Source organism: Podarcis cretensis (genome assembly GCF_951804945.1).
Source record: "Podarcis cretensis genome assembly, chromosome: Z".
Taxonomy (NCBI): Eukaryota; Metazoa; Chordata; class Lepidosauria; order Squamata; family Lacertidae; genus Podarcis; species Podarcis cretensis.
The window spans coordinates 22,982,258-24,049,995 of record NC_137184.1 but is presented as its reverse complement, the minus strand read 5'-3'; the positions used below and the strand labels follow the sequence as shown (position 1 = coordinate 24,049,995).

General features: G+C 44.0%; 9 protein-coding genes and 7 long non-coding RNA genes across 33 annotated transcripts; 11 read left to right on the top strand and 5 right to left on the bottom strand.

Moving 5' to 3' along the window:
- Window positions 1-2,680: 2,680 nt before the first annotated feature.
- Window positions 2,681-16,855, top strand: ZC4H2 (zinc finger C4H2-type containing). Its single transcript, XM_079962987.1, has 5 exons — window positions 2,681-2,941; window positions 10,642-10,813; window positions 11,792-11,964; window positions 14,882-15,044; window positions 16,236-16,855. The coding sequence occupies exons 1-5, from the start codon at window positions 2,889-2,891 to the stop codon at window positions 16,347-16,349; spliced, it is 675 nt and encodes a 224-aa protein (XP_079819113.1). The 5' UTR covers window positions 2,681-2,888; the 3' UTR covers window positions 16,350-16,855.
- A 144-nt stretch (window positions 16,856-16,999) lies between these two features.
- LOC307208352 lies at window positions 17,000-20,753 on the bottom strand. Its single transcript, XR_013835119.1, has 3 exons — window positions 18,475-20,753; window positions 18,185-18,229; window positions 17,000-17,997 (listed from the first exon to the last, which is right to left on the bottom strand). It is a non-coding gene; the product is annotated as an uncharacterized lncRNA (long non-coding RNA).
- An 11,151-nt stretch (window positions 20,754-31,904) lies between these two features.
- Window positions 31,905-51,539, top strand: LOC307207738. The gene is made up of 3 exons (XR_013834814.1): window positions 31,905-32,046; window positions 44,312-44,412; window positions 51,095-51,539. It is a non-coding gene; the product is annotated as an uncharacterized lncRNA (long non-coding RNA).
- Window positions 51,540-112,790: 61,251 nt separating this feature from the next.
- On the top strand, window positions 112,791-125,213 carry LOC307207707. Its single transcript, XR_013834775.1, has 2 exons — window positions 112,791-113,149; window positions 121,851-125,213. It is a non-coding gene; the product is annotated as an uncharacterized lncRNA (long non-coding RNA).
- Window positions 125,214-128,653: 3,440 nt separating this feature from the next.
- On the bottom strand, window positions 128,654-520,261 carry LOC307207675 (uncharacterized protein C8orf48). 4 transcript variants are annotated; one of them, XR_013834761.1, is made up of 7 exons: window positions 144,578-144,728; window positions 140,456-140,717; window positions 139,307-139,432; window positions 133,671-133,903; window positions 132,172-132,324; window positions 129,158-129,386; window positions 128,654-129,087 (listed from the first exon to the last, which is right to left on the bottom strand). XR_013834761.1 is itself a non-coding variant. In XM_079961769.1 (7 exons), exons 3-7 carry the CDS (start codon window positions 140,658-140,660, stop codon window positions 129,282-129,284), a joined length of 822 nt encoding a protein of 273 aa, XP_079817895.1. In that variant the 5' UTR covers window positions 140,661-140,717; window positions 144,578-144,616; window positions 520,252-520,261; the 3' UTR covers window positions 128,654-129,281. The 4 variants fall into 4 exon arrangements, 3 of the variants coding, with proteins under 3 accessions (XP_079817895.1, XP_079817894.1, XP_079817896.1); XM_079961769.1 differs by adding an exon at window positions 520,252-520,261 and having other exon boundaries at window positions 128,654-129,386; window positions 144,578-144,616; XM_079961768.1 differs by having other exon boundaries at window positions 128,654-129,386.
- LOC307207741 lies at window positions 173,569-455,535 on the top strand. Its single transcript, XR_013834817.1, has 2 exons — window positions 173,569-173,685; window positions 450,513-455,535. It is a non-coding gene; the product is annotated as an uncharacterized lncRNA (long non-coding RNA).
- LOC307207781 (uncharacterized protein) lies at window positions 334,864-336,344 on the top strand (the record flags this gene model as incomplete). Its single annotated transcript, XM_079961843.1, has 2 exons — window positions 334,864-335,237; window positions 335,932-336,344. Exons 1-2 carry the CDS (start codon window positions 334,901-334,903, stop codon window positions 336,342-336,344), a joined length of 750 nt encoding a protein of 249 aa, XP_079817969.1. The 5' UTR covers window positions 334,864-334,900.
- MTMR8 (myotubularin related protein 8) lies at window positions 377,323-422,042 on the top strand. The gene is made up of 14 exons (XM_079961700.1): window positions 377,323-377,587; window positions 385,947-386,069; window positions 387,113-387,275; window positions 394,486-394,643; window positions 396,686-396,814; window positions 398,564-398,698; window positions 399,558-399,690; window positions 400,960-401,069; window positions 401,784-401,909; window positions 407,197-407,246; window positions 408,795-408,995; window positions 410,209-410,337; window positions 411,235-411,361; window positions 411,856-422,042. The coding sequence occupies exons 1-14, from the start codon at window positions 377,564-377,566 to the stop codon at window positions 412,156-412,158; spliced, it is 1,911 nt and encodes a 636-aa protein (XP_079817826.1). The 5' UTR covers window positions 377,323-377,563; the 3' UTR covers window positions 412,159-422,042.
- Window positions 442,551-455,535, top strand: ASB12 (ankyrin repeat and SOCS box containing 12). Its single transcript, XM_079961760.1, has 3 exons — window positions 442,551-443,001; window positions 447,870-448,713; window positions 449,748-455,535. The coding sequence occupies exons 2-3, from the start codon at window positions 447,891-447,893 to the stop codon at window positions 449,879-449,881; spliced, it is 957 nt and encodes a 318-aa protein (XP_079817886.1). The 5' UTR covers window positions 442,551-443,001; window positions 447,870-447,890; the 3' UTR covers window positions 449,882-455,535.
- On the top strand, window positions 472,915-484,488 carry AMER1 (APC membrane recruitment protein 1). The gene is made up of 2 exons (XM_079961619.1): window positions 472,915-473,073; window positions 479,087-484,488. The coding sequence occupies exon 2, from the start codon at window positions 479,171-479,173 to the stop codon at window positions 482,486-482,488; it is 3,318 nt and encodes a 1,105-aa protein (XP_079817745.1). The 5' UTR covers window positions 472,915-473,073; window positions 479,087-479,170; the 3' UTR covers window positions 482,489-484,488.
- ARHGEF9 (Cdc42 guanine nucleotide exchange factor 9) lies at window positions 516,073-806,037 on the top strand. 10 transcript variants are annotated; one of them, XM_079961599.1, is made up of 14 exons: window positions 516,073-516,164; window positions 580,866-583,156; window positions 592,201-592,348; window positions 599,144-599,253; window positions 725,549-725,728; window positions 744,029-744,223; window positions 748,513-748,692; window positions 762,805-763,037; window positions 767,590-767,719; window positions 779,231-779,362; window positions 791,061-791,304; window positions 792,553-792,621; window positions 800,518-800,707; window positions 805,332-806,037. In XM_079961599.1, the coding sequence occupies exons 2-13, from the start codon at window positions 580,937-580,939 to the stop codon at window positions 800,697-800,699; spliced, it is 4,023 nt and encodes a 1,340-aa protein (XP_079817725.1). In that variant the 5' UTR covers window positions 516,073-516,164; window positions 580,866-580,936; the 3' UTR covers window positions 800,700-800,707; window positions 805,332-806,037. The 10 variants fall into 10 exon arrangements, with proteins under 10 accessions (XP_079817725.1, XP_079817723.1, XP_079817726.1 ...); XM_079961597.1 differs by lacking the exon at window positions 516,073-516,164 and adding an exon at window positions 547,539-547,683; XM_079961600.1 differs by lacking the exon at window positions 516,073-516,164 and adding an exon at window positions 547,540-547,683 and having other exon boundaries at window positions 800,518-800,677.
- On the top strand, window positions 671,970-725,646 carry LOC307207700 (uncharacterized protein). Of its 2 annotated transcripts, XR_013834767.1 has the most exons (3): window positions 671,970-673,308; window positions 678,102-678,163; window positions 725,549-725,569. XR_013834767.1 is itself a non-coding variant. In XM_079961808.1 (2 exons), the coding sequence occupies exon 1, from the start codon at window positions 673,117-673,119 to the stop codon at window positions 673,294-673,296; it is 180 nt and encodes a 59-aa protein (XP_079817934.1). In that variant the 5' UTR covers window positions 671,970-673,116; the 3' UTR covers window positions 673,297-673,308; window positions 725,549-725,646. The 2 variants fall into 2 exon arrangements, 1 of the variants encoding a protein (XP_079817934.1); XM_079961808.1 differs by lacking the exon at window positions 678,102-678,163 and having other exon boundaries at window positions 725,549-725,646.
- Window positions 806,038-870,533: 64,496 nt separating the features above from the next.
- LOC307207618 (vascular endothelial growth factor receptor kdr-like) lies at window positions 870,534-1,067,527 on the top strand. Of its 5 annotated transcripts, none has more exons than XM_079961607.1 (30): window positions 870,534-870,868; window positions 924,937-925,033; window positions 928,099-928,319; window positions 946,930-947,054; window positions 952,459-952,621; window positions 953,459-953,595; window positions 955,987-956,152; window positions 958,711-958,828; window positions 959,186-959,364; window positions 971,218-971,368; window positions 979,728-979,848; window positions 991,958-992,066; window positions 999,272-999,565; window positions 1,003,347-1,003,493; window positions 1,008,704-1,008,829; window positions 1,009,943-1,010,049; window positions 1,011,287-1,011,422; window positions 1,013,546-1,013,650; window positions 1,018,326-1,018,442; window positions 1,020,501-1,020,589; window positions 1,023,347-1,023,512; window positions 1,024,680-1,024,777; window positions 1,026,083-1,026,205; window positions 1,027,069-1,027,180; window positions 1,037,957-1,038,056; window positions 1,042,577-1,042,682; window positions 1,045,063-1,045,187; window positions 1,046,590-1,046,668; window positions 1,054,047-1,054,147; window positions 1,063,206-1,067,527. In XM_079961607.1, the coding sequence occupies exons 1-30, from the start codon at window positions 870,805-870,807 to the stop codon at window positions 1,063,402-1,063,404; spliced, it is 3,981 nt and encodes a 1,326-aa protein (XP_079817733.1). In that variant the 5' UTR covers window positions 870,534-870,804; the 3' UTR covers window positions 1,063,405-1,067,527. The 5 variants fall into 5 exon arrangements, with proteins under 5 accessions (XP_079817733.1, XP_079817736.1, XP_079817737.1 ...); XM_079961608.1 differs by having other exon boundaries at window positions 870,538-870,868; window positions 1,018,329-1,018,442; XM_079961609.1 differs by lacking the exon at window positions 870,534-870,868 and adding an exon at window positions 924,114-924,302.
- On the bottom strand, window positions 876,454-877,456 carry LOC307207719. The gene is made up of 2 exons (XR_013834793.1): window positions 877,337-877,456; window positions 876,454-876,572 (listed from the first exon to the last, which is right to left on the bottom strand). It is a non-coding gene; the product is annotated as an uncharacterized lncRNA (long non-coding RNA).
- Window positions 877,620-880,418, bottom strand: LOC307207705. The gene is made up of 2 exons (XR_013834771.1): window positions 879,323-880,418; window positions 877,620-877,967 (listed from the first exon to the last, which is right to left on the bottom strand). It is a non-coding gene; the product is annotated as an uncharacterized lncRNA (long non-coding RNA).
- On the bottom strand, window positions 1,018,408-1,032,409 carry LOC307207731. The gene is made up of 3 exons (XR_013834806.1): window positions 1,031,932-1,032,409; window positions 1,019,304-1,019,493; window positions 1,018,408-1,018,482 (listed from the first exon to the last, which is right to left on the bottom strand). It is a non-coding gene; the product is annotated as an uncharacterized lncRNA (long non-coding RNA).
- Window positions 1,067,528-1,067,738: the final 211 nt, after the last annotated feature.

The following is a 1,067,738-nucleotide window of genomic DNA, read 5'->3' as shown; positions in this document are numbered from 1 at the left end:
CATGTTTTGTGCATTCTCTGTGGAATCTTAATTTCCTCTCCCTCCTCATCTCCTCAACCTGCCAGCTCTCGTTCCCTCAGTGTCTTAGCAACCAGAGGAGACTCACTGGCCCACTGCAGCTAATGTCCCTCAACCCCCTCAAAGCAATCACATTTAATTTCTCTAATTAAATCACACATCAAAGGATCCTGAATCCTCCAAACATATAGCCCTAAGCTGACCTGGGTTTTTAAAGTGTTCTCCTGAAACCAAGGATTATATTACAGTGGTACCTCAGGTTACGGACACTTCAGGTTACAGACGCTTCATGTACAGACTCCGCTAACCCATAATAGTACCTCAAGTTAAGAACTTTGCTTCAGGATGAGAACAGAAATTGCACGATGGCGGCAGTGGGAGGCCCCATTAGCTAAAGTGGTACCTCAGGTTAAGAACAGTTACAGGTTAAGAACGGACCTCCAGAATGAATTACGGGGGCCATAACAGTTTCCTCAGAAAATGCAGCAGAATATTTAATCTCACAATAGATCTGGTTGTTGTTGTTGTTGCTGTTGTTGTTGTTGTTGTTGTTGTTGTTGTAGAATAACAGAATCATAGAAGTTTAGAGCTGGAAGGGACCCCCTGCAATGCAGGAATCTCAGCTAAAGCATCCATGACAGATGGTCATCCAACCTCTGCTTAAAAACTTCCAAGGAAGAAGAGTCCACCACCTCTTGTGGAAGTCTGTTCCACTGTCAAAGTCAAACAGCTCTTACCATCAAGGTAGCTTCCTATGGTCCTGACCTAAAGGTAAAGGTAAAGGGACCCCTGACCATTAGGTCGAGTCGTGGCCGACTCTGGAGTTGCGGCGCTCATCTCGCTTTATTGGCCGAGGGAGCTGGCGTACAGCTTCCGGGTCATGTGGCCAGCATGACTAAGCCGCTTCTGGCGAACCAGAGCAGCACACGGAAACGCCGTTTACCTTCCCGCCAGAACAGTACCTATTTATCTACTTGCACTGGCGTGCTTTTGAACTGCTAGATTGGCAGGAGCAGGGACCGAGCAACGGGAGCTCACCCCGTCGCGGGGATTCGACTGCCGACCTTCTGATCAGCAAGCCCTAGGCTCTGTGGTTTAACCTACAGCGCCACCCGCGTTCCATGGTCCTGACCTAGTGTCCTCTATATGTTTTGGGCTACAATTCCCATCAGCCCCAGGCAGCATGGCTATTGTGTGTTATGTTCACTAATATATGTATTTTTAATGCACACTTAACTCCAGTATATGCCTTATTGAATACATTATTTGGCTGCAGAATTGCAATGCAGAATTCAGAACAGGGTGACTTTCAAGGGGTTTTTGTTTTTCACTCTGCATATTGTTTCAGAGACTATGGATTAGGTAGGGTCATTGAATCAATATTTCTCCCACATATGTATGTGCAGCTAGCTTTTTAAAAGAATGTGACATGATATTGTGAGATGAATATAAGGTGACAGTGTTGCCTTATTGGAAGTCCTGATGCAAAAATTTTAATCGTTCCATCTCTTTCTGTTCACAACTACAGTTACAGGCCTCTAGACCACTAGGGTAATGGGCTTTTACCTTAATTCCCTCTGTCTTGGAGTGGAATAATCTGCTGCACTACATTAATACGTGGTGCATTTTATCATAAAAAGGAACAACTAAAAGGGAATGCTTTGTGTGAACCGATAGTTGGTGGAGGGAAGAACCACAAATTGCGAAGGAGGCAGGAGCCCCTCTTTTTTTCTTTCCAAAAAGGAGGCAGGGGCTGAAGAGAGAGAGTGGGGGAAGGGAGTAAAACACCCATCGCTTTGGTTCAGTAAGTACAAGGAAAGGGCGTGTTGAGCAGGGCTGCCAAGAGGTGAGAATGGGGGTATGAATGTACAGAGCCCACAGTGAGCAGCAGCCCCCGAACCTACAGCTTTCTTTTTAAAAAGTAAGTCTGTAACTAAGTCTGAAAGTTACGGAACAAAAGGTACAGATATCCTTCAAAGTGATTGGAAACATTAGTTTATATAGTGGTACCTCTGGATGCAAACGGGATCTGTTCTGCAGCCCTGTTCACATCCCGAGTGGAATGCAGCCCGCGACTGCACGTCTGTGCGGGTCACGATTCACCGCTTCTGCGCATGCGCATGACGTCATTTTGAGTGTCTGCACATGCGCGAGCGGCGAAACCCAGAAGTAATGCGTTCCGTTACTTCCGGGTTGCCGTATAGGGTAACCTGAAAATGCTCAACCTGAAGCATATTTAACCCGAGGTATGACTGTATTTCGCAAAGGGGGGCTGTCTATGTTGCACAAAGCTCACACAAAACAATACTCTCTCACACACACATAGCTTTGTCCAACTTGCTCTCCTTTCGTACAATATACATTACTCTATTCTACCGTCTATTGACTATATATAGCACAAAGTAACTATGGCATTTTATTCAAATTTTGTCAAATAGAGGTTGTAGTTTTTAATTCATTTGATGAATTAAATGGAAAGATCCATAATCTCCACTCTCCAATCTCCACTAAAAAAACCAAAAAACACTCTAGGAAAACGCATCTCACTCATTTGCACTCCTAATGACCACTGGACATAATTAGCTGTGACAAATGCAAAGAGAGGTTGCCGGAAGAAAGAGAGCAGTAGCTCCGCGCTTTGCATTGTGGGCCTTGTAGTCTTGGCCGCCTAAGTGAGCCTGGACCGCTATTACAATCTGAACTCGAAGTCCCGAGAGGTCTCGCTCTCCCCTACCGCAGTCTTTGCGTTCAGAAGCACGGTCGGGGCGGCTACATTGTGTCTATTGTATTGGATTTTCCTTTCTCCCTCCTCTTTGACTGCTGTTATTTTGTTCATTTCCACGGGAGGTTAAAATCGCGAATGAGAAAGCATGGCTGATGAACAGGAAATCATGTGCAAACTTGAAAGCATCAAAGAGATCAGGTAAGGCTTTCGTTGTTTGTGTTCCGTTTTTAGAAAGGATGGTGATATACAGCCCGATTCCACGCATGTTTACTCCGAATGCAGCCCTTCTGTGTCTGTCGTGGTTTACTTCCAGGAAAATGCGTGCGTCGGATTGCAGCTTAATTTCTCCTCGCGCCCGTTTTCCTTTTCCACTGTGAAAGAGTGGCTAATTTATGCTAGTGTAAAAGTAGCTACTATAAATGTCACACAAAAGGTCCATTGGATTTTAAATGGAGCTTCTTTTGAGAGCAACAGACGGGGGGAGGGAGAAGCGGCCCCAGACTGACTTATGATGAATGCACATAAAATATGCACAGCGGAATTATGGACCATACATTTGCAGAAAATCGTCCATTATTATCATTATAGTTGCTTTGTATCAGCCTCTACCAACCTAGTCCCCTCCAGATGTTAAACTATAACTCCCACCAGCCTCAGCCAGCATAGCGAGTGAGAGTTGTAGTCCAATAACATCTGGAGGGCACCTGGTTGTCAAAAGCTGTTCTGTGTTAAAGTCTGCCTTGCTACATTCTTTATGGAAGGATGCCTCAGGAAACAAATTAATAAGCCTGATGCTGTGCATACTTACTCAGAAAGAAGTCCCACTGGGATCAGTAAAGCTTGCTCCCTTGTAACTGGGTATTGGAAACAGTAATTTTTTTAGCAACATAAAGCAGTTTTGATGGATGAGCAGCTCTGACAATGAACAAAGTTGGAAGATAGATTTCTAAGTTGAAGATGTGATTCCTCCTAAGCTGAAACACTTTCCGAAATAGTCAAGGTAGAAGACAGGTGAATTTGGGTATTTCCTTGCCAAGAGAGGATGAGGCAGAATTTGTATTGGGGAAATCTTCATTACAAGTTTTTATCTGCCTAACACAGATAACCTTCCAGATGACCTGTTTGTTGAACATTCATCCTGATTTGTTTGCACAAGTTTGTAGGGAGGTTTAGACACCAGATATTTATTGAGCATTTATTCTGATTTGTTTACAGAGAGGTTATTTGACATTGTGCCTGTCCCACACATTCCAGTGCAAAAAAGTTTGATTTGGGGGAGGAAGCGGTTTTGTTGTGCATGAGTTCCAAATCAACTTTAATTTCACAACCCATGCAATTTGCCTGTATGTGACTGAATATCACCAGAAAATAGTGTCATTCTAGACGCACACTGTGTTTCCCTTCTCTTGTGGAAAAGAGAAGGGCCTTGGTAAATAGAGGGATGCAAAGCATAGTCAGTTTTCTTTCCTTTCTCTTATTTGCAGGGGGATCAACTCCCCTGCTTATTAAGGGAGTAGATTGGAGACACACAAAAGAAAGGAATAATGGACTGAGCACAGCTGCTGCAGTTTTCTAAAGCCTCCCTCCAACACACACAAACACACACAATGAGCTGGGAATGCCCACCCTTCCATGCAATGGAACCTTTTACATTTTTATAAAGTGGACAGTAGTGCATGTTACTGGGACACATGTAGTTTGCAAAGCACCATTCCTCTTTCACTTTTAATGTGGTGTTTTAAATAATATGAACATTATGCTCTTCTTATTGTTTCATTTACCTTGTCTAAGTCTTTTTGTGAAGGCAGAGTCACATTTTGAAATGGACCATAGGAAGCTGCCTCATACCGAATCAGACCAGAATGCCAACACAGTTGCCAACACTGATTGGCAGCAAGTCCCCAGGATTTCAGGCAGGGAGTCTCTCCAACACCTACCTGGAGATGCCAGGGGATGAACTTCTGGCTTTCTGTATGCAAGGAAGATGCTCTAGCACTTATGCTCTAGCTCTGTTGTATTAACCTATTAGCAGTTTGGGCCAGGCTCCTTGAAGGATTGCTTTCTCCAATGCATACATGTTTGGATCTTGAGATCTTCTGCACAGGGGTAGCCAACGTGGTGCCCTCCCAGTTTTGGACTACAACTCCCATAATTCATAAATATTAGCTGTGCTGGCCAGTGCTGATTATGTTGTAGTCGACAACTTACAGATAGCTGCCTCTGTTCTACAGAGATCCAATTAGTTTATTTGTATCTAGTCATCAGACCATGAAAAAACAAAAGTCTGTTCTACAGAGTGCCTTTTCCAGGGTCTCCTGTCCTCAGTCTCTAACAAAGTGAGGCAGGTGGTTACTGGAGAGAGGACCTTTTCAATGGTAGCACCCTCTTTAATAGAAAGTACTCCCCAGACACTTGCCTTTTAAGGTGCCATGTGAGGCCATTTCATTTTCCAGGGGTGTTGTTTATTGAGATTTCATCCTGATTTCCTTGTTGTGTACATATAAGATTTTCTCCTATTCACCCCACTCTTTCCAGTGCAATTTCCCATCACTTTTCAACCTGCAGAAAGACCATTTCTTTGTTGTGCTACGGTGGCAGATCTCTTTAATCCAATTTAACTGCATAAATCCCTCACACAAAAAATTGACAGTCTGGAGGCACTCTGTATCTTTTATTTACAGTAGGCACATTTGTCTAGTGGGTTAGATTCTGACACCACGCCTCCCTCATGCTGGATTAAAAAAAAATGCTGTTGTGTTGATGATTTCAGATGGATTTTATTGTTCTATAATTAACTTCAGTGTTTTCATTGTGTCAAATTTGAATTGTGCTTTGGGTTTCTAATGCAAAATACCCAGAGAATCTAGTTATACAGCCAGCACATGAATGCCCAAAATAAAAGTGAAACACCATAGGAGTGAGTTTTGAGACATGATTTCCAAGAGGAGTGTGTGTATTAGATTGATGAATGAAGGAGGAGATACTGATCGTTCTATAGCTTTTTCATTATTATTATTTTGAAGACTATTCTGGCTTCTAATGTCCAACGCTCTCCTCTCCTTATTTAAGGGTGGGTTTTTATAACCCACTGGTTACAGATTTGCTTGTAGGGATAAGACAGGGCATTACAAGTAGCCTTGAATGAAAAGTTGACCCAGGAACAGAGAAGGGCATAGGGGAAAATCAAAACTGATAAATTAATGGCAAATTGTTATTATTTTATTCAATTTCTAACAACGCGACTTGACTGAAAGCTCCCCCCTTCTCAGGTTTCCTTCTCTCTTAGTTATGATGCTCTGTTGTACCTTAATTCCTCCTCTGACATCCTAGTTCTGCTAGAGGTAGCCTAAACTTTTCTCTCTTTTTCCATTTCTTCTATCATTGTAAAGAACGCTTTTTCCCCCAAAGAGATGAACCCTGTGAATATATAGGGCTGGCTTATCCTGAGTCAGACATGTAACCTACTTAAGGAAATATGGTCTACTCTGAATGGCAGGAATCGCCCCCCCCCCAATGTCTCATGTAGACTCCTGCCCTGCTGTGTGAAGGTGTTGGTGGAGATGATGCAATAAATTGAACTTGGGACTCTTCTGAAGAGAAACCAGTCATTTTGTTAGTGAGCTCAGGGTTTTCTCTCCTTCTGCCACTGTGCTATGTGTTCCATTCTGAACAAAAAGATGGCATCGCTGCAAGTCTTCATCCTCCCATTTGTTCTGAGCTGCGGCAAAATGTGCTGAGGAGACCAGGAAAAGTGTGTGCAAAAGTGTGCTCTTTTGTTCAATGTGTTCTTGGAAGTGTGAGTGCATGAGGCTTGAGAGAAGGGGGCGACAGAGCTGGTGGCAGAGCTGTTACGGCATTGTAGGCTGCAGGTGAGGCCGTAATGAGAACAGGGATGGCGTCTTTCTGATCATTTCCACTGCAGCTGAGGAGGCCCATGCAGAGCTAGGTGGCAAAAGATATGATACGACTCCATTTTCTCCTGTTGTTGAAGCCTTGGTGCTAACGATGTGCTGTAATGGGAAAGAGAGGGGCAACAGAAGCGGTGCAGAAAATGGCAATCTAGAAGTTAAGGTGTATAGAAGAGGTTTCACCAGGCAGAGGCTACAAAGAAGAGTTGGCTGCCTTAGATGTGGTGGTACTGGGGACTGAGATCCAACAGGGTAGGGCTAGAGCTAAGTGGTGAAGCACCTGCTTTACATGCAGAAAGTCCCGGGTTCAATCCCTGGCATTTCCAGGCAGGGCTAGTGAAAACTCCTGTTTATAAAAGTGGAGAGCCACTGCCAGTCAGTGCAGACAGCTCTGAGCTAGATGGTCCCAACTCGGTATAGGCAACTTCCTATGCTCATAAGTAAGGTAAAGGGTAAAGGCGCTCCTGACCATTAGGTCCAGACATGGCCGACTCTGGGGTTGCGGCGCTCATCTCGCTCTATAGGCCGAGGGAGCCGGCGTTTGTCCGCAGACAGCTTCCAGGTCATGTGGCCAGCATAACTAAGCCACTTCTGGTGAACCACATCAGTGCATGGAAACGCCGTTTACCTTCCCGCCGGGGTGGTACCTATTTATCTACTTGCACTTTGATGTGCTTTCGAACTGACTTCCGGGTTAGCGCCTCCAGTAATGGCTGAATTCCTCTGATCGGGAGGAATTTGCCTCGTGGAAATCTGGGTCTGGCTGCCACGGCAAAGGCGGAGACCCACTAGAAATCACAGGCGGGTGAAGCCTGTGAACGTGGGATTCGGCTGGCACCTTTTGCGCCTCCCCTACTCGCGGGGAAACCCGGTTTCGGGGATCCGGAGCGACGTGGGGTGAGCGGCGCGGTGCTTCGAATTGACTGCTTCTTCCACGGAGCGAAGCCGCATAGCTGTTGCTGGAGAGCGCTGGCTTTTTCCTGTGGACAATTTGATTTTAAAGCAACGACCCATGAGTAGAGCGGAGAATTGGATTTTTAAACGTCTTAATTTGGTGCCGAAATGGGGAGGTCTAAAACAGGAAGTCCACCTTCCCCTTTTGTAAATAGATTGAAGCAATGAGGATGCAAGCTGAAGTCTCGGAAAGCCTATTGTAAACGACTAAATTTTCATCAGTAAAAAATACTAAACCCCCCCTTGGTGGCAGGAGAAGAGGGGGGAAAGTTTTGGACTGAGTATACCTGCAGGAGAGAGCGAACAGAGTTAATATACCACCGCTCTGATTCTGGAAACGGGCTGCCAACAGGACTGACCGTGATTAGAACGTTCACTGACAGTTTAAATAAGAGGAATACATTGTTTCCATTGTCTCCGTCTGCGTTTAAAAAGGAGTAAAAGTAACAGAAAATTGAAACTAACTTTATTGTTTGAATTGAGTTTAAAAGGACTAATTCAAATAGAAACTGTTTCCCTCTAGAGGAACTGTTTCCCTCTAGAGGAAGCCTTTGAAACTGTCACAAGAGTTGAGCTGGGGGAATTTCCAGCTGCAAGATAAAAACCTGTGAGATTCTGGGGACCTTGAATCGGTTAAGAATGTTGACAGAAGAGGCCTTAGTGGTTGTATTATGTAAGATAAGTGACTCACTGGAACAACTTCATAAAAAGGTGGATGTGGTAACTACCAAAATTGACAATTTGGGACAAAAAGTGAACACCAATATAGAAACTATTCAGAAACTGACACAGGAATCTATTTTGACATGGCAAACTTTGGAGAAGGCTAGGGAGAAAGTTATTGCCGTTGAACCTAAAGTAACACAATTGGAGAGAGAGAGAGTCCCAGCCTTACAGATGCAATTTGATGACCATAAGTTGATGCCTGCTATGATTGAATTTAAAGAAAATCAGATTTCGAGGATCAGAGCCCTACCTGAACTGGAGAAGGAAAGTTTGATAGATTTCCTCACACAGGAATTTGATGACTTTTGGGACCAGGACTTGGGTCAAGAAGAGATTAAAACTGTGAGGGCTTTTGGACTTGGAAGAGGAGGGAAAAAAGAGAAGAACAAAATAAGAGACTGTTGGAACTACCAGAGGAACTTAGAAGAACAACAGTCAAGAGTGGAAATTTTGAAAGACGTCCTGAAATACCTTTTGGATCTTAGATTTAATTACGGAGATTTGGTTGCCCTGTTGAGAAGGAATAAAATCATTTTTAGGTGGGAGTTTCCCCGAGATCTACTCTTTAGCCTCAAAGGAAGGAAAAGGAAAATAAGATCAGTGGAAGACATAGTAAAGTTCATGTATAAATATGAAGAAGACTCGCAGAAGGGACTTGGAAAAGAGTTAAGAGCATCGGACAGAAGATCACCGGGTTGATGGACTATAGGGAATTGGCGGATATGACTGGCAGAATCCGGGACCAGGGAGAAGAGTCGGTGGAAGAAGATTGGAAAAAGTTTAAAGACTATTTATAAAAATATTGTAAAATTAATGAGTGTTAGAAAAATGTTGGAAAGGAGCTATATGGCTTTAGTAGAAATGTTACAAGGAATTAAGTACAAATAGATTATTAGATTATTAAAGGGAAAATAAGGTTAAAATATGTTAAGACAATTATATATTAAAGGGAAAAATAAGGTTAGAATATGTTAAGATAAATTACAGGACAGAAAACAGAGGAAGATGGAAAGGAATTGCTGAAACAGTTAATTAAAGTGGAATACAAAAAGGGAGGTGTGAGGAGGTCGTTGAAACAAGTAAATGAAAGTTAAGATATTGAACTTATTAGATGTGTTTTAAATTGTGTTTGTTTGGTTTTGTTAATTTAATGTTTTGGGGTTTGCGTTGTGTGGTGTTTTTATTTTTGTATTGTATTGTTTTGTTTTGTTTAACTCTTTTTTTTTTCTTTTGTAGTCTTTAAAATGTTAATAAATATTATTTTTTTTTAAAAAAAAAAATGATGTGCTTTCGAACTGCTAGGTTGGCAGGAGCTGGAACGGGAGCTCACCCCGTTGCAGGGATTCGAGCTGCCGACCTTCTGAACAGCAAGTCCTAGGTTCTGTGGTTTAACCCACAGCGCCACTCACGTCCTTTTATGCTCATAAGTAAAGCCCTGTTATTCCAAAGGCCCAGCTAGTCCAGCATTCTTTTCCCACAGTGGCCAACAAGATGCCTACAGGAAGCTCATAAGGATATCAGCACAATAGCACTCTCCCATTCATGTTCCCCTAAAACTGGTACTGCCTCTGATACTGGAAGCACCAGTGCTTTTTCTTCCCTGCTAAGTCACTGAGTTGTGCCCAAATACCTTGCATTAAGTAATCAGTTAAGCAAGAAATGAACCATGTGCCAGTTGTACAAATGTGCCAAATGTACAAATGTTGATTGTACATTTGACATGCCAGTCAGCTGACTGGTCAAAAATTGTCAAATTGCATTTGAAGCTAAAAATGGCACATATGTGGCATCTGCTCTTTAAATTTTATTATTTAAAAATGAGCAAGTGGAAAAGCTAGGAAGTGACAGCTAACCATAACCTGTAGTGTTAGAACCAGGAAACTATGGCTTCGGAACAAGTCAAGATTTTAAAGCCAACTTTAACCCTTTATATCCAGACTTGATTAGAAATGGTTAACCATTGTTTCCCAGTTGGGTGTAACAGGAAGCTATGGTTGACTGTAGATTTGGGGGTTGTTTTGTATGAAGTAAGGAATGACGCAGGAGCAAAGCGGCTGCAGGTGTGACGGTTGTGCATCTCTCGGCTTATGACGCCCAGATTTGAACATAGCCAAAGCTTCAAAACATGGCCATTCTATGTCCCTGCTGCCAAAACCCACTTTCTTTGGAGCTCAGCCTCATCACCTGACATTTATGACTGTGGTTGGAATGATTTAAATGCCTCTTGGCAAACAGGAAATGCCACCTCAGCTTTACTTTGATATTTTCTGTGCATTTGTGCCTGTGTGTATCCCCTCCCCCCTTCCCCAGAAACAAGACTTTGCAAATGGAGAAGATCAAGGCCCGCTTGAAGGCTGAATTCGAGGCTCTGGAATCTGAGGAAAGGCACCTCAAGGAATACAAACAGGAGATGGACCTCCTGCTGCAGGAGAAAATGGCTCATGTGGAGGAACTGAGACTCATCCATGCTGACATCAATGTTGTAAGTGACAGCTAGGCATGGTGGTAATGAGTTTTCATGATCATTCGAGTTGCAGTCTTATGCATACTTACCTGGGAGTAAGCATGACTTTTGCATTTGTTGGGTGTACTCCTGAGTAACCTAGCATAGTGTGAAGGCTTATCTACTACTAATGTTGTGCTTTCCCTCTTAGATGCTACTCCTCAGAAATGTGTGCTGAATTCATTTGCCTCCCAGACCTGGTTGCAAAAAATGTTGTCTGTCCAAGATTTGTTATTTCACTTTCCCCCCTGACAGGCTAGGCAGAAGGGAACTCAGAGCAACTTTTATGTGAACAAAACATTCAGCTATTGAACTTTATGTCACTGTGCAAAAAGGTGGTAGAAAAGAAGATGTTATGTTCATTATTTATGATCTTGCTACAATGCTTGATGGGGGGCGGGGGGTGGGAAGCAGAGAGAGGGACAAAGAATGAGTGAGTGAGAAAGGTCTAGATTCCCGCCCAATACGAATATTATTGTTAATATTTTATGGCACCATCAATGTATTTTATGTAGTCACTAAGAGAGGTTAGCTCAGCACTGGGAAATTCAGCACTGGGAAAGTGACAGAAGAAGGGGAAACAGGAATAAACAGGAAATGAATTTGTACAGGGAATCTTATTCAGCCACCTCTCTGGTTCCTGATACTGCAGCAGTCCACAAACATCTCTTCACAACCATAAGACCTAGAAACTTGATTTTTAAAACTGAGGTTCTCAGGGCATTGACTTCAGCTTCTGTTCCCACAACCTGTGCTGTTTCTGGCCTCCTGCAGAATCTAGCATGGACTTTCTGTATCCCAGATGACTCTCTTTATCACGGTTTCATTGGTCTCTTTTAAATATTCACCTGAATGTAAAAACCTCAACATTGTGTGGGCCCCCTGGTGCTTTTGTTGCAGCTGCATTTCAGGCGGGGCTGGACAAACCTAATGAATGCTGCCTTGTTCCTTCTCCAGATGGAGAACACAATCAAGCAGTCGGAGAATGACCTCAATAAGCTCTTGGAGTCTACCCGCCGTTTGCATGAGGAGTACAAGCCTCTGAAGGAGCATGTGGATGCCTTGAGGATGACTCTGGGCTTGCAGAGGCTGCCAGATTTGTGTGAGGAGGAAGAGAAGCTCTCCCTTGAGTAAGCTGACACATTGCTTGTTAAAAGCTTGTTGTTGTTTAGTCATTTAGTCATGTCCGACTCTTTGTGACCCCATGGACCAGAGCACACCAGGCACTCCTGTCTTCCACTGCCTCCCGCAGTTTGGTCACACTCATGCTGGTAGCTTCACGAACACTATCCAACCATCTCGTCCTCTGTCGTCTCCTTCTCCTTATGCCCTCCATCTTTCCCAACATCAGGGTCTTTTCCAGGGAGTCTTCTCTTCTCATGAGGTGGCCAAAGTATTGGAGCCTCAGCTTCAGGATCTGTCCTTCCAGTGAGCACTCAGGGCTGATTTCCTTAAGAATAGAGAGGTTTGATCTTCTTGAAGTCCATGGGACTCTCAAGAGTCTCCTCCAGCACCATAATTCAAAAGCATCAATTCTTCGGCGATCAGTTAAAAGCTTAAAGGTAAAGGTAAAGGTACCCCTGCCCGTACGGGCCAGTCTTGACAGACTCTGGGGTTGTGCGCCCATCTCACTTAAGAGGCCAGGGGCCAGCGCTGTCCGGAGACACTTCCGGGTCACGTGGCCAGCGTGACATCGCTGCTCTGGCGAGCCAGAGCCGCACACGGAAACGCCGTTTACCTTCCCGCTGGTAAGCGGTCCCTATTTATCTACTTGCACCCGGAGGTGCTTTCGAACTGCTAGGTTGGCAGGCGCTGGGACCGAGCAGCGGGAGCGCACCCCGCCGCAGGGATTCGAACCGCCGACCTTTCGATCGGCAAGCCCTAGGCGCTGAGGCTTTAACCCACAGCGCCACCTGCGTCCCAGTTAAAAGCTTAGGCACCTGCTTTCAGGTCCTGAGAGGCAAACAGCTTCTCAAGCACAATGAAGAGGGGATGTGTATGCAGGGTGCTGTGATGGACTATGTCCAGTATTCTGAAGGCCCTTTGGATCTCTCTTTACTTGAGGATCATGCTTTTGGAGGTTTTGTTTATTGTTCTCTAAGGCTTAAAAACAGAAATTGTAAATTCTTATAGTAAAACATTCTGGCTTCTGCATTCATCAATTGCTGTGGCAAAAATGATACTATTCCCAAGCCAGCAATTATAGAGCTTTGAGAATGGAATGCTCAGAAGACCCTCCTTCGCTGAAGCCTAGTGATGGTTGAGGTCATGCTGTGTTAATGTGTCCAGCATATGCATGCAGAAGTTCTCCCTTTTTGCAACGCTATTGGATCTGCTGACATCTCTAAAGCAATTATTGAGAAGTCTGTCTGGCTGTGCTTCTCAGAACTGAAGTGTTTAGTAACAGCAAGGTGGTCCAATATGCAGCCCTTGGGGCCTTGTCATGGCCCTTGGCAACATTTGACACCCACCCCCTTGCAGCCCTCACACCGCCTTCCCAAAGCCCAGTTAGCACTTCCCTAGCCTTGGCAAGGAGGTGGGAGGGATTGAAGACCCTGCCAGAGCCTTGAGCATTCTTCCCAAAACTCAGTACCTCACTTAGCCAGGTTTGGGAAGGCAGTGAGAGGACTTCACTTCCCCTAAATACTCTTGTGGCCCATTTGGTATGGAAAGTTGGACCACCCTGAGTCACAGGTTGCTCCACATGTGTGTGTAAAAATTGCTTATTTGTGGTTTCTAAAATGTCGGTGTAGGTTGGTTGTAGTTTTACCTATGTATTGGACATGACATATTGCAGTTCTGCATTCGATGCTATGGATTGAATTACCCAGTACCTGCAGGTGATGTCCTGTTTGATGCAATATGTCCTAGCCATCCTGCTGCTTTTGAAAATAGCTGTCTGAAGGAGACACACACAGGTGATGGAATGACAAGGAGGAGATCCTGGATTGTGGATAGATGGCTTAAGTACAGCTCTCACTAATACTTTGCATAGATTGGGAAGCTTGCTGATCGCAAGCAGTTTAGAGTTTGCTAACTATGAGTAGCTTTCTCTGATTGCCAGGTGTTAGTTTGGAGATGCTGGATGGAAATCTACCACAAATGGGATACACTGTTCTTTGTTAGCTGACACCTCACTTTGAGAGAGAGATTTCCATCCAGCATTCTAACATCAATAGTCTTCCTACTGATATCAAAGATATAGGGAAGCACCTGTAGGGATGAAAGGAGAAGCAGTCTATTCAATACCTGAACCATACACTTTATACTTCACATGATATATTTTGAAGATAGTAGTTCAAAAACGTTAGGAACAGGTACTCAGGATGGAACATGACACCTGACACATGGCAGGTGTTCAAAATGGCAGCTCTGAGTTGACTACTCCTAGAAGTTGAATATTCCCCATAATATTTTGGAAGAGTCATCTTTGGCCTCAACTGCCCTATACATTTAAAGCAGTATCATACAACTTTAAAATGTCACGGCTTCCCCCCCCCAAGAATCCTGGGAGATGTAGTTTGTTAAGGGGACTGAGAGTTTTTAGACTCTCTATCCTCTATCCCCAGTGCTGTAACTCCCAGAGTTCCCTGGGAAGAGTCATTGAATGTCAAACCACTCTAGGAATTGCATCTCTGGGAGAGGAAGTGTGTATGTGTGTGTCTCTTAACAACTCTCAGTGTTCTTAACAAACTACAGTTCCCAGGATTCTTTGGGGGAAGCTGTGCCTGTTTAAACTGTTATAAAACTGCTTTAAATGTGTATTGCAGATGAGGCTTGTCTTGTTTCCCCGTGTCTGTCAGTGAGTGGCAGCATAAGAACACAAGGAAAACACTACTGGATAAAAGCAAAGGCCTGCCCCAGCCTTGTGCCCTCCAGATGTTTCAGACTACAGCTCCCATCAGCTGTGCTAGCTGGGGCTGGTGGGAATTGTGGTCAAAAACATCTGGATTGCACCAGGTCAGTGAAGGCTAATGTAAGCTCCCTGAAAGAATCAGAGTGGCAGCAATTCTGCATAGCCTGTATTAGTTTTTCTTCTTTATTTAGCTACTTCGAAAAGCAGAAAGCTGAATGGCAAACAGAACCACAGGAACCTCCTATCCCAGAATCTTTGGCTGCGGCTGCAGCTGCTGCTCAACAGCTACAGGTGGCCAGGAAACAGGACACCAGACAGACAGCAACATTCAGACAGCAACCCCCACCCATGAAGGTAAGGACACACCTTTTGGGTCACTGGTGTTCAGGCAATCCAGCAGCCAAACAACACTTTGTGGCACCCTTCACCCTCCAGAAATTTTGGAGCACAATTCCTGATATATAGTTCATTCACGTAAATCATGGATCATGCGTCAGTTCACAGAATAAATTCTAAGTGTAAAACTCTAGGTTATTAGTCAGCATTTCCTCTCCAAAGGCCCTCTTGAGATGTGAGAGGGGAAACTTTTCCCTTTATTCACAAATGCAAAAAAGAAAAAAAGAAAAAAGATTTTCAGTTCACCAGAATTATCCATTTTTGTAACCCCTTTCACTGCTCTTCTGTGTCTCATGAGATGGTCTAAGAAAAGCACTTCCCATAATTATTGATCCAGTTGTAAGAAGGGATCCCCTCTTTCCATGACCGATGTTGCGCAATTTCAAGCTGGGCTGCAGTTAATAAAAGACATACTAATTCCTCATGCTGAAGAGATTTCTAATGTTAATGTTAAGAGAATGCAGCACAAGTGTTGGGTCTGGCTCTACAGGTTGGCTATTGCTTCAAATACAGTGGTACCTCAGGTTACATACACTTCAGGTTACATACGCTTCAGGTTTCAGACTCCGCTAACCCAGAAATAGTACCTTGGGTTAAGAACTTCAGGATGAGAACAGAAATTGTGCTCCGGCGGCACAGCAGCAGCAGGAGGCCCCATTAGCTAAAGTGGTGCTTCAGGATAAGAACAGTTTCAGGTTAAGAACAGACCTCCAGAACGAATTAAGTTCTTAACCCGAGGTACCACTGTACCTTATGCCAGAATGCTTGTGCTTCCTCATGCCCCAACCGTATATGGAAATATGAGCCCATGTTACCACACTCTCTCCAGCTTTGTTTATTTTTGCAAGCTTAGACATGGTCCTGGGCCATCTTAGAATAAACTTAAGGGATGTTTCTTGCAAGTGATTGTGCTTTGTGTGATGAGGAAGTCTTTCAGCTGTCCTGTAACCTCCTGCTGCCAGTTGTTTTTATCAGGTGGCTCTTGAGTTCTAGTGTTATGAGAGAGTTTCTCCCAGCTGGTATGTGTTTGTTGTCTTCTGAGGAAACTTGGCCAGGCTGTGTCTGGAACCATCAAGGTGAAGAAGCTGCTCCCCCTGGCTTTCCAGGGAAAAACCACTTTCCTAATGGGATGGTTTTATTGTATTTCAGGCTTGCTTGTCATGCCATCAGCAGATCCATCGGAATGCACCAATCTGCCCTCTCTGCAAAGCCAAAAGCCGCTCTCGGAATCCAAAGAAGCCCAAGAGGAAGCAAGACGAATGAAAGCCTGCCAAGGAAGTTTGTGACCCAACCAGACCCCAACCATGCCCCATTTTTCAGTAGAACCATAAATGTGACCAGCGTCCACCTGAGTGCAAAATTACAAGCCTGCCTTTAGCTTTTGTTTCTATTTATCATGATGTTAAGCACAACTGTTTCATTTTGGACCTTATTTTCATCTTTTGATTTTCTGCTTTATAGGAAGTTATTAAGAGGCAATGGTGCTACAGTTTGTGACATGTTGGTCATTCCACCATTTGGACTCCTACGCACAAGTAGAACCTGTACCACCCTCAGGCTGAAGTACACCTGGTACAGAGAAAACAAAGGCTTTTATCCGATCAGTGATAACATGCTTAATGTTTTAGAAAAACAAACTGAATGATTTTCTACTCAGCTTGCTAAAACATCTTCGTTTTCCATTCCAAGTTTCATTCCATTCCTCCACTAATTTTGTATCAAGCCTTTATGCTAGTTTCCAGAGCTAAAGAGTCTTTAAGTGGGCAAAACTGTGTATGTCTGATTTTATGGGAAGTGTGTCTTTACTCACCCATTTCTCTTCCAGTTATAATCAGGGGTATGTGTTAAGGGAATCAGTATTCTGCACTACCTGGAAACACTGATCAATTATCTTATCTGTTCATGCAAACTTGCATTCGACTGTGCTATTATTTGCAATTTTTACTATTTGGACAATGCAACCCATTTTTGCTAATCATGGGGAGGGCCAAGGAGCCTGTACACAGGCTTGCCTTCTGGCTTAGAGAAATACTATTTGACCACTATTTTGGCATCCAATGCTATAGCAAGTATCACCCACACAAAGAAAAACATTTTTATGTTTGCAATGTTAAGGAAGTAGGCACTTGCTGAAAAGAAGCTGAAACTTCTGCAAGACTGTTTGTGCTCCTGCAGAGACATAGGAAGTTGCTTTTCACCAGGTGGCTATGGTCCCCCTCCACTGTTGGAGGCAGTATGCCTGTGAATACCTGTTGCTGGGAACGGCAAGTGGGGAGAGTGCTGTTGTGCTCAAGTTCTCCTTGTGGGCTCCTGCTGGGCATCTGGTTGGCCACTGTGAGAACAGAGTGCTGGCCTTAGATGGACCAGCCACCAGGCTCTTATTTTCAGGTTATACTATTTGCTTCCTTAGCCCAGAATTGTGACTGACAGCCTGTGACAAACAGGGTCCCCAACAGAGAAAGGCCTTTTCCCTGTTTCCTTTTAATTTAGGGGGTGAAGAATCTCCCATCTGCAGGCCAAACATGCCCCCCTCTGTCCAGCCTACAGGACTCTTCACCCCAGGCTGAACCCTCACCAGCCTTGATCTGTGCACTCCTCGAGTGCTTTTGCCTGACTGGAACCTGCCCCTGATCCATGAGAATGCCTCTTGTTTGCCTGGTTGGTAGATGAAGAAATGTAGCTTACTGTACATATGTAAAAGGCTCCTTTATTATTCTACCCATTTTGTCTGGCATGCAGTCCCAGGAAAGGTGCCCAGAAGGGAGTACAGCCTTATGGGTGAAAAGGTTCCATACCCTTCTTTTAACTGCAGATATCAGGGTTTGAACCTAGTGTCTTCTGCACTGGTGGTTTGCGGTCTACTACTGTGCTTGATTATGGCACACACATGAAGAGCCCTGGTGGCTACCACCTGAGTGCCTAGCTGTCAACCTTCCCTTTTTTTTGCGGGAAATTCCCTTATTTCAGCGCTGTTTCCTGCTGCTATCCCGGATTGTTAGATATCCCGTAGACTGTCCCCGGGACAGGTGAGGCTGCTGATCCCTTATTTTCGAGGATGCTGATCCCTTATTTTCAAATCCAAAAGTTGACAGCTATGCCTGAGTGATGCAAAATGAAGAAAAGAAAAGCATCCATTCATTTTGCTCAAGGAAGGAGTGCAGGAAACTGCCTTTTACTGAGCCAGACCACTTTTACATCTAGCTCAATATTGTCTACACTGATTGACAGCAGCTGTCCAGGATTTAAGACAGCCCTCCCTGGAGATAGAACATGGGATCTTCTGCATGCAAAACAGATGCTCTACCAATGAGCTGCAGCCTTTCCTCAGTAGTCTCCCCCCCCCCCACTTTTGCTCAGTAGTGTAGCTGTTACTTATCCCCTTCTGAACTATCAACAGACAAGACTGAGTCAGCATCGAGACATTTATTCAGAGTGGTGATGCCATGATGGCCAAATTAGTTCTCTGGCATGGACAAGCGTCTGAGTTATTTTAACACAGTGAAGAGATAACTTTTGTTGTTCTTGGTAATGTCAGCTACAAAGGAAGCAATATAACTAGGCTATGTGATTGAATATTAACATTTGGGCTTACACTGCCCATGCACAGTCCAGTGATTTATATAAAAGGCTATTCAGCATAAATGTAGGATGATAAATGTCTGTTTGCTTTACATTTGTGCAGTATTTTTTTAAAGTGTGAATCTTTCAGATGCTTTTCATATTTCTAGTCCTTAGATGTAATGGGGGGGTGGGATGTGGCCTTCCAGATGTTGCTGAACTACAACTCCCATCATCCCTAACCATTGGGCATGCTTGCTGGGGCTGATGGGAGCTGGCGTCCAACAACATCTGGAGGGCCACCGATTCCCCACCTCTGATATAATGGGATCTATTATTAGCCCTTTTGTAGCCTAGAAAGAGTCTGATTTAGGAACAAGTGAGAGTGCATCCTTTTTGGGGACCAACTAATATTGTAAACATTGGAAAAATGTTATTTTCTGTTGCTACAGAGATGTCAAGAATAGCTATTAAAGGGACAGTGTATTAAAATACCATTTTTGTTTACCTATCCTGTTTCACATGCTGCTAGTGTTGGGATTTTTGCATTTTTTAAATTATTTAACCAGAAACATATAGTGCAATAACATTAAAATAAAACTAAGGAGAAAACAATACAATTGCATGAAAATCAAAATTAACCCCCCCACCCCCAATGTTGGTTGCATTCACAATTCCTGGAAAAAATAATTGTTGATTTGGATGGTAGTAACAAGTCCTTTAAAAAAAGATTTCCTTTGTTCATAAATATTGGGATGTTGTCCTCACGTTCTTTTTTCAGAGTTCAGTTTAAGCTGAAAAGTTTCTAAGAATTCAAGATAGTAGCATATTTCAAAAAAACATTTGAACATTGTTATCGCTTATATATAAAATAAATTCTTGCTATATAGTTGAAAATGAATCTTTTTGCTTGCCCTTAATTTCTGAGCTTATTTTTCAGCAATAACTATGGGCCTGATTTGACTATACCATAAATCCTTATTTAATCTCTAAGTATTCCTATTTATTTTTTGATAATCATCCTGGCAGCAAACAAAAAATAGTAATTCATTTCTTTTTCCAAACTATTTTGATTTGGCCCATCCCATATCCCCAGTAATGTTAAAGATAGGATTGGTATAAATTCTTGTTTGTTTATTTAAAAAAAACATTAAATTAATTTCTAGGAGCGGCATTTCATGAAAAACTTCCACTGAATGACATTCCCTCCATAATTGTAAATATGCACTCATTTGGGGGAGAGGTTGGGGATTATCACCAGTGGCACCTAAAATTGATCATAAGGGTCATTTCGTGAATTCTTGCTGAAATTGATTTCATATGCCCCCTGCTGCAGTTTCTTTTCCATTTTATGGGATCAGTATCATAACCTAAACCATTTCCCCTGCATTTTTATAATTCCATTAGATCACCTGTGCCTCATTTTGTTAATATTTTATAAATTCATTTTGTTAACATTTTATAAATTGGGGTCATGCATCTTTTGGCATTGAAATTATGTGCCAATATCAGGTTTTTGAATGGTTGCAATTCTCTTTTTACTTGCTGTTTAATAATATATTTTACTATAAAGGAACTAACTCACCTAAGCTCAAACCAAGAGTACTCTTACTCATTATTATTGCAGAAATTCGTAATTCTATAATATCCCTTTATTAACCATTTTAAAAAATATCTGGGTTCTATTATTATAGAACAGTGGATGATGCCAATGGAAGTAAGCAAGGTCTTAATTGAAACTGGATGCTTCCATCTAGACTGCAAAATTGTAACTCGTTTTTATGAAAGGCTTTCAACCCAATTCTACATCCTTAAAGTTTTTTATTAAGTAAAAAAGCTGCCACTACCAGGAATACATCTTGACTATCATTCACATTCCATACTTTAACATCTTCTTTCTTTACTAATAGCAGAATTTGTCTTAATTGGTTTGCCTCATGATGTTAAATGATAATTGGGGATACCCCCCATCTCTTTTCCTCTTTTGACTTTTAAATTTGTGGTCTTCTCCCCCAAATATATAGCCTTCGATTAACTTTTGCCAAGAGTGTATTGTTTTATTGGAAATAAAAATTTGTAAAGCCTGGAAAAGATACAGCAGACTTGAATGCATTTTATTTGCTGCCATTTTCTCTAATAGATTTAGGCTTCATCAGTTGATGCTGATTTTTTTGATAGACTCCCAGCTTTGAGTTCAAATTATGCTAGGCTTTAGGTTGGATTCTGAAACCCAGTGACTTCTGAAGTGAGTCCCCTATGCTCTGAAATGAAGTCTTGAATAGCCATTCAAATGTACTATATAGAAAGAGCTCAGCGTATTGTACTCTCTGGACCACTATTGTCACATATTGCAATGCAGTGATGCAAATTAATGATGCGATCAACCCATGTGATGTTTTAGCAGCCTCCATGTATGTGCGGCATTGTTAAAGGGCATCCTAGAGGCAAACAAGACTTCCCACCAAATTCTGGTGGCCTTGGCTTTGATTCCCCTCTGGGTTCTGATCAAGTGTAACCTTAAATCCCCTAAGAAAATATGGCCTTGACAAAAGGCATCCATTGTTTTGTGTTACCCACATTTTAGAAACATCCTTTTTGAACTGATGTGAGGCTTCAGATGCGGTGGCAGAGCAGGGCAAGCAGTGGACAGTGTGCAATCAGGGCAGTGCCTTCCCATTTTTCCTCTAAATGGGATGGGCTGCTCTTGCTGCCTATGAAGATTCAGTGGTCAGTCTGGGTGGGCAAGGTCCATTCAGAAGGTTTCCTTGATGAAGTCTGCCACCTGCAGTTTAGTGACTTACCACATGGGACAGCAGCCACGCCAAAGTGCCTGCAGCTCCTGAGATGTGCCCTCCTATGTTCAGAGTAAAGTTAAACGCCTTTGGGCAGAGAAAGTGGGGAGGTGACGGTACTAGCAAGTCCTCCTGCTCTCCCCAGTATTGCTCATAAACATTTAAGCAGGGAGCGCCCCTGCTCAGGTGCGTGTGACATCCCAGCTTAAAAACCACAAGTTAGTACAATGGGGTCAGGGATGCTGGTGAACCAGAAAAGGCATAAAGGCATCCTAATTATTTATATTACACACCATTATTTATTTAGAGCATTTGAAGAAGAAGAAGATTTTGGATTTGATATCCCGCTTTATCACTACCCTAAGGAGTCTCAAAGCGGCTAACATTCTCCTTTCCCTTCCTCCCCCACAACAAACACTGTGAGGTGAGTGGGGCTGAGAAGTGTGACTAGCCCAAGGTCACCCAGCAGCTGCATGTGGAGGAGCGGAGACGCGAACCCGGTTCCCCAGATTACGAGACTACCGCTCTTAACCACTACACCACCACACTGGCTCTTTGCACACCACTCTTCAGCCAAAAGGTCTCCCAGAGTGGCTTACATGCAGTCAATTAAGACAAGACTGGATAGCTCCATTGGTCAGAGCATGGTGCTCTAAAGTTTCGTTTAATCCGCACATGGGACAGCTGCATATTCCTGCACTGGATTAGATGATCCTCAGGGTCCCTTCCAACTCTACAATTCTATGATTCTAAGACAGCCCTCCCCTGCAGGTTTACTATCTAAACAAACAAAAACAAACAAAAACACAACACACAAGGGGCCAGGAGGGCAGAGGGGGGGAATCAAACCCAGGCTTAAACAATCTTTATAGTGACCATTTCAGGGAAGGAGTTGCCTGATGGAGCTGGGCCTCTAGCAAAGCTGATGAAAAGAGCCCTGTTTCCCAGCTCTCCCACTGAGGGAGTCTTATACCCTCAGGTGACAGCGGAGGAGGGTGAAGAGGCCTGATGGGGTTTGTCCGTTGCAAGAGAGCTGATGGAGAGAGATGCTTTCTGAAAAATATTCTGATAATAGAGCAAATTCTTGACTCTTTGAGGGTAGCTCAAAATAAAAGAAAGCATCCAAAGTTGTGTATGGAAATAAATTGTTTTTCTCCTATTTCCTTTTCAGTGTGCCTTGCTTCCCTCCCGTCCGCCTCCCAAAAGATTATAAAGCAGTTGTCTTGTTTCCATTATGAATATGAGTATAGAAACACAACCTGAAAAAGAGACCAGAACTAATGTTTGCTATCAATCTGAGGACAAGGCCGACTGTTTCAAGTCACAGACCATTTGACAGCAAGCTTTAAGTGGATTCGTCCAATCTTTAACTCAATTATACTTAATACATCAAAGCCAGCCACAGCACTGACAAAATTAGACCTGTTTAATTCAGTGAAACACAATTGTCTTCAGACCTGGAAATTTTGTCTTTGTAAATAGTAAGGAAGACAGACTGCTTCAATTATCTCTCCATTGCCACCTCCCTTGCTCAAGAAAGAAATCATTTTTCTGCAAGCTTTTCTATTCGACCAGAGCAGAATTTAAGTGGCTTATACTCAAAAGCCACCAAATGGCTTCACTTAATAATAAGCTTACACATATATATAACCTAAGCATAGGGTGGAAGGGCTCACAGCATTAACACTATAGCAGATCTTATTAGACCATTCCCCAAAGATCTTGTCTCCCCATTAGGTTTCCAGGGAGATCCCCAAGCCACAGCTTTGGGTCCAGCACAGAGCAAGATAAGCCTCTGTGTCTCCAGCTTCCAGCATTAGCCAAAACTGATACATACACAGCCCCCCTTGGCCTACTGTTCTCCATCATAGGATGATGTAGCATTCAGCCAGGTGAAGTGCGAATATTTGAGTTTATATCACACTAATCAACTCTGAACTGGCCATCTACTGAAGGTAAAAATATTTACTGAAAATAGTGATAGTGATCTACCAATGACCAGGAATTTGTAATTAATTAGCATGAAGGGCTGCAATCTAGCCACAGTTAAGCACTTAAAAAATAAAAATAAATATGTCCCAGTTATTCCAGTGGAAAAGTTCAGCAGGTGCTGAAATCCAGTTGAATTCAATGGGACTTAACTGAAGAGCAAAGCAACAATTTTGCCATTTGCCATTTCCATAAAGTAAAAGCAGAACAAAAACCTTCTTATAAAATACAGTTCTCTCTTTCTGGGATATTAAGCTGAACATGTTCCATTACTATGTTGATTTTTGGGGGTCTTTGTTTGAAAAAGCAATTTAGATTAAGCTGTATGAGAAATCTGACTTTTCTACGATGTTAATTAATTCTTGGTGTGGTTGAAAATCATAAGCCACAAAGTATATTAATATTCTACCTGTCTGGAGAAGGAAAGAAGTCTGCACATTGTCATATAATAATTAATCATTCATTTCCATATTTGTAAAAGAAGTCATTGGCAAAGAAGAACATTTGGCAGATGGCCTGACTCCTTGTTCCATCTGACTAATGCAAGCACTTTAGCTGACAGAGCAATTAGTACTACAGCAAGAAACTCTCGCTGTTTCCTCCATGCTAACTATCAGGTTTTCATTAATGGAGCGTATAGCTTATGCTGTTAGGTAAAAGAAATGAGATCATGTTCTAGGAACAAGACAATGAATAAGAAAGTCAACCATACATTAAACACTAGACAGAGGTTTTCAAGTGGAAATAGTATATGTGAACTGATGGTACCTTTAATGACTGATAGTACAACCCTACACATGTTTCTTCAGAAGAAAGTCCCATTACTTCTTATCTCTTACTGGGATGAGCCTTTGGACAAACAAATCTGTCCGTGGGTTAAACCACAGAGCCTAGGACTTGCTTATCAGGTCGGCGGTTCGAATCCCCGTGACAGGGTGAGCTGCCATTGCTCAGTCCCTGCTCCTGCCAACCTAGCAGTTCGAAAGCACGTCAAAGTGCAAGTAGATAAATAGGTACCGCTCCAGCGGGAAGGTAAACGGCGTTTCCGTGAGCTGCTCTGGTTTGCCAGAAGCGGCTTAGTCATGCTGGCCACATGACCCAGAAGCTGTACGCCAGCTCCCTCGGCCAGTAAAGCGAGATGAGTGCCGCAACCCCAGAGTCGGCCACGACTGGACCTCATGGTCAGGGGTCCCTTTACCTTTACCTTAGCATGGTCTGCTCCATTTCTGCACCACTTTGTAGGTGGTGGTGGTTGTTTTATTAATAATACAAAAATGTGTATTTATTATCATGTGGATTTCTCCCAATACACACATATTTGTATACATTTTTGCATGTCATTTTCATCAATATGCACTTTCCCTCATACATTTTTAGGGGTGCATGTCAGAGAACTGCACTGTAAAAGTTTCTGTTTGTGTTTGCTTGTTCAGGATGTGAGAATTAGGTATATTTGCATTAAAATGTGAACTGAACTCCATCCCCAGAGCAGCCCTAGTTCAGTGGGAGAGTATATGCTTTGCATGCAGAAGGCCTATCAGGTTCAACTTGTGACTCAGTCAGTTAAAAGGATCAGGAAGCAGGTGACGGGGAAGACCTTGGCCTGAGACAATCTGTCTGGCTATGAGCCAGCTCCCTACACTCCGTACTAAGTGCAGTAGTGCTTACTCCCAAGTGAATGTGCTGTAGGAGCCCAGCACTGAATTCGTAAACATACTTATAGTGCGCAAGCCCCATGTAGAAGTGTTACTTCTGACTGAAATACGTATGATTGCCAGGGCAGGCCCACCTATGAAGCAAGGTGAGGCAAGTGCCTCAGGAAACAGGATCCGCAAGGGCAGTGAATCCTGATATAGACCTTTATCCCACCACCACCACTTTGTTCCTGCTGTCAATCTTCACTCACCCTTCTTCCCTCGTGGGCAGTGAAGCACCATTTTGTAGTTTGCCTCAGGTGGCAAAATGCTTTGGGCAGGCCTTGAGGATTGTATTGCACGGCTGCAATCCTAAAACATATATAACAGCAGTGGAGGCTGGTCCATTAGAGTGAATGGAGCACTGCCTATCACCCCCAACCTGCCCTCAGCCACTCCCCACTTGCCTGCTTCTTTTTAGTGACACCGCCTTTCCTGATTGCTTCCTCCTGATTGTTGCTCCTTAGAAAACTCAGCAGGGAGGACAAGGAAGGGGACAAAACTAGAATTAGTTGGCTCCACCTATTTTGGTTCTGGCTGTACCTACTGTTTGGACTCCCTGCCTTCTGCCCCACTAGCGACCAATGCATATAAAGTCTAATTAAACACAAGTGCTGCATACCCTCAACTGCCATGAACTCAGCTTGGTGACCACAACCCCACACACTCCACAAAGTGGGGTTAAATTTGACCCTCTTACTGCACAGGGTTATTGTAAGGATGTCCAGAGCCTCTTCAGAAGCATCTGAGGTTCTGAAGAAGGCATTCCTTTCCAGCGGCTCCACTCTGCTAGGAGAGCTGACTGCAATCTTTAAAGAGTCATTAGCTGCTCCGTGACTGTGGAAGAGGAGGAGAGTCACCCCAAGCGTATGAAGATGATTGCAGAATACCCCCTCAGGTGGAGATGGTGTAGAAGGGGCTATTGAGAGCATGCTCCCTAAGTATTTGTAATCCTTCTTGGGGTGGCATGGGGACTATGCTTGCAGGGAACATGGCAGACATGAAGAGTCTTGTGGCATCTTAAAGACTACCCCACTAATAACGGCATATAAGCCTTATTTAGATGTGTGAAGGGCAGCCTGACAACTGAAGAAAGCCTTCATGCATGCGCTTATGCCATAATAAATTTGTCAGTCTTTAAAGCAAGGGTTGGGAACTTGAGGCCTGTGGGTAGAGGGCAAATGCACCCGTCCAAGGCTCTCCATTTGGCCCTCAGGAGTCACCCCACATCCTCTCCCAAGGCCACACTCCTCACTTGCCCTGATTCGCACCCTCCCTTTTTGCTCGACTGAAATGTGTCCTGGAACTCTGTTCGTGCATTTTCCTTGGCTGGATAAGAGAGGTGTGTGCATATGTGTGTGTCAAAGGTAGTCTACTGTACAAAGGTGAGTTTTTAAATTTTTTGCTCCACCCACTTCTGCTTCTACCCCACCCACCACTAGCATGTGCCCCCAGAAAGTTTCCCAGAAGGAAATGTGTGGTCTTAGGCTGAGAAAGAGAGAGCTTTTTAGATGGCAATGTGCATTATTTCACCTGCTTCTGTGTCTGGGAATTCTTTTCTTCCTCATTCTGCTCGTGCAGTTCCTTGCCTTCAGCTCCTGAGACCGGCCGTGACAGCACCACTGCATCGCCCTATTTCTTTCTGCATCAGGGAATAAGAAAGAAAAGCCTTTCCTTCTCATTTTGTTCACAGCAGTCCATTTATTTCTTTGATAGTATCTGCATTAAGACAGAAAATGAGGAATTGCGTTTTTTTTTAAAAAAAAGGATGGGTGACTGAGAAATCTAGGACACATCTATTCAATCATTCACATTGATTAATTATTTAATAAAGCTCAGCATGAAAATGAGGCAGTGAAGAACACTGGAAGGTTACGCATACCATAGAGGAATAACTTTTCACTTTGGTGTCTAAATGGGATCTAAATGCAAAAAATAAAAATAAAAATAAAATAAAATAAGAATCTTTTGGTCAGCTGAATCTCCTGTCCACATCTTCAATCACTCCCTAGTTTCCCAATATGCAAGTGGGCAGCTGTAGAAAAAGTCATGCAAATTGTCAGGTCATCTCAATCAGAGGTTTTCTTTTGCATTTGCCCATAGTTTCGGTTACTTTGTGAGTAGGGTGGCGTATCTATGTTGTGTAGGGGTAAAAGGAAAGCACATCATGAAGAAGCAGGAGCAGGCCTCTCACACATAACTGTCCTTTATTGCTACATAAGAAGAATGGAATAGAAAAACTAACTCTGGATTTCTACAGCATGCAAACTGCAAGAGCGCAAGAGGTTTAAAAAGTATTGCAGTGAAGCACAGCATCCCTTGGCATACGTAACACCTACATTTATTTATTTGGTGTTTGTTGCATCACACCAGGGGCAGACTTTGGTTATATTGTGCCATGAGCGAGGACAAAATTTGGCACCTCTCCCTAAATATTTAGCGTTTTCATGGAGGACACGGCTATTGATGGCTACTAGCCACCATGGCTATGGTCTGGCTCCACAGTTAGAGGCAATACTAGTTGCAGGAAACCACAGGAGGGGAGAGTGTTCTTGTGCTCAAATCCTGCTTGTGGGTTTTCTATTTGGATCATCTAGTTGGCCACTGTGAGAACAGGGTGCTAGAACAGATGGGCCATTGGCTTGATCAAGCATGCTGCTCATATGCTCTTAAACCTATTCCTATGCATGTTTTGTTTTTTACAACACAAATGTGCCCCATTTTTTTCTCTTGAAATCAGTTTATCTTGAGGCCAAATGCGATTGGAGAGGGACAGGACTGCCCTTTTAAATCCTGAGTTCACCACAGATGTCTATAATGCAATGGCTGTATGTATGTATGTATGTATGTATGTATGTATGTATGTATGTAGTCCAGAGATAGCCAATGGGATGCCCTCCAGCCACTGCCATCATCCTTGCACAATAGCTATGCTGGGCATGGCTGATGGGAGTCCAACAGCTGGTGGCCATCATGTTGTCTGGGTTAGCAAATGCTGATGAGCATGCTTAAGAGTGTGGGGGTGGAGGGAGAGAGGGGAGAAAAACCATTTCTAAAAGAAAAGAGTTAATATCATTATTAGTGAGAAGCACTTGAAAAGGGAACTTGGAAAGAAGGAAGCAAATCTTTTAAAAAGCACTTCTCTTTCAATTAAAGTGTCTGCAGAGCTTAGATACTTCAAGGAAGAAACTGCCGTTTGAATTGCCTTCTCCCTAGGTCCGTTCCCTCTCTGATTCTTCACCTTGAAGATGAAAGAAGCGAAGATGTTCTCCTTCCAAGTTCCAACAATTCATTCTTTTCATGAATTGTGCTTGATCCAAACCGTTTTACTAAGTCAAAGGGCGCGCACTATGAAACCATGTTTCTGGCCGTCAATCACCCCCCCCCCCCAAGGAAGAATACTTTAAGTTGGTGTCTCTAGTGTCTACCATGTTAGTTTGAAAGGGAAATTACTACGAAAGGTCTATTGCGTGTCGAGGTCCCAAGCCACTCCCAAATGAATTCACACTTCACACAGGAATTTTTGTTTAAGGTTTTTGGCATAATTTTGGCCACAACTTTATTTTTTTAAAAAATGTGAGTGGTTGCTTAGGCATTGGTTGCGACAGAACTAACATCCGCAAATCTGCAAAGTCAGTAAAGGAAAATATTTTTGGGGAGAAAATGGAGCTGGGTGCCAGACCCTCACCTCTCCCCAAATGCTCCCAGGGGCTCTTGCATGGCCCTAGTCTCCTTGACAGGGGTGCAGACAAAAGCATGGTGGGCCCCTGGATTCCTTTAACGGAATATCCTTGCAGCAGCAGCATTGGAGGGGCAGGCACAGCCAATCCATACCCCTCCACCAACCAATTTCCTAAAACCAATGCCTAACTGCAACCCTACAAGTTGTGACGATTTGCTACGCAGTAGGCAAAAAAACCAAATGGCACCAGCCAATCAGCCAAATGGACAAAATTCCTACCAGGCCCCTGCCCCAAAAGCAGATGACCCCATGAAAGGCATAGCAAGATCAAACGCAAAAGCCCTAAAATTAGGGAGGGTGGGCGGGTGATCCGATATGTGCAGCGAAAAGAGGAAGCTCAACACTGTGCGCAGAGAATATATAACCTAAGGCTGTCAGTCAATAACTGGCAACATCAAACTCTCCCCAACAACAAGAGGAGCCCAATCACAATGGTGGACATCCAAACTAACCCACCCGGCGACAGTGAGGTGTCTTGTTAACCCCACTGCAACCCGTGCTCTCCATGAAGGAGAAAACACTTTGGGGGAATAGATGAATCCCCAGAGCAAGAAATCTTAGTGAATCAAAGAAAAGAAACCAGGAGCCTGATTTTTATAAATAAATAAATAAATAAATAAATAAATAAATAAATGTATTTGCTCTGGGAGGAAAACAAAACAATGCATTACATCATAAACATCTATATGAATGCTGAGTGGGGTTATCCAGAGATTTGGAATACACTGTCAGCAATATGCTGCTGACATATAGCTCTACTTCTCCTTTGCATCTGCAGGTGTCACAGTGGATGTGCCGAACCTTTGTCTTGCCTTGGTAATTGACTGGATGAGAGTCAATAAACCAGGGCTCAATCTAGGTAAGACTGAGGCATTGTCAGTGAGTGGTTCCTTAGACCAGATGGATGGGAGGTGGCCTGCTCTTGATGGGATTACATTGCTCTTGATGGGTACATAGCTTGGTGGTGCTTCTGGGTCCTTTGCTGTTGCCTGAGACTCAGGATGCCTCAGTGGCATGGAGTGCCTTCCATCAGCTTTGGCAGGTGGCTCAGCTTCACCCCTGTCTGGGCAGAGATAACCTGACTTCAGTTGTCTATGATCTGGCAACCTCTAGGCTAGATTACTGCCTCTGAAGACACTCTGGAAACTTTAGCTGATGTAGAATTCAGTGGCCAGGCTACTCACCAGGCACTCAGTTGCACAGGTCAATTTATAACGTTAAAAATGTGTTACATAAATGTGGCACCAGATGGCACTGTACAGCAGAATCCAAATTCAATGGCAGATTGCCTAGGGAGCTCCCCCCCCCCATTGTGTTTTTTAAATAGCATTTTTTATATCTGTGTAGATACAGCCCAGGTCACGAGGGTTACACATCTTTAGCCACCAGGTGAAAAGGTTTCTTTATAACCCAGCCTTTGACTGTTTAACATTCTATGGCCTATTAAATATGTTTGCGGGAGAAGCAGTTACTGGTTTTTGTTTATTTTGTGTTCTCATTTTTTATTTTTTGTTTTGAATCACCCTGTGACTTTTGGATGAAAGGCGGCATATAAGTTGATTAAATAAATACTATATAAATAATATATGGTTAACCACATTGGTTGAATCTCTGGTGTACTGTAAAACATTTGTTCTTCTTTACACCAGGGCAGTGTAATTCACACTTTTAACCGCTAAGTGGAGATCAAGTATCATTTATGCTACTTACACAGCCAAGAAATACAGTTTATTTCAATTTATCACTCCCAACAGGCCTTGGCAGGCCTGCTGCCAGCAAGTGACATCCTTTGACAACTGCTCTCTCCTGTGCTGGTGTGGATGCACATATATATAAATTTTGGGACCATGTTTTACAGGGAATCAAGGATATAGTGAGTGCACCAGTTTATTCAGATCCTCAGCCTTGTTTGCTGTCCATCTTCACCATTGCTGCTATTATGTGCAAAATCCCTTGTAATTTATTTTCTTATCAGTGATTGACTAACCATTGCACAGACTGCCCCAAGACATTTTTGTATCTGAGGAGAACCACAAAACAGTGACCCTCACACTGCCAGGGAAGGAGTGACGAACTACCACAGGAACAAGGAAGGAATAAAGATCTACATCAGGATCTGCTGACCCTCTGGATCTGCTGCCTGAGGTAGCCACCTCACCTTGCCTCATGGTTGGACTGGCTCTGCCCAGGGATGGAGGGCTAACTTAGCCTTTTTCCCAGTTTAAGAAAGTCGTCTTCATTGCACTATCTGAAAAAAGTTCCCGGGTTCATTATGAGTTTCCAGGGGTAAAGCCAAACCTATGAACTACGCAGTTACATGGTGGTCATTCATGACTTATGTTAAAAGACAAACTCATGTCTGTAACTGCCTAAAAAGTATGATTTTATCTGGATTTGATCTTATTCCAGGATTTATTATTGACCAGTCCACTGTGCTTCTGTAGAATGATGCTCTCATTATTTGCAGCATGTTTTAAAATAAAAAAACCGCTCTGCATTTCTCTGCCTGCAGTATTTTCTTTCCTAAGTTGTTGACCATACAATATCAAACAGGCAAGCCATTGTTCATTTCTGTACAGTCATACCTCGGGATAAATACGCTTCAGGTTGAGCGCTTTCGGGTTGCGCTCCGCTGTGACCCGGAAGTAACGGAGCGAGTTATTTTTGGGTTTCGCCGCTCGCGCATGCGCAGACGGTAAAAATAACGTCATGCGCATGGACGGAAGTGGCGAAACGCGACCCGCGCACGCACAGACGTGCTGTCGTGTCTGTTCAGGATGCGAATGAGCTCCAGAACGGATCCCATTTGCATCCCGAGGTACCACTGTATCTTGCAAACATTTTTACAGGAATGTTTTTTTTTAAGGGAAAAAGCAGCAGCACTTTTGCCAGCACAGTGTAATTCACAGCTTTAACCAGTAGGTGCTGATAAAACATTATATATGTAATAATAAAAAAGGAAAGGGACCTCTGGACGGTAAAATCCAGTCAAATCCATCAGCATGTGACACCCTCTGACAACTCCTCGGCTCTCAGTCCCCTGGCCAGATCCATAGCAGCTGCCTGTATGTATATAGAACTGGCAAAAAGCACTGTAGTGTAGTAAGCATGTTGGAACTGGGCCTGTGGGATCCAGGTTCACATCCCTGGTCAGCTGTGTCGCATGACTTCCAATCTGTGAGCAGGTATGCTCTGTTGATCTTAGAGGTTGCTTACATGTCCAGCTTGAAAAACACTGGGGGGGGGAGGGGGGAGAGAGAGCTTGATCCAGCCTAAATGCCCCTTTCAGCCCAAGGGCCATATTGCTTTTTGGGCAACCTTCTGAGGGCCATATGCTTGTGGTGGGTGGGGCCAGAACCAGAAATGAGAGGAGCAACACATGCAAATTTTAATCTTTGTACAGTTAGTCTAGTTTCTATGCACAGGCGCAGACACTTCTCTGTACTCCATCCAGGCAAACAAAAGGCACATTCCCAGCCAGGCAAAAAACACTAAGGATGTGAAGCAGAGCCTGTGATGGGTGTGGCCTGGAGAGAATTCTGAGGGCCACACAGAGATGCCTGGAGGGCCACTTTCGGGCCCTAGGACTGAGATTACCCAGCCCTGTTTGAGCTCTTAACCAGAAATGCAAACGATCTTGCAAAGAAGGTCTGCTAGGGTGAAGTAAATAAGCCTCAGCCTCTGTCTGATATTTCCCCCCTCTTTCCCAAACTTCTGTTATGTTAACAAACAATCGCAACACTTGGAAGCTGCATTATCTCCTCATTATCAACTTACCAGGGCAAGGAGGGTCTCTCAATTAATGGGCTGTTCTGACAGAGGGCACAATAAGTCCCTGAGCCCCCTCAAATTCCTGCTCCAGTATCTCAGAGTTTTAGTTTCAATATGAGTAGGAAAATGAGAGTAGCCCTAAACATTTTTTTTTAGAAAAAAGCACTGCTTTAAACCATGTGTTACTTTAAATGCAAACCAAAAGAGGGCACTGTTTGTTCAGAAAACTGGCCAGCACTTGTTTGGAAACCTCTTAAAATTAACTCCACCCCTAAATGCTGAACCAAGATACCTGCTATTTTCTCTCTCTCATCACTATTCATCCTGTAAATACTTCACAAGCTGCTTCATAAGAAGGTAATATATAAATTTTGGCTGTGCACAGAACCCCCATCTGTTCAGTGGTTTCAATCTGAGGGACCAGTTCCAAAGTACTTTGGGAGATGGAGCTTATGTTTCGTGACCTGGGTTTTTTTTTTTTTTAAAAAAAAATCATTAAACATACACCTGGAAGCTGGAGAAAGATGTTGCTCTCCTCATCATCTCCAGCTGAAAGCAGGCGTGGGCGGGTTGTCAATTCTGCCAGCTGAGCCCTTGCAAGCATATTGTCTGATAATTTGTTTGCAAAGGAGCCCCTTGCGCCAGACAGGATTGGCCACTCTGCTGAGCAGTGGAGTTTCTGCTCCTGCTCCTTTGCACCATGCAGGAAGAAGTGTCAGGCAGTAGGCGGCTACCTTCTCCCGGTGGTTATGGTAGCTCTCAGTCTCTCTGTGGGGTTTTCCCAGCTGATGCCTGCCTCTACACCACGATAGCAGCAAATTGCTCTTGGCCATGGGTAGGCAACCTAAGGCCCGGGTGCCGGATCCGGCCCAATCGCCTTCTAAATCTGGCCCACGGATGGTCCGGGAATGAGTGTGTTTTTACATGAGTCGAATGTGTCCCTTTATTTAAAATGCATCTCTGGGTTATTTGTGGGGCCTGCCTGGTGTTTTTACATGAGTCGAATGTGTCCTTTTATTTAAAATGCATCCCTGGGTTATTTGTGGGGCATAGGAATTTGTTCATCCCCCCCCCCAAAAAAAATATAGTCCGGCCCCCCACAAGGTCTGAGGGACAGTGGACCGGCCCCCTGCTGAAAAAGTTTGCAGACCCCTGCTCTTGGCCATCCAAGCTGATCTGTAGCCATCTGCATCTGTCTGTACCTGACTCATGCAACACCCAAATCCTTCTGAATAGGCCCAGTTTGGCTCAGAACTCAGCTGGATTTGGTGCACAGCCTAAAATAAAATATAATATTCGTCCTTATCCAACCTCCATTTTCTGTTTGGTGGGAGAAAGATGGGGGTGGTGGTGAGGGAATTACATTTAAACCAGAGCCTAAAGATTTGTCATGTCCCTGTACTCATCCCTAATAAAACATCTGGTATAGTGGTTAGAGTGTTGGACTAGGACTGGAGAGTTCACCAAGGTTTGAATTCTACCTCAGCCATGAAGTCCACTGGGTAGTCTTCACTGGCTCTCATGCACATAGCCAGGATTTATGTTGGTGGGGACAGGCTTTATGTTGGGGTGGGGGCAGAACCTCAGTTAATTAAGTATTTGTATTGATTTACTTGATATGGGGGGCAGCTGCCCCCCTGCCTCCCCCTTGACTATAACCATGTAGCCTCTCTCAGCCTAATCTACTTCACAGGGTAGTTGTGCTAAATGAGGAGACGGAGAAGCATGAATTTGGGGGGCTTGTCGCTTGCGTGTGACGTCACAATTGCAACAAATGCATATGATGTCACATGCTTTGGCATAGCTGTCAACCGCCCCTTATTTGGCGGGAAACTCCCTTATCCCAGCGCCGTGTCCCGCTGCTGTCCCTTATTGATGATGTCCCTTAAATTTCCCGGGTTTCAAAGGAAGCAGCTCCTCTCCCTCCCTCCCTGCCGGCCAGGGAGGAGGGAGGCTCCTACTGTGTTTCTTGGCTGCCCGCCCCGCCCCCCTCCGGCCTCCTCTCACCAGCCTCAGCCCCCGGGAGCCCCTCCCTGCCAGGACTGGCAGGAGCCTCGGGCCCTTCCGCCGCCATCCTCCTCGCGGCCGCCAAACTGAGCATCTTTGCCTGGGATCTTCCGTCTGTTTGCCCCTGCTGCCGCTAGGCCATACTGCGGCTGTGCCGCTGAAGGACCCGGATGAGATGGGCAGCCTGGCACGGCCTATGAATTGCTGAGGAGCCTTGAGAGGAGAGTGAGGGCAACCATAGAGAAAGCAGTTCAGAGAGAGGAGGAATAGGAGGTGGCGGAGGTGGAGGAAGAGGAATGGGCAGGTGTTCCAAGGGCTACAAGGGAAGGACCGCAAGTGCTTCTCCCATAGATTTGTAGTGGTAGACCAGCATAGATGGTCTGATCTGCGGGTTTACTTCGGGCGCTATTCCCCCCCCCCTCTTCCTCCTGCCCCGCCTGATGGAACTGAAAGGTGCAGATGGAGCACGAGAGAAAAGATACAGAACTGCAGCAGCATCTTTGTAGCTTGGACTTCGTTTTGCGTGAAAAGTGGTTGCTGCTTGTAGTTATTTAATTGCAGTGTTTCATTGGCTGGTGTCTTGAGCAGCAACCTCGAAATGAAGGGCTAAAAACCGGCGCTGCTCTCAAAAATTATCTGGTCCCTTTTAACTTTGTATTTCAGTTGGTTGACTAAAATCCTTTATTTTGGCTGCTGATCCCTTATTTTCGAGGCTGCTGACCCCTTATTTTCAAATCTGTAAGTTGACAGCTATGTGTTTTGGTAGGAGGCTGCAAGGCCTGACAAGGCCCTTGGTCACTGCAGGTAGGCCAGATGGGGCCTTCTGGTGCCAATGAGGAGGCCCAGCAGGGCCCTCCACTACTGCCACAGGGAGGCCCAGTGGGACCCAGCTCCTCATGACTGTGGGTGACGGACTCAGACCAGGCCATCCCTGCATACTTGGGGGGGGGGGGAGCTGAGCTGTCTTCAGCCCCATAGATTTGGTGTCTATGAGAGGGACAAACCCCTCACAGTATTGACCTCATTACAGTCCCTGGACACCCCAAGTTTGTACACCCCAGGGGTGAATGGCAAGAGAGGGCACTCAGCTTTTTACAGTCTGTTGCTGTATTTCTCTGTTGCCCTGAAGCCCTATTCAGCTGTTTACATTCCAGCATGCTGCTAGAACATTCTCATGGTTAGGCACCAGCTTATCTGTAAGACAGAGACAACAATTCAGAATTGCATCAAAATGTTACTGTGCAGAGTAGTTTCAGCTAGCCATGTCCCGTGACACATGGTGTGCGTGAGTGCAAGGTCTTCTTGTGTGTAAGTGCTGATGCATCACGTGCTTTTCAAGGCTCGGATTATTGACTGGATCCAATTTTTACCCAGATCTCTTGGAAAAGTGAAGTCCATGAGAGCATGCCCATCTGCATGGGTCCAAGGATCTAAATTGGCTGATGACACCCTGCTCTATCCTAGTCCACCTTTCCTAATTGTTCATCTTCTTCCCAAGTCACTTGACATTCTGCGGTTACTGATCTTGCTCAGTTCCTACCAAACAATTTCCTTTCCCCTTTATGTTTTTTCTTTACTCCCTAAACATTATTTGTACTTCTGCAAAGCTTAGGGCTTCTTCAAGGCTGCTGATATCTCCCTTCCTGCTCTTGGATTGCATTGTTAGTGCTGGGAAAGAGAACGCTATCTGATGCCCCAGAAAGCCCAGAGACAATGTGAAAGGCTTTGAATTTTATACTTTGTAAATAATGTGAAAGAGATTATGCGTTGAAATATTTTAGTTGATATTTTAGATTGTAAAATGCTATTTTATCTATTGATTTGTTTTACCTTGTGGGCTTATAGCCGAATAAAGTATTATATATCTATACTTTATAAAGTCTGAATATAATGATTCTAGGCTAGCTGAAGCATCTAAATGTTCTTTGGGGCAGCCCCAACCCACCCAGCCCCAACCCACCCACAAACATGTTCCAGTAATCCTCTCAAGAGGTTACTAAAGCATGTGGCAAGATCTGATTGCTCCCAGAAAAAGAAACTTAAACCTGCAGCACACACATACAGGAGGTGCGGGTGTGTGGGTGCGCGCGCATGTGTGTATGTAATCTTATCCGTCTGTACCCAGAATAAAGTCCCACAACTTTCCATATACAGGCTAAGAACTTTCCATATACGGTTTAATAACTTAATTGGTTCTGGAGGTCCGTTCTTAACCTGAAACTGTTCTTAACCTGAGGTACCACTTTAGCTAATGGGGCCTCCCGCTGCCGCCGTGCGATTTGTGTTCTCATCCTGAAGCAAAGTTCTTAACCTGAGGTACTATTTCTGGGTTAGCGGAGTCTGTAACCTGAAGCGTCTGTAACCTGAAGCATCTGTAACCCGAGGTACCACTGTATATCTCTCCATCTCCTACTGCTTCCCTGCCCACCAATACATTTTTGGTCAAACTGTCTTGTTTTTCACCACTCTTTGCTGTTCAGTAGTGCCCAGGGGTGAGTAATCTCCACTGATCACTTATGAGTTCCTGGGCCATTTTCACTCTCATTGAGACACATCAGAGTATGGTCCTAGGGCAGGGGTCAGCATTCTTTTTCAGCCGTGGGCCGGTCCACCACCCCTCAGACCATGTGGTGGGCCAGACTATATTTTTTGGGGGGGAATTGAACAAATTCCTATGCCCCACAAATAACCCAGAGATGCATTTTGAATAAAAGGACACATTCTATTCATGTAAAAACACGCTGATTCCCGGACTGTTTGCAGGCCAGATTGAGAAGGCGATTGGGCCGCATCTGGCCCCCAGGCCTTAGGTTGCCTACCCCTGACCTAGGGTGTAGTCTGAAGGTGAAAGGGACCGTTACATTGTTATAGAGCAGCAGATCTAGGCCTGCTCAGAGCCTGGATAGCTGATTACCTGGGGTACCTTGCCTTGATACCCATGAATAATGGTAGGATATAAATATAAGGAATAAAACAAATTAAATATAATTGGCCAAATGTCACAGGCTATCAATAGTAATCTGCCAGGCTTTCAGAGATCTTCCTTCAGGGTAAGCCACACTAACAGCTGTAGGAGACATGAAATGAGTGTTATCAAATTATGCAAGGTTTGGAGAAGTCGTTTGGGAAATGTTTTGATTGCTCTCAGAATGTGGGGACAGTGAAGTGAAATGCTGCAAGATTCTGGACAGACCAAAGGAGGTACATAGTTGTAGTAAAGGTCATAAACTTGAAAGGATTTACAAGAGGGTTGGAACAATCCATTTAGGATAAGGCAACCTGTGGCTGGTAGCCATGATGTTCTTTCCCCAGTTGCTAGGAATCTCAAGTGGGGAGAATAAGCTGTTGCACTCAGGTCCTGCTTGTGAGATTCCCTTTGGAGCATCTGGTCCACCACTGTGAGAACAGAGTGCTGGGCTAGGTGAGCCCTTGGGCTCTTTTTATGCACTCACCAGAATAATAGTTAAGAATCACAGGATTGGAAGGCACCCTGAAGGACCATTGCAGACCCACTCCCAAACCTACAGCAATATCAAAACAGCAAAAACTTCAGTTTGCTCTAAGAAAAATAGTAAACACAGACTTCTAAAAAGACAATGGGGTTTTCTCTCGACACACATAGAGTTGAACGTTGATTTCAAGAAAGCAAAGAGGCAAAGGAAAAGAAGTAACTTTCATGGTCTTACTCAGTTCCTTACTCAGTGCAGCTGGTACTGGAGAATTTATCACTGGATTATGCTCAATTCATTTTGAGAGTACCAAAGGCAGATGTCAGAGGGGATCCAACATAACTTAGCTATTGTTGTTCTCCTTTTCCTTTATTGCAACACTGATTACCTGCTGGCCATGAACCTTGCTTTTTTAAAGAGAAAAACAAATAAAGCTTCAGTGTTCTGTCCCACCTCACAGAAATTTTCTGATTAAAAAAAAACAGAGCAACTGGCTTGACCTTGATGGCAGTACAGACTAATACTTTGGTATTATGGGATACTTGGAAGCTTGAATTAATCAGTGTGAATGGCTGCAACATGATTTTCTTCTGTGGGATAATAAAAGGGAATGTAAGAAGGCATATTTATTGGAATATTTCTTCGCCAATACAAACTTGGTTGTAACAGACACAGTGGCGAAGTTCCTCTTCTCTGTTAAAGTTCTCACAAGAGGATAGTCCCATTTTAATTGTATTTTTTGTTAACACAGTTTTTATTCATTTTATCTTTAAACTGTTTAACACGGTTGCATTGAAACATACCGGTATCTTCGCTTACATTAGACCATATAAAGGTAAAGGGACCCCTGACCATTAGGTCCAGTCGTGGACGAGTCTGGGGTTGCGGCGCTCATCTCGCTTTATTGGCTGAGGGAGCCGGCGTACAGATAATGTAGCCAGCATGACTAAGCCGCTTCTGGCAAACCAGAGCAGTGAACGAAAATGTCATTTACCTTCCCGCCAGAGCGGTACCTATTTATCTACTTGCACTTTGACGTGCTTTCGAAATGCTAGGTTGGCAGGAGCTGGGATCGAGCAACAGGAGCTTACCCCGTCATGGGGATTTGAACCGCTGACCTTCTGATCAGCAAGTCCTAGGCTCTGTGGTTTAGACCACAGCGTCACCTGTGTCCCAGACATACATCCTCTCTATTTTCACACCATAAAGTCATTTCTACATATCAGATGAAGTCAAGATTGGAAAAATGAGAAGCTGAACAAATCTGAAACTCAGTGGTGTGCAGTGAAAATTTTCATAGGTTTGTGAGGGCGATTGGGGTCGTGCATGAGCATTGCATCTCTCTCCCTAAGCCAGGCAGAAGCTTCCTTGATGGCAGAAAGTGAGGAGGAATTAAAGAACCTTTTAATGAGGGTGAAAGAGGAGAGCACAAAATATGGTCTGAAGTTCAACATCAAAAAAACTTAGATCATAGCCACTGGTCCCATCACCTCCTGGCAAATAGAAGGGGAAGAAATGGAGGCAGTGAGAGATTTTACTTTCTTGGGTTCTATGATAACTGCAGATGGTGATAGCAGTCACGAAATTAAAAGACGCCTGCTTCTTGGGAGAAGAGCAATGACAAACCTAGACAGCATTTGAAAACCAGAGACATCACCTTGCCAACAAAGGTCTGTATAGTTAAATAATAATACTGGTTCCCTGTAGCCTCACTTCTCACAGCGAGGGAACGAGTGCTGAACCTCAGTGTTGGATGCTGAACCTCAGGGCTGGAGGTGGAGATGCTCCTTCAGGTATACAGGACCGAGGCCGTTTAGGGCTTTAAAGGTCAGCACCAACAATTTGAATTGTGCTTGGAAGTGTATTGGGAGCCAATGAAGATCTTTCAGGACTGGTGTTATATGGTCTCGGCAGCCACTCCCAGTCACCAGTCTAGCTGCCGCATTCTGGATTAATTGCAGTTTCTGAGTCACCTTCAAAGGTAGCCCCACGTAGAGCGCATTGCAGTAGTCCAAGCGGGAGATAACTAGGGCATGCACCACTCTGGCGAGACAGTCTGTGGGCAGGTAGGGCCTCAGCCTGCGTACCAGATGGAGCTGGTAAACAGCTGCCCTGGACACAGAATTAACCTGTGCCTCCATGGACAGCTGTGAGTCCAAAATGACTCCCCGGCTGCTCACCTGGTTCTTCAGGGGCACAGTTACCCCATTCAGGATCAGGGAGTCCTCCACACCAGCCTGCCCCCTGTCTCCCAAGAACAGTACTTCTGTCTTGTCAGGATTCAACCTCAATCCAATAGTTTCCATCCATCCTCCAACTGCCTCCAGTCACTCACACAGGACCTTCACCGCCTTCACTGGTTCTGATTTAAAAGAGAGGTAGAGCTGGGTATCATCTGCATATTGATGAACACCCAACTCAAACCCCCTGATGATCTCTCCCAGCAGCTGCATGTAGATGTTAAAAAGCATGGGGGAGAGGACAGAATGCTGAGAGCCCACAGGTGAGAGCCCAGGGGTCTGAACACTCATCCCCCACCACCACTTTCTGGACACCGCCCAGGAGGAAGGAGCAGAACCACTGTATAGCAGTGCTCCCAGCTCCCAGCCCCTCAAGAATTTTGTTATGGTTGATGGTATCAAAGGCCGCTGAGAGATCCAGCAGAACTAGGAAACAGCTCTCACCTTTGTCCCTAGCCCGCCGGAGATCATCGACCAGTGCGACCAAGGCAGTTTCAGTCCTGTGATGAGGCCTGAATCCTGATTGGAAGGGATCCAAATGGTCTGCATCCTCCAGGCGTGCTTGGAGTTGTTCAGCAACCACCCGCTCAATCACCCTGTCCAAGAATGGAAGATTTGAGACTGGACGATAGTTAAAGCTATGGTTTTCCTAGTAGTGATGTATGGAAGTGAGAGCTGGACCATAAAGAAGGCTGATCGCCAAAGAATTGATGCTTTTGAATTATGGTGCTGGAGGAGACTCTTGAGAGTCCTATGGACTGCAAAAAGATCAAACCTATCCATTCTGAAGGAAATCAACCCTGAGTGCTCACTGGAAGGACAGATCCTGAAGCTGAGGCTCCAATACTTTGGCCACCTCATTAGAAGAGAAGACTACCTGGAAAAGACCCTGATGTTGGGAAAGACTGAGGGCACAAGGAGAAGGGGACGACAGAGGATGAGATCGTTGGACAGTGTTCTTAAAGCTACCAACCTGAGTCTGACCAAACTGCGGGAGGCAGTGGAAGACAGGGGTGCCTGGCGTGCTCTGGTCCATGGGGTCATGAAGACTTGGACACGACTAAACGACTAAACAACAACAACAACAACAATTGTCTTATAGGGCCACCATCTATTTCCAAATTCTCTAATGTGCTTCATTGAGTTCCCTTACTGCCAGACATTAGATCTGTCATGTTGCTGAGTCAACATGCTTTGTAACAGCTACTTAGATCTGGGAGTCTGCATCCTGCAACAGTTGGGTGAAGGTATAGCAAAGATTGTTTCTTTAATGTCTGGTCTGTCTGATTGAACTATGAATTTCTGAAACTTTGAAATAAAAACAATAATTCTGAAACAAGCATACTTTCGGTTGCAGCTGGTAGCTCCATAATCATAGCATCATAGAAACATAGATTTGGAAAGGGAGCACAAGGGTCATCTAGTCCAACCCCCTGCAATGCAGGAATCTTTTGCCCAATGTGGGGCTCAAACCCATGACACTGAGATTAAGAGTCTCATGCTCTACTGACTGAACTGTCCAGCAGCTCAAAAGTTTCATTTTATGTCCTTATTTATTGTTTTCCATACTTTGCTATAATTTGTCTGATACAATTTGTTTAAATTAAATTATCTGAATGCCTAAGAATAGGAAGCTTTTTCTAGCTGTTGGGATTTGAAATATTTTGGAGAAAGTTTCTTGAGGTTGCAGTGGAGTATGAAAGAACATTATCTAAAGTCCAGAGACATTAAAAAAAATATCCAATTCCATACTCAATAACCTTCCAGCATTAACCAGGTCTGATGTACATAAACAATAAAATCAGCATAAAGTCCCAGAATGTATTCCGTTCCATTGATAATAGCACTCTTTCCCACTAGAATTTGTCATAATCTTGGGGTTCTATAAATAAAGCTTGGGGTTCTATGGATAAAGCAAATAATACATGTGATAATGGACAACTTAGTTTTGTTTTGTGGCTAAATTGACATTTTTGTGAATCCATAATACTTATTCTAATTGTAAAAGGTAAAGGGACCCTGATCATTAGGTCCGGTCGTGGCCGACTCTGGGGTTGCGGAGCTCATCTTGCTTTATTGGCTGAAGGAGCCGGCGTACAGCTTCCAGGTCATGTGGCCAGCATGACTAAGCCGCTTCTGGCAAACCAGAGCAGCACATGGAAATGCCGTTTACCTTCCCACCGGAGCGGTACCTATTTATCTACTTGCACTTTGACGTGCTTTCGAACTGCTAGGTTGGCAGGAGCAGGGACCGAACAACGGGAGCTCACCCCGTTGCAGGGATTTGAACCGCCAACCTTCTGATCGGCAAGCCCTAGGCTCTGTAGTTTAACCCAAAGCGCCACCCGCGTCCCATCACACAGTGGTTTTTTTTCACTTTATAGATCAAAACCAGCATATTGAAGTAGACCCAGAAACTGCAGACAAGGACCATTTTGTGTGGGGATTGCATTCCTGCCCCCTGCACATGTTGGCAAAGTGCATGTAAGCCTGCTCTGCCCCCACCCACCCTGCCCGGCCTCCATTACACCCGCCTTCCCAGCCACTTCCGGGGCGGTGCGATGTGCACATGCATGTCTGAACATCAATTGGATGTGCCTAAAAAGGTTATTGCCTGTAATTGGCAGCTAGTGCAGTCAGGCCAGAATTGGCATTATATGCTCAAACTTGGCAGCTGAATTCTGCATTAGCTGAAGTTTCCAAACCATCTCCAAAGGCAGCCCCACATATAACATATAGCAGTAATCTAACCTAGAGGTTACCACAGTGTAGACAACAGAGATTATGTTATACCTGCCCAGATAGGGGCAAAGAGGTGCCAGCAGCTGAAGCTTAATGGAAGGCATTGCATGCCACCAGGATCACCTGAGCCTCAAGTGACAGTGATGCTTCCAGAACTACCATCAAGCTATGTATCTGATACTTCAAAGAGAGTGTAACCCTTTTGAAAGAAAGCAGCCTCCCATCCATCCAGTCTAGGAAACCACTCACTCACAGTGCCTCAGTTGTAACTGGTCTGAGCTTCAGTTTGTTGGCTCTCATCTTGTCTATAATGTAAGACATCAGTCCAGCAAATTTACTGCATCACCTGCAAATGTAAAGAAATAGAGTCATAGCTGTCAACTTTTCCCCTTTCTTGCGAGGAATCCTAATCGGAATAAGGGAATTTCCCTTAAAAAACAAGAAACGTTGACAGCTATGAATAGAGTTGTGGGTCATCACCATATTGCTGACAACATCAAAACTCAAAATGACCTCACTCATTTGTTTCATGTACATGGTAAACAACACAGAAGGCTCCACGGGCCTAAAAGCACCACCCTCTGAAAACTAACATCCAAGTAAGACTGGGACCACTGCAAAGAGGTGCTGCCCACCCCCAACTCAGACAGCTCCAGAAGGATACCATGCTTGATGGTATAGGAAGTTGCTGAGAGATCAAGGAGAATAAACAAGGATACATTTCCCGTGTCTCTCTCCCTACAGAGGTAAACAACATTCTCCATGCCATGCATAATTTTATAATAAAAAATTAAAAAATATATGTTTTGAAATTCAGCAGAAGCTGCTGTAGAGGCACTTCTTTGGCACTCCTACCAGTCCATCCCGATTGCTATGTTCCACATAAATGAAAAGCATCTCTTTCATAGCAGGTACATAACATTGTTATTAAGCCATTGCCCCAGTTTATGACCCAGGGAGCAATTTACTGTTGATATTATCATGGCAGGTGGGAGCACTTGTGCTTCCCAGCTCTAAATATTATGATGTTCCTCTTCAGGGACTTTTAAATATATATATATATATATATACACACAGAGAGAGAGAGAGAGAGAAGTCAGCCGAATGCTGAATTTGTCCCTTCCTAAACGCTGTTCCTGGCATGAGCCAAAACACTTAGGCTTACTGGCAAGCGAAGCTCTTTGAGGAATTAATTTGCTCAAGCAAATTATTAGAATCTTTCTTCCTCTTAAAATGTTTAGGGCAAACTGGAGGCTAATGAAAGGATAGGAACAATTACAATGCTTGAAGTGCCCATAACCTCTGCAGGCAGATGCACAAGCGAGTAAGTGCTGTTTCCAGGGTAAGTTTGGAATTGCATCAATTTTGAAATGAAAACAGGGGAGGTTTAGGTTTTACCCTCTGTATTTCAGGAGGAGCACCTGTATGTCTGGATGGAAGCTGAAAGAAGAGATGATTCTGATGATCCTACAACAAAATGTTGCAGTGTAAAGTGCCTCTGTCCATGTTACTCCATTCCATTCTACCTCCCTCCTAGTTTTCTATCCCCATCCCAAACAGACACTCTATATTCTGAAGTCACTGATCTTGTAAAGTTTCACAGCTGTTTTGGCTACCCCTGCACCTTGAAGAATTTTGACACTTCCGAAAAAGTCACCACAGAGCTGGTGATGGGAGCAAGTGGGCACATATACTTGTCCATATATCTGCCCAATTCATCTCTAAATCAGCTGATGTATTCTTTCTCTGTAAAGTTTATCTTTGTAAGGTTTGTGCTTTAACCTAAGTTTTGTGTCCTAGGGCTCATCCACACTTCTGTTTCACCTGCCGTTTTCTCCCAGGAAAACCCACGGTTTAGTGCTGAATCAGGGCAGATGGCAGCTGGGTGGCAGTAGGCAGTGTGTTCCTCACCTTCCTGTGCTCCTGGCATGGTCTAACTCTTGACTCTTCCTTTCCCCAGAGCCTCAGTCTCAAAGTGGGTGGGGTGGCTTGCCCTCTTCTTAGGAGGCAGAAGACACAGTTTAATGTCAAAATGTTTATAATCCAAGGTGTTTTGGATCTATCAGGTTCTTCATCAATATATTTCAAAATGTAGAAGCTGAGTCTTTTGTCCTGCTGCAGCTCAGGCATAGAGCATCTGCTTTGCATACAGAATGCCCCATGTTCAATCCCTTGTCCTCTAGTTAGAGCTGAGAATGTCTCCTGTCTGAAATCCTGGAAAGCTGCTGCCAGTCAGTGTATGCAATACTGAGTTAGATGGAACTATGGACTGACTCAGATAAGGCTACTTCTTGCATTATTATCATTATTATTATTCCACCCTTCACCAAAAGATCTCAGGATGGTTCACAAGATAAAAACACAAGATAAAAGCACAAATAAATATTGAAATAGGAACAACAAAACAATAACCCTCCCTCCCGCAAACACATTTAAAAGGCTTTAGAATATTAATCAGTCAGAGGCCTGGTTGAAGAGGAATGTTTTTGCCTGGCACCACTATGGGGAGCCATTATAGAGAAGGCCTGTTCTTGTGTTGCCACCCTTTGGACCTCAAGTAGAGGAGGCACTTGAAGAAGGGCCTGAGATCATCATCACAGAGTCTGACTCAGTTTATATTTCTGTGTAAAGACTCAGATCCCTTTTGTTGTGTAAATGGGAACTTAGGAAGCTGCCTTACCAGGCAGGCTATTTGCCCATCTAGCCTAGTATTGTTTAGTCTGACAGACAGTGGCTCTTTTGGGGTCTTAGACCTTTCTCTCTACCAACTGATCTGTTTCAAAACTAGAAATGCCAGAGATGGGAGCTGGGGGTTTCTGTTTGTCAGGTGTGTGCTCTGTCACTAAGCAACAGCCAGGGGTAGCCTGAGAATAGCACCCATTCCCAAATCAAGGTGCATAGCACCCGAGGGCAGCCCCGTTCTTTTGGCACCTGACACAGAAAACCCCACAAACTCTTCTCCCTGGAAGCAGTGTTTTTTTTTGTTTTTTACTCAAGAAAAATAAATACAGTAAATGGACAAAAGTACAAAGATTCACAAAATGTTTAGGGGTATGCGTACCCCTGTGTCGCCCCAGAAAAAAGCACTGTCTGGAAGTATAAATGCAACCATTATAAAGTTTAGTGTGAACAGTTTGTGATACCCACAACCATTTGTTTTATTTTGCTGCGTGGAAGAACGTATCTCTAATGGCCTTATGCCCCTTCCCCAATGGGGTGGTGAACAAAGAAACATGGCTGTCTCTGTCACTCTCTAATAGAAAGTTCTTCTAGTTAAATGAAGCCCAGTTTTCCTGTGGTTGAACATGGCATTTAAGAAAAACCTTCTAAAGGCGTTTCTGTTTGCAGCATGTTATCCAGAAGATAACTGAGCCATAGACATTGAGCTTATGCTATTACAAAAGCCAATTGGCAACTTGTTTTATTTATTTATTTAATATTGTGTGCTGGCAAAGATCCACAAAGGCTTCCTGGATCCCAAAATGGGAAAGTCAGGGATGTCATTGGTGGGAGTTGCTGCAATTTTTATTGCAATGTCCACAGCAGTAAAATTACAAGCTTGCTGACAAGTAATGATTTCATATTTGCTTACACTGTTGGCAGCGCTTGCAAATTTATTTTTTTTGTAAGAAAAACAAAAACAAACCAGCGACAACCAGGAAAATATTTGCATTGACATTTTCTAACATGAATGAAAGATATCACTGGTTCCGTAATGAGGTCTGGGAGACCTCTTATTCCACCCATTAAGTTCATACTGTCCATCTTTTCATCGAACATCTACTTCTAGAGATGGGGGGGGGGGGTAGAAGACAGCATTGCTTGAAGAACAGCATACTTGCACCACGCACATGAATGAAAATTTAAACATGCCCTGAAGGTAGCATAGGGATAATGATTTAAATGGCAACATGTTACAGGAAATTGCCCTTGTTAAACAGACACTTATAGTAGGAGTGGGGAACCTGTGGCCCTCCAGTTGTTGCTGGACTCCACTTCCCAGCAGCAGCAGCCAGCATAGCCAATGGTCAGGGATGAGGGTAGTTGTAGTCCAGCAATTTTTGGAGGGTTACAAATCCCCCTATACCTGCTTTATAGTATATGCAAACCTACTACTTGAGTATTCTGCTGTTCAGAGATTTATTGCTTCCAACTTCCCACATGTAGTCCAAGTCATGGAGTCTCATAAGGTAAAATATAACAAGAGGTCAGCTAGGATATGACCAGAGCTGTTCTCCCAAGCATGTGAAGAGGCTAAGCTGATCTTTCCATGCCTGTCAGGGAAAGACATGCCTGATTTCTGCTCACATCCAAGGCTGTGGCTATGGGTGAAGCAAGACCCTCTTGGGGTGTTGATGCTGTGAACCCCTCCATCGTAGGCTCAGGTTGTATATATCAGTAAATAAACCAAATATCATAAAGACACCACAGTCCCTACTGTCCCCAATTCCAAAGGAAACACAAACCCTGGGTAAGCACCTGGAACCCCTGGAATCACACACGGCTCAGAGATTGGAGTGGCATGTAATAATATGCTTTTATTTTAATTGTACTGTTTTAAAATTTTGATGTTTGCTGCCCTGGACTCTTTTGGGAGGAAAGGCAGGGTAGAAATCTAATAAGTAAGTAAGTAAGTTAGTAATTAGTCCCATGTGCTGGAGGATGCCCATCACTGTCTTAATAACTTCTTATTGCTGTAGACATGCATGTAATGAAAGCTGTGGAGCCCTTCTTTTCTTATATGGTTTTTCTGTGTCTTGTATACTCAGTGTTGGTTTTTGTTTGTTTGTTTGTGGAACAAATGATGCTGAGTTTGTTAGAGGAAAATGGAAGTGCAAGCACTGGGTCAAAAAGTGAAAGGAGCATGAAGGAACAGGATTGTCACCTGGGGATGATCAAGAGTGAGACACATTCAGCAATAGTGTTTTGCAGAGATGAAAGCAGGTGTAGCGGTGGGGGGGAAATTAAGTGTGGGAGCTCAGGAGCGCTGACAGAAAGAGGCCACTGTGATTCCCCCCGCCCACTTCCTCATTTTTTAACACACACACACACACACACACACACACACACGAGAGAGCGCGAGAGAGCGAGAGCACCAAAGATGTTCTTTTGTCTCTTAGCTGTGCCGCTCTTCAAAAAGTATTCATCTTAAATTAGGGTCATGGTGGGGCTCATTAAATGTTTCACTAAAGGTTGTTTCATTTGGGGCTGATGTTCTGCCAATCAAATTGTCCAGAGTGAAGGTAGGAGCTGTAACTGTGCAAAGTGATAATAGCACCTGGGGAAATAAAGGTTGAGGCTTAAAATAAGTGTGTGTGTGTGTGTGTGTGTGTGTGTGTGTGTGTGTGTGTGGAATTATCCATCCTTGGGAGAACAAATCTAACCTGGAAAGATGCTTCCAAAATCTAAACAGGATGATGTGATGGGGTGGCAGTGGGGAGGCAGGGAGAAGAATGAAAAAAGCAATGCAAGCTCCAAAGTGGATTTTCAGTTCCAACATTTTAGTGCCTCGGGAGAAGGACAAGATGGCAAGCCTCCCCTCCACCTGCCATTGCACTACCACCATTTACAGCTTTCAAAGAAAGTCTGGCTTTAGCAATGAGAGATGACCAGAAGATAAGAGGAATAAAGGTGGGCAGAAGAAATCAGTATTGTAATACAGTATATGCAGATGACATAATGTTACTTTTTTCCTACCAATTAACCCTTTGGAATAAATTAAGGAGGTAATTCAATAAATGGGTGGGGCTACTGAATAGACGCATCTAAAACAGAATTTATTGGATTCTGTTTGAAGGGAGAGGACAAACTCCTTGAATTTTTCTGTTGAAAAAGGAAAGGTAGGAGATATATGTTGGGAGCAAACAAGCAAGCTAGGTGCTATGTTAACGATTATTTCTTGAAGACAGGCTTGATGGTGAATGTGATAAAGGTGGCCCACTGCTTGATGGTTATATGTGCTTGACAAAATGGATTGCTGTTAAGAAATGAAAAGAAGCTTGAGTAAATCTTTTTCCTCAGCAGTGTTCATATAAAAAAAATTAACTGGAAAAGATACCATGGCTGATTGATTTTGTTCTGTTCTCCAAAAGCTCCAGTTGTGTCAAAACCAACTTCCATTCCATCAGGAGTATGTTTGACATTTGACGGGCTGTCACTGGAAAGACAAATGTGTCCAATCAAAAGCAGCTGAGGAGAGAGATGACCTTTGCCGTCACTTCTTGATGTGCTGTGAGCTAATAAATTAAGGAAAGGAGATTAAAGATACAGGCAGATGGGGAGGCAGTTGGCTGGGCAGACAGGGTGAAGAGTTACGTTGTCTCTTGAGATGGCCTTATCAAATAGCTGTTGCTGGAGGCTTCTTTCCAGAATCTGAGTCAAAACCAGAAGCTACATAAAGTTCTGTGTAATTTCCCCTGGTTGCTTTGTATATGTAACTGAAAAAAGCAGAGCTTGGAGACTGCAATCAGGAATTGAGGAAGGGTGAGAGGTGGTTTGCCACTCTCTGCTGGCCATTTCCCTCCTTTTGTTGTTCAAAGATAAATTACAAAAATGAGGAAGAAAAAGGAGAGTGTTCATAACACAATGATGATGATGATTTATTATTTGTACCCCGTCCATCTGGCTGGGTTTCCCCAGCCACTCTGGGCGGCTTCCAAGAAAATATTAAAAAAACAATAGTCTGTCAAACATTAAAAGCTTCCCTAAACAGGGCTGCCTTCAGTTTTCTTCTAAAAGTCTGGTAGTTGTTTTTCTCTTTGACATCTGGTGGGAGGGAGTTCCACAGGGTGGGTGCCACTACTGAGAAGGCCCTCTGCCTGGTTCCCTGTAACTTGGCTTCTCGCAGTAAGGGAACCGCCAGAAGGCCCTCAGCACTGGACCTCAGCGTCCGGGCAGAACGATGGGCGTGGAGACGCTCCTTCAGGTATACTGGACCGAGGCTGTTTAGGGCTTTAAAGGTCAGCACCAACACTTTGAATTGTGCTCGGAAATGTACTGGGAGCCAATGTAGGTCTTTCAGGACCGGTGTTATGTGGTCTTGGTGGCCACTCCCAGTCACCAGTCTAGCTGCCACATTCTGTATTAGTTGTAGTTTCTGGGTCACCTTCAAAAAATATTTGTGCACAGGATAATACTTAGTTTCAGATAATGTATGGTCACATCCACAACAAACACAATGAACACCTTATGTTAAGTGATGAATTAATATGTTTAATTTCATAATGTAAAGATCTAAGGATGTTAATGTTTAAGTTAAATTTTATAAGAACTGTGATTTGGAAAACCGTTAAAAGGATATGCAATGAAATTCAACCAAGGGGAAGCGAGAAAGTCACTTAACAATGTTAATAATCTTCAATAAGGCTATGATTTATGTTTGTTTGTCTTATGTGTTTGTTTGTTTATAATGTTGTGAAAACCAATAAAAAAAATTGGGGGGAAAAATGAACACCTGTACCACTATCATGGTCATGCCCCCCTCCCAATAATTTTGGAGATTGTAGTTTGTTCAGGGTCTCCTAACAACTCTCAGTACCCTTAACAAACTTTAGTTGCCAGGATTCTTTTGGGGGAAGCCATGAGTGTTAAAATGCTAAAATAATTCTTATGTGTTAAGATAAATAGAAATGCAGATATTTTGTATCGTACTTCTACATTACTTAGAGTGAAGCAGTGAAATGCATTGTCTGCTGGAAGATAATGTGAGATGTAATAACATTTCAATATGTCTCCTACTAACAAATACAAATTTATTTGTTCTTGCTCTCTGTTATTCCAATGAAATATAAACAACTTCCATTTTTCACCCAATGCCTTCTGTCAAAATAGATTTTCCACCCATGAGAAAAAATATATAGACCCCTGTATCTTTTTCCTTGTACTGGGGAATAAACAAACAAGCAGCTTGAGCGGCCTGTGGCTCTGCATGCACACAAACATGTTTTTGGATAATATCCTACACAGAGTAAATTGGAATTATTTTCATTAGAGACTAATATGATTCAATCTCATTTCTTTTGTAGGTTTATCTAGTAACAACGATGCCTTCACAACCTTCCCTCCAAAACTCATCAGGCTAAGACATCTTAATGCTGCTGCTTAAACATTTCATTTGGTATGAACTGAACTAGCCTCTCTGCTTTTGTTGGTATTCTAGTAGTAATTTGGTTAAAGAATAAAATGAGAATTCCCAGGATGCCTAGAGCCCGTTCTGAGACAAGTATGCTTTTGTGTGAGAGAGTTCAAATCAATAAACATGTAGCAAAGTAAAGCAGAAATATAGGCCTTTAGTCATTTAAAATATCCCCTTCTAAGTTGCTTCCAAAGTTCCCCGCTTCCCCTTAAGCATAGAAAGCACTTAAACTCTTCTAAGGTCAGATTCATGTGCTTTTCCATATAGCAAGAAAAGGCAGTACAATTTCATTTCAAAGTTGGTAAATGTTTCTAAATTATTTGTATTGAAATACAGAGGTGACTTGATGGTCAAGGCTTGGAGCAGTCAGCCCAGACATTCTTACTGATTTGTTCACATGATGGAAAAAGAAATAAAAAAGAGATTGGTAACTTTCCCTTCCAAGATAAGGGTTTTGACCTGGCCAAGCCTGGCAGCACAGCTGACTCTATGGTCTCAACCCATTCATACATTAATTAGAGTTCAGCATGCTGGTTTTGTGAAGCTGGATATATCCCACAGCTTTAAAGCTTGATGTGTTTTATCAGGCTCTCATTCTGCACTGAGTAAACAGATTAAGGGAAAGTCTACTGGCCTGCTTGGATGAGTGTGGTCCACAGTTGGGGTTTTCGGTGATACTAAAGACTTGCTTATATAACATGCAAATGAGCTCATCACACACCTTCTGTTGCATTGATGGAACATCTTTGGCACTTATTGAGGTTTTCTTGGTGTTTAAGTTAAGTTGCTATCTGTGGGGCTGTGTAGGTGGAACACAGATTTAGTGCTCACACAACACGGAGGCTTTGAAATGTTGTTGGACATTTGAAACAGATCTGCTGTGCACTGAGTTAAATCAGGAGTAGGGGGGCTTTTTCAGACAGAGGGGCACAGTGGTAAGTGGGGCCAGAGGCAGAAGTAGGTGGGGCAACTTTTTTTTTTAAAGAAAAACTTTGTTCAGTAGGCTAGTTCCTACACACACTCAGACAACCTCTCTGTCCTCCATCCAGGAAAGTAAGTGACATTGTCAGAGTTCAAAGACACACTAAAGCAGCGGTTCTCAACCTGTGGGACCCCAGATGTTGTTGGACTACAACTCCCATCACCCCTGAGCTCTGGCCTTGCTAGCTAGGGGTGATGGGAGTTGTAGTTCAACAACACCTGGGTTGAGAAAGGCTGCAGTAAAGCATCCAAGGAGGATACAAAATAGGAGTGGTGAGGAGGGTGGAGGTGGAATGTGGCTGAGGAGAAGGTGTAGTCTGGGGAGAATCCTGAGTACCAGATAGAGAGACCTGGGGGGTTGCATTTGGTCCCTTGACTTGAGGTTCCTCACCTCTGAGTTAAATAACAAAACTACCACTATGGTGTGTTTTTACTAGCATTCATAGTACTTCACATACATTATCTTGTAGTACTTTATAAGGATCCTGCCTGATCCAGACCTCAGGAGACCTCTTACTGATTGATTGAATTTATATCTGCCCAAAGTAGGAGGAGGCTTCAGACACCACAAATAACCCCAGTCCGTAGCCAAGGACCCAGAGGACCTATTCTAGTCCCAAGGCAGCCCCAATAGATGTCTTGCCTGGACACTTCCAATAACCCTCTTTGACCTCATTGTAAGCACTGCCTTCACCCCCAAACCTCTTGCTTCATCCCTTCTACCAGGACTTCATGAGCTAAGTGGGAAGGTCAGAGTTGCCATAGGAAAATACCCATTTTGACTGCCAGAAGGCTCACTTGCCAGGAGTTTCCATGGAAGGAAGGGTCAACTCAGATAGAGGGATATAATCTACCAGGAAGAGGAGGAACAGGCATAAATCTCCCAGTCTCCCCTGAACCCTTGCTGGGTTAACAGCTCCCTCTGAGCATCTTAACATTCAGCTCTCTTCCTTGCTGTTTGGGATTCCTCCTGCAACCCAAGGTGTGTTTCAAAGGAACATTGATATGAGTACTCGCCATATGAATTTCTTAAAAATGGCTCCCCAAAAGCACATTTTTCTTTCTTCCTACCAACAGTAGATAGGAGGAACCCAGTATTTAAAGAAGTGTCAGAATCAGATTAATCTGCTTATTTATTTGCATTGAGGCTGTTGGAATAACATATTACTATTTCAATGCAGCACATGGGAATATCTTTTCATCTGTTACCATGATGATGGACAACTTTGCAGAGTTCATGTTTTGAGGTTAGCTGTTAGTCTCTCGTTTATCATCACAGAAGGTAGGAAAGCAGGCAGTTGATGCTGGGCATTCTTCGTTAAATGAGCCTAATCTGTGAAAAAAGTTCCAAGTCTTCCAGGAAGCCATGCCCAGTACCTCAGGGGAGCCATTCAAGTTCAGTACAAGACATTTTGACCCCTCGGGTTGAGGTTCCCCAGCCCTGCCATCAGATTTCCACAGCATTCTCCCAGCTCCCTTTCTGAGGAGAAAGAATTGTGCAAACAGAGCCCTTCTGGACAAAGGTCTTCACCAGAATATCTGAGATTGCAGCACTTGCCAGCAGGCTCTTGCAAAGCTTGTATGAGGCTCGGGATGAGAATTTTGTTAGAAAAAGGTTATAAATGCAAATGAAACAGCATCTGGCCCCTAGAAGGGCCCCCTGACCAACTTAGCCTTTCAAAACCCGGGGCAGGTATACCCAGCTGCTTCTTGCCCCCTGCACAGGCCTGCTTGCAAGAGGTTACTAGCAGCAGTGGCGTAGCGTGGGTTGTCAGCACCCGGGGCAAGGCAAGTAATTTGCGCCCCCTAACCCTGGATTTGCGCCCCCTAACCCTATCCCTAACCCTAACCCCCAGATGTTGCGCCCGGTGTGGCCGGGCCCCCCCTGCACCCCCCACGCTACGCCACTGACTAGCAGTCCCTGCTTTAGTGTTGGTGTCCCTGGAATGTGATGCAAACCTAGCCGTCTCTCAAAAGACTTAGATCTTTTTAGTTTACGGGTTGCCAGGATGTCAATATTGGGGCACTGGAAGCCCCCAACGTCTTATCTCTGAGATTCCTGATTTTGCAAAGTATGTCTTATTGCTCTTTCAAGAGCGACTTACTCATCCTCTCCACATAATATGGGGTGCTTCTAAAAGAGACCACTTTGATAAGGTTTGCTTTCAATTTATTTCTTACTTTCATAGTAATACAAGGTTGTCCCATCTGCCAGGAACAAATTGTGGAGAGGCTATGCTAGATCTGACTCATACTCTGAGAAATGTTCTTTTTCTGTTCCTTGTCCACTCTTGATTGAGTTATGCTATTTGCCTCATGTATTATTTGTTTGCAGGCTGTACACTTGTTATATATAGCTGTCCATTTTTCTCTTTGTAGGAACTTTTTCAAACTATAATATATTTTTATTGTGTGTGCATTTCTCTGATGAAAATAGGGACTTTCCATTCCATAAAGATAATTTTAGTATTTATACCCAGCACATCTTACTGGGTTGTCCCAACCACTCTGGGCAGTTTCAAACATATATAATAACATAATAAAACACAAAACACTGAAAAACTTTCCTATACTGTATATGGCTGCCTTCAAATGGCTCAGGGGTGGAATAACTCCATACCCTCCAACATTTCTCCAATGAAAACAAAGACATCCTAAGGAAAAGTGGGACATTCCAGGATCAAATAAGAAACCAGGATGGCTTCTCTAAATCAGAGAAGTCCCTGGGAAATAGTGACACTTGGAGGGTCTGCTGGACGACTACACCTGTTCCACATTGCCCAGACTAGTAATTCACCATTACCTCCAACATTGGTGATGGTATAGCATCCTGTACTGCACTTGAAGCAGCAGTCTAGTTTACTGCCTGTCACACCTGAAGTTCAGTGGCAGCCCCCATGGTACACACAACTCTGCCCTCCTAACACCAGTGTTGTTGCAACATACCTGGATGGTGACTGCAAAACTGGGGTTGTGTAGGTGTAATAACAGGGTCACTCTGGCCCTGTCCTATCCCAGCACAGTCCAGGAAATTGGCAGCAATGCCAGTGTCCGGCAGGTGGCTCCACAGTTCTTACCCACAATGCCTACTGCTTTCCAGGCTCTTTATATGGTCCACAAGACCCTACACAGGGGGACACCCCATTCCTCTAGGCCACTCCCCCTTACCGGCACTGTTCCTCTCAATTTGCAGGCTGGAATGTGTCCTTGAACTGTGATAATGTCTCTTGCTTGAGATGTGGGGTGGGAGGGATGCCACGGTTAACTATCATCCTTGTAAGCGTTAGACGTGGTGAATCTGCTTGGTGTCTCTGCAGAACTCTGCACTACTTACAGCCAATATATATATAACAGAGGGAGAGAGGGAGGATTTGCCTTGTCAGCAAAGGGGAAAAATTGACTCTGTCTGGTCGGAGCTTTCCAGGGGAGCACTTCGGATTAATGGCTGTCGGCAGGGTGGTGCAGCTTAGCATAGGCAAGTGCTTCAGGAAGATGTAGAGCTGCAGCAGCCTCTAAGAGATAACTCACATCAGATGCCTTTCCTTGGGGTTTTATCTTTTCTCTCTTTGGTGCAATAATGACCTTGATTTATCAGCAACTGCAGCACACGGAGCAGCTGCACTGTCTCCACAGTGACAACATGCACAGGGTCTGGTTAGCACGCTAAGAGTTTTTGCTGGTGACTGGTAATAACTGGAGCAGCAAATCTCATTTTGGCCTAGGGCAGCATAAGGCTGCCTGCTACAAATTAGGAAAGGTGGAATAAGCAAATAAGCCAAAGGTCCATCTCGTCCAGCATCCTGTTCTTACTGTGGCCTACCAGATGCCTCTTGGTGTCCCACAAGCAGAACCTGAGCACACAGTGCTCTCTCATGCATGCAGGGCTTTTTCCAGCCAAAACTTTCAGGTGGGCGCCATTGCTATTATAAGAGAACAAGGGAGGTGTTCATGGTGAGTCCCTCTTTTTCTAGAAAAATAGCACTGCATGCATGTATCGCCAGCAACTGATATTCAGAGTCATTCTGGTCCCAGCTATACCCAACCATCAGGTCTAGTAGTCACTGATAGACTTTTCTTCCATGAATTTGTCTGATTTGCTTTTACAGCCATCTAAGTCAGTGGCCACCTCTTGTGGGAGCAAATGCCATAGTTAAACTATGCACTTTATCGAACCACAGTGTTTTGAAGGGGAAAATATGTAGGTTTGGGTGGGTTTTCAGGAGTTATACAAGAAACTGTAATATAAACTGATTGTTGCAACATATTAGCCAGAGTAACTGCATGGGTTAATCCTTTGGTACGTGTCTCTCCATCACCCTTTTCTCTACTTCTTCTCTTCTGCAAAACTTGCATATTTTGCATAAGTGAAATACATAAAATTAACACACACACAACAGAAGTCTCAATTGCTGAGCAACAGTGACAAGCACCTGCAGAGTTTTCTTCCTCCAACATTACTCAAGCATGAGGAATTTAAAACTGCAGATCTCAGTTCTTGGTGGTGATGGGGGATTCTGAAAAGGGCTGAAAGCCTCCAAGTTGACCTGAAGACACTTGGAAGTGGGAAATGCATTCTCCGCTATCCACAGCCTCCCCTGTTGCCAGATCTCCTCCTCTTTCTACTTGCATGGCAAGTTTTGGAAAAGACAGGGATAACAAGGACAAAGAAGGCTGCTGGTGGTGCAGACAGGGCTGGCAAATTTTAGAGAGCTCCCAGAAGAGGCCTGTTTGTTTCATCAGGATTCTCTCTGAGAGCCCTTGAAAAGGCTAACCCTGTTCTGCAAATCAAGAGGGATATTTTTAACCATCACTTATTGCTGGGCTATACTGACAACAATGACAGCTCCCACTGCTGCTCTTTTGCCTTGCTCTTCTCCCCACCCCCACCTGCCATCTAACATTCTGGTCCTCTTGCATCTACTTAAGATAGCCACCTGTGCCTTTGGCATAGGATATTATCTTCATTCCAGATGTGCTGATCTATCCCTCATTATCTGCCTTTCCGCCCTGGATGGCTTCTCTGTGCTGTCCGATTAATGCGCTCCACGATGGTTATCAAGATTATACCTCAATGCAGGCTTCAAAGAAGGAAACCAAGGTGCAAAATTAACACTCAAGCCCTTCAAGATCCTATTAAACAGGATTCCTTCCAAACGACTCTTAAGGAACATCTGCTTTCGGAGTTCCCATCGAGGAACGCTGGACCAAGCTAAAAACATCCATTATTGCAGCCTGTGAACAAACTATTGGATACCAAACTAAGAAACACCAGGACTGGTTTGATGAGAATGACAGTGAGATTGAACATATTGTTGACAAGAAAAGGAAGGCCTTTCAGATCTGGCAAAGAGATAGAAACTGCCACTAAGGAAAAAAACCTGTGCCAACACAAAAGCTGAGGTTCAAAGAAGAACCAGAGAACTAAAAAAACACCCAGTGGATAAAAAAAAAACTCCAGCACTTAGCTGACACTCATGATGCACAGAGTTTCTTTAAAGCCACATAGACAATCTATGGGCCCATAAATCATGGCATATGCCCTCTATGCTCAGCAGACAGTACCATGCTTCTAAAAGATAAAGAAGCTATTGCACTGCACTGGAAAGAACATTACCAGCATCTCTTTAACCACAACTCCCCATAGCTGCTGAGGTCCTATCACAAATTCCACAAAAACAAAGTAGAGATGAGCTTGCAGTATCTCCAAATCTGGGAATGCTGTGTACAGCTATTAACCAAATGAAAAACAACAAAGCCAACAGACCTGATGGGATACCTGCTGAAGTCTTCAAAGTGGGCAGAATTGAACTTGCACAATAATTTCACAAGCTCATCAAAAAAATATGGGAGAGAGAGAAGATCTCAACAGACTTTAGGTAAAGGGTAAAGGGACCCCTGACCATTAGGTCCAGTTGTGGACGACTCTGGGGTTGCGGAGCTCATCTCGCTTTATTTGCCAAGGGAGCCAGCGTACAGCTTCCGGGTCGTGTGGCCAGCATGACTAAGCCGCTTCTGGTGAACCAGAGCAGCTCCCGGAAACACTGTTTACCTTCCCACCAGAGCGGTACCTATTTATCTACTTGCACTTTGAAGTGCTTTTGAACTGCTAGGTTGGCAGGAGCAGAGACCAAGCAACGGGAGCTCACCCTGTTGCGGGGATTCGAACTGCCAACCTTCTGATTGGCAAACCCTAGGCTCTGTGCCAAAATTGGCTGCCCAGATAAATTTGTGAACATCATTCAGTTCCTCCATCATAACAATGGCTCTCAAAGTGAACCATTCACAGTAGGATCAGGTGTTAAACAGGGTTATGTTATTACCCCAACTCTATTCATTATTTTCATTGCCATGTTCCTATACTTTGTCAAAGGGAAACTCCCCACCAGAGTAGAAATCATATATTGAACAGATGGAAAGCTCTTTAATATGAACAGGCTGAAAGCAAAGAGTAATGTTACTGTAACTTCTGTCATAGAGCTTCAGTATGCTGATGACAATGTACTGTGCACACACTCAGAGGATGACCTCCAAACCATCCTAAGTATCTTTGCAGAAGCTTACAAAAAGCTTGGCCTGTCGCTCAACATCCAAAAAACCAAAGTGCTCCACCAACAAGAACAAAAGCAACCCGTCTGCAGCGCCACAAATCCAACTCAATGGTGTAACATTGGAAAGTGTCAAATCACTTCTCCTACCTGGGCAGTTATCTTTCCACAAGGGCTGACATTGATGCCAAAATCCAGCATTGCCTGAGCTCTGCACATGCAGCTTTCTCTCAGTTGAAGTGCAGAGTGTTTGAGGACCGGGACATTCACAGGGAAACCAAAATGCTTGTTTGCAAAGCTATTGTACTACCAGCCATACTGTATGTTTGTGAAACATACAGACCACTTATAAACGCCATCTCCAACTCCTCGAAAGATTCCATCAACGATGTCTCCGAAAATTTTTACACATCACTTGGGAAGACAGGTGAACTAATACCAGTGAACTGGAAGAAGCAAAGATCACTAGTGTTGAAGCAATGATTCTTCAACATCAACTTCGTTGGACTGGTCATCTTCTTCCGAAGCCTGATAATCAACTTTCAAAACAACTCCTCTATTCTGAACTTAAAAATGGAAAGCGCAATGCTGGTGCATTAATTTAAAGCCTCTCTTAGGGCAAATCTTAAAAAAATGTAGTATAAACACTACAAGTGGGAAACACTCGCCTGCGAGCGCTCCAACTGGAGAACAGCCTTTACCAAAGGTGTCATAGGCTTTGAAGACACTCGAACTCAGGACGCAAGGGAGAAACGTGCTAAGAAGAAGGCACGCTTGGCAAACCCTCACAGTGATCAACTCCTGCTCGGAAATCTATGTCCCCACTGTGGAAGGATATGTGGATCCAGAATTGGCCTCCACAGTCACTTATGGGCTCACTGTTAAAACCGTGTTTATGGAAGACAAACTTACTCGGCTACGAGTGATCATCAAAGAAGAAGCAGCTGTCCTATAGTCAGCCCCTGCTGCTCACCAGGAGAACAGGAATGGAAAGGCCTGGGGTGGGTGGGAGGAAGAGACAGGAGAAAAATTGTTGGGAATGCAGTTATGCTGGGGAGTCAATAGGCACATCAATTTCTGTTAATTTCAGTGACATGTTCTTAGGGTACTTTTTTTTCTAACCGTGAGACATGGCCAAGGATGACTTTTTGTAGAACTTGTAGAAGGACCTGCTAAACAGACTTAAACAATAAACATTTATGTCTGCACCAGGCAAGATGAAAAAATCATTTAAAGTCTAAGAAAAGCCATGCTGGAACAGACCTGAAACCTGCAGGAACTCTAGCATTGTAGTTCCATCACAGTTTTCAACCAGATGCTTTTAAGAAGTCAACAAGAGGAGCATGGAGGCTGCTGCTTTCTGCCAATAGCAAACAAGTTCAAGGAGCAGTTTATTCAGAAACCCTCTTACAATTCAGGGGACTAGCAATGGGTTGGGGAATCTTTTTTTGGGGAGACATGTTTTGGAGGTATAAAGCAGTTAATGCACATTTGTTCCTATTGTTTATCTACTAGTGTAATTAATGTTTCAGATACAGTAATACCTCTGGTTACAGTCGCTTCAGGTTACAGAATTCTGCTAACCCAGAAATAGTACCTCGGGTTAAGAACTTTGCTTCAGGATGAGAACAGAAATCGCACAGCGGTGGCGCAGCGGCAGTGGGAGGCCCAATTAGCTAAAGTGGTACCTCAGGTTAAGAACAGTTTCAGGTTAAGAACGGACCTCCAGAACAAATTAAGTTTTTAACCCGAGGTACCACTGTATCTGATTTTATATGCTCAGCTTAGGTGTAGCAGCCAAACAGGTTCATGCAATAGATTGTTGCTCTCCCAAAGAACATGATAATATGGAGTATGTATAAAAAAATCAGTTGTTGCTCAGGACTTGCTGATGGCTGAAGATTAGGGATGAGGGAGAAAGACCTCTAAATTCGTATTTTAATGTGGATCCATTTAATTTGTACTCCTTGAACCAATAAACAACTAGAAACATAGCAATCCATCAAAAATGGGACTTTATGATTTGGCTAATCTACAAAAAAGCATCTACAGAAATGTGCATATGAGGGGAGCTTGTGCATGACAAAATCAGTCAGTAGAGCATGAGACTGTTAATCTCAGGGTCATGGGTTCAAGCCCCAGGTTGGGCAAAAGATTTCTGCATTACAGGGGGCTGGACTAGATGACCATTGTGGTCCCTTCCAATGCCACAATTCTAGGATTCTATTAGAGCAAGCAGCTTTCCCCCCCCAAATTGATGCAGAAATTCGGGCCAACTCAATTTAAGACTGGAAAAATGAGAAACCAAAACTGAGAGATTCTTCTGTCCTTACTCGAGATGAGCAAATATGGCACAACTTTCCTTAGACCGTGAACAACATCCACTCTGAAAGGGCATGTGAAATATGGGAACAGAATCTAAGACAAATATGGTGTGGGTCCGAAAGGAGGTGGTTGGCAAAAGGGAGAAGATAAAAGCAGCACCCAATGTTTTGATAAGGGGGGTATCTTTCTTTCACATCATCTTCCGTGTGTGACCCACAGAGCCCTATTGGAACACCCCTTGCTTCTCTGGTTGGCCACCAGCCATAGACAAGCAACAAATTGCAACCCCATTAACCTGGAAAATTGCAGGAGTAAAAAATTGGGGCAGTTATGTTGGCATAGAGTTCTTTCTTGCCATTTTCACTGGGAATCTTGGGGGAACAGGAGCACACATGTGTGGAAAAGGGGGGTGGTGGAGCATTGTCCAATGACATTCATTATTGTGTCACACTATTCCCACTGGTATGAATGAAATTCAGTCCGACATGCCAGTATAGCGGGCAAAAAGCCACAGTTCCATAGCACAATAGATTCTGCAGTGTGAAAGAAGCAAGTAATCTGAAAGTTTGCAAGTAAAATGGAAATGAGTTCTAAACTTGCACTATTTCCACTATACAGTCGTACCTTGGATCCTGAATGCCTTGCAAGTCAAATGTTTTGGCTTCCAAACACCACAAACCCAGAAGTGACTGTTCCTGTTTGCGAACTATTTTTGGAAGCTGAACCTCTGACGGAGCTTCCGTGGCTACCAATTGGCTGCAGGAGCTTCCTGTAGCCAATCAGAAGTCGCACTTTGGTTTCCGGATGTTTTGGAAGTCGGACTTCTGGAATGGATTCCGTTCGACTTCCAAGGTATGACTGTAGTTGCAGAAGTGGCTTTTACGTAATGTGAAAGCTCAAATGCAACATGAGAATTATATTACACAAATATTGTGAAAATGTGATAAACTGTCATGTGAATGCAGCCTCACTATGGTTTCCCAACCTTTAAAATGCATTGCTTCAATGGGAAATAGCAACAGCTTCATTTCCTAGAGCTGCTGAGTGCTCTGCTCGTGCCGGCTGGTAACCTACTTCTGGATTCCTGGCACAGATTAGCTGTAGCACAGGAAGCTGACGTGAGCTGTTTTCATCTTGGCCCAAACAGTTTCTCACTCTTTTATTAAGACTGACTGGCCTGGGGGTTATTATTTGACTAGATGTTTGATGGGAGAAGTGCCCTGTGGTCATATATTTGATGAGATGACTGGGTGGCCAGAGTACATGGTACAGAGCAAATGGTGTAAACAGGAACGGTTTGGAGTACAGAGCAAATGGTGTAAACAGGAACGGTTTGGAGTACAGAGCAAATGGTGTAAACAGGAACGGTTTGGATTCTTAGATCACTGACTGCAGTTTCTTGAAGATGGACTTCTGGCAAGCGATGGGCTGCACCTCACAACGGATGGGCGGAATGTTTTTGCCAAAAATCTCAGAAACCTCATCAGGAGGGCTTTAAACAGAATGTGGGGGAGGGAGACAGTGCTCCTGAAGGTAGGAGTCTATCAATTGATGAAGATGATCATCCAAATGTCATAGACCGAATGGAGCAAACAGCACGCAGACCTAGTGATGGGAGGAAAAAATCCTTAAATAAGAGACACGGGGGAATGATTAATGGACTTCAATGTCTGTACACTAATGCGCAAAGCATGGGTAATAAACAAGATGAGCTTGAGCTCTTGGTACAGCAAACTAAATATGACATAATAGGCATCACTGAAACCTGGTGGGATAAGTCCCACGACTGGAATGTAATAATGGAGGGATACAATCTATTTCAGAAAAACAGACCAGACAAGAAAGGAGGAGGAGTGGCGTTATATATCAAGGATGTGTATACCTGTGAAGAGATCCAAGATTTAGAACCTCAAAGCCAAAGTGAGAGCATTTGGGTCAAAATTAAGGGAGAGAAGAATAACAGGGACCTCATTGTGGGAGTTTACTATAGATCCCCAAGCCAAACAGAGGACATAGATGATGCCTTCCTGGAACAGATGGCCAAGCATGCAAAAGGTAGGGAGATAGTAGTAATGGGGGACTTCAATTACCCGGATATTTGCTGGATGTCAAACTCAGCCAAGAGCATAAGGTCAAACAGATTCCTCACTGGCCTTGCAGACAACTTCATTGTCCAGAAAGTGGGAGAAGCAACAAGAGGAACAGCCATTTTAGATCTGGTCCTAACCAATGTTGATGACCTGGTTAGTGGGGTAGAAGTGGAAGGATCATTAGGCGCGAGTGATCATGCTCTTCTGAAGTTTACTATACAGTGGAAAGGAGCAGCCAAGCATACTAGGACTCAATTTCTTGACTTTAAGAAAGCCGACTTCATAAAACTTAGGGAAGTGCTGGGTGAGATCCCATGGACAGTAATATTAAAAGGAAAGGGAGTTCATGATGGCTGGGAGTTTGTTAAGAGGGAGATGGTAAAAGCACAACTTCAGGCAATACCAATGAGACAGAAACATGGAAGGTGCCTAAAGAAGCCAGGGTGGCTATCTAAAGAACTTTTAACTGAGTTAAGATTAAAAAAGGATGTGTACAAAAAATGGAAAAGGGGGGAAACCACCAAAGAGGAATTCAAACAAATAGCCAGCACGTGTAGACACAAAGTCAGAAAAGCTAAAGCACAGAATGAACTCAGGCTTGCTAGAGAGGTTAAAAGCAACAAAAAAGGCTTTTATGGGTATGTTCGTAGCAAAAGGAAGAACAAAGAAACAGTGGGGTCACTTAGAGGAGAAGATGGTGAAATGCAAACAGGGGACACAGAAAGGGCTGAACTCCTCAATGCCTTCTTTGCCTCAGTCTTCTCCGATAAAGAAAACAATGCCCGACCTGAAGAATTTGGAGCAAATGATTCAGCAGAGGAAACACAACCCAGAATAACTAAGGAGATAGTACAAGAATACTTGGCTATGATTCTATGATTCTATGATTCTACAGACAGGAAAGCAAAGAATGTGTGAAGAAACTCTGCCTGCAATGCACCGAGCTGGAGCTGAAGAGAAACACAACACACAACTGTGCATGCATATCTGAGGGGAATGAATGGGAGGGGTAGCTAATGCTGTAGAAGATAGAATCGGGATTCAAGTTGACCTTAAGAGATGGGAGAACTGGTCCCCATTAACAAAATGAATTTCAATAGAATAGAGTCTATACTTAGGCAGGAAGAACCAGGTAGGGGACACCTGGCTTTCCAGTAGTACACATGGAAAGGATCTAGGGGCCTTAGCTGACCACAAGTTTAACCTGAGTCAACAGTGTGATGCAGCAGCAAAAGAAAAGCTAATGCTATTCTAGGTTGCATTGATAGAAGTTTAGTGTCATGTTCAAGGGATGTAATAAAGGCAAAGGTAACCCCTGACCGTTAGGTCCAGTTGCGGATGACTCTGAGGTTGCGCCTCATCTCACTCTATAGGCCAATGGGAGCTGGCATTTGTCCACAGACAGCTTCTGGGTCATGTGGCCAGCATGACTAAGCCACTTCTGGCAAACCAGAGCAGTGCACGGAAACGCCGTTTACCTTCCCGCCGGAGTGGTACCTATTTATCTACTTGCACTTTGATGTGCTTTCGAACTGCTAGGTTGGCAGGAGCAGGGACCGAGCAACGGGAGCTCGCCCTGTCACGGGGATTCGATCGGCAATCCCTAGGCTCAATGGTTTAGACCACAGCGCCACCTGTGTTGTAATAAAAAGCATTAAAAAAGAAAGAAAAAGAAAATGCAGAAGCAGGTTGCTGGTAACTTAGTTGCACAATAAATCATGCAAGCTGTTGTTAATCAACTTTCCACTGACACAAATGTTTAACCTGATTCTTCTATTGCAGACTAATAAAATTCACTAGCAAACAGAAGGTTGGATACAGCCCCAAAAGTTTTAATATTTGCATATGTACTGGTATATAGGTGAGAATGCATTAATCTGGCACTGATTTAGGGACATGCAAGGGTTTTTGCTACTTAGTGGAATTCGCTTTCTTAAAACACGGCAGACTGCTTTTGCCATGTGACATGGGGAGACTGCTATTCAAGTCTAATGTTGGTTTTAGTTGAAATTTTGCAGAAGAGCGAAGGCTGCCCCCAAATCAAGGAATTGCAAATTTATTGTGGCTAGCCACTAGAAACAACTATTTTACAGTTTTTATTTGTTTGTTGAAGTATATTAAACAAAAATCAACACCCCGCCCCAAATAACAGAAGTACAAAACATAAAAAAGCAGTATTTGGAAGAGACTTAAATCAAATCAGTAGAGTACTTAACTGTTATATATATGATAAAATCCCACCAAACAGCATATAATTTTGCTAAGCCTGGCAACACATAATTTATGAGTTATTTTTTCAGCTAATGCTAAACTCCACATGTTTTTTTTATACCAAAGTGAAAGTTGCAAGTCCTGTAAGGTTTTCTATTTTGGGGCCACTGAGGTTCTGGCAACCTGCAGGCATCATGCCATAGGTGAGAAAAGGCAACTCTTTTTCCACAGCCCCTCCAACAATTCGGAGAACATTGTGATGTCATGTGGGCAATTTGCACTGGTGTGTGGAGCCAACTATGTAGGATTTTCAATGTACACTCTCTCACATAAGCTGAGACTGACCTGTATGGTCTGGATGACTTTTCAGAATCATTTATTTGTATGTGTGGTTCTTTCTCCCAAGGAAGTTTAAGGCCTAATAACAGACCAGTGGAAATATCTACTAATTCTGCATATATAGTAAACACTAGGAATTTTCCATTTTGGTACTGATCTAATAAAAGTGCTTCAAACTTGATTAATGATCTGGTGGCTTGGGTTTAAGGGGTGAATCTGCCAGGAGTTGTTTAAATGGAATAATTTGAAACCAGGAGAGTTGTAAATCATGTACAACAAGTTTTATTTTATCTATGAATATTTGTTGTTTGTTGTTTAGTCGTCTTAGTCATGTTTGACTCTTCATGACCCCATGAACCAGAGCATGCCTTGGAAACTCTCACTTTCTTTTCAGAGCTTCTCCTTTTTTATGTCCATGGAGTTTTCTTGGCAAAATACTGGAGTGGATTGCCACTTCCTTCTCCAGGTGGACCACATTTAGTCTAAACTCTTGGCTATGACCTTTCCGTCTTGGGTGGCCATGCACGGCATAGCTCAGAGCATCTTGGAGTTATTCAAGCCCCTTTGCCATGACAAGGCAGTGATCCATGAAGGGGATCTAAGGATATAGGGTTACCATTATTATATGTCACATAATCTGAAATACTTAGTTTTCTCCCATGCCAAGATTTCTTTGCATGATCTGACACCAGTGAGTGAAGTCCCAATGGTATCAGTGGTGAACATGTGGAAAAGAGGCAACTCTGCCATTTCTTCTAGACTGACAATGTCGAATCCATATACGGACTATATGTCAAACTCTGTATTATAGGAGACAATTTGTAAAATGACAATGCTCATAACTTCTGTTCACATCTCCAATAAAATCCATTTTTGTCAACTCATATAATTTATCAGAGATATCTTAAATGAAACATAAAACACAGAAGTCCCCATCCCCCTTTATCTAGCTGCCTATGGTAATTTTTCATTGCTAATCTTGGTCTCTTTCTTTGAAACACAAAATTATTTGACTACTAGCAGGCCAGATAGTCAAGGCTCAAAAGGGGTCTCAGTAACCACTGATCAGCTCATTGGCAGTTACAGCAAGCCCCTTTGAAGCCTGGTTGTAGTGCACTTCAGATATTCCTCAGTAGACACTAGCTGGATGTGATGGCTGGGGCTGATGAAAGTTGGAGTCCAAAAGCATCTGAAGATTGAGGAAAATAGGCAAAAACAAAGCAAATGGTGACAGTCCCTTTATTTTTAAAGAAAGCATGACCCAGATTGTTTAAGAAGATGAAGAAGAAACTCCTTAACAGACCAAACTCTAATGAGCCTTTCATGGGTGTAATGATGCTTTTAATTAAAACATCTAGACATCTCTATTCATGAGAAATAAAATTCCATGTAAAGTGATTTGGTGGGATATTGCACTGGTTGCACTGGGATATTGCACATTTGCATCTTTATGGTTCATTGTTCTCTGAGCTTCTGTAATTTTTTACTTGCAATGAAAACATAATAGGGCACGTGTGTGGGCAAGCTTTAAAAATCTAACTATACATGCAAGCATTCCCATATTTCTCCTCCTTAGAGCCAAGCTACATGTTACATTTATCATGCCCAAAGTAGCCACATTTAAACCATTCTTTGGCAGTTGAAAAGGCACCCTCAGAGACAAGCAGAGAAAGCTGGGAGGAGGGTCTGCAGTCAAACAAAGAGAGAAGTATAAGAGGCTAGCTGCTGGATCAGGCCAAAGGCTCATCTAGTCCAGCATCCTGTTCTCATGGTGGCCAACCAGAAGCCTATGGGAAGCCTGGAAGCAGAGCATGGGCTCAGCAGTGCTCTCACCACTAGTGATTCCCAGAAACCACTATTCAGAGGCATAGTGTCTCCAACAGTTCTACCTTAACTACCATTGCTATTGGAGCTGATAGCCATTGATAGGCCTTTAAGAAGGACAATGCTTTCACCATTGGTTGTTCATCTCTACTCAGGGCTTGCCCTACTATTTGGGCAGATTGGAGCAATGTGGAAAGTGGACATGTGTCTTAATCTGTTTTGTTTTGTTTTTAAAGCTTATCATTCATTTAAATTATTTTTTTGAAGTTTTTAAATTGTTGTTTTTTACTTGCTCTTTTACTGATCATTTCAATGTTATATATCTTTTGTAAACTGCTTTGAATGGTTTTTGTTGTTTGTTTTTTGCTATCAAGTGGGATAGACATTTTAGGAAGTAAATATATTTATAAATGAACTAAAGCACACTTAGGAGGAGGTAGAAAAAAAAATGGAAGCCTCTTCCACAAGGGAAGAAAAGTATTGTGAAACTGGAGGACAGGTTTCAGCACAGAACTACTTTATGCCCCATTATGTACAAGTTTCTGGTGTGCATCCTCTATGGATATACACGTTTCTGAAAGTAAAAGCCAGACCTTTGTAATGTCAGATTTTAGATACAGCTAACAAGAGAGACAGATCCTGCCTCTGCACTGTAAGAGATCAGCTGGCAGAAATCCACACCACAGAATAATGAAATTCTAAATGTGTCTCGATGGACTAGATGCAAGACCAAAGGCTCAGCCCGTTTATCAATGTGCAGGTACTCTCCAGCTGCAACAGGTCAAACAAGAGAAGGGTCTCATTGCTTCAGTGTGATGGAGAGCACAGACCACAGCTGGACCAATAAGGAGGGAATATGTCGATAGCACAATCCTGCCATTTATTTATTTTTGCCATTTTCATGGATGGCACCAGTGTTTGACTGCATTGGGTAGATGCCAAGGCACACACTTCCACGGATGGTCTGCCAAGATCATGCTCCTGTCTCTTGCACTGGACTGCTAGAAAGCAGAACTTCCTTGCATACCTTCTATTAGTGGGTAAATTGATTCATTTTCCCCTGAAAAAGAAGTGCTATGTGCATGGTCTCCAGTTGCCATGAAAATGCTGGGACTGGGACAAGAAAATTGGTTTTCAGGTGGAAAAATCAAAATTGGAAACAGAATTGTTAGATCCCAAAACTAAGAATTTGTCAAGAATGTATAACTTGCTGTTGAAATGGAACACTCAGGATGAAATGGTTAAATCTGTTATGATCAAATGGGCACAAGATCTGGGACATAACATTATGATGGCTGACTGGGAACAGTTATGGACCACAGGTATGAAGTTTACGGCATGTAATGCCTTAAGAGAGAATATTATGAAAATGATATACAGGTGGTACATGACACCAGTCAAGCTTCCAAAAATTTATCATTTGCCCGATAATAAATGTTGGAAATGTAAAGAGGTTGAAGGTACATTCTTTCACCTTTGGTGGACATGCCCAAAGATTAAGACCTTCTGGGAGATGATCTATAATGAAATGAAAAAGGTATTTAAATATACCTTCCAGAAGAAACCAGAGGCCTTTCTCTTGGGCATGGTCGGCCAATTGGTGCAAAAGGAGGATAGAACTTTTTTTATGTACGCTACAACAGCAGCAAGAATACTCATCGCAAAGTATTGGAAGACACAAGATCTACCCACCCGGGAAGAATGGCAGATGAAGGTGATGGAGTACATGGAACTGGCTGAGATGACTGGCAGAATCTGGGACCAAGGAGAAGAGTCGGTGGAAGAAGATTGGGGAAAATTCAAAGTTTATCTTCAAAAATATTGCAAAATTAAGGATTGCTAGAAAGATGTTGGGAAAAGAAAATTATGTGGTTTTAGTAGAAATGGCATAAAGGATTAAGTTAAAATGAGTTGGTGAAAGAGAGAATGTAAAATTATAGTATATTAAGACAAATTATTAAGATAAAAATAAGGTTGGAAGGATTTGCTGAAATAACAAATTGAATTAGAATACAAAAATGGGAGGCGTGAGGAGGTCAAGGAAATAAGTGAATGTAAGTAAGTGATGTACAGGTTTGACTTGTTTTTTATCTTTTTTCTTCTGTTTTCTGGTTTTTGATGATGTTTTTTTATATATGTATTGTTTTTTCTTTTTTTCTTTGTTATTATTTTCTCTTTTTTCTGTAATCTTTAAAATCTTAATAAAAATTTATTTTTTTAAAAAAAGAAAAGAAAATGCTGGGACTGTCATGAAAACTCTTAAGTCATCACAGCTTCCTGCTTTGTCACACAGAGCTCCAAATTCCCAAATGCAAGTTACTTTAAGCTGCTCTTACAGAGGCCATGGGCAAAACTGCAGCTAAGCTTGCAGCTTTAGCCTAGCTGCAATTTTGCCCACAACCCCTTTAAGAGCCAGTAAAAGTGGGTGGGAGCGCTTTTGTGTGACATAGTGTTCTGCTCTGCATGCTTTATGCGCCTGGAAGCAGCATGAGCGGATGTGCCAAAGGAGTCAAGGAAGAGTCCATATTAGATGTAGCAAGAAAGGAAAAGGGGGGGGGGCAGGTAAAGAAAGAGAAAAAGAGAAATTTGCTAGGTGGCACAGGAGCCCATAGGGGACCAAAAAAAAAAAAAAAAAGGAAAGGAAAGGAAGCTCTAGCCAACTTTATTGCCAGAGGTGGCAAAATGCCATGCATTGCTGCCTGTAAGAACCAGGAACAGAACCAAGACAGTGCCACGGAGCAGTCATCAGCTGATGTGCCTCTCTGAAGGAGGCAGAGATGGGGGTGGGGTCATGAACTGCTTTATTGAGATGGAGTGGGCACTGAATGAGAGGGGAGCAGTGAGGGGTCAGACTGCAAACCTCAAAGGCCCAGTTCCTGGCCAGAAGCCTTTCCCCCCCTCTCTCCTCCCTTTCCTCTCCACATTTCACCACCTGATGCCTCATGCAAAACTCAAAATAACAACATGCAAAAATGCATTTCATTAGGAGAAATATATGTCAAAACTTCACAGAAAAATGTGCTTATTTGGAGAAATTCTCACCCAAATGCTGTAGAATTTTGGATTATTATTTGGATTTTTTTTCAAATTGCTGCAGAAATGTGGAAAAGTGAATTTAAGATTGGAAAAACAAAACAAAGACAACCAAAACTGCCAGACCATTCCAGGGTTAACCAGCTGCTTTTTCCTCCCACTTTGGGAGTTTCTGTTCCTCTTTGGAACGAGCCATTTCTTGTTTGGCGCCATCTCTGCATTTCTTTTCAAGAGAGCACTGAAGGTGCTACCTTGGCATTTTGGGTGACAGCCTGCCAAGATGAATTTGAACCACACACTCCTCTCTTTTCTCTCCATCAGCATAAATCTTCTTTCATTACTTCTGCTGCTGTTAATCCTCACATGTTTTGGGAACTATGCCATCGCAGTGTCCCTTGTTTCTGAAGAGGAAATAGATTTTCTAGAGAAAAGGCATTCACAGCTTTTGAAATAACGGACTACTTGTGCATGCTTTCGCAGTTTGAAGCCAGGGACTCACCAGATTTCTGAGCGGAAAAAGAAAGACGCATCATTACCACCCTGCAAGATGCATCGCCAAATCAGATGATTAGATTAAGAACCATACATTTCCCTCTGATGTCTGTTTTATGGCCAGAATGGAAAGAGCTGCAGAATTTTGACATTAGTGAGTCAAATCCCTAAGACTTTGGGATCAGTTCTGATTCAGCTGTGGTAGAAGTTTCAGTACAAACTAATAAAGCAGGGCTGGGCAAAATAATAATAACAAAAATAAATAAATAATAATAATAATTTTATCATTTGTACCTGGTAGCGTCTCAGCCTGTGTATCAGATGGAGTTGGTAGACAACTGCCCTAGACACAAAATTAACCTGCACCCCCACTGACAGCTGTGAGTCCAAAATGACTCCTAGGCTGCGCACCTGGTCCTTCAGGGGCACAGTTACCCCATTCAGGACCAAGGAGTCCCTCACACCTGCCCGCCCTCTGTCCCCCAGAAAAAGTACTTTTGTCTTGTCAGGATTCAACCTTAACCTCAGAAGCTGCCATCCATCCTCCAACTGCCTCCAGACACTCACACAAGACATTCACTGCCTTCACTAGTCTCAATTTAAATGAGGTTGAACTGGGTATCATCTGCACACTGGTTGCCATATGTCCTCTTTTTCCATCCTCTTTTTCATGGATATTGTCATCATAGTGATCTATAGTTAAAAGTAGAAGTTGGCAAATGTTTCCTCTTTTTTGCTCTTCAAAATATGGCAACCCTACCCATCACCTCCCAGGGGCTTTATATAGATGTTAAAAAGCATGTGGGAGAGGACAGAGCCCTGAATGGAAGATTTGCGCATCCTTTGGGAACTGATTGTTTCTTAAGGAAAGGGCTTTAATACATCTGTGCTATCTTTATCATCTGTATTTTAATAGGTCTTTTTAATATTGTTTCAATTCTGTTAAGAGTTTAATTCCTTTTTGACGATTATCTTTTTTTCCCCCCTTTTCCACTTTTTGGATTTTATCTGTGTGTTTTTAATCAGTGTGAGCTGCTGTGTAATAGTAGTAATGGTAGCAATCAGAATAAGAATGATGTATGGGCTGGCATTATTTCCTAGCTGACTTGCTGTGCCCAGCAAAGTGGAACACCTGAGAACTGGGAGAAGCCACCTGGGTGGCTGCACCATCACTCCAGCACCACAAGGGTTGAGGCTATGGGAAACATCAGGAGCAGCCACCCAGGATGGATGGCCTGGCCTGTGTGGGAATAACATCCAGTTGCTTCAACAGCAGGAGACTCAGGTGCAGAACACCATTTGTGAGAACATCAGAGAACAAGGGTGTAGGGGGACTTATATAGATATTTGCCCTGCTGTAGTGATCACTGTATCACTGTTCGTTTTGTTGTGTTTCACAAATATTGTCAGCCACCACAAGAACTAGGGTTAGTAGATGGGAAATAAAGTTTCCTAAATAAAATAGATAAATATTCAGAAACATTTATTATCTCCACTAGAGGCCTTTTGTTACCAAATGAAGTATGGTGGGTGGCTACTAGACAGAGGACCTCTTTGTGGTGGCACCCTAAGTAATGGAACAGCCTCCCCAGAGGGTCACCTGGCACCAATCTTATGGCCTTTTGAACAACTCAAGTTTTTTTTTAATAAAAAAAATAATAATCTAGGCTTTTCACATAAACAATTCATAATTTATTGCCTATCTAAGAGAAACAACATTCTTTTTATATTGCTTTTACTTTATTTTAACACTGCTTTTTATTCTGTTTAGTTTTGTGAGCTGCCAAGAGAACATATGCTGTTCATCGGCCATAGGTAAAGGTAAATGGACCCCTGACCATTAGGTCCAGTCGTGACCGACCCTGGGGTTGCGGCGCTCATCTCGCTTCCAGGTCATGTGGCCAGCATGACTAAGCCGCTTCTGGCAAACCAGAGCAGCGCACAGAAACGCCGTTTACCTTCCCACCAGAGTAGTACTATTTATCTACTTGCACTCTGACGTGCTTTTGAACTGCTAGGTTGGCAGGAGCAGGGACCGAGCAACGGGAGCTCACCCCGTCATGGGGATTCGAACCACTGTCCTTCTGACAGGCAAGTCCTAGGCTCTGTGGTTTAACCCACAGCGCCACCCACATCCCTCATCGGCCATACAAATGTAATAAATAAGTCTAATGAATTAATATTTGTATTCCCAATCTAGCTGGTGGCAACACTGGAAATTTCTTTTCTACTTTTCTCCCCCACCCCCCTTGAGCATCTGTCTTAGTTCTGCAAGGTGAAATGTCCCCTTCTCTTACCATTTGTTTATCACTTTACAGTGGTCTCCATGGTGACACAAGACTATGGGCCAATGTAGAGAAGTCATAAGGTCTGTAGAAACTACTGGGTGCCAGGGGCAGAGTGGAGCCCTCTTTGCTGAAACCAGAGAGGGTATACAGCTCCCAGAAATAACAATGCAATGGTGGATCAGAGAGTCACAGAGCATGAAGCACAAGGGGCTGGAGCTTCAAGCCATGTCAGCTGTTGAATAAATCCTATTTATAGACTGTCTGCAAAGCCAAGAGCCTGATGGAACTCACTCTCTCTCCAGCCGCTTACAAACAAAATGGCTGAATCACAGCTGGGTGTCCTCTGAGCGCCTTCACTTACTTTGCTTGAACTGTTGCTCAATTCTTTAAAAATAACTAAGGTATTTTAAAAAAGCTATGATGTGTCTTTGTGTGAGTTTGTCCATAAAAGAACGAAGAGATCAGCCAGCAAGGCAACTACATCACATTCAGGGGTGCTTCCAGGCTGTTGCTATTTGGGGGTAAAAGAGAGCAGGTGGCACTGTGGTCTAAACCACGGAGCCTCTTCAGCTTGCCAATGGTAAGGTCAGCAATTCAAATCCGCACGACAAATCCATTGCACTGTCCCAGCTCCAGCCAAACTAGCAGTTTGAAAGCACACCAGTGCAAGCAGATAAATAGGTATTGCTGCAGCGGGAAGGTAAATGGCGTTTCTGTGTGTGCTGGCACTCAGCACGGTGTCCCGTTGTGCCAGAAGTGGTTTAGTCATGCTGCCTACATGACCCAGAAAGCTGTCTGTAGACAAACACCAGCTCCCTGAAGTGAGAAGAATGTCGCACCCCATAGTCAAGTTGACTGGACTCAACTGTCCAGGGGTCCTTTACCTTTACTTTACCTTTGCAATAAAGCGTCTTACCCAAAAGTCAGAGTATATGTGATGGGGAAATTAATTGGGGTAACAGTTGCTTGATGCAATATCCTATAGCCTCTCTGCAATCAAATCAGAAAAAAGTACTCAATAAATAGCTGACCTTCAGCATTTTCAGGTACTTAGCAACTTTAAATATTCCTAGCAGCAGGTAAACATTTTTAATGGCAAGGTCATCCAATGCATTTCCATCTGCAGTTAGGTCAGGTCAGTTTACAAAGCAACCTTGGTATTTGAGAGATTTTCCTTGTGATAGTGTCTCTGTGGAGACATTAGTTCTCCTACCCTGTGATCTTCATTGTTCTACACAGTGCTATTTTTCCAGAAAAGGATTTGCCGGAACTCACTATGAACACCTCCTCTTTTCTCTTAGAATGGCAATGGTGCCCACCTGAGAGGGGCCAGAACTGACTGAGTTCTGGCGAGTTCTGGCTGAAAAATAGTCCAGGTTGTACACTCAGGAAACACCGGTGAATTCTGTGTTTTCATTTTAATAGCAGAGTCCAACCCTAAGATTACAGAAAACACAGGCAAGTTCCTTGCTGGAGACATCCAAACTAACCACGATTATTAAAGGGAAGATGAGTCCCCTGTGAAGATCATCTGTATATTTAACTATTTCTGCATTTTGTAATACCCTTATTTTTTAAAAAGGCACATTGATGTGTGGGTGTGTATATTGTGTTTTTCTGTGCTGTGGTTGTCTTGTCACACCCACAACATACATTTGAAGTACCCTTACATGGCACTTTAACAGGCATGGTTTTGCCCAAATAATCATGGGGACTGTAGTTTAGCCTCTGTTAGGAGTCTCCTCTCAGCACTCTGTGTCAGTACAAGATTTTAAGCACTGCAGATATACATGCTGTTGGTATTTTGTTCCCCTTGCAGCATTTTGCACCAACTGGAGTCTCCAGACCAGACCCTAGAGTAGCTCCACATAAAACACATTGCAATTATCAAGTCTTGAGGTTTCCAGTGCATTAATCACAGTGGCCAGACTACTTCCATCCAAGAGCAGCTGTAAAACTGGTAAAAGGCATGCCTAGCCACTGAAGCTACCTAAGAGTCCAGAAACAGAGATTCATCTCTGTTTGGAAAGGAGGGATTTCATGCATGTGCACTTGAATCAGCAAAACTGGTGCACTCAGAGCATGCAACAATTGTTCCTGTAAATAAGTATGATGTGCTGTTATATCAGATTGCCTTTAGTGTGCTGCATATGAGTGTGGACATTTCTTAAGCTCAGCTTGAAAAGAACAATTTTGTCATCCAATGGAAATGACGTTTCCCATTTATATAAAAATCTGCACCACTCAGCTTTTCATTAAGAGCTTAATATCCACCTGGTTATGGATGGATGGAAGGAAGGAAGGAAGGAAGGAAGGAAGGAAGGAAGGTAAGTGGGGGGGGTGATGTAGCAGCTGATATTCTAACATTCCAAAATGGGATTCAACTGAGAAACTTTTACAGGGGGAAATGCATGACAGTATAAAGAAAAAGAGCAGTAAAATGTTGGTGGCAGAGAGTGAGTGAGTGAGTGAGAGAGAGAGAGAGAGAGAGAGAATGTATGAGAGAGTGAAAAACTAAGGGAGAGTTTGGTTCTGTGAGATTTGAGTTCACATATTTGCTTAACTTTAGCCCTGAGCCTACAGTTCTTGAGAGTCCCATGGACTACAAGAAGATCAAACCTCTCCATTCTTAAGGAAACCAGCCCTGAGTACTGGCTCATGAGAAGAGGGCACAAGGAGAAGGGGATGACAGAGGACGAGATGGCTGGACAGTGTTCTCGAAGCTACCAGCATGAGTTTTACCAAACTGCGGGAGGCAGTGGAAGACAGGAGTGCCTGGCACGCTTTGGTCCATGGGCTCACGAAGAGTCGGACACGACTAAACAACTAAACAACAACAAGCTCTGAGCCAGGCTTTCACTTCAATCAAATGCATATATTGTTATATAATACACTAATAAAGCATCTAAATTTTCCCAAGCATTTCATATATTAAAAGATAAGGCAACTGAACAGACAGAACACAAAAGGAAAAAAGAATGAGGAGAAAGCAATTTTTGTAGCAGCAGCTGCTCCTTCTCTGATATTAATTTGAGTTCCCCCTTGCTGTGAGTGTCTTCTTGGGTAACTACCAAGCAGCCCCAACCTGTTGCACACCACCCCAATCTCAAAGCAGTGCGAGATTCCAGGCATTCCAGGCACTTACCCAGGATTCATTTTTCCTTTTGGGAATAAGGAACAGCAGAGACTGTGGTGTCCTGAGCCTGCAATGGAGCCTGCAACCTGATCCTGCAACGATGGGTTTCACAACATTTTGTTTCTCCCATAGTCATAGCCTTGGATTGAAATGGAAATCAACCATTGCTCTTCCTCTCTGCCCTGCAGCTTTTGCATCTAGATCACACCCTAACCTCTCCACTCTAAACTTTGGTCATATTTGTTGAGGGAAGGAGGTACCCATTTGCTGTCTTGCATGAGCCTCCTGATCCTTTGTTCTCTTAATGGCCCAGGAGACTAGCCAGGCTTGACTAGCTTTTAACATTTGGATAGAGGGATTAGAAATCTGGCACCCTGCTTAACAACCCAAGCCTTGATTAAATTCTAACACTTGCTGGATCCAGGAATTTTAGAGAGGTCTGGGATCCACAGACTCATAACACTACGCCACAAGAACCAGATGTCTGTCTGCAAATATGCAGACAAACTGCAAAATACAGCTTCCCTCTGGAAAAATAACAGACAAGCAAAGGAAGGCACCAGAACATACATCACCATAAACTGATAATAAAACATAATCACACTTTTAACACAACTCAATACAGAAACAGCTCATTCCTATCAAGCAAGTTCCAGTCCATCAGGAACTCTTCAGGTCTTCTTTCTCCTTAGTGCACACCTCATCAGTTCTGCATCCAAACAGCTAACCCAGGCCCCACACTTGACAAGCCTAAGATGACGGCTTTCCAACACATTTAAGCCTCAGTACCGGAGCTCACGGAGCTCAAGGTGGCTTACACAATTCTCCCCCTCCCGATTTAATGCCCCACAACAACCCGACACTCCCAAGGCCTAGTCTGACATTCTAACCACTATACCACACTGGCTTTTGAGGAGCACCTGCTTCTCAAACAGCTCCTTAAATTATGGCTGGAGATCTTCCCTGATGATGGTTTAATATGAAATGGTTGGAGAGGTCTTTTGTTTTAATCATCACAGTTCAAGCACACACACACACACACACACAGCGTTCATTTGTATTATAACATATCCACAGTTATATTTAATGTCATTCACTATCTACAGGCTGCTGAGGAATGAAGAAAAATGGAACCAATTTGTGGCTTGGTCTTTATTAGCATTTAGATAATATGCCCATTCATCACAGGCACGAGTGTGTTTCAAAAGTCCCTTGGCTCAGTGCTCTGAGCTATTGGAACCTGGGTAAATCACCCTTTTCTGCACTCATGGGGAATTTAAAATATACATAAAAATAATCTGGAAGATACCAGTACAGAAAGATGTTCTTCTTCTTCTTCTTCTTCTTCTTCCTCCGCCTCCTCCTCCTCCTCCTGTTGGAAATAAAGATGGATGGTTCTGAGGGGCCATAAAGATAAGAGTCTATCATGAAGACAAAAAGAATCCACTGTTTTACGCTTAACATACTGAAGTAAGTCGAAAGGAAATACATATGTCAGGAGTGCTCTGTTGGTGTTTCCTGCTTGGCAGGGGGTTGGACTCGATGGCCCTTGTGGTCTCTTCCAACTCTATGATTCTATGATTCTATGACAATGCAGTAGAGAGGGGAGAGAGGGTGGGAAAAGCAGGGAAATGTAAAGCCTAGAAAGAATGGGCTTAGCACAGGTAGAAACTAAGTCCCACCTCCACCTCTCTTTGTTTTATTCACATATTGAGGCATCTAATCATAAGCCTGCATTTTTATCAAAGCTTATATTTTTTGATCAGGGCCTGTATCTTAAAATGAGCTTAAAGATTTTCAAATGTTCATGCCAGGCAGAAGAGCAGCTGCCTAAGAACCTTGGCAAAATGTTTTTCTCCTAGACAAGGGGGCCCCCTGATTTATAGCAGAAAACAATTCTCAAAGTCGTAAAAAGGGAATTACAGGCTGAGAGCCAAGGTTACACTGACCCTACAAATTAAGGGTGGATAAATAGTAAAATGAGCCATATCTTCTTCCTAAGGTTAAAAAGGTCAAGAGCAGTGAAAAAGCAACTGGTCTGGCTGGCAGAAAGAGAACATTTTTGGGAAGTCTTTTCTAAAGCTGTTTCTTTCTTAAACTAAGATCCTTTTAAGATTTCTTTTCCTTTTAAAAGGTTATTTATGTATTAAATATATTAGTTTAAATATAATTATGCAAAGGATTTAAGAAATGCTAGATTCTTATTTCATATAGTTGTAAGAGTTGTAACTATCCTGAAATTAAGTCAGCCACCAGCCCAACCTCCTGCCAGACAGGAGACGCCATCGAGCACTCCTGATATATGGTTGTCAGGCCTTTTGTTTAGAAACCTTCAAATGAAGGAGATCTCTCAATGTTGATGTGAATTCAAAATCCTTGACATATGTTTAAGATAAAAATTCAAGATTAACCATCTGTTTTGGAAGGCAATAGGGCAAGGAGGGCAAGAGGTGAGCTGGTAATTAAGATTCCTTGTTGAGACACATGTAAGATATATTACTACTTATTTGTCATTTATAGATAGAAGAATATATAGCTTTTTGATTCCCATAAAAGGGCAAGAGGAAATGGGTGTATCTTTTGTGATTGGTTCTAGCAAATAGCCAATAGGAATTTCAACCAGGCTGACTGGACAGAGGCAGCCACAGGAGGAGCAAGGGGGCTGGATTAAGGAAATATAAGTGCTGGCCAGAATGGCAAGAGGCCAGGCCAGAGCTTGGTAACCATATACCACTGTGCCTCTCATTTATTTGTCTGACAAATAAATTACTATTTTAATTTCTCTATTGCTGCGTTGAATATTTCATTCCAGCTAAGCGTTAACCACAAGCAGGGTGCTACAATATCTCTAGCATTGCTTTAAAAAGTAAACACAAAAGTTCGCTGGGTTCTATACTTACAGCTTCTTCATGTTCACAAGCATAGCTTTGGATTCTAAGCTCGCATTGGATGGAGCTAGCAACCATGGCTGCCTAATGCAGGAAGAGGGAATAGATGGATCTTGAGGGGCTTAGTGAGAAACTACAGTCTATTTTCCCTGACTGCTTGTTAGTCTCAACCTTCCCCTCTGCAGGCTGGAGGCATGCAAGGTTGCCAACATCCAACAAGTGATGGAACGCTGATGGACAAGGCCTATGTAATGCTGCTGGATGTTTCTGGCCTTTATTTCGAAGTGGGGAATCTTCAGCAAAACAATCACCATGATGTGATTTCTGTTGTCATGTCAACCAGGCAACAAGTCCCAGCCTCCCTCTCCTCTCTTGCTTGCATCATTGTCGTCCATTCATTATTAAACGCTCAAGGAGAAATTCCTAGTTCCTGACCAGTCAACCTAGAAAGGTGTCAAGTAGAAATGATTTCCCCTTGTGTTCTACTGACCACTTTGGATCTAGGTGTGCTTAATGAAAACCAACCTTTGGGGAAACAGCATGAGAAATTGAAACTACATAAGGCACTTTGATTGTCCTTTGGTTTTTCTTTTTTTGCCCGTCTCTCAACACAATAAGAGTGGTGCGGCATTAGGCCAAAGGCTAATATAACGCAACATCCTGTTCTCACAGTGGCCATCTAGGTGCCTGTATTGGAAAATCACAAGCAGGAGCAGAGAGTGCTACAGTACTCTCCATGCTTGCAATTCCCAGCAAATGCTTTTCAGAGGCATTCTTGCTCCCACACCTGAGTGAGAACATAGCGATTGTGGCTAGTAGTCATTGACAGGCTTATCCTCCATAAATCTGACTAATCCTCTTTTAAAGCTGGTGGCCATCACGACATCTTTGTGGGAGCGACTGATGAGATATTATTTCTCAAGAAGTGATGGAACCTTTCTCTTATCCCAAAAGCCAAATGAGTGGTCCCAGAAGAATCAGATTATAGTCAAATGTTCTTTCTGGGGTCTGCTGTTGTGAAGGGCTTGTGTGTGGCATTTATATCCTGCTTCCCCTCCAAGGAACTTTGTTCTCTCCCCCGCTTTTATCCATATTAACAATTAAGTATGCTGAGAGAATGACTGGGCAAAGGTCACCCAATAGCTGAGGGGAAGCTTCCTAGCACCTTTAACAAACTACAGTACCCAGGATTCTTTGTGGGAAGCCATGATTGTTTATAGTGGTATTATATGTACTGCTTTAAATGTTATCAGCTCTGAAACTTACATGAGGCTCCCTTTGGGATCTTAGAAAGGCATCTCTAGACATAAATTTTAGTGGAATGTAAATGCAATCCATTTACTGGATAAAAGACAAGCATTATTTGACTGTCTTACACACAAAAACAAGCCCCTTATATTCTCAAGTTCAATGTTGTTTTAAATTATTTGCCACCCCCACTACTTGTAAGCATGCAGCATGACCCTATGGGTCTACTTTATTTGCAGTGGAAAGAACATTGGGCTATAAACTCATAACAAAGCAATAAAGTGCAAATAGAGTGAATGTCATTCAGTGCCACAATGTGATAACACTTTTATAAAGCAACACAGTGCTCACATGCAATTGCATTGCACACTCATTTTCTATTCCTTTCTGCCCCCCCCCAAACTTTTGAAATGCTAATGAGGTAAAATATAGCTTATGCATAAAGCATTTCCGAAACAAAACTGGACAAATTTACCAAAACAAAAAACAACAACAAAAAACAGTAACGTTACAGTTATGCTTTTCTTTTTAAAGAATGCATTGAATATTGAGTGTTAAATGTATTTTTATTACATTATATTTTATTGTATGTTGCCCTGAGATATTTCAAAATGGTTTTTAAATAATAATTTATTTATTTTTAAATGATGGATTTACACATGTCAACAGACAATATGTAAAAAGTAAACCACATCTGATACAACTTAGCGTCAGACACAGGTAGAAGGAATAGCTGGGCAGTACACCAACAGAATCTTTGATCTGTTCCATTTACCAAGTGCTAAGCAGAAACACTCTGAACCAGAGCTCTATGGAAAAGGAAGCCTGCAATGACATTTGAGTTTCTGTAGATGATAGTAATGCCCCTCCCTTACCTTCAGGTCTGCTCTAAATTTTGGTACACCTTGTAATATAGAAGAGTCTTCAGCTGAGTTTATAATGCTGGAGTCATAACCAGTACCCATCCTGGTATTTATTTAGTATTTCATCCCTTTATTTTAAGAGAACCAACTTGCAACTGTGTTCTGCCAGGATGTCACAGTATTTGACATGCAACAACATTTAGTAACTGGCAAAGAATGTGCAATGTCATTAGGTATTCTAAACTATTTGGCCATTGACAGCTTTCACAATAAAACCCGGCAAATTCAAAACTAAGACTCCAATACAGGGGCATCCTGCTCTGATCATGGCTAAGAGCCACTGATATACCTCTCAGTCTGTGACTTTGTCCTACTGCCTTTTTCAAAGCCATTTAGGCTTATGGTCATCACAGCATCATGTGGTGGAGAGTTCCACAGATTAACCGTGCCCTCAGTCGTGAAGTCCTTTATTTTTCCCTGTACTAAATTTGTGTGTCAAGGTCCCCAAGCCACCCCCCAAATAACTCACAACGCACACTTAATTTTTGTTTAAGGTTTTTGGCATAATTTTGGCCACAACTTTATTTAAATACAAAACCGTGAGTGGTTGTTTAGGCATTGGTTAAGACTATCTGTCCCCCCACCTGGGGACAGAACTGACTTCCGGGCACCAGCGAAAGACAGTGCGGGGGAAAGCAAGTCGGGGAGAAATGGAGCTGAGTCACAGACCCTCAATTCTCATCCGCATGCTCCCCGAAGGCTTGCTGGCCCTAGTCCCATTCCAGGGATTGGACGAAAAGGTGGCAAGCCCCAGGAATGCTCCAACTACTGGATAATAATAATAATAATAATAATAATAATAATAATTTATTTATATCCCACCCTCCCCAGCCAAAGCTGGGCTCTGAACGGTTAACAACAATAAAAGTAACACAGCATTCTAAAATCAATTCATTCTAAAATCAGTTCAAAATCAAATAAATGCAACCATTGGGCTAGAGTTCTGTGAGGATTACCAAAGGAGGGGGTCAGGCTGTGCCCTGGCCAAAGGCTTGGTAGAACAGCTCTGTCTTGCAGGCCCTGTGGAAATATGTCAAGTCCCGCAGGGCCCTAGTCTCTTGTGACAGAGCATTCCACTAGACCGGGGCCACAGTCAAAAAAGCCCTGGCTCTGGTTGAGGCCAGCCTAACCTCCCGGTGGCCCAGGACCTCCAAGGTGTTTTTGTTTGAAGACCGTAAGGTCCTCCATGGGACATACCAGGAGAGGTGGTCCCGTAGGCCAAATTGCGCTCATTTCACATGCTAGCAAGGTTATGCTCAAAATTCCACAAGGCAAGCTAAAGCAGTATGTGGACCGAGAACTCCCAGAAGTGCAAGCTGGATTTCAAAGGGGCAGAGGGACCAGAGACCAAATTGCAAACATGCACTGGATTATAGAGAAAGCCAGAGTTCCAGAAAATCATTTACTTCTGCTTCATTGACTATGCAAAAGCCTTTGACTGTGTGGACCACAGCAAACTATGGAGTGCCAGACCACCTTATCTGTCTCCTGAGACACCTCTATTTGAAACAAAAAGCAACAGTTAGAACTGGGTATGGAATAACTGATTGGTTCAGAATTGGGAAAGGAATACGACAAGGTTGTATATTATCCCGTTGCTTATTCAACTTACACAGCAAATACATCATGCAAAAGGCTGGACTGGATGAATCCCAAGCCGGTATTAAGATTGCCGGAAGAAATATCAACAACCTCAGATATGCAGATGACACAACTTTGATGGCAGAAAATAAGGAGGAATTAAAAAAACCTCTTAATGAAGGTGAAAGGGAAGAGCGCAAAATATGGTCTGAAGCTCAACATCCAAAAAACTAAAATCATGGCCACTGGTCCCATCACCTCCTGACAAACAGAAGGGGAAGGATTGGAAGCAATGACAGATTTTACCTTCTTGGGCTCTATGATCACGGCAGATGGTGACAGCAGTCACAAAATTAAAAGACGCCTGCTTCATGGGAGAAAAACGATGATAAACCTAGACAGCATCTCAAGATGCAGAGACATTACCTTGTGGACAAAGATACGTATAGTTAAAGCTAGGGTTTTCCAAGTAGTATGGAAGTGAGAGATGGACCACAAAGAAGGCTGATCACCAAAGAATTGATGCTTTTGAATTGTGGTGCTGGAGGAGACTCTTGAGAGTCCCATGGACTGCAAGAAGATCAAACCTACCCATTCTGAAGGAAATTAACCGTGAGTGCTCACTGGAAGGACAGATCCTGAAGCTGAGGCTCAAATGCTTTGGCCACCTCATGATAAGAGAAGACTCTCTGGAAAAAACTCTGATGTTGGGTAAGATTGAGGGCACAAGGAATAGAGGACGACAGAGGACAAGATGGTTGGACGGTGTTATGGAAGCGACCAACATGAATTTGACGAAATTCTGGGAGGCTGTGGAAGACAGAAGTGCCTGGCGTGCTCTGGTTCATCAGGTCACGAAGAGTCGGACCTGACTAAATGACTAAACAACAACAACTATCCTGCCCATGAGGGCTGTGCACAGCTCCTTCTGCCCCATCTGAAACCAAGAGACACCTGACCTGTATATGGCCCTGCATCAATTTGGGGTGGAGTAGGGCAGGGCAAATATTTAATTAGAATTTTTAAAAACTCTAATTAAACATGCAATCAGGTGGGGGAAGAAGGCAAACTTCATTGAGGGTTCAATCCTGCAGGGTGAGGCTTTGCAAATGCCTTCCCTGCAGAGCCCCAGAGCCCATCAGGGAAGGCACTCCTTCTTCCCACCTGATGCACAACCACTCTGACAGCTCCCGACCACTTCAAGCCAACTCACAGCTATCTGGGGCTGTCTCTGCCTGAATCATCTGATTTGGGCTTAGGCTGAATCCATTGCACAGCCCAACTCCCAATCTGTTTCATTGCATGACCATGACTTCTACTATTCTGAGACTGAGGATGGGGCGAGGCGGGCAGGGAACGACTATTCAACTTCTCCAAGCCATACATAATTTTACAAATTTCTTTACTGCTCTCACCTTTCCTGCTCTCTATCCCAAACTAAAACACTCCAGCTGTTGTAGCTGCTCATCATAAAGAAAGAAATCCAGACTCCTTCTCATTTTGGTCACCCTTTCCTTGATCATAGCTCCTCTTACACACTACATCCAATCTCTGATGAGCAGTAGCAAGATTTCAGGGGGTTCCAGCACTTACCCAGGGTTGTGGTTCCATTGGAAATTCAAGGCACAGCAGAGTCTGCAGGGTCTTAGGAATATGGTTTGTTCACACATATTTACACCTGGAAGCTTTCAGTGGAGGGGGTGCAGAACATTACACCTCAAGAGTGCCCCTCACTGCTTCTCTCATAGCTTCAAGGGAGCTTGGGTCCAAAGCAGCAGCCTGTCATGGCCCCCGGCTTGCTCCAGCCAGTGCCGCATGGAGTTCTCCCTACTTCCTCCTCCTTGTTCCCAGAACACATTGCCAAAACAAACAAACAAACAAACAAACAAACCCTCTGTGTAGAAGGACAATTTTTATTTCGGTGTGACATCAAACCCATGTTGCCCTGGCAACCTCCCCCTTGGTTACCAGTAGGGTCTTTGTCTTGAAGATGGCTTTTGCAATGAATTAAAGGCAAGGTCATCATCTCCTTCTGCCCATTTGTCTGGCAGAAAAACAAGCTCAGCCTGTCAGCTCTGATTAAACCCAGCATCCAAGAATCTAGAGGGTAAATCTGGCACCTAGGAAACTGGGGGATCTCTGTTCCCCCAATAACACATAACACTCCCATTTTTTAGATGCCAGTGGCACAATGGCAAGGAGGCTCACAGCTGGCCAAGCCAATGACTTTGGTTTTGTGATTGCTTATCCCCCCTTCCCCAGATGCTACAAATCAGACCGGTGAAGGGGATTAAGCAGCTGAACCAAACCCATAAAAAGGTGGCAATTTGCGACATAAGGTTCATTGCCAACAACACTTGAGTTATGAAGGAATGTGAGTGTGACAGCTGAATGACAGATTTGCCCATCCCCACACAGAATGCCAGAGCATCGAAGATCTTGGAGCACTTTCTGTGGTGTAAGCTAATAGGGGACACTGACCAGTTCAGTTGGGCCTCTCCTGCTGCCCCACATGCCCTGTGGCAGTGGGTCTGATGGGAAGTCTCAACTCCAAGACTTTGTGTGGGGCTTTAGGGCAGAATGAGGTCTCCTTGAGTCTGCTCTGCGGGTAATCTCCAGCCTCTCTACTACTCAGTGTCCACTGACCTTGCACTTGTTCAAAACCCTTAGGCCGTGCCAATGCCGTAATTTGTTTTATAATTATTTTTACATGGCTTTTATTTACATGTTGTTAGCCTCCTTGATGTTTTTCTTTTAATAAAGGAAAGGCAGGATATAATTTTTATTGAAGAAAAATAAATAAAATCACAAGTCCATTGGCCTGCATTTTTTGATTCAATTACAGTTTCACCGGCTTACATGTTCCAAGGCCTTTAGTAATTAGGATTACATCGCCTGCTAAGAAGCTGATCTCTAATTAAGATGTCAACTCCTGGAACTTTAGTCATCAATAATTTCATTCCCAGAGTTTGCCACATGACAAAATGTTGCATTTTCCATATCCGGACAACCCTTCTATTCATCACATTCTGTTGATCTGATCTGATTTGCTTTCCTTTACTATTACCGCCGAGTTGATTTTGGGTACCCTAATTTGATAAACATCCAGCAGCATTTACTGCTTGCTATATCCCTTTTAAAACCTTTGACTCCAATGCTACGTCCTAAACTTAGACGTTTAAAAGGAAAAGGGGTGGGTGGAAATAACCACTAATGGTATCCAGCCAGAAGCAAGCGGGTTGTATTTGAAAGGCTTTCAAGCTTCCCACAGTGGATTGTTCCTCTTCAGCTGTCAGTCATCCCTGTCAGGAACCTCACTGTGCAAGCTGTTTCAGAAGCAATGTGACCTCGGCAGCCAGGATGTTGGAGCAGCAAACGGCAAATAGTCGCTTAGATCTCCAAATCCTTAACTAGGATAAACACAGATGTCTACATGTTCCAGCCACATGCTCACCGCTTTCTCTCTGCTCCCCTGTTCCTCACCTTCATTTGAAAAGAGACGCACAGGTACTGAGAAAAGGCAGTGAGACTTTGAGTGCAGCAGCACATAAAAGAGGCTCCTTTGCAGAGTGAAAGCGGGCCCTGAGAAATGCTCACAGAAACTCTCTGATCTATTTCTTCAAGGGGAGCCCATTTCCATAGTCTCCAGATGTAACTTATTATTGTGTGGTAACAGCAAATCCAAAGCTCAGAGGTGATGCCAGGTCATAGAAGGGAGGGGGAAAGCTCTATCTATGCATTTGTCTCATTTCTGCTAAGATGGGCCACCCTTCACTTCCATTTCTTGTCCTGCTTTGTTCCTGGGTGAATCTGGTGTCATGTTAAATTTGCTTGCTGCCTTTTCCCAGGTATGTGTTCTCTGTGTTTCTAGTTTTCCTGTAATGCTTTGGTGCCAAACCAACTCACAGCTTCTCTCAATAAAACAAGTGTATTAACAAAAGATGAAAATCAGCCAGATTGAAATAATGATAATTTTAAAAAGCCCTAGCTAAAGGTGAATCATGTGTGATAGATGTGGGGAAGGAGGGGATAACTTTGGGGGAAATGTGGGGTGGAGGGGGGGGGGAAAGATGCTATACTTCAATGGCTCCCATTTTTTTTCATGCCACAGTTTCCATAAATGCATCCTCAGTGACCCCTACCCTGCTCTATAAAAAGCATTATTCAGAACAGCACTTTGCTCAACCCACTAAGAAAAATAATAGCATAATAAAATTCATAGCAGTAAGAATTAATTGCAAATTTGTTTAAAAGCCAATTAAAATGACTTAGTTTAATTCAACGCAATTGACAAACTTGATCCAGTAATACCAGCTTTTCAAAGTCTGATAGACATTTACACCTCCAGTGACCACCTGCTGCTTTCCTGCTTCTTAGCATCCCCTCAGGTAATCCAACAACCCCGGGGGGGGGGGGTGTGCCTCCACCCACTTTGGGAACCACTGATGTAGTTGAAGTCTGAAACCAGCACCCTCGGAGCTAGTAGTGATGGACAGCAGCAGCAAAAACTTACACAGAGTAATCAAAATGTATGGAGTAAAATTCAACAGAGGATAGAAAGCATGCAGGGCAAGGGTGGGGAACTTGGCCCATGGACTGAATGTTGCCCTCCAGCCTTCACTATCTAATCTTCAGGACTCTTCCCAGGCCATACCCCTCCTCTCAAACCACACCCTTCACTGGACCTGCCTTGCACCTTCCTTGGTTGGAATGTGTCCTGGAACTAAAACAAATCTCTCAGTCTCCACTTATCCAGGCTAAACAGATCCAACTTCCTCAACCGTTCCTCAAAAGGCTTGGTTTCCAGACTTTTGGTCATCTTGGTCAGCCACAATCCCAAAAATGCTCACACTAAACTAAGTAACCTAATCTGAATATAACCCAGGATGAGTGATCTGTGAAATGGAATCCATTCAGAGAATACAAAGCTGTGTGAAGGAAGATAATAGGAAATGCTACCAGCCACATTCCAAGTTTCCCTAGGACTGATATGTCAAGGAACTAAACTTCCCGTCCCTGCAATTGTATGATAAAGACTCAGATGAGTTAAGGACCATGTCCCTGATGTTGCAATACACAGTACCTATCATTAGCACTGCCAGTCTGTGTCAAAGCCCAGAATTTCCAACAGAGGTTCCAGCAGAAGGGATAAAAGCATGGCAGGCATTTGGGAAGATTAAGAGGAGGCCAAAGGGTTTGGGGTTTTATGACAGCTTTGAAAGATGGAGTACCATTCAGAAACCCCATCAGTACATCCTCCCAGCTGCTAAAGGTTGGTGTTAGTATTCGCCTTAGGCACAATGAAGTGCTCTTAGCTGCTTTCCCTGCTGTCACATCCCATAAATTAGTAAGTGGCTTTATCTGGCAATTGCTTCGTGATCTGCTGGCGGATTGCCCAGCCAAAAAAAAGTGTGTCTCAGCACTTAGGCTGCCCAATCCTTAGTGAGTCTGACATGCCAATCGTGTTGGATCGCTCAAGAGGTAAGCTAAGCGTGTGCTCAGAGTGCCTTATTTTCAAAGAAAACACAAACCTTGGGTAAGTACCTATAACCATGGAATCTCATACTGCTGTGGAGATTGGGGTGGCATGTAACAATCCATATACTATTTAACATTATTATTCTGTGCTTTTCAAATGTATTAACGTGTGTTTTTATTGAGGCTATTGTCCATTGTTATAAAATGATCTGCTGACTGAAAATAAAGAGATCACAATGACTTGCTTTTGAATGGACACCTGTAGGATTATACTGTGAATCTCAGCATTTATTGTCAAGTTGACCACAGACACAAAACACAGCAATAACTGTAAAGCTGTAATAAAAAGGGGAGAAGTGAATCAAATTTGCAGGGACACCACTGGATCTTAGAGTTATCATTCTGCCATGATGAGGGATTGATTTTCACAAAAGCAGCTAGCTCTAACTTTTACCACCAGCTATGCAAACGATGCCACATAGCAGGTTGTAGACAGGATTTATCCCCTGTAATGAGTTATTTGATTTTCTTTAGCAATGCCCAATATTTCAGTGTACAACAAGAATAAGAAGAAAATATCCAGTATCGAAAGAAAAACCAAATGATCGTATACTGTAAGTATTAAAAAGAAGGCTTGTGCTCTCTTGAAAGAGCTGCAGGGGGATGCTTTAAGAACCATGGGCTAGCCTTTTGGGGGAATAAAACTATGCTATTTTACAGTATGCCTGTGCAGGGCTTCCCCAATCCAAGTCAGGGCCCACTTCAGAATGGCCCCAGTCTGACCCAGGGTGATCTGGGACCTTGAACCAATACAGTTCTTATATAAGTTCTTATAAGAGACTATGTGGACCTTGAGGTCCTCAGCAGAGGACCTTCTCTGAGCACACACCACAAGAACAAAAAGGCGGCCCCTTTTCAGGAGGCTCACCATCTGGTAACTGCTGTTCCTAGTGAAGTCTGCCTAGTGCTATACAAATATGTGCCTCTTTTCCATGCATTTAAAATTTTGGCTGCTGGTGGTATTTGCTGTTGGTGGTATTTGGCCTTGTTGTTTTTATTTCAGAAAGCAGCACAGCTTCCTACCAGCTACACTTCCTGGAATTCCTTTATATTCAATCCACAGGACTTGCGCTGTGTAACATAATGTCCATTCTGCATTTGCAGTTCATTATAGTGTGGCAGCACAGGTGATCAGAGAACTCCTTGCCTATTGGTATTAAGGGCTTGTCCATCCTTCTGCACGTCCCATGCCTGTCCAAGTGGTTTTGCCTTTGCCCTACTACTTTCCCCCAGAAAACCCACTTCTTAGTACTAATCAGTGGCAATCTGCAGAAAACCTGACTGCCATTTCTTCTGATTCAGCACTAAACCAGAGGTTTTCCTGGGGGAAAGCTTCCAGGCAAACAGAAGTGTGGCAAACAGAGCCCTAAACAGGCACCCTCCAATTATTGTTTTAGATGCCTGAAAGCATTTCAGTTTTGGCAAGCCCATCCAGACACATGGTTTAGGTACCTATATTTATTTTTAAATTGTTATTGTTTTTTGTTTTGTTTTTAAGGACAACCCTTTTAAATCTATTTGTTTTAATGGGTTTGCAGGTTTAAGACATGTTTTATGTATAATTTTATTTGTACACTGCTTAGAGAACTTTATGATCAAGCAGTATATACATCTTCCCCGATATTTATAGTACACGCCACCCCAATCTCCAGGAACGTACCCAGGGTTTCATTTCCTTGGAATGAAGGTCATCAGAGATTGTGGTGCTTTAGGGTATATATACAACCTAAGCGTAAGATGCTCACAGCATCAACAATCCAACAGATAATTGCCTCTGTTTTTGGCAGGCACCAAAAAAGATCACAGGAGCCTGCTTGATATCCATAGGCAGGGAGTTCCAAAGTGTAGGCACTGCCACACTATAAGAATGTGCTCTTACAAATGTGGAATGGGTATTATGTGGCACCTCTAACAGTGCCAGCCTCCCCTTACAAGTTCATTATTTAAATTATTTGCATCTTGATGCTGCTGTGGTACTTGCTGTTTGTACCACAGCACATATAATATATTTTGCAGCAGGACGAAAACATCTCCCCCATTTAGAGACTGAGAAGGCTGCATTACACTGAGTCTCCATCTAAGAGAGACACTATAGCTCAGCTGATTTGAGCATGGTGCTGATAATGCCAAGGTTGTAGGTTTGATCCCCTTATAGGACAGCTGCATATTCCTGCATTGCAGAGGGTTGGAATCGATGATCCTCAGGATCCCACCCAACTCTAAATAGACATGAGAAGTCTCATCAGAAAGGTCAGAAATATCTAGTTTCCCACCAGTGTTTATTCAGGGTCTCAAGCAGAGGCCTTTCCTAATAACTGCTACCCGATGCTTGGAGCTAGATATCTGGGATTGAAGCTATGGCCTTTCCTACCAACCTGGAAGGTACTGGTCCATCAAGAAAATATTTTCCTGAGCCATAAGCACCCATAAGCCAAAGCTCATCTCATAAGACATTTTGACACCTGAGGTGAACTGCAGAATGCCATCCCGCCCTCCTCCACCACAGAAAAAGGCCTGAAGAACTACATGAGGAACAAGAGAGAGGGAAAGTCTACACTGAGAACACAGCTGTGAGCAAGCCAGCAGCACTCCCTATTAGCCAAGAAGCTGCTATAGAGTGTGCCACAGCTGTCACCATCACCACAGTAGTGGTGGCAGGAACAGCAGCGGGCAATGCATTTCTTGGAGGCCAGATCTGCTGCTGCTGTGGATCCTGACCCCTGAGGTGGTTGCATCATGGTTGGGTCAGCCCTGTTCATAATCCAGAACACACAACTCACAATGTCCTGATGCTGGACTCACAAGACCATCCTTTGTGACCCAGGAGAAAGAGAGCATCTGGAAGCTGAAATAAAGATGCAGTTAAGTATTCTTGGCAGGAAGAGTCGTATGAAGAGTTCTGTCCTATTTTCAGTACAAATGATCTTGAGTCAGCCATTGGGGAAGTATTGTGTCCCTGGGGCTGGTAATGAATATAATCCAGCTAGTATAAAAGACGGCAAGAAGTGTCCTGTAGCCCCTCTTGAAAGCCAGCTGGGAGAGGAAAGAATGAGATACAGATGTATCATACACTTGATGCCTTTTCCAGGAGCTCAGGACAAGCAAAATTAAAGGATGCGAAGCAGATTGTTTGAAAAGCCATTAGAAAAGCTGAGCGTCTCTAGGGAAATAAGAACTGATTGAAAAGGCTAGTCCTGGGGGCCCATTATTTGTTCCATTTTATTTCTACTCCCACTTAACCTAACTAGAATGCTCACAGTTACAATATTTAAGCTTTGCTTCCCAGCTTTCTCCAGTGTTTATCACCTTCCCACATCAAGATTCCTGCCTGCTGTTAGAACTGAGCTGTACACAATCCTCTAGTAGGAGCTATGTTCCAGTAGTGTGCAGGGGCAGAGGCAAAAGTGCATGGAAAAATGGATGTAAATTTCACTTGCATTTAGTAGGCTACACACTCATACACTTTCACACACTTTCACACAATCACTTCTGTCCTTCGTCCAGTCATGCCAGAGGCATTATCAGAGTTCAAGGACACATTCCAGTCAGGCAAAAATAGTTTGCCTGTGAATACCCCCAGGAGCTACCCCAATAATAAATAAATTCACACATGACACGGAATTTAGTTTTAGGTTATTGGCATAATTTCAGCTGCAACTTTATTGATTACAGAAAGTGAGTGGTTTGTTTAGGCATTGGTTCGACTAGGCTGCGCCTGACATCAGCAGGACGCAGCACTGACGACTGGGCCCCACCATATCGTCAGTGCAGGTAAACACCATGGGGGAGTGTTGGTACGGCTCCCAGGGACTCTTGCATGGTCCAACCCCCCCCCCCAAAAAAAGGGGGCTGACAAGCACGGCGAGTCCCTGGATTCCTTTAACAGAATACCTCTTGCTGTTGGAGGTTCATAAACCACCCCTCCAAACCACCATTTAACCAATGCCTAACTGCCAAACTTTACAAGTTGTGACAATTTGCTATGCGGCAGGCAAAACCAAAGTGGCTCCTGCCAATCAGCCGAATGGGAAAATTCCTACCAGGCCCCTGCCCCAACAGCAGACGACCCACGACAGCATAGCAAGGCAAAGCAAGGCCCTAAATATAGAGGTAGGTGGGCGGGTGAACCGGTGCACAAAGTGAAAAAGAGGAAGCTCAATGTAATGTGCAGTGGAAGATAAAGATCCCTTGGTTAATTCACAACATGCCCATTGGCCAGATCTGCCCAGCAACCGAGGGATCTCCAAGTGGGTTGTTGTGGCTGTCCAATCGCTCCCACCCACAACAATGAGGTCAGTCCTGATGATCTCACCACAACATGTGCCCTCTGGGAGGAGGACCCGATATATCATACTCAAGGAGATTGTGAAGTTGGGCCACATTCAACCCCACTGCCTGAGGTTCCCCTTTCCTGATATAGCCCCTCTTTACTGGGCTTTAGGGGGATCCTAATGAATCCTTTATCTGAGTATGCATTTGGTTAATTTTGGTGAAGTGTGCTTTTAACTGAGGTTTTTTCTGCTACTATTCCTATTTTATTTGTAATTTTAAATGATGTATTGTTGATTTTATGGACTGATGTATTAAGAGTATGCTGCACTCTGCTTTGTGAAGTGGTTTGTCTTGAAAAGCAGACCAGGGAGTAAATCCTATGCATAATAAACTGGCAAAAAGCAAGGCAGTGTAAGTTACACCAGCATAAGGTTACACCAGATCCAAACCTCTTTCAGCAGTGGGGCTGCTGCTTTGCCTCAGTCTGGCAGGGAAAAACAAGCCTTTAAAACCTTGTTTATTGCTGGGCTGCCAGGTCACATGACTGAGCTGAATGGGCTTAGGATGCAGCGCATGTATTCCCTTCCTGGTCCTACCCCACCACACCCCCCAGAAACCCAATCCCAGAATGCTGAGCTGACAGGAATAAGTTAACACCTGAGCTGAGGGTGAAGATTTAGTGCCAGGTGAGGCAGGAATTATCCAGCTGAGCTAGAGATCCACTGCATTTTAAGCTGATTACCCTGGCAGATAAATATTTCCGATCAGATTCAGCAGAGTCTCATTCTAGTCCAGTACTGAACAAGATAAATACACACATGTGAGAACTACACATTTTCTATTTGCAGCAACTGATAATGAGGGAAGCTCTTAAGAATGAATTCTGTGTCTTACTTGTTTGTAAGATTCAGAATTTTGAGTTCATTTTATGTTTTTATTCATTTAAGTTTAGCACAATTTTATTTCAGAACTGCATAATTCATTTTATTTTACTTTAACATTTGCTAAGAGAGGGACTTTTAAAAAAACTGTATTGTGATCTGCCAGGGAATTTTGACATTTTAAGTTCCTTTATGCTGCAGATACGGTAGCTTTAACTGGGTGTGAGTTAACTTTTACTAATATTACCTTGCTGAACTTTTGTTTTCTGATGGTCTGATGACTATGCACAATTAAACATCTGATCTGTGAGGATTGTAATCCGATACAAACCTGCCAAGGCTGTAGTCAGTGATAATTCTTTGTGTGATGTTCCTCAGGCAGATTGGAATTCCCCTCACACCTTGCACCGCGAACAGTGTGGAAGAGAGAATTCTGACAGGTTAAATTCCATTATAGCTGCCGTGCCATGTTCAATTGCATTGGGTTCCATGCCATGCAATGTGATTGAAAGTGACAGCCTGTGTTAAGAGCAGGCCATAACTGCAAGTGACAGAAATGCAAATCTCTTAGGGAGAGAAGACATTGCATCTCTTTGCTGAAGAATGCGATACGGCTACAGCGGGACAGGCTGGGTACCTGATACATGGATGGATCTTCCTTCATTTGCTATCTGCTGAGGACATTGCCTGAGGAAGTGATATACCCAGGACTTTCTACTGGTTGCCTCCTTGCCATCACATAGAAGGTTCTGATGACAGCAATGTTAGAAAGAGGCCTCACCACAACCACAAGATGCCCAAGTGAAATTGGAATGGACTTGCCACTAAATGTGTGGGGAAAACAAACTGTCTTTCCAATCACTGCTTTCATTTAAGGCAGGGTATAGCCAATATGGTACCATCTAGATGTTGTTGGACACCATCCTCCATCTGCCCTGGCCAGCATGGCCAGTGATCAGGGGTTATGGGAATTGGCACACAACAACAGCTGGAGGACATAATAATGGCTATCCCTGATCTAAAGCATTGCTTCCATCTCCTTTTGTCAATGGAGCTCTAACTGGCTGAGATGTAGGTCAGGGCCTTTTCAGGTTGTAGAACCCCTCTAACGGCTTTGAGGTAAGTCATGAAGACTTTTGTCATTTCATCGAGCTTTTCATTTGAGGTGGGAGACACGAGACATTTTTGTTCCACCCAGCACTTCCTGCATCTGCCACCAGGGCAGAGAGAGACATCAGTAGCAGCCATCCAGTAAGGACATCCTGGTGGGACTAGGAGATTCAGATAAGAGATTCAGTTTCAGAATGAAATTAGATGTGTTTGTGTGTGTGGGGGGGTGTTAAAGTGTGAAGACACTGAAAGGTGCATCACATTTCTATGTATACAGAGATGCATCACACATGCACAAACTGAGTTACCCTATGGAATTCTTTTGCACAAGAAGTAGTGATGGCCATCAACTGGGATGGCATTATAAGAGGACTAGACAAATTCATAGAGGACAAGGCTATCATTGGCTACAAGCCATGCTGACTATGTACAGTGGTACCTCGGGTTAAGTACTTAATTCGTTCTGGAGGTCCGTTCTTAACCTGAAACTGTTCTTAACCTGAAGCACCACTTTAGCTAATGGGGCCTCCCGCTGTCACTGTGCCGCCGGAGCACGATTTCTGTTCTCATCCTGAAGCAAAGTTCTTAACCTGAAGCACTATTTCTGGCTTAGCGGAGTCTGTAACCTGAAGCGTATGTAACCTGAAGCGTATGTAACTCGAGGTACCACTGTACTATCTCCACAATCAAAGGCTGACACAATACATCTGGCAAAGGACAAGATGGTGCCTTCAGAGTGCCTATCCAAACACCTCTTTTAAATAATTCTCTCTATCTAATAATACAATTGTTCTACCTTCATCTGCCTCCTTAATTACTCCAAACCAGGGGTCGGAAAGGTTTACCTTGCGTGGGCTGGATCACTCCCGTGGAGATCCTCCGTGGGCTGGACCGGCACAGCGCAGTGCCGGAAATCGCGTCTGCGCATGCCCAGATGCTGAAAATCACGCCTGCGCAGAAGCGATTTCTGGTGTCTGCGCATATGCAGAAGCGATTTCTGGAGCTGCAGAAGAGAGTCCTTGCACCATGCTGTGCCAGTTTAGCACAGCGCGCTGGGAATCACCGAGCGGGCATGTTGGTTCTGGGGCGGCTCTTGGGCCAGTTAAATGGCCTCCATGGGCTGCTTCTGGCCCATGGGCCGCACGTTGCTGACCCCTGCTCCAGACTGATCCTTGGTCAAATTGTTCAAAGCAGACTGATCTTCCTTAGACAAATCTTTTAGAAGGCACTTTCTCAAGCTGTTCAGTGTCTCAAAATACCTATTATTCACATACCTGGATAAAAGGATTAGGTATGACCAGTACAAATTGACAACTTGGATGGAAATGGGCCTTTTGATTGTTACTGCCAAAATGTTCCCTTAATTTTAATTGTCAAGTTAGGCAGGCACAGTTCACGCAGTTTTTCTTTCATCAAGCACCACATTTTTTCTAATTTAGTATAAACTAGTTATAATCTTGTTTGGTTTACCCTCAGTAGCTTTTTTTTCCCCCCACATGCTCCCAGTTATGAAAACTGGAATCAGGACCTTGAAACGTTCTTGAGGATGTGCATTTTTGGGCTGACATTTGGGTATCAATTCCTCATGGGGAATTTGTTTTTTCCTGTTATCAACCGAGGAAGTCCTTCAAAACAGGACCTTATCTGGAAGCCTGTCTGCTGTCAGTTGCTTAGAACATTCTTCAACACAATAATAATTATGTTTGTGCTGTATTGCAAGCCTTGCTGAAATGTACCCTTTGTGAATTTGGTAATATTTTGTCTACTTTACTTTAGACCTCTTCTCATTTATACATTGCTGTTACAATTCTGTGCCTTTTAGCACTTATTTTGTGGGTGATGTGTCACAATAAAAGCACTGCAAGGAGCTGTTCCATAAGAAGAGTCTGCTGAATTAGATTAATGATCCACCTTGTCTAGTACCTGGTTTTCATAGCGCCAACCAGATATCTGTGGGGAAACCCTCAAGCATGATTTGAACACAGGAGCACTCTTCCTTCCTGTGGTTTCCAGCAACGGATATTGAGAAGCATTACAGTGGTACCTCGGGTTAAGAACTTAATTCGTTCTGGAAGTCCATTCTTAACCTGAAACTGTTCTTAACCTGTGGTACCATTTTAGCTAATGCGGCCTCCCCCTGCTGCCATGCCGCCACCACACGATTTCTGTTCTCATCCTGAAGCAAAGTTCTTAACCTGAGGTACTATTTCTGGGTTAGCGGAGTCTGGAACCTGAAGCGTCTGTAACCTGAAGCATCTGTAACCCAAGGTATCACTGTTTTTCCTCTGTCCCTGAAGGCAAAGCATAGCCATCATAGGGTTGTATAAGGTTACCAGACATCCCCATTTCCCGGGGACAGTCCCCGGATTTGCGAATAAGTCCCCGGACAAATTCCATCCCTGGAATGTCCCTGGATTTCATCTAAAATCAGGAGCTGCTCAGAAGTCCCCATATGATGGAGGTGCAGGGACTCTAAGATCCAGCTTCCGAGCTGCCTCCACCTTCCCTGACCCCAGCAACTAAGCTGTGAAGGGAGGCTTCATGCTGCCTATCAGAGCAGCCTTCCAACTGCTACTTGCGTGCAAGCAGAAGCAGGGCAGGGATCTCTCAGTTAGGCAACGGGAAGCCTCCCTTCCCAGCTGAGAGATCCCTGCCCCCTCCTGCTTGCATGCAAGTAGGAATGGGATTGGAGCTGCTCCAATGGGAAGGGAGGCATCGAGCTGCCTGAGCCTTGTCGGTGCCACCACTCTTGGCCCTCCTTCTCCGCCTTCCATGCCTGACGCATTGCGCACCACTCCCCCCCCCCCACTACCAACGAAGAGCCAACAACTCAGGGGCTGCCCAGGCTCATGGGAAAAGGAGATAGAAGCCTCGGAGGAAGGGGAAATGTGGTGGTTGAGGTCAAGGCAGTGGCCGCCCCTCTGCCACCGACATTGCTGCAGCATCAACATTCTGAACGTGTACTATTTAATTGATTGATTGATTGATTAAAGTATCCCCGGATTCATTGAAATAAATCTGGTAACCTCAGCGTAGTAGCCACTGATAGCTCTCTCCTCCATGTTCATATTTTAAAGTCCAGGTTAGTGACCATCACTGCCTCCTGTGGAAGCAATTTCAATAGTATAAACTACAGTGGTACCTTGGGTTACAGACGCTTCAGGTTGCAGACGCTTCAGGTTACAAATTCTGCTAACCCAGAAATAGTACCTCGGGTTAAGAACTTTGCTTCAGGATGAGAACAGAAATCATGCTCCAGTGGCACGGTGGCAGCAGGAGGTCCCATTAGCTAAAGTGGTGCTTCAGGTTAAGAACAGTTTCAGGTTAAGAACGGACCTCTGGACTGAATTATGTATCCACAGGTACCACTGTATGTGGATTTTTAAAGGACCCTTTGAAATACCCCTCCCCCCCCCAAAAAAAAATCAAAAGGAAATCAGTTCTGACATTCTCATGATTTTCAGATTTTGGCTCTAGAACCACCTCTTATACGGGCTAGGAAGAAAAATGTATTTTACCTAAAGCATCATGGAAGGCAACAAATTTACTTCCTGTATTTTTGTCAGATCTCCCTTGTATCCTGCAAGCATACATTTCCTAGGGGAGCATGCAGGGTGCTGCACTTTGAACACTGTCCCCTGAAGCTGCACCTTAAGCTAAAGCTGGCAGTTTTGAAATACTTCACGAAATGAGGTTCCAGTCTGTGCCTTGGGCTGCTATTTAACATCTTCACATAATGAATGACAGCTCCCTTTGGGACATTTTAATGGATTCCTCAAGAAGGGCATGAAAAAAGAAATTGGTTGTAGTTGCTCAGATGTCACTCAGTGTCTTATGGAGCAAATGTTTATTTGCTGTGGCAGATCTTTCAGCAAGGAATTCAGACATGTTCGTTAAAATAAAATAAAAAAGTTGCATACCACCCCAAACTCCAAGCTGTGCAAGATTCCAAAGTTTCCAAGCACTTGCCCAGGATTTGGTTTTCTTGGAATGAGAGACAGTGGAGACTGTGGTGTCTTTAGGATAAATGGTTTATTTAAACTGAGCCTACGATGGAGGGGCTCACAGGCTTGGATTAAGCATGGCTCTCATTCTCTGGTTTCTGCCTGCAGCCTGCTTCCAGCTCACACATATAGATGGCCCCTGCCTTTTGTCTTTCTCATGGACAGTCAGGTGTGGGAGGGGGTCCACCCATTTTCCCAGAGGGCACCATCATTTCCTTTGTCAGTCCTTAGGTGGTAATGATGGCCAGTCTTTCATAAAGAAACTTGCCTGGTTAGTTCAACAATGGAGTCTTCCATTAGATTTTAACCCTGTGGATCCAGGACCACAGAAATTAGGGACTAATCCACCCCCAAAACTCACAACAATATGTTTTTGCACTTCTTGAAAAAGTACCCACATGCTTATCGTGTCGCCTGATTTGGGAGCAATGATTCCCAAACCATGTTATCGAACCACGGCACGCTAGTGTCATAAGAAGTTGTCTTTGAGAGGTGAATTCTTCCCAAACATTGTGAATGATCCCTTGGTTTGATTACACGCTGATACATTGGTACTGATTTCTGGAACCCTAAGTGAATTGCAAAGTTTGTTGTATACTTTATTCTTAGTATTTAGTAGTCCCTGAAGCCATTACAAAAAAATAAAATAGGCAAAACAGAATCAAAACAGGATGAAATGCATTTAAAATAATTATTAAAACTAGACATCCTGTCAGATAAGAGTTTGCTCCCTTGAAGAATTTAAATTATCACCCCCACAAACTTTTCTCCTTAAAATTGCAGCTCTAAAAGCAAAATAAGCCACTTAAAAAGGTAAAGGTAAAGGGACCCCTGACGATTAGGCCTAGACTTGTCCCCTAATAAAAAAAGTTTATCAAATACCCAATCAATCTCCCATCTGGGAGATTTAAATCTCTGAACAAGGCTGCTTATAAATTCTCATAGATTGGGCAAACCAGTAAGCAGTGGGGTAAGTCGTCAGGCACATTACTTCTGCATGAACAAATGCCCTTCTCATAGGGGATCTTGGGATAGTGTCCTTCAGCTATAGCAGAGTGCATAGACTGGAGCTGCAGAGATGGAAAGGCTTTTTTCCCATTTGATATTAGTAGTGCTGGTTACATAGTGAGGGCGATGAGTTTGAATGGGTAGTTTGGCATACCAAGGGGCACATTTGGACAGACAGACAGAAGTGTTGTCAATACAAAACCCTGTTCTAAAACAGAAGATTTCATGTGGCGAGATGCCATCTCAAAGTCTAAAGAATTCAGAATGTTCAAAGAAAGGTCATGCTTATCAATAACTTGTAGAATTTCCTGATTCCAGTGTGAGGTTGCTCTATTGTAGCATGTCACTAAAACGGGCCCCACTCCCCCTTTAAATGTTAGCTATTACCTAAGGATATGGGACGCAGGTGGCGCTGTGGGTAAAACCTCAGCGCCTAGGACTTGCCGATCGCATGGTCGGCGGTTTGAATCCCCGCGGCGGGGTGCGCTCCCGTCGTTCGGTCCCAGCGCCTGCCAACCTAGCAGTTCGAAAGCACCCCCGGGTGCAAGTAGATAAATAGGGACCGCTTACCAGCGGGAAGGTAAACGGTGTTCCGTGTGCTGCGCTGGCTCGCCAGATGCAGCTTGTCACGCTGGCCACGTGACCCGGAAGTGTCTGCGGACAGCGCTGGCTCCCGGCCTAGAGAGTGAGATGAGCGCACAACCCTAGAGTCTGGCAAGACTGGCCCTTACGGGCAGGGGTACCTTTACCTTTAAGGATATGCACACTGGCCTTCAATGAACAAAAACCAGCTTCCAAACAGAAAATGGAAGACTCAGTTGCCTGGGAAGCTACAAAATAACACTAATATATTTATTTTGGGGTATTTCCAGATTCATTTTTGTACAAGATCCCCCATTTTGTACACCATAACATATTTGTGAAATGACTGGTTTCATAAATTTTAGCAGTTGGGACCATCTGTCTACCTCTTTTATTCCAATAGAACCTTGATAGACAGATCACTGTATTAATAGCCAAAATTTATTTCTATTTACAAAGCGATTATTCCAATTCCCAGTTGAACAAAAGCATAAAGGTAAAGGTAAAGGCACCCCGACCATTAGGTCCAGTCGTGATCGACTCTGGGGTTGCGGCGCTCATCTTGCTTTATTGGCCGAGGGAGCGGGCATATAGCTTCTGGGTCATGTGGCCAGCATGACTAAGCCGCTTCTGGCCAACCAGAGCAGTGCATGGAAATGCCGTTTACTTTCCTGCCAGAGCGGTACCTATTTATCTACTTGCACTTTGACGTGCTTTCGAACTGCTAGGTTGGCAGGAGCAGGGATCGAGCACGGGAGCTCACCCAGTCACGGGGATTCGAACCGCCAACCTTCTGATTGGCAAGTCCTAGGCGCTGTGGTTTAGCCCACAGCGCTACCCGTGTCCCACGAAGTAAAGCATAAACCTAGATATTTAAAGGATTTCACCTGCTCAGTGGGGTGCCCATCAATTTGCCACTTGTGTTTATTTTAAACCTGTTGGAGTTTAAATTCTGAAACCAATACAGTGGTACCTCAGGTTAAGAACTTAATTCATTCTGGAGGTCCGTTCTTAACCTGAAACTGTTCTTAACCTGAAGCACCACTTTAGCTAATGGGGCCTCCCGCCACTGCCACACAATTTCTGTTCTCATCCTGAAGCAAAGTTCTTAACCCGAGGTACTATTTCTGGGTTAGCAGAGTCTGTAACCTGAAGCGTCTGTAATCTGAGGTGCTACTGTATAATATAAGGATATTAATAATGTGTTCTGGACTACTCTAAGGATGAGCTAAGTGCCTGAATGCTGGTAAGGGTTCACACCACCATACTCTGAAGTAAAAAACAAAACCCTGAAGGACAAAGGGGCAGAGTCTGAAGCTGCAAAGCAAGCACTCAGAGGTGCCCTGGGAGGATATTTTATTTTCATGTTTGTCTATTTGCCTATCCAGCCTCAGTGTGTTTGTGCATAAATTGGAATCCCGAGTGGCCGTTTGCTCCAATTGAGTGCTAAAGAGTGGGTTATCACAAAGAAAGCTCTAAGATAAAACAAAAAAGAGCACTTAGACACAGAACTGATAATGCATAAATAAACATACTGCTTGTACTACATATGTACTACATATGAAACATAGGAAGAATATACCACTGGACCAGGTACTGTAGTTATATATGTTGTTCTTGGATTTAAATGAGAAACAATAAAAATTATGGGGGGGGGGGTAGCAATTATACTACATTTTTATGGAGTACTTGAATATTATGGCTGGTAGCTGAGGTGGAATGAAGACCTTTATTTAACATGACATAACTCTGATAGGCCAAACATACAGAGACAATATGTGACCTCAATAGCATAGTTTTGACAGTGGGTTTTCAGCAGACAAACACAACATACTTTGGAGAAAAGAAAATATTTAGGTTTTGCTCTCAGGTGGGATAAATGAGGGTAAGGTGGGTGGTATCTAGCTGGCTCGGTAAAGATAGATCTCATCACACCAACCACTCAGTACTTAACCTTGTCAGTTTTCCAGTGTCCCATTACTCCTTTTAGCATACCAGCTGCCTCCACTCGCAACACTCAGCAGCAGGCAGGATGAAACTAGGACATGTTGGAGTCGAGCCATATTTTATTATAAAACTATTTTGCATAGATTTGCATATCTATATCTATAGTTGTGAAAACAGGTGCAAAGGGTCTGCAGGACAAAAGTTATCAATACAAGCTTATTTTACAGGGTGGGGAGAGAACTGATCTGGCCAGTTTTGACTGAGGACAAACCATATGTGTTGAGGGCAGACCACATTTACTTGTCACATTCCGGCCGTAGTGCCAGCTGATGAAAACATGTCATATGAATAAACATGCAATAAATTGAAACAATTCACTGAGAAAATCAAACAATAAATTTATAAGAACAAAAGCCAGAGAGCAGCAAAAAACAACAACAACAAAAAAGCATCTCTAGAACTAAATCTTGACCTCTGTGACAAGGCCTAAGCCATAGGTTGGCAAACTAAGGCCTGCAGGCCGGATCCGGCCCATGGATGGTCCGGGAATCGCCGCGTGGATCACCAGCACATGCGTTCTTTCCCTCCCCCTACCTCTCCCTCATATGGCAGCGGCACCTTCTCCCTCCCTCCTCCTGGCTTCTCCCCGCCCTGCCTAGAGGAGGAAGGGGGCTGGGCATTGTTGGTGGCAACAGCAACAGCGCTTGAGTAGCTGCCATTTTAAGCAGCCCCTCTCCGGAGCCCTTTCACATGCCGCTCATTGTCCCTCCGCCGCCAGCCCCTGCCGCTCACAAGACACAGGTAAGCAGCCACCGGGGCTCGTGGTGCTCTTGCATCATTTCCACCCCCCTTCAAAATATAGTTCAGCCCCCACAAGGTCTGAGGGATAGTGGACCAGCCCCCTGCTGAAAAAGTTTGCTGGCCTCTGGACCCTAAACGGTCCCCCAGCAAATGCATTTTTAAAACACCTTAAGTGCTTCCAGTTAAAGCTATGGTTTTCCCAGTAGTGATGTATGGAAGTGAGAGCTGGACCATAAAGAAGGCTGATCGCCGAAGAATTGATGCTTTTGAATTATGGTGCTGGAGGAGACTCTTGAGAGTCCCATGGACTGCAAGAAGATCAAACCTCTCCATTCTGAAGGAAATCAGCCCTGAGTGCTCACTGGGAGGACAGATTGTGAAGCTGAGGCTCCAGTACTTTGGCCACCTCATGAGAAGAGAAGACTCCCTGGAGAAGACCCTGATGTTGGGAAAGATGGAGGGCACAAGGAGAAGGGGGCGACAGAGGACGAGATGGTTGGATAGTGTTTTCGAGGTTACCAGCATGAGTCTGACCAAGCTGCGGGGGGCAGTGGAGGACAGGAGTGCCTGGCGTTCTCTGGTCCATGGGGTCACGAAGAGTCGGACACGACTAAACGACTAAACAACAAAGTGCTTCCACCTTAAACTTAAATGTTTTAGACATTCCTCATAATAAAAAGGCTCAAATCTCCTGATCATTTTGTTCACCCTTCTCTGTTCCATCACCAACCCAACAACAGCCTTTTTGAGATAGACCAGCTTGAAGTATACTTCAAGTATATGCATTGAATGATGCTGCATGATTCTGATGCCTTCCATTTTCTTTTCTGTCCCTTCCTCTAAAATCCCTACCATGAAATTTCCCTTTTTTTCACTGCCACTGAACACTTCACCGAAGTATTGTTGTGGAATTCGCTCTCATGCAAGGTAGTCAGGCTATCAGTGGCTGTGATCTACCTCCACTGTCAGAGACAGAATACTTCTGAAGATCAACAGCTGGAAACTGCATGAATTGAGAGTGCTGTCATGCTATGGTTCTGCTTACAGGCTTCTGACAGGCTTCTTGGCTGGCCATTGTGCGAACAAGGGACTGGACTAGATGGGTTACTGCCAGTGCCGGATTTATGTATAACCCAGCAAACTATAGCTTAGGGCCCCATCTCTTGGGGCCCCCCAAAAAAATTAAAGGGGAAAAAACCTGGATGTACATTTCCAAAATATAAGATAAAAATAAAATAAAACCTACATACAGTTAGAGCTTATGGTAATAATTATTTCACGATGAATACACTTCTACCTAATTGTATTTCACTATTAATATACTTCTTAATTGTATTTCAGTTCAACAATTACTTTGATAAAATACATATTTTGTTATGTGCAAATGGCTTTAGGTACCTATTAGGTCCGTAAATTACCATATAGCATATATTCAACACAAAAAACAGTGACAATTTGTTGTTGACAAAGGACAGCTGTAGCTTAGGGCCTCATAAAGTAGCTTAGGGCCTCATGAAACCTAAATCTGGCCCTGGTCACTGGCCTGATCCAGTGGGCTCTTCTTATGTTCTAATCTTAGTCTGAGAAATCTCTACCATACATTTTCTGAGATAATCACGTTCAGTAAAGCCATAATTCTATCTTCAAAGGCCATCCTAGATGCCATTTATTTAAATCTATATATGACTGTTCTTCATTGGCCAAAGCATTGTGATCTGTGTTAATTTAGCCTACAAATTAAAGCAGTCAATAGCATTTGTAGATTTTTACTGCATTCCCCTAAGCCTTCTACCCAAAGATAAATGTTCATTTAGAGACTTGACTGGTACTTAAATATGTGAGGGGCAAAAAAATGGCACTGAAATATGAATCCCAAGAAAATAATGTATTGTTTATTCTGATTTGCTTTGCAATTACTTTGTTATTACACATTTAAAAGGCCTGCCAGTTAATCACACAAGCCAGTAGTTTTGTAGAACAGATTGTATGATCTGAATGGGCACGTGCTGGCTGGCTTTGGGTGACCAATCTCAATAGGCATTGGGGAAATCTCTCCAACACGGTCAATGTTGCAACCAGGATATGCACATCACTTGTCTTTAAATATTTCATCTACAAACTGCCCAAGTAAAATGGAAACAACACCCTGTGGCAAGGATTGGATCTTCCCACATAAAGTGAAGATGCTCAAATTTAAGGTAGAATGTGAAGTATTATAAATTAGTGGTTTTCATGAAAATGTTTGCTCTTATTTGTAGAGTGCATATATAAACTAGGCAGTGTAAAGTACAAGACACAAACAATATCTTCTGGTTTATGATCTAAATTGGGAAGCAGGTGGCACTGTGGGATAAACCACTGAGCCTAGGACTTGCTGATCAGAAGGTCGGCGATTCGAATACCCACGACGGGGTGAGCTCCCGTTGCTTGGTCCCTGCTCCTGCCAACCTAGCAGTTCGAAAGCACATCAAAGTGCAAGTAGATAAAAAGGTACCACTCCGGTGGGAAGGTAAACGGCGCTTCCGTGCACTGCTCTGGTTCGCCAGAAGCGGCTTAGTCATGCTGGCCACATGACCTGGAAGCTGTACGCCGGCTCCCTCGGCCAATAAAGCGAGATGAGCGTCGCAACCCCAGAGTCGGCCACGACTGGACCTAATGGTCAGGGGTCCCTTTACCTTTACCTTTATGATCTAAATAATGTTTGGGAAGGGGAATGGAAAATGCATGACCAGTTAGGTAATGATAGAATGAATGATTCCCCGCCCCCTTTTAAATCAGGGGGTTAAATATACTAAAGGAGGAAGCAAAACGTTCCAATACTGGAGAGCAACAATTTAACACAGTGGCTAACCATTTTATTCTATGATTAAGCTTTGGGAAATGCCTGAGTAGATCTCATTAGGTATGACAAGACCAACACTCAGTGCAGCAACTTGGACCCAGATTGCAAGTCCATCCCAGATGAGATGAGGCAAGTCAAATCAGTTGGATTAGCAACAGAGGAGGCAGATATACTAGATACTGATCCAGGCCACAGCCTCATAAACACTGCAAGTATTTGCAAAGGTTGCCATTCTAGGCATCCTTGCCATAAGGAGATGCATCTGCTGGATTTTTTTCTTTGCTGTTGAATGAGGATTTGCCTTCTTTACAACAATCACTGATCAGCACTTCTACATCCTGTTAAAAAGAAAGGATGGGGGGAGCTCCCAGGAAAAAATACATTAAATAAATCACCATCATAACTGGGGAATACTCTTAAGCCCTATATCCATTTGCAGTGAAACAGTTTTTCATTCAGAGGCTTGACTGGCATTTCAAACCACTGCAGTTATCTGAGCAGAACAAAAAATGTCAATAAAAGAAATCCTAAAAATGAGCTTCATTGCCAAGAAGCATGTACTGAAGCATTATCTGGGGCCACTGCAAACAGTAAGCAGACCTGTAACCTGCTGAAATTCAGTAATAATATTCTGTTTCGGAATTCCAAAATTATGATGACGGTGAAGACAAAGTCGTCATTCAGCCAAAGATTTTCCTTACTGGGTTTTAGTCTTAAAAACCCATATAATATACTGACTTCCCAGTCGGTGAGTCCCATGAGAGGAAGCCTGCTCACAGAAAACAACAGCACAAGTTGCTTTGCTCAGATTTAAACACTATTGAGACCAACCTAAGTTTGTGCAATGAAGACAGTGTGGTTGCCAGAATAAAAAGATCTAAAGACTGGTTGGATCTCCATTGAATACTCTTCACTTTCTGTGGAGGCATACTAAGCTAGTAATTTTGACATAGCAGAACTTTCCCTCACTAATTGAGGGTCATCACTGATGTTTTATCATGAGCAGAAATTTTGTATGGCTGTACTGTGCACAGAACCCCACCCTACCCCATCAGCCCTATAATTTGCCTGATGTTGCCCCAGCGGCCACTTAGCTTGCCTCAGATCAAAGTTTGCTTCTCACATAAAGTTAAGATAGGGTTTTAAAATTTGGTTAGAAGGAGTTACAATGATCTGCAGTGATCCAGGGCTGTCTCTACCTGACGTGACTGAGGCCTGGATCCACCCAAATGTGTTCTAGATGGCTTGGGATTCAGGCCTCAGCTGAATCCAGTGTACACCCCTAAAATGTAGTTGTCAGTGCATCATTGTCAGAGAGGCATATACCTGTAGACCTCTCAGCAACATATGATGCCATCAAAGAGGATATCCTTCTGGACCACCTCCCAAAACTAGGTGCTGAGAGGCAGTTGTTCTTGGAAGTTGTCACTGGAATCTTCCAACCTCAAGGCTCAATTTTGACTCATATGCTTTTTGACATCTACATGAAGCCACTGACTAAAGTCTCGGAGGGTGATGTCATTAATATGCTGGCCACATTTCGTTCTATTTCCATCATATCCAGGTGAAATGGCATTGCTCTTGAACAAGTGCCTGGTCTCAGAAAGGGACTGGATGAGGATGAATAAACATAAGCTCAGTTCAGACAAGAGAAAGAAAGGGTGAGGGATTCAGCAGAGCAGGTGGCTGCAAAAGGCCTGGTTAAAATGGGTTTGAGCTCTTCCTGAGGTATCAGGTTCAGGTATTCTTGGACACATTTTTGATCCTGGAACTCCAGGTCACCTTTTTCAGTTATGAGCACTGACATTCCTGCTTTCATGACCTCTAGATTGGATTTTGTGCCTTGTTTGGAAAGGGCAATTACCGGTAATACAAAATGCTGCTTCCTGCAACCTGGCCCAGATTGGCAAGATCATATTAGAGGAATCTTCTTTTTAAAACAACAACAACAACAACAACCATACTGTGTACCAAAGTTCTAACTCAGCTTTAAGCTTTATCCAATCTGGTGGCCCACAGATGTTTTGGACAACTCTCATCAACTCGGACCATGCTGGTTGGGGTTGATGGGAATTAAGAGTCCAAAAACATCTGTTAAAACTATATTTGATATCCACTCTTGACACCTACCTTGGGGTATGTATGTATGTATGTATGTATGTATGTATGTATGTATGTATGCATTTTGCAGAATTGCTACCTATTAGAGTCAAGTCCTTCTCAGTTGTTGCCACCTACCCTGAGAGAGAATTGTTGGTTTCTTTTCTCATAATATTAGAACCCTGGGTAATCCAATGAAGATGAATGTTGGAAGAATCAGGGCAGACAAAAGAAAGTTATTCACATAGCACATTGTTTGTTTGTTTGTTTGTTTGTTTGTTAGATTTCTCATATGCCATTTGCTGAAAGGTCCCAGGGCTGGTTACAACAGTAACATTGTTTAAAACAGATTAAAAAGTTGCAACCAATTGTAGAAACAATTAAAAGCCATTCCATATATAAAAAAATTAAAGCAGTTCCATATAAGAAAACAGTAGCAACACTTAAAAACTACTCCCCCTATAGAAGCAGTTAAAAATAGTTCCAGTACAGATGTAGACTGGTTTAAAGATCACCACTTAAAAGGCTTATTGGAAGTTAAGCTATGGAATTCATTTCTACAAGAAGTAGCGATGACCACCAACATAGATGGCTTTTAGAAGGGCTGCATGCACACAATACTTTTCCCAGATTGCTTGAAAGTGTAATTTACTCCAAACAGGGTTACAATTTCCTGCACCCTTAGCAAACTACAGATCCCAGGATTCTGTGCCTGTGTGCTTTAAGACAATTTAATGGAGGGTAAAGTTATCAGTGGCTACCAGGTATGATGGCTAAATATTACCTGAAGCATCAGATATGCCTTTGAATACCAGTTTCCAGGAATCACAAGTGGGGAGAGTGCTTCTGCATTCAGGTCCTGCGTGTGGGTTTTCTTCTGATTTAGATGGCCTTTGCTCTGATCCAGCAGAGTTCTTCCTAGTTCTTATAGGATATTTCCCCTCAGGTGGTTAGTTTGGTCCCAAATCACGCCTCCTTTTGAAGCCACCTAACAGTGTAAGTGGGCTATTTTTATTTTGGAGAAAAAGCAGACTTGGAGCCCCAATCTGCAGTGTTTTCATTGCTGCTTTTTGCTTTCCAAATGAAAACAGTACGTTTGGAGAACAAGGAGCAAACAGCTACAGGGCTATTTTCAGCAGACAACAAGCAAAGGTCTGCAGTCCAGATCATATTCTAGCCAGGCCAGGATATTTTTACTGATAGAGGCAAGGCAGAAAATGCCAACCCGCCAGCTCCTCCTCCACTGCATGCCCACCACACTTCTCCACCACTGCTGCCCAGAAGTGGCAGGTGGGCAGCAGGCAGCAGGTGTGCGGTGGTGAGCACACAATGTGTGCATGCCAAAGGAAGATGAGCAGGAGGTGGCTGACAAATGCAGGAGGCCGTGAGTGGCATCTCCTCCCAGCTGCCTGGAGCCTGTCACCCTGAGGCCACTGCCTCTCCCTGTCTCATGGGTGGGCTGCCCTTGCATGCCCCTGCAGCTGCTGTTCCTAAAACAAAAAAACTGTCAGGTTACGTTTGCTTGTTTAATTGCATGCCTTAACATTGCATATTGTTTGGCCCCTGGAGATAGGTAAGGGCTTGTTGTTGTTCTGCCGGGTCTTTGAAATGAGGATTGATATTGCTTGCTGCTGTTGCTGATCCTTAAAGGGATTCAGATTTGTGTTGGCTTTATTGCTTTTAATACATTGAGCTCCATTTTTCAAGGCTGCAAACTGCTTTGTAAAATCACATATTATTACATTATCTGGAATAAGATGTGATTCTTGCTTCTAGAACCCATCTGAGGATTGAGAGAAAGGAGATGTGATGAAAGGAACAGTTGACTGAGACCAGTTTATATTAACTTGTTTAAGAGATTTCTATGCTCGTCTTTCAGGGTAAAGACCTTCCAAATAAATTTGGAACCCTATAAATTTAGGGTTCATTCATATGTAGGGATTGCTGCATTAGTTTTCCTGGTTATAATGCTAGTGCTTCTGTTCTGGTTTCTTTTCTTTTTTCTGTTACACTACAATACCTGTTGCATTATGGAAATTTGGCTTTTTGATCAATATGCCACCATTTCAAGCTAAATTTCATTCACACCTGTGGATGTGGTGTGACACAACAGCAGACATCATTGAACATGTCACATCATCACTCTTTATTCACATGGGTCCTTCTGTTCCCCCATGATTCACCAACAATAATGGTGGGAGAGAACCATATGCAAGAATTAGCATGCCAGAACTGTATGCCCCAAATTTGCATGACATGATCCATGAAAACCATGGGAAAATTACAGCACAAATCTCCTGTGATTTTCTGGGTTAATGGGGTTACAAATGGGACTTTTTTTTTCCTGGAAGCAATTAACACAATAATGAGTACTAGACAGATGCTGGATTTTATGTTATGGCTTTTATGTTATGTCAAAGATCTTACAAAACACTGAAATGATTAGGTAAGGAAACATTAGGGAAATGAAAAAAATAGCTCTGTGTCCTTATTCCCAGCTGGGGAACATGCACACAGAGCAAAATCGAACAGGATTGAATGCTGTGCTCATGAACTAGTGATTAGGAAGCATAATCCTGCAATCCTGCTCCCTGAAGGAGTCTCCCTTGCTAGCATGATCCCCACAGGGGACTCACTGGTGAAGTAGGGCCCAGCAGAATTGAACTTTGATGGTGAGCAGAAGGTTCAGTCCTGGACACTGCTGTGCAGTTTGGAGGGGGGTGCACTGTATCCATCTGCATGTTTATTAGGGTTTGAAGCTCTAATTAAACATTAGGGCTCGCCCCCAAGTCAGTTCAGGGCCTGAATCTAAGACTGGTCAGAGTAGACAGGGTTGGATTGGGCGCTGAAACATATTGGTTGGAGGAGAGCATGCACCATTGAGAGACAGTCATGGTGGTTTTTGCAGCAACAAGAAGAAAGTATAGAGGAACTCCTGCTTTGCCAGCAGTTTTCCCTCCTCACAAATGGAGAGAGAGATTCACACTATCTTACGGCTCCTGTAAAGTGATTTTTTAAAAAATACATATAGAACAAACCTAAGAACACAACTCAAAGCAGCATCAGTTTAAAAGCCAGCATAACAGTTTTAGTAAAATTCAGATTGAAGCAGAATGGAGTTTCAAGACTTTGTGTGAAAAGTTACAAAGATGGGGCCATATATATCGAACCTCCATTACGAGAAAGTTCCAGATGTATGGGGCCACCACTGAAAATGCCTTCTCTTTCATGACAGCCTCTTGTCCATGGATAGCAAGCTTGCAAGCAGTGACCACTCATATGTCCAATAAAAATGTATTTCTCTGGCTGCTCAAGAGTTTGATTAAAAGCCTGCAGTTTCCCATATTTGAGGAATGATGCCGTGAACTCCGGTTAAGTATCTCCAAACAATTTGGAATATTATACATCTCTGCTATCTTCTTCCAGAACTGGAATTCACTCAGAATGTTGAGTACTTCTCTTGCTCCTGGCCATTCTTTATGGCTCTGCTTCAGATGTGTCAGAACAAGGCTTACTTCTTTTATTGTGAGATGGTGATAAGCAAGGTGGAAAGGCACAGTGTGTTCAAGGGCAGAGCAGACCAACGACTTTACAAGGAGGTCCAAGTGCTTCCTCTCAATGGAAACTTGAGTGGGAAAGGGACATAAGGAGTAACAAATGCAACACTTTATATTGTGAGCAGAGAGGAGGCATAACTGTTAGCTTAAAAATGCAAGCCCAACTTCTCCGGCTCATAATCTTTGCTCAAGCCCCAAGAAGCACAGTTCTATTCATTAATGAAATTCTGGTTCTGGCGGTCTCTTGCAATAATCACTCATTGAAATCATGCTCTTTAAATAAATGAAGCAGTGTAAAGATCATAAATGATGTGTCCCAAGGAAGCTGAAATGTTCCTTCATTGGTGTGGGCTATGTCCCTCCAGTTTTCAATGCTCATTTTTTAGTCTTTTCCATTTTTTTAGGTAGTAAATTCGCCTGGTGCACCCCAATTGCCTTGATGGGACAAAACTCCTTTGACCCCACCCACCTCTGAGGTGATGTTTTTTTTTTTTTTTGCTCCCCCACCCTCCACAAAACTGTATTCAACTGCAGCCCCCTTACTCCTGCTCCATCAATCAATGGGGAATAGAAAAACAGGCCTATTTGGGGAAAGCAGAGTTGCATGAGGAGGCAGCTCTTCTCGAGACTGGGTAAACCCAAGAGAGGAACAACCACATCCCTGCTCTGTGAGAGCTTCCTGCATGCTAAGCATTCTGTGCTCCCCCCCCCCCCCAGCAATTATGTTGGGCTGGTCAATGTGCATAATTCATTCCAGATGAAATTGATATTGGTAGTTTGATAAAAGGTGCAAACTGCTATATTTGTCAAAGGTAATGTAAGAGGAAGACTGTGAGCATCCTATATATTTCTTCTTTCCCACCCTTTCCATAACACACGCCCTGCTTTATATGCTTAGATTGTGATATCACCATTAATCTTTGTGTCTAACACTTATTCGGGAAGCTCTCAGTTATGGGAGGAGTGTTTCTGCATCCTAAAATGCTCCTCCCAGTTCGGTGAAGGCCCCCTCCTCATGTGATCTCTCCGTAAATAAAGTTGAGGAATTTGGCTGGGTTCACAGAGCTGCTGCTAAGGCGGATGCTCTGGTGCGTGTGTGTGTATAGGTATGTGCGTGTGTCCTGCGTGTGATGCTATTTCATCCTCCTGGAGCCTGCAGTGCTAGAAGCGGCGCGTCTATTCAGCATTCTGTGCCTCCGGCTTCTTAAAAGAAGGAAGCGACCAGGGCGCTTACACCATCTCAGACCTCCTGCAAAATCTGCCTTCAGTATATACACAGGGAAAAGGGAAGGAACAAAAACACAAAGACGGACAGAATAGCCTTGGAAGTAAGCCGTTGCTAGCCCTTGGAGGGACCAAACAGTGTGTGCATATATGCATATCTATATGTCCAAGTAAGGTAAGTGTGACATTGCTATGCTTGATCAGACCACGTTATTTTATCTGGACGATGAGGGGCGTGGAGGGGTGGCTGGATGCCTCTTTATTTAAATGCAATAGTGGCTATTCCCCGATCCCTCCTCTCCCTGTTGCAGAAATGGAACACAAAGCACGTGTGATCCTTTTCCAGAAAACCTATAATCGCGAGTTGATTTCCTGCAGAAGGAAAGCCTCGGCTGATCAAAGGATTGGAAAGGACATAGGAGCGGGGGTGGTGAATGGGAGTCCAACCCCATTCAAATGTGCCTTTTGTTCGGGTTGGTGGCGTTTCGGATCTTCCCCTCCAGGAGCGTCGTCGGTTGTAAGTTGCGACGTTGCATTTCTCTACAGTATTCAATTACCGCAAGCCATCGCCTCTTTGCATACAAGTCAGGCGGAGAAGGGAGAGAGGTTCAGCACCTGGACAGCGGCAGCGGTTTCTGCATAGGAATGCCCGCGGCCAGTTAAGACTTAATGGAAGATTTATCAAAGCTCTGCTGATGAGTCTGAGGCGCTCTCACATACGTTGAAATTCAGCAGCAGCCTTTTGTCTCATCTGCAGCCCGAAACGAAAGCTTCGCCCTTACTCGAAAGTAAATCCTTGCTTTCAAGAGGGGCTCATGCCCAAGTAAGCCAGCGAATTTAGGATAGCAGGCTTTCCTTCTTGCACTAACACACATAGGGGAAAAAATCCATGCACAGCCATATGCACTCAGCACACACTTTATATTGTCCATTGTTGTTATTATACTGTATTAATGTAAATATTATTTCCCAAAGTGGTTTTAAAAGCTTACAGACCAATGGGTAAATCACTGTACCATGATTATATTGAAGGCCATTTCCAAAATTATCCATTGTCTGCATTGGAATTAAGACTGTAATTGGTGCCATGAAGTGACCTGCTTCAGGCAGCACCACAAATGAGGAGGTGGGGATAAATGAAGGCAGGAATTGGTGCAGAAATACTTTTCAGAGTGTTAGCCCTAGCGTGGCTGGTGGTGCGTTCAGGCTCTGCTTGAGGCAGCGAAAAGGTCTAGCACAAGTGGAAATCAATTCCATGTTCATCATGTGCAAGGAACAGCATGTGAAGGTTTTCCAACAGGTGTACATTCAGCAGACAATATGTGTGCATGTCTGTGTGAAGATCCTCACTTGTAAGTCTGCCTGTGCTTTCAGACTTTTATGCACTGTTGCTATAACTCCTACAATGCAATGGTAATTTATGTGATGGTGAGCAAAAGGGGAAAATGTACCATCACATTCTGAAGAAGGACATCTTATCATTTCCTCTCTGCCTCCCTTCTCAGGTACAGGTCAGATAGAATATAGCTTAAACATATATTTTCTAAAATCAGACAGAGAGAGAGAGATCTCACTTCAGGCTTCCTGGGGATGGGAAGCATTGTGGAGGCTTTGTTCTTAGGTCTATCAGACTTCAGCTCCAACAATCTCAAAAGTCGAGGACCAAGTCACAGACTTTCTGCATATCCTGGAAAGTCCAAGTATCATAGCCACTACAAAGACACACATTATTGCTTTCCACCAGGTCTTGTAAATTCCCCTGTAATGTCTACATTAGTTTTATGCTTGTGTTGGTCATGAACAGTTCCTGGAAAGGAATTGTTTCTTTGAGAATGTCTCTCAAAGAAGTGAATCTGCAAGATGCAGTTTTTAAAGGCAAAGTATGTGTACAGTGGTACCTCGGGTTACAGATGCTTCAGGTTACAGACGCTTCAGGTTACAGACTCCGCTAACCCAGAAATAGTACCTCGGGTTAAGAACTTTGCTTCAGGTTGAGAACAGAAATCGCGTGGTGGCGGCAGTGGGAGGCCCCATTAGCTAAAGTGGTACCTCAGGTTAAGTACAGTTTCAGGTTAAGAACGGACCTCCAGAACGAATTAAGTTCTTAACCCGAGGTCCCACTGTATATGTATAATTGTATATTAAAGTGGTCCAAAGTGGCACAAGGAATGTCTATGTTATTTGCAACCATTTCAAGATGAATGGCAAACATTCCCCCCTTAAATGGAAATTAAAATGCTTAAGGAATTTACTGTGACTCCTTCCTATGATTTGTTATGGCACAGCAATGCTGTTTCTCGCTCTCCCTGCATGCATGTTAGGCAGTGCAATCAGGACTTAAATTGCAAAGGTTCACCGCAGCACTGAATGGAGCTCGCAAGCCTTTCTTGGCATTAAATGACCCTTATTTTGTTAATCTATGGGCTTATATAGGCATAGAGGTTGAACAGCAAAAAAATGTAATATAAGTGTAATGCAGCTCTCTTGTCATTTGACCTTGGAAAATGGAAGGATTTCTATAAAGATTTCTGCTATGTATGGGAAACACATGGCATATTGCAATATGGACAGTTATCTATGTCAAAGACAGGTGTAATTCAGGGGGTTTGTGTCTACTTAGAAGTAAGCCCCATTTATTTCAGTGGGACTTAGTCTAAGGTAAATGAATGTAGGGCTGCTGCATTGCTCTGTAGCTGAACAGTACAGTGTGTTAGGTTTCCTGTGCTGGGATTAAGTGATTGAACCCAAGCAGTTACGTACAATTGCAAGGAGAGCAGATGGGGTTTCTGCCTTAGGCAATTTTCAGAGTGAACACCAAAGATTATAAAACTAAAGACATGACATAATTGTGAAACTGCTAAATCTGTAAAAGATTGATGAGGCTTTATTAACCTGCAAATTCCTGCAACACGGGAATTGCAATTCAGCATTACTCATTTTTATTCATTATTATTGTTTTGCAAAAACTATCTTCTACCTAGGGTTGTCCATTTGCACCCTGGACATTGGTTGTTGTGTCTTCTTTTTTTAAATCTCCTGATTCAGCAGGAAGCATATCATTTTTAAAAGGCAAAAATTTAAAATATCAACCAAAAAAGGTAAAATGCAGCATAAAACTTTACTTTTTTTTCCAGAAATGTTTTTCTTTGTTAAAGCTGATTATTCTCAAATATTTTTAGAATACCCAAATATTTGCTCAATATTTGCCCTTTGATTTCAGTTTTCATGGTTCTCCAAATATACACATTTTGTATGGAATGTATACATTTTTGCAAGCAGTTTTCCCTAACGTAATGCATTGTTGTATGTTATTTGCACCCATATATGCATTCTTTTCTGGGACGCAGGTGGTGCTGTGGGTTAAAGCCTCAGCGCCTAGGGCTTGCCAATCGAAAGGTCGGTGGTTCGAATCCCTGCGGCGGGGTGCGCTCCCGCTGCTCGGTCCCAGCGCCTGCCAACCTAGCAGTTCGAAAGCACCTCCGGGTGCAAGTAGATAAATAGGGACCGCTTACCAGCGGGAAGGTAAACGGCGTTTCCGTGTGCGGCTCTGGCTCGCCAGATGCAGCTTTGTCACGCTGGCCACGTGACCCGGAAGTGTCTCCGGACAGCGCTGGCCCCTGGCCTTTTAAGTGAGATTGGCGCACAACCCCAGAGTCTGTCAAGACTGGCCCGTACGGGCAGGGGTACCTTTACCTTTACCTTTACCTATGCATTCTTTTCACACTTTGCCTAGCAAATTTTTGTGCACATTGCTTGGAGAGCTGCATTGCAAAATTCAAGGAAGTGAATGATGCCTATGTTTCAGTTTGCCTGTTGTTTCAGGAAATTCAAATGAGATAATTTTGCATATGCAAACTAGAAAAAAATTCTCATCCATTGTTACCGGTGATCAAGAATGATGAGAGCTGTAGTCCAACAATAACTGGAGGGCAACGGAAACAGGTTCCACACCTGCCCACTCTTGTCACACTAAAACTCTACAGTAAGACTTGTCTTAAATGAAACAGCTGTAAAAACAAACCAACACTGGCCCATCCAGGTCAGAATTGCATTGCCTGTTCTGGCAGCAGAGCTCCGGGGTCTTAGGCAGCCTGACATTGGAGATTCCTGGAGAAGGTGCAGGACCTGAGCCTTCTGCATGCAGGCATGTGTCTGTCACAGAGCCACAGACCCTCCCACTATTAAAAAAAAAAAAGCTTCTCAAAAATGTAATCTGAAAAGCAATTTAATGTTCCGGAATGCAACTTAATGAAGTTGTACACTGTCTCGCATTAAGAATAAGTTGAGGCTTATTAGGGCTAGGGTTTTCTAGATTTATAGTCCATTCCTGTACCTTGATGTTTTCAGTGGAGCTTCAGCTTGCTCCAAAGCAGGGGTGTAGTGGAGCAGAATGGCTTTTTTTTTTTCAGGAGGGGAAGCACAACTCTGGCATTTTCACACCAGGAGCAACGTCATCATCCATGGTGTGGTTTTTCCCTGTGCTGTAATCTTATGGGACTGAAGGGCAAATCTGTTTTGGCACAGAATTCCTTTGTTAGGGAGGCTAAACTCAGGTAAAGGACCCCTGGACAGTAAAGTCCAGTCAGATTTGACTATGGAGTGCAGCACTCATATCTGCTTTCAGGCCAAGAGAGCCAGCGTTTGTCCACAGATAGCTTTCTTGGGACACATGGCCAGCATGACTAAACCACTTCTTGCACACGGAACACCATGATGAGTGCCAGAGCCCATGCAAATGCTGTTTAACCAAGTCAAAGATGCTGACCAACACACCACCATAGTATCTCAGTATTGTGAATCAACACAGTTGCCCGCCCTTGTGGGTGTGGCTATAATGATGAGCTGATTCTTTTCACCACGATTGTGAAGCTCTTTACTTCTACACTGTGTCTTGATGAAACTGGAGCTGTTTAACATCCTATTGGTTCCTCTTACAATCGTGTCCTGGGAGGTACTGAGTCAGTGCAATCGAAAATGAGTGTTTTTGGATGGAATAAGGAGGCTACAAGGGATCCCACTACCACAACTACACATCACCACAAACACTTTATCTGTAATAACAGTTCAGTGTATAGAATAATTAAATAAAAGAGGAAAATATATAAATTAAAGCCTCTTAGCATTTTGAAAACCAGTTCTCGTTGGATGGTACAAAAAGTGTCAGGAAGAAAAGAGGCAACTTATATTTAAATTATATTTTTGCTGGTATAGTTCTGGGTCTCCTTAGTGGGGAAAACAGCTTTGTTTTGAATCAGAGAGATAAGAAGCTAAATTCAAGGTCCTCATGGTGACAAAGAAAAAAAGCTTTAAACAAATATCTAGAGATGGGTTTCCTGCCGTACAGACCTGTCTGCGTGCTAAGATCTGCAAAAGAGGCTGTGCAGGCAGTTCTGCCACCCTGTGAGGGTCTTGGGGCAATGGTGCATTGGGGGGGGGGGACTTTTCTGTGGTGGTTTTCAGACTGTGGAATGCACTCCTCTCGGAGGTGCATCTGGGCTCATCACTGTATACATCTCAACATCACCTTTTCACACAGGTCTTTGGGTCTGGAGGAGGAGTTCAGAATAGCCCTCCCACTGCAGGGCTGTTCCTGTTTCTGACTGCTATTGATTCAGTTTAATCTATGGTCTAGAAATGATTGAGTATTATATAGTTGTTGTACTGAGGTGTATAGGTAAAAAAGGTAAAGAATCCCTGGATGGTTAAGTCCAGTGAAAGGTGACTCTGGGGTTGCGGCACTCATCTCACTTTCAGGCCAAGGGAGCTGGTATTTGTCCACAAACAGCTTTCCGGGTCATGTGACCAGCATGACTAAACTGCTTCTGGTGCAACGGAACATCATGACGGAAGCCAGAGCACACGGAAATGCCGTTTACCTTCCCGCCGGAGCGGTACCTATTTATCTACTCGCACTGGTGTGTTTTCGAACTGCTTGGTTGGCAGGAGCTGGGACAGAGCAATGGGAGTTCACTCCATTGCAGGGATTCGAACCGCCAACCTTCCGATCGGCAAGCCCAAGAGGCTCGGTGGTTTAGACCACAGCACCATCTGTGTCCCTACTGAGTTGTATGTAGCTGACCCATTGACCAAATGGTGAAGGATGAGCAATAAATAAAATCCTAGAAGATATAAAGTAAGCAAAGGAGAGAGTTGTACATGTCAGCCAGGAGTCATATAGGACTTAGAATTTACCGTATGGGGATAATATTGCTGTAGTCAAAGATCTCCAGAAAGGCACTGCATCTGCCTTGAATTCAGAAGCCAGGCAAAGCATCATTCACCTTATCCGTTGCTATCATTATTAAATTTATCCATATATGCTTTTTTCTCAAGCATCTCCTGGAGTTGGAGGCACTTGGCCTCAAAACTCAATTACCCATGTTCTGCACCCATGAAAAGTACTAATAATGTTCCCCACCTGCAAGCTTCCTAAATTCAAGGTGGCTTTGGTCATTATTAAAAGAAAACATTGCAAGATACAGTGGCAAAGCATCTAGGTTAACCTTCCTTCTGAAATGTATTTATTTTTTTGCCATCTTTCTTACTGGCAATGAATTACTCATTTACATCTGTTAACATCAACAGAATGCTAATCCCTAGTAAACAGTCATTATTAGAGCCAAAAATCTCTTTGGATGTGCTGTTAATTAGCAAAACAGAAACCCACTCCATTCCTTGGAAGTCTGAGTGCCAAAGATTTTTTCATACATATGGTTCATTCCAAGTGCATCTAATAAACCCTTATGTTTAGAGGAAGGTGTGGCAGCCAGTCATCAAGATTTGAACAGAATGCTGGGCTTGAAACATTTCAAAGAGGCTACCTGTAAGATTAAGGGTCTGTAGCTTAATGCAAGATTATAGGTTTGCATGCAGAATGTTTGTGGTCCACTCCCTGGCTTCTGCAGTTAAAAAGCCTCTCAGGTGTCAAAGCCAGAAAGATCGCTGCTGCTTGAGTTCATTGATCACCACTGCTGTTGGTCAGAATAGAGAGTCTTGGATGAGGTGGAAAAGGTGGTCTAAGAGTCACACAGTATTTAAAGCTGCACAAAATATCCACTAATTTCAATATTCACTTTGAAACATTCAGCACAGCAGAACAAATTTACACCCTCTGCCCCCCCTCCCCAATCAGAATGTTGATGCTATTCTGCAACCTTTTGTATCCCTGGCTGCTGCGGCTGCTGTTTCTGTGTTCTTCTTATTTGTCCACACTGCCCTGGCCTCACTTGCCCACACTGCCATTGGCTATGGTGTCCTACATTATTAGAATTGCCCCCACCTTACAATTAATAACACATGTGGCATGTTCCACATCACAAAGTGTATCAGCCATATTAACTGATTTGTGAAGAACCATGACATCACCACGTCAGACTGCAGCTTTAAGAACTTTGACAGCAGTTGAAGGTGAATGTGTTGGCAAATGAGGACAACATCAGTGAGGTCAAAGGAAGGGCAAGAGAGACTAGCTATTTAAAGAAACAGCACAGATGCAGAGCTATTTAGCACAAGCACCCCAAATGTGACTCTTTTAAAAATTAGTAAGTTAAAAAAAAAAAGTAGTTCCAGTTCAAGCCTAGAAATGAGCTCAGAGGACGGCCACTTTTCTTCCCCAGAGAAATATGGTAGAGATGGGCATTTTGAGTGTGAGAAGCAACATAGTCCATCAGTGACACTGCTGGTGCATGCACTGGGAGAGTTAAGAAAATTTAAAATTCAATACATGGCACGGTGTAATGAGCACATAGGATTAAACACTACAAATCCTCCTAATTAGTTGCTCAGAGTTGCAGGAAGCTGCAAGGCAATTCCGGAAGTTAACTGAGGTGAGTAGGGACTGCCTTGTGTCCCTCACATGGCTCCAGCACATGCACACACACACACAAACGCTTCCCTACCTACACCTTCACTCTGGTAAGCTCTGGTTTAGCAACCTATCTATTTCAATATAGAAGAAAAAGAGAGGAAAAACTAAGGCTTGTGTGAATTGCAGGTTGTTTAGGTTCATACTGAATATTTGGTATGTGCATGCCCCAAGTTTTGACCCATTGCCAATCAGGTGTAGAACTGTAAGATATGGCATTAGGCTGGCTGCGCAGCCATCTTCCTCAATCAATGACCACCCACTCAGCACCTTACATCATGGTCTTGAATGGAGCCAATCTGTGCCAAAAGCAGGGCTTGAAGTCTGTGTAGATTAGAGCTTATTGTAGCACTCAAGCTGTGCTACAAAGGGACAAGCCTTCATCTGAGGTCACCAAGGTAAAGGTAAAGGGACCACCCCTGACCATTAGGTCCAGTCATGACCAACTTTGGGGTTGCAGCGCTCATCTTGCTTTATTGGCTGAGGGAGCTGGCATACAGCTTCCGGGTCATGTGACCAGCATGACTAAGCCGCTTCTGGCGAACCAGAGCAGCGCACGGAAATGCCGTTTACCTTCCCACCAGAGCGGTACCTATTTATCTACTTGCACTCTGACGTGCTTTCGAACTGCTAGGTGGGCAGGAGCAGGGACCGAGCAACGGGAGCTCACCCCATCACGGGGTTCAAACTGCCGATCTTCTGACCGGCAAGTCCTAGGCTCTGTGGTTTAACCCACAGCGCCATTGATTAACAGCTGGGTGGTGCTTCCTACCTGTCAGAGGTCCACTAGCAGTGGAGAAGCTCAGAATCCAGCCCACTAGTTACATCCTGTTCCCCATTCCTGGTTTACTGGAAAGGAAAACACACACACCATCCTCAGCCGGTTTGCTGCAATAAAGAACTCAAAATCCTGCACCCACTGAAATTCTAAACTATTGTAACAAAACAATCCAGTCGTGTTTTTCTCCTTGTTCTTGATCAGGAACTAATTTATGTCTTTTTCTATACATAGGCAACTGTTTACAGAAGCCGCAAGCTATGAGGTCAACTCTTTGCTTCCACATCAAGAGCTCTGCGGTGAAAGAAACACTGGAGCCTTAAAGAGCCATGGAAAGCGAGTGTGCCGAGTTCCAAAAGGAGTGAAGAGAGCAGAGGTACTTTAATATATGCATGGAAGCCACAGTGCTGGAACTGATCATAATATTGACCATCTTTGGAAGAACCCACTTCTGTGCCTCATTGAGGAATCATTGATTGTGAGCATCTCTTATGAGTGATGAAACAAAACCCAGTTCAGAGTGGAACAAAACTCAGACAACTGTCCATTATGGCCGATGTAAACTTGTTTTCTATTTTAGCCTTCCACGCGATCTTTTTCTGTGAATAAGTTACTACATTTTCCTGATTAACCATCCAGGACGTTAAAGAATAAGAAACTGGTTCTCAGTTTTACAACAGAATCTTTAGGGAGGGGCTGTAGCTCAGTGACAGAGCATCTGCTTTGCATGCAGAAGGTCCCGGGTTCAATCCTCAGCATCTCCAGATAGGACTACGAATGTGTCCTGTGTAAAACCCTGGCAAGTTCCTGCCAGTCAGTGCAGGCAGTGCTGAGTTATATGGACAAATGGTCTGACTTGGTGTAACGTGGTCTCCTTTGTTCCAGAGACAATAATACACACCATTTGGACATAAATGAGGTTGGCTGCCAGGCTTGTGTGAATTCATGAACAGAACTGTGTCCTCCTAAGACGTTGCCTCATGATCATAGGAACTTGCAGCCCGTTTCTTCAAAAGCATCTCTGACTAAAGTGTTCGTGCTCCTACAGAATTCCAATGAGGTCCAAATTCAGCGACACTCCTATCCCTGCCTTTTTGGCATCCAAGGAATACGAGACTTATGCCATCCTGAATGCCACACGGGGTGCTGAAGCCCAACAGACAGAGGAGTCCCTTTCCTCTGCCATTGCACTGATTGTAGTGGTGGCTCTCATCTTCTCTTTGATAAGCATGTCTCTGGTGACCTACTGCTTTCACAAATGGAAGCTGAGGAGCAAAAGACTGCAGAAAGCCCATGAAGAGTATCAGAGAGACCACGAAGAAAGTGGGTTTCAAAGCACAACAAGACTTGTTTCTTAAAGGCAAAACAAAAAATGAACAGCAGCAACCTAAACGTATACGTAATATTTCTGCATTACTGAGAATGTTGTGGGGGGTGGGGGAAGGACTTTCAGAAGTTAACATGTGGGTGCAGCAATTGAGTAGTAAATCTCATTCCTTTACCTAACAGGTCCTAGTTGCCAGTGGTGGCTGGTGCCCTTTGGGGGCCATGGGATGGAAGGCAGAGAGGACCTTAACGGGTAGAGCCAGAGCTGATGATAGACAAAGCCACCTCTTTCTAGTTTTGACCCCATCCTCCTCCCAGTTGGGAGGGGCAACACTGAGGCTTTTTATGCGCAGTACCTTTAAAGCACACTTTCTCTCAAATAATTATGGGCACTGTAGTTTCTTAAGGGTTTCTGGGAATTATAAATCTGTGAGGGGTAAACTACAGTGGCCAGAGTGTGCTTTAAAGGTGTGTAGCGCCTACACACCTGAGACTAAGGGAGAGGAAGCCTAGACTAAGGAGGGAGGGAGGCTGGTAGGGGCTGTTTGAGGTTGGTTGGACAGTGCCCTATTCACCCTAATGGTACAGCTTCCACTGCTAGTTGTTAATGCTTAGAAATTTTCCTACCGCCTCACTCTTATGCTATATTTATGAAAACACACCACAACTGCATTGCTAAGTTTTGTTCTATATACTACCCTTTTCTATAGGATGCAATATTCAAACTGGACTAAAAAGGAAAGGTCCCATAATTTGCTAGAGGGTTACTCTGGAGGAACTGCTTTGAGGATGGCAATCTTTTATTCATCTCAAATTTGCTACCAACATCAAAGAGCTCTAAACTCAGTTGCTGCAAAAGGTCAGAGCCATCACTGAAGTCAGGTGTGGCACATCCCGTTTTACCGCCCGAGGTGAAATGGAAAGTGCCACATTACCAGCACCACCCACTTCTGCTGGTACCACTTCCACACCTCTGCCACTGGTGGAGAAGCAATGACTTCTTGTGCTCTGTGAAATCTTGTAAGATTTTGGTGAGATCTCGTTAGAAAGCAGTGCTGATGCTGGCACTGCTTCTCCAGAGGCAGCAGGGCAAGTGCCCTTAGGGGTGCTGCCTCAGGGCTTCCCCCACCTGAGACTGCTGCTTCACCCTGCCTCATGGGCGCAACAGCTCTAACTGAATCACATATGAATCTTCTGACTTTTCCGCAGCTAAAGGTGCAATCCACCTTTCTGAAACTAGCAAAAAGTTTGCCTGATCAAGGATAGCACAAAGGCCTCTGATAAAATAGTTTCGAATGCAGAATTCCACTGGGAATTCCATTAAACGCAATGGAAGCAAACAGAAGATGGGTGAAAATCCCATTGTAAAAAATAAATGAAATGTGTGTTAACACATTCATTTTTTCAGAGGCGACACTCTATACAAGGTGAGACATAATTGTAACAAAGAGGATACTGCAACAAAATGTTGCAGTGTAGCTCACCTTCTGTTCAGGATTCCAGCTAGTCCACTCCACACACACACACACACACACACACACTGCTGCTAGCATTCTTTGACCACTAATCACTCTCAGTCCTCCTCCTTCTCCTTCTTTATTGAGTTTATCTACCGTTCTAATCCCCTCAGGTCTCCATTTTGTTTTTTTGTGGTGTGAGGTAGACACACTGGCACCCCAGCAATATTAAATACTGGATTTCTCCATCAATTTCTACAGGCAGCTTTCACATTTTACAATGGCTTCTGAGAGGGAACCAGGAAATGTCCATTCTAGCCAATGAGTTGGCCCTGTCTTTTTAAAAAACTTCTGTGTGCCTCTTCCTCCTTTTTCAGCCACTCCATTCTCCTTCTCATACAGTTTTCACCCTCCCTCCCCGCAAGTCAGACAGCATTCTATGGCCACTAGACAAGGTTGGCATCCATCTGTCTCAGGAAACATGGATGAGTGTGCCTTTGGGGGTGAAGTCAAACTGTTGGAAGGTTACACTGCCTGCTGTGACATGCTCAGTCCACATTGGGCTTTTAGTTGGGAACAGGGAGAGGGTGCTACCCATCCTTCCCATAGGTGTTGATTTTACTAAGGTTTTTTTTTTTTTTTTTTTTTTTGGGGGGGGGGGTATTTCTTGCAATTCCCCAACCTGCTAACATCTCCCTCTTAAATAAAGATTTCTAGCTACGTAAGGAGACCTTCTTCCCTTGTTCTTTAAAAAAAATAGTATCTCCATATTGCAAGAGAACCACATAATTTTTAATGGAAAAGGAACACTTTTTTTAAAAAAACAACACACACACAAAAACAAAATTTTGTTAATTCTGCTTTCGCATATTTTTGAAAACAAGCATTGGGACTTCTTTCACAAGGTGAGAAACCTATTTACAAACAAATAAATGTAGATACTCACCTAGGATTAGTGAATTGCTAAAGCCCTAAAGCAGGGGTCGGCAAGGTTTACCTTGCTGGGCTGGTTCACTCCAGCCGAGATCCCTTCGTGGGCTGGATCGTGCGCGTGCCTGCAATTTCTGGTATCTGCGTCTGTGCAGACACGATTTTCAGTGCCTGCGCAGAAACGATTTCTAGCACCGCAAAAAAAAAGTGAGTCCCTGTGCAGTGCTGGTATAGCGCAGTGCGCGGGGACTCGCCAAGGGGGTGGCATGTGGGCTGGTTAAACGACCCCCGTGGGCCGCTTGTGGCCTATGGGCCTTAGGCTGCCGACCCCTGCCCTAAAGCAAGTAAAGCACCCTCAGGATACAACTACATTTTCAGACCTGACACGCATTTATTTCATTGGAAGATTTTAAAGGCCAGTTTTTTAAATCCTATGGCTGGGCCTGGGATCCAAAAGAACAGGCAACTATTCCACACGTTAAGAAGGACTTTGGGCTTCCACTTCCAATAGCCAATATACACAACAGAAAATTCTCCTCCCCCTTCAGAATGATTGGTTTTATTCATAATCAGACCTATTTAAAACTCATTATGATTAATCAACTAGGATTTATTTAACTGGTTTGCAACCCTGATTTCAAACCTAAACCCACTTTACTCTTCCTTTTAGCCAAGCTTACAGTGGCATGCTTCTATTTCCATAGCTTACAACATTGACACAATGCAAAAGACAGTGACTTGATGTGAGTAGCATACTCAAGAAATTATTTCTAGCTGGAGTGTTGGATATAACATCAGAACGAGTATTTGACTTTGTTTTTGTTTTAGTAGGGTTTTAGTAGGTAGCATGTATATATAGACATTCAACCATCCTGCTAAATTATATATAGCTTGCTTGCAATTATCATTAGCTAGTGTATTGCATATTTTTCAATGAGCTGTAAAACTGTGAGAATGATCTAAGTCTTTCTTTGAGGGCAAAAAATGTGACCATTGTAAAAAAAAAAAACTGCAGAAGGGAACTAACAAAAAAATATTCAAAACATAAAATGGTTATTAAGAATACTAAAATGTGGATTTAAAAGGCAATTCTTAGGAAGCCTGTGTTTAACTGCTACAGAGATATTTTGAAAAATGTATTTATGGACCATACACATGATTATAAGTGGGAACAGAAGAACATTATTTTATTACTAAATAAAACAAATGTATAAGCAGTGACCACTTATGTCTTTAAGAAGGATACACTTTGAATGTGCTTAGTAGGGCACACTGGTGGCTCAAAACACTTCAGAGGAAGTCAGGCTGATGGCACTGGTACCAGTCAACAGGTGGCACACACTCGCCCACTGTGTTCATACAGGAAACTCCCAGATCTAATTCAGAGGTGCATAAGCAGTAGGGGAAAGCAGCTGAGTCCTGGCACTAGCCCATCACAGAGACATTAGGAGGGAATAGGCAGTCCTGACAAGGCCAAAGAACATACCTTGTACTTAGGGAACTCATGTTTGGGCTAGGTCTCACTAGCTCTGTGATAACAACCAATCTGACATGCAGCAGGGTACATAGTAGCAGACTGTGCAAGGGTCAGTTTAGGAATATAGGAACCTGCTTTAACCCAGTTTAGATTATTTGTCAATGTATATAGATGAGGAAACTGAATCACAGAACCATAGAATTATAGAGTTGGAAGGGGCCCTTAGGGTCATCTAGTCCAACACCCAGGCAATGCAGGAATAAGCATGTTGTGCCTTATGGGGATCAAATCTGCTGTGGCCCTCCAAATGTTGATGGACTACAACACCTATCATCCATGAGCACAGGCCATGTTGGTGGGGAGACTACACTGGCTGAGTTGGAGTCCAACAACATCTGGAGAGCCACAGGTTCCCCAGCTTTCATTAAAAAAAATGAAAGAAAAAGTAACAACTTTTCCTCCTGTGGTTTTGCTCTTTTCTCCAATGCATCAGCTTCCTTTTCACATCTCTGTGACCAAGTCAACAATGGTAAAAGAAACAGTTGCCACACAGACAAAGAAATAAATGTTGGGTTGCTGCTTGTAACGAGAAATGGCATGAGCTTGAAGACGGCCACTTTCTGAACATATGAGCTGTACCCACAGTAACATATGTGTACTTCTGTGCAGTAACGTGTTGTAAAAAGTACATATTAAAAACGGACATTTGTTTGTAACGTTCAGTGGTAGATAAACATGTATTGGATGCAAAAAGCCAAGGTTCAATTACTGGTATCTGGCAACCATGCCACAACATCAAGGGTATTTTCTTCCTTCTGTTACCTGGATGAGGAATATTTTGCTATTACTGCAAGTGAAAAGGGACTGTGTGAATATCGTACTAAGATGAGTTGTGCAGAATGTTGCTTGTTCTTGGCATTCATCTGTCTTGGGAGGCAATGGAGGAGTGCGTCTTCAGGGGTGAAGTCAAACTGTTGGGAGAGTTACAGCACCTGTTGTGGCTGTACAGACCAATATGAGAGACATGTTTTGTTGCAGCTGGGACAGATGAAGGCATCTGGTTGTGTTGCTGCAGATGCACCATGGCATTTCTTCTCTCTTTGCTCCTCCCAGCGGTCATTCCTACTCTGGTCACTGCTGGATACACAACCAGACTGACTATCTCCAGGCACTGCAAGGGCTAATGCCACTAGCCTTCATGTGACACTTGCAGACATCTTTGTAACACAGAGTTACTGGTGCTTGAAGCCATGTCCCTGCAGAGCACATCCTTCGGGGTCCTTCCATCTTCCATTCTGTGGACATGACCAAGCCAGCATAGACATTGCTGAGACAGAACATGCTGGGAATATGGGCTTGGGAGAGCACATCCTTGTTTGAAACCCTGTCTTTCCTTGTGATGCCCAAAATCTTCCTGACGCAGTGCATATGGAAGGCTTTGAGGCATCACTCCTGGTGGGTATAAGTTGCCCACAACTCACTTCCATACACCAGCATGTTCAACACGCAAGCCTGGTAGACCTTCGTCTTGATATTGGACATTAGCCTCACATTCTCCCAAACCCATTCCCTGGTGGTACACTTATTTGTCTTAGTCCAGGTCCACCCATGATTGGTCTCATACATACAATATGTGGATAAGTGTATCCAGCAGCAGCAGGCATTCTGATTTTGCTACACACCTCAGAGCTTTTATCCCTTGTAGAGACAGATACACCTCTTTTCTTTGGACTTGGTTGGCATCCATCTGTCTCGAGAGACAATTATTATGTTATTATTCTGCCCTTCAATCATATTCCCTGCACATTTCACAACAGGAAAAAACAATTAACATTGAACAAAGCAAATGTAAGAATAGCATTTGAACGTTTTATTTGAGTTTTGTCAACTACTTTGTTCAACAAACTAACATTACTTTTTTAATATCTCTGTTTCTTGTCTTGGAATCCTCGGGGTAATGGATTAATTCCAGTTCATATTGTTAGTGTTTTCAGAAAGATAGAGAAAACCCACTCCATTTAACCTCTTCTGCTCTTCCTTTGGAACTTTCCTCTTGCTCCACTGTTTCTCCTTCTACCTGGGGCTCCAGCTTTCAATTTAAGCAGTGGCAGCAGACACAGACTGAGTTGAAATCTAATCTTCCTTATATATCTCTCTGCCTTAAAAAAGCCATTTGTTTTCCTTACAGGTAGAAGCAACTGTGCACAGCTCCCAAATCATGAAAGGAAACTCACCAAAACCATACTTATGGCTTATCAGAATGATAATGAGAATAAACTACCTTTTACAATCTGAAAAAAATATTTAGTTAGATGGCAGCATATTGCTCTGTTGACTCTGGGACAGGATGCAGAGTTGGACCCCAGAAACCAAATCAATTGCAAGGGGCATATCTGTCCAGAAAATAGTTTGTCCAATATATCCTGCATAGCTCAGTTTGTGCAGATTTGATCAATGTTCTAACCCATCTAGGTGTTATACTTTCAGACCTCTCTCATTCAGTTCCTGCCATATGTTCCTGGGATCCTCAGACAGCTTCGGAAGACATCTGTGTATTTCTCCAATGAGGGTGAGAGAATCCTAGAAGGAGAGAAAGATGTGATGAGAGGTTTTCCTTCGGACAAAAGCTTCTTGCCATTACTTTTTATTAATGTAGTAATGTTCGCTATAGCTGCAATTTCCATGCATATGCCTTAATTCCAGAGTATGGAAGAACAAATGAAATTCTATTCATCTTTGCAGCATAATGACTAGGAAACTAAGCTATGAATCCAGAAGTCTGTGGTTTGAATCTTGTCTCTATCACAGGGATGGGGAACATGTGGCCCTCCAGATGTTGCTGGACTACAACTCCCATCATCTCTGACCACTGAGCCATGCTGGCTGGAGCTGATGGGAGTTGAAGTCAAATAACTCCTAGAGGGTAACTCGTTCACCAACCCTGCTCTTCCATGAGCTCACAGCTTCAGTGCCCATCCCATCTGCAACATGGGACCAAGGCTCCCAAGAAGGCCGCCACAAGCCCCATGAAGGGAACCCCTTCAAGTGTTGTCCTGAAACCCCTAGACCAAAAGAGACATGGACTGAATTAAAGACTGCTTGACCTTCTAGCTGAGAACTGGGAGGGAGGCACCCAGGGCCGGGGCTGGGAGAGACATCAGTAGCAGCCACCCAGTGAGGACATCCTGGCCTGTATGTGACTGACATTTAGCCTCTTCAACAGCAAGAAGGTTCAGCTGCTGAATGGCATTTGCTGGAATGCTGGAGAAGAGCAGCAGTGGGGATTGACAAACTTTGCTCTACTGTAGTGACTTCTGCATCACCATCTATTTTAATTATTTGAATATATACTATAAGTTGCCTTGAGAACTTTGGTTAGTAGGCGGGGTACAAATACTCCTAAACAAATAAATAAACAAACCAATAAAACTGACTTAACAGGGTTGCCTTAAATACAGCAACTAGATAATGTACACAAAATGCTTTGAATACTGAAAGTATTTTATATTATTACTATCATGTAACATTCATGTACCGTGAATAATTCATGTACTGTTCATGTGCCATGAATAAGATACCAGACACAACATTCAGCACAGTGAGTTCTATTGAACACCCACTCTTCCATTAAATGTATGACTGCTATTCCCTACCCTGAGCACTCTGGATATATTGTGAAAGCAATATAAAACTGATTAAGCAAATACAGGTTATTATCCAGGACAGTGACATACATTTTGAGCATCAGCAAGAAAACACAGCGGGGAAATGCATGAACAAACAAAAATTCTATCAACAAAATCCCTGTACCAAGGAGACAGCAAGGCTTAGTGGAAGAGAACATGCAGAGGGTCCCAGGTCCAAACCCTGGTGCCTTCCATTAAAAGTTATTCTCAGTAACAGGGCTAGAAAAGCCCCTCTGCCTAGAACCTGGAAGTACCGCTGCTAGTATGAGGACAGAAACAGGCTCAAGTAGGCAGACTTGCTGCATGCCAGGTTCATTTGTTCATAGACTGTGCCCATAGTAACCGTAATTGAGTTCTTCTTGTGTTCTCCATTTATATCTTGCAGAATGCTACTGCACTGATTGCAGTAGAATTTTCAGTAGGATGGTTGTGTTGGGGAAATGGTTAAACACTCCCTTCCCTGCACTTCTGATCATGATTTCCCCCATCTGCAACTGGGGGTTAGGGAAAAAAAGAAATGGAAATAAAAGCAATGCTATTTGGAAATAGAATAGTTAAATCGGTTCCCAAACAGGGGCTTGGATCACAGAGAAGGAACTGGCTGGAGCATCCCAGGAAATGTTTAGAGAAGTCTTCTCTAACCTGGTGCCCTTCAGCTATTTTGGGCTACAACTCTGATTAGTCTCCTGCTCAGCTGTCCTGGGTCAGGTGATGAGAGCTGCAGTCCTGGAGGGCACCACGTTCAGGAAGGCTGCCCTAAAGCTATCAATACAGGCTAGACTTGGTAAGTAAAGTAAATGTAAAGGGACCCCTGACCATTAGGTCCAGTCGTGACCGGCTCTGGGGTTGCAGTGCTCATCTTGCTTTATTGGCCGAGGGAGCCGGCGTACAGCTTCCGGGTCATGTGGCCAGCATGACTAAGCCGCTTCTGGCGAACCAGAGCAGCGCACGGAAATGCCGTTTACCTTCCCACCGGAGCGGTACCTATTTATCTACTTGCACTTTGACGTGCTTTTGAACTGCTAGGTTGGCAGGAGCAGGGACCAAGCAACGGGAGCTCACCCCGTCGTGGGGATTCGAACGGCCGACCTTCTGAGTCCTAGGCTCTGTTGTTTAACCCACAGCGCCAGCCACGTCCCTCGTAGAATTGGTAAGTACAGCAGTGCAATTGGGAATTTGCAAATGGGGAAATTGCACAACCTTTTCAGCAAGATAAAAAAACAAAAAAGCCAGTTTTTCCGAGTCCTGAACAAAACTTGCAAGCAGAGAGGAAACAAGGGGGATGTTTTGTTCATGAAGTTTGTGCAATAAAGTAAAGTGTCAATCTTCCACATGCTGCAAAAGAGGAAAACAGAAAGAGAGAGCAACTGCATGCAACTGACAGGAACAAGGACCACCTAACAAGAATTAAACAGGAAAGCTTTGCAAAGTGGAAGGGAGCTGCTTTCTTTTTATTCTGCTTTGTCTGCCATAAACTACTTAAAAAAAAGGTTTGCATGGACACCTGGGGCAATCCAAAGTTTTGTAAATAAGTATACTCATAGAATCATAGAGTTGTAGAGTTGGGAGGCACCTGAGGATCATCTAGTTAAGCCCCCTGAGATGCAGGAATCTAATTCATCTATATTTATTTGTTAGGCTGTTAAAATGCCTCTCTCTCCACCTAAATCCTGACTTACTTTGGTATATATGTAGTCTTCCAACTTCTCTTTAAGTAGAACCTCTTCCATCAAGGCCTTCCATCGTCGGAGAAAAGCATCATCAGCCAGCTCTGCTCTTTTCTTGGTGCAATGGGCACATTGTGAAGGTTGATGCATTTCAGTGTCTGCTACCTGAGAGCAAAGTAAGAAATAGCTATTAAAATCATTAAAATACTGTCTATGTCTAACTTTTATACATGCCATGCTCTCCAAGGTAATGCAAACTACTTAATGAAAAAACTTTCCCCACAGAATGAGATCAATAACCATGTCCAAGTTACTTTTTAAATTAAATTACATTTGTTTTTCCCCATGTAATACCCCATGTAGTCAGACTACCTCTGTTTCACTTAAGGCTGGTCTTATTCTTTTGAAGCTATTGTATTTTAATGGCTGGTATGTACCCATCTTTTCCTGTAGTAAGCAAACATGCCCAAAACTTTTGGCCACCGAAAGGTATCAAAAAGACTAACTTTTTTTAAAAAGGGATCCACTGTAAAGAATTCCTGAAACACTTATTAAGTTTCTGATCCTACACATGCTGTAGGATCACTACTAGACCAAGAATAAGCAAGTTAGGCTTATTTTACCAAAGTCCTCCATATGAACACATAAGACCTACACATAAGATTCCTGCATAAGACAATCACATATCAAATTCCTGCATAAGACAAGCACATATCAAATACCACAGAGCTGCTAATGCGTATTTACTGGGTAACACTGTGTTTTACACATCTCATCTATCCCACCACATCCCTGTGAAAAGGAGGCCTCTTTGAAGAACAGAGGATGTGGCCAGAAGACAGAACATCCTTCAAGGGCATCCCTAAAACTCATAACTGCATTTGGCTTCCCAATCAAACAGAGAATTGGGCTTGGGTTTTGCTGATATGGGTACAAGTCCTCTTTTAAGGACACATTCTTATAGTGCTTTTGGGGCATTTAATCTTTCACACAAAATTGCATGAGCAAGACTTGGAACGAGCGATTTTTGCACCACCATCACCATCTTTTTGGAATCATGACATCACAGAGTACCCCTGCTCATACTCAAGAGTAGTCTGAAACAAAAAAAGGCACTAAAGAACTTGAGTTAATTACATTAATCACAACACAAATTTGCTTTGCCTTATTTTAAAAAAACAAACAAACTCCCAATACCATGAACGTTAAAAAAACTTTAAGAGAGCTGAGTTGCACTTATGTAAACATTAATGTGTTTTGTGAGATCATGTGATGGTAAACAAAAATAGTTTGGTTGAAATATGGATTGAATTAGTAATGCAAGGAAAAAACAAGCCCAACCTCATGTTTTAGTTTCAGTGTTACGAAAAGAACTTTGTCATTTAATGACAATAATATACATAAAAGGATCAGTACCAGTCAAGTCTCAATATCTGTATTAGCAAAGATAATCAACATTTGCCAGGAACATTCCCTGGAACTAAAGACAGATCCATTCCTTCTTTTAGTACCTGTTTCAGTATCTCCCTGATATTTTTCAGACGGAGTCTGTTCAGTAGTTGATCAGGGACTGTGCAATTCAAATCAAATGTCAACGGCTTCTCTGAAGTGAATCCATGCCTCTGTTCATTACGCTTGCTCCTCTTCAATGGCATTGGGCTTGGCATATGATGGAGCTGATTTATTTTGATGGCACAAAAGGATTGTAGAGCACTCAGTTCTTCCTCAGATACCTCAATAATTTCTGTCAATATTGCACCAGCAAAAAAAAAAAAATACATACATATAAATATGACTACTTGAAGAGGCAGGAAAAGACTCCTCCAACTCCCATCTGTGCAACCTGTCATCAGGAATTAGTATTCCCACAACTCGGAGTGTACAATACGCTCTATGCAGACTACAAGCCTCTCCATGAAAACAACTGAAAATAAATAGCCCTAGAACAAAGGGGAAAGCATGTGTTTCAAAAGAATAATTAGATGCTTGATATTACAGCAGAATTTGTGGTAATTAAAAGAAAATAGAAATGTGGTAAATAAAAGTGACACAAGAATTACCCTCAATGCAGACATTAATGAAAACAGTTTCAGATAATTGCTTAATTTGACTCCTTTTAAATCAGAAATTACAATGTACATGATGAAAATACATGAAAAAATATTCAGAAAATAATTCTAGGCAGCTATTAGGCTCTAATCCAACAGATTATGTGTTAAACAGCTGGGGCTTTGGATGCATATAGATAATAACCAAAATAGCTCATCCATGGATGACAGATGAGAGAGGGCTTCTTTCTCCCCTTCCTGAACAGACCACCAGTGGGATGTGGGCTTTTGCAAGCTGTGCTCAGCTGGGGACCTGTAGCTCCACAGGTGCACTGCTGACAAGTTTGGCAGTCCAAGCCCTGGGTGCAGGGTTTACCTGCCTCTATTTATGAGAATGGGGCACCTTTTTCGAACTGGGTATCTGTTCTGAAATATAGGAAAACTTTTTTATATATAACAAACTTTAATACCTTATCCTCAATGTGTTTAGAGGGTAGCTGTAAGAAGCTTCTGTAAATAGCAGATAGTTTCTTTGTAATAAAGAAGAGGTGGAGTAGTGCCTCATGCTTTGTTTATATGTAGTCATTGTATTCTTTATGGTGGGCAAGATAATGTCTAGGATGATTTTAAGTCTCAGCTGATTGTTTGGCGGGGGTGGTGGTCCTCTAATTATTGTTGTTGCTGTTTTACAAAGCAAGTTGCAGAATTTCTAAACGCTGCAATTTCTCTTAGAAGGTTGTAATTGCTTTCTGATTTCTTTTTATCTTATAAAGATCCTATGTATGTTAGATTCTTTAAAATTTTATTTTCATTGGTCAACCTTAAATAAATTATATTCATATACAATGCTAGTGCTTTTCTGGTTGGTTTGTTTTTAAATGAGATTCCTGCATTGAGGGGTTGGACTAGATGACCCTCAAGGTCCCTTCCAACTCTACAGTTCTATGAAAATGCTGACGTTTCATCTGTCATTTATTTCGCAGACTTTTTACAAAGTTTGTAAAAAAAAGAAACCAAAACTCTCCAACACTCTCTTTTACCTGCAACAACTGTGCAAAAGGCAAAAAAGAACTCCACAATCTCAGCAGAAGAATGCAAATAATGTCTAATAACTACTGAACAGCAAACCCTGTGTAACAGATACTTAAAGCATCAAACTACAAAATTCAACTGCATCCCAGATATTATATGGCTGCAATTGCAAGCTGCAGAGACTATTTTATGCATACAAGCAGCCCCCCCCCCCGTGTACGCACATTCAATATGGGGGCAGAGTGGGGTGTTTGCAGCCTTTTTCAATGGGTTTCAATTACCGTATTTTTTGCCCTATAGGACGCACCGGCCCATAGGATGCACCTAGTTTTTTTGGGGGGAAATAAAGGGGGAAAAAATCCCCCCCAGCCGCAGGGCTGGGGCGGGGGAAGCCTGAGCTTTTAAAAATGCACCTACCATATTTTTTAGAGGAGAAAAGGATATCTGCCCGAAGCGCGGGGTGCTCTGCTTCAGCGCACCCCGTGCTCCGGGCAGCAGGCTGCTATCTGCAGCCTAGGGAGCCTTGTGGGAACTCCCGCGGGGTCCCCAAGCTTGCTGATAGCTTCCTGAAGCTCTCCAAGCTTCAGCGAAAGCCTGCATTCACCCCATAGGACGCACACAGATTTCCCCTTCATTTTTGGAGGGGAAAAAGTGGATCCTATAGGGCGAAAAATACGGTATACATTATTTCCCCAGCACATGGTGCCTTTGAAAGTAACCTCTGTGTAAACGGCTACCTGTATTTGCAAGGAAGATAATTCTGCAAAAATGGTTTCCCCTCCCTTCCCAGTGAACAGCTGGTGCCAGGAGAGGGCCCAGAGGGTCATTTGAAAAATGGAATTAAAAAGAAAGCTATAGACCTTATCCAAGTAATGATCTGGTACAAGACCACTGAATTGAATGGGATTTACAAATAAGCCAGCCTGTGTTTATTGTATTTCACATTCCTTGTACAGTGGTACCTCGGGTTAACTTTGCTTCAGGAGGAGAACAGAAATCATGCTCTGGCGGCGCAACAGCAGCAGGAGGCCCCATTAGCTAAAGTGGTGCTTCAGGTTAAGAACAGTATCAGGTTAAGAATGGACCTCCGGAACGAATTAAGTACTTAACCCGAGGTACCACTGTACAGACAGCGTGTGATCGAGATCGCAAGTCACTGTATGTATTATCCCATAATCTTTGCTATGTTTTCCTGGGCTTAGTGAGTAGGCCTTAATTATCCTGCAGCTAATCTTCAATTATGCATAAAAACGATTAAGAAGCTGTCCCTACCAATTCCAAGTGGATAAAACAAATTGTAAGAGGCTCTTGTGGCTGTAGATTCCAGCATTTATTAAAACCCAGGGATGCATTTTGGGGCTTTAGAATATAAAAGCATATGCAGTTATTTCACTGTTCTGTTACTGTTCTGTCTTCAAAGGAGCATTCTCAAGATGCTACTGGTGTGTTTAAGACTATATTGGTTGACCCAAACATAACACAATTTAATAGAGTTTTTGCTAGAAGATCAGAAAGCCAAGCCAAGGAACCTATGCTAACACTTTTGAAGGTAGAATTCTGTAGGTTGGTGCATGTTGTCAAAGCTTTCTATAGAGGCTTTAACAGTTAAAATCAAGATTTATGTACCCATAAATATGGGGTTGCCATATTTCAAAAAGTGAAAATCTGGACACAACACAAAATTGTTTAGCTTTCTTTTTGGATGGGCAAAGTCATTTTTAGTTTTGCCCAAAGCTGTTGAACTTTTTCTGCAAAATCTCAAAAATGGGGGGGGGGGGTTGAGCTATTTTTTAAAAAATGAAATTCGCCAAAATCTACACTTCCAACATGGACTCCCTTATGTCCAGATGTTCCTGGACATTTTAGCAATTTCCACCCGGACGCTGTTTATGAGGGCTGAATACCAGCTATAACCAGGAAATTCCGGACATATGGCAACCCTAATAAATATACAATAAGCCACTGGAAATATGTCCACCACCAACAAGACACATTCCATGCAGCTAGTTCCAGTCAATCATCTAGCACAGGGGTGTGGAACTGGATTTTGATTTTTATCTCCTCAATCCTCTGTGAGGCTGCCAGACTGGTGTCTGGGAACAGTTGCCAGGACCATATAATCCCAGTCCAAAAATATCTACATTGGCTCCCAGTACATTTCCAAGCACAATTCAAAGTGTTGGTGCTGAACTTTAAAGCCCTGAATGGCTTGAGCTCTGCATGCCTGAAGGAGCGTCTCCACCCCCATAGATAGTTCAGCATGGACACTGAGGTCCAGCTCCAAAGACCTTCTGGCGGTTCTTTCTCTGCGAGAAGTCAAGTTACAGGGAACCAGGCAGAGGGCCTTCTCAGCAGTGGCTCCAGCCCTATGGAATGTCCCCCCAGCAGATGTCAAAGAAATAAACAACTATCTGACTTTTAGAAGATATCTGAAGGCAGCCCTGTATAGGGAAGTTTTTAATGTTTGATGTTTTGCTGTGTTTGATGCCTTAATTTGATGGAAGCCACATATAGTGGCTGGGGCAACCCAATCAAACAGGTAGCATATAAATTATTATTATTATTATTATTATTATTATTATTATTATTATTATTAGGTTTGGCAGTCAGATGGAGTACAATGATGACATGTGAGCAGAGGCGTAGCTAGGGGTGTGTGGGAGCAGGGCACACTGGGCACCACAGTGTGAGGGGCGGCACTTACCACGAGGCCTGCCCGAGCCACTTGTCTCTTCTGGGAGTGATGCGGTGGTTCGGGCGCCTGCAGGCTGTGTGCTGCCCAAAACAGCAGCATGGGGCTTGTGTCTGCCCACACGCACCGCCCTAGGTAACCGAGCAACTAGCTACAACACTGCATGTGAGCTGTTTTTTGCCCATGCAAACCCACTTTGGCCCAGCCATGTCCTTATCTGCCCTACCTTAAGTAATATATGATGTCAAGTGAAAGGCCAGCAGGCATGGCTTGGCCAGAGGTTCCCCACCCTTGACCTACTAGCTGCATTTGCATCAACTTATTCGCTTGAATCATTGCTTCAAATGCACACACTTAAACTTGGGAAGCACCCAAATGCTATGACGAAATAAAAATGCAAAAACTTCCAAGAATTAAAACAGCTAAAATGGTCACACTGTATCACACAAAGGCCTCCTCACAAAGCAGCTGAGATAAGGGCCAAAAGACGAAAAAGCCAATAAGGGCAAGACAGGCATGCACTGTGTGTGCCTATGTTCCAACTTCATTCCCTGGCAATTCCAATTAATTTTTTTTAAGCATCTCTGGTTGTTGGACATTTGCCTGAGACCTCTGAGTAAACAATTTCTATGACTGTAACTTGCTTTAATCTGTTTTTATATCTTTGTATGACACCTTTGCACAGTTCAAACCATGCTCAAGACATGAAAAAATACCTAACTACAACATAACAAAAATAGTTAAACAATACCTAACATATTTGAAAATACACAACCAAACTGAACCATTTCCAAATAAATCACAGTATCTAATATAAACATACAAAAAACTCACAGTGACACCTCCCCCCAACAAAAACCACTAAACAATATCCCAGCCCAAAAGCCTCAGCTTTTGTCAGTCAGGGCCCCTACCTCCCAGGCCAGATGGAGGAGACTTGCAAGGCAGGGAGCAGGTCTTCCAGAACTCACTCCGACATGGTTTTTACTAGTGTGTTGTAATGTACCCTAGAACCTTAGGGTGAAGGACAGATTAGGAATAATGGTGGTGGAGGTGAGTCACAATCTACTGGGCAGATTCACTCCCTCCCCCTTGCCCAAAAGACACCAAGCCCACAAATTATTTCAAAGAACTGAAGCTAGGGAATTTGAAAAGCAGAAAGAGGATGCTTATCAGGGGAAAGAAGGAAGCCCCTGCAAGCTTCATTGAGTTGCAGTAGTGGCCTCACTTAGAAATGATGTTCAAATCCTTTGCAGGGAAGAAGAAGAAGACTGGAAGTGACTACAAACTGTCCAACAGTCAAATGGACTACATGAATGAATGAATAAATGATTGAATTTATTGATTTACAAGTCACATCTAAAAACTGACTCACTGTTAATTGGTTCAATGGCAGGTTTAGCTAGCCGAGTGCTAGCTTTGTTTTCTTTCAGAAGACTGATCCATTTTCTAGTTAAATATTCTCTTACAACTGCAGATTCCAAAACTTCTGATTTTTGATCTGGGTGGGAAAGGCAATGTATTTAGGAGGACAGTGTTGGAACAGAGTAAAACATGCACACACGCAAAGGAGGAATAAACAGGCCTTCACATGGGGCAACTTTCCTGTAATGTACATGCCCTGGAAATCACAGGAATCAAAGAAGGAAAGCCACCTGACAGAACCAGGTGCAGGTCCAGTTAGCCCCCACACTTCTTATATTCATATTCATTCCAAGCACAATAGATGTTGGGCTCAATTAAATGTACACAGGATGAACAGTAGTGCTGCAATCCTATGCTCTCCTTAAATTGAGTGCTGGTGAACTCATTAGGGCTAATCTTCTGCGTAAATATACTTTAGATGGCATGTCATCCACTTTTTACATTAATGCTTATACAGAATAGCTACCACCTCTTGCCATGTCCACCCTTCCCTGCTGCTGCAACACATGGGCATGCAGCCACTGTTAGCCTGGGCTGAATGGTCTGGCTGTACAACATGAACTAAGAGCAGGCTTGTATGAGGAAAATGTGTGTAGAGCCTTCCACACTGTTTTGCTCAAGTAGTTATCACTGGTGTACAGGTACAGAACCTGAAATGGGTACAGGATTCCTCAGCTTTTCCTGTATTAGTTGCCTCCTACATCTCTGCCTTTCTCTTACATTAGCAGAGAGCTTTGTCTGTCCACAATTGTCACCCTAGCAAAGGGAAGTTAGTGATCACCTGCACTTACTCAGGTGAACCCAAGACATATGGAAGATGGAAGGTCTTCCTACCGTCACCACCACTAAACATCTACACTTTCTCCTTGGTGCATAATGCTTCCTGTACAGTATTGCTAAGTGTCTTCAGCAAAAATATCATTCTGACCTGGTAAACCAGTATTCTGAGTGTTCTGCTGTGAACACTGCAAATGACGTTTCCCTTTCTCTGTCTTCCCCCCTTCTGCTTTCCTTTGCATTTTTGCTGATCTAAGTCTCCTCCCACTAATCATAGGATTGAATGAAGAACTGATAAAAATGCATAGGGAACCTAACACACCTTCATCATTTTGACTTGATGATTGCCATATGCTTTCAGACAGATCCAACACAGCACGGCATTCTGACTCCTCTCCAGAGTAATAAGATTCAAATGGGTCATTTTCATATTGTCTGTAGGTTTCCTCCTCTCCTTCACTGAAAGATGTAAACGTGTCCTCTGAATAGTCTGGGATGGAGCTGCTGCAATGCTTCCTCAGGTCCATCTGCTCTGATACATGAGTCCCAGAGTTGTCTGCCCAGCTAGTTACAAGGATGTTCAACTAAAAATAATCAATGCAAAATTAATTATAGATGTAATACTAGGGAGCTAATAGAAAAATATCACTCTGTACACTGTCAGCACAACAGTCAACAATGAACTCTGAATATTAGTCTGAAATGCAGCAATACCACCAGTGATTAATTGCACAACCCCCACATTTATGAATAAAATCCAAGAGGATAACCATGTTAGTCTGTTGTAGCAAAAAGTAAAATAATAAGTGGCATCTTAGAGACTAATGGCTGCATCCAAATTCACACTGAAAGCAGACCCATTGAAATTAATGGATCTGTTAGTCACATTCATTAATTTTAATGGTTTTACTCCCAGTATGACTAACACTGGGTACAAACTTAAGGCTACAGTGCTGTGTGTACCTGGGAGTAAGGCTAACTGAACTACAATCTATTTATTGTGACCTAAAAGTTTTTGAGGATTACTAATACACAAAAGCTTGTGCCCCAATGCAGTCATTATTTGTTTTATGAAATGTTATACTCCAATTTCTCTTAAAGCAAGGCTTAATGTAGCTTATTAAAAAAGCACCTAACACATGTGAATAACCACCCTCCCCTCCAAAAAAAAAAAAAAGAGCACAAAAAAGGAACAAAAGGCGTAAAATTACAGTGGTACCTCAGGTTATAGACGCTTCAGGTTACAGACGCTTCAGGTTACACTCTGCTAACCCAGAAATAGTACCTCGGGTTAAGAACTTTGCTTCAGGATGCGAACAGAAATCACATGTTGGCGGCGCGGCGGCAGCGGGAGGCCCTATTAGCTAAAGTGGTACCTCAGGTTAAGAACAGTTTCAGGTTAAGAACGGACCTCTGGAACGAATTAAGTTCTTAACCCGAGGTACCACTGTACTGGGCATTGAAAGCACAGGTAAAAAGAAGTTTGCCTGATACTGAAAAGACAGTATGTAATTATGACACCAGAAAAATTTGCTTGGCACTGAATTTCACAACTAGGGCACCAAGGCCATTTGGTTCTTACAGAATATGACAGTAATTCAGGTATCCCAGTCTCAAGCCATTTAGATTCAATAATTTTGAATCAAAACCAATATGGCAGCCAATGTATATCCTAAAAACTTGTGAAATACATTTTAGATGTATACTCTGCCCTACAAATACATTATCAAGGCAGCTTACAATAAAATCTTTAAAACATGATACAACAATTAATGCATTAAAATAGGCAAAACACAAAACAGTAACTCTATTAAAGCAGCACCCCATAAATAAACCATATATGTGAAGAGGTTGAAAAGCTTTAAAGCCTGTGAAAATAAAGAGCCTCTGCCTTGTATTAGGAAGATATCAGTGTGAGTGACAATAGCGTGAGTCTTTTGGGTGAGAAACTGCTGCATGCTCCTCGTGAGAAATTGATATCACACATGCGAATACAAGTGATATTCACTATGATTGTTTTTTTTCTCTGCAAACTTTACATCAATACTTAGATAAAACTTTTAATTAAAAGACACAGTAACCCTGGAACATCAATAGGGAATTGCTTGTCCACACTAGACAGGCTAATGCTGCAAGTACTATTATTTTTATAAAAAATAATAATAGTCACAGATAAGGTCTGGAAATACATGGATGAGTAACAGAGAAGCATATAATAAAAGGTTTCGTATCACTTGAACATATTTTCAAGTGACGGAGCACTCAGAGCAGTTTCCCACCCCAGCTTTAAAAAAGATGTATTGCTTAATACAGTGGTACCTCGGTTTACGAACTTAATCGGTTCCAGAAGTCCATTCTTAAACCAAAACCATTCTTAAACCGAGGTGCACTTTTCCTAATGAGGCCTCCCGTTGCCGGTGCCCTTCCACCGTTCGGATTCCGTTCTTAGACCAAGGTAAAGTTCTCAAACCAAGACACTATTTCCGGTATTGCGGAGTTTGTAAACCAAATCTTTCTTAAACCGGACTGTCCTTAAACCGAGGTACCACTGTACTTATAAATCCTACAAGCCCAGAAAAATTGGCAGGTACTTTAGATTCTATTTTGTTAAGCTTTTTTTCTTTACAGAGACAGACCAGTATCAAAAGAAAAGAAAAAATCCACCACCACAAGCAAAACAATTAACTCTAGCAAGGAAATACAATTCCTTTTTCTGTAACTAAGATCAGACTGCCTCTAGTACACATTGGCATGATAAAAATTACATATTCTAAAAGAAATATTTGCACACTGATAGCCTAATTTTAAAAGCAAAAACCTTCATACATAAAGAAGTAACCCTCTAAAAGAATTGAGAAGATAAGGTCCCATATTTTTAAAACAAGCACAAACGCATTTTACTTCAATGATGCTATCAGGACTATCATGTATCCAGAAGGTACACTGGATAAATACTCTTTTATTTTATTTAAGCACCCAAGCATAGTTTAGCAGCACAGCAGAAATTACCTTCTGTCCATGTTTAAAAGAACCAACTTGGCATGTTCCTGACAACTTCAGGCAAGTTTATAGCCAGGAACAAATTAGAATATTTGGGTGACTTCAGCAGGCAATCTAAATTCAGGCTATGGCAACAAAGGGACAGGTGAGATCTGCACAGATGCAGTTACATATCCTGACAGCACATCCTGATCCTTCTTCATTCAGAAACAAATTCTGTTGTGGTCAGTGAAGCTTATTCCCTAGTGTATTCAGGATTACATATTGTTTTGCCTGGGAATAAGGACTAAGAGTTAGGTCAACAGCTTCACAGACCACACATTTAAGAAAAATCGTATATATCAGGAACACAATAGAAAAAGCCTGCAAACACCACAACTGCTCCCTCCAAACCTCCGTGCTCTAACTCCAGCTCTCTACAAGTCTCAAAGGTACTGGTGCAAGGGCTCCCAAGATTGCACGTGCAAAGGATTGCTAGGCACTTTCTCTTGTTTGGTTTAGTTTTTTTTTTCCTGTTTTCTCGCTCTTTTGGGGTCTTATCGTGCCACTTCTGGATTCATGGTGATGCGTGCATGCGCAGTGAATTTAACACACATAGATGGGGAGTTGCCTGTTCAGAGCTGCTTTTAACTGTATACAGTGGTACCTCGGGTTAAGCACTTAATTCGTTCCGGAGGTCCGTTCTTAACCTGAAACTGTTCTTAACCTGAGGCACCACTTTAGCTAATGGGGCCTCCCGCTGCTGCTGCACCGCCGCTGTGCAATTTCTGTTCTCATCCTGAAACAAAGTTCTTAATCCGAGGTACTATTTCTGGGTTAGCGGAGTCTGTAACCTGAAGCGTATGTAACCTGAGGTACCACTGTACAAAGCATTCTGAACCTTTCAAATACGTGATCGTGATAACTATTACTATTCACCACTCATTTCGCATTGGACCTATGAGAAAAGGGCCACATAGTTCAGGGGCATTGCAAAAGGTCTCAGGTTCAAAACGCAGCATCTCCAGGAACAGACCCTTGCTTGAAACCCCAGGGGGTGGGGTGGCCACTGCCAGTTGGTGAACTGTAGAGTGTAGATAATACCGAGGTAGATGGGCCAACGGCCTAACTTAGTACGAGGCAGCACTCCTATGTTTACAACACCCCTGTAAGGTAGACCAGTATTAATAAAAGCAGCCACAGCCGAAATATGCTGGGCAGCTGGTTGCCAGGTTAAGCAGCTGCTACATCCTAGCACAGCGACGCAGAGCTAATTGATAACTCTGAAAAAAGGGGGAGCGTTCGTGACCAAATCCTCTCTTCTTAGATGCAGGAGGGGGGGAGACACCATAAGAGGGGGGGAGTAGGCGTTTTGGGCCTCCTTTTCCCAAGACGAGGAAACGCCAGAGACAGACTGGCTACATGCATTTGTTTTCACCCCCCCCCCCCCCCGGGAGCCTCTCACCTAAATGCAGCTTGGCTTTGAATCAAAGCCCAGCCCGCCCGCCTGTCGAAGGCCGCTCGCTGCAGTTGCCATGGCTCCCGCGAGGCAGCAGTGGGTGTCACGCTCTTAACTTCCCTCCCGCTCACGTTGCCGTCGCTCTCGGGTTCTGCTTCGAGTGGTTGGTTTGCATCTAGGTCTGATGTTTCCTCCCACCCGCATTCAGCGCGATCGTCCTTTGCAGGTTTTGGGGTTGCCAAGCAAGACACAATTTCACCTGCCCTAGCCAGAATCCCACTACAAATAATTTGGAGCGATGTCGTGTGTGTGTGGTGGCGGCGAGACATTTATGTAATGCAATAGGAATATTTAAATAATTAAAGCAGGCGGTCTGCACAAGTCCATAGGGCCTTTTTGAAGGGGTTTCCACACACACCCCAGCCCCGCAAAGAGTTTCCCGGGGGATGGCGGGACCAATCAGCGCGTGCTCAAGGGGGGTGGGTTGCGTTTTTAGGTTCATTTTACTAAGAATACACATTGTAGCCATAGCTGTCAACTTTTCCCTTTTCTTGCGAGGAATCCTATTCGGAATAAGGTAATTTCCCTTTAAAAAAGGGAAAGTTGACAGCTATGATGGTAGCTTCATTCACTGAAGAAAGTCCTTCTGTGCTTATGGCGCAGAGGCAAGCAGATCACGGTGCTAGAGGGTTTTTTCAAACAAAATTGGGCAACATCTGTAAGTGTCTTTCAGTTTCCATCAGCAATCTTAAGGGAACCAACAGCTGTGGCCTTTTTTCAAAACGAGAAATACTATATTGCTTTGAACTAGAGGCGGGAAAGCTGGCTCTGAAAATGAAGTTAGGATATTATTCAGACATTGCCACCTCTCATTTCACAAATGAAATCAAAGGCGCTCTTGTACGCTTGTGTATGAGGTTGCTTCTAGTCCACAAAAGTTTATTCTTAACAATGGCAGCAAATGAGGGCAAGGTAAGCAGATCACAAGTAAACGGATAAGACGTGAAATTGCCTAATGCTGCAAAAGCACATAAGTGTTTTACTCTGCTAAAAAGGGCTTCACATATTCTCATATTCCGCACACATGGGACAGAAGGCTTAAATTTTAATTTACGGAATCAATCCATCTCCATCAATGCCATAATAAAAATGTGTTATGTCTTTCAATACCCCAAGGTTGGCTGTGGCTACAGATGGATGTGACCAACCCACACTCACACATGTGCTCAAGCAGGAATCAGGATATTTCTGATAGGATGATTAGAGCAGGAAAGTGTTGCATCCCCATCTGTAGTGTGTGTGGCCTAACAGATGCGCCTTCTCTCCAGTACAAATGCCCATCCTCTTTCTTGGTGTGTGGGTCACTAGGAACTGGTTGGAACTTTAGTCTTCCCTGTGTATTATGTATTATACAGTGGTACCTCAGGTTACAGATGCTTCAGGTTACAAACGTTTCAGGTTACAGACTCTGCTAACCTGGAAGTAATAGTACCTCAGGTTAAGAACTTTGCTTCAGGATGAGAACAGAAATCATGTTCTGGCGGCGCAGCAGCAGCGGGAGGCCCTACTAACTAAAGTGGTACCTCAGGTTAAGAACAGTTTCAGGTTAAGAATGGAACTCCAGAACAAATTAAGTTCTTAACCCAAGGTACCACTGTACCTATATCCCACCTCTCTTCCAAGCAACTCAAGGTGGTGTACACAGTTTTCCTCTCCCCCCCCACCCCATTTTATCATCACAACACCCCTGCGAGGTAGGTTAGGCTGAGAGTGAGTGACTGGCCCAAGGTCTAAGTGGGGATTTGAACCTTGATCTCCCAGATCTTAGTCTGACACTCTAGCCACTACACTGCAATGGCTGCCTTGTGTAGCAAGTCCTAGCTGCTCCCCTGAGTTGCTGATCTGTTGTTCATAAATACGCACAACTACAGTATTGAAGTTCTCCTGCTTCCTGACATTAGGGCAGATCTGTTGCAATGTTTCCTTACAGAAGCGAGAACCAATAACCTTCCCAAAGCAATGGGATTCTACACCATAAAGACACTGGGCTCGGTAGATTGGTTTAAATCACTCTGCTAACCACATCACTAAGTCTGTTTAGTTTTTGCTTCCGCTGGCAAAATTATTGGATTCTTGGGGGGAAGTGGCATAAAATTTTGTTTTGGGGACCTAATCAGGCCCTGAGAAGAGGAGTTAGCTACCCCTGCTTTGAGGTTCCCCAAAACCTTTTCTTACACACCTCTAACATTTCTGCTTTTATACCATAATTCACCACCAACATTAGGATAGTCCAATACTTTTCTGTAGCTGCTACATTGTCTTCATTTAATATTAATATTTAGCATTAGGGCTTTAAGGAATATATACATTTTTATTGCCTTGCTTATTTCATGTAGATATTATTTACAGGAATGAACTGCAAACAGCACCCCATTGGAAATATTTAAAACAAAATACAGTGGTACGTTGGTTCTCAAACTTAATCCATTCCAGAAGTCTGTTCCAAGACCAAAGCGTTTCTAAACCAAGGTGCACTTTCCCATAGAAAGCAATGCAAAAAGGATCAATCTGTTCCAGACTTTTAAAAACAACCCCTAAAACAGCAATTTAACATGAATTTTACTATTTAACGAGGCCATTGATTCATAAAATGAAAGCAATAAACAATGTACTGCAGTCACTCACTCACTCACTCAATCAATCAATCAGCTGAACTGGATTCCACACAGTCACAAAAACAACAAAAAAAGAGCAGCAGAAACAAAAAAGCAAAATAAATAGCAAAAACAGACAGACCTCAGCATAACACTCAAAATGGAAGTGGCACTCAAAACGGAAACGTGGCACTCAAAACGGAAGTGTGGCACTCAAAATGGAAGTGTAACACTCAAAACAGAGCCCGTTGGGCTTCCAAAAAAAGTTCGCAAACTGGTATACTTACTTCCAGGTTTACAGTGTTTGGGTTCCAAGTTGTATGAGTACCGAGGTGTTTGAGAACCAAGGTACCACTATAAGTAAATAAATATAGTTACTGTGCCACAGCGAGTCCTGCACTGGCTTCTGAGGCCAATGTATTACTTATTGAAAAGGCCAGCTCAGTGAGCTTCCAAGGAGGTTTACAAGAATATAAAAGTTAAAACAATCACAGTAAAACAGCAGTAAAACAATAAAACTTTCCCATAAAACAGCAATGGTCTGAAGTAGAAGCTGAAGCCTAAGGGTCAAATGTGGGAGATCAGTTACCAGATCTTTCAAAATCCTCAGTCCCCTCCCTAAGGGCTTGGGGGACACTTAAATTCTGCTGTCCATGAACCAGGTAAGGTAACTACAGTCCCATCAGCTGTACTCCACTGATTTCTACCCAGCAAAATGACAAAAATGTGGAAACTGAAAAACAAAGCACTTTAAAGCCAATTGAAGGAAGATCATTTTTATAGTTAATACCCAAACAACCAATATAAAGATGAAGGTCTACTAGGATTGCATGTTGAGCATGCTGCATTATGGTAGTGCATCGGGGGCAACTTACAGCCCGTCCCCCGGGAGCAATGCCTCAGTACCTTCCGCATGCACTGTGTCAGGAAGATTTTGGGTATCACATGGTAGGATGGTCTCAAAGATGTGTTCTCCCAAGCCTACATTCCCAGCATGTTCACACATGTCATAACTAGGATTCTCACTTAACCATGAAGTTCTTACTGAGTGACTTTGAGCTGGTCACTTATCCCTTATCCTAACCTGCCTGTTACGAGGTTAAAACAGGAGGAGAAGGTGAGAGGACCCTGTGTACAACCATGATCTCCTTGGAGCGATATACATTTACAATATATATAGATTGGATTTACCTACTGTATATACAGTGGTACCTTGGGTTACATACGCTTCAGGTTACAGGCTCCGCTAACCCAGAAATAGTATCTCGGGTTAAGAACTTTGCTTCAGGATGAAAACAGAAATTGTGCTCCGGCAGTGCCGCGGCAGGAGGAGCCCCCATTAGCTAAAGTGGTGCTTCAGGTTAAGAACAGTTTCAGGTTAAGAACAGACATCCGGAACGAATTAAGTACTTAACCCGAGGTACCACTGTAAATAGATGCAGATCAAATGGCTGCTAGAGGCACAGAAAGAAGAGCCAGTTAAAAGTTGGCAGTGCTTCTTTGTCACTTCAGTCCTGCAAGGCGTGACATGCATGGGAACTGTCTTATACAATTGGTCCATCTAGCTCAGTATTGTCTACACTGACTGGCAACAGCTCTCCAGGATTTCAAAGGGGGAATTTCTCCTTGCCCTACCTGGAGCTGATAGGAACTGAAGCCAAAGCCTCTGTATGCAAGCCATTTGTTCTTCCACAGAACTATGACTCTTTCTCATGCACAGGAATCTGCCTTTTTTTAAGTCAGACCATTGGTGCATCTATCTCAGTTTTGTCTTGATTGACTGGCAGTGACTCTCTAGAGTTCCAGGTACGAGTCTTTCCCAGCCCTACCTGGAATTGGGAATTGAACTGGGCCCCTTCCTGCATGCTTGCAAAGCTTGCTATGAGCCCAGATGTCTCCTACAGTGCTTTCAGTCTGTGGATTTCCAACCCAGGCCTTTTCATTGTCTTTCTGCAGATCACATCACTGCCAACAATGCCTCCTGTTCCTGTCATAATTTATATTTTGAAGAGCATCATTCTTGCAAGTAAACAGTTGTTTTTTCCCCTAGAACCTGAAGGTGCTAATAGATAGTCCAGCCTAGTTGTGTCATGGGATATTAAGATTCGTCAGTGTTAGTATTCTCAAGCTGTTTCTATACAGAGTGTTAGTGCTGTGCAACATAAGAGACTCTGACAAACTCTTGTAGAAGTGCATTTAATTGTATGTTAAGTGATTTTTTTAAAAAATCAGTTCTACGTCTAACTAGGGGCACACACTCTAATTTTCCCACTGTTAACAATATGCCCATCATTATTATGTGTGTGTGTGGAGAGCGAGAGCGAGAGAGAGAGAGAGAACTTGTACTCTTTGTATCCTTTGGGGTGCAATACACTATGTGCAGGGTTGGTTATACCATTAGGTGGAGTGAGGTTGCTGCCTCAGGTGGCAGATTCTGGTGTGGCGGCGGCGGCAGCAGCAGCAGCCCTGCCCCTCTTCCCTCTTGAGTCCCATATGCTAGCCTCTTGCCCATAAATTCAATGGGCAATGCTGACTTCAGCATTAAAGTCAGGTATATCAAACTGAGATTTGCAATAGGGAGCAAAATGTCTTGAGGCTGGACCTGACTCTGTGCACAGAGAAGCATTTCATACAATGAGAACTAGATAATCAAAGTACAAAGCTTTACGCCCCACCCCCTGGAAATGGATAAAGGCCATTCACTTGTACAGTAGAAGTGCTCACTCAGGGACACTCATGCTCATGGAGAACCCAGCAACGAAGAACTAAGTCTACTATATTTTATTCTACAGCATTTTATAATAACAAGGTTTGCGATGACACTAACATTTTTCCCCTGTGGAGAGACTGTTCTTTTCTAAATTAAACATTCTTCATTCTTACCACTCACAACTGGTTTATATTGTGGGCAGTAAAGGCAGTAAAGGCTAGTATCTTCTGAGAAAATTAAAGATACAGTACCATTGTCGTTGACATAGAAAGAACATCTGTCACAAAACATATATAACATATTAACATGTGAAGATAAACATTCATAAATTAACAAAAGCAGATAGAAATCAACACAACAAAGCTAAGTCCTACTTAGAGAAGACCCATTGAAATTAATGGCCATGATGACCAACTTAGGTCCATTCATTTCAATAGGTCTATAGCCTTACTATAGCGTTAACACTGGATACAGCCCATTGCCTCTTACTGGTGTTGTGAGTGCTTGCATAGCGGGGTCTTGTGTCCTGTTTTAAAGTGTGCAGTCTTCTGTTTGAAGTTACAGTCCAAAGAAGAGAAGGGGTGGGAGAGGAGGACTTGAAGCTGTCAACCTCCAGTTAGCACCTGGGCAGCAGTCCGAGGGGGTACACAGATCACCTGGACCCAGTGCTCTCCATGGTGGTTTGATGCAATGTCTTTCCATTGCAGAGGGAACACTGGTTAGAGTGTTCAACTAGAACCTGGGACACCAGGGTTCAAATCCCCACTCAGCCATGAAGCTCACTAGGTAACCTTGAGCCAGTCACTCAATCTGAGCCTGACCTACCTCACAGGTTGTTGTGAGGATAAAATGCAGAGGAGAAGAACAATGTACACCACCCTCAGCTCATTGAAGGCAGGGTGCAGGGCCGTCTTTACCCGAGGGTGCAAGGTGTGTGGGGCACCCGGGCACTGAATTCTGGGGGGCACCAGATGCCCATGGCTGAAGCTGCCTAAGCTCTTAACTATCTACCTGTTATGAAATAATAAATAATTTTGATCAAGCTAGAAAAACAAAATACACATATACCTAGGTATTACCAAAATGTATACCTACTGTTTCACTAAAGGACTTTCGACTTTGTGGCTCATTTACCAAAGATGCACCACACCAGCAGCAGCAACTGTCATTCATAACGGCGGCACTTCAGACTCAACGACGACATTGTCATTCTCAACTGCACCGTGCACACAAAATTAACTCTTGCATCAAAATATTATGTTACATGTTTTATTGAGCTGTGCTGCTATGTGGCAGCAGGGTCAGCGGCACCTTTGACACGACTGACGATTCTCCTAAGTAGGAACCTAAACAGTACTTATAAGTTTAAATGTGGTGGTGTTGTATACTTAAGTATAAGTGTAATGTAAATAAATGAGCAAATAAAAAAGTTTGTTTCTTTTTCCTCCCTTCTTTCATAAACAAGAGATAAGGCGTAAGCGTAGCTTCTGACATAAACATAATAAAAGTTAATTTGGGGGCTAAACTAAATTTGGGGGCGCTGGGTGGATCTTTGCACCCCGGTGATGCATAAAGATGGCCCTGATAGGGTGGGATATAAATGTAATAAGTAATTGCATCAGTACCAGCTGCCTGTCACCCTGGGTGTAAAGAAACAAAGTGAAAGGATAAACCAGACTCTCTCTCGCACACGTCAATGCTTTATCCAGTTGGAAAAGGTTTATGATTGAACAGCCGCCACTCTTTCATATGGAGGGGGGCAGTTTAAGGGGGGCACTCAAAGACACTTGCACCTGCATCTTGTGGTCTCAGTGTTTAAAGTGAGAATCTCCCCCATCTGTCAATTATAGCCTATACTAAGACTTTGCACCATAAACCTTCCAAGTCTCCAATACTCTTTTAATAAGGCAGCTAATCCAATAAAGGTGGGGTGCAGAACCTCCAGCCTGAGCCCAAATGCAGCTCTCTCTGTTTTTATTTTCTTATCTTGGGATTCTCCCTTGGCTACATCATTTTTCTACGTCATCAGCCCCACCAACCTTGCTCCCCTCCCTCCTTCAGTGCTTTTGCCTGCCTGGAATGTGCCCTTCAACTGTGATAATACTTCTTGCTTCTCTGGATGCAGATATGTGCATGGTACTAAAGAAACCTTCTAACTTTTGCATAGTTTAAATAGAGTTTCCTGCACTAAGTGTGGGTAACAGTAATTTCTCTGCCTCTTTTGCCTCCTGCTTCACCCACCACAGACATGTGGCCCCCATGGTAGTGGTGGTCCTTGGGCTGATTCCCCCCCCATTGTTTATGAAGTCTCTCTGCACCTTTCTACTGCTAGGGAAGTGGGAATAATAATAATAATAATAATAATAATAATAATAATAATAATAATAATAATTTATTTATACCCCGTCCATCTGGCTGAGTTTCCCCAGCCACTCTGGGCAGCTTCCAACTGAATATTAAAATCAATACAGCATTAGACATTAAAAACTTCCCTAAAGAGGGCTGCCTTCAGTTGTCTTTTAAAAGTAAAATAGTTGTTTGTTGCCTTGACATCTGCTGGGAGGGTGTTCCACAGGGCAGGTGCCACTACCGAGAAGGCCCTCTGCCTGGTTCCCTGTAACTTTACTTCTTGCAATGAGGGAACCGCCAGAAGGCCCTCGGCGCTGGATCTCAGTGTCTGGGCTGAACAATGGGGGTGGAGACGCTCCTTCAGGTATATAGGACAGAGGCCGTTTAGGGCTTTAAACCCATATGGGAACCCGTATCAATATTTTAAAGAGCATCAATAGTGTGAGTTTAGGGTGGGGATGGGTATAGGGTCCATGCCTGAGACCCTTCTAATTCCTAGATCTAACAAAGGTTAAAATCTAATGGAGGATTCAATTGTTGAAGTAGCAAGGCTAGCTTCTTGGAGATGGCCCTTTAGTATGAGTTGCTAAGGAAGTGGCTCTGGGTGCCTCCCCTCTTTCAACTGGCTGTTAGTTAGAAGGGCAAAAACCAGAGCTAAGGTGTTTATGAACTATAAGCAGAAGGTGGAAGCCTGTCAGGAAAAGTCATGCTTGATTTCTGTTGGAATCTAAAGCTGTGGCTAAGGGAGAAGCAAGACTTTCTTGGGGTGTTAATGCTGCAAGCCCCTCCATCCTATGCTCAGGTTGTATATATGTGTAAATAAACCATATCTCCTAAACACACCATGGGCTCTGCTATCCCTCATTCCAAGGAAAACAGAATGCTGTGTAAGCATGTGTAACCCCTGGAATATCAAACCACTTGAAGATTATGGTGGTGTGCAACAATACAGTTCAAAAGCTCCTTTAAAGGAATAGTACAGTCATACCTCGGGTTGAAGTAGCTTCGGGATAAGTATTTTTGGGTTGTGCGCTGCAGCGACCTGGAAGTAACAGAGCACGTTACTTCCAGGTTTCATTGCTCTCACATGCGCGGAAGTAGAGAATCGCGACTTGCGCGAATGCAGGTTGCGTTCGCTTCTGTATGCTAACGGGGCTCCAGAACGGATCCCATTCGCATCCAGAGGTACAACTCTAATGGATATACTATTGAAACTGAAATTACACTTAGCCACCATTTATCATGTAATAGCAGAATATTGCATTTAAAATTACTTGATATATCCATCCTTTGGAAGGACTGCTGTCATTTTTTTTATTTCAATAAAATGGCTTCAATTTCCATTTATCCACATCTTCAACTAGGAAACAGTCTTCAGTCCAGTTGTTCTGCATTTGCCCCTGATGGATCAGAAATCATGCATACAAATTAAATGTTACTAGAGTGAGATGGTCAAGATTTTAATGAAACTGCAGAGTAAAGATTAATAGTCAAATATAGGGATCTCAACCAATTAAGGATTTTTAGTTGATTCATTATCATGCTTTTAACTGCCAGCAGCCCTAACTATGGCTTAATTATGGTGTCAGTTGTAGGGCAGCTAAAGTTGTGGCTAAGCCAAAATGAGATTTGCAGGCATGACTGATCAGCTGCTTGGCCACGCATGCAAATCTTCCCAAGCATGACAATCCATAGCTTGTCAATGCAAGCAAAAGTACTTTACCTGATATCAAGTGATTGACAGGTGGGCAACCCCAACACCTGTAAAACATGTCCCACAGAGTGTGGGGAAGGTAAGGCTGCTAGGACCTAGGATTCACAGACCATTCACCACTGGTTTCACATAAGAGGAAACGCACCCTGTATCATCAGTGGTTCCCTATGGCTGCATGTTGCAAGTAAACATTGGTAAGCTACAACGCTATGCACGCTGACCTAGAAATAAGCCCCACTGACCTTGCTTGTTGTGCATAGGATTGCACCAGAAGGCTAGCAGGCTTCAGGGGAAGCTTGCTTGCTCTTATCTTATCCTATGGTCCAGGATACTAGGAGTCCCCAGGACACAATTTCTAATACCATTTCCTGCTAATCAGTGGCAATGGCCCTGATTTAGGAGCCTCAGTACAACTGCAGTAAAGTAATGAAGAAAATAGGGAGAAGTTCACTGATTCAGGGAAGCCTTTTTCTTAATTCTTAATTGCAAACTTACAGCACTATGTTGTCATGAAACTGAAGTTTATTCTTTGGCACCAGTTGCCCAATGAAATTTTGCAGAGGCAATTATAGCTGAGCTTCCTGAAAGTGCAAGAAAACTGAAACACAGAGGTTAAGGGACCTTCCCAAAATTCACACTGTAGAACAAGTGTGGGCCTGAGCTCCTCTGTTGTGACATGAAACTGAGAAACACCACTTCTTCATCCCTGAATTCATTATCCGGTAATGAGAATACGTATATTACAGATGCAGCCTCCCACTGCCAGTCTCCTTTAAATTGGTTACATTATCAGGCAAGTAGAACAACAGGTTCATAGAGTTCACAAATCCCGCAGCTGAATTAAAGGCTTCCACTTAAAGCCTATGGACTGCCTCTCGTGATGTAATAAGTTTGCTTATTAACATTTCTGATGCGCAATTATGTGCCTTTCAATCATGTTGCTGGCCTGCATATCCAGCTAAAGAAATGTGGTGGCAGGGAGATAGAGAGACAAGCAGCAGGGAGCTAATACTGAATTTGGTACATGTGTTAAGCAACAAACTGCTCAAGGGATTCATCTGTTTATGTGTGACAGGGAGCTTTCTGAGAATATTTAAAAAACTGGATGATGCTCAATGGCCATTCACGTGTAGGAAGTGTTACTACTCTCTCAGGGTACTTAAGGTGGGGTGGGGGGTGGGACTGGACATCTCTGGAGTAGCACTGTGCTAAATTAAATAAATAGTTCTCAGCCCAGGAGGGGCTGGGGAAAACACACAGTAATCTCGCTCAGTATCATTTGCATCTCCTGGGCTCTCAGTCCCATTATCCCTGACTACTGGCCATGCTGGCTGGGGCTGATGGAAGGAGCAATCCAATAACCTCCAGAGCACACCATGTTGGCTACCCTTGGAATACACTGACTGGCAGCAGCTATCCAGTGTTTCAGACAGTAGTCTTTTTCAACCTTACCTAGATATGCCAGGGGTTGTATTTGGGACCTTTTGCATGCTTAGTATGTTCTCTACCACAGAGCTACATTCTGCTTCATTGCATTGGGGTTAGAAAGATACTGCTACCCTGCTGACTTATTGCAGCACATCCCATTAGAGCATCTTGAGCTGAGTTGGGACAAGTGTTTTCTGCATGGCAAGTAGTAGCAGAATTTCTTTTTAATGAAGGGCCCTTTTCCCAAAACGCTTCCCAGTTACAGCTTTTCAGGTCTGTGTGTCAGGTATACTCTCTGCATCAATTATCCAGAAAGGGCAGAATATATTTGCTTTTTTAAAAAAGCTGTGCTTTTCTGTTCAGTCTGCTAGTGCACTCTTGTTATTTCTTTCCTCAGCAACGAGCTTCTTCAGCTACAAACATTTCTTGTTTTCTGGCTAAAGAGATGTCATCTAGGAGGTTCAGATCCAGCTTGTGCAACTCAGGGGAAAAAAGGAAATAATACTTCAGCAGAGGATTAGCTACTTTTGACAGAGATGTCTCTGTACAGTTTATGAATGGCTGATAGGGTGTCATGGAACGTTCACAAACAATTCATTCTGGTCAGCAACAAAATGTTCACACTGGTGAAACGTTGTGGTGCCCCCTACCCCAATCCTCTGGAAAAGCTGGCCCCTCTGCCTTGTAATGACTATAAATTATCCAAATTATTCCAGTCTCACAGAGGACACAGTCCATTGTAATTTAACATGACTGCATTAAAGAACAGGCCTTTGGGCTTTCAGCAGTGCTGCATCTGAGGCATAAGTGTAGTCTAGGGAGGTCAGGGAGGGGCAGCTGCCCACCCCCTAAATAAATAAAGATACATAGCTAACTCAGATTCTGCCCCCCTAACAAAAGGCCTGCCCCTCCTAAGAAAAATCCTGGCTACAGCTATGACTGAGGCAGTGGGTCTCCATTAGGGTTTTCCCAGCTCTGTCTCCCACCCACTGGAGCAATCAAACCCTGCTAGCCTCAACATCATCCATTTGTCTTTGGACCAGGCCCTTGTTGCAGCACCCAATAGCCATGGCACAGATAGGAAAGCAGCATATACATATGGACAGGCAACTTGTAACTTCTGCACATTTAACTTGTGGCATTCAGATTTACAAGCTTGCCCATTTTTATTTTTACTAAAAAGGGAGCAGAAACTGGGCAGGCATCTGGGGGGGGGGGAGACTTTGGCAACCCCACCGCCATTGAACCCGATGTGTTTTGACTATATGGGATTTTAGCTTTAGGTGCTATCCCCAGGGTAAGCTGAGAGTCGCCTGTACACAATGAGTGTGGCAACCATTTTATTTAAGAAGATAAGTGCACCTCAGCAAATATTTGAATAATGATGTAATGTTTAGGTCAACACAGAGACTGAGTCTAAATACATACACTTGAACCACTGTAGTGCAGTGATTGCAACAGCCTTTCCCAACCTGGTGCTTTCCAGATGTTTTGGACTACAATTCCCATCAGCTACAGCCAGCATAGAGACCTTGTTTCAAATCCCTACTCACTCAGCCATGTATCGCTAAGTGAGTAGGGGTTTGAAACAAGGGCCAACCATCATCTCTCTGCCTAGCCCACCTCACAGGCTTGGTGTGAAGATAAAATGGGAAAGTAACTTAAGACTAGGGCATTTGATGTGTTCAAATGGCATTCTACAATGAAGACAAATTATAGAATTGACTAGGGTTGCCATATTCCCAAAAGCTGTCTAGCTTTTTAAAATTAATTTAACCCCCGTTGCTGGTTTTCCAGGACATTTGCCCAATTTCTAAAAAAGAATCCAGGATGCCATTTTCGGCGGCAAATTCCCAGATATGTCCTGGAAAATCAGGACATATGACAGCTCTAGAATTGACTCTCTCCAGCAAAACAGAATTAGATATATTCTTCTGGAACGTCAAAGAGAGGGAAGGCTCTTCTTCCCCCTTGTTTTGAAGGACACTGAACTGGATTCTCACTGCACAATCATTTATGTTTCCAACTAGGCAAGGGAAAGATAAAGATGTCGAAAATGATTTGCTTGGACACAGTGTCTGGTAGGAGAGAGTTGTTTGTGCTTGTTAACTCACAAAGAGGTGAAGTGGAGCAACAAGAGGAAATTGCTATATCCTTCATGAAAAACATCCGGCTTTATTTTGCAAAACAGATTTTTGGTCTGCATTACATACCTGGTATATACAAAAGTGTTTCCACCCACCTAATAATCAGCTGTGTTATTAGTGCTGATGGGACTTCACTTGTTCCCATGCTGTGCCGTGGCTAGATAAAATTCAGTAATTACTTGTGCCTTTTTCCACCAGAAAATAGAGACAAATTGTCACACTGATTAGCAGAGATTCCACCTGCAGCTATGAGTTAGTCTCCTGCCACTGACTGCTGAATTTCACTCTGACAGGAAGCCAAACTGCCACCATACATTTTTGCTTACATTTTTGCTAGACAATGTTGAGTGAGTTCCCTCTGTAGCTCAAGCGTCTATGGCATAATAACAGAGTGTCAGCCTTTAATTTGGAAAGGCCACTTCCTGCTCAGCTGTTAAGGGCTTTGCTGTTGAGAACATCCCTGAATCTGGGCCATGTGGCTGTTCACACATTTCCCAAAAAAGAGGAGATGCATTATTGTACATCAATAAATAAATAAAAATGAGAGGACACTACATAAATTTTGCTAGGCTAATGTATATGCCTAGATGCGGATTTAGAAATTACTATATGTTAAAAACAAATGCAATGTATTCTAGCCAGGAAGATGGTGACCAGGTGAGCTGTGTGTCTGCTCAGCCTGCTGTGTTCATTAGGTGTTCATTAGTAGGTGTGAAAGGACTGGACTATAACTTTTGCATGTAGGTTGGTTTGAGGACTATGGAGTTAGCCTGTTAAACTTTGACCTGCCTGGAGATCAAATTGGAAGGTGATGGGATCACTCACATGGCAGGATTGCATATAGGCAATGTCTATAGTTGGGAATCAAGACCCTCATACTTCCATGAGTCTTGTGCATTGAGAAGACTTGGGTATCTACATCATAATGCTTTTAAATTACCGTATTTTTCCGTCTATAAGACACCCCCATGTATAAGACCCCCCCCCCAATTTTGGGGGACTCAATTTTAAGAAAATGAGCGGAGATGGCCCAAAGCTGTTGAGCTTCTCTCTCCCCCCCCCCCCCATGCCACTATCCATGTATTGGACGACCCCAGGTTTTTGTTGTTTTTTAAAAAATAATTTTTATTGATTTTCTTTTCTCATAACAAATATCCAATATCATTACTTAACATTCATTTTCCAATTTTCCCCCTCCCTGCGACTTCCCCCAACTTCCATTTCTGGTTTATTACATCAAATGTTACATTCTGCTGTTTGTACATAATTCTATGTTATCACCTGTTATATTTCTTGTTCTCTGTAAATAAAATTGTAAATGTTCATTTTAATCCTGCCAACTAGTCCATTTTTTGTTGTTGTTTCTGCAAATAAGTTGTAAAAGGTTCCCATTCTTTCCCAAAGTCACTGTTGTCCTTTTCATGCAGTTTATCCATTAACTTTGCTAACTCTGCATATTTCATCAGCTTTTCTTGCCACTGGTTTTTTTTTATGGTATTTCTCCAGTCTTCCAATTCTGTGCTATTAAAATTATTGCTGCTGTTGTAGCATACATAAATAATGTCTGATTTTCTTTTGGCAATTCTTGTCCTAAAATACCCAACAGAAAAGCTTCTGGTTTTTTAACAAAGGTTATTTTAAACATATATTTTTTTCAGTTTATTGTATATCATTTCCCCAGTTTTTTTATGATCTTGCAATCCCACCACATATGGTAAAATATAACTTCCCCTTCTTTACATCTCCAACAGTTCTTTCATTCTGTTTTATACATTTTTGCCGCGTCTAGGCACAGCAGCAGAGCAATCACACCATACTCCAGATGATGGTGTGAGCAGTCTCCTTAGCTGACATAAGTGAAAGGATCCTATTTAGGACTTTAAAGCTAATAACCAGCACTTGAATTCAAGCCAGTGATGTTTGTATAAAATAGGAATCATGTACTCCAAATAAAAGGGCCTCCAGCTAAAGTTTTTGAATGCATTTCAAATGCAGTCCTACACTGAGCACATTGCAGTCATCCTGCCTTGCTGCAAGACATGTGTGGCTGTTGCCATGTCTGTCTTTTCCAGAGATGCTCAGGTGCAGTTGAAGTACCAGCCACAGCTGAGCAGAAGCTTCCCTGCCTTTGACATTGACTGGGCACCCAGGAATAAAACAGGATAGAGGAGTACCCCACAAACATCAAACATTCCCCCTCCCCCCAAAAGGAGCAGACCTCTTTCTAAAACAGGCTTTATTACACCCTTCTCTCTGGATTAGGTGTCACACTGGCTGAGGCTTCAACCCTATACATGGATTGATTGATTTAATGCATATCCTGATCTTCCTTCCAAATGAGATCTGGGTAGCAAACAAGTGGTGATAAAACAAGAAAATCATGCTAAAAGCATTTCCAATACAAGGTGCAAAGTAAGAAAGATTTCAAAAGGTTTGTTGACAAAGTAAGGTCCTCAGTAGGCACTAAAAAGAGAACAGAAATGGTGCCTGACTAATATTCACAGGGTGGGCCCAAGACATTTTGGCACCTGAGGTGAATCACAAAATGGCACCCCCTCCTTGCCTGGGCAAAAGGGTTGAATGAAGATCTACAACATGAATGGGGAGGGGAGAAAGAGAGATAAAGATCAATATTGGGATTTGCTGCCCCTGTGGACCCTGTCACCTGAGGTGGTCACCTCACCTTGCCTTATGGGTGGGGCACCCTGTTTGCAAGTTTGCCAGTGATTTTGCAGCTCAGCTGCATGCCATACAGGCTAACTGATTAACAGCCTCTACTCTCTGTAAAGCATTGACCCTATTTTGCTTTGGGGGTGGATAAGATTATGGTTCTCTAGAAGCTGGTTCTCCCAGTGAGGGAGCTAACTATGCATCCTGACTCTAGAGCTCATGTATGTACATGATACATATAGCCTATGTAGCATAGGGTTAGAAATCCTTCCCTTCCCTTTCCCCTCCCCCACTTATCTTTTGTTCATTTGACAAATTTCTATACTGTCATACCTCAGGTTAAAGACGCTTCAGGTTGAGCGTTTTCAGGTTGCGTCCCGCAGCGATCCGGAAGTACCGGAAAGGGTTACTTCCGGGTTTCGCCACTTGCGCATGCACAGACACTCAAAATGACGTCACACGCATGGCAGAAGCAGCAAATTGCGAGCTGCGCATGCACAGACGCAGGTTGCATTCTGCTCAGGTTGCGAACGGGGCTCTGGAACGGATCCTGTTCGCAACCAGAGGTACCACTGTACTTCAGCTATGTTTTCAGGACAGTTTAAAAAGTAACATCATCATTATTAGCAACATTATATGAGGCCACTGAGTAACATTTTCAGTTATGATGACGGTTCCTTCTGCTGCCAAAGTTTAGGGAATAATATCCTTTTTTATGTAGTCAAAAAGGTGCAATACAGGCAACTCCCTATTTACACACAATTGGCATGTGCATGGCCATGGGCATACACACATTCTGCTGACACAAGCGGTGCCTCAGAATCCAACCCCCTCATAAATGGGAAGTTGCCTATAATTCTTTAACAAAGAACACCCCTAAAGCAGCTGGTTTAGGACTAAGCATTTGTGTCTACTGTGTTTGTTATCCACCATCAATCTGTCAAATCCCATTTTTATTTATGAGTATTTCTTTGTTATAATTATTTACATCCTCCCCTTTGGGACATAAATCTGATCCTGGCAGGTTATGCATAACATCAATGCACATTAAAACACACACATATACCAATTTTGAAAAAAGGGAAAAAATATGCAAATTTATCACCCCACCGCTCTCTCCTCCCACCTCTCTTACCCTTCAACCCTCTACTAGATACATTGACTTACACTGAACATAACTAAGAGACTCTATGATCTAAAGAGAGAGGGAGATTGCACATTCTTTTGTAATTCAAAAAAATCTTTAATAAAAATTATTTCAACACACACACATAAATATCATAAGCAGTATCATGTGCCTAGGTTTTTATTTATTTATTGACTTACATTTATATCCTACCTTTCTTCCATCACAGAACCCATGGAAGTATCCATGCAGAAGTACCTCCTTTCTAGACCCTGACCAAACCCAGACCCGCTTAGATTCAGCAAGTTGGTGGCCTCATGCACCTTCAGACCATACCCTAGAACAGGCATAGGCAAACTTCGCCCTCCAGATGTTTTGGGACTACAACTTCCATCATCCCTAGCTAACAGGACCAGTGGTCAGGGATGCCTATGTCTGCTCTAGAACCATAGAAAGCTCATAAACACTCTTGTTCAATATTCACAAACATACTGCCTCGGATCCTTTTCTTCCTGTAATTGTATCTTCCTGATTTTTAGGAACTGCACCCCCCCAAGCAAAAAAAAATCTGATGTCTTAAATACTTCTGCCTCTGATCCCTGTGATAGTATACAGCCATAACTAGCAGCCAGTAATATCCTCACCCTCTGTGAATTTATCTAATCCCCCTTTAAAGCCATTCAAGTTGGTGGTCATCACTACATCTTATAGAAGTGAATTCTATAGTTGTTTGTTGTTGTACATAAAAAAAATTATGTACTCTGTGAATCATAGAACCATAGAAGGGGCCCCAAATGTCCACTAGTCCAATCCCCTGCAATGCAGGAATATCAACCAAAGTATCCCTGTCAGATGAGTCTACCACATGTCAAGGGAGTCTGTTCCACTGTCAAACAGCTCTTACTATCAGAAAGTTCTTCCTGATGATTGGTATGAATCTCCTTTCTTGTAGCTTGAAGTCATTGGTTTGGGTCCTATCCTTCAACAGGGTGGGTGGGGGGGTTGCAGTGATTTTTAGGAAGTCATTAGTTTGCACCAGCCATCCTATTGGGAAGACCCAGTTTTCTGAGTACATGTTCTGGAAACAGGGCAATAGGGGCAGTACAGGATTCCTTTTGGTGTACCGACCTCCCCGCTGCACCAAGGATTCCCTGCCCGAGCTGCTTCAGGTTGTGGTGGATGTGCTCCTGGAGACACCTAGCTTGGTCGTCCTAGGGGATTTTAACATCCATGCCGACACGACCTTACAAGGGGCTGCTTGGGACTTTGTGGAAAGCATGGCCTCCATGGGGCTGTCCCTGAATAAGTCTGGCCCAACCCATAGCCGCAGACATGCCTTGGACTTGGTGTTCACCTTTATGGATGTTGGTGATCTGACATTAAGTAAAAGTGAAACAAAAGAAGTGCCATGGTCAGATCCCTTCCTGGTGCAATTGGACTTCTCCGCGACCCCTTCCCCTCTGCAGGGAGGTGGGACCGATTTGGATGGTCCGCACCCACCACTTAATGGATCCAAAGGGTTTCCAGAGAGTGGTAGGGGATGTTTTATCCCATGTTGAGGGCCTTTCAGCTGATTCCCTGGTGGCCCGTTGGAATACGGAGTTAAGCAGGGCTAATGACTGTCTGGCTCCAAAGCGTCCTTCCGATTGCATGGAGCCCGGACAGCCCCGTGGTTTTCCCTGGCGCTGAGGGTGATGAAACTATCGCTGAGACGTTTCCCTGGCACTGAGGGTGATGAAACAATCGCTGGGACGGCTAGAGCACTGGTGGCAGAAAACTCACTCTGAATCAGACCAGACACGGGTTAGAGCTCAACGTCGAGCCTACCAAGTGGTGATGGCAATGGTAAAGAGGACCTTCTTCGCCGCCTCTATCCATCTGCAGAAAACAGCAGCAGGAGACTCTTTCAGGTGGTTTGCAATCTATCGGAACCACCTTCATCACTGGGGCCTAGTAGGGACCCCAAGATCTCCTGCAATGCTTTTGCAAAGTCTTTTTGCAGATAAAGTCGCTCAGATTTGGAAGGAGGTAGACTCCACCATGGGAGCAGGGCCAGGGTGGTAGAGTACCAGAGTCCTGTCTAGTAATGTTATATGGGATCAATTTCAATCTGTTACCTCCAAGGATGTGGACAGGCTGCTTGGACAAGTGAAACCGGCCACCTGTCTCCTTGATCATTGTCCATCCTGGCTGATAAAAGCTAGCCGGGAAGGGCTGGGTGATGGGCTCTGTGGGGTGGTGAATGCTCCCCTCTGTGAGGGAGCCTTCCCAGGCCCACTGAAAGAGGTGGTCATTAAACTGCTTTTTTAAAAATAATAATAATAATAATCTTATATCTGAGCAGCTGTTTCTCCCTGCCTAAATGTAGAACCTGACATTTGTCCCTACTGAAATTCATTGTATTAATTTTGACCCAGTTCTCCAATCTGTTAAGGTCATATTGAACCCCAGTTCTGTCTTCTATGGCATTAGCTACCCTTTCTAGTTTTGTGTCATCTGCAGATTGGATGAGTATCCCCTCAATTTCTTAATCCAAGTTGTTTTTAAAGATGCAGGCTAGGACGGAACCCCGTGGCACCCTGTGAGCACTCATTGGGTTTTGTTGGCCCTGGATCTCTCTCTATTATCCCTGACTGTTGGCCATGTTGACTGAGGCTGATGGGAATTGGAGTCCAGCAACATCTGCAGGGCCACAGGTTTCTAATCCCCAGATTACAGGCAGATGCTTACAACTTTCAGGGAAGAGCTGTAGCTCAGTAGTAGAGCACCTGCTTTACATGCATAAAGTCCAAGGTTCAGTCCTCAGTGTCCCCAGGTAGGGATGGGAGAGAACGCTGCTTGAGACCCTGAAGAGGTGCTGGCTGTCAGCATAGAAAATACTGAGCTAGAATGGATCGTATGGGCTGGCTCAGTATAAGTCAACAGGTGCCTTCTGTTCCAACTTTTTAATGCCTGAGAAAACTTTCCTGTTCTATTCCACAGGCCTGTGCAGGCAATAAGAACACCTCCTTCCACAATGGTTATTGATATTTGCTTTTAACTGCTTTGTGGTTTTTATTGCAAAGTTTTATCTTTTTATGTTTTTTTTTATTCTGAAAACTGCTTTGATATATTATGATATAGCAGTATATAAATAAATAAATAGATAAATAAATAAATAAATAAGGCAGTTTCCTGTGTTCCTAAATATTGGAGAGCCTCTGCCAGTCAGTGTAGACACTACTGGGCTAGATGGACCCAAGGGTATCACTCAGTATAAGGTGGCTTCCTAGGTTTCCAAACATTGTGTTCATAGCACCACTGGTGCACTGTTTTGTACAGCAGTGCTTTTTGAATACCTAACCAGAAGTTATGAATCAAGACTCACATAAGGTAGGCAGGGGGGATGGGAAGGAGTTATTTCTTAGCAGCAGAAAATTTATTACAGAGAGTCAAATTAAGTATTGCTGAAAGAGCCAGCAACCTTGCTGCTGCACTGTTATTGATACAATTGCTTGCCTTTATCATCCACCTCACCCATTCTCCAGGTTTCAGGAGCTTTTGTTAACATCAAGTTAACATTCCTCTTGAATGCCTTGACTTTCCAAGCTCCAGAAACAAACAAAACCTGCAGGATAGCTGAAAGCAGCCCATTCTACTCTGGTTGCAATAATCTGATCTTAAAGGTTTTCTGTAGGAAGAAAAGCAATGGGAACAACAAAAGAGCAGGTGAACTTTTGATTTTATTGGTGAAGGCGAAAGAATTAACACACTTTTTTTAAAAAAAGTAACTTCTGCAGTTTCTAATGCTGCTTCCACACTACATTTAAAGTACTATGATTCTACTAGGCATGACTTCCTGAGAAATTATTGTCTTCCTTTTTAATGTATGTTTTCAGGGGGCTGGAGCAAGGAGCCTATGATGACTGGTGCTCGGACTTCCCCCCATAAGAAGAGTCCTGTCGGAGCAGGCTAAAGAACCATCTAGTCTAGCAGTCTGTTCCTGTAGCAGCCAACTAGGCATTTGGGGATGGGGTGGGGAAACCACAATGAGAGATGTGACGACCCCTAAAAACTGGTACTATTGAGAGCCACACTGCCTCTTCTCCTGGGGAAGGGCTGTCAAGGGCCTAAATCTTCCATGCGTTTCTTTAACCCCCTTCTACAGCCGCCCAATATGTCAGCAATCACCATATCTAGTGACAGGGAGTTCCATATTTAAGCAATGCAATGCTGCGTGAGGAAGTCTTTCCTCTTGTCTATCCTGACTCTCCTACCCTTCAGCTTCACTGGATGAATCCTTTGGATACCGTGTTATTTTATATACCTCCATCCTTGCAGTGCAGAATGAAGACACAACACATTAAAGAAAGGAAAAAACAGAAGTGCAAAATGGAAAAGAGAAGGAAGGGAGGGGGGCCTGGTCAAAGGGAGAGGGAGATGCAAGCGGGAGGTGGGATGCAAGCTCAGAAGAATGAATTGGTCCCATCACCTGAAGCCAGTATCTTTTTGAACCAAAGTGAAGACCAGGTGCAAACCCCTCAAACCCTTTCCTCCCCTTCCCCCAAGCCCAGGAAAATGTCCATTCTAAGTGATTATCCCCTGGGGTCCAGGAGCACTCCATTTATATCCCATTACTTTCATCATTCTGCAGTCTATGAAAGTCTTTCTTGAATAAAAGCTTGGCTTCTCCCACTTTCATGAATTTGCTGCAGATCCGTTTCTCTCTCTCCGCTCTTTCCAGGCACAGGTCAGCACTTTAAAGATCCATGTCCAATTTTTTTTATTTGTTTCTTTCTTTGTTGCCAAGGAGCTTTTGCCTTGAAAACCCACTCTTTAGAATTTCCCCCAAATAATTGGTGGGGCCATCCTCTTATTTGTTTCTTCTAAGGCACCTCTACATATTCCTCTTGCTCTTTCACCATCTTTCTCATTTCCCCAATTTTCCTGCTCTCCTTTGTTTTCATTGCTATTTCCCCTTCCTTGCTCTTTCTCGATTTATTCTAGTTTTATTCTTTCATGTTCTTTTGATTACAATAGTTTGAGGGTGGGCAATGTGCTGTCTGCTTGTTCAATGAGGAAAAAGCGCTGAGAAGAAACCTTGGCACCAGGCACCTTCAGTCACCAGGAGTGTGGTTAGGTGATGCTGACTCACCCTTGGGGCCAGGGCCGGATTTATGTATAGGCTAAGTAGGCTGAAGCCTAGGGCCTCTAGATCTAGGGGGCCTCGCCAGCCTGTCCACTCCCCAGTGTTGCAGACAGTCTTCCCTCTCCCAAAATTGCAAACCCAAGACTTCATGCAAGGGCAATTCTCCCCCATTTCAATGACATTTTTCTTCAAAAGGAAAGGTGGACTTGGGCATCATCTTCCTCCATAATTCTCTAAGGGAGAGGTCATGTACTCAACTTGGATACCACCCACTCCCATAATCCTTGGGATATACAGTCAAGTACACAGCAGACCCTCCCTTGAGGGAACAATGAACATCCATTGATGGGTTTCCTGAGGCCAGGTGTTCCCACAGCCCATCCTCGAGAAGGCCAGAAGGTAAGGATATGCATTGATAGTTTTATTGTTCTTTAGGTGGTTGGTACTTGGTGCTGTGGGTTAAACCACAGAGCCTAGGACTTGCTGATCAGAAGGTCAGCAGTTCGAATCCTCATGATGGGGTGAGCTCCTATTGCTTGGTCCCTGCTCCTGCCAACCTAGCAGTTTGAAAGCACGCCAAAGTGCAAATAGATAAATAGGTACCACTCCGGTGGGAAGGTAAACGGCATTTCCGTGCCCTGCTCTGGTTCGCCAGAAGCGGCTTAGTCATGCTGGCCACATGACCTGAAAGCTGTACGCCAGCTCCCTCGGCCAATAAAGCGCCGCAACTCCGGAGTCAGTCACAACTGGACCTAATGGTCAGGAGTCCCTTTACCTTTACTTAAGGTGTTTGGAACTTGATCTGATAACCAGGGCAAGTTGATGAACTTGGGTAACCTCATGACTCCCCTCCCTCCTTGTGAAATGATGATGATATATAGTGATGTATCAATGTATGAATGATGGTTCTGGAAATGTATTCTGGGTAGGGAGGGAAGGTCTTCAAAGAGCTTGTAACCCATGTTCGGGGTTCTTACTCTGTTGCGCAACAATAAAGATTGTGGTCTACTGGCCACTGTTTTGCTCCTGTATTTGGCTAGAACTTCCTTCTTCTGCTAACCGCCCTGACGAGTATCCTTGCACCCCAGAATTTTCCATCTCAGAATCCAGAGCCAGCAGGCCCAGAGAGTCAACAACCAGCTGCACAGCCTTCCTCAGCTCAAGGATCAGGTCAGTAGTGGTACATGCTACACTTTAATCAGTGGGAGAGTACGAGTGGGAGGCTGCATGGGGCAGATAGACCAGGCAAGCAAGCTCTCCCAGGTCTCTTCCACTCCTTCCCTCCTCCTTGGTTTGAACAAAGCAAGGCAGGCACATGTGACTGGCCCTGGCCTCACCCCTCCCAGGCAGAGAAGTCTATCTTTCACACTTCACAGAGCCCTGTTGGTGCCTGCAGCACATGCTGCAGATTGCTCCCAGGCAGAGAGAGGTCTTGGGGATCAGGGAAGGCAGCAGTGGGAAGGGATCCGCAGAGGGATCCAGAACTACCTATAGAAGGCAGGAGGCCAGGCTACAGGTTGGTAACTGGACCTCATCCTGAGGGGGAAAGTAAGTATAGGGATCAGTTCAGGGTCAGAGGAACTGCATTTTGTCTTATTTTATTTGTGCCTGGTGGTATTTTTCTTTTCTGTGTTTAATTTAAAGTGCCTTTTGTGTTTAAAATCCTGTTACTTGTAGATAGTCAAGAAAATATTTGTTCTTTGTTTAAAAGCCCTGTCTAGTGCTGTGCCTACAGAGTCGCACCTGCTCTGCCCACTACCAGTGCCTTAAGAAGGGTCCTGGGAGGGGGAAAGCCCAAAAATGTGCAAGTGCCAGCCCTCCAGGAGAAACCCAAACATCTCCAAACCCCAGGGGTCTGCCAGAGGGGTCTCACTGCCCATCAGGAAAGGCATAGGAAAGTCAGTGAGTGGTGGCAGCTACTGAAGAGTGACAAAAGCCCAAGTTTACCCAGTTGAAGATTAATTTTTATTCTTACTTTTAGATTCTAATCTAAGAATGAGTAAAAGACTTGAAAGTGGTGCTAGCAAGTGCAAGAGAGACTTGAAAATGCTATGATAATGAAGTTAAGACCAATCACTGCTTTTGTGCATCAACCACTCATTGAAGCAACAAGAGTCAGCAGGGAAGCTATTCAGTCTGAACCAACTACAAGCATTCAACCAGACAAAAACCTCCCTGAAAGAGAAACAATGAAGCAGGATGTGGAACAGCAAACTGATTATGAGGAGGCAGCCATGATGCTAGCTCAAACTGAAAATATAGAACTAATTCAAGAGTCACTTACTGGGCAGGGAGAGGCTAAAGAGCCACAAGAAAAGATTGTGAATAGTCAGATTTTGCAGTTCATACCTGATATGATAGTAGGCCAAGTCCAAGGTGTTCCGGATGCAGATAAAGATGGTGCCAAATATAGACCTGCTATACTAGAAGTTGGTTTGTGGTCAGAATTATCACATGAGGAAATATCCTATTGAGTAGAGAGGGGTCCCTCTCAAGTTATGCATCATTGTGGACCATTTTCACATTCTCAATGAGTGTCCAAAAGCAGTCCAGGTTTTGCACAAAAGCTCTTTTTTATTCAACGAAAACAAATGGGAAAACATATAGCCGAGAGTGACTTGCATATTCTCCCTCAAAAGGGTGGATTTTTTGCTTTGTTTGTAAACTCTTTCCAGATCTTGCATCTTCTTCCACAGCTTTAGCTACCGAAGGGTTTGATGACTGGCACAACCCCCATCTTATTCAAAGTCATGAAAACTCAGAAAAGCATAGGAATGCCATGTTGGCCTACCTAATAAGGAAGCGCGGGCAAATGTTTACTTCCAAGCTAGAGGAACAAATAAAAGCTGAACAGCAGTACTGGTGGCATGTCATGGAGAGAATTATTGCTGTAATATGCACTCTTGTAGAACAAGGCTTACCATTCAGGGGAGACGATGAACACTTTGGATTGCCAAATAATGGCAATTATCTTGGTCTTTTAGAACTACAGTGGTACCTCAGGTTACATACACTTCAGATTACATACACTTCAGGTTACAGACTCCACTAACCCAGAAATAGTGCTTCAGGTTAAGAACTTTGCTTCGAGAACAGAAATTGTGCTCTGGCGGCGTGGCAGCAGCGGGAGGCCCCATTAGCTAAAGTGGTGCTTCAGGTTAAGAACAGTTTCAGGTTAAGAACGGACCTCCGGAATGAATTAAGTACTTAACCTGAGGTAGCACTGTAGTGGCAAAATTTGATCCATTTTTACATGCTCAAATCTCTCAGTATGGACATTCTGGATCAGGCAATCCCTCTTATTTGTCAAAAACTATATATGAGGAAATTGTTCAGCTCATGGCAAAAAAAGTTAAGGATGCAATTCTGGCTAATGTGAGAAAGGCTGGATATTTCAGCTTTTCAGTAGATTCCACTCCTGACATTTCACATACTGATCAGTTGACTTTAATTATCAGATATGTATCATCTGAAGATGGTTTGCCAACTGAGGAATTTTTAACTTCCCTTGAGCTCCTGAGTGATCACTCAGGAGAAAGCATGGCTGATTTAGTGTTCAACTATTTTACTACTGAGCTTGAAATTGACTTCAGAAAATGCTGTGGGCAGTCTTATGACAATGCTGCCAACATGGTTGGCAAGTACAATGGTATGCAGCAAAATACCATTGGAAAAAACAATTTGCAAAATTTATTCCATGTGCAGATCACTCTTTAAATCTGGTGGGCCGATCAGCTGTGAATTGCTGCCTTGATGCAGTGAACTGTTTTGACATTATCAATGAAATTTATACCTTCTTTTCATCCTCCACAAAGAGATGGGCAGTTCTAAAATCATTTTTGCCTCCTCAGTCTAAAGTGCCTAAATATTTGTCAGACACTAGGTGGGACACACACGCAAAAGCCACAGAAGCTGTTTTGGAAAGTTACAGTGCTATCACTGATGCCCTCAGTCATTTGTAATCTAATGTTAATGGGAAGGGGGAGACCAGGCTCCAAGCTAACAATTTTTTGCAGAAAATGGACGAACTGGAATTTGTGTTATGCTGCATTTTTGGACCCGTGTGCTAGGTCATTTTCACAAGGTCAGCAAAGCCCTTCAGAAATCAGACCTGTTATTGAGTTCTTGTGGAAGTTTTTACAGTTCGCTTCTGGATTTTTTAAAGGAAAATTAAGAGATGATTTTGATGAGCTTGAGAAACAAGCAAAAGCCACCTTGCCAAATGTCAAGTACAAAACAAGGAGACAAAGAGTGAGGGAACAGCAAAGAAATGACAGAAGTGCACCTGATTCCTTTAGATACACTATCTTCAAGAGATAGGTTTAGAATAAAATCCTTTATTCCTATATTAGATGCACTTGTTTGCCATTCTTGCTAATTTGACATCATCTAAGCAAGAAATTAAGCAAGGTGTTGAACTGTTGATTAAAGCATACCCAGAAGATATTGACCTGAAACATATAGAGGAACTTTTGCACTTTCATCTGTACGTGACACAAAGCCATAGGATTGCAGCAGAGCACTCTCTGTCTCATACAGACCTTTATCAAATTATATACAAGGAAAAATTCAGATAGCCTTTCCTAATGTGGAAGTAATCTTGCAGCTATTTCTTAGCCCTATGGTCACTAACTGCTCAGGAGAGAGGAGTTTTTCAAGACTCAAAAGAATTAAAAATGAATTAAGGGCCACAATGTCTCAAGAGAGGTTGTCCACACTGAGCATTCTGTACATTGAAAGTGACAAACTTAGACAGACAAATTTTGATGAAGTTTTGGGTGATTTTGCTATGATGAAGAAATCCCAGGCAATATAATTTGTAAACTCAAGGTGTGTTTTTTTAAGGATAACATTACAACTTCATTTTCCTAAAAAATTATGCTTATTCCACAACAGCTTTATACAAAGTTCAGTAAATGCAAAGGTTTTTAAGTGCTAATGCTAATTCTATGCATTTTTAAAAATCACCATGGTATTTAAGTTAACAATAACTTATGTCCTTTAGAGGAGAAATTGAGATTTGCAGAATTTTAAATACCCATCATCCTTCACTTCACTCAGTTTTGTTTATAACACTCCATTTTCTTTTAGTCGTGAGGTGGGGGAGGGAGAGGGGCCTCACAAGTGGAGTAGCCTAGGACCTCTCTTCATCTAAATCTGGCCCTGCTTGGGGCTGTTCATTTTCTCTAGGTGCTGCATCTCCCTGGTAAATAGACACACCTTTAGCCACCTTGCAATATAAATGGCTTCTTTCCAAAAGTTTAACCAAATCCTACAACCTCTCTTTCTGTACTCAACACACCGGGCTTATCCACACTTAATCTTTTATCTACTATTTCCAGGCATGATCCAAGCTTAAAAGCACCTTGTCTGAGCGTGGTTTTGTGGATTTTCTGCCCCCCAAGCTTTCTCCGCGAAAACCCACTCTTTAGGACTCTTTCAGATCAAATGTCAATTAGGGTTTTCTGCAGATTGCCCTTTGCTCCGATTAAGCGCTGTGGTTTACCAAGCAGCCTGTGGAAAGCGGGAGAACTACCTGACTACCTGTGCTGTAAGACCGAAGTTCTAGCAAAGAGTCACTTCAAAGCCTGTGGAGAGCGACAGGTACTGAAAGCGGGTTTTGGAATGCAGGCTGCAGAACACTAAGCTGCAGACCACGTTGCCTTTGGAAAGGGTTAATTGCTGCCTAGGACAAGCACAATGTTTGCCATTTTCTATTGCTTTTCATCTCACCTGTTTCTTTTTAAGAAACTGCTTGGCTCCTTATTAAAGTCAACTGCAAAAAAAGCGACTTATTTCACACTGCAACCTTTTTTCTTTTTTTCTTTTTTTGACGCTGCAAAAAATATGCTCATCTGCATGCTAGAATAAACGCCGAGCTGGTTTCTGTTCAGTTCAGATTTGTTTTTAATGCCAGCTTTTAATGAAAGAGATGCTTAGTATTGTTTAGAAATAGAGGCTGCTTTAAGCCTTTAAAAAAATCAAACACCCACCTGATAAGAACACCTCATGAAGTGGGGGGTGGTGGTCGTGGAGAGCAGGAACACTAAGAGCACCCCAGCCCAGCCCACCAGTTCATCCCTGCAAGTCATTTCCCCTCCCTTCCCCCGAAAAAAGCACCAGGATGACTTGTAAACACACCACTCGAGCCTGCTTTTAGCGTGTAGAACTGTATCCTTAGATACTCGTCGAGGCTGGAGAGGCAGCTAAACCCTTCAGCTACAATTACGAGCAGCAAGTCAGAATTTAGAACCGTTCGTACACAAGACCAAATTCAAAAACCCTGTGCATATTTTTATGGGTGATTTGGTACATAACATCTGACGAGTGTCTATGCCATGAAAACAGTTACATGTAGCCCAGAAACAATTGATTCAGAAGCCGATCATTGGGGCTCCCTTGCTTTGCCGCTTCAGGCTTCATACGCAGAGGTGATGATACACAAGTTTTAAAAAGCCTTGGGTCATACTATGTGCTATATAAACCACACGCCACTTAGCAATGCTTTTGTTATGTTTCCACTGGCGTTGTTTGCAGCGTTACTTTCAGGAGTGGCCTCCGGGCTTTGCCAAGTCAGCGGTCTTCATATTATCATTAATGTATTACCGACTTTTCACCCCAATATCCCAGGGCAGTTTACAGCTTTAAAGCAACTTACAGCTATAAAAATAACCGCCCTGGGACCTCCGGATATAGGAATGTATATAAATTCAATTCATAAAAATAATAAAAATAAGGTGTGTACTAAAAATATTGACAGCGCAGAATTATCTCTGCCCTGAAATTGGACTTGGTCAGTAAGCAATGCCGTTAGCAGCATCTTTGAGTCTACTCTCCTTCAACCACCACACCTAAAATTGTGCACATCTCATATAAATCCATATCACTTGCCTTTAGAGATGAAGCCATCAGAGAAGAGAGGAGTTAGAATTGCACTGGTTGTGCATTTGCAACTGAACGCAAAGCATTTCATGGCCTCCCATCCATTGCCAGTGTGGTGTAATGGTTAAGAGCGGTTAAGAGCGGTAGACTCGTAATCTGGGGAACTGGGTTTGTGTCCCCGCTCCTCCACATGCAGCTGCTGGGTGACCTTGGGCCAGTCACACTTCTTTGAAGTCTCTCAGCCCCACTCACCTCACAGAGTGTTTGTTGTGGGGGAGGAAGGGAAAGGAGAATGTTAGCCGCTTTGTGACTCCTTCGGGTAGTGATAAAGCGGGATATCAAATCCAAACTCTTCTTCTCTTCTTCTTCTTGTCTGAGGGCAAGTAAAAAGCTGTACTGAGCAACTTAAATATAGTTTTCTGTTAACAGAAAACTGTTGGAGTTAAACAGCTCTCTTCTTTGCAATTCATCATCCCCTTAAAAAGTAATGATTCAATGGGAAAACTATTTCCCCACCCCATACCTCCAAGGTATCTTCCCTCTATATAGGAGGGGAGAACCTGTGGCGCTCCAGGTGTTGCTGGACTACACTCCCACTCTCCTAAATCACTGGCCATATAGACTGGGGCTGATGGGAGTTGTAGTCCCACAACATCTGGGAAGGAGTCACAGGTTCCCTACCCCTGCTCTAATCTATTGCATTTATGGAAGCCGGGTGGCACTGGAACAGACAAGACTCAAAACTTCTGTGCAACATGCTATTATTTATTTATTTTTAAGAAGGCAGAGAACAGCAATTCAAAAGGGAGCACTACATTCAAAACAGGAATCAGTTTAGTTTAATATATAGTAAAATCATCAGCATAGGCTTGTTTCCTTGATCCTAGTAGCCATCCTTGGAGATGTATAGCCTCGGAACAGTTGTTTTATATGGGGGAGCTTCTTCAGTTGCTAAAGGCAAAATGGTAACCAAGTCATCTGCGCTCCCTCGATGGAAGCGTACAGCTGGGCCAGACTGATTTGGGGTAGGCTGGATACTTTGAGAGACTCCCGTGCCGGAAGGTGAAACTAATCTCTCAGGGACGGCATCATCACGGGCAGCATCCCCGTGGAAAGCAGCAATTTGGGCAACAACCTCTCGGACAGCATCATCATGGACATCATCATTAGTATCAGAACTGTCAAAGACTCTTCTTTGGCGGCATAGAGCGCGGTGACGGCGACGTTCCTGCAGCCCTCCTGCAGCCCCGCGGACAGCATCCTCGTGGACATCATCACTAGTATCAGAACTGTCAGAGACTCTTCGTTGGCGGCATAGAGGGCGGTGACGACGACGTTTCTGCAGTCCCCCTACAGCCCCGCGGACAGCATCCTCGTGGACATCATCACTAGTATCAGAACTATCAGAGACTCTTCGTTGGCGACACAGAGCGCGGTGACGGCGACGTTCCTGCAGCCCCCCTACAGCCCCGCGGACAGCATCCTCGTGGACAGCAACATTGGTATCAGGAGTGTCAGAGACTCTTGGTTGGCGGCATAGAGGGCGGTGACCGCGAAGTTCCTGCAGCCCCCCTACAGCCCCACGGACAGCATCCTCGTGGACAGCAACATTGGTATCAGGAGTGTCAGAGACTCTTCCTTGGCGGCATAGAGGGCGGTGACCGCGAAGTTCCTGCAGCCCCCCTTCAGCCCCGCGGACAGCATCCTCGTGGACAGCATCCGCGTGGACAGCATTATCACGGACAGCATCCTCGTGGACAGCATCATCACGGACAGCATCCTCGTGGACAGCATCATCACGGACAGCATCCTCGTGGACAGCATCATCACGGACAGCATCCTTAGTATCAGGAGTGTCAGAGATTCCTAGTTGGCGACATAGTTCGCGTTGACGGCGACGTTCCTGCTTTGCCTTGCGGATTCTCCGCCGAATCAGAAATAGTTTGAACCGAAAGTATATGAAGAAGGATACCACAAAACCAAGGATGATTCCACAGCTCACAAAAACAAAGATCAGCCAATCTAGAAACAGAAGAAGAGCAGTTATTAACACCTGAGTTTTCTTAATACATTTTCTGCCCTGTTTTGCTGAACTTTGTTTTGTTTTGTTTTAACCTACTTTCTAGGACTTGCGCTACTTAGGTATGCTACTGCTGCTGTACTTATCAGAGACGGAACCCAAGACTAATGGGACACATTCAGCGTGCACTGGTCCTGATGAACCTTCATGACTGTTTAAAGTGGAATGATAACTGTTTTAAATGTGCAGCACAGATGAGGCCATTTTACAGGGTTTTAACGATTGACACATTTATTAAGGCATCCTAAAACATGACAGCCTTTTTAGTCATTATTTTTGCAGTTTCAAAAACATTACAAAAGTTCAAGTAAAGCACCACACAACTCTTCAAGTTCAAGAAGCTTAAACATAGGACTTGCGTTAAAATTCAAAAAATTTGAACAATTTCCAAAAAATAAATATCATCACAAACAGTCCAATGTATGCCACAACTGGCTTTATAGCTTATTCTCTACGAGAATCAGAAAGACCTACAAACATAAAGAGCTAATCACATTTCTTTTAGTGGCAGCTGCAGAAAAGCTAGAACCATCTGCAACTTTCACTGTGCTGGCAAACGGTATGGACAGTGGCACCAGTGGAGAATCTAATCAAACACATAAAAAGCTATGAACTGATGATTTTATAGAAATATAGTATCCCTTAATAACCTTTTTCAAATGGCAAGTTGTGACTCGGCACCTACCACGTACACATGAACAATTACGGCATAATGTATTTCATTGATGATGCTGTCTTGCCCGTTTGGGGAGTGGGCGAATGAATTGTCACATCGCTATGATTATTATTTTGTAAAATTTAAATTCAGTAAAAAACAATAATATGGTGGACAGAGAGAGAGAGAGGAGGAGGAGGAGAAAACGGTCACTAAAACACACCAGATTTGTGTCCGCTCTATTTGCACCCCAGCCAACCCCTTAAAAGCAGGTGTAGATAAAGACGTCTTACTTTCTATAACCTTCGTAAAAGGCGATATATACACCTTCTCAGGCTCTGCGGGGCACCAGTGGTGATCTAGAAGAGACCCCTCAGATGAGCAGCAGCAGGGTGGGGAGCAGGTCCCGCAGCAGATCTTTACTTCTGTGCCATCGTGCCACTCTTGACACTGGAAATCCTTCGCATACGGCTTCTGACCGTACAGCCAGAAGTAGCACAAATCGTCCTCCGGAGACAAGTAAAAGGCGCTTTTCCGTGGAACACACAGCAGGAAAAGGGTGCAAAGCAGCCGAAACCTCTGCATGGTGCAAATCTCTTGCGGATAGGACAACGCTTCGTTCCCTTCACAGCCTGGGGTCTCCTTGCTAGCTCTTGCAATCTTGTCAGTGTAAGAAACCAGATAAAAGAGAAGTAGCCAAGGCTGCCCAACTGAAATTTATTTCACGTCAAAAAAAATTCCTTGATGAGGTCAAGAAACGTGATTCGTTCCAGCTGACTCTGGCCCTACCCCTGAGCCACGCAAGAACCCCTTCTGACCATTCTCTGCCAATAAAAACAAAAAAAGAGGCTGATTCAGAGAACTGTTTAGCTTCTGGCCCAGTTTTTTTGGGGGTGGCTATCAGCTCCAGCTTGTTCAAATTTGCTCAGAAGCAAGCACTGAATTGGTAACTTAATCTGAAGTGAGACTATACTGATTCCACAAGCACTATGGCTAAAAGAACCAAAGTTTTATACCCATCATACAAGCAGAGCTTGTACACCTTCTTCTGTACCTTCACAACAGCCTTATGAGATGGGTTAGACTGTGAGCTGGCCATTAGCCAAAGACATGACATAACTAAAACTAATGATGAGTCAAACAAGTTTAAAATGGGAAAGTGCACATGCTCAGAATACTTTTTTTAAATCAAAGTTGGAGAAAATGTTGGCACTTTATTTCATGGTGTGGCTTCCTTTTGGAGGGAAGTGGTGGCCTTATTTTCAGAACCGCACAATCGTTCCCAACCATCTTAACCTGACCCTACCTTTTGAGCTTACTCCAGAGTAAGCATCCATGCGCATTGCAGGGGATTGGACTAGATTAGCCTTGGGGTCCCTTCCAACTCCACAATCCCATGATTCTTGTTATGAATTTTATTTCTTAGATTTGTATACCACTATTCATCTGAAGACCACAAGGCAGTTCACAACACAAAAATACAAAATGAGAACACGAAATACTGAAAAAAACACAAGCCAATAACCCTTGTCCCAAACACACAGTTTAAAGGGCCATAGAATGTTTTATTAGCCAGAGGCCTGGCCCTAGAGAAATGTTTTTTCCTGGCACCTAAAGGTACGTATGGAAGGCCCCAGGGGAGCCTCCCTGGGGAGAGCATCCCACAAATGGACAGCCATGCAGAAAAAGGCCACCCTCCAGACCTCTTGTGAAGGAGGCACACAAAGAAGGGCCTCAGATGATAAACACAGGGTCCCGGCTGATTCATATGATTCCAGGGGCAAAGCTGCATGCTCCGCTACCAGGGGCGTGGCGTGCATCATGGGGGCGTGGCACACTGCCTGCAGGGGCGTGGCACACATTCTGGGGGTGTGGCGTGCCGCCTGTGGGGGCGTAGCGCCCGGCACACGTGGGGGTTTACAACACATGTCAGGGGGGCGCCGCAATGGCACCCTACCAAAATAGTGGTGCCGGGGGCGGTGCATTCCCTCTGCACCCCTGTTCCTCTGCCAGTGTATGATTCTATGTGCTTCTTTCACTTCCATAGAAATAAGCACCATTAAAATCATTGAGCAGAAATGGATACCACTGGGCTGTAACCATATACAACTAGGAGGCCCATTTCAGAACTGCTTCTGAGTAATAATATCATATTATTAAAGGACTATCTGCCTTTGCATAAGTGTGTATTCTAAGTATATTTTGTAGTGGGAAGTCCCCTCTTTTCAGTGGAGTTCACACCCAGGAAGGTGAGTTCAGATATCTTGCTGGACCCCGGAACCTGCTACCACTTCTCCCCCCCCTGAACCCAGAAGCTGATGCTGCAGCCATGCAACCCCACCCTTAGTGGGACAGTGGCAGAGCCAGTGGCTGGGTGAGATGGCACTCTTCCCTTTTGCCTCTGGCAAGGGAGCAGGAGGGCCTGTCCCTGGTAAGAATGGCCTATGAAGTGGAGTGAGGAGGCTAAGAGGAGGTCTCACATTAGGCTTGCCAAAGGTGGTGTACTGGAAGGCAGGGGGTCAGGAGTGCACTAGAGGATGTTCCCACTTGAGGGTTTAATGTTGCAATGGGTCCCTGGCATGTCAAAAAAGGCCATTGGCATTAGGCTTTCTTAACTTATTGTTTTTCCTCTTGAAAAAGGTAGATCTGTACCAAAGTGTGGCAAGGGATATAGGCTGGCATTTTGATAATAGGAATTTATTTTTGTAGGCTTCCAAAAGCTTTCCTGAATGAGTGGTGCTGAACCCACAAGCAGCATAATGTGATAATATCCACTTCTTACTCTGAGTTGAGACGCTTGGGGTGAATGCAAACCATGGGCTCTCCGTCCCATTGAAATCGTGATCAAGATTGGGCTAGAGACTTTGGATATAATATTCAACTTTCACCCTGGGAAAAATTATGAAAGTGGAAATAAAATTTACTGCCTGCTGTTCTTTGAAAGAAAATTATATGAAAATGATGTACCATTGGTATCTAACCCCGAAAAAAAATGCTAAAATGTACAAAACAAGTTCTAAACTGTGTTGGAAATGTAAAGAGAAAGAGAATACTTTTTACCATATGCGGTGGACATGTACATTGGTAAAGGCTTTCTGGGAAATGATATATAATATAAATAAATAAATAAATATTTTTTTATTTATACCCCGCCCTTCCCAGTTCAGAAAACCAGGCTCAGGGCTATTAACAACAAATTTAAAACACTTAATTGATGCAACAAAAAACAGCATAAAATACAGTAAAAACTTGAATAACAATAAATTCAGAATTCAAAGATCAATTGGGGGGGGGGGAATCCATCCAATAAACATTAGATGATCACCAGGGCTAGCTGGCTAAATTAGTCCTATTTGGGCCAGCGAGGAGACCAGGGGAGAATTAGCTGTGGGATCCCAGAGCAGGTAATCTTCATTAAAAAGGGGAGAGGGAGGGAAGGAAGGGGAATAAAAGATCAGGCTAAGTAAAAATTGAAAGCCATATATATATATAATGAACTTAATAAAATGTTTAAAAATACATTTGTTAAAAAACCAGAAGCCCTTTTACTAGGCATTATGGGTGTAGAGTTTCCAAGAGAAGATAACAGACTTGTTATGTATGCAACACAGCAGTGAAAATGCTACTAGCCCAGAGATGGGTGGAAGGAGAAATACCAACAAAACAAGAATGGCAGATGAAACTGATGGAGTATGCGGAGATGGCGAAACTGACGGGGAAGATCCAAAACAAGGAAGATCAAGTATTTTCTAAAGACTGGAATAAATTTGTAATTTACTTAAAAGACCACTGTAAACAGTTAATATCTTTGGCAGGGATGTAAAGACACTGGTAATGTGGAATTGTTTTAATGGTAATTAATAGCTAGATAAGGGTAAAAGATGCAGTAAATGTAATCTTAAAGATGGAACCCAGGGAGAGAGGGAGGGAGGTCTAGCAGGGGTCAGCAAACTTTTTCAGCAGGGGGCTGGTCCACTGTCCCTCAGACCTTGTGGGGGGGCGGACTAAATTGGGGGTGGGGACACGAATTTCTTTCTTTCTTTCTTTCTTTCTTTCTTTCTTTCTTTCTTTCTTTCTTTCTTTCTTTCTTTTTCTTCTAAAATACAAATTTAATCTGCTGTGAGTAAAATGCATCTAGATAGCAACAGGCTGCATTACACAGAAACTGGCTTTATGTTTATTTTGAAGTCAGAATAACAATGTTCTTCAGTAACCAGTTGCTAATAACAATTCATTTTTTTTAAATTTTCAAAGATCTTTATTGAAACTTAACATATATACATAATAATCAAAATTCCCAGTGATTCCCTCACATAAAATATAATATCTAAATTACAACAGCTGCATAATTATACACTTAATTATAAAACCCACCACCCATCCTCTACTTCCCTCCACAGCAATTCGACTTCTGTATATTTCTTTCTACCTTTTATCCCTTGCATTCTATAATAAATTATTTTTGTTAAATTCTGATTTTTCTTTCTTTGTTTGTTTTGTTATTGCTTACATTTTTTATTCTAAGCCTATTAACATGTCATTTTTAGAACAATATTTTGACATGTAATCTTCAAAATACTTCCACTCCATTCTTAACTTTTGATTTGATTGATATCTTATAATTGAAGTTAATTTTGCCAATTCTATATACGCACTTAATTTACAAATCCACTCTTCCTTTGTTGGTGTGTCCTGAGATTTCCATTTAGTAGCGATCACTACCCTGCCAGCTGTTGTTGCATATAAAAAGATTGTTTTTTTTCATATGTGATATGTCTTTGCCCACCAACCCTAACAGATAAGCTTCGGGATTTTAGCATTTTCTTAGGTTCCTCATGTATTATTCCCCTAAACTTCTTTATTTCCTTGCAACCCCACCACATATGAATTATCGACGAATGAATTCCTATGCCTCACAAATAACCCAGAGATGCATTTTAAAGAAAAGGACACATTCTACTCATGTAAAAACACACTGATTCCTGGACCGTCCGCGGGCCGGATTTAGAAGGCGATTGGGCCGCATCCGGCCCTCGGGCCTTAGTTTGCCTACACATGGTCTAAGGGTTTGAAAGAACCCTGTATTTTAATGTTTGAAATTGCTATGTTTTATATGTATAGTTTCCCCAAACTTAATAAAACGAATATAAAAAAGAGACGGTGATCAAAGAGCCCCACTAGGTAGGAGAAAGGGCCACTTCCACCGCCATCTTGGATACAAAGATGGACCCAAATCCAGGGGAAAGGGTGGGGATGTGTGCAAGTGTAGCCCCAGAAGACAGAGAGCTAGTTCAGAGAGGACTTGAACATCACACGATGACTGCACTGGTCGTTATTGTATGCCTTGGACCACCTAAGGCAGTAATAAAGCAAACGGGGTGCGGGCCTTTTTCATAAGCACATCAAAATAAAATAAAACACATTGAATAATTAAGTACTAAATTTAGTTAGTCCTAAGAATCCTAGGATGGATAATATCTGTTATGGGGACGGCTAGTTAATATGTGTAACAAGCAGTCATTGTGCACATTCACCACACCTCATGGAGAATGTGTACCCAATGCATCTGTGAAGAGGGAATTGTGCCTATTTCCTAGTCAGCATGCATAATGTCCTAAGAGGTTTCAGGGAATGTGCATATCTGGCCTATATTTGGTAGATTTTCCACACAATGCGCACACTCCCTGGTCACGGCCTCCAGGACATATGCCCTTTTTCTATCTGAACCCCCTTCGCTGCTTCTGGACCACTGCCTCTTCTTACGCAGCCCACAACCTTCCCTTCCAGTAATCAGATGAGCAGTTGGGTCAGTCAGAACCAGAGGTGATGGGGGAGGGGAGCTGAAGAAGGGCTCCCCAGCAGGGGAAAGGGGGCTGTGAAGGAAAAGGTGTGCTGTCCATCTGATCCATACCATGGCCATTTTGGGCCCAGTCCACCACTGGCAAGTGGTCTGACCCCTGCCTTTCCCCCCAGCTGGCATGAAATGCTCTCAGTTCCACTAAAAAAAGGGCGGGCCACATTGCTGCTTCTTTTACAGTTCTTCAGAATTATACGCAAGCTATACCTCTATAATGCTTTGCCCAACCTTACTTCCCTGGTTTGAAGTTGTTTGATGTTAGAAATGCCGTCATATTGATGGAAGGATGCATTCACTTCTCTGACATCACTCCAGAGGCTAAGCATGTGGCCTGTGTCACTTCTCCACACTGCAGTCCCAAGGGAGCTTCAGAGCTTGAGGAAATGGCAGGGCCACCACTGGATTTGTAGTCCTGCTGCTCATGCCAGCAGAAAAAGCAGCAGAAGGGAAGCGAGGAGGGGCCAGAGGGGCAAATTGCTTCATGGGTGAAGCCATCATATGATGATATCTGGCCTGACTTGGGCTCCAGACTGGCAGAGCAATTTGGATGTGCTGCTCTGTCACGATGCTCCCCCTGGCTGAGGTTTGGAATGTCCCCATGTTGTGCTTGCGCCCTGGCAACACACAGTGCTATGGACTTGAATAAAGTGTCGCAGGGAGAAGAGGAGTGGGCCACCTTTCTCCCATCAACAGCTGGATTCTCTTGGAGAATTCTCTCAGCAGAGGGTAGAATCAGAGATGCTTCACGCTTTTCTTCCCCTCCTCCTCCCCCCATCTCTTTTCCCTTGCTGAGTGATGCTACCTCAGCTGGTTGAATCTTCCCTCCCCATGATTCCCATGATGACTGAAGCTTTTTTTTTTTGGGGGGGGGTACTTCCATCAGAATTGTGGAAGAGGGAGGGGAGATTTAAAACATTCTGCTCCCTGAAAAGTGGGGTGAACTGCCTATCAGTATCCTAAGGCCCCACCTCATGGAGGGCAAGGAGGGAGCAGAGAGAGAGAAACAGGAACATTAAGGGTGAGAGCACCCAAGACCCTCCCACCAGTTCCACATCTTTGCCCGAGACAATCACCAAGGTGACCTGTGACTGTTTAGCGTCCTTAATCAAGTATAGGGTAGTGGTGAGAGTGTTGGGCTAGGAATGGGGAGAGCAGGGTTCAAATCCCTCCTTCTCCATGGCACTCCTTGGGCAACATCAGGACACTCACAGTCTCGCCATCCAGCCTACAAGGCTCCTTGGAGTAAAGGTAAAAGATAAGCATAATAGAAAGCAAATAGAATTGCATCTTTCGGAGCTAATTAAGGCTAGAGGTCTAATGGAGGCAGTTAAACCATTGGGCCACATCATATCAAATCCCAGCAGCAATAGAATTTAGTCAGAAGATGAAAACTAGAATTGAAGAGACCAGGTTTCAAAACACACACTTTTACTGATTATTTGCAGATACATTTGACAAGTGCCTCTGATACAAACATGTTTCCATGCATTCACGGAGCAAATGATTCAGGATTTTCCTGATTTGCCTCTGCAGGAGTCATGCACAAAAATGGTTATACAGTGAAAGATTAAGGAAACCTCAGAATCTGCCATGTGGCAAAAAAGAAACCCTCCCATGAGACCTGGCTCAGCTTTGGCAGGGAAGCCTAACCCTTTGAATTAGAGGAGGGCCTCCTAATTACTTGGCCTAGCCGGGGAACTTGTGCCACCCTGTTCCGGCCTTGAAGCAGAAGTAGTACCATTTTTAGGTGGCACCGTTGGAAACCACATGACTGTCACATACTCAGAGTACCCAGCGTGAGGCTCCAAAAGTGGTAAGTTGCTGGTGGCAAAAGGAGGACGGTCACTTGAACTTGGAAGAACTTCTGTACCAGCAGACGATGGTGGAGCCAATCTAGTGGGGGCATCAGAGGAGCTAGAGGGTCTCACAGAAGAGCCGCCGTCTAGCTCAATCTCTTCCTCTCTTTCAGGGGTGTTTGTCTTCCTCTGCCAAAATCTTCCGCAAATGAGGGGGAAAACGCAGTAGAATAGCACAGTTGCAAGAACTCCTCCAGAGAACCAGGTTATCCTCACCCAGTCTGAAACAGAAGAATGACAATGATAAGTGCTGGTTCTGTTACCTATTTGCAGGATTGTTCTGCTCAGTGGTACAAACTGGACACCCCAGGAATGGAGTGGGGGATTTTAACTAAAAACCCGGGGGGCGAGTATGGCTAGCATCTGAGGTAGAGTATCTCAGGCTGCAACCATTCCCCCCGCGTCTCGCTTCAAGAGTCAATACTCTAACACAGGACAGGGCAGGAAAGGGTGCCATAGTAACTGGAGCCTGACTGTCCTCAGCTGAGAAGACTCCCTGTGATAAATTTCCCTACACGGGAGCGGCCTAGAAACTAGGACTCCCCGGACTTCGTCGAGAGAAGTCGCCTGCCCCCACCCCGTATACAAATCTTGCCCAAGTCTTTCAGAGCTACTTGCAGAGTCGTTAGCAAGCTAGTCCGCCAGTGGCAACCAGAGTTTCCGGGCACTTAAAGACTTAGCGTAGCCTAGGACTGGGCCCACACGACCCCTTTGAAGCACCTTCGAAGGCCTTCTTGCCCTCCCCCCAGGTTTTCTGCCAGCTGGGCTTCACCCTAAGAGTTCCCGTTCCCAGCCTCCCAACCGAAAGCGCGCAGCTTTTTTGGAGAGGTGAAAGGGGCTTCGAAGGTGTCCTCCCCGTCGAGTGGAGCCTCTGAGCCGCATCCCCAGTTCAAAGGCGGGGAAGAGAGCGATAGACCGATAAGGGAAGCCGATAGGGAGCGGGGGATTCGTGTCTAAAAGAGAGAGAACGGCAGGCGTGCGTGCAGACCTAGCCCCAGGTAGTATTCGCCCGTGGAGCTAATAAATGCCAAGGGAGATAGCCGCCTTACGTGACACTTTAGGCGAAGGAGGGCACGTCTCTGGGCAGCCGTCGGTAGGGCACGCTGGGCAGCCGTCGGTGGGGCGCGGTGGGGAGTCCTCGGCGAGCTCTTCGAAGGAGCAATTGCGCATTTGATTGCAGGTCCCGCAGCAGAACTTGACTTCGGCGCCGTCGGGTTGCCCCGCGCACTGGAAAGCTTCCACCTGCGGCGGCTCCATCCCGTACAGCCACAGGGCGCACGTCGATCCATTGGTCTCGTTCAGCAGCAAGGGGTCTTCAGTGGGAGCAGGGGGCGTGCTCTGGGTCTCGCCCCAAGGCAGAAGGCGCAGCAGCAGAAGAACAGCGAAGAGCAGAACCCACTTCATGGCGGCGCAACTCCCAGCTGGGCTCACCTCGAGGAACCGACCCACTCTCTCCAGCAAGCGAACGGCGTCTGGCCAGCTAGTCTAACCCGCCCCACACGCGGACGGGTCCTCTCCACGCAAGCGCAGCCAGTCAGTTTACGATGAACCCGTATCAAACTCCCTCTGATAAGGGCTGCATACCGCGCAGAAAACAACCCTACACAACTCAGAGTCCTCTCGGATATCCGGCAGCGCTTCTCCGTGCTTTTCAAAAGGGGGGTGGGCGGGGCATTCCGCTCCCAGCAGGGGGATTGAACCAGGGACCTTGCGCCTTTAAAGCATATGCTCTCGAGCGGAGAGGTGGGGCTTAGGGGCATCGAAATGTTCTCTCCCTCGATCGAAATGAGCGCCAATAGCTCCCGAAGTGGACTGAAACGGTTCTTGCGCCTCTCGAACGATTGCCCAATCTCCTGTCGCGATTTCTGGGGGGCTATCCGCACGAGCCCACACGAGCTTACTCCATAGCTATCAACTTTTCCCTTTTCTTGCGATGAATCCTATTCGGAATAAGGGAATTTCCCTTAAAAAAAGGAAAACGTTGACAGCTATGGCTTACTCGTGAGTAACAGCCGTAACCCGCGTTTGAGTTACAAACAAACGGAGCTGGCAGATATTTACTCGCAAGTACTGCTCCGTCTTGACGCATCGCTTTATAGAAACAGCTGGCTCCGATGCAGGACCACTCATAAGTCTCGGTTGTTCTGTGGCGCTTCTTAAGGAGCAGTGTGGTGTAATGGTCAGCCTGTTGTCCTAGGAAGAACAGGTTCAAATCCTTGCTCGGTCATGAAGCTCACTAGGGGACCTTGAGAAAGTCAGTTTCTCTCAATCTAACCTACCCTGCAGGGTTGTTGTGCGGGTAGAATTGAAGCAGAGAGAACTACGTAGACTCATAGAACTGTAGTCGGAAAGGATCAAGAGGGTCATCTAGTCCAACCCCCTGAAAAGCATGAACTCTGCTTTTAAACCTTTGAAATAATGCAGTATATAAATGTAGCAAATACATAAAGTAAAAGAAGTACTTGCTTTGAGCACATAGAAATCAGTACTGAATCAAATAGGACGGGCTCCTGACTCTCGTTCATGCACATCTTATGCTTACTGGGTAATAACCAGCGTTCAAATCTTTTGCAATTACTTGGGCTGTCCTCAAATATTTGAAGGAATGTCACATGCAGGATGGTGCAAGCTTGTTTTCTGCTTCTCCAGAGGATAGGATCCAAACGTATGGATTCAAATTACACGTAAACGGTAGAAATAACTTTGTCACGGGAGGAGCTGTTAGAGTTAGACCGGTGTTTCCCAACCTTGGGTCTCCAGCTGTTTTTGGACTACAATTCCCATCATCCCTAACTAGCAGGATCAGTGGTCAAGGATGATGGGAACTGTAGTCCAAAAACAGCTGGAGACCCAAGATTGGGAAATCCTGAATTAGACAGTGGAGCAAATAATCTAAGAAAGTGGTGGACTCTCCTTCATGGGAGGTTTTTAAAGAGTTTGGGTGGCCATCTGTCAGGGGTATTTTTTTAGCTGTGATTCCTGCATTACAGGGAGTTGGATGAGATGGCCATTGGGCTTTTCCCCCAACTCTACAGTTCTGTCTATGACAGTTCTCATCCATGCTGCCATTTTCTGGATGGCCCCCTCCCTCATTAGCCCATGTTGCTTTCTGGTGGGGAGCAAATTACTGCCACTTCTACAGTCCTTCCCTCCCACTTGAAAGAAGCTCAACTGTGGGGCTCTGCATTTGATCACAATCAACCTTTGTTAACCTCACCTGTCTCACCTCTGCTGACATTTCTGTTAAAGGTACAGCTGCAACTCACCTTGCAGAAAGGGGTTTGCATAAGGTTGTAACAGATAAAGGACTTCCAGATCCCTAAGCTATCCCTGCATCATTGACTTCTATGCTCACCTCTCTGTCCTTTCAAGTTTAGACTAATTCAGTGTTAGCTTGGATCCGGATTACAAATTCCTCCCTCTCACACTTCAGGATCAGAGGTCATCTTGGATCTATTCTCTGAGAATAAAGGAGAAAACATGGCCACCTTGATTTTCTCTAGACCAATCAGTTAACTTAGAACCAGACACTTCTCTATTCAGGTTATGTACTTCCTATAATAAACAGGAGTGTGGTTTTTTGTTGTTGATCAATATGCATAGCTGTCAACTTTTCCCCTTTCTTGCTAGGAATCCTATTTGGAATAAGGGAATTTCCCTTTAAAAAAGGGAAACGTTGACCGCTATGCAATACGTCTCTCTGTGTGATTGCAACTGGCTGAGTTTATTCTGCAGAGAAATGCAAAAGCCACACACTCTAAATACCAAAGTTTAATAATATAAACTGCAAGATCCTTTGGGTGGGGGCTATGCTGGTTGCCTACATTTTCCAATAGTCCAGAATCTGCTGTGTTGCAATGAAAGACATCACATGTCTGTATGAACAAAGTCGCAGTGCCTGATGCTTAGTTTTAGAATTAGTGTGAGATACCCAGAAAGATGCGGGTGGCGCTGTGGGTTAAACTACAGAGCCTAGGACTTGCCAATCAGAAGGTCGGTGGTTCGAATCCCTGTGATGGGGTGAGCTCCCGTTGCTTGGTCCCTGCTCCTGTCAACCTAGCAGTTCGAAAGCATGTCAAAGTGCAAGTAGATAAATAGGTAAACGGCATTTCCGTGCACTGCTCTGGTTCACCAGAAGTGGCTTAGTCATGCTGGCCACATGACCCGGAAGCTGTACGCAGGCTCCCTCGGCCAATAAAGCGAGATGAGCACCGCAACCCCAGTTAGGACTGGACCTAATGGTCAGGGGTCCCTTTACCTTACCCAGAAAGAGCAGGCAAGTCCAACATTTCCTGTTTGCTAGAATGGGCACTCGCAGAATGTGGATCCAACAGGAGGACTTACTGTCAAACTATGGAAGCCACTTCCCCCTGGGTGCAGCCAGGTAGAGATGGGCATAACAAGGGCTTTTTTCCAGCCAGAACTCACACTCATTTCCGGCCCCTCTCAGCTGGTAGCCATTGCCATTCTGAGAGAACATGGGAGGTGTTCATGATGAGTTCTGGCACCTCTTTTTCTAGAAAAATTAGCACTGGGCATAACTTATATAAAAGGCTGATCACGTTCCTAGCTCTCTCTCTTACTCCATCTTGCTTGCTTGCCATCATCTACCACTGCATCTCTGCAGAGATGTAGCGACTTGTTGAATCTGAGGTTAAAAGACTCAGACTCCATCATCTATATACATACATACATACATACATACATACATATATATTTTACACACACACACACACACACCTGTAACCGCAACCTAAGCCTGCCACCAGATTGCTACTGTATGTGAACTGTGAGTAAACTCTGTTTTATTATGACTGGTTTTTTGTGTTATTATTGTTTTGAGGGGGATAAATACCAGGAAGATCCAAGCTGCACCAAGGTATCCTGGACTGATTCATCAAAAAGGCTGTAACCAGCCGAAACAAGAGTTTCTCTCAAAAGGGGTATACTCTACTAAATTCACAAACATGTACAGTGGTACCTCGGGTTACATATGCTTCAGGTTACAGACTCCGCTAACCCAGAAATATTACCTCAGGTTAAGAACTTTGCTTCAGGATGAGAACAGAAATTGTGCGGCTGTGGCGCAGCAGCAGTGGGAGGCCCCATGATCTAAAGTGGTGCTTCAGGTTAAGAATAGTTTCAGGTTAAGTACGGACCTCAGGAACGAATTAAGTACTTAACCCGAGGTACCACTGTATAAGGAAGGAATAGTATCTAGCTAATATATCCTCTCCTAGTTTGTATACACATCCCTACAATTACAACTGCACCACAATCTGCAATGGTGTCTTACATTTGTTGTGCCTTCCAAAGGGCTACTATTCTTGGCTCACCCCCAAATAAGTCCTGGAGCCTAAACCCCTCACTCCTCCAAAACACTTCCCTTTACAATCCTGTGGGAATGTTCAGGGAGAGGATATATTGTTTATTAATATCCTTCCTAACCTGCGCTAGCAAGTTCTATAACTTAGCAGAGTTTTAACATTCCCCTTTTAAACACACAGTGGGTAGCTGGTTGCAAGCTTGTTTAAGCTTCTCAATATAAATTCCTGGTAAGTCCCCTTATTTCCTTCTTAAAAGAATAAACACCCCACAATCTTGTATAAAGTACAGTGGTACCTCGGGTTACAGGCACTTCAGGTTATAGATGCTTCAGGTTACAGACTCCGCTAACCCAGAAATAGTACCTTGGGTTAAGAACTTTGCTTCAGGATGAGAACAGAAATCGTGCTCCGGCGGCACGGCGGCAGCAGTAGGCCCCATTAGCTAAAGTGGTACCTCAGGTTAAGAACAGTTTCAGGTTAAGAACAGACCTCCAGAATGAATAAAGGTACCACTGTATATAAAAGAAGTTTACTCATACATTGTTTACAGATGGATCCCTGAAGGCAGACTTGGTTACAAAGTATATACATCTGAGTCTATCCCATATAGAGATAGTCTCTTTATCTCTAGCTAAAAAAAGATATTGCTTCTACAACGGATGGAATCTGTTAAGTTGTGGGTTGACATAGCAGACGACACAGCGATTTCTCCAAAGCAGCTCTTTATTTTGTAAGCTGGAATAGAACTGACTGCAAACAGCTCAGCCGGCCTGCTTTTATAGGCAGCCGGCTGTCAACATTGTAGCAACAACAACCCAGGGTTTCCCGCCTAAAATAACTGACGTGGACCTGAGTGAAAACTATCTACAGTATCCCCCTGCTGGCCCAGGGTGAGAACTTCAGTACATAACACCCCTCCCCACCGAGATAAGGCGTTAGTTACAATCGTAATGGTTTCCTTATATACAGCACTACATGTAATGTTCAATAAGGCACAAAAGCATATCGGTTACATTTCCCATACTTAGACCAACAGTGATACATGTCCAACAACATAGTCCTTTAAATAAGTTGGGCGCTTGGGTACTCTGCCAGACCGCTGGGGACTGGTAGCCAAGTCCTGAGGGCCACACAGTTCTTGCTGAGGCTGTGGTGCGACCCTAGGTGGCGTTGGAACCAACTCCCCTGGATCCGCTGCTGTGGGTGGAGCCTCCGCAAGTGGAGTGGTCTGAGTCTGTGGTAAGTTTGGCAGACCCTCTGAAGCGGCTTGGTTTGGCTCCACGCTGGCAGTTTGCGAGGGAGGTGTAGGTGGGGCCTCGCCATCTGTACGTGTCTCTTCTGGAGCCGCAAGCGCAGTTGGGGGCACCTCGGTAGTGTCCAAGTCCCCAACCCTGCGCCTAAGCTGGTCTATGTGCCGTCGCCACAAGCGTCCGTCTTCGAGTACCACCTGGTACGAGCGAGGTCCAGTGACTCCCACTACTGTGGCTGGCACCCAAGGAATGTCCCCCACATAGTTCCGGGCAAAGACCTGGTTTCCTGGGACAAATGACCGTGGCGCGTTGGCACAGCCTGGGGGTTCAGCCACGGCAAAGTCCGGGTGTAGCCGGTCGAGCGGTGACCTGAGGCGGCAGCCCATAAGCAGTTCAGCAGGACTCCTCCCTGTGGTCGCATGAGGGGTGATGTGTTGCACGAACAAGTATTTGGCGACCCGCTCATGCCAGTCTCCCCGGTCCAGGCGCGCCAGTGCCTCTTTTGCCGAGCGCACCATTCTTTCCGCTTGCCCGTTGCTGGATGGATGAAAAGGTGCCGTTAGGGCATGGCGGATGCCCAGTCCCAAAAGATACCGCTCAAACGTGCCTGACGTGAACTGCGGTCCGTTGTCAGAGACAAGGACATCAGGACACCCATGCGTTGCAAACAGGCCTCACAGCACCTGGATGACAGCTTCAGTAGTGGTGGAGGGCATCAGGGCGACCTCCAGCCATTTGGAATAGGCGTCCACCACTACCATAAAGGTCTGGCCGTGAAAGGGGCCAGCCAGATCGATGTGCACCCTCGACCAGGGTGTCTTTGGCGTCTCCCAGGTGTGTCCCTTAGCTGCCGGTGGTGCAGGCCTCGACTCTTGGCACGCTTGACAGGCGGACACCCAGGCAGTGATGGCATCGTCCATATTAGGCCACCAGACGTAACACCGAGCCAACGCCTTCATTTTGACAATTCCCGGGTGGCCAACGTGCAGAGCCTCCAGGACGCGCTGACGGAGTCCCTGGGGAATCACAACGCGGTCTCCCCACAGCAGACAGCCGCGATGAGCTGAGAGTTCATGTTGTCTGGTTGCGAAGGGCTGGAACTCCGATGCAAAAGGCCCTTGTGGCCACCCCCGCCACACCCAGTTGAGCACCCGGCTGATGGTGCGATCCTGGGCAGACACGGAGGCCACAGTGGCAGCCGATACAGGCGCTGCCGGAAGATCCTCAATCAGAAGGAGCGATGAAGCTGGAGCCGGGTCTTCCACAAATGCTGGAAGAGGGCAACGGCTGAGGGCGTCGGCATGGCCCATTGATTTCCCCGGGCGATGGATGAGCCGGTAGTGGTAGGCAGCCAGGAAAACAGTCCATCGCAGCATGCGTGGCGAGAGGACCGGTGGAGTTGGACGATCACCGGCGAGGAGGGCCAGGAGCGGCTTGTGGTCAGTGATGAGGTCAAAAGTCCTGCCATAGAGGTATTCATGGAACCTCTTCACTCCAGCCACAAGTGCCAGTGCCTCCTTGTCGAGCTGGCTGTAATTCCGTTCCGTCGGAGATAGCGTCCTGGAAAAGTAGGCGAGCGGTGCTTCTCTTCCGTCTGGAAAAACGGTGACTAGGGACAGCACCGATGCCAAAAGGTGAGGCGTCGCAGGCAAGGACCAGCGGCCTGGATTCACTGTACTGTACCAGCACACTGTCTGATGAAAGGAGAGCCTTGACCGCGTTGAAGGCCGCCGTCTCCCAATGACCCCAGGCCCAAGGCGTCTTAGTGCTAAGGAGTCGGTGAAGAGGCTCAGCCACTGTGGCTTTGTGGGGCAGGAACATGTTATAAAAGTTCAGCAGCCCCAGGAACGCCTGCAACTCCGTCTTGTTCTTTGGGGTGGGGGCCTGCTGGATAGCGTGGATCTTGGATGTGGTCGGGTGAAGGCCGGAGGCATTGATAAGATAGCCCAGGAACTCTACTGTGGAACGGCGATCTGGCACTTCTCCCTCTTTACCTTGAGCCCGGCCTCTTGGAACCTGGTCAGCACGGCACGGAGGCGCTCGAACAGCTGCTGGTGTGAGTCTGCAGACAACAAGACGTCATCAAAATATGGTACCACGCCTGGAAGCCCTTGCAGGAGACGCTCCATAAGACTTTGGAAGATGCCAGGAGCCACACTCACCCCGAACTGCAACCGGCGGCAACGGAATGCCCCCCGGTGGGTGACGATCGTCTGGGCTTCAGCAGTGGCATCATCGACTGGCAGTTGTTGATAGGCTTGGGCAAGGTCCAGCTTAGCGAAGACCTTACCCTCACCCAGGGAATGCAGCAGGTGTTGGACAACAGGAACCGGATAAGCGTGCTGCTGAAGTGCCTTGTTGATCGTGCACTTGTAGTCAGCGCAGATTCTCACCGACCCATCTGGCTTAACAGGCGTGACGATGGGGGTTTCCCACTTGGCGTGGTCAACCGGCTCCAAAACTCCTTTTTTTTTTTATAAAATTTTTTATAAAATTTTCACATTTTATAAAGACAGACATACACACATATAGACAAAGACAACACATATGAAGTTTCATATCCTTACTTTCCTAACCCCAGTTCTTGACCTCCCCCCACCCCCCTTCATACATCCTAATTCAATTAAATTAACTCAGCAAGTTCATATCTCTCATCCTTTACATATTATTATTATATATATATATTTTTAAAGAACCTTTTACTTGGCCAAATTTTACTTATCCAATTTTTTTATAAATATTAAAACCTTTTCTAAGGTCGACTCGAGTTCCTTCCACGAATTTCCCTTTTATCTTAAAAATAGGTCAAAAAACACAAAGGTCATAAACATTTTTTAAAAATTCTTTTTCTTTCCCCCCCCCCCGCCCCGGTTTCTGTCCCTTCCCAATGTCCCCATGTCCACAAAAACAGTTTTTAGCCTGGATTCCTCACATCTGAGGCCTTTAAGTCCCTGTCAGTCTCTCTTTGCCGATTTTGTTGGTAGCCCTCTTTGTTGATCCTCGGGTCTCGAAGGAGTTCTAGCTCAGTCTCATCAGATTTTCTTCCATCCAAAGTATTTGGTACCAGCTGCTGCGGAAGGTCAGCTAATCCATACTCAAAGAGGAAGCCCCAGTCATATTTCTTGCTTCTTTTAAATTCAAATGTTCCAAATGTTCCAGGGGCTTCCTCCCTCCTCTTTCGCATCTTTCGCAGATTTGTAATCCAAGGGTCTTCTTCTTTGTATTCTGACAATGTAGGCTTGTGGTTGGTACTCTCCATCTGTACTGGCCCTTGTTCACTCTCCCCCTGTTCCAAAGTTATCTCTTCTGATTCAGCTGCAGATTTTTTCCCAGTCAAGTCCATTGTGCCTTCAGCAGAGTCACTTATTTTAGAGTTCAAGGTTATAAGTTGTTTACTCATAGCCGTAGTCTGCTCCTGCAGCTTTCCCACAAGAAAGAACATTCTTTCTATCTCTGCCTGTAATTTTCCATCTGCAGCCATTGTAGTGTTTCAATGTTTCCCCTAGGGGGATTCTGGTTACTTATTAGTCTTTTCCCAATAGTCCGTTACCTTGTTATTTCCCTACTTTGTTTTCAACCACTTTAGTTCAAATATAACAAATTTAGTCCAGAAAGGTATTAAATAATAAGGTTTTTAACTTTCACTGCCCGTTTGACAGCTCCTTTGACAGCTGTCAAACTCCTCGTTCCTTTTTCTCCAGCTCACATAGAGGACACTCCCGGGTCTGGGGGGGTTTAAACAAAAGCTTCTAAAATTCCACTCTTACTCTCCAGCGCAAATCTTCTTCTGTCAAATTCATAAAAATATTATCTTTTACAAAACACCAAAGAAAAAACTCTCCACCTTAGTTCTCCGATCCTTGCTTTAAATTTTCTGTAAGCAGGGGGGTGCGGACTTCCCTTTAGCACATCCCCCGATCATACCGAATTCAAGGATAGAAATTTTAAAGTCCAAATTCCAATCTACTCATGGATTAATTAAAGTCCGAATTTCAGGGAAGAAAGTCAGCGGTCTCCGGCCATGGCTCGCGGCTTCGCTCCACTGCAGTAGCGGTCTACTCACAGCACCACGCCGCTCCCCGTACCCTCTCTGTAGCCTTTAAAAAGGCTCTTCGTGGGTCGGGGGGCGCTTTAGGTGCCCGCCGAGTCACCAAGTCCGCAGGCTTCAGCGCCTGCGGTTTCTGAGGGTCCCCGCGTCGCCGTCGCGGTAGACCCCTTCTCCAGCGGAGCCGATTCCCTCCGGAGCTCGGAGGGAATCCGCCATTAACCGGATCGCGCTAACCCGGAAGTCCCGGCTCCAAAACTCCTTGGGCGATCAGTTTGTCCAGTTGTTCGTCCACCTTAGCCTTGAGAGCAAAGGGAACCCGGCGTGGCTTTAGCTTGATGGGGGCGACTTGTGGATCAAGGCTAAAGGAGATGGGCGTACCTGTATATTGCCCCAAGGTGCCGTCAAAAACCTCGGCAAAGTCTTTGACCAGACCCTCAGTCTCTGCGTTAGAGATGCAGTTGATGCCGGTGACTTCCAGGCCGAGGGCATCAAACCAGTCTAGCCCTAGGAGGCTTGGCCGCTGACCTTCGACCACCACCAACCGGAGCAGGCCCAAAAAATCCTTGAAGGCGATCCGGAACCGGCCAACGCCTACCACGGGAATGTCGTTTCCCTGGTAGTCTCTCAGGTGTACGCGGTGAGAGTCAAGTTGCCTTTTGGACACTCTGGGTACCAGTCTTTTGATGGTGCTCCATGACACGATGGACAGGGCAGACCCGGTGTCGATCTCCATGTCACATGGAGCTCCTTCAATGAGCACCGTGACGTTCAGCTTGCGTCGCATAGGCGAGTCGGTTTGGCCAATCGTGGTTCCAGACGGGCAGCGGCAGTTGGTGAGAGCGAAACAACTTTCCTTGGCAGACTGGAGTGAAGACTTGGACTTGCGAGTCGATGAAGGGGGGGTGTCAGACGGAGCCGATCGGCAGACCTTAGCGATGTGGCCCCTTCTGGAACACTTCCTACAGATGGCGTCTCTGAATCGACACTTGGCACGGGAATGGTTGCCTCCGCAGCCGGCACATTCCGGTTGGCCCTTAGACTTCTGTTGGAACTTCCTGCGCTCCCGCTTTGTCTGGTGCATGTCATCGTCTTCACTGGAGGATGCCTCATCACTGCTGGCCTCTTCATGATGCACCGGAACTGGCTCCCTAGCAAGACGCGGGCTGCTGGACTTGCGGATCTCCTGGGCGGAGCGTTCAGCAGCTTCTGAGGCCACAGCCTCCTCAATGGCTTTCTGTAGCGTGAGGTCTGGCTTGGCGAGGAGATGCCGTTGCAGATGGATGTCCCGGACCCCGCAGACGATTCGATCCATCAGGGCATCGTCTAAGTCTCGGAACTCACAGTGCATTGCAGCCTGTCGCAGGGCGGTGGTGTAGTTGTTGATTGACTCCCCCTCTGCCTGGTTCCGGCGGTAGAACGCATGGCGGGCAGCAATCTTGGACGGCTTTGGTGCGTAGTGGTTGCGGAGCTTCTCTTGGATCGTGTCCCATGGTGTTGCCTGGACTGCTTCAGGCGCAACCAATGCTCGGGCCATCTCAAACACCTCAGGCCCACAGAGGCTGAGGAATAGGCCCCGCTTCCGATCCTTTGATACTGCTGTCAGCTCGTTGGCTTGGAGGTAGCAGTCGAACCGAGCGAGGTAGGAGTCCCATGATTCAGAGGCTGGCGCAAACGGCGGTAGAGGCACAAGTGAAGCCATGATTCCGATGCCGACGTGAAGGGCGATGGATGGAACACAGTGCTCTTAGCCAGAACAGTCAGCTCTGAATTGGTTCTGTCCAGTGATTTCGCTCAGTGATTTCGCTCTGTGATTCAGCTCAGTGATTCAGCTCAGTTCAGAGGCTGGCCGCATCTGGCTGTGCTCTGATGTCCATCTATCCCACCTTCGTCGCCAGTGTTAAGTTGTGGGTTGACATAGCAGATGGCACAGCGATTTCTCCAAGTAGCTCTTTATTTTGTAAGCCGGAATAGAACTGACTGCAAACAGCTCAGCCGGCCTGCTTTTATAGGCAGCCGGCTGTCAACATTGTAGCAACAACAGCCCAGAGTTCCCGCCTAAAATAACTGACGTGGACCTGAGTGAAAACTATCTACAGACCTGAGTGAAAACTATATACAGTATCCCCCTGCTGGCACCAGTGAGGAGGCCCAGGAGCGGCTTGTGATCAGTGATGAGGTCAAAAGTCCTGCCATAGAGGTATTCATGGAACCGCTTCACTCCAGCCACAAGTGCCAGTGCCTCCTCGCTGGTGATCGTCCAACTCCACCGGTCCTCTTGCCACGCATGCTGCGATGGACTGTTTTCCTGGCTGCCTACCACTACCGGCTCGTCCATCGCCCGGGGAAATCGATGGGCCATGCCGACGCCCTCAGCCGTTGCCCTCTTCCAGCGTTTGTGGAAGGCAGCCGGCTGTCAACATTGTAGCAACAACAACCCAGGGTTTCCCGCCTAAAATAACTGACGTGGACCTGAGTGAAAACTATCTACAGTATCTCCCTGCTGGCCCAGGGTGAGAACTTCAGTACATAACAGAATCAGAGAGGGAGGGGGCTGTGGGCCTGTTCCTTTTGTCACCAGGATAGGTAAGGTCGCGTCCACCTCGTCACAAGCAAGAGGAAGGATTCTCCAGCACAAGAGGAAACAGGAAGTTTTTGACTGGCTGGAACAAACATCCCCTTACATGTCCACTCTAGGAAAACAAGGAATGTTGTACTTGACTGCTACTTATGTTTCACATCCCACAAATCCTACTAATAAGTTGGGCTAGTTGTAGCACCAAGTGAAGTACTGCAGCCTCAGGATGCTCTTCCTCACATCTGTGGCGCAGATCTATCAGCCTAGCAAGATTTAAGGGTTCATGGGTTTCTGGGAAATGTAGCTTTTGCCATATTGCATTTCTATCAAGAGGAGAAGTTAAATTCCCCAAAGGCATGTGAAAGCTTTATGTGGACACACTGCTACACAGTGTCACAAACACAATGCCAAAAGCAAAATGGTGCAGGATGGGAAAGGTGATATGGAATCCTAAAAAGACATGGTCCTGGTACATCTGTAACAGAGCTGGCCCTACCCTAAGGCAGATGGAGACAACAAGTCAGGCAGCAGATGTTGGGGTTACTGGCAGCAGACTCCTGGCTGTTCTTCCTGAGTCCCATGACTGTATCACATGACCTCACTTGCACCTCCCACATAACTGGCCTGCCACCTTTAGAGGAGAGGTTTTTGCCTGGCACTTAAAATTATATAATAATGACATAAGTACAGCCTCCCTGGGGAGAGCATTCCAGAAGTGGGGATCCACCCACTGGTGGAGGAAGAGGGGTGCGGGAGGAGCACACCGACCGCAGCAGCACGATCCTGGTGGGGTGCCATCATGGCTGCCCCCCCTGTGCTGGGTGCCACGCCCACGCAGATGGTGCACCACACCCCCAGGACGTGTGCCATGCCCCTTGGATGCACACCAGCCACCCCCAACTGCTCTCCATCCCCACCCCACCCCGGTGCCAGAGTATGAAGCTCCACCTCTGGATCCACCACAGAAAAGACCCATTCTCACGTTGCCAACCTCCAGACCTCTCATGGAGTGGACACATAAAAAAGGGCCTCAGATAGTGGTCGCAGGTCTGCATCAGTTTATATGCAGAGTGGCGGTCCTTGCGGCATTGAGGTCCTGAGTCATCTAAGGCTTTATATGTCAAAATTAGAACTTTGAATCAGGGGTGCCATCTCGCCTTCAGGATTGTGGGTGCCTGCCATAGCTGTCAACCTTCCCTTTTTTTGCAGGAATTCCCTTATTCCAGCGCCGTTTCCCGCTGCTTCCCGCTGCTATGTTAGATATGTTAGATATCCCGTAGACAGTCCCCGGGACAGGTGAGGCTGCTGATCCCTTATTTTCAAATCTGAAAGTTGACAGCTATGGTGCCTGCCGCCACAATGTGGATGTGCGACGTCACACACATATGCCTACACAAAGTGTGCTTGTGACGTAGCATGTCCGCTTTGCAGTGGCCGGCAGCAGTGGCTCCTCTTCCTTATCCTCTCTGCTGCCAGTGAGACACCTTTTCTATGGAGAGGGGCTTGGACACAGAGGCAGAGAGGTTGCCTCTGTGTCTGACTCTCCCTCCACCCCCTCAGAAAAGGTGCCTCACTGCAGAGTGTGGAGGTGAACTGCTTCTCTCTTGGAGGCAGCACTGCTGCCACCTGCCAACTTTTCACATTGCCTTTGTGGATGCCCATCCCCCACAGTTATATTATTCTGGGTGCCCAGGCACCCAAAGCCCCCTATGCTTTGAATTGCACCTAGGGAACTAATTTGTGGGAATGTTAAGAAAGGTAGGAGAGAATATATTGTTTTGATATTATCCCTCCTCACTTACACACATTCTCTTTGCAACTTATTGGAAGAAAGCTGATGATTCGTTTTGTTGTTTAGTCATTTATGCGTGTCCAACTCTTCGTGACCCCATGGACCAGAGCATGCCAGGCACTCCTGTCTTCCACTGCCTCCCGCAGTTTGGTCAGACTCATGTTTGTAGCTTCGAGAACACTGTCCACCCATCTCGTCCTCGGTCGTCCCCTTCTCCTTGTGCCCTCAATCTTTCCCAACATCAGGGTCTTTTCCAGGGAGTTTTCTCTTCTCATGAGGTGGCCAAAGTATTGGAGCCTCAGCTTCAGGATCTGTCCTTCCAGTGATCACTCAGGGCTGATTTCCTTAAGAATGGATGCGTTTGATCTTATTGCAATCCATGGGACACTCAAGAGTCTCCTCCAGCACCAGATGATTCATTAGAATCCTTTAATTAAGCAATCCAGTCTGTCTTATCCAGTCTGGCTTTTCCCTGATAAGATTCCTATTTATTTCCCTCTTAAAATAATAACACAACACACTCTTCTTTAAAAGTAAGAACAACATTTTACTCACATTCAGTTCAGAATGGCAGTTTGCACAATCTAGTAAGGAAAATAACAACACAATAAAATTCATTTCATATTTATTCAAAAATCTAATCAAATAGATTTAAATTATTTAACAAAATTGATTAACTTGATCCAGTGATACCAGCATTAACATTATAATACTGTAGGTTGATATACATTACCCTGTGGAATGCCCTCCGATCAGATGTCAAGGAGATAAATAACTACACAAATTTTACAGGACATCTGAAGGCAGCCCTGTACAGGGAAGTTTTTTATTTTTGATGTTTTATTGTGTGTGTTTTGTACCAGCTGGAAGCTTTCCAAAATGGCTGTGGCAACTCAGTCAGAGGGCTGGGGTACAGATAATAAAGTTGTTGTTGTTATTTGCTAATACTGTAAAAAATAAATAAATGCTAACGTCTTCTTCTTCCTTTTACTTTTGTTGTAAGTAATGTTATGTGAGGTGGATGAGGTACTGTACCTGCTAGACAGATTTGTAGCTGGTTGACAGATCCAACTCAGAGTGCTCACTAATGGTTCATCTTCAACATGGGAAAAAATGACAAAAGGGGTGTTGAGGGGTTCTATTCTAGACCCATTATTGTTGAAAGTCTTTGTAAATGGCTGTGATGAAGGAATTGTGGGGATACTCCTCCAATTTGCAGATGACACCAAACTAGGAGGGTTAACTAATGCCACAGAAGACACCCTCAGGATTTAAGGTGACCTTAGCAGATTGGAGAACTGAGTCTAGACTAACAAAATGAATTTCATTAGGGACAAATGTCTGTTTCCACGCTTTGGCAGAAAGAACAAACTGCACAAATATAAGATGTGAACACCAGACTTACCAGTAGTATGTATGAAAAGGATTTGGGATCTTAATAGATTACATGGTTAACATGTGTCAACAATGTGGTGCAGCTGCAAAAAAGGCAAATGCCATTCTGTTCTGCATCAACAGAAGAGTAAGGGAAGTAGTAGTACCACTCTGTTCTGCATTGATCAGACCACACCTGGAATACTGTGTCCAGTTCTGGGAGCCACATGTGCAGAGGAGGGCAACCAAAATGATCAACGGTCTGAAAACCAGCCTTATAATGATTGAGGGAGTTGTGTGAGAATGTTAAGGAAGGTAGGAAAGGATATGTTGTTGTGATATTCTCCCTCCTCACTCATGCTAGTGAGTAAACAGCAGAGCACATTTCCTTTGTAATTTATTGTAAGAAAGCTGATGATTCGTTAGAATACTTTAATTAAGCAATCCAGTCTTATAATAATAACACAACACAGTCTTCTTTAAAAGTAAGAACAAAGTTTTACTCACATTCAGTTCACAGCAGTCATCTGAAGGCAAGCTTTATCTTGTGGTTACAGTGAAAAGAAGGCTGAGCTACATCACAGGCTTTCTGCTTGTGGGCTCCATCCTATGTGAAGATTGAGCCATGCGCTGGCTAAGAACCAGGAGAGTCCAAGAGTAAGAGTAAGAGTCCAAGAGTCCAAGAGAAAGATGATTGCATGGCCAGCCCATGCATCTGGTCATCTAAGGTTATGCCCATCTACAAAGTGTTTGTTTGTACATCAAGTGCAAAATTGGACAATTTTCTTATGTTCTTGCCTCTGTTGAGGACTTTATTGTTGCCATGGTCGATGACAGAGATTGCACACAGGTTGTGAAACATTTAAGCAAGGATATGGACATCAAGGAACTAGGAAAGATCTTGTACAATCTAGGAATCAAAGTTGAGAGAGAAGAAGATGGTTCTTTTCTTGTAAGTCAAAAGAAGGTTGCTGAACTGATTGGCAATCTCGAAATGCAAGAAGCACATCTAGTCACCACACCCATGAAAACTGACTTCCCAAAGAATCAAGAGGATTCAAAGCCTTTGCCTGACAACAATAAATACAGGTTAGCAATAGGTAGACTTATACCTGGCCACAACCTGCAGACTGGACATAGCCAATGCAGTGGGAATTCTATGCAGAATGGTAAATGCTCCCACTGAACATTACTGGGTGGGTGTGAAAATGGTGGTTTCCTATCTTAAAGGTACCATGAATTGTAAATTAAGGTTGCCAGCTGACAGCAATCATGAAACAGTCAGTTTTACAGAAACTGTTTTCACATAATTGGCATCATAAATGATTCAGGACAGCCAAAACAATTTCTGTGCCAAAACTGGGCCTAAACCCCAATTGAAATGGGTCAATAAAACCAGTTTTCTCCAAAAGCACCTGGATCTGGTCCATGAACACCTACTAAAGAACCTTGCCCAAGACAAGGAGGTGGACATCTTGATTTTCATTGGTGTGTAACCATTTCTTTTTCTCATTATCTATTGTTTGTTTGCTTGCTTTTTTATGGTATGATGTAATACCCTGTTAATGCACTTTTGGGTTGTTAGTAATGCAATAAATAATTTTTTAAAAATCAAGGTGACCCGTTTGGGTTCTTTTTATATCTTTACTTAACCTTATATGTCCCAGGGTAGTGATTGTGGTTTTCATCACTCACTTTGTTCATAAAAAACTATACAAAGTGACTTGCAAACTTTTTAGAAATACTAAAACCAATTCTAATAAAAATTATGAATAAAACCTTTAAAACCCTCTGCATCTACACAAATAACATACAGGTATAGCAGATTATGCCCAACCAAAGAGTCTACGAATATTTTAAAATCCTCTGAACTAAGGACCAAAAGCCACAGGGAGAAAGGCAAATCTTTCACTGGTGTCTAAAATTAGACAAAAATGGAACCTCTGCACATCATTTGACTTTCTTACTCATTTTGCAACATTTCCCCATTGCTACTGTACTATTGATATTGTATGAACTATTCAAATACTATTTAAAACCCCACCTATCAGTACGAGAGCATGCGCTTTGAAGGTGCAACGTCCCGGGATCAGTCCCCGGGCAGGGACGGGAATACCGCGCCCACACACACCCCTTTTGAAAGTTCAGAGAAGCGCTGCCTCATAGCGGAGAAGACCCTCAGTGTTATCTTGCTTTCTGCAGGGGGCGCTTGTGGAATTGGAATCGCGGCTGCCCCAGCGGAGACTGCGGCCTTGCAGCCCCTGTCAGATGAAAGGTGATACCGGGACATTGTCTTTGACTGGCTGCGCTTGAGTGGGGCGGATCTGTACGCGTGTGGGGTGGGGTAGATTAGCCAGCCAGACGTCGTTCGCTTGCTGGAGAGAGTTGGTCGGTTCCTGGAGGTGAGCCCAGCTGGGAGTTGCGCCGCCATGAAGTCGGCTCTGTTCTTCATCCTCTTGCTGCTGCTGCGCCTTCTGCCTTGGGGCGAGACCCAGAGCACGGCCCCTGCTCCCACCGAAGACCCCTTGATGCTGAACGAGACCAACGGATCGATGTGCGCCCAGTGGCTGTACGGGACGGAGCCGCCGCAGGTGGAAGCTTTCCAGTGCGCGGGGCAACCCGACGGCGCCGAAGCCAAGTTCCGCTGCGGGACCTGCGACCAGACGCGCAATTGCTCCTTTAAAGAGCTCGCAGAGGGCTCCACTGCGCGCCCCACCGACCGCGGCCCAGAGCCGTGCCCTCCTTTATCTACACTGACATGTAAGGCGGCCACCTCTCGCCATTTCTTAGCACCTGTAGTGGCCACTACCTGGGCATAGCTGTCAACGTTTTCCTTTTTTTAAGGGAAATTCCCTTATTCCGAATAGGATTCCTCGCAAGAAAAGGGAAATGTTGACAGCTATGTACCTGGGGCTCGGTCTGCACGCACACCTGCCGTACTCCCTCTTTTAGACATGGGTCCCCCGCTCCCTTTCCGTCTATTGCTTTCTTCTCCACCTTTGAACTGGGGATGCGGCTCAGAGGCTCCACTCGACGGGGAGGACACCTTCGAAGCCCCTTTCGCCTCTCCAACAAGGCTGCGCGCTTTCGGTTGGGAGGCTGGGAACGGGAACTCTCTTAGGGTGAAGCCCAGCTGGCAGAAAACCTGGGGGGAGGGCAAGAAGGCCTTCGAAGGTGCTTCAAAGGGGTCGTGTGGGCCCAGTCCTAGGCTACGCTAAGTCTTTAAGTGCCCGAAAACTCTGGGTTGCCACGGGCGGACTAGCTTGCTGACAACTCTGCAAGCAGCTCTGAAAGACTTGGGCAAGATTTGTACACGGGTTGGGGGCAGGCGACCTCTCTCGACGAAGTCCGGGGTTTCCTAATTTCTAGGCCGCTCCCGTGTGAGACGGGGGGGTGGGGGGTGGGAGAGGGAATGGTTGCAGCCTGAGATACTCTACCTCAGATGCTAGCCATACTGGCCCCCCGGCTTTTGGGTTAAAATCCCCCACTCGATTCCTGGGGTGTCCAGTTTGTACCCTTGAGCAGAACAATCAAGCAAATGGGTAACAGAACCAGCACTTATCATGACTTTCTTCTTTTTCAGTCTGGGTGAGGATGCTCTGGTTCTCTGCAGGCATTTTTGTTACCTTGGTAGTCCACTGGGGTTTTCCCCGCACTCGCGGAAGATTTTGGCAGAGGAAGACAAACACCCGTGAGGATGAGAGCGACCTAGAGGCCGGCTCTTCTCTGAGACCCCGTGAGCACCGTGGTTCCTCCACTGCCTACTCCAGATCGGCTCCACCGTCGTCTGCTGCTGCAGCGGGTCTTCCAGGTTCCCGTGGCCGTCCTGCTGCTGCATCCAGCAACGCACCGAGTGTCCAGCCCCAAGCTGGGAATGAAAGAATCCCACTCCGAATTGAGCCTTCTCCCTTGCTGCCGAACCGGGGCGGCGGAAGACCCCGGGCTCGGTCCACCTATTAGCATCTCCTCTTATTCAAGGTGTTAGGCTTTCACAGTATGCTTGTCATATGTATATGCAAATTATCTGTAACAATATGTGTTTCTCAGCCTGGTTTCCTAAATTCACGTTTTTTATCTTCTGACTAAATTCCATTGCAGCCGGGGCTTTATATGATGTGGCCCAAGGCAGAGCCGTAGCTACGGGGTGTTTGGGTGTGGTATGGTGGATGGCTAGCCTGGGGTTTTTTTTGCCCCGAGTGAAGCATCAAGAGGGCGCCATTGAGACTCCCAGGCTATATGTGTTTTTGTGCACGCAAATGTGCGAGGGTGGTGTTATTTGACCAGGGTGAAATAAAGCCTCGTTTTACCCCTGCCCAAGGGTTTAGCTGCCTCCATTAGATCAGTAGCCTTGATTAGCCCCTACAGATGCCATTCTATTTGCTCACCACTATGTTCATATTTTTAGGAACACGGGTGGCGCTGTGGGTTAAACCACAGAGCCTAGGACTTGCCGATCAGAAGGTCGGTGGTTCAAATCCCCACAACGGGGTGAGCTCCCATTGCTCGGTCCCTGCTCCTGCCAAGCTAGCACTTCGAAAGCACGTCAAAGTGCAAGTAGATAAATAGGTACCGCTCCGGCGGAAAGGTAAACGGCGTTTCCGTGCTCTGGTTTGCCAGAAGCGGCTTAGTCATGCTGGCCACATGACCCAGAAGCTGTACGCCAGCTCCCTCGGTCAATAAAGTGAGATGAGCACTGCAACCCCAGAGTCGGCCACGACTGGACCTAATGATCAGGGGTCCCTTTACTTTTACCTTCTACGTTCATATTTTACTTTCCCCCAAGGAGTCCTGTGTCTCTCACCAGAGGGACCACTAAATTTTGCATAGAGGCTGTGTCTTAAAAGAATTAAACATTGTCAGTGACGACACAGGAAAATATTGTTGAACTTTTGTGTGTAACACTTGATTAGTGAACACCTTGGCATGCTATATATTTACACCTAAAAATGTTTTTAACCAGTGAATAATTCTGTTTAGTGACTGTTCTACATTACTTGCTTTAATCTCTATATATCTGCATAAGCATATTTAACATGGGACTATATGCCACATAATGTCCCCAAGATTTTTTGTTTGACTTTTAGGGTTATATGACTACTTCTTGATAGATCCTGAAGAGGCAAAGGAAGAAGGCAAGCAGGCAGCAAAGTATGCCTCTTGAGTCAATTGCTTCTGGGATGCTTGAAGAAGATATAGATGAATAGACAGATGTATGTCACACTGACCTTTGTCAAAGCTCTTGACATATGTATTCATTAATAAATTCATTAAAAATATAATGTGTATTTTCATCCAGGTTTTCTGAAATGTTTTGTTGAAGCTTCTGGTGGGAAGGGGGGCAGTCATGCGATGCTCTCTCCAAAGGCTGTAGCCAGTAGCTGCTTTTGCTTGATTAACAGGAGATGATTCATCTCTAGGAGAAAGCAGGTTGCAGCTAAGCAATCAAGGACTTTGTATTGAAATTCTGGTTCATGTATCTCTAACGGAAAAGGTCAGGGTTTTTTGCACAGTGGAACAGGTGGGCAGAAGGGTTTAACTGCTAACTTGTTTCAAGGACCAGGATAAGATCTTTGCTGCCTGATGCAAATAACAAAATGGTGTCCTTCCCCAAGGCACAGGAATAAACCAATTTGACTGGTAGTTGAAACTCCTCCAATAGTGGTGAAAGGACAGTGTCGTCAAAAGTGCTTGAGGGCAGCAAGCTAGCATAGCAGGTACAGGGCAGCACCCATGTGACACTTAATAGCTTGGTTCCCTCCCTACACCTCCGTGGGAATGTTGAGGAAGGTAGGAGAGCATATATTGATTAAATATTATCCCTCCTCACTCAGCTAGTGAGCAAGCAGCAGAGCATATTCCCTTGCAGATTGCTGGAAGCAAGTTGATGATTCGTTAGAATCCTTTAAATTAAGCACTCTAGTTTGGCTTGTCCGGTCTGGATTGTTCCTGGTAAGTTTCCCCGTTATTTCCCTCTTAATAATAATAATAATAATAATAATATTTATTATTTATACCCACCCATCTGGCTGAGTTTCCCCAGCCACTCTGGGTGACTTCCAATCGAGTGTTAAAAACAATACAGCATTAAATATTAAAAACTTCCCTAAACAGGGCTGCCTTCAGATGTCTTTTAAAGATAAGATAGTTGCTTATTTCCTTCACATCTGAAGGGAGGGTGTTCCACAGGGCGGGCGCCACTACTGAGAAGGCCCTCTGTCTGGTTCCCTGTAACCTCACTTCTTGCAATGAGGGAACCACCAGAAGGCCCTCGGCGCTGGATCTCAGTGTCCAGGCTGAACGAGGGGGTGGAGATGCTCCTTCAGGTATACAGGACCAAGGCCGTTTAGGGCTTTAAAGGTCAGCACCAACACTTTGAATTGTGTTGAGAAACGTACTGGGAGCCAATGCAGATCTCTCAGGACTGGTGTTTTGTGGTCCCGGCAGCCACTCCCAGTCATCAGTCTAGCTGCCGAATTCTGGATTAATTGCAGTTTCCGGGTCACCTTCAAAGGTAACCTCACGTAGAGTGCATTGCAGTAGTCCAAGTGGGAGATAACCGGAGCATGCACCACTCTTGCAAGACAGTCTGCAGGCAGGTAGGGTCTCAGCCTGCATACCAGGTGGAGCTGGTAGACAGCCACCCTGGACACAGAATTAACCTGTGCCTCCATGGAAAGCTGTGAGTCCAAAATGACTCCCAGGCTGCACACCTGGTCCTTCAGGGGCACAGTTATCCCATTCAGGACCAGGGAGTCCCCCACACCCACCCGCAGCCTGTCCCCCCAAAACAGTACTTTTGTCTTGTCAGGATTCAACCTCAATCTGTTAGCCGCCATCCATCCTCCAACCGTCTCCAGGCACTCACACAGGACCTTCACCGCCTTCACTGGTTCTGATTTAAAAGAGAGGTAGAGCTGGGTGTCATCTGCATACTGATGAACACCCAGCCCAAACCCCCTGATGATCTCTCCCAGCGGCTTCATATAGATATTACAAAGCATGGGGGAGAGGACGGAACCCTGAGGCACCCCACAAATGAGAGCCCAGGGGTCTGAACACTCATCCCCCACCACCACTTTCTGGACACGGTCCAGGAGGAAGGAGCGGAACCACTGTATAACAGTGCCCCCAGTTCCCAGCCCCTCTAAACAGTCCAGAAGGATGTTATGGTCGATTGTATCAAAGGCCGCTGAGAGATCCAGTAGAACTAGGAAACAGCTCTCACCTTTGTCCCTAGCCTACCGGAGATCATCAACCACTGTGACCAAGGCAGTTTCAGTCCCATGGTGAGGCCTGAATCTCGATTCGAAGGGATCCAAATGGTCCGCATCCTCCAGGCGTGCCTGGAGTTGTTCTGCAACCACCCGCTCAATCATCTTGCCCAAAATAATAATAACACGACAGTTTTCTTTAAAAGAAAGAGTAAATTTTTACTTACAATCAGTTCACAGCAATGCTCTGAAGGCAGGCTTTATTTTGTGGTTACAGTTATATTTGTAGAGAAAGGAAGTCTGACCTAGGCCTCAGACTTTCTACCTTGTGGCTTCCATCCTCTTCCTTTGGTGGTTAAGAGCCAGAAGAGGTCCAAGAGAGAAGTCCAAAAGGAGAAAATGGAAAAAAGAGAAGATGGCTGTGTGGCTAGTCCTTTACATGGTCACCTAGGGTCATGCCCATCTACCTGGTCACACACAGGGAGAGGAGATTCCAGAGCAGGTATGACAGGAAGTCTTCCCTGTCTGGAGTCACATTCCCCTGTGTGTCTGCTCTAGGCAACAGGAAAATGTTGTACTTGACTGCTTCAGTGATGATACATCCCACAATCTCAGCATCTGGTGCCTGTGGCAGCTGCCTCACTCTGCCCTATCTTAGGGAAAGCCCTGCTTGTTTCCCTCAGCTATGGTTGTAAACTGGAGTGAGTGGTATAAAAAGAAAGAAAAGAAAAGAAAAGAAAATACCTTAAACTACCAGTTATGGTCAGCATCTCAATCTGGATTTGGCTTTTTAGAACACACATCTGGATCTATTATTTTTTAAAAAAAGATGGTACCAGCCCCAGAGATCTTGCTGGGCCAGGGCCAGCCCAATGTATTTTGTGGCTGGAGGTAGAGGAAGAGATTGTATCCCACTCCTGTTTCATATGCAGGAGACAATGTGGCATAAGGTAAAGGTAAAAGACCCCTGGATGGTTAAGTCCAATCAAAGGCGACTTATAGGGTTGCAGTGCTCATCTCGCTTTCAGGCCAAGGGAGCTGGCGTTTTTCCACATACAGCTTTCCGGGTCATGTGGCCAGGATGACTAAACTGCTTCTGGCGCAAAGGGACACCTGATGGAAACCAGAACGCATGGAAGTGCCGTTTACCTTCCCACTGTAGTGGTACCTATTTATCTACTTGCACTGGCGTGCTTTCAAACTGTTAGGTTGGCAGGAGCTGGGACAGACCAACAGGAGCTCACCTTGTCATGGGGATCCAACCATCAATCTTCTGATTGGCAAGCCCAAGAGGCTCAGTGGTTTAGACCACAGCAACAGTGTGGCATAGTGGTCAGAGGGCTCAGCTAGGACTTTGGAGACCAGGGTTCAGATTGTCCCTCAGCCATGAGTGAAATCTTATTCTCAGATGTGATTTAGTTGTAATACTTGTATGTAATAACTTTGGGAAATCTGTGACTATTAAAAACTAGGGTATTGAAAATGTATAAAGTTGTGAATAAACATTTAATAACATAAAGTGATGGGGGATAAATGCCTTGACAGCAGTACATGTGAAAAGGATCTAGGAGTGTTAATAGACCACAACCTTAACATAAGCCAACAGTGTGATGCAGCAGCAAGAAAAGTTAATGCTATTCCAGGCTGCATCAACAGAAGTTTAGTGTCATGTTCAAGGAAAGGAATAGTCCTGATCTATTCTGCCATGGTCAAAACACACCTGTAGTCCTGTGTCCAGTTCTTGTTGCCGCAATTCAAGTTTATTGACAAGTTGGAACATGTGCAAAGGAGGGCGACCAAAATGATCAACAGTCTGGAAACCATATCTTATGAGGAATGGTTAAGGGATTCATGATGGATATGGATTGAGGATTAAATCTGTAAATTAAAATTCAAACCCTCTGTCAGAGTAAACAGGCTGTGAAGCCTTTTAACAGAGTAAAAACACTTATGCACTTTTGCAGCTTACAGGTAGCTAGAAATTAGGCAAATTATCCCTATTTATTTGTGATCTATTGACCTTTCTCCTCTTTGTTCCCATTCACATTTTACTAAAAACATAAAGGTTTACTTACATTTCAATGAAAGCAGGAAATATATCAAAGTATTATTCAGGTAAAAAAATACTTCTAAGTTACAAAATATAAAACTAGTTTCAAAAATAGGGTCTGGGCTCTGAGAAGAGCCTAGGCATCTACGTGTGCTCGCATCACTGGCTTGAAGGAAGAGAGAGACTGAGGTAAGGAGGAAGGAGAAGATAAAGATCCTTTGTCCCATTTCCTGCAGCAAAAAGTATAGGATATGACATCACACAGACCTATCTTCTCTAGAAATACAAAAACTCTGTGAGCCTTAGCCCTGTCATATGCTTATTCAGCAAACATTATTATCATGTTAGGATCCCTTCCCACTCTACAATTCTATGATGATGATGATGATGATGATGATGATGATGATGATGATGCTGATGATAATAAAAATAATAAATAACAATAATTTTATTATTTATTCCCCGTCCATCTGGCTGGGTTTCCCCAGCCACTCTGGGTGGCTCGCTGCATCAAACATCAAACATTAAAAACTTCCCAAATCATTGCTGCCTTCAGATGTCTTCTAAAAGTCATATAGTTGTTTATTTCCTTGACATCTGAAGGGAGGATGTTCCACAGGGCTGGAGCCACTACTGAGAAGGCCCTCTGCCTGCTTCCCTGTAACCTCACTTCTCTCAGTGAGAGAGCCAGCAGGAGAGCCTAGGAGGAGGACCTCAGTGTCCGGGCTGAATGATGAGAAGCTCCTTCAGGTATACAGGGCCGAGGCTATTTAGGACTTTAAAGGTCAGCATCAACACTTTGATGTTCACTGGGAGCCAGTGAAGATCCTTTAGGACTGGTGTTATATGGTCCTGGCAGCCAAGGGTGACCTTGGGAGAGTCAATGCCTCTCAGCCTAACCAACCTCACAGGGTTGTTGTTGGGAGAATAAGATGGTGAGGGGAGAGAACCATGTAGGCTGCATTGAGATTCTTGAATGAAAGGTGGGTAATAATAAACTGGCAGTGGAACCTTCCTTCAGTGCTGACCAGAGAGTGTTGCCTTCCACCACACTTAGGGACATCAGGTTTTATTAAGAATGATAGGGAAACCTTCTGCCAATTATAGGACTGCTCTCCATCACTTCTCACCCTATAGTATCTTGCACCTGAGGTTAGTGTCTCATAGTGGGGCTGGTCATGAACAAACTAAATCCCCCTGCTGACATTTCCTTCAAGGAGCTCAAGGTGACATACATAGGTGGGTCTCTTTCCCACCCCATTTTATCCTCAAGACAACCAAGTGAGGCAGGTTAGGCTGAGAGACAGTGACAGCACTCTAACCATCATGCCACACTGATTCTTTCTCTTTTAAAGAAAAAACATGGGAAGGGGAAGCATATCTGGATTCTCATATTAAGCACCATGAATGACCAGAATAAGGCAGTCATGGCACTACTGTGGGCTTCCTACAGAGCCAGAGAATAGAAATCAGAAGTGGGATGGTGCCTTTCTGATCCTTGCCTCTCATCAAACTCTTTCCCGAGGCAATATGGGGTTTTAGACCTTCTAGCACATGGTAGGCAAACTAAGGCCTGGGGGCTGGATCTGGCCGAATCGCCTTCTAAATCCAGCCCGTGGATGGTCCAGAAATCAGCATGTTTTTACATGAGTAGAATGTGTGCTTTTATTTAAAATGCATCTCTGGGTTATTTGTGGGGCATAGGAATTCGTTCATTCCCCCCCAAAAAATATATAGTTCACCCCCCACAAGGTCTGAGGGACAGTGGACCAGCCCCCTGCTGAAAAGTTTGCTGCCCCCTGTTCTAGAGGGACAGCGGACATGATTTTCACCTCTCGACAGCTTCAAGAAAAATGCAGAGAGCAAACCTAACCCTTGTATATGACGTTTATTGACCTGACTAAAGCCTTCAGCACTGTAAATCGTAATGCCCTGTGGACTGTCCTTCTGAAAATTGGCTGCCCGGATAAATTTGTGAACATCATTCGGCTCCTCAATGATAATATAACAGCAGCAATCACAGATAACAATGGCTCTCAAAATGAACCATTCACAGTAGGACCAGGTGTTAAACAGGGTTGTGTTATCGCCCCGACTCTATCCATTATTTTCATTGCCATGATCCTACACTTTGTCAAAGGGAAACTCCCCACCAGAGTAGAAATCATACATCTAACAGATGGAAAGCTCTTTAATATCTTTGCAGGAGCTTACAAAAAGCTTGGCCTGTTGTTCAACATCCAAAAAACCAAAGTGCTGCACCAACAAGCATAAAACAACCCCTCTGCAGTGCTACAAATCCAGCTTAATGGTGTAACATTGGAAAGTGTCAATCAATTCTCCTACCAGGGCAGTTATCTTTCCACAAGGGCCGACATTGATGCCAAAATCCAGCATCGCCTGAGCTCTGCACATGCAGCTTTCTCCCAATTGAAGTGCAGAGTGTTTGAGGACCAGGACATTCTCAGGGGAACCAAAATGCTTGTTTACAAAGCTATTGTATGTGCCTTCCTCTTAGTGTGTTTCTCCCTTGTGTCCCGAGTTCAAGTGTCTTCAAAGCCCACGACACCTTTGGTCAAGGCTGTTCTCCAGTTGGAGCGCTTGCAGGCTAGTGTTTCCCAGTTGTTGGTGTTTATACTACTACTTCTTCTTTTTTTTTTAGATTTGCCCTGGGAGAGGCTTTAAATCTCTTTTGTTGACCACCAGCATTATGCTTTCCATTTTAAAGTTTGGAATAGAGTAGCTGCTTTGGAAGACGATAACCACACTGTATGTTTGTGAAACATAGACCACTTATAAACACCATCTCCAACTCCTTGAAAGATTCCATCAATGGTGTCTCTGAAATTTTTACACATCACTTGGGAAGACAGGTGAATTAATACCAGTGTACTGGAAGAAGCAAAGATCACCACTGTTGAAGCAATGATTCTTCAGCATCAACTTTGTTGGACTGGTCATGTTGTGTGGATGCCTGGTTATCGTCTTCCAAAGCAGCTACTCTATTCCAAACTTTAAAATGGAAAGCATAATGCTGGTGGTCAACAAAAGAGATTTAAAGCCTCTCTCAGGGCAAATCTAAAAAAAAAAAAAAAGTAGTATAAACACCAACAACTGGGAAACACTAGCCTGCAAGCGCTCCAACTGGAGAACAGCCTTGACCAAAGGTGTCATGGGCTTTGAAGACACTTGAACTCGGGACACAAGGGAGAAACACACTAAGAGGAAGGCACGCTTGGCAAACCTTCACCATAATCAAGTCCCTCACAAAACCCCATGTCCCAACTGTGGAAGGACGTGTGGATCCAGAATCAACCTCCACAGTCACTTACGGACTCACTGTTAAGACCGTGTCCATGGAAGACAATCTTACTTGGCTACAAGAGAATGCCAAAGAAGAATACTACAGTGGTACCTCGGGTTAAGTACTTAATTTGTTCCGGTGGTCCGTACTTAAACTGTTCTTAACCTGAAGCACCACTTTAGCTAATGGGGCCTCCCGCTCTGTGCCGCTGGTGCACGATTTCTGTTCTCATCATGAAGCAAAGGTCTTAATCTGAAGCACTATTTCTGGGTTAGCGGAGTCTGTAACTTGAAGCGTATGTAACCTGAAGCGTATGTAACCCGAGGTACCACTGTATTTATTTATCTTCATTAAATGGCCTAGGAAAAAATCCCAAAGCAATTCAACAAAGGCCTACAGCAGGGACACATCACATAGAAAGGCAGTTTCTCACAGTTGTTCCTTCCCACCCCCTTAAAAAAAAATATAAAGGTTTTATTGGATTTATAAGTTTACAGAGCTAAAAATGAAGAAGAAGAAATTTTATTCTCCCTTATTTATTGTTTTCACTGTTTTCTCATTCTGACCATTGCTGACTCCTGCAAGTTCTGGGTATTTAGTTATAGCCTGAGCTTCACTCAGAACTGTTCAATGCAGTTCACTTATAAAGAGGATTTCCAGCCTTGACATTCAGCGTGGCAATATTGTTTTGTATCCATGCAGGTGTACCGGAGTAGTCAAGCAGCAATCTGTGTTGTCAATCTATGTTGTCTCTTAGCAATCATAATCCTGCGCTGCAAAAGGAAGGTGGGTGGCATAAGTCAAGGTCTGAGTTTGCATTCTGTTTTTTAAAAGAATAAAATAATATTTTTTATTGGTTTTCATGTAATACAAGAACAACATATAACTACAGTAACTTGTCCCGTGGTGCATTCTTATTAAGTTACTGTACATATGCTGTATACAAGCAATATATTTATGGATTATCAATTCAAGCATCCTCTCCACAGAGATCCTTGTGTTGTTTGTGGAATAAAAGTATCTTCTGTCTCGTTTATATAGGAAAAGTCTCACCCAAAGTGTCTATCTTTGAAATGCCTTTAATTACCCTTTTGTGGCAAGTAAGGCATTCTGCTAGAGCCACATACCAAATATTATTTACCCAGATTTCAATGGGAATTTCTATAGGTTTTTTCCAGTATTGGGCTATTTTTAATAGAAAAAAATGCTAAGTCTCTGCATTTATGGTTATTGTTTAAATTTGAGAATAATGATAAGAAGGCAAGAGCTGGATTGGGTGGAAGGGATTTTGGAAATAATGGGAAACACCTTTTTCCAAATCTTTCAACTCCACCATGCATGAAAATATGAGCCTACCTCTCCACAGCCTTTCCAACATAGGGGAGAGAATGCTAGTGTTCATTTTGGCTAGACATGATGGAGCCCTGTGCCAGAGAAAGATAATTTTAAGAGAAGCCTCCTGCAAATGATCAGAGATTGTTCATAGTGACGGGTTGTGTCAAACAGATTTCCATTTATTATCTGCAATTGTGATCCCTAAGTCTCTTCCCCATATTGTCCAGAGGTGTCCTGTATCACCTGCATATTGTTCTAAAAGAATGCTATAAATTAAAGATGCAGCTCCTTTTATGTCATATTTTGATTTGTTACATAGAGACTTAAGTGGCATAAGAGAATGAAGGCCCTCCCCCTTGCATTCCAAGTATCTTGCAAATCGGGTCCTCCCTTATAGAGGGCACGTATTGCGGTGAGACCTGGACAACTGACACCCTGTGTTGTGGGTGGGTACAATGGGTCAGCCACAACACCCGATTGGTAGGTCCCTCGAAGCCGGGTAGAATCTGGCCAATGGGACATAGTCTAAACGGTTTGAGGGACCTATTTATACCCATGCACATGACCCAGAGCTTCTTTTGGCGCGTGCATTCGGAACATCACAGCATTGGGTAGGATGGCTGGCCCATTTGTGTGCCCTCCCTACCCAGATCTGCACCTTTCTCCTTTGGTCGTGGTACCTAAAAAGGACCCAGGTGAATTTTGATTAATTCACAATTTATCTTACCTGCCGGGTTCATCAGTAAATGATGCTATCCCTCCTGAGTTGTGTTCCATTAAGTATGCCACCTTTGACCAAGTGGTCAAGGTAATCAGGAGTTTCGGGAAGGGTGGACTTTTGGCAAAGTGTGATGTAGAAGCTGCCTTTGGTTGGCTTCCTGTTCATCCACACGTTTTTAAGCTGCTGGGGATCCAGTTGGATGGAGCTTATTATGTGAATAAGGCTATGCCTATGGGCTGCTCTATATCCTGTGCAGCTTTCGAGGCCTTCAGTACCTTTTTGGACTGGGCTTTGCGTACCAAGACAGGTTTTAGGGGCGTGACCCATTACCTGGATGATTTTGTTAATTAAGTTCTGCAGCAGATTTGGAGGAATGGCTGCTGCTTTTGCAGGCTTTTAATGATCTAACTCAGGAGTTAGGGGTTCCTTTAGCGACTGAAAAACAGAAGGCCCAGTCACGAGGCTGTCTTACCTAGGGATTCAGTTGCATACTGTGGCATTAACTTCCGCTCTGCCTGAAGTAAAGTTGATGGCTTTGCATTACATCATTTTGGAATTCTTGCCACGGGAGGAAGTTACCTTGAAGCAGATTCAGTCTCTATTGGCCACTTGAACTTCACGTGCAGGGTGGTGGTGCCTGGTTGCCTCTTTTGCACACGCTTAGTGAGACTCTCAGCTGGCCTGCGGTCACCCCATCACCGTATCTGGTTGCCCAGAGAGGTCAGGGTGGAATTCGAGATGTGGCTTGAATTCGTGAGGGAGTTCAATGGTGTATCCTTGTGGCAGGATACTTTGAATCTGCAATTCGATTTCCAGGTGCATTCGGACGCTGCTGGATCCTTGGGTTTTGGGCTTTATTTCTGTGGTCGTTGGTGCACTCAGCAGTGGACTGAGCATTGGCAGGGTACAGCCATTAGGTAAAGGTAAAGGGACCCCTGACCATTAGGCCCAGTCGTGACCAACTCTGGGGTTGCGGCGCTCATCTCGCTTTATTGGCCGAGGGAGCCGGCGTACAGTTTCCAAGTCATGTGACCAGCATGACTAAGCCACTTCTGGCGAACCAGAGCAGCACACGGAAACGCTGTTTACATTCCCGCCGGAGCGGTACCTATTTATCTACTTGCACTTTGACGTGCTTTTAAACTGCTAGGTTGGCAGGAGCAGGGACCGAGCAACGGGAGCCCACCCCGTCGTGGGGATTCGATCTGCCAACCTTCTGATCGGCAAGTCCTAGGCTCTGTGGTTTATTTTTTTTTTCTAGGCTCTGTGGTTTAACCCACAGAGCCACCCGCGTCCCTTTTGGTTCAGCCATTACCCATGACTTAACCTTTCTTGAGTTTTCCCCCATTGTAGTGGCAGTGCACATCTGGACCATGGAGTTCAAGGACTGGTGGGTCTGCTTCTGGTCCGATAACCAGGCCGTGGTGAGCATTTTGGCAAGGCAGTCATCCCGCTCCAGCAGAGTCTCTGCCCAGTACGTTTGTGCTGCAGTGCCTCAGGTTTAATATTGTATTTTCTGCCCGTTTTTTTCCTGGCGCTAATAATGATATCGCTGATGCCCTATCCCATTTTCAGATGGAGCACTTCGGATCCCTGGCTCAGGATGCTTAGCAGTTTACGGAATATTTCCCGGTTCACCTTTGGAACCTTGGTGGCGCCTAATATGGCAGGGAATAGTTGCATCTGTTTCTCCTTCCACATTGAGGTCTTATAAGAAGGCCTGGATGGATTTTTTAGCTTTAGAGAACAGCATTTGACAAGCGACAGTACTTGTGTGGCGGATAGGCTCTGGTTCAGGTGATAGGGATGGGAGAACGCTCTTGCCATCCCTATGTGAAGGGTATTAAGTTAAAGGAATCCAGGGACTCGATGGTTTGGTCAACCCCTGAGAGGGGGTTGTGCCCGTGCCTGAGTCCAGGGGGACACTTGGGTGGTGGAGTTAGCCTGTTCCCGGCTTTCCGCTTATCCAGGTGTTCACCCTTGGCTGACCTATGCTGGAACCCTGGGTCAGCGCTACCTGCATGGCAGGGAGCTAGTTGAACCAGAGCCTATGCAACCAGTCACTTTCTGTAATCAATAATGTTGTGGCTTAAATTCTGCCAAAAACCAAAACCAAAATTTGAGTCTTGTGTGAATTTATTTAGGGGAGAGGTTTCTGGGTCTGAACACGCAAATCGGGTCCTCCCTTAAAGAGGGCATGTATTGTGGTGAGACCTGGAACATCAACACCCTGTGTTGTGGGTGGATACGATTGGTCAGGCACAACACCCGATTGGTAGGTCCCTCGAAACTGGGTTCAATCTGGCCAATGGGACACAGTCCAAATGGTTCAAGGGACCTATTTATGCCCATGCACGTGACCCAGAGCTTCCTCTTTCGGTGTGTGCATTTGGAACACCCACCCACCTCTCCCTACGTTTAGGGCTTTGCACTTGACCTTGCTATGCCGTCATGTGTCGTCTGTCATTCAGACAGGAGCACAGCAGGAATTTTCCCCAGAAAGGAATTGGCTGAATGGCGGTTGCCATTTGGGTTTCACCTGCCATGTAGAAAATCATCACAACTTGTAAGGTTGCGGATAGGCACTGGTTCAGGTGACAGGGATGGGAGAACGCTCTTGCCATCCCTATGTGAAAGGTATTCCATTAAAGGAATCCAGGGACTTGGTGGTTTTGTCAACCCCTGGGAGCGGGCTGTGCCCATGCCTGAGTACAGGGGGGGGGCATTTGGGTGGCGGAGATAGCCTGTTCCCGGCTTTCCGCTTATCCAGGTGTTCACCCTTGGCTGACCTATTCTGGAACCCTGGGTCAGCGCTACCTGCATGGCAGGGAGCTAGTCAAACCAGAGCCTATGCAACCAGTCACTTTCTGTAATCAATAAAGTTGTGGCTTAAATTCTGCCAAAAACCAAAACCAAAATTTAAGTCAAGCGTGAATTTATTTAGGGGGGAGATTTCTGTGTCTGAACATGCAATTAAGTTTGAAAGGAAAGCCCCAGTGCTGCTTTCCCAGCATTTTGTGAGAGACTGTTGCCACATCAGTGTCTGAGGCCTCAGAAACAGAGCCTTCAATTTGCTCCTTTAAATCAAAATGTGCAAACTTACTTTAGTGCTCTTAAATTAAATATATATGTAAATGATCATTTGCCAAGGAAATCCAACAGTCACATTTGATTTCAAAATAGGAAACTTCCCCAAAATGAGGGGATTGTTGAAAAGGAAGTTGAAATACAAAGTCAAAAGGGTCAGATAAATTTACCTGCACAGCAATGTTACCGAATACCAGTTGCTGGAAACTATGGGAGGGGAGAGTGCTGTGGTGCTTATGCTCTGCTTACTGGTTTCCCACAGGCATCTGGTTAACCAGTGTGAGAACAGGATGCTGGACTAAACGGGCCATTGACCTGATCCAGCAGATTCTTATTCTGCTACAGTGGCACCTCGGGTTACAGACGCTTCAGGTTACAGACTCCGCTAACCCAGAAATAGTACCTTGGGTTAAGAACTTTGCTTCAGGATGAGAACAGAAATCACGTGGCAGTGGGAGGCCCCATTAGCTAAAGCGGTACTTCAGGTTAAGAACAGTTTCAGGTTAAGAATGGACCTCCAGAACGAATTAAGTACTTAACCCGAGGTACCACTGTATTGGGACGCAGGTGGCGCTGTGGGTTAAAGCCTCAGCGCCTAGGACTTGCCGATCGAAAGGTCGGCGGTTCGAATCCCTGCGGCGGGGTGCGCTCCTGCTGCTCGGTCCCAGCGCCTGCCAACCTAGCAGTTCGAAAGCACCTCCGGGTGCAAGTAGATAAATAGGGACCGCTTACCAGCGGGAAGGTAAATGGCGTTTCCGTGTGCGGCTCTGGCTTGCCAGAGCAGCAATGTCACGCTGGCCACGTGACCCGGAAGTGTCTCCGGACAGCGCTGGCCCCTGGCCTCTTAAGTGAGATGGGCGCACAACCCCAGAGTCTGTCAAGACTGGCCCGTACGGGCAGGGGTACCTTTACCTTTACCTTTACCACTGTATTATGTAGGTTATGCTGAGTGTTGATGACTGGCCGAAGGTATAAAAAATAATGACGAGCTGAGTGAAATTCACTTTGGGGCAGTTAGCTGGCCAGTGTGAGAACAGGATGGTGGATAGGTGGGCCAATGTCTTGATGCAGCAGGGCAAATTTTTATTAGTTTTAAATGTAAAATTGTGCATTTTCCTTTTGCATATCAAGTGTGTTTTTTGTGTGTGTTTGTTTTGCTGGGAATTGTGAAGTTGCACATGCTCAGGATGTGTTTGTGCGTGTGTAGTCCATGAAATCTTCTGCCTAATAAATTTGTAAGTTTTTTATTTAAAATACCGCAGGATATATTTTGTGGTCCTTTTTTGGGGATGGTGGGGATATTTTGGAAACTGAACCAGTGCCCTCAGCCATCTTGCTTTTGAGACTGTTACATATCAGTTGCAAGAAGAGGTCAACAACTGCGATTTGAAATAACAGCTAGAATTGGAGATATCATTCCCACCTCACCTTAATGGGATAGTGGAATAAGGTATGGCAGAAAAAGTTAAAGAGAGCAACAGACAACTTAGAGGAGTTAAACTAAAATATCATTCTCAGTTACTTGGTCTCCATTTGCTGAATTTGTTTTGAGTCTGCAGGGAGCAGCCCTTCCCTCAGAACTCCATCACCCATTATGGACAGATATTATAAATGAACTGTTTTGCTCCTTAGCTTAAAATCTATACATTATCTTTGTTGGCTTTCTGTACAGTGGTACCTCGGGTTAAGAACTTAATTTGTTCTGGAGGTCCGTTCTTAACCTGAAACTGTTCTTAACCTGAGGTACCACTTTAGCTAATTGGGCCTCCCGCTGCCGCTGCGCCACCGCTGTGCGATTTCTGTTCTCATCCTGAAGCAAAGTTCTTAACCCGAGGTACTATTTCTGGGTTAGCGGAGTATGTAACCTGAAGCATATGTAACTGAGGTACCACTGTATTGCCATCTGTATGTTTTCTTCATGATTGCTTGAGTTCTGTCTTTTTCCTGTGAATTCACAAATAACACTGAGACTAAATTCACAGTTATGTCTTGTGTGTCTCATTTGCTATTATGTCTCTTTTGTTTACTTGAATAAAACAAGGAAGCAAAATGAAAAGAGCCGTGACTAGACATGAACCAAACACAGATAAGCCTCTGAAAGCGTAGCCTATATCCCCAGTTGTTTACCCTAATGGTTCAAGCTGTGACAGCTCAAGGATGCAGGGGCTTACTTCTGAATAGACATGTGTACAATGGCAGTATAAGAGAATCAGATCTTTTTCACAAATGTTGCAGTTTTATGGGATCTGGTGGTCTCCAGTATTGCTGGCTTAGCTGACTTCATATGAAGGAGTGGGAAGCTTCAACCAAGTTTGATAGCAGAGGGAAAGTCACAAAAAGTAACTTGCTTTCTACACTACTTTATTTTTGAAATCTATTTTCTATGTATTTTCATGCATTTTTATCCCATCATGAAACTCAAGCTGGTGTTTATGAGGGTTGTGGGAATATGTAGGGAAATATGTTGCCTTCCATGTCTTCAGACATGGGCCCACTAAGGTTTCCTGATCTGGTGATGCCAGTTCCATGCATGTCATAGGCCAAGAGTCAGCAACCTTTTTCAGCCGTGGGCCGGTCCACTGTCCCTCAGACCATGTGGTGGGCCAGACTATTTTTTTTTGGGGGGGGAGGGAATGAACGAATTCCTATGCCCCACAAATAACTCAGAGATGCATTTTAAATAAAAGCACATATTCTACTCATGTAAAAACACCAGGCAAGCCCCACAAATAACCCAGAGATGCATTTTCAATAAAAGGACACATTCTACTCATGTAAAAACACACTGATTCCAGGACCGTCCATGGGCCGGATTGAGAAGGCGATTGGGCCATATCCGGCCCCAGGGCCTTCGGTTGCCTACCCCTGCGGCATAGGCAGTTCTAAGGTCACTTACTCAGAAGGAAGCACCGTTGACCAAACTGTAATGTAGCCTGTCAAAAAGGAGTAAGAACCCTTAACCCAGAAGGACTTTCAAAAGTTAGATACGTAAGGTTGCTATTCTGGCAGGGCTGCATCTCAGTGAAAGAGCATTTGCTTTACATGCAGAATGTCCCACATTCAATCCCAGGCATCTCCAGGATTAAATCTCAAGGATTAAAACAAAAAACCCTGTTGGAGAGCTGCTGCCAGTCAGTGCAGACAATCCTGAGCTAGGTGGAAGCATGGTCTGACAGTTTCCTATATTCCTATTTTAGGAACACTTACTTAGGAGCATCCTGCCAACCTAGCAGTTCGAAAGCACGTCAAAGTACAAGTAGATAAATATGTACCGCTCCAGCGGGAAGGTAAATGGCGTTTCTGTGCGCTGCTCTGGTTCGCCAGAAGCGGCTTAGTCATGCTGGCCACATGACCCAAAAGCTGTATGCTGGCTCCCTCGGCCTATAGAGTGAGATGAGCGCCACAACCCCAGAGTCAGTCACGACTGAACCTAACGGTCAGGGGTCCCTTTACCTTTACCTTTACCTTTACCTTTACCTTTACTTAGGAGGAAGAGCACTCTACTGAACTTGGCAGGGCTTACTACTCAGGACATAGCCTAGTAGCAGGGGTCAGCAAACTTTTTCAGCAGGGGGCCGGTCCACTGTCCCTCAGACCTTGTGGGGGGCTGGACTACATTTTTGGGGGGGAGGAGGGAATGAATTCCTATGCCCCACAAATAACCCAGAGGTGCATTTTAAATAAAAGAACACATTCTACTCCTGTAAAAACATGATGATTCCCGGACTGTCCGAGGGCCAGATTTAGAAGGTGATTGGGCTGGATACAGCCCCCAGACCTTGGTTTGCCTATCCATGGCCTAGAGCCATGTATTACAAAGGAGTAGATCCCACTATTTGCAGGGCTGTGGAACCCTCAGATGGCATCCCCCATCCCTGTCCATTGCCCATCTGGAGCAGGAGGCATTTTGTCCTATTCCTGAGAAGGGAGAAGAGAACGATATGAGATTCCTTGTTGATGGATGAGCAAGGGCCAAGCCAGCTGAGTCCAGTTGCCCTTTCCAGCCACAACAATAAAATGTTTCTGGAATGATATAAACCAGGCTTTCTCAACCTCAGCCCTCCAGATGTTTTGAGACTACAATTCCCAGCATCCCTGACCACTGGTCATGCTAACTAGGGATCCTGGGAGTTGTAGGCCAAGAACATCTGGAGGGCCGAGGTTGAGGAAGCCTGAACAGTGCCAGACTATTTTGCACCCTAGGCAAGGCTAACTACTTGAAACCCGCTCTGCTGGCCAAAACTGCTAACTTTAATTTTCAAAAACATATGTCTTGTAGAAAGAATGAAAAGCACAAACTTAAAACAGCTGAATTTGTTTTAAATTGCAATAATAAGTAATACAACAATATTTGCTTATTTTCTAAAATTATAAAGAAAATGTTTCAGCACACAAATCATTTTGAATAATCTTGTGAATTGTGATATTAAATTGCAAGTCTCTTAAAAGTTTCAATTTCAGGCACATCAAAATCTCACTTTGCATGTCTTTTTTTTTGCAAATTTTGTCACCAATTCCTTTAACTCAAGTGCTGAGATTTGGGCATGTTCAATCGATGTAGTTTCAAAACCAACTAGAATCTTTTGCTACATTGTTGAGCATATGTAAAGTTTTTGTAAGTTGGAGATTTGATAAACTGTATTCACCACATGCTGCTGTCACTGAAAAGGATCCTTAATGCAACAGCAACATTAGGTACATTATCCAGGAGTTTTTGTTGTAGCATGAAGAGAAATATTCCATGTGGGAGCATAGACTTTGGAAGCCTTTGTGTTATTGTTGTAAGCACAAAATCTTGCAGACTTTAAGTACTGTGTTTTTCGCTCCATAAGATGCACTTTTTCCCTCCTAAAAAGTAAGGGGAAATGTGTGTGCGTCTTATGGAGTGAATACAGGGGGGAGGCAGGCAGGAAAAGCCCCCAAGAGCCGCACACAAGCTCTGTGCGGCTCTTGCAGGCTTTTCCCCGGGAGGGAGAAGGGACTGACGCGACCAGTCAGTCCCTTCTCCCTCCTCGTAGAAAACCCCACAGGAGCCACACGCTCCTTAAAGGGTGTGTGGCTCCTGTGAGCTTTTGCGAGAGGTGGGGGTATTGCCATAGCCGCGTGCAGCCCCACCAGCCGGGAGAGGCTGCGCGCAGCTATGGCTTCTTTAGCTGTGCGCAGCCTCTCCCAGCTGGAGAGGTTGCGCACGGCTAAAGAGGAAGCCAAGACAGCGAGCGGGATCCATCCCGCTCTTTAGCCGCGCGCAACCTCTCCAGCAGGAGAGGCTGCGTGCGGCTATGGCAGAAGGCAAGACAGCGAGCGGGATGGATTCCGCTCACTGTCTTGGCTTCTTTGCCCTTTGGGGCTGGGGGGGGGACCCAGGATTCCCCCAGAAGCCCCAGAAGTTCTGGGAGAAGCGGACAGGCTGTGTGCATAAGATTTTTTTTCTTGATTTCCCCCTCTAAAAACTAGGTGCGCCTTATGGTCCAGTGCGCCTTATGGAGCGAAAAATACAGTACATCTTCAGTAGATTTTTTTGTTGATACAGTGGTACCTTGGGTTAAGAACTTAATTCATTCCGGAGGTCCGTTCTTAACCTGAAACTGTTCTTAACCTGAAGCAGCACTTTAGCTAATGGGGCTTCCTGCTGCCGCCGCACCGCCGCCATGCGATTTCTGTTCTCATCCTGAAGCAAAGTTCTTAACCTGAGGTACTATATCTGGGTTAGCGGAGTCTGTAACCTGAAGCATCTGTAACCTGAAGCCTCTGTAACCCGAGGTACCACTGTACTGTATATATCATACAGGAGGTGAAACAGAGAATAATATTGTTGTAGCTGTTGGAATCTCTCTTCAACAGATGGCATGGCATAGTAGAAACCTACTTAGAATTTCTGCTTTAGATCTTGGGCCTCATGCACAAACTGCCATTTCTTTCTCCTTTTCCTAATTTGTTCTGTCTTGAAGTTTGGTAGTGTTTCTAGCTCTTTTGCAATTTCAGTAATACAATGGAACCTTGGTTCTCAAATGGCTTAGTTGCCGAAGAAATCGGCTCCCGAACACTGCAAACCTGGAAGTAAGTGTTTCAGTTTGCGAATGTTTTTTGGAAGCCGAACGTCTGATGTGGCTTCCTCTTGAGTGCAGGAAGCTCCTGCAGCCAATCGGAAGCTGCGCCTTGGTTTTCAAATGGTTTTGGGAGTCAATTTGAGAACCAAGGTACCACTGTACTTATCAAAACTTGTTTAAAATCCTCCACATGGTAATTATGGTTCACTTGCAATTGGCTTGCATCTGAATTTAAATCAGTTTCCTTATTCTGTAGTAGCTTTCTTTTAAGATCAACTTCAAAATGGGATGTTGTACCATGCAACAAGAGATGCGGCAAACTTGAACTTAACAAATTGCATCAGCGAGCACCTTAGCTTCAGTTTGGGAAATATTTCCAGATAAACCTTTAAGGCTTGTGTCATCAAATATCTTTATTAAAGCACCGGCATCTGCTACTAAAATGGTTTCAAAGCATCAATATAAAATATAAACGGTAAAACATTATCAGAAATTTATAAGATACAACAAAAAACTAATCTGTATAAAACTGTGGCCCTCAAAGATGATTACTGCGCCTTTCTGAGGTTTGTAGGTTTCGTTTTTGCTTAACTGGCACAATGAGAGCAGTGGCCCTGAATCAAGGAGAGTTGGGAGGGCTTAACTGGATTACATCCGGCTGCTTCTTTGGAAGACTAGTTAGAAGCAGAGAGTGTGGGCCGATACAAGGACGTGTCCTCAGACGGAGCTCACATTTGCCGGCTTTTGCGTCATGATGCGGGGTCTGATTTGCGCCCTCGTTCTGCAGGTGGCTTTAGGGGGAGTGGCCTTGGGGACCGAAAAGGTACCGAGGAGCGACACCTTTCAGAGCCTGGAGCAACTCCTGGCAGAGGAGGATTTATTCTCTCCAGACATCATCTGGCTGGACGACGAACTTTCCCCCTCTGATAACCCGCTGATGGCGTACCTTGACAACGACGAAGTTGGAGGGATAGACTGGTCCGGACCCGTGAACCGAGGTAAAGCATCTACTCTTAGTTTTAGGGTGGCCGGGTGGGCTATTAATGGGAGTAAAGGAACACGGGAAGCGGCTTTTTTAAGTTCCTTGGTCCTTCTAACTCAGTATCGTATGCTGGCAGGGTTTTAGACAAGTGGGGTGGTTCTCCTCCGGGTGCCATGTGGAGATGGCAGAGACTGATCCTGGGTTCTTCTTTATGCAAAGTCGTCTCCTATTTCCATTCACAGTGATTGTCTGTGGAGCGTTGTGGAGTCCGTCAGTTTACTGGGGGCTTTGGGGCATAGCTGTCAACTTTTCCCTTTTCTTGCGAGGAATCCTATTCTGAATAAGGGAATATCCCTTAAAAGGGGGGAAAACGTTGACAGCTATGCTTTGGGGGCATTCTGTGACTTTACGGAGTACCGCAGTAAGGGCGGCAGTTGCGTGAGCAGTCGGGAGTTAAGAACTAAGTAAACTGGTTGCGGGACTTGGAAATAGGTCGCATTTGTTGCGGGAGAGTAGTTCATGGGGGCGCATCCCCGCAAAGAACCCGCTTTGCGCTAACAGCGTTGCTTATCGGTCAAACTATCTCCTGAGTTTCCTTGCTTGTGCATGAAGTTACGCATTATCTATCGAGATGATTTTATGTACCACCATCCTTTAGCGCAATTCTTGGACTGTTGTGAACAAGACCGAGTAAGATGACACCCAAAAAAGACATAAAACGGCACAATCATTAACACAAGTGGTAACTAATAGCTAAGTAGTAATTTCTAATCTCTGCCGCAGTAGCAACTAACGCATTTGTCTAATCGATTCCTCCTTTCTCCAGACGCCTCGGCGGGAAGTGTGTATTAACCAGCTGCCTAAAACTATAGAGATGTGTTGGCCGGACTTGCTTTAGTTACTAATGTGGGTAGTCATCCCTAAGACCGCATATACACGCCATGCGTTTGAAGTACAGTGGTACCTCAGGTTAAGAACTTAATTCGTTCCGGAGGTCCGTTCTTAACCTGAAACTGTTCTTAACCTGGAGCACCACTTTAGCTAATGGAGCCTCCCGCTGCCGCCGCCGCCGCCGCACCATTTCTGTTCTCATCCTGAAGCAAAGTTCTTAACCTGAGCTACTATTTCTGGGTTAGCGGAGTCTGTAACCTGAAGCGTTTGTAACTGTACCCTACTTCCCACAAAGAATCTTGAGAATTTTAGTTTACCCCCAATGTGCAACAATTCCCTGCACTCTTAGCAAATTACAGCTTCCTGTCACCTGTAAGTATAGGAAAACGGGTTTAGAGTGTCAGTGTGGTATAATGCTTCCTAGGGTATACGTGGCAAGTGGGTGATGTAAGCCTATTACAGTGGCAAAAAAAAGGTGTCCCTGGAAAGGTTAGGAGAGAAGGGAATTGTGCAGCTTGCTAGTAGGTCAAGAAATGAGGATTTAAGCAGAGAAAAAATGTTTTTGGAGGGGAGGAAAAAGGCCTGGACTTTTAGCTGTGATTGTGATTGTGATTGTGACAATGTGCCACTCCCTTTCTCTTCCTAGTTGACTGGGACCTGAATATTTTCATCATCATGCTCGTTGCTGCTGAAATTTTTTGTTTGGGGCTCTGCTTGTACTACCCCAAATCGCGACGTTTCTTGAGGTCCTGCTGCGTGCGATGCCATCAGTGGTGGTGTCAGTACCTTTGCGTTCCTTCGGTGATCCGTGTCCTCGATATTCCTCTGCCTTGCTACGTCTGCAAACGCAGAGCTTCATCACCCTCTGCAGCTGCAGTTATTCCGATCATCGTGGTTACCCCCCCTTCCTCAGATGCTGCAAGTGATGGACCTCCACTGGAAGAAGCGGGTCACTTGTCTCCAGTGACCATTGAAGACAGAGCTCGCCGTCCTTCTCGCCACGTCATAGACAACTTAGGAGACAACATAGTCTAGACAATTGTCTACTTGGCCATCTTCTAATAGAGAGGTTTGGTGCACCTACCAAAGCAGAACTACCTGCTTAGTAGCTACACACCTCTTTCAAGATCAGGGAAGGGATTAAGCTTTATGAGAGTCATACTTTTAGCTGTGTGTTTTGACTAGGCCCCTTCTAAATGTGGTGATTTTTCATCCCAATACTTTTGCTTAACATTCTTAAAGACAGGATACTGACATGTTATGGGGACAGTTTTGTGCTAATTGTTTACTGTCAGTGGGTTGACACGTGAAACCCCAATAGTTCTCTTGAACTTGTGAATTGTTTGACCACTTCTTGCATATTGAGGGAAAACAGGAATGTATGCTGCCTTTGTAAAGTTTTTGTACGGTGCAAGAAATTCTTTTTAGATTACACCTGTCATGGACACTTTCAAAATGAATGTTTGCAGGCATACGTAGTGAAGCATTAATAAAATTGGTAAATTTCTGACGCAGATATCTTGAGATTATTTGTTCACCTTCTGATTTCATTGTAGCTGGTACATACTCCCTGTTATGCAGCCTTTGAACTACCTGGGCTTGCAGTGTATCTGGTTAGGTTATAAATATTCATTTCTCAACACAATGAACATAATCTACATTGCATCTTGTAAAGGAAAAATACACGGCATAACAATATCCATTTTATGCTTTTGTGAAGTTCTGAACATTGGTACAACCCCATCCTGTGTTGGTCTGCTAATAGCTAAAAACTACTATTCAGTTTTAAGTGTGCATATTTATTATTTTATTACATTTATTAATTTCTATTACATTTATTTGATGCTTAATACAGACATGGCTCAGAGTGACAATTACAAAAGCATACATAGTGAAAAATACATAAAAATTGAGCATTTTTTTTGTCATAGCAGGGGTCACCAAACTTTTGGAGTTTATGGACACACCTTGCAGGCTAGAGAAATTGCTGTAGGTAATGCAAATGTGCTGAAACTCTCCGCTCCACACCTTTAACTTCCACCCAGTTGCTCTCCACAGCACAATTAGGCTTGAAAACAGCCTCCTATTGACTTAAAAATTCTTCTTTTTTTAGCAGTGGGAGAAGGGGATTGGGACCCTATAGGTGCCAGAGATGTCTCTTCCTCCTCAGTTGGTTAAGAACACACAATATCAAAATATCAATATATTTTACTTGGGGTCTTATGATATTCTCACAAATCTGAAAACTTACTAAGGATTCAAAACAGTAGCATATTTCACAGGAGGCACTGGATATTACATTACATACATACAGACAGACAGACAGACATACAGACATAATTATTTTTTGCCAGTTGAAAATGAGTCTTTCTGTTTGTCCTGTTATCCCTTAAATTTTGAGTTCAGGGATTCCTGCTTCAAGAGGCTAGATGTTCAGACAGAGCATCACACACAAATATGTGTTTTTTAAACATCTATTTTTGCATACATATGAATTGATTTCTTACAACTTAACATTTTTATTTCTTTAGCATCATAGCACTGAAGGGTAAATCTTTTGAAGGAACCCTACCTACCATCTAGTTCAGCAGCAGGGGGCTGCTTTTAGGTTAGTTCAGGTATGGGAAGCCATACTTGTCCAGAGAGGTGCTACACGGGGCAAGGTATTTTTTTGAACATGGGGAAGTTCACATTTATTTTATTTTTAAAAATATTTTTTATTCAAGATTTTCTTTTATAAGTCTATAGAAAACAGGAACTGCAAAGCTCTGGGCATGCAAAGCATTGCAGTTGAGCACCGCAGTATTTTATGTTTATTTGTTACATTTCTATCCCACTTTTCCTCCAGATACTTCAATATGGTGACATACATGGTTCCCTGCTTCCCATTTTTTCCTCACAACAACCCTGCAATGTAGATTAGGCTTACAGGCAGTGACTGGCCCAAGATCACCCAGTGAGCTTTGTGACAGAATGGGGATTTGTACCCTGGACTCCCAGATCCTAGTCCAGCACTCTAACCACTATGCAACAATGGGCCTTTAAAAACACTTATCTATTTCTGCATAGTTTTGAACCGGTGACCTTTAGTGTGCTAGGCAAACATAATAACTACCACATTATGGAAGGCCATGTACATGCAATATTACCTCTCCCCACATGGACTCTGAGGTCTTTATCAGAGGAACTGCAGAGGATGGCCACATAAGAATGGGCCTTTGCTGTGGTGGCTCCCATTCATGGAATGCTCTCCCCAGGGAGATGCACCTGGCACCATCCATGTCAGCCTTTAGGTGCCAGGCTAAAACCTTGTATGTTTACCCAGGCACCTCCTAAAGGTAAAGGGACCCCTGACCATTAGGTCCAGTCATGGCCGACTCGGGGGTTGCGGCGCTCATCTCGCTTTATTGGCTGAGGGAGCTGGCATACAGCTTCCGGGTCATGTGGCCAGCATGACTAAGCCGCTTCTGGCGAACCATAGCAGCACACGGAAACGCCGTTTACCTTCCTGCCGGAGTGGTACCTATCTATTTACTTGCACTTTGACATGCTTTCGAACTGCTAGGTGGGCAGGAGCAGGGACCGAGCAACAGGAGCTCACCCCGTCGCAGGGATTCGAACCACCGACCTTCTGATCAGCAAGTCCTAGGCTCTTTGGTTTAACCCACAGTGCCACCTGCGTCCCTAGGCTCCTCCTACAGTAGTGCTAATCTTTTAGTGTGCTGGGTAAGACTTGTCCATATTAAAATGCTGCTGGATGAGCATTTTATGCATTTTGGATTGTTCATTGTTTTACATTTTTTCTAGTTTTAAAGTGCTTTTATTTTGTGTTGTCAAGTTGGTTTGAGTATTTTATTTGTATAAAGGGGCCAACAACAGCATCATTACCAACAACAACACAGAGACAGTGCACTGGGAAGAGCGGCTTTGGTTTGTTTTAATGATTGTGGTGGCATAATATTTATTTTCATTTATTGCATTTATATCTCACCATTAATCTGAGGAGACCAAAGTGGCATACATGGTTCTCCTTGCCTTTATCCTCACAACAACCCTGCGAGGTAGGTTAGGCTGAGAGACTGTGGCTGACTTAAATGCCACCCCGAGCCAATCCATCAGTGTTCTGCTTGGGGATGGAGCAAAGCTTGGAGGGTTTTTTGTTCTTTTGTTTAGAACAGGAATGATTACAACAGCTGCCAGGATGCTGGGGTAATTAGTGATGCTTCCATACACTGGCAAACAAATCAGGTGAAAACATGGGCATAGCCAAGGGGGGAGGGCAGGGGACAGCTGTCCCTCCTACATCAATAAAAACCAACACAAATACTTAACTAACTGGGGTTCTGCTCCCCCCACCAACAAAAATCCAGGCTACATCCATGAGTGATAACAAGGCTTACAGGTACATTGAAATTAATGGACCTCAATTAGTTATGCCCCCTAATAGCAATGGCCCATCTATTTCAACATGATTTATTTCTGAGTAGACCTAGTTAGGACTGCACTTTAAATAAATATATGAGTTTAGGGCTGATAGCTCATTCTGCAGAGGAAGAGACCATTTTTCTATCTCAAATATTATTTGGGTTTCTCTCCCCTTTTGCAGATGCAGAGAAACACTGCTCAAGTAAGCACAACTTCTGAGCACATGGATTTTATTTCATTATTTGAACTTATAGCTGGGGCTAACAAAGTCTGACATAGAGTGTGGACAATGGGTCTGTTAATAACCTCTTTTTTGGACTTTACTGGCCAGGATAGAGAAGATGGAAGCTAGGACCATAATTTATTTTATTTTTTAAAAAAATCTAGTTTGTTTGTTTGTTCCTCAGCAGCAGAATGGGAGTTGGTAAATGACTTTCTGATCCAGTTCCACATTTGTATGGTGTTTCTGTGAACTCCCACCCACCAGCCCCTAGTTCTGAAGGCCCTCAAGGTACCAGTCGCATGCCCCCTGCCCTAGAAAACCCGCCTGCTCTGTAGGTCAGCACTCTAAGTTCTAGAACTTCCAAGGACTCGGAGCTCGTCTTGTTATCTTGTTTTCATGAGGTCCTGAACAACCTTGGAGCCAGCCTTGGAAGCTCAATCTAGCCAAGGATGTGCTAAGAACTCATCTTCTAATATACAGATTGAGTATCCCTCTACAGCACAATGCTGTGATATATAGCTGTAGCTTGCTATTAGGATCAATAATGCTTTGAATATGTATTAGATCACGGGTCAGCAAACTTTTTAAGCAGGGGGCCAGGCCACTGTCCCTCAGACCTTGGTGGGGGGGGGGGCGGACTATATTTTGAAAAAGAATAAATGATGCAAGAGCACCACGAGCCCCGGTGGCTGTTTACCTGTGTCTTTCGAGCGGAAGGGGCTGGCAACAGCAGCGGTGGAGGGATGATGAGCAGCACGCGAAAGGGCTCTGGAGAGGGGCTGCTTAAAATGGCGGTTGCTCGGGTGCTGCTACTGCTGGCACCAACAAAGCCTAGCCAGGAGGAGGGAGGGAGGAGGCTGTGGTGCCGCTGCCACATGAGGGAGAGGGAAAGAATGCGCGTGCTGGCGATCCATGCGGTGATTCCTGGACCGTCTGTGGGCCGGATCCAGCAGGCAATTGGGCCTGATCTGGCCCGTGGGCCTTAGTTTGCCTACCCATGTATTTGATGAACCAGGGAAGAGTGTTCCCTGCTTTCTCAAGGTTTCCTTAATCTAGCTGTGAACAATACATTGTGTCATAATCTGGAGTGTTCACAACACTTGCTTGCCACCAATTGACGCAGTAGTTCAGGGGAGCATATAAGTGGGAAAGCAAATCATTCTCCTTACTGTTCCCTTTTCTTAAAGAGCAGCATTTGCTTTTAAAACAAACTGAAGGATAATATCAATATATTCCAAGCTGGGCTGGAGCCTCATGTGCTGCTGATGTAGCGGGACTGCATGGCAGTATGTTAAATGTTTTGCTTTCCATAATAAATCCACCATTAAGACAACCCTCTGGAGATAGTGACAGCTTGAAGGGGCAGCTCCCTACCTCGGAGGGTTGACTGAGGTTGGGATCTGCCATAGCTCAATGGTAGAGAATCTGCTTTGCATACAGAGGGTCCCAGGTTCAATCTCTGGCACCTCCAGGTAGGGCTGGGAGAGACTTCCTGTCTAAAACCCTGGAGACACACTGCCAGACACTGCCAGCACTGAACTAGATGGGCCAATGGCCTGACTAATGATGACTATGTCCTTTTTGCAGATGCTGGAAGATTCAGGACAGGTGAAAAAAGTACTTTTAAAAAACTTTTATTTATGTAATTTTAGCAACTTTTATACATACATCATACGGTATCCAACACTTTTCTCTTTTCCTAAGGCTTCCCAGTCCATCTCTCCATGGCATTCTTGGGAAATCTTGATCTCTTGTGTATCCTGAGATTCCACCCATTATTATCTCGTCTTCCTTTTTATTTGATGTTATAGGTTGCTCATATGTTAACTCCTACTTGTAGGTTAAATTGTATATTGCACCCTCTAAGTTACCCCCCCACACACACACACACCTCCACTCTTCTTTTCTCTTTTACTCATACTTATTCCTTAATTTTGTGGTCATAGTTATTAGTTCTATGTATTCTATCAATTTGTTCTGCCAAATTTCCTTCATGGATACCTCTTCTCTCTCCCCACCCCACTTTTTAGCATATACTACTATAGCTGCAGCTACAAAAAGATGTTGAGTGCCTTTTTTGGAATGTTATCACTTATTATCCCTAATGAAAGGCCTCTGGTCTTTTGGGAAATGTGAGTTTAAGAATCTTTTTTAATTCTGTATGAATCATTTTCCAATTCTCTCTAGCGTACTTGCATGACCATCACATGTGAATTAGGGTTCCCTCTGCCTCATGGCACTTCCAGCAAAAATTAGAACTTTTGGTTTTTTTGGTACATTTTCACTAATTTGCTGGGTGTCATCTTAATAAGATAGCAGGCAGAGAAATTCATGGTTGTCGCCCTCATAGTTTTCCCCGTGCAGACAGTTCTATGTTGTAACCAATATCTATAGCCCATTTTGTTATTGTCGCCTTTACCACCTCATATTTGGTCTCCCACTCCAGGACAGGTAAAAAAAAAGCTTATTCATGCAGCACATAGTAAAACTATAGAACTTGGTGATGGTCACCAACTTGGATGGCTTTAAAAGAGGATTAGACAAATTCATGGAGGAAAGAGCTATCTGCAATTGCTAGCCAGAATGGCTATGCTCTGCCTCCACAGCTGGAGGCAGCAATGCTTCTGAATACCACTTGCTGGAGACCACAGGAAGGGAGAGTCCTCTTATGCTTGAATCCTGCTTGCTGGTTTCCCACTGGCATTTGGTTGGGACATTGTCTGGATCCAGCAGGACTGTTCTTATACCCTTATACCTGTGCATATAGAATAACATATGGGGTTCAAAATGTTGGTTGGACTTATTATTATTATTATTATTATTATTATTATTATTATTAATCATTTATACCCCACCCATCTGGCTGGGTTTCCTCAGCCACTCTGGGCGGCTTCCAACAAAATATTAAAATACAATAGTCTGTCAAACATTAAAAGCTTCCCTAAACAGGTCTGCCTTCAGATGTCTTCTAAAAGTCTGGTACAGTGGTACCTCCAATTACAGATGCTTCAGGTTACAGACGTTTCAGGTTACAGACTCCGCTAACCCAGAAATATTACCTCGGGTTAAGAACTTTGCTACAGGATGAGAACAGAAGGGAGGCCCCATTAGCTAAAGTGGTACCTCAGGTTAAGAACAGTTTCAGGTTAAGAACAGACCTCTAGAACGAATTAAGTTCTTAAGTAGTTGTTTTTCTCTTTGACATTTGGTGGGAGGGCCACTACAGCAACTGGTAGCAAGATCATACAAAGTACTGTAAAACCACTGGGACGTTCTGTGATAAGCAGAGCCTATATGATGCTGTCAGCTACATAGGGAGGCCACTGACTAGGCAAAGTATGGAGGCTGCACGTTGCATGGTATCCCAAGGCTTTTAAAACTTGAGTATTGTATGATCGATTAGGTGTATTGACCGCTTAGGTGAAGAAGATAAGCAAGTATGTTCCTTTGGAGTGAAATGCTTCTGGACTGCAAGCAGTGCAGATGCTTACCAGTTGCATGCTTTTAAAATGTGTTTCTAATCAACAATAAAAAATAATGTGTAGTATTTTGATACTGATTTCTTGTTGTGGTTTGCTCAACTTGTGATGAGATCCTGCTTTAACTGTTACTAGATATCTTGTGGCTCATGGTTTTAGGTATGTGGCTTTAGTTCTCCGAAATGGCATCTTGGGTTAACATTTTAGATACCAGGATTCCTTGAAGTCCTTGTTCCCATTCCGTCCTGTGTCTAGGGTGCAGAGCTGATGTTCCTCCTGGGGTGGGGTGTCTGTGTTGCATTCACTGGCCTGCTCCCTCCCTCTGAGTTGGCTAACGTCTAGGGCAGGGATGAGAAAGCTACACCTCCTGCCCACTGGCCATTACTGCTCTATTCTGCTTTGGTCAGACTCCACCTGGAGTCATGTGTCCAGTTCTGAGCACCACAGTTTCAAAAGGATATTGACAAGCTGCAATGTGTGCAGAGGAGGGTGACCAATATGATAAGGGGTCTGGAAACCAAGTCTTATGAGGAACAGTTAAGGGAGCTGGGTATGTTTAGCTTGGATAGAAGGAGACAGAGGGAGATATGATAGCCATCTTCAAATATCCAAAGGGTTGTCACATGGGGGATGGAACATGCTTGTTTTCTCCTGTTCCAGAGGCCAGGGCCCAAACCAGTGGATTCAAATTACAGGAAAGGAGATTCATACTAAACATTGGGAAACACATTCTGAGAGTTGTTCAACAGTGGAATGGACTAGTGTGGAAGGTGTACTCTCCATCACTGGAAGGTTTAAACAGGAAGAGTAGTAATCTGTCAGAGATACTTGAGCTGTAATTCCTGCAGTGCATGAGTTTGGACTAGATGACCCTTGGATGTACCTTCCATCCCTAAAGTTTTACAGTTCTATTATTTTACCTGTGGTTAAAGTACTGTAGCTGCTGCCCAGTCCAACTAGTCTGTAATTAGGTAGGAGGGTTAGGGGACTGAGAGGGCTTGGAGTATTGCAGGTGGTGCTCATTTTTGCATCTGTGTGCCCTATGACTTAACTGTTGCATGTATGTAGAGCTGTGTATATGATGAATATGAGAGAAAGGTAGACAACCTGTCTAGATCTCTGTGCTGAGAAGCCTGTGCTCAATATCACCAGGGATGGGAGAAGCAATAGCTAATAAGGTCCAGGTGGTATCAAATGCAGTGCCGCACATCTGGATTTGATTCAAATGGGTGATGAGGACCAAAGAAGATCATAGCAGATACCATCCAAAGGTGCTGTCAGTCTTTTGTGTGAATGGGCCATTAATGAGCACATGAAGGTTTTACAAATCATATCATAAGAAAGAATCTATATACAGTTTTTTATAATTATAAAAATTTGCTAGAAATAAAGATGCTATGGTGGCTTTCCCCACTTGAAGCAATTTTGGTGGGAAAAAAGAATATGAGAGGTGATTGGGCAATGTATAGAGATTTATTAACAGGGAAAGATTTTGACTATCAATTAAAGATGTTTGAAGAGTTAGACCAACATGGAACCAATTGGTTAAAATATCATCAACTTAATAAATTTTGTAAAATGGATAAAAAGAATGGGAATGGTTTTTCAAATCAAGCTTCACAATTTGAAAGTGACCTATTAGAAAATAATGTAATTTCCAAAATGTATAAATTATTATTGGAAAATGAAAATGAAAGACAAGCAGGTGAAATCTGTGATGATACACGGGGCAAGAGCTATAGAATACTATATAGAAATGGCTGTGTGGGAAAAACTGTGGAACGTCGATATGAAATTCACAACATGCTATACATTGAAAGAAAACTATCTGAAAATGATGTACAGATGGTATTTAACACCTAGTGAGTTAGCAAAAATGTATATCGGTAAATCAAAATCAAATATATGCTGGAAATGTGAGAAAGGAGGGCTTGTAAGAAGGGGAAAACTTTCTGGGAAATGATTTATAATGAACTGAAGTTTATGTTTAAAATAGCTTTTACTAAAAAACTAGAAGCTTATCTTTTAGGGATAATTGGTACAAAAATACCAAAAAACAAAAAGCAAAACCTGTTTATGTACTCCATAACTGCAGCCAGGATGATTTATGCTCCCAAATGGAAAGAAGATTTTGTACCAACCAAGGAGGAGTGGCAGACTATGCCAAAATGGCAAAACTTACAGGAGCAACAAGGAACCAAGATGGAGAAAAAAACTTTTATAATGTGGGGAAATGTGTGGATGATTTGAAATGGCATTGTGCACATATAAGCTCACCAGCAGGATTAACTTGAACCAAACAGTTTAAATTATTGTTAAAAGATAATTAGGGATAAATTATTAATTGGAGTAATGAAGGAGAATCAGTGTTACAAATTTAAAAAAATAAGAAACTGCAAAAGGGAGTGGAGGAAGAGTGTGTGTGTGTGTGTATATATATATATATATATATATATATATTTGTTGGGAAATATTGGGTTGTATTTATGTCAAAATATCTCTGAAAATTTTAAAAATTAAATTTATATTTTTAAAAATACAGTAATAATAATGATACAGCAGCCCAAATAAGCATAGCAACTGAGTTATACTTTCATGTTCTACTAATGAAGGCAACCTAAGATATGGCAACTGCCACATGAAAAAAAGGCTGCATTGTGTCCCAGTTACTTTCAGCTCGTTTGGCTTAATTCAAGATCCTGGTTTTAATCATTAAAGTTCTGAAGGGTATGTGCTCCAGACACACTGCTACTATCTAATCCAATAATTGCCCACACCTGATGAGATTTCTTCTCCTGTATCAGCTTCAGAGGAGTAGACATTCTGCCTCCTCCTCCCCCCCCCTTTTTTTTTTGCACCTGTTCTTTAGTGGGGAAGGACTGTTCTTAATATATGAGCTGGCTTTCTCTAATTTAGCTTTGTCACACGATAAGGCATTTGTTGTGCACGCAACCAATACATTCTTATAAAAAAAGCAAACCCAAGTATATTAAAAGGGGATTTATACCCACATAAGATAACAGTCTTGGCACACTTAACTGTGAGAAAGCCTCATTTGCTTTTGTCTCCAGCTGTTTCCTCCGGGAGGTAAAATTGTGTGTATCCTCAAATAATCGGGGGGGGGGGGAGGGAGAAAGTATGGAGTCAGGATTCATAGAACCTGGAGTTTAAAAAATGCAACAAGTTACAGAATCAGGATCGCTTTTAGATTTAACCTCTGTTTCAGTTATAGGTGGATCCATGTTTAATTCTCCTTGTCTGCACAGCACAATGTTGTTATGAAACTTCTCTACAACATTCCTTTAGAGTGGCTTGTCAAGTTCACAGCAGTTCCACTCCTTTTTAATTCAACCAGAAGTTCAGGCAGAAGAGTGGCTTCTTTCAGAACATAACATTTTGTACAATGATAAGAAGGAACACCAAACATTCCGTTCAGTGGAGCCAAGAGATCCGTTTGTGTTTGGTTTCTCCCAGAAGCCATAGCATCAAGATCAGGCCTTAATAAAATAAGGTTTAAAAATGAATTTAGAAATTATAGTAATTGTTAAATGGATTTGTCAGAAATTTAAGGTGTGTGCAAGGCTGACACTCTGCATTACATGGCTCTTGTTCCAGTCCAATTTTATGTATGCTTCCTCAGAAGTAAGCTATGCTATGGTTAATGGGGTTTATTTACATGCAAGCCTTCAGTCTTGGGATACTTTTCTAGCAGTAAGCCTCCCAAAAATAAGTTGTTCCCAGGAAAACATGCTTAGGTCAGGCTGTGTATGACCGTGTGGTGTAGTGGTTAGGACCTGGGGGACCAGAGTACAAATTCCAACTCCACCATGAAGCTCACTGGGTGACTTTGGGCCAGTCACTGCCTCTCAGCCTAACCTACCTCAGCGAGGATTAAATGAGGAGCGGGAGGACCATGTATATCACTTCGATTCATAAAAGGAGCCTGCTTTATTGGAGGTATGGCTGATCCGCTTCTGTAGGGCTTCTTCCTAAATGCTCTATGCGAGTAAGTCCCTTTGAACTGAGACTTCTGAGGAGACATGCCTCAGAGGGCCACAGTACCAGTGTGGTGCAGCCATTAAGAGCGGTAGACTCCCGATCTGGGCAACCGGGTTCGCGTTTCCGCTCCTCCACATGCAGCTGCTGGATGACCTTGGACTATTCACACTTCCTTGAAGTCTCTCAGCCCCAATTACTTCACAGAGTGTTTATTGTGGGGGAGGAAGGGAAAGGAAAATGTTGGCTGCTTTGAGACTCCTTCCGGTAGTGATAAAGTGGGGTATCAAATCCAATCTCCTCCTCTTCTTCTAACCAATTCTAAGTTAGTGGCAGACATTTTGCTAGCTCAGAGGAATTTGGTCCCGAGCAAAGGTAAGCCCAGACACAGGATTGTAATCAGCCCTTGAGTAACAATCACCAAGTGGCCATTTGGAGCGAGTCATTCTGCTCTGTTGCCTGGTGAGGGAGGTCGTTCTTTATGGGCAGCTGGGATGGGGGCTTGCTCAGGTGAGGCGAGTTGCGCTTCCCAGCCTCATTAGTGAAGGCGCAGGTTTATTGAGAGGCCTTGATATTTATAGCAAATTTGGTTCCTAGCAAAACTTCCGACGGGGTAGCGGGTATGGGTCAGACGTTCTGGGGGGTACGGGAAAGAAGGCATTTTGTAATAAGCTAACACCCGTTCAGGGTGGGTCTTCCAAATGAGGAGGGATCTGTTGCGCTGCCTGGTCCTGTTATTGATCGTAGTCGGTGTCTCTGATAAAGGCGGGGAATTGGAATACAAAATCCTGATAGGCGAGATCCAGTACATACTGAAAAACATCAAGTTTGTACTGGAGATCGACGACCAGGACGAGATCCAGCCTTGTGGAGGGTTTCACCGCCTGCCCTCTCCTCGGTCGTCGGAAGAAGCTCGTATAAGCGGGCCCATGTGGGTCAGGACTGCTGATGACCGTTTAAAAGTAATACGTTCATAGGAGTGTTCTTCCGCCTAGGGCATCATCTGAGCATGGGTCGCCTTCTGCTGTGCCTCCTAATCCTGCTGTCGGTTGTTGGGACCGCGCCTGGGCCGACGAAAAGCGAGTGGTGCCGCCTCTGGGATGAGGGCGCGAAGTGGCCTGGCCATTTCTTCTTGTGCCCACAGAAGAACGGCAACCCAGCCGACGGGTTCTGCTGCGGCACTTGCACCGACTCTTACTGCTGCTCGTCTGAAGAGGACCGGCTGAACCAGACGCTGTGCCCAGAGAGAGACCTAACTGTCCGCGGAAAAAATCGCAGTAAGATTTGTTAAATCTAGTGAGGTCTGGAGGGTTTCTGGAATAAAGTCAAGCCTGTAATAGAATTAATGCTCGCGCACCCCTCCCCTCTAATGGGTCACCTAAATACGCTTTGTGTTTTTCCCACTCTTTTATACATCACGACATTTGTTTACAGGCAGGGCTCTTTCTGCAACTTTCTCTGGGCCATGATTCCCAAGGGGTATGACCCTGCACAGGATCCTGAGCACACTTCGGGAGTAGAAGGTGGTCCAGTAGGGGGAATCTGGTGCTGCCCCACCAATCTCAACCTGCAACTTACCTGGCCCTCTCTTGCCAGCTGCCCTCTTACTCATGGGTGTCGTTAGGAATGGATTTTTGTTAGGGGGAACTGACCTTTTGTTGGGGGGGGGAGAACCTCAGTTAGCTATCTATTTTTATTGGTTTTTATTGTTGAGGGGGCAGTTACCTTTCTCTGCCCACCCTGGCTATGTCTGTGCTCTTACTAACAACCATTGGGGTTTTAGCAGCATCAGCTGTCTCTCATTGCCTGTACACTCACCTACTGCTGGTCTCCTTGGCTTCTGCCCTACCACTGCTAATGGGCACTGGCCACAATTGCCTCTTGGGATTAAATCCAGGGCTTGCTACTACAGAGCTGTCCATTAAGGCTCTCAAGGCAATGTATGTCTTCCCACTCACCTAACAACCCCTTGAGGCAGGCTAGGTTGAGATATGGTGGCTGGTCCAAACTCACCTGTGAGTTTCATCATTGGCTCAGGATTTGAACCTGGGACTCTTCACTCTGTCTTCTTAATTACTGCATTATGCTGATTCTTTTATGCCTGGTTCAGTTCTAGAGTTTCCTATTCATGCAAGCTCTCCATCCTAAAGAAACTCCCAAAGCTGGTCTTCATCTGGGTCAGATGGCCTCATTTTTTAATTACATGAGAATGAGATCCTATGGTGACTGTGTGGAAGAAATTAGTCACTTTTAACGTTCACAGTTTATTGTGGCCTCTCTACATTTTTAAGCAGCTAAAACTAAGAATTACAGCTGCAACAGCTGCAAAGGTCATTGCCATCCATAAGGTCTGGTGGTCCAGGTTTCCTGGGCAAGTGCACATATCCAAGAAATTGCCCTTTAAGATTGCTGTCTGAAAGCAATGTATATCTGGTTATCTATTGCACCCCCTCCTACTAATTTGGGATAGTCGTGTCCAGATCCTCTACCCACAGTTAGAGTTAATAGTTTGGGACTCCATCACAGAAATGTTCCATTTAGTAATTCAGACCCTATGAAGCTACAGTTTGTGGAGGCTGGATGTTACAGTCTAGATCAGTTTCCTCTATCTTGACTGTACTATTTGCCTGTCTCAGTTCTACTATTTGGGTTAGAAAGGGTTTGGAACTAGTAACCTGAGACCTTCAGCCTACTGAGCATGTCCTAAATGACTTGGCAACACCCCTGTCTAAATTCTTGGTCCACCCCACTCCAGTTCTTGGATGGCCTCTGTGCTTGACCTGATGTGCCTCTAATGCTCCTCAACTATGAGGATGGGGAAAATAAATAAATAGTGATGAAGGTAGGATTATTATTATTATTATTATTATTATTATTATTATTTGGTGCGTATTAATACATGGGGGTGCAGTAAGTGGTTCTATGGTATGTCACTGATGTGTCTTCTAAACTGCCCAGAGAAACTGGTGATGGATAGAGAGAATCATAAATGCATCCCTTGTTGTTAGAGTTGGAGAGCAGTATACTGGGCTACATTAAACGTGGATGAATATATGTGGGACTTTCATATGCAGACTTGCCCTCCTAATAGGAGGCATTTTGGGTTTTGACAGGGTAAGACAAAGCAATAAGAGGGAGGCATGGAGTATGTAAAGGTACCTGTGGTGACTAACTTGTATCCCTCCTTTTTTTCCAGCCCGCAAGACATTTCTTCATATTATCTTGATAGCGGCTACCGCTGGTTCCATCTCTATCTGTTTTGCCTGGGTCACTTATGTTCTCTGTGATGTGATGAAACGACGCAATTCAGGGAGCCATAGCTGTAATATGGAGCTGAACGAAGTTACCCTTCCTTCAGATTCTGAAGCCACTGATGAAACAGAGCTACAATCTGCAGTTGCTGAGGACCCTCAAGAGATCTGCGACTCGCCCTCTGCCTTGTGCGAACAACCTGCTCTGGATTTCAGTAATCCAGACTGCAGCACTGGGGAAGACAGGGAGCTGCCCTTGTCTCCGGCAAATCCATGTGCTGTTCCCCAAGATGCAGTGGATGAAACCATGGAAGCAGAATCTTCTGTTTAGCCAGTGATGTTTAGTTGTGCTTTTACTAGACCAACTGCTCTGTTGACTAGGGGTAGGCATTGTTTTTGTCATCTAGATGTTGTTGAACTACAACTTTCATTAGGCCAAGCCAGCATGGTTAATGGCCACATATTATGAAAGTCCAACAACAGAAGGGTACCACATTGCCTACCCTGCTTTAGACATGCAGTGAACATCTGCCCAAAGTTTGCCCTTTGTTCTGAACTGCAGACCCAAAAGAGGGCCTGAGCAAGTGGTTTGATGCAGAGGATATAAAAAATGCCAGCATGACCAGTTCTAGAACACTGTGTGCAGAGCCTTGCTACCTCTACAAACAGGTCCCGACAACCTGTCACCATTGCAGTGTCTGCACCTCTTCTGTAAAGGCAGTGAGACTCTGCAGCTGTTTTGTAAGTTTACACCTTCCCTTAATAAAGCACTTGAACTGACCATTCCAACAGTTTTGTTATCCTTCTTTGGTATCCCTGCATCATACCACTTGCACAGTCCCTCCTTGGCCCTTCCCCTGTTTGTGAAATACGCTTTTGTTTATCACAATAAGGCCCAACAATGAGGGGTGCAATACATCCCTTTGCCTCAAGCAAAGTGGGGAGAACCCATTAATCTTTCTGGCCAAATCCACTGAGTCTTTGCATGATGGATAGAGCTTATCTGATGTCCTCAGTGCTGTAAAGATGCCACTAGATGGACAAAGCTTAGTGGTTGTCCCCAAAGCCAACTTTGCTCCTTTACTGCCAATGTTTGCAAAATATTCTTGAGCTGCCATTTGAAATACTTGGGTGGGTGACTCAGGGTAGTGGCAGGTACTAAGGGTTTTATCACCTATGAATAATTGGCTTTTTCTCTTTTTCCATCACTTGTGGGATAACTTCTTTTCCCATTCTTTCTGATTTATTGACCTCTACCTGCTGAGATGGGCAAAGAGTATGTCTGAAGTTTGTTGAGGTTATGTTGTATAAAACCCTCAAACTTGTATATTCTTTAAAAATGCTTTTCACAGTTAGACTGCATGTTTGTTTTATTTTTGTAATGCTTTTAAAGCATTTGATAAATCTTTCTTGGACCATAAAACATTTTTTCTTAGGATATGAAGTTTCCTTTTTTTGCTTTAATTATCTTGTGCAGTCAGTCTGCAAAATACCATTTGAGGCTGGTGGTTGCCAGCTATTTATGATGCATGCTTAATAAAGAGATACCATAGCATTCAAAACTGTTCTTTTGTGTGTGTGTTTTAATTGTTCCTGTTTTTAACCTTTTGGGCCATCTTTCCATCAATGCAATTGTCCAAATTTGCTTGACATCTTTCCTCAGGGCCTGCAAGACAGAGCTGTTCCACCAGGCCTTTGGCCGGGGCACAGCCTGACCCCCTCCTTTGGTAATCCTCACAGAACTCTAGCCCAATGGTTGCCATTAATTTGATTTGAACTGATTTTATAATGAAATGATGTTAGAATGCTGTATTATCGTATTTTTTGCTCTATAAGATGCACCTGACCATAAGACGCACCTAGTCTTTGGAGGAGGAAAACAAGAAAAAAAATATTCTGAATCGCAGAAAATCATCATTGAACAGCTATTGTTAGGACACACAGGTTCAATGATGCTTTTCTGTATGTAAGGCAACCGGTGTGTAATGGGGAATAGCTTGTTCCTCTTGTGAAACAACATGAATGACGCATAGCTTGTACACTGTAGCATTGTGAGACTCCCAACTGCTAGTGACTGGCTTGTTCCCAAGAAACGCCAACAGGTAGATCTTACATAAGGGTCCTAGTGAACTGTTTCTAGATTGGACAGAGACATCCCAATGTGCCTCGTAATAATCCTCATCCGTGAGGATGATGGAAAAGTAAATAGAATGTTGAACCTGGTATTGGTGTGGTGCATATTAATGCATTGAGGGTGTGATAAGAAATTATTTACTGATATGCTTTGCAAATTGCCCAGTTGAATAGTGTGGCTCTCCTAAATAAATAACCCATCTTGTTCTAGTTGGATAATTTAGGGTGTGTGCAGGGACTTGCCACTCTTTGCTACCACATCCTTATTCCAGTCCAAATTTATAAAGGTTTACTCAAAAATAAGATCCACTACAGTCAGATGACTTTATTCACATGGGTGCAGGCAATGCATATGTACCAGGCCTCAAGCCAGCCGGGACTGCAGACTCTCCACTTTTATTAGCAGCAGCAGCAACAACAACAACAACAACAACAACAACAACAACAACAGGAAGAAGTGGTCCATGGACCCCAGGGAGTATGTGCCACCACTCACATAACAAAAATTACCATAGAGGTATCAAAATTTTCAAAAGTAGGGCATCCATCTCAACACATTTACAATGGTGTCAGGCCTACAGGTAAACTGTGCAAAGTCAGAAGCTATGTGTTTCAACACCCCTCCCCACACGCAAAAAGAACTAGCTAACGTCACCAAGATAAAACTTTGCCACACCAAGTTCAGATACCTAGGGGTACAAATAACCAGAAACCTCAATAAATTATACCTCCACAACTACAACCCCCTGTGGCGGCAAATTAACAAAGACCTAAAGAGATGGAACAACATGAACTTCACTCTCTCAGACAAAATAGCCATGATCAAAATGATCACCCTCCCAAAACTAACCTACCTATTCCAAACCCTCCCAATCTGGATCCCCCCAACTCAACTCCGAAAATGGCAGAAAAACTACACTTATTCATCTTCTCACACAAAAAACCAGGAATAAGCCTCACATATCTGCACCTCCCCTCTTCAGAGGGAAGATGGGGAATCCCCAACATAGAAACATAATACATTGCCAACCAAATACGCCACATAATCCCATACATACTAGGAGATGAGACAAAACAATGGATACATCTGGAGAGAGACACAATTGAAAATACCTGCACCACAGCATACCCATTCCTTCCAAACAAACTAAGGAAAATTCCCACAACACTTACCATGTACACACTGACCATGCTTAAAGCATGGAAAACAGAAATAGACAAACTGTCCCCAACCCCATCCCCACTAATTCCCCTGGTACACCACCCACTATTCTATCATGCAGCACAAAACCTCCAGATAAAAACATGGCAAACCAAAGGCCTATATCACCTAACAGACTTCTATAAAAATAACAAACCCTTGTCAACACAAGAAATACAAGACAAACTAGAGGACACCCAAGTGCCCTGGTTAACACATCACCAATTACATGCCCTCTTAAACAACCCAGTAGTAAAATCAGCAGTAACTAGGCCCCTGACAACCTTCGAAAACCTCCTCCTAACAATAAAGGGACACGGCAAAGGGATGGTATCTGCAATATACAAAATACTACTCCAAAACCCCATGAACCCCCTAGACATAATCAAAAAACAATGGGAAGATGACATAGGCTATGCGATTAATCCCACTCAGTAGACCAGAATATGGTCTAACCTCCCTTAAATCCATATCAACGAGAAGGAGAGAACTCACTCTGAAACTCATCTACAGGTGGTACCTAACACCAAGGAAATTAGCACTAATACGCCTAGGAACCTCACCAAAATGCTGGAGAGGGTGCACCTCCACAGGCACATACATACACATGTGGTGGGAATGCCCCAAAATCCAACTATTTTGGACAACATCCATACAAGAAATATGTAAAATAACTAAGCAAGTATTAGAAATCACCCCAGAACTGGCCCTACTAAACATATTCCAAGACAATAATGCCCACTCACATCACAAAGAACTCATAACCCACCTACTCTCAGCAACCAGAAACATCATAGCCAGACACTGGAGAGACCTGTCAGGAGTAAGCATGGACCAATGGTACCAAATAGTATGGGAAACAGCCCTACTAGAAAAATTAACCAATAAACTGAAACTGACACGGGGACAAATAGAAGAAGACGCCTTCACCCCGGTATGGCTCCCCTTTATCACATACACAGCCCAACAACAGATAGGTAGCCGTGTTGGTCTGCCATAGTCAAAACAAAAAAAATTCCTTCCAGTAGCACCTTAAAGACCAACTAAGTTAGTTCTTGGTATGAGCTTTCGTGTGCATGCACACTTCTTCAGATGCCTTCAGATGCCACACTTCTTCAGATACACAGGTATCTGAAGAAGTGTGCATGCACACGAAAGCTCATACCAAGAACTAACTTAGTTGGTCTTTAAGGTGCTACTGGAAGGAATTTTTTTTGTTTTGACTATTCAAACACACACACACACCCCACTCAGACATGAATACGAAGTTCATCACAGCCAATCACAAACAAGCAACCGCACCCTAGGCCAACCCCAATTTCTCTCCCCACCAAAGGAACACAAGCGAATAGCAAAGAGAACCCGCACAAACAATGCTGACACAAAACCCCATGAATACATTAAGCAAATTAGAAACATCACCTCCAGACCCCACCCCCACTCGCCTTTCCCACCTCCACCTCTCCCCCCCCCCCTTTTCTTCCTAATGTAACCCTAATGTCTCAACAAATGAAACTGACCCATGGAAAATGTAACTTGAAAAAAGAGGGACTGCACATACCTTTGTAAACCAAGGAAACTTTAATAAAAAAATAAAAATAAAGAAATAATAATAATAATAGGGCATCCATGACTTGGCTTTTGGAAAACAGGAGGTCTGAAGTTCTTAATTAATTGGGAATCATGGTTCTAAGCAATTTCAGCTTGGCTGCTCCTGCCTTTTAGTGTTTTAGCCCAAACAGTGAAGTCAGAGCTGAGACTGAGAAGTTAGTTATTTGGACATCAGGAACCCAAAGGACCCTAAAGAACTGCTGTTCCACCCTCCCCTGATTAGTGGTTTCTGTCTCCTTATAATCTTTGTTTCCGATCAGGACCTCTGGTACTCCCTTGAGTCACTTGCTATCAATTCTACTACATGGTGAAAACTTGGGTAGTGTTAAAGAACCTCCCTGTAAGAAATACAAAAAAAGAAAAAGAGCAAACTGTGGGCATTTTGCAAATAGGCATGTCTTCTATAGAGCAGGGATTCATGAAGAATATAACTTGCAGTGCACTGGTAGTCTACTCAGAAGTAAGTCTCTTTGTGTTAAATGGGGCCTACTTCCAGGTATCTGGGTACAGGATTATAGCCTAGGCTTTCTTGTAACAAAGAGATTCATGGTGGGAGGGTTCCCTTGCACACTTCAACCAGGGAATAATCACTTTAATGCAATTGGGATTTTTTGCATCTAAACACACACTAATCAAGACAGATTAAGATTGCCTTGAGGTATACTGTATTTTTTTGCGGGGGGGGGGGGGATAGCTCCCTTTACAAAGATAGATCATTTTGGTTAAAGGAAGCAAAAATTAAAACCAGCAAGAAACTAAAAACACATCGGCATTCTTGTCTGAACAAAAATGTTTGTATCAGGTGCCAAAAAGGTACAGTGATGGCTCCTGCCTAATGTCAATAGGCAGGGAGTTCCAAAGTTCCACAGGAAAATATCAGATCTTTACATATACAGAACTGGCACCTGTAACTGTGCCAGTTCTGCAGATTAAAGTGGTCAAGAGGGCATATATGAAGTAAGGTAGACTGGTCCCGAGTTATTAAGGCCTTTGTATAGCAATAGTAACACGTTGAACCTGGCCTGGTAGCAAACCCAAAACCAGTGCAGATCTCTGAGCACAGGTGTTATTTGCTGACAATATCTCACCCCATCAGAAAATGTGTTTCAGAAGTCTCCATATCAAATACAAGGGAAGCCCCACATAAAGAGAATTACAGTACTTAATTCAGTATTGAAGTAACTAATATATGAACTACTGTGGCAAAGCTTTTCTGATCCACGTATAATGGCAAGCTGTTGAACCAACTGCATTGGTAAAAGGTGCTTCTAGTCATTGACATTACCAGAGTCTCCATTGACAATGGTGTATCTAGAAGCATGCCAAACTGCAAGCCTGCTTATTCAGGGGCAGTGCAACCCTATCCAGGGTAGGCAGTTGACCAAGTTTCCATCCATGGGAGCAGCTCATCCACAGTGCCTCCATGTTGCCAGGGTTCAGGCTCAGCTTGTTTTTCCTCATCTTTCCCACCCTTGCACTCAGGCAAGGGACTGCATGGCCTCTCCTGATTCAGATGTTATAGAGAAATAGAGCTGAGTGTCACCAGCATACTGATGGCACCTTGACACAAAACTCCTAATGACTGCTCCCAGTGGCTTCATATGGATATTCAATAACATTGGAGATAATATTGTGCCCTGCAGTACCACGTAACCTAAGTGCCAAGGGGTCAAAAAACAGTCTCGCCATGCTACTCTCTGGACACAGCCCCAAAGGTAAGAGCGGAACCACTGCAGTACAGTGCCTTCAATTTCCATTCCACAGAGCTGGTCCAGGAGGATACCATGGTCAATGGTAAGCAAAAAGCCCAAGAGAGATAAAAACACCGGAACAAGGTCACTCTCCCCCTTTATATCTCTTTCTATGTCTTCACAACAGCTACAGGTGAAACTTGAAAAATTAGAATATTTTGGAAAAGTTCATTTATTTCAGTAATTCAACTTAAAAGGTGAAACTAATATATGAGATAGACTCATGACATGCAAAGTGATATATGTCAAGCCTTTATTTGTTATAATTGTGATATTATGGAGTACAGCTGATGAAAACCCCAAATTAACAATCTCGGAAAATTAGAATATTAAATGAAATCAGCAAAACAAGGATTGCAAATAGAGCAATACTGGACCTCTGAGAAGTAGAAGCATGCATATGTACTCAGTATTTGGTTTGGGCCCCTTTTGCATCAATTACTGCCTCAATGCGGCATGGCATGGATGCGATCAGCCTATGGCACTGCTGAGGTGTTATGGAAGACCAGGATGCTTCTATAGAAGCCTTTAGCTCTTCTGCATTGTTCGGTCTCATGTCTCTCATCTTTCTCTTGTAATGCCCCATAGATTCTCTATGGGGTTCAGGTCAGGCAAGTTTGCAGGCCAATCAAGCACAGTAATCCCATGGGCACTGAACCAGGTTTTGGTACTTATGGCAGTGTGGGCAGGTGCCAAGTCCTGCTGGAAAATGAAGTCAGCATCCCCATAAAGCTCATCTGCAGAAGGAAGCATGAAGTGCTCCAAAATATCCTGGTAGACAGCTGCGTTGACTCTGGACTTAATGAAGCACAGTGGACCAACACCAGCTGATGACATGGCTCCCCAAATCAGCACTTCACACTGGACTTCAAGCATCTGGCATTGTGTGTGTCCCCATTCTTCCTAATGAGATGCAAAAGCTGCTCTCATCAGAAAAGAGGACTTGGGACCACTGAGCAACAAACCAGTTCTTTTTTTTCTTTAGCCCAGGCAAGATGCTTCTGACGTTGTTTCTTGTTCAGGAGCGGCTTGACAAGAGGAATACAACATTTGAAGCCCATCTCCATGTTCCGTCTGTGTGTGGTGGCTCTTGATGCACTAACTCCAGCCTCAGTCCACTTCTTGTGAAAGTCCCCAACACATCTGAATGGTCTTTTCCTGACAATCCTCTCCAGGCTGTGGTCATCCCTGCTGTTTGTGCACCTTTTTCTTCCACACTTTCCCCTTCCGCATAACTTTCCATTAATGTGCTTCGATACAGCACTTTGGGAACATCCAACTTCTTCTGCAATTACCGTTTGAGGCTTTCCCTCCTTATGGAGGGTCTCAATGATGACTTTCTGCACAACTGTCAGGTAAGTTGTGATTGTGCTTCCTACTGAACCCATTGCAGGTGTTATGGGTTGAATAGCTACTGCACCTTTCCACAATATTCTAATTTTCTGAGATTGTTAATTTGGGGTTTTCATCAGCTGTACCCCATAATCACAATTATAACAAATAAAGGCTTGACATATCTCGCTTTGTATGTCATGAGTCTATCTCATATATTAGTTTCACCTTTTAAGTTGAATTACTGAAATAAATGAACTTTTCCATGATATTCTAATTTTCTGAGTTTCACCTGTATATGAAGTAGGGTAGGCTGAGATTTGGTGGTGGGACCAAGGCAGGAAGTGAACAAAAACAATGATGAATTAAGCGAGTTTAAAATGTGAAACTGTGCACGCTCAGAGTATTAAAAAATAAGATTCAAATTTGGCAAGCTAATTTTTGTTTGTTTCCTGTAAAACACCAGGAGTGAAATGGAGCAATCAAAGCATAGAGGGTAGTCAGACGACTGCTTTCCTGGCTTTTGCTACAATCCTAACGACACTTACCTGGGAGTAAGCCCCATTGAGTTCAATAGAACTAACTTCTGAGTAGACATGTTCAGAAATGCGCTCTCAGTGTGGGGTTTTTTAAAATTGTTTCATCACCTCTCTTAAATGGGTTTTTGTTGTGAATGAAAGAGCTCAAGATGGTGTACGGTACATGGCTTTCCTCACTTGCCATATTATTCTCAAAACAAGTCTGCGAGGTAGGCTAGGCTAAGAGACAGTGATTCAAGTGTTCCAAGTGAGTGTTGTAGCTGAGTAGGGTTTGAGTTCATTGCATGGTTTGGGACTGGTACTGGAGGAGAGGAGGGCTCCTATGCCTTTAAAGCTATATAGCAGACAAACTAAGGGTTTTCTAGTCTGCAGCTACACTTATGAAGAAAGCTTCACCTACTGATATTTTGTTTGACATCTTATTACTTGCGTGTGCCCCCTAATTCATTTTGGGTGCTCCAGCCCACCTACAAAAACGGCTACAAATTTGCGTGCCATGTAAACTCTTTGCAAACTTTATGCAAATTTGTGACGTTTTGGGATGCCCTGTTGCACTTACCAATCAAGGCATAGTATACAGGGCACAGAGAAGCCTATTGGCCCCTGAAACCTACATACAAGCCCCCAGTCTTAGAAAACTTTTCTAGCACTAAGCCCTACTGAATGAGTTACCCCACTGTAAACATTCAGAGATACTACAGGATACTGGGGAGAAATGCGTTTTTTCCCTAGTGGCATGGAGAAGGCTTTTCTTTGCGTTGTGTTCCTGCTGCTGATTTATGGAGGGGCGCCTGAAGAAAAGGAGAGCCAGCTGTCCACCGCCTCCATGGGTGCGACGGAGCCTCCGGCGACAGTTTCAGAGGGGACGAAGGGGCGTGGCACATCCGACCCCAACTTTTCTGGCAGCACCGCAGAAGTCGGACTAAATCAGACGGAGAGCCCCACCGATGGAGAGTTGCAGCCGAACACAACGTACCTTCCGCTTGAAAAGAAACGTAAGTTGTCTCCACCCCCTGGCCTAGTAGTTGCGAAGAGGACTTTCTGGAACCCCGAAAGCCACTTTACTTTCTCTTCGACCTTTCTGTGGAAACCCTGACTCCTCTTTTCCCCTATGCGATTGCCTTTCCTCCTCTCAACATCCAACACCTGTTTACAATAGTTTCACTTCAGGCAACTTTTCCGTTTAACCCAGGGTCTCCAGGTGGTGGAATCCAGAAGATGCCTTGCACTACAATTCCCATCAGCCCCACCAAGCATGGCTGTGGTCCCAGAAGCCCCACGTCACACAGCTCTTTTGTAGTCCTAAGCATCCGCTAGGGGACAGCAGGCTGCCAAAAGGAATACAGCTAACTAGTGGTTTTGATATTATACCACAGGATCCTGGGTAGTGCTCCGGACTGAGCCCAGGGTTGCCTCCCTTCCCTTCTGCTCTCTTGTCTGGTGCATGGCCTAAGCTTGCCATGGAGCTTCAGGACTACTTGCAGAATTTGATTTTGGTTCCCTTCAGTCTTCCCTCCTTGTTCTGCCACCATCTTTCAAGATCTTCTGCCTGCAGAGCTAATAGCTGGGAGCCATGATACTGAAAGTTTTCTCTCAGTAATTTAGACTGCGTGAAACCAAAGTTTGTGTAGGTTCAACATTTGGTCAGCTTTTTCCATTCCTATCTATTTTGGACTGCGGGGGGGTGGGGTGAGGTGTCCCTTTCTCAGCCCTTCTACTTGAGTTAGAGGGAGTTGAACTTGTAAGAAGAGTCAAGCATCCTCTTAGCCACTAGACTGCACCCCCATATTAAATTATTGGTTTCCCAGTACCAGAATGGGAGTTGGTATGACTTTCTGGTCCACCTCCCATTCTTGGATGACCTGTGTATTACAGCTTCTGAGATTTTTCTTTATCTTACTGATATATTTTGTAAACTGCCCAGAGAGCTTGAGTGATGAATAAAATGAGGCTCCTAAATAAATTATCTCTCCTTGTTTTGCTTGGAGAGCAGTGAGATACTGCATGGCTGCCTTAACCTGGCATTATAAGGTATCGGTTGGAACCTAACTGTAAGATGAACTATTGAAGGACAGGCGTGTGGGAAAACCTGCAATCAAAATTACGATTATGATTGCTAAATAAGCATATGAAGGGGGTTAAGGCTGACATAGTTCCTTTACTCCTAGAGAAGACAGACAGGAATAGGACAAAGGATCTTAATCTTTTCTTCTTCCTACTTACCTCTGTCTCTTCTTTCAACCAGTGATTGCTTGGGCTTTTCTTAGAGTCCAGACTCCATTTTTGAAACTAGTTTTGTATTTTGTAACTAAAAAGTAATTGTACATGAATACTGCTTTGATATATTTGCTGCATCCATTGAAATGTAAGTAAACCTTTTTGTTTTTACTAAAAAATGTGACACATTAATGGGGACAAAGAAGGGAAAGGTTAGCAGGATAAGAAGTGTGCTTTTACTCTGCTAAAAGTGCTCCACAGCCTGTTTACTCTGTTTCTCCTGCACACCTGAGACACGAGGTTTAAATTTTAATTTACAGGTTTAAACCTCAATCCATCTCCATGAAGGGGTGGGTCTTGAAGATCCTGGATCTGTAGGAGTGCCCGCAAAAAGTCACGACTGACAAGGTATCTTCTATTTTTCCTCCTCAGGTCGACAATACTACCCATGGGTGCTCCTTCTTCTGCTTTGCTTTTCACCATATGTTGTCGCTTTAGTCTCTGTTACTGCCCGTTGCTTCTTTTCAAGGCAATGCAGAGCCCGTTGGCAATGTGGAGGAAGTGATGTGGAGATGATAGGTATGCGGCTATTAAACAGTTCTGACTCTGTAATTACATCTCCTGAGACTTCTGACGACTAGGCAATCACCTTTATCCCATCAGCTCTTGCAACTCGTGCTCCTGATTCCAGCTTGGAGCCAACTTGGAAGCTGAACCTGCTTTGTAGCCAGTGATGTTCTAGGATCTTCTTCTCTAATGGACAGACTGGGCAGGCCTCTGAAGTGCAATACTGTTTTCAATAATAATTAAGGGTGATATGTCTTGCACAATGCATTATTGATTATGCTTCTGGTTATGAATAAACTAGATACACTACTGCACGGACAAGCAGTGCTCTCCTTGTCCAAAGTATTTCCTTCACCTTTAGTGAAAAATGTGCTGGTATGTCATAATATGCATGGAATGGGATATTCACTACACTCTCTTGCCCCAATTAATACATCAGGGGAAACAGTAGTGAGGAAAGCACAGTGATCTCCTTATTGCTCTCTAAGGGTAGAACTTGTGCATGAACAAAGTGGGAGCATAGCAGGAATACATTTATACATATGCTGGATCTTCACATGCTACGCACCTACCTGGACTTTATGGCAGTATGTTAAATGTTTTGCCCTCAATAATAAGTCCACCATTAGGACAACTCCCATGAGCAAATGATAGCCTCAAGGGGCCTTTCTGCCTCTGATTTGGAATATTGACTAGATGGCATATAAGAAAACCCATGTGGTGTCCAAAATGTTGGTGGAACGGAGAGAAGGAACCATGACAAAGGCACTGCAAAGCCACTAAGCCTTTCCTTGATGCTGTCAACAAGTCTGATACTGACAGCTCCCTAAAGAAACCACTGGCTAGGCAAAGCATGGAGGCTGTCTCTGAAAGCAGCTCTGAGAACATTGCCAGTGAAGAAGGGACAAAGCATTGTTGAGCTCCCATGTTAAACCCTTGGGTGGCTGACTCCTGCAGATATGTGGGAATGTTCAGGGAGGCAGGAGAGGATAGATTGTTTAATTACAGTGGTGCCTCGCAAGATGAAATTAATTCATTCCGCGAGTTTTTTCGTCTAGCGAATTTTTCGTCTTGCGAAGCACGAAATCCCATAGGAATGCATTGAAAATCAATTAATGCGTTCCTATGGTCAAAAAAAGTCCAAACAAAGCCAAATTTGGTACAAAAAGAGTTTATTAACTGCTCTTTAAAGTCACACATACTGTAAAGAGCATTTCAAAAATTGAAGAAGCAATAAATTAAGTTTATAAACATGACAGAAAAACATTTAAAAATCAACAAAGTGTACAGTACATTTTCTAAGACTCTGGGGGACCCCTCGAAGAAGGTTCCTCTTCCACTCTTTGCTTCTTGCTCAAGAACCTGTCCATAGTCTGCTGCTTCAACCGCCTTTTCAGCACCTCCCTGAAAGGCGACATGACCGTCGTATCATAAGTGTTCCCAAGGTCATGTGCCACGTGCTTGTCAGGGTGGTGCCGCTCTGCAAAAGCCTGCACATCCTTCCACTTCAGGCAAATGTCCCTCAGTTCTTTGGAGGACAGCCGTTCCTCAGTTGCTTCCTCCTCTTCCAGCGAGGCCCACTCCTGCGCAGCCTCTGCCAGCAGTTCGACCAGCTCCTGGGTGGTCAGCTCGTGGTCGTTCTCCTCCACCAGCTCGCAGGCGTCCTCCTCTGTGACCTCCAGGCCCATGGTCCTCCCCAAGGCAACAATGTCCTGCACCACTGTTGACTCTGGTGCATCAGAGTCACTTGGTGCCACACAGTCTGGCCACAGGCTGCGCCAAGCACAATTCAAATTTCTCTGGCTAAGCCCGTTCCTGGCCATGGTGATCATCTTCAAGCAGGTGACGATGTCGAAGTGGTCCTTCCAGAATTCCTGCAGGGTGATGGTGGTGCAATCAGTCACCTCGAAGCATCGCCTGAAAAGCTCCTTGGTGTAGAGTTTTTTGAAACTGGCGATGACCTGCTGATCCATCGGCTGGAGCAGTGGCATGATGTTAGGCGGCAGGAACATGATGTTGATGAAGCTGAACTCCAACAAGTCCACCTCAAGGCCTTTAGGATGAGCAGGGGCATTGTCCATCAGAAGCAAAGCCTTCAGCGGCAGGTCATTGTCCAGCAGGTACTGTTTGACAGTAGGGCTAAAAGCAAGATTGACCCAGTCCACAAACAGCACACGTGTGACCCAAGCCTTACTGTTGGATTGCCACATGACACTCAGCTGCTCCTTGTCGATCTTGTGTCTCTTGAAGGCCCGTGGGTTCTCCGAGTGGTACACCAGCAGGGGCTTGATCTTCAGGTCGCCGCTTGCGTTGGCACAGAAGAGCAGGGTCAGACGGTCCTTCATGGGCTTGTGGCCAGGCAACTTGGCCTCCTCCTGAGTGATGAAAGTCCTTTTGGGCATCCTCTTCCAAAACAGCCCGGTCTCGTCGCAGTTGAAGACCTGCTGTGGAACATAGCCCTCCATCTTCACAACCTCCAGGAACTCCGCTGCAAACTCTTCAGCCGCAGGAACATCAGAACTGGCAGCCTCTCCATGCCTGACCACGCTGTGGATTCCAGATCTTTTCTTGAACCGGTCAAACCAACCTCTGCTTGCCTTGAAGACTTCTGGCTCGCCTGAGGTTCCTGGCTGTTCCCGGACGAGGTCTGCGTGCAAGGCCTTGGCCTTCTCACAAATGACGGCCTCGGTCACTGTGTCCCCTGCATACTGCTTCTCTTCTAACCAGATGAGCAGCAACTTCTCGACCTCCTCCAGAACAGCTGGGTGGTTCTTCACGATCCTGGTGACTCCCTTGGCTGCATCAGTCGCAAGGATCTTCTCCCTCAGCTTCAGGATGGTCCCGATGGTCGATGGATTCCTCCCGTACTCCCTGGTGAGGTCCGTCACACACATTCCGCCGTCGTGCTTCCGGATGATCTCCTTCTTCATTTCCAGTGTCACCTTCTCCTTCTTCCTCTCACCGGCCTCTGAAGCAGCAGTCTTCTTGGGTCCCATGGCAGCACAGCTCCAACCTTCATAAACTCACACACACACACACACACACACACACAAAATCAGTGCTGTGCTTCAAATCCAAAAAAATCAAAAGTACCCAGCCACCCACCACACAGAAATTCAAAGCCAGAACCAAGTCCTTGAATCCCAAACACCCCAACCCAAAATCCAAAAACCCCCAAAAAAGTTTTAAAAGTTTAACTTACCAAATGGATGCAAAAGAAGTTCTGGAAAAGCTTCAACAATCAATCACCGAAGTCTTCAGAAACCTCAAATGGCTGCAAAAGAAGTTTTGGAAAAGCTTCAAAAATCACCAAAGTCTTCAAAAACCTCAACTGTTCCCCCAGCCACCCACCCACCACACAGAAATTGCAAACCCCTCCCCAACTGCTCCCCCAGCCCTTCCCCAACTGCTGCAAATCCCTCCCCAACTGTTCCCCCAGCCAACCAGCACACAGAAATTCAAACTCAAATTTTTTTAAAAAAAAAACCAACATGGCCCAATGGTCACAAAAAATCATAAAAATGCAGGAAAAAACCCCACAAGCTCCCAGATTCCTGCAAAAACCTCCCCAGCTGTTCCCCCAGCCACCCAGCACACAGAAATTCAAACTCAGAAATTTTTTTAAAAAAAAAACAACATGGCCCAATGGTCACAAAAATATCAGAAAAATGCAGAAAAAAACCCCACAAGCTCCCAGATTCCTGCAAAAACCTCCCCAACTGTTCCCCCAGCCACCCAGCACACAGAAATTCAAACTCAGAATATTTTTTTTAAAAAACAACATTTTTTTTTAAAAAAACCCACAAGCTCCCAGATTCTTGCAAAAAAAACCCCAACACCAAGTCCTTGAATCCCAAACACCCCAACCCAAAATCCAAAAACCCCCAAAAAAGTTTTAAAAGTTTAACTTACCAAATGGATGCAAAAGAAGTTCTGGAAAAGTTTTGGGAAAGCTTCAAAAATGAGCAAAGTCTGAAAAAAGGCTACCAAACCGCATGCTAACAGTTGCTCCTCGAAGTCAAGTCGCAACTGCAGCTGTTCAAGCAAAGCACCCTTGGTTTTAACGGTTTTAAGACAAAGGAAACAAAGTCACAAGACGTTTTCGTCTTGCGAAGCAAGCCCATAGGGAAATTCGTGTTGCGAAGCAACTCGAAAACGGAAAACTCTTTCATCTAGCGAGTTTTCCGTCTTGCGAGGCGTTCGTCTTGCGGGGCACCACTGTATATCCTTTCCAACTTGTGTTAACAAGTTCTATAATTTAACAGAGTAACATTCCCCTTTTAAACTTACACAGCGGATAGGTTTGCCCGGATTGCTTAAGCCTCTAAAATAAATTTTGTGGTAATTCCCCTTTATTCCCTCCTAAAAGGAATAGACATGACACAGCCTTGTATAAAAGGTATAAAATAGTTTATTCACACATTCTGTTCACAGCTAGATCCCAGAAGGCAGACTTAAGTTACGAAATATATACACTTGGAATCTATCCCATAAGGAGATAGTTCCTTTGTCCTCTCTTGGCTGCCAAGAGAGCATCTCAGGCTGGTGCTTCTTCAACGAAAGCAAAATGGAGAAGAGGAGGTGTGGTGGCCAGCCCTGTGCTTTTGTTACCTGCACAGGTAAGGTCACGTCCACCTCTAGTCACATGTAGAGGAAGTTTGTCCCAGCCCAGGAGGAAACAGGTAGTTTATCGACTGGCTGGACAAACATCCCTCTTCATGTCTAAACATGTCCACTCTAGGAATGTTGAATTTGACTGCTCTATGTTTCACACCCCACATTTAGGCTATCTCATCTATGAATAATTTGGTATCACACATTTTCTGATTTGTGATTTGACCTCTACCTGTTGACAGGGGTCTACAGCATGGCATTAGCTTATGTTGCATACTACCCTGGAGACTTTTCAAACTTCAATAGACCACTCTCTAATCTGACATGACAAGGTGTGAGCATCTTGCACCTCATTGATGCTCCTATTTGGCAGGTGTGGGGAATTTTTGGCCCTCCTGATGTTACTGAACAACTCCCATCATGCCTGACTGCTTGTTATGCTTGCTGGGACTGATCAAGTTTGTAGGCAGCAACACCTGGAGGGTCCAAGTATAGAAGTTTATGCATGGTATAAAGAAAGTTGCTTGAGAACAAATTTTCTCCCTCTGTCATAACATTATAATTCATGGACATCCAATAAAGCTGAATGTTGGAAGATTCAGGACATATTCTTTAAAAAAAATTAAAAATTTCTTCACAGAATATATAGTTAAACTATGGAACTCTATCCCACAGAAAGCAGTGATGGTCACCAATTTGGATGGCTTTAAAAGATTAGATAAATTGATGGAGCAGAGGGCTGCTGGTGGCTGCTAACCATGATGGCTGGGCTCAGATGCCACAGTTAGAAGCAGCAATGCTTCTGAATACCGGTTGCTAGAAACCGCGGGAGCAGATAGCGCTCTTGTGTTCGAATCCTGATTGCTGGTTTCCCACAGGCATCCGGTTGGACACTGTGAGTACAGGATGCTAGACTAGATGAGCCATTGGCCTGATCCAGCAGGCTCTTCATATGTTCTTATATCCCCACACCTGGTCTGAGGCAAAGCGGGGAGAGAAGACCTTTGCTGCTTCCCTTCCAGGTGTTCTGAGATGGAGCAGATCAGGTGTAAGGCAGGGATGAGGAACCTATGATGCTTCTGCTCCAAACCTCTTTGAACCTCCAACTCACACCATAACTGAACATTACCTATTCTGCTTCAAACAGAATGGAGTTGTAGTCCAAGACATGGAAAGCCACAGTCTTTCACTGTTCTTTGGGGTTCCTGCACTTTCCTTTACTTTTTATTAAAACTGGATTTATTTTTAGCACATGCGTATTTGGAGATGCTTTTCAGGGTCCCCATTTTTGTTTCTAGGATTGGATTGAAATGGGAACTTTCAGAATTCCTGATCTACCATTCTCCCTTCCAGATTTTCTCAACCTTGGGTCCCCAGATGTTTTTGGCCTACAACTACCATCATCCCTGACCACTGGTCCTGTGAGCTAGGGATCTTGGGAATTGTAGGACAAAAACATCTGGGGACAGAGCAGGCCAGTGTCATATGCTCCAGAGAGAAAGAGGCAATTTCTCATTGATTCTGGAGTGGTCCTCTTAGCACAAAAGAGTGGCTGCCGAGACCACATAACACTGGTCCTGAAAGACCTACATTGGCTCCCAGTATATTTCCAAGCCCAATTCAAAGTGTTGGTGCTGACCATTAAAGCCCTAAACAGCCTCAGCCCAGTATACCTGAAGGAGCATCTCTACCCCCATTGTTCTGCCTGGACACTGAGGTCCAGCTCTGAGGGCCTTCTGGCAGTTCCCTCAATGCAAGAAGTGAAGTTACAGGGAACCAGGCAGAGGGCCTTCTTGGTAGTGGTGCCTGCCCTGTGGAATGCCCTCCAATCAGATGTCAAAGAAATAAACAACTATCTGACTTTTCGAAGACATATGAAGGCAGCACTTTGAATTGTGCTCGGAAACGTACTGGGAGCCAGTGTAGGTCTTTCAAGACCAGTGTTATATGGTCTCGGTGGCAGCTCCCAGTCACCAGTCTAGCTGCCGCATTCTGGATTAGTTGTAGTTTCCGGGTCACCTTCAAAGGTAGCCCCACATAGTACGCATTGCAGGAGTCCAAGCGAGAGATAATTGGAGCATGCACCACTCTGGCGAGACAGTCCGCGGGCAGGTAGGGTCTCAGCCGGAGTACCAGATGGAGCTGATAAACAGCTGCCCGGGACACAGAACTGACCTGCACCTCCATGGACAGCTGTGAGTCCAGAATGATTCCCAGGCTGCGTACTTTGTCCTTCAGGGGCACAGTTACCCGATTCAGGACCAGGGAGTCCTCCACACCCGCCCGCCTCCTGTCCTCCAAAAACAGTACTTCTGTCTTGTCAGGATTCAACCTCAACTTGTTAGCCACCATCCATCCTCCAACCGCCTCCAGACACTCACACAGGACCTTCACCGCCTTCACTGGTTCTGATTTGAAAGAGAGGTAGAGCTGGGTATCACCTGCATATTGATGGACACCCAGTCCAAACCCCCTGATTTCTCCCAGTGGCTGCATATAGGTGTTGAAAAGCATGGGGGAGAGGACAGAACCCTGAGGCACCCCGCTACATAAAACGCATGTGCGGTGTCGCACACATGCGCTGTGCATAGTGACACTGTGCAGGCGCTGTACATAGTGGTTTACCGCCGGCACCACCCAAGCACCATATGGACAGTGGCGGGATGCCTCCATCGCCGCTACAACCGTGAGCAGAGGACCCCACCACCGTCCATGCGGCATCGGCAGCAAACCGCTATGTACAATGCATGTGCAGTGTTGCACACATGCGCTGTGCATAGTGACACCGCACAGGCACTGTACATAGCGATTTACCATCCAAGCGCCATAGGGATGGTGGTGGGACGTCTCCATCCCTGCTACAGCCGCGTGTAGAGGACCCCACCACCGTCCATGTGGCGCTGATAGCAATATGTTACGTAAACACATGTGCGGTGTAGCACACATGCACTTTGCATAGTGACACGGTGCATTCGCTGTACATAGTGGTTTGCCAAAGGCACCGCCCGAACACCGTACGGACGGTGGTGGGATGCCTCCATTGCTGCTACAGCCGCGAGCAGAGGACCCCACAACTGTCCATGCGGCGCCAGCAGCAAACCGCAAGTACAACGCCTTTGCGATGTCGCACACATGCGCTGTGCATATTGACACTGTGCATGCGCTGTACATAGTGGTTTACCTTACAAGCGCCGTACGGACAATGGTGGGATGCCTCCATCGCTGCTACAGCCGCGAGCAGAGGACCCCACCACCATCCATGTGCATAGTGATACGGTGCAGGGGCTGTACATAGCGGTTTACCATTCAAGAGCCATACGGATGTTGGTGGGACGTCTCCATCGCCGCTACAGATCCCTTCCAGTCAGGATTCAGGCCTCATCATGGGACTGAAACTGCCTTGGTCGCAGTGGCGTAGCGTGGGTTGTCAGCACCCGGGGCAAGGCAAGTAATTTGCGCCCCCTAACCCGTGGATTTGCGCCCCCTAACGTGTGGATTAGCGCCCCCTAACCCTAACCCCCAGATGTTGCACCCGGTGCGGCCGCCCCCCCCTGCACCCCCCACGCTACGCCACTGCTTGGTCGCATTGGTTGATGATCTCCGGCGGGCTAGGGACAAAGGTGAGAGCTGTTTCCTAGTTCTGCTGGATCTCTCAGTGGCGTTTGATACCATCGACCATAACATCCTTCTGGACCGTCTTGAGGGGCTGGGAGCTGGGGGCACTGTCATACAGTGGGCCTTCCTCCTGGGCCATGTTCAGAAAGTGGTGGGGGGGGATGAGTGTTCAAACCCCTGGGCTCTCACTTGTGGGGTGCCTCAGGGTTCTGTCCTCTCCCCCATGCTTTTCAACATTTACATGCAGCTGCTGGGAGAGATCATCAGGAGGTTTGGGCTGGGTGTTCATCAGTATGTGGATGATACCCAGCTCTACCTCTCTTTTAAATCAGAACCAGTGAAGGTGGTGAAGGTCCTGTGTGAGTGCCTGGAGGCGGTTGGAGGATGGATGGCGGCTAACAAGTTGAGGTTGAATCCTGACAAGACAGAAGTACTGTTTTTGGGAGACAGGAGGAGGGCAGGTGTGGAGGATTCCCTGGTCCTGAATGGGGTAACTGTGCCCCTGAAGGACCAGGTGCGCAGCCTGGGAGTCATTTTGGACTCACAGCTGTCCATGGAGGCGCAGGTCAAATCTGTGTCCAGGGCAGCTGTTTACCAGCTCCATCTGGTACGTAGGCTGAGACCCTATCTGCCCGCAGACTGTCTCACCAGAGTGGTGCATGCTCTAGTTATCTCCCGCTTGGACTACTGCAATGCGCTCTACGTGGGGCTACCTTTGAAGGTGACTCGGAAACTACAACTAATCCAGAATGCGGCAGCTAGACTGGTGACTGGGGGCGGCCGCCGAGACCATATAACACCGGTCTTGAAAGACCTACATTGGCTCCCAGTACGTTTCCGAGCACAATTCAAAGTGTTGGTCTGACCTTTAAAGCCCTAAATGGCTTCTGCCCAGTATACCTGAAGGAGTGTCTCCACCCCCATCATTCTGCCCGGACGCTGAGGTCAAGCGCCGAGGGCCTTCTGGCGGTTCCCTCATTGCGAGAAGCAAAGCTACAGGGAACCAGGCAGAGGGCCTTCTCGGTAGTGGCTCCCACCCTGTGGAACGCCCTTCCATCAGGTGTCAAAGCGATAAACAACTACCTGACATTCAGAAGACATCTTAAGGAAGCCCTGTTCGGGAAGTTTTTAACATGTGATATTTTACTGTATTTTTGGTTTCTATGGAATCGCCCAGAGTGGCTGGGGAGGCCCAGCCAGATGGGCGGGGTATAAATAATAAATTATTATTATTATTATTATTATTATTATTATTATTATTATTATTATTGCCACGAGCAGATGACCCCACCACTGTCCATGTGGTGCTGACAGCAAACCACAAGTAAAGCACATGTGCGGTTGTCACACACATGCACTGTGCATAGTGACACCGTGCATGCGCTGTACATAGTGGTTTACCGCCGGCACCGCCCAAGCACCATACGGATAGTGGTGGGATGCCTGCATTGCCGCTGCAGCCGCAAGCAGAGGACCCCACCACCGTCCATGCGGCGCTGACAGCAAAAAGTTACGTATAACGCATGTGCGGTGTCGCACACATGCACTGTGCATAGTGACACGGTGCAGGCGCTGTACATAGCAGTTTACCATTCAAGCGCCGTACCAATGTTGGTGGGATGCCCCCATTGCTGCTACAAACAAACTTTGGGGGAAGTGTAGGAAGTGTTCTGCCATTGCTTCCCTGTTCCAGGTGGTTAATGTGCTTTAAAATGTCCTCAAGCAGTTGGTGGCAATTTAAATTTAAATTTTTATTTCTTTTTTCCTTTTTTCCTTTGTTGGGGGTGGGTGGGATGGATATTTGGTTGGGGATTAATTTTAGTATAATAGTTCTGTTCCTTTTTTGTTGTTGTTGTTTTATTGGTTCTGTATAGTTTGTGTTTTAAGGGGCAGGATCAGGGCTGCCTGGGAGTGGGGCCCCAGCCGACACGATGGCTGGGACAAGTTCCACAGGGGGGGGAAGCACTGGGACATCCGATCTCGGTGATCATGGGCAGGAGGCAGAGTTACGCTAAGAGCAGACCATGTCATTACCGAGGAGGCAGGTTTAATCGTTGTTTGAAGACTATCCCTGCCTCCGGGCCTGGCCTTGACCGGATGGATACTGGAATCAACAGGGAAAACCTACATGACCTGAAGGTGTTGCTGTGTAATGCCAGGTCAATGATGAATAAAACCACTGCCATCCATGACCTGATTGTGGATGGAGGATTTGACCTGGCATGTGTGACAGAGACCTGGTTGGAGGAAGCAGATGGGCCTGTCCTTGCCGCTGCTTGCCCACCAGGTTTCTCTTATGCACAGCAACCCAGGTCATGTGGGCGGGGAGGGGGGTTGCAGTGATATTTAGAAAGTCACTAGCTTGCACCAAGCGTCCTACTGGGAAGATCCAGTTTTCTGAGTGCATGTTCTGGAAGTTGGGCAATAGGGGCAGTACAGGATTCCTTTTGGTGTACCGACCTCCCTGCTGCACCAAGGATTCCCTGTCCGAGCTGCTTCAGGTCGTGGCGGATTTTCTCATGGAGACACCTAGTTTGGTTGTCCTAGGGGATTTTAACATCCATGCCAACACGACCTTACAAGGGGCTGCTCGGGACTTCATGGAAAGCATGGCCTCCATGGGGCTGTCCCTGAATAAGTTTGGCCCAACTCATAGTCATGGACATGCCTTAGACCTGGTGTTCACCTCTAGTGACGTGGGTGATCTGACACTAAGTAAAAGTGAAACAAAAGAAGTGCCATGGTCAGATCACTTCCTGGTGCAATTGGACTTCTCCAGAACCCTTCCCCTCTGCAGGGAGGTGGGACCAATTCGGAAGGTCCGCCCCCGCCACTTAATGGATCCAAATGGTTTCCAGAGAGTGGTAGGGGATGTTTTATCCCATGTTGATGGCCTTTCAGCTGATTCCCTGGTGGCCCGCTGGAATGCGGAGTTAACCAGGGCTATCAACTGTCTGGCTCCGAAGCGCCCTCTCCGATTGCATGGAGCCCGGACAGCTCCGTGGTTTTCTTCAGAGCTGAGGGCGATGAAACAATCGTTGAGACGGCTAGAGCGTCGGTGGCAGAAAACTCACTCCGAATCTGACTGGACACAGGTTAGAGCTCAACGTCGAGCCTACCAAGTGGCGATAGCGACGGCGAAGAAGACTTTCCTCACCGCCTCTATTGCATCTGCAGAAAATAGTAGCAGGAGACTCTTTCAGGTGGTTTGCGATTTAACGGAACCACCTTTACCACCGGGGCCTTGTAAAGACCCCAAGATCTCCTGCAACGATTTTGCAAAGTTTTTTGCAGATAAAATCACTCATATTCGGAAGGAGCTAGACACCACCGTGGGAGCAGGGCTGGGTTGGGAGAGTGCTAGAGCTCTGTCTGGTCAAGTTGCATGGAATCAATTTCAATCCGTTACCCCCGAGGATGTGGACAGGCTGCTTGGACGCGTGAAACCAACCACCTGTCTCCTTGATCCTTGCCCATCCTGGCTAATAAAAGCAAGCCAGGAAGGGCTGGGCAATGGGCTCTGCGGGGAGGTGAATGCTTCCCTCTGTGAGGGAATATTCCCAGATCTGCTGAAAGAGGCGGTCATTAAACTGCTTCTTCAAAAACCATCTTTAGACCCGGCCAGTATGGCCAACTATCGCCCAGTCTCAAATCTTCCATTCTTGGGCAAGGTGATTGAGCGTGTGGTTGCTGAACAACTCCAGGCACACCTGGAGGATGCGGACCATTTGGATCCCTTCCAGTCGGGATTCAGGCCTCATCATGGGACTGCAACTGCCTTGGTCGCAGTGGTTGATGATCTCCGGCGAGCTAGGGACAAAGGTGAGAGTTGTTTCCTAGTTCTGCTGGATCTCTCAGCAGCCTTTGATACAATTGACCATAACATCCTTCTGGACCGTCTTGAGGGGCTGGGAGCTGGGGGCACTGTTATACAGTGGTTTCGCTCCTTCCTCCTGGGCCGTGTTCAGAAAGTGGTGGTGGGGGATGAGTGTTCAGACCCCTGGGCCCTCACTTGTGGGGTGCCTCAGGGTTCCATCCTCTCCCCCATGCTTTTTAACATCTATATGAAGCCGCTGGGAGAGATCATCAGGAGGTTTGGACTGGGTGTCCATCAATATGCAGATGATACCCAGCTCTACCTCTCTTTCAAATCAGAACCAGTGAAGGCGGTGAAGGTCCTGTGTGAGTGCCTGGAGGCGGTTGGAGGATGGATGGCAGCTAATGGATTGAGGTTGAATCCTGACAAGACAGAAGTACTGTTTTGGGGGGACAGGGGGCGGGCTGGTGTGGAGGACTCCCTGGTCCTGAATAGGGTAACTGTGCCCCTGAAGGACCAGGTGTGCAGCCTGGGAGTCATTTTGGATTCACAGCTGTCCATGGAGGCGCAGGTCAATTCTTTATCCAGGGCAGCTGTCTACCAACTCCACCTGGTATGCAGGCTGAGACCCTACCTGCCCGTGGACTGTCTCAACAGAGTGGTGCATGCTCTAGTTATCTCCCGCTTGGACTACTGCAATGCGCTCTACGTGGGGCTACCCTTGAAGGTGACTCGGAAACTACAACTAATCCAGAATGCGGCAGCTAGACTGGTGACTGGGGCCGGCCGCCGAGACCACATAACACCGGTCTTGAAAGACCTACATTGGCTCCCAGTACGTTTCCGAGCACAATTCAAAGTGCTGGTGTTGACCTTTAAAGCCCTAAATGGCTTCTGCCCAGTATACCTGAAGAAGCGTCTCCACCCCCATCATTCTGCCCGGACGCTGAGGTCCAGCGCCGTGGGCCTTCTGGTGGTTCCCTCATTGTGAGAAGCAAAGCTACAGGGAACCAGGCAGAGGGCCTTCTCGGTAGTGGTGCCCACCCTGTGGAACACCCTCCCATCAGATGTCAAAGCGATAAATAACTACCTGACATTCAAAAGACATCTTAAGGCAGCCCTGTTCAGGGAAGTTTTTAATCTGTGATATTTTAGTGTATTTTTGGTTTCTATGGAAGCCGCCCAGAGTGGCTGGGGAAACCCAGCCAGATGGACGGGGTACAAATAATAAATTATTATTATTATTATTATTATTATTATTATTATTATTATTATAAACAACTAAACCTGCCTCCTTGGTAATGACATGGTCTGGTCTTAGCGTAACTCCTCTTCCTATCCGTGATCACTGAGATTGTCCCAGTGCATCCCCCCCCCCCCCCGTGGAACCTGCCCCAGCCATTTTGTTGGCTGGGACCCACTTCCAGGCAGCCCCTTAAGAACAAAATAAAACCTTTTAAAAAACAGCAATAAAACGATACAAACTAAAAACAGTAAAAATTACAAACACACCAAAATTAAACAAATTCCTGAACCTGATTAAACATCCATCCCATACACCCCCACAAAAAAAATTAAAAAGGAAAAAAGAAATTTTAAAACATTTTAAAAAGCAATTATTATTATTATTATTATTATTATTATTATTATTATTATTATTATTTGATGGCCCATGGGAAATGCTACATTCACAAAGACCTCATATATTGCTTCTTGGGGGTTTTGCATATATATATGCACACAAACAGAGGGAAGAGTAAATCTTTCTATGGTTAAAGTATTGCAGCAGCTGCCTTAATCTCAGCACACTTCCTTGAGAGTAAGCTCTGCTTAGCTTTGTCACCTGTGGTTTTCCCAAAAGGTGAAATTGAGGAATTGATGGAGATCTGTGGGTGGAGTAAATAATGGGACATGTTGCATAATTTTGACTATTGCCTAAATTTTATTTTAGTTTCAGCCATAGTTGGTTCAATTTCTGTCCTCCCTGTTTGCACAAAGTTGTTAAGAAACCTCCACAACAGTGCATTTGTTTTGAGTTGATTCTCAGGTATGAAGGAGTTACAGTCCGATTGGTTTATTCAGAAGAATAGACTTCTGTGGAAACACAAAATTCTGTAATATGATAAAAATGAAGATGGGACGTAAGCAGTTTGGCTATACCAAGAGAGAAGGAACTTTATTTATTCCAGAAATGTAACAGCAAGGTCAGGGCATAAAAAAGTATTTTCAAAACTCTATTTGCAAATGACAGTACTTGATAAATGGATTTGTTGGGGATGGGGTCGTTGTGTCCACACAGTCTAATATGGGCTTTGGACATTTTGGTTTCCCACTCATTACAAACGCCTTAGTCCAAGTAAATGTTCAGTGGGGTTTAATTACATACAAGACTTCAGTCTTAAGAGCTTTTGAAGTACTATGCCCACCAAATAACTTACTCCCATGTAAACCTGTGTAGGATCAAACAAAATAAAAAAATTCCTTCCAGTAGCACCTTAAAGACCAACTAAGTCTGTCAAGACTGGCCCGTACGGGCAGGGGTACCTTTACCTTTACCTTTAAGTTAGTTCTTGGTATGAGCTTTCGTGTGCATGCACACGAAAGCTCATACCAAGAACTAACTTAGTTGGTCTTTAAGGTGCTACTGGATGGAATTTTTTTATTTTGTTTTGACTATGGCAGACCAACACAGCTACCTATCTGTAATAGGATCAAACAGAAAGTGTGTTTACTCAGAAGTAAGTCGCACGGAATTCTACCTATGATAGGACAGAAAGCTTTTCCCGGCAGGTAAGCCTTGCAACCTGGTACCCTATTTGCTTCCTCGGAAGTAAGTATGACTCATTCAATGGAGCTTCCTAGCGTGTATTCTCTGCACACTTACTTGAGAGTAATCCCCTTTAAACTGAGTGAGATTTACCATTGTAGAGCCATGCTTAGGGTCCAGTTGTGGCACAGCCTCAGAAAAGGCCTAATTCTGCAAAACTTGGATTAGGCAGAATTTGAGCTTGTCCAGTGGAACGAAGTTCCAAGTAAACTCCAGCATTTGGCAGCGGTCGAGTTCTTATCATTAGCGGCCCACTAATCAGGGCCACCGGCGGTGCCGGAGCAATCTGGGAGGAGTCCTCGTTAATTGATGGTGGAGATCGAGGCTTACACAGCCGGGGCAATTTGCGCTTCCCGGACCACTTAAGGGATATAAAAGGCTGGTTTGCGCGTCTTGCACCAAACGTGCGGTTGACCACTAAGGTAAGGCTACTTGTTGCTGTTGGACTGGGAGGGATCGGCGTACTCAGGTGCACTGTGGGGAAAAGACGTATCTAAAACTTGTTCTCTGTCTAGGATAACTCGCCGGCATGATGAAGGCTTTTCTTTGCGTTGTGTTCCTGGTGCTGATTCATGGAGGGGCCCCTGAAGAAAAGGAGAGCCAGCTGTCCACCGCCTCCATGGGTACGACGGAGCCACCGGCGACAGTTTCGGAGGGGACGGAGGGGCGTGGGACAGCCGACCTCAACTTGTCTGGCAGCACCGTAGAAGTCGGATTCAATCAGACGGAGAACACCACCGAGTTACAATCGAACACAACGCGCATTCCGCGTCTCGAGAGAGGTAAGCTGCCTCCACCCCCTGGCCTAGTAGTTGCGAAGAGGACTTTCTAGAACCCCGAAAGCCACTTTAGTTTCTCTTCGACCTTTTTGTGGCAGCCCTGACTCCCCTCTTCAGAAGAGGCTTTTTCCCGTCCAAGGAAATGGAGTCCTTCCTCTTTCTCCTCCCAGCATCTGTTTGCAATAGTCGCTCTCGGGCAACTTTCCTTTTAACCCAGCGTCTCCAGGTGGTGGAATCCAGAAAACGCCGTGCAGTACAATTCTCATCAGCCCCAACCACCATGGCTGTGGTCTCAGAAGCCCCACCGTCACACAGCTGTTGTAGTTCAAAGTATCCGCTAGGGGCAGCAGGCTGCTAAACGCTGCTTTAGATCCGTGCCTGGGATATAACTAACTACAGTAGTGGTTTTGCTATTCCATAAGATCCTGCCTAGTGCTCAGGATTGAGGCCAGGGTTGCCTCCCTTTCCTTCTGCAGGACGTTGCAATGTTCCTTCAAAAATCTTCTTGTGTTGTAACTTGTTAAGAACTATTAAATACCTGAGTTGTTAAATACCTTCCCAGAGAGCTTGGCTAATGTATAAAGTGAGCCTCTTAAAGAAATAATTCCACCTTGTTCTGCTTGGGCAGCAGTGTGTTACCATGTGGTTTCCTTAACAAGGTGTGAGCATTTTGCACCTGCAGCATTATTCTCCTAAAGCCAGGCAGTTGGGATTGTAAGTTGAAGGACTGAAGGACAGAAGGAAGTCTTGATTTATAGGGGTCCTGACTGAACAATTTTCTTTTTTTTTTTCTCTTCCCAGAACGAATCAACTACCGCTGGTACTACGTTGCACTGTGCTGTTTTTTTGTCTTTGCTTGTTCCTTTTCCCTCCCTTGTTGTCCATCGCTGCCTGCAGAGGAGATATCCTGCAGTTTGTCCGATGATATGGAACAAAGTAGATCTGAATGTGGTTCAGAAGCTTCGATGGATGCTGTCGTTGATATGCAACACACCGAGACGTCTGAGGATTTAAGCCAATCAGCTTGAGACCACCAGCTTTCGCAGTTCATGCTGCTGAATTTACTTGAAGCAATGCTTAGAAGCTGAACCTCCTTTTCAGCCAGTTTAAAGTGCATGTTTAGTGCAGTCATTGCATGTGTTTTCAATGGATGTTCGTTATGCTCAATAAAAATTTAAAATGGCATTTCAAAATGGACGTCTTTGAGTGGTTTGTTCAACATCTGGTGATCCCCAGCTCTCATTGCCACTTGGTATCTGGTCTACATTTTAAGTTCCATGTTTTCAGGATGCAATTGTAGGCCTTAGCAGGCTTAGAAGTCCATGGTTACCAGTCAAATCTATGACTGGGAGGTCTCACTGATGCTCCTCTTAGACAGATGTGGCACATATTTTACTTTCCAGATGTTGCTGAACTACAGTTCCCATCAAGCATAAGACACCAGGGATTATGGGAACTGTAGTTCAGCAACATCTGGAAAGTAAAACTTGAAGATTCCCCTCTGTTTGCTTCATTCTCAAAAGCTTTTAGTCTCTGTATTTTTAGTAGTTCCCTTTCTCCAAGAACTATGAATCTAGCCTGCCAGGTGTTGCATATCTTTCTAGTCCTCCTACTTGTAAATAAATCAGACAAACTGTAGACAGCTGACGTAGCCATGGGGTTAGCAGGTGTCATGAACCACTTCCTACAAATTAGAAAAGGAATAGCCCCTCAAGTTAATTAACTGGCGAGGCCATACATGAAACCTATCAATACTAATTTATGATTTTTCTTTAGTGAAATCTCAGTCGGACATCCCTTCTAACTTGCGCATTTTGTAATACCAGAGATACTGTCACCATTTAACTTATCCCTGATTGTTCTGATTCTCTGCCACACTGAGCTTAGCATGTCATCTAAACCAAGGCTCATGGCTTAGTTCTCCTAGATGAACAACAAGCTATGAACCATAAAGCAAATCTTGGTTACAAACTCATGGTTAGTCTGGAATGAGTCAGACTATCAGCACGGACTTGGGCAACAGGTTAAGCCAAACTATGGCTCAGTGTAGCGCAGCAGCAAAACAACCGGGGGGGGGGGTGAAGCAGACTGCTGAATGCACTGCACTGGCAAAGCAGGGGCGCCAAAATAAAATCAGGTTTTGAGATTTTATATAGAATTTGACATTTGATATTTTAAATACTGCATCTAAGAAGTCATAATGGGAAAAATCAGAATTCAGACTTCCTAACAATAGCTTTCACATACTTTCCCCATACTTCTTATTATTATGTAGCAAGCCCAGGTGGTACCTGATGCGGAATTATTTTTTGTCACACACACCCCCATCAACAGCCCAGGGTAGACTTGGGAGTCACGGGTGGGCACTGAATGTCACCCCCTCAGTGATGACACCTAGGGGTGGTTCGTCCCCCCATCCTACACCCCTGCACCCCCAACCCTGTGACTCCCAAGTACCCTGAGCCGTTGGGCGAAGGGGGGAGTTATGCCGTTTGCCGGGGCACTGGCAAAGCTGCGCAGTTCGTCCTCAAAGTGGGAGCCGCTTACAGAGAGCCAGGGAGGGAGGGAGGCTGGGGGCAGCTCCTGCTGGCAGCGGAGAGATCCCACTGCTGTCTATACGGCGCTCCAGCGGTACCAGTGGCGAACCGCTATTTACAGCGCATGTCCGCTCGCGGCTGTAGCGGCGAAGGACACGTCCCACCACCATCCATATGGCGCTTGGAAGATAAACCACTATGTACAGTGCATGCATGGTGTCAATATGCACAGTGCATGTGTGCGACATGACACATGCGTTGTACTTGCGGTTTGCTGCTGATGCCGCATGGACAGTTGTGGGGTCCTCTGCTTGCGGCTGCAGTGACAAAGCAGGCATCCCACCACTATCCGTATGGTGCTTGGGAGGTGCCGGCAGGAAACTGCTATGTACAGCACATGCACAGTGTCACTATGCTAAGAGTATGTGCGTGACACCGCACATGCGTTGTACTTGAGGTTTGCTGCCGGCACCGCATGTGTGGTGGTGGGGACCTCTGCTCACGGCTTTAGTGGCGATGGAGGCATCGCACCACGGTCCGTACGGCGCTTGGGCGGTGCTGGCGGTAAACCACTATGTACAGCGCCTGCACCGTGTCACTATGCACAGCGCATGTGTGCAACACCGCACATGCATTGTACTTGCGGTTTGCTGCCGGCACCGCATGGACAGTGGTGGGGTCCTCTCTCGCGGCAGTAGCGGCAATGGAGGCATCCCACCACTGTCCGTATGGTGCTTGGGTGGTGCCGGCAGTAAACTGCTATGTACAGTGCCTGTGCGGTGTCACTATGCACAGCGCATGCATGCAACACTGCACATACATTGTACTTGCGGTTCGCTGCCGGCACCGCATGGGCAGTGGTGGGGTCCTCTGCTCGTGGCTGTAGCGGCGAAAGACACGTCCCACCACCACGGCGCTTGGAAGATAAACCAGCATGTACAGCGCATGCACAGTGTCAATATGCACAGCGCATGTGTGGGACATAGCACATGCGTTGTACTTGTGGTTTGCTGCTGGCACCGCATGGACAGTTGTGGGGTCCACTGCTCACGGCTGTAGCAGCAAAGGAGGCGTCCCACCACCGTCCGTCCGGTGTTCGGGCGGTGCCTTTGGCAAACTGCTATGTACAGCACCTTCACCGTGTTACTATGCACAGCGCATATGTGCAACACCGCACATGCATTGTACTAGCGGTTTGCTGCCGGTGCCACATGGACGGTGGTGGGGACCTCTGCTCACGGCTGTAGTGGCAATGGAGGCATCCCACCACTGTCTGTATGGTGCTTGGGCGGTGCCAGTGGTAAACTGATATGTACAGTGCATACACGGTGTCACTATGCACAGCGCATGTGTGAAACACTGCACATGTGTTGTAGTTTCAGATTGATGCCGGAGCCGCAGGAACGGTGGTGGGGTCCTCTGCTCGCGGCTGTAGCGGCGATGGAGGCATCCCACCACTGTCCGTATGGTGCTTCGGTGGTTACGGCGGTAAACTATGTACAGCGGATGCACGGTGTCACTATGCACAGTGCATGTGTGCGACACCGCACATGCGTTGTATGTAACGTTTTGCTGTCAGCACCACATGGACGGTGGTGGGGTCCTCTGCTAGCGGCTGCAGCGGCAATGCAAGCGTCTCACCACTGTTCGTACGGTGCTTGGGCGGTGCTAGCGGTAAACAGCTATGTACAACGCATGCACGGTGCCACTATGCGTAGAGTATCTGTGTGTCACCGCACATGCATTGTACTTGCGGTTTGCTGCCGGCACCGCATGGGCAGAGGTGGGGTCCTCTGCTCGCGGCTGTAGCGGCGAAGGACACGTCCCACCACCATCCGTACGGCACTTGGATGGTAAATCGCTATGTACAGCACATGCACAGTGTCAATATGCACAGCGCATGTGCGAGACATAGCACATGCGTTGTGCTTGTGGTTTGCTGCTGGGGCCGCATGGACAGTTGTGGGGTCCTCTGCTCGCGGCTGTAGCAGCAATGGAGGCATCCCACCACCGTCCGTACGGTGTTCGGGCGGTGCCTTAGGCAAACTGCTATGTACAGTGCCTTCACCGTGTCACTATGCACAGTGCATGTGTGTGACACCGCATATGTGTTGTTCGCAACTTTTTGCTGTCAGCGGTGGTGGGGTCCTTGCTTGCGGCTGCAGCGGCAATGGAGGCATTCCACCAATGTCCGTATGGTGCTTGGGTGGTGCCGGCGGTAAACTGCTATGTACAGGGCGCATGCACGGTGTCACTATACATAGGGTATGTGTGTGACACCGCACATGCGTTGTACTTGAGGTTTGCTGCCGGCACCGCATGGACAGTAGTGGGGTCCTCTGCTTGAGGCTGTAGCGGGGATGGAGACCTCCCACCACCATCCGTACGGTGCTTGGATGGTAAATCGCTTTGGACAGCGGCTGTGCGGTGTCACTATGCACAGCGCATGTTTGAAACACTGCACATGCTTTGTACTTGAGGTTTGCTGGTGCTTGGGTGGTGCCGGCAGTAAACTGCTATGTACAGTGCCTGTGCGGCGTCACTATGCACAGCGCATGCATGCAACACCGCACATACATTGTACTTGCGGTTTGCTGCCAGCACCGCATGGGCAGAGGTGGGGTCCTCTGCTCGCGGCTGTAGTGGCGAAAGACAGGTCCCACCACCATCCGTACGGTGCTTGGATGGTAAACCACTATGTACAGCGCATGCACCGTGTCACTATGCACAGCGCATGTGTGCAACACCGCACATGCATTGTACTTGCGGTTTGCTCCCGGCGCCCCATGGACGGTGGTGGGGTCCTTTCCTCGTGGCAGTAGCGGCAATGGAGGCATCCCACCACTGTCCGTATGGTGCTTGGGTGGTGCCGGCGGTAAAATGCTATGTACAGTGCCTGTGCGGCATCACTATGCACAGCGCATGCGTGCAACACCGCACATGCATTGTACTTGCGGTTTGCTGCCGGCGCCCCATGGACAGTATTGGCGTCCTCTGCTCGCGGCTGTAGCAGCAATGGAGGCGTCCCACCACTGTCCGTATGGTGCTTGGGTGGTGCTGGCGGTAAACTGCTATGTACAGTGCATGCACGGTGTCACTATGCATAGAGTATGTGTGTGACACCGCACATGCATTGTACGTGAGGTTTGCTGCCGGCACCGTATGGACAGTGGTGGGGTCCTCTGCTTGCAGCTGTAGCGGGGATAGAGACGTCTCACCACCATCCGTACGGCACATGGATGGTAAATGGCTATGTACAGTGCCTGTGCAGTGTCACTATGCGCAGTGCATGTGTGAAACACTGCACATGCATTGTAGTTTCGGATTGCTGCCAGAGCCGCAGGAATGGTGGTGGGGTCCTCTGCTCGCGGCTGTAGCGGGGATGGAGACATCCCACCACCATCTGTATGGCGCTTGGATGTTAAATCGCTATGAACAGTGCCTGTGCGGTGTCACTATGCACAGTGCATGTGTTCAACACCGCACATGCGTTGTACTCAGCGGCGTAGTGTGGGTTGTCAGCACCCAGGGCAAGGCAAGTAATTTGCGCCCCCTAACCCGGGGCAAGGCAAGTAATTTGCGCCCCTAACCCCTAACCTGCCGCCGCTGCCAGCTTCTTCTTGCTGCTGCCTGGGCTGGGGTATTTACGGTAAGGTAGCCACGGCAGCGGCGGTGGGTCCATGTCAGGTGATCTGAGGTGAGTTGGCGCTGGCGCTGCTGCCCAAACGACGCCGCTTGCCCGGAGGAGGAGGAGGGTAGAGAGCCGAGGAAAATACAACATGGCCCAGAAGCTGCAGTAGCAGCGGCGGAGGCAGGGCTGTGAGGAGGGGCTGCCTGGCATGCCCTCCACGGCCCTGACACATGGGGACCGCGGCGAGCGATGAGAGTCGCTGCCTGCTGGACGCCTTCAGCCCGGACACGTGCACAGCTCGTCGGTTCCGCGAGACATTGGGCTCTGCTACAGCCTGCGCCCGAGGCTCTTCGGTGACTCCGGAGGCGGCGAGCGCCCCCCCCCCCAGATGTTGCGCCCGGTGCGGCCGGGGCCCCCCTGCACCCCCCACACTACGCCACTGGTTGTACTTGCAGTTTGCTGCCAGCCCCGCATGGACGGTGGTGGGGTCCTCTGCTCATGGCTGTAGCAGCAATGGAGGTCTCCCACCACTGTCCGTATGGTGCTTGGGTGGTGCTCCCAGTAAACCCCTATTTACAGCACCTGCACCGTGCCACTATGCACAGCGCATGTGTGCAACACCGCACATGCATTGCACTTGCGATTTGCTGCTGGCACCGCATGGACAGTGGTGGGGTCCTCTGCTTGCGGCTGTAGCGGCGAAGGACACGTCCCACCACCATCCGTATGGCGCTTGGAAGGTAAACCACTATGTACAGTGCATGCACAGTGTCAATATGCACAGCGCATGTGCGAGACATAGCACATGCATTGTACTTGCGGTTTGCCGCTGGGGCCGCATGGACAGTTGTGGGGTCCTCTGCTCGCGGCTGTAGCAGCAATGGAGGCATCCCACCACCGTCCGTACGGTGTTCGGGCGGTGCCTTAGGCAAACTGCTATGTACAGCGCCTTCACCGTGTCACTATGCACAGTGCATGTGTGCGACACCGCATATGTGTTGTTCGTAACTTTTTGCTGTCAGCGGTGGTGGGGTCCTTGCTTGCGGCTGCAGCGGCAATGGAGGCATTCCACCAATGTCCGTATGGTGCTTGGGTGGTGCCGGTGGTAAACTGCTATGTACAGTGCATGCACGGTGTCACTATGCATAGTGTAAGTGTAACACCGCACATGCGTTGTACTTGAGGTTTGCTGCCGGCACCGCATGGACAGTGGTGGGGTCCTCTGCTTGAGGCTGTAGCAGGGATGGAGACCTCCCACCACCATCCGTACGGTGCTTGGATGGTAAATCGCTTTGGACAGCGGCTGTGCGGTGTCACTATGCACAGCGCATGTTTGAAACACTGCACATGCGTTGTACTTGAGGTTTGCTGCCGGTGCTGCATGGACGGTGGTGAGGTAATCTGCTCACGGCTCTAGCGGCGATGGAGGCATCCCACCACTGTCCGTACGGTGCTTGGGCGGTGCTGGTGGTAAACCACTATGTACAGCGCCTGCACCGTGTCACTATGCACAGCACATGTGTGCAACACCGCACATGCATTGTACTTGCGGTTTGCTGCCGGCGCCCCATGGACGGTGGTGGGGTCCTTTCCTCGTGGCAGTAGTGGCAATGGAGGCATCCCACCACTGTCCGTATGGTGCTTGGGTGGTGCCGGCAGTAAACTGCTATGTACAGTGCCTGTGCGGCGTCACTATGCACAGCGCATGCGTGCAACACCGCACATACATTGTACTTGCGGTTTGCTGCCGGCACCTCATGGGCAGTGGTGGGGTCCTCTGCTCGCGGCTGTAGCAGCAATGGAGGCATCCCACCACTGTCCGTATGGTGCTTGGGTGGTGCCGGCAGTAAACTGCTATGTACAGTGCATGCACAGTGTCAATATGCACAGCGCATGTGTGCGACATAGCACATGCGTTGTACTTGTGGTTTGCTGCTGGCACCGCATGGACAGTTGTGGGGTCCTCTGCTCGCGGCTGTAGCGGCGAAGGACACTTCCCACCACCATCCGTACGGTGCTTGGAAGGTAAACCACTATGTACAGTGCACGCACAGTGTCAATATGCAAAGCGCATGTGTGCAACCTAGCACATGCGTTGTACTTGTGCCTTGCTGGTGGTGCCGCATGTGCAGTTGTGGGGTCCTCTGCTCACGGCTGTGGCAGCAATGCAGGCATCCCACCACCAACCATAAGGCCCTTGAATGGTAAATCGCTATGTACAGTGCCTGTGCGGTGTCACTATGCACAATGCATGTGTGTAACACCGCACATGCGTTGTACTTGTGGTTTGCTGCCGGCCCCGCATGGACGGTGGTGGGGTCCTCTGCTCGCGGCTGTAGTGGCGATGGAGGCATCCCACCACTGTCCGTATGGCGCTTGGGCGGTGCTGGCGATAAACCACTACGTACAGCGCCTGCACCGTGTCACTATGCAAAGCGCATTTGTGCAACACCGCACATGCATTGTGCAACACTGCACATGCATTGTACTTGCGGTTTGCTGCCGGCACCGCATGGACAGTAGTGGGGTCCTCTGCTTGCGGCTGTAGCAGGGATGGAGACGTCCCACCACCATCCGTATGGCGCTTGGATGGTAAATCACTATGTACAGCGCATGCGCGGTGTCACTATACACAGCGCATGTATGCAACACCACACCGGCGTTGTACATAGCAGTTTGCTATCAGCGCCGCATGGGCGGTGGTGGGGTCCTCTGCTTGCGACTGCAGTGGCAATGGAGGCATCCCACCACTGTCTGTAGGGTGCTTGGGCGGTGCCCACGGTAAATCACTATGTACAGCGCATGCACAGTGTTAATATGCATAGAGCATGTTTGTCACACCACACATGCGTTGTACTTGCGGTTTGCTGCCGACGCCGCATGGACGGTGGTGGGGTCCTCTGCTCACGGCTGCAGTGGCAATGGAGGCATCGCACCACTGTCCGTATGGCACTTGAGCGGTTCTTCCGGTAAACCACTATGTACAGCGCCTGCACCATGTCACTATGCACAGCGCATGTGTGCAACACTGTACATGCATTGTACTTGCGGTTTGCTGCCGGCACTGCATGGACGGTGGTGGGGTCCTCTGCTTGCGGCTGTAAAGGGGTTGGAGACATCCCACCACCATCCGTACGGTGCTTGGATGGTAAATCACTATGTACAGTGACTGCACCGTGTCACTATGCACAGCTCATGTGTGCAACACTGCACATGCATTGTACTTGCGGTTTGCTGCCAGCACTGCATGGGCAGTGGTGGGGTCCTCTGCTCGCGGAAGTAGCGGCGAAGGACATGTCCCACCACCATCTGTACGGCGCTTGGATGGTAAACCACTATGTACAGCGCATGCACAGTGTCAATATGAACAGCGCATGTGCACGACATAGCACATGCATTGCACTTGCGGTTTGCTGCTGATGCCGCATGGACAGTTGTGGAGTCCTCTGCTGTAGCAGCAATGGAGGCGTCCCACCACCGTCCGTACGGTGTTCGGGCGGTGCCTTTGGCAAACCGCTATGTACAGCGCCTGCACGGTGTCACTATGCACAGTGCATGTGTGTGACACCGCACATGTGTTGTATGTAATGTTTTGCTGTCAGCGCCACATGGACAGTGGTGGGGTCCTCTGCTTGCGGCTGCAGCGGCAATGCAGGCATCCCACCACTATCCGTATGGTGCTTGGGCGGTGCCTGCGGTAAACCAGTATGTACAGCGCCTGCACAGTGTCACTATGCACAGCGCATGTGTGCGACACCACACATGCGTTGTACATAGTGGTTTGCCTCTGCTTGTGGCTGCAGCCACGAATTGAGGATCCTCCACATGCAGCTGCGGCAGCACTTTGGCTGCTCACGCCACCGTGCCCTGGTCAAATGGCAAGGCAAGCACCCCGCACGGTGCCTTCTTGTCACTCCTCCCAGACATGGAACCCACAGCGCACACACACCCTGCCCCCACCTTGCATCGCCACTGCGTATCCCCTCCCCGCTTAGAGTGAGAAATGGAACTTTCCCTCATAGGCGTCTGGTTGGCCTCTGTGAGAACAGGGTGCTGGACTAGATGGGTCATTGGCCTGATCCAGCAGGCATATGAACATGTTCCATCATTTTGACTATTTTTTTTAGTTTTAACTTCACTTTCTGTCGCTGAATAGCCATCTTCCGAGTTTGCACAGTGTTGTTGAGAAACTTCTCTACAGCAGAGCTGCATTCATTAGGAATAACCTCTCAGGTTTTGGGTAACTGCAGTTTTATTAGTTTATTCACATGGTCAAACAGAATACTTCTTTCGAAACAAAAAATTCTGCACAATGATGAAAATGAAGATTAAAATTGATTTGATTTATTATATTTCTATGCTGCTTTTCATTCAAATGAATCCCAAAGCAGCTTACAAGCAATAAATAACAACAACTTTTAACAAAGTAACAACTAAAAATAAAATAAACATCACAATTAAAGCAAAAATCAGATTATATGAGTAACAGATCAGTATAGCATTAATAATCTATGGAACAATATTAACAACAGAGGAACCAAAAATTAAACCTAGCACTGTTAAGTTCTTACACTCTCTTCACACACCCTTGACTCACAATCTTTAACTTTATCCATCGCATCAAAATGCATATGCAGCTACAGTGGTACCTCGGGTTACAGACGCTTCAAGTTACAGACGCTTCAGGTTACAGTCTCTGCTAACCCAAATATAGTCCTTTGTTTCAGGATGAGAACAGAAATCGTGCTCTGGCGGCGCGGCGGCAGTGGGAGGCCCCATTAGCTAAAGTGGTGCTTCAGGTTAAGAACAGTTTCAGGTTAAGAACGGACCTCCGGAACGAATTAAGTTCTTAACCCGAGGTACCACTGTAATGTCAATGGCTAGAGCAGGGGCAAAACAAAGCGAGTTTACGCTGGACTTTTGTCCTAGAACCTAGATGAAGCCTTCAGAGGCTCTGAGCCAATCAACCATTTTACGGTCTGGGCTTCTCTCCTGTCTCCTGCTCTTTTCCCCAGGCGTAACCAGGATTTTTGTTGGGGGGGGGGGGCTTTTGTTGGGAGGAGCAGAACCTTAGTTAGCTATGCATTTTGATTCATTTTTATTGATTGAGGGGGGGGGGGGCAGCTCACCCTTCCTGCCACCCTTCGCTATGCCCATGCACCCTCCCCTGCAGCCCTGAGATTCCCTTCACCGCCAAAGCCAAAACACGGAGCTCCAACTCCAGGAGGAAACAACAGCGCCCTTCCTCTCTCGGAATCTTGCATAGGAGGAAAGATTAGCAGTGCTGGATGCTCCGTTGTCCTGCTCACCCCGCCCGCAATGAGATGTACAAGGTGGTGGCCCCGCAGAGAGGGTTTTCCAACCTCATTCTGCTCATTGCAATGCCCCAGCTTCAATCCCACCAAAGTCCTCTTCACCCTACTTACATTGGGGCTCGCCCCAGTATCCAACAGGTGTATGGGACGAAACCAGCGCGACGAGCTGTTTGAAAAGGACTGGAGTAAATTTATGCAATATATGAGAGAACATTGCAAACATTTGAAAACATTTGCAGCTTTGAGTTAAAATATTTTGTAATGTTACTTTTTGGAACCTCTTTGCAATTATTAAAGTAAATTTTATAAGCATGAAAGAAGGTAAATAGGTTGATATAGGAATGCTAAGTTGTAAGTGAATATTTATGAAAGCCAAGGAGTGGGGGGGGGGGGGAGTCGAGGCTCGGTTTGAGCAAAGCTGTAGGTGATGTTATGATTCTAACGGAATGTGATTATGGTAAAAATAATGTAAACTCAATAAAAATTATTTTTTTTAAAAAAAATAAGAATAGGATGTGTGTTAGTGTTCCCTGCTGCAAAAGAATCTATGGGTGGTGGACGGGAATGCGGGCATCCAAGGTGCACGTGAGAAAGATGCCTAAGTTTCCCTCTTGCTGTTGCCCTAACCCAAGGGTTCCCATTTTTTTTCTTTTTAATTTTTTTAAATGTCATTTATACTTTTCAGATATATACATTTCACTTACTTTGCATTCATTCTGACATTTTAAAACTTTACTTCCTTCCCCCTCTTAATGCGGTTACTTAAATTAATTTTTACTACCTTGTCTATATTCAGATTAACTTAACTTGCTCTTTTATTTATCTTCTTTATATAGATGCATATTATTACGATTATCCTGCCAGTGTATATAACTGTCTACAAATTATCTCTAAATATTCAATAAACCATTTCCATTCTTTTATAAATGGTTTGTTATCTTGATTTCTTATTCTTCTGGTAAGTTTCGCCATTTCTGCATATTTCATAGGTTTTTGTATCCATTCTTCCTTGCTGGGACTTCTTTCCATTTTTGGACAGGCAACATTCTTGCCACTTTAGTTGCATACATAAATAAATTTCTATACAATTTAGGTAGTTCTATCCCTATAATTCCCAGAAGAAAGGATTCTGGGGTGTGTTTTTTATCAAACATTATTTTAACATTCTAGGGTGTGTTTTCTATCAAACATTATTTTAAACATCCTTTTCATTTTGTTATATATCATTTCCCAATAAGCCTTAACCTTATTACAAGACCACCATAAAAAAGAACCTTCTGGTTCCCAATTTTTTTCAGGCCACTGCCCCCTTGGTTCCAGAAACTCCACCCCTGTGCCCCATCCCCTAGCCTACTCTACCCTACCCTATAAGAAGCATGGATCAGAATGGCAGTTTGCACAATCTAGTAAGGAAAATAATAACACAATAAAATTCATTTGATATTTATTCAAAATCTAATCAAATCGATTTAAATTATTCAACAAAATTGATTAACTTGATCCAGTGATACCAGCACTAAAAGTATAATACTGTAGGTTGATATACATTACCCTGTGGAATGCCCTCCTATCAGAGGTCAAGGAGATAAATAACTACACAAATTTTACAGGACATCTGAAGGCAGCCCTGTACAAGGGGGGGGGGGAGTGAGGGAGAATGCACATTTACCAAGTGAGGGCATGTATGAACTTGCTTAACTGATTAATATATTTAATAAGTTTGTACACCACATTTTGAAAACAAGTGCCCTCAAAAGGGCACATAAAACGAAAATACAGTAACTTGATCCAAGTACGTATGCAGTAACCGAGTGCAGCAAAGTTGTGGCGTGTTTGTGCATATAGACCTTCATCCAGGGATGATTAACCTGTGCTGTTGAACTCAGGGCTTTTTTCAACTGGAACTCACCAGAACTCAGTTCTAGCACCTCTCAGGTGAGCACCATCACCATTCTAAGAAAAGAGGAGAATTCCAACACCTCTTTTTGTAGAAAAATAGCATTTGTTGAACTCCAGAGGCACACTGGCTAAAAGAATCCAAGTTTTATGCCCAAGATACAAGCAGAGCTTGTATACCTTCTTCTGCACCTTCACAACAGTCTAACCCAACGGGATGGGTTAGACTGTGAGCTGGTCACTGGCCAAAGACATGACATAACATAACTAAAACTAATGATGAATCACACGAGTTTAAAATGGAAAACTGCACATGCTGCTTTAAAAATAAAAATAATCAAGGTTGGGGTGGAAAGTTGGCCTTATTTGAGGTCGTCTTTTTTTTGCATGGAAGTGGTGGCCTCATTTTGAGAACTACACCAGGACTCCCATCCACCTTAACCTAACCATACCTCTTGAGCTTACACCAGAGTAAACATGCATGTGCACTGCAGGGAACTGGACTCGATAAGCCTTGGGGTTCCTTCTAACTCTACAATCCTATGATTCTGGTTATTTATTTTATTTATTAGATTTGTATACCCCTATTCATCTGAAGACCACACAGCAGTTCACAACATAAAAAACCAAAATTTAAACACAAAATACATAGCAAGAAAACAAACCAATAGCCCCACCTGCACCCCTGCCACAGTTTAAAAGGCCATACGTGGTTCTAGAGAAAAGTTTTTAGAAGAAGAAGAAGAGTTTGGATTTGATATCCTGCTTTATCACTGCCCGAAGGAGTCTCAAAGCGGCTAACATTCTCCTTACCCTTCCTCCCCTGCAACAAACACTCTGTGAGGTGGGTGGGGCTGAGAGACTTCAAAGAGTAGCCCAAGGTCACCCAGCAGCTGCATGTGGAGGAGCAGAGACACGAACCCAGTTCACTAGATCACGAGTCTACAGCTCTTAACCCCTGCATCACACTAAAGATATATATTGGAGATTCCGTGTTAGACTCCCTGGGGAGAGCATCCCACAAACGGGGAGACGTTTCTATCTCTTTTGGAGAAGTTTGCAATCTGAACCCCCTTGGCTGCTTCTGGACCACTGCCTCTTCTTATGCAACCCACAAAATTTACATCCAGTAATCAGATGAGCAGTTGAACGAGTCATAAGCAGAGGTGCTAGGGGAAGGGGAGCTGAAGAAGGGCTGCCCAGCAGGGGAAAGGGAAGGCAGAATTGTGATGTACATCTGATCTGATCCATTTGCTTTCCTCATCCTTACTTCCCTGGTCTGAAGTTGTTTGATGTTAGAAATGCCATCATATTGATGGAAGCATGCGTTCACCTTCTCTGACATCACTCCAGAGGCTATGCATGTGGCCTTTGTAACTTCTCCACACTGCAATCCAAAGGGCGCTTCAGAGCTTAAGGAAATGGCAGGGCCACCACTGGATTTGCAGTCCTGCTGTTTATGCCAGCAGGAACAGCAGCAGAAGGGGAGGGGCAAGAGGGGCAAATTGCTTCTTGGGTGAAGCCATCATATGATGGTATCTGGCCTGACTTGGGCTCCAGACTGGCAGAGCAATTTGGATGTGCTGCTCTTTCATGATGCTCCCCTGGCTGAGGTTTGGAATGCCCCCATGCTGTGCTTGCGCCCTGCCAACACACAGTGCAATATACTTGAACAAACTGTAGCAGTGAGAAGAGGAGTGGGCCACCTTTCTCCCATCAACAGCTGGATTCTCTTGGAGTAATCTCTCAGCAGAGGGTCGAATCAGAGATACTTCACACTCTTCTTCCCCCACTCCCCCCCACCTCTTCTCCCCTGCTGGCTGGTTGAATCTTCCCTCCCCATGTCTCCCATGTGGGCTGAAGCTTAGCGGGGGGAGGGGGGTGGTACTTCCATCAGCATTGTGGAAGAGGGAGGGAAGGTTTAAAACTTTTTGCTCCCTGAAAATTGGCGTGGACTGCCTATTAGTATCCTAAGACCCCACCTTATGGAGGGCAAGGAGGGAGCAGAGAGAGAAAAACAGGAACGTTAAGGGTGAGAGCACCCAAGACCCTCCCACCAGTTCCACAACATTTTTGCCTGAGACAATCACCAGGGTGACCTGTGACTCTTTAAGGTCCTTAATCAATTATAGGGTAGTGGTGAGTATGTTGGACTAGGGATGGGGAGAGAAGGGTTCAAATCCTTCCTTCTCCATGGCACTCCTTGGGCAACATCAGGACACTCACTCTCCCGTCATCCAACCTACAAGGCTCCTTGGAGGAAGGGTAAAATATAAACATAATAGAAAGCAAATTGAATTTAATCTGTGGGGTCTAATCAGGGCTACAGATCTGAAGGAGGCAGCTAAACCATTGGGCCACATCATATCAAGTCCCAGCTGTAATAGAATTTAGTCAGAAGATGGAAAACTAGAATTGAAGAGACCAGGTTGAAGAACACATATTTTTTATTGATTATTTGGTAGATACATTTGACAAATTATACAAACATTCCATGCATTCAAGAAGCAAATTATTCAGGACCCATCCGGGCTTTCCTGGTTTGCCTCTTCAGGAATCATACACAGAAATGGTTATACAATGAAAGATTAAGGAAACCTCATAGTCTACCATGTGGCAAAAAACCAACCCTCCCATAAGACATACCCCTGGCTTGTGCCAATATAGAGCAGGCAACAAGTCTCCAATAAGGAAAGTTAAACAAACAGAATGATACAATGGTCTGACCCCCCACCATGAATTTATAGCATATCTAAGTTGCATTATAGCATATCTAAGTTGCAACATGAATTTATAGCATATCTAAGTTGCATTACATAATAATAAAGCAGCTTATTGCAACAAACCAGTGTCTACAAAAAGGGGACTGATGGTATTGCGTAATAGAAGTAATAATTTTACTTAAAAGGTGGTAAGACATTCTCCTCATAGGATTAGCCAACTTCACTGATTCTGCAAAGCATGCTGTGGGTGATTAGTACAAGGCTCAGCTTTGGTAGGGAAGCCTAAGCCTTAAATTTCAGGGTCTCCTATTTCTCTGGTGCAGCCCACTGTGGAGGAAGCCACTTGGGCACCTCGGGAGATGTGCCCAGGGGTAGGATGAGCCGCCTACCAGGGCGAGGTGAGGGTGGGGTGAGCCCATCGGGGCGGCGCACACGGCGGGGCCTACGGAGTCTGCCTGACTCGTCCCACTCAACCATCCTACAGCCGGGGGGGAGGCAGCGGGCAGACTGTCTGGGCAGCATGGAGTTTCTGCGCTCCCAAGTCACCGTGTCCCTCCCAGGAGTGGTGACACCTGGGGCAGAACGCACCCCCCACCCTCTGTCCCTGGGCCCAGCCGAGGGTATTTTGCCACCCCTGTTTGCCTGAGAGGGAGAAGGGTCAATTTGGAGTGAGGCAGGTTCTCTTGGATTCCAAATCCTTCTCCCATCCTTAGAGCCCTCAGCTTGGGGCTGGGCACTAGGTGCATCGCTGGATGTAGCTGCAGGAAGTCCACGGGGACCTGGAAGACCCTCTGCACCAACAGAGGATGGTGAAGCTGTAGTAGAGGCATTGGAAGAGCCAGGATGCTCACGGGGTCTCACGGAAGAGCGGTCCTCCAGCTCCAGCTCCTGCTCTCTTGCAGAGGTATTCCTACGGAAGTATCTTTTGCCTTTGCCCCAGAGGGCCCAGTAAAATATCGCAGCAACAAGAAGTCCTGCACAGAACCACGCCAGTTTCACTCCGGCTGAAACTGAAGAAAGATATTGATCAGTGCTTGTTCTGTTATCAATTTGCTCGATTGTTTTGCTCAACGGCACAAACTGGACTCTCTATGAATGGAGCGAGGGGTTTTTACCCCCAAAAAAACCTGGGGGGGCGGGTATGGCTAGCATCGTTAGGTAGACTATCTCATACCTCAACCATTCCCCCCGCCCCCCGTGTCTCACTTCAGGAGTCAAGGCTCCAAGACAGGAAAGGAAAGGAAAGCGTTTCCTAATAACTGGGGCGGCCTACACCGAAGCAAACTAGAAAGCAGTACACCTGAGGCAGAGTATCTCACACTGCAACCATTTTTTCGAAGGGAAGTAAACGAATGGAAAGGAAAGCCTTTCGAAGTAACTGGAGCCTGACTGTACTAAGCTGAGAAGACTCCCTGGAACAAATGTCCCTGCACGGGAGAGGCCTAGAAAGCAGGACACTGCAGACTACGCCGGGAAATGTCCCCCCGCCCCGCCCCGCGGTGTACAAAACTTGCCCAAGTCTTTCGGAGCTGCTTGCAGAGCCGCCAGCAAGCTAGTCCGTCCGTGCCAACCCAGAGTCTTCTGGCACGTTAAAAACCAACTAATTTCTCACAGCACCATAAGGCGTCTTAGCGCAGCCTAAGACTGGGCCCACGCGACCCCCTTGAAGCACCTTCGAAGACCTTCTTGCCCTCCCCGCAAGTCTTCTGCGCACTGGACTTCACCCTAATGGAGTTCCCGTTCCCAGCCACCCTTCCCAAGCGAAAACGCGCAGCCTTCTTGGGGAGGCGGAAGGGGCACCGAAGGTGCTCTCCCCGTCGCATGCAGAATTAGGGGTAGCGCGGAGGTAGTGTCCGCCCGAGGTACTAAGAGATAGGAAAGGAAATGGCCGCCTTACTTAACGCATGAGGCGGAATGCACAGCTCTGGGCCGCCGTCGGTGGGGCGCGCAGTGGAGCCATTGGCGAGCTCTTCGAAGGAGCAATTGCGCGTCCGGTCGCAAGTTCCGCAGGAAAACTTAACTTCGGCGCCGTCGGGTTGCCCCGCGCACTGGAAAGCTTCCACCTGCGGCGGCTCCGTCCCGTACAGCCACTGAGCGCACGTTGATCCATTGGTCTTATTCAGCAGCAAGGGGTCTTCGGTGGGAGCAGGGGCCGTGCTCTGGGTCTTGCCACAAGACAGAAGGCGCAGCAGCAACAAGAGGATGAAGAACAGAGCCAACTTCATGGCGGCGCAACTCCCAGCTGGGCTCACCTCGAGGAACCGACTCACTCTCTCCAGCAAGCCAACGAAGTCTGGCTAGCTAGTCTAACCCGCCCCACCCGGACAGGTCCGTCCCACTCAAGCACAGCCAGTGAGCAGTGCTGTCCTTGGTATCAAACTTCCTCTAATAAGGCCGCGGTATCCGCTGGGGCGGCCCCGATTCCGGCCTCACAAGCGCCCCCTGCAGAAAGCCAGCTTACACTGGAAGCCAGACCCTTGGTCTATCTCCCTAGGTGTCCTATCCGGCAACTCTTCTCCAGTACGGAGAGCTGGTGGGATTTAGGGGCATCGAAACGCTCCCTTCCCGTGGCAGTTGGGCGCCAATAGCTCCAGAAGCTAACTGAACCGGCTGACCTCGGACCATTCCCCCATCTCCTGCCCCGATTCCTGAAAAGCTGTCCTCTCGAGCCCACCCAAGCTTCCTCTGGAGTAACAACCACAACGTGCGTTTGTATTAGAAACAAACGCAGCTGGCGGATATTTGCTCGCAAGAACTGCTCCTTCTAACTCATCACTCTTTAAAAACAGCCGGCTCCGAGGCAGGAGCACACAGAAGTCTTCATTATTCCGAGGCGCTTCTTAAGGGGTAGTGTGGTGCAATGGTCAGAGTGCTGGTCTAGGAAGACTAGGTTCAAATTCCTGCTGGGCTATGAAGCTCAGTAGGGGACCTTGAGGCAGTCAGTATCTCTCAACCTAGTCTACCCTGCAAGGTTGTTTTGAAGTTAGAACGGAGGCGGAGAGAACTACGTAGACTTATAGAACTGTAGAGTTGGAAAGGATCACGGGGGTCATCTAGTCCCTGCAAAGCAGGAACTCTGCCTTTAACTCCTTGAGGGAGCAAAGCAAGTACATTAACTAAAATAAATGCATACATTGAACACTTAGAAATCAGTACTGAACCAATTAGGACGGGCTCCTGACTCTCTTTCAAGCACATCTTCTACTTACTGGGAAGTAAGCACCATTCAAATCTTTGGCAATTATACTTAGGCTGTCCTCAAATATCTGAAGGGATGTCACATGCAGGATGCCGTAAACTCATTTACTATTACGTACAAGTAAGCAGTAGGAATAACTTTTCCATGGGAGGAGTGGACACAGGAGCCAACTCCTAGGGACCAAGGCCATTTCTGCCCACTCCAGCAATAAAATATTTTAGGGGGCTACCCCCTCCCCAGTTGATGGACGTTGTCATTCAAATGGTCTCTGTGTGCCACGTCTTCTGATTGGTTAAGCTGAATGGGTCTTACCTCGGCCCCCAAATATTTTATTCAAGTTGGCATCCCTGGCAATGAAGAAGATTACGTTGAATGGTGGTAATCTTTCAACTCTACAGTTCTCTCTATGACAGTTCTCATCTATACTGCCATTTCCCGGATGACTCCCTCCCTCATTAGCCCATATTGCTTTCAGGTGCGAGCACATTAATGGCACTTTCTGAAGTCCTTGCTTCCCATTTGAACGAAGCTTAAGTGCGGGGCTTTGCATCTGATCACAAACCACTTTGGTTAGCCTCACCTGTATCTTAATCTCAGGATCTTGGGTTCAAGTCCCATTACACACTTGAGGTGTGTTCCCTACACCCCACAACAGAACTCAGCTGCAGAGAGAACGTTTAAGCAGGGGCGAAACGAAGCTTTAGTCCTGGGTGAAGTCTTTGAGGGCACTATGGAGGCTCTGAGCCCATCAACCATTTTACTGTCTGGGCATCTCTCCTTCCCCCTCCTCTCCTTCCCAGGCACCCTCCCCTGCAAACCTGAGATTCCCCTTCACCCCCAAAGCTAAAAGAGGGAGCTCCAACCCCAGGAGGGAAACACCAGTGCCTTTTGGAGTTACAGGTTGCTATGGAGGGCATGGGTGGGTGTGGGTGGGTGTCCCCTCAACTCCACATCCCCCACCACCCAGATTCCCTTCCTTTCTCGTAATCTTGCATAGGAGGAAAGATTAGCAGCGTGGGACGCCCTGTTGTCCTGCTCACCCCACACGCAATGAGATGTACGAGGCGACAGACCCGCAGAGGGTTTTCCAGCCCCATTCTGCTCATTGCAATACCAGAGCTTCAATCCCACCAAAGTCCTCTCTACCCTAGTTATATTGGGGCCCGCTCCAGCATCCATCAGGAATATGGAATGCGTGATTGTGTTCCCTGGCTGTAAAAGAATCAACGGGTGGTAGATGTGGAATGCAGGCATCCAAGATGCCTGCGGGAGAGATACCTCAGTTTCCCTCTTGCTGTTGCCCTAACCCAGGGGTTCCCAATTTTTTTCAGGCCACTGCCCCCTTGGTTCCAGAAACTCCACCCCTGTGCCACATTCCATAGCCTACAAGAAGCATGAATCAGAATGGCAGTTTGCACAATCTAGTAAGGAAAATAACAACACAATAAAATTCATTTCATATTTATTCAAAATCTAATCTAATCGATTTAAATTATTCAACAAAATTGATTAACTTGATCCAGTGATACCAGTATTAAAATTATAATACTGTAGGTTGATATACATTACCCTGTGGTATGCCCTCCAATAAAGGAGATAAATAACTACACAAATTTTACAGGACGTCCGAAGGCAGCCCTGTACAGGGAAGTTTTTAATTTTTGATGTTTTATTGTGTGTGTTTTGTACCTGTTGGAAGCTTTCCAGAATGGCTGTGGCAACTCAGTTTAAAATGGAAAGCTGCACATGCTGCTTTAAAAATAAAAATAATCAAGGTTGGGGTGGAAAGTTGGCCTTATTTGAGGTCTTCTTTTTTTTGCATGGAAGTGGTGGCCTCATTCTGAGAACTACACCAGGACTCCCATCCACCTTAACCTAACCATACCTCTTGAGCTTACTCCAGAGTAAACATGCATGTGCACTGCAGGGAACTGGATTTGATAAGCCTTGGGGTTCCTTCTAATTCTACAATCCTATGATTCTGGTTATTTATTTTATTTATTAGATTTGTATACCCCTATTCATCTGAAGACCACACAGCAGTTCACAACATAAAAAAACCAAAATTTAAACACAAAATACATAACAAGAAAACAAACCAATAGCCCCACCTGCACCCCTGCCACAGTTTAAAAGGCCATACGTGGTTCTAGAGTAAAGTTTTTAAAAGAAGAGTTTGGATTTGATATCCTGCTTTATCACTACACGAAGGAGTCTTAAAGTGGCTAACATTCTCCTTACCCTTCCTCCCCTGCAACAAACACTCTGTGAGGTGGGTGGGGCTGAGAGACTTCAAAGACTAGCCCAAGGTCACCCAGCAGCTGCATGTGGAGGAGCAGAGACACGAACCCAGTTCACTAGATCACGAGTCTACAGCTCTTAACCCCTGCATCACACTAAAGATATATATTGGAGATTCCGTGTTAGACTCCCTGGGGAGAGCATCCCACAAACGGGGAGACGTTTCTATCTCTTTTGGAGAAGTTTGCAATCTGAACCCCCTTGGCTGCTTCTGGACCACTGCCTCTTCTTATGCAACCCACAACATTTCCATCCAGTAATCAGATGAGCAGTTGAACGAGTCATAAGCAGAGGTGCTAGGGGAAGGGGAGCTGAAGAAGGGCTGCCCAGCAGGGGAAAGGGAAGGAAGAATTGTGATGTACATCTGATCCGATCCATTTGCTTTCCTCATCCATACTTCCCTGGTCTGAAGTTGTTTGATGTTAGAAATGCCATCATATTGATGGAAGCATGCGTTCACCTTCTCTGACATCACTCCAGAGGCTATGCATGTGGCCTTTGTAACTTCTCCAAACTGCAATCCAAAGGGCGCTTCAGAGCTTAAGGAAATGGCAGGGCCACCACTGGATTTGCAGTCCTGCTGTTTATGCCAGCAGGAACAGCAGCAGAAGGGGAGGGGCAAGAGGGGCAAATTGCTTCTTGGGTGAAGCCATCATATGATGGTATCTGGCCTGACTTGGGCTCCAGACTGGCAGAGCAATTTGGATGTGCTGCTCTTTCATGATGCTCCCCTGGCTGAGGTTTGGAATGCCCCCATGCTGTGCTTGCGCCCTGGATTTGCAGTCCTGCTGCTCATGCCAGCAGGAACAGCAGCAGAAGCGGGGGCAAGAGGGGCAAATTGCTTCATGGGTGAAGCCATCATATGATGGCTGTGGCAACTCAGTCAGAGGGTGGGGTACAAATAATAAAGTTGTTGTTGTCATCTGCTAATACTGTAAAAAAAAAAATTAATGCTAATGTCTTCTTTTTTCACTTTTGTTATCTTATGTGAGGTGGATGTACTGTACCTGTAGCTGGTTGACAGATCCAACTCAGAGTGCTCACTAATGGTTCATCTTCATCCTGGAAAAAGGTGACAAAAGGTGTTGCAGGGGTTCTATCCTAGACCCATTGTTGTTGAAAGTATTTGTAAATGGCTATGATGAAGGAATTGTGGGGATACTCATCCAGTTTGCAGATGACACCAAACTAGGAGAGGTAGCTAATGCCATAGAAGACAAACCCAGGATTTAAGGTGACCTTAGCAGATTGGAGAACTGAGTCCAGACTAAGAAAATGAATTTCATTAGGGACAAATGTCAGTTTCTACACTTTGGCAGGAAGAACCAACTGCACAAATATATGATGGGGACACCAGACTTACCAGTAGTATGTATGAAAAGGATTTGGGGTCTTAGTAGATTGCATGGTTAGCATGAGTCAACAATGTGGTGCAGCAGCAAAAAAGGCAAATGCCATTCTGTTCTGCATCAACAGAAGAGCAAGGGAGGTAGTAGTACCACTCTGTTCTGCATTGATCAGACCACATCTGGAATACTGTGTCCAGTTCTGGGAGCCACATGTCCAGAGGAGGGCAACCAAAATGATCATCTGTCTGGAAACCAGCCTTATAATGAGTGAGGGAGTTGTGTGAGAATGTTAAGGAAGGTAAGAGAGGATATGTTGTTGTGATATTCTCCCTCCTCACTCATGCTAGTGAGTAAACAGCAGAACATGTTTCCTTTGTAATTTATTGTAAGAAAGTTGATGATTCATTAGAATCCTTTAATTAAGCAATCCAGTCTTATAATAATAACACAACACAGTCTTCTTTAAAAGTAAGAACAAAGTTTTACTCACGTTCAGTTCACAGCAGTCATCTGAAGGCAAGCTTTATCTTGTGGTTACAGTGAAAAGAAGGCTGAGCTACATCACAGGCTTTCTGCTTGTGGGCTTCATCCTATGTGAAGGTTGAGCCATGCGCTGGCTAAGAACCAGGAGAGTCCAAGAGCAAGAGTAAGAGTAAGAGCCCAAGAGTCTGAGAGAGAGATGGTTGCACGGCCAACCCTTTTATCTGGCCAGCTAGGGTCATGCCCATCTACCTGGTCACACACAGGGGGAGGAAGCTCCAGAGCAGGTATGACAGGAAGTCCTCCCTGTCTGGAGCCACATTCCCCCTGTGTGTCCATTCTAGGCAAAATGAAAATGTTGACTGCTCAATCAATAATGCAACCCACATTACTTGCTGGCCAACACAGAGTCTCCCCCCCCCCTCACCAGTGTGGTGTAGGAGTTAATAGTGGTAGATTTGTAATCTGGTGAACCGTGTTTGCATCTCCACTCCTCCACATGCAGCTGCTTGGGCTAGTCACACTTCTTTGAAGTCTTGGGCTAGTCACACTTCTTTGAAGTCTCTCAGCCCCACTCATCTCACAGAGTGTTTGTTGTGGGGGAGGAAGGGAAAGGAGAATGTTAGCCGCTTTGAGACTTCTTCGGGTAGTGATAAAGCGGGATATCAAATCCAAACTCCTCCTCCTCCTCCTCCTCCTCCTCCTCCTCCTCTTCTTCTTCTTCTTCACCCCTCAGTTTGGGCATACCCAGAGAGATGAGTTTGCAAGAGACTTTTGGAACTTTTTTGCCTATACAAGTATTTCACAAAACAAAAGGAAAATCCCTACACTGTAGTCCAATATATGTATTTGTTAAAATGATTGTTTTCTCTATTATTTATTTATTTATTTATTCTTATTTTTTAGTTTTAAAAATCACAGATTACAGGACTTGGGAAATGGATTTGCTGGGGATGGACATGAGTGCAAGGGCTTTCTTCTTTTCCACTCCTCCTTACAAGGCACTTCTAATGGAGGTGTACTCAGCTCCACTGTGGGCAATACTTTCATACAAGTCTTAGGACACTTCCCTAATGAGTAAATCCCATCTTACTAATCATGTAAACGTGCTTAGCATCATGCTAAGAATGCACATGGGAGATGAGCACTGCTGCACAATATCGAATCTGTTTACACAGAAGTAAGTCCCACTGAACTTGATGTTCCTTCCAAGCTTTAAACATGCTAGGATGCAAGGTCTTTCACTTATGGCCTCAATCTATGCCTTTCTGCTCAGACTTACCTCAAGATGGCTTGCGCCTGGCAGTTCCATGCACCTTACATGGAAGGAAGTCACAGTGAACTAAGTGCAACTTACTTCTGAGGAGACATGTCTCAGGCTCAGCTCTTGCAAGGAGCAAGCTTCGGACCACTGCTCAGGGTTTGCTTCTACTCAGCCAACATTTGTGCCCAGTTTTTCTAGCTCAGAGGAGCATATTTCCAATAAAAGACAGGCTGCCAATGAGGGCTGTTAAGGCCAGTGAATCAGGACCATGTGCTTGGTTGATTCCTCATTTGGAGCAAAAATGGTCAAAGATGTTCTTGGGATTGGGCCAGCGCAGGTGAGACAAGTCTCATTTCCTGGCCTCATAAAAGACACTTCTGGGGATGGATAGACTTGGTTTGTATCCAAAGCTGGTTGAGTTTGCTGGGCTGGCCTTAGGAAGAAGCCTTTTTCATAAGTTGTTTGCTCTTAGGTATGAGGAAGGTTCTTCTGTGCGCCCTGATCACATTGCTAACGTTAGGGTGTGAGACTCAAGGTGAGTTATGCGGCGCCTGGAAACATGGGTCGGCGTTCCCCATGGGAGCTTCCTCATGCCCTGAGTGGGGAGATGGTGAGGATGCCAAGTTCTGTTGTGGGACTTGCAGCTGACCCTACTGTTGCTCATTGGAAGAAGCTCGCTTACATCTTTGGGCTAATAGTATCCTTGCTGCTATTAGTATCCTTGCTAATCCTTGCTGCTAATAGTATCCTTGCGGGTGGTGCTGTGGGTTAAACCACAGAGCCTAGGACTTGCCAATCAGAAGGTTGGTGGCTCAAATCCCCGTGACGGGGTGAGCTCCCATTGCTTGGTCCCAGCTCCTGCCAACCTAGCAGTTCGAAAGCACATCAAAGTACAAGTAGATAAATAGGTACCGCTCCGGCAGGAAGGTAAACGGCGTTTCCGTGCGCTGCTCTGGTTCGCCAGAAGTGGCTTAGTCATGCTGACCACATGACCCGGAAGCTGTCTGCGGACAAACACCAGCTCCCTCGGCCAATAAAGCGAGATGAGCACCGCAACCCCAGAGTCAGTCACAACTGGACCTAATGGTCAGGGGTCCCTTTACCTTTTACCTTTTATCCTTGCTGCGGCTATTGCATATAAAAACATTTTTTTTACCATTCTTATGAATTTCTGTACCCACCATACCCAAAAGAAGGGCTTCTGGTTTTTTAACAAATGTATATTTCAACATTTGTTTTTATCTCATTATAAATCATTGCCCAGGAGTCATTCACTTTCTTACATTCCCATCACATATGGTAAAAGGTACCCTCTTTTTCTTTACATTTCCAACATTTATTATCTGTTTTATACATTTTAGCTAATTTCGCTGGTGTTATATACCACCTATACATCATTTTCATAGTATTTTCTTTCAATGCACTGCAGGCAGTAAAATTTATTCTTGCCATAATTTTTCCTAGTCTTCTATTTGTATATTATGACCAATATCATTGGCCCAATGGATCATAACTGATTTAACTTCTTCATCTTTCAAATGCCATTCCAATAATAATTTATACATTTTAGATAATATTTTAACCCTATTACTTAATAACTCCAATTCAAATCTTGATTTTGTATATCCAAATCCATTTTTATTTTTATCCTCTTTAAACATTTCATTGACTTGACAATAATGCAGCCAATCATTCACCTTACATTTTACATATTCATATGGCTTTAATTTCCATTGGTTCTTCCTCTCTATTACTAGTTGTTCATAGGTGGCCCAGTTTTTCCTCATATTTGTCTTTTTTACACTCATTGCCTCAAATGGCGAGAGCCACCATGGTGTCTTACGTTCTAGTACATTTTGTATCTACCCCACACCTCATACAATGTGGTTTCCACCATTTGGTATCCATATTTAGTTATACTGCCATGTGTCCCAAACACATCATTGCAACTGGAGGCAAGTCTCCCTTCAGTAGAAGTATGGACTTGGCAAAGAACTCTAAACTTCTGGCTCCACCGAAACTCAAACCCCCCTGGTTTACTATCCCTAGTACTTCAAGACTCCCATAAAAGTGCCTGGCTTAAAACCATCTATCAAAAACTCCACTCTTGTGGCCTATCCCCACAACACCTACTCACTATGGGCCCTACTAAAGCAAACAGTCTAATTGGTCAACGCCTAAAAGATATCGAGCATCAGAACAACCAGGCCACTAGAAGGAAATTCTGCCCTTGGTATGTTTATTTTCCACCTTTCCATTTTGATTCTCTGGCCCCATATCTACACAAACTTATTAACTCAAAATACAGATGTGCTCTTACACTTGCAAAACTGGATGTTTTGCCATCTGCAGTACTTATGGGTCAATTCCAAAAGATCCCGCCTGAGAAACGTTTGCCCCTGTGGAGACGGTAGCACCAAAAAATTAGCACATGTCCTTCTGTCTTGCACTCTCTACAAAGACCTGAGGAATGAGATAATCACCCCACTCATACTAACCAATCCAGGGTGCTCAACCACTGCCACCATATCCTTTCTCCTATCAGATCAAAATGAGCAGATAACAGCAAAGGTTGCTAGGTTCATAGCAGGGGCAATCAGAATAAGGGCCACTAACTGACTGCTGATTCAGGACTTTAAATTGTGCTCTTATATCAAATTTCCCTTTCTGCATATACTGTAATGTTTTATTGTTGCTATGGCCATTGGCTAATGTGAATAAAGTTTTTACCTATCTATCTTGTAATCAATTGACATCACTTGTATGGTTAAAATAAGTTTTGTAAGGAGTAATTTATAAATTATTGTGAAAAGAATTAAGAATAGATGTATTGGAAATTTGAGTTTATAGCAATAATTATAGAAATAAAATGCATAATTAGAAAGACTTTAGAAAACCATCATTTGAGGTTGAAGGAAGTCTTAGGCTGTGATAGCCAAAATTTTTGAAAAGATGTTTAAAAGTATGTTATTCTGGAAAATATGTGTAAAAACAAAACAAGAAAATACTCTTTTTTTAAAAAACAAAACTCTCTGCCGCACCAAAGGGCAGTGGGAAGGGATCCTTCTCCATGATGGATAGGAAGTGCTGAGAATGGTGTGGTGACTCCACCCTCCGTTGGTGGTAAGTTTGCGGGGGAAGGGGAGGGGGATCTTGGCAGCAAAGAGACACAACAAAACCTTGTGAGGATCAGGGAAATGAATCAGCTCTACATAGATACGTTTTCATTTTGCATTAAATAGACCAAGTAATTTTCTAGATATAGAGTATGTTGCTCTGCTTACCCTAAGTTGTCTTTCATTTGTTTGTGAAAATTGCATGGCTGTGTTGTAAAGGTAAAGGTAAAGGGACCCCTGACCATTAGGTCCAGTCGTGGCCGACTCTGGGGTTGCGGCGCTCATCTCGCTTTATTGGCCGAGGGCGCCGGCGTACAGCTTCCGGGTCATGTGGCCAGCATGACTAAGCCACTTCTGGCAAACCAGAGCAGCGCATGTAAATGCCGTTTACCTTCCCGCCGGAGCAGTACCTTTTTATCTACTTGCACTGGTGTGCTTTCGAACTGCTAGGTTGGCAGGAGCAGGGACGGAGCAATGGGAGCTCACTCCATCACGAGGATTTGAACCGCTGACCTTCTGATCGGCAAGTCCTAGGCTCTGCGCCACCCGCATCCCCTTTCTTGTCACATAAGGTAAAGGTAAAGGGAGCCCTGGCCATTAGGTCCAGTCGTGGCTGACTCTAGGGTTGCGGCGCTTATCTCGCTTTATTGGCTGAGGAAGCCGATGTACAGCTTCCGGGTCATGTGGCCAGCATGATTAAGCCACTTCTGGCAAACCAGAGCAGCGCACAGAAACACCGTTTACCTTCCCGCCATGGTGGTACCTATTTATCTACTTGCACTTTGATGTGCTTTCAAACTGCTAGGTGGGCAGGAGCAGGGACCGAGCAACGGGAGCTCACCCCATCATGGGGATTTGAACCGCCGACCTTCTGATCGGCAAGTCCTAGGCTCTGTGGTTTAACCCACAGTGCCACCCACATCCCCTTGGGTGTGTTGTAAGCACTGTCAATTCACTATACCTGCTGACTCCAGTTAATACATTAATTCAGGAGAGGCTATAATGGGAAAGTGCACCTCCTTGCTGTTGTCTTCTCTCATGCCCTCTCTTCTTTTAAGCACATCAGTGCATTCATAACGGGGTTGGCTCCTCACATGCTACTAATCTAACTAGATTGCAGGGCAGTATATTAAGTGCATTGCCTTCAGGAATATAGGTCACATCTGCACCATACATTTAAAGCACTACTGCACCACTTAACAGTCATACTTTCCCCTGAAGAATTATGGGAAGTGAAGGTGAAGAAGAAGAGTTTGGATTTGATATCCCGCTTTATCACTACCCGAAGGAGTCTCAAAGCAGCTAACATTCTCCTTTTCCTTCCTCCCCCACAACAAACACTCTGTGAGGTGTGTGGGGCTGAGAGACTTCAAAGATGTGTGACTAGCCCAAGGTCACCCAGCAGCTGCATGTGGAGGAGCAGGAACATGAACCCGGTTCACCAGATTACAAGTCCACCGCTCTTAACCACTACACCACACTGCTGTTAGGAGACCTCTTACAGTGCTGGGAAATGGGGCATGTTTAAAAAATATTTTGTGGATCATTGTAAAAACATGATGTCTGTGGCAGCCTTTGAATAATTTCTGTGATACATCAGATAAGTACAAGGAAATACTTTATTAATGAAACTTAACAAAGATAACTGAAGTAATTAGTGTGTTAGGTTAACCAAGGTTTACAGGCATGAGAGGTTGACAGGAAGTTGTTAGAATCTGGAGAAAAGTGTGATACAGTGTAACAAAATTACAATTTTCTTTTTCTTTTTATTATGGATAACCTTGTCTTATGTTACTTTTTTCTAATTTTCAATAAAGCATTTTAAAAGGGGGGGGGGGAGTGCCAGTCCAAACTGGTTCCATACTGATTTATTGTGTTTGATGCATGTATTTAATTTATTTTATTTTATGTATCTGCTACATTTAATTCCGTTGTTACTTCAAGGAAGTGAAGGCAGTTAAATGAGTTCCTGTTTTGCAGGGGGTGGTCCCTTCCAACTCTACAATTCTACTTCATTCTCTCCACCTCAATTCTACCCTCACAACAACCCTGCAGAGTAGGTTAGATTGAGAGATACTGATTGTCTCAAGGTGAGCTTCATGGCCCAGTAGGGATCTGGTCCTCCTAGGCCAGCACTCTGACCACTACACCACACTGCCCCTTAAAAAGCCTAACGGAACAATACAGGCCTCTAAGTGGTCCTGTATCGCATCTAGACGGAGCTTTCCTTGCCATCAAATATCTTCAAGCTCCGTTTGTGTGTAACTCAAACGTTTTGGCTGTTACTCCTGAGTAAGCTTGGGTGGACTCGTGAGGATAGCCCCCTAGGAATTGGGAAGGAAAGCAAATTCAGTTCGCTTCTGGAGCTTCTGGCGCCCACTTCCAACGAGGAGGGAGCATTTCAATCCCCCACCAGCACTCCGTACTAGAGCAGCTGCATTGAAGGCGCAAGGTCCCTGGTTCAATCCCCGGGCAGGGACGGGAATGCCCCACGCATCGGCCCCTGTTTGGAAAGTCCGGAGAAGCGCTGCCGGATAGATCGATTAGGTGGATCGACCAAGGGTCTGGCTTCCAGTGTAAGCTGGCTTTCTGCAGGCGGCGCAGAAATCGGGGCAGCTCCAGCAGAGACGGCGGCCTTGCAGCCCTTATCAGAGGAAGTTTGCCACCAAGGACAGCGCCTGACTGACTGACTGGCTGCGCTTGCGTGGGGCGGACTTGTCCGAGTGTGGGGCGGGTTAGACTAGCCAGCCAGACGTCGTTCGCTCGCTGGAGAGGTTCGGTTCCTCGAGGTGAGCCCAGCTGGGAGTTGCGCAGCCATGAAGCGGGCTCTGTTCTTCCTCCTGTTGCTGCCGCGCTTTCTGCCTTGTGGCGAGCCCCAGAGCACGGTCCCTGCTCCCACTGAAGCCCCCCAGCTGCTGAACGAGACCAATGGATCGACGTGCGACCAGTGGCTGTACGGGACCGAGCCGCCGCAGGTGAAGGCTTTCCAGTGCGTGGAGCAGCGCACCGGCATCGAAGTTAAGTTCTGCTGCGGGACCTGCGGCCAGCCAAGCAATTGTTACTTCGAAAAGCTCCTCGAGGGCCCCACAGCGCGCCCTACCGACGGTGGCCTAGAACTGCTCCCTCCTGCACCTCCAGCGCCACGTAAGGCGGCTAGCTCCCTTGGCTTTATTAGCACCTCGACACTATCTGGGCCTCGGTCTGCATGCAAACCCGCCGTTCTCTCTCTTTTAGACACGGGTCCCCCATTCCCTGTCGGCTGCCCTTCCGGTCTATCGCTCTCTTCCCCGCCCTTGAACTGGGGATGCGGCTCAGAGGCTCCACTCGACGGGGAGGGCACCTTCGAAGCCCCTTTCGCCTCTGCAAGAAGGCTGCGCGCTTTCGCTTGGGAAGGGAGGCTAGGAACGGGCACTCCGGGAGGGAGGGTGGCTAGGAACGGGAAGTCCAGTGCGCAGAAGACTTGGGGGGCAAGAACCGCTTCGAGGGTGCTTCAAGGGGGTCGTGTGGGCCCAGTCTTAGGCTGCGCTAAGACGTCTTCCGGTGCTGTGAAATTCGTCGGTCTTTCACGTGCCTGAAGACTCTGGGTTGCCACGGGCAGACTAGCTTGCTGACGGTTCTGCAAGTAGATCCGAAAGACATGGGCAAGATTTGTACACGGGGTGGGGACGGGAAACTTTTCCCGATGATGTCCGCAGTGTCCTGCCTTCTAGGTTGCTTCAGTGCAGGCTGCCCCAGTTACTACCAAACACTTTTCGTTCCTGTCTTGGAGTCTTGACTCCTGAAGTGAGACGGGGGGGGGGGGTTGCGGTATGAGATACTCCACCTCACGATGCTAACTATACCCGCCCCAGGCTTTTTTTTGGGGGGGGGTAAAAACCCCTCGCTCCATTCCTAGAGAGTCCAGTTTGTGCAGTTGAGCAAAACAAGTGAGCAAACTGATAGCAGAACAAGCACTGATCAATATCTTTCTTCTGTTTCAGACATGGACAGGCTGACCTGGTTTTGGGGAGGAGTTATTGCCAATGCGATATTTTACTGGGCTTTTATCCGCACTTGCAGAAGATTCTGGCGGAGGAAGACTACCCGAGAAAGACCCGTGGAGGGCCTTGAGCTAGACACCAGCTCTTCTGGGAGATCAAGTGATCATCGTGACGCCTCTGGTGCCTCCACCAGATTGGTTCCGCCATCGCCTGAAGGTGCAGAGGGTCCTGCTGCTGCATCTGGCAGTGCACCTAGTGTGCAGCCCCAAGCTGAGGGCTCTGAGAATGTGACCATCATGTGGACAGGATTTGTCCCACTCCGAGATGGTGCTACTTCTCCCTCTCAGCCAAAGCGTGGCCACAAAAAGTGTCGGGCTAAGGCGAAGAAGGCGAAGAAGGCAAAGAAGGCAAAGAAGGCAAAGAAGTAAGAGATCCTCCTCTCATTCAAAGGGTTAGGCTTCCCTGTCAAAGTTGAGTCTAGTACTAATCATCCACAGCATGCTCTGTAGCATAATTGAAATTGGCTAATCCTATGAGGAGGGTGTCTAACCATCTATTAACTAGAATTACTACTACTATTGGTAAAAAGGTAAAAAGTTAAAGGACCCCTAAACGGTTAACTCCAATTAAAGGCAACTATGGGGTTGCAGCACTCATCTCGCTTTCAGGCCAAGGGAGCTGGCCTTTGTCCACAGACAGCTTTCTGGGTCATGTGGCCAGCATGACTCAACTACTTCTGGTGCAACGGAACACTGTGACGGAAACCAGAGTGCACAGAAATGCTGTTTACCTTCCAGCCGCAGCGGTACCTATGTATCTACTTGCACTGCGTGCTTTCGAACTGCTAGATCGGCAGGAGCTGGGACAGAACAACAGGAGCTCACCCCATTGCAGATATTTGAACTGCCGACTTTCTGATTGGCAAGCCCAAGAGGCTCAGTGGTTTAGACCCCAGCACCTCCTGCGTCCTTATTACTGTTATGCAATACTGTCAGGCCCCTTTTTTATTATGTATTGTCACTTAAATGTGCATTGATTGTGCTATCAGTGTGGATCAGCCCCCCCTTTTTTTTCTTTTTCTTTTTTCTTTTCCTATAGGTGGTTTGCTGCCTGCTGTGTATTGTCAAATGTATCAATAAAAATGTTTGCTTCTCAACCTGGTCTCTTCAATTCTACTTTTTCCATTTTTCTTTATTAAAGATTTTCTTGTTTTACAGAAGTATGTGTAATGTCTCTTGTATTTTTTCCATGTAACATTTTTACAAATCAGTTTCATTTGTTGAGACATTTCGGGGGGGGGAAGGGGGGAGATGGGGGGCTGGGGTTGGGTGGCGATGTTTCTATTCTGCTTAATGTATGTAGGGTTTGGTGTCAGCATTGCTCGTGCTGTTCATTTGTGTTTCTTTGATGGTGAGAGAGGTTGGGGTTGGCCTAGGGTGTGGTTCTTTGTTTGTGATTGGCTGTGGTAATCTTTGTTTTCGTGTGTGAGTGGGGTGGGTGGGTGTTTAGGATCAGGTTAGCCATATTGATCTGTATGCTGTTGATGGATTCCAACTTCTGAGTAAATTTGCAGCTGGGACTTGATATGATGTGATTCAAGGGTTTAACTGCGTCCATTAGCTCTCTAGCCTTGATTAGTCCCTACAGATGAAATTCTGTTAGCTTACTAATATGTTTATATTTCACCCTTCCTCCAAGGAGCCTTGTGATGTAGGTTAGAAAGTGAGAGAGTGATGGCCTGATGTTGCCCAAGGAGTGCCATGGAGCAGGAGGGATTTGAACCCCGCTCTCCCAATCCCTAGTCCAACACTCTCATTGCTACCCTATACAATACTTGATTAAAAACCCTAAACAGTGACAGGTCACCCTGGTGATTGTCTCAGGCAAAGATGGTAGGCTGGCTTGTGGAACTGGTGGGAGGGTCTTGGGTGCTCTCACCCTTAATGCTCCTATTTCTCTCTCTCTCTCTGCTCCTTCCTTGCCCTCCATGAGGTGGGGCCTTAAGATACTGAGAGGGAGCAAAAAGTTGTAAACCTCCCCTCCCTCTTCCACAATTCTGATGGAAGAACCCTCCCCACAAACATAAATCCACATGGGAGTCACAGGGAGGGAAGATTCAACCAGCTGAGGTAGCAACACTCAGCAAGGGAAAAGAGATGGGGGGGAAGCGTGAAGCATCGCTGATTCTACCCTCTGCCGAGAGATTACTCCAAGAGAATCCAGCTCTTGTTGGCAGAAAGGTGGCCCACTCCTCTTCTCACTGCTACAGTTTGTTCAAGTATATTGCACTGTGTGTTGGCAGGGCGCAAGCACAGCATGGGGGCATTCCAAACCTCAGCCAGGGGAGCATCATGACAGAGCAGCACATACAAATTGCTCTGCCAGTCTGGAGCCCAAGTCAGGCCAGATAGAATCATGACTTAACATCATCATCATCATTTTTTATTTTTATGCCATGTTTCCAAAGTTAAAAAAACAATGCTCAAGGTGGCTTACAGCATAACAAGATTTACATAATTACAAAAGCAATAAACAATAACTAAACCACATTAAAAAATACACAAACAAATGGGAAACAATTTCCAAATAAATCAAAATCTAGAATGAAGAATACAGCATGAATATCAAAGTTTAAAATGACATAGGTAAAAAATAACAGCAATTTAAACAAAAAACAAAGACAAAATAAAATGGAGCCCTCTGTGCCCAGCGGCAGTGGCAGCAGCAGCAGCAGTTCTTATAGGGCCGTTAGGCCCTTCCCTGGACCAGGTGTTGAGTGGCAGGACTGAGGCCCTCAGGCGCTGAGTAGGGACGTCCTCCTGGGTGTCAGCCGCAGCAGCTGTTCTTATAGGTCTCTCAGGCCCCGCCCCGGGACAGGTGTTGCGTGGCAGGACTGGGGCCCTCAGGTGCTGAGCAGGGTAGTCCTCCTGGGTGGCAGCCGCAACAGCAGTGCTTAAACGCCTGTCAGGCGCCGCCTTGGGCCAGGTGTTGCGTGGTGGGACTGGGGCCCACAGGCGCTGAGCAAGGAAGTCCTCCTGGGTGGCAGCCGCAACAGAAGTTTTTATAGGTCTGTCAGGCTCCACCCTGGGCCAGGTGTTGCGTGGCAGGACAGGGGCCCCCAGGCACTGAGCAGGAGAGTCTTCCTGGGTGGCAGCCACAGCAGCAGTTCTTATAGGTCTCTCAGGCCCCTCCCTGGGCCAGGTGTTGGGTGGCAAGACTGGGGCCCCCAGGCGCTGAGCAGGGAAGTCCTCCTGGGTGTCAGCCGCTGCAGCAATTCATATAGGTTTCTCAGGCCCCTCCCTGGGCCAGGTGTTGCATGGCTGGACTGGGGCCCTCAGGCGCTGAACAGGGGAGTCATCCTGGGTGTCAGCCGCAGCAGCATTTCTTATAGGACTGTCAGGCCCCGCCCGGGGCCACATGTTGTGTGACAGAACTGGGGCCCTCAGGCGCTGAGCAGGAGAGTCGTCCTGGGTGGCAGCCATAGCAGCAGTTGTTATAGGCCTGTTAGGCCCCTCCCTGGGCCACATGTTGCGTGGCAGCACTGGGGCCCTCAGGCGTGGAGCAGGGAAGTCCTCCTGGGTCTCAACCGCACCAGCAATTCTTATAGGTCTCTCAGGCCCCATCCTGGGCCACATGTTGCATGGCAGGATTGGGGCCCTCAGGCGCTGAGCAGCAAAGTCCTCCTGGGTGTCAGCCACAGCAGCAGTTGTTATAGGCCTGTCAGGCCCCGCCCTGGGCCACATGTTGCATGGCAGGACTGGGGTCCTCAGGTGCTGAGCAGGGAAGTCCTCCTGGGTGCCAGCCGCAGCAGCAGTTCTTATAGGCCTGTCAGGCCCCTCCCTGGGCCAGGTGTTGAGTGGCTGGACTGGGGCCCTCAGGTGCTGAGCAGCGAAGTCCTCCTGGGTGTCAGCCGCAGCAGTTCTTATAGGCCTGTCAGGCCCTGCCATGGGCCACATGTTGCGTGGCAGGACTGGGGCCCTCAGGCTCGGAGCAGGGAAGTCCTCCTGGGTGTCAGCCGCAGCAGCAGTTCTTATAGGCCTGTCAGGCCCCATCCTGGGCCACATGTTGCGTGGCAGGACTGGGGCCCTCAGGCGCTGAGCAGTGAAGTCCTCCTGGGTGTCAGCTGCAGCAACAGTTCTTATAGGCCTGTCAGGCCCTGCCATGGGCAACATGTTGCGTGGCAGGACTGGGGCCCTCAGGCACCGAGCAGGGAAGTCCTCCTGGGTGTCAGCCGCAGCAGCAGTTCTTAAAGGCCTGTCAGGCCCCATCCTGGGCCACATGTTGCGTGGCAGGACTGGGGCCCTCAGGCGCTGAGCAGCAAAGTCCTCCTGGGTGTCAGCTGCAGCAGCAGTTCTTATAAGCCTGTCAGGCCCCGCCCCGGGCCACATGTTGCGTGGCAGGACTGGGGCCCTCAGGCTCGGAGCAGGGAAGTCCTCCTGGGTGCCAGCCGCAGCAGCAGTTCTTATAGGCCTGTCAGGCCCGGCCCTGGGCCACATGTTGCGTGGCAGGACTGGGGCCCTTAGGCGCTGAGCAGGGAAGTCCTCCTGGGTGTCAGCCGCAGCAGCCGTTCTTATTGGCCTGTCAGGCCCCATCCTGGGCCACATGTTGCGTGGCAGGACTGGGGCCCTCAGGCGCTGAGCAGGGAAGTCCTCCTGTGTGTCAGCCGCAGCAGCAGTTCTTAAAGGCCTGTCAGGCCCCGCCCTGGGCCACATGTTGCGTGGCAGGACTGGGGCCCTCAGGCGCTGAGCAGCAAAGTCCTCCTGGGTGTCAGCTGCAGCAGCAGTTCTTATAAGCCTGTCAGGCCCCACCCTGGGCCACATGTTGCGTGGCAGGACTGGGGCCCTCAGGCTCGGAGCAGGGAAGTCCTCCTGGGTGCCAGCCGCAGCAGCAGTTCTTATAGGCCTGTCAGGCCCCGCCCTGGGCCACATGTTGCGTGGCAGGACTGGGGCCCTCAGGCGCTGAGCAGAGAAGTCCTCCTGGGTGTCAGCCGCAGCAGCCGTTCTTATTGGCCTGTCAGGCCCCATCCTGGGCCACATGTTGCGTGGCAGGACTGGGGCCCTCAGGCGCTGAGCAGCGAAGTCCTCCTGGGTGTCAGCCGCAGCAGAAGTTCTTATAGGCCTGTCAGGCCCTGCCATGGGCCACATGTTGCATGGCAGGACTGGGGCCCTCAAGCGCTGAGCAGCGAAGTCCTCCTGGGTGTCAGCCGCAGCAGCTGTTCCTATAGGCCTGTCAGGCCCTGCCATGGGCAACATGTTGCGTGGCAGGACTGGGGCCCTCAGGCGCTGAACAGGGTAGTCCTCCTGGGTGTCAGCAGCAGCAGCAGCAGCAGCACTTCTTATAGGCCTGTCAGGCCCCGCCCTGGGCCACATGTTGCATGGCAGGACTGGGGCCCTCAGGTGCTTAGCAGGGAAGTCCTCCTGGGTGTCAGCCACAGCAGCAATTCTTATAGGTCTCTCAGGCTCCTCCCTGTGCCAGGTGTTGGATGGCAGAACTGGGGCCTTCAGGCACTGAACAGGGGAGTCATTCTGGGTGGCAGCCGCAGCAGCAGTTCTTATAAGCCTGTCAGGCCCCGCCCTGGGCCATGTGTTGCATGGCAGGACTGGGGCCCTCAGGCGCTGAGCAGGAGAGTCGTTCTGGGTGGCAGCCGCAGCAGCAATTCTTATAGGTCTCTCAGGCCCCTCCCTGGGCCAGGTGTTCCATGGCAGGACTGGGGCCCTCAGACGCTGAATAGGGGCGTCCTCCTGGGTGTCAGTAACAGCAGCAGTTCTTATAGGTCTCTCAGGCCCCTCCCTGGGCCAGGTGTTGTGTGGCAGGACTGGGGCCCTCAGGCACTGAGCAGGGAAGTCCTCCTGGGTGTCAGCCGCAACAGCAGTTCTTATAGGTCTCTCATGCCCCTCCCTGGGCCAGGTGTTGTGTGGCAGGACTGGGGCCCTCAGGCGCTGAGCAGCGAAGTCCTCCTGGGTGTCAGCCGCAGCAGCAGTTCTTATAGGTCTCTCAGACCCCTCCTTGGGGCACATGTTGCGTGGCAGGACTGGGGCCCTCCGGCGCTGAACAGGGGAGTCCTGCTCAGCACATCCAGATTGCTCTGCCAGTCTGGAGCCCAAGTCAGCCAGATACCATCAAAAGTTGGGAGCCTTCCCCCCTCTCTTGTGCGTGGTGGCAAAAGCTCATTGGATTCTTGGCACTCACTCAGGGTCTGTATTTCCTTGGGGAATAGAGACATAGCTTTTAGAAATATGGTTTATTCACCTATTTACAGCTTTAATCTTTATAGAGAGAGTCCAAATCTTACAACATGGTCATTTTAAGAGGGCTTCCAGCCAGCCTGCAGCAATCCTACCCATCATGGATCCCAGGCCTCCCTTCTTCTTCTTTCTAGTAAGCCTTGCACAAAACTCTCTTTTCCTGTCACCTCACACCCAGTTACCCTGACAACCTTCCAAACCAAGTCTCTGTTCACACCTCAGGAAAAGGGGAAGGACAGTTCTCTTGATTGCCAATGTCCCTTAATGATCCTGTATTGTTCTTTAACGGTCTTAGGTTGGCCAGGTCATTTTGCATAGGCTACTGTCAACTTTCCCCTTTTCTTGCGATGAATCCTGCTCAGAATAAGGGAATTTCCCTTTTAAAAAGGGAAACATTGACACCTATGCTCAGGAATTCTTCTGCAGCTTCAATTCTCACTTCATGTCTGAGATACCGTATTTTTCGCCCCATAGTTTTGGGGGTGGGGAATAAAGAAGAAAAAAATCCCCCCCCCAGCCTGAGCTTCCCCCGACCCCAACCCCCAGAACAGGCTGCTATCCGCAAGTCTAGCGAGCCCGGCGGGAACTCCCGCAGGGCTCCCTAGGCTGCGGATATCTGCTTCAGCGCGCCCCGCACTCCAGGCAGCAGGCTGCTATCTGCAGCCTAGGGAGCCCTGTGGGAACTCCCGCGGGCTCCCCAAGCTTGCGGATAGCTCCCGCGCCTTGCAGAGAACCATGCAAAGCCTGGAGAGTGAGAAGGGTCGGTGCGCACGGACCCCTCTCGCTCTCCAAGCTTCAGCGAAAGCCTGCATTCGCCCCATAGGATGCACACACATTTCCCCTTCATTTTTGGAGGGGAAAAAGTGCATCCTATAGGGCGAAAAATACGGTAATAAAAAACCCTACCATTTATTATTCTAGGGTTTTCAAGGGTTTAGGGGTGTCCTCCAAAAAATCAAATATGATGGCAGTGGGATTGTCTCAGCTCTCACCCCTGAAGCAATTTGCCCTTTTACCCCTCCCCACCCCTCTTCCCTTCTGCTGCTGTTTCTGCTGGCATGAACAGGGGGACTTTGTGGCTTAGGGCCCTTGTATTACAGGACTGTCTCTCCTGGTCTGCCCCGCAGAGGACCTTAAGGTCCATGAATAATCATAATTTAGAGATCCCGGGCCCTAAGGAAATCAAATTATCCTCCACCAAGGCCAGGGCCTTCTCAGTGATGGCTCCGACCTGGTGGAATGCTCTGTCCCATAAGACCCTGCAGGATTTAACTTCCTTCTGCAGAGCCTGTAAGACAGAGCTATTACACCTGGCTTTCAATTTAAACTTAGCCTGATCTTTTATTCCCCTTCCTTCCCTCCCTCTCCCCTTTTTATGACGATTACCCACTCTGGGATCCCACAGCTAATTCTCCCCTGGTCTCCTCGCTGGCCCAAATAGGACTAATTTAGCCAGCTAGCCCTGGTGATCATCTAATGTTTATTGGATGGATTTCCCCCCTAAATTGATTTTTGATTTTTGAATTTATTGTTATTCATGTTTTATACTGTATTTTATGCTGTTTTTTGTTGCATCAATTAAAGTGTTTTAAATTTGTTGTTAGCTGCCCTGAGCCCGGTTTTCTGAACCAGGAGGAGCGGGGTATAAATAAAAAAATATTTATATTATTTATAGGACTGCAAATCCAGTGGTGGCCTGCCATTTCCTCAAGCTCTGAAGCTCCCTTTGGATTGCAAGGTGGAGAAGTGACACAGGCCACATGCTTAGCCTCTGGAGTGATGTCAGAGAAGGTGAATGCATCCTTCCATCAATATAAGGGCATTTCTAACATCAAACAACTTCAAACCAGGGATGTAAGGATGGGCAAAGCACTACAGAGGTATTATTTGCATACAATTCTAAAGAGCTGGAAAAGTTACTACAGGTAACACAGAGCATCTCAACAATGATATATATATGATATACGATATCTTTATTGACATTGTCCCATGAAGAACAATGAAATTGAAAAACTACATAAAACTACATAAAAACTACATAAAACTACCACAAAACTACATAAAACTACATAAAAACTACATAAAACTACTACAAAACTACCTAAAACATTCAAAAACCCCTAAAAATTCTAAAACCCCATTTTAAAATACACTATACTATAGAGACCCCTTATGCTGCGTTTAGAACCAGAATTGCATTTGCGTAGAAACAACAAAATGTGCAAGTTAAGTCACTGAAAACACTGTTAAACTTTCATTTTCTCCTTGCAAAGAACAAAGAAGCACCCAAGTGCTTGACATAGTCTACAGTGATTTATGTGGTCGAATGAATGTTCACTCACTGGGGAAGAGTAAGTACATAGTAATATTTCTCAATGGCTTTTCAAAATATTGTGTAGCATATTTTCTCAAGGAACACTGGCTGTAAATGTTCCAGAAATACCTTGCCATGGTGCAGAACAAGTTCCAGAAAAAGCCAGCTATTCTGATGACTGACAGTGGGGGTCAGTAGGGTTCAAACAATACGGAAACTCTCCTAGGAAAAGAGGAGATTAAGCATGTTCCAAGCGTTCCTTCCACCCCACAACAGAACTCAGTAGCAGAAAGAAAGTTTAGATCCATCATGAAGATGAAAAGGTGCATGTTAAAATATGCATCTCTACCCCAGTGTATGTGGGGAGATGCAGCAGGGATTGCAGTGAATCTCCAGAACAGATTACCAGAAAAAGGGAGCAAAACTCAAACCTTTTGAGCTTTGGCATGAGAGAACTCCCAATCTGTTACACATACATGTATTTGGAACTGAAAGGAAAGGCTACAAAATTATGGATCTGGAAACAGGATTTCAGCTCAAAACACATGGATAATTCTATGAACAGAGTAAGGATGACACAAGAGGAAGTGTTGTTGACTTCTCTAAGCAATCAGAAGAAGAAACACAAGACCTAATGTATATGGGAATGTTAAAGAAGCTGGGGGGTTATATTGTTTTGATATAATCCCTCCTCACTCATGCTAGTGAGCAAATAGCAGAGCACGTTCTCTTTGCAACTTATTGCAAGAAAGTTGATGATTCGTTAGAATTCTTTAATTAAGCAATCCAGTCTGGTTTGTCCAGTCTGAATTGTTCCTGGTAAGATTCCCCATTTCCCCCTCTTTAAACAATAACACAACACAGTCTTCTTTAAACATAAGAACAAAGTTTTACTCACATTCAGTTCATAGCAGTCATCTGAAGGCAGGCTTTATCTTGGGATTTCAGTGAAAAGACATCTGAGCTACATCTCAGACTTTCTGCTTGTGAAGCTTGAGCCATGTGCTGGCTAAGAGTCCAAGTGTAAGAGAGTAAGAGTCCAATAGTCCAAGAGTAAGAGCTGGCTGTGTGGCCAGCCCTTTTATTTGGTCACACAGGGTGGGGGAAGCTCCAGAGCAGGTATGATAGGAAGTCCTCCCTGTCTGGAGCCACATTCCTCTGTGTTTCCATTCTAGGCAACAGGAAAATGTTGTACTTGACTACTCAAGTAATAATACATCCCACAAAGTGTTTGTACACCAAGTGCAAAATTGGACAATTTTCTTACGTTCTTGCCTCTGTTGAGGACTTTATTGTTGCCGTGGTCGATGATAGAGATTGCATACAGGTTGTGAAACATTTAAGCAGGGATATGGAGGTCAAGGAACTAGGAAAGATCTAGTACTATCTAGGAATCAAAGTTGAGAGAGAAGAAGATGGTTCTTTTCTTGTAAGTCAAAAGCAGAAGGTTGCTGAACTGATTGGCAATCTCGAGATGCAAGAAGCACATCTAGTTGCCACACCCATGAACACTGACTTCTCAAAGAAACAAGAGGATTCAATTCTTTGCCTGACAACAATAAATACAGGTCAGCAATAGGTAGACTTACACCTGACCACAACCTGCAGACTAGACATAGCCAATGCAGTGGGAATTCTATGCAGAATGGTGAATGCTCCCACTGAACATTTACTGGGTGGGTGTGAAAACAGCAGTTTCCTATCTTAAAGGTGTGGGAATGCTGAATCCACCAAAAATACTCAACTCTGAGCTCCATAACCCTTTGTGGGAATGTTGAGGATAGTAGGAGAGGATATATGGATTAAATATTATCCTTCCTCACTCAAGCTAGTGAGCTAGTAGCAGAGCACATTCCCTTATACGTAGCAGGAAGCGACCGTATTTTTCGCTCTATAAGACGCACTTTCCCCCTCCTAATAAGTAAGGGGAAATGTGTGTGCGTCTTATGGAGCGAATGCAGGCTGCACAGCTATCCCAGAAGCCAGAAGAGCAAGAGGGATCAGTGCGCACTGATCCCTCTTGCTCTCCTGGCTTCAGCGATAGCCTCCTGAGCACAGCTGGAGTGCTCCTGCCTCTTCGCCCAAGAGGCTTTGTGTTGCTTTCTTGTTTCTTGTTTTCCTCCTCTAAAAACTAGTTGCGTCTTATGGTTGGGTGTGTCTTCTGGAGCAAAAAATACAGCAGTTGATAGATTCATTAGAAACATTTGAGTTAGGCAGTCCAGTCCGGCTTGGGGTGCAGTATCACTATGTACATGAGGCCATTCCAGATGGACTTGTGGAGTTGGCTTCAGGGGTATCTTACCCACAGAGGCTAATGGCGCAGGACGCCAGGGTGCCAAGTTCTGGAGGGTTCCAGGGAAGAGGCGGAGGCTGGACGTGGTGCCTCCCAGCATCAGCTCACCACCCTTGCCCACCTCCGCCATGCTGCACCGAAGCAGCGCTGTGCCCGGAGCCTCCACCTGCAGTGGCCACCATGGCACGAAGCGGCCAGCTGAGCTGGGAGTCGCCGTGTCCAGCCTCCACCTCTTCCCCACCAGAGGATCTGCCCTCCAGCCGCTGCCCGCCTCCTCCAGCCCCGCAAACCTGGGCGCAGCGCCGTCCTCCCTAAAAAAGGTCAGCAACTCTGGGAGACAGGGGGGGGGGAGGCAGAGGGATCTTTGCATCACGGCGTCAGATATGCTTAAGACAGCCGCCCTGATTGGCTTGTTGCCACACAAGAGAGATGATTGCAGGTATCCTGACCAAGCCTCTACCGACAGACAGTTTGCAGAATGTTTGAGTGAAGATGAGTTTCTGGGTGGTTTCATAAAAGTGTATATGAATGTATGTTGTTTTGCTTGAGAAGGGGTGTGTAGGATATTTACAATGCAGTCAAAACAACAATTCATATTTGCTAGATAGGCACATGATAGGAGCTGAAGAGAGTTTGGAGCTCACAGATATTTCCTGTAAGTTTGCTAGAGAGAACTGTGAGAGCCACTTCCACTGTGCCCTGTGGGGGGGGGGGGGGGCGTAACCATATATAAACTCATTGCCAAGGCAAAAATGTGAGAATATCTGCCTGTCTGGGCTCCATTGCTCAGACACCACCTTAATCTAGACTAAAGTAGGTCTAAAGCTGCTGTATCTCTTACTCATCAACAAATATTCTGAGTAAATAATTGTTATTTTTACCTTTTCCAATATAATATGTATGATTATTGTTTTAAAGGAGAGGGGAAAGACCAAGATAATCCAATCTGCTTTACAGCATCCTGGATTACTTAATCTAAGAGGCTAAAACTAACCAATCTAAGGTTCCCTTTTAATCTGCAATGTGATGCACTCTTCTGAATTCACAAACGTGACAAAGGAAGGATAATATCTAATAAATACATATTCTCCTACCATCTATACACATGTCTATATTTCCAAGGTAATCGTCTCAACAGTCTAATGGCTTCTCTTGTTACAAAGTTATAGCTACCATTTACCTCTAATTTGAATCCATAAGTTTGGATCCTACCCTCTAGAAAAGCAGAAAATGAGCTTGCACCATCGTGCATCCCTTCAGACATCCGTTCAGATATTTGAATACAGCCCAAGTAATTGCCAAAGATTTGAATGGTGCTACTACCCAATAAGTAGAAGATGTGCATGAAAGAGAGCCAGGATCCAGTCCAATTTGGTACAGTACTGATTTCTAAGTGTTCAGTGCATGTATTTATTTTATTTTTGTATTTCCTAGATTTAAATCCTGTGTTACTTCAAGGAGTGAAAGCATCGTTCCTGTTTTGCAGGAGGTTGGACTAGATGACCCTCGAAGTCCCTTCCAACTCTACAATGCTATGATTCTACATAATTCTCTCCACCTCAGTTCTACTCTCACAACAACCCCTCAAAGTAGGTTAGATTGAGAGAAACTGCGTCAAGGTCACGGGCAAGCAGGGATTTGACCCTGGTCTTCCTAGACCAGCACTCTGACCATTGCACCACACTACCCCTCAAGAAGCGCCTCTGAACAATGGAGACTTCTGTGTGCTCCTGCCTCGGAGCCAGCTGTTTCTAAAGAGTGATGCGTCTAGAAGGAGCAGTTATTGCGAGCAAATATTCGCCAGCTCCGTTTTTGTTTGTCTGTTTATTTCTAATTCAAATGGGGGTTGTGGCTGTTACTACTGAGGAAGCTTGGGTGGGCTTGAGCGGATAGCCTCCCAGGAATCGACAGGAGATGGGGAAGTTGTCCGAGCGCATCAAGAGCCTCTTCATTCGACTTCTGAAGCTATTGGCACACACTTCCATCGGGGAGGGAGCGTTTCGATGCCCCTAAACCCCACCAGCTCTCCGTACTAGAGCACCTGCGTCGAAGGCGCAAGGTCTCTGGTTCAATTCCCGGGAGGGCGGGAATGTTCCACCCAGCGCCCCTCTTTGAAAGCCCAGAGAAGTATGGATAGCGGAGAGAACACCCAGGTTGATCGACCAAGGATCTGGCCCTCCGTGTAAACTTGCTTTCTGCACGGGACACCTGTGCGGCCAGAATCGGGGCCGCCCCAGCGGATACGGCGCCCATGCAGCCTTTATGAGAGGAAGTTTGATACCGAGTCATTGTCTCTGACTGGCTGCGCTTGAGTGGGACGGACCTGTCCGTGTGGGGCGGGTTAGACCAGCCAGGCAGACTTCGCTTGCTGGAGAGAGTCGGTCAGTCAGTTCTTCGAGGTGAGCCCAGCTGTGAGTTGCGCCGCCATGAAGTGTGTTCTGCTCTTCGCTCTTCTGCTGCTGCTGCGCCTTCTGCCTTGGGGCGAGACCCAGATCGCGGTCCCTATTCCCAACAAAGACGCCCGGCCGCTGAGCGAGACCAATGGATCGACGTGCGCCAAGTGGCTGTACGGGACGGAGCCGCCGCAGGTGGAAGCTTTCCAGTGCGCGGGGCAACCCGACGGCGCCGAAGTCAAGTTCTGCTGCGGGACCTGCGACCAGACACGCAATTGCTCCTTCGAAAATCTCGCCGAGGCCTCCCCAGCGCGCCCCACCGACGGCAAACCGGAGCCGTGCCCTCCAGTGCAATGTAAGGCAGCCACCTACTTTCGCATCTTTTGCCACCTCCGGGGGGACACTACTTGAGCCTCATAGGCGTAGCCAGTATTTTTGTTAGGGGGCGCAGACCTCAGATTTGTTATTATTTGTATTAATTTTGATTAATTGGGGAGGTAGCTGCCCCTGGGGCTCCTTGGCTGCGCCCATTGTGCGCCTCATTCTGAAAGCGAAACTGCTGCTTTCTCTTTTTTGGACATGGGTCTCCCGCTCCCCTTTCGGTCTATTTATGTCTTCCCCGCTCATGATCTTGCGGTGAAGCGCAGAGGTGTACACTGGACGAGGAGAGCACCTTCGGTGCCCCTTCCTCCTCCCCAAGAAGGCTGCGCGTTTTCGCTTGGGAAGGGTGGCGGGGAACGGGAACTCCATTAGGGTGAAGTCCAGTGCGCAGAAGACTTGCGGGGAGGGCAAGAAGGGCTTCGAAGGCGCTTCAGGGGGGTCGTCTGGGCCCAGTCTTAGGCTGCGCTAAAACGTCTTATGGTGCTGTGAGAAATTCGTTGGTTTTTAACGCGCCAGAAGACTCTAGGTTGGCACGGACGGGCAAGATTTGTATGCGGGCGGGCGGGAATTCTCCCAACGAAGTCCAGGGTGTCCTGTCTTCTAGGTTGCTTCGGTGCACGGACATTTGTCCCAGGGAGTCTTCTCAGCCGAGTGCAGTCAGGCTCCATTAAGGATATTGACTCCTGAAGTTAGAGATGGGGGAAATTGTTGCAGTGTGAGATACTTTGCCTAAAGATGCTAGCCATACCACCCCTCTCCGGATTTTTGGTTAAAATCCCTTGCTCCATTCCTGGAGAGTCCAGTTTGTCCCGTTGAGCAGATCAATCGAGCAAATGGGTAGCAGAACAAGCACTGATCAATATCTTTCTTTTGTTTCAGACTGGCTGTTGGTGACCGTTTTTTGTATTGGAGTTCTTGCTACTGTGATTTTCTACTGGGGTTTTTACCGCCCTTGCAGAAGATTCTGGCTTACGGAGACAGTCACCTTTGAAGTACCAGAGGAGATCGAGGGAGAGATCGGCTCTTCTGTGAAACCCCGTGAAACCTACACCAGATTGGATCAGCTATTGCCTGTTGGTGCACTGGGTCCTCCAAGTCTCCATGACGGTCCTGCTTCTACCTCCAGCGATGCCCCCAGTGTGCAGCCTCCAGCTCCCCCCAGCAATGCCCCCAGTGTGCCGCCTCCAGCTCCCCCCAGCAATGCCCCCAGTGTGCCGCCTCCAGCTCCCCCCAGCAATGCCCCCAGTGTGAAGCCTCCAGCTCCCCCCAGCAATGCCCCCAGTGTGAAGCCTCCAGCTCCCCCCAGCAATGCCCCCAGTGTGCCGCCTCCAGCTCCCCCCAGCAATGCCCCCAGTGTGCCGCCTCCAGCTCCCCCCAGCAATGCCCCCAGTGTGCCGCCTCCAGCTCCCCCCAGCAATGCCCCCAGTGTGCCGCCTCCAGCTCCCCCCAGCAATGCCCCCAGTGTGAAGCCTCCAGCTCCCCCCAGCAATGCCCCCAGTGTGAAGCCTCCAGCTCCCCCCAGCAATGCTCCCAGTGTGCCGCCTCCAGCTCCCCCCAGCAATGCCCCCAGTGTGAAGCCTCCAGCTCCCCCCAGCAATGCCCCCAGTGTGAAGCCTCCAGCTCCCCCCAGCAATGCCCCCAGTGTGCCGCCTCCAGCTCCCCCCAGCAATGCCCCCAGTGTGAAGCCTCCAGCTCCCCCCAGCAATGCCCCCAGTGTGCCGCCTCCAGCTCCCCCCAGCAATGCCCCCAGTGTGAAGCCTCCAGCTCCCCCCAGCAATGCCCCCAGTGTGCCGCCTCCAGCTCCCCCCAGCAATGCCCCCAGTGTGAAGCCTCCAGCTCCCCCCAGCAATGCTCCCAGTGTGCAGCCTCCAGCTCTCCCCAGCAATGCCCCCAGCGTGCAGCCTCCAGCTCGGATGCCTGGGAATGTGGCCGTCGTGTGGTTTTCAACAGGACTTGTCCCAATTCGGATGGAATCTCCTCCCCCACAGCGGAACCGGGGCCGCCGAAGACCCCTGACTCGCCCCGAAAACTAAGAGATCCTTCTCTCAGTGAAGTGCTTAGGATTCCCTGCCAAAGTAGAGTAGCTTAATAAGCAGCATGCTTTGTAGAATCAGGGACTGCAGAAGAAATGAGGCAAATTATCAATAAAAATGTGTGTTTTTCAACCTGGTCTCTTCAATTCCTGCTTTCCATCTTCTGATTAAATTTGCAGCTGGTACTTGATATGTTGTGGCCCAAGGTTTAGCTGCCTCCATTAGATCTGTAGCCCTGATTAGAACCCACAGATTAAATTCAATTTGCTTTCTATTATGCTTATATTTTACCCTTCCTCCAAGGAGCCTTGTAGGTTAGATGGCGAGACTGTGAGTGTCATGATGGCCCAAAGAGTGCCATGGAGAAGGAGGGATTTGAACCCTGCTCTCCCCACCCTTAGTCCAACACTCTTGCCACTACCCTATACTTTGTTGTAATAAGGTGTTTTTATCATTATGTCACGTGCTTTAAGTGTGCATTTAAAGTGCACTGAAAAGCTTGTTGTGGCTCAGCTTGTTGCGTTACTTTGTTTGTTTGACTTTTCCTATTGGAGGCTTGTTACCTGCTCTATATTGGCACAAGCCGGGGGTATGTCTTATGGGAGGGTATTTTTTTCTTTTACCATATAATAGTCTCTGAGGTTTCCTTAATCTTTCATTGTATAACCATTTCTGTGTATGACTCCTGCAGAGGCAAATCAGGAAAGCCCGGACGGGTCCTGAATCATTTGCTTCTTGAATGCATAGAATCATGTTTGTATCATTTGTCAATGTATCCACCAAATAATCAATAAAAATGTGTTTTTTGCAACCTGGTCTCTTCAATTCTAGTTTTCCATCTTCTGACTAAATTCTATTGCAGCTGGGATTTGATATGATGTGGCGCAGCAGTTTAACTGCCTCCATTAGATCTCTAGGCTTGATTAGCTCTTGAAGATGCAATTCTATTTGCTTTCTATTATGCTTATCTTTTACCTTTCCTCCAAGGAGCCTTGGATGGCGAGACTGTGAGTGTCCTGATCTTGCCCAAGGAGTGCCATGGAGAAGGAGGAATTTGAACCCTTCTCTCCCCATCCCTAGCCCAACACTCTCACCACTACCCTATACTTGATTAAGGACCCTAAACCAGCGGTTCTCAACCTGTGGGTCCCCAGGTGTTGTTGGACTACAACTCCCATCATCCCTAAGCTCTGGCCTTGCTAGCTAGGGATGATGGGAGTTGTAGTTCAACATCATCTGGGGACCCACAGGTTGAGAAAGACTGCCCTAAATAGTCACAGGTCACCCTGGTGATTGTCTCAGGCAAAGATTGTAGGCTGGCTTGTGGAATTGGTGGGAGGGTCTTGGGTGCTCTCTCTCTCTGCTCCCTTCTTGCCCTTCACAAATAACCCAGAGCTGCATTTTAAATAAAAGCACATCTTCTACTCACATAAAAACACCAGGCAGGCCCCACAAATAACTCAGAGATGCATTTTAAATAAAAGGACACATTCTACTCACATAAAAACACCGGGCAGGCCCCACAAATAACCCAGAGATGCATTTTAAATAAAAGGACACATTCTACTCATGTAAAAACACACTGAGCCAGGTGGTGGAACTGGTGGAACTGGTGGGAGGGTTTTGGGTGCTGTCGCCCTTAATGTTCCTGTTTCTCTCTCTCTGCTCCCTCCTTGCCCTCCATGAGGTGGGGCCTTAGGATACTGATAGGCAGTTCACCCCACTTTTCAGGGAACATAATGTTTTAAATCTCCCCTCCCTCTTCCACAATTCTGATGGAAGTACCCCCCCCCCCAAAAAAAAAAAGCTTCAGTCATCATGGGAATCATGGGGAGGGAAGATTCAACCAGCTGAGGTAGCATCACTCAGCAAGGGAAAAGAGATGGGGGGAGGAGGAGGGGAAGAAAAGCGTGAAGCATCTCTGATTCTACCCTCTGCCGAGAGATTACTCCAAGAGAATCCAGCCCACTCCTCTTCTCACTGCCACACTTTATTCAAGTCCATAGATAGCACTGTGTTTTGGCAGGGCGCAAGCACAGCATGGGAGCATTCCAAACTCAGCCAGGGGAGCATCATGACTTAACAGAAAAGCACATCCAAATTGCTCTGCCAGTCTGGAGCCCAAGTCAGGCCAGGTACCATCATATGATGGCTTCACCCATGAAGCAATTTGCCCCTCTTGCCCCTCCCCTTCTGCTGCTGTTCCTGCTGGCATGAGCAGCAGGACTGCAAATCCAGTGGTGGCCCTGCCATTTCCTCAAGCTCTGAAGCTCCCTTTGGATTGCAGAGTAGAGAAGTTACAAAGACCACATGCATAGCCTCTTCACCTATAATGCCTAGTAAAAAGGCTTCTGGTTTTTTAACAAATGTATTTTTAAACATTTTCTTAAGTTCATTATATATCATTTCCCAGAAAGCCTTTACCAATGTACATGTCCACCACATATGGTAAAAAGTATTCTCTTTCTCTTTACATTTCCAACACAGTTTAGAACTTGTTTTGTACATTTTAGCAATTTTATTCGGGGTTAGATACCAATGGTACATCATTTTCATATAATTTTCTTTCAATGAACAGCAGGCAGTAAATTTTATTTCCATAACCTTTCCCAGGGTGAAAGTTGGATATTATATCCAAAGTCTCTAGCCCAATCTTGATCACAATTTCAATGGGACAGAGAGCCCATGGTTTGCATTCAACCCAAGCGTCTCAACTCAGAGTAAGAAGTGGATCACATTATGCTGCTTGTGGGTTCAGCACCACTCATTCAGGAAAGCTTTTGGAAGCCTACAAAAATAAATTCCTATTATCAAAATGCCAGCCTATATCCCTTGCCACACTTTGGTACAGATCTACCTTTTTCAAGAGGAAAAACAATAAGTTAAGAAAGCCTAATGCCAATGACCTTTTTTGACATGCCAGGGACCCATTGCAACATTAAACCCTCGAGTGGGAACATCCTCTAGTGCACTCCTGACCCCCTGCCTTCCAGTACACCACCTTTGGCAAGCCTAATGTGAGACCTCCTCTTAGCCTCCTCACTCCACTTCATAGGCCATTCTTACCAGGGACAGGCCCTCCTGCTCCCTTGCCAGAGGCAAAAGGGAAGAGTGCCATCTCACCCAGCCACTGGCTCTGCCACTGTCCCACTAAGGGTGGGGTTGCATGGCTGCAGCATCAGCTTCTGGGTTCGGGGGGGGGGGGAGAAGTGGTAGCAGGTTCCGGGGTCCAGCAAGATATCTGAACTCACCTTCCTGGGTGTGAACTCCACTGAAAAGAGGGGACTTCCCACTACAAAATATACTTAGAATACACACTTATGCAAAGGCAGATAGTCCTTTAATAATATGATATTATTACTCAGAAGCAGTTCTGAAATGGGCCTCCTAGTCGTATATGGTTACAGCCCAGTGGTATCCATTTTTGCTCAGTTATTTTAATGGTGCTTATTTCTATGGAAGTGAAAGAAGCACATAGAATCATACACTGGCGGAGGAACAGGGGTGCGGAGGGAATGCACCGCCCCCGGCACCACTATTTTGGTAGGGTGCCATTGCGGCGCCCCCCTGACATGTGTTGTAAACCCCCACGTGTGCCGGGCGCTACGCCCCCACAGGCGGCACGCCACACCCCCAGAATGTGTGCCACGCCCCTGCAGGCAGTGTGCCACGCCCCCATGATGCACGCCACGCCCCTGGTAGCGGAGCATGCAGCTTTGCCCCTGGAATCATATGAATCAGCCGGGACCCTGTGATTATCATCTGAGGCCCTTCTTTGTGTGCCTCCTTCACAAGAGGTCTGGAGGGTGGCCTTTTTCTGCATGGCTGTCCATTTGTGGGATGCTCTGCCCAGGGAGGCTCCCCTGGGGCCTTCCATACGTACCTTTAGGTGCCAGGAAAAAACATTTCTCTAGGGCCAGGCCTCTGGCTAATAAAACATTCTATGGCCCTTTAAACTGTGTGTTTGGGACAAGGGTTATTGGCTTGTGTTTTTTTCAGTATTTCGTGTTCTCATTTTGTATTTTTATGTTGTGAACTGCCTTTTGATCATTGAATGAATAACTGAATAAACGTCTAATAAATAATATAAATAACTAGAATCATAGGATTATAGAGTTGGAAGGGACCCCAAGGTTCATCTAGCCCAATCGCCTACAATGCGCATGCATGTTTACTCTGGAATAAGCTCAAAAGGTATGGTTAGGTTAAGGTGGCTGGGGGCCCTGTAGAGGTTCTCATAATAAGGCTACCACTTCCCACAAAGTCAGATACAAATGTGATTCTTTTAGCCAAGTGCTTCATGACTCAGTATATCTTATCTTCAGAGTAAGCGTATGTTGGCTGTTAGCAGTTATGTGCTTGCTTCTGAACTAGTTGAAACAATCTGGAGCTGGCATGCCCCCACAAACCTGGGCCAGAGGTGAGATAATTCTCCAATTCAGCCTCTTTTTTTGTTTTTGTTGGCAGAGAACTGTTCAGAAGAGAAAGAGCCATCTGCAAAGGCTTCCCAGTTTTTGGAATCATTCAGTGGCCCATATTTAAAGATCTATGTTGGGACTTGCATCCTAATGTGCTGCTTCTCACTGGAAGAGTCTCATATAGGTCACCCTTGATGCCCTGCCAAAGGCAAGCCATCAGTGCCTGTGAGGTGCCTCAATCACCATGGCAACATGAGAAAGGGCCTTTTTTGCAGTGGCTCCCTGCTTCTGGAATGCTATCCCGAGGGAGGCTTGCCTGGCACCATAATTTATCTCTATCTCTATCTCTATCTCTATCTCTATCTCTATCTCTATCTCTCTCTCTCTCTCTCTCTCTCTCTCTCTCTCTCTCTCTCTCTCTATCTCTATCTCTATCTCTATCTCTATCTCTATCATCTCTATCTCCATCTCTAGGCCCCCAGCAAAAACATCCCCTCATAACCAGGCCTCATAACCAAATCTGTAGCCTTTTAGAAATGGGCAGGATGTTTTCTGTATGGGCATAGGCCGGGGGGGGGCAGGGGGGAAGCTGCCCCCTGCCTACCTTCCCAACATAAAGCCTGACCCCTCACATAAATCCTGGCCCCTCACATAAATCCTGGCTATGCCCAGGATTTATGTTTTAACATATTTCTTTTTCCTATTGGTTTTGATGTCTCTTTGGTAGGGATATCTGTCTGGCTTTAAATTGCTTTGGAATACTCTGGGTAAATACTAAGAAATTCATATTTAACAACAACAACAACAACAACAACAACAATATTTCCCAAGCTGGCATGGGTGGTCAGCATTATTCTGCTTACAGCACTGCAGCTCCTTTGGAACAGAAGGGGAAAGTGGCAATCTTATGGATCTCAGAGATCAGAAGTGGAGAACGGGCCTTCCTCTTGTCACTGGACTACAGCTCCCATAAGCCCTGACCACTGATAATGCTGTCCGGGGATAATAGGAGTTGGAGTTCAACAACACAGGCTAATCATCCTTGGATGAAGGTCTACTGAATAAATGGCACAACTTCTCCACACTCTGTTATTGCACACTTAGATCAAGTTATTTTTCTTCTTATGTAAACCCATTTGAGGACACTTGGTGATAAAAATAGATATATAAACTCTTTAAATAAATTGATAGGTTAAATAATGATACCTGCACTCACTTGGCAAATGTAGACTAGGGTTTCTGCTGATCAAGTGGGCTGTGCTCTCCTTCTTATGCTTTTAAGAGGAGTGCAATCTCTAGACATTGCTAGGTGATGATACGTATCTTCTCCTGGTGTTGTTAGTTAGTTAGTTAGTTTAAAATTTGTGAATCACAGGGTTAACTAAAGGCAGAGGAGTATGACTGGCCATCTCATTTGGGTCTTGCCTGCTACATCAAGTAAAACCTTGCTATCATGATCTAGCAAGCAAGCCACATCTTTCACATCTCTTCTGGCACAAGGCTTTCCAATGGATTCAGTTCATCCATCCATTTGACACTCAACTCTCTAGCATTCTAATGTAATAAAGGGATATCACCATTGTCACTGCATATGCAGGATGTTCACTGTTCAAAATTATGGTCTCTCTCAATGACCCTCTCCCTAGTTTTTCTATTCCCCACAAAACATGGAATAGGCTAAGTCCTCATTGATTGTTGTAAAGAATGGAGTGCCTCTCAAAAAAATTTCCCCTTTCCCTTTTGTTTTAGGTGGACTTAGATTATCTTTCCCTGTTTTATGTTTCCCTCTTAATGGGGAAATCACTCTCAGGCTGTTTAGTAAACAAGGTTTACTCACTTATCAAAGTCTTGTCAGGATTTAACAGATACAGTGGTACCTCTAGATGCGAACGGGATCCGTTCCAGAGCCCCGTTCTCATCTAGAAGCAAACGCAACCCGCGTCTGCACGTGTGCAGGTCACGTTTCGGCACTTCTGCACATGTGCATGATATCATTTTGAGCATCTGCGCATGCGCAAGAGGCGAAACCCAGAAGTAACGCACTCCGTTACTTCCGGGTTGCTGCGGAGTGCAACTCGAACACGCTCATCCCGAAGCACATTCAACCTGAGGTATGACTGTACAGTGATGAAAACCAGGAAGGCAATGATCTTTAAATGTTGCAGATACCCATAGGTAAAGGTAAAGGGACCCCTGACCATTAGGTCCAGTCGTGACCGACTCTGGGGTTGTGGCGCTCATCTCGCTTTATTGGCCGAGGGAGCCGGCGTACAGCTTCTGGGTCATGTGGCCAGCATGACTAAGCCGCTTCTGGCGAACCAGAGCAGTGCACGGAAATGCCATTTACCTTCCCGACGAAGCGGTACCTATTTATCTACTTGCACTGGCATGCTTTCAAACTGCTAGGTTGGCAGGAGCTGGGACCGAGCAACGGGAGCTCACCCCGTCACGGGGATTCGAACCGCCGACCTTCTGATCGGCAAGTCCTAGGCTCTGCGGTTTAACCCACAGAGCCACCAGCGTCCTTTACACATACCCATAGTCCAGTTCAAAATGAAGATTGGTCTTTGGGGGAGAGCAAAGATATGTTTTCCCCATCACAGGTAGGAAAAAGAGTGTGGTGATAGGAAGAAGTAGAGATTAAATTTCCCTTTCCTGCCACAAAAGTTTATAGGATGTGACATCATAGAGTCCCCTGTTTGCAACTATCTAGCAATCATGCATTTGTGATTTGGCCGCAGAGTCTCCCACAAAACCCTTCTCAAGAAAACATTACATTGCATACCCAATTTTATTAAACTACCCAGAGTCCCATCTTGACTCAAAGGTTCTGGAAACTGTCTCTTGGTAGAGGTTTCATGAGAATATAAGCAGTTATTTTCTTGGCATGCCAATTAGTCAACTCAACAAGTCTATTCTGGATTGCCTCGTGTACCAAGTGGTACTTTATTTTGATATGTTTGGTTATCATGTGGAACTTCTCATTGTGTGTTCAAACAGCTCTGGATGTCTTCCGTCAGTTAAAATGGATTCTCTCAAACCAACACAAAGTCCTCAGTCAGTTGATCAAGACAGACAAGCTCTCTGCATGCCCCTACAGCAGCTACATATTCAGATTCTGTGGAAGAAAGAGCTACACAATTTTGTTGATAACTGCCCCAGGAAATGGAAAATTTCCATACCTAAAAACATAACCACTGTTGACTTATAGTCTTCAGTGTCCCCAGCCCAGTCAGCATCATCACTGCAGGATTGATGTGCTGGCAAATTAAGCTTACACTTCATAGTTCTTTCAGAGATCTGGCAACTCATTTGACACCTGCCCAGTCCTTTTCAGTGGGAGCATTCATTTTCCTTCTAAGGATTCCCACTGCATCTATGATATCTGGTCTTGTAGTCTTGAAGTACCCACCTCCCCGCCCATCCAAGGCTAAGGACTTACCCAATGCCTAAACCACCTAAGTTGTGATGATTGCTATGAGGTAGGCAAAACCCTCAGGCCATAGCCAATTCACCTGCTAGGTAAATTCCTACCTGACCCCGAATACAGCGACCACTACTACCATAGCAAGGCCAATCAATAAGTGAAATGCAAAGCTGATGGAGTCAGTGGGTCGATTGATGCAATGAGGAGAGCTGGGTGCAGGGGGCTGTTGTGGGCAATTTAAATTCCCAGGGAGCGAACCTGAGGGAAGCCTGATTGCTCCATCAGCCCCTCTCCACACAGTGTGCTCAGCTCTCTAAGCCAATCTGCCATTGACTAATTGAGAAAGCTGGCACAGAGCTGAAACTCACACCCTAGCTGGGATTAACTCCCCAATGCCCAGCTCTCCTGTGTTCTGCGGGTGAGTGGACTTATCAAGTACAGAGATTTCCCTCTTGCTGACCTGTACTGGTTGTTGACAGGCAATAAATAGTTCACATTCAACTTGATTCTTAAGATTAGAAAATCAGTAGCCATAAGTCTGGCAAGAGGATGGTTTAAGACTGTCAAGTGACCTTCTGCTGCTGGCTTAGAAGGAATGATCCATCTTTCTCCCTTTCAATTTGGTTCCCTAGATATTAGGAGACTTTTCCAAGTTCTTTTTAAAAAACAAGTTTTAATTGAAGCTTTTTCATATTGCAATAAAATAAAACAACCTGATCTAAACAAAAACAAAGGGAGAAAGAGAAAAGACAATACAAAAGGAAGAACAAAAGGAAAATGGAAGGAAAAGTAAATAAGAGAAGAGGAAAAAAATTAAAAGGATTGCTGATTCTTTGTATGCAACTTACCGTACATACAAAAAATATTCAAAATATTCGCCCTAGAATAACACTCAACTGATCTACTTTCTGTTAGGCAATATTTTCCCTATTTTCAAAACCAAACAGATTAATTCATTTTCCTTTCTACACAAAAAGGCCAAAAGGGGTTCTCTAATTATGATTATTAATGCACATCAGCAATAGTTTTTCCTCTGAACATAGCAACATTGTCTGCAATGACTTCAAGAATCATTCCTCCATATTAAACAATAACAAGCCTTCCCATCTTTGTCTACACAAGTCTCTTTGCTGTGATCATTCCATGTCCTAAAAGCCTGTTTCAGTCCATATAGCCCCTTCTGAAGCTTACATACTAAACAGGCATCACTGGGTTTAACAAAACTCTTGGGCTGTTCCATGTAGATCTCCTCCTCTTAGATCTCCTCATGCAAAAATGCGGTCTTAATGTCAATGTGCCTCACTTCCATTTGCTTTGAAATTGCTGTGCTTAAAGTGTTCTGATAGTTGTGTATCTGACTACAGGAGCAAAGGTTTCCTCACAGTCTTCTCTATGCTTTTGCAAATAACCATTCGTGACAACACTTGCTTTGAAGCATTGAACTTCCCTTCTACACCTTGTTTTACTTAAAAAACCCATTTTCTGCTTATCACCCTCTTTCCAGGAAGTCAGTCAGTAAGGATCCAGATTTTTCTCTGGTGCACTGCATCTATTTCTTCCTGCTCAGCATCCTTTGATGGCTAAGCTTCGGTGGCTGGCATCTGCTCTCTCTCTTCCCAGGTAGAAGGCTCTAGGGATTGTGCAGATCTTGCGGTCTAGGAGAATCTTGGTAGCTGCCCAGATAAATTTGTGAACATCATTCAGCTCCTCCATGATAATATGATAGCAACAAGCACAGATAACAATGGATCTCAAAGTGAACCATTCATGGTGGGATCAGATGTTAAACAGGGTTGTGTTATCACCAATACTCTATTCATTATTTTCATTGCCATGATCCTACACTTTGTCAAAGGGAAACTCCCCACTGGAGTAGAAATCATATATCAAACAGATGGAAAGCTCTTTAATCTGAGCAGGCAGAAAGCAAAGAGTAAGGTTACCTTAACTTCTGCCATAGAGCTTAAGTATGCTGATGACAACGTAGTATGTGCATGCTCAGAGGATGACCTCCAAACCATCCCAAATATCTTTGCAGAAGCTTACAAAAAGCTTGGCCTATCGCTCTACATGCAAAAAACCAAAGTGCTGCACCAAAAAGTACAAAATAACTCCTCTGCAGCACCACAAATCCTACTCAGTGGTTTAACGTTGGAAAATGTTGATCAGTTCTCCTACTCGGGCAGTTATCTTTCCACAAGGGCCAACATTGATGCCGAAATCCAGCATCGCCTGAGCTCTGCACATGCAGCTTTCTCCCGATTGAAGTGCAGAGTGTTTGAGGACCGGGACATTCGCAGGGGAACCAAAATGCTTGTTTACAAAGCTATTGTACTGTACTACCAAACTTATTGTATGCTTGTGAAACATGGACCACTTATAAATGCCATCTCCAGCTCCTCGAAAGATTCCATCAACAGTGTCTCCGAAAATTTTTACTCATAACTTGGGAAGACAGGCGAACTAATACCAGTGTACTGGAAGAAGCAAAGATCACCAAAAGAGGTTTAAAGACTGTCTCAAGGCCCATCTTTAAAAATGTAGTATAAACAGCAACAATTGGGAAACACTTGCCTGCGAGTGCTCCAATTGGAGAACAGCCTTTACCAAAGGTGTCATGGGCTTTGAAGACACGCAAACACAGGACACAAGGGAGAATCATGCTAAGAGGAAGGCACGCTTGGCAAATCCACACCATGATCAACTCTCACCCAGAAACCAATGCCCCCACTGTGGAAGGACATGTGGAACCAGAATTGGCCTCCACAGTCACTTACGGACTCATTGTTAAAACCGTGTTTATGGAAGACAATCTTACTCGGCTACGAGTGATCACAGGAGAAGAGGAAGAGGAGGAGGAGGAGGAGGAGGAGGAAGCAGCTAGGAGCCTGACCCTCTGCTTCTACTTCCTCTTCATGGCTCCATCTGGATGCTGTGACAATAGGAAACAGATCTGGACTGACATACAGTGGTACCTTGGTTTATGAACTTAATCCATTCTGGAAGTCCGTTCTTAAACCAAAACCATTCTTAGACCGAGACGTGCTTTCCCTAATGAGGCCTCCCACCACCAGTGCCCTTCCACTGTTTGTATTCTGTTTTTAGACCAAGGTAAAGGTCTCAAACCGGGACACTATTTCCAGTTTTGCAGAGTTTGTAAACCAAATCATTCTTAAACCAGACTGTTCTTAAACCGAGTTACCACTGTACAGCATACCTGTTTTGGGAAGCACCCAAGAGCTTGGGATTCTTCCTCTGGTTGCTCAGAAAGATCTATTGCAGTTCCTCTCTTAACAGCTTTGCACCATTCATCAAAATGAACTACATGTCTTACTTACACTGATCTCTCCCATCTTTAAGTCTAAAATTCTGTATCCTTTGCCTCCAGAAGCATATCCGACCACGATTCCTAGTTCTGCTCTGGAGTCTGGTTTTTGCCTATGCATGCCAAAGTTCAAAAGGTGAGTGTTATGGGAATGTTGTGGGTAGCAGGAGAGGATATATTTATTAATATTATCCTTCCTAACTCATGCTAGCAAGTTTCTTCATATAGCAGAGTGCATTCCCCTATTACACAACAGGAGGCTGGTTGCAGACCCATTAGAATCTCTTAAATTCTATTATTCCTGGTAAGATCCCTTGAATCCCTCCTAATAGAATAAAGACACAACAGTCTTACTCATAAGTAACGAAAAGAAGTTTATTCATGATTAGCACAGTGTGATCCCTGAAGACAGGCTTAAGGCTTGAGGTTACAAATAAGTACAAATATCTCCCATATGGGAGATAACCCAGGGACTGCTGGCTGAGAGCCAGCAGTGTAGTCCAGGTGAAGCAGGAAACAGGCAGGATAAAAAAGAAATAGGGGAATAAGGGAGGTGGCTCCGTGACTTGGCCTTTTACCAGGTCTGGAAAGGTCATGCCCACCTACTTAGTCACATGCAAAAGAAGGATGCTCCAGCCAGGTGTAACAGGAAGTTCAACTGGCTGGACCAACATCCCCTGCATGTCCACTCTAGCAAAACAGGTAATGTTGTACTTAACTGCACCAGTGGGTTACATCCCACAAGTGTATAGCTCCCTTAGTAGGCAGTATGTTTTGGAGGTACACTGCAGTGGATACTGTGTCTCCCCACATATGTTTGGGGAGATTTGTATCATTTACCATGCAGAGAAAAACTTTCTATCTGCAGCTGAGTTCTGTTGCAGAGTGTAGGGTGCACTCCTCAGCTGTGTAATGCCTTCCTCTTCCAAGAGGTTTCTCATGTGGTGTGAAGTGTACTCACCACCATCATTGCTCATGAAAATTTTGGGTTTCCTCTGGAACTTGTTGTTCACCATGGTGAGGTATTTTCTGAACACCTCCATGGTTTCACATCTCTCCTTAAGAATATGTGCAACATTTTATCTTGAGAAAGCATCTAAGAAAATTAGATGGTGTTTAATTTTGTATTGTGAGGGAACATTCAGTGGAAAACATATATTAGTGTGTGAACAACATCAAGTACTCTGGTACTTTGCTCTGTGCATGGAGGAAAAGAAGGTTTTACAATTTCCCAGTACAGTAATGTAGTTCACACACTTTTTGGTGATGGAAGCATCCTGAGTTACCTTTACTCTTCTTTCAAGTTCCTTGTGCAGTACTGTATAGCCATAATGGCTTTGATGTCTCAGTGGCCAAGTTTTCTGTGACAAAGTTCCACATTTGTGTCACCCTTCTGGAGGGATTGGGCCACACATTCACTCTCGGCTTCCGAAAAATCAGTCTTATATACACCATTAGTTAGAGGTGCTTCTTCTGCATAAAATCCCCATCTCAAATTGGTCTAGAGAAAACCAAGCCAACCATGCTTGTTCTCAGACAACAGAACGAAGAGGAACTCTCATCCTGAAGTGCAAATGGGAGGAAGTTGTAAGTGGGTTGCAAGTTAAGACTGTGTCCGGCTAAACTTCAAAGGACAAAGAAATCAGCATACAGGTCAAAGGTGCAGGAATAGCCTAGGAACCTGGAGGTCTATTATAACCCAATGTAAACCCCTTACTGAAAGTTGAGTTTCACCTAAACTTTCAACAGAAATGGCATAGAATCATAGAATTAGAAGGGAACCCAATGGCCATCTAGTCCAACCCCCTGCAATGTAGGAATTTTTTTGCCCAACATGGGGCTTGAACCCATCAGTGGCAGAGCTAGCACCCAGAGCGGCACACATGCCGTGCAGTTGGGAGCAGGGCAAGTTGCCGGGGGGGGGGGGGCGATCAGTGTGGTAATTGGCGCCAAGGAAGGCAACAGATGCAGTGATCAGTGCCCATTGGGGGCAATGGGCACAGCGATTGGTCCCAGGGGGGCGACCAGCGCAGCAATTGGTGTCCAGGGGGGCGATCGGCATGGTGATCGGTACCCAGGGGGGCAGCACAGCAATACGTCCGGGGGGAGGTTGTCACACCCTCAGGGATGACACCCAGGACAGGCCGCCCCCATCGCCCCCTCTTCCTATGCCCCTGGAACCCATGATCCTGAGATTAAGAGACAGTGAGGCTAACCAAGGTTGATAGTGATCAAATGCAGAGCCCCACACTTTAGCTTCCTTTCAAGTGGGAGGCAAGGGCTGCAGAAAGTGGCAGTAATGTGCTCAACACTTGAAAGCAACATGGCCTAATGAGGGAGGGGGCCATCCAGGAAATGTAAGCATAGATGAGAACTGTCATAGAGAGAACTGTAGAGTTGGAAGAAAAGCCCAATGGTTATCTCATCCAACCCCCTGCAATGCAGGAATCACAGCTGAATAACCTCTCACAACTGGGCACCTAACCTCTGTTTATAATTGCCAAATATTTGAATGGTCCTACTGGTGGTGCTGTGGGTTAAACCACAGAGCCTAGGACTTGCCAATCAGAAGGTCAGTGGTTCAAATCCCTGCAACGGGGTGAGCTCCCATTGCTCGGTCCCTGCTCCTGCCAACCTAGCAGTTTGAAAGCACGTCAAAGTGCAAGTAGATAAATAGGTACCGCTCCGGCGGGAAGGTAAACGACGTTTCCGTGCGCTGCTCTGGTTCGCCACAAGCAGCTTAGTCATGCTGGCCACATGACCCGGAAGCTGTACGCTGCCTCCCTTGGCCAATAAAGCGAGATGAGCACCGCAACCCCAGAGTCGGTCACAACTGGACGTAATGGTCAGGGGTCCCTTTACCTTTACCTTTACCTACCCAGTACCCACATGTGGAGGTATGTGCCTGTGGATGTGCACCCTATCCAGCATTTTGGTAAGGTTCCTGGGCGTATTAGCGCTAGTTTTCTTGGTGTTAGGTACCAGCTATAGGTGATGTTCAGAGTGAGTTCTTTTCTTTTTGTTGATATGGATTTAAAGGGGAGTTTAGACCACATTCTGGTCCATTGAGTGGGGTTAATCTCATAGCCTATGTCATCTTCCCATTATTTTTTGATTGTGTCTAGGGAGTTTGTCCCCTTCATGGATCACTGCCTTGTCGTGGTGAAGGGGCTTGAATAACTCAGAGAAGCTATGAGCTATGCCATGCAGGGCCACCCAAGATGAACAGGTCATAGTGGAGAGTTTTGACCAAACATGATCCACCTGGAGCAGAAACCGGCAAGCCACTCCAGTATCCCTGCCAAGAAAACTCCATGGACAAAGACAACAGGCATATAAAAGTTATGACGCTGGAAGATGAGCCCCTCAGGTCAGAAGGCGTCCAACATGCTACTGAGGAAGAGCGGAGGACAAGTACAAGTAGATTCAGAGCTGATGAAGCAGCTGGGCCAAAGCCGAAAGGACGCTCAGTTGCGGATATGCCTGGAAGCGAAAGGAAAGTCCAATGCTGTAAAGAAAAATATTGCATAGGAACCTGGAATGTAAGAACCATGAACCTTGGTAAGTTGGATGTGGTAAATATTGACATCCTGGGCATCAGTGAACTAAAATGGACGGGAATGGGCGAATTCAGTTATGACCATCATATCTACTACTGTGGGCAAGAATCCCGTAAAAGAAATGGAGTGGCCCTCATAGTCAACAAAAGAGTGGCAAAAGCTGTACTGGGATGCAATCTCAAAAATGATAGAATGATCTTGATACGAATCCAAGGCAGACCTTTTAACATCACAGTAATCCAAGTTTATGCACCAACCACTGGTGCTGAAGAAACTGAAATTGACCAATTCTATGAAGACTTACAACACCTTATAGAAATGACACCAAAGAAGGATGTTCTTCCCATTATAGGGGATTGGACTGCTAAAGTAGGGAGTCAAGAGATAAAAGGAACAACTGGCAAGTTTGGCCTTGGAATTCAAAACGAAGCAGGGCAAAGGCTAATAGAGTTCTGCCAAGAGAACAAGCTGGTCATCACTAACACTTTTCCAACAAGAGACGACTCTACACATGGACATCACCAGATGGGCAGCATCGAAATAAGATTGATTATATTCTCTGCAGCCAAAGATGGAGAAGCTCTATACACTCAGCAAAAACAAGACCTGGAGCTGACTATGGCTCAGATCATCAGCTTCTTATAGCAAAATTCAAGTTTAAACTGAAGAAAGTAGGAAAAACCACTGGGCCGGTAAGATACAATCTAAGTCAAATCCCTTATGAATATACAGTGGAAGTGAGGAACAGGTTTAAGGATTTAGATTTGGTGGACAGAGTGCCTGAAGAACTATGGATGGAGGCTCGTAACATTATACAGGAGGCAGCAACTAAAACCATCCCAATGAAAAGGAAATGCAAGAAAGCAAAGTGGCTGTCCAACGAGGCCTTACAAATAGCGGAGGAGAGGAGGCAAGCAAAATGCGAAGGAGACAGTGAAAGCTACAGGAAATTGAATGCAGGTTTCCAAAAAATAGCAAGGAGAGACAATAGCAAGGCCTTCTTAAATGAGCAATGCAAAGAAATAGAGGAACACAATAGAATGGGAAAAACCAGAGATCTGTTCAAGAAAATTGGAGATATGAAAGGAACATTTTGTACAAAGATTACCATAATAAAAGACAAAAGTGGAAAGGACCTAACAAAAGCAGAAGACATCAAGAAGAGGTGGCAAGAATACACAGAGGAATTATACCAGAAAGAAATTGATGTCTCGTATACCCCAGGTAGTGTGGTTGCTGACCTTGAGCCAGACATCCTGGAGAGTGAAGTCAAATGGGCCTTAGAAAGCACTACTAATAACAAGGCCAGTGGAAGTGATGATATTCCAGCTGAACTATTTAAAATTTAAAATGATGATGCTGTCAAGGTGCTACACTCAATATGCCAGCAAATTTGGAAAACTCAGCAGTGGCCAGAGGATTGGAGAAGATCAGTCTACATCCCAATCCCAAAGAAGGACAGTGCCAAAGAATGCTCCAACTACTGCACAATAGCACTCATTTCACACGCTAGCAAGGTTATGCTTAAAATTCTACAAGGCAGGCTTAAGCAGTATGTGTACCGAGAACTCCCAGAAGTGCAAGCTGGATTTTGAAGGGGCAGAGGAACCAGAGACCAAATTGCAAACATGCACTGGATTATGGAGAAAGCTAAAGAGTTCCAGAAAGACATCTATTTCTGCTTCATTGACTATGCAAAAGCCTTTGACTGTGTCAACCACAGCAAACTATGGCAAGTTCTCAAAGAAATGGGAGTGCCTGATCACCTCATCTGTCTCCTGAGAAATCTCTATGTGGAACAAGAAGCTACAGTTAGAACTGGATATGGAACAATTGATTGGTTCAAAATTGGGAAAGGATACGGCAAGGCTGTATATTGTCTCCCTGGTTATTTAACTTATATGCAGAATTCATCATGCGAAAGGCTGGGCTGGATGAATCCCAAGCCAGAATTAAGATTGCCGGAAGAAATATCAACAGCCTCAGATATGCAGATGACACAACCTTGATGGCAGAAAGTGAGGAGGAATTAAAGAACCTTTTAATGAGGGTGAAAGAGGAGAGCGCAAAATATGGTTTGAAGCTCAACATCAAAAAAACGAAGATCATGGCCACTGGTCCGATCACCTCCTGGCAAATAGAAGGGGAAGAAATGGAGGCAGTGAGAGATTTTACTTTTTTGGGTTCCATGATCACTGCAGATGGTGACAGCAGTCACGAAATTAAAAGACGCCTGCTCCTTGGGAGAAAGGCAATGGCAAACCTAGACAGCATCTTAAAAAGCAGAGACATCACCTTGCCAACAAAGGTCCGTATAGTTAAAGCCATGGTTTTCCCAGTAGTGATGTATGGAAGTGAGAGCTGGACCATCAAGAAGGCTGATCGCCGAAGAATTGATGCTTTTGAATTATGGTGCTGGAGGAGACTCTTGAGAGTCCCATGGACTGCAAGAAGATCAAACCTATCCATTCTTAAGGAAATCAGCCCTGAGTGCTCACTGGAAGGACAGATCCTGAAGCTGAGGCTCCAATACTTTGGCCACCTCATGAGAAGGGAAGACTCCCTGGAAAAGACCCTGATGTTGGGAAAGATTAAGGGCACAAGGAGAAGGGGACGACAGAGGACGAGATGGCTGGACAGTGTTCTTGAAGCTACCAGCATGAGTTTGACCAAACTGCGGGAGGCAGTGGAAGACAGGAGTGCCTGACGTGCTCTGGTCCATGGGGTCACGAAGAGTCGGACACGACTAAACGACTAAACAACAACAACAACAACAACAAGGGAGTTTGTGGGATTTTGTAGTAGTATTTTGTATACTGCAGATACCATCCCTTTACCATGTCCCTTTATTGTTAGGAGGAGGTTTTCAAAGGTTGTCAGTGGCCGAGTTGCTGCTGATTTTACTACTGGATTGCTTAAGAGGGCATGTAATTGGTGATGTGTTAACCAGGACATTTGGGTGTCCTCTAGTCTGTCTTGTATTTCTTGTGTTGACAAAGGTTTGTTATTTTATAGAAGTCTATTAGACGATATAAGCCTTTGGTTTCCCAGATTTTTATCTGGAGGTTTTGTGCTGTGTGATGGAATAATAGATAGTACGCCAGGGGAGTTAGTGGGGATGGGGTTGGGGATAGTTTGCCTATTTCTGTTTTCCATGCTTTGAGCATGGTCTGTGTGTACCTGTTAAGTGTTGTGGGAATTTTCCTCAGTTTGTTTGGGAGGAGTGGGTATGCTGTAGTGCAGGTATTTTCAATTGTGTCCCTCTCTAGGTGTATCCATTGTTTTGTCTCATCTTCTAGTATGTACTTGATTATATGGTGTATTTGGTTGGCACTGTAATATGCTTCTATGTTGGGGATTCCCCATCCTCCCTCTGAGGTGGGGAGGTGCAGGTATTTGGGGCTTATTCTTGGTTTTTTCTGTGAGAAGATAAAAGAGTGTAGGTTAGTTTTGGGAGGGTGATCATTTTGATCATGGCTATTTTGCCTGAGAGAGTGAAATTCATGTCATTCCACCTCTTTAGGTCTTTGTTTATTTGTTGCCACAGGGGCTTGTAGTTGTGCAGGTATAATTTATTGAGGTTTCTAGTTATTTGTACCCCTAGGTATCTGAACTTGGTATGGCAAAGTTTTATCTTGGTGACATTAGTGAGTTCTTTTTGGGTGTGAGGAGGGGTGTTGAAACACATAGCTTCTGACTTTGCGCAAGGTAGGTTAAATTGACTGCCTCAAGGTTATGGGACAGCATTCTGACCATGGCACCACATTGCCCCTTAAGAAGCGCCTCTGAACAACAGAGACTTATGAGTGGTCCAGGCTTGGAGCGGCAGAGCCAGCTGTTTTTCTAAAGCGTGATGCGTCTAGACGGAGCTTTTCTTGCGAGTATATATCTTCAAGCTCCGTTTGTTTGTAACTCAAACATGGATTTTGGCTAATAGCGCCTTAGAGACCAACCAAGTTTGTTCTGTTACTCCTGAGTAAGCTTGGGTAGACTCCTGGGGATAGCTCCCCCCCCCCCGAACCGGGAAGGAGACAAATTTCAGTCCGCTTCTGGAGCTTCTGGCGCCCACTTGCCACGGGAAGAGCGTTTCGATGCCTCTAAACCCCACCAGCTCTCCATACTAGAGCACCTGCATCCAAGGCGCAAGGTCCCTGGTTCAATTCCCGGGCAGGGTCAGGAATGATCCACCCACCACCCCCCTTTGAAAGCCCAGAGAAGAGTTGCCGTATAGCGGAGAGGACACCTAGGGAGACAGACCAAGGGTCTGGCTTCCAATGTAAGCTGGCTTTCTGCTCAGAGCGCTCGTGCAGCCAGAATCGGGGCCGCCCCAGCGGATACAGCGCCTATGCAGCCTTTAAGAGAGGATGTTTGATAACGGGACATTGTCTCTGACTGGCTGCGCTTGAGTGGGACGGACCTGTCCGTGTGGGGGGCGGGTTAGACTAGCCAGGCAGACTTCGTTCGCTTGCTGGAGAGAGTCGGTCAGTTCTTCGAGGTGAGCCCAGCTGACAGTTGCGCCGCCATGAAGTGTTCTCTGCTCTTCGCTCTTCTGCTGCTGCTGTTGCTGCGCCTTCTGCCTTGTGGCGAGACCCAGAGCACGCCCCCTGCTCCCACCGAAGACCCCTTGATGCTGAACGAGACCAATGGATCGATGTGCGCTCAGTGGCTGTACGGGTCCGAGCCGCCAGTGGTGGAAGCTTTCCAGTGCGCGGGGCAACCCGACGGCGCCGAAGTCAAGTTCTGCTGCGGGACCTGCGATCAGATGCGCAATTGCTCCTTCGAAGAGCTCGCCAAGGGCTCCCCAGCGCGCCCCACCGACGGCGGACCACACCAGTGCCCTACTTCGCCTCCAGTGACCCGTAAGGCGACCACCTCCCTTTCTATCTCTTAGTACCTTGGGTGAACACTACCTGCGCGCTGCCCCTAATTCTGCATGCGAACCTGCCGTCCTCTCTCTTTTAGACGTAGGTTCCCCGCTCCCCAGCTGGTTCCCATTTCCTTCTATTTCTGTCCGTCCCGCTCTTGAACTTGCGGTGATGCGCAGAAGACTCTGGGTTGCCGCCGTCGGACTAGCTTGCTGACAAGCATGCAAGTAGCTCCGAAAGTGTTTGGCAAGATTTGTACAGGGGGTGGGGAGTGGGCAACTTTCCCGAAAAAGTCCGAAGTGTCCTGCTTTCTAGGCTGCTCCCGTATAGGAACGTTTGTCCCAGGGAGTCTTCTCATATGAGTGTAGTAAGACTTCGGTTACTATGAAACACTTTCCTTTCCTTGAGAATATTAGGATATTTATCTTGGTACCTAAAGAAGGAGGGGAAGGTAGTTCCTGTACTCAGTATGCGGTGGGCTTTATTTCTTGGCGTATTGACTCCTGAAGAATGGCTTCAGTCTGAGATACTTTACCTTAGGATGATAGCCATATCCGCGCTCCTCCTAGTTTTGGAATTCAAAATCCCCTGCTCCATTTCTGGGGAGTCCAGTTTGTCCCGTTGAGCCGAACTCTCGAGCAAATGGGTAGCAGAACAAGCACTGATCAATATCTTTCTTTTGTTTCAGAGTGGGAGAGGGTGACTTTGTTTACCGGAGGAGTTGCTGCTAGCGTGGTATTCTACTTGGCTGTTTACCGTACTTACAAGATATTCTGGCGTAGAAAGAGATCCACCCGCGAAGCACAGGAAGGGATCGAGCTAGAGGTCACCCCTTCTGAAAGATCCCATGACTCCTCCGATCGCTCCAGCACATTGGCTGCACCGTCGCCTGCTGGTGCAGAGGGTCTTCAGAGTGTCCGTGGCGCTCCTGCTGCTGCATCTGGCAGCCCACCGAGTGCGCAGCCCCAAGCTAGGGGCTCTGAGAATGTGACCATCATGTGGTATCCAACAGGATTTGTCCCACTCCGAATTGGCCCTCCTTCTGCCTTACAGACAAACCAGGGCGGCAAAAAAACCCCGGCTAGGTCAGAGAAGAAGTAGGAGACCCTCCTCTAATTTAAGGGGTTAGGCTCCCCTGCTAAAGCTGATCACCCACAGCATGCTTTTTAGAATCAGGGAAATTAGCTGATCCTATGAGGAGGATGTCTTGCAATCTATTAACTAGAATGTCACATACTATTATTCAATACTATCAGTCACTGCTTTGTTGTAATAAAGTGTCATGTGCTTAAAGTATGCATTGAATGTGCACTGAAAAGCTTGTTGTGGCTCAGCATGTTGCATCACTGTGTTTGACTTTTCCTATTGGAGGCTTATTACCTGCTCTATATTGGCACAAGCCGGGGGTATGTCTTATGGGAGGGTATTTTTTTCTTTTGCCATATAATAGTCTCTGAGGTTTCCTTAATCTTTCATTGTACAACCATTTCTGTGTATGACTCCTGCAGAGGCAAATCAGGAAAGCCTGGACGGGTCCTGAATCATTTGCTTCTTGAATGCATAGAATCATGTTTGTATCATTTGTCAATGTATCTACCAAATCATCAATAAAAATGGTTTTTTGCAACCTGGTCTCTTCAATTCTAATTTTCCATCTTCTGACTAAATTCTATTGCAGCTGGGATTTGATATGATGTGGCGCAGCAGTTTAACTGCCTCCATTAGATCTCTAGCCTTGATTAGCTCTTGAAGATGCAATTCTATTTGCTTTCTATTATGTTTATATTTTACCCTTCCTCCAAGGAGCCAGTAGGCGAGACAGTAAATGTCCAGATGTGGCCCAAGGAGTGCCATGGAGAAGGAGGGATTTGCACTCCCCATCCCTAGCCCAACACTCTCACTACTACCCTATACTTGATTAAGGACCCTAAACCAGCGGTTCTCAACCTGTGGGTCCCCAGGTGTTGTTGGACTACAACTCCCATCATCCCTAAGCTCTGGCCTTGCTAGCTAGGGATGATGGGAGTTGTAGTTCATCATCATCTGGGGACCCACAGGTTGAGAAAGACTGCCCTAAACAATCACAGGTCACCCTGGTGATTGTCTCAGGCAAAGATTGTAGGCTGGGCTTGTGGAACTGGTGGGAGGGTTTTGGGTGCTCTCTCTCTCTGCTCCCTTCTTGCCCTTCACAAATAACCCAGAGCTGCATTTTAAATAAAAGCACACCTTCTACTCACATAAAAACACCGGGCAGGCCCCACAAATAACCCAGAGATGCATTTTAAATAAAAGGACACATTCTACTCATGTAAAAACATGCTGAGCCAGGTGGTGGAACTGGTGGAACTGGTGGGAGGGTTTTGGGTGCTCTGATCCTTAATGTTCCTGTTTCTCTCTCTCTCTGCTCCCTCCTTGCCCTCCAGAGGTGGGGCCTTAGGATACTGAGAGGCAGTTCACCCCACTTTTCAGGAAGCAAAATGTTTTAAACCTCCCCTCCCTCTTCCACAATTCTGATGGAAGTACCCCCCCCCCAAGCTTCAGTCATCATGGGAATCATGGGGAGGGAAGATTCAACCAGCCAGCAGGGAAGAAGAGGTTGGGGGAGGGGGAGGAAGTGGGGGAAGAAGAGTGTGAAGCATCTCTGATTCTACCCTCTGCTGAGAGATTACTCCAAGAGAATCCAGCTGTTGATGGGAGAAAGGTGGCCCACTCCTCTTCTCCTGCCACACTTTATTCAAGTCTATAGCGCTGTGTGTTGGCAGGGCACAAGCACAGCATGGGAGCATTCCAAACTCAGCCAGGGGAGCATCATGACTTAACAGAGAAGCACATCCAAATTGCTCTGCCAGTCTGGAGCCCAAGTCAGGCCAGGTACCATCATATGATGGCTTCACCCATGAAGCAATTTGCCCCTCTGGCCCCTCCTCGCTTCCCTTCTGCTGCTTTTTCTGCTGGCATGAGCAGCAGGACTACAAATCCAGTGGTGGCCCTGCCATTTCCTCAAGCTCTGAAGCTCCCTTGGGATTGCAGTGTGGAGAAGTGACACAGGCCACATGCTTAGCCTCTGGAGTGATGTCAGAGAAGTGAATGCATCCTTCCATCAATATGACGGCATTTCTAACATCAAACAACTTCAAACCGGGGAAGTAAGGTTGGGCAAAGCATTATAGAGGTATAGCTTGCGTATAATTCTGAAGAACTGTAAAAGAAGCAGCAATGTGGCCCGCCCTTTTTTTAGTGGAAGTGAGAGCATTTCATGCCAGCTGGGGTGAAAGGCAGGGGTCAGACCACTTGCCAGTGGTGGACTGGGCCCAAAATGGCCGTGGCATGGATCAGATGGACATCACACCTTTTCCTTCGCTGCCCCCTTTCCCCTGCTGGGGAGCCCTTCTTCAGCTCCCCTCCCCCATCACCTCTGGTTCTGACTGACCCAACTGCTCATCTGATTACTGGAAGGGAAGGTTATGGGCTGCGTAAGAAGAGGCAGTGGTCCAGAAGCAGCGAAGGGGGTTCAGATAGAAAAAGGGCATATGTCCTGGAGGCCGTGACCAGGGAGTGTGCGCATTGTGTGGAAAATCTACCAAATATAGGCCAGATATGCACATTCCCTGAAACCTCTTAGGACATTATTCATGCTGACTAGGAAATAGGCACAATTCCCTCTTCACAGATGCATTGGGTACACATTCTCCATGAGGTGTGGTGAATGTGCACAATGGCCGCTTGTTACACATATTAACTAGCCGTCCCCATAACAGATATCATCCATGCTAGGATTCTTAGGACTAATTAAATTTAGTCTTTAATTATTCAGTGTGTTTTATTTTATTCTGATGTGCTTATGAAAAATATTTTTTAAAACAAAATTACAGCATTACATGTTCCGAGTAATGATTAGTGCAGCCATCATGTTAAGTTCAAGTCCTCTTTGAACTAGTTTTTGGTCTCTGCAGCTGTCCCCTCTGCTGCTGCTCTTTCATTTGAGCTGGGGGGGGGAGGCGCATGGTTTCAGGGGGTGGGAGAAGTGGTAGCAGGTTCCGGGTTCCAGCAAAATCTCTGAACTCACCTTCTTGGGTGTGAACTCCACTGAAAAGAGGGGACTTTCCACTACAAAATATACTTAGAATGCATACTTGTGGGAAGGCATATACCGTATTTTTCGCCCCATAGGACGCACTTTTTCCCCTCAAAAAATGAAGGGGAAATGTGTGTGCATCCTATGGGCTGAATGCAGGCTTTCACTGAAGCCTGGAGAGCGAGAGGGGTCGGTGTGCACCGACCCCTCTCGCTCTCCAGGCTTCGCACGGTTCTCTGCAAGGCGTGGGAGCCCTGCGCTGGGCTCCCACGGCTTGCGGAGAGTTGCCTGCATGCCAAAGGCTGGGCGCACTGAGCTCAGTGCGCTCAGACTTCGTGCGGCTCTCTGCAAGGTGCGGGAGCCCTGCGCTGGGCTCCCATGGCTTGCGGAGAGTTGCCTGCATGCTGAAGCCTGGGCGCGCTGAGCTCAGCATGCCCAGGCTTCGCGCAGCTCTCAGCAAGCAGCGGGAGCCGGCACTGGGCTCCCACAGCTTGCGGAGAGTTGCCTGTTCTGGGGGCTGGGGGGGAAATAATTTTTTTCCCCTTTATTCCCCCCCCCCAAAAAAAAACTAGGTGCGCCTTATGGGACGGTGCGTCCTATAGGGCAAAAAATACGGTAATTCTTTAATAGTATGATATCTTTACTCAGAAGCAGTTCTGTAATTGGTATCCTGGCTGTATGTGGTTACAGCCCAATATTATTCATTTTGCTCAGATTTTAATGGTGTTTATTCCAAATAATCGAAGAAGCACACAGAATCATAGGAATCAACCTGGACCCCCCTGCAATCATCATCTGAAGCCTTTCTTCCTGTTGCTGCTTCACTGGAGGACAGGAGGTCGACAATACAAGAACTGGCCCTTTCTGTAGTGGCTACCCATTTGTGTGATGCTCTCCCCAGGGAGGCTCCTCTGGAGTGTTCAGTATATATATTTAGGTGCCAGGAAAAAACATTTCTGTATAACCAGGCCATTGGCTAATAAAACAATCTATGTCCTTTTAAATCGTGTGGGACAAGGGTTATTGGTTTGTGGGGTTTTTCACTATTTTGTGTTCTCATTTTGTATTTTTATGTTGTGAACTGCCTTGTGATCTTTGGCTGAATAGCTGTATATTTAAATAAATAAATAAATAAATATATAAATAAATAAATATATAAATATATAAATAAATACTAGAACCATAGGGTGGAAGGGAGCCCAAGGCTCATCTATTCCAAACCCCTGCAGTGCACATGCATGTTTACTCTGGAGTAAACTCAAAAGGTATGGTTAGGTTAAGGTGCCTGGGGGCCCTGGTGAAGTTCTCAAAATAAGGCCACCACTTCCATGCAAAAGAAATATCTGAAATAAGGTGCCAACATTTTTTCCAATATTGATAGAAAAGGAAGAAGATACTCTGAGCATGTGCAGTTTTCCCCATTTTAAACTCTCTTGACTCATCATTGGTTTTAGTTACTTCATGCCAAGGGCCCATCACCAGCTCACAGTCTATCTCCATTTGGCACTTTCCATTTCCTAAACTGTGTGTCAAAACCTCTTCTGCCCAAAGCATACATACCAAGCATATTGAAATTCAATTGTGGCACATAGAGAACAGGAATCTCTGTTAGTTCAGTTTTACCTGTACTGTGTTACCCTGCTTTTAGCTGTCTTTTTCACATTGTTTTACTGTTTAATTTAATGTTTTATTTGTGTGGACTGCACACACACACACACACACACACACACACACACATACACACACATGTTATTTTCTTGTGCACTCTTACATGCTAATCAAGACAATGAGAGCTGTGGAAGGCAGCTAAAGCTTTCAGGCAGAGGATGCCAATTACCAGCTAAGGCTAAGTTAGACTAGAGATTGCAAAATTTCTTTGGCCCTTTTGCAAACCATTGATACCATGTACACACTGCAAACACACACCCTCAAATTCCCTTCAAGTCAATTAGTATTTTAGAAGTTTGCTTTCCACTCTGCAGGTGTAACACACACCATATGAAAGCTAGGCTCCAAAGACATCTTTAAACCCTAGTTTTGTGAGGGTGAGGCAGGGAAAGCAGGGAAGCCTGAGGACACACGGAAGTACCTCTGTAGGTACATGTGGGCACCACGTTGGTGACCCAAGAATGAGACCAATCAATTTAAGACAGAGACCAATATCAAATCACATGTTTTTATTGAATTGGTACATGTGGTTTGTAAACATAAATTTGGACAAGTGTTTGTGCTATAAAAACAGCTTCCTGCATCGCACGAGCAATAGATTAGTGAGGCACCCATCAAGGTTTGCCTGCTTTGCTTCTTGAGGGGTCATATATAGAAGTGGTCATACAAATCTCAAGATCAAACAAAAGTGCTTTGGGACAACATAATGTAGGAATGTTAAGGAAGGTAGGAGGGGATGTATTGTTTTGATATCTTCCCTCCTCATTCACACTAGGGAGCAAACAACAGAGCACATTCCCTTTGCAACTTATTGGAAGAAAGTTGATTATTCATTAGAATCCTTTAATTAAGCAATCCAGTCTGGCTTGTCTAGTCTGCACTGTTCCTGGTAAGTTTCCCATTTATTTCCCTCTTAAAATAATAATACAAAAACACAGTCTTCTTTAAACGTAAGAACAAAGTTTTACTCACATTCAGTTCACAGCAGTCATCTGAAGGCAGGCTTTATCTTGGGATTTCAGTGAAAAGACGTCTGAGCTACATCTCAGACATTCTGCTTGTGACGCTTGAGCCATGTGCTGACTAAGAGTCCGGAGAGCAAGAGGAAGAGTAAGAAAGTAAGGGAGTAAGAGATAGATGGCTGCGTGGCCAGCCCTTTTATCTGGTCAGCTAGGCTCATGCCCATCTACTTAGTCACACACAGGGGGAGAGAAGGCTCCACAGCAGGTATGACAATGTCCTCCCAGTTTGGAGCCACATTCCACCCCCCACCCCCCGTGTGTCTATTCTAGGCAATAGGAAAATATTGTACTTGACCGCTCAAGGAATAATACATGACATATTAACTCCCATGGTAACTGCACAAAGGTGCCCCCCCCCCCGCTTGTCTCTATGTAGGCAATAAATATGAAAAGTAGGAACAGACATGCAAACAAAATCATTTATGGGAAAGATCAAACTGACTCAAAATACATCTCTCCCACCCCTGTCCCAAAGTAAACGTAACAAGCTGTTGTGTAGCAGTTCAACAATGATACATCATGTCTTCACTGGTCCCATTTGCAGAGATTATTTTCAGGGCATCATCTGTGCTTTGAGTGCAACACAACCATCATTTGCAGGGATGAATCATAGACTCATAGAACTGCAGAGTTGGGAGGGAGCACGAGGGTTTTCTAGTCATCCCCCCCCCCCCGAGCTACCAATTGAGCTATACAGCTATGAGATGGTGTCTTCCCTGCTACTGGCAGTTAGGGTAGTTCAGCCAAACCAACAACTTTCTGGGTTGTACTTACACCCTGTCTTGTACTTACCAGTTTAGTAATCTGTGCTGAGGCAGCACAGAACTAACTCTGCCCTGTAGGAAAAGAATATACAGTCATATCTCGGGTTGCAGATGCTTCGGGTTGTGCAGTTTTGGGTTGCGCACTGTGCCGAACCTGGAAGTACCGGAACGGGTTACTTCTGGGTTTTGGCGCTTGTGCATGCGCAGAAGTGCTAAATTGCTCTTTGAGCATGCACAGAAGCGCAGACGCGGCACTGCGGGTTGCGAAAGCTGTGGGTTGCGAACGTGCTTCCTGCACAGATCACGTTTGCAACCCGAGCGTCCACTGTGCAATGCCATCTCATTCAGTCCGTTACTGAGGCCAGACACCAGTCCAGCACACCCACCTGTAGATGTAAAGGAGAAATTGTTCCAGGAACAAACACTCTAGATTCCCACTCAGCTGAACAGAAAGCTTGGAGAGAGAGAATTTCTATAGACCACAACACCCCCTACTCCCTGGCCCTCAAATTTGTCCTGATGTTGGGCCTTAAAAGTATGTTCAGTACTACCATGTTTTTCTCGAAGGCTCAAATATTTACATCAAAAACCATTTCCTAACCAGGGGTATAGGAAGGGGGGGCAGGGCGCCCCGGGTGTCATCTCTGAGGAGGGTGACAAAATCCCCCCGTGGCGGATCACTGCTCTGCTCCCGGGTGCCCATCGCCGCACCCTTCATCCTCCTGGACGCCCATCGCTGTGTCCATTGCCACCATTGGGCACCCATCGCCACACCGATCACCCCTTGGGCTCCAATTACTGCACTGATTGCCCCCAATGGGCACCGATCACCATGCCAATCACCTCTCTGGGCGGCTTGCCCCGTCCCCCAGGTGCATGGCATGTGCACCGCTCTGGATGCCTGAGCAGCATGGGCGCTGTTCCTACCATCAGAGACAACCCAAAATGGCTTGTATTTCTGCCTGGAGTTCAACCTCAGTTAGCAGTGGGATCAATTCTGGGCTTTGATCTACTTGTCTGCCAACAGAGAATTGTTATTTGAACTAAAAGAATGTAAAAAATAACTTTGCAGGGCATCAGATCTGAAGTACTTCACCTACATATATATTGGAGGAAGGGATAGGTAGAGTAAAAATAATTCTTGGAGTGGAAGTACAAGAGAGATTCCATGGGGCAGAGTCCGCCCCCGCCCCCAATACTCCAACAATATCTAGATCTGTTCCCCTAGAAGAGATAGATAGGCTAACTGCACTGGATTCAGTGATGATATTAGAAGGTATATGTTCAGGCCAATGGATCAGAACCCTTGTTCCTCCAAAATTATATCCTCCAGTAAGGACAGGGGTGTTTACAAGGCCAAACTATCTAAGTCTGGGATTGGTTTTACTTTTATTTTTTATTTTTCTTGGCAGCTCTCTAGGGAGGTGGGAAAATGTGCCTGGGGAGGAAGAACTGGGGAGAGCTGTGGGGGCCCAATCACATTGGTTCTGGGCAAGGTGAGGTATGGTGTGGGAGGTAGGGCAAAAAGGATAAAGGGCAGACATGAGAGACAATTGGTGATTGTGTGCCAACACTCTTTCCAACCTGAAGAATTGTGATGGTCCTATCAGCCAGCCCTCAGGTCTATGGCTGCTGCAGTTGAGTACCAGATTAGCCATGAATAAAGTCTCTCATCCATGACTTGACTGTGGATGAGAAGGCTGACCTGGCCTGCATTACTGAGACCTGGGTGGGTGAACAGGATGGAGTTAGTCTTCCCCAGCTGTCCCCACCTGGATACTTCGCACAGCATTGGGGCAAACTTGAGGGCCAGGGATCAGGGAGTACTGTGGTCTACAGAAATCCTCTTCCTCTCTTCAGGCTTTCTGTCCAGCTGAATGGGGATCTAGAGTGTTTGTTCCTGGCACAATTTCTACTTTACATCTACAGGTGTGGCTGTGGATGTGCTGGACCAGTGTCTTGCCTCAGTAATGGACTGGATGAGAGACAATAGACTGAAGCTCAACCCAGATAAGACAGAGGCACTGTTAGTGGGTGGTTCCCTAGACTGGTTGGATGGGAGACTGCCTGGTCTTGAGGTGGTTACATTCCCTCTTAGGAGCAGGTACGTAGCTTTGGGGTGCTCCTGGATCCATTGCTGTCACTTGAGGCCCAGGTGGTTTTGCGCCCTGAGGCCCCCAAGCCTGAAATAACCTCACACTGACACGTAATTTTAGTTTAAGTTACTGGGCAAAATTTAGGCCACAACTTTATTGATTACAGCAAAGTAAACATGGAAGGTGCCTAAAGAAGCCAGGATGGCTATCTAAAGAACTTTTAACTGAGTTAAGATTTAAAAAGGATGTGTACAAAAAATGGAAAAGGGGGAAAACCATCAAAGAGGAATTCAAACAAATAGCCAGCATGTGTAGACACAAAGTCAGAAAAGCTAAAGCACAGAATGAACTCAGGCTTGCTAGAGAGGTTAAAAGCAACAAAAAAGGCTTTTATGGGTATGTTCGTAGCAAAAGGAAGAACAAAGAAACATTGGGGTCACTCAGAGGAGAGATTGGTGAAATGCAATCAGGGGACACAGAAAGGGCTGAACTCCTCAATGCCTTCTTTGCCCCAGTCTTCTCCGATAAAGAAAACAATGCCCGACCTGAAGAATTTGGAGCAAATGATTCAGCAGAGGAAACACAGCCCAGAATAACTAAGGAGATAGTACAAGAATACTTGGCTAGTTTAGATGTATTCAAGTCTCCAGGGCCAGATGAACTGCATCCAAGAGTATTAAAAGAATTGGCAGATGTGATCTCAGAACCACTGGCAGTCATCTTTGAGAATTCCTGGAGAACAGGCGAAGTCCCGGCAGACTGGAGGAGGGCAAACGTTGTCCCTATTTTCAAAAAGGGGAAAAGAGAGGACCCAAATAATTACCGCCCAGTCAGTCTGACATCAATACCAGGGAGGATTCTGGAGCAGATCATTAAGCAAACTGTCAGAGCTGCCTCTAGGTCCCAGCTCACAGAGGACCAACGCTAGGCTGTCGTTATGTACAAAAGTCTTTATTGAGGTTCAGTTTCCATTTCAAAGCCGCAGCGCGCAGCTCTACGTCTTACACCCTAGACCGGCGAAGTACCGTCTGAGTCTCCTCCCCTATGACACCAGTTTAAGATCCTAGCCCTGCTCCACCTTTTACGCTGCTCTCTCCTCCTCTGGGTCCTCCTGCCCGCTGGGGCATTGCCCTTTCTGGACTCTTCCGACGCTGAGTCGCTTAGCTCCTCCCCCTCCCTCCGGCGGGCTTTAGGACCCGGTTCCCAATCCTCATTCTCTGCTGTCCCGTGCTCCTGTACATTTGAACTTGCCTCTCGCGCCAACCCAGTGACCTTCCTCCTGAACGTTACACTACTTCTGTCACTGCTTCCCTCTTCCGGGATACTGGCCGGATCTGACCTCCCCTCCGTTGTCTGACTCTCCGATGGAGGTGTGGTCAGCCCTGCCTTATCTTCTCTCCCTGGTGAGGAATGCACTGGCCCCGATCCTTGGGACTCTTCCCCCCCACTCTGCTCTGGTGGGGAAGCTGGTCCTGATTTCCAACTACTGCTCTGGGAGTCCCTGCTGCCCCCTTGCTCCTGGGGCGTTCCCCTTGGGAACCCACTACCCCTGGCCACTGGCGCCCCCTTCTGTGAATCTTCCGATTCGCTGGAGAGGCTCATGGAATCCCTCGGTCCACTGTCCTCTTCTCCTACGCTCCCCTCGGATTCTTCCCCTTCGCTCTCCATCTCCTCTCTTCCCTGTGCCTCTGCTCCTGAACCCCTGACACAAACAGTCTGTGAGCACCTAGAAAGGAATGCTGTGATACCAATAGTCAGCATGGATTTCTGAAAAATAAGTCATGTCAGACTAACCTGATCTCGTTTTTTGACAGAATTACAAGCCTGGTAGATGAAGGGAATGCAGTGGATGTAGCCTACCTTGATTTCAGCAAGGCATTTGACAAGGTGCCCCATGATATACTTGTAAAGAAGCTGGTAAAATGCGGTCTTGACTATGCTACCACTCAGTGGATTTGTAACTGGCTGACTGACCGAACCCAAAGGGTGCTCATCAATGGTTCCTCTTCATCCTGGAGAAGAGTGACTAGTGGGGTGCCACAGTGTTCTGTCTTGGGCCCGGTCGTATTCAACATCTTTATCAACGACTTGGATGATGGACTCAAGGGCATCCTGATCAAATTTGCAGATGACACCAAACTGGGAGGGGTGGCTAACACCCCAGAGGACAGGATCACACTTCAAAACGACCTTGACAGATTAGAGAACTGGGCCAAAACAAACAAGATGAATTTTAACAGGGAGAAATGTAAAGTATTGCACTTGGGCAAAAAAAAATGAGAGACACAAATACAAGATGGGTGACGCCTGGCTTGAGAGCAGTACATGTGAAAAGGATCTAGGAGTCTTGGTTGACCACAAACTTGACATGAGCCAACAGTGTGAAGCAGCAGCTAAAAAAGCCAATGCAATTCTGGGCTGCATCAATAGGAGTATAGCATCTAGCTCAAGGGAAGTAATAGTGCCACTGTATTCTGCTCTGGTCAGACCTCACCTGGAGTACTGTGTCCAGTTCTGGGCACCACAGTTCAAGGAGGACACTGACAAACTGGAACGTGTCCAGAGGAGGGCAACCAAAATGGTCAAAGGCCTGGAAACGATGCCTTATGAGGAACGGCTAAGGGAGCTGGGTATGTTTAGCCTGGAGAAGAGGAGGTTAAGGGGTGATATGATAGCCATGTTCAAATATATAAAAGGATGTCACATAGAGGAGGGAGAAAGGTTGTTTTCTGCTGCTCCAGAGAAGTGGACACGGAGCAATGGTTCCAAACTACAAGAAAGAAGATTCCACCTAAACATTAGGAAGAACTTCCTGACAGTAAGAGCTGTTCGACAGTGGAATTTGCTGCCAAGGAGTGTGGTAGAGTCTCCTTTGGAGGTCTTTAAGCAGAGGCTTGACAACCATATGTCAGGAGTGCTCTGATGGTGTTTCCTGCTTGGCAGGGGGTTGGACTCAATGGCCCTTGTGGTCTCTTCCAACTCTATGATTCTATGATTCTATAAAGTGAGCGGTGTTGGCTTAGGCATTGGCAACAGACTATAACGGACTCCTGCCTCTCTGGCTGGAAGTTTGAAAGGGTAAACACCAAACGAGAGAGCAACATTGATGAAGACCAACGAAGCTCACCCTGGGGTTCCTGTGGTCCTGGCATGGCCCTAGCCCCTCAAGTGGACTTCGGATGAGATCCAGGACCCCCAGATTCCTTTACCGGAATACCCTTCTTCATGGAGGGGCAGGTGATGGCCGCACCTCCCCTCCCACACACTTCAATAAGCCAATGCCTAACCGCCAAACCTTACAAAGTTGTGACGATTGCTAAGGGGGCAGGCAAAAACCAAGTGGCTACATCCAATCTCCCAAATGGAAAAATTCCTACCCAGCCCCTGCTCCAAAGCAGGCAACCCAATCCAAAGCAAGGCCAAAGCAGCAGCACCCAAAACTAGGGAGGGAGGGCGGGTGTTCGGCAGCATGAGGCAAGTTCCCCTAGTTATGCCACGCTGCTGCTTTTATAGGTCCCAAGAATCGCGCCAACTGCCCCGATTGGCCCAAACAGCCAAGCACGATCCTGGGGCCCAACGGTTAAGGCTTGGGCCACGCCTGGCAACAACTCTTCCCATGGGGGTGGCTTAGGGGCCCACGCGCAACCAGGACCCTCATTAAGGAGGATCCCATTTGCTGGCACAGAGTGTCTTCTGTCAGCTTCAGCTGATGGCTCAGCTACGGCCCTATCTGGACAGGGATAGCATAACTTCTGTGGCCTCCTCTATGGTAACCTCTATGTTAGATTACTCTGATATGTTATACATGGGGCTGCCTCTGAATACAGTTCAGAAACTTCAGCTGGTACAAAATTTGACAACCAGGTTGCTCATGGGGGCAAGACAAGTCGAGCATATAATGCTGCTTTTGGGCCCCATTCAAAGTGCTGGTGCTGACCTATAAAGCTTTACATGTCTCAGGACCTCAATACCTTAAGGACCACCTCTCCTCATATCAATTTGGACCCAGTGCTTGTCACCTGAGGCCCTTCTCAGTGTCCACTCTCCTCTAGAGGTCCATAGGCTGACATATCGCAAACATGCCTTTTCTGTGGTGGCTCCCAGAGAGGCTAGTCTGGAAACATCATTACATGTCTTTAGGCACCAGGCAAAAACATTTCTCTCTATCCAGGCCTTCAGCTAGTAAACAATCTATGGCCTTTTGAATGTGGAGGGACTTTTGTTTTTATATTTTCTGTGGTTGTTTTATTGTTTTTTATTATTATGCTATGTAAATTATATTTTTAAAGTTGTACACTGCCTTTGGATCTTCAGATAGTAATAAAAGCAAGTTATGGTTGTGCAGTGTGGAGTTTTGCTTTGGTGGGTGCACCAATCTCTTTCATTACGTAGAAGTGCACCTCCAGTTATGCTGCTGGTTTACTGTTTGGTCCATAGGATGAACTGATTTCCATGAACAACTCCATGTAGTAAAAACTGAACCTCCGTGTTTCTAGTATTTGCATGATTAAACTGCACTGTTGCCTCATCCTGTGGAACTCCATAATTTGCAAGATGAAACTACTCAGTAGTGGAATTGGGCCATGGAGATAGCATGATGCCATGAGGAACCGCAACATTATATGGCAGTCACAGCTCATTGTTAGGATATGGTGGCTGAGAATCAGTAGGATGTGGTGCTGGGTTTTGGAGGAGGGGCAGAGCAGTCGAGGAGATCCAAGATTTTCCAGATGGTTATGCTCTTGGTTCTCACTGTTGATTGTGTCCTGGTCCACACTGTAGAGATGAGTGGCAGTGTTGGAGCTCCTTAAACAGCCTTATTAGGAAAAAGGTAAAGGTAAAGGGACCCCTGACCATTAGGTCCAGTCATGACCGACTCTGGGGTTACGGCGCTCATCTCACTTTATTGGCCGAGGGAGCTGGTGTACAGCTCCCAGGTCATGTGGCCAGCATGACTAAGCCGCTTCTGGCGAACCAGAGCAGCGCATGGAAACACCGTTTACCTTCCTGTCGGAGCAGTACCTATTTATCTACTTGCACTTTGACATGCTTTCGAACTGCTAGGTTGGCAGGAGCAGGGACCAAGCAATGGGAGCTGCGGGGATTCGAACCACCGACCTTCTGATCGGCAAGTCCTAGGCTCTGTGGTTTAACTCACAGCGCCACCCGCGTCCCTCTTAGGAAAAACTAAACAATAAAAAGAAACTGACATGAGGACAAATAGAAGAAGACGCTTTCAACCTGGTTTGATTCCCCTTTTTCACATACACAGCCCAACAAGACAACAAGAAGAATCTGCCAACAACATACATATCAATCTAGCTAACCTGATTCAAAAATACACACTTACACCCCACTCCCTCACAAAAACAATTCTCACTACAGCCAACCAAAGACAACCAACCACACCTTAAGCCACACTCTCTCACCACCAAGGAAATACAACAAGTGAATAGTAAGAGAACCCATACAAGTAATGCTGACCCAAGGGCCCCCCCCCTGCACTAAGTAGAATAATAGAAGCATAACTACCCCCCTCACCATTCCCGCCCCTCTTCCCTTTTCTTCTTCTTCTTCCTCCTCCTCGTCCTAATTGTTTAAACCAATTCATGAACTGAGAACTTATACATTGACCACTAATAATGAAACGTATGTGGTAGATATTTCCCCAAATTTATTATGCTATTTTTGTGATTATACAAATGACGTGAGAAATCTTGATATATTTATTTGTATAGCATTATTCATGGTAGCCTTCATTATAGAGTATGTGCCCTGTTTCAATGGATTTTTGCTTGTGGAAACAAGCAGCATCTCAGCTTGTAGAAAGAAACCCCAGAGATTGTGAAGATTACTAACGTGTATATGTACCTAAGTGAACTCCAGGCTGGAAACAGAAATCGGCTGGTCACTTACTGCCTCAAGGCCTTCCCACATTTTTTCTGTCCCTGCAACTCTGTGAAAGATTTTGCAGTCAAAACAACTAGTAAACACAATGTGTTTCTCAAAACACTGTATCTAACATGATAAAGACCACAGGCCTCAGAAGTAGCAAGCATAGCAGTGGGAACTTCCACTCCTGGATCCTGCAAGGATTCCTCTGCTTGAGGCAACCGCCTCAGACTGCAGAATGGTAGTACCAGTGATGGGAATTGTAGTCCAACAATGTCTGGCGTACGCTAAGCTGGGGGAGAAGACTGGAATAGACATTACTGGGATAGTTTAGGCATTAATAAACTTTTTAGGGCCAAGGACTATATTGAACCACCATCCAACCTACAGGGGAGAGGTCAGCTGCCCATCAGAATGGGTGTGGCCACAGTGCAAAAGTGTGCAGGGGAAGAAGTGCAGTCCTTAAGACTGCCTTGCTAGTCAGCTAACTATTCAGTAATGTTTGTCATTGTAATGGGGGGCGGGGTTCAAAAGGGAGGCAGTTTTGCCCCACCACACAACCATTGTGCTTATTTATTCATTTTGTTTATTAGATTTGTATACAGCCCTTCATTTGTAGATCTCAGGGTCATATACAACATAAAATTCCAATATAGAAAATGCAGAAAACATAATAAAAATAAGAACAAAAGCAAACCATTAACACAGGGGCCCCCTTCCACAATTCATTTAAAAGGGCACTGGATGTCAATCAGCCAAAGGCCTGGTTGAAGAAGAATGTTTTCACCTGGCACCTAAAGCTGTATAATGAAGATGCCAGGTGAACCTCCCAGGGGAGAACATTCCACGAACGAGGAGCCACTGCTGAAAACATCCATTCTCATGTTGCCACCCTCTGGACTTCTCAAGGAGGAGGCACAGGAAGAAGGACCTCAGATGATGATTGCAGAGTCTGGGTCAGGTTATATGGGGAGAGGCAGTCCTTGAGGTATTGTGTTCCTGAGCCATTTAAGGTTTTATAGGTCAAAACCAGGTCTTTGAATTGGGCCAAGAAACTAATTGGAAGCCAGTGCAGTTGGGCCAGCATCAGTGCATGCATTGCCCAACAATTAGCAACAGCAGAAATTTCACCCCAAATTATTAAGCAGTAATACTTGTCCTAAGTGTTTTGTTGAAACTTGTATTGTACAAAAACTGTTCCTTTAAATTTGACTTTTAGTGGATTTTATCTATTTTTATTTTCTTAAATTTCTTTGATACGTTTATTTTTCCTATAATGCAGGTATGTGAAACTTTCGATCTTTGGTTGCTGCTGAACTACAACTCTCATCAGCCCCAGCAAGCATACATTGCCACTTGCCTATTCTGCCCCTTTGGGATTGGTATACAGAAGCCATCAGTACAGTTCAAACGTTTTAAAAGGCCTTGAGGGTATCATGTTGTATACACCTCCCATAGTAATGTTGCAAACCTGCCCCTGGCTTGTGCAATAAAGATTGCACCTCAAAAAGGAGCTGCCACGTAGAATTAAGGTGGCCCAGAGTACCTTCCCTTTGCACCCAAGAGTTTCATAGGGCACCTCAACAAAAACTCACTACTGTATTGTATTACCCAGCAGCATCTAAGGAGTTTGCTTGGAGGACAACTTCTATGGCTCTTGTTTTCTGGTCTCTTTATAGATGGCTGCAATGACAGCAAGAGCTAGCTCTTCACATCAAGGGATCATGCAAGGCCTTTGGCAGCAATTCCTTTGCCTCCTCACCTCAGGGTTGGGCAAAATCATCCCATACATGCTACTTCCTTTTAGACATTGGGCCTTTTAGAGTTGAAGAAGACCTTTCAAGTGTCATTTTGAAGGAGAAGGTTTTATTTTCAGGACAAAACACCAGACACACATGTTTTAAGCATGAATTTATAGGAGTGATTTATTTCATATTTATATTATATATTTCATATAGTGATTTATTTGATATTTATATTATATATTTATTTCATATAGCAATTCATAATGATCCAGCATGACATGCAAATAAATATTCTTAAAGGCAGATCTGTTTCCCCCGCCCTCCATACATCATTGCTTTAGTAATGACTCCAGTTCCAGGTTGGCTTCAGAAGCAGCTTCAGGAACAATTCTGTGTCCCAAAAAGCAGGTCTCAGCCTCGGCATCTGCAGCATTATGGATCTGAGCAACCGAGATGGGTGGGGGGTAATCCACATCTTCTCGAGGGCGCCAATCACTGTTGTTGGACTGCTGATCATCATCATCATATGGTGGCATAGTCGTAAAGAAAGATGGAGGGACATCAAGCGTATCAAGTGGATCAATATGTTCCTCTTCGACCCGATTGTAGTAGTCACTGATTGCTCTTGCAAGACTGCGATTTCTCCTCCGACGCCAAATCTCTCTGTAACCCTTGGTACAACAGCGGTACAAGCCAAATAATAATACGGCACCGCATATCATTGCGAAAAGGAAAACCATGATGCGACCTGGAAACAGAAGAAGGCTCCAGTCACCACTTGTTAAAGACGACCCATCTCTCTCTCTTCCTTTAAGCAATGATACATAAGCAAAAGAGCAGCCCGGCCAGATCAGACTAAAGGGCTGTCCAGCCCAGGTTCCTCTTCTCACATTGGCCAGCCAGTTGCCCATGGGAAGACCCAAGTACAGCAGTACTCTCCCCTTTGTGATTCCCAACAGTGTGCATTCAGAGGCATTCTGGCTCCAACAGTGAAGGGAGAAAACAGCCATTATGGCTCTTAGCAATGGATGGCCTTGTCCCCCATGAATTTGTCTAATCCTCTTTCAAACCACCCAAGCTGATGACCATCACTTCTTGCTGGCATGAATGCCATAGTTTAAGTACGCAGTGGCAAAGCACTTTCTTTAATTAGCCCTGGGTTTTCTAGCATTCTAGGATGGGCTCAGGTTGTAGCATCACGAGGGATAAAACTTTACCTCTATCTGCTTTCTCTACACCAGGCATGGCCAGCAGGCAGATCGTGATCCACTGGTAGATCACTGGGACATCTGTGGTAGATCACAGAAGATCACGTTGGCTTCCCTAAATAAAAGCTCAACAACTTTGCCCTGCACCCCTAAAAAGCGTGGCCTTCCTCCTCCGTAAAATTCAAAAACTTTGACCTCAATCCCCCAAAGGGGATAGATCACTGCCAGTTTTTAACTCTGTGAGTAGATCACAGTCTCTTGGGAACTGGCCACCCTTGCTCTACACCATTGACAATTTTATACACGGAATCATAGAACTGTAAAGTTGGAAGGGAACCCCAGAGGTCATCCAGTCCAACCCCCTGCAATTCAAGAATTGTAGTCAAAGGATCTCTAAAAGCTGGCCATCCAACCTCTGTCCAAAAATCTCCAAGGGAAGAGAATCCACCACCTTCCAAGGTACTCCATTGGTTTTTGTTTTTTTCTAAACTGAAAAGCCCCAAATATAACTTTTCCCAAAAGGGAGATGTTCTTATCCCTTAACCACATGCATTGCCTCATTCTAGCACTACAATAACACTAAAGAGGTGAGGTGGCCAAAACTGTACATGACATTCCAAGTATAGTCTGACCATCATGGGCACCATCGGGGGGGCAAGGGACCCCCAAAGTACAAGGAGGGGGCTAGGCCCCCTCAAAATTCTGTGGCAATGTATGCACACAGTGCCATCAGGGGGGCCAAGGGCACCCCCAAATTACCAAGGAGGGGACTAGGCCCCCATAAAATTCTGTGGCAATGTATGCACACAGTGCTATTGGGGGGACCAAGGGCACCCCCAAATTACCAAGAAGGAGACTGGGCCCCCATAAAATTCTGTGGCAATGTATGCACACAGTGCTATTGGGGGGACCAAGGGCACCCCCAAATTACCAAGAAGGAGACTGGGCCCCCATAAAATTCTGTGGCAATTTATGCACACAGTTCTATTGGGGGGACCAAGGGCACCCCCAAATTACCAAGAAGGAGACTGGGCCCCCTCAAAGTTCTGTGGCGACGTATGCACACAGTGCCGTCTGGGGGGGCAAGGCACCCCCAAATTACCAAGGAGGGAGATGGGCCCCCTCAAAGTTCTGTGGCGACGTATGCACACAGTGCCGTTTGGGGGGGCAAGGGCACCCCCAAATTACCAAGGAGGGGGATGGGCCCCCTCAAAATTCTGTGGTGACGTATGCACACAGTGCCGTTTGGGGGGGGCAAGGGCACCCCCAAATTACCAAGGAGGGAGATGAGCCCCCACAAAATTCTGTGGTGACGTATGCACACAGTGCTATTGGGGGGCAAGGGCACCCCAAAATTACCAAGGAGGGGGATGGGCCCCCTCAAAATTCTGTGGCGACGTATGCACACAGTGCCGTCTGGGGGGGCAAGGCACCCCCAAATTACCAAGGAGGGAGATGGGCCCCCTCAAAGTTCTGTGGCGACGTATGCACACAGTGCCGTTTGGGGGGCAAGGGCACCCCCAAATTACCAAGGAGGGGGATGGGCCCCCTCAAAATTCTGTGGTGACGTATGCACACAGTGGCGGCCAAGGGCGCCCCCAAATTACCAAGGAGGGTATTTTGATGGAGCCACGGAATTTTGATGAGGCCCAGCCCCCTCAATAATTTGGGTGTCCCTTGCCCCCCCAATGGTGCCCGTGATAGGGTAGACTTAGAATGTTTTGGCCACCTTACCTCCTAAATGTTATTGTATGAGTGCAGCACATCAGCATGTTGCACAGTGTGCGTGCATGACATGAGCATGGCATGTGTGCAGAGTTTGCACATGTCACATGGCATGCACACATGAATTGAGCATTTGACATGGCATGTGTGGATGTTGTCTGCATGTTTTACTGTGTGCGCGCCCAACATGCACACATCACATGGCATGTGCACAAGGCACGAGCATGTTGTGAGGCATGTGACGTGTTGTGAGGAATACGTGACTTGGCATGCACACAGAGTGTGCATAAAGTACCCAGCATTTATGCATGACGTGATTGGGTTGAGTGTGCTGCACCCCCCAAAAAAACAAAAAAACAAAAAACAAACATGGCAGTCATGTTTTCAATTCCCTTACTAGTGATTCCCAACAAAGTATTCACCTTTTTCCATAAATGCATTGCACTGGGTTAAATTCTAGAATGTATCATTTTACACTTGCTTACAGTAAATCACATTTTATTACCCATTTACCCTGTTTGGAGAGATCTTTTTAGAGCTCTTCCCCATTCTTTTTTGTTTTAAACACCTTGTCTCTTAACCAGTTACAGATCCATAACACATAGAAAGTTGCCTCATAGTCAGACCATTGGATCCATCAAGCTTAGCAGTGACTACACTGACTGGCAGCAGCTCTCCAGGGCTTTAAGCAGTTTTCTCTCCAAGTCTTTCCTGGAAATGAAAGGGTTTGAATATGGGACCTTCTGTCTGCAAAGCAGATGCTTTACTCTGTGGGCTCCTTTCCCATTGAGCTAGGGCCTATGGGCATAGCTGGGAGGGCAGGGGGGCAGCTTCCACCCCAAATCAACAAAAACCAATAAAAACATGAGGTCCTGCCCCCCCAAAGCCTGCTCTCCTCCCCCCAACAAAAATCCTAGCTGCACCCGTGCTAGGGCCTCTCCTCTCTTCACAGCAAGTGTATCCCAAATACGCTAGAATTTGCTTACTTGGTCAAGGTACCCAAATCAATAAAAACCAATAAAAACATGAGGTCCTGCCCCTCCCAAGCCTGCTCTCCCCCCCCCCAACAAAAATCCTAGCTACACCTATGCTAGGGTCTCTCCTCTCTTCACAGCAAGCGTATCCCAAATATTCTAGAATCTGCTTATTTGGTCAAGGTACTCTCAAAAACATCATTAAAGTAGTGTTACTTACCCACTGTAGCTTCTTGATTAAGAGGCCGGATGGTGTATGAAATCATGGTGATCACTTCATAAGGAGCAGCTTGGCGGCACTGCTGCTGGTCTAGTTGGGCTTTTGCAGAGGAGCAACAGTAGGGTGTGGCACAAGTCCCACAGCAGAACTTCATATCCTCAGGACAGTAGAAAGATTTAACTGGCGAAGCTATTCCTTGTGTCCAGGCATGGCACATTGCATCATTGATCTTCGTAGAGACACCCCCTACAACCAACAGCAGAAGCAGGAGGTGTAACACAGCCATGGTCACGGTACACTCTTCTCCAGGCAAGAGAGTCCACTGCAGTAACGCCTCTTTTTCAAATGTTGTTCTTTTACAGCCAAGGTTGCCCCAGAAGCAGCCTTTATATCTCTAGAGCACTTCCCTTAATGAGGCACAACTCATTGCAGCTGGCCTGGTTCTGATCCCAGCCCTCGACCACACCTCCTTCCTCTACTGAGAAGGAACCAAAATAGCCCCGCCTGCAAATAGTGTATCATCACACTCTATGGTGTTGGTGAATATTCTAGAATAAGCATAGTCACTCCATCTACTTTCTTTGGAAGTAAGGTCCTGAGTTCTCCAAGACTTACACATTTGCAGTACATCCTGTAATGTCTATCGAAGAGTAAGTCATTGCGTTCCATGGGGCTTACTCTCATGTAATCAGCTATAGGATTGCAGCCTTAGTAGTGAGTCTACATGTGCAATGGAGACTCCTTTCTAGGTGCAATGGAGATTTCACCTAATGAAGTGTGCACAGGTATGGATGAAGTGAGAATGAACTTACAATTTTAGGGGGGAGTGTTATGTCATAGAAGGAAGGGCCCTAGCTTAGTGGTAGTGCACCTGCATTGCATGAAGAAGGTATCATGCTCAGTCCCTGGAATCTCCAGGTAGGGAAACACTCCTGTCTAAAACCCTGGAGAGCCATTGCCAGTAAGTGTAGACATTACAAAATAAATTAGTTCACAGTTGTTGATGGTGGTTCTGGACAAAGGCAAAAGCCCTCTCCTGTTGCTAGCCACAGATTCAGCTTATTCTGGGCTGGATGGCCTCTAGATGGCCACATAGCAATCAATTGACATTTACATTTCCTTCTCCAAGTTGAGGTGCAGTCTATCAGTGAATATTCTGAAGGAGACAAACATCAGAAAAGCATTATTGACCCCAAACACTGTTTGTGGGCTTCATTGTGCATATGGTTGCCATAGCGAGGAGCAGGATGCTGAATAAATGGATCTTTGGCATGATCCAGCACAGCTGCTTTTATTTTCAAAGAAATCCCCACCCCACCCATTTTGCAGAAAATACTGCTCCTAACTTTGTTACTTGAGTTCATTTTTATTTTAAACTTTTGTTAACCTGTGAGCACAACTCTGATTCAAGACCCTTAGCAAACCCCACTTTTCCAAAGGATGAAGAATTTAATCCTGTATACTGTACAATGGAGAGAGAAATGAAACAATTTACCCCTCTGTCCAGCAAGCAGGAAAAGGTTTCCAGATTTGATCACAAGCTTCAATAATGAGATGAGACAGTTATAATATGAGTCTCTCTTTGAGGAAGAATTTCAAAATAAGTTATCAGGGAGGTGGGAGAGAAATCACTGTTCTAATTTCAACTCTGCAGATTATCATAGTGCCTGTAGACAGGCAAGCCAGGTCCTGTATCCACAGCAGTGACCAGAGGAGGAATGACCACTGGGAGGAGCAGAGAGAATATATTCTCTCTGGAAATACACAGGGAGTGTACCTGTAGCAGCAAAACCAGACACCTTCATCTACCCCAGCTGCAATAACACATGTCTCTCCTATATCGGTCTCTGCAGCCACAGAAGGCACTGTAAGTCTCCAATAATTTGACTTTACCTCCAAAGGTTAACTCTACTATTGTCTCCCAAGACAGACAGCTGAGTTTCATTAACTACGTGTGAAATTTGAGGTCCCCTCCAGAAAGTGCCAAAGTTTTGCAATCATTTTGCAGCCTTTGGCAGTGCAGCCACACATTTTGCAGCACCCCTCAAATTGGATAAATGATAGTCAGTGAACTGGGGTTCATAGGTATCGCCCCCAAAACCCAAAATTGTACAATTCATTCCAAACTGGTATCAAAGTTTTGCTATAATTTTGCAACAATTTGCAGCATGAATCCTGCATTTTGCAACACCCCTCAAACTGAGAAATAGATACATCAAGCCAGGGGTTCATGCTGCAAAACAGTTGCAAAACCTTACCATTGGTTTGGAGTATCATTTGGCATTGGTTTGGAATCAGAGGAGGTTGGGATTTTAGGTGATACTCCTGACTTGAGTATCAGTTACTTAGTTTGAGGAGGGCACTGAATACTGCAGGCTTTGTGTTGCAAAAAAATTGCAAAACTTTCGCACTGGTTTGGAGAGGATCCCAAACTTTGGGGTTCATAGCTAATGAAGCTCCCTTGTGTTTCCATTCTCCCTTCCACTTCATCGGCTTTCATTATCTCCCTCACACACACCCCCACCCCCAAATTTGTCATCCCTACAACTGTCAGCCTCAGTAAACACCCTCCATCTACTCTGGCTCCAACATTCTTCTGCTCACTTTTCTCTTCCACCCTGATGCTCAGGATACCCCTAGAGGCATCTTCATCCTGATGTATCAAAGATTGCTTTCTCCATTGTTTGCAGTGTGGGAATAATAATTGGGGCTTTAATGGGGATCAGTAGAGACTTTTGCAGTCCGCCCTCCCCACGATCCTGATGCACCTAAAATGGTAGAGGCAATGTCTGGAAACTGCAGTTCAAGAGCTTGGGCATAGCTGGGAGGGGGTGCAGGGGGCATCTGCCCCCCCCCAATCAAGTAAATAAATAAAATTACATAACTGACAGACTGTATCACAGATAACTCAGTTCTGCCCATGCATCATAAAGCCTTCCCCCCACACCCTTAAAATGGATCTTAAAATGGCAAAACCTACTGTCTCACAGGACCGCAAAGGCAACCCCTTTAGGGGCCTCTTCCAAAAGAATGTGGAAGCTCCCTTGCTTCGGCTGGTGGAAGAACAAAGTCATCCCTGCCAGTGAAGCCAGACCAGGTGAGGCTGTTGATGAGGAGGTTAAGGTGAGGGCCTGGAGTCTGAGATGATGGCAGCTGGTGCTCAGGCTTCCCCCATAAGAAGAGTCCTGCTGGATAAGGCTAAAGGCTTGTCTATCATCCCCAACAGATGGTACTATTGAGAGGCATACTGCCTCTTCTCCTAGGGGGTAAGATTGAGTCATTGATGGCCTTATCTTGCATGAATTTCTCCAATACTCTCCTACAGTTGTCCAATATGGCAGTGGTCCCCTTAGCTAGTGGCAGGAAGTTCCATCCTTCGGTGATGCAACAGTGTGTGCAGAAGTCCTTCCTCTTGTCAAGGGCATTGAAGGTGAAAATCTTGGTGAAAACTGGAGATGCCTATGGTTCTATGCAGAATAGATCCACTGAAGTTAATGAACAGGACTAACTTGTTTCAGTGTATCTATTCTGTATAGGGCTAGGTTTAATGCAACCTCTGGTGTTTGGGAGGTACCACTTTGGCAGCACAAGTTATATGAGGTGGCAGGAATAGATTGATAACATTCAGAATGATCCCATGGCCTTTGCAAGGGTGTAAGTTACTGATGTGAGTTGGGATTTGCATTGGCACAAGGACCATTGGATTGTCCTACTAGTTACTGTATAGTAGAGAACTACTAACTGCTATGGAGAAATCAACACTAATACAAGGATGTAAGCAAGCACCAAAGTACACTTTGTTTACAGTTGGGAGTTGTTGTTTTTTGGTGTGGAGTGTCTGACAGGGAACCTGTGCAGTAGGAAATTTGCTTTAAAAACAAGAACTGTACATTGAAGTTACATTGTGGACATGAGCTTGGCTTTGATTAACTTCTGTTTTGTCCATTTTTGTGTTTAGGGAAAAAATGTTATATTCTTGTCCCCAAATATTATTATTATTATTATTATTATTATTATTATTATTATTAATACCCAGCCCATCTGGCTGGGTTTCCCCAGCCACTCTGGGCAGCTTCCAACTGAATATTAAAAACAATGCAGCATTAGACATTAAATGCTAATGTGAGTTTCTAGTGCAGGGTGTTTTTTCTAACCTTTCAGTGGCCCTCCCTGCCCCCCCCCCGCCAGCCTCTCAACATTAAACTTCACAGTGGGGACTACAAGCATGTTGGTGTACACTTAAATGTATGTACACCAGCATGTTGTAGCTTGCATATTTGCTCAAAGTGCCTTAGAATGCAATCCTATTCAAAAGCAAGATCTATTTAACACAATGGGTCTTACTCCCAGGTAGATGGCGATAGGATTGCAGCCGTAATGTTTTGACCCTTCAAGCCACTCCATGAATAATTGGAAATAGAAATCACAGAGAAGCAAGTTTAGGAGAAACACCCTAACAATAAGAGCAGTTTGTCAGTGGCACAGACTACCTCCCCCCCCCCCACATACACATACCTCATTGCAGGTACAGTATTTAAGAAGAGTCCACCATCAGGGATGCTGTAGAATCTGCAAACCTGCATTGTAGAACCTTAATTCAATAATGGGTGCAACTAGATGGCCACAAGCCGCTAAGGCCCCTTTCAAATGATGATGCCAAATATAGTCAGATTAGGCTCCTTCACAGAGAATACGCAGGTGGAGCAGCTGGTTGCTGCTTTACTTTCCATTGCACACAATAGATATTGAATCCTGGTAGGGGAGGCAAGGGGGCAGCAGTAATCAAGCACACACACTTATCCTGTCCAGTACGTCACAGCACACCAGCCTGCTGTCTTTGCCTTTGAAGCACTGACAAACCTCCCAGATATAAAGATGGTTTAGCCTACTCCATGCATTTCCAGCCCACATGCAATTGAGGAATAGCGTCACCAAATGGTCATCAAAGTAGGAGAGATACAGGAGACAGCTACAACTTTAAGGCTGTAAACATACCACCTGCAGTAAAATCTCAACCATAAACCACACCATAGAAGCCATTATACACATTTTTATTCATGAGCCTGTTACAAAACAGAAGCATCTGATACAAATATATTTGATACTAGAAACAAGTGCAGTTGATACAATTAAACAAGTGATAGTGGTCATTACAGTTCAAAAGTTTAATATTGTAATACACACCTCCCATAGTAACTATGCAGATTTCCATATCTAGACTGGCATTTGCCCACCCTGAATGCTGCATTGACTGGTATGTGACAGTGAGGTTGTAAACATCTCCACACTGTTCCTAATCACAACAAACCTAAATACTGTTTGAGAGAACTAACATGGTTGGTGAAGAACACACTCTTAAAGATCATTTTGGGGGTTTATCCATTTTCTGCATCGCAAAAGCAACTTGAAGGTGACCTGCCACTGTACCCAGTAAACCATGTTGGAAACAGAGTTGTCCCTCTCCATACATCAGCGGTCAACATCAGAATCAGAATCGGATTCCAGGTATGATGCTGAAACATTCCCAGCAGCATCTCTTTGCAAGATAAGCCACATGACAGGCCCATTCTCTCCATTTACAGGACGACGTACACGATACTGTACATAAGCTAGGCGGGGATTTTGTGAGGGTGGATTCCCAAAAAACGCAGAGGCTCCAACATTAGATGGTGATTGACTTTCTTCATAAGAGGGAGGGGGGCCATCAACATAGGGAGGAGGGGGGCCTTCAAAATAGGGGGGAGGAGGGCCTGCAATATAAGGGGGAGGAATGTCAATGAGATGGTGTGGTGGAGGAGAGTCCAGCTGAATCTGCTCCAGGGGTTCATCGAATGTGTCCTCATCCCGGAGGTCTCTTCTGCGACGGTAGTATCTCATCCTGAAATGGCAGAAGGTGTTCCAAGCTAATATGACAGAGGCCAGCAGAGTGAAAAACGGGAAGGAACCTGGAAAACAGAAAAGTCATAGAATCAGAGTTGAAAGGACCCCAAGGGTCATCTAGTCCAACCCCTCCAATGCAGAAATCTTAGCTAAAGCATCCATGACAGAAGAAAAGGCTAGTCAACTATTGTTGCAGAAATCCCATTTCCCCCAGCTAGTCATTTTAGCTTATTGTGGATCTTAATTATTTTTGGATTCTTTTAAATAGCTGGTTTTACTGATGATTTTATTGTTTTACTCGTTTATGTAAGATGCGCTCCTAAATTTGCAAAGCCAGGGAATCTCCAGAGTCAGACAGGAGGAAATATGGGACAGCAGGGGCTCCGAGTGTATAAGACTGAATTAAAGAAGGTGAGAGCGAGGGGTTCACAATCCACATTAAGACGAGGTATAGACCGGCCCTTAGTGGATTATCTTTAAGAGAAAAGCTAATTTGTTCGGCGTGCAGAGTTTTCCCAGTGAGCAGATCGGGAGCGAAGAGCATTGTCCCGGCGCCCCGTGCCCCCCCCTTCCCTATTCCACTACACCACTAACCCAAGGGGAAGGAGAGCGAGAGAAGAGAAGGCTAGAGCCTTGATCTGAAGGGAAAAGCCAGGAGGCTGCAGAGGGTGGGGAATATAGCTATTCAATAGGACAGACTTATTTCCTACCTCCCCCCCCAAAAAAAAAAAGTCGCCCTCAAGTTGGTGGGCGAAGTAGGCTTACCTCGCCGTGCGGGACTTTCAAACGGAAGTTTTGTTATCCGTAGACCTGCGGCAGGCTTCTGTTGCTGTTTCTTTAAACCGGTCTTTCCCAACTCGTAACAGCGAGGCAAGATGTCATTCCCGCCGCGCTCCTTGGAGTCAACGGCTCCGAACCCGTATCTCCAGGCTGGGCACATTTCGACCTCGGGGCACAATTGGACTTCTATGGCCAAAAAAAGTAGGATCCAAGACACAGCCTTCGCCATGGTGCACACGGACTCGAGAGATCCCTTCAGAGCGCGACACCACCTTTCCAAAGTCGCTGCTCCTCTCCACGAACAAATTGCTTCCACTCTCTCCGTCTAACAATCCTGATTAACTAAACAGCCTCTTCGCCTCTTCCCTACATCAAACTGTCCTTGACGAGGCCTTAGTCGCTCTGCGTTTTAAAGAAACATGCACGAGCATCCCAGGGTCACATGAAAACCAAAGGAAACAAGGCAGAATTCCCTGGAAACTGCCTGTGAGAGTTCCACCAACTTATTGTGCTCTCATGAGAATGCATTTTGTTTTCTCATTGTGGGGGTAGGGGACGGCGTGAAAAAACTGCTGGGCATAGATAGCATAAGTTATAGTCTTCTCGCTTTGTTTTATAATGACAGTACTTCTAAAAAGAAATCCTGGGTAGGTGAGAAGTCTACGTGTTTCAAGCACAAACACAAATTTAAGTAGGTATGGACGTGTTTTCACCCTTAACATCGTTCTTTAGACTCCTTCGCTGCTAAGAAAGCTAGGAGCTCCTTGAGCCCAGGGCTTGCTCACACCCCCCCCCCCCGCCCACTTGATGGCTCTGGGCCAGACGGGGTGGGATGGGGGCCTGCAGGTGCAATTCATATCATCGGCACGATAACAGTGCGTTAATTATTCTGTGATCCTATACCTGCATTGCTGCATTGTTGCTATCTGCAAGAGTGCTCTCGTACCGTAGCGCAATGAAAGTGGGGGGGGGGGAGGAAAAAAAGACCCAGAACCAAAAAAAGAATCACAGATTTAAGTCGGTATAGGAGTAACCAGAACGTGTAGTAATGCAAAAGGTAACAGGATTTCAGCAATAATTTTCTGGACATGCGTCGGTTGAAAATGAGGCAGCATGTCCACCCCAAAGCTTCTGCAGGCGTAAACAGTACTGAAAGAGGGGCTGCTCCTACCTGCCCCACACACTTTCGTGAACGCACAGTAAAAATTATGTCTAGAGCGGTCCTCCATATAAGCAAGCAAGCAAATAACGCTGTATCCCGTTCTCATATTTCGCAGCTAAGACAAGGAATAAAGATAAATGTGCCGGGTGGGGCGGGGATTGACCTTCTTTTTTTACCTAGACTCCAAACATTTCCCAATAATGAATGTGTGCAGCATTTTCTTCTTCTTCATGGAATCATAGAATTGTAAAGTTGGAAGGGGCCATAAGGGTCATCTAGTTCAACCCCCTGCAACGTAGCAGTCTTTTGCCCAATGTGGGGCTCGAACCCACGACTCTGAGGTGAAGCATCTCATGCTCTCTGTTTAACTATAACAAGGATAACTTAACAACAACAACAACAAAAAAGTGGCACTGAGCACTGAAGCACAAATTTGGCTCTCAATTTCCCGGCTGCCAATGCAAATAGAGAAATATGCAATGTGGCATGATTTTCCATATCGAACTGCAAAAAGCGCACAATCTCACTTGATTTAACAAAATTCCTCCCGAAGTTACATTCAAACGGACTTCTTAGAAGTGTTCTGATTTTTTTACTTTTTTACTTTTAGTGCTAAGAAAAGCCTCTTTGCTGCAACACACGCGGTAAAACAGGGTTTCCCAAAGTTGGGGCTTCAGCTGTTTTTGGACAACAACTTCCATCATCCCTAGCTAGCAGGACCAGTGGCCGGGGATGATGGGAGTTGTAGTCCAAAAACAGCTGGCGACCCAAGTTTGGAAAACTTTACCTTAAAGGTTGGCATCAAAAATAGTAGGTTGATTTCTGTATTTCCCTTTTTAATATCTGGGTTTTGATGCATTGAGAAAACTCTGTGAAGGATTACTTTGGTCTGAGATTAACTAATCTAATTTTTCCTCTAATTCTTCTTAACACATCTCAATCTGACACAAACTAACCTGTGAATCCAAGAAAGGAAATTGTACAAAATCTTACTTCTAATATGGTTTTTCTTTTCTTTTTTAATCAGCATCTGGTATTTTGAGCGTTTTGAACAGGAATAAAACAGGGCAGCACTGAAAAAAACTTTGATTAAAGTTCAGCTGGACCCTGATTCTGAAAAGTGGCATTAAAAGTGTATTCCTGCATATGTCTACTCAGAAGTAAATCTCATTAAATAATCTCATGATGAAAGTGACTAATAAATTTTATTATTTATTAAATCAGCAAGAAAATACTATCTTAGAAGCAATGGGAGAGAAGGACAGGTTCTCACTGCCTAATGTAATCAGAGAGACTGGTTTCCTACTTCACACCTATGCAATGTGATGCACATGTGCAAGACAATGTGATGTGATCAGTTCCACAAGATCCTATCCTATGAAGAGCACTTTGTGCTACATGAACCTGCATAAATATTATGGTAAGGATGCCATATGTCCAGTTAAAAATCGCTGGAATATCCAGGAAAACCTGGACATGGCAGCCCATGTTGGTAGTGTAGATTTCGGGCTCAACAATTTGAAAGGGAGGGAGCTCAACAACTGGGGGGGGGGGGGGGCGGGAGAAAGCACAACAACCTTTGTGTCCAGATTTTCAGTTTTTGAAATATGGCAACCCAAATTATGGTCACTGATGAAGGCTTCTCTCCACATCCAGGGGCCAGTCCCACCATGCCAGCGGGTTGAAGCAACCAGGTCGTTATTACTGCCTGACTTCCCTTGAAATGTGAAATCACACTCCCATGTTGGGTAGCTCAGTTGGTTAGAACCTGGTGCTGATAATGCCAAGGTTGCAGGTAGGTTCGATCACCGTATGGGACAGCTGCATATTCCTGCATTGCAGGGGGTTGGACTAGATTATTCTCAGGGTCCCTTCTAACTCTACAAGTCTATGGATTCTATATGTTCTAGAACAACCTCCCACAACTTGGGGGGGTCCTCCAGATGTTTTGAGCAACTGGGAATCTGCTGTATCAGTGATTCCCCATGCAGGGTACTCTGACACATTCCCAGTGTTGGTTTGCCAAAACAAGTTATGCTCTCCTTTTTGCTTTTGCTATGTTTGGGCTCAGTGGTAGAGCATCTGCCTTGAATGCAGAAGGCCCCTGGTTCAGTCCCCAGCATCTCCAGATAGGGCAAGGAGAGACTCGCTGTCTGAAACCCAAGACAGACTCTGCCAGTCAGCGTAGACAATACTGATCTAGATGACCCAGTAGTTGGACTAGGTAAAAGGCAGCTACCCATCCTCTTATAATGGCTGCTGCTTTTCTGTTTCTCTAATCATGTCAATGTTTTCACGACCCTTATCAGAAACAGCAAATATGCGTACAATCAAGTCCAGCTGGGGATCTGGGAAGAGAGGAGTTCAGAGAGGGGAGTAAGTTCTGTGACCTTGCTGCTCAACTCAGTCTTTTTACATGGTTTGTGGTATTTTGAGTATTGTAATTTTGCTGTTCTTTTTATTGATAATAATTTAGTGCAATTGTTTAGAGTGAATTTCTGTACAATTATTGTTTGCTGATATTCTGAGAGTTAATTTTATTGTGTACTTTTGTAGTCTAATGAATTATTTAATATGGCTTTAAGTTGTTTAAGCCATATTTTTTATTTTGACTTATTTGCATTGGATCGCATTGTTAAAAAAATTGTCTTTGTTTTATATTTTGTTTTTTCTTCAGCTTGTAAAGCACCTTCTGTATAGGAATATAAAAAGGCGATATATAAATAAAAAGTGATGGTGATGATGATCTAGCTGTGAAAAGAGGGTTGGTCCTCTTGTACATGAGTAATGATGAAGAAATAGGAAGCTGAAAGGAGGAGGAAATGGAGGGATGTGGAAAGTTATCAACGACTAGTAGCTGTTATGACTGTGTTCGACTTCAGATCTGAGGCATTGTGCCTCTGAATTCCAGTGGTGAGAATGCTGTTGTGCTTGGGGCATGATTGTGGGCTTTCCATGGCAACCAATTGACCACTGTGAAGACAAGATGCTGGCCGAGGTGGGCCTTTGGCCTAGTCCAGCAGAGCTCATTTTTTTAAAGCAAGGGTATATGTGTTGGTCAATAATGCAATTACTCAAAATTTTTATGAGAATAAAAAAGATGCTACAAAATCTTGGCTCTTCTCTATTGGCCTGCTGAATCCCTGGCTCTCTTGAGGTTATCTGGATTTTCCTTCCAATCAATCTCTCTTCCCTTTCCCACAATTGTTGTTGTACAACTATTGTTGTACATAGTTCAGTCTGTATTCCTTTCCCCCAAGTGCCTTGAATTGGTGTTGGCTTCACTGCACAATCTTCTTGGGTATCCGAGATCTGCTTGTTTTCTAAGTGTGCCAGGAGGGTAATTGCAGTTTCTCATCACTGATCCAAACAGTGTAGTTACAATGACAGTGCCAGCCCTACTATTAGGCAAAGTGAGGTGACTGCCTTTGGCCGTGGCTGTTGAGGGAAGGTGGGATTGTGGCTGCCCAAACACTAGCCATTCCCATCCTCTTGAGCTGGCAGAGTATGGACTGCAGTGCTGCTGGGTTGAGCTGGCTGGACCTCTCACCTAGGGGCTTTCTTCTAATATTCCATAGATAGTATTCCATTGGGAAAGGACCCTAACTGAGCCACCAGGTAGAAAAACAGCTGATCCCAACCACACATTCCAGCAGGCATGATGACAAACCCATGTGCCACACAAGTTTGTGCCACTTTCAGGGCTCGAGTCAAGTGCAGGTCAACAAGGAAAACAAAAACAACAAATCACCTGAGGCCAGTGAAGTTAAATCTTTATTCAAGGAAACGAACCACAAAGCTCAGGCCTAGTGGTCTCAACAACCAGTGTGGTGAGCCAATGTCGTGTAGTGGTTAAGAGCGGTGGACTCGTAATCGGGTGAACTGGGTTCACTCCTCCACATGCAGCTGTTGGGTAACCTTGGGCTAGTCACACTTCTTTGAAGTCTCTCAGCCCCACTCACCTCACAGAGTGTTTCTTGTGGGGGAGGAAGGGAATGTTAGCCGCTTTGAGACTCCTTTGGGTAGTGATAAAGCAGGATATCAAATCCAAATCCAAACTCTTCCCAGAAGGTCCTGCCCCAATGAAGCAGTTGTGAGGACTGAAGGTCCCCACCTTCCCACCCCTCTCTAAGGTTCTTCCTTGCCAAGGTTTTTACCACACAGTACCAATCTGTGACTGCACACAACTAATCTCTGTTCTGCTCTTTTCATTTCTCTGTGCATTCTCAGAGACCAGCAGGGAGTGGGGTTGGTCGCAACAGGAGGGGGAGATTCCCTGAACTGCACTCTGCTCAGGCCTCTTCCTTCTTACCAGACCTTGTTACCTCTTCAGCTTTTGACAACTTCTCCTCCTAGTCTGCTCCTTCTTCTCCTCTGACCACATAATCGATCACAAGACGTGTCACAGTCACACCATTTGAATGGCAATAATAATAATAATAATAATAAATTATTTATACACCCTCAGCGGCTTCCAACAGAATATTAAAAACAATACAGCATCAGACATTAAAAACTTCTCTAAACAGGGCCGCCTTCAGTTGTCTTTTAAAAGTAAAATAGTTGCTTATTGCCTTGACATCTGCTGGGAGGGCGTTCCACAGGGCAGGCGCCACTACCAAGAAGGCCCTCTGCCTGGTTCCCTGTAACTTGGCTTCTCACAGCGAGGGAACTGCCAGAAGGCCCTTGGCGCTAGACCTCAGTGTCTGGGCTGGATGATGGGGGTGGAGACACTCCTTCGGGTATACAGGACCGAGGCCGTTTAGGGCTTTAAAAGTCAGCACCAACACTTTGAATTGTGCTTGGAAACGTACTGGGAGCCAATGTAGGTCTTTCAAGACTGGTGTTATACAGTCTCGGCGGCCACTCCCAGTCACCAGTCTAGCTGCCGCATTCTGGATTGATTGCAGTTTCTGAGTCACCTTCAAAGGTAGCCCCACATAGAGTGCATTGCAGTAGTCCAAGTGGGAGATAACTAGGGCATGCACCACTCTGGCAAGACAGTCTGTGGGCAGGTGGGGTCTCAGCCTGCGTACCAGATTGAGTTGGTAAGCAGCTGCCCTAGACACAGAATTAACCTGTGCCTCCATGGACAGCTGTGAGTCCAAAATGACTCCCAGGCTGCGCACCTGGTCCTTCAGGGGCACAGTTACCCCATTCAGGATCAGGGAATCCTCCATACCAGTCCACCCCCTGTCCCCCAAGAACAGTATTTCTGTCTTGTCAGGATTCAACCTCAATCCATTAGCCGCCATCCACCCTACAACAGCCTCCAGGCACTCACACAGGACCTTCACTGCCTTCACTGGTTCCGATTTAAAAGAGAGGTAGAGCTGGGTATCATCCGCATACTGATGAACACCCAACTCAAAACCCCTGATGGCAATGCCAATTCATGAAGGATATGAATATCTATGAATGTCTATTAGCCATGATGGTCTCTGAATACCTAGCACAATACTTTGCTGATAACATATTCCTTATGACATCCTATAAGGCAGTGGCATAGGCCAATGCATCTGTGATGCCAGTTTGTTGTCAGCTTCTCTAGCTCCACCACCAAACTGGCAGTAAGAGATATATCAGTGAGTTGAGAGGATTTTCATTTCTGACTCTAGCAGATGAAGGGCTGTGGCCCAGTTGGAATTAAGCACTTCCCTAATTTTTTGAATGTGTTCATTTGAACCTCAGTCCCTGCTTTTGCTAGCTTTAAGGCCTCTCTGTGCCTTGTTGTCAACTAGCCTGCCGGTAGAGGCTGAAGCATAGGAAGCTGTTTTATACTGAATCCATCTAGCTGGCAGCAGCTTTCCAGGATTTCAGACCAGGGAGCCCAACCTGGAGATGCTAGGGATTGAACTTGGGATCTTTGTATACAGAAGTGGACACATGCACATTAAGATATGGGTCTTTTCTAAATTAGTAGTTATGATGGCCTTTCCCATAATTTGCTCTTAGGTGATGGAGCTTCTGTGACCTCCAGTCAGAAGAATCAGGAGACATTGCCTGCATGCAGATTGAAAGGCGGGTGGTCTCAATAGGATTTAAGGACTTCCAAGCAGGAAAAACCCTGTTGATCGGGAAGACTTGGAACTAAGCCGTCACTTTGCCAAAGGAACAAGCCATGTTCCCACTACTCCTGTTTTAGGGAAACTCCTAGACTCAGTTCCCATGAGAGGTGATATAGGGGTGTACCAAACAGGGCCTCCTCCTGGGTGGCATCACAAATGTGGAATAGCTTCCCCAGGAAGGCCAGCTTGAGAATCTAGCTTGGTCACTTTCAGCACTGCATTAGAACTTTATGATGATTACCGTATAACTTCTGCAAACACCTCACTTTTCAGTTTTCTTATTAGCTGTTTTCTCCAGCTTTAGATTTCAGCACCTTGTTAACAGCATTGAGCTTTGTGCCTGTGACCTGTGGCTAGGATTTCTTCTTCTGCAGTTCTTCTTCAGATCAAAAGTTGGAAAATATAGTGGAATAAATTACCCATTAGTGATTATTCACTTTGCTCTAATTGCAAACAAACTAAAGAAAACTGCATGGGATAGGCAGCTCAAGATTCATCTATCAGCTTTCTCAGCTTTGCTGGAAGCAGATTGAGCATCAGGGGATTTTTGTTGTTCATTCCTTTCAATTCACAACATCCAGCTACAGCAAGAACAACACACTTGTTTAAGCATTGCCTTATCTCCTTTGTAGCTTTCAGGCTCTGCTAGCAAGGCCTTAATTAAAGGGGAAAGTTCTAAATTTGTGAAGCTTGGGTCTCAGCAACCTAGGAGGCTAAATGTAATGGCAAAAAATAAATATTCTGCTTTAACTGACTTACAGCATAATCATTTCAGATTTCAGGGAATTGGGAAGAGCCCTGCTTCTCACTTTAAATGTCTAGTCTTAGTCTCATTTTAAATGTCTACTCTTAGATATGTTTAAGCTAAAGTTATAAATGAAACATACTTTTACTGCGTTTATTGTAGCAGAGCTGTGTTCTTCAGAATAACCCAAGGAATGTTGTCAGAAAAGGTCACCCCACCTTTGTGGGTGTAAAGGAGATTTGCTTTTTTGGCAAACATGCAGATAAATTATGGTTTAAAGCTGCTTGTCTGCTTCACTCTTCCACCTGTTTGGCACTGTAGTTTCTTTAGTTCAAGGTCCTCTAGAAATAGAACAAACACTATAACTATCGTTTGCCAGTTCAGGCATGGCTCTAAATCACAGGGGTATGCATACCCCTAAACATTTTGTGAAACTACGTTTGGCCTCATTGAGGGGCAGTATTCCAATATGAGTAAGAAAATGAGAGTACCCCTAAGCATTTTTTTTTTTTTAGAAAAAAAACACTTTATATGTGCCATATGCATAGAATTAGGGCCCACTGCAGCTGAGAGCTCCCAAAGTTATTAGCATACGTTGCTAAGAGGACATCACTGAAATGTGACTACAATGAATTGTCATAGATGAATTCCAGTTTGTAAGTTGCATCATTTCCACTCTTCGTTTCTCACACTACCCAATTATAGTCAGCAGAGGCTAGTCCATTAGGGCAGGTGCCACCAACCTGGTACCAAGTCTTATTTGGCACCCCTGAGCTTTTTTTTTTTTTTTTTAATGGTAGGGAAGCACCGCTCGCCTACTGTGGGATGTAAACACAGGAGCAGTCAATGACAACATTCCTAGAGTATACATGTTAGAACATGGGGAGGGATGTCTGTCTAGCAAGCAGGTAAACTTCCTGGGGACGGACTTCCTCTGCATGTGACCAGAGGTGGGTGTGGCCTCACCTGTGCAGGTAAATGATAAAAGCACAGGGCAGGCAGCCATATCTCTCTCTCTCACATCTTCATCTTCTGAAGGAGCAACATGCCCTCTCAGCCAAGAGAGGACAGTACTATCTTCCTATAAGATAGATTCTAAGTGTATGTAACCTTTTTAAAGCTGTCTGCCTTCTGGGATCATATTGTGAACAGAACGTGAGTAAACTCTTTTATACTTTTATGAAGACTGTGTCGTGCCTTGTATTTTAAGAGGGAACAAAGGGGGAAATTACCAGAGTAATTATTATAGAGGTTCTAGCGAACCTGTGCACACGTTACCGTTGCAAACTTAAAGGGGAATGTCTATAAACTCTGCTGATATTTTGGGACCTTGTTAGCACAAATTGGATTAGGATATAATCTCACAATATTTCCTCTCCTGCATCCCTGAACATTCCCACACCTACTTCTCCCGGACGCTGTCTCCGGCCGAACGGAATTACAGCCAGCTCGACAAGGAGGCACTGGCACTTGTGGCTGGAGTAAAGAGGTTCCACAAATACCTCTATGGGAGAACCTTTGACCTCATCACTGACCACAAGCCGCTCCTGGGCCTCCTCGCCAGTGATTGACCAACTCCACCGGTCCTCTCGCTATGCATGCTGTGATGGACTGTCTTTCTGGTAGCTTACAGCTACCAGCTCATACATCGCCCTGGAAAATCTATGGGTCACGCCAACACTCTCAGTCGTTGCCCTCTTCCAGCGCTTGTGGAAGACCTGGCTCCTGCTTCATTCATTTAATTTAGGATCTTCCAGCAGCCCCAGTATTGGCTGCCAATGTAGCCTCTGCATCTGCCCAGGACTGCATCATCAAACGTGTACTCAACTGAGTGTGGAGGGGGTGGCCAAAAGGGCCTTTTGCAGCAGAGTTCCAGCCATTTGCAACCAGACAGAACAAGCTCTCAGCTCATTGCGGCTGCCTACTGTGGGGAGACCAAGTTGTGGTTCCTCAAAGACTCTGCCAACGCATCCTTGAGGCTCTGCACATCGGCCACCCGGGGATTGTCAAAATGAAGGCGTTGGCTCGGTGTTATGTTTGGTGGCCTAACATGGATGATGCATCACTTCATGGGTTGCCTCCTGTCAAGAATGCCAAGAGTCGAGACCTGCACCGCCAGCAGCTAAGGGCAACATCTGGGAGATGCCCAAGGCACCCTGGACGAGGGTGCACATCGATCTTGCCGGCCCCTTTCACGGCCGGATCTTTATGGTAGTGGTGGATGCCTATTTCAAATGGCTGGAGGTCGCCCTGATGCCCTCCACCACTACCAAAGCCGTCCTCCGGGTGCTGCGGAACCTGTTTGCAACTCATGGGTATCCTGATGTCCTCGTCTCAGACAATGGACCTCAGTTCACGTCGGGCACCTTTGAAAGGTACCTCTTGGGGCTAGGCATCTGCCATGCCCTAACAGCACCATTTCACCCAGCCAGCAACGGGCAGGCAGAAATAATGGTGCATTCAGCAAAAGAGGCACTGGCGCGCCTGGAACAGAGGGAATGGCACGAGCAGGTCACTGAATACTTGCTCATGCAGCACATCACCCCTCATGTAGCCACAGGGCGGAGCCTGGCCGAACTGCTAATGGGCGGCCACTTCCCGTCTCCACTCGACTGGCTGCACCCAGACTTTGATGTGGCCGAGCCCATGAGCTGTACTAACGTGCCACAGTCCTTTATTCTGGGGAATCAGGTTTTTGCCTGGAACTTTGTGGACAACATTCCTTGGGTGCCAGCCATGGTAGTGGGAGTCACAGGGCCCCGTTCGTACCAGGTGGCACTCAAGAACGGACACTTGTGGCGCTGGCACATAGACCAGCTAAGGCACAGGGTTGGGGATTTGGACACTACTGCTGTGCTCCCAACTGTGGCCCCAGCTCCGGAGCGGTCGCTAATGGAAGGCGAGGCTCCACCTACATCTTCCTCACAAACTGAGGGCATGGAGCCAAGCCAAGCCATTTCAGTGGGTCTGCCTGGCTCTCCAGAGACTCGGACCACCGCCGTGCCTGACCATCCGAGTCCGCCCGTGGTTCCTTCGACAGCAGCGGAGCCAGGGAACTTGGGTTCGATGCCACATTTGGTCGCACCACAGTCGCAGCCAGAATTGGGCAGCTACCTGGACTCTGGTACTGGCCCTTGGAGGGTTTCCAAGCACCCAGCTTATTTAAAGACATGTAAAGCTGTATGATGAATAGGCTCAATTAATATACTTATGTGCCTTACTGAAACCAATAAGGGTATTGCTGTATGTAATGGAACTACTATGACTGTAACTACAGTGGTACCTCAGGTTACATACGCTTCAGGTTACAGACTCTGCTAACCCAGAAATAGTGCTTCAGGTTAAGAACTTTGCTTCAGGATGAGAACAGAAATCGGGCTCCAGCGGCGCGGCAGCAGCAGGAGGCCCCATTAGCTAAAGTGGTGCTTCAGGTTAAGAACAGTTTCGGGTTAAGTACGGACCTCCGGAACGAATTAAGTACTTAACCTGAGGTACCACTGTAATGCCTTATCTCGGTGGGGAGGGGTGTTATGTATTGAAGTTCTCACCCTGGCCACCAGGGGTACTGTGTATATACAGTCATAAGGTAAAGGTAAAGGTAAAGGTACCCCTGCCCGTACGGGCCAGTCTTGACAGACTCTGGGGTTGTGCGCCCATCTCACTCAAGAAGCCAGGGGCCAGCGCTGTCCGGAGACACTTCCGGGTCACGTGGCCAGCGTGACAAAGCTGCATCTGGCGAGCCAGAGCCGCACACGGAAACGCCGTTTACCTTCCCGCTGGTAAGCCGTCCCTATTTATCTATTTGCACCCGGAGGTGCTTTCGAACTGCTAGGTTGGCAGGCGCTGGGACCGAGCAGCGGGAGCGCACCCCGCCGCAGGGATTCGAACCGCCGACCTTTCGATCGGCAAGTCCTAGGCGCTGAGGCTTTAACCCACAGCGCCACCTGCGTCCCTATATACAGTCATAAAGGTAAAGGTAAAGGTACCCCTGCCCGAACGGGCCAGTCTTGACAGACTCTGGGGTTGTGCGCCCATCTCACTTAAGAGGCCAGGGGCCAGCGCTGTCCGGAGACACTTCCGGGTCACGTGGCCAGCGTGACATCGCTGCTCTGGCCAGAGCCAGAGCCAGAGCCGCACACGGAAACGCCGTTTACCTTCCCGCTGGTAAGCGGTCCCTATTTATCTACTTGCACCCGGAGGTGCTTTCGAACTGCTAGGTTGGCAGGCGCTGGGACCGAGCAGCGGGAGCGCACCCCGCCGCAGGGATTCGAACCGCCGACCTTTCAATCGGCAAGCCCTAGGCGCTGAGGCTTTAACCCACAGCGCCACCTGCGTCCCTATATACAGTCATACCTCGCATTAAATATGCTTCACGTTGAGCGTTTTCAGGTTATGCTCCGCGGCGACCTGGAAGTAATGGAATGCGTTACTTCTGGGTTTCGCCGCTCGCACATGTGCAGACACTCAAAATGACGTCAGATGCAGATGCGCAGTCGTGGGTTGCATTCTACTCAGGATGTGAACGGGGCTCCTGAATGGATCCCGTTCGCACCCAGAGGTACTACTGTAGTTTTCATTCAGGTCCACGTCAGTTAATTTAGGTGGGAAACCCTGGGGGGTTGTTACAATGTTGACAGCCGGCTGCCTATAAAAGCAGGCTGGCTGAGCTGTTCAGTTCAGTTCAGTTCCAGCTGACTATAAAGAACTACTTGGAGAAATCTCTGTGTCGTCTGCTTTGTCAACCCAGTACTTAATAAAATACATACATATTTGCTTCTTATCTCACAGGAGAGGAGGGGACATGACATCACACAGAGCCTTCTCTAACAATCCTGTTTCTATGGACTGCCTATCAGCAATGCAGCTCTATGGTCTTAATCACATGTTAACTAGCAAGAATACACATCGTTAGCTTTGACTGCATGTCTTCCACAGTTATCACAGTGGCCAACCAGATGCTTTTATGGAACACCTGCAAGCAGAACCCAAGCACAAAGCAGAACTCTCCCTTCCTGCAGCTTCCAGCTAGGTAAAGGGACCCCTGCCTGTACAGGCCAGTCTTGCCAGACTCTAGGGTTGTGCGCTCATCTCACTCTATAGGCCAGGAGCCAGCGCTGTCCGCAGACACTTCCGGGTCACGTGGCCAGCGTGACAAGCTGCATCTGGCGAGCCAGCGCAGCACACGGAACGTTTACCTTCCCGCTGGTAAGCGGTACCTATTTATCTACTTGCACTTTAACGTGCTTTCGAACTGCTAGGTTGGCAGGCGCTGGGACCGAACGACGGGAGCGCACCCCGCCGCGGGGATTCGAACCGCCGACCATGCGATCGGCAAGTCCTAGGCACTGAGGTTTTACCCACAGCACCACCCGCGTCCCATTCCAGCTTCCAGCTACTGGTATTCAAAAGGATTGCTGCTGGCAACTGTGGTAATAGAGCACAGTCATCGCTGCTAGCAGCCATGGATAGCCCTCTCATCCATGAACTTGTCCAATCCACTTTAAAACAATCTAGGTTGAGGGCTGTCTCTGTTCCTGTGGCAGAGAGTTCCATAGCTTAACCATGCACTGCATGGAGAAGTATTGTCTTGTATCCATCCTGAATCCTCCAACCTTGCTCTTTCCCTGCTTATCCAATGCAGGGACATATGCATGTAGTTTTTGAATTTGAACTCGGTGCAGTCTGTATCTGAGTAAATATACTTAGGCTTGTACCATCATCCTGCAATCCTGTGCAATGTGACTTGCTCGCTCCATGTATAGGGCCAGGGCTCTCTGATTGACGGATACCTGTTTACACTTATTTTCAAGACTGCTCCGTATTTTGGGAAAAATTGGGAATATAAATAGGCAACGCAGCAAAGGCTACAATTTTCCCCATAGCCAGTTGTGTACTATTATCATTTGTTGTTGTTGTTGTTGATGATGATGGTGATGATGATGATGATGATGATAGCACTAACGTGTTTCTCTCCCTGGATCTCTTTCCCCGGCCTCTACTCCCAAGCGGCGTGTTTCGAACTCAAGCCTTGGCGGAGGTCCTCTCCTCCGCCTGTTGCGTGGTGAACGGTGCCCTTACGCAAGATGGCGCTTGCGGTTTCAGGCCACGGAGCAGGCCTCCGTCGGGCTCGGAATCTCGCGAGGTTCGGTGAAGAGACGGTGCTGAGGTTCTGAGGAAGAGGCCGGGTTTTTTTTGTTTTCCTTTTTTGCGGCGCGGGCGGGGAAGGTTCGGTCGAGGGTTCCGCCGCGAGGTAACCGGGGAGAGGTGCCCAGGTTTGGGGTGGGCCTCCCTCAGCCATGGAGCACATCACGACGCCCAAGGTAAGGGGTGATGTGTGTGTGATAGAGAAATGTGGCAGGTGCTGGCCATTCCTCCTCATGAGGCTTTTTCAGCCACCCCCCATCCCCCAAATTTTCAGCTAGTCCTTCCCATCCCCACATAACGAAGGAGGAGATGGTGAGGAAGGCCTGTTGTGGATATTTCCTTCTTCTCCCCCCAATCCCTCCCCCCTTTTTGGTAAACCATATGCAGTGTAAAGTAAGGGGTCCCTGAGCACGTGCAGAGTGCATTTCATGTTCGCCTTTCTGCTGTCTTATGCCCTAATCTCCTATTTGCTTGGCCAGGACGGGAGGGTGCGTGCTACAACCCTTTAAAAAATCTCACTATAGTAAAAATAAATAAACATACATACCAATGAGTAGAATATGCAAAATGAAACATTATTAAAATACATAACTTTAAAATAGAAATCATTCAGTAATGATAATATTCCGTACTGATGTAGTGGGGTTATTTTATTGTGCATCTTAATTACAAATGCTTACATTAAATGTTTGTGTGACTGGTTTTTGTGCTTTTTATATCGTTTAGAAGCCTGTTTCAGCATTAAGTGATATAGTAGTAGTAATAGTAATGATGATGATACCCATTTAAAGCCTGCCAGGAATCCTTGTTTTCCTTTTTAAACCAGACAGCACTAGTATTACTGTATGCTAGCCTTGAGGCTGCTGCTGAATTGCTAAACTGTGGAGTTAGGTCTTGATAACACCACCTGGCCTTCCTGTACACAGGAATTGTTAGTCTTAAGGATGTTTTCCTCCTCCCACAACAAAACCTAATCAGACCCTCATTCTCATCCAGCCTTGCTCCAGACTCCTAGATCTTAGTCTCAGCAGCTGGTTGGGGTGTTGAAGGGGGGCAGTGGTTAGAAGCATAGTTATATGCAGTGTAATGTAATCTCAGAGTTTTTGAGCTTGTAATAGAGTGCATTCCCATAATCTTTCAGATGTTACATTATTGCTGGTGAACTGGAATTGATTAGCATTGACATAATCGAATATGCTTTCAACAAGTCTTGGAAATGGCTCAGCTCATCACTGAAAATAATAATATTTCTATAAACGTTTGTGTGCTTATTGTTCTCCCTTAATGCATACTGAAACCCTGAGCCTGCTTCCCAAGGTGCTCCTCAACCTTTGCCACTTATCCACATAAGGTGGGCTTCTTGAGATCTTGGTCCTAGAATCTGGTCTTGAAAGCAGGGATAATTGGTGCCAGACTGTGCAGGCATCTCACAGGGATTCTGAGCATGTGCAGAATATGTTCCCCACTTTTAGCACCTTAAATGGTAGATTGGAATTCATTAGCAAAATTCAGATTGGTAAAATGTACTAATCTATTCATTTAGCTTGTTGACATGATACTCTGCAAACATTTGAGCTTGTGTAAAAATGTCGTAGTCTTGCGTATCATTGCCTTTTTGGACTCACTACACATTTTTTCCTGTGCTTTTTCCTGTAGTTTTTCTGTATTTAAATCAGCCATGTAAATAAGACTATGTAAATATATAAGCATGCTAAGTGGCCAGTAACCTCTGCTCCCATGCTTACTGTAGGTCATAGCTTCACTATGGAATAGTGAGTCATGGGTCTTTTGACAAACTCACTCCTGAGTACCCCCTTGGGTGCTATGGAGTCAGTTTTACTCCTTAGTATACTGAAGAACGGTGGTTGATGAAATGGAATGGTCAAGGGCTGGAGCACAAGTGGTGTAAGTCTTGATTGGGAGCTGACTGAGCACATGCTCATAATTTGACCTTCCACACAGTAGTGAGGGCCATGAAGGGATCCTACTCCGTTGCCTCCATTGCATCCTCAGGGAGCCATCCAGCAAACCTTTTCCGTGTCCAGAGATTGGTTATTCCTGACGAGGCAAGGGTTGATCTTTGGAGTACAGTGGTACCTCGGGTTAAGAACTTAATTCATTCTGGATGTCTGTTCTTAACCCGAAACTGTTCTTAACCTGAAGCACCACTTTACCTAATGCGGCCTCCCACCGCCGCTGCACTGGTGCCAAGCGATTTCTGTTCTCATCCTGAAGCAAAGTTCTTAACCCGAGGTACTATTTCTGGCTTAGCCGAGTCTGTAACCTGAAGCATCTGTAACCCGAGGTACCACTGTACACAGTCGCCAGCTGTAACCAGATGGCTAAACAATTTGAGGATAAAGTTGCTTGGCTCCACAGCAATTTAGATGCTACTAAATTGAGAACTATAATAAATTAAAAGCAACATCCATAATTGTACTTACTGCTCCAAAACTTTTTCTTTCGAAGTCTTTGGTTGAATATTGAAGAATGTGAAGAAAATATTTTGTTTAGTGGGTTTTGCACTTGCTGGAGCATTCTCTGAATTCAGGAATGAACATTATCTAGCAAGCGCATGAAAGCATTTACAGTGGTACCTCTGGTTACATACGCTTCAGGTTACAGTCTCCGCTAACCCAGAAATAGTACCTTGGGTTAAGAACTTTGCTTCAGGATGAGAACAGAAATCACGCAGCAGTGGCGCGGTGGGCCCCATTAGCTAAAGTGGTGCTTTAGGTTAAGAACAGTTCCAGAACGAATTAAGTACGTAACCAGAGGTACCACTGTACTGTATAGTTTAGGCATTCTTCACTGAGAAATGATAAGCAACATCACTGAGAAATGATAAGCAAACACCAGCTCCAACTAGCATGGACAATGATAAGAGATTATGGGACTTGTAGTCTAGAAGCATCTGGATGGCCACAAGTTGGCCACCCCCATTTTAAAATATTTATGACTTTAGAAAGTTGGTGTCTCTTTAACTAAAGCATCATACTCTTACCTAAGATGAAGAAATCTACGTGCAATATTTTTCTTTAACCTAATAGTGGTTTATCTGAATGGAATAGATAAGAAAAGCAAACGCCGCATGAAAGGGTCCCAATGAGTCATTCATATATCAGGATCAGGAAACTCTTGGCTTAGCCATCTTGCTGCTGCTGTGTCCTTTTAACTTGTTACATCCACACTCCAACTTCCTGTTTTGCTGGCTGTTGCTTTCAGAAGGCATGGGGGGACATGACAAGCTCTTTTCTTAGCCTGCACCATGCTAGCATGGCAGAGAAAAAGCTAGAGATTTAGTTCTCCATAGCATTTTTTATTCAACAGTTTCTATCCTAACTTTCTGTCCTAACATTGAGCTGTGCAAATGCATATTAAAATAGAAAGCATGCAAGTTCTAATGTTTTTGACAACGCTAACATTGTTGGAAAATTCTGAAGTGTACTTGTTTAATTCATTTACGTAGCTTTATAACCTGACCCATCTCAAAAATCTGAGGCAAGTAACAAAAGCAGGCTTCCAGCTGTGATTTGCTTAACCTTGAGCCCCAAAAGCTCAACAGGTAGGCATTTCTCTCTTTAGGCTAGGTTCACTACTAATGAAATATTCACTTTGCAGATGAGAAAACAGGAGGGATCACTGGCTCGGTTGCTATCACTACTGTGGCATCTTCTTAAAATATGATATATGCCACAAGTTGGTTGTTTTGAGTATGAATCCAGAGTCAGCTGTGCTGCAATCCTCTCCATTTCCTCTTCGATTATTTTCGTATTATCTGTATACCAAGGAGTCCTCTAGCAGCAGGAACTTGTGCTTGGAAGCTCTTTTGCCAGTGATCCAAAAATCCATTCTTTGATGCACAGGCTAGCAAGGCCATTGGCGGAAGAGCTATCAAAGCTAGTAGGAGTGTTTCCTACAGAGCTCTGGCTCATGATTCTTTTGGATAGAGTTCTTACAAACACATTGAGGTGCTGAAAAGGAGTTGAGAGCTAACACTATTTGCACTTAGAAAATCTTCCTTGCTTGTTTGCCTAAAAGTCATTATTTTCCTCATCACGGGTGATCAGGTGAATGGTTGTTGCAACTGGTTCCCCACCTGGAATATGAGTATCTATGCTGAATGATAATAATAATGCTGTTTCCATATGCTCAATAATTAATTACCTGGTGTTCAGACCAAAGCATTCTCATTTAATGTTGAATGCTTGAAAGTAAATAAGCTTGGTGATAAAACTCCACATTCGGAATATGAATCCTCCCCCCTTGATTTGCATTTTCTATAAAGATGTTATTGGAATTGAGTAACTCCATAAAAATTTTCTAAGCAAAGAATTTATTTTCTGAACATATTTTCCAGATACTGTATATGAACTGGGATCCTGTCAGAATATAAATTAATCTGGGAATAATGTTCATTTTGAGAGCATTCACTTTTCCCCAAATAGTGAGGTTTAATGACTCTCATCTATCAATATCTGAATAAACCTCTCCCTATGTTTTATTTATATTGCATGTTACTAATTGAGATATATTTTGGCATAAACATACCTAAAGATTTGATAAGATTTGGTACAAATACAAAATTGATTTGGGCAAGCAAATTTTCACCTATAGGCATCAATTCCGATTTGGACCAGTTAATAGAGTATCTTGATATTTTACTAAAGGCATCTATCATTTGCATCAACAGAGGAATAGTAGTATGAGGTTTAGAAATAAACAAAAGAATTAAATACTAGAAGCTAACAATTGGTGTTAATTTTCTGAAGTGGGCAACTTTGGAATATACCATACATAGCATCTTTGGTTGGGTGGATAGTATTAGGATCAAAATACATTAGAACTCTGGTATCTCTTGAAACGATTATGTCTGAGAGCTGTGGAATGCAGTGTCTTAAAAAATAGGATTTGACCCCTTTAAAAATTGGGGAAAGATGGTGATGTGGAAAAAATTGATGGAAGTGGGCATATTGACTTTGGATCAACTGATAGATGATGAATTTTAACATACACTGTGTTACAAGATAAACAGTAGCTATTGCATGCAACCCAATGGCAGAATTTACGGCTACAACATTTGTTAACTATGCTACTTTGTTTGGACCAGTAGCATTTTCAGCTTCTGGGACACCTGAGATACTAGAAGAACTGGTTAAATATTTTAAAATTAAAAAAACCCACAATTACTTTTTATAGTTATTTGTTATCAATAAATCAATTTGATATGCAGATGTTAAGAAATAAATGGAATAAAGAACTGGAGGTACTTATATGGCCTAGACAATGGGAGAGCTTTTTTAACTCTTATACCAAGGGTGTTAGTGGGCCTTAAATTATGACATAAAACAAAAAATAATATTTAGAATTTGTTGTATTCCACAATGTTTATATAGAAAAGGATTTTTTTGGAGATTTAATAAGGATAATGTTTCTTTAAAATGCGTTTTTACAATGTCCAGTGCTTTCTAAGTTTTGGGAGAAGCAGTGGATTATATAACAATGACTGTGTGAAAAATGCTAAAATTTTCAGAGGATAATACTCTTTTGAACTACATATCTACTATTTGGAATTTGACAACTGGACAACATAAATGGATTCTCCATGCCCTTACTATGGCTAAAAGTCTGATATTGCTGCCCTGGAAAGATAAATGTACAGCTCCAAGGGTGCCAGCTTGAATAAAATATTGTTGGGTGGGGGGAGGTAAGCCCTGCCTTGCATAATTGATCACAAGATGATGCACACACAGATAATTTGAATGGCAATGTTGGGCCAAAATTCTTGCAAAAATCTTTGATGCAATCAATGCCACGGGCCAGATACCTAGATCATGGAAGGAGTCCATCATAATTCCTATATATAAAAAAGGACCACCAGAGGACCCAGGAAACTATCGTAATATTAGTTTATTATCAATCATCGGAAAAATCTATACTCGCTTCCTGCTAACCAGACTAACCCAATGGGCCGAAGATTCCAATCTGATAGGCCATGAACAGGCCGGGTTTAGACCAAATCACGCTTCTATTGACCATGCAATAATTCTATATCATTTGGCGCGGAAGTATTCTTCCCCCACTCATGGTCTTCTATGTGCCGCTTTTATAGACCCGAAGGCGGCTTTTGACAGTATCTCTAGAGAGCTGTTATGGGAAAAATTGGCAAGGTGGGGCATAGATAAAAGGCTGTTGTGGCTTATGATTAAATTACATGAAGGGACGGCCGCTAGGGTGAGGTTAACACCTGAGGGCGATCTCACAAACTCTGTACCAATAAATAAGGGGGTACGACAAGGGTGCATCCTTGCCCCCTATCTCTTTAACCTCTATATTAGTGACATGATAACTCCCCTAGCTGAGGCCCAAACCACCATTCATGCACCCAGGCTTGCAGACTATCGCTGCCCCTTATTATTGTACGCTGACGATGCAGTGATCCTCTCATATTCTCGAATCGGTTTGAGGAGGGCCCTTAAGATTTTTGCGTTATATTGCCAAACAAATTTACTTACTATTAACCATTCCAAATCTAAAGTCCTAATTTTTTCCAGGAGTCGTAAACTGTATAGGTGGGAACTCGAGGGGAAGCCAATTGAACAAGTCTACAAATTTCAATATCTAGGAATTTACTTCCAGTATAATATGGGATGGAAAGCGCATATCACATATTTACAAAATAAGGTTAAAGCCCTTATCTACGCTCTATTATGCTTCTTCTTTACTGAGGGGGCTATGCATGTTCCATCCGCCCTAAAAGTTTATAGTGCAAAAGTGGTTGCAACTATGGCCTATGCGGTCCACTTATGGGGCGCTTTTGTAAACCTCATGCCTCTGGTGACATTGCAAAATCTTTTTCTAAGACGCCTTTTGAAACTACCCTCCTGTGTAAGCAACTCTGCCATTCGCTTAGAACTTATGACCCCCTCCTTAGAGATTCTGATGTGGAGACATGCCTTTAATTATTGGCTGTCCCTTTGGCATAAATTGCCAAATTACCATCTTATTCAGTGCCTTTGGAGAGATGAATTCACCAACCCATGGGCAACAAAAATCCATTCCAAACTGTTGTCTTATGGAATCTCTCCTTCCGATATACTTAATTTAGATCTAATTACAGCTAAAAAGGTCATCAAACAAAGATTGGAGGAGGTTGATTTGCAACAAAATCTTACTACAGGTGGAGGTACATGTTCCCCGATAAATCAGGGCATTACATCTATGTCCCAGATACCTCGATATCTGTCTACTTATCGGCTGCGTCGCATAGATTCGCATTTGTTAGAGCCAGATTTAATGTGTTCCCCTCAAATGTGCTGAGCAATAGATTTTCTAACGGTAAAACCTCTGTTTTATGCGCATGTGACAACAAATCAATAGAATCCCTTTATCATATCTTGTTTAATTGCCCCTTATACATTGTTCCCCGATCAAGGATTCTGAGTTCAATCATTCTGGAAATTGTTGCTAAACCACCTGAATTACATCTAGCTTATCTACTCCAGGATATTGACTCTTATAGAACATTACAGGTTGCCAGATTCCTGATTTCAGTTCTTTCATATAAAAGACTTCATGGAATGCTGCATGACTATTAAAAATCTAGTAAACTCTATGCACCAGCTTTATCTTCAAGGCCTTAATACGGTACATCTAGAGATTGTAAGTAATGTGAAGGAGATTATGCGCTGAAATATTTTAGTTGATATTTTAGATTGTAAAATGCTATTTTATTTATTGAATTGTTTTACCTTGTGGGCTTATAGCCGAATAAAGTATTATCTATCTATCTATCTATCTATCTATCTATCTATCTATGAATGGCAATGCCTATCAACTTTGGGGGGTGACCCCCCAATATTTTTTCAAGGGGGGGGGGAAGGGATCTCAGCCCCTAAGAGTTGGCTCCTATGTACATTTATTAAATGGTTTGAAGACCTGACTACACCTGCCACCTATGAGAAGATTGCTTATAGACATAGACTTTGCATAAACAATTACAGTGGTACCTCGGGTTAAGTACTTAATTCATTCCGGAGGTCTGTTCTTAACCTGAAACTGTTCTTAACCTGAAGCACCACTTTAGCTAATGGGGCCTCCTGCTGCCGCCGCTCCGCTGGAGCACGATTTCTGTTCTCATCCTGAAGCAAAGTTCTTAACCTGAAGCACTATTTCTGGGTTAGCGGAGTCTGTAACCTGAAGCGTATGTAACCTGAGGTACCACTGTATAATGAAATTTGGAACTCCATTATACAAAATACAGTAGGTTAAAAATTGTAATTGTTAACAGTTATAATGATATACTATATCTCTTTTCTCTCTCTTTTCCTCCACTTTTCTTTAAAACCACTTTTTATATGTTGTATTTAATTTAAAAATGAAATAAAACATTAAATCTCACAAGTGTGCACCCTATCTGGGCAGCGCAGATGTCTTTTACGTTCTGCAACTTATCTGGTGTACTGCAGATATTTTAGAAATGTTCTAAACTAATGCCCACCCCCTGGCACTCTTCCTTTTATTATTACCCTACAGGTAGAAAATGTCAAGTTACTAGATCGTTACACCAACAGAAAGCCAGCAAATGGAACACTGTACCTGACTGCAACACATTTAATCTACGTAGATGCTTCGGCTGAAGTTCGAAAGGAAACATGGGTAATGTCAGAGTGCAGTGTAACTCTCTTGCTGAGCACTGGGAGACAGGTTGGGGGTGTCTTGTGACCTAAAGGGCTGTATTGATGTCCATGTGTCTATTTAACAAGCCTAATTTGTTCAGAGCTTTTAATGTACTATGATGTGTTCAGGATTTGTCTTGTGATCATTTCATGAGCATATTGATAAAAGCAGCCCTAGTGGTCAAGCACCATCAGCAGTCTCTTCAACGTGTATTGGAAGCCAGAAGCGATCTGTGAAGGCAATAGCACAGCTTGTTGTTCAGCAACTAGTATTCAGGAGCATACTTCCTCTGATACTGTTTCTATAGTGTTGTTGGTGATGTTTTTAACATGATATTAAGCCCATAGCAATTGTTAGAGATAAACATCAATTGGCTGAGGACTAAGTTTGCATCTATAAAATTTAAGCAACATTTGCTCAACTTTGCATTACCAAAATGGTATCTCCATACTGCAACAAGTACACCCCCACCTACCCCAATTAATAGTTTCCTTTTCATATTTTTTCTCGCACTATGTTAATCTTATTTCATGAAAAGGAAAATCTTAAAGCAGGCTAGCAAATAAGTCATACAACATTTTTTGTCTGCAATTCCCCCATCTGGCCCACAGTTTTCCTGCCCACACATCCCTATCTTAGTCATTTGTGCCTTCAAAGTAAAAGAGAATCTACTCCTATAAAGCACCCCTGCCTGGAGACACTTGCCCCAGGAAAGTAGCTGTTTATGAGCCTGATTCAAAGTATCTGTACCAGCTGAGATTTAATTCATGCTTATGAAATTAAGCATCTTAGTAAACAATAGTGTTCCTGTGGTGTATGATAGCATAACTGAGAGATTTAACTTTCTAGAAGTAAAATTACATATTTCATGACAAGATGTAGTTCTCAGTCATAAATACTGAGTTTTTCTAAAATGTAAATAGTCTCTAGTTTCAGTTAGAATTCACTCAGAATGGCTTTTTAAGCTGCAGTCAGTATTGACCCTGTAAGCTTTCTTCCTCTTTTTTTTTTTTTTTTTACAGATTCTCCACCACCATATTGCTACTGTGGAGAAACTGCCTCTGACCGCATCTGGCTGTCCACTGCTTATTCACTGCAAGAATTTCCGTGTTGCTCACTTTATTATTGGTCATGAGCGGGACTGTCATGAAGTCTACACTTCCCTGCTGAAACTTTCTCAACCAGGTACTTGGAAAGTGCAGTTTGCTTCCATATGAAGGAAGGAACTTAGCTTAGTGATACAATACTTGCATTGCATGACAGAGATTTCAGGTTCAATCTCTGGCATCTCCAGGTATGCAAAAAATGACACCTGTCTATCTGGATTTCCACTGCCAGCCAAGGCAGACAGTACTGAGTGGATAAACCAATGGTCTGATTCCTATATTTCATACCCTGGCAATGCAAGTGCTTGTTGATGATGAGCTTTGGTTATTGAACTTTGAGCTCTTGTTAAACCAGACAGGAAGAAAGGAAAGCATCAATAGCTCCAGCTGTTTCCATCGCTGTTAAAAGAGTGGAAATACTTTGCATTTTCTCCTCTCAGGATGTTGGTAATAATTAAAACATTAATTTTGTTTTGGTGTTTGTATAGATTAAAATTGTCTTTAAAGTTAAAAAAAAATCTTTTGGCCCTCTAAAGTAGGAACCTGAGGCCCTCCAGAAGTTTTTGGACTTTAACTCCCATCAGTCCCTGCCAGTCAAGAATGATGGGAACTGTAGCCATGCAACATCTGGAGGGCTGCAGGTTCCTGATTGCTAGTCAAGAGTATTTGTATTCTGCTTAAAAGATTTCTGCAGTGATTTGATGTTGGTGGGTAGTAATTAAATTTGTTAGTTGCTTGTCGCACAAAGAAGCTTTCCAAGTGACTTACAATGTATTTAAGAGCACAAGCACACATGAAAATAAAACACATGAAATCCATAATAAACCACAAAGCAACCCTCAAAAGTAGTTATTGTTGAGAGGGGAAAGTGCCTGGATTGTGTGGTGATCAATTACATTATCAGTTTCATTTTAGAATCATATTTTTAAGAGCAAAAAAGAGAACACATTTGCTGACTTCTACTTTTAACTATGGATTGCTATAACGACTCTCGTTTTACATACCCATGGAAAGTAGGATGTGTCCTCGGAAAAGAGGACATATGGCAACCCTACTCCAGTCACTAAAACTGGAAAAAATAGATACTGTTTCAGCGTTTATAGGACCTATATGATAACAGAAAAAAATTATCTGCACTTAATACCTTATTGCATGTAATAATGAGCCATGGATGAGCTGGCTTCCTCACCTTCGAAGACAGAGCAATTTGTGTGGGATTTGGAAGAAATCCTACAGGCTGTATTGGGGACCCTGCATAGGCCTGATGAAGCTCCTTGGGTCAGTATTTGACACTGTTGAGATTAGAATACCTTTCACGTGCAGCATTCCTCAACCTAGTGTCCTCCAGCTGACTTAGACTACATCTCCCATCAGTTCCATCTAGAACAGGGCTGATGGGAATTGATGGGAATCAAAATCATATGGAGAGTACCAGATTGGGGGGCGAGCTGCACTAGAGAGTCCTGGCAGCAGCTTCCACTTTCTCTCTAATTTAGGGCATCGTGGTTTTTGTTTCTTTTGTGCTTGAATGCCCATAGTTTTGTTGTGGTTCAGTACCTCCACAGAATCCCACACTGTCTTTCCTCAGCAGAGCACAAATAATTACTCATTATTCACTAGTGGGTGACTGACGGTTGAAGATTACCTGTTTGGCAAACTGACTATTTTATCAGATGCTGGCAGAGACCAATCTGTCTCTGGAGAATCTGCTTACTTGAGAGTCAACAGGATAAGTTATCGATTGGATTTGCATTTTGCAACGGAAAGGAAGGAGGCCTGGAAAAGCAGGGAGTGAAAAGGCAGGGAGTGAGTTATTGTTGATCTGTTTGAATTTCAAAGCTGTCACTGAGTTTGACAATGTTTCAGAGAGCTACCATGTTTTCCCAGCAAATCCAAGAGCATCATTTTGCTGTAACAGTTCTAGGCAGATGAGGTTATCAGGTTCAGATGATAAGCAAACATATTTATTTATTTCAGTTTCTTTATGAATTGCTTCCTGTGAAGCATCTCATTGTAATTTAACAGTAATAACTGAAAAAGGAAGGTCTTCAGTAGGGACCAGTGGAGACGACATCTGTCTGATAAGTAAAGGATGGGAGTTCCAAAGGGTAGATGCTGCCACATTAAAGTCCCACTTCCTACATTATATGGAGCAGACCTGCTGAGATGGTATCTGCAGAATGCCTTCTCCTGCAGAGGATATAAGGGATATAAGAGATGAGATCCTGTTTTAGGAATCAACTCCCAAGCTGTATAAAGTTTTGTGTAAAAGTACCAGCCCCTTGGAACTTGGCTCAGTAGTTAATGGGCAGCCAGTGAAATTTTATACATTTATTTATTGAATTTATATACCGCCTTTTCCTGGAAGTCTCAGGGTGGTTCGCAGAACAAAATCCAAATATAAACTACAAAATGTGTAATCAAAATAACAACAACCCAATAAGCCACCCCCCCAAAAAAAAACACATTTTAAAAGGGCATAGGATGTCAGTTAAATCATCCAAAGGCCTGGTTAAAAAGGAATGTTTTTCCCTGGTGCCTAAAGGTGTATAATGAAGGCGCCAGGTGAACTTTCCTGAGGAGAACATTACACAGACAGGGAGCCACTGCACAGAAGGCCCGTTCTCGTGTTGCCACCCTCCTGACCTCTCGAAGAGGAGGCACAGGAAGAAGGGCCTCAGAAGGTAATCTGGGTAGGTTCATATGGAATGAGGCAGGCCTTGTGGTATTGCGGTCCTGAGCCGTTTAAGGCTTTATAGCTCAAAACCAGCACTTTGAATTGGACCCGTAAACTAATTGATAGCTGGTGCAGTCAGACCAGTATCGGTGTAATATGCTCAAACTGTCTTGCTCCAGTAAGTAACTTGGCCACTGAATTCTGCACTAGTTGAAGTTTCCAAACCCTTTGGAGGCAGTCCTACATATAATGCCTTGCAGTGATCTAACCTTGAGGTTACCAAAGCATAGACAACAGTAGTTTGGCTATCCCTGTCGAGATAGGGGCATAGCTGGACCACTGATGGTACTCCGGTCCATTGAGACCACCTGAGCCTCGAGCAACAGCAAAGGATCCAGTAGTATCCCCAAGCTATGAACCTGCTCCTTCACAGGCAGTGTAACCCCATCAAGAGCAGGCGACCTCCCACCCATCTGGTCTAGAGAACCACCCTCTAACAGTGCCTCAATCTTATCTGGATTGAGTCTCAGTTTGTTGGATCTCATCCAGTCCATTACTGAGGCAAGACACTGGTCCAGCACTTCCACTGCATCACCTGCAGTTGTAAAGGAGAAATAGAGCTGAGTGTCATCTGCATACTTCTGACAGTTCTCCAAACCTCCAGATAACCCCATCCAGCGGTTTCATGTAGAAGTTTAACAACATGGGGGATGTGATTGAGCCCTGTGGAACCCTACATTGAAGATTCCACGGGGCTGAAAAGCATTCCCCAAGCAACACCCTCTGGGAATGACCATCCAAGTAGGACTGGACCACCACAAAGCAGTGCCACCCACTCCTAGTTCAGACAGTTGCTCCAGAAGGATACTATGGTTGATGGTATTGAGAGGTCAAGAAGAATTAACAGGGACATGTTTCCCTTGTCTCGCTCTTGACAGAGGTCATCATACAGGGTAACCAAAGCAGTTTCTGTGCCAAAACTGGGCCTAAACCCTGATTGAAATGGATTCAGAAAATCAATTTATTCCAAAAGTGCTGGAATCTGGTCTGCAACCACTTATTCCAGAACCTTGCTCAGAAAGGGGAAATTAGCAACTGGCTGGTAGTTAGTTAGGTTTTCTGAATCCAGGAAAGGTTTCTTAAGGAGTGGTTTTACCACTGCCTCCTTCAAACAGGCAGGGACCACCCCTTTTCGTAAGGATGCATTCATCGCTTCTCTGGTCCAGCCAGCTGTTCCCTCCCTGCTGGTTTTTATCAGCCAAGAGGGGCAAAGGTCTAGAGCACAAGTGGTTGCCCTGACTGATCCTAGCACCTTGTCCACATCCTCAAGCCTTACCAACTTAAACTCATCCAACACAACAGGACTAGACTGTGCTCTAGACACCCCATGAGAGCCATCTGCTATAACAGCAGAGTCAAGGTCTTGGTGGATGCAAGCAATTTTATCCTCAAAATTCTTTGCAAACAAGCCATAGTGAGCTACTGTTGGTTCTATCACCTCCTTTGGGCCAGCCTATAAAAGGCCCCATACAACCCGGAAAAGCTCTGCCAGATGACATAATAAGGATGCAATGGAGTCAGCAAAGTATGCCTTCTTTTCTGCCTTCACTGCCACTAGGTAGGCTCAATAATGAGCCCTTACCAGTGTTTGATTGCATTCATTTGGATCTTTCCTCCACTTGCGTTCAATTTTTTAAAGCAGTGGTGCAATAAGATGGTGATATGTTTGCACAGTGAACAGCCAAGCTGCTGCATTTTGCATTAACTAGATAGTTTCAGGCACCCACATGATCAACTTTGCACCTACACACAAGCAGCAAAACCCAGGTGTTCCAATTAGTGCTAGAAACACCACCGAATGACAGCTTGTTTTTCTGATTTCCAAGGGAGAGCAGCCATTGCTGCCTGTTTCATTAGTCTTTGGTGCAACATGAGCCTAATCTAATTAATTCTGCATATTGCTTCCCAAAAACATAAGAATAGCATGTTGGATCAAGCCAATGGTTTTCTAGTCCAGCATCCTGTCTCATAGTGGCCAAGCAGATGCCTTTGGGAAGCCCACAAGCTGGATGTGTTCTCCCTGGTTCTTTTTTTCCTCTTTAACATCCAGCAAAAGTTTGCTTATTCCCCTTTTCCTTCTTTTCTTTTTTGGAGACTTCTTTGGTTGGTCCTAATCAGCAAGGTTACATGTTTTCACATTCTACACTAAGATTGGAGTTAGGCTGAGAATATGATCCCTGTGGGCTGAAACCTTGGATTTGTTTTGGCTCTTTACTTGTTGAATGCAAGCACAAAACCAAAACAAACCTTTTCCCAGAGAAAAGAGCAAGGTATCCTGCCCCCTCCGACCTTGTACTATGTAAGAGGGAACAGAAATCTTGATAATGTCAAATGTCTGCCTCACCAGAAGGGTCTGCAAAGCTTTCTTAACCTCTGGTGATAAAAGTACTATAAATGCTTTTATGTTTGACTTCATCTCCAAAGGACCAATGTGGCTACCTACAGGTTTTGGTCATATATGTACAAAGGCATCTTTTGGGGTTATTGCACATCCATAGAATCATAGAATTGTAGATTTGGAAGGGAACCTGAGCGTCATCTAGTGCAACTCCCTCAATGCAGGAATCTCAGCTAAAGCATGCATGACAGATCCAACCTCTGCTTAAAAACCTTCTATGAAGGAGAGTGCACAGCCTTCCAAGGGAGTCCATTCCACTGTTGACTAGCTCTTACCATCAGAAAGTTATTCCTCTTGTTTAGCTGAAATCTCTTTCTTATAACTTGAGTCCAGTATTCACATCCTAGCCTCTGGAGCAGGATAAAACAAGCTTGCTTCATTTTCCAAGTGACAGCCTTTTAGACAGTTGACAGTGGCTATCATATCTCCTCTCCATCACCTCTTCTACATGATAAACCTACCCAGCTTCCTCAACCGTTCTTTATAAGGTTTGGTTTCCAGGCCCTTGATCATCTTGGTTGCCTCCTCTGTTCACATTCAGCTTGTCATCCTTCTTAAATAGTTGCACCCTGAACTGGTCACAGTATTCCAGATGTGGTCTGACCAAGGCAGAATAGAGTGGTACTATTTTTTGATACTTGATTGCGGTCATTGACCGTAATAAAAGGACTTGACTTGACAACTTGAGTGGTACTGTTACTGTTCTTGAGCTGAACAAGAGACTTCTGTTGATACAGCGTAGAATAGTGTTAATTATTTTGCTGCTGCATCACACTGTTGTATCATTTTAAATTTGTAGCTACGAAGATCCCTAGATCCTTTCTGTGTACAATCCAGATGTCCCACATCTTCTTTTTGTGCAGCTGGTTATTCCTGCTTAAGTGTAGAATTTAGGGTTTAGCATTTTCTATTTTATCTGTGTTTTTGTATTTTCATCTATAAGCCACCTCAGTTCCCAGACTGGGGGGAAATTGTATGATGATGGTGATGGTGATTAATAGTAATAATAATAATAATAATAATAATAATAATAATGCTATTCTAAAACATATCCATGGGTCTTTCACAATAAAAACTTATAAACTTTAAAATACAATGAAATAGCAAAATAACCTCACAGAACACCAAAATTCTTTTTAACAACAATAAACAATAAAAGTATCAGTGGTTTTGTTTTGTTTTGAGAAGGAGCCTAAAGGCCTGGGCAAATAGAAATATTCTTTCTTGGCACCTAAAAACCATGTACCTCCCATTCAACCTGTCGCAGAAGCTTCATGAAAGTTTGTTCTTTCTTTTAACAGTGGAATGGACAATCATATGTATATGTAGATGAATAGGAGGGAACATTGGTAAATGTCGTGTGAATTAGTAATTTAAGGGCTTTTCCCCCCAAGGCTGGGGGAGGCTGTTAAAACAAAATCTGAAATTGGAACAAAACTGAACACAAAGGAAACCTCTCAATGAGGGTAGAGGAGAAATTTGTTCTGTTTTACTGCTACAGCTCAAACATCAGCTGGATAGCTCAGTTGGTTAGAGTGTGGTGCTGATTATACCAAGGTTGCAGGTTTGATTCCCATATGGGACAGCTGCATATTCCTGCATTGCAGGGGATTAGACTAGATGATCCTCAGGGTCCCTTCCAACCTGACAGTTCTGTGATTCTATTTTACCTAATTCACACCTTCTAAACCAAAACACAGTTATCCTTTTAAATTCACACTTCTCTGAATTGTGATGCAGTTTTTTGTAATGCAGTTACAAAAATGTGTATATAAAAAAGCATATGTTAGAGGAATGTGTGTGCAAAAATATGTATAATAGTGAATGAACTGTCCCCACCCAGACCCCATAGAAAGGAATTATATTAGGGGAATTGCCAAAAAAATGAGTACAGATTTTGTGCTGACTTGAAAAGAAAAGCATATGCCGTTTTAAAATGGTACATTTATTTATCTATTTTAAAAAAGCATAAATAAAGCACGCTGAGCCTAAAACTGGAAAAACAAGTAACCAAGCAGAGCACATTTGCAGAGTAATCCATCCCTACTCCTGATTCCACTTGTGTGTGTGTATGTGTACCTGTGATTTATGAAGGATTCTGGCTTACACAATCACTTATCTTTTTCCTCTTTCAAAATTGTTTTTGTGCTCTAGTGAAACCGGAAGAGCTTTATGCATTCTCTTACAATCCCAAAATGCCCAAAGAGAACCGGGAGATGGGCTGGAAGCTGATAGATGTCAAAGTAGACTACCAGCGCATGGGGATTCCAAATGACTATTGGGAAATAACCAATTTTAACAAAGACTATGAGGTAATTCTTGTTCAGACGGCAGCTTAATGCAGTGTTTCATTCCAATGGCTTGTTACATTTTTCATTCTAATTTTGTTCATGTATTATTTATTTTACTTGTGAGCTGCTTAAATGAATATCCTTAAAGGCCGGATATAAATAAGCAGAAGAATACCAACTATCTTCCAGTGGCAAATATGCCTTTTTCTGGGCAAAGTGCTTGAGAAGGTGTTGGCAGTCCAGCTTCAGGCATGCTCAAAGGAAGCTGATTGCTTGGATCCAATCCCTTCCAGCTTCAGACCTGGTCATGGCACTGAAACAGCTTTTGTCATCCTAGTTGATGACATTTATCAGGAGAGAGATGTGGAGACTGTGCCCCTGCTCCTACTCCTTGATCTTTTTGCAGTTTTTGATACTGTTGACCATAGTATCCTTTTGAGGCAGCTCAGGGAGGTAAGGGTTGGGGGCACTGTATTTCAGTAACTCTGCTCCTACCTCCAGGTCCATTTCCAGAAAGTAGGCTACTGTTCAGCACCATGGCAGTTGTCCTCTGGTATCCTGCAGGATTCCATCTTATCCCCCATGCTCTGGTGACTGGGAGTGGCTGCCAAGACCATGTAACACCGGTCCTGAAAGACCTACATTGGCTCCCAGTACGTTTCCGAACACAATTCAAAGTGTTGGTGCTGACCTTTAAAGTGCTAAATGGCCTTGGCCCAGTATACCTGAAGGAGCATCTCCATCCCTGTTGTTCATCTCATACACTGAGGTCCAGCGTTGAGGGCCTTCTGGCATTTCCCTCACTGCGAGAAGTGAGGTTACAGGGAACCAGGCAGAGGGCCTTCTCGGTAGTGGTGTGCGTCTTGTGGAACGCCCTCCCATCAGATGTCAAGGAAATAAACAACTGACTTTTAGAATATATCTGAAAGCAGCCCTGTTTAGGGAAGTTTTTAGTGTCTGACACTGTATTGTTTTTAATATTCAGTTGGAAGCCGCCCAGAGTGCCTGGGGAAACCTAGCCAGATGGGCGTGGTATAAATAATAAAATTGTTGTTGTTGTTGTTGTTGTTGTGCGTGGTATAAATAATAAAGTTGTTGTTGTTGTTGTTGTTGTTATTTAACATCTATTTGAATTTTCTGGGAGCTGTTGTCATGAGATTTGGAGTGACACGTCATCAATATGCAGATGACACCAAGCTTTATCTCTTTGTTCCCTTTGGCTCAGGAGAGGTGGGTGAGGTGTTAGACCAGTGCTTGGAGGCAGTGATGGAATGGATGTGGGCCAATAGAATGAAGCTGAATGCTGAAAGTACAGAGGTGGAACCTTTGATTTCTGGGGGCAGCAGACAAAGAATCTCAAAAAAGAAAACCAACCCTAAAACCCCTTCTATTTTCCCTTTACTCTTAACTTGGTTAAGTATATCTTAAGTGATTTGGACATCCCATGGATGGGGCTCTGGAAGGCTGGAAAGCCATTTGGAAAAGGCCCATAATTTTATAAAATAAGGCTGGATATGTTAAGGAAGGATAAAACTGAACTAATTATGCATCACTTGTTTTGGGATACAAGCTTTTATATTGCTACATTGCAATAAGGTGTATTAAGGAGATAATAATCTATGAGAAACAGTACAAGGTCAGGGAGAAAACCTGCTCTTCTCTCTAGCCTTGCATTCTATAAAAGACTTTTGAAACAAACCACACATAAAAGGGTCCTGTAACACATCTCCTGAAAACAGTTACTGTTGGGCTTTGGTGAGCTTTCCCTGGGGAATTGTACAACAGTGAAACTACAACTGAAAAGGTCTGACTTGTTAATCAAACTGACCTTACATGTCCAGGAAACTTGCAGAAAGGTCCCTCTCTTCTAGATCATAATGAACAGTAATGCTGTGCGTTCTGTCAGTAAGAGCAATTTAGAATGAGTGTTTGGTGCATGCTTGCTTGCTTGTAGCAATAGTATCTTACTCCTGCTGATTCTGAACAAATACTGCTAAACACCTTAACACATTTGCAGCTGACTTAGCTTTAATATCAATGTTGAGTTTCTTTTTGTATCTTAGGTTTGCAGCACATACTCTCCAGATCTAGTGGTGCCTAAAGCAGCTACTAGGGCAACGGTGCTGGGGAGCTCAAAGTTTCGAAGCCGGGGTCGGATACCAGCACTTTCCTACTTCTACAAAGAGAATAATGTTAGTAAGACATGTTCTGCTTTTCATGGGGTTTTGGTCTTCCTCCATAGTCAATCCCGTCGTCTTCCTCGGGACTCAATCTGATTGTGCTGTATGTGTAGACTAGGGGTGGGGAACCAATGGCTCTCCAGACGTTACTGGACAACAGGTCCCATCTTCCTTGATCAGTATCAGTATTTGGAGCTGAAGTCCAGCAACATGCAGAGGGCCACAGGTTCCCCACCGCTAGGATAGATCAAGCCTTAGACAATGCTTATTGATGCAGAGGGCAATCTTGTCTTCTTGTACTGAAATTGCTACCTTGAAACTATTTTAGCTTTACATTTTAAACACATGTAAATATTGCTCATGTCTTCTCTCTTCCTCTACCATACCATATGACTTCTTGGCAACATTTTACAGAAGTGGCTGGGCAAAATAATTTTGGCCATGATTTGTCGCTTTACAACATAGCATGGCCAAAATTATTTTGCCCAGTTTTGGGGGGCCCATCCTAAATTGACTAGATGTTCTTTTTCAGAATTTCATTTAGAAAAGAGATGAGGAAAAGTAGCTTCTTAAAATTAAATATTATTACAGTTTTAAACTGGACTCCTAAAATCAGGAGCCTGGAATTGTGATTTTCCAGTGTTGTTCCATCCACAATTTGTGGAGGGGATGTGGAGGTGAAATGAATAAAGTTAGATGGTTCAGCTCCTGATGACTATTAGCTCTTGGCTGACTGAGGCATGTACAGCAATTTTTTGCTGTCTCCTTTTCCACACACACCCCACATTGTCCTAGGGAGACAATGCAGGACTGATGAGGAGAACCAGCTCCTGGCTATACACACCTCAGCCTGCAAGTGTTGGTGAAGTCTTCAGTGCACACAGATGCCTTGACTCTGGCCTTGTGGTGACTCAGTGGGGGCCTTGCCAGAATCTCTTTATGGGAAACCCCATGGACAGCAGTAAGTGTCTCCTCTTGGTCTCACCTGAAACTCTTTTACCCAGTTCCATTTTGCACAGAACTTAGTGACAACACTTCATTCAGATCAATTCAGAACAGCATTTTTCTTCTTGAAAACTACAGATCTGGTTATGTTGGGCAATGTTCAGCTAATTATATTTCAACTCTGCTAATCTCAGCTTTTTGAAACAGGAAATAGCTTGCAACAGAGAACCCTCTTTTATTCATTGTTGGCCTGATTTAAATGGCACTGGTTCTCATTGTGGAATAAAATGCTGAGCATTTAGCTTTTAACTTTGCTGTCCTTGCAGTGCCCTAGGTTCAAGTATGGACAGAATTATTTTGGGGGAACTTCCCTTGGTTGGTGGTATATGCGTTTTCATGCCAGTATTCTGGTTACTCAGCATTGTCACTGGTTTGGGAGAAGAATGATGATCAAAAGTAAATGGATATGAGGGTGATGATCTCATTTCACAAAAGGCACTGTCTCATCCAAAAGGAGGTATTCTTGGAATGAAAGCTGTTTCTCCTAACCCCCCTAAACACTGGCAGGCCAGATAAACTTCAAACAGCTGTTAAAAGATAAGTTGGTTTCCCTCCCCACAATTGTGTCACTTCTGTATACTCTCATAAAAGTTTCTCTCATAATATTTATGCATGTTGGTAGACCAAGGCAATTGCTTAATACACTGCTGCTTCTATCTGCAAGTTGTGGGTGGAGAAAAGCAGGTGCCTTACTGCACAATTCTGTGCTGGAGAACTTCTTACCTGCTACACGTGACATACTCTTGTGTCTTTCAGGCTGCAATATGCCGTTGTAGTCAGCCCTTGTCTGGGTTAAGTGCTCGTTGCCCAGAGGATGAACAGCTGCTGCAAGCACTTAGGGAAGCCAATCCAGGAAGTCCCTTCATGTATGTTGTAGACACAAGGCCAAAGGTATCACTTCATGGGATCTGGGGGCACTTGTGTGGTCAACAACTCTGACTTTGACATTGCCTAAACACAGTGTGGCCATAAAGGGATTCTGCTAGGGAGGAGAATCATGACATCCTTTTCCTAGTTTCATGGGTGGGCCTTACATAGTCCTTGGACTGCTTCATGTGGACCTTGGGCTAACTTCTTGCAGGTGGTAAGAAGGAGGGAAAGGAGAGGAAAGAGGTTGGCAAAAAGATAGAGAAGAGTGTGACCTGCTCACATTTTGTTCTTCCCAGCCCACCACTGCATGTATCTCCCACAACAGATTATCCGCAAGGGAATGTGGCCGTCAGCAGAAAAAGCGTTACCAGCTCTTGACACTACTGATGCTTCTCACACATGCACAAAAGGATCTGCCAGTCACTTCATATTTGCTACTCAGTTAGTATGCCTTTTAAATCAGCCTTCTGCAACTTGATGCTCTTCAGATGTTTTGGGCAGAAACTCCCATTAACCCTAGCCTGCACAATGGGAGTTATGGTCCAAAGCATATGGAAGGCACCAGGTCAGGGAAGGCAGATTTATCTCTTCTTAACTGGCTGCTACTTGCAGCAGGTGGCAAAAAATACTGACAATGATGCATCATTTAATACTTAGCATCCCTAGGGGAAAGAGGAGAACATTATGGTAGGATTGTAGCCTTGCAGTTCTGATAATGTTCTAGTTTCTGTCTTAGAAATTTTTGTGAGACACCACACTGTATATAGGAAGAATTCTACTTTTTAAGTTACTTTTTCAAATAATGCTAAAGAGGGCCAGTGGGTGTGTATGTATCAGAAAGGGCTGTGCATAATCATTTTTTGCTACCCAATTTTTCCAGCTGAATGCCATGGCCAACCGAGCTGCTGGAAAGGGTTATGAGAATGTTGATAACTACGACAACATTCGTTTTAAATTCATTGGTATCGAAAACATCCATGTTATGAGGAGCAGCCTGCAGAAGCTACTGGAAGGTGTGTTTGGTTTTTTTATTTTGACTGGCCACTTGCAATGATCACCTGTTGAGCTACGTTGCTGTAAGACAGGCAATTATTGTAGACACAGGAGCCTGTGTACTCTGCAGGTGTGGGACAGGCAAGAGATTAGGAGAGTAAATAACCTGGCAGCTCTCCTGGCTTGCTGAAGTGCCTTGCTGGTGTTACAGCTTGCTCTAAAAAGCAATATTTAGAGAGATGAAAGCTGGTGGGGGATAAACACCTGCATTTTAATTTTAAAGCACATTGAGAAAGGAGGGTTTGAACTATTTGAGCTGCAGAGTTCAGAGTCCTCCTTGTGAAATCAGAAGTGACCAACTTCTTTATATGGAGGAGGAGGGTCGAATCATTCCTGGCCAAGCTGTTTGGAGGCAGGATTCTCCCCAGTCATGATATCACCAAGGGAAATCTGATCCTGCAGGGTGAATAAGCTGGCTTTCTGTCACTTCTCACAAGCTGCCAGCTGAATCAGAATGCTACCTGATGGCACTTTGTTGCACACAAGTTTGTGTTTCCACTTTGGAGGATACCTTTTGAGGTGACTGGATGCCCCAAAGGCTTTTCACCTTTGGTACATAGCAGTGATGGAGTGCCTCTTTCCATTCCAGCCTGCCCAAGCATTAAGGTTTTCATATCCGTGAGTTCCATCTCTTGGAGAGATGCTTTATGCATCTGCAAAGGATAGGGCCTTCTTGGTGGTTTTGCCCTGGATTTGGCATACCCTCCCACAGAAGGGCCGAATGGTGTGTACTCCTTTTGCCACTTCGTTTTGGATTAATATTCCTCAGATTTTATTCCCCTCTCATTTTTATTGTTTTAATATTGTATTGATATTTAGAATTTTTATGCACACTGCCCTGGAATCCATTCTTGAATGAAGTTTAGGAATCTGCAAATTTGGTTTTTTTTAAGCGAAGCACATAACATGATAATATTAATAATAGTAATTATTATTTTATTTATATACCACCCAGCTGACTGGGTTGCCCCAGCCACTTGTGAGTGGCTCCCAAGAGATTATTAAAAACACAATTTTTGCTTCTCAGTTAACATGCCTTTTAAATCAGCCTTTTGCAAGGTGCATGGCTGAAAGACTCCCTAGTTTCTGACTACATGAAGGAGGAATTTATATTGGGTAGCAATTTCTGAGTGGCCTTCACACAAACAATTTCTCAATGCTTGGAAGAAACTTCCATAATGATAGAGACAGTTGTATGTTTATCATACCTTCCGCTTTTGTTCCTTTAGTGTGTGAAACGAAATCTCCTTCAATGAGTGATTTCCTTACTGGCTTAGAGAACTCTGGCTGGTTACGGCACATTAAAGCTGTAATGGATGCTGGTGTCTTTCTTGCTAAGGTAAGGCCCACCTCTGAATTTCCAAAGATATCCGTCATCAGAGAAATGGGAGAGCAGGAGTGAAAGCTTTATTGCTTGGGCTGTGCTTGGGTGAGGCAGATCTTGAATGAACACTAGGGAAAGTAGGTCTTCTGTGTTAAACCTGTCATAGTTCCATGACTTTTACATGGAATTGGCACTTCAGTGTGCTCAAGAGGAGGCAGTTCCACTATTCAGCTTGATTAGGAAGTTGTTCAATGTTGGGGCACTCTTAAGGGCAGCAGAAAAAACTAACAGATCGTTGAAAGTCCTTGATGGCAAGAACCATAGAGGGGAAATCATAGGTTTGTTTTTTCATATCCAGGCTATTAAAACAAATGGAGGGCCACCTACTTAAATGGGGGATGTTGGAGGGGGTCATGTGTTCTGTAGGCTAGGAATGGGAAACATGGTGCCCTCCAGATGTTGCTGAACTCCCAACTCACATCAGCACCAGTCAGCATGGCCCACAGTCAGGGATGATGGTAGCTGTAGTCCAGTACGAAGGATCACAGGTTCCCCATCTGTCCTCTAGGCTCCACCTGCTTCATAGTTCATTGTTTGGCCTTCTCTCCATATTGGTATCATGTAATCCAGCATTTTATTTAAAGCAGCAGTCAAAATGTTTTGCTGTGAAATGTTCAGGAGATTTATATGGTATGTTTTTATTTGTGTGTGCCATCTCACCTGTCATAGGCAGTGAAAGATGAAGGTGCCACTGTCCTAGTGCACTGCTCTGATGGCTGGGATCGCACTGCCCAGGTCTGCTCAGTGGCCAGCCTCCTCTTGGACCCCTTTTATCGGACCTTTAAGGGATTTATGGTAAGAGCAGGAGAAGATCTGTCTTCGCTTTTTTGTTTTTAAACCATATGGTCAATTCATGTAAATGGTTAGAATTGGTCTATGTGTAAACAAATCCTAATTAAAGCATCTGATTGCTTCTGTTGAATGCTTGTGATTTGGAGAAGTCATGGTGCAGTTGCACATGACAAATCTAATTAATTTAAACAGTGGTGGGACTGGGGGATTCTGATATATCATATATGACATGCCCCTTGACTTCTTTATATACAGTGGTACCTTGGGTTACATACGCTTCAGGTTTCAGACTCCTCTAACCCAGAAATAGTACCTCGGGTTAAGAACTTTGCTTCAGGATGAGAACAGAAATCATGCTCTGGCAGTGCAGCAGCAGCAGGAGACCCCATTAGCTAAAGTGGTACCTCAGGTTAAGAACAGTTTCAGGTTAAGAATGGACCTCCAGAACAAATTAAGTTTTTAACCCGAGGTACCACTGTATTTTCAAGCAGTGATGTGGGATGGAATTTTTTTGGGGTGCTTTATGTCTCTACAGAATTTTTTTCTGTTTCATAAGTTAATTAAGTTAATGAATACCGATTGCAAATACAGTATTAGTCAAGCTTGACAATTTCAAAGGTTTTAGCTTTGTTTACTGAAAACATGTAAAATAAACAAGCTAAATTAGAACAATCTCTAGGGCATCAGAAAATGTTCTGATCCAAAATGAAATCCAGTACAAATCATCTTTTGCAAATTTACCCTAATTTGCATAAGACATTCTTGAACTGTCTTCAGGAGCACTGAGTGAAGGTGAGCAGGCAAGTTATGGCATGGGCAGCTGCAGTTCCTGGTACCAGCTAACAGAATGCTTATGGGCCAAGCAGTGATGTGCAGTTGTGCCTACTCTCCTTCTTCCACAGCTAAGCAGATGGGAGGCAAAGCCGTTCCACTGGGCAGGGCTGCACTTTTACTGCAGTAGTATGCATCAGTGTCACTATTTCATACTTTGAACTTGCAGGGCATTTTTCTCTGTGCACATATGAACATAACATCAGTCTAATAAGACTAGAAGTAAAGACTAATGTGAGTTGTGGGGGAGGCTCTCCCTTATTTCATACAGCTCATACATATTTTTTAATTAAAGCCATCTATTCTTGCAGTTAAACTTCTGCATAAATGTTTGTCTTTATTCAGTCTGAGGGTATGTGTGATAGACCACCATAATGAATTGTTTCTCTCCCTTTCAGTTTTAACCAAGAATGATAGCTGATACTGAGATTGTTTCATTTATTAGCATTCTTTGAGAACTGAAGTGAAGGGTTGTACTAGGTTGCTTATTAGCACTCTTTGGGTTTACTCCCCAGTTTTTACAACAAGATACTTTTTGAATGCTACAGCTTTATAATCCACTGAGGAAAAAGGCTTAAACCCTTCTAGAGGAACCGTGCTGGGGGACTTGTGATTTCAAATTCCTGTAATGTAAGCTGCCTTTTAGGATGATAAAGTAAACAAAGTTAGCAACTACCGTATTTTTCGCCCCATAGGACGCACCCCCTATAGGACGCACCTAGTTTTTTTGGGCGGGGGGGGGAATAAAGAAAGAAAAAATATTTCCCCCCCAGGCACGGGGCTGGCGCGGGGGAAGCCCAAGCTTCCCCAGCCCCCAGAACAGCCTGCTATCCGCAAGCCTAGGGAGCCGCGCCGGTCTCCCCAGGCTTGCGGACAGCTGTGAGAAGCCCAGGCGCGCTCTTCAGCGCGCCCGAGGCTTCGGAATGCAGGTAGCTCTGTGTAACCCTCTGGAGCCCAGCGCGGCTTGGCGCCGGGCTCCCGAGGGTCACGCAGAGCTGCGCAGAGCCCGGCAGGGCAGGCAGCTCTGTGCGACCTTCCGGAGGCCGGCGTGGCTTGGCGCCAGGCTCCGGACAGTTGCACAGAGCTTCCTGAAGCCTGGAGAGCGAGAGCCTCTCGCTCTCCAGGCTTCAGCAAAAGCCTTTATTCGCCCCATAGGACGCACCCACATTTCCCCTTCATTTTTGGAGGGGGAAAAGTGCGTCCTATAGGGCAAAAAATACGGTATATGCATCAACTTATGTCTGCCTGATATCTGCTACTGCTACTCGACATAGTAAGGAAAGAATTACTGTGCAAAATGCTGAAGAATTACTGTGCAAAATGCCCTGTATGTTAAATCACAACCAGCATTATTTTTAAAGCTTCCTTACACTTATTAGGCAGTTAAAATGCTAATTTTGAAAACACACACACACCACAGTGAATGCAGGTTTGCAGTCTAAAAATAAACAGCACAATGGATGACAGAAATATGACTCATTCTGGCTTCAGAGATTTCATTACATATTGGCTATCAGATTCAAATTCATATTTGTGTGGCTTTATTAGAGGGTAGATTTATTTTTAACGAAAAGAACGTTGGAGAATATTGGAATGTGTTGCTGAATTTCCATATCATGGGCTACACACAGCCAGGATTCTAAGTTGACGTGGTCTGTCCTACATTAGAGATTCATATGCTCAGTGTATGCTCATATAATTAAAGATACAAGCGTATGTGTGGCACTGCATAATCTGATCCCAAGGTGTACCTCAGAATGCTTCCAGGCACTTAAAAAATACTCACTGGAGGCATTTCATGATTCTAAATGGTTTTTCGGTTTTTATGTCACTCTGAGGTTGACATAAATTGGTCTTCGAGGAGATGAGTCATGCATCTGTGTATGTTGTCTGTTTTCTTCCATGGGAGGGCTGCTGGAGCAATCCCATATCATGTAGAAATGCTTGTCTTAGAATTGGAAATCTAAGTGTGTGGCGGTGTTGCTTTTGAATGCAAAAATCACTTGTGGGAAGGGAAATGAGGATTTTTCAGTTCTACTGTGTCTCCACATGCATTTCTTCCTTGGGCATCTTTCTAGAAGCCCTCCTGCAGAGGAAAATATTGTAAGAGATCTGATAAATGTTACTTGGCTATATTAACAGTCCTTTAATAGGCTGCTCCTTCCCTTGCGCAGAACGAGGTAGTAGAATTCCGGGCTATACCACATCAGTCTGAAGGTGTTCATTCTTCCCCCTCCCCTATATATAAAAAAAATCCTATAGCACACTAGTACATTAGGGAAAGGGCTGTGTTAAAATCTCTCATGGTGAAGTGCTTGTTTATTACATGCTATAAGCTTTCTGTGGAGTGGGAGTGCATTCAAGAATATGACACGTACATGATGTGGTATAGTTCAGAATTATACTGCCTCATTCCTCATGTATAGCCAGGCACTTAGAGCTATTTTGCACATAATGCTCACCCTATTAAAGCATCTCCATGACGCTGATGTTCAGAATTCTTGATGTTCTGATCTTGCCCTGAAACGACCTGCATTTGGCAAGAGCTTCATGATTTAACAAAGAACTGAAATTGCTATGATATTCCAAAGGTTATCAAGCAGCTACTTTTCGGGTAGTAGAGAGATACAATTAACGATGAAGATCTTTGAATTGACTGCGTCTTTATTTATTGATGCTAGGCTTCATGCTGCTGTTTGCTGCCATTGCTGCACTGGACCCTTTTCCAAGTTAATTAGATATACACCAATGGTATAATAAAATCAGGACATTTATTCACAGTGCAAGAGGAACAATTAGCTACCTTTTTGGCTTCTGTTGTTTTACGTCACGCTGTTCCTTTCGTAGTAGCTACCATTTCCCGCTTCTCCCCATCCCAACTCCTACGGAAAATTAGCTACCATGGATGGAGAAGAGGGTCCCAGTGCTAACAATGAGACCCTCTTCTCCATTCTTCGTAGCTTTCATAGTTTTCATAGCCATTCCTCCACCAGCGGGTATGATTTCTAGCCCCCCCCCCCCAAATCTTAAGCTTTCTCTGTATTTAGGAGGGAGGAGAACCTTTAGAAATCTTAAGTGAAAGAACTTCAGATTGATTTGTGTTAGTGTAATTTGTTTATATCTGAGCAATATTGGGGAGAGCATTGAGGTGGCTCCTGCACTGAGGCTTGAGCTTATTGCTGCTGCTGTTCACTATCTTGGTTGTTGGCTTTATGTCCCACTGTTCTTCCAAAGGAGCCCAGGGGTGACAAACATATCCACAGTTTAAAAGCAAAAGCTGTTGTCCCCCCAAAATGCTTAACTGCACTCTGCCCTAGAAACCTTACTCCCTTGTCCTCTGTCTAAATCAATGTTTCCCAAACTTGTGTCTCCAGCTGTTTTCGGACTACAGTTCCCATCATCCCTGATCACTGGTCCTGCTAACTAGGGATGATGGGAGTTGTAACCCAAAAACAGCTGGACTCCCAAGTTTGGGAAAGACTATTCTGGATAATTTGCATCCAGGAGGGCACCCTTGCCTTATTAAGAATGACTTGCAGCATTTGAAATGGGCCGCAGAACACAGTGAGAGCACACTTAAGCCCTGTCCCAGTACTCTCAGGAAAAGGCAGTGGGGTCTTCAGTTACTGAAAAATGTGGGCTGAGGATTTCTTTTCCCTCTTCCTGCTTCAGAGCCTCGTTGGGTTAAAATTTGCCCAATTCCTGCTCCAGATAGATCAGTCATTGCTTGCGATTTTTAAAATTTATTTATCTGCATAGTTCTTGGTTATTATTTTTAAAAAAACACACCTCTAAGCAGTTTACATAAAATATACAATAATCTGATTTACATCCTATGCCCTTTTAAAAATGTGTTTTTTTGTGTGTGGGAGTGCTATTGAGTTGTTGTTATTTTTATTATGTATTTTATAGTTTTATATCTTGATTTTATTCTGTGAACTACCCTGAAAGCCCAGGGTATAGGGTGGTATATAAATAATAATAATAATAATAATAATAATAATAATAATAATAATAACAACAACAACAATAGTAATAATATTTAAATAAATAAATAAAATGCAAACCAGAGTTAAAAACGTATTACTGTAAAACAGAAACCCAAAATATAAATAAAACCAGCAGTTAAATATACGTTATAAAATAATATTACATGTCAGCTTTACATACTGTAGTAGGCTTGCCTAAACAGAAAAGGTTTTAGCAGGTGCTATTATCAGTACAGCAAGGACACCTTCCTAATGTTAATGGGCAGAGTTCCAGAGTGTAGGTGCTGCCACACTGAAAGATCAAATGGACGGTGTCTAGGCACAGTTGGTTTTTCTGATGGACCTGACAGCCTGGTCTTACACTTGTTTAGCCCGAAGTAAGTCCTGATGTGCTGCCCTGATTGGTGCCACTTATTTTTCTTTGTAAGCCACTTTGTAATTTAATTTCTGTCTCTAATTTATCATTAAAGGTCCTGATAGAAAAGGAATGGATTGCAATGGGCCACAAGTTCTCACACAGGTAAAATCCAAATTGTGTGCTAAGATTAGAATGTCTGGAAAGGGGATCCTTCTTGTATATGCTCTTCTTGGCCAAGTGCTTTCCGTTGATGTTACAGTGTGGTTAAGGGGCTGTAGTATGACTAGGGACATCAACATTTATATCCCTACTCAGCACTGAAGCTCATTGGGTGACTGAACCACTAGCTTTCAGCCTAACCTACCTCACAGAATTGTTGTGAGGATACAATGCAGAGAGAGAAACTCTGCATAGCACCTGATGAACTCCTTAGAGTGGAACTGGTACAAGGAAAGATAAGGACTTATGCTAAGAAATTCCACAGATAAGACAAACTTCTCTAAGCGCTCTCCCATCCAGCTTAGCAACTGTAGTTGCTTGGCTGCAAAGGACTACGTTTTTTTACACTCAGTCCTGCCTTTGAGGTTGTGCAGCTTCTCTAAACTCCTCACCAGTTAGGGATGTAGGAGGCTGCTTTTTTCTAAGTCAGATGGTTGGTTCATCTAGCTCAGTATTATCTACACAGGACAGCACACGGGGCCTTTTTAAGGCCTACCTTGAGACAACAGAGATTGAAAATGAGACCTTTTGCATGCAAGGTAGATGCTCTAAAACTGGATGGTGGCCCATCCCCAAGCATAACCTTATCAAGCAGGGGTGGTGTGTGTACATACACACACACACACACACACACACACACGGGAGTCCCCCACTTACTGAGGGGTTTTGTTCCTGGTCACTGCACACATCATCAGAACACGCACAAACAAGTTCCAGCCTGTTCTGTCCCCGCCTTGCCCCCTTTTCTTACCAGAAACAATGCGCAAGTCAGTCACATGCATGCTGATCGTGTGCAAGTGGGGAGTTGCCTGTACGCATGCGCATACACACACCACCCCATCATAAAATATCAGGGTAGTATACAACAATATAGATGAGATAAAATATAAGAACCAATAAAATGCTTTGAAAATGTTTCTGTCCACAAAGTTTCCTCACACAATTTAGAACCCTGGAAGATCATTCACTTCTTACCCAGTTCCTCCCTGCCAGCTCTGCGCTAAGCCAAAACTTGTTGCATGAACGTCACCATAGAAAATCCTACTAACATCTTAGTTGTTACAGAATATTCAGTGATATTGCTATAATCATCCAAGGCACCATAATAGTACTTTGATATTGTGCCTTTCCTTCAGGGAGTTCAAACTGGCACACATAATTTTACAGGTTGAACTTCTGTCTAGTCATCAGATAAGCCCAGACCTCCTTATCAATAATCATAAGGTCAGCTGGTCTATCAGAATAATCTCTCCAGAGTTTTTATTGCTGCTACTTCTCCACCAGATAATCCCCTTTCTTGATTCTCTCCTTGAGGTCTTTTCCCTACCCCCAGCTAAAATTACAGTAGAAGTTTTGTGAAGGATAACTGAATTATCCACACCTCTGACCAGATTCTTTGGTGAAGGATGAGGATCCACTGAAGGTTAAACATCTATTGTCTTCCTTCAGCAATGCTTTTGATGATACCCTCAAACTTTTCTGTCTTTCCAGGTGTGGCCATCTAGAAGGGGACCCCAAGGAAGTGTCTCCTGTCTTCACCCAGTTCATTGAATGTACCTGGCAGCTCATGCAGCAGTTTCCTTGTGCATTTGATTTTAATGAGCGGTGTCTTCTTGAAATTCACGATCACGTCTATTCCTGCCAGTTCGGCAATTTCCTGGGGACCTGTCACAAGGACCGGGAAGATATGAAGTGAGTTGGCATTTCCAGCCGGCAAAATTCAGTATTTTCTCCTTTGTTCCCTGACTATTAAAATGAAGGAATAATTTCCCTAAACCCATCTGAACTCTGGAGAGTACAGTGGTACGTCGGGTTACATACGCTTCAGGTTACAGACTCCGCTAACCCAGAAATAATGCTTCAGGTTAAGAACTTTGCTTCAGGATGAGAACAGAAATTGTGCTCCGGCAGCGCAGCAGCAGTGGGAGGCCACATTAGCTAAAGTGGTGCTTCAGGTTAAGAACAGTTTCAGGTTAAGAACAGACCTCTGGAACGAATTAAATGCTTAACCCGAGGTACCACTGTAATGCTCCAAAAACATTAGTTGAGGCCCCTGCAAATGTGTATGTGTTTCTTAAATGCATTGTCCCATTGAGTCAGAAAGTATTTTAGAGATGGCATTAAAGGGGGTTAAACAAATCTATAAGAGAGAAGTTGATGGCTGTATGGAACCTCCATGTTCAGAGGCAGTTGCTGGGCAGTTGGTAATAGCAGGAAAAGTGCTATTGCCCTTATGTCCTGCTTGTGAGCTTCACTGAGGAATCTGTTTGGCCACTGTGGTGAGCATTATGCTGGACTAGATGGACCTTTGGTTTCATCCAGCAGGGTATTTGCATAATGTTCTCCCGCACAGAAGCAGCCTGAGGTGTGTTCTTGAAACTCCATGTGAACCTTCAGGATTTGCAGGAAGCTCAAGAAGATAAGAGGGCAGCTGACACTAGACCCCAATGGTGTGTCTTGCCTCCTATGAACTGCTATCCCAGACCTGTAAAGGGGGACTGTATATGGATGGAGTTACAGATGACAAAGAATTTGGGCCTGCCATTGAATGTGGTACCCCTGTAATATCCTTCTGTAATATGCCAAGAAACTAACCTGTGTCCTGATCTTACCACACCGCTCATTTCACCTCCCTCGTTCTACTGCAGATGGGAAAGTGTACAATGTAATGGTGACAGGAAGATTGAAAGGGATGTTTCATGGTAGAGACGCAGGAACTTGACACAGGGCTGCCATTTTTGGTGGCAGCAGCATGTTTTATGTCACTTTTAGTTCTTTCCTATGATTGGCTGAATTGCAGCAGTTCTCTCCCTCTATAGCACCCTTCTGCTTCACTAGATCCTTTTGTTTATATCTCCTATCATCAAAAACTGGCTACTGTAATCACTCACTTTTTATTTCCTAGAATCCTTGAGAAGACTCATTCCCTGTGGCCTTTCCTTCTCCAGAAGAAGCAGGAGTTCAGAAACCCTCTCTATAAGGGATTTGCAGCTTACAAGGAACTCCGGCCGAACACACTGCCATTTAGTTTCCAGTAAGTTGCTTATTAGCTGCTAACATGAGTTTGACTAAACTGCAGGAAGCAGTGGAAGACAGGAGTGCCTGGCGTGCTCTGGTCCATGGGGTCACAAAGAGTCGGACACGACTAAACAACAAAAGTTGCTTATTGGCAGAAAGTAATTAGGGAAACAAGGAACCTTGCTGCTGCCTTGACTCTTGAGTTGTCCCATTGCTGATTCTGCTTTAATTTTGTAACTGTATAATTAAAATGAAGAGACTAAGGCTGCCTCCCCCAGTCCTGGTGCTCTTCAGAGGTTTTGGGCTACAACTCCTATCAACCCCAGGCATCACAGCCAATAGTCTGGAATGATGGGAGTTATAGTCCAACAACATCTGGAAGGAACCAGGATGGGGAAGGCTGCTGTAAAGAAAAATTAAAATTTTATTGCTTTGCTTGACCTCAAAACAAGGAAAACGCATGTTTGAAATCCTTCACTAGAAGCAATTCCAGTAGAAATAACTGATTGTGTATACTGTTGTACACAGTGTTGTCTATCAAAAGGCATGGACACAATTCCCTTGTGGCCAGAACTGTGAAAAAAGTTGTTGCCTGGGATTGTGCTGCTTCACTGGGTGAAGAAGCCCCTTCCCAGAGAGAAATGTTTGCCAATGTTATTGTGAGATGCTTTGAGTTCAGTGTTATTGGAAGAGCTGCATACAAATATTAAATCAATCAAATGTTGAAAACTCTTTTGAATTCTGAAGTGTACCTCTTCCTATCAGGTTTATTTAACATGAGGAGGATGGGGGTTATTACACCTTATAAAAACTTCAGATCGCTTTCTGTAATAAGGAAACACACTTACATTGTCATCATCATCATCCCCTTCACAGATCTTAGTTTCTCTTTTTCTCTCCCCCTTTCCTTGAGGTTCTGGTGTGGCATGTATAACCGCTTTGACAAAGGAATGCACCCAAAACAGTGTGTATTGGATCATCTCCTAGGCTGCATCAGCCAGAAAGTGGAGCTGGAGGGTGTTGCTACTGACTTGGAAAATGTAAGTAGTGCACAGCAATGAAATACATGTTCAGAAAAAGAAAGCCTAATCTTGCAATGCAGGCCTTCACAATACAACTGAGATTGGGAAAAAGGAGGCACTTTTCACTGGAAGGTAGGTGTGGAATTATCCCAAACTGTGCCTTAGTATATCCATGCCTTTGCAGTCCTAGGCAGCCGGCAAAGCCACAGTACTTGTGAAGCTTACTGCGGGCTGTGTTTTGGTTTGGTGGTTTACTAGCTGTGTGGGAGTCTTCCAAGTGCTCTGTAATTCTATCTTTAATAATGCTGTCTGCCGATTTTACTGTGACCAGTTAGGGTTAGTCCAAGATGTTACCCAATAGGTACATAATATCAGCTAGGTGTTGAAGTGCTTTCCTTCCTCCATTCCGACCTGCTTCACCAGAAGATCTGATATTTGTAAAGCAATGATGCTCCATATGCTGGTCTCAAAAATGCTTTTATTCTCATAGTTCATTCTTTCTTCTGATATAGAAGTTGCCTCCCTTAGAGGGACCGCTGCCAGATGAGGTTTCCATCTTATCCAAAATGGTTACTGCATCAACTGTCTGTTCCAAGTCCCCAATGCTCAACACACCCCAGGACTATGAGGATGAGCCTCCTGCCCTGTTGGCTAATGGCATCCTGGCAAGGGAGGAGGGAGATGAACCTGATCAGCAGCTGAAGAGCCAAGAGGGTCTTGTTAATCCCCGCGACATTCCAGGTGGCGACAGCAGCAGCAGCAGTAGCATCCGTGGGACCATCCAGCCTGAGGCTCGAGCAAGAAATCTCCATTGAACTGGTCTTTGCATCTGCCCTGAGCCATAGAAAATTGGCAATAAAGCATGCAAGACCTGTGGCCCGGTGCTGGGAGAGCCACCTCACTCACGTATGGCTAAGTGTTGTGTTATGTATTTTGGAAGCAAGGGAGGAGGCTGGTGTTCAAAGGCTTTCAAGAGCAACCCATGGGTTTGCATGGGGCTGGCTTTTGGGCTGCCACAAATAGTTTCTGGGCATATCTTCCAGAACAGCCACACATGTTCCTTTTTCTGGTGCAAGTACACATGGCTTCTGAGGCAGGTAGCCCTTTCCAAGATGAGGAAGTTTTTTAAAGCCACAAGGTTTCAGATACATGGATTAAAAAGCATTGTGAGCTACTAGCGAATGGAAGAAAATGCCAGTCCATATTAGAGAGGCTTTCCTTGGCTGGCTTCTGACACCTTGCATGGGAATTCTATTCAGTGGCAACATTGGGTTAATATTTGCTGGCCCCTGCACATATTTTTGTAAGCAGTTGTGCCTTTTTTGTTCTTTTTTCTTTTTTTAACTAGAGATTACGGTTGCGTCCAACCATTAGCAATGTGATGTTTTATTACTGTGATATGTGGCTGTAATGTGCAAGTATGTGATCTTTTTTATTGATACCTTTTTTAAAACACAAAACAACCTGTTTTGAACCTGTCTTGCTGATAGTTTATATCTTTATCAATGTTAATGAGCTTGAATAATATTGTGGCATGTAGATGAAGTGGCGATAGACTATGGTCAAAGGTCTTAAAGCATCTAAAGTCTTGGCTGCTCAGTGACATGCCATTTAGCTTCCACTCATTCCTGGAGGTCTAGTCCAAGCACTGTCTGGGTTACTGTGCATCTTTGCTGGTATAGGAGTGGGTGCACAGACTCTCCACTCCACCCCACCTACAGTGTTACATGTGCACAGAAACCCAGTTACATAAGGCAACACATTCTCAATCTTCCTGGCTTTCAGGATAATGAATCACATGAATTCATTAACCTTGTGGAACACCTGGTTCATGCATAGAAGGAAGGAGGGCAGCACAACTATTATTCTACCATGGGAAGCCTCTTGTCAGCTTCCTAAATATCTGAGCTGGACCAAAGTGTGATTACTGTGACATATTTGAGACAAAATGGGACCGAGGTTTCCCATTACATCTCTTAGGAATTGCCTTGTGTGATTTGCTATTGACTTCCCAGAGTGAAGGATTTGGAAATAAAATGTATGAGTTTGTAGTGCTTCCAGTTCCACCATTATTGAAATAGATGCACAAGATTTGTGTTGTTTTATGCTTGTTAGTGGCACACTCCTTATCTGAGTGAGTGAACTGCCACCATGCTATAGATCAGGGGTGGGGTACCTTGGCTTTCCAGATGTTTGATCCCAATGCCCATCATCCCTGGCCATTCTCTGTGTTGGTTGGTACAGATGAGAGGCAGCTGTATTCCAGCAACAATCGGAGTGTCACAGGTTCCCTATCTTTTTTTTAATACATTCCTTATTGGGTAAAATAGTGATACGTAGGCTTGGAGATTCCTGCTGACTTAACAAGAGGAAGAACAGTTTGCACTTGCAAAATACTAATTTTTCCACAAAGCACTAACATACAGTGTAGCATCCTACATTTGTTTTTTACTCCCCATCCCCCACCCCACTGTTGTGTATTTGCAGTTTTGGCAACAGGAGTGAATCAAAGTGAAGCACTGCTCCTTGGAATCTTCTGCACTTATCCAGGGAAATGGGATTCTAGGCACTAAAACACTGTATCCTATTATGATAGAAAAAAAGTCTCTTCATAAGTTAGTCACAGTTCCTGACTTGCCATTAGCAGCTGATTTCAGGACTGTGTTTTATGGAATACATTTTGAAATATTGTACAGTTATCCTGTCTTTATGACCAGCCTGGCATTTTCTCCGCATGTAATATTGCCAGAATGGTATATGCTTTGCCAGGACACTGAGCTCTGGTATTCTAATAAAGGTGCTTCTTAAGAATCTCTGCCTGGTTAGACGAGAACATTTCGCCTCACTTCCTCTTAGCCTTGCTGCTCAGAAATCCATTAACAATATGCTGCTAGAGAAGATGCAAGCTTATGCTAATGCATATTTATCTTGCTTGTTTGCTTTTTGACCTGCTGGTCTTTTTTTAAAAAAACACAAAAAACACAAAAAACCTTCATTTTCAGAATATAGAAAAGGGAAGAAAAGTCAGGACTTGAAACCCTAATTAAGCACCGGGTCCTGATGAAGAGAGTTGAAACAGTACACATACATAACAATTATTAGCAAGCAAATGTGTGACCAAATATATTGATGCCAATCCATGGGCACTAAAAGTCACACAAGTTGCAGTTTCTTTCCTGTAAAGCAGGTGTGCAAAAACCTTATCAGCCCAAAGGCAACATTCCTTCCTGCAGAACCTTCCAGAAGCCACATATTGGTGGTAAATGAAGCCAGAGCCTAAAGAGGGCAGATGTAAGGATGTGACTCTCAGCAGGCCACATTCCAGGAGCACAAAAGTTGGATGTTACTACAGCTACCCATGCAGGCAAGCAAGAGTCATAGTTGTCATTCAAGCACAGATTCCAGCCATGCAAAAACACTCAAGCATGTACCAGAGCGTTAGTGAGTAGCATGGCTTGAGTGGGGGGTGGCCTCATGTTGTGGGGCAGCATAGTGAGAGTCCCAAGCAGAGGAAAAGGCCTGGAGGGCCACATCTGGCCTCTTGGGCCGGAGGTTCCCCACCCCTGCTGTATAGATGAATTAAGTCCTTTGTTACACTGTTTTTAAAAGGAAAGCAACTTTTTAAAATATGAATTATGTAGGAGTAAGACATTCCAGTCAAAGGTGAGAAAATGTTAAACTATGCATTCAAATGTACCTCTGTAATAAGCACCTATTATCTTCTAATACTACTATATAGCATTTGCTAAGTGATTCCGTTTAAATTTCAGTATTAATGTTGTTCATTGTGTTCCAAAATCAACTTGCCTCTTCCTGGGGTAAAAGCACCTGTTATCTGACCAGTGTGATTTGAATGGAAAACACATTAGAATCATAGAATTGTAGAGGTGGAAGGGACCATGGGGGTCATCTAGTCCAACCTCCTGCAATGCAGGAATCTTTTGCCCAACGTGGGGCTCGAATGCACAACTCTGAGATCTCATGCTCTACCGACTGAGCTATCTCCTAGTAACTAAATTCAGTCTTCTGAAAGAATGGTAGTTGCAAGCTTTGAAGCTGTGATTCATGTCTCTGGAGAAAGTTCTGAAAGCACTTGAATCTTTGCCTGATTGCTGAGATTTTGGATTCTTGCCATTAAGACTCAGTCATAAACTTCATTATCTCAGTCTTTTATCACTACTGAAACATCTTCATTCTGTGCTAGCCTGAAGTGATCACATTTTCTTCCATTTCTTCAAGAAGATCACCAGTTGCTATCTTTTTCTTTGGGCGACACCTCTTAAAATATATTTTTCCTTCCTTGTATATCTAGTTCCTTCATTTTGTTAAACACAATCCCATCCAATCTAATAAACTTTTCCAGCCTTGTAGTTTTGATCTCTAAGCCTTTCTAGCCTTTCATCTAGTATTAAAGTTCCTTTCCTCATGTAGATTGATAGAAAACTGTAACGTTAGTTCTTAGTAAACAAGAGGATAAGTTTTCAAATAGGGATGCTTACAAAATTCTCCCCATCTGAATTTCTTATAAATCAATGTGGAGGGGATCCACTTTACTCCATATTACCTTAAACTTGCTGAAGTGGCACTAATGTATCATTAGTCCAAAAAATTTCAGTTCCTAGGTGTTTTGTTTGGTCTCATGTGAAACTCATCAGTTTTCAGTCTACTCCCCCCCCCCATTACAGATACATTCACCAGAGCCTAGTACGTATACTGATTAAGCTGTGGGAATCCTGATACGTAGATCAGGAACGATCAATCTGTGGCTCTTGGACTAATTTCTTGCATGTGTTGAGGAAGAGGTAAACAGAGGAAGCTTCCTTATACCAAGTCAGATCCTTGACCCTTATACCAGGTCAGGCCCCATCTAGCTCAGCATTGCCCACACTGACTGGCAGCAGCTGCCCAGGATTTTAGACAGAGTCTCTTTTCAGCCCTTCTTGGAGATGAACTTGAGACCTTATTCATGCAAAGCAGATGCTCTACCACTGAGCTGCAGCCTCTTTTGGAGTGGGGTGGAATGACAGGGGGGACCTGTTCACTTTGAGTTCTGGCCCGACTCACCACCATCTGGAAGCAAATACAGTCCTCAAGAGAAAAAGCTTTCCCCATCGCTATGGTAGGTTGAGATCCATTTTTCCTGACTGTGATTTAATCAATCTGGATTCCATTGGTGTGTGCATTAGTCACATGGAAGTAGGAGAAATATGTGAATTAAGAACTGCAGTGCCTGCTACAAATTCACATGTTTTATAGTCCTTGCCCCATCTAGAAAGTCATGCATGACCCAGTAAATCCATGGAATAAAATTGGGGTGTGGGGAGCGAACTAGCCATCCCTAACTTTTAAGATATTTAGCTTGTGCCATGAAATGTAACATTTGGGGTGGAGGAAGGAAGGCAGGGAAGGAAGATCCATAACAAAGTAGAACGGAAATAATTATTATAAGAGTTATTTCATGTTTGTACACAAGTAAGCTTATATTTTGTCAAACTCAGTTACAAAATGTTTTTTAAGAACTGAAATGTTCCCTTTATGCTGGAAACAGATTCTGTAGCATCTACCTCTCATTATATTCAGAGATCAATTTGCTCTCTCCCTTTTCCTTCAGACTTCGTCAGAGGAGATAGCCAAACATTCCTTGCTAATGTGAAGTAGTCTGTTAATAAACTGATTTTATTGCATTGTTTTCTCTCTATAGATATTATTAAAACAAAATATGATACCTAATTTTTCAAAGCGGTTTAAGCAAAAAGGGATTGTGGTAAAATGGCAAATGCAGTCCAGTGTAAGCAAGGGTCAGGTTATGTACCTGAGGCAAAATAATAATAATAAATTTCACATACATATGCTCTTGGGGGATGAACTGCTGGTGAGTGACCAGGAATGAGACCTTGGGGTTGTAGTGGGTATTTTAATGAAAATGTTGACCCAGTGTGTGGCAGCTGTGAAAAAAGTGAATGCCATGGTAAAATAAAACTGCCAATATCATAATTCAAATAATGCAAATCTATGATGCAGCCACTCTTGGAATACTTCCCTCAAAAAGGATATTTTTCATGGAAGAGGTTATGAAAAGGGCATCTAAAATGATCAAGGGGGTGGAGCAGCTCCCCTATGAGGAAAGGTTACAGCATTTAGTTTGGAGGAAAAGCAAGTAAGATTTTGTGGCATGGAGAAAGTAGAGAGAAGTTTTTTGTCCCCCATAATACTAGCACTCAGGGACATCCAATGCTGGAAGAATCAGGACAGAATGTATTTCTCCACCCAGCAAATAGTTGAAATGTGGAAATTGTTCCCACAAGAGTTAGTGATGAACAGTAACTTGGATGGCTATAAAAGAGGATTGGATAAATTCATGGAGGATAAAGTTATCAATGTCTGTTGGCCAAGATGGTTATGTTCTGTCTTCACTTGATGCTGGGAGGCTTCTCTTGTGCTCGGATCCTACTTGTGGGTTTTCTTTAGGCATTGTTGGCCGCTTGAAAAACAGAATGCAGAACTAGATGTGCTTTGTGGTGATCCAGCAGGCTCTTCTTATATTGAACTTGTCGCACAGCGAAGTCAGAACGCAGAGTCAAAATTCACAGTAAAAAAGAAAAACTTGTACTGAAGTAAACAGACTTCTTTACAAACACTGTACAAACAATAATGGAAGAGAGCAAAGTAAAAAGAAGTAAAGTGCACACCGAGCCCATGTATTTATCCTTCCTGGTTCCATGTGACTTCCTGTAATTGAAACAATATAAGGAAATGAGTTAGAGTGAGTCAGCTAGAAGAATGAATCTGCACTTTGCAGCCTTTTCCAACACTTTACTGCTTCTGCTCCCAAAGACCGTTGTCACACGACAGAACTTTCCATCTTATGCCTTGCTCACGTTTCTGTCCAAGAGATGTGCATATCTGAAAGACTATCTTTGCATGTGGACAGATGTACATATTCTGGAGGTAGGCTGTATCTCTTCACGTATATGTCTGTACCAGAGGTGTACTGGTTCAGTTAAGAGATGCAAGTAATTCTTATGCAGGCAAGCTCTGAGATGAGTTGAGACGAAAGAAAAATAGGCTTTTATTTTGAGCAGTACACTTTCTACTTAAAGTTTGTGTGTAAGATCTGTATGCTAAAAGTCTACACACACCTGAATGTACCAGGTCACTTGCACTGACGTGTAGTGCATTAGCAGGCAATTTCACCAGACTGCATAATGTAGCTCTTCTCTCCAGCAGTTGGATCATTTTTGACTTCTCTAATTATGAACAACATTTTCCATGTCAAGAACAGAAATACAGAAGACTGTTGAAAACGCTGTAGCACGTCCTTGGGCCTCCTATATCAGATATAATTGGCTTCCCACTGTGGCACCAAGCAGAGTCTAGATTTCTTAAAGCTCTTACCTGCTGCTAAAAATAGTGTTTAGGGATGAATGGGAAATGGGAAGTCTGAAGATGTCTGCCCAAGTCTATCCATGAATAGATTTCATGAGGCTCCTTTTCTCAATGGATGTGGAGCGATTTACCTGATCACGCCCACTGGTCTTCCCTAAGGGTCTGTCTTTTCTGATCCTCCTTGCATCACTGTTACCTCTGGTCTTTATTTGACTCCCTTGTGTTTCCTTCTGCTCAGTATGCCATTGCAATTAGGAAAAAATGCCAAAGGGGGGGAACCAGTGCCAGGTGTTTACATTATACCTGTCATGGACATTATAAAGGGAAGGCAAGGCCTCTCCTGGTTCCCACTCAAAACACAATGGCAGCTGCTCTTCCTTGAAAGGGTGGAATAGATCTTTAGTGAAGCAGAAGTAACAGTACAGACCCAGTGACCAGCATAGAATTATAGTAGGATCAGAGCTCTGAGAAAGTGACAGTAATTGGCAGGATTCGTTGGGCTAGAAGCAGGCATTCCAAGTTCAAAGAGTCCAAGATCAGGGCAAGAAGTTCAGAAATGCACTGAAGCCAGAGTTCTCACAACCAACTGCCAAGCTTTTAAAGGTGGGGTTTGCTTATTCATGAGATCCCTATACCTTGTGTGAATGTTGAACTTGCAGACATGCACTGCATTGGTGATGGTGGGGTGTCTTCCCACCTGCAGAGCTGCCATGAGGTCCTGAATGACAAGGCTGTGCCCTTCATTTCTGTATCCTTTACACACACACACACACACACACACCGAGTAGTTGGCTGATGCCCTCCCCAGACTGCACTGATACTGACTTCTCTGTTGGAGGGATTCCCACCACCCCATCCGGGGCTGCCGGACTCTGGGGAAGGGGTGAACCTGCCTCCTCCAGTCTCTCTTCCATTGACACAGCTCCCACTATCCCTTTCTCCTCATCACCTTCCTTGTTCTCCACAACTTTCCAACCCTAAGTCTGACAGAGTCTCAGGACTCACAATATAGCTGCTGCTGCTGCCCCAGTCTTTTATGAAAACACAAGATGGGCACTGGCTAATACTGTCGAAGCAAAGTGAGTTCCTGTTAGCTGCTTGCTTGCTTCCTTGCTTATGATCAGTATGTGGAGTTGGGCAACATGATGCCACACAGACACCTATAACCTTGTAGAGTGCTACCAGCAACTGGGTGGGGAGCTATTACTTGTAATGGTGAGTGATTATGCCATGAATAGGTAAAGATAAGAAGATCCTGGTAGAGCAAGCCAGTGACCCACCTAGTCCAGCATCTTCTCACAGTGGGCAGCCAGATGCTTATGGGAAGCCCCAAAGCAGCAACCAAACGCAATAGCACCCTAGCCACTTGTGATTCCCAGCAACTGGCATTCAGAGACATACTGCCTCCCAACAAAGGAGGTAAACATGTGGTCCTCCACATGTTTGTTTTTAGACTCCCAACTCCCATCAGCTTCAGCCAGCGGCCAGGGATGATGGGAGGTGGTAGACCAGCAACACCTGGAGGCTCACAAGTCCCCTATCCCTTGGTTCAGCCAAGCTTACCATGCCATCACTACCACATGGAAGAAAGGGTAGCATGGACAAAGTCTGGGTTCATCGCTGTCAAACACTGCCCCCCTACGCACCTGCAGGTAGTTGTGTGTAAAATAGCTGTGTGATATGATGACTTCCAGTCCATACAGTGTCCCCTGTTACCAGGTTAAACCATAAACTATGACTATGAAAGGGAAAGTAGAATTTGCACAGCAAGGGTGAGAGGCCCCATTCTCCAGTTCTTGCTGAGCATTTGCATTAGTGATGCAATGAGACACAGCACACATTGCTTGGGCTCTTGTCTGGTTGTCATTGCGTGTTATATAATTTGATTTGAACATAGCTGTTGGACACGAGCAATCGTGGAACAGACTTCTGATTTTACATCCCTCCTCCTGCTTTATTCACCCTTCATGGTTTCATGGCAAAAGTCATCCTTCTTGCATAATGGTACTTCTCTCTTTTCCTCCCAATAACACCTTGTACCTTGAATACTTCAAGAGCACATTTTACCTACACAGAGCCTTCAACTCCCACAGAACCCCAGTGCATTGCAGAGGATAATAGGACATATTCTGCAGTAGCCTTCCCCAACCTGGTGTTCTCCAGATGTTTTAGACTGGGGTAGTCACCTTTTTAATACCTACCACCCACTAATGCATCTTTCTTGATGGTAAAATTTCCTTACCACCCACCAGTGCTCGATGGAAGGAGGATTCAGCTTGTGCCGTAGAACCCCCTACCGCCCACCTAGAATCCTGAAACGCCCAGTAGTGGGCAGTAGGGACCAGGTTGACAACCCCGGTTTTAGGCTGTAACTCTCACCAGCGCCCCCACCCCCTATCATGGCTTGAGCTGATAGGAGTAGAAGTCCAAAGCATTTAGAAGGCATATGTTTCAGGAAGGCTGTTCTTCCATCAAGGAGAGCACTTGACCAAGCTTATTGATGAGCCTTGTGACCCTAGGACATGACACAGAACACACCTGCTTCTTCTCTGTGGATCAGCAGGAGGCTGAAATGCTTCTGAATGATCCACAGGACTCCATACCATCCAACATTTCTCCAATGAAAATAGGGACATCCTAAGGAAAAGTACTTTCTAGGATAAAATCAGAAATGGGCGGCTTTTCTAAATGAGGGACATTCCTGGAAAATAGGGACACTTGGAGGGTCTGCAATCATGGGAGTTGTAGTCCAGCAACACCTGCAGGCAACACATGTTCTCACCCTGTTCTAGGGCCCATTAAGGGATGCCGGAAGAGGGTAGGAACATCTGTACTACTCACCACAAACATTAATCCAACTGTGTGTGCATATTTGTATGTATATATGTGTGTTTGTGGAGCAATGTAATTATTGGGTTGTGCAGTGTGTCTGTTTCTGTTTTTTAAAGTGAGCATACAGAGATTGCTTCCAAAACTGCCAAAACTTTTGTAGTAAGTTTAAATTACATCCAATATTCAAGCTGAAATGTTTTTTTTCCAGTTTCTGTAAGCATACTGGCCATATTTTGTCTTAAAATATTGCTGTCTTGAACTATGTGATTAATGCCTCACTGTATGTCAGTTTGAATACATTTCCGTGGTCCAGTTTCACTTGATAAACTGCTTAAAAAACAAACAAGAAAAATATGTTACTGCCCCTTAGAGTGGGGCATTGCATTATTTAAAATGTGGTTACAAGTCTCATGGAGGGTTTAATTTGTACGTATTGCTTTTTTATTTCGTATGAAAATGAATAAATTCCTTGCATTTTTTTTTTTAAAGATACAGCTTTTGTATATTTCTTGAATATTGATTAAGAGAGCTGTGGTAAGAATCACAAAATACCACTTCTTTCTGTCCAGAGAAGTTTCTCTTGAATGAAAGAATTGTGTTTCCTGGAAAACACCTTTGGCGCCAACCGTGGGTTTGAAGATACCGGTGCCGTCTCAGAACCATTCCTGGAATTAAAACAAGCAGCCCATCCCCTGCAGGCTTACAATCCAAAACACACACACACCACACACCAGTGAATAGGGGTACAAAGGAAAGTGGGAAGATCAAAATCGGACACCAATTTGTAAACTTTTTTTTTTTTTTTAATGACCAGCTTGCATAGTTCAGGGGCAGGAGGTGTCTGGAGAGGCTTGTCTTTTGGCAAAGCTAATGCAATGAGCTCTGCTTTCTAACTCTCCCACCAAAAGAATCCAACGGAACTGCTGTTCCCATGGGACAACTGAGGGGGAGGAGGTATCTAATGCAGCTGCCTTTCAAGTTACTCAAAATCTTATCGCATGGATGGTATTTGTTGCTAGCTGAGCACTTATAACACAGGAAGGTAGTTTCAGCTGCACGATAGCATCTGTTGCTTAGACTCTGTGTGTCCTTCCCAGTAAACAGAAAATCCGGTGCATAATTAAAAATTGAAGCCTAGTGGGAAAGGGACAGTACCATGCTAAGATTGATGTTCCTGTTTCAAGGTCAGCCTTCCTGATGAAGGGTAGCATCCATTCCTTTCTCTCTCTCTCTCTCTGTCACACACACACACACACATACACACACTACTGAAACCTCACCATTTGCTGCCTTTCTTCAGAGACTTCTTTGGTGGAGCATACTACTATTCCCTTCCATCATTTCAACCCAAAATTTGGTGCACAAAAGCACCATCTGTGGCTTTCCCACATTTTGGAAAAGGTATAAAGCTAGGGTGGGGTGCTTGGGACCCTTCAGAAGCTCTTGGACTCCAGCTCACATCAGTACATGGCTAATAGTCATGGGTGTTGGAAGCTGCAGAAAGCACCTAAGGGAATCTGAAATCTTCAGTCTGCTTTTTTTTTTTTTTGTAGACTTTATACTATATTGCTTATAGTATATTAAAGGTACAGGGACCCCTGACCATTAGGTCCAGTCGTGACCGATTCTGGGGTTGCGGCGCTCATCTCGCTTTATTGGCCGAGGGAGCCGGCATACAGCTTCTGGGTCATGTGGCCAGCATGACTAAGTCGCTTCTGGCGAACCAGAGCAGCACACGGAAACACCGTTTACCTTCCCACTGGAGCGGTACCTTATTTATCTACTTGCACTTTGACATGCTTTCGAACTGCTAGGTTGGCAGGAGCAGGGACCGAGCAATGGGAGCTCACCCCGTAGTGGGGATTCGAAACACCGACCTTCTGATTGGCAAGTCCTAGGCTCTGTGGATTAACCCACAGCGCCACCTGCGTCCCTTATAGTATATTGCTTTATACTAAAAGTCTCATTGTGATTTGCAATATATACAATGCAATAAAACATAATGAAAACATACCAAAAAATGCACAATAGCACTGTGGTAACGCGGGTGGCACTGTGGGTTGAACCACAGAGCCTAGGGCTTGCCGATTAGAAGGTTGGTGGTTTGAATCCCCGCAATGGGGTGAGCTCCCATTGCTCGGTCCCAGCTCCTGTTAACCTAGCAGTTTGAAAGCACGTCAAAGTACAAGTAGATAAATAGGTACCGCTCCAGCGGGAAGGTAAACGGTGTTTCCGTGCGCTGCTCTGGTTTGCCAGAAGCAGCTTAGTCACATAGCCCAGAAGCAGTATGCTGGCTTCCTCAGCCAGTAAAGCGAGATGGATTGAGTAACTAACAGCAATGTCATTAAAGCTGCCTGTGTACTGTAACTGGTGTTACCTGGCACCAGAATGATAGTAAATTTGATGCCAGGTGAGCTGCCTGGGGAAAGCAATCCAAAAACTGGCAGCAAGGTGGGTGGGAGGTACTGTTATTTCTGAATCTGGAGTTTGCATTGCAGCAGGGAACTGGATATATTTAGAACACAGTAACTAAACGAAATTAAACCATGACTATGTGCAATGTACCACTTGATCTTTTGGTGGTTTTATTAAGACAACTAGGTGGGGTAGTTTAAACATGTGGCCACAAACATGTAGGTGGCATGATACAACTTTCAGAACTTACTGGCAAGATGTGCAGATGGGAGACAAGATGTGCCTTCTGTTTACTGACTTCTGCCAGTCTGCAGCAAGGCTATTTAGGTACTTAAAATACTCATGTCACTTTTCCTTCTGCAATTCAATGCAGCTAACAGACATTGTAAAATACAATAAAAATCCATGTTCGTCCTAGACAAACAGGCATTTCAGAACCTGGCACATCATGCTTATTTCTCTTAGAAATCAAGAAGAGAGAAATAATACTGGATTTATGAGAGAATGGGTTTTGTTTTTTGGTAACATTTTGGAACGACTAATAATAATAATAATTATTATTATTATTATTTTTATTTATACCCCGCCCTCCCCAGCCAAGGCCGGGCTCAGAGCGGCTTACAAGCAATAATAAAAACAAGTTGAATGACAAACAAATTAAAAACAAAATTAAAATACAACATTAAAATATTAAAATGTAGCCTCATCGCAGGAGGAGAAAGAAAAGAAAAAAGAAAGAGAGGGAGGGAATCAAATTGGCTCCAAGCCAAAGGCCAGGTGTAACAACTCTTGTCTTACAGGCCCTGTGGAAAGAAATCAGATCCTGCAGGGTCCTGGTCTCATGAGACAGAGCGTTCCACCAGGCCGGAGCCAGAGTTGAAAAGGCCCTGGCTCTGGTTCAAGCTAATCTAACTTCCTTAGGGCCCAGGACCACTAGGGTGTTGCTATTTATGGACCGTGAGGCTCTCCGTGGGGCATACCGGGAGAGGCGGTCATGTAGGTACAAGGGTCCTACGGCCGTGAAGGGCTTTAAAGGTCAAAACCAGCACCTTAAACCTGACCCTGTACTCCACTGGGAGCCAGTGCAGCTTGAAAAGCACTGGGTGAATATGCCCCCATGGCAGAGACCCCATGAGGAGCCTCGCTGCAGCATTCTGCACCCACTGGAGTTTCTGGGACAGCTTCAAGGGCAGCCCTGCGTAGAGGTGACCGTCGCATGGATCACTGTGGCCAGGTCGGTGCGGGAAAGGTAAGGGACCAATTGCTTGATGCGGCGAAGGTGGAAAAATGTCGCCTTGGCTGTTTCTGTAACTTGCGCCTTCATGGAAATGGAGGCGTCAAGGATTATACCCAAACTCTTAATGGAAGGCAATGGCACTAATTGGGCCCCCGCAAGAGAAGGGAGTTGGTCCCTCATCCCCATGACATCCCGACCCAGCCACAGGACCTCTGTCTTCAAAGGATTTAGTTTCAATCGGCTCCCACGAAACCATCCAGCCACAGCTTCCAAGCATCTGGTCAGTGTGTTTGGGGCTGAGTCGGTGTGGCCATCCACCAGCAGATAGAGCTGAGTGTCATCAGCATATTGGTGACAGCCCAGTCCAATGCTCTGGATAATCTGGGCAAGGGGGCGCATAAAGATGTTAAAAAGCATTGGGGAGAGAATTGCGCCCTGCGGCACTCCACACACCAAGGAGTGGCGCGACGACATTTCCCTCCCTAGTGCCACCCTCTGTCCCCGACCAGAGATAAAAGAGCACAGCCAGTTACGGGCTATGCCCTGTATCCCCACGTCTGCGAGGCGGTGGTCCAGAAGATCATGATCGACCATGTCAAAGGCTGCTGACCAATCTAAAAGGATCACCAGCCCTGACCCGCCTCGATCCAGCTGTCTACGGAGATCATCTGTTAGGGCAACCAGAGCCGTCTTGGTCCCAAAACCAGGACGGAAACCGAACTGAAATGGATCTAAAGCCGATGTTTCCTCCAGAAACCTACCAAGCTGTTCAGCAATCGCTCTCTCAATTACCTTACCCAGATATGGAAGATTTGAAATTGGGCGGTAATTGGATAGGTCTAAGGGATCTAAGGAAGTTTTCTTTAAGAGTAGACACACCACTGCTTCCTTCAGTTCCCCTGGGAATGTCCCCGTGTCAAGGGACAAATTGATAATTTCAACCAGGGGGGTCCGCGCAACATCTGGACACTCCCTAATCGGCCAAGGCGGGCACGGATCAAGGAGGCAGGTGGTGGGCCTACCAACTTGGAGGAATCTATCCACATCAGCAGGGAGTATCCGATCGAAATGGTCCAACACTGGACCTGAAGTCAGTCGAGGGGCCTCCAGTTCAGTCACTGTATCTAAATTGACTGGGAGGTCATGGCGGAGCAACAGGACTTTCTCCGCAAAAAAGCTCGCAAATGCCTCACAGCTGTGGGTCGAATTTGTGCTTAAATTTGGTTGTCCTCCTAAGGACGTTATTGACCTAATTATTTTAAAAAGTTGTGCCAAGCGAGAGCTAGCGGATGCAATGGAAGCTGCAAAGTAAGATTTCTTAGCAGCTTTCATAGCCATCTCATAGGCTTTCATAAGCGTCCTATAAGATGTTCTTGAGGCTCCGTCACGAGTCCGTCGCCATACTCGCTCTAGCCGTCTGAGAACCCGCTTCATTTTCCGGAGCTCCTCAGTAAACCAAGGGGCCCAGTTTCAACGGGGTCACAGAGGGCGCTTAGGTGCGATCTCATCAATGGCGGCCAAGAACCGGTTATTCCAGTCCTCAACAAGGTCATCTAATGAGACGTCAGGAGGAGCAGGGTCCCAAGATGCCATACAACCTTGTAGTATTCTCTTCATTACTGTGAGTTGTAAGTTGGCGGGTGTGTGTGTGTATTTGTTTGTTTGTTTGTTTGTCTTCTGCCTACTAACTGTAGTTCTTAAGGTGGCTTTTGCAATGTATTTAAAACACAACAGTTATACACTGTCAATAAGCAAGGCAAAGCTGTATACAAATTGTATATACAGTGGTGCCTCGCAAGACGAAAAGAATCCGTTCCGCGAGTCTCTTTGTCTAGCGTTTTTTTCGTCTTGCGAAGCAAGCCCATTGACGGCTTAGCAGATTAGCGCTATTAGCGGCTTAGCGGCTTTTAGCCGCTTATCAGTTTAGCGGATAAGCGGCTTAGCGGCTTAGAAAAGGGGGGGAGGGGAAAAAACCCGCAGGAACTCGCAAGACATTTTCATCTTGCGAAGCAATCCCATAGGAAATTCATTTTGCGAAGCACCTCCAAAACGGAAAACTCTTTCGTCTAGCGAGTTTTCCGTCTTGCGAGGCACCACTGTAGTGAATTTTGTTTGGTATTCCTATTTTGCAACAGAATTAGTTAAATAAAATGCAATAAGAATGTATCCCTATCAGTGAGAGGGTTCAAAGGCAACATTTCTGCTATGCATCCCGTCATTGTACTCATTGCCTTCTGAACTCTGCAGAAGTTGGGTGTTCTTTAAATATTTATGTGGGCTTAGACTTTTTTTAAAAAAAGAGAGAGAGAAAAAACTTGCCGTCAATTTTTTTGCCCTTTTACACAAATTAGTCTTTTTTTCTATTAGCATAATTAAATTGCTAACATTAATACAGAAATGAAATGCTAAGCCTTTGATTTTCATTTTGGAACTCTTCGGCAGGGTAATGGCTTCCGTTGTGGAGTCATTCTCAGCCTCTTTCTAAAGGTAAAGGTACCCCTGCCCGTACGGGCCAGTCTTGACAGACTCTGGGGTTGTGCGCCCATCTCACTTAAGAGGCCAGGGGCCAGCGCTGTCCGGAGACACTTCCGGGTCACGTGGCCAGCGTGACATCGCTGCTCTGGCGAGCCAGAGCCACACACGGAAACGCCGTTTACCTTCCCGCTGGTAAGCGGTCCCTATTGATCTACTTGCACCCGGAGGTGCTTTCGAACTGCTAGGTTGGCAGGCGCTGGGACCGAGCAGCGGGAGCGCACCCCGCCGCAGGGATTCGAACCGCCGACCTTTCGATCGGCAAGTCCTAGGCGCTGAGGCTTTAACCCACAGCGCCACCTGCGTCCCTTCAGCCTCTTTCTATTAATGAGCATTTACCGGTATCTACAATTTAGAGATGCCAAGCACCTGTGGATGTCAGGCATAGATTATGAAATGCAGAACTATATATACCCTCTGCTTAAAATATACCGGAATTTTGTGTAAAGAAAAGCAGATTTGTAAAAACTTCAATTTTAAAAGTAAGATCAGGTTTCTCCTACACAATGAAATTCATTCCTAACCACCATTTATAAACACAGGAAATACGATCGTGCAAAAAGTATTGCATCGTCATCCACTTTCAGGCACCTGATAAAACACTTAGTAAATATACTTATTAGACAGAATGATCCCAACACCCGCTGAAATATAACTGTGTTTAGCTCCTTTTCATCCTTCCCTTTTTTTAATGGGGAGTGGGTGGAATTGCACAGGTGTGATGAGCTTCTCTGCCCCAGCCCTGCAAAGCCCCTCATACTAGCCAATCTTGCTTCAGGTAAAGAAGGGGCTTGATCATTCAGCAAAATATGGCTTGCATAATCTCAAGTCTTGTGGAGGAGAGCAATTGCCTGAAATAAGCAAAAGGCAGTTCTAGAAATAAGCAAAAGACAAAAGGCAGTTCTAGAACAAACTAATAACAACTGGCCAGCTTGTGACTCCAACTCCTATCAAGCCCAGCCATAGCTTAGCTACCCTTCAACTAAACACCCCTTAATCCTTCTCCATTATAAATCCAGCAAATTCTCCAGCAATGGATTTCCTTTAAAAATAATAAGTAATCATTGAATCCCTGGCCATCTCTTTTTGCAAGAAGCTATTGACAGAGCCTCTCTCCTCTCTTTGAGACTGGTGGATGCCTATGAAAAAACAGATTCCCTATGGCAGAGATGAGGCAGCTGTGGCCTTCATGATTAAGGAGGGAAGAATCTGTTCTAATTTTCGCAGTCCTAAATTGAACTTTCCCTGTTTCTGTATCAGGCTGTGTGCACACTATATATTGAAAGCACACACTCCCTAAGAATCTTGGGAACTAGTCTGCAAACAGTGCTGGCAATTGTGAGATAACCAGGTTACCCTGACATTGACAGTAAGGGGGACATGTGAATTGACACAGATATAAATGTTGTTAGGAGGGGTAAAAAGAAAGAGAAAGATCAAAAGTTTGCAAAGGGTTCGAGTAATCTTGCAGGTAAACATGCTAGGTATTGAAGGAGCAAAGAGAGTGGATTTAATTGGAAGATCTTTTCACGTGCATTGTGACTTATTCAATGGAAATGTCATTTTATGGATTTCCAAATATTGTCAGCATGCAACAGCATCCACACCCTGAGAACAACTTCAATTGGCCAGCTAAACCAGGTGCGGATTGCTGATGGGGCTCAAATCCTTGGTGAGTTAGGGACTTCCCTGCATGCAAAGATAAGATCCAGCAGATTGAGCAGACGAGACCAATAGTGGGTCCAACGGTTAAGAAGGTGGTTTCTGCAGGTGCTGTAGAGGGAAGTGAGGGGCAAATGGGCCTCATCAATCTGGGCAGGTAGCCCATCCAGGAGAAGGAAAGCTCTGACCCTAAACCTCTATTGCCTTCTAGCCATACTCATTCATGAGAAATTATTTGGGAGTAAACCCTGAGGAACAATCTGTACTCGCTACCTAGTGGGACATCTTCAGGAGAAGAAAAGACAAAGGAGTAAACCCAAATCTGGAGTGAAGTCTCTAACATGATTGGATAGCACCTTCTATGCTGCCTCCTGGCAACTCCTGCAGCCAAGCTGGTGCCAAACGTATTGCTCTACTTTCCTTTGGACCACATCAGTGAGGCCCAAGGAGAGTGTTGTTGTCTGGACAGCCCAGGACCACAGGTCCAAGCCTATAGGCACCTGCTTCCCTTCCTCAGCCCATGGCCCAATTTGCAGATCACAGGTGTAAAATGGGGGTGCCAGTCCAATGCACACCTCCAGATCACAAACACAATTGTCAAGGCTGGAGATGCGTCAGATTGCTGGGAGTGCTTCCAGGGGACAGTTACAGATAGATACCCTTTGACTGGCGTACATTCATTTTCCCCCCTATATGGAATACCACAGGATGGTTTTCTACATCTAATCAGGTGGATACCTGAAGATAATATACGGTACATCTAAGTGAATTTTAACTGATAACAACAACAACAACAACAATTTATTATTTGTACCCCGCCCATCTGGCTGGGTTTCCCCAGCCAGTCTGGGTGGCTTCCAACAAAGACAAAAAATACACTAAAATGTCACACATTAAAAACTTCCCTGAACAGGGCTGCCTTCAGATGTCTTCTGAATGTCAGGTAGTTGTTTATCTCTTTGACATCTGATGGGAAGGTGTTCCACAGGGTGGGCGCCACTACTGAGAAGGCCCTCTGCCTGGTTCCCTGTAGCTTTGCTTCTCACAATGAGGGAACCGCCAGAAGGCCCTCAGTGCTGGACCTCAGCGTCCAGGCAGAACGATGGGGGTGGAGACACTCCTTCAAACTGGGCGATAGTTGAAACTGGGCGATAGTTGGCCATACTGGCCGGGTCTAAAGATGTTCTTTTAAGAAATGGTTTAATGACTGCCTCTTTCAGCAGATTTGGGAATGCTCTCTCACAGAGGGAAGCATTCACCACCCTGCAGAGCCCATCGCCCAGCCCTTCCCGGCTTGCTTTTATTAGCCAGGATGGGCAAGGATCAAGGAGACAGGTGGTTGGTTTCACGCATCCAAGCAGCCTGTCCACATCCTCAGGGGTAACGGATTGAAATTGATTCCATGCAACTTGACCAGACAGGGCTCTAGCACTCTCCCGACCCAGCCCTGCTCCCACGGTGGTGTCTACCTCCTTCCAAATATGAGTGACTTTATCTGCAAAAAACTTTGCAAAATCGTTGCAGGAGATCTTGGTGTCTTTACAAGGCCCCAGTGGTACAGGTGCTTCTGTTAAATTGTGAACCACCTGAAAGAGTCTCCTGCTACTATTTTCTGCAGATGCAATAGAGGCAGTGAAGAAAGTCTTTTTTGCCATCGCTATCGCCACTTGGTAGGCTTGACGTTGAGCTCTAACCTGAGTCTGGTCCAATTCAGAATGAGTTTTCTGCCACCGACGCTCTAGCCGTCTCAGCGATTGTTTCCTCGCCCTCAACTCCGAAGAAAACCACAGGGCTGTCCGGGCTCCATGCAATCGGAGAGGGCGCTTCGGAGCCAGACAGTCGATAGCCCTGGTTAACTCCGCATTCCAGCGGGCCACCAGGGAATCAGCTGAAAGGCCATCAACATGGGATAAAGCATCCCCTACCACTCTCTGGAAACCATTTGGATCCATTAAGTGGTGGGGGCGGACCATCCGAATCGGTCCCACCTCCCTGCAGAGGGGATGGGTCGCAGAGAAGTCCAGTTGCACCAGGAAGTGATCTGACCATGGCACTTCTTTCGTTTCACTTTTACTTAGTGTCAGATCACCAACATCCATAGAGGTGAACACCAGATCCAAGGCATGTCCGTGACTATGAGTTGGGCCAGACTTATTCAGGGACAGCCCCATGGAGGCCATGCTTTCCACGAATTTCTGAGTGGCCCCTTGTAAGGTCGTGTTGGCATGGATGTTAAAATCCCCTAGGATAACCAAACTAGGTGTCTCCAGGAGAAAATCCACCACGGCCTGAAGCAGCTCGGGCAGGGAATCCTTGGTGCAGCGGGGAGGTCGGTACACCAAAAGGAATCCTGTACTGCCTCTATTGCCCAACTTCCAGAACATGCACTCAGAGAATTGGGTCTTCCCAGTAGGATGCCTGATGCAAGCTAGTGGCTTCCTAAAAATCACTGCAACCCCCCCCTCCCCGCCCACATGACCTGGGTTGCTGTGCGTAAGAGAAACCTGGTGGACAAGCAGCAGCTAAGACAGGCCCATCTGCTTCATCCAACCAAGTCTGTTACACATGCCAGGTCAAGTCCTCCATCCACGATCAAGTCATGGATGGCGGTGGTCTTACGAATCATTAACCTAGCATTACACAGCAACACCTTCAGGTCATGTGGGTTTCCCTTGTTGATTCCTGTATCCATCTCATCAAGACCAGACCCAGAGGCAAGGATAGTCTTCAAACAATGACTATGCCTGCCTCCTCAGTAATGACATGGTCTGGTCTTAGCGTAACTCCTCCTCCTGCCCATGATCATGTCCCAGTGCTTCCCGCCCTGTGGAACATGCCCCAGCCATTGTGTTGGCTGGGGCCAACTCCCAGGCAGCCCTGAACCCGCCCCTTAAAAACAAAACACAAACAATACAACAACCAATAAAACAACAAAAAACAGAACAGTTATACTAAAATTAATCCCCAACCAGATATCCATCCCACCCCCACCCCCACCCCCAACAAAGCAAAAAAAGGGGGGGGGAGGAAAAAAACTTAAAATGCCACTGACTGCTTAAAGGTAAAGGTAAAGGTACCCCTGCCCGTACGGGCCAGTGTTGACAGTCTCTGGGGTTGTGCGCCCATCTCACTTAAGAGGCCAGGGGCCAGCGCTGTCCGGAGACACTTCCGGGTCATGTGGCCAGCGTGACATCGCTGCTCTGGCGAGCCAGAGCCGCACACGGAAACGCCGTTTACCTTCCCGCTGGTATGCGGTCCCTATTTATCTACTTGCACCCGGAGGTGCTTTCGAACTGCTAGCTTGGCAGGCGCTGGGACCGAGCAGCAGGAGCGCACCCCGCCGCAGGGATTCGAACCGCCGACCTTTCGATCGGCAAGTCCTAGGCGCTGAGGCTTTAACCCACAGCACCACCTGCGTCCCTACCGACTGCTTAAGGACATTTTAAAACACATTAGCCACTTGGAACAGGGAAGCAATAGCAGAACAATCCCGCACTTCCCCAAGGGTTTGTTCCAAATGAGTCCAGCCTCACTCTCTAGGCACTGCCACAGGAGTCCCTTTGTAGCTGGGAGAGTGAGGGCCTGGGCCACGCCCCCTGGGCCAGATGGAAAAGGCCTTGGAAGGGAGCAGGCCCTGCAGTCCTCACCACAGCCACGTGGCACCTGAATTCAGATACAGTGGTACCTCAGGTTAAGTACTTAATTTGTTCTGGAGGCCCGTTCTTAACCTGAAACTGTTCTTAACCTGAGGTACCACTTTAGCTAATGGGGCCTCCCGTTGTTGCCGCGCCTCCGGAGCACGATTTCTGTTCTCATCCTGAAGCAAAGTTCTTAACCTGAAGCACTGTTTCTGGGTTAGCGGAGTCTGTAACCTGAAGCGTATGTAACCTGAAGTGTATGTAACCTGAGGTACCACTGTACAGTATTTGTCAGGAAAAATATGTTTATGTTGGCACAATACATCCCCGTTTCATGAAGAAACCACACAAAGGAGAAAGGAGGTGGGAAATTATGGAAGAGCATGTGAATATCTGATTTATATACGTAGATATTTCACACAGGGCTAATAGCAATTTGGGTAATGACACTGGTTATTCGTATGAACATTTTAGTAAGTCAAATTGCATAAATGGCAGGGATCCAAAGCTCTCATGACCCTGATCAAGGCAACAGAAGAATATGGTTGTTTGGGCTATCCAATAAAATATATGGGTTTTGTGGCACGTGGGTGGGCAAAGTGTTGACACTCGCTTCAAATACAACATGCACGTTAGGGACCTTATTCCCTTCTGGATATTCATTGTATCCACGCCACCCCTTGCAGACTAGACAACAAAGGGATGTGAGGGAATAGATAAAAGGAGACATTTTTTTTAAAAAAAACATTGAATGTATTCTAATACCCCGTAGTGGGGGTGGGGTATTTATGAATCAACTAAGGTCAGATAATGAAATCTATGGCAAATGCTACCCTAGGAGGATTAACCAGTCTCCAGACAGAAGTTAATTTCCTGGTTAAAACGGTTCTCCATGTGGCTCTTGATTGAATCTAACTAAGCAGGGAGGTTTATGTGCTTTCTTGAACAACACCTGCTGTTATTATGTTGCTAGGAGTTGTGTAACAGAAGCCAGCTCCAGGTGTTGGCATAGGTCTTTCAAGAGCTGTATGATGCCAGGTGTAAGCCTGGGCTTTACCCGATGTTCCTGCTCAAACTATGGGCACAGGTCCTGCATACCCACTCTCTCATTCAGTGTGGTTGTAAGAAAATTGGAAGCACCTGCTCCCTGTTTTAAACTAGCCAAAGTTTGTCATTATGTCTGAATTGTGGAGAGCTTGGTTTAGCTGTAGCTTCTTAATAATCTGCGATCAACAACCATGACCTGATTGTGACTTCTCTCAACAAACCATAGTTTAATTTAAAGTTTAAGGTAACCAAAGGTACACCCAAGCACCCCAAAGTTCAGACATAAGTAGTTCAGGTTAGTTTAAAACAGGAAGTAGATGCTTCCATAAGATCATACTCAGAATTAGAAAAGGCTTAAAAGATTTTCCAGCCCAACCCTGTACCACTGGAGGAAATCTACTGCTAGGCAGCCCTCTGAAAATTTCTAATGAAGGTGAACTGAGCACTTCCAAAGACTCTTTGTTCCACTATCAAGCAGCTCATGTCATCGCGAACTCTTTCTTAAATATTTCTTATCTGTGTTCCCGTCCTACTCTTATCCAGCAATTGGCATCAATTCTTTAGCTTGGTAATACTAGGATGTTGGCCTTCTTTTCAGAACATCTAGTACCATTCTGCCCTCTAGCGGCTTAGAGCAGGAAAGGCAGGGGAAACATAACCTTTTTGTTCAAATTAGGCACATTAAAGAGGGAGAGGGAGAGAATCTCTGCTGCATATACAGTGGTACCTCTGGTTACATACGCTTCAGGTTACATACACTTCAGGTTACAGACTCCGCTAACCCAGAAATAGTACCCCAGGTTAAGAACTTTGCTTCAGGATGAGAGCAGAAATTGTGCTCCAGCAGCACGGCAGCAGTGGGAGGCCACATTAGCTAAAGTGGTGCTTCCTGTTAAGAACAGTTTCAGGTTAAGAACGGACCTCTGGATCAAATTAAGTACTTAACCCAAGGTACCACTGTATATTGTGTCGCTCATAAGAAGGGCACTAATATTTCATGCTTTACCATCCTGCTTCAGCCAGTGCTGTGTCTCTCCAAATGTTGCTGAATTAAAGCCCCCACCATCCCTGACCACAGGCTATACTGCCTGGGGCTGATGGGAGCTGGAATTCTACTGCCCTGGAAAGCCACAGGATCCCCAGCACTGCCCTATGCAATCTAAACTACAAACAGCAGAAAGCAAGCCTCTGAGTCAGGGATGGGGAGCCTGCCCTCCCAGTGTTGTTGGACTCAGTTATCCCTAGCCAACAATCAGGATGGTATGAGTTGTACTCCCAAAACATGCCAGGAACATATGTTCACCACTCCTCTGTTAGGCCCATGGTGGTCACAGAATCATAAAACTGTAATCTGTCCCACTGTTGAATGGCTCTCACCATCAAAAAGTTTTTCCTAATATTTAGTTTTTGGAATCTCCTTTCTTGCAAATGGACTCTATTGGTTCCGGTCCCACTCTCTGGGGCAGAAAAGAAATAAGCTTACTATGTAATCCCTGTGAGAACCCCTCAGATTTTTGAATATGGCTGTCAATCCCTGGGGGTCATTAGTCCAACCCCCTGCAGAGCAGGAATCTCAACAAAAGCACAGGTGGTCATCCAACGTGTGCTTTAAAACTTCCAAGGAAGAAAACTCCACCACGTACCAAGGGAGTCTATTCCACTGTCAAACAGCTATTACCATCAGACAGTTCTTCCTGGTGTTTAATAATAATAATAATAATAATAATAATAATAATAATAATTTTTATTTATACCCCGCCCTCCCCAGCCAAGGCCGGGCTTAGGGCGGCTAACAAGCAATAATAAAAACAAGTTGAATTAATACAACTTAAAAACAAGATTAAAATACAACATTAAAATATAGAAACCTTTAAATATTAAAATGCAGCCTCATCACAGGAGGAGAAAGAAAAGAAAAAAGAAAGAGGTGGAAGGAATCAAATTGGCTCCAAGCCAAAGGCCAGGCGGAACAACTCTGTCTTACAGGCCCTGCGGAAAGAAATCAGATCCTGCAGGGCCCTGGTCTCATGAGGCAGAGCATTCCACCAGGCCAGAGCCAGTGTTGAAAAGGCCCTGGGCTCTGGTTGAGGCTAATCTAACTTTATTAGGGCCCGGGACCACTAGGGTGTTGCTATTTATGGACCGTGAGGCTCTCCGTGGGGCATACTGAGAGAGGCGTTCCTGTAGGTATGAGGGTCCTTGGCCGTGAAGGGCTTTAAAGGTCAAAACCAGCACCTTAAATCTGACCCTGTACTCCACCAGGAGCCAGTGCAACTGGTAAAGCACTGGGTGAATATGCTCCCATGGCGGAGACCCTGTGAGGAGCCTCGCTGCAGCATTCTGCACCCGCTGGAGTTTCTGGGACAGCTTCAAGGGCAGCCCCGCATAGAGCGAATTACAGTAGTCAAGCCTGGAGGTGACCGTCGCATGGATCACTGTGGCCAGGTCGGGGTGGGAAAGGTAAGGGACCAACTGCTTGATGCGGCGAAGGTGGAAAAATGTCGCCTTGGCTGTTACTGTAACCTGCGCCTCCATGTTTAGTTGGAATCTCTTTTCTTTTAAGTTATCTTAAATCCATTCATTTTGGTTCTACCCTCTGTTGCAGGAGAAAACGAGCTTGCTCTGTCTTCCATGTGACTGGCCTTTAGATATTTAAAAGTGGCTATTTATATCTCAGTCTCCTTTTACCCAGGCTAAACATACCCAACTTCCACTGTTCCTCCTAAGGCTTGGTTTCCAGACCCTTCATCATCTTGGTTGCCCTCCTCTGCACACCTTCCTGCTTGTCAATATCCTTAAACGGTGGTGCCCAGTGAGTGGGTCATGATTCCTACTTTATTTTGCTCTATTGGAAGAAGTCCTCTGTTTCAGGACTGGGAAGCCTGTGGTCCTCTGCATATTTTTGGACTACTGTTCACATCATCCCTGACCATTGGCCATGCTGTCTGGGGCTGAAGGAAGTTTCTGTCCAACAACAACTGAAGAGCCACATGTTCCCCAGACCTACTTTACTTTAAGGGGAGTTGGATCTGGGAATCTTGGCCCTTCTGCATTCAGACCAGTAGCTCAGTTGGTACAGCATGAGAACTCTTAATCCCACGGTCATGGGTTTGAGTCCCATGTTGGGCAAAAAGGCTCCTGCATTAGATGTGGTCCCTTCCAACTCTACAATTCTATGCTTAAGTTAAAGTGATATTTCTTCAAATGAGCATGTCTGTCTGAAATATCCTCGGAGTCGAGTGTGGATTTCATTCAGCTCATAGTAGTGAGGAATGAAAGTTCCCCCAAAATATCTGCTTTACATACATTATTTACACAATGGGCCGCACGTGATTGGCTAATTCTGGGATTCTCCTGAGGCCAATCAGGTTGCGGATTCACTTCCACCTGGAGCGGACCAATCATACTGCTGCATTGTTCTAGGACCAATCAGACTGCTGCATTCTGGAGCCTATTGTTCTAGGACCAATCAGACTGCTGCATTCTGAATCCTATTGTTCTAGAACCAATCAGACTGCTGCCTTTTGGATCCTATTCAAGTCAGTACATAACACTGTCCCTTCTTTCTCCCCCATTTCCCCTAGTTTTAGCTGTTTCCATTTGCTCCATTCATTTGTATGGGACAGGGAAAGTGGGTGACAATCAGGACACATTCCCAGAAGACAACATAGTCACCATCATTCCATTATACAAAAACTAACTTTTGCATAGATCAGTGAAATAGTTAGCCCTGAAAAATCTCAGCTCTTCATGCCTTCAGATCTAAAGTCACCCTCCAGTTGTGTGATCCAGCCCCCAAACATTTTTGTGTGAAGTGAAAGCATCACATTATAATGCAATTCGCCTCTCACAGGGGAGGAGCAATAATCTACCTTATTTTTTATCAAACATATTGTGCTAAAAAATAAATAGTGCATTACAGTAGTACCTTGGGATAAGTACTTAATTCGTTCCGGAGGTCCGTTCTTAACCTGAAACTGTTCTTAACCTGAAGCACCACTTTAGCTAATGGAGCCTCCCGCTGCCGCTGCGCCGCAACCACACGATTTCTGTTCTCATCCTGAAGCAAAGTTCTTAACCCGAGATACTATTTCTGGGTTAGCAGAGTCTGTAACCTGAAGTGCATGTAACCTGAAGCGTATGTAACCCAAGGTACCACTGTATATGCTTGCGAGATGACAATTGCTTTTAATTTTCAACACTTTGCATAAGTTGTTTTCTTTCCCTCACACACTCCTTTGCCCCCTGCCCCCAATATCAGGCCAGGGTTGCCTCCAGAATCAAAAACCAACCCCAAGGAATGCTCTCTTTCTTCCATCCTAGGACATCTTTCTCATGTGACTAATTTAGTTTGTTTATTTACCACTTCAAAGTCCTGATAAAAACCCTTCAACCTGTCAGATAAATTCTCCTGGCAGTTTGCTTTTATTAAGGTGTGGAATCATCCAGTCTAAATCCAAGAATGCCTTTCCCTGGGAGGGCCGGGGGGAGGAGGCTGATAAGGCTGGCTAAACTGCTGCTGCATGAATAGCCGCACACTCTTTAATGTGATCAACCATTTCTGCAGTCTTTTAATGTCCAAGAGACTTGCTTAAACTAAAGCCTCCTACGTACTACACTCACTGAACTAGGCCCTCCAAATGTTACTGGATGGGAACTCCTATAGTCAGCCACGCTGCTTGAGTCTGATGGAAGTTAATTCAACCTTTGGAGGACTACAGCCTCCCCATCCTTGCAAAAGCCCCACCTTCTAATCTAAGGATGGGAAAACTATAGCCCTCCAGATGTTGTTGGAGTACAACTCCCATCATCCTTGACCACTGGCTGTACTGCCTGGAGCTGATGGGAGTTGGAGTCCAATAACATCTATGGAGGTTCCTGCTCTAATCCTAAGAGCATGGCACAAACCACAGTTGTTCAGTTTTGAGAAGCAGGCGCTCTGCACATGCCCCAAGCCTCCCTTTGTGACAGTATTCCACACGTCCAGTTCTGTCACTGAACACAAGCGGAAACCTGGTGTACCTGCTGCTTTCTATCATGCCTACAGAAGGTATTTCAGGAGCAGGTCTGATGCTCTCATTCAGTGCATTGGTGCCTTCAAGCACTGGCACATGGCTGGCACTGTAATACTGATATTCTACATGGTAAACTGCTGAAAACTGAGGGAAGAGAACTCGATCAAGAGAGGATCCGCTGAGCACAGGGAAGGGAAGGGATGAAGAGGTGAAATCCTTATACAACCCACACCTTGCCACAGGACAGCTTGCAGGATGTCTGTGTGTGGTGACAGTTCATTGACTCGCCTATTGAGCACTCAAGTGCCAGATCAGAAACCTCTGTCACCTTTGAGTCTGCACTGTTTCCAGCTATGTGCTAAAAACATTTTTTTTTATTGTGTTGGAAGGGATCTTGAAGGTCCTCCAGTCCAACCTCCTAAACAGTGTGGGATCTGCAATGCAAGATGCAACTTACAGCAACGGTCACAATAGTAGCACATAGCTGTAAGCATAGCTGCTGTTTTCTACACCTTCCTGGGGGTGCACTTTTGGCTGTGTGCACACAATACAATTAAAACACATTATTCCTTGCACAGCTACAATTCCCAACACTCTTAATTACAGTTCCTATGAATCTTTGGGGAAGGCCTTGTGGAACACCCCCACATAGCCAATACAATACAAATCTGAGGTTCTGCCCCCCTAACAAAAGTCTGCCCCCTTAACAAAAATCCTGGCTATGCCCATGCCCCCAGCCATTGCCAGGTTCAGTGAAAGTGGGGCAGTCTAGCACCTTCACATTTCCACTCATCCTTCCCATCCCTGGAGCAGAGGAGATGAGCATCAGGGCCTTGGCAGAATGCTACCTCTCTTGCCAAGTTTTGGCAGCGGCAGAAGTGGCAGGGTGGGCAAGGGGGTGCAGCAGAAAGGCAGAGAGCGACATACAGTGGTACCTCTGGATGCGAATGGGATCCATTCCGGAGCCCCGTTCGCATCCTGAAGAGAACGCAACCCGCGTTCGTGTGTGTCGCAATTTGCCGCTTCTGCACATGACGTCATTTTGAGCCTCTGCGCATGTGCGAGCGGCAAAACCCGGAAGTAACACGCTCTGTTACTTCTGGGACGCCACGGAGCACAACCCGAAAATGCTTAACCTGAAGCTACGTCAACCTGAGGTTTGACTGTACAGTGGTACCTTGGGTTACATACGCTTCAGGTTACATATGCTTCAGGTTACAGACTCTGCTAACCCAGAAATAGTACCTCAGGTTAAGAACTTTGCTTCAGGATGAGAACAGAAATCGTGCCCCAGCGGTGCGGCGGCAGCAGGAGGCCCTATTAGCTAAAGTGGTGCTTTAGGATAAGAACGCACCTCCGGAACGAATTAAGTACTTAACCCAAGGTACCACTGTTTTCCCACTTCACCTCAGGTGGTGATACACATTTCCTTCTAAAGCAGGAAACGGCAAACTTCAAGTTTGCAGGATCTAATTTGTGGTGTAAAAGTGTAACCCTGAGATTCATCAGCTGAAGCCTGACGCAGAAGACATATAGTTAAAATTGCATAATCTTGAGCTCAGGATTTTGTTTCCAGCCCCAGATCTGAAACCAGCTCAGTCCTTGCATGCAAAACCAGTGTGGCATAGTTGTTAGGGTGATGGACTGGACTGAGGAGACCAGGGTTCAAACTCCCACTCAGCCATGAAGCTCTCTGGGTGACCTTGGGCCAGTCACTGCCTCTCAGCCTACCTCACAGGGTTGTTGTGAGGAAAAAATGGGGGAAGGGATAGAACCCATGATGTCCTTGGAGGAAAGATGAGATATAAAAAGCACAAATAAACAAATAAACAAATCCATTCATGGGGTTTCCCACCCACCCCATTCAGCACTATAATTTAGTGGTTCATTTTGCTGTTGCCATCATTAAACAGCTAGGAGTAAGAAATCCTTGTTGATCTAACTTGCAGGGCACACAGAGATCTACCACTACATCCCCACCTACTCTTTGAAGCCCACACATGGCCTAAAAGGGAGCCATCCAAAACGCATTAAGTCCAAGTTCTGAAATTGCCCAGCTTCCCCACCAGATCCCATCCTCATGTTAATCAAGTAAGCAAACACATCTCTAAACCTGCAGGCACTTTAATGGCATTGCGAGTCTGGAGCAGATGGCTTTAGCAACACGTTCTCTCCCAAGTCTAATAATAAACCAAACACACTGGGGAGACAGATGATAATGTTGTTGTTGTTGTCTCAGAGTTGCAGGAGCCTTTCCTGCCCATCTCATTTTACTTCTGTCCCACAAAATTGTTTGACCAATGATGCTCACGGGACGACGAGTGTACAGTATATGAGACACGGGCAATGCAGAACATTCTTCTCCCTCTCCAGACCGGATGTGTGAGATTCATTAATCCCAAAGGCATCAACTAGGGCTGAGAAAGACTTTGGTGTAGTGGTTAGAGAGTAGGAACAAGGGCCTGGGAGAGACCAGTGTTCAAAACAACACTTAGCCATGAAGCTCACTGGGTGGACTTGGTTTAGTCATTGCCTCTTCCAGTCTAACCTACCTCATGGGGTGGGGGAAAAAGGGTGGGGAATAACTGCAATAATTAAATAAATAATGCAAAGATATCGTTAAATTTCCCCTGGACTTGATCCCTGAACACTTGGTAAGTGGTGGATGAATGATTGAACCAACTCAGTTGAAAAGTATTTTTGTCGAGAAAAGGCTGAGTGATAGGATACTGCCGTCTGTAGGTGTATTTGAGGAGGTTTGGCCTCCCCCAAGTTGATGGGCATTGCCATTCAAATGGTGTGCGTGCGTGCCAAATCTTGTGAATGATTATGTGGGGTGGGGCTTACCTGGAGCCTCCCCCCCCCCAATATTTTATTCAAGTTGACACCCCTGACTTGGGGCCACTCAGGGCCAGGAACATAGCTGTCAACGTTTCCCTTTTTTAAAAAGGGAAATTCCCTTATTCCGAATAGGATTCCTCGCAAGGAAAGGGAAAAGTTGACAGCTATGGCCAGGAAGTGTATGCAGCCATATGCATCATTCTCCTGGGCTGAATCCTGGCACTGCAAATCTCTTCCAGGCCTGAGATCTTGTTGCCGACAGTGCCTTGTTACCGCCATAAACCTACTCATCCCCTTTGCTAAATCCCCATGCAAGGGAACAGATCACCTGGGGAAGGCTTCTCCAGCCTAGTGCCCTCTGGTGGGGGAGGGTTGCAGCTCACTGGTGGAGCACCGGCTTGGCATATAGAAGGCCCCAGGTTCAGTCCCCCGTGGCATCTCCACCCCCGCCTGAAACGCTAGAGAGCTGCTGCCAATCCGTGTAGGCAATACGGAGCTGGATGGAGCAATCATCTGACCCAATATATTCCTACGCTTTGGACGGCAGTCCCTGGGGATGATGGGAGTTGTAGTCCAAAAGACCTGCAGGACACCAAAAGGCTGATCTGCGCCATGCGTCCCGTGTGCTATTGCGAGGCCCGACGTCCAGGTCCCAACCCAAGCCCTTCTAACTTGCCTCCTGCAGGCTGCACTTTCCAAGAATGGAAGTTGTCAGATAAGACGCCCAAGCAGGGGGCTAAAATTAGCCCCAGAGCCCTTATTTGATCGGCGGCCGGCAGAAGCGCAGCTGTCCACTTAGCCGGCTGGCGCTAGCCTTCGCTTTCCTTCCTAGTCGGTGCCCCGACGACCACCCCCCTGGTCCCCTTCCCTTCTCTCGCTATTCTGGCCCAGGGAGAAACCCGCGATGTGGGGCAGCCCCTTGCCCTAGCTGGTCCCCAGCGACCTCACAGAGGCCCGGCGGCGACGTAGCCGGGCTGGCCGGCGGCTCACCAGACACCGCTCCGTCGAGGCACAGCCAAGCGACTCGCAACCCGCCCGGCCAGCAACCAGCTCGTGAGTATCTTCAGCCAGGTGGCCACTCGCCTGGCCATGACTCCAAGTCCTCCACCTGGAGAGGCAGATCGGTTTTTTCCCGGGGCGGCTGGGAGTTGGTCCCGATTCACACGTGCGCGCCTACAAGCAACTCCCAGGCTCTCTTTTTACGCACTGGATCGCTGCCCACTTGGCCTGGCCTACTAAGCGGAGGAGGTGGCGGGGATGGATTGCCGCACTTGGGGGGCGGGGAAGGGGGCAATTAACCCTGGTACGTTGACAAAACTAGAATATTTTTCCCTGATATGAAGTGAAATTTGTTGGTTTCTAGAATGGGTTTTGCTGTTGTTTTCGGACAGGATGCCCTGAGAAATGTTGGTGCAGTCCTTTCAAGATTCTAATTCCGAGTTCCACTGCATGTCTCCACCTACAACAGACGTATTACATTCGTGTACAGTCATTGTGCAGATTTATTTTTTTGCACTTTTGTTCACTTTTTTCTTCCAAGGTGGTACACATGGTTCTCCTCTTCCCTCATTTCACACTCACAACCTCCCTGTGTGGTAGGTTAGGCTGAAAGCTAGCAACTGGTTCAAGGTCACCCAATGAACTTAAAGACTGAGCAAGGATTTGAACCCTGGTTTCCCAGGTCCCAGTCCAACCTCATTTATCTTAATTTCACATGTACACTCATGGGGTCTGAACTGGAGATGACTGACCAGGAATGAGACCTTGGGGTCATAGTAGGTAGCTCAATGAAGATGCCAACCCAGTGTGTGACAGCTGTGAAAGAGGCAAATTCCATGTGAGGGGTCATTAGGAAATAAAACATCATAATGCCTTTCTATATAGGCTTGCAAGCTCATTTGTAATATAGTTCACAGTTCTGATTGCATCGCTTCAGAAAAGATATTGCAGAGCTGAAAAAGGTTCAGAAAAGGGCATCCAAAAAGGCTTTTCCAATACCCCTATAAGGAAAGGTTGCTGGGTTTGGGACATTTTAGTTAAGAGTAAAAGTGAGTAAGAGGCGAAATGATAGAAATTATGTGCTTGGCCTGGAGAAAACTCCTGTTCCGTCCCATCCCCCTGCCCTGTATCTCATAACTCTAGAACTCATGGATATTCAAAGAATCTGAATGTTGAAAGATAATCATTAAGGACAGTTTAAAAAAAGAAAGTGCTTCTTCATGCACTTCATAGTTAAGCAATGGAATGTGCGTCCACAAGAGGTAAACGATGGCTACCAACTTGCGTAGCTTAAAATTCATGGATCATGAAGCTGTCCTTGGCTACTTACTGGCCATGATGGAGCCTATGTTCTGAATACTTCCAAAAACCAGCTGCTGGTAACCCCAGGAGGGGAGAAGCTCTTTTGCTTGGGCCTTCTTGGGGGTTTTCCATAAGCATTTGGTTAGCCACTGTGTGAACAGGATGCTGGACTAGATGGGCCATTGGCCTCTTCTTATATTGCCCTTTCAACACCAGCCTAATTTCCCAATCCTTTTAAGATATAGTTCTTTTCAGTGGTATGGCTGGTGGGTGGTTTTTAGGTTCTGTATTTGGTATTTTATCTCCTGTATTCCTTGACTTTGAGTATTATGAGAGGGAGGGGAAAAACTCTCCCCATTTTCTCCAAATCACATGCTGCAACCTTTCCTCCTAGGGGACTTGCTCCAGTCCCAAGATCTCGGTACAGGCCTCCCTGGATAGGCTGTAACTAAGGCTTGTGGGTGGCTGTTTCCAAAACCAGGGTGGACTTGTCCAGGCTGAGGTCGCGAGGTGAGCAGCTGGAGATGGATGCTTTGCAGGAGGCTCTGGCCTCTCATTTCAGAGCAGGAATGGAGGAGTAGGGTGGTTGACTGAGAGGATATATTTGGATGCTTCAGAGATGGAATGCATCTGAAATTCTTTTTTTACCCTTCCTCCGAGCTTAAAGCATTTCGTAGCTGGGCAGGTGGAGTTTGGCATTCCTTCAAGTGAAAAATGTTAGGAATTGGCTTCCAAAGGGCCTCCCTGGCTGTCTGGAATATATTTCTGCCCCCCCCCTTTTTTTTGGCTAACATATGATGCAGCCCCCACCACTATCACCCTGATCTCAGGTTGCAGAAGCACTTGTGATTTTTACAGATTGAAATGTTAATAGCATCAGGATAAGAGTAAAAATTAGCCACTCACAAAAGATCCTGCCTGCAAGAGGCAGACTTTGGTAATCATTCGTAATATTGCGTCCAGTGCGAGACCAACATTTGGAAGCCCCAAATGGATATTCTCAGTTGTGGATCTTCTCAATTTTGCACCCCCTTCAGCTTGGTACCCTGCGTGGGGGAAACGCACGCAATGCCCTATGTCCAGTGATGCTTCAACCAATTCTGTTCCTTCATGAGGCATCTGACTTTTTTTTTTTTTTGGTATGAAGTCAAATCCAAAGCAGTGACTCATGCAGAAACACATCATTAATTAATTAATTAATTAATTAATTAATTAATTTTTTATTTATTGCTACCCTGCCTTTTTTTAAAAAAAAAAAAAGTGGCTTACAAAAATTAAAGCAAGGCTAAAACGTTGAAAGCAAAATACGTATAACATACCATTTTAAAAGTAATTTATAATGGATTTGAAATCATGTATTAGTGTATTTTTGGTCTGTGGAAGCTGCCCAGAGTGGCTGGGGAAACCCAGCCAGATGGGCGGGGTACAAATAATATATTATTATTATTATGTAAAAAAACAAATTTAATAAAACACAGTAAAAACATTAAAAACAGCACAGCACTGCTAAGGTGCTTCTGCAGTAATTCCTCTCTCTAATGCAGAGATGGGAAAACTATTTCAATCTGAGGGCCATAGCCAACCTTCTGGGGTGGGGGCAGTGTGCTAACAGTGGGTGGAGCCAGAGACAAAAGTGGGTGGAGCAAAGGATATTACTTTGTAAAGTAGGCTAGATTCCAGCCATGCAAAAGGCAGATGTTTCAAGTTTCTATGCATGCACACATATGCAGAGAGAAAGAGAGATAGACAGACTACTCTCCATCAGACAAGCAAGAGGAAGTTCAAGCATACTTTCAAACCAGTCAAAAGCACAGGAGGAGAGTGCAGACCAGGTCCAGTGAGGGGTGCAGCCTGATAGAGAGGGATGTTGCTTGGGAAGAATCCCAGGGACCCAAAAGAAAGGCATGGAGGGTCACAATTAGCCCTGTGTTTCCCCACCTCTGCATGTAAGGAAGGCCTTTTATCAGCTACATGTAAGGAAGGCCTTTTATCAGCTACATGTAAGGAAGGCCTTTTATCAGCTACAACTGTTCTTGGATGGGGAAAGTCTGGCCACTGATTTATGCATTGGTATCCTCAAGATTCAGTAATTGCAGCTCACTCTACATGGAGCTATCCTTGGGCCTGGTCTGGAGGTTCCTGCTGATGGAGAGTACTGCAGCTAGACTGTTGAAGGGGACAAACTGTTGCCAGCACATAACTCAAAAGCTTGCACTGGCTGCCTGTACGCTACTGGACCAGGTTCTAGGTTCTTGTATTCATTTTCAAGGCCCTTAACATTTTGTCTCCAGGATACCTGATACCTTATATTCCTGCTTGATCACTGAGATCTTTGTGGGGAGCCACTATTAGTGGATCCCCCATGGCTGAGATGCATGGCTTGAATCTGCTAGAAACCATGCATTCAGTATTGTGGGCTCTATTTTATCCCTTAGAGTTGAGGTCAGGCAGGCCCCCTCCCTGTTGAACTTCCAGTGCCCACTGAATTTTAATTTTAATTCCAGCTGGCATTTTGAGTCATATGTAATTTTATAGTTTTTAGCTGCTTTTTATCTTTATCAGACACTGCTTAGGGACTGTTGTAACTAAGAGGTAAAAAAAAAACTGTCAGAATAATAAATAAGAATAATAACTGAAGCTTTTACAGCTTAAGCGGGATGGTTTTGAAGGAGGTGATTCTTCATATATTTGGGTCAAAAACTGTTTTAAAGGTAAGTACCTGCATGCTGATTTTGGCTCAGCCATGAATAGTCACCCAGTGTAATTTTTTCCAAATTCAAGTAATAGAATTCTGGTAACCAAGTTCTATATAAATCACATCAGTGTTGGCCCTATTCACATATATACATAGCCACTTTCTGCTGCAGTCTGTGATGTACCTGCATGTGTGACTCAACCCAGAGAGCTTGATCTCCATGATTGCCTTCTAAATCGCAGAAACTGGCCATTAGCTCCACTGACCCCCATCCCTGCTTATTAGCTCATCCCCAGGACTCTATTAATAAAGGAAACCCATATACAGATACCTGTTGGTGCCTGGCTGGATTTGAATGAATTGTATATAGGAGATGGTGTTGATGTTGTTTAAATTGTTGTTCTAACTTATATATTATTTAAATATTTAGACAATTTATATAGTCCCCAAGCAGTGTGCAAAGACGACAGTACAATGTAAATAAAAATGGGTTAAACCTATAAACTTAAAATGCCTCCTGAAATAAAATTAAAAAGTATTTAATGAGGCCAGGAGTTCAGCTGTAAAGGGACCTGTCTGACCTCAACAGGGGGGAGGCGGATTTCCACAAAATTGGGCTCACCATGGTGAACATACAGCTCCTGGGGGCTACAAGCATGCATCCCATAATTGGTCCCCCCCAATTAATATATAAAACGGTGACACCTGCTTTCAAATATGCAATTGTGCTCTATGCGTGCTTTAATTGTAAATAGCTTTGGCATGCCTCATGGGAAGCAATTGACAAATGAAATAATAATAATAATGAACAATAATAATAACTTTTGCTCACCTCTCTCACCAACCAGAAGCCCCTATCGCACATGCATCCCAGGTATAACCAGGACATTGTAACTGTGTTTTGTTTATTTGCTTTGCCTTATAGCTCTCTAGCATTGCACAGTTCATGATGAAAATCACCCTCAGGAGACAAGCAAAGATGAGCCTGGTGGACATAACCAAGATTTTCTCCATGCTCCAGCCCAGTGAAGATGAAGAAGGTGATGAAGAAAGACAGGAGCTGAATCTCGCCGTCTCCCAGGATAACTACAGACTTCTGGACGAACTGTTGCGCCAAGAGAGATACAGGCGGTTCATCAACAGCAGGAGCGGCTGGGGGGTGCCAGGGACCCCGCTCCGCCTGGCGGCCTCAAAGGGCCACGTGAGGTGCGTCAAGGTCCTCCTGGCCCATGGAGCCGAAGTGGACAGTCTGGATGTGAAGGCCCAGACACCACTCTTCACAGCTGTCAACAATGGCCACCTCAACTGCGTGATTGCCCTCTTGGAGGCAGGGGCCAGTCCTTCTGGCAGCATCCACAACAATTGCACCCCACTGCTCACGGCAGCAAGAGAAGGGGACATTGACATCCTTCAAGAACTTTTAGAACATGGGGCAGAGGCCAATGTCAAAGCCAGAGTCCCGGAGTGGGCGGCCAACTCTGTTGCGTGCTCGGGCCCTTTGTACCTGTCCGCTGTCTATGGGCACTTGGAGTGTTTCAAGATGCTGCTGCTCCACGGTGCGGATCCCAACTACAACTGCACTGATGAGAAGATGATCACCCGCATTAAGCACCCAAAGAGTCTGCTGGAAATCTGCTTGAGGCACGGTTGTGGAGCGGAATTCGTCAAACTCCTGATAGATTTTGGAGCCAATGTGTACCTACCGGGTATTGTGCTCGATAAGATCTCAGTGAACTCTGAGATGCTGGATTTGTTGGCCAGAGAAAGAGGTAACTTTTTTCCATTTGATGATGATGATGATTTACATTCATTACTGACTGGGTATGCACCATACATTTTAAAGTGCGCACACACCTTCAAAGAATCCTGGGATTGTAGTTTGTTTAAGATGCTGGGAACTGTAGCTCTGTGAAGGGTAAACTAGTTCCCAGAATTTGTTGGGGAGAGAAATGCACTTTAAACATACAGTGTGTACACAGCCACTGTTTTTTATTGTCAGAACAATACAAACACAACACGTAGGCTAATGATATCATTATTCTATTATATATTTTCTACGTGTTGTGTTTGTATTGTTGTGATTAGTTCTTATTGCAACACAGGGGTTTGTTTTTGGTTGGCTGTTTTTTATTGTGACATTCATGTCTTGTCTCTGGAAAGGACCTACTTGTTAAAACAAACACAGCCAACTAAATTCACTAAAGTGCAACTACTTTGTACATTAACAAATACTGTTTAAATTGAATAGATATGCTGGTAATGTAACAAAAAGGGCCTCTTAATATGCTCAGTTGCAAATTTAGGACCCATCCACCTGTATTGTGTAAATGCCTAATCAGATGTGTGGCCCTGCCTACCAACAGTATTTGGCTCCAGCCACTTTTCCTATAAGGAACGTGCACTGGCTTCACCCCTCTTACCATATATATCTTTCAGGGTAGCTCTCCAGAATTTGATCAAATACTAGGGAATAGCTCAGTGGTAGAACATCAGCCTTGCAAGCAGAAAGTCCCAGGTTCAATCCCTGGCAACTCCAGGTAGGATTAGGAGACACTCATGTCTGACAGATCATCTCCCAGTCTGTCATGTGGAGGTGGATGCAGATTTCACTAAATGTTAGAACTGCAAAATTATGAACACCTGAGGTGTTTCTCCAAAGTGCCTTCCAAGATTTCTGTTCAGCTCCCTGCTTTTGTTCTTGGCTAATGCCTCAGACATTGAGGAATTCTGAGGGGCTTGGAAGCTCAGCGGTACAATCATCATAGTCTCTTCATTCCCTTTTTCCTCCCCACCCCCTTTCCAGCTGTGCCCAAATCCTTGATGTCACAATGCAGACTAGCAATCAGGAAGTTCCTAAAACTGGCCAACCGCTCCTTTGCTGTGGACCAACTGGATATCCCACTGTCGCTGCTGAACTACCTCAAACACCGGTCATAACTGAAGATCAGAGTTGGAACTGCCCAGAGTTACCAAGTATTGTAACTGATTAAGGGTAAAGCAAAAAAAGAACATTCTAAGAATAGAAAGAAGTGTGATTTGGTGGCATTGTTTAGATTTATTGTGTGTGTGTGTAAGTATTGCCTATGCTGCATTTATGCAAGAACACTGTTTATTTTTATTTAGAGCCAGCGTGGTGTAGTGGTTAAGAGTGGTGGACTCGTAATCTGGTGAACCAGGTTCGCATCTCCGCTCCTCCACATGCAGCTGCTGGGTGACCTTGGGCTAGTCTTTAAAGAAGAAGAAGAAGAGGAGTTAGGATTTGATATCCCGCCTTTCACTCCCCTTCAGGAGTCTCAAAGCAGCTAACAATCTCCTTTCCCTTCCTCCCCCACAACAAACACTCTGTGAGGTGAGTGGGGCTGAGAGACTTCAAAGAAGTGTGACTGGCCCAAGGTCACCCAGCAGCTGCATGTGGAGGAGCGGAGACGCGAACCCGGTTCCCCAGATTACGTGACTACCACTCTTAACCACGACACCACACTGGCTCTCAGCCTCACTCACCTCACAGAGTGTTTGTTGTGGGGGAAGAAGGGAAAGGAAGTTGTTAGCCGCTTTGAGACTCCTTCAGATAGTGATAAAGCAGGATATCAAATCCAAATGCTTCTTCTTCTTTCTTTAAGCAGAAGTTGATCAGGTGGAATGAAAACTGAAAACCTCACCGTATCCTGTAGATATATTATAGATTAAACACCCTATTTTGTTATTTTTTAAAAAAGTACCTGGCCGAGGTGTTCTCAACCAGTCTTCCCCAATCTGGTGCCCTTCAGGCATTCTGGATTGCAACCACGTCTGCCCATGCATGAGGCGAGCAGATCTGACCCCCTCCCCGCTTCACTGTTGCCCCATTCCAAGCCCCACTCATGCTGCCAACAATGTACCCACTGCACCCTTCCCACAAAGTTGGGCCAGCAGTGCAGCTACAGGTGAGGGTACAGGTGCAGTGATGGGACTGGCAGCAACATGGGAGCAATGGCGAGGTCAGGCAGAGGGAGGGGACCCAGATCTATGGGGTTGGGGCAGTGGGATTAGGTGTTTTGTCTGCAGCAGCAAAATGTCTCTGACAGCAACTCGCATCAGCCCCAGCCAGACCAACTGTTTGAGATCTTGGTCCCTCTTACAGTGTAGCGCATTTCTACCAAGGTTGCTAACAGCCTGATCTTATGCATGCCTGCTCAGAAGTACCTACTGAGTCTAATGAGGCTTACTTTCCCACCCACCACTCACCCCAGATAACTGTGTGTAGGATGGGAGCAGGCTAAAATTGCATTTTACAGATCAGTCCCACTGGGAAAAAGACCGTGAGATCCTCAGCAGAACTACCACCATTTCTTAAATGCAGCCAGCTCAGGTGGAGGCAGAAAAGGGAAACATTTGTTTTTCTTTCTTTGGTTTGTTCCCGTTGCCTCCAGTGGGGCAGCCATGGATTGTGGATATTTATGCCATCTCCCAAAGATGAGAGATGGCACATTCAGTATTCATATTGATGTTTTAATTTTCTTTCATTCTATAGAATTCAATTTGTCATAATATAAAATACGACATATTACAAAATAAAAGGAAGGAATAAAAATTCAATTTAAAATCATACAGCGTTCAGCACACCACATTATGATTTCTACAATGGGAAGAAAAATCATTAGGTGGTCTGTCAATACTGACAGCAATTTTCAAATGCTTGGGAACCACTACTCTATTGAATGTTACCTTTTTCTTGATTGGCAGGAATAAGAAATGCAATAATAGGTTTGTAGTGTTACTCGTAAAAAACATTATTAAATCTATGGAGGGGACAGAGAGAATGTTGTTTACATTTTAAAGCACACACACTCCAAATTGCAAACTACAGAAAAAGGGGAAATAGGTTGAAATAATATCATCATTACAAAATACAGTGAATATTTAAGAAATATTAATTAAAAATGCAAAGGACAGAACATTTATAGAGCAATTTTGAAAGCAACCTCAGAACACTCAGCACAATGTACCTTTCTTGTTTTGAATTTATTTAATTCATCTACTTTAGCCATTTATACTCCCACTCTTCAGGATACAAATCCTTCTAAGTTAGCTCACAACAAAACAACATTGGTTTTAAAAACTAGTTCTGCATGTTCATGGCATGGTTTGAATTGTGGAAAGGCTGGCTGTGGGAGGCACTGATTGGCTAGTACCCTTGTCATCACCAACACGCCTCACAAACCCCTGGAACAACTTTGCAACTGTTATTAAAATGCTTGCATTTTAAAATGCTTGCACAAGGTGATGAATTGATGAACAAAGAGGCAAACTCAAAGATGGACCAGTGTATAACTAGCTGACTTGTTTGTATGCTCTGTCTTAAAAAAAAGGTAAAGTTACCCTGACCGTTAGGTCCAGTTGCAAACGACTCTGGGGTTGTGGCGCTCATCTCGCTCTATAGGCCGAGGGAGCCAGCGTTTGTCTGGAGACAGCTTCCGGGTCATGTGGCCAGAATGACTAAGCTGCTTCTGGCGAACCAGAGCAGCGCACGGAAATGCCGTTTACCTTCCCGCCAGAGCGGTACCTATTTATCTACTTTGACGTGCTTTTGAACTGCTAGGTTGGCAGGAGCTGGGACCAAGCAACAGGAGCTCGCCCATCGCGGGGATTCAAACCGCCGACCTTCCGATCAGCAAGCCCTAGGCTCTGTGGTTTAGACCACGCCCCATGCTCTATCTTAACCCTAAGCAATAATGCCCAGTTCACATGATATTGAGATGAGTGGTGAGATATGTTGTTTTGTTAGTTTTAAAAAACAATAGCATATAAAATCACTACCACTAGATGCCACTATTGATCCAAATGCAAGGCTGAAATGCATAATGCATGATTGGCTCTCCTGGTGTTTTTATTTTTTTATTTTTACTTAACAGCAGCCCGGGCAGGCTCCAAATTTAGATGGAGGAACTGCAGGGAGAAGGGATGCTCAGGCCATTTTCCTGACCTATATTGCCCTAACTTTTTTTTTAAAGCATTTAGCCCTGAAGTGGAAGTGGTTGGGGAAACAGGTACCTGTGTTTCCTCCTTGTCCCCAGGGCTGACAGCAGCTTTGATGGATGAGGACTTAGCCTGGGAAAATGGCACAGGGATTAAGCACTGCTCTCCATCCCAGTGCTGCTGTTTCAGTTGATCTTGGAAGCTCCAACAACTGCTTTGGAGGAAGGGGGGGCAGGAATCCAGGCACTCCAGTCATGGACCTCCTCAGGAAATACTTACCTTGGCCTGCAGCCACTCACTTGGCTGATGGGTTGTCAGTTCCTAAGGCTCTTTCTTTTTCACTTGGGGGGGCCCTCTAGATGTTTTGAAATAAAGCTCCCCCTAGCCCAGGGGTCTGCAACCCGCAGCTCCGGAGCCGCATGTGGCTCTTTTACCCCTTTGCCGCGGCTCCGGGGCGGATACTAGCGAGGGGAGGAGGCGCATTGTGCGCCCCGACACTCCCCACTGTGGTGGGCACTGTACTGGCTGTGATGTTGCATGGGGGTGGTGCGTGCATTAGTCACGCACCGTCCCGACATCACCTTCCCGCCCGCCCGCTACATTGTAAGGGGCATGTACGCTGGTCACTGCATTGAAAGGGGGCATGTACGCTGGTCACTGTTTTGAAGGGGAGTGAAGAACACACACAAACAAAAAGGTAACTTGTTAATTTAACATTTATTTCTATGAGGAGGAGTAATTCTGAGGGGTCAAACAAATAAATAATAAAAAAGGGACAAAAAAGTTATTTTTATAATGACGAGTTTTGCGGCTCCCAGGTTTTTTTCCTTTGGAAATGGGTCCAAGTGGCTCTTTTTGTCTTAAAGGTTGCAGACCCCTGCCCTAGCCCCAGCCAATTCTGACCATAGGCCATGTTGACCATTGGATGTGCTGGTTGGAGCTGATGTCCAACAGCTGTGTGAAGAACTGTCCAGCAGAGCACAGGTGAAAAGGCTCTGTGTTTCTATTGCCATAGGGACCACAGAAGTGAATCCGAAGGGATCTATGATGTAGTTTCAATCTTGAGATAGACAGCAAAAGGAGTTCCAGCTCCTAAGAGTTAGAACGCTCACTTTTTGTTCTGTTTCTCATAAGCAGCTAATGAAGTAGTAAGCAACCCTGCAATTGAATTGCAACTGGAAGGATCAGATTTATTAATTATGGTGGAAGGGAGACTGATTTCACTAGAAAACTAGATTATGGTTTTGATAGATCTTGGAGGGGTGCAGGAACGGGCAACCAAAATGAACAAGGCATTGAAACATCTTGCCTACGAGGAGAGTGCTGGGTTTGTTTGTTTTTAGTTTAAAAATCTGGCAACTAACATGGGACATGTAGAGGTCTGAAATGCATGTGTTTTTATATTGTGATTTTGTATTGTGAACCGCCCTGAGACCTGCGGGTATAGAGCAGTATGCTGCTGCTGCTGCTGCTACTACTACTACTACTACTAATAATAATAATAATAATAATAATAATAATTTGTCCCCCCAACCCAAACTCCATATGCGAACATGGGGCCATCAGTCATTTGGGACCTGCACAACTTCGTTCAGTGAACCTGGGAGATCAGGGTTCACTCAGCCATGAAGCTCACTGGGTGACCTTGGGCCAGACACCATCTCTTAGCCTAGCCTACCTCTCAGGGAGAGCTGTGTACACCACCTCGAGCTCCTTTGAAGATTAAGGTGATGTGTAAATATAATAAATAAACTTTGGGCCTAAATATTTTTAGGATTGACTCTATCTATAGCCTGCCCAGCCAGTGAGATCTACTGGGGAGGCTCAGCTGTGATCCCACCAGTAAGTGTAGCCTGAGGATAGGGAGCAATGACCTGATACAAGGCCTTCTCTGTTGTGGCACCCAGTTTGTGGAACTCTCTGCCTCTAGAAGTGCAGTAAGTGCCTTTGTTTGTTTTTTAAGTGCCTTTGCTATTGAGCTTTCATTGTCAGCATAAGATATATCAACTCCCCTTAGCTTTTGTTATTTAGTTATTTATTATTTCATTTCTATCCCACCATTTCTCTAAGGATCTCAGTGTGGCACCCATGATTTATCTGTCCTCAACCCCAGTTTTATGTTCACAGAAATCCTGTGAGGTAGGTCAGGCTGAGAGGAAGTGACTGGCCCAAGGTCACCCAGTGAACTTCACGGCTGAGTGGGGATTTGAACCCACGTCTTAGTTCAAGATTCTAACTACTATGCAACACAGACTCCTATCTCTTGGAACCTTTTAACTGCAAAATTGGTTTCATATTTGTAACTGTATTCTGATTGTGTATTGTGTTACAGTGGTACCTCTAGTTACAAACTTAATTCATTCCAGAGGTCCGTTCTTAACCTGAAACTGTTCTTACCTAGAGGCGTGCTTTCGCTAATGGGGCCTCTTGTTGCCGCTGCACCACTGGCACACGATTTCCGTTCTCATCCTGGGGCAAAGTTCTCGACTTGAGGTAACTCTTCCAGGTTAGCGGAGTTTTTAACCTGAAGCGTTTGTAACCTGAGGCATTTGTAACTTGTGGTACCCCTGTATTGGATTTTATTGTATGCTGTTATTTTAATATTGCATTAATATCATTGTATTTTATGGTTTTTATCTGCACTGTATAAACTGTTTTGTGTGGGTTTTTTAGAATATATATATAAACAGCAGGCTTGAAATGCAATGTGATGAAATAGATAGACAGGTTCAAAAGAGAAAGAAGTCACAGCTGCTCCTTCAACCACACACAATTCACTGATGGTGTTTGCTGCCACAAGATATAACAATGGCTGGCCCGAGACATTTTGCCACCTAAGACAAAGGACAAAATGTTCAAAAGGTAATTGGACTAAGAGCTGACTCAAACCTCAATGCTGGCAATAGGACAGCAGCATTCCTGAAGCACACCTGCGGGGGGCCACCCTGCACATCCACTTCTGGCAGCTGTGCGAGGGCAGTTGCCACACCTACCTGATGTCCCCTCTAACCTGGTGGAAGTGAAACCAGGATGTGCAAGGCAGAGAGAGCATCCAGCTCACCTGCTCCTCACCAGAGTTCCAGGGGGCTTGTTGCTTTTCCCTTTCAACTCCACTTACAAATACATGCTGTTTGGGAAATAATTGTTCACCATGTGAGGGGTAAATAGCCCTTTAAGTCTGGCATAAATGCATGCACAGGCCCCAGCAGCCAGTTTTCAGAAATATAAGAAAAGGAAATAGGATGAAAAGGAAGGGGGAGTCTGGGCCTCTAAGAAAATAAAGAGAACATTTTTGTTCAAGTCTCGCTGCTCTGTTGTAGCTGTTTTCCAAGTAGACTTTCAGTCTCCTCACATATAAGCTGGCAACATGAACAGCCAGGTGGAAGTTTAGGGGCAAGGGTCTGTTTGTTACAGGCATCTTTTAAGCACTTCGGACCAAGGTGGGTTTTGTTTGGAAGATGCATTTTAGGCCACATTTGCACCATATTGTTAAAACAGTCACAGCTTCCTCCAAAGAATTCTGGGGGCTGTAGTGTGTCAAAGGTGCTGAGCATTGTTAGGAGGCCTCTTTCACCCTCACAGAACTACAATTCCCAGAGTTCCCTGTGAAGAGGAGTTGATTGTTAAACCTCTCTGGGAACTGTAGCTCTGGGAAGGGAAATGGGATCTCCTAGTATTTCTCAGCGCTCTTCACAAACAATACTTCTCGGGCTCTTTTGAGAGAAAGCTATGGATGTTTAAAATGGTATCATAGTGCTTTAATTGTACAGCCTTATTTAGCCATTCACAAGGCACCCACATCTCTCACTGAGAGGGGATTGACACCTTCTTGAAGCTAGGAAATAAGCTATTGCCCAGAATACTTTACTCCCCCTTCCTCACTAGATGGGTTCTGAGGAGGTGATGTGATTCTATTGATGACAGAGGACTAGCTTAACTGGGCAATCTTGAATGTACAGGCTGTCATAGGGCAACCTTGTGAGGCAGGTAGATATGAGTCAAGATGACTCTATGGAGCTTCTGTGTTCAGAGGCAGTGTACCACAATATTGACTGCTGGGGAGTAGCGTGAGGAGTGGGACTTGGCCTTCAGACTCCTGCTTGTGGGCTCCTTGAATGGCATCTGATCTGCCACCGTGTGAAGCGCTATGCTTGACAAGATTAATCTTTATAGCCTGTTTAGGGAAGTTTTTAATGTTTGATCTTTTACTATATTTTTAATAACCTCTTGGAAGCCACCCAGAGTGGCTGGGGAGGCCTAGCCAGATGGGTGGGGTACAAGTAATAAATTATTTATTTTTGATATTTTTATTATTACTATTTTTAGGCCTGACCCAGAAGGGCTCTTCTTTGATTCTTAGTACGATTCAAAACTAGACACTTTCCCAGCGTGCTAGTTTTGTGGGTACAGGGGGGTTAAAATAAAATAAAATAGTGGTACTATCTAAAAACAGGCTTACAGACTCATCTGTTGTATTTGAGAATTGGGCCTCAGACTTTGTTCAGTTTGGGCACCAAATGCCCCTTTGAGAGTATTCTGGATATTTGAGAACACAGAAGTCTAGAAACAGGTCTGCATTATTTATAAATCCAAAATCAAATTATAATGTCAAGGGCTGTGAACTCTATTAACCAGCCATCTATTAAGCAGTGTGCAGGTCTCTTAAGGGAGATGCTGGAAAGCTCTGTGGCCCTGTGCAGTTAAAATTAAGCTGGAGAAACAATTAGAAAGGATATTGTGGAGAGCAAGAGTTGGTTGCCTCAGTAATAGAGTGGATGCTAAATTAGCTGGTGGTTGTGCTGCCTCTGTGTGTGTGCACTCACGCACGCACGCACACACACACACACACACACATTTTATATCCCATTTTTCCTCCAAGGAGCTTGTGGTACAGTACAGGGTTCTCCCGCTCCTCTATTAATCTGCACAACAACTCTGTGAGGTTGTTTAGGCTGAGAGGCAGTGACTGACCCAAGGTCACTCAGTCACTCAGCTTCATGGCCGAGGGGGGATTTGAACCTTGGTCTCCCAGATCCTAGTCCAAACTCTAACTACTATGCTACACTGTCCCTCTCCGAGGTGGTCTGCAACCAGCCTGCTTCACAAAGGCAATGGAGATAAGCAGCACATGGGAGAAGAACCAAATGAAGATATTAACTGTGCATCAGAAGGCAAGATGGTTGTATTGAATCCTCCAAATCTATGTGGATATGAGATGGTGGAGATGCCTTCTGACCCATAAGCATCTGCTCACTTCACAGAGGTTGCCTTAAACCAGAAGTGGGGAACTCTTTTCAACACAAGATCCACATTTCCTCCTAACTAGGTTTCCAGGGGTAACATGCCAGTGTGCCACAGGCAAAAGTGAGGAGAGCCACAAATGTGAGCATTTTTCTGTGTACAGTAGTATGCAAGTTTCTTCACACACTTGCATACCCACCCCATCATACACCCCATCCTACTTATTCCAACCAGGCAACAACATTGCTAAGTCAATATTTTTTTTAAAAAATAATATTTATTACCTTTTCCAACAGTTTAAACACTACAAAGAATCAAAACCATACAATACAACACAACACAACACAACACAACACAACACAACACAATACAAAAAACAAACTATACATTACACTAACAAAACACTAACATTAAACTAACAAAACAAAACAAACACAATTTAACACACATCAAATAATTTCAATATCTTATCTTTCATTCCCTTATTTCCGTGACCTCCCCACACTTCCCTTTTTGTATTCCACTTCTATTAATTCTTTCAGCAATTCCTTTCCATCTTCCTCTATTTTTAATCCTATAATTATCTTAACACATTCTAACCTTATTTTCCCTTTAATACTCTATTAATCTATTTGTCCTTAATTCCTTATAACATTTCTGCTAAAGCCATATAACTTCATTCCAACATTTTTCTAACATTCATTAATTTTACAGTATTTCCGTAAATAGTCTTTAAACTTTTTCCAGTCTTCTTCCACCGACTCTTCTCCCTGGTCTCGGATTCTGCCAGTCATTTCCGCCAATTCCATGTAGTCCATCAACTTCATCTGCCATTCTCCCCGGGTGGGTAGATCTTGTGTCTTCCAATATTTTGTGATGAGTATTCTTGCTGCTGTTGTTGCATACATAAAAAATGTTCTATCCTTCTTTGACACCAGTTGGCCGACCATGCCCAGGAGAAAGGCCTCTGGTTTCTTCAGAAAGGTATATTTAAATACCTTTTTCATTTCATTATAGATCATCTCCCAGAATGTCTTAATCCTTGGGCATGTCCACCAAAGGTGAAAGAATGTATCTTCAGTCTCGTTACATTTCCAACATTTATCGGGCAAATGGTAAATTTTTGCAAACTTGACTGGTGTCATGTACCACCTGTAAATCATTTTCATTAAGTTTTCTCTTAGGGCATTACATGCCGTAAATTTCATACCTGTGGTCCATAACTGTTCCCAGTCAACCATCATAATGTTATGTCCAACATCTTGTGCCCATTTAATCATAACTGATTTCACCATTTCATCCTGAGTGTTCCATCTCAGCAACAAGTTATACATTCTTGACAAATGCTTAGTTTTTGGATCAAACAATTCTGTTTCCAATTTTTATTTTTCCACCTGGAAGCCAACTTTTTTGTCCGAATTGTATGCCTCCATTATTTGGTAATAATGAAGCCAATCTCGCACTTTATTTTTCAATTTTTCAAAGCTCTGCAATTTTATTCTGTCTCCATCTTGTTCCAAAATTTCCCAATATTTCAGCCATTTGGCCTCCATATTGAGTTTTTTTCTGTGCCTTCGCTTCCATTGGTCACAACCAGCTTGGGGGTTTCTTTTCTAACAAATCTTTATATCTTATCCACACATTAAACAATGCTTTTCTAACAATATGATTTTTAAACGCTTTGTGTGCTTTTACCTTATCATACCACAAATATGCATGCCAACCAAATACATTATTAAAACCTTCTAAATCCAACACGTCAGTGTTTTCAAGAAGCAACCATTCTCTCAGCCAGCAAAAAGCAGCTGATTCATAATATAGTTTAAGGTCTGGCAGGGCAAATCCACCTCTTTCTTTAGCATCAGTTAATATCTTAAATTTTATTTGAGGCTTCTTGCCCTGCCAGACAAATCTGGAAATATCTCTCTGCCACTTCTTGAAACAATCCATCTTATCCAAAATTTGCAATGTTTGAAACAAAAACAACATCCTTGGCAGCACATTCATTTTTATTACAGCAATTCGGCCTAACAATGATAACTTCAAGTTTGTCCATATTTCTAAATCCTTTTTCACTTCAGTCCAACATTTTTCATAATTATCCTTAAATAAATTCACATTTTTGGCTGTCATATTTACCCCTAAATATTTCACTTTCTTAACCAATGTTAATCCTGTCTCCTCCTGAAACTTTTCTCTCTCATTCACAGTTAAATTTTTCTCTAAAACCTTAGTTTTCATCTTCAACTTAAAAACTGCTACCTGTCCAAATTCTTGAATCAGTTTCAATACCCTTTTAGTACTAGATTCTGGCTCCTGTAAAGTCAACACTAAGTCATCAGCAAATGCTTTCAGTTTGTACTGTTTAACTCCCACTTGTATACCTTTAACCTCTTGGTCTTTTCTAATCATATTTAACAAAACCTCAAGGACCGATATAAAAAGCAATGGAGAGATTGGGCAAGCTTGTCATGTCCCTTTCTCAATCTTGAATTCTTCTGTCACCACATTGTTCACAATTAATTTTGCCTTTTGTTCTGAGTAAATTGCACCTATACCATTTTCAAAACCTTGTCAAAGGCTTTCTCTGCGTCCACAAATATCAGAACTGCCTTGGTATTGATATTCACTTGTAATTTTTCTAGAATATTAATTATATTCCTCATGTTGTCAAACAAGTGACTACCCGGGAGAAAGCCTGCTTGATCTTTATGAATTTCTTCAACTAGAACCTTTTTTAGTCTTTTAGCCAAAATATCTGCAAAAATTTTATAATCCACATTAAGCAGCGATATAGGGCGGTAGTTCTTAAGCTGTGTCTTTTCAGTCTCTGTTTTTGGTATAAGTGTAATGTAAGCTTCCTTCCACGACTCTGGTGCCTTTCTCCCTTCCAAAATTTCGTTACAGACTTCCTTCAATGGTTGTATTAACCATTCTTTCAAAGATCTGTAGTATCTTGAAGTCAAACCATCTGGTCCTGGAGATTTACCTAATTGCATATTCTGGATGGCCCCTTCCACCTCCTGATCCGTTATTTTATAATTCAACATTAGCTGTTTTTCCTGAGAAATTTTGTGTAGTCCATTTATTTTCAGAAATTGATCAATGTCCATTTCTTTCTGCTTCTCCTGTGTATAAAGTTGTTTAAAATATCTCTGAAAACACTTCCTAATCTCCACTGGGTTCTGTATATTCTTTCCTTCCACTTCCAAATTCGTAATAGTATTTAGTTTTTGTCTTTTTTTCATTTGCCAGGCCAATAATTTTCCACACTTATTTGCCAATTCAAATGTCTTTTGCCTCATCTGTTTGATCTTCCATTCTATTTCCTGATTCATCAGCTTTGTATATTGTACTTGGTATAACTTTATCTCTTTCATAATCTCCTGTGACTTTGGTTTTGCTCTCAGTTTTTTCTCTCCTTCCTCTATTTTCCCCAGGATTTTATCCTTTTTTTTATTCTGAGTTCTCTACTTAATTGCATTCTGTTGTATTAGGAATCCCCTCATAACCGCTTTGCTTGCGTCCCAAATTACTCTTTTTTCCACTGTAGTATTCATATTTATTTCAAAATAATCTCTTAGAGTTTTTTGGGCCTTCTTGGTCACCTCTTCATTCCTAAACAAGGTATCGTTCATCCTCCATCTAAAGGAACCAGTTGGCATCAATTTCATTTCCATCTTCACAGCATTATGGTCAGAACAGGTTTTGGGGCAGATCTCCACTTTGCTGATCTTCGGAACCAATCCCCTAGTTACCCAAATTTGATCAATTCTTGTCCATGTCATTTTAGCCTCGGAGGAGAAAGTTCCCTCTCTTCCCATCGGGTTCTTCACTCTCCAAATATCAACTAAATCCATATTATCAGTCATGTCAAAGAAAGTTTTAGGTAGTCTACCATCTTTATTGACTACCTGTGTCTGTGCCTTGTCCATATTTGTAGACACCACTCCATTCATATCTCCCATCAAAATCATGTTATAGTCCATATAATCCATCAAAGTCTCATGTAGCTTCTTAAAGAACTCCGATTTACCTTCATTTGGTGCATAAATACCTACAATTAGGAATTTCTCTCCTTGTGATTGAATTTCAATTGCAATAAATCTTCCTTGGTCATCTTTAAATATGAATTTCGGTGATAGGCTCTCCTTTGCATAGAGAACCACTCCTCTTTTTTTTTAACTTTATCTGATGAAATAAATTCTTGGCCCAATCTTTTATTACTCAATATCTTCCTATGTAGCCTTATCACATGTGTTTCTTGTAAACAAATCAAGTCCAAATGTTCTTTTTTCAATAAATGAAAGACTCTCCGCCTTTTTTCCGGGGAGTTCAGTCCATTGACATTCCAGCTCAAAACCTGCAATGCCATCATGTATTTACGCTGATGTTCCTCCAACTGCACCCAGTGCTTGCTCTTCTGTTGGTGGTGATGGTGGCACGTTCATGGGGAGATCCAGTCCAATGGATAATGTTGATATATCCAGTATTCCCCTATTTGGTGATCCTCTATCCAATGCTCTTTGCTCTGGTCCTCTATCTGGTGATCTTCTATCCGTTGCTCTTGACTCTTTTCCAAGTCCTTTCTGCAGATCTTCTTTGTATTTATCCAAAAACTTTACTTTATCTTCTACTGATCTTATTTTTATTTTCCTTCCTTTGAAGCTGAAAGATAGACCTTGGGGAAACTCCCACCTAAAGATAATTTTGTTCCTTCTCAGCAGGGCAACCAGATCTCTGTAGTTAGACCTTAGATCCAAAAGATATTTCGGGACGTCTTTAAAAATTTCCACTCTTGACCATTGTACTTCTAGGTTCTTCTGATAATGCCAGCCCAAAATTCTATCTCTCTCTTCTTTCGTTCGAAGGGTAATCAAGCAATCTCTTATTCTATTCTTCTCTTTTTTCCCTCCTTTTCCAAGTCTAAAGGCCCACACAATTCTAAACTCTTCTTGGCCCAAGTCCAAGTCCCAAAAGTCAGCAAATTCCTGTGTGAGAAAATCTGTCAAACTTTCCTTCTCAAATTCAGGTAGGGCTCTGATCCTCAGATTCGTCTGTTTTTCTTTAAGTTCAATCATAGCAAGTGTCAACTTGTGTTCCTCAAGTTGCCTCTGTAGGGCTGGGACTCTCTGCCTCAAGTTCTGTTACTTTACATTCAGCAGCAACAGCTTTCTCCCTGGCTTCTTCCGCAGTCTGCCTTATCAAAATAGATTCCTGTATCAATTTCTGGATAGCTTCTGTGTTGATATTCACCTTTTGTCCCAGATTATTTATACTTTATGTATTTAAGTCAATTTTAGTAGTTGCAGCATCCACTTGCACACTTATCGCGTCTGTTTTCTTGTTAAGCTGTTCCAATGAATCATTTATCTTACTTAATGCAATCGCCAAGGCTTCTTCTGTCGACATTCCTCTTGATTTTGAGTGAACTGATATGGAAGCAGCCGCAGAAGGAGCAGGGAGACCTGATGTTGAGCCTCTCCTAGGTTGCTGCAAAGTCTTCCCAGACCTTAATGTTTTTTCTGCGGTTTGCTGGTCTGTTTTTTCCTTTCCATTTGCCATAACACTTAAAAATTCAAGGTCAGTCCCAGAGTCTCACAGTTTTTTATCTTGCAGCTGGAAATTCCCCTAGCCCAGCTCAAAAAACAACCAATTTCAGAAGCTTCCACTAGGGGGAAACAGTTTCTATTTATATTAATCAATATATCAATCAATAGTGTCCTCTTTTAAGCACAGTTCAAGAAATCCAAAGTTAGTATCAACTTTCAGTTACTTTTACTCCTTTTTAAAAACAACCGGAGACAGTAGAAACAATGTATTTCTCTTGTAGCCAACTGTCAATAAACGTTCTAAGCACTGTCTGTATAATCCAAAAGACGTCAGTCCTGCTAGCAGCCCGTTTCCAGGGTCCGAGCGGCGGTATTTTAACACTCTTCACTCTCTCCTGCAGGCATATTTAGTCCACAACTTCCCCCCCCTCTTCTCCTGCCTCCAAGGGGGGATTTAATGTTCTTTACAGATGGAAATTCAGTCTTTTACAATAGACCGTCCAAGACTTCAGCTTGCAGCCTCATTGCTTCAGTCTATTTACAAAAGGGGAAGGTGGACTTCCTGTATTAAACCTCCCCGTTACGATGCCAAATTAAACTTTTAAAAATCCAGTTCTCCTGCCTCAGCTCTACTCATGGGTAGTTACTTTAAAGCCAAATTGTCCACAGGAAAAAGTCAGCGCTCTCCGGCAACAGCTATGCGGCTTTGCTCCGTGGAAGAAGCAGTCGATTCGAAGCACCGCGCCGCTCACCTCACGTTGCTCCGGACCCCCAAAACTGGGTTTCCCCATGAGTAAGGGAGGCACAAAAGGTGCCCACCGAATCCCACGCTCACAGGCTTCTCCCGCCTGTGATTTTTTGCGGGTCAAATTCCTCCTGATCAGAGGAATTCCACCATTACCGGAGGCACCAACCCGGAAGTCTCAACATTGCTAAGTCAATAAGAAGTGATGCCTGGGGAGAAGGGGTGTGGCTGTGGAGCGATATATCTGGGGAGGGTCTCAAGGGCAAGATAAAGAGGTCTGAGGTGCCACATTGGGCCCCTGAGCCTGAGGTTCCACCCACACACACCCCATCTTAAAACAGTCAAATAAGTATAGTGTTACACTCACAAATGTTTCTATCTGTAACAGACTAAAAAACAGGAGCGCGTTCTGATCTGTATGGATGTTTCACTCAACATAAACTCTAACTCTTGCTTTGCTTGGAAAAATGACTTTTGCTTCTGTCTTGACATGGGAAAAAAATTATGTCTAAGCTCAAGAGACTCCAAGCAAAAAACAAACAAACCCGGAAATGCTACAATATTTAACAAGCCTGTGTGTGTGTGTGTGTGTGTGGAGGGGTGTTTACAACTCAGCTTGCTATGGAAAATTAGAAACAAACACTTATTTTTGATCCACAAAGAAACTTCAGCTGTAGCCTTAAATGCTCTAACGAGGAAATAAACCCCATTGAGCACAGTAAGGGCTTACTTCTAAGCAAACATGTTTTGGCCTATGCTATGACAATGTTTGCTGACGTTTGTGCATTTGAAGCAAAAGTGTGCCCCCCACCTTCCTCAGCCTATGGCCTCTTTGAGTATTATCATCATCATCATCATCATCATCATTATAATTACTATCATTATTATTAAAATGTATATCCTACCCTTCCTCCCAAAGGAGCCCAGAGCAGCAAACACACGAATGATAAAACAATTGCCAATTCTATTGTAAAAGTAAAGGGCTCTGACGGAGCCTTCGCCAACCTAGCGTCCTTCAAAGGTCCTGGGTTCCATCAGCCCCAGCCAGCCACGCCAGAGGCCAGGAATTGTGGGAATTTAACTCCCGACTAAGGGCTCCTCCAGAATTGGGTGTGTGTTTTTCTGCCGGTGTAGCCTGCAACATGTCATTGATTCAATAGTGCATTTGCGGTGGATTCAAACTGGGCCGTTCACAAATCATTCTGCTTTACTAGTTGTTCTGCAAAGTTTCCGCAATGTTAATGCATTATTGCCATTGAGAGAGGCAGTCTTGCCACTGTACAAAAGCAAGAGTTCAAACAAGCAATCAAGCCAGAACACTTGTGACATAAACTACAAAATTTCAGCAGGAATCTTTGTGACATGCGCAGATTAGAAATGAAGCAGCATGCCTATCCCAGAACACTTGCAGGCACAAGCAGTATTGAAAGCAGGGTTGCATACTACACCCTGAGAGCATCATAAGCACAAATCATCATGAATAAAGGATGAAAAGGGTGTCTGGAGGGGCTGAACATCTAGAGGGCACCAGGCAGTGGAAAGCCAGTGTGACCATTGTTTACCGAAGTGTACAATGAGATTAAAAGAGGTAGTCATTGGCTCCTAGTCATCTCGCCTGAGTATACTGACTGAGACCCAAAAGCTGTGTCTTCCATTATGCTTTTGACACCACCACCAACTAATCCCACCCTTTCACTGCACTGAGCTAAGCAACCATCCAGAATGTAATGCCTTTTGGGTACCGCTTGACCTGGGATGGATTTGAACTGACAACCCAAGGGGAATGTAATTTGTTAATACTTGAATGGGCACCAAAAAGATAACAATTTTTAAAGCAATCAGAAAGCACCAGCTGGATGCAGTGCTAACAGCTGCCCATGCTTATTCGTTCCTGTAAGTTTCATGATCAGGGGCTTTTTCTCTTGATCACTTACTATTCTCCCTCTTGGGTCTGAAAAAAGTCAGATCTCTAGCAAAGGATTAAAAAAAGAAAGATGGTTTGCATGGAAAATAAGCATGAACAATTTTCCATGGATTTTCAGCTGATGAATAATTGGCTTTGATTTGGGAAGTTTAATAAGCTGCCTAGAGGCTGAAGCCATACCAGGCTCAATGCAAACTAGCTAGGAAGGTATTGCAAAAAGCGGCAATAAAACCAGAAAACTACCTGCCCCCTCTCCTACCTCTAGAACCAGCCTCGATCATTTTCTTCACCCTGATCTGTTTCTTAGAACTCTAGATAAAACAAAATAAAAAAATTCCTTCCAGTAGCACCTTAAAGACCAACTAAGTTAGTTCTTGGTATGAGCTTTCGTGTGCATGCACACTTCTTCAGATACATGAAAGCTCATACCAAGAACTAACTTAGTTGGTCTTTAAGGTGCTACTGGAAGGAATTTTTTTATTTTGTTTTGACTATGGCAGACCAACACGGCTACCTATCTGTAATTAGAACTCTAGATGCCAACTAAGAATGGATGAATTGCAGTTCTCTAAGTTTCTCGTTCTTCTGGTCTTAAATTCAGTTCTCCACATTTCTACAGCAATTGGCAATTATTCTAAACAAGAATCCTCATGAAAATTCATTAGTGTTTTAGTGCCATTTTCTCCCAGTAAATACATTTTTGTATGTAGTTTTCACTAATTACACACTTTGCAAGTCATTATGCTAACAATGTTTTTTTTTTGGTAGTTTCACTAACATGTGTTTTTCTGTACCGTTTCCCCTAAGTAGATGCATTTTTTGTACAGATTGTTTGTGTGGGGAGCTCCATTGCAGAATGCAGAGAAGCACACATTTCAAAGAATTGTTGTGCTTTGGAATAGTAAGAGCCTGCTAGAGCAGGCCAGTGGCCCATCTGCTCTCACAGTGGCTGACCAGATGCCTGTGGGAATCCTGCAAGCAGGACCTGAGCACAAGAGCACTCATCTTGCTTTTGGTTTCCAGCTATTGGTATTCAGAAGCATTATTGCTTCCAGCTCAGGAGACAGAGCACAGCCATCCAGCCATCATGGCTAGTACCTGTTGATAGTCTCCTCCTCCATGAAGTTACCTAGTCCTCTTTTAAAGCTATCCAAGTTGTTGGCCATCTCTGCCATCACTGGGAGTGAGTTCCGTGTGAAGAACTTTTATCTGTCCTAAACCCTGCAACTTCATTGGATGTCCATGAGTTCTAGTGTTATAAAGGAAGGAGAAAAACCTTTGTCCACTTTTTCCATGCCATGTATAGTTTTATAAGCTAGCACAGGGGTAGGCAAACTAAGGCCTGGGGGCCGGATCCGGCCCAATCACCTTCTCAATCCAGCCCACGAACGGTCCGGGAATCAGCGTGTTTTTACATGAATAGAATCTGTACTTTTATTTAAAATGCATCTCTGGGTTATTTGTGGGGCATAGGAATTTGTTCATTTCCCCCCAAAAATATAGTCCAGCCCACCACATGGTCTGAGAGACGGTGGAACGGTCCACGGCTGGAAAAGGTTGCTGATCCCTGAACTAGCATATCACCTGTTACTCACCTTTTTAGTATAGAGAAAAGTCCAAATGCTGCAACCTTTCTCATATGAGAGTTCATATGCCCTTGATCATTTTTGTTTCTGAAAGTGCAGATCATGCCATTTCTCATTAAATACAAGCAGAGTCAAATTCCTCCTCCATACTTAACTGGCAACAGAGGAAAGTGTTGTGCTCTCTTTTTCACCTTGTCTTTTCGGATTCAAAAATCTCAGCCTTATAGAAGACCCTGTAATTTGACTGCATTTTGGTTCCAAGAGGCTCAAAAAACCTTTGGCAGAACTTTTTCCTTAAATGAATGTTGAGGTTCAGCCATCCCTTGTGATGACTGTATTAAGTCTGATAGTATGACAAGCCTAGAGCCTCAGTAAGGCTCTGTGCTGTGATGTAGCAGGCAGGAGAAAGAATGAAGTGCTTCCCCTTACTTTACCGCAGGGATGCTGAGATCATTTTGGGTGCCATTTGCCAATCCTCTGCACATTAAATTTAAAAAATCATATCCCACCCACCCCCAGGAGGAAACTACCAAAGAAGCTAAGCAGAGGAAGAGGTAGGTTACATTAGTGTGCATGGCTAAAGCTTAAAACTGTTGACCAACCAAAATGTCACAGAATAGTGAGACTGGATGGAAAACAAAGTGGGAGAGATTGTGTGAAAGAAGATGCTCACTTTCATTGAAGCCTGCCACAGCACTCCAGTTTTCTTGGGTCCTGTGCTGTGATGAGGAGAGGGAGATGCAGCCTGGTTGGAGTAGATCCCTTTCTTTTACACCTTTTCTGCCACCAAGTGAAATAGTCGTTGTCTTTCACCAATCGGCTAAAATTCCCTGTGTCTCCCCCAAGAATACTTCCAGGTATCTTAGCATGTGGCACTAGACATGGGGCAGCATATTGAAGGAGACCATGCAAGTTATTTTTCCCAGTAGTGATGTATGGAAGTGAGAGCTGGACCATAAAGAAAGCTGATCGCCAAAGAATCGATGCTTTTGAATTATGGTGCTGGAGGAGACTCTTGAGAGTCCCACAGACTGCAAGAAGATCAAACCTCTCCATTCTGAAGGAAATCAGCCCTGAGTGCTCACTGGAAGGACAGATCCTGAAGCTGAGGCTCCAACACTTTGGCCACCTCATGAGAAGAGAAGACTCCCTGGAAAATACCCTGGTGTTGGGAAAGATGGAGGGCACAAGGAGAAGGGGACGACAGAGGACGAGATGGTTGGACAGTGTTCTTGAAGCTACGAACATGAGTTTGACCAAACTGCGGGAGGCAGTGGAAGACAGAAGTGCCTGGCGTGCTCTGGTTCATGGGGTCATGAAGAGTCAGACACGACTAAATGACTAAACAACAATAATAACATGCAAGTTATATGAAAACAAGAACAAAAGTTTAGTAAAAGTTTTTGGTGGTTTTAAGGTCATTGTTAGGGAATAGGTTTAACACAGGAATAGCTGTAAATATGCACAGCTTTCCTTCCATTTGGAGCAAAAGAGCATATAAACAAAGAGTTAAAAGCAAATCTACTTTCCCTCCAGCCTAAAATATTCCCTATCAACATATGACAGCGAGGCAGTTCTTAAGATGTTAGAATGGTGCCCTTTGTCTCTTGAGATCATGCCTTGATCTCTTCATCCTTTGTTCTGATTCTCCAATATACCTTCAGGCTACAAGCCTTCCAGTCCACCAGTTCAAGTACTAAAGTCTTTTGCCAACTATATACAGCCTACATGCTATTTTTCAATGAATCTACCACCTTGTAATTTGATCCCAGGGTGGGTCAGGTTTAACAAGTTCATGCCATAATCCCCAAACAAATTTACATACAAAATTCGAATGTTTATATAACAGCAGAATCTATAAAAGGATCGTCTATTTCCTTTACAAAGCTGAAATGTCTGTTTCTCCCTCTTCTCTTGTTTCCTCAAATCCAAGATCCTGACTTTACTGGGTTCTGGTCAAGCTGCTGATACAAATTGTGTTTCTTAGTAGTACAGTGAAGCACATTCATTACATTTGCAGCACAAAGGTGTACTTTTAGAATATTTTGGAATAAGAACTGCTTCCGTCTGCCTTTCACTTCAGAAAGAAAAAAAGGCGAGTTGAAGAGGGAGATGATAGAGGCATATGAAATTAAGCATAGTACAGAGAAAGTGGGTAAGAAAAGTTTTTCTTCCACTCATTATATTAGAACCCAGAGTCATCCATTGAAGCTGCAAATGTTCCAAGATTCAGGACAGACAAAAGAAAGGACTTATTCATACAACACAAAGTTACACGTTTGAATTTTCTACCACAGTATGAAATGATGGCCTTTAAAATGGATTATACAAATTAATGGAGGATATAGGAATTACTTTATTTGCATGTCGACTTATTTAAACAATTTATATCCCATCCTTTGTCAAAACACCTCAAGGTGGATCACAATGTAAGTGGCTATTAATGTCTAGGCTATTGCCTCCAATATTGGCAGTATTATGCTTCTCTGTGTTTTGGAGTGTGCCTCCTCCTTAGAATCCAGCAAGAGACTCTGCCGGGGGTGGGGGGGATGCCACTCCTTTGAGCCTAGTAGGTAATTGATTAATGCTGCTTCTCTTCATTGGTAGTGATTGAATGTTCCACTCAAATGCTATATGGAGATGCTTGTCCTCAGCAGAGGTTGATTGGAAGGAGATAAGTCCAGAGCAATGACTCATAAGAAGGAAACATGTAACCCCCTCTGAGGATAGGTCATTATGCTTCATCCCTACAGCAAAAGCAATTGAATGGCTCTGGTGCATCACAGGCCAAGGCAAGGACTGTTCAGCTTAAGCCAAAAGCAGGACAGAGAGGCAATGAACCAGGCAGAGAGGCAGCAAACAAGCTCCTTTGTTGGTGGATGTTTGGGCTCAGATAAGCCTTTCTTAAATGTTCTCTCTACACATGCTCAGCTGCCATCTTTCCTAGTTAAAGGAGGTGGTCCAGGACACAACCCATGAAACTGTCCTGCTTTTGGCTTAAGCTGAACAGTTTCAGTGCTTTCCACAGGTCTGTCATACACAGGTCGTTGGCTTGTGCTATTACTTTTGATTCTCTGCCTGGTTTATAAGCTGCAGCAACAGCCCACAGGCACCATCTGTCCACTCAGCAAGTCATCTGTCTACTCAAAGCCTGTAAAGATCTTTCCCACACTCCTCTTCTCCCGCTCTGCACTTTTGATTACCCCAGTGGAAATTGGATGGGCTTTACGAGGGATGAGAGTTGATGCAAATGAAAACCGACTTGAGGCTGGTTGCCATGGCAAGCCTAAAGATTTACTATCTGGAGGGGGAACTTCTGCTCAAAGAGCCAGTGGCAACTGATCTTTTCCTACGGAATTGTCCAGCTGCAGTTTGCCTGTGAGTTTGCAACATAAAGCAAGCAGCAGCAAAGTGCCCACAGCAGACCTTTGTTTGGCTAAGAGGGCCAGACCAAATAGAAGGGTGTTTCCTTCTTTACAGTATGACAGCAAAGAAGCCTTTGGCTGGTAAGACTGCAATAGTCATTTTATGATGAGCTATTTGCACCATGAACCCAACTTTGCAACTGGTCAAACCAGCAAGCTGGATGTTCGGCTGGTGAATGGTTTAGTCCAGAGATGGGGAACAATTTTATGGCTAACCAAGCCAGGTCCTTATTTGTTCCCACCTTCCATAGGCCAACTTTGACAAGTGAGTGGGACACCCTCTGTCATTTACTTGATGTCATGATGTCAGATGGTTGACTGGTGGTTTGTCCCACCGACCAGTCAAAACTCATTGCACAGTACTTCCCAAGTGTCCTGGCAGCTATCTGATTTAATTATGTATTTTTATTTCATAAGGTTTATACACCACTTGATTGTAAACAACAACAACAACCCACGCTCAAAAAAGTTTACAATGCGAATAGAACAATAAAATTATCAGTATAAACAGTGGAAGTAATTCTTTAAAACTTGAAAAGATAAAATCAACAAGAAATTACAAAAGCAGATAAAATGTATATCAACATTCCACATGCCTGGACAGATTCACCTTTAAAAAAATGCTTTCAGCAGGTGCCAAAAAGAGTACAGTGAATGTGCTTGCTTGATGTCCATTGGCAGGGAGTTTGAGAGCATAGGTGCTGGCATGCTAAAATGCTGATTTCTTACAAATGTGGAATGGACACTGGGTAACTGTAGCAAAAGGGGCTTTGCCAGCCCTGTGCTTGGCTCTTGAGTTAGTCCCAAACTTTGTCCCTCCCCTTGTGCAGGGTAAAATCTGTCTTTTGATATATTTATTAAAAATAAGTGTATTTACAGATATGTGCATCCTTCATTTTACAAATACTTAGACTCAGGGTTCAAATCCCCACTCAGTCGTTCACTGGTTGTCCTTGGGCTGGTCACTTTTCTCAGCCTAACCTGAGGATGAAAAGTGGGGAGAACCATGGGTGCCACTTTGAGCTTCTTGGAGGAAAGAAAGGTAGGTACATACATACATACATACATACATGAATGCTGCCCGCCCCCGGCGCGCATTGGGCTTCTTCAAAACCAAGTTCCACTCTTGGACGTCACATGCATGAACGTCACATGCTTCCAGAGAGGTATAGGATCGCAGTGCAATCTATGCCCCCCCCCTTGAGTTCGATGGGATTTGCTCCAATGCAACCCAGCCGTGAATAGGATTGAAGTCTAATGCATAGGATTGGAGCGCAGGTTGGGAGCGTGGAGTAGGAACGCCCACTGATCTCAACTGGGGGCTTGCTTCTCAGTAAAGATGCATACCCTGGCATTGCAGATGTACTCGTGATAACAACTTTTAATCTACGAACTGCAGCACTTTGCATTTCAAAGAATGTTGGAGGAAGGCTGGAAAACCACAGGCGGGAGACAGAAAACCCCGCCCGACTCCGCCTCGAACGCTCCTCATTGGTTCTGCGCGGCCGTCTATCACCTTTCCAGCCGGCCCTGCCTCTCGGTAGTAGTAGCAGCCGGGAGCCTCCGGCCCCCACCTTCCCGTCTCTGCCCCTGCTCCGTGCTGGGTTTGGCGAGGCGAGAGCCATGAATGTATTGCCAACTTTCCTCCAGACGCGCGCTGTGCGGCGGGTCCTTGCGCTCCGGGAGCGCACGCAGAGGCGGGTGAGTGGGTACTGCAAGGCGAGCGAGAAGGGAGGGTGCCTGGCTGCCCTTCTCCTACAAGCTATACTGGCCTGCTTGGAAGTGCCAGGAGGAGAGGCGCCCGGCCGGCCGCAGCGCAATCGCCCGGGGCTTGCTCGCGCAAACAGCCTGCGATATTTACGCGTTTGCAGTTTACGGACACATTCTCTCCCTTCTGTCTTTCGCGCGCGTGTACGTGTGTGTGTGTTGGGACTGGTTGTGTGCACGCGTCTTTTTCTTTTGTGTCGACTCCTGCAGGAAGTCGGGAGGCCTTTTTCGCTTGCTTCTCCCCCCACCCCGCGCCGCCCTTTCTTTCTGCTGTTGCCATCTCTTTTGGAGGAGAAAGAAAGAAAGAACAGGCGCGGGTGGGATTTGTGGAGCGGAGCCGATCACCTATCACCCCATCGCAGAATGTATGTGAGGCTTCCTCCGGTTCTCTAGCCTCTTCCTTTACCTCCGCCGGCAGTCTCCCCCCACCCTTGGGTAGGCCGGGCGCTGGGTAGCTTTGTTGCTGAGTTGCTGGAGCTTGCGGTGGCTGGTGGTGGCTGGCCTCCCCTGCTGAGATCACCCCTTCCCCACCGCAGACGCGCCGCGCTCCTTAAGCATCCTATTATTTTTAAGAGGCCAGGATAGCTTAGAGGCAAACCTGGTGATAGTTTGCCTGCAGGAGGCCCTAGGATTAGACCCTGGTGCCTCCCTCTTTTATTTTATTTTTAAAGGACCAGGTAGCGTGCTAAGAAACACACTTCTGCAGCTTTTCAGAACCAGAAAGCATTTCGAGTTGGAAAGCATCAGGATCGGTGAAATCAGAATATATCATTTTCCTGTGCTCTTTTTCAGAAAATGGGGTGGTAGCTTTGTGGTGGTGCACAGCCTTTAAGTGCAGAAGAACCAGGTTTGAGCCTTAGAAAATGTGGGTGATGGGACACTCTTCCGCTAGAGAGCTGTTGCCCATCAGAGCAGACTATATTGGGCTAGATCATAGAGTCCCTGTACCATCATCTTCCTTTCGCCCTCCAGATGTTATTGAAGTACAACTCTCATCAGCACCAGCAAACATGGGCAGTGGCAGTGGAAGATGGGAGATGTGGTTCAACCACCACACCTGGAGGGCCAAAGGTTTTGGTGAACAACTAGTTTGGCTGGGTGTATGACACTTTCCTATGTGATTATATTCCATCCACTTTTCAGTCTTATTGCCCTCTCTGTCTGGGGAAAAAGGCATATGAATAGTGTGGCCTTTCTACCATGAAACTCACTGGCTTGGTGGACTCTTGCCTTTAATATATTAATCCTCAAGAGGTGTTAGGCTGGTGGGTAATAGGGACAGGGCTTTTTCAGTGGTGGCCCCACAACTTCGGAACTCCCTCCTCGCAGAGATACACATGACCTCATGACTGCTGGTGTTTAAAAATTCCAAACCCTGAAAACAGTTGTCTGTTTTTCACTGAATTGTGTTGTGCATGAAAAAAAACATTAGCTGCTGCTATCCTTGGGTGTATATTTTATTTTAATGTGTTTTAGAGTCTTGTAAACAGCCTTGTGAAACTGGTGTGCCTGGAAAGATGGGCTTTTTTTTTTTTTTTAGTAAATAAAGAGACTTTCTTCCCCCCATCACAGTTCCCTGATTGTACACCTAAAATGCTATGTGTGGATGTGTCAAACTTCACTTTGGAAATGCAGAAGTGTTGTAAAATTGCACGCCTTAACACTAGCTGCAGCTTCTTATTGAATGTAAATTCCATCACTCAGTCGCAAATATATGACATTTCTGGGGGAAACATTTCTCTCTCTCTAGGCCTACATAAATCCAGGTTTGATAGGACAATGAACTCAGTGGTGGAGCATCTGTTTTGCATGCAGAAAGTCCCTGATTCAATCCCCAGCATCTCTAGGTAGGGCTGGGAGAGAATCCAGCCTCAAACCCTGGAGAGCCGCTGCCAGTCAGTGTTTACAATACTGAAATAGATAGATTGATGGTATGGCTCAATATAAAGCAGGCACCTGCGTTTCTGTGGCTGGTCCTTCAAGTCCTGCCGATTTACAGCAGGACTTGGCTTCCTTGCGTTGTATTTAAGTGTCATAGAGACTGACATTGTTTATTTATTTATTGTATTTATTCCCCACCCCTTTTCTCCAAGGAGCTAATGGTGATGTACGCGGTTTCGCCCCTTCCTTATTTAAACCCCACAACAACCCTGTGAGGTAGGTTAGGGTGACAGGCAGTGACTGGCCCACGCTCACCCCCTGAGCTTTATAGCTGAGTTAGGATTTGATCCCTGGTCTCCTAAGTAATAATATTCCCACTCTCTTAACTGCTACACCACACTGGCTCTCCCCTGTTATCTGTGGATTGTGTCCATCACAAGAGAAAAGTGACAGTCTTGTGGCACGCCTTTAAAAAACCTGACAGATTTATTATTGATCAATCCAGCTTCTCCAAGATGTTGTTGGACTACAACTCCCATCAGCTCCAGCCAGCATGACTGGTGGTCATGGATGACGTGAGCTGGATGTCCAGCAGCAGGGTCAGGATCGGCCCTAGGGGCATTATAAAGCAATGAGAGTCAGAAAACCTAGCTGAATCTTCTTCAATGCACACAGAGATCTATCTACAGTTAGGTATACCAATAGCTAGGGTTTGTTTTTTCCTTTAAAGAAAAGAAAAAAAAAATGAAGCCTGGGTTTCAAGTAAAAGTCAAGAGACACTTCTTTTGAACATCTCTTGCACACGTTTTTATATTTGTGCTAGGATAATTTATTTCTAGATTTTAGAATTCCCAGCCAGATCCTGTGCATAATTAAGTGCACAGGACTGTAGGCAAGGTCAGGCAAATCTAGTGTCAAAAGGAATCATCTGGACAGTTTTGTAAAAGTAGTTAATGACATCTATGTTAATCGCTGTCAACTTTTCTTTGTGATAGTTGCATTAAATGTATACATACAGAAGAGCTAATGTTGACCATCATTTGACCCCATTTTTAAACTATCCCAATTAGGGTTGGGGGGTTGGAGGCTTGCATCTGCTTGCCTCCCTACTCGTTTTACAACATTGTATGTCCTGCGAATGCATGAACACAGTTTATAGCAGGACTGAGCAACCTCCAGCCCATCAGATTAATAAAGCCTGCTCATTTGGCTCACCAGACTGTTTTGGCCATGCTACACTCACCTGCCAGTCACCTGATGTCTTATATGATGCCAGGGGTGGACAGGTTAAAAAGGTGGCTGCACTGGGCCAGAAGCACCAGCTGATAGTTGGCACTTTAGGAGACTCATGCTTGATTCTTCTTAAGTCCTGACCATCCTTTGGGACCTCCCAAGAACTGCATGCTGAGCTTTGAAGTTCCTAGCAACCAGATGATTTCTGGCACTTCAAAGTGCTGCACAGAGCTGTTTGCAGGAGGCTTGCAGAGAATCCTGCACAGTGCTTTTAAGGTTCTAACACTCATTGCCACCTCATTTGACATCAGGTAATTGACAGGTGTGGCAGCCTCCCACCTTTCAAATTTGGTGGTGTAGTGGGTAGGAGAAAGAAGAATCTTACAAGGTTAGAGTTAAAGGTGGCCTGATAGACCATCAAGCGTAACTCCTTGCTTGGCATAAGTGTGGGGAACCTTTGGCCCTCCAGGTGTTGCTAAACTAGAACTCCCATCAGCCCTGGCAAGCACAGCTAATTACCAGGGGTGACATGAGATGTAGGTGAGAAGTATCCAAAGGGCCATGGGTTCCCCACACCTGGGGTAGAGGCTCCCCAGTAGATGGCTCCCCAGCCCCTGCAGAATGCAGGAGATTCATTAAGCTCTTGTGAAATTGTTTTCTGTGAAGATGAGTTGTGTAAAGCAAAGCACCAACATTTGACCAACATGAGCTCATCAATTTAGAATTTGTTTGTGCGGCTGATAGCGATGGCTGCGGCAATTCAAATGAAAGGCTATTCCATTGTAGCTGCAGAGCTATGCAAGAGAGTGAAAGTGATTTGACATGATATTAAAAGTTGGCTTGTGATGCAATGCCAAAGGTGAGATGGTGTTTTGAAGTCGTGTGGCCTCTGGTGAAATAAAACTGTTATTTTGTGGGGAGGGGCTTGCTTATGCAGCATGAGTGCCTTGGTGGGAAGTTATTTATTTACCCATATTTATTAATTTATATCCTGCCTGCCCTCCAAGGAGCTCAATACAGCATGCAATGTGTTCTCCCTCAACTCTTCTCTATCTTCACAACAGCCCTGCGGAGTAGGCCAGGCTGGGTGATAGCGACTGGTGCAAGATCCCTGCAGCTGTAGGCCTTCAGTCTGGGTTGTGTAAACTGCCTAGCACTTCCAGGGTATGGACTGAATGCACGTGAACCCCCTTCCTGAAATGAAGCACATCTGGGTCTGGCCAGTGCCTGCATAGGTGGCCACCTAGGAATCACATGAATGTTAAAAGGTAAAGGGTAAAAGGACCCCTGACCATTAGGTCCAGTCGTGACTGACTCTGGGGTTGCAGCGCTCATCTTGCTTTATTGGCCGAGGGAGCTGGCGTACAGCTTCCAGGTCATGTGGCCAGCATAACTAAGCCGCTTCTGGCGAACCAGAGCAGCACACGGAAACGCCGTTTACCTTCCCGCTGGAGTAGGTTGGCAGGAGCAGGGACTGAGCAACAGGAGCTCACCCCGTCGCGGGGATTCAAACCGCCGACCTTCAGATCGGCAAGCCCTAGGCTCTGTGGTTTAACCCACAGCGCCACCCGTGTCCCTCACATGAATGTTAGCACAGGTATTATACCCGGAGAACAACCTTTTTTACACCCCCTTCTGAGTGCTTTAAAGTAGAGGCACAGGGAAGATAGTCTGGCATCTATTGACAGATCTCTGGTTGTAGTTATCTAACAAGGCTTTGGAATTTAATCCCAGAAACTGTCTCAAGATAATCTTAAACAGAACAGTGCTGATGTAGAAAGTTTTCAAGCCATAGGGGTTATAAATGAAAATTTTGAAGCAGCTGTCTCTGATCTGATGTGACTACTATGATGGAAATGCTGCATTTGAGCACAGGCATTTTCACTTGGTCGGAAGCTGTTGAAGCCAGGTGCAAATGTGCCTGATGCCTAGTTAATTTCTAACACTGCATGAAACTCACTGCTCAGTATCAGTCTAACTTACTTCTCAATGCTGTTGTGAGGATAAAGTTTGGAAGGGGAGAATGATGTACGTCACCTTCAGGTCTTTGGAGGTAAGGTGGGATATAAATTCAATGTAATTAATTAATTAAAAAACTAAACTGTGTGTTTCTGTGCTCAGTGCAGCTTCCCTTTCATACAATTGGATACACTGGGAAACCTCAAAGCAGATTATAAAAAGATAAGACAATAAAATGAAGAAAAAACTACAACCCTACTTTAATACACACACAAAAGAAATACTACATCATCTGTGATATTGTGTGTGTGATGCTGGTCTGTGACCGTATTAATAAATTCATTCATTCATACATCATATTAAAATTACCTCAGCTTTCTAGTCATCTGGTTAGAATGTTTTTAGCAGCTGCCAATAGGCAAGGAGTTCCAGAGAGCAGGTGCTGCCACACTAAATGACCAAATTCTTACAAATATAGAACAGGTATTATGTGGCACCTGTTGCAGTGCCAATTCCACCCATGGAAGTGGTTGAGTGGACACATGTGCAGTAAGGCTTACATTGGATTACATTAAATGTAATGTCCATTTGTGTATTTGTCCATTTCTCCTACCTAAGAATGCCAGCTATTTACCTAATGTAGGCTCTTCTGCTTTTTTTTAACAGCTGGGAGAAATGTAACAGGTGCAGCTTTCCTCCCATTTGTTACATCCCTCCCACATTTAGAGGTATGGGAGCCCCAAACAGGGCAGCTATTGTGGCCCTGGCTTTGCTTGGTTATGATGCACTTGGATGACATAATGCTCAGCACCAGTATCCTCTCCTGATGCATTTCCTGTTGTCCCCCCTCCTCCTTCTTTCCTTTTTCTTTCAGATCAGCCAGGATGCTTCACCCAGAGCATGTTGAGGAAGATGCGGCCGCAAGAGACTGCCCGTCCAGCTAAACCCGCATGCCAGAATGGCCGCCACGGAAGCTGCCTGCACTGGAAACAAACCTGGAGCCAAATCTCCACCGGTAGAGGAAGGCCATCACCACCAGCGGCTGCAGGAAGAGAATGGGGCAGCTGACCAGCTCTCTGAGCACAGCGATGCCTCCTTTGCCATGGTGGAGCCGAGCCGCCAGCCGCCTCCTGCTGGGAAGCTCAGGAAGACTGCCTTCAAGCTCTTTGGTGGGAAGCGAAGCATCTGCACCCTGCCCAGTTTCTTTGGTGGGAAAAACAAAGGCCAGGGAAAGGGAGCTGCAAAGAAGGGCCTGAGCAAGAGTAAGACACATGATGGCATCAGCGATGTGGGGTACGAAGAAGCCAACTCAGGTGGTGGAACGGACTTCCCTCCTGCACAGCTGCCGAGTTCTCAGAGCGCTCTCCTGGGAGCAGACACCAGCCTCAGGGTTGGTTTTGTCCGGCCGTCAGCATCCCTGTCTGGAAGCTCTGAGGGCTTTGAGAAGAAGCCCTGTGGGGAGAAGTCCTTGTTCCTTCCACGCTCTAAGAAGGGGCTCAGGGGCCTCTTCAACAGCATCCGGCGCCACAGGAAGAGCAAAAGCACTGAGCCCGAGAGGACTGAGTTGCAGGAGTGGACTTCAAGGGATGCTGTGGCTGAAGGACTGCCCGGTGCGAGTAAGCAGAAGAGGGGTGCCGAAACCCAGCAAGTCTTGAAGCAGGGGAGCCTAAAAAGCACTGCACTTCCCCCAGAACATGGGGAGCATTTTTGTGATGATGCTTCTCCTTCACCTGGAGTAGCGGCTGGTCTCGATGAGTCAAGAGAGGAGGTCCAACCGGTGGCTAACGAAAGCAGCTCTGTAGGGGATGCAGCCAGAGGAGGGATGGGCAGCGAAAGCTCTCGAGATGCAGAGCTGGAAGCAGATGACACCCTCTGTGCTAACTCTGTCTGCGGAGAGCTCCCTGATGCTCTCCAGTCTGAGGACCTAGACAGCAGCCCTCCCTGTGTCCCATCTGGGGACCAGCTCAGCTTGATGTTTGGAGATGTCACTTCCCTCAAAAGCTTCGACTCCTTTACCGGCTGCGGAGACATCATTGCTGAACCAGATATCGACAGCATCGCTGAGAGTGCCACCACTGCAGAGCGCGGCAGGGATGCGGCCAAGAGGAGCTCCTGCCTAGTTACTTACCAGGGTGGAGGGGAGGAGATGGCCATGCCAGATGACATAGAGGAGTATCTGCAGCAGATGTGGGAAGGTGCCGTCAAAGCAGATGCTGGATACGAAACACGCCTTCCAGAACTCATGGCGAAATGTGAGCATCAGGGAGTGAACGGTGGTAAGCCAGAGGTCCACCTCTATCCTGAAGGCACAAGGGGTGACGTGGACCTCTTAACACCACACAGTGACCAGCAAGAATCTGCTCCCAACAGTGATGAGGGGTACTATGATTCTACCACTCCAGGTCCTGATGATGAAACTGGCGATGGGCTTGAAGAAATCAAAAAGGACCGCCTCCCGAGGGACAGCTACAGTGGCGATGCGCTGTATGAGTTCTATGAACCTGATGATGCCATCATGAGCCCCACTCGTGCTGATGAATCTTGGTTTGGTAGCAAAGTTTCCCCACCAGAGATCTTTTCCATGAGCCAGTTCTTGGACTTTGCTCTCCCTGATGAGAAGGATTTGGTGCAGATAATGGGCCAGAAGAGGGAAGTGATGGAAACGGAGGAGGAGAGGCTGGCTGCCATTCAGAAGCAGCTGCTCTTTTGGGAGATGCAGAGGGAGCCAACCTTGAAAGACCTGGATATCCTCAGCAAAGACCAGCACCACCCCAGAGACAAGCTACATACAGAATGTAACATGAAAGTGACCAGCTTAACCGACAAGAGTCCGAGTGGCCTTGGCTGCGATCAAATGTCCTCCCCTGCTTTGAACAGTGGCCTGGATGCTGGAATTCTAACTGAGAAGCAAGAGTGGAAAGATTTCAAGGAGATGCTGTGTCCAGAGAAGCACTACAATGGCAGTGGGGGCCCTAAAGTGCACAGCGGGGGCCTTTTTCAGCAAGTCGAAAATGGCTCAGTGTTGGATTCAGATAGAGAGCATCCAGGGCTTGAACCGGGTGCTTTAAGTGGCCTGGAGAATTCTGTGACATTCCCTTTCTTCAAAACGCACAGCTGTCCACTCAGTGAGCAGCCAAGCAGAACCGAAACTGACTTTGGGGAGCCCCCCAACATGGAAAATGAACCAGAACAGGCCGTTAACTTCTCCCAGGCATTGGTGGAGTTCACCAGCAGCGGGACTCTCTTCTCCAGCCTCTCTGAAAGCCTTGGGAGCTCTGATTCAGGCTCTGCGTTCACCCAGAACCTCCCTGCCCTCCCAACGATGGTCACGTTCGACATTGTCGACGTGGAGCAAGAAGGCGAAGGGGAGTGCGAGCAGCACCTGGGGATGAACACTGATGAGGACATCGCTGCATCCTTTGAGGCCTTTGACGATAGCTACACTGCAAAAGAATCCTTTGCCGAATGTGACGAGAGAATGTTTCCTGGGTGCTTCCAGAGCTCTTTCCAAAGCTGCAACTGGGGTGTCACCAGCCTTCCCCGGCGCATGAGGCTTCAGGAGATGAGTCCTCCTATGCCGGAGCCTCTCTCCAGCTGCAGGAGAAGCAGGTCCCTTGACACTGAGAGCTTGGAGTTTGAGCTGGCTAGCTTACAACTCTCCAAGGGTGGCTTCAAGCCTTTTGACCTCTGGTCTCGATGGAGTGGCTGCAGGAAGGATCCTGTGTCTCCTGGTCTAGATGCAGACCGTGAAAATGCTCTGGGCTCTCCAGAAGGAAAGGAAGGAAGTGATGCTGCTGTCTTTCCTTGGGCAGAGCTGCAGCAGAATGTATCATGCAGGGAGGATTTTCCCTCGCAAGGCGTGAAACCGTGGGACTGTGATCTGAGCACCCCAGCCTTCCAGAGCACGTGGGGTGCATCGGAACAGCCAGGTATGGAAGCACCTTGCATGCCCCTGGTGCAGGAATCTGCCAAGGAGCCTGGTGGGAAACCTCGTGCAGATGGGGCCAGCGATCCGGCGCCGATGGCAACCAGACCAATGGCCAGGCCATCCAATTTGCCTCTGCAGACTCCTGCTGTGCCCCAGGAGGTGTGTGCCTCCCACAGGCCTGGTGGGGACAGCGCAGGTAAAAAACTCGCTTGGGTCCTTCCTTTGGGAGAGAAGGGGGCTGACCTGCCCCCGGACCCCAGCTTCACCCATTCCCCCGACAAGCCAGCAATGTGCAAACCCACAGGTGTGACGCAAGGAATGTCCCAGCTTCACGGCAAGCAGTGCTGAGACCTTCTGATGGCAAGGCTGAGCGTCGTGGGAGCGCCGACTCTCTGATCTACAGAAAGGGAAAGCCCCCACGTTGGAGGTGGCTGCTTGTGCTGCCAGCTGTTGGAACACCGCGATGAATGTAACAGTAGCCAAATAGCTTGCAGGAGAGGGTTAAAGGAGGATTAGGGTGGGTTTGGTTCCCTAGGGCCTGCAGGGAGACTTGGAACATTACAGATGGTTAACTTTGATTTGAAATTGGGTGGTGGTGGTAACCAATTCTTTCATTAGTGGTGGGTAAGGCAGAGTGTGCCTGATAGGACTTCTGTTATCACTCATCACTGCTTGATGGTGCTTCTTGTTGGGTTGATGCTGAATTGCACTTCCATAGCGTGAACCACTGTTAATCCTGAACACAATACAGGGGAAAGGTGCCAACACCTTGGCTTGGAGATATTCAGACATGATGTAAGAGAGCTCTGGAATGTCCAGCTTGCCCTTTGGTTAAAAGCAGAAAAAACAATTTCTTAAAACTGACTAACTGGGTGCTTTTTAACAAAAAACAAGTGGTTGTAACAACTTTAAGAAATGGGATGGTTTGCTGGTGGTAAAAAAACACAACTATTTAATAAACGTTCTGTGTTTTTGACAGCACAACCCTACTGTGCATTCCTTCTCCGGAAGCAAGCCCCACTGAGTTCAGTGGGGCTTGCTCTCAGCTAGGGGTGCATTGGGTTGCAGCCTTGTAGTGCAGTCATGTGCAGATCTACTCAGAAGTAAGTGCCACCCTTTTCCAAAGGGGGGGGGCTACTTGTAAGCAGTTGTTCATGCAGAGCCATCTGTATCAGGTGGCATTTTGAAGATGAAATAAGACCTGCAAAGTGTGTTGCCTGCCAGGGGTGGGTGGGTGGGTAAGAGTGGCAAAGCATTGGGCATGTGGTTATAATGAGGCAAAGTTTGGCAAGGGGAGAGGAAGTACTAGGAAGACATTTAAAAATTTGGTGTAGTTTATGGATGGTGTCAGAGTGGAGTGGCACCCAAGTGACTGCAGCACTGCAGACTTCGAATAGATATGGTGTGTGTGTGTGCTTTAAGCTAAAAGCAGCAAACTCTGTTTCAAACTGTATCCCTTTTTAAAGATTTGAATCCCATCATTTCCTTACTAAATCTCACTCAGTGGGATGTCCAATGAAATGAATTCTCCTGTGTGCCCCAGAACAGAGCCTCCCCCCCCCAAATAATTTACTCTTGAATACTTGGGTTCTAATACAAATCTGGGCACGCGTATTCACCATACCGTGGTTTAACTGGCTTGTGTAATGCAAGGCTGACATTCTGTTGGTTGTAAATAAACTATATCAAGAATGGGGGACCTGTGGCTCCCCAGATGTGGCTGGGCTACAGCTCCCAGTACCCCTGACCATTGGTCATGCTAGGGCTAATGGGAGTTGGCTGTCTGGAGCATAGCTGTCAACTTTTCCCTTTTCTTGCGAGGAATCCTATTCGAAATAAGGGAATTTCCCTTTTAAAAAAAGGAAACGTTGACAGCTATGGTCTGGAGGGAGCTATATGATGGACCTCTGCTTATAGATGCTATGTTGCAAGGCCAAATGTAGCCTTCATTAGAAAATCTGTTTCCTCTCTTCCATGCAGGGCTGGCCTAAGAAGTTGATTGGAAAATCCAAATCTTTCCACACATGCAAACAGATGCTACTTTTAATCAGCCAGAAAGGTCTGCATCAAAACTCCACTTGAAGGGAGCTTGTGAAAGCATGTTGGAACTGTTGTGGGGATGGACAGGAGGGCTTCTTGGTGGATTGACCCCCAGGAATCAGTTCTCTTCACCCCTTGCTCAGCTGCCCCTTATGGGATTGCAACATCTACTGCTTGAGGTGGACATAAGAAGAGCCCCTGTTGAATCAGGCTTATCTAGTTCAGCTTAGTTTTTCTAACTGTGGCCCATTAAATGCTTCCAGGAAGTCGGCAAGCAGGGCTTGAAGGAAACAGACCGCCCCCTCCCCTTGATCAACTTGCCTTGTGAGAAACCTGCCATGGCCTTCCACCCAGAAGTGATCTTTCTGAAAGGTAAGGCTGGCAGTAGAGGAGGGTCCCCAGAAATGCATGAAACTAGCACTGATCTGTCTAGCCAAATCTGGTCAACTCTTGACTAGCAGAAGTTGTCCGGGGATTCAAATTTGGGGGTCTTCAAAGCCCACTGTGCAAGGGGCATTTTTTGGTTGCAGGGGTAGCAGATGCAAGAACCAAAGACTGGGGTGTCCTATATTGGAGGTGGGGAATCTGGCTCTCTGGATGTTGCTGGATTCCCATCAGCCCCAACCAGCAAGGGAGCTGTGATTTGTCTTCTGGTCCAGGAACACCTGGAGAGCCACAGGTTCCCCTGCTGTACATGCAGAGCAAATGTTCTGCTGCTAAGGTGGGCCTTGCCCTCTTGTTAATTTGCTCTGGAAGAGTCATATCTGGCATGGTAGCTTTTAGAGGAAATCATTTTGAAAGAAGTGGTGCACAACTTGCTGCTTTGCTCAAGGAGTGCCCATACCTGCCAGTATTTGTTAGTTAATAAATCGGAGAAGAAGACCAGCAAGAGGAAAATCCTACATTAAAGCCAAGTCCCTTGAAGCTGCTGTCAGCACAAGGGCAACTTCAGAGGAAGGGCCCTACCTCACTGCTTTGCATTCAAAAGATCCCAGGTTCATTCCTCAGTGGCACTTGCAGGTAGGGCTGGAAGGGGTTTCTGCCTAAAACCTTGGACAAATGCTGCCAGTCAGTGTAGACAACACTGGGCTAGATTGGCAAAATGTTCTGATTTGGTGTGAAGCAGTTTCTTATATTCTATCTTCCCTTCACTCTTGTTTTCTTTTTTTAGCAGTACGTATGTAAATACTATGTAGTAAGACTCGTAATTTTTTTTATATAAAAAACCCACACCTCTGACCAGCCTCTTATGAAAGATTAATCTTATTTCCTGCTCTAGCTCAGAGCCAGCCAAAGAGAGTGAGGAACCTGAGGTGGAAAATCCAAATGGTTTATGCATACCTTAAACTAATTAAGATAGCATCGAGAAGTTTTCTTGCACTGGGCTCTTCATGTTCATTCCAGCAGGGCTCAGCTGGGAGAGTGTTGATGTACTTACCCAAAGGCCAGATCTGTCTCTGCCTATAGTACTTCATGGCACAACAAATCTCCTGTCTGTTCATCATTTGCCCACCTTCAAAGGAGGATTAGCCATGTGAGATGGGTTGCCAGGTTTTTACCTTTCTGTTACCTCATGTGGCTAAACATCCCCTGAAGTTCAGAGGGAGCTAAGCACATGGCAAAAGGGTCTGGTTCTGAGCTAGCCAAGATTTCCCCCCTCAATTGAGAACTACATGCTGATCTTTTCCACATACATCACCCACTATGAAGGATGCTTCCTCACATGAGAGAACCTAGGCAACTGATAGCCCACCCTGTCCCAAATGCTAGTACAGAGGTGCTCTGACAAGGCAGAGAGTGCATGCTCTTTTGCTGGGAGTGCATGCATGCCAGCAAGTTTAGCTGCATGCTAGCAAATCAGTTCTGTCCTGCTTTCTTTGCCTGGAGTGGCACCTGGCCGGAACTCTTGTCTTGTGATTCTGTGTAATGTGTAGACTAGCTTGCAGCCTGCTCATCACTCCTGTCTTCACTAAGCAACTGAATCCTCCGTTGTTTTCAGTAGAAAGCGCAGTCAGCTGAATGTTCACAGAACTGGTGTCAGACCTTTGTTCTCAGTACACATGGGGCAGATTGAGGGTGGGGCTTGCACCCACACCCCTGCTCCTCTGAAGCTTTAGCTTTCAAGGGTTCAGGGGACTTAGGAAACAAGCTTCAGGGCAGTTGTGGATGAGGTATTTATCCTCAAGCTCTTGATTTGACAAAGAATCCCTCCTGTGGGATAGAATGTAAACATTTGCTTAAAAGATAAGTATCTGAGCAAGACAGGGACACTGGGAACCAAATGTCCAGATTCGCAAATCCACCCATGTTAGATTGCATAGATCCTTTAGGCTTGATTTCTGCCTGATTAATGGCCCCATTGACCCAAACACAACCAATTGGCCATGCAAGGTAACTCACCGGGGGCCTAATAAGCCTCCATGTTTTGGTATCTGTGTGGGACTGCCAGTGAAGGAGCCTTGTCAAACAGCTGCCAAGCTGCCAGGCCTGTCTCATTTTGCCTCTGTTCTGAATTGCTACCGCTCACAAACTAGAACTATTAATGATCACACTGTATCGCACACAGGTTTTCGCTGTGGCCTGCCTTGGCCAAGTCTTCAATGTGTTTTGGGTTAGGTTGGTGGCATGGCAGGTTCCCCCGCTCCCCATTTTCCTTTTGAACACATCACCAAAGACATCTTGTGAAGTTTGTTGTCAAATGGTGTAACTCTTGTTGATAATGTATTTGTGTAAAAAAAACAACAACCAACAACTCTGTGTTAATAAGAATGTTCTTCTACAAATGTGTGTGTGTGTGTATAAGCATTTTGGTTTTTACATATTTAATGGGGGAAATTTAAAAAAGAAAAGAAAAACATTTTTATACAAGTGTGTACAACAGTTTGACTCTGCCTTGGTAATTTGACCTGTTTGTAAAAGATTTTTCAATCTTCGTACTATATAACCTTTCCTCTGTCTCTTTTTAAAATTACCATCTTATCTGATTTGGTCTGTGGCTAAAAACAATGATTTGGCACACAGAAATGACAGCAGGACAATGGGGTTGCAGAAGCATGAAAGGCTGGCTGCTTGTTCGTCTTTCTCTCTTCCTATGGTCTTGTTTTTTGGATTCTTGGCCAGTGGTAGAAGTACCTGCTTTGCATTCAGAAGGTCTTGGGTTCCGTTCCCATATCTTCACTTAGGGCTGGGAAAGATGCTTGCCTGAAACTGCAGAGCCACTGCTTGTCAGTGTAGAGAATGCTAAGCTAGATGGACCATCGTCTGACTCAGGGTAAGGCATCTTCCTGACTTGAAAGATGTAGAACAAGGTGGCAAACCTGTGGCCCTCCAGATATTGTTGGACTACTGTCTCCATCATCCCTAACCATTCACCAAAGTGGCTGGGGCTGATGGGAGTCCAGCAACATCTCTGGAGAGCCACAGGCTCCCCATCCCTGACCTAGAATAAGGTTACCAGACGTCCCCGTTTCCCGGGGACAGTCCCCAAATTTACAAATCAGTCCCCATACAAAATCCATTGAAGTTGAAAAGTGTCCCCGGACTCATTGGAAAAAATCTGGTAACCTTAACCTAGAAGGTAGGGAAGGTTGACTTCAGTAGTGAAGCTAATTGTATTTTAGAACTGTTTATGCGGAATGTGGTAGAAACTTGGATATGGGTCATGTTTTTGACTGTTTCCTCACACTAAAGGGGGAGGAACCCTCACTGCACATCAAAAATTAGTTTTGAGGGCAAATGTTTAGCATGGCCTTTTTTCATGGCTAGTTCACCATGAAGATAGTTTTTAAGTCGGGGAACATTCAGAAACTGGACCTCCCCCAGATAGTCTAAAGCAGTCCAACTTAGAATTATGCCAGCTCATCTTGCACCCCTCAGTAATGTGTCAGACGGATCTTAGGAAAGAAATAAAAGGCCATGTTGATTTGTGTCTATGGCTATAACCCAGAACATTTCCCACTGTAGCCCCTTCACTGTTGTCTTCCTAAGACTAAGAATAGCTTTGCCAAGGAAGACATTCAGGAGTCCAATGAGTAGATGAAAGTCTGTACAATCAAAGCTTGAATATTTGGCCGCAATCCAAAGAGGTGAAATGCATCCAAAAGAGAGCAATGTGTACAAATACATAGCTTTGACTTTTAATTTTTAATAGAACTGTTTCCCCAATTGTTGAAGAGTCAAGCCACTATCCATGGTAAAAAGCTCTTTTTCTCTTCAGTCATTGGAACTGTTGCTTGATGAGCAAAGACTGATTGTTTGCAGAGTTCTGCACTGTGCTTGCCTACAATATCTGTTGATGCTCATTTGAGGCTGGTTCTTTTTCTCCCCATGAAGCATAATGTTTTTATAACAAGAGGTCTGGAATCTTCATATGTGATTCTAGTAGGAATTGTTGGGTGGTGTGGGACTGCTTTGCATAGACTTCTTTTCAGGTTTTGCAATCTTGTGCAGTTCCATTAAGAATGGAAGTATCTTTGGTTTCCTTTGGATGGCATTGTGTTCAAGCCAAGGAATACTGGGATTCAAGCTGGGATTCCTGTCGCAATGGAGCAACAATTGGTTGGTTAGTGTTAAGTGGAGATAGCGTTGGTACTATTATTAGAGGAATAGGCAACATGAATTCACATGCTCTCAACCCCTGATATTCAACTGGTTGGGTTGGGACCCACTAGTGCATTGTGGCCTGCTCCAAAGTGGGTTGCAAGAGGAGCACTACCACCATGCAAACATATGATGGAAAATTAAGAAACTGGTCCCGAAATGCATATTCAGGTTAAAAGTGGGTCTAAAAAGCTTGAAGATACCTGCTTCAACCCATGCTGACTTCTAGTCTAGTGTGATCTAGGGTTGGTTAGGGGTGGTTTTGCTTTACAGTCCATTAGCATGTGTTTAAAACTACAGGACTTCAGGATGTCTTGCCAGATAAGGCATAATTAAGCTGTGCTGAGTGATCCTGTGGATGCACTCTTGCTTAAGAATTTAAGAAGTCATTTGATGGGATCATATTGAGCTCCAGCTAAGTCCAGCACATTTGCGAAAGTCCCAACAATCAGCAGGTGGCAGATGGTCCAGTTCTTACCTCCCTCCAGATAAGAATAAGTGGACAGTTTTTACAGTGGAGGGAAGGAAGATGTGGAATCTCCCCACAATCTGTACTGAGACAAGTTCCTGTTTTTAACTTGGTCAGAAGCGATCTGGAGTTAGGGGTGAGCAGTGAGTTTGCAGATCATACCTTGTTATTTTAGTGTTGTGAATGTCCAAATGGGTAGGAAAGAGCCCTGAAAGGGTTGCTTTGCAAATGGGGTGAAAGAGCAACAAAACAGTAAGTTAAGATTCAGTGTGGGTGTAAAGTGATGTATGCTGGAGCAAATAAATCCTAACGTTCTATGCGTGCTGAGGGGATTAAGAACAGGTAATCAGGAAAGATATTTAGGGTGCATGATGAATATATAAATCAATGAAAACATCAAGCCAGTATGAGGCAGCTGGGGGGGAAAGGGAAACACCTTGCTAGGGATTATTAGGAAAAGGATTGAAAAATAAAAGCTACAGTAGTATAATGCCCTTATACAAATCTATGGTGTGGCCATGCATACCATGCAGTGTATGGTGATGGTCAGTGACTCTCAAAAAGACGAAAGGGCAACCAAAAGCAACTGGAAGGTGGAGGACCTTCCCTATAGGAAGGTCCTCCACCTTTTTTAAAGGACATTCCTTTTTTAAAGGAAGAAAGAAGTGACTAAATACTATAATCGAAGAAGAAAAACCTTGCCTGAGAAGTAAGCCCTACTGAATTCAGTAGGGGTTACTTCTAATGGAACATGATTAGGATTGTACTGTAACGAACAGAATGATGGGCTGCTTAAATTGTACAGGTGTTTCTCCCTCCTTTGTAACACCAGGAGGGATCATCAAAAACAACAACATTGATTAGTGGTAGATTCAGAAGACAAGAGGTTCTTCATTGCATGCATAATGCAACTTACGGAATTGGCTGCCTTAGGATTCATTTATTTTATTCTATTCCATGTATGTCCCTTCTTTCCTCCATAGAGCTTACTGTGGCATGCATGTTTCTCCCTCCCCCCTAATGCTACATATATAATGCAGGTCAGATTACCAGGTGCTGTGCCTACACTGCACATCCGAGATTTATCTATTTTTCTATAGGTTTCATTGTTGTTGTATACATTCATGGAAAATTTTTATGGGCTGTTCTTTTTACTGTCTATTTTTAAAGAAATGTGCAATTTGCAGTTTTGAAAGGGGGGAAAGCATTGGCTACTGCTTATACATGTGCAAAACAGTGGCGGGGGCGCAGCATGCTGTTCAGAGGTCATTGCTGGACTATAAACTGACAGCCATCTTGGAAGATTTTAAGTCCCTCTACCTTTTTCATTCACACATACCCCTTGCTTTTCTGGGCTCTAATATGCATTTAATAACTTTTTGTAACCCTTGTCGAATACTGTTTTGTGGTGTTCTCTCTCTGTGTGTGTCTTTATTTCTGCTTTTGATCTGTAAAGGGTGTCCCATTTTTTTCTTGCAAGTCATCTTGGTTGCTACTTAAAGCTAATAAACTTGCATATTCCCCCCTCCCCTTCCTTTTGGTGAAAACTTGATCCACAATTAGGATGGTTCTCCCCTAGATTTACATTAACAGAAAAAAGGGAAATGCTAAATGCCTTGAAATGTTTTCTCTGTTGAATAAGGTAGCAAAGTTCCTTTTCCATTTTTTTCTGGCTGGTCCTTTTTAGTAAACTATGCCTCCTTGAGTTAGCTATAGCCTTTCATTCCGCATTCATTGGCAAGAATGTGGATTGACATCACGCTTTGTTATGGGGGGAATCTGGATGAAACTTAAAACATCTGAGTATTCCTCCTTCCCTCAAAGATAAGAGGACTGATTATAATAAGTAAAAATCAAATGCATTCCAATAGTTCTACTTTTCTTTGGAAGGAGATCACTGCAAATTCCTCATATGGCCTTGTATCAGTTGAAGAACACTGTTCACATCTCAGTGTCAGTTCCTGCCATTATCTGTCTTTATTGCACCACCTTCAGGGTTGTGGGATATACTTTTACTTTTTACTGAGGACCAGCAGCTGAAGTCAGGTGCCACTGAACCCAGGAATTTTGCTTTGAAGTGCAAAACCAAGTGGAGCTCCCAGTCCTTCCATACAGAATTGCACTCCTGGCTACCCCCAAGCTTTCTAACATTTCTGCAGTACCATTTAAGGCAGGGAATAGAGTTGTTCTGTTGCTGCTATTCTTAACCAGTTGGGAGTCAGAAATCCTTGAGAACTCCCAGCAGATGCAGATCCACCTTCTGCCTACCCCAGCCATGAAAGTATGCAATGCAGGGCAAAAAGTGATGCAGCATTCGAAGGATGACAGTGAATTTCCTGTCAGTGGGTTTTGATAAACCTGTCCTGCAGCTTCTCAGGCATAACTGGGGACAGGCTGATTGTTTTACAGATGAGGTAGTTTTATCTCCAGGGCCAATATGGTTTTTGTAATGCTTGTGCAACCAGTAACACATTGCTTGCTTTTTTGCAAGTGAGGAATATAGTTCCCTATATATTTCCCCCTTAAAAAAAACAAGCCTAACCCCATCTGTTGCACAAACGGAAGAAGGAGATTAAGGACTGTCAGACGGGCAGATGAAACTACCTCTTAGCTGCAAAGCTGGGTTACACCATGAAGAACCCTGCTGTAACATCAATATTCACCTTTCACAATGCTTGGATACTCCTGCACTGACTGAAGATGGGTGCAGTAACTTATGGGGTTCCAACCACTTGGTCTTGCCTGTCCGTATCCTTGTGTACCTATTAATACTTCCAGGGTCATGCCTGGAGACTGATGCATCACTGTTTTGCAGAGCATTTGCTAAGTGTATGTCTTGTCATTGCGTGTTTTCCTACAGGACCCTTATAGTGTGGGGCGTTGCTTCTCCCAGTGTTTTTGAGGTGTCTCTTACCAGTTTCAGTTTTCCTGCTTCAGGTTACCTAAATTGAGAAAGAAGGCACACATTCATAACTGAGAATGGCAGGAATTGAAAATAATTGTAAGAGCCCCCCCCTTTCTACCCCCAAAAGGGAGTTGGTATCTGCTTTGCAAAGCTGTGAAGATAATCTCCCTATTTTGGAGGGGGGGGGGAATAATTTGATAGTTCACTTGGTGCTCATTTTCCAAAATAAGTTATAAGAGCTGGTCTGCCATACTGGTTCGCTAAAAATGGCTCAAAGCTCACCCCTGCTGCCACCTCTGTAGGTGACTACCTTCAGTTATTCACTCTTGGCTGGCTCTTAATCTGTGATGAGTGGATAATAACGCTGATCTACTTTACAGAGTTGCACACACTCATTGTGAAGAACAGAGAGTGGTTTTCATCCTTGCTGCAACACTGGGATAGGAGGAGAAACCTCCCACCCCAGAGCTGTCATGGGGATGAAAAACATTGACTCAACTTTGTTAGATCTGCTCTTTTGCCTGTTTCCTAAAGTGCTAAGACCTAACAATATTGTTGTGCCAGAAGAGGATAAGCCCCCTTTGCTAGGTAAATGGAGGTCTAAAGGGAGAGGCTAGATCCCTGGTTTTTGCAAAGGGCTGGTGAGCAACTGGAAGTAGTTTCATGGGCTGGATACAGGCTGTGTGGGCTTTGCACCCATGTTATGGGAATTAGTGACATAATGTCTGTAAGATGCTTTAAATTACTGAAGCACTAGAATTGTATACTAAGTGTTCCTCCTAAGCCTTGGTAGGCTTAAACATTCCATTGTAGTACTGTATTATTGGGACTGGTTTTGGTCAATGGCTAATATTGCTGTTTTGGTACAGGGTTTACATGTAAAGGCTTGAGAGGGAAATGATTTTATGTGCCCTAATCTACAGAAGAAGATGCACACATGGATCTCCAACTTAGGGAATGTGGCCATAAGGCAAATCCAGATGTCCACTCTGCTGCTTTCAGTAGGATCCCCACATAGCTGGATCGGGGTGGGGGACTATATAGAGCAGTGGTGGAATCCTGTGTCCCTCCAGGTGTTGTTGGACTCCCAACCCACATCAGCCCAGCCAGCATGGCCAATGGACAGGGATGGTGAGAACTAAAGTCTAATGATATATGGAGATTAACGATTCCCAACCCCTCATGCAGATGTAAACCCTTTACCAGAGTATCCCACTGTCCTGAGTTAATTGGTGACCTAGGATGCATAGGCCCAGTTTTACTTCTTACCCTAGAACTTTGAAACCATTCCTACTGAAGGCAGTAGGATTTCTCACAAGTAAGTGGTTTCAGGTTTTCAGCCTCTCATTTAAACACTGCCAGATACTCATTTATGCGGTTTGATTTAAACAAACTGTCACTCCATTATCCTCCATTGCTGTGTCAGATGGTTTATGTTTCTGCTGAAGTTTCATTAATATTGGTTTATTTTATTTTCATTTTATCTTCAAGTTTTTAATGTGTTTTTCTTTGTTTTGCAATGTATGCCCTCCTTGCTGAAGTCTAATAAATAAATCTGAGGGTTTTTAAAGAGACCATCCTATTTCATTAGTGTCCTTTGATTTATTTCTTTTTACGGGAGCTCCTTCCTTGATGATGCCATGGTCATAATCTTAACCAAAGAGGAAGAAATAGGAGAACAAAACAGTTTGCAATATGTCTTCCTATCAGCATTCACTAACCTGGTGCCCTCCAGATGTTTTGGGACTGCTCCAATAGGCAGAGTCTCAGTGCTAGTGCATGTTATGAGGCATCGTAAAAATATTGGCAATGCAGTAAAAACATACACTGAACAATTGCACATACAAGATCAGCTCAAACATTTGCATATATTAAAGCAAACATATATGGAAATAACACATCAGATCACAATACAAATAAGATAGTATCTGGGATTTAAAAAAATCACTTAGAAGAATGTCTTCAACAGGTGTTGAAGGGACAAGGTGCCTGTCTGATGTATAAAGGGGGGGAGTTTCAAAGGTTAGTTGCCACCATAGAGCCTGATTCCTGTATGGAACACTCCTCTTGAGAAGATGGTACCTGCAGGATGCTCTTCCTAGAATCATAGAGATGAAAGGGACCACGAGAGTCATCTAGTCCGACACCCTGCAGTGCAGGAATCTTTTTGCCCAACTTGGGGCTTGAACCCACGACTGAGATTACCAATCTCATGCTCTACTGACTGAGCTATCCCTCTGCTGCAGAACACAGCAATCAGTTGGGTTATGTAGAGAATAGGACCACCTTTCTGATATTCTTTTCCTGAGCTGTACAGGGCTTTGCACACCTCAACTAGCACCTTGAACTTAACCCAGTAGCTGAATATCAGTCAGTGCAGTAGTAGCATAGGATGGTGGTTATCCCACCATCAGTGAACAGTTGAACTGCCATATCTTACAGTAGTTTCATCTTCTGGCTCAGCCCCTCATAATCCACATTTCGGTTATCCCACCTGGCGGCTACCAGAGCATGGACAACAGTGGTCATGTTATCTCAGTCCAGAAATGGTTGTAGCTATTTTACTAAAAAAAAAACTGGTAAAAAGCACTCCTAGCCACTGAAGTCACCTGGACCTCTAGGAATCCAGACTACGAACCTTCTCGTTTAGGGAGAGTATGATCAGCACCTCTGCCTTCCCAGGATTCATTGTTAGTTTATTGGTCTTCCAGCTCACTATAGATTTCAGGCACCAGTTCAGGGCTACAGCTGCAGTGCTACAGAGAAACAGATCTGGGTCTAGTGAGCTAATGTACACACAAACCACTTGGAATGCATGAAAGCAGTAACTGGCTTATAAAATGTATATAGGCTCTTGGTCTTGAACAAGTAACCAGGCTTTTGCACTCAGACTTCACCGAACCATGGAAGGCCAGCAACAACCCTATGCATTACTTGAACAGTCTCCCTCCCCACTTGAAATGAATGGTGTCACTGGGATGTCACAGGTGCACACAGCAAATGTGATGCTCCCAACCAGGCTAGAAATTTTATTTCTTAAAAAAATCTGGGTAAACAGTTGCACATGTGTATGTACCTTTGTAATGCTGTGTGCAGCGTTTTCCATTTTGAGTAGCATCAGACCCTAGAAGTGTGTGTGTGTGCTTTGCAGGGAGGGAGGAGCTGACCATTATTGATTTGAACATGAAAGCTAGAACTAAGCCAAGTGTGTGTTTGGCTATATGCACAAAAAAAAAAAAATCAGACTGGGGAGGGGGCTATGACATCCACACCAAGCTCCCATTGCAACAGTATAAACAGTATACACTCCTGTATTATAAGAACATTAGAAAAGCCTGCAGGATAAGGCCAGTGGTCCATACAGTGGCTGAACAGTTGTCTGTGGAAAACTCTCAAGCAGGACCAAAGCACAGAAGCACTCTCCCCTCCTGTGGTTCCCCGCAACTGGTATGTGGAAGCATTGCAGGCAGAGTATAGCCATCATAGCTCTCCATGAATTTTATCTAATTCTCTTTTAAAGCCATTTAGGTTGTTGGCCATCACTGCCTCTTGTGGGGAGTGGGTGCCATAGTTTAACTGTGATGCATAAAGGACTGACTTCCCTCTGTGCTGAATCTTCCAATGTCCAGCCTCTTTTCATGGCCACAGGTTCTAATGTTGCAAGAGAGGAAGGAAAACTTTTCTCTGTCCACTTTCTCCATGCCATGCATAATTTTATAAACCTATATCATGTCACCTCTTACTCGCCTAAAGTCCCCAATACTGCAGCCTTTCTTCATAGGTGACTCACTGCACCCCCTTGATCATATTGATTTCCCTTTTCTGAACCTTGCGATCACACTGCTGAGTTTAAGCAACTCTCTTTACAGGGTTTAGAATATGAGCCTCTGTTTTTGGCCGCAAGTGGATTTATTGAGGCAGTTGATGCTGCTGAGAGGACACCAGATGTGTGTGCAGTGGCTGGTTCCAGGTAAAAAACACAGATTAGCAGATGCTCTTGGCTTCCCAGCTGTTTTATTCTTACTGAACATCATCTGGGAGTGGGTGTTGTAATCAACTAAAAGAAAAAAGCTTAATTCCATTCAAACCCCTTAAAAAAAAAAGCCTTCTAAGCTTAGCTTGGCTATTCCTGCTATTTCAGATGCTCAGGCATGGCTGCTGGTACTTACAGAGTCAAAGCTGCATTAGCCACACACACAGAAGAAATACCAGCCTTGGAGGAGTTTTGCAGAAGTACAAAACATATTGAGAAGAAGAAAAGTCTGGAGGGGGAACCCCCAAAGTAGCCGAATGAGCAAGGGAGGCTGGTCCATTAGGGCGAATGGGACATCCATTCATTCATTCATTCATTTCCTAACAATTGTACACTGCTTGTAAAAACAAAAAACCTGAAAACTGTTTACAAAAAAGATAAAACAATCAGTAAGAATAATTAACAACAACAATATAAGACTTCCAAAATGTTATTTTTTTTTAAAAAAAACAAACCTAAAATAGATTAAAGCTCACACCAACTTTCTAATCATCTGGGTAGCCTTATCTAAACAAAAATGCTTTTATCAGGCACCAAAAGGTATACAGTGAAGTTGCCTGCCAGATATCAATAGGCAGGGAGTTCCAAAGTGTAGGTGCTGCCACATTAAAAGATTGAGTTCTTACAAATGTAGAAAGAGTATTATGTGGCACCTGTAACAGTGCCAGTTCCACTGATCAAAACAGCAGAGTGGGCATATTATGGGGGTAAGGCAATCTCTTAGGTAAAATGCTCCTAGTGCAGAATGCACAAAAAATACATTTCCTAACACCTCAAATTTGGCCATGTAGCAAACTGGCAAGCAGTGCAGATCTTTGAGCACGTGTTACATGTTGACAAGGCCTCACTTCTGCCAGCGACTGTGCTGCAGCATTCTGTACTAACTGCAAATTCCAGATCAAGCTCAAGGGAAGCCCCTCAGATAGCATATTGCAGTAATTCAATCTTGAAGCAACCATGTCGTGAAGTGGGCATTGACCTATCAACTTTAGCCTGGCCTTAGCTAGCTCCCACCAGCCTGCCTTTTGCCTTACAACCAGTCAGGGTCCAGCTTCAGAATGGTGGGTGTGGAGACACTTCTTCAGGTATACTGGGCCGAGGCCGTTTAGGGCTTTAAAGGTCAGCACCAATATTGAATAGTGCTCAGAAATGTGCTGGGAGCCAATGTAGGTCTTTCAGGATCGGTGTTATATGGTCTTGGCGTAAACACATCAGTGCAGGGTTATCTTTTTTATATATAACAATTCTAAAAAGCTTTGCTGTTTATGTACTTTCACAGTGATTCAGAGTCTTAATTGGGATGCAGTCTTAGACACCCAGTTATTGAAGAAGAGCAAGTCACTCTGTACTTTGGAGGAACTTATGTCTGAATAAATATGCTGAGTTTCTTCAGAGTATGGATCTGACATTAAAGAATGTTTGCACTGCATAATACAAAATCAACCTAATGACTGATTGTCCATCTGCAGAATTTTTTATATTCTGAGCCAGAGAAGAACTTCTCAGAGGAATTTGTAATACATCTGAGCCTTACAAGATCAGCAAAAACGTATTTGGAACCAAGGTGATTCTGAACTTCAACGACATGGGTATATACACAAATAGCTGCCCAGCATGAAGGGGAAGGGCTCTCTCCCAGTGAAAATGCATTTGCTTCTTATGTAGATAGTCCTCATTTCAGTTCCTGGCATTCCAGATACTGCTGGGAAGGGCTCCTGCCTGAAACCCTGAAGGGCTGCTGCCAGTCAGTGCAGACAATGCTGGGCTAGTTGGACCAATGGACTGACTTAATATAAGGAATCTCTGTATGTTCATAAAAGCCATCACTTTGAGGGTTTGTTATTATTGTTATTATTATTTCTAATTCATGTGGGGTGAGTAGTCATTTTAATTTAATATTTTAGGGTCCTCGTTCCAATCTCTCAGTTTCAGGATTTCTCCAACAGTCATTTGCATAAAATGGCTTTCAGCCTTATCTGTTATGCAGATCTTAAAGAAAGCACAGAGAAATGACTATCAGGGTGTTTTTTCTGTCAGGTACCCAATTTATGAGCATAAAGAGGAAAAGCGTGGTGTCAGTATGATAAACAGTCCTTAAAATCACTATGGCTAAGCAAGTGTAACCCATTTTGACCCGACATCCCCTCAATTGGATCTGTGTAAAGCCATTAGCAAAGGCAGCACCTGTCACCAGGTCTTGAGAGAAAAGCTGAGATCCTCTCATGTGGGGACCTGGGGGTCAGGCGGCAGTGGAAGAGGTTGCTTGTGCGCCTTTAGGGAGCCATGACAGTGATATGCTATCCATCTTGCTGCATGATCTAATTAGGCCTAATTCAATTTAAGGAAGTGGCAGGAGGGCAGGGGCAAAACTAGAAAAAAAGGCAGGAGGGAGGTATAAACAGACAAAGAGTGATTGGCGGGCAATTATGGCTTGGACAGAATGAAGGCTGAGATTAGGAGGGTAAGTGGCTGTAAAAATTAAGTGCAAAATTGAATTGGGTAGAGGCCCAACAGGGACAGCTTCTCTGCCCTCCCTTAAATTACAAGCGTGAAATGTCTCACACATACATGAAATGGTAGAAACCATTTCTTCTCACAAGTGAAACAGAGCAAACTTTCTATGAGGCCTTGTTTAAAAAATGGTAGATTACCATGCACCACATCAAATTTCTTCAGAGCCTGGGTTTTGATCTGTTTGGTTTGTTTGTTTATTCATGAGGAGTGTCTAGCGCTTCCCGGAAATTTGTAGAAACCTAAAAGTATTGTGTTTTTTAAATGGATAGTTAACTTGTAGGAGTTTGGACCTGTAACACCAAAAATCAGGTGAAGTTATGTCAAGGTCACATTTAGGTCTCCCATCTTGATTCAAAATGGTAGCCGACATCCAACCTCCACCCCCACCTTGGGAACTACCATGCTGAGTTTGGCAATGATATATCGAGATGTGTCTGAATCTGCAGAGGACAAACGGACAAACTACCTTTGAAAATATATAGTAGATTTCCAATTCTTAATTGCTTCCCTGCCTGTCTTTTTACGTGCATCCAACCCATGGGTAGGCCCTGGTTGTCTACTTGTTCATGCAGTGCATAGCTGAACTATAGATCTCACTCCCACAGGAAGCAGTGATGGCCATCATCTTGTGTGGCTTTAAAAAGAGGATTAGACAAATTCATGAAGGATAAGGCTATCAATGGCTACTAGCCATGATGGCTATGCTTTAGCTTCACTGTTATGTTCTGTATTCGGAATCATTCAGAACCACAGAAGAGGGAAGTAGTCTTGCACTCAGGTGCTGCTTATGAATCTCCTGTTTGCAGCATTTGGTTGCCCACACTGAGAACAGCAAGCTGGACTAGATGGGCCATTGGCCTGAACCAGCAGGACTCTTCTTATATTAGGTTCCTTAATGCTGGGTACAACATTCAGGTAAGTAGCCGTGTTGGTCTGACACAGTCAAAATAAATAAAAAATTGTCCAGTAGCACCTTAGAGACCAACTAAGTTTGTTCTGGGTATAAGCTTTCGTGTGCATGCACACTTCTTCAGATACACTGAAACAGAAGTCGCCACACCCTTATATACGCAGAAGTAAGTCCTATTGACTTCAGTAAGTCTTACTTCCAAGGATGCATAGGATTGCCAACTGAATTTATTATTTGGGCAATCATTTATACAATTTATTTTGCAGTAGAATGTATTGACTTATGAGTCTGTGGCCACTGTGGTGGAACCAGCCACGCTGCCCTAAATCTACCTCTGCTTGCAGCTGCCCACCTCCCCCATTTGTAACTATTCAATAGCCAATCCAGCTCAAGGGGTCCAGGGTTTGTTTGTTTAGGAAAGGCTGCCCCACTGCATATTTCAAGGCAGTAGGCACCAACGCCTCACACAAATCAAGCATTAGCCACTCTCTGGACCCAACCAACCCCCACACTTTACTGGACAGCTATAAGAGAGAGCAATCCAGGCTGCTTTGAACCACCTGGTTTCATAACTTTAATATAATTGTCTGTCTCACAATGAAACTGTGATCATTGCCCAAGAGCAAATCAGCTTACAAAAATGACCTTTCATTCTCTGCCAGAGATTGATGTAATGGGAAATTATAGCAGCCACGTAGATGCTGCTGTTATCTAATTAACTTGTGATGGATGCTCATTGTGGGAGTTATTTAAACTTGCTTCATGGAGGGACAGGTTCTGAGGTTCACAGCAGATGAAAAGCAAGAATTCTGGAGAACCTTTTCAGTGATGCAGAGAAGAAAAGGGTATGGTGGCTTACTGATAACATCAGGTTGCAGTGACCCAGGCTTTAGCTGTTTTCACAATACTTACGGTATTAATTCACCAGAGCTTTATTTATTTATTTATTTTTAAAGTAATTTTTATTGGGTTTTCACATTTTTAAAAAAACACACAGATCAAAACAAAAACAAAACATGTATAATTTCATAACCTTACTTTCTTAACCCCACTCCCTGACTTCCCCCCACCCCCCCTTCATACATCCCAAATCCAATAATTAGCTCAGCAGGTTCTTATCTCTCTTCTTTAACATATTATTGTTATTTTTAAAATTAATTCTTATTACTTGGCCAAATTTTACTTATCCAATTTTCTTATAAATATTAAGTCCTTTTCTAAGGTCGACCCAAATGAATTCACCAGAGCTTTAGGGTGGGGTGTAAGAGTTAAAAACGACAACAAAAGCCTTTCCAAAAAAAGGTCAACTGATGCAGTAAAAAGGTGTGGAGAACCTTTTCTCCTGTTTGGGGTGGGAGGTTGCATTTCTTCAGAGGCAATCTGCAAGGTGTTATGAAATGTATCACAAAGAGGTGATCAAACAAAGGATGCATAGACAAGAAAACTTTAATGCAAACTGCGCAGTGGGGAGTTTCTTGTAGCACAGAACAGAAATGAAAAGCACAATGCTGGAGAACAGACTTGAGCAGTTCCTGGTATGACCAGGTAGGAGGGTCTACATAGTGCAGGTTTCATGCAAATGATGGGCAGGGTTAAAGCCAACAACGGGGGGGACGGGACTGCCCCCCTACTCTCTCTGCCCCCCTCCTCCTCCTCTCTTGCTCTTTCTTTTTTCATATTTATTGATCTTTTAATAACAAAAAAGAAACAGAGCAGGACATAAATATTTTTATGCTGGTTTTAATGCATGTACGAGTATGGTTTTCTGCTTTAAAATACTTTAAGTAACTTTAAGTTGCCATGGCAAAAAAAAAAAATGTGACCAATAAATTTAATTAACAATAATAGAATTAGATATGTTAGGTAAGAAACAATTTCTACAAAAGAAAACAAAAATATTATGAATGCTAAATTTCCTTGTATGGTATAGGCAGCGAATTTTGCACCTTTGAGTTTGAAGCATAATAAATAAAGTCCCCATGCAGAAACAGACTAACTAGTTAACTAGTTAACATGTGAAACAGACTAACTAGTTAACTTTTATCAGAAAGAAGTGGACCAAAATAAACTAAGAAGAAGCAAGTCAGGTGGCATTAATAGAATCATGGAATTGTAGAGTTTGAAGGGACCCATTCTCATGCTTTGCTAAAGACTAAACTCCGTTTTATTTTGAAAACCCCAAAGGATGCTGAAGCAAAATGTCACAGAATAGCAAGCAAACATCTGAGTCCACCAGAACTCTTCATCACACTGGATGTTAAGCAAAGTGTAAGAGGAGGTGAGAGGGGAAAAGCCTGGCGTGGTGTTGTAGCCATAATTCCAAGCACTGGTGAAAAACTCACTTTTGCTCCATAGTCTTTGAAGGGGAGTAGCCAGTGGTAGTTGGTTCCCATTGGGACTGGATGGGTGGAGGGCAGGGAGACCAATGGTAGGTGGAGCAACAGGCAGAGACATCCTCCTGGATTGGTTGTAAGAAAGAAGACAAGTGGGAGCTGGTTAAGGGCCGTCTGAGGTTGCCCAAATGGGCCAACCTCCACTAGGCATAGCTATAGGGGTGTGGCAGTAGCGGTTGCCAGGAAGAGCTACTGCAGTTCAGGATTTGCCACTGCACTACTGCATTGCTCTGTTCACAAACACAGCAGGATTGTAGATCAGGCCCACCACCTACTCACATCTCCTGATCCTAAGACCTCTAAATATCACCCAAATTCCTTGTGGTATTATTGTCCCACCTCTCCTTTGCTCAGCTTGCCCACTTAGGCTAGTAAGTCCAGTGACATGTAAAAACATCACCTTTTGCTGTGATTTCAGCATTGCAAGGGGTCGGACCTGATTCCCCATTGGATCCCTTCCAACTCTACAATTCTTTGATTCTAAATGACAACAGTCCCCCCAATAGATTAGTGTAAGCTGTTCCATTCCCCACCTCCAAGTTATAGATATTCAGTTACAGAGGCACAGAGACAGGGACAGGGGGGACGACAACCAAATCACATGTTGTGTTAGTCACATTTAAAAAGGCACGCTTAACTTGTCCGCTTTTATTTTGGAGACAAAGCAATCCGGGCCCCGATCTGGAATGTGTTCCTGGTTGGAATCAGCCCACATCAATTTTCTGCTAAAAATTACCCCTTAGTTGTTTGTTATTGCCACAGAACATGGGTGTGGGGTGTGGGGTGGGGGAGCTGTCCAACAGGAAGTTATTTTCAGTAAAAACGTGGCATGGTTGTACCAATTGGGAGGAAGTACCAGAATGAGGCCTTGCAGCTGTTTCTTCTCAAAAATGAAAGTGGCCAATTGAGCATGGTTATTTTAACATGTGTTTAACATCACATGTAGTTTGGTCCACAGACAATAACAGAACAGAACGCACACCCTGCAACATTTGCATGTTTGTAGCAGCCATAATTATGTCAGCTCTCTTGATTTCAAGTTCTCTAGCATACACTCCAGCAGCAATACAATATATAGTTCCTTGCAATTTCTCTAAGGAGCACTTTTAGTGAATTCAGTAGGATTTCTGAGTAAGTATACATTGCAAAGTCTTTTGAGGAAAATCTCCTTATACGTGATGGGCAGAATTAATGCACTGAAGTTTTTTAACCTGTTTGTGGTGATACCTGCAGCACTAGCCATATTGGTGATAACTCTTCCAGGAGATGCCCTTCATAAACCTTTACATCAAACCACAGAGGTGCAAAATTGAAATTGCCATAGCAACACTATCTGCCAGCATCTGATACTCCTTTCTGTTGAAAGCTGTTTGTTCCTTGCTGCCTCTAGAGGATGACAGTAAAAAACCCCCCAAAACCCTCAATGGCTTTCATGAGGAATTAAAATGCACAGCATTCTCTGGGTTTATTTTTAATCTCTTTATTTTTAGTGCACATCTAGGGCAACAGTCTCTTTTGTGCTTCAGATTTAAATAATAATAATGGAGGCATGTGCATGCATGCACACACGCGCGCACACATTTGCAGGATGGGCATAGGATGTGCAAACTATTCTGGATGACATTTTTGGTATGAGAATGGAAATATTTGGGGGCAAGCTTAAATTCTTTGGTGGTAATGAAGATCCTATCTAGACACGGTCAGAGGCACCCCTGAGGCTATTGGAGAATATCCTCCGAAGGGTAAGAATGAAAATGTGACCTAAAGTTGGATGGGTCTTTGCACAATATGCAGAATTCATTAATCTCCTAAACCTTGGAGAATGTATTCCCAATTACCCAAGACTTACATTCCAACTTGGTTGACTTTTTTGACAGGAAATGTGTTGGTTGTGGCTAACACCAAAATTCGTCTTCGTCCCCCTTCAGGCCTACTACATTTAGCAGTCAATGCCCAATGCAAGACATGTTGGTTGCTAGGCATTCAGATAGCCTTGCGAGCGGGAAAAGTAGAATGAAGATTGACATCTTTAGGGGGGTAAGGGGGTAATTGCTCCCCTTTCCCATAATCCAGATTGGTGACTTTATAAAGTTGGTTGTAGCTGCAGAGCCAGTAATTATGGGCTGAAAGCAGGTGAGCAAGTTGGGGAAATGCACTGAAAAATTATGGGATGAATGATTGATTAACAGGAAGACATGCACACACACCTTGCAAGCAAATCAGGATGGCTGCTCATTGTCGTATAACTACTCTGCAAACAATCCAATAAAATGCTCTGGATAAAGACAGGATATGGTCTGACATTCTGTGTACACAAATCAGGATGAATGCTTAATAAGCAGGTTGTCTGAAGAAGCCTTAAAACTCAGGAATCATCCAATGAAGCAAAACAGTGGGAAATTCAGGACAGACAAAAGGAAGTATCCCCCCCCCCCACACACACACAGCACATGGTTAATTTGTGGTATCTACTGTGAAATCAGGCATATGCTTTGTATTCAAAAGATCCCAAGTTAAATCTCTGGTAATGCCAATACTTTATTTTTAAAAACTGAAATTAGTCCGACTTATGAACCCCAAAGGTAAATACGTTAAGGGGAAGCTTTCATTTCACAAAATTCCAATTTCTGCTTGGTGTTAGGGCGGCCCCTAGTGGCAACGTTACATTTCTGTCCCTTCTTAGCTATTGTTAAATAAGGGGCAAATAAAATCAAAAAGCAAAAACATATTGGTCCATAATCGGGGAGCAGGCGGGACACTTCAGAATAAACAATTGAACAGTAAATTTATTCGGATCAACCAAAATATCACAAAGAGTGCACAATTTTTAGTTCTCAGGTACGCTGCAACAGGCTATATGTTACACAAAACAGGGCTGGATGAGGGGGAAAGTATTTATTGATTTATTAAGGTATCTGTATACCACCCTTCACTGCAGCAGTCATATAATCAGAGAATTGTAGATTTGTAGAGGGGACTCCAAGGGTCATCTAGTTCAACCCCCTTCAATGCAGGAGTCTCAACTGATTTGTTGATAGTGTTTTATAGACTCCAATCTGTTCTATTTGCATCTTGTGATGCTCAGGTACAGTGACAGCTTTCCCATCTACCAATGGTATCTGGGCAGTTTGCTCCACAGATCTTTGTCATACACATGTACGCACATAGCTGTCAACATTTCCCCTTTCTTGCGAGGAATCCTATTCAGAATAAGGAAGTTTCCCTTTTTAAAAAAGGGAAACTTTGACTGCTATGTGTACGCAAACCATTGCACACAGAAGGGAGGCCCACCTCACAACCAGACCAGTGCCCAGGATCATGCTCTTGGCTGTTCCGTTGTGGGGTGTGAACCTCCTTGCTCTAGGCAGGCTTCTGTGCTCTCTGGTGGTGTCTTCAGGATACTTGTTGTTGTTGTTTTTACAGATATATGCAACATGAGCATAGGATAGAGTGGCTCACAGCATTAACACTGCAAAAGTTCTTTCTTCCCCATTAGGTTTCCCTGGAAGCCCCAAGCTCACTGTCTTTTGTCCAGCACAGAACAATCATGTGTCTCCACCTCCCAGCGTCAGCCAAAACTCTTTCTCATACACTTACACTTCTAGGCCTTTCGGTCCCCAAAAGGCATTCAGTTTGAGGCGGCAAATGTCCGCCCTCACCCTTTTGTCTCTATGGCAACAAAGCTCACTTTTTAAGATGTGGATGACAGGTACTTAACTGAGTGGTGAAGACACCTTGACAAAGAAACTGATCTAACAGGTTCCTGCTTACAGATTCTACTGCCACTGATACAGGATTGCAGGTTTGGAAGGGGCAATAGGTATCATCAAGACACATCTGCCCAGACTCACAACAGGCAGTTAAACCCTTAGCTGTGCATGCTTTGGGTTGCCATATGTCCAGAATTTCCCAGACATAGCTGGAATACTGCAGTCAGAGGGAGTGTCTGGGCAGAAATTGCTAAAAATGTCCAGGAAAATCCGGACGTATGTCAGCCCTTGTTGGCAGTGTCGCTTTTGGCGATTTCCATTTAAAATGGCTCAAAAACTTCATTTTTTGTGGTTTTGCCAAAAATGTGCAACAATGTTGGGCAACTTTGTCCTGATTTTCACTTCTTGAAATATAGCAACCCTATGTATGCTTGTGTATCCCAGCGTTTCACAATTGGGGGCCATATGGCCCCCCCCTGGCCCCCACCCCCCGGATATTCCAAGGGGGACACAGGTGAAAATCGTGAGGCTAGGGGACCACAAAGGGAAGTGAGAAGTTAAATAATCCTGATTGGGTGGCTATCTGCTAGGCTAATCACGAGTGGATAAGGGGGCAGCCCACCAGGGCCTAATGCTCCTTTTTGCCATGTGTGTTTTCTTGGAGCAGTCCTGGTTTGTTTCCGGTGGGAGAGGGTGATCTCTGAGGCCTCTATTTTGACCAGAACCCCAAGGTCAAGTAAGTGTGGTGGTGGGGTGGCAATGGGTAGGGCTGGGCAAGTCAGACTGCTTGTTGTTGCCGCCAGTGCTGGGCCCAGTGGCAGCCTGGGACTGACTCTGCAAGGTGCAGGGTGCAATTCATCCCAGCGCCTAGTGGATCAGGGCCTTTGGATGTTGCCAAGGGGCAGAGCCCGTTGCCAGCATCGATCCGGCTCTGCAAGGCTCAGGGTGAAATCCTCTCCAGGCCTAGCCGAGCGGGGTCGTCTGGTGCTGCTGACTTGCATCTAGTAAATAACCAAGTGTCTACTCAGAAGAAAGCCGCACTGAGTTCAGTGGGCCTTACTCCCAGGTAAGGGTGTGGGGGGCTGTAGTGTTTTATCTAGGCAGCCAGGGCTCCTCAGGATGACAAGATCTTTTTGCACCTGGTCAGTGAGGACCACTTGCTTTTTAAAATTAACCCATACATACAGAACTCACTGTTCACCTTTTGGACTGTATCTGTAGGTTTACCCCTCTATATCAAACAACTGGGGTCAAATAAGTGTTTACTTTTTATAATACACGGAAGATGAATCTCCCTTGGTTCTGGACTAAAAGGTTTTTAAGCAGAGGTTGGATGATCGTCTGTCATGGATGCTTTAGCTGAGTTTCCTACATTGCAAGGGGTTGGACTAGATGACCCTTTGGGTCCCTTCCAGCTCTGTGATTCTATGTTCTTCTGCTTCAACAATATTTCAATATGTTCCTATCATTTTATGTAATTGAATTTTGTATAAATTGTATAAATTATAAATAAAACATGTTCCATTTACAAACAAAACATTTAAATAGCTACCTTTCTACCAGTAGGAGGGGGGCTATGGGTGTAGCCAGGATTTTTTGGGGGGTAAGCTTTTGTTAAGGGGGGTCAGAACCTCAGATTTGTATTGATTTTTACTTATTTTGGAGGGCAGCTGCCACCTGTCCCCCCCTTGGCTATGCTGGGGGGGTGCACAGGAAGGAAACAAGGTTGGGAAACACTGGTGTATCATACCTCTTCCTCTGCAGATCATATTTAGTGGGATTTTCTCTAAGAAAAGCTTATTTATTTGGCACACAGAGAATTGGCGAAAAGTGCCTCAGGAGATTTATTTGGCACACAGAGAATTGGCGAAAAGTGCCTCAGGAGAGGAGATTAGAGCATTCTAACAGCACTTTGTCCTTGTTCTATGACACCTCTGAGCAGCAACACCAGCCGCTCCCTCTGGCCCCTCCTGGTACCAGAATATTTCAAACCCAGAGTTCTCATCCAGGCAATACATTGTGCCCTCATTGTGCCAGAGTTCAGCTGTGGTCAAGAAAGCAGAACCCAATGACGACACTGTGAACTTTCTCCTGTCCATTGTTGTCTGAGTGGATGAGTCAGAAAGCAACGAGCCTCTCCCCCTCCCCCACTAGCTGAGCACAGCCAATTAGTTTGCATCCTGTAACAAAGATATTTTTAGGGGAGGGGGAATCATAGGGAAAGGTCAATTGTTCAGCCTCTTTGTGAAATTGTTGGGCCTGGTCCAAATGCCTCAGCTACACTCTTCAACTCTGTCTTCTGTTTGTGCTTTGGCACATAGGAAGTTACTGGATCAGACCATTTGTCCATTAAGCTCAGTACAAGCAGTGGTTCTCAGATGGAGGACATTCCCAGCACTGCTTAGAGATGCCCTTATGGATCAAATTTGGTACCTTCTGTATGCAGAGCATATGCTTCTCCGATGAGCTTCAACTCCTCCCTGATCAAACCTCACCTTATACAGTGGTACCTCAGGTTACATACACTTCAGGTTACAGTCTCCGATAACCCAGAAATAGTGCTTCAGGTTAAGAACTTTGCTTCAGGATGAGAACAGAAATCATGCTCCGGCAGCGCGGCGGCGGCAGGAGGCCCCATTAGCTAAAGTGGTGCTTCAGGTTAAGAACTGTTTCAGGTTAAGAACAGACCTCTGGAACGAATTAAGTACTTAACCTGAGGTACCACTGTATTTCCTGCAGCCCATTGCCAGCCTCCACCTCTGTGCTCCACTTCTCCTCTAACACTGGCACACTTGGGACCCCAGGCTTTTCAGGAGTGGATTTCAAAGCAGCAATTTCCTTGTGAAATACAACCACCAGCTGTTCTTGAACAGCCATGTTTTGTAGAGATTCCACCATTCTTCGCCACACTAGAGATGGAAACAGGAACTCTTGGGTGCTTGTAACAACAGCCAACATCTGCCCTTGCCCCATCACTGCTTCAGTTCTACCCCTACCACACAGTACCTGTTACCTGCGTTTACCAGGGACTCTTCTAGTGTGGTCACAAAGACAGAAGTGTATGACATGACTGTAGGGTGCAGTCAACAGGGTGCCGTCAACAGGGTGCCCTCCCTTTGAGATGGTGTTGGACTCCTACTCCCATCAGCCCCGGTGAGCATGACCAATGGTCAGGGATGATGGGAGATATAGTCCTGCAACATGTCACATTGCACCATAGTGGGGAAGACTGCCCAGGTAACAGGTGTGCCACTCAGTCTGCTATCTGAGCACCAATGGTCAACTGGAAACTTCACAGCCTATTATCCCCCTTCTTATGCAATAATGGAATACTGAATGGTATAGTTTTTGTAAAATATGCAGGTATTTATGATATATAAAATGAACTATGAAAAGAGAAGAGGGGAAGTCACTTAAAACAAGTATTTTAAATTATAAAACAGAAAATTTAATAATATATATACTTATATATAAAAATTATATATGTGTGTGTACAAAATATGTCTCCTATGTTACTTCTGGTAGACAGCCTTGCTACCAGGGGTGTAATCTAGGAGTTGGCCATGATGGCCCCCAGCCAAGGGACCAACAGGCCCAGAGGCACACAAAAAATTGTGCCTTTCCAGTCTGGCTTGAAGTGGCTATGAGCCCCCCCCCCATGCTCCCTAGGCTGAACCTCCGCTGCTCTGGGCAGCTGCCAAGGCACACAGGCTCCTCTGGGTGCCTTGATGGAGAAATCTGACTGCTGGCATTGGCCAGCGGCCCTATTAGAAGTGTGAGCAAAACACCCAGCAGGGCTTAGAGAGAAAAGAAAGATAGGAGAGCCAGCAGTGATCAAGGGACGTGGGGTGCCAATGCAGCTCTTTGCCAAGGTTGCAAGGGTGCCTAGGTATGCCTCTGCTTGCTACTGCCCTGCGCTTGATTTACCTCCTATAAAGATTACTGTAATGCCTTCTGTGTAGGGTTGCCTTTGAAAATTGCCCAGAAACAGCAGCTAGTGCAGAATGCAGCCACAAGAAAACCGACTGATAATGCAATGATACATAATTTAATAACTATCTTGCGAGATCAGCTCTGATGTCCAGTATGTTATCAAGCCACATAAAACCCTTGCATCTTCGTAGCTAGGCATCTGACAGAGTTTCTTTCCTCATGATAACCACCCCATGCTGTTAGAGTGGCATGCTGTCCTCCCAACATGCATTGTTCGCTGTGCAGGATGTCAGAGGGGTTGGTGGAAGTTGTCATTCAAAACATCTAGATGGCACCAGGTTGGTAGAGGCTGCTATGTGGCTGATAAACAATATAAACTAAAATTAAAAATCTAAAAAAATTATCTGAGTGTTGTTGAAAGTGCATTTATGCGCTCATGTAAAAATATCCCCATGGGCACTGAAACACCAAGTAGTGTCTGACCCTTGCCATTCTACCCAGGGTGCTACTTGATTAGCCTGCTTATTGAGCATTCGTTCTGATCTGTTTATTGGGAGATTAGAGGACACTGGATATTTAATGATGATTCATTCTGGTTTGCGAAAAGGTTAGATGATGCTATCAAAACAAGTATTATCCCACATTTTGCAGTGTTTCCTCATCATTTTCCTTATCACAAAAGCCTGATCTTTTGAAGGAAGCAGGGTAATTATTGCCAAGACCTCCCCATCAACTATAATTGTGCAACCTGAAGTTGTTGCTATATGACTGAATCCCACCTCAAGAGAACGACCGTCTGGAAGTGTCCATACTGCAGCTGGTGCAGTTTACTTTAAATGGTTATGTGCGATGAAGATGTTAGGTTACTGGACAATCAGATGTTTCTATCATAATAATTGTATCGGGCTTAGTTATGTTATTTTGCTTTTGTGTTTGAACAGCAAAAACTCACTGCCAACATTAGCAGGTGAGCCTAATTCTTAGGACCCTGCATCAAACTTCACCTGCTGATTCCTGCAAATGAAGCTGCTGTTAAAGGCATAGGAGCAGCCCAGGGTGCATTTTCTGGTCAATTGACAACCATTACACATAACTTCTATCGTAATCTAATTTAGGTTGGAGATTAATTAGGCTGTTGCCTACACGAATTCTGCCCACACACAAACAAAAACCAATGAACACACCTGAAATTAACTATCTTCTATACCTGACCCCCGGAGGATAGAAATAATATAGCCACATATCTGATAAGGTGACTTGCTGCAAGAGGACTCTAGTGCCTCCAGAGGCTGACAAAACAAGTAACAGAAACACAGGATGCTTTTTTCTTTCTTTTACAAGAAAAACAATGCCTTGACATATGCCCCTTGCAGATGAGCGCAGGGCCACTCACTTAGGGCCACTCCAGGTTGATGGTTATTTTGTGGGTTTCTTCTGATGTTAATAATGCATTAGTGGTGGATTTATACTAGGCTATCAGCACCTCATTCCGCTTTATTAATTTTTCTACGATGCTTCCCTACTGTTACCACATTATTGCTACCTAGAGGGCACTCTTGCACTGCAGCACAACAAAAATAGGACCCCTCAACACCCCCCCCCGAACATTTGTGATATAAAAAGTTACAGGATGCCAGTGGAAAGCTACGGGATATGTCTACCCTGACACTTTTGCAGCTGCAAACAGTATTGAAAAGCAGGATTGTGTATAACCTCCTGGTGTCATAGCTGTCAACTTTTCCCTTTTCTTGCGAGGAATCCTATTCGGAATAAGGGAATTTCCCTTAAGAAAAGGGAAACGTTGACAGCTGTGCCTTGTGTCCATCATGAATGCACAATAAAAATGACATCTGCAGAGACCCTTTACTCCTTAGGAAGAATTCTGTAAACTACCCTGTTAGCTTCTATGTGTGGAATTTAGGCACATATAGTATACTGAGTTAGTCCATCTTAGCTCAGTATTGCTGACACTGGCAGTAGCTCTCTAGGGCAGGGGTCAGCAAACTTTTTCAGCAGGGGGCTGGTCCACTGTCTCTCAGACCTTGTGGGGGGCCAGACTATATATATATATATTTGGGGGGGGTTTCCTATGCCCCACAAATAACCCAGAGATGCATTTTAAATAAAAGGACACATTCTACTCATGTAAGAACACACTGATTCCCAGACCGTCCATGGGCTGGATTGAGAAGGCGATTGGGCCGGATCCGGCCCCTGGGCCTTAGTTTGCCTACCCATGCTCTAGGATCTCAGAAGGAGGACATTCTCTACCTGAAAATGGTGGAGATGGAACCTGGAACCTATTGCATGCAGAGCAGGTGCTATACCACTACTGAGCTTATTGCACTTCACCTCAGAGGTACATTGTACTTGGACATTTTTGCCCCGTCTTTAGATATTTTCTCTATTTGGCCCCAAAAGGGAAAGTATATTTTTTAAAAAAACAAGCAGAGAAAACTTTTGCCAGAGCAATGGTGATAAAACGAAAGATGTATGTGGTTCTGGTTCTGCACCTACTTAATTTCTATGTGTCCAGACGCTGTTACAGGCAAAGGAGTAATTCTTTAGGGAAAAGGATCAGGTGGGCTGCTTTTAACTGGCTGTCCATGGGTTTGCTATCTCTTAAGTGCACATTTCTTCTGTTCTGATATTCATGCTTTTGCAAGAAATTTCTCCATATATAATGCATGTTTTCTTCACTAATGTTTTGCAATACTGTCCTCTGATATACACATTTATACTTTTTTGCTATGAGAATTGCACTGCAAAATTAAGTCATGAGAAATTTGAAAGGCAGCTATATTCCATTAGTATATCATTTGAGGGCATGTTTTTATTATAATGTGAACTGAACTGAAATTCTCCCCCATCTCTATCTTTCACAGGCAATCGAGAATTGCTGCATCCTTCTGCAGTGGCCCCATGGGATGAAACAATGAACTTCAAAAGGTGCCTTCTCAGTGAAGGTCCTTCAGGCCCTAGACAAGAGGTGGGAGGAGCCTCAAAGCTGGGGCCCAAATGCAGCCCACAATGCCTTTCTGTCTGGCCCTTGGAACTTTCCCTAGTCCTCACACACAGCCCTGTTCCCAGCCTACGCTGCTCACTAGCCCTGCTGCACATTCCAAGTGCCTTGAATGTGTCCCTGACCTCCAATAATGCCTCTTAATTGTGTGCATGGAAAACAAGAGGGATCTGTAAATGTGTGTAGAACTTAGCCTACTGTAAAAAAGGTAAAAATTGCATTTGTTGCACTGCCCCCTTTTATTGGTGGGTCCACCCACCCACCACTGGCATGCCATGGTGGGCATGGAAGGTTGCCCCAGAAGGAATGTAGTTCTTGGATTGAAAAGGGTTCCCTTCTTCTGCCCTAGACTGATTTTGCCCATCCATGCTGACTATTGAATCCTTGGCAGGAAGGAGTTAAAAGGGCCAGCTGTTCTGATTAGGATTTGCTTGAGGAACAAGTTTTTTATGAGCTCTGATGCAGCCCTTTGTTCTTCATCCTTTGGTTCTTACTTCTGACTTGTTCCATGACATGCCACTTTGTAAACCACTTTGAGTGTGTGTGGTTTTTTTGTGGGTTTTTTTTTTTTTTTTTTTTGCTTTACAATCAAGCAGTGTATAAATTTTATGAAATAAATAAAGGCCTCCTGAGCTGTCCTTTGGATTCAAGCAATAGTGATCAGATCCATGCATCAAAATGTATCATACAGTGGGGTGATTAATGTATGTAAAAGCTGCATTTTGAATCGGGCTATAAATGCAAGGGGGTAGGAAGCATTCAAATATTGAAAAAACAGGCAGGGGAGCCTGAATATGCTTCTTGTCTGGGGCGCCATTTAGTCTGAGGCTCGTCTTTGCCTAGTGACATCAAAGGCGACAGGCCAGCTCACTGGAAGAGAATGGAGCAAAGGGGAGCTGGGTTCTATTTATTTCTGAGAGAAATCTCACATCAAATACCAGAGAAAGTGGCTGTTGAAGGAGGCAGTACTGTCTATTTCTCTTGACTGAAGTGCTTCCTTTGATAATACCTTAGGGAACGGGAGACGCCGAGTCCACACAGAACGGAAAGGGAACAGAGGTTGTTGTCTCCTAGGCACCAGCTTTTTATATATTTCCTCCTGCTTGGACTTCCCCTTGCTCTTCTACTCCTCCCACCCCATATAAAATAAATTGGAAACAGGAGATGGACCCTTTCCCTTCCAGGCCATGATTTCAAAGCCTGTCATGTAAATCAAATCCTGATATTAAACTGCTAAGGTGAACTGGATGGACCTTGACCGAGTACTGGGGGCATTTGTTTCTGTGTGTGGTGTCAAAATGCTCCCTGGAGGAGCAGGGTTGCTATTGAAATAACATACCCAGTCAAAGATTAGGGATGGAGGAGAAACCCAGTTGTTTGCATTTAAAGGTGAACCCACCTTATTCACATTTTCTGAAACACAGCAAACCTACAAGAATTGAACTTCTCCAACTATTGGACCCCAGCATAGCATTACTGAGGCATGCATTGCCAAGCGTTGGGCCCAGAGGTATTCTGTGGGTAATGTAAGATGGCAGGTGCATTGCCTTGCACTTTTCCTCTCAAAGCCAGGCACTCCTGAGAGATACGATTGCCAGTCTCACCACCAGTCCCCACTGTGGCTGATCTGACCACTGAAATGCCTGGCAACCCCATGGAAGGGGATGCAAGGCTTTCCCTGGAAGTTCCTGCTGGAGAAAAACTTTGCCCAGGACACTCTCTTTCTCTCTCTCTGGCCTTCATGACCATTATTTTGGGTATATACTTACTGAAATCACTGACTTAACGCTTTGCAAGTGTACCATCTCCCAAAGTGGTCACAAAGTTTTCAGACAACTCAGGATCAATAAAAATCTATGGAATATAGCAGAATGCGTCCTGCTGTGGCCATACCCCCAATGCATTGGGTTGCCCACTATGGGAACAGACTGCTGAACTACATGTGCCTTTAGCCTGATCTAGTAAGAATTTTCTTATGGAGGAAGCCTGAGCACCAGCTGCCATCATCCTAAACTCCTTGTTCTTACCCTAACCTTCTTCCAGGGCTGGCTCAAGACATTTTGGCACCTGAGGCGAACCACACAATGGCACTCCCACCCTGCCACCACCAGCAAAATGACACGGAGGTGATGGTGTGGAATAAATTTTGCTTTATCTGGATAAAGTACAAAACGAGACTTCTAAGCACAACTCCAATACATACCACTCTGTAGTCCCCACACACTGAAGCACACAAGCATCAAGTTGCAGTGTTTTGGGCCTTTGTAGTTTTCAAGGTTACATACTTTTAGCATTCCAATTTTGATACCAAGGATAATTGTGTGAGCTCTGGGTTGCTCCCACCTTGTCTGCCCAATGCACATGGTAACACACTCAGATATCAGGTTCAAATCCCAGCTTCCCCATAAAGCTCACATGGTCACCTTGAGTCAATTACAGACTCGCAGCCTAACCTACCTTACAGGATTGTTGTGAGCAAAAAATGGGGGAGGGTTATCAGTCAGCAGCATCTGCTGAGGTCAACTGGTGGAGGAAGTTGTGTGTGTGTGTGTGTGTGTGTGTGTGTGTGTGTGTGTGTGTGAAGATAATAGAATTATAAATTGTAGAGCTGGAAGGGACATAAAGCAGCAGCGAGATGGCCTGGTCATTTCCTGAAGTCTTGCAGACCTCATGGGCACACTACTGAAATCCAGACCTCTATTACACATGGAGTTCACATGGTAGACTAAGTGTTTCCAGTTTATTTGTATAGAAACACAAAGATGGCTTGTTTAAGCCACACAACCATCTGGACTTGGAGTGATCAGCAAAGATGTCCTTCCTGGTCAGTTACATAGTGCACAAAAGGGAGACAAAAAACAAACGGACTTGATTTCCTTCCTTCCTTCCTTCCTTCCTTCCTAGGTGAGGGGGCATGACCTAGTTAAGTCTGGGAAAACAGCTTACTCTATGGCCTTAACCCCTCCATGCACTTACTAGAGCTAAGCATGCTGGTTACAGTATACCGGTATGTGGCTGATTTGTCCCACAGGTCTGTTGTACCTGTTGCATGCAGAGCAGATGCTCTTCCAATGAGCTAAAACCTTTCCCATAGACATTGGAGGCATGAGTTTTCTGCTGTACGTAGAAGGAGGCTGGGATGGTTTCCCTTTAGAAATGTTGTTTAATGAAGTAAGAACAGCAGGTGCCTCAACCTTTTGAAGAAACCCCAAGACTCTGGAGGATCAGTGATAATGGTCCAGGTAGGTGAGTTGCCGTAAGGAAAACACTGGGGTCTAATTTGATCAGTAGAGTGTTTGGTATGTGGTGGGCGGGGCTTGTGTGTTTTTCTCCGGAATCAGCCCCTCCCTTCAGTCTGTGTTCCGTTAAGAATGTCAGTTAAGAGGGACCAACTGCCTCTTCTTGCTTTTTGCCTCAGACTTACCTCATGTTGTTGTATTTAGTTTCTCTCATTCAGGGCTGGATTTAGGTTTGATGAGGCCCTAAGCTACTGAAGGTAATGGGGCCCTTTATATGTCCAACTGTCTTTTGTCAACAACAAATTGTCGCTGTTTTTTGTGTTGAATATATGCTATATGGTCATTTATGGACCTAATAGGTATCTAAAGCCATTTGCAGATAATAAACAGGAACCTACAAAACACTGTTGCTGTATGTAGGTTTTATTTTATTTGTTTTTTATCTTGTATTTTGGAAATGTACATCCAGGTTTTTTCCCTTTAATTTTTTGGGGGGACCCCAAAGGAGTGGAGCCCTAAGCTATAGCTTGTTTAGCTTATACGTAAATCCAGCACTGAGAGTCTCATTATGTTATTTTGTTACAGTTTTCTTTATTATTAAAGCTTAGTTTAGATATATGTGAGCCACTTATTTTTCTCAAAGGAAGAGAAGCTCTGCTGAAGAATGGTGGAATATCCTAAACTTGGGTGGGTGAGGGGATATTCCCAGTTTGCCAGGAGGACTGATTTTTGCTAATCACCCCCACCCAGCTCCAGTCGCCAAGGTAACAGTGCCATCCTTGTGACATCTCTTGCTGCTGGCTTAAAAATCATCAAGCAATGTGGGCATGAGACATGTTAGAGAAAGGGGAGGAACTAAAGAGTGAGGCTAGGAGAATTAGAAGAGAAGTGTTATTTGTTTTAGTTACTTAGATTTTTAGGGGTGGGGCAGAGTACTCTGGGAAACCAACCTAGGTATACAAATCTCAAACAAAAATTGGAAAGCGCTATGGACCAAGAGACCATTGAAATCATTCTCGTCCAAGATTTGGAAATCCACCCTGAAGCTACTACATAGGTAGTCCAACACACCAGCACAGCACTCTAGAATTTCCAAGTTAATCAAGCCTGCTGCAGGGGATGTAACACTCTAGGTACCTATGTCCACATGTGGTGGCATTGGGGAGGTTGTAAAAATATTTTTGGTTGTGGGGGGCGGTTAAGTAAATAATGTGTGGAATGATAATAGATATGACACCTGAACTAGCATTGTTGGGCATAAGAGCTATCCACCCTCAGGGATCACTGAACAATGATTTGCTCTCCTCTGTGTTAATAGCAGCGAGCATGGAAGTTGCCAAGTGTCGGAAACATGAGGAAGGTTTAAATATTGTATCCAAATAATATGGTGAGTAGCATTGGCTGAGAAACTGATAAGCAGATTCAAAGCTGCCAGAGGAAATTCTAGTCCCTTTTCATTTTATAATACTTGGCAATCATCAATGGTTTTTGTAAAGAAACCAGAACATGACAGAAATAAATCCTCCTTCAGTGCACACAAGAATATGGCCAGACCTTTTGAAATAATTTTTGAAATGTTTATTATAAGATATTGTACACACTGATCAGTATGAGTTTCGTAATTTGTTGTTATATGTGTTCCATGTAATTGGCAGTTATAGTGATAGTTTTGTTGCATTATGATGGGCAGATGTTGTATGTACAGTGTACACCATCCTGAAATCCTTTCATGACTGGCAGTATAAAAAATGTTTCAAATAAATAATGCAAGACTGTTATCCTTCTGGACTTTAGGAATGTCTGTCTTTTGTTAATGTCTTTGACAGACGTTCCGGTTTCTAGAGGACTTGTCAATACGCTAAGCCTATAGATAGTGCTTGTTCCCTGCCCTTTAATGTATGTTTTACTTACATTGTTCTCTCCATGAATTATGCTGTACCTGATTTCTTACGGTTTGAGAGTGATGAGAAGCCATTTCCTCGGTCTTCTACTCTTGTGTTCTTTTTATGAGTGATTTGGCCAAATTGTTGATGATGCCTGCCAAAGTGAGCTAGTGTGAAAGAAGCTTTGGAATGCCCCTGAGGATTTGGCAATACAGTGGTGTTATCCACCACAGCTGGGAAACCACTGCATATATTTGCCAGCCTGGTGTTGGGATCTGCTCTAGGAAGCTGTCCTCTGATGCTCTATATGTTATGTTATGTTATGTTATGTTATGTTATGTTATGTTATGTTATGTTATGTTATGTTATGTTATGTTATGTTATGTTCTCTGTGTTGTTCAAGACCTAGAAGCTTGGGTGGTGTCTGAAGAAAATCAACACCCAGGATTTGAGGTTGCTGTTTGCTTTCCAAAGAAGCCAAGAATAGTCTCATGCTTTCTCTTAGATGGGATGTTCCTGGGACTGGGGCATAGACCCATGGCTCAAACTTGCATATGCTAATTTATATGTATTAGATGTCTTTAGCAAATTAAGATGGCAGGTGGATGGGGCCTTTGCAGTGTACCCAGCTCCCCTCGCCATCATCATAAGTAATAGTAAGTAATAATGATATTCTTGCATGCCACCCCAATCTCAGAATGATGTGAGATTCCAGGGGTTTCAGGCACTTCCCCAGGGTTCATGTTTCCTTTTGGAAAGAGGCACAGCAGAGACTGTGGTGCCTTTATTATACTGTATATGGTATATATTTACACATATATACAACCTGAGTCAATGATAGAGGGGTACACAGCATTAACACCCCTAAAGAGTCAATTTTCTGCATAACTGCAGCTTTGGATTCAAACAGAGATCAGACATTGCTCTCAAACATTGCTCATATCCTCTCTCCAGTTTGCTGCTTTATTTCTAGGTCACATCAATGGAAAACTCCAAACTCATAACAATATAATAATAAGTCTAATAAAAAAATTAAAGGGAGGGAGGCTCAGTGCAAAAGACTAAGGTCACAGAACTCTGAGCCACCCCCTAATGATGTCCATGCTCTTAGATGGGGATGGGAGACCTCAGACCAAGAGACCAAATGTGGCCCACCAGACCTTTCTGTCCAGCCCTTGGGACTCCCCCCAGACCACACCCCCTTCTCAGCCATACCCGCTTTCCACAGGTCATGCCCCACACCAGCCTTACTTCACATTCTCCTTGCTCAGAAGTGTCTTTGAATGCTGGCAATGCCTTTTGCTTGTGCAGTTGGAAAATAGAGAATGGTGTGTGAAGACACTAGCATACTGTGCAGAAGTAAAATTTACATTCATTGCTCTGACCACTTTCACTCCAAAGGCCACCTACCACTGGCATGCGGCTTTTAGAAGGCTGTCCAGAAAGGGAATGCAATCTTTGATTGGAAGGAAAGGTTCCCCACTTCTGTCTTGGATGCTCTATACAGAAAGAAAAAGGAAGCACTACTTAGGGGCAAATGCCTGACTACACCACCCTCTGAAGTGTGGCAAGACTAGTGCATGTCTCTAGCAGTCTCTCACAAGCCTTTAAGAGTGTGCATAGAGCCTCCACATCTCCAGATCTAACTCCAGCATGGCACCTTTTCTCCTGGGGCAGATGAGAGGTGAGGTATGGATGTGAAGCTGATCTGAATTAGGACCATGTTGGGGGCAAATAGTGAAATCTATTTTCTCCATGCCATGGCCCTAGTCAGGCTCCCTCACTCTTGCTGTTAGGCAAGAAAAAACAAGTGCAGAAATGCTAATTACTGGCTTAACACAAACTGTTGTTTGGCCCAAAATCTGCATTTCTTAAACCTATGATAATGGAGTCTCACTTTCCCCACTCTGAACTAAAACCAGGTGCACTGCTTGGGGCTATTCATGCCTGGATCTGAAAAGTAGGCCTATAACCCTGTGTTGTTTGTTGTTGTTGTTGTTGTTGTTTTAAAAAAACAAAATGATAAAGCGTATTAGATTCATTGTGCAGTTCTATACATGCCTACTCAAAAGTTAGACTCGCTGAGTTTATTCAGGTTTATTCCCAGGTAAATGGCCTGTCAGGCCAGGGGGAGGTACATAAGCTGATGGAGGACGCACAGCCCCTGTTGCAGCAACTGCTCCATACAGCGCAGACCTGTGAATAGCTGTCTAGATGCTAGACTGCTGCGTGGGGGTATTCAGAGCTATAGGAACAACTCTTAAGTGTTAGCTTTGACAATAAAGAGTTAACTATTTGCTGTGTGCATTCCTTTGGCTAGGGAGCACCCTTGACACAATTGACCGAAGCTAATTGGAAGGAGGGGACTTGGGTGGCACTGTGGGTTAAACCACAGAGCCTAGAACTTGCCGATCTGAAGGTCGGCGGTTCGAATCCCCGCGATGGGGTGAGCTCCCGTTGCTCGCTCCCTGCTCCTGCCAACCTAGCAGTTCAAAAGCACACCAAAGTGCAAGTAGATAAATAGGTACCGCTCTGGCGGGAATGTAAACAGCGTTTCCGTGCGCTGCTCTGGTTCGCCAGAAGTGGCTTAGTCATGCTGGCCACATGACCCGGAAGCTGTACGCTGGCTCCCTCGGCCAATAAAGCGAGATGAGCACCGCAACCCCAGTGTCGGACACAACTGGACCTAATGGTCAGGGGTCCCTTTACCTTACTAATTGAAAGGAGGCATGGACAAATCAGTAACTCATGACTAGCTGGATGTGCATGTGTTTTGTACACTGAAATAAATATATTTAGGGTTTGGGGGTGCCCCCCTGCCCCACAGACACTCATGACAAAAAAGACCTTAAAGACCCTGTAGAGTCACTGTAACATAGGACAGCATCCTACATTCAAAATATTATTTTTTAATCAAGTCACAACATTGAGGTGCTCTGAAATGCACTTGCACATTGCAAGCAATTAGGCTACTCACTTATAAGAGCAGGTGCAGCCTTCCAGATCTTGTTGCATGCTTTTCAGGAAGATTTACAACTGGGGTTCATCCTAGCATCATCCCTAAAAGCTATGGGTGCTTTTATCTGTTGTTCAGGTTGATCACAGGTGCCAGTATTAGCCAGGATCCATATGCCTAGAGGAACAGAGACTGGGTGCTTCTGTGATATACTGCAAGCAATTATGAGCATTACTTCTGAACATCTTCCATGAACCTTTTGATTTCTTAGAGGAGACCTCTTTAATGAAAAGTGGGACAGTCATGCCCAGAAACAATATTGTGCCCCAAAAGCTACATTTCCCCCTTAATCCAGAGGTGCGGGGCAGGAAAACCTTGGAAAGGAATCAGTTACATAACTCTTTGCTAATGAATCATCTGCCTTTTAAGCAGCTACTCAACTCAGTAATAAAATTTAAATAAACATGTATGTATGTTGCCTCACAAGAGGTGCATTATTGGAGGAAGAATAAGATAATGAACAATGTAATGAACAAAACTTACCATTGTTGTTGTTACGTTAAAGCTCTTCCTAGTTTTCTTTTAAAGAACAGATGGGGAACTTGTGGCCCCATTTTTATTGGACAACAAACTCCCATAATTCCCAGTCAACATGGTCAGTGGTCCAGCATCAAGTGGAGGGTCACAGGTTTCCCAACCCTATTTTACATTTGTACACCAGAATCAAGTAACTTTAGTTAATAGTTAAATAACTTTAGATAATAATAATTAGGAATTATTCTTTACTTGCAGTCCAACCAATTAAAATTTGGTCCTGCCAATTAAAACTACCACCACACACTAATTACTAGATTGTCATCCATTCATCTACCAATCAAAGCGATTAAAGCTCTAATTTGAGCAGAGCCATGCAAAATTGCCATAGAAATGGTCCAGTTATGTTGTCAGAAGCTACAGAGAAAAGATTCGTAGAAATGTAGAGTTGGAAGGGACCCTGAGGGTCATCTAGTCCAATCCCTTGCAATGCAGGAATCTGTTGAATGGTTTTATTTCTGTTGCATTGCCAGATTGAGGTCCCCTCCCTTGATGTTGTCACACCCTCAATAGCTCCTGCCCAGAAGCCATTAACCTAATTTAAAGCAACAGCTTGTGCTAGTACAGACATGCTACTTGTCTTCAGCTGCCTTTGCAACATCCAAGCAGATTCCGGAAAGCTGGAACAATCCCAATGCTGGAGAAGTGGCTCTCTAGAACATGAAATTGTTTCACAATGCCAAGAGTTTCCCAGTAATGGAAAGTTGCAGGAGGGGATGAAAGAAACCCATATGCTACCAAATGATAGCTGTATACAGTGGTACCTCGGGTTACAGACGCTTCAGGTTACAGACTCTGCTAACCCAGAAATAGTACCTCGGGTTAAGAACTTTGCTTCAGGATAAGAACAGAAATCGTGCTCTGGCAGCACGGCAGCAGCAGGAGGCCCCATTAGCTAAAGTGGTACCTCAGGTTAAGAACAGTTTCAGGTTAACAACGGACCTCCAGAACAAATTAAGTTCCTAACCCGAGGTACCACTGTATATAGTGATAGAACATGTGCCCTGCTTTGCACAAGAAAGAGACTCCTTCATTTGAAGGCTGTTTTGTCCAGATCCACATTAATGATTAAAAAAAAAATAGATGAGAGAGAGAGAGAGTAGATTTGCATGTAAACTGTTACTTCTTTACTACACTTACCTGCTGAGGAGTAATAATACATTCTTATTACAATAGGAACCAAAGAGTCTGTTTGGGGGAGGGGATTTAGTTTTGTTTCAAATAGCTTTTTAATTGTTAAATATAATTAATGCCCAAATGAGTCTCTGGAGTGGGGGGGAGGCATTCAGACATGGGGAATATGCCATAGTCTAAGAGGTGCTAGTGCTTCTTTTCCATTTCCTAGCATCCCTTTCACACTGACTGGCTGTCTTCTTTTGGGGTAGTCTGTGTATTTCCCTCCAGATGCTGTGGACTACAGTTCCTATCATCCCCTGTCACTGGCCATGCTGACTGTGACTAGTGGAAGTTGGAGTCTGCAACATATTGCCTACCTCTTAGAGGGAAGCATCAGCACTGTGAAGAGTTGTTTAGTACAAAAGAAGTTAATTCGTCTTGTGTTATTGCAGCTTTCCCCAACCTGGTGTCCTCCAGATGTTTCAGTCTCCAGTTCCCATCTGGCCAATAGTCAGGAATGATGGAAGTTGGTATCCAAAACTTCTTGAGGGCACCAGGTTGAGCAAGACCATGTTAATAAAGAAAGCCAGCATGGAGAGCCAAACAAGGGTTTCCAGATGTTGAACATCAACTCTCAAAATTCCAAGCCAGCATGGCCCATGGTGAGAAATGCTGGTATGTATAGTCCAACAACACCTAGAAACCCAAGGTTGGAAGGCTGGGTTATAGTGTTATTGTGAACACCACCCTGGTCTCTTTAGAGGAAGGACTGGATATAAATGTAATAAATAAGTTTATAGTTAATGCCACATAATACTTCCTGTCTTCATGCAGGTGTGGGGAGAAAATACTTAATATCCTAACATTTCAGCTGTACACATAGGAATCTGAAGATTGATGGGTTTCCCCTTATTTGGGCGATGATGCAATTCAGAAGTGATTGTCTTGCATTGATTCTGCACATTCAAATAAGCCCTTGAACTATTTGATGCATATCTGCATAAACATTAACGATGAGCCTGCAGTAGCACTGCCCAGTTTTACTTTCATAGGAAGCTACCTTATACAGAGTCAGATCATTGTCCATCTGCCTCAGTACTTTTGACACTAACTGGCAGCAACTCTCCAGGGTTACAGCTGGGAATCTCTACTACCTCATATTGCTGTTGCCAAATGTCCACATTTCTCTGGTGCCACCCACTCTGCCTCCCCTGGCTCAACAGAGCCTGTGGTGTGTGTGTGTGTGTGTGTGTGTGTGTGTGTGTGTTTGCATAGTTGAGTAGGAAGAATGCACCATCCCATACAACAGCCTATGAAATTGTGCACTAGGCCTTTACTCTATAACATTAGTTCATGTGGTTGTTTGTTTGTTTGTTTGTTTTTTACAGAGTTCAAGCACGTGTCCCTGACAAAAAAGATACGTACTGTAGAACTGTGGTCAGAAAATTCCAACTTTACTAAAACAAACACATCAAGTTGCTTCTTTTTTCTCTGAATTTAGTTAGTTTTAAAAAATGCCTAGTACTGTCCCCTCCTCTTCCACTTGCCCTCGACTGGTTGGCAGCCAGACAATATTTCCTCTTTGAATTAACTAGGAGGCAAAGCTTTAAAAAAAAATAGAAATGAGGGAAATAGGGTTGGAAGAGCAGTCTCTGTGAGTGCATTGTGTCATGACTATTTTTATTCTGCTCCCTTATGATAACTTTTCACGGAAGGAAAAGGAACTTAAAGAGCAGAGGGCGTGCCAGAGAGGAACTTCGCAGGAATATGCGTGCGTGTGTGTGTGTGTGTGTGTGTGTGTGTGCGCGCACACACACACACACACACACACTGCTTCTGACTCACAATTCCTTCACACTCCCTAAGGGAAGAAGGAGCCGATGTTTTCCTTGCCAGGAACAGCTCTTACTGTGGCTTCCTGCTTGGAGGTTCATAAACAGATGACGTCTAATCTGACAAAAGCCCAGTTCTCTCACTGTAGCGGAAAGCCTGTGTGGAAAGCTGGACCACTTCAGACTTAGAGTGAGGGCTCATGGAGTTTAATGATGCCCCATGAAGAATACAGATATTCCCTGCATTGCACATAATGCTCTAATTCAGCCTTCTCTCTGCCCTACTTGCACAGGTGTTTGGGGTGGAATAGACAAGGATGCAGTCATGTGAGTCCTGCCCCCAACACTGCAGTCTCACCCTGCAGTCTCAAGTGGTGCAGCCCAGGACAGAGTGACGACCCCAGTGAGAACAAGATCATGGTGACTCAATCCTCTGATAACAAAGAGAGCCACTCCTGCTCTGACTCATTTCGCCCACAGGTTACACCAGCCTTTCCTAGCCATGAGCAGACTACAGTTGAGTTGACTGGTGCTGATGGGGGTTGTATCCTAAATTGTCTGGAGGGCACTGGCTTGGGTTGCACCCTCAACTAATGCCATTTGCTTGGTTTTTTAAAAGAAAGAAAATAAATACCATAATCTTGCCTTTTAAAACTAACAGGATCTTCAATTCCAGCTGCCCTCCTAGGACACAAACATATTGCTGGGTGCCCATAAAATAGCTACCAAAACACACAGGCTTGAGCCAATTTGAGACAATAGGTCATGTGATACACCATTAGTTCTTCAGCAGGTTAAAAGTGTGAACAGGAGGGAGAGGTGAAAGGGCTGTCTCCTGATGGAGTGGCACTTCAGTTTCTACTTCAACCTGGCTGCTGGTTTTTCTTTCTTTCTTACAACAGATCACACATTATGGGGGCAATCCTATGGCAGGATCTGATGGGGGGTGGGGTGTATATTCAACAGGCCTCTGTAGAGCTTATCTGACTCCCATAGCGGGAGTCTTTTCCATGAGCCGTGCCTGCCACGCTGCTGCAGTTTAATCTAATCTGATGCTACATGCTAGTAAGCAGTAATGCAGTTCCAGATTCTACTATTGAAGCCTTGCAGTGCATACAGACAGGCATGGGCGTTTCACCCCTGGCCGTTTGGCCCATTAAGTCCCTGGTTGGCTGGGAGGCCACTTAAGTTAGATCTACTAGACCAAAATTTTAAAGCAATGTGAACTAAAATAGCTTCTGGGACACCTTTGGAATTAGTTTCACAGTGAATCTGACCCTGGCCTTGTGTGAAAGGATTTCCCATCACCCTGAGAGTCTTCTAACCTGGGAATGCCAGGCATTCAACCTGGAACCTTCTGTGTATAAGGGATATGCTGTACCGCTAGGCTATAATATGACAAACAATTTTGCTGAAGATGGGAGCAGGGCAACGTGACTAAGTCTGGAGTGATTTAACCTTATTACCTGTCGAAACAACTTAGAATTCAGGGATTCTCTATATGTGGCTGCCCATAATGTAAAACTGCAGCAAGGATTCTTGATATTGGGGTTCCCATGATACCTTATTCCCTCAACCAAGTATAAATTAAAACTGAGGCATGATGGAAACACGAAGCACATTTTTATTAACCAACAGTCCATGAGGGATAAATCTTGACTATTTCACTATTAAAGTAACAGAACTTATTTCTGTCAGAAATGCTGTTTCAGGTTTGAACAATAATTTTACCGCTAAGAACTTTATTTGTTATTCTCCACAACAGAACTGTTTTTTGTTAGAAATATGTCTTCTCTATGGCTGCCCATTTTAACTCTGCCTGTAAAACACCACTAACCCATTTCCATGTCGTTTTTCGTATCCTAAGGCTGTAGGCAATTAAACAGGTTTATCCTGCTTGACAAAGCTCTAAGCACACCCAGCTACTTCTTCGTCTTTGGCGATCAGTCATAGCTGAGTAAGACTGTCTTCCATGAACACAGTTTTAACAGTGAGTCCGTAAGTGACTGTGGAGACCAATTCTGGATCTACATGTCCTCCCACAGTGGGGATATAGGTTTCCGAGTAGGAGTTGATCATTGTGAGGGTTTGCCAAATGTGCCTTCCTCTTAGCACGTTTCTCCCTTTCGTCCAGAGTTCAAGTGTCTTCAGATTCGATGACACCTTTGGTAAAGGTTGTTCTCCAATTGGAGCGCTCGCAGGCCAGTTGATGGTGTTTATACTACATTTTTTTTTAGATTTACCTTGAGAGAGTCTTTAAACTTTTGTTCTTTGCATTTTTCTTGAAGCTGTCAAGCTGTGAAAATCATGTCCACTGTCCCCCTAACGGGGTGCCCAAACTTTTTTCAGTGAGGGGCAGATTTGATGAAGTGAACATGCGTGAGGGCTGACCAAAGTTGTTGAGCTTTTTAAAGGATTTCCCCCCACGATATATACTGCCACAAGGGCCGGATTAAATCAACCGGTGGGCCAGATTAGGACCCCAAAACAGACTTTGGACATGCCTGCCCTAGAAGGTCTAAAACCATTTTGGGATTCAGGAAGGGTAGCCTTGGGAATTGTTAGGAGACCGTTTGCTAAGATACCTGTGTCAGGGACTGGGCAGAGGACGAATAGTGGAGACCGCCTCCAGGGAGGACAAAGACAGTATAGATTTGCAACAGGGGTTTGAGAGAGGTCGCAGCTCAGAGGCAGATGAGGGGAAAAGTTGGAAAATCATGGGAGAGCCAGAGCAGCTGACACATTGTCATGAGAAAGCATTCCAGACCCTCCATCTTCCAGAACCCAGCGAGCCTCAGAAGTAGGAGAGCAAAGAGCCCAAAGACAGAGGGCACGTAGCAGCACCCTTAGAGGAGATGATGAGAATGAGGAATGAGGAAGTAGGCGAGACGAGGGATGGAGGTTCACTTGGGACAATGCCATTATCCAAGAGGCTGGATAGCCTCTCTCTATAAAGATTGAAATAAAAAAAAAAGAATGTAAGAAATGTAAGAAACTTTTCATTTTCTTTATACTTTCCTGGGCAACCACCCGGGAGCTGCTGACAGCATCCTGATACCTTACAAGAATTTTGCCAGCCCCAGCTAATAAAGAGATGCCTCGATAGTTTCCGCAATCCATTCTATCACCTTTTTAAAAGAGATTGATAATTTTGGCATCCTTAAAGTCAGGTGGGATCTTCTCTCTCTCCCAAATTTTTCTGATGAATTTGAGAAGTTGTTGTTTACGTTCAATTCCACCCACTTTGAAGACTTCGGCAGATATCTCATCAGGTCAGCTGGCTTTATTATTTTTCATTTGGTTAATAGCTGTACACAACTCTCCCAGATTTGGAGATACTGCAATGTCATCTCTAATTTGTTTATGTGGAATTTGTGATAGGACCTCTGCAGCTACAGGGGAGTTGCCATTAAGGAGATGCTGGTAATGTTCTTTCCAGTGCAGTGCAATAGCTTCATTATCTTTTAGAAGTGTGGTACTGTCTGTTGAGCGTAGGGGGCACATGCCATTATTTATTGGCCCATAGATTGTCTTTGTGGCTTTAAATAAACTCTGTCCATCATGAGCGTCCAGCTAGTGTCCACCAGGTGTTTTTTTAGTTCTCTGGTTCTTCTTTGAACCTTAGCCTTAGCGTTGGTATAGGGTTTTTTTCTTAGTAGCACATTTTCTTTCTCTTTGCCAGATCTGAAAGGTCTTCCTTTTCCTGTCAATAATGTGTTCAATCTCACTGTCATTCTCATCAAACCAATCCTGCTGTTTCTTGGTTTGATATCCAATAGTTTGTTCACAGGCTAAAATAATGGATGTTTTTAGCTTGGTCCAGTGTTCCTTGATGTTATCAGGGAACTCTGAAAGCAGATGGTCCTTAAGAGTCATTTGGAAGCAATCCCGCTTAATGGGATGTTGAAGGGCTTGAGTGTTCATTTTGCACCTTGGTTTCCTTCCTTGAAGCCTGTGTTGAGGTATAATCTTGATAGCCATTGTGGAGCGTATTAATCAGTGATCTGTCCAGCAGTCATTGGCACTCATCATAGTTCTGGTAAGGAGCACATCATGGCAGTCTTCAGCTTGGAAAATTACATGGACTAAGGGTGCCTCCATGATGTTTTAAATTTATTTTTGTTGTTGAAAGAATGTGTTAGTAACAAGGTTATGCGCTGCACATATAGTCAAAAGTAAGATTCCATTCTGGTTGCTGTTTCCAATTCCTTCTTTCCCAATATTCCCAGGCCACAGATCGAAATCTCGCCCAACTCTTGCATTAAAATCACCCAGGAGGATAATTTTATCATGCACCAAGCTCTTAGAATAGTAGCCTGTTGGTTTTTGGCGAGTTTTATTTGAAGGGTTGAAAGTTGCTCATTAATGCCAGTAGGGACTCCTGACAAGAGCATAACAAGATCGTTTTTGATAGCAATCTGTGTTATCCAACAAAGTCCATATATTCCATGTTCTAAAGTTCACTTGTCTTTTACGACTGCTGGATGGTGACCCCACTGGGCATAGTAATCCAGTCAGGGAAAAAAGAAGGCAGACTATATTTAGGGAACCCTTATCTATCCCTTCTATCTTTTTGGGGTGAGCAGAGTGGATCCTAAATAGGGCTGCTCACTCATGGATACAGTTGTCGAGCTGCTCAACTGCCTCATTCCTTGAGTCTAGAGTGACTGAATCTGTATCCACTGCCCATGTGCTGGTTTATGACTAGGGGCTTCTAGATTTCACAGTTCTGCCCCCGTTACCATTTGCTGATCACCATGGGACGTGGGTGGCACTGTGGGTTAAACCACAGAGCCTAGGACTTGCTAATCAGAAGGTTGGTGGTTCGAATCCCCGCGATGGGTGAGCTCCCGTTGCTCGGTCATTGCTCCTGCGAACCTAGCAGTTCGAAAGCATGTCAAAGTGCAAGTAGATAAATAGGTACTGCTCTGGCGGGAAGGTAAACGGCGTTTCCGTGCGCTGCTCTGGTTTGCCAGAAGCGGCTTAGTCATGCTGGGCACATGACCTCTGGAAGCTGTACGCCAGCTCCCTCGGCCAATAAAGTGAGATGAGCGCCACAACCCCAGAGTTGGCCACGACTGGACCTAATGGTCAGGGATCCCTTTACTTTTACCTTTACGGGACTTTTTTGGGTTTGGAATGGGTTTTTGGAAGACACCTGTGAGTGAATTTGTTTTATGTGTGTAGAGCAGCGCATGCTGACCAACGCACAGTCTTCACAGTAAGGCTCTATTCCGATGGCATTAGTATCACAATGACGGGTAGATTCTTATCTGATGCAGCCTTCATCTGCCTTCACAGCTGCTGCAACATACTACTTGTTATCTTCTGCCTGTTTTGCTGTTGAGGACTTCTTGGATAGTTCTTTGTCTAGCTCCTCCCCTTTGACCTTACCGCCTTGGGTGACCCTGCTGGGAGTATGAGACTCCCAACGGCTTTGCTCGCAAGGGTCATAGGAATGTGCAAGTCCACTCACCACGACAAGGTGGTGATCCAGTGAGTGGGATCATAAGCCAGGTCCTATTTGGTTGTTAAACTGCCAAACTCTCTCTTTACCATCCTCACTCTCTCCTGATTGACTAAAGGTCTCCAGGAGGATGACTCAATGTTCTGTCTGTCACATATGGTCCTTCCCAAAAGCTGTGTGAAGGTGGGTTGAGATGCACGTGACGACTAATCCATTCAAGTGGGCGGGTGCTTGTTGGTAGAAACATGACTAAAATAATGTACTTGCCCCCGTGACAGACATAGCAGGTAAAAGGTGGCAAAATAGTGGCTGTATGTGGAGGCCTCTAATGATTTGAAAAGCAAAAAGGTGACAGGAGAAGGCATATCTGGTAGAAGAGGAGAATGTCAAGAGTGAATGAACACCCTGAGCGGCAATATATATTAAAAAAGCAGTGGGAAGTGAGCTATACAAATTCTCAGGAACCAAAGTCAGGCAGGCCCTGATAGAGGCTTTAAAAAGGATGTTTGGCTTACTCTGATGCATTACCATGTTCTGCTTTCGACAAAGTGGGGAGGCAGCTTGTCAAGAGGAAATGCAATGAAATAAGCAGCTTGCAGGAGCTGTGAAATGCTATTCATTGATGGGTTTGAAATAGGTGTGGGGGTGAAACCAGTTTAAGATTAGGGATAAACTAATCTGTCCATTTTCGTTTCTGTTTGTTCCTCATTTTTTCAGTCTTAAATTCAGGTCTCTACATTCCTGCATCAGATTATGATTTATTTATTCTGAAAGTCTTAATGAAAATTCAACAGCATTTTACTGCATATTTCTCATCTTATGCACATTTTTGCATACAATTTCCCTGATACAGACATTTTTGCAAACACTTTCCCATAATGCAATGCATTTACACACAATATTAGTTTATTTAATATATGAAGTAACATTATTTGGGTGGAGAAGTGTGAATTTTGATTCACATTTTGTTTCAGAAAGTGCAAAATAGGTAGGTTCGTACTGATATTCTAAGCAAACCTAACATCTCCCCCATCTCTAACCAAACCTAACATCTCCTCCATCTCTGAGATACAGCAGAATTCTCTGGTGTAGAATGAAGAAGGCTCAAATCACACATGCTGGTGAGGGTGGCTTAAACCCAGGTTTCCTCCAATGCATTTAAATAATAATAGAAATAATAATTAAGGGTTGTATTAACTAATATGTTCTATAAATACAAGGATTTGTATTTGTGCAACAAAACTCCCCCCTCTCCCCTCTCTGTGCACCCTCCCTAAATCTGCTTGGTGGGGGTAAAGAAGATGTAATGTCTCCTCACTCTCCCCTCCTTAGTTTTAAAACCCTAATTAAACATTAGCCCCACCCCCAAACTAATTGAGACTGAATCTGATGAGGAGCAGGTAGTCCTGGTGTTACCTAGGGCAGGGCAGCTGGGAGGGGAGAAGCTGTGCACAGCCATAGTAAATAGATCAGGAATGAGGCAAACCTAGTAACATTGTTAAATATACCTGCTAAAACACAGCTCGTATCAAACTGTAAGAGGAGGCACCATTAAATCAATGGTGGTAAATCTGTAACAATTCAGTTGTTGCTGAGCTACAGTTCCCTTACTTGCCATGCTGGCTGGGGCTGATGGGAATTGGAATCCGATGATATCTGGAGGGCCACTGGTTTCTCACTGCTGCATCAAATAATGGTTTGACATGTCTTGGAAGTGGTAGTTGTGGGTAAGATTTTGACTCTAATTGTAGAGACAATTAATCAATCCCTCATATACCAATGATTTCCTTGAATGATGGTCAGCATTGTATTACCTATACAGACCCACCCAAAAATCACACAGTTCAATATTTAATTCATCATGACAAGAAAATATACATTTCTTAGTTGCAAGCACTGGCAATGGTAAGGAGAAGAAGCAGTATCTTCCATATGTGTTGTGCTCTCAAAGGGAGCAGTGTTGTGGTACAGAGAGTCAGTGGATCTTGCCCAAAACTCTCCCATCTTCACACAAAATCTGGAACTGAAACTGAACAATAGAAAAGGACACTCAGTGATGGATGATGTGGTTAATGTAATGTTCAGGAAACTGCCTTACTTACTTAGTCAGATCACTGGTACATTTTGCTTGGTGTTGTCTAAGCCAGTAGTTCCCAAGCTTTTTGGGGGCATTGTGTTCTTGGTTCCATAAACTCATCCTCAGTGTCCCCTACTTGATAAAAAGTATTGTTCTAAATAGCTGTTTGCACAACTCACTAAGACAATAACATTCAAAATAGTAACAATTAATCGTAGTTTTATTCAAAATCCAGTTAAAAATATTTAGTTTAATTCAACAAAATTGATGAACTTGATCCAGTGATACCAGCTTTTCAAAATCTGGTAGTCATTTACACCTTCAGTCACCCCTGCCATTCCTTACCTCTTAGTGCCCCCCTTAGGTAATCCCACTGCCCCCAGGAAGTGGTACCACCCACTTTGGGAACCACTGGTCTTAAATGACTGGTAATGGCTCTCCAGGATTTCAGACAAGGAACTTTCCTTGCTCTGTATGCAGATGCTGAGGACTGAAACTGAAACTTTCTGCATGCAAAACAGGTCCTCTGCCACTGAGTCATGGCTCTTCCCTATGAGTCTTTGTATAGGTGATGCACCATATGGGAACACCCTCCTCATATCATCATTTTCCACGGACTGTAAAAACAACAGGAGTTGTCTTCCTAACCCATTATTAATACAGGGTTGGATCTTGGTGGAGTTAGTTGAACTTAGTTCCTGCTTTAGTTACAGGTAGGTAGCCGTGTTGGTCTGCAATAGTCGAAACAAAATAAAAAAATTCCTTCCAGTAGCACCTTAGAGACCAACTAAGTTTGTTATTGGTATGAGCTTTTGTGTGCAGATACACTGAAACTCAGAAGGGTGGTGGGAATGGGTGATTGGTGTGGTAAACCTGTTGATGTGGTAAACCTGCTGATGTCTATTCAAACTAGGTCTCTCCGTGGTTTTAAGTTTGGTAATAAGTTTGGTAATAAGTTGCTGAATTGCAACTTATTACCAAACTTAAAACCACGGAGAGACCTAGTCTGAATAGAGACATTGGATTCTTATCTCATTATACATGATAAAGATATTTTTAGCCATCTCACCCCTTGCTTTTTCCTGTAAGACCAATTGCAGTCGTTAACAGTCGTCAACAGGTTTACCACACCTATCAGCCAATCACCCATTTCCACCACCCTTCTGAGTAATACCCCTCCCCACCCTTTTACTATATATAAGGGTCTGGTGACTTCTGTTTCAGTGTATCTGAAGAAGTGTGCATGCACATGAAAGTGCATACCAATAACAAACTTAGTTGGTCTCTAAGGTGCTACTGGAAGGAATTTTTTTAGTTCCTGCTGAAATCAGTGGTATGTAAGTAGATAAAGTCATGATTAACTTGTCCTCATTGATTTTGATGGGACCTTTGTTTGTCTGGATCCAACCCCCAATATTTATGGCTAGGTGTAATATGGTGCATAATAGCATAGGCAAGTCTTGGGACCAAGTTGGCGGGTGAGCTGAGTGGATTTATGGAGAATCTGACATGTGCATAAACTAGCTAAATTGCAATGCTTTTCTGTCAAAAGCTACAAAATATGCAGGTGAAGTGCAAGTTGTACACAAAGGAAGGCACTGTAGATATTGAACCTGAGACTCTGGTAGCTGTGCCAAGTCATCATTCTCCCCTGTGCTAGGTGTAGAGAACACAGAGTGATACTGCAACTACTACCCAGTAACAATCAGGTGACACGAGCATCCAATAGGCTCCCATCTTGACCTATAAAGCTCCTTCCTTAGCCTTCATTCTTCAGTGTGGACAGGGCCACTGAAAAATAAAACACTGTGACCTTCCCCAATATGTGGCTATCCAGATATTGTTGGACTCCAAGTCCCATCAACTCCAGCCACCATGGCCAATCATCAGGGGTTATGGGGGTTGAAGTCCAGCAGCATTTGGAGGTCAACAGGTTGGGGAAGCTAATATAGTGGATTTTACGTACAAGGGGGTCTTCATCTCTCCCTCCCTCCCCCCCTCTCTCTCTCTGACTTTTAAAAAATATATCCCAAACTACATGACTACATGACAACAACCTATAAAGTTACAGAATGTTGATAGCAGTTGAGCCTAGAGACTGGTAGGCCACTGTTGTGTCCTTCAGACATTGCTGGATCCTAATTCCAATCAGCCCTAGCCAGCATATACAGTGGTGCCCCGCAAGACGAATGCCTCGCTAGATGAAAAACTCACTAGACGAAAGGGTTTTCCGTCTTTTGAGGTGCTTCGCAAGACGAATTTCCCTATGGGCTTGCTTTGCAAGACGAAAACGTCTTGCGAGTTCTTGCGATTTTTCCCTCCCCCCTTTTTCTAAGCCGCTAAGCCGCTTATAGCCGCTAAGCCGCTAATAGCGCTAATCCGCTAAGGCGCTAATAGGGGTGCTTCGCAAGACGAAAAAACCGCAAGACAAAGAGACTCACGGAACGAATTAATTTCATCTTGCGAGGCACCACTGTAATGGGAGTGTAGTCCAGCAATACCTGGAAGGCATAAAGGAATTAAGTCATAGGAGCCAGCTCCTTAGGGGCCAAGGTCCATTCACAACCACCCCTAAGATATTTAAGGGGTCCCTCCAGTTAATGGGCTTTGCCATTCAAATCGTGTGCATGTGCTGTGTAATGTTATCTATTATGCAGGGCAGGGCTTACCTGGGTCCCCCAATATTTTATTCAAGTTGGCATGCCTGGGTGGAATGGAGAAGGAGCTAATATGCTGTATGTGGAGCTGCCATCAAATATGAATTGGACACTTCAGTTGGTTCAAAATGCAGTGGCCATTTTTTCTGAGAAATGAAAGCAAGTGAAATAGTCATGGCTTGCGAGGGAAGGAAACTTTGCATTCTGCTTTAGCTTTTATAAATGTGAATTACTGTCACAATGGTTTGGGGAGGGGACAGAAGTATGCTTTTGAAATAGATCTATGCCTTTCCCCTATGCAAGTTAATGGCAAGATCTCTCTCAGGGAGAAGAGGCTGTCCCTCCAAAAATCTGTGGGGGAAGGGCAGAAGCCCACCCCCAAAGAAGGAGTGGCAGGTGAGGTTCCCACATGCTCAAGCTGCTACTGCCACCACCTCGTGGCAGGAGCTTATTTCACCCCATTCTCAGGCTTGCTGGTTTTTTTTGTTTGTTTTTTTTAAAAAAGGTTGGAGAGGATAGGAATCAGTACTGATGATAGCTCAGGCTGCTGTTGCCATTTAGTTCCTTTGCCTCATGCTGGGGCTTGTTTATTTCATGTCTTTCAGCCCTTCCAGATGTTCTTTTAATTGTTCATCCATTATTATTGGCGCCCACGGTGGTATTGAGGCAGTCCTGCTTTAAGAACTTATAAAAGAACATAAAAAGAGCCCTGCAGCTGGATCTGCCCAGTGGCCTATTTAGTCCTGCATCCTGTACTCAGTGGCCAGCCAGATGCTAATTGTGAGAAATCTGGAAGGAAGACCCAAGCACAAGATCACCCTCCTCTCCTGTGGTTTTCAGCAACTGGTATTCAGAAGCATTGCTGCCTCTGACAGTGGAGGCAGAACATAGCTATCATCACCAGTAGTTTACAGGTTTGCACCTGTAAACATTTTGAAGTGTACAGTGGTACCTCAGGTTACAGACGCTTCTGGTTGCAGACGCTTCAGGTTACTGACTCCGCTAACCCAGAAATAGTACCTCGGGTTAAGAACTTTGCTTCAGGATGAGAACAGAAATCGCTTGGCGGTAGTGCGGCAGCAGTGGGAGGCCCCATTAGCTAAAGTGGTGCTTCAGATTAAGAGCCATTTCAGGTTAGGAATGGACCTCCGGAATGAATTAAGTTCTTAAGCTGAGGTACCACTGTACTTACTGTTTTGTTTCTAATAGGTGCATGCCTCAGGATCTGCTGAAATCCTGTAACTTTCATGCCACAAATATTCTGGTGTTTCTTCTCACTCACCCCACCTCACTTTTGAGAAAAATGCTATAACAGAACAACAAAGTGGAATTATGTGTGGATGGCCCAGTATAAATCTACTCCTATTGCACTGTAGAATACACACACACAAAAACACCTTTCTGGAAGGGGGTATTCTGGATTCCCTTCTGCAGAGCAGATTTTCTGTAACAAAACTACAAGGGGTAACCCCCTTCTAACACTACAATTTAATTCAGCACACACACGCCCTGGCTAATTTGAAAACAAATTTAAAGGGAATGAAAATCCAATGATCAGCCTGGGTCTAATAAAAGCTGTGGATTGAAAAAAGAAGCATAAAACATTCAAAGGAGCCTTTTATGCCCCCCTTTTTATGATAGCCTTTGTGTTTAAAATTGTATGTGATATTTTACTTCTCAGAAAGGCACTTATGTTGAGGTTTCATAAAATCTGCATGTTCATTTAAATTTAACTGACCACGAGGCAGATAACTACCAGGCAACTGCCAAAGAGAACTGCACTTCTTGCAGATGCTGTCCTGATTTGCAAAACTCATCAGGTGAAACTCACAGCATTGTAACACATAAATGTGTACAGATAAAACTGCTCTTAAAGGTTGAGATGGTGGAACCCCCTAAAACAGAAGCTGAGATTGTCAACAGCACCCCCTGGGGTGGGCAGGGGACCTATTCTGTCTCTTTACCAGATGTTTAATCCACCAGAATATGCTTCTGATGCTTTTTAATGGCATGGAGATCAGCAGAATATTACAGGCTAATTAATGCCAATCAAAATTCTCTTTAGGAGCAAAAAGCCCAGAATTAAGTTTAAAATATTAACTGATGCTAAAGAAAGAGGGGGGTTTGCCCTGCCAGACTTAAGGTTGTATTATGAATCAGCAGCTTTTTGCTGGTTGAAAGATTGGCTGCTTCTTGAAAACACTGATGTTTTAGACTTGGAAGGATTTAACAATGCTTTTGGATGGCATGCGTATCTGTGGTATGACAAGGTTAAGATTCACAAGAATTTCAAGAACCATATTGTAAGGAAAGCAGTGTTTAATGTCTGGATAAAATATAAAGACTTATTAGAAAACAAGACCCCAAGGTGGTTATCACCTATGGAAGCTAAGGCTGTGAAAAGACCCAATATGGAGGTCAAATGGCCGAAATATTGGGAAATATTAGAAAGAGACGGAGACAATTGGAGATTGCAGAGTATGGAGAAACTTAAAGATAAAGTGCGAGATTGGTTACATTACGCTCAGATTAAAGAGGCTTTTAAATTGGATAAAAAGTTAGGATTCCAAGTGGAAAAATCGAAATTGGAAACAGAACTGTTAGAACCTAAGACTAAATTACTTTCAAGAATGTATAACTTGCTGCTGAGGTGGAATACACAGGATGAAACGGTTAAATCAGCTATGATAAAATGGGCACAGGACATTGGGTATAATATTATGTTTGCTTACTGGGAAAAGTTATGGACTACCGGTATGAAGTTTACGGCATGCAATGCCTTGAAAGAAAATATTATGAAAATGATATATAGGTGGTACATGACCCCAGTCAAGCTAGCCAGATATCACCTGCCAGATAACAAGTGTTGGAAATGTAAGGAAACTGAAGGAACATTCTTTCACCTCTGGTGGACTTGCCCTAGGGTTAAGGCCTTCTGGGAAATGATATATAATGAGCTGAAAAAGGTATTTAAGTATACCTTTCCTAAGAAACCAGAGGCCTTCCTTTTGGGCATTGTTGGCCAGAGGGTGTTAAAGAAGGACCAAACATTATTTATGTATGCAACAACAGCAGCAAGGATACTTGTCGCCAAACATTGGAAAACTCAAGATTTGCCCACGCTGGAAGAATGGCAGATGCAACTGATGGACTACATGGAGTTAGCAGAAATGACCGGCAGAATCCGAGACCTGGGAGAAGAAGCAGTGGAGGAGGATTGGAAGAAATTTAAGGACTATCTTCAAAAACACTGTAAATTAGATGAGTGTTAAGAAGGATGAGAGATCTGAAAACAATAGGGCACCATAAAGTTAGCTGAAAAGATTATGAGAATGAGTGAATTTCATGAGAAAGATAAATTTTAAATGAATATCATGTTAAAACTAGGTATTTAGGATTTTGACAAAAATATTCAAAGTTATGGATAAAATATTGGAATTCTGTACAATAAGAATGAAAATAAGGTGATAAGTTGCTGGTTAAAGTTTTATTAACTTGGAAAGTAGGAGCGAGAGACGTGAGGAAGTCCAAAAGGAAAAAATATGGCTCCAACAAACGAGTTATAAAGAATTTAAATTTAAAGTAATTGGAAGATGAAAAGATAAATTGTGGATAAGTAATACTTTATGATTAAGCTTCAATGTGTGTAAATTAAATCCCAAAATTTGAGATATTAAATATTGAAATTATATTATATGAACTAAATTAAGTTAATAATTTGCTGGTAAAATTTATGAGTTTAGAAAGCAGGAACAAGGGTCGTGAGGAAGTCCAAAGATGAATATGAAATGTGGATATTGGAAAAGACTGTGTTATTATCTATGTATTTTATTGTTAAACTAAAAATTTAATAAATATTATTTTTTTTAAAAAAGGAAAAAAATGAAGAAAAGATGGTTATTACAAGATGTATAACTTTATGTTTGTTTTATTCTTTGTTTGTTCTTTGTTTATTCTGTCTTTTCTTTATTGTATTAACAAAATTCTTAATAAAAATTTTTATAAAAAAAACAAAAAAACAAAATTCTCTTTAGGAGGGATATAATAATAATAATAATAATAATAATAATAATAATAATAATAATAAATATAATAATTTATTATTTATACCCCGCCCATCTAACTGGGCTTCCCCAGCCACTCTGGGTGGCTTCCAACAAAATATTAAAATACAGCAATCCATCAAATATTAAAAGCTTCCCTAAACAGGGCTGCCTTCAGATGTCTTCTAAAAGTCTGGTAGTTGTTTTTCTCTTTGACATCTGGTGGGAGGTCATTCCACAGGGTGGGTGCCACTACTGAGAAGTAGTGGTCCAGTATATCTGAAGGAGCGTCTCCACCCCCATCGTTCTGCCCGGACACTGAGGTCCAGCGATGAGGGCCTTCTGGCGGTTCCCTCACTGCAAGAAGCAAAGTTACAGGGAACCAGGCAGAGGGCCTTCTCGGTAGTGGCTCCTGCCCTGTGGAACGCCCTCCCTTCAGATATCAAAGAAATAAAGAACTATCGGACTTTTAGAAGACATCTGAAGGCAGCCCTGTTTAGGGAAGTTTTTAATGTGTGACATTTTAATTTATTTTAAATCTTTGTTGGAAGCCGCCCAGAGTGGCGGGGGAGACCCAGCCAGATGGGAGGGGGTATAAATAATGTATTATTGTTATTATTATTATTATTATTATTATTATTATTATTATTATTACTACTACTACTACTACTATACATATTACTTGGCTGGAGAACTGCATTGCAAAATTTCATTTTTTTTAAAAAAATAGTATTTATTCAAATTTTAAAGATTACAAAAATACAAAAAAATAAAAGGGCAAAAAATAGAAAAATAAAAAACAGAAAAAATACAAACAATTGATAAAAAAACACCGATCAAACCTTTACATAACTTTCTTTCCTTTGCTTATTTCCTTGACCTCCTCACACCTCCCCCCTTTGTATTCTAGTTCTATTAGATGTCTCAGCAAATCCTTTCCAGCTTTGTTTTTATCCTAATAATTTATCTTAATATACTGTAATTCTCGTCTCTGACCAATTAAAAAATCAATTTTTAACCCAGTCCTTTATATCATTTCTGCTAAAACCACATTACTTCATTCCAACATTCTAACATTCCTTAACATTCTAACATTCCTTAACATTCCTAACCTTCTAACATTCCTTAATTCTGCAATGTTTCTGCAGATAAACTTTAAATTATTTCCAAAACATTCTCTTCTTTCACCAATTAATCATCTATTTTTACTTTGTTTAATCTTATTTCTCATTAAAACTAATATATTTGAACTTAATCTCTTAAAACATTTCCCCTAGGGTCATAAAAATTTCATTCCACGACTTTTCCATCTCTCATTAATTTTCTTTTTTAAATCTCCATATATACAGTTCAAATTCCCAATCTTCTTCCACCGTCTCCCCTCCCCAGTCTCGGCCCCCGCTGTCAGTTCCATCAACCTCCCCGCGTCCATCAACCTGGAGATCTTATATCCAAGGCTCTTAACTCTTCTTTACTTCCCTTCTGCCGATCTTCTTGACAATCCTTGATGCTAAAAAGCAGATCTCGGGGGAGCTCCAACCCAACGATGCTTATATTCCTTCTTGACAGTTCCGCCAGACTTCCATAGTTAAAGCCAGGGCCCACAAAGTATTCCGAATCTTGTTTCACAATTCTTCCAAGTCCAAAGGCCCCCAAAGCTCCCATCTCCTCCTGGTTCAAATTCATATTCCAAAAGTCATTTGATCCCTGCATAAGGGGATCTCTCCACCTTTCCTTTTCCAGATCAGGCCAGGCACCCATCTTCAAAAACTGGCTTCTCCTAATTACAGTCATATAAGGCTTCAAGCTGTAATCCTCCACCTGCCTCTTTAGGGTTAAGGCTTCCCCTTGTTTTACTTTATACTCAACAACAGCAACTTTCTCCTTCTCTAATTCATCAATTTGTTCAGTTAAGAAAGATTCCTGTGCCGGGTTCTTGTCGACTTCTATGTTGATACCCACTTTTGTTCCCAAAATATCAATATTAGTAGCCATGACATCTATCTGTTTATGCAGCTTTCCCAACAGATAGATTGTCCTTTTCAGTACAGACACTACTTCTTCCTTTGCTGACATTCTTAAGATGTTCAAGGTCAGAACTAGTTTCTCACAGTCTTTATCTTGAGGCCAATTTCCCAGCTGCACTCTTGTAACAATGTCCCAAAACTCCCTCTAGAGGAAAACAGTCTCCATTTGTATCAATCCTTTCCAGCACAATTCCAAAAGTAAATTAGTAACAGTTTCCAGTTACCTTTTCTTCTTTTTAAGTGCAGAAGCGGACAGTAGAAACAGTGTCTTTCTTTTAAAGCTAGCTGTCAAATTTGTCTTGTTTTAAAGCCAGCTGTCAAATTTGTCCTGTTTATTGTCGATGGACTTTTTGCAAGCCGTTCCCAGGTTCAGAGACGTGATGCTTCGATTTTTAATTTTTCACCTTCTCCTGCAAGTTCACTTGGTCTAAATCAATAGTTTCAATCAGTGGAATTTTAATCCTTTACGTAAGACTTTCCAAAACCTTAGTTAAGAACTACTTTGCTTCAGTCTATTTACAGAAAGGGAAGGTGGACTTCCTGTTTGAACCTTCCCCGTTCGGTGCCAAATTAAATTATTTTAAAAGTCCAATTTCCCGTTCTAGTCACAGGTTGTTGTTTAGAATCCAATTGTCCACAGGAAAAAAGTCAGCGCTCTCCGACAGCAGCATTGCGGCTTCGCTCCATGAAATAAGCGGTCGATTCAAAGCACCGCGCCTCTCATCCCACGTCGCTCTGGATTCCCAAAACCGGGTCTCCCCGCGAGTAGGGGGGGCGCAGAAGGTGCCAGCCGAATCCCAGGTTCACAGACTTCTTCCGTCTGTGATTTCTGAGGGTCTCCGCCTTTGCCGTGGCGGTCATACCGTGTTTTTCACGGAGCCAGTCCCTCCCGATCGGAGGAGCTCCACCATTGCCGGAGGCGCTAACCCGGAAGTCCCTGCATTGCAAAATTTCAAAGGGTGGTTGTGTGTCAGTTCATGTATTATTTCAGAAACTATGGATTGGGCACATTCGCCATTAAATGTGAGCTGAGTCAAACTGATCTGCTTACCCTCCACCATTCCTCAGAAAATAGGGACATCATTATCTATATCAGTAGAATGTTCCTATTTCCTCTCATTCCTAGTGCCAGGAGGAGGGAATGGTAATCAGGGGCGCAGCCATGGCTAGGGAGGCCATGGCCCTGGGCACATTTTTGAGAGGGGGTACGACCAAGTGGCCCTCCACATGCTTACTCATTGGAACATGCCTTTGGCGTGCAAGGGAGCTGTCAAAGCATGCCCAGCCACAGCTCCACTGTCAGGTCAAGTCTGGCCTGTGGGCAGAGTGGAGGAGAGGCAGCGGCAACAGTGCTGCCATCCCTCTCCTGCACTGGGCTGTTGATCACTCCCACATCCATGCTCCTGAAATTATGTCAGCAGACTTTGGCAACATAGCAAAACTGAACTGACAAATGAGCCCCCAAAATGAGACATGTGTATGTCTGTGTGTGAGAAAGGGATGTTTGTATGGCTTTGGATTAGATAACAGATTCTTCAGGGATGTAGAATCTAAACATGGTAGGAGATAGGAGTGAGCTGGAAGCTGCAATCCTATGCACATTATCCTATAAAACAGCAGGCCTCACTATTTGCAACATTTAACTATTACGTTTTATGTTAAATAATAGGCATGCGTGGGAAACTGCAGCACAGGAAAGAGAGATTTAAGCTTCTTTTCTCAGCTGTGGTCTCCCTGCACCCATGCAGCCAAGCAATTAGCTTTAGGAGAAAACTCCCATTGGTGTAAATGAAAGGTGTTTTTCCTAATGCTAATTGCTATGTGTGTGAACTTCGTGGAAATTGTGGCTGGGAATGGAAACCTTCGACTTATAATCTTGCTTGTGGTATCTATTTTTAAAAAGCAAACCTACATGATTCCTAATGACATTATTAATGTCACAGTGGGACTTACTTCAGAGTAAGGACTAGACCGCATACATCCCTTTCTGCGCACACAGGGCTGGATTAACCTTTAAGCAAAATAAGCACAAGCTTAGGGCATCAAAGGAATGGGGGAGTGGGGCACCACAGAAATTTACCATTGCTGGATTTTTAACATTAATGGTCATAAATTGCTCAGTTGAAGTATATTAAAAATCCCAACAGAACAATTATGCAACAAGGCAGGCTGGATGCCTTATCTCTACTGAGTATAGAAGCAGATCTGTTACAGAAGATTGGTTTTTTGAGGATCTGATCAAAGACTTTGCAATTAGAAAATGTAGGAGAAAATTTTTCAAGTATAAGTAAAGTGGAAATATACAAAAATAAACATTATTGTCCATCTTACTATAGGTTTTGTTTCATTTCAAAAATTGAAATTTTATTTTAGGGTTTATGATTGTTTATATTTTGAATTAGATATATTTGGGGCAACAAAATCTTTTAAGTGTTTTGGGCCTCTAAAGATCTTAATCTGGCCCTGTGCATGCATGTGCAATTGTGCATGGCTAGTGGAGTGGATAGTAGATAGTAGATAGTTCAGGCAGACAGTAGATAGTAGATAGTTCAGGCGGAACAGGGCATTGGCTCAGTATGGTTCAGATAGCCTCAGGTCAGATCAGGTCATTCCACAGGAGATGCATTGGCAAAGCAATCTGCAATAGGATTGCATACTCCGCTCACTAGGTTGTGAGCCAGTGGCTCAATCCTGCTGCCTACGGGGATTTGCAGTCACCAGCTGGTGAACAGAGGGTCCAGTCCTGCTGGCTGCAGTGCGGCAGTGAGAGGGGGAAGGAGATCTTGATTAAACATGGGTCTGGGAGGAGGCAGGGGAAATCCCCCGCCCCAAATCAATTTCGGCTCTAGAAATTGGATTGAGGAGCATGCATAGCCCTAATGGATGGAGATAGATAGATAGATAGATAGATAGATAGATAGATAGATAGATAGATGATAGATATTGTTCTACATCAGCCTTCCTCGAACTGATGACCAGATATTTTGGACTTTAATTAGCCCTAGCTAGCACTGCCCTGCCAGCTGTGGCTATTGTAGTTCAAAACATCTGGAAGGCACAAGGTTAGGGAAGCCTCTCCTGTTTGGTGGTGTATGTGCCTCCCTCAAGCTTCCTATTCATTAAGCTAGAGGACCAAGTTCATTACAGCTAAAATGAACAGATTATGTATAATAAGCACCACCCCAGCATTTCTGGCTAAGGGCTTCAGTGCAGCACCAGACTGGAAGAGTAGGTATCTCCTGTGTGGACATGCCCAAACTAAGTGCACCTCCCTTACCAAATGCGACATCTCCATTTCTTCTGTAAGAAGAGCCTTACTGGATCAGGCCAACAGCATCTTGTACCCACAGTGGGCAAACAGATGCCCATGGGAAGCCCATAAGCAGGATCTGAGCACAACAGCACTCTCCCTTTCTGTGGTTTTCCAGCAACTGGTATGCAGAAGCATACTACCTCTGGCAGTGGAAGCAGACGGTAATCGCTATATCCTCAATGAATTTGTCAAATCCACTTTTAATGTCATCCAATTTGGTGGCCATCACTGCCTCCCACAGAAGTGAATTCCATAGTTTAACTAGGCACTGTGTGAAGAAGTACTTTCTTTTGTCTGTCCATCTTTCCTAAGGGCACACTGAGGTAGGTAGGTGTTTATGAGACTGGTATGGGTATGGGGTACTACCATTTCGGTTATAGGCAAAAGCTCAGTGTTTTAAATCATGGCAGCAGTGATGGGGCATGGGGTAGAGGGGAGCTTCATTTGTGAATTTTTGCCATGCAAAAGCATGAGCCTCTGCCCTCTAAGAGGAAAAAAGAAACAGCAACCTTGGCAGCTCTAGAGTAAGACTTTTATTCACTTGCACAATCCATTTAAACTAGAGCACATCCGATTCCTGCTAAATTCAGAGAGTGGTGAGCATATACTTAATTATTCCATTGACACCCATGAGGTGTGTTTTAGATTGCACCCATGTAATATGCAAAAAAGGGGAAGAAGGATGACGCTACTCTGCACAACAGGGACTTGGAACTTGTACTGTCTTGGTGCTGTTGGGCTTCAGATCCCATTATCTCTGATCATTAGTCAAGCTGGGGTTGATGGAAGCTGGAGTCAATAATGTCTAGAGGATGGTAGGTTTTGTCAGATGTTCCTGTGTATCACAAGCATACTCATGCTCCTTATGTAGCAAAAACAGTGCCACTCACACAGAAAGAGGAGGCATTAGCAGGCTCAAGAGAATCCCAATGTTTGCAGAAAGTTTTTTTTAAAACCAATCAGCATATGCAAGTTTGTGCCCTGTAGGCCTGGGATTCCTCTCTTTTCAACCACCAGCTAGCAATGCCTCTGAAAGACAGCATACAGAAAGTGTAGTGTAATGGTCAGAGTTTTAAAATAGGACCTGGGGGACCATGGTTTGAATTCCCACTCAGTCACGAAGCTCACTGGGTGACCTTGGGCCAGTCATATTCTCTCAACCTAACCTACCTAAGTGGGTTGTGGTGATAATAAAATGGAGAGGAGGAAAACAATTTGAAGGAAAACCTTCAGCTCCTTGGAGGAAAAGGTGGTATATAAATAGGAGAATAAGAAAGAAATAACTTTTCCAAGATGGAAGCAACCACTTTCTAACTTTCTCTGATAGCCATCAGCTTTCATATGCTGTGAAATCAGCATATGAGTCCAGTGCCCCATGGCTCATTTTTAAAGTTTTGTTTTGGTTATCTGAACTTATTAGCAGGAATGATAGACCTTGGGGGACAGGGAGACATACTTAAATGATATATTTGTTTTATTAAAACTTATATACCACTTGATTGTAAAAATATCCCTCAAGGAAGTTTACCAAAAGAGTTAAAAACAATTACCAAAAGAGTTTAAAACAAATATAAAATGTACTCAAAATGCAATCAAAATAATTAAAAAAAATAATTTTAGCAGCTTAAATGTTAACATTCTACATATATTTTTAGCAGGTGCTAAAAAGAGTACACTGAAATATAAATAGGCAGGGAGTTCCAAAAGATGCCTACATGCCACATACTTGTCATCTACAAAAGCTTGTGTCATAATACATTTTTTTAATTCTTTATTCTGCTACAATACTCTTTCTTGCATTTTCACTCTATCAAGAGTGGTCCAAATCATGGGGAGAGGTTCATAGCTCAGTGGCAGTGCATCTGCCTTGCAGGCAGATGGTCCCAGGTTCATTCCCCAGCATCTCCAGGTAGGGCTGGGAATGAAACCCCTGAAGAACTGCTTTCAGTCTGTGTTGACAGTTCTGAGTCAGACAGGCCAATGACTCTGATTCAGTACAAGTCAGCTTCCTATGTTTCTATACATCAGGGGAAGATAACTTTTGGTGCTCTTTATTTTGCTGGACTCCAACTCCAACCAGTCCCCAGCCCCCATATTCAATGGTCAGGGATGATGGGTGTTGTAGTCCAACAACTTTTCCCCTAACCCTGTTAAGCATTAAGAGGGGTGGAAGGAAGATACCAACAATAGTAGCATGGCAATTGAAAATGATGGACTATGCAGAAATGGCAAAACTTACAGAAAAGCTCAGAGACAATGACATTGAGAAATTTAAAAAAGAATGGGAGGCATTTATTGTATATGTACAAAAATATTGTAAACAAGTAGAAACATTGGCAGGCTTTGACTAAACACTTGCAAGCAATTAAAATAAGATAAAGTTTATGGAAGGAAATTTGAACTGAAACAATAAAAACTGATGGTATGTAGTATATTCAACGAACCAGGAAAGGAAATGGAAGGAAGTCAGGAGGTTATAGAGAACCTCCAAAAAGATGTTTTAAATTTTTTATTTTAGTTCTTATAGTCCATGTTGGATATTTTCTATTTCTCTTTTTTAAATGGAAAATAATTGTTGAATTTGAAATTGTAAAACCAGTAAAAATTTATTTACAAAAAAAAAAAAAAAAGGTTTCAGAGGGCTTATGGTACTTTAAAGTTAATGCACGCCAGGGATTGGACAGGAATGGTTTCTGAGCAGACATGGCAGATGTTTATAGGATTACCCTCAAGGTGTCTGATGCCAGAAAGGTCCCCACCCACCTGCTTACCTCACTCTACATAGAAGTCTAGTCAGAGACAGGAAGCCAGACCTCCTCTTCTCCTCTCCAGAAAGTTGAATAAGGTGGAAGGAAATTATGTGGACCAGGGCCTGGGAGACTGGGGTTCAAATCTCCACTCAACCATGAAGCTTACTGGTAACACTGGGCCACGCACTGTCCCTCGGGCAAAACAGCCTAACATGTTGTTATGAAGATAAAATGGAGAGCGCCACCTTGAGCTCCTAGAAGTCATAAGTGTAGTACTAATTTTTTTTTTTAAAGAAACAACCTTAAAAGAAGCCTGTCAAGCGATCCCAGTGGCAGGAAGAAGGGGTGGGAAGTTTCTCAACAGCCAGCGAGTAGCAGCTGTGAGGCCAGACTGTGTTGCTTTCCGACGGGAACCCCGGGACAACCGGCTGCCTCTGAGGAACCAGCCTTACAAATTAAGGCTTCCCGCGTTCTCAAATTCACACGCATGTGCCCCCCTCCCTCCCGACTCGTGTGAATCTTTGCGGATAGCGGCGGCAGCGGCAATTGCTCCACGCTTCTTGCTCGACGTGTCTCCGCAAGCCCAGAGCAGCCTCTTTCGCTCTCCCGCAACTTCAATGCGTATTGCGCGTCAGTTTGGCCTGGGGAAAAACGCGTGACAAGGAAAAGGAGGTGGAGAAAAATAATAGTATTTTTTTTAAAAAAAAAAAAAAAGTTAAAGCACGTTTTGCAAAGCAGTGAAAAGTAGATTCGGCTAGGAGAAGGAGGAAGGGTGTGTAGCTGTCTGTGTTGGTGTTCGGGTTGCGGAAACTGCCCTCTGTATTCGGATTCTTTTTTGGAGCGGCGGGGAGAGAACAGCCGCGCTTTGGGAACGGAGGAAATTCCCTCCGCTACGAGGCGGCGGCGGCAACAGCGGCGGCGGCGAAACCAGACGGCCGCTGCGGGGACGCCGCTAGAGCCTGCTTCTCTGGAATGAGGAACCAGCTGGCGCCTTCCTTGACACCAGCCTCGGCAGGCCGCGCCAGAACCGCGTGCGGAGGAGCCGCGCAAAACTTGACAAGGTAAAACCACACGGGGAACTTCGAGTCGTTGCGAGCTCCAGACTTCGTGGACTTATGGTGCGAGGGGGCAACGCGCACTGCTTCCCATCATGCGAAATGCTACGAGGCAGACCAGTTCTTTTTGGCCCCTGCAGAGTCGGGGACCGTGAACGTCTGCCCTGAAGTCCTGCCCTGGTGGCGCCACTGGAGCCGCGGAGGGAGCGGGAGCGGGAGGGCTTCGCTTTCTCTTGGTCGTCTGAAGGGGTGGGTTACCTCTAGACTTTGAAAAGAACAGTTAATTTTCTATTTCTCTCCCCCCCCCCCGCGCCCCTAAGCTTCAATAGATCAAATGCCGTTTATATATCTATATAACCCAACGGGTTTATTTCATAAGGGCTGGGAAAAGAGTTCTCTGGCTGAAGATCCCTGGGGTGACAGCCCCACAGAACTCATGCAGGCTTAAGCCCCGGATCCACTGAGTGATTTATGTGAAAGACCCATCGGTGCAGTGGAACTGACTCCTGAGCATGTATAGGACCGGGAGGTTGTGTAGGCTGCAGAGGTCAGACCTATTAAACTTCATTAGGCTTTCAGTAATCTCAAATTTTTTTCAGGCACAGCATGACCCACCTTAAAAACAACAACAACAACAACAACAATATCCATTTAAGGACCTATTTCTTCTTCTTTATATGGTAATGGTACTGCTGTTGTTGTGAGCACCTCGGATCAAGTCCTGGTAGAGGACCAATACCTCCCCCCCCCCCCCAGCCTGGCCCACCCATCTTCTATGCTATTGTCAGCCCTATTGGATCCAAGTAAATATGTATAGGATCAAGTTGCAAACCTGAGCTCATACATACACCTGGGGTAGCACAAGCATTTAACTCAGTGGGATTGACTTCTGAGCCAACCTTCATATGATTAGGAGGTAGACCTAATGAGATCAATTAATCCCTAACTTTGGGCGTAGCGTGCAAGTCCTATTGACCATAAGTGGGATCTGCTTCTGAGTAAACTTGCTATGAAGACTGAACTCCTATAAACACACTGGCTGGTGAGTCCTGTTTACTTTTTAGCAAACATGCTTAAAGTTCTGGTGTTATCTAGCTGGGAACCTCTCAACCCCCCCCTCCCAATTTAAGGGCAGATGGACAGAAGGGCAGCTGCTGCAGATGGAATGTGTGTATGCAGTTTTGGCTCTCTCTTTTTAAAAAGCACCTGGAAGCACCTTATTTAAATATCTGCTAGCTCCTCCCTCCCACCATCTGAAAACTTATCAGATGCAGACCTAGATGGCTTGATTTAAAATCAACATCCTTTTCTCTTTCTCTCACCCATCTCAGCTTTTTAAACATCTACTCCTGATGAAGGGTTCTGTGGAAGTCAAAGGTTTGGTGACATTTTGCTTGGCCTAATAAAAGTATTGACATAATAAGGGCTTGGGAATTTTTCTAACATGCCAAAACAGCTAGCACTGATCTTTAAAAGTGAGTGTCTGTTTTGCAGCATAATCAATGCATTGCCTTGTGGCACATCCAAAGTGGACAAGTTCATTGTGAGTTCATTTTTTCAGTTTGTGTTAATTTTTATTAATTAGCCCCCAACTTTGAAAATCAACTGACAGCTAGTACAGGGCATGCACAACTACTCCCAGTACTTCTTCCTGCATTCCATTATTGACTTGTGAAATTTTCTGCTGCAATTGGTGGCAATGACTACAGACTGGGGATGCCTTTCAGATGTTGTTTGGACTCCCATCAGCTCCGTCCAGCATGGTCAGTGGTAAGCAATGATGAGAACTATAGTCCAGAAAAAAACTAGAGGATGCCATGTTGGCTATCCCCTGCTTTAGGCTGAGAGGTCTTTCTTTAAGGGTTTTTACAAATTTGTGCAACAGGTGATTTTTATCACCGGCAGTTAACCATAATGTCTAAATGGAGCCATTCTGTTGAGAGGCAGTCTACCTCTCAATAACAGTTGTTGCTGGGCTAATGGTAGAAGAGGACTGTCTGTTTCCTTCATCCTTTAAGCTTGTGGGCTTCCCAGCAGCATTTGGCTTGCCACTGTGAGGAACAGAATGCAGGTCTAGGAACACAACTGGTCTGACAAAGTCAGTGGGTAGTTCATTTACTTTTCCGCCTTTTGTTTCTCCCTCACTTACATCTATGTGCATGTAAAGCCTTCTACACAGGGATGCCATATGAAATGTATCCAAAACTTGATTTTGAATAAATGTGCAATTAATTGTTCCCTTTTTGAATGTTATTGTGTTGTTATCTTCCTTAGTGGGATGTGCAAATTATAAATAACGCTATTATAAATAACGTTTTTGTAGGATGGGGGTCACTGATGATTAATTTATGGAATCAAGGGGCAATGGTTTTTGGGGACAATCCTATGCATGTTTACTCAGGAATGCATCCCACTTTGTTCAATAGGACTTCCTCTCAGGTAAGCGTGGATAAGATTTGAGCTTAAATAATGAAGAGGCAATGGAATTTAATTTTTGAAAATGGCCAGACTCTTGGGGTGACTGAAGGCTATGTTTGCAATACTCATGTCAGTAATTATCAGTTAAAACAGGCCTCTTCCTCTCTCTGTGCTGCACTAATGACATTCATACATTTTCAGATTACTGTATAAGGGAGACGCTCCACCTTTTTCATGTCAGATTTTCTGTGTGAAAATGGTCCAGATCTAAATGCTGAAGATTCTTGCGCTCATTGAGTATATATTACAGTACTACAAGTATTCTAAGCCCTTATAGATCAGATGATGACACACAGTGAATATATATTTAATGTATTTTGATTTGCAGGTGTGTGACTAATGGTCTTTGAGGTTTTGTGGTTACCTGACTGTACTCCAAGCATAACAAACCAGGCCTTTGCACTTTTATACAGTGGGAATATGCTGCTTTGGAGCACTTAAAATATATAGAGATTTATATACATGTGGCTCAAGAAACCAACAAGTGAAAGCAATCCTGCCTCTTACTTTCACCTAATAATATGGTGTACCTTTTACAGTCACGTAATAATACATCACATAATAGGCTGTTCTGGTGAGCAAAGTCAGTAAAATTAGGTTGTCTCAGTACACCTTATTCTATAATATACCACAAACTGGAGAATCTGTCTGTCTGCTTTCTCCTGCTGAACCATGTTGCTGGTGCATAGTTCTCTTCCAGAGCTGTGAGGGATGTGAAAGTTACATAAGAGCAGCCTTCCCCAGCCTGCTGGCTCCAGACATTTTGGACTACAACTCCCATCAGTCCCAGTGGTGTCTGGGAGGTGTCCTGGTGTCTGGAGGGCACCAGGTTGGGGAAGGCTGTTGTAAAATGTGTTCCCTGATGAAGCCTACCAAATGTCACCTTTCCCCAAGGACTTGCGAGGTGAATCTGATGCTGTATTCCCCTTCTTTAGCACCTTTGGGCATCTTCTACACCATCCTGTTTTGGGGACCTGCATTTGCCTCACATTTTACATTTGCCTCTCATTTTTCAGAGCATCTTGAAATATTACTATAGAGACATGCAGGTTCCTTGTGATCCTATGTCCGCTGTAATTGTCTCTGTAATTCTTTTAGACTTTCTGGGCATCTGTGCTGCAGGCGGCAATTCCCCCAGTGAATGCAGCCGCCATGTTGCTTGTGTGCAGTGACACTCAGTTGTTGCTCTGCTGTGCTTAGGTAATATAGCTGCTCATTTGCAATTGCTCTGGCTTGACTCCTTCTGAATTGTGTATCTGTTGCCCTGGGACTTGATTATGAGCCCTCTGGAAGCCAAGCGCTTAACTGATAAGAGCCCTCCTTCCAAGGTGGGAACGTATAGTATACCCTGCACTGGTATGGTTAGCATTCCTCCATTTAGTTTATTGTAGTTCACGAAACCATGTCCAATTCCTTCTGCAGTGATGATGCTTCCATCTGCTAGATTGGGTTTTTTCTTTACTGTTAAGGTCTAACTCTGTAAGGAAGCTTCTGTTAATGGCCATGTGACTTGTTGCTCTAGTCCAGAGTCCGCACACAAGCTGTGGGATAAGTTTCCTTGTGTGGCTTTGAAGCACGCACTTCATTGCTGTTATGACTTTCTTACCTTATCTCTCTGCCTTGTTTTTTGTGTAGTACTATTTTTGTTAATACTATTGTTAGCACAATTCACCCTCCTCTTTTTTCTTTTTAAAGTTTACTTCATTCCCCCCTCTCTCTTTCTTTCCTCTTTCCTTGCTAGATTTACAAATGAAAAAAATAATTTAACAAGTTAAACTGCAAACCCGAAATTGTTTTTATTTAATTATGTTTTGATAGGCACATTGGTGGAAGACACGGGTATAACCGGCTACTAGCTGTGATGGCTATGTAATGCCTCCACTGTCAGAGGCATTATGCTTCACAGTACCAGTTGCTGGGAACCACAGGAGTGAAGAGTGCTCTTGTGCTCAAACAATCCTTGTAGATTTCCCACATGCATCTAGTTTGCCAGTGTGCAAACAGGATTCTGGACTAGATGGACCATTCGGCTGATCCAGCAGGCTCTTCTTATGTTTTCAGGCTTTTGCTGTTTTGCTTTCCGTATGAAGCAGCCCCTTGTGGGTTCATCCACACTTCTGTTTGCCCTACGATTTCTAGACACTGGTCAGAAAGGTTTTTTCTTTTGTCCTGCTGCTTTTCCTGGGAAAACCCGCTGTTTACTACTGAATTGCAACAAATGTCAGTTCAGTTTTCTATAGATTGACTTGTGGTCTGATTCAGCAGTAATCAGCAGGGTTTTCCCGGGAAAAGAGCAGAACGAAAGAAAAACCTCTCAGACCCGTGCCTAGAAATCAAGGGGCAAATGGAATAAACTGGGACAAAGGGAAGTGTGGTTGAGCCCTAAGTGTCCTTTAAGTGTTCCTTAAGTGTTGTTTCCTTCTTTTGCATCTTGCAGTCAGTGCTTCATAGCAAAGCTTCCCTATCCTGGTGCTGACTTCCCTGTATAATCTCCTTCATGCCCTGGAATCCATCCATAGTCGACCCACCACAAACGCAGGGCGAGTTGCTTTTCAGGCCTTGTTTCTAGGGCAGCCTACACATGAGTAAAGCTGCATGTTCCCCCACTCCATGCCAAATAGTTTCCCCACCGCTTCCAACTTTGTGCTTTTGAGGTCTTTCAACTCAACTCCATCCCAAGTCTTCTGCTGTGTGAGAAAGTCCTTTTTTAAAAAGAAGAAAAGGTATTTTCATGATTTATTTGCCAGCCCCCTTTTAATGGTCTTTGGATGCTGACCTCCTCTGCTGTGGTTTTAATGAGAATGATGTGAGTTCTGAAGTCTGTTATGTTTTTCATGGTGGATGTGGTTTTATTTTGCTGTTTATGTCTTTATCCTCTGCATTTTTTATTTATGTTGTTTTTTAATTGAATTTATTGAATTGCTTGCGATAAGGCAGGGTAAACACCTTTTAAATAAAAGCAAGCAAGCAAGTAAGAGGTCTCTCTAAGGTGAAGAAACAGTAACAATAACAAAAACCATTCCAGCAATCCTTCATCTTCATCTTGTGTCTTTTTGTCTGGCTAACAGCCAAATAATCAAAGGAAGAATTTCTCAAACTGTTGCCCATGGACTGCTTGTGATCCAGTTGTTACACAGTTGCGAGTATCTGTTCTTGATGCCACAAATGATTGCTGAATATCAATTTCAGGAGATCAAGGCTGCTTTGACTGGGGCTGGATTATTAGAAAGGCCTCTCACCTGGGGCCTGTGATTGTCGTAATATTTTAATTTTTATTTTAATATAACCCAGAAGTGCATTTATATACCTCTGAACATCAAAAGCATCTCCAAGTGGTTTGCAACAACAAAAGTGCACACACACACACACACACACACACACACAAACACAAACAAAGGAACTAAAAACCACAGTACCAAATAAATCAATAAAATTCCCCAAAAGCAAGAACAGCAGCCTATTTCGAAAACATTTTGAGTCAGAGATCTTTTATCTTTTCACTCTCCCTTTGCAAAGGCAAATCCTGACTCACATTATGCATCATTCACTCCACCAACAGATACATCACACCCAGATTCTCCCTTACATGTCCTCCTAACCACTTTTCTCACTACGTAAACAGAAATCTTGCAGTACCACTACTCATCGAGCATCACTCATTCCATTCTGCTCCCACACCTCTTGCTAACATCCCTCCCCCATCACTCTAAAATCTCCCTGTGAATCAGGAAACCACTCTCACCAATGACATCCACTACATTGGAAAGACAAGACTGTGCTTATAAAAATATCAGTTTTGCTTGCACTCTGACTGCACCAGCAAAGAATATATTTTTTATAACAATTTATTAATTTTCCAAAAAGATAAAATCAAAAATAAACATAACAACAACAATATATAAGGAAAAAGGAAAATGCAAAAAACAAAATAACCCCCCCATCATAATAAAAATTTAAACCATAATTTTTGATTGACTTCCCTCCCCTCCTCCTCTTGGTTTCATTGCTTAATGCTTGTTCACGCATGTCCTTATTACCTTAATAATCCATTTTTTAGACCTTGTTCATCTTAATACAAGTGAGTTTTTAAAAGTTATACTAATGTAAAAATCTATACACAAAGCTTAAAAGATGAGCATTAAACCTTTACCCTGAACACCAGCAAAGAAAAAGGTTTGATGAGACCTCTGTCAATTTTCAAGTGGTCGATGGGAGAAAAACACAATTTTCAAGTGGTCGATGGGAGAAAAACAAACAAACAATTGTGCTAAACCAAGGAGGAAACTGTTTCCCCCCTTCTTTCTTTCCCTTCCTTCTTGCATTTACTAGTCATTTTTTCATGAAAAATATGTGATCAAAGCAACTTATAAAAATGCAATTAAAACCAAATTTAAGAAATAAAAAAGGGGGGATAGAAACACATCCATGCCTTTAAAATACCAGATGTAATATTTTAAAACTAGTGTGCAGCAGCTTATGGCATAGTAGAACTGGGCCCTTAATCATCTGTGTAGTGATAGAATTAAGTTGTGGCCCTTAGTTTGAGAATAGACAGTGTTACACATGGGGAATCAAAGGCCGCAGGTTCTTCATTTCTGGCTTAATAGAAGGATGAAGCATGGTGCAGGCAATTGTATAATAGCCCTTTCAATACATCACTGTGTATGAAACAGGAAGGTGTGGATTGCACATAGGAAACCTACACACATTGCATTCAGCTGTATGCACATAGGACCTAGAATACAAAGCAATTCCATCCCTCCACCTGTCCACTTTTATTCTGCAAGACCACCAGTAGAAATATTTAGTTGGATAAAGAAAGATAGGTATTTGTCATGAAAAGCGTTACCTAGCTTATCTCTGAATGGACTGAATTTGTGGGTTTCAAGGAAGTGGGGTTATAGAAGTAGCACAGCAAGATTCTCTTACAAGCTCCTTCTCAGTTTGGGGGCACTTAAAAGCTACTACAATTCCAATCTTGTTGTTACTTATCTGGCATTAGGCCCCCACTGAGCATACTTGGATTTGGGCTGTGCAAAACGGCTTTAGGCTTGCCTATATATAATATCTAAAGCAATGCATTGCATAAAACACAACCAAGACAATAAAGCAGTATAAAAGCAAACAATTTAGTGTTTATGTATAACAACTATCCAGTCTGATGTTTGCATGTGTAGGCAACATAGCTGTCAGGAAATGTGTGTTTGAAGAAATATGTTTTAGACATGCAGAAAAAAGATAGTATGGTTGCACATGCCTGCTCTCCAAGGGGAAGTTGTTCCACATGGTCGGTGCCATTCCTGTAGAACAGTAGCCTTCAAGCTTTTCAGACCCAGGGCCCAGTTTTAACTCAAACATACATCTAGGGATCGCTTTCTGAATCTTTTACCATCTATTTGCCTGGTGGTAGTGCTCCTGTTGCGACTCACCTCGGACCATGTTGTGAGCCACTAGTGGGTCCTGATTCACTAGTGAAAGATGAGTGCTATCCTTCTGGATGGATAGAAGATGGAACACCACAGGCTGCAGACAGGTCCATTGGGGATAAGGCACTCTTTTAAATAAATTGTTGCCAAGCTGTTTAGGGCTTTATGAACCACAACAGTAAAGCCTTAAACCTAGCTAAGTAGCCAGCCAGCCAGTGCACCTTCCTCAGCAGATGTAATATATGCTCACACCACGGTGTGCCTCTCAGATGAAGAGCTACACTGCTGCATTCTGCACTAGCTGCAGCTTCCAAACCGGGCTTAAGGGCTTCCCCACATAGAAAGCATTGCAGTAATCCAGTGTTAGTGTTTCATTGCATTGGGTTGTGAATAGTTTTGAATAGTTCATGCTGCAGCAATGTGAAAGGCAGGAGATAAATATTTTAAATAAGTAAAGTAAACTTCATTTATTTTATTGCATTTAGGAGGCAGTGTGCCTCTGAATGTCAGTTGCTGAGGTTCACAGACAGCAAGAGTGCTCTTGATTCTGGTTGGCCACTGTGAGAGCAGGATGCTGGACTAGAAGGCCCCCCTGATCCATTAGGATTTTTCTTCTGTCCTAATGAAACCTCTTTTTTGTATTTCACATGGTACAAATGAAATTATTTTCTGTTTAATACCTTTTCTGTCATTTTTAACTCAAAAGGTCCTGGAGGAGTAATGTTTTCTAAAGAATATAAATACCCCTCTCAGGAGAAATATATCAGCCTTTTTCTCCCAGGGGTTTGTCTATTGCTGTTTTTGAACACCGGTGCTCATTTTATTTTTAAAAGGGCTGGCCTGCAGAGCAAATATTAGCACTAGACAGGGCTATGCTGATTCATTACTGCTTTAAAAACCTGAATGCTCCGTACAGTGGATTTGAACTTGCTCAGATTTTTTGGGGGGAATGTTGGTTACTCCCATACCAGTACCTTGAATGACTAGCTTCGGGGGAAGGAGAGGAGGAAAAAAATGCCAAGTTTATCTCAGTAAAACTCTTATAACTTCTACAGCAGGAAAAACCTGGTGGCACTTGTTGTTGGATGCAGTAAGCACAGTGGGTTTTGTTTTTGTTTTTTTGGGAGTTGGTTTTACTGAAGGATGGTGATGAAAGTGGAGCCAGTCCGACCCAGTACCCAGTACAGGCAGCTCTCTATGGTGATGAAATTATAGTGGATAAACCTTCTAGGCAGGGCACAATTCCTTTTCTCTGCTCAACTCCAGAGGACCTTGGGAGAACATGGTCTTAGTCACGGGTATAGAGTGTTTTTCAACCTAAGGGCCACCTTCCCTTCTGGAACAGGGATGAGAGGGTGCAGTCTGGACAACCCTTTTCAGGGAGAAATTTAATTGCCCCTCCCCAATGCATACAGCACAATGGGATTCTCAGGCCTAGGAGCCAATGGCAGCCCACTAAGCCCTTCTGCCGGACTCTTGCCATGTTCTCTAGGCCACAGCCCTACCAGTACAGCTCTGTGCCCTCCTTGGGTGCTTTTGCCTGGCCTTTTCCTTGAACTACAAAAATGCCTCTTGCTTGCCTAGATGGAGGTTGGAGAGAGGTGCAGGTGTAGGAATCTCTGGATTTTGCCTGGCTGGAGTACTGCCCACAGTACAAAGATAAGAGTCACTCGTTCGTTGCTCCTCCCATTTTCACTCTGGCCCCTCCCACCACTGGCATACAGCCACACCCCCTGAAGGTTGCCCAAGAGGGAATGCTGCCCATAGGCTGAGCAAGCTTCCGCACCTCTGGCAAAGGATAAGATTGAGCGGGTATTGGCAGGTACAAAGAACTGGCGTAAAATTTAGGGTTGACTACCATGTCCTTTAAGGGACGCGGGTGGCACTGTGGGTTAAACCACAGAGCCTAGGACTTGCCAAACAGAAGGTCGGCGGTTCAAATCCCCATAACGGGGTGAACTTCCTTTGCTTGGTCTCTGCTCCTGCCAACCTAGCAGTTCGAAAGCACATCAAAGTGCAAGTAGATAAATAGGTACCGCTCTGGCGGGAAGGTAAACAGCGTTTCCGTGCGCTGCTCTGGTTTGCCAGAAGCGGCTTAGTCATGCTGGCCACATGACCTGGAAGCTGTACGCCGGCTCCCTCGGCCAATAAAGCAAGATGAGTGCCGCAACCCCAGAGTCGGTCACGACTGGACCTAATGGTCAGGGGTCCCTTTACCTTTACCTTACAACTAATATCTGCTCAGAGTAGACATTAATGTCCCTAGGTTCATGTTCATGAATTTCAGTGGGCCTTTTCTGAGTAGAACTAACTTTGGAGACAACCCTTAGTAGTTGGACTTTTTTAATAGTGTCATTCACTTGGTCATTCACTTGGTCACTTTTGCAACAACCCTACATAGGGTGGGGGTGGTGACTGTATTATTCCCATTTTGCAGTTGCGGGAACTGAGACTGACTGACTGTGGATTGCCTGAGAGGCAGAGGCAGGTTTTGAGATGCGGATGTCTGGTTCACAGCTCAGACTCCTAGCTGCTCTTCTAGCTGTCAGTGGCACAGGTGGCCCCCCCTCCCCCACAGCTGCATGCATCCCCTGACCTTATTATATGCAACTCCTGATACCACCTACAGTTGTCTCATTCTTCCATCCAAAAAATAATTCCTTCATTCCTGCTCCTTATTTTTTCCTGGCTGTTAAAAAATGTAAAAGACCCTTCTGGAACTATAATGGAATATAGTGCAAGCTTAGTGCTCATGTTGGTATTACAGGCCACAACCATTTCAGGCACATCTGATATGTGCACAACCACGCTGAACCCAGAAATGATCTAAAAACGTCACAAAAATGGGAAGGGGTGGAACAGGGTGTTTGCAGCTTTTATCCATGGATGTTCCTATTATATGTGATTTCATGTAAGCCTGCAGTGCCATGGAACATAACCCCCACACAAATTGGTCACTGCCTTTATTTGCTTCCGGGGAAAAACCTGTTTGCAAATAATATGGCAATATGGGCTAAACTTGCACTATATTCCACTATAGTTCTGGATGTGGCTTCTACATTGTCTGAAAGTTCAAACATAATGTGGAAATTAACAGGGAAACATGAAAACAGAATAAACTGCCTAATAGGCTCTTTAATTTCAATCAGTCTACAACTGAGTAGATCTGCCTTTCCACACTTTTTGGGCCAAACTAGGCAATGGTGGGACATCTGTGTCCAATCTGCCCCATTCCCACAGAAAGCAGGGAGATGCGCAGGTGCAGTGTTTGTGCTAAACTCTCCCCCTGGAACATAGGAAGATGTCCTAAACAGTGTAGATAGTTCTAGATTAAATACATTAATCTGCTGCCATGATGTCTAATTTGACCATTTCTGTAACAACATTTACCTTCAAGTATGCCTTTTTGCAGAACTCAGTGGCCTGACTTCTGCACAGACATGTGTAGGATCATGCTGTTAGTCACTTTGACACTTGGAGCGAGCCTCTGGTTTTTGTGCAGAGCTTTAATAGGTGGGTAAACAGGTTTTCAAAGCTGAATTGTGGAGGCTTCAGCCCCACCGCCTCTCTCTTTTCCTCTTGCACCATCCCTGCTGTGTTTTAGAAAGTCCCACTACAACAGCGCCCTTCAAAAGAAAATCCTGTTAGCTTTCACATTCATTGTTTGCGTGAAAGCCCTGGATGGCTAAACTGTGCTCTCTCATTCAGCGGGACCCTATTCTCTCCCTCAGAGCTGACAATGTGGCATACTTTGGCCTCAGCATGCAAGCACAAGGTTGAAATCGCCAGGCTGCCTACATAAGCCAGAGGGGAAGGGAATATCGCAATGGGATGGAGAGTATATGAACCTCTGGAATAAAAGCAGAAAGAAGAGGAATGTCATTGGTCAGAAATGGTTGTGAATGAAATGTTTGAACTACAGATGATGCCCAGCCCTATCTTTTGCGGCTGGGGCAACCCAGTCAGATAGGTGGCATATAAATAAACAAGTTGTTGTTGTTGTTTGTTTGCTTGTTTAACTGCTGTTTTTAGAAGGTTGGAGAGGGGGGATAATGGGCTTAAAACTGGCAGTGTGTGTGTGTGTGTGTGTGTGTGTGTTAGAGTATGGAAATGGAGCTTTTGGCTTAATTTGTTGCATTTAGAATCTCCCCTTTAGCAAAAGGAAAAAAAGAAAGCATTAAGAGGAGTTTGTAATCTAAAGAAAGATAAATGACACACAAAGAAAAAGGAAAAGGAGGGAGGAGGGAAAAGCAAGCTTAAGCACATGTTCTCAAAGTTACAGTTCTTATAACTCCGTTAAGACCAGCAACCCCTTGCCATTGTGAGTGGTGGTTCTGGGTGTCTCACCATAATGAGTGCCTCCCCAAAACACCCTTTCCTCCTCCTAGATCAGATGCAGGAACCAGCTGATCCACTGGGCAGTGATAGAAAGGCAACCTGCTCATCCTCTCCCACTCTTCTTCCTCCCTACTGATTCCTTCTCTTTTAGTAACTACAGTGGGACCTCTGGTTACAGATGCTTCAGGTTACAGACTCTGCTAACCCAGAAATAGTACCTCAGGTTAAGAACTTTGCTTCAGGATGAGAACAGAAATCACACGACAGTGGCGCAGCGGCAGCGGGAGGCCCCATTAGCTAAAGTGGTACCTCAGGTTAAGAACAGTTTCAGGTTAAGAACGAATTAAGTTCTTAACCCGAGGTACCACTGTACTGGTTCATAAAGTACATCACATCCTTTCAGGCATTACTTTCTTCTTGCTGGGAGACAACCCTGCCTGAAATCCTGGAGAGTCGCTGCCAGGCAGTATGGACAGTACTGGGCAAAATGAACAAATTGGCCTGACTTGGTATAAGGCAGCTTCCTATGTTCCGTCTTACATGCACATGCAGTTGCCAAGTTGGCAAACCCTGCTGTGCGACACTGACTTAAATCCAGATGTTCACTTCAAAAGCAGGAAGGAAGGAGGTGCTGGTGGTACCTTTCTCCCAGGCTTCAAGATGCTTGATGTTGTTAATGGCTGGTTTGTTCTCTGCCTCCTTTGGCAAACCAATGGATGAGTCAAGAAACCCTGTTCATGGGAACAGTGGCGTAGCGTGGGGGGTGCAGGGGGTGCCGGCCGCACCGGGCGCAACATCTGGGGGTTAGGGTTAGGGGGCGCAAATCCATGGGTTAGGGGGCGCAAATCCATGGGTTAGGGGGCGCAAATTACTTGCCTTGCCCCAGGTGCTGACAACCCACGCTACGCCACTGCATGGGAATGGACGGAAGAGAAGAGAAATTATTTTCTCCTTTTTCTAAATAGGATGTTATTGCTGTCTGCTGAAGTCACTTTTCAGTCAGAGACTTGCCTCTTTCTTTCCTATGTGTTGCCTTTAAGCTAGATCTTCTATTTTCTGTGCATGTGGCTGGGCAAACGATTTGGAGTGCTCTAATACCTTTCTTTTCGGAGTGCCTTAAGTTTTGTTTAAGTTGCATTGTACATATCAGAAATTGTGCAACAGTAAAGTGGTACCTTGGGTTACAGATGCTTCAGGTTACAGACTCCACTAACCCAGAAATAGTACCTTGGGTTAAGAATTTTGCTTCAGGATGAGAATAGAAACTATGCGGCGGTGGCACGGCGGCAGCGGGAGGCCCCATTAGCAAAAGTGGTACCTCCGGTTCAGAACAGTTTCAGGTTAAGAATGGACCTTCAGAACGAATTAAGTTCTTAACCAGAGGTACCACTGTATCTTGAAGCTGAAGCTTTGGAGCATACAGAACAGCTCCTTGCTATTCTTCCCACAAACCTTCCCCAGAGTGACCATAGGAGCCAATTCTCAGTGGCTGACTCACCACCTTTCACTCTGACTCCAATAAGCACAAACGGCGAAAAGATTTCATGGTGGCTAAAAACCTCATCTTTCATGCTGACTGGAAGGCTCTGGGATGCTGGAGACAAGCACCCCTCTGGGATCTTGCTGCGGAAGTAGTAATGGGTCCTTGATCTCCTGCAACCCAGGCTACTACAGCTTTTATTTTAATAGCTGTAATGGTTTACCAAATCACTTTACTTTCCTCTCCAACACAATAACTCTCAAATGCTGTGACTCCCAAACTAACTCTTTAACTTACTCAATAACTCTTTAACTCTCCTGAAAGAAATGCTCTAAGCAAAAACCTTTGGCAAGAGGACATGTAAGACATGTCACTGTTTCTTAGCAACTTTGCTCAGCAATGACATTATTCCTCTTAATGTTAGTTTCTGTAGCCTTTAATAGGTTAAGCAGTTTTATTTATATCTATTAACTTAAAAAATAATAATTCTAGACCATTCACCATTCACCTAGCAGATCCCAGTGCAGTGTTCCAATCACAGAAATACAATATATGAAAAAAATAAGATCCTTAAAAGAAAAATAAGATTAAAAGGCAAAAATATTACAAAACTGTTGCAGAAAAAGCTACACAAACCCAGTGCCAGAAATATTACACTACATTTCTAGCCAGCAGAACTGTTGGGATTTCATATGTGTGTTACTGCATTAGAATTTTCAACTTCTAGTTCCTGAAACACTGGTGCCCATGACCGTTAGGAGGAGTGCAGAGAGAAGAAATGCCATGATTCATCTGCAGCTCCATGACTGGATGCGTTCATGTGCCCCAGCTGCAACAAAACATGTCTCTCCTGTATCAGTCTCTACAGCCACAACAGGCACTGTAACTCTCCATCGGTTTGACGTTTCCCCCAAAGGAGTACTCCTCCATTGTCTCTCAAGACAGACGGATGCCAACAGAGCCAAAAAACTCATATTGCCCAAAGGTTGCAGAGTAACATTGTCTGGTTTTGGCACCTGCACATATACAGCAGATACAAAAACAATGAAAGTGTGTTTGTCACCTCAAAATTCCAGGTTGAACCCTTTGGCACTGAGACTACATATACTGGTAGATAAGTTAGGAGGGCCATTCTATGGAGCATTCTTGGGGTGGTAGAATCTTGCAACAGTTTGTTGGAGACTGAAAAAGGAAATTCTTAGGCTATTTCTCAGAACATTCTTTTCTGAGAAATTTTGGCCCAGACTCATTGACATGGACCTTGTTTGATTTTATCACATAAGGGGAGCCCTGCTTATTCATGACCAACTGTTCCAAGGAATGGACAAACCAGCCTCTTGAATATTGCAGGCATTCAGTCATAAACTAATCCTGTTTTCTGCAGGCTCCCCCCCCCCCTTAGGTGGGGGAAAACATGAAAAATATTGGATCTAAACCGTACCCATTTCAGGTAAAGGTACCCCTGACTGTTAGGTCCAGTCGTGGACAACTCTGGGGTTGCATGCTCATCTCGCTCTATAGGCCAAGGGAGCCGGCGTTTGTCCTCAGACAGCTTCCAGGTCATGTGGCTAGCATGACTATGCCACTTCTGGCAAACCAGAGCAGCACACGGAAACGCCGTTTACCTTCCCGCCAAAGCGGTACCTATTTATCTACTTGCACTTGATGTGCTTTCGAACTGCTAGGTGGACAGGAGCTGGGACCGAACAAGGGGAGCTCACCCTGTCACAGGGATTCGAACTGCTGACCTTCCGATCGGCAAGTCCTAGGCTCTGTGGTTCAGACTACAGCACCACCCACATCCCTACCCATTTCAGGTATTTCCCCTAAAATACACCTCTTGCATCCAATCCTGCTCTAAAGTGTCCCCCTTGTGCACTCAGCACTCGCTCCTGTAAAATGCAGATGTTTGAGTTTTTTACAGTCTCGGAACTGTGAATTATGTGAGATTGCTTTAAAATTCAGACCAAACAAAATTCTTCTCCCTCCTTACCTGTTCCAGTGCCTAGTTTCTGATGACCAGCCAGATGCCCCAAGATGTCCAGAAGCAGGTCATGCAAGACACTGAGTGCCCCCTGTTTCTCATTCCCTGTACTCAGAGGTACACTGACTCTGAACATGGAAGAGCCATGTCGCTATCTTAGCTTGCAGCTGTTGGTAGACCTGTCCTCCTATGAATCTATGTAAACTCCTTTTAACAACAATAGGTGACTGATTGCTGTTGGTCTGCCTGTCTGTGTCTAATGATGTTTCCCAAGAGATGAAAGCAGTGGTTCTGAAATGCCCCCTGGGCCATATTAGTAAACCTTGCCCCGTCCAGTAAGCAGATGCTAGAATCCCAGCTGTAACAATGTCGGGAGCACCAACAGAATTTAGTGGGTTCATACAAGAACTCTGGCTCCCAGTCTCCTTGTGTGAACAGCCTTCATCAGCAGCAAAAAGTCACTTTACTTTCGGGATTCAAAGTAGAGCTTTAGTGCCCGTTGAGATACAACAGCACTCCCCATAGGTTACTTCAGATATTCCATTTTTCTACTTGCTTTGGGGGGGGGGGCATATTTGCTGCCAACTTTAAAATATGCCCATTACAAAAAGAAGCAGCAGCTGAATGTATAAATGGAGAAACACAGAGAATGCCAAAGGGCAAGCAGGCATAGACAAACTTGGCTCTCCAGATGTTTTGGGACTATAACTCCCATGATCCCTAGCTAACAAGACCAGTGGTCAGGGATGATGGGAATTGTAGTCCCAAAACATCTGGAGGGCCAAGTTTGCCTATGCCTGGCATAAAGTTTAGGGATGGGCTAATCTGTCAATTTTGGTTTCTCTTAGTTCCTCACTTTCTTAGTCTTAAATTCACTTTTCCACATCCACAGAAATGTAGATTGAAAACAAATCCATTTTAAATAGAACATCGAATTACAATTTCGGCTAAGAGCGGGCGTAATTTTGAGAACATCCATAGGAATGCGAATTCTGCTGAAGCCAATGGGGCTGACTAAGCGGTGTTAAAGAGAGTAGGGGTGTTAACATTAAATCTAAATAGGTTTGTGTTTTGGATAGGTTTTAATATTCAAGATGGAGCTTGCCACCTTCAAAATTTATCCCCACTGTCTGTGGTCCCAGTGTGTCTGTGTGTAATAGGGTTGTCTGGAATGGTGTGGAATGCAAAAGAAAGGGCTGCATACAGGATGTCTTTAGGAGGTCTATGCGAAGCTGTGGACTGCGTGAGAGAGAGAGAGAGAGAGAGCTGGGCCCAGATGTTCCCGAGTGCCCTGCTCAGTAATGAATTAGCCACACGTGTTTTCCCGATTGTACGGTTTTTGTCATTCTTTTCTGCCAGAGGAGCTTTACTGGCCCAGTCTTCAACCTTAAGCCTCCCCCCTCAACAATCTGGCTGTAGGGAATATATGTCTGCTGTTCTTTCGGGACTTAGGCCCGCCCCACCCCCGTCCCACAACCCTGCTGTCTTAATGATTTTCCATGCTGACAAGTGAGCTGAAAGAAATGCCATTCCGTACAAAACCTTGGCTGTATTCTGTTGCTTGAGACCAGCCCCTGCGAAAAGAGTACAGCATCCTCCTCTTTTTGTTCATATCAGAAGTGAAATGTTGAAGGAGGTAGGAATGTCAAATAATCTAACTAATCTAAAATTTGGTTTGAGCGGTAAACCTTAGAGGAAGTGGTGTTCTTTTTTGTTTTCCTGAGCAGCCCTAAAAGTTCTGTGGTATTTGGCCTCTGACTTCATTTGGCAGAGATGTAAGTGGTACATGCAGAACTCCCACCAGAAGGGTGCTTTGCTGCATTTGCCACAAATGTTTGTCATAGGGACCAAAACAAGGATGGGGAACCTCAGGTGTGGGTGGCCAAATGTGGCCCTCCAGGTCTGGCTCATAGGACTTTTCTTCAGTCACATTCCTCAGTGGCTCATCCCTGCGTCCTCCCTCAGCACTTTTGCCTGACTGGAATGTATCCTTGAACTATCACCGTGGTCAAACAGTACATGAAAACAATATGTGAACTGAAAAGTCTCCTTCCTTCAAATTTTTAACTTCTATGGATTTTGGAATGCAGTTCTCCAGCCAAGTAATCTGTACAAAAAGGCATATACTCATGTGCCAAAAAAGGCATATGCCCATAAAAATAACACACACAAATGCATAGTAATGGGGCAAATGGCTTAGAAAAATTTGTGCATTTGGCAAAATTACATACAAAACGGTATATATTAACAGAAATTCAAAATTCATCAAAATGTTCATTAATTTTCATGAGGCATTTTTTCATCAAAAAATGAAAACTTATGTGGGAATGTGGAGAACAGAAATTAGGATTGCAGAAAAAGAGAAACAGAAAAACTGAAATTGAGATACATCCATGCCTATATGTAACATGCATTTATATACTTTTCAAAAAATATGTGCCACTCCTTCTCAAAGTGGCCATCATCTGCCACTTCTGCTGCTTTCATAGGCTTGCTTTCCCCAACCTGGTGTCCTCTGCCACTCTCATCAGCATCTTTTGACTATCCTGGCTTAGGACTGATGGAGGTTGGAGTCTAATACATCTGGAGGGTACCAAGTAGGTGAAAGCTGATCTAATCAATCTGGGGGTCAAAATATCTTGTGAATTCCTAAAAGCCCTTCCATGGTTGGGGTTGTAGGTTCTCAACTCACCCTGAATCTCATGATCCTTTTGTTAGATTTTTAAATATATATATATATATATATTTGAAAACAATGGGAGGAAGCCACCTGGGCACAATTTAAAGTAAAGGTTTCAAAAAAGAACAGCTCTCTCTCTCTCTCTCTCTCTCTCTCTCTCTCTCTCTCTCTCACACACACACACACACACACACACACGCTGATTGGTTTTTGTAGGAAGAAATTATGTATTCTAAATAAAGAAGGGGAAAATGGAGCGTTAACAGGAAAATGAGGTAGCTGTTCCTTCCGGGGAAGTTTCAAATGCAAAGGGAAAATACATCTGGAAAAAGTATAGTATCGAGTAACTCGTCAAAACCATCACTCAGACCATCACTCAGGTTAACTGCTTATTTAGCGTTCATCTTGATTTGTTTGCTGGGAGATTAGCTGGGAAGGGCTATTTAGCAGATAAGCTTTTTGATATATTTGTGGGAAGGTTAGATAGCATTGCATCAAACCAAAAATAGTATCGAAATTTCCAGTGCGTTTCCCCCGTCACTTTCCAGAATGCAAAAAGTCTTGACATTTTGGAGAAGCAGGTTTGTTGCTCCCTATCAACTGCAGGTGCCCAACCTGAATTTGCCAGTCTGCTATATTCATCAGGGAGAGGACAGTGCATCGAGAAAGGAGATGGGGTGGAATAATGTAAGCGCTGGCTTTATTTGCATATAACTACAGTTCACAGAAGTTTGGGCAAATCTCACTCTAGATATGAGGCAGGAGCCAAGAAACAGAAGGGCTATGGGCTAATGATAAGAGCTGCTGGATCAGGCTAATGGCCCAATGGCCCATCTAGTCTAGCATCCTTCTCACAGTGGACAACCAGATGCCTCTTTTGGGAAGCCCACAAGCAATAGTGCAACGACACACTCCTCACTTGCAATTCCTTTCAGCTTGTATACAAAGGCATACTGCCTCTTGCCAAGGAGTGTACAGAATGTAGATAGAACCCAGCCTTTGTGACTAGTGGTCATTGATAGTCTTATGCTCCATGAATTTTTCAGTCTTTTTAAAAAGCCATTCAAGTTGTTGGGCTGGTGGCCATCATTGCCCCCTGTGGGAGTGAGTTCCATAGTTTAACTTTGTGCTGATCTGGGGACCGTATGTGGAATGGGAGCACATAATTCATAAAGTCCTGATGTTTTCTTCAGGGTATCTCCTGCTGCCAAAAAAATTCCTCCCCAAATCTCTTCCTTTTTCAACAAGTCTTTTCAGGGGAGATTCTTACTCTAGTCTGCTATCTGTACTGGATTTGTAATTGATTTTATTGTTATAGCTTTTATCAAAGTTTTTATTGTTAATCACTTTTGGATTTCTTATGGGAAGCAATTCATAAATGAATTTGTTTATGTAAAATAAATGTGGCAAGGTTATGTGCACTTGGTTTTTTTTCCTTTGGTTTTTTTTTAAAAAAGAAGTGTCTTTCTATTAATGTGTACTTTGGCCTGAATTTATTTATCAGGAAAGCAGTAGCAATGTATGATAATCTGGAAGTAGAATCTTCTTGGTTTTCCAGATTAGAAAACTAGACTCTCATCCCATTGTGTTGACTTTGTGTCAGATGGGTCTGTGTTGAGTTGAGTCACCCTGGATTCCAGAAGCAGCCAGAAAGGCCTTTTGTCCTTCATTTCCATGTTGGGTTTGGTTTGGTGTTATTTTTTCTATTCTTTTGTGTCTTCACTTCCCCCAGTAGTAATTCCACAGCAAGGAGGAAGTACAAAGCAAATAAACTCCAAAAACACACACACAAAAGGAGTAAGGGGAAAATAACCCTTTCAAATGGCTGCACAGGAACAATGGGGTCGGATATGTGCCTTCAGGGGAAAGGTTTGGACTGAAAGAGAGGAGCACGCAATCAGCCCAGTCTTGGAAATGATAGTCTGTGAGCTATTTTGCGAGTAAGGAAATGGGTGATCTCCTGGGTCACCCCCAATGAAAAAAGAGTTTTGTCTCATGTTTTGGATGAGGCGGTGAGTTGGGCATCGGTGCAACACTTTGTATAAACAAAGTTTGGTTTGTCTGCATTCATTTGTAGAGTTTATTTACAGTCCTGGCACAGCATGGACTGATGTCATTTTATAGGCACTTGCTGGGGAGTAAATCACATTAACTTGCTTCCGAATAAATGCACTGCCAAACTGTTTTGTTCTCTAATCAGGCATGGGTGGCACAATCCATATTGTGCAAAGATGGGTCATTTCTTAGGATAGTGGAGTGGGTCCTACTGCAAGCATTGATCCTGTATAGTGTTGGGGTAAGGCTCTGGATGAATGCTACAGGAAACCAGAGCTCTGGTGTTGCTTCAGCTCTCTCTATAGGAGCACCTTTCTTTTTTTGCATTTCCAAGCTCAACTTTTACTGAAAGGTAAGGTAAAGGTAAAGGGACCCCTGACAGTTAAGTCCAGTCGCAAATGTCTCTTGCTTTACAGGCCGAGGGAGCCGGTGTTTGTCCGCTCTGTAGACAGTTTTTTCCGGGTCATGTGGCCAGCATGACTAAGCCGCTTCTGGCGCAACGGAACACCGACACCAGAGCGAACCGCCGACCTTTTGATCGGCAAGCCCAAGGCTCAGGGGTTTAGACCACAGCGCCACCTGCGTCCCAGGAGCACCCAGGGTTTTTTTTTGCATTTGCAAGCTCCTCTTTCACTGAAGGGTACTCTTCTGTTAAAGAGGCCCAGCCCATTCCAGCAGTCTTTTATGTCCAATAGAGCAATAGAGATTCTGGCTGGATTGGGGCTTTTGTGACTGAGTCCTCTGAGTCAAAGGATAGCAATGCAACATCCTTGGGCTGACACCACAGGATCTTTTTGCAGGGCTGGCCCTGCATGAATTTCTGACTCTGAGACCTCAGTTTCATTCCCTGAAGAAGGGGAGTCTGATCTGCAAGGCCATGCCAAGGAATGGGTAGAGGTTCCACCTTGTTCACACCTGATTTTTATAACATGAGGGAGAGGAAGTTTCCTGGTCAGACATGTATTCAGTAAGCTGTTTGGAAACACTTAAGTGCAAAACTGCACATTGCAATAAACATGTTTTTTTTTTTTAATTAAAAAAAGCATGCTTTAATTGACCATTTTTGTTTTTAAAGAAAATCAGCCAGCCCAACTGTTCCAGAACATGAGGATCAATGCCTCATGCCACTTTGCTTCCAGAACTAAATTCTGCTGCTACTTGACATCCCCACCGGGATGCTTATTGTAAACAGCACCCATGGAAGCAAATAGCAATTGGAAGGGGAATGATTTTCAGCAAGAAAATGTACGAGGGTCTGATCCAAATCAGGAGTTTGTTCCAGAATGAGGCCTGGAGGCAGTTTTTCATCAAAATGCAAGTAGCTAAGTAACGCTGCAGCTTGCAGGATTGCTTTACCCCACATTTGCCCACTTGACTGCCTCTACCTGCAGAACTGACACTGTTAGATGTGCCACATAATACTCATTCCACCCAACAGGGTGGGCTGAACCTGTGGTAAAGTTTATGTTGTTTGAGGATACACACACCAGCTCTATGGTGCTTCTATAGGGATGGATGGATCAAAGAAGGAAGAAATTCTCAGACAGCTAAGGGAGTCTGAGAAAAAACTAATAGAAAGCCCAAAAGACGAGCAAAGCATACAAACAATAAAAATATTACAAACACAATATTCGATGTTAACAAATCAAGAGGTTGAATGGAAAATTAGGCTAATGAAGCAAAAATATTTTGAATCAGCAAATAAAACAGGAAAATTACTAGCCTGGCAACTGAGAAGAAGACAAAAGCAAAAGGTGATAAATAAAATAAAGGTAGAGGAAGAATTGATTGAGGACCCAAAAAGAATACAAAAAACTTTTCTCAAATTTTATGAGAAGCTATACAAGAAAGGAGAGGAAAATTTAACTCAAATAGAAAGATATTTTGAGAACTGTAAAGGGAAGACTATAACAGAAGAAGAAAGAGCTCAACTAAATAAACCTATAAAAACAGAAGAAATCCAAAATGCGATAAAAAAAATGAAATTAGGAAAGGCACCGGGACCGGATGGGTTATCTGCTAAATACTATAAAGTCTTGGGAAATCAATTGTTACCAACGCTCTGTGATACCATGAACAATATCCTAAGAGAAGGAAGAATACCTGGATCCTGGAGGGAGGCACACATAACGCTAATCCCTAAATCAGATACGGATAAACTGAACATTAAGAACTATAGGCCGATATCCTTACTAAATAACGATTATAAAATTTACGCTGATATTATGGCAAGTAGACTGAAAAAGTGTTTAACAAATCTAATCTACAAAGACCAGGCGGGTTTCCTCCCAAACAGGTTTTTGAAAGACAATGTAAGACATATTATAAATATAATTGAATATTTGGAGATTAACAATGATGTACCTGCGGCCTTGATTTTCATAGACGCGGAAAAGGCGTCCGATAACGTTTCTTGGTTGTTCCTACTAAAATCCATGGAGAAGGCAGGGATAGAGGGCGAATTTTTGAAAGGAATAGAGGCAATATACTCAGCCCAATCTGCCAAATTGATAATAAACAATAATCTTACAAGCACATTTAAAATCGAAAAAGGAACAAGGCAGGGATGCCCTCTCTCCCCGCTTTTATTCATTATGGTATTGGAAGTGTTAGTGAACAGAATAAGATCGATACCAGAGATCCAAGGGATTAAAGTAGGAATAAAAGAATACAAACTAAAAGCCTACGCAGACGACCTGGTTTTAACTTTGGAAGAGCCGCAAGAAAGTATTAGCAAAGCGCTGGAGACACTAGAGGAATATGGCAAGCTATCCGGCTTTAAATTGAATAAATTAAAGACAAAAATGATGATAAAGAACCTGGGAAATGAAGAAAGAGAAAAATTAGAGAAACAATATGGAATCAAGGTGGCTAAAAAAATAAAATATTTAGGAATTTGGCTCACACCAAAAAATATAAACTTAATTCAAGACAATTACTCGACCACGTGGAAAGAAATTAAAAAAGACTTAGATGTGTGGAATAGAATCAAACTCTCGTGGATGGGTAGGATGGAGGCAATAAAAATGAATGTACTTCCAAAAATGCTGTTCCTGTTCCAAAATATCCCCGTAATCAGAGGGCCCAAATTATTTAAAGATTGGCAGAGAACTCTTTCAAGATTCATATGGCAGGGGAAAAGGCCGAGGATTAAATTCAAATTACTCACGGACCGAAAGGAAAGAGGGGGCTTCAGAGTCCCAAATTTAAAACTATACTATAAGGCCGCCTGCTTATGTTGGGTTAAAGATTGGATAACCCTAGAGAATACTGACCTGCTGGATTTGGAAGGGGCCGACAATAGGTTCGGCTGGCATGCCTACTTGTGGTCAAACAAAGAGAAGGTCCACAAAGGGTTCTCAAGTCACATCATTAGAGGTCCACTGTACGAAGTTTGGGGAAAAAACAGAAAACTGCTAGAATGGAGAACACCCTGGTGGCTGTCCCCAACAGATATCCTAACAATCAAAAGAATAAATATGGAAGAGCAAAGATTGACATATGAAGACCTTTTAATAAGATCGGAAGACAGTTGGAAACTAAGACCGTACGAAGAGCTGAAAGGAAAATTAACAGGCTGGCTACAATATCATCAGATAAACGCAATATGGACAGAAGACAAAAAAATTGGAATGAATGAAAAGAAATCCAAATTTCAGACTGAAATAATCGAAAGCAAAACTAAATTAATCTCTAAAATGTATGATATTTTACTGGAATGGGACACAAAAGATGAGGAAATTAAGGAGGTAATGGTCAAATGGGCGATAGATCTGGGGCATAACATAGAATATGAAAAATGGTCAAAATTATGGAATGAGGGAATGAAATTCACGGCAAGTGTTGCAATTAGAGAAAACTTAGAGAAGATGATTTATAGGTGGTATATTACACCAGAAAAACTAAGCAAGATGTATAAGACTGTAAATAAGGCCTGCTGGAAATGCAAAATAAAAGAAGGCAATTTTATACATATGTGGTGGAGATGTGAGGAGATAAAAAAAATTTGGAATTTGATATATAATGAGTTAAAAAAAATATTTAGATACACATTTACTAAAAAACCAGAGACCTTCTTACTAGGTATTATTGGAGAAGAAATTAGGAAAGAAGACAAAACCTTGTTTCAATATTCGACAGCAGCGGCCAGAATGCTAATTGCACAAAATTGGAAAGGTACAAATATACCAACGGTGAAGGATTGGCAAACAAAATTATTTGAATTTGTTGAGTTGGCAAAAATGACGCAAAGAATTAGAAATCAAAAAAATACAAAGTTAAAGGATGATTGGAATAAATTCATGGTCTATATTGAAGGTAATTATAAAAACCTATCAACTTAACATAGAATATGAAAAATGGTCAAAATTGTGGAAGGAGGGATTAAAATTCACGGCGAGTGTTGCAATCAGAGAAAATCTAGAGAAGATGATATATAGATGGTATATTACACCAGAGAAGCTAAGTAGGATGTACAAAACTGGAAATAAGGCCTGCTGGAAATGTAAAACAAAAGAAGGCAATTTCATACACATGTGGTGGACATGTGAGGAAATAAAAAAATTTTGGGATACGATATATAATGAATTAAAAAAAATATTGAGATATACATTCCCGAAAAAGCCAGAGGCCTTCCTATTAGGTATCATCGGAGAAGAAATTAAGAAAGAAGATAGAGTCTTATTTCAATACTCAACAGCAGCGGCCAGAATGTTAATTGCCCAAAATTGGAAAAACAGAAATATACCAACGATGAGGGAATGGCAAACGAAACTATATAACTTCGTAGAACTAGCTAAAATGACGCAGAGAATTAGAAACCAAAAGAATACAAAGTTAAATAACGACTGGATTAAATTTATGACATATATTGAAGGTAACTATAGTAACCTACCAAATATAGCAGGCTTGTTATGAAACTTTCGATGTACAGATAGATCAAATAACCCAACATCAGCTGTAAAAATGAAACTTTTAAAATTAAGAACCCGAAATCAGGAGGGAAGGAAGTCAGCAAGTATGTGCTATTTATTAGTTTATTTTTATTTTATTTTTTTATTGCTGTGGTGCTGTTTTTTTTTTCTTTTTTTTTTCTTGTCACTATCTTCTGTTATTTAATTTAATAAGTATTGGGCTTAATGCAAATTTTTTCTTTTTTGTATTAGTTGTTGTCTTAGATGGTTTTGTTTTTTCTTTATGTGTGTGTGATAAATGAAACTTAATAAAAAAGAATATAAAAAAAATAAAATAAAAACCTATCAACTATAGCAGGTCTGTTATAAAACTTACGATGTATGAACTAACAATCCAGTACCAGCTGTAAAATATGAAGTTTTTAATATCAGAAACCCGAATTCAACAGGGAAGGAAGTCAGTCGGTGTATTTTAAACATGCACTCAAATTTGTTATATGTATTAGTTTTTTTGTTCTTTTTTTCCTATGTACTTTTTTCTTCTTTATTTTGTTTTTTCGTTGTTGATGTAGTTTTTTTTCTGTTTGTGTTGTAAATGAAATTTAATAAAAAAGAATTATAGGGATGGATGGATCTATTAGTTTTGGTTTCCAGTCTTAAACTCAGTTATCCACATTTCTGCAGCTATTTGCATTTCTTTTTAAACCTCATGAAAATGAATCCTCATTTTAGTGCCCTCCCAGATATACACATTTTGTGTGTAATTCTGCCTAACGTATACATCTTTGCAGAGCATTTTTCTCATTTGCGGTGAATTTCTGTACGTTATTTTCATTAATGTATGCATTTGTGTGTACAGTGGTACCTCCGGTTAAGAACTTAATTTGTTCTGGAGGTCTGTTCTTAACCTGTTACAGATAGGTAGCCGTGTTGGTCTGCCATAGTCAAAACAAAAATTTTTTTCCTTCCAGTAGCACCTTAAAGACCAACTAAGTTAGTTCTTGGTATGAGCTTTCGTGTGCATGCACACTTCTTCAGATACACATGTGTATCTGAAGAAGTGTGCATGCACACGAAAGCTCATACCAAGAACTAACTTAGTTGGTCTTTAAGGTGCTACTGGAAGGAAAATTTTTTTGTTCTTAACCTGAAACTGTTCTTAACCTGAGGTACCGCTATCGCTAATGGGACCTCCCGCTGCCACCACACCGCCACCGCGCAATTTCTGTTCTCATCCTGAAGCAAAGTTCTTAACCCGAGATACTATTTCTGGGTTAGAGGAGTCTGTAACTTGAAGTGTATGTAACCTGAAGTGTATGTAACCTGAGGTACCACTGTACATCACTTGGCTGGAGAAGTGCGTTGCAAAATTTGGAAAAGTGAATTTTGAAGGATGTCTGAGGCTCAGTTTGCATATTGTTTTGGAAAGTGCAGATTAAGTAGGTTTACCCTTAGAAGTGAATTTCACCATCGCAATGCCTGCACAAACTGTTTTAGATGTTTTGGATTTTTTAAAAGCACTTCTGGCTTTAGCAAAGGCAAAACCAGCCACAATACGTAGTAACCAACATTACTGCAATAGGCAGTATAAATTTTGTTACGATGCTGAGGGCACTTACTGAATAATGCCTGTGATGAGCTGTGCACACATTCCCTCTTCCATGCCTGTGCCCAAAGCAATTTGAAACTTGAACAAATAATGGTGGTTGTTGGTGTTTTTTAAAAAAAGCAAGAAAGGGCAAGTGCATATTTACATTGTCTCATCTACACTGATGCGTTGTGTCTAGCTTGATTAGTTTCAACACTTATTTGATTTGTATTGGACAGGGTGAAGCCGCTGCATTGAGCATTAGAACAATGAAGAAATGTGCAGGGCTCTCTCTCCTCCATGAAGGCTCCCCACTTGTTCTTTAACTCTGCATGTGCATGATAGCCGTAAGACATGCTGCTCTCTTTGTTTCATAAAAAAAAGGTATACAACTGAAGCCCAGTCAAAACATAAGATGTGCTTGGAAATAAACAATAGCTTTCAAGAGAACTGATGATGGTTTGACAGAGATGCCCTTTTCAATGCAGCATCTATTTACATATTTCTTGTCTCCCACTTCAGGCACTCCACCCACTCACCTACCCCCCAATTAAATTTAATTAGCCTTGGCTTCCCACAAAAACCTCTCAATTGTTCCTCTTAAGCAGAAACTCTACATTTACTATACAAGTTGCTTTAATTCAAATTTCAATAACCCTTGTAATTTCCAAGATATTTCACTTTAGGGGGGACTTTTCATCCCATTTCAACTTAAATTGTGTGCCAGCCCTAATCGCTCTATGGTGATAACCTCCAGGGGTGGGGGAGTGGTGCTAGTCTGTTGCAGAATGCGCCTCCCCGTACTGTTACATCATAAAAACAAAGAGATTTATTAGCCTTTCATATATTTATCAGATGAAGTGGAGTCTAGCTAGTCCAACAAAGCTTCTGCCTTCATACTTTTTAGTCTGTAAGCTACTACAAAGCCCTTCGATATTCTTGCTCCTTTATGGACTTTCGTCATAGCGGATGTTCAGGAGTTTGAAACTTTTTTTTCTTACCCCCCCCCCCCGCACTCCAAACCTTGTACTCTGAGGCTGTGCACATGGAGGCGGCAATGGTGCTTTCTACTCCTATTAACAGCAGCCAGCATGACCAGTGACCAGGGATGAAAGGAATTGTAGTGCACAACATCTGGAAAGTACCATCCGGGTTGCCCCTGTTGGTAGTTGGTGTTTATTTAACCATTTTAAGCTGATCCAGTCCTGTTGGAATCAAGGGAATTAAGTAGGTATTCACATATCAAACTCGCCACTCACCTCCAATATATAACATAGGAATAACTCATTGGCTAGAGATGTTTTAGCAAGGCATGCCATAGGTGTGTTGCTATCTTGTATGCTTTGATCATTGTCTTATTACCTGGGGCAGGGATGGGAAACCTGGAACCCTCCAGTCATCAGGGGTGATGGGAAGTAAGTCCACACTGAGTTTCCATGACCTGGGCAATGATGCTACCTCTGTTATATCACATTGTCCAAGGTGATCTGGTGCTTTGTTTGAATTGAAAAAACTTTGATATCAAGGATCATCATCAGATGAATTTTTGCAGCCCAGGGTAGGGTTTGAACTGTTGACCTTCCTTGAGTGAAAAAGCTTTTGCATTCTGCTGTTTGATCTCCTCCTTCACTTTGTCTCCTTCTTGCTAATAAAAGAGCTTAATGCTTCGCATACAACATGTTTTTCAGCTGATGTATTAAAAAAAACTGTGGCTTTAATTCCACGGCTTCTTGCTGCAGCAGACCTTCATTTCCTTTAGGGACTTGGTACTGGGATATCTTTTCATTTGGCCTTCTAGAATACCAGGGTTTTCTTCAGCAGACATAACAATCACTGTTTGACTTCTAGCACCCTGCCCTGCAAAGAAACCAATATAAAAGAGGTAGCTATGATGAGCCTGTTGCATGAAGAAGAATCCCATGGCACCTTAAAGATTAACCACTTGTATTATGGCGTCAGCTGATGTCGTGAGATCCCAAATTCCGAGTTGATCAATGACCTGAGTTGTTACATAGGCTGCTGTATCTGATGTATGCAAGGAATTGGGTGGTAGCTTAGTAGAGCATCTGCTTTGCACACAGAAATGCCCAGGTTCAATCTCTGCAGCTCCAGGTAGAACTGGGAATGTCCTCATCTAAAACACTGGACAGCCATGGCATCAGTCAATTAAGGCTCCTTCTGGTGATCCTATGAGCTCCCCAGATCAAATGAGCCTTTGATTCTGCTGTGCCAGGTAATGTGGCTCATTTGCTAGAGACAGCAAATACATTTCTAGGCTACTTAACATCCTGCTAGCACCTCCTAACGGAATACAGTGGTACCTCGGGTTACATACGCTTTAGGTTACATACGCTTCAGGTTACAGACTCAGCTAACCCAGAAATAGTACCTCGGGTTAAGAACTTTGCTTCAGGATGAGAACAGAAATTGTGCTCCGGCGGCGCGGCGGCAGCAGGAGGTCCCATTAGCTAAAGTGGTGCTTCAGGTTAAGAACAGTTTCAGGTTAAGAACGGACCTCTGGAACAAATTAAGTACTTAACCCGAGGTACCACTGTACAGCCTCCTTCATCTCTGTAGTTGTTTACAGCAGCATCACAGGGACCAGCAAGACTGCATTGGCCCAAGCGTACCCCTCATGCCTGCTCTGGGTTAACCAGAAGCACAGGTGGGCCAAGACAGTTTGGTGCAGCAATAAAGGTGAGGTGAGTGACTGATAGGGATGGATGAATCTGTCCACTTTGGTTCTTCTCAATTTCTCATTTTCCCAGTTCTCCACATTTCTACAGCAATTTGTGATTTTTTAAAATTTAAAAATATCATTCGCATACCACTGTGGATTTAACTAATTATACACATTTTTGTAAGCAGTTTTAACTAATGCACGTGTTTTTGCAAGCCACTCCCCCTAATACAGTGCATTTCTTTCCTCTCTTCCTGCCTATTACCCTTGCCTTCTGCTATGCAAAGTGAGGTGATTGTTCAGGGCTTTCGTAAGAGATCTATTTTGGCATACTTCTCCCTGTGCAATCAACACTGCACAACAGAGAGCATTGTGGACTGTGTTTGCAGGTGCCTCCCCTTCCCTTCAAGCCCAGGACTCTCAGAACTTAGCCTGCCACTATCTCCACACTGCCACGCACAGAAAACACACAGCAAGGCTCTCACTGGTTACTTGCCCCAGTTGCATTGAAGAAGCTGTACCATGAAAGAGATATTCCTGTCGCTATATGACAAACATCTGTTTCCTCCTATTTTTTGAATGCAGCATATACTGGCGGAAATGCTGGGGGGCTTTCTTTCCTTTTCTGGGCAGGGGGAAGTTGTATGCCCTGGATCTAAAGAATGTTTGGAGCAGAGAGGTTTCTCTTGAGGGTTGTATGATTGTTACTCAGTTTCTCTCTCTCTCTCCCCCCCCCCTTCTCTTTTTATCTTCCTGGAGAGGAACGGATATGAGTACTGTACGTTGAAGCCAGGCGGAACTTCCTTAGCTTGCTTTGGCACCTTTGGGAAAGTGCAACTCTCTGTGCTTAATGTTATGTGCTCTCCATGTCCAACAAAGCAATGGCCCAAATGCTCCATTCTCTTGTCTTTTTCTGTTCTGTAGCAGTATCAATGAAGGGGACCATTTGCCCCAGGATTCAGTGTGGCTTATTTTATAATCTATAACTAGTTCTCAAAGACAATTGATCTCAAAAAATGCAATCACTGCCCACAGTACGTTTCCAATCACAATTCAAAGTGTTGGTGCTGACCTTCAAAACCCAAATGGCCTTGGTCCAGTATACCTTAAGGAGCATCTCCACCACCATCATTCTGCCCAGGCACTGAGGTCCAGCTCTGAGGGCCTGCTGGCAGTTCCCTCATTGCGAGAAGTGAGGGAGCCAGGCAGAGGGCCTTCTCGTTAGTGGTGCCTACCCTGCTGAACGCCCTCTTGTCAGAATTCAAGGAAATAGGCAACTATCTGACTTAGAAGACATCTGAAGTCAGCCCTGTTTAGGGAAGTTTTTAACATTTGAAGTTTTATTTTGTTTTTAATGTTCTGTTGAAAGCCGCCCAGAGTGGCTGGGGAAACCCAGCCAGATGGGTGAGGTAGAATTTAATAATAATAATAATAATAATAATAAGCACTATGCTGTTGCTGATACAAAGAGACACCTCATAGAGAGAGATGCCTGGTATTTATTTCTTATTTTTTAAAGTTGAAAAGGTCTGCCTGTTGTGTACAATAATCTTAGGTACTGGCACAAATGTCACTATCTCTTTCTCCTCCTCCTCCTCCTCCTCCTAAAAATCATTCTAAACTATTCTTACAAACTAGTGATTGGCTGGAAGTTCAGAGTTCTTGTGAATCAACTCCTGAACTGATAAGCAAAAGGGAAATCTCCTAGCACTGTCCCTTTGTTTATGGAAGACTTGAGTATGCAGAGAGCCTCAAGGTGGTGGTGGGTGGAGACTTGGCACCACAAAGGCTACCGTAGCTTGCTGTTGGCTTGAAGGCACTTGGCACTCCCACACTCCTGCGGGTACCACCCAGCCAGGATCTGGCCCTGTTGCAACTTGTTCTCTTTAGATGGAAAGAACAAGCCTGATGTACTTTCTTATTGTTATGAAACATAAACATCCTGTTTGAATGGATGCTTCCTTTTCAGTTCATCCCTCCTTTTCTCTCCATTTGAGCTCTATGAAAAGCCCAGCCATTCATAAATTGGCAAGGATCAAAAATGGAGGAAAATCAAAGCATTGGCCTCTTGTGCACATTCGTCTCCTTATAGGGATATGTACACACAAATACACATTGCAAGAGGCCTCAGGAGAAGGAGTGCCTAGCTGTTGCCAAAGCTTTGCAAGGAGTGCATTTATCTTCGTAAAAGGGCCATTTTTCATGTTCTTATTTTCTGTCTTCATCAAACCAAGGCATACATGGTCTACAAATTTTGTGTCTGCCTTAAAAACTGAGCACAATTTTAGATCTTAAGTCTGCAGGCTTAAGTCTCTTATTTTTTGCTAAGTGATTAGATGCGGGTGCTGCATGTAAGATGCTGCATAGACAGGAGGCTGCGTCAAAATGGAGCTCCCCGAAATCTGGCTCTAGCACCTTCTCTTGAATCCAGCTAAGTCATATGCAGGGTGGACTCATTGAAATTAATGCACCTAAATTAGTCACATTCATTAATGTCAATGGGTCTTCTCTGAATGTGTCTAGTCAACCTCTTTCCTCCTGCAATACCAGGCCTCTATCTCCAGTGCACACATGTGCTTCCAGTGCACCACCAAGACTGCACTACACATCTGTTTGGGCAGTTTGTCAACTGACTGCACTACACATCTGTTTGTGGGGTCTGAATTGAACCTTGTGTCCAGTGGTTCTTATTTTATTTCTTTTGGGACTAGGTTTGCTCTTGCCCCATAAATGTGCCGGTTCCTCTTTGTTTTCTGTCCCCAATATCCCCCACCATGCACCCACCCCTGATGTTGACACTGGGGGCCAAACTAGATGTGACATTTGTTATGTGGCTGGCTTTGAATGATTTATTTTTTCTTTCACAAATGGCTGGAATGAAGGGGAAGCTAAGCCAACTCGGGACCATGGGAGGGGAAACAACTTATTCCCATTGTTTCTACTGCAGTCCCAGTTGAAATTGCTCCCCATACACCAGCTAATTGGAGGAAAGCCCCCATTGGTGCTCTTGGAAACTTTCTCCTCGTTGCAAATAGGTGCCAGGCAGGGGTGGGGATAAGGATTCAAGTTCCCCTCCCCAATGTCACAGTCCTGATCCAGATCAGGAGGGCTTTATACCGTCTACTCATTAAAAAAAAAAAAAAATCAGCCATGCAAGGCCAAACCACAGGACCAAGTTACCTGGAATGCACTTCCGGTTTCACAATAGAGATAATGTGTGTTTTATAGCTTTAGGTATAGCAGTTGAGGTCAATATTGTTCCTTATTCACTCCTTGACAGCATGTATGTTCAGCAGTACTGGAAACAAACAGAAATGTTTGTTTTAGATAGAATATGCCTGTGATTTATTAAGAAATGTATTCAAAGGCATTACTTACTCAACTTATAGAAAGTTTTTACATTTTTGTTTCTGTGTGTTTTGGGAATTTCTGTGAGTGGTCTGCAAATTAGTCCTTGTAATGATCCAGCTGTTAGATGCCATTTTCAGAAATTCCTTTCTCTGACTTTCTTTTTTTAAAAAAAGGCACAGAAACTAATTGAATTGTTTTCTGTTTACCCCCTTAAGCTCTGCAGAACGTAAGCATCTGGTGGTGATGGAGCTGTGACATTCGGACATTGGATTTGTCAGCTGGAAGTATGGAATTCGTCGACAGCTGCCAACATGGTTGCTCTAGGCCAGTTCCAAATGGATATGGAAACAAGATTTTTCAAACTAATCAAAAGGAAAGATCCAGTGATTTTAAGCATTGTAATTCTTGTGATTTCAATGATGATGAAAAGGAGGATGGAGCCAAGCATAAGAAGAAGAGCAAGGGCAGTCGGCTTTGGAATTTTGTCAACCTCAAGAAAGCATCCTCCATGAATTCCAAGAGACCTCAATCCATGATCCTCTTTGGAGATAATACGGAGATCTTGGAGCAAAATCGTAAGATGTCCTTAATGGAAAGGGTGAGGTCTTTCAAGAAGCTAAGATCGTCTGGTATGGCTAAGAGTATGTCCAAAACCAAGGCTGTTATTATATCTGTGGAAACTCAGGAAGATCTTGAGCAAAAAGCACTTCACCGAATTAAGAAGCTAAGTAACAATCAGCGTCCATACCGCCATTCCTATGCAGGTCATATTGAGGATTTGGATTCTTCTTTTGAAGATGTTGAGGTGAATAGCTGCGTGCTAGATATCGCTGCCAGTGAAATTAAATGGCACAAGAATTTTGGCACCGAAATAAACAGCGACAGTACTGAAAATGACTGTCACAAAATGCCATCGGCTCAGAGGTGCATGGCTCTAGAATGTGAGAATTCTCAGGAATCTGGTGTTGCACAAGGGGACTCTCAAAGGAGATGTTCTGCAGCTGCTTCTGAAACTAAAAAAGGAAGAAGTTCTGGGGTCTGGAGTTACATCAAAGGGATTTCATTGACAAGCAAGGACAGTGAAAAGCTGCCCGACATAAGCAGGGAACCTAATTTTCAGGACATGGGAAATGCAACAGATCATCCCACTTCTTATTTTGACTTTGATGTGGGATGTGAAGAGAGTGTTGGCCAGTCTCAAAGGGTTAAGGGCAGCCACTTTGGTGGGGTTCTTCGATTCTTCAACAGCTTTGCTAGGAAATGGCGGGGCTCTTCGAAAGAACAAAGGCCAAACTCCAGTTCCAGACGCCAAAGGCAGGAATCAACTCCTCACCAGGAGTCTCTGGTCATCATAAATGATAAAGCCAGCAGTTTCTCTTCCCCAGGATTGTCTCCGGATTCCGGAATCTGGGATAACCATAGTTCAAAAAGTTCCGCTGGTAAAGGGCCACCCCAGGAAAGCACAGATGCCGAGAATTCCCACGAAGTCTTCAGTGAGAATAGCAGTTTCAATGAAGTTTCACCCCCTGCCATAAGTTTGCCAGCTTTTTGCCAAACAGGCTTTCTCAGTGACTGTTCATTTCTTGGTGTGCATGGTCTGTCTATGGATGTGCCACAGGTTCAAGAGCCACTTCTCGATAAAGTAGACAACTGGGGCTTACGTGCTGCTCCAGTAGACACCTGGGTATTAGAGTCTTGGGTAGAAGGCAATACTGAACACTCTGCTGATACCCCAGTGGACCCCAAGAGCTTGGATATTAGTGATTTAAAGACTCAGGATTTGACTAAGATGGATGTTAGGGATATCAAAAATGCCTCTCTGAATTATGAAGGGTTTTGCAGCACTGAGCTGGATTTGGAGGTTTTTTGTAAAACTGATGAGGGTACACTGGGCCTAAGCATTGTATCAGAGGATGTTAACGCTGTACCAAGTAGTGTTGTTGATGCTCCAGATCTGGCTTGTCCTGTAGTAGATGCTAGAGCTCTCCATAGGACTGCAGCAGATGCAGAGCACCTGGTCAGAATTTCACAAATTAACCCAGACCTAGAGCTGATGACACCAGCAGATATCACAGATGCTGGGACTATATTAGCACATAGCCAGATCCTGGAGAGTGTTCCAATGGATGGACAGCCCTTGGCTACTGTGCAAGCAGACAGCCAGGATTTAGCAAGGACTCGGGTAGATGCCCATAATTCAGAAAGTTATCCTGTGGATACTGAGAACATTAGCACTACTCTGTCTGCTACTCAAGGTTTGTGCAGCATCTTGGAGGATGTTCACAACCCTTCTGCATCTGCTTCTTTATGCTGCCAAAGCTACAGCCAGCAAATGCCAGATCGGGAGAATTTTCCCATCAAAATGAACAGAGACACCTTTCAATTACATCCGGATCCGGTGAGGAAAGCTCGCAAAGCGCAACGCCCTGAATGCAGGGGAGTTCGTCATCCAGTTCAGATGAGTGTGTGTACAATTGTCCCCTTCGCTGAATTCAACAGTGCAAAGGTAGTATCTTGCTCCAATTAGGCAGTATGTCAAATAAATCTCGTTTATTGCCTCTTCCCCTATTCCTTCTATTCTTAAAGCAAAGCTATGTGTGCACAATGTGCTAATTGCAGATCTTTCGAATTCTGTGATCAGAAAAGCTGCATTCTGCAACCCGTAATAATTTTTTGTTCGTCCTTTTTTGTTATAATATTCTTTTCCTGCTAGTCAGGAAATTTCTATGGGTTGCAGCAGTGGCGTAGCGTGGGTTGTCAGCACCCGGGGCAAGGCAAGTAATTTGCACCCCCTAACCCGTGGATTTGCGTCCCCTAACCCGTGGATTTGCGCACCCTAACCCTAACCCCCAGATGTTGCGCCCGGTGCGGCCGGCCCCCCCTGCACCCCCCACGCTACGCCACTGGGTTGCAGACACCAAACACTTTGCCGAACTGCCCTATTTGCATAGTGATTGATTACAAGGGACACTCAGACCCAACAGTGTAATACACTAGAACAATCTTTCCTCAACCTGATACCCTCCAGATGTTTTGGACTACAACTCCCATCAGTCTATCTAGCATGTTAGTGCTGGCTGGGACTGATGAGAGTTGTAGCCCAAAACATCTGGAGGGCGCCTGGTTGGCAAAGGCAGCACTGAAAAAACTGACTTTAAAAAGGCAAACACTAAACACAGTTGCAAAGGAGCTGTTGGTCACCAGTGGCAAGTGTGCTGCAGGAATTTTGCACCTTGATGTGTATTTGGTATTTTTTTTTATTGCATTATCTTTCTGTCTATTCTCAATCTAGTTACAGGTAGTGTTGGTTACAGACCGTGTTGGTCTGCCGTAGTTGAAACAAAATAAAAAAATTCCTTCCAATAGCACCTTAGAGACCAACTAAGTTTTTTATTGGTATGACAGAGCTTATTTATCTGTAGTTCTTTCTGTGGATTTTCTGTCTTGATAGAGGACATATCTTTTCAGTTCTGCCCGTCTGTTCCTGACAACGTGCTAGGCCTCTATTTTGTGCAAACACCCTTTCGTTTGTTCAAATTGAAATATACAGAACATTTCAAGTAGAGAGAACTGACATTTTCTTGGCAATTTGGGGTCATATGTGGAGGATATCTGCCAGCAGGGTCTGAGGAGCACACCCCCCCTTTTGAATCCACCCCCTTTCCCTCTGCTTTCCTTGCCACTTAAATGAAATTAGGCACAGCACAGGACAGATGCACAGGCATAAATGCCAGGTTGCACTGTGCTGACCTCCTTGCTGCCTCACCCTTCACCCTTCTGGTAAGGAACCCACCCGCAGGGAAGCTAGCGCATTGACCTGGTTTGCCAGTTTTGTCAGGGTGATGTGAAAGCACTCAAAGGTTTCCCGACCAAAGTTGTCACATGTAATTGGCAGTTGCTCTCTGTTGCGGGTTAATCCCCTAAATTTGACAACTAGCAGGGAGTTAGCGTGGCTGAATCCCTGTAATCTTACTGTTCAACTCTATCACTGCATTTCCATGATTTCCACAGGGCAGGCCTGTGAATGTGTGCAAAATACGTGCATGGTTTGTGCTTTTCTCTCTCCTGTGGTTGGCTTGCCACAGTTTACAGGGGGGGAAAGCGCTCCCAGACCAGCGAATGGGCTGACACAATACAACAGGAACCTCCTCCCCCGAAAAAGCCCAACAAGCACGGGGATCAAGCTGATAAGAGCAACCTGTTGACTCCTGGGCCTTCCGGCCTCAAGCATTCAGGAGCCTCTTGCTATTTTTGGCCAGAGGAACATCAAGAGCAAAAGGGAGACAAAAATATCCCTCCCTGGCCTTTAACAATCCATTTTTGCATGCTCAGATAAAGTGATGTCTAGAGAATTAGAAAAACAGATGTAGTTCAGTGGCGTTCTAGTTAGGGAAGAGGGCAGAACAGCTGTCAACTGGCTTCCATGTTTGGGAGAAGGGGTGGCATCAGGCACCAGACTTAAAAATGCTGCAGAGAAAAAGCCTCTTGGAATGTTTATACTAATCAGCCTTTTGGCTGCTGTTCTTCCCACAAGGATTTGATGGCTAGGGAAACTTCTTCAGGAAACTGGCTTGAAGCACAGGACTGTACATAGCGATGGGCAAACCTTGTTAATTTCTCTTTCTCAGTTTCTTGTCTAAATCAAACCTTAAATTCAGCCTGCCACATTTCCACATTGATTTGCAATTAAAAAAATAAAGTCTTTGAGGGAATTTCTGTGTACTTTCATGTACCTTTTTACCTAATACATGCATTTTTGCAAGCAATGTCCCCTAATAGAAAGCATTTTTGGACATTATTTATATCAATGTCAGCATTTTGTGTGTGTGTGTGTGCATTTCCCCTAATACATTGGTGGGGGTGGGTGGGTTGTACAATATTTTTGCTTGGATAACTATATTGCAAAATTCAAAGAAGTCTGAATTTCAAAGGATAGCAGCATTTCAGATGACACTTTGCAGAGGCAGCCAACTTGGTTCCCTCCAGCTTTATGGATTACAACTCCCATAATCCCTGACCAGTGGCCCTGCTGGCTGGGGCTGATGGGAACTGGAGTCTAAAAATATTTGGATGGTTCCATGTTGGCTACCCCTGTTTTGGTTTAGGAAGTGCAAATTAAATAGCTTCATATTAAAATGTCAAATGAATGGATATCTCACCCATTCTTACTGTATTTACATTAGCCTGGAATTATGACTTACTAGGTGCTCAGCACAGTAGCTTATTAAAGCGGCCTTCCTTTTGTTGCTGGGTGTGGAGTAGGAAACTGCATGTTCAATGACTTGGATTGGAAAGGTGAAATTGTTAGTGGAAGAATGATGGAGGAGGAGAAGGGGCTACTAAATCCTTAATTTACGTGCTAATTGTTTCCTAAAAATCCCCCTCTGCTGCTTTTCACCTGGTGAAAGAAAATATATATGGCTCAGGACCCCAGTATGTTAAGGACTTCATCTTCTCACATGAACTTAACTTGGATCTTGCAGTTGCCATCTGAGGCCTATTCTCGTGCACAGTTCCCTTGAAGGGGTGGTGTGCAGTGTGGCAACAGAAGAAAGAGTCTTTTCAGTGGTGGCTCCCCAATTGTGGAACGCTGTCCTCAGGGAGGTGAGGCTGGAACCATTATTTTCAACTTTTAGGTGCTAGGCATTTGATTTTAGGTGCTAGGCATTTGATTTTTAATAGTAACCATATGGTATAATGATGCCTAGCTTGAAGTTGTGTTCAACTGTTTTATATGGTGAAGTAGGACTTCTCCTTTTTGTAATAATATTGCAGGATGAGCTCCTTTAGTAAATAATGTTTAAACTTTTGTATTTGCATTTCTTTCTTTTTTTTACAATTGTAAGTCACTTATGTAGTAGTAGTAGTAGTAGTAGTAGTAATACCCACTCCATCTGGCTTGGTTTCCCCAGCCACTCTGGGCAGCTTACAACACATTAAAAATGGTAGAAAAAAATGTAGTAAGTAACATGCTGTTAAACTTTTAAAAAGATATATTGATACTTTGCTTTTTCCACATTTAAATTACGTCTTGTTACCCAATTACTGAAACCATTGGCTCTTTGTCTGTAGGCTAACTCAGTAATGAACATCCAGCTACTGCATAATGCTAGCAGCGTTAGAGAAAATCTGAACTAGTTGCTGCTTATGTGGGTTTTTGCTTTGCGTTTTTTGTTTTGCATTTTTACTGTCTAGCCCTGTTCATATGTAGTAATCCCAGTCTGATAAACCATGGTTTATCAGACTAAAAATGAATCCTCCCTTCTTTTGTGCACATTGATGCAATATTGTTCATGTTTGTTATACCGTGGTTTCCTATTAGTATCTGAATCAGGAAATCCTGGTTTCAGCTCTGACTACAAGTAAGGATTGCAAGTTGCTGTTTCATGATTGTAGACAGAATTTAAACCACACTTTCCCCATTTAGACCTAATGAAAAACTGCTTTGACAAATCGTAGAAGAATTGTTTTAGGAAGGCTTGCTTAAAAAAGAGGAAACGCATCCCTTAAAAAAGACAAGAGATGACCCAGATTTGTGTAGATTTGACCCAGATTTGAGGACCCAATGTGGTGTAGTGGTTAGAGTGCTGGACTACAACCTGGGAGACAAGTGTTCTAGCCCCCACTCAGCTGTGAAGCTCACTGGGTGACCTTGGGTCAGTCACTGTCTCTTAGCCTAGCCTACCTCACAGGGATGCTGTGAGGATAAAATGGGGAGAGGAAAAGCTGTGTCCACATTGAGCTCTGTGGAAGAAAAAAAGGTGGAATAGAAATAAAATAAATAAGCAAACAAACAAATAATAAAAATTGCACAGTAATTTTATAATTACTGCAGTTGCACATTTAAAAAATAATTACCAATAATCAGCAGCAGACAGAATAATGGGTTGCTTCCATGCACCAGACTTCTAGTTGGTCGCACTTCTGTTGCTTCTAACCCAGAAGTAGATGGGGAGGGGTAAGGCAGCGAGGAGGTTGCTATGGAGCAAACACACCAGACTGGCTCTGCCGGTGCATCTGCACTGCCTTGACTTTAGGGATGGGTGAGAAATTTGGTTCAGTTCACACTGAAAGGTAAACCTTCCTAATTCGCACTTTCTGAAAAAATACACAAACTGAAGAATAGCTATCATTTGAAATTCACATTTTCTCCAAATCTTGCAGTTCTCCGGACAAGTAATCAGTGCAAAAATATGCATGCTTAGGGTAAAGTGTGCTTTAAAAGGGGTACATTTAGTGGAAACAACATACATATGTGAATTATGTTAAGGCAGATGTAAATATTCGGGGAAATATGCTTTGCAAAAGTGTGTGTATTAGGCAGCATTGCATACAAAAATGTGTACATCATGAGAATTTCACACTAAAATGCTGCGTAAATTTCACAAGGACTTTTTTTAAAAAAATTGCAAACTGATGTGGCAAACTGAACTTAATATTGGAAAAATGAGAAACCGGGAGAAAGGGAAATTGACAGATTCTCCCACTCTTTCTTTTCAGTTCCTAGCAATGACCCTGGTCTAGTTTGCATTCCTACAGCTTCTTCTCTGATGTGAGAGGGAGGGTGCCAGTACAAAGAAGGAATGTGGTGTCACAGAATGACCTGGTGCTGGCTATCTCCTCCCAACCCTGTGCTCATTTGGCAAGGCAATTGCAGTGCAGTGTGCTCTAAGAGCCAAATAACATCTTACTTTATTGGTGTGAGTGCAATCAATGGGCATCACTTTGAAGTTTAATCTCAGCTTTCAGAGAGGGAAAAACATCAGGATCAGGCTTGTGGTATGTGGGAGAGTTTTGAAAAAGACTTTGCCCTCCTACTCCAGTCCAGATGAAAATTATCTGCCCATAAGCTTCATTCTAGCTTTGAGGGGGAATCTCCCATTCATGCTTTCTGGTGTGGATGTGGGTATGTCATCAAGACCACAGGCAAGTGGGGGAAAGGGTTAATCATCCATGCGGCACAGTCCTGATTTCTTCCATACATGCACAGCTGCAATTAAAACTTTAAAAATAAAGCAGGTTAATTACATTCAGAAAATTAAAATGACACCTAGTTTGGAACTAAATTGTGCAGTTTGGTGTCTTGTCCAACACATGCAGACGGACAACTTTTATTTGTACATAAGGAAGATATACTTATTCAGGCAAGGAGTTGTAGAGGTTCGGCAGCAGACGCAGTGTTCAGGAGTCACAATGCAGGAGTTCAAGAGCAGGGCAAGAAGTTCAGAGCTGTATGGAAGTGATGAAGTTATCCCAACAAGTTTTCCTGCACCTCTTGGCAGCATTTAAAGGCAGGATCTGGGATACTCACTCATGAGACTCTCTCACCTTATGGGAATGTTGAAGCTGTTGAATGCACTCCTTCAGAGTGGGTCTGGGTCCCATCTGCAAAGGTAGCACCTAGTTCTAGGTGGCAAGGCTGAGCCCTCCTGTTCAGGTTCCCCCCTCGGCTTATCAAACCCCTCCTCTGCTTCCCCTGAGGGGAGAGAGCTCTACACTAAGGTTACCAGATTTTTTTCAAAGAATCTGGGGACACTTTTTTTTTTTTTTAAAGATTCTGCTATTGCTTTGTAAAGAAGATGGTCGGCTCTCCTTCCCTGGAGTTTTCTAAAGAGAAGTCAGATGGCCATCTGTCAGGGATTCTTTAGCTGTGATTGTAGCGGGTTGGACTAGATGATCCTTGGGACCCCTTCCAACTCTAGATTCTATGATTGTATGGTAACGTTAAGCTTTCCAGTGGCAGGTTTGCCCAGGACTGAGGAAATGGATTCCAACAGCTTGATGCAAAGAATACTGGGGAAAGGCTCTCACATAAAATCAGGTACATGTAGAGAATTATTTTTACTCTCACTGAGCCTTCAATCTAATGCATCTATATCTCTGATAGTTAAATAAAGTTAAAAATACAGACAACTTTTTTCATTGTAATCTTTTAGTGCCCTCTACAGGCTGATGGTCAAATGAGGATTTTTGTTTTTAGGGATCTTGGAAGTATAATTTTCCCAATCAGTTGGGTGAGATTTTTTTAAATATATTTAAATAAATAATAATAAGGCCAGATAAACAGTATCAAAAAGAGGAGATCACACAGAAGATGCATACACAAAAACAACCTTGATACAAATAGGGATGGGTGGATATGTAGATTTTGGTCTGTCTCAGTTCCTTATTCTTCCAACAAACCTACTTCCTCCAATGATCAAACTTTCTACAATAAGGAAAGTGACAGGAAAATGCATTGGGAAATGTGAGATAACAGTTTCTATGGCACAACATCATATAAAATCTTCAAAAAGAACTCAGGATAAGCACTTATTAAATAGCCAACATCATCTAATCTCTCTGCAAAGAAATAAAAATGCTCAATAAGCATGGGCAGCCTGGTTTCTGCTTTGTGCTTCTATTTATTTCATCACCACCTCGCTGTGTCTATCAGGCTGCATCCAGACCCATGAGGCATGGTCAGACGCTGTCGTCTCTAAGCTTTATGCCCCTTAAGGCTCCACTCCTCATTGCAGCAGGCATAAGCTCTTACCTTCCTGGCTCCCTCCTCCCCAAGTTCCTTAGAAACACTTGAAGCCTTTTAAAAACCTCTTAGATCCAGCAGCCTTCCAAACCTCTCAAAGTAAGAATGCAGAAAGCAAGACTTCATTTCCATTATAAAAGCAGCACTGAACCAGCATTCAGGGTTCTGCACAGTCTTCCTCTCTTTTCAGCAGATTCTTCTTTCTCAAGCTTGCCCATCATGCCTACCACAGAAAGCAGCAGGCCTCATAGGGGCAATAGCTGCAAAAGATGATTGATGGCATAAGTGCATTACCTACTCTGGTGAGGGACAAGTTATTTAAAACAATTTTTTTATTGATTGAGAAACAAGAGACTCCACTGAATGAATGATCCCTCCCTTTGGTCAATCTGGGGAAAGTGAATATGTATTACACTTGTAAACCACGTGCCCTCCTAGAAGCTCAATACAGTATACAAGGGGAATTGCCCCTCTTTTACCCACAAAACAATTCTGAAGGTAGCCTGGGGTGGCCTGACGGTTACTCAATGAGAGATGCAGCTGGGTGGGACTTTAAGCCAAGTCCAACATGGTATCACTACATCTGAACATCATGTGACCCACCCAACCAAGAACAGGTCACCAGCCCACCACGAACTCAGTAATCTTCCTTCCCTCCTCTTGCCTTGGACGACATGAACAGCAGGGGAGAAGGGTCACCCAATGTCTGAAAACCCATAGGAGATTGCCACCATGTTGGTGGGCTACAGAATTACGGGTGCCATTATGCAATTCTCTGTAACAAGCTTGGAAGACCTATAATAATTGTTTTAGAAAGACCAAACCTCCAAAATCAAACAGAACAAAAGGAAAGCCAGCCTTTGTTGAAATTCAGAAGTGGTTTATTAACCACAAATCAATCATACCCTTAGAATAGCTTCCCTACCTATTTTTATTCACCAGTACTTGTCAGTTTTCCAATACAGTAGGCTGACGTGAGGTTTAATGACTGAAAATTCTGTTATGGCCAACTGTTGCTGCCAATATACTATTACATTAAAGAAGGCACAAATACAGCGGAGTAGATTGATGCAGTGCTAACTAATCAATCCTAAAGCCTGTATCTGAGCCTGCTCCGCTGTCAATGAATGCCACTGTTCAGGCGCGGTAAATAATGTGGGAGTCAGGAACTTTGCGGAAATTTCAGTGAACAGAAGCAAATGGGAAAGTGCCTTATTTGTATGCACTGGGAGTTGAGCAGAGGAGATGTGATTGGAAGCCAAAGCAACAGCCACAACAGGATCCACATTCAAGGTCATTGCACCAAACATGCTACTGTTCCTGGGATTTCAAACTTGGAGAAAATGCCTTGCTAAGAAGCAAAACCAGCTGGAATCTGTCGGTGCTGAATGTTTAGCATGATCCTTTAATTTCTTATCACAGTGATTGCAATCAGATTACACAGCAATCCTTATCATCAAACAGGGTCTGCAAGCAAGAAATGATGTATAAGATTGAATGCTCAGTGGTGTCTGTAAAAATAAAATGAGAAGTGTTTCTTCAAGGTGGAGCTGAACCTTAAACATGAAACTAGAGATCAGGAAATACGTTGATTTCAGGTTCCCTGGGTTTCTCATTTTTCCAGTTTTAAGTCTAGTTCTTCACAGTCCCGCATCAGTCTGTGATTCTTTGGACAAATTAATGGAGGGTAAGGATTTCAATGGCTGCTAGACACAATGGCTGTGCTACATCTGCCATGTTCTGTATGCTGTACTATCAGAGGCTGTATGCCTTCATGTACCAGTTGCTGGGAATTGCAACTGGGGAGTGCACTGTTGCACTCAGATCCTGCTTGTGGGCTTCCCAAAAGAGTCACCTGGTTGTCCACTATGACAACAGGATGCTGGACCAGACGGGCCTTTGGCCTGATCCAGCAGGGCTCTCCTTATGTTCTTATACCTGCATCTTGATGCCTTCTTAATACTCCTGCAATTTTGGGGGAAATAATTTAACTCCCGTTTGTTTTGCTTTCCTCCCCTTCCCAGCCACTGTCCCACCCAACTCATCCATCACCAGAATCTCCACCTTTCAAACTCCTCTTGGACAGATGCCAGTCTGTGCCACTCTCCCAAAGTACCCCAATGGGGCTGGATCAGCTTGGCCGGCAGCGGAAGTTGCTGTTGAGCACTGGTGGTAAGTAATGTTTCGCGTGGACTGTTTTGAAGCAAAGTTCTTTGCTCTGAAAGGTGAGGTTGCAACGGGGGGGGGGGTGCATAAGGGATGGTGGCGAGGGAACATGATAGAATGCTGTGAAATTGTGCACAGTGGAGAGAAAGTGCATTAGGGCACATTTCCCCTTCTTCTTTGGGTCATCTAAATAAATTGATAGACAGTTCTTTACACAACATTCAGTTATTCACTGCCAACAGACATGGCATGGCTGCTAGCTTTAGAGGGTGATTTGACAAATTCACAGTGAAGTTACAAGCTGTTATAGTGATATATACCATCTCTGGTTTCAGAGGCAGCAAGGCACTGAATACCAGCTGCTGGGAGCAACAGCAGCTGAGGGCTATCGTCTTTACATTGCATTTCTAGGCTTCTCAGGGGCACCTGAGTTCATCACCATGAGGATGGGAATGTTGAATGGGATGGGCCTTCTGTCTGATCCAGGCTTCACCAACACAGTGCCCTCCAGATGTTTTGGACTATAACTCCCTTCAGCCCCAGCTGTGTGAACCATAGTCTGAAACATTGGAGGGCAAGTTGGTGAACTCTGGTCTTAATCCAGTCAGACTCCTCTTATGCTCCTTTGATCATCTTTGGAGCTAAGTCCTGGTTGAGGTACAAAGGCTAAATCTCTTCCAGTCATGCCCCTGAGGTTGAAGTTCTGACACATGATTTCCATGAAAGTAAGGTTTCAAAATGGAAAATAATGCTTGAAAACATGGGTCTTACTCTCCATCTCCCTCCCCATTTCCCCCCTCAGAATAGCTGTATAAGGTAGGCTAGTTGGAAAGTATGTGAGTGGACTTCATAGCTGAAAGGGGACTTGAACTTAGGTCTTCCCTGGTCCAAGTGTAATGCCCCATCCCATTGATTCCCAAACTCAGAAATGGATTCATTAAAGACTGTTGTGAGCCCAAAGCTCCCATCCATAGAGGAAGTCCCACTGTTTCTCTGCATGAATCACTATTCCTGTTTTCCTCTTCAGTTGATTTCTGCTGGAAGCAAGTAATTTTGTGTCCATCCATTGGTTGTGATTGGGTCATTCATTAACTCCTGATGCAGAGATGCAGCAAAATTAACCACTCTTAGGGCTTATGTACAGTTTCTCTTGTTCTGCTGTTTTCCTGTGGGGAAATCCCACTCTTTAGTGTTCATTTGGAGCAAACGGCAATTTGGATTCCCTGGATTGTCATTTTTTCTGATCCAACACCAAAGAGCAGATTTTCCCTTGGAAAGGAGCAGGGCAATGAGAAAACTACTCAGATCTATGGCTAGAATGTGTGGGTCAAATGGAAAACCACTCAAACTCATGTTTTCTAGACACGGCACAAGCGAAAGCGAGAATGTTGTTTGCTGCATCTCTGTATGAGTTACTGCTCTGGGCCTGCCTCCTTTGATCAGCTTCCTCTGAAGTCTGTGCATCAGACATGCTTGGATTATCATCATTCCTACTGCAGATGCAGCATAATTACCACACTTCATCTCTTCATGATTATCTGTTTTGGCTCCATTCCTTTCTAATTAGCTAACCCCAAGTTAGGCTCAATTCCTCCATATCTCTGCAGTGGGTGTGTTTGCATCATTCAGTCCCTCCCAGTACAGAGTAGCAGTATTTCCCACTTTTTAGAGGAAAGCTGGAGATTGTGTCTCTGTTTGAGTTGCTTCCCTCCTCCCAATCAGGCGTGCTATCAGAAACATTGGGGAGCTGTTTCTCTGAAGGTGGGTGGTTCTGGACCCTTTTGCATATTAAAAAGTGATGACTGTGAGGATGTTGAATGATGGGTGCCTCCCCTTGGAATTCAGAAAAAAAAATGCATTGTGCAATGGTTTGTCAATGCTGTGCTATCCACTGTCCATCTTTCTTTTATTTGTTTCTTCAACATATGCTGCTTTCAGATGTTGTGGGTCTCCAATTCCCACCAGCCCCAGCCACTGCTGGGAGTTTTAGTTCAGTGAGTTCAACAGGGCCACAGGTTCCCCACCCCAGGTTTACAGCCTGCATCTCAATTTTCCCTTGTTGTGCCATTGTACTGTATTGATTTTAAGTTTCAGGATAGGACTATGGAGACTTGCATTGTAATTCCTTCTCAGCATGACTGGGTGAGCCAGTTGTGCTTTCTCTCCCTCTCTCTTTTTCAGCCTAACCTACATTGCTGAGTTGTTGTGAGGATAATGTGTGTGTGTGTGTGTGTGTGTGTGTGTGTGTGTAATGAACCATGAACACTGCCTCGAGGTGATACAAATAATCCTTAATGAATTAATCTCATTGAATGACTTCATTTCAGTGTATTAGTGAATTTTACTAGTCACCTGAGTTCCTGAACAAAGATTTGAACTATGTTTTACCCATTCAAACCCACTGCTCTTTCCTTTCCCACCCACCCATTGCCAGATCCTCTAGTTTTGGGTCATAGATCTATTGCAGCCTTCCCCAAGTTTGGGACTACAACTCCCATCAGCCCTAGTGCTCAGGGGCCATGGGAGTTGTAGTCCAAAACATCTGGATGGCACCAGGTTAGGAGAGCCTGCATTACAGTGCTGCATACTCCCAGATAAATATGGGGTGCACCTATATTGTCTGGTGTAGTGGAGGAAATTTAGCAAAATACAGACTGAACTTTATTGAGGAATTCATCCCAAATCCAGCTGCTTTTGGTAGGCGCTCTTCTCCCTTAAAGCGATGACAAGCCCAAAGGAGGGAGGGAGTGAACACACAAACCCCCACATGTGCAGTTTGTGATGTGCTGAAGCCACGTGCAGCCTGCTGACTCAGGAGCCTGCCTAAGCAGCAGCTGTGGACTTGCACGTGGTCTCTGCGCTTCTCTGCAGCCTCTGCTTCCCATTGTGTGTCACTTCCAAGCGAGAACAGTGTGAAAAAGGAGGATGTGGCTTTGCACCCTATCAAAAGGCAGCTGTGCCTCTCTGGAAATCTCAAAGGCTGCTCTTCTTACAGCACTAGCTAGGGGGAGCTTAATTCTTGGCTTAATTCAAATCATACCTTTTAATTTTAGAAACTTTGATTCCTCAGTAGGAATGCTTCCAGAATTCTCATCCATGTTCTCCCCCAGATTTTGGAGTTTTGAACCACAGAGCCTCAAGCTTGCTGATCAGAAGGTCGGTGGTTCGAATCCCCACAATGGGGTGAGCTCCCGTTGCTCAGTCTCTGCTCCTGCCAACCTAGCAGTTTGAAAGCATGAAGGGCAAGTAGATAAACAGGTACCCCTCCGGCAGGAAGGTAAACGTCGTTTCCGTGCTCTGCTCTGGTTTGCCAGAAGCGGCTTAGTCATGCTGGACACATGACCTGACAGCTGTACACCAGCTCCCTCGGCCAGTAAAGCAAGATGAGCGCCACAACCCCAGAATCGTCCACGACTGGACCTAATGGTCAGGGGTCCCTTTACCTTTATTCTTGTTTCTGGAGTGGAACGCTGTTACATAAGAGCACAGGGAGTGGGGAAGCTTGTTGCTCTACAGGTGTTGCTGGATTTACACCTGTCATCACCTTGGCTGGCTGTGCTGGCTGTGGCTGATGGGAATTGGAGTCCAGCAACATCAGGAGGGCCACACATTCTCCATCTCTGCATTAGAAAACCCTCCATTGTTTACCCCAATATTGTTGAAAACACCCTCTATGCACCAATTGTGCTAGCATTCTTTGTTCTTACATAGGTATTTTCCCTCCCACCCCTTCCAAGTACACAGTTTTAAAAGTACTGCTTTTAAAAAAGCCATCTTGAATAGCATGCCTATATACCTGGTTGTATCCCAGGTTCTTTGATGTGGTGCACCAATGCACAGGAGCGCAAGTGCATACTGGTCATGCAGTGAACTGACGGAACAGAAAGCAGCAAGAGACTATGCATGCCCCATTTCTGTAATTTATTTTAGAGAGTTCCTGCAGATCAGGGGTGGCTAGTCCTTTGCACTCCAGATGATGTTGGACTTGGAACCCCCAGTAGCCCCAGGCCAGCATGGCCAATAGTAAGAAGATTGGATAATTTCTGTGTAAACTGGAGCATAAATTCCCAGTGTTCACTTTTTTATCCCATGTCCAGAATGGAAACTAATCTGGCGAATATGATAGGCATTTTTGTTTGCACGCTCACTGGTTGTGTTTGTTATTAGTGAGAGTGATCTGACTTCCAGTCAAGATGGCAATGGAGATGGTTGGGTGAAAAGAAATCTCTTCTTTGTTCTTTGAATTTCGTTTGATGCTTAATTCACTTTCTGCATTAAATGGATGAACTAATCCCAGGGATTCTTAATATTGATGACGTAATAGGCATAGAGAATCTGTTTTTATGACTGCCATCATGCACTCTGTGGTGACATTTCAGAAATGACAGGTGGCAAAAGGAGTATATGGTAAAAAGACACAAATTCTGGAATCAGGGAACAATCAGATTCTTTGGAAACCCCTTTGTACACCTCTGTTCCATGAGGAATAGGAGACCTAAGCAAAATGATAATGAAATTGTTGATCTTATTGGCTTGGAGGAACCCTGAATTTGTGATTAGCACAAAAATGTAAATCACTATTGCAGAAAGCAGCACCTACCCTATGTAGAAAATGATTCTAGAGACTCTTTCTGTGGAGCATATAAGATTTCTAAACTCTTTCTTAAAGGTAAAGGTAAAGGTACCCCTGCCCGTACGGGCCAGTCTTGACAGACTCTGGGGTTGTGCGCCCATCTCACTTAAGAGGCCAGGGGCCAGCGCTGTCCAGAGACACTTCTGGGTCACGTGGCCAGCGTGACATCGCTGCTCTGGCCAGAGCCAGAGCAAGAGCCAGAGCCGCACACGGAAACGCCGTTTACCTTCCCGCTGGTAAGCGGTCCCTATTTATCTACTTGCACCCGGAGGTGCTTTCGAACTGCTAGGTTGGCAGGCGCTGGGACCGAGCAGCGGGAGCGCACCCCGCCGCAGGGATTCGAACCGCCGACCTTTCGATCGGCAAGCCCTAGGCGCTGAGGCTTTAACCCACAGCGCCACCTGCGTCCCTTAAAACTCTTTCTTAGCTTCACCTAATCAGTCACAAGATAAAATAATTGACAGAATATCATCCTTGAGATACACTCTTATTCATCTACGAGGCCTTGATAAAGCCATAATTATTCAAGAAGAAGTTATAGAGATAATGAGCAACCAAGAGAGAGAGATCTGAGCAGGGGAACAGAGGAGGTTAACCTTCTTTAAAATAAGGACAAAATACCAGGGGAGATTTACTCCCTCACTAAAGAATGGTAACTTAATGTGCCTCCTAGGGGCCCAACGACTAGAGCAAAATGACAACAAAGAATATATTGCAGCTCAGAAAAATGGGGACAATATGAATCTTTAAGGCACCACAACACAATAGTACAAAAATAACTCTTGAAGACCCAGAAAGGAAATCGGTTTGTTTTTGTGGACAAAAGAGGGAACTTTGTATAAATGGAATGACAAGTTACTTACTGAAACAAAAGTCTGATGGTAAAAGGGGAGGGGAATAAGGGGGATGGGATTTTTATGTCATGGAATGTGTGGGGACTAGGTAATCCCATAAAGAGATTTGGAGTTTCTGAAAACCTTTGGAAGTTCTACCCAAACATAATCTGCCTGCAGGAAACACACCTTCATTCTAGGTGGACATGCTTGCTGACTCACAGATACTTTGGGGAGCATTTCTCAGATCCTGGGATGCCCAATGTGATGGGAGCCAGTGTGGTGTAGTGGTTAAGAGCGGTAGTCTCCTAATCTGGGGAACCGGGTTCGCGTCTCCGCTCCTCCACATGCAGCTGCTGGGTGACCTTGGGCCAGTCACACTTCTTTGAAGTATCTCAGCCCCACTCACCTCACAGAGTGTTTGTTGTGGGGGAGGAAAGGAAAGGAGAATGTTAGCCGCTTTGAGACTCCTGAAGGGGAGTGAAAGGTGGGATATCAAATCCAAACTCCTCTTCTTCTTCTCCTTCCTAATAAGGGTCACTCAGATCCTGAGAGACATTGCATATTCTTAAAGGGGAAATTGGGATCAAAATCCTTAACTATTGCTTCTATCTATGGTCCAAACTCCCATCAGCGGATGTTTTTAGTACACACCTTTTCTCTTTTCGAGAAATTTAAGGAGGATGACTTCTTGATTGGTGGCTATCTTAATATGTCACATTGTGAGGGCTTGGACAGGAAGGATCAGGGAGCCCCATTTTCTCTGTCCAGGGAGCACACAATTACAAATATTTTAGTCTGTCATGGCTTGGTGGACCCAGTTGTCACTTTCTGTTTCTCTTGTTATGTCTTAATAGATTCTTCCCTCTATGAGGGGTCCTCAATCTAGTTTCAAGCAGAAAGTTATCAGCAGAGTTTTAATAGTTCTGTAGAGTTCTGAGCTTTTCTTCCCCCCTCTGCATAATTACTTATTAAATATTTACTAAATTTTCATCCTGCCTCTCCTTGTATGTTGTTTTCTCTCCATCCCCATTTTATCCTCACAAGCCCCCCTCAAGGTAGGTTAGACTGAAAGTGATAACTGACCCAACCCCCATGCAGTGAGCTCCAGAGCTGAGGGGGATTTGAACCTAGGTCTGCTCAAACTTTCTCTGATAGTCTTTTTTGCCCAATGAATAGATGTTGGCATGCCCAAATTCCCTCTAGGTGATTCAAAAGATTTAGAACTCGAGAACTGGGGAGAAACAAGTTTGCAAAAAAAGAAAGAAAAAGAAATCTGCTCTTCCAAATATGTTTTTATTTCATCCCACTTTTTGTTGAAACTTGTCCCGGCAGCTGAGAGTGATCTGGGGTCGAAAACCTTGGAGGTGCATCGTGCTGGGAAGAATGGCAGGCGTAGATGGAGACCTCTCAAGCCTGGAGGGGAGCAGTTGCTACTCAATAAAGTAAGTCACCATCTGAAAATGTGTGCCTAACTGCGTCGGCAGCATCATTTATCTGCTGCATAGCTAGCTGTGAAAGAAGATGAAGAAGATGACTCTGTATAACTTGCGTAAATATAATTTGCTTCGGCAGCAGCACATTCTTGTTGTTTTAAAGTGTTCTTATTCTTAGCAATTAGTCACTGAATTATTTTGTGACTCAGTAAAAACTAGCACATTAACCTCCCCATTTCTGTTGGATATTACTGTTGGAATATTCTTCCTTTGGCAGTCTTAGTTTTTGCAGATGGAAAAACGAAGTAATTTTCAAAATTTTTGTGGCTTCGATCTGCTTTTTCCTTATACTTTGTGGCAATAGAATGGAAATGATCTCAGCAGCATGTCTATGCAACTGGTTTCTTTACAAAGTGCTTTTCTCATATACAGTTAATTTGCAGGGCTGTTTCACACCTTGGTTGGATTTCGAACTTCTGTGCACATGTTGTAGTCTAGGGCTTGCAGACTAGGTTGTGGAAATGTGTATTTTGTTAAGAATTGCCTGGTTTCTCCTGACAGCGTAAGACCAACTGTCAGACAAAGTGAGATGGTCCACCAACTTATGTGTGATCAATTTGTGCGTATACATGCATCACCGGGAAACAATTAAATAATTCAATTCAAACCTGGAAATGGTGGGCGAGAGTTGGAGAGTACTTGTGACTCCTAAAGAGACCCTCCTCCAAGCCTGAAGAGGATGTCAATGAGAGTAGTGAAAGCCCTGAAGAGACAGGAGGGACAGTGGGACTTTGTTTATGTTGCTCAGCCTCCCCGTCAAATAGCTGATGCGTGCAGAAGTGCAGCTGCAGCCACCAATTTTCCATGCGTCCTCCAGCCTCCAGCTGGCTCCCAAGCCTCCATCCTAGTTGCAGATATTTTTGGATACAGTATTTTTGGTCTGGATTGGAGAGAGTGGCAGAGAAGGTACTTAAATGGTATTTAGAGGGTGCTCCCCACGTAACGCAATTTTCACTTATGCAAACAGGGTCCCCGAATGTAACCTGCTGTACTTTTTAAGTACGTTTGGCTTCTGTATGTGGAATGTGGGGTAGGAGGCATGAAAAATAGCCTAGAGCTTGTCTCCTGAACCTCAGACCTTGAGACTTTCGGGTGGCATGCAGATTCAGAGTCCCGGAGTTCAGCTGTGGTGTATCATTGAACAGAGAATGCAGTTTGGGCTATTGTAAGTGCTGCCAGTTAGGATAGGAGGTAAATTGTGGACGCAGCAAATCTTTTTTAAAAAGAGAAAGAAATCACATGCCTCTCCTCTCTATTTCAGAATTACCACCCTCTTTCCAATGTGTTTACAAAAAGGTTTTATTATCACATGTATTTATGTTTAACACTCAGTGTTTTGACCTTGAAGTCCCTATTCAGAGAGAAAGAGATATGATGCCTACTGGAGGAACATGCTGGAGAAAGGAAGTAATGTAAACTTAAGAATGGGGGAGAAGGGCAGGCGATAGGTCCCTGTGTCAGGAGAAATATTTGCATACTTCCATGAAACGTCTGGTGTCCCTTAGGGCAGTGGTGAGATAATGACATAATCACCCATCCCAAGTATATTGCAGAGGAACCTTATAGGCGCTGTTCTAAACTTCAAAAGTGTGTGCAGAGGCTATACATGTTTATCCTGTACTCATTTGCTATATGGAAAGGATTACTAGGCTTGACTGTGCGTGATGTTTTTTTATTTTTACACGGCTTGGGAGAAAATGCTTTTCAAGGGATTGCAGCTGTTGATGAGACAGTTTGCTGTACTTTGGACAGTAACATCTGGGAAGGAAAGGCTTGCAGAAAAAGGTTTTCAATTTTGGGAACCTCTTTATCTCCCTGCCAAGGCTGCCACCTTTAATTGCTCCTTGTTTCTTCATTTATTGTGTCAGCTGAAATATAATCCATAGAGAAGAATCCCATTAATTGGGGGACAGAGGTGGAGGGAGATGGTGAATCTTGTCATTCCATTTACATTTGGCTTTGATTAAAATGGCTGCCTGCATTTTGCAGTAGGACCCTCACAAACAGACAGAATAAAGGTAAAGGGACCCCTGACCATTAGGTCCAGTCATGACCGATTCTGGGGTTGCGGCGCTCATCTTGCTTTATCGGCCGATGGAGCCAGCGTACAGCTTCCGGGTCATGTGGCCAGCATGACTAAGCCGCTTCTGGTGAACCAGAGCAGTGCACGGACATGCTGTTTACCTTCCCGCTGTAGTGGTACCTATTTATCTACTTGCACTTTGACATGCTTTCGAACTGCAAGGTTGGCAGAAGCAGAGACCAAGCAACGGGAGCTCACCCCGTCACGGGGATTCGAACTGCCCACCTTCTGATCGGCAAGTCCTAGGCTCTGTGGTTTAACCTGCAGTGCCACCCGCATCCCTAACAGACAGAATATATCCCTGTAAAAATGGGGATTGGCAAAGGGGGTCCAGTGGGAGGTAGGTTGACAAGTGGAGTAAGCATGGGCAGCAACTCCTAGTTGCCTGCGGTGTTGGCAAAGGCCTAAACAAAGAAAACGACACTGTTGTTCATCGAGAGCAGATGTGACAGTGTACAACTCATCTTGTTGTACAGTATACAAGCCCTATCCAGGGATGCTGTCAAGTGCATCATATTGTACTATAACATTACCATTTCCAGGAGCTGGCTCTATCTGATGCATAGTTCTGGTCAGCCAACTTTAATAAATCATATTCTCTATTCATTCAAGAGAAGAAAACGCACCAACCATAAATTACCATATCCACTGTTTCTTTGCCCTTGTGTGATAATGAAACCAGTTCCTAGAGTTGATGTGCATTCTCATGGCTAACATGTTAATTTACCATCTCCATCATCTTGTCAGCATTGCGAGCCATAGGAGAAAAATTTTAATGCAGAGATTTCATGTGCTTTTTAAAATGAATCTTGGGAAATCTCCTATGACAATATTCCATGCACTTGAATGAATCTGAAAGCGTTTTTAAAAGCTTAAAAATAAGAGCTCTGTTCAGGTGTTTGAAGCAAATGAGTGGGGACTTAAAAAGAGGAAGTGTGCTGTGCACCAGGGCTGGTTCTACCATTAGGCAGAGGGAGGCAACTGCCTCATCTTTATAACAACTCTGCAAGGTAGGCTAGGTTGAGAGACAGTGACAAGGTCACCCAGGGAGCTTCATGGCTGAGAGGGGATTTGAACCCTGGTTCAACTTGCTTAACCATTACACCACACTGACTCTCTGGTGGATAACACAGATTTCAGTCATTGGTCCATCTAGCTTAATATTGTAGCTCAGTGGCAGAGCTTCTGCCTCACATGCAGGAGGCCCCAGGGTCAATCCCCCGCATCTCCAGGTAGGGCCAGACACCTGTCTAAAACCATTGAGAGCAGCTGCTAGTCTCTGTAGACAATACTGAGCTAGGTGGACCAATTAGGTACGGTAACTTCCTATGTGACTGGCAGAAGCTGTCCAGGACTTCAGACAGGGTTATTTTCCAGGCCTACCTGGAGATGCTGGGGATTGAACCTGGGACCTTCTGCATTCAAAGCTGATGCTCTAGTACTGATCCAGGCCCTTTCATAAAGCTGCAGCTCAAAGGAAAGGAGGCTGCAAAGGGAAACCCAGCTGACACCATGGAAAAGAAGCTGGGCTTGGCACTCCATCCTACAGCCCATTCATATGGCCGCATTTCCATATAAACACCCCTACCATGTGGTGGCCATTTTAGTCATAATGTTGGGTCTCATCAAGCTACTGATTCTTCTAACCTCACTTTTTAGGCTGTGCAGTGGGTCTCTCTGGTGCAGCTCTAGTTGCTGTTAATAAAGTCTTTCCCAGCATGATTACATATTTGGTTGGTACTTGCTAGCTTTCAGACTGCCACCCCTGACAACTGTGTTCCTCTGCCACATGAAGTTCAAATGAGAGTGTCCTGTCTGAAATGCATAAAATCTCTTGAGCCTTGTTCTCCATCCGACTGCTGATGCATGTTGTTCAGAGCCTGAATTACAGCACTTCTTAGAGCATCTCCTAAAATCTTCCATTGGGTTTATAAATCAGGTCTGCCAAGTTAAAAGAGGCAAGTGGGGTTTGTAAGCCTGGGCGTGGTGATGGGAGCACTTATGGTTCCATCCATCTCCAGTAGCCCAAAATAATATCTGTAAATCAGGACCAGCTAATTGTGGAGCTCCTTGTAAGGTTTGTAATGCTGCAGTAAGATTTGCAGCCCTTCGCCTTGGTAAAGGATATCTATTGAATCTTCGTGGAAGGTAGCAAAAATGTGGCTGCTCAAGCACACAAATATTGGTCTATTTAAAAATCAATAGCACCTACCTGCAAGTAAATGCCATCATGACAGAGTTGCCAGAAGCTTAAGGCTGGATAAGCCCTGTATAATGAAGGGATTTCTTTTCGGCAAACATAAGCCCAGCTCAGAGAGAGATGGAAGCATCCAACTAGGGGTAGACAAATCAGACTGTTTCTGGTCCCTGTCAATTCTGGTCTCTGACAACTCCCTTCAAGTGGAAAACTCCCTGCAAATTGAAGACTAGATGACACATAAAAATGGGCTGGAGCTTTTCTGTTTCTCTGCTGTTTTCTTTTTATATGGGAGGGGCATTGCAATTAGACTTCACCCATAGGCAATATGCAGTAGAACAGTCCTCTCTGTTTCCTCAGGACTCTGCTGTCCCACATGGTCACATATGCAGACCCAAAGTTTGGCACTTAGCTAATGACCAGGAGTTGCAGCCAGAGGTGGGTGAGATTGCCCCTGTTCACCTTGGACTGACTGGAATAAAACTAACTCAGAAAAAAGCAGAAAAGGACCACCAAAATGACCAGGCAAATGGAGCTACCCCCCACCTCCATGAGGAAAGGTTGCCACATTGGGGACTTTTTAGTTTAGAGAACAAGCAGGTGAGATGTAATATGACACAAGTTTATGAGGATAGAGGAAAGTTTCCCCTTGTTTCCCATAACCCTAGAACTCATGGATATTCAAGGAATTGAATATTGAAAAATTAATGACAGAAAAAATGAAAGTTATTCTTCACTCAGGGCATGGTTAAACTATGGAACTCTCTCTGACAAGGAGGCAGTGATGGCCACCAACCTGGATGGCTTTAAAATGAATTCATAAAAGACAAGGCTATCAGTGGCTATTAGCCACAATGGTTATGTTTTGCCTCCATGGTAGGAAGCAGCTATGCTTCTGAATGCCAGTTGCTGTAAACCACAGGAGAGGAGAATGCATTTGTACTCTGGTCCTGCTTGCAAGTTTCTCATGGGTCACTGCGAGAGCTGGATTATACGGGCTGTTGACCTGATCCATCAGGCTATTCTCATGTTCTCATGTTCTTAATCTGAGGTTTGAAAAATATTCCCCTTGTCTCCCCCAAATACCCTCCAAACCTTAAGGCTTTATCTGGCCAGAGAATGGGACTAGAGGCAGTGTGTGAGGGGGAAAGCAAATGAATGAAGCTTCTTTCCCCTGGTCTCTAGAGATGGGGAAGAAATTCAATTCAGTTTGCATTATGGGCTTACCTAATTTTCACTTTCCGAAAAAATGTGTGCAGCAAAACACAGCCATACTTTGAAATTTGCCCTCCTTCAAATGTTGCAATGCAATTCTGTAGCCGCGTAATGTGTACAAAAGATGGATATAACAGGACAAAATGTTTCTTAAAGTGCTTATAATAGTGAAAACAACATGCAAAAATATTACCGTACTTTTCCGTGTATAAGGCTACGTTGGTTTTTTTACTTTAAAAATGTTTAAAAGTGGGGGGTAGTCTTATACATGGGGGCAATCTCTCCCCATTTTCTTAATTTTGAGTACCCCAAAATAGGGGGCATCTTATACATGGGGGCGTGTTATACGTGGAAAAATATGGTATGTTAGAGAAAATTACTATGCAAAAATGTGTGTATTATGAGAAATTGCAACCATTTTCTTTCTGTCCCCTAACCACATGGGTTACACAAGCAAATAGCATTAAATGTTCTTTCCTATGCAAAGCAAAAGCAAAAACCCTTTTGGGCTGCTTATCACTTTCTTTTCTCTCCCCCCTTTTTTTTAAAAAAAGATGGAAATTCTGCATCTGCAGTATGCTGGTTTCGTAAACATCCCTCTGTGCTAATAGCAAGTGCAAACCTGCTGTGGGGAGAAAGCATTTAATATTCACAAGGGATGCACTTCTCTCTGTAACAACTACTGCTTATTTCTAGAGGCAGAAGGAGGAGTAGAAGTCGGCAGTCACAGTGTCTGTGGACAGGGTCCCTTCTCGGTGATGCCCCCTCCAAATTCCTTTCACTTTGCTTTTTAAAATGCATATGCAAGGAAGCAGTGTAAATGCTGCATTTCCAGAGAGCGAAATATGAGGGTGGGCTGCTGGCGGTATTGTCTCTTAGTTTGCATGGTGCATGGCGATAAAGAGGTTGGGGTGCTCTTTCTTGCTCTGGCTTTGGAACTGCTGTATTTTCAGCTCCTTGCAGGGTGCTGAATGAGCGATTTGTTTTAGAGGAGATGCTTTTCCGTTTGCTGTTTTTCAAAACATGGCTGACACTGTAATTCTCTCCTCGGGGTGGTGGTGGTGGGGAAGATTGTCAACTGCTGCATGAGGAGACGTGAGCTGTATTTAATCATGACAGTAAGCAACAGCCTTCCTTATCTAAGGTGAGGAGATGACAGACAGGAGAACAGGAAATGGTGTGAATTTATCTGGGTTAATTAGTTTTAACGCCAGTGCACCAGTCAACTCTGAGGTTTTATTTGCATGTGTGTAGAAGAGCCAGAAATCTTCACCTGCTCTTCCCCTTATGTCTCTTTCTCAAGCTCTGCACATTTCATGAGCATCAATATATATTTTCCCCATGCATTAGCCGATTACTACCCAAGGACTGTAGCTCAGTGGCAGAGCACCTGCTTGGCATGCAGAAGGCCCCAGGCTCAATCCTCAGCATCCTCGGGTGGGGCAGGGAGACACTCCTGTCTGAAATACTGGAGAGCCACTGCAAGTCAGTGCAGACAGTACTAAGGTAGATGAACAAAGGTCTGATTCAGTAAAAGGCCACCTGTGTTACTATTCTGGGGTGTTCTTTGAGCTAGAGCTGGGCCAACACCCTCTCTCCAGTTTCACCAAAATTCTGCAAAACAAAATGAATCCCTGCAAAACGAAACAAAACAGGATGCAATTTTGTGCTTCTTTTTGCAGAGGATTTCCCCAACATTTTGGGGTCTGTTCCTTCCCCCCATACACACTTAACTTACATTAATCTGTTGAGGTGATTGAAGGTGTTTTTGTTTCCAATGTTAAAAGAAATGTCTCTGCCTAGCCTAGCGGCACTTGGCTCTCTCTGCAGCTACTTGCCAACTGTGCTTCCTGGAATGCTTTGGGAATGGAAGCAAAGGTGTCCTCATGATGTACCTCCTAGCAACCTCAGCCAGCAAAATGTGCTCTGGAACATCTGGGTGGCACCAGGTTGGCAAAGGTGCTCAAAAGGTTAAGGAATGGTGAGCAGCAGTCCCTGCTTGAACAATATGGGGAGATTTCTTCTCCACCCTCTTCTTGAGGGGCTCCAGCACATCAATGTATCTGTTCCCATATTCAGTGGTATCTCTAGTTCAGGGCCAGGGAATCCTTTGCAGCCCAGGGCCTGCTTTCTTTCATGATCAACTTTCCAGAGGTCACATATCACTGGAGGGAGGGTGCAGAGGCAAAAGTGGGCAGAGCAATAGATGTGATTCCTGACTTTCGTGTGGTAGGCCATATGCCACCCACAGAAAAACCAGTAGAGAGGTCACAGTTTTGATTTGTATAAAGTAGCTGTTTATATGGAAGGGGAATGACTTTCATTCCAGGAACAGAAAGTGTAGTTTAGGGACTCCCAGCTTTAGGCTCATGAGCACATTTGTGTGTGCATATCAAACTTTATTAGGAAATAATTGATTTTCGTAGAATAGGAGAAAATATCTATTTTTCAAGTTGATAACATAAAGACCAATTTGGCAAAATTCAAAATCTATCTTAAAAGTTAGGATGGTACTTAACTTGGCTTTTTGTGCCTGCCACCTTGCTGCAATCTTTAGGAGATAGATTTGTGTTCAAACCTTTTGATATTTTCCTTTTTCCTTGACATATGTCCAGTCAAAGACCCATCCAGTCTAGCATCATGTTCTTGCAGTAGCCAAGCAAATATACACAGACACAGAGTGTTTCATAGGAGGAGCTGGGAGATTTTTAAAATATTTTTTTTTAAAGGAAAGCAAAGAGGGAGCTGTTTCAAGCTGTCATGCCACATTAGTGTCTATCATCAGCTCAAACAGCTCAGGGCGGTGGGTTCAAGAAAGATCCACGGAGGGGCAGGGAAAAACAATTGGTGTGTCTGCATGACCATAGTGTGTGTGTTTTTTAAAAGAGGCAAGTGATTGGAGGAGCTGCCGACTCCATCACTTTGACTGGATAGAGTCAGGAAGTGGAGTGACAGGACAAGTGGGGACAGGGTGCAGGTTTCCATTTGTTTACCCTGCAGCGCAGGGTCAAGATCCGGATTTGCCATTGTTGGAGGGTTATTTGTGCAGGGGGCCCACAGTTGACCCTGGGGACTCCTTGGTGCCTCTGCCTTTCCACCTGCCCTCTCTGAGCATGCAAGCAATGACCAGAGGGAGGAAGTGTAGCATCATCTTGTATGGAAGAACTATAGGTCATTGTGTGCAAATGTCCCTGGTTCAATCCCTGGCATTTCCAGGTGGGGCTGGGAACCATGCAGTATGGCTGAAAATAAACAAGGCAACACAAACCTGCTTCTGATTATTTTTGTTGCTTCCCATTTAAAAGTGATGTGTGTATGGCTCAAATATATACAGGTGACTCTCAACTTTTGCTAGAGTTACATTCCAGGGGTAGTGCATAAAGCTAAAACACACTCTCCCAAGGTGAGCGCAATGGCGAGTGGAATTAAGAGTGGGATTCCCCCCCCCCCCCGGATGCCCAACCCTTTTTATTTATTTTTATTTTTATCAGCCAAGCATGCAAAGCTGAATTTGCACAGGTTAAATGCATGTAAGCTGCAAGTCGACTGTGTGTGTGTTTCTCATTTTTTCTTCATGAAGGAGGACATTGTGTGTTGGATTAGGAAACCTGGCTTCACATCCCTAGTCAGCCTTGAGCTGACTGTGTGATATTAGGATGGAAACCTGTCTCAGCCTAACCAGGAAGGCTGGTCCATAAGGGCAAATGGGGCACTTCCCCACTCACTCACTTCCCCACCCCCGACCTGCCTGTCTTCTCACTCACCAGCTGAAGGAATGGCCCTGTTTATCAGCTTCCTTCTCCTCTCTGCAGTGTTGCCTTTGTAGAACTTTATTTTTCAACTCTATGTGCTTTCCAAGGCTCAGATAAATTCTACTACATCTGACTGTTACTCATGGCCTCTTGGAAAAGCAAAGTAAACGCGTGCATGCTTTGTTTGTGTGTCAGTGTCTCTAGATGGGGGCTGATCTGGGAGAGTAGGGAGGAGGTACTCCAGCACTTGCTCGAGAATTCAAACCTTCCCATGGGCCTAAAATTGTTGGTAGCCCCTGCTTTGTTAGTAGGAAGAGCAGAATCAAATCTTCATATAGTACCATTGAAAGCTGTACAGAATGAGAAAGCTTTCTTTCTTTTTAACTGCTTACCTGAAACTAAGCAGATATGGTGGACAGCCTAAATTTTCTTATTGTGTGTGTGTGTGTTCATTCCTTATTCAGAGTGCATTAAAACACCAAGGATCTGTGACCTGCAAGGGTGTCAGGCTGGCATGTGAATGCAGAGTGGTGGAGGGTCTAGTTTGATTCAGTGGATTTTTCAAAGCATGCCCAGCGTCTTGGGAACACCACCCTCCAGACCCAGGCTTAGCACAGGGGTAGCCAACATGTTGTGGGCTCTGACTCCCATCATCCTGGACTATTGGACATGCTGACTAGGGCTGGTGGAAGTTGCAGTCCACATCTGAAGGGCATCAAGCTGGCTTTCCTGGTTTAGCAGCAGAGAAAGAGGATTTTTTATTTTATGTTCTGGCCTGCTGCTGATGTACTTGATCCCTCTGACATTAATGTGTGAGGAAGTGGGTTGCTGAAGGGACTGCTGGCGTGAAGATGGAAAAACGGTAGTGAACTGAATATCAAGCAGGATGCGGCAGGTACCGCCCAAACTGCAGCTGCGGTGCTGTAGTTGTTCTGCAATTAGGTAGAATATTGCCAAAGTTGAATGCTAAAAAGGGGTGGGCTTGAGGAAGAGGGTTTGCAGTGTGCAGTTTCACAAGTTGATTGATTCCACAAGCTCTGAGAGTCCTTGATAATGACTGGATCAGACCCAAAGGCCTATCTCAGTGGTTCCCAAACTTTTTCAGGCCACTTTCCCTTTGTTTTCATGAATTCATCCCACCTTACCCTATGAAAAGCATTATTCAGAACAGCAGTTTGCAAAACCCACTAAGGAAGATAATAAGCATGTTGAATTTTTCAACTTTCTAAAACAAAGGGTGCTAAAAAGTTGTATCATGACTTGGGAATTCAGAAGATATTTTTGTTATATTAATATAATTTAATTTTTGCCAGGTAAGTACAATGTGTGTAAAATTGCATAGAAATCATTAAAAATGGTTACCAAGTAGAATCATAGAATCATAGAATCATAGAGTTGGAAGAGACTACAAGGGCTATCGAGTCCAACCCCCTGCCAAGCAGGAAACACCATCAGAGCACTCCTGACATATGGTTGTCAAGCCTCTGCTTAAAGACCTCCAAAGAAGGAGACTCCACCACACTCCTTGGCAGCAAATTCCACTGTCAAACAGCTCTTACTGTCAGGAAGTTCTTCCTAATGTTTAGGTGGAATCTTCTTTCTTGTAGTTTGGAACCATTGCTCCTTGTCCGCTTCTCTGGAGCAGCAGAAAACAACCTTTCTCCCTCCTCTATGTGGCATCCTTTTATATATTTGAACATGGCTATCATATCACCCCTTAACCTCCTCTTCTCCAGGCTAAACATGCCCAGCTCCCTTAGCCGTTCCTCATAAGGCATCGTTTCCAGGCCTTTGACCATTTTGGTTGCCCTCCTCTGGACACGTTCCAGTTTGTCAGTGCCCTTCTTGAACTGTGGTGCCCAGAACTGGACACAGTACTCCAGGTGAGGTCTGACCAGAGCAGAATACAGTGGCACTATTACTTCCCTTGATCTAGATGCTATACTCCTATTGATGCAGCCCAGAATTGCATTGGCTTTTTCAGCTGCCGTGTCACACTGTTGGCTCATGTCAAGTTTGTGGTCAACCAAGACTCCTAGATCCTTTTCACATGTACTGCTCTCAAGCCAGGTGTCACCCATCTTGTATTTGTGCCTCTCATTTTTTTATTTTTTATTTTTTTGCCCAAGTGCAATACTTTACATTTCTCCCTGTTAAAATTCATCTTGTTTGTTTTGGCCCAGTTCTCTAATCTGTCAAGGTCGTTTTGAAGTGTGATCCTGTCCTCTGGGGTGTTAGCCACCCCTCCCAGTTTGGTGTCATCTGCAAATTTGATCAGGATGCCCTTGAGTCCATCATCCAAGTCATTGATAAAGATGTTGAATAAGACCGGGCCCAAGACAGAACCCTGTGGCACCCCACTAGTCACTCTTCTCCAGGATGAAGAGGAACCATTGATGAGCACCCTTTGGGTTCGGTCAGTCAGCCAGTTACACATCCACTGAGTGGTAGCATAGTCAAGACCGCATTTTACCAGCTTCTTTACAAGAATATCATGGGGCATCTTGTCAAATGCCTTGCTGAAATCAAGGTAGGCTACATCCACTGCGTTCCCTTCATCTACCAGGCTTGTAATTCTGTCAAAAAACGAGATCAGGTTAGTCTGACATGACTTATTTTTCAGAAATCCATGCTGACTATTGGTGATCACAGCATTCCTTTCTAGGTGCTCACAGACTGTTTGCTTAATGATCTGCTCCAGAATCTTCCCTGGTATTGATGTCAGACTGACTGGGCGGTAATTATTTGGGTCCTCTCTTTCCCCCTTTTTGAAAATAGGGACAACATTTGCCCTCCTCCAGTCTGCCGGGATTTCGCCTGTTCTCCAGGAATTCTCAAAGATGACTGCCAGTGGTTCTGAGATCACATCTGCCAGTTCTTTTAATACTCTTGGATGCAGTTCATCTGGCCCTGGAGACTTGAATACATCTAAACTAGCCAAGTATTCTTGTACTATCTCCTTAGTTATTCTGGGCTGTGTTTCCTCTGCTGAATCATTTGCTCCAAATTCTTCAGGTCGGGCATTGTTTTCTTTATCGGAGAAGATAATTATATTGTATATTAGTGTCTATTAGTATCTATTATTGTTACTATTATTATTTAGTATTACCTGACATTTTCAGAAGGTAAAATTAAAATTCTTTGGTTTACCAAGAGCAGTTTAAGTGCTTTTTCATCAAGCACAGATTTACCAAGCTAAATGTTGTCCAATCACAAAAAAATTAAAAGCAGGTTTGAATTCTTCATACCCCAAAACATATTTTTAAAACCCCTCACTGAAGAAATTTGCAAAAAGTAAGTTTCAGCCCCTAAAATGACATACCATAATACCACGGTGATATTCAAAACAGTACCAATGAATTTCACATTTATTCAGTAGCTGATAGAATGGGTTGCAGCATCTGGGTGGGTGACGCTCACAAGAATTTACAAATGTGAATCCACAGACCCCAAAAGGTTGGTGACGCCTGCTGGATGACCTCACATGTTCCTTGAAAAACTGGACTGAGTTTACAACTGTCTGAGAATCTATTTAAGGCTGAGGATTTGCAGATTAGGTATAAATTATCCTGAATTGGGTAGATCTGGGTGGTGCCCATAGCAATCAGGAGAACCCAAGCTATAGCAACCGTGATCTGTTCCTAGGCAATGTGCTGCTTTGATGGGTATCAACAGTCCCTAAATTACACAGGATATTATTAAAGTGCCTGTGCTGTCTTTGGAGAGCTGTTACAATATGCTGTCTCCATCAGAGGCACTCAGCAATAGATCACTGTGGATTTGCCCAGTAATTACATAATACACTGCTTGCTGCATGATTCTCTAGCCTCTGTTTTAGTGTGTGAAAGAACAAGAGCCCATCTATGTCACCAAAATGTTGAACAGTGCACTTTTGAAGCAGATTTTCAATACCTTCCTTTCGCTCATCTGATAGTGTAGTACAGAGCGAAGAAACCTTTCTCAGCCGGAGGATCACATTCCCTTCTGGGCTACCCTGCTAGGGGCCACATGTGGGCAGGGCCAGAAGTAAGTAAGTACAGTGGTACCTCGGGTTAAGAACTTAATTCATTCTGGAGGTCCGTTCTTAACCTGAAACTGTTCTTAACCTGAAGCACCACTTAATGGGGCCTCCAGCTGCTGCCACGCCGTGTGATTTCTGTTCTCATCCTGAAGCAAAGTTCTTAACCTGAGGTACTATTTATGGGTTAGCAGAGTCTGTAACATGAAGCATTTGTAACCTGAAGCATATGTAAGCCTAGGTACCACTGTAGAGCAATTAATATACATTTTATCTGTGAGCAGTAGGCTGGCTAGTTTCTGTACACCCTCGCATACACCCCTCTTTATTCTCCATTCAAGCAAGCAATAGGTATTATCAGAATTAAAGATTGCATTCCCTCCAACATTTGTCCAGTGAAAATAGGGATGTCCTATTCAAGTTGTTGTTGTTGTTGTTTTAATGTTGATAGTCCACCCATCTGACTGGGTTGCCCAAGTCACTCTGGACAGCTCCCAACATAAATAAAAGCATAATAAAACATTTAAAAAGTTTCCCTATACAGGATTGCCTTCAGTCAGCTCAGGGTTCATCCTAAGGAAAAGTGGGACGTTCTGGGATCAAATCAGAAATCAGGATGACTTCTGTAAATCCAGGACTGTTCCTGGAAAATAGGGACACTTGGAGGGTCTGAGGCTGAATTCCAGCCATGCAAAACCACTCAAGGAGAGTGTGAAGTTGGGCCCCTGAGGGGTGTGGCTTGGAGGACGGTATTTGACCCACTAGGCCTCTGGATCCCTGCCCAGAGGTAGCGTTCAGAGACCCTGTTGGCAACTATTCCCCCCCCACACACAGTGGCATTATCCCCTTATTTAAACACATACAAACATAAGAAGCTTTCTGCTGGATCAGGGCAACAGGCCATCTAGTTCAGGGGTATTCAACCTTTTTTATACCTAGCGCCCACTAATGCATCTTTCTTGATGGTAAAATTTCCTTACCGCCCACCAGTACTCTATGGAAGGAGGGTTCAGCTTGTGCCGTAGAACCCCCTACCACCCACCTAGAATCCTGAAACACCTACTAGTGGGCGGTAGGGATCAGGTTGACAAACCCTGGTCTAGTCTATCATCCTGTTCTCACAGTGGTCAATCAGATGCTCCAATGGGAACCTCACAAGAAGGACAGGAGCACTCAACCCTCTCCCTTGGCTTCCATCAACTGGCATTCAGAGGCATACTGTCTCTGACAGTGGAGGTAAACCATAGCTATTGTGGCTTTCAGCCTTCGATAACCTTACCCTCCATGAATTTCTCCAATCCTCTTCTAAAGCCATCCAAGTTGGTGGCCATTGCTGCCTCCAGTGGGAGTGAGTTCCAAGGTTTAACCACGCACTGCATGAAGAAGTACTTTATTTTATCTGTCCTGAACTTTCCAAGTTTTAGCTTCACTGGGAGTCCACATGCTCTAGTTATCAGAGAGGGAGAAAAAACCTTTCTCCATCCACTTTCAACATTCCTTACACAATTATATAAACTTCTATTTTGTCACCTCTTACTTTCCTTTTCTCTAAATTGAAATGTCTCAAGTGCTACACCTTTTTCTCACTCCATCCCCTTGGTCATTTTGGATGCCCTGTATGTTCTGCTACAGGCCATGACCATTTTGCATGCGTTCTATTGGTGTGCAACCGCCAACACATGCACCATTTTTGGCCTTGGAAGGGGGTGGAACGGGGGCAAGGGTGGGCTTATGCGCAATCCAGTGACATGCACAGTGACCAGGAATACAACCCCTGTGCAAAAGGGGAGTTGCCTGTATTGGGTACTTCTTGTTTTCATAGTTTTTATTTCATAGTTTATTATTCACTGCTTTGGGAATTTCCAGATAGAAAGCTGGTTTGTAGATCTGTATCAATGAATAGAACAGCTGATCTTTCATTTCAGGCACATGTATGTAGGTTATGATCAAGCATGATAGCCAGTCTGGCAAACTGGATTTGAGGGTGGAATGGAGTTAATACGGAACCCGGTTCACATAGTTCTGCAGGCAGTTCTGCCTTGAAAAGGAACAGCATCAGCCTCTTGTCACCTGGCTGGTCTGATAACCTACATCCTGCCCACTCTTCTCTCATCAGCCAGCATGGCCAATGGCCAGGGATAGTGGGAGTTGAAGTTCTGCAACATCTGGAGCAGCTTGGTGCCCTTCAGATGCTGTTGCACTCAAGCTCTGATCAGCCCCAGCAACCATGGCCAGTGATCTGGGATAATGGAATCTGGGATAATCTGGAGTGTAGGAACATAATAACACCCCCCCCTTTAAAAACATTTATAACATAGCATACAGTGAGCCTGCTGGGCAGCACATGAATGATGGGAACAGATCTCACAAGTCTGCAGCAATCAAGAAGCAAATGAAGAAAAAATAAAACAAACTTTTTGAGGGCTGGAGACTAGGAATCCTAACTGAGATATGTCTTACTCTTCAGAAATGGCTCCCCCCACCCCACCCCAAGAGCCTCCGTCAGAAGCAAACGTAAACACAAAATCAGCACATTTCAAATAGGCCATGCAATCGATGGGAACATATTGATCAAAGGGGATAATGCAAAGACTATTATTCAGTGAGCACCACCTTTGCTTCCACAAGCCTGCACATGGCTTCGATCAATAATTCAAGCAAATGGTCCGTGGAGGCTTTAAGGAAAGGGAGAAAAATAAGCTACAAAGTATTTCCCAACAAGAATCTTTAAGCATGACAGGCTTCTTACTCAAAATATGATCAGGCTTCAACATTAAATAATTAGAGGATTTTTTAAGATTACAGACTGGGTGAAACAGGGTGCAACTGAGCCAAAATGCAAGCATCTTATTTATTTATTTATTTATTTATTTATTTATTTATTTATTTATTTATTAAATGTTGTTAGTTGGATTTTTGCTACATCAACCTAAAGTGACTTACAATATTCTAAGCAATAAACACAAATATACATTAAAACCAGCAAAAATATCCCAAACCTATATTAAAACATTCCCCTTCCCACACAAATGTCCATAGATAGTCAAAAGCCAAAAGGCCTGGCTGAAAAAGGAAAGTTTTTGCCAGGCACCTGCAGATGTGTAATAATGGTGCCAGGCATGTCTTCCCAGGGAGAGCATTCCACAAGCAAGGAGCCACCACTGAAAAGGCCTTTTCTCAAGTTGCCAACGGAGCCTCATTAGAGCAGGGCCTGTGTCAAATCAGGACACACGGCTCCCCTTCCTCTCTCTTTTGAACCCCCCTTTCACCTTTCTAAAGCAGATGGGGAATCTTACCTTACAGAAGAAAGAAGGAGTAGCAGGTGGTAGAGATCCTGCAGAGTCTACTCTTGTTTACATACAAATGATGCATAGAGCATCTTTTCATTCTGGGGATCATGGACTTATTGAGTCATGACAAGCCCCAGCAAAGAATCATGCCCTCCACATCACATGCAGCCAATGAAAGGTTTTGTGGGGTCAAGTGAGGAAGAGCTTTGCATATCCTCAAGTCTTCTTTAAATTATTTAAATATTTTAATTCAATAGTTTGAGAACTAACTTTTGGTGGTCTTTTATTTTATTGCTTATTGCATGCTATTTTTGACAATGCTGCTAGCCATCCTGAAAACAGTAGGTGCTGGATGATAGGATAAACAAATATATTAAATAAAACAGTTTGGCCGGAATAATAATAATACTAATAATACTAATAATAATTTATTATTTATATCCCGCCCATCTGGCTGGGCTTCCCCAGTCACTCTGGGCTGCTTCCAACCAAATTAAAATACAGTAATACTTTAAAAGCTTCCCTGAACAGGGCTACCTTCAGATATCTTCTAAAAGTTTGGTAGTTGTTCTCTTTGACATCTCGTGGGAGGGCGCTCCACAGGGCGTCTTCTGCCTGGTTCCCTGGAACTTGGCTTCTCGCAGTGAGGGAACTGCCAGAAGGCCCTCAGCGCTGGACCTCAGTGTCCAGGTAGAACAATGGGGGTGGAGACGCTCCTTCAGATATACTGGACCGAGGCCATTTAGGACATTAAAGGTCAGCACCAACACTCTGAATTGTGCTCAGAAACGTAAAATGAGACAAAATACTAAAACAGCCTTCCTCAACCTGGTGCCCTTTAGATGTTTTGGACCACACCTCCCATCAGCTCACACTATTTGGTCATACTGGCTGGAACTGATGAAAGTTGCAGTTCAGAATATCTGGAGAGCACATGCGCGTGCGTGCGCGCGCACACACACACACACACACAGAGTTGCTTTAGCAAAGCCATTCTTTAACACATGCCCTTAACACAGTGGTTTTTTACCAGTGTGCTGTGGCACCCTGGGGTGCCTTGAATGATGGTCAGGGATGCTGCAGGCAACAATGGCCTCTGCCCCCCTTTCCTTCCCTCCCTCCTCTGTTGCCCTCTCATGTCTTTGCCTCCCAAAGACTTGCACAGCTTTTTATTGCAGCAGCCCTGGCTATAAGCTCCCTGGGTGAATGGTGCCTCTGGGTGGCACCTCTCTTTGGGGGGAGGGGCAGCTCAGAGACCAGGGGTGGCAGCAGCAGCTGCCCAGAGGACCTCCAAGCAGAGGGGAGAAGAGGCTGAGGGAATACTCCGCAAAGGAGGGTGTATGAAAAAAGGGCTGCCAGCTCTGCAGGCAAGGGGTGACATCACTGGGCTCCTGAGCCCCACAGGGATGCCGCAGAAAGAATGTAGTTGGTCAAGGGAGCCGTGGACTTAAAAAGGTTGAAAACCTCTGCCTTAAAGGAACCATTAAAAGGCATGGCGAGCAGAAAAAGGGAAATGGACCACTGATTTCCATTCAACTTCCAAGGTCAGTCAGTGTTTGTCCACCATCAAAGCCTTCTCTTATTTCATGCTCTTCATTTCTCTTGCCCCCATCTCTGATTGTGCCCTTGATCCTCAATTAAACCTGCAGGCAATTTCTCCAATTATCATCATCCTGATAGCAGACAAGGAAAGTAGAACAAGCTATGCAAACATATCACCCGGGCATGCGTTCAAAACAAATCTCAAAAGCGATATAGAGAATGGATAGGACTCATGATAAGCCCATAATTATTTTAATTTAAAACCTCTATGTAAGAGGGGGGAAAGGCTCTGTGATAGACTGATCTTTGCTGCCATTGCATTGTTTATTTCACAGCCACCCAGAAAGGATCCTCGTGATTTTATTTACCGTATTTTTCGCTCTATAACACGCACCCGACTATAAAACGCACATAGTTTTTAGAGGAGGAAAACAAGAAAAAAAATATTCTAAACGAAACAGTGGATGTATGATTTTTGTGGTTCATGCTGTGGCCACAGACATGTGCTCTGACGGTGAGTTTGAGGTAGCCCAATGCAAAAATCCTGAGGATCCATGTGGATCCATGCTTTGTAACCACGTTTTTGCACCACTGTGGCCCCAGGTAACAGTGGGTGCGTGATTTTTTTGGTGCAAGCTGTAGCCATGGGCATGCTATGTGATCTGATGGTGAATTTGGGGTGACCCAGTGCAAAAAGCCTGAGGATCCATGTGGATCCGTGCTTTGTAACCACGTTTTAAGTGGGGAGGGAAGGAAAAGCACTCAAGGGACAAGGAACATGCGTGGGGTGGGTGGAGAAGGATGCTGTTAATAATGCAGAAGAGGGGTATAAGAGGAGAAGCAAGCAGGCTCTGCTTCTCTCCCTTCTCCCTGGCTTGCTGAAAAATTTGCTGCTATTTAGCCAGCTGAGTGGGGAGGAGAGAGGGACAGAGAGCCTGCTTGCTTTAAAGGAGCCAACTGGACAGGAGCCACTTACACTTGTGTAAACGGCTCCTCTCCTCTCCTGCTTTGCTCCTTTAAAGCAAGCAGGCTCTCTGTCCCTCTCTCCTCCCCACACAGCGGCTCTTCTCCCGCTTTGCTGTTTCAAAGCAAGCCACGGAGGAGGTAAGGAAGGGGAACCATGGATCCTCTGCTCACGACTGCTCACGACTGCAGCAGATCCCCCCGCCATCCGTAGGCATTCGCTCCATAACACGCACAGACATTTCCCCTTACTTTCTAGGAGGAAAAAAGTGAGTGTTATGGTGCAAAAAATACGGTAATCTACGGCTAATCAACCAATGCTAATCTCCCTTTCTTTTGTATATAGATGCTGATTTTCAGCCTGGGTCTGCTATTAGGGCTGGTAAACCTTGAAGTGTTTTCCCTGGAACCCTCCAAAGCACCACAGGGGATGGAAGTCTCCTTCTCTTCTTCCACCTCCTTCATCTTCCTCTTCCTCTGTCAGCAGTTTAAGTGTTCTGTTTGCACTATCCAACGATATCTGCACACATGGTGGCTGAGATTGTACTTCAGAAACCCCAGTTGGATTACTATCTATCTATTGCATTCATATCCCATCTTTCCTCCAAGGAGCTCAAAGTGGCACACATAGTTCTCTTACTTCCTGTTTTTTCCTCACAACAACAGCCCTGTGAGGTAGGTTAGGCTGAAAGTGAATGACTGGCCCAAGATCACTCAATGAGCGGCATGGCTGATTTGATTCTGGTCACCCAGGTCCTAGTCCAACAGTCAAACCACTACACTACACTACCCTATTGCTAGAAGCACAGATGAGCTGTAACAGGGCATCTAAGCTAGACAAATGGGGGCAGGGGATGCTCCTTTCCACAAAACATTTAATTGTCCTGCAGAAAGACAGGAGATCCATCTTCAGATCTCCTGCCATTAGGTCTATGTCACAGGGCTTAGACAGCCAGAGTGGTACAGTGGTTAAAGGAGTTTTGAACTCAGATTGCCACTCAAACATGAAGGCCACAGGTTGACTTTGGGTCGGTCACTATCTCTCATCCTAGCAGAGACCTCACAGGATAAAATGGGTCATTGGTCTGATCCAGCTGACTCTCATTACATTCTGATGTTCTTAGGCCATCTTTCCAGGTGTGCGCTTTTCCAGGTGGTGTCCGAGCATTTTCTTTTTTTGCTCCACCGCTTTCCCCAGGAAAATCCGATCTTTGCCACTGAATCAGAGCAAACAGCAATTTGAGTTTTCAGTGGATTGCTGTTTGCTCCAATTTAGTGTTAAAGGGTGGGTTTTCACAGGGAAAGCTTTTATTGGCATCCCTCTTTCTAGGGAGACAATGGAGGTATGTGCCTAAAAATAAATACAGTGTTGCCTCGCAAGACGAAATTAATTCGTTCCGCGAGTCTCTTCGTCTTGCGGTTTTTTCGTCTTGTGAAGCACCCCTATTAGCGGCTATTAGCGGCTTAGCGGCTATTAGCGGCTTAGAAAAAGGGGGGGGAAGGAAAAAAACTCGCAAGTCTCGCAAGACGTTTTCGTCTTGCGAAGCAAGCCCATAGGGAAATTTTTCTTGCGAAGCGCCTTGAAAAACTGAAAACCCTTTCGTCTAGCAAGTTTTTCGTCTTGCGAGGCATTCGTCTTGCGGGGCACCACTGTAGGTACCTGGAAAGCCCAGACCTGTGCAGGAAAAGCCCAGACCTTTGCAGAGCAAAGGTGAGTGTAGATGAGCCCACAGGTACAAATCCCAGACTCGCCATGAAGTTCATTGGGCAACTTTAGCTTTACCACCAATGTTGTTCGGTTTTCCTTTGGCACACTTGAGGCTCAGGTATGTGTTTCCATTGAATTTCTTCAGGTTTTCCCAGATGTGCTGCCATCTCTGTCCTTTCCCTTGCCACTCCCTCAGGCTCTTTGTATTGGATTTCTCTCCAGCAAAGCTACTTTTGGGACAATCTGGCAGAAAATCTATGGTTGTGGTGGTCGTGTGTGTGTGTGTGTGTGTGTGTGTGTGTGTGTGTGTTAGAGAGAGAGAGAGAGAGAGAGAGAGAGAAGAAACCCACTTCAGCATCCTCAATAAAATGTCTGCCATGTGCTGCAACAGGTGGACCTCTCAGAGGAGAGAGTAAAAAGGTTTATTTTCCCAGCAGCCCATAATTTTTTTAAAAAACAAAACAAAACATGCATTCAGGAGAGAAAGAAGCAAAAAATAAGAGAGAGAGAGAGAGAGAGAGAGAGAGAGAGAGAGAGAGAGAGAATGAATGAACGAACACACAACTAAATCTAAGTTAAGAAGCTTGTTCAATTTTTAAACACTTACATAAAACCATCAGAGACTGACAGCTTGAAGATGCACATTTCTGCAAGAAAAGGATGATGAACAAGAAGGGGAAAAATGGGCTGAAATGGACATGTTGATTTCAGTTCTTTGAAGCTTAAACCTAAATGGAGCTTCAGATCATGGGAGAGCAGGGCAAACAAAGCAAAATCCTCCACAACTTTCTGTTTTGCTTTGTTTTCGTCCATTTTACTCTTTCGGACAAAAGTTTTTACAGCATGAAAGCAAGCAGCTTCCCAAGACCTATTAGAGCATTCTCTCTTCCTCTCCAGTCTGCAGCCAGATTCACATACGGGCTCCAGACCAGTTTGAGAGGAAGACTTGTTGGGTCACATCTGTGGAACACATTTGGAGCACTCTTTTAGCACTTCACCTGCCATGGCTTCTTCTCCAAAAGAGTGCTGACCTCACAGACCTCCAATTCCCAGCACCCTTTACAAACATTCATTCCCAGGTTTCTCCATGACAGTTAGCAATGTATAAGGGTGCTTTAAATGTATGGCAAGGAGGTGACTTTAGTTCTCAACCTGTGTCTGGGTGACCATTGTGACACAGGACCCTGGCCCCAGCATTTCTCTTAGCCAGGCTGACTAACTAGCTCTCATCAGAGGCATACCTAGGGGTTTGCAAAATCAGCCCTCACTGGGGGCCCAGGCCCAGGGGTGCACGAAAACCACCCATCAAACTATGGAGTGTGTGACATATGCAGTGCTGTTTACCTAGAAAAAGGTGCTGGAACTCACCATGAATGCCTCCTTTGTTATCTTAGAATGGCAATGGCACCTACCGCACCTACCTGAGAGGTGCTAGAACTGAGTTTCTGTGATTTCCAGCTGGAAAAAAATCCCTGCATATATGTGTATGTGGCAATGTGTCTCCGCTGTCACAGCAAGATCAAACATGGGAGAAGCTTCCCGTCTTTGCACCATGGCACAAAGGCATGTGATTTTTTTCACCCTTCCTCCTTGCCCTCCAGATGCTTTGAGTACTTGGGTCACATAATATGCTATCATTTCTAATGCAACTATTGCAGTAAAATGATTTGGGGGGAGGGACTGATACAGCTCCTTGACAAGGATGCAAGGGTCCCTAGGTACGCCACTTGCTCTCATTGCTCCAGTGACAGGGGAGAGAGCCTTTGACAACTGAGCTGCCCTCAGTTTTGTTCCCTATGCCACCAACATGAGTTTTCTAAACCACCAGGAAGCTGATTCTGCTACACTGCCTACTCATCCTAGTCCAACACTCTAACCACGACATCACTACTGGCTCTGCATTGCAATGCCTCTCTTCCGGAGTGGAGTTTTCATTAGTTACTGGGAAAGAAGGCATATACTTCAACAGTCATATCTTGTTTGTTTTGCATGCTATGACGTTTACACACTTTTAAGAACAAGCAATGTGTTTGTTTTTAAATAATTTATGGGGTCACAGGAACAGTAATAAAAGGGAGATTTGAGCTCCAGGGATTGAAACTTCAGGGTTCAGTTTCAGGAAAGAATACCACTACCTACAGTAGTCTCAAGATGGCCTGGATGGAACTATTTCAATTTAAATCATGGGCAAAAGAATAATTTTCACATGATTCTTTAAAAAAAAAAACCACAGAAAAATCCTGTTGGAACTGTCTGTACATACACTATTTCAAACTGCAGCATTATACGAGCTGTCTCCATGGATACATATCCACGTATAGCAAAGGACCTCATTAGATGCTGGTGGAAAATGGCATCCTTTTGATTTGTCCATGTAGAGACCTCAAAATGTAACTATATAAATCTTCCTCATCTCTGATTGATGGATACTTGTGGGTTCACAAGAGGAGTTGTACTACAGAGAGAACAAGGAAGCTATCTGTTCAGTGACGCAATTCACACGGAACTGCGTGTGTGTGCTATAATTATGAAAGCTGGGAAACCCTTGCCTTGAGAGAAAAGGGTTTCCTTCACACACACCTCTGGCCACTTTTTCCTCCAATGCTTGCTTCTTTAATACAGCTATAGGAAAAGGAAGTTGTAACTGATGCTTCCTTGGCTACTGATTTTGCTTCAAGTTCATTCATCCAGGACCAAGATACACATTACGTGAGACATGCAGACATTCCTCCAAGGCAGGAATGAGGTTGGACCTCATCTCCTATCAGCACCAGCCAGCATGGCAAATGGTTGGGGATGATGGGAGTTGTAGTCTAACAACATTCAGAAGGCATTAGGTCATTGCTTTAAGTTTAGAGTGTGGTTTCAGCCCCCACCCACCCAAATTCTCATACATAGTATTAAAAACCAATTAAAACCAAGTCTTAAAAGCTAATTAAACCAGACTAGGCTTCCAGCATGAAGTGATAGCTTGGGGGATAAGCCATTAAGAACAAGAGGATCAAAGGAGTTTGCTGTGAGAGGGCAAATGGGTGGGCCTTTCCCTCAACTCAGTTAGAAGATAAAGCCAGAACTTAGAGAGATTAGAATCAGAGTGGCTGTGATGAGAACTAGAGAAAAAGAGGCAGAGCATGATACTGGACCTCTACTTGAATCTTACCCTAGGCTGCGGCTATGGAGGCAGCAAGGCCCTCTTGGAGTGCTAATGCTGTGAACCCCTCCATAGCAGGCTCAGGTTGTATATATGTGTAAATAAGCCATATATCATAAAGACACCACCATCTCTGTGAGGCCTCATTCCCAAAAAGAAGCACAAACCCTGCGTTCCTGGAACCCCTGGAATCTCGCATCACTTGGAGACTGAGGTGGCATGTAACAGATTCGTAGCTAATGTAATAAATGGTTTGGTCCTCAGACTGTATCCGAAACCAAGGTCTGTGACCCCATATCCATAAATTCCAACTGTGATTTCCAAACTTCCAACCTCTTACTGTGTGTCAGGAAACCTCTGCACACCTGCCAGGAACAGGTGCAACTCTGTCAAGTGTCATCTACTTGGCCTTGCCCCCATTCCTCCCAAAGAACCCTTTGCTGGTGGTCTCACCAGGTGGCAGTGTCATGTTGCTAACGGCCATAATTGTAAGCCCCCCCCCCACCATGCCCCTCAGTGTAGAACTCTTCCAGGGAATTGCGGGGCATTGAAACAGAGGCTTGCAGTGCCGTGAGGAGCCCAGGTCACGTATCAGTGGCTGTGGGCACCGAGGGGTGCCTTAGAATCCAAGGTCAGGTAATGCTGGGCGTGGCGTTTGCTGAGGAATTCCTGTGCAACACACACACATAAATCTGGGGCATGCTGAAGGGCACCTGCTTAATGTAAGTGACATGTTCGCCAGCCTCACAGGATCTGCTGTGCCATGCATGCATCATGTGGAAAGAGTGGGCCACCTGGAGTGTGCCTGTTGCACACTCTTGTGGGCTGTCAAGGGCCCTTTTCTGAATACCGGTGGCGCGCAGCAGGAATCACAAACTCCCCTTTGTCTCCGGGCCTGCTAGGATCAAGACTGCACACTTAGTAGCTTGCCACCTCATATTTTGAATGGTTGTGGGAGAGTGGAGAACTCAGGCTCCTGCTGGGTGGGAAAGCAATGAATCAGAGTTTTCAGGAGTCTTGAAAGCTGTTAACTCCTCTCTCCTGACAGCATGTGTGGGAGGCATCGACGTCTGAGGGCTGCGATGTCTGAATATTCACTGTGAAAGATTGCAGGCCTGGAAGGAGATCTTTTATTTTCATTTCCTTGTCAGCTGACACTTCTGTTTTAGGATGGAGGTGGAACACCACCTTGCCTTGGCAAGTGTTTGCTTCCAAACTTGCATTTGCCAAGGTGACCTGACTATGGAAGGGTGGGTGGGTGGGGGACAGTATGTTGAGTGTAGGGGGAAAGGCTATGGGGAAGGTTGCTGATTACTACCTGCCCCCACTGATCTCTCCCTTGCAAAGGCCTCTCTCCGCACCCAGGCTACCTTCGCTTCCAGAACCCAGCTAGGAAGAAAAATGGATTTCAAATGAATTCATGTTTGGGGTGGGTGGATAGCACTTTTCAGGGGGCAACTGACATGCAAAGAAAAATTGGAAACCCTCTCTAACTTATGAGTACTCTTCTGCTTCGTATCTGTTTTAATGAGAAATCTGGAAGAAATTGCATCTGCCTTAGAAAGCTGAGTGGGAGAGCACATGTTTTTCATGCGCCAGGACCCAGGTTCAGTTTTGGCATCTCTGGCTGAAAGGATCTTGGCTAGTAAGTTCCTGAAGGGCCTTTCCCTGAGAAGTTGGAGAGCTGCTGCTAATCAGTCCATGCTTTACTGCGCTAGGTTTGCATTCTTTGTTCTGAATACTTATACCTCTGGTTTCACCCAGCATTTGCAAGTGGTCGTCAGAAAATTGTCCAGAAGGGAATGCAGCTCATGCATGGACTGATCAAGATTCCCTGGTATAAACCCTCAGATGGAATATTTTCAGTATATGTGTACCTTTAAAAAACCAAACCAAACAAAACAAATATCCACTTTAATTGCTCTCTCCTCCCGTCCCTGGACTAGGGCTCTTCCAGTTTACTGTTGTGCTTGTTAGAGTGGAATCCAGATCCTTTTCACACATAAGAAACAAAACAAAACAATTTCTTACTTCTAATTAGAGCTGCCTTATTTCTTTCTGCCTTTTTTTGGTTGTCCAGCCTGAGATATTGCTCTTGCTTGCTTGAGCTGAGAACAGGCACTGGGGAGAGTCATCTGCTGCTTGGAGCTGCAGCTCTTTAAGTATGTTGTCAGCCTGTTGGTTATCACTCCCAACCCAGGTTCTGCCCTTGTCCTGGACCATAAACTTAAAAGGGAAGCCCCAGCAATATGCTATGCCCGCTTCTTTTAGTGCTGATGTGTAAGGGGGGAAACCCTCCACTGCTGCAGTGTGGCTGGGCTGATATCCTGGGATATTTCAGCGGTGGCTTTGCCATATTTTAGGTTTCTAACATTCCACAGAGCTCTGAAAACTGAGTCTATAGTGTTCAGGGCAAATTACCCTGGTTATAGCTTCCCTGGTTCTGATTCTGCCTCCTGGAATGCAATGGGCTCTTTCTGTGTCATTGGGGGACAGTGGTATGTTTAAATTTAGGGAGAGCATCTAGTCAGCAATGAATTGCACCATGTACTGCCCACCCCCCTGCCCCTGTTCCTGGTTCTCTGGTAGGCCTTGTATATTAATTTTTTTCCTCCTATCCCTGTCCAATTGTTCCTCCAGCTTCATTGCTAAATTTTCAGTCATTTGTAAGAGCTGGATCTCAGACTGGTTGATTAGTGCTAGATAGTGCATATCATTTGCTGTTTTAGGAATATCTGACAGTTAGTTAGATGGCATATCAAATTTCTGCTCAAATGGAGCTAAGGCTGCTCCTTAGTATTCATCTGAGTCTCTGTCCTCCTCCATTATGGCAGATATTTTCCCGCTTTTGGGGGCCCTCATCTTGCTTTTTGTCATGTCAGTATCTGAGGCCTTCTCTAAGTCTCAGAAAGGGCTCCAGCTATTTCTAACCTCACAGATTTGCTTTTTGGGCCCCTTATTCCTTGCTGGGGTGTATTTTGAAGAGCAAAAAAAAAAAAAAAAGACGACATGTTTGCCAACTTCCGTGTCAGTATTGCCTACACTGACTGGCAGCAACTTTCCAGGGTTTCAGACAGGAACTCTTCCCAGCCCTACCTGGAGATGCCAGGGATTGAATCTGGAGCCTTCTGCATTCAGAGCAGATGCTCTGTCACTGAGCTATGGCCCTAAAACAAACAGAAGATCACATGAGCAAAGAGAGGTTTAAAGAGATGGACAGACCCTGGATGAGGCTCTCACTAGCAGGAAGTCATTAGGCAGAGGCTGGGCAGCCACCATAGTGTAGAGGGTAGAATGCTGGATTTTGGGGGGGGGGGGAGAGAGAAAAAGGACGCAGCAGGTGGTGGAGGGGGAAGCCCTTGGAAGGACAAGGAAGTGGAGAAAGGAGAGAGAATGGAAGAGAGATCCCAGTAGAAGGAGAGAGATGGAAGGAAAGGAAGAGGGTCTGGAGGAGGAGGAGAGGGGCGTGCTGGTGGGGGTTGTCCAGGCAGGAGGCAAGAGGCAAAGGACTGAAAAAGCCACACAGTGGCGAGAGGCTGGGGTGGGGGCAGGGGAATGCAGCAGCAGAGAAAGGGAGAGCAAGCGAGGGGACAGCGATTAGAAATCGCAGCAAGAGGAAAACAAACAGGTTTGGAGGGAAAAGTTGGGGAGCACAGCAGAGGTGCAGGTAAAGGAAGGAGGGGGGAGAATTAAATCATTAGGTTCCAGTTGGGGGAAAAGGAGGTTCTCCTTGAGCCAAAGATAGCATCATTTTCTGGAGGGCGCCTCCCCAAAAGGGGGTGAAGGGATGGAAAAAGTGAGCAGGATAGGGGGGATGTGGAGGAGGCACGCCAGGGGAGGGAGGGGGACAGGCAAGCGAGCACTCGTGTGCCAAGAGACAGGGTTTGGCGGATGCTGACGGGCAGGTGAGCGTTCGCATGCCACCAAGCAAAAAACCCGACATTTTGCCACATTTTCAAATTCCAGCCAGACATAAATTTTAAGCCTGAAAAAGAGGATGTGTCCGGCAAAATCCAAACGTATGGCAACCCTATTCCCTCTGCTTATATTACATCCTGGGGCAATTGGAGACACAGAATAATGCCGCTATTTAGCTTTCCAGCTAGCCACACCCCTTGAATTTTTCACAAATGTAATAAACTCTGTCACACAAGATGAATTACAAACATGATTGCAGTGAATACTTCATTCATATATGTATTACACTACACACATTAATAAATAAGTCTCAAGCTACATTTTTGTCCATATCTGCTCTTCTACCTCATAGCAAAGAAACCAAACAAAATCACAATGTTATTGGACTGCTAGCTGCTTTCTCTTTTTAAAGGCTTTTATTTAAAAAGATACTTAAAAAAAATACTTTTGAAAAAAAAGTTTAATTTTATTTTGTGGATTTTTAATCTGCTAATTTGCTGCCTTGCCTTGCATTCATTTTAACATTTGCTATTAATTACTGCTTTTAGCGCTGCTTTATTTTTGATGTAATTTTGTTCTTCACTTTCATTAGCTGCTTTGAGTGATTTAAAAAAAAACAGCAACAGAACATCAGAACCAATGAATAAATCAACTCCTTTTTATTTCAGTTAGGTATGCATAAGAGAGTAGCCTGATGGGTTGCTCCACCAAGTCAGGGATGGGAAACCTTTGGCTGTCTAGATGTTGCTGGACTACAACTCCCATCATCCCTGACCATTGGCCATGGTTGCTGGGGCTGATGGGAGTTGTAGTTCATCCACTTCTTGAGGGCCACACATTTCCCATCCCTGTTCCACACTATTTTTTGCGTGTGTGTCTTTGTGCCCCGAATGCCCAAGGCCAGCCCTCTCACTCTGCACAGTTGGTGTTAACAGATGCTTCCTTAGAAATGTCACTGCACACCAAGTGAGTTACTTTATTCAGGTTTTTCTGTTAAATGAGAACAAAGGCCGCCGTTTAAAGGATAATAATTGCCTGACATGAAGAAGAAGAAAAGCCAACACCGTCTTCTTGAAGCACTTCCTCATCCCATGCCTGCTTTCATCTCCTTAGATCCATTTATAGTTTTGTAGGTATTCCTGGAATGTCCAATATTAGCTTTCTTGCGTGTCTTTTTGCAAGCTGGGAAAGGAAGGCAGTGGAAACAGAGACCCACTTAAACAAACTTGTTCCAGGCTAGTGACTCAGCTCAGTAGGGGCTGTGCCTGAATCTCAGAAAAGAGCAAAAGATGGTCTTGTTTGTTCTAGCAGTGCTTGCAATAGTAGGATGTGAAGGGGAGGTGTTTAAAGAGGCTGAGAACAGAGTTCTACTAAACTTTCACTAGCAATGCAAATGGGACCTGCAAGAAAATGTTGCAGGCCTGACCGTGGGTGCCTGGGGCTGCTCATGCAGCAGGCAGCGTGTGTCTGATGTCACACCCGCATGTCAGTAGGCGGGCTGATATTGGGCGCACACCCTAGTGTGCATGTGGATATCGGGCATGCACACCCCTGTGGTGTGCATAGCCCTGGCACAAAAATTGTGGGTGTCTGGCCCCTTCCTGGGGATTGTTGTGGGGGCTGGAGCACCCAGAGCCCCTGGCACCTGGCACCTGGCACCTGGCACCTATGCAGCATAGAGAGCTTCTCTTCAGAGCTCTAGCCAGCCAGCTACCCCTTTTTCCAGGATACTCCATTCCATATACCTTCCCCAGTTTGCCTCCCTATCTCATCTTCCCAATAAATCATTTGCTAATGCATCAAATAGTGTCAAAATGTGCAGGCACTGCTTGCTAATGTTGGGGAAATAAATTTCATTTTCATTTCTATACCACTTTTCAAAACTGCTGTACTCAAGTCCAGTGGTGTAGCGTGGGGGGTGCAGGGGGGACCGGCCGCACCGGGCGCAACATCTGGGGGTTAGGGTTAGGGGGCGCAAATCCATGGGTTAGGGGGCGCAAATTACTTGCCTTGCCCCGGGTGCTGACAACCCACGCTACGCCACTGCTCAAGTCCGTTTACAATCCATAGAAATGACAAAATAACACAAGAAAAGTTGCTTTGCCAACCTATAACAATTCAAAATACCACTAAGAAGACCACATTTCAAGAATGCATTTCATATACAGAATTACAAGGTACAGTGCTGGTACCTCGGGTTAAGTACTTAATTCGTTCCGGAGGTCCGTTCTTAACCTGAAACTGTTCTTAACTTGAAGGACCACTTTAGCTAATGGGATCTCCCGCTGCTGCCGTGCCACCGGAGCACAATTTCTGTTCTCATCCTGAAGCAAAGTTCTTAACCTGAAGCACTATTTCTGGGTTAGCAGAGTCTGTAACCTGAAGCGTATGTAACCCGAGGTACCACTGTAATAGCAACAGAATGTCAGGAAACAGCTAAGCAAATTCACCTGCACCCGCTGCAGCAAATTAATCATTACAAACAACTGTGACGTCTGCAAAGGTGCAATAGACAGTGTGCCAGAAACTATGCAAAAAGAACAAGTGATTTACAAAGTCACGTATTTACTTTCTTGTTCTGTAGCAGTTCTCTGTCATGCCACCCAAGGAGCCACAGCACAAGAGCCGTTTGACTCATGCCAAAGGCTCACAACATTGGTGTAAGCATCTGTCAGATAAATGAATACTGGAGAGGAATTAGATCCACTTCACATTTAAAGGCAGGCCTAACTAATTCACACTCTCCAAAACAAGTACACAAACTGAAACACAGCCATCCTTTGAAATTTCTACTTCTTTGAATTATGTAGTACAGTTCTTCAGCCAAGTCATGTGTAACGTACAGTAATGGATATGCTAGAGTGAAATGTACATTAACATGCACATATGAATGAAAAACAATGTGCAAAAATGCATTATTAGGGGACATTGCTTAGCCAAAATGTGGATGTTAAGGAAACTTGCATACAAGCAGGAAACTATCAGGAGAAATTTGCGCTAAAACACTGATGAGTTTCCATGAGGGCTTTTCAAATACAAATTAAATAATTGTACTCTGTTGTGGAAAGGTGGAAAACTGGTCTTAAGAGTGAAAAAAATGAAAAGTCCAAATTGGCAGATTTGCCAGTCCCCAACTGCAGGGTGTAGTGGAGGCCACTGGACTGAATGGGTAACTGTCCCACCAACCTCATTCTGCCCTCTTACAACCAAGCCAAGGGTGACACTGCCTGTCGGCTTCTTCTCCCTTAGTTCGTATCAGTATTGCAGGGAAGCAGATGGGGACAAAACTTGAATTAGTTTGCTCTGCTTGTCATTGGCTCTGGACCCACTTATAGTTTGCCACCATGCTTTCTGCCCCACCAGTCCCATTGGCGCCAGCCACTATTGGCAAGGTGAGAGGATCCTGTGTTTCTGCAGTGTGAGAAATGAGTCAGGGCAGATTCAGTGCAAGAAAATAATGCTCCTAAAGTAGGGTTGCCAAATATTTTTTAACCAATCAGTGCTCTCATGCCTCTAACAGCAGCATGATCTGTAGATATTAGCAATTGCTCATGCTTATCTCCATGTTGCAAAACAAAACACAACAACAAAAGCCTCCGCTGGTTGATTTATCTGGTTGCACTTCTGTTAAAGGCACATAAGCATGATGTGTTGTTTTCCACCAATCATTTGGCAGCTTTATTTACAAAGTGCTGGCTGACAGTGTCCATCTTAGCTAGCAGGGGGCAGAATCTATTAATCAACTTGAGCACCTTATCAAGACAAGCAGTTTAATTCCAAATTATGAGGCTGAGGGAGATTCAGTGGTCCTTTAAAACTGTCTGAATAATTAAAAATAAAAAAATGCTTTCATGTTTAAAAGTATGATTAAATATTAAACAGCTTATTTTCTTCCCATTGTGAAGCTAACTCTCCAGTGCCTACAGATACTTCTCTGCATATTTTATTTATTTATAGATTCAGTTTATAATTATTGCTGAAATGTAGCCTGCTGGCCAAAGTCCAGCAAATCAGGAATTATTCTTAAATAGATATTTTGGGCTTGATCCAACCATGCATATGCAGGGCTGCTGGGGCTCTTCATTTAAGGTCCTGCTGCTGTTTTGAGGGGTTGCCACAAGCTCAGATTTGGCACTTGGACAGGCAGTGGCTCCCGACATACAGCACCTGCAGGTGGCAACATCGGCTTTGGTGCTTTAGTGCAACAAGGAACACAGAAAACAACATTAAAGGTAGCATTTCTAATGTTCGCCTGGTTCTCATATAACACTAAGCAATGGTTTGATGGAATGCCTGCATCCAGCCCAGCAGGCTCACCATGGTTTGTTTTCATGGAATCATAGAATTGTAGAGTTGGAAGAGATCCCATGGGTCATCATCCACCTCCCTGCAATGCAAACATCTCAACCAAATAATCCAGGACATATGGCCATCCAACCTCTGCTTAAAATCCTCCAATGAAGGAGAGTACACCACCACCAAAGGGAGTCCACTCCACTGTCAAACTACTCTTACCTCCAGAATGTTCTTCCTTATGTTTCATTGGAATCTGCTTTCTTGTAACTTGAAGCCATTTGTTGGGGTTCTACCCTCCAGAGCAGAAGAAAATGTACTTGCACCATCCTCCATGTGAAAGGCTCTTAATTAATTAAATTTCTATACTGCCATTCATCCAAGGATCACAGGGCAGTTTACAATATAAGTTAAGAACACAAAAATATGCAACATCTTAACTAACAAAACAGTAACCCACCTACAGTTTAAAAGGGCACAGATTGTTTAATTAGCCAGAGGGCTTAGAGAAGAGGAATGTTTTTGCCTGGTGCCTAAAGATATGTAATGAAGGCACCAGGCAGGCCTCCTTTTGGAGAGCATCGCTTAAGCGGGGAGCCACCATGGAAAAGGCCTGCTTTTGTCTTGCCACCCTCTGAACCTCTCACAGAAGAGGCATGTGAAGTTCTCATCATCCTTGATCATTGATCATGTTGCCTGAAGCTGACTGGAGTTGGAGTCTAACAACTTCTGCAGGGTTGCATCTTCTTCAGTCCTTCTCTAAACCACTTGAGTGAAGCAGTGGCCTGTTCTGGAAAAGGATGACTTGTGCTTACATAAGAATGCAATGAAAAAGGTTTTAGACTTAAAAATCACCATCTGAGCTTGATCCAGGTAGCACCAGGTAGCAATATTTTAAGTGCTTGGGTGACCAAAGACCTGGAACTTTCGATCATTGCTAGCAATGCTGTGAATGTTAAATCTGTTTTTCTAAGATGTTTTTCCCTGAAAATGTCTCCTTCATTTCTTTCTCTATAGTATCCCTATTAAGACTTTCAGTTTTGCACCATCAATTTGTAATAGTGCTGTCATGTTGCTTTCTTAACGCTGTTCAGGGATTGTTTTGCTTAGTGGGCAGTTTTGCAAAGCCATGGGGAAAGTTTCCTTGCTCGACTGTTTCTTTCCAGAGTTCTAATTTTAGATCCAGTGCAGGGTGAGACTCCCTCATTAATGTTTTATGCTTCTGAATTTTCATTGGAACCTGAGAAAATGTTTGCATCCTGGGTGTTCCCTCGGCACTCTGCAGAAGGGCTGTTTGTCATCTCTGAGGGATTCAGACATCTCTCTAGCTCTTCTTTGTCTGCCAGATCACTTTATGAATCTTGAAGACAATTCGATGTTTGGTTGAGGTTTTTTTATATGGGGCTTCCAAAGGAAGGAGCAAACACATTCTGGGTATAACAGCAACAGAGCCTTGAACTCAGACTCCTTGTTTTGATGGGATGTGCCATCTTAAAGAGTTTGTATCCCTGCTGCTACAGCTACACCATCTGCACCGTAACATGGGAATGGTTGAAGCTGGCAGAGTATGGAATTGTGTGGTGCCAAGAGATAAGGCTTCTTACAGATAACATCTGGATTTACAAGGAATGAAACTATGTAAACAGCCCCCTTGATCTCATGCCTCCTCCTGTAGCCGCAAGACTTTTGTTGTTGTTGTTGTTGTTGTTGTTTAGTCGTTTAGTCGTGTCCGACTCTTCATGACCCCATGGACCAGAGCATACCAGGCACTCCTGTCTTCCACTGCCTCCCGCAAGCTGGTAGCTTCGAGAACACTATCCAACCATCTCATCCTCTGTCGTCCCCTTCTCCTTGTGCCCTCCATCTTTCCCAACATCATGGTCTTTTCTAGGGAGTCTTCTCTTCTCATGAGGTGGCCAAAGTACTGGAGCCTCAGCTTCACAATCTGTCCTTCCAGTGAGCACTCAGGGCTGATTTCCTTAAGAATGGATACGTTTGATCTTCTTGCAGTCCATGGGACTCTCAAGAGTCTCCTCCAGCACCATAATTCAAAAGCATCAATTCTTCGGCGATCAGCCTTCTTTACGGTCCAGCTCTCACTTCCATACATCACTACTGGGAAAACCATAGCTTTAACTATACGGACCTTTGTTGGCAAGGTGATGTCTCTGCTTTTTAGGATGCTGTATAGGTTTGTCATTGCTTTTCTCCCAAGAAGCAGGCATCTTTTAATTTCGTGGCTGCTGTCACCATCTTCAGTGATCAATGGAGCCCAAGAAAGTAAAATCTCTCTCTGCCTCCATAGGAAGCTGCAAACTAATGCCAGCCTGGTATCTGCAAACTAATGCCAGCCTGGTATCCCTTTTGATGGTGGTTGAGTATTTTTGTAAAACAAAACAAAACAAAACACGAAACAAAACACCACTACTATAGCTGTAACTGAACTCTTCCTTTTGGAGCGTCTCATAGCATTAACACTCCAGCAGATCTTGCCTCCCTATAGGTTTCAAAGGAAGCCCCAAAACACAGCTTTGGGCTCAGCACAGAACAAGACAAGCCTCTGTGTCTCCAGCTTCCAGTATCAGTTAAAACTTTCTGTCTCACACAGCTCCGCAACCCTCCCCACAGCCTATTATTCTCCATCCTAGGATTATGTGGCATCCAGGCAGGTGAGCTGGGGGGGGGAACCCACCCATTTATCTCTATGGTAGCTTTTAAGACATGTAAATGGAAGTACTGAACTGGCCAACCAAGGCCATTACCTTAAAAAAGGGAATGGCTTGGCAGCTTTTCCTCTTAAATATTCCAACCCCACATATATGTGATCACAGGTTTGGAAGAGTATCACCCAGACTGACTCCTGCTGACCTGTGACTATATTTATAACCTACGCTTCAATCCAAAGGTTGCTAAAAAGCAGTATGCAAACAATTCATTGCAATACATCATAGCAATATCACATGGAAACCATGAAGCCAACAGATACCATAACACAAAAGTCCATCAGCAGAAGAAACCAATTCATCTTCATAGGCCTAAAGGAACAAATGGGGTGCCATTACAGGTCCTGCTTCAAGATGTCACAGCTGCTGCTGTTGATAGAACTGCAAGCAGGGGCTCTCTCACAGATCTTAAGGTACAGGTCAGCTGGTAATGGGAGACTTGGAAGGTGGGTGGAAGGAAAAATTAGCCAAGCTCATGCCTTTATTCAGATGATAGGTATCATCACAAAGGTACATCCTAAGTTCAGTTCACAAATGCCCACATAAGTAGTCATGGAAATCTACCAGCATTTTATTGAAGCTATCTCCTATTATGTACATTTTAATGCAAATTTACCTGATCCACATGTTTTTGCAAGCAATTTCTCCTAATGTATTTATTTTTGAGTCCATTTATACTCATATATTCATCTATCTATCATCTATCTATCTATCTATCATCTATCTATCTAATCTATCTGTCTATCTATCATCTATCTATCTATCTATCTATCTATCTATCTATCTATCTATCATCTATCTATCATCTATCATCTATCTATCTATCATCTATCTATCTATCTATCTATCTATCTATCTATCTATCTATCTATCTATCTATCATCTATCTATCTATCATCTATCTATCATCTATCTATCTATCATCTATCTATCTATCTATCTATCTATCTATCTATCTATCTATCTATCTATCTGTTTCCAAGCCTTTTTAATTACTGTGAGAATGGTAGAACAAAAACATTTCAGATCAGTAAGAAAGACAAACTCAGGAATAAATTGTTTTGATCTTTGCCCATCCTTTAGAGGGCACAGATCGCCTTTGGAAAAGAGCAAAGCATCCCTGTTGACACTGATTGACATTGTTTTGGTGAGCAAATTCTGTTTTTATATGCAAACACTGAAATGGCTCATGAAAGGGATTAGACTGTTCTCCAGACTCTTCTGCAATTAGTAGGACAGGTTGCTGTTTAGGGTCAAAGGGGCTTAACCATAGCTGTCAACTTTTCCCTTTTCTTGCGAGGAATCCTATTTGGAATAAGGGAATTTCCCTTAAAAAAAGGGAAATGTTGACAGCTATGGGCTTAACAGGTATCATGACCACAGAGTCCAGTAGCGGTCATGGCACAGAGTTGGGGGCTGCAGAGTCACCAGCTAAAGAACTAGGCCAGGTTTAAGCCTCCAAGCCTCCCATTGGAGATTGGGAGGCAGCTGAGCCTCAGGCTGACAGCCAAGAGCCCACAAAAAAGCCTCCCATAGCAGCATAGCCTGTATAGGCAAAGCTAACACCTTTGTGTTAGTTGAACCTGAGCAACCATATTCTTCTGACCATACATCCCGGGTCCAATGGCACAAGGAATGTGAGGCCTTCGTATGTAGGAGGAGCCGCCTTCTCCAGGCCAGACACTTGGCCCTTTGGAACTCCCCACCTATTGATACCAGGCAGGTACTTCACTGTACTAGAAGTTTAGAAAACTTATGCAAATTTTTAGTCTCTTGTTATTTTAACATTTTGACAACAACTTTTTGTTGTTAATTTTTCTTATTGATAATTTTTCTGTTGATAATTGTTTCATTTATTTTTTGTAAAGTAATTTGAGGGTGGGCTTTTTTTAAAAAAAAGTGGTGCATAAATGTTATAAAGTAAACAAACAAACCAAAAACCAAAAACAGGAAATTCAGTTCGACACAAGGGAATGGCACATGGGAGGTGTAGTCTGGGGGCAGAGGCTTAAAGAGCCTAAATTGGCTTTCACCTTTGCTGTCCACTTATGTTTCTCCAACTCCTGACCAGCTGCCTTACCTTGTGGCTCCTTGTCCAAACCAGAAGAGGACACCAGATTGTGGATTGTGTCTAATTAAATCCTGCTTAGAGCAGACCCACTGAAATAAGTGTGCTTAAGTTGTCCATTAATTTCAGTGGGTCTACAGTGAGCAGGACTATCATTGGATAACACCTTTAACCTCCAGAAGCTTAGAGTTTGTTTTTAGTGACTTTGTTTTATAAAAACAAAAGCTTTATTGTAGGGAGAAAAGGGTTTCATAGGGAAGTTGTCTAATGGACTGAAAGATCTGGTCAGTGGTCTGGACAGCAGAAGCTTACCAGGAATGCTTTTCTAGCTAGCTTCAAGTAACAGTTGGTTGTTTAGGGTTCAGCAGTTTCCCTAAAATTGAGAAAAGCACTAAATAGCAAATGGAACTAGTCGCACAACATTAACAGGATGTGTGTAACTATAGGGAAAGTACAGGAATATGAAACTGAGTGCTGAATTCAGTTATGTTCCCTGAGAATCTCAGCTTTGTCTCTAAATTAAAGATCAAGTTCCTAGTCCATGTGGCTATAGTGATACGGTTGAAAGCAAGTGGACAATACCCATGGAAGTTCCAAAAGGAAGAAGGGCAACTTGAAGCAGGGCCTCAGTGACTTGTCTTTTTCTGTGGCTACAAAGAGCAGAACAAATTGTGCAAAGTGTTCTGGAAGAATTTATGCAAAAAAAAAGAAGAGGTACATTTGCAGAACTCATCTGCTCACCAGACCTTGTACTCCTCCCAATTTTAGAACATAGTTTTTGCACCTCTTTAAATACATGTTTTTAGAGAGAAAATGGACATTTTAATATAAATTAAAATATGAACTAAATAGGCATTTAAATGGGTGTTTTGAATTTAAGTTTAAAAATTAAAAACAATAACCACAGAGTAATGTATAACTGGATTATGGATCAAAACATGTGAACATCACATGGTGACCGATTTACCCCTCCTTAAGTGGACAGTGGAGGCTACGAAAGAAGCATGGAGTGTATCAGAGAGATGAAGAGAATAGTGAGGGGCAAGGAGTAAGAGTCAGACAAGAGAAACTATGCAAGTGAATGGACAGAGAAGAGATCTCCAGGTAGCCAAAAGCTGCTTTATTGGTATGAAATAACCAGCCAAATCTTTGGCTTGCAGTTTTCAAGTTATATTAAGGCGGTCCAGATATATTGATATTTGTTGAAGTCTCTTTACTGAGTGTTTCTTTAATAGTTTGTTATGTGCAAACTTATTCTTCATCTTGAATTGAGTGATAACTGAATTGAGTGATAACTGAATTGAGTGATAACTGTAAAGTGGATTCTGTCTTTGGCTAAAACCAGCTGGTGGCTTTAGTAAAACAGTGTGTTCCCTTGAACTTAGTCAATGCCTCTTGCTTGCCTGGATGGAGGATGGAGATGTGGACAGCTTTTGCATGGCTGGAATGTAGCCTTCTGTACAAAGACAAGAGTCACACATATTGCCCCACCCACTTTTACCTCTGGCTTCTCCCACTCTGGTAGGTGGCCCCCAGAATGATGTTGGTCAAGGGAAGGCAGCCCCCAGGCTGAAAAGGGATGGGAAGAAGGAATAGAAATAGTGAGAGAGATGAAGGGTGGTGGGAAAGAGTGTATATGGCCTGGAGCTATATTGCTGTAATCTTGGTGAGCTCCACTAAATAATGAGATGGCTTCTGTTCCTGAATGACGCTTTTCACCCTCTGCACTTTTCCATTGCATATCCATTGCCTGATCATTCATGGTGAGACTTCTTGACAATGAATATGCCAGGCTAGCAGAGTTTTAGCTTCATTGTGCTGTCTCTTTCAGGTCCTCTTGTCATAGAGGGATTAAGGCTCTTCCCACTGCATAACAATGTCTGGCCAATTGTCAGATGGATGACTAGACAAAGGCTAGTCAGCAGCTGCTCTGAACCAAGGGATTTGGGGCTAGAGCTCTCTCCGGCTGGGTCACGGCACCTAAGGACTCAGCTAGCCTTTGACAAGGGCTATGGGAAAGTGGGATATAGGAGCTCCCCATCTTTTTTGAGGAGTAGTGCTGGTAGCTCAGGAATGTTTATGCTCAACTTGGCACTACTAGGGATGAGTGGATCAGTCTAGTTTTCTGGTCCTGATCTCTTGCTTATTTGCCCAACCATAAGTCCATTCCATTCCAGTTACCCTTGAATACATCATTTTTTAAAACCCACATTTAAATATATATCTTAATATATTTTCTCTCAAAATAGCATTTCTGAACATAGCCTTTTCTTCATTACATAGATTGCAAAACATATTCTTCATCTTGATCTGACTGAAACTGATTTGTTACTTTTACCCCAGTTTGTTGCCCATGGGTCACATACACACTACAGATTTAAAGCACATGGCTTCCCCCATGGAAGTTGGTGGGAGCCATAATTTATCCCCCTATATCTTTGGGTTGCTTTTTGAGCCAGTAGACGTTTCTGAGCACTTTTCAAAGGCAGCCTCACGTAGAGTATGTTACAACAATCCAAACAGGATGCAACTAAGGCGTGTACTACTGTTGCCAAATCAGACATCTCAATGAATGTGGGTGCAGCTGATACACCAGCTTGAACTGTGCAGATGCACTTCTGGTACCTACCTGCACCTATACCAATAAAAATAAAGTGCAATTTTGATGCTAGGTGCAGGCAGTCCCCTGTTCTCTTTGGCAGGGGAACAGGCCCTCGTCCTCTCACCACCCCAAAGTGTAAAGCCTCTTTGGTGTCACCAACAAAGCTTGATGACCTAGTCAGGTGTTGTTGGGGACTGTTCAGTCAGGGCTTCAATTCTGCAAGGAGGCAAGACAGATCAGGAGTCACGCTAGGAAGCAGCCAACCACAGACAGCTGGCTCCTGATGTTCTTGGGTTCTCCCCCTCTCTCACTGGGGTGCTGGGCATCCATTTATACCTATTGTGCCTGTGTATATTTTTGTGTGTGTGACGATGAGGAAGAACTATTTCCATTATTTTATTCTAATTATGTGTTGGGTACTTTCAGGGTGTTCAACAGAAGAATAAATGTTTATTATTCAGATTTGCATGGCTTAAATGCCCTTTTCGAATAAGAGTCATTTGCATGAATTACATAGCTTTGTTTGAAGGCCGAGGCAACCCGAAGTGGACCATTTCAAAAAATTCATGCAAATAATCTCATCTGGGCACCCCCACTTCCACTCTGATTCATTATTTTAGAACCATGTGTGCAATTTGGCCATAGAAAATATTGCTGAGCCTATGCTAATAAATTACAAAATGGCTTTTTCCAGTTAGAAGTTAATCTGGAATGATTGGCAGTGTCTTTTGTTAGCACTAGTAGAAATGCAAATAACTCTGTGGATGGGGATGCTGAACAGTGGAAATGCAGAAATCCATAAATGAGCAGGAGCATATAGGCAATTCTCTGAATCACGCTCTTCACTTTAGTCACTGTTAATCCCCAATCCCCTTGAAATGAGATGGAGCCACCAACCAGAGCCTAACTCATTTATTATGACACGATGCGTTAACTGGCCTAAAAAGATGGCAGATCCTTCTCTCCCCTTTTAATCTGAGGCCACATTCACACCATGCCTTTAAAGCACTATGCTACCACTTCAAACAGCCAAAGCAATCTGGTGCTGAAAGTTGTTAGGAGACCCCTGCTAATTGGGAGCCAGTGTGGTGTAGTGGTTAAGAGTGGTGGACTCGTAATCTGGGGAACTGGGTTTGTGTCTCCGCTCCTCCACATGCAGCTGCTGGGTAACCCTGGGCTAGTCACACTTTGAAGTCTCTCAGCCCCATTCACCTCACAGAGTGTTTGTTGTGGGGGAGGAAGGGAAAGGAGAATGTTAGCTGCTTTGAGACTCCTTCAGGTAGTGATAAAGCAGGATATCAAATCCAAACTCCTCCTCCTCTTCTTCTTCTTCTTCCCTCACAGAGCTACTATTCCCAGAGTTCCCTGTGGAGGGGGATTGATTGTTAAACCACTCCGGGAGCTGTCACTCTAGGAGGGCAACAGGAGGCCCTCATACCCCACTCATATTGTACAATGGGGAAACTCAGGCTGGGGACCAAACACAGTGCTTGAGGCCTCACTGTTTCTCATGGTTCCCTTTGATTCAGAGTAGGGGATGGAAGCACCTGAAGACAAGGACTTGAAGTGGGAGAAGAGGTAATGTGACTATGCAGCAGAGTCCACTTGATGGAGAACCTCCTAGATCTGATGAGGCAGGAGACCCAGGGACATTCGCTTCCTAGCCTATGAAGGATGATGGGAGCTTGGGGGCCCAGCCTGATGGGACACAATAAGAGAGTTCAGAGGAGGAGGTGTGCTCAGTGATGTCTCCTAGGGAAAGGCGGCACATCTACCCACTTTACCTCTTGCCGCACACCTGTGTCCCCCAGGAAGTTGCTCCAAGAAGCTTTTATCCATTTGTCAAACCTAATACCCAAGTGGGGTCCTGAACTCACGTCACCCACTTCCAAGCACCACACTGGTTCTTGTGGTATAACCAACCTCATATAACCAACATGCTTAAGTTTAATTAATACATGAAGGGGTGAATGCTATAAAGTAAGCTGTGCTTTGTCCACTTCCGCTCACCTTGGGAGAAACTAGGCAATCAAGCCTTTGTTCTCCCCCAGTCTAACCGAAAAGCTCTGTGCATGAAGAGGTTTGAGCTGGTTGCTCCTGCTCAACCTCATGGCTCTCACAAGCCACTCTTGCATTCCTATACTGATAATGTAGGAACTTTCACCACTTTGTAACTAAGCTAAATTTTATTGCCTGTGCAACTTTTTCTGAATGCTGTATGGAGAAGCACATGAATCTGATCTTTGGAGAATTTATAAGTAAACCATTCTAACTTAGCAGTGTGTGGTCCTTTCCTATGCTGGGGAAGAGGGAAACTTTGGAACGAAACTATTTGGAACTCACTTGAAATGGCATCTTTCCATGCATATTTGGTGTCTATATATCTTACCTACAGTTCTCCACTTAGCCCATGCAGGCGCAGAGCTACCTACACAACCAGAGTCAGACACTGTCTGAATGGGATGGAAATGACAAAGCACTGAAAAGAGTGCAGTTTTTAATGAGCCCAAATGGAATATTGATGAATTTTGAAGAAGGGATAACAAAAGGAGCCCGGCTTTGCTAAGAGTTGGGAACTCCCAGTGCGATGGATACTGTTTTTGAGGAAAGCTTCTTTCCCTCCTAGGAATAGGAGAATAATGATACCCAGCTGTGGTTTGTTTGTTTGTTTGTTTGTTTGTTTGTTTGCTTGTTTGTTTGTGGTTGTTTTTTGCTGCTCTTTTAATTTGTGTAATGGGCACACTTTATTTATTTAAATCACACTGAGGGCCAGGCAGAAGGTTAAACAGCAATATGTGGATGGACAAGAGACTATACAAAAGCCCTGCTAGTTTCTGAAAAGTCAGCAAGATTAGCAGCCATTTAAAAATAGAAGCATTGTCAGGCTAGACAATGCTTCTGTTTTTTAAAAAACACCACGAGGCCATGGTGTTGACACTGAATATTATCCTGGTCCTGCTACTTCAGAAGGACCACTCCATCATAAAGCCTGGATGGGTTTAAAAGACAGATTCATGGTGATAGGCATGGTGGCTTTGCTCGACCCTCACTGTCAGAGGCAGTATGCTGCCTCAGAATCCCAGTTGCTAGGAAGCCCAAGTAGGGAGAGTCCACTCTGGCCCTGTTTCCCATGGGCATCTCATTGAGAACAGGATGCTGAATGAATGGATTTCTTATTATTGTCACAGGCACAGGTTGCTGGGCCAGAGGAGCCTTTGACCTGATCCTGCAGGGCTCTTTTGTCTTCTTATGCATTATGCTGTTAAGTAATAACCCACTGGGGACTAGGCAAATTAAAAATAGCATGAGTAAGAGGCATGGTATCTACACTGTTGGGCTTGGATGGGGTGGGGCATCAATCCATGCTCAGCACTGAAGCTTACTGGACCAAAGACTCTCACTTGGGCCAGACTCTTACAGAGTCATTGTGAGGACAAAGATAAATTACCCACATGTGCATCAACCTGAGCCCTGCAGAGGAAGGCAGTGCAGAAGACAATTGTGCAATAAATAAAAATAAAACCATTTCATGTGTTTTGAGGGCTAACTGGAAAATTAATGCAAGCAAAACTATGTCCCTTGTTGGTTTCATTTAAAGTTACATTGACCAATAAATTCTCTGCCCACCACCTGTGGTGAATTACATCTTCTGCCTGGCATTACGTGCCCTTCAAAAGTCTAGATGAATTAGATTGCAATTATATTTCTGTGGACAGTATATTGCTCCAGGTCACCGTGACCACATTTGCATCTTTAGATCTGTGCCAGTGCCAGTAGCTGGCAGAAATTGAGTCAGTTTTTTCTCCACTTACAGTACACCCACTGTTACTGTCTCATTTCACAGATGAATGTGGGGTCATTCTTGTGTACTTTAAGCACACACACATTCTCACGCACAAGGTCATTTGGTTACCCCACCTTCTGCTATTAAAAATTGCTGAGGAAAAGTATCTGCTTCCTCTGCAGAATGGTCAGATCTTTAACCAGTCCCTGCTTCTCTTTCTTGAACTGTGGCTTGAGGGGCAGCAGTTAGCAGGTGAAGCTCTTCAGGTCAAGGAGATACTTGTATTAGTACCTTCTACTTGCTCCAGGTAAAACTGTGGTTAAAAGACATAGAAAGTACGCACACTCCTTTCTGTAACCCACCCCATTTGCATTTTCAAAACTCCATGGATCCCAATGTGAAAATCACTGTCACAATGGATATTTACCTGCCTTTTCAATTGTAGGATAAGTTGGTAGTTCGAAAACCTAGTTACGTTCTCTTCCACATGCTCATAAGCTGGCTGTTCCCAAGATTCTCAAGTGCATTTATTTAAAGAGAAGTGAAACTGCTTGAGAATTTTGTTCCAATCCAGGATGCCTCCAACCTTTCGTTGGAGTCTCCAGGTAGCATTTTACAGCAGCCCTTATAAACCTGGTATCCTCCAGATGTTTTGACCACAACTTCCATTGGCCCCAGACAGCACAGCATTCAGAACCACTCAAAACATATTGAGGGCACCAGGCTGGTGAAGACTGTTCCTCACTCACTTTATGTAACTTCAAAATGAAATCAGTTCATTAGTTTGCAGCAGAGGAGAGTCAAATTCTTTCACTTAGCTTTCTGCAGCAATATTATTGTTACTTATTACTAGGGATGGATTGATCTGTCAATTACGGTTCCCTCATTTTCTTATTTTTCTAATGTTAAATTCAGTTAGCCACATTTTTGCAACAATTTGCATAAAAAAATCCGTATGAAAATTCACCAACATTTCACTGTGAATTTCTGCTAATAACACATTTATATATAATTTTTACTTAAGTAAAAAATTTTGCTAGGAAATTTCTGAAATATAGTGCATCTTGTATGTTGTTTTCATTGGTGCAGGACGTGGGGGGGGGGGGAGAATTCCTTGATGCCAAGATCCAACTTTGGGGGAAGAACTCTTTGCTGAGAGAACCTCAGTAGAAATATGCAGGAAAGTAAAGCATGGAAATATAGGCTGTTAGACATTTAAAATATGGCCTTGTGAGAATTCCCCCCTTCCCCCAGCACAGGAAAATACCACGCGTTTAGCAAGTTAAAAATTGGTTTACTTACAAACTGTCCAGAAGTCTGGTTCATGTGCTTTTCCATACAGTATGTAGAAAAAGCTGCCTAAGTAAAAAGCTGCCTAAACATAGTTTAGTTACAGTGGTCAAAGTTTCTAAATTATTGTTATAGGAACTTGAAAGTGGCTTGTGAAAGCCATGTGGTCTGAGCTTGGAGCAACCAGAATACAATTCTCAGAGGGGTTCAACAATCAATCCCTCTTCACAGGGAGATCTGTGAGTTGTAGTTCTGTGAGGGTAACAGGGATTATTTGGGGGAAGTCATGGCTGTTTAAAGTGGTATCATAGTGTTTTAAAGGTATGGTGTGGATATGGTCCTGCTACTGAATAGGTGATTTTTATGTCAGTAGAAAGAATCAGCTTGTTACATCCTCATATACTTCAAAGAAAGGCCCACATATTTTGCTTGCCTTTGATGGCAGACCTCAAAACCATCATTGCCAGGGCTCTGAACATGACAGTCCTCTGTCTGAAGGGCTGCCCATTTTGAAAACAAAGAACCGTAAGAAAGGAGAGCAAGCAGGGGCCTTGAAGTTACCCATCCACAGTTAGTAACACCTGGACAGCAAACTGAGCAGGTGTGCCGGTTACTTGGCCAAAGTTGATCCAGTATAGTGATGCATATAATATGCATATTTTATGAAAATCCATGTTATTATTTGTTATGATGCATATAAGTGGCCATACTGTTTCAAAGGATTCTGAGTTCTGGGGCCCCTCCAAACAGGTGGTCTATTGTGTGTGTCTTCTGCAATGTGTTCTTGGCACAATGATAGTTCATTAGTGGTGGATTTATTCTGGTTTATTCATTCTGCAATGCTTCCCCAATGCTACCACATCATTGTTGCCTGTAGAGGGCATAGTGAAACAAAAGCAGCACTACACACCCACCCTGAACATTTGTGAAATTAAAAGTTATAGAATTTCAGCAGGAAGTTACAGGTTATGCACTGACTGGAAGTGAAACGGTATTTCCTCCCCCAAGCATTTGCAGCAGCAAATATTATTGAAAGTGTGATCAGGTATAACCAGTGCTTTTTTTCTAAAAAAAAATGTTTAGGGGTACTCTCATTTTGACTCAAGAAAATCACCATTTTATCGTTCAAATCGGGAAAAATAAATACAATAAATGGACAACAGTACAAGGATTCACAAAATGTTTAGGGGCATGCGTACCCCCAGAAAAAAGCACTGGGTATAACTGTGCCTTTACCACCATGAGGGGAACTGATAACTCTTAAAGATGCCACATAATACTAGTTCTCTGTTTTGCAAGTAATCAATCTTTTAGTGTGGCAGAATCCACATTTTAGAACTCCCTGGCAATTGATACAAAGTATGCATCTTCACTGTACTCTTTTTGGCACCTGCTAAAAGCACCTTCATTTAGACAATCCTATCTGGACACGCAAAGCATTGATTTGTGTTTTAATCTGGTTTTTGGCTTATTGTTGATTTTAATTATTTTTTAACGTTTGGAGTAGTTTTTTAAAAAACGTTTTAAAAAATAAATTGTTTTATTCTTTTTGTAAACTGCTTCAAGGTTTTTTCCTTACAATCAAGCAGTATGTATTTTTTAATAATAATAATAATAATAATAATAATAATAATAATAATAGTTTGGGGGTGGGAGAATAGGCTGTATGCCTGAGCCCATTCTAATTCCTGGATCCAGAAGGATTAAAATCAAACCAATTCAAATGATTGAAAGAGCCAGACAAAATTCTTGGTAATAGCCCTCTATGTATGGACCATTAAGGTAACAAAGGAAGTTTCTCTGTGCCAGAAAGCATATGGGTGGGGCTCCCTCCCTCAACTCACTGGTATTTAGAAAGACAAAGGTTGAGAGTTATGTGATGTAGAAGCTAGAAGCTGGCAGGCTGCAGGCTGGGAGGCAGAACTATGCCTGATATCTACTGGATTCCAACGCTGAGAGAAGCAAGACCCTCTTGGAGTGTTAATGCTGTGAGCCTCTCCAATGTAGGCTCAGGTTGTATATATGTGAAAATAAGCCATATATCATAAAGGCACCACAGTTTCCACTGCCTCTCATTCCAAGGAAACACAAAACTTGAGTAATTGCCTGGAACCCCTGGAGTCTTGCATTGCTCAGAGACTGGGGTGGCGTGCAACAATATACATAGATAAAATCAGAAATGTGTAACAAAAATGAAGATTTCTGGATGGCCCTCACTTATAAAGGAAGAGGTGCTAGCCTCCATGAATCCGGAAGCAAAAAAAAAGAAGTTGTTTTTTTCTTGAGAACTGAAGGTGGTATGTTAGTTGCTGGCATCATTTCCCCAGAATAGAAAGTGGTCCTGCCAGTAAATGCAGCTTTGCCCAATTTCGCATCTTCTTGTCAAAAACACTTTCCCAGACCGGCATGTTGCTGCTGTGAACTGGGGCATGTTCTTCTTTATGCTGTGAGTCTAATTTGACCGCTGGTTATTAACTCTCACTTGCAAAATAAGAGGGCCTTGGCAACCAACTGCGTTCCCTGGCAACAGGACCCCAAAGTTTAATTAAAGTAGGCTTGGGAGTTGAAAATGCTGGTGTCGGAGCGTGTGTGTGTGTGTGTGTGTGTGTTTTGGGGGAGGGGGAAGGAGGAGAGTGAAGAATATTAGCAAATAAAATGGGCCTTAGGAGAGCTGGTGAGGCAGAGGGCAAAGTATAATGCCTGAATAAATAAAGCTCCTTGAAGGTAGAATGGACAGTGCTTGGGCTGCAGTCACAACATGACTCAAGGGTGTTGTGGTCCGCCAAAGCTTATTTACTCAGATGTTAAGCCACACTGAGGTCAATGGGACGTACTCCCAAGGAAGCATCCACAGAACTGTGCGAAGCTTGGGAACACCAAGGGCCAAGCTTTTAGTGACTTCTCTGGAAGGAATAAAGGGAAAGGAAGATTAACGCTTCCTCCCCACCCCAAATTAAAGCTGAATGTAGGAATATATTGAATTAAATATTTAGCAGTACTACAAAGTGATGTTTTCTTTTGTCTTATACTTTTGGTAAACTGACAAAGGTCTCATCTCCATGCACTTCACAGGGCACAGACTTTTTATATGCAGATTGTTGTTGTTGTTAGGAGTTTGGGTGGTCAGTCTTCATGATATCCTGGGACCCCTTCCAAATCTGCAATCCTGCATCTGTGAGAGCAGAATGTATAATAGGAAATAATGATAATAGTAGTAGTAGTAGTAGTAATGATAATAATAATAATAATAATAATAATAATAATAATAATAATAATAATTTATTTGTACCCCGTCCATCTGGCTGGGATGCCTGCCAAACCAGACCAGTTCCTTTGTAATACCTTTGGTTGGCAAGTTAAGTACCATCATTTAGCATTTCCAAATAAAGCCATAGAGACCTTTCCCAGGTGGAGAATGATAGGCCAAGGGGAGCTGGGTATGTGAGAGTTGTATGAGAGAGTTTGGGGGCTGAGGCTGGAAGCTGGAAGCAGAAGCATATTTTTCCCTGAGCAAGAGCCAAGCTGACTTTGGGGCTCCACTGGAAACCTAATGGGGAAGCAAGATCTGTTCACCATACCATGATCCCTCCTTATGTTCTGGGTCAAACCAGGCTGTTTCTACCATAGCCACTCCTCATAGTGTCATTGAGAGTCAGCTGCCCTGCAGCATCTCCCAGCTTCTGCCAATGTGCCTCTGATTTACACATCAGGAAGGATGCCTTTCTGTTTCCCTGAAGGATCTGCTTAGACCCTGTTAGCATTCAAGCAGCCCATACCATCTGCTACCGCAAACCAGCACATTACAAAGGATTCTTGGTTGTGTTTGAAGGTGCCAACTCAGTTCATCTATTATGGTGGCAGGGCATGATTTATGCATGAGCTGAGGATATATTATAAGACACACCCAGCATTGCTTTCTGGCTTTACATAAGATGGGTAGGTTAATAATGATGGGCAACCTGTCTCTCAGTAATGTTTGTCCGCCACAACCAATCTTCTCATTCAGGGTATCCAACAAAGCACAGCTTGAAATCTATTGGTACAGGCGTGTGTGATCCTCAAAGTGTTTACACTCCTTTCAAAGTCAGTTTGCATTGGCAAAGGGATTTGATGGTCAGTCTGCAACTCTGGTTCCAGCCTTTACATCTCTATCCAAGCTTCCGCACTCCTGGCATTCTTGTTCCTTTTCTGAAATGGGGCTTTAAAAAATAATAAATCTGGTAAACAATAAACGAGCATCAATATTTAAATTAGAAATAATTATAATAAACGCCAACAGGTATAGTCTGTGGATACAAAAGTAATCCATGCTGAGGAACTGGCAGTGAGACAGGACTCCTGGGTCTTTTTCTTGTTTACTTGTGGTTTTCTCTGTCCCATTTGTGAAGAAAATGAAGGCAACACTGACATGGTTAGTACATGATGCTAAGTCTAACCATGGCTTAATGTTAACAAGCAAACATGCATGTTCATGGAGCAGAAATTGTGGCTGCTGTGCTTCCCTCCCATTCACACTGCTTCTGCAATACCCAGAGGTAAGCCATGGTTTGACTGACCATAATGTCTGAATCTTGGCACATGGTTTGTCTTCTTCCCGACATGCCATGAGCTGTACGTAAGGTTTGCTCTTGGTTTACTGCTCATGGTTTGTCTGGGGGAGACAAACCATAAGCCTAGGGTCAGACACAATACTAAGGCAACTAAGCCAAACCATGACTTTGCCCCAGGTCGCACAGGAACAGCAGGATCAAGGGAGGAGCACAGCCCCCATCAGGGCTGGCCAAAGATATTTTGGCACCTGAGACTGACTCCAAAATGGTGTTCCCTTCCCCACAAGCGACGAAGGAGCTAGGGACGATCTACAACAGGAACAAGTGGGGAAGAAAGATCCACAACAGGATCTGCTGTTCCAGTGGATTCTACTTCCTGAGGTGGTCATCTCACCTTCCTCATGTGTGGGCCGATCCTGGCCCCCTATTTGCTCAATTGTTCTAAGCTTTAGTTTGTAGGCATTATGGGACATTGACTATTGCTGTTGTTCTTTGTCATTTTTAAAACATTGTGCAAGGTCAGAGGAGACAATCAAAGCATGCAATTCAATTCTAGTGTGTTGTTGTTGTTGTTACTTTCACCATCAACATCTATTTATCATGCATTATAAGCCTTAAATTTACCAAGTGCTGTAAATTTAAAAACAGTTCCTGTTACAATCTAAAAGGCACTACGTGAAAGATATATCCTGCTCATGCACTAAGATCTTAGGAGGTGGCCCTCCTTGTGAGCCTACCCCAGGTGAAGTTCACTCTTCTTCCGGTAATGATCATGTACATGATCATTCCCAGAAGTCCTGGAAGTCTGTGAATGAGGGGAAACCCTTGGCCACCTTACTTGCTTAAAAAGATAAATGTACCTCCACAGGAATGTCTGCTGCAAGAAGATCAAAGCAGGAAAGGAAATGGCTCAGCAGAGAGGTAGACATATTATTTGCAGATATGTAAAAAGTGTACTTGCATTTTGCAGTTGTGTGCATAAAATTAATGGGGTGCAATTGCATTTTGAAGTTGGAGGTTTTAAATCCCTCTGAGATAAGGCTTGCATCTCACCTGTACATTGATGATATTTGCATTCTTCTGGGATTACCAAGTTATTTTGCCTTTTGCACAATGAGGACAGATAAAAGATGCCAGAGAGTTTTCTTTACCAATTTATTACAAAGTTATTGAATAAAATGGAAAGTGACTCTTGAACAGAATGTCTGAGAATTTAATATACGGTATGCCTCCGTCTCCATGGGAAACAGCTCTGTGTGTGTGCATGTCAAGAGTGTGTCAAGTAATTTTGTGCAGGACTGGCCACTTTTGGAGCTGGTCCTGCCCACTACAACTTTCCATCAGGGCAATGTGATCCTCAGCTCAGAAATGTTCCCTACATTTGCATTAGTACTCTAGAATTCTATGATATCAGTACATCTTTGTAGGAACATTTAGCTAAAATGCAGTTTTACAAAGCTTTTTACAAACCTATCAGATGTTTGCTTCTTTTCATTTTTTTATATTTGCAGAATTTTTATTGCAATAAACTGCCCATTTGTGTGAGTTAGCCCATTGACAAATCTCTTTGTACAATAATTTTTGTTTTTATTTTTACTTAATGCCATACTTTTTATTGGAAGGGAAGCAGGTGGGGTTGTAAAATTGCTGCTTTTAAAAATGTGTTTTTGAATGCTGCAGCAGTATAATTTCATTAAAAGGTATATAAATATAATATCTAGCCATTTAGACCTGCTGGCAATCAGCATTAGATCAGGCTTCCTCAACCCAACTCTGATCATTGCTGATTCTTGTCCATGATGGCAGGGGCTGCTGGGATTTGTAGTCCAACAACTTCTGAAGGGCTGGGGAAGGTTGGGGAAGCTTGCCATACATACATACATACATACATACATACATACAGACATAATTTTAATTTTATACTGCCTTTCCACAGTTTAAACCATGCTCATCATAATTACATGTAGTCATAAACAATAAATAAAACATCAAAAATACACAACCAAATTGAACAATTTCCCCATAAATCATAAGATAAAAAATAAACATACAAAAACAAACAAACAATCTATGTCAATAACAGCAACAGCACACATCTTCAACAAAACCCCTTAAGCAATACCCCAGCTCAAGAGTCCACTCAGCAGCCTCAGCTTTTGTAGTTGGAGTCACTCTGGGCCCTGCCTTCCCAAGCCTGGTGGGAAAAGGCCTGCAAGGCAGGAGGTAGGTCTTCCAGGATGGTCTCTCCCATAGACAATGAAAGCTGGATGGACCAATAGTCTTGATTTAGTATATGGTTTATTCCTATGTCCCTACTTCATGTGGTAGACTTCATTCATTCAGCTAGATTTAAGCAACGGTGGATGGTGTGGGTGGCAGAATGGTGTTGTTGTAGAATACAAAGAACATCAGAAGAGCCCTGCTGGATCAGACCAATGGCCTATCTTGTCCAGCATCCGGTTGTCACAGTGACCAACGAGACACCTGTGGGGAACCTGCAAACAGCAGAGGTGGATTTAGGGGAGTGCAACTGGTTCAGTCACACTGGACATAAAGTCTCAGTGTCCCTGCGGGGGGCAATGCAACAATGAGGTACAATGGAAGGCAAGAGGTGGGACGGCATGTCAAATTTTGGTGTTGCACATGGTGCTGCTGAAAATTGAGACTCCAAGGTCCGCCACTGCAAGAAGGAGCTGCAGACAAGAGCAGGACTTTCCCCTTCTGTGGTTTCCAGCAGCTAATATTCAGAAGCACTAGTGTCTCTGACCATGCAGGCAGAGCATAGCTGTAATTGCTTGTAGCCATTGAGAGCCTTATCCTCCATGAAAATGTCTAATCCTCTTTTAAAATCATTCAAGTCGGTGGCTATCAAGGCCTCCTGTGGGAGCGAGTTCCATATGTGCTGCATGGAGAAGTCCTTCCTTTTATCTGTCCTGAATCTTCCAACGTTCATTGGACGTCCATAAGTTCTAGAGTTAATGGGGAGATTTATTATCTTGCTCTTGCTCATCTCTCTTTCTATCCATATAGTGATCTTGCATGAATGTTATGGGGAGGAGGGAATTCCTGCCTTAAAATCCAGGCACATCAAAAAAAAAAAGGGGGGGGAGATTTATAGAAAGGGACAGGTTGGAGAGTATTAGTGGATGGCGAGGCACTGTAGTTAGAGAAGCCCTGGTAAATGGGAAGGGTGGGAGGCGGAAAGAGAGGTGTGGGGGTGCCACAAGGCATTAAGAGCCAGTTCTTGCCATTCCACAAATGTCAGCAGAAAGCTTAACAGTGAACTGTGTGCACACAAGCAGATCTGCTGACTCTGCACACCAGGGAGATCCCCTAGCAGAAAGGCTGTGGTGTGCGGGGTGGATGGGCAGAGAGCCCTGGAGCAGCAAAGCCAAGGGGAGGGGGCATAGACAAAGAGAGAGCATTACAAACCCCACTTGGGTCTCTACTGTCCCCCACACCCTCACCCCTCTTTTCTGCGCGCACGGTGAGGGGGGACGGGACGTCAACACTGTTCCCTCTTCCTCCCTCCCTCCTTCCCTTGAGCATACCCAGTTTCCCAAGCACAGGTAGTGGTTGGGGGAAAGAACCCAAAGAAAGAGTTGGAAAAGGAGGGGAGGAGAGAGAGAGGAGAGAGGGGAATCCTGCTCCTTCCTCAAATGAAGCCATAACTTCCCAGGTAGCAAAGAGGCGGCTGATCTCTGCTCCTTCCTGAGTTGCTGGGCTGGAGAAGACTGGGCAAGAGGCGAGGAGGAGGGGGTCTTTCTTTCTTTCTTTCTTTCTTTCTTTCTTTCTTTCTTTCTTTCTTTCTTTCTTTCCAGACATCGTCAGGCAGGCTTCTCCCCTCCTCCCCCTTTTAATAACCAAGAGGACGACATCCAAAGAGAAGATGCAGTGGCTCAGGAATGGACCTGCCATGGTGAGTTCAGGTAGCTCTCTGCCTCCCACCCCTACCGCCCCCACCCTGCTCTTTCTGCCTGCAGTAGTTGGGTGTCCTCGTTTTCATCCCCCTTGCTTAGGAGTCTCTCTTTGCTTTGGGGATAGCTTCGATAGGTCCGTGGCCATTTTATGGATCCTCTCCTCCAAGACAACGAAGCGGAGGTGGAGGAGGAAGGGGGGGGCACTAACGGAATTTGGTTTTTTGCAAGGAGGTGGAGGGGAGGAAGGTTGGGTTTCAGGAAGGATGCTTGTGTGTGGAGAGGGGATCCCCTTTCCCGGGTGCAGAGAGTTGCCGTGAGGTCTCTGCCCAAGGGAAAGAAGGCGGGGGGATGGACTTTTTGTGAGCGGCGGCGGGGGGGGGGGATTATTGTTAAAAGGATTGTGCGCAAGTGAAAGCTTTGCAATCTGTAGCAGGTTAATGGAGATTTTCTTTTCGGAATAGGAGCGTTCCTTAAGGTTTGTCTTCCAGCTTTGTGCTGGCAGAGGAATGTATTGAGGGGTTATAGAACGACAAGGCAGCTTAAAAATAGAAGCTGCCGCCGCTTCTTCTTTGTTTCCATTCCGGTGCAATTTGGTGGCGAATGACTTGGGCAAAGGGAGGAGGGGTCTTTCACTCACCCAGCTGTGAGGTCCTTCAGATTCTTAGAGTGCACAGCTCCACAACGCGAGGATTTGCAAAGCAATCCTGTGCTCCCTTCTTTGAAAGGAGCAACCCTGAACCTTATAATTAAGCATTTGCTGAGGGATGTATGTACCACATAATGCCAGGCGTCCTTATTCGGAAGTAAGTCCCCTTATGCTTTACTCCTGGGTTAAGTGACTCTGCATAGGATTTCTGCATTTTGGTGCCATCCTATGCACATCTACTCAGAAGTAAGTCCCATTGAGTTCACCCACAGATAAGTATTATAGGGCTCCACAAGATTTTGTCCTTTCTTTTCATCCCCACAAAATGACCTGAGACTGAGGTGGGCATCATTTAGTGTTCAAATGAACTGTGCTTTGCCTCCCTTGAAAGCAGAATGCATATGTGAACCCAGGGTAACATTTGCTTCATCAACAACAATATCCCTCCTGCTTCTGTGTGCAGGTTTGCAGCCTTCCAGTCCTCAAAAGTGGCCCGACACAAGTGAGATGCAAAGACTGGGCTGGATCCTTTTGTCTGCCATGTGCCTCAGTCAGCTCTTGTGGATCGTAGTCCACACCACACCTCTCTATTCCCACAACCTTGATCTATCGATATTGTTTTGTTGGGGTGACAGTGAGGCAGGAAGGTTTCCACTACCTGGTTCAGATAAGCCTCACCTGGACCCTGAAGTTTTATGGCAATAGATATCCTTCTTTGGAGCATGCAAAACTACATTATATCAGATCATTCTATGTGATCTTCTGGCACACGGTTTCCCAATCTTGGGTCTCCAGTTGTTTTGTGACTACAGTTTGCATCATCCCTGACCACTGGTCCTATTAGGCAGGGGTGATGGGAGTTGCAGTCCAAAAACAGCTGGAGACCCAAGTTTGGGAAACCCTGATCTAGCACAATTGCTGTCTACTCTGACCAACCTGCAGTGGTTCTCCAGGGCTTTGGGCAGGGTCTTCCCCATTACCTACTACCTGATATGGAGGTTAGAATCATAGAATTATAGAATTGTGCAGTTGGAAGGGACCGTAAAGGTCATATAGTCTAACCCTCTGCCACACAGGAATGTTTTGCCCGATATTAGGTTCGAACCCATGACCCTGAGACCTTGATGCTCTACTGACTGAGCCGCAAACTAGATGCTGGGGTCTGAAACTGTGACCTTCTGCCTGTGAACATGTTTATTTATTATATTGCATTTATACCCCACCCTTTTCTCCAAGGAGCTCAAGGTGGCACACGTTCTCCACCTCCTCATTTGACCCCACAACAACCCTGTGAGGTAGGTTAGGCTGAGAGGCCTTGAGTGGTCCCAAAGGTCACCCAGTGAGCTTCATGGCTGAGTAGGGATTTGAAGCCTGGTCTCTCCCAGGTCTTAGTCCAACACTCTAACCTCAATGCCACCACTAGCTCCCTTGTGCACAAACACTAGGCTATGCTTTGCTTCAGCTGTGCCCCCTTCCTTTGAGGCCACCCATCTCCTTGAATAGCTTGATGCAAATAGCGCTAGATAAATCTGCGATCTGAATCATGATCCTTCAGATGCATCTGGTGGCGGTGAGTGAGGGTTGCTTAACTTCCACAGTGTTCATCTCCTGCGCCCACTCTTATCCTCCCACACAATCTACCTCCTGCTTCCCCTGCCCCCCTCCCCAATGCACAGAATGTAATATTCAAGCAAAGTCCCTTGCTTGTTCCCACGCTGTGCCAGAGCTACTCAAGCTGTGCCATGCTGATTTGCCTAGTAACATTTTCGGAAGAAAAATAGTTATGGGGGAGTAAAGCTATTCTGTCTTCCCTGTGGTGTGGGGAGAGGTGAGGGCAGTTGTAATTGGAAATAATGAGAGACATTCCCTACTGTTTGATGTTTTCAAAAGAGGCCTTGAAGGTATAACTGATAATTCTCTTTTCCTATATCTAAAAATAGGCTGACAGCTTAAACACCCTGATTTGTGTAAGCGTATATCTGATTCTCAAACATGTTCTGTTTGGCCAGTGCATCCTACTAATCTTTAGAAAATGGAGAAAATTATCCTTCCTTCCTTCTTTCCTTTCGTCTAGTGGTTTTGCCTTAGTGGAAGCAGTTCCCCTTGCACAAAACAGGGAACCCAATTTTTGCCTTCCCCCCTTGCCTGCAGCACCCAGCACCCCAGAAATCCTGTATTGAAGCACTTTTTGGAATAGCATAGGACACTGAGGTCCAGCTCTGAGGGCCTTCTGGCGGTTCCCTCACTGCGAAGAGCAAAGCTACAGGGAACCAGGCAGAGGGCGTTCTCGGCAGTGGCGGCCACCCTGTGGAACGCCCTCCCATCAGATGTCAAAGAGATAAACAACTACCTGACATTTAGAAGACATCTGAAGGCAGCCCTGTTCAGGGAAGTTTTTAATGTGTGACATTTTAATGTAATTTTAATCTTTGTTGGAAGCTGCCCAGAGTGGCTGGGGAAACCCAGCCAGATGGTCGGGGTACAATTATTATTATTATTACTACTACTACTATTACTACTATTATTATTATTATTATGGTGTGAAAGGGTGCAGTTGCTGAGTGGTTTTGGTGCCAGAGTGGAATCGCAAACACTAGGCTATGCTTTCCACTTGTATAAAGCCACTGTTGGATGCAACTCCTTTCTTATATGTGCCCATTGCAAAGGCAGCAAGTAAATTAGTTTTGTAAATTGGTTAAGTTGGGGGTGAAGAATCTGTGATATGTTGTTCGACTCCAACTCTCAAAGGCCTCAGCCAGTATGCCCAATGGTCAGGGAGAGGGCTGGTCCAAAACATTTTGGTACCTGAGGCAAACCACAGAACGGCACCTCCTCTCCCACCAGTGAAGAAGAAGGTGTGAATGAAGATTTACACTGGGAACAAGGGGGAGGGGGGTGGAGATCTAAATTAGGAACAAGGAGGGAATAACGATCTATGTTGGGAACAAGGGGGGAGTCAAATAAACCTTACCCAATGGTTGAAGTGGGAATTAAAGGCCATTGCAAGGGGGAGGGGCACTCTGAATCACCCTGGGTAGGTGCAGACCCCAGGAGACCCCAGAGGGCAGCCCCTACTATTTCCTCCCTGGGGTGGGAGGAGACCAGTAGCACCTCCTATTCGCCAAGAGACCACTGTAGAGGCAGCTTTGGGAGGGCTCCTGAGCATAGGAGTCAATTCCTAGGGGCTGAGGGAGCTTTGGCCTCCCCAATAAAATATTTGAAGGGGCTGGGCACCCCCAAAGTTGATGGGCATTGCTATTCAAATGGTGTGCATGTGCCCTATCATATGATTTCAGTTTTTAAAAAATACATTTCAGTTTTTTAAAAATACATGATCTACTATATTAAATTAAAATTGCCCCTTTCCTGCTTAATCTCCAACCTAGAAACGAAGATGCTCCTCTTTGCTCTCTACTTCATTGATGCGCCCATCATAGAGAATGCATCTATAAAATCTTATAAGCCAAAGTATTGCACAGCAAGGCCAGCTTCACTTACGGGAGCAATGGGGGCTGTGCCTTTTCAATGCATTATGCCTTTATTGTGGCATCAAGTCAGCACATTACTGTTTTGTTGGAGAGAAGGTGCTGCTTTGATGTAAACACTGTGATGTAGCTGATGTGCAAATTGGAGTAGCACCTGGGAGGCCAGGGTTCAACTCTCCTCTTTGCTATCAAGCCCCCTGCATGACCACAGGCTAGTCACTGTCTCTCAGCCTAATCAGCCACACAGAGTTATGAAGAAGAGTTTGGATTTGATATCCCGCCTTTCACTCCCTTTAAGGAGTCTCAAAGTGGCTAACATTCTCCTTTCCCTTCCTCCTCCACAACAAACACTCTGTGAGGTGAGTGGGGCTGAGAGACTTCAAAGAAGTGTGACTGGCCCAAGGTCACCCAGCAGCTGCATGTGGAGGAGCGGGGACGCAAACCCGGTTCCCCAGATTACGAGACTACTGCTCTTAACCACTACACCAAGAATAAAAGTTCATTGAGCTTTTTGGAGGAAGGATGGGATATCATCATCACCATCATTATCAACAACAACAACTTCTGCACACATAGAGAGTGTTGTTAGAAATTCCATGTGTTACACACAATGGCAGTATGCCTTGGGTGGAAGATATTGAAGGGTTGAATTTCTTGTTCCATTTTCACCATAGTCTTGCATGTGAATGTGGTGGACTACACTTTTGAATGCATCAGGGCAGACATCGTCTCAGAAGAGGAGGAAGAATTACCCATCTCAAGGGGTGCCTCCAAGTTTGTATGAAAAATTATTTAATGGAGGGAGCATTTTGAATAAAAACATTTTTAATTACTTAATAACCATGCTCAGTCAGCCAGTTGCAGCTTTTGACTTTTGCAACTGGCAGAGTGGAAGGCAGGGAAGCTGACAGGAAGTGGAGCCAGAGCCAATGGAAGGTGCAGGCAACCAATTCTAGTTTGTTCTCCATCCTAGCCCCTGCTGAGTTCTACAAGGGCAATACTGAGACTGAAGAGAAAGTTAACAAAAGAACGTAAGAATAGCCCTGCTGGATCAGGCCAATGGCCCACCAAGTCCAACATCCTGTTCTCACAGTGGCCAGCCAGATGCCTGTGGGAAAATTACAAGCAGGTCCTGAGCAAAAGAGCCCTCTCCCTGTTGTGGCTTCCAGCAACATTCAGTAGCATTACTGCCTCTTACCATGGAGACACATCAATGCCGTAATGGCTAGTAACCATTGAGAGCCTTGATGGTGATCAAGTGATGTGGCTGAGGTGCAAAACCAGTGTGGCGTAATAGTTACTTCCATAGGCAGATCCACCACATGCTTGGTATAAGTAAGAAGGCAGGAAGGGAAGGTGGGGTTGTCTGAGAGTAGACTGGGATTGGTGGGGCACTGCCTCATTCACCCTAATGGATCAGCCTCCACTGCAAACCAACTAAATATCATGGTTGGTTGTAATTCAGCTCAGGAGCAGAGTGCTCAGAGAAAATCTTAAGTATCTCCAGCTGAGAGGATCTCATGTAGGAGGTGATGGGAATGAGTCTCCTCTGCATGAGTACCTGAAAAAATAGTCCTACAGATATTGTTGCTTCTCTAGCTCTGGTCAATCCCAGCTAGCATGGGTCAGGAATGATGAGCTCCAACAACATCTGGAGGGTACCTGTGAAGGAGACAATGCCAAGGTAGATGAACCCATTGTGTGGATCAGTTCAAGATAGCTTCTTCAGTACAATAAAGAATGAATAAATTCAGTGATTTATTGATGGCTTTTGAACTTGAATTGTGGAAGGAATTAACACAGTCATTTATCCCAGTACCTGCTTCAAGACAAGGATCATAAGCTTGTTTATAGCACAACAGAAGAGAAGGTGCATTACCAAAAAGTGGTAGCAGAGGAAGGAGATCTAGATGACTTAAATAAGTTGCGCTGAAGGCATTAGGGAAATATAGACATAGATAAGATTAGCAGACAACCTGATCTTGGTAATCATTCATTCCCAACCTATATCTTCCCTGTCTATAAGCTGATTTCAGATGGTGGCATACAATTGTTAATTTCTAAGCTATATTCCTTAAACAAGGGAGACTTCTAAAAATAATCCTCATCCAAATTTCTACCTGTATTCTGGAGTTCTGAATTACCTGGTCTCTTTACCCCTCAAAGTCAAACTGATATCTGATACATTAGGAATTCTCCATTGTATTTATCCGTCCACAATAGTTTTTTCCAATCTGATTCTCTGCAAAGGTTGTGGATTACAACTCCCATCAATTGGCTGTGGTGGCTAGGGTTGATGGGATTTGTAGTCCTAAACATCTGGAGGGCATCAGATTGGGAAAGACTGGTGGAGAGAGACAGTGAGAGGTATAAATAGATAGATATAGGTAATCTATGATTAACAAAACAGAGGGTTGTTGTTGTTGTTTTTTAAAAAATGTATGTGGCAAAATGTTTTGGCTTCTGCTTTCATCAACTGTTCCGATGAAAATGATGCTGTTTTCAAAGTGGTACTTACAGAGCTTTGAAGATTGAATGCTCAGAAGGGCATCATTCACTGAAGCCAAGTGGTGCTGCTACTACGCTCCAAGCTGAAGCCATGCAATGTTATTGTGTTCAGTGTGTACATGTTGGCATCTCTGGAGGAATTATTTATAAGTCTGACAGGTTGTGGTTTTCAGAACCGAAATGTTTATGAACCGGTTGCTTCACTTTGGGGGTCAAAATTGCAGATTTGTGGTTTCTAAAATGTGTGCATAGCTTGATTGTAGTTTTACCTCCATATTAGATATGACAAACCATTTTTTTGCAGGATCTATCCATACTGGTGCTTTTGAAGGTAGCTTCACACAGCTGATACAACATTTGGAACTACAAGGATGAGATTCAGGATTGTAGATTTGGAGGCTAGCAAAATGCTATAAGAAGAGGTCATTCAGAGTTTGCTAACAAGGGGTAGCTTTCCCTGGCAAATGAAAAAAACAGTGTTTAGAACAATTTATAAGTTACATCAGCTCCATTTATCCAATTATCAAGTGTTCATTAAATAGCACCACTGATACACATCCTTTTTCTTGATGTCCTTCTTGCCACTGAGAACAACAAAATAGCAGCTGATTTCTGAAACAAACCCACTAACACCTATGCTGACCTATCCTGGAAATCCTGCTATCCAAAACATATAAAGAAAAACATTGCCTATAGCTTGGCTCTCAGAATGAAACACGTTTGCAACAGGAAAGATAAGTGTCACAGAAGGATCTTCCAGTATATTTCATTGCAACATCCTCAGGGTTTCCATCCTGTCTAGGGAAAACCTATTCCACCAAAATGAGGTGATAACAAAGAAAGAACAGTGTATCCCTTTTGTAGTAGATTTTCACCCAGCAGTTCCTAACTATCACCTGACAACCAGAGAAAGCCATACATTGTAGCTTTATTCACGCACATGTGTGTTGGTGATATATAAAGCCGAAGTGAGGGGTGGGCGGTGGACACTGCGGCTAACTTTGTGTGTTCCGTTTCCAAAGTTAATTTTAGAAATGTTCCTGGTTCAATTGGGATTCAGGAGGTGGGAAACGCAGGCAGAGCAAAGCCACAAAACAATATGGGATCAGAATGTTAGAAATCCTTTCATCCCTTTTTTTCAGGCTTGCTCAGCTTCTCTCCACTGTACTCAGTTGTTTAATGGTTGAGCACACTGATTTCCATCCATCTTTTTTTTAAAAAAGCAGTTTAATCTACGGCTATTCATGCCAGCTTCCCATGAGGGTATTTTTGCATGCGTCATTGGTACTGGGTTGCTAAAATCTTTTGAGTATCTTCTTCAACCTCATAAAATAATTCAGTTGCCAGTAAGAAGATGAAAGATAAGCATCTGATCAGCAATGCAACAAAGTAATTGTCTAATATTGATTTCTGGAACACCCGCCCAGAACAGCTACATGATGCTGCTCCTCCCTCCTCCCCCCACCCCCTTCCATCTCCTCCTCCTCCTTTCCATCCATAACCTTTCTGTTATGTGAACACAAAAACATAATAAGAGGCTGCTGGATCACACCATCCTTTTTCCATAGTGGCCCACCCAGATTTGTTTGTTTCTTTCATAAAATTTATACAGTATTACCACTTGATTGTAGAAAAAACCTCAAAGCAGTAGACAAAAAACCCAAAACAAACAAACCACAACCACCCCTAATAAAATTACCACTAATTTTTTTACAGCCATGATTTAAAACATACACAAAGTTAAAACCATAAAATAAGAGACTAAAATGAATTTAAACTCATACAAACTTTCTAAACACCTGAGTAAAGGTAAAAGGTAAAGGGACCCCTGCCCGTACGGGCCAGTCATGTCCGACTCTAGGGTTGTGCACCCATCTCACTTAAGAGGCCGGGGGCCAGCGCTGTCCGGAGACACTTCCGGGTCACGTGGCCAGCGTGACAAAGCTGCTCTGTCGAGCCGGCACCAGCGCAGCACACGGAAACGCCGTTTACCTTCCCGCTATAAAGTGGTACCTATTTATCTACTTACACTTAAGGGTGCTTTCGAACTGCTAGGTGGGCAGGAGCTGGGACCGAACGACGGGAGCTCACCCTGCCGCGGGGATTCGAACCGCCGACCATGCGATCGGCAAGTCCTAGGCGCTGAGGTTTTACCCACAGTGCCACCCGCGTCCCTTCTAAAACACCTGAGTAGGCTTGTCTAAATAAGAATGTCTTCAGCGGGCACCAAAAATAATACAGTGATGGACACAAGTAGAACCTGAGTGCAACAACACTCTTCCTTTTTGTGACTTCCATCGTCTGGTCTTGAGAAGCATTATTGCCTGTGAAGCAAAGGGAAAACATAGCAACCAGGGCTAGCCTCATACTCTATGAATTTGTCCAGTCCTCTTTTAAAGCCAACCAAGGAGATAACAGTGAATAATCAGGCCAGTGGCCCATCTAGTCTCTTATCCTGTTCTCACAGTGGCTACCCAAATGTTTGTAGGAAACATGCAAACAGGACCTGAGCACAAGAGCACTCTCCCCACCTGTGACTCCCAGCAACTGGTATTTAGAAGCATCGCTGCCTCTGACCATGGAGGCAGAGCATCATCACTGGCTTCATCCCTTAGACTTCATCTGCAACTGATGACCCTCAGGGTCCCTTCCAACTCCACAGTTTTATGATTCCTATGTTCCTTTCACAAGATGAGCAGCCTTTTAATGTTACCCTAAGAACTGCCACCTGATGGAGGCATCACTGCCAGCCTATCCATTACTGTTTCATATACGGTATTTAAATTGGACACACTTACCACATTCCTATTCTTACATCAAGTCTCACTACCCAAGTTCCTCCCCCTCCTACCAACTGTTAGCAAACCTCTACTCCACCTGCTTGCATTTTGATAGATAGCAGTGGAGCTGTATGGAGACGGGAGATTCTTCTGCTGAGTCTCCAAGTGGGTGGGGGAACTCAGCACCCTTCACAAACACATTCTGAGCAAGGCATTCCCAGAATGACTCAGGCCCCAGATACCTGAAAGATCACTTCCTTCCCTGCAGACCCTCCTGGGTGCTAAGATCTGCTGAGGGCCCTCTTTGTAGTTCCACTGCCCTCAGAAGCTTAGATTGAAGATGGTCCAGAAGACAGCATTCTCTGTGGCAGCCCCAAAATTGTGGAACTCCCTCTGAGAGGTGCATCTGGCATCTTCATTATGTGAATGCTGGAGACACACCTCTTTCCCCTGGCTTTTGGTCATATTTTATGGCAAACTTAACAACTTAAGGGCAAACTTAACAAGAAGAACAACAAAAGAACAGGCAGCAATTTGTCCAGGTTCCAGAAAACAGGGGCATATGGTGACAATAAGTCCTTGGACTACGAGTGTAGTTTGCAGAAGGCCAGATCTGACCAGTTGATACCAGTCTTAGCTGGAGACCAGTGTGGAAGGAATCCCAATGCATAAGTAGTTGGTAAGCCTGAGCACATTTTGGAAGCTTAGTAGAGGCTTCTTTGTGTTGCTGTTTGGCAGCTGGGAGCACTGTCTGCAGCCAAGTGTGTTCCTTTAGCTCAGGGGTTGAGAACTGCATCTAGCTGGTGGGCCAGATCCTTAATTCCTCTCTCCCTCTCCCACTGACCAACTTTTTAAAAGATGCATAAATTAGTTTTACTGAGATGTTATTAACAGAACAAACTGCATTATAGTAATGCATACGTCTGGCAGAGTACTTGGGAAAACCAAAGTATAAATCAGTGAAAGAAATACAGGAGAAGGCAAGAAGAAGCCAAAGTGGCCTAAAAATATGAACAGAAACTATCTGCCAGAATTCAGTCTGCTAATGTAAGACCTCAATAATGTAACTTGCCTTGATGAGGTTGTGGTAAATGCTCACATTGTTAACATAGGCGATAAAGGGCCACCATATTGTATCAAGCTTACCTTTCTTAGCTGTCCCTCATACTACACTATTTTGGTAAGCTGGTCTTTCAGACAAAATCATATACCATATTTTATCCAAACTTCCACAGGCCAACTTTCGGCTTTGATTGGAGAAAGCCCCTGTGATGTCCATTTGCACATGTGGTTTGGCTTCAACCCACGTCTGCAAATGGCCAAAGTGAGGTTTGCTGACACCACCAATCAGCTGAGCCCCTTCAGTTGTGTTGTTGTTGTTGTTTAGTCGTGTCCGACTCTTCGTGACCCCATGGACCAGAGCACGCCAGGCACTCCTGTCTTCCACTGCCTCCCGCAGTTTAGTCAAACTCATGCTGGTAGCTTCGAGAACACTGTCCAACCATCTCGTCCTCTGTCGTCCCCTTCTCCTTCTGCCCTCCATCTTTCCCAACATCAGGGTCTTTTCCAGGGAGTCTTCTCTTCTCATGAGGTGGCCAAAGTATTGGAGTCTCAGCTTCAGGATCTGTCCTTCCAGGCAAAGGACTGTAGCTTGGAGGTAGTGTATCTGCATGCAGACTGTCCCTTATTCAGTCCTCAATTGCATCTCCTACCTGAAACCCTGAAGAGCCACTGCCAGTCAATGTGGACTGTGCTAAGTTAGGTAGAGCAATGTGGTCTGATTTCGTATATACAAATTTCCAGTGTTCCAGTAGGTTACTCCTTAGTACAGCCAATCCAAGAGGTACTCAATGTCAGTGCTAATCTGCTATTTGGGACTGACAGGGCACCCCACTTGCCAAGGAACCATCAAGAGCTCCCTTTAACCTCCCAATTACTCCTTTTTAGCCACACATATGACATCAGGTGTGCCACAGATTTCTTGTGGCTTGGGGAAAATATTCTTATGGGGCAAATAGCAGCCCATGCTTGGCCTAAGCCCTCAGGTATACATAAATTTGGAATTAAGGATCAGAGGGTTGTCTCCAACTAAGTCTACCTATTGAAATAATGGACCTCAGTAAGTCATGTCCATTATTCTCAATAGGACCAGCATTGGCACAACCCAGGATGCCAAAGATTTATACTCCCCTGGCGCTGTGGGTTAAAGCCTCAGCGCCTAGGGCTTGCCGATCGAAAGGTCGGCGGTTCGAATCCCTGCGGCGGGGTGCGCTCCCGCTGCTAAGTCCCAGCGCCTGCCAACCTAGCAGTTCGAAAGCACCTCCGTGTGCAAGTAGATAAATAGGGACCGCTTACCAGCGGGAAGGTAAATGGCGTTTCCGTGTGCGGCTCTGGCTCTGGCTCTGGCTCTGGCCAGAGCAGCGATGTCACGCTGGCCACGTGACCCGGAAGTGTCTCCAGACAGCGCTGGCCCCTGGCCTCTTAAGTGAGATGGGCGCACAACCCCAGAGTCTGTCAAGACTGGCCCGTACGGGCAGGGGTACCTTTACCTTTACCTTTAGTACATAAATTAAATTCTTGGGGGACCCCAAAATCCCATTCCTGATTCCCTCCACCTTACTTGATTATGGCAGGTTCTTTTCTTTTTCAAATTTAGGAAATAAAATGTTGGCTGTTGCTAAACAAATGTGAATCAGAGACCTTACTGGAAATCTGCTAGAGATCTGCAAGTAACTCAATCTACCTTCTGCCCACCGCTGATATAGTATATATCAGATTAAAAAATAGCATACATTAGGAAGCTGTATTGTTCCAGACAAGACCGTTCACCTTTCTGGCAACTGCTCTCCAGGATCTTTCGCATCTCTTGCTATCTGAACTTTTTTTTGTGGAAGATGCCAGAAATGGATTATGGAATCTTCTGCATGCAGAACTTATAGCTTATCACTGAACTCTGGGCCCTTATCTCTAGACAGACTGAAACCTATTCTAAACATTTAGAGACAGGAATGGGATTGTGCAAGAAATCACTTGAATATTATTGATTATTGAATCAACTTGAACCATTTTGTGCTGGAATATACTTGAAATTGCATAGATTCGTGGTGGGGGCCCTGAAGTGAAGTATTGAGATAATTATTAAGTAACAAGTTTACCATTTAAAGGAGCTTCAGACCATTAATTTTCAACAGGGAATGTTTAACATTAACATATAACAGCCACAGAGGAGCTTTACGTGTCCTTAATGCCCCTTCTTACCCTCTGAAGTTGGTAAGGAAGCCTATTTTGCCAGTAAGCAGCATACAGATTAATTAATTAATATAAATAAAATTTTAAAATGCTAGAATATCATACCAAATAATCTGCCTATGATAGTCGAACCAATAAAGAGGGAACAATAACCACTGTATTAACATGGAGGCAGCATGATCTAACAAACCATGTGAACCTTGTACTTCCATGTCATGGGTTCAAATTTCAACACAGCCTTGAAGTTTTGAGCCAATCAGTGTCCCTTAGTTAAGTTCATTGTTTGTAAGACAGCCGTCAACTTGTAGCACAGACACAGAACGTGAATCTTTAAGACTTGGTCTATAGATTCAGTAGAATGAGGAACCTAGGTAGAATCCTAAGGTGGTTAAGAGTGGTTGTTCCACTTCTGGGTTCAGGCAGGAGACGATGCTTTTGAATGCTCCTTGGTGCAACAACCTCCCTGTAAGTGGAAGGTTGTCACACCAAGGAGAAATGTCTAAGCCCATGTTGTTCTTGGTGTGCTATTCATTTTTAATGCAAGGGAGAATTCAAGAATGGAAGTGGTATTGTCCCATTCTTTCACCATAAGACTACCACCTCCATGTGGTATAAACCAGGCTATAATCTTTCCCCACATCTTTTAGATGGAAGATATGGCCATAATGTTTGGTTTCTTCAGTTTGTTGCCCTAGGACAAATTGGCTCTTCATATGTTGCTAATCTACAACTCTCATCAGCCATAGCTAAGCAAGGCCAATAGCCAGGACTAATGGGCGTTATAGCTCAACATCTGGAGGACCAAAGGAACCCCACACCTGCCCTAGGACAACATACCTCTACATTATGGTGCAGTGGTTGAAATATCACACTAGAAGACAAGAGTTCAAATCCCCACCCAGCCATGAAAGTTACTGGGGGACCTTTGGCCAGATTCTTCCTCTCAGCCTAAGCTACCTCACAGGAAGGGTTGTTGTAGGGATTAAATAGGGGAAGGACTTTGAGTTCCTTGGAGAAAATGGTGGGATATAAATACAATAAACAAACAAACCTGGTGCCCTCTGGGTGCATTGGACTACAATTCCTAATATGATGGGAAGGCTGCCCAAGGGATGCAAGTTATTATTTTTTTCACGCCTCCAGAAAGTGTTTGACATTCCATTGTGTCTTCCAATTGACCTCTAAAAGTAACTGGAGGAGTGGGTTTAATTCAGGTGACCAAAATGAGAAACAAATAGACGATGTGCTAAGGGGTGTTTGTCTGAAAAGTTTGTATGAGACATACAGGGACTTTGTGGTTCACAAGTTTTTGATGAAGGCTGCAGCATTATTTTCCTATCCTTGATCATGAAGAGTCAACTGAAGTAGGTGCCTCTTGAACAAGGATGTTCTTGACCCCTTGTTGTGACCATTTCCTCCTACAAGGCCAGCTGATTGAAAATTTCCCTCTTTCTTGCCACTTCTGCGAGGTTTTTAGTTCTGCTTTTTGTTTAAAAATCTAACTAACTATATAGTTTCCAGTGCGCCATTTTTCTTTTGGCTCTTGATTACCATCTTGAGTCAGAAAATAATCATCATCATTTAGATATGAGGAGAGGAGGGTTGCAGCAGCTAGATCATTCCTTGAGTTATAATTGTTGAGATAAAATATAAATTAAAAAACCAATTAATATACATTTCACGGAGTGCTAATTTTTAGATGCATACATTTTAAATAAAATGCTATTTGGGGTGCAGAACAGGATAAGGTAGAGACATTCAACTACAAATCTTTAGGAGGACTACCAGTTCAAATGTTTCATTGCCCACTTGTGGAAGGAGAGGTAGCCTCAAGTCAGGGTGGTCCACCAGGTGATGAGGAGTCAATGGGCAGACTGGATGGGTGCAGCCCAAGATCACATCACAGCCCAAGAATGTCCAGGACTTGCAGACCTGGTGGCTCACTGTATGGGACAACAGATTCTGAGGGTGTCCAGTTGCCTCCAAATAACAGAGCAGGAGATGCAATTTTTGAATGATTAATTGCTGTTGTCATTGTTATTTAATTTCAATCCTGTATTTCATTGCTGAGTGATCCCAATGCAGGCTACATATTGAAAACAAACACACAAACACCACCATTCAATAAACTTATCAATGCAAGACCTTCCTTGGGGAAGAGTCCGTAGCTCAGTGGCACAGCATCTATTCTCCATGCAATTTCAAAGCTCCCAGGGCTGGGAAAGACCCTGTCTGAAATCCCCAAGAAACCACTGTCAGCCAGTAAGCGATACTGAGCTAGGTGGACCAATGGTCCGACTCTTTGTAAGACAGTTTCCTATGACTCAACTGGCCACTAGCAGCTAATGGTACTAGAAAACACACCCAAGTTTGACTTTCTTTAAATACCAGGTGTAAGGATGCCCAGTTTTATTTGGAGCCACATTGCAAAGGGAGTTTTAAGCCATGGTTCTTAACAAAAATCCCCACCCCATAAACAGGTGGTATTAACCCTGGAAGAACAGCCCCCCTTGGTGCCTCTTGAAGATAATGGCAACTGTGGGGGCAACTTTCGTTGTTACCATGGATTTTTATCTTAAAGACAAACCAGTAGACTGAATTCCCACATACCCTTTTGCCTGTCTTCCTTCCTTCCTTCCTTCCTTCCTTCCTTCCTTCCTTCCTTCCTTCCTTTTTCCAGGGGAAGGGCAGTTCTAGTGTTTGGTCTTAGGCTGCACCACTGTATTGCACAATGTTTCCCACTATAGCCTTTACCAATGCACACTGCTGATCTGTGTTCCATGGAGGAAGTGTGGGAACAATTATTGTTAAATAAATATTGCACACCATTCATCTCAAAAGTTAATAATGGACTATCCATGTTCAGAAGCAGTATACTTTACAGGACACGGGGTTGAGGTTGTCTGTAAGCCCTGCTTGAAGTCTTCCCAGAAGCATTTGACCGCCCTTGGGCCATTGAATTCCAGGAATATTATTGTTGAATCATTTCAGAAGTTTCATAATTCATAAATGGAAATAAATAAATAAATGCCTTTTCAAAAGCTAGCGGGTGAGAAGGTGAGGGGGGGAGGCTGGAGTCATTTGATAGAGCAGGAGTCTCAATATGCTCTTTCAGAGTTGCTTCATCTCTTTTTTTCAAGAGCTTCCTGAAGGTACTTCTTCCTTCGACAGCCTTCTTGGATCCTTCTAATCCTCCCCTCCCCACCACACACACCTTCACCCCTTTTCATTCCATTTTCTCCTGCTATTCTGGATCAGGATGAATGAAATGGCATCAATTCTGCCCACACACTGCCTCCATCTTCTAGCAAGGCTTTTAATGCCATTGTGCTGTGAATACAAAATATGTTCCATGAGGCTTAAGCTGATTAGCAGCTATTGTGAATCAAGGACCTCTTCAGTCACCTCTATACTTTTGCATTTCACTCTGATGATGGGTATGGAGGGCACGGAAAGGGGCAGCATCAGAGACTCACCAGGAGAAAGGTTTAGTACAGGGGCTGTTGGGGGAGAACAAATGGACCTGGATCATGGCAGTGACAATCTCAGACCCTCCAAGTGTCCCTATTTTCCAGGGACAGTCCCTGATTTACAGAAGTCATCCCAGTTTCTGATTTGATCCCAAAATGTCCCACTTTTCCTTAGGATCTCCCTATTTTCACTGGAGAAATGTTAGAGGAGATGCAGTCATGGCTTATAGGAGGCCAAAATATTAGGGGTGCCTGGAGTGTGAAAGACAGAGAAAAGAAATGGGCTGCAAGATACATGCTTCCTAAACTGCAGTCAAATTTTCTCAAGTATCATGCACAAAGCAAAGGTAAACCATGTTGTCCATTAACAGCCATTCCTTTGTATGGTTTGAAGGCCTATTACCCTTGCTGAAAAGAAGCCGGTCTGGGATGGGAGACCTTCTGAGAACCATACACATGCCTCCTTGGGTTGTGCGATTGAAGAGAAGAGGGATACAAATGTTAGAAAATGAATCAAACAAAATTTGTAGTGGGGCAATACATTTATTATACCCTGCTAATTAAAATTTCTCAATAAATTTATTTTACTTCTTTCTTTCATTTAAAAATCAAGCAATAGATGTTGTTTCTGGCATTATTTGAGGGGAGAAAGATAAAAAGAAAAGAAAAGAGCTTTTAAAAATATAAATTCCTGATTCCTAAAACTGCAATAGTCCAGCCATTTAGCAGCAGAATCCCAAGCATAACCACTTGTTGGTAAGTCCCATTGACTTAAACGGGCCTTACTCCCAGGTAAGAGTGTATAGGACTGCAGCCATGCACACCACGGCTGTGGAGCCAACCCTTCCTTCTTAAGCATGGCGTGAGAGAATCAAGGGCTGATGCCACTTCTAATGCTAAATAGCCTCACCTATGCTGTGATGATGTCAGCAGTCATACCTGTCTGGATGCAAACAGATTCAATGTCCATTGCTTACTGCCTACATAACAGCATGGTTCTGTGCAGAATGCATGGGTTGAGCATGAGCCCAGTATATCAGTGAGAAGCATGTTTGCATTAGTCCAGCAAACACTTCAGGACTGGGTCTTTCAAAAGCGGTCAACTGGCATCTGGGCTGCACCATTTGAAACTGAAACAATGAAGCTCTTCTATGCCAGAAGCTCCTTCTACAGTGATGGCTGGTGCCCATTGGGACTTGCAGAGTGGAAGGTAGGGAGATCAACTGTAGGTGGAGCTAGAGCCAATGACAGGTGGAGCCAAATCATTCCAGTTTTCCCCCAATTCTTACCCCTGCTGAATTCTACAAAGGACAAAACTGAGGCCAAGGAGAAAGGAGCTGTCATCCAGTTCTATTCCAACCTAGTAAGAAGGCAGGCAGGTGGCAGGTGGCTGGCTGGGGTTTGCAAGTAAAACTATATGCATTAGGTGGATCAGCAAGTATTACTGAACTAGAAACCCCTCACCCTACCCACCCCCTGTTACTGTTCTCACTGCCCTCCATGAGTTGGAAGGAGACTTTCTTAAGTAGGGAGGTCTTACATTTTTTGATTGATCACTTTAAAAGGTTTATAGGTTGCCTTTTTAGAACAATCATCTCACTATCACTAAAATGCATCAATAGCAATACAGTGGTACCTCAGGTTACATACGCTTCAGGTTACATACGCTTCAGGTTACAGACTCCTCTAACCCAGAAATAGTGCTTCAGGTTAAGAACTTTGCTCAGGATAAGAACAGAAATCGGGCTCTGGTGGCGCAGCAGCAGCAGGAGGCCCCATTAGCTAAAGTGGTGCTTCAGGTTAAGAACAGTTTCAGGTTAAGTACGGACCTCCGGAACAAATTAAGTACTTAACCCGAGATACCACTGTAATTAAAATGTAGGAATAAAACTGCTCAACTTGATTACAAGCGGGTAAATAAACATAATGAAATACACTAAAACTAGTGTTGGACACATGGCCCAACTGTTCTAAATCAACTGCCAGCCTCACATTTAATCCCCAAGGGCCAGTCTTTAGAACTCATTCAAAAGATGTCTGTGAGGGGCCATTGCAGAAAAGGCACTGCTCCTTGTGCTTACCAGCCAAATGTTTTTTACTGTTGAGCCTCCAACATAGATTTTAAGGGATGGGTAGGTTAGTATGGGTGCAGATGCCCCCTAAGTTAACTTGGTCCTAAATCAGGGCTTTAAATGGCAGCAAACGACATGGTGAGGCTGTGCTTCTCACTTAACTTCAGTCCAATTGAGTTGCTGCAGTATATTGGGATAGAGAGGGAGGGACACTGTGGCAACAAGGTTGGTATGGTGCAAACGTGGCATCAGTGCCAATCCAGCACTCCTGCTGGTGCATTTGCACTCTGCTGTGCTTGCTAACACAACCGCTTTGAACTGAGGCAAGATTTTGGAGGCTCCCCAGGCAATTTAGAATGGTGGTATAACTGGGGTTCCATTTGTGACAGCATAGTTTTCATATTTTTCCTTTTGGCTGTTTTGATTTTTAAAAAATGCCTCTTCCCACCCTCACCCCACTCCCGGACTCCTCTTCAACACTCTTTCATTCCCAAAATGCATCCTTTCAGTTAGTAATTTCAACACATCTACTCCATCTTTCTTTCACTGAGTGGGTTCCAAGGCGGTTAACAATATATCAATACAATGTCATGAAGCATTTGCCTTTAAAAGCATCAAAAGTAAAACAAATTACCATTATATTTAATTGTTCCAATTAATTGCCAAATAGATGAACCTAATAATGACCACAAATGTTTTAATGCAGGCAGAAATTGATAGAAATATTCAACAATTAAGATTGCTGTGAAGTTGTGATTGAGCCATAATAGCAATTCACCAGGCAGAATTACCTACCCCTGACTAAGGCTATAAGAAAGGAGGGGAACCCTCAGCAATGTCTCATGCAAAGATGCAGTGGAGGGTCTCAGTGGGCAAATGCTTCCCAGGAGCCTCTGAATAGTGAATGCCTGTATTTCTTGTGGCACCTTTGTGGTTGTGTTAAGACCAGAGTTTTGGATAAGTGCACTTTACATGGGGCTACTTCGAGAAGTGACTTGGAAACTGGTGCAAAATGCAGCTGCCATTATGCTGGGGTGGGCGTTGGGAGGAAGCGGAAGGCCTGGACATGTGATACCACTATTTCAACATAATTGAATGGAGTATGCTGGGACAGGGCCTGGCTGGCTAAGCTGAAAGTTGAAAGTGGAGCACCCAAAACTGAATGATGATGATGATGGTGGTGCAAGTCTTTAAAAAGAATAAGCTGTTTCATAGAGGGACATCCTGTCAGTGACTACTGGTAGCCAGGATAGCTAAGTGGTACTTCTGTATTCAGAGGATGCCTATCTCTGAACACAAGCCGCTGGGATGCGGGAATAGTAATGGGAGCACACTGTTGCATGTGAGGTTTTCGGAATCCGGAGGCACCTGGTTGTCTTCCCCACCTCCGGCCCGCTGGAATTTTGATGTTGGACCAGATGGACATACCCCGCCAGATATAGCATCCAATACCTTTTTCTTCTTTTGCTCCTAAGTCACTGCCGCCTCCTTCCCTTGCGGAACAAAGGGAGGTCAGGAGGAAAAGAAAGAGCGGAAGGAAGGAGGAAATGTGGGGCGGGGAAAGGGAGAAGGAAGGAAGGAAGGAAGAGGAAGGAATGGAAGGAAGGGGGAAGGGAAGTCTGAAGAAAGAAAGAAGGGGGGAAAGGGGGGATGAAAGGAGAAATAGGAAGGATGAAGAAGAAAGGGAAGAAGAATGAACTTCTGCAGGAACAAGGAAGGAGAAGGAAATTGGATTTTGCTTTTCCGTGCTTGGAGCTTTTGCTCCTCTCCAGTTTTTCCTCCTCCTCCTTTTACCCTTCCCTTCTCTTCCTTGCCACTGAGTGACAGCGCCGCCTCTCCTCCGCCCGCCCGCCTGGCTCCTGGCAATTGATTCGTATGCGAAGGGGGTCCGCCTCGCGACGAGAGATGCGGCAGCAGCAGCAGGAGTGGCGGCGGCGGCGGCGGCTTGAAGAGCCCTCCAGCGCGGCCAGGCTTCTGCTGCTCGGCGCTGCCTGGGCGAACTGAGCGGGCAAAGGCAGCTCCCCCACCCTACCCAAGAGCCGAAGCCACACACACACGCAAGCTCCTGGGGGAGAAGGACCTTTGCGGGAGTCGGCAGCAGCAGCAACAGCATTCTGCAATCTCAAGCGAAGAAAGAAAAAAAAGAAAGAAAGCATTAAGGAGACTCCCCTCCCTCTTCTGTGGCACCTTCCCTTCCTGCTCCCTTCCTTGTGCATCTTCTCCAGCGCACAACTAGTTGGCGATACTGCTGCTGTTTTGCATCGCAGGTTCCAGCAGGGGCTGAGAGAGAGAGAGAGAGAGAGGAATATACAAAGCAACAGGCGCGTGCACGCTCTCCCCCTCCCCTCCACACAAACACACACACAAGCAGGCAGACCCAACAGAGCCTCTACCACCACCACCACATCATCCTCCAAACCAGCCACCCTAAAAAAACCGCAAGCGGAGAGAGCCAGCGGATAAAAGAGGGAGCCAGAGAGCTAGAGAAGCGGTGCCTTTCCCTTGCCTCCTCCTCTCCTATAGCATGGTGGATGTATGGACAGTCTCACAGAGCAGAGGTTGACAGCTCCAAGCCTCCAAGCTCCACATCTGGAGCACTACAGTGTTCTGCACTGCACCATGACCTTGGATGTTCAGACGGTGGTGGTGTTCGCTGTCATCGTGGTGCTCCTGCTGGTCAATGTCGTCCTCATGTTCTTCTTGGGCACCCGTTGAATGGACTCTGGAGTGTGTTTTTTTCCCTTACTTTTTTGATCTCTCTCTCTCTCCCCCCCCTTTCTTCTCCCCCCCTTTTTCCTTTTATTTTTTGCTCCTGAGTTGGTGATGGTGGCAGCGAAGGAGGCGGCGGCAGCATACCACTAGCAAAACTCAAAACAAAACAAAACAAAAATCCCAAGTTTCCAAATTAACAAACAAAATCCATCCAGAGAGAAAGGGAGAGATTACACACACATAAAAGAGAGAGAGAGAAAGGAATTTCCTTACTGAGGGGGGAGAGCAGCTTTGAGAATCAACATGGCCTCGCTGTGATCTGTATGACGTTGGTATATTATCTCTCCCTAAATCTTTTGTCATGTCTTGTCTATTAAGTATGCCTGTAAGTGTATCTGCTTAATGCCCAGTTAATTCTATATTGATGGCTATAGATATACAGATATATATACACACACACTAAGCCAATGTCTCTGTGCCTACCTATCTAGGTAGACACAGAGTACTGCTATAGCTCCATATCTCTGTCTATACTGAATTAATTCCTGCTTATATTTCTTGTTGTTTGCAAACGATCAGTGGGAGATAAATATTTCAAAGTGAAATGTGGGTTTGCATCATAATAATGAGCAAGGGATGCACTGCTAGTTTTTACATAGTGTGTGCATGTACATTTATTATTACTTCTTAAAGCAGAAAAAGGGCATTGGAATGCTTTAGCTTAATACCAAAATAAGGCTTGCTTTGTGCCAAGTAAGTGGGAATCAAATGCCTTTGCAAAGGAGATTGCAGGGCTGGAGAGAGTGCCCATTCAGCTTTGCATTTTCCTGATATATATTTAAGAGGTTTGAGAGGAAAGGAATGTCATTGAAAGCTTTAGTCAGCTATTGGGAAATAAGAGTGTGGGGGGGAGAGGTTTATTTTATTTGGTTGCCTTGGAAGTGTGATTTGAATCCTCAGACCTTCTGGCCCTCGTTTCAACCCTTTCAGATCTGCTTTTACACTGCTTATTCACAGCTGCTCCATTCAGCCCACTAGAAGCACAACCAGCTGGGCTTCAGCTATTAGTGTGCTTCCTATCTTTGCAGACTGGAGAAGCAAATGGAAGAGGTGTTTTGTTTCCTTTTAAAGCATGCTTCCCCTTTTTTTCTTTTTGAAGCCATGTTTTCACAGTGACTTGGTCTGTCAAGGTGGATGGGGGAGTGGGGGTAGGGAGGGGAGAGGGAAAAAAAAAAAGCTTTATGCACCACTTAGATAACAAGATTCAAATATGGGTCGCTTAGGGTGACTTAATTCACATTGATTTCCTTGAGAATGAAGTGCTAAATTATGTTTTATGAGACTCTGGCAAAGAGGTGTCTTCCTAAAAAGAAAATGAAATTGTTCCATGAGAGATAGCTTTGCATGGCGGGGGGGGGGGGTAATGAGGGATGCAGGTATGATGAAACAAAGTCAAAGTGGTACAAAATGTACCTTTGTGTCATATGTCTCCTGAAGCTGTGATATATATAGAAAGGGTATGGTTGATTGCAGTCTTCCCTGCTCTTTATTTATTTATTTGCAGGAAGAAACGGCACAGGCAATTTTATCTTGTTCTATTTGCTTACATCATGTCCATCCATTGCCGTGTGTGTGTGTGTGTGTGTGTGTGTGTGTAAGTGCTGGTGTCTGAAATGAATTAAAACACCAGCACATAATTTTACAAAGGTAGAAGTGCTGATGTTTGAAAATAACTAAAACATGACCAAGTTGGTAAAATCACAGAGAAAAAGAAAATAAAATTGGGTGGGAACACTGAGTGATTCTCGTTACCTATGGTTGATTTGGCAAATTTAGGAATAGAAGATTCACTGACATTCACAACAAGTGTTAATATAGAAATATATTGTGATATCGCTTTTTATTCATAACCTATTGCTTGGATTTCCAGCTTTCCTGATTTCTTCCCTTCTCTCTTACTTGTAGCTTTAAGAGAAGGAACAGGTGTTATTGCATTCAAGTTTGGGTGGGTGGTCTTTAAAAATAAAATAAATATTCAGTGAGACAATTTGGCTTGGAATATTTCCATCCCTGAGTATTTAGACACACAAGTTGGTGTCCCCTTAACACAGCAGCATTTAGCAGGCAATGCCTCTTTCCAGGAAACAGGAGATTGTTATAATGAAGTTAATATCTTTCATTCATTCATCTGGCATGAAGACTGAATGGTGGAACTAGGGGGGGGGCAGAATGAGTTCTAAGAGGAAGAAATAAGATACATGGATTTTATTAGCATCTCAGAATGCTGCTTATTTCTCTGATGTTCAGTTTAGCCAAAACAAATAACTACAGGCAGCACTTGGCAACTGTCAAATTCCACCACCTGGATGAATCAGATTTCTCCATGTCCAGATGTTGGCAGTTTGCTCTATGCATGTGTGTGCATATGGATGTGTGAACACTTAGTATGCAAAGGATCTGTTTTCTTTTGGCATGGCTCTCATGACTCATTTTGATTACATCACTGGTGCTTTTTATTTATTCATTATTTTGGAGGTGCATTTAATCAAGCTTGAAGTACCTTTAGATGCTTTAATTTGGGGGTGCCTGTTAGTTTATAGCAACAGGCATGTTATTTTGCTGATGCTGATACTCCTTGCCAGAGCAACAGATGCCTGAATTCTAAATTTTGTCTGGAATTCTGCAATTCAGAATCGGATCTCTCCCCCACCCCACCTCACCCCACCCCACACATAAAGAACAGTGGATGCCAGATTCAGACATTATGTCATGTCACCTGGAGTTTAAGGGTGGGGGGTGGAGATAGGAAACTTGAAGTGGGTTAAAATTGGGGGTGGATTTAAGATGTTAAAAGCCTTAATTCAATATTGTTTACTGTAAAAGACTTAATGAGTCTAATGGAACTGATTCACAGGTAAAGCTGCCTAGGATTGCAGAATAATTATTAGTAAATGCTTGCTGCTTATGTTTTAAAGATAGGTACATTTTGAAAACAGCCCCATTGTTTATACTCTGCCTACTGATAGTGTGTTTGCCTGAGTTGGCAGAGAACTCTGAGAGCAGCTGAACTTTGTGGTTAGCTGTGCAGATATAGTACTAAAAACAAAACAAGAACCAGCAACCCATGATACTTACTTGTACCCCAGTTTGCAGGGTGTTGGTTGGGTCCCTTCCTGCTGTAGCGTTATATGATTATATACATATATAGTATATAACTTAAAAGAAAGACCCACTGAGATCACTGAGACTTACGCACACATTAGTGTGTGCCGGACAAAACTGCAACTACAATTTTGCGTTTTGGGTTTGGTAACTTGGCTTGCTTGATGGGCAAAAAAAGCCTTAAAGAGGGGGTGAGTTTTTCCTCAGCTTTGAATAGGGGTGGAAAACCTGGTGCCCTCCAAATGTTGGACTCCTGCTCCCATAATTCCTGATTATTGGGCATGTTGGCTAGTGCTGATGGGAACTAAAGTCCCAACAACCAGAGAGCCACAAGTTCCCTATGTTGAGTTGTCATTATTTTTATAAGAGAGAATAGAGGTCAGTTTTGTAGGCAACGGCGTTCGGTTATGCTTTGTAGTCCTAGAAATGGGTGCTCCATACACCTGCTGCACAATATGTCACCCACCTGTCATGCAAATTTGAGCTATCCTGCTTTATGGCATCAGAAGCCCTCAAATTTTGCAAAGTTGCTCCCTCTCCATCTGGTATTCAAACCACAAGACGGGGCAGAGGGGGATCTCGCCTCTCTGATCTTTTATGATGATAGGTTCCCTTAGCTACAGCTTTAGGTGATACCAGGGGTGTCAAAATTTGGATACAGTTGACAATAGTCAAGGAGTGAGGCTTGTGTATTTCATCAATCCCCTCCACCTTATGTTTCCCCCCACCCCATAATTTGAGCACAGTTCCCCTCCTGGATGTATAGGAACCCTCCAACTATGGCATTTCCCCTCCCCATAGACAAATCTGAGAGAGAAATCCTAGCAGCTGTGACCACATGTACTTTATAGATAAAAGTCTCAGATGCATTATTTTCTACAATATCCAAGAATAAAGCTATTGACTGTATCATAGCAACTCCTGCACCACTGTACTTTTTAAAAATAAAAAAGCATATTTCCTCCTGATCTGTAATCCACCACCTTAAAGCTCCAGGATCCTTTCAAGATAAGAGGAGCATTGACACATCTCTCCTCCCTCCCTCCCTCCTGATGCTCTGGATTGGGGGGGGGGGAGGCAGTCTCTCATGCCACCGCTGCTGATGCCAGACCCATTGGGCTTTCCTGGTGGCTAGTACATTGAATCCTTCCAGGCTGATAGGATAAATTATTTTTATTTATTCTTCTCTTCAAACTCTCCTTTATTTCATTTCCAGCTCCTCCCTCCCTCCTTCCCTCCCTCCCTCCCTCCTTCTCCATCCCCTCTCCCCCTTCATTCTGAATTTCACATGTCAAGTAAGAGGGAGGGGGAATAGGCGAGCTCTGGATATTTCTGACGCTGTTTTGGCCTTTTTTGCATGAGCATTTGAGGCTGAATAGCTATTTATTTATTCTCTTCCCTACCTATCTCCCCACTTCAGTGGAGGGCAAGGGTAGCTAGGGAGCTTTCCCCTTCTTTCCCAGTTCAGACAGTGGCAGGAAAGCTTTACTGGATCCCAGTCTTTCTGACTGGAGGGGGCAGTGGGGAACCCGGCAGAGAGGTGCTTTCTTCTAACGTTTGTTAACAGCTGCATGCCTAACCTAATTCCTCCTCTTCCTCCGTCCCTGTCTCTTTTCATAATGTGGTTATATTTCTCTTTGGATCAGGTATTCTGTACACAGCCCAACTGCTGTGTATAATGAACGAAGGAAAATTGCCAAAAATCAATGTAAGTTTTCTTTTTTTAAACCCCCCCCCCCAATTTATTTTAAATTATTAGAACCCATAGTTTATGGTTCATTGTCTCGTCTTGTGCTGTTCTGTCCATTAAAAAAAAATGTAATGAATGCTAGTTGAGTGAAAATGCCTTTCCTTCATTTCTCTGGGTGAATGCTGCCTGCCTGCCTGCCTGCATGTATGGGTGTATTTGTGCATCTTTCTGCTTGCACTTCGCTTGTGTGTGCAATGGATTGTGAACAATGCCTCTATATGGAGCAAAAAACCCCAAAAAAGCACCGGAAAGGCTTTGATTCGATATGTTGTATTTACAGTGTGTCTCTTTTTGTGAGCTGAATTGGGTACCGTATTAATGTGCATCTCCATTAACTGGATATGAATGTAGCTGATGTATTAAAAGCATACTTAAAAACACTGCCAGTTGCTGGAACATAGCTGGTAATTCTGCTGAATGACTGATCTAATGGCCTGTTGTATTCAGTAGATTATGGGTTTTATGGTGGTTATTTTTAGCTGTTAAAACTGGAAGGTTATGCTACCTCTTCAATGCCTCATTTTGTTAGATGACCCAAAGCAACGCTTCCATGAGGTGAGGAGGTTGCCCTCACATTCTTATGGTAGGGTGAGTGGGGGGCTGGCTGTGAGAAATGCCTGATGAAATACCCTTCAGTTAGATGACACATGGCATTTAAAAACCAATGCAGATGCCTAAAATATGCTGGTGGCCAGGATCAGTTGAGGTAGATAATGCTGGTTTTTTAGCATTCCTTTCTAAGGAAATGGTGTGCCGTAGTGTGAACTGCAGTGATTTATATGCTCCAGCCTAAAAATAGATGCTCTTAGAAGGAAGACTACTGAGGAAACCAGAAGAGGGCTTGCGCGTCTCATTCGATGCACTGTAGACGGATTTCATGTGACACCTGACTTTCCTTTTAGAGAGGGGGGGTCGGGAGGGAATAGCATTTTATCTTCCATTTTAGAGAACCCGGAGACAACTGGGATTTCTCTTAGCCCTCCTCCTTTTCCATGTTGAGTCCATTGCTTTTAAATCCTCCCATGCTAGCTGTACTGCAACATATATCTCCCCCAACCCATTTCTAAAAATAATACTGCCTTCTGCTTTATTGAGCACCATTATCTCTAGCATTCACAGGGCAAGCAAATAGGCCAACAGAGAATCCCTCGTTTCATTGATGACTTGTGTTACATTGGTGAGCAGGCAGCTTTATCATTAGTGCAGTGCAACTGCATGTTGGCTCAGGAGTAGGACCAGCTATGCTCAATGTGGCTTACTCCTAGGTAGGCATACACAGAATTGCAGCCCAAGAGGCAAGAAGGCTCAGTCTATATTAAATACAAGTACTGAGATTTAAGTCGCATTCGTGGTTAAGGCACTTGACAAAAATCTGGATTAGTGTTTGTCATTTGTAAGGCTGGGTTTTTGGCTAAGCTGAGCCCCAAGGAGATCTAGCTTCTATATATAAGTTTTTAAAGGCAGCTAACGGTAAATCTGACACTTGTGATTTGTATGTGTTTTACTTCTTGGAGTTTCATCTTTATTTGCAAAATTGCAAGTAGATTTCAAAAGTTTTCTGACTTGCTTTGGACTGAATAGCTCTCTTTCAAGGGTAGCCTTCAAAAATTTTTTTAAAAAAATGAATGGTTCAACTGTCTGCTGTGAGATGGAAACAAAAGCAAAAAAAGAAGAGTTGTGTATTAATTTAAAGTTTGCATTAATGGAGTTGCTAAAATGAACCTAAGAGCTTTTTCTGTAACTACCTTGGTTTTTTACAATGGGGTGCCATGAATACACTTCTAGATAAATATGGGGTCATATTCACCCGCTCTCACCTTCATGTAAGATCTCTATCCTGTAGTGTGCAGTTGGGCCTAGGCCTAGTATACCATGATAAATACAATAATTATAATCACTTCACTACATTCAAGCTAGCCAGTTTCCAGTTGTTCAGAAGGATGAAATGTCTGTTTCCACTGCACCAGTATATAGATATAGCACAGTATCCGATTAAGAACTCAGAAAAGACCCTTGGAAATCAATGGCATTAAGGTGGTCATGACTGACAAGTCCATTGATTTCCAAGGGTCTACCCTGAATACAAGGTATCTGGATACAGGCCATGACCATTAATAATAGCATACTGCTGTAATGTCACCATACAGTGTGGAGATTGACAGTGTGACATAATGAAAAAGTTAGAGTCTCTGCCTCAAGGAGATTCCAATCTGTATGATGCCAGAAGTAGAATGCGTAAAAAGGGGAAGGGAAGAGTAAGAGGGAACAGATCCAGACAAACTGCAGTTATGTGTAACTTAGGCTTCAGCTGGATTGTACGCACTGTTTGCATCACAGTTGTTTTCATAAGATGGGTTGCTACTAATGCAGCTCAACTGACCTTTTCCACTGCAAATCTGTGCACCATTATTTGGGAATGAATCCTATTTGAAATCAATGGGATTTACTTCTGAGAAAGCATGAACTGGATTGTTCTGTATGTGTCTGAGCATGTTTGGTTTGGAAGTCTCATGGAAACCAGGCTGATAATTAGGTATCCGGGCTCATCCATTTCTAGTCTTATCTAGGATACCTCGAATTTAGCCTTCCCTCCTGCTTTTTTAAAGTGGTGTTTCCAGGATAAAAAAACAAAAACAAAACCAAGATCCAGGAAATTTAGGTACATGAAATATGTGCAGGGAGCACCTTCCACCACTGAGCAGATATTTTTGGAACATTATTAGTGTGTTTGAATTCAGGGTGTGTTTTTTACGAAATGTTGTTGACTAGTCAAGAGACTTTGATATTCATTAACATAAAAGGTGGAGCGTCTCAAGAAAAAGCATTAAGCTTTACTGATTCCTGTCTGTAATAGTTTAGGTTCAGTACTCAACCAAAAATATGAGAATGTGTCCTCCAGCTGGGCTCTTTTTTCCTTACTTAAAAGGGGTCAGCCACAGCCCTGTTTTCACTTTAGCTGTAAGGCTACCAAAGCTCTCAGATTAAGCTGCATTTGATCCTGGTCAGTATTTGGGCAGACAAGGACCGAAGAGACTGCTCTGCACAGTGTTGAAAATTTGGGAGGTAGCCTTCCTCTGTCTGAGCTGGTATGAAGAGAATATTCGGGATTAAGGTGAGCAGGACTTCTTAATTCTCATAGCAATGCTTATAACTACGATTCTCCTTGTTTCAGCATTCCTCAGGATCACAATAAACCTGCTAGAGATTCCTCTGGCATCTGACTTAGGCCAGCAAATGTATTTTCCTACATGTCCTAACAGCGCTGACTTACTGGGGGAAATGCTATTACTTTGCAAAAATAATAAATAAAAACAAATCACCATAAATTCCGTATGTAATGGAAAAGTGTGGGCACTGTCATTCTGTGCTCATAATTTGATGAACGAGTTTGCTGTTTAATCTTGAACAAACTGTGCTGGTCTCCCCAGAGGTGGATGCTTCTCTGTAGTAGTGAATGAAAGAATTCTGCTTTATATATCTGAGTGTGAAAGGCAGCACCTCATCAGAATATAAGTGTTGTTCTGCTTTTCTCTAGTGTTGTTTAGTCCTCGTTTGGTGCTGCTTTTAAAGGAAGTTTTTAAAGAATCCAATACTCTTTACAATGTTCTTACCCTTCACCTTTATTGTATTGAGGTATTTATTGTAAACGCTTCTGCGGTTCCGTTTGAGGGCCAAAAGATAGTTTATAATTTATTTATAAATATAAATACGTAAATAAAAGACTAGGCTGTATTTGCTGTTATATTTCAGGAAGAGACTAAGAGCAGGCTCTCAATGCTGATCTTTTTAAAATGACATGTTATTCATAGTACATTATTATGCCATTTGTCGCTGACCTGGAAGGCATTTCTCACTGAGCTATGCTTTCGGATGCTCACTGCTGAACAACGGCAAATCTAGAAATCTCTATTTTTCTGGGTTTTCTGTTGTGATAACTCTGATATATTTACATGGGCATCTTTTTGGTTCCCTGTGGAAGGCAGGTGCCTGCTGTTCAATGACTCCTTTCCTTTGGCTCCAAGTCCTTGAATGCACAATGTCCTTTGTTTAGTGGGCCACCTAACAGGCAGCTGTGAAAATGATTCTGATGGTGTCACCAAGACTTCAGGAGAGAATTTGCCTGCTGGAAAGGAATGAGATTAAAACACACACACAACTTCTTTATGAGCAACAATAATAGGGTTATTACAATTGCATGGACTATGCAATGAGCTATCTTAGGCCCAGTATGGGGATCGGAGAGGAATTAGTTTTGGTTTGCGTTTTAATACAAACTGACCTAGTTTGCACTTTGCAAACCAAGACATGAAAAACAACACAGCTGTCCTTTGAAATTTGTGCATATCAGAATTTTATGATGCAATTTGTCAATTAAAACAATATATACAAAATTGCATATATTAGGGAGATGTGTGAGCAGGCGTGTATATTAGTGGAAGTGGCATTGAAAAATGCATTAGAGGAAAAGGCTTGCAAAAATGTACATAGGCAGCATTGTGTACAAAAGTGTTTATATAAGGAGGCGTGTGTATGAAAATGCACATGAATTTTTGTTTATGATTCCCTCTTATCCAATCATAAACAGAAGCAGAAAATGGGTAAACTGAATTTAAGACTGGAAAAATGAGAATCTGAAATTGATAGATTCTTCCATTCCTAGCCCAGACTCCCTGCTGACTCCCTGCAAACTATGTTTTGTAAATTGGGAGCCAGCCTTAAGACCTTGCACTCTGCACTTCCTTCTTCTTTCTCTCGCTCATAAAACCCCCTTCCCTTTGCTTCTTAGTTTTAATCTCTGGTGTAACACTGCGCACTCAAGGTATCCATAGTTAATTTTAACCATGGTTTCTTCTTAATCAGATTTGGCAAACACATGCTTATATATGAGTTCAGTCCGTGGTTTCTGAGTAAACCATGGTTTACTTAACCACATTATGCATTAAGTATGGTTTGATTCAGTGCTAATGTATTGCTAAACCACAGTCGACTATGGAAGGGGAAGGAGAATTCATGGTATGGAAGGCGAGAGAAGGATACATTCTTGTTAGTGAGTCTGGAGGGAGCCACATACATGCCCCTAGTTTTATTTGTACATGCTAATTTGTTTTCAGTGGGTGTAAGGTAAAGTGGGACATTGGCTTTAGGACTGAACAAGAATGCTAAATACAAAGTGGAGCTGGCGCAGGGCTCTGTTGCCACTAATGTGACATACAAATTCAAGAAATAAATTGCTTGTCACCCCAGATTTTTAAATTTCTTTTTAAGGTATGCTGCTAAGCAGCTACATTTGTATTCTGAGCTACGCACACAGAAATGGTTTTGACATATCAAGTGCCCCTGCTATGTGAACAAGATTGAAGATTTGCTCCTAAGAGGATTATTTCAATAATTCTTATAGACTAGATTTTTCCATGTTAATTTTTCTGGGCTTTGTCTCATTCGGTCCCACCAATCAGTATTTATTTGCCAAGCAATATTTAGATGCCGGTGTTTTTCACAATTGTTACTGTTCTAATGTGGGGGTGGTAACGATGATGATGATGATGATGATGATGATGATGATGATGAATTATTTGATGCCTGCAAGTATGCAGCTCGGACAGTCTGTGGTTCATGCCGCACAAGCAAAGCATTTCAAGGCAACACTCACGGCTAAGCCCCAGAGCGTAGCCACAAATTTGCTGGGGCCACAATGTTGCTCCCATCACAACTGTTGCTCTGTGCTTCCTCTTCACATATCAGAAGTTTGGGGCAGCCTGAAGGATTCTTGGTTGCACTCCCTTTCTCTTTCTAGGGAGCCCCTTTACCGAAGTCTGCACACAGACTTCGCAAAAGAGAGAGATAAATAATCATTGAGCCATTAATAGCTACAGTATTGACCTTTCCCTTTGCAGTTAGCAGTGATAACTTATGAGTAAATGCAAGTTATTATTCTGTCTTCATTGCATTGTCTGGCCCTCAAAATGCATGAGGGAAGTGGAGATTCATGCTGAATCTAGTGCCCTGATATCAGTGTAGTTTGATTCACATTGCAAGGGTTGCGGCCAGTGCTTTTTTTTTCTGGGGGGACGCATGGGGACGCATACCCATAAGTTTGGCCTCATTGAGGGACAGTATTTCAATATGAGTAGGTAAATGAGAGTATCTATATCTATATCTATATAGATATAGATATGAAAAAAGCACCAGTTGTGGCTATCAGATGCTCTGATAGATAGGTTAAGAGTGTGGGCTGTGAGCCAGGAATTCCTTGGTTCAAGTCCTCTCCTGAGCCATGAAATTGACAAGAGGCCTGAGGCAGGCTGATACTTTTCCCTCCCCACTTTTGCAACAAGGGGATAGTATCACCTACCTTAATGTGTTGTTGTTAGTGTTTCTGTCAATGTCTGACAAGTTCTTTCTGGGCACTTCAGAACAGCTCTAAATCAGGAATGGGGAGTACTTTTTAAGCTGAGGGCTTCATTAACCAGTAACAAGTTACTGAGTGGAGCCAGATCCAAACATGGATAGGGACAGATAAACATCTATACACACACACACCTCATACACACTCTCTCTCCTTTCAAACTGAAGCATATATTGAACTCTTACTAACTCCACTAAAATTGTACCTTCAATTTTCTCCATATATAATTTAAAAAACCAATGTTTGTTAAAAAAAAAAGAAACAAGCTCCCCAACATTCTTTATGTGTTCTGAATGTGCAGAAGGCAAAAATAACTCACAAATTCCAGACGAAATATGCAAAATAAAGGTGCACAGCTCAACTGTCTTACAGCTATTAAAGCCTCAACCTTCAAATGCAATTGCACCCTAAAAATTCCATTCATGCAGTTGCAAAATTCATGGACAACATTTGCATTTTTGCAAGGAACATAATTCTACCTGTCTCTGCTAAGACATTTCCTCTCTGCTTCGATTTTCTAGCAGATGAAGGAGCAGCAGTTGCTCTTTTTGCACAACATTAAAGTCTTTGCTGAACAGCTGCTGAGTGGGAGGGGACCAAGAGGGCCTGATGAAATCTGGCCATGCAGTGGGAGTTCCCTATCCCTGGTTTAAATATAAATATTAGGTGTGAGCATTTTTGCAAGCATATTTACTTATTTACATAGCACCATCAGTGTGCATAGCACCTTACCGAGTACAATAGGATAGGTCTCTGCCCTGATGAACTTGCAAGGAAAGGAATTGAATGCACATGGCAGTTATATGTGCTTAGGGTTAGTTGCAGTAGGAACAAGGAAGTTATACCAAAGTTGGGTTTGGGGGAATGTTCTGAAGGAACACGATCAGGCAGGTGATCTGAAAGACAGTTCCAACAGAAGCAGCTTGTCATGCAAGGCAGAGCCACACTCCTCCCAACAACTGGGTCACTTCTGCTTACCAGGAGAGGGGGGGGGGAGGTGGTGAGGATTTGTGGTGCAAATCGTAGAATCATAGAACTATAGATCTGGAAGGGACCCTAAGGGTCATCTGGTCCAACCCCCTGCAATGCAGGGATCACAGCTAAAGAATCTGGCACTCTTGCCAATGCATTTAAATTGCACCAGCTAGCATGCAACGCTCCTCCTCCCAGTAAACAATAGCAACCCACCTGCCATGTATCTTAACGTAGCAACTCTGCCCTACCCAGCGAGTTGTTTCTGAGTTCCAAATGAATAGGGGCAGCAAGGAAGAAAAGTCTTTGGAGGAACTTTGAAATGAGAAAATATATTGGAGGGAAATTTGCATTTGAATTAGAAATATATTGCCCCCAATCCAACAAAGGAGAGATTTTCAAGCAGCAGGTTTTGCCACATGGTGCTTGGGTGGGATGAGATCTGCTTCAGCCTTGCAGTGCTCCTTGAACCCATTGAACTGGCTGTATATCTGGGTGCACATTCTAGTCCAAATGCAAGTCACTGATTGTTGCATGTATGACTAATAGAGGCCTTAATCCATGCCGTTAACTTTTGGAAACTTCTTGGCCTGTTTTTAGTGATAGGGTTGTTGTTGTTAATGGCACCCATGATTTCATACCCTCCAGGTGCTTTGAAAATGCCGGGACCGTCCCTGAAAACCCTCTAGCCACCACAGCTTCTCACAGTGTCACTGGTCTCAAATTCCCAAGGGACCTTCCCTTCAGTAAAGCATTTCAGTCTATTACCAGAAGTTCATATCTGCGTGTCCCTGAAACACATTTCTTAGATCTATGCCTCCCTCTTCCCCACCCACTCAATAAGTTTCACTTTCAGTTGGAGGAGAGGGACGTGTAAACAGCATATAACTTTGCATTGGGGCTTGCAAGCCTCAGTTATCTTGAGTCCTTTCCCTTTCCATGTGCTATTAAAAAATATTTATGCTCCAGCTGCAAACCTTTTCAAATAAGCATAAGTTTTGGTTTTTTAAGTCCTTCTGCTTCTGTTTTGTGAGATGGGCACGCAGCTGGTATGCACATTGTTTTTTTCTATGGGCAGGTCCCCCTCCCCCTGCGTGTGGTGCAAGATAAAATGTATGAATAAAAACAGGAAGGGAATTTGGTGCACCTTTTAACTTTTCATAACTCTATGCCCATGTTTCCCAAACTTGGGTCTCCAGCTATTGCTGGATTACAACTTGCATCATCCCTAACTAGCAGCACCAGTGATCAGGGATGACGGGAACTGTAGTCCAAAAACAGCTGTAGACCCAAGTTTGGGAAACCCTGCTCAATGCAGTGAGCTCCTACCATCATCTTTGCGCGAGGTGCCCCATTTGGTCAAGTCGGGGAGCAGCAGCAGCAGCAGCAGCAAGGGGAGGAAGCGAAACACATGCCACAGCTGCATACTGATGTAGAATAGGATGTCCCTATTTTCATCTGAGGAATGTTGGAGGGTATGTGATATACAGTGGGAAATAGTGATGGGGCATTTTAAAAAGCCTTAGTGGATCAGACCGAAAATCAGCCCAATGTTCTGTTTCCACATGTGGCCAGATGCCTTTGAGAAACCCACAACGAGGAAATGAAAGATGGCCTTACCTCTTTTATACCCACTAGGTCACTGTGTTCTATAGGAGAGCTACACCTGCAAATTACAAAGATTATCTGAAGCCTGCTTTACAGTAACTTGGAGCAGGACTATTAGTGGAGGTGCCACATTCTGTGGAATGGCATTCCTGTTGAGATATGTCAAGTGCCCCTAACTGCAGTTTCCGGAAACAGTTGGAGACATTTCCGTTCCAAAAGGGTTTTCCTGGTGAATGAATAGGTCTCTACTATGGGTGTCTTCTGTATACAGTGGTACCTCGGGTTAAGAACTTAATTCATTCTGGAGGTCTGTTCTTAACCTAAAACTGTTCTTAACCTGAGGTACCACTTTAGCTAATGGGGCCTGCCACGCCGCCATCACATGATTTCTGTTCTTATCCTGAAGCAAAGTTCTTAACCTGAGGTACTATTTCTGGGTTAGTGGAGTCTGTAACCTGAAGCATCTGTAACCTGAAGCATCTATAACCCGAAGCACCACTGTATTGTTCTTAAAATTAACGGACATTATCTTAAAAAAAAAAAGAACTTCCAAAACTTTTTAAAGAAAAGTTGCTCATCCCCACACTTCTGACCTTTTCAGGTTTGGCATGAATGTTTGAAGCAGAATTGTGTGCTTGAATGGCTTGAAAGCCTCTTTGGAATCAGGAACTCTGCGTTGATTCACCCAGGAAGGTAGAACTGGTTGCCCCCCTCTAACACATGCATATTTTGCCATTTGTGCATATAGATGGTTTCTTGGTACAGTAGTACCTTGGGTTAAGAACTTAATTAATTCTGATGGTCCGTTCTTAACCTGAAACTGCTCTTAACCTGAAGCACCACTTTAGCTAATGGGGCCTCCCGCTGCTGCCGCCGCGCAATTTCTGTTCTCATCCTGAAGCAAAGTTCTTAACCCGAGGTACGATTTCTGGGTTAGCAGAGTCTGTAACCTGAAGCGTCTGTAACCTGAAGCATCTGTAACCCGAGGTACCACTGTAGTTGTTAGGGGGGTTTTGTTTCATGTTTGTTGCCACTTGCTCTGGGATTTATTTTCGAATGAAAAGCAGAACACAACTTATAAATAAGGAAATAAAGCTTTTAAGAAAGTGTTTTGGGAAAGGGCAGAGCCTGTGTTATGTGTTTGGGAGACCCTTGATGTCTCCATTCAGAATGTGATCTCAGATAGCAGAAGCAAAAAATGTCCCCCCAAGCAGACGGTACTGGGCTAGGTGGTTTGACTTGGCATAAGGTAACTTCCTATGAATCAGTGGTTATGATTCAAGGGCTGGACACATGCTTTGCATGCAGAATGTCACATCGTCGGTGGCGTAGTGCTGGGGGGGGGGGCACAGAGGCGATTGGTCCAGGTGCAAAGCTGCCTCTCCATGCGAACCAGGAAGCTACCTCTCCAGACAAATCCAGTTCTTATCTCTGTGGCTGTGATCTCCTGGGTGACTCAGACGCTGTGAGGCAGTTGAATGTACATGCATGCTCAGTTTCGTACCTTCTGCGTAGCCACTGGCACTGACAACCCATGCTATGTCACTGCACACGGTTAAAGTTGTTGCTTCTCCAGCCAAGAGGATCTTGAGTAGCAGACAGGACTTGGATGAGCCAGAGGAGATGGTTCAGGAGTAGATCAGGGCTGGGGAACTCATGGTCCTCCAGGCATTGTTGGGTTCACAACTCCCATGAACCCCAACCAGCATGGGCAGTAGTCAGAGAGGAGTTTTAAAAGACTACCAACATCTGGTTCCCTATCTCTGGGGTAGGGCAAGCAGCAAGCAGTGGTGGGGTAAGTAGAGTAGCAGCAAGTTATACCCATAGTGTAATTTGCTAGTTCTTCAAAGTCTTTTTATGCTTCCACTTATCGAAAATGATCTGATAATTAATGTCAAACGATGTGGGTGGTGCTGTGGTTTAAACCACAGAGCCTAGTACTTGCCGATCAGAAGGTCGGCAGTTTGAATCCCCATGACGGGGTGAGCTCCCATCACTTGCTCCTGCCAACCTAGAAGTTCGAAAGCACATCAAAGTGCAAATAGAGAAATAGGTACCGCTCCGGCAGGAAGGTAAACGGCGTCTCCGTGCCCTGCTCTGGTTCGCCAGAAGTGGCTTAGTCATGCTGGCCACATGACCTGGAAGCTGGACGCCGGCTCCCTCGGCCAATAAAGCGAGATGAGCGCCGCAACCCCAGAGTCGGTCACGACTGGACTTAATGGTCAGGGGTCCCTTTACCTTTACAATATGTACATTTACTATGTGAGAAACATCTCAGTAACTAGTCAGTAGTGATCAAAGGCACATTTGCTCTCCTGACTTTCCAACGCAGAGGGTCACTGGGACTTAACAAGAGGGAGAGGTGACAGCCACGGCACAGCGGAGTTTAGCCCAGTGTGGTGCATGGCAACCGCTACTGGAATTGGTTCATTCCAGGCATTGTACAAACCAACTTAAGTGTATCCAAGATACCGATAGTAAAACAGATTTCATTTGCAGGGTGAGGGGGGATATGTCTTGTGCTTTATACAAAGTAATTGCTTTAGGTTGCTGCGGTCATAAAGACAGTAAAGTTGACATACGTTGATGCCCTTTGTATAGTGTCTCTTGTTGATATGCTTCTCCCACCATTGGGGGGAAATGCCAAGCTCCATAGGGCAAAATTCAGAAAGAAATGCTTCTGAGCAAACCTCATTGAAATGAATAGGTGCTGCACAAGAGTTATTGGATTGTTCTTGCACAGTTCCCATTCAGTTCAACAGGCCTTTTGCTAGAGAACTTTTCCTCCAGATGGTCCCCTTAGACTCCTGCATACAGTTTGTTTGCTTTTTCAGATGATAACTATTCCAAAATATTGCATATATGTCAATTATGAGAAGAATGCATTCATCCTTCACTTGTTTACTGGTGTCTTTTGATTGGCAGCAAACTCTCAAGAGCCCTTGTGAAATCTCCCTTTTGGTCACAACTCCATTACAGTGATCAAATAATCATACTTGACAAATAATCACACTTGTAGAATAGAAACACAGTAGTTTACTCAAATGTGGGGAACACAATACTTTATATATACGGTATTTTCTGTTTCTCTTAAAAGAATAAATGGTCATGTGAAACTGACAGATAAATGCCTTATGGATCAATCAGCAGCCATAGTCCAAAAAATGCAATTACAAAGCTTATTTTATGTGCTATAATCATAGCTGTCAACGTTTCCCTTTTTTAAAGGGAAATTCCCTTATTCTGAATAGGATCCCTCGCAAGAAAAGGGAAAAGTTGACAGCTATGGCTATAATGCACATTTGTAATCCTGGTGAATGTTTTTTGTTTTTTTTTTTGAACCTTGATAGGTTATATTATGAGAAAAGGATAAATAAATCTGAATAACATGTTACTATTTTGTGGAAACTGCTTATTTTAGGATGTTGTGTATTATTAGAGTTTTTATACTTCCTTTGTTTTTAGACATAATTGGCCTAGTACAAACCTGATTTTCTAAAAGTTGCTTTGGTGCATTTTGTGTGTGTGTGTGTGTGTGAGAGAGAGAGAGAGAGAGAGAGAGAGAGAGAGAGAGAGAAGTGGGGATATTAACACCCCTCCCAAGTTATTATTTTACCCTGAACATGTTTGCAGGTGATCATTGAGTATAGGCCTCCTAAAAATAACAAAGAGAATATGTTGTGTCACAGTTATTTCTATATTCTAGGGCAGGCGCCTTCAACTTTTTTTCAGACCCAAGACGCACTTTTAACTGAATCATGCATTTTGTGACCCATTTGTTTATCTTAATTTCTTAAACAGTGAAACAGAGAAAAAGTGAAACTGACAAATTCCTCTCTTCCTATTCTGGAAAGGGTATGGTCTCCTCAGTTATCCAGATGATAATATCCTGTGCTTGAGGAAAGGCTGAGCTGCTTCCTTCCAATCATATTTCAATCTGCTGCAACATATCCAGGGCCTCCGTCATCATTTCCTATCCTGCTGAGAATTCAACACAGTTTATGAGCTCCTGTTGGGACAATGTCGACCAAGAGGCAATAAAAAGGAAAAAGGTTTAGAATGATTTATGGGTTGGAAACAGCTACCTTCCCCTTGGTTGAGGCAAAGGCTCTTTTTTTGGCATTTTGGCCCTGATTTTCTTGAAGGCTGTCTCCCCAGCTCCATCAGCCTCTGTGAAGCACAGGTATATCATTTCCATAGTTTTGAGCAGAGGGTTGCATTATCTTAATGGGGAAGAGACAACTGGTAGTTAGATTATGTCCATCCCTCTTCCCATTTGGAAAAAAAGGAAGAAGAAAGAGAAGATGCTGAAACCTTGCTGGGAGGAAGAATAGTTCTTTGGTATTGATTTCTCTCAAGACTGTATTTGACTAGCCTGCCATTGTGCTGGTTTCATTGACTGTTTCCCAATGGAAACAGGTAGGAGAAGAAGTGGAAGTTGAAAAGGGTGCTTTGTGGTTGCATGGAGTGGGAAAGGGAAGCTCCAGCAAGCGAATTTGTGGGGAGTGATGGTGGGAGGTGGCAAGCAGGATGGCTGATCCCCCCTTTAGTACACCTAAATGCATGCTGTATATCTAGAAATAGATGTTTGTTTATTAGCTGTTGCATTTATATCCCACATTTCCTCCAAGGAGCTCAAGGTAGGGTACATAGTTCTGCCCCATAACATTTCATGCTTGCATCAACTGTGAGGTAGTTCTGGGTGAGAGACAATGACTGGCCCAGGGAGCTTCATTACTATTATGTTTTACCATAATAACCACTGCACCACACTGTCAAGTGCAAGAGTAATGACCAACCTGAGAGATGATTTGAGCCAAGGAATGGGTTTCTCAAGGGTTAATCAGAACCTGTTGGTACTGAACCATTCCAGCACATTGGAACCTTGAGATTCTCTAGCCCTCCTTGAACCATAGGTTACAGGAAGTAGCTATGTTATGCCTAAAAGTGAAGACCCATGGCTAACAACCCAATAGTAGACCCACCCCTCCTCAGTGAATTTGTCTAATCCCCCTTGAAAGCTACCTGTGCCAGTGATCATTAGCTCACCTTGCGTTAGCAGATTCCAAAACCTCTTTGACTGGTGGGACAAAAGAACAACCTGTGTGTGCCATAGAAATTGAAGCCTCTTTTTGGTCCCTTCTGACTCTCTTAAGTATAATTGCCTGTCTCCAACCTAATGCAGAGTGCCTGAGATAGTGTTTAATACCACGTTTTAATAGGACAGTTTCATTATCATCACCATCCTTAACCTGGAGGATTTTCTTTGTCTTCCCAGGCATGAAGAGAAACTTTTCTCGGTGCAACCCAACTGCCCCATGCTGTAGAGAAGGGGAGGGCAGACTTTTGGCTTGAAAGATCTGTTGTTGTTTTTTAACTAGAACCCAGAGATTCACCAGCATTAAAGAATTCTGAGCCCAGGAATTTGTTTTGAGTATCAGAACTGGACTGAATAGATAAAACCCACTCCATGTTTTCCCCAAGCAATATAATTTAGGAGTTCTTTCATTGCTGTCATCTCAAATAAACAGGGGACAGAAATACTTGCTAATCTACTTCAGATCACTCAGGTATCCACTAGTACATCCCAGTCTACATTTTGCTTATCCCTGTTTAGGAATGAGCTTTCAATTTTGCATTTTCCCAGCATTAACCCACACTTAAAAGAATTTTTTTTTGCCACACTTTCGTAGCAGTTTGAAACTTAAAAAAACTTCTTGTGAAAATTCATCACAATTTCTCCCAATAAACACATTTTTTTAATATGCAGTTCTGACTAGAAATCCAAATTTGGGCAAGCAATCTTTCCTAATAAAATGTAATTTTTGTATGCTATTTTCACTAATGTATGCACTTCCCCCTAATATATGCATTTTTGTATACATCGGGTGGTTGGAGAACTGCATTGCAAAATACAAAGTGTGTATTTCAGGGGATAGCTGTGTTTTGACTTTCATATCGGTTCAGAAAGTGTGAAGTGGGGAGTTTCTCATGAAAATGCAAAAAACACTGAATCCCCCCACCCACGCCCTGCATTCCAACGCCTGCTATGGACCATGTGTTTGTGGCACGTGTGTGATTTTCTGACTGCATTGTCCATAGCACACAGTCTGATAAATGAAGGAAGAGCGTCTTATGTAATGCCTTGAAAGGAATAACCCAATGCTGCTGAGACCAGCCTTCCTCTGCAGGCAGCCTCTGTTAGCATCAGCGAACCATTGGGGTGTGCAGTTCTGCCAACTGGCCTTGTTTTCTTCTCCTCTTCCGTCAGACATCACCTTTGTTGCATTCTGCCTTACCCCAAGCAAAAAAATGGGGGGGGGGAGTGCGGGGAAGCAAGAGTATGAAAACTTAAAGAGGGTGGCTTTTTCTGTCCTTCCCATGTTACGTGCAAGAACATGCTTCGTGTGGGTGGGTGGAGCTCAGGGGAGGGGAGTGAGAACTTCCTCCCCACTCTTAAAAAAAAATCACAGTTTCTTCTAGAAATAAATGCAATGCCCTTTCTTCCTCTCTTCCCACACACTATCGCCCACTCATCCGCCTACGTACAAAATAAATTGTAATCAACAGCTACTTTTAGGGCTGATCTGTAGCGCCTCTGTGCTCTTTCAGTGCACCGATTTTAGACTCCTTTGTCTCTCCCACCAGCTCCTGCTGGGTACACGCCTGTGATTGCTGTATATATTAATGGTAAATTAGGAACTCCATCTGAGTTCTGTTATTAATTAGCACTGAAGCTTTATAAGCCAGGTCAACAGGGTTTCACGCTACTGTCGTTTACATACTGTGTCCGATCATTTGCAGCAGATAGGCAGTTCCCTTCTTGTTTGGGTAAGCTCTGTGGTTTGGGGGGCTCACTCCACTGACAGCGCCTGCTGAGCAATCTGTTAGTCTTTGCATAGTACCGATGCTTGGTGGATTGTGCCCTTGGGTGAGCTGTGTATATAGTAAGGGACAGTGCTTGCCAAGGAAGAAACTATGAATGGTCTAGATTTGGATGGAGTTGAGGAGGGCCGCCAATTCCTAAATGCTTGCAGACAACTGTCTTTGGCTGCTGTAGTAGTATCTTAGTGGTTTCCTAAAGCTAAAGGCGACAGAATCAGGAGGAGATCAGACATCATGTTGCAAATGAGCATTTAAGCAAGGCTGTTGAAAGACAATAAAAATGCCATTCTAAGCAATTCTTAAAAATTGGTTCCCGAGGGTCGAGCTGAAACTACCTGCCTTTGCTTTCGTCTTCTGAAATCTGCCTTTCGTGTTCTGTGACTTTTGACACCTATGGCAAATAGATTTGTATCTCCCCCCGCCCCCCGCCGCCATAATTTTTAGTGACGCCTCTCTCCTTGGTAAATCCCACTGGCCTCAGCTTCATTGGCTGTCGCTGCATTCAAGTCTGGTCAGCTATGATGGCCCACATGGTTTTTGTCAGTGACATTACAGCATCATATCTAACTCAGTGGCATCACAGATACCAGCTGTGAAATCATGCAGGTAGCCACAGCCTGGGGAAAAATTCTGAAAAGGGCATCCAAAATGATCAGGGGGTTGGAGCAATGCCCCTATAAGGAAAAGTTGCATTGTTGGGGGCTTTTTAATGATGCCCTCAAAAAGAGGCTCTCCAATAAAAGGCAGTACTTCTTCATGCAGCACATAGTTAAACTGTGGGATTTGCTTCCCCAGGAGGCTGGGATGACCATGAATGGTCTGCTAGTACAGGGCAGCTTCCTTTCTTCCCAGAAGAGCAAGGAGTAGAATTGCTTGCCTTCTCCCTGCACCTTATTATTTTGGCAGTGACTTGTGCAGCCCTCAATCCACTTTACTCTAAAGTAAATCAATAGAAGACAGTGTGAGAACACTGAAGGTAAATAAAGAAGTGCCTTAGAGGTTTTCAGCTCTTCATCCATTTAGTTCCATGTCTTGGTCACCTCTTCTGACTTCTCTGATGTTATGGCAGGAACAAATCTACCCAGAATGGCTTAATATGTGCATTTCCTCTGTACAAATATCAGATTATAGAAAATAGTACCATGGACACACGTGGGGCATTAAACATCACTAATCTTTATTTATTTTCGTTTAAAGTACAGCTCAGCCTTTATTTCTGTGTATATTTATTATTTTAAAATTTCATGATTATATTTAAAAGAAAACATGTGGAACATCTTCTGTGGAATCTCTAAAAAAATATATCTAGCATTCAGCTAGTCTGTAGATAAATGAGTGCAGTAAATGTTGCAGAAGTTTGATCTTGCCTTAATCATCAGGTACTTTAAGGTGAAGCTCTTTGAGCATTGGCAGGCAGTGGAAACATAAGGCTACAATACAACACACACAATTGTCTGGCCCTAAGGTCCATAGAATTACGTGGTATTTACTTAGGAGTAAACTTCCTCAGGAACAGCATTTCCATGCGCTGCTCTAGTTCACCATGCTGGCCACATGACCTGGAAGCTGTACGCCAGCTCCCTCGGCCAATAAAGCGAGATGAGTGCCGCAACCCCAGAGTCGGTCATGACTGGACCTCATGGTCAGGGGTCCCTTTACCTTAAACTTCCTCAGGCTGCTCTGTGTCGCTCCAGCCCTATGCATACTTACTTGGGACGAAATCCCCATTGAATTCATCAGTGGAGAAGGATGATAGTTCAGTGGTAAAACATCTGTCTCAGGTCCAATCCCTGATGTCTCCAGATAGGGCAGCTTCCTATTACCATAATGCCAATCACATCTGAATGAACATGTGCAGATTGCACATTAATTAATTAAATTTACAAGGCACTCTAGGCAGCATGTAGAATATTCATTTTATCCTCACAACTGTGTGAGGTAGGTTAGGCTAAGTGATAATAGCTTTGTGTGTTCAGACCCAGAAACCTCCCCCCCTAAATAAATTCACACATGATTCAAATTTTGCTTTTGGTTTTTGGCAGAATTTAGGCCACAACTTTATTGATTACAGAAAGTGACTGTTTGCATAGGCTCTGGTTCGACTAGCTCCCTGCCATGCAGGTAGCGCTGACCCAGGGTTCCAGAATAGGTCAGCCAAGTGTGAACACCCAGATGAGCGGAAAGCAGGGAACAGGCTAACTCCACCACCCAAATGTCCTTTATTATATTCCCAACAAATAAGGCACCTTCCTGGCTTCTTAACCTCTTGCTTGGATTTTGCTTGCTCAGTGGATTTGCTCTCAAAATTCGGAGAGATATAAGTAGTCCACACATCAAGGTCTTTTCAATCCCATTAAGCAGAAGGAATCCTGGTGGCACAACGTCTAAAACTTTCATTGTAGCCTATAGCTGCCACCTGACAAGCCAATGCAAAAGCCTTATGCACCAACGATTGGTAAATCCACAGGTGCAGACTTCTTTTGGGATATACTCCTGCAAATACCTGAAAGGCATTGAGCCATTTCTCAAAAGACCTCTCTACCTTAAGGGAGCTGGCCTTTCCCTTCCCTGACGCCACCTGCTTGTCCTTATCCAGACATTCCTCAGACGGAAGGAGTTTGAAAATGTCAACATACCGGCCATTGAGAATCCTATTCTGGGTCCTAGATGACAAGTGCTCACTGGGTATAATATCCCTGACTGCATTGGTTGAGATTTTAACGTCCTTGACTGGTTTGCCATCTACACATTCAAGGGGAAGGCTGTACCTAGCCCTGTGCAAATTGGCTCTATGCTGCCACGCCCACCTGGGGAGGCCCGAAGCCCCTTCACCGTGGTCCCAGTAAAGAACTAGAACCACATCTGACTCATCGTCAGATGTCTCAGAAGACATACCAGTAGAAGAGGAGGTATCACCATCCTTGCACCTCTTGGCCCTGTGTTTGGAGCGACAACTCTTCTGCCGCTTGCCACTGGATGAAGGGACCTGGGGCACCAGAAGATCCTCCTCAGAAGAGTTGATGCTGATCGCCTCCCTCGGATGAACCGACTTCACCAGAACAGAACTAAAAACATGAGGTGCTAGATTGAGAAGAAGTTCCACTCACCATAAGCTGCGCTGCAGGAAGCCCTGAACTCCCAGAACCCAGGGGTGCTGACTGTGAACGAGGCAGTCCAGACCAAAAGGCCTGCTGAACCGTAGCACCCATTCTCCTGGGTCGACCCCTAGGACTAGCTGGGACTGGAATCCTGGAAAACTGCGATTGGGGGAACAAAGCCCCAGAAGAATCAAAAGCCTCACTTCCTTCACTCATATCAGAGGGACCATGGGCTTCACAAACAGTAGAAGAAGAGGAGGGGCCAGGCTGGGGATCAGGCTGCCTCCCAAACTGCTGAGCCAATGACTCAAGCTCTGAATTAAACCTTGTCAAGGCCGCAAGGTCCGTGCCAATATTGGCCATGATAGCACCCAGACGATCCAGCGTTTGTTGAGGAACTGCTGGGGCTTGAACTGAACGCAGCGACTCAGACAGGCCTCTAATTACCATTTTTGAAGGGAGAGCAGGACTAGGCATCTCGATAAGCGCTCCCAAAGTACAAATTAATAAATTAACACTTAAGGCGTTAAAATGGCGCTCCCGCCAAAACAAGATGGTGCTCCTGCCAAAACAAGATGGCGCTCCCGCCAGAAATGGCACTATCACCGATGCAAAATGTTCCGGCCAAAATTAAGCTGCCAGCCCTAGGAATCTCCCCGACCAGCCTTAAGCAAATTAGGAAGGTGGGGTGTAGGATTCACCAAGCTTACAGAGAGGGAACTCTCAAAAGCCTAAACAGTGAACAAAACAATCACTGTAACTCAAATTCTTTCACCCCCACTAAAACTCAATTCAAGGCTCTTGAAATTAAAGGCGTGGCTATACCCGCTCAAAATTGCTGCTCCCAGAACCCAGAGAAATGGAAGAAACTCAGCAGCCAGAAGCGCTAAAGGCAAAAACCCTGTAGGCAAAACCTTTCCCAAAAATAATAAGGGTTATTGCAGAGGGTTTTTTCGTCCACTGCAACAAAGCACACCGGGAGCCCCCGGATCGACTGGCTCATGAGCTAAGGCCCTTTAAGGGAATAGCAAGCTGCAGAAAGTCACAATCACGGAATCGAATCCACGGCAAACCCCGCAAAAGGGAGCGCTCAGGGAAAATCCCAGGACAAACACCTAAAGAAAATAAAAGAACAAAAAGCTCTGAATGTCTAGCTTGACCCAATTTTTGTTTCTTTTTATCATTGATACCCTGCATTCTTTCTCAAAAGTTTTACTCAAGTTGGCTTCCATCCTTCAGCAAATGCCAAACATCCCTACAGAAACGTGATATATGTATAGCTCAGGCAGAACATGATTTCCGATCCCTTTAAAACAAAGCCTTCAACAGGTAGGATATATCTATAATAGTAGTGCCTAGAACCACCGTGAGAGAGAGTTATAGCTCCTTTCCCCTAGAATTATAGTATTATAGAGTTGGAAGGGACCCTCTTAAGGATCATCTAGTCCAGCCCTCTGCAATGCCTAGAACCTGGTGTTGGGCTGCAAGAATGTACTGTGACTATCACATTTTCAAAATGTCTGATAGCCAAGACTACTTTTCACAGGCTGGGAATAGTGGCTCCTTCAGACTGTACCCACTATGGAATTAGACTTGAAAGGAAAGTTAGTGCTGTGGATATGCTACTTCTATAGTTTACTTGACATGGTTCAGACTGACCAATGCATTATTTCAGTGACAGTCTGTAGCAGTTGAAGCTGTGAAATGTGCTAGGGCAAGCATTTTTGTTGTTGTGAATTCTATTGCTGATAACGTTATCCGACCAATAGTACACAAAATCTCTTAACTGGTCTTTGCAGCATACAGTACAGTCATATCTTATGTTACGTCCGCTTCTTGTTACGTTCTTTCAGTTATGTCCCATGGCGACCCGGAAGTACCGGGAGGGGTTACTTCCGGGTTTTGCCACTCGCATATGCGCAGAAGCAGCGAATTGCAACTCACGTGTGTGCAGATGCACCGCTGCGGGTTGAGCTCTTTTCATGTTGCGAACGGGCCTCCAGAACGGATCCTGTTCGCAACCAGAGGTACCACTGTATGTGTTAATGAGATGAAAGAAAACTAACCATGGCTCCAATTGAGAAAATGTTTGATATACATTGACTTTTAGTGACTTATTTGTGAGTTGATTCACTTTCCATATTGATCAAAAGTTCGACAACTCTGGGAAACGGGGGGGGGGGGGGCGCAGAGGGATCTTTGCACCACAGGGCTGGATATGCTTAAGACAGCCCTGTTTGAACCGCCCTGAAATCTTCAGATGAAGGGGTGTTATGCACATTTAATAAGCAAACAAAGAAATTATGCAATGCCCTGAGCTATAAATCTTTGAAAATGTAAGTTTTATAGACTTGTAGTCCTATCCAGACTATTTGCAGGCTTGGGCACTGGAATCTGGATAAATTTGATGGTAGGCAAAGACTGCAAATGGGAGATGTGATTCAAAAGTTAAACTACCACCTGTCTGGCTCTAAAACAACCTGCAGGGGCTCAGTGGGGAAGGCAGGGAATGGAAGAGCAGCTGGGTCAAGTGAGTAAGGAGCCTTTCTGAGCCCCTGGAGCCCCTAGCCATTTCCCAACTTGGCTGGTCACTGGCATAGGGACTGCGGTCCCTTGAGCTATTCCTGCACCAGACCAGACGTGTAAAATGGCTACTATAACAGCATGTTAAAGGTAAAGGTACCCCTGACAGTTAGGTCCAGTCGCAGACGGCTCTGGGGTTGTGGCGCTCATCTCGCTCTATAAGCTGAGGGAGCCTGCGTTTGTCCGCAGACAGCTTCCAGGTCATGTGGCCAGCATGACTAAGCCACTTCTGGCGAACCAGAGCAGCGCACGGAAATGCCGTTTTACCTTTCCGCTGGAGCGGTACCTATTTATCTACTTGCACCTGATGTGCTTTTGAACTGCTAGGTGGGCAGAAGCTGTTAGTACTGTGTAATTTTTGACCTCCTTTATTAGTGGTGGTTGGAGTTTTTTTTTGGGGGGGGGGGAGTGTGACACTTTACTAGATAGTCTATCAGGTTTATACATCCAAATAATATCCATTTTTAACTTTTCCCAATTGTTAAAAATCAATGAGTTTCTAAGAATAGGACGTTGATAAACATAAATAATTGCATTTGGTAATAAATTTGTTGTAATACAGTAGTTGCTGTTCTCCCTAACCCAGACACCCAGTTTATTTTTAGCTCAGTGGTAGAGCATCTGTACTGCATGCAGAATGTCCCAGGTTCATTTCTTGGCATCTCTAGGTAGGGCTGGGAGAGAGACTGTCATAAACTCTGAAACCCTGGAGAGCTGCTGCTAAGTCAACATGAACAATATAGATAGACTGATGTTGTCATGCTGCAATAGGCTGTTTCCTATGTTCTTTTGTTAATTTTTAAAGTGGTTTTATTGTACAAGTGTTTCCAATTCAGGATTAAATTAGTTTGATTAGATTAGTTTCCTGTGGAATGTTATTCCTTAAGGTTAACAGGCTCCTTAATTCTCTTGGCATATTACATATCATTCATTCTGATTTACTGTGGTTGATTTTATAACCAGATACATTACAGGGTTATTATAATATATTTATGAGTTGTGGAAAATATTATTCAGGGCTTGTTGGAGTTAAGGCAATGTTGCCTGTGCACTGTAAATGATTTCTACCCATGCTTAGTCTGTAGCCCAGGTGTCTTCTTATAACAGGTGGGAACAGTGTTAAAAACTGAGATATGAAAGCTAGGAGCTAAATGGGACCTAAAACGTCGGTTATGGGCACAACAACGGAATGTCTAGGTATGTTTTTTTTATTAACAAGAATACAAAGCTGAAAATGAACAAACTGCAGCTAAAATATGTTCATTTTTCACATGGTCTAGTCCTTCCCCTGCCCCCCCCATATTTTAAGAAGGTCTCTTTTCCAGTCTTCAGAGAGTAGCTGGAAGTGGGGAGGCAGAAAAAGGCCCTCCTTTCCTTCCACTCTGCAGTTTTAATCTGAAATCTTAGGCACAGTACTGCGCCAAGAGCTCAGAAACAGATTTCAGTGCACTAATGAAATCCCCTGTCACAAAATGCACCTAGAATAATGGGAGCTTCGAATGCTGAGTGGGAAACCTGTGGCCTCATGAAGTTATTGTACTACAGCTCCCATCTTCCATGACCATTGGCTTGGAATTGAGGTCAACAACATGAGGGCCACATGTTCCCCACCCCCATCATATACCTCTAGCTAAGTCATAGAGTAGACCTATTGAAATCAATGGACTCGTTACTTGAGTCTGGATTTCAGTAAGCCATTTGTTGTCTGGGCAGCCCAGGACCTCCATGCACACTGTCTAGGCTTGCTTCCAGGGAGGTCACTTTGATGCTGCCTCCCACACAGTGGTTTGAGTTCCCCCCTCGAAATGCACTCTGTTAACCGTCTCTTATGACAGATGGGTGCCAACAACAACAACTCTACGTATGCCTAATGTTGGCTACCACCAACTTGATCAGTGAACAGCAAGGAAGGAAGTGGACATCCCTGTCAAACACCTCTTTGATACTGGGGTTCATGATTGTGGGGAGGCTTTCAATTACGTTCAAGCAAACACACAACCCTTTTCAGATCTTTCTGCTCAGCATACCAAAGGTGAAAGGGGGCAGGGCCTGCACACATAGCCCTGAGGGCTTCATTCACAGTTAGAATTTTATAACAATCGAACAAGAAGCCATCTCCGCTGTGTACCTCTGGTTTTGAGCCATCGTCACCATTTTCTCTGTGGCAAAGAATACAGAATGGAATAGAATCTAGTGGAGGCTGGTTTATTAGGGCAAATGGGGCACTGACCCACCAACTTCAGCCTTCCCTGCCAGCTACAACCTGCCTGCCTTCTTACATACAAACACTCACTGGCTCCAGTTCTACCTAGTGTTGGTCTCCCAGTTGAGACCCACTAGTCCCAATTGGCAGTCACCACTGTATCTAGTGGGGAATGGAATCTATAAGAGCAACGTATGGAAAAGAATCTTGAGGGGCTTCATGTGGAATAGAATCCACAGGGGGATTGCATATAGAGGGGTTATATTTGCCTTCTTTCCAAGTGCTTGCTGAGAGGAACTTGCAAAAGAGTGTGTGCATTTGTTCATGTTTCTACTTTGCTCAGCATATGATATGAGCATCATGCGACTGATGCAGTGGCTCCCAGAACAGATGTTATGTTGCTTAAATGCGCAAGCATCATTGTAAGTCCTCTCTCAGCAGCCCTTTTTTAGTTCCTGAAACAGGAATATTAGCCATGGGCAAACTATAAATAGGGAGATGTAGCAAAGACTATGAGCTGCCCATAATGTAATCCCTGACTTAATAAAATATAAAGGCGGATGGATGTAGAACAGCTTGACTTGAAAATGAAAAAAGTGGGGGGGGGGAGCAGGGGCAGGGGAAGACAGAACTACAAACCATGGGCATAATAATGTCTAGACCAGTCTTTTTCAACCTGGTGCCCTCCAGATGTTTTGGACTACAGCACCACTGGAGAGTTGCAGTCCAAAACATCTTTAGGGCATCTAGTTAAAGTATCTATTTTGGGGGTACTTTGGATTCTACCCCCCTCAGAAAAAATACCCCACATAATTTTATTTAACAAATTTATCTTGAAGATAAAAAACACAAATTTCTGCACATTTTAGAATTCGAAGATAGCACTAATAAAATTTAGATTGGTAATGAATGGTCAATTACTTAATTATGAGATTATTTTTGTTAAGCCTCACAGGACAAAAAAAAAAACCCAAACAGTGTAGTCTTATACATGTCTACTCAGGAGTAAGACCTGTTGAGTTCACTGGGCCTTACTCCTGGGTAAATGTGTGCATTGGCCTTCCCCAGCCTGATGCTGTTTACATGTTTTGGACTGCAACTCCCATTAGCATAGTCATTGGTCACGGATGATGAGAATTGTAGTCCAAAATATTTGGAGAGGACCAGCCTGCAGAAAACTAGTTTAGAAGCATGAAAGGTTCTAAGAACATTGCACAGAGAGGCTCTACAATGAAAACACTAGTGAAATGAAGGTACTATTAATGACATAGTGCCATTCTTTTGTGCTTTGTGCCTGTATGTGGCCAACTAAGGCCCTGGGGCTGGATCCAGCCCAATTGCCTTCTAAATCTGGCCCGCGGACGGTCCAGGAATCAGCGTGTTTTTACATGAGTAGAATGTGTCCTTTTATTTAAAATGCACCTCTGGGTTATTTGTAGGGCCTGCCTGGTGTTTTTGCATGAATAGAATGTGTGCTTTTATTTAAAACGCATCTCTGGGTTATTTGTGGGGCTTAGGAATTCATTCATTTTTTCCTTTCAAAATATAGTCTGGCCCCCGACAAGGTCTGAGGGACAGTGGACGAGCACCCTGCTGAAAAAGTTTGCTGACCCCTGATTTAGACGATCCATATCACAAACTAAAACTGCTTGAACTGTCATTTCCTCTCCTGGGGAGACCCTCGACAAGGGTTGCTTTGTCACAGTAGCCTCACCCTATCAAAATTCCTTTGGGGGGGAAGCCTAAGTGACAGGGCAAGGCAGGGCAACAAAAACATGAACAATGGTTTGCATCACCCCAATAGTGCACCTTTCTACTTTCCCCCATGTGTGTGAATGTGTTGGTTTAAAAATTAAAAAATAAATAAATCAGCAGCTCTTTAATATATTGTTGCATTGTGAGCACAATTTCTTCTCTATCCAAAGTACTGCCCTCGCAGTGCAGGGGGCAGTAGTCATCTTCAAGCACAGTGAACCCCTGAGAGATGTCTCAGTTGGTAGAGCATGAGCATCTTAATCTCAGGGTCGTGGGATCAAGCCCCACATTGGACAAAAGATTCCTGCATTGCAGGGGGTTGGACGGGATGACCCTCATGGTCCCTTCCAACTCCACAGTTCTATGGTTCTATGAAAGCTGTTGCACACTGAGTCAAACCATTTATCCGTCTACCCTAGTATTGTGACAGCCAGCTCTCTAAACTCTTAGGCAAAAGAGTCTTTCTTATCTCCTTCCAATGTGATTCTTTTAGGTAGAAGTGACAAGGATTTGAACCTGAGAGCATCTACACACACAGCAGATGCTCTTCAAATGAGCTGTGGTCATTCCATATCTGATACCCCATGGTTTAGGTGGGGTTAAGGAATAAAAAGAGAACAGAAAAAACGGAGGAAGGTAGTGTAGTGGACTGTAATGAAGTCTAACAAAATTGATCTTCCCCCAAATGACCACTTCAGTGGGGTTTTTCTGGTTTTTTAATTAATGACAAAATCTTTTATATATAAAAAATGTGTTTGTGTGTGTCCCTGTTTTACTATTGGGCAACCCAGGTGTGGTAAAGGGAATATGAGAATACTTTGACTTTCTCTGTGTGGCTGGTGACTGTACCTCAGTTACCTGTTTCCTCTTTGTTAAGGAAGGGCATTCCAGCTGTCCTTTATAGCTTTTGAAAATGGGGCAATGCAACTCCTGTGATCACTGCTGGCCATCAGAAAGGCAGAACAAATGGCAATAGACTTTCCCTGGAAGCTTGGCAGCCACTAGTGTTAGGGTCATAAGAAAAGGGAGTCATCTATGAGTGTTAATATATGGACTCTGTCCAAGATGTATAAAGGAGCTGGGATCCTTAACTCCGAATATGCTGAAAAAGATTTTGAGGCTGATTGGTTAGCTAGCAATACAACTAATCTATCATGATGAGCACTTTGCGACTTACATGCTTTTGCATTTTCAGCCAGAAGCCTCTAAGATTCTTGGCAGATCTCAATGCAATGTGCCATTTCCTTTTCTTTTCAGATTGGGAAAACTTTGGCTTGGTCTCAACTGCTGACTCTCAATCTCAGATGGGCAACCTGTAGCCCATTTTAAGTAGATAGATCCCTGCTGCTGCATTATACCTAGTCTATTATTTTTCCTAAAAATGGCAGATACCTGTGGGAAGCCATATACCATAACTGTAACCATTCTTCATTTGATTTTTGTTTGTTTGTGTTTTGCCATGATCTGTTATTTAGATGAAGACTGCCTTCAAACATGGAGATTCATTTTGGCTGTCAAGGTTAATAGCTATTGATAGACTCAATTGCCATAAGTCTTCTGTTCCTTTAAAAAAAGTCTGAACCATTGTCACACCTTCCTGCAGCGAGTTCTCTGAAGATTGAACAATCTCACCTGTAGTTGCTCCTGAGTCAGGAAATAATTACTGTACAGTGGACGTGGGGAACTGGGTCCAGCCAGTGGGCTGGATCCTTAATGCCCTCCTCTGCATGAGGACCAACTTTGATAGGTGGGGACACACACTTTTGAAGTCCATTTGCAGATGCAATTTGGATTTAAGGAATACTTGCAAATGGACAAAGTGAGCCCCTTTAGCTGCACTTAGGAGTTCCTAATAAGGAACTCATTAGTGCAACCAATCTCAGTGGGGTTTGTTGTCAGCTGATCGGTGTTGTTAGCTAGCCCTGCTTGCAAAGGAGCAATTTCGAGCTTATATTAAGCTCTTGATTGTTCCTATGCAGCCATACCTGCCAAACACTTAGCATCATTAAAACACACACACACACACACACACACACACACACACACACACACGAATTTTAATTCTTAAACCTAAATGATCAAAGCTGAAATTAACATGTTTGACACAAACTCCTACTGAACGTCAGGCATTTGAGCGCAAGTTGTTTTCTGTTCTGCTGAGTTTCCTTTGGGCAGAACAGGATGGGTGTAGCAAAACCGAGGAGAGCAGGTCCCACATTTATAGTCTAGGTTTAACTTTTGGTCTATTAAAACAAACAAACAAAAAACATGACCCCAAATCTGTTCTGACAGTTTGTCACAATGGCTCAGACAGTGAATTCAGTCGTGAGGAAAACTAAACTATTTTGATAAAGGATCCAGTCAACTCACTTAAGTACCGTAGTTTCTGAATATCTGCTGTACTGACTTTGGTCTAGAATCATGGCTGGCAACTATTAAGTCTTACAGGCTCTAATCTGATTTCAGCAAAGGAGTGACTTGCCACCGACCAGTAAGAAACTGCTTTATATCAAGTCAGGCTGCTGGTCAATGTAGCTCAGTATTATCTACGCCAGGCACCCCCAAAGTTGGCCCTCCAGATGTTTTGAGACTACGATTCCCGTCATCCCTGACCACTGGTCCTGTTAGCTAGGGATGATGGGAGTTGTAGTCCCAAAACATCTGGAGGGCTGAGTTTGGGGATGCCTGGTCTACACTGACTGGCAGTGGCACTCCAGCATTTCAGACGGAGAAGATCTCCAAGCCTAACTGGAGTTGCCAGGTATTGAACTAGGGACATATGCCTGCAAGACAGATGCTGTAACCACTGAGCTATGATGCTTCCCCCACTTGCTGATTCCTCTGTGAGCTAAGTACAGGTAAAGGTCACTCTGGCATCTTCTTTCTTGAAGGCTTTAGGAGAGCATAGCTTCCAACATTCTTCAGAGAAAAATAGGGGCATTTCTCACTCCCCCTCCAGCTGATCCCATTTTTTCGTCATCCCCGCCGTAGACCATTTCTTATCAGAAGAAGGCCACCACCACCACAGCAAAAGGGCACAGCACCCATGCTCTCCACCATCATGAGAAAACCCCTTAATCCCAATTTTATTTTATTCGTTTCTTTGGCAGGTTTGCAAAAAGAAAAAAACACACACACCAATAAATAAATTTTAGAAAGGGGCAAGATTAGACATGGATGCACAAAGCATTTTAAAAAACCAAAAAACCCTGTCAAGTCAACTTGTGCTCCATTCTCCCTTTCTTCCTGCCCCAGGCAGCCCTACCCTTAGAGCTGGCATGTAATGCTGGGCTGGGCTGGGCCTTGGCAGTAGCAGCCTCTTCTCCTCCTCACCTGCTCTCCAGCAACTGCTGCAAGTTGCCCAAGGGAGGAGGCCAGAAGCAGCAGCCATGGAGAGGCAACCGGATGACCCCTCATAGCTGCTGCAAGCTGCCACCACTAATATCACTTGGGACAAGTGCCGGTTTCTCCTCCCTACCAAGCTTGGTGTTGGTGGGGAAAACAGGGACATTCTGGGATCAAATCAGAAGCTGGGATGGCTGTCGTAATTTCAGGGCTGTCAGTGGAAAATCGGGACTCTTGGAGGGTATGGGAGAGCTCTCTCCTCACGAGTCTTAAGAGACTCGCTCCAATTTACCTTTAAAGCCCTATGCACTTTTGGATAGCAGACCCAGCTACCTGACGAAGCACTACCTTCCACAGAAGCTTTCACACACACAAAGCTCATATTTCGAGGCCTTCCTCCAGATGTCCCCATTTTATTTATTTCTTGAGACAATGTACTGTGTATAATATTTACTTTATTTTTTTAAGGAAAGCTTATGAATCAGGCCTCTAGGAAGACTTGCTTGTGTATATGGTTTTGGTTTCAGGTGGATAGTTATTTCCTCAAACCTTCACTGTTTTGTTGTTCTTTATTTTTGTAGTTTTTCTGTTCTCTGATTTTTCTGCATTTATTTACTTATTCATATAATAGCCTCCCTGGAAATAGTAATATTGATAAGATATTAGTACAGTGGTACCTCAGGTTAAGTACTTAATTCGTTCTGGAGGTCCGTACTTAACCTGAAACTGTTCTTAACCTGAAGCACCACTTTAGTTATGGGGCCTCCTGCTGCTGCCGCGCCGCCGGAGCACGATTTCTGTTCTCATCCTGAAGCAAAGTGCTTAACCTGAAGCACTATTTCTGGGTTAGCAGAGTCTGTAACCTGAAGCGTATGTAACCTGAAGCGTATGTAACCTGAGGTACCACTGTATAATAGATGATGATTAGATGGAGAGAGAGATAGCTATTCATATCCATCTCTACTAATATTCACATATATAGAAACAAGGTTCTGTGCACAAGCTTTGAAAGAGATTTGCTGAGTCCTTCCTGTGTTACAACTGGAGGAAAAAATAATACAATAGTCATTAAAAATATCTAATTTCTTTTATTTAATTCTTGCAAGGGGGAGAAAAGAGAAGTGCAATAATAAAATGCCTTTTCTATGGCTACAGGCAGAGAGGAAGGAGAATCTCGGGTTTGTTGAGCTGTGCAATGCATGCTGGGACTGAGGCTCACATTTCCTCTCTCTGTACATCCTGCCTTCAGAAGAAGCCCCTGTGGTGCTGCCTTTAATTTCCTTTTCATATAAATACTTAATACTCCTGTGTTCATGCTGCTGGGTGATCAGCTGTGAGGGTGAGATGCAAAAATGCACTTCTATTTTTATATCACATGCTAATGAGGCTTTGGCTCAGAATTGCCTGCTGCATGATTGGGTGCCAGTGAAGCAGAGAGGAGGCAGGCAGGGCAAATGGGCAAGGAGGAATACTAGGAAGATGGAGCACAGAAAGCTGTCTTTTTCTAAGTCAGGCCATCAGTTCATTTAGATCAGCGTTGCCTTCACTGACTGGCAGCAGCTCTCCGGGGTTTCAGGGAGAGGGCAGGGACTGAACCAGGAGCTTCGCTACTGAGACAGTCAGATGACATTCTAGTCCTTACTACCGTTGTTAAGAAACATTTGCATATAGCTTGACAGTAGTCTGAGTATGGGTTCCTGAAAAGGTTTATATTTGCAAATTCTGGTGTGATCTAACCTGACCTGCACCTCCTGGACTCAGTGACAGCTACTGTCTTGGGAACCCTCAAATCATGAGGCTACCTTCAGACTGCCCTCACTGTCAGATGCTGATGCTGTTCTTCTGCCTCAGTCATTGCAGCCAAGCTGAACTAGTGTACAAATATACAATTGCAGATACTTCTAATCACAATGGTTGTTTGCTTCCCTATTCCACACCTGCCCCTGCTTGCCCCCCACCCCCTTGCTGGGACAGAATGTGAGACAGGTTGTTATTTGCCTATTTATTACCTGCCCTTCACCTTAAGGTCCCAGGGCGGCTTATAACATTAAAATGCAACATTGCTAACCTGTTGTAATATTTTCCCTCCCTGCTGCAAGAAAGGGGGGGGGGAGAAAAATCCTCCAATTTACTAGCAAGATGCCTGTGTATGTGAGTCTGGCTTGAGAGTTTGCTTATTGCCAGAACATGGCTGGAGAGCAGTGCAGTGTGCTTCGTACATGAAGGGGCCTGGCACTTTTGGGGATCTTCCATAGAAGCCTGCAGGGCAGGTACCATGTGCGTACTCTTAAATCTTTATGAAGAGTAAATAAAAATGGCAGGTAGTAGTGCTGGTTCATTAGATAGAAGAGGAAAATAGAGAAAGTTGGTCCTAATGAAGGCATTACCCAACCATCTTTCAAATGGTGTGGGGAAAGCCATTATCACATCACCACCACAGGAATTAGGACAGTTGTGTATCTGCTACCAGTGTGAGAGTAGCAGTTTACACAAGCTGCATGTATGAACTGACAGCAGGCGTGCCAATTCGTAGGGGTGGAGGTGTCTTTGGCCCCTTTCAGTATTGGCTGGCAGGGAGCCAGGCCCCTCAGTATTGAGGGGGCGGAGGAGGCTGAGCATGGAGCTAAGCATGGTGCGGTTCAGTGGCTGGCTCCTGCTGAGCGCGAGCAAGGAAGCAACACCACGCTAGACTCCATGCTCAGCCTACTCCCAACAATCTGACATATCGCACATGTGTTGCGCATTGCGCACTCGATGTCCCACAAACATGACATGTCCCCCTCAATCTTAGGTGCAAGATTGCACCTCTGACTGACAGGTATTTGCTTGTCTACCTTGCCTTCTTCTAGTGAAAGGCTGGTTTTAGTGATAAGTGGCACCAATAATTGGTGAATATGAACTATGTGCTGTGTTGCTTCTTCTATGAGACTCTTGAGGTTCCTACCACCATCTGGTATTTTTCAAAGCTGCTGAAATTCTCATATCTTTGGCAGATAATCACTATAACCTCCCACTCATCTATTATTGGCTTCTCCCAACTCCTGTTCTCCCTCCCTCCATCATCCATCTCCAGCATGCTACAGCCCTGGTATTATTATTATTATTATTATTATTATTATTATTGGTAGTCTGCAACTATCTTCCTTTCAACATGCTTGTTGCTAATATCTGCCTTTCTTGCAGCAGGGAGATTTTCTTCTTTTTACTCTGTTAAATATCAGCACAAAAGCAGGTAACCTGACAGGTATCTTACTCCTCTTTTAAAAGTTCTGCCTTTCCCCTTCTCTGCCTCCCCTCCTCTCTTACACACACACACACACGCGCGCACACACACACACACACACACACACACACACACCCTTTACCTGCCAAGATCCATCTACCTGTAGCTTAGATATTGGCAGTCCCTTCAGGTATGACAAATGAAAATGCTCCTTTGCCCTCCACTTATTGAAAAAATGTTGGAAAGCAGGTGAGGGCAAAATCCCTCCCCCACCTCATAGCACTGCCACGTTCCTCTGGTGTCAGTTCCTTCAAACAACAACATTCTCCTCAGAAGGAGTGGGGAAGAATCCTGGCCAAATCCAGAGTTCATCTTTACAGGGAAGAGCTCTGTGCACATACAGCAGTACGTAAGTAGAACTTCTTACGTAGTTGGAATGTGTGGACTTGGCAGGGGGCAGGGGAGCCAACTTGGGCCCCAGGTTATGGGTGCCCAGTGCGCTGATGTCATCACAGACGTGCCCCCGGCCTTGGAACCTGACTTCTGGTGGCATCTCACACACATCAGCAAGTTCCATCTGACTGTGGGGATGGCCTGTGTCTCAGCGGAAGAGCTTTTACTTTGCAAGAGGGATCTTATATTTATACAACAATGATAATTAGGGATGCATTGCAACAATCAGTGCAGCTCTCCATGTGTTGCCTTTCAGACATACCTGCTATTTTCTGTTCACATGGCTGGGTAAATGGTTTGGAGTACTCCAATATACTCTTTTGGAGTGACTTCAGTTGTGTTTTCCTTGGAGTCCCATTGTACTTAACAAAACTTGCACTCCATTCTCTTGAAACCGTGGCACTTTGTGTTTTCAGTGCTCCTAAATGCTTAGCTTTGGAGCATACAGAACAACTCAGAGGCCTTCCCATGTACCTTCTCCAGAGTGACTCTCAGAGCCAGCATTCAGTGGCTGACTCACCTTATTTCACTCTGATTAGCTCCAATCAGCACAAAGGGTGAGAATACTACTTTTCAGTGGCTAAAAAGCTCCCATTTTGTTGTGATTAGATGGCTTTAGAATGCTGGAGACAGTGACCTTGTTGGGACCCTGCTGCAGAAATACTAAATGTATGTTGACTTCTCATGACCCTGATTTTAGAAAGGAAAAAAAGGGGTGACAGAAAGAGAGATTGGAGAGAGGTGAGTGTGAAGATAGAGGGGGGAGGTGTCAGAAAGACAGAGAAAAACAGGTTGTTTGGGGGGGTGGCACCTGCTTTTAGTTCTGGTCCCACCCACTACTACCTTAAGCTCCACCCATGTTTCCAAAAGACCTTGGAGGTTGAAGGCCAGCAGAGAACCTGTCCACTGTTTTGCTCCCAGAAAAATGTCAGAATTAGTTGCCAATTTTGTACAGCTTTTGTTATGTTAAAACCAATGAGGAAGGTTAACACCCAATCAAATGCATCAGAAGTAAATTGCTTCTTAATGATTCTGAGATTCGAAAAGAATTGCTTGCTGGCACCACATTGACAGTCTGGGGTTTCTTCTGGCATCCATTACGCTGTTCCTTGTTCCAAGACTCTGGAACAGTTGTATTTGTAAGGTCTTTGTTTCCCAGAGCTAAATGGTTTGGCTGCATTGGAAGGCTGGATAATTAATATCCTGTCTAAGGATTCATATTCAGGGCTACTGTGTAAAGGCAACAAGGCCTTCAGTAAGGCCCCTTTTACTGAAGAAGATATATTTCCCGCAAATGATGGGGCTTTGTTGATTTATGCAAAACTAACATAGTACAGAAATGAGAATGACGAGGCAGTAAGGCTTTGCTTAATTCTAACTTTGGTGCAGGAGGGCGGGGAGCCTTTACTGATGTGGGCTTCTTTCCCAGGACTATTGCGTGAGGTCTTTAACCCAGCAAAATCAACATTCTAACTCTCAGGTTCTCAGCTACTGTGCTCTTTTTCAGTATTCCATGATTGGAACTTTAAAATCAATAGTTTACAAATGGGGGCCCATCTTGACATGGAAACATTCTTTGTTTATCAGGCTTTAAATTATCTATGGCCTGTTTGGGTGGGTGGGATGTGTTAATTTCATTTTTTTAAAAAACTAAATTGTCTTTTAGATTACTTTTAAAAATGGTTTTAATGTAGTCTGTGGTTTTTGCTTAAAATATTGTAGGTTGCTTTAAGTTGCCATGGCAAAAAGGCAACTAATGCATTTTATTAATAAGTATTAATTATTTTGTGGTTTGTGTATTTTAGTCTTAAATTCTTTACAGGGGACGGATGGCTATGCCCATAGGGCATAGAGGTCAAAAACTAGATGTGTAAGAAAGAGTCTTGAAAATAATCTGTCTCAGAGGGAAATATTTAGAAAACTCCTAGTTGTAATAACAGTGATAGAACTAAAGTCTTCCGAAAGAAGCTTAAAGCTACAATTCCTCCCCCACCCAAGAAACAGCTACATGTTCTCAGATGAAGATGATAATTTTCCCATTTTCAATTAAAGTTTAATCCTTTGTATTATATTTTAATCATTAGTTGTAGAAGTGGTAATAAGTCATCATGAACTGTACAGGCAGTGCATCTAAACGTGGAAGATATTTCATTTCCCAGTAGGTAGCCACTGTGGTGCTCTCCAGATGTTCTTGCACTCCAGATTCCCAACAACTCTAGCCAGCATGGCAAGTGGAGTGGTGGGCGTTGTCACCCAAAATATCTGGAAGGGTTGACACTGGCTACTCCTTTCTTAGTGGAATGGGTGTGGGCTTTTTAAAGGTATGAGTGCATGAAGTGTAACTGAATATGCCTGTTAATATATGTATCCATGCATATAGTGCTTGCTGATGAATATTAAGGCATGCATATTTTTCTTGTTTTGATCACTGTCATCTGCAAAATGTTACACACAGAGAGAGAGACACATATGAGAAAGAGAAATATGTATCTATATCTAATACACACAGAGAGAGGGAGAGAGAGAGAGAGAGAGAGAGAGAGAACCCTTGCTAACATAATGAGATAATAACTTTAAAATAAATGGATATTAATTTACTGGAAGGTTTGAAAAAACAGTTCTCATCACCAATACCACTGGGTTTTCCATTCCCCTTTTCGTTCTGCTATAAACTTGTAAATTGTCACCCCTGAAATTTGCAAAAAGGTCAGCAAGCGTCTTGCTTTGCTCTGCTCCATTCCCAAAGGTTCTGAACATGAAAAGTAGCAAGCCCTAGTTCAGCTTTTCTTCAGACTTGCTATTTTGATGGGCTCTCTCCACAGACCTTTCAATTATTTATAGCAGTAAAGGGAAATAACGTGAAATGTAGGGCCAGCGCTGGTGAATTTCTCACGCTTTTAACATTAGCCACAGCATTTCCCCTTGAGTTGAGGGCAGTAATTGCAGGAATACATTCTTCTGTCGTTACGGCAAATGGTTCCATCTTATCTTAAAACTTAACCATCAAGTAGTCACAGTAGATGAGAAATTGTTTTCAAAATAATGTCAGTTCAATAAACCGTAGCCGTCTTTAAGGGCTTTTTTGAGGGGGCAACGGCGTAAACTCAGACTCTTCCTCCACTTTGTCCAACCTCTGAATATTTATAGCTGTCTTTCAAACCTGGTGCCCTCCAGATGTTGTTGGACTCCAACTCCCATCAGCCCCAGACAGCATGGCCAATAGTTTTGTATGACGTTTGAAGGGCCACAGGTTAGGGAAGGTCAGGCTGATTTACAGCATTACAGATGTTGGGGGGTGGATTCCCTTAGGCCTGAAAAGAGTGGCTTGAATAAAGTTTCTTTTAGGGAAGGTCTGCAACTCAGTGGTAGAACACATGCTTTGCCTGTAGATCTCTCGGGTTCAGTCCCCACTGGGAAAGACCCAGTCTTAAGACTTGGAGAGCCGCCGCCAGTCAGCATGTAGAGCAGGGGTGGGGGACCTGTGAGCCTCTAGATGTTTGCTAGACTACAGCTCCTATCACCCCTGACCACTGGCCATGCTGGCTAGGGCTGACAGGAATCACCAAATAACATCTGGTGACCCACAGGTTCCCCACACCTGGTGTAGACAACACTGAGTTAGATGGCACAGTGGTCTGACTTGGTTCATCGGAGGTAAAGCTAGGAAAGACTCAGACTGAAACCCTGGGACCAACTGGCTTTGGTGTCTGGGGCTGATGGGAGTTGCATCAGCCTCTCTATGGTTAAATTGAACAGAGTTACTTAGAGATATCACCTGAAAGGGAAGTAGAGGAAGTCACTTGTCAAAAAAATAACAAGTTAAATCCAACCAGCATTGTCTTTATTATTACTACTACTTTGTAATCACAATTTCAAAGCACTGATATAGATATATTTTCAATAATCTCCAATCTAACTAATTTCAAACAACTTTATATAAGGGCATAAAATATGCAACTCTTTAGCGGTATTATTAATAGCTACGACTGAAAAGCCCACTTAATCATTAAATCTTTTCTTTTGTCTGACTGTAAATCTTAATTTTTATGTGAGTTCACTCTTTCCATTACATTAAGCAAAATATAATGAGCAGGAGGTTAAGCTTAAATAGATGTACTCCTCCTCTTCTTCCTTTTTGATGGGTTTTGTTACATCTCCCCACCCTTCTGAAGTTTAGGTGCAAGTTAGGCAAAATGAAGGCTTATGTTGAGCTAACTTTGCTGATAGAATCTATGTATAAAAACACTGTTTATGTCAACTTGACATTTAATAGATTGAAAAAGAAAACAGTGTCTGGAGGGCCACAGGCATCCCATGCCTAGTGGGGACAACATTGTACAATGGCGTGATTGTACAAGGCAACTTCCTATGCTTCCTAAACTGTGCCAGGGCACTGCAAATTCATCGTGGAACAGTGTCCATAGGAGCATAGAGCTAAAAGGGACAAAAATGCAATTGAATCCCATCCATGCTCCATGGCAGAGCCCGCTAGTGTTAGTACAGTAGAATAGTAGTAACCTGGACAACTTGTGTGGGAAAGTCCACAGGAAGACGGCACCTTGCCTGCCTTTTTCACACCATCATATATAGAGAGAAACAATCCACTGCAATTTTAAAAGTGGCGTTTGTTTGTTTGTTTGTTTGTTTTTATTGATTCTCTGAGAATGTGAAGCTCCTAAACTGGGATAGTGGGGTAAGGCACCCAAGTCAATGACAGGAGATATTGACTTGGGTGCTTTACCCCCACTTTCCAAGTTTAGGAGCTTCATATTCTCAGAGAATCAATAAAAACAAACAAACAAACAAACAAACACCACTTTAAAAATTGCAGTGGATGATTTCTCGTAAGCAGTTATACCAGGAGGCCTTTTGTAATCCAGTTTTTGTAATCAGTTTTTGAAAGAGTTAGGGAGGTCAATGCAAGCAAGGATAAAAAGACAAAGAGAAAGCAAAGTAAATATCTGATATATGTCTTGATGTTACTCTCCCACTGCCACCACTTCCATATGTGCAGAGAGAAATGTTCCTTGTGGAACTCTCAGTTTGTTTATGCTGTAGTAGCAGTAGGAATAACAGTAGCATTTGTTATCTTTATACCATACCGCATAGAGAATAATTCCTGTGTGGTTTTTCTGTGCCTACGAGTTTCTTGAACTGGATTTTGTTTCTGCTTTAAGTGATGTTCTGAATTTTGTTCATATTTTTAAGTCATGTTCTTTGTATATTTCTGTGGGGGGGGACAATTAAAAGGGGGAAAACAGGAAAGCATTGTTAAAAACTAAGAAGGCAGCGCTAATCTGCAATAATTTTAAATGGGGGCGAGGAAAGTTCACACTAGCCAAAAAAAGCAATGGAACTGATTCTGCACATGTTCCCAGAATAGCATCCAGAGATGTAGGATGAGATAAAGATATTTGGGAAATGTGAGGATTATGAAAATGGCAAATGCAGCAAAATGAAGAATCAGGCAGTCACATGTGTGCTCCTTCTATACGAAACTGCTCTGTCTGTGCATCTGTTCTGTCTTCTAAATAAAGGAAGGGCCACTGTTCACTGGTAGAACAGCTGCTTTGCATGCAGAAGGCCTCATGTTCAATCCCCATTCAGAAGGATCATGCAGGTCCACCGGTCGTAGAGATCCACTGCAGACAGAGTAGGCCAGCACCCTCCAAGTGTTTTGGTCCCTAACTGGTGTAACGACTAGTTAGAGATTAATGGAATGGCAGCACCAGGTTGGGGAAGGCCGAAGCAGACAGTCTGACTTGATGTAAGGTAGATTCCTGCATAAATAATGGGTGGGAGAGTATCTGATAATCCCAGTGATATTATAGGTCTATATAGGGGCAGGCAGTCCTTCAGATAAGCTGTAATTAGCAATACTGTATTGTGATGCTGGTCATTTTGATAGCGTGCAAGCACTTTACAAACTGTCATACAAATGCATGTCTCTAAAAGAGGTGTGTGTGAGAGAGAGAGAGAGAGAGAGAGAACATGTTAGGCTTCTCACTGAGCTATTCACTTTTCTTCTGGGCCCTGCTAGCCATCATCCAGTCCTCACCAGTTGCATGACACACCTGTAGTCCTGTTGGCCAGTGTAACAATAGGATTTGGCAACAAATGAGAGGGACCAGCTTCTTCTGTGTTCCGGTGTGTTGGGAGATTTCAGTTAATTGTACAGAGTCCAGGTTGTGACACATGTGCAGACACATGACCACACTTGAGTTTGACTTGAGCACAACTTGAAGGCACCTGCCTAAGCAATTCTTGATCTGCTCAGTGCCTGGATGGGAAGCACCAATTGGCTGCCTAGGGACTCCATCTTTGGCACCTTAAGCTGTGTCATAAGAAGGTGGCATATTGATGTAATAAATAGATGCTGTGTAGTCCTTGTTGCATTCTGATAAGCCCCCTCCCCCCCCCCCCCCGCAATGTAATGGACACTTGTGGAATTCCATTTGAGAGGCCTGTAATAGAACAAGGCAAAAAGGCTTGTAAATAAGTAATGGAAACTTCAGTTACGTTTTGTCTTTTGCGGCTGGAGACTTTCTACACAGTTCAAAAGCAGTAAGTGCAAAGCAAGAAGAGAGGGAAAGAATCGTAGCAGGGAGATGGGCTTCAGCAAAGTGACTTGGAAGGAGACCAGAGACTTATTTCAGAACAAAGATTTCTTCACAGCCAGCCAGTTCCAGCAAAGGATTCAAATGAAAGGTCTTTATTACTGAGGGAATGATTACAAGTTACAAGGAGGGGCAGTTGTAACCATAGAGCTCAGCTGGCATGGCATTCCCTTCCTAGTATGTGTCGTAAAATAAGGATACGTTAATTAGATTTCTATGTGCATAAAAGTGTGTTTCATTTTTGTGGGCCCTTCCACCTCCAGTGAGCCAGCCTCAGTAAGACTTATGCTTGCCTAGTCTACTTCATATTTAGTCAGCGGTAGGGATGGATGGATCCACCCATTTTGATGTTGGAGCTCAGAATATCACTCAACAAGCAGATTGAACTCCTGAAATCAGTGAAGAGGTCAGTAAGATTTTTATAGGAATATAAGACCGTAGTCTCGAGAATAACTGTTAGGGAGGAAATAGCACACCACCACTGAAAACCTTCTTGTGCCAAGGGGTCTTTCTTTTGCTCAACTCCCCCCCCCCCCAAAAAATGCCACAAATAACACCCAAAACACTTGATAGGGCAAGCTGGGAATTCTTCTCTGACTCAGATTGTAATGCCTCTGTGCGGTGAGCAATACTGAGACTGCCAAAGCCCATTTCTAGGTTTCAGCCCAGTGAGTTTTGCCAACATCTCTAACCTTTAATCACCCTTCCAGTTCACATGACAGTGGAGGGAAGGTGCAGCTGAGGTTATTTAACTCATATCACTTCCTTGGAAAGGTGTGTGACCTTTTGTGCACTCTTTGTAGCATAAAAGATTTCTCCACAAGGCAGCAGCACCTTTCAGGTGACCTTCTCTGTGCAGTGCTTACCTAAGGAGAGTTGGTGGAAATTACCTTGAGACAAGCTCCCCTCTTGCTTGTGTGTCAGAACACCCCTGTACTTTGGAGGTGCCAGTTTGATTGTTTGTGGGGAGCTGTTAATTTAGTCTCATGAAATTACAATGTTTTGGGTTGTTTTTGATAATTCCAGTTCATCTTACTGGTGTGTGGTGATCATGGTGGAACGGCCTTATTAGAGACATTTGTATGAGCAATCCCTAACCAGAGCTGAGTATTATACTGTAATTCTGCAGTAATTCCAAAAAGTGTAGAACATTAGACGAGACCCAGAATTCAGCTTCCGTAGAATCTTAGCTGTTTCTTTCTTAAAGACCCAGATTTCTAGCCTCCCAGGTTGAGTAGATAGCCTTAAAGGTTTGTGACCAATGATGGCCAAAATATCAGGCAATGAGAGGTTGAATAAGATTTCCAGGTGTGTGTGTGTATGTTTGGGTCAGGGCCAGTACCTTTTCTCCCCCAATGAACAGCAAAATTAGAATCAGTTATGCAAAATAACAAGCATTGTAGAATAAGGTTTATGTGAGGGGAATGTGTGCCCCCAAAGTGGATACATTAGTGAAAATAATGTACAAACAGGTTTTATGTTTAGCAAAACTGTTTGCAAAAAAGGGCATGCATTAGGCAAAATTGCTTACAACATGGGCATATTAGAAGAAATGTGAGTGGGAAATGTGTGCAAATTTTCACATTCATTTAAAAAATAATCTCAAACTGATGTGAAGATGGGATGAACTGAATGTGGGGAAAACTTGAAACTCAAGGAAACTGAAATGGATGCAACTCATCCCTCCCTAGTCACAGTCACACCACTGATCCATCTAGCCAACAACTTGGCTACCCTTTCCTTGACAACCATTCTCTCTGCTGTATGATATATTTTTAAATGGAGATTCTGGGCATTGAACTTGGGACCTTCTGAATGCAAATAGGTCCTTGACTGCTGTGCTTTGACCTCTCCCCAGCACATATGCAACTGCCTACTACTGTATCAAAACATTGGCTCAGATTAGCCAAGGTGTGACTGCCAGTGACTCTCTAGGTCAGTTGTGCTATCTTAGATCACTTGAACCGTAGCTGCTGGGAGGTGAACCTGTGCCCTTCTGCCTGAGGGCAGAGACTGTTTCATTACTGACATATGCAAGCCACCCTGGGAGTCTTTCTTTCTTTTACTGGAGAATAGGGGAAAAATGCTTTAAAAAAACAAAAACAAAATCCCAAGGGATTGTGCCCTGTGTTAATTGTCTGAAGGTGGGGAGTGGGCCAGAGTTCTTTTTTTAGATTTTCCACTTCAGGCACCTGAAAGGCTTGCACTCAGATTCTTCAAGGTTATTAGAAACCCAGGCTCTTTTGAAGACAAATCTTTCGTTTCTGAAGTCTGCTGAGGATGGACCCACTGCCTAAGAAGGGGTCACAGGTTGAAGCCATCCTTTTAACAGTTCTGTCCTTCTCAGACCCAGGCTTCTAATGAGCCAAAATCACAATCCATTAAAGAGGAACAGCCAAGCAGCTTATTCTACAGTCTGGAGAGATGGGATCAACTGATAAGGGGCAGGAGCTGAAGCAGTTATCAGAATCATTAGGACATCAGATTTTATTTTATTTTTTATCACAGACTCTGGCTGTGGTTTTTCCAAATCCAAGGCAGCAGATTATAAAGATTCAGTTTTCTCCTTCCACTAAATATCTTCTTTCTTTATGGCAAACCACCAATTGATTCTCACAGCAACAAAAAAATGAGCAGGAGTGGAAGCAAGGTGTAATAGCCCACTGAAGATGTTTTGGTGAAATTCCAAATTGCACTATTAACAATGGGGGCAGGGGAGCTATTTTGAGAACGAGGGTCAGCTTCACAAGGAAATGAATTATATAACATTAATGGGTATCCACAGCTATGGAAGGGATGGAGTCCTCCAAGTAGTTCCTAATTCGGATGTTGAGCAGGTTCTCACACTGACTCTCTGGACACTAGATGGAGGGGTGTGAACCCTAGGGTAGCCAAGTGCCCTACATTACAGAAGATAACCCTCTATTTGAAATAATACTCTGTTTGAATGGCTAACTTAAAGATACACATGAAAGAAGTACATAAGGGGCATTGAAACTGTCCATCCATAGTTATCACTTGGGCAGCAGGCAGACCAGGCACACCAATTATCTGACTATGGTCCTTCCCACCGGGATGAAATATGTAATATAGTAATTCCCCACTGTGCTGAGAAACAATATAGTAATTATTGTGGGAAATTTCAGTCAAACTTTACTATGTATAAGTGCTAGTTAGTGCATGAAGGCGTTAAGACCAGAAAGGTCTTGTTTCTAAACTCAGGTGGTCATGCTCCCTCAGTAAGGGAGGAATTGAAGCTGCTTCTCTTCCTTTCACTTTCTCCACACCATATAACTGACCAAGTGCGGTGTAGTGGTTAAGAGCGGTAGTATCGTAATCTGGGGAACCGGGTTTGCGTCTCCGCTCCTCCACATGCAGCTGCTGGGTGACCTTGGGCCAGTCACACTTCTTTGAAGTCTCTCAGCCCCACTCACCTCACAGAGTGTTTGTTGTGGGGGAGGAAGGGAAAGGAGAATGTTAGCCGCTTTGAGACTCCTTAAAGGGAGTGAAAGGCGGGATATCAAATCCAAACAACAACTCCTCTTCTTCTTCTTCTTCTTCTTCTTCTTCTTCTTCTTCTTCAAGGAAGATGTGTCTGAGCAAACTTCTAAGCTTAGAGCACATGTTTTGAACTATCTGTATTTTCTACCCAAGAAGTATTATACCTGTGTTTTCCTTGCTGCTGCTTAGATAAATGCATGAATCTGACCTTTGGAACTTTTGTAAGTAAGTTATTTAAAACTTACTGAACAGTGTGTGGTCTGTTAATTGCAAGAGGGGTAGAAAATGGGGAGTTTAAACTCTGCTACTGGAGACTCTCTCCTGCTGGAGAGGGAGTTTGTCCCATGTTTTGAATACAGGTACCCAGCTGATTCTTTTGTTATTTACCCCACACATGTGGGTCACAGGCAGTGCTTCTTTTTTATAAAAAAATTGTTTAGGGTTACTCTCATTTTCCTACTCATGTTGAAATACTGCCCCTCAATGAGGCCAAACTTAGATTCACAAAATGTTTAGGGGTATGTGCACCTTTGCGTCCCCCCAGAAAAAAAGCACTGGTCACAGGGATTCATATTTTCCTCCCACAGTTGCAAGAAAGTCTCTTATGTTCCACTCACACATAGACTGAATATGCGGAAAAAGGGGATTGAAAAGTAAACTTTAGCCAACATATTAAGTTAGGTTCCTTCCTTTCATCCTCAGCTCTTGCTTGCTTCTGATTGAGGTCATGATTCTGTCTTCTTCATTGCTGGCATAGCTTGAAAAGCAGATCCAATTTCTGGATGTTGCCCTTAAGCCTTTTAAAGTGTAACAGAAAATGATAGTTATTCTGGAAACCTTTTAAGGCATTCTGCGGCATTTAACAGGGTCAGAGTGTTGCAGTCAAGAATGACAGCTGTGGTACAGAATGGAAAACTTCTAGAGCTGAACTGAGTTTTCTGTGATAAATTTTCCCTGAAAGTCTCATATGCCAAGTTTGAAAATTAATATTCTCTAAATATGTGATTGCAGAATGTGTTTTTGACACACTGTGTTATTTGTCATTGTGTCCTAGATGTTATTTATTTAGCCATGTTTGATGAAGTCTACAATTGTTGTGCCATAATATTACTATCCAGCACACTTGATAACTGAGGCACAGCAGTATCTAGTGTTTGACAGTACAAAATTTTTGCAGTGTATCCTTACCCTGTGCAGAGTGGGATGGGGGAATGTACTTGTTTAGAGTGCCAGCCAGCTAGCAATGCCATCCTCCAGGATACCCTATTCCATCCCCCCACTCTATGGACGTTTAGGATTGGCTCAGCCCTCATTGGATTGTTTGGGCTTTATTTGCTTACATTTAGGTTCTTTCTTCCATTGCAGAGTCCAAGGCAGGGTACATGTGGTATTCAGGCAGTCTCCCACCCAGACGCTGACCAGAGCAAGTTCTGCTTGAACTCAGCAATGTGATGGTCTCATGTGTCTTCAGACCATACTCTTGGAGTGGCCAGAGCAGCACAGGTGGGGCTGCATTGCTCTCCTAGCTTCTCAACACCACATAGTGGTTCTACTTCCCAGGATGGGGTGGGGGAGGTGGGGAGGTAGGCACCTCACACATCCCACTAGCCACTACTGCCTGGGACCCCCTTTTTGTCTCATTAGATTTTAAAAAAGGAATTATACTTCTGATATTCTTGGGGTTCCTTCAAGCATACTGATACCCCCTTCTTGTTTACATGTCACCCTATTTTGGGTACATAGGCATTGTCACTCAATACATTAGTTTGCTACTACAGTAGAGGTAATGATTTGACTGTGATGACTAAGACCCAACATGGGTTTCTTAAAAGCAAGTTATATCAGACGAATCTCATATATTTCCTTTCTTTTTCTTTTTCTTTTTTTCTTTTTTGGTTACAAGTTTTGAATTTTGGGAGGGAAATGCATTTTTAATGGAGTTACAAGTTTAGAATTTTGCATTTAAATGGCGAACTAGTAAAAACTAGAAAATGTCAAATGTTGAATATTTGCAAACATTTCCCTCCCAGCTTCCGTTGACATTTAGTGTGTATTGGTATTTAGTGTGGTAGATGACATGCAGTGATAACATTTAGTAGATGACCTGCAAGAGTATTAGAATCTTGACAGTGTTTGATAGCCCTAAAAGCAATATTGCCAAGACTTGGAGTCAAACATTGATGTCTATCAATTGCTACCAAGGATAAGGCTTTGTGTTTTGAGCTGCTGTATTTCACTGACATGTTTTGCAAATAGGGGCTCTGAACAGAGCTGTTGTGTCTGTCTACTGACCCTCCTCTCTTCCTGTTATGGTGCATGGCCAGAGAATTATCACATAACTGTGAATGGACACTTCCTTCTCTTGTAATTAGAGCATTATTTTGTGGGCTCTCTGATTCAGATATGCCGTGTGTGTGTGTGCATGCGTGTTTACTGCTTTTAAATGCATGCAGCCCCATTCATAAGTCATGTGCCTTGTGAAAGACTTATATTCTGACCACATAGAGTTTTCACATTGTGTGCCTCAAACAAGCACCACCACACCTCAGATTCTGAGACAGTTTGAGACTGGGCCATATTGGCAGCTGGATATTTGAAGGGATTCTCATTAATAGCTTCTTCAGAGCCAATCTAAGCCAATCCAGGCTTTGAATCAGTGGTATACCTAGAGTTGGACAGCTGGAGCTGGAGCTTAGACTAAAACCTGGAATGTGGCCTTCTTTGGAGAACCCTTGGATGTTATTATCCTCTTCTGCTGGGCTTTGGGGTCTGCAGGGCAAATTGTAGTGATTACTGGAGTCTTTTCCAGTCCTAAGCCCTCAGCAGCTCCCAGTGGACTCTAGCAGCTAAATTATGAAAAACATTCTCTCAACCAGAGACCAGAGCGCTCCGAAAACCTAGGAAGGTTGGCAGGGCTTTCCCTCTCCAGTGGCTTCACCCTCCCCTCCCAAGACAGGCTTTGTGGGAAATAAGGCTATCAAAGTGTACTTGCCATGGTGGTCATATCTATGTCTAGGACCAGATGTTGATGCTGAAGGCTAGTTGTGGGAAATCCTAAGCAAGAAGAGTTCTGCTTTTGTGCTCAGGTCCTGTTTGTAGGCTTCCCCAGGCATCTAGTTGGTCACTATGAGAAGATAGGGGTGGCTAGATAGGCCTTTGCCTGATCCAATACGGGGCTTTTCTTGTGTTCCAAAAGAGCCCATAGGAATTCTGCAGCTGTATGCATCTGCATGGGTTTGGGGCAGGTGAAGCGGAGGTTCCGAGGATGATAGGAGAGACACATACTTAGGCTAGGATGGTGTAGAAGGGAGTGTTGAGGGGGGCAACTCATGAGTCATCTGAATCTGCGTTCTCCTCAGGCCAACCCTGGGACTCTGAGGCAGGGGATATGATACTTATCAAGGTTGCCTCAATGAGAAGATTACTAATGCTGGAGAAACTTTCATAACCTACCATTGTCCATCTCTTCCTGCATGTCTGGGAGGACTGGGTGTTTTCTGGGGTGCACACTAAAGTCTAGTTCTTTCTCATTGAGACAGAAAACCTGCATCTCAGAAGACATCTTAAGGCAGCCCTGTTCAGGGAAGTTTTAAATGTGTGATACTTTACTGTATTTTTGGTTTCTATGGAAGCCGCCCAGAGTGGCTGGGGAGGCCCAGCCAGATGTGCGGGGTATAAATAATAAATTATTATTATTATTATTATTATTATTATTAATTATTAATTATTATTATATCGCCTCAGGTAGAAAACGCTTAGCAAAGAGTTTTCTCCTGAAACAACTCCAACAGACAATTTGCATAGGAAATCTGCCCAGGCAATACAAAGCTTGGTTATAACCATGATGCTTAATTTATTTATTACATTTATACTCCGCCATTCTCCTTTCTCCAAGGAGCTCAAGGTGGTGTACATGGTTCTGTTCCTCCTCATATAAATCCCACAACAACCTTGTGAAGTAGGTTAGGCTGAGAGGCAGTGACTGGCTCAAGATCACCCAGTGAAATTCATGGCCAAGTGGCGATTTGAACCCTAGTCTCCCAGATCCTGGTCCAACACTATAACCACTACACCACACTGGCTAGTTCTGCAGAGATTTTATTTGTGCATGGAGCTGTGTGTGCCCTCATCTGCAGCCTCTGGAGTGCTGCGGCTCAGATACAGAGTGATCTTGGTGAGATTTAGTCCCCCAAGGTGCCAGGAAGGGCCCAACAAACTGGCATGATGTGTTGTGTCAACTGGATGTGTGCCCTAATACATGGTGTGCAGGAGGTTTTGTAGTGTGCGAGTCACATGTGAAAGAGTTTCATAAAAATATAAAGTTCTTAAATATAAATTATGTGTTTGAAATGTTATACTGTTTACTTCTCTCTCTCTCTCCCTCCCTCCCTCCCTCCCTCCCTGTGTGTGTGTGTGTGTGTGTGTGTGTGTAATGTAGGTTTTCCATTAACTAGAAAATGCTGTAAAAGTTTATTGGAAAAAAGTAAAAGCATTGCTCTGGGGTACAGCTGAAATTCCTCACAGCAAGGTTGTTGTTTTTAAAAGGAAGAAGTATTGGACAAACCAACCTGCTGTAATGATATGGTTAGGAAATGCCTGCTGATGTTTCATGTGTTAAGAGGGTGGAGGAAAGGGTACAAGCCTTTTCCCAGGGAAGACGTATTTGCTGATTGTCTCTTATCTTGTTTTTCAAGCTGATCAGTGGCGGTTCTATTGTAAGCGCTGAGGCAGTATGGGATCACGTCACCATGGCCAACCGGGAGTTGGCGTTTAAAGCAGGAGACGTTATCAAGGTCCTGGATGCCTCCAACAAGGACTGGTGGTGGGGACAGATCGATGATGAAGAAGGATGGTTTCCTGCCAGCTTTGTAAGGGTGAGTCAGATCCTCTTTTTTTCTCCTCCCTCTCTCCCTTCTTCCTCTATTCCTGAACATTTGTATCTTGCTCATGGATATTGTGATGACCATTGCTTTAGGAAATCACACAGCAGGGGAAGACTTTTGCCACCATTGCCTTTCTCTGCAGACTTTCAAGAAGCATCCGGTTGGCTATCCAGGGGGTGGGTGGCAAGGAGGTCTTCACTTTGCACCAAAATGAGTACACCATGGGACCAGACAAGCATTTCTGAGGAGGGCAAGCCACAGTCAGCGTGTCACCACTGCAAAGATCCACTCTCTGATAGCCACTCTTGCACCTGATTTGGCATGGGCACTGCAGAGAAGGGGCTTGGTAGATGGCATTAGGGTCAGTTTATATGGGAGCAGATGATCTTTCAGGTATTCTAGTCCCAAGCCACTTGGGGCTTTAAAGCTGGCACTTTGAATTACCCATCAAAAGTTAACACATATAAGTTAGCACATGCAACTTGATATGCAGATCTCTTTCCCTTTTTGCCCACCCTAATGAACAACCATGTATCTCCACCATCGTGTTCACACCTGCCACACTTTGTGCCAGTAGTATGTTTAGGCTAATGGCCAACTCCTCACATTCATCTCCACATGTTCCCCCAGCAGCTGCACATAAAGTGTGTGTTTCTGCATATATAATTCTGCAAATATTTGCACACATACAAATTTTATGCAGATATGCGCCCACTTTCTTCCTCTTTGTTACAATGAATTTCATGGCCACCCTAATTGTAGAGCAAAGGCCTTTCCAAAAAAGAACATCTGTCAAAACACCACAAGGAAGGGGAACTAAAGAAACTTTCCCCCAGGAGGGAATTCGAGACCCCAGTCATGAATCCTGAGTAGACCCCCCTCTCTAGACCAGGGTTGAAAACATCTTTACAGCACAAGAGATACATTTCCATCCAGGAAACCTTCAATGGACCAAATGCGAGTGATGGGTGGGGCCAGAAGCAAAAGTGGGCAGAGCAGCTGGTGCCAATTTTACCTTTCTAAAGTAGGCTACTTCCTGCACAGCCATATCTCCATCATAGCAAGCAATGAGCATTATCAGAGTTCAGTGATATGTTCCAGTCAGGCAGAAATACTCAGGGAAGATTCATAATAGGATTGGTGAGGTGTGTGGTCTGAGGAGGAGAGATGTGACTGAGGATGGAATTTGGCCTTGAGAGAGTCCCCAGGTCTGCCATAGACACAATCCAAGTGACATCAGGGAATGTTGGAACAAATGAAAAGACCTTTCTGCCAGGGCTGCAAAGGGCCTGGCTAAGAATTCCAGAAGTTTTTAACATATGTCTTTCTTGGCTGTTTTATTCTGCTGCGTTTGTGTTTGGTTTTGTAGGCTGGACGTCTCTTTTATGTGTATTGCATATTTCTTGTTATGTTTCATTCTTTTTTTCTGTACAATGCTAGGGAACTATATTTCACGAAAGAGTCTCATAAATATAGCAAATAAGTAACCAGCCTATTGAAATTTTCCATCCTATTTGAGAACAGAAAAATGTCAGGTGGGGTAGATTTAATGGCATTTCTCCAGAGACGGAGAAATTTCCCCTTCTATTTCTCATGGCTGGGGCTGACCATTAACAGAGACAGTAACACAGCATCATTCTTTTACCCCAAGTCATTTCATTGTCCCCACCACCACTGCATCTGTTTCAAGTGGCAGCAGCATCAACATCTGATTTAACAGCCTGGCCACTATTTTGCTTCCACCACAATCTTTTGTGATGTAGCATCATAACAAGGTATTGTTCGGTGGGGGAATGGTGGCAATCATATAAAGTGGTGGAGAAAATTCTGCAAGATTTTCTTTTCTTTTATGGAGTGGTGGACAGACAGAGAAAAGAAAAAAATAGCAGATATTTTCTTTCCAAAAAATGTCAGCTCAGCTGTGTTTCTGTCATTCTTCCCTTCCTTGTTGATAGGATTTGTGGTGTATTCTCATGGCTCCCAAAGCAACCCTGCAATTTGTCTTGAATGCAGCAAACCTTTCATAGTTGGGAACAATAGGAGAACTTTGATGATGGTGTTATTGTTATTAGTCGCAAGAGAGCAAAAGTGCAGCAGGATAACTTCCTCGCTGTCATAATTCCTTACCATTTTTCTAGGGACTTCTCAGACAGTTGTGGGGGGGGGCTGAGACCCAGATATTAACCCCTGTCCTTTTTAGTTCCATCCATCCTTCTCCTCAGCACAGCGTCTCTGTGATAGGTAGAGCAATAGCTTTAATCTCTTTTGAAGCCTAAGAGATATGGCAATTCCTTTTTCCTTACAAAATCATCTGAGTTGGGTGTTATCTGCTTAACTTTCCAGGTAATTTGACTAGATCTTTGCTGGTGGGTGGAAAGAGGAGGCAATTTTATAAGCAGCACATGCAATACTTTTCTGATGGTGCATTGCTTTTTCTGTCTCTTCCACCTGAGGTTATACCAACCACCCTAGCTTGTCTTAATCCCTAATTTATGTTCACTGTTCATAATGTCAACCAGTTATGATAACAGTAATAATTACCATTTGCAAGAAAAATGCCTTTATGATAACTGGTGTGTGTATAGCGAAGGCTTGTATATTACAAAGACGTCTGGGGTGTAGTGCATCTCTGCAGAGGCAAACCAAACACCCACCCCTATACAATTGTAGTTGGGGTGGGAGGCAAGCTTTTTCTACTACATATTTCCCTGTAGAATTAAATAGCAGCCATTGACATATATGGAAGAAAGTTAAAAGACACTCCACTGGGGTCAAGTGCAAATGAGCTTCTCATGAGTCAAGGCATTCAGAATCAAGCTGTCTTCTGTCTGCAGAGTCCTGACTCTTCATCTGCAGAGCTTCCTCCTTGATTCTATACGGTAGTTAGCACACAGTGATACCACTTTAAACTGATATGGCTTCCCCCAAAGAATTCTGGGATCTGTAGTTCATTAAAGGTACTGTGGGTTGTTAGAAGACCCAGGTAACTACTCACTGGTGAGCTTGACATCAATACCAGGAAAAGTCCTAAAACAGATCATTCAACAGTCAGTCTGTGAGCACTTAGAAAAGGATGCTGTGATTTCTCAAAAACAAGTCGGGTTCTACACTTAGGCAGGAAGAATCAGTTGCTCCAGGATAAGATGGGAGGATAAAAAAGAAGAAGCTACTTCTATTCTAGCTTGCATAAACAGAAGTATAGCACCAAATCAAGGGAAGTAATAGTACCGCTCTATTCTGCCTTGGTTAGACCATGCCTGGAATATTGTGTCCAATTCTGGGTACCACAATTTAAGATGGATATTGACAAGCTAGAATGTGTGCAGAGGTCTGCAAACAAAGCCTTATGAGGAATGACTGAGAGAACTGGATATGTTTAGCCTGGTGAAGAAGAGAGTGAGAGGAGATATGATCACCATCTCCAGATATCTAAAGGGCTGTCACATGGAAGACAGAGTAAACTTGTTTTCTTCTGCTCTGGAGGGTAGGACCTCAAACCAATGTCTTCAAGTTACAAGAAAGGAAATTCCGACTAAATGTCAGTAAGAGCTGTTTGACAGTGGAACCTTCTTTCTTGGGAGGTAGTGGACTCTCCTTTTCTGAGTTTCTTGCAGTGGGTTGGACTAGATGACCCTTGGGATTCCTTCCAACTCAGTTCTATGATTCCCCTCACAGAGCTACAATTCCCAGGGTTCCCTGTGAAGAGGGATTGATTGTTAAATCACTCTGACAATTGCAGCTCTTTGAGCAGAACAGAAGTCTCTTGGCAACTGGATGCTGTTTCAAATGGATGGTGTTAATGTGGGAACCAGACTCAAAACAAAACCTAAGGCTAAATGTGAGGACTAAGCATCCTCTTTACAGTAGAACAGTTTGTTCTGGACAAATGTCCTTCAAAGTACAACAGCAAGGAGAGCAAATCAAGCACCTCACCTTGTTTCAGAAATACTTCTCCCCCAACCCTGCAGGGACTGTTTTTCAGATGCTTTAGGTTTGCATCTTAAAAAATTGGCAGTTTCTTCCCAGATTTGTCACGGTGAAGACTTTCCAAGAACTACTGTAGCAATCTGTCTACAGCGTGGGACCTCAGTGGGGAAGCGCCTGCTTATTTATATGGACATCAGCATCCAAATAAGCATTTCCACTAGTGCAAGGACTTTTAAAATAATTTTATTATTGAATTAAATCAAATCAAATTTCTTATCCATCCTTCACCAGCAGGGCAGGTAGCAACAATTTAATATTCAGAATTTTAAAAAGGTAAAACAGATTACACATAATATCAGTTCCTCTTGTCGAAATGGGAAGACAGTGGGCATTTCAGAATAGCAACTTTTTATTTATTCTAGCTTATTTTAAAGCATCACATATATGTTTATACATACATTACCAAGAACCTCAGGTCAGCTGGAACTTTCCACATGTCCTGTAAATGATGTGTCTGTTTGGTGTTTGCTCAGAGCAGTGAATGTGGTACCATTGCAAAGGTCTCACAGAAAGCTGCATTGGTCTAAGCCAAATCCTCTCTCACAGTGGTTGCAGCCTGATTAGTCCTTGGAACCTTTGCCATTTTGAATGCAACCATGTGCTCTTATTTGGCCCTAAGGCATTTTCTACTGGTAATTGGATTAAGTCTAAATATGCATTTCCTGGAAGATGCCACCACCTTTCCTCACGAGAGACACCTCAGTAACCTGGCTGTAAGTTCTGGTTGGCCAGAAGCCCCTCATGACCTTCTGGCCATTCTGAGGTTAGAGTATTGATATGTCTGGTCAGCTAATTGGCTTCTAATCCCCCTTTACATCCAGAGCTGTCATTAAAGTAATCATTTCGATCTGCATTAGAGCTAGCACCCACCAGGAAGCAACTGGGCACCAAGCACTTCCCCAAACTTCTCTTGCCTAGGAGAGAGGTTAGCCTCTGATGCTGAGATGGAATGGGTCCCAAATCTGAGATCAAGTGTCGCCTTTAATGCCAGAGGGAAACCTGGCCCATCTGGAGAAGGACCTGACTACAGGCAAGGACTACAGGCAAGAGCAAACTTTTCAGGAATAAGGCCCTCCTCTTAAGAAGACCTCTGGGAAGGAGGAAGTTAACAGGAGTCAGCTGATGTAAGCATTTGGTTCCAGCAGCTCCCACTGAAAACCCCCAGTGTTGGGTTGGAAGAGCTGCTTAGACAACATCAATATACCAGCTCTATGTCCTGCCTATCACAAACCTGGCCATGGACTCCTCTCACTTTTGCCTCTTGCCTGCCTCTTTATTGTGGACTCTGATCTTGGAGTAGCCCTGGATATCACTTTGGTTGCTACCCCATTGTTGCTGCTGGCAGGTCCCCTGCTTACTCAGGATTGAGAACAGGTTGGGCTGTGAGTCCTGGAAAACTTGCTCCCTGCCTTGCTGGCCTTTTCCCACCTGGCATAGAAAAGTGGGACATGGACTGACCCCAGCTACAAAAGTTGCTGAACACACTCTTGGGTTGTGGTATTGTTTAGGGTTTTTCATTTGGTTTTGTTGTTGTTAATGATATTAATTAGGGTATGTTTAGCCTGGATAAGAGGAGACTGAGAGGGGATAGGATAGCCACCTTCAAATATCTAATAGACCGTCCCATGTAAAACAGAGCAAGCTTGTTTTCTCCTGCTCCAGAAGGTAGAATCCAAACCAGTGGCTTCAAGTTACAAGAAAGGAGTTTCTGACTAAAAATCAGCAACAACTTTCTGATGGTAAGACCTGTTGACAAAGGAATGGACTCTCTTGGAAGTTGGTAGACTTCACTGGAGGTTTTTAAGCAGAGGTTGAATTAAGTTTGCACTTTTAGAAGACACCTGAAGGCAGCCCTGTTTAGGGAAGCTTTTATTGTTTAATAGGTTATTGTATTTTAGTGTTTTATTGGAAGCTACCCAGAGTGGCTGGGGAAACCCAGCCAGATGGGTGGGGTAGAAATAAATTATTATTATTATTATTATTATTATTATTATTATTATTATTATTTTATTTTGCAGTCTCACATAAAGCCTGTTGCAATAATCCAGCCTGGAGACTATCAGTGCATGGACACAGTTATCAGGCTATTGTGGTCCAGAAATGAATGTAAATTACCGTATTTTTCGCTCTATTAGATGCACCGGACGATTGGGCGCACCTAGTTTTTAGGGGAGGCTCCCCACTCCCCTGCGGAGTCTTCATCCTGTGGCTAAGCCAGAAGCCAAGACATCCAGCGGGATGCATCCTGCTCGCTGTCCTGGCGTCTTCTTTAGCCACGCGCAGCCTCTCCGGCCTGGAGAGGCTGTGCACGGCTAAGGCTCCCCCAAGAGCCGCGTTCCCTTTAAAGAGCGCCCGGGAAAAGGCCCCAAGAGCCGCACACACGCTCCATGCGGCTCTTTAAAGGGAGCGCTGACAGAGCCTCCCGCCTGCATTCGCTGCGTAAGACGCACACACATTTCCCCTTACTTTTTAGGAGGGGGAAAGTGCGTCTTATAGAGCAAAAAATACGGTATGTACCAGCCAAAGCTGGTGGAAGTCACTCTTATCTACTGATGTCATATGGGCCTCTAGCAACAGATGGATCCAGGAGCATCCCAGATTGCAAGTTTCCTCTTTCAGAGGGATGTCGATTCCATCCAAAGGAGGCAATTGACCAATTATCCAGACTTGGGAACCACCCACCAACAGTGCCGCTGTCTTGCCAGGATTTAGAGTCAGTTTCTTGGCACTCATTCAGCCCACCACCGAGTCCAGGCACCGGTCCAAGGCTCCACAACCTCTCCTGATTCAGATGTTACAGTGAAGGAGAGCTAGGTATTATCAGCATACTGATGACACCACGTTCCAAACCTTGCAACGGTGACTTCAACAGCTTCACATATGTTAATCAGCATTAGGGAACAAGATGGTACCCTGTGGTGCCCAAAACACAATTGCCAGGGAGCTGCTGACAGATCAAGTAAGAATAATAGAGTTCCATTCACCACGTCCTTCTCCATCCATCAGGGTGGCCAAGGTGAATGCAGTCCCATAACCAGGCCTGAACCTGGAATTGAAATTGGTCCATTGGATGAAATTGGTTTCATCCAAGAGACCATGCAATTGTTGCACTACAACCCTCTCAATCACCTACCCGAAAAAGAGAGTATTTGCAACTGGGCAGTAGTTGTCACATTGTGTCACAAGCCAGTGGTTCTGCGGTGGGCTTTTTCAGGAGTGGTTTGATAATTGCAACTTTCAGGACAGCCAGGACCACTCCCTTCCACATGGATGTTTTGCCCACACCCTGTATACACACATTCATAATCCCATGGCAAGCTTTAAGAAGCCAAGAGGGGCAAGGGTTGAAGAGAGATGTTGCTGGCCACTGGCTGCATTGTCCCAAGAACCTTGTCCACATTGTCAGGCGACATCAACTGAAGCTGATCCCAATAAGTTGAAGCAGATGTTGCACTGCATGCCTCACTGGGGAATGTAGTCTGTGGCAGAGGAAGGGGAGTGCAGGGAGTGCTGTCCACTCCAGGTGTCATCACTGAGGAGGGGGGTTTGACAAACAACAACGGGCTCACGAAACTTTTTAGGTGTGACGTAGTGGCTTAGATGCCTGCAGGTTCCACACTGCCTGAAACGGCAGCATAGGACTTGTGTCTGCCTACTGCCTCTCCCTCAGCCTCCCTACAGCTAAGGGGGAGGCAGTGGAGAGGCTCCAAGCATCGGAGAGGCTCGCCTCGCCCCACCCCCGGCTGCAGGACACCCTCTCCCCGCCCCAGGCACCAGAGCAGTTAGCTACGCCGCTGAATGTAGTGAGTGTGGATGTGGCATTGATATTTCTACGAAAGCGAGTGACTTTACCCTCAAAGTGCCTTGCATACAATTTACACTGGCCCTAAAACTCGCTTCCCTGAAGTAGATGTTAACAGACCCTGAACAATATGAAAATGTTCCACGCGGTGGCTACTTTAAGAAGTGGATGGAGGCAGAAAAGTGAGCCTTCTTCACCGCTCTGACTGCTCCGCAGTTATGTTTCACTCATACTCTGTCAGCTTCTTTCATCACTTGCACTCTAGCCATTGTCTGGCCTGTTTCATTGCCCCTAGTTCACTGGTGAGCCAAAGTACACAACAGGCCCCACAATGCAGGAGAGGGTGCTCGGGGCAGTCGTGTCAATAGCCCAACACATCTAACTGTTCCACAGCATGACAAGGGCTTCAAGAGGGTCACTTGCTCTGTCTACTAGAAACTCACCCAGTGCACTCTGGAATCCAATGAATTCTGTGAGTCTTCAGAAATGAACCATCATAACCCACCATTCTTGCTTTTTGGTATGTTATTTTCAATGATATATATGTTTCTAGGTAAACATCCCATTAAAATATGGTTTTTTGGTTGGAGAACTGAGGCAGTATTGTTTTTGTTTGTTACTCTGCAATTTATTTTTGTGTTTTTATATTGTAAACCACCCTGCGATCATCGGACGAAGGGCAGTAGATAAATTTAATAAATAAGAATAAATAAAAACCATATTACATAATTCAGAGCAGTGTTAATTTTGAAGGATTATATGTGTTTAGAAAGTGCAAGTTAGAGAGGGTTCACATTTAAATACAAGCTGAACCTAATTCCCCCCTGTCCCTATCACAAAGGTTATTATTATTATTATTATTATTATTATTATTATTATTACATTTCTATCCCTCCAAGGAGCTCAAGGTGGCATATATGGTTCTTCCTCATCTCCTTTTTATCTCCACAGCAACCCTGTGAGGTGGGTTAGGCAGAGAGATGGTGACTGACCCCCATGGTTATGTAAGAATTTGAAGTCTGCTCTCGAAGGTTCTACCCCAGCACTCTAACCACTCTACCACTTCTCAATATAAATCACTTTATGTAAACCATTAAAGGTTTTTAGGAATAAGCTATATATAAATCCTGCTAAATAATTTATTTTAAAAAATAAGAATTGCAAATTTCTTAAATGCAATTCTCCTTTACATCAAGATGGCCTTCCTGTTATGCATGACTATTGCTCGGTAGGAGGAATCTTAAGACCAGAGTGTTGGGCTCTGCAGTCTTGTCATTATTCCTTGAAGGGACTCCTGTGGTTTTTACAGTCTCAGTTCTCCCACCCACAACAATATGAAAAGCACGATTGTCAGAAATGTTTCTCACTCCTACTCTGCTCACACAAAAACACAGAGCAGCTCAGTGAGAGGCCACATGAGTGAGGTTAGCTGCAGAAAATGTTCTGTCTAACCAGCTAAATGGAGAGTTGTGTCAAATGCTCAAAGGAGACTTGCAAGCGGGAATCTTCCTGCTGCACTGTCTTTGCCTCCAAGTAAATGCAGGTGTTATTTTTTTAAATAGCTGTAGGCTTAAATATCTAAACGTGATTTATTATTTATTATTTTTACCTTTTTAAGGAAAGGGATGCTCGGGACATCTGAGTGTAGGGGTGGGCATGTGGTGGCTCAGCACCCTTGGGCTAGTTGCCAGGGACCCTCTTTATGTCACTCCCTTTTCTCCTGTGTAGGTGAGATACACAAGGGAGATGGAGGTAAAGGGTGCCTTGAAACCTTAATTTGCTGTGGGAACAGCAACAAAGTTTTTTACAAAGCCCTCATTTTTCACATCTCCCTTTTAGACATAGACAAAGGGCTCTTAAACCCCTTATTCCTCTAGAGTGGACAGCAGCAAAACCTGGCTCATTTCTCTCCCTCAGCTGCTGACCTTGCATGTAGCAGATACTAGGAATTGAGAGTACTTATGCGGGATGAGTGTGTTTCCATGGGGCTTTCTTGTTATATCTATCTATCATTAATTAGTTAATAAGTTAATATCTATATCTATCATTAATAAGTTCTTGCAGCATATTGAACCATCAAACAAACATAACCTTTAATATCTCACCCTGAACCAGAAAGTGAAGTTTGAACAATCTGTCCAAAATGACAATCAAATAGAAAACAAAGTTCCTAGCCAAGACCACCATGTGTAGAAAAGACCTTGTTTAGTTTATGCTAACCAAAATGTTTTATAATATGAAAGGAGTTCTCTGTTTTCATGTTTAGTCATGTACGTGTACCAGTCTTTATGCTTCAGACCTTGTGCCAGTTGTATTTTATTAGTTTCTTACAAGTGCTATTTGCCAAATAAGCACCCTCCAAATTTTTCCAATACTGTATCTTATTATTACAAGCCTGGCTGCCCTCTGAAGCCTTTTTTAGGAGGTCAGAAAGAAAATGTGAGGCCCAAACTGGGGAGGGAGCAGCTGTGCAGGTTGTGCCCTGCTCCACAATGGATCCTCCCAGATCAAGCAGGAAGGCTGGAAGAGGGTTTCTAAGTGTGCTTGATTGGATAACAGAGTTCCCAGTTGCAGGGAGCCTTCCACATGTGTACATGCTTAGATGCTCCCTTCAGACCTTCCAGCTCAGTGTGGGGATTGGGAAGAGGAGCTGTGTGCATGCCATCCTCCTCCAATTTCACCCCTTACACATTCTTTCTGAATGCCTGGAGAGGACTCAAGCTGCACTCATTTCCTGTCCTACTCCCCATTTCTCAGCATAGGAACCTCATTTGCATGCTGGCAATTTCCCCCAAGAGTGGGGTTGTCACTTTTTCTGGATGAGGGTGTGTCTTTCACCTCCTGCTCTTATCCTACTGAGTCAGCTGCCAGAAAGACACTGCTGCCTCCATGACTACACTGTTCTCACCTATTTGATTCACCTCTGTAATGCCCTGTCTCATCCTAGCTTGGCTCAGGGCTCTCAGGAGAGACTGGAGCAGAGGCACTTACCTGGAAGGGCAAGGTTATACCAAGATCACAGTCAAGTCTAATGGGGCAGGAGGATCACAACCGTTCAATCTTATTCAGCACCCTGGACAGATCACTATGCCAGGTGTTGGCTGGAAGTCATCCAGGAAGAATGGTTCTCTTAGCAGCATATTGACGCCTTTTGAAGGCTGGCTGATCTGGACCTGCTTTTATCCTGCTCCTCTCAGGGGAACTATCTCTGTTTCTTAAATGGGCATTGCCTAGTTCTACAAGTGTTGTCTCCCATGGCATGGGGCAGTGAGGGGCACTCTGAGCCTTCAGAATGCAGTAAATGTATATCTTCTGACCTGCAAGATCTTGGTGTAGGGAACAATGACTCCCCAGACAATGCATCTCCCCACTCTAAGTTTTCCTCTCAGCCAGAGGTAGGCTGAGATAACAGAGTCTGACACTTCTCAGATCCAAGTCTCCCCTGACATGGATCCCACTCTTGTGATCTCTGGCTTTTTGCAAGGAAGATGCCTCCTCTACTCAATCTCTCACTGTAAACAACCTAGGTCATAATGGGAGAGATTAGAGTAGGGCCTCCACAGGGAGTGCACTCATATCCCATGGAGGGGTCTGGGCTTCAGCAAAACACTGAAAAGAGTGTTGGAACTGGAACAGTGTCTCATCCAAGTGAAGATTACATCTAATAAGGTACCAAACTAAGAGCATGTCACCCCCAATTTGTCTCTTCAAGTGCACTGTTGTCTAAAGCAAAACCATCAAGCAGGGTTGAGTAGGCAGGCAAGTGAAGCATAGAAGACTTGCTTGGCAGTGTTGTGACTGGGCCAACAGGCCCAATTAAAACTGTACAGGGTGTAACCCTTTGAAGCTCAAAAACCCGTCTACCTCTTAGACACCACTGGATGAAACCTCTGCAGCAATCCTTCAAATCCCCAAGCTCCTAACAAATATCTGAAATTTATTTATATTTGTAAGTCTTAATAATTGGAGAGAGATGATTTGGGTGGGGGTTTCAGAGACTGGAACTGGTGTGGGGGAGGGACCATAGCTCAGCGGTAGAGCATCTATTTTGCATGCAGAAGCCCCAGGTTCAATCCCCGGTATCTTCAAATAGGGCTAGGAGGCACCCAGTCTGAAGCCTGGGAGATCTGCTGCCAGTTTGCATAGACAATACTGAACTATATAGACCAATGGTCTGACTGGGTATAAGGCAGCTTCCAGTGTTCCTTGTCTAAATGCTTTTGCTTCTGGTTAAAGAGATTTTGCATTGCATTGTTTCTATACCTGTTTGGTATAGTTGGTATAGTTGACAGTGGGACCCCCTGGAAGTGATACCCCTTATTGAATGCTTGAGGGAAATACTCACTGCATGTGATGGTTAGCTGTGCCATGTCATTATATGATCAAGACTAAGGCTTATTCCCCACCCCCACCCCCAGCCTTGCCTCTGGCACAGCAGTGAGGAAGATAATAAGAAGCTTCCACTTTTAAATATCAAAAATATAAATGGGGGAATTGGGATGGCCTTAGAGAGGGTCACAAAAAACCACTTTTGCCATCAGGGCACCCCTGCAATAATTGTGTGTGTGTGTGTAAATGACAAATCTGTGGGATTTCTTAGGAGGCAGCAAACTGTCTTTGGCCAGCCTTGTTTACTTTACATGCTGAAGTGATAAACTGGCTGTGATTGGCCTTGTCCTACAGCACCCTTCACTAGCTACTGCCTTCCAGATGTTTTGGACCACAAGCCCTTTCAGCCTCAGTCAGCATGTTGTAGTCCAAAACATCTGAAGAGTACCAGATTGACAAAGGCCAGCCTTCCTCAGGTGCTTCCCCGCCCCCCCCCCATGTCACATGCTGTTCAACATGTACATGAAACCACTGGGGAAAGTTATCTGGTGGTTTAGATTGAAGTGTTGACTACTCTGCTTTTCCAACTAAGTGTCCCAGGGAGACTGTTAAACTTCTGACTCAATACCTTGAGGCAGTTTTGGGCTGGGTGAGGGGGAACATTCTGGCACTTAATCCAGATAAGATGACTGATGCTGTGAATGGGGGAAACCCGTCTCTTCAGATGGAGGGTTGCAATCCTTCTTGGATGAGGCAGCACTGCCCTCAAAGGGCTAGGGGTATGTTCACATTACTGTCTTAGAGAACAATGAAAGTGTTATTTTTCTGATAAGTTTTAGAGCTCTCCCTCCCCTAGCTGTTCACATCAGCACAGCTTCAATTAGTTTCTTATTGTATACACACCTGTCCATTTGTTTGTCCTCTCTGCGTTTGTACACTTCTTGAGTTATTATCGCCAAACTTTGCCGGAGGGTTTTTGCAATGGGGGGCAGCAATTTTCATAGACTTTTGAACATCAGGCACCATTTTGATTCAAGATGGCAAACCTAAATGTGACTTTGGAGGGACTTTGCCCATTTCTTGGCATACATTAAGCCACCTCTTGAGATATTGTTGCCATGAGAGATCCCGGGATGGGGGGCGACAATCTTAATCAATGTTTAGATGCTAGGCACCATCTTGAATCAAAATGGCAGACCGAAACGTGACTTTGGCATGAAGTCTGAATTTACAAGCCATAGAAGAACAGAGGAAGCTGCCTTGTACTGAGTCAGACCCTTATATTGCCTTATACTGAGTCACACCCAGATCCATCTAGTTCAGTATTTTCTGCATTGACTGGCGGTTGCTCTTCAGATTTTCTAGCAAGGGACTCTCCCAGCCCCATTTGGAGAAGCTGGAGACTGAACCTGGGACCTCCTTTAAGACAGTCAGTGTGCTCAGCCCTAACCATGTACCACAGAGGCAAGAATGTAGTTATGAAGCTAAGTGTCAAAAGACTGGAGAATGGGAGTAGAAATCATTATTTGCCTGTCAACATGTTGGAAGTGCATGCCATGGTTTTGGGTTCTAAGCAACAGTTCGCACCAATAGTAGTTTGACATGACGTTTTAAGTGCACCTACCTCCTTTATTTTCACTCTCTGTAAGCTGGCACTGAAAGCATGTCTCTAGGCTATAACTCACAGCAAGCTATGAGAACAAGCCCAAAGGTACAGCTTTCCACTGCATGGAACAGTGTGATTCTTCCCTTTTCTAAGAACAACCCTCTAGTTTTTACTCCACTCACTCAGAGCCTGCCAAGTAAAAGCTTTGCTTTGCCTTTACAATAGTGGTTCTGTTTGACCCCAGCATCACTACTAGTAGGTTCAGTATCGTGGAGGAAGTGTTTTTTTTTTTTGTTGTTGTTTTTTTGCAGCCTGACTCCCCTGTTCCACCTTAGGTGCATCAGGACATGAAAAACAAGAGCTGACAGCCGTATTCTCGGCATTTCATTTCTGCTCCCTCATGTAAGACATTAAAATGGGCTCTCAGTTTTACTATTGCTGGAAAAGGTACAAAGTGTTAAGAGTCAGAAGGTGAGCCTCTTATATAATGCTGGGTAGGTGTGGTTGGAGAGAAGGGTGTAAGGTCTTTTTCTGGGAGATTTCTCACGCGCGCACACTCTTTTGTAACTCAGATTAAAGAAATAACAATAAAAATCACTTTTCTGCAAGTTACATTTTCATATCCTGATTTTCAGAAGAAGTTGAATATACTAACACATTTTCACGTTCAAAACAATTATAAAACACACTTGACAGTTGAATAGTTGAATAACAAGTCTGGGGTCACCACTGTTCACACCTGGAAAGGATCCTTAAAGGTAAAGGTACCCCTGCCCGTATGGGCCAGTCGTGTCCGACTAGGGTTGTGCGCCCATCTCACTTAAGAGGCCGGGGCCAGCGCTGTCCGGAGACACTTCCGGGTCATGTGGCCAGCGTGACGAAGCTGCTCTGGCGAGCCAGCACCAGCGCAGCACACGGAAACGCCGTTTACCTTCCCGCTATAACGTGGTACCTATTTATCTACTTGCACTTAGGGGTGCTTTCGAACTGCTAGGTGGGCAGGAGCTGGGACCGAAAGACGGGAGCTCACCCCACCGCGGGGATTCGAACCGCCGACCATGCGATCGGCAAGCCCTAGGCACTGAGGTTTTACCCACAGCGCCACCCGCGTCCCGGAAAGGATCCTTGCTTCACCTTAAACTGGGAATTAGATCACTCAGGGTTCTAGTATTATGAGAGGGAGAAAAATGTCTCTCTGTCCAGTTTCTCCATGTGATGCATAATTTTAAGCATTTCCGTCACATCTTCCCTTAATTACCATTTCCCCCTCTTCCTTAAACTAACATTGTCACCATGTCTCTTAGAGGAGTCCCTTGATAATTTTGTTTGCAAACCAGCATGTCCCGCATTCAACAGGGAGCTGCATTGGATAGAACTCCCTGATATTTGCAGCGGACTGTGGTTTACATCTGTAGAATGTGTGGAATGGCCCTGAATTGGGTGCACGAAAGAACTCAGTGATCAGACAAAAAAGGATCTCAACAAAGACATTTGTAATTTGTCCCCTATCTCATAGTTTGTTTGTTTTTTGTACACAGTAGTTCTTTTCCTTGCTTAGCCCAGTTTCTGGAATTGGTTTTCTATTCTTAAAAAGCCCATTATGTATTTTTTTCACTTCATTTTGAAAATAACCTATTTTATGCTCACTGTGTCTTTAAATCCTAAGTTAGGGAAATTGGTAGGCTGTCTCTGAGATCTCCCATTTCTTGACCTTTAAAGTTCTCTGTAGGAAGAGAAAACACTGGCACAGTAATAAAAAGAATGTTGTTTAGCGAAGTACAATCATCAGACAGAAGAGTGGTGAACATACATTGTAGGGAAAAAGAATTGATGGAGCCTTTTGCAAATTAAAAGGACACAGCCATTTCAAAGGTACATGTTGTAAATGCAACAGCAGCTTTGTACTTGCTAAATTATATTTTGGTGCAGAGTATAACTTGCATGCTTTTCTTAATATGCATGCTTTTTGCTGCTGGACTGTGATGGCTAATGAACAGAGTTTTTCTGTTTGCTGCAATCATTTTCAATTATGAATGGGAAGGAAGCATTGGAATTTAAAGAATACCATGCCATGTACTTAAGACTTATTTCGACCTCTCACTGTTTCTATTTAAAATTGTTGGATGTTTTCAGACTGGACTGAGATGGTTGCGCCTTCTAGTCATATTTTTAAGGGATCTTGGCGGGGAAAAGTGGGGAGGAGGAGATCAACAAAACTAAAGGAGTAAAGCTCTTAACTTTATAAACTGAAGCTGCAAGCTCATAGACCCTTGTCTTAGAGAAAGTCCTGTTGAATTAATGTTACTTACTAAAGGCCAGACACCCACAGGATTGCACTATTAGGCTCCAATCCAGAGAAATTTGCAGTACAATCCTAAGCATTTTTAATCAGAAGATAATCCTACTGCTTGTTTTTAAAATTGCAGCCTTAGTTGCACTTATGTCCCATCTGAAATAAAAAAAGACCAATTTATTTTTAATGGTTATAGTCCAGTCTGATGTGACTGTGCCTTTTAGGTGGTCTTAGGGAAGGAGAGAGAAGGAGCTATGCAGCCAAGACGTATGTCCATACTAAAAAAAATCAAAATCAAAGATCAAGCTTCTAGTTTCATAATACTAACTGTTTGGTTTCATAAATTCTGTTAAATGAAGTGGGAGTTACTACTGAGAAAACATGTTTAGAAATCCAGTTAGGTTCCTGTCCAGAGAAAATGAGTTACACTTTTCTCCTGTTTGAAATCACTTGAGACTTACAGCTTAAGCTACGCATTACATGATGTTTTGTGATTCTTATCTTAGCAGGCTGTATTTGAGCAGTTGGAAATGGGCAGAGAAATACTGCATAACTGTATTATGTGTTTTCTTTTATCTGTCCTGAATTATCCAGCATTCAGCTTCATTGAATATGCATGAGTTCTGGTGTTATGAGAGTGTTATCATTGCAAGGTGGCCCAGGGTGTTGTTGTTGTTGTTTACTTCCAGTAAACATTTTCCAGTAGTCTGCATCCTCCCTAGCTGGCTGTGCTTCCTGATCTGAAAAATCCTCCAGAGAGGAGTTACCTCATGATGTCTTGCCTAGGCTTTAATTGAAGCTGGCCACCAGGGAAAGTTACAGAGTTCAAGGCATTGATGAGATGATTTGTAGAACAACAACAACAGGACACTCACAAACACCCCTTTGGCAACATCAGAAACCCTAAACTTCACCCATGAAGAGTCCACTGATTTTTTCCTCTCTTCTAATCATTTGGAGATGCAATTTCTTTTCTCATTAATTGATGAATAGTGGGGTGTTTTTTTTAAAAAAAGAAGAAGAAGGAATACAGTATTTATTGGCACAGAACTAGCTTGTTTAGCTTGGAGAAGAGAGGATGGCTAAGTAGTACTCTTTGAAGATATATAGGAAGCCAAGAGCTGACCGTGGACTCAGACTCCTCCTCAAAAGGTTTAGATGGAAATGGTCTCTCAAAACTCTTCACCCTATTTGTGTGCAAACTGCAGAAATCATGTCACCAAATTTCTTAAGGGGGGGAGGGAGAAATTCTCCCTACTGTTTCCAGCTGTGACTATATTATTTTAAAAAATTGTTGTGACCTGGCCATGGGACCTGTTGGTGATAATGGGTATTAAATATGATGATGATGATCATTATAGGGGTCCCTATTAGCAGTGGCAATAACACAAACTCTGTTGTTGTTTTCTTTTAAAGTTTTGTTGTTGCCATTGCAGGTGGCAACAGTAACAACTTCGGTGGGCAGCCTAGTCCCCATTTTGCATTCCCACAATGCATTGCATCCTCTGCCTAGCATTGCTCCAGGGCATTGCCCCCCTGTGGAGACCATTTGGAGAAGGTTCTGCAAAGTGGCCTTCTTTCCTTCTTTTTTCTGGGTGTGGGCAGGGAAATAAAATAATAAATTGTCAACTTATAAATATCAGATGATAACCTTTGCAAAGCACAATCAATTATTCATTTCTAAAGCTTCAACAAAGCATATAATATGGGTATGTGCAGGGAGATTTGCACATATGTCAGGTTGGAGACATATTGCAAATAAATACATAGTAAATTCACACATTGCTTTTCCTTATGCTTTAAACATTATGAACCAATAATTTGCTTCTGGCAACAACTGTTTTCTTTTACCACCCCAGCTGCAACAAAACATGTTTCTTCCACATTAGTCTCTACTGCCACAGCAGGCGCTTTAATCTTCAAACAGTTTGACTTCACCCTCCAAAGGTGCACTCCTCCATTGTCTCCCGAGACAGATGGAAGCCAACCAACTCATTAAATGTATTTTATCTTAGTGAAAAACTATCATGCCTTTGCTTTTGCTCTCTAAAGGTGTCAATTTAGTCATAGCTGCAAATTCCTATAATTTCATGACCTGTTCTTAAAAATCTATTTAAAAAATTGTTGGAGGTGGAAAGTACAGATTTCTGAGACGTTTCAGAGGTTTACATCAGACATTAGGGAGAATTGAAAGAATGGTGAAGTAGAGATGAGCTTTGGAGAAGCTTATCTCCAAATCTAAACTTCATAGTGTTACATTTCCTTTCCCTACAGCTATGGGTCAACCAGGAAGATGGTGTTGAGGAAGGGACGAGTGAAGTACAGAATGGGCACCTGGACCCAAATGCTGCTGACTGCCTTTGTCTCGGGAGGACCCTCCAGAACCGAGACCAGATGAGAGCCAATGTCATTAATGAAATCATGAGCACGGAGCGCCACTATATCAAACACCTGAAGGACATTTGTGAGGTATGTATGCATGTATTCTTACTTAACCCTGTTAGGCACAAGGTAGTGGCTGTGCTGGTGGAATCGTAATGGGGAAAGCCAACAAATGATTTTCACAATCATTTCATTACCATTGGAGAAGTCTTCCTGGCTGTCAGCAACACCAGCCCATAGCAAGCCGGCTGTGCCTGATTCAGTTCCAGTTAAACTTTTCTTCCACTACTTTTCCCTGCCCCACCCTCTGGGGAAAAAAACAAACCCAAACCCTACCTCAGGTTAGAGGGAGCGACAGAGGTGGTGAATGCTCACAGCCCCCTGGAGCATCATTTCCCACTGGTGTCGGGGACTCAGATTCTCAGAATCCAGTAATCCGTTCTGCATGGGGGAGAGAGCTGGTTGATAGTGTAAGGTTCAAAGGTGAGTTTCACTGCAAAGGGGGTTGAAACCATTATCCAATTCTGCATGAGCAGTGTTCTGCTCATGAAACAGGAGTTCCCTTCCCTCTCCTCTCCCCATGCACCCCCAAAATCTGCTCCAGAGTGTCTCTCCCATCTCTAGGAGGAGAATTTGAGAGGGTTTCAGGCGGAAATTCCAAAGTGCAAGAAGAAGTCTGCTTTGTGAGCTGAACGGCAGCATTGGATACAAATTGTAGTGGCAAACTCCACAGCATCAACTCCTTTTGCTTAAACAACACTGCGTGTCTCTGAGGGAAAGCAGTCAATTATTGCCTGTTTTTTGCCAAGCTGTATAGTATCCCCTCACACTCATTCTTCCTCCTTTGTACATAGCTTCAATGCTCTCTGCTTTAACAAAAAAATGGGGAAAAGATCTGAAATCAAAGCACTCAGCTTTGAGCTGCGTGCCTCAGAAAGTTTAAAATTTAACAACTCTTGCTTACAGCCTCTGCAGAATCTATGCTGTTGTCCAGCTTCTGATGCCTTTAACTCTTAAGGGGGCTCCCTTCCTTTACCTCAGAGAGGGTTCTATTTCAGTTGAGAGGCAAATTTCACTCCATAGGAAGGGAGCCTCCAAATGAGGGTTTTAGCATAGTATTAGAGCATCTGTTTTGCATGCAAATGGTCCCGGGTTCAATCCCTGGTATCTCCATGGCAGGGAAAGACCCCCTCATCTTCAACTCTGGGGAGCTGCTGCCAGTCAGTGTGGACAATATTGAGGTAGATGGACAAATGGTCTGACTTGGAATCATACAATTGTAGAGTTGGAAGGGACCCCAACAGTCAAAGGCATGTTCCTATATTCCTATTCAAATCATCCCTTTATTCTGAACTATGTAAGCTGGATTCTCGTTCTTTTTTATGAGAAGGGCAAGAACACATGACTTGCATGCAGAAGGTCCCAGGTTGAATCCCCAGCCTTTGGGAGAGAACCCCACCCAAAACCCTGGATAACTGCCGCTGTCAGACAGTCTAGACAATACTGAGCGAGATGGACCAATGGTATGACTCAGTATAAGGCAGCTTGTTACGTCCCTATCCCACTCTTCAACTAAAGAGGCTCTCAATGTGGCTTACAAACATGTAAAAGAGCAACAAAACCATCAATGAAATAGCAGAACAGCATAAAAACAAAGTCATTAACATGCAGGTTAAATAAACCATGCATCTAAAAAAAGATCAAGAACACCTAAGCAAATAAAAAGACATTTTCTCCACACTTGTGTCCCCTGATTTGCATGCAGAAGAACCCAGGCTCAATCAGTGTAAGGCAGTTTCCTGAGTAGCAGTCTTATTGCATCCTGGGGAGCTTTGTGGTTTTAGTGTAGAAGCAGGTACATTTAATTTTGTTTACACCCCCTTTTAATCAGAGGAATCTTTCTGCACTGCAGAAGAAATAGCATCTTCAGTGTGTGTTCTCCTGTCCTCCCATCCCCCAATCTTCTCCTATTTTCCTGCCAGCAAAAGCTAGCAGCTTTTGAATCTGACCGTGCCTGATACTCTTAAACTGGATCTCCTGGGTCGAATTTGTAGCAGGCCGATGGCTCTGTTGGAATTGCTCCCATTTACTCCAGCCTGCAATTAAAATCACTGTGTCAAGGCAAACTATATTGCTAGGCCTTGTACTCTGCTCTTTATTATCCCAAATGGAATCGAATGAGAAAACCTGCCAGAAGGTGAGAGTTGCGACAAATCTTCCAGACGTCTTTTTAAACTAGAGACGACTGCAGCAAACATTCCCATTTGCAACGTGATGGCCTATATGTCACTTTCGGGGGGGGGGGCAGGGGGCGGACTTCACTTTGCCCAGATTAAGCTCGAAACCAGAGTGACATCATGACTACCAGAGAGAGAGAGCGCTTAATCACTCTATAGGCTCCATCTAAATTGGTCGGCTCTGTTCTGTGCTTAAGTGGAATCCAAGGGCGCTGGCACGAGCTTGCCTTTCACAAAGCAGGCAAGGAAATGGGTTTCTTGCCTTTTGGCAAGGATGGGGGACCTTGTACCCCTTAGGACTCTTCCCAGACCACATCATGAGGCATGACCAAAGGAATATTTTAAGAGTGTTCCACAACATGGGATCGGCAACATTAAATGCCTGATTTATAGTGGAAGCCAGTCAGGCCTCTGTAACATGGGGTACAAGTAATAGCGCTTCAGCGGAAGATGCCACTTTCATGGCTGTCTGCTGAGATCATCAGCAAGAGGACAATCAGCAGTATTGTAGTGCTCACTTGAGCACAGGTTGAGTATGTTGCAGTAGACACTCCAACATGCACACTACCACCATCAACAACAGAGCCCCACTATTAGAACCATAGCTCAGTGGTAGAGCAACAGCTTTGCATTCAGAAGGGCCGATGTTTAATCTCTGGCATCTCCTGGTAGGGCGCTCGGAAAGACCCGTACCTGAAACCCTGTAGAGCCACTGCCAGTCAGTGTAGACAATATTGAGCTAGATGGACCAGTTGTCTGTCTGGGTATAAGGCAGCTTTACCTTGCTTGGTGGGTGTGTTGCTTGCTGGCTGGTTGACAACGCATCCATGTTAATAATGAGGCAAACAGCAGGCACTGGAACACTAGTTCACTTCCAGAGACAGTTGTCTCCTTGCTGCTCATTACTGGGCCAGTGCTGGGAGAGGGAGAATATCAGAGGGAAGCAGGACCTCCCTGGCTGGCAGTAGAGCCCTGTAAATATAGGCATAGTTTCTGCATTGGAAAAGCATGATAAATGAACTTGTGTGCACTTTCTAAAAAGAATTTTTGGGTTATCTGAGAGACCTCAAATTCAGTACAGTTCCAGGCTACCCACTAGATAAATTCCATCCACTCCTGGTTCCTTGAAAAGGAGGGAAGATAGATGAACAATGATGGAATGCATCTATCTCCTAACCCATGACTCTGAAAACTTAGCACTTAACCTCCTGCAAATACTCCCCAACTTTGTGCAATACCACAGGGACTACATGGAAACGTACTTTAAAAGGAGATGGTCTGGAGTCTATTTATAGCCCATCACCAAGCACAGACTTCTCCAGCCTTTGATCATATGTCCTTTGAATCTGAGGATATGAGCAGTGACTATATGACATTCATCTTGCATAACAGGCATAAATTCACTGGGAAATCTATGGAGTAGCCCTTTCAGGTGATAACCTGCTGCACATTAGTCATGTTCAGCCTTGGGGAAGTTCACCAAGCCATCATGGCATATCCTAAGGAGCATTTCAGCGAGAAACATGTTCCCTCTGCAGCTTGGTGGTAAAGCTTTTCTGTAAATGTGCCAGAAGCAAGCCCAAAAATGTGAGAGGTGTCACTACTGAGGGGCTCACAACAGTACACATAGAATCATAGAAATGTAGAGTTGGAAGGGACCTCAAGGGTCATCTGTTCCAACTCCCTGCAATGCAGGAATCACAACTAAATCTATGACCGATGGCCATCCAGCCTCTGCTTAAAAGGAAGGAAAGTCCACTACCTTCCGAGGGAGTCTGTTACACTGTCAAACAGCTCTTACTGATGTTTAGTCGGAATCTCCTTTCTTGTCATTTGAATTTGTTCAGCAAAACAGCAAAAAACAAGCTTGCTCCACTCTTCCATGTGACATCCCTTCAGAGATTTGAAGATAGTTATCATGTCATCTCTCAGTCTTCTCTTCTCCAATCTAACTAAGCCTAGCCAACTTCCTCAACCATTCCTCATAAGGCTTAGTTTACAGATCCTCGAAAAGCAAGAGAATGCAGAAAATAATAGTTTTATTGCTTCAGGAAAAAGTGTAATTGAACACTGGGCATTTGTTTGTAATATTTGTAGCATCCTTATCCACTGGTGTCCTCTTTTCTCTGTTTCTCACAGGGTTACCTGAAGCAATGTCGGAAGAGAAGAGACATGTTCAGTGATGAACAGTTGAAGATAATATTTGGCAACATCGAAGACATCTATCGGTTTCAGATGGGCTTTGTCAGGGACTTGGAGAAGCAGTACAACAATGAGGACCCCCATCTCAGTGAAATTGGGCCGTGTTTTCTGGAGCATGTAAGTGCTTTTGAGGGGAAATAGCTTGAGAGGGAGAAGTAACTCATCTTATTTATTTATTTATTTAACAAAGTACACTTGTTTAAGGCCCCTGCGCGATTCTGCACAAGACCACAACCCCTAAGAGTGTTCTTTGCCACCTCTTATATCAGAGGACAGGAGTCTCTGTTCTTGAACATAAAGCCCCAACTCATCATAGAGGTTGCGTTGAGGACTTACCCATTCCTTTTTTAAAAAAATAATATTTATTAAAGTTTCAAAAAAGTTACAAGAATAAAAAAAGAAAAGAAAAAGAAACAAAAAATACAAAATACAAAAAAGTAAAAACAATTAAAAACAAATCAATCTTTCCATATCTTGACTTTCATTTACTTGTTTCCCTGACCTCCTCACACCTCCCTTTTTTGTATTCTAGTTCAGTTAGTTAATTCAGCAAATCCTTTCCATTTTTGCTTTTATCTTAATAATTTATCTTAATATATTATAACTTTACATTCTCACCTGTTAATAATCCATCTTTAAATACTCCTTTATAACATTTACTGCTAAAACCATATAACTTCATTCCAACATCCTTCTAACATTCCTTAATTTTACAATATTTCTGTAGATAGTCTTTAAATTTCTTCCAATCTTCTTCTACCGACTCTTCTCCCTGGTCTCAGATTCTGCCAGTCATTTCCGCCAGCTCCATGTACTCCATCACCTTCATCTGCCATTCTTCCCGGGTGGGTAGTTCTTGTGTCTTCCAATACTTTGCGATGAGTATTCTTGCTGCTGTTGTGGCATACATAAAAAAAGTTCTATCCTTCTTTAACACCAATTGGCCGACCACGCCTAGGAGAAAGGCCTCTGGTTTTTTCAGGAAGGTATATTTAAATACCTTTTTCATTTCATTATAGATCATCTCCCAGAAAGCCTTAATCCTTGGGCACGTCCACCAAAGGTGAAAGAATGTACCTTCAGTCTCTTTACATTTCCAACATTTATTATCGGGCAAATGATATATTTTTGCGAGCTTGACTGGTGTCATGTACCACCTGTATATCATTTTCATAATATTCTCTCTTAAGCCATTACATGCCGTAAACTTCATACCTGTGGTCCATAACTGTTCCCAGTCAGCCAGCATAATGTTGTGTCCTACATCTTGTGCCCATTTTATCATAGCAGATTTCACCATTTCGTCCTGAGTGTTCCATTTCAACAGCAAGTTATACATTCTCGACAGAGTCTTAGTTTTGGGATCTAACAGTTCTATTTCCAATTTTGATTTTTCCACCTGGAAGCCAATTTTCTTATCCAATTTGTAAGGACTTACCCATTCCTTCCTCTTGCAGATGGAGTTTTCCTTCTCCAATATTGTTGCTGCCAAGTTTCCTCTCTCACAGACTCTTCTTATGTTCTTAATGGTAACTTCTATTTATTAAAGAATAGATTAACAACAAACATTAACATATTAGATTACAGTTCCCACAATATACTCTTAATTACACGTAGTATTGATAGATAATACCTCTTCTCTTCACATATGAACTGACCCGGACCCTGCAAACATAATATGAGGCTGTTCTCTAGGTGCCCCCTCCAGGTAGGTTTGTGGGGGTAGCAACAGTACAATGGCTCTTTTCCCAGGTGACTACCACTTGTGGAATGCTCTCCCCAGGAAGGCTCACCTAGGGTCATCACTACTTATCTTTAGGCACCAGGCAGAAACATTTCTTTTCTTTTCTGACAGGTCCTTGGCTTTTAATTATCTGTGGACTCCTTCAGAGAGTAGGATCTTCCTTTTGAAAATATGACTGTTTTATGAATATGAATGAGTTTTAGATTTTTCCATGTTGTTTTATGATGATTTTAATGTATGTGCTATTGTTGTAAGTAACTTTGAACTACCTTTGTTAAAAAGAAAAAGAAAAAAAGTCACTAAGAAATTTAATCATAATAATACATGGAAGAGACCGTTCTCTGTGGACATACCCAGATTCTTGAAGTCCCTGTCTAGGGAGGCTTGCATGACCCATCTCTGCTGGCCTTGTGCCATCTGCTTAAAAATGTTTCTTTCCAGCAAGTGCTTGTTTTGCTCAAATGATTAATTGCTTTGAGCTGACCCTTTCTTCTAAGGTTATGTTTATTGACCATGACTGTTACTGCCTCTCTTCTTTTACAATAGAAAGGTGGGGTGCAACTATTTTTAAATAAATGTTTCACAAATAATTAACACAGAAGGTGAACTAGCAATGACTGAAACAATCAAATTAATAAAATGATTCATAAGTCATATGTTTCCCGCCACAACAAACACACCTATGCCCACCCTTTGGGGCTTCAAAACCAATGATGGAATTCAGATCAATAGCAACATGTGTGCTTTGAAGGATTGTGTGGGATGTCAGCAATAAGAAAATGCCACAAATAATTTGCTTAATTTGATGCTCATAAAACTGTACTGGAAACAGCAGCAGCCAGAGCTTGCTATATGGGAACCACACGTAGCACAGGTAGTCAGAATAGGAGCAGGAGGGGTGAGGAGTTGAACTTTTTGCACTGCTACCTGATATCTGACACTGCAAACTGCAGGCAAAAGCTACATAAGGGTGTGTTGTGAGGTAGCGGCACTGCCAGGTGCCTTCTGTGGTCCTCCCAACCACTCTTCACCACCTTCCTTTACATAAAACTAGGGTTGCCATATTTCAAAATGTAAAAACCAGGACACCTAGAAAGTTGTTGAGCAAGACCCCAAAGTTGTTGAGCTTTATTTAAAAAACAAGATTTTTATTAGCAGACCAAATAAAACACAAGGTGGCTGAGGGTTGCTTTCCTTATCTTCTGCCCTCCTACCCCTTGCTTATCTGAAATTGTTTTTTAAAGGAAAGCTACTGCTTTCTCAACTCTCAGGAAGGGGGGGGGGGTCCTTTCTCAGAGTGAGGCATTCTAGGAAACGACCTAGGAGAGAGCACCACCCCTGCCTTTGCACATTAGCAACTACAAAAGCAATTTTAACATAGACAAGGGTGTAAGGAGAGGGGATTGTTATCTGGTGCCTGTTGCTGATCAATTTAGTCTTTGACTTGCCTTTGGAGAGTTTTTTGGCATGAGGTTGCCTTGTTAACATTTTTATGTGAATGCTTGTCCATGCTTTAGCATTGCTGTTCTTTGAATTTTTACGCCTTTCCCTTTAACTACCAGTAGGTAAATATTGGAGAGAGAGAACAGGTGCCTCTTGACTCTCAAAGACATGCATGCACTAAATACCTCCCCATAAACAGTAAGGCACCATGTAGCGAGCCTCCTCCTGTTCCACAAACTGCAGCTGGCGAAGTTCATTTTGAACTGTTATGCCTGATAACATAATTTAGGATAATTAGGCTCCCCCTCCCTCATCCCACATGCACATCCTTACTCCAAACAGCCTCTTTTCTTTTAAATCATGTGATCAGGCTCAAGCTGTGTCTAAGTTGATCCATTCTTGGTTTTCTAAATATAAATCGTCAGTACACAACTAGCCTTCACTCTCCCTGCTTTATTCTGATTTTAAGTGCTTCTGAATGCAGCTCAGAAAGGTTTTCGAGTTGCAGCAATCGTATATAAGTGCAGCCTGTTCCATAGTGATATTCTATCAGACTTTCTTCATCTGTTTATATCATTTATTATTGTTAATTGTTTTCTGCTCAACTAAATCCTACTCAGAGTAGACCCACTTAAATGATTAGATCTAAGTTAGCCCTGTCTTTTCATTTCAGAGGAGTTTACTCTATGCATGACTAACACTAGATACAACCTGTTATTACATTTATATACTGCTTGGTGCCAAAATAGATTTCGAAGTGGCTTATAATGTATGAAAGCCAGTTACGCAAACACTTAAAAGTCCACCATTCAAATCCACAATGAAACAATCCCATTAAAAACTGTGCAGCAATTAAACAGGAGATAATATCACAGAACGTCTGTGGTTTATGCTAATCATGGTGGCTGGCTAAGACTGTTATCTTACAATTGCCTAAAGAAATGGGCTGGTTTGACAAGCTTGCTGTCATACCTTCTTTTTGTCCCATAATCCTGCATTTCCGCCCACTGGAACCTCTGACTACCCTCAGGATGCTGGAAACCCCCCTTCCCTTGGGCTCCTTCCCAGTGCATCACTGAATGCCCACTATGGCTGGGAAATGCCCGCTCACTCTGGGTTTGGATTTAATCACCTGCTGATGATTCACCTTCCATCCCCGACTTGGCTCATCTCAACAAACTAAGAATGGTTAAAAAGAGTTCTCTCGCACACTCACTTCTATCCCTGACATATTACCCATATTTTACTAATTATTCTCCAAATGGAATAATTGCATAGAAATTTCAATTGCGTAGAACTGGGAGCCTGCTTCAGGTGAAGAAATCCACCCCACCCCCATCACAATTACTGTTTCTCCCTGCGTGGAAAAATGAGTTTTAAGGAGGCACTGATAAGACTGCTTCTTCAGAAACCACCCCTGGATTCTGGGAACTTCATTAATTACCAGCCAGTTGCCAACCTCCCTTTTTTGGGCAAGGTTTTTGAGCTGGTGGTTGCTGACGAGACCCAGGGGCTCCTGAAGGAGACTGATTTTCTAGATCCATTTCAATCGGGGTTTCGGCCAATAAGCTGAAGCTCAATCCAGATAAGACAGAGGCACTGTTAGAGAGGGATTTTGTAGACCAGATGGATGGTCTTAAAGGGGCTACCCTCCCTCTTAAAGAGCAGGTCCTTAACTTCGGGGTGCTCCTGGATCCATTACTGTTGCTTGAGGCCCAGGTGGCCTTGGTGACACAGAGTGTCTTCTATTAGCTTCTGCTGGTGGCCCAGCTACGCCCCTATCTGGACAGGGATAGCCTAACTCCTGTGGCCTACACTCTGGAAACCTCTAGGCTGGATTATTGCAATGGCCTTATACATGGGGCTGCCTCTGAAAACGGTTTGGAAACTTCAGCTGGCGCAAGAACCAAAAACCAAATTGCTCATCAGAACAAGATGATTTTGGCCTATAAAGCCAATCCTGGCCCAACTGCACTGGCTGCCAGTTAGTTTCTAGGGCCAATTCAAAGTGCTGGTGTTGACCTCTAAAGCATTCCACAGCTCAGGACCTCAATATTTTAAGGACCGCCTTTCTGCATATGAACTGACCCAGACACTGTGGTTGTCATCTGAGGCCCTTTTCTGTGTCACCATTCCCTGAGAGGTACAGAAGGTGGCAACACAAGAATAGCCTTTTTGGTGGTGGAATGCTGTCCCCAGAGAGGCTTGCCTGGCGTCATTATTACATGTCTTTAGGTGCAAGGCAAAAACATTCTTCTTTATCCAGGTCTTTGGCCATTAAATAATCTATGGCATGTTAAAGTTCTGGGGGTGTGGGAGGCTGTTACTGTGATTATTTTATTATTATGCTGTCCATTATTCTGCTTTTTATTATGTTTTTATTATTGTGCTCTGAAAAAATGTGTTCTTAATGTTGTACACCACACTGGGATGTACCACACAGGGCAGTATATAAATTGCAATAATAATAATAATAATAATAATAATAATATACAGTGTATATGTCTCAGACCAGTCTCTACATGATGAGTTGATAACCACTGGCGAGGGGCTGCGATTCCATCGTATTTCCCCCCCCCTACCTGCTAGCCCCATCTTTTTCTTTTTGCTACTGCCAAAATCAGGGGGCTTTTGTGAGTGGGAAGAAAAAATTACATATGAGGGAGATAAATACGGTGCTGGCTGGTTGGAGAGGTTTAAATTTCTTCACCCAGCCTAGTATGGAGATACAAATCTTCCCCTTCCCACGCATCAGGCTAATCATTTGATGAGCAGGGAAGGAACAATTTGCATCCCCATTAGGTGAATCTCTACAACAAATTAAATGGATTTAAATCTGACATCAGAAATAACAGAGTTCAAAAACCAGTAGAGGAACTTTTCAGTATTGCAGAACCTTCTGTAACTGAAGGACCACCTTTCTCCATATGAATTGATCCAGACCCTGCAATCATAAACGGAGGCCCTTCTACATGTGCCCCTTCCTCAAGAGGTCTGGAGGACAGCAGCAATAGAACAGGCCTTTTCTGCAGTGACTCCCCATTTGCAGAATGCTCGCCCCGTGCCTTCATTACATATTTTAGGTTCCACTAATTAAACAATCTATGGCCTTTAAACATGTGAGGAGGGGTATTGTTTTGGTTTGTTCCTATGTTAAGAATTTTTATTTTTTAATATTGTAAACTGCCCTGCGATTCTCAGATGAAGGGTGGCATATAAATTTAATTAATAACAACAACAACTTGCAATGACCATTTTTGAACAAAGGGGAGTGCAATTTGAAATGGCTGAGTTATAATTAATCAAGTAATTAAATTATTCCATATGTGGCTTGAGTTGGGACAAAGGTTTTCATTTCATTTTTAAAATCACACTACACGCATTAGTTAGCTTATCAATGCGTGTGTGTTATATCACCAAATTTTGTGAATGACTACTGTTAATAATGCAGGTATTACTTTCTGGACTTTCTCCACTTAATTCCCCTCTGGCCCCACTGTTCATAAGTCCCCCTTTCTCCCAGCCATGTGCATATAATATATATCTGTAATTGTAGTCCACAAAAGCGGATGCCACTGTACATTTGTCTAAAGTTCCACAATACTCTTGGTTGTTTTCCTGTTCCCATATTTCATCCTCACAACAACCCTGTGAGATAGGTGATCCTGAGAGATAATGAGTGTCCCAAAGTGACTCAGGGAACCTCACAGCTGAGAAGAGATTAAAATCTTTCTTTTTTCCCCTTTTTTGGTTTGATGATCTTAGTTCAACACTCACTGTACCACATTGACTTTTCCCAGTTGGTACATAAACATATACAATGAGTAGGATGCTTAAACTGACAGCATTCACTCTCAGAGATCCCACCAAGCCCGTCCTCCCTTGTTACATAAGCTCCACTGTTATGGGAGCTGACGAAATGGCCAGTGTTGTAAATACGTCAGGAAATGTCAAAAAAATCATGCAGCCTTGCTTTTTGAGCTTTTCCTTGAGGGGGAAATAAAGCACTATCTTGGCACTTATGTAAGCGGATGCAGCTATCTAGGATGCTGGATCCTTTTATGCATAAATATATTACTTTCAGTTATGGCTTGGCTGGGCTATATTTCACACCGGCAACACTTCAGATACTATTAGAGAACCACACTGTAAATGCTAATGAAATTACAACAGGGCACAATTAAAACCATTCACAGCAGCTTCTCTCTGAGTGCCATAGATTTCCCATTCCTGTAGTTACATTGTTGTTGTTGTTTAAAAAGGGATGAGGTTGTAATAGCAGCACTTTTCTCTGCTTTTCAAGCTCAGGCTATTATTGGCAAGCAGGCTTCTGAACAGGGGTGAGCAGAAGGTAGATTAGGATATACTAGTAGGTATCTGATTGCCAGTTTTCTAACAAAAACAACAGCCCAAAACATTTCTCTCTCTGCTGTCGTCATATTAGGTGGCTGGAAAAGATAATCGAGGGAAAACTAGGAGTGAGTTTTTGTATGAAAGGGTTTGTGAACTTGGTTCTGATACTGATCACATGTTTATACTCGAAGCATGTGCTCAGAGGCACCCTGTTCCTTAATTTTTACGGCGTGCTCAACCACCTGAACTACCATTTGCACTTGGCTCCAGTTGATAGACATCAGAATTCTAGTAAAAAAGCACACACAAAAAACAAAATAGATCCCAGAGGTCCGTGCTATAAAACATGCATAGGAAATAAGCAGAACTGGAAACTGTCAAAATCCATCTGTAATAATAATAATAATAATAATTTATTATTTGTACCCCGCCCATCTGGCTGGGTTTCCCCAGCCACTCTGGGCGGCTTCCAACAGAGATGAAAAATACACTAAAATATCACATATTAAAAACTTCCCTGAACAGGGCTGCCTTCAGATGTTTTCTGAATGTCAGGTAGTTGTCCATCGCCTTGACATCCGATGGGAGGGCATTCCACAGGGCGGGCGCCACCACCGAGAAGGCCCTCTGCCTGGTTCCCTGTAGCTTTGCTTCTCGCAGGGAGGGAACCGCCAGAAGGCCCTCGGAGCTGGACCTCAGTGTCCGGGCAGACCGATGGGGGAGGAGACGCTCCTTCAGATATACTGGACCGAGGCCATTTAGGGCTTTAAAGGTCAGCACCAACACTTTGAATTGTGCTCGGAAACGTACTGGGAGCCAATGTAGGTCTTTCAAGACCGGTGTTATATGGTCTCGGCGGCTGCTCCCAGTCACCAGTCTAGCTGCCGCATTCTGGATTAGTTGTAGTTTCCGGGTCACCTTCAAAGGTAGCCCCACGTAGAGCGCATTGCAGTAGTCCAAGCGGGAGATAACCAGAGCATGTACCACTCTGGCGAGACAGTCTGCAGGCAGATAGGGTCTCAGCCTACGTACCAGATGGAGCTGGTAAACAGCTGCCCTGGATACAGATTTGACCTGTGCCTCCATGGACAGCTGTGAGTCCAAAATGACTCCCAGGCTGCGCACCTGGTCCTTCAGGGGCACAGTTACCCCATTCAGGACCAGGGAATCCTCCACACCTGCCCGCCTCCTGTCCCCCAAAAACAGTACTTCTGTCTTGTCAGGATTCAACCTCAATCTGTTAGCCGCCATCCATCCTCCAACCGCCTCCAGGCACTCACACAGGACCTTCACCGCCTTCACTGGTTCTGATTTAAAAGAGAGGTAGAGCTGGGTATCATCTGCATACTGATGAACACCCAGCCCAAACCTCCTGATGATCCCTCCCAGCGGCTGCATGTAGATGTTGAAAAGCATGGGGGAGAGGACAGAACCCTGAGGCACCCCACAAGTGAGAGCCCAGGGGTCTGAACACTCATCCCCCACCACCACTTTCTGAACACGGCCCAGGAGGAAGGAGCGGAACCACTGTATGACAGTGCCCCCAGCTCCCAGCCCCTCAAGACGGTCCAGAAGGATGTCATGGTCGATGGTATCAAACGCCGCTGAGAGATCCAGCAGAACTAGGAAACAGCTCTCACCTTTGTCCCTAGCCCGCCGGAGGTCATCAACCAGTGCGACCAAGGCAGTTTCAGTCCCATGATGAGGCCTGAATCCCGACTGGAAGGGATCCAAATGGTCCGCTTCTTCCAGGCGTGCCTGGAGTTGTTCAGCAACCACTCGCTCAATCACCTTGCCCAAGAATGGAAGGTTTGAGACTGGGCGATAATTGGCCATCGTGGCCGCATCTAGAGATGGTTTTTTAAGAAGCGGTTTAATAACCGCCTCTTTCAGCGGGTCTGGGAAGGCTCCCTCACGGAGGGAAGCATTCACCACCCCACGAAGCCCATCACCCAGTCCTTCCCGGCTAGCTTTTATAAGCCAGGATGGGCAAGGATCCAGGAGACAGGTGGTTGACTTCACTCGTCCGAGCAGCCTGTCCACATCCTCGGAGGTAACAGCTTGGAATTGATCCCACACAACTTGACCAGACAGGACTCTAGCACTCTCCCGCCCCGGCCCTGCTCCCACGGTGGAGTCTACTTCTTCCCGAATCTGAGCGATTTTATCTGCAAAAAACTTTGCAAAATCATTGCAGGAGAACATGTGGCCCGTACTGGGCCCCGATGTTACAGGTGGTTCCGCTAAATTGTGAACCACCTGAAAGAGTCTCCTGCTGCTGTTTTCTGCAGATGCAATAGAGGCGGTGAAGAAAGTCTTCTTCGCCGTCGCTATCGCCACTTGGTAGGCTCGACGTTGAGCTCTAACCTGTGTCCGGTCAGATTCAGAATGGGTTATCCGCCACCGGCGCTCTAGCCGTCTCAACGATTGTTTCATTGCCCTCAGATCCGTGGAAAACCACGGGGCTCTCCGGGCTCCATGCAATCGGAGAGGGCGCTTCGGAGCCAAACAGTCAATAGCCCTGGTTAATTCCGCATTCCAGCGGGCCACCAGGGAATCGGCTGAAAGGCCATCAACATGGGATAAAGCATCCCCTACCACTCTCTGGAAACCATTTGGATCCATTAAGTGGCGGGGGCGGACCATCCGAATCGGTCCCACCTCCCTGCAGAGGGGATGGGTCGCAGAGAAGTCCAGTTGCACCAGGAAGTGATCTGACCATGGCACTTCTTTCGTTTCACTTTTACTTAGTGTCAGATCACCAACATCCGTAGAGGTAAACACCAGGTCCAAGGCATGTCCGCGGCTATGGGTTGGGCCAGACTTATTCAGGGACAGCCCCATGGAGGCCATGCTTTCCACGAAGTCCCGAGCGGCCCCTTGTAAGGTCGTGTCGGCATGGATGTTAAAATCCCCTAGGACGACCAAGCTAGGTGTCTCCAGGAGAACATCCGCCACGACCTGAAGCAGCTCGGGCAGGGAATCCTTGGTGCAGCGGGGAGGTCGGTACACCAAAAGGAATCCTGTACTGCCCCTATTGCCCAACTTCCAGAACATGCACTCAGAAAACTGGGTCTTCCCAATAGGACGCCTGGTGCAAACTAATGACTTCCTAAAAATCACTGCAACCCCCCCTCCCCGCCCACATGACCTGGGTTGCTGTGCGTAAGAGAAACCTGGTGGACAAGCAGCGGCAAGGACAGGCCCATCTGCTTCATCCAACCAAGTCTCTGTTACACATGCCAGGTCAAGTCCTCCATCCATGATCAAGTCATGGATGGCAGTGGTCTTATGAATCATTGACCTGGCATTGCACAGCAACACTTTCAGGTCATGTGGGTATCCCTTGCTGATTCTAGTATTCATCCGGTCAGGACCAGACCCGGAGGCAGGGATAGTCCTCAGACAACGACTAAACCTGCCTCCTCTGTAATGACATGGTCTGGTCTTAGCGTAACTCCTCCTCCTACCCGTGATCACTGAGATCGGTTGTCCCAGTGCATCCCCCCCTGTGGAACATGCCCCAGCCATTTTGTGGGCTGGGGCCCACTCCCCGGCAGCCCTGACCCCTCCCCTTAAGAACAATATAACCCCTTTAAAAAACAACAAAAAAGCAACAACACAAATAAAACAATACAAACAAAAAACAATAAAAATTATAAAAATTACAAAAACATAAAATCAAACAAATTCCCAGGCCCAATAAACATCCACCCCACCCCACCCCACCCCACATACAAAAAATTCAAAATAAATTTTTTAAAAACATTTTAAAAGCACTCTGCACCCCTCCAGCAGTAACAGCAAGTGTCCTAGTGAGGCCCGTCAGGCCCCGCCCCAGGCCAGATGGTGAGTGGCAGGAAGGAGCAGGGCCCTCAGACACTCACACAGGAGAGTCCTCCTGGGCAGCGGAGTGCAGCAGTCCATGTGAGGCTTCAGGCCCCGCCCCAGGCCAGATGGTGAGTGGCAGGAAGGAGCAGGGCCCTCAGACACTCACATACAGGAGAGTCCTCCTGGGCAGCAGAGCGCAGCAGTCCCTGTGAGGCTTCAGGCCCCGCCCCAGGCCAGATGGTGAGTGGCAGGAAGGAGCAGGGCCCTCAGACACTCACATACAGGAGAGTCCTCCTGGGCAGCAGAGCGCAGCAGTCCCTGTGAGGCTTCAGGCCCCGCCCCAGGCCAGATGGTGAGTGGCAAGAAGGAGCAGGGCCCTCAGACACCCACACAGGAGAGTCCTCCTGGGCAGCAGAGTCCAGCAGTCCTTATGAGGCTTCAGGCCCCGCCCCAGGCCAGATGGTGAGTGGCAGGAAGGAGCAGGGCCCTCAGACACTCACATACAGGAGAGTCCTCCTGGGCAGCAGAGCGCAGCAGTCCCTGTGAGGCTTCAGGCCCCGCCCCAGGCCAGATGGTGAGTGGCAAGAAGGAGCAGGGCCCTCAGACACCCACACAGGAGAGTCCTCCTGGGCAGCAGAGTCCAGCAGTCCTTATGAGGCTTCAGGCCCCGCCCCAGGCCAGATGGTGAGTGGCAGGAAGGAGCAGGGCCCTCAGACACTCACATACAGGAGAGTCCTCCTGGGCAGCAGAGCGCAGCAGTCCCTGTGAGGCTTCAGGCCCCGCCCCAGGCCAGATGGTGAGTGGCAAGAAGGAGCAGGGCCCTCAGACACCCACACAGGAGAGTCCTCCTGGGCAGCAGAGTCCAGCAGTCCTTATGAGGCTTCAGGCCCCGCCCCAGGCCAGATGGTGAGTGGCAGGAAGGAGCAGGGCCCTCAGACACTCACATACAGGAGAGTCCTCCTGGGCAGCAGAGCGCAGCAGTCCCTGTGAGGCTTCAGGCCCCGCCCCAGGCCAGATGGTGAGTGGCAAGAAGGAGCAGGGCCCTCAGACACCCACACAGGAGAGTCCTGTGTCCACACAGGAGAGTGGATGTGATGGCTTTGCTCCAAGCAGAGCTCTTGCCACAAAGGTCAGAAAGTTTAACTTCAGCTGTCGGTTTCCAATAGAAGAGGGTAAGGAAACCTTGTTGGCAGAACCACGTAAAAAAGGAAGCTGAGGGGAGGGGAGGGGAGGAGAAATTTGGTTTGGTTTAGCATTTTACTGCATACCTAATTCACACGCAAACAGCAACATGACTATCCTTCCAAAATTCATTGAATATTGTAATGCAATTCTCCAGCTAAAAGGTGTGTACAAAAATGTGAAGGCTAAGTTTGCACAAAGATTAGGGCTAACTGTGCATAAGGATGCATTTCTTAGGATGCAACATCATTCAAAAATGCATCAGGGAAAATTACTTGCAAAAATTTGAGAACTGCTGATGAATTTTCAAGAGGGCTTTTGAAAAGGAAATCACAAACTGGTGCAGAAATATGGAGAACTCACATTTAGGTTGTAAAAACAACTAGAAGAAGCCAAAGCTGACAGCTCTGCCCATTTTCCACAGACGAGGGAGAAATCTGTGAAGTATAGTATATATTCTCCTAGGTCAAGAAGGTTTTACAAAAATTAGCCCTGGCATTGAATATTGGAGGCCAAAGTTCAAATCCCCAATCAACTACGAAGCCCACTTAATGGCCTTGGGCTTGTCGCTGTCTCTTAGGCTAATCTACCTTATGTGAATTTTGTGAGGATAAAACAAGCAGGAGAAGAAACATTCACGCCACCTTGACCTTGTTGAAGGAAAATAGAATACAAATACAAATAAGCCAGAATTTAGAGCTTGTGTAGTAAGGATGATGGAATTTCAGGAATGACATACTCAGGAATTTCAGCACTTGTGCCCAGATAAGGATATCATGTAAGCTGCTCTGAATGTTCCAGGGTGGCCGATAGTAAGAGAGTTGTAGTCTAGTAACATCTGGAGGACCACAGATTTCCCATTCATCTCCTTTGCATCAAATCAGATTCAGAGGAGCCCCAAAGCAGACCAGAGGAGCAGTGCTAGTGTTGAAAGTGTTAAAACACCTTTTCCCCAGGGCATTTTTCACACATCCCTGCCCAGCCCCCTCTGTATTGTTTTGGCTTCATGCTGTGCCATTTTTACCTTGCATGTTTTCAAAAGTCACATATCCTGCATTAAATGACTAATATGTAAAATACCTCTTACAGTGTATAGATCAAGGGTCAGCAAACTTTTTCAGCAGGGGGCCGGTCCACTGTCCCTCAGACCTTATGGGGGGCCAGACTATATTTAGAAGGGGAAAAAATGAATGAATTCCTATGCCCCACAAATAACCCAGAGGTGCATTTTAAATAAAAGGACACATTCTACTCATGTAAAAACACGCTGATTCCTGGACCGTCCGTGGGCTGGATTTAGAAGGCGATTGGGCCGGATCCGTCTCCTTGGCCTTAGTTTGCCTACCCATAGTATAGATACAATTGTTATAAATCACATTGGTGTTTTTATGAAATTGCAAATATGAATATCTATATGGATAATATGTCCAATAAATTAATAATAGCTCCCTGCAAGTAGAAATTATTATTAAAAAAAAAATGCAATGTTTTTGTGGATTGATGCAACAGCAAGACAGAATGGACTTGCAAACGAATGTATGCAGAACTGAGATAGACTGAAAATAAACTGATTGGTCCATTTCTAGGTGAGTAGCTGATGGTTTGTGATGTTTCTCACACACTTCTTTCTTTCCTCCTCCCCCCCCCCCCCACTTTCCTGCTCCCACCCCTTGCAGCAAGATGGCTTCTGGATCTACTCAGAGTACTGCAACAATCACTTGGATGCGTGCATGGAGCTATCCAAACTAATGAAAGATGGCAGATACCAGCACTTCTTTGAAGCATGCCGCCTCTTGCAGCAGATGATTGACATTGCCATTGATGGTTTCCTTCTGACACCTGTGCAGAAGATCTGCAAATACCCACTGCAGCTGGCGGAGCTGCTGAAGTACACTGCACAGGACCACAGGTACACTGGTGTTTGTGTTTGGATTCTTTAAAATAGGGATCTGGTAGAAGGAGGACAATAGGAGTTGCTCTCAGCCCCTGCCTGCCCATCACCCATGGAACTTCAGAGATTTGACAAGTTCCTTAGGCTGAGCATCTTTTGGAAGTCCTCCCAAAGGAGTTTAAATGATTTTAGAAATAGTTAATTTGATTTGCCCTAAGCTTTTGAGGAAGATTGTACAACTGCTATAACACCCATTAGCCCCAGGATGGCCACTGATCAGGGAAGATGGGAGTTGTTGTTGTCATTATACTACTATTACTATTATTCCTGCAAACCTTGGGATCCTCCCAAGCTTCCTTATACCGCATGATGGTGCATGGATGCTGCTATTTTGACTAGAATAAGCAACTGTACTCATAGTCTGCATATGAGAAACAGAAGGGGTGGGGACAGACGACGATCCAGCCCACTGGCCAGACAGGTTCCCCATCCCTGATCTGAACCAACAGCATCAGGTAGGCTGTTTAAATAAGTTCAGGGACATCTCTGTGTCTCCCATAATGAAGGGTTTGTACAGCAAGGACCATACCAGACGGTTCTTTCTGGTGTCCATCTAGGCAATCAAGACTTTTAATGCCATTTATTTCCATTAGCTACCTTTAGCTAATGGAAATAAATAGCAACAATGCTTTGTTCTTCAAGCCATGCACATTTACTGTACAAAATGCCGTCTAAGGCATTGAATTGGAAGCCAGATTTCTGGTTACTGAAACCCCAATTAGCATAGGATGGGCTGGCAGAGAGCCTCATCCATGTTCCCTGCTTAAGCATTGCGAACAACTCAATGCCTGTCCACCTAAAGCCAAGGAGCAATTTCATGGCATTAAGGTATAAGGCCTGGCCAAATGCCTTCCCTCCCTCTCCTCTGATGGTTTTCATCTGTGTGTTTTTGCTGGTTCAGCTGAAGCTGCAGGCTCTCTTTCTAAATGTTCATTTTATTAATGAATGGAGGGGAGGTGGGGAGGGGACCTCGGTCATGATGACACCTCTAATAAAATGAGTGAATTAGGCTGGAATTAGACGTTGAGCATCCGTCGCTGCCATTGAGATCAGCAGCCCAGGATCGCCTCCCCTTTGGCTCTCTCTCCTGCTGACAGCTAAAAATACCAAAAGTGATGTCATCATGCTCCGTTTCCTTCCCCAACCCTCCACCAATGTCAGCCAGTGAGGCTGAACAAGGGCAGCAGCACACAAGGCAGGGGTGGGGAATCTGAACCCAAGGGCCACATTCCCTTTTGGGAGTGACTTCCAGGGGCCACATGCCAGTGGTGGTCAGGGCTAGAGGCAACAGTGGGTGGAGCAATGGATGTAAATTATACATTTGTTCACTGGACTGTTTTCTATGCACCACCATCTATCCCCCATCTGGGAAAGCAAGAAGCACCATCAGGTTCAAGGACACATTCTAGCTAGGAGAGTGTAAGGGAGGCTGGGGAGGGGTGCAGCTTGGGTACAATACAGTGGTACTTTGGAAGTCAAACAGAATCCGTTCCATTCGACTTCCAAAACATTCGGAAGCTGCAGAAGCTGCACTGGACATTCGGGTTCCAAAGAACATTCGCAAACCAGAACACTCATTCCTGTGTTTGCGGCGTTCGGGAGCCAAAACATTCAAATACCAAAGCGTTCGGGATCCAAGGTACGACTGTTCTGAGGGCCGGATAGAGAGGCCTGGAGGGACATATTTGGCCCTTGACTCTGATGTTCCCTGCTGCATACTATAGGTATGCACAATTTGGTCCAAACTGATTTGGCTGATCAGCGGATCTGTGAACATGTGGCACAGAAACATTTGCCCACATAGTGGCACACAAAGACTGAGGGCATTTGTCTTGACACTAGCTGTTTTAGGGATAATGGGAGCTGATGTTCCACAACACTCGGAGAGTGTTAGCCACCCCTGCTGTATAGCTACAAAGCGTACCACACTCTCAAGCTGGATTCATGCCATTTAAAGCACATGACTTCCCCCAAAGAATCATGGGAAGTAGAGTTTGCTGCTCACAGAGCTACAACAACGGTGGGCAGTTCCCAGGATTCTTTGAGGGAATCCTGTGTGCTTTAAATGTATGGTGTGCATGTGGCCTCAGCTTGGGCTGTCTATCACTGAGTGAAGCCACTAGGATGCTTTTCTGCCCAGCCAGATGCCACCTGCAACTTCCTCCTGTTGGTTTTTGCCTTCAGCCTGCCAGTCTCTTTTCTGCTTAGTTGTACTTCACATCCATCAAACCTTTGGCCCTGGCTTCTGCCATTGGCCTCAGTCTCTAGTTTTGCTTTTCTCCTCTGCAACCTGCAGCCTCTCCAGCCACAGGGATCTGAGCCTGACTGTGCTCAGAACTGAGTGTCTGTCCAGTTGCCATCTTACACATCTCCTCGGCTCCACTGAACAAACACATTCTTCCACATGCAAAAGCAGCATGGGTGGCTGCAACAAAACCATAAATAAATAGCAGGAACTGGCGTACTTTTTATCTGACATAATGACGAGTGGGAACACACCAGGTGCTTGTAGGAGGCCAGAGTAAACTCTGTGCTAAAATGAGCAACTCATTTTAAAGCTGAATACATGGGAACATTCTGCACAGGGCAGGTGTCAAGATGCACTGAGGATGCTGCTAGTGAGGATAGAAGAGAAAATGGGTTCCGTTTGAATTTAAAGACGAACTCCCTAATATTCACCCGTTCCAAAACAAATGAAGACAGATATATGGTTGCCTTTCAAAAGCTGCACTTTTCCGAATTTTGCCGTGCTGTTCTCCAGTCAAGAAATGTGTGCAAATATGCATGTATCACACATATTAGGGGGATATGCCTATATTTTGTTTACAAAACTATGCATATAAGGAGAAATTCGCACTAAAATACTGATGAATTTTCATCATGACTTTTTTTTAAAACCCTCTTCTGGATAAGAACTGAACTTGGAAAAATAAGAGAGAAAACCAAAATTGACAGATTAATTCTGCCAGTACCCTCATTTTAGATTCTGATGGAAATGCTGCCATGTGGTGTCAAGTGATGAGGGGCTCAGAGATAAAGGTGCTTGAAGAATTCAGGCTGACTTTGATACAAACCAACCTGATCTATGCCTCTTGCATCAATGTGCAGATCCAGCTATTCATTGGGTTTTCATATCTCTGAAAATTCTCCCCATTCCTCCTCAGGATCTGGCCATCTGCTCCATGACATCCCCATGAAACTCATGGCACGTATAAAATACGTAATTTTGTAAAACACACACACACACTAAACAATGTGAAGCTTTGTGTGGTGTAAAAGCCAATTTGCAAATTGAAGCAGAAATGGGACAGGGTGGATTTATGAACGAAGACATCCAAAATCAACTGGGAATATACTTATATGCTCATCCCTAGTGCGGAAAGGGCTATACTTCAGAACCACAGCTGTACACCTCCAGTCCTCTTGCTCAACAAGGAAACTGACTCTGCAGAGCGCCTTCACCAACCTGGTGCCCTCCAGATATTTTGCACTACACCTCCTGTTGTCTCCAGCCAGCGCAGCTGGACGCAAATATGCTCAGGACGCAAATATGCTCAGCAGGCTTCTTCATTTTTCTCATTAGTCAGCAGTCAATAGTAAGTCCCGAGTTAATCATAAATTTATGATGACACTGAGATGGCAGCTGGCCCTGTCTGGCTCTCCAATTGTGATGAACATTAAGGTTTCTTGGAATGGAAAGTAAAGCATAAGGCAGAAATCAATAGCATTGATTCCAACATCACTTTTTCAAAAGACTGCTCATTGTCCTTGCTGGCCCTGGCAGGAGGCTATTTTCTTTCTGTGTCATGACGCACATGTGCATGCGCGCGCGCGCGCGCACACACACACACACATCCAGAAAGCAGAAAAATCCCCCTCTGATTTGCATAGAGAGCTCACAGGCCATCAACAGTGAGAGCCAACACTGCCTGGGCTAAAAGGGCAGAGAAGGATGCCATATGGCACTCCTTGAATCACTCTGTGGCCACAAAAAAACCTCTTACAGCACAATTGAACTGACTGGCCTCCATTCTTCTGTCTTCAGGGGCTGCAAGGCCACTTACGCACTGTGTATTCTCTGCTGGCTCCAGCCATGGAGCTCTGGATTTGATATTCTAATGAATAATGAGACCACAGCTAGGTAGAAAATTCTGCTTGGAGCCAGGGAGTAACTGCCTGTGTGGAATGAGCAAGCGAAGGTAGCCTAAAGTGGATGGGGGAAGAGTCCATGTAATCTTTGTAATAGCACATATTTTGCATACAGGAGGTCCCAGTTTCAATGCAGTTGAAAGAATTGGGTAGGAGATGATGGGGATGACCCCTTCCTAAGACCCTAGAGGGTCGCTGCCTGGCAGAGTAGACTTATGGAGTCCCTTCTAACTCTCGGGTTCTATGATGAACCAATGCCCCGGCCTGGTCTAAGGCAGCTTACCAGTGAGTATCTTACTAAAATTTCCATTTGCATTTCTCAGGCTGGTTTCTCTCTCCCTCCCCCCCCCCTTCTGCATAGTGATTACAGGTATGTGGCTGCAGCTCTTGCCGTTATGCGGAATGTGACTCAGCAGATAAACGAGAGGAAAAGGAGACTGGAAAACATTGACAAGATTGCTCAGTGGCAGGCCTCAGTTCTGGATTGGGAGGTATGTTGCACATGGAACAGTAATTTTCTTCCATCGTTCAGTGTGATGCTCCAGATCAGATCCAGTGTCTTATGTTCTGGGCAAACAGTTATTGCACTTTTACCTGGGAGGTTGCATTTGTAGGAGGTTCTCTGTGACAAACGCAGCCTGTGATGTTCTCACCGAAAGACTCTTAGGGCTTACCTTGAGAGGTCCAAGCTACCTCTGTAGTATAAAGCACTATTTTGCCTGTTGATTTCCAGCTGCAACTCTTGATGGAGTTTAGATAGCTTGTCCACATGCTCTGGCAGCCTCAAAGTTAGATTACTGCAATGCATGGGGGCTGCCTTGGGATACTCATTTGAAACGCCAGTTCGTTATATCTGTTAGTATATTCCATTTCCTTGGGCTCCGGGCTGGCCTTACCATTAGGCAGAGTGAGAGAGCCCTTTCAGGTGACACATGTTGAGGGGCATGAAGCAGGCCACCCAATCTGCTCTGTGTCCCTTAAACTAGCTTGCTGCCTTTGGGTGCAATGGAGGATGCTGTCCCATTGCCGGTGCTAAAGAAAGAGTGAAGTCCCCATAGAGCTGACTTCTCTATGCAAAATGGGGAGGGCATCTTATCCTTTGCCCCCGGCAGCCAAATGTCTTGGACTGACTCTGTTTTGACTGCTAATGAATGGCTAGGAAACTGACACACTGATTGATTGATTGATTGATTGATTGATTGATTGATGGGTTTATTAACTTACTGCACTTACATACTAATGTTCTGCCAATGTACTGAGCAAATTAAAGCTTGTGGCCCCAGGTACCTACCCTCGTTTCAACATGCCCACATGCTACAATTTTCTACTGAGGTCCTTCTCCAGGTACCCTTGCCATCAGATATAAGGTGGATGGTGGAAGCAGGATCAGGCTTTTTCACCTGTGGTGCCTAGCTATGGAGGCCCCTCTTCAAAGAAATGCACATCTGGTTTCTTCTCTGTTATCTTTAAGGCACCAGGCAAATACTTTGCTATTCTCTACACAGTCACTTACCAAGTCATTTTAAAAATGTTAGCTTTTTCCATTTACACTTGCTTTTGTCTTACTGTATTTACCATTTTTAATTTGTATTGTAAACTGCCCAGGGATATATATTACAAAGGGTGGTATAAACATCTTAAAATAAGAACATAAATGAATTTAAAATAGCATGCAATTTAATAGAGACAATGCAGAAGGAAAGAAGAAAATAAGCAAACAAAGTCTCAGTTCTTGCATATTGTTATACAGTTGTTATAATGACCAGGTAGAAAAGATTATTATAATGTCCGTGCTATCACCATGGTTACTGTGGCATAGTAGATCTGGCAGTCCATTTTAACTCTTTAATCTCTCCCAACACAAAAAGCATGAGGGGATTTCTCAGCAGACACATTTAAGCTGCCATGAGCTGTGAAGTAAAGAAATTATGTGGGTTGTCACAGCCAATTATATTTAATAACTGTGTGGGCAAATGAAAGGAATGATCAGATTCCTTAAAATTTTATGCTGGGATTAAGGGAGTTGCTAGGAGGCAGGTTCTGTCCCAGGATAAAATGAGACACACCCAACCTCTCAAATGCTATTTTGCCACAGTGTGGAGATAGACCACCAGAGGAGTTTGGTTAGTAAAATGATTTATATATTTATATTATATGCCATCTGATGCCAATAAAGGCTTGTTAGCAGGTTTCAAGTATAGAAAACAGACCACACAAGCATGTGATATAAACACCCAATAAAACAAAGCCATTAAAATATAAGCTTTGATACTTAAAATATGCAACAAAGCGATCTGATTAAATAAGAGCTAGTGTGTGTTAGCTGAATCCTGCATATCTCTCTCTCTCTCTCTCTCTCTCTCACACACACACACACACACACACACACACACACCGGGTGGCCACTTAATGCATCACACACACAAACCCCAAAAGGAGAATAAAACAGAACACACTTTTCATGAAATTGCATAGGTTGCTTTGCATGTATATATGCAGCTATCGCTATCACTTAAATAGAAATACAAGCCATCTCACCAGAGTGGAAGAGGTTGTGTACAAGTGGCCCCTGTGCCTGCTCAGTTCTCTCCAGGTACCTGTGGCAGCTCCTTCAAGGCCTCTTGCTCTCTCTCTTCTTAGGGCTCTTTGTGGAAGTCAGGCTCACAGATTTCATGTAGGAAAAATGGGGTAGTAGATGTAGGGCCAATAGCCTTCCTTTTTTGTTTTTTTAAAGCAGTGCAGTCCCAACAAAAGCCTTTTTTGATTCTCACTGGGAGTCACTTTGATGAGTGGAAGTATAACTTGGAAAGAAAACTCGCAAGTGCTAAACCAGTTTGCAACAGATTGATTGTGGGTTATTGCAGGGGTAGCCAACATGGTGCTGAACTACAGTTCCTATCATCCCCAGCTGAGTTGTAGTCCAGCAACATCTGGAGGGCGCAACATTGGCTACCCCTGGAATTATTGCTTGTGTTCAAAAGCAGTTGCTTGGGAGGCAATATAGCCTCAGATGTGACTTCCCTGTATTTTGATGCCTGCCTGTGATCTCATGTGACTCATTTGTAAGGATCCTCATGCTGTAAAAAAATAAATCTCAGTGTAGGAACATTTCAGCCTCAAGATGCTTAATATTCATGTATGGGTGGAAGGATAATATGACCTCTGTCTTGGATCGATTGCTATTTTTATTTCACCACCATTACTACTTTGAGGCATTCACTTTTAGCAAACCGTGGCTATCTGCCAATTTTCTCTCCTTGGGATTTTCTTTTTTACATTAATTTTCCAAATCATTCGGGAGGTTGCCCAAACACAAGTCACTTTAAAAAAGAAAACTGTAACCTGTTTGAAGATGAAAGCACTCCAAGCATACCAGCCATTTAGAGGAGAGTACTGTAGTGCTTTTGTGGCTATTAAACTTCTTGTATTAATTGGCTGAGCAGGTGCTTGTTTGCAAGGAATGTTCAATTGCCTGAGGAACTGATCAATTTGCCACAAGGGTGGCCAAGCTGAAGGGTAATGCCTTGAAAATGAATTGAGGGCTGTTGTGCAGTTAGGAATGTGGGAGAATTCTGACAAAAATGGAAAGGGGATTGGAAATTGCCAAGGTTGACTTATTTGTCTCCTGTTCAGAACAGAGATCAATACAATGAAAATGATTGGCATTCACTGTTGTTCTTGCATTCATTTTGCTAATTTTCCATAATTAATTACATCCCCTCACATTTTGCATTGTGTTTCCTTTGCATTGAAATTAATTTGTAGGGATAATAATGCAATGGCATTAACAGCAACTGTTTGCCTACCCTTGCAGGTATGTATTGCACCTGTCAACCCCTTTGCTTCCTGAACAGGCAACCCATCCATTCATTTGAACATAGGAAATTAAGAGGAATTGAGTGCAGAGGCAAAAGAAGGGTATGTCCAGAGTGATTAAAAAACTGAGAACAAGGAACACGAAGGAACTTAACAACTTGATCCATACCCTAATTTAATGAACTGCCTCACAGCTCCCTCGAAGCATAGAGAGAGTTTAGAGGTGGGCAAATAGAAGTATTTTGAACCTCTATAAACACCTGGAGCACAGGCTCACTGCATCGGTTTGTATGCAATTTGCATAGGCAAATATATATGCATATGTGTCCAGGGCAGATGTCTCCATCTGGTATGCAGGCTGAGACCCTACCTGCCTGTGGACTGTCTTGCCAGAGTGGTGCATGCCCTAGTTATCTCCTGCTTGGACTACTGCAATCCGTTCTACATGGGACTACCTTTGAAGGTAACCCAGAAACTGCAACTAATCCTTTTTTTGAGCTCTCTTCTTAATTGCATTCTGTTGTATCATAAATCCTCTCATAACTGCTTTACTTGCGTCCCAGATTACTCTTTTTTCAACAGTGGTGTTCATATTTATCTCAAAGTAGTCTCTCAAGTTTTTTTGGGCCTTCTTAGTCACTTCTTCATTCCTAAACAAAGTGTCATTCATCCTCCATCTAAAGGAACCAATTGGTGTTAGTTTCATTTCCATCTTCACAGCATTGTGGTTGGAGCAAGTTTTAGGACAGATTTCCACTTTTCTAGTCTTCGGAGCCAGCCCTCTAGTTACCCAGATTTGGTCAATTCTTGTCCATGTCATTTTGGCCTCAGAGAAGAAGGCTCCCTCTCTTGCCAAGGGGTTCTTCGTTCTCCAAATATCAATTAAATCCATATTGTCAGTCATGTCAAAAAAGGTTTTTGGTAGTCTGCCATCTTTGGTAACTACCTGTCTCTGTGCCTCGTCCATATTTGTAGACACCACTCCATTCATGTCTCCCATCAAAATCATATTATAATCCAAATAGTCCATCAGAGTTTCATGTAACTTCTTGAAAAATTCCGATTTTCCCTCATTTGGTGCCTACTATCAGAAATTTCTCTCCTTGTGATTGAATTTCAATTGCAACAAATCTTCCTTGATCATCTTTAAATAAAAATTTCGGTGATAGGCTCTCCTTTGCATAAAGTACTACTCCTCTTTTCTTAACTTTGTCTGATGAAATAAATTCATGTCCCAATCTTTTATTGCTCAATACCTTCCTGTGAAGCCTTATCACATGTGTTTCTTGTAGACAAATCAAATCCAATTGTTCTTTTTTTAATAAATGAAAAACCCTCCGTCTCTTTTCCGGGGAATTGAGTCCATTCACTCAATTGTTGTTGTTGTTGTTGTTACATTTTTATGCTTCAAAGGGGAAGGGGAAAGAGATCCCGGTCTGGGACACACACACAACTCTTTGCAATTGTCAGCCATGCAATGTTGTGTAGGAGCTACTTGGTTGTGACCCACTGTGTCTACTTTAGTTGGGTTTCCCACACTTTTTTCCTGCTGCCACTATCATCAGAGGAGCTGGAGAGGGCAGATTTTTTTTTTATGGGATAGGAGTAATCAGGCTCCTGTACCAGCAGGTTAGCCACCCTTGCTCTAAAACAACCATGGCATGTCTGAGGAAGGATTTGGAAACATGAAGTAGAAGCAAGCTTGTTGGCCTATTTGTGTCAGCATTAGTATTCATAGTTCTGCTTGGCCCTCAAGGTTGTTCTGTTAATCCTGTAGTTTGAAGGTTAAATTTGGGGGTCGGCCTTTGCAAAACACAAATGCCCGTGGGTTAGCTAGATAGTGGTGTTCTCCCCCGCCCCGCCATCAGACATTTAATTCCAGCCCAGCTCAGGTTTTGTTCTCTGAGTTTATCTTCCTTTAGCCTTATCAAGATTGAGAGTAAGCTACTAATGGCTATGAAGTCAACCAAGGGGAAAGGAAATTGGGAGCGGGGAGCAGCTAAAACTCAGCAGTCATCAGCTGTGCAGAACAATCTTAAGCATGTTTACTTGGGGGGGGGGACCACTTGGAACCAGGGGACCTATTCAGGATGGTCCATTTGTTGGACTTAATGCTCTAACCAGACAGGGGAGGGGAAGTCAGTATCTCAGGCGACTTGCTCCACCTTATGTGCAGTGCCTGCCTTGTGTAAATTGTTAACATGGGGAAGCAGCTCTAAAAAGCCACTAAAGAGAAGTTTTGCAGGTGAAATGGTGCAGTGGGTGTCATTTGCAGCATTTTGAGTGTCATCTGCAGCACCGTCACTTGGAGGTAGTAGTGCTTCTGAATACCAGTTGCTAGAAGCCACAGGAGGGGAAAATGCTCTTGTGCTCGGGTCCTGCTTTCAGGTTTCCTACAGGCATCTGGTTGGCCACTATGAGGACAGAATAATGGACTAGATGAGCCATTAGCCTGGTCCAACAGGTTCTTCTTATGCTCTTAGTTTATTATGCTCCAATTGCCTCATAGAAAAGATTTTGGTAGTTGAAATGCAAATATGAAATTCCCCACTGCTTTCAATGCACACAAATGCACAAATTCAGTTGTCCCCTGTCGTCCCACTAGGTTTTCCTTAGTTGTCACAGTGTAGTGATAACATCATTCAATTCCTAAAGCTACAGCCTGGTCTGGGCCAGTCTTCTGCAATATTGGGTCTTCAAGTGTTGTTGGATACCCCCTACCCTTCAGGTTTCTCTTTGTCATTTCACGGCCTTCTCTCTTGCTTTGCACCCAGTGCTATTTTTCTGGGGGGACGCAGAGGTACGCATACCCCTAAACATTTTGTTAATCTAAGTTTGGCCTCATTGAGGGGCAGTATTTCAATATGAGTAGGAAAATGATAGAACCCCTAAACATTTTTTTAGGGGAGGAGCACTTTTTGCACCTATCATTCCATCCCATCTTTAGGCTACCCTCTGTCCCGGGACTTCCTGCCAGTCCTGGCCTTTCTCTGTGTGAGATTTTAATCTCAGCCAAACAGCCTATTGGTCCTTCCCTCCCAGAATCTGAACCGCAAACTGTTTGATTCCCTAAGCATATGAACATTCCGTGCCTTAGGAAGCAGCTCAGCCAATCAGTGCCCGAGGTTTACTACTACAAGCGTAATACAATACATATGTTCTCTCATTGGATTCAACTGTTTACAGTAGCACCTCGGCTTACGTTACCCTTGGGTAACGTAAACTTTGGGTTGCGAAAGCAGCAAATCTGGAAGTGTTTCGCCCCATGCGCATGCGCAGAAGCATTCTACTGCGCTGTGCGCATGCACAGAAGCGGTCCCTCCGGTTGCAGAAACCTCGGGATCCGATCGGAGCTCTGAGATGGATCCCGTCTGCAACTGGGATCCTTTCTGTATTGGCTTTCTGTATTCAATAAATTACTGTGTTTCAAGACTTGTTATTGAAACTTCTGCTGTCAGTGATTACAGTTTTCCTTGTGCTCACCATGTTAGCCCCTAGAGTTAACTTTAAATACAGCAGTTCTGTCTGAGAAACGGCGTTCTGAAGCTCAGATGGTTCCACCATCTAATCTGTCAAATTTTCTATCCCCCTGCCCAGCCAGATTTATCCTTACCTAATGTGCTACTCTCATTCTCTGAGGTGTGATTTTTTGCGCTTTCCAGTAATATTAAATTCACTGAAAGATGAATAACTGTAGAAAAATGTAATTGGCACTGTCCTTTTAAATTTCTTCTAGCTCAGAAACCTTCCAGTTATTTATGGAACCTCTAATGGAAGCCTCCGTGCCCTTAATTATGTAATGTGTGAGAGCTGGCTGCGGACTAATGCCGCATTATTAAATTCAAAGACCGTTGTGAATAAAAAAATATGATGCATGCAGCAAACTTCCTGTTTTCAAAGCTAGAGCAGTCTGACAAGAGATAACCTTTTGAGGGAGGGGGAAACTCATATGGAGGTTCTGCAAGAAAGGAAGGTTATTTTATCCCCCACTCCTGTCTCTGACAACAGAGGGTCTGAAAAATGAGGCTGATGAAAAAGATGGTATTTCTCCTGCTTTTTTTTCATTCTTTCTGATCTTTCTATCACCCAAAACTTTGATCAATCAATCATTAAAGCACTGGAGGCTCAGTCATGGAAAGGGCATGTTTTGCTGAATAATGCAACTGGTGCAGTGCCAAAAAACCCCTCCTTCTGCAATTTCCTTCAACCATTCTCCACCAATTAATGAGAAAAGAACTTTGTTTGATAAAAGGGGAGTGAACTTTTGATGAAATGTTCATGGGTGGGGTACCAGGAATTTGTCACTCTTACCTTACTGTTGAGGTGGACACCAGTGGTCTGCGCTACCCAACTTATCACTCTTCAGTGAAAGCCATGGGTGCTTCCAGACTGCTGCTCTTTTCACTTGGGATTCAGTTGCATACAGGCAAATTCAGGTTGTATGATTAAAGTTGATTAACAAACCCACTTCCTCCCAAAATTGGACCTTTTGTAATAAGGAAAGTGACTGGGAAATGCACTGGAAAGTGTGGGATAACATTTGCTTGATGCAATGTCATTGCACTTTCCTGCAGACAAATCAAAATGAGTTCTAAAAGAATAGCTGATGTCTTCAAACTTTGTGCAAACAAACCAGGGTAAATGCTCAATGAACAGGTCATCTGGAAGTGACCCACAGAATCCCTCCTTTCGGGGGAGGGTGTTGAGATGAGGAAATGGGGGTGGCTGCAGTCAGTTGGATAAATGTTTGCTGAAAATAACTTTCACAAACCATGCTCAGCCACCTCACATGATCAGGTAAGCTCAAAATTTTACTCCCATTGGAAGTCTTAAATGTCCTGAAAATAGTGTTGGAAACTGGTGGACCTCAACCCTATTCAGTGTTTGAACCCTAGTCTCCTCATTCTCCTCAAGGGGTCACTAGAGAATCCGAAAACCCTTATGCCCACCATGGGAGAGGCCAGAAAGTCAATCCCCTTAAGCAGGTCTCATGCTCCATGCTCTCTGGGGGTCGAGGCTATCGCAGAAGTGATACCTGGAGGTCCTGAGCGCATTGTTGTTCTCTATTTTTCTGCATAACCAGGCATAGAATGTGGGGGATAAGAGGGTATAAAGAGGCCTCACATAATGGCCCAGAGTGGAGCATAGTAAAGAGAAGCAACACACTGGCAGAAGCTAATAAGCTGTCAGTCATGCATGACCAACCTGCTAATGAAAAGGGCTGCAGAAACCATCCTTTTACCAGGCATGGGCACTTAATTGCCAACCAAATATGGAGATTCTTTGTATTGGAATATTGGTTTACCATTTCATTGCAAGCCCACATCAGAGATCATGGAATAATTTGGTCAAGTGCAACCCATTGTTCTTCCATGCTTCTATAAGCGCACAGGTGTATGGACTAAGTTCTAAAGAACATCCCCAATGATATCAATGGGATTTTCGAAATTCATGAACACTAACAACCTTTGCCTAACTGCCCCCCAAATGTCATCATCACACTTTCTAAAAGATATATAATATGTGGAGAGAATCCAGTACCTTCTGAGCAAAGCACCAGTATCCCTAGGGAGGTGGAGGAGAAAACTGGTATGTTTATACATAGCACACATCTGGGTCAAGGAGACAGAGTCTTGCGTATGCTTCAGAACTTATAGCAACTATGGATGACCTGCCTTAGAGCTGTCCTTAGATGAACTCTAGTCACCTATTGTGTTTTTAAGGCATTGTGTGAGAGCCCCTATCTGAAAGATGCTGAATGGTCACTGCGTGAGAGGCAGCTTGGGTTTCGTGTTGACTATGCTCATTACAAACACTTTCAATGTTCATATGTAAATTTTGTTTGAAATTGTGTCTTTGTAATCTATTTTATGTGTGTGGGGATTGTGTCAGGGGAAACCTTGTCTGAATATTCAGGGGAGTCTACTAAATACGTCTTTTTAAAAAAATAAAAAATAAAAGAAGGCATCCTGGTGCCCCTCCCTATATGTTAGGCTCCACATCCCCAAAGCATCTTTCCTCCAACCTAACCATTGCAGGGCACATCACCGTGTCTTGGAGGAAAAATGCTGACTGTACTTTTGCATATGGAATTCATACTGACCTCTGAGGCTGTCAGCTTTTTCACCTAAGCCGGTCTGTGCATGTTTGCAAACAGAGATTTGAAATGCATCTATTTATACCCTTGATACAGTGCATTTAAGTGGGGCTCCCAAAGTATTCAGTGTAATAAAAACCTGATCTTTTTCAGTCTCAGTCTCATTTCTCCATCCCTTGCAGGGACTCAACACTTTCGATTCAGTTAATTATCTTGGAGCACTTGCAGAGGCATTCAAGTCCTCAGGCCTTAGCTACTGCTAAAACTGGCTCCAGGAGCAAATGTTCTATTTTTGTTAGGCAGGGGGTTCTTCTCTTTTTTCCTGACCAAAACATAAGATGGCCAATAAGTGTTTTCTTGAATAATTTCTCTTTAAAAAAAGGAAACAGAAGCCTTTGAAAAAATGGATTAATTTGTAACATAAAGTTAATATAAAGTAGTGAAGAGAAGATTCTTGCCTCCACTGTGTAGACTACAGATGATGTTGTACTCCAGCTTCCACCATCCTGGCCTGATGGGAGGTAGAGTTCAAAAGCATCTGGTTCCCCATCCTTGATCTACAAGGATGGGAGTGGGGCCTTTTTCAGATGAAGGGCCACATTGCCTTGTGGGCAGTTTTCTGGGGGCCACAGGCTCATAGTGGCAGAGCCAAAGGTAAAAGAAGGCAAAGCAACAGACACAACCCTTAGTTTTGTACAGTAGGCTACATTCCCACCATGCAGATGACAGAGCTTTCTACAGACGTACACATCTTTCCACAGTCTATCTAGGCAAGCAAGATATGCTGGATCCTTTTATTGGTTCCAGTGTAAAAAAGAAGAAGAAGCCAGTGCCTGATAATCCAGTGCCTGACATTTGATGGCTTTACAGCAGGTATCAGCAGGCTTGCAGCAGAGTAATTGCTACATTCCAATGATTCACTAGCCTGGTGCAAAAAACAAAAACAAAAACAAAACCAGAGAAAACAACTCTTGTAATTACAGTCATATCTTGGGTTAAAGTAGCTTCAGGATGAATATTTTTGGGTTGCGCTCCACGGCGACGTGGAAGTAACGAAGCGTGTTACTTCCAGGTTTCGCCACATGTGCAGACACTCAAAATGATGTCATGCGCATGCGCGGAAGCAGCAAAACGCGACACGCGCAGATGCACAGTCGCGTGTTATGTTTACTTCAGGATGCGAACAGGGCTCCAGAACGGATACCGTTCGTATCCAGAGGTACCACTGTAAAGAGTTCTGAACCCAACAATTTATCCTTGCACAGTCCATATAATTCGGAGGTGGAGGCTAAGTTTGTTGCAGCTGTTATTGAGGGTAAAAGAATCCTTGCTCATCTACTGAAAATCACCCAGAGATCAATCTTTTGTCTACCTGTGATTTACACATTCTTCCTCCCTACATCTAGAATAGTTAATTTGTTACCTGAAATTGTCTCCTGCAAATGTTGATGTCTGATATTTTCAGGAGCCTGAACTGTTTGCTAAATTTATTATCTCACAGCAATATTTCATTTTGACAGTTAATATCTGACAGTATTTGATAGCTGACATGCAATGGTAGATGTGTCTGATACTATTTAATGTTAGCATGCAATGGTGTTTCATTTTCACTGCATATCTGTTCTATAGATGGAGTTGGCATATAATGGTACTTACTATTTGACAGCTATTTATGAGATTTCATTTTTAAGGCTTGCCAAAGCATGAAGTGCGGATATGTCTTAAAGCTCTCAAATGTCAAGATTTGAAGTAAAAATGTCAAAATTTGAAGTAAAAAATTCACATTCAGTTTGGAAAAAAAGGAATACCTTATCACTTTCAAGTATGTACTATTATCCATTGGTACATGTGAATCCCTGTGGGAAGTTTGAAACTAAATTTCTGCATATAGCATACTAAATTTCTGTCTATGTTGCTTGTATTCCCTGAAAATAAAAAGGATTTTTCCTATTCTGCAAGCAAGATTTTCTACCTCTGTTTTATGTTCCATATTCCATTGCATTTCATAGGAGGACCCTGTTGTCAAATGATGCCCCATTAATTAGAGAGGTAGGATAATTTATTCTCCCATCTGTCTTATACCCTCTAGGGGGAGGACATCTTGGATCGCAGCTCTGAGCTGATCTATACAGGAGAGATGTCCTGGATTTATCAGCCATATGGACGAAGCCAACAGCGTGTCTTCTTCCTCTTCGATCATCAGATGGTTCTCTGCAAAAAGGTAGTGAAATTTGGGGTGTATGAAGAATTTAATCTTTGTGAATTCCTGTGAGGACTTACCTGATCTGTGCCACACAGACTACTGTGCCCATTGGAACAGAGATATTCACCCACTTTTGCACTTTTGAATTTTGTGATATGGTAGTTCTCAGCTCAAAAACACTTACCAAAGTGCATTTTAAAATGTGTATTTTTAGGATAAAATACATTTAGAAAAGTGTACCTTGAGCAAAATATATTTGGAAATCAGTATTTTGTGGAAAATACATTGAAAAATTGGCATTAAATAGAATTTTTAATGAACATGTGCAGTTTAATGCGGAAAAAAGGGAATACAGACTTTTGCATGAACATATATAAAAGGATCAGATGTTGTTTGACCAATCCAAGTGAAATCTATAGCTGCCCTCTGGAGGCATCAAGGGTTTAGTCTACTTCCCCCTCAGAAAAGGAGGAGAGTCTTTGAATATTATGACACCCCTGGTGAACCATAACTCACTGTCAAAACAAAATAAAAAAATTCCTTCCAGTAGCACCTTAAAGACCAACTAAGTTAGTTCTTGGTATGAGCTTTCGTGTGCATGTGGAAATCTATTGATGAAAAGAGCAGAAGGCTGCATTTTCAACTTCTGTGTTCCAGCATAATTTGATTAAATCGGGGGGGGGGGGGGAGCACGGAAAGTAGAAGTGTAATGTCACTGTCAGCAGAGCACATCAGGATACAATGAATGCATCCTCCCTGCCACCAGGGAATTGGCACAATGAGGGAAAGCTGTGACTCCTTCTGACGGATTGACTTTGAATCTCAGGGCTTCATGGCTCTGTCTTTCATGTTGATGCTTATTAATTTTAATAAGGTCTCTTCTGTCAAGGTGTCGGAAGTTCAATATCGAAGCCCTGTGGGTTGAGATGGGTAATTCTCTTTGCAAGACAAAAGGGGGTCCTTCCACATTATTCAATTAACTTTGATGTGATAGAATTGGGTTTCACTCTTCCTCTAATTCAGCTCCTGAGCGCAAGAGAGCATACATTCAGATGACTCACCCTATTGTGTTTGCTGTCGCTGTGGGATAAACACAGCGCCTGAGTAATATTATCATGCTATTGTAATACTGGTTTGCATAGTTTTATAACCATGACATTTCTGAGCATGGTGAAAAGTACTGGTATTAATCTTCAGAGCCTTAAATGCCTTTTAGTTGGGATACCTGAAGGATGGCCTCCACCTCCATATACCTGCTCAGACCTTGAGATCTTTATCAGAGGCTGTTCTACAGGTTTTCACACCTAGTTTTTAGTGAAAGAACCTTCTCAGTGGTGATGCCACAGTGTTAGAATATCCTCCTCAACAATAATTGGTGTCGTCGTCACAGTCTTCTAGGAGAAATTATCTCTAAATTATTTTGTTTTCTTAAGTGTTTTACTGGTTTTGCACTGACAGGCTGACAAAGGGGTTTTTGGGGTTTTTTGTAACAGCTGTTTTTAGCTTTGATTGCATTTGCGTTAGCATTTTGTTGATTTTTAAATTTGTGAGTCATTCAAAGGAAGTGGTTAATTGGACCATGTAAAAATAACTAAATTCCCTTCTCCAGAATTCCTCCTTGAATTTTAGAACTCTGAATTTGCTTCTGCCAACTAAGACTTGAGGAAGAAGTTCAAACACACAGCTGTTTGTATTCCACAGTCCTGCAATTGCAGCTCCCTCAAAAGCTCAGCTTGATTTTAAAAGCAAAGTTTCTGCTCTCAGTTAGAATTATTTATGCAGTTTGCTGAATTGGGGGGGGGGTTCAAAGTTTGGGTTACCTTAATGCAGAGGTTCCATTGCAGCTGTTAATACAATCAACTCAACAGTTATCACCAATCTGCTACTGTAAAAAATTAAAGGTGTTCTTGTTTAACGTAGATTTAAGCTCCAATTATCACTGACTTATTTTTTGCATCTCATTCACATTTTATCTATTCATTATAAATAAATATCCCACATTTCCTCCAAGGAGCTCAAAATGGAATTTCCCTTTGAAAATTAATAAAGAGGGTTTGTATTATTTTTACTGCAAATTATCATTGACTCTTAAATAACTGCATCATTCATAATCATAGCCATGTGTATTTCTAAAGAAATGTATGGGTTATGTGTCTTTGATCTCTAGATCAAAGTTGATCTACAATTCAGTTAGCTTTTTGCTCCTAGAGCGTGAAATGTGCATATAAGTCAGACTTATCCAGTTATTACAGTATGTGTCTGAACTCACATGCATGTCCAGCAGTCATGTGCATCCATACACACACTAAATAAAGGTTTGGGATCATTTGCTAGAGTTACAATGTGTGTCCGTTTATGAATGTTTTTGACATCCAATACTTTTTGTTTTGGGCTGGTGATCCTAACAATCTCTTTAACTACCAGATGGACAACCAGTAATTTTTAAAGGTGAACAAATAGCTTTACATTAAGATCCTTGAGAGACAAATTAACAAAGAGAGCTTGGTTTATTATATAAAATGAAAATGACAGGCTACATAAATGCTGTAAAAATACAGTTTAAGCAGGCAGCAAATCCTACCTTGATCTAAAGAGTGAAAGAATCCCTATGTCTTCTCAAAACCTACAGAAGTGAGCATGACAATTTTACCAGCAGGACTCATACTGATAATATGTTAAGCAATGGAGGGGGGAGTATACCTGTCCTTAAGTGAAGCAGACATGTGCTGATTCCTTGAGAACAGTGAGTGAGTTATTTTTGTTGGAGCAAGGAGAGCCAAACTAACTACTGAAATCTGGAGGTTTTAGGTTGAAAGAATATCATCCTAGTGTCATCCTTTGTTTTCTCTCTGCCTTCAAATTATCTCACTATTATCTTGATAGCTCCTATTCAGGTGGTGAATAGACTGTATTGGCAGCTAAATTTACACATGCTGACCTTTATGCAAGATGTGAGAAACTCTGGACATTTCCTGAATGACTTCAGGTCATGTTTTGTGATCAGACTTATAGAATTCATCATGGAGGATCTCCTGTCATATTAGAGTTATGTCCCATTTCTTTCTTTTTTATTGAGTTTTGTTGGACAAATAGCCCTCTCATAACCGCCTTGCTGGCGTCCTATACTATCTGTAATGAAACCTCCTTATTCAAATTTTGACACTATTTTTTAGGGGAAAAACCTAGTCTTATACACGGAAACCTCTGCCACAGTGAAACAGACCAGCACCCTGGAGAGCTCCTTCAAACAGCATAAACATTCTAATCTAGGCAAAAAAAAAAGGAAGATGTAAAACTGGTCTGTCAAAAGCCAATTGCAGAAGTGTAGACTTACTAACTAACTAACAAAGACTTGATTCAAGAAGCTGTGAATGAATGCAGAATTGGTGAATTATTTGGACTTACCTTATTCTGCAAGATAAGACCAGATACTGTACCTTTAATGCAATTTCAATTCAAGCCTTCTGCACTTACTTTGTTTTTTAAAATAATGTTTCATTGATTTATTAACAAAAAAGTGCAAACATAACCAAAAAAACAAACAAAAACAAAATGTAAACCACAAGGCAATCAAGGATATTCCCAGGGGAACTGAAGGAGGCAGTGGTTGCTCCCGCTCTTAAAGAAAACATCATTAGATCCCTTAAAGTAAAGGTAAAGGTACCCCTGCCCGTACGGGCCAGTCTTGACAGACTCTGGGGTTGTGCGCCCATCTCACTTAAGAGGCCAGGGGCCAGCGCTGTCCGGAGACACTTCCGGGTCACGTGGCCAGCGTGACATCGCTGCTCTGGCGAGCCAGAGCCGCACACGGAAACGCCGTTTACCTTCCCGCTGGTAAGCGGTCCCTATTTATCTACTTGCACCCGGAGGTGCTTTCGAACTGCTAGGTTGGCAGGCGCTGGGACCGAGCAGCGGGAGCGCACCCCGCCGCAGGGATTCGAACCGCCGACCTTTCGATCGGCAAGTCCTAGGCCCTGAGGCTTTAACCCACAGCGCCACCTGCGTCCCTATTAGATCCCTTAGATCTATCCAATTACCACCCGGTTTCGAATCTTCCATTCCTGGGTAAGGTGATTGAGAGAGCGGTTGCTGAACAGCTTATAATAATAATATTAATAATTTATTATTTGTACCCCGCCCATCTGGCTGGGTTTCCCCAGCCACTCTGGGCGGCTTCCAACAAAGATGAAAAATACACTAAAATGTCACATATTAAAAACTTCCCTGAACAGGGCTGCCTTCAGATGTCTTCTGAATGTCAGGTAGTTGTTTATCGCTTTGACATCTGATGGGAGGGCATTCCACAGGGTGGGCGCCACTACCGAGAAGGCCCTCTGCCTGGTTCCCTGTAACTTGGCCTCTCGCAGTGAGGGAACCGCCAGAAGGCCCTCGGAGCTGGACCTCAGTGTCCGGGCAGAACGATGGGGGAGGAGACACTCCTTCAGATATACTGGACCGAGGCCATTAAGGGCTTTAAAGGTCAGCACCAACACTTTGAATTGTGCTCGGAAACGTACTGGGAGCCAATGTAGGTCTTTCAAGACCGGTGTTATATGGTCTCGGCGGCCGCTCCCAGTCACCAGTCTAGCTGCCGCATTCTGGATTAGTTGTAGTTTCCGGGTCACCTTCAAAGGTAGCCCCACGTAGAGCGCATTGCAGTAGTCCAAGCGGGAGATAACCAGAGCATGTACCACTCTGGCGAGACAGTCTGCAGGCAGATAGGGTCTCAGCCTACGTACCAGATGGAGCTGGTAAACAGCTGCCCTGGATACAGATTTGACCTGTGCCTCCATGGACAGCTGTGAGTCCAAAATGACTCCCAGGCTGCACACCTGGTCCTTCAGGGGCACAGTTACCCCATTCAGGACCAGGGAATCCTCCACACCTGCCCGCCTCCTGTCCCCCAAAAACAGTACTTCTGTCTTGTCAGGATTCAACCTCAATCTGTTAGCCGCCATCCATCCTCCAACCGCTTCCAGACACTCACACAGGACCTTCACCACCTTCACTGGTTCTGATTTAAAAGAGAGGTAGAGCTGGGTATCATCTGCATACTGATGAACACCCAGCCCAAACCTCCTGATGATCTCTCCCAGTGGCTGCATGTAAATGTTGAAAAGCATGGGGGAGAGGACAGAACCCTGAGGCACCCCACAAGTGAGAGCCCAGGGGTCTGAACACTCATCCCCCACCACCACTTTCTGAACACGGCCCAGGAGGAAGGAGCGGAACCACTGTATGACAGTGCCCCCAGCTCCCAGCCCCTCAAGACGGTCCAGAAGGATGTTATGGTCGATGGTATCAAACGCCGCTGAGAGATCCAGCAGAACTAGGAAACAGCTCTCACCTTTGTCCCTAGCCCGCCGGCCGGAGATCATCAACCAGTGCGACCAAGGCAGTTTCAGTCCCATGATGAGGCCTGAATCCCGACTGGAAGGGATCCAAATGGTCCGCTTCTTCCAGGCGTGCCTGGAGTTGTTCAGCAACCACTCGCTCAATCACCTTGCCCAAGAATGGAAGGTTTGAGACTGGGCGATAATTGGCCATCGTGGCCGCATCTAAAGATGTTTTTTTAAGAAGCGGTTTAATAAGCGCCTCTTTCAGCGGGTCTGGGAAGGCTCCCTCACGGAGGGAAGCATTCACCACCCCACGAAGCCCATTGGCCAGTCCTTCCCGGCTAGCTTTTATAAGCCAGAATGGGCAAGGATCCAGGAGACAGGTGGTTGGCTTCACTCGTCCAAGCAGCCTGTCCACATCCTCAGAGGTAACAGATTGGAATTGATCCCACACAACTTGACCAGACAGGACTCTAGCACTCTCCCGCCCCGGCCCTGCTCCCACGGTGGAGTCTACTTCTTCCCGAATCTGAGCGATTTTATCTGCAAAAAAATTTGCAAAATCATTGCAGGAGAACATATGGCCCGTACTGGACCCCGATGTTACAGGTGGTTCCGCTAAATTGTGAACCACCTGAAAGAGTCTCCTGCTGCTGTTTTCTGCAGATGCAATAGAGGCGGTGAAGAAAGTCTTCTTCGCCGTCGCTATCGCCACTTGGTAGGCTCGACGTTGAGCTCTAACCTGTGTCCGGTCAGATTCGGAATGAGTTATCCGCCACCGGCGCTCTAGCCGTCTCAACGATTGTTTCATTGCCCTCAGATCCGTGGAAAACCACGGGGCACTCCGGGCTCCATGCAATCGGAGAGGGCGCTTCGGAGCCAAACAGTCAATAGCCCTGGTTAACTCCACATTCCAGCGGGCCACCAGGGAATCGGCTGAAAGGCCATCAACATGGGATAAAGCATCCCCTACCACTCTCTGGAAACCATTTGGATCCATTAAGTGGTGGGGGCGGACCATCCGAATCGGTCCCACCTCCCTGCAGAGGGGATGGGTCGCAGAGAAGTCCAGTTGCACCAGGAAGTGATCTGACCATGGCACTTCTTTCGTTTCACTTTTACTTAGTGTCAGATCACCAACATCCATAGAGGTAAACACCAGGTCCAAGGCATGTCCGCGGCTATGGGTTGGGCCAGACTTATTCAGGGACAGCCCCATGGAGGCCATGCTTTCCACGAAGTCCCGAGCGGCCCCTTGTAAGGTCGTGTCGGCATGGATGTTAAAATCCCCTAGGACAACCAAGCTAGGTGTCTCCAGGAGAACATCCGCCACGACCTGAAGCAGCTCGGGCAGGGAATCCTTGGTGCAGCGGGGAGGTCGGTACACCAAAAGAAATCCTGTACTGCCCCTATTGCCCAACTTCCAGAACATGCACTCGGAAAATTGGGTCTTCCCAATAGGATGCCTGGTGCAAACTAATGACTTCCTAAAAATCACTGCAACCCCCCCTCCCCGCCCACATGACCTGGGTTGCTGTGCGTAAGAGAAACCTGGTGGACAAGCAGCGGCAAGGACAGCTTGGCAGGTTTCTGGATGAAACATCGGCTCTGGATCCATTCCAGTCCGGCTTCCGCGCTGGTCATGGGACCGAGACGGCTCTGGTCGCCCTAACAGATGATCTCCGAAGGCAGCTGGATCGAGGTGGGTCGGGGCTGCTGATTCTTCTAGACCTGTCAGCAGCCTTCGACATGGTCGATCACGAACTCTTGGACCACTGCCTTGCCGACGTGGGGATCCAGGGCACAGTCCTTCAATGGCTGCGCTCGTTTCTCTCTGGTCGGGGACAGAGGGTGGCGCTTGGGGGGGGGGAATTGTCATCGCGCCACTCCTTGGTGTGTGGAGTGCCTCAGGGTGCGATACTCCAATGCTTTTTAACATCTTTATGCGCCCCCTCGCCCAGCTTGTCCAGAGTTTTGTGTTGGGTTGCCATCAGTATGCTGATGACACCAACTCTATCTGTTGATGGATGGCCATCCTGACTCGGCCCCAGACACACTGACCAGATGTCTAGAAGCTGTGGCTGGATGGTTACGTGGAAGCTGGTTGAAGTTAAATCCTTCGAAGACAGAGGTCCTCTGGCTGGGACGGGACAATATGGGATTCAGGGGGCAACTCCCATCTCTTGCGGGGGTGCAATTAGTGCCAGCACCGTCCGTTAAGAGTTTGGATGTAATCTTCGATACCTCCCTCTCTATGGAGGCGCAGATTACAGCTATAACAAAGGCGGCATTTTTTCATCTCCGCCAAGCTAAGCAGTTGGCTCCTTATCTCTCTCGCCCTGACTTAGCCACTGTGATCCACGCGACGGTCACCTCCAGACTGGATTATTGTAACTCGCTCTACGTGGGGCTGCCCTTGAGACTGACCCAGAAACTCCAGCGGGTGCAGAATGCCGCGGCGAGACTCCTTATGGGGTCTTCGCTGCAAGATCACATTCATCCTGTACTATACCAGCTGCACTGGCTCCTGGTGGAGTACAGGATCAGGTTTAAGGTGCTGGTTTTAACCTTTAAAGCCCTATACGGCCTAGGACCCTCGTACCTACGGGACCGCCTCTCCTGGTATGTCCCACAGAGGAACTTACGGTCTGCAAATAAAAACATCTTGAAGGTCCCAGGCCTCAGAGAGGTTAGGCTGGCCTCAACTAGAGCCAGGGCTTTCTCGGCTGCGGCTCCAATCTGGTGGAACGCTCTGTCACAAGAGACTAGGGCCCTGCGGGACCTGACATCTTTCCGCAGGGCCTGCAAGACAGAGCTGTTCCACTAGGCCTTTGGTCAGGGCGCAGCCTGACTCCCTTCTCTGGCAATCTGCACAGAATTTTGCTTAACGGTTGCCATCAATTTGATTTTAATTAATTTTTAGAATGAAATGTTTTTAGAATGTCGGATTATTTGATTGTTGTTAGCCGCCCTGAGCCCAGCTTCGGCTGGGGAGGGCGGGATATAAATAAATTTATTTATTATTATTATTATTATTATTATTATTATTATTATTATCTGTATCTATACACACCTTTCTGATATTTGCATTTGGGTGTCTTATTAGCATCTCAAACTAAGTACAGTGGTACCTTGGGTTACAGACACTTCAGGTTACAGATGCTTCAGGTTACAGACTCCGCTTACTCAGAAATAGTACCTTGGGTTAAGAACTTTGCTTCAGGATGAGAACAGAAATTGTGCAGCGGCAGCGGGAGACCCCATTAGCTAAAGTGGTGCTTCAGGTTAAGAACAGTTTCAGGTTAAGAACTGACCTCCAGAATGAATTAAGTTCTTAACCTGAAGTACCACTGTAAATTCATACTTGGATTGCTCACCTTTCCCCTCAAGTTCTTCTGTCCTTCATTTGTATCCCTACCGAACAATCATCTTACTAGGAATGCAGGAGAAATGTGTTCATGCACATTTGCACCTAATGGATTCTTTCTGAACCAATACATGAATTAAAGAAAACAGCTTTCCTTTGAAATTTGCACTCCTCCAAATTTTGTGATGCACTTTTCCAGCTGAAAAATGCAGCCCCCCCCCCAAGTGTATATTAAGGAAAAGTGCACACAAGTATGTATTTTAGTGGAATTAATGTACACAATTGAACTGAGAAATGTGTGTATTAAAAGAAATTAGGTTGGAAATGCATCCACATAGAAATCATAAACTGATGTAGAAATGAGGGTAAACTGAACTTAAGACTGGATTTCCACCAGCCCCATCTAGCATAGTCATTGCTTAGGGATGTTGCAAGTTATATCCCAAAACATCAGGAGGGCGCTAGGCTGGGGAAGTTGATTACTACAGTCCCATTACCCTTTTCTCTTAAGCTCTGGCTGGTACTCAGTCAGTCCTCCTTGCATCACCAGCTTCAAGTGCCTAGTCCTTGTTTTTCCCCTTTAAAAACAATGCAACTGGGAACCAAAGTTTCACCCCAGTTCTGCTTTTTAAGCAACCATTTTCCTGTGCTCACCCAAACCTACAAACAAGATAATTCTGTAGGTGAGCTGACCAGGTTGTACTGGCTATCTGCTGAGTCACCTAATACTCATGTAGGTCAGCTGACTCAGCTGATTCCCCTAATGCTCCTATGAAAAAGCTATTTAGATAGCTAGAGCATGGGATTTGTTTGTTTTTTAACCACCACCTCTGTGCCAGCAGTCCTAAATGAGTGTCTGTGTCTAAATAAATTATCATTTGCCGATTACCCTTGGCCCAAAACCTCTCCTGGACTTTTCACCATTAAATTTTGTTGATGTTTGGTCTGCTACTTGTTCCTGCTGCTAAGATTACTATTTCAGTGTGACATTTATCTTTTCAAAAGGTGCTTTTCAAAAGCCTTGACACAAAATTTCCAAGAAATTTCAACTCCTTGCTGCTTGAATGGTCATGAGATCAACATTGCACAGCCTGAGATATGTTTATGGTTCTCTTGTAAAAGAGAGCATTGCTTCAGTTCTGTTGAAATTAGCTATTTAAATTTTAAAGGGTTATTGTATGCTTCTCCTTATAAAGTTGTGCCTTTTTACATAATCAGTTTCTGTGGGTTTGTGTTTTTTCCTGATGAGTTAGCTTTTCTAGAACCAGGTCATGTAAATGATTGATACAGCAGGACCTGCTTTTCATTTGGGCTGCACTGAGGTTCATCAGAAGTTAAGACCTTAGAAACAGTTATGTCTTGAATCTTGGATGATTTATATTATATATTGCTATGTGGATAGGAATAGGAGATGTTCTGTGATAAGATGGGTGTTTGCTAACATCTGCAAGTTTTGTGGTACCCTTCTGTTGAATTTCCTGTAAGATCTTTCCAAATATTTGCAGTGTGGCATATTCACTGAGCTAGAATAAGCAACCAGCCAGGCTGGCTGATGGTTCAAGCAATGCAAGCAAGTCAGAAGCAGGAAGGCTATGCCAGACATATCTGGCTGCTCAGTAAGCAGAGAGAAATTTGTTTAAGAAACCTAAACTGTTAGAAATAAATAGCAAACAGTTCTGGGAAATGTACATCCCACATGCACACTTGAAACCCTGCAATCCCAAGCTCTTTTGATAGAGCTAAAAAAAATCATGGCTTGAGGAGTTCCCCCTGAAATCTCCCTGCCAGTTTCCATCTCCCACTGCTCCCCCAGCAGTTATAGGAGTAAGATCAGCAATAGGAAGAGCTTGCTGACAATGGCCAGAACCTTGTAAGTATCAACCTTATGGTCTGGACAGTCATGGAGTATGATTAGGGTGCTATTTCCTGCTGGGCTTTTTGAAATGTGTAGTTTCTCCTGCCTCCCAGAACAGAACATTTAAGGCATAGGAAATTACAAGTCCTGTGCATCCTGGCTGAAAATGATGCTCCAGAGCAGGGACAGGGAACCTGTGGCTCTCGCATCAGCAGTAGAGAACCATTAGTCAGTACATAAGACTTGTAGTCCATCAACATCTGGAGGGCCACAGATTCCCCAGCTCTGCTCCAGGGCATGTTTTAGACTACCTGGCTTTGTTGTTGACAGTGTTCACTGCCATTCACCCTCATTTCAAAAAAGAACATTGCTTGGGAAAAGGGAAATGACAGATTCTAGAAGCAAACTCAGTTTGAACTAGGTCTGAACTTCAGTGAAAGACTGGTTTTGGCTCCTGTTGGATTTCTCTCAATTCTGAATGTCCTCCATTGTCAAATGGTTGTACTTTTAGAGAGAATGGAACATTGGAAGAATGAGTATAAAAGAAAGATGTTGATAGCATAGGATGGAAAAAAGCCAAAGTAAAGCTCATTCTAGTATATGATTGGGGTCCTCTCTCCTGCACTGTCTAGCATAAACAGAGGACTTAGGAGAATGGCATCTTCTCTCCATTGTGTGGGGTATGGAGAACAGTGAAAGTCTCTTCTGCTTCTTACAAAGGACTCCTGCTTATTCCCTGCTTGAAGATTACAGTGAATATGTGTCCTATGGTAGGGATTTCTGTGGGTGCTGAATGTGTTGCTCACCAAAAGACTAGGAGAGGGAAAGAAGGTATCCCTGGCAAACTTGCAAGTGAAGTTGTGGATTCCTGGCTGAAGTTCATAGATGAATAGTCTATCCAATCCTTGCCTCTATGCCTCCAGCATTAAGAGAATGCTGCAGTCACACCCAGACATCCCATTTCCTAGTGCTCTAGGATTACAATTAAGGATAAGGTTTAAGAACGCTCGGCAGCTAAAGCTCTGACCACCTTAATTAGCAGCCTTTCATATTCTGCTCTTTGATTACATTGTTAAATCTCCCAAGGACATTAAGTTGGTATTTAAGTCCACCTAGATTCTAAAACGGCTTCTTTTTCTTTTTCAACTTTCCACATAGGACCTGATAAGGAGAGACATCCTGTACTACAAAGGACGTATTGACATGGATCGGTATGAGGTTTTGGATATTGAAGATGGAAGGGATGACGACTTCAATGTCAGCATGAAGAATGCCTTCAAGCTTCGCAACAAGGAGACGGATGAAATGCACTTGTTTTTTGCCAAGAAGCTGGAGGAAAAGCTGCGGTGGCTGAGAGCTTTTCGGGAGGAGAGAAAGATGGTGCAAGAAGATGAAAAGATAGGTGAGTCCCATAGATATAGCCATAGGGTTACTGATACCCCAGACTAGTTGCTGGCCAGTAGGGCCGTCTCAAGATATTTTGCTACCTGAGCTTAAAGGGTATGTTGTAAACAAAATCTGCCCTTTTTCCCTTATGGGGTATCCAAGAACCCGTGTAGAGTCCTTAAGTGGGTTCCCTATCGGTAGGGGAAAATAATAGAGGCCAACCAGAGAATATTGAGAAGCAAAGCGGCCAGTAAGCCTGATCTTTATTAAACTGTTCAACAGGGTGCTCACTCACCACATGCAGGAGGGAGGAGGAACCCAGAACATTGGTGTGCAAGCTCTTATATAGACTTTTGAAATTGCCCACCCCATAGCCCAAGACTACCACCCCAATCCATCATACATACGTCACTGAAGGAGGCGGTCAACAGCAGAGGGCGGTCTACAGCAGAGATTCTGTCTGCCAGGACCTGATAATGGTCACTGATTGCATTACTTGGGCAGTCTGGCCATTCTTTTGTGAGAATGTCGTGTACATGTGTGCATAGTGAAAAACCACAGGAGGGGAGAGTGCTATTGCACTTGGGTCCTGCTTGAGGTACGTGCTTGGCCACTTTGATAACAGGACACCAAACTAGATGGACCATTGGCCTGATCCAGCAGGCTCTTCTCATGTTATTGTGTTCATTAAAAGTAAAGGGGGGGAGGTGTACCTGGGCGGAGAGAGAGGGAGATCTAGTTGTATATGTGTGAAGTGTCTGTGCATGTAGGAGTTACAAAGATAGCACCAGGGGGATGCATGTGTCTCTGTGGTCTGGATGTGCATGATGAGTGCATGTCTCTTGTGTGCGCACACAAGGGAGTGTGGTGTGGTCACATTACATATCTTTATTGGTTTTTTGAAGTTCATCACAAATTCCATAGTGCGGAGGGGCACAGGAAGTTGGGAAGGGTAGAAGAGGCATTTGATGGTTTATCAAGGTATGAGTACAGGCTCCTCGTTTCCTCCTTCAGCAGAATAGTAGCACTGGGAACACCCGTGTGGTGCATTAAGTCAGACAATCTAATTTCGCACACTAGCTGATTGGCAAGAACTTAAACTATATGAGGTGGAGTTGACCTTCCATTTAGAGTATGTGTACACAACAATCAAACTAACATGACTTCACCTATAAAATATGGGGATTGTATTTTTTACCATGATGAAGAGAATGCTTGTTCTGACCTTTATGTCACATTCACTTTCCTCCAACACCCTCTTTAGGTTTTGAGATTTCTGAAAATCAGAAACGGCAGGCAGCAATGACAGTAAGGAAAGTCAGTAAACAGAAAGGTAAATTACCTGTGCACGGTCTCTTTGGTGGGGGGGGGAGGCAGGGGGGAAGAATCCATCTTGGTTAATGTAATCCCACCAAATTATCATTCTTTGAGCCAATACATGAACCAAAATGCAGATATTCTTTGAAATTTACACTTCTCTGGATTTTGCAATACAGTTTCCCAAACAAACATACACACAAAAATCATATATTTGAGGAAAGTGTGTGCATAAATGTGTATGTTGTGCAAATATAGGGACAACCGCATTATAATAGGAGAAATGCCCTGCAAAAATGTGTATATTTACAAAAATGTGCATGAAAATGAGAAAGTTTTTAATGAGAACCTTGGAAAAAAACTGCAAACTGATAGAGAAATGCGGTGAACTGAAGAACCGAAAACTGAAAAACTGAAAACAGCAGATTCTTCCATCCTTTAAGTGGGGCAGTCATCCTCATTATTTTTATGCCATCTTCCCATAATTAAACCATACTCTAGGTGGCCTGGAGAACTTTTGAACAAAGCACACATACTCCTTCAGCTTCTTGAACAAAGTACAGTCATACCTTGGCTCCCGAGCACCTTGGGAGTTGAACGTTCCGGCTCCTGAACGATTGAAAACTGAAATGAGTGTTCCGGTTTTCAAATGTTCTTTTGGAAGCCAAACATCCAATGGGGCTTCCGTGGCTTCCAATTGGCTGCAGGAGCTTCCTGCAGCCAATCAAAAGCCATGCTTTGGAAGTTGAATGTTTCGGAAGTCGAATAGACTTCCAGAACGAATTCTGTTTGACTTCCGAGGTACGTCTGTACACTGAAATGAAAGAAGCTTGCAGAAGTAGATTTCCTCTTCTCAGTTATATCAGGAAAAGTTCCTAGCAGGTTATGAACATAGCCTTGATTATGCTTAATGAAACTCAAGTCAACCCAAGACTCTGTATGAACATTTCCAATTAAATTTCCAGTTAAATTGCTTTAGACCTTCATCCGAACAAAAACAGCATACTTAATTGTGTTTAGTTTTTTTTAACATAACAATTGCTTTCTCATTTTCTCTGTCTCTCTATGGATCCTCTGAAAAATTGAGGTATAATGTTAGTCCAGGCTGCTTTCAACATAAAATTAATTAGTTTCTGTTTCTCTAGTTGATCAGGCTGTGCCTTCCTTGTGCAGTGTGAATGTCTTCTGCAATACTGGGAATTCCTTATATAATTAGACATCTTTGGTCTTCCTGCTTTGGAGAAACAAATGGAGTGAAAACCCAATTGTGCTCTCTCTCTGTATGTGTCTTTTAAACCAAAGACATTAACCTGGAGATAACAATTAGAAGGATTTCTGTACAAACAGACAACAGTTACGTAGCATGCATGGGCCTAGTCTGTGAAAGCTTGTGCCGCCATGAAAGTTATTAGTCTTTAAGATGCCGCACAAACATTTTAACTGTGTCAATAAGCTGCTTTGAAGGCTGTATGCAGAAAGGCAGTGTATACATTTCTCAAATAAAGCTCATAATAAAACAAACTCCCAAAGTGTTGTAAGCTGGCACTCAAAGTAAGGAGGTTTTCTTTGCCTCTGATGTACTAGCTCATCACCTGCAAGGAGGTTTAAGATAATGGTGGGGGTAGGGGGAGTTAAAATAACACATGCCTGCAGTCTGATACTATCCAGAAATCTACCACCTCATTCTGTATAATTTGTAGATAGTGGCTCCTGAAGACTAGTTAAAATTTCTGCAGCACTTGATTATAACATCCCATCCAGCAAGGCGTTTTTTTTCTTGTGGATTCTTCCAGTAATTGTCTCTTACATGGAGAAGGGACCTCTGACCCTCTAGATGTTGTTGGACTATGATTCCCAATAATCACCCCTGATTCAATATGCTGTCTCGTAATGCTGTCTGGGGCTGGTGGGACAACATCTAGAGAGCCACAGGTTCCCAGTTTCTGGTCTGTTGCATCCTTTAAAACATATAAAATACAACAATATATTTCTCTGTTGCAGTTCTTTCCTTTGTTCCCTGTGTTTGGGGAATAGACCCTCTTTTTTGTCAGTGATAGAATTCCTAAGGCAGTGGGGAAGGAGCAAAAAGAAGAGTTTAAGGGAATGAAACATAAACACATGAGCCAATCTAACAGAGGTGAACTTGACAATAAACTGCCACTTACTTCATGAATGGGCATGCCACATATCCCGAGAGTATTCAACAGGAGATGAGGAGTAGACTCATTAAATGGAAGTGTGTAGGTAACCACTTTCTGCAAAATGACAGGGAGGAGACGTGAATAGAACAATAGCAAGGAGAAAAACCTACAGAATGCATTTGATCCAAATGTGCACAACAAAAGCCCAGTGACTTCTCTTGTATTTGATGGGGAAATCAAGATTTGCAGTGCAGAAGCTGCAGGAGTATGTGTGCTTAGCTCTTCAAACACAATGCAGTTGTGTATACAGAGGCTATTCTAAATCATCTCTAAAACCCCTACACTATTGGGACCATACTCCTGGCATGTGTAGACAAGTACATCAGTAAAACATTACAGAAAGCATCTTGGTGCAGTCATGCATAGTCATGCATGCACCCCAATTTCCTGAGTGGCGTGGTTTCAGGGCTCCCAATGCTTACTCAGGCTTTTGGTTTCATTTAAAGGACATCACTTGACACTTAACTGGTGTTTTGTGATATGTGGTACACACACACACACACACACACACACACACACAGGTTGAGCATATTTGGAGAGTCCACAGCTTTACATATGTTGCAAATTTCTCATTAAGAACCCCTTTTGTGCAGCCCAACTCAGCTATGAGTTGCTTTTCTTTCTCGTTCTTTCAGCCTGAGCCAAAAATTCAAGAGCCACAGCAATGTAGTAGACCACCTAGAGTGCTAGATTTAGACGTGGGAGACAGTGGCGTAGTGTGGGGGTGCAGGGGGGGGCCCGGCCGCACTGGGCGCAACATCTGGGGGTTAGGGTTAGGAGGCGCAAATCCATGGGTTAGGGGGCGCAAATCCATGGGTTAGGGGGCGCAAATTACTTGCCTTGCCCCGGGTGCTGACAACCCACGCTACGCCACTGCTGGGAGACTAGGGTTCCAGTCCCCACTGAGCCATGAAGCTCACTGGGTGTCCTTGGGCCAGTCACTCACTTTAAACTTAATGTAGCTCTGTGAGTTGTCAGGGTAAAGGGAGAGGAGGGAGGACTCCTGTATACCAGCTTTAGCTTCTTCAAGGAAAAGTGGGATATAAAGAAAATAAAAACAGCACTTCCTAAGCCCACTTCGATAATCATGGAATTGAATCATAGAATCACAAGGGTCAACTAGTGCTACCCTGTGCAAAGCAGATGTCACCTGGTTATTTCCTTAGCCAGAACTTGCTGCAAAAATGGGATCTGACAGGCTTAACTTGTTGAACCAGTATAGACCTCTTTAGCACACTATTAATTTTTCTTTACTTTACAACAACAACAAACTAAATGATCTTGGAAGAGGGGATCCCAGAGAGATCATTCAGACCATCCCTCACCTGTCTCCTTACAAAATGCTCATGTCAGGCTTGCTTCTGGGCACATGGTAGTTTCTGCAGAAGCGTGGGGGAGGAACAACAACAGAACAGAGAGCCAACCTCCATGGCCCTTTGCTAACCACACTGTTTGTCCTTGAGTGCATGGTTTTGATTCCCCTGCAAGGGAGGATAAAATCTGAATTGGGATCGCAGTGGGGAGCCAGAAGACTAAAGGACCCCTACCTGCTGCACCAGGTTTCTGATACACTTGGAGGGGAAATGCTGGCTGTTTCTGAAACAGAAATTCATGCAGTCCAGGGTGAATGAAGTGATTAATGTTGTGTAGTTTGGCCCAGAAAGCTGTGGGAAGCTGGCCATACATATCACTCTGTCAAAATTGAGCAATAAAGAGCAGCAAAAAAGCCTGCATAATGCTCTTCAGGCATTCTCTTTGCCATGCAGTTGCCTTCACATGAAGGAGAGTGGGGTGCACTGCCAAGCCCCACCTCCATTGGTGTGGCCTCTCCCAATGATTTTGCAAGGAGCCTATAGGAGGCTTCCTGCTTCATAATGTTGCCCTCCCTCTCACAGTGGGCTGAAAAGCAGAAAGCGATGTGCCAGAAAGGTTTGGATTTGGTAGCACACAAATGCATGCACACACCATGTGAGAACAATTGCAGAAGCAAACAGAGGAGGGCTCACCTAGGATTCCTAATTCATCAGTTCCACTGCAGAATCGATTTCTGAATCCCTGGATTCAGAACTCCGTAATCCAGGGGGAAATTTGCATGGTGAGAACTCCAGGTGCCTCTTTAGTTAAAAGATTTCAGGGCTTTGTGGTGGATTAAGACCCCTCCAGAAATGATATCATGACAATGAGTTTGGGATTTGCAGTTTCAGATTGAGAAAACCCAGCCATATTAAACTACTTAAGGCAACTCTAAACTAATTCTATACTTTCCCTAAGTCTGCTAAGCTTAGAGTAAAGTGCACAAGGGGAAGATTGGAGGCATTTCTTACCCAAACAGAATATTACATTCAGTGATCAGGAACAAGATTCCAGATTTAGAGTCAAAGACACAACAGGAGACCTGTGATTGTGACTTCCCTTGGTTTGGTTCATTTTAAAGCATCCACTCAAGGAGGTGTCCATTTTATTTTATCAGAGCATCAATGCTGGAAGTGGGAGGGGGATGTTCCTCTGTTCTCCCCCCATTTCAACCCTCTCCTCCCATACAACCTTTAATTGGTGGGGGTGGAGAGACCTTTCTACAGACATCATACAATTTCGTATGGGAAACCCATTCCTTCAGTATTTTTGCATTAGATTACAGTCAGGGTCAAATCATAATGTGTTTAGTAGGGGTTAAATGCTGACATGTGGTACAATCCTAAACAGAAGTAAATCCTAAACAGAAGTAAATCTAAGTGTGTCCAATGGTGTTTAGGATTGCTGCCTTAACTGAGCTTTATCTGACCACATTGTCAGACTGGTAAAGTATTATTATTGTTTTCCCCACATGTAGGATGATTATTGCTTTTTTCTGCCTGGGAGGAAATTGAATTTTATGCAAGGGCCAGTCTGTACAGGTTCTGGGTATTTGCATCCTTGTTCTCAACTCCTTTGTCATCTACCATGACTCTGCTGCTAGTCCAAAGGAATTTACAATATTTGCAGGCAGGTCATTGTCTATCTTGTGGCTGCCACTCATAGTTATAAGCACCTGACACTCAGTTTAGGATGATGGGCTTGGATGTATACAAACCACCCTGTTCCAGTGGTTTGCAATGCCTTACACTGTACTAATTTAAAATGCCTTGCATTGCTCCAGGAAAATGCTCAGGCTTTGATGGAAAAAGTATCCCAGGAGTGTAGTAGTGGTTCTGACTAAGCACATAGTTAGACGAAACACTAACGAAAACACTTCTGGCTGTGTAGACATGTAAGGTGGAAACAGCTTCCTAAATGTGTGAGCTTAAGACTGCTTAGGGTTATTTGTAAGTCAACATCAGCACCTTGAATTGAGCATGGAGGGCAACAGGGATCCAGTGCAGATGGACCCTAGAGCAGGGGTAGCCAACCTGCTGCACTCTAGATGATGTGGTTATCACCTCCCATTCACCCCAGACAGCATGGTCAATGGCTAGTGATGGTGGGAGTTGCATAGAACATTGGTGTATGGCTACCCATGCTGTAGTACATTGATGCGTGTGGGCAACACAATTCCTTTCTGCAGGGGCAATCTGGGAATGCTTTTTTTACACTAGGGGAATGACCTAGAGTAAAAAACAAACATTCCCAGATTGCCAAACTTCAATAAAGCCTAGGCACTTTTATGAATCTATTTCTTCTCTCCAGAGTTTCAGGTAGGAATCTTTCCCAGATCACTCCAAAATGTCTCAAAAATGAAGCGTAATGCCCTCTGGCATATGTTTCTGGATGTAAACTCTAAATAATATTCTCACCAGCTTCCCACCTGAATGTATTCATCCATATCTCGTGGTAGTTCATTGCCCAGCTGCTCCCATGCTAGGACTGCCCCCTTCTGGCTTTTTTCTAATCTGCTCTGATCCAGTGTAGTACAGCACAGGCTTCAAAAGGTTTGCTGTTCAATTTTTGAGACATTTTGGAGTTTGAGCTTGCTCATAAGTATACAGAGCTCTGAGAATCAATTAGATGTTGGTCTTTGTTGGTTTTATTGGAGTAATTAAAATTAAAAGGGAAATCTGTAATGTTAAAGTATTCAGAGAGCATAGGACAATATTCTTACCCTATGCTATATTAAGTCTAGAAAGTCTAGAAATAATAATAATAATAATAATAATAATAATAATAATAATAATAATACAACCAAACAGTGCAATTCTTTGCAAACCCCAGTGAAGCAGAATATTGCAATGACATATTTATGCTGTGCTCAGTCAGATCAAATTTCCCCATGCCCAGTATTCCACCGGTATCAGTCGCCAGTAATAAGCAGGATGAAGATAACTGTCATTTGCAGATTGCTTCACATCTATCAGTTAGATGTGTTAAGGTTTCCTCTTTTAGCTATCATGACTAATAGCTAATGACCAAGTATTCGGCGAGAAAGGATATCCTACTTTTTTGAACAGAGCTGATTCAGAAAATGATTCATTCTTCCTACCCCTTAAAATATGGTTCAGTTTGGCATTTATCAGAGAGCTATATCTTACCCTCAAATGCATTTATTAGTAAGTGAGTAAGTTAATGCATTTATTATGCATCTTTTCAATGTTGATTTGCCTGGGTATTTTTCTTCGTCTTTGTTTATTAATTAGCTGATCTACTTCTCCGCCTCTTTTCTGTATGCTCTCAACCACCATTAATATTGGGAGTAGGTTAGCTCAGTGTTTGAGCACATGCTTTGCATGGAAACTATTCAGGTTCAGTCCTTGACATCTCCAGGTAGAGGGTTGAGGGGAACCCTGCCTGAAACCCTGTACATTGGGCACTGTACATTGGGCTAGCCAAAATGGTGCTCTTCAGATGCTGTTCTATCCATGAGCCCCATCTAGCATGGCTAATGGTCAAGGGTGTTGGGAGTTTTAGTCCAGTAACATGGAAGGCACTATGTTGGCTAATCCTGGTAGCCAAGCTACCCTCACATCAGTGTGCAGCTTCCTATATTCCTAGCTAAACAGGAACCATTAAGAAGTAAGAGACAAGGTTGCTTTTTCCTGTGTGGCCTTGCCCTGGATTCTGCTTCTTGAGGGGTATTCATACATTACATTCAGCTAGAGTACAATCTGTGTACCTGTGTTCACAAACAGTTGAGCTCTATATTGATATAGTCATTCACATGTAACATTCCACAAGTGAACCTGCGTATCCAAGAGTTGAGCTGCACAAATAACAAGTGCACAGTCTTTCATACAAACACTTGTAGATGTGTAGAATCACAGAGGGGGAAGGAAACCTGAGGGTCATCTAGTCCCACCCCCTGCAATGCAGGAATCTCAACTAAAGCAACCATAAGAGATGGCCATCCAACCATCGCTTAAAAACCTCCAGTGAAGGAGATTCCATCACTGGACATCAGCCCTCCAAGGGTGTCCATTCCACTGTTAAACAGCACTTATTATCAGAAAGTTCTTCCTGATGTTTAGTTGGAATCTCCTTTCTTGTAACTTGAATCCATTGGTTCTGGCCCTACTCTTAAGAGCAGGAGAAAACAAGCTTGCTCCTTCTTCCATGTGACAGCCCTTTGAAGAGACAGCTTGAAGCTTTGTAATGTGTAAATAAGTCTTTGTGCTAGAATGTGATGTAATATTGGGAACTGGGATGAAAAGATGTTCGTATCTTTAGCCAGTACATTCTGATGGGCATTTCTTTCTTCCTACTCCATCCCACCCCATATTCTTTTTCCTCCACCATTCATACAGGTGTTGGCTACTCTCGATCAGTTCCTCCAGCTTACCCACCACCCCAGGATCCACTAAATCAGGGACAATACATGGTGACCGATGGCATAGCCCAACCCCAGGTCTACGAATTCAACGAACCCAAACGCAGCCAGTCACCATTCTGGCAAAACTTCAGCAGGTTAACGCCATTCAAAAAATAATATATAGAGTGAGATGGAGAATTTTAAAATAAATTTTAAAAAATGCTTAAAAATATTTTAAAAATATATATTTATAGATGGACCTTTTTTTGGAGAAGCACTGTTGCAACTTAAAAAAACCATATAGATATATATAGATATATATAGATATATATATAGATATATGTATATATACAGACATGCATATATACATATACATACATATATATGTATATATATTTGAAGGACCAAAAACCTTTTTGTTGTTGTTGTTTTGGGGAGGCAGTCTCTGCTACTATATTCTAAGTAGCACCAAGTACTTCTGATCATGTAACCTGCTTTATTTTGGCACCATTGGAACCATTGTTGTTACTGTTGTTCTTTTCTTATATATATAATTTGTTTTGTTGTCTCAGAATCGTCTCCCGGGATGATTTCTTGTTCATTGTGCATTTCCTCCATTGACATGTTCCATCCAGCGCCACACTGGTGTATATTTCCTTTGGGGTTTTATTTATAGATTACCTTCTCTTAGAAGGGGGTTGGGCGCATGATGAGAAAAGAAAAGAAAAGAAGTGTCTGTTCCTACATCTCATTCCCATAGCCCACCATGGATGCAACCTGTTCCTGTCTGAGCACCATTGAGAAAGGAATGAGAGGCCTCATTTGCTTCAATGGGATGTGCTCAGATGGTGTGCCGGGGCGATTGTACCACACACATTGAATGCTGACTTAAAACAAGACAACAAGCTGCATTTTATCTCCCCACATTCTTCTGTTCTGAGTCCATGCTCCATTGTGCACTGTATAATATGCTGCTCAGTACTTCTGTTGCTTTTTAATGTTGGGTAGAGGGATGCTGGACATGAGACCCTTCTGCTCCGCAAACTCCCAGGTAAATGGAGGTTGGAAAGCAGAAGCGCCTGTTGGACTGTGTCCCAGGTGTGCAGGATGGTAAGAGGGCATCCAACTCTTTATTATGCAAATAATTATGTCAGTTTAGCTGATGTTGTTGCGTTTTTTTAATTGCACTCCCCCCCTTCCCTTCTTCTTACTCTGTGGTTTGAGCATAACTTCATCTTTTTTTAACCCCCCTAGTAATATCCTTAGGGTTGTTCCCATTTTGGTTATATATTTTATTGCAAACAAGTTTCCCCTTTGATTTTACCATTTTCTGTTTTATTTTTTATCTGAAAGATCTGCCAGTTACAGTGCCCTGTGCTCTATTTATACAACCTACAGACTCAAAACAATTTGCAGAAAAGACTTTGTGGGTCCATATCCCATTTCCAAGGTTAGAACCAAATGGCTCTTAGGACCTCCCCACCCTCCCACTCCCAGAACTGGCCACTTTCCCCATCAAGGAGACCTATTGATTCTGCCATATGTAGTGTGGCTTTTATGCACCATTGGTTAATTTTTAGAGATGCATTGTTCCCAGTGTAGACAAACTATTATACAGACCTTTGTGTCTGACCTGTTTCATTTGTCCCTAGTTGTAGCTTTAGGTCTCTAACTACCATGCACAGCATTAGCCAGTAATAATGAGCTATTAGCTGTAGGATCATTGCCTTAGTAATCAGAAGCATTTTCCCCATTATTAAGGTATCAAATCCATGGAAGGAGCTTAGTGCTGCATATATGAACAGACCTGCAATGCTTATTTGGACCGAGGAATGTGCTGAGCCTGACAAAGCTAGTAGCTTGGTGATGATTCTCATATAGGTTATAGCAGTTGTTCAGCAAACAGGCATCACTGTCAGTATCCAACCTCTTTCTGCCTTTCTGTCTTCCCACTCTCTTCTTTTTTTCCCTCTCTCTCTCTCTCTCTTCTCCCCTTTCTTTATTAAAAAATGCATTTTTTCAAAGCCATCTTGTAAATTTCACTTTGGAGTTCCTAGATAGGCGCTGGTCTCATCTCACTAGAAGAACAATCCTCAGTGGCGACCAGAGCTATATGGCAGAGGTACCACCACATCCAAACCCTGGGTGGCTCATGTCAACCAGGGTGCAAAGGGTTTGGGTGTGTGGCGGGGGGCGGTGGTTTTGCCAAGCTTTTCAACCTGGCAGATCCCAACATTTTAACTTCCCCACCCCCACTGAAAGCAATTAGTCACACCAACTCCAGGCTGGTGAAGCTGAGGGCTCCCAATCAGACAAGCTTTGGATCCAGCTGATCCACAGCCTGCTCTGCTCCACCCCAGTTTCAGGTCCCTATGCTTGCTACCAGCAGTAGGAACACTGCTTTTTTTAGGTTCCCACCCACTTAGCAGGTGCATTGGATGCCTCCACCATGGTAGGGCCACCTGCCTCCCAAGTGAAGTTGGTAGGGAGACACCTCGATAATGTGATTGTTCTCAAAGGCTTCAGGCCTAAACACACTTACTAAGGAATAAGCCCCAATGAAGTGGAACAAAGCTGAAATTTCTCAGCAGGCATGATACCTGAGATTCCTTTTGTTTTCCTCAGTGCTTCCTGAAAGAAAGAAAAAAGGATGCTACTTTGTGAAATTTCCTTCAGATATTCTCCATTTTATTCTTTTATTTAGCTACTTATTTTGTGTTGCAGTAGCCAGTTCGTACTTACAGTGCCCAAATAACATGAGGCCCGGGGCATTGTGTAGGATACAGGATGGAGGCTGAGCTGCCAACACAGTTGGTTTTTGCTGCCATTCGCAACAAAAGAAACCCCTTAGGGCAGAAATAGAAAGAAGCTGAGCTGCTGCCACCACTGATAATGGTGAACCCTACCTCTGAGAAACTGTTGAAGAATTTCTAACCCTTGAGAAGCTTGATGAAATTGTCTCTCACAAATAGGGTCGAGATTTCAGTGGACAGCTCTGCATTGAACAAATACGTATAGGAGTGAAGTGTGCACCCCACATTTAGTTGCAAAGACATAGAAGTAGCTCACCTAAGATACCAAGGCTAAACAATAACAGAGTGTTGCATTATCTAAAGCAGCTTTCCTCCATAGCCTGGTCCTCCCAGGTGTTTTGAACTACCCATCATTCCTGACCATTGGCTGTGCAGGCTAAAGCTGATGGGAATTGGGAGTCCAGCAACATCTGGAAGGCACCAGGTTGCGGAAGGCTGCACTGAAAGAAGCATCCCTGTGCCTAGGAATAACCAGCAAGCTAAAATGGTTGGCCTGACATCTTCCACTGCGTTGTGAGTTTCTCCCCTTCGCTGATTGCCATTTGCACAGGAATGGAAGCCCACAAAGTGGTGACACCACACAGTTTAGCTTCCTATATGTCACCAGGGCAAGTCGGAGGAAGAAAAGGAGAAGCTTGGTGGTAGGTGCTCTGGATGCCAAGCCTATTACCTTCATAATGCTTAGCTTGCAAAGAAAGGATGAGCTTGGCTAAAAAGGCTAAATTTGGAGTAGGTGTACTTTTATTTTCTTTTTTAAAAAGACTCCTTTGAAAACAGACAGTAAAATGGCCCAACCTCCTTTGCTTTTTTGCCTGTTCACTGTTGGTTTTTTTTGGTCACAGTATTCTCTTTCCTTCCTAGGCAAATCTGGCCAGCCTTTAAATAGGGAAGATTCATTAGCTTTGCTCATAAAGCTGATGCTAGTGGGAGTTGTAGCTCAAAACATCTGGAGTTTCATATTTTACCCAGTGAACAAACAAACAGATTTTTAGGAAAAAAAAATTAGAATAACAGCCCTTGAGTGCATTATTAGGTTGAAAGAAGCCTCTTTCAGGTGCATCCATAGGATGTTTGTTAACACTAACACGTGTCACTGTAACATGTGTCTCAACTCTTGCTGGTCCTCGTCCCACAAACCCACAACATATGACAACAGCCAGTTCAATGTGCACAACACTGTTTGTGCCATGATGTTTGATATGGGCTTCTTCAGCTGCACCCCATAATTTTAATCTTCTCTTGGGCTACTAAACCAGGAGTAGAGGATGCTCCTGGTCTGAGTAGTGATCCTGGTCTGAAGGGCTACAGCAAGTTCCAAGAAAAGAAATGAACTGGCAAGATAAGTGGTTGAACTTATCTCATGCCTTAAACACAAAGGCAGCCTAAGCATTTTCTCCCAACTTCATCTTATCCAGTTAAATTTAACTACCTAATTCCAGGCAAACTGTTGCAGAGGAGCACTGCAGTGTGTGTGTGAAACAGTCCCATCTGCATTCATTTCCAGGGAGAGGCGGCTCTTCATGCACAGAACTGCTTATGCAGCAACTCCCTGGGTGCTGGCTTTGGATCAGTCTTCCCAACTGACCTTAGTGTGTCCAGATTTTCAGTGCAGAGTGACCAATAAAGGGAAAAGTCAGTGACAAAGTTTTGTATCAACAAAGAGCATATTTTTATTGTGGGGTGGGGGGTGGGGCTCTCTTTTTTAACTTTGCATGTTAGTGGGTAACAGAGCAGGTTTTAATATAGACTCTCATTTGTTTAATACCTTGGTTTTCCTAGCGAGGCAGATGCTTAGGAATTGAACCAGGGTTATGAAACTGGAGGTAGAATTTCTTGCAGTTTGTGAATGGCAAGAGAGAGAGAGAGAGAGAGAAATTAGGGGCAAGTTGTCAACATGATGAAAGTTTTACTTATTCCTTTGCCTTTTTAATTGCATAAGAGGTGGGAGTAACAAGCACATTAGTTAAGCCTGTTCATTTACTGTTTTGTGCCCCAGAGAGCGAAAATGAAACATCCATTATTTTTATGAGAAGATGCTTCCTAACTATTCAGCGCTAGGAAAAAAAAAGAAACCAACATCGTCACACCATTATTTGCATCATAAATCAAGATTCGCTTGGTCTGACAAGAGCCACTTGTTGGACTCCCAGCATCTTTCTTAAAGTGGAAAAAATAATACCCAAAGGGGAAGAGCTTTGCCGACTCAGTGCCAAAGCAGAGCAGATGCTGGCATTTGTTCCCAACAGAGGGAGTGCGTTTGCCCCGGCTAGTGGCATTCAAGAACTCTCCTCCTTTCCATGTGTTGCCAAGGTGCTACGAGGAACGAAGCATTGCTGCCATGAAGAACCAGCCGTGGGTGCCAGTGTTACTACCTACTACATGTTCTTGAAGGGGAGGGCTGGTGTCAGGTTGTTATTCTCGAATGCTTACATCTGCTCAGATTTGGGGAGGGAGAATGTCGGAGGAGTATCAGAGATTGAGCATGTTACATAGACTTCAACTTTCCATTGCCAGAAGAAGAGGAAGCTGTGATATCACAAGGTATACATCAAGGACGGTTGTAATGCGCTTACTGTACACAGGATCTCTCTGGCATATATAGATATATTTGGGGAGGGGGGCATTTCCCCACGCCTCTTTCCCTAGACCACTGATCACATTACCCCTTTGACTTTGCAAATACAAAGGATTTATCTTCAAGATTATTGGCTCCCTAACCTTCTTTTAAAATTTAAGGGAGGGGAGGCAAGGCAAAGGTGCATCTAACAGTTGTAAATAGACAATAAATAGAGGGGGAAAACAACAACATATATTTGAAATTTGTTTCAGTTTTGGATGGACGCTAGCCATCCTTTGCAATGTTATTGATAGTACACCGTGGTGCTTTTGGGTTTCTGGTTCTGTTCTCTTTATGCTCAGTCATCTTTTTTAATTGCAGCTACATTTCAGGGAACATGTATATTTAGTAGCTATTGTAAGTTCTGCATGGCATCACCAAGCTTATTTTTCCTTGAGAAGATTAAGAATGAGCCTGTCGGAGCTTAATGGCATGATGGCTGGAGAGAGGCTCTTGCCAGAGAATGCAAGTGAGGTTGGAAGAAGATTGAAAACCCAAGTTTGAGGCCGAATGCTGAGGTTTTTGTGTGTGTGTTGTGGGGGAGGCTTTAATGGTCTGAAGGAGCAGATAAACGGAGGATTTGGGTAACCCAGCTAATTCTCACTTGCCAGTTCTATTATTTTGTTTCTATTGGATTGTTTGACTTTGTCAAACAAATGTCAGAATTGTGTGTATTAAAAAAAAAGCAAGCAAACAGTGTTTTAAAAAAAAGTGTTGTAAAAGACACTGAGCCTTATGAAAAATATTTATGGAGTTAAATAAAAAGAAGTAAAAAAAGACATCTCTGGGCATTTCTTTTTTCTATTAAAAAAAGAAACACGGTTTCTCTCTACGCATATCAGATTTATGCTTTGTTTTCAAAGTGGTGTCTCTGGGACCCACATGATGAGTCATTGCATTGCAGAAGAAGAAGAAGAAGAAGAAGAAGAAGAAGAAGAAGAAGAAGAAGAAGAAGAAGAAGAAGAAGAAAGCAGTGCTCTGTGCCAAGGTACATTTCCTGCAGTTTGCAGCAGGTATTAATCCAACACAACACCCAGTTCTTCACTCCTTGACTGCATATCTGCTGAAGTGATAACTTAATAGCTGGAAGTTGTACCAAGTTTTGGACAAGGCATCCATTCAGGACTAAGGCAAAACCACAGGCCAGGTTTCTTAAGTTTTCCTAAGGGTCAAAATTCTCCTCCCACTCCAAGGTTAGGTGTCAGCAGATGCATTTGCACTGCCTTGATGCTCTCTGGTGCTCTTTTTTGCCTGGGCAGCTGTTTCTCTCCAGCTCCTCCTCTTTTGACTTCAGTGTCCCTGCTGTCACCGATCTGGTGGCCCAAATGTTTGTTTGCTTGCTTGCTTGCTTTTCTTGGTAGCATCATTACAAAACATGTGGCCTGAGGTGTAAAAACCACAAGTAAATAAATAAATGCAATGACAAAGCAGGTAACATTAGTTAATTATTAAAAAGCTCTGACTAGCCTAAAGCATTCTGTATCTTGGTGTGAGTAAAGCCTAATTCTGTCTTCTTCCAACTGGATGTTGGTGGTAGATAATTCAGTTGCTCTGCAGCACTGGTGTGACCAGAGACCAGTTTATACATTCGGTTTCCAGCAGTCACAGAAACCACTGCAAAAAAAGGGGGGGAGCACAAACCTTTGATGAGGTTTGATACCTCCAGACTTGGTGGTTTATGCTTCTGAATGTCAGACATTTTGGTACCTAGGTTGGTAAAGTGTAGCAGAGCAGTCCTCCATCTCTCTGTCATCGCCCCCCCACACACACTGAGGGGCTCATCCACACTTACCTCCCCCCACCCCCCTGCTTTCTAGGCACAGGTCCTCACTTTAAAGATCTATGACTGAGTGTTGTTGTTTTTTAAATTTTCCCCAATGCTTTCCCCAGAAAAGCCCACTCTTCAACACTGAATCATAACAAATGCAATTTGGGTTTTTTGCATATTGACATTTGCTCTGATTCAGTGGTAAAAAAAAAGCAGGTTTTCGTGAGGAAAGGGCTGGAGGAAAAGAAAACCCACTCACACATGGAACTTTAAAGCGCAGGCGTGTGCCTAGAAATGCATGACAAAAGGAAGTCTGGATGAGCCCTGAAACCTGCTTAGTTAATGCATTGTGTGCCCTCAAGTCCATGCTACTTGGCACTCTTGCTTCATAGGACATGCTTTTCACCTATGTTCCTGATGCCACCCAGAGACCATCACATGGAAGCACAATTGACCCATCATCCAGTCTGTAAGGCTGCCAAATTTAATGTGGAGCAGAGTGACTAATTATCAAAGCACATATATGCCTTTCTGATTACAAAGTTATGGAACACTTCTCCTACAAATTATTGTCTGCTGTCTTTCTGGACCAAGCGAAGATCCATCACTCCACTTTGTGCTTTCACACAATAGCTACCCTGGTGCCTTGGGAATTTCACAAGCAAGATACAATGCTTTCTCTCCAGTATCTGGTAACCTGAGAAAACCTGCTTCTAAACATGGAAGTTCTGCTGTGTCTTGACAGCTCATGTAGGGATCATACTGTTATTAGGTACATTTATATTTTGTTATAATGTACTTTTAGTTCATCAGATTACCTCATTTGTTCTTACAAAAGCTATGTGGGTCACTCCCTCTCCACTAATGTGGAACCAAGCAGAGAATAAAGCTTGCCAGTGGTTAAGAACTGAGGCCATGTGCAGTGGGATTGGAACCCAGTTGTGATGGATGATGAGCAGCTGTCAGGAGGCAGCAAATCACATACACCCCCATGGCCCCACCCCAGAACAAGATCAGTGTTGCCAGCATTTACCTGTTCCATTCTGTAAAACAGGGAGAAAATTAGTGGACAGCCCACCCCCCGATGCTGCTCAACTACAGCTCCCATCATTCCCAACAGGTAGCCATATTGGCTGAAGCTGTAGGGCCACAGGTTGACCACCCCTGTATGATGTATGAGCAGTAATGCCCTTGCCTCCTTACAAAGAATTGTGGCCATGTCTTTGTTTACCTGATCTCATCTTGATGAACTCGGCAAAACTATACAGAAGAGGTAGGGGTTGGTTTAACTGTGGCTATGATGGACAATTCAGATAAGGGCCTTTTAATCTTTTCATTTTGGAGAAGGTAAACAAATTAGCAAAGAGAGGGTTTCTCCTGGTCCATTCCTTGATTTAAAGGTTTTCATCCACTCTGCACTTCGCTTACGATTGCTGGTGCCCATTGAGACTGGCAGGGCAGATGACATGGCAGCAAACACCAGGCAGAGCCAACTCATTTTGTCCCAATCCTCTTCCCTGATGGAATCTACAGTGACAACACCAAAACTAAGGACATGTAAGGGTACAAGTAGCACTTCCCCTGGACTGGTTGTTAACTCAGAAGGCAGACGGGAGGCTGGCTGATGACAGAATGAGGTTGATGGGGCACTGTCCCTATTCACCCTAATGTGCTGGGGTTGTAGCCAATATTAGTCCTACTCAGAGCAAACCCATTGAAATTAGTGGACCTGGCTTAGGTCTATTCATTGCAATGGGTCTTCTCTGAGTAAGAATAGCATTGCATAGAACCACTGTATTTTACTTCTCCTGAATTCCCTCTTTAACTTGGAGAATTTCTAAAATGAATTCCAGATCTGGAGCATATTTACTTGCAGTTTTCAGTATTCCCCAGTTTGTTTTGCACCTTGCCCTTCATTACAAGCACATACATTTGCATGAGTGAAACACTGCAAAAGAAGTAGTCCTGGTAACCATTAATAAAATACTGCTGAAATAAAACAAAACAAAAACAAAAACCACAGTGTTGATGCCAAATTATTTTTGTGCAGTGTTTTATTCAATGAGCATGCTCATCGGTAAGATGCCACACAAAGAGATATGATGTGACTGTATATATGATTTCATTAACAGCACTTTTTTGGCAATGCTTTATCAATGCTTGCATGTGGAAGGGGGAGTGTAGACTTGAAGGATCTGAAGACTATTGCAAACTGCACATGAAACGTTCTGGATAATAATTTGAAATAATAATGAAAAACATATCAATGGAAAATTCATAATTCATCAGTTCTGCTTCAGAAACAGAAAGGTTTAATATGGAACCGCAAAATACGATGATACATTCACATGAGAATTTATGCATTTGACTTTCATTTGCTATTCTCAGGGATCACTCTGCTACATACCCACACCAATAAAACTGCAAAGGTCCCCCCCCCAAAAAAAAAGCATCCTCAGAAGCGTAGTGCAATGGTACTAAAACAGATTTTTGAGACTAGGCTACCTCACTGACCTACTGTTCTCGGAGTTGGGAACAAAGGAAGCTGCCTTATGCCAGTGGTCCTTCTAGAATGGAAATATCAGCATTTGAAACTGAGACCTTTTGTATGCAACACAGATGCTCTGCCACTGGAGAAAAGAGAGATTATTGCACCAATGTAAGTTGGTGCTATAAAAATGCCTGCCTGCTGTGAGTTGCAAAGGCACATTCATTTGCTATCTCAAAGAACAGAAACTGAATTCTGGGTTGCTTCCTGGTTTATTCTGTTGAGAAAGCTCAGATTGGTATTTGTTCCCGTTCACAATCATATTTGCTCTTGAGCAGAGCACCCCTGTTTTCTAAACCACAGGTGTAACAAAGCAGCTTATTTTGCCAGTTCTAACTTTGATAAGTCAAAGCACTGAAGCTCATCTTTTAGTGCTTTCTAGCAAAACACTTAACAATAGCTAGTAATCAATTATTTAATGAAACTCATTGGGGTTAAGAATGTTTTAGGACTTAAATGCCCCACGCAGCTAAACATGCCGTGTTTAGCAAATTAATTTGTACAGTAATTAAACAGTCTGGTGAGGGCCTGTCAGAGTTTCTTGCCAGGGCTGGTCCCAAACTACTCACAATTTTCCACAAAAATTTTGTATGCAAACCCCCCCCCCCTACTTTTGATAACATTTTACTATTGTAATAAATGAAAATCTGCCCTTATTCCCTTATGGGGGACACAAGAACCCTTATAGAGTCCTTTGTAGGTTCTCCATCGGTCAGAGAAAAGAACAGAGGCCAACCAGAGAATATTGAGAAGCAAATCAGCTCGTAAGCCTGGTCTTTATTGAACTGTTGCAACAGGGTGCCCCCTTCACACGCAGGAGAAGGAGGAGGACCCAGAACCCAGGTGTGCCTGCCCTTATATAGACAGTTTAAATTGCCCACCCTGGAGTCCAAGACCACCCCCAGAAACATAATACATACATCACAGAAGGGGTGTAGCTCAAGACCACCCCCCAGACACATCATGCCTACATCACAGAAAGGGGTGGTCTACAACAGAAATCTGAGTGCATTGTTTACCTACTGTCTGGCAGGTTACCTGTTAATGCTTACTTGATTGGATTCCCTGGAGAGCCTGGCCAGACTTTTGTAATGACACTTAGTTCCTGAGCCAGGTCACAGGCTCACCCTATTCATACACAGACATACCCTTAAGACAGGATTTGTGAAGGAAAAGACAATGGGGAGGCTTTTCCATTTTCCTTTGACTTTGCAGAGAAAACATTTGGTCAGTTTGGGAGCCAAAATGGCTTCATGGCTGTTTTCCTGTGCTGCTTCAGACATGTGGTTTATACACATATGTACGTGTTTGTTTGGTACATTGTGAACATTTATTATATATCTAAGACCTTAATTTTTTTATTTCACTATTTCTCATGAAAACACCCAGGCATTCATTTAAATAAATGAAATTAAATGGACAGTGGGGTTATTGGTTGGTTGGTTCTTGTTTTTATTATGAATTTTGTGTTTTTATCTTGTATTTTTATGTTGTGAACTGCCCTGAGATCTTCAATTTTTGAAGATTGTATCAAAGATACAATTTTTTAATAATAATAATAATAGTCCTCACTGACAATTGCCCACAGTGACATTGGAAACCCAAATCTGACTGGCTACAAAGCACTGGGATGTCATCCAATATGTGATCCCTGATTGGGTGGGATCCTACTAAGCGACTAATCCAGGAAAATGAAACAGCAACCAGGCACCTAGAATAAAATATGGCAATTGACAGAATTGGAAGAGCTGACTTAAAAAACCCCAAAACACCCTGCTGAAATCACAAGTAGCTATCTATAACATAATACAAAGAGCTTCTTTAGACAATGGCAATAGGAACAATAAAAGAATCTATCTATGGTTTGCTAAACAATCACAAAAGGCTTGCAATAAGAAATTGCACATGTCACTGGGGATCACTGCTGTTCTTTTCCCTTGCTGGAACCTAGCTAAGGAAGCTAACTACCATCCTGCAACCAACCAGATTTGTAGCTGTGAGCATTTGTGAAGCTAATCAATGGCTTTTCCAGCTGGCTGCCAATTCTATTCTTGCCACAATCCAAATGCTACTGTAAAATACTTCTAATTCAGTTACATTTCTCAAGTGTTCAATCAAATGTTTCTAGTGTCTGAGTAACAAGCTTACTGGACTCACTGAAAGCCTTTAACCGGCCATACGCTTTATTAATCTCTGCAGTTTTCTTCAAAAGCTCTTGATTTTACATTATTGCTTCCAAGAAAAGAAAATCAAAATTTGCTCAACTTATAATTGAAGAATATGTAATGCTAAATAAGTTTCTTTTCATGGACACACACAGGCAGATTTAAGGCAGCACGACCAGTTCAGCTGCACTGGGGGCTGAATCTCAGGGGTACCACAAATATGATATAGAATGGAAGGGAAGAGGCAGGGGGTTCTGTATTTTGGCATCGCACAGGGTGCCACTGAAATTTGAAACCCCAGTGTCTGCCACTGACAAACATCCAGCCTTTTATTTGTTTTATGGCTGACCACTCCACACATCTGCTATATTTTATTTTATTATACTTTACATACAGTAACTGTTGTAATAAGAGGGTTGATTATGTGTTCATACATGTGCAGAAGCATGCTAATCAATCCTAAATGCTGTGCTTGCAACAGCCCACCATGCCAAAATACTCTTATTACCTGCTCTTGGCCATTGTGGATCATGGTTAACTAAAGCATAAACATTTGTCTAATCACACCAAAACAACTGAATCATGCAATGGTGATGACAGTATGAAAGTACCAAGCCATCTGCAATTTCTCTTTTCTTCTGTTTTGGATGACCACCCTCAAAGACGTATGGAGGTTTGGATGACCACCCTTTAAAGCAGGTATGGGAGAACCTGTGGCTTTCCAGATGTTATCAGACTGCAGCCCCCATAATCCTTGACCATTGGTCATGTTGGCTGTGGTTGATAGGAGCTGGAAGTTTAATAACATCTGGACATTTGGGCTGGCAAAGAATCCTGCTGGAGTGTTAGGAGGGTCAAGCAGACAAAGGTAACTTGTGTTCACTGCCCTATCCATCACCATTCTCCAGATATTTTTTAAAGCAGGGAATTGTTATGACTGTGATTTTGATCACCTGCTATTCACTATCTGAAAGGCCACAGGTTCCCCATATCTGCTGTTAAACATCTGGATGATGGCACTGGATCAGGTGGCATACACATGGTCCTTCTGTCTGCTTGCCCCCTGATGGCACCCCAGCTTGGCTCTTTGCCAGCAAGAACTTCATGCACAAGACATCCTTTCCATGGTCCAGCAGGAAGTTTTCTGGATTCAAAGTGTGGTGGGATCTTTTCTTTCTGAGGTTGTGGGGCCTGGAAGGTAATGAGAGGGGAGGGAGGAGATAAAAGAATGAACTCTGCCACCTACACCTTGAGATACAGTTGGCTAGAAGACTATCTGGATGACAAAGGAGATTTGATTCCTCCACTTGGGGGTTTCCGCTACCCACCTACCACTATAACCCTCCAGCCACAGATGGGCAATCAGAGACCAACCTTCCCCACAGGGGGAAAGGGGAGGGGGAAAGTGGAGAGGAGAACCATGCATGCTGCCTTGAGTTCTTCGGAGGAAAGATGGGATATAAATCTCTATTAAGATGATGGTGAATAATAATAATAATAATAATAATAATAATAATAATAATAATAAACACCCAGCACATCATAATAATCATGCATCTTGTGTTTGGCAAGGCTGTGATAACACAGAACTAAAGGCATGGTTTCCATATGTATATTTTTTCCTTGTTAAAAATAGTTTCAAATACACAAAGGATAGGCTGCTTCTCCCTTTGGTCCACATAGCAGAATGATTCTGTCGTAGCAACCAGTTTCTAAGGAAGAAGAATACCTTGCCTCCCCAAAAGGCTGACTTCTTTTCTTTCTCTCTTATGTAACATAGTTCACTAGGAACATCTTCCATAAAATAAGGACAAATGATGTGAGCTGTACATATTCAGCGAGCCACTTCATTCAGTGTACCATACAAGTTGTGGTGCAAGCTGACCTGAGCATTTGATGACTCTTCTTGTTTAGTCCTTCAGCTTGTATTGCAATATAGCGTCAAACAGCTTTGATCTTGATGGTGATGAGCTATTTGTGTTCTGTTTGGAACGGTCTACAGATCATCAGTGGATGCATACAGGCACTGAATGCCGAAGGTCCCAGCAACTCCAATCAAAAGGCGCTCATGTCTCATTATTATTATCAATATTTTTTATATAAAACATTATATATTAGCTTTCATTTCAAGAAGGGATACCAAGGTGGTTCACAAAAAATAGAAGCCAACAGAAAAATAAGAATGGCAATTATAAAAATACAACTATCTGCAATCAAAATACATAGTAAGACATCTACATTTAGACACCTATAATTAAAATGTGCAGGTAGGGACGCAGGTGGTGCTGTGGGTTAAAACCTCAGCGCCTAGGGCTTGCCGATCGAAAGGTCGGCGGTTCGAATCCCTGCGGCGGGGTGCGCTCCCGCTGCTCGGTCCCAGCGCCTGCCAACCTAGCAGTTCGAAAGCACCTCCGGGTGCAAGTAGATAAATAGGGACCGCTTACCAGCGGGAAGTTAAACGGCGTTTCCGTGTGCGGCTCTGGCTCGCCAGAGCAGCGATGTCACGCTGGCCACGTGACCCAGAAGTGTCTCCAGACAGCGCTGGCCCCTGGCCTCTTAAGTGAGATGGGCGCACAACCCCAGAGTCTGTCAAGACTGGCCCGTACGGGCAGGGGTACTTTTACCTTTTACTAATTAAAATGTGCAATACTCAAGCCTGTTAAAACAGCCTCAAAGAATTTCCCCCTCAAAAGGTCCAGAATAAGTACCAAACACCTGCCCTTCCCGACACTTGAAGGAAGCTGAGGAGTCCCAAAACTGGAGGTATATTTCATTGCTAGCCAAGTAAGACATAAGGTAAAGGTAAAGGGACCCCTGACCATTAGGTCCAGTCGTAGCCGACTCTGGGGTTGCAGCACTCATCTCGCTTTATTGGCTGAGGGAGCCGGCGTACAGCTTCCGGATCATATGGCCAGCATGACTAAGCTGCTTCTGGCGAACCAGAGCAGTGCACGGAAACGCCGTTTACCTTCCCGTTGGAGCGGTACCTATTTATCTACTTCAACTTTGACATGCTTTCGAACTACTAGGTTGGCAGGAGCAGGCACCGAGCAACGGGAGCTCACCCCGTCGCGGGGATTCGAACCGCCAACCTTCTGATTGGTTTAACCCACAGCACCACCCACGTACATTCCCTTTTATTTTAGATGATACTTCAAAACAGTCAGTCCAATTGGAAACAAAACAAACTGAGGGAATTTCAGCCTCAGCACACCCCTTCTTAAAGCAAAAATTTAGAACTGGCCCAAAAGTTCAAAACCTATATAGATACATACATAAGTTTATTCATATGCTGCCTTTCCACAGTCCAAACTATGCTCATGTTGGCTTACAATATGAAAAAATGCATAACAATAACATAACAAAAGTAGTTATAAGTAATAACTAAAACATTAAAAAATACACAAAAATCATGCTTAATTGCATGGAAAGAGAAGGCAGGAATCCTAACTCCAGCACTGTCCCCACTGAGACACTTTATGTTCCACCCACTATTTCAAAAGATCTATACTGGTAATGTGGCTTTTATAGCAAAAATACACAACTATCAGACCAAGAAATGTGGACTAAACTAGGAAATTTACAAACCCTTTGACTGCTACTCAACCCAATCCACACCTTTTTGGCTAACCCAATTGCCAGTAAAGCAGCCACAAGACCACTAGTCCCTTTTGAAAGACTTGTAATATCCACAGAAAGACAAGGCCCATATATAACCTCCACAATCTACAAAATTCTACTCAGTGCATTGGTGGGTTTGCTTGACCCTATTTTGGCAAGCAATAGAGACTTAACCCTAAAACACATATACTGCCTGACCCCTAGGAAGCTGGCAATGATCCATCCTCATGCCTCACTCTGTTGCTGGAGGGGCTGCCCCACATTTGGTACATATCTGCATGTGTGGTGGGAATGTACAAAAATCCAGCCTTTCTGGAATTTGACATTCCAAGAAATTAAAAAAATAGCAAAACAACAATTGGAAATCAAACTAGAATTAGCTTTATTAAATATATTTCAAGACAAGAATCTTGAATTACATAATAAATAATTAATAAGGTATTTATTACAAGCGGTGAGACGCAGCATAACCAGACACTGGAAATACTTTTCTGGCAGAATGATAGACAATTGGTACAAAACAGTTTAGGAAACAGCTTTCCTTGAGAGATAAACAAATAAACTACAGTTGACACGTGGATAGCTCAAGAAACATGTTTCTACGCCAGTGTGGTTTAATACACCACATATGTCAGTATTCCAGAAAATAAACAATCTATCCCCCCACATCCTCAGCATTTGTCTCAATGAGGTTGGATCTAAATTTAAATTTAAACATAAATTATTATATTCATTTTTAATCTGCTCCTCACATTCATCAATAGACTAACACTTTATATTGTTTCATTGGTAACATAAGAGAGAAAATTACCATTACTTATAGTGATTCAAAGCACAACCAATGAAACATTCAAGAGCCTGCGGAAAGCCAATAGTGATGGGGCCTATCATATTTCAGCAGGGAGGGAGAGAGAATGGAAAGCCACCACCTAAGCCCTTGGGAAGCTACTGTCAGTCTAGACAAAAGTGAGCTGGATGGGCCAATTGTCTGAATCAGCATGTGACAGGCTTATAGCTGCAAACAGACACAAGAAGCACAGCAAGTAAATTACAAACAGACATCCCCAGTGCTTAACATTTTTGCTGCAATGAAGCTATTAAAAAAAATCATATATTTAGACAGTATTGAAGAGAAATGCCCCAATAAGCCAAGTGTTCTTGGGTTAGTAAGAGAGGGGCAGAGAAAGCATAATGAGCCAGTCAATAAATGCTCAGTCAATGAATTAAGCCAGTCAATAAATGCTCAGGTTTCTGCTTTCCCATTGGTAAATGATGCACAATTATGTCAGGCTCATGCTTCGATGGGTAATAAGCAACACTTGTGCTTTCCAGTGAGGTAGCATGCACGATGATGCCACTTGCATTTTGCAATGGATAATAACCATGCATAATATCTGAGGCTACCCTTGGCATTGGTCTGGAGGCTGAAAATGGTGCAGAATGTACCAGCTAGGTTGTTTGTGGAGGCAAATTACCACCAACATATAACACCCTGTCTGTAGGATTTGCACTGGCTGCCAATCCACTACCAGGCCAGCCCAGATTGTTGGTACTTAAAATATAAGACAGTTCAGGACCAGGTTATGTGGGAGACCACCTTATAGTAGATTGCTGCATGAAAGTTTCTCCTGCAAGTTCCTAAGATTTCAGAAGCTTGCTCCACAGTAGCTGAGACATCATTGGTTGGTGCCCATTGAGACTGGTAGGGCAGAAGGCAAGGAAGCCCAGCAATAGATGGAGCCAGAGTCAATGGCTGGCAGAGCCAACTAATTCCATTTTGTACTCTTCCTCATCCTCCCTGCTGTGTTCCTCAAAGGACAAACACAAGACTAAGGAGAATAAAGCTGACAGACTGTGTCACCCCCTGGACTGGTTTTAAAGAAGGCAGGCAGGTGGAGGCTGGCCGAGAACAGACTGAGGTTGCTGAGGTACTGTCCTACTTTGCCTAATGGACTAGCCTCCACTGAACTGGTCCATCAGTGAAGACCCATTTATCCAAGTGGGAAAGCCTGCTGGAAGAAAAATGTGTTCAATTGCTCCAGGAAAGTGCAGATAGTGGGAACCTGCAGTATCTCAAGAGGAATTCTGTTCCACAGAACAGGGGCAGCCCAGCCATTCTGAAAATTCTGCTCTGAGTTCAGTGGAGGCTTTCTTCCAACAGGCTTTCCCACTTGGATAAATGGGTCTTCACTGATAATGTCTATTTTGCATTATTTTATTTTTGCTTTAAATGTATTGGATCACCATCTCAAAGTCTGGAACAATCTCTTCCTCCTCAGAGCAGGAGATCCAATGCTTCCTATAGCCCCTGGGTGTCCTCCCAGTAAACATAGGATTGCTGATTTAGTGGATAAGTAAAACAGTGGAATGGTTTCTGTGAGATTTGAAATTACACTGGGAGCAGAAAAATGGCAAGGTCCTTGGTGGGTTTGGCTCCTACCACAAATGAATGAATGTCCCTTAATTAAACAGTGTAATTATAGTAGGTGTCACCAGATGGCACTGGAACATACAAGTTTATTTTGTTTGTCCACAAGTGCAAAAGTTCTCTCTTGCATAAGACAACATAAAAGCATTTTATTTTTTTAAAGAGAGAAAAAAATGTTGTATGAGTCAGAGGTAAGTTTTAAACTGAAATGTAATGTGGTGTACAGAGGCACCTAAGATCACAGTCAAGTGTGGATAGGTGTGCCCATATATGTATAATCACCTAAGACAAATTCTCAAGACGATGCACTTCTGTGATTTTACCCAAGAGACTCTACCCAGCTGGAACCACTTAAATTTATTAATAATTCCTTTTGTTTCAAAATTCTCTTCAGGAAAGGCAGTAGCATAGTAGAACTGAAAGAGCAAAACAAATGTTAACTTGAAGAGAGTTCCACAACTGTGGGGCCACCACCACAAAGTCTCTGTCTTGTATGCTTGCAAACCTGATTTCACTAATGGGCACACAAATATCTTAAGATAATGGGCAGAGTCCAAAAATCACATAAGAGCCCTGTATATGCATTAGATCTGAAAAATCCCTCCCTTTCTTAATTATTTCTTTGACAGTTATAATTTATAACTGAGAGAGATGTCTCCATGGAGATTTACATTTGGTGCATGAGCTGCATTCTAGTTTCCAGAAGAAGGGAAGGGAAGTCAACTGTTAAAGGGTTGAAGGGAGAACAAAAAGCCTGTCTTATGGCTTGAGACAAGAAAGTTTTAAACAAACAAGAATTGTGCTGAGAAATTTTTTATTTGTTGTTTTCTCAATGAAAGTCCTGCTTAAAAATTGAAAGTAACTCTGCCATTTGATACACTGTGGGAAAGGAATGTGTTCATTCTACATGGACTATGCCTGTTGGGTCTCATGTTACATTAAGAGATAAGGCTGTGAAGATCTTAAGGTAGAGAGAGATGTGAGATGTAATGAGACTCAGTTGTTCATAATACATTCAGTATGGCAAAAGCATTCAGTATGGCAAGTATATATTTGGACATCACACTTACTGTTTGTATTCTTCAGCAAATGTTTGCTGAGCAAATGAAATTGATTAGATCAAAGATTGATTAAATGGGAAATGAAAGTAAGCCTCAAATGAGTGAAATGAAAAGCAGAATCAAAGATGATGCAGAAACTTTGGAGAAGAATACGGATAAAGGACTGGCAGAGGTTGTTGACCTTTAAAAACAATAATTAGAAAACCCCTTTTGGACTTTTTGTGTGAAAAGAAAAAATGAATGTATTTGAAACCTTTGGCTCTGAAAATTGGACAAAATATTTCTTGACAGAAAGTAGAATAGTTGGATGTCATCCTTGAGTGAATATTTTGAATAATTTATTTAATGTAACTGACAAATGGAAAATGTGAAGACCTTTCCCTGTTTTTCTTTTTTCTTCTTTCTTTTCTTCTTCCATTCTCTTCTTCCCTTGCCTTTCTTCTGTTCCTTTTTTCTTCTTTGGTGTCCTCTGCTCTTGGCCACTATTGGAGTTCAAGGATGACACATACAGTGGTACATTGGTTTTCAAATGTAATCCATTCCAGAAGACCATTCTACTTCTGAAACATTCAAAAACAAAAGTATTTACTTACGGAAGCATTTATTTACGGAAAACTCAATACGGAAGCTGCATGGCATGTTTGAATTCCCAAAAGCATTTGAAAATCAAAGCAGTTACTTCTGGGTTTTCAGCGTTTGAAAACTGAAATGTTCAATTTCTGAGACGTTCAAAAACTGAGGTACCACTGTATATGAAGGTGGTAGATCATTGGTGGAAGGACCCTGTGTGAGACACAGGGAAGTGAGATCTTCCAGTGTGAGAGTTTTGGAGAAGAAAGGGAAGCTCACAGGTGAGAGCTAGGAGAGTCCACCACTTTCTATGGGTGACAAAAGTCAAGAGCTACATTTGAGAGAGTTTTCTCTTCTCTTTATCTCTGTTTTTTTTTTAATCAGTTTATTTTCTTTTATTGTATTATGAAAAAGCTTTAATAAAATCTTATGGGGTAAAAAAAGAAAAATTATGGGCAGAGTCATACAAGTGCAGATTGTCCTTCAGGTGATCTGATCCTAAATGATTAGGACCTTAATGGTGGCTCCTCACCCAACCCCATACCAAGCAGTTTTTTTCTGGCCAAGCAAGACACAATTAATTTTGGCAGCGGGTGCAAAAAGAAAATTAAAGTAGGCTAGGCACAGAGCTGGGGTGCATGGAGCTCAGCACTGATGGAAATTAAACCATTCCTACCCTGATTATCAGAGTAACCGTTTGATGAGCAGAAAAGGAACAATAACCACCCATTCTCATCTGAGCTGCATGAATCAGAAGATGGAGGCTGTGTGCCTGTGTGTGTCTGTGTGTGCACACATGCATCTAGGAATGGGAGAGAAATTCAATTCAGTTCCTATTTTAAAGGCGAAGCAACCTAAATTTGCACTTTCCCAAATAATATGCCATCTGAAACACAGTTATCCTTCTAAATTCACACTTCTATGAATTTTGGGATGCATTTCTCCAGTCAAGGTATTAAAAATGCATATACAACAAGTGTGTAGTGTATGAAATGCACATATTAGCAAAGACAGGGTAGAAAGAGGCATTATATTTTGCTTTGTAAAAGTGTGTATATTAGGAGAAATTCACACTAAAAAAAAAAGAAGAAAATTTATGAAATGCTATGAAAATGTGGGGAAATGAACTTATGAGTGGAAAAATGAGAAACTGAGAGAAACCAGAATTGACAGATTCACCCATCCTCAGTGCATACATAAAATAGGGAGGGTGGGTAGTGGTGAGCCAACACTGGCATGCAGCCCTCAGGGAGCTGGCCAAGTGTGAATGCACGCCTCGGGTCAAAAAAGATTAGCCAGACTAACTTAACCTTGGAGTACAGCTTCCCCACAACAATTGTGTATCACCCAGAAAGGACCACCTATCTGCTTTTTGAAACTTTTAGGGATTTTGTTCCAGTTTTAGTTATGCCGCTTTTCTTTCATTTACATTACTGTTAAATATAATGAAAAACATTAGTACATTATTGATTAATAACACACTGAGTTTATTTGACTATTGCCTGTGAAGTTCTGATAACACCTTGCAAAATGATAATGCTCACAGTTAAAACACTCCCCCCCCCCCAATGCTTGGCATTATTTAGGATTATGCTCCATGGCACAATAATGAAATGCTTTTCTCTTCAGTCTTTCTCGCCTAGTATGTAGAAGGAGACCTTTCCAGTTTTCCAGCTGACTTCCTTATACAGTGTTCTGTCATAATCCGTTTACAAACAATACCTTCAGACAAATTCAAATCTTTGGCTTGTAGCTTCAAGATTCTTCAAATTCTAATATCTTTGAGTGATCTTATTCTTGTAGAAACCTCTCTGATGACTTTCTCCTCTGCCACCAGAGAAAATTCTATTGCTTGTTAGAAATCCTGCTAATTCACTCAAGCAGCAATTGTTACTGACCCTTCTTAACTGTGTGACATAATGATAAACAGTTTGATCTGCTTTTTGCATGCATGTACAGAATAATTCTTTCCAAATTTTCACCACCACCACCACCACCATCATCATTTTAGGTATGCAGTAAGCTGTACGCCGGCTCCGTCGGCCAATAAAGCAAGATGAGCACTGCAACCCCAGAGTCGGTCATGGCTGGACCTAATGGTCAGGGGTCCCTTTACCCTTTACCTTTATTCTTCAACTCTGGCCAAAATTTAACTCCGTTTCATATTACCCACTTTTTGCAAACCTAGAGCTATTACAAAAGTCCAAGGCATTCGCTCCCACAACATGTAGAAACATTTACAGTTTTGTTTTTTCACTTCTCTTTTCTGCTCCAGTTGTTGCCAGGTAAACTTCTAACCATTGTTTGTCACTCCCCACAATATCCTCTGACAATTGAAGGCTTGCAGGTGGTTGTAGCAAATCCATGTTTTTATGGATCTCTTTCACTTCAACAGTACTTACAGAAGCCTTCTGCTCTTAATGGTTCCCTTGTCCGCTGTTAACACATCGTATATCCCAGAAATGGTGTCTGCCAGGTTATTCCAAGGTCCTCTTCACTCTTGTATTCTGACAGTGTGAAATGATTTTAGATCCATAAATATAGATCCCAACCTGAATCTGCAGAGTCACTCAGCAAAATGCATGTCAGCCTGAACCCCTTCTCTGTTCCAATCTATTGTGGCCTGAGGGTGTGCCCACAAATGATAATTTCCTTAATATTTATTAACCAGTGCTCCATATGTGGGAATGCCTCTCAGTGCTAAACTATATCACTATAGTAAGAAAGCAGGACTTTGTTCTATTCTGTCCATGTGCATGTATTTTTCTGCAAATGAACCCAGGCTCAAATCCTATATATTGATATCTGGGATAACAACTCATTGAACTCAACAGGACTTAATTACAAGTTGGCCTTCACAGGATTGCAGAGCTGGAAATTTAATGTCACGTGGGTACAGGCAGCCCAGAGGGAGAGGAGGCCTCAAGTATGGGAAATGGAGGAGGAAAGCCAAAATGGATGGAGCTTTTTGAGAGGAAGATAGGTAAGAGAAGGCTCTCTTAAAGCAATCTGTTCCTCCAATAAGAGAGATCTGCCCTCTCTCAACAGCCCCACCAGGTGAGGAAGAAGAGAGAGAGAGACAGAGGCAGAGAGATATTAAAGGAGAGAAAGTGGGTGGCCCTGCCCATTTTGGGATCCAGCCCCATCCAGCCCCAGAACACCTGTAACCTGAAGAATACTAGTGGAACAGCGGGGGGGGGGGGGACATGACCAACCCCCCCCCCAGTGGAAAAAGGGGTACTATAGAAACATGGAATCACAAAGTACTCTGAGGGTCTTCTAGTCCCGCCCCCTGCAATGCAGGAATTTCAACTAAAGCATCCATGACAGATGGCCATCCAAGCTCTGCTTAAAAACCTCCAGTGAAGGAGAGTCCATCACCTCCAAGGGAGTCCATTCCACTGTCAAATAACTGTTACTGTCAGAAAGTTCTCCCTGATGAATCTCCTTTCTTGTACAGTCATACCTCGGGTTGAAGTAGCTTCGGGATGAATATTTTCGGGTTGCACTCTGCGGCGACCCAGAAGTAACGGAACAAATTATTTCTGGGTTTCGCCGCTCGTGCAGACACTCAAAATGACGTCACTCGCATACACGGAAGCGGCGAAACGCAACCCGCGCAGTCGAGTGTTATGTTCGCTTCAGGGCTCCGGAATGGATCCCGTTTGCATCCAGAGGTACCACTGTTACTTGAATCCAGTGGTTTGGGTCCTAGCCTCTGGAGCAGGAGAAAACAAGCTTGCTCCATCTTCCATGTGACAGCTCTTCAGATATTTGAAGATTGCTATCATATCTCCCCTCAGTCTCGTCTTTTCCAGGGTAAACATACCCAATTCCCTCATCTATTCCTCATAAGACTTGTTTTTCAGACCCTTGATCATTTTGGTTGTCCTCCTCTGCACACGTTCCAGCTTGTCAACATCCTTCTTCAACTGTGGTGCCCAGAATTGGACACAGTATTCCAGGTGTGGTCTGACCAAGACAAAATAAAGTAGTACTATCATAGAATCATAGAATCATAGAGTTGGAAGAGACCACAAGGGCCATCGAGTCCAACCCCCTGCCAAGCAGGAAACACCATCAGAGCACTCCTGACATATGGTTGTCAAGCCTCTGCTTAAAGACCTCCAAAGAAGGAGACTCCACCACACTCCTTGGCAGCAAATTCCACTGTCGAACAGCTCTTACTGTCAGGAAGTTCTTCCTAATGTTTAGGTGGAATCTTATTTCTTGTAGTTTGGAACCATTGCTCCGTGTCCGCTTCTCTGGAGCAGCAGGAAACAACCTTTCTCCCTCCTCTATGTGACATCCTTTTATATATTTGAACATGGCTATCATATCACCCCTTAACCTCCTCTTCTCCAGGCTAAACATGCCCAGCTCCCTTAGCCGTTCCTCATAAGGCATCGTTTCCAGGCCTTTGACCATTTTGGTTGCCCTCCTCTGGACACGTTCCAGTTTGTCAGTGTCCTTCTTGAACTGTGGTGCCCAGAACTGGACACAGTACTCCAGGTGAGGTCTGACCAGAGCAGAATACAGTGGCACTATTACTTCCCTTGATCTAGATGCAATACTCCTATTGATGCAGCCCAGAATTGCATTGGCTTTTTTAGCTGCCGCGTCACACTGTTGGCTCATGTCAAGTTTGTGGTCAACCAAGACTCCTAGATCCTTTTCACATGTACTGCTCTCAAGCCAGGTGTCACCCATCTTGTATTTGTGCCTCTCATTTTTTTTTGCCCAAGTGCAATACTTTACATTTCTCCCTATTAAAATTCATCTTGTTTGTTTTGGCCCAGTTCTCTAATCTGTCAAGGTCGTTTTGAAGTGTGATCCTGTCCTCTGGGGTGTTAGCCACCCCTCCCAGTTTGGTGTCATCTGCAAATTTGATCAGGATGCCCTTGAGTCCATCATCCAAGTCGTTGATAAAGATGTTGAATAAGACCGGGCCCAAAACAGAACCCTGTGGCACCCCACTAGTCACTCTTCTCCAGGATGAAGAGGAACCATTGATGAGCACCCTTTGGGTTCGGTCAGTCAGCCAGTTACAAATCCACTGAGTGGTAGCATAGTCAAGACCGCATTATGACTTACCTTGATCTATGACTTACCTTGATCTGGATACTATACTTCTGTTGATGCAGCCCAGAATAGAATTAACTTTTTTGCTGCTGCTCCACACTTTTGAATTGTGTTAAGCTTGTGGTCTACTAAGACCCCAAGATCCTTTTCACATGTACTATTGACAATCCAGGTGTCCCCCATCTTATATTTGTGCAGCTGGTTATTCCTTGGTTATACCAATAAATCTGGATTGCCTGTTATAAAACAGAGCATTATTTGTAGGATTCCTCTACTGCAGAGTGGAACATGTGGTTAATTCAATCCACCACACACCTTTGCAAAGCAATTAACCACCAGACATTTCTGCTTTAACACAACAAAGAATGCTAGCCTTTGTTGGCCTTTCTTGGACAGTGTTTTCATGCAGGTAATTCCCCTACCAGTGGTGTAAATATATCCTCATTCCAATGCACCATGAAGGGAAGGAGGTAATGGGGAGAGCTTTTAGTGTTTTATTTTCTTGTGGCAGTTGTCACACCCACCTTCCTCCCAGTTAATTTTTAAAACAGATGCAGACGGACAGGGAAGACTCATTGTACTTTTAATTGGAAGCTCAATTAAGCAATAGTAGGATGGGTGTTGGCCTGATTTACAAAGCAATAATCCAGACCTGGAATGAATAAACAAGAATGAAAGTTAAATACAGTTATTGGCTTTAGCCAGAAGGCTAAATTAATCCTGGATGAGTCAAAGATAGTTTCCCAAACATCCCCAAAGGCACACTTCTTTTGGCAAGGAGATGATAGAATTGGAGGTGCATTTTATGCCTCAAAAGTTTTAGTTTAGAGTGGGTAAGCATCAGAACCATCTGCCCTCCAAGCAACCTCCCCTCTTCACACACATGCCTCATGTTTCTCCATGCTTCTTTATTAGAATGTGGTGGGTCCAGATCAGGGAATCATGTAGGGATGCAACATTCTCTATAGACAGGTAATTCCAATGTGCCTCTTCATCAGGAGTGATTAAGTAGGCCCTTGCAGAGATAGGGCAAAATTAGCTGACACCTAGTAAAATATGATTAGTGTCATATTGACTCAACAGTTAGCTGCTTCTGGAAGTGAGGAGTCCTGCTGTGTCCCTGCATTGGGAGGCAGAAAACAATCTAATCTCATTCTACCCAGAAATGTGGCAACATTACTTGCCCTCAGCAGACTCGGTTTGGAAGGAGGCAAAGCCAGAATGATCTAATGGGTAGTCTTCTGGAGGGTAGATGGCATGAGCCATTAGCAAAACCATTGATTTCTCACAAACCACTAACCAATTCTTTCACAGGACCCACAGGGCAGCAGTTTGCCAGTTTAAGAAAATCAGCATGGATCTGTAGATATCCCCCTCCATGCTTCCATCTCATACTTTCCTGCTTTCCAGCAAGTAGGAAATGTTTTTACGGTGACTACGGGAGAAGGAGGTTGGTTGGGAGGAGGAGGCTCTCAGAGAATACTCCTGGGGAACTTTCCAAGGCTGTCAGTGATATTTTGAGTTAAGGGCCAAGAACTCCAACAACTCAGTAAGGTTTCACAGGTAGCTGGTAGTTGGCAGGATCTTGAGTGGAAAACCCTGATTCCTTCAAGATGAATAATGTCTGACATTGTGCCCTCAAAGAGGAGAAGGAAAACACCAGTCCTTGCTCCTAAGCAAGGAATGGGTTGATGATTTAGGCACTTGAGGAAAGAAGTCCAAACTGCCACATGGTTGCACCATTTAACATAGGAGCTGGGTCTAGGGGGCCCTGTGTGTCAGGGCAGCCACACATTTGGGGGGGGGGTGCTTAGCACCCACAACATGGGGCTCCAATGCAACTTCCAGTTTCTACCAGAAGTCACACAAGAGCCCCAATGAGAACTCCCAGAGGATGTCAGAGACCCTGCCAGGCTTACAAACACAACTTCTGGTAGTGTCCTGCACTTCTGATAGAAACCAGAAGTCATGTGAAACAAGATTTGCAATACTTTATGGGCCCTAGCTTTAACTATGGAAATCTGGCAGACCTGTCAAGAAGGAATATAAGCATCGTTGGGTTGGAGCTCCCCCGAAATCTGCTTTTTAGCACCAAAGATTATCAAGAAGATCGGCAAAAGGGAAGTGAAGAAGAGTTAAGAGCCTCAGATATAAGATCTCCAGGTTGATGGACGCTGGGAGGTTGATGGAACTGACGGCAAGGGCCGAGACTGGGGAGGGGAGATGGTGGAAGAAAATTGGGAATTTAAAGTGTATATATGGAGATTTAAAAAAAAAAAATTAATGAGAGATGACCCTAGGGGAAATGTCTTAAGAGATTAAGTTCAAATATATTAGTTTTAAGGAGAAATAAGATTAAACAAAGTAAAAATTGATGATTAATTGGTGAAAGAAGAGAATGTTAAATTACAGTATATTAAGATAAATTATTAGGATAAAAACAAAGGTGAAGGATTTGCTGAAATATCTAACTGAACCAGAATACAAAGAGGGGAGGTGTGAGGAGGTCAAGGAAATAAGCTAAAGAAAGAAAGTTATGTAAAGGTTTGATTTGTTCTTTTTTTTTTTTTTGATTGTATGCATTTCTTCTTCTTTGTCTGTTCTCTTTTTTCTCTTTTTTCTTTGATGGGACTTGTTTTTATGTATTGTTTTGCTTTCTTTTTTGGTCTAATTGGGTGTTTTTCTGCTGTTATTTTTTTATTACTCATGTAACCTTTAAAATTTCAATAAAAATCTAATAAAAAAAAAAGAAACCAGAAGTCACAACGTCACGATGCCATGTTATATCACGGGCGCCATTGGGCACCCATAACCTGGGGCCCAAGTCAGCACCCCGCCATATAAAAAGAAATCTCTAAGCAGCTCACACAAACAAACTAAAAACCTAATAAGCTGTAGTTGTTTTTAGAACATTTTAACTGTTTTAAGAACACAGGTATATCTTTCAAAAAGCCACAGTTTCATAAGACAACTGGTACAGCTGTGTGAAAGGAGCAGTAGAAAATGGAACAGAAGCGCTAATGATTGAATCAGGAAAAGTAGCACAATATTCACTTTTTCTGAATGCACCAAATATCCAGAGTCACATGTTCCCTGTCCCCAATTTACCATAGATGCTCTTGGTGCAGCAGCAGCAACAACAACAACAAAAAGGGAAAAAGAGAGAGAAGCTTGAACAAAGTCTTGGGCATCCCTTGTGGAGAAAGCATCAATGCCTCTCATATCAGCTATCTCCAGGTTACCGATTTAGGATGCTGAACCGATAAGCTGATACCAGCTGCAGCAGCAGAAGGGCTCCTTTCAGTCAAGCAGACATATTCATAATTAGGAGAAATGCATCGTTTGTCACGTAACAGCTTGAAACTGCAAATGGGGCTGCTGCCGTTTCACAGTTGCCTACTAAGAGAGTGGAACGGCTTCAGTGCCTCAAATTGGCATCTCTTGAAGGAGCATCACACTTTTAAAGGATGCATGAAAATACCATAATGAACTACCTCATCCCAAAATACACACAGTAGCCACACCCTAGGTGGTGATGCACATGCCATATCTGAGCACCTCCTGCCCCTCCCCCCACTTGCTTGCTAATCTATTTCATCTATCTATCATCTATCTGTCTATCTAGCTATCATCTATCTATCTATCATCTATCTATCTATCTATCTATCATCTATCTATCTATATCTATCATCTATCTATCATCTATCAATCTATCTATCTATCATCTATCTATCTATCTATCATATCAAATCTATCTATCTCTATCTATCTATCATCTATCTATCTATCTATCATATATCTATCTATCTATCATCTATATCTATCTATCTATCTATCTATCATCTATCTATCTATCATCTATCTATCTATCTATCTATCTATCTATCTATCTATCTATCATCTATCATCTATCTATCTATCTATCTATCATCTATCTATCTATCATCTATCTATCTATCTATCTATCTATCTATCTATCTATCTAATCTATCTATCTATCTATCTATCTATCTATCTATCTATCTATCTATCTAATCTATCTATCTATCTATCTAATCTATCTATATCATCTATCATCTATCTATTTATCTATCATCTAGCTAGCTAGCTAGCTAGCTAGCTAGCTAGCTATAACCCTTCTTTTCTCTCTGAGTACTCAAGGTGGCTTACAGATAAAAATAGGAAAAAACCCAATCATTAAAAAACAATTAAACATTGATAGAATTAAAACTATATAGTTGTTGGCATTGATTCAACAAAAGTGATTAATTTGATCAGTGATACCACTTTAAAATTATAATGCTATAAATTGATATACACAATTATCTCCTAAAGCTGTAAAATGCATGCTTTCTTCTTCTTTTACTTGTTATAAGTTACATTGGATATTTTGTTGTGTAAATTATGTTGGAGATCAATTAAAATATTATATATAAATATATATTTTGTATTCAAATAATATATTACCTACTTCTTATGCCCTTCGAAAGCAAATGTGTTGAAGCATGTGTGCGTGTGTGCAAATGCACATGGTGGTGGTGGGTTCCGAACTGAGTCTTTGACCATGGTAAAAGAAAGCCTAGTGCTTTGAATCAGGGATGGGCAAAATTTGGCCCTCCAGATGTTACTGAACTACAGTTCTCATCATTCTTGCCCATGGGCCATGCTTGCTGGGGCTGATGGGAGTTGTAGTTCAGTAACCTCTGGAGGGCCAAAGTCTGTAAAGTTCTTACAGTGGTGATTCACTGTTAGGTATTTCTCAGTTTATGAAAAGCATCATAGGACAGGCCCCTGCTCTTTCTTCATGGAAGCAGCAGCACAAGCTCCGAGACTGACAGCTTTAAGGCCTAACAGACTGGAATAGTTAGAGTGAGCTGCAGAGACTGGTGGAGCTGCCTGGCTGGTTAGGAGCAGTCCAAAGCCCAAGAATGCTTAAGTGCCCAGGAAGACACTCCTCGCTGCAGTCCTGGAAGCGCATGGCATAGCTCAGCTATGCACAGAGCTGATTCTAGTCCAGATGACTCTCAACGATCTCTATGGTGCATAGACTCCTATTATTAAGGATTATGTTATACCTTTGTTGCAGACATAAGATTGCACAAACAATGGTCTGCTACACTACACTAGCTTTTGTATAACCCAACATGTTTCGTTAAGCAAGGGATTACAGGAAGGAGGCCTTGGAATTATGGCCATAAAAAACACACCACCCAGGCTGTTGTATTCTGTTTCTCCTTTCCGTCCTCCTAGTTCATTGGAGCAGAGAGGACGGCAGGTTGCCCATCTTCTGCATCCATCAGAAAGGATCAGAGCCCTTTGCCAAAACCTCACCCATATCATGAAACAGATTTCAAGGAAGTTGGCAGCACATTCAGGACAGGTAACAAACACCCCTTGTAGGCAGGGATTCAAATTCTGTTTTCCTGGGCTGACCCTATTGAATAGGCTTGTATTGCTCAACACTCATGTCACAATGCAGAAGAACGAAGTGCACTGTATACATTGGGGAAGCCAATGTGGTACCCTGCAGAAGATGGGACAAGGCTCAACCTCTGAGCTACAGCCCTTCTCAAGATCAACTCACCTGAGATCATCTGGCCTCTTGTCCTGCTTACCAGACTTTTAAAAGGAAGATACTATCTCCTCTTCCTTCATACATAATTCTGATATGACATCTGTCAGTATATGAGTGGTGGTGGAGAGATTTGATCCACTTCACATTTAAAGATGAACCTTGCTAATTCACTTTCTGAAGCAACAGGAGAACTGAAAAACAGCAATCTTTCAACATTCACATTTCCCTGAATCTTGCAATGTAGTTCTCCGGCCATATAATGTGTGCAGATGTGCATGAGCAGGTTAAAGCGGGCATAAAAATTACTCCATGCACAACACATTAGGGTGCATAATATATTAGTGAAAATAATATGCAGAAATGTATTATATTATGGGAAATATAAATTTTAGGAAAAATCCGTGTATTCAGCAAAAATGTGTCGATTAGGAGAAATTCCTACTAAAATGCTGGTGAATTCCCATGAATACTTGAGAGAAAAGCTGTGGAAGTGTGGAAAACTGAAGACTGGAAAAATGAGAAACTGAGAGAAACAAAAATTTACAGATTTTTTTACATCACTTGTCAGTTTACCAGATAACCTATTTTAAAGTAGGAGGATCAAATTCTTCTAACTCCATTATAATATTTTCAATAAATTATAAAATGATGAAGAGTTTTGTAATGGTCCTCTTCATAAGGGCATATTCTTTCTTCCAATTGAGTATGGCTAAATTGACTCTCCATTAGTACTTGTAGCAGAAGTCTGCTCCATGCCATCATAAAAGCTATTTGAAGAGTTAGAAAGGGCACTTATGGACTGTTGCTATTTTGGGGTGGAATTCAATCATATCCCAGCAAAGTCAGGTTGCACAATTATACTTGGTTAGGAGGTCTTGCACAACAAACCCACTTCCCCAAAATATCAGACATTTTTCAACAAGGAAAGTGACGGCAAAATGCCCTTGCAAACAGGTCATCTTTTCTCCTCACAAACAAATCAGAATGGGCACTCATTAAATAGCCAACATTGTCTTATCTACCAGCAAACAAATTATGGATGATTGCTAAATAAGCAGGTCATCTGTAAGCACCCAAAGTTTAATAACTTGTTCATCTATAATTTTCCAATTATCCAAATCCAAATGTATTGGCGGAATGCTATCAAGTACTGAGATTCCATTGTTGCGTCATTAGATCATGCTAACAGAGCAGCACCCAGTGTTTCTGCTAATAGCATCATCACTCAAGAAACATCATTGCAGCCTTTCTTCATAGTTTTTGCTGTTTTTTTCCCCCAGGGCTGAAAGTCACCTGATGTTGCTAATTTCCAACAAAGCCATTCAGTTGACATAAAAAGAAAATAAATGTATATGTATATACCAACCATTCCTGACCACCAAAATGAAAATATCTGCTCTCCCCTTCCTTAACATGACATGCATTTGTAAACAAGCCCATGCCAGGGTTGGGGGAGCGAAGTACACTTGCCACAGGCCTCGGAGGGCTAAGCTAGCTGAGGGGCCCCCACCAGGGGCCTGCCATACTTATGCTGTCATGCCAAGAATAAGACTCCCACCATGAGCCTCAGACAAGCTCTGCACAGGCCTTAACCTCAAGCTTCTCCAAAGGCATGCAGCACTCCCTGCTGGATTTTTAACTTGAAATGAGAAGGCTTTTACCTCGTCCTCTAATTCAAATCCTCAAGAGCATTTCACATCCAGCAGATATTAGCTTAGTTTGCATGTAACTATAAACTTAACCATGGTTTAGTATGGATGTGTGACTGTATGGGCTCCCGTAGACGAGATTGCAGCCTGTCTGCTTCAATTCCTGTACTGCTGCTGTTAGGCTAAGCCACAGTTTAACTATGCATGTTATCCAAACCTGGGCTCACAGTTTGTCTCTCCAAAGAAACCACAAGCTGCAAACCAGTAACAAACCATAATCCTGAATTCAGATGATATGCTAAACCAAACCAAACCATGGGTTAGATAACACTAGTGCAATAGCAGTAGCAAGACTAGAGAACTAAAGTGACCAAACCATGATAAGTCATGGTTTGGTTTAACAGTATGCATGAACAAAGTATAGGGCTGCCATTGCCAGGATTTCAAAGATGGAATTTCTGAAAGACGGACCTTTGCCCTGGCCTTAAAAAAGCTCTACATTTTTTTTGGGGGGGGGGGTTCCTAAAAAAAAACGCTCAACAATAAACCAGTTCATTGTCTCTACTAATCTCCTACTCTGTAGCTCCATGATTTATATCATTTGTTTATTATCAAGCTAGAGGTTTCTTCCTTCAAGGAAACATCAGAGTCAAAGGCAAAAATAGCTGTGGGTATTTCCCCTTTTCCTTTTCTGTTTAATATGCAATTACATTGCTTCAAGGAATGTCTCATAGACAGATTTTCTGATGCATCTTTGGGCAAGAGTTTTAGGCTGATGTGAACGGGAGCCTTCCTTCCACTGAGAACAGCATTTGTGCTACTCGAACCCACCCCTGGAGGGGGATAAAAGTGGTCCTGTGGTCCCAATTGAGCTCTGCCACTTTCCCTGCACTGAAGACCCCTCCAGAAATCCTTTTTCAGTGCTCATTCATGATGACTTGTGCTCATGGTGGTATTGGGGAGTTTATATGTGGTTCCGCTTTCAATACTATTTGCACCTGCAACAGTTTCAGGATGGGCATACTGCTTCGATTCCAATCCAGTGCATGTCCCATTGCTTTGGGCTCAAATCCTATACCCTGTCATACCACAAATGTTCCGGGATTGGTTTCTCTCTTCCCCCTTTTGTTGTGCTATAGTGCAAGAGTTTCCCTCCTGATGGCAATAGTGCAGGAACACTGGGGAAGTGTTGCAGAAAAACTAATAGAGTGGAAAGATTTATGGGTAGTCCTATATAACACTAATGCACCAATGCACTGGGTTATCCTGGACTCATGGATGTGAATGGTTTTTGGACTAGGGAGGGTGTTGAGGGTTTTTTTTATCTGCTAATTAGTGAGTGGGAGTATTGCCTTATTTATTGTTTGAGTATTTCTAATGTTTTTTGTTGCTGTTTATGGGGCTAGTGTGATGTTTTTGTTTCCCCCCATTAGCTGTATTTTATATGAAATATGAAAGTATTATATGACACACACCCCTCTTTCCCCTCCTATGGCATATGTGCATATATTCTTCTTCAAAGTCAGTTGTTTGGACACCTTTAAGTGACAAAGGACTTTTAAGTTCAATAAATAATAGCAATAATAAAATACTATTGTGTCAACAATATGTCAAAGAATATACTCCCAATAATAATAATAATAATAATAATAATAATAATAATTTTTATTTATACCCCACCCTCCCTAGCCAAGGCCGGGCTCAGGGTGGCTAACAAGCAATAATAAAAACAAGTTGAATGAATACAACTTAAAAACAAGATTAAAATACACCAGGCCGGAGCCAGTGTTGAAAAGGCCCTGGCTCTGGTTGAAGCTAATCTAACTTCCTTAGGGCCAAGGCCTTCCTCCATGGGGCATACTGGGAGAGGCGGTTCCGTAGGTACAAGGGTCCTAGGCCGTGAAGGGCCTTAAAGGTCAAAACCAGCACCTTAAACCTGACCCTGTACTCCACTGGGAGCCAGTGCAGCTGGAAAAGCACTGGGTGAATACGCTCCCATGGCAGAGACCCCGTGAGGAGCCTCACTGCAGCATCCTGCACCCGCTGGAGTTTCTGGGACAGCTTCAAGGGCAGCCCCGCATAGAGCGAATTACAGTAGTCAAGCCTGGAGGTGACCGTCGCATGGATCACTGTGGCCAGGTCAGGGCGGGAAAGGTAAGGGACCAACTGCTAGATGCGGCGATGGTGGGGAAAAGACACAAGTCTGGGGTGTGGGTGGGGAAACTGCTCAGTGGTGTGAATAATGTTTCATCTATCTTACAAAATAATTAAGGAGGGGAGAATTTTTGAATTTTTGAGTGAGTGCAGTGGGTGACACCCCTTCTGGTCAATTCCACCCCCGAACTCCACCATTCCTCAAGATCACCCCCTATTCTAGGAGACTAGTTGTGTGCACACACATTTCACTTTTCCAAGGGATCTGGTAAAAGCTGGATGCAGTAGAATTAAGCTGATCCTTAACAATCCTTTCCTCTTTCAGCTCTATGTATTTTTCAAGGGGTGAGGGTTAAGCACCCTCACCACCTCTTGACTAAGGGAAGAGTGAGTGGGGAATATATTTTTTATTAAAGATTTCTTAGTTTACAAAAATACGTGCATTGTCTCTTTTTTTAAAGTTGCGTTTTCTATTCACTTGTATTTCTTTGGTGGTGAGAGAGGTTGGCCTAGGATGTGGTTGGTCATATTGCATTGCTATGCCTTCTTTTCTGGCTGTCAACCTACAATAGCTAAAAAGCTTTTTAAAAAAACAAAGAAACAAAAACACAAAGGCATATTGAAACAGTTTCTAGGCCATACTCAAGCATTGCACCTGATATGCAAGAAATTTTAGTTATAGTCCATGAAATGGTACTTGCACTTTGACAACTGTGTTACGTCATTTAAAGGAGGGAATCAGACATTTAATAGCAATGCTTTGAACAGTAACTAAAATGTGCATTGCTCTTTGTTGAAAATAATCACAAACCTCAAATCTCTGAATAGTTAAACATAATTTTGTGGGAAATAGCACTATAAAAAACTAATATATTTTTTGCAAGGTATCAAGGCAATCATGTTTACAGAAAAACTGCTTTTTAAAAATAATAAATCCTTGGGATGATAATGTTCATGATACTTTTTGTCCAGTGGTAATGGGAATTAAAATGGACACTTAGTCTTGTATCGTTATATTTGTTCTTAATTTTAATTATCTTTGTAATGTTTATACCTGTGTCTTAAAATAAATTAAACACCTATTTGTATAACTTCACAAACCTGTAGTCACCTGTTACTTCCGGGTTTTGCCGCTTGCGCATGCACAGACGCGCAAAATGACGTCACGTGCATGCGCAGAAACGCCACTGCGGGTTGCGTTCTATTCATGTTGCGAACGGGCCTCCGGAACGGATCCCGTTTGCAGCCAGAGGTACCACTGTATGCTGAACTGACTCAGCTGGAGGGAGGTCAGGTGAGTGGCGCAGTCACGCCGCTCTGTCTGCTGCTGAGCTTTTACTAACTCCCTTTTTAACACACTCCCTGTTTAACATCCTAAACCCCGAGGGTGGGGGAAGTATTGAAACAGGTTGCTTCCAAAAGTAAAATACTCGTGATTAAATTTCACAGTGGGCACTATTTAAGAGATCTTACAAAGTTTTCCATCCTAGTTTATTGTTAAAGACATATTCCATTCAAAGAAGAGACAATGTTAGGGGATGAAACCCTGGAAGCCCCTATCTGCACTTTCTCTCCCCCCCCCCCTTTTTAACAAGTGCTAACAATATGTTTTACAGGCATAAGACAATCAATAATAAGAAGCATCAAGTCTTAGCATCAAATACATACAACTAGCATAAAGGGCTAATGCAGTAGCAACTTTCCTAGATGAGGCACTGGAAATACTCTCCTCTGTATATAATGGGATGTCAGATTCTATTGTACTTTTGAGTATGCACATTTTCCAGTTAAAATATCACTCCTAAATTGGTGGCTCCCGTACAAAATAGAAAATGCACTGAATGTGCCATTTAGCTTTGAGGGCGGGGGGGGGGGAGCTCCATTTAGTGGTTTACTTGGTTCTGATCTGAAAACAGAGTTGATTAATGCATAATGAGACAATCTAACAGGCACATATGTTCTAATCAGCAATTCCAGACGAGTCCTGAAAAGCTGAGAAGAAAAACAATTGCAACCTCCCTTATTAACTTGATTATACTAGACTTATAAACACAACCCAGAAGCATGATTCATTTTCTTAAAAGCTTAGCAGGTAGTGCTGTAGGGAGACAATCTCTAGTCTCTGTCTACAGGGCAGGCCCAGGGTGACCCTGCCGCCACCCCACCCCTTAAAAAAAACTTCCGCCAGGACAAAAGGTAAGTAGTTAACACAGTTTCCACCTGAGGTCTTTCACGTAACACCAAACAAACTGAGATTCCTGACCACAAGTCAACATTTTACTTCAGGATGCCATTTTCAGATTGATGTGGTAATCAGATTTTGAGGGAACTAGACTGATCATGTCTATTAGCACGTATTGCACAAAACAACCAGCTGGGGAGCTTATTTTCTCCAAACAGAGTCCTCCAATCATGCCTTTCAGATGTAGTCATAGTGAATTCAGCAGATATTCTGCAGTCACTTTTTTATTTTTATTTTTTGGCACTGTAAAGGCTAACAAATTTATTATGGCATAAGCTCAGGAACAGAGCTGTCAGTATAAAGTTTTTTGGGGTTGTTTTTTTTCTTTGCATTCATTTACTTTTTTAAAAAATATATTTTTATTAAAGATTTCTTGGTTTACAAAAATATGTGCAATGTCTCTTTTTCAAGTTATGTTTTCTACAGATCAGTTTCATTTGCTGTGAGACATTAGTGTTACATTAGGAAGAAAAGGGGGGAAGGGGAGGGGGAATGGTGAGTGGGGTGGGGTGGTAATGCTTCTATTCTACTTAGTGTATGTGTGGGGTTTTGTGTCACCCTATCTGTACTTTCCAGAAAAAAAGTAATTTTTGTTTCAGTGGGCTTTGATAGTTGCATGACTGGGTCTCTGACATGAATGTTTATATTGTTTATTAAACATATTTCTGTTTCCTGTGTTGCCTTGACTGCTTTTAGCGGTTTTTATTGTGTCTTGTATATCACATTGGGAAATGTGTGTGACATGATATTATTCTGAGTGCATTTCAAAGCTCATCTTAATTTGTTCAGAGGCATCTATACACTATTTATGTTATGGCTTCTAGGTCCTAAGTTGTTTACAAGTGTAAAGCCAACTAAAGAATAAAAACACACATAATTAAAATACACAATGAAAGAATTCATTCCAACCATAAAAAACCACAACTGGAATATGCAATAAAATGAACCCATTGAAACAGCACAACAATTAAAACAGGAGGTTTGGGTTCTGATAACTTTTTTCCTGCTTCTCCAATTATAGGTCTTGTTGTGACTCGTGGTTTTGTAAGCAGTTTTAATCTGTAGTGATTTTGTTCTGGTTTATGGTCAAGTAAGCAAAGCTCACTTATGAAGGGCACCTTTGGAACACATGTGCCCTTATTAGGGCAAAGCCAAGTTTTCTCCCACTGGGAACAATAGAAGGGGAAATAATTTTGTTGTGGTTCTTTTTTTAAAATTTTAAGGTCACAGAAAAGGAGGGGAAAGGAAAAACACCCACCACTGCCACCTTCTTCTGCCCTGGAGGCAGCAGAGCTCCGGATTCAGTCGTCTCTCATCTTCAAGTTCCCCTTCCTCTGAGTCCTCATCCTATGCTTCTTTTCACCATGTTCTTCTAACGAATTTCAGTCATAAGAAGCTGTATGTATTTATTTATTTATTGCATTTCATAATCTGGCTGTCATGGAGTCCAAAGATTTGATTTACTTTATTTAATTTGGAGCATCTGTACCCCTCTCTTCAGCAAAAAAGGCTTCCCGAGTGACTACATGCAACCAATCAATCAATTAATCAAGACAAGGCAGTCCCTTCCCGCAGGCTTACAACCTAAAACCCCACAACACACAAGGAAAACGGGACAGGGAGAGAAGAGGAAAATCAAAACCAAAGCTCAGGCACCAATCTCTGAACTGTTGCTCCTCTAATGCCCAGTTGGCCCAGTTCAGGGGCAGGAGGTGCCTGATGGAGCTGGGCTCTTCACAAATGTGATGGAGTGAGCCTTCTGCTTCCTGTCTCTCCCACTGAGGCAGTCTGGGGGAATGAATGCCTCCAGATGACAACTGAGGGGAGAGCAGGCCTAGTGGGGCTGGCCTGTCACAGCAGAGCCAATGGAGCTTCCCCCACTGCTGGAATGGCTGCCCCTTGTTATTCTTGCAGTTGACTCTTAGTGGAGCTCCACTTGCTCTTGGTCCAGAAACATGTTAGTACAGAATGATCACTGATAGAAGTGAGTGAGATCCAATCAGTATATTGTTCAGAGATCTGCCACTGCTGCCAATTTATTACCGGGTCAAATTCAATATGTTACTTAGTATAAATGAAGACCTGAGCAGTTTGGGACAGTTTCCTTACTCCACATTCAGCTGCTTCAGTACGTGGAACTACCACGTTTACATGTCCTGGGCAATAATCATTCTGCATTTGCAAAAAAATCAATCCTTCAATGTAGCAACACCTACTCTCTGCAACCCTCAGCCTAACCCAATGCTATATTGTTTTCAGATGAAGTTTTGATAACTTTATTATGTCTACTAGTTTTGAGGCCTGTTTTTATTATAATTTATATAAAATGTTTTTATTGTATGTTATGTAAACCACTTAGAAGCCTTTTTTTTTAATTACCGGTAAGTGGCATATAAATCTTGCTAAGTCAATACACAGCATTTATTACATTTCTAATACACTTGTGCACTGGTTCTAGCTGAGGCTTGAATCATGAACCAAATAAGGCCATTTCAGCTGGGTTTGGGCTTCTGGCTGATTGGGTTCTGGCAGCCCTGGATCTCCCCAGGTTGAGATGGCCCACCTGGATTGATATGGGGCTGCCAAAAGACCAGGAGGGTGGTGGTGGTAGTAGGAGATGCAGGAAGCTACAACAGAGTCTGCTTCACCAGTTTACCCCTTGTGGGGAATGGACTGGTGAAACAGCACCCAACAGGATTGAACCCTCTATCCATCAGCTGGTGGGTAGACAGTTCAATTCTGCTCTGAAGGGCTTTGCTTCATGAGCTTGCATCCACAGCAAATGCACTGGGGAAACAACACCCAACCCAAATCAATTCAGGGACAGGATTCATGTTGGGTCAGTCCTCCATCAGCCCACTTTGGATCTAATCCCAGCTACCAGATTGGACCCCAGATTGCAGTAACAGTCTTTGGGCTCTCAAATTTCAGCGGCATTCTGTGCAAAGCCTGTCGCCTGCAGCACGGCACCCAGTGCTGCAGGACTGGTCATGCCATCCTAAAACCTCCTTTGCAAATTGGATCAGTTTATGTGGGTGTGCATGTAATTCCTAGCTGGTCATCCATCCAGGCACTGACCAAATGCATACCTGTTTAGCTTCAGCAAGGTGTTTTCTCTTGGAGAAACATTGCCACCACTTGCCACCATTGTCTTTATATTTGGAATAAATGGACATTGATTCAATAGATCCTCCTTGCAGAAATGAGGTTTCTTTATTACACAGCTGCTCATCCCTTCTGGTGGGCATGCTGGGGGCATCACAGCCAGTTTCCCAACTGTACAATAAGGTGGAGGATGAGGAAGAACTCCTTGCTGCAGAGGTTGTTATGAGCACAACAAAGATTGTAGTGGACTTTGAATCGGAAATTGTAATAGAAACAAAACTGAATCAGACCAAGAGTTTATACCACAAAGTCAGAAAGTCTCTCTCTCTCTTTATTTAAGGGGAAGGAAAGCACAACCATTTTACATCTCTGGCAGATCATACTTCCTGTGCGTCCTTTTATTTATTTAGCTCTGCAACAGGATGCCGCATTTTCCAGGATATGCTGTCTGTCTCCCTTGGCACTTACCGGCAGTTACAATGACTGGGTGCATTGGGAAGCTAAAGGCAAGTTCAGGATGTCTTGAAACCTGGAGACTTGTCTAACCTCTGCACGACAGGTTTATAAACTGTCCCCTCTTTAAACTGTGCACTTATTTATAACTTTGCACTGGAACAACTGCCTCCACCCTATTCCCATCATGGAAACCTGGATTTATCAGTAAGTCTGTTGCATTTCCCAGAAAACCGTCACAGCAACTGAGACACTTTCATTTGTTGCTGGAATTACTGGTTACTCCTAAGGACAAATGCTAACATTGCAATGACTCCCTTGATTCTGAAGTTCTGAATTACCTGGTCATATTTTCAAAGTGGAACTGAGGCATTTAGGAAATTTGTTTTCAGTCAAATTGTTTCTTTCCCACATTACCAATATGAGGAACAAGTGGGATTCAGGGGAGGAAACAATAACCATTGAACAAATGTTTTACTCTGAGCCGTATTATAAGGAAATATACTAAGAACATTAAGAATAATATTTATGTAGCCTTTATTGATCTTTCTGCTGCATTAGACTCTGTTAATCCAAATAGACTATGGGAGAAATTTTAAATTGCCAACATCAACTGCAGGCTTCTGCTATTGATCCAAGAACTATACTGCAACACAGAAATGAGGTACAGAGTAAGGACTGATGCTATTAAAACATAGTGAGGAGTGAAGCAAGGTTTCATTCTGGCTCCCACTTTTTAAAAATGTTTATATTAATGATTTGGTACCGTATTTAGCCAATGCAAACTCCCCTTCTCCAGTAATTAGGAACAGAAAGATCTTAATCTTGATGTATACAGATGATTTAGTGCTCCTCTCTTTCCATATTGGGCCTCAAAAATCTCTTGGAGGTGTTCAGCACCTACTGCAAACAGGAAAGCCTATATATAAATTACTCTAAAACCAAGATTATGATTTTTGGTAAACATCGTCCTAGATATAAATGGTGCTTAGATCAGTAAGCTATAGAACAAACTCACCTATTTAGAAGACACTGCAGAAACATAATCCTGAAATGGTCACACACATATAGTGACATAGGAAGCTGCCTTATACTGAAATAGACCATTGGGCCTTCTCAGTAGTCATGCCCACCCTGTGGACTGCCTACCCATCAGATGTTAAAGAGATAAATAATTATGTGAGCTTCCTTTGACACCTGAAGGCAGCCTTGTATCGGAAAGCTTTTAATGTGTGATATGCTGCTGTGTTGTTGTTGTTGTTGTTGTTGTTGTTGTTGTTGTTGTTTTTATATACTCTGCTGCAAGCTTCCCAGAGTGGCTGGGGAAACCCAGTAAGATGGGTGGGGTACCTCCTCCTCCTCCTCCTCCTCCTCCTCCTTCTAAGCTATTCCTGTCCCCGGGAGAGATGGGAAGGCAATTGTTTAATATGTTGTTGTTTTTTACAGTGAAACAATTGTCATCAGGTGTTCTTGAGCTTGCATGTGGATCAGAACACAACTCCCCATCAGCTAACACACTCTCCAGATTTTGTGATGCAGGAAATGTGCACACAAAAATAAGAAATGCAAATGAAATGCATATTTTATAGGCAAAAGCACCAAAAAGTACAGAAAGGTGTGTATTTTGCATTAAATTTCTGCACCAACTATGCACAGTTTAAGTTTGTGCATGTTTTTATTATAACGCATGGAGCTGAAAGAACTGACTTAAGTACCAGTGGCATGCAATGGGACAGAACTGGGGACTGAGCCCATCCCTATTCCCCAGTTAGCTTTTTCAGTATTGTTAAACCTCGTTTCAACCAGTTCCCATCCTTTCCAGGAAATCTTGCTACCAAAAGTGTTTTATCTGTCACTTAGACTCAACCTGAAACAACACATCCCTTAATGGATACACTCTGACACTAGGAAGACACAACACAGGATGAGGTAAACAGGCTGCTTTGTATGAATAGAGCAAACCAGATTGTCCAATGTGAAGCCAAAGATAAGCTCAGCATCTCAAAAAAACACATCCAGCAATATTTTGGATTTGCACAGGACAGCAGGACTACACAACAGCTTGCCCTTTAGCAGAAATGGTTTCCACTGCCTCAGAGTAGAAGGAGACATAGCTCAGTGGTAGAGCATCTCCTATGTAAGCTATCAGCTTCAGTCCGTGGCATCCCCAGGCAGGGCTGCGAGAGACTCTTGGCTGAAACCATGGAGGGTTGTGGTCAGCCAGCGTAGGCAGCAATGAGCTGGATGCATCAGTGGTCTGACTCAGAAAAAGGTAGCTTCCTGTATTCTTAGAGTCATGCATTCAAGGAGAAAAAAGAAAGTCATATCAAAAGTAGGTTGGGGATCAAGGACTGAACTGATATATTCACACAATAGAGCACAATTGAATATGTGGCCTTGATTGCATATTGAACAGGTATTGTGTCTGAGTCATGGCTGTGGTCACGGGGGTGAGAGTAGGCGGCAGTGTTGAAGTGTTGGCCTTCCTAGCCTTCCCTCAAAGTTCATCTTTCATCTGCAAAGTAAATCTTTAGCTCTTTCACATAAAGAGATGGAAGGGGAATGTGTGTAGGCCATGCTTAGTCATTTTTCTAAGAAGTAAAATTGCTTCTGCCTTTCAGTATTCTGCCTAAGATGTACAAAAGCCACTGGTGCAATCGGCTACATTTTACTTATTTTTTGCCTGTAACAGAATGTTGCACTCAATGCTGCCCTGTGGAGTCCTTCAGTTGAGAGATCCAACCAGTCGCCCAAATTCAGGGGTGCGTCTATTATGAAACTAATGAATCTTCAGCTTCAGGGCCCATAATCCTGGAGGTGACCCAGAAGCAGTTTAGACCACATTGCTTTAAAATGTTAGGTCTAGTAGACCCAACTTAAGTCACACAACACAATTTGCTTAATTTTTTGTTTTAGATATTTCAACTATCCAAAGTTTAAGAGTCATTAGCACAGATGAGGTTGTAAAAGTAGAGTGTGGCAGTGAGTTGGCTGTTCTGCTGAAGAGCACTTGAATCTTTATGCATATTGTCTCCAGAAAATGGCATTGCAAGGAAACTCTCCTATGATGAAACCGTACATGAGCACGCTAGAAAAACCAGGAAAACAGTATTTTGTAAAATGTGCTTCATGTAAAATGAGATGATCCAGTACAACAATTTTAATCAAAATCTGAGATATAGCAGTTAATTTTTTAAATAAAAAAAATCTGTGGTGATCTGTTGTGGAACAATCCCACTGAACAGTGGTCACCTCAACCTCATTGCTGGTTGTGATGAGCTTCAGCCCCCCCCCCCCAAATGTAGGGCTAGGTAAAGGGACCCCTGACCATTAGGTCCAGTCGTGACCGACTCTGGGGTTGTGGTGCTCATCTCGCTTTGTTGGCCGAGGGAGCCGGCGTATAGCTTTCGGGTCATGTGGCCAGCATGACTAAGCTGCTTCTGGCAAACCAGAGCAGCGCACGGAAACACCTTTTACCTTCCCGCCAGAGCGGCACCTATTTATCTACTTGCACTTTGACGTGCTTTCGAACTGCTAGGTGGGCAGCAGCAGGGACCGAGCAATGGGAGCTCACCCCGTGGCGGGGATTCGAACCGCCGACCTTCTGATCGGCAAGTCCTAGGCTCTGTGGTTTAACCCACAGCGCTACCCGCGTCCCTAAAATGTAGGGCTGCCCAAATGCCATCTTTTAGAATACTCTGTCACCCATACCAGTTTTCCACACACACCCCATCCCAGTAGGACCTTTTTCTCTGCAGATTGTTTTGCAGTGGTTCTCATGAGGCAGCTGAGACCTTCCTCTTGTGCTAGTGTTGCATTGGCCACCTAAGGATTCTCAAGCAGAGAATGAGTTCTCTATCTGCACATAACACATCTTATGCACATTTAACATACACGATTTCAACCATATGTGGTTGAAGGCAGGCTGGTTGGAATTCCGCAAGTTAAAGCCAAGCAAGGTGAGGAGCGTAAATGTTATTTTGTGCTGGGTCTGCTTTGATTTACCTGGTGCGGGAAGAGTTTTTAAGCTCCTCACTTTGCTAGGGTGAGGGGACAAGGGCTGCTTGGTGCACTGGCTCTGAGGTGCTTTTGAGAGATCTCATGCCATCTGAGTACCTGTCATATCTCGCATGAGCATCTGTAGGCTTCCACAGCTGGTGTGTTGAGATGGCCTTTCCTTCCAAGAAAGGCGGAGAGCTTAAAAGCTGGCTACCTGGCATGAAAAGAGCTTTTAAGCCCCACTTGGTGCACAAGTTCCGGGAACATGTGGGATTCTCTCTCCCTCTTCCCCATTTGCCTGCTAACAGTGGAGCAGTTCCAGGGGTTTGGGTATAGTGATTTTTAGGTATATTCAAAACCCTTGGGACTGAAGCTATGCTTAAGATGATATCATAGAATCATGGAATTTGTAAAGTCAAAAGGGAATATGAGGGACATCCCGTCCAACCTCCTGCAATGCAGGAATATTTTGCCCAATGTGGGGCTTGAACCCATGACCCTGAGATTAATATTCTCACGCTCCACCAACTAAGCTATCCCAGCTGTTGTATATAAGAGACAACTTTCTTTTAAAACACACACTAAGCTACCTGGACGTGGGTGGTGCTGTGGGTTAAACCACAGAGCCTAGGACTTCGAATCCCCGTGACAGGGTGAGCGCCTTTGCTTGGTCCCTGCTCCTGCCAACCTAGCAGATCGAAAGCACATCAAAGTGCAAGTAGATAAACAGGTACTGCTCCGGCAGGAAGGTAAACGGCATTTCCGTGCGCTGCTCTGGTTTGCCAGAAGCAGCTTAGTCATGCTGGCCACATGACCCGAAAGCTATACGCCGGCTCCCTCAGCCAACAAAGCGAGATGAGCACCACAACCCCAGAGTTGGTCATGACTGGTCAGGGGTCCCTTTACCTTTACCTTTACCTTTACCTTTTATATGTGATCTGGCTGTTTTACAGTGACACCTTGCAGCCTTAGCCCTTTCCACAAACAGGTACAAAATCTCTGTCTGATTTGTGTTGATATGAACTTCTGCTTTCAAGTCCGTGACCTGCAAGCCTATGCAGCTATTTGATGCTCAGAGCCCAAAATTATCTCTCCCCACCCCACCCCAAAATCAGGTGCAAGTTTGGATTTCTAAATTTGGGTGTTGATGGCAAAATTTGATCTCAAATATTGCTGTTTGGATTGTGGGATCAAACCTGGATGCCAGCATTTAGCATTGTGTTTCTTTAGCTAACATCACAATCTACTCAGAAATAAATGCTATTCAGTTCAATGGGGCTTACTCCCAGGTAAGTGGATACAGGATTGCAGCCTAGGTAAATTAAATGAGTTCCAAAGCCCCTAAATTCCACTGCAACCCAGCAGTCAGATGCTATCAAATAATGGCTGCTACCTGCATTGCTGCTCCCAAATACTTTCGAAGGTTGATAGCTGTATGTCTGGCTACTGCCAGATCTTGGCATCCTCTGCAGGCCAGCTGCCAGAGGCTATTGAATGCTATTGTTGGGGGAGGGGGAATCAGCTGTAAAATGCCGCTGCTGAATACTGAGAATCAGGCAAGACAAACAGCCCAATGAGTATCCACACAGCCAGAGAACCTGGTGAAGTTGAATTTCAAGCAGAACTGCATATGGAAGAGCCAAGGAACCTGTGAGCCTCCATACGTTGTTGGACTACTGTTTCCATTATCCCTGACTGTTGGCGGTGCTGGCTGAGGCAGATGGCAGCTCAACAATATCTGAAGGGCCATCAGTTCACCATGCCTAGTGTAGGGGCAAAGACATTCACTCTCTACAGATAAATGTATATACATATATGAATTTATTCTAAGATGGAGAAAGTGGATGCACCATTAACTTGCTAAACTATATGCAACCCACAGGTTCGCATTGGGGAGTGGGGTGTGTCCATCAGGAGCTCTACAAACTTTCAGTGTGTGCTTTCTGCCTGTAGCTATAAAGATGGTGGGAAGTAGGAATGTCATCCATTTGTTTGTTTATTAAACTTATTAGTCGCTTATATAATACATTAGGGGGGCTCATATGATACATATAATTTTGCATAACATCACTTATGGAAAAACAAAAACACACCAGCCCTGTAAATAGTAGCAAATGACATTAACAATACTCAAATAATAAGCAAAGAAATACTCCCACCCACTAATTAGCAGCTAAACAAAACCTCAAACCCACTCCCTAGTAAAAAGAAAAAAAACCCATTCACATTGAATCAACAATTCCCCCCCCCTTTCAACTCCCCACCCCACCTAGAAGTAGGTGGGTTAGGCCCTCCAGTGATGCCTCAGCATTTCTCATGTGGGGCACAATAGCAAAACAAAGCATGGAGATGGTGTCAGCAATTTTACTTGCTTTGCAGTTGTCTCGGTTACTGTACCTCTTTTGTTGATGGTGAGAAAGCATCTGCCATGCATCTGCCTTGTGGGCTTTAGTTGCACTTGATGACTCACTAGTTGTCACTAAAATGATTCATGCTAATTGTTTTCTCTCCATTGACCCTTATTACAATGGGACTTCCTCAATGTATATCCAAATATACTGGTCCTTTTAAAGCCAACATGGTACCCTCCATGGCCAAGTGTTGATACGATGGGAGTTATTATTATTATTATTTATTGAATTTATATACTGACATACCCAGAGGTTTCAGGGTGGTTCACAGAACAATATCGGTCACTATGTTGGCTACTCTTGCCTTGAATAATAGTCTTTCATCTTCAGCTGTAGTCCCGTTGCATTATATCCCCTCCCACACATGATGAACAGGGCTTTCTTCCCATTCCCTCCATTCCCACCCACCCACAGAAGACCTGGAATGACACACAGCCTGGGAGGAGAGCGGTCAAAAGGGGCACCATAATATATATTATTAGTAATTACACGGTTGAAGTATATCATCATTCAACTTAGAATATTTTAGTGGGGATTCTAATAGTAACCTGTCTTGAATGCACATTTGGTTCCAAATATGGTTAATCTAAACTTGCCAATGCAGTAATAGCTTTGGATATAGTAGGGTTATATAGTAGGATTATGACTGTAATTCATACGCACCTGGAAGTCTCATTGAACTCAACAGGACTCCTAAGCAAACATGAGTAGGTTTGCCTTTGAAGTTAGAGAAGGTAGGCAGGTAGATAAAAGATGTACAGAGAAGTGGAGCATATTTGTAACATACTGAAATTCTCTCTCTCTCTCTCTCTCTCTCTCTCTCTCTCTCTCTCCCGGTTTTAATATAAACAAACAATAGAAAAAGCATGATCTTTGTCAAAGTGCAATGGTTACTGCAGTCATAAAATCATTATAATAGAAAAGCATAAATGAAAACAATATCTGTAAACACAGTACTAGGGCAGAGGTAGCAGTTGAATTAAAGTATAATAAAACATCAAACACCAGCAGCATCTAAAGTTATTTCTTAACTTCCCAGGTATGGGAGCATTGTTTAAGAATTTATCAATAGCATTCTTTATCTGTTGAATCAATGCACTGGAATTCTAAAATACAGGATGTTTTCCAGCCATATATCTTATTAGGCATTGCACAATATTTAATATCTAAAATATTTAATATTAGTAGTATAAAATATATGTATTAATCTCTCTTTCTCTCACCCTGAGAAAGCCCAGGGTGATGTACAACCAAGGATCAGCAATGGAATTACACCAGTGGATTAAAACAAATAAAGCACTAAAATATTCATAAAATAAGTCATCTAAAACACAAATCAACACATCAGTGCTTGAGGCAATTTTGTGTGTGTGTGTGTGTGTGTATGTATGTATCACATACATGTTAGATTGATTTTCTTATGTATTTCACTACTAGTGCAATAAAAATATTATTTAAAAATGTGTGTTACTTTGTGACATGAAGAAAATCCAACCTCGTTAATACTAATTGAAATCCAGGTAATATGTCAGTGGCAGAAATCACAATCTATATATACAGTGGAACCTCAGTTGTGAACTTTCTAATCATATGGGGAATTCTCAGGAAAACGAATCACAACTTTCCATCAATTCTGCCCCTACATCAATGAACATTGTTCTTTGGTCCACCTGTTTCATAGGATCCTAGCAAAGCCTAACAAGCCCTTCCAAAATTGAGGACTACTTGCACAAGACAACAACTGTTGGGTCCACCACAACTGTTGAGCAACTGTTGGGTCCACCACATGGAGGGTTACCCTGGACATGATGGGTCACCTGTTCTGCACACCTAATACAGATGTCATTTTCTAGCACTAAGCCAAGGAATTTCCTGGGGGAGATTCTGGGGTAAAAATTATTGGATTTGAGGATCCAAAATGGCACCCTGAACCTCCAACTCATTTACTGGAAGGAGGTGTCCATAGCTGTTTGCAGCCCTTTTACACTATTCCTTCACTATCATATTCATTTCTCCCTCACTGTGTTTTCCAGTAGTGTATTGCCCGTGCTTGCAGCAAAGCACCAGATAAATGGGGACAGGATGTGTCCTTTTGCCTTGCTTCTGCAGTCGCAAACCGTTGGAGCTGAGTGTTCTTTCAGGCAGGGCGAAGGAAGTGAGCTCACTGAAGCTGCTGCTCCTTTAGCTGATAGACAGGTCTCCTTTCCCCTCTGCCATGGAGTTATTCCTGCGGCACTGAAACCCAGTCTGCTCCCTAGCTGTGGAGTAGAGGATTCAGTTCTGCCGGGGTATGCTGTTACTGCAGTGTGTTTGATGAGGGGAGCATTTTGTGGCCACTGGCCTCCCCTTCTTCCCAACCACTGACAGTCTCATATTGCTTTGGATAACCCAACCCAGCCTAGGATTATCAGGGGCTGCCTCCAACAGGCTCACCTGAAGCTTGGCTCCAGCTGTATTTTGTGTGAAGCCCTAATTATGAGTAGTTTGGATCAATTTTGTAATTTATCACAGTGCTATATGAATAGGGAAAGGTAGAAATGTAGTTGCTGAAGATACTTTCCAGATTTGCAAATCCATGCTCACTTATCTCTGCTGGAGGTTCTGTGATTACAAGGTGTGCAAAAAGCTTTATGCTACCATCTGCTCATGCAACAAATACTTCTTGCTGATTGAAGACTGAACCCTCCCACCCCATGGTTTATTGATCCTCTCAGAGTGGCAATGGCTAATTACTAAGAGAACACCATTCTAGGCCACCAAGAAGCCGATGCAGGGGGCACTACTTTGTCAGACTCAGAGTCAGCAAGGGTACAACACACTTTAGGCTGCTGCTGCTGCTTTAGCCCTAAGAGAACAAGAGGTATAAAGCAATTATGTGAAAGGTACAAACATCATTCAAAGCATCACTTTGTGTCCTGTTCTGATCTGGTGAAGGAGCTCACAGAGCAAGGCAAGTCAGGAAGTGTAGAACCAAAAAATAGCTAAAATAATAAAATCACATGCTCAAGCTTCCCCACAACTGTCATGACTATGTGGACTGACAAAATGAAAGCTTTTTGCTCCAAAGGGATTTTGACATGGATGTTACCTGCACCTTGCATTTTAATAGCCCAGTAATGGAAAACCTTGAAAAGTCTACCTTTGTCTTTGTAGTATAAGAAACTTGTGGGCTTTGGCTGCTGCAGAAAAAAGTGAGGAACAGTGTGGAGGGTCACTGGGATGGTATTTCCTTATTATTTACACACACACATTTTGAACACAAAATCCAGCCCAACAATCGTCCTGATGGAATTAACCTGAGGGATGTTGGAATCTCAGAAGAATGACAGAATGTGACAGAGAGGACCTGCTCAGCTGTACAAAGCCAGGAGGGCCGTGACTCAATATAACAGTTTTGTTTACACTTCCCCAAGTGGGAATTCTTTTTTATACAAAACCACAAAGGACCTGTTTTCTTCTGAGGGAAATCACTGGGGTTTAAGGATTGGGGAGAAATTCCATTCAGTTCAAATTTATAGGTGAATTTAGCTGGTCGGTTCACACTTTCCAAACCAAGATGCAAATCAAAATTCAGTCATCCTTTGAAACTCATGCTTCTCTGGAATTTGCAATGCAGTTTTCTAGCCAAGCAATGAATACAAACAAGGAACTACAAGGGGGAAGTATGCATTAGAAATGTCCCTGTTAATTCTCCTCGACATCTCAGCAGCTTTTGACACCATCAACCATGGAGTGACTGTCCAAGTTATGGATGGGTGGCACCACGTTGCAGTGGTTCCAGTCCTACTTGGTTGGTCATTTCCAGAGGGTGGTACTTAGGGAATGCTTTTCAGCCCCATGGAATCTTCAATGTGTTCAGTTTTATTCCCTATGCTGTTAAAATCCAGAGGTTTGGAGTACACTGTCAGCAGTATGCTGATGACACTCAGCTCTATTTCTCCTTTACAACTGCAGATGACACAGTGGAAGTGCTGGACCAGTGTCTTGCCTCAGTAATGGTCTGGATGAGAGCCAACAAATTGAAACTCAGTCCAGATAAGACTGAGGCACTGTTAGACCAGATGGGTGGGAGATTGCCTGCTCCTGATAGAGTTATACTTCCTCTGAATGGGTGTATATACATACGGCTACATCTGTTTGGGAACTTCAGCTGGTGCAGAATTCAGCAGCCAGGTTGCTCACAGGGGCAAGATGGTTTGAGCACGTAACATCAATCCTGGCCTGACTGCACAGACTGCCAATTAGTTTCCAGACACAATTCAAAGTCCTGTTTGTGAACTATGAAGCCTTAAACAACTCCAGACCGCAATCCCTCAAGGACAACTCCTCTCCTTATGAACCTACTCAAAACTTGAAATCATCCTCTGAGGCCCTTCTTTATGTGCCTCTTCCACGAGATGTTCGGAGGGTGGCAACACAGGAACAGGCCTTTTCTGCAGTGGCTCCCCATTTAAGAAATGTTCTTCCCAGGAAGGTTTGGGTGGTGTCTTCATTATACACTTTGAGGCACCAGGCAATAAAATTTCTCTCCAACCTGATCTTTGGCTGATTAACATCTCATACCCTCTTAAATGTGTTGAGGGATGGATGATTCTTGGTTTGTTTTTGTTCTTATTTTTATTATGTATTTTGTGTTTTTATATTGTATTTTTTCTGGTATGGGCCAATCTGAGATCTGTGAATGAAGGGGAGTACACAAATTTATTATTATTATTATTATTATTATTATTATTATTATTAATGGTATAAGCATGACTACATAAGGAAAAGTTGCTTTGTAAAAAATGTGTGTACAGGTCAAAATTATATACAAAGCTGTGTATATTAAGAAGAAAGTCATATTAAAATGTTGCTGAATTTTCATGAGAACTTTTTTAAAAAATCATAAACTGATGTGGAAATGTGAAGAACTGAACCAAGGAGTTGAAAAACAAGAAACTGACAGAAACTGAAACTGAGAGACTTCCCCATCCAAACTTGGAACTTATGGTATTTTTATAGTATATGTTTATTTGTAAAATGTATCTGTCTTGAGCATGGAGGAGCAGATAGCAAAAGCACTAGAGTAGCATCTGCCAGTCTCAAAACGGTGTGAAAGCACTTTATTCAGTAGCCTAGATTACAGTTAGTAGGTCTTGTGCCTGGATGGGTAACCATGACATCATAAGCTTCCCAAAGGAAAGTTAGGCCACAAATGCAAAATAATTAGTTGCCCCTGAATCGGAACATCACATGCCTTCTTCACACACAAATGTATTTCTCCTTTAAACGTTACAGGCTCTGAAATAAAGTAGAAACTCTTCAAATGCTCTTTTTGCAAACCTTTCAAGATTAACCTCATTATAAAATTTCCATGCATTGATTGATTGATTGATTGAATTTATATACTGCCCTATGCCCGGAGGTCTCAGGGCGATTCACAGAATAAAAGCAAAATATAAAGCCACAAAATATATAATCAAAATAAAAACAACAACCCAATAACCCTCTCCCCCTCATAAAATAACACATTTTAAAAGGGCCTAAGATGTCAATCAAATCAACCAAAGGCCTAGTTTAAAAAGATCATTTTTGCCTGGTGCCTAAAGGTATATAATGAAGGTGCCAGGTGAACTTTCCTGGGGAGAGCATTCCACAGATGGGGAGCCACTGCAGAGAAGGCCCGTTCTCGTGTTGCCACCCTCCTGACCTCTCGAAGAGGAGGCACAGGAAGAAGGGCCTCAGAAGGTAATCTCAGGGTCCGGGTAAATTCATATGGAAAGAGGCAGTCCTTGAAGTATTGCGCTCCTGAGTTCAGTGCTAGAGCATTCACTTTGTATGCAGAAGGTCTGAGGTTCAATCCCTTGCATCTCCAGGTTGCCTGAAACCCCAGAGAGTCACTGCCAACCACTGTAGACCAGCTTTCATTAACTGACAGATATTATGGAATACAATAGCCCCATCAAACATAGTCTTAGGGGAAAACTGATGTTGACAATACTAAGCTTGCCAACAGTCTGATTGGCAGGCAGCAGTTTCCTATGTTACTTTGCTATTTATAACCTTGCCGAGAGACTTCCAGTATCTTTTTGCTGAGAGGCACATCCAACACAGGTCCACATATCGGGGTGAGGGCTGGGACATCCTTCCATATTCCTGTTGACAAATGCAAGGTCCTGACCTATAAACAATGAGAACTTCTTACGTGCATGATAGGCTTGTAAATTACATAAATACTAGTGGTTCAATAACATCCTGACTCTGGATGTGGAAGAACACTATTATGTGTATGCAAGGTTGTCAAAACTATACAAATTATGTAAGGGTTCGAAAGGGAGAACAACCTGCTTGATTCTTTTTCTTTGTTTAAATGACCATTTCTCAGTAGTTACTAAAGAACCAGCAAGCAAGCAGAGTACAACAAAGGCTTGCAATCCTAAACACAATCCCTATGGAGTAAATCTGTATATGCAGTGTGATTTAATTTTGAGTAAACATGCAAAGGATAGGGTTGCACTGCACTTATTTGTGATTAGCTTCTATTCGTTAGTGAGTTAGTCACTACCGCCTTTTCACATTGAATTCAATGGGAAACTAAGCATGATAAAATTATCCCTATATGTAGCCCAAAGCAATATACAAACATATGACATGCATTTAATGGATTTTGGAAATCAACATAGGAAGAGAGGGTACAGTTCCATATATAGATTATTTATTTATTCCCTTGCTTGGTAGTCTTCCCTAAATTGAATAGCTGGTCATGTGAGGAAGTGGTCATGTCAGGTTAAGCAGTGGACCAGAAGCAGCCCTGGCAGCCCAGATTGCAAACTTCTGAATAAGAAATAGTGGGGAAAGGACGTTTGTTGGAGACGAGGCATACTAACTGGAGAATGTGGACATTGCCCAGAGAATATGCAGAATTTAGTAAATGTATGCACATCCTCCAAAGCTTGATGGGGATATGTATATTGATCAGAAAATGTGCACAATTCCCTCTTCATGGAATGATTATTTGCACATTATCCAAGAGGCTTGGTGAATGTGCACAATGGCTCATTTTTACACACATTAACAACTCAACTTACATTCCTCTTTACAGAAAGAGAAATGGAAGAAGAGAGAGGAGAATATGAGCGATTAACATGCATAACATCTGGCAATTATGTGTATTTCGTAGGCCTCAAGGAGAACATGCAGATAATCTGTCCATGAAGGGATAGGTGTGCATATTTCCTATTCCATATATACAATATACTGACTGTCCGTCTGTCTATCTGCCGATCCATCCATCCACCCATAATGAAAAATGTCAATAACATACTTAAAATATAAAAATGCTGTCCGTAATTACTGCTTGTCCCTTCAATATGTGTAGACACAATACAACATTTATCTTGGCTCTTAAGTTGTATTGAAAAAATTGTTCCACCCCCCCCCCCACATTTTAATTAATGCTTACACTGTCTGTTTTTCTTTCTGTTTTTAATCAGCTCTCTATAGTCTTGGCTGTTATTTCTTCCCTGTAGCTTCAGCAACACTGATGCCCTGTTTCTTCTGTTGACTTTTAGAAAGTTGTAAACATGATGATAAATTCAGGGCTTGTCCTGCAGAGACCTGAAACATTTGCATGTGAAATCTAACAGAAAGATGGAACATTTCTGAGTGTACTATGTATCTGTGTACTGTATTCTGTATTCTGTTTTAGTCTCTTGGATGCTTAATGAAAATGAAATGTAATTTAAGATTATCACTAACAAGCAGGAATGTGCAAATATAATTTCAGTTTTTTCTCACCTTCTTATTTCCAGTCTTAAATTCAGATCTCTACATTTCCATATTTGCAAAAATAAAAATAAGTGTTCATCAAAATTTATCAGCATTTTATTGAAAGGTTCACCTAATGTACACATATTTGTTTGCAATTTTGATCAATATACACTTGTTTGCAAAGAATTTTCCCTGATATGGAGTTTGTATGCACTTTGGCCTAGTTCTAACCTTGCAATCCTGTGTGTGACTACTCAGAAGAACATGTTCCGCTGTATTTTATTGGGTTTACTCCCACAGAAATAGAGGAAACTGTCTTTTAGCAAGTCAGACCATTGGGTCCATCTACCTCAGTAGTGACTACACTGACTTACAGCAGCTCTCTGGGATCTCAGGTGACATTCTCATTCTCCTACTTGAGATGCCAGGGATCGAACCTTCTGTACGGAAAGGAGATACTCTATCACAGACCGACACCTTTCCCACCAAAGTGTGCATAGGGCTGGCTGCACATTTTAATTACCAAGCAATAATAATAGCTAAAGTGCTTTTCGATCTTGTTTGGGGACAGGGTCTGGCAAGGGTGGCTCATTTGGTGGATTTTTGTTTGACTGTTTTTCAGCATCATATACTTTTCTCTTTTTCACTTTTTAAAAGTGTTTATTTTTCTTTTACAGATAATACAAGATATAAATCAGCAACAAAGAACTTCCCCTCACTGCCAGCCCCTTGGTATGTTTTTACCATACCCTTATGTCCCAGAAGCTCAGGCCATAATAACCCTGTGAGGTAGGTTAGACTGAAAGGCTGAAGGTCACCCAGTGAGTTTCATGGCTGAGTGAGGATCTGAACCTAGATCTTCCCCTTCTTAATCCAACACGCTAACCCCTACATCACACTTTCAGAGTCTCTCTCTCTCGCTCTCTCTCTCTCTCTCTCTCTCTCTCTGTGTGTGTATACACACACACACACACACACAGTGTCATACCTCGGGTTACAGACGCTTCAGGTTACATTTTTTCGGGTTGTGGACTGCCGAAACCTGGAAGTACCAGAACAGGTTACTTCCGGGTTTCAGCGGTTGCGCATGTGCAGAAGCACTAAATGCCGAATTGCAACCCGCTGCAGGTTGTGGATGCTGCGGGTTGAGGACGTGCATCCCGCATGGATCATGTTCGCAATCCGAGTGTCCACTGTAATCTGTATTCTGAAGCAAACTGTGGGAAAACTTTGGACATCTCTTATCAGCCATCAACTCCTACTTGGCTATTTTCTAAGCTAAAAAGTAGTAAATGCTTAAACCTTTTCTCACAGGGGAGTTGTCCCATCCCTCAGATTACAGTGATAGCTCTGTCTGATCAGAAATGACAGTGAGGAACATGGGCAGGGATGGCTCTGGCAGCTCATTAGGAGTGGGGAGCTGAATGCAAACCAGGAGTAAAGTCAGGCACTCAAGTGGTAAAGCCCAAGAGCATTCATGTAAAGTCCCACATTCACATTTAGTTTGCTATTTGAAATGTCCCTGTGCTGTCTTTTTTCCTTTTGCACCTTGCCAAATCTGCTTGTTTTCCCAGTTATGTTGTGCCAGTGCCTTTTGATATCACAGCTATTAATAATGCCGTTACTTCCTGGCATATCATTATTTTAAGGATTAATTTCCTGTGCCCCCGGTTTTAACAAAATAAAGATGATGAAGAAGAAAGCATCCGCAATTATACAATATGACCATTATGTAATAACAAGTAAATGGAAAAACTACAACAGAAGCAGCTACATAAAGACTTAAAATTAATGCCAGAGATGAATGAGGAGGGTGAGCAAGCTGAACCCAGAGAATACAGAGGAGGTGTTGTGTCATTTAATTTTTCTCCCCTTCAAAACTGTAAGAGATGTGACTGGTTCCCAGAAGCTTGGGTGGGGTTTTGTAATTTCCCCAGGGACCAATTTTATGGGAATTCCAGCCTTACTCATGGCGACAGGAAGCCTTAGAAGGGCAGCTCAATCTCAGAAGCAGTGCTTTGAGAACTGGAGTTGAATGAAGAAGTCAAGAAGTGGGGCATTCCAACACAAATGAAGAAGCAATATGACTTAGGGCTTAGTGCTAACTGAGGAGTTTGATTGGTGTCAGCCCTGTAGTCTGACATTTACATTGTTGCATCCTTGTGACCTTGCAAATTAGCATAATTTTCTCCCCCTTTTCACATCATGTATAAGGACTCTTGCTTGCTGAGCCAACTGCAGATGTGTTCACTCCTGGAGTCAGAAGTGGTGGAGTCCAGGCACAGGCTGTATAAATAAACAAGGCCACTCAACAACAATAACAGAAAGCTCACATTGGAATCTATATGGTGAAATTCAGCTTTAAAAACAAATTTGGCTCACCTCCAGGAAATTCCTGTTAGAATTATTTTTTGGTAGCATTGGACCCCCACACACCTTGCAAAGATAAATTCTTTAAGCTCACTATTATGTTGGAAAGGCTGTGGAGAACGTGGTTCCTATATTCATGTTTAGTAGGAGTGTACCATGGTCCACGCTTTTGGGGAAAAGTTTTTAATCTGACCTCAAAAATCACTAAATAATCTATCCCTCCTAATTTGGCACTTGCCTTGTTATCATTAAATTTGACCCTAAATTCTACCCTTAAATCTAAATAATTCATTGCTATCCTGTTCACAGCAGCTAGACTAGTTATTGCCCAATGATGGAAGGAAACTTCTAATATAGTAACAGATACTTGGGTTAATAATATCTAGAGTATTGCTCTATCAGAACGCCTCACATACCATCGACGACTAATCAAAGGCATCTCCAAAAAAGATACCTTTGACACGATTTGCTCTCCCCTTTTCTCTTTTATTGAAGAAGAAGGGTATTTTAATGCCACCATCATCACAGAGGTGTCAGTAGAGAGGATATATTGATTGAAAATGTATTGTATTGTAACTGTATTGTAACTTTTGAATAAATGTTTAAAAAAAGGAAAGAAAAAAGGGGGAGTGGAAGCCCAAAATACTGATAACTAAAATAAAACAGCATAAAAACAGTTCAGGCTTCTAAGTGATTGAAGTGCAATACAATCCATTATCTATCTGCGTGTTGATGTGTACTCAAATCAATTTGCAGCTTTGGTTTGAGGAAAATAAGTACGTAGTAAAATAATGGTTTTTAAAGGCCTCTCAGAATCCTCTACCCTGTTTGTAGGCAGAGAAACTGGTTGAGGGGGAGCATGTGGTCAGGAGCGGGGAGCATATCACACAATTTTTTGAGTGGGAGGAAAATTCTCAGATAATTTCTCAGGGATGGGGATTTGCTGTTAGCAATGGTAGCAGCATAGCTTCTTTCTTCCCACCCCCAAGGCCAACTATCTTGGTAGCCATTCTTCGTCCTCTACAATGCCGTGGGCCTAGCATTATTCTGAGGCATTTGAGGGGGTGCAGATCCTCCAAGTGTTGCTATTTTCCGGGGATGTCCCTCATTTAGAGAAGCCATCCCAGTTTCTGATTTGATCCTGGAATGTCCAACTTTTCCTTAGGACGTCCCCATTTTCACTGGAGAAATGTTGGAAAGTATGGAGTTATCCGACCCCCCAAGCCATCTGAAGGCAATCCTGTATAGGGAAGGTTTTTTTTGTTTTTATATATGTTGGAAGCTGCCCAGAGTGGCTGGGGTAACTAAGTAAGATGGGTGGGGTATAAAAAGTAAAATTATCATTGTGGAATGGGACGACCCTATTTTCGTCTGAGAAATGTTGGAGGGTATGAGGGTGGGGCAGGGGGGAGATTCCACAATGTGGTATTTACCCCCTAAGGCATGCGGAAAAGGACATTTTAAAATCTCAGAAATTTTCCTCAGAAAAATATTTTTGCACCTTCCCCATTCCCTGCCAAATATCAAAATGACAGGGTGACAGGGAGAAGTAAAGTGGTACCTCGGGTTACATACGCTTCAGGTTACATACGCTTCAGGTTACAGACTCCGCTAACCCAGAAATATTACCTCAGATTAAGAACTTTGCTTCAGGATGAGAACAGAAATCATGCTGCGGCAGCACGGCGGCAGCAGGAGGCCCCATTAGCTAAAGTGGTGCTTCAGGTTAAGAACAGTTTCAGGTTAAGTACGGACCTCCAGAACGAATTAAGTACTTAACCCGAGGTACCAGTGTACCTGAAAGTGAAGTTGTGGAGAAGATTCTTAGGGAAGGAGGTGATTTCTGACAGATTATTTATTTATATATCACCTTTATAACCCCACCTTTCCTCCAAGGAGGTCAAGGTGGCAAAGAGAGTTCTCTCCCTCCCATGTTAATCCGTACAACTGCCCTGTGAGGCAGATTAGGTCACCAAGTGAGCTTCATGGTTCTGTGGGAATTTGAACCCTGGTCTCCCATGCTCTGGGGTCCAACACTCTAACCACAACACCCCACTAACTTAACATGGTATCTGCCTATTTAGGGCTGGATAAACCTAGCACTTTGAACTGAGCTCAGAAAGAAATGGACAACTATAATAGTGGGTTTTGTTTTTATTGATATTTTTAATATACTTTTTACATTAAAAAACATATAGAGAATACCAACTGAAAAACAGAAAACAATAACAAGGCTATGAAAATGAAGAGGAGGGGAGAGGTTTACAGAACAATGTAATCCTATTTAAGGAGAAAGAGTTACAGGGGAAAATACTGTCCGTAACTTTTTCATTCCAGTACAGTGCTGAATAATGAAGGCCCACCTCTCAATAAATCTGTCTTGCTGGTTATTGCTTGAAGCTTTCCTTTTGTATGTTGCCATTAATGCTATCTCCCATATTTCTCTCAGTCAGTCTGTTATGAGTGGAGAGGTTTTATTTTTCAGTGGAGTTTTCCATACAAAGTTCAGCAATGGTCCACAAACTTGCTACCGGTAGGACGTCAACATTGCTAACTACTGACTATAACAAGGAGAGAAGTATTGTTCTAGGGTTCCCAGATAGGAAGTATGGGGTAAAGGTAAAGGGACCCCTGACCATTAAGTCCAGTCATGACCGACTCTGGGGTTGCAACGTTCATCTTGCTTTATTGGCTGAGGGAGCCGGCGTACAGCTTCCGGGTCATGTGGCCAGCATGACTAAGGAGCTCACCCTGTTGCGGGGATTTGAACCATTGACCTTCTGATCAGCAAGTCCTAGGCTCTGTGGTTTAACCCACAGCACCACCTGTGTGGCCCAATTACTGCTACTCTTTCTGAAGCTCCAGAATATTTTTATTTATTGCATTTATCTCTCACCTTTTTCTCCAAGGAGATTGGGGTGGCATGCATGGTTCTCCCTGCAACAACCCTGTGAGGTAGGTTAGGCTGAGAGGAGGCGAGTGACCCAAGGTCACCCAGTGAGCCTCATGGCTGAGTGGGAATCTCCCAGGCCCTAGTCTAACACTCTAACCACTACACCACAGTGGCTTATTGTGTAATCATCAGGTTGAGCATTGCTTTCCTTTTGGGTGAAGACAGATACACTGTGACATGCCAGAGGATATCCTGAACACTGGCACCCAGACTTTGGAATAACATTTCCCCAAGGCTTAGTAGGCACTAATATGTTTGAAGAAGGCAGTGGTAAACCACTCCTTAAGAAACCTTCCCTGTATTCAGAAACCCCAACTAACTACTGGCAAGTTGCTAATCTCCCTTTCCTGGAGCGAGTGGTCGCAGTCCAGGCACTTTTGGAAGAAACCCATTTTTTTTTATCTATTTCAATTGGGATTTAGGCCTGGTTTTGGCTCAGAAACTGCTTTGGTTGCCCTGTATGATGACCTCTGTTGAGAGAGAGACAAGGGAAACATGTCCCTGTTACTTCTTCTTGACCCCTCAGCAGTTTTTGAAACCATCAACCATAGTATCCTTCTGGAGCGACGCTCCAAACTAGGGTTGGGTGGCACCACTTTACGATGGTTCCAGTCCTACTTGGATGGTCATTCCCAGAGGGTGTCACTTGGGGAATGCTTTTCAGCCCCATGGAATCTTCAATGTGGAGTTCCTTAGGGCTCAGTCCTATCCCCCATTGTTGTTTAACATCTACATGAAACTCCTGAGTGGGGTTATCTGGAGGTTTGGAGTACGTTGTCAGCAGTATGCTGATGACACTCAGCTGTATTTCTCCTTTACATTTGCAGGTGAGGCAGTAGAAGTGCTGGACGAAGTCTTGCCTCGATAATGGACCGGACAAACTAAAACTCAATTCAGATAAGACTGAGGCACTGTTAGAGGGTGGTTCCCTAGACCCAGATGGGTGGGAGGTCACCTGCTCTTGATGCGGTTACACTACCTCTGAAGGAGCAGGCTCATAGCTTAGGGGCCCTCCTGGATCCTTTGCTGTCGCTCAAGGCTCAGGTGGCCTCAGTGGCCCAGAGTGCCTTCCATCAGCTTTGGCTGGTGGCCCAGCTATGCCCCTATCTGGGCAGGGATAGCCTAACTACTGTTGCCTATGCTCTGGTAACCTCAAGGTTAGATTACTGCAGCACGTTATGTGTAGGGCTGCCTCTGAAGATGGTCCAGAAACTTCATCTAGTGCAGAATTCAGCTGCCAAGTTGCTCACCGGAGCAAGATGGCTTGAGCATATTACCCTAATCCTGGTCCAATTGCACTGGCTACCAATTAGTTTCCAGGCCCAATTCAAAGCGCTGGTTTTGATCTATAAAGCCTTAAATGGCTCAGGACCACAATACCTCAAGGCCCTCCTTCATGTGCCTCCTCTTCGTGTGTCTGGAGGGTGGCAAAACGAGAACGGGCCTTCTCTGCAGTGGCTTCCCATCTGTGGAATGATCTCCCTAGGGAAATTCACCTGGCGCCTTCATTATACACCTTTAGGGGCAAGGCAAAAGCATTCCTTTTTAAACAGGCCTTTGGCTGATCTGATTGATGTCCTATGTCCTTTTAAAATGTGGCTCTTTTGGGGGGGGGAGGTGTTATCGGGTTGTTATTTTTATTTTGATTATATATGTTGATATTTTCTGTGAACCACCCTGAGACCTCCGGGTACAGAGCAGTATATAAATTCAATAAATAATAATAATGTTATTATTATCAGTTTCTAGTCTGCACCTACTGGCACTGCACTGGGACAGATGGATGATGTACTGCATCATAATTTCCTTGTTTTGATTTACTGTGATGTGTTTTGTTGGATTTTGTTTTATTTAAAACAATGTTATTCCCCACCCTGAGATCACCTGCAATGGTAGGGTAAGGCAGGAACTGCATAAATACAAAACAAAAGCCACACACTTATCAACACAACCTTCAGGATATTTTTCCTCCCTGGATCTGTTATGACACACAAGGCTTAGAGCCAGAGGTCATGGATTAGATATTGGATCTGTACCAGGGGACTAGCTATGTTAGTGCATTTTGTAATTTTATAAGCTATATAACTTTGTTGCTCGGTGTAATCTTTTTACATGGTATTTTATGTATGGTGCCTTTGCTGTTATTTTTATTGATTATAGTCTAGTAATTATTTATGTTGAGAGTGAATTTCTATTTAATTGTTATTTGGTGGCATTCTGAGTTAATTTTATTGGATTGTTGAATATCAATTTATTTGACATAGGTTTATTTTAAAGTCATATTTTCTATTATGACTTATTTGCATTGGGTCTGATAGTTATAGAATTTGTAAGCTTTGTTGTACCTGTTGTTTCTGTGGCTTGTAAACTGGCCAGTGTATAGCAATATAGAAAGGCAACATGCAAATTAAAATGAAATGAAATGAAGAAGCACTGTAGCACTTTGGTTAGGTGCCAAGGGCATTCTGCAACATTTTGTTTCAGGTCCCACTTGCATCTACGCACCCTTTTTAAGACTCTAAGAAGCATCATTTGCCAATGACATTTCCCCACCCCACACCTGGGGGAAAAATATGCAGATAATCCTTTGAAAATAAATGATACTGCCAGACACAGCCTTTGACGCGTAACAAGGGACTATAAGGCTTTGGTCAGGAAGCTGAAGGGCTTTGGGGCACAGGTGTTTTTTTCATTACTCCTTCCTGTTGAAGGTTGTGGCCCAGGAAGGGAGAGGAGAACATTGGAAGTAAACCACTGGCTGCACAGATGGTGTTATTAGGAACGGTTTGACTTCTTGGACCATGGTCTCCACTTCCTTGAGGAAGGACTTTTGGCAAGAGATGGGTTGTGCCTCACAGTTACTGGAAGAATGTGTTTGCCAAGAGTCTTGCAAACCTGACCAGGAGAACCTTAAATTAAATCTTGAGGAAGCAGGAGACAATATTACAGATCACAAAGGAACAACTGATACTAGGGATAATAGCTTCACTGATGCACAGGAAACTGAGGTAGTGCTACAGAAACCTGCTAAAGTGCAAGAAACTGTAAGAAAGAAGCAGCTGGACGGAATGATTTGTGATTTAAGTTTTCTCAATACTAATGCACAGAGTATTGGAAACAAGCAAGACAAATTCTACCTCTTAATAAAGGTAAAGGGTAAAGGGACCCCTGACAATTAAGTCCAGTCGCAAACGACTCTGGGGTTGCAGTGCTCATCTCGCTTTACAGGCTGAGGGAGCCAGCGTTTGTCCGCTTCTGCAGACAGTTTTTCCCGGTCATGTGGCCAGCATGACTAAGCCTCTTCTGGAGAAACAAGAGCAGCACACGGAAACGTCGTTTACCGTCCCACGTAGCTCTTAATACAAGATGGCAAATATTACTTAATAGGCATTAGTGAAACCTGCTGGGATGAGACCTATGACTAGCATATAGAAACTGAGGGGTATAACATATTTGAAAGAATAGACTAAACAGGAGAGGAGTAGCAGCATTATAAATAAAGGAGGTGTACACTTATGAAGAGCTCCAGGATCTGGAAAATGGAAGGTAGGTTGAGAGTACATGGGTAGAAATTGTAGGAGAGGAAAACAACTGTGAACTTACTGTGGGTGTCTGCTATAGACCTCCAGAGGCTAGGATTCAATTTACAAGAAAAAAGATTGTGACTAAGCACCAGGAAAAACTTTCTGACAGTAAGAGCTGTTCGACAGTGGAACAGATTCCCTCAGAAGGTGGTGGACCTTGATTGGAGGTTTTTAAACAGAGGTTGGATGGCCATCTGTCAGGGATGATCTAGTTGAGATTCCTGCATTGCAGGGGGTTGGACTAGATGACCCCCCAGGGTCCTTCCAACTCTACAATTCTGTGATTCCACGACTCTATGAAAAACTATGTATATTGAATATCAGAAGCAACATGTTATGATTTGAAAGAAATAAAAAGATTTAAAACAGGTGGGGTGAACTGAAAAACAAAAACAAAATAGTATATTAAATAAGAGGTTAAATTCACTACTACAATCTTTCTGCATATATGAATCCTCTGTTTCATATTTCATCACATAATGACAAACTATATTCAGATTATTGTAAAAGTTATCTTCTTTTTCTAGTTTTCCTGGCATTAAATTAATATATGAGTTTCTCAAAAGTAATTTATCTCAAAAGATCCCATTCTGTAGAGAGAGCAGATAATGGTGCCAGTCTTGACTGCAGCATTGTTTATCATAATTTATTTTTTTTAATAAAGGGCAATTAGGAGAATGCTCTTTCTTCTTAACAGTTTGAAATGGAGAGAGTTACATCTATATGGGCAGAAAGCTATATTTGGAAGTGCTCCAGCCCATTCTTTATTAAAAATTATATTCAAAAGTCTTTGTGCAGTAGTGTCAGATTTATCACATCCTTCTGCAGAAACTAGAAAGTGAGTCATCCTACCAAAGGCAGAAGATGGAGAGGGAGAGGGCCAATCACTATATTTTGTAGGTGAGTTGTGTGAGTACCTAATTCCACTTTTAAAACATTAAAGCTACAGTCCTATTCCCACTGACCCAGGAGTAATTCTCATTGAATTCAGTGGAAATCACTTCTGAGTAGACAATGAAAATCTAACTGGCAACACACTTATATTCCTAAAATGTGCTTGATTTTGTTAAATTAAAAAAAGCAAAACACATACAAAAAATGCTAGCAGTGCACAATAAATAAATAAAGAAGCAAACTAGTCTGGCAAAGCCTGGGTGGGGAAAAAGTGGTTTTTAGTATGTGATGAAATCCCAATCAGGCAGGTTAATGGGATTCCAGGCAGGGAGTGGGCAATAATGTGACCATTCCCATAGAACCATAAAAGTGTAGAGGTGGAAGGGACCGTAAGTGTCATCTTGTCCAACCCCCAGAAATTTAGGGATTTATGGACCAATGTAGGGCTCAAATATTCTTATACAGTGGTACCTTGGTTTACAACCATAATCCATTCTGGAGGTCCGGTTATAAACCAAAACAGGTTGTAACCCAAGGCATGCTTTCGCCAATGGGGCCTCCCCCCAAAAAATGGTTGTTATCCCCCAAAAATGGGTTGTAATGCAAAAAAAGGGACATGCACTTCTGGGTTTGATGTGGTTCTAATCCAAAACAGTTGTAATCCAAAGCGGTTGCAAACCAAGGTACCACTGTATATCGGAATTATCAGATGACTGAATCATCTTTGTTGCCACACTCTTATGACCCTTCCCATCTAAATGGTTTATTATCAGTGTTGATGTGGCCCCTTCCATGTCTGAGGTAAGAAGAAGGAGGAGGAGGAGGAGGAGGAGGAGGAGGAGGGAATGCCTGTGTAAACAGATGCATCTTCAAAAGCTGGCAGAATGTCCCCCTTTACTCTAATAAGTGTGTGTATATACAAAAAACAAGAACCGCACTGTAGCACTAAATACAGTCGTGACATCCCCCCCTCTCCAAATTTGCATGCCTCAAAGCATCAGTGAACTTTGCCCCATTAAGAGACTCCTTACATTCCAGCATCCATATTCAGACCTGAGATGTTTGATCTACAGTGGTACCTCGGGTTACATACACTTCAGGTTACAGATGCTTCAGGTTACAGACTCCGCTAACCCAGAAATATTACCTTGGGTTAAGAACTTTGCTTCAGGATAAGAACAGAAATCTTGCAGCGGTGGTGCAGCGGCAGCAGGAGGCCCCATTAGGTAAAGTGGTGCTTCAGGTTAAGAACAGTTTCAGGTTAAGAATGGACCTCCAGAACAGATTAAGTTCTTAACCCGAGGTACCACTGTATTGGTATCATGAACATACTTGAGCAGTTTTGAGTTGGTGAATACATGTATACAAGAAACCAGATTGTGCAGTTTCTCTCCCAGGTGATTTATGGGATTCCCTTGCAGAAAAACTGCCTGCCTGCTTGTCTCTGAGCCTCATGGAATGGGAACATAGCAGCTTCTTCCCTCTGAACTATCACCTTGTCCAAGACTAGTTGGAACAGCCTGGATTTTTGTAAACAACCTCTGGCAGTCCTTTCCCCCACTTCTTCCCAAAAGCTTGGAAGAGGCTTCAGAGCTCAGTAGGCAAAACAAGCTGGAAAAGCCAATACATGTTTATAAATAGAAGGACCACAAGCACATAAGATTTGTCTCAGTTTCTGTTTTTCTTCTGCAAGTTTCAACACCAATGTAATCCAGGCATCATGGCCTGACTGGCACCTCATTCCTCAGTTTAACTCACTTTCAAAATCCAGGTGTTTTTGGAGATTCAGGCAAATGACGAATTACACTGCCCTTGCTGAGTTTTCTTCTTACTCCATTTCTTCCTTCTTTTGCATATCTGCTGCCATGAGCCCATGTCCTATAACAGCTTTCTTTCCACCATGTGACCCCAGATGTTCATTTATTTACAAGGTGGCTTACAATTTGCTTGTGATACAGCCACTTTGAATCCAATGAGTTCCATCACTCATTTCCTTTAAGTCACAGATTCATTTGTAACTATCTCCACTGCTCAGAGATTTACTTGCTATATTTCAAGATTCCAAATTCCTGCAAACTAGTAAGAATTGAGGAGGAGCCATAGGAAAGTTAATAACTGGAGGCAAGGAGGAGTTGCATTTAGTTTCCATCCTAGCCTCCAGCCACATGGCTTGAATGCATGTCAAAATAGCCTGTTGAAAGAGTCCCATGGCTATTCTGCATTGCCTCTGCCTTCCTCTGTCCCACTTCTACAGTAGCTTCACTGTGGCATTCTTTACTTATTTTGCTGGAATACAACTCTCACCATCCATGTTGGTGGAGCTGTGTGGGGCTGATGGGAGTTGTCATCCAACATCTGGAGTGCTGAGGTTGAATAAATCTGTCCTATAAGAAGACCCAGCACACCTGTCCTATTCAAGAGTACCAGCTATTCATAGAAGGGTGGTCATAATGCTCATTCATCACTTAATGCTTGCACAGTGCAGCAGTTGCAGGCTCAGGTTGCATGGGTGGTTCCTGGATTTTATCTGGGAAGTGGGTTACCTGATGTGGTATCTACATAAGACTGAATGAGAGGGCAGGACATGCCTGCCAGGTGGATGAGCAGGTAGTCTTGTTCACTGCTGCACATAGGGGAGTGATTGGACAAAATAATCAACCGGCTAGGCTGAGAGATGCAAACTAGGAAGTCCTCAGTTGAACCCCTCCCCAGCCTTTGAGCATGCCAAACAGGTCATGGACTATTTATTCGTAAAGATGAATGAATTGCCTCTCCGTCTGGACAATAATAGTAGCAACAGTAATAACAATGGTTATTAACACATAGTGGTCAGCACCACCTCTATTTCTGCTTGTCATCTGAGTCAAGTAAGGTCATTGAGCAGGTAGTGATGGACTGCTTACAGGTCATGGGTGAGATGAGGGCCAGTGAATTGCAACTGAATTCCAACAAGATGGAGGTACGATGTGTGAGTGTCTCTTGTGTCTAGGCGTTGGGTGGACAGGCTGTACTAGATGGGGTTGCACTCCCCTTGAAAGAACAGGTGTGTAACCTGGGAGCACTCCTTGATCCAGCCTTGTTACTAAAAGCCCAGGTAGCTCTGGTGGCATGGAATGCTTTTTCCTAGCCTAAGCTGGTATGCCAGCTGTTGCTGTTCCTAGTCAGAGATAGTCTGGCCATGGTGACACATGTTCTGGCAGCCTCTTATTACTACTGCATTGTGCTTTAGAACGGGCTGCTCTCGAAAGCAGTCCAAACTGAAACTGCCAGGGTATCCACAGAGACAGTTGTAAAGAATCATATATCTCTAATCCTCACAAAGTGCCACTCATTGCCGGGTGACTTCTGGTCTGAATTCCTCCTGTTGACTTACAAAGTCCTAAGTGGCTGGGGGCCCAGGTATCCGAAGAAGCCAAAGATACAAAGTCCTCCCCTTTCCATAGTATCCTTGCAACAACCCTGTGAGGTAGGTTTGGCCGAGGTCACCTCCAGGCTGTCAACATTTTGTGGGAGGGATTCCACCGAAATTTAGATTTGTACAGTTAAAGTGGAACTATAAAGTACTCTATTGCTCTGGCACGATAAATCTGCTTTAAAAAAATACTTTGTGGTGATGGGGAAATGCACTACAAAGGGTGGAATAAATGACCACATAAATGGAAAGGCATAACCACTGCATAAGCAAATCAGGACGGATTCGGGATTAATTGTTTTTATTATATTATTATTGCTACAATTAATTTAATACATTTATAACAAGACTAAAACCCTAACAAGTGGGCACATGCAGTAAAGACCCATTTATCCCACTGGGAAAGACTGTTGGAACAATAATATCTTCAGCTGTTTCCAGAAAGAACAGATAACAAGTGCTTGCCTGTATTGCGACAGGAACACTATTCCACTGCACAGGGGCAACCGCTAGCAAAAGCTCTGCTCTGCATTACTGTGAAGTGAACTTCTGAGGACTTTTGAACTTGCAGGAGAAACTCTCCTGTAGGCTGCAGGGATCTACTGGGTGTATAAGGAATAAGGAGGTCTCTCAGGAAACCTGGTCCTGGGCTGTATTGAGACTTGCATGTTGACACCAACACCTTGAACTTAGCCAGGTAGCCAATTGGCAGCCAGTGCAAATCCTGCAAGCAAAGTGTTGTATGCTGAATGAGAAGGAGCTGTGGGGAAAATAGAAATGCTAGATAGAAAGCCAGCTTGCATTTAAAGGCGTGCCTCTCAAATCCACACTTTCCAAAACAATATCTGAACAGAAACACAGCCATCCTTTTGAAATTCGCACTTCTCTGATTTTTGCAGCATGGCTCCCCAGCCAAGAAATGTCAGCAAAAATTATTGCATATTATTATATATTGAATTTGTACAGGTCTCAGGGCAGTTACAACACAAAAACCACAATACAAAAACACAAAATGCATAATAAAAACAAAAACAACCCAATAACCGCCCCTCCAAAAATGCATTTACACGGGTAAAGTGTTTGCAAAGATTATGTATTAGTGAAAATGACATTCAAAAATGCATAATATCAGGAAAATAGAGCCAGTGTGGTGTAGTGGTTAGAGTGTCAAACAAATACCTTGGAGACCAGGGTTCAAAGCCCTACTCAGGGGTGATCCTACGGTAAGTAACCACCTCTCAGCCTCACCAACCTCACAGGGTTGATGTGGAGATTAAATGAGGAGAGGGAGAAGCATAACTCCTCAGAGAAAAAGATGGGATATAAATGCAGTAAGCAAATAATAAATAAATGCAAGTATATGTTACTGATTATGAGATACATCAAATGAATTATGGAAAGAGTGCTTTATATTTATTTTAACCTAGGAGTATAACAGGTAACAAAAAGGGTACATCTTTTGGATAAGCTTTTGTCTAGCAAGATTATTGTTATTGTTATTGCTCTTTTGTTGATTTCTCTTATGAGTAATGATCTTATAAATTTTGTGGTATAATTATGAATGCTGTTCTTATAAGAATAATAAATAAATGAAAACAGAATAAAGTGTCAGGAAGGAGGCAGTCAGGAGAAACCAGGCTGAATGTTTACTATAATCTTCCCGCAAACAAGTTGGAACGTATATCCTCAGTAAAGACTGCACACCATCTGACCTCCATGTCAGCTTTGTGTAGGCAAATCGGGATGAATGCTTATTAAACACATCAATTGGAGGAGCCCTGAGAAAAGGTCACTTGTGAGCTTTATGGCAAAGCAAGGATTTAAACTTGTCTCGCCAACAATACTCTAGCCACTATGCAAAACTGCGACCGTCCTCCTGCTTCGTCTTTTTTTCTGTTTTGCCACTTGCTGCTGCTACTTGTTCAAACTTTGGAAGCAAAACTCAGGGCAAAGTAGTCTGGCATATAGAAATGTGTGGGTAGGTGGGTACGTCGAGAAATCTTGCCCAGACCTAAGCAACAGGAAGCGGCAGTACTCCCGGCAGCCGAGGAAAAGTGACAGAGGTGGTGGTGGGGTCTCTCTCTCCTCCCCCCCCCCCCACTCTTCTCTCTCTCTTTCTGACGTCTCTCTTTCCTCCTTTTCTTTCGCTATAAAGAATTCCAGGCTTGCATTAAGCATCCCAGCAAAAGCAATCCGTCTGGGAGGAGCTGCAGAGAGAGAGAGAGAGAGAGAGAGAGAGAGAGAGAGAGAGAGAGAGAGAGAGAGAGAGAGAGAGAGAGTAATACCTACACTCTGATCTGTCCAGGACAAGCCCCAGACCTCTGAGAGGCGGCAGCAGAGCTGGTCGCGTCTTCCCGGCTTTGTGCCCCTCCGCCCCATCACAGCATTAGATCCTCGTGAGTTCTTGGGAACTTAAAGCGGTTCTTTTTTTCTTTTCTCTCAAGCATCCTCACCATCCCTTGGAAAGCCTGAGCAAGTTTGGAAGCTTCAAACTTCGGTCCCCGCACAGCGGGAGCTGCAGCAGCAGCACCTGTGCCTCCCGGGCTCACCAGGGAGAGCTCGGGTGAAGCTGCAAAGAAGCCCCCTCAAGCCGAGAGAGAGCTGCTTACTTTCTACCAGAAATAATTGCAGCCCAGTGGAAGACTGCAAGAGAGAGACTTCTGTTGGGGTGTCTGCAAACTTTTGTTGGAGTGACTTGCTGATTATTTCCCCCATCGTTAACCACTTCTAGGGACTGCTCTTCCTTTATGAAACTGAGCCACCCCAGAAAAAAAACACCTTCTAGATCAAAAAAAGGATTTTTTCTTTCTTTTTTTAAAACGAAAAATTAAGATTTGCATCAGCAGGAAAAAACAAAGAGAGATAAACTTTTTTCACCCTAGCAGTGAGTGGAGCAACAAGTGAGAACAGCGCTGGACGTCTCCTCCAGCCCAGACAGCTAGCTTGCTAGCAACTCAGCTTGTTTGCTGCTCAAGCGGGCATCCTTTGGCAGTACTCGTCGTCGTCGTCGTCTGCCTCTTGGCACCTTTCAGAAGAATCCGCTTCAACTGCAACTGAAAATGTTGCCAGACCTCAGGATTTCCCTGCTGCTGTTCCTTCTGCATGGACTGCTGTCGCTTCAAGGTAAGAGCGGCTTCTCTAGTGACTCAATCTGGTTTCATTTCAGTTCTTCTTTTTTAAAACAGGCAGGATCAACTTTCTGGGTTACCTGGTTTTCCCTCTCACACTCTCCACCTTCTAGGGGCACCTTTGCAAAAAGGCTCCTTGCTTTTATTTCTTCTTCCATCCACCTGATTGGCTGAGAGTTACTTTTTGTAAGGCACACTTTGTAAGGCACACTTTGACAGCCACCCTTGACAAACGAGGGGTTTCCACAGCCAGCCAGGCCACCTTGTTCTGGTGTGAACTGAGGACGAGGCGGATTTGGGTTGAAAGAGCCAAGAGGTGGGATTGGCACTTAGCAAATCCCATCAGCCACTTTCATGTTGATCTTGGTCAGCACTCCTTTAAAAGTGTGGCCTTTGTTTTCAGCTCCTGGGTTCTTGGGCCTGGCTTCAAGGCATTCCCACTGGGCCAAAACATACACTGTCAGGGAGATTACTGGATAAAAGGAGCAAACAAATATCCCATGTATTTGTCCTCCCCCCCCCCCCGCCCCCGCTCCCCTAGCCTCTGCTTCTTTTACTTTCTTTCTCTGCCATGAATGCAAACATTTTGAGGTTGCTTCACATATGCATGAATATGACTTAGTGGCAGGGCACATGTGGTACATAGCTGTCAACATTTCCCTTTTCTTGCAAGGAATCCTATTCGGAATAAGAGAATTTCCCTTTAAAAAATGGGAAACGGTGACAGCTATGATGTGGTACATGCAGAACATCCTGAGTTTAATTCCTTGCATCTCCAGTAATGGGAAACACCTACCTGTGCAAGGAAAGCTGCTGCCAATCATAATATGCAATACTCTGATTTAAATGGACCAGTGCGCTGATTCAGCAAAAGGCCAGTGTCATATGCTGAAATATGCCCTGTGGGAGAATGTACCCTCAATGGGGTAGTGCAGGCTTTGCATATAGAAAGCCCCAAGTTCAATTCCTAGCACTGTGCTGGATGGACCAATAAGCTGACTTGGTATAAGGCAGCTTTCTCTCTTCCTAAAGAGACAGGACAGAAACGTGGCATATGTTGGTATCTTGTCAGTGGATAACTGAACCCTTGTTTGTTGCATGCAACCTGCTGTTCAACATTTTGCAAAGGACAATAAGAAGCTGCCTTGTACCAAGTCAGATCACTGGTTCATCTAGCACAGTATTGCCTTCACTGACCGGCAGCTGTTATTTAGTATATTGGAACATAGGAAGTAGCCTTATACCATAATTGACCATAGGTCTGTTTAGCTCAGCATGGCCTTCCTGGGGTTTAGATGGGGGACTATTAGGACACCCTTAGGCACATGTAGCACCCCTCTTCTCTCCTTATCAAGGATCCCTGTTTGATCTCTCTCCCCAAGTCATGCATTGACAAGATTTCTCCTGTGTCATCTCTATGTTGCACTTATTTTCTCTGCCCTGCATTGGCTTTTGAAGCAGGTCATATTAGCAGGCTGACCATAGCAGGTTTGTTTGCTTGCTGTTGTTGTTGGGGTTTTTTTTATTTATAAAAACTAAATAGGATGTTTAGTTGAACTGTTTGTATTTATTAAACAGCAGCTGCAACTCTTTACATATCCACGTGAACAGATGAGATGGCCTTATACCAAGTCAGGCAATTTGTCCATCTAGCCCAGTTATTTGCAACTCTGATTGGCAGCACCTGTAGTTAATACCCCCTTTTAACTAGAGGTGCTGGCCTGGGACTTCTGCATGGAAAGAAAGTGCTCTGCAATGAGGCTAGAGTCCCTTCATATGGAAGTGGGTAGGTTATATCCCAGGGAGAGGGGAGGAAAAGGAAGCACAGTGCTTAGATGCACGTGTGTCAGAAGGAAGATGTATACAAAGATATGGGGACAGAGTTAACTTCCGGAGTCTCCAATGACAGAGTTGAAACTTGAAGAATTTTGATACACACCTGTGCTTTGAAAGGGATCCCCATAGTCTCCCCAGAATGTGAATGTGGGACAGTAATCCCACAGGGGCCAGAACATCAGTGTTCATTGGGAACAGTTTGAGCATTAACCATTTGCAGTAAAAGGTGCAGTGCCTGAAGTGGATCCAGGTGACATTACAATGCTTTCTGAGGTGGCTTAGTCGTGATGCAGTCATGTGGTGGAGAAGATGTACACATGAACATATGCAGATTGCCCTTTGATTTTGCAGCTAGCCATCATATACTGTGTTTATGGGTATATAAACCCCTCTCATCTAGGTCCATGCTTTGTGGCTCTTATGCAGCATCCCAAATGCACATGTTATGGCAACCATCTCTGCATTTGGTTTGTAATGAGAGTAATTCCCTCTTCGGGTGCTATGCTGGTAGCACAGAAACAGCTCTGAAAATCACTCATATATCCACTTTCCAATAGAACATCTAAAGCAGTAGTTCCCAAAGTGGGAGGTGGGATTACCTAGAGGGCCACTAAGAGTCAAGGGGTGGCAGGGCGACACTGGGAGTGGGTCCTTATAAAGTGTGATGATCTCTTATTTATGACTGACCAGGCTAGAGCTTGGAGCAAAACACCTTCCTCACTTCAAATTTAAAGTTTTACTGCTCTTACTGCTTTCAAAGCTTTTTCCTTTGGTCATGTTTTCCTGCATTTGTCTCAAGTCACATGATAGCCTCTTATTGGGTATAGCTATTGATTTTATTATAAATTAGTTCGGTAAGTAGTTATCTATAAATACTTTAAGCTATAAATTTGCTTCACATTTCTGTTTTCATTTGTAATAATGCACAAAAATATATTTCTTGAAATATCTGGCATCACTGGATCAAGTTAACCAGTTTTCTGGAATTAATTAAACTAAATAGTTTTAACTGGATTTGCAGTAAAGGTGTAATTAAATGTTACTGTTTTGAATTTTATTGTGTTATTATCTTCTTTAGTGGGTCATGCAAACTGCAATTCTGAATAATGCTTTTTGTAGGGTAGAGTAAGGGGCACTGGGGATGAGTTTATGAAACCAAGGGGGTGGTGAAATGAAGTACAAAGTTAGTCAATGGCCCATAGGCAGGATTTCACTTGTGCTGGGGGGCTTGGGGGGGCCAGTTTGTGTGTGTATGTCAGCCCGGGCATCCATATTTAATGCCAGAATGGAATCTGGAATATATGAAGTAAAAATGCATTCTCAAAGCTGGTGCAGAATGCATCAAATTAGGCATGGTGTGTGCCTAAAGGCTTCTAAATAGTCATGTGTTTGTTCCCAAACAGACTTGCACCCCAAATGCCTTTTCTCAAAATTAAGTACTCATTAAAGCCAGACCTGCATTGCAGTAGTGCCACTTATTCTGATCTTGCCAGCCTCAAAATTTCAGTTTGACTTCTGAGGTGTCTGACACGCCACCTGTCTGGATGCATCCTTTATCTGGAATAATTTTCCTGCAAGTTATTCCAGCATTTGGTACTTTCAATTAAGGGGACAGATCCCCAATGCTATTTTAACTTTGGGTTAAAAAAACCTGTCCCCTGCTTCAGTACTCCCAACTTTGAACACCGATTATATTCTTCACCCTATTCACAAAGCAAGGACCCCTTAGCTATTTCTGGAGGGGTAGTTCTGTTAGTCGGATAAGAAGAATATTTTACCAAGAGGTCAATATGAAATGAACTTACGGGAACTGGGATGCTAAAAAGATATTGGCACATGGGCACACACTTGTACATGTTTTTTATCAGCAATGCTTAGGCATGGAATAGGGAATGTAAAGGGTTCTATCACACATTGGGTTTAGAGCGTCTTTTGGTTAATGTAGTTTCTGATAAGCAGGTGTCCATGCTGATAGCAGGAGAAAAACTGAAAGGCAACTTGAGCTTCATGTTCACTCTAGGATGTGTTTATAGTGAGGCTGAGAGAAGGAGAGAATAGTTCTTTCAGAATTAATGGCTCCAAAGTAGAAGGAGGGTGGATTGACAGAGGGCTGCTCTTGTGTAGAAGCCTTCATTGGGTATGCACTGCTGTCTAGTCGTACAGATGTGTTCATTACCTATCATAGCACAGAGCTAGGGAGTGACTGTTCCTGCTTAAGTTCTGACAGTTTCATCAAATGGTAATGATAATGGTTGCTGCACTTGTCTGAAGAGAGGGCACTGGTTGGGGGAAATCATTCAGCCTAAAGTTGAACGGTTACAGAGTTCAGTTTGGTTTCCTTTATAGACACAAGTATTTCAAAAATGCTGTTGACTTAATTGGCCAGGATTTTCCTAGATATGTTTCCAATTACAATGCTTTTTCTCTTCGCTTTGAAGCAAAGCAGAACTGGAGATGTGCACATTAATACCGGGGGCTGGCACTAGATGGCGGTTCCTGCTAGAAACATTTTCGTAGTTGCTACAGATGCTAGGTGGAAATTCAGGAAGATGCCTCCTATTGCTGCACTACTGCATTTGCACATAATGCCAAACCATCATTTAGTGCTTGTGTGCATGAGCCTCAAGCTTATGTCCTCTCTCACTTTCTTCTCGGCATGGCTGCATGGAAGGTCTTGTAAAGCTTTTGCTTCCAGGTTCATCTAGCTGCATTTTGAGGTTAAGTCCAAGACTGGACAACCTGTGGTTAATTTTAACAATGGTTTGTCTGAGCAAGCCACCTTTGAACTGTGGTGTATTCCAGCAAACCATAAATATTAACCTTATTTCCCTGTTTGGACATAATGCAAAAGTGTTGTTAGTTGAAAACTGAGGGAAATGCTCCTCTTCATAGCTGCACCAGGGAATCAGAGCTTGAGACTTGTGCACATAACGCTAACCTACAACTTGATATTACCAGTCAGGCCAGCTGTCCATCTAGCCCAATACTGTCTACTCTGAGTGACAGCAGTCTTCCATGGTAGGTCACCACCTACCTGACCTTTTTGAAAAAGGGGGGGGCAGAAGAAAGCTAGCAATGTCAGTTATCAGATATGGGACCTTCTGCAAGCAGAACACCCACTACCTGCATTCAGTTAGTATTCAGTAGGATGGAGTAAAGACAGTAGTAGCTGGGCATTACTGTTGCAATTACTGTCCTCCCTCCAGTAAATTTGCATTGATGATCAGCCCTTCCCCTGTCCGCAAAAGAGTCCCAACTTTTCATTAACTCCCCACTTGCCTGTGAACACCTATTAACACAACCATTATTTTCATCTTGCCCTGGAGAACCCCTTGGAACCTTAATGTGTGAACAGGATTTTTAAAAAGAAATCTGGATGCAGTTGCTCAGTCACTAGGTACCCATTATAGGGTGACCTGATACAGGAGAGGACAGGTGTGCCTTTTAACACCAGAATGTCAGCAGGTGCTGCTTGTGAAAGGAAAGTGAGAATTTGTCAACCATACCTTCTGCAGGACAGCAGTTAAAGACTCTCCTTTGCAGCCAATCTTCCTTGCACACCAAAACCTACATTTTGAGCCTTGTGAGGTATCTCCATACATAATTGGATTCTGCAGTTAGAAAGAGTCAGAAGTCAGGAATGCACCCTCTGCTCTGTTTCTTGGTCATACCTATAGCCCCATGAACACTGTGTAGTAGGGAGGCATACCCAGGGCAGCCAATTGTTCTAAAACTCAAGCCTGGTCTGTTTCCATGCCTTTATTAGCAACCTGATCTTCCAGAATCAGAGTGTCATGCAGTTGTCAGCCAACTGAGTTGTTGTTAAATGTACAGGAGCTAGGGCTGGTAAAGAAGCTTGCAACCTGGGGAAAAATGAGAACAGAGCTAAGAACATAAAGTGAGCACTGTTGTATAGGCGCCTGTTCATTTAATCAGGAATTCTCTTCCCACCATCAGTCACCTGTGTGCTTTTTAGACATTTATAAGCAATGTGTGAGAGCAACAGACCCTGCAGTTGCTTCACAGATATGCTGCCTCTGAACATACAGGCACAATCTGTATGATCGCTAACACCCATTGTTCACTTTAACTGACATGAAGTTGCCTAACTCTATTTTTAAAATAGCAGGAAGAGCCAGGGGCAATTGGTAAATACCAGAAAATACTATGTAGCAATAACTTGAAAAGACTAGCATGAGGGAGATGCAGATCTCCCCAGTGAGTTTGTACAGCCAGAGTCCAGATGGGTCTCTACTACGAAAAGAACTCACTGCAAAGTTGGTTTTGTACTGTAGTACCATTATTATTGCAGACACTGGGGTTATTCCCCCATATAAGGATCCCTCCTGCACACCCACATATAGACAGGTCAGTGTCACCAGAAACTTGCAATCTACATTTTGACAGCTGGACAAAGAACAGAAAAGAAAGGTCAAGCAAAGCAACAGATGAGAAACCTGTACTAAGTCATGCTTTGAAATGAAATTTGCATCATTCACTGTCCACGGAGACTTGCAACAAGGGATCCTTTAGACAGGGCCAGCCTGTCCATGAGGCAAGGTGAGGTAACCACCTCGGGTGGCAGAATCCACAAGGGAGTGGATCCCAATGTAAATCTATATTTCACCTTTATTTCTGGTGGCAATCTTCACTTCCCACTTCTTTCCTGCCAGGGAGGGGAGCACCATTCTGTGGTTCATGTCAGGTGCCAAAATGTATTGAGCTGGCCCTGCCTTTAGGAATTCAACAAACTGACCTAATTTGCAACTCCTGGACAATAAACAATTTGGAATGTAATTATTCTTCAGAGTTTTCACCTCTCCAGATTTTGCAGTACGGTTGTCAGCTCAAAATACGTGCCCAAAATGCATTACAAATATGTATTTTCAAAAAGAGAACATTAAGATAAATACTATTGATGTATCTTATTTAAATACTTGTTAGATACATATGTAAATATGACTGTTCGTGTGGAGTTTAAGTAAATCGATAAAAAGCAGTAAAGGGATGAAATGGATTTATGACTGAACATATGTGAAGTTGACACTGACCAAAAATAGATTGATCTGCCCATCCTTACTTGCTAACTCTGGCAAGATACCATCTTTATAGGCTTCTCTTTACCACTTGTGCATCCTCACCCTTGATTTCCTCCTTCCAGTAAACAAGCCCTTAGATTTCCAGAAGTCAACTCCAATTATCCAGCAGCCTACAGGTGGTCAGATGAAGCAACAGGAGACCTTTGGAGGTGTGAGTCCCTGCCAAAGAGATCAAGCCCACTTCAAAATGCATCAGCCCCTTGTTAGAAGAGTGTAAAAATCAAGAAAGCTCTCTGTGATTGTGTGTGTACTGTATGTGGAATCTCATTGTAGTTTTGTATACAGTGGTACCTCGGGTTACAGACGCTTCAGGTTACAGACGCTTCAGGTTACAGATTCCGCTAACCCAGAAATAGTACCTTGGGTTAAGAACTTTGCTTCAGGATGAGAACAGAAATCGTGCTCCGGCGGCGCGGCGGCAGGGGGAGGCCCCATTAGCTAAAGTGGTGCTTCAGGTTAAGAACAGTTTCAGGTTAAGAATGGACCTCCAGAATGAATTAAGTTCTTAACCCGAGGTACCACTGTACTTGAAAGGCATTCACACACACACACACACACACACACACACACACACACAGAGGCAAGGACTTTGCAACGGAGTCATATACAGTCTTTCTTTAAATTCCCAGAACACTTCTGATTATGTCACACTTTCCTGTCCCTTTAAGATTACAGTCACAATATAGGATCCTGCCTTTCCTCTAAATCAGTTGTTCCAAGTACTGCTCTGGGTGTGACACACCCAGAGGGTCCGTGGCACCATTCACATAATAAAAACTATCACAGAGATATAAAAATTTCCACAGGGGGTCCATGGCTTGGTTTTTGAAAAACAGGGCATCTGCAGTACTTGGCTAATTGGGAACCACTAAGGAGCTAGTGGTGGATTTGCATAGTTTCTTTTCCCTCTCCAGTTTATCCTTACAACAACTCTGTTTGGTAGGGCACACTGAGAGACTGCTGACTAGCCCAAGGTCAATCCAGTGAGTTTCATGGCTGAGTGGGGATTTCAACCCTGGTCTCCCATGACTTAATCCAACACTCTAACTACTATACACCACTAGCTGTCTTCCCACTGGGAGCCACCACCACCCTGCAAACTTTCTGCCATGTTACTAGTGCTCATAAAATTGTTCCTGAATTTTAGGGTATAAAAATGTGTCAGGCTCTGCGCAACTATGCGGCAGGATCCAATACATGTTTACTTGGAAGTAAGTTCCACTGAGCTCAACGTATATTTCCAAGTCAGTGTCTGTAGGTTTGAAATTCTGTCTGCCCAAATCTGAATGGAAGTAGGTAGAGGAAATAGCCTGTTTGCGCACAGTTGAGGTGACTAAGAGCATAGGAAGGTGACATACTGTACTGAACCGGGCCACTGGTTGGTCTAGCTTAATACTGTCTACACCAACTGGCAGCTGCTCTCCAGGGTTTCAGGTGGGAGTCTCTTCTAGCCCTACCTGGAGATGCTAGGGATTGAACCCTAGAGGCACAAGCTCTACGACTGAGCTGCCTACCTTGTGGAGAACATGCTGCCATATCACCCTGGACGTCTCAGGTTTGCCTTGGAATCATTCTTATGCTGCATGCTTGCTATTTAAAACAACACAAGTCTATCTCTTCTCATTCATCAGATGTTGAAGCGTGTGCCAAGATTTGCAGAGAAACCTGGCTTCAGACAGGGTGTAATTTCCCTTCAAAATGCTCGAAACCTGATCTTGTTCCTTATTCTCCATGGCCGGGTGGGGCTGTGAAAGCAGACCCTCACCCCCAGCCAGTGATTTCAATATTGTGTCCCAGTTGGAAAAAAAGCAGTAATGAATGGCTGTAGAAGCCAATGAGACTTGTAATGCAACTAGGAAAGGGGGACCAGGAGTCACAGAAAGAAAATAGATATTACCAGTTCTGTCTTATACACCTCAGAGATGGGGAACCTTTTGTGGGATGTTAGCATCAATGCATATGTAAAAGGTCAGTTGCAAGAGCTGTAGAACTCTATGATGTCATTGACTCTGTGTCAGTTGGTACAGTTATGGCAATTAGTAGAACAGTCTTGACAGTTAGAGCAGCAGGCATGTTGTGTTGTGCTGCTGTCTGCTTCAGAGTAAAAAAAAAGTTTCAACGATCTTTGAGACAAAATTGGTCTGAAAATGTTTAAAAATAATAATTGTACATAGTACTTTGTCCGAGAAGGGGAATTAAAACTCTAGTTCCCATTTGCAGAGTATGCGGAAGACAGCCCTGTGTCATTAGACCCTTTAATTAGTTCTCTTTTCACTCTCTTCTAATGTTTAAATAACAAATAACATTTACTTAGTGTACATGCAGTTATAGATTAAAATATACAATGCAGATAGGTGATACAGTCATATCTTGGGTTAAAGCTGCTGCAGGTTGAGTGCTTTTGGGTTGCGCTACTCAAAATTGCTAAAGCATCTTACATAGATTTGTATCTAAGACTGACTAACATTTACAGACTTACGGATACTTTGAAGCAGACAGTAGCACACCCACCTTTTCTCAGCTTGAGGGCCACATTGCCTTGTGGACAGCCTTCCAGGGCCACATGTCAGCAGTGGGTTAAGCAACAAGAAAAAGTGGGTTGGGCAAAAGATGCAACTGACCTGTATACAGTAGGTTACATTCCAGCCATGCAAAGGTAAGTGGGGGTTTTTCTACACACACATCTGTGCATCTACAGAGGCAAGCAAAATGCATCACTACAGTCCAAGGACACAATTCCAGACTGGCAAAAACACTTGAGGAGGGCACAGAGCACTGCAGGTAGGGAGTGCTTTCTAGGGAGGGTGGGGTTCCTGGGAAGAATCTGAAGGGCTGGATAGAGACCCTTGAGTTTGAGAGTCTTTATCCCTCGCTATACCTGTTTACTCAGATGTAAGTCCCACTGAGCTCAATGGAGATTGTTTCCAAGTAAATGTGCCAACAAATTCATAGTTGAAATTAGAAAGCATCACTACACACACACACACACACACACACACACACACACACTTCCATTTTTCCTTCTGGAGAATGAATTGCAATTTGAAGGGGGGGCACGGCAACATGGACACAACAAAACCATGCTTTCAGTCTCTTAACAGTTCCTGAAATAAGAGATCAGGGTTGTTGTAGTTTTACCCCAATTTTGCAGCCTGCATGAAATGACTGACATGAAGTTAAGCTGCCCTTTTGCCAACATCCCTTCACCCCTTGAGAAGTAACTGGGCAGGATGCCCAGCTCCATACCCAAAGCACTCTGGCCAAGTTGGCACCCTGGCATAAGAATGATGGTAGGCTAAGCGCTCCTCAGTTCACTAGCTGATGAGATATTTTATCCACTACTTGTTTATTTATCTGCCAGGAAAGACAGAGAAAGCAGCAATACCTGCCAAAATCAACCAGCCCAGATTGTTATCTGGCAATGCCACTTCACATAAGCACATTTTCAGCAAGGGAGCGTTTGCTGTGGCAGGAGAAGGCCCCAGCCAGCAAGGAGCAAGGCAATATAGCAGTTGACCATATGTAACTGTTATCGTGCAGCAGATGGGATGCTAATGACTCATCCCAGGCCCATTTCTGTTACAAAGAAGAGGGGAAGAGGGGAAAGTGGGAGAGTCAAGTGAGGCAAAACATTAATACATGATACAATGAGAATATAAGGATCAGGCCAAGGAATCATCTAGTTAAGTGACAGAGCCCTCCGATTACTATTATGCACTTTAGTCCCTCACTTTAGAACATTGACTAAGGCAATGTTCACAACATGCATTTAAAACTCTATGACACCACTTTAAACAGTCATGGCTTCTCCCAGAGAATTCTGGGAGCTTTGGTTCATTGAATGGTGATGATAGTTGTTAGAAGACTCCATTTCTCCTCACAGACCTACATTCTCATAGTGGTTTAACAGTCAATCCCTCTTCCCAGAGAACTCTGGGAAACTCTGGGTTCTTGAGGGGAATAGTGGTCTTCTCCAAATTTTGTAGTGCAGTTCCCCTGCCAAATAATGTGTACAAAAAGAAAAGGTTTTAGAGGAAATGTTGTTGCAGACATGTGTACATTAGACTGAATTGCATTCAAAAAATGTGTGTATTAGGGAAAATAGTTCCACTGAAATGCTGATAAATTTTCATGGAGATTTTTCTTTAAAAACAACAACAACATCTCCCTCAAACTGATTTGGAAATGTGGAAAACTGAACTTAAGACTGGAAAAATGAAAAACTGAGAGGTGCTTAAGTCGGCAGGTCTGCCCATCCCTATAATATGAGCAAAGTGGCCAAACAGAGATTGAGCTAAATAAGTTGTTGTCCACTCTGTGAATAGGAGAGTTGTTTGAGCTGCTCTCTGCTCATTTGAAATAAGGTACCCAAGGTGCGTAATGAAGGGGCAGTCAAGGGCTTTGCATGGTGCCAGACTGGACCAGTAGGCACCCCAATGCTGCTTCTTGCTTCTCCATTTATTTATTTATTTATTTATTTATTCATTCATTCAAATAGAGGGATGCCCCAGCCCTGTTGCCCATTGAGAGCAGCAGAATTTATTGTGCTGGGGTCCAATTGGTTAAGTTGGCATGTTCCGTTTCTGCAGATGGGAAGGCGGCCGTTCTTCATTTGCCACTGAAGTGAGCTAGAACTGGGCAGGGTTTTTGTTGTTGTTGTTGTTGTTAGTTCCTCTCATGCCCCCATAACAGAAAGGGAATTTGCACAGTGCAGATGCAAAGAGATTTTGTTTTGGTTCTGACATGGGAAAGCTTTTAGCACCGCAAAGGAGTTTTTGAAAGGACTGGTCAAGAGGGAAAGAAAACAGGATTGTTTAAGCACTTAGTTGATGATGGCATGGCCCTTGCTATGCTTCCTTTTATGGTGTATGGGGAATCATGAAAGCCTATGGGCCTGAAAGATTTTGCAAAATCCTGGTCTTGGCTGCAATATGTAAAGGAAATGTATGGTCTCTCGTTCTATTTTCAGGACTCGTGGCTTTTGTCTTCTGTGTTTCCACATAGGCTTCCTTAGATCTTCCTGTGTTTTTTCTCAAGTGTGGGAAAGAGATTGCCAAGGAAGTGGACAGAGGAGCTTGCAGAATCACTGGGATTGTTCTGAGGTTTGAGGGTCAAGGAAAGCTGACCCACCATTACCTGTTCAGTTTGTTTGTTTAGTTTCAAAAGCCTGATCTACAGATAGCACATCCAACCACAATTAAAATTATTATTGTTCCTTGGTGAAAAACTTGGAACCTAAGATTCCCCCCTCAGCCAGAATGTGTGGCTTGCTTTTGCTGCCATAAATTCTCATTGTTAGGTATCATGCTCTGCCTTCTATTGGCTTCAGACACAAGGGCCAACCTTCACATTATTATCCCAACCGATACAAATCTCCACATTTTTATAGCACTTTGGAATGATTAAAACACTTTCAGATTAGTGGCTCAGTCAGATCCATCTGAAGCCCAGATAGTGAACCACATTAACCTGATATGGGGTTGATTTGGGCTTTGAACAGATTGTGTTGTGATAGCCTTGCATCATTTGGACCCACCTGGAGTGATCCAGGGTTGTCTAAAGGCAGGGTGGCCAGGGAAGAAGAGACATGCAGGCATTATTACTAGAGTGTATGGTCCCTTTTATACTGCTGGGGCTTCCTTTCAAGCAAGCGTGCATAGGGCCTGGCTTGACAGCAGCAAACACATGCAACCCCCCCCCCCTTTCCACAAAACCAAGTTCCATTGAGTCCAGTGGGGTTTACTCTCCAGTACGTTGTTTCTCAAGTGGTAATGGCAGAAAAACATGCACAGTGTGATTTCCACTGAGCTGCAGCCACAGGGATTAAATGCAATTGTCCTTGAAATCCCTTCTCTGCCTGAGAGCTTGGAGAGTTGCTGCGAGTCAATGTAGACAGTCCTGAGCTAAAAGTTAGGGCTGCCATATGTCCAGGATTTCAAATCCAGAAATGATGTCCAAGGGGGATTTCTGAAATGTGGCGCTTTGTCCTGGATCTTAGGTAAGTCAATCGAAAAATTACAATTTTTTAATGTGTTTTTGCAAAGAAGAAGCTCAACAACTTTTGGAATCTTCCCCCAAAAAGCTCATAAACTTTTGGGGTATCCTGCTTTTTTACTTTTTGAAATATGGCAACCCTAAGCTAAGTTGACTCTGTGCAAGGCAACTTCCTTTGAGGACACTTTGCCAAGTCCCTTTGTCCAGCGTCAGCCATCCTGACTCACCTACCATTCCCTCTCAAGAAGTCATGTTTGAAACACATTGTAGAATCATAGAATCATGGAGTTGGAAGAGACCACAGGGGCCAAGCAGGAAACACCATCAGAGCACTCCTGACATATGGTTGGTTGTCAAGCCTCTGCTTAAAGACCTCCAAAGAAGGAGACTCCACCGCACTCCTTGGCAGCAAATTCCACTGTCGAACAGCTCTTACTGTCAGGAAGTTCTTCCTAATGTTTAGGTGGAATCTTCTTTCTTGTAGTTTGGAACCATTGCTCCGTGTCCGATTCTCTGGAGCAGCAGAAAACAACCTTTCTCCCTCTTCTATGTGACATCCTTTTATATATTTGAACATGGCTATCATATCACCCCTTAACCTCCTCTTCTCCAGGCTAAACATGCCCAGCTCCCTTAGCCGTTCCTCATAAGGCATCGTTTCCAGGCCTTTGACCATTTTGGTTGCCCTCCTCTGGACACGTTCCAGTTTCTCAGTGTCCTTCTTGAACTGTGGTGCCCAGAACTGGACACAGTACTCCAGGTGAGGTCTGACCAGAGCAGAATACAGTGGCACTATTACTTCCCTTAATCTAGATGCTATACTCCTATTGATGCAGCCCAGAATTGCATTGGCTTTTTTAGCTGCCGCTTCACACTGTTGGCTCATGTCAAGTTTGTGGTCAACCAAGACTCCTAGATCCTTTTCACATGTACTGCTCTCAAGCCAGGTGTCACCCATCTTGTATTTGTGCCTCTCATTTTTTTTGCCCAAGTGCAATACTTTACATTTCTCCCTGTTAAAATTCATCTTGTTTGTTTTGGCCCAGTTCTCTAATCTGTCAAGGTCGTGATCCTGTCCTCTGGGGTGTTAGCCACCCCTCCCAGTTTGGTGTCATCTGCAAATTTGATCAGGATGCCCTTGAGTCCATCATCCAAGTCGTTGATAAAGATGTTGAATAAGACCGGGTCCAAGACAGAACCCTGTGGCACCCCACTAGTCACTCTTCTCCAGGATGAAGAGGAACCATTGATGAGCACCCTTTGGGTTCGGTCAGTCAGCCAGTTACAAATCCACTGAGTGGTAGCATAGTCAAGACCGCATTTTACCACCTTCTTTACAAGAATATCATGGGGCACCTTGTCAAATGCCTTGCTGAAATCAAGGTAGGCTACATCCACTGCGTTCCCTTCATCTACCAGGCTTGTAATTCTGTCAAAAAACGAGATCAGGTTAGTCTGACATGACTTATTTTTCAGAAATCCATGCTGACTATTGGTGATCACAGTATTCCTTTCTAGGTGCTCACAGACTGTTTGCTTAATGATCTGCTCCAGAATCTTCCCTGGTATTGATGTCAGACTGACTGGGCGGTAATTATTTGGGTCCTCTCTTTCCCCCTTTTTGAAAATAGGGACAACATTTGCCCTCCTCCAGTCTGCCGGGATTTCGCCTGTTCTCCAGGAATTCTCAAAGATGACTGCCAGTGGTTCTAAGATCACATCTGCCAGTTCTTTTAATACTCTTGGATGCAGTTCATCTGGCCCTGGAGACTTGAATACATCTAAACTAGCCAAGTATTCTTGTTCTATCTCCTTAGTTATTCTGGGCTGTGTTTCCTCTGCTGAATCATTTGCTCCAAATTCTTCAGGTCGGGCATTGTTTTCTTAATCGGAGAAGACTGAGGCAAAGAAGGCATTGAGGAGTTCAGCCCTTTCTGTGTCCCAGTTCAGCCCTTTCTATGTTCTGTGTCCTTGTGAGAGGAACCAACCATCACATGTGGTGGGACTGTGTCCAAGTAAATAAGTTCTGGGGTCAGATAGTGCTGGAAATTGGATTATTTACTGGGCAAAATGTTTTCTTGGATCCTAAGTTATGTTTGATTTCTCTGTTTGTAGAAGGTAGCTCTGAAATTCACAGTAAGACTCTGATTACCCACCTGACGGCTACAGCCTATTTGGTTATAGCTCAAGGATAGAAGAATGCACTGCATTCTGTGTTAAAATGGTTTAAATCGTTCATGGCCATATCTGAGAAATGTGAGTCACCAACTAAGGGTTGTCTGGGGAGACACTGCTCCACTGGACTATAGTGCTGTCAGAGAAATTATTGAAATTATTGGAGTTCTAGAATGAAAATTGAAATGTGCATGAGAAGGGTTGAACAAGTGAAGGTTGTGTCTGCAAGAGAGGCATGAAAGAAAGACAAAGTGGCACATAAACAAGAGAAACTGTTGAAGGACAAAGGAGATAAGGGTGAAGGCCATTGTTATGCCATATGACTTGGCCAGACAGAATAGCTGTTGTTTAGGAATGCTTAAGGTAGAGAGATTTCTGTGTCTTTTACCTGGTGCAGTATTTTCTTCTCTGCCTTAAAGGTAAAGGTAAAGGGACCCCTGACCATGAGGTCCAGTTGTGGCAGACTCTGGGGTTGCGGCGCTCATCTTGCTTTATTGGCCGAGGGAGCCGGCGTACAGCTTCCGGGTCATGTGGCCAGCATGACTAAGCCACTTCTGGCGAATCAGAGCAGCGCACGGAAACGCCGTTTACCTTCCCGCCAGAGCGGTACCTAATTATCTACTTGCACTTTGATGTGCTTTCGAACTGCTAGGTTGGCAGGAGCAGAGATCGATCAACGAGAGCTTACCCCGTCACGGGGATTTGAACCGCCGACCTGATCGGCAAGTCCTAGGCTCTGTGGTTTAACCCACAGCGCCACCCGCATCCCTTCTCTACCTTGGGGGGGGGGGTTAAATGTTATCTATTGCAATGTTTTTAATAAAGACATCCTGTTTGGTCAACAAATTGGTGTCTGGATTATTTTGGCCATCCAGGCTGAACCCACAGATATTGTGGGTTGGGGAGGGAGCCCCCTTCCAATATTTCCACAACATAGCCACCTGGTGGTTTTTTTGTGACTTATTTATCAAATTAGACTCAACACTGGCAAGTCCAGTCCAAATACAATTTTGTTTGGAAATGGATGAAACCTTAATCTGATGCTCCATTTGGTTTTTTCTGTTTTGTATCCTGCTGCGTACCTTTGTATCTCTGTTTATTCTTAATTAAAAAAACCTGAAAAAAGTAAATAAATGACAAAGGAAAACTCCCATTCTGTCTCACAGAACCTTTCCTCCTATTTTCTGCACCATGAGAAGTATTATTATTATTATTATTATTATTATTATTATTATTATTATTAATACCCTGCCCATCTGGCTGGGTTTTTCCAGCCACTCTGGGTAGCTTACAGCACATAAAAAATTGTAAAACATCAGGCATTAAACATTTCCCAGTACAGGGCAGATGGCAAATACAGAAGCTGTTGAGGAAAAACTACAGGTTTCTCAAGTTGCATTTCTGTATGCCCTTCAACGCTTTATAGATATAAACATGGCGGGTGTGTGCCTTAGGGCTCATGCATATATAAAGACAAGATGCAACCACCCTCCTGCCCAGAAAACTAACTTGAAGTGACCCTGAAGAGAAAATTGAATTCTGAAGACTGATGACTGTGGCAGCTAAGGCTGAGCATCCAGTCTGGAGTGGGTCAATGCAGCCCCAGATCATCTCGGTTTGGGTTGGGTTCACTCAGAGCAACCTGGAGCTGTGAAAATTTGGGGGAGGATATTAAACATGCAGCCAGGTGGCAAGGAGAAGGGAGAATTAGACTGTGCAGGTGAGAAATCTCTCCCCTCCCCCTTGGCACTTGACCCTAAGGCTGTGCAAAACCCCTGGCTCCATTCAGAGCCTGGATCCTGCCTGGATTGGGTTGGGCCTGAAGCGATCCAGCCTGAATCAGGACCTGAATCTTCACAGCCCAAGTAGCTAGTCATACCTAAGAAAATGGGCAGCAGAGAACAAGTCTTTGTCCTCGATTATGCCAAAGTTCTTCAGGAGTTTGAAGAGTACTTATTTCAGCTAACTAACCCGCATTCCTTCTTTACAGACCTTGTTTTGAATATACCTAACCATCTTAACTGCATTCCTCTAAACCTGCTCCAGTTTATATCTTTCTTAAAGTGTGGTGCCCAGAACTGGACACAGCCTGTCTGCTGGGGCAGAGGCACCCTCTTGACATCCCTGGCATTACTGCAGCATAACTAGATGGGACAGTGGTGTAGCTGAGAGGCCATGGGGTTGGGTGGGTGCACCAGCAGAGCCTGTCTCATTCATTCATTTAATTTGTATATTGTCTTTTCACACATAAAAGCCATGCTCAAAGCATCTTACAACAAAGAAACAGGGATGCATTTCAAACAAACACTGCAAAAACTATTTCATAATAACATAGTAAAACAAAAATACAATAGCATAACAAATAGCATATATACAATATACAATATACAATAGCATATATACAATATACAATATACAATAGCATAACAAAAAAGACATTTCAATACTATAGATATAAAAAGATCTCTTAAGCAATTTGCAGCATCCAATAGCAAAAATAGCAAGGGATCATTACGGTTTCACCACCACTCCTTGATGTTTCTCACAGTCCGTCATCTGCAGCAGATGCTTATAAGGTTTCAAAGGGCAAGGAGTGGGGTAGCTGGAACCATCACTCCCATGTCATACGATGTTGCTCATCTGGAACAGCCCCAACCTCACCATCATCCTTCCCTGCCTCATCCCTATCTCGTTAAGTTGTACTGGTGCCAGTGCTGGTAGGATGTCTCCAGCCCAACACATGGGTTGCTGTTGGACCCAATACTCTCATCTGGAGTGCCTTCATCAGTTTAGGAATGACCTAGCCAAAGATAAGCAGTGTGAATTGGATCAGGACAAGTTTCCCAGATGCAAGCACGTTGTTATTATCTAAAGAGAGCAACACATTGTTCTAGGGCTGCACATGGCTGCTGTGTTTGCTGGGGAGGAGCATGGAGAGAAGAAGAGAAGCCCTGGATAACTTTCCCTGAATCACACCCTCTTATCTCTCACTCTCAGATATTTGAAAAGCTGGGAACTTTTAAATGGCTTTTTCTGGACATAACACTGGTAGGGAGAATGGGAGGGGAGATTTGGCTAGTTGAGAAAATGTTTCTGCTATTGCAATTAGAAAGCATCCAGGCAAACATAAACAATGATGTCACCCCAATATGCATTTCAAACATAATTTTGAGCTGGTTCAAGAAAAGAATCCAAGAGAATCATCTAACCTTTTAGCCCTTGGAATAGTTTTCATTTCTGAGAAGATGTGGCTATTTTGGGTACGGTACTTTTGTAAACAGAGACACATTTTTGTCTGTTGCATTCTGACCCCTCCCTTTTTTCAAGTTGCTCCAAGTGTGGGGAGACTCACAGCAGAACCCACATCTGCTTAGCTTCTGAGATGTAGCTACATCACACACACACACACACACACACACACACACACACGGCCCATAGTGTAATAACAGAGCGTATCTGCATGTTAAACAGAATAAAGTTGTAGCATCCTGGGTGGTAGAATTCTGGACTGTACCATGGGGTTTATTCAAAATGGATAGACCTCTGTCCACTTTGAGCCAGGGATACCTCTTTCTGTTGCTGACTTCACTGCAGTTTACCTGGATGTGGCTGGGGCAGGAAGGCAGCAAGGTCAGGGCTGCAGGAGTGCCAGATTAGGCCTGCTGGTGCTCACACAATACAGCCTTGAATTTACTGCTGCTCTATTCCATCTCCAACCAAGTGATGGGTGGACATCTCTACAGCCCTGCTGCTGCCTCATCTCTGCATCTAATTGAGAAAAGGCTAAGTTAAAACTGAATAATTTTGAGGACATGTGCTGGGTACTCCAAAATTATCAAGTACAGTTTCAGATTAGCTCTTTTTGGGACTAGCTAGACCTCAAGGCAGTGTTGCCAGTGGGGTAGGTCTTTGGGGGGCATAGAAACAGGGTTCCACTCTGCAGAATGAGAAGGAGGGCCTCTCTGAGAAAAAAAAGCACCTGGATATGGGTCTATAAAAAGCTTGGTATATTTATAGTATCCAACTTGGTGTTATTTTATACTGGATTGTGCCCATTAGCACACTGGCTAAAAGGAGTGACATTTGGCCGCAAATGTGGGCTGGGGAAAGCAGCTCACCATTGGAGGACTGTAGCTCAGTGGCAGAGCATGCAGAAAGTCCCAGGTTCAATTCCCGGCATCTCCAGGTAGGTCTAAGAGAAATCCTGGAGAGCTCCTGCCAGTCAGTATAGGAAATATTGAACTGGATGCAACAACATCCTGACTTGGGACTCATCTATACAGCTGCAAATACAGTGGTGCCTCACAAGACGAAAAGAATCCGTTCCGCGAGTCTCTTCGTCTAGCAGTTTTTTCGTCTTGCGAAGCAAGCCCATTGACGGATTAGTGGATTAGCACTATTAGCGGTTTAGCGGCTTTTAGCGGCTTTTAGCGGCTTATCGGATAAGCTTATCGGGTGGAAATGATGCCATTGAGAATGTATTGATTTTAGTAAACCTACCATAGCTCAGTTGTAAAGCACGGGCTATACATATCTAAAGTTTGAGGTTTATTTATTTGGGCAATATATTAAAAAAATCTGCAAGCAGTGCACATAAAACCTAACAACAAATACCCCAAAAAACTTTTTTTTTTTGTACAAATTACAAAATACAAATTACTAATAAATGAATATTAAATCCTTTTTCTGACACACTTCCCCACTCAATGCCTCTCAGTCTCCTGGCCCTCAGAGTCGGACACCCAGCTACCCTGATTCTCACCCACGGCTCAAACAAACTCACAGATCACCCCCGAGAGGGTTCCTGGAATCTGATAGTGCCACCCTAGTCTCTCTCACTTGGGTTTGTGAGCAGGCACCCAGGCGTAATGGAGCTTCCTCAAGCTGCCCACAATTATGTCCCATTCAGCACTCCAATCAGTTGCTCTGCACACACCCAGTTCCAGGTGACAGAAGGCTTGATCTGGAGAGTTCCCAAGGATAGTAAAAGGACACTCACTGTTCTTTCTCAAGCATCTAGACACACCTCCTCTTTCTGCTACTTCCTTGACATCTCTACTTAAAGCACCTTTGGGCTTACAGAACTTGCTGGACTACAACTCTCATCACTTCTATTGGCCACAATTGCAGGGGCTGATGGGAGTTGTAGTTCAGTAATATCTGGAGGGCCACAGGGCAGCCACCCTGAGCTAGAAAATATGCCGCCTGTCAAAGAAGAAAAAGAAATTAAACGTCCAAGGGCTCCATCTCTGCTTGCTCTCCTCACAAACCCCACCTTCTCCTTCACATGACCAGTTCCCACTCCATTACACTTTACCCAACCCCTCACCTATCCCCTTAAAGCTCTCCCCTAGCCCATCCTCCCCCTCCTCTCACAGCTCACTCCAATCCCCAAACCCTCGTTGCAGCTGCATTTAATGGGTGGAGTTGTCATTCACAAAGTGGCTTGCTAAAGCGGTCTGTGAAGCAGCTCCACCACCCTCAGTTAAATGCTCACCCCCAATGATTCTTTCTCACTCTGATGCCTGGTATTTTTGTGCTGGAGTTGGCATCCTCACCTATTGGTGGCCATATGTACGGCACAGCATGATGACAGACTTAGATTTTTATGTATATGGGAAGATACAGACCAGTGGTCTGACTCAGTAGAAGGCAGGTTCATACGTTCAAAAACAGCCTTTTTGTTTTCCATTTCCCAGCATTTATCTTTTTAAAAAAATAGCGGGAAAATAATGAGCCATGAAGCTACAATATTGGTTAATTCATCTGTACCAAACCTCCCAAAATTAGGAGGAATCCTTGTCTGGCAAATTATGTTATGCACAGACTGATAAAAGATGACTATGATGATCCTGTCCTTCCTCCTTTTGTAGTTGGGAGTGGATGAATAGTAGGGTGTTTAGGTGGTTACACTTTGTCTCCTGGATTCCAACACTTGCTTTACTGCAAAATCATGACATGAGTTTCTGAAATGCCAGGCATGTGTGCAATCTTCATTATGCCCCATACATCTTCCTCTGTAGGAATGCCCATAGAATCCCCCCACCTTTTCCTGCCATAAATTTTAATTATGCCATCTGTGCAAAACACTGATTAGCTGTGGGTCTGTTAGGTCTCCTTGCATCTATTTTTGAATACAATCCTCTCTCTCCCCCCCCCCCGGGTTATTAGCCCACAAACACAATGCAGTGTCCTAATTTCCTAGCAGGGACAATGCATATTGTGCATTGAACAGGGAATGCATGAAGAGGAAAAATAATGGCTTCAGCTGTGGAATTCATCCCCAAAGGCCACTTTGGTTATATTTCGGCAGCCTTCCCAATCAGAATGAAATACTCAGAGCCTGTTCCTCTCTGTCTTAAGTGGAATTCTCACTCAACATCTGCCAGGGTTAAGGAGTTGCGCTTTGATCCCCATGCACTGCCTGTGTCCAGGAACCTTTCAAAGGGGCCACTGCTGGAATTGGAACTATATCTTTCTTGCTGTCGCTGAGAAAACTAACAAATCTCTGCAGTGATGTGGTTGCATCTCTTGCAAGCCACATTGGCTCCATCATTCATTTTTCCTCACAGGAAAAGGGAGTTTGGTGCTCTTTACTTGTCAGAATTCATGCAACTACATTCATGTTGTGTTTACCACAGTTGAGGGAGGAAAAGGGTGGGGATCTTCTGAGGCTCTTTTAAAGAGATGATAGGATAGGATGCCTCAGGGAAGATCTCGATTAAGGCCTTTGGATGCATGGCAGCTGTGAGAAAAGTGCTTGAAGAGCTTATGTGTCTTTGGCTCCAGAGCTGCAACAGGTATTTGAAACTATGATTAAATACAACAACTGGGAGTTTTATCTTTGTTTTTCGGCACTCAGATTTGGCATCCAGAACTGCACCTTGAAAATAGGTAAAAGTGGGTGCTTTAGGCTTGTCCTAACATGATATAATTGCACTGAGATTCCCCACCCCTGTGAAAAGCAGCCAGTCAAGTGGTGTTGGGCACATGGGTGAGGGATTTGCCCAACACATATTTTTGTCAACTATATGTTTCACTGCATGTCACAGGATCAGGGATTAAGATTATGCTTTTGGTGAATGTGGGAAGACCTCGAGGGCTTTCCCTGTCAAGGATATTCCTTTCAAACTCTTTCCTGCATTTTTAGGTTTTGTTTTTAATATAGGCAAGCCACTCTTTTATTTATGGCATTTACTCCATACCTCCCAGGAGTATGTTGTTTCATCCCAGTGTACACTGTTCTCTCCCCATCCTTCTCCCCATTTTATCTCCACAAGAACCCCACAAGATGAGTTAGGTTGATAGACTGTGGCTAGTCCATGATCAACTCAGTGGATCTGCCTTCCACATGACGACCTTCCTTGCTGGTTTAGATCATCAGTGTGTCCTTCTGATCCTTGATGTTGTTTCTTCACCTCAGTCTGCAGCACTTCCTTACCATGTGACGCAGGGATGAGAAACCTGTGCCTCTCTCCCAGATGTTCTGGATAGCCACAGGTTCCCCACCCCTGATGTATTGCATTTCCCCTGCAAGGCTGCAATATTCTCAGTTGGAGAAGATGTTTCTAAGAGAAAAGCCAGCTTTTTACAAATTAGAGGTAGAGAGCATGATTTGGCATGATCGTCTTCACTGAGACCGAGGCTTGATACAAACACCCTTTAAAAGTGACTCATGAGCCGAGAATAATCTTCATAACTACCAATCCAGCATGCCAGGAATTTTCACATTTCCCTCCAATGGACCACATTGATTGGCTGCTTGTTTATACCCAGGTACTGGGTTTTAGAAGATGTTATGGTTAAAATGGACTCTTGAGAAAAGATGGAGTCTCAAAATACATCTCCCATTTTTCCATGTGGAAAACAGAACGGTTGTTTTAACTTTTCTGGGTAAATAAAGATGGGAAGCCGCTTGCAATCTTGTAAGACTGCACCTCAGGGTGAAATGGAAATGAAAGATCCAGGCACAGGAGAGTTGTGAACTCAAAAACAAGAGAGAAAGGATTATTTTATCATGCTGTGAGTTCTCTCCAGAATTGGACAATTTTGGTTTCTCTTAGTTTGCATTTAAATCTTTTTCCAAATAACTTTACATTTTATTTTTTTTAAGCAAACATGAAATTTCTATCTAGGCACATTTTTGTGCATTTCTCCTACTATATGCACTTTGTACACAATTTTACCTCATGCATTCACCTCTGCAAACAATTGTACCTATTGTACTACATTTCTGTACTTCTTTTTGCTAATGTAAGCATTTTTGTGTTAGCTTACCCTAATATACTTTGAGCTTTGGATATTGCACTGCAAAATTTGGAGAAGTGTGAATTTCAAGAGTAGCCATTTTTCAGTTTGCTTATAAATTCAGGAAGTCCAGATTAACTTGGTTCCCCTAAAACACAAATGCAAATAAATCCTGCCATTCCCTCTGATCTAACCTCTTCTGGGGGAGCAGCTGTATTCCTGGTCAGGCCATTTGTTAATCAGCTAGCCCTACTGCCTACTCTGACTGGCAACTGCTCTTCAGGGTCTCAGGTATCATTCCTCTCACCTTCCCCCGTATCTTTTTAAAAAATACTGGAGATGTTATTGGGACCTTCTACATGCAAAGCAGCTGCTCTACCCTTGAACTATGGCCCTGTCCCTTATGTGCCCTCTTCTGCCTTGTATTTCTATTCGTTCAGTCTATCCATACTATGAATTATCCTATCACTGTAGTATCAGTAATTTATTTTCGGTGTCAGTTATTAGAGACTGTAAGGAATATCTATTATACACAGTAATGTCAGGTTGTTGTTATTGCTTTTAATTACATTATAGGGAAATCTGATTTCTGCATCTAGGCTTGGAAACAGAATATCAATTGGATCAAACGCTTCTGAATAATTTAGTTTGCATGAATTTTGGTTTGATTTGTTTTCAGTCAGCATTTCATTAAATAACATCTTTGAAAGTTGTCAGTCATTGTTGGTCTTTACAGCCATGCCACATGTACTTCTGAGGCTGTGGCCTGAGCTGATTTTTTTATGTATTTGTTACTTTTATATCCCTCCATTTCCTCCAAGGAGCTCAAGGTGGCATACATTATTCTCCTCCCCATTTTATCCTCACAGCAACTCTGATATAGGTTAAGCCGAGAGTGAGTGATGGGCCGAAAATCATCAAGGGAGCTGCCTGGCTGAGTGAGGATTTGAACCCTGGTCTCCCAGGTGCTAGTCTAATACTCTAACCACTACACCACACTGCCTTAAGAGTTCAGTGTCCTTGCAAATGGGAACAGCCCTGTTCCTATGTCATATGAAGCTACATCAGTCTTTAAGGTGGGGGGTGAATTTGTTTGATTTGCGTTTTAAGGCAAACCTGCCTAATTCACACTTCTGGAACCAATATGCAGACTGAAACACAGCTATCCACACTTCTTCAACCTACAGCAGCACCCAAAATGTGCATTTGCAGGAAATAAAATAAAAATGTTTATATGAATGAAAACAGAGCTACAGTTCTCAGAGTGGTTTAACAGTAAATCCCTCTTGCCAGGGAACTCTAGGAATTGTAGCTCTGTGAGGGGAATGGGGGTTGTCGCCTAACAACGAGTGTTCATAGTGGCATGATACTGCTTTAAACGTACAGTGCAGATGGCTGCCCTGGGTGAGATGCACCAACTAGCTTTCTCTTTCTGTTTTTAATTACCATATAATCACTTGGCCTCTGGATTTAGTGAGAAGCCGATGCAAACGAGAGTCTCAGTCTATAGAACTCAGGGACTGGACATCTGGTTCTGCCTTCAAGCAGCAAGGTCATAAATAAGTGGGCCAGTGAACTAACTTCAGCTGCCAAGATGTCCCCATGGCCGCCAAGTTCTCAGGCTTTCATAATTTGTGGCAGGGGAATACATGCACCACTGGATCAGTTAGAAACCAGCACCCAAAACTCACACAAACGACGCCTCCGCTATTTTTGCATACAATGCGAGTTAACACCTGCTTCTGGACAGTCAACCACAGGGCGCTGCTGTTATCACTCCACATATCTCAGGCTCTTTGGAGTGCATAGTCACTGTATCTTCAAAAGGAACTGTTTCTTGATCCTTTTTTAATTGTGGGTTTGTTCCGCCTCCAAGTTTATTCTCAGGGTTTAGTGCCAGAGCTTGCTCCTTAGCAAATTCCCCAGCACTAAGATCTCCAATAGAAAGTAGTGCTGTGTCATGGAATGGGTAAATTGGTTGATTTTTGTTTCTCTCAATTGTTCCTTTTTTCCAATCTTAAATCCAGTCCTCCATATTTCTGTATCAGTTTGTAATGATAGTGATAGTCCTCATTAAAATTCACCAGCATTTTACATATTTTGCAAGCAATTTCCCAAGGATAAAGCAGTTTTACATGCTATTTTTCCCCTAATATATGCATTTTTATGCAAACTCTGCTTAAAAGCCTTCAAGGATGGAGAGTCCACAACCTCCCGACGCAGACTGTTTCACTGTTGGAGAGCTCTTACTGTCAGAAAGTTTTCCCTGATGTTTACTTGGAATCAACTTTCTTGTAATTTGAAGCCATTGTTCCCTCTTCCATGTAACAGCCCTTGAGATATTTGAAGATGGCTATCATATCTCCTCTCAGTCTCCTCTTTTCTAGGCTAAACATACCCAGCTCCTTCAACCATTCCTCGTAAGGCTTTGTTTCCAGATCCATGACATTCTGAGATCAAATCAGAAGCCAGAACAGCTTTCATAATTCTTGGACTGTCCGTGGAAGATCGGGTCACTCAGAGGGTATGCCAATACCCCAATCAGTGGTTTTCAATCAGTGTGCTGTGACCAGGGGTGCCACAGGCAACAGTGGCCTCCATCTCTCCTTCCTTCCCTCCCTCCTCTGATGCCCTCTTGTGGCTCTGCCTCCCAAAGGCGTACATAGCTTTTCGTAGCAGCAGAGACTGCTCAGAGGACTCCCAAGGAGAGGGGAGAGGAGAGAAGGCTGAGGTAACACTCCACAAAGAAGGATGCTCTAAAAAGGGTGAGGGACTTCCAGCTCTGCAGGCAAGGGTTGACATAACTGGGCTCCTGAGCCCCACAGGGGCACCACAGAAATAATGTAGTTGGTCAAGGAAGCCAAGGACCCAAAAAGGTTGAAAAGTCTAACTGGCCAAAAAGGCAGGGAGGGGAGGACCCCTGTTGCAGGGGGCAGGGCAGAAGACAGGCACAAGATCAAATGAGTGTCTGCTGATGATACTTTGGCAGTTGCAGGCTCCAAGGAGGGAAGGCACCCTACCCACCCCAGTGCCAGGCTGCAAGTAGACCAGGGATATATAGTTTTGCCAAGGGCCACCACATCTTGCCTTGCATCCTGCCACAGAGACTGCAAGGTTGCACTGAACATGCAGCCACCCTCAGCCAGTTTTGTGTGCAAAGAAAAAAGGCTGGGGATGCCTAAATACTTTGGCTGCTGGAGGAGTTTTATGGGAGTTGTCAATGACGTTTCATTTAAAGGGAATAATCGGATGAACTCCTCTGGTGAGATGTCTAAGAAGCCTGAGTTTCTTACATTTTGCAGAACAATTCAATGGCTGCAGATTCCAGAGGGGTAGTAACCATGTTAGTCTCCTGTGGCAAAAACAGAAAATACTATTTTGGCACCATAAAGACTGATTGTGGCCTAATGATAAATGGGATCTTATGCCATAATGCATAGTCTTTAAGGTCCCACACGACACTTCATTGTTACTGATTAAAATGTTAGCCTTTGCATAACTTGGTTCACATTTTTTCCCTTTCTTTATACCCTCACATCCCCCCTTAGATTAGGAGAACAAGAGGGGGACAGTAGCTAAATAGCTGCAATTAGATTTATCACAGAGGAATAATCAGCTCACTGATGCACTTCCCTTATTAGATTAGAAACCCAAGTGTGTGTGTTTTTGAAAACAGTCAAGGTCAAATTTACTACAAAGAGGTTGTTATTCCCTTTCCTTATTCTTTATTGTTAACTTTTTACCTTGAACACCTTTCAGAAAGGAAAGGGTTTTTTTAATATTAAAAAACAAAATCCTGCCCCAGGAAGATTTTTAAGAATAAAGCATCTTTAATAGCTGGGGCTGCAGCAGAAGTAAAAAGTGGGGAGTGGGACTTTGTGTATACTTAGGAGACGGGAAGGGGCCTGAGCGCCAGGAGTCGTCACAGATAGAGGAATTCCGGCTATTGTTTCTTGTGATATGGAACTTCCTTTGCCCAGCAGTAAATAGACTCTAGGCTGTTTTGCAAAAGATGGTGCTCGGGGCAAGAGAGTAAGTGAAATATTGTTCCTGGTGAAATAAAAGTGAGTCCCACCACCCAAATGTCTGATGTTCTCATTGGAGCAGCTCCTCCAAAATTCTCCTCTGCATATTTTGAATTCATATATTCTCTGGGCAGGCAAATATCCAGCAAATATTAGTAGCCTTGACCTCCATGAATTTGTCTAGACCACTTTTAAAGCCATCCAAATTTGTGGCCATCAGGATATAGAATTATAGAATTATAGAATTGTAGAGTTGGAACGGACCATGAGGACCATCTGCTCCAACTCCCTGTAATGCATGAATCTTTCACCCAAGGTGGGGCTCAAATCCATGATCCTGAGATAAAGAGTTTCATGTTCTGCCAACTGAGCTCTACCTTGTGGTAGTGATTTCCATAATTCAGCTGTGCTGTTTATAAGGAAGTACTTCCTTTTGTCATTCCTGAATCTCCCACCCTGTTCATTGGATGCATAAATCCATAAGATGGGGGAACACTGCTGCAAAGTTGCCTATATTAGAAGAAATATGTGTTTTTTAATTACGAATTTCCATTGTATTGCACACTAATATGTAAATAGGCCAAAATGAATTTAAAATGAAAAATGAAAAGTTTAGAGAATCTGAAACTGGCATATTAGTTGTGTGTGTGTATGTCAGTTTGGCACTCAAGCATTACACAAATGAGGTAAAAGTAGAAATATTGCACTTCTGAATTACAAGCAGCTTGAGAAAACTGTGAGGGGGCACTTTAAATGAGTCAGAGAACGAGCTTTGTAAAGGACTTTGACATTGTAGGTGGATTGAGTTTGAAACTTGGTGTTTTGAAGGTCTGCTACAAATCAATGTCCAGCCAGATTCTCACGATGGTTTCAGGGGGAAATCTGCCAACAGTCAATTGAAATACAGAACCTTGAAAAGAGGTATCTAAAATCACGATCTGGCTAATAATAATGTAGAAAACTGTCAATGTGCACTTCTTAGAAAGGGGATTTGTGTTTGTTTGTGGCATTTATAAAACCTTGTCTCACACATTTCTGAGTCAAACTCTGTTTTCTTTATCTGAGTTGAGAGGCTTTTTCTTCCTCAGGAATTCCATTTTCTGATATTCTTGTTAAAGAACAATGGTAGAAACCTTAAACTTATCTTCTTTGGAACAAGTAATAATCATAAAAAATTAGATCTAGCAATCAGAATCAGATTTTTATTTTTATTTTTAGAAAAAGGAAAATAGCATACCAGTGCTCTTAAGTATGAGATTTTAGACCCTTCAGAGTGTGGAATGAATTCTAGGGTGGCCTGCAGAATCCCTACCACTTTCTACACAAAATATTGGACTCCTGGTATCCTGATCTGGACACAGCACTCAGGTCCTGTAATTCCATGGTCACCGCAGTAGTTACTGGTGCCCATTAGGACTGGCAGGGTGGAGGGCAAGGAGACTAACAATAGGTGGAACCAGCGCTTATGACAGGCAGAGTCTTCCCTTGGCTGCAAGCAGAAAAGCAAGCAAGCAGAAAAGCAAGCAGGTGAGACTGGCTTAGGTTGGTGGGACAATGTGCCATTCACCCTTACTGGCATTTGACAGTGTGTAACAGCTAACATAGGGATGCGGGTGGCGCTGTGGGTTAAACCACAGAGCCTAGGGCTTGCTGATCAGAAGGTCGGCGGTTCGAATCCCTGTGACAGGGTGAGCCCCTGTTGCTCGATCCCTGCTCCTGCCAACCTAGCAGTTCGAAAGCACGTCGAAGTGCAAGTAGATAAATAGGTACCTCTCCGGCGGGAAGGTAAATGGTGTTTTCCGTGTGCTGCTCTGTTTCGCCAGAAGCGGCTTAGTTATGCTGGCCACATGACCTGGAAGCTGTACGCTGGCTCCCTCGGTCAGTAAAGCAAGATGAGCACTGCAACCCCAGAGTCGGCCACGACTGGATCTAATGGTCAGGAGTCCCTTTACCTTTAACAGCTAATATGCAATGGCGATAGTGTTTGATAACCAGCTAATACTAAATGATACAGCATCAAACAGCAAAAGAAACATCCCCTTTTGGCATCTGCAAAACTGTCGAGATGTAACAACAAGCCTAAAAGTACTCAAATGTAAATATAAATTCTGAATGCAACATTTTGCTCAAACCTTGAGTGGCAATATTGGAAAAAATTACAAGCATACACAAAATTTTAAACTTGCTTGGAAGAAGTCAAAGGCTGGACAGAAAAAAGAAGAAGAAAAGAAATTGCATTGCTTGGACCAAGTGTGGCCAGCCTCAGGTCTGTGGGCCAAATGAGGCCCTCAGAACTCTCTCTGTTTGACCCATGGGACTCTCTCCAGGCCTCACGCCTCCCCAAGCCACAGCCCTGCTTCACGCCCCAAGCATTTTGGCCTGGCATTAATGTGTCCTTGGACTTTGATAATGATTCTTGGTTGTCTAGATGGAGGATAGAGGGAGGTTTGTGAATATAGGTAGAAACAGTATAAACCTCTTGGTAGTCACAGAGGTCCCATAATTCATCTTCCTTTCAAATAAACAGGAATATATACTTGTTCTACACAGCTACACAGATACTTTGTTCACCTGTGAAATCTCCCTCTGACCTTTCGTTTTCAAGTCTCCTGCTTCACCCCTGATCTTGTATTACCTTTATCCTGGGCCTGATCTTGACAACCTTTGTTCACACCCACCTAACCTTTTCCTACTTTATTTGTCTCTATGCTGCAAAAGGTAACCAGAAACATATTTGCTTTCCACTTGGCTCAAGCAGATATTCTCAAATAACAAAAGCGGTTTGTGCCAGGCTAAAACTCTTTTCCTAACGGAGTTGGGGAGAAAACAGATCTTCAGTGGGATAAACTCAGTAACTGTGATTAATGCTCCTAGCAGCTTGCCAAGCTGTTTGGTTGCTGCACAGGACCTGGCTTTTGTTAACAGGATCAGCTCTTCAATTTATTAGCATAACTAGTCACGTCTACCTTAGGAGTGGAATGAGAACCTTCATTTTTATAATTCACAGTTGTACAACTCAGATATCTACAAAACTGTAAACTGATGCATTGTTTAGACCAGGGTTTCCCAAAACCAGGGGTTCTGCGCCCCCATCTCCATATCACAGGGAGGTTCACAACATAAAAATGCAAAATGAGAACACAAAATACATTAGATACATTACACACAATTTAAAAATGGCAAGGCAAGAGATGGCCTGATACAGGCAATGCTTAAACTGAGCTGGTGTTGCTAAATTCAGTGTATAAATGTATTTAAAATGACTGCATTACACACTCAATCTTTTTAGGAAACCCTAGCCCACACTTTCAGGTTCTAGTAATGTGTGTTTGGTCAAGAGGATTGCCCACCTGGAGTGAACAGTGTAATGAACAGGGATCTACATAGACACATAGACACCCACCATGGGAGTCTTGCTGAAGCGAGGAATGTGTTTTTTGCCAGAAGGTTTGCTGTTGCTAAATTGATCCGTGTGTCTGCTATGCATGTAACCCATTTCATCAAAGGCAACTAAATACCTGCAGAAGCTCAGAGGCATCACTTGTAGCAGAGATAACCAGAGGTGGTGGTTCATTCCTGAAAAATATTGGAGGCCAGCTAGACATTGTCATTGAGTGTGTGCCTGTGCGGTAAGGTTCAGTTCAGCAAAGCATTTTTTTGGTATAATAATAATAATAATAATAATAATAATAATAATTTATTTCTGTAACTATCTACTGCCATTTCATTTCAAAAAGCATTTCAAAAAGAATTCAGTAATAAGAACTCAATAATAGCACTGCATTTCAATAAGACAAATAAGTAATAACATAAGAACACAAGAATACCCTGCTGGATCAGGCCAAGAGTCCAGCACCCTGTTCTCACAGTGGCCAACTAGATGCCTCTTTGGGGAAGCCCCCAAGCAGATCAGTTTTAATTTTAGTTTTAATTTTCAGTTTTAATAATTTTAATTGTTTAATTGATTATGTTGATGATGATAATAACATGGGAAATTGCAGTCAAACGTAATTACGCATGTGTGTCAGTTAGTGCTTGAAGGGATTAAGACCGCAGAATTCTGTTCCTAGACTTGGCTAGGTCACACCCCCTCATCACCATGGGGGAGTAACTGAAGCTGCTTCTCTTCCTTACTCTCTCAGCTCCATGTAACTGACTAAGGAAACATGTGTTTCAACCTGTCTTCCTGTATTTTCTGCTCAAGAGTATTCTGCATTCTTGCTGCTGCATGGATAAATAAATGAATCTGAACTTTGGGACATTTTGTAAGTACAGCATTTGAAACATACTTACCAGTGTCTGGTTGGTTCATTGTAATAGGGGTAGAAAGAGAGGAGTGCTGTATGCAACTAAACAGGAAATGAAAAGGGTTTAATAGCCTACGTTCCCACATTACTTTAGAGTTTAAACTCTGTTGCTGGGGGCTCTCTTCTGTTGGGGAGTGAGTTTAGCCCTGCGTTTTGAATACGGGCACCCATCTAATTCTTATTTACCCCACACACATGGGTCACAGGGATTCATATTTTCCTCCCACAGGTATCATATGGAACTCATGGCACAACATCAGCCCAGACTGAATTAGGGAAGTTTTGTGCTTTTGTATATAGTATGCCATCCAAGATGCTTATCCTACCCACTGCTATTCCAGCTAGAAGTAGGAAAAGCAATGTTTAATCCAGAGTAGGGAAACGTTTTTCTGTTGAAGGCCACAGTTCCTTAGGGGTAAGCTATCAGGGCAGTTGTGAGAGGGGCTAAAGCTAGTGGTAGGTGGGGCCAGACCCCAAAGTAGGTGGAGCACTATTCCTTCCTTCCTTCCTTCCTTTCCTCCCTCTCTCCCTGCCCCCTGTCATCTTTTGTTCCCTTGTTTTACAACCTTATTCCCACCCACATTAAATTGGTCCAAGGGCCCCATGCAGCCCCATGCTGCCCACCCTCCTTTAATCAGATTGATAGTTTTAAAAAGAGAGAGTGAATTAAAAAGATGCTTTGAACTAACAGGTAACAGATTTATTTCAATATTGCTTTTGATACAATGCTTTTCAAAACTGCTGAGGGTGACCACCAGTTTTTAGAGAGAGATTCTTCTTTCTCTCACAGATAGGGCAAATACCTGTTCACTGGGTTGAAACCCTAGATGAAAGAGCATGTGGAAGAGAGGTACTGAAGTCTTTGTTGTGCTCATGTCCACCTAGTCCAGAATGCTTTTTTCAAAGTGGCCAACCAGACAACTCTTCCAAGTTGGTGGCTATCTTGTGGGAGTGAATTCTACACAATGCACTGTACTGAGAAGTATTTCCTTTTGCCTGCCCCTAATCTTCCCACACTGAGCTTCATTGGAGTTCCAGTAGAATGAGAGTGTATATTCCTGGCAAACACTTCTGGTATAGATTGTCTGCCCCACTTATGAGAATAAAAAAAACCCCAATGGTCAGCTAAACCAAGTAAAACAAGTTCTTACTCAGAGTAGTCCCACTGAAATTAATGCACATTATTAAGTTAGGTCCATTAGTTTCAGTAGACCTACTCTGAGTAAAACCTAATTGAATACAACCCATTATATCATAGAACATTTCAGCCAACTGACCTATTAAAAATAATGTTGTATACTATAGTTGTATACTATAGTTGATGATCAGCATTTTTGTGTGTTCACACACACTTTCTGCATGAAGAAAACAAATCAGGGAGAGAAAGGCTAAGTGCATCTTTCTCTCCCCTCCACCCCGATGTGCCACATTCAGGGAAGCATGAAAAATATGATAGACATACACAAGCACCTGAAGTGGTTCAGTTCAAAATGAGCAATTAAGGAAGTTGCCTTACACTGAGCCAGACCATTGATCCAAAATTGCTTACTGCAGTCTACAATGGCAGGCAGCATCTCACCAGGGATTTGCCCAGTCCTGCCTGGGGAGGGCAGAGACCTTTTGTATACCAAGCATGTTAAGGACCCGCATTGTGCAAAACATGCAGATCGATTCTATGGTGTGCTGATTTCCGCAGAGCTCCCTACCAAGTAAGTGTGCTTAGAAGCACAGCTTGGTAGACAGCAGCAGTGGGGAGGCAAAGGAAAGGAAATGTGTTGTTTGCTGCACAGGGACTTGATAAATAGGTGGAGTGCTAATGCAAAGCAGATTCTCCTCCACAGCCTTGCCACAAGCAGAATTCTTCCAGAGCCTGTCGTTATGTCACAGCTGTGGAGAAGCTGAACAAGAACAAACAGGGGTCGTGTAAGGAAACAGCAAAGGGATAGCTTGTTGGGAGGATGGAATTTGCCACTGAATCTGATTTCTGAAAGTATTTGCTTTGTTGTTATGTCCAACTGGTGTGCCTGGGTGTAGTTCTGCTGAACTTCCCCAGGAGAGATTCCAAGAACAGGAAATTCAGGGAACCTGCTGCTTGGGAAAGGGAACAGAAACATCAACATCATTATTTGTTTCTTTTTAAAAGGCATATCTCTACACCAGGAATGGGGGACCTCAAACCCAGGATGCAGATGTGGCCCTCTAGGGTTTCTGTCTTGCCCTCTGGGCATTTCTCACTGGCTCTGCTTAGTGCCCTCCTCAGGTCCTGCAATGTTCTTGAACTGTGATACCCATGTTTCAGATGTATTAATTAGGCAACCAAATATAAGTTGTAGCTATCTTGAACTGTGATAGCATGTCTTGCTTGCCTGGATGAAGAGTTGTGTGGGTGATGGGGAGTATATCGGAATCTCAAATTTTTGCGTGACTGGTATACAGTGGTACCTCAGGTTACATAAGCTTCAGGTTACAGACTCCGCTAACCCAGAAATAGTGCTTCAGGTTAAGAACTTTGCTTCAGGATGAGAACAGAAATCGTGCTCCGGCGGCGCAGCAGCAGCAGGAGGCCCCATTAGCTAAAGTGGTGCTTCAGGTTAAGAACAGTTTCAGGTTAAGTATGGACCTCCGGAACGAATTAGGTACTTAATCTGAGGTACCACCGAATAGCATCTTGTACAAGGGTAAGAGTCACATCCATCACCGAGGACCTTCTTAGTGGCTGCTCCCAGACTTTGGAATTCCTCCCTAGAAAAGTTGAATGGGCTCCCTCCTTGTTCTTCCGCTGGCAGGTGGCAAGACCTTCTTGTTCCAACAGGCTTTGGGGAACTGGCTGCTTTTAATGAGGGGTTGGTGCCCTGCTGTTTTTGTTATGATTGTCTCTATGTTTTTAATACATTGTAGAGGGGCATAGGTGGCGCTGTGGACTAAACCACAGAGTCTAGGGCTTGCCAATCGGAAGGTTAGCAGTTCGAATCCCCGCAACAGGGTGAGTTCCCCTTGTTTGGTCCCAGCTCCTGTCCACCTAGCAGTTCAAAAGCACATCAAGTGCAAGTAGATAAATAGGTACCGCTCCAGCAGGAAGGTAAAGGGCGTTTCCGTGCACTGCTCTGGTTCTCCAGAAGCGGATTAGTCATGCTGGCCACATGACCCAGAAGCTGTCTACGGCTTCCTCGGCCTATAGAGCAAGATAAGTGTGCAACCCCAGAGGCATCCACGACTGGACCTAATGGTCGGGGTACCTTTACCTTTACATGGATTGATAGAATGATAGACTGTGTTATTTCTATTAATGTTTAATTGCTTTTTAATGATTGTTGCCCCCTATGTTTTTAGCTGTTCTTGTTTCACCTGTAAGCTGCCTTGAGTTTGCCAGAGAAATATATAATAATAATAAAAGTGTTGCACAGCACTTCCGAGCAGTAGCAAAATTCCAAGGAGTTCTAAGCATTCACTCTAAGTTGTGTTTCCATTGCAAAATCAAAGCAGAATTGAGACTGGTGTCTTTAAGAAATATGGTTTATTTTACAAATACTTACACCTAAAGCCTTCAATAGCGGGGGTACAGAACATTACACCCCAAGAGTGTACGTCTTCACTCCTCTCAAAGCATTCAGCAAGCTTGAGTCCAAAGCAGCTGTCAGTCACGGCCACTTGTCTCTCAGTGCAGCCTCTTCCTTCAGCACTGCATGGAGTTCCGCCTAGTTCCCCCTCCTTCTGCCCATCAGTCTTTCCAGAAAACAGCTCCTCCCCTTCCACTTTCAGCATCCCCTTACCCTCTGCCACTCTGGCAATCTCCATTTCAAAAGCCTTCTGCAAAAGGCACATTTTTTCCTGTAATCCTGTCAGCCTTCCCCTTTAGTGTCTGGTGATGAACCTCTCTCCTTTTGTCAGGGTAATGGCTCTGCAATCACTTGTCTTTCTTCTTGGATGGCATTCCTCTAAGCCCAGCTCCTGAGGAATTTACTACATTTACTAATATCAGAAATTATGGGAAGAACCAGACACCCAGGAATTTTAGGGGATCCTTGCTCCCTCCAAATCCATAGCAACAATAATAATTACTCTGCACACTTTTTATCTCTGGCTTCATCCACCTCTGACATGTAGCCTCCCCTCCTGAAGGTTCCTCATCAGATAATGTGGCCCTTGGAACAAAAACAAAATGTTATTCACTGTTGCACTACACTATAAACTTAGGGCTTCTCCCAACAACCTGTTTATTGAGCATTCATCCTGATTTGTTTGTACAAGCTTAGACTATATCCGGTCATTACTGAACATTCCTCCTGATTTGTTTGTAAGGAGGTTATATGGCAATGAGCATCCAGCCTGATTTGCTTACGCAATATTTACGTGTCTTCCTGTTGACCACTTGTTCATTCTACACTTTTCAAAGGATTCAGCCATTATTTTCCAAAACACAAACAATCCCATTTTCTCTAAAAGATGGATTGTTTGTATTAAGGGAAACAGAGCACTTTAATCCAGTTTAAAGTCCTGTATGTGCTTGAACTCTCTCCTGAAAAATACCGACAGTCTTGAAGCACCCTTAAACTGGCTTAATTGTTATTCCTTTTCTCAAAGGAATCAGTCAGCTGTGGCTCTGTCAGGGTGTGTGTGCGTATGATACCCCAGCTTCCTTGGGTCCTGAAGGAAGATCCTTCCTAGTTAAAGTGTACCTGTCTGCTTGCCCATCATTCGTTTTAGATCTTTGCTTCCACCAAGTGCTAGAGTTATTTAATTTAGGATTGCCATATGTCCTCTTTTTCCAGGACACATCCTCTTTTTTCTGGGGTAAATTCGAGACAAATTGCATTTGTTTGCTTTGAATGGCTGTCATAGAGTCATCTTTTTTTTTTTGCTCTTCAAAATATGGTAACCCTTTGGCTGGCTTTGACCTGACAGCCTAAAATTCCCCTGTATCCCTGAGAATACCCCCAGGTATCGCGACACTGACTTGACACTAGATGTGGGGTAGTACATTAAAGGAGACAATGAAGGGTCGATGAAACAATATTAAAAGTATGCTAAATGATAATAGGGTAGTTTTTTAAAGAAGAGATTTTAACGTAAGAATGGTTACATGCAGTAGGGCAAATAGAATACAGCAAATAAATATAACATTAAACACCATGTAGTTTACCTCTAGATCAAATACCGGTATTCCCTGCCAACTTACAACTGGCGGTTCTTTGTATGATGTTAGAATGGCATCCTCATTCCTTTCTCTCTTGAGATCATGCCTTGAACTGCTAACCCAATCAAGTCACTGTGCAGAAAAGCCTTGGGCTATGTGTCTCCTGATCCATATTTTCAAGAAAGTTGGAGGGTCTCAACAACAGACAGTGCCTACTTGCCACCTACTTGTCACCTGCAATTAATCTCCCACCTTTAAGTTTAACAAGTTAACCTTTAAATGTAACAGAACAGTCTGTAACAGTACAGTCCATTTGTTTCATATATTATATGAGAAAACTATTGCTAATGGAGATTTTTCAGCTCCTTGTCAAACTTCAACTACCAGAATTTGTTGGAGAAATCCCCCGTTCTGTAGGTATGTCAGAAGAAGAAGAAGAAGAAGAAGAAGAAGAAGAAGAAGAAGAAGAAGAAGAAGAAGAAGAATTTGCTCTGGACACTTTTTGCTGTGGACATTTCAATGCATTTCATTTTGTTCTGCAGCTTTCTAGCCCAAAGCCCAGAGCGATCCTAACCATGTCTACTCAAATGTAAGCCATATTGCATTCAATAGTGCTTACTCTCAGGTTGGGGGGATGGGATTGCAGCCTTAGTCTCTAAATCTATATTCAGTGTCTGAGAAGCATGTGAAGTAAAAATAATAATAAACAACCATATAAGAATAGTAGCAGTACACCAGAATTAGATGCCAGGGCAGGTGGGTTGGAGCAGTGGCTATCATATTTTTTAGTAAAACAAATTTCAGCACACAGTCTCATACCTAGCTTAAAAACTACTCCCATATAACAAGCAAAACAAATGCACCTTCCAAAATAATGTTAAACAGCATACAAGACTCAGAGCTTTAAAAACTGCCCCCAGATAAAAAGTATTTTTTTAAAAATATTTTATTTAGGATTTTCTTGTTTTACAGAAGTGTAATGCCTCGTATTTTTTTTCCCCCATGTAACATTTTTACAAATCCGTTTCATTTGTTGAGGCATTAGGGGGAGAAGGAAAAAAAAAAGGAAAAAGAAAGGGGATGGAGGGAGGGAAGATGGATGGGGGTGGGGTCAGGTGGTGGTGTTTCTATTATGCTTAATGTATGTAGAGTTTGGTGTCAGCGTTGTTTGTGTTGTTCACTTGTGTTCCTTTGGTGGTGAGAGAGTTTGGGGTTGGCCTAGGGTGTGATTGTTTGTTTGTGATTGGCTGTGGTGATCTTTGTTTTCGTGTGTGAGTGGGGTGGGTGGGTGTTTTGGATCAGGTTAGCCATATTGATTTGTATGCTGTTGGTGGATTATCAAGACAATGACAATAAAAAGTATTTTTAAAGCTTCTAGTCAAGTAAAAACAAATGCAGCTTGCAAAGCAACTTGAAACACAGAACACAAGCTCATACACCGTTCCCATGGCATTTAAAAAGAAAGAAAAAAATTGGTTTTTTTCCTATGCAGAAGCAGAAATTAAAAAAATATATTTCTAAATACTGATTTCTTTAATCAGTGAATGGTGTGAGGAATGAAGAAGCAGATTGCCCAGAGATACCTTAGTAAAAACCACCTTACTTAAGGACTCTCTGGTGGGAATTTTAAGTGTATCTTTAGGCAAAGTCTCTTTCAGAGAAGTTAGGCTCAACTGTTATCCAACTAAAGCTCAATGAGGATGTTCTAGCAAGGTGTGGTATGGTGGCAATATCTTATTTGATTGACGGGTGCTGGCATTTACCGGTATCAACACCACAGATAGCAATGTCAATGCCACCTCCTCAAATTTGCCACCGTGAGCAGCTGTCCCATATGCCCTCCCAAAAAATGTGCCTGGTGGTTGTGGCACCCCAGTTTTGGAATAGCCTCCCCAGAAAATCTCACCTGGCACCTTTGTCACAGTTTTCTCAGCACCAGATCAATAACATTATTACTAGTAATGTTAGTATTCACACATCTGATCTGTAGTTTACTCAAAATCTATGCTTCTAAACTGCTGCCGTCTTTTACTCTACAGATGGAGAGGGGAGGAAATGTTCTCTCTGTACTGTACATTAATATTTTATTTTATTTTCTCTGTTATAAAAAATACAGTCAATAAATAAATAGTGGCTCCCAGTGAGGACAGAGGTTGCACCCAGGGAGCTGTGCTTAATTCTTTAGGGTAGATGTTGGTGGGCATGGCGGGGGTGAGGGTGGTACAAATTAAATAGCAAAAAAAAACCTCTCAAGACAAAGAAAGGATACTCCACTCCTTAATTCTTCCACTCACTATGATTTTTTTACCTGTGTCAGGGAGACCCTGAGAAGACTAAAAGTCTGAAGTTTCAGGTTAAACCCTTAAACCCAAAAATTTAATCAAGCCATCTAATTTACATATTTAGGACTCCAGCTCCCATCAGCCCCTGCAGCCAGATACCCAGTAACTGTGACAGTGGTGGTTATAGTTCAAAAAATCTGGAGGGCACCTGGTTGGGGAAGGCTGCCCTGGGATGATGGTAGTCGTAGGGGAAGACTTACTGGTTTCTACATGATCACATTTGTGGAGCTAGAACATTCAGAAATGAAAGAGCAGGCTTTGAATGTTACCCGCTGTACATTCCCTCTATAATAATTAGTCACTTTGTGAAGTTCCTGTCAGCAAGGATGTCCTCATTTTCAGCATGCTGAATCTATACAGGTCAAAGAAAGGAGTCAACATTCAAAAAAGGAGGTTAATCGTGTTGATCTCTCTGAACTGTTTGGCTCATTTGCTTCCGTTCTTTCTCTTTCTTTCTTTTTGGAAGTTGCGAAAGAATCATAACAGCTGAGTTCTAAAGCTAACTGTGAGTGCGAGGATGTCATTTGATTTCCAGATTCCTTCAGCCTTTGCCACCACAGTGTTGATTTTCCAAGCAAAAACATCTGATTGTAAAGCAAGCCCAGAGATTCAGCTCAATAAGACGGTATTTATTGCAGTCAGGTTATTAGATCAAAGTGCCACAGTCCACCTTTTAGATAGACTAGCCCCTCTCTAAATGCTATTAATTAATTAATTTCCTTTAAAATGCCAATACACTTAAAACACTGGTCATCATTTCAATCCTAGTTCAGCAGAGAATGTCAATAAGACATCAGTGATAATCCATTTTAGATCAACTACTTAGAGCTTTTTTTCTACAATCAAGCAGTATATAAATTTTATGAAATAATAAATAAATAAATAAATAAATAAATAAATAAATCTACTGATTATTTTCCAAGTGTCCTATGGTATGATCTGAAGACATATGAAGCCACCACCTTGCTGAAGATTAAGCAGGCCTTGGTCTGTCTAGTGCATTCCCCTGAGAGCACAACATTGGTTCCCTTTGCTTGGCTGGCTACCTCTTCTGCAGGTGTTTCTGCAGGTGTTTCTCCTCATTTGTTTGAATAGAAATGGCAATTCCTTGATATAGCCATTGGTCCAAAACTAGGTCTTTATTGAAGGTGAAAAGTCCAATAGATAAGTTTGTAAAAAATGACATAGGAAATGGATAACAGATCACTCTGCTGGCAGATGCAGATGTATTTCTGCTATTGCTACACATGAGGCCCTGGCTTGCATCATAATAGATTCTGGTAATGTCATTCCTTTGACTAAAAGGTTGGAGAATGCTCCTTGGACCAGGCTGCGTGTAACAATTGCTTTCATTCCTTTGTGGCTGCGGAAAGCAAATGGGTTTGAAACAAACAGAGGGAGGAGATGCCAAATTTGATACACACAGGGCTGCAGGAACGACAGCACAAAGCCTGCAGGTTGCCACCAATGACTTTCCAGCTTTGCAAGTGCTCTTTTGATAAATGAGTTAGGTGTAATAATATGGCAGCTTAGTACTAGCTATGTGTGCATTTTTCAAAATATACCCCTTTTTTAGAATCCAGAACTGCTGGAAGTTGCTACACATGAAGTCTCTTACAAAGATGTTAATAGATTAACCTGGATGAACCAGGATCGGGGTTTTGGCAAATGGAAAGCCACAACATATGGTTTATGTTTGACTGGCGTCTGCACCATTGTCATAGAATCATGTGGGCAAAACCCTCAAATTGCTTTGTCAAAGGATGTGCAGCTCATGAGAACTCTGGAGATCATGGTGGTGCCAAGTTTTGGCGCTCTCTCTTGGCCTCTAAAGGAGAGGCAGTCATTGGAGTATTGTGGTTCTTCTGATGGGCAACAATGCAGTGATGAAGTGGTATGTCACACTGCCCAGGGAAAATCAAGGAGAAGGGAAAGGGAAGAAATGACAGCAAAGGACCTGGAAATTAGATCAACATCTGACCAACAGAAAATTAAAGAAGAAGAAAGAAGAACTGTTAAGACTGTCTCTGAGTCCAGAATGAGTTATGGAGAGACAGCACATCTCTGAAGGGTCTAGGATAGAAATGGGAAACCAAACTAATTTCATGCACATCTTCAGCACTCCATGTGCAGTTTTTCTCTTTCTTAAGGTCACCACCATTCCTCTCTCAATCTTTCTGGGTTGTAAAAGGCCCATTGAAAATTGATGGGCTAATGAATGTCAGTGGGTCTACTCTTAGTGAAACCTAGTTGCATACAGCCCATTCTCTCTCACTTCCTAAGATAAAGAGAGAGAGAGAAAAGTAAGAGGTGGTTATCATATTTTTAAAAAGCTTTTATTTGTATTTGTCTGCCTATTGATATCCAGCAGGAGCCTTCACCGCACTCTTTTTGGCACCTGCTAAAAACAAAGCTACCCAGGTGTTTACAAAGTTGATGTGAGTTTTAATCTGTTTTTAGTCTATTGTCATTTTATCTTTTCAAAAATCTTAAATTGTTGTTAATTTCTCTCACGGATAATTTCATTTCATTTTTTTGTCCCATATTTTGCCCAGCCTTTCCTTTATTTTGCCAGACCAAAGGTGACAACCCTAATTTTTCACCCATTGGCAGTGCACATTGGCCAGGAAATGACACCACTCCTTTATCACTACTGGCTGCACATCATAAAGGATGCAAAAAAGGGGGGCGGGATAGAAACTAACAAGAAGTGCTGGGAAATTCTTGAAGTTCTTGACCTTCTAAAGCATCCCATACTGTGCAGAGACAGTGAGCCAGAACCAGAGATGCAGGGCAGGGGTAGAGAACCATTCACAGCCTGAGGGCCCCATCCCTTCATAGGCTTCTGAGAGGTACATGTCAGTGGTGAATGGAACCAGAGGCAAAAGCAGGTGGCACAGCCAATGAGAGTACCATTGTACAATTGGCTACATTCCACCCATGCAAAAGTCAGAGCTTTCTGACATCCACCTATATGTTTTCCACCTCCATCCAGGCAAGCAAGAGGCATTATCCTAGTACTAGGGCACATTCCAGCCAGGCAGAAGCATTTGAGGATGACATGGAACAAGGCAACTGAGAGGCATGTCCTGGAGAGGGGTGAGTCCTGGGAGAGTTCTGAGGGCCAGATAAAAGGTCTCATTTGGCCCCCTGAGTCTCAGGTCCACAACCCTGGTATAAGGAGAAATGAGACTTCTGGGTTCAGAAAAGTGCAGTGCTGAAGAATCCTCAGAAATTATTAGGGAGTTGCCAATAGCAAGGAAGGGCAGTTGAGTGACCCTTATGGAAAGGTTTCTACTGATTACAGGAGGAAACTAGTGTGACCCCATGGCAGTCCAACAGGAAAAGCTTATTCATATATGACTGGCCTGGTTAACACTGTGCAACAGGAGCTCAAGATACCACCACTTCCTTTGGGATTTATTCCTCTTATCTCTAAGCTGTGGCCTTCCTTGCTTATTTTGAGTGTGATGTGGTAAAATGTGCCACTCGCTTGAGACAAGGGGAAGGCGCATTGGAGATGATGCATTCGCACCCACATTAAGTGCCTGTGTGAAGTGCTTATTTGTACAGAAAGCATAGGAAACTGATAACATAAGAAGAGCCTGCCTGCTGGGTCAGAGCAAAGGCCCATTTAGTTCAGCATCCTGTTTCCCACACTAGCCAAACCAGATGCTTACTGGAAGGCTACAAGCAGGACACAAGCGCAACAGCATTCTCTCCACTTCAGAATTATTCCTCTGATCCTGGAGGTAGCATATTACCATAGTAATACTTAGAACAAGTCCAATGGAAACAACCAGAGCCCTGTCTAATCCATCTCCACAGGACTGGTTTCAATTATTTTGCCCCAAGGAGATAGACAAGCTGCTTGCAGAAATGTAGCCAACCACTTGCCCATCTTGGCTTCTTAGAAGTAGCTGTAGGGCATTGACTGGGCGGGTCACTCCAGGGAATGATCAATGCTTCTCTGGAGGGAGGGGAAATACCATCCACCTTGAAGGAGGCAGTGGTGTGTCCTCCTTAAGAAGCTCTGATGGGTTAATGCATCCTTGATTAAGAACAGTTTTTCAAAGAAGATGAGAATGCAGTGTGCAATATAGGAGCATGGATTGCTTTCCTGCACAACCTAACCAGGCTAGCCTGCTGCGGCAGACACCCACACAGCAGATTTGCCAAGGAGTTGCATGTAAAGTCTAATGTGTATAGGCAATAATATCCTGGTTGTGTCCCAGATTCCCTTTTCTTTGATTTATAGATTTGTTTGTTTGTTTGTTTTTGTTGTATTATTCCAAACCTAGCCTCAGCTGCCCCTTTCAGAACTGGGGCAGATAGACTGGATATCTTATCCTATGTTCATATTCCCCTGCAAAGGAGCTCAAGGTGGCATTCATGCTTTTCCATTTCCCCATGATATCTTCATAACAACCCTGTGATGTAGGCTAGGCTGAAATACAGTGCCTAGTCCAAGGTCTCACAATGAGCTTCATGGGCAAATGTTGGTTTTCACCATGTTCTCACCATTTTTTTAAAAAATATTTTTTCTTAAATTTCATATTTCCAAATTAAACACATCAAATCAATTAGTCCAAATTATAACAATACATATCATATAATCCAATTGTTTTCCAAATTATCAATTTTTGTGGGGGGAACCCAGGCTTCTTGATTGGCAGGAGTCCAATCCTTGAATATTTGTTCTGCTTCAATATTAAGAATGATGTTTCCAGTCTCCTCATCTCAATACTTGTCATTACTCATTTTCTTTTCCATTTTCCTCCGATATGCTCCGCAAGTGGGTTGAAAAAGACAGTCTTATTTGTATTTCTGTGTGGGCTTTGTGCTGCTCTCTCGTAAATCACTCTCCTCCAACAGTCCTTTCCGCTCGAGCGAGTAATCGCCATTTTTGTCGTTCCGATGAAATACAGTCTAGAAACTCGCTCTTTAGCTTTTCCGACCTGTTGCATCGTAAGGAGGGCTGCCCCTTCCAGTTCACAATCTCCTCGAAAATAATATATCTTCGGCTCGCCCTCCCCAAGACCTACTCCAGCAACAGAGGTCTCTTATCAAGTTTCCATTCTTACTGCGTCACAAGAGAGAGCCCTTCTTCTTTCCAAATCCTTCACAGAGTAAAACCTTTAAGTTCATAATTATTCCCACACAATTCATTTTTAGCAATTTGCTAAATTAATAATCACATAGAGCAAAAGAAATAAAAAGTCGTTCCCCCCCCCCTTAGTTCCGGCATTCCAATCCACATACCATATTTGTAGTACTTTGATGTAATCTTCCTTCTCAGTCCGTCTCAGTTTTCTTCCTTTCAGTGGTAAAATTGTTAGCAGATAAAAACCTCCTGCCTGTCTTGAAGCATGTGTGTTATCTTTCCCAATTGTTTTCCTTTTAAGTAACACAACTAGTTTCACTCCTCGAAGCAGCTTCGGAGGAGTTCCGAGGCCCGCCGAGGGTTGTGCACCCAGTGTCTCACCCCCTCCTTCTTCTGAACTCGGGGGTGATTTATGGCAACAGCGGGTGAAAACGGCATCTCTCCCCCCTGGAGAGATGAAGGGAGACTGATATACTCCCCATAATCAGCCTCTAATTACTTCGTGCGAGCTGGATAGATGTTAATACCCGCCATCTTCCAAGGCGCCCCCTAGCGGCCCCCCTGTTCTCCCCATTGGCCTGATTCAGCGGACTCTTCTTACGTTATGATGGATCTAATCATAATCATGATTACTAATAAGGTGGTGATAGCCAGGGACAGATGAGAAGGCCCCATAGCATAGAAGTACGGTATATTATTCTACCAGGTATATTATTCTACCAGGCGATGAAAAAAGAACCACGAATCTTTCATATTTGCTTATATATTGGTACACAGGTAAGGATGCAGCTAAAAACATAACACTCTGACTAAAACATATATCCTGAAATAAGTTTTTTTTTTGCATATTAAATACCTTTAAAATAAAAAAAACCTTATGATTTTTTACTTAGTATATATTTCTGCACAGATTTATGAACACAACATGGCAAATAATTGTGCAGCCATTAAATGGGCTTTTTCATAGCAGAACAATAATGTCTGTTTTAGAGTCTGTTTTCCCTGTTTTCTTTGTTTTTTTAACCAATTATGTAAAACTCTAAATTTAGTATTTTTATTTATTTAGAGGCCCCATGAGGCCCTAAGCCATAGCTTACTTAACTTGTACTTAAACCCAGCATTGTGTGGTAGCTTTATCTCGGACACATCTGCCTCATTTTAATGCCATCTCAGTCTGTGGTCCTAGCCACATCATGTGGTAGCAAATTCTATTAATGGGTGAAGATTTGTCAGTACTCATGATTGCAGTTCAGATAATGCCACATTACAGACAAATTGGGCACAATCTTCTTGGATGTCCTGTTCTGAAACCCTATTGAAATGCATGGGAACTGTGACATGTAGCTATTGCTGATGTCATGGCAGCCAGGTTCTCAGTGCCAGGTTAAGAGATGCTTTTTTGAACTCTGCCACCACGCCTGAGACTGAAAAACAGTATGTTGCATCAAAATTCTGAGTGTATGCATAATTCTTGTGGTGAGAAAAACAGACATGTCTTTAAAAGATTGGATAACTTGTTCAGGTTTGAATATTTCAAATCTTTCTGTTCATGCTTCAGACAGTCTAGTGTCCCCGCTCCCCAGCCAGCAGAAGAGGTCAAGCCACAGGCAATATTATGAAAGACACACCATTCATTTTCCTTAATTTATTTTGATTGCTGTCATCTTCTCCTTTTCCAATTTCCACCTCTGTCTCTTCATTAAGCGTATTGACCACTGTAGATCACAAACTCAGGTGAGAAAATAAAAAAGGAGGCAAGAGAATAACCTGCAACTCTTGGGACACAGAAGATGAGGACCAAGAGTTCCTTGTTCCATTCCAGTAGGAAGATCAGTGTTTCCATTCCACAAATGAGGAATCAAGATTTAGTTCAGACATCACAGCTAGATATGGTTTGCAGCAACTATAGTAACCTTGGTTTGCAGTGATTTGATTAGCTAAGATTAAGGTTACTAGACATCCCCGTTTTCTGGGGACAGTCCCCAGATTTATAAATCAGTCCCCATACAAAATCCATTGAAGTTGAAAAGTGGCCCCGGATTAATTGAAAAAAATCGGGTAACTTTAGCTTAGATGTATGGTGTTGTTGTTGTTGTTGTTGTTGTTAAAGTGACTTTATTCTTTTAATTTGAACATTATAAATCACTTTGGGATCTTTTAGGGCATAAGGCACTATAAAGTAAATTGATAAAGATACAGTGGTACCTTGGGTTAAGTACTTAATTCATTCCGGAGGTCCGTTCTTAACCTGAAGCACAACTTTAGCTAATGGGGCCTCCCACTCCCGCCACACCACCACAGCCCAATTTCTGTTCTCATCCTGAAGCAAAGTACTTAACCCGAGGTACTATTTCTGGGTTAGCGGAGTCTGTAACCTGAAGCTTATGTAACCTGAAGCGTATGTAACCCGGGGTACCACTGTATATACAACTGTGCAGATGGGACAATACCTTAGGATGAATTGCAAACTGATTTCCGATTCTGTCAGAATCTTGCAAGGAAAGAAGTAAAACTTGGGTGAAACTGGCAGGACAAGTGGAGCTCTGCATGAATGAGCCCATAGTCTTGTAAGACTGCTGGTTGAAAGGATGAAGAAAACGTAAGGTTTATTAGTGATGGAAAACAAAGCCATTCTGAGTATAGGTTTTATCATACCCCACAAGTATCCTGGAAAAAGATGGGACTTCCCATTTTCTCATGCGAGAGCACTCACTGGACACTTGGTGATGTGGTTCCAGGCTGGAGCCCCTGAGTCCCTGTTCCTCTTTTCTCCTTTCATGGTTTTTCCACAGCATACATTTATCAGCCCGCTTTCTTGCAAGCTGCTCACTATAGCCAAGCCGTTTTTGGGGAGAAGTCAATAAATATCTGCCTTGCCTTGTGTTGTACTTGGCGCCAGGCTGCTGTTTAAGCTTGTGGTTAAACCAAGTGTCTAAGAAACACATGTGCTGGAAATATCTCCCTTTCAGACTGATGGCTTGGCAGGTTGTGCTGACACGCTCTCAAAAGAGATGTCTTCACTTAGATTGTTACGTCTTCTGTTTTTCAGGGTTGTGCTTGGATGAAGCAAGGGGGTTATGAAGCAGAGCTCTGTTTGCTAGGGGGAATTGGCTTGATGCAGAGTGCAGTGCCCATGCAATTGTCAGGCTTAAAAGGAAAATTGGGAATGTAGTGGTGTTCTTCTGCACAGATTCTGACCCAGAGCCTCTGGGGTGCCACAGGGCATCAGACAAGGAAGATCTGTTTACACAAGACTTGTTGCTGCAGTACATTAGCATGATTGGTCTCAAAACCTCTGGCTGGCCTGGAAGGTGACACAGATATGTACTGCTGTTTTGATTGATGCAAAGACATTGGGAAGCATCATAGTTAAGATATGAAGAACCAAAGTGGCAATATGTCATCTACAGAAGACAGTCCTATCTTTGAAGGTGCCTTGTATTTGAAGGGCTTCATCTCCAAGTTTCATTTAAAGCTGTGGGGAACCTAAGCGTCAGGTGCCAGATGTGGCCCTCCTTGCCTCATCACTCTCTATACTCCCTCCCCAGACCAGGTCTCTCACTGGCTCAACTCTACAGCCTTTTCCCTGGCTGGTATATATACTTGAACATTCAAAAATCTTCTTGCATAGCTGGACACAGAGATGTGCATGTTAATATTTTGTCCTGTTCTTTGAACATGCATTTCATATTTTGGGGTCAGCATGTAAATTGGCAGCCTATTGAGCTTTGCATGCAGAAATTGATGGGTCTGATCCCTCAGTCAGCTTCAGCTGCAACCTCTATGGACACTGATGTGTGATTTTTAACGGATCAGTAATTTGGTGGTGGCAAAGTCCTCTCTGAGTGTTTGAACAGCTGCTGTCGGGTTCAGAGTAGAGAAAGCTGAGCTAGATGCTAGCTATAACCCCGACTGAGAGAACATTGATTGAGAAGATTAAAAAGAAGGTTCTGGATTCAACCCATTTGAAATGTGAATGCAGGAGTTCCCATTTGCATTAGAAATTGCTCCACCCTGCTTTTATCTTCTATGTAAGCAAAAATCAGACATATGCTTAACATAGCAAGAAAGAGTCTCAGAGGTGATTTTTCACGTGTAAAGTTTGATTGGGTTTGGGTCTGCCTTGTGCTTGTCATGAAGACTAGAAAGCCCATTTCACAAGTCTTCTTGGCTTTGTAGTTATTCTTCTTGGGCAAAGAGCATAATCCTGTAGGATCCAGACTTTTGTTGTTGTGAGAACAAGATGCTGAACAAGATAGGCCTTTGGCCTAATCCAGGAGCAGGGCTTTTCTTAGGTTCTTAACATTCGTTCGGCTTCTTGTTTTTCTCTTGTACAAGTGCTGCCTCTCTTGAGTTTCTCTTGAAACAAAACTTCGAGGCTTTTCTGCTGTTGGAAGAGTCCCTGACATTTGCTCAAAGCCTGCTCTATCTATGTGTGTTCTTGGACAAAGTGCTCAATCAATTTTGAGGAGCAGGGGGGAAAGTTTTGAGAAGACAAGCAGCATTTCTTCATGAGGAGGGGGCCCAGGGCATCCCTATTTATATCACAAGTCCTTGTGCTTCCTCCTGTGTGTATTGTGCTTTGGCTTCCTTCCTGCCTATTCTGCCACTTCAAAAGGGCATGTGGACCTTTTACTCAGATGTCAGGATGACATTCACTGTCATTCTGCCGAGTAGATGCGCACCTTCAATAGGCAAGCTAGCAGCAGCAGTGAGCGTGCTTGCGTGTTCCTTTCAACCTTGCCCCTCTCCCCAGTTTCTGCTGCTGTCGTGCGTTCTGCTGCATAATAGGAAATTGTCAAGACTTAAAATAATAAAATGAAACCCGAGATTCAAAGGTGATCTTCCTATGTGCATCACAAATGATGTTCTCGCTGAAAGGGGATTGAAGTCATCCTCCCACCTCATGTCTCTTTCATTCATTGTCGTCCTTCTTCAATTAATTTGCTTTTCATGCCATGAGCCAGCTGAGTTTTCAGCATGGCAAAGACCTGTTAAGAAAGCAAACCTTTTTTCAAGTGCTTGACAGCTAGCTGGTTGTCAATGGATCCGGTGCCTTGAACACTTCTTCATGTCAAGCTGTCGTGTGTTCATTGGTAGCTATTTTAAACTGTGCAGATAACTGGATGGGCAGGGGCTGGAGTACTTGTAGACCAGCACCCACAAAAGGCTTCTTGAGTACCCACAATGCTCCCTTGACCCTCTGTGCAGATCAGGCATGAAAGAAGCATTATTTGGTAGGCGATACAATAGGTTGCAATGTGTGCTTGGTTGTGGTGTGCCTGTGGTACCCAAAACAGATTCTCTAGTTTGCGCATGTCACCCCAAGCTCAAGAAGGTTGGTGGCCCCTGATTATATGACCCATTAAGACAAATGCAGGTCACCAGCTATTTATTGGGGTCTTTCAAGGTGTTTGAACTTTCATCCCTGCTATCCATAAGTTCATAAGCATAAACTTTTGAGAAGTTATGGAATTATGCTTGAAATCCAGCCCCCATCATTTCTTGATAATCCTAGGTAGAAAGCAAAACAGAACGCTGGCTTCCTACCGAAGGCCTTGATGATATATGATCAAGGAGTAGCCATAGCATCCCAGAGCAGGGCCTTCTCAGTGGCTATTCCCAGACTTTGGTACTTCATAGAGAAGCTAGATTGGCTGCTTCCTTGTCTGTCCTCGAGCAGATGAAGACTATTTTATTCCAACAGGCCTTTGGGAACTGAGTTTTTTAAGGAAAGGGTTTTAACAGTGCGGTGCTGTTTTTACTATCTGTATTTTAATGTGTGTGTGCATGTTTATGTATATGCAAAAATACAGGTAGTAAAAACAGCACACACACACCCCACAATTACTTTTTAATGATTTTTTTAATGTGTTTGTAGCTTTTTGTATTTTATCTGTATTGTTTTGCTTTGTGAAAGCTGTTTTGAGTCCAAGTCGGGAGAAAAGGTGGGATATTACTTTTAACTCCATGGAGCTCATGGTGGTGTACATAGTTCTTCCCCTCCTCATTCAACCCCAACAACAGGTTGAGGTAGGTTAGGCTGACTGGCCCAAGGCCACCCAGTGAGCTTCAGGGCCAGGCAGGGGTGGTGGAGGATTTGAACGCTGGTCTCTCAGGTTCTAGTCCAACACTCTAACCAGTTCACCACACTGGCTCTCATATAGATGGATAAGGGAAGGCACCAATCACAAGTAGAGTCCTCTCACTCACTCTGCTGCCTCAAGGAGGGGAGGAGATGTCCTGAGTCCTGAGGAGATGCCATGCAGGGGCTGGTCAGACCAGAATGAGTGGTGGGAGGTGACACTGCAATGATCTGCCCCATTTTCTCTCAAGTTAACCAGATGCTCGGTGCCCACTTTTCCCTCAGTTCCCATGACAACCTTGCCTTCAGTCCTGGAACCACCACCAGCACTGCCAGAACCCATCCACAGCCTATCCTCTGCCAAGTCTGGTTTGGAGCCGCCATTGCCAACTCCTCTATCACCTTGGTCATAGGGATGCTAGCTGCGGCGTGAACAAGCAGTTCAGGTCCATCACACCAAAGGAAGTTCCTCTTTCCATGTCCAGTGCAAAGGAATGGCCTGCTTGCCCTGCTGAAGTTGTGCCCATCCCATTCCCTTATAATGAGACCCAAGGAGGCATGTTGATCATTGGCTCAACATCTTCGCTTTCTTGGCCATGTCCACCACCTGTTGTGCCTTTGAACCTTATTTTGCTTGTGTTCCCTGTACTGATTTGAGCATTAAAAGATTTTGGCAGAAAATATAAAAGCCAGGACAGGAGAGAGGAAACATCCACGGCCCACTTCGTTGACCCTTCCCCCCCGTCCCCGCTTTGTGAAGCCAAAGGAAACTCACTTAAAGAAGTAGCTGTTTAATGCAAACACTTGTAATTGCGGAGGAAGAAAGCACTTTTCTCTCTCTTGCCTCTTGTGAAAACATTTTGAAGGATTAGGAAAAGCTCCACACTGCATACTCCTCTCTCTCCAGTGAAAACATCAGCTTGGAGTGAATCAGAATGCCAGCCAAGTGCATGCTTTATGTTATTTCAGTACTGTGCAAACACTGTTTCACAGCTGGAGAGCACCAGGTTGGCCAACGCTGTTCCAGCTGTTTGTTGCATGTCAAAAGCAGTAGTCTTCTGCCTTGTTTCTTCTCTCTCTCTCTCTCTCTCTCTCTCTCTGTGTGTGTGTGTCTGTCTGTCTGTCTTTTACCCTTTATTGTTATTTAAAGACAAAATGGTGGTTATGATCCTGCTGCAACTTCTCTTGGTTTTGCCTGCAATCCAACTCCAACCCATCAGTTGAAGACCAACAACTAACGACAATATTTAACAATGTTTAGTTTAATATGAGATAGTCTGCTTTACTTTTTATTTTGGCATTTGATATTTGGCAGTCAATTGAGTCAACATTTCTGATGAGTGATATGTTAATGCCATAGACTATTTGACAGCATTTTATAGCCAACATGAAATAGCATTGGTGTGTTTGGTGTGCAACTGCTTGCAACACATTTGTACTTTTTAAAATTTAGAAGCCAAGAAGTGTCATCTAAAATCTGTTGCTCAGATTTCAAACGTCAAAGCAGAATTTCATTGTCAAGTATCGTTCCACTTTTTAGTGATAAGTTTGGAAATTCCAGAAAACTTTGAGTTTTTGCAAAGACTCATTTAAGCTCCACTGATGTGTCATGTGACATTTATATTGGAAAGTCCCACGGTGAAACAGAATGGAATTGTTGAACCATGATGCCTCCACTACTTCCACTGTTAGAGGCAATAATGCTTCTGAATACCAGTAGCTGTAGGTCGCCGGGGGTGGTGGGTAGGGAGACTCCTGCTTTTATGCTTGGGTGCTGCGTGCCAGTTTCCCAGAAGAGGCAACTGGTTGGCCACCTTGAGAACGGGAAACTGGACTGGATGTGCCACTGGCTTGATCCAGAAGGACTCTTCTTATGTTCTTATGACTGGCTTCAGTTGCACATGAAGAAATTTCTTATTTATGGTCGGTTACTGCAGAAAACCACTAAGCCAAGTGAATTGTTACATAAGTGACAAGTGAACCATTGTTACATAACTTAAAAGAAGATACAAATGCCATACAGTAGACCTGGACAGCTCAGTTGATTAGAGCGTGGTGCTGATAATGCCGAAGTTGCAGGTTTGATCCCCATACGGGACAGCTGCATATTCCTGTATTGCAGCAGGTTGGACTAGATGTTCCCCAGGGTCCCTTTGAACTCTACAATTCTATCATTTTGAGTTACGTGCATTTAACTTGTGCACATTCAGCTTTATGTGCTTGGCAATTTTTTAAAAAATGGGGTGGAAACAGGGTGAGTGTCTGGGATTAAAAAAACCATTGGCAATCCCACCTAACATTGCACCCAATGTGTTTTCACAATACTTGATTTTTGGCTTTATGCACTATCCCCAGAATGTAACCCTGCATAAATTGCGGCTTTACTGTATATGTATAGATACAAATTTCTGTCTCTGAGCAAATTCAGATGGTGAGTGTCTGGTTCTTGCTGATACTCTGTTTTGTCTACCCCCCCCCCCCACTTTCCCGCCGTTAGCTGGGGTGGCTAATCTTTACTTATTTTATTAGTATTTTGTCCCAAGGGACATGTGCATGCACACAGCCACAGCCACACAGTCCCTCTTCTCAGCTGATTCATGAAGATGAAAGGTGGGGGTGATTCACATTCCCATCAGGGCACTGGGCTCTGGTCACCTCCACACTGCCACTCAAATTGGTACATATAGTACATTGTGCCAGAGGTTTTCCAACCCACCTGTCAGGGATGAGTATGGTTGCTCACGAGTAAACAGCCAGGACTCCGACCTGCCTTTTTACAGTTTATTTGGTGCAAACTATGTACAGTGAAGACATCCAAAGTACATGACTCCCTCAGCCGCTAGCGGATTCCGAGAGTGGGCTTTTCCTGCCCCCTCCCATCATAAGAACCTCGACACGCCCAGTCTCCGCCTTTTTTCCTTACGCTTGACACCCCTGCCAAAACTAGGCGACGGAAGTTGCATCTCTGCGTCCCGCAGATAAGTCTGTGAGCTTTTGCCTTCCCTCTCTCCACCTTTCTTCTTCCGTTTCCCCGAGGCTTCGCTGACACCAGTCTCTGAGGAAGTGTTACTGCTGATCAAAGTGGGAGGCTCTCTGTACGTTCCTACCTCCCTCCCCACTCTTGATGGCAGTTCCCTGACACCACCTAATGAAATTACAACGATTCTAGCAAATTGGTAGGGTATTCATGTGCCAGAAAAAAATTGTTGGTGGGGGGCGGGGCATGCCTTTGAACTGGGGATTAGTCATCTCTGCTATAAGCAAAGAAAAAGTTTTACAAGTTTTTAACATCTAAAAAAGCAGGAGAAGGGAGGAGGAAAGGGAAGCCCAGCACAGAATATCCCCTAAAGTCAACCTTTCTCAGCCTGGCGCCCTCCAGCTGTAGTCCAGTTGTTTTGAACTACCACTCCCATCAGTCTCTGGCAGGACTTCCAAGTTCCCAGCATCATGCTGGGGCTGATGGGAATTATAGTCCAAAACATCTGCAGGGCTTGCAGGTCAGTGGCGGCTGCCCTAAGCCACCCCATATTCCACTCTCAATTTGTCATCATAAGAGTTGAACTGTGAAAGACTTTTGCATGAGATGTGTTAATCTTCGAAATCTGCAACCTCCTGTCCATCAGTTTGGGTTCAAGAAGTGAAAAAGGGGTGGAACAATATAGACACAAGTATTTAAATTGTTTTGCTTTGTGTTCTTTGTGCATGTTTGATGCAGGTCATGCAAAGGAACTGCGGCTGATGAAACCGGAGTTGAACTTGAACAGTGACCATATTACAGTTGCCGCCGGAAAGCCTTTCGCAATCACTTGCCGGTAAGTGGTGCAATGAGAATCCAGGGTTCCATCCTAAAAAGGAAGGTGTGGTGGTGAATCCAGAGTTGATGCGTGGATTCCCAACAAACAACTTTCCCCAGACAGGAAAGATTAGGGGAGGAATTCTAAATGGGAGGGTGTTAATTAAGCCATGATCCAAAAGTTGCAGGAGACAGAAATTTCAAATATTTTTACCCTACTTCACCAGAACTCAAGGTGCTTTTACAAGAAAATGAAAAATCAGACCTACAATAAAATAAAAATGCAACCCTCTCACCACTCTTGAGAAAACAGAAGACAAGACAAAAGCTAGATTCCTTGAAGGAACGGTGGGGTATAAATACAATAAATTAAAAAATCTTTTTAAAAATCTTTGGCAAAAATGTGTATTTTAGGCAAAATTGCATACAAACGTGTGTATTAGGAGAACATGCACTGTGAGATAGTGATGACTTTTCATCAGGACACTGACGTGGACGTGTAGAGAACTGGATTTAAGAAAAATGGAAACTGAAAGAAACCAAAATGGATGGTTTCACTCATCCCTAGTGGTGACAGGAAAGAAGCTTAGCTGAGTAGCAGAGTAGATCCTTTGGATGCAGACAGTCCCAGTTTGAAACATTGATCTGGAGGGTCACTGGTGCCCCACTCCAGCTTTTGCATTCTGTCCAAACCAATCAAATAACTTCCTACCAGATAGTAAAACTTACTGAACATGTTTTGAATTATACTCCCTGCATCCCCAAACACTGTAACCATGTATACATTGACATATTAGCAGTGTGATCCTATGCATGTCCACTCAGTAGCAATCTTCATTGAGTTAAATGGGGCTTTCTTTTGTTTAAGTCTATGGTTGGACCATAAATCTTTTTTAAAACCTTCTTTGGCAATCACCTCCTAATCACGCTCTAATAAGGAATTCAGTACAAGGCAGAATATTGCAGTGAAAACACTGTGTTTAAACCTTACAACATGTGAAAATATCCTAACCTCTTTGCAAGCTCCTGAGCCGATCACTCTTTCCTCCTTCCCTCTCCCTTCCTCCCTGCCCCTACAACACCCACTCACTCACACTGATGGAAACAAATAGATTTGAATTTAACTTGGAAGAAATCTATAGTGTGTTTTCCCACTAATGTCTTAGAGCATTTCTATAGCAACTTCAAACAGCCACTATTTGTTGCACCAAAATGGAATATAATCATACCTTTCCTCCAGAATCAATACTGTTCTGCTTATAACCTTGCTCTTGTAACATCACGTATGTCATGCAAGAAACGCAGGAACACTCATCCCTTAACCTTTCAGAAGTTTTCTTTTGGGGAAAAGCAACTTAGCATAACTCCTCAAACAGCTTTAGCAGTCAACCTCAGGAACGTAGGGAGCTTTCTTATTGGTCCATCTATCTCAGTATTGTTGGCAGTGACTGGCAACAGTTCTCCAGGGTTTCAGATGGGGTCTGTCCCAGGACTGCCTAGAGATGCCATGGATTGAACCTGGGACCTTCTGCATGCAAAGCAGATGATCTGTCTGCAAGCCGCAGCCATTCTCCTGAACTAGCCAATCATAGTTTTTATTTAAAGAAGATGGGATCACAGAATACAGATCGTGATGGGGTTGCATTTGGGAGTGAATTCTGCAAAGATGGGAGCCAACACTGAGGAGGCCCTGCTCCTTGCAGGTGACTTGGGTAAAAGATAGAATGGAAGGCAAACTCTCTTCCAATGAATCTTGAGGAACAGGGATTAGGATGCCTGTGAAAGTCCCCAGTTTGAGTTGCTTGAGTTAGCAGAATCTGAGAATGTAGAGGTTGTGCTTACTGGGCCAAGGATAGTACATGGTGAGGGCAGAAGATGGTGTCTAGCTGGTTGGCAGAAGAGCCTGACTCTGTCTGGAGTAGGGAAGGCCCATAGCTCAGTGACTGAGCATCTGCTTTGCATGCATAAGGCCACAGGTTCAATCCCTGGTGTCTCCAGGTAGGACTGATAATGTTCTCTGTCTGATATCCCACGAGAGCTGCTATCAGTCAATGTAGGCAGCACTGATCTGGATGTACCTGAAGGAGTTCTCTATTTGAAGAGCTGCCTGGAATAAGTCTGGCTTAAATATAACCCTATAAAGGGGGAGCAGCCTCAGGAGTGGGCAGGGAGACAAAGCTAGAGGCTGGCACTAGGACAGCAGGCTAAGCCAGCACACACAGGCCACCTCACCACTCTTCCCCACTATAACATTAATTTTATTTCTATTTAAATTATTTCTAAATGTGCAACTATATATATAAATTAGCACCTGCAAAAATTATACAAATATGTGCCCTCTTTGGTGCACTTTTTTTTTTTTTTTACTGCCCCCAACTTCAGAGCATAGCCATCATGGCTAGTAGCCACTAATTATTAGTGACTAATAGCTTTCTCCTGCAGGAATTTGTGTCATCTTTTGAAACCAGCCAGATTGGTGGCTGTGACTGCCTCCTATGCACTGAGTGATGAAGTGTTTTGTTTCATCTGTCCTTAATCTTCCAACATTCAGCTTCATTGATGTCAGTGAGTTCTGGTGATGTGAGGGAGGCAGCGAAAACTTTTATATAACCACTTTCTCCAAGTTGTGTGTAATTTTATTCATACATCCACGCATCATACAATTCATCCCTGCTCCATATATTTGAAGCATAGGTTGCACTCACATATACGCCTGCCTAATATGTTACATTAGGGGTGAGGAGCCTTTTTCAGCCTGAGGGCCATGTTCCCTCATGGACAGCCTTCAGGGGGGCCGCATGCCAGAGTGGGTGAGTCCTGACTCAGAGTGAATGAGGGGAAAAATATTTGGAGCAATTGAGGAGACTCTTACATTCTACAGTAGGCTACATTCTTGCCATGCCAAAGGATTTTTGCACATGCTTCTCTATCCTCCATCCAGTTCCAAGGGCCAGACAGAGAGGCCCAGAAGGCCACATTTGTTCCCCAAGGCTGAGGTGACACATCTCTATGTTACACTCACATACGTACTTGCCTAATTATGTCTGAAGACAGGTTTCATGTCTCAATGTCTTCTTTTGACAGAGGCTCGCCTGGTTTGACTTGGATCTGGAGAAATGACCGGTACAAGGATGGCAATCGGTGGCAGGTATTTGAAAAGAAATGCCCAGGCAGGTCACATCACACCTGCAGCACCCTTGTGGTCAACCGAGCTGTTGCCAATGACACAAGCTACTTCACCTGCCTTTACAGCGACCTTCCATCAAACAAAGAACTCAAGGCCGAGTTATACATTTTTGTCAGAGGTAAATGGTTCAAGATATATATGAAGTACTCATTAACCTGTCTTTCAGGCTATCAGTCTTTACAAGGCTGCTTCTTCTCATGGCATGAAAGATGGCAAGCCAAACCCCTTTTATTAAATCTGCCAGGCTGAATGCTGATGTCTCCTTTTGGCTCCCCACTCTTAAAAAACATTCCACCCTGATGTTACTTAATTTCCCACAAAGCCCACAATGCCATGTGACTCTGGAGGGGTTGTCAGTAGCCCACAACATCTTTGTTAAATCTGCCAAGACAACCAGATGCATTTTAGGTCCTTTTACTCTTTACCAAAGTGCATCTAATACTCTTGGTGTGGCAAAGTTTTATGCTGCAGCAAGCAAAACCTTCCAGGAACTGACCCTTCTGACATTTTGTAATTTTCCTCTTTTGGAGTTCATGACATGACTACAACTTTTAAAACACTGGTGCCGATTTTATTTCACTCTGTGCCACTTCTGTGTTGTTGTTTTCTATTCTCTTTTTCTTTTACTCTACTATACACACCTGGATAATGCAAAGCTTGTACTACTTATCTTGTTTGCTTATCACTGACTGTAACAACAAAGATCTGAAAGGTGTCAAGGGTAAAGACAAAGACATGAGCTAGTACAGGACGAGGAAGAGAAAGATACGCGTGGGAGCCTGAGGGGCAGGATCTTGGACTCACTCACATCATGTATTTTCATGCTGGCTGTGTGGAGGGAAGCCCTTAGTGGTGAAGAACCAACTAAACAGGATGTAGAGGGGAATCCTCTGTAGTCGTCATTGCTTGGCCCTTAGCCTCTCAGTTTGAGGAAGTGGAAATCCTAGGAAGGCAGAGAACAACCAAGGCTAAAAAGCAGGGGAAAGGGCAGCTCAGTGGTTGTGCACCTGCCTTGGCTTAATTTCAATCATCAGCATTTCCAGGCAGGGCTGGGAAAGACCCCTGCCTGAAACAATGGGGCAGTTGCTGGATGGAGCAATGATCTGACTCAGTATAAGGCAACTTCCTGTGAAGTCACAGTAGAAACCAACTTGAGCAGAGAAACGGGAGACCACGGGAGATGTACCATGCCAGACACCATCTCCACAAATTGTGGGAGGAGGGGCAGGGGCAGGCAATGCATCCTACCAGTCAGGTGATTTTTTTTTTTTTTAGGGTCCTCCTTCCCTCTAAATTATCCAAAGCATACTGAGATACTTTGCAGGGTTTTGGAAAAGTGCAAGGCTTGGGGGAGCCTTTGTTAGTAGAAGAAGAGTTTGGACTTGATATCCCACCTTTCACTCCCCTTAAGGAGTCTCAAAGCAGCTAACAATCTCCTTTCCCTTCCTCCACCACTGTGAGGTGAGTGAGGCTGAAAGACTTCAGAGAAGTGTGACTAGCCCAAGGTCACCCAGCAGCTGCATGTGGAGGAGCGGGGAATCAAAAACCTAGTTCACCAGATTACGAGTCCACCGCTCTTAACCACTACACCACTCTGGCTCTCAAGAGTGATCAAAGAAGGTGGCTGTCAGTGCAGTTTCTTGGTGGCTTTATAACACACACACACACACACACACACACACACACACACACAACAGGACTGGTCAGGCTTCTGGAAACGAATCCCACTGTTTAGCAAAGAATAATAACAGCAGTGCTTAGCATTATTTATTTAACAGGATTTATATACTGCATAATATAAGAAAACATGAAAACTGTTTATATAAAAGAATATAAAATATTTATAAGAAAATACCAATAAATTCAAGAGACTTGGAAAAACAAGGAGGCACAATTTTTTAAAAAATAAAAATGTAGATAAAATCAGCTCTTTTAAAAAAATGGTATACATAATAAAATTGCATGCCTTTGTAGGCTTGCATAAATAGGAAAGCTTTTAACCAGCATCAAAACAGTACAATGAAGGCATATATATTTGCAGAGCTGCTCAGTGACACTTGCAACAACCTTGCATGGAAAGCCTGGTTTATCATCTGGTGAGCCTCCGAGATACTGCCTTGCAGGGAGCTCCTGAAGCACATGGTTACCCTCTGCGCTGACTCCAATGCACTGGTGTCACCGTCCTCCAAGCATCTCCCAGGCCCATCACTTTCCACTGTTTCCCTTCCGGGGGGCAGGGGGGGCACTATAGGCTTTGTGTCTTAATACCATTAAAAAACAAAACACTGCACTGCATCTTCCAAGAAAGGCAGAGTATATGTTCAAGTCATCTGAATAATGATTTGGTCTGTTCCTTAGTCTCTTAAAGCACTGCCCATGGAGTGGTGCAGCCCAGTAATCTTAGAACCTGGACTTAATTGTATTATAGGGTGGTTGCCTTTAGTCAACCATGCGTATGTGTAGTAACGGTTAACCTGAAGGAGTGTCTCCACCCCCATCATTCTGCCTGGACAATGAGGTCCAGTGCCGAGGGCCTTCTGGCGGTTTCTCACGGCGAGAAGCAAAGCTACAGGGAACCAGGCAGAGGGCCTTTTTGGTAGTGGCGTCCGCCCTGTGGAACACCCTCCCATTAGATGTCAAAGAGATAAACAACTACCTGACATTTAGAAGACATATGAAGGCAGCCCTGTTCAGGGAAGTTTTTAATGTGTGATAATTTAATGTATTTTTAATCTTTGTTGGAAGCCGCCCAGAGTGGCTGGGGAAGCTCAGTCAGATGGGCAGGGTACAAATAATAAATTATTATTATTATTATTATTATTATTATTATTATTATTATTAACCTTTCTCTCCTCCGCACCTTCCCCATCCCCATTATTCCATACTTTATAATTCTTTCTATGGTCCTGATCTGTTAGAGCAAAAGAAAAAACAAAAAGCCAAATTAAAGTGTTTGTAGACCCAGATTTTTCTTAATTTGGGGAATACTCAGAGCATGTGCAGTTTTGCATTTTAAAACTCACGTAAAGCAGAGAGCCATCATGAATACAGGAATAAACCGGGGTTTGCTTCTGATACCATGATGCAGAATTTGGAAATTATTCTCTATTCACTTTTAAAAGTGAATGCCATGAAATGTTATCAAAAAACAGAAAGGAATAAATCATGATGTCACAACCATGTCAGTCCAGATGCTGTTGCCCCTGGCACCTGCCGCTCTCTGCGTGGTCCTTTGGGTGGTCTTTGGGTGGTGGGCCCTGTGCTTCTGCCCAGCTGCACTGCTGCACCCACAGGACTTCGTTATAATAGGCAGTGAGTTCCCTTGATCTTAGTTGGGTTTATTTCTACATTGGTGTGTGCTGTGAATTACTCTTTTTCTTCTTCCTCCATTTTGTACATTCCTGGAATTCCATCTCCTTGCAACACAATAACCTTGATTTGTCTTTATCTCCCTTAATTCTAGTCTTGAGCTGTTTCCTCTTCCTGTTTCAACATTCTGCTGTGATTGCCTGCCTTTTAACTCTCTTGACTCACCCTGGGCATCTCAAGCCACAGGAAGCAGGACACACAAAAATTCAATTCCCCTCTCGCATTCGGTGCCCTTGGCAAATTAAAAACCACCTTGACTTGAATTGCTTTTCTCTGCGATTGCCTCAACGTGGGTTTTGAGACCCCTTCCAGGAGTGCCCAAGGTCTTTCCTTTTTTAAAAAAAGCGCAGTCCGGTATTAAGAAAATCTTCCCTGTTGTGAGCAAGAAATGAGGGCTGATTAACTCTAGAAATACTTCAGCATGATCCCTAACTCTCCAGTTCTTAAATGTGACTTGTGAAATCAGTATTGCATTTCAACAATTCATAAATGATCATCTTATTATTTTTTATATTTTTTAATGAAACTGATAATTAGGGAACTTGAATATCATACCTTCAGCCCCTGAGGACAAAAGAAGGCTGTGGAAATTAAAACCATTTGTGTAAATAACTGCAAAATATGGCAATCATAATATGCATATGAATAGGAAAACTTAGGTAAATTAAATTTAAATAAAAATTGGTTCCAAATCTCTTCATATGACACATTATGTAGAGCTCAGTGGTTCATTCTCCTGCTGATCGCTGGATACTTGTTTTACCACAGTGGTTCCCAAGGTGGGCAGTACCGTCCCCTGTGGGGTGGTGGGATTACCTACCGGGGGGGGGGGGGCATTAACTGGCACGGGGGCAGCAGGGGAGTGCTAGAGTGTAAATAACCACCAGACTTTGAAAAGCTGGTATCACTTGATTAAGCTCATCAGTTTTGTTGAATTAATTAAACTAAATAGTTTTAATTGGATTTCGAATAAATGTGCAGCCAGTTGTTATTGTTTTATTATCTTCCTTACTGGGTTGTGCAAACCACAGTTTTGAACTATGCTGGGTGGAGGCACTGGGGATGAGTTTATGGAACCAAGAGGGCAGGGGCCTGAAAAGGTTTGGGAACCAGTGATTTAGCACATGGGCAGGGAACACCTGACTATGGAAATAAGAGACAGGACACGTATACTTATTTCTTTCTCCTTCCTTCCATTTTCCAGCTTAGGATCACACATCTCTGCTTCTTTTTTACACCCATGAGTGGACCAATACAGGATGTGGCCTGTACCTGCAGTTATATTGGACTCATTGTAAGCCAGATAGTACAAAACTTAACTTATCTGGTTTACTGTGCTTCCTCTTCACAACTCTCTCCTCTTTAGATACAATCTCCTTGCCACGAGCACATTAACAGCCAACCAAAACAAAATGATCCATGGTGCTAGGCAGAGTTCGCCTGCACGTCTCTGATTTTCTTTTATCTGTCCTGCTCTGCTGTGCTGGAGGGGGTTAGGATGTGTCAGAAGTCACCTTCTCCACCAGACTCCATCAGGCTGCACAGGGACAGAGTTGGGGGTGGACTTCACCATCAACTGTACCCACTAAAAGACATGGACAGAAGTCCACAAAATGGGTTGTTTGGGAAGGGGCAATGAGGACAGAGACAAGGATCCACTGCATGCTAAGACAGTCCAGATAGCAAAGGGACCCTTCAAGGCCCATTCAGATCTGTTGCAGCAAGAATTGTCAGAATTCCTGCCCCTCTGAAATTCCATCATGGCCTTTGTAAGCAACAGGAATCTAGATTCAGTCACGCTACACTTGGCCGGAAGTTTGCGTATCACCCTAGTTCCCGCTATGGTGCTAAAACACCATGTAGGATTTAGGTGCCTCCCCTTTCCATCTCCATTATATGTAATATGCAGATCCTCCTGATGGGTGCTGGTTAGGGGATCAAAGAACCCTCAGCAGGATGCCATATCATTGGCCCCTAAATGTAATCCCAAAATGCAAGGCCATGGAAGTTCGAATCAATGGCATTGTGAATAAAATAAAAAGTGGGGAGAGGACAGTTGCCAAGTTTTATGGTTGCTGCCATGCTTTTTTAAAACTACTACTCTATATTTAAGCTCTTCCATAGCTTTTGTTTCATGTTTGCATCAAAGCAAGTGTGGATTTTGAAAGGGCTATACAACTGCTCTGGGCTGTAGCAGGTGGAGTGAGAGGAACTGCTGAGTAAATTGCTCTTCCTCTGGGAGCACCAGGCCATTCTTAATAAAGGGGAAGAAAAATAGTATCAATCCCTCTTTGCCCTCCACCCCAGCTGTGCTTAATGCTGAAGTCCCTGATTGTTGTTTCAACAGAAGTTTTGCTGCCCTTGCTACTGTTTCCTGCCCCTGTTTTGACAGCCTTCCCCGGGGAGTTTTGCAGGGCTGTCAGACTAGGCTCCCTGACAGCTGAATATATTGGCCTGCACAGACTGCCTGAGACAGGAGTGGCCAATGTGGTGCCCTCCAGATGTGGTACTCTAACTCTCATCAGCCTCATCCAGCATGACCCACAGTCAGAAATGATGGGGGCTGTAGTCTGACAACATCTGGACTCTAGAAGGGAACAGGTTAGACATCCCTGGTGTGTGGAGTGGAAATTGCCACTGTTCACTTATTCATCCTATGTCTGGAATGAATATGATCAGTATTCCCTGCTGTTGCTTTCAATCTGCAAATTAATTATTGTCCCCCTCATTTGCATTATCCTTCCCTTGCATTGAAATGAATGGGGTAGAATAATATAATGACAGTGTAAATTATGTAATTGTGCCACAGAGGACAGTGAGACTAATAACATAAGTTTTGGCAGAAAGTGAAATGCAGCAGAACAGAAGTGATGCTGCATACAATGATTACAGGGCAGAATGGGGAAAGATGCTGTCTTGCATCTCTGACTGCACAAAATAGGCTGGATGGAGCCAAGTACATTATCATAATCATTATCATATTTATTTATATCTCGTATTTTCCCTGGCCAGGATTCAAATTACACAAATTTTAAAAACACAGATGAAATACAAAAAGTTAAAAACATGTAAAAGATAACTGTTAAAAACTAATTAAACTCTAATAGAATTATAACAATATAAACAAACAAATTATTGAAATACAGATAATAAAAGCCTCACAGCACTATTAAAGCCCTTTCCTTAAAAACCCCCAGTCCATTTCAGAACAAAGTCTTCACCTGCCAGAGGAAGGACAGCAGTGAGGGAGCCAGCCTAGATTCTCTAGGAAGGGAATTCCAACGTCTGGGAGCAGCCACCAGGATGGCCCTCCCCCATGTCCCCATAAAGCTGGCCTGTGAGAGTGGTGGGACCAAGAGATGAGTCCCCCCTGAAGATCTCAGAGCTTGGGCAGGTTTGCGTGGGAAGATAGTCTTTCAGAGATCTTAGACCTAAGCTGTATAGGGCTTTATAGGTCATAACCAGCACTTAGAATTGTGCTCAAAAACAGACCAGTAGTCAGTTACTCAGACAAAAAGAGAGAAAAACATTGCTTTGTTGAACAGTCATATTGTTCCAAAGCTTATTGGTGCCCTCTGTGTTTACCTAGCCTTCACTGTTCTCTGCCTCATGTGACCAATTGACTTTTGCAATCCATGTGAGCTTCTCCACCCAGTGGCGTAGCGTGGGGGGTGCAGGGGGGGCCGGCCGCACCGGGCGCAACATCTGGGGGTTAGGGAAATCCACGGGTTAGGGGGCGCAAATCCACGGGTTAGGGGGCACAAATCCATGGGTTAGGGGGCGCAAATTACTTGCCTTGCCCCGGGTGCTGATAACCCACGCTACGCCACTGCCTCCACCCCAGCAACATTTGTAATGTTTTCATCGCAAACACAGCATCATGACACCAATGCTGCTTTAAGTCTGGGTTTGCTGGCTTTCTTCTTCCCTCACTGGTAATTTTTCATTTTCTGTTGTGCCTTCTAGAATTTGACCCCTGGAACAGGGACTGTCTTGTTTTGTAATCTCTAAATGGTGCTAAGCCAGATGAGTGCCAGGATTCCGCGTCTTCCCTCACCCCACTGCCTGCCCTTCTTAGCATACCAGCTGTGGTACACTGATCCTTGTTAACTCAAACTGGGAAACCATGGCTTATTGCCACTTTAGTAACCAGGATCTTAAACCATGGCACGCATACATTCACATTACACACACACACATCTCCTGATATCAAATATTGAGGAGGTGTTACAACAAAATATGCAAGTGCAGCAAAACATAAAATACCGTCAGTACAATACAGAATCATTGTATAAATGACTGGCTCAACACAAAACACAACTTGCAGTTTGAAGCAAAGGACAAGATGGCACCCTTCCACTCCAATTCCATGTACTAAAGCCAGCCAGGCTGGCAGGGTGAATCTTACTTCAACACTAGCTATAGAAGAACATATTCCACTACACCTGAGAATAGCAAGCTGGTGGTGCAGGCCCACTTGTGTGTGGTACACACAACTCTGCTCTCTAACACTTGACCATCAGTTGCCCCCCACTCCAGTCTGCTGCCTGAGGCAGTTGCCTTATTCTGCCTAATAGCCGGGTCAACTCTGTTCCAGGTATAAAGTGTGAATTGGCCTTAGTGTTCTGATTTAGTGTGGCATGCACATTTGTCAGTGATAGCTGTGCAAGCTACTGCAATGAATTTCAATGAATCACAAAGCTACCCATTCTACTTTTTGGCCACTTCCGAATCATACATTTAAAACACTTTGATACTGCTTTAAAAGCAATGGCTTCCCCACTCGCAAAGAATCCTGAGAACTGTAGTTGGTTAAGGATGCTAAGAGCTGTTAGGAGATCTGTGTCCACATCACAGAGCTACTAATCCCAGCGTTTTCTGTGAAGAGGGATTGATTCTTAAACCACTCTGAGAGGCGTGGTTTAGTGTGGCTCTGTGAGGGGAATAGAGGTGTCTAGTTTTCTAGAAAAAGAGGTGGCGGAACTCACCATGAACACCTCCCTCGTTCTCTTAGAATGGCAATGGCGCCTACCTGAGAGGTGCTCGAATAGAGTTCCAGCAGGTTCTGGCTCAAAAAAAAAGCTCTGGTCCTGACAACTCTCAGCACCCTTTAAAAAAGCTACACTTCCCATGATTCTTTGAGGGAAGCCACAACTGTTTATAAAGTGATATCATATTGCGCTAAATGTATGTTTCAGATGTGACCTTTGTTTTGCTTTTCCACTACAGATTGGTGTGGCTTCATTTTGCCTGCTAGTCTCTGCTGATTTAAGCTCACATCTGCCCCTCTCTCCTCTTCACTCCCCCCCCCAAAAAAAACTTCTGACCCATCATGAATGCTTCTTCAGCTCTTCCATGTAAGTGTACCTCCTTGACCTACACTGGACATAAATTGTGTGAGCCCCGCCCTGCCTGCCTTCCTGCAAAATTCCACCGACCTGCCGAGCCAGACAGCCTGTCTGCAGGACCCACAAAAAACCCTTTTCCGTCTCCTCGGACTTCCCTGACAGCCGATAAGCTGTGAACATTCTGCAGTGCCTGCCTGTCTCTGGGTGCGATGTGTGTTGCAGCTCACAGCAATTTTCTTCCCTTGAAGAAGCTGTGGGTGGCTTGAAGGGTGTTTGAATGGGAGGCAGCAAGCTGCCCTTGCAGCACAGACATTTTGTACCGCAGGGGAAATCACTTCTCTAGGAGCCCAGGATGCCAGATATGCTTCCATCTAGGGTGGTCCCATGTGACTGCTGAGTCAACATTTGACATTATCCGACAGCTTGTGGACGTCTTGCAAGATAATTGTATGGACCTTTGTTCATTCATCCACTTAAGCCAGCCTTCACCAACTTGGAATCCTCCAGGTGTTTTGGATGGGAACATCTGGAGGGCACCAGGTTGGTGAAAGCTGGATTGAAGAAACATTGCCTTGGGAAGCTAAAAAATGCACTGCCAACTCTGTGGATGGAGCAAGCTTGTTTTCTGCTGCTCCAAAGGAAAGGACCCGAACCAATGGATTCAAATTATGAGGAAGGAAATTCCAACTAAATGCTAGGAAGAACTTTCTGACGGCAAGAGCCTTTTGAACAAACTGCCTCAGAAAGTGGTAGACTCTCCTTTGTTGGAGGTTTTTAAGCAGAGGTTGGATGGCCACCTATCAGAGATTCTTTAACTGTGATTCCTCCACTGCAGGAGGTTGGAATAGATGGTCCTCAGGGTCCCTTCCAACTCTACACTTCTATGATTCTTGTATTCATCTGCCTGATGATGGTACCCATGGATTCATCTCTTTCTTTTCTGCTGTGTAAGTGAATGGCTGCTGATAACTGATGGCCTGCTTGTGTATTTGATTCAAGTTAGTGGCTATTGCCTTTTAAGCAATAGCCTATCAGTGGCTTGGAGAACAGGATTTGGGCGACACCACTGTAACCTGCATAATTCTGCCCATTCACTAAGGTCAGCAGGGAAGACCCTAACCCTTTGTGAGGTGGGTGGATGTGATCACAGGGGCTTCCACCATTGCAGCACTTGCTCTTTGGAACTCCCTGCTCCCTGCTCTGGTAGTATTCTGCTGTCATCTGGAAACAGCTTTGCTCAGCAGGCATTTGACCTAGGTGTTGGGTTGACTTTACTGCCCGCCTCTCTCCCTTTTGGTATCTGTTCCCTCTGGTTCTGACTGTTAACCAACCTGCTGTTTTTGTTTGATTGTGGTTGATGTATCGATGCCTTTGTCCTGGGATAGCTCAGTTGGTAAAGCCTGAGGCTGTTAATCTCAGGATCGTGGGTTAGAGCCCCACACTGATTTCTGCATTGCAGGGGATTGGACTTGATGACTCTCATGGTCCTTCCAATCCTATGTTTCTATTATTCTCTTTCCGTGTTGGCCATCTTGCTGCAGACCCACACTATACATTTAACACAAATTCAGTGCACATTTAAAAGACATGGCTTCCCCAGAGAATCCTCCGAATTTTAGTTCCCCCTCACAGAAATACCATTTCCAGCACCCTTAATAAACTACCATTCCCAGGATTCTGGATGGGAAGCCACATGTTTTCAACCAATTCCAATCTGTTACCTCCGAGGATGTGGACAGGCTGCTTGGACGAGTGAAACCAACCACCTATCTCCTTGATCCTTCCCCATCTTGGCTTATAAAAGCAAGCCGGGAAGGGCTGGGCGATGGGCTTCGCAGGGTGGTGAATGCTTTTCTCTGTGTGGGAGCCTTCCCAGACCCGCTGAAAGAGGCAGTTACCTGAGCTGCCTGTGGCAAAGGCAGATCTAGGAGCACCTTGAAACTCTCATGTTCAGTTGCCAATATCATAATGCTGTTCTACAAATCTGTGGTGCAACCGCATTTGGAATGTTGTGTACAGTTTTGGTTGCCTCGCTGCAAAAAGGATATTGTACAGTTGGAGAAGGTTCGGAAAAGAGCAACCAAAATTATTAAAAAGATAGAGCAACTCCACTGTGAAGAAAGTATGCAGCGTTTGGGGGGGGGGTTAGCTTAGAGAAAAGGAGAGTAAGAGGTGACATGATGGAAGTTTAGAAAATCATGCTTAGCATAGAGAAAGTGACTAGGAAAACATCCAGTGAAGTGGAATGTTGGAAGATTCAATACAGATTAAAAAGTACATCTTTATGTAGCACATAGTTAAAACTATGCAACTCACTTCCACAGGAGGCCATGATGGCCACTAACATGGATAGCTTTAAGAGATGATGATGATGATGATGATGATGATGATGATGATGATAAATATTATTATTATTAATAATTGTTTATTTATATCCCGCCCTCCCCTGCCAAAGCTGGGCTCAGAGCAGCTAACAAGTAAAAATAGCACAGTGTACATAAAATCACACAGTCAGTTAATTAAAAAACGTTCTAAAATCAATTCAGAATCAAATTAATGGCAACCATTGGGCTAGAGTTCTATGAGGATTACAGAAGGAGAGAGGAGTCAGACTGTGTCTTAGCCAAAGGCCTGGTGGAACAGCTCCGTCTTGAGGGCCTGCAGAAAGATGTCAAGTCCTGCAGGGCCCTAGTCTCTTGTGACAGAGTGTTCCACTAGATCGGGGCCATGGCTGTAAAAAGCCCTGGCTCTGGTTGAGGCCAGCTTAACCTCCCTGTTGCCCAGGATCTCCAAGATATTTTTATTTGAAGACCGTAAGGTCCTCCGTGGGACATACCAGGAGAGGCGATCCTGTAGGTATGAGGGTTCTAGGCTGTATAGGACTTTACAGGTTAAAACCAGCACCTTAAACCTGATCCTGTACTCCACCGGGAGCCAGTGCAGCTGGTATAGCACTGGGTGAAAGTGATCCCGCAGCGAGGACCCCATAAGGAGTCTCGCCGCGGCATTCTGCACCCGCTGGAGTTTCTGGGTCAGTCTCAAGGGCAGCCCCACGTAGAGCAAGTTACAATAATCCAGTCTGGAGGTGACCGTTGTGTGGATCACCTCAGGGTGAGGTCAGGGCGAGAGAAGTAAGGAGCCAACTGCTTAGCTTGGCAGAGATGAAAAAATGCCACCTTTGTTATAGCTGCAATCTGCGCCTCCATGGAAAGGGAGGTGTCGAAGATTACACCCAAACTCTTAACGGATAAATTAGGCAAATTCATGGAGGATAAGGCTAACCATGGCTACTAGCCACAATGGCCATGCTCTGTAATGCTTCTGAATATAATAATAATAATAATAATAATAATAATAATAATAATAATTTATTTACACCCCGCCCATCCGGCTGGGTTTCCCCAGCCACTCTGGGTGGCTTCCAACCAAATATTAAAAACAATACAGCATCAAACATTAAAAACTTCCCTAAACAGGGCTGCCTTCAGTTGTCTTTTAAAAATAAAATAGTTGTTTATTGCCTTGACATCTGCTGGGAGGGCGTTCCACAGGGCAGGCACCACTACCAAGAAGGCCCTCTGCCTGATTCCCTGTAACCTCACTTCTCGCAGCGAGGGAACTGCCAGAAGGCCCTCAGCGCTGGACCGACGTGTCCGGGCTGGACGATGGGGGTGGAGATGCTCCTTCAGGTTTACAGAACGTGGTCTTAGTGGCCACTCCCAGTCACCAGTCTAGGTGCCACACACTGAATGCCAGTGGCTGGAAACCATAGTGAGGTTGTGTGAGTTTTGTACTTGGATCAGTTTTGTACTTGGATCCTGCTTGTGGGCTTCCCACAAACATCTGGTCAGTCACTGTGAGTAGAGGTTGCTGGACTGGATGAGTCATTGGCCTGATCCAGCAGGCTATTCTTATGTTCTGATGTTCTTAAATCTAAGCAGCACTTTTCTGCCAAAGCTGCTCATTATTAAGACTCAGGTGGATAGCCGTGTTGATCTGTCATAGTCATACTAAATAACAAGATGAAAGATGAAAAAATCTTTTTTAATAATTCCAGTGGAATTATTAAAGATCAACTAAATATAAGCTTTCAAGGTATGAGCTTTCGTGTGTAATACACACTTTGTCAGATACTCTTTGTTGTTATTAAGATTGTTGTCTTTGTTCTCTGAAAGCTCCAAAAACAGTCAAAAGTCGTCAGTGAATAGGGTAGTCTTAAGAACATCCAACTCAAGCTTTTTTGCTTCTAGCTTCAAGAGAAGATTTCATCCTGGTCTCTGACTAGACAGTTGCAGGAAAATGGTCTTTCAGATGGAGCCCAGCTATTATAAAAATGAACAATTCAAGTTTAATAATGGGTACCAATGTAGAGTGAGTCAGCGGTTTGGGTTCTTTGTCTTGTTTTTAATGTCACTATCAGATCCAAGGACAGTGTGTTTGTGAGGAAAGAACTTGCACAATGAGGCCTGAATGGCTTTGTCCTTTTGCCAGCAAAGGATCTGCAAAAAAGCAGTGAGGCATTTAATGAAGTCTGGAATATGGGTTTGTGTGTCCTATGACCAAGGGTGGGGGAGGACTTCGTTTGCATTTTAATGTGAACCCACCTAATTCACATTTCCTGAATTAGTATGTGAACAAAAACTACACCCATTATCCTTTAAAATCCAACCGTTTCTGAATTTTAGGATGTAGTTTGCCAGCCTCAAAAGACACAAACCAAGATTAGCAGAAAGTGTGTGCAAGAATGTGTATGTTGGTGAGAGCAATGTTCAAAAAGCAAGTTACCTTAGAGGAAATTGCTTGCAAAAACATGAATTTTGGGGAAACTTTCCTACAAAAACGTGTCTGTTAGGATAAGCCTACACAAAAATGCCTATGAATTTCAGCTAGGGCTTAAAACAGTTTTTTAAAACAAACTTAATTCTTTATTACGTAAAATTAATACACTTATTGATTCCAGAAAAAGCCTCAAAGTGGTCTAGAAAGAGAATAAAACAATAAAATTATTAGTAAAATACAGTTAAAAACAACTGTTTAAAAAGTATTCCCCCCAAATAAGCTAAGCAATAAACTAAAAATGCACATCAATATTCTAGATACCTGGGCAGACTTGTCCAAACAAAAATGGTTTTTAGCAAGAGCCAAAAAGCATATAGTGAAAGCACCTGCCTAATGTCAGGTAGGGAGTTCCCAAGTGTAGGTGCTGCCACACCAAAAGACTGTGGGTAACCTCCAGACTGCCCAAAATAACTTACTTATTTCTTTATTATTATTTTTATTGGGTTTTTGATAATTTTGTACATATAAAACATAACCATTTCAAGCATTAAAATACAAGATTCTTTTGAACCTTCAGACCTCCTTCCTTCCCTCCATGGGTTCCAAATTTAAGTTTAAATTTGTTGCATCTTTTACCATTATCCATCTATTATATAACCATAATTATCATAAATAATTCCACATCACAAGTGCCATTACATCCCATTGGGGAATAATGTAATGGCCAAAAATAAACTATGTAGAGAAGGGGTGAACAGAATTTAAGATTGGGGGAAAAATGAAATGGGAAGAAACTGAAATCAATAGATTCTTCTATCCCCATCACTTCAGAATGTAAGGATTATATATTTACTGTAATGATGATGGGATTGAGGACAGAAATACATCTGTGATTAAGGAGTGTAGTTGTGAGGTCAGGGTGGGGCCCCCAGTGCCAACCCCAACTTCCTCTTTCAACTGGTTTTGCCCCATTTTTTTAATAAAAAAACCCCAAGCTAAAATAAAATATAAAATAACCATCTTGCAAGAGCATCATGTTGACACTGTGCAAATATAACTTTGTCATCCAATGTTTTGACATAGTTTTTTGAGGGCATGGAAGGTTTCCTTTGCTGGACTTGTTTTCTCATGACATTTTTACAATTGCACATTGTTGCAAATAACAACAAAATTATCGGATGGACAATAGAACCCTTCTTTCATTTTTTATCAAATCTAAAATCAAATCTGAAAACACTCTTCTGGAGCGCATCTGGATTTGCTCTACAGGCTTCTGATGCAGAAAACATTCTGAGAGTGTGAAATTACAAACATGAGTTGATGTAGATACTCTCATCTTCCTTAAGCACTTTGCTCTTGGGGAAATTTTAATTTACTGGCCAATGGATGGACTTTAGGCTGACAAGGAGCTGCTTCTGGGTATTTTCCAAAACTAATTTGAATAGTAGCTATAATAGTAGCTATAATGCCATCCAACCTGTCAAAATGTGAAGAACTATATTGGCTGTGATTAGCAAACCCTGTAGGCAGGGGAAGCACAGCTAATGAAATACGAGGGGAGGCAATAAAATAGCTTCCTTGCTCCCTCTCTTCCTCTGCCCCTTCCAGTGTGATCCTAGCAGGCTTTCAATTTCATTGTTTCTCTGCCTTGGATCCTCTGCCCCCCTTTGGATTTTTCTTCCCCAGCAAAAAGCATGACATGGGCAAGTTTGTGAGTGAAAAAAAACACAGGGTGTGCCATAAGGTACACTGAGAAACTTATGGAATTGTTTTTATGACTGTCAGGGAGAGAGTTTGGAAAGGCACGGACAATGTTTGCTGAAATCTTGACAGCCAAAATTTCAGCTATATAAAATGTGTGGCAGTTAGGGTTGGGGCCACATGTATCTCCTTCCCCTTCCCAATGACTTAGTGAGTCCAGACTAAATTAGGCAAAGCAGTGAACAAACCAAGAGCAATTGTGAAAATTTTGTAATAATTTAAGCAGATTGCAGAATGCATCTGTTTGTGGTGCAGAGCTTAGTGAAAGTATTTTGGGTGTTTTAAGGACAGGGTACATATAGCCCTGAATAAAACGAAAGAGGAGGGATGCAAAATGCATGAGGGAGGATGTTTCTCTTCTTACTAGCTGGTTTTCTGCTTCACATGCCCAAGCATAAATTTAGAAGTATGGTAAAATTTAAAATTCTGTACAAAGTACTGGTACCAAGAGAAACGTTTGGATGTGATTAGAAGTCACCCTAACTGCACCCTTGTGTGGTAAGAACTGGTATTTCATGGTGCTGGATCAGCCTGTAAGACTTGCATCCTTTGCTACAAGGCTTAAATACGAAATTGTAATGATATACTGTATTGCAAAGTCAAACAACAGCATCCCACTTGCTTGGAGCTGCCAGTAGAGTCTCTTACTTGGGATGTAAAACCAATGTCTTGGATTTGAGACATTAGAAGAACAAGTCCTGTCCTGCAAGCCTGTCCTGCAAGTCCTGAGGCATAGGTTATTCTGTTATCACGAATGCCTAGGCCCAACAGATATGCTACACAGCATCCTTCATCAATTTAGTGCCTTCTAGAGGTTTTGAACTACACCTCCCATAAGCCGCAGCAGCTTTGCCTGATGGAAGTAGTTCTACAAGGGCATCAGGCTGGCAATGGCTCCTCAATAATATATTTTAAAAATCTAATGCAATCCATCTTTGTAATAGGCAGGGCTTGTGTTGCAGAACTCTTCTGCCAAAGGTCTCCTGAAAGCATTAGGGAAGCATCATGCTTGAATGGTGCACAGTGTATAACACAGTAAAAAGCAGATGAACCATGTTGATGACTGTCTCTTTCCCTCACGGATGGAAGGGAGGGGCAGCTCTTGAAGCCTGTAAACCAGTGAGCCAAAGGAAGTCAAGACTTATCGCTAAGCTTATTGAGTTCACCATGTGTGTAGTGGAAGCAGGGACCATGGAACTTTCTTGTAAACAGCATTATCTGTGAACCTGCTGGGCATGTGATCTGCTTCCTTCAGTGGTTATAAACCTGGGAACCCAAGACAAAAAAGAAGAAAGTCAGCTCTATTATCTCTGAGTAGCTGTCTTCTTCTTCAATATATCTTTTGGTAATGTTTCTCCTCTGTCTTATTGATCCCCTCTCTTTGTGTAGGGTGCCTGGGGATCCCAGGTACACCACTGTGACTTCTCTGATGGAAGAAGGCAAGTTAGAAATGTGAGAAATAAATAGAAAATGTTGGAATGTAAGGAATGTATTTTTCAGCAGTATCTAAACAGCGGACAGCCTCTTAGAGATGCAGTATTTGGATATAAGTGTCTTGGATGGATCACACCAACTATTATTTCTGCCAAACAGCACAGGTTTCTGGCGTTGCATTCTGTCAGCTTTGCATTGGCTGAAACTGCATACCCTCCAAGAGTCTCGATTTTCCAGAGGATGCCCCAGAATTACGAAAGTCATCCCAGCTTCTGATTTGATCCTAGAATGTCCTTTCCCCCCTCCAGTGCTGCCACCAATGAGCTCAAGGAGGAGGAGGAGCCGATGCTTGTCTCAAGTGGCAGTAGCATCCCATTGCCTCTCCATGGCCGCTGCTGCCAGCCTCCTTCCTTGGGTAGCTTGCAGGGTTTGGTGTAGAGAAGGCGAGGAGGAGAGGCTATCACCGCTGAGGCCCAGCTCTGAGGCTGGCTCTGAGGGGCAAGTGGAGGGCAGGGCCACCCCAGAAAGGGGGGCAGAGTGGAGCGCAAAGAGTCTTGATTTCACCCTTTGTAAAATTTATTTATTGGTGTGTGTGTGTGTGTGTGTTTTGTAAATCTTTCAAAGAACAAAATAAAATCCAGACTAAAGGTTTTCTCAGGATGGCAGAGGGGTGGGTGTTGTGTCCCATTGCTGTAGTGGTGTTGGCACTTGCCCTTCCTCTGCTAAGAAATGGCCTGCATCAGGGGGGAATGGGGGGGTGCAAGGAGGGTCAGTTGGGGTGGGGGAGTGAGACATTTTTCCTGCTTTCATCTGAGGAATGTTGGAAGGTATGAAACTGATCCCACAATACCCAGCACTTGACACCTCACATCTGTAACTGCATAAACTGTGGTGTCATGGTCATTACAAAGCTGAGAGATTCCACCCTCCACAGATTTGTCTCAAAAGCTCATTGCAAAACAACAACAACAAAGAAACAAATGAAAACCCATTGCAGTTGTGTCTCTGTGATTTTGAGCAAAAGCAGAGAGTGATGTGGGGTAAAAGTGAGTCTACAGCTTGTAAAAGCAGGCATTAGCATTGTCCAGACCAGTGAGCAGGATCCATAAACTCTTACGTGGGTTAAGGGCCCATTCTGACCTATCGGTGCAAAGAAGCTTCCTTGACCGATGGGGCGTTTTCCTCTACATTTCCTTCTTCTGAACTGAAGCTGGTTGGTGGTGCAACAGATTAAGCCCCTGCCTGCAACTGCACAGGTTGACAGTTCATGCCTTCCTACAGACTTCAGTCCTGACACTGTGGACGTCTTGCTCACATGTAAAGCCAGTAAAGTGTAGAGTGACAGGCTAAGACTGGGCAGATCCAGGCTCAATCGAGCGTTCTCTCATTCTAAACCAGGGGTTGCCAGTGTGGCACCCATGGGCAGAAAAGCACCCTTGAGGCCTCCCCTGGTTACAACAAAGCCTCTGAGGCCTTCACTCACTGCCCACTTCATCATGGTACAGGTAAGGGTGGTTACCATTTCTCCCAGGAAAAGTACATAAAGTGGAAGGAAGAATTTGTAAAGAGTGGTGCTCTTTCCCACTTCCTCATTCAACCCTATATGCTTTTCAGGGATCAGATTAATTCAGCTGGTGACTGGGATCTTTATCCAGATCCCCTGAAAAACTGAAGTGTGTGTGTGTGTGTGTGTGTGTGTGTGTGTGTGTATACTCACTTTTTTCCTTCCTGTTTCTTGCATAGGAGGTGAGTGGGAGCTGATTCAGGGGACGGGAAGAAAAGTGACCAGAAGGAGTGACATCACTCACTCACAAATAAAAATGTACCCATGGTCCTAAAATGGCTGCTGATCATTGGTCTAACCTATCTCACAAGGTTGCTGTTGAGAAAAACAAGGGGCTATTTTGTTTTTGGAGAAAAGAACAGGTTACAAAGGAGAGAAATACCATCAAAGTTGCCTGCATGAGCATCTGACTAATGACCAAACGAGCTTGCCGGCTGGCACATAACTAACTTTATCTTCTCTGTGTTCCGCAGATAACACACAGCCTTTTGTAGACTTCCGCCCAAGTGTTCCTGATGTTATCTTCGTACACAATGCTACAGAAGTGATCGTGCCTTGCCGGGTCACCTCGCCGGATATCACACCAATGCTCCTGCTGGTGAGCACACTTCTTCTAAGTCTCATCTAAGAGGAAATAATCAATTCCGCAAGTGGCATAACCAGATTATGGGTGTAATCCAATTCTTGGTAGCGGCTTGGAATAGGATTTGACGGACTTGTCACCCGTCATAGCGTTTTGCTTCAGTTCTCACTTCAGCTATTTTTAGCTGTTCCTGATCCAGCCCTTTAGCTTTCTGAAAACAACACTATCGACCTAGATTGAAAGCAGCGTGCTGAGGATGAGCATGAATGATTCCAGATTGAGAAAAACACAAACTTTAGGGTTCATACAAGTTAGTGTGAAAGCATCCTAAATTGATAGTGCCTCTGGAAGCAGATTCCATAGTTTAATTATGTGCTGTGCGATTAAGTACTTTCTTTTGTCTTCATCTCCTACCATCCAGCTTTATTACACTTCTCTGGCTCCTATTTTTTTGAGAGAGGGAGAAAAGAGTCTCTCTAGCCACTTTCTCCATACCATACATAACTGTACACACTTGTATCCTATCTCCCTTAACTCACCCTTTTTTTCCTCAGGGCTCATCCACATTTTTGCTTGACCCGTATTTTGATTCCATTGTGTGCTGATGAATTCTCCTGGGTCAGAGAACTTTTCTCATTGTCCCGCAGCTGTGCCTTGTGAAAATCTAAGGTAACTCGGTTAAGCAAAATCCCTCCTCAGATTTTCTGTGAATCTGATAAGATCTGATTTAGCAGGTCAGATTGGATTTTCCCAAAGCACAGCCACAGAACAATGAAAAAAGCCCTCAGACCTGGGAGAATTAATTGGGACAGGATATGATCAAAATACATGTCAAACGAAAGTGCAAATAGATGAGCAAGGCCATCTTAAGCATATCCGGCGCCGTAGTGCGAAGATCCCCCTGGTGCCCCCCCCCCGTTTCCCAGAGTTGTTGACCCAGTGGCATAGCAAGGTCAGGTGGTACTCAGTGTGGAATTTTTTTTGTCAAACCCCACCACCACCACATTGAAATTATTAAAGAAGGAAAAATAAGATACTTACTGTTGCAAGTGTTATTTTCTGGTTTACAGTGGTGCCTCGCAAGACGAAAATAATCTGTTCCGCGAGTCTCTTCGTCTAGCGGTTTTTTCGTCTTGCGAAGCATCCCTATTAGCGGCTTAGCGGCTTAGAAAAAGGGTGGGGGGAAGGGGAAAACTCGCAAGACTCGCAAGACATTTTCGTCTTGCGAAGCAAGCCCATAGGGAAATTCGTCTTGCGAAGTGCCTCGAAAAATGGAAAACCCTTTCGTCTAGCGGGTTTTTCGTCTTGCGAGGCATTCGTCTTGCGGGGCACCACTGTATTTACTTAACATTTTGAGCATAAGCACTTAAAATCCTTTTTTTCGTAACTTTGTTCTCTGCAAATTTTGAAATCACATCAGCTCCCAGAGTTGGTGGAGCTAGAATAAAACCCAGCTACCCCTCCAGCTGGACTCCGTCCATGGAACCAGTGAATGTGTGTGCTGCCTTATTCCATTTCAGGGTGGGTATGTGGGCCAGGGGACGCAGGTGGCGCTGTGGGTTAAAGCCTCAGCGCCTAGGGCTTGCCGATCGAAAGGTCGGCGGTTCGAATCCCTGCGGCGGGGTGCGCTCCCGCTGCTCGGTCCCAGCGCCTGCCAACCTAGCAGTTCGAAAGCACCTCCGGGTGCAAGTAGATAAATAGGGTCCGCTTACCAGCGGGAAGGTAAACGGTGTTTCCGTGTGCGGCTCTGGCTCGCCAGAGCAGCAATGTCACGCTGGCCACGTGACCCGGAAGTGTCTCCGGACAGCGCTGGCCCCTGGCCTCTTGAGTGAGATGGGCGCACAACCCCAGAGTCTGTCAAGACTGGCCCGTACGGGAAGGGGTACCTTTACCTTTACCTTTATGTGGGCCAGATGACCCTTATCTATAAGAATACGTACTTTGAAAACAAACTCAATCTTCTTTAAACCACTCCAGCCAAGGTGTATTCATAATCCTCAATTAAGAATCCAGTTGAAGGTAATAAAGAATTTGTTTCAGTTAATTTTTAGTCTCAACGTCACATCAACAGGCAAATATATACATCGCTTCTCGGCCTTTTGGCTAAGAACAGGCAAATATACAATTTATGTCTGCACGTTTGTAACACATACAAAGCTCTGTTTTTTGACTGATTGTAGCTGAGTCCAAAGAAGATGGTAACCATGTAAAACTATACTGAAGTCAAGTTACAAAACTAGGAAGAGATGAAAACTAAGGGTTTAAGTTGATAAAAGCTTCATAGGTTAGAGGTGGGGGTTAATATAAATGTTCTGGAGGTAGTTATGAGCATTAGGGGACAGATATTCCTGCTGAGATAGAGAGAGACTGTAAGCAGCATGGTCAGAAAGAAATGAAACACCTGCTGCTGGGCGCCTGAGCCCAGCACCCCTGATGCGCAGGCGCTGTGGCGCAGGGTACCACTAAGCCAAATGGGAAAGACGCCCCTGCAGATGAGGCCAAAACTAGAAAGCCTCAGATGTTCTAATCATTTCTTCATAGAGGAGTTGTTATGAACTTGGTCATGTTGGTTGCCTGTTTCTGCACCTTTCTAGCTTTGCAATATTCTTTCTGAAGTACAGGATGGCTCCAGTTAAGCTGAAGGCAGGGTGAGATAACATGAAAAAAGTGAGAGGAGGAGCAACTCTACACTTCATCATCAGCAGACAGTTTCCAATTAGGGCTTCATTTCTGGGTTTCTTCATAGGAATGCAAAAAGCAAGAAGACCCCAGTAGTCCCTACAAAAGAATGCAAATAATGTCAATACACAGCTGAACTGCAAGCACCACCTTACATCTTTTTAAATTATCAAACTTCAAAAGGCAGCTGCATCCTCAAAATTTCATATATGCAATTTGCAAAACTCATGGACTATATTTTGCATATTTGCAAAGAGTACCAATTTCTTCAGACAGTATCCCATCTGCTTTGGTCTTCTTGTAAGAGGAAGGAGCAGCAGATGCACAGTTGCACGATATCACCCTCACAGTTGTATCCCAGTGAAAAACTGTTGGCTTGAAGGGACCCAAAGGGTGGGATGAGATGTGGGGTGCATCTGGTTCATGGCCAGAATCATTCTCCCCTGCACCTGGAACTGTACAAAGATTAATATTAACCAGTGGCATAAGAAGGTTTCTTGTGACTACCTTTGAGCAACTGGACATTAAAGGTAAAGGTAAAGGTACCCCTGCCCGTACGGGCCAGTCTTGACAGACTCTAGGGTTGTGCACTCATCTCACTCTAGAGGCTGGGAGCCAGCGCTGTCCGCAGACACTTCCGGGTCACGTGGCCAGCGTGACAAGCTGCATCTGGCGAGCCAGTGCAGCACACGGAACACTGTTTACCTTCCCGCTAGAAAGCGGTGCCTATTTATCTACTTGCACTTAAGGGTGCTTTCGAAATGCTAGGTGGGCAGGAGCTGGGACCGAACGACGGGAGCTCACCCTGCCGTGGGGATTCGAACTGCCGACCATGCGATCAGCAAGTCCTAGGCACTGAGGTTTTACCCACAGCGCCACGCGTGTCCATGACTGGACATTACATACCTTATTTTTAGAGTCTTAACTTTCCTTTTACCTGGCTTTGTCTCAGATTTCTAGCTGGTCATTTCTTGTTATTGGAACTGAAGGGACCTTCTTCCTACTACCCTTTTGAGTGGATAAACGAAATGTTTCCACTTCGAGCTGCTACAAAATCTAGACCAAATATTCCACACTTCCTCTTTGAAAGGGGACAAATGGGCAGGGCTGGAAATCATACCGCAAAAGGAAGGTGCCTCCGGACATCCTCAGTAAAGATGATGAACCTATTCATGGAGGTGTGTGTGTGAGTGAGTGTTTACCTTGGGCGCCTTCGTTCTGTTCCCATTTAAGGAAATACCATAGTGGCTGTTTTGGCCTGGCCTGGAAGCGTGTAGAGCCATGCTGGCTGCTTCCTGTACTCAGAGGAAGTTTGAGGGGATGCGGAAGGAAGGAGTCCGTTGATCGGACGAATTTAGAATATCCTCACCCAAAATTAATAACTGGCCACTGATAAAGCTGAAGGAGAGAGAGGGGGGAAATACCACAAGGTCTTTTCAAGTGGTTGGGTAGATTCTACCCTTTTGTTGTTGTTGTTAAAATATTTTATTATCATGAATAACTTTAATATGTGGGGCCATCTTAAAAAGGCAGATATTCCTTCCTATTCTTTTTCTTGACCACTGAGGGATACTCAGGCACAAAGCTGTAATATTCAAGTCTATTCCATTGTATTATTCCTGTAGGAATATACTTCCCCCCTCATAAATTACCTTTCTTATGTTTCCATTATACTTTAAAATGACTGCACTCCATATCCTTTAAATATTTATGGGGAAGTGTGCAGACTGCTAATGCTCAAGGAAAGAGCCTAACTTCACATGATTTGTTCTTCGGTTTGAGCTTAAAATCCAATCTTTTCAACATCCCCATCATCCCCAGTATAAAACTTAACACACTGGAGAAACGAGGCAGGGGCATGACTCTTTGTGAAGGCTGATTCATTCACTAAATAGGGACCAACCAAAGCATGTGGTGCTGTGCTCTGTCACATGGTGCCGTTCTGGCTATTCACCACCATGGGGGAAAAACCCTGCTAATAATACAGAACAAGGATGAGGAGTGTTGAATGAGGTTGGCCCTCCAGTTCTCTCCATTTGGCCCTTAGAACTCTCCTCAGGCCACACCCTCTTGCCTTTCTACTTTGCATGCATGCTCTTGAATGAATTTGTACCCTTGACTGGGTAGAGGACAGAGAAGGGTGTGTGTGCATGTGCAGATACTGGCCAACTCTACAAAGGGACAGAAAAACGGCTTCCCATCCCCGATCACAAGGATAATCAGTCCCTCCTCAGAGGGAACTCTTGAGAATTTTAGCTTTGTGAGGGGAATAGGGGGCCTCCTAACAACTTTCAACACTTAACAAACTACGGCTCCCAGAATTATCTCTGCCCTTTGCAGGATCACCTCTTGCAGATACTATCCCATCAGGAGGTCTGTTCTGTACAATGTGGGAATCAGGTGTTTTTTTTAGCATGTCAGTACCTGCCCCTTGGAACTCCCTCCCATTCCTGTAATCTTTTCATCATCTTTTCCTTTTTCAACAAGCCTCCTAGTTAGAGATTCTTATCCACAGTGTGTATGTGCATTGGATTTGAAATTGTGTTTCTATGTTTTCGTACTTGATGATATAGGTGATCACTTTGGGATGCTTCATGAAAAGTGTTTCATAAATAAAACATATAAATGAATGAATGAATGAATGAATAAATAAATAAATAAATAAATAAATAAATAAATAACTGTTGGGGTGGTTTTGAATGTCAGGTGTAGCATCACATCTACCTCTCATCTTCCTCAGCATCCTTCCAGCAGTGCTGTGAGGTCTGTGAAGATGGAATGGGACCCCAAGAGAGGATTTGTGGTCACTTTGCCTACCTATGAGTTCTTCAGTAGCATGCTCAAGTGTGTTGCTATGGTCAGGGGAGACGAATACACATCCTACTATGTGACACAGAAAGTAGGTGAGTAGCTTGTAGGGATGTGAGGAGGAAGCAGATCCCATCCTGTACAGTATTCATTGTAAGCAGCACTGCCTTAGGGCGGACACTGAAAACCAGCGCTCCCATTGCTGACATCACTGGAGCATAGTATTTGTGAACCCTAATTTCAATTACAGTTCAAATTAAGATGCTTCCACAAATGCTGTCCAGAGTTTTACCTTGCAGAGCCTGGTGTCAGAAGTTCTCCAGATATCCTTTAAGTCACCTCTCCCTATCTGGTGCACTCCAACTGGGACTGATAGGAATTGTAGTCCAAAAACATCTGGAGGACACCCAGTTTGGGAAGGCTGCTTAAATACTTGGATATTTTGCTGATGATCTTTTAGTGTGGCAGCACCTACACTTTGGAACTCCCTGCCTATTGACAGTGGCAGATCTTGGACAGATTTCAGTGGGATCCTGTGTGATGTCAACATGTGGTGCCCCTACCTCTCACACTCCATTCTAAATCATATTTGTGGCGTCACCTTGTGGCACCCCTGTGCGACTGAATCAGTTATGCTACCCTAAATCTGCCTCTGCTATTGATTATCAGTTAGGTGTCTTCACTGTACTTTTTTGGGGACCTGCTAAAAACATTTTCATTTAGACAAGCCTACCCAGAGGTTTAGAAAGCTGAAGCAAGTTTTAATCTGTTTTTAGAATTTTGCTATTTTAACCTTTCAGAAGTCTTAAATTGTGGCTATTTTTCTTATCGATAATTGTATTATAATATTTGCCAGATAAATGATAATCTGCATTTGACACCTGCCACTGTTTGGATTTTGATATTGGCTATTGGCTTGCTATGTCTTCCAGAGAAAAGGATACAGAACCTGGTTCTCAAAACAAATCCCCAAAAGCTGGTGGTTGGAGACAACCTTAACCTGGAATGCAGTGCGGAGACATTTTTCAATGGACGCATTGAATTTGTATGGACAATTCCTGGAAGGACTGTGAGTAAATCACATCAAGGACAGTTATTGATTCTGCTGAATGCAAAAGATTCCAGTCAGAAGTTTTGTTGTGTGCTAGCAATCTCTGTCCTCACTTCCTCAAATAGTTTTTGAGCAAGCATTCAAATGCTCAGTATCCAATCAAAGAAATTATGATGTCAGATATGTTCTTGGACTGCCATCATCCCTGACCACTGCAACTGTGGGCTGGCACTGACTGGGGGAGCCCAACAGCATCTACCTGCTTTCTAGCATTAGTTCAGAATTGCTAGGAATGCACAGAAATATTTGGGTTGGCGGTAGTACATTTTGATGGGGAGAGAAATGATTATGGCTGCTCCACTGAACATCCTGAGTAAATTCAAAGGCATAACATATTCTACATGTTTGCAGAGAGAGCTAATGTACATAGGAATATAGGAAGCTGTCTTATATCATGTGAGACTATGAAGCCATCTCACTCAGTATTGTCTACACTGACTGGCAGCCTCCGTGAGGGTTTCAGACAGGTGTCTCTGTCAGAACTACCTGGAGCTGCTCTACCACTGAGCAAAGCTCTATGGAAGAATCCAGCATCATGTCTAGGGATGGATAAATCTGCCTCAGTTTGTTCTCTTCTGATTCCACACATGTCTGTCTTAAAGTATGTCCTGTCTGTTCCCATGTGCATTTTGGGGGGAATAACTCTGTACAAATCCTTGAAAAGAAAAAGAAAAAGTCATAACCCCTCCCCCCATGCACAGATGTGGAGGACTTATGAGGTGAATTTCTGTTTCCTTGTTTTAACACTGTAAATATTATTGGAGTAGTTTCAAAGCCCAGCACATCAGCTGCACAGCAAAGAAAACATTTTTCAAAATGGTACAGGAAACAACTTATTGTGTAATTCTGTGCACAACGGTTCATTCTACATACAACAAAATGGCTGCCCCATTTTATACTGATGGAGGTACATTGTATGTACAATGGCCCTTTGTGCATAGAATTATACAGGAAGTGGCATAAGGTCACTTCCTGTACCATTTTAACAAGCATGTTTACCTTGTGTGCTACAGGTACTGTATTTTGAAGCTGCTTCAAGCATCTTTCCAATGTCAAAACAATAAAAAGGAGAGCAGCCTCATATGTATGAGTAGTGAAACAGCCCTCAGAAGGGTTCATAGATCAGCAGATTAAACCATATATCTGCAGTCCATTCTCATGAGTTGTTTGCTAAGATTGTGTTTTTAGTCAAGATGGTGGGTAGGGTATGCAGAAAAATAAAACCTGGGTTAAAATCCCCTGATATACTAATTTTGTTGCAGTCATTTCCTTTCAGGGCTGTCTTAAGCATATGTGGTGCCGGGGTGCAAAGATCCACCCAATGCCCCCCCCCCGGTTGTCCAGTCCCAGGCTCGCAGGAGGGCGGAGCCTGCCGGCCGCGTCAGCATCTCACTGGCTCAGTCGCCCTCGAACTCGTGGCACAGAGCTGCCCGCAGAAGAGCCCGCCGCGGTGCTCTAACCGAAGGGTGGGCTCTTCCCCAGACTCAATTCTCGGGCCCCGGACTCTCAGCCTGGTGCCCCTGAGAGCCTGGTGCCCAGGTGCCCTGCACCCCTAGTGCCTATGGGTAAGACGGCCTTGTTCCCTTTCCATCTTAGAGGATTTGGGTCACAGACAGAAAGACCTGGAGATACCACTGCCCTAAGGCTGCTGATGAGCAAATGGAGTAATGGTTCCACCACCCTTTGCCTCACTAGAGGTTTTTCAGCATCTGAGAGAAGATCTAGCATGGCTCATAGATGTGCTGCTCAGCCTTGCCAAATTTGCTCTGAGGCCTTCAGCACAGCAAAGGAGAGTTATGTTGTCTTTGCACCACCTGCCTCCCACCATCAAGGCATCTTGCACACAAAGGCACATGCTATGCCCACCTCTCATGCTGTTTCAGACACAGGCCCCAAACCCATCAGAAAGTGGCAAGTCCTGTGTCCACTCGGGAGGAAATTCCCTCCTGTGGTTCTGGCCTGAATTTTGATTCTACCCCATCCTACATTGCAATGCACCACCATCACTGGTAGTTAACTCTGTCATTGTTATAGGAATGAGTTGCACTAATATTGAGGGTCCAAATACCATTGTGACTGAATACCATCTTGCAATTGAATACCAATTTTTCATTTTAATAATTCATGTTCACTAAAATTCCATGAAGGTGGAGCTTGTAAAAGTCACATTTCAGAACCAAGGGTCTGAGGACTCACCTGATTTAGCCTTTTACATTGTTGGATTCATGGCTTTCTAAGGAGGAAACTTTTAGGAACTGTTATTGACTGGATATGTGTTACTCTTTGTTTGAGCTGTTCTGAACTGGCCTTATAGCAGGTTTTTTTCTGTCTCCACTCTGCTCCCTTTAGGAAACCAAGGCTGAAAATACATTTGACCTAAGTGAGCCAGTGTATAAAGCTTCTTCTAATGTGGTCATCAAGAATGTTACAATGGAAAACAGAGGGTTGTATGTATGCAGAGGCGTAATTGCCAATACAACACAATTAAAATCAGAGGCCAACATCACTGTATACAGTACGTATGATATCTATCTACCTATCTATCTATCTACACTGGTTAGAAAGTAGCAACTTCTGTCCACCTGTCCACTCCAGCAATCAGTTTACAGCACTTCACAGACCCCCAACTGTATCATAATCAACATCACAAACCTTCACTGACACATATATGCAGCCTAAAGTCAAGGAAATGATTTACCACTCGATATTTCTGATTGCATCAGCCGGCATTCAAGAAACTCCAGGGGTTTCTGTGACATGTTGTTACACTGACAGGCGCCACACTTTAAAAAAAGAATACTACAGAAAGGGATATTTGCCCTTTGGAGATCTTTGTTTGACTGTGTGTGTGCCTTTGATCTAAAGCAGTTGTTCCCAAACAGTATGTGTCATAAAAGAACTAATTATGTACTGTGAGAAATTCAATGATTCAACAGTTTAAAAGAGTACCCATCTGCAAAGAGAGCAGCTGAATGATGCATTCCAACAGCTGGCCTCCTTTGCTCAGGGTGGGCATTTTGAAAATGCCTCTGCTGCCTAAATGTTGTTATTTCAAGTATACACCACCTTTCATCAGAAAAAAGTTTTCACAAAGCAGGTATAAAGAACAAAATTAACAAACAGTATATAAAGCAATTAAAGCATCAAAATCCATAAAATAGGATTCCATTCACCCAATACCCCCACAAAATTGCACATCCAAAAACACACCTATTGTTGTTGTTTAGTCGTTTAGTCGTGTCTGACTCTTTGTGACCCCATGGACCAGAGCACGCCAGGCACTCCTGCCTCCCGCAGTTTGGTCAAACTCATGTTGGTAGCTTCGAGAACACTGTCCAACCATCTCATCCTCTGTCATCCCCTTCTCCTTGTGCCCTCCATCTTTCCCAACATCAGGGTCTTTTCCAGGGAGTCTTCTCTTCTTATGAGGTGGCCAAAGTATTGGAGCCTCAGCTTCAGGATCTGTCCTTCCAGTGAGCACTCAGGGCTGATTTCCTTAAGAATGGATAGGTTTGATCTTCTTGCAGTCCATGGGACTCTCAAGAGTCTCCTCCAGCACCATAATTCAAAAGCATCAATTCTTCGGCGATCAGCCTTCTTTATGGTCCAAACACACCTATACTTCAATCAAACTACACCTGTACATATTTGCCAGCTGTTGGGATTACGCACAACTGCAAACCCGCTGTGCTTCATTATAATCAGCTACTGGTCCCAACACCCCCCTGGAAGCATATACAAATAGACCACCCCACCACATTGGCAACCTAGCTACAAGACTAAAACCAAATCCAATCTAGGACCCCACCAACATCAATAAAAGCCTAACATCCTTCACCTAATCACTTGTTCACATTCATAGAGTTATCCTCTACAGTTGAGGATCTGTCTTTTCACCCTAGTAATCAACCACCAGTTTCCAGCTCCCACCTGCGAAGTGATCAGACTCAAACTACTTCGCCAACCATTTTATGTACTTACCTTGGAACAGCACCACACTAACGATGGGGGAGAAATTTGCTCTAGTTCACATTTATAGGCAAACCTAATTAATTCACACTTTCTGAAACAATATGGCAGTGTTGGCCAAACTTGGGTCTCCAGCTGTTTTTGGACTACAACTCCCACCATTCCTAGCTAACAGGCCAGTGGTCAGGGATGATGGGAATTGTAGTCCAAAAACAGCTGGAGACCCAAGTTTGGCCAACACTGCAATATGGGAACTGACACACAGCCAACCTTTGAAATCCACACTTCTTTGAATCTTGCAATGCAATTCTCTAGCCAAGTAATGTTTTGGTTTTTGGTTTGGTTTTTTTAAAAAAATGCATGTACTAGAGTAAACTATGCATTTAAAAATGCATAATTAGTGAAAATAGTATACAAAATGCATTTTATAATCAGAAAATGCTTTCCAAAAAAATGTTTGTTAGGCAAAATTGCTTGCAAATGCTGGTGAATTTCCACAAGGACTTGCTTTTTCAAAAAACAATTCCAGACGGATGTGGAAGTGTGGAGAACTGAGTGTTTGATGGGAAGAAATAATAACTTGAAATTGCCAGAGGCACCCATTCCCGGCACCACAATCCCTGCACTCAACTAAAACACAACCATGAGGGGAGGGGCCCTCGTCCTTATTGTGCCCTGAAGCCACCATGGCTCTTTCTGTGTGTATCAGTGGAAAATCCAGCACCCAGGAAGTCGTAACACCATATCTTATGGCTACTGCCACCAAGTGATATTGAACGTTGGAGCTGGTAAAAGCTCAACAGAAGGTGGGGAAGGCAGATGTTGTAAATTCCTTTCTCCAAATTGTTTGATCATGTGTCCTTTAGGGATCAAAATCAACTGCAGGTTTAAATTAATTAAAAATGAAGCACATGTTTCAAATGGCAGCATCATTTCCTATTCTTACTTTATACTAACTTCTGGCTGGCCAGTCCATCTGCTTGCTTTCTGCTTGTGGGACTCTTGCATTCTGTTCCACAGCTTTTATTATCCATTGTGTTACTATTGTTTGGCAAAAAAGCAAATTTGAGATTCATGCCTGCAATTTTTCTTGTTTATTTTAAGGGGAAGCTTTCATCAAAGTTTCCTTTAAGAAAATCAATCCCTATGAAGTTGTCGAAGGTCAAAAGATGCTGAAATTGTCTTGGAAGGTTCAAGCTGTCCCCCGCCCCATAGTGACCTGGTAAGAACCAAGGAGGTACTTTGAACTGACAGAAGAAGAATGCTGATGCAGGGGGGCGAGGAAAGCATAACAATCTAACAGCAGTTCTTTGCAGGTCTACTCAGGCTTGCCTTTGCTTAATTGCAGTGCTTAAATCTGTGCTGTGGTGTGTTTTATTTGGCATTTGGTATTCCCAATCACTTGTTTGTTTTGAACCATTTTTGTGTACATTGCCCAGAAAACTTTAATTAAGGGGTTGCATAGAAGTCACGCTAATAAAGAATAAGAAGAATAAGTCTCAGTAACTCTATCATGGGATTGCCCTTGTTCCCCTCTACTCTATCTTTCAATTGGTATCTTTCTTGCTGGACATTGTAGGTACAAGGATGGCAAGAAGCTGACCAGTGCGAACAGTGACTGCTATGAACTAGATCCAGTGAAGTACAGGCTTATCATAAGGGACGTGAAACCAAAGCATGCTGGGAATTACACCATAACCCTGAGCAACACTAAGCATAATGTCCATGAACAACACACTGTCAAGCTGGATGTATTAGGTAAGCACCTATTAGACCTAAATAACTAACCAGCTTATTCCTCTGTTTCTGGTTTCCAGGGCAAAGGAGAATGGCAAGCAGTTTCTGGCCAAATGCTTTGTATAATTGATGTACAAACATGTGGCATATATCCAAGAAACTGCCTGCTCCTGCTGCTATAGCTGTTATTACTATCATTATTTCAGAACAGTGGTACCTCGGGTTACAGACGCTTCAGGTTACAGACTCCACTAACCCAGAAATAGTACCTCGGGTTAAGAACTTTGCTTCAGGATGAGAACAGAGATCATGCTCCAGCGGTGCGGCAGCAGGAGGAGTCCCCATTAGCTAAAGTGGTGCTTCAGGTTAAGAACGGACCTCCAGAATGAATTAAGTTCTTAACCTGAGGTACTAAGTTCTTAACCCGAGGTACTAATAAATGACACAGAGCTCGTGTGTTGTAGTGGTTAGAGCGCTGGACTTAGGGCTCCATCCACAGTTCCCTTTGACCCAGCACTGTCCCCTGGGGAAACCCTCAGTTTAGCGCTAAAATGGAGCAATCAGCAATTGGGTTTTCTGATTTAGTGCTACAGAGCAAGTTTCCCAGGGCAAAGCAGTGGGGCCTAGCCAAAACTTCTCAGATCCATGCCTACAAAGTATGGGGCAAGTGGGAAACTGCTTGGACCCATGCTTTCTAGGCATGCGATAAGCGGAAATGTGAACTGAAAAGGTCCAGGTTCAAATTCCAATAAAGCTCACTAGGTGGCCTTGGGCCGATTCCCACAGTCTCAGTCTCACCTACCTCACAGGGTTGTTGTGAAGATAAGATGGAGATGGGGTGAACCATATATGCTGCCTTGAGCTCCTTGAAGGGCAGGCAAGATATATGTGAGAGGGGATTAAGCATTGTCCAGGGGACAATGTGGCCCTATAGGTCTCTCTGTCCGCCCCTCAAGATTTCCCAGGCCCACTGCTTTCTTCTCCTGCTCCAGAGTGCTTTTGCCAGGCTGAGAAGTGTCTTTGAACTTTGATGTTGCCTCTTGCTTGCCTGGACAGAGAGGTGTGCGGATGTATAAAGCTCTGACTTTTGCATGGCTGGAATAAAAATAAATAAGAGTCACATCTGTTGCCCCACCCACTTTTGCTTCTCTCCCCCCCCCCCACTGGCTCACAGTTTCTGGAAGGCTGCCCATGAGGCAGTGTGGTTGTCAAACTGAAAAAGGTTCCCACCACTTCTGCCATAGCATGCCAAATACAGACCCCAATGTATAGCCAAGTATCCAGGAAATATCTGATAGATTTTGGGAAAAGATGGTTTTGGGAATTTGGGTGAGCTAATTCATCTTGACACCACTGCATGGCTTTTAATGTTGGGGTAGCGTTTTTGAAATTGTTTTACATCACTTCAATAATTCAGTAACTAGAAAAGCAACTAACACATTGACAAATAAATTCAGTACACAATAAAGGCAAGGTCTGCTATGTCCATTCTTTTGAGCTTCTGCTTTAATTCAGCATCTCATAGGACTGGGGGTCTTATTTGCAGATCTGATGCAGTGCTTGTATTTCTGCTGCCAAAGTTTTTTCCATCAAAGTTTTTCAGGGCAAGAAATCCCGTTTGATTTTGATATATCAACATTTTGTCTCATGGCTTTGTTTAGTATTGGTTGGATGGCGTGTGGATTATGGCTAACGGATTTTTTTGTATGTGTACAAATGCTGTTGTGTGCAAGACAGAATTATTTTTTAGTTAAAGAATTGACTGTCCGTAACTAGGGATGCAAACACAAATCAGTTGGCATGAAATTCACAGGCAGTTAACAAAAGGGTTTCTTGTGTGCTGGCTACAATCCATTCAATTCATCTCCGTTAATGCTTTTGCAAGCTTTTTGTATTTGTATTTGTTTACGATTTCATGCCCAAGTGCTCTCTGTTGTTCTTTTGTCATGCATCAGCATGGTGGCATGAATTAAACTGGGATCATTATTGCAATTACTGTAAATATGTTGCTTATCGCAACCGTTCCAGCTCAAAGAATGCTGATAATTCATATACTGAGGAAATATTTCTGCACGTAGAGGGCAGGAGAGAAATTAACAACAGGTGCTTCATAAGTTTTAGCAACAGATTGCTCTTCCAAAAAAGATGGTCCGAAAAGGAATCTCTGGTGTTGATTTATTTCCCTGTGATGTGACTTACAGTAATCATAATCATAATAGCAATAACAAGAATAGTAATATGACTATTCTTGTTATGAATGTGGATGCATTCCCCACCCCCACAAACAGTTTTGTTAGGGATAAACTAACCGTGATGTAAACACATATGTGGCTATTGCAACACGAGGCTCACAGAATCTTCCTGCCCTGCTGCTGTATAATGTTTGCTAGAACTGACTAATTTCCTGATATCATGGTGTTCTTAAAACGCCTCTCTACTTTACATTGACTGCTACAAGATATAGTGACATCCTCCAGTTGTAGAAGTGGGTCAAAGAAGTAACTGAAAGAGGAGCAACAATATTCCTTGCCCACCTTTCACCCCAAGGTCCCAGGGCATGTTACAGCAATATAAAAATGCAAGATTAAAAGCAGTTCTAAAAATATACAGTCAGAAGAATAGGGTGGCTCCTTATGCGTGTGTTTGTGCATTAGGCAAAATTGCTCACAAACAGTATAGTGGGAGAAATTTAAACTAAAATGCTGGTGGTTTTCCATGAGGACTTTTTAAAAGATAAATTAATTTCAAAGTGATGTGGAAATGTAGAGAACGGAACTTAAGGTTGGAAAAACAAGATGCTGAGGGAGACTGAAATTGACATATTACCTGCCCCCTGTGTGCACCTAGCATGCAGTGCTCCCATATTTATGTAGTATGGAAGGCGGGGTAACCTGCAGATCTCCAGATGTTGCTCAATGGAAGTTGTAAACACTCCTTGCCATTGGTCATGCTGCCTGGGACTTATGGGAGTTGTAGTCCAGAATATCTGGAAGTGTGGTCTACATCATTACTGGTGGATCCGTTAAGTATTTGTAAGTCCTCGCAGATGTGGCTTTTACTGTCACTACAACATTTTGACATGGCAAACCTTGGAGAAAATTTATACACCACTTGATTGTAGAAAAAATGCTCAAAGCGGTTTACCAAAAAAACCCCACATTAAAATTAAAAAGTACTTAAAAATTACAAGTATGTCTGCATACTTAATTTCATTTGTATGCCACCTTTCCATAGTTCAAACCATGCACAAGGCAGTCAACAGCATGGAAAAAATACATAATTACAAACAAAACAAAAGTGGTCATAAACATTAAATAAAACATCAGAAGTATGCAACCAAATTAAAGTATTTCCACATAAATCATAAGAAGATCTGAAATAAAGGTACAGAATTAATACTGATAAAGGCAACAACAACCCCACCCCAATAATTTTGCAAGCATACGGTAATTTAAAACATACAGAAAGTTTATACCACAATAGAACAGACTAAAAACAAATTAAAACTCGTACAAACTTGGAAACTTATGGGCAGGCTTGTCTAAATAAGAATGTCTTCAGGTGCTGAAAAGAACGTATTGCACAATTTACCGTCTAATGAAGGAGTTTCTTGAATGATCCTAGACAACATAAGGTGCTTAATCACATAGCCTATAGTTAAACTATTCAGCTCAGTCCCACAGCATATAGTGCTGGCCACCAACCTGGATGCTTTTAGAAGAAGAGTAGACAAATTCATGGAAGAGAGGGTTATTGAGGACTACTTTTACTATAATGGATATGTTCTATTCGGTACTATTTTTCTAGAAAAAGAGGTGGCGGAACTCACTTGTTCTCTTATAATGGCAAATATCTAGATGTTGCCACATCTCTCAGACTTACGATTGTTAGTTCCTAGCTCGTCAGTAGTAATAAATAACCATTGGCCCTACAGAGACTCTGATTTTGCATTTTATATTTTATATATTGTTTGATCCACTGTAATAAGCACTTGATGGATCGCTGTATTAATTTGGGGGGGGGGTGTTTGCATATATGAGGAGAAACAGCCAAAGTTTTGTGTGGACTTCTACAAAAATATAAAAGGAATTGCAAGTTAATATGGAAATGAGGCAAACTGAACTTGTGGTTGGAATGTGAGAAACTGAGTAAACCAGAATTGATGGATTCACTGATCCGTAAATGTAAGGATTGTTGCAAAGTCCGTTCCTCCTTAAACTTCCTGTATAAAGATACATGTAGTAGCCCTATGCTTGGGCCACCCATGTTTCCAACCCACTCTACAGACAGATGGAATTTAATCTGGCATGAGGAATATAACCCTCTTGCTTGCTTTGCATGTAGGTCTCTTTGAGTCTCCTGGAGGCCACTGGACCCCTTTTTTTATATACCCATTCTTCCTTGATATGTTTGCACATTAAGAGCTGTCCAAGAAGCTGGTGGGTTGCTGTGTTTTTGTTTTGTTGGATTAAATTCTTGTTGAGAGCCAAGTCTCAGGCAGCAAATGTCATGAAATATTAGAGAGGAGGGGAGAGAGTGAACAAAAAGGAATCTTAACAAACAGCTGGCAACTATACATCCTGGTGAGCCAAAAATGGAAAAAAGGAGAAAAAACATGGGAGAAAATGGTTACTCCAGACTTGAGTACAAAGCAAAGGTGGGTGGGGGGAGGATTAAAAACTACTTATGGTCTGGTAAGGGTATTTTTAATTCTCACCCTAGAACAAATAAACAGAATATTCTGGGTCTTCTCCAAGGCTTTGTGGAACGGCAGCGTTTCAGTTGAAGCTAGCTGCATATTATTCTCAGTTTGTAAAACAATTTGAAACTTTGTTGAACCATTTTACAAAATAGAACAAACAGACTGCAGCCATCTTACTGCCTTCTCTGCTCTGCAGCTGAGGACTTGTAATAAAAATTGGCAGATATTTGTGATACCTTCACTCATCAATCAGAAAACATCCTTTTGAAGAGTTGCAAAAAGAAACCTGATCAAACATTCGGATTTGACTTCAAAATTTAAGTTTTGGTTTTGTGGTGGGTGGGTGTTGAGATTTCAGCCACTAAATCCAAATTATAAAATCTGAATATTCAGCAGAATTTTCTTGTTTCTTAAAAAGTTGTTAATATGTTTATTTAGGAAACTTCTATAATGTTTTTCACCTTTACAACGAAATTATCAAATTGGTTTACATCTATTGCATTATATTTATATGTAAACCTATTTGATAAAATGAAACCAGTGATTGAAACCATACAGTGCAATGCAACACACCTGCTATTTAAAACTGGAAGAAAGCTCCAGATAGTTAGTGTTACTGCATCTGATGAAGCAGACCATGTAAGTTTTTGCAATAGCAGATGTAGGTTTTTTTAGAAAAGATGCTTCTGTGTGTAATGCCTTGCAGCAGCTCTCCAAGGGTTTAGGACAAGGAATAAGAGCATAAGAAGAGCCTGCTAGATCAGGCCAATGGCCCATCTCGTCCAGTGTCCTCTTCTCACAGTAGCCAACCAGTGGGAAACCAGCAAGAGAGACCCAGGAGCAAGAGTCCTCTCCACTCCTTGGGTTTCCAACAACTGGTATTCAAAAGCATTTCTGCCTCTGACTGGAGGCAGAGCATAGCCTCCATCATGGCTATCATTGATAGCCTTATCTTCCATGAATTTATCCAATCCTCTTTTAAGGCCATAGAGTTTTGTGGCATAAAACCAACAAATTTGAAAGGAATAAAACAAGGGAGGAAAAAACACCCTTCCTTGATTCTTCTCTCAAGTGGAGCACTGGGGAAATTCTTTTGTTATTCAGGTCAGCTTTTACACCTTTCATCAAAGCAGACCTGAAGCCCTTTAACACTTTAACCCAAAGACAAGGGTAACACTTGACATTGCATGTTTAGTATGTTTGAAGAGTGTGAATTTGCAATTGGCAAACTCCAAAGGTTTAATCTATCCTTAGTTGTGGCAGGAGGGTGGCTTGGGAGGAAGGAGTGTGCCAGGAGAGGCAGCTGTTGTATTTTGGAAGGGTGGTAACACCCACATATATTCCTCTGCCTTTAACAGAAACTTAACATGCAGACGTGGGTGGCGCTGTGGGTAAAACCTCAGTGCCTAGGACTTGCCAATTGTCAGGTCGGTGGGTTCGAATCCCTGCGGCGGGGTGCGCTTTTGTTGCTCGGTCCCAGCACCTGCCAACCTAGCAGTTCGAAAGCACCCCCAGGTGCAAGTAGATAAATAGGGACTGCTTACTAGCGGGAAGGTAAACGGCGTTTCCGTGTGCTGCGCTGGCTCGCCAGATGCAGCTTGTCATGCTGGCCACATGACCCAGAAGTGTCTTCGGACAGCGCTGGCTCCTGGCCTCTTAAGCGAGATGGGCGTGCAACCCCAGAGTCGGACACGACTGGCCCGTATGGGCAGGGGTACCTTTACCTTTACCTTTAACATGCAGACATTAGCTAGTAATGCTTTTCACTGCTTGGAGAAAAAGATGATCACCGGCTGTTTCCTGCTGCTCGCACTGCTGTTAGAGCAAGGGTGGAGATCCTCCAGATGTTGCTGGACTACAGCTCCCATCATCCATGACCATTGGCCATGCTGAGTCCAACAACAGCTGGAGAGCCACAGGTTTCCACTATTGCATTAGAAGCACAGCAACTGTGGTTTTTCTCTTATTTTGTTTTTTTAAATTGGGCACTGCCATTCAGCTGAGCTTCTAGAATAGTTTACAAAACCAAGACAAAATACAAAAAAAGTCAGTGAAATGCTGGAACAGAGAGGGCTGTATCTTAGCAGCAGGTCCCCTGGTTCAGTCCCTGGAAAGACTCCAGTCTGGTACATTGAAGAGCGGTTGCCAGTCAGATTGGACAACCCACCTAGCACTGAGCTAAGTGGACCAACAGTGTAAAAGCAGTATCCTTTGTTCCTGTTTAAATAACAGGCAAAACTAAAAGACCCTTGCCTAGTGCCAGAAATATAACAGTGTTGCTGCCAGGTGTCAATCGCCCCTTGACATGTTGCCCCCTTCTGAAAAAAGAGGAGCTGCATCATTGCATTCAGAAACACACTTCTGGTTAATCACTTGGCAAGTCTATTACCCCGCTGCGTCTCTGGAGTTCTTTGCCTGGCTAGAGTTGTAACGCTAGCAGGGTACCATGCAAGAGACACCTGCAGTCTCAGTAAGCCTGAGCTGACGCTATTCTGTGATTTGGCAGATGGAGCTAAGGAAATGTGGGAGTGGAGGAAGAAGTTGTTGGATGTCTTTGATGATGGAAGAATTTTCCATATCCCCCGATACTCGTCCTCCTTTCCTTCAACTCCCTTCATGGTCTGCCCACTGCTCAGCAGCCTTGTTATTCTTTCACACAGCATGAAAATATGCACAGAGGGCCTGTCTACACATGCATGTCAGCTCAACTTTTCATCTCTTCTTTATTTAGCATTTGGTGATTTGCACACAAACATGCAAACTGACTCCATCTGCGGTTTTTGACTTGTGATCGTCGGTTTGCACATGTAATCTTGTCCACCTCCCAGTGCTGCTGTCATCAGGCAGTGGGCATGCATCTATAAACCACCATCAGTTTTTGGATAGCATGGCACACATCTTAACTGGAAATTAATTACAGCAATAAACCCTTTGCTACAAAAGTGCCTAACAGTCACACCCACTTGCTGAAAAAGAGATGGAACAGTTTTCTAGTTTCATCAAAGTTACCAACAGACTATTGTCAAAACAGTTTTGGCATTTGCTATCCTAGCTTGGATTTGGGGGTCATGGGCTGAAATGAACGTTGCCAGAGAACTGGTTGCACCTCTGTATGCTTGCTGCTTCATTCATCCAACATGCTAAATCCATACATTTGCTATTTGTGGCAATGTGTTACTTCTGTGCCTGAAGATGTTGGTTACACCCGTTCACCTTGCATTAGCTTTTTGCAAGTGTATCACTTAGTAAGCTCTGAATTCACACCAGATGGATGTGGTAGGTTGTATCTCCCCCCACCCACTCTTTTAAAGAAATATTCTTTTTGTAAAAGCAGCTTCATTTCTCAGTCCTTGTCTTATTAAATTTGCGTTGGAGATGCATGATTTTTAAAGTGAAACTCAAGTTATTTTTAGATCTTGGAATTAGTTAAAAATGGGCTGTTGCTACACATCAGCCACTGCAAGGAGAAACTAAAGAATCCAGTTTGTTTATATACACAGAGGAAGCTGCCTTATATTGAGTCAGATTATTGGTCTATCTAGCTGAACACCAGCTGGCAGCAACCCTCACATATTTCTTTATATATATTTGTATATAATTATTATTGGGTTTTTGATAATTTTATACATATGAAACATAACCATTTCAAACATTAAAAATAAAAAGGTTCTTTCTAACCTTCGGACCTCCTTCCCTCCCTCCATGGGTTCCACGTTTAAGTTTAAATTTGCTGCATCTTTTACCATTATCCAGGGATGCGGGTGGCGCTTTGGGTTAAACAACAGCCTAGGGCTTGCCAATCAGAAGGTTGGCAGTTCAAATCCCTGCGATGGGGTGAGCTCCCATTGTTCTGTCCCATCTCCTGCCAACCTAGCAGTTCGAAAGCACGTCAAAGTGCAAGTAGATAAATAGGTATCGCTCCAGCAGGAAGGTAAACAGCGTTTCTGTGCGCTGCTCTGGTTCACCAGAAGCGGCTTAGTCATGCTGGGCACATGACCCAGAAGCTGTACGCCGGCTCCCTCAGCCAGTAAAGCGAGATGAGCGCCACAATCCCAGAGTCAGTCATGACTGGACCTAACGGTCAGGGATCCCTTTACCTTTACCATTATCCATCTATTATATTACCATCATTACCATAAATAATTCCACATTGCAAGTGTCATTACATCTGTGCCAAAGATTTTAACTGTTTACAACGGTCTTTTAAATAAATTACAAATTTACTCCAGTCTTTAGAAAATACTTGATCTTCCTGGTTTCGGATCTTCCCCGTCAGTTTCTCCATCTCCGCATACTCCAGTGGTGTCATCTGCCATTCTTCTTTTGTTGGTATTTCTCCTTCCACCCATCTCTGGGCTAGTAGCATTCTAGCCCTCGTGTATTTCAGGCAGGGGTCTTCCCAGCCTTACCTGGAGATACCAGGGACAACTCAGCCTCAACAACACTGAGCTAGATGGACCCAATGTCTGACCAGGTATATGGCAGCTTTCTGTGTTCCTGTGTTCCACCCATCAAAATTCCAAAGAAATTCTAAAACTGAACTAAGAAGGTGGCAGAAAAATGGAAGTATCTTTCTCAGAAATGGGGTGTGTGTGTCATATTTCATCAAAGCACTAATTTCATTCAGTAGCTTAAAAAATGTTGCTGCCATGTTTCGTCGGTTGCTCTTATCAGTTTATGATTGACTCCTTATACAGTAATCACATCCCTCTAGCATACAACAAAACAGATTTATATATGCCTCCCACAAAGGACTTCCTTAAGTCACTCATTCTCATACTATTTATCTCTGCCTCATAATTAATGTGCCCCTCATAATTGTTATATGCATATGCACAACCCACCATTGTTGCTGTTTCATAAAGAATTAAAATGTTTTCAATAGTCCCATTTTTCATTTTAAAGTCAATAATTACTCATTTGTTTCCCCAGAAATTATTATTTTATTCAATGAATCATTTTGCTTCACTATCAGAGTTGGAGTAATATTTAATAACAAAATGCATATAAAAATTATTCTGGAGTTATAAAGGGGTTTCTGAATCATGCTATTCATTATATTAATTAACCCTAAACTGGGGGGGGAGCAATACTTACTAAAAACAGATATTTGAATTGTTGTTCTATTGATTCCTTCAGAGAGAGAGAAAACAGGAATATCATGTTCATTTGCTTTGATTTTGCCAAATCCCTAATCACAAGTTTAAAAGGTTACCCCCTGAAATATAAATGAATTATTTTAATATATTTCTTTTTAATTCTGAAATACAAACAAATGCTTTCTTTTCATTCTAGAAAGTCCTAAGCAATCAAGTCCCAGACAATCTCAGGATATTGAGGCAAGGATAGGGAACTGCAGTCCCAGAGCCTTCTGCCCTGAGGCAACAGCCTCACCTTGCCTCATGGGCAGATAGGCACTGCATTCACCCCACAGGCTGGAGGTTCTGCACCCCAGTTCTAACTGGAGATGCACACTATGTTGTTCACAGCTTTGGGGGGCTTGGGCTTAAAAGTGGCATATAAATGAGCCATACCATACCATATAGAAAGGCCTTGGAGGTTTGCAGGTGGCTACCAAAGCAAAGAGGTTCCCCATTCTAGGCCTTAGAAACGAGGGCACCTAGGCAGGGCTGAAACCACAGGATCAAACTGATTATCTCTGTAATACGAGAGCAGAGCTCAAAGTTGGAGGAAATTGTCAGGCAGGGGTGGGAAATGAATGTGGAAGGCAACAGCTTGTATTTACATATTTAGGGGCCTGCTTGACAAGAGAGAGAGAGAAAAAACTGTGGAGCAAAGAAAAGAAAACGAAAAAGTTTCATTTGTGGACCGTTCCGCAGGTTGTCGAAAGGGCTGAAAGTACAGCAGCTGCCCCCAATTGGACAGCTCTAACTGTGGGTATAAAAGGGATACATCTGTTCGATTTCCTGTTATGAATCAGCCTTGGAATAGGGGGAAAACATCCATGCACAATGAGAGGTGACTTTTTTTCACCTCGAACTCAGAACCATTTCTTTTTTCTGGGGTCAGAGAGCCTTCAGCCTCTTTTGTTTTTATTTCTTTGTTTTTTAAGTAGAAGGAGGAAGAAAAAAGAAGTAATATTCTTTATTTTGAGTTCATTCTGAGGAAACTAAAATTAGAGGAGACTAAGTCTCCTGGTGTTTCTTGTGATGAGCGCTCATAGGAACATGCTGTGCTTTGTTCATAGGTAGTTTATGATGTCTGAGACTATTCCTGCGGTATGTATATTTTGGTGGGTATTCAGTGGAGACAATGGAGGGGAGTGACATTGCATACAATTCTGCATTTGTGTGGAACGATGCAGGTCTCCTTTTAAAAAGTACACACAGAAAGACAGGAAGATGTCTACGACTGTACTACCCTGAACACAACCAATCTCATCTGCTCTCTGAAGCTAAGAAGAGTCAGGCCTGGTTAGTACCTGGATGGGAGAAAGACAGGAAGCTGCCTCATACCATTGCTTTACCTAATTCAGTATAGTTAACACTGAGGGGGAGCAGCTTTCTAGGTCTCCAGAGTTTCAGATGGGAAACAATCTCAGCCCTACCTGGAGATGCCAGGGATTGAACCTGGGTCCTTCTGCATGCAAAGCAGATGTTCTACCCCTGAGCAATGGCCTTTTCCCCAACACCCTGACAGCTTCCTTATTTTCACCATCTACCTGATTCCATGTTTATACCAAGATAACAGAGCTTGGGAAAATGTGATCAATCACTGCATTTCCTCAACTAAACTACTTGAGGGGAGCATAAAACATTTCTTTCCTGAGACTCAACTTTTAAATAAATTTGTGGGTGCCAGCACAGTATTGTGATCTGCTCCTGCTAACTAGATATTGGGCAGAGGAGTGGGATATAATTTTAGTTAATCAAGTGTCCTAGAACCTCTGGTGTACAAGATCCTGATGGGGGGGGGCATAGGTGGACTGTCATAAATCAAAGACAAATTTCAGCAAGACAAAAACATTCAGAGTGCCTGGGGCCTGGCCAGTGAGATGTATCATGGGCTTCTCGGACCAGTTTTTAGTTCCTGGACGCTCTCTATGGCAGAATGCATGATTCGTAAAGTTCTTTCCACCAATATTTTTCTTCTGCTTAACTGCAGCTTTCTGGAGAAAATGGTCCTTTGACAAATTTGCTTTTTCCTTGCAGAGAGACCCAGGATTTATGAAAAGGAGACAGATTTTTCTAAAATGGAGCTGGTCACAAAAGGAGGAGAGCAGAGCCTCCAGTGCACATCAAGTGGGAATCCTCTGCCCACCATACATTGGGAATGGGAGCCATGTAGTCATGAAGACAACCTGTAAGTTATCACTGTAATGTGCTGATCTGAATCAATAACCATTTGCCCACAAGTCATTTCCCTGACTGTTAACATAGGGCTCTGCACTGAAGATGCCAGAAGACTGTGATATATGAAACATTATTCACTAAAGTCCTGGAAAGAGAGCTAATGCTTTCTCTAATGCAACTAGAGGTTGCAGGACATTAATTTATGAAGGTGTTTCTTCAACTCTTAAGCTGTGGAAGAAAATTGGTAAAGACTATGTGGGTCAAAAACATAAGAACACTAGAAATGCCCTGCTCAGGCATCCATCTAGTCTGGCATCTGGCTTCCCCCACCAATCAGCCAGATATGACCGTCAAGCCAACAGGACCCTACACCACTGCACAAGCACCCTTACAGGTGGACAGATCTTTCTGTTTTCTTTCCTAGTCAGTTTCACATGTGGTGGTCCATAGGTTTGTTTTAATCTGTTTTCTGGAAAACAGATTAAAATACACAGTTAACTTTAACACATTTCCATAAGAACATCAGAGGTGCCCTGCTGAATCAGGCCAAAGGCCATCTGGCCCAGCGTTCTATTCTCACAGCCAACTAGATGCCTGCTAGCAACATCAACTCTGGTATTCAGAGACCTGCTGCCTCCTAAAATAGGCAGTTTTGTATGCATTTCCTTCCGAAGTATGCATCTTTTTGGCATCCATTTTTAAGCCCAGGACCGTGTTGCAACATTCTAAATAGTTTGCAATACAATGGAGAGCTGTGTTGTGATCTGTGCATTAGTCCCTGGAATACAAGTCAAGTCAGTTCACATAACAAAAATCCCCATCACCTCTAGCAATATTTCCCTATGGTTTGCATGCAGCATCTGAAATGTGGTATATTGCTTCTGGGCATGGAAGTTCCATTTATTATCATGGCTAGTAGACACTCTCTTTCATGGATTTGTCTGAAATACTATCATTATTACTTGCGTCGTCATCAACATCTTGAGATAGTTAACTTTTACCAACTAGAAGTTAAGGATAGGATAGAAAAGGAAGCGGCACCTCCATCTCTGCCTGCATTTGATAATCACAGTCAGTAGTGTTTCCACCTACACACATTTTTTGCAGCTTGGTGACATTAGAAAACCCCAGCTCTGAGCATCATCTAAGAAACCAGAATTGACAGATTTGCCCATTCATATTGGGAAGCTAAAAGCCAAGGTGGTTTTTTGCACAGGATCTATTTCCATCCATCCCCACCTCTATTCCAAAATTTAAATGACCCCTTTTCCCAGCATGCCGTTCCAGTTCCAGGATCCTTTACTTCCTTCCACTTGGAAGGAGGGATTGAGCTGACTGCACCCAAGATTAAGAACCCTGGGCTGAAGATAAGTCACCCAGTAAGGAAAGGCTTCACCTCCTTCCCCAGGAATCTTCATTGAGCTCTTTAAGCTCCAATCCTTGAAACTCAGGGGTTTTTTTAAACGCTTCCCCTCTGACAGAACTGAAGATCAGTGAACATAAAACTATGAAGTTGATCTCAGTTTTGTAGCTCCCCAATTGCCAAATTAAGTCCAAAGAGATAAGACCCCCCCTCCAAATAAACAGCTACAAAAATCACACTGTGAAGTTTTGAAGTTTTCAGAGATTCCAACTGCAACAGCTGTTCAGAAGCAAATAAATAGGCCCCTGCAGAATGTCTGTTGTAGGGTCTTCAGGCCAGAACAGAAACCAGGCTGGTTTTGTAGATTCTGCCAGTCCAAGATGAGATGTTAAGGGGAAAAGAACAAATGGGCAAAACAACAGAAGTCCAATGATATTTTGATGGGTTTTATTAGGCAGGTGAGGAGATATAATTAACTATATTTTATCCCCCTACAGAGCCACATGTGTAGGTTAACAGACAGATAAAAGAATCAGCTTACTGCTTGAGTTTAAAAATGTGGGGCTGAGCAGAGTTTAAATTCCCTCTTAAGCAGGTTAAGTGAAAGCAAAGAAATTAGGTTTATCAAGGAAACAGGCCACAGACTGAAAAGTAAGTTTAAAACATATATTTTACTCACAGTCAAGCATTTGTCCTTAGCAGCAACATCATTAAAAGTAAATGCAGGTTAAATACTTGTGTTTACAGCAAAAACAGCTTCTGCTTCTAGCAGGTGCCTGATGCTGGAATGTTTAGAGGCACATCCTTCTTCATGGCTGGTTGAAGAGAATGAGAGAGAGAGAAGGCACCGGAAATACCGTATTTGCTTGAGTCTAATGCACCATCAAATCTAATACGCACCTCAATTTCCGGAACCTTGAAACCAAAAAAAGTATTTGCTGGTGAATGTAAATGTGCCAGCGAATCTCATGCACACCTTAGTTTTCGCAACATAATTTGGCCAAAAATGGTGAGCATTAGATTCGAGTAAATATGGTATTTCTTTTGCTTCTTCCCTCCCAGGAGCGAAGAGGAACTGACATCACACTGAGTCTTCTCTACCAGTTGCGTTTCTATTGTCTGTGTCTGCCTATTGGCAGTAGAGCTCTATGGTCTTAATCCTTTCACATGCCAACTAGCAAGAAAATGCATTGTTAGATTTGACTGCATATCTCCCACAGTTTTGAACACTGATATGATCACAGTGTTCTACATGTCTGTTAGTGACAGAACTGGGACAATACAATTGTCTTAAAAAGAAACAATGTTTCTTCCTATGAGTCTTAATCAGAGGTGGTTTTTGGGTGGTGCAACCGGTGCAGTCACATTGACGCCACACTGTAGGGGGCACCAAAACAATGCTATAAAATGAAGCAGGAGAGATGGGGGCACTGAATTTTTGTGTTTTAAAGGGCAGCGCTGAAATGTGAGAGCCCAAAGTCTGCCACTGGTCTTAATTCTGCTTCAGCTAGCTATAGAGAACACTGTTCAGCACTTAACCCCTTGGTTAGCCCCCATTCTTCCTCACTCTCAATGCCCACCAACTCAGATGGCTTTAAAAGAGGATAAATTCATGAGTTGCTACTGGTCACAGTGACAATGTTCTACTTCTGCTGATGGAGGCTGAAATGCTTTTCAAAACCAGTCACTGGGAACTGCAGGAGGGTAGGGTGCTGATGCACTCAAGCCCTGCGTTGAGGCTTCCCAGAGGCATCTGATTGGCCGCTGTGAGAACAGGATGCTAGTCTAGGAGGGGGAATCCTTTCAGCCTGAGAGCCGCATTCCCCCATGTACAAAGAAAAATCATAATTGATGCAGGGAAAGGTCAAGGAAATGAAATAAACTGCCATGTGAATGCAGCCCAAGTCCCTGGAGCGTACCATACACAGCTCAGAATTGTGAGCTGGGCTGGGCTTGGTGGGTTGCAGCTGTGCAGGCCTGGTGTGCCGGATCCCCATGCCTCTTCTGCATGGATGTGAAGGGCAGCTTCTTATCCTTGACTTCACTCACTGTTCAAAACATATTGCCCAGCAGGCATAAGATACAGGAACCCCCTAACTGCCTTATTTCTCTGTGTGGGGTTAGAGGAGGGACAAAGAATCCCAGATCTACCAAACAGGAATTAAGTGAGTTAGGCATGAGGTGCTGCTCGGAGCAGTTTCTCTAAACAAACAGACAAGTTTCCTTTGTTCCTGTTGAAATGTTAGCAGAGCAACCCATGGAGAGATGCCTTGGTTCAGGCCCGAATGGGGAGCACTTCCCTTGGTGAGCACCAGGAGGGATGTCTGGGAGCCAAACCCAACATCTCCTCCTGCACTTTCACCCTTCTGTGCAGCAAGGAGGCTGGAGTCAGGTTTTCCACCCTTAAAAATAAAGGACAGATGGGGGAATATAAAGAGCCAAATGGGCCCCCTCTTGTCTCTTTTCTGATGTTTTTGTTGGGATGGGGAGGCTTACTGTCATTTGAAGAACACCCATGGAAAAAATATTTGAAGTTGAGATTGCAGCTTAATTTGTCCAAGGTCATGACTGGTGATAGTTCGCTGGAGGAGCAGCCAGGAGAACCTCCTGGTGTGTGTGCGTGCGTGCGCATAAGTAATAAAACAGATTTATTGCAACCCATGACAGGATCTGATTTCCTTGCATTATTTCAGTCTATGTTAATAAGATGCCCCCTGGTTTGGGTAGGGATAAATAAGAAAAAGAAAACAGAAATATGGAGAGTGGGGTGGAGTGTAAGGAAGTGTGACAAAATTCCGGTTTTTCCCATGATAAAGGTAAAGGTAAAGGTACCCCTGCCCGTACGGGCCAGTCTTGACAGACTCTGGGGTTGTGCGCCCATCTCACTTAAGAGGCCAGGGGCCAGCGCTGTCCGGAGACACTTCCGGGTCACGTGGCCAGCGTGACATCGCTGCTCTGGCCAGAGCCAGAGCCGCACACGGAAACGCCGTTTACCTTCCCGCTGGTAAGCGGTCCCTATTTATCTACTTGCACCCGGGGGTGCTTTCGAACTGCTAGGTTGGCAGGCGCTGGGACTGAGCAGCGGGAGCGCACCCCGCCGCGGGGATTCGAACCGCCGACCTTTCGATCGGCAAGCCCTAGGCGCTGAGGCTTTTACCCACAGCGCCACCCGCGTCCCCTTTTCCCATGATAGACTGATGCTATCAGTCTATTTCTGATCAGTTTTGCATGTGTTCATACACATCCCATCGAATTTGGGAATCAATCTGCATTTAAAAACAACTAGTGTATGTTTTCCTAAAATATGAATCTTTGTGTGCTTTTTGCCTTAAAGTAGGCATTTTTAATGTGAATTGTGGTATGCATTGAAAATGTCAAAAATTACAGATGAAGAATTTTGCCAATATAGAACTCTACCTCTTGTTTCAACTGACCCTGCATACCAGAGGCATTGCCTGTTTTTGCCATAACTGGCAACTCAGCCTAAGGTCACATTCACACCATACCTTTAAAGCTCTATAATACCACTTTGTCTGGCTTCCTCCAGATAATTCTGGGAGCTGCAGTTTGTTAAGGGTGCTGAGAGTAGCTAGGAGATCCCCTATTTCCCTCGCAGAGCTATAATTCACAGAGTTTTCTGTGAAGGGGGGGATTGATTGTTAAACCACTCTGGGACTTGTTGCTCTGGGACAGGAATCAGGGTCTCCTAACAACTCTCAGCACCTTTAACAAACTCAGCTCCCAGAATTATTTGTGAGAAGGCATGAGAATTATAGTGGAATCTTAGTGCTTTAAACTTGTGGTGTGAATGCTGGTTTTGCTTGGCATAAGCACTCCTTGCCACATGCCACTTGGGACCCCGTGACAGGTTGGAATCCAATACAAATACACCTATTGAAATTAATGGTTGCAATTTATTCATGCTCATTAATTTCATTAGGTCTTCTCTAAGTTAAGCTTCATTGACTACCACTGCAGGAGTACCCACAGACTACAAACCCATTCCCTCAGTGCAACCCCTCCCAGAACAGATCATCCACATAATTACCCAACATTGGAAACACCCACCCAAAGCACCTCCAGTCGTTACCAGCATTTAACCTTAGATTATTGACTCCCTTTCAGCCTTATGGCTTCAAGGCACTAGTGCAACATCTGCACATCATCTCGTCTGTTGTTATCAGTTAGGCTGACCAAGGTTGTTTCTGTGCTAAAACTGGACCTGAAACCAGATTGAAGTCTGTCTAGATAATCCAGAACAAGTCAGGCATTCTTTTCATGGCAATGCATTAGCTAAAATGCCACATCGCCACATTTTGCATGCAAATTGCCTTACAAGTAGGGATTTAAGCATCTTTACAGTCCAGTCCTCTTTAGGCTTACTTACATGTAAGGCCCACCCTGTTCAATGGACAAACAGGATTGCAGAGTAATATAATCTTGAGTGTTTCTGCTGACCTCAGGAGTGTAAACTAAGCCAAATAATGAAAATGCCCAGCTTGTGGTTCTATCACTTTAAACACAATGGCAAAGTGTGTTTGTATCTCCACTTGACCTCCAAAGTAGCCTTATCTTTCCTTACAGAAGCTGGAGGGGAAGCCTCTTGTGAGAAAAACACCCCTTCCCTCATTTCCTGTTGCTATTTCATTTCCCCTAACCCCCACTCCCCACTGCTCCCATTTTTATTTTCTAATGTCCTGATTTTCTGACATTGTTCAATCTGCGTACAGAGAGTTCTGTCTCCTTTGCACTCATTGAGTGATATTGTGTCTGAAGGAAACTGCAAAAGCCACCAGGAAATTACAGGGGCCGAGGAAGCTGCTTTATACTAAGACAGCCCCTTGGCCCATCTAGTTCAGTATTGTCTGCACTGATTGGTAGCGGCTGTCAGGGGACATCCCACCCTTCAGGGAGATGCCAGGAATTGAACCTGGCACCTTCTGTTTGCAAAACAGGTGCTCCATTATTAAGTTGTGGCATTATTTCCTTAAATGGAAAGGCGTTTGTAGTGTAGCAAAATAATAATAATAAAAAAATCACCTTATTTACCTGATATTGTTAAAATAAGTAGCTGCCCCACTGTTTTTGTTCAAGGGCAGTTTTTAGTGCTGGTGAATAGGTATTCTATATTTATATTTCTAATAATAACTGAATTTGTGTTTCATTTGTTTATTTTCAATGGCCTAGTCCCAAGAACTGTATGGGCCTACCTCATCTTTGCCACTGTCATCAATACTGATTTTCTTGCCACCTCAAGAGCCACAGCTCAGCAGTTAGAGCATTTGCTTTGCATACAAAATGTCCCAATGTTCAATCCCCGACATCTCCAGGTAGGATAAAGATAGACCCTAGCCTGAAACCCTGGAGAGCTAATGTCAGTCTATGTAGGAAGTACTGCTCTAGGTGGACCAATGACCTGAATTAGTATACAACATCTGCTTGTTTGATCCTCCCTCTTGGCCCAGTCCATAGAACCATCCAGAGTAGTGTAAGACAAACTGGAAGCTACTTGTTCTTTCCCTTTCTCTTATCACTGCTCACGTCCTCAGAGAGGGCAGGTGATCATGCCGAGATAGCAAGGGGGGGTGAGCCAGTCCAAGAGGACTCTGGAAAGGCCCCTTCCTGGGATGTGGTCCTTGGCAGATGCCCAATGATGTCAAACCTGTTTGGTACCCTGTTCTGGCAAAGGTGCAAGTAGTATGTAAAAAATACATAAGCTACTAACTAGGGTGCCTATGTTCTTCCTCCACCATTGGAAGCAGTTGTGCCTCTGTATAGCAGCTGCTGGAAACTGCAAGTGGGAAGAGTATTGTTGCACTCAATTCCTGCTTGTGGGCTTCTCGTAAGCATATGGTTGTCACTGTAATAACAGGGTGGTGGTCTAGATTTCCTCCAGCAACGCTTAATTTGACCATCAAATTTAGCAATAATTCCATTTGTTTCATAGAACAATCTCCTTCCCTTCATCAAGCAGAAAACAATTATTTGTAACTCTGACCTTTAATTCCTGATTTCCCATATAGATTTTTTAAGGCTAGAAACACTCCCTTTTCAATACTTTCATTTTCCATGTGTATTTGCTGGAAATTAGCCAAACATTGGATTAAAAGAGTCTTTGCCCTATGTGTTTCCCATCCAGCGATGGTACCAGCACCTTACACTGATTTTTTCAGTCTTCACCATTTCCAGAAGTCCTTCATCATCCAAATGCAACTAGATTATGTACAGCCAAGCATGGAAATCTCCTGATTGCAACTTTGGGATCAAGGCATGCCTGTTAACGTTGGCCTGAGCCTTTGTTCTTTCATTCAGAAACCTTCTGTAGCTTTAGTAAGCTGGCACTGGGCCCAGAACTTTCTAGAGTTTGGTAAATATATTGCAGCAGTGTACAGAATAGAAATGGTCTGGTGAGACTGCTTGAAAGTGTAAAGAAAATGTAATGTTTATTACTCATGGCAAAGAAAGCCATTCTAAGGATGGGTTTTACATGTGGCCAAAATGGAATCACACATGGGCTAACTAATACTGCAACTGGCTTGAGCTAATTCACTAGGAGAAGAAGTCTACTTTACCAGCTGGTGGTTACTAAAAGAGAAGGAACCAGTGCCTTTCTGTCTATCATTCCCCCCACTGGTTCAGGTAGTTTATTGCAAGCATTATTGTTTTATTTCCAACAGTGAGCTTTTGGCCTGATCCAACAGGGTTCTTCTTATGTCCTTTATTCCAGGCTTTCCTAAATTGTGGCCCTCCAAATGTTAGGAGGTTCCACTTCCCACCACCCCTGAGAATTGCCTGTGCTGACTGGGACTGATGGGAGTTGGAGTCCAACAGCAACTGGAGGACCACAGGTTCCTCACTCCTACTTCAAACCCTAAGTCCATTTTCTTGAATGCCATGCTAGAAAAGTGGCCATGTCTCAAGTCAGGTGCACAGATTTATGTGATTTGCCATTTCAGCTTATTCTTATTCTTATTCTTTTTCCTTTTCCTTTTTAAAAAAATTTCAGATGCAAGCAACGAGGGGAAAGGATCAAGGTGGAAGAAACCATTGGCCGTGAAATCACCTACCCAGCAAACAAAATCAAGTCCATTGAACCTAAGTACATAAGACATGGCAATAAATTAAAGGTACGGAGTATTGATTTCCTGCAGTTTCAGTGGCTTCACTCAAAAGCCCCCTTTCTCTCTTTGTGTTGTTTTTTTTAAAATTAATTTTTGAATATAAAAACCAACATAGGATCGGTTACAATTTCCCTGTGTTCACTCCCCATAACAACCGCAACTACATCCAGTTGTGTTAGTAATAATAAAATAAAACATAGCCTCCTTTCTCAAACATCTCAAGCACTGATTTCCTTTTAGCACTGAATTTTTGACGTGCTTGGAATTCTTCCACCCTGGGATCATGTTCAAATCTTCTCTGTTTATCGACTGTGGTGATGATGTCACTTGTCCCCCTTCCCTGGTTTTCATTTTATTTTTAAAGCTCTCAGAAATTGCACGACTCACTCAGAAAGCTTTTTGGTCTTGAGCCTGAGAAAGTGCAAGAAGCGCTTCCAGCCATGAGAACTCTTGCAAAGGGCACCCAGCTAATGAGATCCCTTATCTCATCCAAATGCTCAGCTGTCTTTCTTTTTTGCTCTCCACCATTCCAGCCACACTTGCTATTCACTCCATGGTTCCGACCCCAAACAAAGCAGAAATGCATGGAATTCCTACCTCACTTTCTCCCGTTTTGGAGAAATGCCCTTTTTCGGGGGAAAGTGTGGTTAGCACAATGCAGGCTGGTTTTCTGTAGTCTTCATCCATCTATCTATGTGCATTTATATCTATAATCGGTGTTTTCTTCTAGGAAATAAATGGTGGTGGAGCTCACCATAAACACCTCCCTCATTCTTTTAGAATGGCAGTGGTGCCCATCTGAGAGTGCTGGAACTGAATTCCAGCTGGGGGAAAAGCCCTTTCTATAGCTATGTTGCTGCCTGCCTGCCTGCCTTATATCTACCTGTCATACCATTAATCCAGCTTGCTCAGTATTAGGGGGTGTTTTTCTTTTCTTTACATTTGTATTCTTATCTTGAAAATCAATAAAAATAAGATTTAAAAAAATCCAGCTCAGTATTGTCTACACCAGCCTTCCTCAACCTAGTGTACTCCAGATGGTTTTTGAATTCCCATCAGTCTCTGCAGCCAGCATGGCCAGTGGTCAGGAATGATGAGAGCTGCAGTCCAACAACATCTGCAACATCTGGAAGACAAGAGGTTGTGAAAGGCAGATCTGTGGTGAATGGCAGTGGGTCTCTAGAGGGTTTAAGAAGGAGTTCTTCCCCATACCCCAGTCCTACCAGTCTCATAAAAGAGTGTGGGTCTGGCACTAAACTTTCAGTTCCTTGCATCCACTGATGGGGGATGGAAAGGTGTCTCTCTGTGTGTGCAGGTAGATAGAAACATATGACTAGGATGAGGCCTACTGTACAAAGATAAGAGTGACATCAATTGTTGCAAACATTGCCTTTGGCCTTACCTATACTGCCTCTGAAAGATACTCCAGAAAGAAATGTGGCCCTAGGGATGATAAATGTTCCCCACCCCTTCCCTAGACCACGATAAAAACTGTATGTGTGTGCACATGTGCGAATTGTACAGTATTGGTTTTCCTTTTGTTCCTAACCTTTGTGGTAACTGTGCCTAAGATTCATAAAGCTAAACTATCTGAGGCTTGGATTTCAAGCATTTTCCCTGTGAAGGCCCATTAGAAAAAACTCCCCTGCGCAAACACTTTAATGAAGTCCAAGGGTGTCTGCATTAAGCAAAACTTTCAGATAATGAATATAATTTTATAAACAACACACTGATGAAAACCCTATTGCCTCCAGCCTTTCCCTCACCCTCTTTTTATCAGTGCCAATTACCTCCAGAAATAGAACATTAAGGAAACAGACCAATTCATTTCCCACCATATACTAGCAAGTAATTTTATTGGTGCTTTGCAAGCCAGATAAAACAAAAATGCCAGAGACTCTGGTGGCCTGCCTTTAATTGACTGTGCTGTGATGCTGGCATGAGCTCAGATCTGATAATCTTTCCTATGTGCCTTGACTCTCTTGTATTGTATCAAGAGCCTCGTGTCACAGACATCACTGGAGAGACAAATTTCCTCAGCCTCCAGTGAATCACTTGCTGCCTACTTCCATTTTGGAGATTAAGAGGCCTGTAAGGATGCAGAAATTTCAGAAACAGACAAAAATGGTTATTAAAAAACCAAACCAAAACACACTGCTTGGAGATGCTTACCCTGCTCTGGTGGTGGTGGTTGTGGTGATAAAATAGGCAAGGCACAGCATTCCCCGCCAGGTTCATAACTCCTATTTGTTTATTAAAATTGTGTGTTTTAATAACACTTCACAGTGTGACTAACTATCACATAAAACAGCTGACAAGCTACATTAAGTTTAGACCTTATTAAAAGACTTCACAATTTCAGGGGCCTCGAAAGAGTCCTGCACTGTTGTTGTTGTTTGTCTTTGCTCCCTTCCTGGGTCAGGAGTGAGTTATATGCATGCCTGACACCTTGCTTGGAAGCAGCAGACATCTCTTAAGTTCTGTCTGTAGTACAACCCAACCCTCAGTCTCCATTATGTGCGGTCACCATGAAAGGCAAAGGAAATCTTCTCTGACTGATGAGCAGACATTTGAAGAGCCAGAAGGGTTGGATGAGAATGCAATTATTCTGAAGTTTAGATAACTAAGTCGCCAGATGTTGGCTTTGGTCTGATAAATAAATGCACCCACAAAGGGTCAAGACAGTATAATAAAGAATGAGACACTCACCCTCCATGGGGTTGCCTGTGGATGCAGGGACCCAAATAGCATGATTCTCCCCACAACACCCAAAATTTATATGCATAATGTAGCCTGCTATACATTGAGGCATTCATGTGGACTGCCCACATCACAAATTATTATTATTATTATTACATATTTATTTAATATCCTGCCATTTTTTCCCCAAAGGAGCCCAGGGAGGCAAACACATCAAATACATTTTTTAAAATACAGCGTTATAAAACAGTTAAAATACTCTAAAAACAGTTACAGTTTAAAACATTGTTTTATCTTCTCTCTCTCTCTCTCTCTCTCTCTCTCTCTCTCTCTCTCTTGGTGTGTGGACAAGATGGTACTGGGGCAGTTAGATAGCTTGCACTGAAACCAGCTAGGGGCTTTGAAAACAGCATTATAAACTTGACCCAGAAATGTATTGCAGGTGGCATATATAATACAAGTGTAAATGAAGCAGAACGTCATATTCCAATGATGGTGGTGGTGGCAGTAAAACTTATTCCATTCCTGAAAGTTTCTAGTATGCTTCAGGCCCCCTTTATAATCTTCAGAGGACATGCCATCATCCTTAAGACTTGAGGTGAATTGTCTTCCGTGGCTTAATAGTGATTTCTTTTCTTGCAGTAACGTTAGCTTGTTGCCATGCACTTGGCAGATTTAGGGAGTTGCTGAACGACGCTAGTGTAAACCTGCCAATTCTGTCTTCCCATAACCATCTCTATCACAGCACTGTGACAGTATCCAACAGCTTGAACTGTTTCCCACCCACTTTCCCCACACGTACTCACCCGCATTGTCTCGCTGCAAGGGAGAAAATAGAGGTGGGGGTGGGGATGAGACTATGGAACTGAAAAGTGTGGAGTCACACAAGCACTGTCTATTTTTGCTGACTGCAGTTTCCTGTCTCTTAAGGCTTAATTGGAAGATCAATTTAAGAGCGTGCCCCTTCATCACTTTAGCCTTTGCAGAATAATCTTGCAAATAGTCCTGGAGACAAAGCTATTTCTTATTCACACATGATGGATGGCGTAGCCTTCCTTTGGGGCAAATAACCATGTCATGTATTGTGTTTTTCTTAGAGGCTCAAGGGTGTGCATTCTAGAATTTTAGAAGCAGAGTACTTGATTCTGCAAAGAGGAGGTTCCTACATGGTACAGTGGTACCTCAGGTTAAGTACTTAATTCGTTCCCGAGGTCCGTACTTAACCTGAAACTGTTCTTAACCTGAAGCACCACTTTAGCTAATGGGGCCTCCTGCTGCTGCTGTACTGCCAGAGCACGATTTCTGTTCTCACCCTGAAGCAAAGTTCTTAACCTGAAGCACTATTTCTGGGTTAGCGGAGTCTGTAACCTGAAGTGTATGTAACCCGAGGTACCACTATACTTGAATCAATCCAGTCTCAAAGCAGAGGGTTGTTCTTATGTGAATGTATAACCCACAGATACTTCCATATTTGACAATTTGATTACTGAGGGCTTCTCCATGCTTGCCTTTCCTCCACTCTTTCTAAGCATGGTCTGCGATTTTAAGCTTTAAGTATCCAAACTTCCCACCTCCCTTTTTTGGTTCTAGAACTTTCCCCATGAAAACCTGCTCTTGAAAGCTAAGTTGGCGTCACTGTCAATCTGCAGAAAACCCGAATTGATGTTTGCTAGGTTTTCGCGGGGAAAGCTCAGGGCAAAAAACCAGCAACACCATGCTTATGCATGGGGCATTACACCACAGGCCTCTGCCTGGAAAGCATCTGGCAAAAGGAAAGTGTGGATAAGCCCTGAGGCAGCTGGCTCCACTGAAACACATTGGGGACTAATCTACACTGGTCAGTGAAAACATGAAAGATGCGTTATAAACATGAGACACTCAAGAGCACTGTAGAGCAGTGATCTATTGTCGATGTAAATTTGCATTGAGAGCTATAAAGGTAAAGGTAAAGGGACCCCTGCCCGTATGGGCCAGTCGTGTCCGACTCTAGGGTTGTGCACCCATCTCACTTAAGAGGCCGGGGGCCAGCGCTGTCCGGAGACACTTCCGGGTCACGTGGCCAGCGTGACAAAGCTGCTCTGGCGAGCCGGCACCAGCGCAGCACACGGAAACGCCGTTTACCTTCCCGCTATAACGCGGTACCTATTTATCTACTTGCACTTAGGGGTGCTTTCGAACTGCTAGGTGGGCAGGAGCTGGGACCAAAGGACGGGAGCTCACCCCGCCATGGGGATTCGAACCGCCGACCATGCGATTGGCAAGCCCTAGGCGCTGAGGTTTTACCCACAGCGCCACCCGCGTCCCTTTTATTGAGAACTATACTATTTTCTAAAAATAATGTTATCCCAAGCAGTGTAGATCCAACCTGGCTTTGCTACAATTTCTCTTCGTCATGTTATGGTCCATTCATACACAGAATCATAGAACCAAAGAGTATGTATAGGCTCTGAGTAGGAATATGAAGCACCTGTTTATGCACTAAAAGTACTTGTGAGAAGAACAGTTATTTAACCTGAAATCCTCCAGGCATTTCAGAAGAGAATTCTGGAATACAGAGTGGATTCTGGGATCCAGCTTGATAGACTGGCTGCTGAAAGTTTGCCCTGCAGTATTTGTGTGTAGCCATAACCATGGATGACTAGCAGGCCAGGGTCACCCAATGCAGAGGAGAAAAAGGTTGAAGCTCAGTGGCAGAACATCTGCTTTGCATGCATAAGGTCCCTGATTTGATTCCCAGCATTTCCAGGTAACACTGGGAATGCCCATGTCTGAATCCCTGCAGAGCTACTGCCAGTCAGCATAGGTAATACTAAGCTAGATGGATCAGTGTTCTGAATATAAGGTAGTTTCTCATGTTCCACACTAATCTTTATCAGATTCCATTTTTGCCAGCCATGCACTCCTCATTACAGCATAGTGTGTCATAAGCTGGAAACAGGAAGCTTTTGTTGCTAGTCATCATGGTGTGATAGGATTGGCTCTGCACAAGGCTACACTTTTCTGTGTGAGAAGAGGACACATTACAAAAGTCACAGTTTGGTATTCTCTCTCTCTCTCTCTCTCTCTCTCTCTATATATATATATATATGGGATTGCTTAATTGGCTCCAAATTACTGCCTCTTCCTCAATCCTGGGATGGGGAACCTGTGACCCTACAGAAATGGTTGGACTACAACTCCCTTCGCCCCTAGTCTTTGGTCATGTTGACTGCAGCTGGGATGGTTGGAATTCCAACAACATCAAGGGGGTGGGGGCAGGCTCTCCATCCATGCCTTAATCCATAATTCAGGACCTCCAGTAATTATGATCAGCATAGCTCCGTCAGTATCTGCCTGCCACAATGGCTATAGAGAGTCTTCCTGCTTGAAGGCAGTCTTTCTCTGGGTGCAGTGTGCTGGGGTTACACAGCAGGGGAGAGGGAATGTCTTCCAAGCACTGCTTGTGGGCTTTCCGGAAGGAATGGCCTGTCCACTTCTGAAAACAAGAAGTGGGAAAGAAGAGGCTTTGGTTTGATCTTGAAGCGCTGGATTTATCTTTTTCAGCATTTATGTTTTGTTTGCTTGCCTTTATCCCACTCTTCTCATTATTTGATCATCTTTCTCTGCACGTTTAAAAAACGTGTGCCTTAAAGTTGTTCCAAAGAGACGAGATTTCAAAGAAGAATCCCTTAATCCCCAACGGCAGTTCATGGCCAGACACAGACGGATTTCATGGAAGTGGTGCTTCTCCAACCCGAGGTGGTTTTTCTAAGCACCTAAAATAACAGCTGGGGTACATCTGTGCAAACATCTGCATTATGTAGTCATAGGCAGTTTATCGTTTGGGTTAGTGCAGGCCATATCTGGACTGAGGGGGTGTAGCCACACATTTTGACATTGCATTCAACCCTCTGAGCATATAAATGAGGCATAATCAGGTTTTTTGTTGTTTTTTAAAAAATCTTATCAAATCAATGAAAGATCAGGATCTTTTTAATTGCAAATTTGCAATTTAGTTACAACATTTTAAGTGATGTGTCTGAGTCATTCTTAGAGCTGCTTCCTCACTGGGAAATGGCTGTAATTCACTAGCAAAGGAGATGTTTTGCATGCAGAAGTATCCAGGCTCAGTCTTTGGTGTTTTCAGGTAAGGCTGGGGAAGATACTTGTCTGAAAACTCTGGAGCTCCACAGCTGATCAATGTATAAAATCCTGAGTTAGGTGAACCAACGAACTGACTTGGTATACAGTGACTTCCTAAGTTATTTTTTGAATTGAATTATTTTCTGAATTTATTCAGAGCAAGGAAGGCTGGAATCTTAATTTATTTTAGGGGAAGAGCTGTAGCTCAGTAGCTAAAGAATATCTGTGTGCGAAAGGTTCCAGGTTCAGTCTCTAACATCTCCAGTTAGGGCTGCGAAGGACTCCTGTCTGGAAAGCTGGAAAGCCACTGTCAAGTCAGCAAAGACAAAAGTCACATCTAGTCTGACCCTAAGCCATTTGCACCGTGTAAAAGTAACAACAAAATGTAAAAGGAGTTCCTTGAGAACCAGGATGATCTTGGGGGGCAGATCAGCTGTAAGAAGCCACTATGAGCTAGACTGCGCTCTCAATACCCCATTGTCTATCCCTTTTCTAAACTGAAATCAAGAGCGATATTCCAGATAACCTTAGAGCATTAAGGACATTCTGTATCTTTTGACTGCAAAGCAGGAAGTGCCTGGCTTCTAAAGAAGCTACCAGTGCTGACGTCCTGACCATTTCCATATGAATTCAGTTTTCTGATTTACTATTTAATATGCTGGAAAGGGAAATCCACAGATAGGTTTGCTCATGCAGACATATAGCACCATGTGCACAATGTGATATTCTGGAGACGTGTGGCATTATTTTATTGGCAACTGAAAGATGAGCTGAGCATGCAGACAACTAAAACTTTTGCATTAGACCCTTGCCAAGATAACTGAACTCTTGATCTCAGGGATTTATGCAGAAGAAGAAAGCTTGAGTGAAAGGCTGGCACATAATCATTTCAAGGGATTCTTCTTATTAAAAGATAATCACTCTCAATCTTTCATTTCCCCACTGAAATCCTGCAAATTTCTGGGCTCAAGAGTTGTTTGCAAGTAAAGGCAAAGGGTTTGGTGAATGTCTGCCTGTGTTACACCTTTATTTCCCACACAAGCATGGAGGGCATGCAAGATATATGTCTTTGTTTCAATGCCTGTGTAGCTCTAAACATCTGTTTGCATGTGTCTGGGGACCCTGGTTAACCCAGACAGGCTAATATGGGTAAAGGTGGTCCTTCAAGTAACTTGGTACCAAACTATTAAGTGCAGGGATAACCAACAAGATTCCTTCCAGATGTTTTTAGAGTACAACTTCCACCAGTCCCAGTTTGTCAGGAATGTTGGAAGCTGTAGTTCAACAACATCAGGAAGGCACCTTGTTGGCCATTGCAAGCTGTGATGCCATTCTAGGTGGGCTGTGGCAAAGTAGTTTCTGCACTGGTGGCTGACCAAACAGAGGAGCACTATTTGCAGTGTCTGAGCAGTGTCTCCTTTCCATGGGTGCTGCAAAACAGCAGAAGAAAAGCAAAAGCCTTTTTCAATGCAAAAAATATTTCTGGCCAACCGTAGTCCTAGAGGCAGGGTATTTTGTACCCTAAAAGGTAAAGGTAAAGGTACCCCTGCCCGTACGGGCCAGTCTTGCCAGACTCTGGGGTTGTGCGCCCATCTCACTTAAGAGGCCAGGGGCCAGCGCTGTCCGGAGACACTTCCAGGTCACGTGGCCAGCGTGACATCGCTGCTCTGGCGAGCCAGAGCCGCACACGGAAACGCCGTTTACCTTCCCGCTGGTAAGCGGTCCCTATTTATCTACTTGCACCCAGAGGTGCTTTTGAACTGCTAGGTTGGCAGGCGCTGGGACCGAGCAGCGGGAGCGCACCCCGCCGCAGGGATTCGAACCGCCGACCTTTCGATCGGCAAGCCCTAGGCGCTGAGGCTTTAACCCACAGCGCCACCTGCGTCCCCATTTTGTACCCTAGACAAGGCTAACTACTTGAACACACCACTCCCCAAAATTGCTAACTTCAAATTTCAAAAACAGATGTTTTGTAGAAAAAAATTAGAAGCACAAAACTTGAAACTGCTAAATTTGCTTCAAATTGCAAGAATAAGTAACACAACAGTCTTTGATTAACTTTCACAAATACAGAAGAAAATGTTTTAGCACACAAATCATTTTGAATAACCTTGTGAATTGTGATGTTGAAATTCAAGTCTCTTAAAGGTTTTCTATTTCAGGCACATAAAAATCTCACTTTGTGTGCCATTTCCTTTGCAAATTTTGTCACCAATTCCTTCAGGTCAAGTGCTGAGGCTTGGGCATGTTCAATTGATGTAGTTTCCCAATCAACTAGTCTCCTTTGCAACATTGTTGAGCATGTGCATTTTCTTAAAGCTTTGAGCAACCACATGCCACTGACTTTGGAAGTGTGAGAAAGATCCTTTGTGCAACAGAAACATTGGGCACATTATCCAGGTGTTTTTGTTGTAATATGAAAGGAAGCACACCTTTTAGCATTTGAGCTATTGTTATAAGTTCACAGCACAGAAATTCCGCATCAGTAGTTTTTTCCAAATTCTTGTAGGCCTTACGTACATCTTCAGCAGATGTTTTGTTGATACTGTATATATCATACATGAAGCCAAATAGGCAATTATGGTTTTGTAGCTGTTGGAATCTCTTCAATAGATTGTTTAGCCATATCAGAGGCAGCATAGTAGAAACCTACTTTGAATTTCTGCTTTAGTTCTTGTGGTACCTCTTCCTGGGCCTCATTCTCAGTAGCATATATCCAAACTTGTTGAAAACCATCATCACCCCTGCAGCCCACAAGGAAATTTCTGGGGCAGAAAATAAAATGCTCAGACACAGAGCTTTGAAGTGCAGACCTGTGCCTCAAAAGATTGGGGCAAAAGGTATGTGTGGATAAGTCCCCAGTCCTTTGAACCTGTTCCTTGTAGGGGTGATGTACCAAATTTTTCACTTACAACTTACAGCAAAAAGAAAACCCAAATATTTTGAGGTTGAACGTGTCAACCATTGACAGCACACTTCTTCACTATTTGCTAGTCTCCGCCTGTAGTGTATAGGAGAAAATCTTCTTTTTTAGTCTTTGGGGAAATTGTGTGATACAACCTGCTGTGGTCCATGTTCTGTTATAAGATGTCACAAATTATCACTGCAATAGTTGGGCCAGTTAACAGGGTGACTGTAATTCAAGTCAGGCACAATACCTTCTTCTTTTGCAGACTTTGCATTACTCTTGCTTTCTTGACATCCTCTTTTTCCTATGCGCGTTTTCAAGAAATGTATCTAATTTGTAGTAGGAGCACCACATTCAGCTCCCTCTGTGCTAGCTTCAAGAAGAGTACATTCGTATTCTTGTTCTTCAATTGCTTTCTGTGAACAAAGGTATTTCAGGAAGAACTCTTCTTGCTTTGCCTGCTCCTTAGCTTTTTCTGCCTTTTGTTTGTGGTACTGAGCTACAGGTGGTCAGTTTTTATCAGCCGTAGCTTCCTAGAAATATGTAACATAACCTCCGATCAACTCTATGGTCTTTATCTATTTCACATATACATAAAGAACATTTCTAATTCATGAATTATTTCAGAAACAATAAAATTATTCAAAATATAAAAGTTAAATATTCAGTAATTTATAAGATATAACAAAAACTAATCTGTATAAAACTGTGCCCCTCAAAGGTCAGTACTGCACTCCTCCGAGGTCTGCACCTTGGGTGACTGCCCAGTTGGTCCCATATTGCAGTTTGGGAGTCAGAGTTGGGTGTCATGTCTGGACCAGTTGAAGTCCATGTGTGGTAACTTTGAGGCTAGTTTACTGCAATGTACTCTATTTGGGGCTGCCCTTGAGCCTGGTTTGGAAGCTCTAGCTGAAAAGTGAAGCTTAGCTTTTGCTACAAATGCATTCAAGGTGAACATTTTACAAAGAGGGAGAAGGAACCTACTGTGCATATTGGGTGTAGGGTGTTAAAGAAAATAGCCAGAGATACTTTTTTTTTGCAAAGCATTCTACAAAGATAAGGCTTAGGGGAATTCTCTCATTCAAACCCTGTCAGCAAAAGGGATCTTGGTATCAAGAACAAAACGACTTGAGACCCTCAGGCAAAATCCTCATCCCATTCAGCAGAGGATCCACAAGGGTGGTCCCTGGCAGGAAGTGACTCACCAGGTATAATTTCCAGGTAAAGAGGGACCTTGTGGGTCCTCTCCTGTGTGGAAGCGAACCCTCCCTACCACTTTGCCACCACCCCTACTCCCCCAAAGTAAGGCTTGTTTTTCTTGTGGAAAGGAGGAGACTGGCAAGGGAAGGAAAGGCAGGCTTCTTTTATTTGGGCATGTCCAATGTGCTTGTTATAGACTAACAAAATGAAACAAAAGCACCTTCAGGATTTTTTTTTATGTTCTACAAAACTACTTGGAAGGTGCAGATAGTTTTGGGGGGTGAACTGTGGTCAGAAGACTGACACATCACTGGTGTAAGCTTGGATTTAGATTAGTAGGGAGATTCTCTCTCTCTTATTTCATCTGCCTGATATAGTCTGAACTCCTTTCTTGACCCCTGCCCCTAGTTCATCTTCACAAGCCTAACATAACTGGATTGTGAGATGGAACTGAGAATCGGGGCGGGTGGGAGGATAGACCATATCACGTACATTTTAAAACGACACAGAAGAGGGAAATATATCCTGGATCCCAGCTCCTTCTCTGGCAGTGGAATGTCTACTCATTAGTAAGCTCCATTGAGTTTGATGGGACTTACTTTTAGGTAAGGGTGTATAATAGCCTTCCACAACCTGGTGCCCTTCCAGATGTTTTGGAATATGATTATGATGCTCTGGAGAACATCAGGATGATGAAGGCTGGCCTAAAACTGCAAAGTTTCCCTAGCTAATGTGGATCTTTTAGCTCTAAGCTGCATTGATGAAAGTGTGAAATCAATGCGTGACAGACTGGTAGATGTGTGTAAGAAGCAAGCAAGATGGGAATGACCTCAGCTAGAATCCCCTTTCAAGTAGAAAACTCCTGGAATTTTTCATCCTTGCTGTTACCCTAAGCTAGGCCCTGTCTGCACCACCAGTTTCCTGAGTATCAATATTTAAGTAAAGTAGATTAACCTGCACCTGACCTGTAGCTGAAAACATCTGAGGATCTGTAACGGTATCACTGGAAGATGAAATTTGCCTTGCTTGGGCTAAACTTTATCCCTATCCTCCCTTGACAATGCCTCTGCTGTTCATCCCCCAAAGGTGAGTCTTGGGTCCTTTGCATGAAAGATTCTGCAGATTTGCTTATTCCATGACCTCTAAAAGTAACCAGGCTATCTTTTCTGTTTCCCCACGTGGCAGATCATAAGCACCCTGGAAACCACAGCAAGCAATGTCTCTGGGGTCTATTTCTGTGTGGCTTCCAACAAGGTTGGCACAGAAGAAAGAAGCATTCGATTCTATGTCTCAGGTAAGGTACCAATAAGCCTTCACACCTTATATTCTGGAAGCGCATCTGCAGCAGTGCACATATATCCATCCATACATATACTTCAGGTTCACTGGACACCATGACTGCTTCAGAATGTGGCATACTTGCTAGGGAAATATTGGGGTTCAGCCCGGGTGGTCAATAAGAACGAGACTCCAACTGTAAGTCAAGCAGGATGTTAATTTATTAAAGCATTGCATTGCATTCCGACATACTCTCACCATGCAGATGAAGCAAGTTGGATGCCAACAGCTGAAACACACTTCTGTTTCCATTAAACATACATTGTGACATAGCACAAAGAGATACACATGGCAAGAGTAGGAATCTCCCACTTTACAATAGCAAGGTTGCAAAACAGGGTCTTCTGTGGCAGAGGCTATGTATGGTAATCTTGTCAAAGATGCCTGTGGTTATTGGTTTGAACAGATCTTACATTCCACTCAGCCCAGAGCTGCATGGCCAGCTTGCTTACGAACACATTTCTGATTCTTAAATTCACTAATACCTTCATAGCTTCCATTCATCCCCCCTGCTACACAATCAGTAGCTCTCTTCCCATGGAAAGAGGGTCCATATGTTGAACATGAAGTATGGCTGTGCTGCTCGCCCTACCTACAAAGTTATGACTGCCCCAGGCATCTATGTTGAATGTTGAGTCTCCAATGAATTGGGAGCCCTTTTGGCTCCTGCAGACGTTATTGCTGAGCCAGCTCCCAGCTGGTGCAACAGAGGTGCTTGGATCAGACCCTTCACTCCACCTGGCAAAGAACTGGCAAATCCTAGGCTGGCCCAACTCCACCTCCAAAATGTCCTGTTGTAGAGTCCTACTCCATCTCAGAGCATCTCCACCAATCAGCAGTGCTCTCCTCCACTAGCAGAGAGCAGCCTGCCCTGAATCCTAAGCACATACACAAAGCCACCAACATCAGTATGCTAGGATTTCTCCCTTAAGTTTGGAATGTTGCAAAGAAGAATGAAAAGGGTGGAGAAGAAAATCAAGCTCATTTGCATCTTAATGAGAAATTCACACCTCTTAAATCCAGGAAAAATAGCACTGTGTCCAACCAAACGACATATACAGACATATACATTTTTGGTGAAATGTGCATAAAGATGCATGTTTTGGTGAAAGTAACTTATAAAACTGCATCGTATATGGGGACATTAGGTTTTTTTTAAGTACATTAGTCAAAAGTGCATTAAAAATATGCTTGTTAGGAGAAAGTAGCACAAAAATGCTGATGAATTCGCAAGCTGATGCATCATCATCATCATCATTTTTTATTTGTATGCCGGCTTTCCACAATTTAAAAAAACAATGCTCAAGGCAGCTTACAGCATAACAAGATTTACATAATTACAAAAGTCATAAACAATAAATAAACCACATCAAAAAATACACAACCAAATGGGAAACAATTTCCACATAAATCAAAAACTAAAGCTAAGAATACAGCATGAATATCAAAGTTTAAAATGACATAGGTAAAAAAACCAGCAATGTAAACAAAAACAAAACAAAACAAAATGGAGCCCTCTCTGCCCAGCGGCAGCAGTCCTTTATAGAGGCCATCAGGCCCAGCCCTGGGCCAGATGTTGAGCTGCAGGACTGGGGCCCTCAGGCAGGGGAGTCCTCCTGGGTGGTAGCTGCAGCAGCAGTTCCTATTGGCCCTTCAGGCCCCGCCCTGATGCAGAAGTGTGGTGCATTGAATTTAATATTGGGAAAATGAGAATCTTCGCGAACCGAACTTGCCAGAACCATGCATGCCTAAAGCCTGTTCAGGTCCGACTAATTTTACTGGAGCTTGCACAGAGGACTTTGTTGTACGATTGTGTCCCTTGAGGGCCACTTGATTTCCTCACACAAAAGTTTAAATGTCCTACCTAACAGACATAAGATAAGATTTGCTGCCAGATTCCCAAATGGGGACAGTTACAAACGGTTGCCCCAGGCAGTTTATCCTCTCCTGACACATTTATGAGACACATGAAAAGGGCCTGTGCTTTTTCAGGCTGGCAAGGGAGCTGTTCTGTCCATTCTCACTGTAAGCAATGCAGCTGCTCTGCGGAAGCTCAAATACAGAACTTGCAAAACCACAGAGGGTTTAAATTATGCAGTTTATTGTGCAAAGGACAGGAAATGAAAGCCAATTAATTCCTTGTAAAAACAAATGGAACCAGACTTCCTTTTTGATATATACTGACAGTTTACCTTTTCTCATTGGAATAATTTATATGTTTTTGTAAGGAATCCTGGACACTTGAGCTCCCAAATTGCAGTAATAGCAATTAATAATTACAGTAACTATAGCTGAAAGCAAATGCTCAGCTACTTTTAGAAGATGTCACATAGCACATGCTTTACGGTGGTGAGTTGTGTGTGTGGATTTTTTAAAGGCTATTTGCATCTGTTCAGTGCGAGGATGTGAATTATATTTTATGTGTCTGGACAATGTAAGCACAGACATTCAACAAACAATCAAAGTGAAGATGCACTCTCAAGGTGAATCATCCTCCTTAGGTATGGTATGCAGAGTGACACAAGAGGTTTTCACCTTTTTCAACCTTTTACATAATAGGGACACCATGTTTAATCTAGCCTCCCCAACTTGGAACCATCAATATGTTTCTGACCACAACTTTCATCAGTGCCAAACATGCACAAGATGGGACTGATGGGAATTATAGTCTGAAATACCTGTAGGACACCAGGGTGGAGAAAGCTATTTAATTAATTCAAAACTTTTTGGTTGATTGTCCAGATGTTCCTTTTTGTTATGCATTCATGACAGTTTGTGCTCATGATGCCATCAGGGTGATTAACGACAATCTTGCTTTCAATGCTGTTGGAATAGGCTGTGGTGGAATAGGCTGTTGGAATAGGCTGTGGTGGGTGGGTAATGCCCACAGAATTTTATTTGGTTTGCAGATGTGCTCACGGGTCCAAAATATGTAGTAGATGTGTGAGTTTTCAAGCTCTACACATGCACCCTTATCCCTTACACGTGAGGGAAAGCGTTTTCTAAGCTGGCGTTACAGGTGTGTGCATCATCTCACACACAATTCTGCTTTTTGGCTTTCTTTCACAATATTATCTTACTCACCTGCAAACATGCAGACATTTTGATGAATTAATTTGATTAATCAACTAAAACCCATACATTAACTCAGATTTCTTTAATTGGGTGTCAGCCCTAAAAATAATTGAGAATCAAACTGAATTAAATTGCATCTGACAAGCACTTAAAAAATAAAATAAGTTGAATGTAGCCCTTGAGCTTAAAAATGTTCCCCCCCGACTGGCAATAGCTCTCTGAGGTTTCTCTCGAGATGCTTGTTATTGATCTTTAAGCTGCTCTGGAAGCCTTTTTGGTTGTAGAGCGGAGTTAAACATGCTTTCATTCATTCATTCATTCATTCATTCATTCATTCATTCATTTCAGAGTTCCAAACTATATCTTTCCCAGCAAAATGACCCATCATGCCAATTGCTGAATATCACTTGGGGAATTACCATATTTTTCTGTGTATAAGACACCCCCATGTATAAGAAACCCCCTGTTTTTGGAGACTCCAATTTAAGAAAATGGAGGGGATTGCCCAGGATTGTTGAGCTTTTTTTTTGCCGAAAATCACTCACCAGACTGACAAACGCTGCCAATCACATGCGTCACAATCGCCACAAAGCGTCTGCCCAATTGACACCAGCAGCCAGCAAGCAAACACACCATTGCAGCAGTGGAAGCCAATCCACAGCAGCCCTTGCCACAGTCACTAACTACCCACCCAATCACCACTGACAACCTCCTCATGGCTACAACCAATCGCCCATTCCCCCCTCTGCACTATGAGCAAGATGAGCCCCAATTTTGAACATTATTTTAGAGTAAAAAAACCCTTGTCTTATACATGGAAAAGTATGGTATGTCCTGTTTTCTGTGGTGTTGTTTCCAGGGCAAATTCACACCCACCTTCAAGCTGACAACTTGCAAGTGTTGATGTGAAATAAATCCATATTACAGAAGTTTGTTTACAGTACATTGAACAAACAACATGTTATCTGAGAGAAGCAGGGAAGAGGAACTCAGCTGAACAAACCATTACGTGCCCTCATCTGGAATCCCTGAACAGCTCTTGATTCCAGACTGAAATGAGTGTTACTAATTCTGGTCTGGAAAACCTGCATGTGTTGGAGAGAAATCCTTCCATGGATTCCATGCATTCAGCTGAAGGCCTTGACAGTGTATCTTTACGTACACGTGACAAACATGGTCATGGACCTGCCCTGTATGTTACCATCCATACAAACAGAGCCCAGTTACAATAGGCAGTGTAAGAAGGCAGGAATTGCCACTTGTCACAATTAGCATTGTTTCTATTCTGCTGCAGTTCAGTTTCTGCCAAATACTACATTATTTATCCCAGATGCAATGCCCAAGCCTATAGACCTATGATACCTTCTGTTTGGGGTAAATGAAGATGCCTGCAGCAAAATAGCCATTTAGGGGCCTAATGGGGTGTTCAGTGAATGGCAACATGGTCAGATCAGGCCTAGGGGTAGAGGAGAAATTCTATTCAGTACACATTTAAAGGTGAGCTTATGCAAATTGCACTTTCTGATGCAATACATGAATTGAGAGTCCCCCTTCAAAATGTGCACTTCTGCAGATGTTGCACTGCGGTTCTCCAACCAAGTAATGTGTACAAAATGCATATACTGGTGTAAAGTGTGCATGAAAATAATGTGTTAAAAATGGATTGTATTTGGGGAATTTGCTTTGTAAAAATATGAATACAGTCATACCTTGGATGTTCAGCTTCCAAAAATAGTTCACTTCCGGGTTTGCAACGTTCAGGAGCCAAAACGTTCAGGAGCTAAGCTGTTCAACTTCCAAGGTATGACTGTATTAGGACAACTTCACACAAAAATGTTGATGAATTTTCATGAGAATTTTTTTTTAAGTCACAAACTGATGTGGGAATATGGGGAAACTGAAGACTGTAAAAGAAAGAAAAAAAGAAACCGAGAGAAACTAAAATTGACAGATTCACCAATCTCAGGCCAGAGAGAAGCCATCAGGAGCCAGGCCTGGGCATTTGCATCTGACTAACTTAGCATTGCCTAAATATTGCTTTATTTCAGTTTATTTTTTGGATGATGGTTTTTTTCTAAAAGTTTTGCACAAGTTTTGACTGCTGCTTTTACATCAGATTTCCATGTTATTTTAGACAAACATTGCAGGTAGCTATATTGATCCATTAGGGTATAAAACAACAACAACCCAAAAGCATCAGTAGCGTAATATCTATTATTAGGACTGACTGAAATGTTGTGAGCGAGCTTTCAAGTCCCCTTGAGCTGGATTTTAAGCCACAGAGGAAAAGGGGCAGGGAGAAAGATGTTGCTACTGGACGTGATCCCATTCTGCAGTTTGTAATCATCACAGGATGGAGTGGAGCGAGTGTTTGTGCAGCTTTACGTACTGCTGCTGGGATAAAGAAGCAATGGCCACTCTTCCTTTGAAAATATAAAAGCCAGCAGTTATTGAGAGCTGGTAATCAAACACATGGGGCTGTTGAAAAGTCATAAAAATAAAGTATTACTTTACAGTGCAGTCCTATATATAACTACTCAGAAGTAAGCTCCATTGAGTTCAGTGAGACTTACTCCCAGGTAAGTGAATATAGGATTGAATTCTTTGTGCCTTTTTTGAGTTTTTATCATATAGTTATTGCTTGACTTTAATAGTGAATTTATTACCTTCAGTGTTTTATTTTAGAGGAGCAAGCCATAAACTTGCTTGTTAATCGCAAGAAAATAACTCAAAATCCAAATTTAGACCAGGAAACAACACCTTTTCATTAGCAGGGAAATTCTGCAAAGTAGTGAGCAAGGTTTTGAGTTTTGCCATGGTCTTCTCTGGGATAGGTGACTAAAATGACTCAGCACACAAGGGTTTTCTTTACCAACATGAGGCCCACATTCCCCCATGGGCAATCTTCCAGGGGTCTGCATGATAGTGGTGGGTGGGACCAGTGGCAAAAATGAGCAGAGCAATGGAGGTGTCTTGGGGCGGACGTGGTCTGGAGAAAGAGCCAATGGTTGGATAGAGAAGCCTAGAGGGTTGCATTTGACCCCCAGGCTTGAGGTTCCATACTCCTGTTTTAGGTAGAAGAAATTGTGGATGCCCAGTCTGATGTTAGTTTCAATCCTAAAAATGGAACAGAGAAATCTATGTGTATGGAAACTGTATTAGTCTCAGTTCAGCAGCTGTGAGGATAATTGCCAGGTAATTTCGGACTATAAAAATGGCTAAGGCCTGGCTGTATGCCCAGGTGCCATGAACCTGCCTCCATCAGGACGTCTCAGCAAAACCAAAGACCACCAACAACATTGTATGGGTTAATATTAGGCCACAAGTTTATTGATGACAGATGTGAATGAGTTAGGCTTGGCACTGGGCTAGTCACCATCAACTCCAGCCCACCTGCCGGAGGGAAACCGGGGGTCAAGGCCAGTTTTGGGACTGACCCATGACATACATCAAGTAGGTACAACCCCCACAGACTTGCTGCATCAGGGGAGGCCACACCAGCTTTTAAATCCTGGGAGTGGATCTGACTCCTTGGAATCAGTCTCAGGCCTGGCCCCTTGAGTTGCCCCCCAGCAGTTGGCGTGAGGGGAATTTGTCTCCTAGCAGTTGCCAGAAGCGATACCCAGTGGTGCAACAGATGGCAGCAGGCCGCAAATACCACATCACTCACATAAAGAGTGAGCGAATATTGTCAGAGGCTGGGGAGAGTGTTTGACAACTGGCACACACACACACAGTTTCCCTGCCCCTCCCATTTGTAGCATTGTTCAGGTCAAACTACATTAGTCCATATGCACTTCATTTGGTAAAGACCATAGCTTAGTGGCAGAGCATCAGCTATGCATGCAGAAGGTCCCAGGTTCAGTCCTTGGAGTCTCCATACAGGGCTGGAGAAAGACTCCTGCCTGCTGAGACCCAGGAGACCCACTGCCTGTACGTGTTGGCAATACTGAGTTAGATGGACCCGTGGTCTGAGTCAGCTTCCTGTGTGCCATTGCTTTTTTGCCATTTGAAAACAAGAAGTTATCCATCTTCTCAATTGCATTTCAAACATGGTTACAAGTGTCCTCCTTTCCCCCCTTCCAGATGTGCCATCTCAACTACAGACTGAGCCACAAATCACAGCCATTGTAGCAAGCAATGTCCAGTTGACCTGCAAGTCCTCCAAGTACATCTACAACCACCTCTCTTGGTACAACCCCACCTTGCAGGCCGTTCCTGATGCTTTGATGCAGAAGAAGGTGGACAACTATTCCATCTACTTGACGTTGGGCCTTAAGAATGTCTCGCAGGCCCACGCTGGTCTATACAGGTGCAGAGCTCGAAGCCACCCAAATAGCACTGAGGGGCTGGAGAAAAACACCATGCTCAACGTCAAAGGTGAGTCTGGTAGGGTGGCCAGATTTCCCAAGGGAACATTGTTGAACAGGGACATACCTCGGCAGGTCAATGGATTGAAAATAAAACTACAAATATCATTATGCATATTTGTGGAATAGTTGGACTACTGTGTATCATTCTAGTATACAGTGGCCTCACCTCAAAAAGGATATCATAGAGTTGGAAAAGGTTCAGAAAAGGTACATTAGGGATTTTTTTAGTAGAAAGAGCTTGGGTTGAGAGGGATTCAACAGAGGTGCATAAAATTATATGTGATGTAGGGAAGAGGTGGACAGGCACAAGTTTTTCTCATTATCTCACAATATTGGAACTCGGGACCATTCACTGAAACTCAGTGTGGAAAGATTGAAACAGGAGGTGGTGATTTGCACAGGGCATGTCTCACTTTTCTGAAATCCCAGACAAGAAGTAGAAATACAAACAAAAATGAAACAGCAAGAGGTTTTGTCAAGGTCAACTTCAATATATGTCTGATATATTGTATTTGGCTTGGTGGGTCACAAGTTGTGTGGCTCTAGACTTTAGTGTGAAAACAAATAGATATAAACATATGAGCACCCCTTGATAGATGAGAGCAGAGGTTCATTTAGTATAGTAACCTGTTTCCCAGAATGGCCATATAGATATCTCTGAGTAGTGCCCACCCACCCATGAGGTGGGCTGAGGAAGTTGCCTTGAGCAGTGGAACACCAAAGAACAGCTTCACACCACCACTGGCAAGACCACATGAGATCTCACTGAAATCTCACAAGAGCTCTGAATCTCGAGGCCTTCATAAAGCACACCTGTACATTTCATGGTGTATGCTAAAGGTCTGAAAATCATAGCTCTTATTTTCAAAAGAGCCTGTGGTATTAGCCTCATAATTGAAGGAATAAATATATGGCCGTGGACTATGATAAAGACTAAGGGTGGCATCCAACAAAGTACATTCACTAGCACAATAATTTCTACTTGTGAAATGGAAGTTTCTTTCTTCCTCTTTTTCCTCTGCCCATGTGCCCCCATGCCCCTCTCTAATCTGATCTGGAAGGTTGAGGGAACCCTCAGAATAGATTTAGGGGTGCATGGGGAGAGGAGAGGGAGGGGAAGTTCATTGTGCAACCAAAAGTACTTTGTTGAATACCATCCAAAGAAACCTTTATGAGACAGATTAATACTTTCACATCTTGCAATTTCTAAAACTTGATTTGTGATTTTAAGGAATGTTCATGGTTATCTAAGCCTATAAAAGACTCCTGCTGGTCAAAGGGTCCTTGTCAGATTTCTTAACATACCAAGAACATACCAAGAAAAAAGGAAATTCTACACATCTCAGTTGTCCCATCTTTCTAGGCATGGTATTAGTGACTGAAGATTTTCTCCACTTGACCTGAAAGAAAGCAGGAATGGATATCCTTCACCGCCACCAGTTGCACCCTGGGGTCCATTCGGTTTATGCTAGTTAGGGGGGGACTGTGAAAATTGGGTGATTCTCCCAAGTTCATAAGTCAACAGAGAGTCTTGGCTCCCAAACAAATTCCTCCATGCCAGCTACAATACAGGACTGTAGCAAATGTCCCCAGTGTCCAGCCTGAAGGTCCATGAGGCCACCTCCTTGCTGAAGCAAAGTAAGTCTGGGTCTGGTGAGTGTCTGGATGGGAGACCTCTGGGAACACCATGTACACTGCCTTGGATTCCATGATGGAAGAAGATGGGATATAGATGTAAGAGAATAAATAATAAAATATATAAAAGTGAAGTGCAGCCCCACAATTATCTGAATGATTAAAATGTGAAAAGCAAGGTTAAAAGAGAGCTGTTTCTCTCTACCTGGCCACTTGATTTGCTGTGACGTTCTTTGAGTCGGAGAGAATTTCTCCAGCAGAGCAAATGGAAAATCCAATTCCAGCTTTTTCGAAAAATCCAATTCCAGCAACAGCATTCTCCCTGTCAGTATGTTATTATCTGCAGCCAGAACACTTTAGTTCAAAGAGCTGTGTCCGTCATTCGCTTGAACCAAAATATTGTAGCTGTACAGGTGGATTTATTTATTTATTTATTTATTTATTTATTTATTTACTTACTTACTTACAGTATTTATTTATTTAGCAGTTGGAGATTTTCTCTGTCAGAGTGTTGAAAAAGTTTAGCCTGCTCAATCATTCCATTATTAGGGAGCAATCGTGAGCTGTGCCACCATGGCTAAAGCAGGGGTAGGGGACCTGTAGCCATCCAGATGTTGTCTCATCAGCCACAGCCAACATGGCTGATGGATAACAATATTTACTGGGACCTGTAATCCCAACAACATTTCAAAGGCAACAGGTCTCTTAATCCTATAAAACCAACATGGTGTGCACCATTAAGACCTGGGTGTGAGAACTGGATGGACTTGATCTGGCTCAGCTCTGCCTACTCAGTATGATATCAACCCTGACTGGAGGGTGGGGTGGGACAGGGTGGGAGAGGTATTGCTGCAGTCCGTAGGACACAAGTATCTGGTTGGACACTTTGAGAACAGGATGTTGGGCTAAATGGGTGTCTAACCTGATCCAGCATGGCTCTCATTGTGTTCTTACACCCTTGTGCTGACATTAGAACTGTTTGGGAGATGGACAGCGATCCCGATATTTCAAACAAAAAAAATTATACTGAATAATCTGGTATAAAACTAACAGTTCACATCCACATTTCAAATCCACAAAGTTCACATCTTTACCATACTTGAAAGCACATTGCTTCCTCTAAAGAATCCTGGGATGTGTAGTTTGTTAAAGAGGGCTGGGAATTGTTGCTCTCTGAGCAGTAAACTACAGTACCCAAGATTCTCTGGGAGTAAGCCATGTAGTTTACATGTGCTTTAAATATGTATGGTGTGGATATGACCCAAATGAATGCATAAAGGTGATACTATTTGGAGAAGGAAAAAGAAAAGAAAATTTTCAAATCTCGACTAGTCTTCTTGAGGAGTGCCAGTTTCAGCTGTTGGCAGGGAGTCCTTGGGGAAGACACCCACTGCTGTTGTTCGTTTGCACCTCCCCTCTGGGGCAGAGGAAGAGGCAGGTGAACAAGTAGGTTGCAATGGTAAACATGAGATGCAGGTGCACAGGGCTCTTATCAGTGGGGCTCCTGCTGGGCTTTGGGCCCATGGCAAGTGTCCTGCCATACCAACCCCTGGCACCAGCCATGTTTCTGAGGTTAAAATACAATAGTCGAGGCAGAAAGGATGAAAAGTATAGAAAACTGTGCTAGATTGTCTGGCAGTTACTGGTAGGAGAAGTAAATAATGCTTCCTGGCACCTGTACTTGATACTTTGAGCATATCATACATTAATTTAGGGTGGTGGTCATCTCCACTCTTGTTTTTACAGGACAAAACTGACTGCATTCTTGTCGCCCAATATTTGAATCAGGACCACCTCCTGTGAGCATGTGATAAAACTGGCACCTGGGCTGAATTTGTGGCCCGAGGATGTCCTCTGAGCAAAAGCACTTAGCACATGCTTCAGCCATGTTATCTGCAACCACGAGAGCTACTTTCTATTATACCATATTCCTCTGAATTTTGGAGGATAGCCTCATCCATCTGTTCGTTCCTAGTTTGGTTGGATTTAAAGCTGTGCTATGTTTTTATTGATGTGATCTTTCTGTATCCTTTCCACTTTCCTTTCTTTTTTTGCTTTCCATGCATTAGAGACTGTGTATTGGTATAAGCATGGAAATGCAGGTCTTTGGTGAATATGTGGTCCTTAAAAGCGTTGCTTCCTTATATTTGCAGTTAAGACTGTGCCTTACATTATGGAGAACTTCACAGACTTCGAAGTTAATGTTAGTGGGAAAATTGTTCTGGAGTGCAAAGTGAATGGGACACCCAAACCCACAATTGCTTGGCTGAAAAATGGCTATCCAATTACTCCTGCTTCAGGTGAGCCTCTGTTTCTCCAACCTTTGATTACTGTAGTGGTATTTTCCTTTGATTAACATCAGAGACATACTCGCATCTGAAACCAGGAGAACTACTGCCAGTCAGTGTAGGCAATATGCTGCTCTGCATAGCTCATAACTGGGTTAGAAACACGGCTTACTTAACTTTTAAAAATAAAAGGATAGAGTAGAAAAAAGAGATTTGATCCATTTTTTTAAAAAAGCATTATACAGGGATATATCATAAGCATAAATAAAATAAAAAAATTCCTTCCAGTAGCACCTTAAAGACCAACTAAGTTAGTTCTTGGTATGAGCTTTCGTGTGCATGCACATAAATGCTCATCGTCTAACATTGTGTATGCCATCAAATGCCAACAGTGTCCTTCAGCTCTCTATATTGGACAAACAGGCCAAACCTTACGCCAAAGAATAAACGGACATAAATCTGACATCAGGAACCACAAGACAGAGAAACCAGTAGGAGAACACTTCAATCTCCCAGGACATTCTATACAAGATCTCAGAGTAGCTGTTCTATTACAAAGGAATTTCAGAAATAGACTGGAAAGAGAAGCTGCTGAATTGCAACTTATTACCAAACTTAAAACCATGGAGAGACCTGGTCTGAACAAAGACATTGGATTCTTATCTCATTATACATAACAAAGCCATTTTTCACCTTCTCACCCCTTGCTTTTTCCTGTAAGACCTATTGCAGTCGTTAAGAGTCGTCAACAGGCTCATCACAGCTATCTGCCAATCACCCAATCCCACCACCCTTCTGAGTAATACCCCTCCCCACCTTCTCACTATATAGAAGGGTCTGGTGACTTCTGTTTCAGTGTATCTGAAGAAGTGTGCATGCACACGAAAGCTCATACCAAGAACTAACTTAGTTGGTCTTTAAGGTGCTACTGGAAGGAATTTTTTTATTTTGTTTTGACTATGGCAGACCAACACGGCTACCTATCTGTAACTATAAGCATAAATGTCTCTAGCAAACATTACTAGGTTGTCAAATATACAAGTCATCCTTAGTGCTTTTGCTTATTAGGGTTGGCAACTTACTAAAACCATGTGTAAAAAATACAAAATGCATTTTAATCATGACAATATGACCCTCGACAGACAGGCAGACAGACAGGCAGACAGACAGACAGACAGACAGTAAGTTATCCAGCCCCACCACTATATAAGAAAGAAAACAGAACATTCTTTTAACTGCTGGACAACACAGTTAATATTACTCCTGATGTTGTGCTTCTTTTTCCACTTGGTCTGAGATGAGGAAATGTTTTCTGTGCAGTTGTGATAGTTCTGGGATGCTCACCATGCTAGCTATAGCGCAGGCCACATCCAGGAACCCACACCTGTTCACTTCAATTCAGATAGTGTTATTGTCCTGATACTGGTGGATTGATGAGAAATCCTGGCTTCATGAGTCTCCCCAATTTAATGAGTGTGGATTGTCTGAAGCATCTGATGGCATAAACTTAACTTACGGCTCGTCCATACTTCCAGTTGTTTCACAGGTATGAGTGGCTTTCCCCCTGCCCTGCCACTTTCATCCAGAAAAACTCGTGTCTTTAGTGCTAAATTGGAGAAGATGGAAATTCATGGAAAACCTGGTTGCCCGTTGTTCTAGCACTAAACTCTGGGTTTTCCCCGGGGGGGGCGGGGGAGAGCAATGGAGCAAATGGAAGTATGGATAAGCCCCATATCATATGCAGTGCAAAATATACTAAGAAGTAACTCAAGTGGGATGCGGGTGGCGCTGTGGGTAAAACCTCAGTGCCTAGGACTTGCTGATCGTAAGGTCGGCGGTTCGAATCCCTACGGCGGGGTGAGCTCCCGTCGTTCGGTCCCAGCTCCTGCCCACCTAGCAGTTCGAAAGCACCCCTAAGTGCAAGTAGATAAATAGGTACTGCTTTATAGCGGGAAGGTAAACGGTGTTTCTGTGTGCGGCACCAGTGCAGCTTTGTCACGCTGGCCACGTGACCTGGAAGTGTCCTCGGACGGCGCCGGCTCCCGGCCTCTTGAGTGAGATGAGCGCACAACCCTAGAGTCAGTCACGAGTGGCCCGTACGGGCAGGGGTCCCTTTACCTTTTTAACTCGAATGCTGCATTGGCGAGCGAATCTTAACTGCCCCTTTCATTTCAGCTAGTCTGCGTGACCTTTAGAAAGGGGTGGATGCATGAGAGAAGGAGACATATGGTCATTTGCTCTTCACAATCTTATTTTTATAGATAAACACTGCTCTGGGGATTTTGTGTGTGTGTGTGTGTGTGTTTTAACAGTTGCTAGCTGAGAGGTATCCATCACAACCATAACCCAGAGAAGGGGTCAGCTTTTCTCCAGTTGAGGCTGAAAACTTGCAGGGCTGATACTAGTATTACTATTATTTTATTTATTTATATCCCACATTTTCCCCAGACAAGGTAGCTTACAGATAAGATAGAAACAACTAAAAAACAGAAAAACCATTATTAAAAAGCAATTAAAAGCTAATAGAATTAAATCTATCTATCTGTATTTATCATCTATCTACCTAACATCTTTTAAGGATACAGGTTATTGCAAAGAAAACCTCACAGCACCAGCCCTTTCCTTAAAAAGTCAGTTCCCAAAAGTTCCCAGATTTGTTCAGTACTTGTCCCAGGGCTGGAATAAGGTATGTGTTTTTTAGGGATAGTGAAGGTTCAGCCTCTGTTGGTCTTAGAACATTCATCCTTTAGAGACATTTGCCACCCATGTCTCAAACTAAGGCTTGATTAATTTGTGTTTTGCAAAGATGCATATTTTTCTCTGCTCCTAATCAGTGGCTGCCCCTGTGTCTTTAATTTTCCTTCTTGGGTTAGGCAGAAAGGGATATATAATTCAGATTGGGCTGTTCTGGGCAGAAACCCTTTACAGCTACTGAAATTTCATAAATAATTCCAGAGGGACAAGCATGTAACTCATCCAGCCAATGGAAACATGAATAAAATATCTGGAGTGGGGGGGAGAGACACCTCAGGGTAAATATTTCAGCATTCTGCATGGAAACTTGCACGCAGAGCTTATGTTAACAACAGCCGTATTCACAGGCAGGACACGTTACAGATCTAAACCCTATCCCCCTTCAGTCCCAGTGGGTTTTACCTGCTTGGTGATGATACCTCCTTAGCAAAACAGATTCACTTAGAAATCCCCTGCATCAGCAGGGAAATTAAAGATAGTAGGCTTTGCTTGGTGTCTGCACAGGCCGATGGGCTTTTCCATAGTGTGCTTGTAAAAAGCTTCCATCGCTACAAAGAGTGAAGTATGATCCCTGTAAGTGGGGGCCAGGGCAACCCAATGTCCGGATGGAGGGGAGGGCTTGTGCTCACTGCAGCAGCGTCTCCAGGAGCTGCCCTGCCAATTTCATTTCATACATTTTAATACCTACCGTTTAATATAACAAAATATCTGAAGGGTTCACACCATGTTACAGTCATAAATTCACTCTTCTCCTAACAATGGACACTTACTCCCACCATTGAGAATCATGCCCACAACCCCCTCTGTAGTCTGTACCTTCTGTACCTTCTGTTTCTTGGTCATGATAAAATATGGCCAAATGTAGAGGTATGACAGACTAAACATATTGTCCCATCTTATTTAGAATGGTCCTTCATTGAAACTACATCTTCTAGAACAGCCATTCCTTCATTGAGTTCTATTAAGGCATGGGTGGCTTATGGGTGGCCCTCCAGATGTTACTTAACTACATAACTGGATCAGGCCTGTGACCCATCTAGTCCAGCATTCTGTTCTCACAGTGGCCAACCAGTTACCTGTGGGAAACCTACAAGCAGGACCTGAGCACAACAGCTCTCTCTCCCCCCCCCCTGTATTTTCCAGCAACTGGTATTCAAAAGTATTGCTGTCTGCAGCTGTGGAGGCAGAGCATACCCACCATGGCTGGAGGACCATGAATTTGTCTAATCATCTTTTAAAGTCAGCTAGGTTGGTGGGCATCATTGCCTCCTGTGGGAGCCAGTTCCATAGTTTAACTATGCACTGCGTAACAAAGTACTTCCTTCTATTTGTCCTGAATCTTCCAACGTTCAGCCTCACTGGGTTTTCATGAGTTGTAGCAATATGAGGGAGGAAGAAAAACTCTCGATCCACTTTTTCCATTCCATGCATAATTTTTAAACTTCTGTCACGTCGCCTCTTACTTGCCTTTTTTCTCAACTAAAAGGACCCAAACTATAACTTTCATAGTACCTGATCAGTGGCCATGCTGGCTGCAGCTGGTGGGAGTTGTAGTTCAGCAAACATTTGGAGAGCTAGCCTGGCTCTGAGAGCCTCATGCACCTTAAAGTTTTTAGGTGTGTATCCAAATGGTTGCTTTTCAGAGTGCATCAGAATGCACTGAGAAAGTGGCAAACAAAAGTATCCTTTTACTCCGGGAGGTGGGGCGGGGAACCAAGTATTTTGTATTTATTTAATCCTATTTGCAAATCACTTCCTATAAAAAGCTCAGAGTGATTTTAACAAGAAAAACAAAGAAACAATAATAACAATTAAAAAACAATTCCATATATAACAACAATTTAAAAACAATTTTGTACATAAAAGCAATTTCACATCCAATACAGATTGCAATAGATGTGCAAAGAATTCCTGAATCCCAATTTTCTAACCATAGCTGCAGCAAAATGACTCCCCTGCTGCTCTAAATTATGCTGCCAAAACAAAGAAAACTTGGAATGGATTTTTGTGTGGAAGGACTGGGAGCTCAGTTTCATTTTGAGATTCAAAACAAATTCCTGAGCTCTCTTCTTCAATTTGGTGCTTTTTTTCAGCAGGCTCCTGCAAGCCTGAGGCCTATTTTATGCCTTAGATGTAGTACAAATTGTGGGTTGGGGTGAGGGGAGAGCAGGCCTCATATGATCCTATACCCAATACATCCAGCTAACAGGGTTTCAGAAAGCTGAGAGAGCAAAACTCTTCCTGAGATGCTGGAGAGATGCTGCCAGTCAGAGCAGTCAGCCCTGAGCAAGATGGTCCAATGGTGTGACCCAGAATAAGGCAGCTACCTTTGATTTCATGTTCCTTTACACTGCCAGGCACTTTTGTGTGATGTTGCCAGCAAACTCTAGATGCCAATTATATGTTGAAAATTCTTCCATGAAAACACTCTAGTACGTGCTAAAACTACTTTTCAATCCATCCCTCAGGAATTTCCATGGAAAACAACACCCTGGTGATTGAGCGAGTGAAAAAGGACGATGAGGGTTACTATAAGTGCAAGGCCATCAATGAAATGGGCCAAGACAGCACCCAGGCATTTATTAAAATAGAAGGTGAGATTGCAAGAGGGAAAAACCTTTGACAGGCTCAGTCAAGCATTGTAAAGATACCCTAGATAAGCTGCAGTGAGGATGAGCTGGGCCTGCAACAAAATGTTGCGGAATATCCTTCCCTCCTAGCAGGAGTGCTTCTGGTCATTCGTACCAGCCAGATATGCTCTCCTCCAGGTATTCCAGTCCACCCCCACCCAACACACATATTCTCACACTGGTGTTCTGGATCACTCTATACTGCAGCTATTGAGCATGCCCAGTCTTCATTGGGCTGTTTTTCATTGCTTTTGTTTCTTGCTCCATAGGTTTATTTAGGATGCAATCCTGTGGTCCCTGGAAGGGTGACCCAGAGGCCATAGGATACAACAGAGCACCTGCTGTCCCTTGTTGTTGTTGTTTAGTCGTTTAGTCGTGTCCGACTCTTCGTGACCCCATGGACCAGAGCACGCCAGGCACTTCTGTCTTCCTGCTGTCCCTTAGTGATGCAGAAACCTCCAACATACTGGCCCAGCCAGTATCAGAGGCCAAAAGTGGTGTCTCTTAGTTTCCATTTCCAAGAACATAGGAAGAGCCTCTGCTGGATCAGGCCTGTGACCCATCTAGTCCAGCATCCTGTTCTCACAGTGGCCAAGCAGATGCCTGTGGAGAACCAGCAAGCAGGATTCAAGCACAAGAGCACTCTCCCTTCCTGTGGTTTTCAGCATTGCTATTCAGAAGACTTGCTGCCTTCAACTGTGGAGGCAGAGTACAGCCATCACATGCCTAGTAGTCATCAATAATCCCAGTACCCCAACACACATCCCTTCCCTGCAAACTGAGAAGTAATTTAAATTGCCACCTGCCAAGATTTTTCCTTCCTACATGCTCCCAATCCATATAAGGTTGGTGTTCTACCATTGTATGAAAGTGACTCCAAGCAACATCCAATCTAGCCATCTGAAATCAATCCCTTGGTTTGCTACACCAATGACCATTTTAATTTTACAAGGTGTTCTTTTTAGTTACCTGCAGCGGTGATCATTGTGTCTGAACACATGTGTGATTTCTGGAATGTTGTGCATAGTGCCGTGGGAAACACTTTGCTCTGAGTGAATCTTGCATTTCTTTTTCCAGGCTCCGAGGAAAAGTCCAACATTGAAGTAATCATTTTGGTTTGCACTGGTTTAGCAGCCACCCTCTTCTGGCTCCTCCTCACCCTCTTCATACGGAAACTGAGAAAAGTAAGAGGATCTCTGAAATGTTCTAGGCTTTTCTTTTAGATAACAAAATTGTTCCGAACAGGAATAGGCAGCTATTCTGCGGATAATGATCTGTGGCAGGGGTGGGAAATCTCAGGCTGTAGGGTGGAATACAGCCCACCAACCCTCTCCACCTGGCCCTTGAGATTCTCCCTAGGCTATCCTCCTTACATTGGGTTCTGTGACCTCCTTTAGTGCTTTTGCCTAGCTAGAACATGTCCTTCAACTCTGGTGATGGAGAAATGCCTGTGGATGTAGAAACCTTCAACTTTTGTGAGAGCCTGCTGTACATAGATATGAGCCACAGCTGTTGCTGCCCCCCCTGCTGACATCCCCCCCCTCCCAGGGTGCCTATTACAGAATGCAGTCATCGGGATGAAAAGTGCTCCCTGCCCCTGGTTGGGTGTTTGTTTGGGGTCAGAGTATCTGAAGAGCTGCCTATTCCCCTGTGAACCTGCCCCTTTTCTGAAACAGCCATCTGACGCACAGCTCCCAATATTCACACCTCCAAAGAGCAGACAGATGGTGATTGGGACAGGACCTTTTCTGTGGTGGCACACTTATGAAATACATTCCTCAGATAGATTTGCTTGGCGGCAAATTTACTGACTTTTAGCTGCCATGGTTAAAACATTTTTATTCTCGCATGCATTGGGTTGGCAATTAGCATGGCTTCTTTATGTGTGCCCCAAATCAATAGCAGGGTGTTGGACTTGATGACCCTATGGGCCCTTTCCAACTCCACAGTTCTATGATTCTAATATTGGTTTTTCAGCTAAGTATATTTATTGGGGTTTTTTAAATAAAAAAAATCGTTGTATTTTTATTTAATATTTATTAATAGTATATAATATATTAAATGATATATTTCTAATCATCACCATTGTTATTGTCATTATCTTAAATATTTAATCATCATCTCAAATATTTAACCTTCTCAATTATTTAATCTAATATTTATTGAGCATATTAAAAAAGTCATCTTTGGTTACTTGCCTGGAGATGCATTTATTTAAGCTTTGCCAGGTGCAACTAAGTGAATGCCTATCTATATTTATAAGTCTGTGCTCATGTGAACAGAACGCAAACTGAAGCGAAGCCAAGCTTTTTGACCAGTCGTGTGCTCATTTTGTTAGACTCCCTCTCCTTTAGTATTGGATCCAGCAGCCATTTGCCACATTAACTGGGGATTCCCAACCCCCACCTCCGTTCTTTGCAGCCAGATGCCACAGATATTAAAACAGGGTACTTGTCAATCATAATGGATCCTGAGGAGATGCCGCTTGATGAGCAGTGTGAGCGTCTCCCATATGACAGCAGCAAGTGGGAATTCCCAAGGGACCGTCTGCGGCTGGGTAAGTGATGTGTATCATGCCAAGCTTCAGAAGCAGGAGCTTGAGCATTCTGAGAACCACAGCCTAGGTCAGGAGTGGATAGATTTCAGGCTTGTAGGATACACTTTTGCCAGAACCCCAAGGTCCACCAGTCAGAGCTGTGTGCAAAATTGTGGCCAGGGGTGGGGGAAATACTTCTGAGCACATGCTCAGCCCAGGGGTTTTATTTCACTACCAGAAGTGACCTCACAGTTCTGTAAAACATAAATGTACTCCTGATTTCCTTGCTCCTTATTTCCTTTCTCCTCGCCCTTACATTGCAGGGGGTTCGACTAGATTGGAAGGGGTATGTCCCTTCCAACTCCACAATTTTATGCTTCTATGATTATCCATCTCAGCAGTGCAATTTAGAAAAGGGGGATATTTTTCATGTTGCCACTGTTAAGTAATGGGGAGTCAGAAACGCTTGGTAGTCTACTGCAAATCACTCAGATATCTACCGCTAGATCCCAATCTACCTTCGGCTGATACCTCGGTTAGATATGATATTATTGTATGGTGGTTTTCAAATTTTCACCCTTCAAGTAACTGCTTTCCATATTGATTTTTCAGCTACAGGACCCCAAGATGGTATAAAAGGATTTGACTAGGCCATCATATAAACAGGAATAGCCTATCCAGTGTCTTCCAGATATTGCTAGACTACAATTCACATAATCCCTGACATGCTGGCTGGGCTGATGGGAATTGCAGTCCAACAACATATTGAGGGCACCATGTTGACTAAACTTGGTCTACAGTGTGCTCTGAGTTCCATGCAAAGCCTAGTCCAAATCTGTCAAGCCTTTTCATTGCTCTGAAGTAATTGAATATACACTCAAGTATGCACCCCTCCTCAGGTAATGAATCTTGGAAGAGGGTTGGTAGAGGCAGGCAAGCTGTCTTTCAAGGAAACTTGTCCACATTACTAGTATTTGCATTGAGGAATCTTGAATTACAGATTCTGTTTTAGAAGCCACTGTTCCTGGTAGGCATGTTGACCAACTTGATGGCTCCCAATTTAGTCCATCATCTTTGCAGGAACTGATGGGTTCATTAAAGCAGGGGATGTGCAGGCCACCATAGAGATATGCTTCAAAACATCTTCAAACTCAGCTCTGCAGAAGAAATGTCATTGCCTCTATCAAGCAAGCGCCCTCAGCTGAGGCATAGCAGAGAATTCTTTTTCTTGCAGGTTTTTCATGAGAGCAATAATCTGTGGTGCAGTGAATGTAGAGGAAAACAGACCTCAGAATTTATCCCAGTTTAACAATCTGTACTGTAGGAAAATTCACGATTAACAAAGCACATTTTTTGCAAGGTTGTCTGAATGCAACCTGAATTCTGGAATAACTGCACTCTTGAGAGCTAACTCCTACCCTGTCTATTATCTCTGCAATGTATGTTCCCTCTGATGATTTTTTTAATAGAAAAAAATCTTACATCACATATGTCCAGTGCTTTTTTTCTGGAGGGACGTAGGGGGGCGCATACCCCTAAACATTTTTTAAAAGAAAAAAAGCACTACATATGTCCATAAACTTTGCTTAGTTTATGCACATGTTCTGGAGTGATATGGGCCTTTGATGGATTTCTGGTGGCTGCTGCATGTGACCAAGACTCCAATGTTTTGCTCTTCTTGCACAGCAAGCAGTGCATGTTTCTCTTGTATCCAGGGCTGTGTGTATGCATGTCAATTCTGTGCAGTTGCAAAAAAGGCACAGATTGTGGTCTTGAGAGTAGATTTCAGCTTCCTTAAACTCTTAGTTTTTGTTTAAAGATAATAAAGCAAGTTTATCTGAAATGGTAATCCTGGGGGTGAGGGTTTGTTCCCTGCATAGACCCTAGTTCTACCCCAAGATTAGCAGAAGAAGGAAAAGCGAAATGAACTGTGCTGAATAAGTGGGATTATGCAAAGCTGTTCAGTTTTGCATAATTTATTCAGGTCGATGAATGCAGTATTTCTTGGCGCAGAATTCAGGTTACCGTGATATAGTTTTGTTCTAGGTTTTTTTCCTTTGCACATACTACACACAGCCTTGCTTCTGTCGGATGCAAACTGTTGACGGTTCTGCCTGGCTCACTCTTTCCTCTTGCTTCTCTAGGTAAAACTCTGGGTCATGGTGCTTTTGGGAAAGTGGTGGAGGCATCTGCTTTTGGCATAGATAAATCTTCAACCTGCAAAACTGTTGCTGTTAAAATGCTTAAAGGTACACTTCTCTTAGAATCTCAGAAGGCTTCTCCCAAAGCATATGGCCAACCAGTTCTCCGTTGCTGGCTGATTTTCCACATGATGGGACCACTGCTGAAAATGGTAGCCCTGTGTTGCTCTTCACTCCTTCTCCGCATAACCAGAAACGTGGAGCCACTGCTGGAAACAGGAGATTAGCACTGACTTCCTCCCTCCCTCTCCCTTACCCTTGTGCTGACATCACTGCATTGTGTGTCTTCACAGCCCCGTCTGTGAAATATGTGAAATAGGGGATGGGAAAATGCAGTGTGGTGATGTCCATACCAGGGACCAGGTCTGGGGTCAGCACTCCTGGACAACTGCTGGAACCCCAGCACCACAGCTGGGGCCACTGGGGCTAAAGGGATAGGTCTGCATGCTGTATCTTAAATTTCCCATAAATCCCCTGATATAGAATTGCACTGTAAGAAATTAAATGGCAACTTCCAGCAGGGCGGAGTGACACTATGTTGAGACAGGGTGGAAACTGCCCTTGCCACCAGAGAAGCCCAAGGCTGGGGTCCCACCAACATGAGAGGGCCCAACAGAGGTCACTTTGCTGAGAGTCGCCTCAGATATGGAGCAGGCCCCTCTTAGAGATCCCAGGACCTTTCCTTGAACATTCAGCGGGATTTTAGAGGAAACATCTGCCTGCAGTGTTCCAACTTATATAGTGTCAACTAATTGTGGGGGCAATTGTACCCATCTGGCAACTTTTTTTTTTTTTTTTTGAACACTACAAAAAATGAAAACCATACAATACAACACAATACAATACAATACAGAAAAAAACCACTAACATTAAACTAACAAAACAAAACAAATACAATTCAAAACACATCAAATAGTTTCAATATCTTATCTTTCATTCCCTTATTTCCGTGACCTCCTCACACCTCCCTTTTTGTATTCCACTTCTATTAATTCTTTCAGCAATTCCTTTCCATCTTCCTCTATTTTTAATCCTATAATTATCTTAACACATTCTAACCTTATTTTCCCTTTAATACTCTATTAATCTATTTGTCCTTAATTCCTTATAACATTTCTGCTAAAGCCATATAACTTCATTCCAACATTTTTCTAACATTCATTAATTTTACAGTATTTCCATAAATAGTCTTTAAACTTTTTCCAGTCTTCTTCCACCGACTCTTCTCCCTGGTCTCGGATTCTGCCAGTCATTTCCGCCAATTCCATGTAGTCCATCAACTTCATTTGCCATTCTTCTCGGGTGGGTAGATCTTGTGTCTTCCAATATTTTGCGATGAGTATTCTTGCTGCTGTTGTTGCATACATTAAAAATGTTCTATCCTTCTTTGACACCAGTTGGCTGACCATGCCCAGGAGAAAGGCCTCTGGTTTCTTCAGGAAGGTATATTTAAATACCTTTTTCATTTCATTATAAATCATCTCCCAGAATGTCTTAATCCTTGGGCATGTCCACCAAAGGTGAAAGAATGTATGTACCCATCTGGCAACCTACCCATTTGGTCAGTGAGGTGCAAACTTGTGCTTGCCTTCTAGTGCTTTGGACAGCAAGTGCAAAGGGCCCTGGAAAACTGACCAGCACTATTGATCCTTATTTGGTAAAATGTAAATAAATATCTAACATCACGAAATGACTTTAAATATATTAAATTTGATATATTTTGGTTCTGGCTGTCCTTAACGGATTGTACAGTTAGGCCAACCCTCACCTCAGTATCTCTGGCCTGTATCCAAATCTTGCTTGTTTTTATGTTGCGCAAAAGAGGAATCAATGCAAGAGCAGCACTAGAAGAAGCTCGTTTTCCACAGATGTGCAACAAAGTTATCAGCAACCTGCTTGTGCATTCTCTTGTGTGACATATGCACCAGCAGGATTATTACTGCTGAGTGAGTTTAACTTATTGCTACATTGCAGGCCCATGCAGAGCTTGTCTGAGGCCTGGGGTGGGGGTCTTGTTAAAATAAAATCAAACAGAAAAGCTGCCGGTCCCTGGTGGGCCCCCCAGCCAGCTTAGCTCTCTGAGGCCCAGGGCAAATATACCCAGCTGTCCCCTGCCTGCACAGATTGGATACAACCCTCTGGCTCCAGAGCTGTTTCATGAAGAAAAGTGGGAAAACGTCAGATGTAAGAAGGGAGGGAGGAGAACTCAAGGTGCACAAGAGAGAGACAGAAAGTAATTCATTCAAAATGAGTTCGGCTAGAACAAAACAAAACAAAACAAATAAATAAATAAATAAATAAATGTGCACCTGAGGTACTCTTCCATTCCTTTTGCCTACAGATCGGATCCCAGAGCTACTTGAGGAAGAGCTGTAGTTCATTGGCAGAACATCGGATTTGCATGTAAAAGGTCCCAGGCAGCAGCATAACATGGGAGGAGCCATGGGGGCCATGGCCCTTGGTGCACAATCTGGGAGGGGCACGAACCAGGCGCCCTCCCGAGATCCCCCTTGCACCCTGCCAGTGGCAGGGGCTGGAGAGTATGTAGGGTGAAGATCACCCTCTGCATGTTCTGCTCCCGCCTGGTGGGCCCAGCTGCAGCTCCCCCTTCCCAGGGTCAATTCTGAGCAAGTAGCAGAGAGCGGCTGTGGTGCCCAGCACACCCAGCCTCAACTCCTCCTTCCCCAGGTCAGGAAGGAGAGCAGCTACAAAGCACCCAGCCAAGGCTCTGCCTTCCTTGGGTCAAGACTGACCTGGGGGCAGAGAGCAGCTCCCTCCACGCCCCACTCCTTTTGGGGGTGTGCCCCGTACACATGACCCAGGCATTATTTACCTACACCCCCAGGTCCCAGGTTCAATCCCTCGCATCTCCAGGTAGGGCTGGGAAGAGATTCCTGGTCTGAAACCTGAAATAGTCACTGCTAGTCAGTGACTACAGACAATGTGGACTTCATGGGAACAATTTGTCAGCTGCACAGTGGCTGTCTACACAGAGGGAATAACATGTGAACTCTAGACTCAGCCATCGATGCAGCCTTGAATTCCTAGCATAAATGGAGTGACAGCCTCCATTAGAAAGTAGGTTGTGGGGGAAGGAGAGCATAGAACATAATGGAATTTGATTGTCTGAAACGGGATATAAACCTTTGATCCCAGCCCTTGGGGATGGAGAGAAGTTCAGGGGCCTGAAAGTGAGTGGTGCCAAGAGCAAATTAAGGGCAATAGGCTTACCATGTTTAAAACAATGGAATATGTTTCTTATCCAAAGCTTGGGCCATATGGTACCTCCTAATGACGTTTACATATCAGAAACCTGATGAACAAACAAATCATCTGTCAGGTTATACATTATAAAAATATTTTAGTTGCACTTTTAAATATTTTCGGAACTGTGCATTTGCCTAATTATGCAAATGATTCTTTCATTCCCTATCCACTAGTTCTGGTGTTAGTTCAGTGCCTCTTTTGCTTTAGAATCTCCCCCTACACCTTGGTATAGCTTTCCCCAATCTGTGGGTGTCCAGGTGTTCCTGGACTACAACTCCCATCATCCCTGACCATTGGCCATGCTGGCTAGGACGGATGGTAGTTGTAGTCCAAAAGGACTGGGGGGGAGGGGCACCAAGTTGTGGAATGCTTCTCTAGCTCAACCATCACAATCTTCTGCCTCCTCTCCTGGGCACCTAAACCCTTTAAATGTTGAACTTCCTCCCAAGGCTAACTGGATGGGCACCTTTGCACTGTGCTGCACATTATTTTCAGGTCTCCGTCAATGGTTAGTTCTGACAACAAACAGCTTTTGAGGCAGTTCCCACAGCAGAGCATAGGTGGGAAAATGTCATATTGCAATTCACCATCCATGTGGATTGTGCAGGAAACATCTCTGGGAAAGGCACTGGATTCTTGACAGCCAGGGTCCACAAAGCTTTCCTAAAAGTCCACTTGGGTCTTTTGCAAGATGCTGAGTGGTTTTGTGATGATACTTTGTGCTGCCAGGTTATTAGCATACACTGTATTAGAGAAAACCTTCCCTTACTGGTGTCCTCCAGATTTCCAACCTGGTGCCTGCTAGGCCCTACCCTAGTCTTGTGACTGTAATTTGTTTTACACTGTTACTTAATATTGTGATTTAAATGACTGAAAACTGCTCTGGGACCTTATAGTGAATGGCGAGTAATAAACTGAAATAATAACAAGTAGAAGAATAGCTCCACGTTTTGGACTGCCCCTCCCAGGAGCATTTCTGCTGACTGGGGATGATGGGAGTTACAGCCCAAAACATCTGAAGGGCACCCAACTGGGGAAGATGTTCTTAGAACTTCAAAAGCCTCCCTTCTCCGTGTAACTGGCAGCACAGAGACATTTCATCAGCTGCAGCTCTTTCAACCTCTAGCAGGAAATGTGGAGAGGAAGAGTTCCTGCAGGGCAGTTAACTCCCCCCACTAACACCCCAACTCCACAGATAAAAGAGAAGTTACTCTGAGGACTTGATGTTGTAAGGGCCAAGGCAGGACGTTTGGGTGGAAGACATTCCGAATCTAATGAGAATAAATAATAAGACACACACACACAATCACAAAGCAACCTGGGAGGGCTTTATTCATTTCCTTTCCACTATGGTGGTTGGTGGTGTTTTGCTTCCGTTTTGAGTATAAACAGGATTTTCCACCCACATTGACGATATCCTGTTGTGTCAAGATGGCTCTGTCCTGTTTATCTCAAGCAGAGTGCTCAACGACCAACGAGCGCAAGGCTTTGATGTCTGAACTGAAGATCCTTATTCATATTGGACACCACCTGAATGTCGTCAACCTGTTGGGTGCCTGCACCAAGCCAGGAGGTGAGCCACTACAATCTCTTTCTTTTACTCAGATCTGTTTCTGTAAGGGAAAAACAACTCACATCACAAGTGATCTGATCCAAGACATGGCCAAAAAGCAAACTTCTCCATAGATGCAAATTCTAAATATTACCCAGAATGATGTGACAGAATTCTGAAGTGTATTGCTTTAGAGTGCAGGTCATGCTTTTGAGCTATCTTCTCACACATATGGCACCCTGCATATAATAAGTGAGCAAATCAGGGAGGCAGTTATATTAAAAATATCTATCTGAGGTGCTTGTTTTCCATCAATAGGAAAAGTAGGGGGGTGGGGGGAAAGGGAGTTCAAAAGTGTAATCCACAGTCTGAAGTGGTACAGCTAATAGTTCTACCACCTCATTCTGCACCATGTGTGTAGCACCTCTTGGGACTATTATACCTCCCCCATTAACCTTACACCCAGATCCACCAGACCTGACCAACAGATCCCTATTCTACTAAAAATCACCAGGCCCCACCTCTGACACACCATGACTTACCCCTAGTCCACCCACTGACCAATTTCTGCCAACACTCACTGAGGAAGTTGGAAACTTTACAAAAAAATTGTAGGCAGGGCAAACGTGTGTGTGTGTGTGTGTGAGAGAGAGAGAGAGAGAGAGAGAGAGAGTTTACACATGAATGGAAGGGAACCTATTGTGAGGGGCCCGAGTTCACAAACTTTCTTGAAGCTTTGAGAGTACTACTGGATTTGCTCACCCCCTGCAGAATAGTTTACTGGGTCATGAGAATCCTCTTGGTGCCCCTTTTATAAGCTAGCTGTAGTGAACGCAAGCATTCAGCTTTCTGAGTATTCAAATATGTAATTGTAGCTCTTACGTGTTGGAGAAGGTTTCTAGACATTGAAAGGCTGATTGCTTGAGATGGGTATTAATGGCTTGTTCCATGTGGTCTAACCCCATTTGTTCATATTTTCTGGCATTTCTGAGGTATTTTTCTTGCTGTTATTTTTATACATCAGACACAGAGTACAAGCTGACGGCTTCAAAATAATGCTGTCTGATTCTCACTATAATACAAAGGGAATTGCTTAAAACATTGTCCTGTGTCTTGGAACACCAACAGCAATTGTAGCAAACTAAACAATACTTAGTTGGCTCCCTAAATACAGAAGAAACAAGCTGGCAGATGGGAGTGATTCAAGAGCAATTGTTTTTTGACATTCTTCCATTCCTGGAGTTTCACATCCAGATGTACAACAACAAAATATATGGAGGTCAAGCTAGATGACAGAATGCAAACAAAATTCAATCGTGACTGCATAAAGAGAGTCAGAGAGATGGAAAGGCACGTAATCACAGGGACAATCTGTGTTTTTATTGGGGGTTTATAGGGATGGGTGACTCTGTCCATTTTGTGTTCACTCAGTTTCTCATGTTTCCAGCCATCAGTTCAGTTCATCCCATTTCCACACCAATTTGCTAACACAAAAATGGCTTCCACCTCCAAAAGATCAGAAAAGGAAAAATATCAGAAATATAAGCTTGTACAAATAATGATAATAATCATTAGCAATAGTAATTATGATGCTAATAATGATGATTATGCCTCTGCACTATGCTCCCCCCACCATGCTCAAGATCTTAGGAACAATCCCTGGACCCTTCTGTGGGGCAAGCAGCAGGAAAAATATAATGAAACTGGGCTCTGTCCCACTCCCAAAAAAACCCAGCAAGAAGTTGGGAACAATTCCTGATGTGAGGCAGGCAGCATGAAAAAGAAAGGCTTGCCATATCCCCTGGCATCTTACCTCTTCTCCCCATCTTCTTTCTACATGGCCTGAAGAGGTTTGGGCATTTCTTGATCTGGGCCTTGGTTTGAAAAAGATTCCCTACCCTGACTTAGAGCCTGGTAACTTCCTTACACCAGATCACCATTTGCCCCTGAATCTGAAGTTCTTTTATCTGCATCTCATTTCCCATCAGGTATCCAACAGGGTTGTTCTCTTAAACGTGACAATTCCTACATCCTTTATATGTGGTCATGTTGGAAACTTTTCTTTCACCATTTTTGCAGGTCCTTTGATGGTCATTGTAGAATACTGCAAGTACGGAAATCTGTCTAATTACCTACGAGGAAAACGAGGAGACTTCATCGCATGCAAGGTAAGATGAATATCTGACCTCTGAGGCATATGAAATTGGCTGTCCTTTAAAAGGCCATTTGTTTGTTTCCTACCAAAAGCCTAGATAAATTCTGTTTTGCCTTCTTCCTGACACTAAGTGAAAGAAGGAAAACTGAGGAGAAACAACCTAGGAATGGTTGGGTGGAGACAGGCATGGCATTCCGAAGCTGCAGTCCTCTGCATGTTTTCCTGAAGTAAGAACCATTGAATTCAATGGTACTTTCTCCCAAGTATCTGTGCATAGGATTACACTGTCCAAGCAGCAGGTGCAGCCTGATTGCAGCTCTGCTTAAGTTTTTCTCTCCTGGGGAAGTCTGAAAAAATGAGGGGAAGGCTGGTTGTGTCTTTTCAGAATGTAAAGGCAACTCACTGGTAGAGTATGTCATCTGAATGCAGAAGGACCCAGGTTAAATCCCTGGCTTCTCCAGATAGACCTAGAAAGGATCCCTTTCTGAAACCCTAGAGAGCTGCATAGATAGATAGACCAATGGCCTGATTCACTATAAGGTAGTTCTTAAAAGCTGACTCTGCAGGTTTTGTGGACACCTAAAGACTAGTATCCATTTCTTCTGCAGAGCAAGTGTGCCTTAAATGTTTTGAATGTTTTTTGGGAGGGAGGTGTAAGGTAAACTTTCAATGTGTACATAATACAATGTACAGGTACCACTTAATGAAACAAAACAGGTAGGCAGCCCACCTCAGACACGATTAAACTGAAGGGATGTATGTTTGTCCCATGAGTAGCAAGAACCACTGTGAGTGCTTATAAAATTCTGAGCCTGTCTTTAATATTTGTTTCCCTGCCAGCTTCTAAGACAGCATCAGCTATGTATATTCTTTTGGGTGTATTGTTCAAATTCCATCACAGCCTCATCTACTAGGAGATGCATGAGATTTGCACTGCACTTTCTAAACTCAGGTCCAGGTTTTTCAGGTCTACTTCTGAGCAGGGTTTTATTTCTTGGTACCGGCATTTTCACCAGGGAAACCTGTGTTTTACTGCTCAATCAGAGTACAGTGGTACCTTGGGTCACAAGAACGGACCTCCAGAACAAATTAAGTTCGTAACCAAAGGTACCACTGTAAATAGCAATCCTCAAAAAACCGAATTGCTGTTTGCTCCTGTTCAGCAGTAAAACATGGGTTTTCACGGGAAAAGCACCAGGACAAAAAGAAACACACTTAGACACAGACATGGAAAACCCAGACCTGTGACTAGAACGTGCAGAAGAAAGAGAAGTGTTGAGCCACATGTCTCCATGGTTTTTTCCCCTCCATGGGATGGCATTTATGCTCTAAATCAAACCATATTTATGAAAAAGAACCGCACACTAAATAACCATTCACTTTTTTAAAATGGTTCTAAGCACACAGAAACTCCCATTTCTGAAGAGCAGAAAGAAGGGATGAGGCACCTTTGGTCTTCCAGGTGTTGTTGGGACTCCAGCTCCCATCAGACTCAACCAGCATGGTCAGGGGTTGATGGCTGCTAGTGTCCAGCAGCATTTGTATAACTACAGGTTCCCCATCGCTGCTCTAAGAAATCGAGTCCAGTGTGCTGGGAAGATAGCAGTGAGTTACAGGGTTCTTTATTATTTTTAGTTTAGGGGAGGGGGCGACATGTTTATGATTAGCTCGAAGTGATCTCACATTTGTGCATAGAAAGCACTGATGATCTTCTTTCCATAAGCATTACCACACATTGACAGAAATCTCTGGCTGTCTATTAGACACCAGACCAATTCTGAAGTCTTGTTACTTACATATAAAACCATAAACAACTCTGGACTAGGCTACCTGAAAGACCAGCTTTCCCCCCCTTGCCCAGTAAGGGCATAAAGACCAATAAATGGAACCCTGTTTGTCGTTTTGTGGTCAGATGATTATTGGTAAGGTAGAAGCAGGCTTTTTCACTGGTGATTTGGAGAGCAGATTTCTTTTCTTTTTAGGGTCTCACTGTACCACTAGAGAGAGAGCACCAACTCGCTGAAGAATTTGAGTGTCATGAAAGGGGATGAGATCGCTAGCTGGTTTAATTTATTATTGTGGTTTAGCTGTGATTATTTTCCAGGGGGAAAGAACATAACCAGCCTTCAATCACTTTGACTGTGGGATGGGTTGCTATTTACTGTTTCACCTCAACAGGGCTGGTGTCAAAGCCCAACTTGAGGTCCCACACCCAGCAGAGGGCCACTGGCAAGGGCCCCCTGGACTGACTTCAGTGAGGAGGTAGACTCATGGAGGGAATGGGCCCGTGAATGGTGTCCTGCTCAAGCCCCCCCCCCCCTCCCGTGAAACCACCTCAGGCATAAGAACCAATGAAAAGCTTGCTGGATCAGATCAGTGACTCATCTAGTCCAGCAACCTGTTCTCACAGTGACCAACCAGATAGTTATTGGAAACCTGCAAACAGGACCCAAGCCCAGTGTCCCAATGGGAAGCTGGCAAGCAAGATTTGAGCATAAGAGTGCTCTCCTCTTGTAGTATCCAGTAGCTGGTGTTCAGAAGCATTGCTGCCTCCCAATTGTAGAGGAAGAGCATAGTCATAGTGGCTGGTAGTCATCAGGAGTATTAACCTCCTGCATGCATTTGTCCAATCCTCTTTTAAAGCCACCTATTGCTATCACTGCCTACTGTGGAAGCCAGCTGCATAGTTTAACTATGAGCTGCAAAATGGCAGGAACATGTATTGATCCAGCTATACATTAGAGCTTTTTTGGGTCTTTCTTTCCTCCAGCCTCAGGAAAATCCAGACCCTGCAGAGAAAGAGCTGGAAGCATACATCAGTGATTTAACAGAACTGATCAAGAGGCGCCTGGAGAGTGTGGCTAGCACAGGAAGCTCTGCAAGCTCAGGATTCATTGAAGACAAGAGTTATACAGACTCAGAAGAAGAGGAGGAAGGTAAATATATTGCTTATTTATCTGATTGTTTCTTGCATTTATAACCCACCTTTTTCTCCAAGGAGCTCAGGTTCGTTAGCCACCCTCTGCCCCCAATATTCTAGTATTATAGAGAACAGTTCTCCCTATCTACTCTCTCTGTCATATTCATTAATTTGTATACCTGTACTATAACCCCTTTAGTTGTATTTTTAAAATAAATCGAAGAGTGCTGAACGTTCCCTCTTGAAGAGCTGCTTTCCCATTTAAATTGGCAGTCCCAGGAAGCTACTTTGACATTTTTCATAAAAAAAAAAGGAGCTGCTGTGCCAATCATGGATCCTCTATCACCAAATGTCAAGATTGAAGCTTTCTGTTGCGGTTGCTTCTAGGGCTCCTTCATGTGTCTTAGGAATTCATAGCTGTCAACTTTTCCCTTTTTTTAAGGGAAATCCTATTCAGAAAAAGGGAATTTCCCTTTTAAAAAGGGAAATGTTGACAGCTATGCTTAGGATGTGTTTGGAGCCATAGCCTCTGTAAAAAGGTAAAGATACCCCTGACCGTTAGGTCCAGTCGTGGACTCTGGGGTTGTGCGCTCATCTCGCTCTATAGGCTGAGGGAGCTGGCATTTTTCCGCAGACAGCTTCCAGGTCATGTGGCCAGCATGACTAAGCTGCTTCTGGCAAACCAGAGTGGTGCACGGAAACGCCATTTACCTTCCCGCCGGAGCGGTACCTATTTATCTAATTGCACTTTGACATGCTTTCGAACTGCTAGGTGGGCCTCTGTAGTAGAGACTTAAGTCTTCAATGGTACCCTGAACAGCTCCTTAACAGCAAAGCTCAGCTGTTGCTTCAGCACTTGTTGTCCTCAGACTGAACTTTAATGGGAGTTTTGCCACTATTGTAGTTGTGATATTCACACCTGATGATGGGAGCCTCTTCCTGTAGAGAGACTCAGCCTGTTTTACCAATCATTGATTCTAGCAGAGCAGGGGGACCCTGATTGCCCTAGTACTTCCAAGCAGGAGTCCTTGGGCTGGAGGGGTATTGCCGCAGTGGGCTTCTCTCATGGGAGTGCTTCTGGCTAGGACTAATCCTGAGAGCAATTCCCTCTACTGTTCTGAATCCATGGCTTGACCCTGTGATGTGATGTGCATTGCTCAGATTGCTCCTTGATCTCTCTTAGATGTTGAAGATCTATACAAGCGCGCCCTGACCTTGGAGGACTTGATTTGCTACAGCTTCCAGGTCGCCAAAGGCATGGAGTTCTTGGCCTCCAGGAAAGTAAGTCCTGTTTAAAACCCCTTTGCTGTTAAAGACATTGAGTGAGAAGAGAGTGAGTTTCTCCCATATGATCTTTATTAAGAACCGTGGATCAGTTGATAAGCACACCCCAGTCTTATAAGTCCTCACTAATGCAAGAATCACTTTCACATGCATATGGAGATGTAATCAAAGTTGTAGGATCTTCCTTGCTGAATCAGAACAAGATCCAACTAATCCAACTAAGGTCCATCTAGCCCAACATTCTCCATTTAACAGAGGCAAAGCAGCTGAATGCGTACCGTATTTTTCGCCCTATAGGATGCACCGTCCCATAAGGCGGACGTAGTTTTTGGGGGGGGGGAAATAAAGGGGAAAAATTTATTTCCCCCCAGGTGCAGGGCTGGGGCAGGGGAAGCCCAAGCTTCCCCCGACCCCAGCCCCCAGAACAGGCAACTCTCCGCAAGCCGTGGGAGCCCAGCGCCGGGCTCCCACGTTTTGCAGAGAGCTGCGCGAAGTCTGGGGGCGCTGAGCTCAGCTCGCCCAGGCTTCAGCATGCAGGCAACTCTCCGCAAGCCGCGGGAGCCTGGTGCGGGCTCCCATGGCTTGCGGAGAGCTGCGCAAAGCCTGGAGAGCGAGAGGGGTCGGTGCGCACCGACCCCTCTCACTCTCCAGGCTTCAGCGAAAGCCTGCATTCGCCCCATAGGACGCACACACATTTCCCCTTCATTTTTGGAGGGGAAAAAGTGCGTCCTATAGGGAAAAAAATACGGTAATTATTAATAGAAGGCAGTATTATCGCACAAGGTATGAAATCAGGTATAAATAATCAGATTGACAGTGTCCTTTCTATGTATGGTAGAAAGATTTGAACCATTTAGTTATGGCAAATCAGTTTATCTGAAAAACATGGGTTTGAATAAAAGATTATATGTTATTTTGATATATGTATATGTTAGGATTCAAAGTAGAAGTTGAGCATATAGTAATGTATAAGATGTAAAGAAAGTGTAAATATCTGAGGAATGTGTGTCTTAGGAGTAATGTTGTATATTGTATGTTGTATGTTGTATAATGTAGCAATAGTGTTTCTGAAGAAAAATATAAAAGGAAAGCACATGTGATCTTGAGGGATTCAATAATATTTTTGGTTCTGATTCCATTCTCTAGTGACTTGCTTCATTATTTGCAAACTTTTTTATTTAAAAAAATGCCCTTTAATATTTCAATAAGTTGTGGAAGCTCAGCTCTTGCAATGAGGGTATAAAATAATAAATAAAACAAATTTTAAAAATATTTTCTTATTTCATTTGTCCTTTCCTCCAGTGCATTCACAGGGATCTGGCAGCCAGGAACATTCTGCTGTCTGAAAACAATGTGGTGAAGATCTGTGACTTTGGATTGGCCAGAGATATTTACAAAGATCCTGACTATGTGCGGAAAGGCGACGTAAGTCTTATAGGCATGCAGAATCATGTGTGGTCCACCCTTTTAAGCAGACTGAAACAAATAAGTCAGTGGGATAGGATATAGGTATATACAAGTTGATTAATCTTAGAATCCTAGAATGGGAGAGTTGGAAGGGACTCCAAGGGTCACCTAGTTCAGCTCTCCACAGGAATCACAGCTAAAGAATCCCTGATAGATGGCCACCCAACCTCTGCTTAAAAACCTCCATCAAAGGAGAGTCCACCACCTTCCAAAGAAGTCCATTCCATTGTCAAGCAGCTCTGTCAGAAAGTTCTTCCTAATGTTTAGTCAGAATCTCCCTCCTTGTAACTTGAATCCAATGGTTCAGGTCCTACTCTCTGGAGCAGCAGAAAATAAGCCTGTTCTATCTTCCATGTTACAGCCCTTCAGATATTTGAAGACAGCTGTCCTGTCACCTCTCAATCTTCTCTTCTCCAGCCTAAACATACCCAAGTCCCTCAACTGTTCCTCATAAAGTTTCCATACCCTTATAATTTTGGTCGCCCTCCTCTGCACTTTCTAGCTCTTCAACATTCTTCTTAAACTACAACTAGACACAGCACTCCCGGTGGAGTCTGACCAGTGCAGAATAGAGTGGCACTATTACTTCCCTGCACCTGGACCAGTGGTGCCTCTTGGGGTATCAAATTTCACCACAATGCCAAACCCCCCCCCCATCTCTTGCCTTCCATTCTGTACCATAGTTGCAGCACCCCCTGTGGCACCCTTGAGGCTCCACACCAAGTATGACCAAACTGTTCTTGCTTCCCTAAATCCACCTCTGTCTGGACAAATGTAAATATTGTTAATACTAGTCTCCTTTTGCTTTCTTCATATTGTAGGCGAGACTTCCTCTGAAATGGATGGCTCCAGAAGCTATTTTTGACAAAACTTACACCACTCAGAGTGATGTTTGGTCTTTTGGTGTGTTGCTGTGGGAAATATTTTCTCTAGGTAAGGTTGTGCTTACTTTTATTGTGTTTTATTTTAAATGGACTGAATGCTGTGCAAAATACATTTCAGATGAAGAATGAGAGTAGGATATTTGTTAATAGAGAGTAACAAATCAGGCATGATTTAATATTACTGAGTTATTATTGGAGTTCTGTGTGCAAATCTGCATGAAGGGTTCCTAATTCTTTTTTTGGTGCTAACGATGGCTGTCTATATTACCAGTAGGTACTGAGGTGCTCTCTTACAAAGCTTGTACTTGTCAGGACTACTGAAGGGCAGCATGCTTGTGGTGGCTATATTCAAAAGGAGTCAGTTACAACAGCCCTTAGATGGAGCTGTGCTGAGAGTACCACATGTCCTAGAGATGTGCTTGGTTTCTCCTAGAAACCAGACTTTTAGGGTTGCCATTCCAGCCATCTGAAAATTAGACAACAGCTGAAGATAGATGTTTAGGCACCTGCTGAAGACAGCTTTATTTAAGAAGGTTTTCACTGAGGTGTGACCAACTCATTTATGAAATATTAACTATAGATGTGTAGGGGTGCTTTTAATTGTTTTTTTTAATCTTTTTGATTTTATTGAATACCCTTTTAATCTTGTACACTACTTTGCTGGCCCCAGACCATGAAGCAGTTTATAAATTTGTTAAATAATAGCAACCACAGCAGAACAAGGAAATTTGCATCTATCCACAGTGCTTACACCTCCATATGCCATGAGAGCCATCTCACCTCCTGTTCATGAAAACACTGTTCCCATCCTCTGGTGTGCACAAACCCTTGCTTGGCATAGTCACACATACAGAGCAAACATTTAGGAGTCACAGTGATCAGGGACAAAATAAAAAAATTCCTTCCAGTAGCACCTTAAAGACCAACTAAGTTAGTTCTTGGTATGAGCTTTCGTGTGCATGCACACTTCTTCACACACTTCTTCGTGTGCATGCACACTTCTTCTGGTATCTGAAGAAGTGTGCATGCACACGAAAACTCATACCAAGAACTAACTTAGTTGGTCTTTAAGGTGCTACTGGAAGGAATTTTTTTATTTTGTTTTGACTATGGCAGACCAACACGGCTACCTATCTGTAGTGATCAGGGAGATATAGGTGTAAAGTGAAAGCAAAGCTGAGCACCTCAGTAACAAGTCAAAGTTGCTGCAGCCAAACATTTCTATGGGTAGGGTCTCAGAAGGGATCATCATCATCATCATCATCATCATCATAACTTTATTTATATGCCGTCCATCTGACTGGGTCCCCAGCTACTCTGGGCAGCTTCCAACAAATATAAAAGCATAATAAAACATCAAACATTAAAAACATCCCTATACAGGGCTGCCTTCAGATGTCTTCTAAAAGTCAGATAGCTGTTTATTTCCTTGATGTTGATGGGAGGGTGTTCCACAGGGCGGGAGCCACTACCGAGAAGACCCTCTGCCTGGTTTTCTGTAATCTCACTTTTCTCAATGAGGGAACTCTCCAAGAAGGCCCTCAGAGCTGGACCTCAGTGTCCAGGCTGGATGATGGTGGAGATGCACCTTCAGGTATACAGGGCTGAAGCAATTTAGGGCTTTAAAGGTCAGCACCAAAGCTTTGCCCCATATAGTTCAGGTTAGGGCTTATCCACACTTCCTCTCATCCCGCTGCTTTCTCCTGGGGAAAACAGCTCTTTAGCTCTCAGCTGGAGCAAACAGCCATTTGGGGTTTTTCCTGGATCTATTCTGATCTATTGCTAAAGAGCAAGTTTTCCTTTGGGAAGGAGCGGGCCAAGGGGAAAACAGCACAGACACGTGCTTTCTAGGCAGCGCATAAGCAGAAGTGTGAGCAGCTGATGGGCAAGAGCCCTTCCTGACCCTGGAGAATTTCTGCCAGTCAGAATATGCCATACAGATCTTGATGGATAAGTGGTCTGAGGTGATATTATGCAGCTTTCCTACTTTCCGTGAGGCAGGCTGTGAGGGCTCAGTGAGTAGCTTTGCCAATCTCTGAATTGGTTTGAAGCCAAAACCCTTTGGGGGGGGGGAGCTGATTGTTGATTATACACTCTTCTTAAGCCAGAGGTTGATTTCAGATGGATCTTGATGTGGATGATAGACATTTTGGCCCACAACAAAAGCTTTCAAAGCTGGAATTGACATTTGCAACAGTTCAAACCAGGAGACTTTGTGGAAAACTCTTAATCGTGGCTTCTGTGGATTAAAGCTATTTTGATGGAGCAGAAAACCTTCCTGTCAAATGGTATTTTCCCACAGGCCGAGCGGGTTCAACTCAGGGACCACACAGCTCAAAAAGTTGCTTGCTGCAGCTCCTGCCCCAGATGGCTCATCTGCCCACCACTAGCAATATAAGAACTCCCACAACAAGGAGGGGGGAGAGAATGAATGCTGCAGATATTTGATCCTAGAAGAATTCTTTCCAAAATGCTGACCGTCTGAAACACAAAACACCCACAAGGCCCACAGGTTGGCTGAAGCTGCTGTCATAGAAATGCAGGCAGTTATGCCGGACTTTGCATGTTCTTTTGCCAGAAGGAGAAAGAGATGGTTTTTTCCCCCCTGACTGTGCCACTCATGCAAGCCACAGAATGTTTGGAATGATTATTCATTCTCCATTCATGCCCATGTGCATTTTTAAGGGGTAAGGCTTTCTAGAAAGGCAAAAGTAAGGATGGGGTGGGGAGAGAATTTGATTGTTTTCATTTAATGGCAAACCAACCTAATTCATGCTTGCCAGTGCAATACGCAAACCAAAACACAACCCTGCTTGGAATTTGCACTTCTCTCAATTTTGCAATGCAGTTCACCTGCCAAGTAATGTGTGCAAACATGCATATACTAAGATCAAGTGTGCATAAAGATGCAGATATCACTAAATGTTGCTTTGCAAAAATCAATGTATTAGGCAAAATTGAATACAAAAATGGTGTATATTAGGAGAAATTCACATTAAAATGCTGCTTCATTTTCATGGCAACTTGTTGATTTAAAAATTCACAAACTGGTGTGGAAATGTGGAGAACTGAACTGAAGAGTGGACAAATGAGAAAGTGAGAGAAACTGAAATTGACGGATTTTGCTAATCCCTAGATCAAATCGCTTACATTTTTGGAAAGGGATGTGGATTGTTGCTTCTTTATCCCAGTAGGCAGTGGAACAAACCTTAGGCATTGTGAGTAGAGAGCAGGAAAACTAAATTAGTCTGCAGAGGGTTTCATGAATAACAATCTACAGTTGCAAGTATTCAGGCTGATCCATTAGAAAGAATCTGAATAACAACAAAGCAGTTATTTTTGTCCAAATGCTTCATCAGGCTAGATCTCAGAAGAGATTTATATGGAACAGCCTAAAGGTTTTATCAAACCAAAGGAAGCACATCTAGTATGCAAATTTCAGAAGGGGCTTGGTGGCTCAGAACAAGCTGCTATAGCATGGAATGAGAAACTATACAGCTGGGGTTCACACAGCATCACACAGACAGGTGCTTGTACACCAAGTGCAAAAATGAACTATTTTATTAAGTTTTGGCATTGTAGATGGTTTAATTATTGCAACTGAAAATGACCAAGACCACACACAGGTTGTGGTATACCTAAGCAAAGTAGTCAAGGTAAATGAACCACATGTCTTGTGCTGACTTTCCCTTTCTCATGCCCATTACGTTGTATACTTTGCTCCCAGGAGCATAGTCAATCATAATAGTCTCTTCTGCTCTGGAATCCAACTTGTACCTACTCTCTTTGGGTACAGAGTATATTGGGTATATTGCAAAAATATGTGCATGAGGGAAAGTTACATACAGAAATGTGCATATTAGGAGAAAAGAACTGGATTTTCATGGGGCTTCTTTTATATATATTAAAAGATTACAAACAGATGTGGAAATGTGGAGTACAGAATCTAAGTCTGGAAAAATGAGTAATGGGGGGAAAACTAAAAATGACAGATTCGTGCATCCCTACTGCCAACCCAAACTGCTCCATTGAGACAACAGGTTGCTCTATCAGCACTGGGTTGCATCCCATTCTGGTCACAGCACAATTTCTGATTACCTTGTTGTGTGACTCAGGATTAGAGTCCCATTTCCTTTTCTGTGGCTGCAGTTGAAAAGCAAGTTTTTCTTCCAAAGCAATGTGTTGATAAAAATCAGCCAGGCATTTCTGTGTTTTGGCACTCTCCTATCTACAGTTCATGCAATAAATATTTAATTGAGGAGCTGTGTCAGTGATGGAACTCACTTACATAAAAATTTTTTTACAGATCATTAAGAACCAGAACATGAAGGCTTGTTTGCCTTTGTTACAGGTCATGTTTGGGCTTCCAAAATTACCTCTTTTACAGGGCTCCTCCACTCCACTGCCTATATTAAATAAAAAATTCAGATAGTAAAAGGCATCACTTCTGCACACACATACCACTTTTTTTCTGAGACAACTATGCTTTGTGCCTGCTGCCCCACAAGCAGTCAAAATAAAGACCATTTGAAGGTTTGGCATAGCATTTATTAAGTAGTGCAGACATGACACTGACCTATGATTAAAACTGATACAAGGAATGTGGAGTTGGAGGTAGTCAAAGAGGAAAGGAGAAAGTGCAAAGGAGCACTAAACCCTAAGGATATATTATTTATATCCTCTATGTTTGATTACATTCATATTTTAAATATTCTTATACACCCAAAAGGGATTTTCCAACTTCTGTCAACATTGTTTTCATAAAAGCCTCCTTAGCAATTGGAACAAATCTTTGCATACCGTGGCTGAAGCGACAACCCCCAGGTTATCCAAACAGTTTTAAGGAACAGTTGTTCTCTGGCCTGGGTTCTCATTCATTCCTCCTTGTTCCTGCATTACTTACTTTGCTCCCAAGCATCCAGTGAAAGCTGTCAGGCCAGAGATAGACAAAAACAGGAAATTGAGCATGGAATGTAAAGTGTACAGAGATTCTTCAAAACTTGGACTCCCATTCAGATTCCTTTAAATCTCCTATGTTAAAACCGGATTACATGTTCTTCCAAATGATTCTTCAGGCTTCAGGGAGGCCAGATTATGAAAAGAACGTTACATCCCACAGCCCTCTGGGAAATAAAGGAATTGGGAAGCTTACAGAGTTAGAGTGGAATTAATTCTTCTATTAACTTTTATAATAACTCAAGCTTTCAGGAGGCATGATTCCAGGGAAAGCTGCTGAACAGGGAACTCACACACAGAACATTATCTGTTGTTTTCTGAAACACTAAGTTATTTTAACGCCCGTCCAGCATTGAAGAAGCAGTAATAATAATAATAATAATAATAATAATAATAATAATAAATTTATTATTTATACCCCGCCCATCTGGCTGGGCCTCCCCAGCCACTCTGGGTGGCTTCCATAGAAACCAAAAATACAGTAAAATATCACACGTTAAAAACTTCCCTGAACAGGGCTGCCTTAAGATGTCTTCTGAATGTCAGGTAGTTGTTTATCGCTTTGACATCTGCTGGAAGGGCGTTCCACAGGGCGGGCACCACTACCAAGAAGGCCCTCTGCCTGGTTCCCTGTAGCTTTGCTTCTCGCAGTGAGGGAACTGCCAGAAGGCCCTCGGCACTGGACCTCAGCATCCGGGCAGAACGATGGGGGTGGAGACGCTCCTTCAGATATACTGGACTGAGGCCATTTAGGGCTTTAAAGGTCAGCACCAACACTTTGAATTGTGCTCGGAAACATACTGGGAGCCAATGTAGGTCTTTCAAGACCAGTGTTATATGGTCTCGGTGGCCGCCCCCAGTCACCAGTCTAGCTGCCGCATTCTGGATTAGTTGTAGTTTCCGGCTCACCTTCAAAGGTAGCCCCACGTAGAGTGCATTGCAGTAGTCCAAGCGGGAGATAACCAGAGCATGCACCACTCTGGCGAGGCAGTCCGCAGGCAGATAGGGTCTCAGCCTGCGTACCAGATGGAGCTGGTACACAGCTCCCCTGGACACAGATTTGACCTGTGCCTCCATGGACAGCTGTGAGTCCAAAATGACTCCCAGGCTTCACACCTGGTCCTTCAGGGGCACAGGGAACCCTCCACACCTGCCCGCCTCCTGTCCCCCCAAAACAGTACTTCTGTCTTGTCAGGATTCAACCTCAATCTGTTAGCCGCCATCCATCCTCCAACCGCCTCCAGACACACAGGACCGTCACCGCCTTCACTGGTTCTGATTTAAAAGAGAGGTAGAGCTGGGTATCATCCGCATACTGATGAACACCCAGCCCAAACCTCCTGATGATCTCTCCCAGCAGCTGCATGTAAATGTTGAAAAGCATGGGGGAGAGGACAGAACCCTGAGGCACCCCACAAGTGAGAGCCCAGGGGTCTGAACACTCATCCCCCCACCACCACTTTCTGAACACGGCCCAGGGGGATGGAGCGGAACCACTGTATGACAGTGCCCCCAGCTCCCAGCCCCTCAAGACTGTCCAGAAGGATGTTATGGTCGATGGTATCAAACGCCGCTGAGAGATCCAGCAGAACTAGGAAACAGCTCTCACCTTTGTCCCTAGCCCGCCGGAGATCATCAACCAGTGCGACCAAGGCAGTTTCAGTCCCATGATGAGGCCTGAATCCCGACTGGAAGGGATCCAAATGGTCCGCTTCTTCCAGGCGTGCCTGGAGTTGTTCAGCAACCGCTCGCTCAATCACCTTGCCCAAGAATGGAAGATTTGAGACTGGGCGATAGTTGGCCATTGTGGCCGCATCTAAAGATGGTTTTTTAAGAAGCGGTTTAATAACCGCCTCTTTCAGCGGGTCTGGGAAGGCTCCCTCACGGAGGGAAGCATTCACCACCCCACGAAGCCCATCGCCCAGTCCTTCCCGGCTAGCTTTTATAAGCCAGGATGGGCAAGGATCCAGGAAACAGGTGGTTGGTTTCACTCATCCAAGCAGCCTGTCCACCTCCTCGTAGGTAACAGATTGGAATTGATCCCACTCAACTTGACTAGACAAAACTCTAGCACTCTCCCGCCCCGGCCCTGCTCCCACGGTGGAGTCTACTTCTTCCCGAATCTGAGCGATTTTCTCTGCAAAAAACTTTGCAAAATCATTGCAGGAGAACATGTGGCCCGTACTGGGCCCCGATGTTGCAGGTGGTTCCGCTAAATTGTGAAGCACCTGAAAAAGTCTCCTGCTGCTGTTTTCTGCAGATGCAGTAGAGGCGGTGAATAAATTCTTCTTCGCCATCGCTATCGCTACTTGGTAGGCTCGACGTTGAGCTCTAACCGATTCGGTCAGATTTGGAATGAGTTATCCGCCACCGGCGCTCTAGCCGTCTCAACGATTGTTTCATTGCCCTCAGATCCGTGGAAAACCACGGGGCTGTCCGGACTCCATGCAATCGGAGAGGGCGCTTCGGAGCCAGACAGTCGATAGCCCTGGTTAACTCCGCATTCCAGCGGGCCACCAGGGAATCAGCTGAAAGGCCATCAACATGGGATAAAGCATCCCCTACCACTCTCTGGAAACCATTTGGATCCATTAAGTGGTGGGGGCGGACCATCCGAATTGGTCCCACCTCCCTGCAGAGAAGTCCAGTTGCACCAGGAAGTGATCTGACCATGGCACTTCTTTCGTTTCGCTTTTACTTAGTGTCAGATCACCAACATCCATATAGGTAAGCACCAGATCCAAAGGCATGTCCGCGGCTATGGGTTGGGCCAGACTTATTCAGGGACAGCCCCATGGAGGCCATGCTTTCCACGAAGTCCCAAGCAGCCCCTTGTAAGGTCATGTCGGCATGGATGTTAAAATCCCCTAGGACGACCAAGCTAGGTGTCTCCAGGAGAACATCCGCCACGACCTGAAGCAGCTCGGGCAGGGAATCCTTGGTGGAGCGGGGAGGTCGGTACACCAAAGGGAATCCTGTACTGCCCCTATTGCCCAACTTCCAGAACATGCACTCGGAAAACTGGGTCTTCCCAATAGGACGCCTGGTGCAAACTAATGACTTCCTAAAAATCACTACCACCACCCCTCCCCGCCCACATGACCTGGGTTCCTGTGCGTAAGAGAAACCTGGTGGACAAGCAGTGGCAAGGACAGGCCCATCTGCTTCATCCAACCAAGTCTCTGCTTCATCCAACCAAGTCATGGATGGCAGTGGTCTTATGAATCATTGACCTGGCATTGCACAGCAGCACCTTCAGGTCGTGTGGGTATCCCTTGCTGATTCTAGTATCCATCCGGTCAGGACCAGACCTGGAGGCAGGAATAGTCCTCAGACAACGACTAAACCTGCCCCCTCTGTAATGACATGGTCTGGTCTTAGCGTAGCTCCTCCTCCTACCCGTGATCACTGCGATTGGTTGTCCCAGTGCATCCCCCCTGTGGAACATGCCCCAGTCATTTTGTGGGCTGGGGCCCACTCCCCGGCAGCCCTGACCCCTCCCCTTAAGAACAAAATAACACCTTAAACAAACAAACAAACAAACAAAACCAATAAAGCAATACAAACAAAAAACTGTAAAAATTACAAAAACATCAAAATCAAAAAAATTTCCCAAGCCCAACCAAACATACATCCCACCCCCACCCTCCACATACAAAAAATCCAAAAGAAATTTTTAAAAACATTTTAAAAACACTCTGTGCCCCTCCGGCAGTAACAGCAACTGTCCTAGTGAGGGCTGTCAGGCCCCGCCCTGGGCCAGGTGGTAAGTGGCAAAAGCAGGGCCCTCAAGCACTCATTCAGGGGAGTCCTCCTGGGCAGCAGACAGCAAGCAGCAAGCAGTCCTTGTGAGGCTTCAGGCCCCGCCCCAGGCCAGGTGGTAAGTGGCAAGAGCAGGGCCCTCAGGCACTCACTCAGGGGAGTCCTCCTGGGCAGCAGGCAGCAAGCAGCAAGCAGTCCTTGTGAGGCTTCAGGCCCTGCCCCAGGCCAGGTGGTAAGTGGCAAGAGCAGGGCCTTCAGGCACTCACTCAGGGGAGTCTTCCTGGGCAGCAGGCAGCAAGCAGTCCTTGTGAGGCTTCAGGCCCCGCCCCAGGCCAGGTGGTAAGTGGCAAGAGCAGGGCCTTCAGGCACTCACTCAGGGGAGTCTTCCTGGGCAGCAGGCAGCAAGCAGTCCTTGTGAGGCTTCAGGCCCTGCCCCAGGCCAGAGCAAGAGCATTTAAGCGATCAATAAATTGTTTGAAAAGTTGGCAAGTAGTTGGTTAACATTTTACAGTGCAATGTAATCAAAGGGTTGGGGCCATCCTGGTTGCTGTTTGATTTGAGGTGGACTTAAGATTTACCAGGTGTGCAGTGACAGCCCAAGGAGTTGCTTCAGGTTCACTTCCTGACATGTCAGAAGGATTGTATGAATTAGCAATAACTGCATACAACACAGATATTTTGTCTAGTTCTAAATCCCCAAAGCATGTTTTTTCACATACAGTAGATAGGTAAGCTTCAGGATCAGGGGTGACTTTGGGAGCACTGGGTTAGACCACTGTGGGAAACAGTATGGTGAGCTAGATGATATCCTCCTCATCCTGATCCAGTGGTGGGTTCTTTTGCTCTTTTGTCAAATAGTAACTTAAAGGCACCTGAGGCTAAGCAGGTCAAGGTCTGGTCAGCACCTGGATGGAGGACACAAACTAAGAACCACATTTAGGCTTCCTTGAGTTCCAAAGCTGAAGAAAGGCAGGATGTAAATGTAATAAAATATACATATGCAAGAATGAATGAATGAAGAAGAAGAAGGCCTGGTTTCCCTTCGTTTTCTGCCTTCAGGCTGTCTCAAGCCAGCAGTTTTATGGGCATCCTGTAAAAAACAAAACAAAAACAAAAAGGGAGATAAAACCTGAAGCATAGTTGAAGAGAGTCATGTTTTTCCCAACACTTGCAATTCTGAAGTGGAATATACTTCCTCGCCCCCACCCTGCTCTGAGGAAATCAAGGTCTATTAGAGAGCTGCTCAGCTTCATTGCGCACTTACTTTCTTTGCCCTGACAGTTGTATTAGTCAGGGTGATTTATTTGTGTTCTTTTCGGTTTCCTTGTCATATTAGTTCAGCTGTCATTACTGGAGGCAAGGCTCCTGCAGGGTCTTCAAAAGAGAACAAGGTGCAAGCAGCGGGCTGAGGTGGCTTGTCTCTCTAGACATTTTCTATCCAGTACATTTCACATTTCTTTTTATCCCATCAGCCGTTCATGAAACAGGAGCTTGAGCCTATCTTGCCTTAAACTTTTGCTCTTGACCAAGTCTTTTAAGGAGCTGAAGTCGCACAATAGTTTTGCTTGATCGCTGCAAGGAGATGTCTGCATTGACTTCGCATCTATGCATAACTAAGAGGAACTGAATCACCTGCAGGCAACCATCTCATGACATTTCTTTACCTAGTCCCAAGCCATAGATTTTCAGGGAAAATCCATCTGGACAATGGGATACTGGCCGGTCCCACTTATGAGCCCATCCTTTCTATACATAATAGTATGTAGATCACAAATCTCCTTGCCTTATCTCCTTTTTCTGCAATTCAGTGCCACCACATTTGGTGATGGCAACCAGCTTAGACAGCTTAAAAATAATTTGTCTATCAATAATTCTGAGCCATAATTATAAGTGGAGATTTCCGTTTCAGGGTGCTTCCAGATGACCAGTTTATTGAGCTTTCTTCATTATCTGTTCCTAAGGAGATTGGTCCATGTTGGCTATTTAGTTAGCATCCATTCTGATTTCTTTGTAGGGATGCTAGATGGTCTTGCAGGAGATGCAGGCCCCGCTTAAGGCATCTGGCAGAACATTAACTGTCTCTCTGTGTCTGTGTTTATGTCTACAGGAGCGACACCATATCCAGGTGTGCAGATTGATGAGGACTTCTGTCGACGCCTCAAGGAAGGGACAAGGATGAGATCACCAGAATATTCAACTCCAGAAATGTAATTTCATCTCGCATGTCTTTCTTTTCTTTTCTTCTTTTTAAATGCTTTATTGGTTTTTTTATTTAAAAAACTACAAAACAAAACAATACTGTATTGTTTTTAACACTCGATTGGGAGCTGCCCAGAGTGGCTGGGGAAACTCAGCCAGATGGGTGGGGTATAAATAATAAGTTGTTGTTATTATTATTATTATTATTATTATACACAACAATCAACAAAATGATCAACACTCATTATCTATCAATTAATTTTGCTAGTGGACAGCATTATGTATTAACGTACTTCAGCATATGTGCCTATTTGTTTCTCTTCCTTCTGGAATGTTTAGTGTGCCTGCCTTACCCTCTCCCTTCTTCTTCAAGTACTGTGTGGGTTTTTGCCTTCCAGAGCTGCTGCCTGAGTAATGTACTCTGAACAGCTGTTTCACCCAACACCTAGTCCAAAAGCAGTGGTTAGGAAATTATATCTATTATTTACCATTCGGGGGGGGGGGGTCCTCCCTTAGAAGTTCTAAAAACAAGTGGGGTGCAAGTTGCTTTTAAATGGACAAGTGGGATTTTTTTTTTCATTAAAAACATTTATGTGGACACAGTTATACCGTATAAAAGTACTGTAATTTACTATGAATTTGGGAAGATGTGTTCATTCATTCATACAAATGACCTTAGGACCAATTCATACAAGCATTTGGCTTTTAAGAGTGATAAAAAGGGAAGAATGTAGTAACCAGTCTTCTCTCATAAATACCGAGATGTCAAACTTACCTTTCAGTGGTTCAGCTTTCTAGAATGTGGGCAGTCATGACTAGGGCTGGGTGATAACAGCTTTTCAACATTGTGATGTATCACCAGCTAAACATAGCCATGTTGAAAAGGAGCATCATTCAGTCCCAGCCCTGCAAGGCAGTGGGGTGAAACTGCCTCAGTTCCATCCAGCGACAGCACCCAGCACAGGGACGAAGGAGGCAGCCAATGAAAGAAGGTGGCAGGCAAGCCCCACCAGTGATATACTACCAGGTGAAGGCCTTCAGACTGGTCCAGGACAATGTATTGATACATCACCCAGGCCTAATCATGATCTTAACCCGCAATGCATCATTTTAAAGAGGTTAACATGGGAGGTTAACCTTACACCATGTGAGCCTATTGGTTCATCAGACTCAGTATTGTCTACAATGACTGGCACGCCTGGAAGAAGCGGACCATTTGGATCCCTTCCAGTCAGGATTCAGGCCTCATCACGGGACTGAAACTGCCTTGGTCGCACTGGTCGATGATCTTCGGCAGGCTAGGGACAAAGGTGAGAGCTGTTTCCTAGTTCTGCTGGATCTCTCAGTGGCGTTTGATACCATCGACCATAACATCCTTCTGGACCGTCTTGAGGGGCTGGGAGCTGGGGGCACTGTCATACAGTGGTTCCGCTCCTTCCTCCTGGGCTGTGTTCAGAAAGTGGTGGTGGGGGATGAGTGTTCAGACCCCTGGGCTCTCACTTGTGGGGTGCCTCAGGGTTCTGTCCTCTCCCCCATGCATTTCAACATTTACATGCAGCCACTGGGAGAGATCATCAGGGGGGTTGGGCTGGGTGTTCATCAGTATGCGGATGATACCCAGCTCTACCTCTCTTTCAAATCAGAACCAGTGAAGGCGGTGACGGTCCTATGTGAGTGTCTGGAGGCGGTTGGAGGATGGATGGCGGCTAACAGATTGGGATTGAATCCTGACAAGACAGAAGTACTGTTTTTGGGGGACAGGAGGTGGGCAGGTGTGGAGGATTCCCTGGTCCTGAATGGGGTAACTGTGCCCCTGAAGGACCAGGTGCGCAGCCTGGGAGTCATTTTGGACTCACAGCTGTCCATGGAGGCACAGGTTAATCCGTGTCCAGGGCAGCTGTGTACCAGCTCCATCTGGTACGCAGGCTGAGACCTTATCTGCCTGCGGACTGCCTCGCCAGAGTGGTGCATGCTCTGGTTATCTCCCGCTTGGACTACTGCAATGCGCTCTACGTGGGGCTATCTTTGAATGTGACCCGGAAACTACAACTAATCCAGAACGCAGCAGCCAGACTGGTGACTGGGAGCGGCCGCTGAGACCATATAACGCCGGTCTTGAAAGACCTACATTGGCTCCCAGTACGTTTCCGAGCACAATTCAAAGTGTTGGTGCTGACCTTTAAAGCCCTAAACGGCCTCAGCCCAGTATACCTGAAGGAGTGTCTCCACCTCCATCATTCTGCCCAGACGCTGAGGTCCAGCTCCGAGGGCCTTCTGGCAGTTCCCTCATTGCAAGAAGCAAAGCTACAGGGAACCAGGCAGAGGGCCTTCTCGGTAGTGGCGCCCTCCCTCTGGAACGCCCTCCCACCAGATGTCAAAGAGAACAACAAATAGAAGACATCTGAAGGCAGCCCTGTTTAGGGAAGCTTTTAATGTTTGATGCATCACAGTATTTTAATATTCTTTTGGAAGCCGCCCAGAGTGCCTGGGGAAACCCAGCCAGATGGGCGGGGTATAAATAATAAATTATTATTATTATTATTATTATTATTATTATTATTATTATTAGCTATCCAGGATTTCAGGCAGGAGTCTTTCCCAGCCCTACCTGGGATGACAGAGGTTGAACCTAGTATCTTCTACATGCAAAGTATGCCTTATTACACAAAGTTCCTTTTTGAAGATGTGGGTGACATTTGCTCACAGGGACATTTTCTGTTCTCCAGCTATTCTCAAAGATTATAGACAGGGGCTCTGAGATTATATCTGCATGCTCCATTAGTACCTGGAGTGAAGCTCATCAGGCCCTGAAGATCTGAATTCATTTAAAGTAGCTAGGTGTTCCCTTACCGCTTCTTTTCCTATCTTCGGCTGCAGCTCCCTCCTTGCATCATTAATTTTATTATCATCAAGTTGAGAACTGCTTTTCTGGAAGTGACAAAAGAGGCAAAGGAGGTGCTGAGCTGCTCTGGCTTCTCTCTGTCCCCCAATAGCATTTCTCCCTCTTCTCCATCCAGAGAACCTAAAGGTAAAGGTAAAGGTACCCCTGCCCGTACGGGCCAGTCTTGACAGACTCTGGGGTTGTGCGCCCATCTCACTCAAGAGGCCAGGGGCCAGCGCTGTCCGGAGACACTTCCGGGTCACGTGGCCAGCGTGACATCGCTGCTCTGGCGAGCCAGAGCCGCACACGGAAACGCCGTTTACCTTCCCGCTGGTAAGCGGTCCCTATTTATCTACTTGCACCCGGAGGTGCTTTCGAACTGCTAGGTTGGCAGGCGCTGGGACCGAGCAGCGGGAGCGCACCCCGCCACAGGGATTTGAACCGCCGACCTTTCGATCGGCAAGTCCTAGGTGCTGAGGCTTTAACCCACAGCGCCACCTGCGTCCCCATCCAGAGGACCTACTACTTGCTTATTCTTCCTCTCTCCTCAAACATAGCCAAAGAAACCTTTTATATTTTTTTAAACCTCTCTTGCAAGCCTGAGTTCATTCTGCACTTTAGCCTGCCTGAACTTCTGCCTTCAAGTGTTGGCTACTCATGTATATGCTTCCTTTCGTGCTTTTCCATTTATCCATTCCCTAGACATGCCCTTCTTAAATCTCCACTCATCTGTGAGCACCTTATACAATTATACTGGTTTCTTTAGATGCCTCCCACTTTTTCTTTCTTGGAATTGTCTGCTTTTGTGTCTTCAGTATTTCACCTTTAAGAAATTAGCATCCATCTTGGACTCCTTTCTCCTTGAGTATTTCTGATCATGGTATCTCACCCAGTAGTATCTTCAGCTTTTTGAAATTGACCTTCTTATAGTCCATAGTGCGTGTCTGACTACACTCAGCTTTCCCTTGTCTCTGTATCATGAAACCCAAGAGGACATGATCACTTCCTCCCAAGATTCCCTGTACTTCCACTTTGTTGATCTGTTCCTCCCTGTTGGTGAGGACCAGATCCAAGATAGATTTCCCCTTTGTTACTTCTTCCACCTTCTAGGAAATGAAATTGCTATTGAAGCAGTTGAGGAATTTGTTGGACTTTACATTTTTGGCAGAGTTTGAGTTCCAACAGATAAATAAATCTTTATTGCAGTCCAAAGACCCATAGAACAATTTCAGAACAAAATACAGTTAAGACAGCCAATCACAAAAGAGAGAGAAACCAAGGCCGTCATTTTGTTATGTCTCAAGCATGATGATCTTCGTTTCTTTTAACTTCTGGAAGAAACTTTGCCACGGCCAATGTAATATCATTGGACCTGTCATCCAAAATATATTTGGGTAGTTGAAGTCTCCCACTCCTTTCTGAATTTTTGGTAATCTGCTCTAGAAAAACATCACCCAGGTCTGCAATCTGGGGAACAAAACAAAAACCAAAAACACATGCTTAGACACAGACCTTGAAAGCGTGGCACAAAAGGAAGTCGGGACAAGCCCTTATACCAACTTTCAGATGGTGACAGGAAGAGAAAAGATAACATCACAAGTGAATAAGAATTATTGATGTTTAAAGCTCAATTCTCTTTTCTTGTAGCTACAAGACCATGCTGGATTGCTGGCATGGAGTGCCGACAGAGAGGCCCACCTTCTCCGAACTTGTGGAACGTTTAGGAGACTTGCTGCAGGCAAATGTTCAACAGGTAAAGTTCGGGGAAATCTATCTTGTTTCAAGTTGAATCAATGTGTGCAGAGCTTGTGTGCTTTTGCTGAAATAAGGGACCTTACATTAAACAAGTTTGTTAAAGGTTGCATCATAGTGGAAAATACAGAGCAAATGTTGAATGGGAACAATATATCTCATGCTCACAGATCCCGTTGTAGCCATGCATGACCAGCAAAAAAAATCATGTCCAATCATTGAAAGCCTAATTTGTCTCCCTAGATAAACAATATGCATATTTTTAATTAGTTTTCAGCATCCAGAAAGTGACAACCTTGTTTCTCCTTAGATATGTAGCTTGGACACAGACATATATCCGGTGTCCTAAACTCATCATTGCTTTCAAGGGCTTTAACATAAAAGGCTTTGTGTCCCACAAAGGCAATTACATAATTGCCTGCTTCACAATAGCTTGATCAACCTTTTATTTCTGCTTTTAGAGCAGAGCTGTTATGTAACCTTCAGTATCTTGGTTTTCAGTTCTCCCTTTTCACTTGGCGAAACAAATCAGTGAAGCTCAGTTGATGGAGACCTAGTTTGCCATGTGGGGGTGGGGGTGGGGAGTATAATTTGTGTGTTCCAAACATAACCAAGGAGAACAAGAAAGAAAAGATGATGTTAAGAAACAATAAAAATAAATGTAGGTGAAGAGGGGAGTGGCAGAATTGAAAATTCTTTGTGGGGTGATGTAGTGGTTAGAGGACCAAACTAGGACTTGGGGGGACCAGGGTTTAAATCCCCACTGAGCCATTGTTATTGCTATTATTTATTAAATTTGCATACCACCATTCGTCCAAAGAACAAAGAAAGGTTCACAACATAAAAATACCAAATGAGAACACAAAATAGATAATCGAACAGAAACTGAAACTGAATAGAGATCCTGGGCCTGTTGCTGCCTCTCAGCCTAGCCTACCTCACAGGGTTGTTGTGGGGATTAAATGAGGGAGAGAACTATGTGCCCCACCTTGAGCTCCTTAGAAGAAAATGTAGCAACACTGATGTGCAGATATCCTGAGACATGTCTTCTGGGAAGCTCATCTAACACAGCCTGCACCATCCTGGTAGCCTCCAGGACCATAACTTCCATCAGCCTTGTGCACTGGCTTGGGCTGATGAGAGCTGTTGTCAAAAAAACGTTCAGAGACACCTAGTTGGCAAAGCCTGGTCTAGCTCCTTTATTTTGACCCCCTTGGAGGATATGGGTATGGCTATGTAAAGAATACTCAACGAAACTAACACATTGAAAAGGGGCATAAGAGATGGTGATATAGTGGACTAGGTATCTTTGCTGTGTTTCTGTATTTTGATCTTTTAGTAGTTACTATGTTAGTTCTTTTAGATTTATATAATGATGTTTGGGAGGATGTTATCTAATTCTTCTGTGCTGCTTTACAACATGAACTTTTCAAAATATGTTTTGTATTTTTGACGATTTTTTTTTTTTAGAATGCTGTAAACCCCTTAGAGCCATTTTCAAAGTATGTGGCAATGGATAAATTACCTAAATAAATAGATATATAAGTGATCATTACTCATTTTATTGATCCAGATTTCACAATAAAACATACCATAATAGAATTGCAGAATTTTCAAATATCTCAGGGCAGGGTTTGTGTGTGGTTTTTGGGAAAAAGATTTTATTTATTTGGGAAATATTTTTACATGTATCATAATTGCACTTAGCAGAAATTGAACCAGCGTTTCAGTAATTAACTTATTTGTATCAGAAAGAAGAAGATAAACATTTCCATCAGTCTTCCAAGATTCAAAGTGATCAGTGGATTGATCAACTATTTGGTGTTGTTAAAATTGCAAAACAATAAAACATAGATTACTGTATCATTTAGGTCTAAACCACAGGGACATAACCTGTTAATATAAGGTAACTCCTTAAATCTTCCATCAAGGAGAACTGAGGGCATAACATTAAACTGTGCAAGAGGGTGCTCCAGTTCTGCTAATATTTGCCTTGAAAATTGTTATAGGAAATGCCAAATGACAGAGATGAGCAGATCTTTTTAGCTACTGAAATAAGTGTCAAATTTGTTATTTTTGTCTTTCTGATCAAGGCTTTGAGCTGGGAGACCCAAGACTAAATCTCAGCTCACTAGGTAGCCTTAGATCACCTCAGAGACGAGAGGCTAGTCAAAAGCCCTAAACCCTAATCATGCTGCTGCATTGCCAATACATTCACAGTAGTTTCATAGAAAAATGAAAGAAAGAAGCAAAACTCCAGAGGGTTTCTGGGATAGGCAACCTGCTAGAAACCAACTCAGCAGAATGTGACAGTCACTAATGTCTGAAGCCAAGTAAGAAAAATGAATCCCTTGTTTTCTTCTTGATTATGAAATATGTAGGATGGGAAAGACTACATCCCACTGAACATTACATTGTGCCCAGATGGAGATTCCAAACCCAAAATCAGCATCCTTGAAGAGAATGTGAAGAAGGGTTTTCATCGCTGGAGTACACTGGAAGCCTAGTAAGGATTTTGTAAAATAATCATAATGATTCTTCCTTCTCTTTGGGGTTTGGGAGAAGGCTGCTGCTGTTTCTAAGCTTTTGCTAACAGGAGGGTAAAGCCAGTGGTTTGTTTGCTGTTCCGGGACGGAAACGGATTCATGTTCGGGGTAGCCTGCGGAATCTCTGCAAATAGATAATACAGCATCTATATATCTTTACCAGCAAAAAGGCATCATTATCACAGGCAAGCAGAGGCAGTGGCTCCATTGCAGGAGGACATGGCTGTGAGTTAGGGGGACAGCAATGCATCTCTTGGCAACAATTGTATTTCTTCTTAAAGAAGATGGCAAGGTGCAGATGGAGAACCTTTTTCAGGCCAGAGCAAGACTAGTGAGAGGTGCAGCCAGGGGAGAATCCTAAGGGAATAGAGAATAGAGAGAGTTGGAAGACCACATTTGGCTTTTAGGCCTGAGGTTCCTGACCCTGATGTAGGAGACAATAAAGCGATATGTTCAGGAATACAGTGGATGGTAGAGCCTCCCCTCTCCCCTGCTGACTTGGTTTTCTGGAGGGGTCATTTTTGCCCCTTCCATAGCAGTCATGCCATTTGCTGGTTATTTCCTTCATCCTCCATAATGTATCATTCTCCTGTATTCATAATCATGTTACCTGCATAGCCCTGTTCTGGGTTCTGTTTTTTGACACCTTTGTTTGCTTGTTTGTTAATATATTTATATTCTTTATTGAAATATAAAAAGTAATGTGTATGTAATTTTTAAGTGCACTGGATAAAATAAAACGTGAAAAAAGGAGGGAAAGCGAAAACGGGGGGGAAGATAACAACCATATACAATACGAAACAAGAACAGAACTTATAAACATTACAAGATTGTTATTGTAGTTAACCTACATTTAACCTAATACAGCATTTATAGAAATTAATTCCAAATATCATTAAATTTGTCCATGGGAAGTCTATGTTTATAGGCAATTTTTTCATGTGTTGTGAGTTTGTACATATCTTCTATTCATTCATTGAAGGGACCTGCATTTTAATTTTAATTTAGAGCATTACAGAAACCTGAAAAAGAGAGGGTAGGCTGTGGAGATTTTTTCTTTCTTTCTAATTTTACCTCCAAACTATTTTTTGGGCTGGTGGCTGTTATTTCCATATTCCATGCAACTGAGGCTAGGTGCTAGAACAACTTTGTTGAGGCCACACAGCAACTGCACAGGTGAGTCCTAAGTTTTTGGGGACCAGCTCCAGCATTCTCCTTGTGTTGTGATTGTGTTGTGGCTCAACAAAAACGATTCAGTACACATGTGCCTGAAAGCTAAATGCAGCTGTTGTTTTCATCTTTCCACCACACAATAAAGAACTGAAAGTCCATGACTGAATCTCTCATTCTCCTTGTTTTCAGTATTAACCCCAAGAATCGGCCACTCAGTGTGAAAACATTTGATGAGGTGTCAGTGAAGAAAGAAAAACGATTGCATGAGGTAAGCTTTGGCCAAATGCTTTCTTCCCCACAATGCATCTCTGTGCTTCCTTGCTCCTCCCAGTCTCTCTCTTGGAAAGCGGCACTGAACCATCCACCAGAAGGTCAGGTAAGAAACACCTCTCTATCCCGCTGCCCACTTTTTTTGTCAGCATCCATCTGTTTCAAGAGACAATGGTGTGTGCCTCTGGAGGTAAAGTCAAACCACTGCGCTAGCAGAACTGAAGTGATCTCCCCAGGATGCAAGCCTGAGCAGTGTGCAAGACTATCCATTGGCTACTAGCCATGATGACTGCAATCCGCCTCCACTGTTGGTAGCAGTGTACCTCTGGACACCAGTTGCTAGGATTCTCAAATGGCAAGAGAGCATTATGCTCATGTCCCATTACAGGCTTCTCATAGGCATCTGGTTGGCTACTATGATGACAAAAGCTGGACTAGATGGTGTGATCCAGCAGGGCTCCTTCTTGGATTCTTAAACAAGTCTTTGCTGAAAGTACATTATTGTGGGCAGAGGTGAGCCTCTCAGTTGGTGTCATTGCCAAAAAGGCAACGTTAAAACAGAAGCCTGTTGAAATAGCATGTGATGGGGGAGAGAGACCCAAAAAGCTGGCCATCCCTGAACTGAATGGCTGTTGGGTTTCTTTCACTATTTGGCACCTATAGTTATGAATACCTATCAATTTCCAAACAAGAGCTTGCATCTTTTCTCATTGGTGACATCTATCTTTTCTCATTTTGTTCTGCAAGCTGCTTCATAAAGGGAGATAGTTTTTAACTGAAACACTTTAATGGTAACATCTGTCTGTGCTTTTAGATCAAGGTGACATTTTAAAATAATGGTGCTGCTAATGAGCTCTGAATTGCTTTGGGACTCTTGCCCAGCCAAGCCCTCGCGCCAGTCCATTAGATGACTTACATGAGGATTAGTATCAGTGCAACAAGTCAAAATAATTCAGTATGCTTGATTCAAAGAGTTGCTTGGGAAGGTTCAAAGTGCAGGCTTAGGCTCTTTTCTCCCTTTGCTTGTGTTATTTTTAGTGTTCATCGAACTGGATTGTCCTTAAGAGAAAACAGTCTTGCTATCAGACTGGCTGAAATCAATAAGAAGACTCCCAAAATCATTACCAAACTCTGGATAGAAAGCAAAGTAGTTGTAGGCAAGAGTCAGACGTTATGGAGTTTTTGTACAGCTACCACCAGATATTGCAGCCTTACCTCTTCCCCTTCTCTTTTCCCCAGAAGCATCTAGCAATACAGAAATGTGACGTGTGACATCACTGTGTTCTGAGTTTCCTTGCACCTCTTCCCTGGAACTGGAGTGGGAACACTCAGAAGTGCAGTGATATTGCATCATACATTTGGGATTGCCATATGTTACCAGTAGTGACTAGTGTGGTGGGGGTGTTGCCCTTGTGGTAAAGGTAAAGGTAAAGGACCCCTGACAGTTAAGCCCAGTTGCGAACGACTCTGAGGTTGTGGAGCTCATCTTGCTTTACTGGCCGAGGGAGCTGATGTTTGTCCGCAGACAGCTTCCGGGTCATGTGGCCAGTATGACTAAGCCGCTTCTGGTGAAACCAGAGGAGCACACGGAAACGCCGTTTCCCTTCCCACCGGAGCGGTACCTGTTTATATACCTGCACTTTGATGTGCTTTCAAACTGCTAGGTTGGCAGGAACAGGGACCGAGCAATGGGAGCTCACCCCGTCACGGGGATTCGAACCGCCAACCTTCATTGGCAAGCCCTAGGCTTTGTGGTTTAGACCACAGCACCACCCACACCCCTGCATAATTCCTAGATGAGCACAGGTTGCCTATATGATTGAAGACTTAACCACATTTACCTATTGCCCCGCTCTTTCCAGCAGGTGGTGTTGGGGTTTTTGTCCTGGAGCCATGCCTGTGGAAACCTACTTTTTAAAGCTGAATCAGAGCAAATATCAGTTCGGGTTTTCTGTAGATTGACATTAGCGCCGATTCAGCTTTAAAGAGCAGGTTTTCACAGGGAAAGCTCCACGAGGGGGGGTGGGCACTCAAACACAAAGCTTTTCAGTGCAGACCTGCCTAGAAAGAGTGGAGCAAAAGACAAGTGTGAATAAGACCTGAGGCTCTGGATGATGCAGGAGCAGGAGCACTGCATTGCTTCTGCTTGTCACCGTCCTGCCCCAGCCCATCTAAGCAAACTGCAGTGACACTGGCCTGGGGAGAGCAGCTCTACTCCACCCTATTGGCTGCTATGTGGTTAAATTTAGAGACTGCTTCGCACCATAAAGCATATAACACAAGCTCTAGTGAAATTGATTTGGCAAACTCTAAAGTGATAAAACCAGCCACACAAACTCTAGAAACAACCAAACTATTTCATCAACTATAAAAGTGATTTTACATAAATGACTGAGTTACACCCCTGGGATAGCCTTACTAAACAAACATGTCTTTAGTAGGCACCTAAACATCATCAGGGTTGCTAATAACAACATTTCTTGGGAAGGTGATTGAAAGGGCTGTGGCAGGGCAGCTCTAGGCATTCTTGCATGAAACTTATTGTCCAAACCCATTTCAATTTGGTTTCAGACTTGGTTTTGACACCGAGTCAGCCTTGGTCACCCTGGTGGATGATCCCTCTCTCAGGAGAGGGAAAAGGGGACTACAACCTTGCTTCTTTTGCCTGATATTTTCTCAGCTTTTGATACCTCCAACCACAACATCCTCCTGTGAGATTAGTGTTTAACGGCAGTTACAGTCCCACCTGCAGGACTGTTCATTGGCCAGTTTGTATTTATGTTATGGGGTACCATTTTGTCCCCAGCGCTATTTATCATCTAAATGAAGCTTTTGAGAATGGCCATTAGGGAAGTGGAGGAAAGTGTCATCAGTATGCTGATGGCATGCAGCTCTGTATCTCCATAACATCCAAATCAGTAGTAGCCATGCAGCCTCTGGACTAGTGTCTGGCCACAGCTGGATGAGAGCCAATACACCTGTTTTTAACATGTGAAGTGCTAAACAACTTGGAACCAGGATATCTATGGGACCACCTTGCCCACTATATTCCTGCCCAGCAACAGCACTCCTCGGATCGGGTACTTTGGAGCGTACCATATGCCCCAGAAGTGTGCTTAGCCTGTACTAGAAATTGAGCTTTTAGTGTTGCAGCTCCAGCTCTCTGGAATCAGTTACCAGTCAAAATTAGACAGGCGACTGTTGCAGGCAAGGCAGGAGGAGTCATCTAGGTCAGTACTGTCTGTGGGGCCTGTACACGGATTGGCAGAAGCTCTCTAGCAAAGTGTCTTCCCCAGCCCCTATCTTGACTTGGTGGGTTTAAGCCTGAGACCTTCTGCATGCAAAGCAGATGCTCTACTGCTGATGTTGCATTAGCTACATCTGTGTGTCATTAGCTGAAGGCTTGAGACTTTCTGAACACAAAATTGTCAGCGGAGGCGGGGGGCAATTCAGACCATAGTATGGGGGATAGGAGGCTTGATAACTCTTCCCTTGCCGACAGTACTGGCCTAGTTGGAAGTGGCTTCCTGCATTCCTAATGTATCATAATTTAGTAACGCACCTGTTACAAATATATCTGCCTGTGTGTTGTGTGCATATAAATAGTCATTGCTCTTCATCATGTTTTTTCATAATGAATTATTTTATAATTCACAGTGTCCTTAGAAGAGAGTAGTAGAGGAGATGCATTTATCAGTTCATAAGCTGTCATAAGAGCCTGCTGAGTCAGGCCAGGGGGGCTTTCACAGGATGCCCACAAGCGGGAACAGAGAGTAACAGCACTCTCTGCTTCTGCAGTTTCTAGCAGCTAGTATTCAGAAACATGCTGCCTCTGACAGTGGAACATAACCAGCACAGTTAGTACCCATTGATAGCCCTATCACCCATGAATTTGTTATTCCCATTTCAAAGCCATCCAAGTTGGTGTCTTATTTTCTTTCTTGGTTAGGATTGCAGTGTGCGAGTAATTTTTAATAATAATAAATAAAATTAAAAAGTGACCATCCTGATCACAGCAACTTCAGGTCTTCCAGGGCCAGAATACGTAGAAATGTGTTTTGCCGGGGTCAGTTTCTGACACTTTGTTGGATGCTGCCCTCCAGTGCTCTGAAAACCTGTTCAGAAAACCTGAACAGGAAGATCAGAAACCTGTTCAGAAAACCTGAACAGGAAGATCAGAGACAGACGCCTTCCTGGGCATATTTTGCAACATAGATTGCAGGCACAGGGAGCAAAGGGGGGTTAATGTCCCCGCTACCCTTTGTGTGGTCAAGTGTGTGTAAGGAAAACCCTGCGCCCAAGGCAGAACTGTCAGTATAAAAGTCATTTGTCATTTGGCCCTCTGTACAGCCAGCAAAAAAAATTGAGATCATTCTGATTGCCATTGCAGCCTGAACACATGTTTTTATTTCTCTCATCGCAACTGTAAAGAATATATTGAACTTGTCAAAACCATACAAGCAGTGGAAAACCATAATTATAGCCGCTGCAGTAAATAAGATACAAATTTTGATAAGGTACCCGCTAACCGATTGCCCTTCCTTGGCAAATGAAAGTAATAAGAAAAACCGTGCTGGATCAGGACAAGGATCCCTCCTTTTCTCACAGTGGCCAAACAAGTGTTGTGGGAAGCACAAAAGAAGGATCCAGATGCAACAGCACTCTTCCCACCTGTGACTCTCAGAAACTGGTATTTAGAGGAATTCCACCTCTGACTGTGGACGCAGAGCATCAGCCTTGTGGCTGGTAGCTGCTGATAGCCTTGTCCTGTATGAATCTGTCTAATCCTCTTTTAAAGCCATCCAAGTTGGTGCCCATCACTATCTGTTAAAGAAATAGAAGCAGTTATGGCTTGTGGGGACCTCACCTAAATGGAAGTGACACTAATTAGCCTCTATCCACAGCTACCCAACTCTTTCATAACAGGCTTTAAAACAGAGATGGGAAACCTCTGGGCTAGGTCTCCCTATTTGGCCCTCAGGATGCTCCCCAGTTCACCCCCTCTTGGCATCCCTGCTCCTGCTTTTGCTTGGTTGTAATGTGTGATAATGCTTTTTGATTGCTTGGATAGAGATAAGTGGGAGGGGGGTATAGAAAGCTTTGGCTTTTGCATGGCTGGAATGTAGCTTACTGTGCAAAGGTAAGAATTACATCTATTGATTGGACCCAGTTTTGCCTCAGCCACTAGCATGTGGCCCCTCCAAAGGTTGTTCACAATGGAATGTGGCCCTTGACTGGAAAAGTTTTCCCACTCCTTCTTTAAACACTAATCCCCCCCCCCCCAGAGAAATCCCTCTTGCTAAACATACCCAGGATTTAATACATGGGAAAGCCAAATGAATCAAAGAAAAGCATCTTTGCTTTTTATATAATTAGCCACCCTCACTATACCATCTGTGTACATTAATTTTATATGGTTTTTAAAACTTGCCTCTTCCCCTCACCCCAGCATTATCTTCATAAAACTAAGAGAGGAAATAATTTACAGGCTAACTGCAGAGTGCCAGCATTATAAATGAAACTGCAGCCAGCTGTAAGCCAGGTGGCTGAGAATGGGGAGGTTAAGCCATTTCTCTGCCAAGAATATCCTTGAATTTAAAATAGAGAGTGGGCTCTCTAATCACATGAGTAGATCTGTCTTAAAAACAGTGGGGCACTACCATTCTGAAGAAATGCTTTCTCCGTGGAAGTATTTAAACCTAGCTTTCCTCTCATTCATAAGACCCCCCTCCCATCTCAGATCAATTCACTGAATGAATGAATGAATGCATGGATACATAAGGGGTCACTGGTGGGTTCCCAGCTGAGCTGCAGTCTCACAGATGTGCCGTTTATGTTGACAGGTGTCTCCATATGTCATCCTGTACACATGTGCAAAGAAATACACATGGTTTCAGCAGCTCAGAAATGTTGTTGTGTCACAAAACTCATTACAGTCACTTATATGAACTACAAGACTATGTGGGGAAAAGGCTATGCTTTGTACGCAGAATGTCCCAAGTTCAATATGGCATCTCTAAGTAGTGCTGGTAATGCCCCCCCCCCCAAAAAACAGAAATCCTGAAAAAAGCAATTGGTCTGTGTAGACTAGGGATAGCCAACGTGGTGCCCTCTAGATGTTATGAACCACAACTCTCATCAGCCCCACTCATCCTCTCCAGTGGTCAAGGATGATGGGAGTTGGATTCCACATCTGGAGAGTCTTGTGTCTGATGTAGACAAGGCAGAATGATATAGGCCAATGGTATCGAGTCAGTATAAAACAGCTTGCTTTGTGGTTAAGTATGCCGATCAAAAGGTCGGCGGTTCAAATCCCTGTGATGTGGTGAGCTCCCGTTGCTCGGTCCCTGCTCCTGCCAACCTAGCAGTTCGAAAGCACGTCAAAGTTCAAGTAGATAAATAGGTACCGCTCCGGCGGGAAGATAAACGGCGTTTCCGTGCGCTGCTCTGGTTCGCCAGAAGTGGCTTAGTCATGCTGGCCACATGACCCGGAAGCTGTATGCCAGCTCCCTTGGCCAATAAAGCGAGATGAGCGCCGCAACCCCAGAGTCGGCCACGACTGGACCTAATGGTCAGGGGTCCCGTTACCTTTACCTATGCTCCTTGGACAAGGGACTGACTTTTGACAGAAGCATTTAGGGCCAAACTAGAAATGTGACACAGGGCACCTGTGATCAGGATCTCTCTCTCTCGTTTTCTCTTTTACCAATTAACATCCCCACATGGCTCCTTTGAATATGATGGGCTTGGCACCTTACGCACTGGTATTTTTCCCTTTGTGGTGCCAACTGGTGCTTGGGATGTGTTGATTTACTTTGGGGAAATGACCTGAAAGTGTCGATCCAAAACCCAAAAAAACCTTACCTACTACTTCAATCTTCAATCTTCACAGGAATTATGCAGATCTCCCAATATTTTAAAAATAAAATAAAGCAAGCAAGCTGGAAAACCTAATCATGGGAATTCTGTATTGCCTGGCTTTGCTGGCTGGGACTGATGGGAACTGTAGTCCAGACATCTGGAGGGCACCAGGTTAGAGAAGCCAGGCCTCAATATTTGGTGGTTCCCTAACCATGTGCTTAATGGACCCTCCATAAACAAGGCTTGTGAAGCCTCCTGTGGTTCTGATGGTGTCATCACTAAGGGAAGAAAAGCTGTTTGCATTACAAAAATTCTAGAGGGGTGGAACTCTGCTTGGAATGGTTCAAAAATTGAACAGCTGGTGTTGGATTCACTTCCTTCTGCTTTTTCTGCCACTGCCAGGCTGCATTTGCTATGAATCCAACCCTCCCTCGAGATTGTATTTTGAGCTTGAAGGAGCTGTACAGCCCTCAGTTAGAAGAAGCTAAAGCTTTTGTGTTTTTCCCCTTCTTTAGGAATGCGAGTCAGATAGCGGGATGGTGCTGACTTTGGATGAAATGAAAAGCCGGAAGAGATTGGAGATTCGTTCTTGGCCTTATGGAATCATGGCTCTGGCGTAAGTACCCCTGGATGAATACATATTAGTTGATACTGGCCTGGTGTGCTTATCCATGGTTTATTTGGGATAACTGTGGTTTGTTTGGATGTGCAAACTCAACCCAGCAGAGTAGCCATGGTTTATTTTATGCAAAAAAAGTTGTGATATATAGGCATGGTTTTGTTGTTGGCTTATGAACCATGGCTTGTTTTAACTACATTTTGGTATTATGTCCAAATCCTTACTTAACCATGGTTTGTTTCGCCACCCCACCACAGACACTCTCATGAGGCAAGAGCAGCTGGAAAACAAACCAAGCTTTGAAGAAACAAACTATGGCTTGTTACGTCATCTGTGAGCTGACTTGTGGTTTATCAAACAAACCATGCTTTAAACAAACCACACTTAGCTTTACATGCAAATGTAGCCATTGGCATCCTTTCATAAACTAATATATCCAAGAATTGGTTTGTGATGAAATACAAGTTGTATTCATTCATTATTCATGTCTGGGGTCTTGTATAGAAAGAGGGGAAAGGGCCATATCACTGGCCCTGATCCCCATTTGTGACTTTTTAAACTTAGTATAAATGATTTACATTGCAGTCCTATACCCACTTAGCTTGGAAGTAAGCCCCATTGAACTCAGCGAGACTGGCTTTTGAGTAGATTTGAATTGGATTGGATGGTCTCTGCTATGTAATTCGGAAAGTTTTTTTTTGTTTTTTGTTTTTTGTTTTTTGCTATGCACTTGGACACCTCTTACAATATAACCAAATTTGCATAGTTCTAATTTTGGTTAGATCAAGGAGCAGCTTTCATCTATGTTTGGATACGATTAGACAACAGTGTGAATCAAGATGAACCTTTCAAAACTTCCCTGATTTTAACCAAATTCTGAATGATGGTTCATGAGATCAAGGAGCACATTTTTGCTTATGTTTGGACATAATTTTGAATCAAGAAAGCTGACTAAACCTGTCAAGACTGCACTGATTTTTTTGTTTCTTGAAATTTCCAAACAATGTCATATATGAGGCTGCTAGTAATCAAACAAATAAATGATTAGTAGTGCAAATCTGTACATATATACCCAGAACATTATTTCAATGGTACTTACTGTTGTGCCACCTTATATTTACTTCAGCTCGTCTGTACCACTTTCTCTATCTTAAGAAGATGTACAGTCCTGACCTGGGTTTCTGAGAGCTATCTTTATAACTCATTGTTTCTGCTGCCACCAGAAATACCAAATATCTGACTATTTCCCACCTCTAACATAGCCAGTCAAGAGGATGTGTGTATGATACAACAAAAAGGGTTTTTGATAACTCAGTGTACAAAAGCATATGGTGACAGTGATTCATAGAAAACAAAATCTAGTCACAATGCTGACCCTACCTTATCAAACTAACCCTGCCACCACCCAAACACTCTCGACTGCCCTCCCATCAGTATTCAAACTCCCTTTCAAATCTTCTGTCCAATCATTGCTCACTTCCAGCACTCAAAGCACTCTCTCTCAACCTTCCAACCTCACACCTACCTCAGTTCATACACATTACTGCCTGTGGTAGGGCTGGTCCTGGTGTGTATAGTGGGAATGAGGAATCTCAGGTTTGGGGGCCAAATTTGGCCCTCCATACCTCTTTATCTGACCCTCAGGACTCTCCCCCAGACCACACACCTAGTGGCACCCCTTCTGCCAAGGTAACGCTCCTCTTTCTGACTGGCTGGAATGTGTCTTTGAACTCTAATAATGCCTCTTTCTACCCTGGACAATAGAGCTGGGTATGGCAGTGTGTGTAGACAGTAGCCTACAGTACGAAAGTAAAATTCACATTTGTGTCTCTGCCCACTCCTATCTCTGGCCTTGCCCATTAGCATGTGGCCCCTGGAAGGTTGCTTGGAAGGAAATGTGGCCCTTGGGCTGGAGTAAGTTCCCCATCCTTGGTGCATAAGGTTTCAGCCTCAGTTGACTAAATAACTGCACTCCTAAAGTTTATTTCATATATTTATGAGGATCATTCCATGTCATCGAAAGCCAACACCTAGTTAAGCCCTGAGAAAAATACAGCTTTGCATCTACCCACAAACTTGGAAAAAGCAGCTCTGAATATCAGCTCTTCTCTTCTCCATGGCTTGCTGAGGCTGTCTGGGAATCAGTATGTCGCCCTTGTTAACGATATCTCTCTTCTTATCAAAAACATTTATTCTGGACCTATTACAAACAGTCCTGCGTTCCTTCTACAAGCCCCACGGAAGGCTTAGTGTGTTTTCCAAACCAGGGTGGCTCTTGAGGCTCCCGTCCTCTTTCCACCCCCCACCAAATCTAGCTGTTTATTTGACTTGCATTTGCTGAGTTGAAAGGGTGGAGGCGGTGGTGGAATTGGCAATGCTTAAGTGAAGAATTTGGAGAGTTTAGGGAAGACAAATACAAAACTCTGGGACTGGGAATCCTGTTGGACAAACAATGACTGTATGCTGTGTCAGGTGTTAAGAAAAGAGAAACAACATCCAAAGAGACAGGCTGAATATGAGTTGGGTGTGAGTCCTGTATCTTCCCTCCAGAGATATATCAAATGAATGGAAGGAAGATCTGAATCCTTTTTCCCTGAAAAGTGAGCTGTTTTCAGCAAGGGGTGTAGCATGGGGAAGGCCAGGGGGCCCATGGCCCTGGGTGCAGATTTTTGAAAGGGCGTAAGAGGGCGCAATCAGGCTCCCAGGCTGAGCCTTCAGGGCTGAGCGGCAGCAGTGCCTCCTTTCCCTTGTGGCCAGTGAAGGGGCGCCACTGGCACCGCCCACAGAGGCAAGAGGCACGGGCAGCCACTTCTGCGAATGGGGCACCATGGCCCTCAGTTCTGTCCTCATCACAGGGCAGCTTCGAGCCTCTTTCTCCTTCCCTCGCCTCACTCACCTTTGGCTCAGACCAGCTCAGTCGGCAGTGAGGGCTTCAGCTGGCACAGCCACCTCTGCACCCTGGCGTATTCGTACTCTCCAGGCACTGAGAACCCACACTATGTGGCTGTTTTCAGCCTTTCCAGTGAATGGGTGGCAGGCAATGGAAGGGAGCAGGTCCAGTCTTGACCTCTCCCACCAAACATTCACTATATGTATCACCAGAAATGATTGACTGCAGCCCTGAGAATTTCTTCTCTATCCCTAGATAAATTTTCCAAGGCTGAAGCAGGCTGACACGTAATACACAGAGAGAGGAGAGGGCTATTGATGGCTGCTTCCAGGGCTCTTGCGCTCTGATCCTGCACGCAGGTTTCCCACAGGCACCTGGTTGGCCACTGTGATAACAGGATGCTGGACTAGATGGGCCATTGGCCTGATCCAGCAAGCTCTTCTTATGTTCTTAGAGAAAATTTATATGCTGCCCTTCCTCCCCTTCCCATGGATACATTCTCTTTTCCCCTCCTGGGAGAATTTTGTGAAATAGCCCCCAACATTTCTGTGCCCTCAAGCAGTATGGAGGATTTTCATTTGGCAATTTGTGCACCACTCTCGTCTGAACAGGCCTGTAGCAGTGCGGTAAACCTCAAGTTTACATCTGCAGCAGGGCAGAACCACCTTGGTCATCATACTCCTCTGAATTCCTTCAGCAAACCATTATTTGATATACATTGAAGTCTTGGCTCTGCCTTGTTTTTGTCATACCCAATTAAGCTCAGAAATAATTAGACCTAACGATTTAGCTGAGAACCAAGATATTCCCCAAGTAGGGCATAGCTGAGGTGCTTCAGGCATCAGAATGCCAAAGCATTCCAGCAAGGATACTGCCTTTGCCTCAGACGCATTTCTCCTGGCAAAATCAAATCGAACAACCCTCCTCAACTGTGGCAGGCCTTCCTGTTCCAATCTAAAGTGTTAGGGGGCAAATAATAATCATTAATAGCTTCTGATGGGGATCCAACTGGTTGTCCGAATCCTACATTGAAGCTAAGGGACTTGCCTCAGGGACCATAGCTCACTGCTACAGCACACACACTCTGTGCCAAGTAGATTCCAGGTTCACTCCCCAGCATCTGCAGGTAGGGTTGAGAAAGACCCCTAACTGAAACCTTCAATAGCCATTGCCCATCAGTGTAACCCAGAAGTGGAAAGAGCTCAGGCTTGTGGAATATACTTGGCTTTTTACTAGAACCCCTCAATTCACCAACTGCAATTACCTGAAATTCTGAGCACATGCTCAGATCGAGGATTTGTTTTCAGTTCCAGAACTGAACTCTCGGCAACTTTATGCAAAAATCTGCTCCTGGTTTTTCTCCCAGGCTTTTTTACATTGGGGGAAAATATGGCTTTTTTAGTTGTCATCCATAAACAAATGGGAGTCAGAAACCCTTGCTGCTGTACTGCAAATCACCCAGACATCTATCAGTAGTTCTTGATCTACATTTTGCCTACCATTAACACTTGTGTTAATTAACAGAGTGGCTGGGGATCTACTTTTTGCCTACCATTAACACTTGTGTTAATTAACAGAGTGGCTGGGGAAACTCAGCCAGATGGAGGGGTATAAATAAATTATTATTATTATTATTATTATTATTATTATTATTATTATATACAGTGGTGCCCCGCAAGACGAATGCCTCGCAAGACGGAAAACCCGCTAGACGAAAGGGTTTTCCATTTTGGAGGTGCTTCGCAAAACGAATTTCCTATGGGCTTGCTTCGCAAGACGAAAATGTCTTGCGAGTTCCTGCGGGTCTTTTTTCCTCCCCCCCCTTTTTCTAAGCCGCTAAGCCGCTTATCAGCTGATCCGCTAAGCCGCTAAGCCGCTTAACAGCTGATCCCCTAAGCCGCTTATCAGCTGATCCGCTAAGCCGCTTAACAGCTGATCCGCTAAGCCGCTGATCTGCTGATCTGCTAAGCCGCTAAGCCGCCTAACAGCTGATCCGCTAAGCCGCTAATAGGCTAATCCTCTAAGCCGCTAATGGACTTGCTTCGCAAGACGAAAAAACCACAAGATGAAGAGACTCGCGGAACGGATTCTTTTCGTCTTGCGAGGCACCACTGTATTATATTATATTATATTATATTATATTATATTATATTATATTATATTATATTATATTATATTATATATTACATAAACTAAACTAGATGGACCAATAGTCTGACCTGGTATATGGTCCTTTGCTGATGTTTATTAAAATAGCAAAGTTTCTCTGGTAATCTAGGTGCTCACTGAATGCCAAATTAGTATCCCCCAAAATTAATCTGACTAAAATCAGGGGAGACAACTTGAGCATCCATCTGGCATCGCTAGAATTTTCAGTGTTTGTACCACCTGTTTCTAGCATGTTAATACAGACTGAGAGCATGTTCCAGGCCTTAAACCTTTACATCCCATTAATTGTCCCAAGAAGCAGATTGTGGGGAAAATATCCATTGTTTCAACAACCACATTCACTACTGCAAATTCTAATTCAACTTACAACCATTATTAAATCCATTAAGGGCCTTAAACATGCTTGCCCTGCAAAAAAATAAAAATAAAGCCTCATTAAACACCTATAAAAAGCCATAAAGCCCATTATAAGCCCCTGCAGCTCAATTACCGCAATTGTTACAGGACTCAGATGCAAGGTATAACTTGCTGCAAACAGCAAATTGATTGGGATGTCTTTCTTTGAGGGCTGCTGCTCCTTGTGTACAGAATTTTTAATGAATGGGAAAATCTATTAAGCCTGCAATCCTAGGCAATCTTATTTGGGTGTAAGCTCAATTGAACATAGTGCACCTTGCTCCTAAGAAAGTATGCACAAGCTCCAGCATTCTCATTCATAGGGTTTTGGAGCCACTATTCCAGACCTATGAGGCCACCATAATGTCTCTGCCTTATTTACATATAAATCAGGGTTTTGCTTTAAAAATAAAAGAACTGCTAAATGCTAAGTGCTTCTTCCTCCCACACCTTAACCTCCTCACAATCTTGCACTATCCACTTTTCTCCATTTCCAGCTACAAGAACAACATCAGCCAAGAATAGGGAAAAATGGCTGGAACAATTGACTGTGGAGAAAAAATAACCTCACCTTTGCTTTATAGATGAGGAACACTTGAAAAGAATAGACGATTGGTCCATCTAGCTCAGTATTGTCCACACTGAATGACTGTAGCTTCCCTGGGTTTCAGACAGGGGATGTTCCCATCCCTTCATGCAGAGCAGGTGTTATACCACATGGCTTTGGTCCTTCTAGTAGGAAAGGAGATGCAAAGGGGGCTTCCAGAACTTCAATGGGAAAACAAAGTGTGCATCTAAATTCATGTAAACAACACTGGCAGCATCTCAAGATTGGGTCAGTTGCTGAGCAGGGGAAGAACAAAATGAAATCTCAGTAAATACAGAAAGTTATTAAGGGTTGGGAAACAAAGGCTGAAGAGTTGTCTTAATTTCAGGGTATGCAGCTTGGGTGAAATGAGTATTTTCTAGGATGGTAATTGCATTTCAAATCTGCCAGAGATAGTTAACCACACTCTTTGCCTCTGACCAAACTTGTCATCCCTCTGACTTGGGAGCAAATATTAAATGTCATTGTTTGAGAGACTCACTTTAAACATTAGCTGACAGACAGTGTCATTCCCAGATTTGACATGGTGGCTGGGATGAACCAGAAATGCAAGCTCCCTTCTTCCCACATACTGGGAGCTGACAGAGCTCAGAGAGTCTCATTGTGTGGCCAGGCTAAGCCTTAATAACACTTCTTTTATTGGGCACTGCAAGACTCGCCCAGGCCAAGGGCCAAGTTACACAGATATTTTTGTGTTTTTCTCCATCCCCATTGACCAGTTTAATACCTGGTAAATTATAAAAGCTGCTGGAGCTATGGAGTCAGCTGAGAAGAAACATCAGGGGTTACCAATGGCAGGGTGTGTGGGTGAGAAATAGATGAATAGCAATATTTTCACAGGAAGAGTTTAACAAAGAGAGGGGAGCAGCCAACTGCATGCAAGGATACAAACATGCCTATGATTATCATAAGAACATAAGAGATCAAACCAAAGGCTTACCTAGTCTGACATCCTTTTCTCACAATGGCCAACCAGATGCTTCAATGGGCAGTCTTTAAGCAGAACCTGAGTGCAAAAGCAGCTAGAGGAGGAGGAGAGAACAGAGGGTGAAGGACAGAGGGTCCTCTTCCCATCCTCTGAGCCCCATAGGAAACTCAGAAAACCTGCTGCACCTGGTACTGGGTGTGGAGAGTGCAGCTGAATAGGACTCAGCTATGGGCAACCTAAGGAAGTGCCATTCACCTTGGGCCTGCCCATAAAAAACAAGTCTAGAGTGGGAGAGTAGCGTGATGTCTGCTCTTTACAGAAACTCTTCTCGTCGTGCGACTTTTGTGGGTGAGCTGAGAGTTTGTTTGGACCTTGGGTGAGAACCTGGAAGCTGAGAGGGAGGGTGTGTGCCAGAAGAAAAATGAATTTATATTGGTTAACATATATTAGAAACTTCATGTTAATGACTCCTGCCAACCTAGCAGTTCGAAAGCACGTCAAAGTGCAAGTAGATAAATAGGTACCACTCTGGTGGGAAAGTAAACGGCGTTTCTGTGCACTGCTCTGGTTCGCCAGAAGCGGCTTTGTCATGCTGACCACATGACCCGGAAGCTGTACGCCGGCTCACTCGGCCAATAAAGCGAGATGAGCGCCGCAACCCCAGAGTTGGGCACGACTGGACCTAATGGTCAGGGGTCCCTTTACCTTTACCTTCATGTTCATGAAACATTTTTATGTTAAACTGTGTGTTTTTGTAATATTTTAAGTTGTCTGTTGTTGCTTCAGTTTTTTGTACACTGCTTAGAGATTTTTTAATATATTAAACAATATAGAAAATAAATAAATAATCACCCTACCTGCAATTTCCAGCAATTGGTATTCAGAGGCACCCTACCTCCACCAGTAGAGGTGCCATCATGCTAGCAGCCATTGATGGCCTTTTCCTCCATGAATTTGTCCAATACTCTTTTAAAGCCTTTCATAGTTAACAGTCTTTGCCTCAAATGTCTCCCTTCCCAGGAGCAAGGATCTTACAGACCTTATTTAGCTAAATGGCAGAGCATAGACCTGCATGCAGAAGTTCCCAGCTTCAGTCCCAGGCATCTCCAGGTACAGCTAGGACACATTCCTGCCTAAAACCCTGGATAGCCACTACCAGTTAGTATAGGCAGTTTGGAGCCCATGTAGAACTCTGACTGAATATGAGGCAGCTTCTTATGTTCCTAATGTTCCGCTCAGAGTGGTTTTCCACCTGTGTTCTAGGCAGACACCATAAAATAATAGTACTATACAGATAATACCTTTGCCTTTGGACAGGACTTCCCGGGATGTTAGAGCAGTCAAAACAACAGGTGCTCACAGGAGAAATCTAGGATGCTACTGTACCTGTGATTTGGTAGCAGCGTATCCCAACCACCAACTGCCACCACCTCTTCTGTGCTGCAAACTATGGTTTGAATTCACATGAGACAACACTCAAACCCACAGGCTGAGCCAGTGTCCTTGGTGAACCAAGTGTGGCATGTCCCAGAATTCTCTGCAGCACACAATGGTTCGAGCTGATGTGGGGCCAGGAAGGAGAAAGATATGAGATTAATTTATTCATTCATTACGTTATATATCACCTTTCCTTCAAGTAGCTCATGGCAATGTGTAAGGGTCTCACCATCCATCTTTTATCCTCACAGCCTCAACCCTGGGAAGTAGGTTATGCTGAAAACCCAGTGAACTTCATAGCCAAGTATGTTTGAACCTGGGACGCCTTGGTCTTAGTGTGACACTTTAACCCACTATACCATTATTCAGAACACAAATATTTTATGTCTTAAGGGTAGGGATGGAGGAGAGACTTGGTTTGGTTTGCATTTTAATGTGAACCTTCCTAATTCCCACTTCCATAAATAATCTATAAACCAAAGCACAGCTATCCTTCTTAATCCACGCCTCACTGGATTTTGCAATGTAGTAGTCCAACAAAAAATGTTATGAAAAATGTGTATGAAAGTGCTGGTTCGTTTTTGTGAGGACATTTTTGCTGAATTTTCAATCATTTTTCCTCCCACAGGAGAAAAGCCATCAACAAGAGCAAAGAGTCTGTATTCTCGGAGAACGAGCGTGAGGCTGTGAAGTACCTGTCGGCAACACAGGTGAACGATGCCGTCCAGGAACAGTATGTTCTCCTGCCAGTCGATCCCACCCTGGAGTGCCACAGCCCACCTCCTGACTACAACTCAGTGATTCAGTACTCTGCTCCTCCAGTGTAACTGGCTCAGGGCTGATCTTCTTCATTTTACACATCTTTGACCATACAGTATATTCATCAGGCTTCCTATTTGTGCTGCCTGCTTAATAGAACCAGTGGGGTGGTTTTTTCGCACAAAAAAGGGGATAAGAGATCACACTCTTATCCAGGTCCATCTGTCCAAGGTATTAAACCCCCAAAGCAGATAGAAGTCCTTTGAAGAGCAGATGTCTTAAAGGGTATATTTCTGCTGATCTAGCTCTTATTTTCTAACCTTCCGCACAGCAAATTTGTTTAAATAAGAAAAAATGCAGTTGTACCCATTGCATTGTCATTCTGTGGGGGCTTCTTTCTCAAAGCTTTGGGATATACACTGAAAATTCTGGTTCTGTTAACAGGGGCATATTCTTCAGGGATCGCTTCTCTCACAGTTTCAGGTAGAAATAAGAATTTCTCTTTTCCTCATTTTTGGTTCCTTATTATCATTACCATATTTACATCTGCCATAATCCCACCCCTTCCCCCGTCCACATCAGATTACAATTAGCTTGCACTGCAAAACAGGGCTGGGGTGGGATTCATATTTATATTGACAGCCAATGTCCTTTGTTCCTAATAAATAAAAGCTAATAAGGGAATAATTAGATGAGCTCATTCTTTTCCAGAGCAAACTTCCCTTCCCTCTTTCTCCCAATGAAAAGTCTGACAATTATAACTATGTAACTGTCATGACTTCCCCCAAAGAGCCCTGGAAATTATAGTTTAGGAAGGGTGTGGGATAATTCTCCATTACAGATCCCAGGCCCCATCCCAGCCCCTTCTTCACAGAAATCTCCCTTGGAGGAGAAAATGACCATTACATAACATCCTTTTCCCTGGCCTGTAGATTTGCCATTAGCTCCACTTTCCTCAAAATCTATTACAGAAAGAAATGGGTGTGAAAACTTTCTTGGCAATTAATGTTAGTCATTCAGCAGGGACCAAAAAGACCTTTAGCCATCTAGGGTAGTGAGGTCCAATAGATCCAACAGTATTGGAAAAACATAAAGAGAAAATATGCCTCAGGTGTTTTTGAGCCAGGCTAGGTCAAGCTGGAAGGAAGCCCGTGACCCTGTGAAGCTGTGACTTTAAAAGCATCCTCTTAAAAGGTGTTTGGAAAGAAAATCTATTCAATTCTGGTAGGGATTTTTCAGACAATGGCTCCAAAAAAGAAAGCAGTATGCCTTGATGAGCAGCAAAAACATTTACTTGAGAGGAAGAGAGGATAGATGGCTATTTAAGGTGGGGGGGGGTTGTATTCCAGTCACTATCTTGCATATTCTGATCAATAACATGCTTTCTTTGGCTGTGTAATATGAATGCTGTGGAGATTGTGGCTACTTCCACCTTGTTCTTGCTCCCCACAAAGAGGTGTGTTGGCTGCACAACCACCCCAGGGCATCTGCACCATACTGTGGTCCTGAAAATCATTGTATGGCTCCCAGAAAGGTGTAGTTGCCATTTCTCTGTGATGTCCTTCCCCCACCACACACATACACACACACCGTTCCAGTTAATGTTAACATGCAGCTCTCTTTTGGGAGATACCCATGCTGGTGTTGTACCTCCTTGGAAGTCAGATTATCTACTCATTCCACACTAGTATTGAAGGAGTATGGGAAGATGCAACCAGCCACTCTGATAAATCCAGAGAATGGCACTGTGCTGTGGATTCTTGCTTTGCTCGACTCAAGGATCCTTGTGGCCCTTTCCTCAGAGGCAGAGCAGTGGAAGAAGTGCCCTTAACCCTTTTGCCCAAGCCCCCAATCCTGAAACTCTGACAAACACATAACCTTCTAACAGGGTCTCTGAAAACTGGTTTCAGGACCAGCAGAAGAACTTTCAGCTTTCTCAAGGCCTGCTGCATTCAGCATCTCAGGTGTACAAAAAGGCGGCACTGAGCAGAGACATAGCAAGAGAGGTGCATGTTTGTGTTCTCCCTAAATTCAGCTAATTGGAAACTGAGAAAGGGAGATGCAAAAAGTGCCTTATGGCATGAGAGTAGGTGTGACCCTTATCTTCTTGCAGGCAGGTTGCCTAATTCACCTCTTGTTCTGGATCTGAAACCCAAAGAGGCCTTCATTGAACTAATATGGAATTGAAGAATTTGTGTAGTATGGCTCTTCCCAAAGCAAGAAGCACCCCATCTGGACTCAGTGCCTAGCTTCTTGGCAGGAATGGTTCTGACTTTGGGTTCATAGACTTCCTCACTGTTTTTGTTTTAACCAGCCTGTGTACTACCTAAAAATGAACCTGTATTACTTGTATTTTATTTACTAATATTTTTTCTGCCCTTATCTTCCCATTCCCTTAATTTAATTACTATGTGTGTGTGTTTCCAATTAAGCTGCTATATGAGATAGATATAATCCTGCAGAAGCAAAGCACCTGATCTCACTGGTAGAGGTGAGCCTTTCCTTTGCATAACCTCTTTTCTCCCCAAAGGTGCTACCAATATGTTTGACTTCTGCAGGCTCTTGCTCATTTTGTTTAATCTGTAAACGCAGTTCTATATAGACTTTCATTTATGTAGCAACGTGTATAATTATTATGTAGTACCAAAGAGCAGGAAATCCCCTGGAATAAGAGCTTTCCATGGGTTTACTGAAAATGTCACTAACGCTTGCAGGACAGGCCCCAGTTTATGAGAATCTCCCCAGTTCCACAATTACTGCCAATTTTGCCAAACACCACCCACTTCCCCACCTTCCTTATCATTTGGGGGGCATCTTTGTTTTATTTTTAATGCTACCTGGCTTCTTTCAGAAAACAGGGAGCTATGTGAATCTTGTGGTGTTTGGATCAAAGGGCAAGAGAGGCATAACTGATCTTGTTCCCATGTGAGGCTGATCTCGATTGCAGGACAAAAAGAGGAGCCAGTTGCCCAATAGAAGTGTATATTTTGGTATCTTAAGACTACTCAGGGAATATTTTGTGACTTCAGAAGATACTCAGCCACCTACCTTTGTGACCTGACAAACCTCAGATATGTTCAATGTTAATCAGTACAAACCTGTCTCTCTTTGTTTCAAGGCAGACCTTATCTTTTTTCACTCCTTTAGCAACCCTACATTACCAGAGAAGATAGTATTATTAACCTGTTTTGTATCCAGGGCCGGCTCCACCATTAGGTAGAATGACACTGAGGGGCACACAAAACTGTGTACCATGTGGCTGACCTGCACCACCTGCCTGCTGCCTATGGTGTTTGTCCTGGCACTAGTGTTGAAGTTAAGAATTCAGCTGGCAGTCTAGACAGCTTTTGTACCTGGAAATGGGCGAGACACTGACACATGCTTCCCTTCAGGCAGCAAAATGTCTTCAGTCAGCCCTGGTTTTCTCTCCCTTTATACCATAATCAGCAGCTTCAGAAAAGACATTTGTTCATAGCCACAACCTATTCTTACAGTGAGATGATTCTTTCAGAAATATATTACTCGTCCTGCTCTAATTATATGTCGTTATCTGCTGCACTGACAAAAGCAATAATCACCATATTTCCTGCCCTATATTTCTTTGGCCTTCTGCCTCTCGGTTGAGAAAGACACAGAGACAGAGAGAGACATTTGCTGGGAATCACAAGCAGGGAGAGTGCTGTTGGAACCATCTCCTGCTTGCAAGCTTCCCATTGGCCACTGTGAGAACCGAATGCTGATCCAAAAGGGCTCTTCATACGTCCTTAAATCTCCGGGCCTTGGTTGTGGGAAGACTTTTTATCAGGAACCGCACTGAGCAGAAACTCCCATAGTCTTGGGTTTGTTTTTTCTACTGCCCCATTTTCCCATTGTTCCTGAGTTGTCAGTACCATTAACAAATGCCTGTGACCCAAATAATGAGATGGCAGAGCAAGCAAATAAGCAAATGTCCCATTCTGCTCCAAACACCATTAACAAATGCCTGTGACCCAAATAATGAGATGGCAGAGCAAGCAAATAAGCAAATGTCCCATTCTGCTCCAAACACTACAGAATGTACAGTGAGACCAGACCCTGTCTGTCTGAAGAATGCACTGGGGGGAAACCAAAACACCTGCTCTCTTTATATATTAAAAAATGTATTGTAATTATTAACCAAAAATAAATAAAAATAATTTGATTTTATACAGCCTTAAGCCTCCTTTGTGTCATATGTTCTGAATTCATGCTCTATTCCAAGCATCAGATAGGAATTCCCATGTAAACTGAGGCATCAAAACAAACCCAATCATGATGCCTTTTTCTTTTCTTTTCAAAGCCCCAGTTAAAAGCACTTTACACCATAGTGCAGGCCTGGTGCCTCTGGTTTGTTGGTAGATCTTTGGGTTCCACTAAAATACAC

Bases quoted from the DNA above. Each gene is read 5' to 3' on its own strand.
- ZC4H2 (XM_079962987.1), top strand. From the start codon at position 2,889: ATGGCTGATGAACAGGAAATCATGTGCAAACTTGAAAGCATCAAAGAG. The intron at 10,814-11,791 runs GTAAGTGACAGC...TTCCTTCTCCAG, and splicing joins TCCATGCTGACATCAATGTT to ATGGAGAACACAATCAAGCA. The intron at 15,045-16,235 runs GTAAGGACACAC...ATTGTATTTCAG, and splicing joins AGCAACCCCCACCCATGAAG to GCTTGCTTGTCATGCCATCA.
- LOC307207675 (XM_079961769.1), bottom strand. From the start codon at position 140,660: ATGGACCTGAGGAAGCATTGCAGCAGCTCCATCCCAGACTATTCAGAG. The intron at 139,433-140,455 runs GTGTGTTAGGTT...TTTCCCACCCAG, and splicing joins ATCAAGTCAAAATGATGAAG to ATCAAAAATCAGAAGTTTTG. The intron at 133,904-139,306 runs GTGAGTCAGTTT...CAATATTGACAG, and splicing joins TGCCATTGAACCAATTAACA to AAATTATTGAGGTATCTGAG.
- MTMR8 (XM_079961700.1), top strand. From the start codon at position 377,564: ATGGAGCACATCACGACGCCCAAG. The intron at 401,070-401,783 runs GTAAGGCCCACC...CACCTGTCATAG, and splicing joins CTGGTGTCTTTCTTGCTAAG to GCAGTGAAAGATGAAGGTGC. The intron at 411,362-411,855 runs GTAAGTAGTGCA...CTTCTGATATAG, and splicing joins TTGCTACTGACTTGGAAAAT to AAGTTGCCTCCCTTAGAGGG.
- ASB12 (XM_079961760.1), top strand. From the start codon at position 447,891: ATGATGAAAATCACCCTCAGGAGACAAGCAAAGATGAGCCTGGTGGAC. The intron at 448,714-449,747 runs GTAACTTTTTTC...CCCCCTTTCCAG, and splicing joins TTTGTTGGCCAGAGAAAGAG to CTGTGCCCAAATCCTTGATG.
- AMER1 (XM_079961619.1), top strand. From the start codon at position 479,171: ATGGCCGCCACGGAAGCTGCCTGCACTGGAAACAAACCTGGAGCCAAA.
- ARHGEF9 (XM_079961599.1), top strand. From the start codon at position 580,937: ATGGAATTCGTCGACAGCTGCCAACATGGTTGCTCTAGGCCAGTTCCA. The intron at 763,038-767,589 runs GTACACTGGTGT...CCTTCTGCATAG, and splicing joins TACACTGCACAGGACCACAG to TGATTACAGGTATGTGGCTG. The intron at 779,363-791,060 runs GTAGTGAAATTT...CTTTCCACATAG, and splicing joins AGATGGTTCTCTGCAAAAAG to GACCTGATAAGGAGAGACAT.
- LOC307207700 (XM_079961808.1), top strand. From the start codon at position 673,117: ATGGACAGTCTCACAGAGCAGAGGTTGACAGCTCCAAGCCTCCAAGCT.
- LOC307207618 (XM_079961607.1), top strand. From the start codon at position 870,805: ATGTTGCCAGACCTCAGGATTTCCCTGCTGCTGTTCCTTCTGCATGGA. The intron at 958,829-959,185 runs GTAAGAACCAAG...TGGACATTGTAG, and splicing joins CCCCGCCCCATAGTGACCTG to GTACAAGGATGGCAAGAAGC. The intron at 1,020,590-1,023,346 runs GTAAGATGAATA...TCTTTCCTCCAG, and splicing joins GAGACTTCATCGCATGCAAG to CCTCAGGAAAATCCAGACCC.